Source organism: Homo sapiens, chromosome 6 (genome assembly GCF_000001405.40).
Source record: "Homo sapiens chromosome 6, GRCh38.p14 Primary Assembly".
Classification (NCBI taxonomy): domain Eukaryota; kingdom Metazoa; phylum Chordata; class Mammalia; order Primates; family Hominidae; genus Homo; species Homo sapiens.
Window position 1 is genome coordinate 51151787 of NC_000006.12, and position 1068154 is coordinate 52219940.

General features: G+C 38.1%; 2 protein-coding genes, 7 long non-coding RNA genes, 3 other non-coding genes and 4 pseudogenes across 35 annotated transcripts, besides 23 other annotated features; 10 read left to right on the forward strand and 6 right to left on the reverse strand.

Annotated features, from left to right (window-relative positions):
- Positions 132084 to 133126: an enhancer, noted in NCBI's record as "VISTA enhancer hs217". NCBI's record gives its function as "enhancer in: hindbrain (rhombencephalon)[14/20] | midbrain (mesencephalon)[11/20]" and the evidence as "EXISTENCE:transgenic organism evidence [ECO:0001131][PMID:17130149]".
- Positions 187255 to 187771: an enhancer, noted in NCBI's record as "NANOG hESC enhancer chr6:51203839-51204355 (GRCh37/hg19 assembly coordinates)". NCBI's record gives its function as "activates a minimal SCP1, AML or CMV promoter by ChIP-STARR-seq in naive H9 embryonic stem cells {active_cell/tissue: H9 hESC(naive)}" and the evidence as "EXISTENCE:reporter gene assay evidence [ECO:0000049][PMID:30033119]".
- Positions 187863 to 188391: an enhancer, noted in NCBI's record as "OCT4-NANOG hESC enhancer chr6:51204447-51204975 (GRCh37/hg19 assembly coordinates)". NCBI's record gives its function as "activates a minimal SCP1, AML or CMV promoter by ChIP-STARR-seq in naive H9 embryonic stem cells {active_cell/tissue: H9 hESC(naive)}" and the evidence as "EXISTENCE:reporter gene assay evidence [ECO:0000049][PMID:30033119]".
- Positions 190852 to 191052: a silencer, noted in NCBI's record as "peak5850 fragment used in MPRA reporter construct". NCBI's record gives its function as "represses an SCP1 promoter by STARR-seq MPRAs in K562 erythroleukemia cells {active_cell/tissue: K562}" and the evidence as "EXISTENCE:reporter gene assay evidence [ECO:0000049][PMID:32103011]".
- Positions 200982 to 201182: a silencer, noted in NCBI's record as "peak5851 fragment used in MPRA reporter construct". NCBI's record gives its function as "represses an SCP1 promoter by STARR-seq MPRAs in K562 erythroleukemia cells {active_cell/tissue: K562}" and the evidence as "EXISTENCE:reporter gene assay evidence [ECO:0000049][PMID:32103011]".
- TIAL1P1 (TIAL1 pseudogene) lies at positions 233515 to 234040 on the reverse strand (annotated as a pseudogene).
- On the reverse strand, positions 246535 to 256893 carry LOC105375085 (uncharacterized). The gene is made up of 3 exons (XR_926868.1): positions 256655 to 256893; positions 251841 to 251906; positions 246535 to 246901 (listed from the first exon to the last, which is right to left on the reverse strand). It is a non-coding gene; the product is annotated as an uncharacterized LOC105375085 (long non-coding RNA).
- Positions 256894 to 258097: 1204 nt separating this feature from the next.
- WTAPP2 (WTAP pseudogene 2) lies at positions 258098 to 258951 on the reverse strand (annotated as a pseudogene).
- A 53952-nt stretch (positions 258952 to 312903) lies between these two features.
- On the forward strand, positions 312904 to 312979 carry LOC124900230 (small nucleolar RNA SNORD66). The gene has a single exon (XR_007059957.1). It is a non-coding gene; the product is annotated as a small nucleolar RNA SNORD66 (small nucleolar RNA).
- On the reverse strand, positions 385344 to 385789 carry RPS15AP20 (ribosomal protein S15a pseudogene 20; annotated as a pseudogene).
- PKHD1 (PKHD1 ciliary IPT domain containing fibrocystin/polyductin) lies at positions 463513 to 935829 on the reverse strand. Of its 23 annotated transcripts, XM_011514683.4 has the most exons (68): positions 935648 to 935827; positions 933096 to 933231; positions 931392 to 931469; positions 930606 to 930756; positions 928114 to 928222; positions 924490 to 924547; positions 921677 to 921755; positions 920329 to 920403; positions 919220 to 919284; positions 918620 to 918659; positions 917671 to 917741; positions 914190 to 914291; positions 913169 to 913264; positions 910733 to 910874; positions 908142 to 908256; positions 906537 to 906815; positions 905104 to 905193; positions 904912 to 905002; positions 903801 to 903943; positions 902252 to 902379; positions 901290 to 901465; positions 898371 to 898509; positions 896706 to 896833; positions 894218 to 894402; positions 893180 to 893302; positions 891839 to 891944; positions 891073 to 891348; positions 883805 to 883935; positions 881244 to 881379; positions 876370 to 876565; positions 876043 to 876110; positions 873923 to 874395; positions 872788 to 873280; positions 871015 to 871158; positions 865624 to 865843; positions 858523 to 858673; positions 808084 to 808240; positions 782324 to 782536; positions 760580 to 760790; positions 760013 to 760170; positions 757497 to 757688; positions 754429 to 754554; positions 752200 to 752256; positions 751811 to 751941; positions 735347 to 735459; positions 734081 to 734186; positions 731307 to 731441; positions 718718 to 718853; positions 716077 to 716323; positions 704107 to 704284; positions 695989 to 696184; positions 684618 to 684683; positions 679075 to 679203; positions 639450 to 639587; positions 624022 to 624135; positions 620916 to 621003; positions 602998 to 603152; positions 601415 to 601567; positions 596001 to 596879; positions 594935 to 595103; positions 592599 to 592756; positions 507166 to 508183; positions 497299 to 497434; positions 496245 to 496332; positions 487063 to 487170; positions 480779 to 480937; positions 475211 to 475330; positions 463513 to 467734 (listed from the first exon to the last, which is right to left on the reverse strand). In XM_011514683.4, exons 2-68 carry the CDS (start codon positions 933145 to 933147, stop codon positions 467295 to 467297), a joined length of 11583 nt encoding a protein of 3860 aa, XP_011512985.1. In that variant the 5' UTR covers positions 933148 to 933231; positions 935648 to 935827; the 3' UTR covers positions 463513 to 467294. The 23 variants fall into 23 exon arrangements, 22 of the variants coding, with proteins under 22 accessions (XP_011512985.1, XP_016866433.1, NP_619639.3 ...); XM_017010944.3 differs by having other exon boundaries at positions 872788 to 874395; positions 935812 to 935829; NM_138694.4 differs by having other exon boundaries at positions 872788 to 874395.
- On the forward strand, positions 470084 to 470791 carry LOC101927082 (uncharacterized). Its single transcript, NR_125840.1, has 2 exons — positions 470084 to 470140; positions 470574 to 470791. It is a non-coding gene; the product is annotated as an uncharacterized LOC101927082 (long non-coding RNA).
- On the forward strand, positions 500301 to 532184 carry LOC124900615 (uncharacterized). Its single transcript, XR_926871.3, has 3 exons — positions 500301 to 500390; positions 500523 to 500587; positions 532139 to 532184. It is a non-coding gene; the product is annotated as an uncharacterized LOC124900615 (long non-coding RNA).
- Positions 532180 to 533627, forward strand: LOC105375087 (uncharacterized). The gene is made up of 3 exons (XR_007059605.1): positions 532180 to 532271; positions 532386 to 532518; positions 533564 to 533627. It is a non-coding gene; the product is annotated as an uncharacterized LOC105375087 (long non-coding RNA).
- Positions 591866 to 592366: an enhancer, noted in NCBI's record as "H3K4me1 hESC enhancer chr6:51608450-51608950 (GRCh37/hg19 assembly coordinates)". NCBI's record gives its function as "activates a minimal SCP1, AML or CMV promoter by ChIP-STARR-seq in primed H9 embryonic stem cells {active_cell/tissue: H9 hESC(primed)}" and the evidence as "EXISTENCE:reporter gene assay evidence [ECO:0000049][PMID:30033119]".
- Positions 592367 to 592867: an enhancer, noted in NCBI's record as "H3K4me1 hESC enhancer chr6:51608951-51609451 (GRCh37/hg19 assembly coordinates)". NCBI's record gives its function as "activates a minimal SCP1, AML or CMV promoter by ChIP-STARR-seq in primed H9 embryonic stem cells {active_cell/tissue: H9 hESC(primed)}" and the evidence as "EXISTENCE:reporter gene assay evidence [ECO:0000049][PMID:30033119]".
- Positions 702707 to 703231: an enhancer, noted in NCBI's record as "H3K27ac-H3K4me1 hESC enhancer chr6:51719291-51719815 (GRCh37/hg19 assembly coordinates)". NCBI's record gives its function as "activates a minimal SCP1, AML or CMV promoter by ChIP-STARR-seq in naive H9 embryonic stem cells {active_cell/tissue: H9 hESC(naive)}" and the evidence as "EXISTENCE:reporter gene assay evidence [ECO:0000049][PMID:30033119]".
- Positions 703232 to 703755: an enhancer, noted in NCBI's record as "H3K27ac-H3K4me1 hESC enhancer chr6:51719816-51720339 (GRCh37/hg19 assembly coordinates)". NCBI's record gives its function as "activates a minimal SCP1, AML or CMV promoter by ChIP-STARR-seq in naive H9 embryonic stem cells {active_cell/tissue: H9 hESC(naive)}" and the evidence as "EXISTENCE:reporter gene assay evidence [ECO:0000049][PMID:30033119]".
- Positions 722640 to 723366: an enhancer, noted in NCBI's record as "OCT4-NANOG-H3K27ac-H3K4me1 hESC enhancer chr6:51739224-51739950 (GRCh37/hg19 assembly coordinates)". NCBI's record gives its function as "activates a minimal SCP1, AML or CMV promoter by ChIP-STARR-seq in naive H9 embryonic stem cells {active_cell/tissue: H9 hESC(naive)}" and the evidence as "EXISTENCE:reporter gene assay evidence [ECO:0000049][PMID:30033119]".
- Positions 723367 to 724093: an enhancer, noted in NCBI's record as "OCT4-NANOG-H3K27ac-H3K4me1 hESC enhancer chr6:51739951-51740677 (GRCh37/hg19 assembly coordinates)". NCBI's record gives its function as "activates a minimal SCP1, AML or CMV promoter by ChIP-STARR-seq in naive H9 embryonic stem cells {active_cell/tissue: H9 hESC(naive)}" and the evidence as "EXISTENCE:reporter gene assay evidence [ECO:0000049][PMID:30033119]".
- RN7SL580P (RNA, 7SL, cytoplasmic 580, pseudogene) lies at positions 823887 to 824173 on the forward strand (annotated as a pseudogene).
- Positions 830377 to 831103: an enhancer, noted in NCBI's record as "OCT4-NANOG-H3K27ac hESC enhancer chr6:51846961-51847687 (GRCh37/hg19 assembly coordinates)". NCBI's record gives its function as "activates a minimal SCP1, AML or CMV promoter by ChIP-STARR-seq in naive H9 embryonic stem cells {active_cell/tissue: H9 hESC(naive)}" and the evidence as "EXISTENCE:reporter gene assay evidence [ECO:0000049][PMID:30033119]".
- Positions 872264 to 873463: an enhancer, noted in NCBI's record as "MED14-independent group 3 enhancer chr6:51888848-51890047 (GRCh37/hg19 assembly coordinates)". NCBI's record gives its function as "activates an origin of replication core promoter dependent on BRD2, BRD4, P300/CBP and CDK7 cofactors, and independent of MED14, by STARR-seq in HCT116 cells {active_cell/tissue: HCT116}" and the evidence as "EXISTENCE:reporter gene assay evidence [ECO:0000049][PMID:35650434]".
- On the forward strand, positions 919217 to 920993 carry LOC124901327 (uncharacterized). The gene is made up of 3 exons (XR_007059606.1): positions 919217 to 919305; positions 920720 to 920829; positions 920901 to 920993. It is a non-coding gene; the product is annotated as an uncharacterized LOC124901327 (long non-coding RNA).
- Positions 924814 to 925384: an enhancer, noted in NCBI's record as "OCT4-NANOG-H3K27ac hESC enhancer chr6:51941398-51941968 (GRCh37/hg19 assembly coordinates)". NCBI's record gives its function as "activates a minimal SCP1, AML or CMV promoter by ChIP-STARR-seq in naive and primed H9 embryonic stem cells {active_cell/tissue: H9 hESC(naive and primed)}" and the evidence as "EXISTENCE:reporter gene assay evidence [ECO:0000049][PMID:30033119]".
- Positions 925045 to 925339: a silencer, noted in NCBI's record as "tiled region #305; K562 Repressive non-DNase unmatched - State 24:Quies". NCBI's record gives its function as "represses a minimal TATA promoter and a strong SV40 promoter by Sharpr-MPRA in K562 cells {active_cell/tissue: K562}" and the evidence as "EXISTENCE:reporter gene assay evidence [ECO:0000049][PMID:27701403]".
- Positions 925385 to 925953: an enhancer, noted in NCBI's record as "OCT4-NANOG-H3K27ac hESC enhancer chr6:51941969-51942537 (GRCh37/hg19 assembly coordinates)". NCBI's record gives its function as "activates a minimal SCP1, AML or CMV promoter by ChIP-STARR-seq in primed H9 embryonic stem cells {active_cell/tissue: H9 hESC(primed)}" and the evidence as "EXISTENCE:reporter gene assay evidence [ECO:0000049][PMID:30033119]".
- Positions 944604 to 945803: an enhancer, noted in NCBI's record as "BRD4-independent group 4 enhancer chr6:51961188-51962387 (GRCh37/hg19 assembly coordinates)". NCBI's record gives its function as "activates an origin of replication core promoter dependent on BRD2, P300/CBP, MED14 and CDK7 cofactors, and independent of BRD4, by STARR-seq in HCT116 cells {active_cell/tissue: HCT116}" and the evidence as "EXISTENCE:reporter gene assay evidence [ECO:0000049][PMID:35650434]".
- On the forward strand, positions 992563 to 992648 carry MIR206 (microRNA 206). Its single transcript, NR_029713.1, has one exon. It is a non-coding gene; the product is annotated as a microRNA 206 (primary transcript).
- A 2379-nt stretch (positions 992649 to 995027) lies between these two features.
- LINCMD1 (long intergenic non-protein coding RNA, muscle differentiation 1) lies at positions 995028 to 999237 on the reverse strand. The gene is made up of 3 exons (NR_131248.1): positions 999096 to 999237; positions 995582 to 995681; positions 995028 to 995151 (listed from the first exon to the last, which is right to left on the reverse strand). It is a non-coding gene; the product is annotated as a long intergenic non-protein coding RNA, muscle differentiation 1 (long non-coding RNA).
- Positions 997137 to 997255, forward strand: MIR133B (microRNA 133b). The gene has a single exon (NR_029903.1). It is a non-coding gene; the product is annotated as a microRNA 133b (primary transcript).
- Positions 1001065 to 1001359: an enhancer, noted in NCBI's record as "tiled region #8754; K562 Activating non-DNase unmatched - State 21:Repr". NCBI's record gives its function as "activates a minimal TATA promoter and a strong SV40 promoter by Sharpr-MPRA in K562 cells {active_cell/tissue: K562}" and the evidence as "EXISTENCE:reporter gene assay evidence [ECO:0000049][PMID:27701403]".
- Positions 1004605 to 1004654: an enhancer, noted in NCBI's record as "active region_24665". NCBI's record gives its function as "activates an Ori minimal core promoter by ATAC-STARR-seq in GM12878 lymphoblastoid cells {active_cell/tissue: GM12878}" and the evidence as "EXISTENCE:reporter gene assay evidence [ECO:0000049][PMID:35858748]".
- Positions 1011328 to 1011417: a silencer, noted in NCBI's record as "silent region_17278". NCBI's record gives its function as "represses an Ori minimal core promoter by ATAC-STARR-seq in GM12878 lymphoblastoid cells {active_cell/tissue: GM12878}" and the evidence as "EXISTENCE:reporter gene assay evidence [ECO:0000049][PMID:35858748]".
- Positions 1012642 to 1012842: a silencer, noted in NCBI's record as "peak5855 fragment used in MPRA reporter construct". NCBI's record gives its function as "represses an SCP1 promoter by STARR-seq MPRAs in K562 erythroleukemia cells {active_cell/tissue: K562}" and the evidence as "EXISTENCE:reporter gene assay evidence [ECO:0000049][PMID:32103011]".
- On the forward strand, positions 1034589 to 1038852 carry IL17A (interleukin 17A). The gene is made up of 3 exons (NM_002190.3): positions 1034589 to 1034672; positions 1035817 to 1036019; positions 1037269 to 1038852. The coding sequence occupies exons 1-3, from the start codon at positions 1034646 to 1034648 to the stop codon at positions 1037504 to 1037506; spliced, it is 468 nt and encodes a 155-aa protein (NP_002181.1). The 5' UTR covers positions 1034589 to 1034645; the 3' UTR covers positions 1037507 to 1038852.
- On the forward strand, positions 1049705 to 1056454 carry LOC102724327 (uncharacterized). 2 transcript variants are annotated; one of them, XR_427954.2, is made up of 3 exons: positions 1049705 to 1050093; positions 1051796 to 1051879; positions 1056196 to 1056454. It is a non-coding gene; the product is annotated as an uncharacterized LOC102724327 (long non-coding RNA). The 2 variants fall into 2 exon arrangements; XR_007059608.1 differs by lacking the exon at positions 1051796 to 1051879 and having other exon boundaries at positions 1049707 to 1050093.
- Positions 1051171 to 1051340: an enhancer, noted in NCBI's record as "experimental_92072 CRE fragment used in MPRA reporter constructs". NCBI's record gives its function as "activates a minimal promoter by MPRAs in K562 erythroleukemia cells, with activity observed for both the introgressed and non-introgressed 6:52067840 variant alleles {active_cell/tissue: K562}" and the evidence as "EXISTENCE:reporter gene assay evidence [ECO:0000049][PMID:34662402]".
- Positions 1058488 to 1058557: an enhancer, noted in NCBI's record as "active region_24666". NCBI's record gives its function as "activates an Ori minimal core promoter by ATAC-STARR-seq in GM12878 lymphoblastoid cells {active_cell/tissue: GM12878}" and the evidence as "EXISTENCE:reporter gene assay evidence [ECO:0000049][PMID:35858748]".

Below are 1068154 nucleotides of genomic sequence, written 5' to 3' on the forward strand. Positions count from 1 at the left end.
TTGAAATCAGCTTACATGTTTGGAGCATGTAATAATGATAGATAATATTAAGTACCTACTATATCCTAGGAACTCTGCTAAGCATTCTAGGCAGGTTGTACTATCTCTACAATAATTCTAAGAAGTAAGTTGCTATTATTGTCACCAATTTACAGATGAGTGAACTGAAGACTACAGTAGTTACAAGACATGTTAATATGCATAGGAAAAAGTCATGACAGGATTCAAATTTGAATCTTTCTAATGCTAGAATCTGAGCCCTTAATTACCCCCTTACATGGCGTGTTGCTTGGATTCTACTTACAAAGAAATTTCACTTGAGACTAATGTGCACAGTTTTCCTATCATCTCTTACTGAAGCACCCTGAACTGAAATCTCTCAAATTTAGCCTCTCAAGTATATTTTTTGTCTCTCCAGTTGGAAATTAGCACTGGAAAAATTAGTCTTTCCTGAGAAATGGGTAGGAAATAAAACATGCTGTTGTATTCTGTTCTGCTGCCTGAGAAAAATCAGGGTGTGCAAATGCCGCCTAAAAATTCAGCATTGTGAAACCTTGGCAACTCTTTGCAGAGTAAAGCTTTTCTCTTCTCCTGGAGGGTTTAGGATGATAAAATGCTAACCCTGGGCTCAGGGAGCAACAGCCCTGACTGGACATCGGGTAATCTAATAGAAGGAGCTTAATAATATCAATAATGATAACAAAATAATAATTGTCTTTTTTTCTCTGATCATCATCACCACCCTCCACTATCTTCACACCCTCCCCCCGCCAAAAAAAAAAAACACCTTCCATGCTAGTCATCTTATGATTGACATGTTTTTTCTAAATTTTCACATGCTCTACAAAGTAGCCTAGGCTTATAGAGGTGGAAGAGGCATGGAGTGCTCTGAGTTTAAGAGATTGAGAGAAAGAATAAAACAGAAAACAAAGACAGTGTTATGGGGCATCTGCTGTAGGCCATCAGAACGGTAGGTGAGGGAAAAGCAGCTGCTGAGGTCAGTTGAACTCTCATAATGTTGAACTCCAGGGGGACTTGGATTCCCCAGACATCTGCTGGGTTAAAGACCCATGAAGGATCAAAGGAGTTACTGAATTGGAGAACTGCGACTTTCTGTTACTAACCGTAGCTAATGTAATTGAAGGAGAAATTGTGTTAGATCTCCTGCTTATGGACAGGTAAGATTTTATTGAAAGTAGGAAAACAAGAGGCAGGTTTAATACTATTGCCCATGTGATAATGTGTACATAGAAGAGTGAAAATGAGAAAACTGAATGCAACAGTGCCAGAGAATTTAAACTCTGAGGAAGCGTATTAAGTAATCAAGTTAGTACAAGAGAAAATATTAAAACTCAAGAGGGTGATAGAGGGCCAAAACAGTTTGGAGGACAATCATAATTGCAACTTGCTAAATTACAATTCCTCAGAAAGAGAAAGGTGGAGAAACAAACTAATAAACCCTCGCTGAGGCTTTGTGTAAGTTTGGCGTGGGTGATGACAAAGCTGACCAGGAAGTACCACATCAGTTAAAGCTGTCAGAGCAGTGGAGATAAGGACAGCAAGACATTTAGAATCCATTAATGATAACAAGAGGGTTAAAGTAGAGGGGATTTTATAGAGATATGCTAGGCAAATGGAAAAGATCAGAGAAAAATTTGTCTGGAGTATCTTACTGAAGCAAGACTGAGAGTTCAGAAGTCATTAATTCAGATTTTCATCCCAGTTCTTTGTGAGATATGAAGGCAATGGCTTGACTTATTGGCATCTGAAGTTTCCCCTTCAGTGAGAATGAGAGGAACCAGCTTTAAAGTAACTAAGTAGAAATATATCTATTGTTGAGATTTCAAAGGGCTCTGAAAAGCTTCAGCCTTCCCCACATGTCATGAAGATATTAATTTTTGGCTTCATTCAATAGTAAAGTTAGATTAAGCCTAGCAAGGATTGCACATTACAACTTATCAAGGGCACACAGGTATTTTTCTTAGAATAGGCTTTCAATTGGACCTTGGCCATTCAAAGAAAGAGGGCAACAATGAAATGAAGGAAATGGACCCAAGTGGGTGATGGGGAAGCTTGGAATAACGCCTTCATTCACCTCATAAGCTTATCTCAAAAGAGTAACTTCACCATATCATGGCCAATCATATATTAACAGTTTTTTTCAACCAAAAAAAGGGGGAGAACAATATACTGTGGGATAATTATTCTTATTTTTTCCTCATATAGATAATGATTGTTGAGAGCAATAATTACTGGTTGTAGGAGGGAGAGAGAGAGAGAGAACAAATCAATCATAAATTCCCTTTTGCTATGGGAATACAGGTTTATAATTGGAAGAGTAAAAAAGAGCTTTTTTATTTTTTAACTTTTTAATTTTTCCACATGTTATTGGGGTGCAGGTGGTATTTGGTTACATGAGTAGGTTCTTTAGTGGTGATTGGTGAGATTCTGGTGCACCCATCACCCAAGCAATATATACTACACCCTCTTTGTAGTCTTTCATCCCTCGCCCTCTTCCCACCCTTCCCCCAAGTCCCCAGAGTCCACTGTATCATTCTTATGCCTTTGTGTCCTCACAGCTTAGCTCCCACATATCAGTGAGAACATACAATGTTTGGTTTTCCATTCCTGAGTTACTTCACTTAGAATAATAGTCTCCAATCTCATCCAGGTCACTGCAAATGCTGTTAATCCATTCCTTTTTATGACTGAGTAGTATTCCATCATATAAATATACCACAGTTTCTTTATCCACCATTTTGCAACTGTGAATTGTGCTGCTATAAACATAAGTGTGCAAGTATCTTTTGTATATAATGACGTCTTTTCCTCTGGGTAGATAACCAGTAGTGGGATTGCTGGATCAAATGGTAGTTCCACTTTTAGTTCTTTAAGGAATCTCCACACTGTTTTCCACAGTGGTTTTACTAGTTTACTTTCCCACCAGCATTGTAGAAGTGTTCCCTGTTCACTGCATCCACACCAACATCTACTGTTTTTTAATTTTTTATTTTTATTATGGCCATTCTTTCAGCAGCAAGGTGCTATTGCTTTGTGGTTTTGATTTGCATTTCCCTGATCATTAGTGATGTTGAACATTTTTTCATATATTTGTTGGCCATTTTTATGTCTTCTTTTGAGAATTGTCTATTCACGTCCTTAGCCCTCTTTTTGATGGGATCATTTGTTTTTTTTCTTACTGATTTGTTTGAGTTCATTGTGGATTCTGGATGTTAATCCTTTGTCAGATGTACAGGTTGTGAAGATTTTCTCCCACTCTGTGGGTTGTCTGTTTACTCTGCTGACTGTTCCTTTTGTGGTGCAAAAGGTCCTTAGTTTAACTAAGTCCCAACTATTTACCTTTATTTTTAATGCATTTGCTTTTGGGTTCTTAGTCATGAAATCCATGCCTAAGCCAATGTCTAGAAGGGTTTTTCCAATGTTATCTTCTGGTATTTTACAGTTTCAGGTCTTAGATTTAAGTCCTTAATCCATCTTGAGTGGATTTTTGTATAAGGTGAAAGAGGATCCAGTTTCATTCTCCTACATGTGGCTAGCCAATTATACCAGCACCATTCTTTGAAAAGGGTGTCTTTTCCCTACTTTATGTTTTTGTTTGCTTTGTCAAAGTCAGTTGGCTGTGAGTATTTGGGTTTATTTCTGGGTTCTCTATTCTGTTCCATTGGTCTATGTACCTATTTTTATACCAATACCATGCTGCTTTGGTGACTATGGCCTTATAGCATAATTTGAAATCAGGTAGTGTAATGCCTCCCGATTTGTTCTTTTTGCTTAGTCTTGCTTTGGCTATGTGGGCTCTGAAAGAGTAAAAAAACAATTTCTTTCCCCAATTGTAAAAAAGTCTTAAACTTATCAAACTATAAAATAGCCCACCTGGAAGGAGTCTTAAAAAGTAAACTAAGTCCTGCCTCTTTTAACAGATGAGCAAGTTGAGGCCCAAAGAAAATGTTTGTCCACTCAGCTCATTAGTATCAGATCCAGGTGACTTTGAAAATCAAAGACACACTATTGGCAGTAAAATGATGTATGGAATAACTAGAAAACACTTTCCCTCCCAAGTCCTTTTAGTGACATAGCCACTTAGACTGCATTCTTTTCTTCTTGCCTCTCTCCTCTCACTTCTCTTATTTTTTTCGTATTTTGGAAAAGAAAATTATGCTATTAATATATATTATTGAGAAACTGATGTTCACCTTCATTTCTGTACCCAGAGAAAAGCATCCCTAATATTTTCAAAACACATGCAGTACATGAAAGCATTTTATTTTTCAAGAAATTATGACATAAAAAATAAAACTAAAGTCTTCCTTGAACTTCTCTTTACAACATTATGGTTCTCTATCGCCATTGCTAAAGGCAGTGATGTGTTGGATGGATGTTTTTCATTCTTTTTAGACTTTTTACTTACATATATTTGAAATCATTGAAAATATATAGCATTGGTTTGCACGTGTGTATTTTAAAAATATAAATGGTTTTGTGCTGTATACATAGTTCTTAGCTTGCTTTTGCTTCTCTACCATGTTTTTGGTATCTAAGCTGATATAATATTGATCTAGTTCATTGTTTTTCACTCTTGTGTAGTCTTTTATCATATAAATATTTTATTAATCTATTTATTGTTGTACAGTTAGATTGCTTTGATTTGTTGTTTTATAAACAATGATGCAATGAAAATTCTGACATCTATATACTTATGTACATGCATCAATAATTTTCAAGGTTGGATACCAAGAAATTGAATTGCTGGGTGATTGGAAATGTATAATATCAATTTTAAGATATCCTGAAAATTTGACTTACAACATAACTATACAAAGTTGCACTATCATCAGCAGAATACTGAAATACCAATTATTTTACATCTCTAACACTTAATACTGCAAAAAGTTTAATTTTGCCATTTTCCTAGATGAAAACAGTATCTTGTTATTGTAATTGGTACTACAAAACTTGGGGCTTTTTCATGGGTTTATCAGCTATTTGTAGTTCCTTCTGTAAATCACCTGTTCATAAACTAAACCCATATTAATCCATGTTTATACTAGAGTATTTGTTTTTTTCTCCATTTATTTGCAGAGAGTTTTTACACATTGTGGACACTGTTACATTGTTATATAAGTTAAAGCAATTATATCCTTCTCTAACTTACTTTAAAATTTGTTCCAGGTATTTTATGCTATACAAAAGTTTTTAATGTTAATTTGTTTAAATTTTGTTGTTATTTTATATATGAATCTTGCCTTTTGAGCTTTTGTAAGAAAACATATAAAGAAACTTTATAATTTTGTAAAGTTATAAATATTTTTCCATCTTTTAACAATTTTAAATTATGTCTCAGATTTAATTCTTAATTAATCTGTGTATGGTATAAGTAAGGATCTAATTTTTTAATATGGGTAGCCAACTTTTTGATACCATTTCAACTTTTTTTAAATATTCTATCCTTAGGGATTACCATTATTTAGATTTCTATCACTAGAGCTTTGTTTGTCTGTTCTTGGACTTCACACAGATATATACAGCATGTGATTTTCTATATCTGGCCTCTTTTGTTCCATGTAATGTTTTTGAAATTTTTTTATATTAAAAAATTAATTTATCTTCAATTACCAAAATCACATACCAGAGTGGGATGTGAGACCCACATATATTATTTGCAACTGGCATTTTCAAGATCTGGTCTGAAGTCTCAACTATTGCTAGCGTACAGCATTAGACCCATATGGTCACCCATTAAAAAGGCTAAAATAAAAAGGTAGAAAATGTCAAGAGTTATAAAAAATGTAGAGAAATAGGAACTTTCATACATTTCAGTTGGCATTTAAATTGATAGAAACACATTGGAAAATTATTTGGCACTGTTTATTAAAACATAGGAACATATACACAACCTATGGCTTAGCAATTCTAGTTCCTTGATGTATACCTATCAGAAATGAATGAATATATGAATACACAGAAAAGACATATATAAGCATATCTATGGCAGCGCAATTCATAGTGTTCCCAAAATAGAAATTATTCAAATGTCCATCAGTAATAGAATGAATAATACATTACAGCATATACATATAATGGAATACCATAGAGCAATAACAATAATCAATCTACAACAAATATAAGGATAAATCATACAAATGTAATATTGAGTGGAAGAAGCCAGTCACAAAAGAGAAAATATAGCATTATTTCATTTATTTAAAGTAAACGAACAAAAACTAAAATACAAAAACAGTCAAACCTATGCTCTCAGAATTCAGGCCAGTAGTTACATTTGAAGAGTTGATGATGGCAGGCCTTCTGGTAATGTTCTAGATCATGATCAAGGAGCTGGTTACATGGGTGTAATTGCCTGGTAAAAATTCATTGAAGCATATGAATATGATAACTTACTTTTCCATATTTATATTATATGTTAATTTGGAAAGTAATTAAACCTTCCCCATGACTCTGGACAGAGCTTCTTATAAGTTTGCTCTTATAAGCAAGTTTTTGAATCCATCTGGAACTGACTAAAGGAAGGAGGCCAGCAAAATACACTGCAATGTCCTTTTCCTAAGACTAAGACTCTTTACTGCATCCAGAGGCATCACATTTACCCCTCTCTGTCTGGAAGGGTAATTAATTCTAGGGCTGCCTTTCTGAAGTTTGAAGAAAAAAAAAAGTAACAGTCACAGGAGAACGTGGCCATCAGCTTCAGTATTTCTCCAGCCTATCTCTTGCTGTACTTGGGGGCCATGATGTGATGTCCTTTAATAACACAGATAGATTCAAAGAGGTCAAGCATCCTGAGCTACTTAAGGAAAAATTAACATCTGCTTTTTTCTTTTTATTATTATTATTATATTTTAAGTTCTGGCAGAACGTGAAGTTTTGTTACATAGGTATACACATGCCATGGTCGTTTGCTGCACCCATCAAATAGTCACCTACATTAGGTATTTCTCTTAATGTTATCTCTCCTCTAGCCCCCAATGCCCCACAGGCCCCAGTGTGTGATATTCCCCTCCCTGTGTCCATGTGTTCTCATTGTTCAGCTCCCACGTATGAGTGAGAACATGTGGTGTTTGGTTTTCTGATCTTGTGATAGTTTGCTGAGAATGATGGTTTCCAGCTTCATCCATGTCCCTAAAAAGGACGTGAACTCATCCATTTGTATGGCTGCATAGTATTTCATGGTGTATATGTGCCACATTTTCTTAATCCAGTCTGTCATTGATGGACATTTGGACTGGTTCCAAGTCTTTGCTATTGTGAATAGTGCACAATAAACATACGTGTGCATGTGTCTTTATCATAGAATGATTTGTAATCCTTTGGGTATATGCCCAGTAATAGGATTGCTGGGTCAAATGGTATTTCTAGTTCTAAATCCTTGAGGAATTGCCACACTGTCTTCCACAATGGCATCAAAAGCCAAAATTGACAAATGGGATCTAATTAAACTAAAGAGCTTCTGCACAGCAAAAGAAACTATCATCAGAGTGAACAGGCAACCCACAGAATGGGAGAAAATTTTGGCCATCTACCCATCTGACAAAGGGCTAATATCCAGAATCTACAAAGAACTCGAACAAATTTTCAAGAAAAAAACAAACAACCCCATCAAAAAATGGGCAAAGGGTATGAACAGACACTTCTCAAAAGAAGACATTTATGCAGCCAACAGACATATGAAAAAATGCTCATCATCACTAGTCATTAGAGAAATGCAAATCAAAACCACAATGAGATACCATCTCACACCAGTTAGAATGGCTATAATTAAAAAGTCAGGAAACAGCAGATGCTGGAGAGGTTGTGGAAAAATAAGAATGCTTTTACACTGTTGGGAGTGTAAATTAGTTTTCTACCAATTATAGAAACTAAGAGTTTACATTGCATTTTTTCCCAACTTTTATTTTAGATGGAAGATTTGGAAATTCTTTTGTTTATCTTAATTTCCAAAACCTTGCTAAATTCTCCTATTAGTGCTAATAGTTTTCAGTTACATTTTTTGTGTTATTTGAATAACAAATAACACATAACATGCACATTATATAGCACATAATTAACAACAAGCAACAAAGCTTAATCATTTCCTGTATAGGCCATACACACACATACATACAAACACACGTATATACACACGTAAGTTATGTATATGTATATATGTTATATATACACATAAGTCATATATGTGTATATATGTTATATATATACACATAAGTCATATATGTGTATATATGTTATATATATACACATAAGTCATATATGTGTATATATGTTATATATATACACATAAGTCATATATGTGTATATATGTTATATATATACACATAAGTCATATATGTGTATATATGTTATATATATACACATAAGTCATATATGTGTATATATGTTATATATATACACATAAGTCATATATGTGTATATATGTTATATATATACACATAAGTCATATATGTGTATATATGTTATATATATACACATAAGTCATATATGTGTATATATGTTATATATATACACATAAGTCATATATGTGTATATATGTTATATATATATACACATAAGTCATATATGTGTATATATGTTATATATATACACATAAGTCATATATGTGTATATATGTTATATATATATACACATAAGTCATATATGTGTATATATGTTATATATATACACATATACAATTAAAATGTGACATATTTATATAATAAAATACAACAGTAGAGTGAAATGAACTAGTTCAATATTATATTCACATATATACACAGATTTATATTTAAAATATATAATGTAGTATATTTGCTTTATTACATTCATTAAAACCATTAAAACTTCTAGTTGTAGCCCAGTGATAATAGTCATCCTTACATTGTTCTTGACTTTAATGGGGACACTTCTAATGTTTTACTGTTAGATATAACATTAACTATATAATTTTAATTGATACTGCTTTTCAGATTAGAGAAGTCCCATATTTTCAGTTTCTTCTGTTTATTTGGGTTTGTTTTGTACTTTTTGAACTTTGTAATTTAAATCTTAGTACTTTGCTTTTTCAAAGCTTTCCAGTTTCCCAATAAGTGCATTTAAGGCTATAGTTGCTTCTGAGGACTACTTCAGCTGCGTCATGTACATCTTGATACATGTGTATATTGCATTTCCAAATGATTCAATTATAGAAATTTTAAAAATTAATTTTCAATTTCATGACCAATTGATTATTTGGATGTCTGCTTTTTTTTTTCTTTCACTTTCAGACATCTAAGACCTGGGCTCTAGGTTATATGAGAGCTTGTTAATTTGTTAAGTTGTTTACAGTTTTTTCCTTTTAGCATTATAATCAGTAACTGTGGCCTAAATTATACTTTTGTGTTCTGAGATATTTCCTTTGTTCAAGTATACAGTCTATTTCTTGGATTGAATTTTCCATGTGTGTTAGAGAATGATGCATATTACACATCTATTTAATAATGAAGTAAATTGTTTCCTTCTGATTCCACGACATAAAAATAGAAAAAAAAACATTTAAAAAATGTTTCCACTTCACATCCAACAGGTTAGGTACAATTTTAAAAAAGTAAAATAACAAGTTTTGGCAAATATGTGGAGAAATTAGAAAATCATGCATTGCTGGTACAAATGTAAAATGGTGCGGACACTTTGGAAAGCAGTTATTCTGTTTCTTAAAATGTTAACCAGAGAGTTACCATATGATCCAGTATTTCTAGTGCCAAGTATATACTAAACAGAAACAAAAATGTATGACTAATACAAAAAATTTTATAAGAACGTTCATAGCAGCATTATTCCTAATATCCCCAAGGTAGAAGCAACTTAAATGCTCATCAACTGATGAATAAATTTAAAAATGTCATATATTCATGCAATGGAACAGTATTCAGCCATAAAAAGGAATGAAATACTGATACATGCTACAATATAGATGAACCTTAAAAACATTATAGTAAGTGAAAGAAGTCAGACACAAAAGCCTACAAATTATATTATTCTATTTATATAAAATGTCTTGAATTCATAGAGACAGAAAATAGATTAGTGGTTGTCAGGGTTTAAGGGAATATTGAATGGAGAGTTACTGCTAATGACTATGGGATTTCTTTTTGGAATGATAAAAGTAGTCTGAAATTGGATTGTGGTGATAGTTGCACAACCTTGTAAACATACTAAAACCTACTGAATTGTACATTTTAAAGTGGTGAATTCTATGATGTGTGAATTCTGTGTATATAAACAAAGCTTAAATACAAGTTAGGAAAATTTCCTTAGGCCTCTGACTGTGAAGTACCTGATCACCCCCCAAAAATTTATTACTCTTTTCTGTTTGCTCTAGCTCCATAACTAAGCTCAAAGAACACTGGGTGACTTCTGATTCAAGATGCCAATTATTTTGTGCATATGTGTGAAGTTGGAGGATTAAAACATTGATTGCTTTACATTTAATTAGAATTCACTAAATTTAAATAAATAAAATTAATTAATTTAAAAATCCCCAATAATTCCTTGTCCTAGTTTTCAAAAATTTAACAAAAACTAATGGAAACCAGTAAATTTCATAACTAGATCTCAATTATGTGCAGAAATGCAACTTTTCACTGCAACCTAAAAATATTAAGCACAATTTTAGCTGGTTATGAAAGAAAAGAAGTATGCTCAGAGCCACAAGAGCTCAATAAATACTGATATTGGAAATACATACTGGTAATAATGAATATTTGATTTCATTCTTAATCTTCCTCTAACTCCATAGTAATCATCCAGATAAATCACTTATGAAAATAAAATCATAAGACAGATCTAGAAGGACACAAAAAGTGATTTACTGATGTTTATGGCACCTCCTTTTGGGAGATCATTGAGAACAGCATAGATAGTCATCTCTCTAAAACAGTTCAGGCATGGCCCTTTCCTGAAGGCAAAAAGATAAATTTTCATGTTAGTCTTTCTAACCTTAGTCCTCAAGAGTCAGTCTTCTGAATGGATGAGAGAGTTTTCCTCTTCATTCCCATATTAGCTGTCATAATAGTTAAGTGGGTGGTTAATTGGTTCAGCATCAGATTTTGTTGCCTATGTTTTGTGTTTATTTTTCTCTTTCACCTCAAGTATTTTCAGTCAAACCTCTTGTGTGGTTTACTGCGAATCCTACATTTCAGTTTGAACCTTGAGGTAATGAAAAAACAACTAAAACCCTAATTCAAATATCTATTTATTCACCTTCTCTTTCATTAAAAAATTTTATTTAGCAATACTAAATGATTATGATACACCTGTCTCTGTGCTAAGAGCTAGTGATACCAAGATGATCGGTTTGGGTACTTGAGGATCTCATGGGTTACTGAGGGAAAATGAACATATAAGTAAGAAAAACTACGTATAGTGGTTGGTATTTGAACGCTGGGGTCAAACTGCATCAGTAGAAGTCCTGCATTTGCCAATTACTAGCTATGCAATTTTGTGCAAATTCTGTAACCTTCTATGTCTCTGTTTTCTTATTTCAAAGATGTTGATAATAATAATAATATTACCCTGAAGTTTAAGTAAGTTAATGCATGTAAAGCACTTAGAATAGGCATGTGATACATGCTCAATTTATATTGCCTTTATTAGGTATCACACCACAAAGATATTATTAATTCATAACAATAAACTGGTTCCCTAATATTATTTCACATTCCTAGAACCCATTCCCACAAAACCTGAGTCCATAAAATTTTTTACAAGCACTTTAAATGGCCATTCTGTTGGTCACTCTGAGATATCAGTTTGAGAAACACTGTTGGGAACTGATCTGGGACAAAAGCAAAGATATCAAGTCTACAGAAGGCTATGTAAATTTTTTCTTAATGATTTTCTATCAAAAAATATAAGATTCCACAAGTTTAGTCAGTTTTTATTATTTCCAACAGGGCTCTTGTCTGGCAAATAATAGTTTAGGGAAGACCTAACCTTCATCTAACCTTCATGAACCCACAAAGTACCATCTTAAATAACTGGATACATTTATTACAACATGATCTCTATGACCCCAAAGATAGATTTTTGTCTCAACTACCAAAAGTCAAATTTCCACATTCCTGATACGACTTTTTTCCACCACTCCCTTAGCTCCTTTAAGACTACGAGGGGTTAACTATTTATCTGGCGTATGAAAATAATCATTTATTTGATGAGTTAGAAACAAGATAAATATCTGGTTTAGAAAGAGACGCTTGTGCTCAAATAATACTGGCAGTAAGCAAACAATGCAAAGACTGGTTGAGTAAGATTTTCCTTTGGCATGCACTACATAATATCAAATTAAAGAAATTCCAGCCAAATTTTTTTTTTTGGTTACTCTTTAACCCTAACATAACAGACTTTTTCTGCTATTAACATTTACACATGAATGAAGTACATACAAATTAAACCTCAGACATCACCAATACTAAATATCAGAGATGCTATCTTAGTATATGATATGACCTATATGGCAGATATTCAAAATATTTAATAACCATTATGGCTTTGGCACTGGACTAATCAAAATGGATGTTGGAGCAAGTCAGCTGGTAGACCTATACTGGCAAGTACCAGCTGAATATTATTCCTTCTATGTTTTATAAATCATTTGGAAGTTATTGAAGACAAGTATTAACTGATACTTGTTCATGAAGATGTCGTGGTTAAGAAAACAGAAAGATTTATTGAAGAGACGGTTCTCTCTCCAATGTAGGCTTTTGCTGCCTTTGTTGAAGATCAGTGGCTGTAAATGCATGGATTTATTTCTGAGATCTCAATTCTGTTCCGTTGGTCAATATGTCTGTTTTTATGCTGACACCGTGCTGTTTTGGTTATTATTGCTTTGTAGTATATTTTGAAGTAAGGTAACTTGATCCCTCCAGATTTGTTCTTTTAGAACAAGATTGCTTTGGCTATTGGGGGCTTTTGTGGTTTCATACCAATTTTAAGATTTTTTTTCTATTTCTGTAAAGAATGTCATTGGTATTTTCATAGGAATTTGATTGAATCTGTAGATAGATTTGGGTAATATGGATATTTAAAAAATATTATTTGTTTCAATCCATAAACATGGGCTATCTTTCCACTTATTTATGTTTTCTTCAAGTTTTTAATTCAATGTTTTGTAGTTTTCATTATAGAAATATTTCACCACCTTGGTTAAATTTATTCTTAGGTATTTTATTTTATTTTATGTTTTGTAGCTATCATAAATAGAACTGCTTCTTTTGACTTCTTTTTCAGATAGTTTGCTATTGACATATAGAAATGCTACTGATTTGTATTCTGCAACTTTTCTGAATTTATTTATTACTCCTAACATTTTTTTGGTGGAATCTCTAGAGATTTCTTTATATAAAATTATGTCATCTCTAAATAAAAACAATTTAACTTCCTTCTTTCCAATTTGGATGCTTTTACTTCTTTATCTTGCCTAATTGCTCTGGCTAGTATTCTTACTTCTATCGTGAATAAAAGTGGTGAAAGCGGTCAGCCTTGCCTTGTTCCAGATTTTAGAGGAAAGGCTTTCATTTTTTTTCCGTTCAGTATGTTAGCTGTGGGTTTGTCATATATAGCCTTTATTGTGTTGGGGTACATTCCTTTTACACCTAATTTGTTGAGAGTTTTTAATAATGAAGGGATGTTTCTACATGTATTGGTATAATCATATTGTTTTTGTCCTTCATTCTTTAATGTGATGTATCATGCTTATTAATTTGTATATGTTGAACCATTCCTGCATCTCTGGGATGAATCCCACTTTGTCAAGGTTAATAATCTTTTTGATGTGCTGTTGGATTTAATTTGCTAGTATTCTGTTGATGATTTTTATATCTATGTTCATCAGGGATTTTGGCCTGTAGTTTTCTTTTTTTGTTATGTCCTCCTCTGGTTTTGGATCAGGATAATGCTGGCGTTGTAGAATGATTTTGGAGAAGTTTCCTCCACTTTAATTTTTTTAAAAAGAGTTTGAGAAGGATATGTATTACTTCCTCCATAAATGTTTGGTAGAATTTAGTAGTGAAGTCATTGGCCCTGGGCTTTTCTTTGATGGGAGGCTGTTTTATTACTGATTGAATTTCACTACTCACTATTGGTCTGTTAAGATTTTCTATTTCTTCATAATTTAATCTTGGTAGGTTGCATGTGTTCAGGAATTTGCCCATTTCTTCTAAGTTTCTAAATTTGTTGGTATATAATTGTTCATAATAGTCTCTAATGATCTTTTGTATCTCTATTGTATCAGTTGTGATGTCTCCTTTTTCACCCCTGAACACACATTGAGGAAAGGGAAGTCTCTTCAATAAGTGATACTGGAAAAACTGGATACCTACATGCAGATTAATGAAACTAGATCCCAATTTCACATTACTTATAACAATCAATTCAAAATGGATTAAAGTCTTAAATTAAATGTAAGACCCAAAACTTTGAAACTACCAGAAGAAAACATAAGGGAAACATTTTATGATATTGATCTGAACAAGGCTTTTTTTGAATAAGAACTCAAAAGCACAGGCAACAAAAGCAAAAGTAAATAAATATAATTACATCATACTAAAAAGCTTCTATACAGCAAAGAAAACAATCAATAGAGTGAAGAGACAATCTACAGAATGGGAAAAAATATTTGCAAGCTATGCGTCTGACAAAGGATTAATATCCAGAGTATGTACAGTACCCAAACAACTCAATAGCAAAAAGATAAATAATCTAATTTAAAAATAAGAAAAATATCTGAATAGACACTTCTCAAAAAAGGAAATACAAATGGCCAACAGGCATATGAAAAATTTGATTATTAAACATTGTATTCACATATCAAAACATCACACTATACCCCATTATATTTACAATTATTGTTTGTTAATTAAAAAGAGAAAGAAAACAGAAACAATGCTAGATATGTCAATGGAGATAATTTAATGTAGGAAATTGTTAAACAAGTGTTGGAAGACTGAAAAATCCAAATAATAACACTGAGATAACATAGACATAAGAACTGCAGGATGCAGCTGGCATTCCTAGAGCTGGGGGAATAAAGATACCGGGATTACTAGAAGCAATAAACTCAGAAGAGAGGCAACAAATGAGATTTAGATTTTTGAAAATTGTATTCTAGATGCTGGTACCTCAGGAGCTCTGAGATGAGGCCCAGTGGAATTGGTACTGAGAACTCTGAGATGTCACTGTCCAGATGATATAATATTTCTAAGGGAGAGTGATAGGCTGTGTCTGAGAGTGCCAAAAGAAGCTAGAAAAATCTGCTGTGCTATCAACCTAAGTGCCTGCTCTGGGGCAAGGCTGATAAGAATGGAAAGTAAATTTTGTTTTTATCCTTTAACCTTCTAGACTCCCGTGTAGTGCCTCCTATCAGTGGAACATACAGGAAGCCCCTGGTAAAGAAAAAAATATTTTTGGCAGAATGACAGCTATAGTGTTATAAATACCAAATCCAGAAGGGTGCTGAGAGACAATAGCTTCAAAATCAGCACAGTTTAGATTGTAGCAAAAAACCCCAACCCCATATATATGTAGTTATATAAAGCCCTAAAGCCATAGAATCTTTAATAAATTAAATAACTTATTTACTAATTGCTTATAAATGTATTTGTGAGACCTTTACTTGCAGATATGATGACAGACTAGAATCTTGAAACTCTTCCACTATAAAATGCCTAACAATGCCAAATAAAATAGTTTTAAGCCATCTTCTAAATAGATGACTGAAGAAGCAAGAACAGGAGTCCAGCAAAGTAAGTGAGCACAGAAGTCATGGAATGCCTGTAGCATCTACTAATGAGAGTTATCCCCTGAGAGCAGGCAGCCTGGGGCTTATGTTTCAATGGCTGACTGGTGGGGTGGGGTGTGGGGTGGCAAAGATAAAGCTCTGACATATCCAAGAGGTGAGAAAGTAGAATGAAAGGCTACCATTTCTTTCTCTGCCTAAAGTATTTTGTGATCGAGCAAACTCTACACCCTCAGGGGAGTAGAAAACTAGGAAACAAACATACCCTGCAGCTGCAGAATGTAAGGAAATTGATTTTTTCAGTTTTAACTCTAGGTAGAGAAGAAAAAATCTTTTTGGAGAGTTTCTGTACAAAAGCCAGTACTTATGTGTGCTTTGAGCCTGAATTTGTAACATTTACTTGAAACAAAAAACTGTAAGGTAAGAATTCTTATTTAATGTGTATCTAGGTTAGTAGTGGCTCTAAGTGTCTACAGAAACAAACAGTATCCTCTCTGAAGGAAACCAGCCTCAATCTAGCTCTAAAAGTCTTGCCTGAGAGACAGTACCAATGACCATGAGCTCACAACAGAAAAGTAACAAAGCCATGAGGAAATAAAACACCATTAGTGAGAATCAGCAGAAGCAATAAGCAGTAGAATCAAGCCCAAAGGCCTTTGAATACTAGAATTTTAGGATACAGACTATTTCTTAAAAATGTTTATTAAAGTCACGTAAAAGTGAACCAAAACTATGAGTCAGAAGGAAAGATTAAAGAAGAATTAATATTGTTAAAATCACCATATTGCCCAAAGCAATCTACAGAGTTGACTTAATCCCTACCAAATTGCCAATATCAGTTTTCACAGAATTAGAAAACACAATTCTAAAATTCATATGGAACCGAAAAAGAGCTCAAATAGCCAAAGCAATTCTAAGCAAAAGGAATAAAGCAGAGGCATCACATCACCTGACTTCAAATTATACCACAATGCTATAGTAACCCAAACAGCATAATAGTGGTATAAAAATGGACACATAGATGAACAAAACACGATAGAGAATCCAGAAATAATGCCACATACCTAAGACCAACTGATCTTTTACAAAGTCAACAAAAATACACACTAGGGAAAGGCTACACTACTCAATAAACAGTGTTGGGAAAACTGGATAGCCATATGCAGAAGAACAAAACTAGACCAGTATCTCTCACCATATACAAAAATTAATTTAAGATGAATTAAAGACTTAAAAGTAAAACCTGAAACTATAAAAATTCTAGAAAGAATCCTAGGAAAAACTCTTCTGGACATTGGCTTACGCAAAGAATTTATGACTGAGCCGTCAAAAGCAAATGCAATAAAAACAAAAATAGACAAATGGAGCTTAAAAGCTTCTGCACAGCAAAAGAAACAATCAACAGAATAACCAGACAATCTGCAGAATGGGAAAAGTATTTGCAAACTATGCATCTAACAAAGGGTTAATATCCAGAATCTGAAAGGACTCAAACAACTCAACAAGAAAAAAACAAATAACCCTATTAAAAAGTGAGCGAAGGACATAAGTAGACATTTTAAAAAACACACATACAAGTGGCCCACAAATATATGAAAGAATGCTCAACATCACTTATCATCAGATAAATGCAAATTAAAACTACAGTGAGATATCATCTTATATCAGTCAGAATGGCTACTAGTAAAAATATTGAAAACAACAGATATTGGTGAGAATGTAGAGGAAAAGGAATGCTTATATATTGTTGGTAGGAAGGTAAATTAGTACAACTTATATGGTAAACAGTATGGCAGTTTCTCAAATAACTAAAAATAGAACTATCATTTTATCCAGCGATCCCACTACTGAGTATCCAAAGGAAAATAAATCATTATGCCAAAAGATACCTGCACTCAAATGTTTATCACAGCACTATTCACAATAGCAGAGATATGGAATTAACCATCAATGCATGACTGGATCAAGAAAATGTGATAAAAATACCTTTTGTATGTCACCATGGAATACTATGCAGCTATAAAAAATAATAAAATGATATATTTTTCAGGAAGAGGGATAGAACTGGAGGCCATTATTCTAAATGAAAATAACTCAGAAACAGAAAGTCAAATACCACATGTTCTCATTTATAAGTGGAACTAAACAAAGGCTACACATGAACATATAAAGTGTAATAATAGACACTGGAGACTACAGATGATTGGAGGTTCAGAGCAGGGTGAGAGTTAAAAATTTAACTCTTGGGTGCCATGTTTACTGTTGGGTGATGGGTACAGTGAAAGCCCAGACTCCACCACTATGCAATATACGCTTGTAAGAAATCTGCACTTGTACCCTCTAAATCTATAAAAAGATAAAAGAAAATGACAAAGTCAATTTTAAGAAGAACCAAATAGCAGAAATATAAGTGAAAATAAATATTGTGTGGAATACATAGTTTGTGGAATGATTCAATAGCAGATCAGATGATGGATCAGCTAACGTTTTCTGTGAAGTGCCAAACTGCCATTTTTATTTTTTGTTTGTTTTCTGCTTTTTAAAACGAAAACTATTCTCAGCTTTTAGGCTACACAAATATAGGTTGTGGGCCAGGTTTGTTCTATAGGTTATTATTTGTTGATCTATGGACTAGACAATGCCAAAAGATAATTAGTTATTATCCAGAGGTAGATATGAAGAAATTATGTAGAATGCAGCACAGGAAGAACATTGATACAAAATACTAACTTGGAATTAGCGAATGGAGAAAAGACACAAAGTCAAATTTTCATCTACAAGATATAAGATAATAGAGGAGAGGTAAATACTTCAAGAGATAATTGCTGATTTTTTTCAAGAACTAATAAAGGTTTTGATTTGCATTTCACCGATGATTAGTGATACTGAGCATTTTCTTTTATGTATTTTTTGGCCATTTGTATGTCTTCCTTTGAGAAATGTCTGTTAGATTATTCGCCTGTTTTTTAAAAAGAACGTTTTTTATTTCTGTTGAGATGTTTCAATTCTTTGTATATTCTGTATATTAGACCCCTTTTGGATTAATAGTTTGCAAATTTTTTTTCCTATTTTGTTGGTTCTTTTTTTACTCTGTTGATTGTTTCCTCTGCTGTGCAGAAGCTTTTAAGTTTGATATAGTCTTATTTGTTTATTTTTCCTTTTCAGGTCTTATTCACAAACAATTTTCCCAGACCAATATTCTAAAGCATTTCTCCTATGTTTTCTTCTGGTAATTTTATAGTTTAAGATTTTACATGTAGGTCTTTGATCCATTTTGAATTGATTTTTGTATGGGGTGACAGATGAAGGTCAGTTAGGATAATTATTATCAAAAAGAGAAAAAACATGCTAGCAAGGATGCAGAGAGAGGGGGGCTCTTATCCACTGTTCATGGAAATGTATATTAGCACAGCCACTATGAAAGACAGTATGAAGTTTCCTAAGAAAACTAGAAATAGAACTACCAAATGATCCAGCAGTTTCACTACTGGGCATTTATCCAAAGGAAAGAAAATCAGTATATCAAAGAGATATCTGCAACCCCAATGCTATTCACAATAGCCAAAATAATTGGAATCAGCCTAGGTATCCAACAACAGATGAATGGGTAAATATATACAATGGAATACTATTCACCCACAAAAAGGATGAAATCTTGTTATTCACAGCAGCATAGATGAAACCGGAAGACATCATGTTAAGTGAAATAAGCCAGGAACACAAAGTTAAACACTACATGTTCTTAACTCATGTGTAAGCTAAAAAATAGGTGACCTCATAAAAGTAAAAAATAGAACAGAAGATACTAGAGCTGGGAAGTGGGGAAGAGAGTTGTTAAAAGATACAAAATTAGAGCTAGATAGGAAGAATAAGTTATAGTGTTCTATAGTACCCAAGGATGTCTATAGTTAACAATGATACATAGTTTCATTTAGCTAGAAAGAGGATATTGAATGTTTTCCAAGCAAGGAAATGATAAATGTTTCAGATGATAGATATGCTACTTACTCTGATTTGATCACTGTACATTATATGTATCATAACATCACCATGCACCCCATAAATATGTACAATTACTATGTATCAATTAAAAATGTTTTAATTATTTTTTTAAAAGAATAGCATGGAGCTTCTATAAAGACACATGCACACGTATGTTTATTGTGGCACTATTCACAATAGCAAAGACTTGGAACCAACCCAAATGTCCAACAATGATAGACTGGATTAAGAAAATGTGGCACATATACACCATGGAATACTATGCAGCCATAAAAAATGATGAGTTCATGTCCTTTGTAGGGACATGGATGAAACTGGAAATCATCATTCTCAGTAAACTATTGCAAGGACAAAAAACCAAACACCACATATTCTCACTCATAGATGGGAATTGAACATTGAGAACACATGGACACAGGAAGGGGAACATCACACTCTGGGGACTGTTATGGGGTGTGGGGAGGGGGGAGGGATAGCATTAGGAGATATACCTAATGCTAAATGACGAGTTAATGGGTGCAGCACACCAGCATGGCACATGTATACATATGTAACTAACGTGCACATTGTGCACATGTACCCTAAACTTGAAGTGTAATAATAAAAAAAAAAGAATAGTATGGCAAAGACAATCCTCAAATTCAAGAGGTCCAGTGAATCAGAGGCTGAAGTCTACACCTAAACAATCTGAAGACCGAAAAAAGAGAATTTCAAAGCAGTCAGGCTATCCTTCCTAGGTAAATTGACAACTGATTTAAGAGCTAATTTATTAATAGAAGTAAGTGGAAGCCAGAAGGTAGGGGGATAATATGTTTACAATGTGGAGAAAATATAACTAGCAATCTAAAATCTATTTCTATTATACAGTTTCCTTTTCCCTCTTGTCTCTGATAAATTTCATGAGATCATAATCTCTCCCTCAGATTTGTAATTGCTCTAATTCAATGAGATAGATGGAAGAAGTCACCATTCCTGCCTTTCCTGGAGAAATCAGACTGGAATATTGAACAGAGATTCTCATATGACTGCCCAAACATATACTCTCTATCCAGAAAATAGTCGAGTATGGACCTGAGTAACAAAAGCCCTTGAGCAGCCAAAATAAGCAGCAAATCTCTTTTTTAAGGCCCATGTACATTACTATTAAACAAGGCTCTGACATGTTCATTCCATTCATTCTTGTTTAATATACATATATTTTAAATGAAACAAACTTTTAAACTAAAATAATACCTATTTATCCTAGGGCAAGCAAGAAGTCAGAGCTCTAATTCACTGCTGTGTCCCCAGCTCCAATAACATGCCTTAAACATGGTAGCACTTATTACATATTGGTTGAACAGACGAATGATAGGGTTAGTGAAGGAGGGAGACGATTCTAGCTGACGAATTATTCAGATGTTAGTAACACCCCCAAATGGAGTCTTTTTTTTTTGTGGCACTCTCTTAGCATTGTGTATATGTTGATATAGTGCTTACAATGCTGTAATACAATTCTTTATTTTCATATTTATTGCTTCCCATAGTATTATTCAAGAGAAGTACCATGCAGTTTTTTAAACTCGTGTTAAGCACACTGCACAGAATACATACCCACCTAAGAGAAAGATGAAAGATCAGTGTATGTTTGACCTATTGAGTGACTGACTAAATGAATGAATGAGGAAGATGGAAGAGGATAGCCATTAGCCTTCAGGGACCAGAGAAAGCACATTCCTTATACGGAAAAAAAAAAAAAAAGAAAGAAAGAAATTAAGGTAATTTCTAAATGACCTCCTATTTTTCCCTCTTATCTAGATCTACTTTAGCTTCAAAATGTATGCTCAGACATACACTTGAGATGACACAAATATACCACCATTCCCTACATTTGGTTTGGTTTATTCTGCCACCACTCTATTGAAAAATTTCTTTCATTCAGCGAGGGCAATAATTTCTCCTCAAAAGCCTCCCAACTTTGGCACTCTTCTGGACTCCCCTTCCTCCCCTCTTTATCACTCTCCTTCTTTCCAGATTTCCTCTTCCCCAGTTCCTGTTAAACATGAGTGTATCTCTGTTTTCTTGTTGCTTCTGTGCTCTTTTCATTTCCTGGAGAAGCTCATCCACCTGCACGATTTAACATCGGATTGACAAATACAAAATCATCTCCAGCCCAGGTTACTCTACTGGGCTTCAGACCTGTGTATTCCAGCTTCCTGCTATACACTTGTATTTCCTATAGGCATTGAAAACATACATATACAACTAAACTAATCATTGTAGCTGGAGTTTAGAGAATGAGAATGACATGGAAAGGCCCATACTGGGGAGGAGATGTAAATGTGGGATAGATCATGCAGTGCGTCACATGTCATAACTGGTCCACTCCTCAGGTTCTTCCACCATACCTGGGCCACTAGAAACTTTGGTGTGTGGGAGTCCTGGATTTGATACGTTTACCTCTGTATTGTACCTCCTTACCTGTAAGACTTTGAGCAATCCAGATATTTGTTGCTCAGGGGACTTTTTAGCATATTTCTGTATCCTTTTTTTCAGAATCCTCAAGAATATATTTTCATTTCAGGGAAATTTCTTTCTCCTTAAAACCTCTTTTTATCAGTAGGCTGTGGCTTTTGGAAATAAAAGTCAGGAAGCTATGTGAAGAATTCCCCATGAGTTAGGAACAAAGCAGAGTGTCTTCCCTGCTTAATGTAGATAAGGCAAAAGATTTGGAAGTATATCTGATGACAGCAGGCAGGGTTGCCCATGATCAAGAGTACAGAAGATCCTTGAGGAGGGGAACCGAAGAGAGCTGAGATGCCAGTAAGTTCCTAAGAGGGACCTCACCTACACCATTTAGGGCAAGTCTGAGTGCAGGGGGAGAAAAGAGGACCTGAGAAAAATGGCATCAAATCCCAGAGTAGCATCTACAAAGATGGCAAAATACCATAGTTACCCTATTCCCAACACTGTGTGAGAGCAGAAGTAATACACATATGGTTGTCTTTATAAGCAGAAGACCCTGAGAAAGCTCCACAGATTTCCCTGTGGTATGCCAAGCACTGGAGCAAAAGGATATTTCTAGGTGACTGAAAGCATCGAGAAACAGATTCCCACATTCCAAAGTGAAGATTTTCTAAGTTCCCGAGAGTAGCACCTGAAGAGGCTGCAGGCTCTGGAGCAAGCAGGATGTAAGGGGACCTGTGTAGACCAATAGCCTCACAGTGAATGGAGATGTGACTGTGTCAGAATATGCCCAATTTGATGGAGGCTGTATTAGAAACCAGATGCCCCTCTGAATGCTTTAGAACTGTTATATGACTACAGGACAAAGAGAGAGTGGAATCTTTAATTCATTGCAGTTGATTTCCCTTCAGTGTAGGCTCAAAATAGAAGTAAATATTAGAGAAATAAATTTACTAAAAAGTGCATCCAATTGTGTATCTTTAGGTGATTTGATATTCTGTAGAAAGGTCAAGTGGTTACAAAACATGTTGCTGGAACTTGAGAAACAGAAACAAGGAAAACTGCAAAGTCCAAAAAATCTTGAGTGACTCACTAAATAAATGGAATGAATGAGGAAGATGGAAGAGAATAGCTGTTAGTCTTCAGGGAGCAGAGAAAGCACATTTCTTACAGGTTAAAAACAAATAAATTAAGGTAATTTCTAAATGACCTTCTATTTTTCCCTATTTCTAGCAGCCCAGGTATGGTATGGAAGCACCTGAGGAGTGGACCAGGTATGACATGTGAGGCCCTGCATGATTTATCCCTTATCTATAGCTCCTCCCCAGCTTGGGCCTTCCCATGTCATTCTCATTCTCTAAACTCCAGGTACAATAATTAGTTTAGTTGTAGGTATATGTTTTCAATGCCTATGGGAAAAACAAGTATGTAGCAGAAAGTTGGAATACACAGGTCTGAAGCTTAGTAGGTGCTGGTTGAAAAAAATTTTTAAAGATAATAGTTTTTAGGAGAGAATCTACTTTTCAGGAATGTTTCTTGAATTACGTAAGAAAATACTTTATGGGAAGAGAGTTATCTGACAGTTCTCTTTTATTTGGTCTACATTTGATTTCAAGAATTTATGTTCTTTTTAAAATACATATACGGGCATTCTATGTTAATTTTAATGTTTTAATCCTAACCCCCATTATTTTAATGAGCCCCTGGTCTTGCCAAGTGTGGTTTTTCCAACCATGGCACATTTAAGGATTGTTACTCTCAATTGGCAAGAAATTTAATTTCATATATTAAGAAAGGAGGATGGATGGGTGTCCTTTTAAGATGTTCAAACTGGGTTGAAAGAAACAGGACTTAATTATTCATTTAGCAAAATTCACTACTTAAAACACTCAGTTGCTGGACCATGCCACCCACTTATGATATAGTTTTCTTAAAATTATAAATTCTGCTTTTTAGTGGCTTCCTTTACCTAGTCATTTCTAGATAATGGAAGATCTTAATTTGGTGCAAAACTATGAGTTGATATATAAAGGCTAAGAGTAAAAATGAACACTAACCTCAAATTTATAATATTATTCTACCATCAGAATTCAGCATTTGTGATACTTAATGAAACAATAAGCAATATTTTAAGGTTGCAAAGGCAGAGGAAAGAAAATCAAATTTGAATTATTATGATATGCTAGTCATTGAATCTATTAAACCCACTTGCCCTTAAGACTTCTTGCTGTTGTGGAAGGCATTTCACAAGGTTGTAATTACGTTTTTTTTTTTTCTCCTTTGCATATAGGCTATAGCTTTATTAAATTATTCATTATAATATACCAACTTTAAACCCAAAAAATGTATAAATACAAGATCATGTAACCTGAACATAGCATCAGACCCTTAGGAACTAAACAAAGGTATGCATTCTACTGTATTATTTTCTGATTTTCACTTGTATTCCCCATTGCTTTAGCTGCCCCTATTGTCATAAATTAAGTACCCTGCAGTCTTACCAATGTAATGCTGTATCTTCTCCACACCTAATAATTGGATATTTGAGAATCAGGAATGACACGTTGGATGACACTTATACTCACATATTACTTTTCTTCAGATGGCAACAAGGACCACAGACAGTGAGCAGATAGGTGGATTTTTAATTGGGAAAATTAAGTTACAAGAAGACCATAAAGAAAAACAATTCAGTAAAGGAAATAATACAATTATTTTATTTGTGAAAATTGTTTTATTACAATCAGTAGTTAGAAGGCATTATCCTATTTTCCAGATCTTTTGACTTGTGATATTTGAGTAAAAGAACAAAGAAATGTCAAAATAGAGGGTTTCAGCGCTGCATGTTTGTGTGTGTGTGTGCATGTGTGTGAGAGTGAGTCTGTTAGAAGAAGAAAAGCTACTTTACTCAAATTTTGCACTGGGATAATGCCACCACCAACTTTACCTGAAATCTCATAATCCCATTGTTGTATTCCCATCTCTCTACGACTGGCTCCAGTATCTGTTTTCATCAACCCCCACCCTAATAAACTTGTTTTTAATGCAATTGGTATCTAACTTTCCCATCTTTTGGAGGACAGGAACTAACTCATTTCTTGCACTCCTTATGCATCAGCCATTTTAGAGTCTGACTATAATAGGTGCTCAGCAAATGTTTGCTACATGAATAAGAAAAAGTGTGGCTGTATTCAATCATAATTTTATGTAAGATAAATATCATATCCTTGCATAATTATAAAAGTTTATACATAAATACATTTCTGTCAGAAAAGATTTAAATCATACAGGATTACAAAATTAAAAGTAAAAGTCGTCTATTTTTCTAGCTCCATCTCACCCACACTATCCTACTTCTTTTTTCATAAGTAACTATTTTCATCAGTTAGCAACATTAGCTATTGCAATATCAGTTACAGTAACTAATGTTGCTAACTGATAACAATAGTTACTTATGAGGAAGCTGATTGCAATATCAGTTAGCAATTGTTACCAATTTTTTTATTTTCTTTTTTCTATTTAGACACACACAAACACACTCTCACTGGGCTTATGCCTTTTTAACATAAATGGGATCATACTGTTGTGTAAAAATTGATTTTTTGGCTTCACAGGTATTTTTGGAGATTTTTGCAACGTTAATATTTAGAGATGTACGACATTCTTTTTATGATTGAAGAACATTTTATTGTGTACATATACTGTAATTTATTTAATAGCTTCCCACTTGAAGAACATTTAGGTTGTTTACTGTTTTGTTAAACTTTTACACTTTAACTATTTGGTGGATGTGAATAATAGCCCACTTCAAATGTTACAAAATCTTGATTACAAGTGAGGTTGGTTGTCTTCACCCATACTTACTTTCAGGCATTCTTAAATTGTTCACATGCTTTATCCATTTTCTATTGGGTAGTTTCTCTTTTTCTTTTCTGATTAGCATGATCTAGGAATACTAAAGCGTTTTCTTTATAAGGCTACAGATATTTTACCTTATTCACTTGTGTTCTAATTTTGAGTTAGTGTTTATGATTTTACATTTAAAGTTTTCATATCAGTTTGTTTTATGTATGCCTTCTGTAAGGTATATATAGTGTTTTTTTCTACCCATTCTGAGTTTCTCTTTTAACAGAGAATTTAATAACTCAAATGTTGCATAATTATTATAGTACTTGGATTTTGCCCTGCCATCTCGGTTGTATAAGAATTGATTTGCCATGTGTTTTTCCTTTTTGTCTCTTGTTTCCCTTCCACCCTCCTTTGCTTCTTTCTTGTCTTATGGGATTCATTAAATTATTTTTCTTTCATTTTTTTTTCTATTTCTATAATTCTCACTAAATTTTAAAAAAATCACATGTAAACTTTATTTTTTGCTGTTTAGAGGAAATCAGTATGTTTAGTTCCTCTGAAGATGACAAGAAGCTTTGTATGCTTTCATTTCTTATCTCCTCCTCATCTCTTATGTTGAAATAACTTGAGATTTTCACTCCAGATTATTTCTTTACATTTTTCATAAATAATTATTCAGACTTAAGTGTAAGCTGCCTGTATCTCAAATATTCTACTTACATATATTTTTGCTTTATTAGAATGTAACTTTCTGTAGCATTTTTAAAAATAACATTTCTGTAAAGCAGTACATTTCTTTTGCTCTTACACTTAAATGCAAGTTTGACGGGGCATAAGATTCCTGTGTCAAAATATTGTTATGTTTGAACTTCAAGGATATTGTTCTATTGTCTTCTAGCACCCAGTGTTGTCAACAAGAAGTTTGATGCCAATCTGATTATTTTGGCTGTGCAGGTGATACTTTTCTCTTCAAAGGATTTTGTGATGTGATTTTTCTCATTTTCTTTTTGAAATTCTACCAAAGAGTGCTAGGATAGCGAGTTTCTCATTCCCTTGGGGAATGAGTCTCAATACGGAACCTTATCTTTTGTCCTGGATAGATTTCTTCCATTACTTATTAGCTTATCCCCCTTCATTCTCCTCATTTTTCCTGGTCTCTGTAGGACTCTCTGAAGAAGGTGTTGGCCTTTGAGGCATAGTTTTAATGTGTCTTTATTTTTTATTTGATTACTTTCATCTCTTTGTCTTTTAGTGATTATTCTGGGAGAATTCTTTGATTCTCTGCTTGTTATTCTCTAGCTCTCCTCCTGTTTTGTCCATTCTTTTGTTTACTCCACGGTATTTTAGTACATATGTTTAAAATTTTCAGAATCACTTATTTAGTGGGAGGGGCAGAATATATCACTGGCACAAGTATGCCAGTAGTTTATCTTCTGGGTAAAGTGTTTTCTTCTTCCTTCTAGAGCTCACTAACTCCCTGTGGTGCTTCTGTTCTCCCCTGTCCTGAGTGTTCAGACTCAGTGCTTTAGCTAGGGGTTAAATACTGTGCTCCAGGCTAGTTTGACAAGCTGCGGAGAGATGGAAGCCAGGTTGCCCAGTGCCCTAAATGGATTTCTAAAATCACTAAATAATGGCTCTGATGGTTGCCAAAGGGTCTTCTTTTCTGCACCTTGCCTCTGTTGACTCAAGAGTGAAGCCTTCCCGGAACCACTTCCATTTTTGTAGACATGCTTTGGTGAATATTTTGGTAGTGTCTTCTTCTAACAGTTCAATCCCATCTTCTTTCAATATTTGATGATTTTTTTTTTTAGAATTTCGTACTTATAAATGCCATGCTTTCTTATTTCCTTCATTGTTGTAAGTGGATAGATTTCTCTAGGTCTTTCTGTTATTATCTTTATGTCTATCAACATATCCATGACAACTATACCTATAAGAATTTTCGTAAATAAATCCCTATTTAATATTTATAATTTGAAGTCTTTTTGGCTACATCCTGGGGTTTGGAGTAGTCAAGGAGGTGGGCACCTGGGTTCAGGTCTGTTATCTTGTTTTATTCTCCAGCAATAGTCTTTCATGTACCTTTATTCAATGGTTTTATAACAATGGAAGGCATCACAGATTAAGTTAATGAAATTCTTTCTGCAAATGCCTAAGATAATAATGCTGAATAACATTGTTTCTGATGATTGCTATGATGTAGCTATGGATCTGGGAGACTGATGTGGTTTGGCTGTGTCCCCACCCAAATCTCACCTTGAATTGTAACTCCCACAATTCCCATGTGTCATGGGAGGAACCTGGTGAGAGGTGATTGAATCATGGGGGCGGGTCTTTCCCATGCTGTTCTTGTGATGGTGGGGTGAGTCTGACGAGATCTGATGGTTTTAAAAACGGGAATTTCCTTGCACAATTCTCTCTCTTTGCCTGCTGCCATCCATGTAAGACATGACTTGGTCCTCCTTGCCTTCTACCATGATTGTGAGGCCTCCCCAGCCATGTGGAACTGTAAAGTCATTAAACCCTTTTTCCTGTATAAATTACCCAGTCTTGGGTATGTCTTTAACAGCAGCATGAAAATGGACTCACAGAGATCCTTACAGGAAAAGAGTGCTAATATGTTACCTATTGGGTATCTCCAAACAAGGTTGTAGCCAGTATAGGACCAAAGGCAATTAAAGTTTGAATTTCCTGCAAAATGCCTGAAGTGTCTATATTCTGGATCATTGATTAAAGAAAGATCCATATGCTAGAGATACCAGATGTGCAAGCAGGAGTTGACATTCTATTATGAAAATGTAAGGACATAACTCTTACACTTACTCAGATGGGAGGCTGTCCTTTATCTGTATGGAGGTTCACCTAAAGCTTTTTTTTTTAAAGTTTTATTTTTACTTCAAACAACAAGCTAGTAATTATCTAGAAAGGAGGCAAGTATTCACTTGAAAAGTCATATATCTTTTTTTTATTATTATACTTTAAGTTCTGGGGTACATGTGCAGAACGTGCAGTTTTGTTCCATAGGTATACACGTGCCAAGGTGGTTTGCTGCACCCATCAACCTGTCATCTACATTAGGTATTTCTCCTAATGCTATCCCTAATCCCAACCCCCCACCCCCTGACAGGCCCTGGTGTGTGATGTTCCCCTCCCTGTGTCCATGTGTTCTCATTGTTCAAATCCCACTTATGAGTGAGAACATGAAGTGTTTGGTTTTCTGTTCTTGTGATAGTTTGCTGAGAATGATGGTTTCTAGCTTCATCTATGTCCCTGGAAAGGACATGAACTCATCCTTTTTTATGGCTGCATGGTATTCCATGTTGTATATGTGCCACATTTTCTTTATCCCGTCTATTATTGATGGACATTTGGGTTGGTTCCAAGTCTTTGCTATTGTGAATAGTCATATATCTTGACTGTAAAATATGAAAGGCAAAACAGACCAAGCTGCATGTTGGGGCTTTTCTGGTCCCTTCTCTATTCCTATAATGTAAGAATCTCAACATAATTCCTAATAACTCTTGTGAAAGAAAGGTCAAGAATGTTTTAAAAGATTTATATCACAAAAAATCAATAAAGATTTTATTCTACCTTAGTTTTCTCATTTTCATAAGCCTAATGCTTACATAAAATATCAAGCACAAACATTTTTAGATCAGTTGGACAATGAAGTGATCATTTTCAATGTAGTCTAAATGTCCATATCAAGAAGGCAGTTGGGGCATAAGCAATAATTCTGACTCTGACTAGAACCATAATGAAATGATCTCTTACTTATTTCATAGAGTGATTTTTACTCTTACCAGATCCTGCTATGAAAAAGACTACCAAGATGTTTTCCTCATTGAATAATTTAGAGATTTCCAGAAGGCAATAATCCCAATCGAGATTTCCTGTGGAAGAAGTTCCTCAATATTTACTGCTGCTCCTGGCTCTTTGGTGTTTTATAAAAACTGATAGCTCATTAATGCCTAGTGTTGGCAAATTAGCTTCATCCTCTAAGACAGTCAGAGTTTGAAAGCTAAAACAGAATAAGAAAAAATATGAATTTTTATATGTGGTAGGTACCTCAGGAACTGATATACTGATGTTAAACTGAGTTTAGTGGGACTAGCTCACCCTTATTTCTTTTGAGTTTGTTTTTCTAGGGGGTTGGTTGTGAGAAGAACCTAACATGAGCACAAAGTGAGACATCTTGAGAACAGATAAACTATCTTAGAGATAAAACTAGTAGGGCCACTCTTCTTTCTTGTATTGTATTCTAAAAGAAGGGTTTTATGGTAGAAGGTGCTCTTTGCTTGTTTTTACAATTTGTAAGCAACCAAACTGTTTTATGATTATAAAAATGAAATAATTTGTTTTTTTCCTAAGACAATTTTGTGTCTTATCAATTTCAAGAATATATAGCTACATCTAGATAGGTCAGACTCCAGAATGGATTTTTAGCTTTTATCCATGTTTTGCCTTTTTTCATCAATGAATCTTTTCTCTTCTTAAGTGCTATACATCTCCTTCACGTGATATTAGATATAAGCATTTCAAAAATAATTTTAGACTAAACTGTTCTTTATGTTTGCTCTAAACCAGGAATTAGAGGAACACACAGACCCATGCACGTGCATACTCACTTACATTCACTTGATAGTCTTAGTTTCATCATAGAAACATAGTTGCTTGGGTGTGCAAAGGCATGAAAGCCAAGTTACTGTTGAGTTTAAGGCATGCAAATAAAAAGAGAAAGGGGCAATGGAAATCGAATCACATGAATAATTTATTGGAAGATGTTTTCCCCCTACAATTAGCAGCACACACCTCACAACTTCTTGTGGGGTCATTGTAGGCTTGAAGAATAAATATTCCTTGGCAATCACTTTATATTTTCTCCTAGATGGATTGTTTTTAATGGTTAAAGCAGTAGAGTGCAGCTGATATAAAGAAAAAGTGACAGGTGCCAGTTTTGTTATTAAATCCCAGCCTCAGAGACTCTGAATTTCAAATGAGGTCCCTTATTGGCTGCATGTGTGAGGGGTCAGAGGATGGGAAAACATGACCGGAGCAGAATGGGTTTCACTTCACTGAGCTACTCCAAAGTCTTCATTAAACATGGACATAACATTTGCACTTGTTTTGTTTGTTCTAGACAGTTTGGATAATTACCCTCTGAAATGGTGTGCACCCATGTAGATTTGTGTATTTACCAAGGGGAGGGGCTGTTGAGGCACGGGAGAAGGAGGACGAAGGTTCATTGCACTATTTATTTTAATCCTTCAGTGATGATTGCATTTCTCAACCTCCATACAGAACCACATCAATTGCTCCTTAAAACTGCTAGTTCAGATCATTCAATTGAAATTGTATTTGATTTTAAAGGTAGCATTTTGCAGTTCTTATTCCTCCTCCTCCCCCTCCCGGCGGATCTGAGGACCCCAATTGGCTCCAGAAGGAACTCTGCCCTCTACCAGAAAAGGATGAAGAGAAGAACTCAACCTCACAGAAAAATAACAACCAGCCTATGAACTCTCTTTCCCCCAAATAAAAGAGGTCAGACAGAGAGAAGTGGCAGGCAGCAGAGACCGTTGTCATTACCTTGACATTCCCTTAAAAGAGGGGATTGGGTGGGTCAGCAATTCTGAGAAAGTCATTGTCTAGTGATCTAAACACAGGGTTCAAGATCAAGCACAACTAGGTACTGTGTGGCAACATTTCTGCATAAATTTTGCTGGGAATGTAGCTTGTCGCTGAGTAGTGCTGTATTTATTTACTTGATTCTCAGATTACTGGTTCTCTTTCTGCTTGAAAAGGTGAATAATCTCAGTTTCTTTGCAGTGAAGGGAAAAAACCTAGTCAGCCAGTCCTTAATGCCACCTAACAAAAAATCCTAATCATGATGACAGTCACCCTGAGGATAAGAGAATTTATTTCTGCAGACAGGTTTTCTTCGTTAGAACTATGGCATAAGAGAGGAACCAATCAGAACATCTTACATTAAGAGCACTTTTAATTCTTTCACGTACATTATCAAAGGTAGCTACAGTTAACACTATTAAGAGCTTACATGACAGGTGCTGTTCTAAGTGATTGACACATATTAACTCATTCAATTCTCATAACAACTTCATGAAAAAATTGTTGTTGTAATTATTTTTATTTTTTTAATTGATAAAATTGTATATATTTTTGGTTTACATCATGATGTTTTGATATATGTATATATTGTAGAATGGCTAAATTAAGCTAATTAACATATGCATTACCTCATATGTAATTACTTTTAAAATAAAGATTCTGTTGTAATGAGAAATTGAGTAACTTGCCTAAGTCACAAAGCTAGTAAGCAGCTGAGCTGGGATTTGAGCCCAGACACCATCTGGCACAAGAGTGGGCGATCTTAGCCTCCATGCTTCTCATGAAAGGTAGGTGGAGCAGGCATAACACCCAGTGAAAGAGTGGATCAGATGAATGTTCATGGGTGGCATGAACAAGGGTTTAGGAATACCTCTTTATTGTCCAAGGAATTAAAGTTGAAAGAAGGGCCTAGTGTCCTAGCATCTTGCTCTAGATTTCCCTCACAGGGGACATCTACTAATTGTGTATCTCTGGAAATGGCACTTGAAGGGCCAGTCCTACCAGGTGGCTGGGCAGGGAAAGCAATTCTCCTTCACGGAATTGCTATACTTGGGATGTGAAGGGTGGCACTCACCAAGGGCCCATGTGTACATCATGCTCCATTAGATACTGTGTGCAATTAAACCAAGAAACAGTTTTTGAACTTAGGAATCTTACAGTTTACTAGGAAACCAAGATATGGAACAAATGGACAGAAAAGTTAATGGAGTTTTCTTTATTTCAGGATGTGCCTACCTGGTACTTGAAAAAAAGATCAACCAACTGATTATTTCGTCTAACAATTTAAAGCAACATTTGATCGCTTAAGATAAATGAATTAATTATATTGTTGAGATCAGGACAATTTCAGAGTGAAGGGGAGTCAGTATATGTTAGTCAGTATTTTTTGAGCACATACTGGGGCCCAGAATTGCAACTGACACATTAAGATACAAGGACTATTGGAGGCGGAATAGTTAACAGGTGGTGAATATGCATTACTTTTCAGACTGTGATTCAATCGTGTTCCCTCTAGCATTCAGTTGGTTGGGAATATTGCTTAAAGGATGTGGCAAACTCCACCCACAAATAAATATGGGCACAACTAGTAGTAAAACAAAAAACTGTAAAGGAAAGTGTCGTAGGTATTAGAAGAAAGAGACAAGTTGCTATTTATAAGGTGCTCCAGTGTGAAAATCCTTTCAACAACACTCTGCCCTTTTTTCTGCTTGAGTGTGTGCTGACAAGCAGCTAACCAACTTTTCAGGCACCCATTCTTTATATCAAGTTGAAATGTGTCTTTCCATAAGAGTTTTTTTTTACCTTGTTCTTCTTTATAAAGCAGCATACATTAAATAGTTTTATTCAGATTTTTCCATATACCAAATTGAACTCACTTCTATTAACTAGATGGCATATGGGCAGCCTCCAGATCTTTTATCTGTTGAGTTACTCTGCTTTGAAACTCTCTGTTTTGTAAGGATGTCTAAAAATTTGTGACTTGGAGTTAGAATTAACTCAAGGGATATGTTGCAACAAGAACTAAGACCTTTGCCTTTCTTGAGCAGGACACCATTTTTTCTAATGCAACCCAAGATTATGTTAACTTGTTAGAAATTCTGTATACTCTAAACTAGTGGTCGTAACTGGGCAATTTTGCCCTGAGTGGACAATGCCTAGAGACATTTTTGGTTGTCACACCTGGCAGGTACTAGTGGCATAAAGACCTGGAATGCTGCTCAATATCTTACAATTCACAGAATAGTCCCTCACAGCAAATAAATATCTGACTCTAAATGTTATTAATAATAGAGATTGAGAATTCCTGATCTGGACCACAAATATCCTGAAGCCAAGCTTCTCCTGAACATGAAAGCTAGTACTAAAAGGAATAAGGGGGTAAGAAAAGCAATTGATCTTACAGTAAGGAGGAAGTCTAAGAGTGTAGAAGGTTCTGAACTTCAAGATGGCACTGTTTCTGCAACATTAGTCAGAAGGAATGCTTTGGCCATTATTAAGAAAAATAGACTGGGCAGAAAATTCAGTTTATCACAAGAACATCAGATACGTATGGGAAGTCACTAAAAGAGTCAAGTCAGAATGCAGAAATGTTTGTATACTAAAAAGGAAGCTATAGTAATAACACTTGCAGATTAAATAGTTGTCAGAAAAAAAAACCTTGGTATATTTAGCAGTTCAAACATTTGTTAATGTCAGTATAATTATGGTAAACAGGGATTCACAACTAATAATTCTCCAGGATGGAGAAGAATGAGGTAGCAGCAAAAATTTGTTATGAATCAATAGGAAGCAGTTAGAAAGTTAAAACAGAGAAAATTTATTAATTCTCTCTAATTAAGAAAATGCAATTTAAAATGACATAAAAAATTTGCAAAAATGAAAATAATACCTGAATTTTCCTATCATATGGAGAAATATACACTTACATAGCAGATATGGGAGTGCAAATTGATATGCCTTTCTAAAAAGTTAGGAAGTAGGTAAGAAAAGCCCTAAAAACACACAGCCTAGTAACCCAGTTCTCTGAAATTGGCTTAAAGGGATAATTAGGGCTTGGAAAAAATATTTAACCATAAAAATTCTTATTAATATCCTGTTTTCATAACATATGTAGTGAATAACCTACATATTTAACAACTGGAGATTGGCTAAATATATTATGGCATATCTGTGTAATAGAATATTTGTTATTATTAAAATTATGTGGGATACGTTTACTAACATGAAGTGAAAAAAGAAAGTTTGTATTTTTTAGTTCTAGTGAGGTATGAATAAAATTGTATATATTTAAAGTATATAATGTGATGATTTGATATGTATATGTTGTGAAATGATTACCACAATCAAGTTAATTAACACACCCATTACCTCAGTTACCTCTTTTTTGTTGTTGCTGAGAACACTTACGATCTACTCTCTTAGCAAATTTCAAATACACAATACAGTATTATTATATTATATATACTATACATTTCATCCTCAGAATTTATTCATCATAAATAGAAAGTTTGTACCTTTTGACCAAAATCTCTACTTCTCCCCCAACCTCCTAGCCCCTGGCAACCACTGTTATACTCTCTGTTTCTATAGGTTCAACTTTATTTTTTTAAAAAAATATTCCACACAAAAGTATTATACTATATTCATGGGCCACATAATGATATTTCAGTCAATGATGGACTGCATATGTAACAGTGGTCCCATAACATTATAAGGGAGCATATACAGAAACCTGATATATGGGAGTTAATATTGGCATTGCAGATCATGCAGGGCTTAAAATCACAATTCCCAAGAGCCTATAAACAAAGTTGAGTGAGGACTTACTGTACACTCTGTGATGCTCACACAATGACAAAATCCCTAACAATACATTTCTCAGAACGTATCCCTGTCATTAAGCACTACACTACATGGCTCTATTTGTCTTTCTCCATATGGATTATTTCACTTACCTTAATATCCTCCAGGTTTAGGCCTGGCTCAGTGTCTCATGCCAGTAATCCCAGCACTTTGGGAGGCCAAGGTGGAAGTAGTGCTTGAGCCTAGGAGTTTGAGACCAACCTGAGAAACATGATGAGACCTCATCTCTACAAAAAATAATAATAATAAATTAGCTAGGAATGGTGGTACATGCCAGTAGACCCAGCTACTTGGGAAGCTAAGGCGGGAGGATTTTTTTTAAATTATTATTATTATACTTCAAGTTTTGGGGTACATGTGCACAATCTGCAGGTTAGTTACATATGTATACATGTGCCATGCTGGTGTGCTGCACCCATTAACTCATCATTTAGCATTAGGTATAACTCCTAATGCTATCCCTCCCCCCTCCCCCCACCCCACAACTGTCCCCAGAGTGTGATGTTCCCCTTCCTGTGTCCATGTGTTCTCACTGTTCAATTACCACCTATGAGTGAGAATATGCAGTGTTTGGTTTTTCATCCATGCGATACTTTACTGAGAATGATGATTTCCAATTTCATCCATGTCCCTACAAAGGACATGAACTCATCATTTTTTATGGCTGCATAGTATTCCATGGTATATATGTGCCACATTTTCTTAATCCAGTCTATCATTGTTGGACATTTGGTTTCATTCCAAGTCTTTGCTATTGTGAATAGTGCCACAATAAACATACGTGTGCATGTGTCTTTATAGCAGCATGATTTATAATACTTTGGGTATATACCCAGTAATGGGATGGCTGGGTCAAATGGTATTTCTAGTTCTAGATCTCTGAGGAATCACCACACTGACTTCCACAATGGTTGAACTAGTTTACAGTCCCACCAACAGTGTAAAAGTGATCTTATTCTCCACATCCTCTCCAGCACCTGTTGTTTCCTGACTTTTTAATGATTGCCATTCTAACTGGGGTGAGATAGTATCTCATTGCGGTTTTGATTTGCATTTCTCTGATGGCCACTGATGGTTAGCATCTTTTTCATGTGTTTTTTGGCTGCATAAATGTCTTCTTTTGAGAAGTGTCTGTTCATGTCCTTCGCCCACTTTTTGATGGGGTTGTTTGTTTTTTTCTTGTAAATTTGTTTGAGTTCATTGTAGATTCTGGATATTAGCCCTTTGTCAGATGAGTAGGTTGCGAAAATTTTCTCCCATTCTGTAGGTTGCCCGTTCACTCTGATGGTAGTTTCTTTTGCTGTGCAGAAGCTCTTTAGTTTAATTAGATCCCATTTGTCAATTTTGGCTTTTGTTGCCTTTGCTTTTGGTGTTTTAGACATGAAGTCCTTGCCCATGCCTATGTCCTGAATGGAAATGCCTAGGTTTTCTTCTAGGGTTTTTATGGTTTTAGGTCTAATGTTTAAGTCTTTCATCCATCTTGAATTAATTTTTGTAAAAGGTGTAAGGAAGGGGTCCAGTTTCAGCTTTCTACATATGACTAGCCAGTTTTCCCAGCACCATTTATTAAATAGGGAATCCTTTCCCCATTGCTTGTTTTTCTCAGGTTTGTCAAGGATCAGATAGTTGTAGATATGCGGCGTTATTTCTGAGGGCTCTGTTCTGTTCCATTGGTCTATTTCTCTGTTTTGGTACCAGTACCATGCTGTTTTGGTTACTGTAGCCTTGTAGTGTAGTTTGAAGTCAGGTAGCGTGATGCCTCCAGCTTTGTTCTTTTGGCTTAGGATTGACTTGGTGATGCGGGCTCTTTTTTGGTTCCATATGAACTTTAAAGTAGTTTTTTCCAATTCTGTGAAGAAAGTCGTTGGTAGCTTGATGGGGATGGCGTTGAATCTATAAATTACCTTGGGCATTATGGCCATTTTCATGATATTGATTCTTCCTACCCATGAGCATAGAATGTTCTTCCATTTGTTTGTACCCTCTTTTATTTCATTGAGCAGTGGTTTGTAGTTCTCCTTGAAGAGATCCTTCACGTCCCTTGTAAGTTGGATTCCTAGGTATTTTATTCTCTTTGAAGCAATTGTGAATGGGAGTTCACTCATGATTTGGCTCTCTGTTTGTCTGTTATTGGTGTATAAGAATGCCTGTGATTTTTGTACATTGATTTTGTATCCTGAGACTTTGCTAAAGTTGCCTATCAGCTTAAGGAGATTTTGGCCTGAGACGATGGGGTTTTCTAGATATACAATCATGTCATAAGCAAACAGGGACAATTTGGCATCCTCTTTTCCTAATTGAATACCCTTTATTTCCTTCTCCTGCCTAATTGCCCTGGCCAGAACTTCCAACACTATGTTGAATAGGAGTGGTGAGAGAGGGCATCCCTGTCTTGTGCCAGTTTTCAAAGGGAATGCTTCCAGTTTTTGCCCATTCAGTATGATATTGGCTGTGGGTTTGTCATAGATAGCTCTTATTATTTTGAGATACGTCCCATCAATACCTAATTTATTCAGAGTTTTTAGCATGAAGCGTTGTTGAATTTTGTCAAAGGGCTTTTCTGCATCTATTGAGATAGTCATGTGGTTTTTGTCTTTGGTTCTTTTTAAATGCTGGATTACATTTATTGATTTGCATATATTGAACCAGCCTTGCATCCCAGGGATGAAGCCCACTCGATCATGGTGGATAAGCTTTTTGATGTGCTGCTGGATTCGGTTTGCCAGTATTTTATTGAGGATTTTTGCATCAATGTTCACCAAGGATATTGGTCTAAAATTCTCTTTTTTGGTTGTGTCTCTGCCCGGCTTTGGTATCAGGATGATGCTGGCCTCATAAAATGAGTTAGGGAGGATTCCCCTTTTTCTATTGATTGGAATAGTTTCAGAAGGAATCGTACCAGTTCCTCCTTGTACCTCTGGTAGAATTCGGCTGTGAATCCATCTGGTCCTGGACTCTTTTTGGTTGATAAGCTATTGATTATTGCCACAGTTTCAGAGCCTGTTATTGGTCTATTCAGAGATTCAACTTCTTCCTGGTTTAGTCTTGGGAGGGTGTATGTGTCGAGGAATTTATCCATTTCTTCTAGATTTTCTAGTTTATTTGCATAGAGGTGTTTGTAGTATTCTCTGATGGTAGTTTGTATTTCTGTGGGATCGGTGGTGATATATCCTTTATCATTTTTTGTTATGTCTATTTGATTCTTCTTTTTTCTTTATTAGACTTGCTAGCGGTCTATCAATTTTGTTGATCCTTTCAAAAAATCAGCTCCTGGATTCATTAATTTTTTGAAGGGTTTTTGTGTCTCTATTTCCTTCAGTTCTGTTCTGATTTTAGTTATTTCGTGCCTTCTGCTAGCTTTTGAATGTGTTTGCTCTTGCTTTTCTAGTTCTTTTAATTGTGATGTTAGGGTGTCAATTTTGGATCTTTCCTGCTTTCTCTTGTGGGCATTTAGTGCTTTAAATTTCCCTCTACACACTGCTTTGAATGTGTCCCAGAGATTCTGGTATGTTGTGTCTTTGTTCACATTGGTTTCAAAGAACATCTTTATTTCTGTCTTCATTTCATTATGTACCCAGTAGTCATTCAGGAGCAGGTTGTTCAGTTTCCATGTAGTTGAGTGGTTTTGAGTGAGTTTCTTAATCCTGAGTTCTAGTTTGATTGCACTGTGGTCTGAGAGACAGTTTGTTATAATTTCTGTTCTTTTACATTTGCTGAGGAGAGCTTGACTTCCAACTATGTGGTCAATTTTGGAACAGGTGTGGTGCAGTGCTGAAAAAAATATATATTCTGTTGATTTGGGGTGGAGAGTTCTGTAGATGTCTATTAGGTCTGCTTGGTGCAGAGCTGAGTTCAATTCCTGGGTACCCTTGTTAACTTTCTGCCTCGTTGATCTGTCTAATGTTGACAGTGGGGTGTTAAAGTCTCCCATTATTATTCTGTGGGAGTCTTAAGTCTCTTTGTAGGTCACTCAGGACTTGCTTTATGAATCTGGGTGCTCCTGTATTGGGTGCATATGTATTTAGGATAGTCAGCTCTTCTTGTTGAATTGATCCCTTTACCATTATGTAATGGCCTTCTTTGTCTCTTTTGATCTTTGTTGGTTTAAAGTCTGTTTTATCAGAGACTAGGATTGCAACCCCTGCCTTTTTCTGTTTTCCATTTGCTTGGTAGATCTTCCTCCATCCTTTTATTTTGAGCCTATATGTGTCTCTGCACGTGAGATGGGTTTCCTGAATACAGCACACTGATGGGTCTTGACTCTTTATCCAATTTGCCAGTCTGTGTCTTTTAATTGGAGCATTTAGTCCATTTACATTTAAAGTTAATATAGTTATGTTTGAATTTGATCCTGTCATTATGATGTTAGCTGGTTATTTTGCTCGTTAGTTGATGCAGTTTCTTCCTAGTCTCGATGGTCTTTACAATTTGGCATGATTTTGCAGTGGCTGGTACTGGTTGTTCCTTTCCATGTTTAGTGCTTCCTTCAGGAGCTCTTTTAGGGCAGGCCTGGTGGTGACAAAATCTCTTAGCATTTGCTTGTCTGTAAAGTATTTTATTTCTGCTTCACTTATGAAGCTTAGTTTGGCTGGATATGAAATTCTGCACTGAAAATTCTTTTCTTTAAGAATGTTGAATATTGGCCCCCACTCTCTTCTGGCTTGTAGAGTTTTTGCCAAGAGATCAGCTGTTAGTCTGATGGTCTTCCCTTTGTGGGTAACCGGACCTTTCTCTCTGGCTGCCCTTAACATTTTTTCCTTCATTTCAACTTTGGTGAATCTGACAATTATGTTTCTTGGAGTTGCTCTTCTCGAGGAGTATCTTTGTGGTGTTCTCTGTATTTCCTGAATCTGAATGTTGGCCTGCCTTGCTAGATTGGGGAAGTTCTCCTGGATAATATCCTGCAGAGTGTTTTCCAACTTGGTTCCATTCTCCCCGTCACTTTAAGGTACACCAATCAGACGTAGATTGGTCTTTTCACATAGTCCCATATTTCTTGGAGGCTTTGTTCATTTCTTTTTATTCTTTTTTCTCTAAACTTCCCTTCTTGCTTCATTTCATTCATTTGATCTTCCATCACTGATACCCTTTCTTCCAGTGGATCGCATCGGCTCCTGAGGCTTCTGCATTCTTCACGTACTTCTCGAGCCTTGGCTTTCAGCTCCATCAGGTCCTTTAGGGACTTCTCTGAATTGGTTATTCTAGTTATACATTCGTCTAAATTTTTTTCAAAGTTTTTAACTCTTTGCCTTTAGTTTGAATTTCCTCCTGTAGCTTGGAGTAGTTTGATTGTCTGAAGCCTTCTTCTCTCAACTTGTCAAAGTCATTCTCCGTCCAGCTTTGTTCCATTGCTGGTGAGGAACTGCGTTCCTTTGGAGGAGGAGAGGCACTCTGCTTTTTAGAGTTTCCAGTTTTTCTGCTCTGTTTTTTCGCCATCTTTGTGGTTTTATCTACTTTTGGTCTTTGATGATGGTGATGTACAGATGGGTTTTTGGTGTGGATGTCCTTTCTGTTTGTTAGTTTTCCTTCTAACAGTCAGGACCCTCAGCTGCAGGTCTGTTGGAGTTTGCTAGAGGTGCACTCCAGACCCTGTTTGCCTGGGTATCAGCAGTGGTGGCTGCAGAACAGCGGGTTTTCATGAACCAGGAATGCTGCTGTCTGATCATTCCTCTGGAGGTTTTGTCTCAGAGGAGTACCCGGCCGTGTGAGTTGTCAGTCTGCCCCTACTGGGGGGTGCCTCCCAGTTAGGCTGCTCAGGTATCAGGGGTCAGGGACCCACTTGAGGAAGCAGTCTGCCCGTTCTCAGATCTGCAGCTGCGTGCTGTGAGTACCACTGCTTTCTTCAAAGCTGTCAGACAGGGACATTTAAGTCTGCAGAGGTTACTGCTGTCTTTTTGTTTGTCTGTGCCCTGCTCCGAGAGGTGGAGCCTACAGAGGCAGGCAGGCCTCCTTGAGCTGTGGTGGGCTCCACCCAGTTCAAGCTTCCCAGCTGCTTTGTTTACCTAAGCAAGGCTGGGCAATGGCGGGCGCCCCTCCCACAGCCTCACTGCTGCCTTGCAGTTTGATCTCAGACTGCTGTGCTAGCAATCAGCCAGACTCTGTGGGCATAGGACCCTCCAAGCCAGGTGTAGGATATCATCTCCTGGTGCGCCGTTTTTTAAGCCCATCAGAAAAGCTCAGTATTGGGGTGGGAGTGACACGATTTTCCAGGTGCCATCTGTCGCCCCTTTCTTTGACTAGGAAAGGGAACTCCCTGACCCCTTGCACTTCCCAAGTGAGGCTATGCCTCGCCCTGCTTCGGCTCGCGCAGGGTGCACTGCACCCACTGTCCTGCGCCCACTGTCTGGCACTCCCTAGTGAGATGAACCCGGTACCTCCGATGGAAATGCAGAAATCACCTGTCTTCTGTGTCGCTCACGCTGGGAGCTGTAGACCGGAGCTGTTCCTATTCGGCCATCTTGGCTGCCCTCCCCTTAGCTGGGAGGATCTTTTGAGACTAGAAGTTTGAGGCTACAGTGAGCTGCGATTGTGCCGTTGCACTCCAACCTGTGTGGCAGAGTGAGATCCTGTCTCAAAAAGAGCAAAAACTGTGTCCTCCAGGTTCATCCAAAGTATCACAACAGGGGTGTGTGTGTGTGTGTGTGTGTGTGTATATATACAATTTTTTAAAATTCATTCACCCATCCATGAACAGATTGTTTTCATATTTTGGCTATTGTGAATAACCCTGCAATGAATAGGAATTTATTTCCTCAAGACATTCATTTCCTCAAGACATTGATTTCTTTCCCTTCATATATACACCAAATAGTGGGATTACTAGATCACATGCTAGTTCTATTTTTATTTTTTTTTTTTGAGAAACTTTCATAGTGTTTACTATATTGGCTGTATCAAATTACATTCCCATCAATAGTGTACAATGTTTTTTTTTCCTCCACATCCTTACCAGCATTTGTTACTTCCTGTCTATTTCATAGCCATCCTAACAGGTGTGAGATGATCCTGTGGTTTTGATTTGCAAATTCCTGATGATTAATGACATTGAGCACCTTTTCATGTACCTGCTGGAATTTTGAAAAAAAGGTCTGTTCAGGCTCTTTGCCCATTTTTAAAGTGAATTACTGGTTAAGCAACCCAAATTTGAAAATCTAAAATCTGAAATGTTCCAAAATTCTAAACTCTTTGAGCACCACCAAGATGCTCGAAGGAAATGCTCACTGGAGCACTTGCTTTCAAATTTTTAGATTTGAGATGCTCAACAGATAAGCGCAATGCAAATATTCCAAAATCTGAAAAAAAAATCACAAATTCAAAGCACTACTCTTTCCAAGCATTTTGAATAAGGGATATTCAAATTGTATTTGTTTTTCCTATTGAATTGAATGAGTTTCTTAGATATTATAGATATTAACCTCATCAGATGTATGGTTTACAAATATTTCCTCCCATAAAGAGTGCATGTTTTTGTATGTGATATTAAATGGGCTCTGGTGGGGAACAATCTAGGTTAAAAATTTTTGTTTTCATGTTTGTACTTTCTTATGTTTTGATAGTGTATTGATACTGCCTTTAAACAAAAAGAAAAAAATGTTATTTTTTAAATATAAGACTAATCATAGAAAAAAGAAAGGCCATAAGGCATAAAAAGAATTTAATGCCACTTTAATAAATAATTAGCAAAAGGTATGTAAAATAGACCGAAGAATCTGAGAAAAACAGCATTTAAAAATTCTGGGAAAGCAGTAAAATTAGGCCAAAAATAATAATGATTGTCTTTGATTTCCCAAACTTAGATGGAATTAATATTATAAAAGTTGGAGGTGAGGTTTTCACAAAGAACAAAGGACTGTTTCCTAAAATAGCAGTTCACAAGCAAAAGATGCATTCTTTTGACTCTTGCATTAAAGAGCTGATTCAGAAGGTAATGGTAAATGAGTCTGAAACCAATTAAAAAGAATCTTTGTAAGAGAGAAGAAGCCATTCTGATTGTTTGCACTTCCAAGTATTTAAATAGTGTGGAGGAGAAATATAAATTCAGTGATAAAAACAACAACAACAATGTATGACCCACTGAAGAAATACTTTGCTAAGAGCCCTACTCTTAGCAAATTGCTCAGGGCAGTCTCTGTGTTTGGGAGCTTCTCTCACTACCCACATGGCTAATGGTGGGGTTCAGACCAACTACCTAAAAAACGTATGCATTGAGCAAGCAAGTGAGACATGGCAGGAAGGAAGAGCATTAAGTCTCTAGAATACACACGTTGGTGATTCTGTGCTGTTAGTTAAAATTCAGAGAAAAAAATCCAAGTCTAACTGTGCATGTCTTTATATGGCAAAGAGGGCCAATCCAAAGATTGGAAACCAAGAGGCAGTTAAAACAAACCAGGAAAAATTAGCTTTCATTTGCCTAACTGTCTGAGATTTCTGCGTCTGATACTCTTTGTATGGTTCAGGTGTCACAACATCTAGAGCAGCATACTGAAGTTAGGGCAAATCCAGAGAAAGTCTGCTAAGTGGATTGGAGAAATAGCTGCAAAGAGTAAGAGGAAGAGTAGGAAATGAGGAAGAAAAGGTGGCAAAAGTGGATGTTAATAAATGTTCGTTTTCCTTCCAGGAAACGGAAACTGTGCTAGACCTTCTCATCAGTTACCTAATCCTCATAGCTCATTTATTTGGAAAGATGAACTTGACCTATTAGTCCAATTTTTATTATTTCTCCACTTATTGAGAGAGTATAGTGTATCCCAGCCCCTTCCTTTCCAGCTGTGTGTCTTTAGCGAGTTATTTGACTTCCTTGTGGTTTCCTCATTTGTTTAATAGGTCTCACAATCAGCATACAAGGAGTTGTTTTGAGAATAAAATGAGTTAAATTGGGGAAAGCGGTTAGGACAGTGTCTGGCTGATAGGAAGCACTCAATAAATGTGAATAATTATAGTGACTAAATAACTTGCCCAAGGTCATATAATTTGTAGGTGTGTCTAACTTTAGGCTTTTTCTATTCTACCATTCTACCATTCAGACAAGGTGCCTGTTTGAATTCTGTGGCCTTGTTTGCTAAAATCCGAATAATCTAGAATGAGGAGGCCATTTGAAATTTGAGTTTTGGCCAAGCCTACTTCCCTTTTACCCAGAAAAGACTACTTACCATAGCTAGTTAATGAGCTTAGAGAAGTCCTTTAGGTTGGATCTTTTGTGGTCACTCTTGGACATGAATGGGGGCTGCTGTTTACAGCAGGCCTGACTCAGATATGTTTCCCATGTTCTTGTGTTGCCACATGTGAGAGAATCTGTTAGATTCATGAAAATGAAAACATTTCCTCTCTCTGAGCTTCAGCTAGCACAAAAGCAAGAACTGAGTGAAGTTGCTCTCATCAGCACTTGTTTTTAAATTAAGAGAACGCATTTTCAAAGGGAGTGGCTAACTACAAGAACCCTTGGCTAAGGTACACTTCAAGGCTTATCATCAGAGGCTCAAAATGTAATTTTATTAAGAGAAAATGTGAACCTAATGTCTCCAAATGTTTTAATTATTTATCCACTGCTGTTTCAACTTGTCCTCTGATGTTAGCCATAAGTCAGACATAGTTTAAGCAGCATTTTAGCAATTAGTATACCAGCATTAACTTTTCTTCTGTATTAGAAATTAAATCAAGACTTTTTTTCTTGCTTTTAATTTATCTTTGGTTAATAATAAGGATGAAAAAATTAATGTTTAATGAGGGAAAATAAAAGCCTAAAATAACTCAGTCAAAAAAGCCTAAAATAATCTCTGTCAACAGAGTCTCAGAACAAATATATATATATGCATATTATATTATAACATATAATGTATTATATATAATATTATATATCTGTGCCCAGAAAACATAGACTTCAGAAACAAAACCTACTTTGGAAGAAAGCAAGCCTCATTAGGCTAAAGAGGTTGAACATGTGCCTCGAAGAGTGACCCTTGCTAAGTCACTCAAGACATTCTATGACTCAGTTTCCTTATTAAAATAGGGCATACAAAATCCTGTTGCGCCTTGTGGAATCCATTTAATTTGACTTAAATGAATATGCTTCGAGGTTTCAAAATATGCTTGGCAGTTCAATGTACTGCATTAATATATAACAATGTTTTAAGGTAGCAGACAAAATTACTCATTTAACAGAGACCAATTAAATTTTTGCCATTCTTTGTTTGAACTAAGGATTAAACATGGACACATCTGCTTCTATCTTAAATTCCATATTTCTCTAGGGGAAGAAAATATAAGAGAAGTGGCTGTATCATTTGATATGTGGAACAGGAGAATTTACCTTTTTTTTTTTTTTTTTGCTAGACAATTATAGCCTCTGAAGTTTGGAAGAGGCCTTAGAAGACAGAGAGTTCACCTATGGTGTCTTTCATTTAAGTAAGATGAAAATTGATTCCTGGTTCTAGGGAAGGAAACCAAGTTGGCCTAGCCTGCATCTTTCAAAACTTTTAGATCGACAGTTATTTTAAAACATGTTTTAAAATGAGTCCCATTGACGTTACTTCTGCCTAAGTTACAGCATTTTAACCATAAACTCATCCATAAACTAAGTTAGGTGAGTGGTGATAAAAACCATGAGGAAAATATTTATTATACTTTAGATTTCCATTAATCTAGATATAGGTAAACAAAAAACAATTCAGTAATTCAGGATAGAAAGCCATGAAAGACACTTACCCTGGTGCTAATTCAATAAAATATATATTAAATATTTACGGATCAAGGCATAGTGCTGGGTGCTTCAGAGAAAAAAAGAAAGAAGTATGATGTGCACTTTCCCTAGGAAGACTTTCCCAGTTAGTTTTAGATGGTATTTCGTAGAGACCAAGGACATTTTGTAGAAAGTTAAAGAGTCATCCATGGGCATAGGGAAGTCCAAGGATACTACACAACCAGGACCCTCATATGGGGTGGGAGGTGGTCTTTCTACTTTTTCAATTGAACAAGGATTTCACAGCTTTAAAAGAAAGTTTGAATATCAGCTAATGACTTTATTTCAGATAAGAGAAAGTTTATTATAAAATATTATCTTATGTACATTAATTTGCTTTCATTTTCTCTGTTCCCATTTTATGTAAGATCATCATGTCTTTCTTTTTGGATTCATCTTGGACTTCAAGTCTAAAAAATTTAAATTTCTCATTTCTAACTAAAATTAGATTTTTTTCAACTGACAAAAATTTGCTAAATCCCTAATACGAATTCAGAATAGAAGGTCATACCAAGAACCAACAAAAATATTAGGGTATGAAATAAGTTTAAAACATGGCCCCATTCATGAGGAGTTTATAGTCTAGGTGGGGGAAAAAGATGAAACCCCAGAAAGTCCCAATGAATAAGAGAGGTTTTCTTCATGCAAAGATTTTGTTTCTCTAGCTAACATTCCTGAGGTAAGGGTGGTTAAATCGAAAGAGTGCGGACTAGGTAAGCAGTTGAGGGAAATAAGTCATGTGAAAGACAAATAATAGTGCCAACTCTTTAGAGTCTTCCCAACATCGCAAATAAAATGTTAACTAAGGAGAAAAACTGGTACCTTCGAAGGACTTCGCTGCCAAGGGGATTGGCATTTCCATAATGGTGGGGAAGGAGAGACAACTCTGATTTCCATAGTATTTTGTAATTAATTTGGTGCTCTTATGGAAAATTAATTGGTTTTTTGATAATGAAATAGAAAGAAAGATTCAGGCTCTGGCATATTAAAAGAAATTCTCTTTAATAGAGGCAATGTCAGCCTGATAATGTGGTCTTGCTCCCTCAGGTGCTCAGATGCAGTTCCAGGGTAGCCTGAGAGAGCCTTGGTGGCTTAACACTTAAGCAAGCTTCTCCCTTGCAACTAAAGCTAAGCAGATTAATTAAAACTTAAAAGCATTATGATTTAGTTATGAATAACAGTTTTCAGTGACAGAGCTCTCCGTCTATAATTCACCATAACAAAATGACACTTGGGCTCGCTGCTGCTATAATTAGCTTTTGATATACTATTCTTTGGAAATTTCTTGCCAGCCACAGCCTGTGTGTTTCCAGATGTCTTGCACATACTTAAAAATGGTAAACATTAATTTATGGGGATGACAGCTGTGGGTCAAGTTTGAGGTTGATTGATAATTCCTTATTCAAATGTGTGCCTATGCTGCTTCATTTGTCATCTCTTAGTGAAACAGAAAGCTATTCTACCACATTCCTAGTTAATATTTCATTTTTTTCATAAATTATCTGTAAAAGCAATAGAATTTAGACCTTTCCTACCGTATGGCATGGAATATTAACGTAGCTGAGGATTTTTAAAAAATTATTTTGCAGCCAGAAGCGTTGTGATTTGTTAACCTGACACCTTGTATTTGCACAGTGCTAAGCACACAGTGGGCACTCAATAAATGCCGCCTGGTGACTATGAGGAGCTCAAAATGCTTTCCACATGACAGACGATAATTCCTTCAAAAAGTCTCCCCATTTTATAAATTAGGAAATAGCAGACTTGGGGAGTTTTCCTAAGGGGTGATAAAGTGATTCATCTCTAGGTCACACTGGACTCGAGAGTACAGAAAATGACACGTGCTCACAGAAATGTGTTCTCCCTGATTTATTCAGTTAGACCCAAAGCACACATCTTGCCAAGCCTCCTTTCTCTCTAACTCTCTGTATGGAGCCAAAAGAGATTCCTAAAATATGAAGAGAAATTCATTCCCCTGGCAAATTGTCTTGAAATGACTATTTGTGCAGTATTTTGGTACTTTGGGCACATAGCCATGTTCGGAACATCTGAGTCCCTGTTATGAAAATGTAGACTGAAGTTACATGACAACAAATGATCTCATCTGTGCAATAAAATATAAAATGCAACCAGATATTGGGTCTCATGCAGATTAATATCCAGTAAATGACCAATTTTGACCAATCTAAGTGTTTTAACACTATTCAACCAGCTGCTTAAGCTATTTACTTTAACCTAAGTCATCAAAACAAGATATTAATCCTTTTCTTGAGCTACTAGAAACTGAGGTTTAAAAACTATCTGGACACAAGATATGCTTGTCATTCACATTTCATGGTTACTTAACAATCATAAATGTATGTTATTCTACAAAGCATCCCTGTAAGCCAGAATATGTCATTTCAATGGATCCATATACAAAATGAAAAAAAAATAAGACAAAAAATTTTGGTGACTGACTTAAGGTCAAACACAAATTTGCAAATGAACAAATAATACAGTGAGTTTTTTTTTTTTTTTGAAGATAACTTTTAGATTTTCAGCAAAGGTGTTGACTTATAATTAAATTTGTATCCTTCTATTTGTGTTAAATGTTTATAGAACTTTGAATCCTTGTGCCATATAATAGGTATTCATTCGATCTTGGCAGGACAAGTGGGCAAAACAGGTTGTAATAAACCTGCAAGGTAAAATTTGGATTTGTTTTTGTTTATGTACATTTAGATAGGTAGTAACCTCTGAAAACATGGTTAATGATATTGTCTGCAATGTTGAGACAGAATTAGGATTGACAGTGGCAGCAACTGAGAGCCTCTCAGGCTGGGTGGTGACTGGAACAAAAGGACAAGAACAGCATTTAAGGGTTTTTAATGTGTAATATAGAAATATTGGTAATAATTACAGTTTTTTCTATCTAAAATATTCAAGATTTACAAAAGAATCAGTGATAGGAAATTCTTAAGGCAAATCAAAATTTTGAAAACATGGAAACATTTTTAAGTAAAATTAAAAATTTATGAAAACTTAAATGTTAAATCTATCATCATTCTCATAAAAATATTAGTTGCTGAAATTAAAAAATGTATTTCATATAAAAATAAACATAAATTTGAAAAAATCCTGGACATGGAAAATAAGATTACATTTGGTCATGTTAACTAAATATTGCAGTTCTAAAAACCAAAAGGTTATTACTGATATTTTCAAGTCGTAGATGTATTTTTGAGAACATTTTTTCAGCTGTAGAAGCAGTTTTTCTCAATCTACTCTGGTTATAACTACGTAAGTAATAAACTACATTAGTAATAAAATGCATCAGTAATAAATACATTATGTACCATATATAGTGTATATGTATGGTATATATATAATATATATGGTATATAATGTATTTATATACCATAAATACATTATGGTATATAAATACCATATGGTATATAATGTATATTATTATAATATATAATGTATATTATTATTATATACTGTATGTATTATATATAATAAATATATTATATATATTTATTATATATTTTATATATATTATATATATTTATATATAATATATATATATATATATATATATATATATATATATATATATATGGTTTGTTTCTTTGTTTTAGACAAAGTTTCACTCTACCACCCAGGCTGTAGTGCAGTGGCACAATCTCGGATCACTGCAGTCTCAACTTCCTGGACTCAAGCGATCTTCCTGCCTCAGCCTCCTAAGTAGCTGGGACTACAGGTGTGCACAACCACGCTCCACTAATTTTTGTATTTTTTGTAGAGATGAGGTTTTGAGGTTTTGCCATGTTGCCCAGGCTGGTCTCAAGCTCCTGGGATCAAGCAATCTACCTGCCTCAGCCTTACAAAGTGGTGGGTTTACAGCTGTAAGCTGCTGCCATATGTGTGTGTGTGTGTGTGTGTGTGTGTGTGTGTGTGTGTGTCTGTCTGTGTATATATATATATATATATATATATGCCGTGTGTGTGTACATATATGTATATATACATACTCTCCTTCTCTCTCTCTCTCTCTATATATATATAGATAGATAGATAGATATATCTATATATATATAGAGGGAGCATATATATATATATAGAGAGAGAGAATATATATATATACAGAGAGAGGGAGTATATATATATATGAGTGTATATATATGTTATACATATATTATATATACATATATTATATATGTTATACATATATTATATATACATATATTATATATGTTATACATATATTATCTGTTATACGTATATTATATATACATATATTATCTGTTATACGTATATTATATATACATATATTATCTGTTATACGTATATTATATATACATATATTATCTGTTATACGTATATTATATATACATATATTATCTGTTATACGTATATTATATATACATATATTATCTGTTATACGTATATTATATATACATATTATATATACATGCATATACACGTATATACATATATACATATACATACATATATATGCATGTATACATATACATACATATATATGCATGTATACATATACATACATATATATGCATGTATACATATACATACATATACATATATACGTATATATGAATATACATACGTATACATATATACGTATATATGAATATACATACGTATACATATATACGTATATATGAATATACATGTATATATACATATATACGTATATATGAATATACATACGTATACATATATACGTATATATGAATATACATGTATATATACATATATACGTATATATGAATATACATGTATATATACATATATACGTATATATGAATATACATATATACGTATATATGAATATACATGTATATATACATATATACGTATATATGAATATACATATATACATGCACATATATGTATACATATATAATATATAATATATGTGTATATATACACGTATATGTATATATACACTATATATGTATATATACCCATATATGTATATATAATATATACATATATATGTAGACTATATATTATATATACATATATGCATATATAATATATATTATGTATACATATAATATATATACATATATGTATATATAATATAGATTATGTATACAATATATTATATATAATATATGTATTATATATAATATAATACATATATTATATATACTATATATAATATATATTATATATACACATATACTATATATACTTATATACATATATTATATATATAATATGAATCATGTACATCATGAGATCTCTCCATATATATGTATATATATACATATATAATATACATGTATGTATAATATACACATATATAATATACATATACGTATAATATACATATATACATATATATGGAGAGATCTCATAATGTACATGATTCAGATTTCAGAGATTTTAAAACCCTCCGTAGTTGTATTATACCAATAAAAATCTCTGAAATTTCATAATCAAAAACTTCAATCTGCCAGGTAATGGGGTACTGTAAAGGATACTGTCTACTACTGTACACAACATCTTCTTGATGAGTGAACTCAAGAAGAAAGTTCTCTCCAGCTTCACACAGGGAGAAGTTGTGCTGCTTCTTATCAGCTGCTGAAATGCTGCAGTGAATTATATCTCCCTTATCTTTCACCACTAGAGAACTCAGAGTCCATTTGCCATCCACGCTTAACAATTATTCACAGGAGTTTCTGCAGTGTACTGGGGTGTACTAAATTTATCCTATTTAAATTTACTAGTCTACTTTAATATTTCTTTGGCATTTTTTCCTGTGACACTGTATGCAAATTGTGCTGCTTTGAGTTTGTTTTGTTAAACAAACCAAAATAGAGAAGAAAAGATGAAAGAACTAAAGGGACTAGAGGAAGAAAATTTAAAAAGGAGGCAGGTGGAAAGAGGAGAAAAAAAACAAAAGCTAAAATGAGTTGAACAATGATACAATTAATTTAGACTGCATAAATATCTAAGCAAATGGCTTATGTATCACCAATACTTCTTTAGCAAATTAAATCTTGGAATGCCTTCTTAATGTTCTTTTTTGTTTAACCTTTTATGAACTTACTCTGATATGAGTTCCTGACAGGCAGGCACCATGTCTCGTTTATCTTTGATTCTCCCAGCCCAATGTCTAGGATTTGCCTAGAACATAGATTCTTAGTAAGTAGGTACTGATTGAAATATATTATGCATTCCTCAGATTTTCATGATGGTATTAAATATTTTGGTATTTATTTAATTTTGCTTTTTTGATTATTTCACCAGTAACACAATAATCAGGTGAAAAAGAAACATAAAGTCCTCCAGTGCCTTCAGTAGGGGTGGAAGAGGGTTATGTCGATGATTTTTCTTCTGCATGAAAAGGACACAGCTCTTTCAAATTCAGCAGCTGAGTGGATTCATATGCCTTCAGGCAGAATGTAGCCAGGGTAATGCTACAGATAATGTAATTAATTAACCCGTTTCTAGTCTCAGGATTTCAAACTTCTAGGTAATGGCATTTGTATAGTAATTTTCCTTGGTTCTATATAAGATCTTTAGTAGAATCACAAAATAAGATTTGCATTTAAATGTAAATGGTGGAATTAAGGTAATGAAAGTTATTAAAATGAACACGATAAATTTGGATAAAAGTGGCTTAGTACAATGAAGTATATCTTACATGATCATTTGTATTCAGGAAATCATTGGTGAATGTCCATGGTTGTTTAATCTTTGCTTTGTAACTTCTGTTCTGGTTTGGTTTGATAATCAGCATTGCTTTTTAGATGAATAAAAGTTTCGAATTCTTGGACAGAAATAACCTTACTTTATAAAAGCCAGTAAGTCCAAAAATGATTTAATTTAATTATTTTAGAATGTGCTCAAGGTAAATCTGTAGCAGGATATGGATGTATAGAGGAACCAAGTGAATCAGTGACTTGTTGAGATGAAGGTCATTATGTCAGTGAGTCATCTTAGTATCTTTCCACAGGCCAAAGTGAAGCAGAATTCTCAATACCCAGCAAATGAAAGGGACAGAATCAGAAAATAGTACAAAACCAACTTAAGTAAATTTATTAAATTATAGGTATTCTTAAAGTGCATTAGTCTTAAAAATACCAACTAAATTTGATATATACCACTAAGAAATGTCACATAATAAAAAGTCCCCCATATTTGAAAAAAACAAAAACTTTTTTCATATGCTCAGTTTCTCCTTCCACTCCCTCCCCCCTCTTTCCTTTGTCCTCCCTCCATGTATTCACATCTAGAAAGTTGAACAGGACCTATATCTAAATAATTATCTGGCTGTTGTACTAGAATTCTACACATTCTGAGAGTTTACTTCTTTTTTCCTTTACAAAAATATTGTTTACCCCAATTTTCTTCTTATTTATTGAAATCAGTCATATTAATATGTTCAGTATTCATTTACATTGTTGGCATTAATAGTAGCTATTTAATTGTGATCCTTTAAACAACCATATTAAAAAATAAAGTTCTGCAATATAATCTTGCCCAAATGTTTTCTCAATGCCAATAAAACCCAATAAATAGACTAAACACTGTAGTAAATAAAACATTGTTATTTTACTTCTGGGGCCATAATCCTTGCCTAACCTGAGGTCTTTTGCTAAAAATGAGATTGTTTACTCCAGATTAGCTTTAAAGGATAATTTGTAAGAAAAACAGTTCAGGATAGTCACATTAGTAAACAAGGACAGAAAGAGTATACTAAGTGGGGGTGACTGAGGAAAAGGGACTGAATCGAGACCATGGCAGGGGGTGTGTAGAAAGAGGAAGGATGCTCTGTCAAGTTGCAGTACATGTTTCATGCTAGGGGAACTGGATGCATGAAACAAATAAACTTAGTTTTAGACTAGTATCAGATACATGCTCGGATGTAAGTTAATTTTTCTACATTAATGAATCTTTCAAATTGACCATAGAACAGGGGTTTGAGTTTCTGTATTGATTGTGAAGGCATATTGATGAGATATTCAGAATTGGGGAATTTAAGGTCTTTAAGAACATGGCCCAAGTCCAGACATTGTGAGGTAATTGCCTACCTGAGCTAGAACTTGTAATCACTTTTTGATTGTGTGTCATTTGATCAGATTGTACATCCTGTAAGTTTAGGGTTTTGGATAGCTAGAGGAAAACTGTCTATAAATAGAAAAGAAAATTGTTTTATAACATAATTTTTGACATGGATTTATTTGACTTGGGTCATACTCTGTCACTCTTGATATAACACATATGCTACCCGCTTTATAACCATATCTTCAAAGCTATAGATATCTCTGCAGATAAATCTATAAATTAAACATTTTGATTGTTTTGTTCTTTCCTTTGGGCATCCTGTTGTATGTACCACTGTCTGTATCAAAACAGGAGCTCAGGAAGCACTTGGTCTGAGTGCAAGGTACTGCTCCACTTTTCTCCCCAGGTGTCTTGTATCAAGCCACAAGCCCAAGAGACTTACAATAAATAGAAATTTACTGCTACAACTACAACTACCAGATATAAAGATCAATAGAATAAAAAACTGAGTCCTACCCCAGGCTGCATGGTAATTCTGTTTTGATAAAACCCCAGGGCCAGGAAGGAGAAATATTTGAAAAGAAATGGCTGGAGAAAGAAAATTTACCTGTTTTTTTTTTTATATAATGGCAAAACAAACAAACATGGGAAAGCTCTCCTATGTATCTTTTGTGGACCAAGTGGGAAGGAATGAGAAAGAGAGATTAAATTTCTCTAAAAATACACATGAGCTTAAAAAATGAAAGGGAGGCTGGGTGCGGTGGCTTATGCCTACAGGCGTTTTGGGAGGCCAAGACAGGTGAATCACCGGAGGTCAGGAGTTCAAAACCAGCCTGACCAACATGGTGAAACCCTGTCTCTACTAAAAATACAAAAATTAACAGGGCATGGTGACACATACCTGTAATTCCAGCTACTTGGGAGGCTGAGGCACGAGAATTGCTTGAACCCAGGAGGTGGAGGTTGCAGTGAGCCGAGATCCCACCATTGCACTCCAGCCTGGGCAACGAGAGTGAAACTCTGTCTCAAAAAGAAAAAGAAAAAAGAGAGGGAAATGTGTTAAGTAGATATGTGCAAATATTTCAAATTCCTTCCTCCCACAGCAGCCAAGAAAATAAATGTAGTGTATTATCTACTCCAGAATATGGTCTGTACACCTACCCTGTTCATCACATTTGAATCGTTAGAAATGCTTTGTCATTCAGAGGTACACCTAAATTAAAAGTTCAAAACTTATGATCCAAACTGCTTGGTGTCATTCCCATTATATATTTTTGCCAGTTTAGTTTACATTTAGAAACAAGAGGCCTCTTTTATCAAAGGGAACAGAGGCATGGTGATTTGAAGTTCTCATTCACAATCTCTATCTACATGTAATTCCAATGCTTTTTTTGTTTTACATTTTAACTATATATTTTTATATGGAAATCTAGCTAATTTATATCAGTATCAGAAGGAAAAATACACTGCGGGGTTTTTAAACTACGAATTCTGTTAGACAAGCTTGTTAGTAATTTTAGGGTAGAATTAAAAATCAAGAAAGTGGGGACACCCTTGAAAGTCTTACCTGTATTTCTGGGGGACTTCAGAGGTATGCCTAATTTTCGGTTTTATAAACAGATAATGTTCTTTAGACCCTCCTCAAATGTGTATAAAATTGCAGCATTTGAACTACTGACGGGATGGCCTGCAGATCTGACCTAAGGAATTAGGTTTTGATATGTGAAGTTTCCATGGGACATCAGAAATTCTCTAGTCAGTACTATTTTTCAAAGTATAAATTCAGCAAACTATAGGTCCTTTGTAGAGGAGGTCTCCATGTTGCATTTTTCTAGTTTCCGTCTTCCTTTTTATTATGCACTGTAACAATATTGAGTTTTCCTTTGACTTTCTTTCATTGCTTCTGGGAAAATTAATCCTCCTTTGTATTTCGTTCCCAAATCTCTCCCAACTCAATGTATCTCTCGGCACAGGGCTACAGATACACACTTCAGAAACCAGAGCTAAACAAAAATATTCAGAAATGTCGTTGGTATCCTATTTATAATAGCAAAATTATAATTTAATTAAACACATTATATTATTCCCCAACATTTGATATTATGCTGTTATTGAAATCATGATTATATTAGTCAGGGTTCCCCAGAAAAACAGAACCAATAGGATATCTATATAGATGTAGACATATAAGAGATTAATTATGAGAATTGGTTTATGTGATTATGGAGTCTGTAGGCCTAAGAAATAGAAGCTCTGATGTCTGAGCATAAGAGAAGAGGGATGTCCTAGGTCAAAAGGAGAAAGAATTTGCCCTTCCTCTGCCTTTTTGTTCTATGCAGGCCCTTCAGAAGATTGGATGATGCCTGCTCACATTGGTAAGAGTAATTCTTCTTTATTCAGTTTACTGATTTAAATGTCAATCTCTTCTGGTGTATGCAGACGTGATGTTTTACCAGCTATCTGGGAATTCTTCAGCCCAGTCAAGTTGGCACATAACATTAAACATCATAAATAATTACAAAGAATTTGTAATGATACAGGGAAATGTTTATTATGTAATAAGTTATTTTAGCAATTAGAAAACTATGGATAAGAGAATCTCAACATCATATAAAAGTATATACATAGAAAAAGATTGGAAGATGGTACACAAAAATATACAAATATTGCCTCTGTTAGAAGTATTTTTCATATATTCTGACATGAGTATGTATTTCTAGTATGAATTACTGACAACTGATTTATTCAGCACCTACTGTGTGCTAGGTATTCTTCTAGGTTCTGTAGTTATTTATCACATTTAATCTTTGATATCACTCTATAAAGTAGATATTCATTTCATTTTACATAGAAGAATCCCACATCTCAGAAATGTCGAGTAAATTATATTGGGTCATATAGCTAGTAATAATAACTACTATCCTCAATTTACAGGTGAAAAACACTGAGGTTAAGAGAGGCTAATTAACTTTCTCAAGGTTATCCTGCAAACAAGTAGCAGAACAGACTGAAACAAGATCTTTTTGACTTTAAATGTCCTCGTCCTTTCTATCATATGACACTGCTTCCTCAAAATCAAATGAGCAAAGACAATGATAACAACAAACTGCATAAAAAAATTGTGATAGAGAGAGAGAAGAATGTTTAATAAAAAAGAGAAGTGTTTTATTCCTGCATAGATATATCAGTTGTTCTTGCTGAGCCTTCTGATTGTTGAATTTAGATCTGTGCAATATCTGTGAAAACAAAATATGCATAATATTTGCATCATATCTATTTTCTGAGAATTTCAAAATTCTCATAGCAAGTGTTTTCTGGTATCTCACTTAGCAAATGCTTTTTGTTGTTCTGTTTAGTAATAATTCTTGTTTATAGAAGGTATAATTGAAGAGGAGAGTGGAAAAGTTTGTATCCATTCTCAATCTGCAAATAATGCATGTTTTGGGATTATAGTCATATAATGTATTTTTCTTTATTAATGGTTTTCTGTCCATGATTGGGCTCAGAAATTGCATATAAAAAGTGCAAACATTACTGGCATAAATATGGTATGTCACCAAAAACTGCTGTGGAAATTCAAAGATAGATAAGAAATAATGAGGTTTATAGATTCATTAGCATTTGAATGATGAAACATGTATATGTGTTACTCCTTTGATCAATACTGCCCTGGAGGGAAAGTACTGTATTTAATTGTCTTTTCCAGACCTTCCACTGTGGACATCTGGTTGCTATGCAGTCCTGTAGCAGGACATTTTATTGCCTCAGTGTTGTAGAATTCAAGTTCCAATTTTATTACTAGTGATGGCATGTGTTATGAGAAAATGTATGGAAAGGCATGTTCAGAAGGGGATCGCCTCTATTCTATCTGATTGTCTGGACTTCACTAGCAGGCATCATATGGGTGAATATGGCATATCATTCTATGTAGTTGTTAAGTTTCAGTGATTTTATTACATACATTGCATTATATACATCTGTGAGCTGTTTTACTAAAATAGTTTCACTTACTAGGAATGCTTCATTTTTGTAGATGCCTTTTATTTTGCAATTACCCAAACCATTTGAAAACTTTGCATGTGCATACAAGGCCAAGACAATGTTTTACTGTGGAAAAATCAAATGCATTAGAATCGGAGACACCTGGCTTCAAGTGCTGGCTCAATTATTTTCTAGCTATGTGATATTCAGAAAATTATTTAATCTATGTATGCTTTAGTTTCTTCACTGTGAAGTGGGGACATTGATACATATCACCTGGAATCTTGAAAAGAATTAAATGAGTTACACAAATAAAAAAGCCTGACTTGTGTAAAATTCTCCCTTTTTCATCTCTTCTCAATTATCTTAACTGACAAAACAGTCAGAATAAATTTGATATGTAATAATACAGTCTTCCTTTGGTATCCACAGGACATTTGTTCCAGGAACACTGCAGATATGAAAATTCATGGATGTTCAAGTCTTTTATATAAAATGGCATAGTATTTTCATATAACCTACATACATTCTCCTGTATACTTTATCTCTAAATTACCTGTAATAATAAGGCATTCAATAAGACCAATATTGAATACAACATAAATACCTAAAACAATATAAAGACTGTGTAAATAGTTATTATACTGTATTTTTAAAATTGTTGTGTCATTATTATTATTTTTTCCCAAATATTTTTGATCCAAGGTTGACTGAATGTGAATGTGGAACCCATGGATATGGAGGGTTAACTGTGATCTAAAACAAGATATGCCACAAAAGATTATTTTTTAACTAGATATGTATTGTGTGGCATTTCCAGGTGGAGAGGTTTGCCTACTTTATGCTTGGATTAAAATTATTTGCCAAAGTGCTATCCAATTGACATGGAGGAACAGTGTTGCAGAAGCAAGCAGGTGGATGACAGTAGCTAGTGTGCGATATCAAGTGAGCCTTGAATAAAATAGAAAGTTCATATTCAATAAGTGAATAATTAATTTCTTATACTCAGTTTCCATGCTTATGACCTGGTGGCATACATCTGAGGGACAGGGTAATCCAGGAGTTAATGGAGGGCAAATTCTAAAATGCCCTGAAACTTATCTTGCGATAGAGAATGATGCCAATGTCTACTAGGTTTCTGCTTGTTAATTTCTATGGTTGCTGCTACTGGGGAAATTGTCTTCATTTGCATTGTCTTTCAGTGACCTACCTGGAGGCAAACACCTGCAGACACTTTATGTTCACAGAAGTATCACTTGGGACAGAGACCCACATCCATTCAGTGCAACCAACTATACTAAAATAACATTATGGGCAAATATTTCAAAGCTTAACATTTCAAATGATTGTTTCACATATGATTTTACCCCTTCTTATTGCTCCTGAGTAATATATATCACTGCCAACATAACTTCTTGGCCTATCCTTTGCCCTGTGTGTTTTTAAACTTCTCAGATGGAATTCTTAAAGCGTTTTAATTGTAGAGATTAAATTAACTGCATTCAATTTTTTTTAGAGGGAGGAAAAATTCTCTGGTGAAAAAAAATGATTAGATTTCAGTGGAAAATAAAGAATAAATAAAATAATAAAAAAGAAATGCATTTGGAAATGTGCATCAGTATATATTGCTTATAAATTATGTGTGTGAGTGCATGATTACATATTAAAGAAAATTTGTTAGTCATAATAGAACTATTTTCATATTGTACCACACATGTGTTTATTCTAAGTACAAGTGTACCTGGATATATAAAGAAAAATACATATTGTTCACATTATTGTAATTCATAAATTTTACATTTAAAAAATACTCTGAGAAAAAAATTCTGAATGTGTATTGGTATGTTTCTTAAAAGGTGTATAAGTGCCTTTAAACAGACTTCTTAAAAATAATAATTTAGGGTCAAAATGTTTCTTTTCTTGAACAAATATGCAGTCTCTTTTTATTTATCTTGTTTGTATGTATGTGCATGTGTGTGTGTGTACTTATTAATTATGGTAAAATGAATTAAGCTGATTTGGGATTTCAAGAAACTAAAAAAAACAAAACACAGCTCCTGTCTGCCCCAACCACAGCCAAATGGTCAAGATTCTATTTGCACCAAACCTATACTCTTTATATTTGGCTTAGTTACAGAGCCCACTGAAGGAGGAAAACCAAACCAAATTTAAAGAAAATTGCTTAAGCATTTTCAAAGTGATCATGACTTAAAGTAATACATTTGCACATGTGCAGTAAAAATGTAGTTGGTTATTGCTATATATATATATATATATGGATGAAACAATTTAAAATTCTGCACTTAAAGTCTTCTTTCCCTTAGGCAGCCATATTTAAACGTGCTTGTGTTGAGAATTTGGCCACTAACTTGGGGCTTTCTCAACTACAGAAATAAACAATAAAATTTTCGATAATTTATATCACATAAATTCATCAGTTAATCTTTTTATTAGAATCAAGAAGCATCAGGTAAAGCCTCTAACAACTACTTATGCAGATTGTGTATATCTGTATATTGAAAATGAAGAAACTGAGAGACAGAAAAGAAATACTTTGCTGCATACAAATGGAGAGATAGGATGTGGCCATAAATACATTTTGCTAAATGACTTAGGGTTCAGGTTTGAAGAGCAACCAACAGAGGAGCTCCCATCTCCAGTGAGGCTGCAACACCTCTGACCAAATCACCTTCACTCATTTGTTAATCTATTTATTGTCATGGAATTGTCATCATGCTGCTTAAGCATGTGTCTTTCCTCCTCAACTAGATTGCAAGCTTCATGAGGATTTATACTTTCCTGTTACTTTCTGTATCTATTCTGTCCAACATTATACTTTTGATAAGAACAGGTTTATTAGATATTTGGATGAAAAGAACTTCTTTTCATAGTACAATTCTGTATCATAGTGCAACTTGAATGATCTACGGTATAGAGTTAAAATATTTAAAAAAATGGAAGAAATGCAGTAGATACTAAAATAATTGAGACTTTTTAGAAATAATTATTGATTTTTATGGATGTGACTCACACATCTCAGGACTAAAGCATCACAGATTGTGGCTTTTAATAATGGTCACTTCCTATTTTCTTCAAAGAGGTCATCACGTGTCTCTTGGGCCCACATAACAGAATCTGTCTTCTCTTCATGAGCAGAAATTGAGATTCATTATTATCACAGGATATGCCTATTAAATGGGAAGTTGAGGCATTTCTACTTCTTAGATCAGGTAATAAACACTACCTTTAAGAAAAGAGCAATTTGGTTTTGTCTGAATCTGAAATTTCCATCCTAGAGAATTATAATAATCACATATTGAATATCGTTGTTCTTATTTTCATTTCACTTATTTGGAATAATCAAGAGAGGTTGAAATTTTAAAAAAATCAAAACTGTATGGACCTACCAGGAAAAGATTCGCTCACCCCTCCATCAGAAATTGAGACCTGCTCAACTCATTCGTGGATAGACTTGATCCCTCCCTCTCATGGAGTTAATACTAATTTTGAAAATCTGAAATCAAAGACTCATTGATCACTGAGGGTGTATTCTAAGAAAACAAGGAGGCAAATGTACTTTCATTGGCATACAGCGGAGTTAGAAGTTGGGAGGATAAATCTCTCCCAAAACAGTCTGACGAAAAAACCTCACGCAAATCCGGAAATATTAATAGACTAATTACCAGTGCTTTCATTTGCAAGTCCCATTCCTTTTCCCTTCTTAGCTTCCCCGCCCACCTCCTCTAACCCTTCATATAGTTCAGCAAGGGAAGAGCGAAGAAAGGAGGGGGCGGGGGGGACAGTGAACTTAGCCACAAAATAAGTCAAGGGAGAAATGAAGTACTAATTAAGAAAGCCGGGGTGTTATGCAAATGGCTCTTGCACCGAAGGCAGCCTAATGAATGTGCCCGGAGTGGATGGGGCGCCTTCGCGGCGCCGACAGCTGGCTCCCAGGAAGGTCAGGAGCAGGCAGGCGCGCGGGAGCATAATCCTTCAGATTGGCAGCTCTGCCCCCTGGTCACCGTTTGATTATCTCCCAAATTGCTGTATTTCACAGAGATAATGATTTTTTATGGTCACAGATTTGAAGACAACTGCTGTATCCTCAGGGTTGTCGTTCTGCAAGGAGACACTGCTGCTTCCTTCAGAAGAGAGAGAGAGGGGGAGAGAGAGAGTTTCTTCTCCCTTTCTCTCCCTGGCAACTTACTCCCTAGAATGTTTTATTATCATAATGAAAGCAATATGTATTAGTGAAGGAACTGCCTCTGTTCCGATTAATCCCCAGCTTTCTCCTGTTCTTTAGCCACCGTGGAGTTCTCTTTCTCTGAGCTTCCCAGAGTTCCAGTACTTTCTCATACTCATGAAGAGATGTGGTCCTCTCTGCAAAACTTAAAATAGTCTGTTCTTAAAAAGAGAAGGTGACAGTTCACGCTGGTGACTCTCAAGAAGTGTGTGTGTGTGTGTGTGTGTGTGTGTTGTGTTTACCACGCCTTTTTACTTGGGACCCTTCCTCGGAGGGCTCAAGACAGTGAAGGTGGGAAACTTGCAGTTAACCTCCTTTAATCCCACTTGGCATTTGCCAAGCACAGTTGGTGGGGTATGAGGCTTTGACCTATGGTCTCTTTTGTGTCTTTTGAAAGAATTTTAAGGTGGGAGCTTTGACTAGGGCTCCCAAGCAGCATATTCATTTAATTCCAATGTCAAAGCAATCAGAGAAAAAAGAGAAAAGTGTATGCGGTTGTGCCCCTTGAAGACTGGGCATTTATAGTTAGCATGAGTTATATGACTTTGGGTGTATTCAAGGCTTTTAGGAACATGTTTATTTTTCTTTAAGAAATTGACCACTGAAGCTCTCGTAGAAATATGATTTTCCATTGATACTGGGAACATCTTTGTAGTAATTGAACTTCAATTCCTGAGAGAATGCTCTTTGACGACTGGGCATCTGACCTGCTAAGGGAACATCAAGGTTTTGCCAAGTACTGTAACTCGAAATTATTTCTATTTCAGTTCAGCTTTAATTATTCCAACATTGCTGGAATTTTCATATTTATGAAGCAAAGGTTTGCTAGGAATTTATATTTGAAATCACTTGTCTCTTCATAATTTAAGAGAAAGGTAAATAGTGTAAATGAATCCCAGTTGGCTTGAGGTCTTGCTGGTGTTTATCGAGAAAACATGAATTCAAAAGTGGCTTGCTTATATCCTGTTTCCCATCAAATATTAATTTACTCATTTTTAATTATTTCTACTGTATTTAATGTGCATTTTATTTGAAAATATACAATTTATTTCTATGTGGAGTTCTGTGTGTTTATCTACAGAGCTGTCTTCCAAAATAAAAAAGGAAAGGTTCTGATTATTACTTACCTTCCCATGTCTGTAGCAAAAAAAAAAAAAAAAAGATGCAAAACAGAGTGCTTCTGCAAGCCAATTACCATGCATCAGTAGCCCTTTTTTTTCTTTAATCTGAAAGGCCTCTCTCTACTCCCAGATGAGTTTACATTGAGAAATAAGTTACCAGCCTCACTACAAAGATGAGATTCTTCTCTGCCAATGGTGGTATACCTATATTTTGAGTAGCAAAGCCTGTTTTTAAAAAACATGTCAATCTTCCAGTAGTTTCAATGATTATTACCAAGTGTTGCTCTAGAAAAAAAGAGTCCAGCAGGGTGAAGAAGTGGTGTTGCTGTTTTAAGTGGGGTAGCCAAGCCTTTTGAGCCACTTATAGTTGAGATGAGACATGCAGTGAAGGAGAGAGAGAGCCACGTTCATATGGAGGGGAAGAGTGTCCAGGCAGAAGGAATGGCAAGTTCAAAGGTTTTGAGATTATGTCATGCATGGCTTGTTTGAGAAATAACAAGGAAAACCGTGCATTTGGAACAAAGTAAGCCAGAGGAAAAAGGTGGGTGATTAAGTCTGAGATGAGGCTTGGGGGCAAATCATATAAGTTTTATAGATGATGAGAATGAGCATGGATTGTAATCTAAGTGGAAAGGACAGCCTCAAACAATCTTCTGCAGATGAACACTGAGGATTTACATTGTTCACAATTAAAAAAAACACTGAAGTGAACATCCTTGTATATAGAACTTTGCTTTTGTGTTTATTCATTTGATAAATGTTATTCAGTGCCTTCTCTGAACCAGCTGCCATGCTAGGCACAGATAATCAAACTGTGGAAAGAACAGTCTTGTCCCACACAGAGCTTACAATATATGGGGCATGTGATCACAGTTATATTTGATAAATTTCAACTATTTTTTAAGAAAATAACTTTAGAAATGGAATTACTCCATCAAAAAGAATGCAGATTTCGAATTAAATACATGTGAGTTTTATATGGAAAGATAAATATCCACACTACCCACCTGAAAAGTTGTACCAATGCATATGTCAACTACCAGTGGATGAAAGTGACTATCTCCTCCCCTCCACAGAGGTTGCTTCCAGTAGGAGACATTGATAAGAGAAAAAATGTATTTCTTTTTTTAAAAAATGTTTCTCTAATTATTAGTTGATTATTTTTACATTTTTCATTTTCATTGTCTTACTAAATTCAGAGGACTTCCCTTTGTTGCTAATTTTCAACACAAAGGCTAGCTATTACTTGTGTTTTATTCATAGAATTAGCTAACTACAACCACAAAAACTCACATTTATAAGGGATGTGTTAAATGCCAGCACAGTGAGCATCATTTCATCTAATCCTTACCAAATCAAGGGAAAAAGCACAATTGTTTTTATTTCAGCCCACTAAACCATAAGCTCCCTGAGACATGGACCATATTTATCTTGCTTACCACATTTGCCTCTAAGTCTAGCACAGGAATTACCCTAGATAAGAGGCCATATATATTTGTTGGATATTATATATACATATAAAATTGAGGCATAGGAACTTTAAATAACAAAGCCCCATAGCTCATAAATGGTGGAGCTGAAATTTTATTCTGACCAGTCTTAGTCCACAGGCTGTGTTCTTGGCCTAGGTGATCTTATTATTCATTAATAAAATTCTCAGCAACTAAAATGTGTGCACACTGCCACTTCCTGCCCTCCAGGTTCTTATGGTCTGATTGTGCTGCAAATCTACCATCTTAGATTTTCCAAGGGACATTCTGATTTTATGTAACCTTATTCTTTTCAGTAGAGACAATATGATCAACATATAGTCCAAAATTTACTTCTCCAGCCATGACCTCCCTGTAAGCTCCACATTTCCTAACTGCCTATTAATTACTCTATCTACATGTTTTCTGAGCAGCCCAAACTTAACATATCCAATGCAGAACTCTTTATTTCAACTCCACCTTCCCAATCTGCTCTTCCCCTTCGGTCCCCAGTTTCATTAAAGGGCACAACCATTTATTCAGGTGCTCAGGTCAAAAACTGAGCAGTCATCTTTGATTTCCATTCTTCTCTCACACCTCAACACATTTCTAAGAAAGTCTGCCTTCAAAATATTTCTCAGACCTGGCAGCCTTCACCTCAATTTCTGCTCCCACCTTAGGCTAGGCTACCATCAATTCTGTCTTGACTTTCTGGAATAGCCTCCTAATTGATGTGCTTCTACCTTTGCCTGCTTATAGTCTATTATCAGGGTGATATTCCAAAATATAAATCAATTCCCTACTCAAAACTTGCAATGAGTTCTCATCATATTTGGAATATCTGCAATCCCAAATCCTTTGAAATCTGCCCCCCTGCTTTTCTCTCCTGCCTTATGTCTGCCTTAGTCTCTGCACACCACCTACATGTTTGTTTGTTTGTTTGTTTGTTTGTTTGTTTTTGCTGGTACTTGAGCCTATCAAATTGATTGTCACCTCAGGGCCTTTGTACTTTCTGTTCCTGCTGCCTGGAGTTCCTCTCTCTGCTTCATTCAGGTGTCTGCTCCAATGTCTTCTTTTTAGAGAGCCTTTCCCTGACCACTTGACCCCAAGTAGTGTCTCCCCTAGCCTGACTCCCCTTCACTGTCTGTCTTCTCATGCTGCTATATTATTCTTCATAGCACTAATTCCCACCTGACACTTATTACTTATTTATGACTCTGCTTGTTTATTGATTATATTTTCTATTAACATGTGAATTCCAGGAGGGTGGAGACTTTGGGTTGTTCAGAACAAGAACAGTACCTGACGTCTGTTGGACAATCAGTAAACATATTTGAATAAGGGAATGAAAGTAATTGAATTTTATGCCTTTGCCAGATCCTCTTCTAATAAATGATATGAATCCGTTATAAAAAAAACAACAAAAGCATCAAATCACGTGATCTGATTGACTTTGGAAAATCTAGTTATTATTTCTACCTTGTGAGGCAAATTAATGGATGACCAGTAAGGAAACTACTATTTGGAAATCTGAGGTTAATTGAATTATGTTTTAATAATGGCAGCCAATGCTTGGATAGAAGTTGTGAGATGTTGAGTTCAGAATGGTCAGATTCTATTAGTGAATCTGAAATGCCTTTGTTGTCCCTAGAAATAATGGATGAGCTCAGGTGCTTTAGGTAGTCAGGTACTGATGGCAGACTCTAGGAACAAGATAGAGAGAAGTGACCAGTTATAACTGGTGTGTGTGTGTGTGTGTGTATGTGTGTGTGTGTGTTATGGCTTAGATGAATGCTAGGATAGAAAAGCACACTGTCACTGTCGTAAGTGCTCTAAACTGAGGGCCTTCCCTAGATACAGACCTGTCTCAGATTCCCCCTGGGGCTTGCTGAGTTAGGATAAGCTGGTTGGTGTTTTGTTTCAGGTAAAAATGCATTCAGACAGCACTGTTACCCCAATTTTGGGTACTCTCCTATATCACAAGAAGATAGTACTCTCACTCTCTTCCCATTGTAGACATTTCCTGCTTAGTATGTAGTACAGGTTTCCTGCTGAAGAGTCAAGTAAAGATCAAGCTCATAGCTGTCTGTTGAGGTGAATTAAGGGTACACATAGGCTAAAAGAGATGATATCTCTGAGATGTAAGTTTTGCCATATCAAAGTAAAAAAAAAAACAAAAAACAAACAAACAAAAAACAAGCTGTTTGTTAGATAAAGTGTATTATTTTCTCAAAACATTTCAAATTCAAATGGTATAAAAGGTTACATGGTAAAAAGTCTTCCTTCTATTCCTGTCCCCTAGATACCTGGTTTCCCTCCTCAGGCAATCAACTGTGCCAGTTTCTCATATATCCTTCTAGAAAGAGTTTATTCTTATATAAGAAAATATGTACATATGATGCGTGTGTGTATATGGTGTCATTTCCACCATTTTCCATTTAACATTTTTAAATGATAGAAAATGATATTATTCAGCACCTTGCTTTTTTAGTTGGAAAAACCATACAGTGTACTTAAAAAAAAGAGGCAGACACTGGAGCTGGACTATCTGAGTTCAAATCTTGACCAAACCAATACTATCTAAGTGAGTTTATACAAGTTAGTTAACCTTTCTGCACCACAGTTTGTTTTTTTTTTCATCTGTAAAGTGGGAAATCTAATAGTGTGTGCCCTATCAGGTTGTTGTGGATAATTTGATATGCATGGAAAGCACTGAGCACTGTTTCTGTCACATCAAAACCACCTAGTGTTGCTAGCTATTGTTACTGTAATTGCTTTCATTATTTTTGGATCTTGTAGATCTTTCCATGTTGGCATGTTAAAAGGCTCCTCATTTTATGTACCTGAATAGCATTCCAGTGTATGGCTGTTTTTACACATATTTAACCATACCATATTTAGGATTTTACCCAAGTATTTTGTATTGCAAATAAGGCTACAATGAATAACTTTTCACATTGATCATTCTAGAATGTCAAGTTTATCTCCAACATAAATTCCTCAAAATAAAATTGCTTGACCACATAGAATGTACATTCCTATATTTTTAAATATTGCCAAACTTCCCTCCATAAAGGTTGTAACAAGTTATGCTCTCACCAGCAGTGTACAAAAATGGTATTTCCCACATATCCATCACCTCCTTGATAAATGAAAATTTGTATCTATATATTAAACTTACATTCTCCTGATTAGGAATGAGTTTGAGCATAGCTCTATATGCTTACGGGACATTTATATTTCTTTTTTGGTAAACTCTCTGTTAATGCATCTTCTACATTTTTTTCCATTGTGGTGTTTGTATACTTGTATGTATTTATATAAGCTGCTTATGTTTTAGAGAAGAATATATTACAAATAGTTTCCCTGTCGGTAATTATTTTTCTTTTGGCTTTACATGTAGAAGTTTTTGCCATGCACACAGTTTTTATTTTTATATAATTGAATTACTATATCTTTTTTATGAGTTTGTTGTTTTATCTTTTAGGGAAAAGTTTAATGAATTGCAGTTGATGTCTATAGATTCAAGGGACTCAATTTTGAGTTTATAATTACATCTGGCTTCATCTCTTCCCTATTAATTTTTTTTCTTTTTTTTTTTTTGAGATGGAGTTTTGTTCTTTCACCCAGGCTGGAGTGCAGTGGCTCCATCTCAGCCCACTGCAACCTCTACCTCCTGGGTTCAAGTGATTCTCATGCTTCAGCCTCCTGAGTAGCTGGGACTACAGGAACATGCCACCATGCTTAGCTAAGTTTTGTATTTTTTTAGCAGGGCCGGGTTTCACCATGTTTGCCAGACTGCTCTTAAATTCCTGACCTCAAGTTATCTGCCCGCCTCAGCCTCCCAAAGTGCTGGGATGACAGGCATAATCCACCGCACCTGGCCACTTCCTTATTTAAATTTAAGTTGTGTGAGGGCACGATCTGTGAAAATTAACTCATATAAATTGCTTTACATTAAGTAATCCATTTAATCCCTGTAATATCCCAAAGAAGTTGGTACAACTATCATTCCCATCTTACAGAGGAGTAAACTGAGACTCAGAGAGGTTGAGTCACTTGCTTAATATTAAACAGCTACTAAGTGCCAGAATTCCAGCCCATGCGCTAGGTTGCATGGAAACAGAATCAATGAAAAGTAATGATTTTTTTCTATAGAACAGATTCATTTGTTGTAATGTGTGACTAAAGGACTCCAGGCCTCACCATATTCACCCTCTCTCAAACCGCAACTCTAACCCAACATAGATACACTGTCCTGGGAAAGCATATATTTTGAGAGTATATTTTCTCAAAATCATATGCACAGAAGTCTCAAGCTGAGCTTGTTGAACAATGTTTCTCCTTCTCATATAGTGATATAAAAAAAAGGGCAGGGGCGGGGGATGGGGGGCAGGGAATGTCTTCCCTTTCTCTCCCTATACCAAGAAGAGTTTGCATGTCAACCCTCTTCTACACTTATCTATGGAATTGAGTTTAAGCCATCAGTAAATAAGAAATCTAATGATGACCTAAAACTGGACAGCAGTGGGCTTAGGCTTGGGCACCACCAAGATTTATGAAACACTGCGTCTTTAAGGTCTTATTTGCCACACCTTTTGGGATTGCAGGACAAAATCCTGGTGTTACATTTGATTGGCAATGACATCTGTGCAGACGGAGAAAGTAAAAGAGGTCCTTGAAGTAGCAACATGTTGACACTGCCCTCTTAAACTGGTTAACAAATTGATCAATTGGGCTATTTTATTCCAACTGAATACTCATACTAAACAAAGCTAAAAATACTTGGCACATTTTACAAAACAAATGTATCTTGGAAGTTCATCTTTGTAGCATCCTCTATGTTCCTATTCCAAAGAGCATCATTAAGCATTTCATTCAATATTTAATAAGTTTATTTTTTTAACCTCAGAAACATTTTAAATTATTTTTAAGTGATTAATTCTAACACTAAGCATTAAAATGAAATCATTCAGACTTGACTCTGGGCTTGATTTTTCTGGGTGTAAGCGTTCACTTTCCTATGCACAGCACTACTGATAAAAATAAAGGAAATTAACCCAAATTTATTAAGCATAATAAACCTGCTATTTATCAAGATGCCTAAACCCTGAACTCTAGCACTTGGCTTTGTCTGGGCATCACACAGAGCTTTAAATAGCTTATCAGCTATAATCACCTTATGAGATCTTATGGAGAGCTAGAAGAGGGACCAAAGGATGTAAGGTAGAAATTGGAATCATGTTTTATATAATTATGTTACAGACTTAAAATACGGAGTATTTTGCTCTTTCACATAGAAATACTACTTTTTATTACCATGTTTTTGATAAGCCAATTTGTGATGTGCTTTTTAAAGCAACTTTATTGAGATAAAGTTCACATATACACAATTCACCTATTTAAAGTGTACAATTAGTGTATTCAAAGATATGTGCAACCATCACCATGGTCAATTTTAGAATATTTTTAGCACCCTCAAAATAAATCTCATACACTTTAGCTATCAGCCCCTACATTCCCAACCCCCAGCCCCCAGCCCTAGGCAACCCCTAACCTACTTTGTGTCGTATAGATTTCCCTGCTCTAGAGATTTCAAATGAATGGAATTATATAATATGTGATCTTTTGTGACTAGCTTTTTTTCCTTAGCATAATGTTTTCAAGGTTCATCTATGTTGTGGCCCTTACCAGTAATTCATTGTTTCATGGCCAAATAATATTCTACTGCATGTATATGCCATATTTTGTTTATCCTTTCATCAGTTGATGAACATTTGGATTTTTTTCTACCTTTTGGCTATTACAAATGATGCCGCTGTAAACATTCACATATCAGTTTCTGTGTTGGCATATGTTTTAATTTCTCTTGTATATATATCTAGGAGTGGAATTTCTGGGTTATATGATAATTCTGTGTTTACTCTTTTAAAAAACTGCCAGACTGTTTCCCAAAGTGGCTTCACCATTTTACATTTCCACTAGCATTGTGTGCAGTTGTAACTTCTCTACACTCTTACCAACAGTTATCTATTTTTGTTTTGTTTTGTTTTTTAATTATAGCCAAGCTAGTGGACATGAAATAGTATGTCATTGTGGTTTTCATTTGCTTTTCCCTGATGGCTAATGATGTCCATCCCCTGTACCATTTGTGTGTATTCCTTGGAGAAAAGTCCTTTTCATCTTCTTTGCCCATTTTTGAACTGAGTTATTTTTCTTATTACTATTGAGATGGCATGGTTCTTTCTATGGCATGGTTCTTTCTATATTCTGGATACAAGTTCTTTATCACATATATGATTTGAAAATATTTTCTCCCTTTCTGTACGTTGTCATTTCACTTACTTGATAATGTCCTTTGAAGCAGAAAAGTCAATTTTTTATAAATTTAAAATATTTAATGAATTTAAAATAGCAAGGATAATCTCATTGCATATCAATGTAATACTATTTTCTATAAAATTTACTATATATCCCAACCCGACCCCCCACAAAGTTATTGGGAAGAGTGACATTGTTCTACATGTTTGCAAATGTCTTGAACATCCAGGTTTGTAGAAGCCACCCAGATTCTATCTGCTTCCTCATTCAGTCTTTTGAGATATGTTATTTTGGTTGAAGCATATGGAAAAAAATCTGCTCTCACAATATGTAGTTAGCAAAAGGAGGAATATTTTAGTAGCCTTTTAAAGATAATTGTAGATATTCTTTTCTGATACCACAACAAAACTTGGTAAGTGATAGTTTCTTTTATTCTCAAAAGTTATTGATATTGATGAGTTCAGTATATGTTTTTCTTTTGCTGCTTGTGCTTTTGGTGTCATACCTAAGAATTTTTGTCAAATCTAAGTTTATGAAGTTTTACTACTATGTTTTCTTTTAAGATTGTATAGCTTTAACTCATATTTAGAACTTTTGAGTTAGTTTTTGTAAATGGTATGAAGCAAGAGTCTATTTTTATGCACGTGGCTATTCAACTATCCCATTACCATTTGTTGAAATGACTGTTGTTTTCTAATTGGAAAATCTTGACACCCTTATTAAAAAACAGTTCACCAATTATGAGGGTTATTTCTGGATGTTCAATTCTATTTCACTGATCTATATGTTTCTCCTCATGCCAGTACCACAGTCTTGATCACTGCTGCTCTGTAGTAAGTTTTAGAATGTGAATGCATGAGTCCTTCTACTTTGTTCTCCTTTCTCAAGATTGTTCTGGCTATTCTGAGTCCCTTGCAATTCCAGATAAATTTTAGGATCAGTTTGTAAACTTCTACGTAGAAGAAATGGAAAGCTGATAGGAATTCTGTGATATTGTCACAAATTTAAATGTCCTCAGGACAAGGACAATTCAGATTGCATAAGCAATAGAGAATGGCAGGACCTGTGGCTGAAATGGAGAAGACAAAATTTTAATTTTAGGCCTGGAGCCAAGATGGCGGAATAGGAACAGCTCCAGTCTGCAGCTCCCAGCGTGAGCGACGCAGAAGACAGGTGATTTCTGCATTTCCAACTGAGGTACCGGGTTCATTTCACTGGGAGTGTCGGAAAGTGGTTGCAGGACAGTGGGTGCAGCACACCCAGCGTGACCCAAAGCAGGGCGAGGCATCGCCTCACCTGGGAAGCGCAAGGGGTCAGGGAATTCCCTTTCCTAGTCAAAGAAAGGGGTGACAGACGGCACCTGGAAAATCGGGTCACTCCCACCCTAATACTGTGCTTTTCCAATGGTCTTAGCAAAAGGCACACCAGGAGATTATATCCTGCGACTGGCCCTGAAGGTCCTACGCCCATGGAGCCTCGCTCATTGCTAGCACAGCAGTCTGAGATCAAACTACAAGGCTACAGCAAGGCTGGGGGAAGGGCGCCCGCCATTGCCCAAGCTTGAGTAGGTAAACAAAGCAGCCGGGAAACTCGAACTGGGTGGAGCCCACCGCAGCTCAAGGAGGCCTGCCTGCCTCTGTAGACTCTACCTCTGGGGGCAGGGCATTGCCAAACAAAAGGCAGCAGAATCATCTGCAGACTTAAATGTCCCTGTCTGACAGCTTTGAAGAGAGTAGTGGTTCTCCCGGCACGCAGCTGCAGATCTGAGAACGGGCAGACTGCCTCCTCAAGTGGGTCCCTGACTCCCGAGTAGCCTAACTGGGAGGCACCCGCCAGTAGGGGCAGACTGACAACTCACACGGCCGGGTACTCCTCTGAGACAAAACTTCCAGAGGAACGATCAAGCAGCAACATTTGCTGTTCACCAATATCCACTGTTCTGCAGGATCCGCTGCTGATACCCAGGCAAACAGGGTCTGGAGTGGACCTCCAGCAAACTCCAACAGGCGTGCAGCTGAGGGTCCTGACTGTTAAAAGAAAAACTAGCAAACAGAAAGGACATCCACACCAAAACCCCATCTGTACGTCACTATCATCAAAGACCAAAGGTAGATAAAACCACAAAGATGGGGAAAAAACAGAGCAGAAAAACTGGAAACTCTAAAAAGCAGAGCGCCTCTCCTCCTCCAAAGGAACGCAGCTCCTCACCAGCAATGGCACAAAGCTGGACAGAGAATGACTTTGACGAGTTGAGAGAAGAAGCCTTCAGACAATCAAACTACTCCGAGCTAAAGGAGGAAGTTCGAACCCATGGCAAAGAAGTTAAAAACCTTGAAAAAAAATTAGACGAATGGCTAACTAGAATAACCAATGCAGAGAAGTCCTTAAAGGACCTGATGGAGCTGAAAACCATGGCACAAGAACTATATGACAAATGCACAAGCCTCAGTACCCAATTCGATCAACTGGAAGAAAGGGTACCAGTGATGGAAGATCAAATGAATGAAATGAAGTGAGAAGAGAAGTTTAGAGAAAAAAGAATAAAAAGAAATGAACAAAGCCTCCAAGAAATATGGGACTATGTGAAAAGACCAAATCTACGTCTGATTGGTGTACCTGAAAGTGACGGGGAGAATGGAACCAAGCTGGAAAACACTCTGCAGGATATTATCCAGGAGAACTTCTCCAATCTAGCAAGGCGGGCCAACATTCAAATTCAGGAAATACAGAGAAAGCCACAAAGATACTCCTCGAGAAGAGCAACTCCAAGACACATAATTGTCAGATTCACGAAAGTTGAAATGAAGGAAAAAATGTTAAGGGCAGCCAGAGAGAAAGGTCGGGTTACCCACAAAGGGAAGCCCATCAGACTCACAGCTGATCTCTTGGCAGAAACTCTAAAAGCCAGAAGAGAGTGGGGGCCAATATTCAACATTCTTAAAGAAAAGAATTTTCAGTGCAGAATTTCATATCCAGCCAAACTAAGCTTCATAAGTGAAGGAGAAATAAAATCCTTTACAGACAAGCAAATGCTGAGAGATTTTGTCACCACCAGGCCTGCCCTACAAGAGCTCCTGAAGGAAGCACTAAACATGGAAAGGAACAACCGGTACCAGCCACTGCAAAAACATGCCAAATTGTAAAGACCTTCGAGGCTAGGAAGAAACTGCATCAACTAACGAGCAAAATAACCAACTAACATCATAATGACAGGATCAAATTCACACATTCACACATAATAATATTAACCTTAAATGTAAAGGGGCTAAATGCTCCACTTAAAAGACACAGACTGGTAAGTTGGATAGAGTCAAGACCCATCACTGTACTGTATTCAGGAAACCCATCTCACATGCAGAGACACATATAGGCTCAAAATAAAGGGATGGAGGAAGATCTACCAAGCAAATGGAAAACAAAAAACGGCAGGAGTTGCAATCCTAGTCTCTGATAAAACAGACTTTAAACCAACAAAGATCAAAAAAGACAAAGAAGGCCATTACATAATGGTAAAGGGATCAATTCAACAAGAAGAGCTAACTATCCTAAATATATATGCACCCAATACAGGAGGACCCAGATTCACAAAGCAAGTCCTTAGAGACCTACAAAGAGATTTAGACTCCCATACAATAATAATGGGAGACTTTAACACCACACTGTCAACATTAGACAGATCAACAAGACAGAAAGTTAACAAGGATATCCAGGAATTGAACTCAGCTCTGCACCAAGCGGACCTAATAGACTTCTACAGAACTCTCCACCCCAAATCAACAGAATATACATTCTTTTCAGCACCACACCACACGTATTCCAAAATTGACCACACAGTTGGAAGTAAAGCACTCCTCAGCAAATGTAAAAGAACAGAAATTATGACAAACTGTCTCTCAGACCACAGTGCAATCAAACTAGAACTCAGGATTAAGAAACTCACTCAAAACCCCTCAACTACATGGAAACTGAACAACCTGCTCCTGAATGACTACTGGGTACAAAACGAAATGAAGGCAGAAATAAAGATGTTCTTTGAAATCAATGAGAACAAAGGCACAACATAGCAGAATCTCTGGGGCACATTCAAAGCAGTGTGTAGAGGGAAATTTATAGCACTAAATGCCCACAGGAGAAAGCAGGAAAGATCTAAAATTGACATCCGAACATCACAATTAAAAGAACTAGAGAAGCAAGAGCAAACACATTCAAAACCTAGCAGAAGGCAAGAAATAACTAAGATCAGAGCAAAACTGAAGGAAATAGAGACACAAAGGAGGAAACCCTTCAAAAATCAATGAATCCAGGAGCTGGTTTTTTTAAAAGATCAACAAAATTGATAGACCAATGGCAGGACTAATAAAGAAGAAAAGAGAGAAGAATCAAATAGACGCAATAAAAAATGATAAAGGGGACATCACCACCGATCCCATAGAAATACAAACTACCATCAGAAAATACTATAAACACCTCTACACAAATAAACTAGAAAACCTAGAAGAAATGGATAAATTCCTCGACAGATAGACCCTCCCAAGACTAAACCAGGAAGAAGTTGAGTCTCTGAATAGACCAGTAACAGGCTCTGAAATTGAGGCAATAATTAATAGCCTACCAACCAAAAAAAGTCCAGGACCAGATGGATTCACAGCCGAATTCTACCAGAGGTACAAGGAGGAACTGGTACCATTCCTTCTGAAACTATTCCAATCAATAGAAAAAGAGGGAATCCTCCCCAACTCATTTTATGAGGCCAGCATCATCCTGATACCAAAGCCTGGCAGAGACACAAACAAAAAGGGAATTTTAGACCAATATCCATGATGAACATCAATGCAAAAATCTTCAATAAAATACTGGCAAACCGAATCCAGCAGTACATCAAAAAGCTTATCCACCATAATCAAGTGGGCTTCATCCCTGGGATGCAAGGCTGGTTCAACATACACAAATCAATAAACATAATCCAGCATATAAACAGAACCAATGACAAAAACCATATGATTATCTCAATAGATGCAGAAAAGGCCTTTGACAAAATTCAACAACGCTTCATGCTAAAAACTCTCAATAAATTAGGTATTGATGGGATGTATCTCAAAATAATAAGAGCTATCTATGAGAAACCCACAGCCAATATCATACTGAATGGGCAAAAACTGGAAGCATTCCCTTTGAAAACTGGCACAAGACAGGGATGCCCTCTCTCACCACTCCTATTCAACATAGTGTTGGAATTTCTGGCCAGGGCAATCATGCAAGAAAAAGGAATAAAGCGTATTCAATTAGGAAAAGAGGAAGTCAAATTGTCCCTATTTGCAGATGACATGATTGTATATCTAGAAAACCCCATCGTCTCAGCCCAAAATCTCCTTAAGCTGATAGGCAACTTCAGCAGCCTCAGGATACAAATCAATGTACAAAAATCACAAGCATTCTTATACACCAATAACAGACAAACAGAGAGCCAAATCATGAGTGAACTCCCATTCACAATTGCTTCAAAGAGAATAAAATACCTAGGAATCCAACTTACAAGGGACGTAAAGGATCTCTTCAAGGAGAACTACAAACCACTGCTCAATGAAATAAAAGAGGATACAAAGAAATGGAAGAACATTCCATGCTCATGGGTAGGAAGAATCAATATCATGAAAATGGCCATACTGCCCAAGGTAATTTACAGCTTCAATGCCATCCTCATCAAGCTACCAATGACTTTCTTCACAGAATTGGAAAAAACTACTTTAAAGTTCATATGGAACCAAAAAAGAGCCCACATTGCCAAGTCAATCCTAAGCCAAAAGAACAAAGCTGGAGGCATCACGCGACCTGACTTCAAACTATACTACAAGGCTACAGTAACCAAAACAGCGTGGTACTGGTACCAAAACAGAGAAATAGACCAATGGAACAGAACAGAAACCTCAGAAATAATGCCGCATATCTACAGCCATCTGATCTTTGACAAACCTGACGAAAACAGGAAATGGGGAAAGGATTCCCTATTTAATAAATGGTGCTAGGAAAACTGGCTAGTCATATGTAGAAAGCTGAAACTGGATCCCTTCCTTACACCTTATACAAAAATTAATTCAAGATGGATTAAAGACTTAAACATTAGACCTAAAACCATAAAAACCCTAGAAGAAAACCTAGGCAATACCATTCAGGATGTAGGCATGGGCAAGGACTTCATGACTAAAACACCAAAAGCAAAGGCAACAAAAGCCAAAATTGACAAATGGGATCTAATTAAACTAAAGAGCTTCTGCACAGCAAAAGAAACTACCGTCAGAGTGAACAGGCAACCTACAGAATGGGGGAAAATTTTTGCAACCTACTCATCTGATAAAGGGCTAATATCCAGAATCTACAATGAACTCAAACAAATTTACAAGAAAAAAACAAACAATCCCATCAACAAGTGGGCAAAGGATATGAACAGACACTTCTCATAAGAAGACATTTATGCAGCCAAAAGACACATGAAAAAATGCTCATCATCACTGGCCATCAGAGAAATGCAAATCAATACCACAATAAGATACCATCTCACACCAGTTAGAATGGCAATCATTAAAAAGTCAGGAAACAACAGGTGCTGGAGAGGATGTGGAGAAATAGGAACACTTTTACACTGTTGGTGGGACTGTAAATTAGTTCAACCATTGTGGAAGTCAGTGTGGTGATTCCTCAGGGATCTAGAACTAGAAATACCATTTGATCCAGCAATGCCATTTCTGAGTATATACCCAAAGGATTATAAATCATGCTGCTATAAAGACACATGCACACATATGTTTATTGCAGCACTATTCACAATAGCAAAGACTTGGAACCAACCCAAATGTCCAACAATGATAGACTGGATTAAGAAAATATGGCACATATACACCATGGAATACTATGCAGCCATAAAAAAATGAAGGGTTCATGCCCTTTGTAGGGACCTGGATGAAGTTGGAAACGTCATTCTCAGCAAACTATCACAAGGACAAAAAACCAAACACCGCATGTTCTCACTCATTGGTGGGAATTGAACAATGAGAACACATGGACACAGGAAGGGGAACATCACACACTGGGGCCTGTTGTGGGGTGGGGGGAGGGGGGAGGGTTAGCATTAGGAGATATACCTAATGCTAGATGACGAGTTAATGGGTGCAGCACACCAGCATGGCACATGTATACATATGTAACTAACCTGCACGTTGCACACATGTACCCTAAAACTTAAAGTATAATAAAAAAAGTTTAAATTTTTAAAAAATGCTGTGCTGATCAGAAAAAACTGTCAGCTCTTGAATGCCATATAAAACTGGCACTCTGCTAACATCATTATGTGAATTATCTCTTCTACTCATTATAATAAAATGTACAAGGTAGATAGTATTATCATATCCTCTTTCCCACTGAGAAAACTGGGGTTCAGATAAGTAATTTGCTAATAAGAAGCAGATTCAGAATGTGGAGACAGGCATTCTGGTTACATACTCTGTGATCTTAATCACAATAACATGCAAATTATATATATCATATAAGCAACTAGCAATTTTTTCCCTATAGATTGGAAATCATGTAACATTTGGAAACATCTAGAGCAACATTATCCTATAGATATTCAATGTGGGCTGCATATATAAATTTAAACTTTCTTGTAGCCTTATTTAAAAAAAGTAAAAAGAAACAGATTAATTTTAATAATATGTATTATTTAACCCAACATTTAAAAATATTATTGTAACTTATAATTAGTGTAAAAATTACTAATGAGATATTTTAAATTTTTTAATACTAAGTCTTAGGAATCTGGTGTTGGTTTACACTGAAATCACATCTCAATTAAGAGTAGCCACATTTAAAGGGCTCAGTAGCCACTTGTGGATTATAGCTACCATATTGTTTATTAAAGATGCAGATGATTGGCTACTTTTTAATATTTAATTTTTCCTTGGTATCCTATAGCATTATGATTTAATTAAACTTCCATTCTCTTCTGTGTAAAGCAGAAACTCGCCCAATATGATAATTACAGGGGTGGGGCTGCCAGCAGGTGCCTCTCTTCTGATCTCATTAAGAAGTTTGTATGAACTCTCAGCACAAAGAGTTTGAGGTTCTGTGGATTTATGACCTAAGTTATATAGGGTTTACACATATGTACTGATGTTACCTAAAATATCCCTTCCTATAACATTCTCTTTATGAACCAGTTTTGTGGATGGAATATTTATATGTTTTTGCTATGAACATAAGCATTATAAAAGAACTATGCTTTGTGCTGCTAGCTTAAATGAATTTGGAAAGCAAAGTGGAAAAACTATAACTTTATGATAAACGTTACCACCTTCCTTTAACACATGATTATATTTTATAGTTCAAATTGAATGAAACATTGAGGCACTTGTGCAGAATATATAAAAGCACAGAGGCAGTGAAGAAAAGCAAAAATTACATTTAAGCTTATTATTTATGATAAAACAAACAAAATATTCTCAGACAGCTGCAGCATCAGCTCAAGTGAAAAATATGCTAACCTGTCAGCAACCTCCACCCAATAATCCTGCCAGGACAAAATTAAACAAAATAATCTCCTCAAATTATTAAAGTCTAAGTCTTTAGGGGAATGCCCTACATTATAACTTAAATGACTAAATTGTAAGCATAACTTTGTAGCCACATGTCTTTTTACTTCTATACTGTATAATTGTATACACATGTATCCAGTGTTATGCAATAGACTTGCTCCTTTAAAAATAGAGTGCAAATTCTATATTAAAACTCCTTTACATGCTATGAGGGAGCTTACTATTTTAAAGGTTCTTTTATAATACAATTAATTATCCCCTAATTCTCCTCTTTGGCAAGGTAAAGTTTTAACATAGGCTTTTTCTAGTTTTGAAAAATAATGTCCCAGAAAGTATGGAGAAGAGAGAAAACTATTACTGTGGGCACATAATCAAGGCTGCCACTCTTGCACTGCACACTATCCCCTCTCATGTACACAAACAGGTCACTCATGCGATTTTCTTTTTCCTGCCACTGGATGTCCTGTGAGCATACAAACATACTGTTATTTTTCCAATCTCAACAGCAAAAACAAAAAAAAGAAGCCCTCTCATAAACCCATTTTGACTTCCACTTACTACTTTTTTTCTCCCCTTGACAACAAAATGCCTTGAAGAGCATTGAACTTGGTATACTGTACTTTGAGTTTCAAAGTCCTTTCTTTAGGACTGATGAGTTCTATACTTTGTACCATTGTCAGAAAGCTTCTAATTATTACTATTAGTTTTCTTTAAAAGGAATAGGAATTAAGTGATCAAGAGTCTTTCCCAGAGTAGGGAAAACTGGCACAGATGAATGTTTAAATGTTTGTCTTCCTCTGTCAAAAATATCTTGTGGGCTGGGCATGGTGCCTCACAACTGCAATCCCAGCATTTTAGGAGGCTCAAGTGAAAGAATCACCTGAGGCTAGGAACTTGAGACCAGATGGGGCAACATAGCAAGACCCTTCTCTAAAAAAAATAATAATAATTAGCTGGGCACGATGACACATGCCTGTAGTCCTAGCTACTTGTGAGTCTAAGGCAAGAGGATTGCTTGAGCCCATGATTTAGAGGCTGCAGTGAACTGTGATCACACTATTACACTCCAGCCTTCCCGACAGAGCGAGACCCCATCTCTAAAAAAAAAAAAAAATTGCCACTTTGCCACTGTATTAGTTTGTTATGGCTGCTATGAAAAAGCACCACAAACTGGATGGCTTAGAAATGTATTTTCTCACAGTTTTTGATTCTGGAAGTCCAAAGTCACATTGTTGGTGTGGCGATGCTGTCTGTGAAGGTGCTAGGGAAAGATCTGTTTCATGCCCGTCTCTTTCCTTCTGGTGGCCTCAGACAATTCTTGGCTTGTAGTTGGCTGTCTTCCTCCTGTGTCTCTTCACATGACTGTGTCCAAATTTTTTGTTTTCATAAGGACACCAATCATTGAATCAGAGGCCACTATAACAACCTCGTTTTAAATTGTTTCCCTCTCCAAAGACCCTATTTCCAAATAAGGTCACACTTTGAGGTACTGAGTGTTGGGACTTCAACATATCTTTTTGGGGACACAATTCAACTCATAACAACTGCAATACAAAATCCGGTTTTCCTTTGACTCATATCTAGGGATATGGACCTCAAATACGTTGGAGAAGTTTGGTCAGTTCTTCATAAGAGGGTCTGCAAATTCATGAGGACTTTAACTAGATAAAGTAATTGTTCAAAATTGTCTAACTTACCCTAATGTCCCTTATGAAAAAAATGCAGAGATTCTATGGAATTTTTTTTATCCATCTATCTATCCATCTATCTTCATCTATCTATGCATTCATCTAAACATCCACGTTTATTTCATAAAAATGTTTTGGGCACCTACTGTGTATTTACTATCGTGCAAGGCACTGAGGATAGAGACATATGCTGGCAAAATTCAGTAGTCTTTGCTTTCAGGGAATTATAATGTAGATGGTAAAACAAGCTATAACATGAAAAGTGAAGTAATACATTAAGAGATGTTATATGTCATTTCGTAGTTTAAGTCGTTAATGGCTGTGTATTCTGAGTGGGAATATCACTGAACAATGGTGGCAGCAAAATTCTTGAGAAAAGTATGACATATTGGCTCAAATCAACTTTTTGCTTTTCTTGAATTCTCCTTATGACAATCTTTTTTCCAAATTGACACCCTGGTTTTGAAGCCCCTGGTATAGCTTGGTCAAGTTCTACATAATCTCAAATTCCACATTGCTCCTTTCTCCCATTGGGGGTAAGGGCAAGGTGGTCACAGTGCCACTTGTAAGCCCAGCCCAGTCTAAGTTCTAGGCCCAATTCCCACGTGAACAGCATCAAGACACTTAAGCTCTAAACTGGCTCTGCCCATCCATGACACTTTCATCAACTGGTATATTCCCTCCTTATCACAGCAGCTGTTGCAGGAAGCACAGATGATCTAGAAAGTATAGGGTCAGCCTCTTCCGTATAATTTTTGGGAGTTCAGTGGTCTGTGGGCATATGGGAATATCTACTGTCTTACTCACCTAATTCTCCACACTCCATGGCAATTCTATAGGTTGCTCTTCATCCTTTTAGTGCATATAGTTTCCATTTAAATTATCAGAGTTAGTTTCTGTTACTTTTAAAAAGAATTCTGATTAATACACTCCCTTCCTCTGAATCTGAAGCTTGAGAAAGTTTCAAGCCCTTCACAATTCCTAAGGGGATAACATGATATGATTTATTGCCTCCTCCACATTTCCAGAAGGACTACCTAAATAATTACCCAGTGTCATGAAAACTGCTGACTTTTTCCAATTAATGCCTGCCAGGATCTCTGATACTCTATATTCCCATCCTTGTCTATCATTCATCCCCTCTGATATGTTTAGAGTATCCTTTGAATAGTATCATGGCCTTTCTTCCTAGGTGCATTCCCTTCCAATTCTGTTAGCTGAGCCCAGCATCTCCCACTTCTCTTATCTTTATGTCACCAATTATTTTGTGTCTATCAATGCAACATTTCACATCTCCTTTTCTTTCTCTTGTGATTATGGCTGTGCTTCCATATTACATTTGCTACTTGCATTATTCTTGCCACTATCCTCATCCTTTCAACATTAATCCAAAACTAAGCTTCAGAATCCTCTAGGAGAAATCCCACTCACATCTATTTAATCTGAATCTTTGTCAGTGGAGCCCTGTGAAGGGAATATATATTTTTATACATCCTCCAAATCATTTATTCATAGCCATTTAGAATATATCACCTCAGATCATAGCATTCTTCTCAATAGGCCTCCCTTCTCTTTTCATTTAGAGCTCTGTGTACTCAGTTTTGATTGCTAACATCCACAGTCACTCCAGAGCCAAGGGATTTGGACCTTCACTGCCTCCAAAGAAGAAATGAATTCTAATCTGTTTTATGACACCATTGACTTGTTCATATCCCCATGGAATGGAACCACATAGACCAACCAGAGTTGTATGGGCTTTTTTTAAGGCGCAGGAATGGCTCCTGTCTTCTTATCATCTACCCATTCTCAGTTCCAGAATAACAAGCCCAAGAGTTTTCTTTGTATCATGTCCCCTGTAATATCCTTCTGTATCATCATCCTTTGTAAATACTGATACATAACATTATACCTATTTATATAATTATTTGATATGCATTAGTCTTTTTCATGATAGGTTTCTGGAAAACAGGGGCTGCATTTTGTAGTATGCATAGAATAGTTCCTGGCATATAGTAAACATTCAATAAATATGTATTAAATAAGTGAATAAATATCTCTGCCTAAGTATTTCATGGATCCCTCAAATATACCATTTTTGCATGTTTAAAAATGAAATATTATCTTTTCTCCAAAGTTATCATCTCCTTCTTTATGAGTTGTCTTTTTTCCATAAATTTTTAATTTAAGAATAGTTTTAAATTTATAGTCATTCATGTTTACTGTCTCTATGGTTTTGCCTCTTCCACAATGTCATATACATAGAATAGTACAGTATGTCATTTTTCAGACTGACTTTGTTCACATGGAATATGCCTTTATATTCATCCATGTTTTTGTATGACTTGTTAGCCCATTCTTTTTTTTTTTTTTTGCAGAATATTCTATGTATGTAGCACAGTCTGTATACCATTCACCCGCTGGAGGACATTTCAGTAACTTCTAAATTTTAGCAATTATGATCAACAGTTATCTGTAATTTTTGTGTGGACCTAAGTTTTCAAATCAGTTGGAATAAATTTTCTAGGATACAATGACCCGATAAGATTGCTTAGTCCCTGAAACTGCAAACTATCATTCAAAGTGACTGTACTATTTTACAGTCCCACCAGCAGTGAATGAGAGTCCTTGTTTCACATCCTCACCAACAATTGGTATTGTCATATTTTTTCCCTGGATTTTGCCATTCTAATATATGTGCAGTGGTATCTCTGTTGTTTTAATTTGCATTTCTGTAATGACAAATGATGAGCTTTGGATTGTGTTTGACTTTTTGACTAGCTACATCTTATTCAGCTCTGTCTTCTCAGTTCCTAGACTACCTGGTACAGAACACATATTCCTTAAATTTGTCAGCTAGCTGACTGACTGGGGATCTAGGGCCAAAATTGGTGGTTATGGTCTTCAGAATGGAATTCGTGCCATATTTTGCCATTTCAAGGCTTAAAGCAGTGCCAGGAGTATAGTAGCCTGATGATAGGCTTGCAGATATTAACTGTGGAAAGCCCAAAATTAAATATGAGCCTCATTCATTTGCTTATTCTCTAGTATTTGCTGAACACTATAGACTAAATGCTTTCTCCCCCCTGCCCCACTCCCCTGTCCATCTCCTATTCTACAGGTTAAGATGAGAGCTGGAAAACATTTGCTTATTCCGCCTAGCATGAGACTATTTGTATTTTCAAAAATGAAATGAAAATAAAATCCATCTCTTTTTTTCATTAATGGACTTCACATTTGGTCTCAGTGGAATACTGTTTATAGCTGTCTCAAACATTAATGCATACCCTCTCCAAGGATTTTATTCTTTTCTAAAATGTAAGTCCATAAGAGCTTAAGAGTGAGTTCTCGAGAAGAAATAAACAGCGAGGAAAAAAAATAAATCCAAAAGGCACACAATTAAGAAACTATACCAGGCATCCTTCCACATGCTCACAAATCCAATGATTTGCTTACTGAAAGTGTATTGACTCGTGTGCCTCTCACATCATTTGCTCGACTCTAGTATTACACAGAAGGACACATACACACACAACCTCAAAGCTCTGCTATTTTAAAATCCCAAAAGGCCACTGGATTTGAATTGGTGGATATTGAATAAATTTGGGTGAAGGGGAGGCAGAGAGCAAGTGAAAGGATTTTAACTGTTCAGCAAGCCACACATATGAGGCACTGAGACTGGGCTGGACACCTTCCAGGGGTATCAGGATTGCAATCTTAGAGGACACATTGTGAGCCAAGCTTAGTGTCCTAATGAAGGGGTGGAGCTTTCGCTCTTGGTTCCTGTCCAGAATTACCTCAGTTACAGGTTTGCTTATGTCTTAAGATTTTAATCCCTTTAAAAATTACTATGAGACCTTTGTGGTACACTGGGATGGGATTCTTCTAAGAATGGTGTTCATGAGGACATCAGATGACTAAACATTAGGAAAGGGGTACAGGGAAGGGAGAAGGTGGGAGGAAGAGGAAAAGAATTTAATTTCTAGGGGTAGCTTTGCTTTCCCATAAGCAAATATTATATATCACAACACTACATTTAAAATAGTTTCTCAGGAATAACTTATTTCTTTTATTCTGTGGTAATCATGATAATGCAAACTCCAATAATTTACTGTTTTTATCTAAACTAATACTGGATCCAGAAGCCTCGCCATCTCCTCGTTGCCCTAATTCTTGTAAATGATCTTTAGTTGGCATAAGTGAAAATGGAAGTCTCATGAAAAATACCTAATGTGAATATTATGCATTTTGGCATCTTCTTTTTCTATTCACCTAACTTTGAAGTCCTCCTTATTTTGATCCCGTGAGCTTTTTGTGCTGTTCTCCTGTCATACTGTACCGTCAGATTCTCCTGCTCATGTCTATATATTCTTAGGACTTTTCTTCTTTCCTTTGTTTACCTGTTCCTCTACCAAGAATGTTCTCCTCCCAAATGTTTGAATGTTCTGATATACCTGTGTGTTCCTGCTGGGCACACTCTCTTTCTCCTCTAGGCAAGCTTAGTGATAGAAAAAGCAAGCATCAGTGCTTGCCAAGGCATGTTAATCTTTTAAGGCTGTTAATAGTTTCTGTGTTATTTTATACTTAATTGTTTTTTTTGTTTCTCCATGATTACATTAGATTATGTATGTGTGTATGATTCATCTCTGCTTCTGCCAGAGCTCCTAGCCTAAATTCTATGTGCAGATTTGGACCCAGCAAAGGTATAGCATAAACATTCATATGGTCATTTGTTTGTGCATTCATTTATTTATGTATTCATCCAATGGATAATACATACCTAAGGGACTTAGTCTTAATGGATAATGTCCATTGGATGAATACGTAAATAAATGAAAGCACAAACAAATGAAGATATGAATGTTTATGCTATACCTTTGCTGGGTCTAATTCTACTTTTCTATCCAGCTACTTTTGAAGCCAGCTCACAAGTTTGTTTTTACTTGTGGAAAATCACTATGTTCTTTTTATTTCCTACAAATAGTTCCAGAAGGTACACAGAGGAACTCTTTTTGAGACCTTAATGAAGCAAGTGGCTATGTTGGAGAAGGCTATGTGGCAAAAGAACAACAGAATAGCTCTAGGGACTGTGGGCATCCTATAAAACCCAAGGGTGGCCTCTAGCCAACAGCCAGAAAAAAATTGGGGATATTCAGTCATATGGCTGCAAAGAAATGAATTCTGCCAACATCTTTAATTAGCTTGCAAGTGAATTCTTCCCCTGTTGAGTTTTCAGTTGAAATTGCATCCTATCTATAAAAATTGAAAATAAAATAAATTAAAAGAAGAAAATGTATCCTGACCAACACCTTGATTACAGAGTTGTGAGATCCTGAGCAGGAGACCCAGCTAGCTTTACATGGAATAAACTGATAATATTTCTTCATTGTTTTAAACAGCTAAGATTGGGGGAATTTGTTATACAGTAATAGAAAAATTAATATAATGCTTTTGGTCATCTACATGATATAGGAATTGTGTCTTCAGACTTGTATTTTGTAGCTGACAACATCCTAACCCACGGATTACAGTGTCCCAAGGCAGGAAGAAGAGGAGGGACTGTATCTTCTCACATGTCTCTTTTTCTAAAACAAAGAAATCGTTTTCCAGAGCTACTCCTTCCTAACTAGCAGTTTTGACCTTCCTTCTATTGCCCAGAATTGTACCTCATTCTCATTCCTGAACTGGCCACTACTAAAAGGAATGCTAATATCCTGATCATCTTGGACTCATCCAGATTTTTCTCCTGGGCCTAGAGAGAGCCCAGCTACTTCTGTTACATGTTACTACTTGCAAGTTGAACAAAACTAGGGTTTTGGTGGCAAGAAAAAAGGAGTAGGTGATGATGTGGGTAGGCAATTACAATGTCTGCATCAGCAAGAACAATGTGGTTCCAGTTTTCCATTCGTAAAAGTAGGTACCTAGATTAGTTCAAGGTCTGTAGAAAGATCTGAACATTGATGGTTGCTTCCTGGAGCAACTATCAATGATAGACACATGGAATCCTCTGTGGATCCCAAAATCAAGCCCACCCTATTAAGCCTTGACACCAAACTGACCCCTGTGGCCCCAGGCTCTAATAGACCCTGGATCCAGGCCAATTCCAATAGACCCCAGTACCAGTATGGCCTCTTATGTGCTCAGGCTCCAGGACTACACCTGAAAATTGCAGACCCATGCACCCCTGCGAATCTGGACTCAGATTGGTCCCCATGGCTCCAGGCAACAGACCTACCTTCTTGGATGCAGGATCAAAGTCTGCCCCAATACCAGATCAGCTCCTATGAACCTAGGCCTTAGACAGGGCCCCACAGATACAGTCTCCAATACCCCTCTCCTCCAGTGACCCAGCACCCAGTCCCACCACCATAAACTACAGTACTGGTCCTGCCTGTGTAGACCCAAACTCCAGGCATGTCTCAGTGGAACCAGGCAGTCTATTGATGATAAAAATTATAAATTATACAGTCTTATATGTATGTCAATTCTACTCAATAAAGCTGGAAGATAAATAAAACAGGAAAAATAATTTTAAAAATTTAAAAATAAAAGAACGCTTTCTGCACTAAGGTAAGATTCAGGGATAATTGTCAAAAGAACAGTTTCACTCAGGGCAAAGTTTCACTACTGACAACACTAGCATTGTTGATGGGATTGGTTTCCCTAGGACAGTCCTGGTTTTTCCCTTATGTTCTAGTGCAATTATAATTACTTCCTCTTACACACTTTTTATTCTGATTTGGATGATAAGCTATATGATAATCCTAACTCTTGCTCCTGATAAGGTGTGATCATAGATTGCCTAGGACTACTTCTCTTTTTAAAAGACATTTCAGGTTCTAGGCTGCTTCCATGTGAACTACATAGTCCACACATTAGTCCTGGACTGCTACATAGAAATTTTTGTTTTTCTTTTTGTTTTTTGGTGGAATATTATGACCATGTAGAAAATTTTATTGTTACCAGCTATAATCTTCATTAATAACTGCAATTCTACATTTAGATATACATTAACTTTTTTCCCCCAAATTAAAATGCAGATACCCTTGCCCCAGAAAAAGTTAATTAGAATTAAAATTAGGTTAGAGAGGAACTTCAAGTCAGTTAGACCTATTGAATAAAAAATGATTCCTTATTTTTAGATATTTATCATTCTTTCTCAGTTATGAAATGATTTATATGGGGTACAGGCCATTCATGTGAAATCTTTCATGAAATCTAGGAAAATTCTATATCACTGATGCAATTCAAATGAACGTAAATAAAAGTGAATTTATAGTATCATTGAAAGTATAAATGCAAACAAGGTGATTTATCATCTTTCCACAAATAATTTGGGCTGGATCTGTTGATATATTAACCTAGACATTATCTTGCATTTCCTGAGAACTGACATTGACTAAGGATCCTTTGATCAGAGTATATAAGAAAGGAACGATAAAAGAAAAACATATTTCAATAAAGCAAAAAGCAATATGGACATTATTTATTTCACAGTAAAATACAGTATAACTGGCAAAGTGTTGAAGCTGATAACTATTCATCATTAGGTAACTGATTTATCCCATTACAGACCAACACAAGCTTCTGCTCTCCTGTCATTAATTACATTTTACTATAATTATATTATGATGCATATAAACTTAGAAATTATCATACTACAAAAATGATATAACAGCACATTTTATGCATCTTAATAAGCACAGACTCAGACTCTTAATCTTTTCAAAAACAGGGATGTTAATTCTACCCTTGTTCTGAACTTCATAATGCTTTTCATAGAAGACTACCATCTCTTTGTCTCCAACATTTCACATGCCTCAAAAATCTATTTATGGAATGGAAGGTGGACATTTAGGGGTACTGTAGGACATAAAATTTGCTTCAATTCTTCTTAATCCTAAATAAGCCTTATTTTCCCAGTCTCAGTTTTAAGAGGTAAAAATATATCATCTTCTGCTTACTAAAGTACTAAAACTAGCAATTTTTCTTAAAAGATATTTTAAATATAGAATGATTGCAAAACATTAGGCTTTCCCTTTTGTGTAAATGCTATAGGCAGCACATGACCCTGTGCCTGCTCTGACCTCTGTGCATTTCCTGAATAAACATCTAGAGTTTGATGTTCTATCATCAGCATGTAACTCATCACCTTAAAGGCATGATTAAACTAGAGAATCACAAAAGCCATTGGTACAAAATACAGGCATATAAGCACAACAAAGGGAAATTTTCTGTCAAAGCAGTACCAAATTAATTTGCCCCTCCATACTTAATCATGCATGATAGGTTTTATTGCTGCTTCTGTCATCTTACTTTTATTAAGACTGCTATCAAATTCAAAATCCAATGATTTTATTAGCACAGGTGCCTAACAAATAAAAAGCAAAACATATTTTTGCATAGAAATTTAGAGTCATAGTTAATGACTTAATTTTTATTTTTGTCATTAAAGTTAGACTACAAAGGTAGGAAATTCTTATGGAAAATATCTTAATGTCTTTAAAAAGCAAATATTATTAACATTGGTATATGTTCCTACTATTACTCTGTTCCACAATAGCTCTTTTAAAAAAAGTCCCCAAAAGCCTCATTTGACATAAGTTTTAGAGAACCACCTGTGTGAAAACACAAAGACCAAGTATGCATAATACATACATTTAAAGTGACAATAATCAGAAGGTTAAAATGACCATGGAGCGAAGCCAAACAACACAGAGAACATTGCTCAATTTGCTCTTTTGTGCTCAGAAATTCAGTGGCTTAAGACAGACTCCCAAAGCACAAAGAGGTGTCTTGGAAGAATTTTTCCCCACCTGTGTGATCTCCACCAGCATTTCCCCTAAGTGACCATAAATAACTATATGTTAAAAAACAAAAATAAAAATGAATAAAACAAAAAAGTGCTTCTTATGCAAAAGCAACTTTAAGACAAGATCTCAAAGATACAACCACAGAACACATAGGGGGAACCTAAATTAGAAAAGCCTCAAAAAATATACTATAAGAAGGGGTTTTCTGGTGTTGTCTTCTAGAATTTTTATAGTTTCAGGTCTTAGATTTAAGTCCTTGATCCACCTTGAGTTGACTTTTGTATAAGGTGAGAGATGAGGATCCAGTTTCATTCTCCTACATGTGGCTAGCCAATTATCCCAGCATCATTTGTTGAATAGGGTGTCCTTTCCCCACTTTATGTTTTTGTTTGCTTTGTCAAACATCAGTTGGGTGTAAGTATTTGGGTTTATTTCTGGGTTCTCTATTCTGCTCCATCAGTATATTAGCCTATTTTTATATAAGTACCATGCTGTTTTGGTGACTAGGGGCTTATAGTATAGCTTGAAATCAGGCAATGTGATACCTGTAGATTTGTTGTTATTGTTTAGTCTTGCTTTGGCTACCCAGGCTTTTTTTTGGTTTCATATAAATTTTAGGATTGTTTTTTCTAGTTCTGTGAAGAATGATGGTGGTATTTTGATGGAAATTGCACTAAATTGCATGCTGCTTTTGGAAATATAGTCACATTCACAATATTGATTCTACCCATCTATGAGCATAGAATGTGTTTCCATTTGTTTGTGTCATCTATGATTTCATTCACCTGTGTTTTATAGTTTTCCTTGTAGAGGTCTTTCACCTCATGGTTAGGCAAGGATTTCCTGACCAAGAACCCAAAAGTAAATGCAAATAAAAGGAGAGATAATTAGCTGGGACTCAAGTAAGCTAAAGAGCTTTTGCACAGCAAATGTAACAGTCAGCACAGTAAACAGACAACCCACAAAATGGGAGAAAATCTTCATTCACAATCTATACATCTGACAAAAAGCTAATATCCAGAATCTACAAATAACTCAAACAAATAAGCAAGAAAAAAACAAACAAACTCACCAAAAAGTGGACTAAGGGCATGAAAACATTTCTCAAAAGAAAATGTACAAATGGCCAACAAACATGAAAAAATGCTCAGCATCACTAATGATCAGAGAAATGTAAATCAAAACCACAATGTGATACCACCTTACTCCTGCAAGAATGGCCATAATAAAAAAATTTTAAAAAATGGATGTTGGCATGGATTCGGTGAACAGGGAACACTTCTACGCTGCTGGTGGGAATGTAAACTAGTACAATCACTGTGAAAAACAGTGTGGAGATTCCTTAAAGAAATAAAAGTAGAACTACCATTTGATCTAGCAATCCCACTACTGGGTATTTACTCAGAGGAAAAGAAGTCATTATACGAAAAAGATATTTGTGCACGCATGTTTGTAGCAGCACAATTCAGAATTGCAAAAATGTGGAACCAACCCAAATGCCCATCAATAAACAAATGGATAAAGAAACAGTTGTATATATATATATGATGGAATATTGCTCAGCCATAAAAAGGAATGAATTATTGTCATTCACAGCAACCTGGATGAGATTGGAGACTATTATTCTAAGTGAAGTAACTCAGGAATGGAAAACCAAACATTCTATGTTCTCACTCATAAGTGGGAGCTAAGCTATGAGGATGCAAAGGCATAAGAATGATACAATGGACTTTGTGGACTCAGGGGGGAAAGGGTGGGAAGGGGGTGAGGGATAAAAAAGTACAAATTGGGTGCAGTGTATACTGCTCAGGTGATGGGTGCACCAAAATCTCAAAAATCGCCACTAAAGAACTTAATCATGTAACCAAACACCACCTGTTCCCTAATAACCTATGAAAATAAAAAATTTATATATATATATATATATGTATATACTATATGAATGAAAGTCTAAGATCCTATCGAAGGACATAACTGGAAAATGGAAAGTTATATTTTGTTCCAAATATTCTGGAGATTACTAAGAAATATCATCTGAGGCAACTGTTCTCCTCTTCTCCCTCATTTTTTACTTTTACCCTCACCCAATTCCATATCCTTCATTGCTCTTTTTCTCCATCATGGCTGGTGATTACTTACAATCTCACTTAGAAATAAAGCAAAAGCACACAAAGCCATAGAAACAATGGAATAGAATAGTGTCATAGAAACAATAGAATAGAATAGTGTCACAGGATCTTAGGCCAAACCCCTATCTTCTCATCAGGACCAGAGCAGAACCTAACTTGTCTTCCAGGCTCAAATGTTGCCATCGTCTCTTTACCCACTTCTCTTCCTCACACAATTGATAATTCAAAAATGTCTACTACGTCATCAACCTTTCCTGTTTCAGCTTTCCAATGAGTTACCTTTACTTCTAGAATAAAATTTAAAAATTGTAACTGCTCTTACCTCTGCCTCTTTTTCTGACTTCATGTTTTATTCATCTTCCCAGCCCTGGGCTGGGAAGCCCATCACTGGGCTTTAGCCATCCTGGCTTCCTTGATGTTCTTGAATACACTGTGCATATAAACATATAAGGGCTCTTCTCTCTGCTTTGAACACTCTTCACCCATACATTTGCATGAATTAACTTTATTTAGGTCTTGGCTCAAATGGTATTTCTTTACAGAGGACTTTCCTGACCACTCTCCAAAATGGTACTCTCTCCCCATAAATCTTTGTGCCTTTACCCAGTTTTATTTTTCTCCTTAGCATTACCTGACATTTCTAAATATTTATGTATTTATTGTCTGCCTCTTCCATTAGAGTGTAAATTCCAGGAAGGCAGAGATTTTATCTCACTTAGTTTTGCATACACAGCATCTAGAACAGTGTCTGGCATAAAGTTGGTGTTCAATTAATACATATTGAATGAATAATGTCCAAGGCAACTACATAACTGCACATGGGATGACCAGTGCTAGCACCCAGGCAGTCACTGTGCACTTGGAATTGCCAGAGAAGACCTCAAAGGAGGAATCACACTTAGAGTTGGATGGGAAGGATGGGTAGGTAACCTTTACCAATCAACTGATCTCTAATAACAGATTAATACCCTGAAGTTGTGGGACATTACTGAAATGAAAAATCATTAGGCATGTCATAGACTACCCTTTTGAAGGGTTCTACACCTTAGCACCTATTTTGGCCAAGTTCAGGCCAACACACTTAAGTAAAAAAAGCAAAATGAAATGAGTGTTTGGGAACACATGATGTCTTAAATTTGTAAATTATTTGCTGGCTGGAGCCACTGATGGCTAAGCTTGTACATGAGGATGCTGGCAGTGCAGTAGGCTGTACTTGAAATGTTTCAGGGACCAGGCCCTGACAAAACAAAGCCTGTGGCAGGGGCAAGTGTTGTTCTTTGAATGACAAGTTTAGAGGGAATTTGGATTACTTTAAAAAAAAACAGTTCTAATACCAAACCAACCAAATTGGAAAGGGCCCATGATGTCCCTTGGCTTTTTTATGGAAGGGCTAGAAAACTGGCCTGGCATCCATGGACAGTGTCTCTGGGGGCATGGCAGGGTGGGCTCCTTGGAAGTTAAGCTAAGGTGGAGTATGTTTGTATTCTAGACTTTATATTCACTCTCATTGTAGAAGTCAAGCTTCGAGTTCTGCTGGTCATTGCAGGAATATGTACCTTCATTATGCTCAATACTCCATTGAAAACAAACACTTTTGGAGGAATGTGCATTGAGTTTGGGAGAGAAAGTAATAGAGCAGAAAGTGCACAGATGCCAGGGTCAGGCTGGCCTTCCTTCATACTTCAACTTAAATGTAATGGCTGTGTGATCTTGGGGAAGTTGCTTAAATTTGGTATTCTCAAATTTAATATTTTATTCAAAAAAGGGGACTATTGTAAGAATTAAATACCTAGCAGAGTACTTGACCCATGGTAGAAATTCATGATATATAGTAGTAAAATTATCAGTAGCCATTTTTATTAAGCAATTACTATGAACAAGATACTAAAGTGTATTTTATAATTTATTACCTCAGTTAACCCTAATGATGGTGCTATAAAATAAGTACAACTATTAGCTTCACTTAACAGACCTAACAGGTCTGAGATTTCAAAAAGGTTAGTTTTTCCAAGTTCACAAAGATTATAAGTGGTAAAACCTGGGTCTAAATCCAAGAAGTATGACTGAGATTAAAACTGCTTTCAATCACTCTCAAACTTCCTTTCAAAATAATAGGAAATTGGTAATAATAATAATAATAATAATGTGGTAAAACATTATTCTTTAAGCACATTGGTTTGATCATATAACAAAATAAAAGGAAAAGAATTCATTTAACAACTGGAATTTATTGAGTTGCTTCTATGCTCCAGGTGCTATGTGCTTGCTCTTTCTCTCTTTTGCTCTCTCTCTCTCTCTTTCTCTCTCTCCATGTATACATATATGTATATATATTCTCAATCTTCACAACACTGAGGTGGATGTTATTATTCTGCATTTTACAAATGATGAAACTGGGGCTTATAAAGAGGTTGAAAGCATTTGCTTCAAGTCATTATGCAACTAACAGCCAGCATTAGAGTCCAAAGCTAATGAGAAGCAGTGGGACAGAGGGAACAGCAGAGTTGAGACCTGAAGAGGAGAGAGACATGGCTAGATGTGTGGGAAGAAAAGTAGTTAAGGTTGGTGATCAAGGGTATTGAATACTTTGTGATGAACCTTAGTCTTTGTCTTAAGTAATAGTTTGGAAACAGGGAATTAGCCTGATCAAATCAGACATTTTACAAAGATCTCTCTGACATCAAGGTAATAGATTGACTTAGGTAGCTCATGTGGCCCAGAAATATGGCAGAAACTGTCTTGATTCCTACCAATGCCATTTCCTCCTTCTGGGCACTAGGGAAGACCAAATTTCCCAGCTTCCCTTGTGGTTAGGTTGAGCCCGTGTGACTGAGGGACTACTTCCAAGCCTGACCATACACCACCCTGGACAATCTTCTACACTCTTGCTTCTCTTTTCCAATGACAATGGTAAATCCCTGATTCATCACTTGAGAAGAGACTCAGCAGAACCACCAACCTTCACTGCTCTTTGCAATATTAATTAAAACAAAGAAAACAAAAAAATGTATCATATTAAGACACTAAAATCTGTTGGTTTATTTGTTGTATCCAATCCTTTTCTTTTCTAGCCTATCCTGACTAATATTCTGTATTCTCCCCATTGGAGGGAAAGTAGATTCTATAGAGTACATGGGCAATAGAATTGGGAAATGGGAAAGGATTATCTCCCTTGGAAAACTATTTTTTTCAGGATAGGCAGTTTTTGTTTCTAGAAATTTTGTAGGTGTTTCCTAAGAGCAAAGTTCTTTGATTCTGCCAATGTGACAGCCAGCATTCAGGATGGCCTTCATTAATGCTTGCTTCCTGGTATTCATGCCTTTGTGAAGCTGTCTTTCACATAGAATCAGAGCTGACCTGTGTGACCAAGGAAATACTGTGAAAATGATAGTATGTGACTCCAGATAATACTATGTATTGCAGCTTCTACTTTGGTTTCTTATTTATGTTAGGAAAAACTAGTACTATCCCAATGAAGTCATTCCAGCAATCCCATGGGGAAGCCCATGTAAAAATGAAGGCCTTCTGCCAATATCCAGCACCAGCTTACCAGCCTCACAGTGAGCTACATTGGAAGAGGATCCTCCAGCCCCAGCCACACCTTCAATTCACTCTAGCCTCCAGCCTCTTGAGGTGTCCAGCTGAGCTCCTAGATGTTAAGGAGCAGAGATAGCCATCTCCATTGTCCATTTTGAATTCATGACATATGGAAACCAAGAGAAATAATAACTGAATATTGTTGTTATAGATAACTAAGTTTTGGGGCAGTTTTTCATGCTGCAGTAGACTAATACAGCCACCAAAGAAGCTCAGGATGGAATTAGAGAAGACCCACAGTAAAATTCCCATGCACAAAGTGACTGTGGAGTAGGCCTGTCTGTTCCCTTGCATGGCCTTCTCTATTCTATGGTAGTTCTGTGGCAGAGCTGTGGCTACTTTTCCTCTTGTTACAGTGCCTGGATCTAGGAGCAACCACAATAGTTACTGCTCATGCCCTTTAACTGGGGAAAGAACCTAGGGGCACCTTCTCCCTTTGAATGATGAGATATCCAAGTAGAATGGCAAGACATTTCTTTTAAGATGTGATGTCATTTCATTCCTAATTTGAATGATCTTCAAAGTCAAATGGAATTAGATAGTGTTATCCTGGTTTAGACATGTGTTTCTTGTAACTGATTGAACTAACATTCCTTTCTATGGGGGCAGGTTGACAATTATCCTGGTCAGTCCATTTTTTTCTCTTTTAAAAACTGCAATTAACCAGTTTTACAGTGAAAACATTACTGGATCCAAAGTTAAACGACCTGGCCTCAAGCTGTGACTCTGTCTCTAAGTAGCTGGATGGCCTTGGAGAAATAACAAATATTTTTCTATCCACAAAATTCAGTTGATGCTGATGATGCCTAAATACAAAACAACAAGAATGTCATAAGAGTAAAAGTTGATAATATACTGAGACTGTTTTGGTAAAGTATAAAATGTTATATCAATATTGCATTCAAAGGTTACATACTAAGTGTTTCTACTGGCTCAAACACTATTCTAAGCTTGGGAAATACAGCAGCAAATAAGTCAGAGGCCATGCCCTCATAGAGATTACATTCTACTGGAGGTAAAGTATATTAGTTTTCTATTGTCACCATAAGAGACTATTACAAGCTTAGATGCTTAAGACATATACATTTATTATTTTACAGTTTGGTATGTTAAAAATTCAACACGGGTCTCACCTGGCTAAAATCAAGGTGTCAGCAAAGCTGCATTCCTTTCAGGAGGTTCCAGGTGAAAATCATTTTTCTTGCTTTTTTCAGCTTCTAAGTGGCTGCCTACATTCCTCAGATCGTGGCCTCCTTCATCCATCTTCAAAGCTAGCATCATTGCCTCTCTCTAATCAGACTTCCATTGTCACATTTCTCTTTGGTTCTTCTCTTCTGCCTCTCTCTTCTACTTTTTGTGATTACATTGGGCACACCTGCATAATCACGGCAATCTTCCCATCTTAAGATCCTTAAATTAATTACACCTGCAAAGGTGTAATTTTGCTACACCTTTTGCTATGTAAGGGAACATACGCACAGGTTCTGGGAATCAGGGTATGGACGTCTTTAGGGGTCATTATTCTGTCTACCACATAAAGTACACTTTATTTTGAATGGAAATGCTCTAAATGATTACTTGCTTCTCAGTTTATATTAGTATAGCCCAAACCATATGCCATATCTCATGATTTTATTCTTGTCATTTTGTTTTTGTACCCTAGGCTTATGCCTGACTTACAAGGCAAGTTAGATTTTGACTAAGAAATTTATTCCTTCTCAATTCTGTCTAGGATTTTGCAGTTGTTTTTCTCCTTAAACTATTGGGAGGTGGGATTGAAAAAGAGCCTGATAGCCAGAGGAGAAAACCCCAATCAATTTATTATTTCTCTATAAGTCCTGTGTGCATGAGATCTCCTTCATTAACCTGGCTCAGGACTGGTGTTGAAATGTCATTGCTGAGATGTGATTCTATGACCCTGAGGAATGAATTCAGTTTTGAGTTGGCAAGACCATCAGTGGCACTCACTGTCTATTTCTGGCATATTAAATCAAGATTTTCAGTGTGTCAGAATCTGTTATAACTTGGATTGAAATATGACAACCTGTCAAAAAATTTCCACAACTGATAACAGCCCCTTGAGGTTAATAGATAAAATTATATGATGGCATAATTTGTGTAACAGAATTCCTAAATTATTTGTCATAGATTCACAGGGGTGGGAGGGATTTTATAAATTTATAGTCCAGTATGACTGCACTGCTGTGTAATACTTGGTCTCTTACACTTGAAACATAATTACAAAAATATATTAAGACACTTTTCAAATAAATTCAATCTGATGAGAGTTTTTAGATAATCAACAATATGTGACATATACTGCTAGGTGCTATGGTGGGTATATTAGAGAAATAAGATATGGCTCCTACTCACAGTGAGTTTAAACGCTCGTTGCTGTAACATGATGTAAACACAGAAAATAACTGAAGAACGTAAGTCAATAGACTTTAGCCTGTTAGAGACCAGTGAACTCTGAAACTCAGTGGACTCTGAATACTGTGGGAAAGGCTGAAGCAATGTGTAGGGACGCAAATAAGGCACTGAAAAATAAGAAGCAAGACATTGTATGTGGATGGAGCTTTATGAGTAAAGTCCCCAAGATCAGAATGAGAATGTGATGCACAAAATACATTAAGGTTACTGAGCTGGAATAAAGGGGAGGAAGGTGTGAAATATAAGTCTGGGTAGCATTTGGGCATATCTATTTGTGCCTATAATCGTGTGTGTGTGTGTGCTTGTGTGTCTTTGCAACATACACAGCTCAGTGCTGTGGCATAGCCACAGAAAGTGTATAGTGCTAATGGAGACCGTAATAATGGGAGCTTTTATTGAGTGTGTGCTAGGCATTTACATGCAGTATCTTCTTTCATCCTCACAGCAACCATATGAAGTATTTTATTTTTATTTTATTTTTATTTTTTATTTATTTATTTATTTTGAGTCTCACTCTGTCGCCCAGGCTGGAGTGCAGTGGCGCGATCTCAGGTCACTGCAAGCTCTGCCTCCCGGGTTCTGGCCATTCTCCTGCCTCAGCCCCCTGAGTAGCTGGAACTACAGGTGCCCACCACCATGTCCTGCTAATTTTTTTGAATTTTTAGTAGAGATGGGGTTTCACCGTGTTAGCCAGGATGGTCTTGATCTCCTGACCTCGTGATCCTCCAGCCTTGGCCTCCCAAAGAGCTAGGATTAGTGAGCCACTAATCCTAGTGAGCCACTGAGCCTGGCCGAAGTATTTTTAATATCTTAGTTTTACAGGTGAAAAAGCTGAAGCTCAGAAATGAAGGAGCCCATGGTCACATGATCACACAGCCACTAACAAAGCTGGGCTTCAAATTCACTTTATTGGCCTTAGGAGAACCCATTTCCTCAAAACAGTGCTAATTATTGGCAATACAGCAATATAGTCTGCAGTGCTTTTTTGTTTGGTTGGTTCAGAGGCTTTTGGTAAAAGGGAATAATATCAACAAACTCAGGAAATGTTGTTGGTTCTTATATAATTTTCCTCAGAATGTTATTGGCTGGTAGCAATTAGGGGCAAACTCTCATAATTAAAGAGAAAACATTTTCCATATCTGATTATTTGAGTAAAAATTTGAAAATTCATCATAGATACCCTCCTTTAGTGCAAGAAGTGTCTCACTTTGCAGTTTCAAGAACAACTTCCTTTTTTACTAAGTTAAACTATCTTAAAAGATAGCATAGTGTAAATACCCTTTTGTACTTGGCGTTTTTAAAATTTTAACTCAACCATATATCTTAGAAATCACATTATATAAATTCATAGAGATCTTCCTCCTCCTCCTTTTCTTTTTTAAACAGATAGTGCTCCATTGTGTGAATAATGCATGGTGGTTGTTTTTAACCACTATTCTATATTTGGGCATCTATATTGTATCCAGTATTATGCAATTCAAAACCATGATGAAAGAAATAGCCTTCTGCATTCACATTTTTATATTGGGAGAGGTGTATCATTAGTGTAATTTCCTAGTTTTGATAGACATTGCCAATTCATCCTCCATAGAGTTGTATCAATTTGCATTTCCTCATATGTAAAAGTGTCTGTTTCCTAACTCACTAATAGAATGTGTTGTCAAGTTTTTAAACTTTGCCAATCTGATAAGTGATAAATAGTATCTCAGAGGAGCTTTATATTGCATTGCTCTTACCATGAGTGATATGAAACATCTTTTTCAAATGATTAAGATCTAATTTCTATCTTTTGGGGTAAATTATCTATTCATGTATTTTGCCCATGATTTGGATCTTTGTTCCTTCAATTTTTAAGATACACGCACACATACAGACACCTACACACACCTATATATAGGATGTATTCACATATATATAAATACATGCATATATATATGCAAGATTAGCTCTTTGTGATAAATGTCCCCAATATTTTCTACTAGTTTATTATAGGATCTGGATTTGTTTATGGTGTTTTCTGTCATGCAAAGCTATTTTCTAATGTTTATTTAATCAAATGAATCACTCTTTTATTGGCTCTTTTCTTTTATCTGGATTTTGAACTACCAAATAAGTTTTTATCTAAATATATCTTTGCCCCAGTGATTTGAGGTGCCACCTGAAATATATTCCACATTCCCACAGGTACTTGTCTGTTTCTGGAATTTCTTTTCTCTTCTACTGTTTTATCTGACTACTCATGTGCCAATGCCATGCTGTTTCAATAATAGATACTTTAATATGTATTTAATAACAGGTAAAATCCATCCTCATGCAGTTTTTATTTCACAGTGTTTTCCTAGCTATCTGTGCATGTTCATTTTTCCATATAAAATTTTATATCAACATATCTAGCTACAAAATAAAGATTGTTAAGGTTTTTTATACTAAATATTTTTACATTAAACTTATAAATTAGCTTAGGAGAACTAACATCTTTATACTATGGAATCTTCCTGCACAAGATAAAGAAATGTCTTTCCAATTGTTTATGTCTACTTCTATGGCCTTCAGGATGTATTTTAAAGTTTTTATAATATAGGTTTTGCATATTTCTTGTTAAGTATGTTCTTAAATTATTGAAAATGTGGTTTTCTCCACTACTATGTCCTCTACTTATTATTCGTGTATATGTAGGCTGTTAATTTCTGTATGTTTATTTTTTATCCTTTTACCTTACTTAATTCTTTCACTGTTATATGTCATTCTTTTATTATTTGATACACTAGGCTTTTCCACTTATTATCATATCATCCTTAAAAAGTGATACTCTTCTTTTTACCTGCATCTCTAATTCTTATGTCTCCAGTTGATTTCTTTTTTCTAAATGCATTGGCAAATGCCTCCCATAAAATGTTAAACAGTAGTGAAGATGGTGAGCATCTTTAACCTCTTCCTAATTTTGATAGAAATGCATCTCAGATCTTCCCATTAAGTAAGTTGCTGGTCTTAGGACTGAGGTATGTGATATATGCATGTATATATATTAGTGTTTTTTTCTTAAGGATGAAAGATGAATTTCATTAAAAGCTCTTTCAGCATGTAAACATATTATTATATGATGTTTCTCCTTGTGCTAATTTTTTATTTAGATTGTTATTTGTTGGGGCTCTGTTACAAAGTTCTATAGTAGAACTGAATTTTGAGCTTTGTATTAGAACAGAATCAATTCAAAATTCTTTCAATAAAGTAGTCTGGCCAATCCCAGGTTTTTCTATAAGTCCTCTATATTTTTAATGCATGTTTTTGCAGAGTGCTATAGTTTTCATAGGAGCCTTCAATTGATTCAGGGAAATTTTATGGAACATATAGGTATAGTTAATCTTAACTTTCAAATCTTATATGTATCTATGAACACTAGTTTTGCTTTACCTCTTGTCAAGGATTTTATTTTCCAGATTAGTAGCACCCAGAGAATTTGGTTATACAGCTATTCTTCAGAGTAAGTTATTTTCATTGATATTCCTGAAGTTGATCCAGGGCCTAATTCGTTAACTAAAATGGTGATGCTTTGCCAGGTAATATTGCACATAATGAGAGAAAGAGACAAAGGGACAGAGAGAGGGAGAGAGAGAAGCAAAGGTGTATAAAGCAAAGGTGTTTAAAATGTAATTAACATAAAAATTTCCCAACTATTGATCTTCTAGTGGATTAGGACCAATGTACCATTTTTGAGGTGAATTGCTTTTGTCTGTGACATATATAAATACTTTTAGATACTTGTTAGCAAGCTTTTTCCATGTACCGGGGATACTCAATACCCAGAAATTCACTCATTTTTAGCTATGATGAGATTACTGCTTTTCACCCTTGGCCCATGATCAACTCTCAATTTCAGAGAAAGAGTGGGAAGCACAAACATCCCTCAACATTGCGGTCCACTGTGGTCTAGCATTTCTCAGGTCCTGGGAGCTAGTCCTGCTCCATTCCTCTGGAAGTGGAGGGACCTGAACATGAGAATATGAGGAGGTCACCTCTCTCTTGGCATCATTATGGGCATTTTCTCTTCCCCCAATGAAAAGAATGGAAAATCAATCAGAGGACCTGGGCATTATAATAGTTTACCTGTAGCATGTTTTAGAGGTTATCAACTACTCACAAATGCATTATCTCATTAAGTAGAATGCTTCAACACTTCTGGCGGCAGTCAGGACAGGTAGTTTCATGTACACTTCTGAAAATAAATAGCTGTATCTTAAAGAGGTGAAGGACGGAGATAGGATGAGAAACTGTGTGAAGTGACTAAGCTTTTTTTTCTCACTAACGCTTTCTGTCTCTTGAGGCTTTTGCAATATTTGACTTCAGTTCTTCAATTTATAAAGTTGACTGATTGGGAGGGTGGGGAAGATTCGATGATTTATACTGTTTTACCACCTCTAAAACTCTGTGTTTCTCATAATCACATAAACACGCAATACACACACACTTCTCATGAATTCCCCATCCTCTCTATTTGAGCTATAGTCATCCTTTGGTATCCTCCAGGGATTGGTTCCAGGACCCCCATACCAAAATTTAAGACTGCTCAAGTCCCTGATATAAAATGACATAGTATTTGCATATAACTTATGCACATCCTCCCCTGTACTTTAAATCATCTCTGGATTACATATAATGCCTAGTACAATGTAAATGCTACGGAAATACTTCTTATACTGTATTGTTTCAAAATTTGTATTACTATTATTGTTGTTATTTTATTTATTTATTTTAGAATATTTTTGCTCCTCAGTTTGTTAAATTCAAGGATGTAGAACTTGCGGATATGGAGGGCTGACTGTACTATCCTTGAGCTCAAACTCTTATAATTTCTCACTTCAAATACTTTAATGATCTCCCAATTAACCCCTGTAATCTCTACTTTAGCCCCATATAATCTGTCTTCCTTGCTTACAGCCAAAATATTGGCTTTTAAAAGCCTAGATATGATCATGTCATTCTGAAGCCCAACCCCTAACTGGCTCATTGTCTTCTGTGCAAACCCAAGTTCTTTAGCTTGGTGAACCAGGCTGTCCTTGTCTTACTTCTCCTCTTCTCTGAAACTCTAGCTCTGCAGATCACTGTGCGTTTCCTTAGCAGGACAACCTGTGTGTAATGTCTCCATGCCTCTGCTGTGCCACCTCCCTGAGACTAGCACCTACCTGTGCACTGTGCGATGTTCACTCATCTTAAAGACTCAGCTGGTGCCCCTTCTTAGAAGTTTTTTCTTCTGCTCCCCTATTCAGGTAGAATAGATTATTCAACCTCTATGCTTCCATTCTGCCCCAACCAGAATTTGAATTCACTTATAGTATTTTATAGCATGTATTTCTTAATATGTTTCTCTTTAGGACTAGTTTATTTTTTTCTTTATCCTTAAAGTCTAGCACTGTCCCTGACATGTAAAATTGGAGCTCAAAAATTTCCTTAAAATAAATTCAGCCTTTGTTACCTGGTCTCCCTTTATATCAAAGGTAGGCATTTCTGAATGGACTTGCCAGAACAAGAAATAAAATCTTCAGTTTGGGAGTAAGAGAGAGGGTTGGATCAGAGTGTTTGAGCCCATGATGAGTCTGATCTCACTGTACACTTAATAGTAACACTTTTTGATTGGTTCATAGATATTAGACTATTCCATGAGTATGTGAAATGCTAGCTTTAACTCTATATTCAAGAATATTATTAGGGTTAACAATAGAAAAATAATAGTAAATAGTTATATAGCGATTGCTATATACCAGGTGTTTTTCTTAGTACTTTGCATATTTTGGATTATTTTATCCGTGTAACAACCCCATGATATTATTTACTGGCTATTATTATGCTGGTTTTTGTGGATAAGAAAAACAAAGCACAGAGAAATTAAGTACCTTGCCAATGGTCACACAGCCAGTGAGCAGCAGAGCTGAGATGTGAATGCTGGTGATTTGGCCCCAGAGTCTGTGCATTCCCCACTGCATTCTATGCCTTTCCAGTAGGCCACATATACACCAAAGGCAAATAATGACAATGATAATTGACTCACAGAGTCCTGAGAATTAAATAAGAGAGCATTTGTGCAAATTCCAGAGCAGGGCTTGTTATGCTGTTGGTGCTCAGTAAACTACTGATGAATTTTAAGGAAGACACTAAACTCACAGTTCTGTAGATCAATCACAGATATGACAATGCACTTAATTATGACGAACAGCACTTAATCATGAAATCTTAATTTCCTTAACTTTAGCCAATCTGAATACTAACTTATTTAGTCCAACACTCTCACGAAATTCGTGGATTTGTTAGATCAGTCTAAATAAATAAGTTTATTTTGCCCCAATACATGTTGCAGTTACATAACTGCAACATTTATTTTAAATTATTTACTGCATTTGAAACTCATTATTGTTCAGCAAGAAATGGAGCAAAGGTAAGTATGTAAAGGGTCTAAGAAGAATCTTAATGGCAATATAAAGCTGAATAGCAGAGGAACAGAGAGTAGCAAGGGAGAGATACAGACAAATATAGCCCTGGCCCATGTTATTCTTCAAACCAAGGGGAGGAATGGAGGAAGATGGACCCACTATTAACCTCACAACTCCGTGGATCCTCTCTACTAGGCCCTTCAGTCACAATTGGATGTCATTAAAATCAGAGAGCTCACCCAGCCGGCATAGGGCAGAATAACAATCATTTGCTTATATTCAGAAATTTCTGGAATATAGAGAATCTCCTTTCTTGTTACTGAAGTTCTCATCTTTTAGAAATAAGAAGAATAGAAAATGAATTCTTGCTTATCCAATCTGTAACTGAAGAAATAGATAAAGGGAGGGAATAAGTCAGGGAGGTTTCCCTTCCTCACCCTAGGTGCACATTTACTGAAAAATTTATCTCTGACCATGAGCCAGTGCTGCAGATCCCCATGTGGGAGATGCCTTCAATTCATTTAAATTTGTCAGGCTGAAGAATCTTAGTGGTTTTTATAGCTGTGGAGGAAAAGCAATGGATCTTTATTTTTCTGCTACTCTAAGTAGGCTTATATATGGAGAAAAACAGATTTGAGGGAAAAAAATCCAAAGTGCACAAATTTTATTTATTTTGGACAGAGTACAGATGCCTTAAGATTAAAATATAATCTCAATGTTTGACAGTGTGTATATGTGTAACAATCATTCACTCTGTGAATGAAAAGTAGAATTTTATTTGAAGGGCTGTTAGAAATTGTTCATAGATGTCCTGCTTAGCATATGTTCTTGTAAAATCAAATTAGGAGAAGCAATAAGTTTCCATTTTTTGACATCAGGGCACTTAAAAATAAATGAGACTTTATTTCATCATTTTTACACAACTTTTGCCTGTCTGAGGTTGTCCTCATCTGTGTTTCGTCCTTGGTAGTTTTTGGTCTAGTTTGAAGCATCCGTGGCTTTTTCCTACCACCTTCCATTAGAGCCAATTCCACAGCCCAATAGACTGTTAAGAAAGTTTGAGGGGTTTTTTATGTATGGTTTGTTTCCCTGAAATTCTTCTTTTTTTTTTTAACTTAACAGTATTTCTCCATCCAGTTATATCTCCCTTTAGTTATGCTTTAGTTATGCCTAAATAATTCTTTCTCCACTTAAGTTTTCATGCCCTTAGGATATTTTAAGCAATCATCATGTCTCTCATCAGCTATGCTTTTAAGCTCGAAATGGCAGCCTTATTTACAGATGATGCTATTTGAAATCTAGTGTTTGTAAATAGAAGTTGGTGATGGTAAGGCTGCTAAAGCACTGGGGAAAGAAAGCTTTTATTTATTTTCATTTACTTATTTGCTCTGCGGAAGGAAAAAAGGACAGAAAAAGTATTTGCTCTGAAAACTGAAGAAGAAAATGTTTGGCTCAGTTCATTCTTTCTGTAATTCCATGGGAATTTTATCACAGAGGAAGAAACTAGCCCTGTCGTATTTCTTTATGAAACACTATTCTATGTGTATTTTTAAATAATAACTAAAAATACTCTTCAGAGAATGTTAGAAATAATTCATAAAAAGATCTTAGTGCATCTGAGAGGTGTACGAATTAAGAAAAAAGAAATAGCTGTGTATGTGTGTGTGTATATATGTACGTGTATATTTCTGTAAAGTTAAATTTCATATCAGATTAAATTACTTACATGACTGTTACAATAAACTTTGAGTGATTTACATGTGTTAAGCACTGAAGTGAAAGAAATATGAAAGTCCGGGACCCTGACCTTCAAAAGGATACTGCATAAGAAATGAAAACAGGTAAAGAGATAATAAGGATGCAAATATAATAAGTTCTAAAATAAATGCTTATTTATTGCACAAAAATTTCATTATCCTATAGGTAAAATTAAAAATTCCAAGGAAATAGAATAATTATCAGTCCCACTAATCTACTTTTAAAATTTGGATAGTTACACATTAGGCTTTCTTAAAGAGGGAAGGTAATGAATTTGTTCAGAGGCATTCAGTTGCAGTTTGTGCAACAATCTCATGTTGCATTAAACTGAGTTTGGTGTTATGACAACCAAGTAACCTATATATAGAAACAACCCATTGAAAATGTGAGCAATATTTAGGATTATGTTTACCATACTCCATTCAGATAATCCTGTTTTTAAAGGCTAGATGTTTAAGATACCTATGCCCACTCCAATTACTTTTTTCAATGTCCGACCAAAATCTGGTTGTTTTGCCTCTGGCTTGAGCTGACAATTTGTAGGTAAATTATTAATTGATTGACTGGATTATCACAAGATGAATAGGACTCAGCATTAAGTTAATTAAAAATAATAGGAAGAAAAAATAGTTGGCCTACTTACTTTGACATCTATGCATCTAAATCAAAATAATATTTAAATGAACAGTACTTAGTCACTATGCCGTTTACCAAATTGAAAAAATATATACATTTTATATGATATAATAGAACCATAATTTCAGCCCAGTTCAGTCCAAAATAATAGCAAACTAAATATCAGCTTTCAAGATGTTTTTACAGATAATATTTTCACAGGCTCAGAGCACTATTTAAGCACTAAGACATCTAGGAAAAAAGTTAGATTCACTTTAATCTGTTTTTCCAAAAATAAGGGAAATTTCCAATCAAATTATTTAATTAAAGGTCTTCATGATTAAGAGCATTTGGAACATATAAAGTTAAAAAATAAATTTAAAGCTTTGGAAGAGGATGTTTAAGACTAGGTTAGGCTATTGCTATCCTTGGACTGATTCTTTAGAATATAGTAAGGAAGTGTTCTAAGGTCAGTTTGGGGAATCAAGAACAATGTAAATAGGTTTTGTGTCTAAGTTTCTCATCTTAAATAATGAGAATAGCAGTTCACATTTGCAGGATTGGGCCAAGGATATAAAGTATAATATGTATGCGGATGCTAGCACATAATAAACTCTCAATAAACAGTAGCTATAATAATCAGAAATATTTTTCTCAGGTACAATTGTTTGCTTGTTTCTGTAGCCCAGTTTCCTGCTCCACATCATAAAACTCAGTGCCATATAAAAATGACTGTAAATTCATATGAGAGGGGAAAGCCTGTAGGAAAACTGCTGAGAGGTGGACTCTCCTACTGTCAGCATTTACAGTCACCCTAATCCATACAGAAAACCCAGATACAAGTACCAAGAATGGGCAGAAAATGGAGTGAGGGAGGCAGACACCAGGGGGCTTGTAGTGCTTCTCCCTACCTGGTGCACTTGCCTGGCTCTAACAGAAACCTTTATGGTGCCTCACACACATCTTCCCTGCCATCGCCGGAAGCTCTACTGTGAGGACAAAAGTGTCCTGTGGTAGCTAGACCATCACTCAGCTGCTGCCATAATTAGTCACCTACAGCAGATTCCAGAATTCTCTGCTCCAGGATTCGGGGGATATGTTGTTAGACTCTTTGAGCCTGGAGGCAATTAGCAGGAGACCAGAAAAAATGAAGAGGATCGCAATCAAATTGTAAAAGCTGAAACCAGCCAGAAATGTGAGGTTGAACGTGATATTTTTGAAAGAGAAAAATATATAATATAATAAGAAACTGTCTCACTTGTCTCCTTTTTCTCAAAAATTATGAATAAGTGTGTAATAAAAAGTATTGGTTTTTACTTCACCATTCAGTCCTGTTACAGACTGTGTAGCCCCCTTGCACTATTTAAAAAATAACAACAACTTATCACTGAATTTCTGGATATAAAAATAATAAATATTTAATAAAAAGGGCTAGTAACTGACTAGTCCTGAAGTTAGATTTTGTGCAAAAATAATAATAATCTTTTCTTGGTTTTGATCTCTTAAATTTTACTTTAATTTTCTCAATGAAATGAAGATAGACAATAAGAGAAGAAAATAATTATAATTGAAGAAAAAATATTATATTTTATTTTTTGAGTTAAAGTATGTTACTTTCACTTACAATTCCATATGAACCTTCTTCCACACCCAATCCATTTACATATTTTTTTTCTATAGTAAAAAGAAAGTGATAAATACAACTGAAAGGTGGGCTAATTATCTCACATGGAAGATGGGTGGGAGTACACAGGTAGGCACAACACACAACAGTACACACAGAGCATCCATTATAACGCTGGCTTCTTTTGAAAAAGTACTAGTCACGAAAAGAGTAAATAGCATAGAGTGGGTTCTGCCCTTCGTGGCTGTGATTAGAGTCCTAATGCTGTGTTGCCTTAAAGCGTGCCAATTTCATTTCTACATTGAAATACGCTTTAGAGGACAGAAAGAAAGCTGATTATTTAATCAAAGGAAGGGGGAAAGCCAAAATAATCCACTGTATCTCATGAAGGGGTGGGAGAGGGGGGAGGAAAACCTTCTGAAAGCATTATACTAAAGACGCTTCTTTATTTTAAGTAACAAATAAAATAGCAAAACATTTTTTCCCATCATAAAAACTGACTTTGGTCCCCAGTACAGCCATTGAGTGGAAAATTGAACCACAATATAATTGCTTTCCCTGTGACCGATAAAGTGGTGTAACAAATTTTGTGTTTGAATGATAAAATCAGCAATCGGCCCCTAGCATTTCCCTCTGCCATTCCTCCAAGGACACTCAAGTCCCATCAGGCTTCAGGGCAAGAGAAAGGGTGGAGGAACTAACTGTAAATCTACTCCAAGTTGTTGCTGTATTTCTCTTGCTTGCTTGCTTGCTTAAAAAATTTAAAAAAAAAAAGCAATAAAAATGTCTATGTTTGCCTTTAAATACCTAATATAAATCACTTCCGAACGTGGGGAAAAATCCACCCTTCAATGAAAACTGATTACTGATGTAGAAAAAATCTGAAGCCATACTGAGAAAAATTATTTTACTCAAGAGTAAAATCTTGTTAGAATGGGGAAATTGTCTTAACAGTCCCAGCGACAAATGACACAGCTGTTTGATACAGAGGCAGCAGCCAGAAAGATGCTGTCCATAGGAAGGAAAACAGGCTGCATTTGTGTGCTCATTATGACAGGATTTAACTGCAAAAAGATCCAGCATGTTCAGTGGAGAAGCACGCAGAGCTTGTCCATCACAGCAGCTGACTTTCTCAGACCATTTGGGATAATGGTCTTAAATGGCAGTGACGATGGTAAAGTTCTGCATAACTCCCCTCAATTTTTTCTTTTTTGGCCTATTCTCTAAAGGAGGGTAAATTCCAAGTTTCAGGCAGAGCTGCTTGATTATGGTATTATTGTACCTGGTATAAGGAAAGATAAGAGGAAAAAAGGAGCAAGATCCCACTGAAGTGATGCTAAGTCCAGCAGGTGTTTATATGGGAGCTCATGCTGCACTAAAACATTTGGTTTGCAAACCTGGACCCAGGTTTGGTCCTCTGCAGCTACTCACTGAAGTTCATTTAGGAGAGTTTATTTCTTGGGTAGTGCTTCTGTTTTGACCTGGAGATATGGGAACATGCAGAGACTTTGATAATGAGAAATATTTTGAAATAATGTTTAATCACATAAATAATGAAAAATATTTTGAAAGATCAACTTCTTCAAACTTTGCAGAAGCTCTTAGTTCTATTTGGTGAGGAATATCTATCTGCCACTCATATAAGAATACAGTCCCTGAAAGCAGGCAGCCAGCCTCCAAAGCGTTTGGTGCCTGATCTAACAGGGAATCATAAATAGGCAACAATATGAGTAGTTTTGGAAAAATTATTTTATAGTTTTCTGTGCTTTACAAATTTCTTCAATGAGTAAAACTTTTGTTTCATCTCTTACATAATCTTAAGGACTTCTTAAGGTGATTTCTTAACTTTAATGTTGGAAATTTTTAACATGAATAAAAATAGAACAGTATCATGATCCTGATGTGCCAATTACCCACTTCAACAGTTGGAACTCATGTCTGGGCTTGTTTCAGGAACACCCCCACTCCTCAGATTATTTTGAAGGAAAACCAAGACACACTATTGCTTCATATGTAAATATTCCCAAATGTATATTTCTAAGAGGCAAGGACTAAAAATATGAACATAGTTTTATTGTTACACATAAAATAATTGACAATAAATAATTTCTTCTTTTCACCAATATTTAGTCATGGTATTATTTAATATGTTCTCTGTCCCTTATAGTTTCTGTAAATTTGTAATTGTATAATACAACTCATTAACAGTCTGTTTGCTTGCCATATATTATTGTTGGTTGGTATATCTCTTCACTCTTTTAAAAGTTCCTTTTTAATTTTTTAGAGTTTTCAATAAATTTAATAAATTGTTTTGTGAGTTTCTTGCCATTTGGAGTTTGTTGAGTGCATGCTCACAGTATTGTTGAATATGCCTTGTATTTCCTATAAATCCATGATTAGATCTAGAAGCTTGATCATTTTAGATTGGATTGTTTGGAGGGCAGGAGGAGCAACATGACTTCCCGGGTGTATTTCCATCAGGAGATACTTAGTCTATTTTTGTGGGATCAAAATAGCCACTAATGATCATCACTTCTCTAAGTGTTACCAAATTTGATATTTTAAATATATTAAAAATAGAAATATAGCAGTGAATCTCCATTAACTGATTTCCACTAAAAGAGTGGTAATGCTAAGAGAAGGCCAAACTGGGGAGGATTCAGGAGAAACTGGTTTAGGGTCAGTCTGGTCTTTGTTCCTCTAATCTGTAAAATGAGAAGATTCTTTTCTAAGGACTGTCTAGAACCTAAAACTGTAAAAGTACTTGTTTTACTGTAAGAGGTACATATGGCACACCTGGCACCCTCTCATATTGGAGAGGACCACTTACCTCTGAAATATGATAAACCATTAGGAAGCAGACTGGGCTTTTACCCAAGTTCTCTTAGTGGATGAGGGGAAACAGCCACATCTACATGGTTATTGTTTAAGTGAGCAGATTGAATTGTGAACTGAATCCAGACTCTGGTGAAATCCAGTATTTAAAATGTGCAATTCAATACTGATACTAAATTAGAATTTTCAAAAAGAATTATTGATAATGATGCAGGTTAGTGGTTAGAGCCCAAACTGTAGCTCATAATAACTCCAGATTTGAATATCCAAACTGTAAGACCCTACAAGCTAAATAGAATTGATGATATCTGCCTCGCTGAATGTTATGACCTGAATGTTTGTGTCCTTGGAAAATGCATGTTAAAATTCTAGCCATCAAATTGATACTTTTCAGAGGTGGGGCCTTTGGACAGTTATTAGGCCATGATGATAGAGCCCTCAGGAATAGGATAATGTCCCTATAAAAAAGGTGCAGGAGAGACCCCGCCTCCCTTCTACCATGTGAAGACACAACAAGAAGATGCCATCTATGAGCCAGAAAGCAAGCCTTCATCAGATACCAAATCTTCTTCTTGGTCTCCAGACTGTGAGAAATGAATGTCTGTTGTTTATGAGCCACCCAGTCTAAGCTATTCTGTTATAAAAGTCCGAATGTACTAAGACATGAATATTGCAAAAATTCGATGCAAAAGAATGTGGCTGAAGCAACTACATCAGTGAGTGCCTGGCACTTAGAAAGTACTTCATAAATAGTCATTATTATTGATAATTATAAGCATAGTAGTCTACAACATGATTGCATGAACATTTTGCAATATAGGTGGTCAACCTTGAGCTTTTCTAACTGAAAGTTTGGTGAATATACAATATTGCCTGTCATATTAGAATATTCATAATTACCCTCCTGTGTGTGAAAAAGAAATCTGTTGTTTTCTATTCTTACTTTAGTTCTGCAATTAGGCTGTCCCAAAGCCTTGCTATCCCCAAACAAAAGGGCAGATGAAAAGCAGTGTAATCCGTGGGAAAGCATGTGTCATCTGCCTTTCGTTAGGTGTCCAGGCTTTCACCCTTGTCGCCTCCAGACTATACAGTAGACAGAATGATTCTTTAAAACATATCAGATTATGTTGACTCTCTGTTCAAATCCTCTACTGGCCCACTGTAGTGGTCCCTCCAAAAACATGTCCATATACTGATGCCTGGAACATGTTACTGTGACCTCATTTGGAAAACAGATCTTCATGGATGTAATTAAGGACTACATGATGAGATCACTGTGGGTTTAGAGTGAACTCTGAATCTAATGACAGATGTTCTTAGAAAAGCAAAGAAAGATTTGGAAGATGCAGAGAAGAAGGTGATGTAAAGACAAAGGCAGAGATCTGAGTGATGGAATGCATCTGCTGGTTTCTCTGAACATCGTAGAAAGTGACTTTTTGGCTCATAGTATCCCTAGTTCCATTTCCCTCCTTTCACAACATTGTCAAACACCAACTGCAAACCTTCTCTACTGGCCTTTCCCCAGAGACTCACCCACACCCCCCTGAGGCAAGTATGCCAAGGAATACCAAGGATTGCCAGCAGCCCCCAGAGGCTTAGAGAGAAGCATGGAACAGATTTGCCCTCACAGCCTCCAGAGGAAACCAACCCTGCTGACAACTTCAGTTAAGATTTCTGGCCTCCAGAACTGTGAGGGAATATATTTCTGTCATTTCAAGCCACTGGCTTGTGATAATTTGTTACAACAACCATAGGAAACTAATATGTACCTACACAGTTCTTTCCACAAGGATCCACGTGGTCTGGCTCAGTCTGTCTGTTGGCCGCTGTTTCTCTCTGGCTCTGCACCAGTCACTCTGACCTTGCTGTTATTTGGCCGTGCTGGATTTGTTGCCATCTCAAGCCTCTGAACTTCCCCTCTAGAATGCACTGCACCCAGATCTTCACCGGACTGGCTTCCTCTTTTCATTCAGATCCCTGTTAAATACTAGGCCTCAGGGAGATCCTCCCTCATCATCCTCCTTAAAACAGCCACTTTATTTCCTTATACCATCACTTGCTATTACTTGCACTGCTTTAGTTTTCTTAACAGTGCTTACAACCTCCTGTCGATATACCAGCATTTCCTCATTTCTTAGTTTATCTCATCCCATTAGAATTTTAGACTCCATGGAAACAGGAAGTTTTTCTCTTGTTCAGCACTCCATCTTCAACACATAGAGTAATGTTGGAGCCATAGTAGGCATGTAATTAATATCTGTTGAATAAATTATTTAACCTGAAATCTAGAAAAATAGGTAATGATTGACATGGGCATAATTACATTTTGTAGGAAATGCATCTGTGGGCCGTATCTCAAGGCTCACATTGTCAAAGATCTCAGAACTACATTGAAATAATTGTCATTGGAAAATAACCTGATTCTCTAAAACTGGGTTTGGGAAACCAGTTTTCAAAAGGAAAATCTGACAAGTTTGCATGCAGGACTAGAGTGGTGTGGAAAGGCTCCTTGCAAAGAATGCCTTGATTTTTTTCCATCAGGTTCCCTCCTGGGCAGTCTCACAGAACACTGGGTAGCTGTGGTTTACCTGCCTCACATGTATCTGAGGGATCCTCTGAGGAAAGATGAGTAGAGAAGGTTTGCAGTTGATGTTTGACAACATGGTAGAAGGAAAGAGATGGGACTAGGGATACTATGAGCCACAAAGTCACTTTCTGTGGTATCCAAAGAACCATGCAGATGCTTTGACAGTTTAGTCACCTCTGATTTAAGTTTACAAAGGATATAGTGCTTTGAGAGTCACCTTACAGACCGACCACTCAATGCTTGGAGTATTGGAGAACAGTATTGCACAGTTTGAGTTGCTAAACCCCCACTAAGGTTTTAGCCACCAAGAAAAGACAATGGAAGTATTTAGAAATATAGTTAACTTTAAAGATGCTGACAACTGCTATTAGAAACCGCATTACCTTTTAAGTAATTAAGAACTTGAGCCAAGAAACTGGAGGCAAAGTTAAGATAAATGGCAGTGCACCCAGCTGGGCAAGGTGCCTGGTGGGGGACCACAGGGAACAGGCAGAGCTGTGGTTAGTGCTATTTAACATTTTTATTTATAGTCCTGTTGAGGGAACTACAAACACATGTTATACACATGCAGATGCTACTGAATTCAGAGTCATTATAAATCAAAGGGAGGACAGAGAAATGAGAGCAATGGGCAGGCAAAGAGAAAATGAAGGTCCCTCTTGGAAGATCTACAAGAGGAAACAGACGAAACACTGGAAGCAGTAGTGCTGAAAAGAAAGTCCAAGAAGTAATTCAAGAATGAAGGATTTACATTTCATGTCAAGTTCTAAAAAGGCTAATATGGGCTACCAGGAGCTCTAAAATCCCCATGTCACATAGAATATGAGTCTTAAAATGCAAGACAGTGGAGAGAAATGGAAAACTTTCTGAATTTGTCTCCAGCCCACGGATGAGGGTAAGAGGAGGCCAGCTGGCTTTTTCCAGGTTTCTCACCCTATTAGGATCCTCAAAAGACAAAAACTTGTAGGATTCTTTGATGTCAGGTTAGCCCAATTCCAAAGGGTTTGACAAAGTCACATTTATCAAATTCTCCCTTTGATCAACTCAGTTGCCCCAATTCAGAGTTGTCTAACATGGTTTTTATGGAGGCGAAAAGAAACAGACCCTTTTATTATTATTACAACAGAAGCATGGAACTTTCTACCTCACAATTGAATTTTTAAAAAACTAAGTTTGGTACTTACCAGACGGAAGAAAAAGAGGGACAGGAGAAATAATAAAATAAAATAAAGAAGGGGTGCAAAGGAGTACAAGTGTATGAGCCCCAGATCACAATTTCAGGATAGTGATGAGAAGATTCGAGGGGTTTTTTCATGTCTGGTGAGGGTATTCCAATCCCAATTAATGAGAGTTTCTCAGCTTTAGCACTGCTAACATTTTCAGGCATATAATTGGGGTGTGCATGCCCTGTGCATTGTAGAATGTTTAGCAGCATCCCCAGCTTCTACCCAGGGGATGCCAGTAGCATATCCCACCCCTGGTCATGGCAACCCAAAATATCTTCAGACATTGCTAAATGTCCCTTGGGGGCAACCACCCTGTACCTCTCCAATTCAGAACCACTGAACTAGATGGATGGATTCAGGAGGAGAAACATCCTCCAAATTGGGAAGTATTTTTATGGATTTCTAACAGAAAGATCATACCTTTTCTCTACATCTCTATGTAGACTCTATACAGACTTGGGTTGCATAGCCTTTGAAGTTTCAGAAAGGATATAAAGATATTTGGCTAAGTCACTGAGTTTGAGATGTTCCTTTCATTTTATCCCAGACAGGCACTGAAATCTGGGACACTCAATTTACCATACAAGATTTCAGGATCCACTCACAGCTTTAAGGCTTCTAAACTTCTGGCCCTGGGTTGACCCATATTAGGGGGTTGACATATAAGAGGAGGCACATGATGACTTCCATTGATCCATCCTTCTCAGGGCAGACTGTTTCTCTGTCCCCTGAGACTTGCTTCTGCTGAGCCCATGCCTGATTTTGAAAAGTAAGGTGGCTGGGTTGTAGCCTGACCAGCTTTATGTAAAACCAGCAAATCCCTAAAGCAGGGAACACGTCACCATTAGTGAGCTCCCATGGTCTAAGTTTGGAAGCTCCCGACCTGTGCTGTTAGAAAACATGATCAGATGGAATCAGAATCACTGCAGGTACTAACTTTATAAAGCAGGCTTACAAAAGCACATTGGAGGGTTTTATATATTGATTAAGCAGAATAATATTAATATGATTTTTGCCTCTAGCCCACATCTTTCTTCTGAATATTTCCACCTAGAATTGAGAAAGTTTCTCTGATTCCAGCTGAATACTAATGCCATAAATTTCGTGATGACCATTTGACCTATGTCTTTTCTTTCTTTCTCTCTTCTGCACCTCCCCTCTTCCCCCTGTTCCTCCAGAGAAAACAGCTTTCCAGGTTTCACTGTGGGGCTCACGTGTCTCCTCGGCTCACCATTGAGGCAGTGACTGATGGTTTGCAGTGCTGCCTCCCTTGACCTCGTCAACATCAGAAACTGCTCTCAAATCTCAGTCATCTCTGACAGCCTTTGAGCAGAGAAATGAGACAGTCTCCCTGACACAAAGGCTTCTGGCCTGGGGTAAAAAATTCCTTTTGGAAAAAAAAATTCGAACACTCTACAGACCACACTGCTTTCCATTTATCTTGCAGTCTGGCCCATCCATCCCCAACTCCACATTAGCTTTCAGACATTATAGACTTTTTCTATTTCTTGGAGGCTAGCCACAGTAGGTGAGATATTTTTACATAGTAATAGGTTTATTCCTGGCATCGCTTTCAGAGCCAAGAAGAAAGCTGGTCAGTTTATGTAATAGCAGTTGGTTAATTTTAACTTTTGATTAGCAAAACAAGGGTTAATCTTATTTCTCAGTATAACAACTAGTAGTTAATCCAAATAATATGAAGAAAATGGAATGACAGAACTGAGAATTAATACAAAGAACAACCAGTCTCATTCAATCAGAATGACATTCTAGAATCTTTTGAGTGAGGATAGAATATGTAAATAGAGGCAATGTATGTGATCTGAAAATTAAAGCAAATGAAAAAGAAGTAAATATTGATTCTAATTTTTTCTCAGAGTGGTAGTAAACTGTCTTGATATATTTAGGCTCCATTTTCTTAACCTCAGAATGGAATAAAATACCTGTTTCCTCCAGTATTCAGCCTCAGTGCATTCATGTTAAGAATGCCAAGTCTTTCAGATCATAAGAAAAAAGGATACGTAAACATAATTTATTTTCCTTTGGGTTCTTCCTCAGTCAGCCAGGCTTATATAATACTATGCAGTGGCATAGGTGGCTAGCTGCCCTCTAGGGCAAATAAAACTATAGGTGTAGAGTTGTTTCCAGGAAGCAGTTGCCCTGCAAGGGTATCACTTGTGCCTAGGTGGGATCAAGTGACTAATTTCTGATTAATAGAAGGTTAGTGGCAGTGATGAACACCATTTTAAGGCTTGACACATAAAAACTTTCTGGCAGGGTTGTCAAATGTAGCAAATATAAAACATGGGATGTCCAGTTAACTTACATTTCAGGTAATTAAATACCACACAAATCTACTATAAATTATTCATTGTTTATTTGAAAATCAAATTTAAGTGGGCACCCTGTATTTCATCTGGAAACTCTACTTCCTATGCAAGAACCTCTCTCCCCTCTCCTGATGTCTGTTCCCAGGGAGATTTTGGAAGCCTTGTTGAATTTGAAGAGCCTCCATCTGTCTGGGCCCCTGACTGGTTGTGTGGAGCACAGCCCAGCTCCTGCCACAGATTAGATTTTATGCAAGCAAGAAATCCACTCATATTGTGTTAAGTCACAAAGATTTCAGCATCATCTCTTTTAGCATATGTTAACCAATAAGCATGCCACTCTCAAACAGAGAAACTTTCTTTTCATGTTACTGACTTATGGGTGGATCTCAGAGTAAAGTTCAAAGGGACTGAGAGGCCATCTTGTCTAAGCCAACATTTTTATAGAAAAGGAAACTGAGTTCTAGACACAGGAAATGACATGGCCACAGTCTATTCATTATGACAGAGCCAGGACTGGAACCCCCTTTTCTGTCTCTCCATTTGATCTTATTCTTACCTGACTACAATGACTTTCTTGTGTATGATCTGTTTACTACTAAATAACAGACATGCACCAAGCCCACAATTATTAGTGATAGTATAAATTTTCAGATGGTTCTCTGTTCCTCATATGGCTTGTTATTTATGTGGGAAGAAGGGTGTCTATGACGGCAATTAACCATGACACATGTTATATTTTTAAAAAATGGCCGATGGAGACAATATCTAGAGCAAATGTTGCTAGTATTCAGAAGACAACAGCATTTTGGAGAGGAATGCTTGGTGGAGATTATTGAACTAGAATGATGCCTTACAAGAAGCACAACATTTAGACCAGTGGAGAGGTCTGGTTACAGAGGGCATTCCAGGCATAGGGAATGGAGAAAGTTAATAGCTTAGGAGGAGATATTCACAAAATGAGACATGAGCAATTAATGTCCCAGTGTTTTGTCCCTTAGATGGCAAGTGGCCAAGTAAGGCTATACAAATGAATATGATCTCCTTGGAATTACTGGGACAGACATTTGAACTGAAAAACTAGGAGGTTTTTGCACTCTCAGGCTCAAAACATCTCGGCTAAAAACCCTTTAATAAATCATTTGCTAATGATTTATTAGCATGTGTGCTATAGTCCCAGCTACTTTAGAGTCTGAGGCAGGAGGATTACTTGAGCCTAGGAGTCCGAGTCTGTAGTGTGCCGTAATTGCACCTATAAATAGCCACTGCATTCCAGCCTATGCAACATAGTGAGTCTGAAAATGTATCCATGCCAAATCTCATGTTGAATTGTAATCCCCAGTGTTGGAGGTGGAGCTTGTGAGAAGTGTTTGGGTCATGGGGGTGGATCACTTATGGCTTGGTGCTGTCCTAGAGATAGTAGTGAGTTCTTGCAAGATCTGGTTGTTTAAGTGTGTGGCACCTTCCTACCACACTCTCTCTGTTGCTTCTGCTCCAGCCATGTGATGTGCCTGCTCCCATTCGTCTTCTGCTGTGAATAAAAGTTCCCCAAAGCATTCCCAGAAGCTGAGCAGATGCTGGTGCCATGCTTGTACAGCCTGCTAAACGACGAGCCAATTAAACCTCTTTTCTTTATAAATTATCAAGTCTCAGGTATTTCTTTATAGGAATGTAAGAACAGCCTAATACAGTCTCCATCTCTTAAAAAAAAAGTAGAGAGAGAGACAGAAGGAAAGAAAGGGAAGAAAGAAAAAAGAAGAAAGAAAGAAAAAGGGAAGCAAAAAAGAAAGAAGAAAGAGGAAAGAAGAAAGGAAGGAAGGAGGGAGGGAAGAAGGGAGGGAGGGAAGGAGGGAGGAAGGAAGGAAGGAAAGAAGGGAGGGAGGGAGGAAGGAAGAGAGGAATGAAGGAAGGAAGGAAGGAAAGAAGAGAGGAAGAAAGGAAGGAAGGAAGGAAGGGAGGGAAGGAAGGACGGAAAGGGAAAGGGAAGCAGAAAGGGAAGGAAGGAATGAATGAAGGAAGCAAGGAAGGAAGGAGGGAAGGGAGGGGGGAAGGGAAGGGGGAAGGGAGGAAGGGAGGGAAGGAAAGAAAGGAAAGGAAGTCATTAGCATGAAGGTTCCTCTGGACTTTGGGGATGCATCTTAGTGATGATACATTATCATAGGTTTTCCTGTTCTTCTTTAACTTGCAGAGAACACATACAACTCAGTGTTTTCTGTGAGGGTCAGGCAAATCAGCACCTATTGTGATATGGATTCTCCCACTTGTTAATGGGAAGCCAACAAACCATGAATGTCAGTGGGCTGAAAAAGTAAAGGGAATCGAGGGTGCTATTTTTTTCCCTTTTCAGGTTATGAGAATGTATTGATGTTTGTTGCTGAACTGCAATAGGGACAATCAGATTCCAGACTCTAAGCACTTCAGTAATAATATTGGCTTATATGGGACCAAGGCTTACCCTGACCTCATGACCAATTAACATGGTTAGTTTGTACTATGGTTCTCTGTTCCTGAGGTAGAATAGGGATTCCACGCTTTAAAAAAATAATAAAATGAGATGGGTTATTGTTGAATTTTGTTCAAAAAGAAAGGACACTCATAGAGAGAAGTTTGGATTTGGGGTTAAACACTAGCCTGAACTTGAACTTGGCAAGGTAATATGTGAAAGCTTTTGTCCATCTAGATATGGTTGTCAAAGCAGTCACAGGCCCTCTTAGATTCAAGGGCAGGAGACCTGAGCTTCATCTCTTGTAGTGATGTTGAAAACTTCCACCATTTTTTCAAATGGGGATGGTAATAATAGTACTTCTTTCATCCCTCATGTGATGTTTTCAGGCTTACATGAGCTAATGTTCAAAAAGTGCCAAGAATGGAATATGGTACACAATATGGCATTCAAGAAAGGGCAGCTCTTATTATTCCAGGTACTAGGCTAAATGCTGAGGCTTCATAGATGAAGGAGACTCGTCTGTGTAAAGTGAGAACCTCACAGTGAGGTGGTCATGAGCTTATTGTGGTCCTATGTGTGCAACCTCACCCTCCCCTAAAAGTCTAGTAGTGAAATATTACCTAGTGCCATTGCTGAGCTTACTTCAGTCTCAAATGGTCCTTTGAGGTGAGCAAGTTTGAACATTAGTCTTATCCTATTTAACCAAAGAGAAAATTAAGGCTCAGAGAGGTTAAAGGAATTGCCTAAGGTCACAGGGAGTCAGTGGTGAAAGGCAGGGCTGGAGGCAATTTAACAGGCCCCCAATCTTTGGTTTCTGTGAGCTCCCCAATGGAAACTGCTCTCTTCCATGTGCCCTTTCCTGTGAGGAGAGGGGCTTAACTACCACCACAAGGGACACTCAGGCTGGAGGCACAGGAGCCCAAGGGCTTTATCTTGCTCTTTGGCCTAATGAAACTGTTGTCACACTTCCTCCCTCTCTGCCCTGCAGGAAAACACTACAATACTGGGGTACCTCATTAAAAGAGACACTTAGCAAGAAGCAAAGTGCAGAGGATAGAAGAGGGAACTGCTCCTCATACCCACAACCCTTTCTGTGGTTACTTCCCTCCAGCAGTTCCCTTGTTTACTCTCCATGCAACTCCTTCCCATCCTCCCCACTTCCACTTTCACTAAATCTAAATCTCCCATTAGCTCCACCACTGACTTCTGAAGGGGCACAGCAATAAATTGAGTTTCCAATTTAAACTGAAGCTCAGCAAGTGGAGAACAAATTTCACAAGGGCTGCTGTCTCTGCTCCTGAAACGGTAGCGATTGTTCCCAACAATGCAGAAGAGAGGCGACTGCTACCCTGATGCCTTGTGTTTTCTTCCTAGTGGAGTCAGATTTGCATTCTCTTCTAATCCAGTCTGACTGCCAGGGCCAGGCCCTGAGGGCTTGCATTCGGCCTGGGTTCTGTATGGTTTGTGCCTGGGAGAGTTGCTGGTATAAAACATGCAGGGGCCTGGGAGGCTTGACTTTAATCCCCAGCTGTGCCTTGGTATTTCTTTCTCATTAAGGGCGTCAGGGTTATTGAAGCTGGGAGAATGGTTACAGATAAGTTCTGCAATTCATTTTCCCCCATCCTTGTACAACCCTTGAATGTCTTTGTTATTTATTTTTTTCTCCTGAGAGCAAACTGATTATTGTGGCAATCATCACCGACCACCTGGAATTTAGCATCCCAGATGAACTAGGACAAGGCCCTAGAATAGGACCATTACTAGTAACAATGGACACAGATTGTGTTTACATTTTTAAAAGCTTCACTGGTGGGTGTATCAAGTGTTGATGACTGGTGTTCTAGTTGATTCTTTTGCACAAGAACCTTGAGAATTATTGATGAGGACCTACAAAATTAAAATACCCTTATTACAGATAATAATAGAACTAGAAGGCACTCCAAAAGGAGATCTTTTGGGGGGAAGAAGTGCTCCTTCATATTAACCTAGCAAATGTAGGTAATGCATCACTTCTGAGACTTAAGCTCCTATACTCCAGTGAATTATCAGATTGATTGGTGAAATCTTTGGTGAGCACCATTGTTCATGATCCACTGAGCTGTGTGCTAGGATTCAAAGGTGATTAACACATCATATTCATGTTTAGGGACAGCTGTTCTCAACCAGAAAAGGTCTTTTATTTACCTTCCACCCCAAGAAACATTTGTCAATGTGCAGAGACATTTTTAGTTGTTACAACTTGGTGGTGGTGTGGTGCGGTGCTACTGGCATCCAGTGGGTAGAGACCTGGGCAGCTGCTAAACATCCTGCAATGCACAGGACCATCACATAACAAAGAATCATTCAACCCCAATGTCAACAGTGCCACAGTCATGAAACCATTCTTAGGAAGCTGGGAATCTTGTTGGGTGACAAGCATCTAGACAATTATAATAAATACATATTAATAAGAGCTATCATGGAGATAGGTACAGGGCTTAATTTAAGCAATCAAAACCAGAAAGGCATGGAACTAGGGCTGAAGCTTTCTCTCTCGCCAGCCACCAACCACTCCCTTCTGTTCAAGGCCAACAATTGTCCTTCTGTTGAGGGGAGGAGGTCGTTTAAAAAACTATATTTCCCTGTTGGAGGTACCTGACAATTGTGTTCACTAATGAAACTCCATATAGGTCTGAACAAAAAAGCTGGAAAATGAGAGGAAGTTGGGGTGCTTTCCCAATATGTGGGTGGAGTTCTGGGTTATTTGGAGAACCAGGGATCCCTTAACCATTTCAATCTTCCTTCCTAGTTTTTCTTCTCTGATCTTCAAAAAGAACCACAGTGATTGGATTCATTCAGCTCTTGGGCTCCGAACATTATTGGAAAAAGCACGAGTTTCAAAGCTCTTACTTTTGTCACTCACATACTGAGTGGCCTTCAGAAATTATTCCACTCTTTAGGTCTCAGTTTTATCACATGCTAAATTAAGTGAATAGATGATTGTCTAGTTCTCTTATGACTTATTGGGCAAATGAGCAGCTTTTTCCTTTTTCAGCTCCTAATGCCCACTAGACCTTAGATCTCTTCTGTAAAAACTCAAGAGTTAAAAAAAAAACATAGTGTGACTCCTATTCCACCATTCTGTTTCTCCAGTGGGATGAAAAGGAGACTCTTGCAAGAGACTAATTGTACACTAGCTCCTGAAAGGAGAAGAAACTGCTTTTTCTTGCAGGCTACACTTGATCATTAACGTATCTGGCAGGGTGATGAAGGATGGCAAGAAAAGAACAGAATGAGTGTCTGAGAGAATATATCCCTTCAGTAAAGGAATGGCTACCTGTTAATCCACCAGGCCTTTTCTTCCTCTACCCTAAGGACAAAATGATTTTGGAAAGGAACTTTTTTCCTTTTAGCTATTTCACTTAACCCCAAAATATATTTCTAAGTGTGAAAGAATAATAAGGCATAGGACATAAGTCAAAATATTGACAATGATCAATAATAGAACATGTATTCAGAGTTATTGGTTTTCTTATTGAGGTATATATGCCCTTTCCCTGCTTTCAGAATTCAGTTGCACAAAAAGTCTAAATGTTATCACATGTTTTAGCAGTTAAATAGTCTGTCATAATATTTTGCATCATTCATTTATTGCTCCAACTAGACTACTAAGTCTTTAAGATCAGGGGCTGACTCTCAAGCTTCCTTTATAAATTCCACAGGATGCACACCAGTGCTAGGCACAGAGAAAACATCATTCAGTAAACAGCCAAGTGGCTGCAACTCTATTTCAATAAATACCTTTCCTGCTTAATAAAATGTCTTTACATTTATTTTATGGGACTACGTATTTTTGAACACCAATTGATATTGCAAAATGTTGGACCAGTGTCATTTGGATTTATATCCTTTGGATATATTGAAATAGTACTTAGATTTTAGGGGTCTGGATCAGGGTTTCTCAACTTTGGCACTGTTGACATGTTGGTATAATTTGGGACATTTGCACTAAGTCTGTTGTGGGGTTCTGCTTTATGCATTATAAGATATTTAACAGAATCTCTGGTCTTTATCTACTAGATGCCAATAACACCCCTTCCAATTACAATAAACAAAAATATCTCTGGAGATTGCCAAATATCCCCTAAGGGACAAAATTTCCCCCCAAACGGAAGTGCTTACCTAGAAGAAAACACAAGAAGACTACCCATAAAACATGTATCCTTTGGTGATCACCTAGTGATTCCTGAAAGATTCATTACCCAATGACATTTCATGTACTTCTTCAAAACACATCAAATTTACTTATTTACATTCATTTATTTTCCACTTACTGAACATCTGCTGTTTTCCAGACAATGTGGAAAAATCTATGATGAATAAAATATAATTCCAGATGCAAAGTATGTACAATCTAGCAGTGAAGATAAGACATAAGTCAAATGTAAGCTAATAGACAACCATTCCTGCTCTAAAACAGAGCTACTCAAAAATCCAGTTTCCATACTACTGGAAGTTTATAAACTTTTTGTTACTGATTCATGAGAATAGAAGAATATAAATCAAACACATCACTGAGCACACATTTAGATCAGCTGACTTTTTTTTCTCTTTTTATAACAACATTTTACCAGTGAGGTAAGCATCACCTTGATTTACATTCTGGTGCATGTTTTTTATTTCATTGTAGACTAGAAACAGAGTTTATGGAACAGCTCTTTCATAAAACTACTCAGAACAACTTACAAGGAAAAGTACTGTACTTCACATAGGGAAGGTGTGAGGACCAGTTTGAAGGAACAATTGGGAATGACCAGTTTGAAGAAATAATTGGGGAATTAATAAGGGAGATATGGGGACCAGTTTGAAGACACAATTAGAGTTGAGCAAGCAATTTATCTAAGTTTTGGAAGATAGGTAGGTATTTTTGTCAGAGTAAGCTAGTTACTAGAATACTCTCTTGATCTTGGTGGCTTAACATAGTAAAGTGTTAATTCTTGTTAAGTTGCCAGTCGTCATAGGTCAATAGAGAGGTTCTGCTCTTGCATTCATCTGAGAAGCAGGCTTCCCTTCCATCTAGTGGCTCAATATCTTGTATGGTCTTAGGAATCCTCCACTGAATTTTGTTGGATAAGAAAAGAGAAAGTGTAGAGAGAAACAACCAACCCAAAAAACCTCATATATAATTTTTGATCACATATTTACCATATATTTTACTTCTGCTCACATTTCATTGTAAGACTGAGTTATACACCACCACCCTCATACACAGGTCCTGGACATGTAGTCTCAAAGTATGTCAAGAAAGTATACAAGAACATGGAAATTGTTGAGCACTAGTTGTATCCGTCACAGAAACTGCTAAGTAGGCATTTTAGGAGACAGAATAATGAAAGTGAAAAAATTGGCAGGAGGATTCAGGGCACAAAAGGGGAAGAATCATTAGTTAACTGATGTATAGAGTGTATGTGGAGGGAAATTGTAGTATATGTGACTAAAGTGTCTTGCATAGAGTGCAATGATATTTTCAGTGTAATGGACATCTGTTAGGAACCATTGCTCTTTTAAAGTCTTCCCAAAACTTGAGTTAGTAAATAACATTTTTGATCATAAAATAGTACACTTAGAGTAGAAATTTTAGATATTATGGAAACTAGGAAGACTAAATTTCATACGCCATGCATATGAAAAAGAAATATATAAAATATAAATATATTTTATATATTTATATATAATATATAATATATAAAATTATATAAAATATCTCTTTTCTTTGGTGTTACCTTTCAATTCGCTTTGTTAGTGTTGTACATACGCAAACCCACATATATCATTTTTAGAAGAACCAAATTGGACTGATAGTTTCAGTATTGTTTGGCATTCTTTTTTTTTTTTATGTATTTGTAGTATGAGCAAGAACAAGGACTGTGTTCAAACTCTCTGGTTTGTAGGACTCCTTTACCACTTACCACTTGAGTAATCCTGGGAAAGTTACTTTGCCTTTATGCTTTTGTTTATTCATCTGGCAATTATTGTAAGGATGAAATTAGAAAATGCACATAAAGGATTTAAGGAGACATTGATGGTAGGGATGTTGGTTTGTGAGTGTTACAACTACCTCCTATCAAAGCACCACGTGGTTTATTTTACTTCCTGGGTATGATCCAATAATGCAATTCAGGAAAGTTGCAAATTCCTCTTGGCAATTCGTATTAGAACTGCCAAAACCTTAAACCAGGTGTTACACATAAATCCTTGTAAATTACTCAGACATCAGACTATCTCTTTCAGAGAAATGAGAGGGATCTAGTAACAGTGAATTTCACCCATGTTATCTTCAAATAAAAAAACTGGACCACACACCTAAAACCATAATAATAAGAATATATCTCTATGAAACCTAAATAGTCATTTTGAAAGAGAATGATTTAGTCTGTTTAAAAATTGTTCGGAGTACCTTTTACTGACTTTAAAAAAAAAAGCATACTGCATTTTCTGAAAAACCAGCTGCTTGACATCATAGAATTACAACATATCCCAAGGATCACTAATTTTTAATTGTGAAAAGAGAATATATAAAATGTACTATTTCTAGTACCATGAGAGTTATTTATTTTTATTATTACTTGTTAATTGTAGTTTTTTTTCTTTTTTTTTCTTTTTTTTTTTTTTTTTACTGTTAGGCTTAAGGCATAGTTTTCTTTAAAGAAGAAAAAAAGTGAAAAGAAGAGAAAATGAAATGTAGAATCAGGGATTGGCAGGTGTGGAGAAGAGGAAAAGGCGGAAGAAAGAAAAGAAGGAATAAAGTGAAGGGGAGGGGGGGGAAATGTAGCATTCCTGCTTTACCGTGACCTTTGAATTAGGAATGGAGTGATTTTGTATCTACACTCTTCCTTTCCTAATTCCTCTGCGACAGGCTCCTCCAAGTCACAGTTGCCATCCAAAGGCGCATTTCTCATTGAAAGGAGCATTCGGCATTCAGTAGTAATGAGAGTGGACAGAGCAATGACACGAGTTATCTACCTTCACTGCAGGAGTTCTCAGGAGAAGTCATTTATCTTTTCTCAAATGGTCATAAATAACACTATGCTCCAGGTGTTTAAAGACCCTGAAACAATTACCTCTTATTCTCTTCTAACCCCAAATCATAGAAAATTATCAACTTGAAATGACTTTTAGCTTGGAGTGTCTATTTTTATCTACACCATTTTTAATTAATGATAGTGTTGTAGGAAAAGTAGCTGTGAAGTTATGGGCAGAAAAATAAAAACTAGTACTTGCTTTCTTAAAGGAAGGGGAATTAGTGGAGAAGATATGAATTAAGTGGGACTGATTAAGTTGGAACATTCTATTCAAGATTTTGCAAGCTCTATTAAGGCCATTTCAAAATAGCTGAGTGAATTCCTCTTGTTTTCTGAGTACAATCACATAGACTGTACAAGTTAATTTTCCCAATAGATTACTTATAGCAATTACCTACTCATGATAAGAAATAAAAACGAAAATATCTCAGTAAATGGCATCACTATATCAACCAAATCACCCCAATCAGAAGCATAGAAACTACACCTGATATATCCCTCTCCTTCACATAATCTAGTCCATTCCTCCAGCAGCATCTTGTATCTATACACCATATCAGACACTGTTCAAGCTACTGCCATCTCTGGCCTATTGTACTGCTACAACCTTCTTACTAGTCTTTGTAACCTCCAATTGAGGGCTGCCAGCACGCTGTCACCTCTCAAACACACCAGTCAGCACCCTGTGTCTAGCTCAGGGTTTGTGAATGCACCAATCGACACTCTGTATCTAGCTACTCTGGTGGGGACTTGGAGAACCTTTGTGTCGGCACTCTATATCTAGCTACTCTGGTGGGGACTTGGAGAACCTTTATGTCTAGCTAGGGGATTGTAAATACACCAATCGGCACTCTGTATCTAGCTCAAGGTTTGTAAACACACCAATCAGCACCCTGTGTCTAGCTCAGGGTTTGTGAATGCACCAATAGACACTCTGTATCTAGCTACTCTGGTGGGGACTTGGAGAACCTTTGTGTCCACCCTCTGTACCTAGCTAATCTAGTGGGGACTTGGAGAACCTTTGTGTCTAGCTCAGGGATTGTAAATGCACCAATCAGCGCCCTGTCAAAACAGACCACTCGGCTCTCTGTAAAATGGACCAATCAGCAGGATGTGGGTGGGGCCAAATAAGAGAATAAAAGCAGGCTGCCCGAGCCAGCAGTGGCAACCCGCTTGGGTTCCCTACCACACTGTGGAAGCTTTGTTCTTTCACTCTTTGCAATAAATCTAGCTGCTGCTCACTCTTTGGGTCCAAACTGCCTTTATGAGCCGTAACACTCACCACGAAGGTCTGCAGCTTCACTCCTGAGCCAGCAAGACAATGAACCCACCAGAAGGAAGAAACTCCGAACACATTCGAACATCAGAAGGAACGAACTCCGGACACGCCACCTTTAAGAACTGTAACACTCACCGCGAGGGTCCGTGGCTTCATTCTTAAAGTCAGTGAGACAAAGAACATACCAATTCCGAACACACAATCAATTTTCTTTATTGAAGCCAGAATGATCTTTTGAAAACATTAAACTGAATCTTACTTTTCAGTTTATATTTAAAGTTACTTGTGCTTGAAACAACTTTCCACTGTTTTTTAAGATTAAGACCTAAATCTAAAATAACTACAAAATCTTGTCTGATCAAACTCTAGCTCCCTCTTTAACTCCGTTTATGTCACTGTTCATCTTATCTGCTAAATTCTCAGGGAAGTTATTTCTCTACACTGTTAATTTTATTTATGGCACATATCTCACATAGTAATTGTGTATATATTATGTATTGATCACTGCATTTTTTCCAGTTTTTGACAATTGTAAATAATGCTGCTGTCCACCTTTGTGTACAGGTTTTTGTGTGAACATGAACTCATTTCTCTAGAGTAAATACTCAGGAGTATGATTGCAGGATCCCATGATGAGTATATATTAAATTTTATAAGAAACTACCAATCTATTTTCCGGAGTGGTTGTACCATTCTGTATTCCTACCAGAAATGTGTGAAAGATCCAGTTGCTTGCCATTCTCATCAGCACTTGATTCAATACATCTTATTTTAGCCATTCCAATAGGTTTGCCACTACTTGATTTATACAGAAAACCAGACCGAAGTGTCCAAAAACGTGTTCAAAGTCATACAATTGATTCACCAAAGAGTCTAGGCTCCACTCACTTTCCATTATTGAATGATTAATGGCATGCTCACTAACTTTCGAAGGGTAAATAAACTAGTTGACAGAGTTTAATTAATTTATTTAATGGAGAATTAATGAATCAACTTCTATTTATACTTTAGCACGGAAGGGGAATTATTGATTATTTCAGCTTTCATACTTTGATTATGGGCCAGTGTATTAGCATTGACTTAATCTGAGTTCCTGAGATCAAATGCAAGATGCATTACTTTCGAACAATGATGTAAAGTTTAAATTTACTGCACTCTACTAAGTAAGGTAATGAGAAAGTGTTGCCTGAAAGTCAGAAGGCTGGGTTCCAGTTTTTCAGTTAGTTGTATGATACTAGTTTTTGAGCATTTTTCTGACCATGAGTTTTTTCATCTGCAAATTAAGGAAATAATGGCCAGTGATCTTGGAGCTCCTTTCCAGCTCACTTGCACATACTTTGATTTTGGTGACAGGCACTTGTGACTCATGAAACAACAAAAAAAAAAAGTTTAAAAAATGGTTTTACATTCACTAATAATGAAGATAAGGCTTTAATTATATTTAATTTTTTTCATTCTATTGATAGGGTCTTAAGTTCTTTTGATTGAATCATATGTATTAGTTATTTGATTGCATAACATATCTAGGGAATTTTTTTCATGTAGACAATTTACATAACCTATGATTCAGTATTTCCATAGTAGTTCTCTTTCCCATTTGAAGATGCCATTGCTAACATCGTTATTTCCTACAAAATTATGTTTTCCTCAAAAAGCAGACCTTGCCTATAGAATATTTAGGGGAATATCATAGTTATGGTTATATGATTTCATCTCCTATTACCCTGTCCTTCTCGAACTCTTTAGTTAGAGACCAGCCTGGGCAACACAGGAGACCTTGTGTCTAAAAACAATTTGAAAAAAGTTTTTTAATAACAAATAGTAGGGTTGAGTAGATTCCTCCTCAAGGTTTCAAATGTCTCTCCAAGGCTTCCTTGACTTAAAATAATGTATATGCTTAATTTATTATTTATTTTTTATATCTGAATTGAATGGATCCTTTCCTCTGAAAAGTATCATGAAAATGGAAAATATCACATTTTATATGGAAAAAATACCACAAACCAATGATGCCAGTATTTATATTTGAGTATTCACATGTATATGTATTATTGCTAGGACTTGGTTACTGCAGCACACTCATTACACATAAAATACACAGTAAAAGGTAAACTATGAAGAATTATATATATCTAAGGTCTAAAATTCTATTTATCTATCTATCTATCTATCTATCTCTATGTAATCTATCTATGTGTCTATTGAATTTGTCCATTGGGAGCTGGGGCAATGAGGGAGACTTATACTCAATTAAATAACCCTTTTTAAAAACCCAACTTAATTCAGTGAATTGACTGTGACCTTTTAGAAATAGCTGTATATCTGAGTAATTTTAGAACTTTCACTTCCAAACCAGTATGAGCCTCTAATACATGTATATTTAAATACAATGATGTGCATATGTTCTCTGTATCCACAGGCAAAACCTTGCAATTCTTATTTCTCAAATTACAAGCCTTATGCCTTAGTCCCCTGCTCATCCTTGCCATCACCTCTCCCCTTATTAGAAAAGTCCCATTTTGTTGGTCCAGATTTACTGGCAGAGAAATGAGGAATGCTCTCCTGTTATTAAAACTTTATTACTTTTCAAAGATGGGACAGGTGATTTCCAGCTCCCTTCGAAGTATCATCATAAATAATTAAATACAAATATTACACCTGTTAAAATAAATGAGTAAAGGTCAATTCTGTTCCTGACACTTTCTTGATTTTTCATGAGTGTTTATTCACTTAAAAGTAACTGTCTGTGATGGATCTTCTGGTCATAAAGATTAATTTCAATGGGTTTACATGTAAATGCATATAGATAAATACAACTCATACAGTGTTCAGATTTATTCATATAATAGCATATATTATTCATATTTATGCATATATGTTGTATATATTCACCTATATAGTTCATGAATATGTTATTGCACCAATACACATATATACCTATGAATATTTATGTGTACATGTTCTACTATTTATTCATGCTAGGAATTCAAAAGCATAGGAGTTTAGGTCTATAAAGTATGTCATTTTATTAAACTATATGGGAAAGTCTAATATAAATTTGTCGAACATGTAAAATTGTACTGTCCTTTTTAATCTAAAACTTTTACCATTATCTGAAAAGTTGGCTGATGAAGAGATTACAATTTGGAAACAGATTCATTGCCTGCCTAATCAGCAAATAGGTTGAAGGAAAAAGGGAAGTCCTAGGCACAGTGAAATGCAGGCTAAGTGAGTTGGAGAGATGCGGGCAAGCTTGCCAGAAATAGATTGCATTGCGCTTTCCTGGAAAGGAGGAAGAACAAAAACACAAATGGCAAACTATCACCCTGTTTAAACAGTTCAGAAAGAAAGAGGGAGAAGGGAGGGATGAAGGAGGTGGGGGAAGAGGGTTAGGAGGTAGAGTTAGGGGAGGGAGGAGAGAAACTTCAGAGTGGGGGGAAAAACCTCAGCAGACAATTAGACTAATCTTCAGCCAGCCAGGCTTGTGGGTTCATTGTTTGGTATTTGCAGGGGCCCAAGCTGTGTGCCCTGGAGGGGCGACCTTCTAATCATTATCTGTCTGTTTTATTACCCAGCCAAACTGGGCCCAGTTTTAAATAAAATATGCAAAGGTTTCTTAAATTATCACCTGGGGCAAGGCGGATCGCCTTTCTTGCTGTACATGTTGTTAATCTGTGAAATGCAAATTCCCTTCATCTTATAGTTGGGCTTTATTAACTTTTTTGAATTTAAAATTTCTCGAACAATGAGTTCTGTCAGCTTCTGAAATTATATTTTCTCTTTTTTTTCCCTCCTCTAACACGGAAGCGAGTTTAAAGCATAAAATCACCAGGGGAAATAAGAAGAGTTTCATCTCGCTTTCAGAATTTAATTGGCTCCTTAGCAATTATTAGTTTTTGCTGTTAAAGTCATTTTTTATTACTATAAGTATTTTCTTAAAGAAACCACATTACCTTTCTTGGTGAGGAGTGAAATGTCATAGGCAAAAAAGATGAAGGGAGGGTGGAAGAGAGAAGAAAAAGTACACACTTCAGAAGGGATCCGAGTAACTTATGCTATTGATCTTCCTGGCTCAGAAGTTGTAAAATTTAACCCTTACTTCATTGATCTCCTAAGGCTCGGGAATTCAACAAGCTAAATTTTATTTTTTTAAGTTTTTTTTTTTCTGATTTATATTTCAAGCTCCAAGTGAGAACTCTTTTTTATGCCTTGTTCTCCACTCCCTCCTCCACTGCCTTCTCTTGCTCCTTCATTTTCCAATCATTCTGATTCAGCACTCATCATTAATTCATAAATGAGGATGTACAATCTGGATTGCTCGCTTTGTGTTGACAGTTTATCTTAGAGCTCGTGAATCTCTACAGTCTTGTCCATCTACTTGCTATGTAAGGGTGCTTAAGAAGGGTCGTGTGTCAAACCCGTTTCATAATGAGGGGTGCTGGCGGTGGACTTGCTGATGAAGAAAGGATCCTACACTTTCTTCATTTTAACTATGTACTACCACACCTACAGATGGCATGACTTTTCCTTGTAGGTAGTTCTAGAGAAAAGAAACGCAAAAATGCTGTCATCAAGAAGACCTAGATTAAGCAAAAAATATAAAATACACGAAATATCATTTTCTGTTGTGTAACAATGAAACCTCCTAGGGAAGAATATTTGAGGATCCAATTTAACCTGTTTAAAAACACACGGTTTATGCTGAGCACAGTGGTCCACGCCTGTAATCCTAGCACTTTGGGAGGCCGAAGCTGGTGGATTACCTGAGCTCAGGAGTTTGAGACCAGCCTGGGCAACATGGTGAAATCCCATCTATACTAAAAATACAAAAAATTAGCTGGACATGGTGGAGGGGGCCTGTAGTCCCAGCTACTCAGGAGACTGAGGCAGGAGAATTGCTTGAACCCAGGAGGCAGAAGTTGCAGTGAGCCAAGATCATACCACTGCACTCCAGCCTGGGCAACAGAGCAAGACTCTGTCTCCAAAAAACAAACAAACAAACAAACAAAACCCACACAGTTTAATACTAGGTATTGATCAGGAATCCTAACTTACCTTAAGGAGAAATAAACAATATCTTGGAGGATGCCATAATGTTAGTTTTCCTTGTCCAATAACTATCTTAAGGGAATTTAATTCTGCCAAAAACTGTAACTCCATGATTGTGCTTGGCTGTTTGTCCATTTTTGAATTTCAATTATAGCTACAGAGAGCACACTAACAAGAAGCTTTCTTTAATTTCTTAGTATTTGGGGCTTATATCATATGGCATTGAAATAGTCTTTCAAGTTTATCCTTCCCTTTAAAAAAAATCTTCTTTTCCAATAAGCTCTCAAAACAAACAATCTGAAGTAAACATAAAAGGAATTGGGCTGGTATTGTATTTCTGGCACACTGATTTCTGGCTCCTCTTCTGATTTTCACCACATATGGTTTGAGCAGCTTTATGAAACATTTATGCTGATTCTCAAGATATAGAAATTCTTGCTGAAGAAAATATGGGGAAATTAGATAACTATGGTGAGGACACTTTGAAACTTAGTTGAAATTCATTTATGGTACTCAGAAGTGATGAATGATACACTAACTAAACTTCTTTCAGAAAAAAAAAAAAACTTACAGGGTGAGTTACTTTCTAATAGTGCCAAATATTAACATGACTGGATTTAGACAGTTTGATCAATGAAATAAAAATCAGCCAACACATATTTTCGAAAAAGTGATGATCTTCAAAGCGTTACTAAGATCTTTAGGAATAAAAAGATAGTAACAATAATAATAGCTATTGTGTTAAGTGCTTTATTACATTATTTCATTTAAAATTAAGTAACTTCGCAAGGTCACAGAGCTGGAAGATGAAGAGTTGGACTTCCAAGCCATGGCTGTTTGACTCCAGTGCAAACATATTTCCACTGCTTCATGTACCTCTCGAGGAATTTGCAGTCTTGTGATTCACTGTGACTCCCTTGATTATTCTTTAGAGTTATAGAAAGTGTATATCTTGCTCTCTGCCACATCCAAAGGTGGTAGTTCTGCTGTGAACCAGACCCATGCCACTCTGGACACCTTCAACACACCTGCAATAACAGAAAGAACAATAGTATTGCATTGTTCGCCAGAGCTATTTATTGATCAAATCAATTAGATAAATATTAACCTTTTTTTTTTGGTATGTGTATCATGGGTCTTAGGAATATTTGGAAAGGTTGGCAGTATTGATTCAAGGAAGCAATTTTGTTGACTTAGAGCAAACTCATTTTCTTGGATTTTCAAATGGTGATCTCTGATGTTGCAGCTATGTTTTCACTGGATGTCATATGGGAAAACATGGATGAACTGGAAAAAAATATAAAATTGATATAGAATATGAAATACTCTAAGAAGCAAGTACTTTGATAATATTATGTTATTGAAAGCATGTTTTGTTTTCTGTGTCATCAATATGCATGAGTTTGAGAAAGAAAAAAGAGAGGAAGGAAGGAGAAAGGGGAGAGAGGGAAGAAATTTGCTGCAGATAATAAACAAGTATGTTTCCAAAATGTCCTTAACCCACCAAACTACTTTCACATGCATAATATCCTTTCATTTTTAAAAACAACATATAAGTTGGCAAACATAGGTATTGTTATCCTTAGTAGCAGATAAAAAAGTTGGAAAGTCATGGATTTGGTAATTATATAGACCTTGCTTTAGTAATTGGGACTTTGGATAATTTACTTAAGCTTCTTAGATTTTACATTTTTCATTTGTGAATGTGGAATACAAATCCCTATGTATAGGATTTTAGTGAAAATAAAATGAGATAAAGAAAGCGAAGTGTCAGATAATATAGCAGGTGGTTAATAAATGCTGGTTCTCTTACTTATCCATTATCCCTCAGCTGGAATAGAACTGATTATACTTTAGGACACTTCTGCTTTTAAGCAGGCAAGTAGAGAGATGTTAAACTATGAATACTTCATTCACAGACTATAACATATTCAAGCAAGAAAAGTTATTTTCCAGCTCGTAATGAAGGCTTGCCATTTTGGTAAGAGTGAGTATACAGGAAGTGAATGCATTAACGTAGTTTTTATACAGCTTCACATACCTTCTTTGGTGGCTACTGATGATCTCTTTCTTTTCAACATTTAAGTTTTGGTTTTAATTCCTTCTGGAACTTCTTATTGGGCAGGGATGTGTTCATCAGAAGCTTCTTTAAGTGCTGAGCCTGAGAGCAGGTCACTTCCACTTGGTATCAGATCAGTTCATGTGAGCAATCGCTGCAAGCTGACACAGAAAGCAGTGTTAAGGAGACTCGCAAATACTTTATTTTAAAATTCTTTTTTATCATTTATCTTGAAAGATGAAAGAAGTTAAAAAGAAAAAAATAAGAAACTAAGAAAACAACCCAAACAAACACTGAGCAAGAAACACAATGTTTTTATTTTCCCAAGGGTTGTTTTCTACAGAGAGAAGTGCTTCATGAAACTGTAAGCACCTTTTGTGGTGTGGTTCAGATAAGCCTTGTATCTGAATTCACAGTTCCCAGTGCTCTTCCCAGAGTTGTCAGTGGTACATACCTGACTATTTGTGTGAGACTTATTGAAACATTCCAGGCCTGAGAAATGATGCACCACTGCCTGGGTCCTGAAAGTTGCGGACACTGTTCTCTGATGCTGCAGCTCTCACTGCCCTTTCAGACACGAGATCCCAAATATGTGTAACCATGACCTACCTATTTTACTTGCCAGTGCTTAATAGACTTGGGGAAAAATGATTTTTTTTTTAAAAAAGGAAACAGTAGCAACATAGAATTATCTAGAAACAAGTGATAAACAGAGGTAAAAATCTAGGAGTAAAGCTATGAAATTTTTGATGGCTATAAGAACAGCTGCAATTGAAAACTTTGTCTGCTCAAAATTTCACTGATGTGCTGCTAACAAACTGTTTTCCCCGCCAGTCTTGTGGCCTTGTCATGTGTAGCGGAGCCAAGCAATGGGTGGTGGTCAGATGTTTTAGCAGCATGCCGAATTAGGGGAGTTAGTAAACTCTAGTCACACACTAATTCAAGTTTTTAAAGAGCACATTTTTAACAACACTTAGTAGGTTATTACTAATTCACCTTTAACCATATATAAAAGTTAAAACCTGTGAAATTGAACTGTCAGCAAAAATTATTAAAGAATTCCAGTTTGTTTGTTTGTTTGTTTGTTTGAGATGGAGTCGTGCTCTGTCGCCCAGGCTGGAGTGCAGTGGCGCGATCTCGGCTCACTGCAACCTCTGCCTCCCAGGTTCAAGCAACTCTCCTGCCTCAGCCTCCCGAGAAGCTGGGACAGGAGAGTGCCACTACACCCGACTAATTTTTTGTATTTTTAGTAGAGACGGGGTTTCACCGTGTTAGCCAGGATGGTCTCGATCTCTTGATCCCATGATCCGTAAATAATTCCAGTTTTAAAGAATCAAATAATCTATCTGGAGAGCCTTAGCAATCCCCTACTGGGCCATGGATCACACTCAATAATGTTGACCATGACAATATTAAAATGGAATGTGTGTATTAGCATGGTTTGCATAACAAGATTGCTTAATGTGTCAATGTTTTATTTAAATACAGTGTGTGCATATTTCAAGACCACAGACCTCACCACAGCAATACTTCTACAGCAGGAAAGAGCAAGGGATACTGTGATTAACATACAGCTTATTTATACTTCTTTGGTGAAAGCTAATCATTTTTTAATTTAAGGTAGATATTCTCTATAAATTAACAATCCAGTTGGGGAAAAAAAAACATGAAAATCTTAAAAAATACCCTGCAATATACAGTGTCAAAATGATTAGTACAAATGGACATTAGTACACTATAGACATTTGTGAAGAAATGATATTATAGCTAGGTAAATTAATATCTTTGAAAAAAGGTACATAAGAAACAGTGCAGAAGGTTTAAGAAACATATTAAAAAGAGGAGAGGTTGGAAAATTAGGGCAGTGTAGGGTCAGAGGAAGGACAAAAGAGTGGAAAATGTTCCCACTGGATGCTTCTGAGAAGCTAAAAATAATGAGGAAAGCCCATTCTGAGATTAAGCGGCAAGGAGTGAGAACTGGGGGTGAGGAAAAGGGAGGGAAAAATCCAGATTGCTGGAGTTTAAGAACAGAAGAGATGGTCAGATTACTGCAGACGACAACATTCATTAGAGAAGTGCGGCACTCTAAGATGAGAAAAAGAATGACATATATTATTAAGTCTTTCTTGATGCTCCCCTCTCACATTGAACTCGACTTTCTGTAAATTATTTTCCTCTTAATGAAGCAGTGATTTATTATTTTAGAAAAGTATTTCCCAGCTTGCCTGATCAAAGATTCACTGGGCACTTAACAAAAATGTAAGTTCACAAGCTACACCTCAATGTATATTAGAAACTCCAGTGACGGGACCTGAAAATACATACTTTTTACAAAAGAAACCCAGGTCATTCTTATAAGAGGGCAAGTCTGGGAGACACTTGGTTAACACATGAAGTTTTAGGGGAGAAAGAATAATTTTTCCTCTACTCTTCTGTGTTCTTGGCTGGGATCCCTCTAACAACAACAACAAAAAGATGAAAAAGTGAAAGAAGTATATTAACATGTTACTTCATATATACATGAGAGAAAACTCAGAAAGAGTAATTATCAAAGATGAGACCTAGAACTTCAGCCTATGTAGCATCTCCAACTAAAACAAAGAAAGAAGAAGGCAGGGAGGTGACATGGAAAAGCAAGGTAAACAAGAGTAAGGCTTCTTATGCAGGCCTAAGTCCATGCCCTCTTCATTGATAAGAGCTTTGTGATTCAGTCATCTTTGTCTTTCTGTTACTTAGAAGGAGACACCCTTACAAATAGAAATGTTTGTTATGCGTGTAAATTTCCCTTACAGAACAGTAACTTCTACTCTGTTTTCAGTACTTCTCTTGTGTTTGCTATTTCTTAAAATAATCAGCTCAAAATAATTCTTATTCCAACAAGCCGTATTTTGGAGTGGCATATTCTGCTTTTCTACAAAGTTGTATCATAAAGTTGCTTTTTCTGCTAATTAATTTACATTTTGCTTAGCCAAGAATTATGTATTCCTTGTGCACATAGATTGTGCCTTATATTTCTTTTGTATTCCATAGAACAACAATGAAAATGTCATGTTGAAGTGGAAGTGAGGGGAAAAAAAACTATGTTAATTAGCTAAGTTTTATCTCTTAGAAGCCTATGTTATTAATCATACCAGCCCATGATGGAGATTTGTGAGCATTTCTATAGCATCGTTTCCTTATAAACTCAGTGTCATAAGGACTATGTTGCTTTCTGGTGGTTTGACATATTCTACGTGAAAAGCTTTATGTGAATTATGTGGAGGGATTCTAAAAATAAACTAGAAGAGGAGACCTCTCAAAGTCAGGAGCTGAAACAATTTTGCCAACAAATCAGTCCCTGAATGTTTTGGGGAGAAAAAAGGTTAAGTTTAGAAGTATGTTTTTTCATATTATTTAGGTACACTGTTTATATTGACCAAAATACATTAGGCAATTATTTAATTGTGCATAAACCTACTTCTGGTATTTTTGTCTATTTGTTCAGGTAAGGGACAGCATTATTATTATTAGCACCTCTTACCCTGGAGCAAATGTTCAATTCCCTGTGAATGCTCAGTTTTTATTCACTCAGCACGTGTTTTCTTAGCAACTATTATGTTCCAGGCATTTTTCTAAGCACTAGGGAATACAGCCAAGAATAAAATCGACAAAATACTTGCTCTTATAGAACTCACATTCTAGGAGGAAAGACAGATAGTATAATAAATGCATATCTAAGTTAGCATATGTCAGTGCACAGAAGAAACAAAATAGGTTAAGGGGGGTTGTTATAGATGAGGCAGTCAGAGAAGACTTCTGCAAGCAGACACCTGAGTGAGTGGAGTTGGGGAGCCCTGAGGAACCCTGGGTGAAGAACATCGGGCAGAATGAATAGAAGTACAAATGTCTTGGACTGAGAGTGTGCAAGGATTGGAGTGGAGTGAGCAATGTGGAGACAGGAGGGGGATGGTGCCAGGAAGGCAACACAGTGGGAAGGCAATATTAAAGATCTTAAAATAATAGATGATATTTATACAGCAATTGCTATATTCCAGGTACTGTCTGAAGAATCTTATAGATGTTAACTTATTTAATACTTGCAATAACTCTATGAGTGTGTGCTACTATTATTCCTATTTTTAAAAATGAGGTAATAGAGAGAAGTTCATTCACTTGTTTGAGGTTCTCCATAGATACATCCACACAGCCTATAAGTGTTCCAATTTGAACCCACTGCTGCATTCTTATGTATTCTGCTGGCCTTTGAATGAATTTTATTTGTTTTATCCTCCTTTCTACACCCTACATTTTGCTTATAGAAGGGAAATAGGTATAATGGACATAAAGGAATAAGACTGTAGGTATTGTTTACAGAATCTCCATCCCCCTTCTCAACCTTTACCCTTGCTGGGAAAGATTGGGAAGATCAAGGAAATTGGATTTTTGTGATGTGTCCCAAGATCAAGTTTCAGGCAGTAAAAATTATTTTTGTTGTTGTTGTTGTTCATTTTCCTTGTGAATCTCCCACTTATTTTCCATTTGATTGTTGATCTAGGGTCCATGACCTAGGTGCTCTATATACCAAATTTATGTATTGATTTAGCCTGAAAGACACATAGTTTCAGCACATCATTTGTAAGAGGGGGTTATTGTGGTCAAGCAGGCATGCGGGCTTCACCTACGGCCATTCCTTTGATCCCTTTGAGAATGATCCATGCTCCCTTGACAGTCTGGGCCTTTCAGTGGAGATGATAGCAGTTACAGATGCACGTACAGACAGCTGCAAGGACCCCATCTCTTATCCCATGAGGCTCCCACTGTTTATATTTTCAAGAAGAAAACAGAATGTGTTGTAGATATTTGTGTGTTTATATGTATTTCTTATTGATTCAAATATTATTTAGAGAGAATCTGGAGTGCTTCGTGCTGTCTCTGAAGGTAACCAGAATCTACTCATTGGAATGAAAATATGAGAATATTACTGAGGGCAGTGGATTAGAGAGCATGGGTTTGGAAGACAGAGGTGGTGACAAAGATCAAGCATTCTTCTATGACACATAAAACCAAGGAGGCAGAGGAAAGAATTTGAAAGTGAATCATCACAAAAAAATGTCTGAGAATAGAAGAAAGAATAAGAGAGGAACATTTCTCTGCTTCTTAGTATCATGTAGTGGAAAGAGAAGTGGAATGGGAATTGGGAGATTTGGCTTCTAGTTCCAGTATGTTTCTTGGCCACTGGATGACCTTAGACAAATCATGTAGGTGTGTGGGCTCAATATAGTTATGACCATAGGCAAATTACTTCACCTCTCTGTGCCTTAATTTTCTCATCTGTTAAAATGTCCACAATAATAGTATCAAACTCATGGAGTTGTTGCAAAATTAACCAGTGAATGCAAGTGAAGCCTTAATGTAGAGTCTGACGCATAGTAAACACTCAAAAATGTCAGTTGTTATTATTATTAATTTCTTAAAGCCTGATTTTCTCATATAAAGGGATGAACATCTAATTTTATAAATACACAGTCTTTGCATTATTTTCAAACTCTGAAGAACCTCTGCATTTGAAGAACTTGCTTTTCTTCCCTGCTCCCAGACGATGGTTAAGAAAAGTATGAGGACTCATTACCTGGAGCAAAAAGCCCCAGCTTCTTAGCCATGCATTTAAAAGCCTTTGGAATCCTGACCTACTTACACTTCTAGACCTTATTTCCAGTCACTTCTGTTCACACAGCCTACTCATAGGGAAGCTGGAGCCACCTCCCTTTCTTATGTGTGCCATGAGAGAGCCTAACACTTTCACTTGACTCTGACTACCCCCTGCCTTCACCTCAACTCAGTATCTCAAAATAGGTTTTAACCATCATTCAAGACTCAACTCCATATCAACTTTTTTTGGAAAACATTTATCACTCTCTTACATGCTCTTGTCCTTCTTAAAACTTTCCTAGTACTCATTTGTGTATCTTTTATAAAACTGATTGTTTTCTATTGTGTATTACAGTCAAGCTTACGTTATAACCTTCTGTGGTATATTAAAGATAACCACAAACTGTCAATATTGCCATTCAGTGGTGAGGTTTGTGTTCCTTCTCTATAAAACAGCATAGGCTCAGTGACTGCTTGACCCATAGAACATGTGGGAAATGATCCATAATCCCATGTTAGCTTTTAGATCCAGCCTTAAGAAACACGTGGTTTCCACTTCATGTCTCTTGAACACTTTCTCTAGGGAAAGGCAGACACCATGTGCAAAGTCTTATTCTGTGGCTACCATGCTGAAGGGGACTTATAGACAATCTGTTGACAGTCCTCACTGACTCCCTGACTTCCAGCCATCCCTATGTGGACATGCCAGCCAATTCACCAACTGAATACCATGCCAGCCCATCCACCTGCTGAATACCATGCCAGCCCAACTACCTGCTGAATACCATGCCAGCCCATCACCTGCTAAATACCATGCTAGCCCATCCACCTGCTGATTTTCACTTAATGTCTCTGTCAATACCATGCATAAATAGAATCATCTGGCTGAGACCTATCTGAATTAATGGCTAAGAAGATTTGAGTCATAAAAAAACAATTGCTGTTTTAAGCCAGTTGTATCTCCCAAAATTCATATGTTGTGTCTCCCAAAATTCATATATTGAAACTTAATTGCCAATGTGACAATGTTAAGAGGAGGGGCCTTTAAGAGATGATTAAGTCATGAGGGCAGAGGTCTCATGGATGGGATTAGGGTCCTTATAAAAGGGCTTAAGGGAGTGGGTTTACTCTCTTATTCTCCTCTTCTACTTGAATAAACATTATTTGTACCCCTACTTTTGCCCTTCCATTCCTTCTGCCATGTGAGGAGACATAGATGGTGTCATCTATGAGGAAGAGACCTTCACTAGCCACTGAACCTGTTGGTATCTTGATCTGGTACTTCCCAGCTTCCAGAATTGTGAGAAATAAATTTCTGTTTCTTTTTTAATCAATTATCTAGTCTCAGGTATTTTGTTATAGCAGCACAAATAGACTAAGACAAGGTGGTTTGTTATGCTGCCATAGATTTTTCTGGGTTCTGAATTCTTTAATATCAGAAACTCTATGGCATTCATCTTTATTTCTCGACAGCAGCCACCAGTAGGCCCAGGCATTTGCACAAGGGTGGGTTCTTTTCTAGAAGTGTCTCCAGACATTCAAATGTGTTTCTGAATCAGAGATTTTCATCCTTGACTGTACATTAGAAACAGGGAGATTGTTCAGTCCTGGCATATGACCCAATCACATGTGACATATGTTATAGTTACTCCTTTATAAAATAGAAGAACATGGTAAAATGAAAAAGCAAATACTTCTTTAATTTCTGTTTAAGAGATAGGCAAATGGATGAATTAAAACATTTCTATTTGATTTTATTAAGGTATGAGTGTTTCTTTTAAATTAGAAATTACTGAAAAATCTTGTTTTTCTCTGAGCTGTGGCTTTCCTCATTACAGGGGATAATGGGAACTGCATTTAAATCTAATAGATGTAAATTCATCATTGGTAGACATTTATGGACTACTGGTTATGCATTTTACCCGGTTCTGAGTGGAGATAGAGGCTAGAGAAAAATATATAAAATACTGATCCTGTCCTCAAGTTGTTTATGTCTTATCAATTATGTTGAGCAATACAAGGAAAGGAGATAACTAAAGGATGTAATGATCAAAGATATAAATAATAAACATAATTTGGCCAAGGAAAGGGGATGCCAGGCAAAAAGAAAAACACATGTGAAACCATAGAGACAAAATAAGGTTAGTCAGCAGAGACCAGCCTGGAGAGTGGACATGCTGGGGAGAAGAGAGGAATAAAGTCAAGCTGGTTGCATGGGAGAAAATTATGAAAGAGATTCCTTAAAATCCATCAAGTCTTTTCCAAAAGAACACAATTCTATTATATTATGATTTTGAGTGGCACACAAACCATTTGATCTCCAGATACTTGAGTAAAGGTAATATTTTGTAGAGGTAAACTAGCCATACCTTAGCATCATTTTTAAAGTTCCTCTGCTCAATCATTAACATAACCTTTTGCCCCAAGGAGGTGAGTCTCTCACACAGGTACCACCTCTGCCCATGACTGAGGAGGGGGAAAGATGCAAAATGCAATTGTCCCATTTGAGCAGTTGGATATCAGTTGTCAGTCCAGCCTCTGGAAAAATTTATGAATTTGGTGCAAGGAACTAGCTTTTCTAATGCTTTGGGACCCTGTACACCAGAATGATAACCTAGGAATACAGGAGGCAGTAGGGGAAAATTATTCTTACCCCTGTGAAAATCTCCCAGATGCTAAGGAGAAAATTGAGAAGTCTGTTCATCTTTAAATTCACATCTCCATTTTTCTATGGCTCTTTCTTTGACTAAATAGCAATTAGCGTACATACATCAATTGTTCAACCACTGTTAAAAATTCTAGCATAAATCAATGATCACATCTGTAAATATACTTACGTATACAGTACTTGGTTGTGTTTATGTGTGTTAATGACTTCATATTTGCTAAAGATAGAACAATGAGCAAAACAGACAGGGGTTCGTTCTGCCCTTCTGGTGCTTGAAGTCTATTGGGAAATAAGACATTTAGCAATGAGTTATTTAATTATAAATTTAATTAATGCATTAAAGAAGTATGGACTATTACTAAGATTTGCCAAAATGGAGAGAATATCCTGGCCACAACAACTCAGCAATCCTACTTCATATGGGAAGTCATTTATAATTATATATAAATGGGTATTTTGATTTCATACCTCAGTGTCAGGAACATGTTTATGAACTGGTCTCTGGAAGAAGGAACTGCTATAGGAAGCTGCAGATGCAATTGCAGGTAACAGAAATACATAAGGCCTCTGCCTTTAAGGCCACCTGGGAAGTGGCCATGCCACATTCTTTAGGTACCAACCTCTGCATTGTAACAGATGAATGAGCCCTGTTCCTAGATGGCTACACTTATCAAGGAGGAAAGAGAGCTAATATGTTTTCAATAAACTCCTGAGAACAAGGTTTAAATCCGAAAAGTGTTTCTGGTCAAATAAGTTAATTTAAAAATTCAATTAACAAAAATCTACTGTTCTTTTAACATCATAGCTGATGTTTGACTGAATCTCTTTTAAGATATTGGTCCTCTGGAGAATGAGGGTAGTGACTGAAAAATTCCCAGATTAAGGAAAGATAATTTTTTTCTCTTAATTAAAATATAGTCATCTAGTTTTTAAGAAGAGCCATATTTCACATAAAGAAGTTGAAGAGTTTTACAATTATAGTTATTTGTCTATAAAATTAATACCCAGTTGGCATTAGGATATCTGCTAAAATGACCAGGGAGGATTAAGTTCTAGTTTTGAACATTACCTGTGAATATTATCACTAAAAACACTAAAGTATGTTCCCTTCCTTCATAGCAAAGTGTCATCTCTTCAGAGACAACAGGGTCATTTGACAAAGGCTCTTGCTAAAGTATAATTTTATCTGACTTAACCTGAAGGTTAGTTGAAAGACTTAGTATTACAAACCACATATTTTTTTAAAGGTTTGGGAATAATGTATAGGTAGAGGAAAATGCAAATCCTAAAAGTAAATATTAATACTGACTGCTGCCCCCCAAGGCACAACTCTTATAACTTGGATCATATTAACCATAATTTGGAAACGAAATTAACATTTGAATTGTTTTTGTTCTCTTCAGCCACCCTTTCTCCCCTTTGCATTCCCCCATCCCTACCCTGGACTCCATTTCCTTAAGCATTGAAAAGGAGAACTTCTCTTTTCCCGCTACATTAGTTTCCGTGGCTGCCATAACAAATTACCACGAACTTGGTGGATGGAAACAACAGAAATGTATTCTCTCATAATTCTGGAGGCCACAAGTCTGAAATCAAGGTGTCAGCAGTGCTATACTCCCCTTGGAGGCTCTAGGAGAGAGTCCTTCCTTGCCTCTTCCAGTTTCCTCTGGTTGCTGGCATTCCTTGACTTAAGGTTGCATACTTCCAATCTGTATTTTCATCATTACATTGCTTTCCCCCCCTGTGTTTTCTCCTCTTCCCTCTCATAATGATGCTTGTAATGGCATGTAAGACCGACCTAAAAATAACTCAAGATTATCACCTTCTTTCAAGATCCTTAATTTAATCACATCACAAAAATCCTCCAAATAAGGTAACAGGCACAGGTTCCAGGGACTTCATGTGGGTAGCTTCTGGAGGGGGGCATTTTTTGCTTACAACACCCACCATTAGGAAGTGACACTCTTTCATGTGAGTAAGGCTGTATTTCCTACAAGAATGTATGCTTCTGGATGACAGGGAGTAATACCTTTTGAATCCTTTACAGTACCTTGTATAGACTGAGGACATAATAGAGGCTTTATTAATTCTTAGCAAATGGTAGAAAATATATAAACTAACCTTAGATAACATATAAAAAAGTGAACTTCTTGGAGAAAAAATGTTATGTATGACCACAAGTTCAAGAACAAGTTGCCAGAATTAACCATTTAACCTACTACATCTTCACCAACCCATAGTAAAAATGATTTTCAGGGACCCTAAAACCCACCTCCAGTTAAGTTATCCTCACTTCAGTCATGTTGCCTTTCCAAGTTCTCCAGCTGCTGCTCCTCATTCTCTTCCTCTCAAAGATACCTTCTACTTTGGGCTTGTCACTATTATATCCCCCACTGATGAAATTTACCTAACCTGATGCTTAGATGCGTAGATCTCAACTAGCTAATGCAATAGCTAATCTTTCAGAACATCTCATTGACCAACTAGCCAACATCAGTAATAACAGCTTCCAAGTAAGATGCTTTTTAAATGCAGCCACCTTGGAGTAATGGTGCTCTTCTGTTGAAATGGGAGTTGAAAGGCTCGTGACACTGGAATGTTTGCTATGGATTTCCTAAAATCATACCTAATAAGTGGAAGAACTGGGGCTTGGGTTTTAGGTGTCAAATCTCATTCTTTGTCCATTTTACAACAACCACTTCTGATCTATCACCAGCTGAGAAGGTGCTCTTAATCATGTCCCAAATCTGGCCATGTTTACCTCCAGGCTAGAAGATAGCCCTGCTCCCAAATTTGGTCCTACTTAACTTTTAATTTTTTGTAACTCAAATCTATTTTCTCATTTCTTTTTATTTATGTATTTATTTTTTGAGATGGAGTTTTGCTCTTGTTGCCAAGGCTGGAGTTCAATGGCACAATCTCAGCTTAGTGCAACCTCCACCTCCCAGGTTCAAGTGATTCTCCTGCCTCAGCCTCCCGAGCATTATAGGCATGTGCCACCATGCCTGGCTAATTCTGTATTTTTAGTAGAGACAGGGTTTCTCCATATTGGTCAGGCTGATCTCGAACTCCCGACTTCAGGTGATCCACCCACCTCGGCCTCCCAAAGTGCTGGATTACAGGCATGAGCCACCGTGCCCAGCTATTTCCTCATTTCTTCAGTGAATTTTTAAATTTGAATTGGGCAGGGCTCCATTTTTTTCCTTTGGCTTCTCAAAGATAGAGTGATAGGAACTGAGCTGGCCTCCCACGCCAGTGGTAAGGGCCTTTATTACCACACCCACTTTTGAATCCTGGAATTTACTAGCACAAAAGGGAAGCTTTTCAAAGTCCATTTTATGCCATTTCTCTCTTTTCAATCATATAACTTTAAAAATGCCTATATATATATATATATGTGTGTGTGTGTGTGTGTGTGTGTGTGTGTGTGTGTGTTTTTACAAAGAGTAGAAAATTCCCTTCTGGACTTATTTTCCATGTGCTGAGTTTAAGCCTGGAGCACACTTTTACTGCTGGAAATAGGGGGTTATAATGAAAATGCTGACACAACCTCAACCATAGAGGTGCTAGCAGGCATTGCTGTAATAAATAATGTGGGAAATATTTTACACTTCAAGGCAATTACATGTTCAGCCATCTTTAGGATAGCTGGCCCATGAAGGGTAGGGATTAGGTTTCTGTGACAAGTGTAAAAGACCCATGACTCATGAATGCCGGGAGGTACGAATGAATTACAAGAGCTGAGTGAAAGCCACATAATTACCTATCATAGGTAAAAAATATTCTGTTTATTTGCAGGAGAGAAAGATGGCAACATCCTGCCAAGGCACTTCTGCCAGTTTGGGATTTGACCAAGAAGGCTGGAGGTGGTGATTGTTGGGCAATGCTCTCTGTGAACTGCCTCATGAGCATAGAAGCTGATTTTTATTCTTGACCTTTTCTTCATATAAATATGTTTTCAGTGGACAGTAAAGTGATGACTTGTGTTTCCTGAAGGATGAGAGTGTCTGTGCATCCACAGACAGTAATGCAGAGAGAGGGGCACTGGAGATAGTGACGGAGCATTCACTAACTCAGTTCTGCTCAGTCTGTGTGTTCATTGGCATGCCCTGTCTTGTCTTTTGATTGCTACATTCATTCTCTCCTTTGTAGCTGAGGAAAACAGCAGTGGCTGTTCAGGTGCCTTCTCCCAGGGGCTATTCACCTGTAGGTATGGGAAGTTTACTTTTACTTCTCTTCCTCCCCAAGTGTCTAGAACAAACTTGGTATGGCAATGAATTTGGTTGTATGAGTTACAGATTCCCCTGTGTGGGTTAGATACTCCATAGCAGTCTCTAATTCCTGAAACATAGCACTTACAGTATTTTATTCCTTCTACTTCGTGACTGAATTCTCCCTTCCTTTAGACTGTAAGCTTCATGAGTATAGAAACTGTATCTGTCTTATTTGGAGTTGTACTTTCAAAGCCTAGCATGCTGTCTGGCACATGGCTGAAACTCTGTAAATAAATTAAAGAGTGGCCTTATTGGTTAAAACATCTTATATGTCCTTTCATTTCACAGACAATATTGTGCCTGATCCTATGTGCAGGCATTGCTTTAGTCATTTCAATACAAATGAGTGACATTCTCTACCCTAGAGGAGCTTTCACTATAGTAGAGAACTTAACTGAGTGAATAATCACAATATAGTCTGACAAAGGCTGTAAACAGTGGCATGAACCAGACAGAATGTTGGTAAAGGGGAGGAGTGATCAATTCAGTGTATGTCACTTATTAACTATAGATGCTTATAATATTTAGCCTTGTATTATTAGTTATCAGTTCATTTATGCATCCTATCACCCCCATCAATCATCAGCCATATGTTCTACATCTTCATTTCTTCTGCAACACCTAGCTCAGAGTATATCTAGATAGTTACTGAAGAGGACATTATGATGAAAGTAGGCATGTGTTTTAGTCCATCTGGGCTACTCTAACAGAATGCTGTAGACTGGGTGGCTTATACATAATTTCTTATTTACACTTCTGGAGGTTGGGATATTCAAGATCAAGGTGCTGGCAGATCTGGTGTATGATGAGGGCTTGCTTTCTGATTCATAGTTGTCTTTCAGCCTGGCTCTCATGTAGAAGAAGGGGCAAGGTTGCTCTCTACAGCCTTTTTTCGAAGGGCACCAATCCCATTTGTGAAAGCACTATCTGCATGACCTAATTACCTACCAAAAAACCGCACCTCTTACTACCATCACATTGGGGGTTAAGATTTCAACACATGAATTTTTGTTCACTGGGGAGCAAACATTGAGTCTTTAGCAATGGGAAATATAACTTAAAGTTAGATTACTTGGAAATAAATACCAATCTGGCTCCTTACTGACTTGTGACCTTTAGTTCACTGTTAAACCTTCCCTAAACCTTCTGAGCATTAGTTTTTTAGTCTATAAAACTATGATATTTATCTCACAGTTCTATTTTGGCAATTAGACAAATAGCAATTAAATGAATTCTATGAACTCAGTAAGTATTTTTGTTTATTTATTTTTTGCTTTTGTTCTGTATCTAAATAAATATCAGTTTGTTCATCATGAGATAAATTACATGTTGAACTAGAAATATAGGTGGTTGGAAATTGTGAAGCTGACATTTCCCTTGAAATGGCTTGGTGTTTTATAGCATTTAACAGTTTGGTGGTCCTAAGTTTAGGATAAGTTATGTGATAGAATAGAATTTGTTCAGATCACTATTCACAGACTTATCTGGGTAAGTATCTTCATATCACTGTGCCTAAACTTATTCACCTGTAATTCATTCATCAAAAATTTCCATTCAAGTTATAATTTGAAAATCCACTAATGAAGATGGTAATAGTGGGAAGTAAGCACCACCACTTCTCACTGTACTTTCCTCACTTTTTTTTTTCTTAACTTGTAGGAAACTATAGACAATGCCAAGTCAGAGAAGAGAAACATTTCATTAACTAAATTCTTTGAAGTTTCAGATAGAATTTCAGCTGTAGTTTCCATACTCCTGATGAAAGAACACGTGGGAACTGTGACTTTCACGTGTGTGGGTGTGTGTGTGGTGTGTTTTGCATAACTGCCAGTAGGCAGAAGACTTAGGAAAAACCAGAAGCCATGTATCATTAACAAGAAAAACTTTACTCCGATTATCACTTTGGGTCACACAGCTTCTGGGACTTCTTCCTTCTGAGCCATGAAGGTTGAAGTGAAACTGGCTGATCCCTGAGAGCCATTTTGTGTTCAAGCTTGTTCACTCTGGAAAATAATAAAAGAAAGCCTGGGGACCACAAATTTGTATTTATTATATTTTAGATTTTAACATGAATAAGTGCAATCTTCTAGTTGAACTATTATTTGATTAAATAATTGACAAGTATTTGCTTTGACATACGCATTTCCTGAAATGTTCTATTTTTGATAACAGAGAACCTAGTGAATTAAATTATCTTAAACCCATCCTCCTGCTGTCAGAGGTATGAGTAGATACCTTTATAAATGCTGTATTTAATTGTTGCTTAATAAAATTGTGAAAGTGAGACACTGTATTTCAGAGTTCCTCTTTAAATATTTGCAAGGCTGTATTAAGTAATGCATTAAAGTACATGTATTATAGTATGTGTATATATTTTCATTCCCAGAAAAAGCCATGATTATTAAAGAGGTTTAAAATAATGTGCACTAATTTATTATCACTGGTTATAAAGACTTTGGAAGGGTGCGCTGAACATTATGTTAGCATTGATGTGTCAATCTTTTAGTTGAAGGATGGCACGTCTGAATCCCAGAACAGCCTTAATTAACAGAAAATAATTAGCATCATTTCCCCAGCAGAGAATATGAAGCTTTTTTTTTTTTCCAACAGAATCCATTGATTGATAATTAAGGAGGAGTTAGTTGTAATAAAACTCCCAGTATTGCAATTTCTAATTGGCCTTTCAGGACATTTTACAGTTACAGTTACTTTGTTCCAGGCATTTTCTGCCTTTTGAAGAGTTTTAATAAGAATCTTTCCTCTCCAAAGCCAAGACTCTGCAGGTGATGAAGGAAGAGGAGGTGGCAGCGCATAGGAGTGCATTAATATCAGGTGGGCAGAGCAGCAGCTGGAGAGCTTTTCATTTCCTTTTAAGTTTTTGTGGTCACCATATTTTGTTCCTTCAGGGCTAAACTTGTTCGTGGAACAAGTAGGAGCTGCCTGAGGGTCTCTCTCTGCAGGAAGCATTCTACAATCTGGGGACCCTTTCTGTTGTAGAAGGCCCTTTAATAACTTTTCATTAAGGGATTTATTTTTTCTTTTCTTTTTTTTTTTTAAATAGAGTCTTGCCTTCCTCTATACAATGTACAAATCCCTGATCATCCCTTTAACAATGTAAGAATATGCTTCTTTTCTTGAAGACCTATGTTTCCGCCACTTTCAACACTTCCTTTCTGTCTTAATTTCTAACTTTCTCTGGTCTGCTCTTTTGTATGCAAGGCAAAAAGAGGAACATATTTTATATGCATATTGTAGAAAAAATGAGTAACAGTAAACTGAAGAAGAAAGTAAAAATACATTCTACTGATTATGCTATTGAAATTTTATATTTTGGTGTATTTCCTTCTGGTCATATTTTCTATGTATTTTCTACGTATTTTCTACATAATTGAGTTCAAATTTTTAATGAAACATGAACTTCCAGAAATTTTGTTTCATTATTCTTTAAAGCTAGAAAACTACCAATTTTTTTGACTTAAATGAAGTAGCTGTTTGCTGTTTTGATTTGCTCTTTGATGACTCATTTGGTTGAGTGTAAGAATTCTGTTATTCTTACCAACAAGATGTTTATATTTGATGGGTTTTGTTTACAATATGAGAATGAAATTTCCCTTCCATTTTTTATAAATGTAGTTTTTAATTTAGAAAGATAAATTAGGTCCAGCCTTGTCAACAGAGTGAAACTCCCTGTTTCAAAAAATAAAAAAGATAAGTTAGGTAGATGAGATAAACTAAATAACTAAATTATAGGAAAAAACTGTACAAGCCATGGATCATTGTATTGATTTTTGAAAAGATCATAATCCTCCCATACAGAGTAGCTCAAAAGAAAGAAAAAACTAAATTTAGGCTTTTGATGGTCTGTTTGAAGATATATCTATTCATAAAGTTTCCCATAGATTACAACAGATGTTCAATTTAAAGGAAACAAAAGAATAGGAACTTTTAAAATCAGAAGAAAAATGCACAAAACAGACAAATGTAATAAATATATTCACTCAATACAAGTTATTAAGATTGCATTGCCTTTTATCAACAAATATTAACACACTTTGAGGAAATATTAAATAAAAATAAAATGGAAAATTTCTGTATAATGGGACACATAAGTACAGTAGATGCTTAATATATTTTTTAGGTTATGTAAGGAAAATATAGTTTAACAAAACATTGATTAGAATACATTTGATAGATAAAATATCACAAAAAATTTAAATGTCTACTAAATAAAAAATGCACATGTATTATTTGAATCACAACCAACTACCTATCTCCATTTTTCTCATGTGGATATAAGGTCTCCCTCTTCCCCAACATGAATAAATAGCCGATTACCTCCCTGGAAATATACACAAAAGAACAGAAGGCCATGGTTTGATTTGAGTCAATATTTATTGGAGGATGTTAGTAGTTGCCCTCCAGGACCATAGAGATATCTGAGTAATCTCCTTCTATAATGCTAGCTCTGAGCAACATAGCTTCCTGCTGAATCTACAGGATGAATTAATCACAAAATGTATCCCTATGTAATTGAATGAATCTGCTGACCATCACTATATATAAACTAATCACATTTTAGAGAGGACATCTAACCCCAGATACCAGATCATTGTAGATTCATTTCTATTGACCTATATTTTTGGGTCTTAGTTAACTTCCTATTTTAGTTATTTAGAATTAAAAAAAACTAAAGCCTGAGTATTAGTTTCACCATTAAATTAGCAAGAAGTAAAAAACTTAAAAGTAGAAAAAATGTATAAAGCTTTTTAACATTAGTGTATATGAAAATTTATTTTAAATTATTTTTTAAAAATTACTTATTCAGTATGTGAATACACACACACACACACACACACACACACACCACATTGCAGAACACTATTCAATCTCCCAATATGTGAGTTTAAGCCAACCTGTGGAGAGTTGGCCTGTTAGAACACACAATTCTCAGATCACAGTTGGATATTTCCATATAGTAACCTCTTTCTGTTAGCGAGTGCTAGATCCTACTATCTTGAGTTCTGAATGATCCACAGTATGTGTTGTTTATTTTTCTGTGGTGTCCTCTTTTTTACTAGTTTGTTTCAGTTATGCCAAATATTTTGAACCCATAAGGGCTGACAAAATTTTGGATGTGACAATCCTGGACTTGCCATATATATATATATATATATATATATATATGTTAGGGTTAGATTATACAGTATTAGGAAACCAAAAAGTATACTTCTTTAAACAAGACAGAGTTTTATTTTCTCTCAGATAAAATTCTGGAGGTGTTCAGTTCAAAGGTGATGTGTTGCTCTGTTTTACAAAGTCCATGTAGAACTAGATTTCATTTATCACACCACTTTGCTGTCTCTGAGGTGTGGTATCCATCCTCATGACCCAAGATGATGGTGTCTCATTCTAAGCAGCATGACGGTTAAATGAATGAAGAACAAGGGTCAAACTGTGCACACGAGATAGTTAATTCCCTGAACCTACCAAAGGATACCATTTATTTCTTCTTAGACAAAACTCAGTTCCACAGCCTTATCATGCTGCAAGGGAGCCTGGGAAATGTAACTGTTTAGGGAGCCTTGTGCCAAGAAAAAAGTCTAATATGATGGAAGAAAAGGCAGAGTGAGTAAGTAGGGCAATGAAAGGCTTCAAAGAAACAAAAGAAGAGGCTTGTGTTAGATTAATTTCCCTAGAAGCACACAAGCGGCCAGAGCATATAATCACTATTGAGAGTACTCTCAGGAGAGACAGGTGACAGGTGCGTTGAACAGACAGGGAAAGGGAAGGAACTACAGATGAATGAGGTTTTATTTTATCCTGATCACGAAGGGAGTTCTGGAGCAAGAATGGGTTGCAACACTATGTCCTACCTCAGACAAGGAAAGAGACTTTTAGAATTGCAGTCATTCAATAATCATGGACAACTGCTTATTTCTCTCTCGCTCTCATTAATAACAAATTTATTAGCGTTTCCACGATTGATGATGCTGTAGAGGAGGAGAGGCAGGAAGATTGGGAGACACCCCCTGTGTGTGTGCTACGGGGTGGTTCTTTGTTCTATAGAATCATAGTGCCTGATATCAGAAATTTGTGATCACATACCTCAGTTATTTGATTATATAATGTAGACAAATAATCTATTTAGTATAGCACCTCTACACACTGAACTTCAGTATGAACAAATAAACAACCTTCTATAAGAGTTTTAAATGCTGCTTCTGACAAGAAGATTCTAAAACTACTAGGTGATCCCTTGGGAAAAGTAAATACATCTGGGTATATGGAGTGTTTGGTATCTTTTCTTTTTCCTCCTCCTCTCCCTCTTCCTCCTCCTGCCCTTCTCCTCTTTTTTCTTTCCTTTGTGCTTGTTGTTTTGCCTCATCTTTGATGCCAACTTAAAAGGAAGAACTCAAATGAATTATAACTGTAAGATTGTTTTTTCCTCAAAACAAAATAAAAGAATAGTGCTCTTGTCCATAAGGCCATCAAAAACCAGTAGGAACATTTGGTGCAATCAATCTATTACAAACCAATTTTATAGCTATATAATGAGATCTAATTGCTGCTTTATTAGTCTGGCTAATATTAAAAGTGTCAGTAATTGCTTTGCATTTAAGTTGGTTTTCCAATTTAAATTGCATGTCCAATACATTACCATTAACTTATGTACTGCTTTTATTTAATAGATTTTTCTCTTTCTGGTCTGCATTTATAGAATTTTCCCTTTCTGACTGGCTGAAATGGGAAAAAGAGAGAAATAGGATAAATAAAAATTTATATTATAAATGCTTGCATTTCTGGGTTGCTATAATGTATCTTCAATACTAAAGAATTCATGTGACCTGAGATCTTTATCTGGCTATTACTCCAACTACATGTAAAAGAAAAGTTGAGCAAGTGAAATGTTTTGTCAGAGTATACAAAATATTATTAATAATTGAAATAACTGGATTAGCCATTTCCAATTCATTTCATTCAACCATATTAATTAATAGATCAATGTAATGTCTAATGAAGTAACTCAGTGATTGGCAATTGGGGAAATCAAAGAGATTAGAAGGAATCAAATAGATCATTTATACAATTATTTTAAACTGCTGTAGAAATATGGCCCATGTCTTGCATGCTAATGACCAGGTTCCATGATCACATCCTCTGGAAAAAAAACTTTGTTTTCCAAAAACAATGTATATCTAATTTTTATTAGTCCATTCCACCTTGAGGTAAACTAAATCAGGTTTCTATGGAAATCAGTAGGAGCCAAGTAACTGTGGGAAACATTCTGTATTTTATGGGTGATTTACTAAACCTGAATTTTCACATGAAGGGCTAAAAAAACCAATTTGTATTTCAAGTCAATCTCTCTATCTTCGAGACATATATGATGTTTTTTACATTTTTATAATAACTTTAAAGGGATAACGCTCTTGACAACATTTTTCTCGTACTTGGTACTTAAAATTTCAAAGCTTCTTCATGCTTTATTGCAGTTCACCTTGTCAGTATAGCTACAGTGGCTAGACCATGAGCTCTGGAGTTGGACAGCCTAGATCAACATCCTGGATCCTCTTCCTACCTGTGTGTCCTTGGGTAAGTTACTTAATCATTCTGTGCTTCAATTTCCTCATTTGTAAAATGGGGATAATAATAAAAACTGCTTCTTAGGATTGTTTTGAAGTTTGAATAAAATAAAAACTAAGCACCCTCTCTATAAAAGAAGCTTTTATTAATATTACTATTATCTTAAAACCAATGGTAGCAAATTAAAAATTCATAAGATATTTAAATAATATTTCTGCCAACACATGGCAGAATAGTTCTGATCTAGCATTTGGTGACCATTATAGTTGTACCATGTATTTTGCCAGGTACATAGAAAGACTTTTATGAATACTTCTTGAATGAATGAGTGTTCAGGCCCTAGATAATGTTTGTTAAAAGAAGCCTGGCATACATACTTTCAGATTACCCTGATGCAATAGTCTGTTCAAGTCAGAAGTCATCTTTGACATGTAATCTCATTTTAGTAGCCCTCCCTTCTTATTCCATCACTAAGAATTTTTGATGTGAGCAGAAATTGTTACTCTAATCTAGAAGTTACCAATTCATATATAATATAAAGAGGGAAGGTATAAGACCATAAGAAGGGAAGAGTTCTAAGTTGAAGTAAAACAAATATGTGCCTTCTATAAAAAGAGCAGTTGTTTTGTGGCTCTTACCAATTTTACTGTGAAGAAATTTGAACACAATGTCGCCATGATTTCTAGTGATTCAAGAAAAGCTAGAAATCTGATGAAGCATTAAAATTTCCTCAGTTTTTATTGTGTGGGCCAGAAACCAAAAAAATTAAAATGCGCAAAGAACAAAACAGGCTCTTGTGAGATGTAGGTTTGCAACTTCTGGTTAATTATTTCTGCTCTCCTCTCCAATTCCCAAGCATCTGTCTGTGCAGTACCTGTTTCCTGCCCCACCATCCTCACTCATCATGCTCACTGCATTTACCTCCAGAAGTTCTTCTTACAGCTCCTTTTGCCTCCACATTGCAGCCTGAATGCCTTCTTACCACATTGATTCAGTCACACCATTTCCTTCTTTAAACCCTTGGGTGGCTGTCTATTTTTCTCAGGATGAAGACCAAATCTTCAACATGTTCTACAAGGCCTGCCCACCTGGCCCATGCCCCTCACTCTGCACTCTAGACATGCTGCTTCATTTCCAGCGTATGGGGTACCCTTTTTCTTCCTGTTTCATGTACTTTGCACATGCTAATTCTAAGAACTCTGCTTATTCCCTGTACTGGGTTAAATAATGTCCTCCCTCAAATTTATGTTCATCCAGAAACTGTGAATGTGACCTTATTTGGAAATAAAGTCTTTGCATATATAGTAAAGTTAAAATGAGGTCTTATTGTGTTAGGATTAAGGTCCTAAATCCAATGACTGGTGTCTTTATAGGAAAAGGGATATTTGGACACAAAGACACACACAGGTAGGATCTCATGTGATAATAGAGGCAGAGATTAGAGTTATGTGTCACAAACTAAGGAACATCAAAGAGTGCCTGCAACCACCTGAAGCTAGGAGAGAGACATGGAACAGATTTTTTCTCTAAGCCTTCAAATGGAACCAGCCCTGCTGACATACTGATTTCAGAGTATTGGCCTTTAGAACTGTGAGATAATAAGTTCCTACAGTTTTAATCCTCCAAGTTGTAGCAAATTTTTATGGCAGCCACAGGAATCTCATACCCTCTCCCCATGTGTCCACATCCTTCAATTCTCTGCTCATTTCCTTAGAGAAGCCTTTTTAGATTCTCACTTAGATTATGTGTAGGTTTCATACAATCAGTGAAGCAAAATTGCAGAGTGATATGCAATATATTTATTTACTTGTTTATCTGGGAGAATGTTTGATTACTATTTGTCTCAATGGTTATCAGGTTTTGAACTCCAAAGGGCAGGCAACAATCTTTCTTTTTTTGCCCACCTTTTATTCCCCTGACCATTAAATGAGATGAATGGATGAATAAAATGGATGGCTTTTGATGATTTAAGAAGAATCAAAAAGTATTAATAGTTAATTTCTCAGTTACAGTTTTTTAATTGTTGTTTATCTTTGAACAAGTCACTTCATCTCTCTGGGAATCTGTTTTCTCACTTATGAAGCAAAGCAAGAGGACTAGGTTATTTCTGAGGCTTGGTTCAACTCTAACATTCCATGGGTCTGTGATTCCTTCTGCTAAAAATTCTTCCTGAGACATTGGCCACATGGGTGGGCTCACACACCTGCGGAAAATAGATCAGTTTCAAGAATATTTTATATAATTTTATAGTCACTATTAACATACCATTTACTGTGACTTGAATGTGATGAACAGTAAAAATATGTTTACGTGTTATATTCCCAAAGTCTAGCATTGTTCCTGGTAATTTTAGCCACTCAAAAACATTTGTTGCAATAATTAATTAAGGCAAGGACTAAATGTGTGTTTGGAATGGAGAATCTTTGGAACACCACAGTGTACTCAAATTGTACCATCAAGGTTCTCTCTTGCCCCAAATAGTGGTGACTGAAACCAATATGAGAGTTTAGAAGATCAATATTTTTCATTTTTTTCTTATTCTGGTCTCCTAAATGCCTTTATCATTGAAAAGGCCACAGGGAAAAAAATCAAGAAAAGTTAAGACATAAAACCAGATATCTGAGGTAATTAGATTCATTTCACTTCACTTCCATCATCAGCTGGGTCCTTGGGGTCTGTCAACAAAGAAAATCTAGAAAGAAAATGGAGATTTTTTTAAAAGTTACTTGACTTCATGTAGGATTTGGAAAGCAACCACTTTGAGGCTTTTTCTTTTCTTTTTTTCCCTGCCTGGTCTTGTCCTGAATCTTCATCCAACATGCTGTGATGCTGGTAATTTGTTAAATATCACGCAGATCCTCAGTGCTGAGTGAGGCTTTATATGCTTTATATTTTGCACATGCTGGGTAGTAATTGGGGATTTGTATTTTCCATGGGGAAATTTATCTGAGTAGTGAGGTTTGTTTCTCTTTTATAAAAGGATTGCTTTTTTTTTTTTTCTCATGGCTTGGCTGTTGTGATCTCTGATTATTTTTTTTAAAGGATGACCTATGCCACCCCAGTATGGTGATTATGATTTCTAATGCTGATTATTTATTGCCTCAGGCAAGGGATACCAGGGTCCCACTCTGTAGAAAGAAGCATCTCAGGAACCACTAAGAAGTGAAGTGCTGGCTTTTATATACTCCCAAACTGAAATAATACTTATTCTTTATAATACTGATTAGAAGAAATATTAAATATTTATATAACTATTTGTGTAATGGTCATCCTTCTTGCTGAAATTTTAACTCCTTGAAAGAACTATGGCTTGTTAAGAATCCTATATGTGACCAGATACTTGGAAAAAGAAAGAATCCTTATCTCATTCTTGATTCAAACTTAGGCATTCTTGCCTTGGGTATGGGAGGCTGTCAAAGAGGGGAGGTCTTAGCCCACATTGCCTTCAAAAGCAGAGTCAGAGCTAAAGGCTCATGTGCAGGTGGTTTATTTCAAAACTGGCACCAGGAAGCAGGGGAGAAAAACAGGGAAAGAATAGAATCAGGGAAGGAAAAAAAGCCAATATAAAGATTCAGTATTGAGTTGACAATTCCTGTGGATATCTGGTGCTCATTGCCACTGGGACCTCCTGAGTAGTATCAAACACATTTCACATTTGTCTGCCCAGGTTCAAATGGATAAAGCATTTACCACTTGCTATCATCTGTTGTTGGAGAGTTGTCCCAAGTTTAAGTGTCCTATAAATTAGAATTGTACCATGTGAAATGCCAAGTGGGCTCTAACAAGCATCCACACTGTGGTGTCCAAGTAGCACTCGGACAGGAGTGAGAATCACTCTGTTTGTGCCAGAGATAGACACTGCCAATGTGCATCTGGTAAAAGTTTGTACAGAACCATTGGGGTTGAAAGGAAGTGAGGTAGTGTCCAAGAACTTGCTTGATGACAATAGTAACTCTTTTAATCTAGACAGGTGTCATGTCGACATAGACATAACACCATACATAATCTGTAAGTTAGTACATAAGTCTGTAAGTTAGTTCTCAAGTCTGTATGGTACACATTAAGCTAACCTGCTTCTCTATTCAACAAAAACATCTAACAAATGATTAAGTCAATCTAGTAATCCAGCTTGTTAAGATTGTCTTGTCAGCCAACCATGGGACTGGAATTTCCTAGTTTTATAAATTCCATGGACCCCAAAAGTAGAAAGATGGTGTCCAGTGATGTGCTGATAAATACTTATCAACACTTAAAACCCAGCGACCTAGGAGAAAAATAAATCCTTGATTTCTAGTTTGAAAATTTCTATGGGACAAATATTCCCATCATGGCCAGTTTCAAGCAACTAGTGTGATGTCACTTAATGCAAAGCTGGGAAGAGATGTGCACAATTTGCTCTTGAGAGCTAGGATTAGTCAACCCCAGTGCACCAATGGGGGTGCCATAGGTACACAGTTAATTAGAACAAGAGGTTCTACAGCAAGATCGTTAGGATTTAGCATCTGAATACCAAAGTTTAAATTCTAACCCTATTACTTGTACAACTTTGGTAAATTTCCTACCTCCTCTATGCCACAATTTTTCTTCTCTAAAATGAGCATAATGAAAGTACCATCTTATAGGGTTTCTGTGAAAATTGAGATCATTCATGCAAAGCATTACCCATTTATTATATGGTATCTGGCATATGATAAGTACAGGAGGGTGGGCCAGGTGGTGAAAGAGGCAGTGCTGGGGCATATATGAGTTGGGAAGTAATAAAAGGAGTTTAACTGAAATTTTGTACTTTAAAATATGTACAAAAAGCAATTGTGAATAGCTTAGGAATATTCAAACTCTGCTCATCCATTCTACCTGCACTGGACATATCATAATATCAATAATTTGTTTTAAAAGATGATTCTTATAAAGGAGCAAATAAAGTTCTTAGTCAATTGATAGGAATATTAATAGTAGAGAATATGATATAATCAAATCAAAATATAATTTTTCTATGAGCCATCATCTTCAAGTGGCATGGATATTATTTTGTTATGAGGAAATTTAGAAAGGATTTTAGGATGTGTTAGCAAAATTTTGTCAAGAAAACAGAATAAAGAAAGAAAGCAAAAATAAAAAAGCCTATTTAGTAGTAAAACTATTTGGTGGCCACATTTCCATTTAAACAGTGGATTTACTAATTTTAACATGTATAGTTATTAATATTTTTCTAAGAATCCTTAATACAGATTAAGAGCCTAGCACTTACCACCTGTTTTACTATGTGAACTTGAATTAATGAGATTATATTTTCTTCAAAATGTTCTTCTCTATTGAAATTTTCTTGTAATTCAGAATGGCCTCACCATACCCTAGTGCTTCTAATTAGGTCAAATTAATGAGGTCTTACTATGGTATATGTCAAAAAAGGGATAATAACATCGATTCTTATAATTGAGTAATCATTTTACAAAAATGACAGCCCTAACAGTCTATTATCTCTGTCATATAAACTTGGAACCCCAATTCAATGTCTGATTTTTCCCTCACCCTCCACATTTAATCTCTATAACCAATTCTTTTGATATTAAATATTACTTGCCCTATAAGCTTGTTGTAAGTGTTAAGCAAAAAATACATATCAGGTTTTAGAACAATGCCTGACCCATTGTAAGCTAATTTGCTCTTTATTTGTCTACCTCATCTATCTATCCATCCATCCATCCATCCATCCATCATCCATCCATTCATCCATCTCTGTTATTATAATTCCACCATTATAATGCCTCTTGCATGCAGCTCTCTATTTGTGCTTTCAAAGAGTTTCAGCCCCTCACTTTTCAGTCTGAAGTACTGCATGAACCTTACAACTTACACACCTGGCTACAATTCTTCTCCTACTCCAGACTTTGAGTGAAATATAAGAATTCACCATTTTCTGCAATCTAACCCCAAACTGACATTTTGTCTCATCTCCCATGATGTAACTTGTCAACTAATTCTCAAGATCATTACTTTCAGCTTTTGTAATTTTTTTTTCTCTGAGTGGTTTTAACATGACACCATAAAAAAAAAGATACAGGAAACGTACAGATTAACCAGAGAGGGAGAAAATAAAGATGAAAGAAACAGTAAAGAATGCGGCATTTTTAGTCCTTAAAGTTCACTTTGCTGAATGGTTGTGAAATATTGAGGGGAATCTAATATCTATGGGAACCAATTTCTTTTGGTTGAATCTTTTTTCAAGACATGAAGCATGATGCACATTAGGAGAAGAAAAGCAAACTTGTGCACTGATTGGAGCAAGGGCCTGGAAGTCCAAATGCCAGACTTCCCTGCCTCATCTGCTCCAAATGCAGAGAAGGAGACTGGAAAAATGAGTTGCCATCAGTTGAAAATACTTTGGCTATATTTGATAATCAAATGTAAACTTATTCAGTCCATTTACTTACCCAAAAATGAAGACTTAGCAAAGATTAAAAAGGATGCCTAATTAAAAAAAAAAAAAAAAAGATTGAGTGTTGCTTTGAGTCATTCTTCACCTGAAAGCATTGCATTCCAATATTCTGGAAGTGGTATAGATTTCAATATTGTACCATATAAGAAAGTAAGCCAGATTATCATTACTCTATATAAGGTAAACAAACCTTCTGATATTCTCAACCGAGCAAGTTACTTCAATATTTGAAAGAGAATTGGAGTGACCTTACTCCTTGTTATGTACATTCTATATAGATAATTATATCTTATAAAAATAATGTTGAATATGCCTAAATTTTGAGGCAGGCTGAGAAATTTAGTGAATGCACTTCAGTGCTTAGAAATTCTTGAGTAGAGTAAAAATAATGTTATGAAGGCACTAACAAACAACTATATATATATAGACCAATTTCTTAGTCTATATATGTGTATGTGTGTATATATGCCTATATGTGTATGTGTGTATGTGTGTCTATGTATGTGTGTGTACACATATGCACACACATACACACATACCCATATACACATATATAGACTAAGAAATTGGAGAAACTGACAGGATTATTTAGATTCATAGGAATTTACATATTGCAGTAGGTTTTTTGGTTTTCTGAGAGAAAAAAAATGTTTCTTTTATTCATGTATGGAGGAGCATTTTGTGTTTTGGTAGCAGGCACTTGGCATTTGGTTAGTCCCAGTTTCTGCTCCAGAGCAAAACCATATTGAGTAAGATGACCCTTCTACCTTAAAGGTTACTATTGCTTAACAGATTGCAGATTTTTAACCTGGGGCCACAGCATGAGTTGGAAGAAGGATTTCGGAACCCGTGCCCAACAATACAATCAGTTCCATTATGTGACTTGTTTCATGTTACATTCATGCTTTATTTAGTCCTGCTTCTGACACATTTGTTTTAAAGGGGTTTGTGTGTTTGCTTGGTTTATTCCCTTTCAGAGGATATGTATGTTTCTGAGAAATACTTGGTTTTCATCCTCACTTTTGAAAACATAGATCAATTTGGAGAAGTTTGTTTTGTGGATATCAACATAGTATAATAGTGACTTTGAATAGCTGAACTCCAAATACATAGAGCTCATAATATTTAAAAAACTAAGAGCCTAAAGAGCCATTCTCACTTTAGGAAAGGATGTAGGTGTTTTGGGATAAGGATGGAACTGACATAATTGACCAAGAGAGTTTTGCTCATAAGTCTATGCGAGTGCTTATGTCACGATATTAAATTATCTACTTATGTGCCTGTCTCCCACATCTGACTATGAGCTCCTTCCCAGCAGAATCCATTTATTATTCATCTTTGTATCTTGAGGCCTGAGGATATAGGACCTCACCTGGTACATAGTGGGTCCTCAATAAATGCGTGACAGGATGAGATAAATTTAAATGACTTGACCATTCCTTTGAGTTCTCAGCAGTATGCAGCAGATGTGTTCACAGGTGGAATCCTTTCCTATTTAACAATATCCACCCCAGTGTGTTATAGCAAGAATATTATCCCTAAGCAAGGCTCCCTTTTATAGGCATTAAAAGGTGAATCCCAAGCCCTTGAACATAAAAAACCGTGCAGAAGCTAAAGCCCATAGTGTTATAAGAACAGGGTATGTGGCCTCCTAGAAAATGCCACCATTGTCTTGCCAGGAACATAAGCTAGGAACGAAGTGAGGCAGTCTTACAACAAGGAACACCTAATCCACATCTAGTGTAAGAGATGATCTGGGGCTACTTGTGTGGGTGCCTGGAAGTTATTTGAGAAGTAACTATTTATTTACTCATTCATTGAACAAATGAGTACAAATGAGTCCATACTGGGTACTAGGCATTGTATCAGGAACTGGAAAAAATAAAGAAAAATAAAGATGTGGCCCCTGCCCTTAGGAGGTCCACAGTTCAGTACAAAACATAATAATACTTTGGTTTCACCAATGTTGTAAAATAATATTAATTAATGTTATTGTTAACACAAATTGGGCATGACACATAATGTGCATGGAGTTTGCATCAGACTTTTAAACATTCAGTGTTTGTGCTTGTTTTGCTCTTTTATTTATTTTGTTTATGATCTTTTATTTTGTTTATGCTCTTGTTTATGCTCTTTTATTCAGTATCTATGATGCACTTGGCACTATGGGTATATAAATGAAGATGTGATATCTTCCTGCAAGCACTTATGATGCAGCAGTATTGCTAGAGGAACACACCCAAGTATGCCTAATGCCAATATGGAAAGTTGTCTGAGTACAGAGGCTGTCAAAAGACACAAGGAATGAGACTTTCTAAAATACTATGGACCAAGTACTTCGACTGGTTCAATGTGCTTCCTAAACAAAGACAAAAATAATTTTTCGTTCAAAAGATGCTACATTTGGGAAGAGAAAACTTTTTCAACATTATCAGTCACTGGCTGTATGATCTTGGATAAAATCTCCTGAGCCTCAAGTTTTTTTCACTTGAGCTAGAGAAGCTCTAAGACATCTTGGAATTCTAATAATAGTCAAATGTATTAGTCAGGGTTCTCCAGAGAAACAGAAGCAATAGGATATATATAGATATAGAAGAGAGGGTTTATGATGGGAATTGGCTCATAGTGTGCCACCTGCAAGCTGAAGAGGCCAGAAAGTTGGTGGGGTAATTCAGCCTGAGCACAAAGGCCTGAAAATCAGGGGAGCCACAGGTTTAAGTCCCAGAGTTCCATGGCCCAAGAACCAGAAATTCTGATGTCCACAGGCAGGAGGAGATGGATGCACCATCTCCAGAAGACAGTGAATTTACCCTTCCTCTGACTTTTTGTTATGTCAAGGCCCTGTTCTACAGATTAGATAATGCTGGCACACATGGGTGCGGGCAGATCTTTACTCGGTCTACTGATTCAAATGCCAACCTCTTCCAAAAACATCCTTACAGACACACCCAGAAATAATGTTTTACCAACTCTGTGGCCAGTCAAGTTGATACATAAAATTAACCATCTCAGCTACTATAAAGGTACACACCATAAAATAACTCTAGCACCATACAGAACAAAACACAATCAAATCTTAGAGTGAAGCTCAAATGCTGTAGTGAAGCCAGACCCAGAATCTGAGTACATTTCTGATGTAAGCCAAGTTGAACTTTAAATTTAAAAAGAACAATTCAAGTGTATTACTCTTTGCAATTCCCCAATAACATGCCATTCAGAGAAAACATACGTAATGTTAGGATATCACATTTTGCAAATTTTCTTCAGATATGAATCAACATTTAATGATTTCCATTGGGAAGTTTTAGAAAGCATGAGAACATGGATGTTACTAAATTGTGTGGGGAATCACATTTTGTACACACATGCTCTCTTATCTCTTTTATAGTCATAACCTGGTGAACTGTTAGTGTCATGCATTAATCTGTAGGTAACTGACCTACTGGGTAAAGGCAGTCAGCAGTGCCAAGCCTGGGGCATGTTTCTTTCCTGATAATTGTCTGTTACCCTCTTGTCCGCTCCATGTAGTACGGGGTTTTTTTTCCCTTTGCTTTCAGCAACAAAGGTTTGGTGTATTACTTAGTACAAAGTTTGAATGTTCTAAATAACCTCTGATTTATTGAACCCCACCTCTCAAATACTGGGTCCTTATTTTGCTATCTGGAGGCTTCTCGGATTACTATCATCCACTGAAAAAAATGCTTAGTCTACTCTCAGCCTTTCTACTTTAAACCTTCTCTACCCTTCACCTCAAAGAATAAGAAAAAAAGTAGTAAATTATTATTTTAGCAAGATATATGAAAATATTTCCCACATTTTCCTGTCCTAACAACGCTAACTTAGCTGGTAAGTGTGTCTCAGAGGACACTGAGGTTGGTTGGGTAGTATCTGCACTTGATGAAACTCTGCTTACTTGCGTTTCTTTAGTTTGTTGCTCCGGAATTTTGCCAAAGATTAAGGTAAATTTACTACTTTCACACTCCAGAATAATATTTAACTTCTTTGTGAAAATTGGGTCAATATATGGCCATTTCAAGGTTATGAATATCACAGTTATCATATAGTTTTTATATGATTCACAAATATTTTTAGGCATTGAAATAAAAATGATGGTGTTTGGACATTCTGTCCTTAGACTCTAAATGTTAGAGGGTGAGTGTGAAAAATGCCTGTAGTTGATAATTGGCAAATTTAGTGCTTGACTCTGGGCATCTTTCATCATTCTGAGCCTGGGCCCTCATTTTCTTCCTCTCCTTTACTCACTGCCCTCCCTTCTCACCTCCCACTCCGTTGTGCATGTGTCTGATGAAAGTTACTCACCTTGTAAATTTCTGCTTAAGCATCTTCTTTTCATTTATTACAAGGATAAGTTGCTCAATCCACCACATGTGCTCTGTTATGTGCTACATATTGACAGCATAGGATGCTTAACATCTTTTCAGCCCAGTTTGTGTATACGTCTAATGCCTCAGCCCACTGCCAAGCTCGCAATGTGCGTGAACTTGATGAAGTCAGCAAATTGTGTCTTCCTAAACTCTGTTTTCTCTACGAAGAGCTACAGTGTCTAACACATAGGGACAATAAAACTTATTGAAAGAAATAGAGTTCAGCCTCAACTTTCACGCCTCAAAGATTCAGAAAATATTGTGATATACATGCTGCTTGTTCCTTCTTTCTCTTTGCCTTAATATAGAAGTAACATAACTTTCTAAAGGTGTTGGAGAGATAAATTATATAATTTCTGATATCTGACAATAAATTAATGAGGTTGTATTTTAAACAATGGCAGGATATTTGCTCAAATGAACATCGTCTTCTTCCACGCAGTCATCTTGGAAGGTTAAATATTTAGCATGAAATTGTTGCCATTGCTCAAAACTACAGTTTCAGAACTTCTTTGCAAAATTGCTTTTCCAGTCCTTTTTGAATATCCTCCACATGGCAAATCTTTATTTTTTAAGGTTGAATTAGATTTCTTAAAACAGCCAAAACTTTTTGGGAGCCAAGGTTGGCAGAAATGAATGCTTAAACTGTATAATGTTATTGTTAGCTATTTTGGTACACTATGCCTCAGGAGAATGGTGCCTTATATAATTGTAAATTGCTTCCATTGGGAGAATAATGAGAATAATAATGCAACAGCTGGCCTGCTTCCTCTCATCCTCAGAGTTCCACCTTGTGTGGTCTGCTGTGCGTTGACCTATTTCTACACAGTTAATAAACGATTTATTTTCTAGTTTTTTTTTAATAATTAGAATGTACACACACACACACACACACACACACACACACACACACAGCCTCTCCAGGTCTTATTTGCCTAAGTCTGCTTTTCATAATGTCCAGTATAAAATACTAGAAAGAGCCTTGTTCTTATAAGTCATGAGGGTGGACTCTGGAACCAGCTTAGCCAGTTACAAGCTGTGAGCCTTTGGACAAGTGACTGAGTCTCATTCTCCCTAACTGTAGAATATACATCGTTATATCAGGACTACAACCCTCAGAGAAAGGTTGGAGGGTTATATGAGAAAGTGAATGTGAAGGTACTTCCTTTTAGTCACCCACTTTACTACACACATTATTCCAACAGAGTGTCTCTAGCCATATATGGCACTAGGTTTGTTTGTTTGTTTGTTTGTTTGTTTGTTTGTTTTGCTTCTCTCCCTCCCCTGACAAAGAGTTTGAACTCCTTAAGATAAAGAATCATGGTAGACTTGTATCAGTATTCCCTATTCAGATTTCGGCACCTAGTAAGCACTCAATAAGTGAGTTTTGTACATAAATTTATAAATGTATTAAGTCTTGATTTCTGTGGAATAAAAATTTCACTTCCAGGGAAATATGCCCATTACCACTTTGCCATTATTCTTAGGAACTTTAACATTTGTGGGAGAGATGCTATTTGTCCCACAGTGTCCTTTCTTTCTTCCTTCCCTTTAGTAATAGAAACCTATTAGATTTAGCAAAGCATGAGTCCAGTCAACTGCAGACTATTAAGTGATAGTTGGGACCATATCACTATGATATGGTTAGTGACGATTGAGCAGAAGTGACATGTTCAATGCCCTTAAAATAAAGTAGCTTTCCCCCGGATAGGGTAATGTTGAACCAGCTTTGAGCATGTGGATGAGGGCTACATCCAGCTGCTGCAGTAATAAGACAGGGTCCCTGAATCTCTGAATGACCTCATGGAGCGCAGCAATCTACCTCCCTAAACTTGCTACCTACATCTGGGCCGTTATGAGAGAGAGAAATAGATTTGCATCTTACCAAAGCCACTGTGTTTTGTGGTATTTCTTATTACAGTAGCATAAATTATACTGTGATAAATATTTTTAGATAGTATAAAATCCCTTTGTAGATTTCATCCAATTCATGGCCATCTGTTCTTTTGCCTTCTTCCTTTCATCATTCTTTCCCTCGCTGCACCTTAGATGCCCTTTGTCTTAGTCTCCCCCTTATTCTTGTTGACAATGGTAAGCACATCAGACTCCAAGGCCTTGTCTTCAGAATCTTATCTATAACCACAGAATTTGTTTTACTGCATCTAACCATCTGATTTATTGACACTGCTAATTTCTTCTTATCAATTCTTCTGCTGATTCTCACTAACTTCCTTACCTAGATAAAATCTCATGTTCATCTCTAAAATCACTTCCTTATAGATACTTTTGCCCAGGAAAGCTGAAATTATGATGCTTCCCAACACCCCACATCCTGTACTCATGCAGCTGGACATTGCTGGAGGAAAGCACAAGACAAAAAGACTATGCTTATGCTTTTTCATATCCCCCCTTTCCCTTCCTCAGCTCTCTTAACCTCCATGCCACATCCCTTAGATAAAAACATTTCTTCTAAATTCATTAAAAAAAGGAAACCAACAGATCACATATCTGTTCTCCTTTGAAGCTACCAATCTGTGCATGTCTCTACTCAAATGCCACTCCTTGCTTTGCTTACTACAAATAAGGTGTGCCTGCATCCATCAAAGGCCAACCCCATTCTGGTGCTTAGAGTCCCACCCCATCTTACAGTCTCAGGGCCTGTCTTCTAGTAATCATTATCAGTTTCTCTCCCACTCTACTGTATTTTATCTATCAGCAAACGAGTTTGCCGTTTTATCTCTGATATTTTGTGGCTGTGTCCCCACCCAAAACTCATCTTGAATTCCCACATGTTGGGGGAGGAACCCAGTGGGAGGTAATTGAATCATGGGAGCAGGTCTTCCCTGTGCTGTTCTGGCGATAGTGAATAAGTCTCATGAGATCGGATGCTTTTATAAGGGTGAGTTACCCTGCACAAGCTCTCTCTTTGCCTGCTGCCATCCATGTAAGACATGACTTGCTCCTTGCCTTCTGCCATGATTGTGAGGCCTCCTCAGCCACTTGGACTTTTAAGTCCATTAAACCTCTTTCTTTTGTAAATTGCCCAGTCTTTGGTATGTCTTTATCAGCAGCTTGAAAATGGACTAATACAATCTCCAACTTAAAAAAAAAAAACTAGATGTCTACATCTCCTCCCAATTACCTCTCATTCCTTTACTTTTCATTCACTACAAAACTTAGTGAGGAAATTGTCTATGTCACCACACACATTTCCTTACATGATATTTTCTTCTCAATCCACTCAAATTGGGTTTCTTTCACTACATGCCCATTGAGGCTGAGCATATTCATCAGAGTCATGAATCACATCACTGTTGCCAAATCCAATAGCTTTGCTTTTGGTTTTACTCCATCCCAGCAGCTTTCTAATTAATTAACATTCCTTCTTTTTTGATGCCTTTTATTTTCTTTGATTCTGTAACTCAATACTTTCCTAATTGTGCTCTTTTTTCATGAGCTACTTCATTTTTTAATGTTTTTTAAATTTTCTATTTCCATAGGTTTTTGAGGAACAGGTGGTATTTGGTTACTTGAGCAAGTTCTTTAGAGGTGATTTGTGAGATTTTGGTACACTCATCACCTGAGCAGTATACTCTGAACCTTGCGGCTACTGCATTTTTAACTCCTTTGCTGCTTCCTCCTCCTATCCTCACCTTCTAAATATTGGCATACTCTAGGTTGTGACTTGAGCTTTAATTTTTCCAAATTCTTTAGGAATCTTCTCTTTTTGTCCACTGTTATATCCCCAATACCTAAAACAGTATATGTCACATAGTAGGACCTCAGTTAATATTTTTAAAGTGAATACATATACATTATCTAGCTTCTTGGGAAAGTGACAATAAATAATGTCCCTCTCTTTTGCTCCACACATCCATTTTGACATGTTTCTGGACTTTGGTCTACTTATGTCTTCCTCATGTGTTGGAATTTAATCATTGCTCCCTGAGTAGGATGACTCAGCAACTGTTTTTACATGAGCTTATGGAATTGTGCATACAATAAAATAAACTTAATAAACTATGCACACATAGACAAAAACAATGTAGTGTTAAACAATTACCATGTGAATTTGCTTTAACTAGACAACTAATATAGATAACTCAGTTTTAATCTTATTTCCCTTAGCACAGTATTTTTTCTTTTATAACTTGAATTATACAAGCAACAATTCTAATTATAAGGTTCCTCTAAAAGAACTGTAAATTCCAGTTTGCATTTTACTATGTTGTGCTACACCCTTTCTGTCTTTACAAAATGGAGAAAGCGTTTTGTTTGCAGCATGCTTTGAGGTCAGGAATGAAAGATCTGGTAAGTCCATGGCATTATGAGTACAATGTGTTTAAAGTGGCCTAAGCCATTTGCACAGGAAAATAACACGTTCTAATCCATTTAAGGGCCTTTGTAAGTAGTCAGGTCTCCAAGCTTTAATCCACTTCATTATACCTAGGTAGTGAAGCATAGAGGTTTTTAGATTCCTACAATTACTGGCTGATAAGGTATGGTGACTACCAAAGATGCATTAGGCAATGATATTCTAAAGAAAGCACTTACAGCCTGTGACCACATGACACAGAGAGGTTTGGGTTGGGCTGGGTGTATGCTGAGGTAGCACATCTTCTTATATAACCTGGTCTAAAATTGCCTAAAATATATCTTAGACCAAGCTACCTGGTAAGGGTTTGTTATCACCATCCTCTTTGAGAGCCAGTGTCAGGCATTACTGATGCCTCCAGAAACTCAGGCCATAAATTGAGTATTCCTAGGTGTTAATCACACATCTAGTAAGCTGTTTTTTTCTCACATTTATAACCCCCAAATAATTGCACCAAATATTTTATGTCTCAGGCATAGCTCCCTGGTTTCTAGCATTCATTCTTATATGCTCTAGCTAATTAAAAAATAAAGCCCTGCTGATGACATCCTGCCACAAGAGATGAATTGTTTAGTGTCTGATGACTAAATTGACACTGTAGTCAGCAACTCCACAGTAACAGTCCCACCTGGATGCATCAGTAGTACAGATATGCAATGAAACAAACTCAGTCCCTCTATGTTCAACACTTTCCTGAACTTTCCATCTAAATAATAGACTGTGATTTTCTTTTATAAACTTCAAACCAAACAGGAAAACTTCGGATTTAGCTAATCTATTATGGGCCAATAATATTATCCTTTTGCAAAAAAATCTATCAAGAAAAATATAAGATTGTTTACTGGTCTTCTTGACATTTTCCTTTGTGTTTTACTTTGTGAAATAATTTGTTATAGCCTAATCTGCATGACATCAGTGGTCAGTATAGACCCCCTGGCTATGTTTTTTAAGAAATAAATATTTGAGGGTGTTCATTAAAACTTTATTTAGTAGTCAAATATGTTATCCAATATTTATTAGCTGGTTTTTTTCCCTCATATATCATGAAATATTACTCATTATTTAACTATCAGAGTTTACTAAAATTAGGATTAAATTTCTCCATGTCTTGGAATCTGAGGAAAGAATGAGTATGTTCTGTACTATATCACAAATAGAAATTTATAAGACCTTTTGAATTGTTTTGCTGATTTGGTATCTCTTATAATTCAACATTTCTGATTCTGAAGTTTGCATTTGTTCATATTTTCCATCTCTTAAGTGTTTTCTTATCAAAACAGGTACATAAATAAGATTGTAGTACAGGCGCAGTGGCTCACGCCTGTAATCCCAGCACTTTGGAAGGCTAAGGTGGGCAGATCACGAAGTCAGGAGTTCGAGACCAGCCTTGCCAATATGGTGAAACCCCATCTCTACTAAAAATATATTTTAAAAATTAGCTGGGAGTGGTTGCACGTGCCTGTAGTCCCAGCTACTCTAGAGGCTGAGTCAGGAGAATCCCTTGAACCCAGAAGGCAGAGGTTGCAGTGAGCAGAGATCGTGCCACTGCACTCCAGCCTGGGTGACAGAGTGAGACTCCGTCTCAAAAATAAATAAATAAATAAATAAATAAATAAATAAATAAATAAATAAATAAAATTGTAAGTAAATAATATTGCTAATTATCATGTGGTTGTCTATTGGTTACCCTGGGCTTCAGAATGTCACTTCTTGGGAGGTAAACAATGTTCAATTTTATCTCCTCTATCTTATGTATTTGAATGTAATGCAATACAACATGATGCACACTTTTTATTAAATCAAACTAACTTTCCTCCTCTCTATACATGCATGTAATATGAACACTCTTAAAGATTTTGTTGCTACAAAAGCTGCTCAGGCATAGTCACCTAGGATGTTCAAGTCCTCAGGATTGAGGGCAAAGGGGATTTCAGGTAAGAGTATAAGGAATACAACAAAGTGTTTTTTGTTTCATTTAGTGGGTTTCTATTGGTGTTTTTGAAATCCTTTCAGCAAAGGCTCCAGCCTGGTGAAGCTGAATTTGAAAGTTTTTTCTGGTTTTCACCTATACCTCCTAGAAGCTGATAACCCACATAGGAGAGATTTTCTCAGCTCTTAAAACTTCCCATCGTTGCTCTTGGGGCATCTCATCCTTGTAAGGCAAGTGCACTCTTACATGTAAAAACGTAAATGGGTAGTGCAATCGGATATGTTAGTATTCCACTCCATCTTTAGGAGTCTCCTGTCTACTCCACCACACTTTTCAAGGCTCTCATATATACCTATATTTCCCATGTTTGTCAGGAGCCTCCCTAGAGACAAAGTTAATGTGAGAAATACCATTTGCTCCAGAGTCCCTATTTCTCATTCCTACCAAAATGTCTGCTTACCATTAAGAAAATTCATAATCACATCCAAGCACATGTTAAGAAGTTCTATGCAGTGATACTCCTTCTCCTCCTCCTGATAATGTACAGATTAACAAGGACCTTATGGAGGCAATGATGGAAGATTCACATAACCTGGTATCTGGTAAAAGAAACCTATTTGATCAGTCCAGTTTCATGGTAGCTCTCGTTGCACACCATGAGGGAATGAGATAACACAGTTTAAAATCTGGCCTGTGAAAAGTCACTATTCTGTCCTGAATAAGTGCCATTAAAAGAGAGATGGCTTATGTGTTATTAAAAATAAGTTAATGTGTTCTTTTCTTGGTGAATTTGAAAAATATCTGAAAATACACACATTTCTGGTTGTGGATGTGTAATTGTAAATCTGCTATTAAAAGCAGGTTGACATCTAGAAATGTTAAAAATATCGGTATTATTAAGACCTCCCAAAATTATTCCTCTTCAAATTATATACATATATATAGTGTATATATTGTTATACATACATATATATAGTGTATATATTGTTAAATGTACATATATAACCTAAAGTGGAATATATAAAACCTACAATGATTTTTTTCTCAAACTTTAATGCTCCATCAAATCACTTGGGGATCTTGTTAAAATTACAATTCTAATTCAGTTAGTGTGAGATGGAGTCTGAAATTGTCTATTTCTGGCAATCTCCTAGGTGATAAATATGAGGTTGGTCTAATTTATTTAATCAGACTAATCAATTTATTTAGTTGATTAAATTATAGTTATTTATACAATGAAATGCTATACAGAAATGGAAATAAACAAATGACAGTTACCTACAAAAATATGGATAAACTTGTGAACAGTATTGAGTATATAAAGTAAAACAAAAGAATATATATATGTGTGTATGTGTATGTGTGTGTATACACATAAAATTTCACCTAGATAAAATTTTAAAACAGCTAACATATTTTTAGAGAGGCCTACATCAGTAGTAAAACTATGGCGAAAGTGAAAAAGCCACCTCTATTTAAAAGATCACCTTCATTTAAAGTGAAAGGGTTGTAATGTTATAGAAGGGGGAACCTGGGGGATCCTGGAGGAATGACCTGAGTAGTGGTTATATTGGTAGTTATATGAATCATTGCTTTGAAAATATTAATCTACTGTTAATTTATGTTTTATGTCATAAAACATAAAGGTTGCAAAAATATAAGAGAATAATAAAGCACATTTCTAGCAGACCTATTTTATTGTGATTTTTTCTTTGTTAATAACTGAAGAATTATTCTGATGAAAATTACTTTGATGTCCACAGAAAGTTATTTCTGAAACAAATAGAAATTCAGTCTAGTGTCTCATGGCATAGTAGCTTTAAGATGGAATATTTATGGATGAACAAACTTATCTGTAACATTTTACTATATGGTATATGTTGTTTGATATTGACGGATTTCAATACTTTTCCCTATGTAATGATATTCTTGGTTAAAAAAACCAGGGAATTGGAGTACAATTTACATACCATGGTAGATGTATATTTGCCTACATTGCTTCTCTTCTGTTTATGAGCCGTGCTGTTCTGTTAGGTGGCTCTAATGGGACTGTCACTCACATGCCAGCCTGCCTTTAATACCAAAGAGGTCATATGATCCAGGCCTGGCCAACCATGGTACCCTACATTTCTGTCCACAATGATAAATCCCAAAGCAGGCCTAGCCCTTCTGTTAGATGTGCTATAAAGGTGCTGGAAGTGAAGGGTTCCTTCTAAGTCTCAGGGAGAAATTTTTTGGGGACCATGGAAGGAAGAATACCTAGTAACCATTTTTCTTCTACTTGGTAAGAAGGGGTTTGAAAAGGTAACAAATAAAACAATAAAAATGTAACAATAAAAAACACAAAGTGTTTGGAAAAAGGATGACAAAATTTTTGGGGCACCTGGATCAAATGGATGAGCCAATATATTATTGTTGGTTTTTGTTTTGTGTTATTGCCTGAGCTATTTTGAATTCAGTTCCTAATACTACTGAAAGTCCTGGTTAATTTATAAACACAGTCTAATATAATTCCAGCATTCACAGTCTAAACTTGCTAATTTCTTTGTGTACATTGTCCTTTTAATCAATTTTTTGGAAAAATAAAATTAATTCATAATTAATTACTTATAATTAATTGCTAATGAAGGACCTAAAATGTAAAGGATAACACATTTATTGATAACTGATTACCGTAAAACTTTGCTGTATTTCTCTGTTTACAGGGATTGCTTTCTTAAGGTGAATATAGAATTGGACAGAGACTAAAATTAAAAAAAAGTTTGCTGCCAAATGAAATGAGGTGATGTCCTGGTCAGGTTTCCATCTTCCACTCTCATTCCATAAATGTTGAAATTTTGACTCTCAGTTTCACAGCCTCGCTAAAAGGAAATGACACAGGAAATGTATACGCTTAGTTCATGGGTGAAATCTAAATAAGAGTATTAATGTCTAGAGGTTTCAGCCATACTGGGAGGAAAGTTTCACCAAAAAGGGCTGTAAAGCGGTGGCTACACATTGAATCACCTAAGGAGCTTTATAAAGCTACTGTTAACTGGTCTGGGATATGGCTAAGGTATCAGGATTTTAAAAATATCCTCAAAGCGATTCTACTGTGCAGCCAAATTTAAGAAATGTGGCATAAAGGAGCTACTGAGCCTATACAATTCCTTAGCCTCAGTTCCAACTCAGAGGTTTTCCATGGTCCCAACTCATAGGTTTTGAAGGACTTGGACTAGTTAGTGCCAGTGAAGGTGGTATATGGAGGAGCAGAGAGCCCTGTCTTCTGGGAGGATCTGGGGGTTATTTTCAGATTGGACTATACCACAGTGCCCCTGGGCTACTTACTGTGCCTCACCTAAACCTTGCTCCTTGCAAGGTTCCAGGCGACTTCTCAGCTGAATAACAGGAAAGCACTCCTAGGTCTACAGCTTGCATCTGAAATCATTCTCCATATATTTCAACTGCTTTCTGCCAGAGCTTCCTCTTCCTCTCTCCTCATTAGAACAACAACAGCGAAAACAACAAAAACGCAAAAGCAGAAAGCAAGAAAAAACTGCAATGAAATGTTCTTAACCAAAGATTCAGGAACCCCAGTGGGTACACATGATCATTTTGGAGTAAGCAAAGCTCACCTGTAAAGATTTTTTTTAAAATACCACCCTGTCTCCTTTCCTCTTTACCTAATCTCTATTGCAGGGGTGTCCAATTTTTGGCTTCTCTGGGCCACATTGGAAGAAGAAGAATTGTCTTGGGCCACACATAAAATACACTAACACTAATGATAGGTGATGAGCTAAAAAAAAAAAAAAATTCAAAAGAATCTTACAATGTTTTAAGAAAGTTTAAAAATTTGTGTTGGGCTGCATTCAAAGCCGTCATGGGCCACATGTAGCTCTCAGGCTGTGGGATGGACAAGCTTAATCTATTGCTTCAAACTCAGGTAAATTTCACAGGTAATCCTGATAAGCATATCCGGTATAATAATTCATTGCTAGGTTGGACCCTGGATAGGTTTCAAGAAGTCCATGGATTGTTTCCTCCTGCAAATGATAAGCAACACTTTATGCTTGTGACTTTGGTTGGTATACAGAAATAGATCATTAAAAAAAATTATTAATCGGGCCTGTAAGTTCTCTCCTATTTAAAATCACTTCGGTACATTGAAAGTATAAATCCTTACTGGAAGATATTCACTTTTCTCATAAAAAGACTGTTATTCTCCTAGCTGTTATTAATAAGACTTTCTAACAAGACTTTCTAGCTAGATGAAACTTGAGAGTTACCTTTTTGAAAAGATTACTTTAGTTCAGTTATTAAACACTAATTAATACTAACCATTAGTCACACAATTTTCTCTGGTCCTGGGAAGATGAGGCTAACATGCTCTTTAGGATATGTTTACTACTGTGAGAGAATTGTAAGTTTACTTCAGTGTAACCATAATTCCTTCACTGTTTTATTAGAATCTCTAGTTTTTTAATTATAAAAAAGTGTACTAGTGAAATAATTTATAGTTCATATAGTTCGGCTATTTGTCTCTCTCCTCCGCCCCCCAAATCTCATGCTGAAATTTGATCTGCAATGTTGGAGGAGGGGCCTAGTGGGAGGTGTTTGGGTCGTGGGTGGATGTCTCATGAAGACCTTGGTGCCATCTTCGCGGTAATGAATGAGTTCTCTATTAGTTCCTCTGAGGGCTGACTGTTGAAAAGAGGTTGGCTCCTGCCTCCCCTGTCTCACCTCCTCTCTCACCATGTGATCTGCACACACTGGCTCCCCTTCACCTTCCACCATGAGTGGAAGCTTCCTGAGGCCCTCATCTGACGCAGATGTTGACACCATGCTTCTTCCATAGTTTGCTGAACCATGAGCCAAACGAAACTTTGTTTTCTTTATAAATTACCCAGCCTTAGGTATTCCTTTATTCCTTTACAGGAACACAAATGGACTAAGACAATTAATTATTCTCACCACTCCCTTTCCTCCATTCCCTAGAGATGGCCAATACAAACAGTGTCCTATGTATCAGGCAAGTACAAATACATACTCTGTGTGTGTGTGTGTGTGTGTGTGTCTGTGTGTGTGTGTGACTTTAAAAACAAAAATGCAACCACATAATTCAATTTGCTTTTCTCACTTAACAACATATCTTAAATATTTTCCAGGATACAAAACTGCTTTTGAAAGCATATACAGTATTATTTTCTGAAAGCATCAGATTTTTCAAAATGAGCATGCTTTCTGTGAAATGGAAATGGAAATATAGTCTTGGAATATCAAAGTCAGCTACGTTTATCAAAGCTGGCATTCTCTTCTCCCCTGTGTCCTTCACCCATGCATGCTACGTAGTCCTCCACCCTCTGCCTTCCTTCATTCACCCTAGGAAAGGACGGTGCCCTGCTCTCAGTCTGTGCAGTCCTTTCAGAAGACATTTGCAGGGCTCTGAAGTTGCTTCATACATAGGCTTGCTTCTAATACAGATTTCATTCAGAAACTATTCTGTTGAGTGAGCTTGCATGCATGTTTTCCATTGTGAGCAAAGAAAAATAGATTTAGCACTAAAATGTACCATCTGTGTCAATATGTGTCAATATGTGGTGGCATAGATTTAAATCTGAGCACATTTGTTAGTTTTAATTCTAAGGCATCCAGGGCTGCAGTCATTGTTTCCCCAGGCTTCTGAAGAAAGATCTTCCTGAGATCACCAAATCCTTTCTTAGAAGTCAGGTCAAAATTCTACTGAGAAAGGTCTCTCTTGGGTAGGAGCTACCCAGAACCTTCCTGCCTGACTTGCTCATTGAGTCTTTTTACACCTAAAACGGCACTGTGTAAAAGGCTACTGAGAACAGAGTTAGAAGTGAGATCTTTTTATCTTTATCTCTCATACCACAAATCCTTTCTCTTTTGCTTTATGCTTTATGTTATGCCTTGCTGCAATACAAACATTTAAGATTAGTTTTTTACCCCCAAGATGCCCCCTGTATTAAGAAGATTCTTCCTAGTTTGAGCCAGGATATCAGGAATGTGGAAAAGCCAGTGAAGTTTTAATTGGATTAAACTCTGTGTGTCCCTCCACCCCACAACCTCCTCACTGGCAACTTTCTTGACAGCTTAACTAATGAGATAATATGCAACAAAGAGATGTGGCATTCAACAGGGCCTCCTGCCTTACCTGGGGGGAATACACCTGGGCCAGCTGTGAGTAGCAACAGGATAACAGGTAACTGACAACAACCCCCACTCTGATACTGTCACCAATTCTCAGGCTTTGTGCATTTCTGAGATGAAATTCAAACCTTAAATTTTAGCTGCTCAAAGTGATTGGATTCAGCAGGCGCCTCCTGAACTTGCGGTGGAAGTGCCAGAGGGGGAGCAAAGCCACTTCCCTGGTCTTTAATTCCCTTAGCCAAAAAAATCAAAATCTGTCCATTTGGCACCTTTGAGAGGGAAAAAGGGCAACACAAATTTTCCTTAATAAAATAATGCCGGCTATTAAAGAGCAGTCTTCCTGATGTCATTTGACGCCCTTCTCTCACAGGGCTGGCAGGCACAAGGCCAGGGTGTAGGGAAGTGCAATTGGAGACATTAGTTACAGCACCTTAGGTACGGTAGCAAAATAATATTTGATAAATGAAAATAAGTCCAGGCAGACACAATTTCCAAATAGTTTTTAGAAGTACCTGTCACTTCCAGACTCTCTTCTTAAGCGTAACCCTTGGTGAGCGAATCCATTTTACCGCTTCTTCCAGGTAGAAAATTTTAGTGTGCCCTTAAATAATTCAGTATTTCTAGAAGGAGATTGACAGTCACATGTTCATGAGAATGGGAGACTCTGCAAAAGCTCATTCCAAATAGTTTTCATCTAAAACTGGAGTTATTGAATGCCTGTACTTCCACTTCAAAAGCCTTGGGAGGATCAAGTGACCCCCAAAATATTGACCCCCACAAGCAGAAGTGTTAGTATCTCAAATACCTTTCACAAGAAGACACCCATTTCATTTCATGAGAAGGTAGTTGAGGTGTCTGATGTGCAGTGCATGGCCAAAAATAATCCTGTAAAGATCTGGAGCATTATTCGAGTTAGGGTTTAAATAAAACTCACTGAGACTGGCAGCTGTGCTTAAAAATCCCCACTAAGCAGGGGTGTAAAAGGGTTCTACTTGATCCTGTCCTAAGGACAAGTTTTGATACTGGATAGTGCAAAGAGATGGAGAATACAGGGGAAGCTGTGACCTAGAGATCCAAAGATGAACTTCCTGCCTTGAATGTGTTTTCCACTTACATGCAAAAGATCTGTTAATATGGGGAAGGTTGATCCAAGAGTTCCAGTAACCAAAAGGTAGAAGAGGGGAACAAAAACAGATACTGTGTAAGAATGAAATTAAAATGACCTGAGAAGGGGTCTAATTTGACATAGTTTGAACTGGAAATAGCACAGTGTTTTGACTTTTTGTGTTTTTAGGTTCACTATACCCAACAGTAATAAAGAAAATGTCATCTGTGTGCTGGGAAACTTTTATTGTATTAGAGAGTCAGGAGTGGGTATAGTAGAAAGGTGTCAGGAGACCTGAATTTCAGTCCTAATTTGGTACTTATGGCCTATGGTTTATTACTGAATAGGGTAAGTACCTCCTATGTTACCGGCACTGTTTTATGAGCATCTAAATCCTCTATCTAGGTCAGTTGATCTTGGGAGCTTCAGTTTCTTCAAAATTCATGTGTTTATTATGAAGGCTGAATTTAATAATGTAAAGAAAATAGGATACAAACAAATGGAAGAACATTCCATGCTCATGGGTAGGAAGAATCAATATCATGAAAACGGCCATACTGCCCAAGGTAATTTATAGATTCAATGCCATCCCCATCAAGCTACCAATGACTTTCTTCACAGAATTGGAAAAAACTACTTTAAAGTTCATATGGAACCAAAAAAGAGCCCGCATCGCCAAGTCAATCCTAAGCCAAAAGAACAAAGCTGGAGGCATCACACTACCTGACTTCAAACTATACTACAAGGCTACAGTAACCAAAACAGCATGTTACTGTTACCAAAACAGAGATATAGATCAATGGAACAGAACAGAGCCCTCAGAAATAACACCGCATATCTACAACTATCTGATCTTTGACAAACCTGAGAAAAACAAGCAATGGGGAAAGGATTCCCTATTTAATAAATGGTGCTGGGAAAACTGGCTAGCCATATGTAGAAAGCTGAAACTGGATCCCTTCCTTACACCTTATACAAAAATTAATTCAAGATGGATTAAAGACTTAAACATTAGACCTAAAACCATAAAAACCCTAGAAGAAAACCTAGGCATTACCATTCAGGACATAGGCATGGGCAAGGACTTCATGTCTAAAACAACAAAAGCAATGGCAACAAAAGCCAAAATTGACAAATGGGATCTAATTAAACTAAAGAGCTTCTGCACAGCAAAGGAAACTACCATCAGAGTGAACAAGCAACCTACAAAATGGGAGAAAATTTTCGCAACCTACTCATCTGACAAAGGGCTAATAACCAGAATCTACAATGAACTCAAGCAAATTTACAAGAAAAAAACAAACAACCCCATCAAAAAGTGGGCAAAGGATATGAACAGACACTTCTCAAAAGAAGACATTTATGCAGCCAAAAGACACATGAAAAAATGCTCATCATCACTGGCCATCAGAGAAATGCAAATCAAAACCACAATGAGATACCATCTCACACCAGTTAGAATGGCAATCATTAAAAAGTCAGGAAACAACAGGTGCTGGAGAGGATGTGGAGAAATAGGAACACTTTTACACTGTTGGTGGGACTGTAAACTAGTTCAACCATTGTGGAAGTCAGTGTGGCAATTCCTCAGAGATCTAGAACTAGAAATACCATTTGACCCAGCCATCCCATTACTGGGTATATACCCAAAGGATTATAAATCATGCTGCTATAAAGACACATGCACACGTATGTTTATTGCGGCATTATTCACAATAGCAAAGACTTGGAACCAACCCAAATGTCCAACAATGATAGACTGGATTAAGAAAATGTGGCACATATACACCATGGAATACTGTGCAGCCATAAAAAATGATGAGTTCATGTCCTTCGTAGGGACATGGATGAATTTGGAAATCATCATTCTCAGTAAACTATCACAAGAACAAAAAAACAAACACTGCATGTTCTCACTCATAGGTGGGAATTGAACAATGGGAACACATGGACACAGGAAGGGGAACATCACACTCTGGGGACTGTTGTGGGGTGGGGGGAGGGGGGAGGGATAGCATTAGGAGATATACCTAATGTTAAATGATGAGTTAATGGGTGCAGCACACCAGCATGGCGCATGTATACATATATAATTAACCTGCACATTGCGCACATGTACTCTAAAACTTAAAGTATGATAATAATAATAAAAAAAAGAAAACAGTCTCTCTTTCTTTGTCCTCCTTCTCCTCCTCTTCCTTCTCCTCCTCCTCCACCTCCTTCTTTTTCTCCTCTTCCTACTCCTTATCCTTCTCATACTTCTTCTTCTCCTCCTCCACCTTTTCCTCCTTCTTCTCCACCTCCTCCTCCTCTTCCTTCTTCCTCATCTTCTTTAATAAATTCTTTAATGTTAAGCTCTGTTCCTCAGTTTCTTCAGCTATAATATGTGCATAGCAACAGTACCTACTTTATAGGGTTGTTATGAAGATTAAATGAGGCAATCCATCTTAATTGCTTAAGAATGTACATGGTGTGTAGTAACACAGCACTCCTCAATTGATTTTATCAGGGATTAATATTACAGCTATTTGATTATGTTTATGCACGTTGCAATCTGGTGGGAAGTATGCATGAGAATGCAGGATTTCTATCTCCTGTTTTCACTTTTGTCTTTAAGTATAGGAATTTTGTCTTAAGACAAAATTTGTTCTTAAGACAAATTTGGTCCTTTCACAACAGGGCACAGCATGAAAAGCTGCCATGGAGGAGAAACTTTCCATTCCACTGAGGCAGCTGGTGACAGGGACTATCCTGATATAAGAGTAAAGCAGGAGGTTGTGGTCACCCTTTCTATTCAAAGTTGACCCAGTAATAAGAGGCTGGCCTCTCACCATCTTAAGAAAATGAAACTAGACAACTGTACCTTGGACTGCCAGAAAATCCTACTGCCACCTCCTACAAATAAGGGGAAAAAATCTGAAAAAGAAGAAAAAATAATAAAAATTATCCCCATTCTGTAAAAAGCAAACCTGAAACAGGATTTGTTTCACCGCATTTCCGAAGTCTAGCAAGTCGGGCTTTCATTGAAGGTAATGAATGGGTAGTTCATTGTTGTCTTACTCTGCAAAACTTTTAGAAATAAAACATGAAATATTGGGCCTCTGACTAATGACAACAAATATAAAAAAAGAAGATTGAATGCTTAGACTAAGAATTATTTACCTGTGCCCGTGAATCCATAGTAGGTGTATGAATTGACTTCATGGATTATCTGAAAACTCTAAAATTATAAGCAAATTTAGTGGCTCTATGCATGCATTTTTGTAAAAAGAGTTCTGAACTTTCATCTGATGTTCAAAGAGCTCTAAAACTTCAAAAGGGTTAAGAACTCTAGATTAGACAGCAATATGCTACATTTATAAATAAGGGTTATCTTTTTTATCTTCATGTTGCACAAGAAAGTTGCAAAAGCACTCTACAATAACTTGGCATCATGGCTAGAGAAATGTTGACTCTTGCTTTACTGAGAGCCAACAGGAACTGTAGGAGTACGAAGTGGCCAAGGCCTGTGTCTTTGGCTTCCATTGAGGAGGTCAGTTAACTTTTCTTGCGTTGAATGAGTGTGGGAGTTTTCTGGTTCTGTCCTAGACTCTGGAAAAAACATCCAATAGTGGCCATCATTTTTCCTGAACATGATGTGGCTTTTCAGAATTCTTCCCACTTCCATCAGACCCTTCTCTAAAATTAGTTGCTGTAGAGGCCATGAGCTTGAAGTTCTCCATTTCATCTCAGGCATTACCTCAAGACACTTTGTGTCTCTCCCCATCCACTGGTCCCAAGGAGGATGAGGCTAGACAGTGAATGGTTCATCACAACTCATTCCTATCCTGGAGACCTACTAACAGTGAGTTAGGAAGGGCATATGTCTTATACTGTAAGTAGAAAGATAATCTTTCTTAATATTAATATCTATCATTAGTGAAGGTTTTCTTGATTGTTCCAAACAGTAGACACTTTATATTTTCACACTTAATCCCTGTAACAACCGTATCCCAGTGTTAAAATTATCAGGATGCAGATAAGTGAATTAGGGCTCACAGAGATTAAGCAAGTTGTCCCAGGTAACACAGCTAGCAAATAACAGAGTTGAGTTGTAATGCATGTTGCAGTCTGTATGACTTCAAAGTTCAAGCTCTTAACTAACGTTCTGTGGCAGTATAATGATTTATATTAGATTGTAAAGTATCGTACAGTTTTGTTTATCCCTAGTTTATTTTGAAAGACATTCAACTCTTTGGTTTTAAACGATCTTCCCTAAACATAAACTTCCTGCATAGTTCCATGACTGATAAAATGAATACTCCTTCTATGTCTCTAAATGATGAGTTGTAAACATAGATACTGAAAGATGGGAGACACAAGAGTGAAGTAGGCTAGCTGGTACTGTGAAATACGACATGGATATTATCTAAACATTTGTTATGCATGTCAGTTTATGGCATACATATTCTTTAAAATTTTTAAAAAATTTATCCATGTAACTAATGTTTTAAAATGTATCCATGTAGTCAATGTTGCATGGATATATTGCATAGTGGTGAAGTCAAAGCTCTTAATGTCTCCATCACTAATTTTTGACAATGCTAACAAAAACACAGTGGGGAAAGGACACTCTTTTCAGCAAATAGTGCTAGGAAAATTGGGATCACCATATGCAGAAGACTGAAACCTGACCCCTATCTCTCACCATATACAAAAATAAACTCAAGATGGATTAGAGACTTAAATGTATGACCTGAGACTATAAAAATATCAGAAGAAAATCTAGGGAAATCTCTTCTGGACATTGGTCCAAGCAAAGAGTTTATGACTAAGACCTCAAAAGCATAGACAACTGAAACAAAAATAGACAATGAGACATACTTAAGCTAAAAAGCTTCTGCACAGCACATATGATTTTTTTATATCAGGATCATAGTTAACAATTAACAAAATATATGAAAGACTACATCTTAAATAAATGAGGACTTTGATTTTCATACTTCAGAAGTGTATAAGTGAGCCATCCATGGCTAGTGTGGTGGCTCAAATGTGCCATCAGGGTCCAGCCTCCTTCTGTCTTCATCTTTTGCCATTCTTAGCCTATTCTGCCTTCATATTCATAAAATAATGACTGTACCTCTGGCCGTTGTTTTCATGTTCCAAGAGGGCAAAGGACAAAGATCAAATAGAGAACTGGGACCATGGCAGCCAGGTCTGCCCTGGTGCCAGTCACACAGCCATTCCTAGCTGTAAGGGAAACTGGGGAGTGTTGTTTCTGAGCACATTGCCATTGAAAACAAAGATGAGGCTATGCCAGTAAGGAAGAAGAGGCGTATAGTTATTGGGCAGAAGGCTATAGGAGCAGCAACAGTTCACAAACGTAAGCAGCCTCAAGGCAATTCAGGGGAAGCTCCCATTTCTCTAGCTGAAAGTCAGTGTTGTCACCTTAGCTACATCACTCCATTACACAAACCCTGGGGTAAAACATAGCTGGGGCCTGCGTTATGTACAACCCCCAGGTTTCTGTTGTGTGCTGTCCCAGATACAAAGGACTCACTGAGAAACTGTGCTCAGTGCTATACAACTGAAAAAGCATGGGCTCGGATTCAAAAGACCAGAGTTCAAGTCTTTCATCTGCCATTTACCACCAGTGTGACCTTAGGCAAATCATCAGCCTCAAGTTCTTCATGTGTAAAGTGTAGATGATAACACTGTCTTAGGAAATAAGGTTTCTGGGAAGTTTAAATGAGATGATGTTTATAAAAACACCTTATGGGAAATTAAGTATAAATACCACCTATGATTATGATGATTTTCAATTGAGCACTCAATTTGTTCATTTACTTTATTTTATTATAGGGTCACTTCATTTTAATAATTGTATATTCAAGCCTTTGCTCTACACCAGGGGATTCCAGTCTTTTGACTTCCCTGGAACACACTGGAAGAATTGTCTTGGGCCACACATAAAATACACTAACACTAACAATAGCTGATGGGCTAGAAAAAAAATACAAAAAAAAAATCTTGTAATGTTTTAAGAAAATTTACAAATTTGTATTGGGCTGCATTCAGAGCCATCCTGGGCTGCATGCAACCCACAGGCTGTGAGTTGGACAAGTTTGCTCTACATGAATCATCATGCTATGCACTGATGCTACAGAAAAAAATATGTAGAGGTATGGAAAGCATCCTTATGGTGCTCACACCTCACAATGCCTGTCTCCCTTTCAGATATGCCCTTCCCCATCTTCTTCTTTAGAATAATTTCTCTGTGAAACTCAGCACTCAGCTCAGAAGCATCTTCAGGGCCTTCCCCAAGCTCTCTGTGGTCCTTTGGCTTCCACAACATTGCACTTTCCTGGTTCTTCTCAAATTGTTCTTCCCTTTTGTTTTTACTTTTTCCTCTTGTCTCTTTCATATTTGGACTACAGACACTCTCAGGTTCTCTGTGCCTCAGTCATGACTCTTCTTAATTGGCAAGTCCTATGGGTTAACCTCAGACACATTCATGCTTCCTGCTATTTCAGTGTGCTGACGACTATCTAATCTGTATAAGTGATTCGGACCTGTGTCCCAAGCATCAGAACCATATATCTGACAGTTTGCTAGACATTGCCAGCAGATATCCCAAACCACTTCAAGTGCAAAATGTTCAAAATGAACTCTTCCTCATCCTGTGGACTGTGATCCCAATTCTATATTCTCTATTTCAGGTAGCCTTACTATCTACCTACCTGTCTGAGCTAGAATACTTTGAGTAAATCCTCATTCTCTCTGTTTTCTGTTCCACATCCAACCATTTATGAAGTTTTTCCTTAGCTCTAATATATTTTTCTCTTCTTCCTCATGACCACCACTGTTGATTTGAAAGCTTCAATCGCCCCCTGTATGAAGGATCTTAACAACATCCTATCTCACTCCAATGCCAGCCTACTGGTCTCAGATGCTGGCGTGAACGACCTCACCAAAACAAAACTGACCAAATCACTCCTCTTCAAAGCCATTGACAGCTCCCTATGGTGTCTCCCACTGAGCATTTCTACTGCTCACTCTCCAAGGCAGAGACTTTTACTCAGCATATCCATGAGTTGCCTGAGGACTCATCCAGCATGGGGACCTCTCTATTTTGGCCTGTGTGCACATGTATGTAATGAAGTCTCCCCACAGCTCCATGGAATTCATATTCTTCAGTCAAGCACTGAATTTGCTGGACTGCACTCATTATTCTATGTATATTTTTGTTTTATGGTTTAGATTGATTATACTGACATTAGCAGTTAAAAAATTGGGAACCATTTTAACACTTAAATGAACTACACTTAAATCTGGGTGTGTGAAGGGTAGGTCTTTTTTGCCCTTATATTCTATAAACCCTGCATCACCTTCCGAAGTGGAATCAAGAAAGAATGTGACAGTTGGAAAATTGATCAGAACTCCTGAGCAGTTACTTGGACTCCGTCTAGATTTTTTTTTTCCCTCACTGATGTAGCAGAGCCCATTAATATGGAAGAACCTGAGTAGTCAAAATTAGTCCCTCCCTGAGACTGCACGTAGGAAAAGCATGTCCTTTGATGTTAACCTTCCTAAAAGGTTCAGATACTCTAACTACAGGCATGGTGACGTCACCCCTTTGTGTTTGTGTGAATGGGCTAGATTAAGGAGATTAAAAAAGGAGTGGGTCAGAGGTAAATGTGGTTGAATGGCAGTGGAAGGGGTGGGGCAGCAAATCCTCACCATCTTAAGAAAACAGTCTTCATTCACGTCTTTACATGCATTTGAAAGCAGAGCAGCAGGTAGATTTTCGAATCACAACCTCTGCTCTAGGCTCTGTGTTCAATTTTTAGCTCTGGCTCTAGCAAACGGAGGACAAGGCTCATTACTGCATACATGAGGTTTTGTTTGCTTTTCAATCGAAGAGGAAGAATCATTAGGTCGTTCTCATAAGATGACACAGAAAGCTTATTGAAATGCCTTTGCAGATAGTGAGGGAAAATGTTGTTACCTAAATTTAATGATTAAGTGCATGACATATTAAACCACCCTCCTCTGGGACTTACATGCTAATGAATAGTTCTAGCATTCATTTCAGGTTTTCAGGTACCTAAGGCAAAATGATGCACACCCTATAGAATATATAAGAATGTCAGCTTTACATATTATGTTTTCTAATTTTTAAAGAAGTTATCGAAATGTACAGATATCTCTTTCCTCACTATTAATGTTCCTGTCTAGTTGTTGGTTCATTAGTGCTGCCAATATGACTTGTCAAAAAATGCACATCTATCCATAGCATTTTCTGGTTTAAAACCTATCAACATAAGATATATTCCAAGCCTCAAGTATGAAATCCTTTACCTTCTGGGCTCTGAGTACATCTTTCCATACTTACTTTCTCCTCACACCAATTTCCTTATTTACACCACATACAAGTAATATATACACACATGTATAAAGGCACAGGCACACAAGCACATGTACATGGGCACACGCCTCACACAAGGACACAAATCTGTTTGCACATTCACAGCTCGTACATGTATACAAGGATGCATATATACAAGTGGGCAAACATATAAGACATACAGCCACATATAAAAGAACATGTATACAAGCATGCATATAGGCACACACATGATGCGCATATACATAGGAATACACATGGGTGCATATACACAAGCATTTATGTATATACTCACCCTGGCACACATGTATGCGCATACACACACATGGGTATGTACTGGCACACAGGCATACATGTAAGAACACACACAGGTGTGCATATGCACGTACACTCATGGAGCTATGTAGAAAGACACACATAGGGACATTCACACATACACACATGCAGACATCCAAGGACACACACACCTATACTCCACTTCATGCAGATTAATTCATGTTCCTTCTTTGATCTCACTCTTATCAAGGTGGTATAGCCTTTTATTTAGTTCATAAACTAACCAGGCTTCTTGCTTTTCCCAAGAGCACATTAATGCTACTCTCATTTTAGCAGACTGCTAAAACACCTGGCTCTTTCCCTCACCCTGCACGTAGAAGTACTCATCAGAGAAATGTGTCGGGGAGCATCATTTGAACTCACCATTGTTCAGAAATAGGCTTTTATAGAGGATCATACAATCATGGGCAGCCCATACATTCTCTTAGACCACAAATATTCAAAAGAAATAGAATGAGAGCCACAGATGTAAGGTACACATATACTGTAAAGTTTTCTAGTAGCCACATTGAAAATAAACAAGAAGAAACATATAAACTAAATTTTAATAATGTAAAGACTTTGCAAAACTCTCTCTGGATCAAATCAAATCAATAAAGAGTCAAGCATTGAAGGCTCAGAAACTTAGAGATAAATGTGTGGCTCATCTCTGGCAAATATGTGTATAGAACTTGAAGCAGGTCTTTTGTAAACTTGCTTAACACCAGATTCATTCATTTTGATCTTTTTATTTCCCTCTGCCTAATTTTTAAGTTGTTTTTCATGTGTTTTGCACCTTGCTATATTAAATCCATTTTTTGGCAGGGTGCGGTGGCTCACACCTTTAATCCCAGGAATTTGGGAGGCCGAGGCGGACAGATCACTTAGGGTCAGGAGTTTGAGACTAGCCTGGCCAACATGATAAAACCCTGTCTCTACTAAAAGTACAAAAATTAGCCCGGCATGGTGGTGCACACCTGTAATCCCAGCTACTCAGGAGGCTGAGGCAGGAGAATCTCTTGAACCCGGAAGGTGGAGGTTGCAGTAAGCTGAGATCATGCCACTGCAGGCCATCCAGGGCAACAGAGGGAAATCCTGTCTCAAAATAAATAAATAAAATAAAATAAATGCATTTTTACAAGCCATTTTAAGTCCTCTTTTTGTTGTCTAGTCTTAAGGCAAGTTAGAAAGAAGGAAAATATAAGAAGATACTCATGTTCTTTCATATTTCCATTATTATCCATGTTTGCCTCTTGGGGAAGACATTTCTGAAGCCTTCTCCCCTTGCCAGGGCAAGGAGCTCCTTGCTCTATGCACTCCAGGGGCTTACAGTACAGTTCATTCTACAAAAATAACCACATTATGTGTTGCTCAAAACCACTGTGTTATAAAAAATCAAGCAGTAAAAACCACAGAACTTACGGGAAAAATGGGATTGGGGCACAACATTTAAAAACTTTGTTAGTGACACATTAACATGAAGAGGATAGAAATCTAATAAAAACGACAACGGAGTTTGACACATATGAAATGGTTAAGAAATACATAAATATTATACTCACAAAAACCACAATCACTTTTGCATTGACCTAATATTACAGTAAATATGGCACTTAAACTTGAAAAGGACTCAAAATTGGCTTGTGGAAGTGGGCATCTGACAGGTTCAGCTCATAAGTTATAATAAAGAGATGGAAGGAGGGTTATCTGAAATCGGATGGAAAGTTGAAACACTGCACGAGGATAGGTGTGTTTCATAAGCCACGAAGTGAGTTGAGGAAGCTGATGCATGTTCAGATGTGTGCATGTGTGAGTTTTTGCAACCCCACATGCTACTCAATTCAATCTGGATTCAGTTTTCTATGTTCATCTAGTGTTCCTTACAGATGCAAAATTCATTTATGCCTACATTGTTCCCTGTGTTAAACAATCCTTGGAACAAATTTGTGTGTTTGAAATTAAGCACTGTAGCCTGAGTGCAGTTATTTCTATTATGGCCATATTTGTAGCTATATATTTTGGGCTGCATTCATGTTGTACTCCTTTTCTGGTCTAGACTGTAGATCCCTTGGAGGTAAGACTCACATGTCATATTTGAATCATCTTTCTATCATCTGTTCTTCCCTAACCCAGTGCCTGACACACAGGGAGCACCTGATGTATTATTCAAATTGTGTTAATCTATGTTATCTTTGACTGTCTTTATATATATATATATATATATATATATATATATATATATATATATATATAATATAAATAAAAATATAAATAAAATATATATTATATATATATTAAGTTCTGGGATACATCTACAGAACGTGCAGGATTGTTACATAGGTATACATGTGCCATGGTGGTTTGCTGCACCCATCAACCCATCATCTACATTTGGTATTTCTCCTAATGCTATCCCTCCTCTAGCCCCCCACACACCCGACAGGCCCTGGTGTGTGATGTTCCCCTCTGTGTGCCCATATGTTCTCATTGTTCAACTCCCACTTACGAGTGAGAATATGTGGTGTTTGGTTTTCTGTTCCTGTGTTATTTTGCTGAGAATGATGGGTTCCAGCTTCATCCATGTCCCTGCAAAGGACATGAGCTCATTCTTTTTTATGGCTGCATAGTATCCCATAGTGTATATGTGCCACATTGTCTTTATCCAGTCTAACAGTGATGGGCATTTGGGTTGGTTCCAAGTCTTTGCTATTGTGAATAGTCGTGCAATAAACATATGTGTGCATGTGTCTTTATAGTAGAATGATTTATAATCATTTGGGTATGTACCCAGTAATGGGATTGCTGGGTCAAATGTTATTTCTGTTTCTAGATCCTTGAGGAATCGTGCCACACTGTTTTTCACAATGGTTGAACTAATTTACACTCCCACCAACAGTGTAAAAGTGTTCCTATTTCTCCACATCCTCTCCAGCATCTGTTGTTTCCTGACTTTTAATGATTGCCATTCTAACTGGTGTGAGATGGTATCTCATAGTGGTTTTGATTTGCATTTCTCTAATGAACAGTGATGATAAGCTTTTTTTCATATGTTTCTTGGCCACATAAATGTCTTCTTTTGAGAGGTGTCTGTTCATATCCTTTGCCCACTTTTTGATGGGGTTATTTTTTTCTTGTAAATTTGTTTAAGTTCCCTGTAGATTCTGGATATTAGCCCTTTGTTAGATGGATAGATTGCAAACATTTTCTCTCATTTTGTAGGTTGCATGTTCACTCTGATGATAGTTCCTTTTGCTGTGCAGAAGCTCTTTAATATAATTAGATCCCATTTGTCAATTTTGGCTTTTGTTGCCATTGTTTTTTGTGTTTTAGTCATGAAGTCTTTGCCCATGCCTATGCCCTGAATGGTATTGCTTAGGTTTTCTCCTCTGGTTTTTATAGCTTTAGTTCTTACATTTAAGTCTTTAATCTATCTTCAGTTAATTTTTTTATAAGGTGTAAGGAAGGAGTCCAGTTTCAGTTTTCTGCGTATGACTAGCCAGTTTTCCCAAAACCATTTATTAAATAGGGAATCCTTTCCCCATTGCTTGTTTTTGTCAAGTTTGTCAAAGATCAGATGGTTGTAGAAGTGTGGTGTTATTTCTGAGGCTTCTGTTCTGTTCCATTGGTCTGCATGTCTGTTTTGGTACCAGTACCATGCTGTTTTGGTTACTGTAGCCTTGTAGCATAGTTTGAAGTCAGGTAGCATGATGCCTCCATCTATATTCTTTTTGCTTAGGATTGTCTTGACTATATGGGCTCTTTCTTTGTTCCATATGAAATTTAAAGTAGTTTTTTCTAATTCTGTAAAAAAAAGTCAATGGTAGCTTGATGGGGATAGCATTGAATCTACAAATTACTTTGGGCAGTATGGCTATTTTCACGATATTGATTCTTCCTATTCATGAGCATGGAATGTTTTCCCATTTGCTGGTGTCCTCTCTTATATCCTTGAGCAGTGATTTGTAGTTCTCCTTGAAGAGGTCTTTCACATCCCTTGTAAGGTGTATTCCTAGGTATTTTATTCTCTTTGTAGCAATTGTGAATGGGAGTTTGCTCATGATTTGGCTCTCTGTTTGTCTCTTATTGGTGTATAGGAATGTGTGTGATTTTTGCACATTGATTGCAGAGACTTTGCTGAAGTTGCTTATCAGCTTCAGGAGTTTTTGGCTGAGACGATGGGGGGTTTTCTAAATATACAATCATGTCATCTTCAAACAGACATAATTTGATTTCCTCTCTTCCTATTTAAATACCGTTAACTTCTTTCACTTGCCTGATTGCCCCGGCCAGAACTTCCAATACTGTGTTAAATAAGAGTGGTGAGACAGGGCATCCTTGTCTTGTACTGGTTTTCAAAGGGAATGCTTATAGCTTTTGTCCATTAAGTGTGATATTGGCTGTGGGTTTGTCATAAATAGCTCTTATTATTTTGAAATATGTTCTATCAGTACCTAGTTTATTGAGTGTGTTTAGCATGAAGGGGTGTTGAATTTTATTGAAGGCCTTTTCTGCATCTATTGAGATAATCATGTGGTTTTTGTCATTGGTTCTTTTTATATGATGGATTACGTTTATTGATTTGTATAGGTTGAACCAGCCTTGCATCCCAGGGATGAAGCTGACTTGATTGTGGTGGATAAGCTTTTTAATATGCTGCTGGATTTTGTGTGCCAGTATTTTACTGAGGATTTTTGCATCAATGTTCGTCAGGGATATTGGCCTGAAATTTTCTTTGTTGGTTGCATCTCTGCCAGGTTTTGGTATCAGGATGATGCTAGCCTCATAAAATGAGTTAGGGAGGAGTCCCTCTTTTTCTATTCTTCAGAATAGTTTCAGGAAGAATGGTACCAGCTCCTCTTTGTACCTCTGGTAGAATTAGGCTGTGAATCCATTTGGTCCTAGGCTTTGTTTTGGTTGGTAGGCTATTAATTACTGCCTCAATTTCAGAACTTGCTATTGGTCTATTCAGGGATTTGACTGCTTCCTGGTTTAGTCTTGGGAGAGTGTATGTGTCCAGGAATTTATCCATTTCTTCTAGATTTTCTAGTTTATTTGCGTAGAGGTGTTTATAGTATTCTCTGATGATAGTTTGTATTTCTGTGGGATCAGTGGTGATCTCCCCTTTATCATTTTTTGTTGTGTCTATTTGATTCTTCTCTCTTTTCTTCTTTATTAGTCTGGGTAGTAGTCTATCTCTTCTGTTAATCTTTTCAAAAAACCAGCTCCTGGATTCATTGATTTTTTGAAGGGTTTTCATGTCTCTATCTCCTTCAGTTCTGCTCTGATCTTAGTTATTTCTTGTCTTCTGCTAGCTTTTGAATTTGTTTGCTCTTGCATCTCTAGTTCTTTTAATTGCAATGTTAGGGTCTCGATTGTAGACTTGTCTCACTTTCCCCTCTGGGCATTTAGTGCTATACATTTCCCTGTTAAACACTTTAGCTGTGTCCCAGAGATTCTGGTACGTTGTGTCTTTGTTCTCATTGGTTTTAAAGAACTTATTTATCTCTGCCTTCATTTCGTTAATTACTCAGTAGTCATCCAAGAGCAGGTTGTTCAGTTTCAATGTAGTTGTTGGGTTTTGAGTAAGTTTCTTAATCCTGAGTTCTAATTTGATTGCACTGTGGTCTGAGAGACTGTTTGTTATGATTTCTGTTCTTTTGCATTTGCTGATGAGTGTTTTACTTCCAATTATGTGGTCGATTTTAGAATGAGTGTTATGTGGTGCTGAGAAGTATGTATATTCTGTTGATTTGGGGTGGAGAGCTCTGTAGATGACTATTAGGTTCACTTGGTCCAGAGCTGAGTTGAAGTCCTGAATATCCTTGTTAATTTTCTGTTTCATTGATCTGTCTAATACTGATGGTGGGGTGTTAAACTCTCCCACTATTGTTTTGTGGGAGTCTATGTCTCTTGTAGGTCTCTAAGAACTTGCTTTATGAACCTGGGTGCTCCTGTATTGGGTGCATATATATTTAGGATAGTTAGCTCTTCTTGTTGATTTGATCCCTTTACCATTAGGTAATGTCCTTCTTTGTCGTTATTTATCTTTGTTCGTTCAAAGTCTGTTCATCAGAGACTAGGACTGCAACCCCTGCTTTTTGTTGTTGTTGTTGTTGTTTTTTGCTTTCCATTTGCTTGGTAAATCTTCCTCCATCCTTTTATTTTGAGTCTATGCATGTCTTTGCACTTGAGATGGATCTCCTGAATACAGCACACTGATCGGTCATGACTCTTTATCCAATTTGCCAGTCTGTGCCTTTTAATTGGGGCATTTAGCCCATTTACATTTAAAGTTAATATTGTTATGTGTGAATTTGATCTTGTCATTATGATGCTAGCTGTTTTTTTGTTTTTTTTGTTTTGTTTTGTTTTTTTGCCCATTAGTGATGCAGTTTCTTCATAGTGCTGATGGTCTTTACATTTTGGCTTGTTTTGGCAGTGGCTGGTACTGGATTTTCCTTTCCATATTTAGTGTTTCCTTGAGGAGCTCTTGTAAGGCAGGCCTGGTGGTGATAAAATCCCTTAGCATTTGTTTGTCTGTAAAGGATTTTATTTCTCCTTCACTTATAAAGCTTAGTTTGGCTAGATGTGAAATTCTGGGTTGAAAATTCTTTCCTTTAAGAATGTTGAATATTGACCCCCACTCTCTTCTGGCTTTTAGGGTTTCTGTAGAGAGATCACTGTTAGTCTGATGGGCTTCCCTTTGTGGGTAACCCTCCTTTCTCTCTGGCTGCCCCTAACATTTTTTTCTTCATTTCAACCTTGGTGAATCTGATGATTATTTGTCTTGGGGTTGCTCTCCTAGAGGAGTATCTTTGTGGTGTTCTCTGTATTTCCTGAATTTGAATGTTGGCCTTTCTTGCTAGGTTGGGAAGGTATCCTGATGAGTGTTTTCCAACTTGGTTCCATTCTCCCGTCAATTTCAGGCACACCAATAAAGCGTTAGTTTGGTCTTTTCACATGGTCCCATATTTCTTGGAGGCTTTGTTTCTTCCTTTTTATTCTTTTTTCTCTAATCTTGTCTTCACGCTTTATTTCATTACGTTGATCTTCAATCTCTGATATCCTTTCCACTGCCTGATTGATTTGGCTACTGATACTTGTGTATGCTTCACGAAGTTCTAGTGCTGTTTCTCAGCTCCATCAGGTCATTTATGTTCTTCTCCAAACTGGTTATTCCAGTCAGCAATTCCTCTAACCTTTTATCAAGGTTCTTAGTTCCCTTGCATTGGGTTAAAACATGCTCCTTTAGCTTGGAGGAATTTGTTATTATCCACCTTCTGAAGCCTACTCCTGTCAATTCATCAAACTCATTCTCCATCCAGTTTTGTTCCCTTGCTGGCGAGGAATTCTGATCCTTTGGAGGATAAGAGGCATTCTGGTTTTTGGAATTTTCAGCCTTTTTGCATTGGTTCTTCCTCATCTTTGTGGATTTATCTACCTTTGGTCTTTGCTTTTGGTGACCTTTGGATGGAGTTTTTATGTGGTTGTCCTTTTTGTTTATGTTGATGCTTTTGCTTTCTGTTTGTTCATTTTGCTTTTAACAGTGAGACCCCTCTTCTGCAGGTCTGCTGGAGTTTGCTGGAGGTCCACTCCAGAACTTGTTTGCCTGGGTATCACCAGCTGAGGCTGCAGAACAGCAAAAATTGCTGCCCCCTCCTTCCTCTCGAAGCTTTGTCCCAGAGGGGCACCCACCAGATACCAGTTGGAGCTCTCCTGTATGAGGTGTCTGTCGACCCCTGCTGGGAAGTGTCTCCCAGTCAGGAGGCACGGGGGTCAGGGACCCACTTGAGGAGGCAGTCTGTCTCTTAGCAGAGCTTGAGTGCTGTGCTGGGAGGTCCACTGCTCTCTTCAGAGCTGTCAGGCAGGAACACTTATGTCTGCTGAAGCTGCACCTATTGCTGCCCCTTTCCCCAGGTGCTCTGTCCCAGGGAGATGGGAGTTTTATCTATAAGCCACTGACTGAGGCTGCTGCCCTTCTTTGAGAGATGGCCTGCCCTGAGAGAGGGAATCTAGAGAGGCAATCTGGCTACAGTGGCTTTGCTGTGCTGTGGTGGACTCTACCTAGTCCAAACTTCCTGGCAGCTTTGTTTACACTGTGAAGGGAAAACTGCCTACCTAAACCTCAGTAATGGCAGACACCCCTCCTCCCACCAAGCTGGAGCATCCAGGTCAACTTCAGACTGCTGTGCTGGCAGTGAGTACTTCAAGCCAGTGGATCTTAGCTTGCTGGGCTTCATGGCGTTGTGATCTGCTGAGCAAGACCGCTTGGCTTCCTGGCTTCAGCTCCCTTTCTGGGGGAGTGAATGGTTTTGTCTTGCTGGCATTCCAGGCGCCACTGGGGTATGAAAAAAAAACTCCTGCAGCTAGCTCAGTGTCTGCCCAAATGGCTGCCCAGTTTTGTGCTTGAAACCCAGGGCCCTGGTGGTGTAGGCACCCAAGGGAATCTCCTGGTCTATGGATTGTGAAGACTGTGGGAAAAGTGTAGTATATGGGCCAGAGTGCACCATACATCATGGCATAGTCCCTCATGGCTTCCCTTGGCTAGAGGAGGGAGTTCCCTGGCTCCTTGTGCTTCCCAGGTGAGGCAACACCTCACCCTGTTTCTGCTCGCTCTCTGTGGGCTGCACCCACTGCCTAACCAGTCCCAAAGAGATGAACCGGGTACTCAGTTGGAAATGCAGAAACCACCTGCCTTCTGCATTGGTCTTGCTGGGAGCTGCAGACTGGAGCTGTTCCTATTCGGCCATCTTGCCTGGGAATCTAACTGTCTTATATTATAGTTTGGGTTTCTCAGGGGCAAATGCCATGCACTTACTCATATCTTCAGGCTGTTTTTCTGCCTAAAACTTAGTAAGTTCAGAATTAACTGGAAAGCAAACACCTGCACAGTAGATATACTCTGCTGCGGGTGCTCATTCACCACCACCCTCTCTTTCCCTTATCCCTTGGAGACTTACCCTCTGCTAGGAAAATGTCAGTGACTTAGTCAATGGATTCAGTGTCTTCACAGAGCAGACTGAGGGGAGCCAAAGCAGGCTAAGGAAACAATGGTCGGCATTGTTTTTCCAAGTCTTTCTCCAATCCCTCCGCTGGCATGGAAACCTTCCAGGCCTCTCTCCAATCAGGGCCACACCCTCACCAGTGCTATGGAAATCCTTCTGCGCAGCACCAAGGTAATGAAACCAGTAAAAACAGTGTTCTTTTCCCATTGGCTAAGCTGGAATAATTCCTCACCCTTAGCAAATGGGCAAGTGGAAATTCTAGTAGGGAATTTAGAACACAGGTCTACACACTGGAAACCCTCAATGGAGTCTAAGGTTCTTTATATACATATACATTGTATACATAAAAGAGTAAAAGAAAAGAAATCAGCTGAATCCAGAGAGATTGTTTTATTTTGTTAGCATAATACCAAAAGCTTTTCTCACTTTTAAATTTGTGGTTTTCAAAGTCTTAAAAAGAATATGAATATCCTTGTGTGTGTCGTTGCCCTCTACTGGATAAGCTGGGTAATATTGTCACTAGTTGTCCAAACATATTAATAATATACTGAACAACATCTTATACTTGGCTAGCATTTTGTCTTTTTATTTTTCAAAATGATTATACATGTAGAATTTTAATTTACCCTTTTCATAATGCTATAAAATAACTAAGCTATTTTTATTCCCATTTTACAGATGAAAAACTGAGGCAGAGGTACATTATTCACTCAATATACATACTTTAATGAAGCTGTATATAAAGAACTACGCTAAGCCATTTACAAAGGTGAATAAGATGATCTATACTCTCTGGGAGCTTAATTTGTTACAGATAAGATATATACCCAAATATCTATAATGAAAATAAAATTGTGATATAGGAATAAATTAAACTAAGAATTATTGATTGTAGAAGGAGCTTATACATGTTACTTTAGCCTCACAGTAACTTTTTTGGTATATGTCATGTGCCTTGTTTTACAAATGACAAAATTGAGGTTGGATGTTTCTAAGTCATTGTTCAGATGCCCCACAGAGAACAATGCTATAGGAAAGGAGAAGAGGAAGAATTTACAACTGGTAAAAATCAAGAAAGGCGTCATAAAGGTGGTGGTGTTTGGCCTAGGGCTTAAAGGATGGGCAGGGGCTGGGTGCGGTGGTTCATGCCTGTAATCCCAGCACTTTGGGAGTCCGATGTGGGTAGATCACTTGAGGCCAGGATTTCGAGACCAGCCTGGCCAACATGCTGAAACCCCCTCTCTACTAAAAATACAAAAAATTAGCAGGGCGTGGTAGTGTACACCTGTATTCCCAGCTACTCAGGAGGCTGAGGCAGGATAATCACTTGAACCCAGGAGGTGGAGGTTGCAGTCGGCAGAGATCGCACCACTACACTTCAGTCTGGGTGACAGAGCAAGACTCCATCTCACAAAAAAGAAAAAAAAAGGGCAAAAGAAGGCAAATGTCAAAAGGAAGCTTTGCTCATGATGTTGGCAAAGTGAGAGGCTCACTTGGGGCATGACAGGTCCTGCAGAGAGGGTGGAGCTTGGGCTATAGGGAAGGAATTATTCTTGGTACAGAGGATGTATCCAAAAGAAGTCTTGGGAACAAGCAAAAAAGTCAGAGGTGGTCCACATCTTCTCCACTGTGCAGTGAGGACAGGGCTCTTGAGTAAGGGTCTCGCCTTTGGGTGGTCTCTGTGCTGACAGGAGGCACTGATGCTGGCCTGTTTGTGCAGTGAGGCTGCCCGTTTTGTGGCCTGGTTTCTGTTGCTTATGGATATGGTCATAGGTCAATGGGAGGTTGGTGTGAGAAGCCTGAGCAGGCTATGGCAGCCTGTGCTCCTGAGAGTCAGTAAAGAGTGCCGCATAACAAGGAAAATTCTGAAAATCATTCACTTTCACATTAGAGGTTGCTGAGCTGTGGCACCTCCTCTTTCCTTTAACAATCTGGACCAACGGCCTAAAGAGCAGAATGTGAAAAAAATAAAATAAAATTGAAGACACTGTAACGAATGAAACAGGACTCTCTTTGTCCTTTAAACGAGAGGCTAAGCCTCATTTAGTACTTGGGTGATTTGCCTAGAGTTTTCCTTTTCTGCCCAACAATTTTTCAAGCCTTCCATAGTCAACCATTACCACCTTCCAGGTATTCTGTTCCTGGTGGTTTAACAGAGAATCTCAGGGTCAGAATAAATGACAGGGATCACAGCGAGTTCTCACAGCTTACAAGGCCATGGCCTTCCTGCCAGAGGTCTAAAGGGGCTGGAGACAGGGGCTAGAAGAGAAAGGGAAGGAACAGAAAAAGCCAAGACAGTTAAAGGAATGGATGACAAAGGAAACAGTGAGTTGGACATTTTTTTCCTCTGAATCTTTTCTGTCATGACTCCTTTAAGCCACTGAGAAAGAAATACAGAGAAAAAGACCCAAAAATAGATAGATAAATATATAGATAGTTGCAGAGACAGATGAACAAACACACAGAAAAAAAATGAGCTATAAGTAATCATGACATTATCATGTATTTTTCTTAAAAAAGGGCCACTTCTATTGACTCAGTCTTGATTCTCAAATAACAAAACTGAACTAGTACAGTACATTTAGTTCTTTATTCTATGCATATTTACTGAATATCTTTTACACACTTCCATGTACTTATCCACTAAGAATGTATTAAGTACCTACCAGGTACCAGGAACTATGCTAGGAGTGGGAAATACAAAGGTAAATAAACAAAGTCTCTTCCCTTACTTAGCTGTGAGCCTTTGCCTCAAGGTGTGCTGAACCCATGGGATATTTAACAAATGTTGGATTGAGTTGCACTGTTATTGCCTCATCTTCAGCAGGGTTAGGACCTGGGAGCACCAGTTTCACCACTTCTCCGGCATTAACTAAGACAATGCATAACCACAACTCAGATGATATACGTGATCCTTTGTCCTTCTTGTTAGGATCTATCTCTAAGCTTTGAGTTTGGGAGAAGGAAACATGCCATTGGCATAATAGACTTTAGGGCAGAAGAGTCCAGGTTCTTGCCTCTCTGGCTGAGCCACAGGCTTTTCTTATGGGAAACTCACCACCTTCATTAGCAACACTACTCTGTCTTCATTATTTGCCGGGCAGACTCATCTGGTGAATGCCACTGAAATGAGATTCGTTTTTTTTTTCTTTTTAATTATTGACACACTAAGCTTCCTCTCCCTACCCCACCTGATGCATACATATTTGGAAAGAGGGGAAGACTGAGTGAGCTGTGACATCGAGGTGGGAAGCAATTGACAGCTGCACTGTAGCTTCATAACATCAGGAAAAGCAAACTGAAATGGATGGGGTTGTGTTTATCCTTTAAAGTAGAAACATAAACTTAGAGTAACAGTTCTTTCCTTTTGGTGTACTTTGTTGACAGTTTTGTCTTATTTTCATGTAAGTGGACCTCATTCTTCATGTTGGCTTTTATCTTTATATTTACGCAAGATGTCTAAGAAGTGTAAGGTTCCAGGGAGGTCACAAAATGGGGCACTTTCCTATGGTTTGTGCAATTTGTCAAAAAAAATATGGATGAATAAGAGTTTGAAAATGATATAAAGCTAAAGCCAGTCTGTCAAGAATTTTTTTCTCATTTTAAAAATCCATTGAAAATTTTCAGAATTTTTCACATGACTGCACCCTATACCAAGACTCATCTCAAAATTATCTATTTAATTAATGCTTCCCAGATTTTGGATCTCAAGCGCCATTTAAAAGAAAGAAAGTCAAAACAATACATGAGGAACTGACATGAAGTACCAATTTTAGGTTTGCTTTTCTAGAAAATAAAAGCTAAAAAAGTAACAGCAGCTACCATCAACTGCCACCATTATTTTCCAAATGACCTTTGACATCACAAAAGGAAGAAGGGAACAACTTCATACAAATGGACGATCCCTTCAATTTAATCATTTAGGTTTTTTAAAAACTCACAACATTGGCTTATGTTTTTCATTTTGCAACACACCAACGACAGGTTCTCACAGACCACTGAGGGAGCAGCCTGTGGTAACTCCTGCCCGGCATTACAAGTTCCAGTGATCTAGAAGAAGGAAGTCTACCATGGAGATCAAGTCCACACAGGCCTTCCTAGACAGAATTCATACTCTAACCATGGGGAAATCTTGGATGTTACTCCAAGCCACAGTTTCCTCATTTGTAAAATGGAGTTGCTGTTATTTACCCTGGGAACTACTATGTGTGATCAATCAGTTAGTGTACTGAAAGCAACAAGCAGAGGGCCTTGTCACAGGCTACCACAAAGTAATTTTCTTTGTCTCCCTCTCTTCTTAACAATAAGGCCTGAACCTTACTCTTTTCATTCCCTAGAACACCTTGCAGTGAGCTTTGTAGTTAGGAAGTAGTCAATGAAGATGTACTGCATTCAATTTGTATGAATAGGACTCATAATGTCGTGTTTGTTATGCTTTGTTTATAGTAAATCACCTTATTAAATTTATAATAAATCACTTACTTAGTAATTACTCCTTGTCTTGTCTCACTTACAAAGTCTATGTAACTTTTGGATTTAGGGATGATATCATTCATTTTTCTACTATCACCTTCCTCCCAAGTACCTGGCACAGTACAGGTTATATCCTAAAGGCTGTATAAATACTTGATAATTAGTCACTGATTAAAGGACACAATCTGTCCCTTTGGGTGCACTGAAAAGTGTGTGTGTGTGTGTGTGTGTGTGTGTGTGTGTATGTGTGTGTCTCCATGCATCCATTCTTATGGGCCTTTTTTTTTTCAGATATTTCAGTCCAACTTGGAACTTCGGTAATAATTCTGAGTTTACAGACATTCAGCAAGTATGATCAGATTGCACTTTTGGAAAAATCTATTTCAAGTGTGATAGCTTGTGTGCCTAGGGCAAGCATTCTTTCTTTTCCTACTAATAACTCAACAGGTTCAGCAGGCAATAGCACTGCTTACAGGTTCTTCATTCTTCACAGGTGAGGACAGTATTACCTTGTATAGGCAACTACATTTTACTTAGTGGTGATCTGATTACCTTGATCTTAAACATTTTAACTTTGCACTATCCATGCCCACAGAGAGTTGGGCAAAATGAGAAGGGCCTGTGGAAAATACACATCCAATTTTATATTGCAGTTGTATTGGCAATTGCAACTTAACCAGCTTTACTGCTACTTCTAGAGGGAAGTGAAATTACATGCACTAATAAGATTTGTGGAGAAATGGATATGATACATAATACAAGAGCATTCCTTGATGAAACAGCTAATACTAAGTACATATATGGAAATCTAATAAATACATTTTTTACTAAGGATAATTTTTTCAATACTCAATAACAGAATCACTGGGAAGGACCATCTAGGGAGTGTATGCTGTGTTCCTACATCTTTCTGAATTAAAATGGTATTTTTCTCTTTAATGTGTCTTTGGTGAAGGTTCATTGAGACTGGGATGTGAGGAAAGAAAGGACACTCAAAATATTTTTTAGATCCTTTGAGACTTAGTGTCTTCGCAGTGACTTGGATCTAACCATATCAAAGCTTAGGAACTTCTCAGGAATTAATTCCATGATACTGGTAAACTGAACATGATTACTAAGATCTGTGTTTTCTTTTTATCTTATTGGATATCATAGTTTGATTAAAATATTTTGAAGAAACAACTCCAGTCATTTATAGCACTGGTGTTGAATCATGTTGAGTTTCTGAAAGCATCTTCTGTGACCCAAATGAAGAGTAACTAAGCTTTCTATTATCCAGCTTATTGTTGAACAATATTTACTGAGTGTTTGCTTTGTGTTCAGTGCAGCTTGATGCAGTGTTCCTAATCTCAATGAATTATCCCTGGTGTCAATTCTTGCTTAGCATATAAGAGTATCAAAATACAAGTACAAAAGTAAGTAGATATAGATATAGATATAAATGGAAGCACCAAATTAATTATGGCTAATTTCTATCAAACTCTTACTCAGCTCTTTTTTTTTCTTCCCTACCCCTCAGCTCTTATTGGAACTCAATGGCTTTTTAGGGGGAAGCAGACAGTTTGCCTTTTTTCAGAAATGATAGACATGCCCTGACCCACTCTAATTTGCTATTAACAATTTGTTATGCAGCTCTCATCTTTGAATTTATCTAAACCCTTCCTGTGCCTATTTTTACTTTCAGTTCATATAAATAATTGCCATAATAAATTCCACATGTTAACTTATTTGCAGTTAAAAGCTTCCTTTCAAACTTCAGCAATGTTTCCCTATATTTGCTATCACAGGATAGAGTAAAAACTAACATCTCTAATCATTATCCCTACTTCACTTCCATCACTTTCAAATTGTAGCTTTATAATCTTTAAAATTTTCTTGGCATTGAAAACAATAACAACAATAACAACATTTTATAGAAACGATTCATTGAAAGACAACTTTATCTAAATTGTTCAATTCAGCCAACACTTATAGAGTTGATGCTGGTGGCCAGGCACGGGGATGCAAAGTAGAACAAAATGTAGCTCCTGCCTTCCAGGAGCCCTCGATGAGCCAGACAGACAAAGTATAAATGGATTAGCATAACACAAATACAACTGAGTTGTGTAAAATGTTATGGATGGCAACACAGTTGGGAGAGAAATTGCTCCTGAGAGACAGAAATCAGTGAAAGATTCAGAATTGAGGAGATACTTGAGTCTTAAAGAGAGAGAAGCCTTGTCTCAAAGATAAGTAGTGACAAGCAATTAATACGGGGTTAAGGACATGGGGTTTGCAGTCAAACAGAGCTGTATTTGACTCATATTTCTGCTATTTCATAGATGTGTAACCTTGGGAAAATTGCTTTATGTTCTAAAACTAAGGTTTCCTTTGAAGTGCAATGAAGATAATGATGGTGCACTCCTAGTTTTGTTGTGAGAATCACCTGCTATATGTGTGCATGGTTTGAATGTATGTGTTCCTCCGAAATTCATACGTTGGAACCTAATACCCAGTGTACAACATTAAGAGGCTGGGGAGCTTTTGGGAAGCGATTAGATCTTGAGGACTCTGGCCTCATGAATGGATTTGTGCCCTTATAAAAGAGGTTGAAGGGAGCACCTGAATGCCTTTTCACCTCTTCCACAATGTGAGGAAGGAACGGCACACCCTTACCAAACACTGAATCTTCTGGCACCTTGATCTTGGACTTTCCAGCCACCAGACCTGTGAGAAATAAATTTCTATTATTTATAAATTACCCAGCCTATTCTCTTATAGCAGCAGGAATATACTAAAATTGTATTTGAAACCTTTAGCATAGTTCCTGCTACATTTAAGCATTTATGAGATAACTACCATCATCATCATCATCATCATAACCATCATCATTTTGACTATTCAGATAGAGATCCAAGTTCTGATTTCATCCAAAGTCCTTAGAGTGGCATTCAGTTGTCTTTTCTCCTTTCATGGTTCCTAATGAAAAGTATCTGGAGCCTCAACTTTGTGAATGGTCTTCATGAGTATTTACTGGAGGCTGGGGGCTGGGGCTCAGGAGACACTGAGAGAAACACAAAGATGTCACAGAGCATACTACTTAAAGTGTGGGCCATGAACTCTATATTTGAATCACCAAGGGCACTTGTTAAAATTCAGATTTGTAGACCAACCCTGTCTACATACTTAATAAGAGTCTTTGGGATGACACTCCAGAATCTCTTTTATAAGCTCCTTAGGTCAATTCACATACATACCAGCATATGAACATACTTTCCTATGTTGACTTAGCTCCAGTTTGCTCAGGATCTTTTGTTTACTAGAGGTTTCTCCAAAGCCCTGGAGTTCTTCTTTCTTTACAGCTCCTCACCTCAACTTCCTGCCAGAATCATTTATAATGTGATGCAGTTCCCTTGCGTACTCTCTTACCCTCAACTACAGGTTACTCTTAGTGAGACTTCAAATTGTTATGTAGTAGATACTTTGCCTTATCTTCCTGATTAGGCATCATCTAGCTTGATCCACATCTATTTGTAATATATCTATCACTCATGTATTAGATATTATAGATTTCTAATATTTCTGTCTCTATCTCTGACAGCTCACACACGCACACTTCTTTTTGGGCAAAACTCTATAAACTCACACTGACTCCGTATCAGTGAGAAATTCCTGTGTGTTTCTTGTTGTACAAATCTTTATCTGCAACATGATTTTGTCCAAGTTCCTTTCTATAAAAATGATTTTCTGTTCTATTAGTTCTGTTCTAGACTATTAGTCCATTTTTCATTGCTATAAAGGAGTACTTGAGACTTGGTAATCTAGAAAGAAAATAGGCTGACTGTCATAGTTTTACCCTAAGAAGAATAGCGGGACATGGATATGCATGTAGAAAGGCTGCATAGATATCAATTGCAACAGTCTTGTACTTCACCTTTTCTGTCTTAGGGACCATTTATTGGCTACAGAATTAAATAATTATGCCCTAACTCTTTTGTATATGTAAGAATTTTACAACTGTTTGGTGGCTTCTTAAACTGAGAGGTTTCAATCTTTCCAGGAATAGTAGATAAAGATATGCAGAATAACTAGCTGAAAAATCAAAGATCCTGACTTTAAATTTGATGCCTTAAAAGGTGAAGCCGAGAAGTATAGTAAAAGAGAACTTAAATCAGGGTCAAGAGACTAGGGTTGAAGTATGGCTCCAACTCTAATTAGCTATAAGAATAGATCAAATTCACTTTGTATTTCAGGTCTTCAGAGTATCAATGTCAGGGATTGAATCAGAGGGCTTCTAATGTTCTTTCCAGCTTTACCATTCTATGTCCACATAAGTTTATAATTCCTCCCTATTTAGAACTCACTGGGCCGTCAATATCATGGTACTGTAATTGAAGGACAAATTCTTGATATGCACCTTGAAATTAATATTTGTGATTATATATAGTGTTAATTATGATTTTTTTAAAAATTAAGAATGTTAGATTTAACAGTTTATTTGAGAAAATAACAATTCATGAATCAGGCAGCACTCAGAAACAGAAGAGGCTCAGAGATCTTTTCCCAGTAATGGTAACAGTTGGCTTTTTTTTTTTTTTTTTTTTTTTGAGATGGAGTCTCACCCTGTTGCCCAGGCTGCAGTGCAGTGGCACAATGGCACAATCTTGGTTCACTACAACCTCTGCTGGGTTCCAGTGATTCTCCTGCCTCAGCCTCCTGAGTGGCTGGGAGTACAGGTGCCCACCACCATACCTGGCTAATTTTTGTATTTTTAGTAGAGATGGGGTTTCAACATATTGGACAGGCTGGTCTCGAACTCCTGACCCTGTGATCCGCCCATCTCAGCCTCCCAAAGTGCTGGGATTATAGGCATGAGCCACTGTGCCCAGCCAACAGTGAGCTTTTATAAACTGAACATGAAAGCAAAATAGAGAAATCACCTAATTGTCTATAGCTAGGCATCTGCCTTACTTGGGCATGGTGTGATGAGTTGGCTGCATATGATTGATTGAAAACCAGGCTATTTGTTACAAAAATATAATAGTCCTAAGTCAGGTTTTATTTTGTTTACTTACCAAGTTAGATTGTGGTTTGTTAGGTAGGAATTTAAAGTATGAGGACAGGCTCAGACTAATGGTCTCCTGCTTATTTAATGATAAATACAATATTTTTTATGGTATTTATATATTACTTTATAGTTTTTACATTTTATGTTCCCCATTTTTATAATAAAAACAACTCTTTGAGACATGTTTTACAGAATTATTGTCTATTTTTCAAACAGAAAAACTGAAGCTAAGAAAGTTAGATGATTCACTCCATGCCACACTGCTAATACATGACAGAGATAGAACTTAATCTAGTAAACTTTGCTCCATGCCACATAGCTGCTCAGATTTGAATAGAGAAGATAATGTTTCTGCAAGCATAAAGTAGGCTTAACAACTGTGAAGCCAAAACTTCACCCCAAGAAGCACCACAATGAACTATAGTATCTAATGAAGTTAACAAAACTACAACAATCCGTGGCTCTCAAGAAGATGGGCAGATCTGTTCAGGTTGCTAGTTTATAAGATAAAAGTGAAAAGATCTAATATTTGTATACAACATTGTAGTTTTCAAAAGACATGCAAGTGTAGTAATATTTAGAGTGTTTTTTTAAGACTCAAGCAAATTATTATAGGCTGAAACCAAAGCTCAGATAGATGCCACTAGATAGAGAGATTCCAGGTTTTTTGATTCCCAGACTCTAGTCCCACTCCACCACATGGGGTGACCCACCGTCCCAGTTTGCCTGAGACTGACAAATTTCCCAGGACATAAAATCTTCAGTGCTAACTCTGTGAAATTCCCAGGAAAACTGAGATAAGTGGATAACCCTACCACCACATTTTTAAAGTTGACACATAATGGCACAGTTCTCATTTTACACCAGGCAATCAATGGTTAAGTCGACAGGTCTCTGAGATCACTAAGTGACCCATCTTGTTATCAAGATGAAACAGGAATAATAATGATAATTGTGTAACCAAGATCTTGATTATGATACTAATCAAAACATTTGCCATAACAATGTCAATTATCATTAAATAGCATTTCCTTACTTATAATGTGGGAACCAAGCCAACAATATAATAAACCACCCACGATGGAGTGAGGAGATGTTGTCTTTGTTCTGGAAAAGGACCACATAAAACAAACTCTAGAAAATTATTTATAAACTGATGTGATAATTTGTGTGTGTTTTTTAAAATTGTTAGGTCCTTTAAGTGCACTTTTTTAAATTCCAAAACAGAAAATGTCACTCACCCAGAACAGAAATTGACTTTAAAATGTAGCCATTTGAAGACACGGTACTCTCTCCTGTCATAAATAGAAAACAACTTCCTAGAGTTTTTATTTCTGTTACTTCTTTTGTGACACTTTATATAGTTATCAAATGCTTTGAAACTACCCTCAGACTATAGATGTATTTTGCTTTTGTAGTCTCTCAATTCTAATATCATTGATGAGTTTATTATAGTACTGAGCTCTTTTTAATCCCTGTCAACTTAGATTAAGTCAAATTAGTTCTCATTTCAATATTGACAAAGATCTTGTTTGACAGCAAGAGTGACCTCTGGTTTCCTCCCAGGGACATCTTGTCTACAGAATAAATCGTCAACTTTTTCTTAGAGGATGGCTTAGACATCTTAGGTGTTTCTCCTTAAAGAGAGTCAGAGAACACGAGGGAAAGGGCTGAAAATCATGGCTCAGGACGTCTAAGTTAGACACAAGGAGGGACTACCTGGTTTAATGTTTGGGAAATCCTGGGATTTATTCCTAACTTATGCCAAAGAGTTTCCTTACATGGAAATACTGAGTGAAATGTATTTAAAAAAAACAGGTAGATTTGAGAATAGTTCTGACCAAAGTTGTAGTGAATCATAAAAGTTTGATTGGAAGGCAAGCAGTGAAGTGTGGGATAAGAGATTCATGGGAAGAAGGGAGCGGTCACATTTGAAAAGGTTATGCTGTCATGCATCTCTAGATTTGAATGTGTTTGAATCTACATTCAAAGCTGAGTAGCATCTCAAACCAGCTTCTTTCAGTCAGGCTGCTGAATTTCTAAACTTTTAAATTGTTTATATGAGAGTTTTTTTTCTGTTTTCTTAATAAAATATGGGAGTGAAAAGAATGATGGACATTATTAATAACTAGTTGCATGCCCTCATTTTTTTAGACAAGGATACTTAGGCTCAAAGCTGTCAAATGATTGACTCTACTGGGGATTTGCAGAGGAGTTCTGAATCCAGGCTCCTTGTCTCCTTTTACCATGCCTTTACATTGATCATCTCTTCTGATCCCATTTATTACATCTAAGAGGTGTTTTCCCCTCACTGTGTGGCAGTCTTACTAACTATACAAATAATCACAGCAGGTTGGTGGACTAAAACAAGTTACATCATCTGTCCCATAGAGTTTGTATTCTAGGTTGGAGGCCCTGGTAGTGCTCTGAGTCTCTAGTCTACCAAGTTTTTGATGTTCTTGATGCTGATATCTCCTCATTTCACTTGTGCTCAGAGTGAGGGGACCACTTCGTTCTGCAGAGTTATTAGGAAATAAAATGTGTATCCCCAAATAGGAAGCACACAAAGGCTATGAAGCAAACTGTGTGAATAGACACAAAGTGTGCTACAACATAATAAAATTGATTTTGAAAAGAGATATAACAGAAGGTAGATGTTCAAATGAATATTATTCTGTGTATCCAGTCAAATGTTGTTTGCATAGTGTTGGGGTCCCACTTTAAAAGGCACCATCAGTTTCAGTTTCTTGAGGCATAAGGGCTATCAGTTTGAGAATTATAATCACATCTAAATTTAAACAAAAGAAAATTGCTACCAAGAAGGATCATCCATCTTTCTGCAGATTTCTGCCCTGCTCATTTCTATCCTGTTACATGCTGTGAGCAAAATATTTTTGCTTAATTCAATCAAATTGAATGTAATAGATGAAGAGTTGATGCCAGACAACTCTTCACTATTACTCAAAGTTAAATGTTTTCACGGAGAGTACATGTGAACTACTGAAAAGAATGCATGGTCTAAAAACATTCACAGAGAGGAATGACAAATGCATTTGCAATAATTGGGAAGCATTTTTTGAATGTTTGCATCACTTCAGAGTGACAGATTTGAAAGGTAACATTTTTTGGTTCTGGTGTATTTGTTGAAACCTCAAATTGTATTTGCATGATAATTTTCAAATTGTTTATGTTGAAATATGACAGGTTTGTCAAGAGAGTTAGAAAATATGTTAACATTTCAATCTTACCAGGCTCTGACAATTATAGCAGTGACTTTAAATTAAAGGTTTGATTACATAATCTTGTTTTTACTTGTTTAAAAAATATACAATAAAATTGGTCTTTGATCTGAGATCAGGAATTATAGACTCTAGTTGGTCGAATATCCACATTTTGGAATGTAATTATATTCAATCATCCTGTCTAGATTCAGATATTTTTAATGGCTGGGATGGATGTATTTGATTAAAATAACACTCAGATAAATTAACTACTTCTTAATTTGTAGTTTGTTAGACAGAAATCACTCAGCCTCCAGAGTTTATTCAAGTGTTTCTCAAAAGGCGTGTGTAGGCACTAGAGAAAGATACATTTTGTGTGTGTGCAGAGTTGCAGTGAGCCCTGGCCACACACTAAAAACCAGAAGGACTCAGGCAAAAGTGTGATAAACGAAAATGCTCCACACATTTCCAAACATTTATTGGTGGCAGGAGAGGAGGTACTGACTGTTGTTGAAAACTTCTGATCAGATAAAAATAATATAAATTGTGAAAAGATAAAGTAGAGATTATTAGTAGTTGTGGGGCCTGGAGCAAATTATTTATCCCTGGACCTCAGTTTCTTCATTTGTGTAAAAAGGTTAAAAATAAGGAACCTCATAACATTATTATTAATGTGATGATAACTAATGTGATAATGCATATAAAATTCCTGGTGAATCTTCTCATAAATAATAGGCAAAGAGTATATAATTAATTAATTGCTATTGCTTCTTTCTTTTCCTAATTTTAAATTTTCTTTTCAAAGAAAAGACTAGACTTCATTGCTGGGCAAGCAGGGCTGTTGTGGCAGATGCATCTGGACATGAAACAAAGGGCCTCAGAAAGTGGGATTGGGGATGTAGCTGTTCTAGAAATGGAATATCCTCCTAAAGCAGATTTGAGAATTTCACTTGGTTGCAACTTACATGCATAGTTCACTTACTGAACATTTAATTCTCACTTGAAAAGTAAGTTTTTCATGATGTCCAGCAAAAAGTTTCCTATGAAGAGGTTTTATCTGTTGCAGACTGGTTGTGACCAGCAGTAACCTCTGAGGAGCTGATATGACCCTCAGATTTAGATATTTCAAACAGCTCTTCCTGATAGAAAGAAAAAATTAGACTGAGTAGTTACTGGTCATTTTTCTGAAAATTTGGCTTCTAGAGAAGCAGCAACCTTAGGTAGGTGTCTTTGCAAACTCTCATGCATGTTAGTTATTTGTCAGTTTTAAGTGTTATAAATGCTAGATTATCTTATCTAATTCTTCAATTCTGTGTGTTTTTCTAAAACACAATATCATGTACTAGAAATATTGGAAGCATTTTTTCCCCAATAGTGTTTAGCTTGTTTTAACTTCTTAAACCTGAAACAGTTTCCCAGAGATTCCAAAGTGCATCAAATACCAGTGTCTGGTTCTTCATTGCCTCTTCGAATATACCTACATAAAAAGGTCAAAATGTTCTCAGCTGTCAGTGTCTCCTTCAAAATGGAAGCAGCCCAGAGAAGAAACTGTTCGCTACAGGATTCATTGTTTCCAAGATTCAATAAACACTTATTGAAAATCCACTTGTGCTAGGGCAAGGTCAGGAAAACCAGGACCAGTCACATGGACAAGCTAGTGAAATAGATTAAGAGTAATAGTAGTAAAAATGACTCTAGTAATAATGTTTATTGACTCAAATGTTCTAGGCAGTTTTTCTGAGCACATGAAAGTATTAACCAATTTAGCTCTCCCATTAATTCTATGAGGGGGTTATCATTATTGTTTCTGCTTTACAGATAAGGGATTGAGCCTCATGGAATTATATTAATAACTTATTTTGTGTCAGGCCAAACAATCATTTAATGATGGAGACAGGATTTGAAACCAGGCAACTTGGTTCAAGACTTTAGCCCACAGAAGGGCATGATTTGCTGTCTAGAGAACCAGAGAGGGAGGTTCCACAGAAGAGATACCAAAAGATAAATGGGTGTCCTCCGGGCAGGTAAGAAAGAAAATGGTATTCTAGGCAGAGGGAACAGAATTTAAACAGGCTTACAAAACACAACACGAAGTATACTGTGGCACTCAGTGCCAACTCAGAAGGATAATTTGAGAAAGTTTAATACAGGAACTGGTTTAATAGAATGGGTGAAATTTCAGGAAACCAACAATGGGTGATACAATGCCCCTAGGGGCTAGTAATAGCAGGGAGTTATTATCACCTCAAGGCCTAAAAGGAGCCTTTAGTAGAGGAATGTAGCTGACACACAGCAACCTAGCATGGGGGGAGCAGGGAATACATCCCCAGATTCACTGCCCACTCCCCAACTCTAAGCTTCTACCTGTGCTGTCCACTGGCTGAAACCAGCTGGAAACCTGAAGGCCAATGAATCCCTGAATGCTGTCCATAAGGGTCAGCCTCCCTGGGTGAAGAGCCGGGTAAGTATTGTGCACAGTGGATCTGGACAGGCAAATGGACAACCTCCGGAATACAAAACCAATAAGTTATGAAAAAGTTTTGGCAAATTTTTGAATTGTTTTGGACAACTTAACTTTTGAGTAATTTCCAAAGGCCAAGTGCATTGACTGACAGTAGAAAACCTATGTCTTTCCCTGGAGAAAGATCATAAAACCATAGTTAGTTATGTTTGATGGAAATCTGTTCCCAGATGTTTCTGAAATATGATCCCATACAAATACAGTAGTAACTTAATACTAGCTCACACTGAGGAGGTTCGAAAGCAAACTTTTCTCAATTGCCCTTAACTTAATTAATATTTTCATAATTAGCCAGGAGACTTCCTGAGTGAAGATGAGATAGATGAATACTTTCAGCTATTAGTGAATTATCTGGGCACAGAAACAGCCCTGTGTTTCTTTCAGGCAGAAAAATAAAATAATTTACTTTCATCTGCTTCTAATTCAAAAGTAGACAGAGTGAATTTGATTCAATATCATAAAAAAATCACCTTTGGCTGAGATCATGCATGGAAAAATTCAACCCCAAAGGACAGAATGTTGGAACAAAATATGCAAGCAAAAAAGTGGGCTGAATAAAAAGGAAGAAAGAATATTCCAGTTGAAATCTACAAATAATATGAGCTTACCTATTAATGTTCACTTCTGCAAATAATCTAAGAAGATGATTACAGTGCTACCACCAAGGAAGATGGAAGACCTACCCCTATGGACAAGCTGTTCAGAGCTTGGGTAATTGAACTACTGAATAATAAATATAATAGCTAACATTTGTATTTGTCCAGACAATGTAAAAAGCACACTCTCTCTAAAAGGTAAGTTATTATTAGCTTCAATTTATGTATAAGGAAATTGAGGTTTATAGAGATTAAATGAGTTTTTCAGGATTCCATATCCAATAAGTGATATTGTTGAACCATGGACTCAGGTCTTTTTGACTCTACAGGCGAGCACATTTATTTAAGAAAGGGAGAATAAATGTCAGGGTAACACTACAATAGGCATACTGATCTTCAGTGATGTAAATTAATTGATTCAGATATCCAGTAAACTTGAAAAGACAGCTGATGACTTACCACTTCTGTGGTGGATATACAGTGTCTTTCTTCATTTTGTTTCTAAGCTTTATGCATTTCCTGAGTAGAAATCAGAACCACTGGTAGACTGTAAAACTGCTAAGATAACCAAAGCTAGGCCAAAAGCACAGCATTTTTTTAATGTGGGATATATGAGCAACCGTGATTAGCCCAAGGCTGACCTTGACTTCAGTAGTGATTCACAGAGAAAGTTTCTTAGAGAAAGGTGCCTCAGGAACTTTGTGCAGTGAGACCTACGCTTGTCTTGTAAGCTAACAAGGTTCGTAGTATTCCCTGGTATGCCTATTTCTCATAAAATGGTGATCAATCAACAACTAGAGGTGAAAATATGTACTAAGCCTAGTAGACTTGGGGTCAATCAATTAATACGGTTAAAAATATGTATTAAATCAATTAAAATCTCAGACTAAACCATCTCTTGAGGTTAAGGTATTTTCATTTATTCCTCTTGTCTAAAACTAGGAATCCCATATATCTTCTATTCTGGGATTAGGTAAATCTGTCTTGAGCTTATAAAAAGCCCTCACAACATAATAGTTATTGAGTTATTGACTACATGTGGTAAATGTTTCCATGTTCACCCAATCCATATTTTTATGGCTAATTGACCCTAATCAGTTCCCCATTCAGATTTTATATTTATATACAGTATTAAAGAACACTTATTAATATATGAAGTATTCTTGTGTCAGGAAAGTAGTGTATTAAGTCCATCCTTCTTTTCTTCTTCTTTGCTCTGATATATTATATATATATATACATATATCTGATATGTATATACAAATATATATATATTAGAATAGAAAATGTCTAATTCTTTGGGACATAAATGTATATATACACACATACGTGTGTGAGTGTGTATGAATGTGTGTGTAGGAGAATGTGTGTGTGTATGTGAGTTTGTGTGATTCCTATTGGTCATGGCATGCAGAGATAAAAGGCTAGGCAGCACTCTGAGGCAGTGGGGCTGCAGTATATAATTATGTACCCCACTCATGACAAAATAACCTAGAGGGGCAAAGGGATGGTCTACAAAAGAACCACCCTCACCAGGAATGCTGGCAGGAGAGGCAGGGAGTGTCTTCTCTTTGCTTTTTATAGCAGGTTATACTCCTAGTATCTTGCAGGTACATGCATTGAGGCAAATCCCTCAGGCCTGTCTGGGGAGTGTGAGGCAATCTAGAATTCGAGGGGACCATTTGGCCCTGACATCAGGCCTCCTGGTCTGCTTTGGTGTTGCCTCGTTATTCTACTGAATCCTTCAAGAATTTGTAAAAACAGAAGCATTGTCTCCAAAGGAACACACACTAAAGTGTACATTATGCTACCTATGAGGGAAAGATGAATCCATTGTTTGTATATAAACGTGAGCTGATTTTCAGGATGATCCATGGTGTCTCATGCGTGGGAGCTTGGGAGTTGGGTAGAATCCTTGTCTGAGGGTTGGAGGCTCTCTTGAAGGAGGCACACAGAGACTACTGAGGGAGCTAAGCCTGGAATTGTGCAAGCCTTCATATGAAGGAAAAAGGAGAGTATTCCTTGTCTATTCTTGTAGACAAGGAATGGGGAGTCAGGGTTTGCCATTGTATGTTTAGAAAATAGAAAGAGGATGAATTAATAAAAGAGTCAGGGATGAGACCAGGCAAAAAGGAGCTTCCCAAAGAACTACTGAACCTCTTTTTCTATTTCCCAGTTTTACTTTTGTTCAGTCCTGTCTGTAAGGGCAGTATGGCCTCTTTGGTAATTTATGACTACAAGTGTGTTTCTTTATTTAATGTTTTTTAGTAAAAGGAGGTTGAGCGTTAAGAGATATGAACTCAAATACTATTTCTCTCTAACTTTGGGACTTTCCATTTGATCACTCCCTCAGCTTGCACCTTTTAAAATTATGATTAACATCTGCCCTATCTCAGTATTGAAAGGCAAAAAAATGTGAAGTGACTTTGAAAAGTATAAAGCGTTATATGGGTGTAAGAGTAAGTATGATTTCAAAATTTTCCTTCAAATTCTCTTAAGATTTTTGTAAGACTAGTTGATCACTATACACATATTCTATTTGTACAAAATTTGCTGTGTTGACTGCATATATGTGTACGTATGAACACAAACAAACATATGCACTTAGTTTCCTCTTTCTCCTTATTTTAAAAATCATTATTATCGTTTGATAGGAAAAAGACAGAAAAACATTTTATAAGAGTTTAAGCAACAGAAATATAGGAAAAGATAATATATGAAAATAAACTAGACAACGAACATTTTTATAAGTAACTTTAAAATCTAAAGCACTTATAAGTTATTTGCTTTTGAGGTTTTTTAAACGAACCATCTAAGAAAGTTAACTTTTTTCACTTAATTTCCTACAGTGGGTCTCCATAGGAAATAATTGGAACAATCTATGGAACACTTTTTTTCTGTAGCTTCTAAGCTCTTTTGTAAAGTCAGTAGCAAAACTGCCTCACCAACAAAATATGAATAACCATTTCCGTTTCACTCCTATAATCTGTTATTTACTCCAGAGTCAATGTATTATCAAATGTGGAATCAGCAGTTCTCTTATATGTAATTATAATGGCAATGATTTAACCCAGCTCATCTTATTTTCAAGCTGTCGACTCTCAGGGATATGGTACCGGTGTATGATGAGCATTTTAGAGTAGTTCCCTCAGAAATGAGAGACTCATGCAAAATATAATCGATGCAAGGAATTTTTCTTTTAAAAAGTTAAGACAAATAAAAACATGAACATGAACTTTAAAAAAGAATTTACTTAAAATATATAATCTAGTATAAATTTAATGTATGGGGTTGTGAAAATAATAATACACTTTTAGAGATGAAGTATTCAAACAAGAAAGCAAGGATGTAAAGAATGATAGGACAGATGGAGTAAGGAAAGTAGGCATTACAGAAATGTAGAAACTAGGCAAAGGCTGAGATACTCCTGTAGTGTAGAATGTAAGGCTAAGTGTGTATTTATGTATACTTGTATTGTATTGCATAATTAGGAGCTGGGACTCTCAATTAAATAGCACTGTGACCTGAGTAATAAGAGTGTTTATTTAACTGGTTAAGTTTATTGGATTTAAATATTCATGAACTGACACAACTTGATTATGACACCTTCTTTACAATTGTGATACAGAGTTATCTACACATACTTAAAGGATGGATGAATTATTCATGTCTGGGCAGCCCCACTGTTGAGTGTCTGGCTGCTTGATAGATATGAGTACTCCAGCCAGTTGGCCCAATACATAAACAGCATTTAAAGTCAACAGGACCCTTACCTGGTCCATGTGCTAATATTGCATGGCAGATACCTGCTGATGCAGCATTATTCTCCCTCATCAATTAGAATAGAAAACGTCTAATTCTTTGGGACATAAAAGATGCCCAAAAGAAACTTGGCATCCTTCTCTGCTATCCACAGGTACAATTTCCTGTTCAGAAAGGCAAGTGTTGGTAATTCATAATTCCTCTTCATGGTACTGATATTTTCCCATTCTCCCCTACTGGATCTTGGGGGTTAGAAGGTGACATTAAAACTTGTGTGTATCCTATACTTACCTTGCCTAACTGTGTACAGTCTTAGTTATTCAGAGGAAAGATAATCTGTTTCTAAATCCATCTCTGGACTAGAAAGTTAATGCATACTCTGCTAAAGCATATTTGTCAATTTATTACACTGTGGAAATTCAACCACTGCTTTAGGATATTAAAGGTAACACTATGCTCTGCTATCACTATTCAATATTGGGGATACTATGGTAAGAAGTTGGATGGTGTATTGCAGCTGGCCTTTAACATAAGATTTAGGTTCTGCTATTTAGTGTTTATTTATTTGGCAATTCACTTAATCTATCCAGGATTGTGGACTCAATAATATTCTCATTTCAAGGATATGGGAATTATAATAATACCTATATAATGAGTTCTCTTGGAAATCTATGAAGCATTAACAAATCTGCTTTATTAGCTCTGAAGCCTCACAAGGCAACAGAAATCATTCTAAAATGTCCCCAGATGGTCATGTTGCATCCTTTAGTGTGGAATATGTTAGTCAAGTTTTGCACATTACAGAAGTTTTCATGCATCACAAAATCAAAATGTTTATAGCTTCACTCCTCTTGTGTTATTTATTTTCAGAGGTTTCTTAGATCCATTCAGTTTTTTAACCATAATTTTAACAGCCTTCAAAAAACAAACATTAAAATATCATGTTCCATGATCAAGCTATGAATGTCTCTGGTGCTTACATATCAAGATGTCCCAGCAGCAGCACATAATAGGTGCTCAGTAAATAAATTATAAAGAAATTTTGGGAAGAGGGTAATCAGAGCATGTGTCCTTGATTCTTTCTCCCTCCTATGGTCATCATGAGGCATCACTAAAGAAAGTGTGTTTGGTACCCTGGAGGCTGGGCCTGAGCATTTGGGTTCTAAGGAAATAGACGGTTCAGCATTTGAGTTTTAGGTAGGCAGAAGCTAGGATTCCAGTCCTAGAGAGGAGACCTTTTTTGTCCCTGAAGACCAAGGAGAAGTCTAGAATTCTGTACCTTCCCGAGTGTTTAGTTGATAAGATGCCCTCCAGCAAATAAATGTTCCATCATCCTAGGGAGACTTGCCAGTCCAGGTGACCTTGGAGGGAATGGGGAGCAGCAATGTGAGTGGGTTGAGTTGCTTCCAGCCTCTGAGATTAGGAGAGGGCTGCCACACATTCCTAGGAGGTCCAGGAGCAGAAAGCCTCAGCAGAGGGTTAACTACCAATTTGTTCTCTGATTGTCCATAAAGATAGAGGTTGTATTGTCTTTCCCAATGTTCTGATTTTTCACTGTTTGATTTGACTTCTCGAGGCATATATACCATAATGAGACAAAGACAAATTACAATTAAGGGCATTAACAATCTGATAGAAGACTTATCTGATTGTCTGGAATGGCAGCCCCTCCATTGAAACACAAACAATGGAAATGTCAATCGAGAAATTTTATTTAAAAAATTGAACTCTTAAGTGAGTAAATTGGAATATACACACACAAAATGCTTCTGTTTAGAATTTAGGAAACATAGTCCATGGCTTTCAAAATCCAAAAGGTGATTTTAAAAAGAAGACAGAACTTGTTGAAAACGGGTGTGGTAAGCTGGCAGATCAATGGAAGAAAAAGCTCAGGCCACAAACAGGCAAAGATATGGAATTCATGAGAAAAGGTGAGAGACTGAGAGGGCAGGTTCAGCACTCACATGCAAATAATGAGTTCCAAAGAGAGATAAAGAATAGAGAGAGGAAGAGCAATACTTATGTGGATGATAAAAGAAAATTTTACTAATGTCAAGAGGGACTTAAATGAACAGATTGACTGAGTCAACTTAATCTTAGGCAGAATTAATAAAAGACACTATTTCGGGATATTCCTGAATCTATGGAAAAGAGCATGTGTCATAAGCTTCCACCCAGAAGAACAAGTCACTTACAAAGAAAAGATCAGACTAGCATCAGATTTCTCACTTATAATCTTGAAAGCCTTAAGATCACAAAATGATAGTGACTACTTAGAACAGAAGGAGACCAACATAGACAAGATGACATTTATCTGAGGAAAAATTCAAGAAAATATTTTAAATAATCAATAAATGATTCATAGTAGCAAGGCATAAATGAAGAATACTAATAATATTGGCAAGCAAGAGGTTATGTAATTCATAAGTTAATATAAATGGCTGGGAAATGTTGAAACAACTTGGTAATGTATTTGTTAGATAATGGTTTTTGAAACAGAAGAGGCATTATATGAGGGGAGAAAATAAAACTAATAGCCTGGAACCAAAGTTTAGCTTAGTAAAATCTAAGAGTTGGGATATAGGAAAATGACTCCAAAAGTAATATTCTGTCTTGCTGGGCTGCAGTAAAATAAGGAAGAGTAAGAAGACTAACTCTCATATTGAAATACAATCATAATAGTTAATATAATAATTATATTAATTATGTTAGGAATAGAAGAGTCATAACTAATCACAATAAAAATTATAGTAGAACTTCCAAATTATTAAGAAGAAAAAAGGGAATGAACAAAAAGTTGATTAAGCTGAAAAATATACGAAAGGGTAAAAGAAAAAAAAACATAGTGCATACTAAACATATCATGAAAAGGGTAAATTCACTCATTTAGTTATTCCACTAAAAATGAATGGGATGAAATCCTCTTCCACCATACAGGAGGCATGAATAGTGGTCATGTAATATTGATATTAAGCTACTAACATGAAGACAAGGAAATATTTTGTTAAATTAATTAACTTATATGTGCAATTTCCTGGATTTATCTCCCTAGGTTAGTTAATATATACACTATGCCATGCAACCCCTTTTGTGAGTGTAGCTATTTCTATTGTGTGCCTTCTCAGTAGGGAGTAGTCCCTGTGTCAGACCTTTGGAGTAGACTTCGCTCTCCAAAAACAGCCCACAGGTGGGATTTTGGGCAATGGGACACAGGGACCACACTTGAATTTGGTGTCAAGTAGGCCAAGATCCCAAAGCTATCTGTGCCCTACACTTGCCTTATAGTTTTATACAAGTGACTTCACCTCAGTGAGATTCTGTTTTCTCATCTGATGTCACAAATGCTTACAGTCGTTGTGATAATTGCACTTGTTGATGCATATGGAATATTTTGGAAATTTCTGGACATAGCAGGAAGTCAGTGAATAGCAGCTATTTTATTATTTTCTTCCTTTTCTGGTCTGCGAGACTCAGCTAATATGCCTTCACAAACAAAATTCACAGATTTGGGTAAGCCACATCATTAAGACTTGACACAGCCAGGAAGAGTGTGGAAAGAAAGGAACACACATACTCTAGAGATCTCCCCAAACCTTAGAGTACAGCAAAAGGTGCACCTGCCAGAACAATGTATTTCATGCCAAATTGCATATGTTCAAATGCAAAATTTCAAATTCAGCAGTGTCTATTCAAACCCGCTTTAATGTTCTTCTGAACATTCTTGTTTGGTAGTCAACTGTGCTCCATTTTCAAGTATAGCGATGACAATAATTTGTATGTCATAGTTACAATATTCCCTGAATGCGATTACTCATCATGATCATTGAATAGTTTACCCTTTTCTCTCTTCCCCTTTGCTGTGACTTTTAAATTTTTCATTTTGTATATATGTTTTAAAACTGTGTTTTAGAAGTTCATCTACTAACAGTAGATTTTTGTTATGCATAATATTCTATTAAAAAGGGGATCTCAAAGGCAAATAAAACATACTCCTTGATCTTACAAAACTCAGGCTATGATGAGAACACAAGCAAAGAAACAAATTTATTACAGAAGATGCTAAGATAGGGAGAAACTCGGGTGCTAGGAGAGCATGAATGAGAAGTCTTTAACTCAGACTGGAGAATTAGCAAGGGAGTCATCTGTGAGTCTAGTCTTGAAAGAGTGTTAGATTTAGAAAGATGGAGTGGGGTGGAGTGGAGTAGAGAGATTGGAAGGCTGAAAAAGATGGCAAAGGAATAATGAAAGCAAAAGGCCAACACTTATCGATAGGTCTGTTGAGTGCTTGTGAATGTTGATTTTAAAAAATAATAAAAGACTCCTTACTGGATGCTTCTGGCATTGACTATTCCAAAGGCCCAGGACTCATGGATCTTTCACTATTTTTTAACCAGAAGAATCTGTGATTCTGATTTCATTTGACAAAGTTCCTGGGGTTTTTGCTTATTTGGGGACATGTTCCCCTGAAGGAAGAAAATTTAGGACCTTAGGGGTGGGGAGAAACAAGTAGTTTTGAAAGCATCACATTTGTTATTTTCCCAAATGACAATCATTACCATAGACTGAGTTCTCACAAATGCATCCCCTCTCTGTCTTCGAAGTCGATCACTAAAGAGATCCACATCTTCTAGTTCTACATATCACCTTTTTAGGAGACCAAAGACCTCTGCTTCATTTTTCCTGGATCCATTTATCTTGGCCAGTTTTCAGTTTTTAAACCCTCCACTCTAGTGGCACCATGGAGTTTTCCCAGTTGGCTGAAAGTCTTTAGTGTTGGGGCTTGACTTTCAATTTATCTATGCTTACATTTTGTTTTCATTTGTCACATGATCTCTGGCCAAAATCCCTACATTCCTATGTCATGAGAAAGCTCACTCATGGTCACAATAATAGATTTTAGGCTTTTAAATCAACTGTCAGGACCAGAAGGTTCAAAATTGATATACAATTAGAATACTTATTGGCCAATAAAGGTCTTCTCCTCTTATCTTGAGGTGTCAAAGCTGGTATATTTAAGACTACAAATTAAAAATTTGGAGGGAAGAAGGAAAATAAAAATAAATTTTATTATACTGGTAATTTTATGAAAAGTCTACAAGCTTTTATGCAGAATAATGTGACTTTCGTGCACAGAAAATATTCATTAAAATGTGTGTGTGCACACATACACACATGCACACTACAAAACAACAAAAGGATTAACCTTTTCTGGGATAAGGCAACAAAGTACACAAGCATCATATGGGCTATGCAAACCATGCAAATTATTTAAACATTTTTTGGTGTTTTTAAAGCTACAAATTATAATCTCAATAGATATCGAAATTAATTATGTAGCTCTTCTAGCTTTCCTCTCTTTGTGGAAAGAACCTACACCTCTTCTTTCTCTGATGTGCTTCAACAATTGTTCACATGCCCTGAAGTGTCAGATGTCATCATCTAAAACATTTTTGCATCAGACTGAAGTCAGTTTGATCACAGTTTGGGATCATAGTTGTTTTGGTAGGGTGTGCTCCCCTGTAATTTCTTTCACCTCTTTAATATGACTGCAGTTATGTGCAGGGCTTACCCATTAGTGTGGTCTCCTGAAAAGTTCTGGGAGCAGGTTTGTTAAATCTTTTGCTTTCCTATGGGATGCAATTGGATAAAATGGGAGATTTATTCCTTCATTCGTCCTGGGTACAGAAAATAAAAGGCAGGAGCACTGAAGTTCTAATGCTAAGGCCCACATTTTTTCTTTCTATATACTTCTGCTTCACCTGATTTTACATCTTCTAGCATTTATATACGTTCCTAGGAAAACCTTGTTGTTTACCTTCTGAGCAATGGTCAGTCAGTAAAATCTTTAACCTGGAGGCAGACTAAGCTGTCCCTAAATGATCAGGGCAGCTCCCCACAGCACTGAGGAGTGCAGGTGGCCGTTTCAGCTGACAAAAATTTTCATAGGCCTTACAGGTAATTATAACTTTATAGATTGACACTAGACCTATAAAATGATGCTGAATCCTAAATAATAGAGGAGAAGAAGGAGGAAATGTCTTAAGTAAGTCTAGATTGTTACCAACTTGGTGTCAACCCTTCTCAAATTCGGAGTCTTGGCAGCTTTGAAATTCATAGTGGTGGGTGGAGATGATGCTGATGGTGCTGTATTGATCAATAACAATACAAGATTTTATCTGGGAAATGCTTCTTATTAAAAGAAGGAGTGTTCTGGGAAATGAAGAAATTTCCAAAGACCTCCTGGTTTGTCAAATAAATAAATGAATGAATAAATAACTGAATAAGAAAAAATCCAGGTTGAAGGGCAATTCAGTCAAGTTACCCTAATGTAGCCTGTATTTTTTTCTATTCAAATGTGTTTGCCCCGAAGCTAAACAGCCAGCTGTGTTCTGCTGGGTGATGTATGAAGCAGAAAGAACACTGTCTAATTTTTATATCCAGTTGAGCCTGAAGTACCTTGAGATGGGAAGAGAGGTGGCTCATCTCACTCCCACTCAGGAATTATTATTCATGCAAGAATCACTCCTCAGTTATCTGGTAGCCCTCCCTAATTCCATTAACCCCTCAACCACTGGGTAGTAAACAGGGGGAAATTGTGATCTAATTAAAATTAATTGGTTGCATGACAATTAAGAAGGAGTTTTTGGGTTTTGTTTTATTTGGAGGGGTGGTTGTGTTTTATTTATTTGGTATTTCCTTTTTAGGGAGGGATAAATATTCTCTAGCTCTCTTTTCATACATTTATTTCACGTTTAATTTGTTTTAGAATAGTCACCTGTATTGGGGTTAAGTGCTTATGTAAATGAGGAAGTGTAGCAGAGTACTTATTTAGCTATCTCCTTAGGTAGAAATCCTCATTGGAAGACCCCTTCACCTGGGCGATTTAGCTCAAACAACAACCCTTTGGCTTTTATGGGATTCTGAGAAATTGTTGGTTAGACTTTTGCTTCCTCACTCACCCCACAAAACACTTACATAGAACCATTTAGAAATGATCTCAGAAACAAAATCAAGTGCACACAGAATTAAATAAAGGGCTCCTTGCTTTTGACAAAGACCAAACAGAGAGTAGGCTGCTGAGTTGGATATAGATAATTATTAATTAACATTATATTTACATGACTGTGGAGTCAATTGAAATAATGTTTACAGTGTGTTTTCGTAGCATTTATAGAGTTAAAAAGGAGACTGAGGCCATACCAATATAGTGAAGAAAATTGAGATTCCAGCAGTGATTCTAGTGCACTTAGTCTACTAAGCCAAAAAAAAAAAAAAAATAGGGTTGCAGTATGTTTGATCCAATTGTGAGGTAAGGTATTGAAGATTGCATGCAATACTTAATAGGTACTAAAAAAAGTCTGTAAATTTCATAGCCATCTGTAGATAAGAACTTGTAGAAACTCAGATGTTAAAAGAAAAGTGACATATGGATCTTAAAAAAACACTGCTGCATTCTAGTTCACCAGCTACCAGGTACTCCCAAGCCATGCCTTCCCCTGTGTTAGGGAGGTGAATGGCAAGGAGGAAAAGCTTGCCATGGCCCAGCTTTGTTAGGGATGCTATACACCACTTACTGCTTCCAGAGAGAAGCAATAAGTAATAACAGATTCCTCAAGCACAGTCACAGTTCCAAATAAACTGTGTTTGGTGCATCAGGAAACAGAATGACACTCTATTGGTTGAGAGCATGAATTCTGGAGACAGACTGACTGGATTCAGTTCTATCCCTGTGTGACCTTGGGTCAATAGCGTAACTTCTCTGTGCCCCAGTTTCACTATCTATAAAATCATGATATAATAAGACCTACCTCATACATAACCATGTGAATTAAATGAGTTAGTATTTGTAAGGAGCTTAAGATAGAGCTTGACACATAGTAGTGTTATTTTTTAAACTTTTTATTTTGAAATAAGTAATGCTCTCTGATGAGCTGGGTATATATTATTTTTGTTATTGTGTTGCTGAGTTTAAGTCAATGCCTTACACTAAGTGAAATCCCTTTAGCTTAAGTCTCATCTCATTTGTGAAGAAGTTCCTGGCCATTTTATCCCTCCCTCAATGATTCCCCATATATCTGAACTGAAAAGGGGAATTAATATTTGCTGAGCACTCACAACGTGCTTGAAATTTTACGTGTCACCTTCTATTTCTCACAATAACCCCGCAAAGTGGGTATGATTACTTCCACTCGACAGATGAGAAGACAGAAAAAAGTAACTTCACCTCTTCTCTTAGACTTAATTTGAGCATATATAAAATGAGGACAATGATACTTTCCCCTCAGAACATTCAATGAAAATGACTTATAAACCATAAAATTATATGACTTTATAGTTCTGAGAGAGAAATATTACTGTTTTGTATCACAAGTTAGTTTAGCTTTCTGGATTGTCTCTGATTTAAAGAAGCCAATAGTCCCTACTTACAGACGGTGCATATAATGCGTAGTAGAAGCCCTTAGGGACCCCGTAGTTGGTCAGTGCAGGTCAGAGTATAGTTCCCCGAAATTTCCATGGCATTCCTCTTCAGCAGCTTCCTCCTCCACAGAGATATGGCTGCCTAGTGGCTTCTCTGTGTGGTCATAAGAGGAGTCAAAGGACTTTGGCCCCCGGCAAAGAAAGTGGAAATGAAATGGAGTGGGGTGCGGTGATCATAAATTCTGTCCCCTCAATATTTCTGGTCCTCCTTAGCATTGGGTTAAATTAGCACCTGCATGCTTGAGGTCAGGTGTGGTCATATGACTTGCTTTGGACTGTGAAAACCGATACACATCACAACCCATGAAGGTCTTATAGATGAGCAAGATTCTATAAGCCTTGTTGTTTTAGGCCATTCACTTTGGGGTATTTGTAACAATAGCATAACCTAACCTATCCTGACTAACACAAGTGGAAAATGTGTCCCTTGATATGATGTATTTGGAAGTTCTATAGTATTAAAATAAGGCAGTTGCTTTTGAGATCTGTCAGTTGAGCTTGGGGAAGTTGTTGGGGACATAGGAAAAGAGGAGAGAGAAGATAGTGAATAGAAGGATCTAAGTCACCCAGGTTTTAAGTGGCTACCCTAGCTTGAGATTAGGTGCCTGGTTCTTTGGCAGGCATTTGTCTTTGATACAGAGCTGGGCGTTTTTCCTATAGAGGTCACCTGCTCTCCTGATTTTGCCACCTTCTATTAATAGCACAGTAATTCATTTGGGAAAATAAAAGGCAAATGGCAGGTGGTGAGAACATATTGAAAAACGTGACACACTAGAGTAGAGATATAGAGTAGAATTGGTTTAAATCACTGTTGCCAAAAGGTGAACCTCAGTAGTCTTGCAGAACACCTGAGAATGTCCAACGAACCAAAGTTATTTAAGAGAGACCACTGAAAGTCTGTTGCCTGCCATTTTCTCCAGTAATATTAGACTTAGCCAAACCTTTAAATAGATAGTTGAGTTTAAAAGAAGAGAGAGAGAAAAAGAAAGACAGAAAGATGAAAGAAAGAAAGAAAAAAGAAAGAAAGAAGAAAGAAAGAAAGAGAAAGAAAGAAAGAAAGAGAGAAAGAAAGAAAGAGAGAAAGAAAGAAAAAAGAAAGAAAGAAAGAAAGAAAGAAAGAAAGAAAGAAAGAAAAGAAAGAAAGAAAGAAAGAAAGAAAGAAAGAAAGAAAGAAAAGAAAGAAAGAAAGAAAGAAAGAAAGAAAGAAAGAAAGAAAGAAAGAAAGAAAGAAAGAAAGGGAGAAAGGAAGAGGGGAGGGAGGGAAGGAAGGAAGGGGAGAGGGAGGGAGGGAGGGGGCGGGGAGAGAGAGAGAGAGAGAGAATGAAAATCCCCCTGGTGTCAGAAACATAAAATAAATAACTTAAAGCCAGGTACAAATCTCATGAACTGGTACTGTCAATGCCCAGAGAGATACCCGATTGGATATAGGCTTTAGAGTCTAAGGAATTGGGTTGAATACCCAAATAAAGTGAAGAGATGTGGCCTTAGGCCTGTGATAGGTAGGGAATTTGAACTTACATAAGGACAGACCCTTAAATGATAGAACTAGAAAGATTCTTCCCACTGGCACAAGGAAGTGACCTGGATGCATTTTTCTGCCCTGGGCTACGAATGGACAAAAAGTCTCCCATGAAAAACTGAAAACACCAGGCTTGCCTGCACAAGCTGTGGGCATGGGCTATAATTTTCACTACCTGCACACTACAAGACATTCCCCCAGGGGATAAATTAATGTAGAATTGAGGCTAGACAAGGACATTCCTAGAGTGCCAGCAGGAAACATAGGCAAGTGTTCTCTGTGGCAAAACTCCCACAGTGTCCAGCTTCCTGTGAGAAAATAGTAACGTGCTAAGCTGAGCTCACAATAAAAATTGTAATCCATGTAAGGGAATGAAGAGACCTTAAATACATCTATTTTAAGTAAGTAAAATAGCATGAAAGCCATGAAGGAAAAGAACCCATTATAAATCAGAATAGGCATATTGGGAAAAGGTCCAAACAGAACTTCTAGAAATAAAAAAAAAAGTTATTGAAATTTTGTAAAACCTAATTTGGTGTAATAAACACCTGGTTTAGACTTAGATAAAGCATTAGTGAATAAAAAGACTTTTTTTTGTTTTGTTTTGTTTTTCTGAGACAGAGTCTCGCTTTGTCACCAGGCTGGAGTGCAGTGGTGCGATCTCTGCTCACTGCAACCTCTGCCTCCTGGGTTCAAGTAATTCTCCTGCCTCAGCCTCCAGAGTAGCTGGGACTACAGGTGTGCACCACCACGCCCAGCTAATTTTTGTATTTTTAGTAGAGACAGGATTTCACCATATTGGCCAGGATGGTCTTGATCTCTTGACCTCGTGATCTGTCTGCCTTGGCCTCCCAAAGTGCTGGGATTACAAGCGTGAGCCACTGCACCTGGTCGAGTTTTTTTTATGTGGGTGCGAAGGACATTAAATCCAGACAGAAAGAGTGGGATGCAAGAAGCCATGGTGAACAGGGAGCTGGCAAGCTGTTGGTAAATCTATATAAGCATAGTCTGTGGGGAAGGGGTGAGGCAGACTGAGGTCTTGCCTGGTGTGTGGGACTGGTGGACAGAAGGAGCCCTGACACAAGAGAGCATGAGGTGAGCCTCCACCTCACCAAGAAGAGGGTTTGAGCAGAGAGGGCTGGGGAAGGGATGCTTAGTTATCCCCAGGGGACTGCCGTAAATTTTCAAGAGGTTTTTAATTTTGAAGTTCAATTTTTAAGCCTAGTTATATAATAAACACCGGGATACTCATTTGCTGAAAGTCTCAGTACTCGGGCTTCTGATCCCCTTCTTCTTCTTCCTTTTTTGTTGTTGTTGTTGTTGTTGTTGTTGTTGAGACAGCTTAGTTTGGGGAACAGACCCATGTTACATTTTCTGCTTTGGATCTTGGACCAGTAAGACCTGTGAGTGGCTAACAAAGAAAACGGTTGATACAACATCACACATCCCATCTCGGTGCATCACCACCCTGGCCAGTCTTAGCCTCTAGTAACTTTTGGAGCTTAGGTTCCTGGTATTTTACCTGCTTGGTTTGGGCCATGTGCTTGCCCAAACCTGGCTTCTGACTGGTTCACTCCTACCCTGGTTTCTGTCTCCTTCGACTTAACTGCCCTGTGCACCCACCCTAACTTACTCCAGCCCTTTCCTCCTCAAATCCATCACTGTAATCTTGGTCCATTCCCATTTGTTGCATTTCTACTCCTGAGTGGTCACTCCCACCCTACAAGGCTCAATGATAACATTTGAAACTCTTTTCATATTTATCTCCCTGCCACAAGTCCTTTCCTCCTTCCTGTTGGTTTAAGGGCTGTAGTTTGATTCAGGGTGCTTCAGAATTCCATGGAGGGGCGGTTAAAACAGATTGATGTGCCACATCTCAGAGTTCCTGATTCACTCAATTGGAGGTGGGGCCTAAGAATTTGTATCATTCACAAGTTCCCGGGTATTACTGATGCTGCTGGTCTCAGGGTCGCAGATTGACAATCACTGGGAGTCCCTATCCTGTGAAGAAAACCACATTTTCTCTCCTATCTTCTTAGATTATTCTTGATTGTGCTGTCTTTGCATTTTGTTCCCACCATTATTATGGTGTAGACAATATTGTATTATATTATATTATGTTATATTATATTATATTATATTATATTATAATTAAATTATGTTATATGGGAATTATTTGCCTATACATTTATTCAGGTGAAAGTCCTTTATCTAGGCATAATCCAGATATCTTAAGAGACTGAATCACCTCTTTTAGTTTCTGTTCAAACCATTTTGAACCTAATATCTTGTTGTCTCCTTGACATAAAGAGACAACTGGCATGGGAGAGTTAAAAGTCTAAGTTCTATCCTTAAAGTAGACTAGGGCACTGGAAGGCTGAAGCTTGAGACCTTGGCAACAGGTATTTGCTCTTCTGCAGCTTCCTGCAAGGTTGCCATCTGCATTTATTTGTAGCTAGCTCTTCACGCTTACAATATGTTTGACAGTACACTAGATGCTCTGAACATCTTGTTTGTCTATATAAGAATTGCATGGGAGGAAGACACAGAGAGCTCAAGGAACCTACCTAAAGATCTCACAGATGATAAGTCACAGAGTTGGTTTTCAAAGCCCGGTCAAAATAAACTCAATGCTCATGCTCTTGGGCATGGTGTTGTTTTGCCTTACCACAGTTTATTTCATAGAGCTGTATTGGGAAGGGCCACCCCATGTGGATGTGATATTGCCTGCATGTACTGGCTACATGGAACATTCCTGAGAGGATGAGTTCTTCTTAGCATTAGGGTTCAGGGATGAGGAATTGAGATGGATACTGGACTAATGCATCCTACTTTACCTAGAAGAGTACACAGCTTGTGATTTGAAGTAGATGATGGGGCAAATCATACCCATTATCTATTAATCTCTTGGTGAGAAAAAAATTATTTATAATATGGTATTTTTCTATAATACTGCATAATATTGGTATCTAGTATATTCCAGGAAATGAGTGGTTTCTGCAGTTGATAATGAAGAAATGTTAACGCACATTAATCACCCTGAATTTTCTTTGGTGAAAACATCCTCCATAATGTTGCTTCCAAAGGAATCCATTGCTATATCTTCCTTGACCTGTTTTTATTGCTAATAGTAAAGCACCTGGAGGTCCTACTCCCACCCAGTGTGTACAATTGCTAAATAATTTATAATAGAATTAGGGAAGTGTTTTTTGACTTGGAGCAAAATAACTTCCATTTCCTCAGGATAAAATGCTGTGTCTTTGTGTTTTCTCTTTTTCTTTCTTTTCTGTTGTTATTAGCCTTCACCTGCACTTTTTTTAAAAAAATTGGAAAACCTCCTTGAGTTTCTTTTGCATTCATTCAGCCTCACTTAATCTCCTGTCACAGGCCAAAGGAGAATTACTTAATAGCATTGATGTAAACCATATGTTAGAGAAATTGAGCTCTCTCTCACTGGTTAGAGAAAGAATTAGATAAGGCTGGTCTTCATATAAATAGTTTAAGGAACAGCAAGAGTCTTCTCTTTCAAACTACTGATACTTGACATTTCTTTAAGGCAATAGTTCTAAAACCCAGTTGCTTAATAGAATTATGTGCTTTAAAGAAATAGTAATGCCCAGTGCTTTTCCCCACCCCAAGACTCAGATTCAATTAGTCTGGACTGAGACCTGGGAATCAATATTTTAAAAAACAAATCAAAACCAAAAAAACAAGAATAAAAAATACTCCAGGTGACTGCAACTGCTTTAAGGCATTGGTTCATATGTGTTCTTTTCTTCTTACCCAATACACCTATGAAAATTGAGACACTGGCCTGAGGACACATGAGATGCTACAGAAGCTAGGAAAGGGTTTATATCAGAGTTGCTTAGACCATTGGTTCTCAAAGTATGGTATCTGGGAACTTGTTAGACATACAAATTACTGGGCCTGACAGAAGAACTTTGGGGGTGAGGTTCTACAAGCCATATCTTAACAAGCCCTCCAGGGGGTTCTAATGCCCACTGAAGTTTGAGAACCATTGTGTAAGAGTCTTTTTACCCAGAGTATGTTTCAGTCTCAGCATCATTGAGAAGTCTGTTCGAAATCCAGAAAGTCAGCCCTACTTCAGACTCACCAAATGAGAATCAACATTTTATCAGGAACATGTATTATTTTTTATGCATAATAAAGTTTGAGATGCATTATGTTAGAGGGAGAAGTATGTGTATTTTTTTTTAATTTCACTGATCCCTTTTAAGATGTATTAATTAAGACAATGCTAATTGTTATGAAAGATGAGTTCAGTAATCTTTGGCTTAACACAAGACAAGTATATTTTTTGTTCAAAGTGAAAGTCCAGTTGGTGGTAGAAGTTGTGTGTTCTGCACAGTCATGGCTTGGGGATGACAGAAACTGCTACTTGCAACAATGGCTTCCCAAAGAAAGTCATCCTGAAAATCAGCATCCAGTAGCAAAAGGGAGAAGAGAGAGTGGAGAATCCTTTGGGCAGTTTTCTTGATCCTGGCCTAGTAGTAGTGAATCGCCCACATTCCATTGCTCAGAACTCAGCCAAACAACTCCACCTAGATGCAAGGGATGACTGGAAAAGATAATCCCAGGATGGGCAGTGCAATCCAGCAACAACTCTACCTCCCACAATGGAAGCATGAACTTCTAGCAACTAGTAATCGAGCTTTGCCACAGTAGGGAGATTTAGGAAGAGAGAGGTAGGACTTACTCCACTTCCCCAGAATCACCCTGGAGAGTCTTCAAGGCAAAGTCCTGTACCTTACAATTAGTTCTTTGTATTTTTGTATGAATTGCAGATACACTCTTATGGTTTTTAAGTCTTCTCAGGTATCAGCTTCAGAAGGTAGTCATTGTAGAGATTCATATACAATGAAAGTATATAGGTAGAGAACAATTAGAGTAGATGAAAACTCAAAGAAAAGAGGAGGCCCGAGTGGCCAACTGATATTAATTGAAATTAGTGTTTACAAGGCACATTCACATTTGTTATATTTTAGATGTAGCAACCTTATTAACTAGTTGTTATTGTCTAAAATTTTCGTAAAAGGAAAACAGGTCCCAGAGAGGTAAAAAACTTTCCTGAGGTCACAAAGCTGGTAGATCCAAGGCTTTCATATTCAAAGGCATCTTTATTGTAAAATGTGACAGAGTTGTGACAGACAGGCTTTGAGGGGTCCTCCATCATCCCTTCCTTCTTGTTGTTCATGCCCTTGTATAAACTTCACTTGAGGAGTCTGTGGGCAGGACTCATGATGTACTTCTAATCTACAGGATATGACAAATGGGATGAAATGTCACTCCCATGACTATGTTGTCTTACTAGCAGATGACTCTTTCTTGGTAGCAGATTTGCTGAAGAATCCGTCTCTCCTCATTGCTGGCTTTGAAGAAGCAAGATAACAAATTAATTAATCTCAAAATGTAAGAAAATGGATTCTGGCAGCATGCTGAGGAAGCTTGAAAGTGAATTCTTCTCCAGTCAAACCTCTGATGAGAACTCAGCCCCAGCTAACACTCTGATTGCAGCCTTGTAAGCCTAAAGAAAGGATATAGCAAAGCTATGCCCAGACTCCTAAACCACAGAAACTGTAAAATAATATATGTGGTTTTTTAAGCTGATACATTTGTGATCTTCAAGTTTCAAAGGCTTTGGGCTGTATTTTTATGTACTTTTAGTCACACATGGTTTTTGTACAGCCCAGTTAGCTCTGATCTGACAATTACTTCATCATTGATCTTCCATAGGTACAATTGCATTTTCAGCATCCAATTATTCATAAAAAATACAAAATGATAGCTACTGGATTTTCCAGTTGCCAAATCTTTATTAACCCAGCCATATAATATTTCATATTAATAGGGGCAAAGGATGATTTGATATATTTTATTGTAATTTCTTGACTCAAATTTTTAAAAAACACACGGAAAAGACTGATAGTATCTTTTTTCCTAACTCCTTGATGCTATTGTCATTTTCTTTGACCTCTTTTTATCAGAAGTTTTCTCCCACTTATAGCAGCTAATGTAACAGCTGCATGTTTGTGCTTATAAAATTTCATAAAATATTAGGAACCATTGCTTGTATGCTTTGTTTTTATTTTAAAGCTCTCATAGGATCCTATTTTGCTGAATAATTGAAGTATAAGGGCTTCAATCACATCTTCTACTTTTCCTACGTAATGAGTCCCACTCTACCTATTCACATTGCAGGCTATGAAGAAACCATGAAGAAGGGCTAGACCATGAAGGACAGGAGGAGGGAAAGTAGGCAAGGGGTGTTTTGGGCTCCAGCTGGGATCAGAGAAAAAGAGACACAACATTGAGTCTAAGCTCTCTCCCTCTAGCCCACTCTGGATATTTTGTTACAACCAGAAGGATAAGAAGAAGGATGAACAAAATAAATTATGCTCTTTTAAGATAGAAGTCAGATTCCTCTATTTTCTACCACCAATCAGCTCTAAGCAAAACCCAGTGCTGATGCTGTATGTATTTCAAATAATCTACATTTAGACTTTTTTTTTTTTAAAAAAAGCCTGATTTTAAAAAGTATGTGTTAAATGTTTTCATTCTAGGATTCCGTTAAAGGGTATCTATAGATGCATACCCACAGGTAAATTTGCCTTTTGCATATAAAACTAAAAAGTGTATCCTATTCTGTTTTAGGTACTGTAAATTTAATTAAAGGGATACTATCTAAGCCAATTACAACACTATAATTAAGACCAGGGGTCTTATCTTGGACGTATTCATTCATTCATTCATTCATAGTTTCATTAATCCAACTATTATTTACTGAACAACTACTATGTTCTACCTGCTGCCAACATGGCTTAGACCAGAGCTTGGAAATCTACAGTTCAAAAGTCAAATCCTGTCCACTGCCTGCTTTTGTAAATAAAGTTTTAGTGGAACATAATCATAACCAGTTGTTTACATACTGTCTGTGGCTGTTTTTACACCAGAGACCATGTGGGCTGCAAAGATGAAAGTAGTTACTATCTGGCTATTACAGAAAGTTTATGATCCCTGGCTTACAGGATAAGAGATATTGTGCCTGAGTTAGTTATCTGATTTGAATAATGAGGACATAAGTGTTTACCTGGTGAGACTTATATTGTTCGGTGTACATAAAAGTGATATTTTAAAATATGAAGTAACAAGAACTATCACTCATTGACAACTCGTCAATGAGTCAGGTGTTTTGCTAAGCTGTTTATACCAATGAACTCATTGATTTCTTACACCTACAAGGGAGCTACTCTCATTGGTTCCCTGTGACAAATAAGGAAATGGAAAAATCCAGTTTAATTAACATGGTTAGAGTGTCACTGCCAGAAACAGCAAAGCTTGTCCCCCCGGCTAAGGAAGATACATTCTCAGTTCCCTTATCTGCCTATCAAGACTGAGTATCTTTCTGGGCAGGGTTGGAGGAGAGACTGAATGAGAAAGCCAGCCTAAAGGCCTGGCTCAGCACAGAGTTGTGACATTATAATACTAGATTGTTTCTGAATAATCATCCTTAAAGATTATTTCACCAGAGCTGCCCAACAAATATATTTGGGCAATTATCCATTTTGAGTATATTTATTCTTTATGAGCACTTATGTCCAATGACATAAATGTGGTCTTAGAAATTACATGTAAATTGTATGCGCTCATGTACTATTTCTGTCCTGTCTGAATGTCTTGAATTCAGTTACTTAACTCAACCTGTCCTATGTGTCTAATGAAGTATTAAAGGCTATACTCTTTCTGTAGAACACTCAATATTAAATGATCCATTTTACATGTTATGCAAATCTTACAGTGGCATATGCTGTGAAACATATTTGGGAGTGAGGGAGGGAGTGGGTAGGTAGGTAACCACCCTAAACGATGAATCACTCTCTGTTTAAATGCTGTTCCATTAATTCAAGTGACATTTTGATAATAGCATGCTGTCAGTCCAATGGTCTGACCTATACAACAACCTCTAATTATTACTAATTAAATAATTAATTATTCATAGAAGTGCATGCCATTAGCATAGCAGAGATGTGTTGGAATATGAGTTATATGAGGTTTATGAATCTTCAGAAAATAGATTCTTTAATAAATTAATAAAGGGGCTCTGGGGTTTCATTAAAAGGTGGCTGGAGGGTGTGCTTGCCTGTTTCCAAGGAGACCACAGGTGGTTCGTTGCTTTTTTTTTAAGTTAAACTTGTTTGGGCTAGATGATTTTTTTTTTCCACCCTTTTCTCACTGCTCTGTCCTCAGGCAGAGAACGGAACATTTTAATGAAACCCCTGTTGTCTTCATATCACTTTGATCCCCCTGTGTTCTCTCCAGTCTACACATTGGCCAGTCGGATGAAGGGTTTCAGATTTTCCCCCCAGTATTAAAAACTGTGGCATGCCCTCCATGAATAAACAACATTGCAGTGGAGACCCAGTGAAAGAGAAAGGCAGAGCAAACAAAGGGATGAAGGAAAATGCATAAATTCAAATGACACCGGCCTCATTTACCCACTTAATTACCCTGACTCCTGACTCTGTTAGCCACTGCGATTATTTTTCCAGTTAAGTCTGATTTAAAGAACTGAAAGAAAAATAGGCTCATCCATTTTTTTCTCCCTCAACAATCTCTTTGCCACATGGAGTTCCACTTTTTCGTTATCTCACCATAATAATGATCATGGTAATATTAATATCTTCCAGCGCTGCTCACTAAATAGTGATAAAAATAGTAATATTAATGTTTTCCAACATCCATTTTTGATGCTCTGAGGCACATTATAAATTCTGTCTTTGTTTAAGCAGTGGGGAACCCACAAAATATCATTACAGTTATCATTAGAACTCAAGGGCACTCTCCAGAAACTGAAACCTAAGTGGGGCTATGTCAGCAAGCATTCCAGGGCCATGGATGAAACAAAAAAAATGGAAAAATTAATTTTTTAATACTGTTTCAACATTTGACCTATTTTGGAAAAGACACCTTTTTTTTTTTTTTTTTTTTTTGATCTGCTGGTTATTCTCACAAATGGCGAAGCAGCTTGTTTGTTTTTCTGAACTTAGCCACAATCAGCCCTTCAAAGTCAGTAGGGTCCATCCATTTTTCTCCCACTATCTTTCACCTTCTACAAACAGGAGGGGAAATGGATCTGCAGCAACAGCAATGATGTGCTTCCTATGCTTCCAGAGCCATGCGACTCTTTACTTAGGTAGTATTATATCCAGGTGAGGGATGAAAGAAAGAAAAGGAAACCTTCCCATGACTGAGCTGTGGAAGGCCAAAGTGGAAATGCTGAGTACATTTTCATTACTAACGGAGCCTGTTAAATGGAAACAAAGCTTTCCCTGGAAACCTGTAAAAGAAAATACCCTCTAGTGTTAGGCTTAATTTTCTGACATTTCCTTTTACCTTCACCCGCTCCATATGAAGAACCAGCTGCAAGCTTTGGCATACCCCAACCACTCTGCTATGGCTGTCAGTCACTGGGAGACTGGAGATACCTTTGCACAGTTGGGGCATGGAGTTAGCAGATCCTGGCCTTAGTTCAACACTGTGTGGCTTTCTCCATTTTTTTCCAGCTCCCTGGCTTTGGCAGGTCTTTTTTTGTTGCTTTTGTTTTTATTTCTCTCTTTTAAATTCTCTTCCTTCTCTTCCCAGCTCCTCAGATACACCTTCATCTGCTCCCATGTCTCCTCCACTCCATCGCTATGTGTCTACTTGGTTATTTTCTTGAAGCTGTCTGCTAAGTGGGCAGTTATTTTCATTTTATTTTTAATTTGGCAAAAAAAAACATAGGTGGCACAGTTTATAAGTATCTGGACTGGAACATACAATCAAGAGAGGTAAAATAATATCAAGCCATTATAGTTAATTGCTAACACAAACTGATGTTTACTAATACTTATAGGAATAAGAGTCATTGTAGGAAAATATTATTAACCCCATTGGCATCCAGGGCTCCACCCTCCTTTCTAAAAAATGAACTCAGGGAAGATTAAAGCCTTAATTAAACACATACTTTATTTCTGTATTGGCATTAAGTTTTCACAAACGACAGCCATTTAATGTAAAACTGACATTCTGGCATCAATCACATGCCCAGAAGAGTCAGATAATCACCAACAGTTTATAATAACACCACACCAGAATAATTAATAAAGTATGAAGTTCAATGAAAAGAAGTGTGTGCTCCCCAATAACACAATGAGAAGATATTCAATTCCATGCGTTAATATAAAGGTTTGAGGCTCTGAAAATTAGTGAAAGAAATTAAGTATTTGGAGGCTTGTGACAACTTTGCCCATCCTATCCATTTCGGTTTCTATTTTTTTCTTCACTTTTTTTTTTTCTCTGGCTTCACTAGATGAGATTTACTTCTCAAATTTGCTGGCTTTCAAAAGTATACCAATCCTCTAGTAAATTCAAACCATGTTAATATCAAGAGAGAAATATTCTGTTACAATATAATGATTATTTACATTCTTAAAGATATATAATTGCCTATTAGCTCCAACTTTGTATAAAGAAAGAGCTAGGTGATCTCTTGAAGTTTTTCCCAGACTTCTGAGTCCATCATTAACTTATCAGCCTTATGGCAATGTCTGTGCAAGCCCAGTGAATTATTGTTCTCTGTAAAATCAAAGCAAGAGGTTAGTAAAGTTAGCTATTTCATGCTGAGGTTTGAAAACTTAAAGTGAGCTTTTAGAGACACTGTCTTTACTTATCTAAGCCAGTGATTAATATTAATGAGGAGTATCATGATAAATCTTTCCATGCAAGCATCCATCCATCACTCACCCATGAAAACTTGACCAAGTGCTATGAGAAAATCAGCATTCTGAATCCTATTTGCAGACTTAGAAAACAAAAATGAAAACTTAAAAATGAAAACTTGGTGTTGTTCAGAATTATTGTTTGGAAGCATGTTTTAAACCCATGAAAGATCTTAAGATTGGCCTCCAAATTTGTTGCTACTCTGTTCTTTAAAGCCCATTCGTCTTGCTACTCTCAAAGCTGAATATTCTGTATCTATTGTCTTCTGACCCCCATGGAGCCATAATCAGGGGGTCCATTCCATGGGAGTAGAGCTGCACTCTTACTCTTATTTTCCCTTCTACATGGGCTTGAATAGTACTGAGTCTTCTACCTACCTCAGCTTCTTCCCCTACTCTTTCCCACTTTCTTTTTTCTCCTTCCTACAGACACACATGACCATTGCTCAGCTACAGTGAGACAATCTGGAGAGAAGTCTGTGTTTTATTTTAATTCTATAATGTCCCCCCATTCAACATGTTGCTGAATATATCATAATAAATATTTTTGATGAATAAGGTTGAATCAAGCCTATTAAACAATGTGGCACTGACTGGCTCTTAACTACTCTTTTAATAAATCTTTTTAATAATAATTTATATTTATACACTCATTAACCTCTATGGTGCTATTATCTGATAAGTGATAATGTACTACCTTTCTCAGAGACATTTGCCTTGTTAGAAAATATTATCTTTATGAAAAGTAATTATATAATAGTGATGCTTCATACACATTAGGGGAAATAATTTTTGATGAGGAACTTCCAATGTCTCTCAAATTTTGTTGCCATATATTGGTCTTGTTCTGGTTCTTTCATTAGTTGCATTTAGTATTTTTCAGCTACTTGTATGGTCAAATCATCATTATTCTGAGTGAGTAGAAAATCTTTGGACTGGATCTCAAAACAGGATTTTTCTTGTGGTATTAAGTTCCTATTGTTGTCATAATAATTACCACAAACTTAGTATCTCAAAACAACACCAATAGATTATGTTACAGTTCTGTAGGTCAGAAGTTCAACATTGTTGTCACTAGGCTAAAATTAAGGTGTCGGCCGGGCGCGGTGGCTCACGCCTGTAATCCCAGCACTTTGGGAGGCCGAGGCGGGCGGATCACGAGGTCAGGAGATCGAGACCATCCTGGCTAACACGGTGAAACCCCGTCTCTACTAAAAATACAAAAAATTAGCCGGGCGTGGTAGCGGGCGCCTGTAGTCCCAGCTACTCGGGAGGCTGAGGCAGGAGAATGGCGTGAACCCGGGAGGCGGAGCTTGCAGTGAGCCGAGATCGCGCCACTGCACTCCAGCCTGGGCGACAGAGCGAGACTCCGTCTCAAAAAAAAAAAAAAAAAAAAAAAAATTAAGGTGTCAGCATAGCTGCATTTGTTTCTAGAACTTCTAGAAAAGGATCCATTCTCTTGACTTTTCCATCTTCTAGGGGCCACCCACATTCTCTGGCTTATAGACTCTTTCCTTCATTTTCAAAGCCAGCAATATGCATATCTCTGACCTTACTTCTGGAGTGACATCTTCCTCTGAACATAGCTAGGAAATAATCTCTGCTGTTAAGGATTCATGTAATCGTATTGGACTGACCCAGATAACCCTGGATACCTCCTCATCTCAAGGTCTCTATTCTTAATTAGATCTACAAAGTTTCTGTGCCATGTAAAGTTATATGTTCACAGGTTCCAGGGCATAGACATCTTTAAGGGCTGTTATTCTTTCTACCATACTCATTATACCATAAAATATTTCAGAAAAAGGATATTGTCAAAAAGAGAGTTAGAAGATCAGAAGCATGGATACTGTATTATTAGGATTGAGAAAAAAGCAGGTGTCACACACAGGCTGAATAATCAAGGATGATTCAATAAAGACAATTTATAAAGGTAAGGGGAAGGGTAGAGAAACCACAGGGATGGGGCAGCACCACAGGGCTAGTGACAGCACCAGAGCCATTACTAACCCTTAACTGAATGGGCACTTGGAACAAGCAGTTACCAGAACCTGGTTAGATATCTGTATAGAGAGGGCTGCCTGACAAACGTGATGGCTTTTTGGTATATGGGAGTTGTCAAACGGGAATGACTGTGCAGGGAGATAATTTGGGAAATAAATGGACAAAGACTACTTTCCTCCATCCTCCTTCAAGCTTTTGCCAGTGCCATATCAATTATCCTCCACCCCATTGGCTGCTTCCAACCAGCAGAGGACAGCAAGGGAGCCCATCGACATAGTCCTTAAGTGCAAGACAGGATGAATGAGAGTGGGAAATACATCTCGATTGACAAACATAAGATGTTTTGTGCAAATGGCAAACAGAGCATCATGTTGGAGGAGGTAGGCACAACTTGAAGAAGATGAGACTATCCAGAGGCAAACAAATATTTATAAACAAATGGGCCAAAAAAAAGCTCTATAGGGACTTATTCTGACACCAATGACCATACTAAAAGCCTATATGCCCCAGATTCAGAGAGAAGGGACGGGACCTTAAGGACATAAAATCATGCCAGACAGTAATGGAGCTAGGCGAATACTCCTCAGTTGAAATCTGCATAGAAGTAATGACAGTCATAGATGGGAAATCACTCTGCGTGAATACTTTACACATACTATTTCGCTGGCCAGGTATGATAATTTTCCTGGTTTCAACTAGATCCTGAGTTGAATAGGACAATGAGTGGGTATTAATATTTATTGAGCACGTCCTATGAATTGGACACTTTGCATATATTATTTTAAAAAACACTTGTATAAACCCAGAGGCACGTGTTACTATCTTCATTTCACTGATGAAGAAATGGAAACTGAGTGACATTCAGTCATCTACTTGTACATTCACTCATTCAAGAATTGTTTATTGAGTGCCTACTGAGTGCCACTTAGTACATGAAGTATTTAGATACAAAGTTAAATAAGGCATAGTCTCTGTTTCTGTTCTCTCTTAAGCAGAAATATACATTTTAACAGATAATTTCTATAAAATGTGGAGCATAAGGAAGAAATATGTTCTTGAAAGCCCACCTGAATTCTTCCTTTAACCTGAGCTCATGCTCTTACCATATAAAGTATCAGTTCCCTGTCTTTGCATGTGGGTCTCCTGGGTGTATCCACCACTGGCAGAGAAAGAGTTTTCCATGATTTTGTGTTAACCAGGAGAGCTGTAGGCAACTGAGAGTCAGAGTCCATTCAGATAGCAAGATACGTGACAGAAGGTTGACTGTATTTCCTTTTTGTTTATTTTTATCCTCTCTCTGAGTAAAGGGAAAAGAAAAGAAGGCCCAATAATATTCAATGGTTGTTCACCAGGGTCTAATTTTGAAGAATGTATTGAATGGAAAGAAACTTAAATTTGGTGTATCCATCCTCTTCCATCCCATTGATGTGAATATTTCAAATGGTTCATACACTACACACTCTTTCAACACACACACAGACACATACCCATACACATAAACTCCTACAACAGCTGAGTCTGGGTCCAGGCTTCTAATCCTTCTCAGTCCAATGTCCCAGGTAGCCACTTCCAACGGGTCAAAGTAGTCCTTGAAATGTGTTAAGACCAATGAAGAGTAGTGAAACACTTGAGACTATGTATGTCAGTGGTAGGCTGTTAAAGTGGTCATGATATGCTATAAGGATACAATTTTAGGCTCTCAGGAAGCTATCAAAGAACTTATTGCTACTTCTTACTGTATCTCTGCCCAGTGAGCTCTTAGTTACCTCTTTGATTGCTTTGCAGCATATATGTAGGTGATTTCCTAAAGGTTTGACATCTTCTAAACATTTGGCCATTCCAGGTTAATGGTTAATCTGGCTTCAGTAGCTCTTAATAATGTGTCTTTGTCCTCAGGGTCCTTGCTATGATTACCTTTAGGCAAGGTTATCCTTGAGAATCCAGGCAAATGGGGGCTAGAAATATATCTTACAAGTCCTTCCTGTAGATTTAGAAAGCAAAATCTCCAACTTAGTTAAGGCTAAAAGCCAACACAAAGGAATGGATCTTGGCCTGAATGTATCTTACAGCCTTAAATAGGCTACAACTAGACTCAGTCAAAGACTTCATCAGCCTTGGAGATCTGCTAAGAAATCCCATTTTCCAACTTTACCAGATGAAGCTTGGGAGGACAATTTAATGCCAACCTTGAGGCTGACTACATGGAAGAGAATTACTGGTCTACTAGATGGCCTGATATCTGAATCATACTTAGTTATCAATCCTCAGTTTCTTGTACACGATTATACAGTGATATCTCACATGCCAAGATACGGAGGTGGAGGAGTCACATGGTGTCTGTCACCTGAGAGAATTTGTAAGGAGACTGGGAGTGAGTCTGTATAAGCTGGAGCTCCCAAGAGCGCTTCTTGGCCTTTTCCACTTCCAGTGTATTTGGATAAATGTATATGGGTATTTCTGACATTACCCTTAGCTGGATATAGGAAATTGAGTTATATGCAAATATGAAATGCAAATGAGAGTCACAGGTCTGTGCCTCTGCCACAGACCTAGAAATGAGAAAGGAAAAGGATATAAGCAAACTGGCTATAATGTTCTAGTTTCCACCAAAGCTTTGGTCATGTTAGTGTAGATGAATCAGTGAATAAGTATCAGTTACCTCATTCATATACCTCCTGCCTTTCTTTCTTAAGTATTCCTAGACTTGTTGAGTCTCACTTGAAATATACCTTAAGAATACAATTTGAATGCTAAAAGTTATAAACCCATAACTTCCCATTTGAGGAGAGATATCAGACTAAACAAACATCACAGCAAGTCCTCTGTGGTCACTTTATCTTCATGAAGCATCCCCTTATTATAAAAATATATGTTATAAATGTGTCTTTTCTATTATCTAATAGATAACACATAAATATATACAAACATGTAACATGACAGTACATACCATATAACATATAGATGTATAAGATACATGTGTTTTTAAAATCTATGTGACATATCACATATCTATGCAGCACATGTATACATGTACACATATGTGATGCAAATATATGCACACATGCAAAATGTTTATAGCATATGTTGCATGTAGCATATATGCATGCAATACGTATATATGTATTATAAGTCATGTGTGCACAGTATGCACATATATAAATATACATTGCACATTTATGTGAGTTGGTAAGTATATAACATATATCACATAAATAATATTGATAGCATACAAAATATATATCTATATAACATATGTACCTAAACCATAAGATATATATGTGCATATCTCTATATAACAGAAGACATAATCTTCATAACTATTTATAACTTCAGAACACATACATAAAACACACACAAATAACAATTTAAAAAATATGTGTACATGTATAATATATTATAAATATGCTCTCCTTTCTCTTCCAAATTGAAATTCATAAATATAAAATGATTTCACATGCAATTTAAATATTTAATAAAATGCCCTTTAATAAAGAAGAAATAGAAAGCAATTATAATAACATAATATGCATTCCAATTTGGAAAATCTTAGGCATGACTACACTAGAAGTCATGGTGATTAATTAGATTTTTTTCTTTACCCACTTACAATGACTATCTTTGGATTAAGAGTTATAAAAAGGTCGTAAGTCATTGCAGTCAAGCCAAAGAGGAAAATTAAAGAACTGAGGTATAAGCAAATACTAGACTAAAAACTAGCATTAGGTTACATAATAACAGGCCAAATTTATTTGCATAATATGAGAGCAAGAGAGAAGTAATCCTAACTGAAGTAGGGATATAATGCTAATCACCCCATATATTTGCATACATGAATGGACTGTGATATACAAAACAGTCATGAGTGATGTAGGACAATTCTTTATTGTGTCAGACTGCTCAAACACTGCAGGACATTAGCATCCCCGGATCTCACCCACTAAATTCCAACAGCACATCCAACTATTGGGACAACCAAAATTGTCCCTGTAAATTTCCAAAGCACACTCAGGGACTAGACCTCTCTCCTTGAGAGCCACTGTTATGGGAAATGAACTAAATATTGCTTTTATCCAGATCTTCAACCTCCAATTAATGGATCTGAATGAACAACAGCATACAATTTAATTTGAGATTAATAATTCTATTCTGTTCATATTTAAAGCAACTTTACAATGTTTCCATATACTGAGTATTCTTAGCTGTCATATCATACATGTAATAATGTAAATAGGTCTCAAACATTTGGTACATTTGGTCTACTCAGGATAGTCTAAAACTCTAGGAGAGGTCAACATGTTAGTCTTGCCACCCATAAGACCACTTATGCAATGAGGATAATGCCACAGTGATATATATAGATGTCATAGTGAAAGCAGCCTTAATAATTAACATCCTTTTGTACTCAATCTCATTACTAATGTGGTTCACATATGGCCTAGTGAAACTCTGTACACAGGAAAATTGTATTAAAATATATGAAGAGATAGCTTTCAAGGGAAAATGTCACCAAAGCATAATACATTTTCTCAGGGGTATCAAGAAGGAACAGTCTTTTAGCTTTGCTTGGTGATTTTGGGGGCAACAGAAAATGACAGTATGAGCATGATTCAAAGACCTTTTCTTAGGACTCATTTGCCCTCGCTCACAAGGTCATTGCCCAAACTACCAAAACTTCCCAAATATAGGGTTTGAGATGACCACCCTGATTCCATGCATCCTTATAACACTCTCTAAACAACAAGGAGTAAATAGGGATTTCATTGCTGGCATTCCTGTATCCAACCTGGGTGATGAGCTACATTTAAATGCTTCAAAGTCACAGAGAAGATACAAGTGTGATTTGCATTTTGTTCTGAACAAAATCTTAAGTAGTCACATTTCATACATCAAAGAGAGTAAACTCACAGTAAGAACCATTGCATATGTTATCTACTCTTATGTGAAAATGTATGGGGAGGTGCTGGACTTCTATTTGTCATTGATTAACAATAACAGCAAATATTTGTGGAGCATTTATAATGTGCCAAGTATTCTTTCAAGTGCTTCACTGATACTAAACCATTTAATCCAGACAACAACTTTCTGTAGTATTTTCTATTTCTCCAAGTTACAGATGAGAATTTGGGGTCCAGAGAGATTGAGTAACTTGCCCATGGTTACATATTAGGAAATAATACACATGATTCAGATCCATATAGTCTTGTCGCACAGCCTTCTCTTTTAACAAATACACCCTATTGTCTCTGTCATTCTTTACTGTCCTGCAAAAGAAATGTATCACCTGTGTTTTAAGAATTAAAGAGAAAAATTTTGTGGTTGGCTAATCTGGTCTTGATGCCTGATTATAAAAAAAAAAAACAAAAAAAAAATCTATAGCATTGTCAACAATCTATTTCCTATTTCTAAAAGAACTTTTAATTTTCTCACTAGCCTTAAAAAAAGTGTCTTTTTTAAAAAAGCAGCTGACTTTCCATCTTATTAAATGTCTACCTTGCATAATGTCAGAGAAACTCATTCTAATGCTGCCCAGGAAAACTAAGATTAATTGGAGTTAAATCCGATTGAAGGCTATGTAAGCTATGTTCTTTTGGTTACCAGATCCACTCTTCTGTTTGCATGGATCAGCATCCTACCTATTTTTCCAACTCCCAAAAGTATTAGAAGCCACAAGCACAGCTCGCTCCATTTCTCTTCTCTTTTTATGCCTCCCCTTTTCCTTGTAACCAGTATTATCCATGGGAGAGGTTCCACATGGGATTTTCCAAGAGGCCAGGCCAGCTTGACACACAGGGCCCTTCCTTACTCAGCCCAACCGCAACCCTCTTCCACCTCCTGCTTCCCCTCATCCTTTTGATTGTGTGTGCTTTTCCCTTTCATTACTGCTAATGGCTCTGAATGGGTCTCTTGTGCATAAGGAGAGACAATAGTCTTCATTTAATGGTATTATTTACAATAGGAAAAATAGTTTTAAAAAGAGAAAGTGGGAGAGACAGTTATAGCAAGAGGCTTGACTGTGAAGCCTCTTTTATTAGGGGTCTGGCACCCTCCTCACCTTTTCCTGGCCATCAGCCAAGCTCTCCTTCACTCCAGAGCGGCCCTTGAGTTTTGCTACAGTTTCCGTATGATGCCACAGCAGCCAGGCTCTATGGTGTGACTCATTTCCGCAGCAAGAGTGCTCCAGTACATTAACAGCTTTCTCTTCTTTGATCAAGTGAGACCAGGGCATCCATTCTCATGGCCAGTGTTTTCATATGATTAGTCTTTTCCCAGGCACACCTGCATGGAGGACAGAAGGCTGCCTGTAGAGGAAGCTGCTGAGCCTGATTTCATTGGAAGAGTAGGTGAAGAAGGGACAGCTGAGACCCCGGGGCTACTCTGGCCCAGGCATGGTCCTTGTGAGAATTTGAAAACTCTGTCTTCTTTGAGCCAGTGGATTAGGAAGAGTCGCCTGTCTCAGTGGACACAGCCCTACAAGCCCCCCACTGAGGTCCACACACACTTTGCACAAATGCAGGACTACATGCAGCAACTTGAGCAGGATTTGATGTCTCTACCAGCCATTTGAGCTTCAGCTGACAATAGCAGTGACATAGTGCCCCGGCAGAGGGCATGGTACCTACGCCCAGACTGTGTCTAGAGTTTGAATCTCGGGTTTACCATTCGTTGCCTGTGCAGGTCTATTATCTTGGGCAAGTTATTTACTTGTTCCATGTCTCAGTTTCCTTATCTGTGAAATGGTTATGCAATAATAGCATCTAATTCAGAGGTCACTGGAAGGATTATGTGAGGAAACTTACAGAAAGAATGCAGAACAATGCCAACCATAAAGAAAGCTCTCATCAAATGCTGTCTGTTGTGACTTATAAATAGCAAAGTGCTAAGGTAACCTAGACCTTAGCAAAAATTGAAAATTGCTGATGTTACCTCCAGGAATTCCAGCCTTATCCTCTGTACTTTTTTTAATTATCTGAATTCTCCCCATTTTTGAGTAAAATAACCAATAATGACTGACCTTTACTTTGTGTTCATTATATGTCAGACTCTATGTTAAATACTTTGCAAATATGATATTGTTTAATCATCCCAACAACTTTCTGAAATAGGTTCTTCTATTAACCCTGTTTTTCAGATGAAGAGCTTGATGCTCATAGAAGCTGAGCAACTTGTTTAAGGTCCAAAAGCCAGCAAGTGGCTCAGGTGGCATTTGGGAAAACCTCTTATCTGTATAAATATGCATAAATTTAATACCTTAAGGTATTGCTTTTTTTCTTTCCTACTTTTGTGTCGTAAAATTGTATATTTCTTAATATTCCTGCTGACTCCTTTCTGAAAGCAGAGATCACAGTATGGCCCCTTAAGACCTTACAAATAGTTTGGTATGACTGCCTATTTAGAAATAAAATGAAAGTGGTAAACTTATAAATGAAAACATCCTACCCACAATGGTATGAGTTTAAAATAAAGTATAATGAATTGCCCCTTCCAAGGGGCACATTTAGTGTGGAACAAAGAAATCAGTCACATCCTCTCAAATGCCAGCGAGGCTGGTGGAGATGGGTTGAGGCTCTGTGGGTTGCTCAGTGTCTTCAAAATCAAAGCATTATCAGCCATAACCACTTTTGTGTATTTTTAAGTCTGGTTCTATCTTGTGTCCTCGCTAGTTTTTCTTTTTCTTTTTTGTTTTTTTGTTTTTTGTTTTTTGTTTTTGTTTTTCGAGACAGTCTCGCTCTGTCGCCCAGGCTGGAGTGCAGTGGCACGATCTCAGCTCACTGCAAGCTCCACCTCCCAGGTTCATGCCATTCTCCTGCCTCAGCCTCCCAAGTAGCTGGGACTACAGGCGCCTGCCACCATGCCCAGCTAATTTTTGGGATTTTTAGTAGAGATGGGGTTTCGCCGTGTCAGACAAGATGGTCTCGATCTTCTGACCTCGTGATCCGCCCGCCTCGGCCTCCCAAAGTGCTGGGATTACAGGCGTGAGCCACCGCGCCTGGCTCATGTCCTGGCTAGTTTTTCAAGTAACACCTATTAGTATTAGTATTAGTATTTTAATATAGATAGCTTTGCTAACAGACTATATTTTTCTCATTCCTTTCCTAGACTATTATTTTATTTGTCTCTTTCTTATTTTATTTATTCAATTTTCTTCAAATTGCACCATTTGTTACCTAGCCTGAGGGAGCACTGGCTATTAAAACTGCACTAATAATTTTAATTGACTTAAAATTATGTAAGAACAGCACAGCAGCCAAGAAGTATGGGGCCTCCAAATAGGTGCAACAGCAGAGAGAATGTGTTGAACAAAGCAAGGTGGCTTTAGGTTCTGAACCCCCAAATTCAGCAAGACGTTACTGAAGAGGAGATGGTCTCATCGGGAAGTCCATATGGGCCACATTGCAATGCAGTTATGCTTCTATTTTAGCACACATTATAGTGGAAAATTTAAGTTTCCAGAACGAACCATTGGGGCAAGAGTGCCATGAGGTGCAATTATTTACTGTATAAAAGTTGTCTCCGTTGAATATACCCTAAGAATATTTAAAATTTGATTTAAAAACTATTTAAACTATTTATACTTAATTGTTTCAGACTGTACCTTCACTATAGCATAAAATGCATCTATACATATCTATACCTCTGACTAACCCTGTTCTAACATCAAATCTAACAAGAAGTTTAAAACAGAATAAAGAAAGTAAAGGTGGTGGAAGTATCTACTGTATGTCAGAAAGGTAATTTGTATGTGGGCATCTGAAAAGTAGTGAAAAGACAATTGCCTTTCAAACGATATTGGGTGGCTGTTGTAGTCTCAATTTTTCTCTTCTTAAAGTGGGAGAACACTGATACCTGATCCAGCAACCTTTGTAAGTGGAAAGAGATGATGCATGAAACAGCATTTTGACTGTCACAGTGCATGACATATTTATGAGGAATTACATGGCCATGCTTTATGGAAGGTATATGTGTTCTAGTGTCAGCTCCCAGAAAGTGGAGCCTAGTGGAGTAATTGCACCACACAGGCAATCTTAGCTATAACATGATGGCAGCCATCTACTCTCCTTTAAGATCAAGCTGGAGAAAAGTATAGTTATATAACATATTGGAAATCTTAGGGATTATTACATACAACTTGTATATTTTACAATGGAAAAGCTGAGAGCCAGAGAATAGTAAGTACTGGCCCAATGTCACCACCTAATTACAGGCTGTGGCAATAATAGAACTCACATCTCTCAATGGTTCACCATATGGTTTTCTCTGCAATATCATTGTCACTACTTAAAAGTAATGTGACATCTTCATTTCCTAGCACTACTCCTCATTTCCATTTTAGTCAGGACATATTACCTAACCGATTTTGGAGGGAGTTGTACATTCATGTGCAGTGCCACACAAATGGCATACAAATTATTTCATCTGAAATACAGGCTCAATTGCATATTATGCTAATAAAAAACATATATCTCATCAAAAGCTATCATGTAGTAACATCAGTATATAACTGATGTTATAGAAATGCAATACCTTCCCAGTAGATAACTGATGTTATAGAAGTGCAATAGGATTTAGGATTTAGTTCTGCCTTTGTAACTATTTCCTACTCTTAGCCATAGTGGAAAAGGCCCACAGTCTCCTTCTAAAGACCTTGTAGTACTTAGAGCATACCTCTATTAGATCACACATTATCTCCAGCTGTCAGGCTGGCAGCTGACAGCTATCAACTACTGTATCTCTAACAATAAGCACAGTACCTGAGTACCTAATAAATGCTAAATTAAACTTTGATGAATGAAAGAGGAAAATGAGTAAATGGACAAATTTAGAAGTGATAGCCTGTTGGGCTGGGGTTGAGGCAAGATTCAAGTCTTGGGAAGGTTATGATAAATCAGACAAAGTTCTTATTTCAGCAGGATCTTTTTCATTAGACTCCTCCCCACTAGGACCCTTCTTGAGTCTTGAGTACTGAGCTCTTGATTGGAACCTTGATAACAACTCGCTACTGCTATGTGACTTTAGAAAGCTCTGCTTCTGTAATATCCATCTTATTATTTTAAAAATAAAGTGCCTGAATCTGATCAGAATCTGAGTTGCTTGTTAGTCTAGGCTAAGGCTGGCGGATTAGTCATACATGACAAAATGATGAAATGGGCTGGGGAGACACAGATACGATGAATACAAGCATTGAGAAAAGTCTTACCGGAGGATGGGTACAAGAGATTGTATCATGCTATTCTCCATACTTTCGGTATGTGTGAAATTGTCCATATAGAACATATAAATAAGTTTTGTTTTGTTCATGAGCAACTAGGCCTATGAGTAGAAGTTAGAGCTAGAGCAGCAAAATATATTGAATTTGGGAATTGGGTCTGTGCTAAAGCAGCACCAAGAAGAATGTCCCATGGAGACATACTGGTGTCTGGAGGTGCCACTGACGTTCTCTTCTGTTGACTCCTGTGCCTTTCAATGCAGTCTTCACTGGAGTTGGAAGCTCAAGCTTGTTAGGGTAGATCCTGCTCTTTCACTCCAGTACTTTTGTCACCCTCCATCCCCTGTAACTTTGATAACCATGGACAATGACAGTGATAGAACCTTGGGTCAGGTTGGGGGCTCAAGTTGGGAGGCTTGGTTACTTCCGAGTTGGATGAGGATTTTTGCTTATTTCAGCAGGATCATTTTCATTAGACTTCTCCCCACTAGGGCCCTTCTAGGGTCTTGAGAACTAAGCTCTTGATTGGAATCTTGATAACAACTGGTTACTACTATGTGACTTTAGAAAGCTGACCCAGCCTCTGTGGTCTCCATCTCATGATTTTCAAAATAAAGTATCTGAATCTGATTGGATATTTCAAAGGTATGCCTCTACTCATCAACATTTTACTATTCTTTGTTGCTGAGCACAGATTTGGTCTGAACATTCTTCTCAATGTAGTATGACAACTGGCAATATCTGGCATCTCTATCAAATAATTTCTGAGTTCCTTTTAAATGAGCATGTTAAAATACTAAATGCCCATGTTCTGGTTTCTTGTATATTTTAGAATTTGTGACCTCTGGTCACAAATTCAGGTGACTGAAATTAGATGATTTTCTCCATATAACTTTAGATCTTAGCTGATTATATTGTTGTTTACTACATTCAAAAATGAATTCATACCATGTAGTCTATCAAAGTTATCTATCCATTTATGTATTTATTAAATAAATATGGAGTCCTCACCTTGCATCCTCTCATTTCCTGGGTAAATAAGAAGCTGAATTAGACGACGACCTTGTCCTCTGGGAGCTTTCAATCAAGTAGGAAAAATAAGGAAAGACATATGAATACTTAAAAAATCAGGCAAGATGTGATAAATGACAAAATTGAAACATAGATGAAATGTTTCGGAGTTTAGGAAATAAGAAAATATTTCTCACTGGTGTAAATGTATATAAAATTTAAACATGAAAAATCTATTAGAAGCCCTTTTTGTCCATCTGATGCAAGAACTGGCTTCCACAAATGATGACCAGGAGCCTGTCATTATCCAAAAGGAGTGATTTGATAGTCTATACCAAACCTGGATATGTTCTACTGACTTTTCTGTTGTTTTTCATAAACTCAAAGAGACAAAACTGCTCAGATATATTTTGCAAGGTTACTTGCTACAGCTTGAATTTTATGGGAGCTGGCATTAGATTACAGAGTAAGCCATACAGCTGAGGAGCAGTTAAATGTGGTACATCTGTCTTGGCTTCTAATAGACGTGCACTGATGAAAGTGGTGGGCATTTGAAGGAGGAGTATCTGTACTCTTTCTGAAAGTGAAAGGCTTAGTGCAAGATTTAGTCTGTAGTCTATAGTACACATTAAAACTTATTCCACTGTAGTATTTAAAAACTTGACACTGGTTCCATCTTTTCAATGAAGAAATATACACGCAAAGAACTGAAGTGTATTTCTTAAGTAGCCACTTTCACTTCATAGAAAATCTTGGACCAGAAAGCACAATTCCTTGTTTTCCAAGCTACCACAAAATCATAATTTCTACTATTAATTAGGTCTGTTTTTCTTTCCATTAACTTAAATCATCCACCATCCCCCACCATCAACTGATCCAAATTTTTCAGACTGCAGAAAAACTTATCATACAATTGTTCATCAATCTATATTGTGAAATAGCTGATAATCCTTGCAAGTGTTGCAAGCTTTGTACAAGAGCTAAGTCTGTCACTTTTTATTTGTGCTGTCTTTCCCACCTGGAAAACTTTGATTATGGGGCATTTCAAAGGGGCCACACACCAGGACAGTTAAAGAGGGTTAAATGACTGTGCTTAACTGAAGATTGTTTAGGTGCAATTCTAAATGCTCACTGTATGCAATGAACAAAATAAGGCTTAATTAGCTTCCTGGAAGACTGCTTTTATTTTCAGCTTTTTCTTAAAAAAAAAAAAAGAGCTCACATTAGCAATGTTTTGGAAAGTATTTCCTTTATATATTTAATTTCTTGCAATGTGGTATCAATATGTTCCCTTTAAAGTAAAAAAAAATTATTGCCAATAACTTAGTTTCATGTATTGAGATAGCTATCACATCCAATTTCTATATGCCTGTGAAAGATACCCCCCAAACTACACACAAATGATATAATTTCATAAATGTAGATGCACCTAAGTAGATATGAAAAGGAGGGAAATTTACAATTATAAAAATACATAGCTAGAAAGCCTCATTTATCAGAGATAACATTGAATTCTATAGAATACCCTGGTGCCTGCTTTCTGCACCTGCACCCAATAGACTGAGCATGAAAATGCAAATGAACAGGAGGAGTATACAGTATGACAAAACAGGAGTGTAGAAAATGCTTGATTTCATGCCTGCCTTCTAAATAACTCTGAAGTTTTAATTTATTTTCTTAACATATTGAACAATGGTGACATTTCTAACAAAGCACATATAATTGGACCAGAGTAAAAATAAATTAGTGTGTATAAAAGGAAGACGAAGCCAACATTTTCTTGGTCTCTTGACATTATCTACCACTGTCCAGTTCCCTGTTGTTTTCCTCCTTTCCTTTGTTTCAATTTAATTCTATCCAGTTCCAGAAGCATTAATGGAGTATATGCTGTGTGCCAAGCACTAGACTTGGTACAAGAGCTCTAGAAACAAATAAGATGATGCCCATGTTGCCAAAGAACTCAAAGGTGGAGGAGAGGAGCTGCACTTGCCTCACTGTACCATAGTTTACAACAAAAAAGTGAATCCAAAAAGGATTCGGAAATGGAAAGTGAAGATGGCTGTTAGGGCAAGTCTTTCCAAATGAATAGATACATGAAACAAGTGTTCAGGGATAAAAGGTACTTAGCTGGAGGAATAAAGGAGGAAACAGCATTCCAGAAAGGTATAAAGTAGAGAGAGAATCCAGGTTTCCAAAGGAAATGTAAGTAGTCTAGTGAGATTATAACGTAGACTTTAAGGTAACAAACACCAAATTATGAGCAGGGGAAAAAAAATATGGGATCCAGAAAATAAATAGGAAAAAATAATTTTGAAAGGTGTTGGGTAATCACAGGTAGAAGTGAATGCTGAATGAATTACACATAGGGCTCACATAATTTTTAAAGGATATTTAGGACATTTCTAACGATAACCAACTGAAAATAAAGCTCAGGCATAGTCGTCAATTCAATGATATGGACTGGGTATCACTATGTACCAATACAGTTCCTGGTCCTGCAAGAATGGAAGTGAGCAAGATGAGTCGGATCCCTGCTCCAGTGGGGCTTATGGGCTGGTAAGGGGAACTGACACTAAAACTAAACAGAGAGATGAACAAGAGAGTCTCAGATCATGAAGACATGAGGACAAGTGGCACAAGGTGAGTGATCGCCGAAGAGAGTGCTTAAGGGATGCCGTTTCTGAAGAGACTTTTTGCACAGAAACTTGGATAAAGTGCAGAAATTAGATGTTGGAAGATCTGGGAGCAGAGTTTTCCAAAAGGAGATAGCATAATTGACAATTGCAAGCAAAGCGAGAAAGGTAGCCTGACTAAAGCAAAGTAAGCAAGGGAAAGAGTGGGAGGACAAGAAGTCAGAGAAGTTGGAATGGAGCAAATCATAAAGGGCTTTGCAGGCCATGGTAAGAAATTTGAACTTTATTCTCAGTATAATGGAAATATTGATTAGTTTTCATTGGAGGGTGCATATGATCTTATTTGAATGCTCCCTTTGCTTTGTTCCAATATTTGTGGTCACATCATGTGCATAGAATCCACATCCATCACGAAGGATCTGCAGACTATGTTTCATGTGTTCAAGACAGAAACAATGCCTCTATGTGACTCTACAAAGATGACTACTATCACTTCCTTTCCTTTCTATGTACACGTGTTGCTCCTAATGTCAAGGGATAGAGCCCCGTTTCCCTTTCTTTGAATCTAAGCTGGATTTAGTGACTTGCTTGACCAATATAATGTGGCAGAAGTGATGGTCTGATTTTCAGAGGCTAGATCATAGAATTTCTTACATTTTTCACTGGATCTCTTTGGAAGCTCCTTTTTGGAACTCTCCCCCTAAAATCCCAGCTAACTCACAATATAAAACCTAAGCTACAAGGAGGGGTCATGTTTAGGGCACCTCAGTGGAAAGCTCCAGCTGAGGTCCCCGCTGACAGCCAGCATCAGCTGCCAACAGTGGCTGGACTGGATAAACATCAAGTCCAGTCAAGACTTGAGATGACTGTAGTCCCAGCCAACATCTGACTACAATTTTACAAAAGTCCCCAAGCAAGAACTTCTCAGGTGAGCTCATCAATTTATGAAATATGGGAGATGTTAACAAATAATTGTTTTAAATTTGGGGTGGTTTATAATGCAGTGGTAGTTGATCAGAATGGTCTCTTTTTTTAAAATAATTTAATTACAAGTAATTGTTTTTGAATAATTTTTTAAAATTACAAACAAAAAAATCAACCCATTCCTAAAATCACCCACAAACATAATAGAAAGCACTTTGAAAGATATACCTCTAAACACTCTAAAATGTGTACAGTCTCACATAAATGAAATATTTTAACTGAACTGGACAGGTTATTTCCGGGAATCTTTCTTCCTCAAAATTAAAACAGAAAAACAGTAAAGTGAAGACACACAAACACACGCGCGCATGCACGCAACCCAAAGCAAAACCCATTCCACTACTGGAAATATTCCAGACAGGGGATTGCCTGAGCCATTATTTGTTTCAAATTAGTGATGTATTTATAGTACCTGATATACTCTGGCTTACAGCCAATTTTACGGAAAAAAATCCATTTATAAGTGATTCAAATAAATCATGATTCCTTAATATAATGCAAATACATTATGTAACCATTAAAAATGTAGGTGTCTAGATACACTAAAAAATGGAAAAACGCCAAAGAGACCAAGTTAAAAAAAACAAGGTGCAACTCATCTGTGTTTATGGTATGATCACATTTGTTTAAAACAATATACATAAAATGACTGTATATGCATAGAAATTATCTTCATGATACCCAAGAAAAAGTAATAGCAGTTACTGCTCCTGGAGAACAGAATGAGGATGTCAAGGTCAGATCCAAGAGTGACACTCACTTTTCATCTCCCCCTTTCTCAACAGTATTTCAATTTTATACACAAGCATGTATTATCTTATTAAAAGAGAAAATTTTAACAATGACAAGAAAAAAACCACAGAACTCATGACTGCCATCTAAGTGGCAAAGAAAGATGCCTGCTAAATTTGAGTACATGTTAATAATACATTTTATGGATTACTTTTCTACTAAAATCTACTAAAAAGATACTTAGGCCATTTCTACTGTGAACTTAAATGGCATAAAATATTTACAAAAGCCTTAATGCAAGCACATAAGCTAATTTCAAACAGATCTGGTTACTTACCCTCCAACCCTCACAAATAGTGAGAATTTTAGATGCAGATTTCTTGCTGAAAAGTCATACAAACCACTTCTTCAACCTACCCTCTGCCCCACAATCAGTTCCCTAAAGCACAAACATATGATACTTACAATTGATTTGAATGATTGAGAGAGAACTTAAGTCACCCTTGTTAAAACTGCACTTAAATGTTGCGACAAGCTGGAACATTTATCTTCCACTCATCTTAGACTCCATTATCACCAAGCGAAAATTTGAATTGGTGACTTATAGAATGATCAGACAGAAAAAATTCACCTCCAGGATTGGATGGAAGCATGAAGAAAATAATGCCTCATTTATCTAAATGGTTAAATGAATTTGCTAGAAATGATCAGTATATCTTTTTTCAATTCATAAAATGTCTTACTTAGGCCAGCCCACTGTTCCAACACATTATCTTCTGGCAGGCACTCTGTGAAGCTGTCCCACATTACTTTCTACTGCAATACCCAGGGACAAAGTGTCATAAAAGTAACAAGTGTCAAGTCTCCTTGTCTTTTATGTAGGTCTTTTAAAAATGAGGCACAGCGCCTTTTCCTTCACTTTGAAGAGCACAGCAACAGTATTTCCAAAATGAATCTGCTCTCCACAGGCCCTCCCAGCCCCAAATTAAAATGTTAAATAGTACAACAAAATCATCATAATATTCTTTGAACTTAGAAAAAAAAACCCAACTATTTCAAGGCACATTTAATTTAATATCAAGAGTGCAATACAAAAGGCCCAAATACAATGAAGGAACACATTCCCCCATTAACACCAACGACAATGCTCTTTCAAACATGTGCCTGTTGAATGGAATGGGGATTTCATAAAATTCACTAAAAAAAAATGCAGTGAGTCTCATCACAGCTAATATCCTTATACAATCTAGTTGTGAAATGAATGTTTATAATGCTTCAAACAGTTTCAACCTGAAGTTTGATACCACACCTTCATGTCTGTACAGTCCTCAGTAAGTTTATCTACAGTTTTTGCAGCCATTCAAAGAACAAACCATTGAATAAAACCACATTGATTAAGGCTCAAGCAAGTAATACAGAGCCCCAAACTAAATGGTTAAATATATGTGCTACTTGTACGGACATCTATTATTTGATTCTCTCATGACTATCAAAAGTTGTTTCTCAGCAAATAAAACCTTTAAAGGCAAAATTCACCTCATTTGAGTTTTGACCCAGAAGTACAACAATCATGAAGTCCACAGTCTTATTGGCAAAACTGATACACAGTGTCTCTAAGTCACTATGCTCAAGGTTAAGAGCGATGCATATTCCATTTTTACATTTTACTGGAATTTTACATTTTCACTTCATGATTTAAAATCTCTAGGTTTTCATTCCTTCAAACTGTCTGAAGACACAGTGTGCCACAGACTTAAGACTTCTGTTTCTCCCTCTATTTTCTTCAAACAGAAACATTTCTCAAGTGTCTACATGTTCTAGAAGGGGAATTTTTCGGAGGTGGCCACTTCTTCGGAATAGTCCGATGCCATCAGGCGTCTGAAGCAAGGGGAAGGGGAAAAGAAAAAAGCTGAAACACAAGGTTCATCTGGTAAGTTTTACATTAAACATTACAAGCTGGACAGTGTAAGAATGTGGCTTTTTTTTTTTTTTTTTTTGGCTCAAAAAGTCTGAGTCTTGGTGTGGAAACGAGTACTTGGTTGTCCCACCACAGCTTTCTCGTAGTGGGACTGTCAGGGAAGTCTTAACTGGGGAGGATGATTTGTTTACCTATCAGGCGTAAACTTCCAGGCACTCAGTTCATTTTGGGCTTGTTCCAGTTTGTCTTTAGTCTGTTCCAGTTCACCTTTCATTTTTAGGAAAAACAAGTTGATCGCTGGGTCTACCATTGTTGATCTCAGTTGGGCAACGCTCGGCTGCTGGACTTGCTTGAGGTACTGGATTTGAGTAGTACACTCTTGCATCTCTTGTTCCTTGGTTGCTAGTCGCATTACAAGGATGTTTTCCCTGCGTGCAGACTCTTGCTGTTGTTGCTTTAGTTTTTCTTCAGACTCTCTTAGGCCAGTTACATCATTAGAGTTTAAGATCTGTATACTTGCCCTCCAAAGCTTGTACGTATGCTTCATATTGTTTCCATCTTAGAATTAACTCATCTGTTGCCATAACTTTGAAGTCTGTTTCACTCAGTCGAACTTTCTTGGGAAGAGGTTCTTCTCTGGTCATCTTGAATCGAAGAGTCGCCTTTCAGGCATGGCGGGCAGTCACTTGCCCGCCGCCGGGCCCGCCAGGAGAGGAAAGGTGAAGGGAGGGAGCGAGGCCGCCGGCCTAGCCCGATCGGAGCCTCGAGGCGCAATAGAGCAGCTGCTCCCCGGTAACACGCCCCGTCCTTTCCGGGGAGCCTGGTGCGAGCTCCGCGGGCGCCGGAGCTCAGCAAGCCCAGAATGGTCTCTTTTGCTAAGAGTTCACGATCTATTCCAACCATTCTCCTGATGCCAAATTTGGCACTTCAGACATCACTTATCCCTCACTCTCTGTTTTTTTTTTTTTTTTTTTTTCTCCTTGGTTTTTCCTAAATTTCAGAGGTTTTCTTGTGAACCAGAAGCAGATTGTTTCTTCACATACTCTTGGCTTAAATTCAGGAATAAGTCAGCCATCCAGCTCCAGATATCCCAGAGCTGAGCTCAATGATCTCTCATAAGAGCCATGAAGAACACCTGATCATGAATTCTCTTCCACAGGGCATTCTGCTAATGCCTCCCCACCTCTTTCTTCTTGCAGTTTCAGGCATCTTCATTTAAGTATTTTATTGTTATTGTTAATCAACCAAATGATGTTCATCTTTATCGGCAGGCAGTTGGTGACTGCATTTTTAGGTCACCGTGATTCTGCAAATGTGTATATTTTATCCAGATTAGATAATCGTGACTGTAAAACACAGGACAGTTCATTGATTAATTGATCATCACAGAGTGAGATCTCTTCTTTTTAACATACCAAGGCAACTAAAGTCTGATTATGTCATTTGCTATCACATATTAGATTGGTAATAGTTTATAATTCGTATCTGTATATTACTTACTGCTTAAGTAACTGGTAACAAAAACTGTGTTCTTTAACCTTATTCTGAATCATCAAGTCAGTGAGCTTTAGATAAGGATAGCTATAAATGTAGCTCTTTCCACATCCATAAGCATGGATAAAGACAGGATTATGTAGAACAGAGAAAAATAAAACCCCTGACCTCACACAACATTAAGATCTTTTTAGGAAAAAAAAAAGGAAAAAGTAGAGCAGATATCCTGTGGAACCTTCGTGTCCTTCCATTCTTGGAGGTAAAAGGCTGAAGCCAATCTCAAACCACAGGAAACATTTTGACTTGGAGTTACAGTGACTGAGTTTAAGTCAACAATTAGCGCCAGTCGTCTGTTGGCTCAGCAACCCATATGGAAATCAGTCATAATAAATTATTTTCTATGGTCTTTCTAATCTTACACAAAGTAATTCTTTATTGCCTTACTAGGTTTATTAAAAAAGGATTTTGATGGCTCTAAATAGCTATCAATTAACTTTCTATTTCCTGTTATAAAATGTGAACATTACAATAGTCTTGAGTCACCCATGAACCCAAGGGAAAAAATCACTTTCGTCATCTGACCTCCTTTACATGGGGCATAAATGTGGCCTTTATATATTGCTAATCATAACCACAATAGGACTAATCATGTTCTGATACCAAGTTAACTTGAGGAATTAGAAGAGTTCTTTCTAAGTCTTTAAAAATCTGAATGCAACCCAGAAGTTACCCAGAGGAAGTCTTTTTTGGAGGGCTTGGTTTTGGCAGAACCGAGTCTGAGGAAGGGGCCTTCTGTGATTGGTGGCACTCTGGTGTTGCTTCATATGTTGCTCTTAAAAAATATTGAAGTTTCTGTTGAATTATTTTTCCTAATGATGAAAAACAGCTGAAATTAATGAATGCTGTGAATTTAAATAACATCACACCATTAGTCATAAATATCTCAATAGTAAACAAGCATATTACCATTAACATTTCAAATGATCAACAGAGCTGCTCAAGCTACACTTTTTTACTGGGCAAATTTATCAGTTCAAGGTTGGCTCATATTATTGTGCCTTGTCAATTCATATTATTTGGCTGCAAGATACACCAACATATTTTGTTTTGAATAACTGCTAGTTTTTCTAAAGTGATCTATTTGGGAAGGAGGTGGCCAGAGGGAGGACTGAGGAAATATAGTTAACCTAATTACAATATTGTGTTATTTTTCCTTTTAGTAATTTGTACAGGATGTCTTCAAATGTCTTTCTGTAAAGAAAATGTAGGCTTTTTCTTTATCAGTCAAAGTAAATGAAAATGCTAATTGATTTTAAATGAAATTATTTAGGTTAATTTTAATTTTTTGATGTTTGAAGGCAAAGTATCCCTATGCACATATAAATGGTGCAAGTCTGACATATGTAAGACTATTTGGTCAGATCACCTAAGTTTTATGAAGAAGGCTGTGTGGTGGGGGCCCTCAAAGGAAAGGCAGGGACTAATGTTTCCCCCACGGCATGCTGCTCTGCCTTGCTGCATGGGAGTCCCAGCCTGCAATTCCTTTCCCCCATTTGATGCCTTAGGGAAGAGCATCCTATTTTCTGTCAGCATCTGCTCAGGAGTAACCTCCTTTATGAGACCTTCCCTAATTTTAATATTTTGAGGTTTTCTACCACTCAGCTTCCAGAGTCTCAGTAGCATCTCTAGTAGTGGGCTCATCTGATATTATGTACATATCTTTCCCCTATCCCCTTCTTCTGACTAAAAAATAAGGAAATATTTAAAAAGTCTATGGCCCCCTTAGGGCAGAGATTGTATCTTATTCCTGTTTCCCTCTTTATATCCCATGGATTTAGTACTGGCAGCTGTAGATACTTCACAATGAAAAGGCTGTTCCTAAATGGAAGTCATTTTGTAGAAGTGTGATCTTCTTTCAAACATGGTTACTATGCTGGGAAATACTGAAATTTCTTACCATTTAAACCAATTACTTGTATGATTCTCTTATCTGTCACGGTTAACCTTTGTTCATAATGTTGAAAGGTTTAAATGCCCTATGAAAGGTGATATGGTTTGGCTGTGTCCCCACGCAAATCTCATCTTGAATTGTAGTTCTCACAATCTCCACACATCATGGAGGGGGGATCCAGTTGGAGGTAATTGAATCATAGGGGTGGTTGCCTCCATGCTGTTCTCATGATAGTGAGTGAGTTCTCAAGAGATCTGATGGTTTTATAAGGGGCTTTTCCCCGTTTGCACTTCTCCATGCTGTCACCATGTGAAGAAGGACGTTTGTGTCCCCTTCCACCATGATTATAAGTTTCCTGAGGCCTCTAAAATCATGCTGAACTGTGAGTCAATTAAACCTCTTTCCTTTATAAATTACTCAGTCTCAGGTATGTCCTTATTAGCAGCATGAGAACAGAATAATATGAAAGGGATGAGGCATAAAAGTATAAGAATCATCCCTCCCTAAAGTTGAGCGAGTAGAATTTTTCCAAATAGATAAATAATACTTCTTAGTTCGTTGATCATTGATGTACATAAACTGTGCATGCTTATTTAAAATAAGGGATGACATAGATAGGTTGTTTTTTAACATTAATGTGTTGTAGATTGGCTGAAATACTTATTGAAAATGCAGATTCTCATTCATCAGGGCTAAGTGGGGCTCAGCCATGTGCATGTTAAACAAGGATTCCATGTAAGTCTGACAGTGGTGCCAGCCAACTGTACTTTGAAGACACACTACTGTGGATGAGAAGCTTATGTGCTTAGGAACTAGTTTTCACATATGTTATTATGTACTTCTGTATGACTTTTTTTTTCTCTCATCCGCTTAGAATACAACATCACCAGGACAAAGACCTGATCTTTTACTTTCTTCTCAACTCCATTGCACTGAATTCAGCACTCTACCCTTATGGTACCCTCAGGGCAGGCATGGATGGAAAATCCTTTCAGTTCTTAGTTTATATGAGGCTGGGAGAAAGGGTGAAATCTGAGGTGGGTAACAGAACACAGAGGGCTTCACTTTTCTCAGGTGTCATATAAATATTTCTGGTTTTTAGTATCTGCACATACTAACAGAGCAGACGAAAGACAGTACTTGTGAGTCAACACACATTTATGCCCATCTTCATAAAATGCCACTGCCTCAGACAGCATCAGGGCTGTTGATCCAATATCAATCTACTGGCACCCGTATATCACTGCCATGCTTAAAGGCTGTCATTCCTGGAGTCAAGCCTTACCTGACTCCAGGGATGAGCCTGAACTCTGATCCTCACTGATAGGCTCCTTGTGAGGGGCTCCTGCCTTTCTTTCCAGCTTCAACTATTTTACCTGCCTCAGATACACCACTGTCCAGCCATATGTGACTTCTTGGAGGTTCCCTAATATTGTAATGAGCTCTTTTGCAGTGTCCATGTACATACCACCTCCTACCTAAAAGGACTTTACAACTTTGAGTTCCCTGTTAATGCCTACTCAGTCTTTAATGCTCAATTCCATTATCACCTCCAATGGGAAGCCTAAAGTGACAAAGCCAACTGTTCTGATGTGTTTAATTTCTCTCTTTTCAAATGCTCATCAGGCTATCATAAAAAGCTAACACTAGCTAACCTCAAATATATTAGCTCATTTAATTGTTTTAACAATCCTATGAGGCATTTTTCCATTTTACAGATGAGTGAACTGATGCATTGAGAGGTGAGGTAACTTGCCCAAGTCTACACACCAGTAGTAACTAAAAGAGTTAGGATTCCAATTGATGTAGCCTGTCTCTTGCCCCAAGCTCTAAACATTTACACCACAACTAAATAGTCTTTTACTTGTGTGCCTTCTCTACTAGGTGAAGTATTCTTTAAATACAGGAGCCATGTCTTATGTTTCCCAGGATTCCAATTTCCTAGAAAACTGCCTAGTCCACAGTAGATATTCACTTATGCGTGATTCGATAAGTCCTTTAATGAAATCACATGACTTTCACCTTGGCCAGAATTGCAAGGGCAGTGGAAGCCACACACACAAAAAGGCCTACTTGAGTTATCCAACCAGAGCCCATTAAGACCACCTAGTTACAGCCTATGAGGGCTTCGGAGAGACTTTTAATTTCTACACTGAAGCAAGAAATTAGTAAAATGCAATAAAACGCAACAGTAACTTACTTGCAGTTGGCTTCCAGAGCAGAGATGTCAGCTAGGAATGACTTGTTCTTTTGGACTCATAACTATTTCTGGATTTCTTTGTGGCAAGGGACATTAGTTTCACCTCATGTGATGTGAGGCAGTGATGGGCCTAATGATCAAAGTGCCAGTGATGCTTTGTGCTCAGAGGCCTCTGACTATCATTCCTTCCCGTCAATGTTCCCAGATAGCACAGCCCAGTGCAATTTCAGAACAATTCGGTCTTCTGAGCTTTTAGCTTTGACCTTTTAGCACATGCCTGAACTTGAAGGTGGCTGTTAGTTGTTCCAAGCAACTGAGCAACTTCATTCCTAACCAAGCACATACTCCATGCTTTTGGGTCAGATAGACCTGGGTTTAAATTACAGTTTTACCATTTACCATGTTTGAGTTTAGACAATATGTAGGGGTTCTTTAAGCCTTAGTTTTCTTGTCTCTAAAATAGAATAAACAAAAATATTCACCTTATAGGGTCACTATGAGGATTAAATGACACAATTTGTATCAAGCATTTCTGTGCAAGGTCACATGTCTTACAAGGCTGGGTCCAGGAAGCAAGTTCAGTTCTTTTGATCCCAGAGCCTGAACTCACAGGCCTTAGTCCCACAACACATGTTCAACTTGCTTAGATGGATAAATGTAGGCTATCCTCATTGCTTTTCATGGTAAACTTCTTTTTTATCCCGCTCCAGTGGACTCTGCCTTCTGGCACCACCACACCACAGCAATGTCTCTCTAGGTGGTGAATGATGATAGTTGACTATGCTGACAGTTCATATGTCATCAACTATTCTATTAATTTGCAGTGTTCAAACAGTTTGAGTTTCTGTCTTGTTTGCCTGATGTGCTGAGTGGTTTGGGTTGGCAAGATGACAATGCTCCACAAATTCATTTAGATTTAGCTCTCAAGCTGATGGGGCATTCTTTCATCAATTGGGGTGACTTTCATTCAGTTAACCAAAAGAAAAGAGCATGGAAAAGTGTCAGGGTGAGGGTTCTATGGACATGACACCATAGTGGCACATAGCACTTCCACTCACATTCCATTGTTAGAACATATACAATATGAACATATAATTGTGAGGCCAGGTAAGGGAGGAGAATGTTGACTTTCTTGAACACCTAAAACTCTTTGCAATATTTATAGGAAAAAATAAAAATTATTATTAACTTTAATTTTTCTAATATCAGTTCTCAGTGTACCTTTACAGCCCCTTTGGAACTACCTCTGTACTTTCCCACCATGTTGTTTTTATCAGACTGTTTATTCTATTTTAAATAATTCAAATCACTTTCTTTCATCTAAACCCCTTTAAAGGAAAAGCACAGTGCCAACTCTTTCACTGTTTTCTTTCATGCTTTCTCTCAGAAGGTGGAGGACAAAGGTGAACAGCTAACTTTTTCTACCTTAGGTCACTTAAGATCAAATTATAGCAAGTTAGGGTAGGAAGAGGCCCTAATAATGCTTAGCTCAAAGTTTTGTTCATTTGTTTGTTTTACGTTTTTGTTGTTGTTGTTGTCACTTTGCATGGAAGAAGAAGGTAAGACCCAGAGAGATAAAGGAGTTGCCCAGGGCTGAACCACAACTGGAGACCAAGTCCATTGGATTCCATTTTTAGTCTCTTACTGACACCTCATGTTGTCTCCTTTTGCTGTAGGGCCAGCCCTATATGGGCAATTTTACTCATTATTGTTTCCAGAATTTCTCTAATTAACCTAAAGTGTGTATTAAAGCAATAAAGTTTTGAAGTTTGTAAAAGATACTGCCAGTAAAATCTTCCTTGTATAAACTGACTGATTAAAAGATTTTTTTTCCTATTTCTGCTTCATAATTCCATACATTTTGAAAATCACTTAGTTTTTCCTGGTGATTTCTCAATTTCAGTGAGAATGAATGTGTGTGTGTGTGTGTGTGTGTGTATATATATATGTATATATATATGTATAATGTATATATATAATTGTATATATATAATCTTAATTCTTGGCAATTGCATTTAGTGATAATTGTTTTTGTGCATTAGTCCTAATCACTTTTTAAGCAGCAAAGCCTATTACTGTTACAGAGTGAGTTTCAGATGCCCTGCAGATTTGAGTAATTTGGGGTAATGCAGCTGTGTGTGGTAAAAAGATTTTACAATGCCTATAAAATGTTGCCTCATGACATGTTCAGCAGTGAATCTGTGGCACCATATAGCAATTTCAGGGCTTTTCATTAAATACCAGATACCATTTACATTGTGCAGTTTTTAAACAAGAGCCATCCTCTGAGATTAGGAGAATCTGCAAGTTGCAAGGCATTTGGGAGTCCTGAATACATGGAAGGGTCTTACAGATATTTTTCTAGAAACAAACACAAAAACAACAAACAAAACCAAAAACATTCCACGAGAGAATTGTATTTTATCTACATTGTTCTCAGCTGCATTGAAGGGTATTAGCACTTCTTTTTCCTTTTCTCATCTCCCCAAAGATGATCAGAAGATCTGACTTGCAGCAAGTAGTTTGCCTGAATATACAGTTTCCCATGAAAACAGAACAAGAAGAGAATGGGCAAACCACAGTGGATTGTATATTATTTCCTTTAAGTGTTTGGAATCACCTATCTTGGCTTCGACTACCTTTGTTGTTATTGGAAGTTAACAGATATAATTATTAAGTCAATTATTTATTAATTCAAATAAGTTACACATATTTATTTAGTCACAATATGTGCCAGGCAAATGGTTACAAGCCCAGGATAAACAATGACTATAAAAAATAAGATCAATTTTTAAAAAATTGTTTCTGTCCTCAGAAAAGATCAAAGAGTTGTAGCTATAAATCAGAAGCTCTGGCTTCTAACCTAAAGTCAAGACTCAACTGGACATTTTTACTTGCATGTTCTAACATTGACTTAAACTCAGTCCATTCAAATCAAAGTTCATTATTTTTGCTGAAACCATCTTTTATCTTTGACTAAAGAAAATTATTGTATTCTATAACAGCAAAGCACCATATAAGTGTTTGCTTTTTATTAGTGTTATTAATACTAGCACTAGCACATTAATATTTAATACTAGCATATTAATAATTATCTAAGACACACAGAAAATAATATTTTGGTTTTTTTAAAGTATTTTCCTCCTTTCCTTTCTTTTTAATGATTTATTCATTTCAATAGGTTTTTGGAGGAACAGGTGGTGTTTGATTATATGAGTAAGTTCTTTAGTGGTGATTTCTGAGATTTTGGTGCACCCATCACCCAAGCAGTCTACACTGTACCCAATGTGTAGTCTTTTATCTCTCATCCCCCACCCACCCTTTACCCTGACTCCCCAAAGTTCATTGTATCATTCTTATGCGTTCACATCCTCATTGTTTAGCTCCCACTTATGGGGGAGAACATATGATGTTTGGTTTTCCATTCGTGAGTTACTTCACTTAGAATAGTGGTTTCCAATTCCATCCAGGATGCTGCAAATGCCATTATTTTGTTCCTTTTTATGGCTGAGTAGTATTCCATAGTGTGTATATACATTTTCTCTGTCCACTTGGTTGATGGACATTTGGGCTGAATCCATATTTTTGCAATTGCAAATTGTGCTGCTATAAACATGCGTGTACAAGTATCTTTTTCGTATAGTGACTTATTTTCCTCTGGGAAGAAACCCAGGAGTGGGATTGCTAGATCAAATGGTAGATCTACTTTTAGTTCTTTAAGGTATCTCCACACTGTTTTCCACAGTGGTTGTACTAGTTTACATTCCCACCAACAGTGTAGAAGTGTCAAAAAATACCAGATGTTGACGTGGATATGGTGAAAAGAAAACAAGATTTTGGATTCATCAGTTTTCCAATTCCCAAGTTCTGTCAACTAGTGCAGGCTAAGCACATCCTTTCTGGTAGAGTGTATTCACCTCTCGATGTCTGCTGCCTCCAGTCTGCCTCCTTTACTAATCCATTCATTATTCTTTACCATGTAGTCTGTTTCTCAAGCTTTGCGATATCATCATAACTAGGTCACAGACTCTCAGATTTCAGTTCATACATCTTCAGCCTCTTCTCTTAGCTGTGATGAAGACTAATATAAGTTAGGAACTGAAAAATGAGTTCAAGTTCAGGCCCTGATTCTAACCAACTGTGTAACCCAGTGAAAGTGGAACAGCTTTTGAACCTCAGAATACTCTTCGGTAAAATAAGGAGAATAATTCAAAACTCAAGAAGTTGTACTGAGAATTAAAAAGAAAAGAGTATATTTAAAAGTCATTTATGAATGTAGACCTCACACAAATGTAAAGCTTAGTATTATGCCCCATAGTTTCTAGCTCAGCACAATAAACATTAGTAGATTAATTGATTGGTTGATTTTAAGGGAATCTCCCAAATACACTAAGGCCCTGGAAGCTTACAAGCAAATATTTGCTTTTATGTTGAAGGATAAAACTTTGAAACTGGTCCTATTGCTCTCTGACCAATTTATTCTCTGAACAGAAATAATGGCGTACGTTCATTCTTAATCCTGATGCAGATACCTCTGTGTGTTTTCTAGAGTTTTGCATTGTATGTCATACTTACAATACTGGGATTTTGTCTTGTAGCTCAGTTAGGTTTCAGGATATTTTAGAAAGAGAATTGAACTTTATTACTTTTTTAATCAATTTAACTAAAATTTATTGAAGATACATGTAGGATGTGCACATATATATTATCTGTGCCATGTAGTGATAAATTCTAGAAATACACAGACAATTTGAATGTATAAATTCTATCCTCCAGGAGCATCCAGTCTGGTAAGGGAGTTATATATGACCTCTTTGGATTCCAGAGACCTACTCATATTATTTGCTGTGTTTCCATGTGCATATCACTTTACCTCTCTGAATCTAAATTTCCTTAATTATTAAATGTGATTACTTCATGGAACTATATTGAAAATTAAGTATGCTAGTATATATCTATCTGACAGACACACAGAGAGATAATAAATGCTCGATTATTTTCCTTCCTTCATAATTTCATGTAAGTTAGGCCTTAACTAAACAAATAGGTGACTGTTCCAGTTTGGAGAAAGAGTCTGACCAGCAGCCACAGACACCATCCTAACCAAGATAGTTTTACGCCCTGTTCATCAGGCCCCCAGTAATATTAATATAATGCTTAGTATTTTATTGACTGAATAGCATGTGGCAGGAGCTTTATATGCATTATCTTAAGTCTTTATGACAACTCCAACATGTAGAAAGTATCCGCATTTTCTCAGGTGACAAATTAGGGTTGAGGCATAGGTATGAAGGGAGGGGGCTGTGGAAACTGACTGCTTTAACAGGAATCCCAGAGCTACCTATAATTGCTATGGGACTGACCTTGGATAAGTTTTGAATTTTCAAAACTTGAACATAGCCACTTCAGTAGAATGACAGAACCTTACATAAAAGGGATGATGAGATTAATATGGCAGATGGGAGGCAAGACTGTCTGGCAGCTTCTACTCAGTCAGATAGAGTAGCATGTGGAGACCCACACCTTGAACTTTTGCTCCAAGAACTACCACAGAAACATAGCAGGAAAGCCGAAAGAATCCACAGATCCTTGAAGGAACTATATCACCACTGCAGGCTCCCTGAGATGCCAAAAACTGTGAGTCTGCTTGGTTTCTCAATGGGGAGGCTTGTGGTCTGGGGCAAGTTCTCAGCCCTGGTCACCAGCTGCCTGGAAATATACTTGATGATGTTAGGGGAGCACAGTGGTAGTGAGACTGGCCTTTAGGACTATGAGCTGCGTGGGAGCAGAGTGAGGCCCACGACTGCCAGCTTTTGCTGGAGACCTGTATGATACAGCAGAGGAAGCCATAATACCCCTAGGAATATAACTCCATTGGACTGGGAACCACACTTCTATGCCCCATAGCAGCCACAGCAAGCCCTGCCCAAAAAGAGGCTGAGCTCAGACATGGCTATCCCTGGCCCCACCTGGTGGTCTCTCTCTACCCACCCTGGTAGTCAAAGACAAAGGTCTTAATCTTTTGGGAACTCCATGGCCCTGCCCACCACCTGAGAAACCTGAATACTTAACCAGGTGTCCCTAGAGTGACAAAGAAACAATAGACTTAAACTGTACCCTACAACAAATGGATTTAACAGATATTTACAGAATATTCTACTCAACAACTACAGAATATACATTCTATTATCAGCACATGGAACATTCTCCAAGATAGACCATATAATAGGCCTCAAAACAAATCTCAGTAAATTTAAGAAAATCAAAATTATATCAAATACTCTCTCAGAACACAGTAAAATAGAATTATAAATCAACTCCAAAAGGAACCTTCAAAATCATGCAAATACATAGAAATTAAATAACTTGCTCCTGAATGATTGTTGGGTCAACAATGAAATCAAGATGGAAATTTAAACATTCTTTAAACTAAATGATAATAGTGATACAACCTATCAAAACCTATGGGATACAGCAAAAGCAGTGCTAAGAGGAAAGTTCATAGACTTAAGTGCCTACATCAAAAAGTCTGAAAGAGCACAAATAAACAATCTAAGATCACACCTCACAGAACGGGAGAAACAAGAACAAACCAAACTTAAACCCAGCAGAAGAAACAAATGACAAAGATCAGAGAAGAACTAAATGAAATTGAAACAAAAAAATACAAAAGATAAATGAAACAAAAAGGCAGTTCTTTGTAAAGATAAATAAAATTGATAGACCATTAGCAAGATTAACCAAGAAAAGAAGAGAGTAGATGCAAATAAGCTCAATTAGACATGAAACAGGAGATATTATATGAACACCTTTATGTGTATAAGCTAGAAAGCCTAGAGGAGATGAATAAATTCCTGGAAATATACAACCCTCCTAAATTAAACCAGGAAGACATAGAAACTCTGAGCAGACCAATAACAAACAACAAGATTGAAATGGTAATTTAAAAATTGCCAATAACAACAAAAAAATGTCCAGGACCAGACGGATTCACAGCTGAATTCTATCAGACATTCAATGAATTGGTACTAATCCTATTGACACTATTTCAAAAGAAAGAAAAAGGGGGAATCCTCCCTAAATTATTCTTTGAAGCCATTATCACTCTAATACCAAAACTGGGGAAGGACATAACAAAAAGAGAAAACTACAGACCAATCTCCCTGATGAACATAGATGCAAAAATCTTGAACAAAATACTAGGGAATTGAATCCAACAGCATATCAAAAAGATAATCCACCATGATCAAGTGGATTTCATACCAAGGATGTGGGGATGGTTTAAGACACATTTACATTAACAGATATTTACAGAACATTCTACCCAACAACTGCAGAATATACATTCTGTTCATCAGCACATGGAACATTCTCCAAGATAGACCATATGATAGGCCACAAAACAAATATTGGTAAATTAAGAAAATCAAAATTATATCAAATACTCGCTCAGACCACAGTAAAATAGAATTAGAAATCAACTCCAAAATGAAGCCAACTTATAGGTCAATAAATGCGATACACCACATAAACAGAATTAAAATCAAAAATCATATGATCATCTCAATAGATGCAGAAAAAGCATTTGACGAAATCCAGCATCCCTTTGTGATTAAAACCCTAGGCAAAATCAGCACACAAGGGACATACCTTAAGGTAATAACAGCCATCTATGACATACACACAGCCAACATTATTAAACAGACAAGGATGCACATGTTCACTACTTCTATTCATCATAGTATTGGGAGTTCTAGTCAGAGCAATCAGACAAGGGGAAGAAAGAAATAAAGGACATCCAAATCAGTAAAGAGAAAATCAAACTGTCGCTTTTTGCTGATGCTATGATCGTATACCTAGAAAAAACTAAAGACTCACCCAAAAAGCTCCTAGAACTGATAAATGAATTCAGCAAAGTTTTGGGATACAAAATTAATGTACACAAATCGGTAGCTCTGGTATACCCCAACAGTGACCAAGCTGAGAATCAATTCAAGAACTCAACCCCTTTCACAATAGCTGAAAAAAAAAAAAAAAACCTTAGGAATACACCTAATCAAGGATGTGAAAGACCTCTACAAGGAAAACTATAAAACACTGTTGAGAGAAATTATAGACAACACAAATAGAAACATATCTCATGCTTATGGATAGGTAGGATCAATATTGTGAAAATGACCATGCTGCCAAAAACAATCTACAAATTCTGTGCAATTCTTACCAAACTACCACTATCATTCTTCACAGACTAAGAAAAAACAATCCTAAAATTCATATGGACCAAAAAAGAGCCCTCATATTCAAAGCAAGTCTAAGCAAAAAGAACAAATCTGGAGGCATCACATTACCTGACTTCAAACTAAACTATAAGGCCATAGTTACCAAAACAGAATGGTACTGGCATAACAAAAGGCACATAGACCAATGGAAAAGAATAGAGAACCCAGAAATAAAGCCAAATACTTACAGTCAACTGATCTTCAAAAAAGCAAACAAAAACATAAGGTCAGGAAAGGACACCTTATTTAACAAAAGATGCTGGGATAATTGGCGAGCCACATGTAGAAGAATGAAATTGGATCCTCATCTCTCACCTTATTAAAAAATCAACTCAAGATCGTTCAAGGACTTAAATCTAAGACCTGAAACCATAAAGATTCTAGAAGATTAACAGCGGAAAAACTCTTGTAGATGTTGACTTAGGCAAAGACTTTATGACCAAGAACCCAAAAGCAAATGCAACAAAACAAAGATAAATAGATGAGACCTAATTAAACTAAAAAGCTTCTGCACAGCAAAAAAACAAGCAGGGGAGTAAACAGACAACCCAGAGTGTGGGAGAAAATCTTCACAATCTATATGTCTGACAAAGGACTAATATCCAGAATCTACAAGGAACTCAAACAAATCAGGAAGAAAAAACAAACAATCCTTTCAAAAAGTGGGCTAAAGACATGAATAGACAATTCTCAAAACAAGATATACAAATGGCCAAAGGCATAAGAAAAAATGTTCAACATCACTAATTATCGGGGAAGTATAAATCAAAACCACAATGCAACACCACCTCACTCCTACAAGAATGGCCATAATCAAAATATCAAAAAATAATAGATGGTGGCATGGATGTGGTGAAAAGGGAACACTTTTTCACTGCTGATAGGAATGTAAACTAGTACAACCACCATGGAAAACAGTGTGGAGATTCCTTAAAGAACTAACACTTTGGCCCAGAAATAACACTACTAGGTATCTACCCAGAGGGAAAGAAGGCATTATATAAAAAAGATACTTGCACACACGTTTAGAGCAGTACAATTTGCAATTGCAAAAATATGAAATCAGCCCAAATGCCCATCATTCAACTAGTGGATAAAGAAAATGTGGTATATATACCATGGAATACTACTCAGCCATAAAAAGAAATGAAATAATGACATTTGTAGCAACCTGGATGGAATTGGAGACTATTATTCTAAGTGAAGTAACTCAGGAATGAAAAACCAAACACCATATGCTCTCAGTCATGTGTGGGAGCTAAGCTCTGAGGACACAAAGGCATAAAAATGATACATTGGACTTTTGGGACTTGGGGGAAAGGGTGAGGGATGGTGAGGAATAAAAGGCTGCACATTGGGTAGAGTATACACTGCTTGGGTGATGAGTGCACCAAAATATGAGAAATCACCACTAAAGAACTTATTCATGTAACCAAACACCACCTGTTCCTCCAAAACCAAAATAGGAAATAAAATAATTTTAAAAATTATTTTAAAGAGGATGATGATGATGATGATGAAGATGAAGATGATGATAATGGAGAAGAAGGAGGAGGTGTTTGCTGCAGTAACTAGTTGGAGAAGGGCTCTTTGACAAGTGGCTGCCCTGAGATTCTCATAACACATGGGAAAGCATATAGGTGACCTGTATATATTTGGCTCACTCCAAAGCTCAACTTGGTCCACAGGTACACAAAGTTATACTTTGGCCACTGCAGATCAGCTAATTTTTTTTCCTCTTGAAGCCAAGGCAATAAACTATATTTTTTCTTATTGTAAATGTTGAGCACTCCTCATTATTGAGTAGTTCAAGCATCACCTATCTGGCTGACATTAAAACCTAAATTCATGCATTTTTTTTAAGTTCTGAGTGTTTGTAAAAAGAATTTCCCAACCAAAGTATTTACATTTATTGCAAGTAATTTTTGTTTAATATTTTTAAGAAGTAGGCCAATCTGGCAATATAGTGATTTAGTTTTACAGTTAATTAAAAGAGAAAAGCCTCCTTCTGCCTAAATGATCTGTGGAAACCAATAAAAGTCACTTTGGGGCCTGGATAATTATCTCAACCCTTTTAACTCTGCTGTTCTAGGCTCATAGTAGACGCTCAATGGAAACTTGTTGATTGATCTGCCTTTGACTATGAAGACTTGACCCAATAATTCTGAAGGCCAAATGCCCTGGGCACTCAGGAAAAATATGTTTGTTTACTGCTGCTCATGTCAGAGTCATAAAACCCTATAGAGAGTAAAAATTTCTATAGTCATTAGAAAAATAAAATAAGGTAACACAAAATGATGGGAAAATACATGATACTTTCTTTAGTAACAATTTATGTTGTCCTACAAGTCAATGAATCAAAAGTTATCTCTTACATCTTAACCCAAACCAAAGGTAATATTATTATCATTCTCTGATTGGTAAATTTAAGTTTTAACAATTTTTTCTCCATTGAAAAGGTAGAAAGCAGTGAGTTTTCATATTTTTGTCTGTATGCTAGATTCAGCAACATTGAAATTCAGGATGATTCTTTATGCTTTGGTTTTTAAAGATGTAAAGAAAAGGTGATATCTATCTTGAATTAAATTAGAGGATACGTGTAAGGATCTGTACTCTCTCTGCAGAGGTCTAGTGGTGCATGAAGTGATTCCCTTGGAGCATTCATTTTGGACACTGGACTTCAACTGACTCCTAAGATAGTATAAATGGATATGAAGACTTATATTCAGTTTCTGAAAAAAATTTAATAGAAATAATCATATCTTATTTTTAGTGCAATTTTAAGGCATCATTTACATAAAATAAAGTGCACAGATTTTAAGTGCTCAACTTGGTGGGTATTGACATTTAATATATAGCATTTCCATTAGCCTAGAAAGTTCTTTATGCCCCTTTCCAGTCAATTCTTAACCATTTGGAGGCAACCATATTTTAGTTTCTATTACCACAGGTTATTTTGCCTGTTCTTGAACTTCATGTAAATAGAATTGTACAGCATTGATACCTTACTTCTGGCCATAAAATTACAAAGCACTTTTAATTTTATTATTTCATTAGATTTTTTTTAATTTCCAATTTTTATTTTAAGTTCAGGGGTACACGTGCAGTATGTGCAGGTTTGTTACACAGGTAAACATGTGCCATGGTAGTTTGCTGCACAGATCATCCCATTAACCAGGCATTAAGCCCAGTATCCATCAGCTATTCTTCCTGATTCTCCCCCTCCTCCTCCCACCCCTGCCCTCTGACAGGGCCCAGTGTGTGTTGTTTTCCCCCATGTGTTCATGTCTTCTCATCATTTAGCTCCAACTTGTGAGTGAGAACATGTATTTGGTTTTCTGTTCCTGCATTAGTTTGCTAAAGATAATGGCCTCCAGCTCCATCCATGTCCAAAGGACATGATCTCATTCCTTTTTATGACTGAATAGTATTCCATGGTGTATATGTACCACATTTTCTTTATCTAGTCTATCACTGATGGGCATTTAGATTGACTCCATGTATTTGCTATTGTGAATAGTGCTGCAGTGAACACATGCACACATGTGTCTTTATAATAGAAATATTTATATTCCTTTGTGTCTATGCCCAGAGCAAAAATCCTCAACAAAATACTGGCAAACTAAATCAAGCAGCACATCAAAAAACTTATCCACCATGATCAAGTAGGCTTCATCCCCGAGATGCAAGGCTGGTTCAACATACGCAAATCAATACATGTGATTCATCACATACACAGAACTAAAGACCACATGATTATCTCAATAGATGCAGAAAATGCCTTTGATAAAATTCATCATCTCTTTATTTAAAAACTTTTAATAGACTATATATTAAAGGAACATACCTCAAGATAATAAAAGCCATATATGACCAACCCACAGCCAATAGCATACTGAATGGGCAAAAGCTGAAAGCATTCCCCTTGAAAACCGGAACAAGACAAAGTGGCCCTCTCTCACCACCCCTATTCAACATAGTATTGGAAGTTCTGGCCAGGGCAATCAGGCAAGAGAAAGAAAGAAATGGTATTCAAATAGGAAGAGAGGAAATCAAACTATCTTCTTTGCAGATGGCATGATCCTGTATCTACAAAACCCCATCGTCTCAGTCCAAAAGCTTCTTAAGTTGATAAGCAACTTCAGCAAAGTCTCAGGATACAAAATCAATGTGCAAAAATTGATAGCATTCCTGTACATTATTAGATTCTTATGTCAACAGATAGCGCTAAAGGTACCAAGATACTAATTTTTACAGACGGGGCCGCTGAAACTCATTGAGTTTTCATGACTTGCTTAAAGTCATAGTAGAAGACTTCAGAGGCAGAATCAAACTTGGGTGTTCTGATTCCAGGTTCAGCACTCCTGTTGAATTCTACTGGATTCTGGAAAGATATTTGGACTCATTATCATAACAGAACAATGATAATAATACTTGAGTCTGAATTTCAATTTTGCTCTTCTTTATGGATGTGATTTTTGGTAAGTTATTTTGTTCATTTCAGTTACTTCCTCTATAAAACGAGAATAGTGATATTCTCATTCCTGGACCTGACATATTCTTGTTTGTACTCTAAGTCTTTCATTTCTTCATGATTTCTGCTAAAGACCCTGTAAATCCTCTAGTCAGCAAGCAGTTATAAAATAAATATTCAGGCTATTACACACTTGGTTTAAGTCTTTTGATCATGTGTTGTTTCCATTTTTCTCTCTCTACAAAATCAGGAGCTCCATGAAAACTGAGTCCATTTCTTGCTCACTTCCATTTATCAACTGACTAGAAAAATATCTGGCCCAGAAGTGATGGTCATTATGAGTTCACTGAACCTGTAACAAGTAACGAGACATAAGGGCAGGCAAAGCTCTTTTGTCTCTACCTACCTACCTGAGTGGTTCTTGCCAGATGGAAGTTGCACATCTATGGCTCTTGTAAATATGATGACGCCATCCTGGGAAAAATTTGTGGGTTCTAATAAGAAGGCATAAAAAATTAGATGAGATAATTTCCATGGTCATGTTAAAAGTGTTAAATTATACCAACCTACAAATAATCACATTTGTAAGTTGCATAAAATGCAAATCAGTTTAGGAGCAGAGAGTCAACCTACCTCTTAGAGATGGATGCCTGTAGGGCCAATGGAAGGACCACTTTGCCTACTGCTACACTTCCTCAGGTGGCCTCCTACTAATTCCCCAACTCTGCTTTTTGCCAGCTACCTATTGTTAACTGCAGTGCTGTGGTGGTATTAAGGGAAACAATAATGTCTGTTAATGCTGTCAACACCTTGGCAATATCTGCCTTTCTTCAATTACTTTTGTTTACAAATTGCTCCTAATTTTGTTCTTAAAGCTAGTTAAGAACAAGTGCTGCTAGGATTGATGGGAAGCTAACTGCATGATTAAGTAATTACGGTTTTAAAGCTTGCCTTACACTAGGACTAATGATATGTCACCCAGTAGCAGAAACCCCAGATAATGAATGAGAAATGTTTATATGTTCTTAGTTGCTTTTAAATCTCCCTTCACGCTAGAGCTGATGCTATGCATGGGTACTGGGATGAAGAAAAGCAGTGACAGCTCAGCCTCCCCAGCCATTATGTGGAACTGCAAACTCCCATGAAGGCCTCTTTTCTGCTCCAGCCGACGCTTTATTTTTTGTAGGGTTGATTGTTCAGTTGGTCCACTGATGAAAATGCTACAACGTTTTGTTGAATAAAGAGCTGAATTAATTTAAATAGTAGGTGATTGTCCTTTCACTGCAGGGACCAGATTTAGAGTTGATCTTTTGCGTATATAGAATAGGATTAGAGTCAGGGCTGAAGGGTTCCTGTCACCCCTCCTCCACCTGTGGACTCTTGTGTGCGTATTAGGGGAGGTGGATGTTGGAGGAGAAAGACACAAGGGATGGGAGAATGAGGAAAGGAGGTCCTTCATACTGACATCCGAAGATTCTTAGATCATTTTTAGGGGTACATGACCTCTAAAGAGTAGAGAGAGGCATCAACTCTTTTTGGGGGCTGTAATCCTGGAGGTGGAGTTAGAACTCATTACCCTCTACTCATTGTAATATTTCCTCAACTATGAAATAAGTTTTCCAATTGCACAGCAGTTTTTTTTTCTAGGTAAAAAAAGTGGGAACATAATTTTTTATGTGTGTATATGTATAAAATTACTATGTTTAAATATATTTCATATATAATTTTATGTATAAATTTTATATGCATATGCATTTACATATAATTTATATTCACATTTTATTGAATATCTATTTATATATATGTATATATAGCAATACCTGCAGATGAAAAGCATAGCACAATAAATACAAGTTCCTATATGTGTAAATTTATTATAATGAATGTTTATATATTTATATTACACATAAATTCATCAGTATATGATATGTGTAAATGCATACTATACCCACATAGACACATATTTACATATTACATATCTATACACACATTCTCAGAAGATATATACTTTAGCAATAATGTTAGAAAATGCATGAGCTAATGGGTGTGTTCTAATGTGATGTTTTCATCTATTCGCTTATACAGAATGTGGAGAGTAAAACAATTCTGGGTGTAAAAGTAGGTTCACATTGGCCAGTTGCTTATTTTACTTAAACTCTAGCAGATTTTCTTCTGATAAAATTTGGATTATAAATATCAATCACATGAAGTTGCTGTGAGGAGTAAATGGGATTTATATGGAATTTATCCAACGGTTCTGCACGTAGTAGGCACTCAATAAATAATTTTCTTGCCTAAGAACTGTAATTTTACTCAAAAGTTGAGTAATAGTGACCCCTGAGAGAAGCAACAGACAATACAATTTTCTCTGCTTGTGAAATTCAAACTAGTTATCTCTTACTGCTGAATAATAATGGCTGTAATAGACTGAGGAGATTTCCATTTAAATAAGTGGATGATTTTAGCTGACTCTGGAAATGTAAATGTACCCTAATTAATGAATGCCTTAATCGTTCTTCCTGTTTCTTCTTTATAGACACATTGTTTCCTGCCTAGGGGTGAATACATTTGGTGTACATACATTCAGATATGAATATACATACGCATATACATTTTCAATGTACCAGCTTTAATGGAGAAGAACAAAGGATATTCATTAGTTAGAGCTACAAAAATCTCTTCAAGGACTTCCATTTGCATCAGAATAAAGTCTATCTTTCTTAGTCTGGCATTCAAGGCCTTCTGAATCTGACTTCAACTATGTTTCACGAGATATTTCATCTTCCCTGGCAACTGGCTGTCTTTTGAATTTCCAGCAGACTTATTCTTTCTATCAATAATATGACATTTATGGCTCTATTTAAAAGACTTTTGATGCCTCACTTCCCAGAACAAAGAAACTAGGTTTTGAATTTAACTGATGAATACTTTCCATTACTTAAAAATATATATTTTTTAGCATATAATATTACAGGTTTAAGTTAGAAAAATTTTAATATATAACACACTAGGAAAAAATTACCTTTGATCCTATTACAAAAAGATAAAACTTATAACATCATAAAAAGATATTAGTTAAGTTCCTTAGAAGATTTTTTCATGTTTTAAAAAAATAGAACCCTATCAGATTATTTATATACATATTCCATGTCAATTTTTGAAAATTTAGAATTCTGTTAGGCATATATATTTTATATCATGCATTTTCAGTAATATTTTATAGGTGTTTTCACAATTTTATGATACATTATTTTATGAAACATTATTTATGAAACATTTTTAATAACATGTTAATAATGCTCCTATGAAAGAGTACTATAGTTAATTTACCACATCCATTTATTGTTGGTAATGTATGTTATTGTACTCGTATTCCTCTAACCAATACTGATGAAAGAAATTGCTTTTATTCCCAAATCTTCATTTCATGTCTGGTTCTACTCTCAGAATATACATTCTTTAAGTTGCATCATTATCGTCAAAAAATATAAATTTTTAAACACGTATAACTAAATCATTTTCCAGAACAATTCTATTCACTTACACCCTTCGCCAAACAATATTGAGTATCTCTCTCACTGCCTCTCAAAATATCGCATGGCCTTACTTTTTAAAAACATTTTTGGCACATAACTCAGTACAAATTTTCATATCTATGTTTACTACAAATATAAAATATTTTCAAATTGTAAACTTTTCCATTCTGGAAAAGAAATCTGGGATCAACCTTGTTTCTTTAAAATTAGCTTTTTTTTCCCCTCATCTGGTACTTGACTTTTAAGAAATTTATTCCAGAAAATTGAAAGTTTGCATAAAATATATCTAGATATTGGTCTCTTTTACTTCTCTCTTGTTGCTTTTCTTGAACATGTTCAGTGATTTCACTGTGCAGATTATAATTCTGGGGAGGTTAATATATCCACTGATGTTTCAAAAAATAGCCTGCAGTTCTTTTGCTAGAGAGGCAGGTTGTTCTTCCTGCCTCTACCCATCTAATTCAGGATGAACATTCCAGGATGCCGGATATGAGTATTCACTACTTGTCACTCCTGGCCACTGCATATTTGATGTCATCGTCTCTCAGAGGGACACCACAACAGAGGTCCTGATGGAATTGAAAACAGGGAACTTATGGAGGGAGTAGACACATCTGAGCACCTGAATCACTGGGGTCAAACCTAGAGTAAATAATTCATGATACATCCCAATTTTTTGATATAAGAGAATTTGGGGGTGGAGGCATTACAGAGGGGAGTGACTGAATTTGTTTATTCTCTCTCTCTTTTTTTTTTTTTAACAATTTTTTACTAGTTTTGCTTAGTTGCTTTGTTTTGTGGGTCTTGACACGAGTTGGTGACTAAGATTTCCTGATTCATCCACCCACGCTGTCCTACAGTTGAGGGCGATTCTTCCATGAAATTGACAAAGTTTTCAACTAACAGACCTTAGTTTTCAGGTCTGTTGAAACATTGCATGTTTTTCTGTTCTCCTGACTAGATGAAAATGAATCAAGCACATATTTCTAATTGCACATCATGCTCTGGGTGTATTTTAAATAGAGACACTTACATGACTGGCAAATAACATCTCAATGACAGTTATAATTCTCAACCCTAGTCATTGGTCCTCACAACCAAGAAATGATATGACCGTTCTTTCTAGGACAAACAGCCTTTTTCAAAATTTGCTTTTTTCTTTTTTTAATTAAAAAATATAACCAGAAATTATAACTCGTTGAGTTGCTATTTAATGGATTGGTAAAAAAATAATTTTTGAGTTATAATTTTTCTCTCAATTCCTAACACATTAATACCTAATTTTACCTTCATGTCCTAGTAGCAGTTACTACCAGGCAAGTTACTTAATGTGGCAAGTTACTTAAGGCAACAGTTACAGTGATATAATTTGAAGTTTCTTAACCCAACCATACCTTGTGTACATAAATTTTCTCTCCTATCCCGTCGGGCCACATAGAAAGAAGATGTAAAGATTAGTTTTCATATTCGTATCCTAATATGTTCACAGCTACTCAAGGGTAGATATCTACATTGTGGAATTCTGTGGGTCATCTTCAAACAATGAAAACTCTTATCAATCCATCTATAATCTTTCATCATCTAGCAAGGTATTAATCTACCATCTATCATGTCTGTCTCATCTACCTATCTGTATTTATAACGTTTTCTCTGCATTATTTTTAGTCTACATTACAGATAATGTTTCAAATGTAAATAACCCTAAGAACAAATACAGGTTGACAAAGTTAGGCTCAGAAAATGATATCTCTTGGATCCTTTTGAGGATACAGGTTTTGATGTGGGGATGGGAAACAGGGGAGTAGGAGAGCAGAGGATCAGCTCACTTTGGTTTCTGTCATAATCTCCATGCACCCTCCCCAACACATTCCCATGCCTGAGTTAGAATGCAAAAGAGTGTGGAAATTACTGCCTCAGCTAAAATGAAAATAAGGAAGTACCTACCTTTTCTACCACCTGTGGATCTGCATCGCTGCCACATAAAAAGGGCAGCACATTTGTATTATTGAATAAATGGTTTTGGTGCACTTTTCCTCTCAACCCTTTAAGACTCAAAGTTCAGTTAGGGCTAGGGTCAAGCTATTAATAATACTTGTTTGTCTGGGGTTAACAATGAGCATTAACTTCTAGTTCACAGAAGTGAGGAGGGTGAGGAAGGGGATGAAACATGTCCCCAGAACCAAGTGACTTGCTGGGTTGGGTGAGCCAAGCTAATTCTTTTAACTTTGCTTAGATTCATGTGCCAACAAAGTTTAAAAATATAGTAATGAGGTAATAAAATAAGAAGAGGCTTGAGCTCCTTGGGCAATGGAGGTTCATTATGTTATTATGATTAGAGAATTATGCCCATTAAATATGAAATAAATAAAATAAAATATGAAAATCTAAGAAGGAAAGAAAATTATGCCCATTTTCCAGGACATTTATTTTTCATTTTTAATCATCTGACACTGTGGTTCTCAACCATTGCTGCATATCGTGATCACCTGGAGGAGCTCGGAAGGCATGCCAATGCCTGAGTCTCATCCCAGGGCAATGAAATCAGAGCCCCCTGGGGCCATGTCATCAATGCTCAGGTGATTCTAATGTGAAGTCAGGGATCAGAAGCACTGTTCTAATGGCACATGAAGCCAGTTTTTGTGTGGCACAGATTAACTTGGGGTGGCAATGGCCGGGGATGGAGTAGTTTTCCTACTACATGATTAACTCTGCTAGCTGGCTCTGGTTCTTAGTACAAAGGACATGTTTAAACTGAAGTCAAGTAAAGTTAATGCCAGTCGCCTGTCATTTCTCTGTCCATTATAAGTGACATATCTGCACCCGGTGTTTTAATCCCAAACATGTCACTGTTTTCATGTCATCATTCCATTCCATGTTGCAGAGATCACTCTTGTCAGTTCCCATTCATCTGGAAGGGTCAGGCCCACACTTAAAACCTGAGGTCCAGCTTGTGCTTCTGACAAGGTCTGTCATATAGCGGCTGTCACCAGGCCCAGTGCACATTGGCTTCAGTCAGCTGCCACTTCAAACCACAGTTGGTTGATTGTTAGGAGTTCGACTTACCAACTACACCATCTGACACAAGAACTGAAAGTCAATGGCAAAGGAAATTACTTGAGTGACACTATTGGATTTTTGGCCATGTCTCCCTGAGGTGATGTAAAAGTCTTAATTCTGCCAAATCCCCTCCGAGGCATAAAGCATACAAACATAAGGGCTGATAGGGAATCTTTAAGGCAGTCTGCAGAAATGTTCAGAAAACTTGGCTGTTTATTCTCCCAGGTTGGTAGTAAAACTAGAAGTTAGGAATGAGTCCAAGGGTTGGAAACGAAGTTGTGTCTAGAGGCAGGTACACTGGCATTCTGTTCTCCATTTTTTTCCCTTCATCAAGGGCAGAGGAGTGGAAGGTGAGGAAGAAGGTAAGCAATGGACCATTCATTGTTTTTCTACTTAATAATTTATATTTTCACAATGCCTATGGGTAGTGATATGGAATGGAAATTAGGAATATAGTATTGATATGCATAGGTAAGAAGAGTATGATTTAATGCCTTGAAGTGTTTGTGGGTAATCTCATCTTACATGAAATTACTTGGGGAATATTGGGCCTCACTTTAAGAAAGATGTCCAGTGCTGTCTTTCAGAGCACATCACCCTAAGTCATCCATCCCAGAAGCTTAGAGAAGGGTCCCAGCAGTGATTCACTGGATTGTCCCCTACTAAGTTCATCCTTTACATCAAACCCAACAGTTTAGCAATATTCTGTTATCAATGAAATGAGTATTGATACCTGCCAATGTTTACAGAAAGCAGAGAGCCACATTGGGAGGAACTATAATAGTTTATAATATATAAGATATTACAAAATAAACATTTTCAATTGACTTTTTCATTTCAATATTGTCAAAGCTGCTGATTCAATAGACAAATCCCAGAAAGCACATAAGAATGCCTAATATATAGTAATGCTCCTGAGAGAGGATTTTGAGTTTATGTGGATTATCTATTCATCCATCTAATTCTTGGCAAAGTTATTAGAAAAGAAAACCATAAATGCAATGTATTAATAAATCAAAATATATTTGGAATGGAAAGTTGAAAACGTAATATTTTTTATTAATTTTCATATGCGATAGTTTCTCTAAAATGACCATGAAAGTCAATAAAAACTTGTAATCTTCTATATAACATATTCTCTTCATTTATTTTTTCAGAAAAAAACACACCCTGAGTGTGATGATCTCTATAAGAATTTATTCCCTATCACAAAGAGGTTAACCTAAGTGAGGCCTGGATTCAAAGAGCAGGTACACAAGAAACACTAATTAGTTGCTAAAGAAGAAATTCAGTTTTCAAAGGCTGGATTGATGTATTATTATTTAGCTTAATGATCACTTACATTGAAATTCCCATTTCCCTAAGCCTCACTTCTTTTTCAGCGAGGCCACCCCTTGGGAGGGCACAGAGAATCTGCACATTCCCATGCACAGTGCCCACAAAGATTTACTTAAATTGCTACTCTTATTGTGACACATGCACAAATTCCATTTCCTTTTTCTTTAGTATAGCCATATTAATAAAAACTGGAAATTTAGAGGTTTATTATTTAAACTTTATAAACACCAATGCCCAACATATGTAGAGTGTAAATGTCTAGCACAACAGGGTTTCTCAGCATAGAGAGAGCTGACACCTGCTGGCAGTTCTTCATGTTCTCTTGGTGATCACAACCCCCTCAGCTGTCACACAATGTTCAGAGACAATTAAACAAGTGTCTAGGCCGGGCGTGGTGGCTCACACCTGTAATCCCAACACTTTGAGAGGCCAAGGCAGGCAGATCACCTGAGGTCAGGACTTCCATACCAGCCTGGCCAACATGGCGTAACCCCGTCTCTACTAAAAATACAAAAAATAGCTGGGTGTGGTGGTCTGCACCCGTAATCCCAGCTACTAGGGAGGCCGAGGAATGAGAATCCCTTGAATCTGGGAGGTGGAGATTGCAGTGAGCCGAGATCATGCCACTGCACTCCAGCCTGGGTGACAGGGTGAGACCCTGTCTCAAATAATAAAAAATAAATAAAAATAAAACAAGTGTCTAACCAAAGGCCAAGGAGCTCCATAAGTAAATACTTGAGTCTTGTCCACTATGCATATATGCCAGCCTATCTAGGGGAGAAGAGGGAGCTTGATTGACTCCAGAGTACATCGGGTAGTAGATAAATTAGGAGAAAAATATTAACTCTTTTGCAGTGTCTGGCAAGTAGGGCTAGACGCAGTAGCAGAGCCAGAGAGTGGGGGCATAGAAGAGATTCAGAATATGGGGAGAGACTACTTCTGACCCTCCCATATCCAGCCCCTTTGCTAGGAAGTATGCACCCTGCTAAGGAGAAGATTGTATTGAACAGTCTCTGATTTGATAGAGGCCCTAGAACTTCTACTATGGTTCTCCCTTCTGAAAGAGCTAGGTACTATAAAAGGGTATTGTTTTCCTTTTGACCAAAGAAGAGGTGAGCTTTGGAGACCTGGAGGCACACTAAAGATTGTAAGAAACTCCCTATAGTGACAGCCAGCAGAGATGGTGAGAAAGAACAAATGAGAGAAAGGAACAATGCTGCTGGCAAGCAGATTATGCAGCATTGGAGTTCTAGTTTGGGCCAACCCCATTATGTGAGCAGGAAAAGTTGGCATTTAAGCCTCAGAAATCCATAGCAAGATGGCCTACACAAAGGCCTGAAATTGAACTGCAGTGGAGCTCTAGTGATATTTGAAACAGCTTTTCTTTCCCATTTCTCTTCCTTTAATAGCCTAGAGATAGAGGACAAATGATGTTGGGCAAAAGGGCTAATATTTTACTATGTGGTTAATGGGTATGTTGATCGTACACCTGCGGACAAACCCTGAAAGTGACCTTCTCTTGGAATTTAGAGGGTGAGGTTTAGGGAACACTTTTCTTAGATTGTTGGCATGGGAAACTTCTACAGGCCTAACAATAACACTTTTTAATGTTTGTTTAGCAGCTTATTTTTCAGTGTCTCTAAAATATATGTAAAAATTCTTTGACTAAATAATATGCAAGAATTATATCTCCAGATTAGACTCCCTAAACTATGAACTGTTGGTACCCTGCTTTATTGGTCACTGTGTTCTCAGTCACAGGCATGACACCATGCACATGAGTACTCAATAAATGTTTGTCGAAAGAATGAATAAATTAATAGAATGGATGCATCTACCATCTTGTATGTAAAATTAAGATCTCTAGAGCTAATGAATGAAAATATACAATACTTAGCAAAGGTATATGACATTATGCACTGTTTGCAGCACAGATTAAGGAGTGCATCTGATTAATTTCAAAATTACACACTTGCTTATGAATGGCTTTTTCAGTAATTATAAAGAATTTGTCTTAAATGCTTTATTGATAAGCTGTTTCTACTCATCAGCCAGAGCTAATGCATGTTAATATATGCAGGCTGTGTATGTTACCTGGAATTGTCAGTGGCTCATTAGAAGTGTGCGAATGATGTAAAACCAGGAATCCTTCAGTCACCTTTGTCGAGATTCAAACTCAAGTACAATATGTTTGAAAACTATTTCTACCCTTCAGGCATATTGTTACAGAAATAAAAGAATTTAGTCTCTATTTCCAGTTTCATTTTAATATTCTCTATAGTGAAAGTTGCTTACAACACAGGCTCTCAACTAGGAGGAGCCTGTGCATATACTAAATATCAGCAGATAAAAGATGACATTTTTATAGGAACCTAGAATGAGAGATGAAGCAGATTTGCAGTTGTTGGCTGTACCATCTTCTAGGTGTTCATTTTGCCTATGTTCTCAGTCATATATTCATTTGAGAAATGTAGAAAGAGGCCAAATGGTTTAAAGCTGTGTTGTCCAATATGGTAGCCACTAACCACATGTGGCTTATTGAGTACTTAAAATGTGGTTAATCTGAACTCATATATGCTCTAGGCATAAAGTGTATGCTGGATTTTGAAGAGTTTGTTTGAAAAGCAAAATGTATGCAAAAAATGTGCTAAAATGATATTTTGGTTTAGATAAAATATATTATTAAAAGTAAGTTTACATTTTTTAACTTTTAAAATTATTTTTAATTGACTAATGTAAAATTGTATGTATTTAAGGTGTACAATATGATGTTTTGATACATGTACACTTTGTTGAATTGTTTAATCAAGATAATTAACGTATCTATCACCTCACATGTTTATTTTTATTATAAAAATATAAAGTCTACTCCATTAATAATTTTCAAGTATACAATATATTATTATTTACTAAAGTAACCATGCTGTAAAATAGATCTGTGGCAGTTTTTCCTCATGTCTAACTGAAACTTTGTACACTTTCACAAATATCTTCCCATTCTCTGCCTCTCCTTCCCCACTCCCAGCCCCAGTTAACAACTATTCTATTCTTTGCATTTTGAGTTAAAATTTTTTAGATTCTCTATATAAATGAAATCAGGTATTATTTGTCTTTCAGTTACTGGCTTATTTTTCTAAGCATAATGTTCTTCAGATTTGTCCAGTTTTTCACAAGTGACAGAATTTCCTTCTTTTTAAAAGCTGAATAGTATTCTATTATAGATACATGCCACATATTATTTATCCATTCATCTGTTGATAGACACAAGTTGATGCCATATCTTGAATATTGTAAATAACGCTACAGTGAACATGAAAGTTCAAATATCTCTTTGACATACTGATCTCCTTTGCTTTGGATAAATATCTAGAAGTGGAATTGCTGGATCCTATAGTAGTTTATTTTTAATTTTTTAAGGAAATTTCATGATGTTTTCCACAATGGCTAAATTAATTTTTATTCCCACCAACAGTGTACAAGCGTTCCCTTTTGTCCACATCTTTACCAAAACTTATCTTTTGACTTTTTGATAAAGCCATTTTCATAGATATGAGGATATACCTCATTGTGGTTTCAATTTGCATTTCCTTGAGGATTAGTAATGTTGAGCACATTTTTATGAACTTGTTGGCCTGTATGTCTTATCTTGAGAAGTGTCTGTTCAGGTCCTATGCCCATTTTTAAATTGGGTTATTGGTTTTCTTGCTCTTGAGTTGAGCTCTTTATATATTTTGCATCTTAGCCCTTTATCAGATTTATGGTTGCAAATATTTTCTCCCATTCTGTAGGTTGTGTCTTTATTCTGTTGATTGTTTTCTTGGCAGTGCAAATGTTTTTTAGGTTGATGTACTCCCATTTGTCTAGTTTTGCTTTTGTTGTCTGTGCTTTTGGCATCACAGCCAAAAAATCTTTGCCCAGACCAATGTCAGGAAGCTTTTCTTCCCTATATTTTCTTTGAGTAGTTTAGCTGTTTCAGGTCTATAATCCATTTTGAGTTGATTTTCGTATATCATGGGAGATAAGGGTCCATTTAATTTTTCCACATGTGAATATCCAGTTTTTCCAAAATCATTTATTGAAGAGACTATCCTTTCTCATTGTGTGATCTTGGTAACTCTGTCAAAGATCAGTTGATCATAAATGTGTGGATTTATTTTTGGGCTACATTTTCTGTTCCATTGGTCTATATGTCTATTTTTATAAGAGTACAATGCTGTTTTCATTATTATAGATTTATAGTAGATTTTGAGATCAAGCCATGTGATGCCTCCAGCTTTGCTCTTTTGTTCCAAGATTGCTTTGGTTACTCATTGTATTTTGTGGTTCTGTATAAATTTCAGGATTGTTTTTTCTGTTTCTCTGAAAAATGCCATTGGAATTTTGATCAGGATTGCATTGAATCTGTAGATTGCTTTAGATAGTATACACACTCATGAATATTGCATGAATTGCAATATTCTTCCAATTCATGAGCAGTGAATATATTCCATTTATTTGTGATTTCAATTTCTTTCATCAATATTTTATAGTTTTTAATATAAAAATCTTTCACCTCCTTGATAAAATTTGTTCCATAGTATTTTAATTTTTTATGTTATTATAAGTGGAATTGTTTTCTTGATTTGTTTTCTGGGTAGTTTATTGTTAGGGTATAGATATGCTTGATAGTGACTTTTGTATGTTAATGTAGTATCTTGCAACTTTACTAAACTAAATTGGTTTATTAGTTCTATTTGTGTGTGTGTGTGTGGAGTCTTTACGGTTTGTATTATACATAAGGATCACATATCTGCCGACAGATAATTTAACTTCTTCCTTACCAATTTGGATGTCTTTTATTTTTTTTTCTTGCCTAACTGCTCTGGTTAGGAATTTCAGTACTGTGTCGAATAGAAGTTGTGAGAGTGGGCATTCCTTATTGTTCCTGATCTTAGAGGGAAAGTCTTCAACTTTTTACCATTGAGTATGCTATTAGCTGTGGCCTTGTCATATATGACCTTCATTGTGTTGAGGGATGTTCCTGGTATACCTAATTTGTTGAGAGTTTTTAATCATAAAATGTTCAATTTTGTCAAATGCTTTTTCTGCACCTAGTGGTAAGATCATATGGTTTTTGTCCATATTTTGAAAAATCCTTGTATTCCAGCAATAGATCCCACTGGATCATGGTGAATGGGCATTTTAATGTGCTATTAAATTCATTTTTATAGTATTTGGTTAAGGATTTTTTACCTATGTTTATCAAGGATATGGGTGTGTAATTTTCCTTTCTTGTAGTGTAGTCTGGGTTTGGTATCCGAGTAATGCTGGCTTCATAAAATAAGTTTGAAAGTATTCCCACTTCTTCAATTTTTTAGACAAGTTTGAGAAAAATTGATACTAATTTTTCTTAATGTTTAGAAGAATTCAGCAGTAAAGCCATCAGGTCCTGGGCTTTTGTTTAATGGGAGACTTTTTATTACTGATCCAATCTCCTTGTTATGGTCTGTTCAGATTTTCTATTTCTTCATGATTCAGTCTTGATAGGTTTTATGTTTCTAGGAATTTATCCATTTCTTTTAGCTTATTCAATACGGTGGCAAATAAATGTTCATAGTAGAGTCTTATAATCCTTCATATTTCTTTTTCTTTTCTTTTTTTTCTTTTTTTGTTGTTGTTTTCGGAGATGGAGTCTCACTCTGTTGTCCAGGCTGGAGTGCAATGGTACAATTTTGGCTCACTGTAACCTCCACCTACTGGGTTCAAGTAATTCTCCTGCCTCAGCCTTCCAAGTAGCTGGAATTACAGACGTGCATCACCGTGCCTGGCTAATTTTTTTGTATTTTAAGTAGAGACAAGGTTTCACTATGTTGGCCAGGCTGGTCTCAAACTCCTGACCTCAGGTGATCCACCTGCTTCTGCCTCCCAAAGTGCTGAGATTACAGACGTGGTCCACCATGTCCCTGGCCTGTTTATATTTCTGTGATATCATTTATAATGCTCCCTTTTTCAATTCTACTAATTTGAGCCTTCTCTCTTGTGCTCTGATCTTTATTATTTTCTTCCTTCTACTAACTTTGGGCTTAATTTGTTCCTCTTTTTCTACTTCCTTGAGGTGTAATGTTATTTGCTCAAAATCTTTCTTCTTTTTTTGATATAGGTGTTTATCACTATAAACTTCCCTCTTAGAATTGCTTTTGCTGTAGTACTCCATAAGTTTGGATATGCTGCATCTCCCTTTTTTTTGTTTAAAAATATTTTTAAATTTCCCTTTTGATTTCTTCTTTGACTCTCTGATTTTTCAGGAGCATGTCGTTTGAATTCCACGTTTGTGATTTTTCTAAAATTCCTCCTGTTATTTATCGATTTGTAGTTTCATGTCATTCTGGTTGGAAAATATACTTGGTATGATTTCAATCTTTTTGAATTTGTTTACCTTTTTTATTGCCTAATATATGATCTATCTTGGAAAATGTTCCATATGCGCCTAAGAAGAATGTGTATTCTGCTGCTGTGGATGGAATGTTCGGCATATGTCTGTTAGGTCCATTTGGTCTAAAGTGTAGTTCAAGTCTAATGTTTCTTTATGGATTTTATGTCTGAATAATCTATCCTTTGTCAGTAGTGGAGTAATAAAGTCTGCTACTACTATTATACTGTACTGTATCTCTCCCTTCAGATCTATTAATATTTGCTTTCTCTATTTAGGTGCTATAATCTTGGGTGCCTATATACTTACAATTGTTATATCTTATTGATGAATTGACCCCCTTTATCATTATATAATGACTTTCTTTGCCTAAAGGAGAGTTTTTGACTTTCTATTGTGTCCTATATAAATATGACCGCCCCTGTTCTCATTCAATTCCATTTGCATGGAATATCCTTTTCCACCTCTTCACTTCCGTTTTTGTGTGATTAAGGCTAAAGTGAGTCTTTTGTAGGCAGCATATTGCTGGGCCTTGTTTTTTTGTTCACTTATTCTATATCTTTTAATTAGAGAAGTTACTCCATTTACATTTAACATGATTATTTATAGGAAATGACTTGCTATTAATATTTAATTAATTGTTTACTGACTATTTTGTAGTTGCCTTGTTCCTTTCTTCCAATTCTGCTCTCTTCCTGTTTGATTTGTTGAATGTTTGTAGTGGTATGCTTGGATTCCTTTCTTTTTATCTTTTGTGTATTGACTAGAGGGGTTTTTGTGTGAGTGTGATTGTCATGGGACTTATGTAAAATGTCTTATAATATTCTAATTTAAACTGATTACAAGTCAACTTCAACTACTAACAAGACTATACTTTTATTCCATACACACACATTTTATGCTATTGATGCCACACTTTACATCTTTTTGTACTGTGCAGACATTAAAAACTTACTTTAGTTATAGTTATTTTTAAATATTTTTGTTTTTTAACTTTTATACTAGAGTTAAATTAATTTACACACTGCCATTACAGTATAGAGCATTCTGAATTTGACTATATATTTACCTTTGCTAGTGAATTTTATACTTTCATGTGTTTTCATGTTGTTACTTAGCATTATTTTGCTTTAACTTGGAAAATTTTCCTTAGCATTTCTTGTAAGGTAGGAAGGCAGGTCTCATGATGATAAACTCCTTTAGCTTTTGTCTTGCAATGTCTTTATCTCTCCTTCATGTTGGAAGAATAGCTTTTATGGGTATTATACTCTTGGTTGGCAGATTTTTTTCTTTCAGCATTTTGATTATTTTACCTCAATCCCTCCTGGCTTGCTTATTATTAAGAAGTCCACTGAAAGCCTTATAAAAGAGGTTCCTCTGTGTGTGATGAATCTCTTATCTCTTGATATTTTCAATATTCTCTTTTTGTCCTTGACTTTTGACAATTTGGTTAAAATGTGTCTTGGAGCATTCTTCTTTGGATTGATCTTTCTAGAGATCCTTTGCTCTTCATGAAACTAGATGTTCAAATCCTTTCCAAGATATATGCAGTATTCAGCCAGCAATTATTTAAATATGTTTTCTGCCTCTTTCTCCCTCACTTCTCCTTCTGGGACTTTCGTCATCAATATATTTGTATGTTTGATGTTGCTACATGGGTTCCTTACTTTTTCTTTACCCTTTTTTCAGTCTTATTCCTTTTTTTTCTCTATTTGGCTAATTTCAAATAACCCATCTTCAAGCTTGCTAATTCTTTTTTCTGCAGGATTGAGTCTCCTCTTGAAGCTCTTTATTGAGTTTTTCCACTCCATCACTGTATTCCTGAGATTCAAAATTTCTATTTGGTTTCTATGTTTTTAATTCCTTCATTAAAATTCTAACATTTTCTTGCACTATTTTTCTGACTTTTGCTGGGTTTTTTTTTGCATCTCATTGAGTTTCTTTAAGATTATTCTTCTGAATTATTTATCAGGCAATTTATAGATCTCTGTTTCCTTGGGGTTGCTTACTGGAGCTTCATTGGTTATTTTTGCTAGTGCTATGTTTGCTTGATTATTTGTTATCTGTGTAGTCTTATATTGATCTGTACAATAGAAGGAACACATATCTCCTCCAGTCTTTATAGACTAGTTCTGGCAGATCTTCTGCTATAATAGTTCTCTGGTTGATGGGATTGCCTCTATGATCATGGTTGAGTGGGGTTGCAGCCAGGTCACATGGCTGCTTCTAGGTTCACAGTGGGGCCCAAGAAGTTGGTGGAACTTTTATCTACTGTTTCTAGTGAGTGTGGAAGCTGTCTGTCCCTGGGTGGACTAGATTGGTCCATTGAACTGGCACTAAGATAAGGATCTACAGACAGTGAACGTATTATAAGGTATGTGGACAGATGTGGCTTTCTCAAGTTCCCTGGGAAGGCACCTGCCAGATCACTCATTTGGGTTCACACATAGAAAAGTACTGTTCCAGTCTATGGCTTAGAGGGGCTGGAGCCAAGTCACAGGGCTGCTTCAAGGCTCACAAACAAGGATGAGGTCTTCAGATCTATCTCTGGGGTTATGGATGTGTGTGTGTGTGTGTGTGTGTGTGTGTGTGTGTGTGTGTGTGTGTGTGTTTTGTTGAGCTCCTGGGTGGGCAGACCCGTTCTCAGTCTGCAGTTAAGAGGGGATGTAATTGATTTATAGTGCCATTTTAAGATCCACATTGAGACTGAGGTCATCAGGTCAGTCTACAGGGGCACTGACATACATGCTTCCCTCTGGGTCCCAGGACAGGCAGAACTGCTCTCAGATTACAACTGAGAGGGGTTGGGGCCAACGGCTGTTTCAGGAATTTCTAAGGGATCAAGCTTGGAAAGCCTGTCCCAGGGACCCAGATGAGCATGTCCTGGAAGGTGCCTGACTGGGTAGAACTACTGCCTGATCATAGCCAAGATGGGCTGGAGCCAAGATTTAAGGCCCTTTCAGGAACTGATTTTGGCATGCCTGCCCCAGGACTCAGGAGGATGTATCTACCTCTGCATCCTCGTATGAGTAGGGCTGATCTTAAACCACAGCTAAAGGATGCTAGAGCCCAGTTAGAGGATAGTTTTGGGTTGACAGCTGGGACCAGTATCAGCAGACCTGTGTTTTTGTTGTTGTTGTTGTTGTTGTTGTTGTTGTTGTTTTTAGACGGAGTCTCTCTCTGTCGCCCAAGCTGGAGTGCAGTGGCACAATCTCGGCTCACTGCAAGCTCTGTCTCCTGGGTTCATGCCATTCTCTTGCCTCAGCCTCCCGAGTAGCTGGGACTACAGGCGCCCGCCACCATGCCCAGCTAATTTTTTGTATTTTTAGTAGAGATGGGGTTTCACCGTGTTAGCCAGGATGGTCTCAATCTCCTGACCTCATGATCCGTCAGCCTCGGCCTCCCAAAATGCTGGGATTACAGGCGTGAGCCACCACACCCAGCCCAGACCTGTGTTCTAAAGCACTAGTGTGTGTTACTCCTCCTGGGCCGCTTGGTGGATGGTTTTGGTAGCAGAATCAATGCCAAACAGGGCTAAAGAAAGTCCTTAGGGGGCTGGGACTGTTTCCAGGTTTGGAGCCTGAACTAGTAGTCAACGAGCCTGCCACCTGGGTGAGGGTCTTGCTCTCTCTTAGCTGCTACTGCAGAAAATTCTATTCTCTTGGCATCATTGGCCTGCATTCAGGTGTCTGGTGCTCATCTTTCATTTGAGCCAGTAATTAAATAGTATCATCTTTTAGTATCCAGCTCTTTGTTGAGGGGCTCAAGAGAGGAACCTGTAACAAAGGTACTGAAACCTTGAGTGCACAGTTCTTGGCTTCTACTTCTAAGTCAATCTTCACAAAATCAGGAGTCACATTAACCAGATAATCACACAATGTAAAAATGTGAACTCAAAGTGTTAACTGACATGAAGGAAAATATAATCAGGCATCAGATCTGGTCTGCAGATAAACTGTAAGGGATGAATGTGAATAAACCAGGTACATGAGAATTCGGGTTGGAAAAAAGTTGGGACAGATAAAAAAAAACACCCTAGAGAAAGGAAATGACATATTCAGAGGCTTGAGTTGAGATGGAGCATGACAACGTCAAATAATGAAGGCCACTGTGACTGGAGTACAGAGGACAACAGCAGAAGGACACCTGAAGGTGGTGGGCCAGACTGGTAAGGATCTTCCAGGACCTGAATATTTATAGCACCATCTTCAGACCACCAGCATTGGCATCAACAGGGAGCTTGTCATAAATGTAGAATCTCAGGCCCTAGCCTGACCCACCAAGTCAAAACCTGCATTTTAGAAATATCTCCAGCCGATTTGTGTACACATTAAAATTTGATAGGCATTGATCTAAAGTTGATTAAAGATTTTTAGTTGTAATACTTAGAGTAATAGGAAGTCATTGCAGGGTTTTTGCAGGTTGGTGAAATAATCAAATATATATATATTTTAAAAAGATTATCCTGGTGAAGTGTGGAAGAACAGAGTAAAGTGGGTAGACAGAGTAGAACTACAGAGACCAGGTAGGAAACTGTATAGTGAGGCAAGAGACAAAAGTAGAATGGATGAGGGTAGAGTCGTTCTACATAGAAAGAGTGGAATGGAGAGATATTTAGATGGTAAAATCTCTATACTTCTGTGGTGCTAAATTGATTTGATGAGTGAAAGAGCTGCCCAGGGTAAATGTCAGACTTCCAAGTTTCACATTTTGATGAATGGGGACATTCTTTACCAAGTTAGAAAAGACTGGAGCAGGACCAGGTGTGAGGCTGTTTGGAAAACATAATGAGTTAATCTCTGAATGCAATGAGTTTGATGTGCTTTTGAGACACCCAAGTGGAAATGGGAAGAAGAAGAGAGAGAAAGGCAGAGAATTATCTATATACACACACACACACACACACACACACACACACACACGTAATCAGAAATGAGTTCTGAGTTGGCAATATAAATTTGACTTTTGGGAGTATGAAAGAGATTATCCAGGGAGAGATGGCCTAGAATACAAGTCTTGGTTCTGGCTCCACTGTGAACTGAGCAAGTGAACTTCTAAATGTTTACTAATCTAAAAAAAAAAAAAAAAAAAAAAAGAAGGATAATAAATGTTTTACATTGCTACAATCATAGAAAAATCAATGTATATGAAAATTCTTTTGAAAACAGGAAGCATATTAAATTGTGCTAATATTGATACTTTATCCAGCTACACAATGAAAGGATATAAAATTAAATCACTTATTACAGAGTCTCAGTTTTCTCACTTGTTAAAAAGGGAGTTATAGGAGATTAACTCTAAGAGCTCTTGCAGCTCAGGGTAGGTCTAAGTCTGAAATATTTTCTCAATTTTGCAAAAGTACTATTCTTTCCATCAACCTTGGTTCTATGGTATATGGATTAGGCTTATGATCCTCTTGCAGAGATGTTCAATATCATATGTTTTCCCCTTTTCTAATTGCAGTACATATTCATAAAATGAAATGACGATACTGAATGTGTTATTTTAAAGCAAATTATCAAACCTTTATTTAGTGTTTGCTTCATGCTAAGTACTGTGAAAGGCAAAAGAAAAGGAAAGCATACAATTTACAGAAATAAAGCATTAGTGTGTAAAATGATGCTAGCAGAATAAAATAACAATAAATACAATAAATAGAAATACAGAGATGTCTTGCAGAAAAATATGATTTATTGTCCTGGTACTGGGAGTAGAGATTTTTAGCATGGTATAAATGCTAGTAGGAGGGAAGTCGTAAAAAGGAGGCACTATGGTCAACTGGAACAGTTCATTAAACAAAAATAATATTTCCACACAATAATAAGATCTGAGGAGGTTATCCCTGGTGAAGAGAATGGTGTGTGTGCAAAGGCCCAGAAATGCAGATCTATAATACATGTCAGTAGGATGTAAGAACAGAAATCTAATTAGGAAAGAAGATCCATGTAGGGAAATAGTCAGAAATCAGGCTGAAAATAAATATTGCATAGATAATACAGTGAGGCATTAATATTTGGGCAAGCCAGTTTAAACTGAGAGATATAAGGTGTTTTGGAGAACAACAACAACCAAAAAACCCAATGTCTAAACTATAAAATTCAAACAAAAAATGTAAAAAGGGTAGCCTTTAAAAATTTTGATCCAAGCTTTTTTTTTTGTATTTACAGGCCCTGCATTCACTTTTTTCTATTGGATAAACATAGCAGATAATATTCTTCATGTATTTTAAATTAAGAATGTGAGGATATTGCTACACTCAAAATCCAGGTGACTATTTAAATGGGAGAACAACATATATAGGATCCAGATGCCCTCCAGTTGTTTGTATTAACTCTTTCCCACAATCACCAGGTATAAGATGATAGAAACAAAATGGAATATGGCTCTGTAGGCTGCTCTTATAGAGAGACCGCCCTAGAAAACAAGACAAAGATTTCCTTTTAAAGGAGAAATCTCTTGATGTGAAAGAGTATCCTGATCTCCGACATGGATCTCATATTTCTGAAGCACAATGTGCCATTTTCTTTTCATGATGCCAAGGAAGATAAGATATCCTCTTTCCATTCAAATGAATACAAATTGGCAGAAACCATTTCTGATTAGTGTTCTACTTCTCCATATCTACCCCCACCATCCTCTATCAACACCTGCCTCCATAATTATACAAGCCTATGACTTTAAAGGAACCTATACTGAAGTTACCTTTATTCACCTTTCCCAAAGCAAACTATAATTGGAAAGTAAAGTAACTGTTCTTCAAAAACAAAACAAAAAACATTGCATATGACTATATGAAAATTTGTTTCCAATGATTCATAATGTTTGCAGCCTAGGAAATTCTGTTAGACTAAAATTCTTCTAAGGAATTTTTCTCCTCACTTTTTTCTCACAGTTACATACAACCTTCTTTCCTCTAGCATGTGAGTAAAGTTTCAGTATCCATTTTACCACTCATACTGGCAATCCTAATGACCCATTCAATTCAACATACATGTATCAATAAACCAACTCTACAACATGGTTCTAGAAGCAAGAGAAAACCCCAAGAGTACCATTGTCCTCTACAGATTTGCTGTCTAGTTGGAAACGCAAGACATTGATGGCCGGACTGTTAATTGATGGTACCGGTATATCTACCTGATACCTTCCTAGGCCAGAGAGAGGACCGTAAGCCACGTAGTCTGTAGAAGATGAATGGCAGGCTGGGCTGGGTGTGGAAGGCTTCATGGAAGAGCAATACCTCAAAGAGTACAGAGTAGAATCTGAATAGACCAAGAAGAGCAAAGATAGTGATCAAGGTGAGAGTCAGGGGATGGCAATCTAGCAGCGGCTAATAGACCAAGTCCTGGTATTAAGGTATTAAGTTTCCTTTATCCGAGCTTTTCCACTCACCTAAAAGAAAAATCTCCTCTTCTGCTATTTTGTTAAAGCTCACCAGACTGCTTCCTTTAAGGTAAACTATCTTTCCAGTCACAACAAGGTCCACCTAGGATGGCGATGAGAACACAATGCCTCTCTTCAGGGAAAGAACAGATAACTAAAAGAGACTAAAGTCAAAAGAGGAGGTTATTCCCTTGAATCTCCTTGATCTGCCTCCACATACTCACCACCAACATACACCTCCTCCAGGGAACAGCAATGAGTCTTAAAGTTTCCTGGACTTTACAGAGTCTTTTGGGTTTCACCAGGTGTTCGATCTCTAATTTGTATGTGACTCTATCAATCAAAAAAAAAAGAGAGAGAAAACACAAATCAAAATGAAAATTATTAGTTTTTTAAAAATCTTGTTGTTTGGCTTAATGCCAAAAAATGCTTTTCTCCTGCTATGCTATTGCTTATTTTCCTTTTCTCTCTTTTACAATAAGCGCCTATTGTAAATTACAAGGCACATGCAAGCATACACATGCACATGCACACACACACACACATACACATACCAAAATTTGGATTCTGCCCTTTCTAATTACAAATCACCACCTGTGGTAAAATTATTGAAAAACAGATGAGCTTTTCATTCCAGCAATAGCCCTAAAACAAGCAGCAGTTCCAACTGCCAGTGTGATGTATAGACACCACAGAGGGCAGATGAGGGATTAATTAGGTCTGTCCTTGCACATTGCCAGGGGAGCACTTCTGTAGAGGTGATTGAAAACTAGAAAGAGTGGCATTAGTCTTCATTGTTGGTTAAAGGCAACAAAAATAAAGATGCAATTGAGTTGACAAAGCTTCAAGGTATGTGGCTGAGTCATTTGGAGGTGTCAAAACGATCAAACTATAATTAATTAGCTAAGTGCTATATTTAATCCCTCAACTTTAATGAAGAATTCTGCATCCAAGAACAAATAGCAAAAGAGGTATCATCGGTTTCTGATATTTGTTAGATTTGGAGGGAGGGTAGTTTTTAGGGGAGAACTAAGCTTTTTTTTTTCTGGGCTGTAATGATCAACACCCCCTGCTTTTAATCTTATTGTCATTTCCCTTTTTCTTATAGAACAGTGGTGCTGTTCTCTGCATTTCTATGAGGGGAGCAATTACAGGCATACAACTCTCCCTGTCAGTGTGTGAAGTCTTTTCAAGGAGGCATGGAAGACTGACTGTGGGTTCTTTGGCTTTTGACTACTTACAGATTCCTTGTAGGTTTTCTACTAAGTATTGGGTCTATTTCAGAGCTGCAGGGTTGTAGCTTGTGGCCATAAAATAATAAACAATTCATAATTATGATCAGGAAAACTTCACTGAATGCCTACTATGTGTAGAGTACTTCCCTCTCTTTAAAAGTCTTTATGCATGGGACCTATGATGATTTTATTGTATTTTTTCCTGTTTTCTGTAAAGTTTTTGCTCACATTATTATTTTTTTAATTGATTTTCTGAGCCTCAAGGGAGTAGCAAACAGGTGAGGGTTGCTCTCTTCCTATGGGGCCTAACTCAGGCACTTAGTGGTTCCTTGATGAGTCTCATGATTCAACTAGTTCTAAGTGAAGGCAGAACTGAAATGTATTAATATTTAGTATTTTAACACATTGGCTATAAATTAGCAAATTTCCTTTCTGCAATTATATAGAACTTGTGTTTCTTTGTATTAGTTTCCTTTTATTTAAATTTGTAAAAGTGTTTTGTTTTCTTTTTCTTACATTATTACTCATGGAGACTTGGGAAAACACCACCCTGTTATTAAAATAATAATAAAAAAAAAGAATTGGAGAGAAGATAACCAGTATTCAAAAAAGCCATTCTTTTTAGCTTTTCAATCTGCAAAATTATTAACATATGTGAAAAATATGGGGATTCCCCTCAGGTGTCATGTAATATAGACTTCATATAAAAATAGTTTCTCCTCTCTTTTAAGGATTTATACTAAAATCTGTATTTTAGTAACTTTTTATATACAAACCACTATTAAAAAGGAAATAAGTAAACCACATTGATAATTATGCCTAGGACAAGTATTATTATACCTCAAATATATTAATTAGTAAATTTAATTAAGTAGTTTAACTATTTATTCTCTACAAAGGTCTTCTTGACTAAAGTAATAGCATAAAGTAGTATAATCAGAAATAACTAACTTATTTTCTCCCTCTCTTAACAAGCAAAATATGGAAGTTAAGCATTTTTTATCTGAAAGTTGAAAGTTTTCTCTTGGAGAAGAGCTATTGTCAAAGAAATGTAGCATCTGCCCTTACTACAAAAGAAAGGAACATTTTAGATTGAGAATGCTTCCAAAAAGAAATCTCTGGGAAGAGCAATCTTCCCATTCATTCCGCATGCTAGTCTTGCTCCAGTTCCCAATATGTTTTAAGCATGTGTCCTGTCACAAAATTGACTGTGTATTTGTTTCTTTAATGCTTGCACTTGGACTATTCATGTAATTTTATCTATCTTCAATATTAAGTTCCTTAGGGACTGGGATGATATACATAAAAAATGGCAATTGGAAAATGTCACAAAGCAAGCAAAAGTTATAACTAAAATGTGAATGTGGGCAGTGTTTTGTGATCATTCCACACACTATGAACTTTCTTGAGTGCCTTCCTTTGCTCATGTGACAAAGAAAAAAAAGCCCTGGGCCACAGTAACCTCAAGCATTTGTGGTGACAATGGTAGTGAGGGCTCCTTAAATGCAGAATGCAATTATCACAAACTTTAACAAAGTGAACAGGCAATAGTGGACAAACCTTCACCCGACTTGCCTTTATTTCACATCTATGACTTGCCAAAATAATGTACTAGACACTGAGCTGCTATTTAAATAAATAACAATTATATTACCATAATTAGACATCTTAATAAATAAACAAGATATCTATTGAAAGAAAGTTTTGGATTAAACATCTTGCTTTGTTTAAATCCCAAAGTACAACTTTGTCTTGTGGTTGTTGTCAAAACTATTGTTAGAGGTGAAATGTAGTTCGTGAATTTTTGAGGTGTTTACAATATAATATTTGCTGCTCTTTAATTTTTGAAGGAGATGAGTCCAGCTGTACATGGAGATGACTATAACCTGTACATGGCTTAAAGTACCAAGGTTCTTCTCCTCTCTGCAAAGGCAGAACTCCAACTATCCTTTGGGGATGCCTTCGTAGGCTCAACATGACTGCCTTTGCTTCAAAAAAACGAGTTTGTGCTATTCCTTATTAGTGAGCCACAAAGTGGGTATACTAACGCTGGTGGTGTTTGAAGTATGGGAGAGGTTGGAAAAATGGGTATTTCTAGATGCTTTATAGGGAGCAAGGAAAAGGCATTGGAGAGGAACAGCTGACCAGTTAGCTGTAAATCTGAGAAATGTTTACACAAGGAGAGACTTACCCTGGGAACCAGCAAGTTGCTCTTTAGTTAATGCTAAAATAATGAACATTCTTATTTCCTTGCAAGAAGTATGTTACTGGCAAGTGAGGAGGAGAGATGGAAGCTTAGAATGAGCTTTCAACAAATGGGTAGAAAATATTTGAATCCATCCCATCTTTCTCATCTTCATCCTAATTTCGCTTGCTTTTTCCCAGACTGTTAGCACAAGCAAAGTGGGGGAATCTAAAGGCATACATTCCCAAATATATTATTCCTCAGTGTCTTCTGAGTTCAGTTCTTAAGAAAAATGTGACATGGTAAGGATAACTATAAATGTACTATTTCAGCACATAGCACACAATCAAAAAAAAAAAAATGTCGGTAGCATATTTTCGTAGCTGACATGTAACAGCACACACCTCTGGGGCCTTGGGCAAACTACCACAGTGTCCCACAAAGTTACCTGGCAATCAAGGCTCTTTACAAGACAACAGTTACATTTATAGCCTTACATATGGTTCAGGACAGTGCCGGCATTTGAGGAGTGCCAAGTGCCAGGTGGCTCTTGAGGCCAGTTAAACCAGTTTCACACTCTTGCACACATCGTGTGGCTAGGTCACTTGTCATCTTTTTTTTTTTTTTTTTTTTTTGAGACGGAGTCTCGCTCTGTCGCCCAGGCTGGAGTGCAGTGGCGGGATCTCGGCTCACTGCAAGCTCCGCCTCCCGGGTTCACGCCATTCTCCTGCCTCAGCCTCCCAAGTAGCTGGGACTACAGGCGCCCGCCACTACGCCCGGCTAATTTTTTGTATTTTTAGTAGAGACGGGGTTTCACCGTTTTAGCCGGGATGGTCTCGATCTCCTGACCTCGTGATCCGCCCGCCTCGGCCTCCCAAAGTGCTGGGATTACAGGCATGAGCCACCGCGCCCGGCCACTTGTCATCTTTTTTCCCCCCACCCCGCCCGAGTTATGGAGGCTGTTGTGCAATAATTTTCTTTGCATATTCATAGTACTTTTCTGTTATTATCTTGACATACTCACTTATAATACAGTTTAAGTGCCAGTCAATCTTAGGAGAACACTGAATCTATTTATTGTCCCAGAGTACTTTATTTTTCTGATTTCCTCCTCAACGGCTATAGCTCTGTTATGCTACATCTCTGAAGTTACTACTTCCCATTGCAGTGGTTCTCCTTTGTAGCTGGATTTCTGCTACACCCTTTTTTTTCTGGAATTTTTTTTGGGGGGTAACTGTTGTATGATCCTTTTTAAAAAAATCAACAACTGGATTGTATGTCATTGTGTGTTCCATCTGGAAGACATCAAAGATCAATAGACACAGATCCTTAAAAACTGTCAAATAAAAACAAACACCATTCCTCCAGTTCCTGTTTCCAAATCCCAAGATAGTGCTAACTGTCAATAGACATACCTATAGCCCTACACAGGATTTGAAGAGACCAGGAGGCAAGCAAGGGCTGCAGGTAACTTGAAAGTGGAGTAAAGAACACAAACTGCAGCTTCTTTATTCTCTGGGAAAATGCCAATTATATATCTTCCATGGCTGTTATTTTCCCAGATGGCTTGGGGAGGGGATTGGAACCTCTAGATCACTAGTTCTTTACTGGTGCAATTTTGCCACCCCAGGGGACATTTGACAAAGTCCAGTGACATTTTGGTTGTCACAACTGGGAGTGTGCTATTAGCATTTGGTGTGTAGAGACCAGAGATGCTGCTAAACATCCTGGTCTCTACACAGCCCCCCCAAACAAATATTATTCATCCCAAAATGTCAACAATGCCAAAGTTAAGAAATTCTGCTCTAGAAATATAGGTATGAAAATAATTTAACTAGTCACTAGAAAGTTTCATTTATCTTTCATGGGATTTTCTCTTTTACCCATGAATTGTCAATTGGTGAGCCATTGCAGTTAGCAGTTTAGGTTAATACAGTGGCAGAAAAGGCGAGAAGAGGAGATAGAGCTAGATAAACTGAGACTGAGTCCAGAAATGAACTGAACATGAATTGCAAAGCCATCTCTAATCACCCAAAGTTTCCCCTACGTTCCACAGTAATTTCTGATTGAAAATGAAAAAAATCAAGTTTTGGAAATACATTAAATCTCTTTCTTTGTTTTAACTAAAGGTCTGCCCAAGCATGTTTGCATATTCAAAATACTTTTTTTTGCAATGTCAGTCTGCAGACCTTCAAATTAAGGAGGATGTACATCCTCATTTTATTCAGAAGAAGTATGGTTGTGACAATAAACAGCTCACACTGATTAAATGAATCTGAAAAAAGATAAGTTCACATTTCAGAATCTCTTGAGTGATTGAATAAGCAATAACCAATCTTATTATGGTTCTTGGGGGATAGAGGTGAAAGAGGTAATTTCTTAAGAAATGTTTAACATTTATTGCATGTGTACTATGTTCCAGGCAATGTACTAGGTTCTTCATTTATCTTCTTTAATGTATACTAACTTTGGGGTAGATATTATTTCCTCCTATTATGGGTGAGGAACCTGGAGTTCAGGAAGGGGAAGTCCCCTGCAGAAAGACACACAGCTGGGAGCAGCAGAGTCAAAACTTCTGATCTGGTCCTGATTACCCTCAAGCCTGTGTATGTGTCTCATGTCAGAGAACTCAGATATGCTGGGGGTATGGAGAGTGGTAATGCTTGTCCAATCAGGGGAGTGAAAAGCTATTTGGATACTAGAAATCAGAGCTCTTAGTCTGAGAATTACAGACTCATGGAGCCTTAGAGATTGTTTTGCCCTAAACCCTTTATATTACTGATGAAGAAATAAGGTCCAGAGATGAGGTGTGATGGATATTAATCTCCACCCCCAGATCCTTTGTCTTTCTATTTGTACCACTGATTATTGCACCTTCTATTAGTGCCTGGAAGCATGTAAACAAGTCAATGCCAAGAAAGTGTTTATCCCTGTCCACCACTGGAGCAGGAAAAATCAGCCAGCTCCTTTTGCTAATATTCCTGATTTGCATTTCAGGGAAGTGGAGTCTTTTCTCTGGAATTCCCTTGCTCTCTGCTGAGACAAAGCCCCAGTTTATTTACCTTTAGGCCACAGTACAAAGCAGCCAGTTTAGTATTAGGAGCACACACTTTGCAGACTTAAAAAAAAATTCTTTCTTTTCAACTTGGCTGGTTAAAACTCACTAAGTGTTAAATCATAATACCAATGGGTTAGGATTAATTGTGATGTTTATTTTGGTACATTTGCCCCAGGATCTGATGTGTGTTTTCACAAATCTAACAAATAATTTTACCTAGAATACCAGACACTGTTCGCCCCCATTAGCCACGGGTGGATTTGAACCAGTGACCTCAAGGTGAGAGGCCACACATCACATTACCGATGCCCCAGGCCACAGGGTTCACTTGCTGGCTGTTTCTTTAATGTAATTGCCAACAGCAAGATCAGCAGTGGGAATTCTCCCCATTACGTGGATCCTAAGGTCTTAGAAATTCAGCAGTTGAGACTCTTCTTTTTGCCTTGGAGTTTGGACCTATTAACTAACAACTTTGCTGGAGAAACTGCAGAGGGATAAAAGATGGTGTGTTTTCAGCATTGTTCTCCTAGAGAAGAAGCAGGATATCAGGTTATAATCATCTGATTTCCTGTCAGCCTGGTTGATGGCTCAAGTCACCAATGCCCATGTTAAGGGAAATATTCGAGAGCATTAGTGATTTGCTGGTACCAAGAGATGTGATGAACATTTAAAAATACTGCCCCTCGATGGGAGAAAATGTATTTCTATTAAGGGACCAGAATTGTGCTACGCTTGTTGGAGTTTTTGCTTGTGCACAGGAATTTAGCTCGAGGTCTATGTCTGTCACTAAAATTGACAACTGCCTATGGCTCTGCACAATTGAAACGTAGATCTTAAATTTCACATCATTATCCAAATAAAATATATCTGCCAAGGGGGACTGGTATTACACAGTTAGAGAACTGTGATACCAGTTGTCTGATTAACATATTGAGAGGAATGTAAGAATTTCTTAGCTGCTTTCCAGAGGGAGGCTGGCTGGGGAGCTCCTGTTAAATGGACTAATTGATCAGACTCCCTGTGCTAAGTACAGAGATGCCCAGTAACGTGTCTGGTCTGTGGAGGCAGGGTTTTCCTGTCATACATAATATCAGTAACAACAACAACAACAAAAAGGAATGGGGGCCAATTCAACATTTCCTTAATCCCATCTTCTAAATGGGAAAGATGAGAAACCACTAGCCCTTGATTACCTGGTCCAGAGTGATAGCTCTTGGGCCTCAGATTTACTCAGCAGTACTCAGAAGGAAGGCACACACCCAAACTTTCCCTTCTCAAAGCCTTATAATAAGAGCCAACACTCGGATAACTGTGACTTTGGAGTATTTATCCAAAGTAATACTCCTAAATATCAAATATGTAATACTCCTAAATATCAAATATGGCTAAATATCAAAGCCATGTAATACTAAAAATTACATGCTTGTTCCTATGAGGAAACAAATGCATATGAGATGAATTCTAGGTGAACCCAAATTATTGTGTCCCTAATTTACTGTTCTTAAAAATGAGGGGGCAGTGGTTTACTCTAAGAGATACATTAGCAGTCATTAGTACATGGTAGGTCACATGTTTTCTGGCTTAAGGCTTAATTCCAAACTCAGATGGGCAGGTTTATGTAACTCAGAAATTTAGATCACAGGAAGTTAGAGAATCACAGATACATTTGGTTTTTCCAAGCTGAAAGTAACCTTAATAATCAGTATTGTACAACTTTTTGTTTTCCCAGATGAGAAAACTGGGGGCCAGGAGTTGAAATGATTTATCACCTAATGAGCTAATGATATTTATAATTGCTTTAAGATCTAAAGATTAGCAAATAATTGTTATAATTATTCCCATGGCATCACAAGGATTCATTCTGCCTTAGTGTAGCCTTGGAGAGGGTTTCTAGAAGTATCATCTCGTGATAATTTTCATCAGCCTATAATCTCTTCCTACACTTACAGGTATATTTGTGGTTTTCATTCAAAACCATCCAATGTCATTCTTTCAATTCTACTTAAATTCACATCCCATTCCCATCCATCTGCTTTTTTACATCAGTGTAATATGGTTTGAATCTTGATATTTTACATTGTGGGGTGTTCAGACATGGCTTAAAAATGTGAGCTGCAAACTCAAATCTGGCTTTTTAAAGTTACTGTGAGACCTGAGGTAACTCACTGAATCTCCCTCTCCCTCTCCTTCTTGTTGACAGAGAGAGGAATTTCTAATTTACTTCTCCAAGTTGTTCAGAGGTACCAACACTCCTTCAATATTAGCTACTATAACTCTAAATAAAAAGATTTAAAAGGATAAACAGTATTTTTGGATCAATCTATCCATTCTGAGTCTCAATTTCCTAATAGGAAAAAAATGAAAATATCAAGACCATTGTCTCAGATTAATTTTGAAGATTAAATGAGAAATGTATAAAACAAAAGTACCTAGCATACTAACTGGCACCTGGGAATACTTTAATTTCCTTTCTGCCTTAGCAATCACTTCTACTTTCTCTGGATTTATATATAATTCATTATCAATACTTTTACAGGTGACATTTTTCATACTCTATCTTGCCTTGCAGTTAGGGATTAGTCCCTTAAAATTCTAACCAGTCTGCACATTTTGGGGTGATCTAGAGTTTATCTCATATGCATTTGTTTCCTCATAGGAAGAAGCACAATGCCTTACTCTATACATGTTCAATATAGTCTTACTTTACTTACTGGTAAATGGGAAGATATTCAGGCTACTAGTCCTTCTAGGTAGTAATGTTACAGATGAAGAATTAACTAAATGGTTCTACTTCAGATTATATAAACTACAACACTATGGAGACTTTCCTTTTGTATTAGTACCAAAAACTGATAAGACATTTTCCTCCATGCTATGGTCTGTAGACCACGGGTAGATAGGGTTGACAAATTATGGCCCATGGGTGTGTAGCCATCTTTTTTTTATAAATAAAGTTTTATGGAAACACAGTTACATTCATTTATTTATGTATTGTCTATGGTATCTTCTGCACTACAATGGCAGACTTGAGTAGTTCAGATAGAGACCATATGACCTGCAAAGCCTATAAAGTTTATTATTTGGCCCTTTACTGAAAAACTTTGCTGACTCTGGTATAAACTCACACTATACTGTATACTATAGTATATAGTACACTACACTATACTATACTGTACTATATTGAGTTCCTTGCTGCCAAAGAAGAAAAAAATAAAACTAAAGTGAAGAAGTCATGCTTTAGCTTTTTAATCTCTTGTGGCCCATTCAAATTAATTAATGTTTATCAATTTGTCCTCTGAAAGTGACTATAAAAATAATATCAATATATACAGGCATATGTTACAATTTATTATTCAACATTCCAGTTTTTTTAACAAAAAACAAGCATAACATAATTCCTTGTAATCCACAGTTCACCTTAAGTATGTATTTACATCTGTGTAGCCTTACATCAACTAGTTTATAATTTTATGATACTGCCATGTCTATATGCATGTGGTGAAACCAGATAGAATTGAAAGTTCTAATTGCTTTCCTTGTCAGGATTTCACAAGACAGTCTTGGATTCCAGGAGTCATGTCCTGATTCCTGCTATTCACAGGGCTATGTGAAAGAAGATTGTTAAACTGGGCCAATAAAACAAATTTTGTACACAAGCACAGCTTTTGTTTACTCTGAAAGCTCACTGAGTGTCATTTTTGTTTTTGCTATCACCTTGGGGATTGTGCATCTCCCTAGAGAAATGTTGCGTGAGTAGGGGCTATAAAGAGTTAAGAGAAAACAGAAAGTGAGAAATGAGAGGGAACTCCAGTCCCTGCGGCTTCCTATTTACTTTGCTTTTAAAAAAATTCCCCTAGTCTTTACTGAGATTCATCAGTACTTTTTGAAATCATAAAGTGTGTTACCCTGTTCAGGACCCAGAGAATTTTATAGTACATACAACTTCCCTGTGGGTCTTAAATTTAGTCTGATCAGTATTCATCATTCCTGTGAAGAACAAACAAAAACATAGTCCCACTGGGAAGACAGAATCTCAAGCATGAATTAGACTCCTTTTGTTCTTTTACTCTTTCCTTCCCTTGAATCCATAACCCAGCTCTGTCAAAGTCAAATAACTAGCAAGTAACATGAAACAATAAAGCATCAGCCACGTGAAACTTCTCTAGGAAAAGAAAAGTAGTGGGATTCGGAACCATGTCAAATTACTTTCAGAGACCCTTGAAAGGTATTTTTTAAAGGCATATCGTTACGAAGTAAAAGAAAAAGCAAGAATGAACATAAAAACAAGAAAACAGATTAGGAATCTTAAATAGTTATAGATTTACCAACTGAATATGAATTTTGGCAACAGTGCCCTGCAACCATGTACATTTTCTTTTAAGAATAAGAGAGGGAGAGAAAGGAGAGAAACAAAGAGAGAGAGAGAGAGAGAGAGTGAGAAAGAGAGAGACGTTACTGACCAACGTACAAAGACTTTGGCAACACAATACTTTGCCCTGCCAACAAACTAATTGAAAGATAGAAGGATGAGAGTCCAAAAAGTCTAATTTTCTTTTTGTGATTATGTTTTATCAAGTCATTTGCTTTCACCCAGAATTGGAGACTGAGACAGCTTGCATCTTCCTCTATCCCTCTTCACTCCTTCACCACCCATCACCAGTTAGGTGAGGAATTAAGTTGAACAAGATTGAATTCAAGGATTTAGAGAATGCAACAATCCTATAGCTATATTAAGAACTCATTTTAGTCCATCAATTTTCCTTCAAAATTCTTAGGTAACTATTTGATTTTCTAAGACATCTTGGGGAAATTTCCTATCCTTCCTTAATTGAGTAATTTATAATGCTAATGAGCTATATGGGTTCACAAATTTAGTTTTCTGGTTTACATTCTTCCATGGCAGATTTGTATGTCTCCTTCCTCTCCTAGCTGATTGGGAACCAGAGCCCCTGTGAAAAATACCTCTAGCATTTGTAAGGGAGAAGAAAGACGGATTTTGCTGGGATCTTGGTATTCCTCACAGCACAGACTAAACATTCCAAAGTGCTCCAGAAACACAGCATACTGTAGGTTGAAAGAAAACTTTGACACCATATAATTCAACTTATTAACTCAGTTTCTGTCATAGCTTTGTTCACACACTGTAGGAAGTAAAGTTAACTTCCACCAACATCAAGTACCTTGACGTGGCTTAGCGTGATGGAAAGTGGAACCAGTTATAGACTCAGATGATCTGAGATCAAATCCTAACTCTGCTACTTGCAGAGTTGTAGGATGGTGGGCATCATTTGAATTTCCAAAACCTCAATTTCCTAATCTAACAAAGATAATAACAATCTCTTTTGTCTCTACCGCATAAGGTTATCATGTTAATAATATGAAGAAATGAATGTAAAGGCACTTTGTAAACTGTAGGTGAGGTACCACATGAAATCAAGGGATTATTCCACTCCATCTTATAAAGGAGCATGACGTATTAAACAAGGAAGTGGGGACAATGAGTCATGGCTACAAGTGATGCCATGACTTTCATATAGGATACCATCTCTAAATGGAGGCAACTTTCTTCTTCAGATAGAAAATACATTTTTTGTGCTATTTACTTGGAGATGGGTATGTGTGTGGGGGGTGGGGGGAGGATCAGAAGTGTTCTAAAATTAAGCTCCTTAAAGCCTTTTCTGATAATTCCAAACTTAATGTACCAAAAAATTTTGTGTTTTGTTTTGTACCCATCTCTGAAATTATTAGATTCTTATCAATCTTACCTTAGAAGAATGTATCTCATGCCTGACTTACTTGAAATAAGTGTAGAATGTGTATTCTGCAATAGGTGTACAGTGTATAAAATTACAATATCTCCCACACAGAAGAAGGATTATGAATATAGTAAGTGATGCAGTCATATAAAACTAAGCTGAATTAGGAGGTTATGCCACTCTCACAAAACTTTTCTTTAGAAAAAAATTCTGGAAATTGCAATTGACTTTATATGTAACCCAGAAACACATAAAAATTAGGAAGGCTGGAGATAAAATTAAAAGAAGAACATTGAAGAGCTGGGATGAATGGAGGCATAAAATATAGAGTAGTCCTTTGGTATCTGTGGGGGATTGGCTCCACAACATCCACAGATACCAAAATTAGCAGATGCTCAATTCCGATAGTATTCGCATATAACGTCTGCACATCTCCCCATGTACTTTAAATCATCTCTAAATTACTTATAATACCTAATACAATGTAAATGCTATGTAAATTGTTGTTATACTGATTTTTATTTGAATATTTTTATTGTGTTGGTTTTTTTTATCCTTTTTTTCAACTTTTTTGAATCTACAGTTGGTTGAATCTATGGATAGAAACCCCATGGATAGGTAGAGCTGGCTGTATAATCCTTGAGACACATTGCTCAAATATGTGAGAAATATAGCTTTTGTGATAAAAAAAAGATTGTGCTTCTAAGTCCCCTATTTATCCCCAAATGGATGCTAGATAAGAGACCTACCTACTCTCTTTGTTTCACAGGCCTGATCTGGGCTATGAACATTTAAATGAAATAATAACCTTCCAGGGCTCTAAATAGGTCTGGCTTGATGATAAAGCTACATCAGATTTTGAACTTTGAGGCAATTATGCAATTGCTCCCCTAATTGCAACAGGAAGCTCACCTTCCCAGGGCAAATCTGGGAAAAATAGGTAGAATTTTTGGTGATATGATAAAACCACCAAAAAACTCCAAACCAGCTAGAAAATGATGTAACATAATTTGTGATTTTATTTGTTCTGGAAATTTTACAAATTTTTAGTTAGTACAGATCACAAGAACAAAGAAAACAAATACCTCAGGACACCTAAACTAACAGATACTTCAACTGTAACATCTTCTAATGAGAGAACCATTGCCACAGTCACATAATATGGGTCCCTATATTATCTTGAGCCTGAGACCGCCTATCTAATTACACTTTACTCTCCCACTCTTCTACTTGTTTTATGACACAATTTACAAGTCCATAAATTTAGTGGAAAGAATGCCTGTCTATAGTGAATGTGAGTACAGAGTATTCCTTTAGTGACTTTCAGGTCAGGTGCTCACAAAATTAAAATTACATGGATTCTCTGTGTAATCTCCAGTCAAATAGCAGAATGACAGTAACCTGATTAGAATGTTCAGGTTTGTCCCAGCTGAGGCTGATTTTGAATCTGAACTCTCATACGCTATAAGTAACATTAAGCCCCTGAAATTTAAAAATGAGTTCAAATATTTTTAAGCAGATGGAAATTTACAAAGGAACTCAGAAGCCTTCAAGTAATGTTTAGGGAAGAACCCTGCTTGCTGTTGCATTTCTTCATTGTATGACACTGGCTTTAAGATTTATAACCTATTACAGTAATATAATGTACGATGAGATCTAATCTCCAGTAAAATCAAGCATACACAATAATAAGCATAGGAGCTAAATCAAGGAATGGTCACAGCTATTTTTCTGGAAAGAACATCTTAAAAAAAAAAAGAATGCCATTGTGATGTCGTTTCAATCATGCAGTGTCAGGAAGCAACAAGTACAATAATAAGTTTATTGCCATATACTGAACTCCCATGCATGCTCTTTTATGAGGACTTCTCATTCATTGAGTTGCATTACCCTGAGAAATAAGGATTTTTATTCCCATTTTAAGAATGAGGAAACAAAAAATATTAGTGAAGTTAAATAACATGCTCAAGTTCATCCAGCTTGTGGATTGCTAAATTGGGGTCAAAATAAGGAATAAAGGGATCAAATGTACAGTGATACTTCAATGAGAAACAGCTTTCTTGAGAATAAAATTAAAATTATTTCATGTCTTACTTTACATTCATTTCATTTATTTATTCATTTTTACCATTCATTCTCTTATTCGTCCAACAGATGCCCCGAGTGCCAACTGTGCCTTTCACTTGCACTTGACTGAAAACACCCAGAAGACAGAAAGGCACAGTTTTTGCCCCCAAGAACTTAGAGTTTGGTGGGGAATCAAGCATATGAACTATTGGTAATAAACAGAGGAACACTGCTTATCCTCTGAAATCATAAGTCAAATTCTTCCATATACTAAGAAAATAAGAAAAATGGGGATACTATTAGGGCATATAAAGAACATTTCTCTTTACTCTCTTCAGGCTGTGGCTTGATCATTAAGAGCTTGAAGGATCATGGTCCTCTGATGACTTCATGTTAGTGCCACCTGTCTGGGCCACGGAGAACCCATGATGGAACTGAGAATCTGAGGAAGAGAAAAAAAAGATAAAAAAAAAAAAAAGGATCATGGACAGGGGCAAAATATTGATGAACTGGAGAGGGAATTTCTTTATATTTCCTGGCAAGGGTGAGCTCTGAAACTGATGTCATAGACAGATCTTAGAGGCCAGCTCCCAGTGGGAGTAAATTATCTTCCCATAAAATTCATCCATATGATAACTATTGATATTATCAGAGAGGAGTGTCTTCAATTAACAAAGATGCATACTCTTAACCATACCAAAAATACTTTAGGCTAATCAAAGGTAGACATTATGGAGGAAACAAGTCATGTTTCATGTCATTGATAAAGAACTTTCAAGTATTCTTTTTTAAGAACACTTTGATAGTTGCCTTGGTGGTGGACTTGGATCTGCATAGCGTCAAGCCCTTCATTCACTGTCATTTCCTACATGGATGAGGGGAACTATTTTAGAAAGGCTGGCATTTCCAAGGGTACCTGGTTAACTTTAAGGTCTGTAAGAGTAGGACCATGCTGTTTTTTGTTATCACTCTATTATCAAAATTTGTCACAGTCCCAGACCCATGACAGAAATAACATGTACATTGGTTAATGAAGAAGTAATTTAATCAAATGCAATGATTCTTTCCCAATTTGTGCTATTAAAAACAACAAATTAATACTCTGTTCTATTTTAATGATAGAAATCTTTTTAGGCAGGTGAGAATCTGATAATGTTTATAGTTAAAAAATGTCATTAATAAATCAATGGGTTCTGAAACCAATTCCCCCTGAAATACTTCTATTGCTATACATAATGTAAATATTTATTATAATCCAATATGAAATAAACTCCTTAAAATTTCCCCATTTCTTTGGAGAATTGGACCTGGACTTATTTTGAGAATAATTAAAAGTGAGGTTTCACCTTGGTTTATGTCAAATCATTACACCAGAAAATAGCTAAGAACATTGTTCTTTATAGAATCATGCCACTAGTATTATTATTTATTTTGATTAAAAGGATTTGTTATTAGAAGCAATATTTTCTCTCATACCAATTACATGCAACCACCAGCTTTTGAAAGACAAAGTAAGTTGCCGCCAGAATGACCCACAAGTTCCTATTTTCCTTTTTGTCTCAAGGTCATGTTAAAAAACATATTCGGCCTTGTATGGCTACTTTTGCTATTTTCTAGTGTTACTGTTCATATGTCCTTTCTCCAGTTTGGGCTGCTATAGTCCTTTGAAGCCTTGTTATTTATTTATTTATTTATTTATTGTTGTTGTTGTTGTTGTTTTCTATCAACTTCAGATTGAACTGGCTTCCTTCTTTCAGATGGCACTCACCATGTCAATGATAACAATCAACAAAAGACACCCATACACCCAAAGCTTGCGCCTTACTGACCAAAACCTAATAGTCTACTTGTACTACCTGCCAACATTCTTAAAAATACACAACATACTCATCCCTATAAGCTCACAGCAGCATTTTCACTAAAGGATGAAATCCTGGAACATTTAATTATCTTGAAAGCAAATGGTAATTAAACACTTTTCCTAACACTGGGAAGCTGGGGTGGTGAAGGAAAGAAAGCTAGGGATTGGAATCCATTATGTGGCAGAAGCTTCTGTCTGGTCAATTTAAGCAGATTGGAGCGGAGGCAGTCGCACATAACCGCCTCAGGTAAGGGAGCGCAGTGTTCCTGTGGGGTTATCAAACCGGCCAGGCCTTGAAGGCAGAGCAAAGCCCTTCCAGTGGGAAGTTCTTCCTAAGTGCTTGCATGGCATCCGCGGGATTATCCCACCCCACTCACACATCATCTGGCTTTAAACTTTAGGCCCTCTGGCAAAGAAGAGACGAAACATCTATTCGTCCCCTCCTCCCTCTTATCCCTCCGTTCTGCCTTTCCCATCCTGTTTCCTAGCAGCCGCTGGCTGAGGCCTGCCCTTCTCTGCCAAGCACCAGGCTGGATTAGCTGCAAGCCAATAGCTGGGGGTCAGGATTAAGAGGCCAGCGTGCACTTTAATACAAGCTGCCTATAATTAATGGCATTATTAATAGCTTGACTGAAAAATTCATTAAAAAATCCATTAAAAATAAATACCCTTTTACAAAAGGCATTGCCTTGGGTAAGAAAAACAGAAAAAAAGATAAAGGAAAATTGATTGGTGGCTTTCAGTTCACAGAAAGACAGACCATAGTTCAAACTGATTAAAATTGAACATTTTAGATTAAGCACCCTTGCCAAAATATTCTCTGTAGTTACCCAATATGAAAATATTATGACATGTCATATATTTATATTTTTATGTATCAAGGGTTGGGATATAAGACACACAGGTAGCTGTTTGAAGTAACTTTCTTCAAGTGAATACTCTTGACCCTCAGTAATAGCAGAATGTCCCGTGAAATGCTGGTTAACTGATTAACTCAGAGCCTCAAATGCAAAAGATCTGTTGAGAGGTGGAATATTCCCCATAAATTTATGACTTGGTGCAATTGTTTATCTACTTGAATATTTTCTGCATAAGTGCTAGCATTGGTCCTTTTTCTTCTTTTTTTTTTTTTTTTTGCATTCATACCACAGTTGTTCTTCTCCGTATATCAGGCTCTGTAACTTGGAATCGATCTTATCGAGTTTTGCCTCAGCCCAAATAAACAGTGTAGAAGGTGACTGGAATGTCTGTGGTTCGGATGTTTGCTAGGAGAAAAGTGGTGATGGAAGGGGAAAGTCCTGTTGGGTACACAGACTCCCCTGCCCCCCTTCCCATCTTCTCCCCTATAAAGGTTTGTTTGTGTTGATACTAAATCTGATCTTTTGGGTCAACTTTTCTCTGAGTCTAATCTGCTCATTGGTGTGAGATGAACATTGTCTTCCAGAGGTACAGGCGACCATGCCCTCTGAAAAAAAGACCCCATTCATGAGAGTATTTGCTTGAAGAGAGCTTTTATTCACTTCACCTGTTATGTTGTGCCTATAGAGCACAAAGCCAAGTGGAGATTAGGCAATTATCTGGTTAATAGGATCAACATAGACAAGAAGTTCATTCAATAGGCATTTCTGACTGCACACCACGCACAGCACAGCCCTGGATGGGTTGAGAGGCACAGGGTGAAGAGAGAACATGCTGCTGCTTAGTTCCTAACACAATAAAGGAAATGAGACATAAACACAGTGAACAACTGACATGCAATTTACAAGCAAGGGAAGAATCATATGGGATTCTATGTACTAAAGTGGGGAATATAGCAAGTTAAAAATTATAAGAGGTGGTTAAGCTGGGGTACATTTCTTGGAAAGGGAAATCAATGTCTCTATATGTTCAGAACGCTCCAGTTCACCCCCTTTTAAACCTGGTAATTTCAGACAGTGGATGCATGCTCTTTTAAAATGAATTAAAGTTCCTTTGTTGCCACTACACTAAGTTCTCAAAATTTATACTTAAGATGGTATTTAATTCCTGGAAATACTGAGAAACTTTTTTTAAAAAAAATCTGGGATTCACAGGGGCACCCACGGATATTATATTAACACTCTGGCATTGTTTCAGCTCTGACTTTTCCCTCCTTGGTACTTGCAGAAAGTTATTAGTGCAGTGTGATAGATATTAACTGAGCAATGAACTTCCCAGTAGAAAGATACTGATTTTAAAATGCCTGTGCTCTGTGATTTCCTCTTTTGTTTCTAATAAAATATGGCCCTAATTAGCAAAGTGTTGACTAACTTCCCAAGTAGGATGTGTTAGTTTGTTCAACATTTTCCACTCTCTTTCATTCTCTTCCTATAATTTAGACTGATGGTAGATTTTCCCTAAACTACAACATTTGCAATTTTCTGAGGTTCTGAAAATTAAAAATAGGTGCTCTGGGGTGAGATCCTCTTGCCTACTACTCCTGGGCATGAAATTCTCAACTTACAGCTTTTACTTCTATGTTAATGTGGAAACCTACACTATTAGTTAAAATTTTTTAAATTATGTTGGTTGGCTGTTTTGTCCGTGTGTAACAAACACATTTAACTAATATATTCCTGAAATATCTACTAATGGAATCAAATAGTGGTGTTGACACACTTTAGATAGAGGCTGCATGTAGGCAATAGAAGCAGGAAGGTAAGAGGGGGGAGGAGAAAGCTCTGCAGGGCGGAGGCAGGATGTTGGATGAAAGGTACTTGAGGAGATGATATCACTGTTGAGCCCTGTCATTTAGCACCTGGCAGGTCCTCCGTTAAGTAAATTAGGTGTAATAGAACACATTGATTTTGGAAAGGAAAATCTTGACTGTTAGGAAAACAAGATCAAGCAAAGGCTGATAAGGCTATTAGTTCTATATTTTATTCAAATACTGTAATCCCACCTGTCTGAGTAGGCTAGGAAATTTACCAAACTTCAAGCACTTGGTGAACAACTTCCATCAAAGAGGGATCAAATAATTACAGACATGGGATGGAAGGAATGTACCCAGGATGTGGTGAAAAATTAGCAAGCATTAGGAAATGAAAGAGGCAATTTTATTAATACAATCATCCACCTTTTTCGTCACTACCAAGGTCAAACAAAACCTGGCATACATTATGTAAACAGATCTCAGTTCAGATGCTGGATCATTCATTCATTCAAGATATCATTATTGAACACCTACTAAATGCTGAAGTTATCCCAAGAACTGGAGACAAAACACATAACAAAGCAAAGAATCTTGTCCTCATGAAGTTTATATTCTAATGAAGGATATGAATAGTAAAGCAGAAATATAAGTAAATATGTATTATGTTAGAAAAGGTGATCACTGGGATGAATGTGTTAGGGAAGTATGTTAGCAAGAGTCAGAAGAGGCCTTCTCACCGAGAAGATGACATTTCAGGAAAGACCTGAAGCAAATGAGGGAATGAGCTAGGTGGCCATCTATAGGAAAGGCATTCCAGGTAGAGCGGACAGCAATATATTCCTTGAGGGTGGAGTATAAGGTGGAAGATGGTGACAATACTTTTCCCAAAGTTAGACACATAAAGTCATTAATATTCAAAATGGTAAGCTGCTTCTGATGACAAAGTAGAAGCCAATGATGAGGGCATGTTGTAGATCGAACCAAGTACTGAGAATCATTGTTTTGACTATGGTGCAAATAGGGTTTGCTATCATTCTATATTAGTCCATTTTCATGCTGCTGATAAAGACATACCAGAGACTGGGTAATTTTTTTTAAAAGAGGTTTAATGGACTCACATTTCCACATGGCTGGGGAGGCCTCATAATCACGGCAGAAGGTGAAAGACACTTCTTACATGGCAGCAGGCAAGAGAGAATGAATCAAAGCAAAAGAGGAAACCCCTTACAAAATCATCAGATCTTGTGAGACTTATTCACTACCACAAGAACAGTATGGGGGAAACTGTCCCCATGACTCAATTATCTTCCAAAAGGTCCCTCCTACAACACATGGGAATTATGGGAGCTACAATTCAAGATGAGATTTGGGTAGGCACACAGCCATGTCACATTCCAAAAAAATACTGTTTTCTGAATTTAGCAAGATGAATGGAATAGGATTTGGGATTGCTAATTCTAAAGCCTACTCAGTTTCACTAAAAGTATTTGCTAAAAATGTTTCATGCACTCAATGCTAGTTTAAATTAAATTCTTTCTCAGTGTCTTTTGGATCATTTTTACCACTATGACTTTTCCTTCAGAAAGAATCTGTTCTCCCAGAATATACTGCTAGATAGCAACCATTGTGCCCTATGCCAGTAATTCATATATCTATATGATTATTTAACAAGTATGCATTGAGAGTCTACTAGGTAACAGTCACTCTTCATAAACCTGAATACACAAGATAGACAATACCTGGTCCTTGTCCTCAAAGAGTCACTACAGTTCAATTTAGGGCACAAACAAGTAATTTGTCATGTGTGGTACAGGGTAGTAAAATGTGAAACCCAGGTAAGCTCAGAGCAATATAGGAACATATAGATGAGAATCTCTACCCAGTCTGCAGACAGGTAATTTTATCAAGAGAATATTCCTAAACTAATCCTTAAAAGATGAAGAGGATCTAGCCAGTATAAGAAGTGGGAAGGACATTTCTTGCAGAAGAAGGAGCAGGTAAAAATTCAAAAAAGTGAGAGATCAGTTAATGAACAATGATTAAAAATGATTGGAAAGGAATTTATGGACAGTGGGACTACACAGGTAGGCAGAGGACAGTGCAGAAAGGGCCTGGCTGTGTTATCTTGAAAGGAAGATGTTATTTATAAATTCACCAGTTCAGTGATATGGTTGGCTCTACATCCTAGAACGACTGCTCTGAGATGCAGTATTAAAAGTGAGAGTGCTGCTACAGAGATGTGGGAACAGGTTAATGGCTCATTTAATTTAGGAAAGAAATTATATGGGTTTGAAGTAAGGTCTTATGAATGACAGTAGTAGTAAAAATAACAAGTGAAGTAAAAATTATGAAGATTATGACTATAAGAGATATTTAACAGATAGAGTGTTAGTCAGGATGTTTTTGAGAGAAAGGGAGGAGTCAAGATTGAACATAGATTCCTGTATTAGTCAAACTGAAAAAAAATCACCAAAACAAAGAAGAATCAGGTTTGAGGGAACTAATAACGTTGACTTTGAACACCTTGACATTGAGGGATCTGTATGATGTCCTCATGAAAATGGCCAGTGGGTAGTATGTAGATATGTTGATCTGGCAAGCAAGATGTGAGTAAAGATGACATTTCTGAAGTCTCATTAAACCGTGATCATATCTCAGTTTATGGCTGACATCCTATATTTAAAATTGCTTGTTTGATGCCTGCACTCCTAAAGAGTAAGCTTCCTGAGGGTGATGACATATTTCCACCTTAGTGTTGCTCTTACAGGAATCCTCAGCCTGTTTTCCACCACCAACTAATGACAGGTAATAACTCTCCCATGTAACATACTCAAATGGGAAAACATAGGGCAATAAACCTTTTCTTCTAAGTATATTGGAATGTAAATAAGTGAGAATGCTTTCTTTTGCAGGTTTTTTTTTTTAATTCTTCATGGCAAAATAGTTTTGGGAATTCTTTGTAAAAAAAAATTTTAAGCCCTGCTACATGTAAGCAGGGACTTTGCCGTCCTGACCACGGTTTTCACAGTGATTAGAACAGTGCTTAGCATAAAGGGACTGCTCAACAGATATTTAATGACTATCTTAAGAAATACTGCAGTGTACTTGGAGACCATGGTTGGTAAACACTGCCCTATGACTTATTAGAGCGCCTAGTGAGTAAAAACCTTCCATTTCTTCATAAAATGAATGAAATGGGTGTTTTCTATAGGCAAGATATAGGAACTTATGTGGTTATTGAGTCACTAAATCTGAATTTTGTGTTAAAATAAGGCCTCTGCTTACCTGTCTAGTCCCATTGTCCATAAATTCCTTTCCAATCCTTTTTAATCATTTGTTCATTAATTGATCTCTCACATTTTTTAATTTTTACCTGCTCCTTTTTCTGCAATAAATGTCTTTCCCCACTTCTTAAGCTGGCTAGATCCTCTTTATCCTTTAAGGATCTGTTTAGAAATATTTTAACACAAAATTCTGTATGAGAACATCATACAGATCCCTCAATGTCAAGCTGTTCAAAGTCAAATGAGTGTTTGTTATAGGCAAGATATAGGATCTTATGTGGCTAGTGAGTCATTAAATCTGAATTTTGTGTTAAAATAAGGAAATCTGGAGGATACACTCTCTAATTTGATATGGAATTATTGAAATCTAAGGTGGCTGTTTGCATTACACCATTCTGTTAGAATGCTCTGATTCTCAGATAGTTCATTATTTACTTTTCCATATTTATCCTCTCCTTAAAGGTTAGAGCTAGGGAGGGAAGCTATTGCCTACCTTGTACCATGTTAGGGGTCTCCGTTAAAACTCTCTCCCTAACTATATTCTTGTATGTTAATTCATGGAGTTCGCAGTAACAGTTTCAATGTTTTCCCATATGTTTAAATATTATATATGCAATTCATATTCACCACACACAGCTGTTATTATGTGTTCTTTAGCATAAATTAATAGCTAATATTTAAATGAAGGTTTTTGGACATGGAATGGGGAAAAAAGATGAAAGGGAGAGAGAAAGCATGTAGAAACAGAGAATCTGAGAGAAGTGCGGTTGAAAACAGGAAAAGTGCAGTATAGGGGAGTGAAAAGACTGAACTCTGAAACCTGACATTTCCCCTGCAGTAGAATAAAGGTGAATGATACTTTGGTACCCTGAAGTAATTAAACTGACTCTTCAAACACTAGACAACCCTCTGCCTATGACTTTGTTTTTTCCATTTTAACTCTTTAAGATAGTCCAAGCAAATATTTCATCACTTCTCTAGGGACTTCCGCTGAAAATTTCAGAACGTCGCTCTGTACGCAGAGTCCTGGGCCCTTTCTAGTACTCAGCTCAAGGAGTCCAGGCTGTGGAAAGGTAGGATAAGCCTTTACCTAAAGCTGGGAGTGGTTTTCCCTCTGGGATGAGTCACCTCCAGGATAAAATTCCTAAGGGGTTATTTACAACAAGTCAGTGAACAGGTTTTTCCTTTCACTGACTTCCATCACCTTAGGCCAGAGTTTCATGTCAAGTCTGTGTATCAGCAGCATAATCACATGCACATAGGTAATGCTGAGTGCCAAGCAGGCTTAGGGTAATCAAACCTGCACTGGGAATTCAAAGAGCTAATATAAAAGAGGTAATTCCTGGCACTCTCAAAGGTCTTGGATTTAACAGGGATATGATCCAATAGAGAAAAGGAAACAAATTAACAATAAAGTGGCAGCATATGGTGAATACAAAATGAGCAAAGCAAACATTATGACAGTAAGAGGTTAAGAGGTGGTGAGTGGAGATGAGTCTTGGTAGTTTTGGTTCCAGAACTCTTTTTTTTTTTTTAACGGGTGCATTTAAATGTATACACCATTCTGAGAGTTGGAAAAATGTTGAATATTCCACAGGGGAACACTTTTTTTTTCCCATCCAAATCAAAATTTATTTCAAGAAACTCTCATATGCCTCCATCAGTTTAGAATTTGGTCAAATAAAATTTTGCTTAAAATCAGTGGGCCAAAAACTAAGATATAGAACCATCTGTATACAGAATTCTATTATAACAGGATGTGACAGGCAATCATATGGAGGTGGGAGAGCCTGGCCAGTGGACTTAAGGGTTAATTAACCATATTTCGATTTGAAGCTTGGAAGTAACCTGATTTTTCCAGCCATTGTGAAGGCATGTATATTAGATAGCTTTGTAAATGATGCATTTCATATGTAAAGAAAGTGAGCTTTTTATTTTTGACTAATTGGGAGGATCAGGACATGTATTTATTGGGGACTCCCAGAAAGAAGATGAACAAAAGGCATGCCCAGTGACTTGGCAAGAGCTCTAAAGAAAGCAAGAACGAGTGTCGTCTCAATTTAAACATGCTGAGACAAGAGGAGGAGGCCAAGAATGTTGACTTTCAAGTGAAACCGAGCCAGAAAGCTTCAGAAATATAAATAAAATAAACACTGCCTTGAAGGAACTTGATATGGATGAAAGCAAATGTTTTCTAATTATTTCAAAATGGTCATGAAGTTGCCTTTTAGAGAATGTAGAGGAATACCTTATCTTGAGGTAAAAGCTTTCCAGCTGGTGGTCATAAGGAGATGGTCTTAAGACATGGGATATCAACAGAGGCTCACAGAATGGGCATTTTTGTTGCACTTAGTTTAGGCAGCACATACCGTTCAGCTGTCCGCCTTCCTCTCTGTAATCGACTCCACTCCACTCTGCACTTGCCAGACAGACACGTCAGTTTTGACAGCAGGTGCCCTGCTCTGTATGCAAAAGACATCCATGAGTATTAACTAAGTTTGCAAGAGGAATTAGGATCTGTAATAAACGCTTTAGCAAAGAGGCTTTTGGGAATAAAAATGTTTCTTCAGGCAAAATTCTCATAAACTAGACATCATCTTTGATTTACAGTTTATAGTATTTTCGTCACTCTATCCAATATCCCCAGCTTGAGGGCTGCTGCTCCATGTGGCATGATTGACTGCCCAAGGTGGGAGGGTAGTTCTGTGCACTGAAGTTAAGTCAACTGAATTAGAAAGTGAGGAAAACATAAAACAAGCAAAACTGTAGCATTTTTGTGGTCTTTTTACTTTTTTTTTTTTGGCTTTTTTGTAGTTAAAAAAAATGTTTATGTATTACTCCATTTACCATGCAGGAAACCATTTCAAAAATTTGACAGCTGTTTTAGAAAAAAGCGTTCTCCAGAATCTCTTTTGATAATAGGCACAAGATGGAGACCACAACCACAACCAACTAGGATACTTGGTACTACGGGATATCAGAGATTCCTTTACCTAGAGCTGTCAAACTTGGAAAGGAGGCCCCTTCAATACAGATGGAAGATGAATCTTTCAGTTCCCTGAACTCTCCTTCAGATTTTAAGGGTAAACAAAGAAGGGGAGAAAATGAGATACAATTAAACAAACTTGATTTAGCATCAATTTTGCTCGAGGTCCTGTGCTAGGCACATTGGCACATCATGTAAACCAGGTAATTTAACGGCATAGGGTATAAAAAGAGCTCAATATCTTATAAATCTACAAGAGGGATTATAATCATTAGTTAACAAATATATAAAAGGATAAGAAAGAAATGAGTAGTTTACATAAAATTTTACCTTTTTTGAGCCATGTTTATTTTCAACATATAAGACTATCAGAATGATTACCTTAAAGGTAGCAGAATATTATTCTACAGAATTATATAAACATATATAGAAATAGTTGGAAAACATATTTAAAGCTATCACTTTGGCAAATAAGTGCACGGGTATGCATGAGTTGTAAGTTCCTTTTTGCTCATTTATTCAAAGAGACAAAGATGGTTAAAAGCATCTCTGAGCATATTTTACACTGAGAATTCTAATGTTAGTGCTTTAAACAATTTAAAAGCTAATATCTAGTTTATGAGTAGGTTTCAAAATAATAATCTCCTTGTCCCTCTTTTCCATACCTCAAAAGTTACTTATATTTGGCTGGAAGGCATGGAAAAATACATGGTTATTGCCAAGATGTCCTTGTATATCTGTGTTATAAGCAATACTGGAAAAAAGAGAGGGAAAGGTAGAAAATGTGCTGAAAACAGTAGTATTCTGAAAAATTAAAGGTTCTTCAGAGAAATCAATAAATGGTAGGAGGAGATAATCAGGCAGTACTTGGGAACTTTGAGAAGTATAATTCAATAGCGTCAGTTAATGCAGATGGTCAGAATAAAATGGTTCCATAAGGGAATTGCTTAAGCTAGCCCTTCCCAGCACACTAAAGACTGAAAAATTTTTATGGTGGCTATGCACCAAGTTTGGAAAAGGTTTATGTGTCTTTAGTATGTATATTGGTTCCAGATCATCAGCTCTGTTTCTAGCTTTGAGTTTTGTCATCTGAAAGAAATGTTCATGAATTCCTGGGAAAATGTCTGCTCTCAGGAAATCTGGGTTTTCCATGAAGTAGATATACCAATACCATGACCAAAACTTAATCTCTATGTCTTCAGAGGACACTGAATGAGGCTATTTTTAACCTTCTTTTTTTAAAATTGCACTTGAAATGATCAAATCTGAGACACTGAATATTCACATTCAACAATTACTATTTGACAACTTCATTTGTTTTTCCTTCTCTTAACTACATTATATCTTTTGTCTCAATGGGTCACAAGTATTCTCTATTTTAATGAAAAGCTTGATGTTATCAAGAAAAAACAACAACATATTTTGAAGCAAATCTGAGCAAATTAAATGTCATTCAACACAAAATTTAACACCACAGTTTCACAAAAAAAAATGTATAAAGCTAAAATTAACGAAACTAAGTAATAAAATCTGGGTAGAGGAAAAAAGACAAAATAACTTTACTTTTCACTTTCCGTCTCACATCCTACAATAATGACCCAAATGGATGCTCTTGAGATTTTTCCCATTGACTCATTTTGGTGTGAGACTGTGCAGAGGATATGCAAGAAATAAGAGATGTCAGATAAAGAAGATAAAGCCTAGTAAGGTAGGTGAGTTTGAGTGGGCCCTTGGGCTTTAGTGTTTAGACTTAGAGAGTATGTGAACCTTTGGGAACAAATGCACATATTCATCTATTAGCCTAAGGGAAATAGTCTCTAAGCAACTTATTTTCAAATCATTTTCTAAAGCTATTGTTCTTATGGCAGCGGGGTGGGGGGTGTTAAAAATAACAGCAAGAAAGCCTTGCTAGATCATATGGATGCTTCATACTCCTCTGCCCTTATCTTTGTGGTCTTCCTATCAGCAGAAACTATGGGGAATCATCCCTTACTGCAGCACACACTGAGACTGAAAAACATGATTGTGTGCTCACGGAGATTGGTTTCTCTGTTTCTTCCTGTAAGTTTCATGATACAACCAGGAGAGTAAAGGTATAGCATAATGAGGGTTATAAATTATAATATAAAGAGGATATATATAAATTTGAAAAACCTGCAAGAGTTTTGCTTTTATATCTGGAGTTATATTTGGGTTAACCCTGATCCCTTTCTTTTTTTTTTAACTTTTATTTTAGGTTCAGGGGTACATGTACAAGTTTGTTACATAGGTAAACTGTGTGTTTACCTATATATGTGGGCTTGCTGTACAGATCATTTTGATCCCTTTCAATTTCTTTTTTCTCCTTCCCACCAATGACTCCTGAATAACCTCCATGATTTAGCAAATAAAAAAAATTCATACTTTGAAGATGATTGTTTACCCCTTCTTCCACAACAACAACAAACACACACACACACACCGTCAATCTCAGGTCTTTTCAAGAATATTTGCAAAGTTATGGAACTTTCTTCTCTTAGAGTCCAAGTTGATCCCTAAAATAAAGACGGACAGAGTCAAGGATACAATTCTAGTCTTTCCGAGCTGGCTTTTGGCCTACTGTGCAGCAGCTGACTCTGCGAACTCGGCATCAGTAAGGGAGGCGCTCTCCCTATTTGTATTGTGTGGGTGTGTTAATCTACCACCCATGTCAAATTGCCTCAGCACTAAGTGTGTTTGAAAGGTTCAGCTTGTGAGGTGGCTGAGGATTTGGGGGAAGGGTAGAAAAAGCTTGGCTTTTCTTATCTCATTCAAATTGGTTTGTCCATCTCTGCTACCATGTGTCTCACAAAAATCAAGATGGGTGACCTCCTGGGGGACTTTTAGTACATTCCCCTCTGTCAGTTGAGGATTATATCCTACAATCTGTCCCCTAGCGCTTTATACACACCCATTTAAAATAACTCCAGTAACAGGATCTTTAATTGACTCAGGGGATGGTGGGGGGTGTCCCAGTATGATTGTCGTTTTGGTTCAAAGGAGAAGAATGAAGTTGATTCTGTGCCTTGTGTCCGAGTAACAATATGTGAAAAGATTCATTTAGTTCTTAATCCTTATGGAGGATCTGAAAGGAGCTGATCGTTTAACAGCCACACAGTGTTCTGCTTTCGAGCTGTTTTTCTTATTTATGTCTTGGTTGTTAAAGCTTTAACTGTTCCCTTTATTGTTCAGTAAAGGGGAAAAAAGAAAGAAAGAAAGAAAAAGACAAATTGGTATTAGCAATTCACAAAGCAAAGACACCACACTTAAAAATGAAATCTACTAAAGTCTTGCAGGAGGTAAAAGTTTGGTTTGGAATATTTCATGAGTCGTTAGAGAACAGAGCCTCCGGCATGATAACTGCTTTCTTGTGGGGAAATATGGAACAATGTAACTAGGCAAAGGAAAGCATCTACTTTGAGTAAACTGATGCAAATGAAAAGAGCATCTGACTTTACCCCAGCTGGATCTGGTCCAGCCATACTGCCTTGCATAGACACAAATGAGTTTTGGAACAGGTATGAGATTGCGTTGGTCTAGGTATTTATAGCAAAAATAGTGGACAGCTTGGCATTTCCATAATTAAACGTTGGGGGGTGGGGAGACACAGATAAGGGTTTTCTCTCAATTTGCATTTTCCACCACATCTTCAGCAGTGAATCAAAATGAGAATATTTTATTACAAATTGGAGGAGCAGGAAGTAAAGGGATTAGGCAGGCTAGTAACTATAAGAAACAAAATGATTGGCTGGGTGCGATGGCTCACGTCTGTAATCCCAGCACTTTGGGAGGCTGAGGCAGGCAGATCACCTGAGGTCAGGAGTTCGAGACAAGCCTGGCCAACATGGTGAAACCCTGTCTCTACTAAAAATACAAAAGTTAGCCGGGCGTGGTGGCGAGTGCCTGTAATCCCAGCTACTTGGGAGGCTGAAGCAGGAGAATCCCCTGAACCCGAGATGCAGAGCTTGCAGTGAGCCGAGATCGCACCACTGCACTCCTGCCTGGGTGATAGAGCGAGACTTCATCTCAAAAGAAAAAAAAAAGATTATTATGTCTCTACAAACAATACTTGCATATCTCCATCTGTCCTTGCCAGGTCATGTTGTTGTTTATATCATTTGGTAAACTAGAGAGAGCAAGCTAAACAAAGTTCCCCAAAGTTTCATGGATGGTTAAATGTAGGGGTGGAATAAAAGTATACTAATAGATAGGTTTCCTAATTTCCTCTGGAGTGGTGAGTGGCTTACCTACTCATATTAACGTGACCTCAAAGTTTAGTGCAATGTGAAACACATATTGAGAAACCCAGTTTGGCTGGGATATGGATTTTTCTTGCCATATTGGATCATGATTCCAGATATGTGCATATGAATACATCCTGATGCAGAGCAGTCCAGGAAGGTAAATATTTGAAACAAAGCAAACAGAAGGGGTATATTTTGTTAAAATAACACAAGGTCCAATAAGAGAAGGGTCATAGTCCAAAGCACACACACATAAACAACACCAGAATCACTAAAAGAACAAGAAATAACATCTAGTATCTACTTAAATCCTGATCTGGAATTTTTCTCTTTTTTTCCCCATCTTTTCCTTTTTTATATTTTTGCAAGAATCAAAGGATTTGGATTTAGTATTGTAAGATGAAATTTCAAAGGAAATTGGCCATCTAGGAAGAAAATATTTACATATGAATATGGCCCTTAAGACTAAATGAAATGACTTGAAAATAAATCATCAGGTGAAGAAATTCTAAGTTATTATTGAAGTAATTTGTGGAGAGACAGTTTAGAAAGGAGCCCATGCTGAGCTATAACCCACCATAAGAGTCTCCAGCTTTACTGTATAACTAAATATTTAGCCAAAAACAAAAACAGAGAACTACAAGCTCTTCATAGCCTTTAGTGAACAACTAAATGGCCACTTCATTCTTTCCCACAGTAAGATTTGGTAATTTAACCAATACTACAAAAATCAACAGTGTATTTTTCTCTAGTAGTAAGGGCTATTATCACAGAGTATAATATAGAGAGAAAGTAATTCAAATATGGTATCTTGCCTATCTTATCTCATGAGTCACCTCAGTTAGTGTTCCAGGGTCCAAGGCCAGCCAGACAAGAGTGTAGTAAGAGGACGGCTTTTACTGTGCAGTGCCTAAAGGAGACTCTTTGTAGTAAAGCATCTTCTTCAATGTGTTGGGTACCCCAAGTTTATGGCCCCTCTCTGGGATAATTTTTTTTTTATTATACTTTAAGTTCTAGGGTACATGTGCACAATGAGGAGGTTTGTTACATATGTATACATGTGGCGTGTTGGTTTGCTGCACCCATTAACTCATCATTTACATTAGCTATTTCTCCTAATGCTATCCCTCCCACATCCCCCAACCCCACGACAGGCCCTGGTGTGTGATGTTCCCCACCCTGTGTCCAAGTGTTCTCATTGTTCAATTCCCACCTATAAGTGAGAACATGCGGTGTTTGGTTTTCTGTCCTTGTGATAGTTGGCTCAGAATGACAGTTTCCAGCTTCATCCATGTCACTACGAAGGACATGAACTCATCCTTTTTTATGGCTGCGTAGTATTCCATGGTGTATATGTGCCACATTTTCTTAATCCAGTCTATCATTGAAGGACATTTGGATTGGTTCCAAGTCTTTGCTATTGTGAATAGTGCCGCAATAAAAATACATGTGCCTGTGTCTTTATAGTAGCATGATTTATAATCCTTGGGGTATATACCCAGTAATGGGATGGCTGGGTCAAATGGTATTTCTAGTTCTAGATCCTTGAGAAATCGCCACACTGTCTTCCACAATGGTTGAACTAGTTTACACTCCCACCAACAGGGTAAAAGAGTTCCTATTTCTCCACATCCTCTCCAGCACCTGTTGTTTCCTGACGTTTTAATGATCACCATTCTAACTGGTGTGAGATGGTATCTCATTGTGGTATTGATTTGCATTGCTCTGATGACAAGTGATGATGAGCATTTTTTCATGTGTCTTTTGGCTGCATAAATGTCTTCTTTTGAGAAGTGTCTGTTCATATTCTTTGCCCACTTTTTGATGGGGTTGTTTTATTTTTTTCTTGTAAATTTGTTTAATTTCTTTGTAGATTCTGGATATTAGCCCTTTGTCAGATGGATGGATTGCAAAAATTTTCTCCCATTCTGTAGGTTGTCTGTTCACTCTGATGGTAGTTTATTTTGCTGTGCAGAAGCTCTTTAGTTTAATTAGATGCCATTTGTCAATTTTGGCTTTTGTTGCCATTGCTTTTGGTGTTTTAGTCATGAAGTCCTTGCCCATGCCTATGTCCTGAATGGTATTGCCTAGGTTTTCTTCTAGGGTTTTTATGGTTTTGGGTCTATCATTTAAGTCTTTAATCCATCTTGAATTAATTTTTGTATAAGGTGTAAGGAAGGGATCCAGTTTCAGCTTTCTACATATGGCTAGCCAGTTTTCCCAGCATCATGTATTAAATGGGAATCCTTTCCCCATTTCTTGTTTTTGTCAGGTTTGTCAAAGATCAGATGGTTGTAGATGTGTGGTGTTATTTCTGAGGCCTCTGTTCTGTTCCATTGGTCTATATCTCTGTTTTGGTACCAGTACCATGCTATTTTGCTTACTGTAGCCTTGTAGTATAGTTTGAAGTCAGGTAGCATGATGCCTCCAGCTTTGTTCTTTTTGATTAGGATTGTCTTGGCAATGCAGGCTCTTTTTTTGGTTCCACATGAGCTTTAAAGTAGTTTTTTCCAATTCTGTGAAGAAAGTCATTGGTAACTTGATGGGGATGGCATTGAATCTATAAATTACCTTGGGCAGTATGGCCATTTTCACGATATTGCTTCTTCCTAACCATGAGCATGGAATGTTCTTCCATTTGTTTGTGTCCTCTTTTATTTTGTTGAGCAGTGGTTTGTAGTTCTCCTTGAAGAGGTCCTTCACATCCCTTGTAAGTTGGATTCCTAGGTAGTTTATTCCCTTTGTAGCAATTGTGAATGGGAGTCCACTCATGATTTGTCTCTCTATTTGTCTGTTATTGGTGTATAAGAATGCTTGTGATTTTTGCACACTGATTTTGTATCCTGAGACTTTGCTGAAGTTGCTTATCAGCTTAAGGAGATTTGGGGCTGAGATGATGGGGTTTTCTAAATATACAATCTTGTCATCTGCAAACAGGGACAATTTGGCTTCCTCCTTTTCTAATTGAATACCCTTTATTTCTTTCTCTTGCCTGATTGCCTTGGCCAGAACTTCCAACACTATGTTAAATAGGAGTGGTAAGAGAGTGCATCCCTGTCTTGTGCCAGTTTTCAAAGGGAATGCTTCCAGTTTTTGCCCATTCAGTATGATACTGTCTGTGGGTTTGTCATAAATAGCTCTTATTATTTTGAGATATGTTCCATTAATAGCCAGTTTATTGAGAGTTTTTAGCATGAAGGGCTGTTGAATTTTTTCGAAGGCCTTTTCTACATCTATTGAGATAATCATGTGGTTTTTGTCTTTGGTTCTGTTTATGTGATGGATTACATGTATTAATTTGCATATGTTGAACCAGACTTGCATCCCAGGGATGAAACCAACTTGATCTTGGTGGATAAGCTTTTTGATGTGCTGCTGGATTCGGTTTGCCAGTATTTTATTGAGGATTTTTGCATCGATGTTCATCAGGGATATTGGTCTAAAATTCTCTTTTTTTGTTGTGTCTCTGCCAGGCTTTGGTATCAGGATGATGTTGGCCTCATAAAATGAGTTAGGAAGGATTCTCTCTTTTTCTATTGATTGGAATAGTTTCAGAAGGAATGGTACCAGCTCCTCTTTGTACCTCTGGCAGAATTTGGCTGTAAATCTGTCTGGTCCTGTACTTTTTTGGTTGGTAGGCTATTAATTATTGCCTGAATTTCAGAGCCTGTTATTGGTCTATTCAGCAATTCAACTTCTTCCTGGTTTAGTCTTGGGAGGGTGTATGTGTCCAGAAATTTATCCATGTCTTCTAGATTTTCCAGTTTATTTGCATAGAGGTGTTTATAGTATTCTCTGACGGTAGTTTGTATTTCTGTGGGGTCGGTGGTGATATCCCCTTTATCACTTTTTATTGCATCTATTTGATTCTTCTCTCTTTTCTTCTTTGTTAGTCTTGCTAGGATTCTAGCAATTTTGTTGATCTTTTCAAAAAACAAGCTCCTGGGTTCATTTATTTTTTGAAGGGTTTTTTGTGTCTCTCTCTCTCTCCTTCAGTTCTGCTCTGATCTTAGTTATTTCTTGCCTTCTGCTAGCTTTTGAATGTGTTTGCTCTTGCTTCTCTACTTCTTTTAATTTGTGATGTTAGGGTGTCAATTTTAGATCTTTCCTGCTTCCTCTTGTGGGCATTCAGTGCTATAAATTTTCCTCTACACATTGTTTTAAATATATCCCAGAGATTCTGGTACATTGTGTCTTTGTTCTCATTGGTTTCAAGGAACATCTTTATTTCTGCCTTCATTTTGTTATTTACCCAGTAGTCATTCAAGAGCAGGTTGTTTAGTTTACATGTAGTTATGTGGTTTTGAGTGAGTTTCTTAATCCTGAGTTCTACTTTGACTGCACTGTGGTCTGACAGACAGTTTGTTGTGATTTCTGTTCTTTTACGTTTGCTGAGGAGTGCTTTACTGCCAACTATGTGGTCAATTTTGGAATAAGTGCAATGTGGTGCTGAGAAGAAGGTATGTTCTGTTGATTTGTTGTGGAGAGTTCTGTAGATGTCTGTTAGGTCTGCTTGGTGCAGAGCTGAATTCAAGTCCTGGATATCCTTGTTAACCTTTTGTCTCATTGATCTGTCCAATATTGACAGTGGAGTGTTACAGTCTCCCATTATTATTGTGTGGGAGTCTAAGTCTCTTTGTAGGCCTCTCAGGACTTGCTTTATGAATCTGGGTCCTCCTGTATTGGATGCATATACATTTAGGATAGTTAGTTCTTCTTGTTGAATTGATCCCTTTACCATTATGTAATGGCCTTCTTTGTCTCTTTTGTTGGTTTGAAGTCTGTTTTATCAGAGACTAGGATTGCAAACCCTGCTTTTTGTTGCTTCCCATTTGCTTGGTAGATCTTCCTCCATCTCTTTATTTTGAGCCTATGTGTGTCTCTGCACGTGAGATGGGTCTCCTGAATACAGCACACTGATGGGTCTTGACTCTTCATCCAATTTGCCAGTCTGTGTCTTTAAATTGGGGCATTTAGCCCATTTACATTTAAGGCTAATATTGTTATGTGTGAATTTGATTCTGTCATTATGATGTTAGCTGGTTATTTTGCCCGTAGTTGATGCAGTTTCTTTCTAGAATTGACGGTCTTTACAATTTGGCATGTTTTTGCAGTGGCTGGTACCAGTTGTTCCTTTCCATGTTTAGTGCTTCCTTCAGGAGCTCCTGTAAGGCAGGCCTGGTGGTGACAAAATGTCTCAGCATTTGCTTGTCTGTAAAGGATTTTATTTCTCCTTTACTTATGAAGCTTAGTTTGGCTGGATATGAAATTCTGGGTTGAAAATTCTTTTCTTTAAGAATATTGAATATTGGCTCCCATTCTCTTCTGGCTTGTAGGATTTCTGTCGAGAGATCCACTGTTAGTCTGATGGGCTTCCCATTGTGGGTAACCTGACCTTTCTCTCTGGCTGCCCTTAGCATTTTTTCCTCTATTTCAGCCTTGTTGAATCTGACAATTATGTGTCTTGGGGTTACTTTTCTCGAACAGTATCTTTGTGGTGTTCTCTGTATTTCCTGAATTTGAATGTTGGCCTGCCTCACTAGGTTGGGGGAAGTTCTCCTGGATAATATCCTGAAGAGTGTTTTCCAACTTGGTTCCATTCTCCTCATCACTTTCAGGTACACCAATCAAACATAGATTTGGTCTTTTCACATAGTCCCATATTTCTTGGAGGCCTTGTTAATTTCTTTTTACTCTTTTTTCTCTAAACTTCTATTCTTGCTTCATTTCATTAATCTGATCTTCAATCACTGATACTCTTTCTTCTGCTTGATGGAATTGGCTACTGAAGCTTGTGCATGTGTCACGTAGTTCTCCTGCCATGGTTTTCAGCTCCATCAGGTCATTTAAGGTCTTCTCTGCATTGGTTATTCTAATTAGCCATTCATCTAATCTTTTTTCAAGGTTTTTATGATCCTTGCAATGGGTTCGAACATCCTCCTTTAGCTTGGAGAAGTTTGTTATTACTGACTTTCTGAAGCCTACTTCTGTCACCTCATCAAAGTCATTCTCTGTCCTGCTTTGTTCCGTTGCTGGTGAGGAGCTGTGATCCTTTGGAGGAGAAGGGGCACTCTGGTTTTTAGAATTTTTAGCTTTTCTGCTCTGGTTTCTCCCCATCTTTGTGGTTTTATCTAATTGTGGTCTTTGATGATGGTGACCTACAGATGGGGTTTTGGTGTGGATGTCTTTTTTGTTGATGTTGATGCTTTTCCTATCTGTTTGTTATTTTTCCTTCTAACACTCAGGTCCCTCGGCTGCAGGTCTGTTGGAGTTTGCTGGAGGTCCACTCCAGACCCTGTTTGCCTGGGTATCACCAGCGGAGGCTGCAGAACAGCAAATATTGCAGAACAGTAAATATTGCTGCCTGATGCTTCCTCTGTAAGCTTTGTCTCAGAGGGGAACCCAGTTGTATGAGGTGTCAGTTGGCCCCTACTCAGAGGTGTCTCCAAGTTATGCTACACGGGGGTCAGGGACCCACTTGAGGAGGCAGTCTGTCCATTCTCAGAGTTCAAACACCATTCTGGGAGAACCACTGCTCTCTTCAGAGCTCTCAGACAGGGACGTTTAAGTCTGCAGAAGTTTCTGCTGCCTTTTGTTCAGTTATGCCCTGCCCCCAGAGGTGGAGTCTACAGAGGCAGGCGGGCCTAGTTGAGCTGCAGTGGGTGCCACCAAGTTCGAGCTTCTTGGCCACTTTGTTTACCTACTCAAGCGTCAGTAAATGTGGACACCCCTCCCCCAGCCAGGCTTGCCGTTGGATCCACTTGGCAGTTGGATCTCAGATTAGCAGTGAGCAAGGCTCTGTGGGAGTCGGACCCGCTGAGCCAGGCGCAGGATATAATCTCCTGGTGTTCCATTTGCTAAATCCGTTGGAAAAGCATAGTGTTTAGGTGGCAGTGTCCCGATTAGCCGATCTTCCCAGTATAGTCTGTCACGGCTCCCCTTGGCTAGGAAAGGGAAATCCCCTGACCCCGGGTGAGGTGCTTCCCGGGTGAGGTGATGCCCTACCTTGCTTCGGCTTGCCCTCCATGTGCTGTACCCACTTTCTGACCATTCCCAGTGAGATGAACCAGGTACTTCAGTTGGAAATGCAGAAATCACCCATCTTCTGTGTCAGTCACTCTGGAAGCTGCAGACCGGAGCTGTTCCTATTCAGCCATCTTGGAATGGACCTCGATAATTCTTTAAGACGAAAATATTCCTGAGAATCATTGTTCTTCTTTCCCTAGCACTATATGAAAGAGTTTTTCATCTTTTTTTCCAAGTCAGAAAAAATTAGGATGAAATAACTGGTTTTGTAGAGATTCATTCTAAAATCAGTAGAGATCAAGAGACGAAGGAGAAGAGTAGGGACAAGAAAGGTCTAACAATATAGAGTGCAAAATTTCCTCCACTTCACTATCTTTGCCTTAGAGTTCTGGCCAGGTCTTTTGGTTGTCAACAAAAATTTGGGTAGTGTCTTCCCAAAGGACAGTTCTAATATTTAATTTACCCAAAAATACTGTCATATGTGTAACCCATTTTTGATGGGCAGTGAATAAAAGATTTCCTTCATGGCAGCCCTTCAACTGTCCAGATCACTTTGACAAGCAGGCCAAAGTCACCTTTATTTTTCCTTTTAGAAATGCCATAAACAAATTCTTAAACATATGCAAATTAGTTATTTAAAACCATATCCTTCAGCATTCATTTCCCTGTGCATGCTGATAGTGCTCCACCCAAATATGCTCTGTACACACTATGTGATACAATTTCCAGCAACTCTGAGCTTTATAGACATTTAGAATTGAATTTTTAAATGATGCATTTGTTTTTCTTCAAACTAGAATAACATTGACTTTGGCTCAGTTTGATCTTACTCTCAAATCTTAAGTCCCTAACCATGTACCTTTCCAGAGCCATCACTAGTTTCTAAAAATGTCTTTCATGTTAATGAAATCATAAAATAGATTTTTTAATTTCCCTAAAACTAAAGCTCTATCTCCTTATAACTTTACATGGCCCCTTTTATCATGCATTGCACACAGTAGGTTTTAAATATATTTGTTGATTTGTGGATTTAATATCAGTTGATAGCATAATAACAACAATAATAATATTACAGTATTTAGGTAGAAAGTCTTCTTTGTGGCTCTGACTAAAGCAATTTCATTATTCTTTAGGTTAGTTAATGCCTTCTAGTGAAACCAATGAAGAGAGGTAAGTCAAGCATTAGCAGGAAAATGATTAATTAGTTTTCATTACCTTTTGAAGATGCAAAGGGATGTATCAACATAATTCCACAACTAATAGAAACTTGTAAGCAAGGAAGCTTCAAGATGTAAAAGTATTTATCAACATAATTCCACAACTAATAGAAACTTGCAAGCAAGGAAGCTTCAAGATGTAAAAGGATTTATCAACATAATTCCACAACTAATAGAAACTTGCAAGCAAGGAAGCTTCAAGATGCCAAAGGAGTGAGGCATTGAATATTCAACACAAGCAGTCACAGCCAAAATATCTTCCATAGCTGTACAACTTCATATTCCCATTAACCATACAACCCATTTTCGACCTTGACCCAATGCTGCCCTGTTTTCTTTTGATTCTGTAGTTCTGACCTGGCGGTCACAGCAGAACATTTTTCCACTGCCAACCTGAGACACTGTGTGCTAGTAGATACAATGTAATAACAAACAGTTTGGTCATTTAAGTAAAGGCATGAAGAAAATTGGCTGCTTTTTTATAAATTATAAAAGCAAAACTAATTGGCTGACTCAGCAAACAAGAGCAGTTCATGTTGCCATAGTGTCAAAAAGGATCAAAGTGGGGACTGGAAAAGTTCTCAATGTTTATTTGCTCATTTTGTTAAGTTCTGTAAATAATAATTCCCTTTATTGTAGGGATGAACAGGATCACAAAAGTCCTCGGCTCTCCTCGATGGGCATTCTGAAGAGTCAAAAGCTGCTGAGCTAGCCACCTTCCCTCTTCCAGGTCTATCATTAGTGCCAGTCATGGAAGTCAGCTTGGATTTGGGGTCAGAATTTGACTTTTAGTACAACATAATTGTTTCTTGCCAAGAGTGTCATTTATTTTAGTCTTAATCAAGCTTCATAAATAAACTTTCTTTTAAGTCTTGCTTGAACAAATAAACCTTTAGATTCTTTGAAAACTATGATAGATTGCATGGTTGGAGTGTGGGCTCTTCCTGAGAAAGATAATGAAAAGCTTGCTTTTTTTCCCCCATGTATATCAAAGCACAAATCTAGATGTGGCTTCCTAACAATCAATATATAAATTGTTAAGACTTGAACCATATTTTATGCATGTTAGTATTGAATAACAAAACAAAAACCACACAATAAATAAAAAACAAAACAAAAAAATCAATAGTCATTGTTTATATTTGAGTATTATACAGAGAAAAATAGGAGGAAACCAGATTTTATTTATCAAACATTTTAATCCTTATAATAACCCTGCAACATGTGTACTATTATTCCCATTTTCAGATATAAAATGTTAAACAATTTTTCCAAGAATTCAGACTAGTTATTTCTGATCCCAAAGTCTAGTTTTTATTTAGTGGTTTTTGTTTTGTTACCATACAGGCATTGTAGGAGAAATTTATCATGGTCCTACCTACCCCCTGCCCCGACAGGGACGTGGCAATCACATATTTCTGTTTTCCTGTATTCATGTTGAACCATTAATGGTGGGCAATAAAGACCCCCAGAGACATCCATTTCTAATCCCTGGAACCTGTGAATATGTTAGATAATGTTGCTATGGTGAATTAGTTTGCTGACAGAATTAAGGTTGCTAATCAGCTGACTTTAAAAGAGATATTAAATATTTGTCTGGATTACCTGATTGGGTTTGGTGTAATCACAAGGTTTTTTTTTTAAGTAGAAGAGAGAGATATGACTATAGACGAATGTTTAGAGAGATGCAATGTGGCTGGCTGTGAAGACATAGGAAGTGGGCAATGAGCCAAGAAATGTGGGAGGCCTTTAGAAGCTGAAAAAGGCAAGGAAATGAATTTTCTCCAAGAGCTCCAGAAAAAGAGTGTATGTACCCTGCCAGCATTTTGATTTTAGCTCAGTGAGACCCATTTTAGATTTCTGACCTCCAGAATTGTAAGATAATGAATTCGCACTTTTTAAACCACTAAGTTTGTGATAATTTTTTACAGCAGCCATGGAAAATTAATACCGCTAGTATATACTATGTACCCCCTTCTTCATTCATCTCTGCTGGCTTTGTACCTAACCCACAGCTTCATCTTCTAATCTGGCTTGCTACTAACCTCAGACCCTGGGCCTTGAAGTTGGTAAAACATTGAAGACCATCTGTTTTAAATCACTCCAATGAACAACACTGAGGACCCTAAGCTAGTAATCCTAGCTCCAATGTTGGACAAGTGAACACTAATAGTAGGACTCATTAGCATGTAATGCTATGTCATTCTAATGAATGTATTGTGAGTCAAATGAAATAAAAGTTATATGCTTTTAATATATCATAGTCTTAAGACTGGAAAGGATTTTTTTAGACTATCTGGTGTAATAGTGTCATTTCAAATTCTTATCTTTCAGATGGGGAAACCAAGAAACTGAGAATCAAAGAGGTTAAATGACTTAAGAAAGATTTCACCTCTAGTTAGAGGCAGAGACAAATCTAGAATTTTTCCTGATTCTGAGTGCAATGCACTTTCCTGACCTTCACTCAACCTGAGTTTGATCTTACAGAGGAAGTCTTTGAAGACCTGCTGGGACAATTGTTTGTTTCCCACAGAATTCTGCGGCTAGCTCTATTTCCTTAATCCTGAAATTCCAGCTCAGTACTTATTTTCCAAACCTGTCACCATTAACTTGATTTTCTTCCTTTCCTCTTCCTTGCTCCCCATCATATGTAAACTCTGATTTATATCTGACCAGGAAACACACTCAAAATATATTTCTCAAGTGTTTACCCAATGGTGCCCCAGGCAATACCAATAATGATGAGCTAAACAATCATATATTATTGTCTGTGAATATTTACTTTGTGACAGAGTCCTAATCCTCTCCCAAATGGTTAGCAAATTCACTGAAATTATTTACTGGAAGAATTCTAATTTTTCAAATAATTCTTCTTTATCTAAGTCCCACAATTATCTTCTCTTATCCAGCTTCCCCCAAGCCCCACTTCAGACCTTACTTACTGAATTTTTTCTAGCTCTTTAACCTCTCTGTAGTACTTCATCCCTTAATGCTTTTGTTCTTACTGATTATTTTCTCCTAAAATATATCCATCATCCTATTTGTTTATACATTTATTATAGAATGCATTTTCTAAACACTTGTGTTAGGAATGAGGCTAGGTGCTGGTGTGGTCATCAGCAAAGTACACAGTCCATGAACTCATAGCAGGTAGGATACAGACAAATGAAATGGCAATTATAAAAGCACATGAAATAAGTGCAACAATTAGATAAGTGTAGATACGTTGTTGGGAGAAACACCTAAGACGGCCTTTGTGGAGGGAATCTGTTTGTGTGTGAAATCATGGCTTGTCCATCATTGTATTGGCTGGGATTGATGAGCAAATGATATGTAATACACACTCAATAAATGTTGGTAGAACTAATAAGAATGATCTGTGGTGAAATGACTCCTGAGACAGTGACTATGTTCTCTTTACTTCCAGGTCACTTTGCATCGTAAACACTTAATGTCTCTCTAGATAGAATTAATCAGAGAGTGGTAGAAACTATTAACACCTGGATACTTCAGTTTTATAAACTAAAAGCTTTTGAGTTATTTTACCCATTGAATGATCTTTATTGCCTGCTCAGACTGAGTAAATTCAAGCACCTGAAGGATAAATGAAAGTTTATCCTTTAGATATAACAGGTTTGCATCCTGGCTCTGCCATTTATGAGTATTGACTTGAGGTTCATTAATTAAGCCCTCTAAGCCCTAGCTGTTAAACGGGCATAATCAGGATACGTTGAAGGAATTAAAAGTAATAACATGCAAAGGAACTGAAACAGTGACTGCTACACAGTAAACACTCAATAAATGTTAATCCTCTTTGCATCCTCCTCTAAACCTTTGATAATATATATTTAGCATAATATTTTGGAATATCTGAAAGTAAATGAAATTATGCACAAGTAATTGAATTTCTATTCATATTTTTGCATAGTAGTTACTATCTGGATACTAGGCTGAAAAGAATAAAAAATTGGAACTCTTTAAGTAAATGCGCTTTTCTGTCTCTTATATACATCCAGTTGGCTATTGAAACAACATGGGAGAAAGGCAGGCAGAAGCAAGATACCCCATCCACTTACCTTATTTTTTCTCTACATGAAATAAATGATTTATATTGAGTTTCTGGATTTTTAAAGTTACCTTTTTTTGTTTTTTTCCTGGAGTCTCACTCTGTTGCCCAGGCTGGAGTGCAGTGGTGCAATCTCGGCTCACTGCAACCTCCGCCTCCCGGGTTCAAGCAATTCTCCTGCCTCAGCCTCCCGAGTAGCTGGGACTACAGGTGCTTGCCACCACACCCAGCTAATTTTTGTATTTTTAGTAGAGACAGGGTTTCACCATGTTAGCCAGGATGGTCTCGATCTCCTGACCTTGTGATCTGCCCTCCTCAGCCTCCCAAAGTACTGGGATTAGAGACCTGAGCCACCGTGCCCAGCGTTACATCTATTTTTAAACAACATGTTTGTATCATTTGGAAATTCAATTACTTGGAAACTTGATGGTCTAGGAATATGTCATAGAGACCTCCGGGTCATCCCCTTTTCTTCTTGAGCCCACAGGGAGTCTACATTTCCAGGCCTCTCTTGCATCCAGGTGTGGCCCCACATGATTGGTTTCTAGTTAATGGAACGTAAGCATGTGACATATGCCACTTTCTAAGCCTACCCGTAAAATTATCCCACATATGATTCTTCATATCTTTACACTTTCAAGCTAATTGGAAAGCATGCACCCCCTAGTATGACCTTGGAGAGATGGCAGAAACACAGGATGGAAAGCACCTGAGTCCCTGAATCACTGCTTGGAGAGCTACTGAAACAGAAATATCCTTTTGGATTATTTGTATTGTTGAGTGAGAAATAACTTATATTATGCTAAGCCACTTAGATTTGGAAGTGCTTCTTTTGCAGTATCCAGCATTATTCCTTTCCAATACATGACTTAAAAGATAAAGATAGAGACTTTAGTTCTAGTCCTCTCTTTACTAGCAATTGGTTTCATTTTAAATAATGGTTTCCCTTTCCAAGGTTTTAGATAGACTGTTTAAGAAGAGATGTTACTTCTTAGTTTTCTTTACATTCTCAACTCACAATGTAGTACCTAGAAAATAATAGTGGCTCAATAAAAATTTGATAAATAAAGTAATTTCATTCAGTAAGCCATTGTTTTTATACTGAGAAGAATCTGTCTGAAATGTTGTTTATTTGCATAAACTTTCCAGTCAAACTTCCTGGGTTCAAATCCTGGCTCAAACACTTAATGACTGACTGTGATCAAGTTAATTAACCTCTCCGCGTCTTAGTTCTCTTATTTGTAAAATGTGGATAAAAACGGAAACCTACTTTGAAGTTATCCCCACTATTATTATGGGGGTTAAGGAGCTAGTAGATTTCAAACCCGTAGAGCAGGGCGTGGCCATAGTAAAGATTTCAATAATATCAACCTGTATTTAGTATTTCTATGTGACAGATGATGTTCTAGTACCACTATTCTACCAAAGGCCAAGCATATGTTCTTCACAGAGCCCACATCTGTATTTTGTGGTGATTTATTGGAATCCTATATGAGAGTGTGCTTTACTGAGAATGATTATGCTGGGTTTCTGAAATCAAGGTTTAGATGTAAGAATATTTGGTGGGAAAATTATGAATAACAGGGAGCTTCAAACTTCTAAAAATAAGTTTTTAAACGGTGAAAGCTAACAAGAAGCTGCAAAAATGTCTTTGCCTGAAATAATTGCCCTGGGATGGTGAGAGAGTCATGTTAATTCTCGAAAGCTAAGCTCAAATGTTACCTCTTCCGCAAAGCCTTAGCTGAGGGCTCCACAAAGCAATTATGAGTTCCTTCTCAGTGCATTTTAAATTGTTCACCTTTTTCTACCTTGAACTGTAGATATATATATGTTTTTGTTTTCTCTTACACTAAATATAAGCTTCTAGTGTCTAAGTCCACATCATTGTACTGATTTTTTGCATCTGAAACATGAAGAACAATGGAAAATGGAACAAACTGGACAATTCTGCTGTCCTTTAATTTTTAGGCTTTCCTGAAGTAACATCAGGGGAAAATGGCACCCAGTATCTGGTGGAAGAGGCAAATCTCTAAGAAAAAATTATGTCTTTAAGAAAATTATTGAAGGTGATTTGATTTTAAAATAGAACATGGGAGTATTTTCATAGCCCTCTAAATGTTGAAAAAAAAAGCAAAACCAAAGAAAAAGCTGAATAGCCATTGCTTTAGGTACTCTGGGAGTAGCATTGGCTGGCTCAAAGCCCTGGGAAGCAACTTAAAGTCATCCCTTTCTAACTCTGCATCACACTACCACACTTTACACATAAGCCGACTCTCAACTTCCAGACCAATGCCAGAGATCAATGATTCATATAAATGCAGCCGGCAGATAATTGGCCAGTTGGGTCAGAATCACCAGCCTTGTTTCAGTGATAGAAACACCTGCCTGAGATAGGAGGTCCGATTCTCTTTAACAGATTCTCACCTGTCTAGCTCAGATGAGTTACATCAATACTGACCATGGAGCTGTGGCACAAAATCTAAGTCTGGAAGTCGAAATCTGAGCTCTGTCCTTGACCTAGCAGAGGGTCTGGCACACATTGAAGAGGCAAATGTCACTGACTGGCTCTGGACAAGCCATCTAAGTTATCTGGGCCTCAGTTCTCTATAATGAGAAATGAAGGATTTGGACCACATTCCTTTTCAGCTGGTTGGCATTTCAGGGTGACAGAATGAAAATGTATGCCCTTTCATAATATCTGTATGAAAGACGAGAGGTAAGGTGTTATTACTTCCTCATTGGCTACCTTCTCCAATACAAGCATGCACACATACGCATAGACACACTTGCAACCACCTACGCATACACTTGCTCTGGCATTATTCATACAAGGAAACTAAAAACAGTTTACTGAATTTTCCTCTAGTGGCCTAACTGCATACTGCGTCTCCCTAGGTGCTTGGTGATGCAGGCAGTGACCAGCTAACTTTGAATCAGTGACCCCCGAAGGATGATACTACTGAACAGGTTATCATGGCTGCAAATATCACCTGAGTAGAAATCTTGGTATAGCCCAGAGATTTCTAAGGACTGTGAATGCATACTTGGTAAAGCAATAATTTTGAGGAAAAAAATCCAGGTAATTAGAATATTTCGCTGTGCTCTTATAATTTATTATATTGACATTTGAGCCATGAACTCTTCAGATCAACCTTTTTCCTTGGGTTGAAAAACATCCAGAGAGGCCCTACCTAGCTCTAGAATTTGAATCCAAGTGTTTTTTTTTTTTTTTTTTCCCCGCCGGCAAGCTGGCAAAACCAGAACACTTATGTAACTGCCAGCTAGAAAAACTGGCTATTCTTATTGGTAATTTATTGAGTACAGAAAGCTGATTAAAAAGCAAAGAAAAAAGCCTTCATCTCACATACATATGCGTACATAAATGCAACTGCCTCCCTGCCTCGCTTTGCAGCCCAACTCTGCAGGCCCCTGGACACATTAGCATTGAACAGGACAAATGGCCTATTTTCAATCAGCTGGAGTCAGCTGCCTCCCACGTGCCACTGCCTCTCTGGCTTCTCATTGTTTTTCAGGCCTCCAGCAGCAGGAGGTAGGGGACATGTGGAGCCACTCTCACCCTCTGGCCTTGAATCCAGTCCTTTTCATCACATCATAGACAGATACTTTCCAAGAACTTGAATGGGGATCCACAACCTCTCCTCTGGCTGCGCATTAATCTGCTCGTTCAAACATTCCTCTGCCTTTTTGCTGGCCTGGCCAACTGCCCAAAACGGTAATACTTAGAGTGGGATGACTTCTTGTGAACAGTAAGTACAGTTCAGGAGGGCAGGGCCATCTAATAACATCTGAGCCTAAAATAGAGCTGAGCTCCCTAAATGCCCATCTGGATCTGGAGTATGTGAATTGCCATAAAATATTAACTCTGGAAGGTGTGGGCATATAACCATTGGGAGGCTACCATGAGTAAAGGTCTGCTGGGTGCCTGGTGATGGATGATAAATAGGAGGCATTTTATTGTTCATCCTTGTCTTTAAGGAGCTGCCTTTAAAGATCTATCTCAGAGTCAGTCTTTGCCTTTAAGAAGCTGCCTTTCTAGCTGGGAAGATAAAACATAACCACATGAATAGCAGAGAGCTTCCACATGAAGAGGAAGTAAATTATGAATTTAACAGTGTCAGAGAGAAGGTGAATTTCCAAGCTGGAAGGCTCATGAAAATCTTGAATGAGGAAGTGGGATTTGATTTGGGCCTTAAAAGATTGGCAAGATTTGCACAGAGAGATTGGAAGGAGGGATAATGATTTCAATAACAAGGCAGGGAAGTATGAAAGCATAGCGTGTGGTGCACTGGACAGGAACTACCCTGGGGTGACTAGGGCAGAGGGTTGGTGACATGAATGATTGGTGGCAAATCTGGGAAGCTGAGCAGAGGGGGTATTCAAAAGACCTTTATTTTCTTCTATGACTGCTGTTGAATAGAGTCATTTGCCAGCTCTCTGCTATTTTTAAGATAACATAGGAAAAAAAAAAGATAACATAGGAATACCTCTTCAGTGCCTCATGGTAATGTGGTGTGGGTGACTGAGAAGCTGTTTGTAAAGCACTTAGAAACAGGCAGCCCATTCAAAACAAAAAAGAGATTGCCGTATTATTTCAAACTGAGCCTTCTCTGTTCAATGAAGCAGCTTCTCACCTAAGCTGCTCCCTGGGTGTTCACCACGCAGTTTAAGAAGCAGTGTGAAATCTCTGCTGGGCCCTAGGCTATCATTTAGCACACTCAAGCACTGACTTCTGGATGGTCCTGTAGCATCCTGCCAGTATCCCCTTCTCCAGTTCTCTGCAAGGTGTTCATTTGACTCCCAGGGAAGAGGCTGAGTCAACAGTTATCGTGAAGCATGCACAAAGTGTGAGCTGCTGAACAGAGCACAACTCAACCTTATTCGATTTATTGGAATCAAGAGTAACTGTGATTAGGGACACATTGCTGGAAATCAGGATATCTCTGCACGCACTTCCTCTGGCACAGGGAATGCCTTCTGAAGTGGATGGAGTCCACGCACCACATACTCACTGTCATGACTTCAAGAGCCAAATGTGGATCTCAATTTGGACTCCTCCTTGTGCCATATCGCCATTGTGAAGCCTCATACCACCTAGTGAAGCCCACTTGGTGGTGAGAAAAGCAAAGCAGATGTTATGTATTCAGATGCATGTATATACATACTATATCCACCTTGCTAGCTTTTATCTTTTAAAAAGAAATACATCTTAAAATGTGTTTTATGAGGTCACCTCTTCAATATTACTGTCCCATTCTATCCCAAGAACCATCAAAGTTTCATGGTTTTAATGGGAATAAAATTTCCTTGTTAGTGCACCTGGGGAACAATTTTCATTCCTATTTTAAGAACATAAGTGTACTGTTTTAAAAAGCTTTCCTGTAAGTCTGTGTGTCAGTGTATGTAAGAGGAGCAACAGTCTCTCTTTTTAAACTTTCAAATCCTGGAAATATAAGTTTACAGGGGGAGTTCTCTGTAGGAACAATTGAAAGAATAAATAGAGAGCTGCAGAGAGCATTTCAAATGAAGGCATCAGACAACTTTCAGATGATGATCCGAACTTCCTTGACCAGTGGTCCAAGAATGGCAGGTACGGAACCCTCTGTCCTTCCAAGCGGAAGAACCACTTCATCTTCCCTGCTTCCTGGATTCCAGACCACAGGGCTTATCCCAGGAGCCCCAAGAGATTCAGTGGCCTGATGATGAGAACCCTTAATCCAGCACTCGCTGATTTTAGGATTAGTAAATCTTGGTTTAGGATGCTGGGGAGAGGATGAAAGATGAGGCTAGTGAAAATTATGGGATACAAATTTTCAAATGACGTATTTCCTTAACTGCCTCCCTTCTCACATCTGGGCTAACAAAGAGAACTATACAGTCCCAGAAATTTATAGATAGAACAGTTATTTAGGGAACTTTACTGACCTTCTTTCTTCTCCCATCCCTCTTCTTCACCAACCCACAAGATTAGAGAGAGAAGTATTCCTTTTGCTCATTTTTTTCAGACAGAAAGAAGGCCTCATTATTGATACCGTTGATGGTTCAGAGGTGAGAATTACCACAAATATTACACACAAGATTAAGAGGTTAGATTTGCATTCATCACCAATCTCAGTTTCCACTGTCAAATCCCTATGCTTTTCCTCCACAAGGTTTTGCCACATCTTTTTAGACTCTTCTAAAAAGATATAGCACCACCTGGCCTGACACTCGAGCTTCTGCAATTGGGCTGGAGTTAGATTGAAGGCATCTTTTCTTTGGTTACCTTATGTGGCTTTTTGAAGAAATACTTGTGGAGGTCACTATTAGTTGCCCAGAATTTCCAAACAGGCTTAAACTGTTCTGAAGTATTTTGAAATATTATGACTTCTTCTTGGGCAGCACTTTTGAAATGACCGTGGCAACCCATCAAAGGGTCCTGATAAGAAATGGAAAAAAAAAAAAAAGGCAGAAGAAAAAAAATAAAGTACAGAAAAAATGTCAGAGTGTATTATATGTAAAGAGGGTGGGTATTGTCTTTTAAAATTTGTTTTAATTATATGGACTTGAAAAGACACACATATGTGAGGACATGTGTGCATGTAAATACTGGGTCATTCTATAAAGATCTACTTAATAAAGAAAGTCTCACTCAAAAAATTTTGAAGACACTGCTGTAGGGTAAATAAAATGTTCCCAGCCCCCAGCTCCGGGACATACTCTTGTTGGGCCTCAGGGTACAATTTTGTACTCTACATTTATTCAACAAATGGTACCCCAATGACTGAACTATTTAATCTCATGTATTTTATCCACGCTGACCCATGCCAAAATCAAGTATTCTCACTTCTACTCAGATTCCAAAAATGGGAACAAAACAATCCACATTGAATAAGTTGCCTTGATATCCCTTGTGATTAAAGTATTTGCATCAGGCTGGAGCATTGCCTAAGCACCCGCTCTGGACTAAGCATCTTCATATGTGCCAGGTCACTTCATTTCATTTCAGGGGTTGCAGCATAAGCCTACCCGCATACGCTATAAGCTGCCCAGACACACTTGGAGAGGTAGCAGGGTAACCCACCAGACATTTATTTGCATAAGGGGCTGAGAAAAGCTCTGGGAAAGAACACAACTCGAGTAAAAATGGAGTTTGTCAAGACAAACTTGACTGAGGAACAAAGCTTTAGTTATCTGAGTACAACCTTATTGTCCTTCAGCCTTGCCTTTTGGCCAAAATGTCAACTGAGTCATGTTTAAATCCTGTGAAGCCAGAGTAGTGTGGGAGAATGAAGGAAAAATAACGACTAACAGTTAGTTTAACTAAAATTCTGTACAAAGTGGCAGTACCCCTGGACTCCTTTAAGCAAAGTAGGTCATTGATAGTATAAGAAGACTTTTCCCCACTTCCCCTTGTGTACTCATGTGACTGTGACCAGAGTTCCTGTCCTTCAACAAAAATGCCAAAGTAGGACTCTGTGGAGCCCAGCAGAAGACAACACTGCCTAGTGGACAAGGCAGTACCTCAACAACCCCCTGGCATTAGCTGGGGGTGATCACTGATTGAACATTCCAGCACATGTGAAACACTCTGTGGAAATTCCCGTGTTTTCTTTAAAGCTAGGACTTTGGAGTAATTTGATGTTCTATATAGAATGATGAGAGAACTAGCCAGAGCAATATTGGCTACTCATAATTTTTATATAGATATTTGCCCTAGTCTCTTAGGCTGCTACAACAAAATACTGTATTCTGGGTGGGTTCTAAACAACAGAAATTTCTTTCTCACAGTTCTGGAGGCTGTTAAGTTCAAGATCAAGGCTCAGGCAAATTCTGTAGTTGGTGAGGGCTTGCTTTCTATATCAGTTCATAGTTAGCACCTTCTTGCTGTGTTCTCACTTGGTGGAAGGATTGACGGGTCTCTCTAGGGCCTCTTTTAGAAAGGTATATAATCCCATTCACAAGGCCTCTCTCTCCATGAACTAATCACCTTCCTCATAACATCACCTTGGGCATGAGGATTTCAACATATGAATTTTGAGGGGACACAAACATTCAGACCCTAGCAGTATTAAGTGTCAAAAAAAATACCATAAATCAAATGTTTCCTTTAAGTATCCTTTGGAGAATTCAACCTGTGATACTTTAGCTACTTGTTTTTCTAAGTTATTAATAAGGACTACACGGCATGTACAAGGAGATGCTCTACATAATTGGAAGCTAGATACAGACACACAGATCAGAGAGTCTGGGTCACAAAGGAGAAAATGCTTCAGACTTCCTGGACATGCACTAAGGTAGATACATTGCTTCAGGCAAGCTCTGATAAGAAGTTACTAAGGAAAGAAATAGGAATTGATCATTTCCAGATTCATTAGTTTACAACTGATTCCAAAGTTGTGGAGAGGTATCAGAGCGTTTGAAAATTAAAATAACCAAATAATAGTTTTTAAACTTGCTGCAAGCTATTTCAGCAATGTAAGATATCAAAATGCATTATCTAGTTTGCTTGCTGGAGTGTTTTCTACTTATCTACAAATGAGATGATATCTTAATATTAGATAATATTTTTAGTCTTTTTTTCTAGTTTTACTTTTGTGTAATTTCTTAATTTTAAGTGAGGACTACTTTAACCTCATGGGGGACACAAATGCTATTTTTTATTTTTTTTTACATCTTTTTGTATTTTATGATCTTATACTCTGAAATTATCAGTTTGGCAGTTTGAAGAAGTGGTACTTTGATATTAAGCTCATTCTCTGGTGTTACACTATGGTTTTTGATACATTCTTTTTTCACATGTAGACCAGCAGCTATCAAATAGAGATGTACATCAAAATAAGTATGGTTCTCAAAATTGTCAGGAAAGACAATGGCATTCAATAAACTTGAGAGTGGCTCTTTAGGTTTACTACATATACGATTAATGCATCCAAGAAAGTAGGTGAGTAAGCATTTGAAATATCAAGTCCACCTCTGTTCCACACCATTTATTGAAGAGTCTACCATATACAAGGCACTATGTTGACTGTAATACAGGCAAAGCTGTGTCAGTATAGATGAGTTCTTGAGGAACATGTGGTCAGCAGAGACTAAGTAAAATATACCAACCACTATTAAAAGAAAAAGTATAAGAGATGATGCAAAAAATTTACAACGGCTTGATGGGGGAAGAGTATTGGTGGTAGGGAGGTGTTTGTGAGTGTGTGTGTGTGTGTGTGTGTGTGTAAAACTTATATCCTATTGAAGGAATCAAGGAAGACCAAGGATGATGGGTAATTTAAAATAGGACACAAGAGTGGATAAGAGTTAATAAGCAGAGATGTGTATACTTCTTTCTGAGGGAAGAGCATCAGCAGAGACATGAGAAAACTAAGTTTAGGGGGTCAAGCAGTAACATGGGTAGGTGGACTGGAGTGTGCAGGAGATGTTGGGGAATAGGATTCAGTCAGTGTAGTTTGGAATCATATGGGGAAAAGACCTGAACTAGCATAGTGATGCTACACTTGGGTTGATAGGCGTGTCTTCGATGATCATTTGATGGAAATTTTTAGGATGAACTGATGGGAAGTCAGGGACAGTATGGTATTGGAGTGGTTCAGGGGACAGAGCCGAAACTAAAACAGTGGCAGTAAAAATACAGAAGAGGTTAGAATTGGAGAAAGGGAGGCAGAATCTTAAGTATATGAAAACTTAAGTAAAAAAGAAAATCAAAATTTTAAAATGACTTACTTCAAGGTAGATTAGAGCATGGTGTTGCCACTACCAGAAACATGAGTGTTAGGGGGAGAAACCGAGGTAAGGGGTGAACCAAGAGTGAGCCCAGTTTAAACACATAGTGTGGGAAGTTGGAAGTTTTGCCAAAACATTTAGATGGAGATGTTCAATAAGTAAATGGAAAAGATTTAGATGCAATGGCCAGGCCTAATACCACCCCCTATTTCCCCTAGAGGGTCAGTTCTGAATTGGGACAGAAAGGATTTTAAGAGCTCCTGATCCAAACTCTGAGACTCGGCATCAAATAATTATTACTCCAAGTCCATTGTTGCTGCCCTTGGGAACTTGGTTCTAGTAACAGAGCCTTAGCAAAATGCTAAATACTAAGCTACTAACTTTCGCATCTATTATGTTTTCTTTTATTCTGTTTTTATCTGAGTGTCCAGTCTTGTGCCCATTTTTCTCTAGCATTGAGGTCCCTCAAAATCCCTCCAGGTGGCTGGGATCCTTAAGGCCTAGATTCCCAGAGATCAACTGTCACATGATTTCACATCATCATGCTCTACCCAGCTGTCGAGACACCCTGGTTATTTCTCGTTAGATTTTTCTTTCCCTCAAGACACACACACACATACACATAGATGAACACACACACACACACACACACACACACACATACATGCACACACACACCACCACCACCACCACGACCAAGATACACACAAGTTCCTGCTACTGATTTAGTATCTATTGATAGATGTTTGGACACAAGACCATGGTATATGTTTTGGGCTGAATTTCCTCTCAGCATCTGCAATAGTTTTCTTTAGAAAAAAATTGGCACAAATTGCATGCCCCACCTTTTTGTTTGCTTCATGCCATGTGATTGACTGTGTCATGTAGGGTTATGATAATATTCTGGTTTAAGGTGTCATAGTTACACATGTAGATGTGAGAGCAAAAGCCATGGGAATGCATGAAATGTCCAAAGAAGTGGTACAGAGAAAGAAAAGACTAAGAGAGGATGTTGTAGAATGTCCATCTTTGGCAGGTGGGGAAAAGAAGAGGAACAAATGGAACAGGCTCAGAGCATACGTCAAAGAACAAGGATAGTGCAGAGTCACAAAAAGTAAAAGAAGATTTCAACAGAAGAGGCTGTGACCAAAATAATTAAATGCTTCAAAAAGCTTAAACTATAGAAAAAATGAAGAAAACAGTGGTTTTGTGTTTTATGTTTTTGTTTTTGTTGAATTTCATCTCCCTTTTATGCATGAGGAAATATGCATAGGACTTAAATAATTTTTAAAACTTGCTTAGGTTCATTTTGCCAGTCATTTAAACATGAATTTACCTATAGTGTCTTGCACCTTTAAGTAACATTGAGAATAAGCTGAGGTTAACCAGTAAAAACTGCAGAGGATAAAATACTTTTTATTAGCTTCATGGATAAAGCAGAGAAAGTAATTAGGGAATTTACACAGGATTGAGAAACAGCACAAATCCAGAGACTGAAAAATCTAGTGGTGGAATTGGTTTAAACGGCTGATCCTGGGTTGCAAAATGAACAACTAGAAAAGGTGTGATGACAACGTTAAGTGAATGTGTCCTGTGGTTGAAATTTTCCATGAGAGGTGAAGAACAAGCTTAGTAGGAGAGAGTAGAAGAGGTGTATTCAGAAAACAATTTCAGAGTTTAAGATCACAGAAGTGGAGCAGATGCAGAGTGATGGTGTGTGACACGTAGATATTCAGTCAGGCAACTGCTGAAACAGTAGGGGTGAGGTTACTGAGTTGAGGGAACTGAAGTCTGGACAACAGAAGTGATGTAATGGAAATCTTCAGGAGCCATTTAGAGATGTAGGTTAGCCATTACTCTCTTATCAATTAGCTAGGAAGTCTCCTATTTTGCTTGAAAGCAGCCATTAGGGTAGTTTTTGAAGCAAATTGGACATATATTTCTCCTTTCTCTGGTTAGATCATGTACCTATGACTGGATTGTGAGAATGAGGAAAACTAATAGCACCCATATGTATATTGTTCTTCACCACTAAATTCTGAGTGACGTATTACACTATATTAGCTCACATGATTATCTTATATTTTTCAGGAATATATAGAGTAATTCAGGCACAGAGAAGCTGCCTCTGTCTTTGTTTCTGAACCTACCATTAGAGCAAAGTTCTTAAAATTATATACTAACACAGAGAAGAAAATATTGAGCACTTAGTCTACTAACTGCTGAGCTAACTACTTGACATGGTATGATAGACAGTTTCTAAAATGGCTTCCAGTGATCTCCACCTCCTGATATTAATGTCCATGTTTCATTCTTTCCCCTTTGAGAGTGGGCTAGACCTAGTGACCTACTCTAACAAATACAAATGTGACAAAAGTGTGGAATGGCATTTCTGAGGTTAGGTTACAAAAGACTGTGACATCTGTCTTAGTTGCCCACTCTCGGTCTTGATTCTCACTTGCTCACTCAGATAAACTGAGCTTCCGTGTTGTAAATAGCCCTATGGAGAAGCCCACATAGCAAGGAACTGAGGGTGGCTTCTGATCAACAGACCGTGAGTAGTGGAGGCACCCAGTCCAACAAATCTCCTACAGCCATGTGAGTGAACTTAGAAGTAGATCCTTCTTCCGTCGAGCCTTAAGACAGCTGTTGCCCCAGCCCACACCTCAATTGCAGTGCTCAGGAGATTCTGAGTGAGGGAACACAGCTAAAACATATGTGGATACCTGACCACATATACATTTGTATACACCAATAACATTCAAGCTGAGAACCGAATGAATAACTCACTCCCATTTACAATAGCCACACACACAAAAAAATACCTAGGAATACATTTAACCAAGGATGTGACAAATTTATACAAGGAGAACTACACAACAAAACACTGATGAAACTGTTGTTTTTAAATCACTAATTTCTGAGGTGGAGGTAATTCATTATACAGCAGGAGATAATGAATACACATGGAGTATTTTAGTTAATGTTCCCAATAACCCTGTGTGGTAAGTGTCATTATATCTACTTTAGTGAGGAAACAAAGTAGTAGACCTGGAATATTAACCCAAAAGTGGAACTTTCCTCTCTAACACAGGACTGCACAACATAATGAAAAATAGGTAGATGGCTTATAAAATGAACATTTGTGGCAATTTTATTCTGATTTTATGTTATTGTTATTATGTGGCCAGTTATGACCCCAGTGCCCCAACAGGATTGAAGTAATTCCTCTTAAGACAAACTCATAGTGCCAAATTTTATGGTCCTCAAAAGTCTTCATCTTCATTAAACCTATTTTGGGGCCTAAACTGCTATTTCTTTTAAAAGACCAGAGGGTATGGTAATCTTTCATTTCAAAAGGTGGTGGAAAATATGTCACCTGATCGTCGAATGACCTCTGGTGGGTGAATCTAATTGATGACAAATGCAGCTCACTATAAAACGTTTTCTAAAGTCTTGTCCTATAGTGAAAATTTTTAACTCAAGAACAACTAAAATCTTGGCTCTTTTTTCTGGTAACTCTTGAGACTCTTCTCTATGGCCTAATTTCAGAAATACCCAAGAAAAAGAGATCTGAATTATCTATGTGTGCAGCCAAGGTTAAATGTTCTAGAATACACTTTTTTCTTCTAACCACTGTACTGAAGTATTTTCCAAAAAGCTATTTACATAGAAAACTGTGGTTGTTATATTTACAGAAAGGATTTTTATTTAAGAAATATAAGAAAATAAACCTCTATTTGCTACGAACAGCAGCTCCTTGGATGCTGGTGTCTGATGACCATCACACTAAGGTTTCCTCTGTAGATGATAAATGTTGATACCAACATGGAGGGCATATGCAAATGCATATGTGTATATGTGTGGGTGTGATGTGTGAGTGTGGGTGTGTATGAATGTGTGCGTATTAACACTTATGTGCCTGTGCTCACCATATTTGCTATTTTTGTAATCTCCAGTCTTGACAAATCAGTTTCCCTATCACCCTTTCTTATTCTTTACAGTTCCTCCCGTATCACCCATAAAATTATTTTAAAAGTTAATGCTGTAAGGGATCTTAGATAGACTATTTTCTCTAAAATGCCATTTTACAAAAAATAAATGAGGCTCAGAAAGAATAGACTAGGGTAGAGGACCAGAAATAATCATTGTGATTTATTATGCCAGGCACTGTTCTGAGAGCTTCACTTGAATGAACATGAGTTCACTCTTCAAGACAATACACAAATCAAGAAATGTGACTCACCACCTAAACAGAACTAAGAACAAAAGCCATATGATCTTCTGAATAGATCCAGCAAAAGCATTCAAGAAAATCCAACATTCCTTTATGATAGAAACCCTTAACAAATGGGGCAAAGAAGGAACATACCTCAAAATAATAAGAGCCATATATGACAAACCCACAGCCAACATCATACTGAATAGAGAAAAGTTGAAATCATTTCCTCCAAGAACTGGAACAAGACAAAGATTTCCACATTACTAGTCTCATTCAACATGCTAGTGATACTAGTGGAAGCTCTAGCCAGTGCAATGAGATAAGAGAAATAAATAAAAAGCATCCAAATTGAGGGAAAGAAGCCAAATTATCTGTTTGCTGATGACATGAATGTATACCTAGAAAACCTCAAATGCTCCTCCAGAGGACTTCTAGATTATATAGACAACGTCGGTAACGTCTTAGGATACAAAAGTAACATACAAAAATCAGTAGCATTTGTATACACCAATAACATTCAAGCTGAGAACCAAATGAATAACTCACTCCCATTTACAATAGCCACACACACACAAAAATACCTAGGAATACATTTAACCAAGGATGTGACAAATTTCTACAAGGAGAACTACACAACAAAACACTGATGAAAGAAATCATAGACAACACAAACAAATGGAAAAAGATTCATTTGTTAGTATCCTTAAAATCAACATCTACAGATTGAACACAATTTCTATCAAATTACCAATGTCATTTTCACAGAATTGGAAAAAACAATCCTAAAGTTCATATGGAACCAAGAAAAAGCTGAAATAGCCAAAGCATCCTTACGTAAAAAGAACAAATACAGAGGCATTACATTGCCTCACTTCAAATTATACTACAAAGCTGCAGTAATTAAAACAGCATAGTACTGGTACAAAAATAGACACATAGATCAGTAAAATAAAATAGAGAACTCAGAAATAAAGCCGTATAACTATGCCAACTGATAATTGATAAAGTCAACAACAACAAAAAAATGGGGAAATGACACCATATTAAATAACTGGTACAGAAAACATTGGCTAGCCTAATGCAGAAAAATAAAACTGGACCCCTATCTCTCACTATATACAGAAATTAACTCACAATAAATTAAAGATATAAGATGCAAAACTATGAAAATCATAGAAGAAAATCTAGAATAAACTCTTCTGGACATTGGCCTAGGCAAAGAATTTATAACAAAGACCCTAAAAGGAAATACAACAACAACAACAACAAAACAGAAAAGACAAATGTGATTTAATTAAACTAAAAATATTCTGCATAAGAGAAATAGCCAACAGAATTAACAATCAACCTATGGAACTGGAGGAAATATTTGCAGATTATCCCTCTGACAAAGGACTAATATCCAGAATCTGTAAGGAACTCACACAACTCATCAAGAAAGAGACAAACAACCCCATTAAAAACTGGGCGAAGGACATGAACAGACATTTCTCAAAAGAAGATATACATGGAGACGAGAAACTTCTTTAAAAAATGCTGAACATCACTAATCGTCAGAGAAATGCAAATTAAAACCACACTGAGATCATCTCACACCAGTCACAGTGGCTGTTACTAAGAAGTCAAAAAACAACAGATGTTGGCATGGATGTGGAGAAAACGGAACACTTATACACTGTTGGTGGGAATGTAAATGAGTTTAACCCCTATGGAAAACAGTATGGAGATACCTCAAAGAACTAAAAATAGAATTACCATTTGGCCCAGCAATCCCACTATTGAGTATCTACCCAAAGGAAAAGAAATCATTATATAAAAATACACCTGTACTTGTATGTTCATTGCAGCACTATTTTTTTTTTTTTTTTTCTGAGACAGGGTCTTGCTCTGTCACCCAGGCTGGAGTGCAGTGGCACAGTCTCGGCTCACTGCAAGCTCTGCCTCCAGGGCTCAGGTGATCCTCCCACCTCGGCCTCCTGGGTAGCTGGGACCACACGTGTGCCACCATGCCCAGCTAACTTTTGTATTTTTTGTAGAGATAGGGTTTCATCATGTTGCCCAAGCTGGTCTTAAATTCCTGAGCACAAGCAATCCACATGCCTGGGCCTTCCAAAGTGTTGGGATTATAGGCCTAAGCTACTGCTACCAGCCTGCAGCAATATTCACAATAGAAAAGTCATGGAACCAACCTAAGTGCCAAACAACAGTTAATTGGATAAAGAAATGGTGTATATATACACCATGGAATACCATGCAGTCATAAAAAATTATGTCTTTTGCAGCAACATGGAAGGCCATTATCCTAACCAAATGAACTCGGAAGCAGAAAATCAAGTATCACGTGTTTTAACTTATAAGTGGGAGCTAAACAATAGGTACACATGGACAGAAAGTTGGGGATAACAGACTCCAGGGACTTCAAAAGCAGGGAGGGAGGAAGAGGGATGAGGGATGGAAAATTACTCATGGAGTACAATATTCAACATTCGGGTGATGGGTACCCCAAAAGCCCAAACCCCACCATTATGCAATATACCCATGTAACAAACAAACACATGTACCCCTTTAATCTAAAATAAAAATAATAATTATGAAAAGAAAACTGAAGTTATCCACATGTTCATACATATACATTGTATTATATAAAAATTTAAACCCACCACTAAAGTAGTTTGGTCTGAAGAAGAAAAAAAGGACAGTATTATCAGGATGCACTATTAGTATCTTCATTAGTTTACTAATGAAACTAATAATATTGCCTTTTTTTTCTCCAATAACGTGGAAGAAACCTTCCACAAACACGAGGAAACTAAGGAACAAAAGTATTAATTAGTTTGTAAAAAGTCACGCATGGTCTGAGAGATGAAGCCAGGATGGAAGGTTAGCGTCTGAATACATGATTTCTAATCTCATGTGTATAACCTCTCCATTCAGAAACCATGCTGATAAAACCATGCTAAAATGGTTGGGGTTTTTTGTTTTGTTTTGTTTTGCCTTTTTTGTTTTGTTTTGTTTTTTTGTTTGTTTTTTACTATATCAATTTCCTTTATGTAAATTCAGACAGGTCTGTAATCTTTAGTCCCAGGTATTGATTGTGTTTATTGAATCTTGAGGAGGATTCTGGAATATTGGCCACCTACTTCTTTTCTAACTCAACAAGTTCATTTGATGGGTTCACAACTGTATATTACAGATAAAAGCTTTTGTAGAATACCAACTAAAATGTCAATCTTAATACTTAACTGTATTCCATGTAGTATAAACATAGCTTATGTGTTTTCACCGAAGACGTATACATGCTTTACCTGTGATATATAAAGCACAATCTACAAAATCTAAAATTGTACCATAAATGCCTTTGTAGAGGAAGAAACACAATCATATACAGTTTAACACTCCATTTTAAATTTCCATTTATCACTTTCAAAAGTCTGAGAACAATAAACATCATTTGGGGAAAAAATGATTATTTCATTATGATGAAAGGAAACGTGATTCTAGTAACATACACTATATATGCACATATCCTTAATTCCTTTATTTGTGTTCCCCAAACTAACCTTTCTTCACAGGTTCCAGAGTTATCCATATCTAGGCTAAGATGTCATAAAGATAAACATTTGTTATTAGATCTCATAATAGTTTATATACCAGTATCTCACTACAAAACTTGTTATGTCAGAGAATTAAATACGAGACAATTAGATTTTTCCTGGAAGCTGTCTAAGGAGATGCAAAAAGAAAGTGTATATTACTTGAGAGGCCAGAGGGACATATCATATCACTACACCACTTTTAGGTAAGGATCTATGCAAGGACGCTATGAGTAACTCCTGTTAATCACATTACTACTACTACAATTAATCTTAATTCTTTGATCAGAGGTGTAAGATCAGAACTCAAAAGTTTCTGAGTTAATAATGTGTGAGTAGAGGAAAGAGGTCATCCATTAAGTTAGGAGTTGACACGTGTTTTCTCTAATGGGCCAGATACTAAATATTTTAATATTTGCAGGCCATCAGATCTCTGTTGCAATAACTCAGCTCTGCTACTATAGCACAAAAACAGTCATAGACAATATGTTAATAACGGGTGTGGTCATTTTCCCATAAATGTTTATTTGCAAAAATAGGTGGTAGGCCATCTTGGGCTAGTTTGCTGACCTTGCGTTAAGGTTCACTATTAATTTCATTTTAACATGCATTTAGTAAGTTCGTAAATTATGTAACACATGTCTGGAATATAAGGAAAAATGTAGTTGCAGACAACTACACCCCACTCAATAATTTAATCATTTGTGGTGGGCTGTAGGCTGTGATACTTTGGGAGGATAATTAGGCAAAAAGCAATCGTAAGATCATATACAAAACAAAATAGTTTATCTTATTATTTCTTAGAGTGTCAGAAGACCTTAGATCTAAAAAATGGTTGGCAACCTGAAGAGAGTTAATCCTCCATTTAGCTATTTATTAGATATTGGGGAATGCTTATGTGTCAGGCACTTTAGAAGAGTGAGGGAGATATGAATTAAACCTCATGGCATTGCGGAATACAGATGTACCAATGCCAAAACACGATGTGACAAATTCTAAAGATACTGTGTGCTCCTGCTTTCTTATAGACTTACTCTTCCCATTTTGCAGAAGAGAATGAGGTTCAGCGACATTTCCAATGTCACCTATTTAAGGAAGTTATTCTAGATTCTTCAAGTGTAAGGCAGTTTTTTTGTTTGTTTGTTTTGTTTTGTTTTTGAGACGGAGTCTTGCTCTGTCGCCCAGGCTGGAGTGCAGTGGCGTGATGTTGGCTCACTGCAAGCTCCGCCTCCCAGGTTCACGCCATTCCCCTGCCTCAGTCTCCTGAGTAGCTGGGACTACAGGCGCCCGCCATCACGCCCGCTAATTTTGTGTGTGTGTGTTTTTAGTAGAGACGGGGTTTCATCGTGTTAGCCAGGATGATCTCGATCTCCTGACCTCATGATCCGCCCGCCTCGGCCTCCCAAAGTGTTGGGATTACAGGCGTGAGCCACTGCGCCCGGCCGTGTAAGGCAGTTTTCTTACTGCCCCGTACTACCTCTTTCCAGAATTATCTTTCTACCTCAGCTCTGACCTGCTCCAATCTGTGCTATCATTCAGATCTGCAAAATGAGAATAATGATATTTAATATTTTTCTACATGCATTTTGCAATTGAAAGCTGTTTGTTCTGGAAATGCTTACCCCTTTACTATTCATGGTTTTTGTTTTTATTATTGTTGTTATTTTTATTGTGAAATTATTTACATATTGTTGGGGACAATAATCTCTAACCTTTGTCTTCAGGATCAAGCCTTCAGACCTGTTTATTCACTTCTAATCCCACATAAAGACATAAGGCGATGCGTATTGAATTGCCAGTATCAACAATGCTCTCTGACTTTGCTGAAAAAAAGAGTAACCGGAACTCCCTAATGCATTTTCCTTCATATATATTTGGTTTAGACACTTACTTTAATTTTTAAGCCTGTGGTTTAGGTAAAATTTATCAGCACATTTTTTGTACTTTACTCATTTTTATGTCATTGAGTGATACTTTAGTGTTGTAAGAGAAAAAGAAATAACTTGGAGTTAGGTACAAAAAATGTGCCCTATAAATAACCATCAGCTTATTCTGTGGGTTGTAAGGCTAAATCCCCTCCCCACTTCCTCCTCCTGGAATCTGAGAAATGGCCAGTTTGTAAGCCACTTGTTGGCCTTCACAGCTACCACATTAGCTAAAAGACAGTCCAGCTCATTTTACCTAACTATTGAAAAGGCAGTATTTATTTTTTAGTTGGAGAGGTAGGAAAGGATGGTGGGAAGTTCTAAAAACTCTGATTCAACCTCTGACCTACAATCTACAGAAAGAAAAAGAAGCCCCCAGCCTACCATAAACAGTCAGGAAACCCAGAAGCTCTGATTTCCAGCTGTGAAACTCACTCCCACAAAGGCCTTGGAGCAAGACCTTAACTCTGCCAGAAGTCCCAAGGCCATTTCAGTCCCAAAACCCTCAAAGAAATAGAAAAAGATGAGAGGAGACGGTATCCATTCATTCACTATTACAGTTTTCTCTCATTGCCTCTTTTGGAAATTTGATGTTCTCTTTCTCGGGCCATGGAAGCTGGACGTTCTTTTGGTCCGTAGTCTCATTCTAAGTGTAGGAGAGTTAATGAATACTGGGATGCCCTTTGAAGAGTGTGGATGCAGAAAATACTGAAGTAATTCAAAGTGCAGCCCACATTGATTGCAAAGCTTTAAGCTGACCACAGTCCCTTGTAGTGTGGGACATGTGATAAAAATGTAAAAAATGAAGGCAATATATAAAAACTTATCCTCATGTTTGTTTAATTAAAATGTTAGATTAAAACTGAATTCCTAGAAAACAGAAGCATTTAGGGCAGTTTTCACTTTTTGTTATTCTCAGCATATATCATTTGTTGTAATAAAGGGCAAAATTGAATGGAATCATATAGTGATTTAATCTCAATCTTTAAGAAGGAAGGGGGACTAGGGTAGAAAAAGATTTTGTTTTGTTTTGTTTTCTTGTTTCAGTTTCTGAAACTCCTGTAATTATGTGCAATTACCTATTATGTCGGAAATTGGTTCTCAAAGATGTAGAACCTACTTTGTGTTCTTTAAAAAAAACTGTACAAAATATGCAATTTAAAAGGAAACAGTTTGAATGTGGAGAAAAATGAGGCTACAGCTGTAGGATTTTGTTATGCTTTTAGTACCAAATCACAAAACCCATTAAATTATTTATCCTACAGGCAGGCGTTGTACTGCAAACGTTGAATACAATTGCAGATTCTAGGAAAAGAAATGTGTGCATTTTAATTGCCTCTGATTTAAACAACCTCTAATTTCATTAGTCTTATTTTTTTCCTCAAAAAATACAAGAGTTTATTTTTAGTCCTAGGATGCAAATGACACTAATATTTTTTCTTTCCTTTAAAGAAGCAGGCTATTGAGGATCAAGCCATACAGAAGCACATGTGCACATATACATGCAAGAAAGCTGCATACACATGCATAACACGTTCTCCCATATATACAATCTGCAATATGCCCCCAAAGGATTCATGGTGCTCCTATCATATTCTTTGCTCCTCATACATGCATATAGATTGGCTTACTATATTTCACTTCCATCATTTCTCCCAATACTATGTCACAAATGAAGATATCCTCCAGGAGTCCTGCTTACGAAGCAGACTATTGTTCCCAGGCAAAGAAGACATATAAATTTATCAAGGGTTGGGTAGCATGGGAGTGAGGGGAAAGCTCTCTCATGTCATATTTTTGGGTTCATTTGAAAAATCTTGGCTTTGCCATCCTCTGTAATTAAAACTCTTCTGTCTTAAGATTTATCGGTGCAGTAGTGAACGCATTTTCAAAATGTTTCTTTACAGCAGCTATTGGAAATCTCTAACTCTGCCTCAGGCAGGATGCTGCGGCTGCTGTACTTTTTGGGGTCTATTCTCCCCATGATAAATGAGCTTAACTTCAAAGATAAGTTACAACAACTCTCAGAGGGGAAACCCTTATTACTCTTAATATACGTTACTCTCTATCATTGCATTTCAAATACTGTTGCATGGAAAAGAAACCATACAAAATTGCTTAAGTCTTGCTTTGTCAATAGAGTCAGGGTATGCATATGTAGACTTTAATTGAAATATAGGATAATTATTTCTCCCAAGCTATAGTTACTTTTGCTGTGTGTGTAGCAAAACCAGTAAATTGGATAATATACAAGCAACACTTGTAGTAATGGTGATAACAGTATTATTTACTATCTTATTCAATCAATATCATGCAACTTGATAAAACTCAGAGATTTCTTAAAGTGAGATTTCACTCAAATGATACACGATCTCTAAAAGAATATATGTGATTTTAATGTGATTTTGACTATTTCAGATTTAATAGTACATTTTTTCTTTCCAGAGCCCATCTTATCTCGAGAAATGTTGTGCTCTAGCCATTTCCCTAAAAGTATGCTTTCTGAAGTTGCTTAAAGATGAAAATTTAAAAGAAAAATTGACCCATCATTCCACTGTGTTCCTGCCCAGAGATTGAATTTGTTCTCCCGGCTGATGAATTTTTACTCCTCTTTCTAGTTTGTTAGCAGAGCAACATATAGATGGATGGGTGTGTGCAGATTGAAGCCTGGTCCTTTATCCTTTGAAAGGGTTAAAGTGAAAAGGGGGCTTTTTGAAACTGGGGAGTCAGTAGGGTGGGGGTATGAGGGAAGGAAAAAGGAGAAAGAAAAGGTTAGTGTTTTCTGTCCATTAAAGGGAGTATTCTGTTCTGAAACCAAATTGGTCATGCATTCCAGAAGCGTTTCCTGGTAGAGCGGAGTCTGACCGGAGCACCTGCCTTGCTATTGTACTGGGTCTGGGCTGCTGTCCTCCAGCCCTTTCCTTTATATGAGGCAGAATCTGTCACTTATTACAGACAGATTGCTCGTGGGCCCAGAATGGCTGTGAGCCACTGAGGGGATGGGGGAGAATACTGTGACCGCGTGAATCACTGCCCAAGCCATCACGTACACACAGCTTTATTTTTCTTCTCTAAGCACTTAAACAATAATGACGTGAAACCCTAATGACATCATGTTGAAGTCTACCAAAAGATTAAACCATCTGAACCCAGGGTACAGATAGGTTAATATTCCAAGCTGAAGAGTAAGAAAATACAAAGAAAGGGTAGACACTGGGTGCTCAGAGTTTCAGGAGCACAGAGGAAAAGAGAGTGTCAGTGGCCAGCATGCCGCAGGTGGAATCTATTAGCTCTGTAACACCGGAGGTAAATAATCGGACTTGCTCTGTGGATCCTGGAAGGAATTCCCGGTGTCCCAGCTGTGTTTTTTTGCACCCCACAGAGTACCTCCCTGGATTTATGCCCTGGACACCTCAGCACTGAGGAGGGACACCTTATCCAGAAATGATGTCATAGTTCTGCTACTGCATGCTTCAACTAGTTATTTTTTAAAGCATGTTGCTTAACAGGCACACACATTGTGAACATTTTTTTTAAGTTGCATACTTTAAGGGATTAGTCGGTTTCTCTCTCATCTAGTCATTTTGTTTTCTTCTTCATTCAAGAAGTGAGTAATGAACAGAAGATTAAAAACAACTGGGTTTTTTTTTTGCATTGAATTCTTTTTAATGGGTGTACATCGAAGGAAACTTGCTGTGATAAAATCCAGTTGTGGAAGATTCACATTGCCCTGTGGCTATCTGTTCAGATTAATGAAAGGTGGCCTTTGTAACCAAATCTGCCAACCCTAGGGTCACTCTCTCTGGCCCTCTAGAACTATTAGACAGAAAGCCAGAGCTTAAATATGCTGGTCTTTGGTATCTTTGCTGACATTTCTGGACAGATGTTAATTATAAGAAAAATGATAGTGGAAATGTAGATAGTATAGAAAATATCTATTAAATATCTATTAAAATTAAATTTTTTTTTATTGTTTCTTTTTTAGTTAAGAGATTTGGTTAGGAAGAGCACATGGCAAAGGCTTATACAGAGCACCCCTACCCCCTTGTGGCACAATGGCACTTGTAAAATGGAAATTTCATCATCTTTTTTAGAGCTGTTGAGACTTTTGAACTCAGAAACACCTGAATTAAACCCCTTGAAGCACTGTCCTGTTGAAGATCAAAACATAGAAAGGTAGACAATTTCTCAGCTCTAGAGAGAAGAAAAAAGATCTGAGGTATTTTTCTCTTGAAATATTTTAGTTTTTATTTTTATTGTAGATCACAGTACATTAAAATATATGTCACCTATTTAATCATCAGGCAGCCTGGCTAAAGATAAGGCCCCATTATTTATTTAGCTATTCTTAAATATTTATGTTATCCCAATCAAAATAAATAAAAACTTCATCATTTATAAAAAGTTATTACAACTAATTTGATGCTCTCAATCACTCTAGGGAATAGTCTGTGGCTATTCTCCTTTTGAAAATGAGAACACCAGAGCTCAGAAATGTTAAGGGTCTTGTCTAAGCTGGCATCATGGTTAACAGAAGCATCCCAGGGGAACACAGCTGGTCAAGGGGGAAGCAAGACCTGAACCCCGGTTTTCAAAAACTAAGGCTAGGACTCTGTTGTATAACACCCACGCCTGTATAGAATTAACTGCACAATTTTGCACATTAATCTCTCATACATGGCCCTCCACACTGGCCTCATCTCCAATGTCTTCATTCACTTCTCTGCCTAAACTCCTGTTCATCTTCGAAAACTCAGATAAAATGTTATTTCCTCAATGAAGCCTTTTGTGATTCCCATAAGCAATGATTCATTTTTCCCTTCTATATTTCCTCTGCCCTCTGTTCATTCACCTATTTTGGCAGTTACCATGTTGCACTGGCATGATCATTTTATTCATTTATATCTCCCTCTAGACTGAGTTCCGTCAGGGAGAAATCTTGTCTTATTCATGCCTATATCCCAACATTTACTATGGACCTGGCAATGCCAGCTATTGGGAGATGTTTGGGGATCCATATATGTAAGTTGGGGCTCCATGTGATAAGCTGAGTTACCCTCATTAAGCCTCTTGTCAGTAATGCTGACATCTGGCAACTCTAAAAGGGCCTTTCTGTGGAAAAGCTCCAGGAAGGATTCTTAGACCCTTCCTGGTTCTCCTTGTTTTTCTATCTTCTCTGTAGCAGACACCTATTACCCAGGATGCCGCTGGCTTCTAGTCATTCATCCACACATTCATTCATTCACACATTCATTCATTCATTCACACATTCATTCATTCACACACTCATTCATTCATACATAAATTCATTAAACAGATATTGATTACTTGCTCCAGGGTAGGCACAATGCTAGGTCCTGGGAATATAGATGTTAAAAAGATAAAAGAGACAGCTTCTGATTCCAAGAAACTCAAAGGAAGATGGGAAAGATGGCAAGCAAATAAACATAATGATTGGGGTAAGCTGGGTCCTATGACTGTTCATGATTTTCTATGAAAGGTAATTCTAAGAGACAGGATGTAGGTGGAGGGATAAGCCTACAAAGTTTCCAGGAGGAGGTCATATCTGAATAGTACTTTGACTCATGAGTAGGCATCAACTAGAGAGAATAAGAGTGGAGCAAGGGGAGATGTGGAAATAGTACTGTAATCAGAAAGATTACAGTGTGAAAAGGGCCTAGAGATGCTGAGAGACCACAGCACATTCAGGGTATTGCAAGAAGTTCCATATGGCAGTTATTGGATTAAGGAGGAAGATAGTGAGTGATGATTCTGGTGAAGGCAGCAGGAAACCCACCATAAAGTACACGATAAGTCATACAAAAATATTATCCTCAAAATATGAAAGCAATAAGGAGGAAAGTTCACTTTGATAGAAGTATGAGGAATGCCAGAAAGGGCTAGACTTGGGGAAGAAGCTGTGGGAAAAGAACAACAGTGAATGTGAAGAAACAATTGGGATATTACACCAACTTGGGTAACGATCCAGGTAATAATTGATCATGAAAGAAATGAGAGCACGGGTGCCCTAAAACATATTTATAAGATTTAATTCTATATAGGGGACTGAGAGGAAGAGCCTGAAAAAAATGCTAGCAGAAGAAATAGATTTAGAAGTAGAAGAGAGAAATTAGTAGAGAACCGAGCACTCAAAATAAGCATGCAAACCAAACTTTCAAGACATATGAAAAATCAAGCACTAAAAACAAAATTAAAATCAGATTAATTCATTGAATAGAGAATCCTCACAAAGACTATAAATATGTCTGTCTAAGATTTTTAAAGGGATAAATTAAAGTATAACACCCATTTAAAAATAATAAAATGAACCAGAAATAGATAAAAGTGAAATTAAAACAGATATAAAAAAGGACCAGTTGGAAAACTTACAAATAAAAAATAAAATTCAATAGATAAAAATATACTCTGGATTAGAATCACTGACGAAGGCATAAATGTACTGAATTATTAACCCAGAACCCAGCATCAAGGGATAAGGAGATAAAAATATGAAAAAAATAGATTCATGTTTACTGAGGAAAGACTGAATGGATCCGCAAGTATCTAATAAGACTTCCCATAGAAGAAAATGCAAGGAATGGCAGAGAAGTATTAAATATCACAAAATTTTCCAAAATTAGAGAAAAATCAAAAGTGTATACCAAATCACCAAGTAGGATAAATAACAATAAAGCTGCATCTAGAAACTTCATAGCGAAAGCATAGTCCATCAAAAACAAGTGAAAACACTCAAAAGCTATCAGGAGGAAAGATAAATTAACAGAAAAAAAATAGATTAACTGTACACTTCCCATAAGCAACAATAAATGCCAAAGCCAATGGAACACCACCTTCAAAGCACTGAGGGAAAATAATTGTCAACCAAGTATTCTATATCCAGGTATATTTCCATGTAAGCTCAAGGACAAAATAAAACATTTAAAAACATACAGAACCAGAAGAGTTTACACAAAACTCACTAAACTCCATTAGATGATGTTTTTAAGCAAGAAGAATAGTGAATTCTGGAGGAAGGAAAAAGGTAATAACAATAACAGCTAATAATTAGAGTATTTACTTTCTGCTGGGCACAGTTCTAAGTGACTACATCATTAGCTCCTTTGGTCCCAATAACAACCCAATAAAATAGAGACTACTGTGAGGTTCATTTTACAACTGAGAAAATATATGTCATGAGAAAGACAAAGAACTTCCTCACAGCTAAGAACTGGTAGATCTGGGGACTGAACCTCAGCAGACTGACTCTAGGACACACATGTTTTATCACTACATATTCTGCCCCAATAGAAGAAACAAAGACAAACAAAGAACTTGATGAAACATTGCTAAATGTAATTATTAGGTGTAAAAATGACTATTTTTATTATTTATAAAACTGTTAATAGAAGTCCTCCAATAAAAGGCATAGAAGTGAGACTGAGAACAGTTCTTGCTATATAGGGCCGTAGTCAGATACAGAGAGAAAAACTGACTTCAATATTTATATGCCGAGGGGTTGAGTTCTATGAGGAGGAATGGTAGAAGTGGAGGGGAGAATGTGGATGAACAAGGTTTCAGCGGCAGCAAAACAACCCCAGACCCAAGGCCTGGGAAGCCTTCTTATGAATAGATAATACCTCGACCCTCTGATTTCTTACAATCTTTAGAATCCTAATCACACACATTAGCAGGTAATTATAGACTGAAATTCTTTTGTTTGTATTCCATACATATTATCATCCTGTTGCCCCCAAGTAAAATGAGCTCCTTGAGGTAAAAAATTGCATTTTATAGCTCCTTTATCCCCTTCAAGTGGCTAGCACAGTTCAGAAAATTTAAAAAGTAAATTATTATTATTGAATGATTGATCCATTATGAGGTTGTAATCCATTCGATAGGAATTATTAATACATGATTATCTATATGTTAGGTATCTCAAATAAGGGAGCAATATTTTTAAGTTATTTGTATTTTCATAGACTTTATATATTTTTCAAGAAGCTTAAATCATTTAATTACTTAAATAGTAGAAACCTTGGAAACACTGTTGTTGGGCTCATGTCACTATCTTTAACTCTTTGGGAGTAAAGTATCTACTTCCACTGATAAATGTCTCTATGAGCTATAAAAATATATAGTAGAAATTGTTTAAGAAGTAACATGTCTCGTTCTTGGACATTCTCTCACACCTGAACAGCTTCCACTAACCTGTTATGAACCTAAATTTGAAGATCCCAGAAATGAGCCTGTGTAGAAAATCCCCCCCTTTAAAAAGAGGGTAGGCATTTCTCTCAGTTGAATCTCTTAGAAAATATTTTGAGAAATGTTCTAAGCTAATAGTCTCTTATTTCTCACTCTACATTCCACCAGATATATAAACTGTCTTCAAACATTTAGTCAGTCCTACAATATTACTGTTGAGTTTGAGGTCAAGATAATCTTCTCTTGATGATTTAGTCCAAATCCCAAAGTTCCTCTCTCCTTTACTAACTTTAGCAAGATTACCTCTAGAGGGGATCTAATCATAAGGTCTCTAAGATCTCTTTGGGACCTGCTGGGCATAGTGATCCCAAAGGGTATTCTTTCTCCCTTTCTTTCTTTCTTTCTTTCTTTCTTTCTTTCTTTCTCTCTCTCTCTCTCTCTTTCTTTCTTTCCTTCTTTCCTTTCTTTTTTTATTCTTCTCTGATGTCTTGGACCTGCTTGGGGTTGCTCAGCTTGCAGGAGCCCTGTGGACCATCTCTGGCTCCATTGCCCATGGCAAGAAAACTGCTTCTTTAACTTTCTCCAAACCTCTCTGTGGGATATCCAATCTAACACACCAGGAGAGCTCAGGCAGGGGTTAGCAGCTAAAAGGACCATTGATCCTCTTCAGAACTAAAAAGTTTCTATAAACAATCCATACGCCCTCCAAGAATACCCTGCAGCTTCTGCTGGCACTTCTTGAGAAGTGCTATGGCTAGTGAAATGCCCCACAGGACCCACTAGCGTTTCCAGATACCCACTGGTGAAGCACCCCCAAGGGACTCTCAGGCTCTGGGAAACAATCATCTTCAACCCTCTAGAATGTCCACGGACTTTACTAGCACCTTCTAAAAGTGCCCTGTGGGCTCTTCTGTCTTTTCATTTTTCCAGAATCGCACTGTGCTTAATCAACTACCCTGCTCACTGCATTAATTTGTCAGGAGCTCAGCTGAGCTGAAGAGAGCTGAGCTGCCAGGTGTTTGAGTAGCTGATTAAAACAAAAAGCCAAAATGGAATTAACAGGGAAGCCTTTAATCACCTTCTGCAAAAGTATGAAAAAGAGGCTAAACAAGAGGAAATGTCCACTCTGTTTTATTCTATTTTCTCCCCACGGAATGGCACCAGTCAAAGGTGAGGTGAATCAGCAGAGCCAAGGAAGTTCCAAACAAAAAGATCCTGCAGTTTTATGAACCTGTGTCAGGGTGGATGGAAGGCAGAGATGACAAAATCGAAAAGACTAGGAGTGGGAAAGTACAGAGCACTGCATTGAAGTGGAGAAAAGTAGCCTCAAACCTGCCCCCACAATCCCATAAGGAGGTCTTGGCAGAGAGGCCTGAGAAAGGCCTTGGCCAAAAGCCCCATTAAAGGCCTCTGAATGAAGGCACCTGAGCTAGGAAGGCAGCTATGCCCAAGAGCATGGCTAGTCAAGAGGACCTGAGTCCTTGACTGTAGCTGCCCTCGGAGGCTGCAGCCCACCAAGCCTGATGTGAGGAGAGCAGCTTTCTCCATGAGCCCTGTCAGGTAAAGCCTTTATTATTACCAACAGTTGGGCCTGAAAATTCATTCAGAAGTTTGTGGTCAGAAGCCATACTCCCCATCTAGCACACTTTCCTCTCCATGTGAACCAGGTGAATTTATAATCACCATCATCTTCCTCTCTCTCTAACCCCTATCCCAGCAACTGGCCAATACCGAGCCAATTAGGGTACTTTATTTTCCATTCTCATCCTTCAGCCTGGTCTGAAGGATGGAAATGGAGTCAAAGTTTAGCAAATGGGAGTGTTTGCTCAGGATGTTAAAAATTAGTATTGATGAGAGTAGTACTTAGCTCTTCCTTCTAGGTCATGAGGTCCTGGTGTTGCCAGAGCCATCTGCCATCTTCCCTGCCAGTGCAGAAAGCCCACCTGAGAACAAAGCCCACACAGTGAGAAGGCAAGCTGACTGACAGAGGGAAAGCTAAAGCTCAGGTTGAACGGCCCCTGAACTTTCCAGTTATACCTACGATAATCTCCTTTCATCTTGTTTAGGGAGAGTGGGGTGAGTGTCTGTCACTTAAAGCTAACTATCCTGACTAATACTTTTCTATTTCAGTAGTCATTTCAACTATCAACATCCCCTTCACACTTCTACCCCAACCTCACATCCAAACATCACTACACACACCAGCCTCCCGATTCATTCCAAACACTAGACCTGTGTACAACTATTCTAAGACTCACTGTAACTCTGCCTCCAACCAGTTCAGGCTAAGCCATTTATCTTCTTATCATGTTAAATATCAGCTTCAAAACCTAGAGGAATATAGACTCAATTATGCTTTTGGAGTGGGAAGACTTTGGATGGAGTGGTAGAAGCTTTTCCTGGTGTGCCTAAAATCACAGGAGAAAGGAGACTAGGATCTGTCATTTTATTTTTAGAAAACATCTGCCTATTGGTTATTTTGATTTTCATAAAAGCCCTTTGAAGTACACAGGTTTTAATATGTGATTCAAAAGAGAATTATTGCATAAAATTAGGCATTTATAAGGTGAGTGTACAGACAACCAACAAAGTGACAAGGTTGACTTGCATTTCATTTCATTAAGTCACAGAACTATGACATACTAGCACAGATCAAACCATGAAGATGTGAGGATTGTAGGAAATGTGAGCTTACAATCACTATGTTCCTTTTGAATGAAAAGCCACTTGCAGATTCAAGTTTTCCACTAATCAATTTTGCTGGATTGTTCAGGTACAATAATTTTCTAAACCAATCTAATATTTCTTACATAATTTTTAAGCAAATATTTAGCTGATTTTTAATCTCTTTAGGGAAATGCTTTCAAATTAGGAATACCTTTATTAAATCTATAATGTATGGTTAACTGTAGAAAAAAATTACACATGTGCTATTAATAAAGTTGATAGTCACTATCTGAGATTGTGGGCTGTATATTTTTCTCATGTAAATAATAAAATCCCATTTTACTAACAAGGGGAGTCCCAGGGACATTCACAAGAATCCTTGTATGTTAGGACATTGACTCGAGCTAAAGAGCCCACTTTTTCAAGCGATAGTTGAGGATACCAAATAGTTTGACTGGCCCATCTCTTTCTCCTGCTTTCTGACCCAGCTGTTCAGTAAAAACAGTTTCCATCTGGCACGAGACAATCTGAGAGTTCTTCTTCATAAGGATGCTGCTATTCCCTGGAGCCACTTCCCCTAGGTCCAATAAAGGGGAACCTCCCCTTGAAGCTCTGGGGTTTTAACCATGCTAACTCCATGTTCTAAATGCCTACAGAAAATCTTTTCTGACAAGTGTAATTAAAAAAAAGGAGTTTAGAAGCTACGTGAAATTTGTGATTGTAGAACTACTAACATTATTTCATGTACAGTTAAGTAATATTTATTGAATATATTATTTATCAAATTTATTTTGAGTCCTGAATGATTTTTTCTCTAACATCGATTACTAGTCTTTGGAACTAGTGGAAAGTGGAAAAAACCATGCTCAGATAAATGGAGTAACAGTTGTTCTCTATGAGCCACCTGCCCCGATGCTTCATCCTATTTAATTCTCACAGCAACCTATGAGGTTGATACTTTCATTATGTAAATTTTACAGCTGAAGAAACTGAGTCATAGGGAGTTTTAATATTGTGCAAAGTCACACAGCTTGGTTGTGCTTGGCCATGCTTGGCTGCAGACCCAGAAGTCCAACTCTATGGATCACATTCTTAATTACTACACCATATGGCTTCTATTTAATATTTCCTGACTGCTGATTGTGCATTGTATACTCACCATGATGACCATATGTAATTGCTTGAATGTAAATCACTTTACAGTTTTGGAAATTTGTACAGAGCTTCTGCAGAGCCTGACTGCCAGGCCATTGCTAAATTACAGTGAGACTTTAAATATCATTTGGTCACCAGGGTCTCAGTATCATGCTCTGTAAAATGGCCACAGAAAGAAGCAGTGTCTCACAGGGAGGATAATGACAGTGAATTAGGTTAGCTGGCCTCATAAGCTTCTCTCTAGGAATACACCAGATGCTCGTGGAAGCTGAATGGTTCTTTCAATCAGTTAAAACAACTGAGGGCATTATGGCTCCTATGCCCTAAATGTTCAGCTTGTGGGCCAGAAGCCCCAAAACCTGCCCATTTCAGGTAGCACTTAAAGATCCCTTCCCTCCTGGCTTCCCATGGTTTATGTAGTGAGATACCAATTCCTCAGCAAGAAAGCTCACTCTTAATAAGTTTTTTTTTCTTTTTCTGGTAACTTCTTAAAAGTTAAAATGGTCTAACAGAAAATCAAGTTCATGTTATGATCTGCTGGATTTACTGTGTCTTTAACTCATAGTTTTTAATACTGCAACACATTTTATACTTTATTCATCCACTCTTTCATAAAATATGTGCAGAGAATATACCATGTGCATGGAACTGTGAGAGTTAATGTGAGATACTAAAACCACTGGTTTGTTGGAATTTGCTAGAGAGAGAAAGCATAATTTCTTCTTTTGCAGAAGTTATTAGATATCCAGTGTATATCTTATTTTTAAAGGGAGGGAAGGGTACTTACAGTTATCAAAAAACTACCATGAGTTAGCCATGATGGTAGGTCCTTTATATACACCCGATCCTCACTTCAATCTTTTGAAATTCATATTATTTTTCCATTTTCATGTATTATGTACAAATAAAACGAAAGCTCAAGAAATTAAGATGGCAGTTCCACGTTCACACAGCTAGGGAGGTGAGCAGGCTGGCTCCAAAAGCCCATTTTCCTTTCACTAACCTAGTCTCCTCTTCATTACAGTATATCAGAGGATAGATAAGAATAATTGTTGGGAAGAGCCAATGAGGAAGTAATGACTTCGAACCCTAATCCACAAAACCTGTGATTGTTAGAGATAACCTATAGGAAAGTACAGAATGCATGTATTAGAATGGAGCATTGTATCTGAATTATCTTCCCAGTCCAAATTCAAAGGATAGGTGTTGGGGATTGCCTGAAAGATAGATAATCATATTAGAGAGGAATGGAAAGCGATGAGATGAGAAAATTGTGATTAAGTTTAGGAAAACAATTGGATGTTTAGACTTAGGAAGACTTGGGGGTTTATCCACAGAACATTATCAAACACAGCACATACTCTCTAGAACATTCCAGCCAGGGACAAAAATGAAGCCATAGTAATTTTATCTCTTTGGTTATCATATGCATTTGATACAAGGGAAAAACAGCTCCACTGTTTCTGGAAGGTGCATTGAGATATCTTACCCTTATTATCAGAAGCCCTCTTTAAGAACTTTCAGTCTCCATTGATTCCAAGGGATCCACCCTCCCTGAAGCCTCATCAAGTTGCCTCCCCTCAACTCCCTGTGCACTCCCTCATAGCCAGGCTGCTTTCTGAGACTCTCAGGTGGAGCCTCGAGAACAACTCGCAACTCAACCCAGCAATAGGGCAGTGAGTCTAGCCCTCAATTCCTGAAGCCACCGTGTCCAGGGGCTGAGAGACTCCTAAGAAAAGTATCCAGCTGTGCCCAAGATTGTACCCTGAACTTCTTTAGTTTGTCTTTGACAAACAATTACACGTGTTTTGGGGGACCCTAAGTGTCATGTTGAACACAAATATCAAAGCAGATTTCAGAACCCTGAAAATCAACAGTGACTAGGCATGTGGTGTTTGTCTCTATAATGGTAGACATTAACTCCTCAAAGACAGGGCCCATGTCTTCTCTGTCTTTGTCTGCCCATGACCCAGCACCTGATCACAATATGTGCCCAATTAATGTTGAGCAGAAATTAAGTACAAGAATGTTTCCCAAGACACTTTCTCTGAAGCCTGCATTGCTTGTCAGTAGTCAACACTGTACACCTCTACTTAACAATAATATTCCTCTTGTTGATTTTCCTAGTCATGAGTAGGATCTCCTTTTCATCATTTGGTAGTTGACTTTCCAAAGACCCACTCTAGTAAGGATAGCATTTGGAACTCAGAGTATGCTCTGGGAACATTTCACTCATGGCACCATGAGGAGCTAATGCAATTCAGAATGAGAAAGAGAAGGGGAGCTGCATGTGTATGCAGAGTCCATATTCCCAAAATTCTTCATCCCAAGGCCAGCCAAGTCAGGTGAAGACAAAAGTGGAGAGGGGACACGATATATTACACATAATGGTTTTGTCAAAGCTCTAAGAGAAAAGACTGTCTAATAGAGAAACCAACAGTCAGTAACTCTGGGGAAAGACTTATTAGACTCCTGGACAAAACACCTTCCATAGGATAACATTGCAACTCTTCCTTTTTTGTAAACAATAATTGGTTATAACAGAAAACTACAAGTTCTGACATCTGAACGTAGGGCTTGACTCACTGGTGCAGGTCAGCTGCAATTGCCTACAGATTATACAAGGTGGCCACGAATAGCCCCACAAGTTATGCCTGGGACAACTATGGAAGGTGCCATTTTATTCTAATGTTTGCTATTGTTTCCCTGAGATACCAGATTCTTTTCAGAGCCCTAGGAAAGTGGGAATCCCCAATATTACATGAGTTAAAATTCTAACTGAGATCTCTGTTTTTAAACTAGCCTGGTTAATACTTGGCAGGTGACAGTGTTTGGATGCTGCCTTCTGAGAGTGAGTTTCCAAGAGCACCCCAGGCACACTCTACAGAAGTATTTGTGCTAAATTCACAATTGCTTTTTTTTTCTTTAGAGTCCAGTGTAGTTTACATCTGTTTGCCCCATGAGTCCACTCATAAAACAAGAATAGAATTAACAGTTTGTGAGGATTCTTAGGGACTTTATATGTTTGTGAAAATGAAACTAATTCAGCCTAACTCCAATATAAGTGCTGTTGCATGCCGCGCACAGCACCCTGAAACCCAGTGGGTTCTGCTAACTTGTTGACTGACTGATAAACAAGTTCCAGATTTCTAATTGGCCACAGCCTCCCTGGCTGCTCTGATGATATATCGCTTTGGGTGGAAGATTCAGCCTGTATCACTCAGAAATAAGCAAAATTGAACTAAACTAAAACAACTGTTTTGCATAGAAAAGAAAACATCTAATGTTTGAACCCCTACCAATACCTAACCCCCTCTTCTTTCTGGGTAACCCTGGGTCTGAGGCCCTTAGAAGATGCAACTAGACCTCTTAAGGACATGTGAATAGTGTGAACCCAGAGAAAGTACTCAGGAGCCACCTGTGGAGTCAGGGGAGGACAAATTCAGCTCAGTACAAAAGCAAGCAATCCAGTTCAATAAACACTTATCTAGCAACTTTGTGGCTAACTGTACAGTGGAAATGTGAAGACAAAAAGCACTCTTCGTGTTCAGAACCTCCCAGTCCAATGGGGTAATAGATAAATAATTATAGTACTATGTGATAAGTGCTATTTGAGAGGTTACATAAAGGGAAACGCCTTGGAGAGTCACCAAATACCTGGAGGAGTTTGGAATCAGGGAACCTTTCCTGAGCTGAGATTTGAAGAATGACTAGAAAGGATTCTGTTGAAGATGGTGGGTGGGGCCAAGTCTAGGGGGCTGCAGGGGTGAGCCCATGGGAAGGCCAGAAGGGTGAGAATGGCTCCTCACTGGCTAGCTTATATATGCACGGCACCATGCAGGTTGCAAAGGGCCTTCACTGAAGTATTTCATTTGACTTTCTCGCAAACTGGTGGGGCTGTGTAGTGGACAGGATGCTCTCGGGGTCACCTGTAGCCACTTCCTCTTTGAACAAAGATGAAACTGGTTGACTCTCTCTGTCTTCACCTACTCAGACTCTCTGTAGTATTTAGAATGGCCTGTCACTACTCTTCTTGAAACTCTCTTCTCTCTTGGACACTGCGGCACCCCTCTTTCCAGGCTTCGCCCTCTTTCAGATTTGCCATCTTGTCTCCCTTGTGGGCTACTCAAGCTTTATGCCTCTCTCGGGGTTAGAGTGTCCCCACAGATCTGTTCAGAACTTTTTCTTTATCTGCAACTTGTCCCTAGGTGGTCTCATCCAGAGCTACATTTTTAATAGACTTTATTTTATAGAACATGGATTATATCTTTTAGTATTATCTTCTGATTGATGAATTCTGAGTCTGTTTCCAGCCTGACCACTTCCAGAATTCCATGCTTGTAAATCTTGCTGTGGATTACACATCTCTACCTACACCTCAAGCCTCACATGCCAAAACAGAATTATTTATTGCCTTCCACTCTTCAATTTGTGCCTCCCATAGCCTCCCCCATTTCAATAAATAGCACTACTAATCACTCAGTTGCCTACATAAATAACTAGGAGCCACCCTCAATTTCTATCTTTCCTTCATATTCTACTTCCAAGCCAAAAACAATTTCAGTTGGCTAATTTTCAAAGTAAATCCTCATTTTAATTATTGCTTACCCCTTCACTTCTTCTTCTTCTTCTTTTTTTTTTTTTTTTTTTTTTTTTGAGATGGAGTTTTGCTCTGTCGCCCAGGCCGGAGTTCAGTGGTGTGATCTCGGCTCACTGCAACCTCGCCTCCCGTTACCACCTCAACTTCTAAAACCCTAGTTGAAGACCCATCATTTCTTATTTGAACCACTGCAATATCTTCCTAACACGTTTTCATTCTTTATCCTTCATGTCTTTTCTCATGTTTTATTCATTTTTACAAAGCAAAGTCAAATAAAATTTTCCTTTCTTAAACTACTCAATGGCTTCACATTGCAGTGAAAATAAAACCTAAGTTCTTTTTCACAGCCTTCAAACCCCTTCACATGCCATCCCCTTCTCTGCCTCATCCCATTCACCCTCCTTTCAATATTCTTAATATCCCAGAGCCTCTGATATTTCTTCTCTTCTTTAGTCATAACAAGTCAGGGCCTCACATTCAACTGTTCCCTCTGCTTAGAATGCCCTTCTTTAAGAACCAGCAATGCTGTCTCCCTCCTTCATGTTTCAACTCAAATGCTTCCCTCTCAGAGTGCCATTCTGTGAAAATTTGAGGTGCAGGGGTCACAATCACCCCCACTCTCCTCTTTATGTATGACCCTTTTTTACTTTCTTCATATATTGTATTGCTATCTGAAATTATCTTGGTGATTTAGTTGTCTACTGACTATTGTCTCTTCCCAACTGACTGGAAGGTAGGGACTTTGCTGGGCTCACCTCTGGATCCCTAATGCCTAGAGTAGAGCATGACACATAGCAAGGGCCCAACACATATTTGCAGGTGACCATATGAATGTCTGAACCAGGAGCAGTTAGCTGTGACGGACTCCAAGTGAGAGCTCTGCCCAGCCAAGATGGTTGTCATTAGCTTGTGAAAGGTTAGATGCATCAAATCAGCTCTCTCAAGCACTGTGAACTAGAGACACAGAGTGACACAGTCAGTAGCAGCAGGGGCAATAGAAGCAGAGACAGAAGTGATGAGTCACAACACTGGTAGCCTGTGAGAGTGGAAATGAATGGCAATGGATTGCTGAGGAGACAGCAAAATAACCAGATTGCCAAAATGCTGCAGAGCCTGGTGTCTCATTTGATTTGCTGGGAAGCCTCACTCTGCAGCTTCTGAGATTGTTTTCCATTCTTCCTTACTTCCTCATTAACCTACTTAGCCTGAATATGCTTCTCTGTCCCTCCCACTTTACAAGAGTCTAACAGAAATAATTTTTTTTAATATATTCACTTTAGCTAAAAATATGCAGGGACACAGAGGAACAAAGTAACTTAGCCAAGATTATAGAGCTGGTCATTGCTGAGTCCAAGCTCAAACTTTTCCACTATTGTAATCATCTGATGGGTTCATCTTGCCTGCAGCCTAGAAAAGCCAGTTTACTGAGACAGAATTATGCCAATAGAGAAAAAGTTTAATAAACATAGAACTAGCCAAATGGGAGACCAGAGTTTTATTATTACTCAAATCAACCTCCTCAAAATTTTAAAGGACAGGATTTTTTAAGGATAGTTTGCCAGGTAGGGGGCTAGTGAATGGGGAATACTAGTCAGTCAGATTGAAGATGAAATCAGAAGGAGTGGAAGCTGTCCTCTTTTGCTGAGTCAGTTCCTGGGTAGAGGTCACAAAACCAGATGAGCCAGTTTACTGACCTGAATGGCACCAGCTGGTCCATCCAAATGCAGGATCTGAAAAACACCTTGAAAACCGATCTTAGGTTTTATAATAGTAATGTTTTCTATAGAAGCAATTGGGGAGGTTAGGAATCTTATGGCCTCTGGCTGCATGACTACTGAGCCATAATTTCTAATCTTGTGGCTGATTCATTAGTTTTACAAAGGAAATCTGGTCCCCAAGCAATGAGGAGATTTGTTTTGAGGAAGGGGCTGTTATCATCTTTGTTTCAAAGTTACACTATAAACTAAATTCCTCTGATAGTTAGCTTGGCCTATTCCCAGGAATGAGCAAGGGCAGGTTGGAGGTTAGAAGCAAAATGGAGTCAGTTAGGTCAGATCCCTTTCACTGTTGTAAGTTTTGAAAAACGCAATTTCACTATGTTGGTCACCTAATTTTATCTTCACAACCGACCTAGGAAGTAGGAAAGAATTGGACTACCTTGAGATAAAATCTCTATCCCTCAGAGAAGGCACCTAGAGGCTGGATCACTAGTTATAGGGAATGCCACAGTGGAGGTCCAAGATTTAGATTCACAGAAACTGGGACAAATTGGCCTCTTATGCAAATTTAAACCCTGAGACTCCATGATGTAATATTAGAGGACAGGGAAAGCATGGTGGGTTTTCTTCTACATCTCACAGTGGGTTTTCTGCTTCTCCACAGTGCTTGGGGACTCACATTAATTTGGTGATCTTGGTATGGTAATTTTAATTCCAGAACTTAGGATACCAAACATTCTCCTCATTAAACTTCTGCTGGTGTCTCAGGTCCAAAAGTTTCTTTGCCATTTGGATTTTCTGCTGCCACTCTCCCGGTCATTGAAGCTATGAATTTCTGGGCCACGATGCCGTTAGTAACAAAGATAAATCACCAAGATAAATCACAGTGCCTGGGACGTGCCTACCTTACTGACAATGGAATAGTCCACTGGTAAGGATACAGCAGTTACAGTACTGTTAGCATCCCTCCTTGTGAATAAATTCTGTGTTTTCATGGCACAGTGACCTAGTACCAAAAGAAAGTGATTTGTCTTGACATATGCCACTACCAGCCTGGAGTTTAACTCACTACCTTAAAAGTTAAAGTGTTGTTATACTCACCTTTCTCAGAAAGAATAAACCATGCATAAACCAATCTAGTGCTAACATTGTTCAAAGATTCCCCGTAGTGGAATAAAATATCCCTTTCATACTAAACTATATTCTTTAAAAGTCAAAAGAGTTGTTCCCAAGTAGTTTCTTCAATTAATCATTGAGAGTCATAGGCAAAATATTTGGGAATCTCAATGCCCTATTTCACAGTCCCCACCACTGACTGTGAAGGATCATATTCCAGGGGTACTTCTGCCTTCTGCTATCTAGGAGGATCAACGATCTGTAGAGACTGGCATCCCACCAGATATGGCAAGGTGTCTGGAGAGTTGCCCTTTGCAAATCTTTAAATATGTAGGCATATATTACTGGCATCTTTTCACAAAGTTCACCTGCTAACCTGTGGAGGGAGCAGCAAGAGCCCATCACCAGGTAGGAGAAATCAGAGTGATAGGCCTGGCTATTCTGTATTTCTCCTGAGACCTAAACAAGAACAAATTCACTAACCAGGCTGTAGTTGAAATTACAGATCAGCTTCCTCATTGAGGTCGGGTACCTCACAGAGCTATGTAAGAACTTCTTAACCTAAGTTAGAATATTCACAAAATGATTTTGAAGCCAGAGCACCTAAACCTGATAGAAACTAGTCCAGCCCTCAAAGAAACCAGGCAACAGAACAATATAAACATAATTTTTAAAAGCTATCACATGGGCCTCGGTGCACTAAAATTGTATTTCAAGATGATGATACTGTTCAATGCACTAGATTCTGTGTATTGGTGAGCATATTTACTGATCTAGATGGAAAGTTTTGGGTGTCATTTGGCCTGAGGGGACAATGAAAGGGGCTTAGAATATCTGTCCTCCTGGGATTCTTTCCAGACTGTACATTAGTTCATTGACATATATTGATTTAGTGCCTCCAAATCATCAGCCAAAAAAGGAGCCAAATGTGCTGTCCTCCCACCCTAACATGAACAGGAACACTAATATTCCTGCCCCCACCCCTCAGCATGTTTAAAAAAGAATGTTCCCAGATAAGCACAGAGTGGAGACCTTGAATGCTGTGCAGTAGTCATTCAGTGAAAAACCAAATTAACACTAATTATATTCTGGCTTGCTGTGGTGCAGACAGTGTGACTTCACAAGGGGAAATGGCATTTGTGGCACTAGGTGGCATCATTCTGACACATTTACAGACCATTAGCCAGAGCTAATATCATTTCAAAGGGCTGGTGTCAGGACGGGTAGGGCACCCTAGGAGCACTTCGCTCAGCCCTGTGTGATCTGTGAGTGAAACTCCAGGCTCCCAAAGCAGGAGGGCTTGGGCAGGGGTTGGGCATCTACCACCTCCCTAAATGTAGGTCACTTGGAGCAGGTTGTGTCCTCAGGCATCTAAGAAACTTTGGGAAACTTTTGTTTTTTTGACAGGAAAAAGAGTCTTATCAGGAAATGCCCTTGCGTCACTCACTCACAGAAAGATCTAAGTTTTTCCTCAGGATCTGTGACTAGTGGTCTCATGGTCCAGACATTTCTGAGGTAAAAGTGGGAGTCGGTTTCTATAATTGGGGTTGCAAAATGAGACTTTTGAGCCTCAGCAAGTCTCTAGCAGAGGGAAGTGGGCAAGATGACCCAGTGAACTGAGATGCTAGACTGGTGGGAAGTTCAGGGAACAGTCATGGAATTCAGAGCACTAAGGCAGGAGGATCTCTCTAGAAGTTATCTATCCTCTTGCCACTCTAAGTGTGATCTATGCACAAGTAGAAGGGTCACAGCTGGGTGGGTGGAGGGAGTACTTTCAGGAATGCAAACTCTCAGGCCCACCCCAGCTTTTCTGAATCAGAATCTAGATTTTAATACAATCCCCACATAATTCCTGGGCACATTAACACTTAAAAAGCACTGGTCTAGTCTATACCCCTAACTGCAAGAATGCTTTGCAAGAGAGGACAATTACCTTCTTTTTTCCCCCTTTCTTCTTCTTCCTCCTTTTTTTTAAAAAAAAAAAATTTACACTCCCTACTCTCAAAGCTGTTTTTTTGGATTCTGGACCAACCCTCCACCAAATTCTTCTCACATTCCCTTTCACTTGTAATCCCTTTCACCTCCTTTTTTTTCTCTATATGTCCTCCCTTCTTCCATACTTCCAGCACATAGATTCTGCTCTTGTGGCCATCTGGATCCTGCCAAGAGAAGGCCTATTCTGAAGTTAAACAGTTAAAGTGGGAAAAGCACTCAATTTTGAGCACAAAAACCAAACTCAAGCCTCAATTCTGCAGAGTCCTGAACATGTCTTTTCATTTTCCTACTAACACCCATTTTCCTGAATACAGATATGAAATGTAATAGTGTATGTAAAATAACTTTATGAGCTATAAAACATTAAAGATATGTCTAAGATCTTGTTCCCCACGGGGCTGTTTCTGAACACATGCTATTCATAAAGGGGGCAGTACTGTGTAAATTTTAAGAACATGGGCTCAGAGCAGATTGCTGGGGTTCAGATCCCACTTAGCCATTTTCTGGTGATCATGTTTGACTCAACTTTCCCACTTGTAATAGGACCCACCTGTTACCATGATAGGGCTGTCACAAGGAGTAAAACTTTATGCATATGCCATACCCAAACATTCCTTGTCCTATAATGTGAACTGTGATTACTTCTTCTCCATAAATGTCGGTAATATCCATAAATTTCAACTATGACTAATTACTACAAAGTGCAGGTAACTTTACATCTGAGAACTGTGTGTACATTATCTCTAAGCAAAACACAGAGACATGGAATAAATGAACAGGGAACACACTCAGGGGGCATTTGAGGGTGAGGATAAGAGGGAAAGAGAGAGAGAGATCCAGAGATACAAAGACATAGAATTAATGTCAGGCCAAGCAGCAAGCAGAGCTAGAAAGAAAGGGGTAGACTTTATATTATCCAAGAAACATAAGCATTTGTTGGGGTGGGGGTTATCTCTGCAAGAAAATCACTATTTGTCACAGAAGAGAGCCAAAGTGGACTAAAGTCCTAAGACAGGTGCTTGATCTCCTGCCCAGATGTAATTGACATTATTGCACACGAAGGCTATTTCTACATATTAGATGAATAAGTCATTGAACCATGCCCTTAAATAAACCAGCTCATGTTAATAAGAACACGATTTTTTGCAACACAATAAAAGTTTGAAGATGCCCTGAAATGCACTTACCCTGGATCTCCAGAAAGATCTCTATATGCCTGCATTTGAGGTCATTATTCTTCTCTTTATGAAAGTTTTTAATTACCAAGACAGAGCCCTGACCTTAATCGTTCCTCTGCTGGCCACATAGAAGACCATGAGCACTCTGTGAAATATAGCTGTTCCCCTTTCCTGAAGCCCTGGAAATCCCCATTCCAGCCATTGCTCCAGGCCCATCTCCCATTCAGCCATTGATTAGTGTCTCACATCCCTTTTTAGCCATGGTCGTCTTTGGTAGGATCTTCTTCTGTCTAGTCGTCTAGTCTTTTTTTGGGGAAGTGTTTGATGTTTGCCTGGATCATAACTTCTCAGATAGCTGACTCTGTCTCTGAAGCCTAGTACAGCTCCAGGACTTCTGCTTTTTGGGGTTTAGGTCACCTCTTCCAAGTTCCTTGTGCACTTGCCTGTACTTCTGCCATCAGGTTAAAGACTGTGGTCTTGAAAGATGGTCTCTTGTACAGTATCAGGTAGGATCCTGCTACTTCACAAATGCCCCAAGATTAATAGAATAGGATCAATAGGAAAGTGAAAACGATGATGACAATCAAAGTTAATCTTAAAGAGAATTATCAACCACATGAATTTTAAACTTTGTTCTTCTCTCCTTTACAGAACCTTTTTCTTCTCTTCCAAGGTTCTCTTGCTTTCTCTCAATGTTCTCATTCTGTTTTATGTTGAGCACAACACCCCACCATGCCACTTAACTCACCATTGGCCTGTCTCAGCATCCAGAAATTCCATTGTTATGTATCCATTTCTTAATGTAAGTACCTCTCAAAGGAGTCTCAGGAATGAAGTTATTAGTAAACAACTGGGGGAAGTTAGGAAAAAAGCGTCCAACACCTTCAAGTGCTTAAGATTTGATTGGATGAAACAAAATTCTACAATGTGAGGAAGTGCCTGTTAGAACAAATTCCATCTAGTAGTGAGAGAATAAATGGGCTAGCTCGTCACTACTGGATCCTTAGGAGGCTGCATTTTGCAGTCAATGAGGCAAAATGAGAGGAAATTCCAAGAATGCTCCATCCTGTCTTGGTTATTCTGAGATGTTAATTGAACTAGCAAGATCATTTCCAAAGCTCTCTAAAATAATTATACATATGAAACTTCATAGATTGGTGTTTGAAGCCATTAAATGTTTCTCGAATCCAAAAGATTCTACAGTTCCATTGAGAATTCAGTTACCAGCCTTGCCCACTGATAGCAGGATGCTGGGTCGAGTGATATTAAAAAATACATGCTTTGATAAAGAGTAATTTAGTAACACTTGCAGACACTTTCCTGTGGGAAAAAGGTGGTTCTTTGGTTTTAAAATAATCTCCAATAGCTATTGATTACAAACACATTCACACACACATTTCAAGGTATCAATGTGTTTTTTATTTCATTCAGGCATGTACCCTCACTGTCTCTCTGCTATTCACTTCTCTGTCTCTGTCTCTTGAATTATTTAATGTTTTTTCCCAGTTAATCTAAATTAGAGTTGGTTCTTTTTTTAAGGGGGATGGGAGGAAACTAAAAATAGTTACTGAAGCCAGGATATATTACACCAACTGCTTTTGCCTCTGGTGGTTACTGGAGTTTCCTTTGTTGTCTTGTTTGATTGTTTCATTTATATGGCAGGTTAGACAGCAACAGACTTCTGTTATTGCCTTTTCTCAGTGGTGGATTTTTTAGGCTCAGATCCCCCTAAGGCAGCCACTCCCCATCCGCAGCTGGTGACAAGAGGTGCTGTTGCTCTCAGTACTTACACCTACTGGAGAAAGATCAACAGAGATGCTATTAAGTGACATAGAGTGTCTCCATTTTTAACTGTTTAGGCCTTTGTTGAGAGACACAGGGAAGGAGAAAAAATGAGAGAAAGAGACTTAGAAAGGATGAGAGAGAGAGAACATTGAACAAGTTTCATCTTCCAGATTCTTTATGAACTACTTTTGCAGATGTGAGATTGCATTTTTCTTTATTCCTGCCTTCCCACCACCAGCTTCCACCCTCTCCTTTAAAAATGTTCTGTTTTTTCCTATTTTTCAGTAGTCAGAAATAATTTCTTAAATCAAATGGTAATAGGAGTATGTTAAAGTGGAGAAGACAAGTGCTGATCAGTAATTCAGCACTTGGGGCTATTTTTTAAAGTTCTCCCAAGAAGCTTTAGGTCATTAGTTACTTTCTAAATTTCCATTACTCTTTCAACTAATGTGGCCACAGAGCATCATCCTTGGCAAAAAACTGGGAATGGGGAGATTTATGGAGGAAAAGGAAGTGCAACTTTGTGAAATTAAACTGATTAGATGGCTCTGGTAATACTTAAGGCAATAAATTAGCACTGTGAATTGAGAAGAGATCCTAAAGAATCTTGGTGATTAGGAGAGGGTTTCTCCCCTCTTATCTTGTCTCCTTCAGGCATCTCAGCTGCCTTTTTATTTCCTTTTAGTTCATAGAGCAGACAGCCAGGGGAAGGACCCTCCAGGTATTCACTGTTAAATTATTTGGTCTGTTTATTTTTCATTAAGGGCATAAAACACCAGGTAAGGAAATGTAAGGTTAAGGACATCATCTAATCTTCAGAGGAACTTTAAGACCAAGACCTCCTTGAGCACTTTCTATGTGCGTACACTGAGGTCTATACTACCACATGCCAAAAGAAAAATAAAGAATTTTACGAGTGTGTTTTTTAAAAGGAAGGTGACCCTAGAGCCAGGTACCTGAATTTAAAACCATAACTGAGAAGACCTACTAAAGGAGATTACAACAGAAAAATTGGAGACTTTCTCTCATAATAATAATGCAAGACTCCAGGTGCCTAAGAGCCCACATTAATTCCTAAATAAGATAAAAAAGGCTGGGGTAGTGAGAGATGGCCTGCTTGTGGTGATCTTATAACTGGGAATTGAAAAATGAGTAGGATTTAGATAATTACTATAGATACAAGGCATTTTAAAATTTTCCCCTCCTTTCATAACCACAAACTTAGGAGTTAACCTTGGCTTTATCTTTTAGAAAATGCCCTAAGTTCTAGCTTTTTTCTCATTTGAATAAACCAGATGAACTTCAATAAATACACTGAACTTATCCTATGAGCAAAAATAGTGAATACATGATGATGTCATAACATAGAACATTAGCAGGAAAAAGGCCTTCAACATTCTGTGACTTCAGTCTCATTTCTCGATTAGTCTGTAATGGATGTTGTAGTATTTTAAAACTGTGAAACACGTTCATGGAAACATATAATCTTGAGAAAAATATAACCATGAGTAATTTATAAACCATTGCATTGATTTTTCATGGTATAGAATAGGGGCTTTTTTGTAAATATGTATTACATCTCTAGAAAAAGAATCCCAGGATTTTCCCTCCTGTGTTTTTGACTCGCTTCTTCATGGTCCATGACGCCAGCTGCGGTTGTCAGTACAATGAAACCAAACTGGTGGGATGGAAGCAGATTATTCTGCCATTTTTCTAGATTTTTAAGTTGGACATCAAATCTGGTGCTGATCACTCCACACTTGTGTAGCCTGCCTGTGAGGTTCACAACAATTTTCGCAGCTCTGTTATCATCAATGATTTCAAATTCGCCAATGTTATCATGCTTCATCATCACTGTTAGAAACCGGATGCTGACTTTGGAGCATGGCCCAATAAGAACCTAGCGTTTGCCTCTCTTTTCAGCATTGTTGATGCTCTGGAGAGCAACAGCCAGGATGTCCATGCACACCATTGTGGCAGTGCAGAAAGATGGAGGAAAGAGAATACAGGGACATTTTAAAAATAAAATCTATTTTATTCTAAGACAAAATAGGATTCAAAATTATATACTGAAGTACTTCTAATATAATAATATTTATTACATACAGAAGTAAGTTTTACTTTTTCCCATTTAACAAACATATACAGCTTAACTTACTATTTTAATTATGTAAGAAAAAGCATTATTTACATACAAATAAATTTTTTAATGTGTTGAATTTGACAGGTATTATTTGTATTAAAATATGGATTGAGAATTAACTATGTTTTGCAGCATCAGAATCTTAAAAATACTATAATCACGTATTATTTGGAATTATTGAACTTCACACTAATTATTATTTTTTAAACTTCCGTTCTGCTTCTAAGGACAAGACTAGAGAAATCTGGGGGGTGCTATTTACATTACGTCTCTACAGATAATGCATTTGGATATGGGCAGTCTTTATTTGCAACAAATGAACAGCCAAATTGGCCATAATCATTGCTATATTTCCCATATTCATTTGGAAGGACTGAAGACACAGTAATCTATTTTAAGAACCCTGATCACATGAGTGCACCAGACAGGTTCTGAGGCTCCTTTGTAGAGAGCCAGCACGGTGTGATGCTTAGGAGAGGGACCCTGGAGCCAGGTACCTTAATTTAAACCCACCTTCCCTGTTTCCTTGCCTTCCTACTATGCAGCTTTCTAGTTCTGTGACCTTTCTGCGCCTCAGGTTCCTCGTCGTAAAATGGGGATAACAACAGTGTCCATCCCATAAAATTGTTAGAGGGATTGAATGAAATAGTATTTTAAGGCGATTAGAACAGCACCTAGCACACAATACCTTCTATAGCATTATTAAATAATCATTTATATTCTCCTTACTAACTCCAATTAAAATTAAAACATCAGTGTTTTTATGTCCATTACTTGTATAAATTATGCCCTGATTTCCAAGGGTAAAATGATTCTAAAATGTGTAATGATTACAATTATAGTGTTTTCGTTTTTGTTTTTTCTGCTAGATGTCCAAACCCCGAGTGGCTGAATCACATGCATGATTATAGAATCTATCAGCCAGCATGCAAATTCTGTCCTTATTTACATATGTTCAGGTTCCTTCTACTTTAAGGGAAACTATTTAGATAATTATTTTTAGTTAAAATTGAAACTGACCACCTTATAAAACAGAACCTTCCTGGAACATCTTTACAAATTCCATAATTTGGAAAAGTGACCAACAGAATCTCTAGGTTTGAAGGCAGCTCATAGAATTTTGGAAAGCCTGATATGATTTTGGCTCAATATAGGGAAACATTTTCCATTCCTCAGAATTTATATACTCTGAGGCTTCCCTGTACAGCTGTACAGGCTAGATACTGCACATCTCTAGGCTCCTCAGCCATTTTCTAAGTGAGTGCTGCCACCAGAATTGTGCAACTGAGCAGCCTGAACACAGCAGTCCCCAAAGGATCCCCTAGGCCATTAGGACCCACCTTGTCCTTCTGTCATATGCCAATCCTCCTTCCAGTACTTGGAGACAGTGATCATATTATTCCAAGTCTTCTCTTTTCCAAGTTAAACATCGTAACTTTCAACAGTCCTGCTTCATATGGCATGTTTCCAAATCCTAAATTTGTTCATTCAACAAACATTTACTGGGTCCCTGCACTGTGTCAGGTGGTGATACCCAGATGAATAAAGCACCACCTCTGCCCTCAAAGTCCGTATAGTCTATGCCCTAGCCTGGTGATATCCCCTTTATTTGCCTAGGATAAAACAACATGTTTGGTTGATGAAGTCTGAATTGCATCTACTTTTCTCGATTGCCACAGTGTACTGCCAAGCTTGCTCAGTGCCAAAACTCACATAGCCTATGCTTAGCCATATCTTTCCCTGCCTAGGCTTTTGCAGTTTGGTTTGCAAAGCTTTACAATTTTTCCTGCTGAATTTTATTTTCAACAATTTAGACTACCAAGCCCCAGCTATCAACAATTTTTATACATTTAATATGTTTGCTTTTATTCCAAATGATATGGCATGTAGTTATCAAATAAAAATGTTGAGCAAGGGGGAGTCTACGATGGAGCCCTGCCATATTTACCCACATACAATCCAGTGGTCCTCAAATTTGTCCACAAGGCTCTCACAAGGAGCTTTTTCAAATGTTTCCCCAAAGTCTCGCTTCTATGTCAATTACATTTCCCTAATTATTGGTCTAAGGATCCTCTCAAAGGAAAAACTGAAGATGGAAGTAATTGCTTGTTTTTGATGACCCCTATGTTGGTTCTTAATGGTAGCTACTACATTCTCCAGGGATTGTTAAACCAGCGTTTCACTTAAAAAAAAAAATCTGAGTATTTGAGGGTGGAGGGAAAAGTACTAGAATTAAGAGCCTTGGTAATGTGTTTGGAACATCTCCTTTATTCCTCTTAGAAATCAGCCTGGCAACTCCAAATTCTCAGTTTTTCTGTCATCTCTCTTGCTTTCTCGAGATTTCTCCAAGATCAAGGATTACAGTTCAGCCATTTCAATTGCAAATCCCTTCTGCAGAAGTAAAGGTCAGGGTAGAACTCTCTAAAGCTGACAGGGAACATCCCTTGCCTCAGACAAGATCATCCTAATTAATAATAATCACAATAATATTGTGCTCTGCATTTTATCCAGGGACACCTGAACAGCAGAATGCTTTATGAACATTATTTAATTAAGTCTTATGACAGTCCCGTGAGGGGAACTGGGAAACTGAGAGATTGGCTTAATCTCTGCCTAGGTAAGGAGACCTGTCAGGAGGAGCAGGGCAAACATGCAGGAAGAGACAGGCTGGGAGGTTAAGCAGAGAATGGGGATTGATAGCAGATGTGCATTTAAACCTTTCTAACCATCTATGCACCTGGAGGAAATACCTACATCTGAATCCTTCTGAGGTGCTCCTGTGGAGTTTTATGTATGTCACTCCAAAATAATAGCAATAGTCTACATAATTCAGTGATTTTAAATTCACTAAAGCAAATGCTTGTTAAACAATATTTGCATTTTCTCTCTCTTTTGCTCTCCTCCCTCCCTCTCTGTGGCCACCTCTCTGGGGCTCAAATTTGTCAGCCACAAGACTGACTGAAGTACAAGCAAGTAAAGCAAATGACCACATTCATTGTCCATGACAAACCCAAACCATATTCCATCACATCCCTGTGGTCCGGAGCCTCAAGATCTAGCCTGGAGAAAGCTATTTCAGTGTCATCAAGGGCCATTCCATTCTTGCCCCGGAGGGACATGTGACACCCAGTACACTGCATGGACACAGGCTGGTCTGCCCTAGAAAACTAGATTATTTAAAGGACTCCCCTAAACACCTAAGATAAAAATAGAATAAACAGTCCAACCTTTTTGTGAAACTTCCTTGAGAAACAAAGTGTGTGTGATATTGGATACTGACAAAAAATAATAATTTGCATCTTATTATACTTGACTTAAATATAACATATGGATACTATTTTTTTTTCATCATGGGGACTTTTGAAATAAAACTATTACCTTCCTGAGAAGTACTTGGTAAACTAAATTGCCTAACTTAGCATACAACCACAAAATCAAGGTGTGTTGAATTGAATTAAAATAAGTTTAATGAAATGCCCTTTCCCAACGGAGTTTTCTTCCCTGGCACTTCACCACCTCCTAGCACTCACACTTTCAAGAAGTCTCGTAACAGGGTTCCCTGGTTGTGGTTCTCTTCTCCTGTATCCACACCTCACACTTACACCTCTGTGGACACAATAACATACAAGAGGAGAGCAGAGAAAGGAATAACTTGTTATTGAGATAAGCGTCAGCAAATGATCATTTGGATTACTGCATAATCTATGTCAGACGTAAGCCTGGGATGTCATCACCTGCACTTTGTGGGAAATTGCCATAATTCTCATTTTCACATTTTCACCATGGAAGGAAGTCAGTACAGCAGGCATCACTGGGCTCAGCACATTTAAAACAGCTTACACCTATTTTTCCGTTATGAATTCCTCATATATATATTTGAACATGGAGAGAAAAAATACATATACATTTAAATATATATTTAAGACATATATATACATATGCATATATATACACATGCATATGTATATATACACACACATGCATATATATATATACACACACACCCCATATATATTCTCACCTCATTCATCTACTAGCAACACAGATTGCTTCAGAGATGAGGAAATGAAATGCTATTTTTGGAGAAAAGACTGATCTTTCATACAGATTGTCCAGAAAATGACCCAGCCTGCCACCCATTCAGACCTCAAGGCATCCAAGTGCTGCTTTGTTCCAATGCTTACATCTATTCAAAGTTCATACTCCAAGATTAAATGAGCCTCCCTGAGCCAAAAGAAAAGGCTTCACTGGCATTGCTGCCGATGCCATTCTCCTTGTGTCTGCCGTACAGGAGAGAAAGAATGAACCTAGGCTTTTCAAAACGGGCTGCCCAATTATATTTTTAAAAAGATGTTTTGCTGACATCTAGAGGCATTTGGGTAATAACACTTATTAATAATGATTCTTCCCACTTATAGGGCGTCTTGTGTCGCGTGATCCCTCAGCTCTTTACACACATTAATTAATTACGCATCACAGCACCCCTGTGAGGTAGAGTAGGTAAGCATTATTATGTGCAAAGGATTTATTGATTTTTCAAAGCAATATATAGCTGAGGCACAGAGGGGAAAACCATAGGAGCATGAATTAAGGAAGGAAAAAAAAAAAGACATACAATGAATGTAAAAGAAAACAAATAAAAGTAAAAATTACCCCCACTGTGCTCTTTAGAAAGGAATGATTACTTCACAAGTTCTGAGGGCCTGAACATTAACTAATTTGGTTGTTAGCAACTTACGCAAAGGCACATAGGAAATTGGAGGGAGAGAGTCATCGATAAAATTTCCAAGTCTTCCTTTGCAATCCTATTGACAGTGCTCCCAGCGCTTGGTGCTCTTGCATCCTGGGAAATCTCAGTAGTCACTGAGGAGCTGTGACATCAGGATGGCCCTAAATTTACGATGGAGGCATATTACATGTTTATGGCAGGGGTGGGGATAGGGATGAGATGCGGTTGGGATGTGTAGTAAAGGAGGGGGAGAACTACAGCCAAGTTTCTATGCAAAAATATGTTTGGAGGCTGTGGAATTTAAAGTATGTCACTGAGTACAGCAATATAAATTGACTATCATTTTGAATTCTAGTCTTGTTTTATGGTAGTGGCTCAGCTGCTCTTTTTTAAAGTAGTAACTATGCTAAGTTCTTATTTTAGGCATAGTTCTTATTTATTTTCATGGAGCTAACACTTCTGGGGCTTACTATTTATTTCTAAACTGAAAGGTAATATTCTACTTAAAAAGAAGAGTGTCATAAAATCACTAGCTTGCAGACACCAAGACATGATTAAAAACTCAAGAAACACATTATATTCTTTCTATAAGTTATTGTAATGCTGAGTTTTTATAAGGATAAAAATAAGTTGCCTTTCAAACAACTTCTTTTGCTCAAAACTTTTATATTCATTGGGTTTGAAAAAAATGTGACAAGAAAGCAAAGTGAACATAGATGGGCATACATGGCTCCCAGAGATTTGGAAGTGGCTTATCTTCTAAAGCTGGCACCAAAAAAATAAAATTACAACTTCGCCCTCACCTTCCCATTCACTATTACTCCTCCTCCACATTCTCAGGCCCATCAAAATATAAGTTTATCACCATAAACAATTACACCTTCATTGTGTCTTCATTGAAAATTAAACGTGCAACCGAGGCTCAAAATCAGAGAAAAAGCTGTGCTGAGAAAAGCGGGGCCAGTTATAAGAGCCAACCCCTGGGGTGTTTTTCCAGATAGGGTCCCTTCTCCTACACTCTATTAATGATGGTTCTGTTTGTGTGTTTCACTTCATACCACCACACCGACAGAAAGTCTGCTGATCTAGATTTATTTGTGTAAAAGCTATTCTTTTTTTCTCTATTTCATATATGTCTGTTCTATTAGTCATTCACTCCTCAAAACAAAGGACTTGGATCAATTTTCCCCCAAACTTGTAGCTTGGACCAGATGTCCTGAGACAGAGAAAATTTTGTTTGAGATAGAGGTGAGGTAAGTCATTTTGAATCATGGGTCACTCTTGGGAGAGGCCAGGCCCCAGTGTTACATAATACTAGGCTTAAGGCATTTGGGACTTGGCAGGAGGGCTACTGATTAGATGGAAGAAGATGTGCACAGAAAGCGATGGAGAAGGTACCAGATCCAACAATCAATTTCAAAATGTTGCCTGGGTGTGTCTCAGGGACTCTGAAGGGGAGAAGAAACTCCTTCCTCTTTCTCTTCCTCCTTCTTTTCCTCCTGCTCTCCCTTCTGCCCTTGGCTTGTCCTGCTGAACCCAGACATCACATATTTGCCACAACTCAACTATGCTTTGGATTCTTCAGGATCTCACCCAGGAACCCAAGCACTATTAATAATCTTCTTTCTCAGGGAAAATGTTTTAAAGTTCCAAATCATGTAATAAAAAGACAATTTTGAAAACTGCCCACTTCAAAAATTGGAGACTGCTTCATCCTCAAACAGGTAGTGGTAAAACAGCCAAGGAATCACATACCAATCCGTATGGCAGTAGGTTTCTTTTTGTCTCAATGCCTTGCTCAGTTCATGAGTGTTGTAATTTATACATTCTATAGTTTAAGATACTTTACCTTCAGGTTTCCTATGTACTCTTTTACTACAAACAGATATGCCACCAAATACCTAAGATGACAACAGTATATAACAGGTGAATGTTAACAAATATGTATTTCACTCTTTATAGTTATGTGCCTCCTGGGTTAAGAGCAAGCTGGAGAGTTAAAACATTGTCATGCACTAGTAATATGTTCTCATTTGCAAAGAAGCTAGTGGTAGGAAAGAACATGTGTGCGTTTTAAAAATTAAGGGATTTGCAAAAAGACTTTTACTTTTAGGACTTTCAGCCTTGGAGGGTCATTTTCAGTTCTGTGTTATTTTATGAAAGTTTATTTAATAAAACATTTGGATTTAGTGGGATCTAAACAGAGGTTTAAAAGGACTTTTTGCTGCTTGGCTTCATCTGCAGTTCAAGGGTTACGTAGGGAAAGAGGAGACACAGAGTGGCAATGTGTTGTTGATTCCACATGTGTGTCAGTGTTGAATGCAGACATCAGCAAGATTTCTTCCTCATCACTGCTGCCTCTTGCTAAATGTGGAACTCCCACTTTGTTTTTGTGATCACAGCTACACCCAGTTGGTTCACTTACCTGACCCTAAGTACTAGTCTCTGGTTCAAACGATTAGGACCTTCTTAATTTAAGTGTCTCTCCTTTACCCAAAACTCTTTAATTATTTCACATCTCAACAGAGAAAAGCCAAAGTCCTCATCATGGTTGCCATGGTCATACCTGGTCTGTCTCTCTCACCCTCTGACCTCAGCTCCTACACTCTCCATCATTCACTCCACTCAGAACTCCTTGCCATTCCTTAAGCACTTGAGAAGCACTCCTCCAGCGCCTTTGCACTTGCTGTGTCTTCTCTCCTCTGATTCCCTGAATAGCTACAGGGCTCGCCCCCTCAGTTACTTCAGGTCTTGACCTAAGTGTCACCTTCTCTGGGAGGTCTTCCCTTGCCTTCATCTAATTGTTCAATATTCCTTTCCATTCCCAAAGCCAGCATGCTTTCTATCACCCAGCCTTGCTTTATTTTTCTTCTTGACACTCTTACAAATGTAATAGTGTTTATATTTTACCCCATTATCTTGATTGATCATTGGTATCCCCCAAGGTAGAATAAAAGTTTATAAGGTCAGGAATTGTTGCATTGTTCACTGCTGTATCTACAGGATCTAGAACAGCATCTAGCACTTAGTAGGTGCTTAATAAATATGTGTTGAATGAATCTTGGGGAAAGGCCTGGGGCTCAAATGTAGAAATTGTTCATAGAGATCTGAGGCATTAATGAGGGAGCACTGGGCAGTAAGTTTAAGCATAGGGAGAAATTAACTTTCTTTAAAGTGGCCAGTTGAACAAATTGAAATCACAGATGAAATTATGCCATCAAGCCTTTAATGAAACTGCCACCAGTTCATTTAAGGCCGCCCAGATGATTTCAAAAGGAATGTGGCAGAGTGTGTCTATTTCAGAGTGATGAATGTATGTTCAACTGCTAATGTTTCTTTCAGAAATCTTGTGTAGCTCCAGTAAAGCTAATTTATAAACCTTAACTACTGTAGCTAATTTAACTCACTAATTTTAGACATTGTGTTGAATTAAAATCTGCATTTTATTGTGTATCATTTTGTCTACCGCTAACATTAATATGCGTTTTGTAATGTGGAACTACTAATGTTTTAAATATATATTTAGGCTTTCAGAAGCATTTGTGTTAACTAGATTTTTTTTCTTTCATGCATTTTAGTGGATGTCCTGTCAGATCACACATCATTAGACAAAGTTTTACATGCTTAAGGCCTGCATGTAGATACTAGACTAGACTACTTAAGTCTAGTATCCTTCTTGACTTTGAAAGTATCTTCCACTTCTGAAAGTCAGGAAGGATACTAGACTGAAGGCCTAATAAGAATTCAGTAAACTCTGTCTTTCATTTCTCTCCCCTCATTGGGATGGCAAAAAAAAAAAATGTGGTTTGGGGAAGTATACTGGTATAGTCAATTGACATCTACATGTGACCCTCAGACTAATGAGATGAGAGCACTAAAGGGGCTGTGTTACCAAATACAAATTTTTAAAAGGTGTCATTGGCAAACTTAGCTGTCTGTAAGCATTTTTGAAGAGCTGGCTATGTTTTATAATTCTTATTTCTAAGACAATTTAATTTGTTACTACTTATAACCCTATCTATGTTGAGAACATGTTTTACATTTTTCACCTGTGTTCAATGTATATTCATTCTTTCTCCCTTGCAAGCTTCTCAAATTCAGGTCAGAAATTTGTCTATATTTCTCAGTGTTTTACATATGTATATATTTTTATGTATTTTGTAGATTTATTGGAATTATATATATAATATTGGTATTTTATATACACATATAATCCATATATATATATAATCCCAATAAATCTATATGATATATATATATACACATTATATATAGAGACATAGATATACTCACATCACTACAAGACTACTATATCCCCACAGCAGACTGTTATGTTTCAAGCTGTTTCTACAACTCTTAAACTACCTACTTCTTCATGGAAGGGCAATACCTTTTCACAATTTATTTCCCCCAACTGTGAGACTGCATGTATGCATTTGATGCTTATTAGTAATAAGGACTTGTACTGTATTATCCATAGTCATAAAAGACTCTTAGACCAAGTTTTGGAAAAGAGTAGCTCTGTTATTTGCAGGGAACCATAGTTCTCCATTTTTAAAACACAAGAAGGACAAAGAGTAACATTCCCCCCTCCACTTCTCTTAAGCATACTTGACATTTCCTTTGAGTTAATATCTATAAAGAATCTTTGAGGGACTGCTCCAAGTTTTAGTAAAGTAATGACGACATAAAAGGAAAAAATAATAATAAATAAAAGATATGGTTCACAATAGACTTTGCTGGAAGACAGGAGTAGTGCAAAGAGCATGAATTTTGGTCAGATAAGCATGGACTTAAATCTTACATCTACTATTGACAAACTGTGTCATCTTTGCAAAGTTAACACTTAAGACTACTTTTTGAACTAAGTTCTAGCATACCTATTTTATAGATGAAGAAACAAATACTCAGAGTTTACAAAAGAAAAATAGGTAAGTAAAGTGTGTAACACACAGTAGAAGCTTGATAAATGTTGTCTCTCAAAATAACAACAAAAACAAAAATGTTACCCATACTTATGAAACCTTAGCCATGTTCCCACACCGTGTAGAGTGCTTTATCTGTGTTATCTCACTTAATCGTTACAATAATCCTGTGATTTAAACGTTATCTCATTTTTGCAAGGGGGAAACTAAGGCTTAGAAAGCTAACACTCACTCCTAACCACTGTGCTTTTCCCTGGGAAAGACCACAGTAGCTGAGCATTTGCCAAGGGCTTCATTGCAGCGCCAACTTTGGGATTCAGTTTTCTTGATTTATTAATCGCAGTACGAACCTAAATCCTTAAATTCCCTTTCCACTTCAAAGGGCAATTATGTATTGAGTCATCTTTTTAGATATTTCAAAATAAGCCCACTTTTCCTAAGCTTTCAAAATTAAGTGAGGCACATTTTGTTTTGGAGAATCTGAATCATTGGTATTTGCCTTCATTTGTAAGTTCGCTTTCCACAGCCAAGGACATTTTTTCCTGAATTTTGTCTTTCCTCAAATGGCAAAAAAATAAGATCTTTGGCCTTATAGAAGTGACCCATTTAGGTATCTTTCTATGCTACCTATGTAAGACTGTCTAGGAGACCCCCATGTCCTCTCAGGAAGCATCCTCAGTGCCCCTGTCCAGATAAAATCCTGTCTCAATGCTTTGTAGCAATTCTGATATTCAAATATCCTCAATCATAATGTTGTAAATAGGGTTGGAACAAATGACAAGTGCTGCTGGAGGAATTCATGATCTCTTCCTGGTCAGGACTGGGCATTGAGAAGTAGACATTAGCAGATCATGCAGACTTACCAATTGGAAGCCCTACAATTTTGTGAGGATGGAAACAGCCCCACATGCCTCCAAGCTTAGCACAAAGTCAGGGTAATACCACTGATGTTTACCAGTGGAAGATTGAAGAAATTGGAATAAATGGTGTTGTAAGTGACTAAGGAACAGTGGTGAGCATGGAAAGAGGAGAGGGACAAATTCTATCTTAGTTACCTATGAAAAGCTTGTTTCTACAAGGTATCACATGACAATATGTTTCTCTTTGGAACAAAAGGGAGCTAGCAAGAATGGTTATGATTTGTATAGCAGCTAACAAATGTTTAGTACTTTATAGTTGGCTAATATTTTTCAAATTAATTATCACTTTAGTAACTTACAAATGCCCTGTGAGATAGCAGGAATCATGAGAGCAGGAATCATCTCCACTTTACAGATGAGGAGAATGAAAGCTCAAAGTTAAGGGAATCCATGAGAAGGTTGGTGCTACTCGCAGGCATTATGCAAACATCACCTCCAACCATCATACCTTTGCAAGGTCAGATTCATGGTGTCCATTTTCTTGAGGAGGAGGCAGAGAAGTTAAGTGAACTGACTGGAAACGAAGTTGATGAGTGGCAGATGTGGAATCTTAGCACTACCCTGTCTGGCTCCAAGGCTATTGCATCGTGACAATGCCTTCCCTAGGCCTTTCCTTTCCCTCTTTCTGGTCTACTTAGCTTCTGTGGCTCATATGCCAACCCCAGCAGGCCTCTGTAAGGCTCATACATGGAAACAGGTAATTTAAAGTACTTAGATGCACATCAAATTGGGTTCCTCTTAGGTTGGTGCAAAAGTAATTGCGGTTTTTGCCACTAAAGTATGGCAAAATTACTCACCAGGAGTGGCTGCTGATTCTTTATGTCTGCACTTTCTTTTTTTATTTTTGCAAAAGTAATTGCGGTTTTTGCCATACTTTAATGGCATAATTGCGGTTTTTGCCATACTTTAATGGCATATTTGAATGCCATACTTTAATGGCAAAAACCGCAATTCCTTTTGCAAAAATAAAAAAAAAAAGTGCAGACACAAAGAATCAGCAGCCACTCCTGGTGAGCAATTTTTCATGGAGAACAATAAAGTGGAATCTGTCCGAAACACATAATAAATGTCCATAAAATTCAAAGGCATAGTACAAAATGATACACTTATAAAACATGTCAGCAAGATCAAGAAGGCACATATGTCAGAAGAGCTGTGGACTTCTAGCCTCAGATGACCAATACACTATTTTGTGCTTGTGATTTCCTCTTACCCTCATGTAAAATTTAAGCCTTTTGTCAAATCTAAACAAGCGTTTATTGAGAGTCTACTGTGTATAAGGTATATGGAAATGAAGATGTGAGCATTAGGAAAACCTGCCATGTCTTTCAGCTTCCATTATATCTCATCAATGACCTCAAGTCACTTGAGCACACATTTTGTTTCCCTTTTTAAAGCTTTTTAATGTTTTAGTGAAGAAACAATAAAAATCCACATAAGCTTGTCAAGACACTTCTCCCATAAAATGCAATAGTGTTGATATTTATCTCTCTACCTGTGTATCTATGTATCTGCCTATATATTAGATATATTCAATATATTATACATTAAATATTACATATATGTTTTACGTGTATAGATACAAAATAGATTTAATATTTGCATATTAAATGTTTTAATATATTTCATGTGTATAGACACAAATATATATGTTATGTGTATATGTGTATATTCACACATATACATACATACATATTCATACATATGTATGTATAATTAAAACTTACTAAAGATGATAATGGCCCCACAAAAGTCATTGCTTAGTAGAGACCTAATCAAATACTCTTACAAGCCAAGAGGTTTAACCTTATTGTACTTAAAGAGGGAGAAATACACATATACAAGTAATTCTTCAGTATCTTTTTTTATCCCACTATGTGCTCTGCCTCACACAACTCTCCCTTTTCTTTCTCCTGTTCTTCCTCTCCCACGTCTCCTTCCTTTCCTTCTTTTTGCCTTTATTAGGGAGTCTTTGTCCCCTAGCCAGAAGCAAGCCTCCAGGCAATACCCCATGTTCTAATAAAGCAGCCCTTTTGTCAATGGTGATAATGATTACCTCTTTTGCAGCTGCCCCTGGTGTTGTATTTTGTAACACAATTTGGCCTCTTTGGCTCTGGTTAGTCCTATTTAAGGTACTGCAGGGGTTCCCTGTTTGATCTCTAATTGATATAATTGACTGGGAATAATCGGGAAGGCTTTATAGATGTTTATTGATAGCTAATTTTCCTTCATCCATTGTTTAATTCAATAAGAGCATAACCTAATTTATTGTCACTCCAGTAGAGATCCATTATCCTTTTGATAAATGCTTCTGGGGCCAACTTGTCAGTAACTGATTTCAAAGAGCTGTTAAGCCCACAGAGTCCATCATTAGTTAATGGCAGTTTAGAAAGCTAATGATGTTATAAATTACAATCAATAAGAACATGGAAATTACAGTTGTTGAGCAAGATAATACTATATTATTAAACTAACACTAAATCCTACCTTTGCTTACTATACTTTTGGAGGATTTCTAAATCCATTTAATAATATCCATGATTAACCAATAAACCCATGGATCAGGAGGCAAATTGTGGGAATGGAGATACTCATACTTAAAAGAACATTTCAGAAGGATAGAGGAATTACATTACATTCTTTGATAATAAAAGGAATCTGGGGAACCAACACACCACCACAAACATGAGATCTCCATCATCTCATGTCTTGAATCTGATCCTATTGAAGGAACCTATCCTCAGATATACCACAACTTAGGGGCATCATACTTTGTAAGTCTTTACTTCCCAAGAATATATAAAACCTAGATGCATAGTTTCTCTTTGGCTGCCAGTTTCTGCCCTTTCTTCTTATAACTTATAATTATAATAGATAGATAGATGCATATAAAATTTCTTATACTTAGTGTTGGGCTAAGAAAGCAAAAAAGGAAAAAATTAGGACAGGGTTCTTGGTTCCCAAAGATAAGATCAATATCTGATATAGGGGACTATATAAACAACTTAACAAACATTATTGCTCATGATGGGAAACATATTCCTTGTTTTACCCACTCTCCCTAGAAATGTAAGCTCTGTGAGGGCACCTATTTTTGTCTGGCTTTTCACTTAGAGTACCTAACACATAATAGATGCTCAGTAAATAGTTTTTGACCATCTTTGTTAAATGATTTATCCTGGAATTATACGTATTTAAAGCAACTTCTACACAATCTCTGATTTTACAGGACTATACAATTCAATTTTTCATCTATTTATTCAATATTTATCAAACAATTGCTATACAGTCAATGAGAATATAATGGTGAGAAATCCTAAAAGAGTGCCTGCTCTAATGAAGTCTAATTGGAAAGACAAATATCAAGGAAATAAGTAAATAAAATATAATGACAAACTGTATGGTAAGAACTGTGAAAGAAAAGTACAAGGTTCTATGAGTATACAATATGATGTGAGTCACAAGGATGACCCCAGGGATTAAACGAATCTGAATATATCATAAACCCTGAAAAGCAAGACTATTTTTTGTCTTTTAACACAGTGTTTAACTTAAGGTTTTAAACATAGTAGCTTATTAATAGATTTTTATTAAATAGAGTTATTTTAAAACTGATCATCCATATATTTTTATTCATTAACAAAATTCTAAATTCATTAGAATATTCTATTACCTGTCTAGTAATTATAGATAAACAGTACTTACTCTCACTTTTTTCCAAAAAAAAAAAAAAGATGCACCCTTCTCTTCATTTTGTGACTTTGCATGGTGTAAAATTAAGTTCAAATCAAGGCATATGGAAATTAGTTATTTCCTGTTCATGTTAGTTTATTTCCTTAACATGCCAGTTTCATTAATGCTATGCAGAAGAGGCAACTCTATTCAATGATCATGTGTGAAGTGTGTGTAATGTGTAACGCCTACCATTTCTATGCCTTTAATTTTCACTGAACCACGGCATCAAAGAAACTTTTAAACATGTTTTTGCTGTACAAAGCATGAACATACTACTGTGCATATTTCGCATTTCCCTTAGGACTTAAAATTGGGCCACATTTCACAGAACCTCCATTTGGGGGCAGAAGGAGGAGTACTGAGAGGAGCAGGGGGTTTCCCCTAAAAGATTTGTCTCTCCTTTGTCTCAAGTTCTCTTCTCATCATCTCCACTCCCTCATTGGTAGCATTGAAATCATGTTCATAGAAACCATTGGTAATCTTGCCAAAATGGATCATGATGTTGAGCTGAGGATAAACAGTAGAATGGATAAGATCTTTAAAAAATAAATGTGCAGGCATGGACCATTAACAATAAGCAAAGGAAGCACCCTGCAAGTCCCACAGACGGAGCAAATCTGAGGAGACTATGCATCTGTCTTCTGTGAGCCATTGGCTGCTCTTCCACTGTGCACTCTTTGCTACTTTGAAAACACAGCAGACAGGCTAGCCCGTAGAAGGAGCTACTTGCAGATTGATTTCCTTGCTTCGATAGCTACTTGACATTGCAAAGTTTGGCTCCACTCTGTTTTCAAATTGAAAATTTATACAGAAATGAGAAAAACCACCACACCCAGCAATGAATTAATAATAGCTGCCAACTAGCTGCAAGAACCATTATATTTATAATGCTTCCCGATGCTGTTCGCATTGCCTGCGAAAGGGAATTTGTCCTTAAGCTGCTTATTTTCAAACTACATGTGAAGACAACAAATTGTTTGGCATGTTTATCCAATAAGGCATAGCAAGGAAACTAAAGAATCAGATGGGAGGGAGTGAAAAGAAACAGAAATTTAACAGCTAGACAGCCCGAAATAAAGCAGGCAAGATTAGGAGACACATGTACAATTCTCCACGGTCCCTAAAGTCTCTAGCGAAAAGGTAGAAATGAACTAATTTATTAGTAAAATCACATCAGGGGCAGTAATTTCATGTTAGTGAATTTACATGTAATAACATTAGGCTCCCAACCTCCATTTCACCAGTGTGGCCCTCTCCGATGATGAATGAGGCGCCTAAAGAAAGATGATAGTTTGATTGTTTTCACTGCAAACAGATCAGCATTTTAATTTCTTGCCTCTGTGTTTATTGCTTATTTGGCCCCTTGCTCGGCTTGTAAAAACTTGGCTAAATGGAAATGAATAAATGTAATTACTGCGGGTGACAGTGGTAATCTGTGTGGGTTTTTCATATTGGCTTTGCCAGCGTTAATCTAATCACTGGAGAATACGTGTCACCGCACCAATGCACTGACAGAAAGCAGAGTTTTCAGTCAGTGCCAAATATACACAGGCTGGGAAGCACAGACACAGACGGCGACTTCTGCACCAACAGCTTGTCTCTCCTCTGCTACAGGAGCAGAAGCCACCAGAGTATCCCAGAAGGTGAATGTGTGTGTATGAAATGGTTCATAGTTTGGGGGAACCCAAAAAAGGCTCACAGATGACCCTGAATCCAACAGAAATGGCAACGAATGGGCCGGGCATGGTGGCTCATGCCTGTAATCCCAGCACCTTAGGAGGCCGAGGCCGGCGGATCACCTGTGGTCGGGAGTTCGAGACTTGCCTCACCAACATAGAGAAATCCCATCTCTACTAAAAATACAAAATTAGCCGGGCATGGTGGCGCATGCCTGTGATCCCAGCAACTAGGGAGGCTGAGGCAGGAGAATCACTTGAACCCAGGAGGCAGAGGTTGCAGTGAGCTGAGATAGCCGCCACTGCACTCCAGCCTGGGCAACAAGAGCGAAACTCTATCTCGAAAAGAAAAGAAAAGAAAAGAATAGAAAAGAAAAGAAAAGGCAACTAATGTTTTCCCCAGTGCAGGAATGAGGTGTCCCAGGGCATAGGAAAGTGGAGACTGAAATTTTCCATTTCTCCCCAGTAGTAAATGGCTGGGAGGGCTGGTTAATGAGTGACGTCACCTTTCAGGGTTTGGTTTGCCATCTATAAGACAGGCATGGGACAAATCAGATTGTTTGATGTTTGCATTGCAGAAGTAGCAGCAGGGGGTGAACCAGGCAATCAGTGCAGGGTAGGAAGGATGAAATGAGATAATGTATGTTAAAGTGTCTTGCAAACTACAAAGCAAAGCTAAATGGAGCAGAAGAGAGTCCTCCAAAATAGAGTTTATTATATTTAAGATTTATTTTAACAAAGCAGCAGGGAAGCAAAGGATTATTCAATAAATGGCAATTGAATGACTGGTTAGCATTTTGGAAAGAAAAATAAATCAAGACCTGTAACTTAGAATATTGATCAAAAGGAATTCCAGATGGATAAAATCATTAAATATGAAAATAAAATGTTAGGAAAACCAGATGAGGAATTTAATATGCACTAGATTTGGGGGATTTGAGAGAGGGCTCCCTACACTGAAAAACAGTTAAAAAAAAAAGAAAAGAAGTTATGAAAAAAGAATAAACAAGTTTGATGACATTAAGTTAGAAGCTTCTGCAGTCAAAATAAGGTAGCCCAAATGGGAAAGCAAATAGTATTTTCAGCAAATAAGGAAAGGGCCAATAACTATATTAAATAAAATGCTCACAAATACTTATTTTTTAAAATGACCCCATTAATAACTGATAGAAATAAAACAGATGAATAAGTGTCCAAAGAGAAATACTACTAGTAAATTCGTGAAAAATGTTCAAACTTGGTAAGAATCAAAGAAAAGCAAATTTGAACAAATTAGCAAAAACAGATAATTCCTGATATTTTCAAAGCTATGGACAGACTAGACATTTCTAAACTTCCTATTGCAATTGAAGGTCAGTGTCAACTTTTTGGAAACCAATAGACATAAAAATTGTCTCGTTTTGACTTAGTAATTCTACTTCTGGAAATATAATTTAAAGAATATTTTAAAAGAATGAAAGGATTGTATCTCTAAAAGTATATGTAGTAGTGAAATATTAGAAATAAACTGCAAGGCCGAGCGTGGTGGCTCACACCTGTAATCCCAGCACTTTAGGAGGCTGAGCTGGGTGGATCACCTGAGGTCAGGAGTTCGAGACCAGCCTGGCCAACATGGTGAAACTCCACCTCTACTACAAATACAGAAATTAGCCAGGCATGGTAGCACATGCCTGTAATCCCAGCTACTCGGGAGGCTGAGGCAGGAGAATCGCTTGAACCGGGAGGCAGAGGTTGCAGTGAGCTGAGATCTTGCCACTGCACTCCAGTCTGCAGTCTGGGTGACAGAGTGAGACTTTGTCTCACAAAAAAAAAAAAAAAAAAAGAATGAAAAAAAAGAAAACTGCAGGTATCGCTCAACATTTAAGTAATTAAGCAAATACTCTTCCTGCATAAATAAGATTTGTAAATAAAAATTATAAAGACTAACAATGTGGAAAGTATTTGGTGGGCTACTAAGCAAGAAAAAATTGTGCTTTCCTAGAAGGCTTCATTGGGTTTTTAAATCTCATGTGCCAGTATTGGGTCATATGTTTATCTCTAATGCCATCATAAGAAGAACAATGGGATAACTATGATTGACTTTGAACAATCATTTTGGGGAAAAAATAATGGGTGATACTGAAAAGCATAAAGGAATGAGGACCATCAAATGATGTTCTTAGCGACAGAATAAGCACTAGACATGTGAGAGTAGGGAGAGATGGATGTCGTATATAAGAAAATAAATAGAAATTATGTGTATTTAGAAAATTGGGGAATTAGAGGGATGACTGGCTACTTAAGTAAGATATAAAAAATCTTTCTCTCCAATCCCTAAGGAACAGAAAGGGAAGGAGGAAGGAAAGAAGAAAGAAAGGAAGGAAGGAAGGAAAGGGGAAGGAAGGAAAAAAAAACATGAGATGAAGAAAGAAGGAGTGAGAACAAAGAAAGATAAAACATTACTTCCATAGATTATCAATCTTAGAAAAGGGGGTATCTAACCCCCCTCTATATAAAACAAAGACTTTTATCATCATGTTTTCAACTTACAGATAGTATCAGGAATATAAGGCCTCAGACAATCTGCTAGGAAGGTAGCTGAAAAGCTTACAACTTTCTTGTGAAGCTTAAAAAGCAAGCAAGAAAAAACAAACAACAACAATAAAAAGAGTGAGGCACTCTCCAAAGAAGGCAATACAAGATCCAGTCTGATCCAAAGTACAGTAGGTAGACCTCTACTCTTTTAAGGTGCAGTGTGCAAACTAAGCCATGATAAGAGACAAAAAACTGGGAAGGTGTAGCAGTCAACCAGAAGTCTCAACAAAGAGCACCTTTCCTCAAGAGAGTTGAACTTAAAAGGAAAAAAAAAAAAAAAGCTCAGGGAAGATCAGTTCAAAGCAGCCAACCTCTCTAACGATGGAACATCAGAGACGTGGGTAGACGTTGTTTGGAAAATGCCTCTTGTTGGCAGTTCATTTGCAAGGGAGATGATAATATCCATTTTTATATTCCTCCACTAGCCCACATTTCTGGAGTGCTTTGTGATGAGTTTTAGGTAGGAAAGCAACAGATGTGTTGTAATCACTGGAAGAAAGAGTCTAGGTCTGGGAACAGGCATACTTCCCTGTTGACTCCACCGAGGCTGTACAGCCATTTTTCCTGGAAGAGAGTTGATAGTTACTTTTATTGAGTATCTATACAAATTCTTTTCAGAACAAGGAAATATATTCATTAAATCTTCCAGAAATTGGATTTCCTGGTTCTTTAAGCCAGTGATGTGAATTATCACTTTGTCTGGGCATCACAGAGATGGTTGCCCTCCATTGATACCCAGGAAGCTGTGACCGGGGGATCCTAGGGAGAGAATTCAGTTCACCCACCTGCCACCCAACCTTACTTCTGGTGATGATAGGAAATAAAGTGGTTTCACTGCCGCCAGTCTTGAATGTAAAAATTAAAGTATAAACTCAGTGCTCTCACTTGACAAAAAAATAAAGATGGGAGAAGTTTCTTTTATGTCTCAGGAAATTATTACATTTTGGTGAAACGCTTAGAGGTATAATATGAGCTGGATAATTTTCACAGCATTTGATGTACTGAATGTTGTGGGGCTTTTCCATGACACATAATCAGTATTAAGCCAACATTTATAAAATAAAAAATGAAACCAAGTTTCTCACCAGGAAAATTGGTTTCCATTCAACAAGATATCCTACGGCATCCTTATAATTTTTAGGTTTCAGTTCTTAGTAGTCCCTTTTACCACAAGGGATGACAGTTACAAAATAAAGAATCCTTGGTGTCCCCTCAAAGGAAGTGTACCAAAATATTAGGAGAGTATCTGACCCCAAGTAAATTAACATTTAATGATAACCATTGGTTTGGTACTTCTTCTTGACCTTTTTTGATTATAAAAAACAACAAACATTGCTGTTATATTTTATTTTTCTCTTCTAAGTAACTTTATAGGTCAATCCTCTTCCTAATATTGTATTTAGTATAATAAAATTGATTTTAACATGTCTGAGAGCAATATAAATTAATGCTATTGATATTATATAAATTTATGGCATTGTATGAACTAAATAGGGTAAGATACAATCCCTGCCCTTTAATAGCACACAACTGAACAAGGGAACTAAAACATATACACTTATAAAACTAACAAATATATATATATATATATATATATATATATATATGAAGGACTGAACGCTAATGGAGTAACAATAGGACTAAAAACAGTGACCAAAGAGGGTTAAGGACCACAGTATTTTCAGCATAAAACTAGGAGGTAGGTGCAACAATCATATACATATATATGATTATGTTGATGCTTGTCAAAAGCTAGTCTTCTACCCACAATTCATATCAAATACATTTAGTAGCCTTGTTAAAATGCATGTGCCTAGGTACCCTCTCAGAATGATTAAATAAAACATTCAGGAGAATGGGGCCTAGGAAGTTGGATTTTAGAGCCACTCCAAAGCTTGGAAAATTTTGCATGATATAAACCTACCAGAAAATATTAGGGACTAGAAGTTCTCCAAGGAATTAGTGGCAGGAGGTTACCGCTCGTTGAGGCAATCAAGAAAGGTGACTGAATATGTGAGATTTGAACTTGGTTTTTGAATAACAATCCATATTTTGGCAGTGGTAAGAACACATTACAAAAGTTCAGAAAGTAAAACATTAAAAATATGTCGATGGGAAAAGAAAGCCAATGACTTTTGCTAAGATTGAGAAGTTCTTATAGAAGAAACTAGAAAGATCATTTTAAAAGATTCTTGAATGCCTAGCCACCATCCCTAGAATCTCTCTAATTTTCAAAACATTAGGTGGGTAAATATTTATTTATAAGTAATATAATTACACTCATAAAATATGGCTTGTTTTAAGATTGCAAATGTTTCGGAATTGCTGGGCTACAGATGGCCTTAACAGAGCACCCACAATCCTAAAAAAAAAAAAAAAAATGTAATGTTGAAATATCTCTGAATCGCCTTTCCTCAGTACTGTGCCAGCCCCAAAGAAACCAGGAGTTTTGTGAGAATTACAAAAATAAATGTTCCTGCTCCCACGGTGGCCAGTAGAGACTCTGCTTTCTATTTGTAATTCAAAGAAGCTGATGTGTGTTCTGAGTCCTCCCTCAAACACATTTATTCTCTTTCATGAGAGGGAAAGGGAGCACTGCAAGTCTATTCTTTGTTTCTTCTTTTTTCAAACTGACACATAGTAATTGTACATATTTGTGGGGCACATGTGATATTTTCACGCATTTATACAATGTGTGATGACCATATCAGGGTAATTAGAAAATCTATCACCTCAAACATTTATCGTTTCTTTGTGTCATGCAAGTCTATTCTGATCCCGAAAGTCAAAACTCCCATCCCACTGGTTGCTGAGTAAGGGAAACAAGCTGAAAAGTTAACTGTTGGAAAATCTAGCACAGTGTATCTACTTCCTACTTTGTATTTGTATTAATAGGTGAGTTCCTACCACTGCCTTTTTCTGTGAAGGTGAAACCTAATGTGAGCCACATCTCCATTCCTTCTAGTGCCCTGCTGGTGGCAGCAGGAGAGCGAGTACAGGTAATTCACAATTAGGTGTTGGACAGAACAAGGCTGTCAGATCCAGGTAAAAGCACACCATGCTGTTTGAAAGATCTGGTCCCTGGTTGGGAATGCCTCACTGTTTCTTTGAAGACTTTCTCCTCAAGGCGAAAGCCAAGATCTAAGTAAATAAAAGAGGAAAGGAAAAAGAAGGAGACTGCAAGAAACCAAAAGAACAGAACAGAATGCAATATTTGAATCTGGAGAATGCTGTAAGTTCTAAATTAATAGGACCATAATTAAAAATAGATCTTGCATAGTAAAGTTCTAGTAAGATCAAGGATCCAAGAGAAAAAAATATATGTGGGGGTTTAACTTACACTTTTGAGAATGTTTTTATGCAACTTTTTTCTTATATCCACATGAAGCATAAAAGCCTAGAAGAATTCAAAGGGACATGGTACAAAACAAGAGACCAAAAGCTGAGGTTTAAAGAAAGTGGTAAAATAAGTAAAGAATGTATATGGTTAGGAACTGAAGAGTACCAAAGAAAATGGAGTTGGTAAGAATGAGAATGTGGTGGAAAGGAGTAGGGTGGCAGGGGAGTCAAGAGATTTTAGTTAATGGCAAAACACACCTGAAGAAAATTTAAAAACCCACAAATAGAGAAACAGCTTTTGAGATTTTCCTCTCTCTCCTATGATGATTATGCCATTTTTGCTGCATCAGAATGGGTGAACATCATCATAGCAAGCTCTTCTCCTTCTGCAGCTCCCAGGGTACATCCAGGTTCACCTCCTGCTAATCTTTATTCTCCTTCCTTTTAGGACTTAAGATATATTTTGCAAAACTTCTGAACATAATTGTCATTCACAATACCAGAATTGCTGGAAGCAACTACTTTTCCAGGAAAAGTTCTGCATAGTTTTTGTTTTTCAGACATATCAGCTCTAGAGAGTGTTCACTATCATACTTTTTATTGAAACATGTTGCCCATACATAGGAGGCATGTTCAGAATAACATGAACAAAATAGCAGAAAGAAGTACAGGACAAAATCTAGGCATGTTATTCTGAACATGCCTAGATTTTGTCCTGTACTTCTTTCTGCTATTTTGTTCATGTACATATTCAAAGTAAACTCGAGTCTGCTTTTCCACTTAAGAAAGACTGCCTTTCTCAACACAATGGGATAAAAAACAAACAAAAACCTCTTGAGCTTGCTCCCAATTTCTCTCTGTGACAGAGTTAAATGAGAGATGCTGAGGTGATAGTAATCACTATATCCTGCATCATTATTGTGATGGTACTGGATCATTATTATATTATGCCTATATTATTATGCAAGTCAATTAAAATGATTATTAAAAGTAACTAATTGTTTTTAAGTCTTACTGTGAGCCAGACACTATTCTAGGAGTTTTTCATGTATTAGCACATTTAGCTAAAATAAAACTAGGAGAAAGGGGTGATAATGAGCCTTGTTTTACAGATGCAAAAACTGATTCATAAAGAAATTAACAAGTTTGCCCAAGATTACTTAGCTAGGAAGAAGTGGAGCAATAATTCTAACCCAAGTTTTACAGCCCTGAATCCTAATAACATTTTTACTTTTACAAAATAAGTGGGATATATATATATGTATATATATATATATATATATGTATGTGTGTGTATATGTATATATACACACACACATACTTACACAACCCAAACACATAAGCAACACACCCATAGGACTTTGATTTATGTACAATGAGCATCCTTCGTTCAGCCAAGTAAAAAGGTTATAGACAACAAACCCAATACACATCACCATGAGAGATTTAATAATAGTCTGGAAGGACTGAATGCTAATGGAGTAACAATAGGACTAAAAACAGTCACCAAAAAGGGTTAAGGACCACAGTATTTTCAGCAGCTTTGGTCTGAATGGGTGCCCTGAGTGTTTATCATGTAAGTAAACACTGGAAAGAAGAAAACACTCAAGAAACTTCATGAATATGGGGGAAGGAAGTCCACTGATATAGGAGGTATTAGTTGACAGGGGACCTCCCTACCTGAAATGCCTAGGGCAGCTTCATTGGAAAGGCTGGTTATGGGTTTCTAGGATACTAGAGTTGAGATTGAAGTATCTTTTGAGGTCTTCTGTTCAGTAGAGCCAATCACTTCTTGCCCACCTCTATGGCCCATCTATTGGTTACTTTGCATTCATGTATCAGTGGGTGACAAGATTGACCCTGAGGATAAACTCTTATATTGGTATTCTGTGTCCATTGGCAATTGTCTCAAGTCTTCCTCCCTAAGGTTTCAATTACAGAAGATAGTGTTAACTTTTCATAGGCTGCAATTTAACATCTGCTCCCGCCAGGTTTATTTTATCTGGCCTGGGAGAAATAACATAAGTAACACTTCCCCTCTCCCCTGCTCTGCCTGATGAAATGAGATATAAAACACAGAATGGTGACAAGGAGGAAAACATATTGAAGTTCCTTTACCTTTGCTGGATTAAGTATTCAGAGATCAAAGAGAGTATTAACAGAGCCTTAATTAGGTGATAGAGAAAAGAATATTGATGCACTTTTCCTTCCTTTGATGGGTTACAGAATATGGTTTATGTGTCATTATGTAACTATCATCAGTCCCCTTGTTTACAACTGGACTAAAAAGGCTGCATGGATAAGGCTTGAAACAAGAAGTAAAAATAGTAACTAGAAATAATAATAGATGCAAGTAAATATGGTGTAAAAAGGCAATAACTGTAGGAGCTTTCATTAATCCTTACTCCCATTTCTAATAAACTTAATGGGAAGTTGTAATATGTATCCCTTAGAAATACACAGCAGCAGCCCCATGGATGTGAAACAGAGGTGCATAGAAGGGAATCTTGCTGATTTTGCTGTCTAGACTAGGGCTTACATTGATTAATTTTTATAAAAATAATGAAAGAAGACCTGGCCAATAAAAACAGAATTAACTAAAGGAAGGCTTTGGGACCCAAATGCAAGTTAAATGCCTGCAATTCCAGGAAGAGAATTCGTTATTGGTTATTTGATTTTTGTAGTTGTTGTTGTCTGTGCATAAGTAACAGAAGATAGTTGGCCACATCCTGTGACTTTAAACTATTGAAGCTTTCCCCCAACTATTGTTTCTCAAACTTTACTTGTTGAGACAACAAAGAGGTTCCTAGGCTGTTTCCCTTAGCTAGAGAGATGAAAAGTGAAAGTGGAAGTGGTAAATTAAGACAGAACACCTGGCATTTTTAAGAAAAATTACTAATAGAATCTTTTTAAAAATTATCTCTTGAGGAAGTAAAATTTTAGGTTAAGGAAGAGCTTAACAATTTAAAGAAATGCCATGTTCTTTCTTGATCTGTACTCATTCCCTATAATAAAATGCCAAACCAGAAAAGTCACAATTTCTTGTGAAATTCAAGTACACTCCTTCTTAAGAAGAGGCTTTAATTGCTATTAGATGAGACATGGCAAACAAATTGTTACCTAGTTTATAACAAAACTATAAACATGGCCCCAATGAGTCAATTAACCATAGTTGTTTAAATATATCAATAGTAGTTCCTATATATCACTGCATATAAGACATCTATATGAGAATTGTGTTCCAAGTAGGGATGTCGCCCCCACAAAATGAAAGGAAAGTTTTCTGTGCAGGGTCGCATTGGTGAAACATATTCTGGATAACATAAAAGCTAGAGTACCTATTACTTGAAGCATGTTCAGCCTAAGAAATACCACCTGTGTAATAGGACAGAACACATTGATTCAACATTATTTTAAGGTAGATAATCTATAAAATTATAACAAGGCAAAAGCTGATTATTTTCGGTATAATCAAGAGATTACACAATATCCATTGATTTTCCATATATACAAAATTTAAAATGTTGCATCGTAATTACATTTCCCTAGATCAGCTGGAAATTTAAATTGAATCACTTATAACAGTATTCTAAAAATAACATGTCTAGGAATAAGTCTATGAAATATATGTAAGACTTATATGGAGAATATTATAAATGTTATTGTAAAACATTTTTGAGATCTAAATAAATGGAGACACATACTCTGTTTGTAAAGTCTCAATATCATAAGGTCAAATTTTCCCAAATTGATATATAAATTTATTGCAGTTTCAGTCAAAATTCCAGAGTTCTTAAAACCGAGAATTGACTCAATGCTTCTAAAATTTAAAGGGAAAAGAAAAGCATTAAGAATAACTAAATACTTCTGAAAAAGAACAAAAGAAACAAATGTGTGGCATGAGGGGTGTATACCATACACTAAAAATGAGAGATAACAAATGAGAAAGCTACACATAGGCCCATAACAAAGGAACGAAGAGACCAGGAGTTGGTCCACAAAACAGGTTGATGCATATATGGGATCTTGTCATATGACAAAGCTGCTATAACACATCAGTGGGTAAAGGATACACAACTTAACACAAGGTGCAGGGGGAAAAAAAACAATTATTCTCATTGGAAAAGAGTAAAATTCCTGGAATTGTCACAAAAATCAATTTCAGGTGGATTAAAGACTAAAATGTAAAAGACAAGACTTAAAAGTGTTTTCAAAATTACATAAGAAATACTTTTAAGAACTAGAATAGTAAAGGGGTTCATAAACAAGCTACTTTTAAAAAAAGATTGATAACTTATTTCATTAAATTTGAGATCTACAATTTAACAAAAGATTCCATGAAGAGACTGAAAAGACAATAAAATACTTGAAATATGCATAACAAAAGGATTAGTATCCAGACTACATAAAGAATTCCTTCATATCAGTAAGAGAAAAATGCATAATAGCCAGGAACAGGCGTTTCACCAAAAAGAAAACACAATTGAACAATAAACATGTAAAAAGATATTCAACTTCATTAGTTATAAAGGAAGTATGAATTAAAATCAAAGTAAACTATGTTTTAAATTAGAAAACAAATAAAAACATGTCAATGCCTTAACAAGGATTAATTGTCAACGTAGAATGAGTAAATTGCTTGTGGTATATTTATTCACAAATGTAATTTCAATAAAGATGAATGCCTATTCATAAAATGAAATATTAGTGAAAATGAATAAAGTCAACTACACGTTTCTACATGGAAAAACCACAAAAATATAATTTCCATGAGAAAAATGCAACTCACACAAAAATGTAGTCTGTATAATGTTGATATAAAGATCAAAAACAGGCAGAACTAAACAATATATTATCAGAGAATACATACAATTATAGTAAAAATACAACTTAAAGCCATGTAAAAGATTAGCATGAGTCAGGATTGTCATTACCGGCAGAAGGCAAGGAATCATGGGTGATTAGGGAGGACAATGCAGTTGTGGTGGGACACACAAGGTGACAGATGACTTTTACTCCTTAAGTTGAGCTGCGGATGTATATGTCTACATTATTATTTGTTAAGTGATATATAAAAGTTATTGATAACTTATGTATAATATATTTTACACTTTTAAAAATTGTTCACATATAGTGAAATTTCAAATTGAGTCTAAGATACATCCATCACTGGGGCTAAGGTAAATTTGTGGATTTCTGGTAAACTGATTTATAGGGAACACCAAGGAATTCCTTTGGAAATAATGTAGTCTTGAAGCAAAGTGGTCAGGTATGTCACCTTTATTACTGAGAAAAATTAGAAAATACAGAAAGTATGTCCTTAATTTTACACAGGGCTGGAGCTCCTGTTAGAGTAGGGGGTTGACAGCCAGGAAATTTTAGGATATCCACATGTTTATCCTATAGTCCTTATCTAAGAACCCTTTAAATTAGGCATAATTTTCTCCATTTGGGAATGGGCTTTTCACGGGTTCCACAAGAAGATGGGCTCAATGATGCCATTTATTCTATGGTGAACAGATCTGAATTCTGAATTCTAATCCAGGGCTTCAAGTAGAGCCCATATTCTTTCCCCTTCCCTGGAATTTCTGACCTTCTTTACTATTGACATTTAGGGCTGGATATTTCTTTGTGAGATCTTTCCTGCGCATTGTAGGATGTTTAGCTGCCTCTCTGGCTTCTATCTAATAGATAACAGTAGCACACCATACCCCCATCCCCAAGCTGTGACAGCTAAAATATCCCCAGACACTGCCAGATGTCCCCTGCATCGCAAAAGTCCCTTTTGGAAACCACTGGCCTACACCATAATGACAAATGGGACCATGATTTTAAATATGTATGCTTATGCCCTTATGCATTCATATAAGAGTGAGATTCTGAAAGCAGCTTGTATTACTTAGCTCTCCAACTCTAAAATCCACACCAAAATTACCTGTAGCAGGTGCTTATTAATGTTCAGAATCTAAGTAAAGTTTCCCAGAACCATATCTAGATAGAAAGAGGTATGGTTATATACATGGAAGGAAAGAAAATACAAGATTGCATCATTTTTAGGTGCTGAGGTAGACAGTCCTTTTATTTGCTTTCTTTTAATTTCCACCTCAAAAATTTCAAGTCAATAAATTCAATCAGCTGAAAGAACTCCAGACAATATGAAGGCAAATCTAAGGAAATATGATGACTGATACATAAATTTAATAACTCAATCATTTTCATACCAATCTGGAGGCTTTCCCATATATATATATATATATCCCCATTAATTGGTTGAAGGTTTCTTATAATTTGTTAAATTGCAAACTGGAATATGTGCTTTCATTATGTTACAGGGGTATTTGGAAATTGAAAATTTATCTGTACATCTGTAAATTTAAAAAATGAGTCTTTAATTTATTAAAAAATATTAGCACCTATTTAATACCTGAAACTATACTAGATAGAAATGTGATGAAGAAACTTTTAAGATGAATTTCAATGCTGCTTATGAAATACTAATCTATCATGAGTAGGAAAAATGGCATGATATGGCTGATTTTGTTATGGAAAAATGATGCCTTCTTGGGGAATTACAATAACATACATGTGTTTTGAAGTCTAGAGGAAAAGAGACTTTGAAATCTCTTCATGATCTCCTTACACACTGTTCTTAATTAAGACTTCAGCATTGTCATTTAAAACAGAGAAAATATTATTAATACTCTTTCATCTACATCCCAGACCAATTTTCATCCCATCAAAAGGAGCAGAAAGCTGAGAGAGATATCAAGCATAGTGACAATAGTTTTATGTCAGGACTTCTCTTCATCTGACATATCTTCAATATGCTTTATTGGTATTTCCACTTTATTAGTATATACACACATGGATACACACACATATAGAGTTTTCTGCAGGATTCAGAAACATAAGCTCAGTGCCTTATCTGAGGTCTTAAAGATAATCATAGTAATTAATTACCTTTATTTTGAGCATAAAATTGAGATAACGTAGCCATCTCATTCATGAATGTGCAACTGTGTGGATTAATGTGTTTGTTAAGACAGAGGTGCTATTTGTTTAACAAATTGGTGGGATTTTTTAAATATAACCTTATTATTACAAGCAGAATGCATGTCTTCCCCTTTAAAAATCTTAGCACTTGTAACATAAGATAGGTTCTCTATTTTTCCAATCTTCTAAAGATTGAAGACCTAGCTTAATTGTCAAAACTTATTTTGAATTAATAAGTGCATATTAATTGAGAAAACAATCTTGAAAACTAAAGTTTTATTAATGAAATAGTGATTTAACTGAATTTACATTTTATTTATCACGACATCAATAATATTTAAAACTATATGTGAAACATATTATTTAGCTAATAGAAAATGCTTGGCAAGCAAAAGAGCTTCTCAAACACTCTGCAGTTGCTCAGATATCGTAAATATAAAATGGATAATATTGAAAGAAACAGAGGAGATGCAAGAATAAAGAATATTTTTTCCCAGTATCTTGGGAAAGATAAAGCCAAGTAGAAACAAAACCAGCAGGGTCCTTAGAGACTTTCAGACATCAATTTCCTTGTGTATAATCTGGGGACAATAATTCTCTTCAGCACAAGAAATGTTTGGTAAAGCAGATATTAAATAGCTATAAAGTAACAGATTTTAAAACTGAAAAAAGAATCATTGAGTGATATAGGAAGTCTTATTCTTCTGAATTATTTTAGCCTGTGTCATTCATTTGATAGAAATTTGTATAAAGTGCAGTGGGTTTTTAGGAGTACAAGACTTTTCTCTCCAAATCAGATTAAAAATTTCTGGAAGACTTTTCAGTATCCTCACACAGCCTTCTCCTGTAGAATCCTCCTAGCACATACTATTTGTAATTTAGATGTCAGCCAGAGGGTTTTTTGTTTTGTTTTCTTGGTTTGTTTGTTTTTTGCCCTTTGAGATCCAGGTAAATTTGGCTCAAACTTTATTCTTTTGCCTTATAGAAGTCATAAAACCTCATAAAGTGTTCTGTGACTTATTAGGGATCTTAATTATTTTTGTTTGTTTGTTTGGTTGGTTTGGTTTCTGTGCGTGCACGTATATGAGTGCATGTGTACTTGCTGTTCTGCACTACCGCCACTTGGTTTTTACATTAAAATTCAGCGCTGGTCTTTCTGTGCCTTAACACAATGTCCTCCAGGTTTATCTATGTTGTTATAGATGACAAGATTTCCTTCCAAAGACCGCATAGTATTCCATTGTGTATATATGCCACAATTTCTTTACCTATTCATTCATTAATGGACATTTAGACTGCTTTCATATTGTGGCTATTGTGAATCATACCACAATAAACAGGAATGAAGATATCTCTTCAACATACTGATTTCACTTCCTTTGGATATTTGCCCAGTAGTGGGATTGCTGGATTATGTGGTAGCCACACTTTTAGTTTTTAGAGGAATTTCCACGCTATTTTCCAAAATGGCTGTACTAATTTACATTCCCACCAACAGTGTACGAGAGTTCCTTTTTCTCCACATCCTCTCCAACACTTACGTTTCATTCTACATATATGCAGAATTTTAAAAAGTCAAACTCTTAAAATGAGAGTGTAGAATACTGGTTACCAGAGACTGGGTGTGCCGGGGATGGGAGTGGCAGGGAGGGACAGAAAAAAGGGAGATGCTGGTCAGAGGATAGAAAGTTTCAGTTAGATGAAAGGAATAATCTTGGTGATCTATTGCACAGTAGCTGATCATAGTTAATAATAATGTAATAATGTATTTCACATCTCAAAATTGCTAAAAGAGTAGATTTTAAATGTTCTCACCAAACAAAAAAATGGTAAGTGGGTAAGGTGGATGTGTTAGCTTGATTAACCTTTATATAATATACACATACATCAAAGCATCACATTGTACTTCATTAATATATACAATCATTAGTTGTCAATTCAGAATTAAATAATAAAATAATTTATTCATACAACATACTCATAAACATAACAGGCTTTTGCAAGAGGTATGAGTATAGAGAAAAAATGGAGTAGGGGTCATATTATACACAAAAATAACTATAAATTACCAAAACAATGATGATGGCATCATTGTTCTTATACTGTCCTTTGGCCACCTTACTATTTGGGAATTATTGCAGGCCTTGCATCCCCTAATCTTCCAGCTTTTTTCAATTTGTTAATTATTCTCTTCCTCCCTTTTTCTCTGCTTTTATAGAGGACCCGATTGATTGCCTACCCAACATTCATTTCCCTTTTTCTCCTACTAACAGTCTCATTTGGATTAGGTATCTTCCCTTCCTTAAGGAAAGCAGACCACACCCAGCACGGAGGTTGCCCTGATCACAGTTGTAAGTGCACAGTGAGTCATATGGCCTCAGATGACCCAATCAAGCTAGAAGGAAAGATGCTTGAAGGAGGACTGTTCTTTCTCTTACTTGTCCAAGACAAGACCCAGCCATCACCCACAGCTAGCTTGCCAACATGAACAAGCCACAGATGCAAGTAGCAGGGTGAAAAGATGTAAAGAACCTGGGTTCTTCATGATGTGAGCCTCTGCCTTCACTGACACTGGCAGCCATACCACCTCTGCATTTCTGAGGACATCATGTTTTACTATTTAATTTGTTAAATGTTTTGCTATTTAAACCTATGTGAATCAGGTTCTTGTTACTAAGAAGTAGAAGTATCCTAATTAACTATAGTTCTCTTTTCTTCTTCTCAGGAACAAAACATTGTTATTTATTTCTTTTTTTTAAGCTCATATAGAACACGTTAGTCCTTTAGAGACTAGTGACCCTTCCTTGTTGTTTAATCTCCTGTGAATTTCCCCAAGCTTGGAGTCCCACACTCTGCCCTAAGTAGATTATCAAAATAGGTTTCTAAACAAAGGTAGTTCCCATTATAAGAAAAATGCTAGCAAGAGCTGTTAAGAAAATTATGATTTCCTCATTATATATCCATTAACTATTATTTCTTCTCAGCTCTGCTACAGTGCTGTCATTTCTTGTCTTCCTGTCCAGGTGAAATTACCACCACCCCACAGCCTGCCACATTATTCTGCTACAAGATAAAAGAGGTGCTCTACTTGCTCCAGCTGTGAAGGAGGAAATCTTCTTAAAATGCCCCAGTCTCCCATTTGCTGGTCTTACCACTGGCAGCTGCAGAGCATGGATACCCAGTAACCCCACTGAATGCAGCTAGAGGGAGTTATCTGCTGTATTAGACACTGTGCTGTGCTGCCCAGATCTCCTTTCTAAATTGAAGGGCCTGTTTCTCACCTACAGAAACTACTACTCACACCCCATCCTCTGTTTTCTGCGCTTTCCAGGAATTGCTTTCTGCTGAAGAGAGCTGCCTGACTCAAAGTGATATCCCTTCCAGGATGCAGCCTGGATCAATGATGGGCTAAAGCAGAACAAAGGACCAGTCTCTCCCTATCTAAATTTGACCAACTCTGTGGGGCCACCTGAGCTTCAGAGCTCCCATACATTTTCCGAGACTGAATGATTATGCCTGTATTATACCTTGATTTTTCCTCTGCTGCCTGTGTTGTTTTCCCTTCTTTTATAGGTGCTTATCATATACCCGGGCACTTCCTAATAACCCTCCTGTATACAAATCTCCATCAGAGTTATTTTCTTTCTCTGATGGGGGAAGCTGATGGTAACAGTACCAGGAGTCTGAGAAAGCAGACGCTAACATGAGATTCTGAAGCTGCCTCACCTGTCACCCAACAAACATCAAGTGACTCATCACTGGTGGAAGGTGGAGAATGAATAACCTGGCAAAAGGCAGCAGGGCGATTGTTAAAGCTTTCACCTGTGGGGAATTGTGATGGCATGCTGGCAGAAGGAAATGCACTAGTGGGTGTAATGCATCAGGTGTTTGAGAAATATAGAGAAAATAGTAATTAGGGGAACAATGAACTTGAATAGGTTTTACTGTGGATATTTGATTCCTTAGAAAACAAATAATGGAAAGCTGAGAAGGATTAATTGGAAATTAAAAGCTAAATGCGAAAGCCAGAAGACCCCCTTGGCAACATATAAAGAGATATCCATCTCTTACAGTTGAAAGATGGAATGAGCTGAGGACCAGACAAGGGTTTAATCATAAGAATAGCAGAACTCCAGAGAACCTGAGCATGTCTGCTATGCCAAGGTCAGATACTTGATTAGGAAGAGGTGGAATACTGGGATAATTGATAGGGACATCTGGCACGATGTGCTAGAAAATTACAAATCCCCAAGTCCCCTAAACCAGAATTTCTCAACCTCTGCACTATTGGCACTTGAAGCTGGATAGTTCTTTGTTGTTGGGGGCTGTCCTGTGCATTGTAGAATGACTATTCAGCAGCATCCCTGGTCTCTACTAGATGCCGGCAGTAGCCCCTCTGCACCATTTATGAAGATCACAAGTGTCTGCAGACATTGTCAAATATGCCCTTGGGACCAAAACTGTCCCAACTGGGAATCAATGCCCTAAAAACCCTCTGTATTGGTGAGATTGGCCTAATCCTCCCTGTTACAATCTAGTACTCCACTCTTACTTGAAGACAGCACAGAGAACTATATCTTTCGAAACAAAAAGGACCCCACTTGTGATGTAATCTCATGGCTTCTAAGCCAATGATTAAGTTTAAGTTACATTCTAACCCAGCTGGGGCAATATTGGGCCTGCTGAGGGAATTAAAGGATCATACTGTAAAGAAACTTTAGTAGTTAGCAATCAACTTCAGCAGGACCTTGGAGAGTTCATGTGAGACTGGACCCTAAGAACACTGGATTGAAGCTGGCAGAACATGAAGTTGGGAAATGGGGAGTTTTTCAATATGAGAACATTCTCCCATGACATAGGACTCAACATTCTGGCAAGGACCCTGGGAAATGGTGCCAACACATTCCTAGGATGGCTTGTAAAAGCTTGGGGAAGACTAAAGCTATGGTAAATACATAGTGAAGCATAAATGCCATAATTTCCATGGCTGATGGTCAAAGAATGAATTAAAAGGCATAGAAAAGTAAGCATGCTAAAGTACATATACTATGCAAGGCCAAGTAACTCATTAGATGACTATTACCACACAGGAGGGTCTGGGAGATCCTGCAATTACAAAATGTTAGAGAATTTGCTGATGAGAGGGGCACCAAGAACACTGTGAGGCTTACAGTAGGAGATGAGATATGTCAAGTTAGAAGTGGGGTCAGGATAATAATGGGGATGATTAGCCCATAAATGATAGAGGCTACATGGTAACACAGTTATCACAATCAGACTTAGATTGCCTTGACATCATGCAGCACATCACAGTGGTCCACTCATTAGTGACATCATGCTCACTGGACTATCTGAGCAGGAAGTGTCATATGAAGCACTACATATGTACTCTAGAGAGTAGGGGATAAAGCCTGTGGATTCAGAGGCCCATTATATCAGCAAAATGTTTAGGGATGCAGTGGTCTGGAACACACAGAAACATCTTATCTAAAATGAAGCACAAATTATTGTATTTCACATCTCTCACCATGAAAGCTAAGCGGAATGCCTGGCAGGGTTTTGGAGGCAGCATGCTCCCTACCTGGGAATCCTTCTCCGCTTCTCAGCGTATATACTGGGGACATAGTTTGAGTGGGTTGAGTGGGACACTGAGCAAAAATGGCTGTTGCATGGATCACATGACCCAGCAGGCCCTATAATCTTGGAAACACATATGGTGGGAAAGGTGGCATGTAAAGTTTATAACAAGCCTTAATGGAATCACAATACAGGTCTCTAGGATTCTAGAACAAGATAATGCAATCTACATTAGATAATTATACACCTATCGAAAATTAGCTCCTGGTGTGCTGCTGGGCCCTGATTAAGGAAGAGCACATGACTTAAGAAATACCAAGTGACCATGCATCCAGAATTGCCCACTATGAGCTAGAGTCCATCAGAACCAAAAAGTCATATAGTTGCTTACGACCAGTGGCAATCTACATTAATGTGAATGGTACATCTAGGATCAAATATCTAGTAGAACCAAAGGGGACAGGTGAGCCACACAGGCAGACAGCCCTGACTCTCCTATTATCTATCACCATTACATCATACCTTTCCCCTCAGCTCACTCCTGAATGGGGTGTGTTCCAATATGACAAGCCAACAGGAGAGAAAAAGCCAATATTGGCTCATGGATGGTTTGGCTTGGTATATGGGTACCAAATGAAAATGGACTGCATTGTACTATAGCCACCCGTATCATGGCCTTAACTGAAGGTGGTGGAGAGAAATACTTCTGAAGGATGGTGCACCTAGCCATCTACTTTGTGTGGACCCTAAGGAAGCAGAGATCCTGTCTGCCTCCTTCGTCTCTGAATTCCTGAGTACATAGAAGGTAACAGGCAGAGAAGAGGTACTCCACAAACATTTGTTAAATGAATGAGTCAATTCAACAAATATTCTTTCTTTATTTTTTGTTTGTTTTTGTTTTTGTTTGTTTATTTGTTTTTTGAGATAGAGTCTTGTTCTGTTGCCCAGGCTGGAGTACAGTGGCACGATCTCGGCCCACTGCAACCTCCCCCTCCCAGGTTCCAGCAATTCTCCTTCTCAGCCTCCCGAGTAGCTGGGATTACAGGCACATGCCATCACGCACGGCTAATTTTTGTATTTTTAGTAGAGACAGAGTTTCACCATGTTGGCCAGGCTGGTCTTGAACTCCTGACCTCAAGTGATCCATCCACCTTGGTCTCCCAAAGTGTTGGAATTACAGGCTCAACAAATATTCTTTAAGCACATACTCTAACCAAGGTATGTAATAAATATTTGACAGCTTACTGATTAAGACTCTTGGTGATTTTATACCTGGAACAACAGGTTGCCAAGACAGAAACTAGAAAATGTGCAGAATCCGTTAAACAACAAAAAAAGCAATGGGTACATCTTAGTCTTTTCCTGGAGAGACAGTTCATGAATGAATAACTAAAATTGGGGAATAATCACAATTAAGATACCCAGAGACAGAAACAGGGAAAAGGAGACACTATTTTCCACTTACATTTCCATAATTCTAAAAGTTAAAAACTGTTTTATTTATTTTGAGCCAGATGGACATATTGGCCTCCTACTTATTTCAGAAAGAAAATTATTTTTAGTCATTATTCCAGTCTTGTATGACACAAGCAATTATAGATGTGTGCTGAAATCAATTGTTTAGTTCGATGAATATACAGAAAAGGCAATGAAACATGTAGCTTAAATCAGGTAATAGTCTGTGTAATGGTAAAATCTAAATCAATTAGATTGGTTTACTTGTGGTAATTGTGTACAATAGTTCATACACTGCCCATAGATTATAAAATGGATAAGTGTACACACATAGGTGCAGTAGATTATAAAATGCATAAGTGTACACACATAGGTGCAGTCCTGGCCCTTACAAAACTTCTGTTTAAAATCTGACATGTAGAAATGAGACTATAATCTAGAAATTGCACTCCTTAGAAATTACCCAAATGACTTAAAAATGTACGTCCACACAAAAACCTGCACACAAATGTTTATAGCAGCTTTATTCATGATTGCCCAAACTTCAAAGAAATCAAGATATCCTTCAGTAGGTAAGTGGTTAAATAAACTGTGGTACATCCAGTCAATGGAGTATTATTCAACACTAAATAGAAAAGAGCTATAAGGACATGAAGGAACCTTAAATCCATATTACTAAGTGAAAGATGCCAGTCTGTAAAGTCTGCATACAATATAATTCCAACTATTTGACATTCTGGAAAAGCCAAAACTGTGGAGACAGTACAAAAGATCAGTGTTTGTCAGAGTTTGTGAAGAGAGAGGGATACACTGGTGGAACACAGAGGATTTTTAGGGCAATGAAACTACTCTGTATGATACTATAATGGTAGATGCATGTCATTATAAATTTGTCCAAAACTATAGAATATACAATTTTAACAGTGAACCTTAACATAAACTATGGACTTTGAGTGTTTATTATGTGTCAATGTAAGTTCATCAGTTGTAACAAATTAAAGCAATGGCAAAAAAAAGTGCAATTACTTTTGCACCAACCTAATACCACTCTGGTGCAGGGAGTTGATAGTGGAGGAGGCTGTGCATGTGTGGGGGCAGGTAGCATATGGGAAATCTATGTACTTTCTGCACAACTTTGTTATGAAGCTAAAACTGCTCTAAAAGAACGTTAAAAAACTATTTTTAAAGAAAACTTCACTGGTAGACCAATCTTTCTTTCCTATCCGCTTTTAGGACCATTTTTTTAATAAGACCTTTTCTTCTCCCAAATAGTATAAAGCAACTTGATCTAGAGTAAGCAAGAAAAAAAAAAGATGATTTTCTATAGGGACACTCATGGTTTATGAGCACAATGGTAGCCAGGCTTGATAAGGGACTGGAGCAGAAAACAAGAAAACAGAAAACTTTGTGGAAGCAGGCAGGCACTCTCCTATTCCCCTTCTCTTTAGATTACCCAATGCCAAGTCTATTTTTTTAACTAGTATCCACCCTACACTGGTGGTTGCTCATACAATGTCTATTCTCAGTATACTCTCCTTTCCTTCATTACTAAGAGAACTTCAATTTTGTTCAGGGAGGTATGTTTAGCTTAAAATTTTAGTTGCCCAGATACCTTTGCAACTAAATATTGACACAGCGACATTGTCTAGGCCAATGAGATGTAAGCAGAAGTAGAAGTTGTGGGTGGTTACTTCAGGAAGCTGTTAATGGAGGCGTAGCCTTTCTCCCTGTCTGCCCAGAATATAGGTACCATGCTGGGAGACGAGTTAAGTATTTTGTAACCACGAGGTTGAGAGCTACATGGCAAGACTAGTGGAACAGAAAACTAAAAGTGGTGTGGGTATTTTATCAGCCCAGGACTATTTATCTCTGCATTTCTTATCATATGGAAACATTTTAAAAAGTAAGCCACAGTAGTTGGGTTTCTGTTTCATGCAGCCCGTCCAATTCTTAACTAATACGACATCCACTCGATCTGTCTTTCTTGGCAGATGGACACTCTCTGTGCTGTAGTCACTAGAGAAAGACAGCTGCTCACATATTTTCAGTTTATATTACCTCAGTTTATGCTAACAGTACAGATTAAACTAGAACTTCTTAGATCCAAGATGAACTTTACTAGAGGAAGAATCTGATTAACCCAGCTAATCAATTATGTGCAGGGTCAGGATAACTTATCAAATATGGTTGACAGGGGCCCATCTTGGAAGGATTTTAGGGAAAATTGTTCATGATGAATGAAGAACAAAGACGGCAGCCCGATGATATGAACCACTCTTACTTTATTAAAACACAACTAATTCAGCCACAGAATCTGACTCTCCCAATCACTTTTACTATACATACGCAGATGTGACTCTGCCCAGTGGTTTAAGTTCTTCTTAGCTGGAAACACTCCTGGATGAAAAGAATTCTTTAGGAAAACAATTTGAAATTAAATATGTGCATAGGAAGGTCCTTGGTGTGGCATCCAATTTTCAGAATTTCTGTGTGCAAGTGTTTTGTTTATTTATTTACTTATTTGCTTATGTAAATTTCATCTTTTATTTTAGATACAGGTGGTATATATGTAGGTTTGTCACATGGGTATATTGTGTGATGCTGAGGTTTGAAGAATGGATTCCAACACCCAGGTAGTAAGCATAGTAGCCAATAGGTAGTTTCTCAACCTGCACTCCTGTCCCCTACCAGTACTCTGAAGTGTCTATTGTACTCGTATTTATTTTTATGTGTGACCAATGTTTAGCTCTCAGTTATAAGTGAGAATACATAATATGTGGTTTTCTTTTCCTGCATTAATTCACTGAGGGTAATGGCCTCCATCTGCCTCCATGTTGCTGTAAAAAATCATAAGTTCATTTTTTATGGCTGTATAGTATTCCATGGTGTATATGTGCCACATTTTCTTTATCCAGTCCGCCACTAATGGGCACCTACACTGATTCCATGTCTTTGCTATTGCGAATAGTGCTGTGATGAACACACTGGTGCATGTGTCTTTTTGGTAGAATAATCTATTTTCCTATGGGTATATACCCAGTAATGGGATGGCTTGGTTGAATGGTAGTTATGTTTTAAGTTCTTTGAGAAATCTCTAAACTGCTTTTCGCAGTGGCTGAATTAATTTACATTCCCCCTAACAGTATATAAGCTTTCCCTTTTCCTTGCGGCTTCACCAACATCTGTTGTTTTTTGACTTTGTAGTAATAGCCATTCTGACTGGTGTGAGATAGTGTCTCATTGTAGTTTTTATTTGCATTTCTCTTATGATTGGTGATGATGAGCATTTTTCATATGTTTGTTGGCCACTTGTATGCCTTCTTTTGAGAAGCATCTGTTCATGTCCTTTGTCCACTTTTTAATGGGGTTATTTGTTTTTTGCTTGTTGATTTGCTTAAGTTCCTTATAAATTCTGGATATTAGACATTTGCCAGGTGCATAGGTCGAGAATATTTTCTCCCATTTGGTAGGTGTTTTGTTTACTCTTATATTTTCTTTTGCTGTGCTGAAGATTTTTAGTTTAATTAGGTCCCACTTGTCAATTTTTGTTTTCATTGCAATTGCTTTAATATATACATAAGCGGAAGGTGAATTCAGCTAGGATACTGCCTATTCTGTACACTCTTCAGATATGTTCCACCCTGTGCAAGGATTTGAAAATATAGTGACAGGAAACTAAGTACCTGCACTTTGAGACTTAACAATTGACCTAGGGGGAAAGCTATAAACATAAGTAATTCATAATGCAAGTTTCCAGTTTTTCTGCTGCAATTATGTAATTTATATTATAATTGTTATTAGATCAGAGGAAGAAGAGAAGATGGCCCCTTGTCATTAAAAAATATTTGGAAAATGACAAAATGAGTTCTTCCTCAAGGTTAAGCAAATACTACAATTAGACAAAGAAAACACAAAGCTACATGTTGTCCATTCAACTGCAGAGTGAGTGTCTGAACATTTACAGATGTAAAAAGAAGTAACTCCCTGAAATTTTTACAACACAGAGGGAAATGAGGTCTGGTACTCTGCAAGTATTTGATGTCACTATAATATGTAAGCATAAACCTGACAATCTAAACTTGCTACCTGTCAATGAATATGTTAAACGAAATAATACTACATGTCAGTTTCTCTTCATATTGGAGTCTCTTGGATTCACTCTGTGAGATATATTTTTATCACTGGTGTTTACAGAAACATAGTGGCAGTTAATCTATACCTTATTTCCATAAATTTTAAAGACATCCTTTGTTTTTATAGAATCCAAAGATAATGAGCCTGCTAGATTCTTTTAAAATAAGAATTTTGATAGAAATACTATAACAATCATTGTTTAAAATGTAATAGCCCTCACAGTATTGTATCCCCTTGCTACTCAGTCATACTTTAGTCACACATTCAGTAAATATTTGTTGAGTGCTAGCAAACAGCAGACACAGTGCTGGGCACTAAGGAGGCAGTAGCAAATACTATACAAACAGGGGGTCCTGGCTTTATGGAGTTAAAAGATTAATGGGGAAGACTAGCATTAACTAAATACTTATAAATGTGAAAATGTGTGAAAGAATGCACACAGACTATGATAAACGGATTACTGCTATTCATGAGAGAGAAATGTTACTAAACATCTACACTCTTTCTCCATAATCTAAATTTGAAGTACTGAGTTATCAACCTTTGAACACTATCTCAGACCAGGATAAGACCAGAAAATGCTAAATTCCAAAATCAATTTCATTTTGTGGAATGGTTGGATGTTTGCCAACATCACACCAAAAATAAATAAATAAGCAACGGGACCCATCTATATGCAGCTGTATTGAAAATTGTATTCCATATGTGACAACATATTATTAAAACAGCAAAATCTTAGCTTCCATCTGCCTTTTGAGATGCACAGCGTCACTGCTTTCCCTGTAATGTTAGACTTTATTGCATTTGTCTGCAGCATATCCCATTTTAATATTTGATAAATAGATATGGAAGGAATTGTTTCAAGCTACAATCCTGTACTGTTTCAGCTGTTCATGTTCTTTCTGAAGCAAAATCTCTATCCTCAAACTAATATCTCCCTAAAAAGAAAAATCAATTTAAAATAACTGTGAAAATGTGTTTATTTTTCTACCCTCAGGATTAAAAAGCTGAGAAATGATTAATAATAATTTGTCTAGAAAGATAATGCAGGCATTTTAGGGAGGTAGTGATTTTGCATCTTTAATTTTCATCAGTTCTAACATTTTATCATTAAAACTGCATGACTGTATGTATGTATATATAGAGAGAGAGAGATAAAAGAAAATGAAAGAGGTGGTAATACCTCATATCTCTTAGGCGGTATTTTCTATGTTTCAGATTTCTACATTGTCTGACCCCATTTCAGTCAATTTTCCATAGCCTGCCTGTCTCATATTCGCTGAGGGAACACACTAGTGCTGTGTTTATGCTAATTTTATGCTCTCTGAGTTGTGTCTGTTATTCAAAGCAGTTGAAGCAGTTATTGCCAGTAATCTTATTTCTGTGGGAGCCCCAGGGCAGACGAGGCCTCAAAATCAGGCCTGCAGACCGAGGCAAAGCCATCACAGCCTGCTGGTAAATGGCAGTTCTTTCCCTCCGAATCTGATATCAGTTACTTCGCAAACACAGTAATAAAATGAAACAAATCAGATTTTCAAGTAAATAAACCAGACTTCAGTGGAAAGCAACAATGGTCAGGGCAACAGGAGTTTAATAAGTGATACATAGGGGGAAATACAAAAGCACCATGGCTTGCTCCTCTACTCCCTTAATTTCAAAGCAAAGCCTCCCTAACCTCCCAGCTCTGAAAAAGGAAGGTGTTTTAACCCAAAAGCAAAAAAGAGGGGGAGACGTCAAGTAAAACAAGCAGCAAAGTAGATGTTAACTTTCTCTTATCTAAGATCAAGCAACAATACTGAAAATTCTATTACTTGCCTTTGAAGAGCATCTAGGGATGTAAAATAAAACAAAAGATTCACGAAGACAAATTGACTCATCCATTCTTCTTATGACAAAAAAGTAATGCCCACTTAGAAATCTCAAGCAAATGGATACAAAGCTAACCAGTTTAGTTTCCTGATGTAGAGACATTTTTCCTACTATGACATGGGGTAACAGGGGGATTTTGATGCAGCAAAAGCAGTGACCAAGTTCTCTTTGCCAAATCAGAGAATCATGGACTTATGGGATCATTCATTTCTGGCAAGTGCTCCTTGTTTTCCAATGTGTTCTTAATCCCAATTATTCTAAGCTGCTCTGCACTCCATCCCTCTCCACTGTATCACTCATTTGTTGGAACCAATTTTAATGTCTGACCAAAACTAAACAGTAAAATGAGAAGTGTCTAAATCTCAGTTAGCAGCATGACAGAGTTTTTCTAGAAACCAATGGCAAATATCTTTCATAAATTTGGATCCAGTGCTATGTTGATAAACTGATATTTGTTCTCTTTAATCTGTAGCGCCTTGCCCCAGTCCTTCCCAGCAGCAGGACTCATTCATTCAACAGAATGCTCATTCATTCAGCATACTTTAGTATCTATTTTATGCCAAGCACTGTAGTCAGAGCAGGAAATATAGACTCAGATTCCAGCAGAGACAGAATTACACAGTATTAGAACCATATTTATTCATCCAACTGCTATGAGTAAGGGGTGTAGAAGACACTGTAGAGACACAGAGACCTACTGATGGTTAGAGATAGGCTTTTTGAGAAGGTGACTTCTGAGTTGAATTTTGTAAAAAAGAATAGAAATTTACAAGTCAGGAAAGCATTTACTAGGTAGAGGACTGAGAGAGTGCATTTGTAGAGTATTAAGATCAGTATGAATGGGACAGGGTTTGAAGAAGTGGCGATGAAAAAGTCTAGGAACTCAGAGTCATAAAAGACTTCAAATGTTCCCAATACTAGTGCACTCAAGGGTTTTACACAGGGCACTAACGTGTTCAGAATCTGATTTTATAAAGACCATTTTTTCAATCAGTGTGGAAGATAGAAAATAGAGGCTTTTGCTAGAAATAGAGAGGCTAGTGGTGAAGAAAAAGGGAAGGATAAGACTTACAGTAGAATCTGAGGAAAGAGGCAAAAGAGATGAGACATTTACAGTGAAGATGTCTACCTCAACATGGCACACTGAGCACATGATTTTATCTCTGCTTATTCCAGAAAAAAACAGTAAGATGACAGTAAAGGAAGAGGATAATTGAGGCCCCCACATAAATAAAAAGATTAGAAAAGGAGAATACCACAGATGAAAAATATCAAGAAAATGTTTAAATGGAAAGCACATGCATGTATGTAACTGAATTAACAAAGAAAAGAAAGCTAAAATCTAACTTCTCTGGGGAAGCCACCTAATTCAATATCTATTGCAGAACCCCAGAAAGATTTAGGAGTTGGAGGCTTCAGTATCTCTGAAAGGTTAAGTGTAACACTTAGTTGAAAATAAAGAGGATAGGTTGTTAGTTTGTAAGGAAGTATTTAGAACCTTAGACCCATTTCCCAATCTCAATAGAAGAAAGAAAGTTTATTCCTCCACTGAGGTTAAATTACAAAAGTTTGGATTTAGGCATACAAGTGGGTAAAATTAAAAGCTGTATCCCAGATGCTGAGAATTTCTTAGTGTTCTTTCCCTGTTCAGCTTTCAGAACAATAGCAGATATGCTTACAAATCCCAGGCAAAGATCAGTAGTACTTTTTTAGAGAAACATATCCCATTCAAAAGAGAAAACTGACAGACACTAATATAGTAGGACCTCTAATGTAATAGTCAAATCCTAGACCAATCAACATACAGTGAGCCACACTAAACTCACCCATGCACACAGGGCTTCCAATCACCTTTTTCGTGCCTTATTCAAAATCTAAATACACAGCCAGAGATTACCAGCATTTTAAGAAAGATCTCCAACATATCAAAACAAACCAAAAATAAACAAATGGAACATGAAAAAAGAGAATTAAACCAAAACATGTGTAATATGCATGTGTGTCTGTGTGTGTGTCTCTGCGTGTGTGTGTGTGTGTGTGTGTGTGTGTGTATCTTAGTATCCTAGAAGAACTAAGAGAAAAGATACTGCTTTCATAAAACAAGGACAGGATAAGTAAGGAACATTTCTTTGTCTTTTCTTTTCTTTTTTATTCTTTTTTCTTTTCTTTTTTTTTTTTTTTCTTGAGGCAGAGTCCTGCTCTGTCACCCAGGCTGGAGTGCAGTGGCGCGATCTTGGCTCACTGCAACCCCCCACCTCCCAGGCTCAAGCAATTCTCCCTGCCTCAGCCTCTCGAGCAGCTGGGACTACAGATGCCTGCCACCATGCCTGGCCAATTTTTGTATTTTTATAGAGAAGGGTTTTCCCCATGTTGGCCAGGCTGATCTCGAACTCCTGACTTCAGGTGATCTTCCTGCCTCGGTCTTCCAAAGTGCTGAGATTACAGGTGTGAACCACGATGCCTAGCCAGTAAGGAACATTCTAAGAATACAAAAGTGTTCTCATAAACTAAAAATATATTTTAAAAAAAGAAAAACAAAAAATAGAAAAGTTTAATGGTAGAATGAAAGAAATATCACAAAAGGCAAAGAAAGAAAACAAAGATATGGGCTTTAAAAAAGAAGAACCAATAAAATTAGAGAATTTATATTGAATATTCAATATCTAACAAATGGAACTACCAGTAAGAGAGGACAGTGAAAACAGAGGGAAAGAAATCACAAAAGAAATAATTCAAGAAAATTTGTAAAACCTGAAATTCAAGAGTGTCATGGTTTAAAGAGTCTATTGAGTCTCCAGCATAATAAATGAAAAAAAAAGTGCACTAATAAATATCACAGTAACATTAATGAAGTGATTTTTAAAACCTTCTGAAAAGAAACAAGTGAGAATCGGAATAGCATCAATTTCTAAATTTTAACAATGAAAGTTAGAAGGCAAGAGTTAAACAACTTTAAAACCGAGTGACCGGGCACCATGGCTCACGCCTGTAATCCCAGCACTTTGGGAGGCCAAGGCGGGTGGATCACCTGAAGTCAGGAGTTTGAGACCATCCTGACCAACATGGTGAAACCTCGTCTCTACTAAAAACACAAAAATAAGCTGGGTGTGGTGGTGAGCACCTGCAATCCTAGCTACTTGGGAGGCTGAGGCATGAGAATTGCTTGAACCCAGGACGCAGGAATTGCAGTGAGCCGAGATCGTGCCACCGCACTCCAGCCTGGGCGACAGAGTGAGACTTTGTCTAAAAAAAAAAAAAAGAAAGGTCTGAGTAAACATGATTTCCAATACACTCTATACCCACTAAAATTATACACTAAGTGTGGGTGTAAAATAAATATATTTTCTGATATGTGAGCTCTTAGAAAACTGACTTTCCCATATACTCTCAGAAAGTGATGAGAAAATATGCAAAACAAAGAATTGAACCAAGAAAGTAGAAGAGGTGGGATCCAAGAAACAGAGGTCAAACACAGGAAAGAAGAAGAGGATATCATCATTCCAAGATAATAGTGTAGACACATTCTGAGAACCACAGCATGCAGGTCTATAGAATAACTAATTCAAACTGGAAGAAGAAGACAAAGAGTGTTACAAAGTATGATTCCAAAATAATGTGGAAATAAAATATATCTCAATGTTTGACTATAGTAAAGGTATTTTATAGTTTTATTGGAGAGTTTCGGGCTGGGTAGTGATCAAAACATAAAAAACTGAGCAAATAAAGACAACTGTTAACTTTTAGATAAGTAATAGTAATACAACAAATATTTACTACAAATTAGAATAATAAAGTTGCCAGAGTGTTGGTATGAGGAAAGGAAGTAATATAATAATAGCTAACACTTAAGTTCCATTCAAGTGCTTATTATGTGCCAAGCACTCTGTTACATACTTCATTTGAATTACTTTATTTAATCCTCACAGTAATTCTATAAAATGAGTACTGCTACTACTGTCCTTATTTTACAGGTAAGACAAGTAAGGTAAAACGCTTTCTCTGAATCACAATGCTAGTGTGCATAAAAGCTGGGATTTAAATCTGACAATGTCCAGGGTAACAGATTTTGCTCCTGACCACATAATTGTAGTCCTTCCCATCCCCTTTTACCGCCTACTCATTTCTACAGATGAGATGAGACCTGGACCCTATTTCCAATATCTTCATATCCCACATATTTGATAACATGCTTGTTCTTAGGCTGCCCAGAGTCTCCTGTTTCCATGCTCCCCACCTATCACTTGGCTCTCTTGAATATTGGATTTGTATCTGAATTGGACTCCAGTGGATTAAGCACCTTGAACTACTCTAATGAGCAGAGTTAGTACAGTTCAAATTTCTCCTTACATCTAAAGAGGAAGGTAGATTGATCTATTAGATATTTGTTTTCTTCATTTCCTTTCATTCTCTTACATATATTTACAGTTACAGAATAGATTTTTTCACTGCATAATTTAGTATAAACACATAAGTCAACTCATTTGGTTATTTGTATTTTTCTCCATGAATAGCTTTATGACAATGGACAAGAAGATTTGAAAGTAAAACTTGAACAAATACATAGGAAAGTTTAGGCCGGGTGTAGTGGCTCGTACCTGTAATCCCAGCACTTTGGGAGGCTGAGGTGTGCCTGTTGCTTGAGCCCAGGAATACAAAACCAGCCTAGGCAAAATAGCAAAACCCTACCTCTACAAATATATACATGTGTGATATGTGTGTGTGTGTGTGTGCACACGTGCTCAGTTTTGGAAAATTTAGGTATCCTTCTAGGGTGACTAACTGTCCTAATTTGCCCAAAACTGTTGAGTTTCCTGGGATACAGGACTTCCTGTGTTAAAATTTGGAGAGTTCCAGTAAAACAAAATGATTGGTCACCTTTGTCAATCTTGACTTTAGTATTTAAGGTTTGGAGCCACTAAGCTCTGAAGTGCCCTCTTTTTCTGTGGGTCTGTAAGGTTGAGCTCCTACATCTTGTCAAGAGTGAAATATTCAGGGAGATTTGGAAGAAGCAGATATGTGTAGAGGAAGGGATTTTGCTTTGAAATTTTTTAGATGGTGCTTGGAAAAACTAAAATCGTGGAGAAAACTCCTCATGTACTAGAGAAGAAAGCCCAGAGTCTAGCCTAGTCTAGTGTTAGGAAACAGAAAGTAGCCCCTGGGTGTTGAGACAACCAAAACCTTAGAGAAGCCTTGAGAATAAAGAGTATTTGCTGGTGCTGAGCTGGACTCATGATCAATGCAAGATTATATGAAGTTAATCAGACTGATGGTAGAGGACTGCTCAAATCAAATTGCCTTTACTAACTAGGATATGGCATAGATGGACCAGATAAAATAAGAGAAATTCTGCAATGATGATGCCATCAGAGACTATTCAAAGATGAACAATGTGCATTCCAAAGTATTAGGAGGGTTGTTTGGAAAAATTTACAAGACATTTAATACTTTTTTTTGCAAAAATTTTTGTCCTTGTCACCATAAAACAAAATCTATATGTGAAGGATTTTGAATCATACTACTAAATAATTTTATCAAAATTTGCACTCAAACATAAGTCATTCATTCATTGTTTAAACTATCACAGTTATAATATATTTTGTGATCTATAAGATAGAATATTTTCATAAAGTAATAACTGCATTGTTAATTTAGTCCCAAATCAAGTTTACTTCTGTACATCTGTTTCAGATCCTTAGTAATATTAGTCATTTAAACCTAACAGGGTCTTAAAAATAGACATCAGCTAGACTTGAAGACATATGGTGCTAAATACTCAAATCTGGCTCTCACCACCCAAGCAAAGCTAAATGATGAACATAGTTATTTACTGAATGCTCAATAATGCTCATTACTGCCAAATATGTTACTTTCATTACCTTAGTGAGTGGTAGACCACAAAGTAACAAAAAAAGTATGAGTTATTTGTTTGGAGGTTGGTACTATTGAATTAGTTCTCATAAAGGAGTTTATGTGTGAATGGTAAACTTTGAATAAAAGTTGTTGCCCATTAATAAGTCCTCATTTTTGAAGCAGAAGTAACAGAACTGAACTCTGAAAATAATCACAGGCTTGTGTGCTAATGTTATAAAACATTTTTAAATAGCTTATAAATTAAATGCTGCTTTTAAAGGCAATTCACTTCATTGCCTTTTAAAATTTATTTTTTAAATTATATAAAGTTAATCTTTTTGAGCAATTCTATGACTTTTAAGACATCTATGTATCTGTGTAACCACCCTTCACAATCAGGATACAAAATGGTTCCATCACCCTAAAAACCTCCATTTTGTTCTACCTTTATAGTCATATCTCCCACTACCTCCAACCTCTGGCAACTATTGATCTGTTCTCTATCACTATTCTGCCTTTGGAGAATGTTATGTATGAAATCATATAGTATCATAGCTTTTAAGACTGGCTTCTCTTATTTAGTGTAATGCCTTTGAGATCCTTCCACACTGCATGCATTAATAGTTGGTTCCTTTTTATTCCTGAGTAATGTTTTGTTCTTTAGATGTACCACAGTTTGTTTGTTCTTCCATTAAAGGACATTTAACTTTTTCCAGTTTGGAGCAATTATGAGTAGAGCTGCTATTAACATTCATGAACAGATTTTTGGGTATACATAAGCTTTCATATTTTGGGGATAAATACCCCGGAGAGAAATCACTGAATTGTATGGTAAATATGCATTTAATTTAATAAGAAACGGCCTGTGTTTGTACATTCTCATACTGCTATAAGGAACTACCTAAGATTGGGTAATTTATGAAGAAGAAAGGTTCAGTTGGCTCACAGTTCTGCAGGCTTAACAGGAAGCTGACTGGGAGGCCTCAGTTAACTTACAATCATTGTGGAAGGTGAAGGAAAAGCAAGCATGTCTTGCCATAGCAGAGCAAGAGAAAGAGAGAGAGTGCAAGGGGGGAAGTGCCACACACTTTTAAACAGCCAGATCTCATAAGAACTCACTATCATGAGAACAGCATGATGGAAGTCCACCCCCATGATCCAATCACCTCCCACCAGCCCTCCTCTGACACATGGGGATTACAATTCAAGATGAGATTTGGGTGGGGACACAAAGCCAAACCATTCTATTCTCTTCCACCCCTGGCCCTCTCCAAATCTCATGTCATTTTCATATTTTAAAACCAATCTTGCCTTCTCAACAGTCTCCCAAAGTCTTAACTCATTCCAACATTAACTCAAAAGTCCAAGTCCAAAGTCCAAACACATCTTGAACACTTTGCTGCCTACAAATTTCTTCCACCAGATACCCTAAATCATCTCTCTCAAGTTCAAAGTTTCACAGATCTCTAGGGCAAGGGCAAAATGCCACCAGTCTCTTTGCTAATGCACAGCATGAGTGACCTTTACTCCAGCTCCCACTAAATTTCTCATCTCCTTCTGAGATCACTTCAGCCTGGACTTCATTGCCCATATTCACTATCAACATTTTGGTCAAAACTGTTCAGCAAGTCTCTAGGAAGTTCCAAACTTTCCCACATCTTTCTGTCTTCTTCTGAGTCCTCCAAACTATTCTGTCTTCTGCCCATTACCCAGTTCCAAAATCGCTTCCACATTGTCAGGTATCTTTAAAGCAGTGCCCCCCTCCTGATACCAAATTTCTATATTAGTTTGTTCTCATACTGAAATAAGAACTACCTGAGACTGGGTAATTTATGAAGAAAGGAGGTTTAATTGACTCACAGTTCCACAGGCTGAACAGGAAGCATGACTGGGAGGCCTCAGAAAACTTACAATTGTGGCAGAAAGCAACGGGGAAGTAAGTGCTTCTTACCATGTGGAGCAGGAGGGAGAGAGAGAGCAAGAAGGGAAGTGCCACACACTTTTAAACCTTCAGATCTCATGAGAACTCACTCACTATCATGAGAACTCACTCACTATCATGAGAACGGCATGGGGGAAATCTGTCCCCCATGATTCAATCACCTCCCACCAGGCCTATTCTCTGACATACAGGGATTACAATTTGAGATGAGATTTGGGTGAGGACACAGAACCAAACCATATCACTGCCAAACCATTTTTATAATGGAGGAATCATTTTTTCATTCCTCCAGGAATGTATGAGGTTTTCATTTCCTCCACATATTTACTGGCACTTGGTATTATGCAAGCATTTTTTATTTTTTATCCGAAGAAATGAATAGTTGTTTCTCACAGTGATTTTAATTTGTATTTTCCTAATAGTCAATGATGCTAAACATCTTTATGTGCCTTTTCACTACCCCTTTGTCCTTTTTATTGAAGTTCAATCAAACTCTTTGCCCATTTTAAAACTAGAAGGTTTTTTTTTGCTTTAATATTATGGAGTTTTGAGAGTTCTTTATTACACACTGAATACAAGTAAGTCATTTGTTCAATATATATGACTTGAAAATATCTTTTCTCAAGCTGCAGTTTATCTTGTGAGTCTGTTAATAGAGTCTTTCACAGAGCAAATTTGTAAACTTTTGATCAAGTCCAATTTATAAATATATTCTTTTATGAATTATGCTTTTGGTGTCATAGCTAAGCAATTTTCCTCTAATCAAGGTCATGAAGATTTTTTTCAAGTTTTCTTCTAAAAGCATTATACACAGTTTTACATTTTACATTTGGCTCTGTGGTCCATTTGGTGTTACATTTTTTAAGTGGCATGAATTTCATGTCAAAGTTTACCTTATCTTAACTTATAGATGCCAGATTATGTCAACATTATTTTTTGAAAACTCCATATTTTTTTAAATTTATTTTTATTGTATATATTTAAGGTGTACAACACAATGTTTTGAAATACATACACATAGTGAAATGGTTACTACAGTCAAGCAATTAATATATCCATCTTATCACACAGTCACCTTTTTGTGGGTGTTTGGTAAAAAGCACCAGAAATTTACTCTCTTGGCAAATTTCCAGTACAAAATACAATATTATTAACTATAGTTGCCACGTTGTACATTAGATCTCTAGATTTATTCATATCATATAACTATAACTTTATACCCTTTGACCAGTGTCTCCCATATGTCTCCTCTCTCCATTGGTAACTACCATTCCATTCCCTATTTCTATGTGTTCAACTTTTATGGATTCCACATATAAAGGAGATCATGCAGTGTATTTTTTGTTTGTTTGTTTGTTTGTTTGTTTTTATCTCTGGCTTGCCTCAGCATAATGTCTTCTAGGTTTATCTGTGTTGTCACAAATGGCAGAATCTCCTCTTTTTTAGGGCTGAATAATATTCTGTTGTATGTATACCACAATTTCTTTATCCATTCATCCACTGACAGACACATAAATTGTTTATGTATCTTGGCTATTGTGAATTATGCTTCAATGATCATGGGAATGCAGATATCTCTGTGAGGTACTGGTTTCATTTCCTTTGGATATGTAACCAGAAAAGAGATTGCTAAATTATATGGTAGTTTATTTTTATTTTGTCAAGAGAACTCCATACTATTTTCCATAATGATTTTATAAATTTACATTCCCAAGAACAGTGTACAAAGGTTTTATTTTCTACACTCTTACTAAAATTTATCTTATTTCTCTTTGATAATAGTCATCCTCACAGGGATGAGATGATATCTCATTGTGGTTTTATCTTGTATTTCCTTGATGATTACTAATGTTGAGTACTTTTTTATATACCTGTTGTCACCCCTTTATAAACCTTTTGGTAATTTTTATGTCTTCTTTGCCAATATTTCTATCAGATTTTATTTTTTAATTTTTAATTCAGTTTATTTGTGGGGTTTTTTTTTTTGCTATTGAGTTATGTGAGTTCCTTATATATTTTGGATATAAGGCCCTTGTCAAATATATAGACTGTGAATATTTTCTCCCAAGACATAAACTGCCTTTTCATTTTGTGGAATGTTTCCTTTGCTGTGCAAAAGCTTTTTAGGTTGAGGTAGTCCCATTTGTTTACGCTTACTATTGTGGCCTGAGCTTTTGGTGCAGTATCCAAAAAGTCATTACCAAAGCCAATGCCAGGGTTCTTTCCCTTATGTTTTCTTTTAGCAGTTTTACAGTTTCAGGTCTTGCATTTAAGTCTTTAATCCATTTCGAGTTGATTTTTGTGCATTTTATAAGGGGCCAATTTCATTCTTTTGCTTGTGGATGTTCAGTTTTTCCAACACCATATATTGAAGAGACTATCCTCTTCCCATTGTGTATACTTGGTGCCCTTGTTGAAGATTAGTTAACTGTATATGTTTGGGCTGACTTATGGTCTTTCTATTATATTCCATTTGTCTATTTACCTGCTCTCACTCTCTCTCTCTCTTTCTCACTTTCTTTCTCTTTGTATATATATAGATATAGATATATGTTCTATTATATATATCTACATAATATATATTCTATTATATATGTATATAATATATATATTCTATTATATTCCATTGGTCTATTTATACCAGTATCATATTGTTTTGATTATTATTGCCATGTAATACAATTTGAAAGCAGGAAGTGTGATGTCTCCAACTTTGCTTTTCTTTCTCGAGACTGCTTTGGCTATTTGGGGTCTGGGGTCTTCTGCGGTTCCATATAAATTTAAAAATTCTTTTCTATTTCTGTGAAAAATGCCATTAGAATTTTGATGGAGAAGGTGTTGAATCTATATATGACTTAGTAGAATGAACATTTTTATAATAATTATTCTTCTACTCCATAAATATGGCATATCTGTTTATTTATGTCTTTTTCAATTTATTTAATTAATGTTTTATAATTTTCAGCATACAGATTTTTCACCCCCTTGGTTAAATTTATTCTAAAGTATTGTATTTTTTCCATGTTAATGTAAATGGGATTGTTTTCTTGACTTCCTTTCTGTATAGATTATAACTGATGTAAATAAATACAACTGATATTTTTTACTTTTTATTTATTTATTAATTTATTTTGAGACGGAGTCTCGTTCTGTCACCCAGGCTGGAGTGCAGTGCCAGGATCTCGGCTCACTGAAACTTCCACCTCCCGAGTTCAAACAATTATCCTGCCTTAGCCTCCCAAGTTGCTGGGACTACAGGCGCATGCCACCATACCTGGCTAATTTTTGTATATTTTTAGTAGAGACAGGGTTTCATCATATTGGACTGGCTGATCTCAAACTCCCGACCTCATGTGATCCACCTGCCTCCGTCTCCCAAAGCGCCTGGATTATAGGTGTGAGCCACATGCCCATCCTACAACTGATATTTTTAGGTTGATTTTTGAATACTGAAACTTTATTGAATGTCTTCATTAGTTCTAACAGTTATTTTTTGGAGGATTTAGGGTTTTCTACATATGAAATTATGTCATCTGCAAACAGAGATAATTTAATTTCTTCCTTTCCAATTTAGATTATTGTTATTTCTTTTTCTTATCTGTTTGATCGTGCTAGTACTTCTTTACTATGCTGAGTAGAAGTGGTGAGAGTGGGCAGCCTTACATTGGACCAGATCTTAGAGGAAATGATCGTAGTCTTTCCCCATTGAGTACAATGTTAGCTGTGGGCTTTTCATAACTGGCCTTCATTGTGCTGCAGACATTTACTTCTATACCTATTTGACTGAAAGTTTTTATCACGAATGGACGTTGAACTTTATCAAATGCTTTTACTGCATATATTAAGACAATCATGTGGTTTTTATTATTCATTCTATTAACATGTTGTGCCACATTGATTGGTTTGTGTATGTTAAACTACCCTTGCATCCCAGAGATAAATCTCACCTGGTCATGTCGTACAGCCTTTTTGATGTGTGACTGAATTCGGTTTGCTATTATTCTATTGAGGATTTTTACATCTATGTTCACCAGAGATATTGACCTGTAGTTCGTTTTTTTTTTGTTTTTTTCCCCCCATGATATATTTGTCTGGCTCTAGTATTGAGAGTGATGTTGGTCTCATACAATAAGTTGGAAGTATTACCTCTACTTCAATTTTTTTGGAAGAGTTTAAGAAGTATTGGTATTACTTATTCTTTGAATGTTTGGTAGAATTCAGTCATAAAGCCATCTGGTCCTGAGCTTTTCTCTTTTTCTCTTTTCTTTCTTTTTTTCTTTTTCTTTTTAGAGATGGAGTCTAACTCTATTGCCCAGGCTGAAGTGCAGTGGCATGATCATGGATTACTGCAGCCTCAAACTCCTGGGCTGAAGAGATCCTCCTGCCTTGGCTTCTCAAAGTGCTGGGATTACACGTGTGAGCCACTGCACCTGGCTTTCTAGGAGGTTTTTTATTGCAATTTTAATCTACTTATTTATTATTAGTCTATGTAAACTTTCTATTTCTTCTTGATTCAGTCTTAGTAGATTGTATGTTTTTAGAAATTTATCTATTTTTTCTAGGTTATCCAATTTGTAGGCATATAAGAATTCAAATAATCTCTTATCCTGAAAAAGGAGATTGCCTCCTGTTTCATTTCTGATTTTACTTATTAGTGTCCCCCCTTTCTTATTTATTTGAGTCTTCTCTCTTTTTTCCCTTAAATCTAGGTAAGAGTTTGTCAATTTTGTGTATTTTTCAAAGAAATTTTTTAAATTTTTTTCTATAGTTTTAAAATTCTCGATTAGATATATTATTGCTCTGTATCTTATTACTTTATTCCTATGCTATTACTTTAGGCTTAATATCTTTTTATAGTTCCTTAAGGTATAAAGTTAGGATGTTAACTTGAGATCTTCTTTTATAATGTTGACATTTATCATGATAAACTTCCTCTTAGTACTGTCTTTGCTGCATCCCATAAGTTTTAGTACGTTGTGTTTTCATTTCATCTCAATATATTTTTAAATTTTTCTTTTGCTTTTCTTTTTGACCCAGTGATTGTTCAAGAGTGTGTTGTTTCCATATATTTGTAAATTTTCTCATTTTCTTAACTATTATTGGTTTCTAGCTCTATTCCATTGTGACAGGAAAAGTTACTTCGTATGATTTGGATCTTTCTAAATTTGTTAATATTTGTTTTGTGACCTAACATGTGATTCTATACTCGAGAATGTTCTGCGTGCACTTGAGAAAAATGTATAGTAGTCTGCTGTTAAAGAGAAAGTTCTATACATGCTTGTTAGGTCCATTTGATTTATAGCATTATTCAAGTCTACTGTTACTTTATTGATTTTCTATTTAGATGTTCTATTCATTATTGTAAGTAGGGTATTAAAGTCTCATGCAATCACTGTATTACTGTCAATGTCATCTTTCAGATCTGTCAATATTTATTTTGTATACTTAGATGCTCTGATGTTGGGTGCCTGTATATTTATAATCATTATATCTTAGTCTTGAATTGACCCTTTTATTATTATGCAATGATGATCTTTGTCTCTAGAGGCAGTTTTTGACTCAGGGTTTCCTTTATCTGATATAAACATAGCCACTCTTGCTTTCATTTGGTTGCCACTGCATACAATATATTTTTTCATCCCTTCACTTTTAGCTTATGCGTCCTTGGCTCTAAAGTGTTTGGATGCAGTTGGATCTCGGTTTACTTATTTATCTATTCAGTACCTCTGTATCTTTTTATTGGAGAGTTCAGTCCATTTACATTTTATGTAATTATTGATAGAGAAGGATTTACTATTGGCATTTTGTCAACTGCTTTGTGTTTATCTTGTGATTCCTATGTCCCTTTATTCTCCCTTGCTGTTTATTTTGTGTTTAATTGTTTGTTTTGTTTGTCTGTTTGGATGAGTTTTGATTCCTTTCTTTTTTTCTTTTGTGTAATTTTGATAGGTGTTTTCTTTGTGGTTACTAAGGGGCTTACATAAAATTTCTTATAACAATCTGTTTTAAACTGACTGTTTTACACAACTTTATCCACATACAAGAACTCTGCATGTTTACCTCTCTTCCTCCCACATTATGTGCTTTAGATGTCTAAATTTACATTATTGATCTTATGTATCCATTAACATAATCTAAATTATAGTTTTAAAAATAATATTGTCTTTTCCCTTTTATAGTAGAATTAAAAGGCATTTATCCACCACCTTTATATTAATGGAGTATTTTTTGTCTATATATTTGCCTTTACAGGCAATTTCATACTTTCTTATGCCCTCTTTTTGCTGTTTAGCATCCTTTTGTAGTTCCTGTTTGTTACATTTCTTGTAAGACAAGTCTAGCAGTGATAAATTCATTCAATTTGTGTTTGTCTGAGAACGTCTTTTTCTTCCCTTCATTTTTAAAGGATAGTTTTGGCAGGTATAATATTCTTGGTTTATAGTGTTGTGTTTGTTTTTGCTTCAGCACGTTAAATATATAATCTCACTCCTTTCAGGTCTGCAAGGTTTCTGCTGAAAAATCCACTGATAGAAGACTTCCCTTCTATGTAACAAGTCACTTTTTTATTGTTGCTTTCAAAATTCTTCTTTTGTCTCTAATTTTTAAAAATTTGATTATAATATATCTTGATGTAAGTCTGTTTAGATTCATCTTATGTTTTTTGGGCTGCCTAGATCTGAATGTTTTTTTCTCCCTGGTTTGGGAAGTTTTTAGCCATTATTTTTTGAGTACTTTCTTTTCCTTTCACTATTTTATTTCCTTTTGGGACTCCCATTATGTGTTTATTTGCCTGCTTGATGGTGTTCCATAAGTCACTTAAGCTATCTTTACTTTTTTCATTTTTCTTTTTGCTCCTCTGATTAGATTATTTCCAAAGACCTGTCATTGAGTTTGCTGATTCTTTCATTTGCTTGATATAGTCTGCTGTTGAATTCCTCTATTGAATTATCAGTTCTGTTATTGTATTTTTCAACTCTATGATACCTATATAGTACCTTTTTATATTTTCTGTCTCCTTGTTAAAATTCTCACTTTGTATATGCATTGCTCTCCTGACCTTGGTAAGTATCTCTGTGATTATTGTTGTGAATTTTCTGTTAAGCAACACATGTTGATCGATTATGTTCAGTTCAGCAGAAACAGTCTCTGGAGATTTATTTTGGTGTTCTGTTTGAAACATGTTTCTCTTTTCTTTTTATTTCTGCATTTTCCTTGACTCTCTGTGTTGGTTTCTGCACATTAAACAACCACATCTCTGTATCTTGACATAATAGCCTTATGTAAGAGATAAGCTTACCCAATCAGCCCAGCCAGAGGTTACAAGTGCCTCTCAAATCTTTGTGTTTGTCCAAACTGCAATCTGTGTTCTTACTGGGCCCCCAGATGATCAGGTTCTACCAAGTCCCATCAGTGCCCCAAGGCCGCTGAGATAGAAGCCAGTCCCTCAGGAAGCAGCTGCAGAAGTTGAGGTGTTAAAAGTATCACCTGGTTTCCTTTCTCCTCAGGGCAAAGTGGGAAACTGGTGTTTATCTCCCAATCACTCCACACTAAGTCAGGTAGAGGATCTGTGGCAAACACTTATATTCATGTTCAGACCATACACTTTCAGCCCATTGCTTTGGTCTTTGTTGCCAGGCATCTAGTGAATGTCAGGTTCTTAACTCTCAAAGACAAGAAGGTTAGCTTGAGGTTTGATTCTGCCTCTAGGGTAAGCCAGGGAGAGAAGCAACAAGAAGTGCCTACATGCCCATTCAGGCTTCCAGAGTACTAATAATTGCTTGCCCTTTCAGTTCCCAAATGTAGGCTAATTAAAAGCCTGACTCATGGTCAGAAGCTAGGAAAGTTAAGGCATTAGTGGGCAGTCAAACCTCTTCTAGTGAGAAACTGAGAGCTCGATGTTTTTGCCTGCTTCCTCTGCACTTAACTAGGGGAAATAGCCACTGATAGCGTTCCTGTGCCCATTTAAAACCACTTTTGTTCTTTATGTTCCTGAAGACTCACAAATGCTGAGCCCTGTTAACTCCTAAGTGATTTAAGAGCCAGTCTCTTGTATGTGAGCTATAAAAGTTGGAGTGTTTGTTGTGTGGATAAACTGTCCAAAACGTGGCTGGAAGTTAAACTTACTTTTATCATTGGAGCAAGCCATGGGGTAGGAGACACAGGAAACACCCAAACACCTGTTCAGGCTCTTGGATCTCTCACTAATTCTCTACTCCATCGACTCCCAAATGCAAGCTACTTAAAAGTCCAATCCTTAAATAGCAACTGAAAATGTGTGCAGTCAAACCTCTTCCAAGGAGGAACTGGGGGCTGAAACTTATTGCCTGTTCATCTGTGCTGAGCCCTGGGAGAATGCAGACTGACTATTTGTTCTTTTTAGTCCTGGTGGACTGACAAATGCCAAGTCCCATTTACTCTCGGAGCTAGGTGGGAGCTTGAGTCCCTCCAGTGGGAGCTGTAAAAGTTGGGGTGATATATGTGTGTCTCAAGCCCTTCATTCCTCAGGGAGGAGCTGGAAATGAAGGGTTCCCTACAGATCGTAACGCACTGTGACTGCGGTGGTATTTGTGGCTGAAGTGTGTCTCAAGGGGGGTTGGTTTGTTTTCTGTTTTGTTTTGTTTTTTTCACCTGTTTCAATGTGGATTATTTTTCATTTGTAGTATGGAGTCTCTCAACTAGCACCTCAATTTCTCTCAGAGGGAATAATTCCATGTGTAGCCATTTAATTGTTGCATCTGTGGGAGGAGAAAAGTCAGGCTCCTCTTATTCTGCTACCTTGCTAACATTAAAAACTATTATTTCTTAATTGATTTGCTTTTGTATGTTTTCAAGAACAAATGGCTATATTCTGTAGATTTATTTCTGGACTCTCTAATTTATTCCATTGATTTATGTAGCATTACTTTTCACAATGCACACTGTCCTGACTATTGCAGCTTTATAGTACAGTAGGGTGATTTCTTCAACTTTATTCTTTTTAAAAATTTTTCTAACTATTCTGTTTATTTTGCTCTTCCATAAACATTTAAAAATCATCTTGCCTATACCAATGCAAAATCCTTCTGAGAATTTTGACTGATATTGTGATAAATCTATAGATTAATTTGTGGAGAATTGGCACTTTATTATAATGAGTGTTTCAAACCAAGAACATCCTATCTACCTCCATTGATTTATGTCTTTTTTATTACTTTTGTCAGCATTATGCAGTTTTTAGCATAAAGCTTTTGTACATGCAATGTTAAAATTATACCTAAATATTTATTTTTATGGAATCTATTATATATAACATTGTTTTTGTTCAATTTTGCTTTCAGACTGTGCATTGCTGGTATATAGAAATATAGTTTTTTTGTGTGCTAACCTTGTATCCAACAACCTCTAGGAACTTTATAAAGCTACCCTGGGTTTTATTACACAGGAAATCATGTTCCTGTGCATAGGAACAATTTGTTTATTCCTTTTTTTTCCAAGTTGTATGTCATTCATTTTTTTTTTCTTGCCTTATACAATGGCTCAGATCCCAATACTATTTTGAGTAGAAGTTTTAAGAGTGGAGATGTTTGCCTTGTTCCTGCTATTCGCAGGTAAATCACTTAGTCTTTCACCAATAAATATGTTTCCTATAGGTTTTTTGTAGATATCCTTTATCAAGTTGAGAAAGTTTCCTTTTATTTCTAGTTTAATACAAGCTTTATATAATAGATGAATGTTGTATGTTACAAAACGCTTTTTCTGCATCAGTTAATATAATCATATATATTATACTGTTAATATGGTGAATATGTTGATCTGCTATACACTAACAGTGACCAAGCTGAGACACAAATCAAGAACTTGACCCCTTCATAACAGCTGCAAAATAATAAAATACTTAGAGATATACCTAACCAAGGAGGTGAAAGACCTCTACATGGAAAACTACAAAAGACAGCTGAAAGAAATCATAGAAAACACAAACAAATGGAAACACATACCATGTTCATGATTGGGTAGAATCAATGTTATGAAAATGACCATACTGCCAAAATTCGCATGAAAATACCACCATCATCCTTCACAGAACTAGAAAAAAAAATCCTAAAATTAACATGGAACCAAAAAAGAGCCTGCATAGCCAAAGCAAGACTAAACAAAAAGAACAAATCCGGAGATATCACATTACCCGACTTCAATCTAAACTATAAGGCCACAGTCACCAAAAATAGCATGGTACTGGTATAAAAATAGGCACATAAACCAATGAAACAGAATGGAGAACCCAGAAATAAAGCCAAATACATATAGCCAACTGATCTATGACAAAACAAACAAAAACGTAAAGTAGGGAAAGGACACCCTATTCAAAAAATTGTACTGGGATAGTTGGCAAGCTGCATTTAGAAGAATGCAACTGGATCCTCACCTCTCACTGTATTAGTCCATTTTCACACTGCTGATAAAGACATACCTGAGACTGGGGAGAAAAAGAGGTTTAATGGACTTACAGTTCCACATGGCTGGGGAGGCCTCACAATCATGGCAGAGGGCAAGGAGAAGCTAGTCACATCTTACATGGATGGCAGCAGGCAAAGAGAGAGAGGTTGTGCAAGTAAACTCCCATTTTCAAAACCATCAGATCTCATGAGACGTATTCACTATCACAAGAACAGCATGGGAAAGACTCCATCCCATGACTCAATTATCTCCCACCAAGTCCCTCCCACAACACATGGGAATTATGGGAGCTACAAGATGAGATTTGGATGGGGGCACAGAGCCAAACCATATCACTCACTGAGAGGTGACAACGTGCTAGCAGCCCTCGCTGGCCTTCGGAGCCTCCTTGGCCTGGGCGTCTGCTCTGGCTGGGCTCAAGGAGCCCTTCAGCCGGCCACTGCGCTGTGGGGGCCCCTCTCTGGGGCTGGCAGAAGCTGGAGCCAGCTCCCTCTGCTTGCGGGGAGGTGTGGAGGGGGCGGCGCTGGTGGGAACCGGGGCTGCACGCGGACCTCGTGGGCTGACACAGGTTCCTGGTGGGCGCCACACTCAGCGCTGCCTTCCGGCTCCTGCTGGGCTTGATCAGGTGACGAGTTCCCTCTTGGCTGCCAGAGTGCCCAGGCTAGGTGCCGCAAAGTCTCACTGCCTGTGCCACTGAGAGGTGAAGCCGGCTGGGCTTCTGGGTCTGGTGGGGATCTGGAGAACTTTTCTGTCTAGCTAAAGGTTTGTAAACGCACTAATCAGTACTCTGTGTCTAGCCAAAGGTTTATAAATGCACCAGTCAGCACTCTGTGTCTAGCTAAAGGTTTGTAAAGGCATCAATCAGTGCTCTGTAAAACGGACCAATCAGCTCTCTGTAAAATGGACCAATCAGCGCTCTGTGTCTAGCTAAAGGTTTGTAAACACACCAATCAGTGCTCTGTCAAAACAGAACAATCAGCTCTCTGTAAAACAGGCCAATCAGCTCTCTGTAAAATGGACCAATCAGGATGTGGGTGGGGCCAGATAAGGAAATAAAATCAGGCCACCTGAGTCACTCAGGTCCCTTTCTGAAACACTTTTTCTTTCACTCTTCACGATAAATCTTGCTGCGGCTCGCTCTTTGGGTATGCACCACCTTTATGATCTGTAACACTCAGCACGAAGGTCTGCAGCTTCACTCCTGAAGTCAGCGAGACCACGAACCCACCAGGAGGGACAAACAACTCTGGATGCGCCACCTTTATGAACTGTAACACTCACCGCAAAGGTCTGCAGCTTCACTCCTGAGGCCAGCGAGACCATGAACCCCCTGGAAGGAATGAACAACTCCAGACGCGCTGCCTTAAAGAGCCTAACACTCACCGCAAAGGTCTGCAGCTCCCCTCCTGAAGTCAGCGAGACCATGAACCCACCAGAAGGAATAAACTCCGGACACATCGGAACATCTGATGGAACAAACTCCAGACACACCATCTTTAAGAACTGTAACACTCAACGTGAGGGTCTGTGGCTTCATTCTTGAAGTCAGTGAGACCAAGAATCCACCAATTCCAGACACATCACCTTATACAAAAATTACTCAAGATGGATCAAAGACTTAAATCTGAGACGTGAAACTATAAAAATTCTAGACGATAACATTGGAAAACCCCTTCTAGACATTGGCTTAGGCAAAGACTTCATGACCAAGAACCCAAAAGCAAATACAACAAAAACAAAGATAAATAGATGAGACTTAGTTAAATTAAAAAGCTTCTGCACAGCAAAAGAAATCATCATCAGAATTAACAGACAACCCACAGAGTGGGAGAAAATCTTGACAATCTATACATCCAATAAAGAACTAATATCCAGAATTTACAAAGAGCTCAAACAAATCAGCAAGAAAAAAAACAAGTAATCCCGTCAAAAAGTGGGCTAAGGGCATGAATACAGAATTCTCAAACAAAGATATACAAATGGCCAACAAACATATGAAAAAATGCAAAACAAAACCACAATGCAATACCACCTCACTCCTGCAAGAACGGCCATAATCAAAAATCAAAAAATAATTGATGTTGACGTGGATGTGGTGAAAAGGAACATTTCACACTGCTGGTGGGAATGTGAACTGGTACAACCACTATGGATAACAGTGTGGGGATTCCTTAAAGGACTAAAAGTAGAACTATCATTTGATCCAGCAATCCCACAACTGGATATCTACCCAAAGGAAAAAGTTATTATATGAAAAGGATACTTGCACACACATGTTTATAGCAGCACAATTTGCAGTTGCAAAAATATAGAACCAGCCCAAATACCCATCAATCAACAAGTAAATGAAGAAATTGTGGTATATATACACCATGGAATACCACTCAGCCACAAAAAGAAATGAAATAATGGCATTCGCAGCAACCTGAATGAAATTGTAAACCATTATTCTAAGTGAAGTAACTCAGGAATGGAAAACCAAACATACGTTCTCGCTTATAGGTGGAGCTAAGGAATGAGGATGCAAAGGCGTAAGAACGATTCAATGAACTTTGGGGACTCTGGGGAAAGGATGCAAAAGTAAGTGAGGAATAAAAGAACATACACTGGGTACAGTGTACATTGCTTGGGGTATGGGTGCACAAAAATCTCAAAAATTACTCCTAAAGAATTTATTCATGGAACCAAACACCACCTGTTCCCCCAAAACCTATTGAAATAAATAAATGTAAATAAATAAATAAATAAATAATGAAGGGAAAAAAGAGTTTATGCCAACTTATTCGAGGTTGCAGAGTAGGTAAGTGGTGAAGATTCAAACCGCAAAAGCTGACTCTAGAGCCCCCCCATCTAACCACAAAAGCTGACTTGACCCAACTACATAAAGCTAAGCATATGTGTAAAGGGCAAATTTACAGAAATGAGGAGGGAGATAATTAGCTTTATGTCCAAAAGCCATATAAAATTTGGAAGCAGTCTAGTGATTTTTGAAAGCCACCAATAGGCTATGTGAGTGGGTAGGTAAAAAGGCTTGATAAGGAATTTTTACATTGTCTCTTTGCTTCTTTGTGGAATTTGATAATTTAATCTATTTAGATTTTATTCCTTCTCTCTAAAACAAGGACATTAAATGGAAAGAAATTCTTAAGTTCCCTGCAATTGTATAAGTCCACTAGTCTTATGTGTGACTCTATGAAGGCAAATCAAGACAATGATAATCTCAAAACTTCCAATGAAAGGCAAACAGTATACTTAGATAAAATAGAAAACATATGCAGCTACATAAATGGACAGTATGTATGTATTATGTTGTAGAGCGAGGAGGTTGGTAGTTTCAAGCAAGAGTAAAATATTTTTTAGTTGAGATATGATCTTGTCCCAAATGGATATCATTTTGGTAATACATTTGGGTAATAAAATTCATGAAATTTTCCTCCAGAATAAATTTTGGATCATGTGGGAGTTGAGCACACAAATCAAAACGATGAGAATGAGAGTTTAAGAGGCCCCAGGTTCTACAGCTTCAAGCAGGCTACAGGAACACCCCTGGCCTGACTTTCTACAGTGGAACAAAATGGATCATCATTACACCATCCACTTCAGAGGAGCTAGTCTTGAAAACGATTTGAGTTATCTTTGTATCTGGAGGTTCATGATCTTAAAGCCAAGAGATCTAAGTTTATTCAAAACTCAGAGCTAGCTCTAATATGTCTTATGATGTCAGGCAAATCACTTTGCATTTCTGAGCTTCAATAGTCTCAAAAGCAAAAAAGGAATAACAATGCTGACAGTAATTATGACTATAAAATACCTCACATTGTATAGTATAAGACTGATCATAGGCACTTTATCTGTTAAGTGGGTTTGATTTCATAGTGGATCAGCTTAGGTATTGTGATTTACAAAGCTTTAAAAATCATTTTATGATGACTTCTCTTTATAGAATATAAAATGATGCTATACTTTTAAATAATGTACTTTCTTAAGACTATTTATATAACACTCTAACAAGAAAGTGTAAACATTCTGATGCCCCACTGGAAAGGCAACAAAGTGAATATTAAGTGACATACTTATCTTAATTTTGTTTTTAAGAGGTATGACCTTTAGTTAACTCTATTAGCTTGCTTATCTGAAACACGGAAAACTATTTTTTACTATATTTTCCTCACTACAAGCTATGATTGTTATTATTTTTACAATTTCTAATGCAATGCCTTTTTAAGAAAACTATATACATGTCAGTTTTCCTTTAACTTGTATGTTATTTCCAGAAACAAGTTTCTCAGTGTTTATATAAGCATTTTGAAGGAGTAACAAGGAAAAAAACTTCATGGGGCAATCTAATTATCACCAACAGCTGTAACCTGTTGCATTCAATGCTGAAACTACAAGTATGCTGCTTTAACCAAATGTTCAAGCATTTTAAAAGCTTCTTTTATCTTCTGACTTAAAAGGAGATTTGAGTAAAATGCCTACATAAGATACAAATGTTTTTCTACCACATAGAAAAAATATTAACCTATCTTCAGTTAGCCTTAACACTTAAGAACTATGAGACCTCTTACTTCTTAAAAAACGAATTTCCTTTCCTAGATATAGAGATGTCAAGAATTTAATACAATGTGGTTTTGTTTTCTCTGCTCCATTATATATTGCTTTAAAGAGGTATCATTGCAGTTTGTCTTATTGATCGGAATAAATTGGTATGGTGTTTCATGAGAAAATGATCGCATTTTAACCAAACATAATTATTTTAAAAATTCAGATTTGGGCTGATTATTTGTTTTATTTGAAAATCATAATTTAAAATACCAAGTTGTCCCAATTTACTTAGATGGTTTGGTTTTATATAAAACTTGCATTACGTTTCTTATAACAATTATTTTCTGAAGTAATTTCTCTAACGAAGGGGAAATTAAGTTGTTTCATCTCCAGTTGAAATAGGTTGTGTCTTTCCCTCTTTAGTATGTCCTCTTAAACTTACTTTATAGTATATGAGAGGCAAATAATCAAAGCTTCTTACAAAAAAATCTTGTACATTGTCAATGATGCTCCACTCTCTTTAATAAAGGAGTTTTCTTCATTCATACAATGGGAAAGGGGTGAAGTGGAGAGAGGTTAGGAAATTAGCTATAAAGAAAGAAAGGTATAAGAGACAGAAATAATTAGAACTTCCACAGATTATTCTGTAATAGATAAGGCAAACAACATGTGAAAACCATAAGAAAGCTTTGTTTTAACTAAATTAATGGTAATTTCTTTTTCTAGTCGTCATTGGGTGGGGGTACCTTAATTATTTGTGTTATGAAATTTGATAATTTATATTGTTCCTTTCTGGTTCTCTGCAACTTTGCCAAGGGTGTGGAATGATAGTGTTTTGTATAGTGACTTTTTCTTTTCCCTCCTTCCTTACTTAAAATAAAGTTTATTGCCTTTCCTAAACAAAATAAAGCAGAAAAACATATATTATTGAATTTACTTTTTAAAAAAGAAACCCCAAATGTGTGTGTTCAAACATTTCTCCCCTCACATAGAGACTTGGGAAGAATTTAGTGCTAAATAAATGCTGCCTCAAACCAGGCAAGATAAAACATAAATCATTGCATTAAAACCTCTAACAAGTCTATCTGCTTTTTGAAATGACTGGGAGATGAAAGCGAGGAGTCTCATTTAAGAAGGCCCAGCGGATCAGTTCTGCATTTATATAGCTGTTATCAAAAGCAATTCATTTGGAGATCAAATAGACTGACAGATAGGACAAGCAGGGGATCACCACTGCCTTCAGGCAGCCCAAAGCTAGGATGGCTTCCCAGCACCTCACTAATATTGGGTCTAGTCAATGCTCGTGTTTATTACCATTTCCATCCTCTATCGCCTGGCTGCACACTAACACATACTGCTGTCCCTTCCTAGCCAGACAACTGTCGGGAAAGCAGTAATAAGAATAGTGTTTACCCAACTCGATTGGATGGAAAAATTCCTTCATTGTACTTCAATGAGCAGACCACATTCATCCAAAATTTGGACAAGCAGGACAATGATGTAGGGCAGTAAAAGCAGGAAATAAGAGAAACTTGCCAAGGGGCACGGGTTTCATGACCTCATCAAGATAGGCAGGTTCCCCAAGTCTTCTCCAGGTTGCAGATTGAGCTGAATGCCCTGCAGCTGATTTGCCTACAGTAGGTGGAGGGAAAGCACACCAGTTTGAAGTGAATTTGCACAGGTGAGCATTTCCAGGGTTAGCATTGAGGATGTTTATTTATCAGTGAAAAGTGTGGAGTTTCTAGTTCTCATTGGAACATAACATACTGAATTTTATTTTCTCATTAAAAGACAGCATGTTAAATTGTCGAAATTCTGAGTAATATAAAAACAAAGAAGAAAATAAAAAATAAAAATCAAGTATTTCAGAGAGAACTCCTGCTAATTAGTACACATATTAATATAAATATGAACATAAATACCCACACAAATTTAGATGAGATCACACTGTATGGATTCTATATGTTTCACTTAACATTAAAAAGTAAGTTTTTATGAAATTATTATTTGAAAGCAGAATTTTTAGTGAATCAAAATCTTTTAGTTATATGGATGTAGCAATCTTAATTACTTCTCTTTCGTCAATAACACTTTTGTTGTTGCTGTTGCTTTGTCATGTGAGTGTCTAAACTTGTTTGACACTTAAAATACACACCATTTGGCTAGAATATTCTGGAAAAATAAACATAAACTGGCTAACGCCAGCAAAACGTGAAACCCGGTATTATTTTCCTTCCATAGGACTTAAGGTAGCAATCAATCAACAAATATTTACTGCATTTACTCTCTTCTTATTGCCTAGGTAAATCATACATATTTAGAAATATTTATTTACACATATGTTAAAAGCACAATTCTTGCCTTAAGTCTGAGCCAGGAAAACAATGTTTTCTTATACTCACTCATTTAACATTCACATCCACTCTGTTACTACGTCACTGTATTAGAAATGAAGTAGAGAACCCAGTGATATGGGGGACATGGTCCTTGCTGTCAATATGTTTATAATCTACTTGAGGAAACTGACATATTCTGTAAAGTGTTAACAGCTACTCATCACCTTGTATAATTGCAAAGGCAGCATAGACAATCTCAAGCAAGGGAAAGCTCACCTGGTCATGAGAGACCAGAGATAGACCTGGTCCCAGGCTCAGAGCACATGTAGGACATGAATAGAGGAAGGACAAGAGGGAAAATTGTAACTTATAAAGAGAAAAACAAATGTTCCTTCTTATATTTTTAAGACTTAAAACATACCACATTTTCCTTGAAAACCAACAGGCCAGGGACTTTTACCTTTGTGTCTATGGTTCTATCACTTAAATTCCTGTGCCCCTGTCTCAGCAGGACTGAAAGGAGACTTTAGAGAAGAGCTGACAGAAGAGATTCATTCTAGGATCTCTCCATTCTCACCACACCATGGACAAGGTATATGACAGTAGCGGAGTACTATAACAGAGGACTTCATCCTTAATTCCTATATTATATGCTCAGCTGCAATCATGGGTACGGTTTGTCATTAATATAGATTTCCTTTCCAATCTTACCCATAGACATAAATGGCCAGAGAAGATATTATTTCTGGTAGGTTGAAAAATGGCCATTCCTCATATATCCTCATCCAAACCCTTGGAACCTGTGAATATCACCTCACATAGCAAAGGCAACTTGCAGATGTGATTAAGTAAGGGTTGTTGGAAAGGGGATATTATCCAGGATTATCCAAGTGGACCCTAAGTGTATTCACAGGGTTATTTATAAGAGAGAAAAAGATCAGGAAAACAATAGGAGACATGGAGCAAGAAGTTGGAGTGAAGTAGATGTTGGAATAATGACTTTGAAGATAAGAGGAAGGAGTCACAAGACAATGAACATAGGCAGCCACTAGAAGCTGAAAAGGGAAAGGAACCGGCCTTGACTCCACCTTCATTTTAGCCCAGTGAAACTGATTTTAGACTTCTGACCTCAAAAATTTTAAGATAATAAATTTGTATTGTTTTAATCCATGAAGTTTGTGGCAACAGCAGCAATAGGACACTAGTGCATTATTTGAGGTACCTCTATAAAATAACCTCCATCTTTAGATATAAATCCTTTTAGGCTATGGATTGAGAAATTTGTTAAAATGAAAATACTCCTAAAAGGTATGATATATTTAACATTACAACATTGGTGTGGATTATTCTGTAAAACTATCCATAAATTCTAGAAGAAATAGGTCACTGGATAGGTAAGTTTGAAGGGAAGGACAGAGAAAGGGTAGGCCCAGTGCTTGAGATATATCTGGAATGAGCTGGTCAGAGTTCATGAGATTTGGTCAGTCAGGTTAGAAGAATTAAGATAGGCAAAAGGTAAAAGAAACCCAAAATGCACATGTTAATAATAATTCTGTAATTTTGCTTTTTTTTTTTTTTTTGAGACGGAGTTTCACTCTTGTTGCCCAGGCTGGAGGGCAATGGCGTGGTCTTGGCTCACCGCAACCTCCACCTCCCAGGTTCAAGCTATTTTCCTGCCTCAGCCTCCCAAGTAGCTGGGATTATAGGCACCCCCCACGACACCCAGTTAATTTTGTATTTTTAGTAGAGACGGGGTTTCTCCATGTTGGTCAGGCTGGTCTTGAACCTCAAGTGATCTGCCCACCTCATCCTCCCAAAGTGCTGGGATTACAGACGTGAGCCACCGTGCCCAGCAACCTTGCTTTTATACTCTACACATAGAATTTTTACACATTCTCAAGCCAAGTACTCTAGTTTTAATTAGTACACAAAAATACTAAGAAGAAATAATAATTATGTAAACGAATGCAGCCACTATGGAGAACCGCATTGAGGTTCCTCAAAAAACACAAATAGAACTCCATATGAGCCAGCAATCCCACTACTGCGAAAAGGAAAGGAAATCAGGAAGAGACATCTGGACCTCCATATTTATTGCAGCACAATTCACGATAGCCAAGTTATGGAATCAATCGAGGTGCCTAACAATAGATGAATAGATAAACAAATGTGGCATATATACCATGGAATACTATTCAGCCATAAAAAAGAAGGAAATCATGTCATTTGTGGCAACATAAGTGGAACTGGAGGACATTATGTTAAGTGAAATAAGCCAGGAACAGAAATCTGAACACCGCAGGTTCTCACTCATATTTGGAAGATTAAAAAAGTGTTGATCTCATAAAAGTAAAACAGAGGATACTAGAGTCTTGGAAGGGGGAAGAAAGAAAGGGATAGAGAAAGATTTGTCAAAGGATATAAAATTATAGCCAGATAGGAGGAATAAGTTCCAGTGTTCTCAGCACTGTAGGAGGAGTACAGCTAACAATAATATATAGTTTCAAATAGCTAGAAGTAGGACAGTGAATCTTCCCAACACAAAGAATTGAGAAATCTCTGAGACGATGGTAATCACTAATTAACCTGATCTATTCACTATACATTGTACATATCCAAACCTCACTATATACTCCATAAATATATACAATTGTTATGTGTCAATTTAAAAAAAGAAAAACAAAAACCATGAATGTATATTGAGCTCTAAATAATAAAATGTGAGCTGAAATGTTTAGAAGTGACCTGTAGCAATGTCTGTAACTTACTTTAAAATCGATAAAACAATAAGCTGGACTGATAAATAGATAGAGGGATGGGTGAATGGATAGGTGTGAAATAAAGCTAATACAGAAAAATGTTAAAAAAGAAAAATATATCTAGTTGAGCAATCAAGGATTATGGATTCCAAATACAATCGTTCAAGTTAAAATGTCTACATTATAACCATATAAACTCTCTCCTTGTACAGAATCATGACTTTATTTCTAAATTCCAAACATGATGCTTTCTATTTCAGGGACGACCTCTGCTAGGTGAGAAATGATATAGCTCTTTTGGAAAGTGAATGCACTGTTTGGTCCAACACTTGTTTTACATTTTTGGACCTTAATTGTAGAAATGCATCTAAACTGGGTTATGTCTTTTAACCAGATATTTGTTTATGAAATATCAGTCGTGTTCTTTCAGCACATCACTAAGTATCCAAAAAGCAAAACTCAGGTTCTTATATACTGACTACTTACAACCATATCACAAAGAATGTTTTTGTTTTTGTTTTTTGGTGACATAGCAAATATATTTATATGAAGATTCTTACCTAATCACATGGGAACTACATTTGATATTTCCTAGTTTATAAAAGGAACAAAGAATAGAACAGTAGTTACAAAGCAATTTTAATTATTTTTTAGAAGTAGATTATGCAGGTATAGAAGTCTGATGCTAGAAGAGAAAGAAAAAAAAACACTTATTTTCTTATGCAGTGAAATATAATTCTAAAGCCAGTATTCAAAGCTCTTTAAAAGTTGATAAAAAAAAAAAAAAACTTAACCACAAGTCAAGAAAAAGGGAGAATAAGAATACCATTTCTGAAATAACAATAGTAATGTTTGAGTCCTGCCTCCCATCTTTTGGAGGTCTGAATTGTGTCTGCCAAGTTTGGACAAATCAAGGAGAGTCCTTTCAGGCACAGCTAAAACTTCATTTAACTTAAGACCATTTTACAAAAATATATAGTCTGTGATATTAATAATGTATTAATATATAAGGAATTACTATTTTAGTGTGACTCACCCTCATTTACGTGGGACTTTTTGGAGCTTTTTAGTTTACCAAGGAAAGTCCCATGTCCTCAGAAAACCCCCAGTCTCAGGCAAATCAAGACAGGTAGTCCAAATATAAATATATTTCTCCTGATAAAATATCATTTCGAAAATGATTTTACCCGCTTAAAATGAGCAAATTAAAAAATAGACTAGAAAAATTATCTCCTTGTTAAACAAAGGCAGTATTTATGATTTTTATTTAAATGAGGTAGAATATAGATAGAGTATATATTTTAAGTCATAGTGGTATTGTAAATGTCAATTTAATTATTGGCTAAAATTTTAATTTATTTTTATTGCAATGTGAAATTAAAATGTACTTTTTTCTTTTTAAGTTAATCATATTTTTAAAGCTCCAAATTAAGATTTTCTCTATGCACAAGTCAGCAATTGTGCATATATTCACACCCAGAATAAAGCATTTATATTTCTAATGCTATTTCAAGGCCTGTATCAGATTTAAGATCTTTATTATCTCTGAGACAGGACAGCATGCAGACAAATGTCCTAATGGTCTAAGCTTTCAAAGAATGTTGGCATTTATTCTATGGATCTGCATCTCTGCACAGCGACCAGACAGGACTGCGCATGACACAGCTAAATACAATTCCATCTTCCCAGTCCCTTCTCTTTCCCCTTTGCCCCCAAATCCTCCTTCTTCTCTTTTCTGCTCCCTCATTCGAATGTTCATTTTGAAGATATGCTTTTCGCCAGGATTAAAACAGGGTTTGCATTTAAAATTTTCATTTACCAAACAGAAAAATATTTTACTAGAAGGGAATGGTATTAAGGGGAAATGATTTTCCGTGTGCCCCGAGGCCCAGCATAGACAGGATTTGATTTGCTATGTTCGGCTGGAATCTGGATTGATACGCAGAGATGAGAGGGGGTGTTTAATAAAATTTACATTTCATTTTCTCACTTGACACCAGTCTCCTGTCACTCATGGAACTGATGGGAATGCTGCAAATAACTTTTGTCAGAATCTAGTTGGGGAAACAGACTGAGGAATGAGAAGACAGAAAGGGGGAAAGGGAAGAGAGAACAGTTTAGCTTGTTTTTGTCTTGTGGCTTCAGTGATGGAAGTAGACCCACTGAATCTGGGGGACATGACAGTTGGTCACCTCCACACTGGAAGGACCAGGTGCACCAGTGAGAAACCTGGGAAAGGCACATAGGAGTGGACATGATCCAGCTATGCACAAGGGCAGTCGTGCTTGGAGGGGAATCTATGGATTGAAGGAGGGGTTTAAGCTTATGGACGACTAGAATTTGTTTGTGTCAGCTGAAAAAGAGATCAGAAGACATACAAGCAAAGGCAAGAGGAGAGGATTAAACTCTTCTTTTTTCAGTGAAACCATAGTGTCTGTAATTTTACACTTCATTCTAAACTAGAAATGTCTGTTTTCCACTTCTGTGTCACAAATTACCACAAACATAGTGGCTTAAAACAACACCCATTTATTAGATCTCAGTCCTGTAGGTCAGAAGACTGGGCAGGCTCACCTGGATTTTGTTCTTAGGGTCTCATAAGGCTGTTATCTAGATGTTAGTTGGTCTGGGCTTTTATTGGGAGTCTCAGGAAGAATCAGCTTCCGTGCTTATAAAGGTGGTTGGCATAATTCATTTCCTAGTGGAGATAGGACCATAGTTCCCTTTCCACACTGGCTGTCTTCTGTGGGCCACTCTTAGTTCTGAGAGGCCACCTGCATCTCTTGCCAAGTGGCCTGTTCCATCTTCAAAGGAGCAAGGACACATGAAATCATTCCCAAGTTTGACATATCTCTGACTTCCTCTTCTGCCATCAGCCAGTAAACAAAAACTCTCTTCTTTTAAGACATTCCTGAGATGAGGTAAGGCCCACCAAAATAATTTTCCCACCTTAAGGTCAACTAATTAGTAAGCCTAATTTCATCTGCAGTATCCCTTTGCTATTTAATCATGGGTGGGACATCAGGTGGCTGAGATCATGGGATCACCTTAAAATTCTGCGTGTCACATTGTCCTTCCTATGTGTGATCCATGAGTGCCAGCCCAGGGGAGGTAGAAGGGCATGTTGCTGTGGCCAGCATAGCTGGTGACTTCTGAGAAGCCCGAGAACCAGAAGGCTAGAAAGCGAGGCATTTAATGGGGTCCCCCTAACGGCGGAATCTGTGAACCAAAAAGGGATGTATGGTCACTATGAGTTCCAGATAGAATCCCATTTGGGGCCTGTTTTTTTTGTTGTTGTTGAACCTTAGAAATAATAAGGATTATTTGTCAAAGGGAACTAAGATATTATTAAGCAAGGAAGGGCCTATAGAATCAGAAGATATTTGAGTTACATATTTGTAAATGTCTTAATCCGTGTCTTTCATAACAACAAAATGAGACTCAAAAGTTAAAATTACTTTCTATTGATAAGAAAGTTAGTTATAATTACTTTCTATTGATGCCAACAATGGTGTGACATGTTTCTACATTCTAATTCAAAGTGTTTTTTCCTTCACTTGACTTGGTATAATAAACAAAGGAGGAATCTAACAAAAAAAAAAAGAAAAAAAAAACAGCCCTTTGGAAGGCTGAGGTGGGCAGATCATAAAGTCAAGAGATTGAGACCATCCTGATCAACACGGTGAAACCCTGTGTGTACTAAAAATATGAAAATTATCTGGGTGTGCTGGCGTGCACCTGTAGTCCCAGCTACTTGGGAGGCTGAGGCAGGAGAATCACTTAAACGCAGGAGGTGGAGGCTGCAGCGAGCTGAGATCAGGCCACTGCACTCCAGCCTGGCAACAGAGCAAGACTTGGTCAAAAAAAAAAAAAAGCCTCTGCAAGGTCCAGAGGGCTCAGGGCTGTTTGGGCAGGCAGTTCAGCCTTGAGCATGCAATGGATGGTCTAAAAGGAGTGGGCATGGTGTGTAAGTGGGCACATCCCCTTGACTTCATGGATTCCCTGTCTGTGTGAGAAATGTAGCTAGGGGTGGGGTGACGTCAAAGTGGAGCCCTCTAGAGCACAGAATTTAGGACAGAAACTTCTATTCACTAGGTCTAAAGGTACAGTATCAGCTGGGGTGTTGTATATGTCTGATGCAAGTTTCATTTGGCATATCAAGAAAAGAGGAAATTTAGAGACCATTTACTCCGTGATCTCCCAGTGTATAAATTAGACTAGGGAAGAAACATTTAACCATGCCTTAAAAATATCAACAGAGTAGGATGCTGAAATATTCATAATACTTGCACTTCTTTCCAAGTAAGTAGAATTCTTTCCTAATACCTAATCTCTTCAGTTACAGTGGATATTCTTCCGTCTGGCCCAATCTGAATTGAAACCACACCTACCATCTTTTTAATATAATTTCACATGTTTAAAATGGTTATTAATTATTCATTCAGCCGTTTATTTCCTGTACTCTATAGCAATTCATCACTGATGAATCCATGATCTGGGAATCAGTAACTCTTCTAGTCACACTTATATATTTCCTCCTATCTGAAAGGTTCTCTTCCCTATCTACTTATACCGTATCTATTATTTTAAGTCATACTTAAGTTTTCCTTCCCTATGAATACTTCTTTTCTTATTACAAATATTATTTCCCTCTTTTTGCAATTATTATTGCCTAGTATACAAGGAGGATAGGCAATAGAATCACTTGGAGAGAACTGAATCTGTAGAAAGAAGTGCCCAAATGTTTAAATAACAGAAAAAAGATAGTATCATTTTCTAATTATTCCTACACAGAAACAACTCACACTGGTTTCTGACACCTTTTCTAAAACACTAAAGTTAGAAAATACTCGAATGATGTTTTCAGAATTTTACAGAGTAAAGGTTCCATGTATGAAGCCATTTTTATGACAAAGGGGCTAAGGAATAATATATCCCATGTAACTTACTTGAAAAAAATTACTAGAAGATTTATTTCAACATATTAAGATATAACTGTGATTAATGGGTCACAAATTGGTAAGCCATGATAATAAAAGATTATCTAGTAACACAGGAGTAAATTCAACATAAAGATACATCCAAATAGTTGTTAAACATTTGGTTATAAAACAAAATGCAAACACTAAAATCGTTTTTAAAAGAAAAAATACAAATATTAAAAGAATAACTTGAAATGGCTGTTAATATAATTTGTGGTTGATATTACCAATCTCACTATCCAATAAAAAAAATTGGATGGGTGAGACTGCATTGAGGCAGGAGTGTAAAATTATATTAAATTTAATGCATTAAAAAAATAAGATACCATTTCAAGCTCGCGAACCTTTAAAATATACACTTTCAAGAACATAGTGGAAAGCATATGCAATATTGATGATACGAAAAAATGTCTCAGTCATTTTGGGCCACTGTAACAATCTACCATAGACTGAGTGGCTTAAATAACAGACATTTATTTCTCACAGCTCTCGAGCCTGGAAAGCCCAAGATCGAGGTGCCAGCAGATTTGGATGCTGGTGAGGGCCCTCTTCCTTGTTCACAAACAGCCAGCTTCTCACTGTGTCCTCATATGGCAGAGAGAGAAAGAAAGAGAGAGATGAAGGAGACAGATGATGCATTGAAGTAGTTGGTAGAGTGAATGAAAACCAAGGAAGTAATAAAATGTGTGAACAAAAGTCTTTCAAACAAATTTGCTGGAGTGGAGGTAGAAAAATTGTAAAGAGATTCGAAGAAGCCTATTGAATCAAGGAATGTTTTCTTTTTCTTTCTTCCTTTCTTTTTTTTTTTTTTTTTTTTTTCAATAGTGGGAGCTTTTTAACCATGTTGGATACTCACAGGAGTAAACCAGTAGATTGGGAGAGATTAATGATCCTGGAAGGAGAGGATAATCGAAGCAGTGACATCCTTGAAAATACAATAAAAATATATGGGTGGGAGAAACTCTTGATATTTGGTATTATTAGACGTATAGCCCAAATTTATAGCACTTCTAGAGTTCTCCAAACTACAGATAAGCAGCTAGGATTATTTATTCATGCAACAATTTTTAAAAATTTTGGAGAATCTTATTTCTCAGGCCACATTCACTGTTTGCAAATTAAAGCCCACAGCCTCTTGACTTCAGCTTCTATTACAGGAGCCTGAATCTCTGGAACCTCCCTGATAAGTATACAGTGATAGCTGCTACCAAGAGTCAGACCTTTGTGTTCAGGGTTATACACACACGAATTGTTTAATGACAGGGATACACTCTGAGAAATACACCATTAGGTGATTTCATCATTGTGCAAACATCATAGAGCATACTTAAACAAACCTAAATGGTGTAGCCTACTATACACCGAGGCTACATGATATAGCCTGTTGCTCCTAGTCTACAAACTTGTACAGCAAGTTACTGAACCAAATTCAATTGTAACACGATGGTATGTATTCATATATCTAAACACATCTAATCATAGAAAATGTACAGGAAAAATATGGTATAATCTTATGTGACCACCATTGTATTGTGGTCCATTTTTAACCAAAATGTTATGCAGCACTGAATATCAGTATCACATAGTATAGGCTTAGAATAAGCTCTCATGGAGCTGGACTGGAAGAAATACACAAGGTGGCACTAACATGGGGGAGGGAGGCATACTATTGGGTGGGCATGTCTCAGTGATGTGGGTATTATGTTGACTTGGGGTACACATCTGCTTCCACAGGGTCTCCTCTATAAGACTGCGATGAGAAGGAGACTGTTTTATATCTGGATTTTAGGAGTGATACTGAGGCCATAACTATATATGATTTTTCCTTATAGGCCCTTCACCCAAATGGAACCCTTGGTGACATGCCTTGTATAATAACCCAGGGACACTGTGGTAGTAAAGCAGACCCAGTCACAATCTAACCACTATTGTCCATAGCACCTTCTCTTCCTCACCTATAGACTTCCCTTACTTTTCCTTTTATTCCTCCCTGGCCTCTTTTCTCAGTCCATTCATCTTCCACTCAGACTCTTTTTCTTCTCCTTTGCATCTATTTTAGTTTTTCAAGGACTAACAGCATTTTCTATAAGCATTTCTGCAAAGATTAAGAGCATTTCCTGTAAGCATGTCCCATCCCTGGCTGAGATCTAAAGAGACTGCCAATCTCTGGTCAATCATAACTTGGAGAAAATATTTTAAAATTTATTTTAATAGTAAATGTATTTATAAAAGTATTGAAATACAAAAGGATATAAGATTTGAAGTGCAAATCAACCCATATTTTCTACTCCATTCCCTGGAGGTACCTATTACAAAATTATCTTGACTATCTTTTCATAATTGTTCTATGTATAAGCAAACTATAGTAAAAGCATACTATACAGATGGTTTTGAGATTTGCTTTTTTTTTTACTATAACAGCATAACTTGAATAATTTTCTACATGAGTCATTCTACTAAATGACATACCATTAACTTGAGGAAATGTTAGAAGGAAAAAATATAGTCCAAACAATTTTTGTAATTTGCCTTGGACCCTAACAAAGTTATGGCAACTGACTTTTTTATTTATAAAATGGAGAGAAGAGTAGGTATTTCCTTCACCTTGTTATAGCTACTAATTTTGAAATAAAATGTAAAGTGATAATAAATAAGATTATCTTGGGACTGATAAGAGATAATGTATGGACAATTAATTATTTGAATCCCTTAAAATCTAGAAAGTCCTAAAAATGCATTAAATAAATGTTCTAAATTGTTCCGAGCAAAGAAATCACCAAATAAAAAGAACAAATGCTAGAAGAATATTTGTAAACATTCAAATCTCTGTATTCTGCCACTTAATCCACATTTAAGTTTACAGAAATGTTTTATTTCTTTTTGAAAATTACCTTGTAGAAATGTGACTTTTCTATCAAATATATCTGTAATTAGTCAAAGTGCTATAGTGTATGTTGAAATCAACAGTTCTATACTCAATAGTATTTAATTCCTTGTGCTTATAGTTTTTTCAAAATTGGCATAGACTATAAGTTCTGAAAGCAAAATATGGAATGCATGAATTTTAAATGACAGAATTAATTAAAATTCTTTACTGTTATTGACACGTACAATTTTATAGAAGCTTGGTTGAATAATATTTGCATATGATTTACATTTGATTTCCTCATACTCATTTTTGCATATAGTTTGCAGGCATTTCAATGTATAGTAATTTCATATATTTGGAGTAAGACTGATAGATGGAAGGGAGTCATTCAACTAAATTGTTGAAAGGGGAAGGCCCTGAGAGAGCTCAACTGTTCTTGGTCCTTGGTGGCCTCACTGGGCAGTAACAAGGGCAAGTCTATTGAAGGGCAAGTTCACCTTGATCAGATAAGCTGAGTCTCGCACTCTGGAAGAGACTTGAAGTTCTGTTGGTCAGGTACTTTCCCTGAACACAGTCCCTGCCCCCCAAAAAATGTCCCCCTCCCCAAACAAAAAGCATGGAGAAATGGTCAAAACAACCGTGGCTCCATATATACTTCTTTCTCAATTTTGAAATCTATAAATATTTATAGATGTTCTTTATTTGACAAATAAAAATTGTATATATTTATCATGTACAACTCGATAGTTTGAAATATGTATACATTGTGGAATGGATCAGTTGAACTAATTAACATATGTATCACCTCACACACTAGCATTTTTTGTGGTGAGAACACTTAAAATGTACTTTCAAACACTTTTGAACTCTCTAGAATTTTAGCTTGTCCAATCTCTTGAGAGAAATGAGTCCATCAATACAGAAAATCAGCAATGGGAGGCAAGAAGAGATTCTTTGAACTAACACAGGAAAAAAGCACATCTCAATATTTATTTAGATAAAGGGTGTAGATTGTCACTGCTGGGAAATATTTGCTGGGTTACCCATGTTAACGATCTGAATAAATTTAGAGTTGGCCTACAGTGGTGCTCAAATTGGCTCATCTCCAGACATGAATGAACATAGAGCTGCTCTCTTTGCTTTTGGTGTTTCCCTAATTCTCTCATTTTTTTTTTTTTTTAGGAGAAAGAGGAGTAGCTTAACTATGGGTTGAGGAATTTTAGCTAGATGCCAAAATTCCATGCCACATGCTAGAGCCTGGCAAGTTACTGAAGATGTTTATAGCTGCTATTTAGGCCCAAAGAGTCAATTCTGGCCTCAGGGATCACAGGCTTTTCTGGGATGGAATTAGTAAGATAATTATGGTTATTCCTACGCAGAGGGATAGGATAAAACATGCCTCCCAGAAAGACTGGTCTTGTGACACATAGAGGATAAATAAGAAGATAATAAAAATTGGAAGAAGGGTAAAGAAGGGGCAGAAATAACAGAGCTGGCAGCTAACTCTTTGTGAAGGGCGAAATAGAATGAAGAGTCATGACTGACTTCTAGATTTCTGGTCTGAGTGCAGTGATGTCATTCATTGAGTTGGAAAAAAACACAAGGAGAAGTAGGTTTTTGGGCTGTGTTAACTTCATAGTAACTATAGGATAACCTACTGGATATTCTCACTAGGCAGCTAAATGCATGGTATAGAGCTCAGGAAAAATACCTGTGGAAAAAAAACTTAAAAAGTGGTGAAAGAATCCGAGGAAATGAAAGAAAGCATGTGCAGGTAAACTGAGGCAGGGCAAGGACTAAGACTGCTACCATTTTATAAACCTCAAAAGCCTTCACTTCTGAAATGTTTTTTTCCAAAAAGCTTACGGCTCTTTGAGGATCCAATGAGTATACTAAAGTAGAGATTGCAAAGGCAAATGACTTCAAGACCGAGAATCTACAAAAAAAGATAAATAACTGGTTATAACAGGGACTAATTAAACTAGGGAAGGCATGTTCTGCCTAAGTCATTCGAGTTTTTTTTTGTTTTTCGTTTTTAATTCTGTTGGTGCCCAAGCAAAATACATCATCTACAAAGAGGACTTACTCAGCATGGCAGCCAGCTTGTGCCTCCAGAGTAAACGTCTATAAACCAACTTCTTGCAAATCATTCCCTGAACACAGATAGCCTGGATTGAAATCTCCTGGAGAGCACTGACCTTAACATCTACTTATATTTTCTTCCAAATCCAACACAGTGACCACAGAGAAGGCTACCTACCTCCTTTTAGGGACAGCCTGAAGATCTGCAATACTCACCAGATGCCTAAAGAAGAGGTTAAAACATTTCTGCCAATTCTTAGTAGGGTGAGACACACCTGCCCCTTGATGCCCTGCAGACATAACAGCTGTCTGCCAGTACTTCTCATAGAACTAATTCAGGGCATCATTATTTAGAATTCAGCAATGAAAGAGTGTGTTTCCTTTCTCTCTTCCAATGCAACTACACAACAACCCCTTAACATTGTAGAGATTGGAAAATCCTGGTTTTCAGGATTTTCAGGAAAATCTGAGAGCAATCTCTTTTTGGAAGCTCTCCACATTCCTGCGATCTTTTCTTTACATGCTTGGAGCATAAGGCCTTCTGGATCCAGAGCCAAGGACACAGTCAGGCTGTTTAAAGTATTCTTCAGTTTGAAAAGAAATGGGCCCCGTACAAATGTGTGAATTTGGTGAAATTGCCTTTAACAACCTTACCAAATGTATCAATACCAGGTGAGCCTTTGTTCTGATCTCCATTTAAACCCCCTGCACAGCCTAGAGCAGTTGCATATGACATAATCTCTCCTCTCCTTAGTATCACAGCTTTATGCATCATCTTCTCCAAAAAGCAGCTTTTTGATAAAGGACTTGGCCACTTGGCTTTCTCTGATCTCCCAATGTAGTTCTTTTCCAGTTGTAAATGTGACCCAGCTACTAACAGAGAGAATCACTGAAAAATAGAACAGTGGTCATACAAAATTTCCTTTCCCAAATTTGGCATTTTTACATCTTTGTCCTTAACTAAACTCTCAGCAAAGCCCATGAGAATATCAATTTTCATGTGTAAATCCTCATGAAGTGCAAATTTGATACGCTCACACTACTGTAGGTTCTCAATAATGATTGAATTTAAACCATGAAATAAAATCCACTTGTAAAAAGCCAGGAAGTTGCCTTGTGGTTGGAAGGTAAGCTCTGACAGATCAGGGAGCAGGGTGTTGAACTGTCCCTTCAAATGCTACTACAGGATAAAGAAATGCTTTTCTGTAACAGTGTGGAATTAAACTGTAGCTGACCAGACCTTTTCATGATCCCTTCTATAAAAGAAGCTCAAAGCATTGTGGGTGGTCAATCCAGAGAATGCTTAATAATAACCCCTGCTGGTATAAGTCAGTATTACACCATTATCAAGTTGTTAAAATCAGGCTTAAGTTAAAAACTGGTAAATAATTAACAAGTGCCATTATTTGCCTAGCATTGAACTAGGATCATGATAGCTGCAAAATATGTATGAGACATTTTTCAGTCTGTAAGCATTTATATGACTGTTTTCCATTTTAAAGTTGAAAAAGGGATTCAGAGTCCACATTCTCTCTTCTTAGTTGTCCCAGCAGGACAGTCCTCACTTCCCCAGCTTATTATCCAGAAATACTGGGAACATTCTGCCTTTCAGGCCAAATGCCCCCAACTTCCCTGATCACAGTTGCTCCTGAATAGTTTCCGGGTGTACTGAATGAAGGCAGAATGCCTCAGTGGCCCCGCAGGAGGCTTTCTTCTCTTGGGAAAGCCCCAAGCTGCCACTTTGCTTACTCAGCCGACTTTGCCCTGGCAACTGCTGCCTCTCTTGTCTGAAGTCTGGGCATAGCAGCAGCAGCTGATTTTGGCCTGCCAGCTGGTATCTGAGCAACTGCTCTTGGCCCTCCTTCCAGTTCCCAGTCTCTTGCAGGTACACCTGCTGAGCAGGAGCACCTGGAGCACAGATGTGCCCATGGGATGTGATGCCAGTAGTACCAGGAGCAGGCACAGCAGCCTCTTCCTCTCGGACAATGTGGCGGCTAACTTTCCTTCTGGACACTCCATTCATCAACTGGTGGGGGCACTGGTTCACCTTGCCCAGCATGACCTTCATTCTCATATCTGGGGGGAAAAGAAATAGGGGAAGAAATGGATTTAGTTTTCAACCAGTTAATTACACATTTTGCATACTTAGCATTTCTGACAAGATATTGTCAAATCAAAGATTGAATTACATCAGCTCTTTGATTTCCAAATATCTTTTATCAGACACTCCAAATATGTAATAAAAAATTGGTAATACTTCTTCCTCAAAAAATACTTACATGATGTTGATAATTGAATGAGGATTTTTCATTGTAAGCGCTAGGCTTCAATGCAAAAACCAGACCATGGTCAGGCCTTACCAACTGGCCAACTCACACTTACCAACAGGCCAACTTACCAACAGGCCAACTTACCAACAGGCCAACTCACACCTGTGTTAAGAGATATGAACTATAAAAACCAGTCCTATCTAATACTTAGGCTCTTATACCAAGTTCACAATGTAAATATCTTTGGTATTATAAAAACATGAATATAAATATTTGCAGAAATAATCACATAAACATCTATGTATATGAGTGTGTACATGTATGGTTGCATAACAGTAGAAAGAGAGATGGCACATTACACTCAAGTCACAAAATTAGGCCCAAGTTCCCCTTCTCCTGCTATCTGGCTTCATGACTTTCATCCTTTCAGCCTCTCTGGGCTTTAGTTGCATAATTTAATTTATTCTCAGGTGCTACTTCAAAATTTACTAAAATATATTTATTTTAACAATGTTGTTTTAATTGATTTCCTCTTTGACATTTTATTTGTCTCTTATTTTTCTATTAAACAGACCTAAACATCAACTCAGAAGAGTACAATATACATAAACAGATGATCTAGGCACCATATAATACTGTGTAAAGATAAAGACTGCAATGGAAAGTTAAGAATGTTCAGTGGGATACATGCATGGGAGTATACCATGCATGCAAAGGTCACTATTCATATGCCTTACAGTGAGAAAAAGGTTGAACTTGTCCTAAACCCTGGGGGGTAGATGGTAATACTGTCATCTACTTTTACTACGTTTACTGTCCCTGCTTTTCTCACATCTCACCACCAAATACATTAACCACGCATTTGTATGTATTGAAGATCCTTAACTTATTAAGCTTTTTGTTATTTTTTTCCTGAGTTCATTGAGAGCTGTCTTGGTTTGTGTTAGGAGATAGTAATCCTGTCTGATTCATACTATAAGAGACAGTATTGGGATAGACAATACCAATTTCCCACTTCAATTTAATCTGGAAAATGAGGTAAGGATGAGAGAAAGTAATAACATTATATATACATATATATATATGTATATATATATATATAATGCTTTTGATTTAGAGCAGTAAAAAAAGATAATCATGTTGTTCCTATTATTTCCATGACACATCTACTAATATTATGATAAGCCCATGTTATTCACATTTTCTGTCTCCTGTTCCACAGTCCATTTGTCTAGCATGTATCTTCTACAGCCATCAAACTATGGGATGATTCTCTTGCTTAGAGCTATAAGAACTTTCAGGTTACCCTAGTTTTCCTAAGGAACCTGCAGCTCCTTCCAGAAGTGTTTCTTCACAGCTCAAACTACATTGATTTATGCCTCAATACTTGTCTGGAGTTTCTCATTTGACCTGCACAGTTGCTTCTATTATTAGTCACCTTTCCTTATGTAACAGTCTCATCTTCCTCTTAGGAATTTGAGTTCCTTCAAGGAAGAAATGTTTGTGTGCCGTCAACCTTGCTCCCTCATTATGCCCAGTCCTCTGCCAAGCACTGAGCTGGGCATCATCTCCATAATTACTGCTCCCACCAGGTGGAAAAGACATAGTTTATCAGGATCAGCAAATAACCAAAGAACAAGAATAATAAATTATCAGGTAGAAGCAAACTTTAAAAAGACAAAAAAGGCTTTGAATTTTAATCCCTTGGTAAAACCAATAGTGCTTCATACAAGAGGAATCAAACACTGCAAGTCGCCTATTTTCAACCCATTGAAGATACTGTTATCTTGTTTTTGAGAGACCTTCATTGGAAATCTTTTCCCCCTTGTTCTTTAAGTCCGCATCTATTCATGAAAGACTAACACAAGCATAGCTTTCCTTTGCAGACCCCAAAACATTTAAAAATCTCCCATGAATTATTTACATGGCAGCTCCAATCAGCAACATACCTGACAGACTCCCCAGCCGAAATGAAAGTTCACTGTGTAAAGGTGCCCAGAGAGGCTGGCCACCTCCTACTATGAGGTTATAGACAGAACTAAGTCAGCACACATTATGTGTCAGCGCCGACATCAGAAGGAATCAAATCCTTTGATCTTGGACCTCCACAGGAAGCTTAGATCTCAGACAAATTAGATAAAAAATGAATTTATAGCAGATACGTGTCCTAAGGCATTCAGCTGAATGTTTGGGTTTTAGGGAAGGAAGGATAGTGAGTATCAAAACATATGAATTGTCATGCCTCCTTTCCACCTCTGCCTTGTTGATGAGTTCCCATTAAAATGAAAAGATGGGATTTTAAACTGTTCCTCCATGCCTCTTAGAATCCCACTGGTGGATTTGATCAAGTTTTAGGGAAAATGGGATACAATATGGGGAACCTATATCTCTTCTCTATGGAAAGGAGGACTCACTGGTTCTGGGTTCTTTCGGGTCCACCCACAGTCAGCTACAGCTTTTCCAGCTATCCTTAGCCTCTTCCAACTTCCAAAACTTTCTTGAGCAGCAAATATGCACTGTGCCTTTGACTTTTAAAATTTGTGTGGGTACTAGTCACTGGCTTCTTTTGCAATAAGAATATTAACAATGAATCTCCCCTCTCTCTCTCTACCTCCCCCTACCCTGTTCATATTTTTTGAGCCTAGTTCCATGTGCAACATTCAGTATTGGATGATCTGGATTCAGTACAGAAAGCCTGGACTTTTGAGCCTAAACAGGATCTGAAGCAGAAGGATGAAAAACAGATCAACCAACAACAAGAATCAACCATCTTGGTTTCTCATTTGTCAATAATGGGCAATAGTCCTGCCCACATATCAGGGAATGTATATGCCATAATTAAATACTAATGCTTCTATCTTCTCTAGAGAATTTGTTCCTTTATGTGAAAAATATTATTTCTTCTTAATAAGCAATGTATGACAATTGAGGAGGCATAAAAATTAGAGAAAAATAAAAAGGAAAATGTCTGTAGTTGCACATTATATCATAAGTAATCTGCATTTTATTGTTTTTGTGATACTCTAGAAATGGATATGTTTTAGTAAACCTAATTTAACTCATTAATCCATCTGGAATTTCCTTTGTAATATTTTATAAAATGTGAATCGAGACTGATAAATGTTCTAAATAGTCAAATTTGCTAAACCTTTTATAAACTGTTTTCCTTTATATTTACTTTTATTTTCTCTTTTATTATATATTTCATTCCTGTATCTATTACCTATATATGATATCTATATCTACCTAATTGGGGCTATTTCCACTAATGTGCCCATATATTCTTGTAACAGAATCACATTATCTTAAGAATAGTGACATAAATATTATTTCCCTGATAGGGCTACCCATTTCCACTATCATAAAATCTATTTATTTTAGAAAATTGGCTTTGTATCATTAGTCTATATTTTCTGATGAACTTTGGAATCCATCTTATGCTATTCAACATTGCAAAGAATGATTGGAATTGCATTAATCCCATTTATTTGAGAAAAACTGAGGCATTTGCAATAATAGTCAATCTAATTGGAAACATACTATAATTCCCTATGTATTCAAGTCTTCTCTTTATACTATTTAATAAATTATAGTTTATTTTTATATAGGTTCAACATAACACTGGTTAAGACTTTTTTCAAGGCAGTATATCCTTTGGTCTCTATTGTACATTTCTTTATTTTTTTTCTAAATATATACCATTGACCTATACAATTTTTTGGACTGACATTATATTTGAGTGAGTTATTCAAAATATTTATAAATCATGGTAGTTAATGGTTGAATCTTTTAAGTTATTCTTAAAAAAGCATATCATCTGCAAACAACTTCCATCATTGTCCTCCTAATTTGTTGTATTTTTATTTATCTATTTTTTTTATTTTTTTGAGATGGAGTCTCGCTCTGTCACCCAGGCTGGAATGCAGTGGCATGATCTTGGCCCACTGCGCCCTCCACCTCCTGGTTTCAAGCAATTCTCCAGTCTCAGCCTCCCGAGTAGCTGTGACTACAGGCATGTGCCACCACACCCAGCTAATTTTTTCTGTATTTTTAGTAGAGACGGGGTTTCACCACATTGGCTAGGCTGGTATCAAACTCCTGACCTCAGGTGATCTGTCCACTTCGGCCTCCCAAAGTGCTGGGATTACAGGTGTGAGCTACCATGACTGGCCAATTTGTTTTATATATGCTGTGTTTCTTAGCATTCCAAAATATATGTTATAAAATTATGGTAAGAATGACTTATGTGTTTTCCTCATTTGAATATGAATTCCTCTAATATTCCATTGTTAATTATGATATTGGATCTTGATTGAAAATAGAATTGGAACTCTTTATTCTTTTTTAATTTTTTTTAAGAGACTAGGGTTTTATTATGTTGCCCAGGTTGGAGTGCAGTGGATATTTTCATAGCTCACTGCAGCCTCAAACTCTTAGGCTCATGCAATCCTCCACCTCGGCCTCCTGAATAGTTGGAAATACAGGTGCATACCACCATACCAGGCTCTTCATCTTATTCAGTGGGCATGCTGTTATTCCTGATTATTTTTTGAAGTTGTCTTGTGGGACAACTACTATATTTTATCCATGTTTTAAAATAGAAAATGTTCATTTTTTATTATATGACATGGACACATTATTTATCAATAATTTCCAAACATAGTTTTGCTTTCCTGAGAACTTGAGACAATTTCTAGTTCTCAGCTCCTTTGCTTCCAGATGAAGCTATCTCTGTCCTTTCCTATCCCTGTCATTCTCATGAAGCTAAAGCAGCCAGCAGAAAACTGTTAGGACCCCAAAAAAATGTGCATTCATCATCCTTTTGTATAGTTGGTGAACTTGGATAAAATTTCTATTAATACATTTCTTTTAGAAGAAGGCAGGGGCGGGTCTTTTTTTTCCCCAGCAGTTGTAATAACTACTGGAATCCAAAAGACCCTTGGATGTGAACACATATATAGCACACATAGTGTGCCTGAAATTGTTCTGTGCTCTTTACTGACACCAATTCACTTATTCTGTATAATAACCATAACTATGGCCAGTATCACTAGGGCCATGTTACTGATGAGGACACTGAAACACACGGAGAAATTAGTTCTCTTACTTGAGGCCACAAAGTCTGTCAACAGGGAGTCAGATTTAAACCCAGTCTGTTGGACTTCTGGGTTCTATGCTCTTAACTGTCACACTCTCCTGATTCTCCAACTGACAATGAGAATTCATTAAATCTTATGAGTAGAAGAGTGACATGAGCAGACATGGATTTAAAGAGGGCTTAGATGGCTCTTGATATCAAAAAACCTGGCAACAGTAAAATAGGAGGGATGTATACTTTACTATCTTCTTCCCCCATCACAACTTTCTAGCACCCTGACCGTACCATGCCATTTTTGGTAAAAGCTGTAATGTGGTAAATTTATAATCTGAATCTAGTAGTCATGCTCAGTTCCAACAGCTCAATAATCCTAAGTGCTATGGCAGTGCTTAGTGAAGGCAAAGTGCTGGAGAGAGAGAGACAGCCAGTCACTTTATCAGCAAATGTTAAAAGTTTAAAAACACAGAGGGAAAAGGGAAACTAAAGTGCCATGGCAATAATAGAATGAAACAAAATTTATGTAAAGCTACCAATAAGTAGGTGTTTCATAGCTGGTAATAATTTCCAAAGAAAAGCAGGAGATGCTTCATTATTTGTCTTCAAAACGATACTCTTCAGATTTGTACAAAGCTTAGAAGATAAGGAAACAAATCTGCTGTGATCCCCAGAGGAGGATTCGGATAACACATTTTTCTATTTTTAACTTGTATGTCCTAATAAAATGGCCTCTTTGATGCTCCCCTCTCTTCAATCTAAACTTTTCCACAGAGCCCTTTCCCTGTCTCATTCCTAATAATTTATTAATAAGCCACCACATAAAAAAGTTCCTTAATAAAACAGTTAGGCACTGTGGACGGCATAATGTAGTTAATTTAAGCGGGCCACTGAAATGCACATAAATGGCCATATGAGATTAAGAGAGAGATTAGTACTGCTCCTGCCACTCTCTGCAGATGGCAGCTGAATACGAAGAGCTATTCAGATGGCAGCGTTCAAACACCTGTCCTGAGTTTACATGCAATAATATGGTCAAGAGGCTTCTAAAAACCAAAATTAGAATAATCTTAGATGGAATCTTGAATAATTCCCATCCCCTTCTCTCTTTCTCTATTTATTTCAATAGCACTCCCAACCACACCCCCATACCCTCTACCACCTTCTGGTGCAGGTCCAGGAACTGGAGTATGGCTAACTAATACGATGGGAAAATTGAAAAAAACAAACAAACCTTTATTTCTTTCATGGAAAAATATACAAACAAGCAAACAAACTGATACACACTCATGCTCATGTGTGCATGCACACACACACACACCCACATAAACACACACATGAAAGATCTCACTCAGCTACTTAGAGGCAGAATAACATTGGACTGCTATTTTTTGCTTAAACACGCATTCAGAACCACTAAGATTGGTAAGCCTTTTCAAGCAGAAAATATGATAATTGACTCTTTGGAGTATATGTTTTAAAACGTTTCAGGCCCATGGAAATTATATGAATATTTTTCATGTATCATACCCATACTTGGCAAAGCCATCTTGTGCTCTGCCCAGTCTTCCTATTTGCAGCATTCTTAGTAGGACAAGGGCAAAGCATTCATCCCAGGCAAATGCTTATCTTTTCTCTGTTTGGCACTAATTCTAATGGCAATTTAACAATATAACAAGTAATATCATCTGACATAACACACCATAGAGGCAAATACTACATTTTGCTAAAAGTACAACTAAACAACAAAGCACAGCTTAACAAAGCTGACTCATTTGTCGAGGGTTCTGTACTCAATCTAATTTGCATAGTTGGTATTTGGCAACTGTACTCTTCTTTCCCAAATTCAATAATGTTGCCAAATTGGCAGCTTTGCAATAGCTAAAGGAAAGATTATATGCCTATACTCTGGTTTCCCCTTTCCTCTATGTAACAAACTCAAATGTTAAACCAATAATCTTCTACTAAAAACAATATAAATATCAATTCAAATAATTGGTGAATAGCTGAGTGAACCAGCCAGACCTGTGTATTTTTCTGCTGGGGTATAATTTCTTTGAAGGAAAGTAACAAAGACTAAGAAGGGGCTATAAACCAAATTGCTTCAGAGACAGAGCTGAAGGAGAGGGAGGCTCAGACCATCCACAGTGGGTCTCTCCTGTGGGGATCATCTCCACCCTCCAAGCTTACCTTCTCCCACCACAGTGTCTTCTTTTTTGGGCCCTTGTGATTCTCGGCGTTTGGATGAGATGTGGATATGAATATTTTGATTATTAGTCTGGGATTCAGGAATCTCTTCAGGTTTTGTTTCTGTATTAATGGAGAAGAAAAAGGATTTTTTTGTTCAGTTGTAAGTGGGACCATCAGCATTTAGGTGTTTCCCTTGTATGTACCCTTGTCCCAAAATTATCATACACATGCAACAGAAAGCATATAACATATTCAGAGTTCAAGAAATAATGGCATAAAATCCTATATACTGACCACCAACTTTATGGTATAAAACTGTACTGTCTGATACAAATAGCAGACACATGTGGCTACTGATCACTTAAAATGTTACTAGTTAAATTGAGATGTATTGTAAGTATAATGTACACACTCAATTTTGAAAAAAAGTGTAAACTAACTAATGTTTTTATATTCATTACATGCTGGAATAATATTCTTGATATATTATGTTAAATGGCTACTAGAGAATTACATATGTGCCTTGCATATGTGGCTCATGTTATACTTCCGTAGGACAGAACTGATTAGCTAGTGACAGAATATTACTAATACTTTTTTTAACCTTTAATTTTGAAATGAGTATTGATTCACAGGCAGTTGTCAAGAAATATACAGGGAGGATTCAAGCATCTTCACCCAGCCTTCTCCATTGTCAACAACCTGTGTAACTACAGTATGATATCAATACCAAAGAATTGAGACCGGTACAAGCCACCATACGCAAGATGAGGAGGGCTTTTAATAGAAGATTGTATATCTTCAGTCTATTCCTGGCTGAAGAGATACTTCATCTTCTATTCATTTATTTAATAAATTCATTCATCTAAAATATATTTACATTCCTCATGTCAGGCACTGTTTAAGGCTCTGGGAATAATACAGTGAGTAAAAAAGATCTGATCCCTACCCTCACTGAGCTTTTATTCTAGTTTGGATGGCAGAGGACAAACAAATAAATTTGTAATATGGCAAAGTAATGCCATAACATGGCATGAAAAGGAGATAGTTATGGGTAGGAAATAGACCTTTTCTTTTTCTTTTTCAACTTTTATTTTAGGTTCAGGGGGTACATGTACAGGTTTGTTACAGGTAAATTGCATGTCACTGGGGTTTGGTGTACAAATGATTTCATCACCCAAGTAGTGAACATAGTACCAAATAGGCAGTTTTTCAACCCTTACCCCCCTCCCACCTTCCCCACTCAAGTAGACCCTAGTCTCCATTGTTCCTCTCTTTGTGTCCATGTGAACCCAGTGTTTAGCTCCCACTTATAAGTGACAACATGCAGTATTTGGTTTTCTGTTCCTGCATTAATTCACTTAGTTTAGTGTCCTCCAGCCACATCAATGTTGCTGCAAAGGATGCGATTTCATTCTTTTTATGGCTGCATTCTATTCCATGGTATATATGTATCACATTTCCTTTATCCAGTACACTGTTGATGAGCATCTAGGTTGATTCCATGTCTTTGCTATTGTGAATAGTGCTGCAATAAACATTCAAATACATGTGTCCTTTTGGTAGACTGATTTATATTCTTTTGGGTATATACCCAGTAATGGGATTACTGAGTTGAAAACTTCTGTTTTAAGTTCTTTGAGAAATCTCCAAACTGTTTTGCATAGTGGCTGAACTAATTTACATTCCCACCAACAGTGTATCAGCATTCCCTTTTCTCCACAACCTCGCCAACATCTGTTACTGTTTTAACTTTTTAATAATTGCCATTCTGACTGGTGTGAGATGGTATCTTATTGTATACTAGACTTCAAACTATACTACAAAGGTACAGTAACCAAAACAGAATGGCACTGGCAAAATAATAGAGACATAGACCAATGGAACAGGTGAGAGAACTCAATAATGAAGCTGCACACATACAACCATCTCATCTTCAACAAAGCCAACAATAACAAGCAATTGTGAAAGGACTCCTTTTCAATAAATGGTGCTGGGATAGCTGGCTAGCCATATGTAGAAGAATGAAACTTGACCTTTTCCTTTCACTATATGCAAAATTCCACTTAAGATAGATTAAAGATTTAAATGTAAGACCCAAAACTGTAAAAACCGTAGAAAAAAACCTAAGAAATACCAATCTGGACATAGGCCTTGGCAAAGTTTTCATGTGAAGTCTCCAAAAGCAAATGCAACAAAAACATAAATAAAAAAAGTGGGACCGAATTAAACTAAAGAGCTTCTTCACAGCAAAAGAAACTGTCAACAGAGTAAACAAACAACCTACAGAATGAGAGAAAACATTCACAAACTATGCATCTGACAAAGGCCTAATACCAGAATCTATAAGAACTTAAATCAAAAATCAAAAAAGCAAACAATCCCATTTAAAAAAAATGGGCAAAGGACGTGAACAGACACTTCTCAAAAGAAGACATACATGTGGCCAAAAGTATGTGAAAAAAATGCTCATCATCACTAATCATTAGAGAAATGCTAGTAAAAACCACAAGGTATACATTTTTTGGATAGGCATGATCAAGAAGGATATACCCTGAAATAAAATCACAGTAAAACAAAACAAAACAAAAAACCAAGAAGAAGAGAAAAAACAAAAGCCAATTTTACTTAAGAATATCTTTGATAAAGCACTAAAGAAAATTAAATTTTATTTAAAATTCATATGTGATTTTCCCAAGAAAAAGCAATTTTGCAATTGAATTTTGAGCTGAACTAGCTATTTTTTCATGGAACACCATTTTTACTTGAAAGAGCTTGAAATAATGATTGAGAAATTATGGTTATTCATACTTGTATATTTGGCAGATTTTATTTTTTCTCAAATGAATGAAGTGAGCTTCTAAAACAGAAACAACTTACAGTGTTTGTTCCCAGTGATAAAATTCAAGCTTTCATGGGAAACTTGGAATTTGGGAAAACTTGTATCAACTACATGAGCTTCACAGGTTTCTAATTCTTAATGATTCATGTTATTAACAAATGTGATCTTTTTGAATAGTAGAATGAAATATGTCAACGTTGAGAAGATCTTCACGACTCCGTGAAACAATATTTTCAAAATGACCAAAGCATAATGCATGGATAAAAGCTCCATTCAAAGTATATGATGAGACTGGTGGATTTTCATGTAACAAAGTACAAAAAGGCCATTGAGATGGCACTTTAAGTAACTACTTCTTGTCAAGTCTGGGTGCAGTAAGAAAGAAGAATGTCCACTATTATCTGTAAAGGCTATTAAAATGCTCATCCCTTTTCTACAATGTATCTGACTGAGGCTGGTTTTCTTCATATACTTCAGCAAAAACAATACATTGCAATAGGTCGAATGCAGAAGCTGCCAAGAGATTCCAGCTGCCTATTAAGGAAGATATTAAAGAGGTTTGTAAGAATGCCACACTCTTTTCACTACATATTTTTTGAAAATACAACTTTTTAATTTAAAATGTTATGTTTACATGCAATGCATGTATTATTTTAAAATAAGTTAATGAATAAATTTAAAATTTTCTGTTTAAACTTCTAATTTGGAAATATTAATGGATATAGAACCCACATAGACAAAAGTTGTTTAGATTCTCAACAATTATTGAAAGCATAACAAGGTCCTTAGACCCAAATTGAAAATGACAGGCACAGAGAGCATATAGCTTAACCAGAGAATCTTTTTTTATGAGTAAGTTGTGGAACAATATATTTTTCTGATTCTGAAGAAATGAAAGTTAATTTTAGAAACTTAATAAATATAAAATACAGAAGGTATAAGGAAGAAAATACAAATCACTTATACAGATCTGACTACTGTAAAACTTTCATAAAGTTCCTTGCAATTTCTTTACATCTTTTTTGTTTGTTTAACATAGTTAGGAGTCTGTGCCCAGTAAAGAAAATATGGGGATATCATACAAGGTAATGTGTCCACAGATATTGAAAGGTTGAAAGAGGAAAAGGAAGACACTGAAGTAATAGATATATTTGTAAACACAGGAAGAAGTCACGTCTAGAGCTGGGGGATCAAAAGTGGAGATAGCAGAGCTTAGGAGTTAGAAAAAGCCTTCTCTAGAGCTTAGGATTAAAAGTGAGGTTAGACCTTAGGGAGAGACCCCTGCATGGCTACTAGGTTTAGATACCAAATGGAAGATGAGAATCAAATCACCTACTTCACGGGATTACATGAGATAAAAATTTATGAAAATTCTACTTACAAGCAGACAGCACTACATACACTGAATGTAGATAGAACTTTAAGAAGGAAAAACAAAAAACTGCAAATCACAGCAACATAAGGCAGAACGAGGTCAAGATCCCCTTCTTCTTCAGAAAGACAAGGAGCTGCCTTGTAGTTAGTCCAGTCCTGATCAACAGGATGAAGAGAGAAACAGGGATACCAGGCTGTAGCTCAGTTCAAATACAGAAAATGTATCCAGTGGAGCCTCCTTTCCCAAGCATCTCTCAGAGCTCCAAGCCCAGCAAATGTTGTAGTAGTGGGACTATGCTACTTCCTCTCACCTTTATTTTGACTTTTTTCTCTTTGCCTCTCTTTATTTCTCCTCTTTTAAACTTCACTCTTGCTTTTACTTTGGTTTTGTAGAGCCTCCTAGTAAGACAAGTATTTCTTTCACTCATTGGCTGGTCTAGGGTTGGGGGAATGGGTGGAATAAGGAATTTGCCAATGCCTGATCTGCTCACCTATCTCCTCCACTCTAAGATAGAAAGAAGCTTCATTTACAAAGCTTCTTTCCCTCAGTGACTACAAGTCTCCAGCTTTAAAAAATTAAAAAATGGCATCCACTTCTGGGAAATATTTAGGAACCTACTTAATTCCTATGCTAAAAAACAAACAAACAAACAAACAAACTAAGCCCTCTCCCCTTTTAAAGGAGAAGAGGAGAGGATGACATTTCCCCGGATTCTTTTTTTTTTTCTTTTTTTTTTTTTTTATTGTGACAGAATTTCACTCCTGTCACCCAGGCTGGAGTGCAATGGCGCAATCTCGGCTCACTGCAACCTCCACCACCATCTAGGTTCAAGCAATTCTCCTGCCTCAGCCTCCCGAGTAGCTGGGATTACAGGCATCTGCCACCATGCCCAGATAATTTTTGTATTTTTAGTAGAGACAGGGTTTCACCATGTTGGCCAGGCTGGTCTCGAAATCCTAACCTCAGGTGATCCACCCACCTCTGCCTCCCAAAGTGCTGGTTTCCCCTGATTCTTTAACTCACTTTTTGAAGTGAGTTACAATATTTTTCACCCACCTCATTGGGTTGTTGTGTGGATTAAATAAATTCCTTTATCTGAAGTGCTCAGAATGTGTTCCATAGTGAGTATTTAGTTAACATGAGTTTTTATTATTATTGCTATTATTACTTAAGATTAGGCAATCCTTGTCTCTAATGTATTAATTGAACAATTTGGCTTTGTGTAATTTTATATTTTAGAGAAGCTCACAAAAATTTGTCTTTGGGGAAAGAAACAGAATCATTAATATGTTATGTATGATGACTTTTTTTTCAGAAATTTTCATTCCAAAATAAAAAAAAAACTACATACTTCTGCTTTTGCTTCTTTTAAGCCAACAGCACACCAGACAGCTCAGAGCCAGCCATGAGGCCACAGAGGACAGGGAAGCAGCCAGGATGATGGTCGACTTCTCCTTCCTAGTCACAGGCAAGACAGCAAATGGCTTGGATCGAGCTGTAAAATTGACTCCTGTGGCGGGGAAAAGAAGATGTTTCAATGATATGTTAATAAGATGCTAATATAATTAAAATATGGTAAAAATAAATACATTCATAATAGTATCTGGGATATAGTAGGTGTTCAATATATATTCATTAAATTTAATAAATACATAAATTATAAATCCAAGATTTATATTTCTAGAGAATCACAAGATTCCAACAATAACACATAATAGTTATTTCCAATTCTGTCAATTATTGATTGAGAATTCTTCCAATTCTCTCTTTTAATTTTCAGACCAACCTTCCATACCAATGCAAAATTTCAGCTTCTTTCACTCATGTTTCACTAATGAGAATAAAAATATTCTCAGCTCCAGAATGTGTGAAATTACTTGCTCTGATGTATGTATCTACTCAATACGTGCCATATAACACATCAAAACAGGGGCATAGGGACTCCTGCTGCAGCACCATATTGTCTTAGAGAGTTATGTTATCTGGAAAACTAGGACTAGAACAATGGCAGATAGAACTGCCGGCCATGAATGATGGGGCAAGATAGCATCCTGTTGAGAGAGTTCAACTCTGTAAGAATTCATCTGAAACTCCTCCCATTTATGGAGACAGAAAAATTTCTCACCCCATTATTATTTATGAAATGAGTCATAAAATAATCTAAAAAAGAAAGTTACCTATCTGCATAAAAACACATACATAAATGTTTTTAGCAGCTCTGTACATTGCAAAACCCAGGAACAACCCAAATGTCCTTGAGCAGGGGAATGGATAAACAAACTACAGTTTATCTAGACAATGAAAAACTACTCAGCCAAAAAAGAAAGAAAGGAAAGAAAAAGGAAAAGAAACAAACACACAATTGATAACCTGTAACAACTAGAATGAGCATAAAAGGCATTATGCTGAGTAAGGGAAGCCCATCTCTGAATGGTACACATTTGTAGGATTCCATTTATATAACACTGTAGAAAAGACAAAACTATAGAGTTAAAGAACAGATCAGTGGTTGCCAACGATGAATGGTGGAGAAAGGCTACATGTATGTGAGAACAGATTTTTGGGGTGATGAAATGGTCCTTATCCTGACTGTGGGGATGGTTACATGGATCTATACATGTATTTGAAGTAATAAAACCACATACAAAAATGTCAATTTTAAAGTACATTCATTTTAAAAATAAATTGTTTGAAAACTTGCCTTTAATTTTGGGGGTGATGAATATATTCATTATTCTAATAATGAGGATGCTTTCATGGGAGTAGGCATTCATCAAAATGTATCAAATGGTATGCTTTAAATATGCTTATCATGTGTCAATCATATCTCAATACAAACAGGTTTATTTAAAAAAAAAAAACTTGTTTATGAACAGTTACAGCCAGCATTTTTAAAGCAGCTCATTCAAAACAAACAAGCAAACTTCAAACTTCTGCTTTCATCCACATAACTCAGGCAAAAAGAGTTTTTATTTTATGTACTCAAGGAAACACCATGTTTTTCTTTGCTGTGCTTTCACTGGGCTGAACCTGACAATTTTACTGGAAGTCACAGTCAGATCTTCAATCTCTTGACTTCTGGCTGACTTGGTCCCAAAGCTACTACAACAAAATCTCCTCTGTATACATCATGTATCTGAGCCATATTTGGCTTGTTTGTTATCAAGTAATTGCTTTTTATGGGCATCTGAATAAGCTCAATCAGGCACAGAGATGGGGGAATAGACTTTACTTGGGATTTACAGAAGTAAAAACTAAATTCTTCATACTTTTATCCATTTGTCAATGATTGCTCAGTAATTGTTTACTGGGTCAAGTTGATAAGTTACCAGTTCCCATTCTTAAGATATTTACAAGCTAGTAAATAAGATACACATAACAAACATTTGTTAAACAAATTAGGATGTGACACATGCCACTAGAATAATGCAAATCAATTGCTTTGGATGTTTATTTTCCATTGATATGATTCGGGAAAGCATCCTGGAGGAGGAAGTATCTGAGGGGACTCTGAAGGCTGTGCAAATACATAAACAAAGACAGAGAGGAGAAAATAGCTATTGATACTTAGGAGACTTACGCAGGAAAGTACTGGAACTTAATGCTAGAAGAATTTGAGACAAATCTGGATGGGCATTAAATATCAGGCAAAAGGCCCTTGAGAACATTCTGAAGGCATGAAGTATCACAGAAGAAAAGATTCTTTTTTATTTTTATTTTGTTAATAGAGACAGGGTCTAGCTCTATCACCCAAACTTCAGTACAATGAGTGGCACAATTATAGCTCACTGTAGCCCTGAACACCAGGGCTCATATGATCCTCCTGCTTCAGCCTGCCAGGTGGTTGGGACTACAACCATGTGCCACCATACCTGGCTAATTTTTTGTTAATGTATTGTAGAGATGGGGTATTGCTATGTTTTCCAGGCTAGTCTTGAACTCCTGGTCTCAAGTGATCCTTCAGTCTCAGCCTCCCAGAGTGCCAGAATTACAGGCATGAGCCACCCCGCACAGCCTAGGGGGAGATTCTAAACTGAGAAGTGACATGAGCCACATAAAATATAGTCAGTCCATTTTTGTATAGAACACAAAAATGACAGAGAAGCTAAAGTCAGGGTGACCAGGCGAAATTATCTAAATCCAAGGGTGGAGACCACTGGCTCTCAATTATCTTAGCATCAGAACATTTTTTAAAACTGCAATCTTAAAAATAATCTCAATATATTCACTTATTCATAAACAAATATTTATTTGTAGCTATGATGCACCAGGCTTTTCTACACCCTTGGGATATAATGTCAAACTAAGCAGAATCTCTGTCCCTTTGGAACTTTGGTCTCAATGGAGGACCCAGCACACGGACAGTAGACAAACAAATAAATACATAGATACTATAAAGCCAGGGAGTGATAAGTGCATAAAGAAAACTAAAGTGAGTTTATAAGACACAGTGGCTGGAGGTGTGGGGAGGATTGGGGATGGTATAGACTGAGTGATCCAAAAGAGTCCTCTTTGAGGAGATATTTGAGAAGAAATCTGAATGAGCTGAGTTAGCCACGTGACTTTCTGGGGGGAGAATATTCCAACCAAGGAATTGGCAACCACAGGTAGAGTTTCTCTGGCTAACTGTATTTGTGGTGAAGGTGGGGGGGGGCGGGGGGCCGGGGGCGGATTTGTGGGTGATACCTGGTTACATTAATCTCTTCTCAGCAGCAGCCCCTGAGGGCCTCCTGAGAACCCCACGGCACCAAGAAATGGTCATAAAAGCCACAGCCTACACCATGGTAATGATAGTGAACGTGGAAAGGCTAGCTACGAAGTCAGTACTACAAACTTACAGAAACCCTTATCTCTTGACAGTGTCTCAGGAAGTTGAGAAGTGATAAATGAGCTGGATTTGATAATATGTCAGACCTAAGAGGATTCCATAAATACTTGGGCAGATCTATTTTCTGTATTTCTAAAATAGGAATAATAATTTGTTTTTCTCTCTAAAATATTGGAGAGATGAGGGAAAATAGTGGAAATGATTGCAAATTCTCTGCTTGATTCATGAATGAATGAAACAACAGACCAGGCACGGGGACTAATGCCTATAATGCCAGCATGAGCCCAGGGGTTTAAGACCAGCCTGGGCAGCATAGTAAGATCCCATCTCTACCAAAAAATAAAATAAAATAAACCAACTGGGTGTGGTGGCACACACGTCTGTAGTCCCAGCTACTTTGGAGGCTGAGGTAGGAGGATTGCTTGAGCCTGGGAGGTTGAGACTGCAATGAGCCATGATTGAGCCACTGCACTCCAGCCTGGGTGTTGGGTGACAGATTGAGACCCTCTCTAAAAATAACAACAACAACAACAAACACACACACACACACAAAACAACAAAAGAAACAACAATAACATAAAACAATGCTTATCAGACCTATTATTTTGAAGCCTATTAGAAATAAGAAATTTCATTGTTTGGCGAAAATGTGTGAATATACGCTGCTTTCCCCAACATTCTAGCACTTCAAATTGATGTACTTGGAAACAAGGAGTTACTCTCTGGACGTGTACCGTTACTCAGTGTGATGTCAACAAGGGGTCACAGAAGTGCAGATATTTAATATTTTTCCTTTCTTTTTATCCTCCATCTATTCTCTCCAAATTTAAACTTTTATAAATCTCATTCTGAAAGAGTCTCACCTAACAGACTTGATCTTGAAAATTAAGAGGAATAATTTAGTGAAAAACACTAAGGGAAAACTTTCCAAATGATTCTTCAGTTAGTTCTTTTTACAGGCTGTAAGTAGAAACTACAATAAAGCAGTAGTCTACTAAGTGTGAACACCAAGACCAGTTCAAAATCACAGGAGTTACCAAGAAGTTTCTGTCTACAATACATTTCGCATTTGGTTTTACAACCTATTCCTTAAAATAAACTTGATAACGTATTTGGTTAGTCTTAATTAATTACTGAGGTAATTAAAGGACAAAGGCCTTTTAAATGTCAGACAAATCTGGAACAAAATATGCATTCCTGCCTGTCTTACCCTTTAAGACATATCCATTCAAAAACTCAAGCTTACAGCACAATCCCTGGGAATTGGGAATCCCACGGTCAAGGACACTACACGTTTGTTATGAACCTGTACTTATGTTAGGACACTTTGACACATAAAGTATGTGTAAATTGCTCTTTTAACAAGTATTTAAGCAATCATCCTCTGAAGTATAAATGTGACTCTCATGAAAACATATAATGAGCACTTGTCGACAGGTTATTTATCTCATTAATGAAGAAACCAGGAAGAACATGAAACTGGTTTAAATAGCATTTAAGAGATAATGATCATATAGCCAGGGAGCAATAATATTATCTGATCTCAGAAGATAGTCTTTTTGTTAAAAAAAAAAAAAATCCAGGCTGGGCGTGGTGACTGATGCCTGTAATCCCAGCACTTAGGGAGGCTGAGGCAGGCGAATCACGAGGTCAGAAATTCGAGACCAGCCTGGCCAACATGGTGAAACCTCATTTCTACTAAAAATACAAAAATTAGCCAGGCTTGGTGGCGCATGCCTGTAATCCCAGTGACTCAGGAGGCTGAGGCAGAAGAATTGCTTGAACCTGGGAGGTGGAGGTTGCAGTGAGCCGAGATTGTGCCACTGCACTCCAGCCTGGGTGACAGAGTGAGATTCCATCTCAAAAAAACAAAAAAAAATCCAAAACTTGGAATTAAAGGAAAAATGATTATGATTACAGATCTTACCAGTGTCATACTGGAACATTTTCAAAAGGCCCGTTGAAAGTTTATTAAGTTCTCTCAAACATATATTTGTTTCACTTACTATTTATTATTTATTTATTAGGACCCAGATATGTTTATTTGTAGAAGATTGACATGCTGAAACAATTTTTATATAGTTAAGGATGCAAATGATATCTGTAAACACTGGACTATCAAAATTTTGCTTTTATTGCCCTGTATCCATTGCAAACTTATTTCAACATTTCTTCCCTGGCTATACGATCACTATCTCCCAAATGCTCTTTTAATTAGTTTTCTTATCTTCTGATTTCCTCATTAGTGAGTTAAATAACATGTTGACAAATGATCACTATATTTTCATGAGAGTCACATTTAATACGCCAGAGGGTGTTTTTTTTACATGTTTTGTCAAAAAGAACTGGATCAGATATGCAATTTACATACCCCTTATTCTGAAGTGCCAGGATGTTGATGGGTATTGTCCCCATTTGGCAGGGGGTTGAGGAGGACAGGACCCAAAGTTAAAATTTCAACATCCTATGACTCTCTTTCTTATAAATTAACATTCTCCTATTAATATCTAACCAAATGTCAGGTAAGTAAATTAAAGAAAAAAACAAGTAGAACACTGAACGTAAACGTCAATGTTGAGAAGGAAATGTACATTTGGTTTCTTGCTCACCAGGAGTAACCTGAGGTTTCCATTTCTACATGTGCTCTTTCTTCTCAAGCTTAATGATACAGTCAAGTGAATTTATTTTCTAAACTATGATGACCTCTTATTCATGATAGTAGCTATTCCCACTATAAGGGAGAAAGGATTATCTTCTCAAAAAAAAAAAAAAAAAACACAGAATAAAAGCACACTGTATAAAATTACCTGGAGGAGAAGTGACAGTAAAAATAAAGTGCCAGTTTGACCCAGAGATCAAGACTGCCAAGTTGTAGAAGCTAACATAACCATCTTGAGTTTCTGCCTGGGTGCACCCTACAAAAAAGTACAAAACAAAAATTAGCTGTTTATTATCTAATCTCGAACAATGTCTTCATGTCTTCTGCGAAGGCAGACATTTGGACAATAAAGGACAATTTTTTAAACTCAAAGAGGTTACCTAATCCATCAGGTTCTTCTTAGTCAAGACTTAGAACCAAATGACCCAAGACAGAATAACAGTTAACATATATTGAAAGTTCCACTATGCCAGACACTGTTCTATATATACACGATTGCCTACAAACTACACAACAACCCTATAAAATACGCTATTATCTATATTCTAGCAATTAGGAAATAGGCTCATGAAAGATTAAATTATGTGGTACTGGGGTTACAGCCCAAATCTACCTGATTTCAGTCTGCATTCTTAACCACTACAATATATTGGCTATATTATTATTAAATGTATAATATATAAAGAAAGAAATTCTATTATCTTTCTAGGTGGTCAGTTTCTACAGTCTGTCTTTCTTCTATCCAAGTTATCTATAGTTTATGTGGTACCAGAATTAGGCCAAGAGATCAGGACCATGGCAATCTACCAAATAATGACTGATAGAGCTACTCTGATTTAGCAACTTGAATTGCCTGAGCCTTGGCTTCCCTAACTAAAATGAAAAAAACAAAAACAAAAACAAAAAAAAACCCTTGCGTCTTCTAACAGTAGGTCATCCATTTATAACGTGAAAAAAGGCAGCTTAACTCAGTATCACATTCACAATACCATTAATCGTCTTTTGACTCCACCATCCCTAAATTATTTTCCTAATTAACAGCTGCTAGACTTTACTCTGGAAATGTCAATATGATTGGCATGGTGGACAAAGGGTTATGAAAGTGGTCTGAAAGTTTATAGATTGGTTTGAGATCTCTAAGGCTGAAATGTGTCATAAAGATACAATATGCTTAGTGTTACATTTTTCAATTCAATTGCTTAATCTTTTTGTGAAAACACTGTCTTTCTTCATCAATTTTGCAGAGCTAACTAAAACTTCTTTTTTGAGAAAGATCTTTTGCTTCATCTCTTCTGAGTTCTAAAATAAATAAAATGCCCAGTAAAATGAAAATAAATAAGCCAAGACTCAAATAAATGATAGGTGCCCAAGATAAATGCAGTTTATACTCTTTAAAACCTATATGCATCAAAATTATGGTCAATAAACTCTTGCAAACAATGAACTGAAGAGTACAGATGTTCAACATGAAATCATTTGCTGCAGTTTTTCCTTTGACAAACGTCTTTATTGTTCCCATCTTTGGAAGAATACAAAGCAGCATTTAATCGAAATGTGTCCGTAGAGCACAGTGAGTTGGCCTCGTAGAACAGCCGCCAAATTGCCTAATGGAAAGTGCTTTAGTTCTAAATGGGTTTGCTTTTGCGTTAAATACCAGCTTGCCTTAGAGATCTCTACAAAGATTCCCATATATATCTATGATATTCTCAGATTTGAAGCATATGTGCTCAAAAGCTGAGGCAGTTGCTGCTAAGTATAGTACATTACTCCAGGGTTCATCATATCTTCAGAATAGCTATGATGACATATACAAATGCAATTGACAGGCTCCCTGATCATGCTGGTATAAACAGTATACTGGCTGGGGGACTTGGGATGGGGTGGGGTGCTGGGCTCGAGCAACTTTGGAATTGATTACACAACTACCAGGGAATGATACCTGAATGGGTTTCTGCAGGATAGATAGTTTCTAAAATACCTTTGCAGCCCAAATTATCCCCACAGCTATCCCACTCACTCCTAGGTATGCATACTAGCAAACTGTTACATTGTTAATGTTGAGATGTTATCTTTAAAAGTATTAAGGACTTTTTTGTGCAACTATGATCCATAAATGTCAAAGGATATTGAAGACCTGTAAATAATTGTCCTTGAGTATATAAATTCACTTTTTATGATAATAGGTTGTAACTGCCTTTTCACTGAGGAGGGTCTACTAAAGAAAAAAGAATATGAAGTTAAATTGCAGAACAAAAGATTTAGAGGAGATATATAGATATGGTTTTGTTGTTGTTATTTTGTTTTTCTCCAGGAGATACTTATAGTAAGTTAGATAATCCATCCCAAATGCTTTTGGTGCATTCTTTCTGAAGTGAAAAAGTAGTATTTCATGATGGCTTCAAGAGAAACTTTCAATCACATAAAATAGGGTAGTTTGGTGACATGGGTATGCTAAAAACAGAAAACTGCATGTGATTTCTTCCCTACTTCATGACTCACTCACATAAAAAAGGTGTGTATATAAGACACCCTCAAACTAGTCCTCACACATTCCCATTGGATCTCTTAAAAAAGGTAATAGTGACAATACTGATCCAAGTGAGCTAGTTGGCTTGAGTGTGGCTTGGTGTCCGTAGAATAAAAGAGTAAATGGTATCTCATCTCACACCAGTTAGAATGGCAATCATTAAAAAGTCAGGAAACAACATATGTGGAGAAATAGTAATCCTTTTACACTGTTGGTGGGAGTGTAAATTAGTTCAACCATTGTGGAAGACAGTGTGGTGATTCCTCAAGGATCTAGAACCAGAAATACCATTTGACCCAGCAATCCCATTACTGGGTATATATCCAAAGCATTATAAATCATGCTACTATAAAGACACATGCACATGTATGTTTATTGCAGCACACTCACAATAGCAAAGACTTGGAATCAACACAAATGCCCATCAATGATAGACTGGATAAAGAAAATGTGGCACATATACACTACGGAATACTATGCAGCCATAAAAAAGAATTAGTTAATGTCCTTTGCAGGGACATGGATGAAGCTGGAAACCATCATTCTCAGCAAACTAACACAGGAACAGAAAACCAAACATAGCATGTTCTCACATAGGAGAAGTGGGAGTTGAACAATGAGAACATATGGGCACAGGGAGGGGAACATCACACACTAGGGCCTGTCAGGGAGTGGGGAGCAAGGGGAGGGATAGCATTAGGAGAAATAACTAATGTAGATGACGGGTTGATGGGTGCAGCAAACCACCATGGCACATGTATACCTATGTAACAAACCTGCATGTTCTGCACATGTATCCCAGAACTTAAAGTATAATAATAAATAAATAAATAGATAAATAAATAAAGAGTAAATGGTTTCATGCCTCATTCACTTTTCATGGCCACAACATGATTCTAAGCTGGCCGGGCATGACATCCTTAAGGTTACTGAAAGAAAAATAATGAAAGATGAGGTGCAATAAGTGTCAGGACAAAGTAAAATATAAAGTCTCAGTAAGGTATCATATAGGAGAAGGTATGGGGAATAGGTAAGGCATGGAGCATAAGTAAGGTACTGGGTATAAATAATGTGCAAAGTGTGGCAAGGTACAGAATATAAGTAAGTAAGATATGGACTATGGGTTAGAAATGAAGTGTGAGTAAGGGTCTGGAGAATGTGTAAAGTATGGAATATGAGTAAGGTACAGACTATGGGTAAAGTATGGAGTGTGAATAAGGCATGGAGTATGTGTAAGTTGTGGAATATGGCTAAGGCATAGAATATGAGTAAGGTATTGGACATGGTAATGTATGAAGTATGGCAAGGTAAGGGATATAAGTAAGGGATGGGCTGGGCACGGTGGCTCACACCTGTAATCCCGACACTTTGGGAGGCCAATACGGGAGGATCACCTGAGGTCAGGATTTCGAGACCAGCTTGGCCAACACGGCAAAACCCCGTCTTTACTAAAAATAGAAAAATTAGCCAGGTGTGGTGGTGGGCACCTGTAATCCCAGCTACTCAGGAGGCTAAGACAGGAGAATCACTTGAACCCGGGAGGCAGAGGTTGCAGTGAGACAAGATCGTGCCACTGCATTCCAGCCTGGGTAACAGAGCCAGGCTCTGCCTCAAAAAAAAGTAAGGTATGGACTATACATAGGGTATGGAGTATAAGTAGGGTCTTAGGTATGGATAAGGTCTGGAGGAGCAATGTAAGGCATGAGTATGGGTATGGTTTGGAGTATGGGTAAGGAATAGAATATGGGTAACACATGGAGTAGACAATGGGGAGGTGAGTTCCAGTAGTCATGTGAGAGTATCTGTGGTAAATATTACCAGAACATGAAAAAAGCTAAAAATTAATATTTCTATGCTGCTGTATTAAGATCAGAAGGTGAGTGACTGTTACATATCCTAAGCACTTTCTATACCAAAACACCAACAGTAGCAAAATGGCACTGAAAAATGAACAGAATGACAGCATCAAAACAGGCAGTTCGAAATGCAATTCTGAATCTTTCATCTTCACAGTGGGCAACCTTGGATAAATTCACTTCATTTTCTTACTTTCTTAATGACATGCCTTGTGTCTACAAATCTGTACAAGGACCATTCTGGTTTGTCCTCATTCCTTGGGATTTTAAACCCAAGAAGCTTCTAACTGAACTGCCCACATTAAAAAAATAAAAAAAAAAATGACCAGGAGCAACAATATGAGTTACCCACACAGGTGTTACTTTCAACAAATTGAACAAAAGATAGATTGTGTAAGTAGAAGGGAAAGTCTGGAGAGTCTATGGGCAGATTCTGACAAAATATGCCACATTACCTGGGCCTTTAAATTTGGATTGTATAAAGAGAACGTGGAGAGGGTACTGAGGAGAGCAAGACCTCAAAGTTTGGTAGAAAATTATTTTTGTGGACATGCTGAAAACATTTAGAGTCTCGTTTTGTTTTGTTTTTTGTTTGTTTTAATTATTTTATTTTATTTTAAATTCCGGGATACATGTACAGAACATGCAGGTTTGTTACGTAGGCAAACATGCGCCGTGGTGGTTGGCTGCACCTATCAACTCATCACCTAGGTATTAAGCCCCACATGCATTAGCTATTCATCCTGATGCTCTCCTTCCCCCTTAGTCCTCCCCCCAATCTCTGACAGGCCCCAGTGTGTGTTGTTCCCTGTGTCCATGTGTTCTCACTGGAAAACATTTGGTGTCTTAATAAGTAATTAGATGGGTTAAAAAAAATAACAGGTCAAAATAGTAGAAAGTCAAATTGAAAAGAGAGTGGGAAAATTTATTGTTCTAATAAAACAATAAGACGAAGCAAGCTTTAAAAAGTAAGGGTTTTGAAGCTATGAACTGTTTAATCACGAGATGTCAATCGCCTCCTTAAGAGAATTTTTAGAAGGGGATAATTTCATTTTCTGGAATCGATGAGGTGCAGCTTTGCCAGAAACAAAATGTATAAGCTAAATTAAATGGTGACATTAAAAAAAAACTGAGATCTGAGATTAATTCATTGAAAACAACATCAAATGATTATTCATTAACTTGGAGACTTTATTACAACAATTTTATATGTTTCTTAAGAGACAAATAACAAAAAATTAAGGAACAATGTCATCAGAAATGGTAGGCAATGTGCACCATATGATAGGAACAGTTTTAGGCCAATAATAAACGCAATTAGAAGACGAGGCACGTCTATGATTGACTTATGGCTATCCATTTGAACATTCCATATATTTTATGGGAACCATCTGAATGAGCTTAGACTCATAGCCAGAGTAGAGCAAGAAATAACTGTAAAATCATGGCCTATTCTTGGAAGTCAGTGATTTTGCAGGTAGGCTGATGTTTGAGCTGGCACATGAGTCATTTCTAAGCCTGAAAAAAACATTTTGGACAACACAAAACCCACAGAAATGCCCTACCTGATTCATGAGGTGCACAGGAAATTGGATAAGCTGATTTTGTTTTGTTTTGAGCTGGAGTCTCACTCTGTCACCAGGCTGGAATGCAGTGGGCGATCTTGGCTCACTGCAACCTCCACCTCCCGGGTTCAAGCAATTCTCCTGCCTCAGCCTCCTGAGTAGCTGGGACTTCAGGTGCATGCCATCATGTCTACCTAATTTTCGTATTATTAGTAGAGACGGGGTTTTACCATGTTGGCCAGGATGGTCTTGATCTCTTGACCTTGTGATCTGCCCGCCTTGGCCTCCCAAAGTGCTGGCATTACAGGCATGTGTCACTGAGCCCGGCCAATAAACCGAATTTTTAAAGAGTGGTAAACACATCCTCAAATTTGCATAAGAATGGAGATATTTGGCCAATTATAAAAAGGTACATATACACCATATCAATTTATAATTTTCAGTGATTTATTGGTATGAAACTTCCTTTCAATATGTTACTGGCTAATCTCAAAGAATGTTTCATTATAATTACAATACTAACTGCATTAAAAGCCAGTGCTTGAAATCACACTTCTAGAAAGAAGAATTTGCAAAAGTTAACAAGATTTCCTACTTATTCCCCTATTATAATATACAAATATCAAGGTAATAATAGATAATTGTGCTTAAAACAAATAACCTTTATTTTCTTTTTTAAAAAATTTTTACCAGTACTGATATATATCTCTTTGTATAGTATGCATATTTTGAAAACATTATTTTCTTTTTTCTTTTTTTCTTGAGACGGAGTCTTGCTCTGTCACCCAGGCTAGAGTGCAGTGGCGCCATCTTGGCTCACCGCAACCTCTGCCTCCTGGGTTCAAGTGATTCTCGTGCCTCCGCTTCCCAAGTAGCTGGGATTACAGGCGCATGCCCACCATGCCCGGCTAATTTTTGCATTTTTAGTAGAGACGGCGTTTCACCATGTTGGCCAGGCTGGTCTCAAATGCCTGACCTCAAGTGATCCAGCCACCTTAGCCTCCCAAAGTGCTGGATTACAGGCACGAACCGCCGTTCCCAGCCTGAAAACATTATTTTCAAGTCACATTTGAAATCACAAAGAATTTATAAATTATTTCTCATCTAAAATAGCAACACAATATTTAGTGCAGAGATTTGCTTGAGTCCTAGCTCTTGGTCAGAATTATTCAACAATTCTGAATTCAAGGAGTCAAGATAAACCCATTGGCTCTATTCTTTTACTGGGACCCTGCAAGGATTTTTGAAAACTGTCTGACATAGAAGTTGTGGGGAAGGGAGTGAATGCTTTCCTTTCTGAGGATATTTTCCATCTACCTTAAAAATCATTTTTAATCCATTTGAATTCTTGGGACACTTTTTAAATTTTCTCATTGAAACTAGTGGGAGAGATTAAAGAAATTTAACAGATTCACTTTTTCAGACTGTTGTAATCTCCAGCTCCCTATCCAAATATAGGAGATGATTTTTAAATGTTCCATCGAACCCTTCTATTCTAGGTTATATCAGGTTGACATAAAATGAATTTCTCTTCACCTCAAGGTGAAGCCCAGAATTGGACTGTGATATTGTGCATGATTGGGACTCCCTCCGATGAGAAGGAAATACACAATCCTACCCATAAGCAGAGGAAGAATTTCAAGGTGCTGTGATAATTGTGAGGCCCCTTGTGCAGAGAGGAAACCCCTATGCATGAAGAGTTTGAGGCTGTCAGGCAAGATCTGTGTGTTGGGAGATTGACTGCACACAATAGGGAGAAGGCTCCTGGTAGGAAGCATGATTAATAATTTATGGGTTATGTTGGAGGGAGGCAGGTAAGAAGAAAAAAACTCTTGTGACACCCAGAACACAAACTATATTAATTGTAAAACACAACCTCTTGCTCTTACTGCCTTAAAACTGAAATCAAAAGGGCCTACGTCTTAATTTGGCCCAGCAACCAGGTTGTACTTACCTTTTCATGTTTCTCATCATAAAAACTCTTGCTTTTTGCTCCCAATCCAGTCTTCCCCATTTCAGTAAATAACACCAATATCCACCCAATATAACAAGATCAAAACCTATAAGTTGTCCTTAAGTCCTTGTTTTCTTTACTCCTAGTAGATTCTGCTGATTCAACTTCTAAAAGACATTCTGAATCAATCCAGTTGTGATCTCCACCATCCCTTGCCTGGCCTTTTGCAATCACTTTCCAACTGGCTCAGGAGGTTCACTCTTGCCATTCTCCAATCCACCCTCCATAGAGCAGAGTGGTCCTCTAAACATGCGAGTCAGACCTTGGAACTGGCCTGCTTAAAACCCTCCAATGGCTCTGCATCTCACTGAGAGCGCAGCCCAAACTCCCCACCATGGTCCCCAGAGTCCTCTGTTGACTGTCTGGCTCCAGCACCTGTCTCACTTTTCCTCTTCCCTTGATCTCCCTTAGTTATGAGGCTCCTTTGCCTTAATTCTGTTTCTCAAACACATTCTCCTTAACATATTTTCTGTGGATAATATATTGTACTGTTTGACAACATAAAAATACAATGATTGAACAATTTCGTAATAAATTAATATGTGTCTCTTTTGTCTCTTTGAGTAGGTTGTATTTCAACGGTTTTGTGTGTGAGAGGGTTAAATAGGAACTTAGAACTCAGAAACTATTTTTCCCATAAAAATCATGTTACACCTGCTTGCTTCTCTCTAGACCAGGCCCTAAAATGCACATTATTGGGTCCTTCTGCAGAATATGTTGCCAAACTATCTTGGGCCTAGTAGAAATCTGCATTTTAAATAGATTTTCATATAAATGAGCTTCAAGGAAAGTAAGTGGAGCTGGCAGTGGTGCTGGGATAGAACAGGAAGACAAAAGAGGGTAGACAAACATAAGGAGAAAAACTAGCTAAGGGCTGCTATGGGTCAGGTGCTTTTGCACTTATCATCACATTTATTCTTCATACCACTGAGAGCAAGTCTTTCTATTTCCCCATAGAAATCATATTGTACTTGGTAAATTGCTCCCTGGCCCAGTCCATGATACTATACCAAACAAGGGTGTGTCGTGGGGGCACTGAGTGGACTGTAGAAAACCTAGGATTTGATGCTCACCCAAAGATGCCAGGCACTTTTCCTTACACTACCTTAAGGATACGGATAAGTTGGAAAGGTTGCTTTATTGTGAAAGGGAAGGGAGAGAAAAAGTGGTGACTTTAGGATTTGCTGCCAGCCTAATCTTCCTTTTCACAGACACTGACACTGTAGATTAGGGATGAAGGAGTTTCTTCCCAAATTACTGAAGAAATTCAGTATTACCAATTTTGCTATGAATTCCTAATGGCTGCAAACATTTTCTGTGCAGATAAAGTGGTAACAGATATCTGAAATTTACAGATACTTTACCTACCTTTTAGCACTGAGTCTGATGCTCCTTCCAGGGAAGCTGAAATTGTCCATGGCTCTGAAGGAGGTCCCAGGGACTCTACTCTTCGATTCTAGAAATGGGAATAGGAGGAGGGAGGAAGAAAAAGTTGGATTCAGAAGAGAATTTTGTGAAGTTAGAAAAGATGGATCAGATATTTGCTTTTATAAAGCATATATTCAGTAGAAATAAAGGAAAGAAAGTGATAAATAAATGTCTTTCTCATGTTAAGAATATATCAGAATTAACTTATTGTAAGAAGAGTGAGGAAATTATTGCAAGACAAGTTGGGGCAGGACAGTGAGGAGAGGAAAGGAAAACTATGTTTATAGAAAAGAATGGTACTATGTGCTGAAGGTTCTTAAGAAAGGAAAGGTAAAGAGAAGAAAACAGGAGAGAGCTGGGTGAGTGCCAGACCACATCAAAGTTGACAGGTTTTCAAGTGTGGACCTCAGTGCCACAGATTTCTCTCTGCAAACATGTCAGGGGATGCATTTATAAACAGGAGAAAGCCAATTCAACAATCATAGTTCACTGTGAATTTTGTAAATACTGAAAAGATAAAATAGAATCAGGACACAAAGACTGAAATTAGAATTAAGCACAGAAACTTCTTGTTTTACTTAATCACATATAAGAGAGATTATTTTAAAAAACGTAAAACTGTAATGTATCTATAATGTCATAAGTTCCTTCACTAGCATGTGAAAAACTTCTTCAGATATAGATCTACTTCTTTGTGAAGGCTAGATTTCAGAGAAGATGTGACAGATCTACTTCAAGAATTTGGTTGGGGAGGAAAAGTATCAGAATTTTATTTTTACCCTTGATCAAATTCTGAATGTTCAGAGAAAATAGAAGGCAGGCAGGCTGTGAAGTGGAAGGAAAATGTGAAAGTAGTGAGAAGCTCTAAGTGCAACAAATTGCACCCAGTGGGCACTCTGTAAATGTGTATCAATGATGACACACTCTAAAAGATAGGCTGAATGCTACATGCTACTTAGCTCTAAAGACAGATTTGTTACCTGTGAAAAGTTACCTGCTCATCCAAAAATACCAATTGTGGCTGCACTGGAAGCTCATTTCCCACTTCTCCATCTGAAGGCTGGACTAGGATGGAAAGTGCATAGGGCCGAATATATATCAAGTTCCCAGTTTTAAAACTGCTTGTATTTCTGACAGATATAAAAACAAACAAAATACATCCTTAGGATTACACATATCCCTATGGTAGCAATTTTCCACAATCCATTATTACCAGTGAAAATATTTGCATTTGCCTGTGTTTCTAGAAAATAATACATTGTGTAGTGAACATGGCTTTATAGCAAAGGTTAATTGTGTATGTATTTGATATGTTTTCTTAGCTATAATGAAAATGGACTAGGGGGTAGGGAAAATCACAAATTATGAGCATATATTTTTATCATCATTTATTAAAATCAGCCAAAAAATAAAAGCCTCAGTGAAAATTAGCCTCAGACTAATATAGATAATAATAATAAAAGCCTCAGACTAAAATGACAGGACATGGACACGTCCAATAGTAAGCTATTAAATCAGCTTCCCAAATAATGCCCTGATTTGTGGATGTGTTCCAATTCTGTGATATAAATACCACCAACATAGCTAATTCTGAGATGACAAGATAATATCACTGAGCAGAGCTGGGAAGAGATGCCCAACAGCAAACTCCAGTACACCACTGTTTACACAGAATAGCTCATTTAATCTTCACAACAAGCCATATTTATATTTTCCGAGTGTGTTTGTACTAAATGGATTCAATAACTATTAATAGCATTAATGAATTAATTTACTTCAGTTGCATGAAGCATCTGAGGAGAATAATATTTAGAATTGATATTTACTGAGCACATACTATATACCAAGTTCCATGATAAAGTGTTCATATATAAATTCATTGCATCTTTAAAATGACACTATGTGGTAGGTACTCTTATTTATATATGAAGAAACTGAGGTCCAAAAAGGCTTAAATAACTTGCCAAAGGTCCTACAAATAGTAAGTGTTGACCAAGATCTAGAGTGGTTAACCAATGACCTATATTACTTCTTAGTTCCTTTGAACATGTTAAGTGCTGACATGACTTAGCAACAAAATGGAATACATAGAAAATAGTTACATAATTCATGACAGTGTAAAACATATTTCACTCAGAGTTTCGGTATTTTTGATGACAGAGCCTGCTTCATTAAAATAAAATTATATACCTATTGTCCCATTAAGCCTATTGTGAATTACATATCATAGGCATGCAACAGATGTTTGGCAACTAAATGCAGACACCTGGACATCACATATATATGGGACCCTGACATAGAGCAACCCTTGGTGAGTTATCCTCAATAGCCTAGGCCAGGTCTCATGAGGTATTTATTTATTTATTTATTTTTAAAGTAGCCTACTTTGCTTTCTCCCATTAAATGTAAGTCAACTATTCTATTTCCTAACCACCTCCCCTTCCCCACGTGAGGAGGAAAGGATAAAGTATTTATTTAATATGGAGGGTGCATGTCAGGAAAAAGTGAAGATTTGTTCTGAAAGAGGAAATAGTGGAAGAGCAAATACAATGGATCACTAAATATGAAGTTTCCATAGGAAGCAATTTTCTTCTCCCCTGGGAATCCTAGGAAATGCGGGCAGAGTGCAAACATGTGGTCCTAAGAAGCTCTTTAGTCATCTACCAGCTAAGACCCTGGCTTTTTGGCTGGAATCACTCCCTGGGAATTCAACTCACACTAGCCCCATCATCATTTCTTAGTTTGTTTAGCCTGAGTGGCTAGGGCTTCTTTCCTTTTTTAAAGGGAACAATTTAAACCAGATTTTTTAAATCCATGCTATTAATTCTATCCTTCTGTGGGTTCCAGGTTATTAGAAAATTCTAATGTTGTTATCAGATCCTATTTCTCCCCTAACCTTTTCCTTAAATTCTTTCTGATAGGGGCTAGGATGCAGGCAAGCAGTCTGGGTTAAAGAGACTGAAAGACCCCATCAAAGATTCTCACATAAGTACATTGACGTCTTGAGACGAAGAGAGGGAAACCAACTGCCTGAACACCCGCTAAAAGGTCCATTCCTGACACACTTTAAAGTTTATTGTGAGCAAACATCTCTTGTTAAATGTAAACAGCATCTCACTGGAGGTCACAGACTTGCTGCTGCAGCATATCCCAAGGTAATACCACTTTAAGCTCCACATAAACTCTTAAGCAGTTTCTATCCTAAAACCTGACCGTAGGTGGTACTGTTTTTTACGATATGTTATAATAGTGCAATAAATCTGTTAGCTTAAAATCGAATCTCCGTGGCCTTTTAGAGAAATCATCATTAAATGCAGGGTCCTGTTAATGATGCCATCGAAGTGAAATTGTTTAATCTGCTAAGGGGGTGAAAGGTCATCAAATGAATTTTTTATAATACATCAACTTGACACGCAATAGGGAAAACTGTAATAGATAAAAGCAAAGGAAAAGGGCACTGTCTTCTTCTGATAGGTCAATAGCAGCCAAGAGAGTCACTCATCCACTTTCCTTTCATGATGGGCTCCTTTTGCATTTAATATGGACACCCAATTAATACCTCAGCACCACAGACAACCTCATTTTAGGTGACTTATAGCAATTTCTCCCCCTTCCCTGAAATGAAAGTGATCACAATACATCATAGCATTGTGCGAATTAACGTTAATTGATTCAAGTTACCAAGCAATGATGGGCCACTTATATAATCTAGGCGTTATTGGGTGCTAGAAGGGATGGAGGGAAGATTAGATTCCAGTGTCCGTTGCTGTGACGACGGGAGTCACCTGATGCCTTGTTAGACAGTTGTAAGGTTCTATTGCTGGCCCCAGTGGGGTCGTCAGTAAACTGGAGTGATGTCCAAACATCATTACATGCTGCTCCAATATTAAAGCAAAGGGATTAGCAACTTATTGCAAGCAACCTGGATTTGTCATTGTGCTGTCGTTATCCAATTTCCAACTGCTAATGTGACTGTAGCCTGCAGGCAGAAGGACCTACAGCCAAACTTTAAAAAATGGGGGAGAAAAGTTCCCTCCATTCATCCCAGTTTTTACCATTATTTAATAGCTTCCAATACCCAGTTAGGTATGTGAGAGATTTTTTTTTCTGCAATGCTTAAATGCAGGCTATAGGAGAAAAGTCAAGAAAATACAGAAATTTCCCAATTAAGAGATCACTCCTATTCATGTCATTATTCTTGCTTTTCGATTCCACCAGATCTGAAATGTTTACCCTGTAGAAGATGGAATTATTTCTATTTGCATGGAAAACTCAGAAAGCAAGTAAGTTTTATTAGTGAAAACTGGCTCTCAACAAGACCTACTGTGGTGGGGTGAGGTGAAGTTGGGGTGGAAATCAGAGATACTCTCTCTTCAACCTTCTTCTCAAAGCTACTAAGCCGAGTTCCTATAAAAAGCCTCATGTTTTGATTGAATGCTTCATGATGTCCTGAGCATTTTTTATCTCTCTTGTTTTTTTTTTTTTTTTTTTTTTTTTTTTTTTTTTGAGACGGAGTCTCGCTCTGTCGCCCAGGCTGGAGTGCAGTGGCGGGATCTCGGCTCACTGCAAGCTCCGCCTCCCGGGTTCACGCCATTCTCCTGCCTCAGCCTCCCAAGTAGCTGGGACTACAGGCGCCCGCCACTACGCCCGGCTAATTTTTTGTATTTTTAGTAGAGACGGGGTTTCACCGTTTTAGCCGGGATGGTCTCGATCTCCTGACCTCGTGATCCGCCCGCCTCGGCCTCCCAAAGTGCTGGGATTACAGGCGTGAGCCACCGCGCCCGGCCTATCTCTCTTGTTTTAAATAGGCTAGATAAGGCCAAATATTCTATATGTGCCACAAGGGGACTTGAAATATAAAATGATTTTGGACAATTTTGTACTCTGAAAGAAAAAAGTAAATTCTTTAGTCAATTCTAAAGAATTCTAAATTAAATATATTATGTTTATATACAGGGAAAATGCAAATCTAATATCAACATATTTCTATATAGTTAACAAGTATATGTTAACCCTTCTACTATGTACAAATGTTGTTCAAGGCACTGTGAGATATGCAAAGATATAGAACACTGTGATCTCTCCCCCTCAAGAATAACCTTCTGTATACTTTGTATGACAAGAATGACTTTTCTGGTTATCCTTCTGAGTTGATAGATACAATTTTCTTACCTTTCATGGTCCTGATGCTCCCTTTTAAGCCTATCTAGGCTTTCTTAGCAAATAGCCAATTCCTAAGAGGGAAGAAATGTCTTATGATCTGACGGTTTTTTTCTGGCACTGTGGTCTAGTAGTTCCAAGCCTGGCATGTTGTAAGCACCCAGTACATGTTGTTATAGTAACACTTGCCAAATCAGTACCTACTATGCATCCCCTCTGTTCTTAGGTCACTAATTGCCTCTGAAAAACTACCACTCATCTTTGCCTTCAACTTCACATTCTGGGGCACTCCTCAAGCAGTGTGCTTACTTCTATTCTGTGATACTTCTGATTAAACTCTTGTGATTCCATGGAATTATTCATTTAAAAATGAGATTCCAGTAACCTTAGGTATAACTTGCAGTGGATCAGAAGTATATAAAGACACAGAATAAACACGGTACATCTTCCAACAATTCAGGGGACAACTACACCTCTTAGGAGTTGACTAGCTGTTAAGTAAGCCTAGGTGGGTTTAACAGGGCACAAGGACAATGAAAGATAAGTAAAATCAATTATAAGCAAAAATCAGGGGACAAAAACCTAAGTATTTTAATTGGTAAATCATTTAAAACAAGATTTTATAATAAATCTAGCATGAGTATTTTATCTAGGAGAATGAAAACTCTGCATTTTTAAAGACCATACGCAAAATAATCAAATTTTCCTGTTTAGCCTGGGGAGCTGTAGCAGTCATAAGTCTGTACAGGAAAACAGAAATCACTCAAGGTCTTTCTAATGGAAGAGATTTAATTCAAGATATTGGTTGCACAGGAGTTTTAGAATAGTAGAAAAGTAAAACAGGCTACCTTTCACTGTATGTGATATATTGAATGATAATTTATTGTGATTTACAATGTGCTTAGGCACACTTGAGAATATAATCATAAGTCGAAACCTTGACCACCTAATAAATTTTATAAAGATTAACATTTTATACTCAAGTTAATGTTACAAAAAACTGGATTAATGGCTAAGCAGCTTCATAGAGAATTAATGATTTATTTGTAATAGATACGGAATGAGATTTAGTATAACATCTTCTCATTAAATAGTTGAATAAATGTTGTTTTTCATATCCATTAATTTTCAAATCTCTAGATTCTTATAGGGACCATATGATATTTTGAACATAATAGCTGTTCGGTTAACACTGGGGAATAAAAAACATTGGCATGTAAGCTTTCAAGAGTCTATTATATTTACCTATGAGTTCACTATGTGTACAAATAATTCTTAAATTAATTGATTTTAAGTTAGTGTCGTCTGATTTTGGACTTAGAACTTTTCTGGATGTGGATATGTCAACAGCAACAATAGATTACAATTAGCATCCTTTTCATAGCAAAATAGCAAAAAAAAAAATACAATAGATTACAATTAGCATCCTTTTCACAGCAAAATAGCAGAAAAAATACAAACCGCAGGACAAGAACTAAAGATTTAGTGGTCTGGCACCATTCAGTATACGAAAAATAGTACCCAAGGGCATCACAGCAAAAACAGGATTGTGAAGTAAATGACAGATTTAATGATGACCATGAATCGTCATAACAAATGTGAACAGTCTACATTATTTCCCATTGAATAAGCCTGGGTATTATGCAATCTTTGTCTTTTTTTAACGATTAAGAGTTGAAGACTTTTTAAAATGCTTGTTATTAATGGAACAATTTTTAATTGTATGGAAAGCTTGCTTACGTAGAACATCTCACTTTCCCACAAAGCCACACATATGAAATAAGATTACAATAATTTTGCCATCGACCCAATTAAACAAAGTAGTGAATTTGTACTGTAGTGAAAAGAAGAAATGATGTAAAAACACTCTTTAATGGCAAAGTTGTGATTTTTGTCATAGGGAAGAAAAGAGACAAGCTGGCAATATAGGAATCTCTTCTAGGATGAACATTCTGCCGGTCTGGAAAAGAACATACTTCCTTGCTGATAGAAAGATTCTACTCTTTCATGCTCCAAACAGCTCTCTTCTAGAAAGCAGGTGCCCAGGATACATAAAGAGGAGAAGATGCAGAAGAGAAAATGCTAAAGGTGACTGAATGCCAAAAGACTTGTATAATTGATTGGCTTTCCTGGTTTTCTTCTCTATTCCAAAGCAACCTGATAGGGTGCTCCTTATGCAGAATGGGGGAACTTAAAAAGCTACTAATATGATAAGTATATACACATTGCACACACCCAGACACACACTCCCACAGTGTCATGCTCACCCTCACAGTAACTGTTTTCATGGCCCAAAATTCATGGCAATGTCACAAACAAAGAGCTTTATGTGATATGCCATATTACTTTCTATTGCTGTATAACAAATTACCACAGTCAGTGGCTTACAGTAACACAAATGTGTTATCTCCAGGGAGTGGGCCAGGAGTCCAGACAGGCTTGGCTGGGTTTACTGAAGAGTTCACTTCCAAACAGGTTGTTGGAAGAATGCATTTCCTATGACTACAGAATTGAGGTCCCTGAAAAACCACAATGAGATACTATCTCATGCCAGTCAGAAAGGCAATTATTAAAAAGTCAGGAAATAACAGATGCTGGTGAGCCTGTGGAGAAATAGGAACACTTTTACACTGTTGGTGGGAGTGTAAATTAGTTCAACCATTGTGGAAGAGAGTGTGGCGATTCCTCAAGGATCTAGAACAAGAAATACCATTTGACTCAGCAATCCCACTACTGGGGATATACCCAAAGGATTATTTATAAATCATTCTACTATAAAGACACATGCACACATATGTTTATTGCAGCACTATTCACAATAGCAAAGACTTGGAACCAACCCAAATGCCCATCAATGATAGACTGGATAAAGAAATGTGGCACATATACACCATGGAATGCTATGCAGTCATAAAAAAGAATCAGTTCATGCCCTTTGCAGAGACAAGGACAAAGCTGGAAGCCATCATTCTCAGCAAACTAACACAGGAACAGAAAACCAAACACCGCATGTTCTCACTCATAAGTGGGAGTTGAATAATGACAATACATGGACACAGTGAGGGGAACATCACACACCGGGGCCTGTTGACGGGTGGGGAGCAAGGGAAGGGAGAGCATTAGGACAAATACCTAACGCATGTGGGGCTGAAAACCTAGATGGCAGGTTGATAGGTGCAGCAAACCACCATGCCACATGCAAGAAGACAACAAATGACAACAGAGATCAACAAAGTTTTGGAAGTTGGAAAACATGGTGATGGAAACTTAGCTAAGCAGAGGATGCTTGAATCCAGATGCCTCTAGAGAAAGACCAGAAGAGGCTAGTTCACTGTGTATTATTTACTTTAAAAGTAGATGGCTACTCCGTTTCTTCCCACAAAACAGAGTTGGTAGCTTATAGCTTTTCTTTCTTTTTTTTTTTTTTTAAGACAGTATCTGGCTCTGTCACCCAGGCTGGTGTGTAGTGGCATAATCTCAGCTCATTGCAACCTCTCTCTCCCAGGCTAAAACAATCCACCTCAGCCTTCCAAGTAGCTGGGACTACAGGCATGCACCATCACATCCAGCTAATTTTTGTGTTTTTGTAGAGACGGGGTTTCACCATGTTGCCTAGGCTGGTCTCAAACTCCTGCGCTCAAGCTATCCACCTACCTCCACCTCCCAAAGTGCTGAGATTACAGGTGTGAGCCATCACGCCTGGCCCAAAGTTGGTAGCTTTTGAAAGTAGCTAGTACTCTCTTAGAAAAATGTGTCCAGTATGGCCTGAATTTGTTGAAATGCATATAAGCTCATTAAATTAACGAGAGCAAACCACTGGAGAACATCCTTGGTACTTTTCCATGAAAAAACTTAAAGTATAATAATAATAAAAAAAAAAAAAAGAAAGAACTGCATTCCTAGACTCATTTCTGCTGGCTTAAGGTCAGTTCATGGGCTCGTCAATGGCTCTCCAGTGAGTTCAATGGAAGACCCAACTGACTGTGATCAAAGCTGAAAGAAACAAGGCTGGCTCTGGAGACTGTGTCGGGCTTTAGGGTTTTGTTTCATTTTGGTTTGGTTTTTTATCATACTGTGCAACACTAGAAAACATGAGAAACCTTGCTAATTCTCATTGAATGCCATAGGATATGGCATTTCTTATTCGGGAGAAATTTGTTCAGACATACTTAAGAAGCAGCCCTTCTTTATCTTCAGAAGATTTACTCTTTGCCTTATGTCTAGAAAATGTCTTTTAAAATGCTAAAGAAAAAGAGAGAGAGATAGGCGGATAGAACACATTCCAACACAAAATCAATGCTATATTATACACTTTGAACTGTTTCTTATTAAATCAGAAATAACTGAGTCAAAAGTAAAAAAACATGATGGCTATGACAAATGGTGGGTGATAAATAAAAGTGATCTTTTCTCTGAAGCTGTTTCACTTCCTCATGATAGAATGGCATGCCCCACATATATGTGTGTATATATCTAAACTTGTGCTGGATCCACTCTCTGCTGGTTTTCTTCTGATGTACCTCTATTGCTTCTACTCATTGACTTTTCTCTGTTTCTAGTTAAAAGCACAATATTAACTGAGTCGTCTTTTATATATAATATAAAATCAGTCATTTTGGAATTACGACCTATTAGAAAGCTCAGTACTGTAAAATCTAAATAAAATTAAGCAATAAACTGACTCTCTTTCTCTCTAGACAAAAATTATTCATGTATGTATACTTATAATATACTTACAAGAACTCAGTGGGATCTAAATAAAATTGGGCAAAAGGAAAGATATTTCAATGTAAGCTAAGATGCATCAGCATCATTTCTTTAAGCATTCTAATTCTCATACCACCATACACAATATTATAATAATGTCACTAACATGGTGAAGGTTTGGTAGTTGACAAAAATATCCAAAACTGAATAAATTTTGAATAATAATAAGCTATGAGTACCTTTTAATTTTAAGTTAACAATTCCCAAAGGCCTTAAATCAACCAGATCCAGAAAAATTTGCTTGCATTTTTTCTCATCCTCTTTATATATCAATGTATAACAGGAAAGAGGAACATCCATCTCTATTATAAACACAAAAACACTAGCTAAACTTTCACTTGGATATGTTGCTCTGTGTACAAAAAGACAATCAATGTATTAGCTGAATATTTCTCCAAGTGTGAGGACGTGGTTTTCTTTTTAGTTTTGCTTTTTATTTAAGTTCTACCAAATTCCACATTCACTGGAGATGGTTGTATAGAAGTAGTCACTACCCATTAAATACTAATAGCTTATTAGCACTATCACAAATAAAATGATATAGCAGTAGCAACAGAATAACATCTATTTCACTTTACCAACCCTAGAACCTAGCCCATTGCTTAAATTCATTAAATAAATAAATAAACAATCAAATGAACTAAAAACAAGTTGCTTCAAAAATATCTCTTCCTACATGCTTTTCACCTTAAGGAATCAAAATATAATGTTTTCTACCACCTTGGAAATAGAATAATCATGAAAAACATGAATTTAATATAGAATCTAAAAACTAAGAATTTAAGTCTTTAAATGACTCTTTGAATTTTTATTCTTATCTTAAAAAGCAGATGAGTTATATGATTCAGTGTAAGTAGATTGACATTTGCAACATATGTCAATATGGACCTAAAAAATCAGCCCTCATTTGGATGTGAATATAATTAGTACTTACCCATAGCCAATGACTCCCTTTGACTGAGTAACTAGTAAGGCCCCGATAGTCATATTCAGAACATTCTCTAGTACCCCAGTCTGTTGAGCAGTGATGACTCGATGAGCCAAATTCTGTAATTTGTTACTTGATAAGGATGAAATCATTCCAGTGCTCCTTACTGTTGGCGAATCACCAATTTCAATGACAATCACTTTTGAGATAGTTTCCACAGTCATTGGGGGTGAAGCCCTATGTGAGTTCATTTCCATCATGAGAGGCCTACGTTGACCAACTCTTCTATAATGACTAGTGCAAGTCACAGTAGGGCAATTGCGCTTTCTTTTTGCTCTACTGTCAGCAATGGCCTTTAAGGTCTCTTCATGGCCAGGCATCTCGTGAATAAACCTGATTTGGTTTTGGCCAATCTGTAAGAAGTTAGTTAGTCTTTCGAGTATTACTATTTCCCAGCCTTTTTCTAAGACTGAAACCATCACAGTGAGGGCCAAGTGAATGGAAACACCTGAGCGTATTTCAATGGGCTCCTCTCCTTGTAGGACAACATACAAGAGGTTATCCATGATGTTGAAATAGTTGGCACCAATAGATTCATTCAGCAATAAGGAAGCTGACTGAACCAGAGTGGGTGGAATAAAACTTTCCCCTAAGAAGACGTGGGGGCTCTGGAGCTCATGGTAGAATACAGCCAAGAGAAGCTTGGAGGTACTTTTGTTCCCCAATAGAAAAAAGCGCAAAACTTGAGGAGTTTGATCCATGAAGCAGACTTTGGTGATTTGCCTGATGGGTAAGATAGAATAGAAAGTAGACACTGACCCAGAAGTAGAGCAGGGAATATTGGCATTTACACTGCTAAAGACATCAACAAAACCACTAGTCACAGATACAACTGGATATAACTTCTGAATTGCCCAAATGGCATCAGCGCTATCAAGAATTAGGACCACTTGGTCAGTCTGTTTGCAGATGAATCCTTGCATCAGAAATTGGTATGTACATTTCTGTTCTTCTCTAAATGTACCTATAAAAGAAAAGAAGCAAAACAAGTGATATATGAATTATAATCTGTCAATGATTATTTGTAATCCATCACTCTTGCCATCATCTATAACTGGATAAAATATTTATTAAACATCTAATTGTGCCAGATACTGAGAGTGCAAGGAAGATTGCGGCAAAATATTTTTAAAAATTAAATAATAGTTCTTTAATATATTTTAAAAGTATATGTTACATAATATGTTATTTAAAGTTAATAATGGAGATAATAACTGAGAAAAGGAGTTGAAGAAGTAAAAGAATCAAGACAATGAAATAATCATTAAGGGCCCTTGAGAGAAAAGCAAGATAAACTGCTTTTTACTACTCTCACACACTCCATATAACACAAAATACCTCACCTCTGGTCACCAAAATGTGTAGGTATTTCACCACACCAGCAACCAATTCTCCAGTGGATACAAACTGGGTGTCACATAATTTAACCAAATTCTGATACTAAACAAAGTTAGTGCAGACTCCACAAGGTAAGGGCTCAGTCTTACAAGCATGCCCCTATTTCAGATGCCAATTGCAAGTCCTAGGCTGTGACCTCTGCTTCTGAACAACTGGCTATATAAATCAGGGCTCTCAGGACTCCATCCTTGAATTCAATTAACTCGCTAGAGAGGCTTACAAAACTCAGGGAAACATTTACTTATGTTTTTTCATTTATTATAAAGGATATTACAAAAGACGCAGATGAACAGACAGATGGAAGAGACGCATAGGACAAGGCATGTGGGAAGGGCATGGAGCTTCCATGCCCTCTGCATGTGCCACCCTCAAGACACTTCCATGCGTTCAGCCACCTGAAAGCTCTCCCAATCCTGTCCTTTCAGCCTTTCATGGAGGCTCCATTATGTAGGTATGATTGACTAAGTTATTGGTTGTTGGTGATCGACTCAACCTTCAGACTCTCTCCCTTCCCCTGAAATGGGGATGGTGAGGAGATGAGGCTTGATGTTCCAACCCTCTAGTCACGTGATTGGTTCCCCTGGCAACCAGCCTCCATCCTGAGGCTATCCAGTAGTTGAGGCATTAGCTCATTAGAAAAAAAAGATATTCCTATCACCCAGGAAATTCCAAGGGATTTAGGAACTGTGTATCCAATGTTTCTGTCACTTAGGGAATTACAAATATCTTAGGGCTTCTGTGTCAGCAACCAGAGTCAAAGATCAAATATTCGAACAAAAGAGTCTCCTAGCACTACTGATTTTAGTAGCTCTGCCTCAGGAACCAGAAATATAGATACAGATATAGATTAGATATAGATATAGATATATAGATATAGATACAGATTTAGATAGATATAGATATAGAAAGAATCTCACAATATCATAGCTCCATAATAGAAATAGGGTATAAGAGAAGGGGTAGTAACATCCAAGCGAATGGGAGAAGAGGTAGATGGAGGGGAATGGGTGGAACAGAGAAATTATGAAGGCATATTAAAATTGAAGAGGTGTGTCTGACCAGATTGTGAAAGAGTTTGGATGTCAAACTATATAATTTTCTCATACTCTATTTTTCCCTAAACATAAAAAGTAAAGAAATACAAGAAGAAGGAAAGAAGAAAGTAGTAACTTCGGAAGTTGTTGATATTAAAGAGTCCAAGTTGAGGATGGTGAGGGTTAATAAAACATTTAAAGGAACAGCGTTATTCATTATTTCTACCATTCCTAATACCTCCTATATGAACCCAGAATAGTTCTTGTTTTGAATCCATAGGGATATTTTATCTTTCAATAAAGAATTTCTTTGATTTAAAATTTATATTCACGAAATCATTCTGTATTGTTTTCTAGATTTTTAAAATTTGCCTTAGTGTAAGTTCATAAAAGTAGCTTAAGAAATGGAACAAAAAATCAAATTATCTTTAATGTAGGAAATACTAGATTTGCATATAATCTAGTCTTTCCTATATTCTTCCATCCATATGATATAATTATAAATCTATGCTAAACCTGACCATGGTGTTAATAAATTTAACTACCAAATTGTTGGTTCAGAAGTAGGGCACATGTTTTACTTTTTCTTCAACAATAACAGCAAAAACAGGGATGATTAAAAGTCACAAGGAAAACTATAAAATATTTAAAACAATAATAATTATACTTTTACTATATTAAAATTTGGGGAATGAAGTTAAAACAGTACTTTTATGGGAAAATTTATAGTGTTAAATGCTCATATAAGCAAAGAAGAATTATCTAAAAGCAATGTCCTATATGGTACTACCTTAAGAATTTTGAAAAAAGATACAATGGACAGCATGGTGATTGCAGTTAATAATACTGTATGATATAATTAAAATTTGCTAAGGGGGTAGATCTTAACATATTCTCACCACACACACACGCACACACACATACAAGTAAAAAGGTAATAATGAGGTAATGGATATATTAGTTTTCGCAATGTATATGTGTATCAAAACATCACATTATATAGTATATCCTAAATATTTAAAATTTTTATTTGTCAATTATGCCTCATAAAAGCTGGAAAAAAATAACAGAACTGCACGTCAAAAATTTTTTAAGGAATTTAGAAAAAGATCACAGAAAAGTCAAAGAAAGGAAATAATCAATATGATTGCAGAAATCAATGAAGTAGAAAAGAAACAACAACAAAACAAAATAAAACAATAGAGAAAGCGATTCTTGGAAAACAGCAACAAAATTGACTAACTCTTCCCTAGACCGATCAAAATAAAGAGAATACAAATCACCAATTTTAAGAATGAAAGGATTATCATTACAGATTCTGCAGAAAAAAAAGAGAAACTATTACAAACAAACATTTGCCAACACATTCAACAACTTAAAGTAGACAAATTTCTTTAAAATTGACACAAGATAAAACAGAAATTTTGAACTGTTCTATGTCTCTTAATGAAATTGGATTCATTGCATTGAATGCTAAAAATTAAATAAAAATTTAATTATCAAATTTAAAGGAATAGTCTCCTTTTTTTAACCTTCACATTGTGTTTTTTTCCCTGTGATTATATCATAGGCTAACTCTAATGTTAAGAGTTGTCTTCAGAAGCATGGATCCAGTATGAAGGCAAATTAATTACATGGTCTTAATGGCCCTAGAAATTTTGTTTTGAGATCCTGATGCACCAATCTCTACTACAGTTATATCTTTTCCAAATAAGATAGTTAGGTAACATTTCCTCATGGGAAATCCTCAAATCACAGAGGTTCCCCTTTTCTAAACTTGGCAGCTCACTCTCCTTTTTACACATTTTTTTCAGCCATGCTGATGTTATTGATTAATCACTCACATTCCATCCAATTTTATAAATCTCTGGCTTTGTTCTTCCTACTTCTCATCTAAGAGATATAATGTCTTAAAGTGACCTCTAAAGATGTACAGTTCTGTTATAATTATAAATAAATAATTAAACAAAAACAATCACTTCCTTTGTTGATGATTCTCAATCATTCTCTGCTACCATCTAACTGTATGTAATTTGATAAATCACATGACGTTAGTAGGCATCAGTGTTCTTAAGGGTTATCTCTTCAGGTCAGGGACAATATTTCATCTCTAAATCACCACAAGGGTCAACATTCTACCTCAAGCACAGTAGATGCTTTTAATATTTATTAGCTGATTGATATGTAATGTCCTTTTCAAAATTCCTATTCTTCAAATCACTTTATGTGTTCTTGTCAGGTGTCTAATTATAAGACTCTTACTCTATAGTACAAATATATTTTAAGTCAACTCAGCATAACAATAATAATTGAGTATATCACAAAAATTTATTGTATCATCCTCTAAATTGATTCTTAATATATGTTAGGCAATACTGTAATACATCTATTTCACATGTATCCATAAGATTGAAATTATGGCTGACTATACTTTTATAAATTTTCTTCTGCTATTGTATCTCATAGTTGATTTGTCCACAACAGGTTCTGTTGTAATAAAGCATTTTGGGAACAATTCATTTATTCATTAAATAAATACACATGGGTGGAAAATAAGTTTTTCTTTCATACCTCCATTCCTTATGACAGGTAACTTCCAAGGCCAAAATAATAAAAAATGGCCTTTTAAAATGTAATTAACATTTTTTTGGAGTAATAAGGTACAGGAGTTATACTAGTAGGATGTATACCTTCAAAGAGGCCCATTATTACTTATTTATTTATTTTTACATATTCCACCCAGAAGCCAGTCTGTCATAAAGGCTGGTCACCCAAGCCATTTCTGCCTCAAGGATCCAAAGTTCCCCATTCCACTATTCAGTCATGACACTGGATGAAAAAGAATATGACAAACTACCTAGGTAGAAGGCAGGCACTTGAGAGGGAGAGAAGGAGACAGAGGGAGAAAAGGGTTTGAATCGTGCAGGGTTGGAGCCCGAGAGGGCACAATCTCTGCTGAAAGTGTGTGATGCAGAGCCCTTGCACACCCTGGAGAGTTTAGCCCAGGACCGGTCCATGAGGAAACTCAGGAATAAGATGACAGAGAATGAAAATTCACAAATCTTTATGACCCATTGGCATTTTGTATGAATTTAATTACAAACCCTAGATTGTGGTAAGGAATTGGATAAACATTTATTTGGATTCCTTGTGCATGCAGTAAGATTTTGTTACTATGGCTCCTCTCTCTAGTTGCCATATTGTTATTATTAAGCACTGTGTTAAAACTAGAGATCAAATGCCAGGCTTCTCAACTATGTGTTAGTTATTTGCTTGTTTAAACTTAGCCAATTACCTTCCTGATTGCAAAGGAACTAGTGCAGTGCCAATTACACGCATTATTTTTATTCCTATTTTCTCCCATTTTTATGTTTTAAACCTCTGTGTATGAATACCTTGCTGTGAAAGGACCACATGGATTTTGATTTCTCATATCTGGTTGGAGATTTACCCCTATGACCTTCAGAAAGTTAATAATTAGTATCTTCTTATTTAAATAAAGAGTTTCATCAAATATTAGTTATTATAAAATATTCTCATCATTCTTTCCTTTCTACACTCCCCAAAAATGAAAAATATACTCATTTTGATTCAAGATAAGAATAAAGAATATTTAAATTACTTCTTTGGTTCAGATCTTCTTGACAAAACATACAACGAACAAGATATCTTTTCTCCAGAATATACTCTTTACAATTTTTTCTACCCTAGGAAAAATACCGTACAAAAAAAATCTGTAATAAATAACAAATTAGTTATATTTCAAGGCTATGTAGTCTTGTGACAGATATACTTTTTCTAGCCCAATGTTTCTCAGAAGTCAGAGCTGAGGTTTCTTTGTTAGAAATATGAGAATGATGATTGGGATGTGACTGCCCCAAACTCTTTATAGAGATGAAGCTATATACAAGTAGCTTTAGCCACTGAGGGGAAAAATGATTTGTATATCAGATATATTATTGTGGATAAGTAGAAAATTTTCCTTTTATAAAGAAAGTTAAAACAGACCCGAAAAACCCCACAAATTAAATAATCCCACCAAACAATTAGTCATCTCTGATAATACAAGCCTATTTCAGCAAGAATTTTTACCTTAGAGTTTTGACAATAAGGATTCTGTACAAATGAAATGCCCTACATGAGCTGAAAAGTAGGTTCTTTTATCTTTAATGTTATTGGAATAAACCAGTCTAACACTCACAATGAAATTGTGAGAAGCAGCTAATGCATAGATGTAATAATTCAGAGTCTCTTAAAATGTACATTTCAAAAAGGTAGATTGTTGTGTTTAGATGCAAGCTGAAGTGCTGTAGATAAGACAGAACTCATAAAAAGTGAGAGGCTAATGTTGGAGGGAGTGGATGACTGACACAGTAAGCTCTCTGAGAGGCTAAGGAAGAACAGGGTCCACAGCCTTCTTAAATAAGATGGGATTGGATAGGTTGAAAGACTTCATCTCCCTTGAAGCAGGAAGGAGGGCAGAGAGTGTAAGCACAGGTGGAGGTGGGTGGGAGATTGAAGGCACTCTATCTGCTGGGAGGTGTGAGGCAAGCACGGTTATCAACAGGAAGTCAAGTATGACGGTGAGTATTGGGGGCTAAGATGAGGGGCAGGAAAGTTGGGTCAAATGTTTGTGGACTGAGAAGATGGTATAAAACAGTCATTGTGAAAGAGGTGCAAACTCAGTCTTTCTGTTACTTTAGTGCTTATACAATGTGAGGGAACCATTCCATAAAAGTAGGTACAAAGATATCAATTCAAAATTTGGAGTGGGAATGAATTATTTAAAATGAGAAAAAAATCACAACACAATTATGTTTTAAAAACCTCGTAAGTACCACAAACATGATAAAATCTAGGGAAAGGTAATACATATACTACCCAGCTTACCTCTGTATCATCCTTCCTATATTTTATTGTAACTGTTGTATTGCTTCTTCATATAACAACAATGTTGTAATATTTTTTATAGAGAAGACAGAAAGATAATTTAGTATTTTCTATAGCTTGGATGATTGACGTTTGTTTTCCATAATTTCATTGGTAGTTTAGAAGAATTTGTTTCAGCTTCGCAACTCATTATTGGTATGTGCAAATGTTTATAATTTTTTTTTAAATTTATTATAATACTTTAAGTTTTAGGGTACATGTGCACAATGTGCAGGTTACATATGTATACATGTGCCATGCTGGTGCGCTGCACCCACTAACTCGTCATCTAGCATTAGGTATATCTCCCAATGCTATCCCTCCCCCCTCCCCCCACCCCACAACAGTCCCCAGAGTGCGATGTTCCTCTTCCTGTGTCCATGTGTTCTCATTGTTCAATTCCCACCTATGAGTGAGAATATGCAGTGTTTGGTTTTTTGTTCTTGCGATAGTTTACTGAGAATGATGATTTCCAATTTCATCCATGTCCCTACAAAGGACATGAACTCATCACATTTTATGGCTCCATAGTATTCCATGGTGTATACGTGCCACATTTTCTTAATCCAGTCTATCATTGTTGGACATTTGGGTTGGTTCCAAGTCTTTGCTATTGTGAATAATGCCGCAATAAACATACGTGTGCATGTGTCTTTATAGCAGCATGATTTATAGTCATTTGGGTATATACCCAGTAATGGGATGGCTGGGTCAAATGGTATTTCTAGTTCTAGATCCCTGAGGAATCGCCACACTGACTTCCACAATGGTTGAACTAGTTTACAGTGCCACCAACAGTGTAAAAGTGTTCCTATTTCTCGACATCCTCTCCAGCACCTGTTGTTTCCTGACTTTTTAATGATTGCCATTCTAACTGGTGTGAGATGGTATCTCATTGTGGTTTTGATTTGCATTTCTCTAATGGCCAGTGATGGTGAGCATTTTTTCATGTGTTTTTTGGCTGCATAAATGTCTTCTTTTGAGAAGTGTCTGTTCATGTCCTTTGCCCACTTTTTAATGGGGTTGTTTGTTTTTTTCTTGTAAATTTGTTTGAGTTCATTGTAGATTCTGGATATTAGCCCTTTGTCAGATGAGTAGGTTGTGAAAATTTTCTCCCATTTTGTAGGTTGCCTGTTCACTCTGATGGTAGTTTCTTTTGCTGTGCAGAAGCTCTTTAGTTTAATTAGATCCCATTTGTCCATTTTGCCTTTTGTTGCCATTGCTTTTGGTGTTTTAGACATGAAGTCCTTGCCCATGCCTATGTCCTGAATGGTAATGCCTAGGTTTTCTTCTAGGGTTTTTATGGTTTTAGGTCTAATGTTTAAGTCTTTAATCCATCTTGAATTGATTTTTGTATAAGGTGTAAGGAAGGGATCCAGTTTCAGCTTTCTACATATGGCTAGCCAGTTTTCCCAGCACCATTTATTAAATAGGGAATCCTTTCCCCATTGCTTGTTTTTCTCAGGTTTGTCAAAGATCAGATAGTTGTAGATACGCGGCGTTATTTCTGAGGGCTCTGTTCTGTTCCATTGATCTATATCTCTGTTTTGGTAGCAGTACCATGCTGTTTTGGTTACTGTAGCCTTGTAGTATAGTTTGAAGTCAGGTCGCGTGATGCCTCCAGCTTTGTTCTTTTGGCTTAGGATTGACTTGGTGATGCAGGCTCTTTTTTGGTTCCATATGAACTTTAAAGTAGTTTTTTCCAATTCTGTGAAGAAAGTCATTGGTAGCTTGATGAGGATGGCACTGAATCTGTAAATTACCTTGTGCAGTATGGCCATTTTCACGATATTGATTCTTCCTACCCATGAGCATGGAATGTTCTTCCATTTGTTTGTATCCTCTTTTATTTCATTGAGCAGTGGTTTGTAGTTCTCCTTGAAGAGGTCCTTCACATCCTTGTAAGTTGGATTCCTAGGTATTTTATTCTCTTTGAAGCAATTGTGAATGGGAGTTCACTCATGATTTGTTTCTCTGTTTGTCTGTTGTTGGTGTATAAGAATGCTTGTGATTTTTGTACACTGATTTTGTATCCTGAGACTTTGCTGAATTTGCTTATCAGCTTAAGGAGATTTTGGGCTAAGACAATGGGGTTTTCTAGATATACAATCATGTCGTCTGCAAACAGGGACAATTTGACTTCCTCTTTTCCTAATTGAATACCCTTTATTTCCTTCTCCTGCCTGATTGCCCTGGCCAGAACTTCCAACACTATGTTGAATAGGAGTGGTGAGAGAGGGCATCCCTGTCTTGTGCCAGTTTTCAAAGGGAATGCTTCCAATTTTTGCCCATTCAGTATGATATTGGCTGTGGGTTTTTCATAGATAGCTCTTATTATTTTGAGATACGTCCCATCAATACCTAATTTATTGAGAGTTTTTAGCATGAAGTGTTGTTGAATTTTGTCAAAGGCCTTTTCTGCATCTATTGAGATAATCATGTGGTTTTTGTCTTCTGTTCTGTTTATATGCTGGATTACATTTATTGATTTGCATATATTGAACCAGCCTTGCATCCCAGGGATGAAGTCCACTTGATCATGGGGGATAAGCTGTTTGATGTGCTGCTGGATTCGTTTTGCCAGTATTTTATTGAGGATTTTTGCATCAATGTTCATCAAGGATATTGGTCTAAAGTTCTCTTTTTCAGTTGTGTCTCTGCCCAGCTTTGGTATCAGGATGATGCTGGCCTCATAAAATGAGTTAGGGAGGATTCCCTCTTTTTCTATTGATTGGAATAGTTTCAGATGGAATGGTACCAGTTCCTCCTTGTACCTCTGGTAGAATTCGGCTGTGAATCCATCTGGTCCTGGACTCTTTTTGGTTGGTAAGCTATTGATTATTGCCACAATTTCAGCTCCTGTTATTGGTCTATTCAGAGATTCAACTTCTTCCTGGTATAGTCTTGGGAGAGTGTATGTGTCGAGGAATTTATCCATTTCTTCTGTATTTTCTAGTTTATTTGCATAGAGTTGTTTGTAGTATTCTCTGATGGTAGTTTGTATTTCTGTGGGATCGGTGGTGATATCCCCTTTATCATTTTTTATTGCTTCTATTTGATTCTTCTCTCTTTTTTTCTTTATTAGTCTTGCTAGCGGTCTATCTATTTTGTTGATCCTTTCAAAAAACCAGCTCCTGGATTCATTAATTTTTTGAAGGGTTTTTTGTGTCTCTATTTCCTTCAGTTCTGCTCTGATTTTAGTTATTTCTTGCCTTCTGCTAGCTTTTGAATGTGTTTGCTCTTGCTTTTCTAGTTCTTTTAATTGTGATGTTAGGGTGTCAATTTTGGATCTTTCCTGCTTTCTCTTGTGGGCATTTAGTGCTATAAATTTCCCTCTACACACTGCTTTGAATGAGTCCCAGAGATTCTGGTATGTTGTGTCTTTGTTCTCGTTGGTTTCAAAGAACATCTTTATTTCTGCCTTCATTTCGTTACGTACCCAGTAGTCATTCAGGAGCAGGTTGTTCAGTTTCCATGTAGTTGAGCGGTTTTGAGTGAGATTCTTAATCCTGAGTTCTAGTTTGATTGCACTGTGGTCTGAGAGATAGTTTGTTATAATTTCTGTTCTTTTACATTTGCTGAGGAGAGCTTTACTTCCAACTATGTGGTCAATTTTGGAACAGGTGTGGTGTGGTGCTGAAAAAATTGTATATTCTGGTGATTTGGGGTGGAGAGTTCTGTAGATGTCTACTAGGTCTGCTTGGTGCAGAGCTGAGTTCAATTCCTGGGTATCCTTGTTGACTTTCTGTCTCGTTGATCTGTCTAATGTTGACAGTGGGGTGTTAAAGTCTCCCATTATTAATGTGTGGGAGTCTAAGTCTCTGTGTAGGTCACTCAGGACTTGCTTTATGAATCTGGGTGCTCCTGTATTGGGTGCATATATATTTAGGATAGTTAGCTCTTCTTGTTGAATTGATCCGTTTACCATTATGTAATGGCCTTCTTCGTCTCTTTTGATCTTTGTTGGTTTAAAGTCTGTTTTATCAGAGACTAGGACTGCAACCCCTGCCTTTTTTTGTTTTCCATTTGCTTGGTAGATCTTCCTCCATCCTTTTATTTTGAGCCTATGTGTGTCTCTGCACGTGAGATGGGTTTCCTGAATACAGCACACTGATGGGTCTTGACTCTTTATCCAGTTTGCCAGTCTGTGTCTTTTAATTGGAGCATTTAGTCCATTTACATTTAAAGTTAATATTGTTATGTGTGAATTTGATCCTGTCATTATGATGTTAGCTGGTTATTTTGCTCGTTAGTTCATGCAGTTTCTTCCTAGTCTCGATGGTCTTTACAATTTGGCATGATTTTGCAGAGGCTGGTACCAGTTGTGCCTTTCCATGTTTGGTGCTTCCTTCAGGAGCTCTTTTAGGGCAGGCCTGGTGGTAACAAAATCTCTCAGCATTTGCTTGTCTGTAAAGTATTTTATTTCTCCTTCACTGATGAAGCTTAGTTTGGCTGGATATGAAATTCTGGGTTGAAAATTCTTTTCTTTAAGAATGTTGAATATTGGCCCCCACTCTCTTCTGGCTTGTAGAGTTTCTGCCGAGAGATCTGCTGGTAGTCTGATGGGCTTCCCTTTGTGGGTAACCAGACCTTTCTCTCTGGCTGCCCTTAACATTTTTTCCTTCATTTCAACTTTGGTGAATCTGACAATTATGTGTCTTGGAGTTTCTCTTCTCGAGGAGTATCTTTGTGGCATTCTCTGTAGTTCCTGAATCTGAATGTTGGCCTGCCTTGCTAGATTGGGGAAGTTCTCCTGGATAATATCCTGCAGAGTGTTTTCCAACTTGGTTCCATTCTCCCCGTCATTTTCAGGTACACCAATCAGACGTAGATTTGGTCTTTTCACATAGTCCCATATTTCTTGGAGGCTTTGCTCGTTTCTTTTTATTCTTTTTTCTCTAAACTTCCCTTCTCACTTCATTTCATTCACTTCATCTTCCATCACTGATACCCTGTCTTCCAGTTGATCGCATCAGCTCCTGAGGGTTCCGCATTCTTCACGTAGTTCTCGAGCCTTGGTTTTCAGCTCCATCAGCTCCTTTAAGCACTTCTCTGTATTGGTTATTCTAGTTATACATTCTTCTAAACTTTTTTCAAAGTTTTCAACTTCTTTGCCTTTGGTTTGAATTTCCTCCCGTAGCTTGGAGTAATTTGATCGTCTGAAGCCTTCTTCTCTCAGCTCGTCAAAGTCATTCTCCGTCCAGCTTTGTTCCATTGCTGGTGAGGAACTGCGTTCCTTTGGAGGAGGAGAGGCGCTCTGCTTTTTAGAGTTTCCAGTTTCTGTGCTCTGTTTTTTCCCCATCTTGGTGGTTTTATCTACTTTTGGTCTTTGATGATGGTGATGTACAGATGAGTTTTTGGTGTGGATGTCCTTTCTGTTTGTTAGTTTTCCTTCTAACAGACAGGACCCTCAGCTGCAGGTCTGTTGGGGTACCCGCCCGTGTGAGGTGTCAGTCTGCTCCTGCTGGGGGGTGCCTCCCAGGTAGGCTGCTCGGGGGTCAGGGGTCAGGGACCCACTTGAGGAGGTAGTCTGCCCGTTCTCAGATCTCCAGCTGCATGCTGGGAGAACCACTGCTCTCTTCAAAGCTGTCAGACAGGGACATTTTCATGTTTAGAATTTTTGTCAAATGTGGGAAGTCTCTTAGAAAGGTTTTCTCATGTATGAGCTGTAATACTTGAATAAATGTTCACAGAGTAGCTTTTATTGGACTGTTACCCCAATCCTACATCTCTTATACCTTTCACTTTCTCCTCATGTTTTAGATTATGTTCATAACACAGTGTGACCTAGGGTCTGGCTTCTGTGTGTTGCAACACCGGGTAAGTCGACATAGATGTCTAGTAATAATTTTATATAGAAGTGATTAGGAACCATACAAATCACACCCTACTAAGCCCAAATCAAATGCATGTCCAACTCAGTTTCCCCTTAGCTAGATTTCAAAAATGCTGTAGCTAGTCCACTGTCACTCAACCCCACACCACTTATGATGAAGGAATATTTAGAGTGGAAAGAGAGAATTATCCTAATTCTGGTTAAAATATCTTAATTTTGAAAATTTTACAAAAGCACAGATCTATGCAAACACATAGCTGAGATTTGTTTTGGAGCCTTGCAAGGGGCGCATGTAAGTGAAGAGCCTGAAACCTAATCTTTATCATCTTCACAGAAAATTTAGTCTGCCCGTGTTGTGGAGAATGTATGAGTACATGCTTTGGCTATACCCAGTAAGATGGAATGGACAAACAGAATGGCTGAGTTTATTCAAGGTTGGGTTCATGCCTGGCTATGCCAAGGACAAAGAGTCATAGGTATTAAAGTTATATACAAAGAACTGATGATAAGAAAGCATAGCTCATTTCAGCTGCATAAGAAGGGAAATGAAGGGAAGGCACTCATGCATATTAGAAAAATGCACATGGCAATGAGTTTAATGCCACAAGGAAGGGGCTCTTGAACAATTTGAGTTGGAAAGACCTGAATTATTCCTTGAAAGTATGGTACTTAAGTTCATGATTTTGAAGTTCAGTGATCATGACAATTTCAATGTTATCACTGTGTCAGTGAGTAGTAAGGTACTGTGGGGGAAAAAGCATACCTGATAGAAATACTAACAGCAATGGCTAACATTTACTGAAGACCTTCTCTGTGTCTGGCATTCTTCTAGAGAGGACTTGAAGATGATATGAACAATGAGAGATAATATATAAACTGACAATATCTAGGCCAGATACCAAAATAGAACTCTGACCAACAAACAGCAGTAACCAGTCCTAGAAGACCAAATAATAACCCGTGAAACAACAAGCCTCAAACAGCCAGTACTTGATTAATAACTGTCAGCTTCCGTGTTTTCCCTGATAATTCCCCAATTTTTGCCTCAGTTTCCAACTTAGAACCAATTAGAGAAAGCAAAATATGTATCCATAACCAACCACATGGGATGCCCCACTTCTAGTTTGACTGTGTCCAGCTTCCCCATGCCAACAGCATTAATCAAAGCATTAACCTGAAGCTTTCCCTTTTTTCCACTATAAAGCTTTCCTACTTTTCTGTGTGCCTTTGCATCTCTACCAAATTGAAGTTATGGTGGCCGACTCACTTGCTATAGCAAGTTCAGATAAATAGCAATTGCCGGTTCTTTGCATAGTCTTTGTTTATTTTCTTAGCAGTCAAGGTTTTGAATGAGTTAGCCACCTTAAGAAAATCACGAAAGAGTTAGGATGAAGAAGAGAACAGTGATCCAGTTTCTTTGGCCTTCAGGGAGTGAAGAGCCACGCTGATTATGTCAATAAGACTCATGAAGCAGGTAGTCAGCCAGATGGTGTCAGCCTCGGAGGGGCAGGGGTTTTATTAAGGGATATTATTTAGGACATGGGAGCAGCATGGAAACATGAAAGACACCTTAAGGATTGAGTGTGTGGCTTAAAGAGGCTTTAAAAAGAGTGGAATCTTTAGAAGATGGCTAGGTTCCAGTTGAGGTAAATGAGTGAAAAGAAGGTTCTTTGAATATAAAGAAGAGTTTGCTGATCCCAAGTACAAACTTTCTCACAGCACCAGGAACAACTTTTGGAGGAACGGAGTAAAAGGTTGGGTGAGCTCATGAATGGATTGGGAAGGAGATGTGTATTCTAGAGATGGTAGATAGAGAGTGGTAGACATGTAGGTAGTGACTGAGGAAAGCTGGGATATTAAGAAAAACATATTGCATCCTTATACTAACAGTGGTGTAAAAATTAGGGACTATCAGAGGAGCCTGAAGGGTTTCCCACAGTTTTTGTCAATGGGATGCTCTGGTATACTGCTTAAGGAGATCTTATGTGGCAGGATGGTGGTCACACCATTGTCATTTCAGCTATCACATAATGGTTGCTTAGGAGAGCTGTAGGTACAGATATATCTGTTAAGAAACCCACAGACTAACGAGTGTGGTGCTTGGAAGTGGGACAGGCCAGGATAGAGATTAGAATGGCAAAGAAGAAGCTTTGACTTCACTACAAAGATGCCCTCAAGACATAAGGTTGGTGGTCCTTCCTTCCTCCTTTCCTTCCTTCTTCCTTCTTCAATTCTTCTTTTCTTCCTTCTCTACTTCCCTTCCCTAAAACTTTCTAATAGCAAGTTTAATTATCCATAGTTCATAGAGAAAAAACTTGAGCCACAGCAATTTTAACTCAGTATAATTACTTAGTAGTAATGATGAAGATGAGGAAGAAGAAAAAAAGCATATTTCTAAACTTCTACCTGTCCCTTTGGCAAAGTTAAATGTAGTCTAAATAACTCCCCTTTTGGCCTGTGTTTAGACTTAAGGTTCAGGGTGATGATTTATCCTGTGAGAAAGGGGCTGTAATAACTAGAAGTTCTCTCTGCACAATTTATTGACAGGCACACATGGAAAAGTGTTTGACGATTTGTCAAATCACATATTTGCAAGAGTCCATTTGCTGTGTTATGTCTTCATTTGGCCCTTTTAATATTTTATCATACTATCCCAGGAGTATAAAGATATAGCCACATATTTAGCAAAGACAATAGCCTAGGGATTATCAACAAGTAATATTAATTATCCACTTTTGTAGCCAGACTTGAAATCCTGGTCTTCATAAATTAAAAAATATATGTATTTTTTATTTTTTCAGAGTTTACCAATGACTAAGAGATGGGGTAGTTTGTCAGTATCTTATTCATTTTCCTAGGTCACCTTTAATCAATCCTCCTATTTTAATTTTGGCGTGAGGCAAAAATAAAGCACACGTAAGCAGGGTTCCAGAGCCACCAAATGGGTGTAGTTCTTAATTATGGCAGAGAATACACATTAACTACTTAAGAGGGTGACAGACTTCAGAGCTCAATCCTCAGCCACTACTGGCAGGAGCCTGCAGTGACAGTTCAGCATCACTTCTATAGAGCGTTCCATTTTTCCTTCCTCTGGATTTGTTTTCTTCCTGCTTCTGTCACTCGGGGAAGGTTTAGTTTTGAGTAATGATTATCTTTCTCCCTTGTTTTTGTCTTTTCTTTTCTCCCACTTCTCCAAATGGCCTATCTGCCAGTCACAATTTTTGTGGTCTGCAATTCTGATCATTTTTAAATGAAACCCATGCTGGCTTTGGTAATCATAATGTCATTTACAATTTACCACTAAACACGTTTATTCAGTTAGTAGCACACTGGAGAAAGAGAACTCCATATGAACTCACCGTGAAAGGCCTAATCTGATTATTTCCTCATGAAAATCCAGGCAGGGGTGCTTGTAAGAGGGGCTGAGAGAAGAAGGAAAAAAGCGAGATCTGGCCACAGCTGACTTTCATAATCAATGTGAATAGATAAGTGACACAGCCTGTCAGGGGCAGCCGCCCAGCCACCCCAGGGCATTCCTTTCCAAAAGGCTAGGGTGGACAGGGCTTAATAAATGCTGAGTGACCAGTGAGTATTGGCTTGGCATATGCTATTGCATACACGATGGACAAGAACATGATAAAGTCCAGAAGCTCTTCTCTAAGTGGGGAAAATTAGATTAAGCAGGTTGTATTTGTGTGTGCATGTGTGCCTATGAGCACTTGCTTTGTGTATACTTTAACTTCCTAAAATACCCTGGTCATTCAGTATGCTCTGTCCACCTTTCCCTAGACAGGAAGCTACAGACGTAGAAACCAAGGCAGTGAGTGAAGTCTGTCTGGTGGCAGAGGAGGAGGAAGGAGGCAGGTGTGTATGTGTGTGAGTGCATGTGTAGATTCAGGTTGCTTCCAGGGTTCTAACATATATTAACTTTGTGTCAATATTTGTCCTTCCTGTCGTGAAATGAGGATTTTCCACCTCATTTCACGTTTGAAAAGAAAATATGCCAAAGGGGTCGTCTTTGCTAGAAAAAAAAAAAAATTAAAAGAAAAGAAAAAAAAAAACTTCTATTCTTTATTTAGAAAAATGGATCTGAAGGAAAGAAAAAAATTTAAATAAATGTTCTGACTCAAATGCACATAGAATCCTTCCATATTTCTGTTTTCAACAAAAAAGAAAAATTTATATGTTTAAAATTGAATGAAATACATCAACATTAATGATTTTTTCCTTGAGGTTAACACCACCATTTCCCTCAATAATTTTTTTAGCCATTTTGTAATATATTTCACAATTCATGGTAAAGTGTAGGAGATTTGACAAAAACAAAATATATACTCATTCTCTTATTTTCAAGAAATGAAATCATTTACAATTCTTTTGTGGCAAACAACATTTATACCTCATTTGATTTCTAATTTAACAAATATAAATGGTCCCAGATCAAATAAAGTGAAGACAGGTTGAATTTATCCCCATTTATATATGTTGTCACAGGCCCTCAGGCTATGAGGAGTGAAACTCCAAAATCTCAAAGCTGTGCTCCTCAATACACAAAAGAAGTAACTGTGATCTTCCAAAGAATTATTAAAGAAAATATGTTTTGGTCATAATAGAAATAATAGAGAAAAACTGTCTGCTTTTCTAGAATGGGCAATTCTAAGCAAAAAATCATTTGTTTAAACTTCAAAAAAATGGGTGTATGTTACACTTATAAGGTGAAGGCATATTGAGAGTGATGTTCTTAAGCAGAATAGATTCAATATAGGTGATAGGAAACACACCCTTGCTAATCTGGAGTCTAGAATTAGAGCTACTTAAAGTCTATTGAGGGACCATAATATGGTAGTTCTAATTATTATGAAAAAGATATATATGCTTGCACATATACACACTGATAGGAATTATTATAACCAAACTAAGTACAATTATAATAGTTATTATTACAAGTAATATGAGAAACTTAAAGTTCATTAGATTGAAGAAGTACAACATGTATTCACTCACTGCTTAGGTCCTAGAGCTTCAAAATTAATTCATTTTCAGATTGCCTTTCACAGTTTGTTAGACAGTGGCCCTTCAGAGTATAGTCACCTCTGGCACCATTTTCAATGAGGAGGATGCACTCTAATAGCTAGTTACTGGTGTAGTGAAGTGGCTTTCAATGCTCGGGAGCCACAAAACGCCCAAGAGTGAAGACAGTTCGAAAGGACTGAAGATACTGCCTAAGAACAGGAAGCTGCTGTATGAGGAATATATGCATCTGCAGGTGTAAAATGGGCTGGTAGACTTCAGGAACTACAGATCATAGGATCTGTCACAATTTTATGAGCAATCTCGCCAAAGTTTTGTAGTTGGGCCTATTTTCCATGAGGACGCACTTCCAAATTAATACAAGAAAAACGGAAAACTACATAAAACCAGCTATTGCATGAAGCAAAAAATGTCTGTAAGACTTTCTGTTAAAGGCCTTTCTGTCTCTACAATCAGTTCTTTCAGGGAATATCTCAAAATATTTGTTCTCTTTTAATAAAAGTTGTTGCATTGATAAAAAAGATCAAGAGATGAAAGTTAAGTGATGGCATGACAATATGAGAGAGAAGGTCAGATCTATACCCAATAGACCCTTCTTCTGATTCAACCATTTTTCCTTTTTACTTTTTTAAATTCAAAAAAAAATCCTTACTTTTATTAGTAGAAATCTGTTCAAACAAATTCAATAGACTATTTTATAATTGTTTTACTAGGGTAAAATGTCATCATCTATACATTGCTTGAAAAAGTGGTTTAGAAAGTGTTTTTGTATTTTCGTTATTTTGTTGTAATATGTTTTCACCTGAAAACATCAAAGAATATGGTCCCAATTATGATTTTATTATTTGAATATTACATTGAAAACAGCCCAGGCAAATTCAAACTCAGGAAGTACAGCTTAGCGAGTGGGAGATCAGATTTTAAAGTCAGAGAGACTTGCATTGCAAGCTGGCTCTGCCACTTTCTAGCTGCAAAACACAGACAAGTTACTTATCCTCCCTCTGAATCATTTTTTTCATTGTCAAAGGGATTGGAAATGGTACTTAATTCATAAGCTGATGGAGAGGGCTAAGTTAGATGACGTATGCACAGAGTGAGAGAAAAACACATGTTAATAAATACAAGCTGTTACATTCCTATAATTTTAAAAAGAGAATTTTTAAAGCTACCTTCCAGTCTCCTTTTGCCTTTTATGGCTCTATCCTTATCTCAAACCAGTGTTTGTCTAGTATTCTGGAACAGCACCTGAAGTGTTGCAAACATTCATAATAAACACTGTTGAAAGAGACAAGTTACAGGTGAAGAAAATGCTGGAAGGTAGAAATGACAACCTATGTTTTCAAGAAAATATCAGCAAGAAAGAAATGCACATACATAAGTACATATACATCTGTGTGTGCCTGTGCACATGTGTCTATGAATAGAGCACCTATATTTTCCACCAATCAAGAAAAAAACCCAACCTGAAAATCTAAGATTATTTTCCTGTTCATCTATTCTTAACTTTCTCTTCATTTCTTTTATAATATAATATTCGCCATCATCACCCTACACCTTCTCTCTACCTTCTTACTTTTTAATGTTAATTTTATTTATTTATTTATTTAGCTAGCTAGCAAATCTTGCCTGCCAGCTTTAAACAAACTGATGTTCATGGGTTAAACACAGGAGCAGCCAACAGCATTCTTTGCAGATGCAATTCCTGGCACACTCTTTACCCAGAATGATAAACTTATCACCTCTCCAGCCCTCAGTTTGAAGCTGCAGCAGTAATTTCTGCTGGGTGCCAAAACTAAAATGAATGTGACTGTGCCATGCCCTGCTCTGAGCTGTGGCTATAATGAGATTTGAATGGGAAGCCCCGGACACAATAAATCTGCGCCATATGTGACCATTTCCTGTGTCAGTTCCTTTCTCATAACCAGTGGAGAATTTTTTTCCCTCTCATGACCCCACACCATGACTCTGAAATCTTTCATGGCTGCTTATGGGCCTCAGGCTTTTTGCAGCAGTTGTATAAATAAATGAATTTGACAGCAAACATCATAACAGTTAGCAGTAATGTGTGTTCGCCACAAGTGCCTATACTACTCACTGGAGAAATGGCACAGGAAACAGCTTGTTTTGTTACCTAAACAAAAGTAGTTTCGTTTGACAAGTGGTGAAAGAATTAGTCAAATAAACTTGAAATCCACTAGGACTTTTTTTTTTTTTGCCAACTCTCCCTGCCAGGGGAATGTTCCCAGCTCCTGAGTGCCCATGACTCACAGAAGGTAAATTTCTCCCTTTTTATTCTGAGATAAAGATCTGCACTGGGAATACAAAACCTTCGACTGATATTTTATATTAATCTTTTCAAGGCAAGAGTGTCATGCATGGGAACTCAGGTAGTCAAGAATTTCCAAGGAAGCCTGTGGTAGAAATGCCAAGCAGGATGTTTCGGGAGGAAAGGAAAGGTGGTAATAATGACCCAACTCGGTGATTCCCATTGAAAGCAAATTGAAGCTTACAAGTGCTTCTTTTCCTTTCACACTGCCTTTATTCAGGAACAAAAAATCTCTACACAAGTTGCTGAAGGAAAGGAAATTAGCATTTTCTCTGCATCTCATTTCTCCACCCTTCCTCTGGCATCTTAATGCCAATCCTGTTGTCTCTGCTGTGAAAGATGTTATACCACAGTGATTATTCTCAGGACTCTGGAGCAAACTGCCTAGGTTCAAATCCTGGCTCTGCTTCTTACCCTCTGTGTAACTCTAGGCAAATAACTTGGCCTCATTGCATCTCAGTTTTCTCCTTTGCAAAGTAGGAATAATAATGCTACGGTATCAAGCTCCTAAGGTGTCTGTGCCAATTAAATGTATTTTAAAAGGCTCAGAACAGTATCTAAAGCATAATATATATTATTATTATTATTATGCCAAACAGAGAGATTTGGAAAATAGTCTCTCTAGCAGTACTAGAAATTTTTTCCACGATGGCTTGATATTGGCAGCTAATCTCAGAAATGAAATTTAAAACTTTTTGGGGAAAATCATAATAGGAGCTTCATGTAAACCATTACGATTAATTTCAAGGTACAGTACAACACTACTTGAAATAAAAATATCACCTGGACCTTGAAATTTTTTCTTATATGAAGGTTATTTTCACACTTTTAAAGGTGTTTACACTTTATCATAAGTGGCCAAGTAACTATTGCCCCTAGAATCTTCTCATATTGCACAGAAGTATCACTGATTAGGAGAGCAAAACTCAAGAGTTATCACAAACTAATAAATCTTAGTCCAGGTATATGTTCTATTTTGGTTTTGGTTTTGTTTTTAATTTAATTATTAAAATGCATTCACTGAAGTATTTTGCTTGTGTGACAATTACAAGAAAGTGCCATAAAATTTTAGAAGGTATGGACAGTAATCAACATGAACAATAATTTCCTATTACAGACAGCCTGCTACCTACACTATAGATTCCCAGTGTCTTTATTTTAATTAAATAAAAAATCCACTTGAATATACATTTCTCCATATTTAAACTTCCAGACTATAGTGAAAAGTCACAAATATAAACAAATTAAACTATTGTAAAGATAAATGAACGGTTAACGTTTTGCTCTGAGAGCAATGCCAATAAAACTTGAAAGGGTGTTAACTGAGGGTAAAAAAAAACATATGCCTTTATAAGACAATGAAGAACCAGTAGGGGGACAGAATAAATATACAGTTAAAAATCGGTTGGTTGTGAATTGGGGTTAAGGATTGACAGAAAACCAAATACATAAGTGGCATCCCTCTATTGTAAAGCAAGTTTAAGTACAACTCCATTTCTAGTAAAATCAATGGAAAACCCCATTTTGTCACTGCTGCCCATGTATAGACTGCATTGCTACATCTAGGAAACCTCTCAGAAATTGATCTATGAGAAATGACTTTTTCCCCAAGGCAATTTCACTGCTGTGGAATGTCATCTGATAAAATGGCTCCCTTGCTACTTCCAAATCCTTTCCCAAGATCAGCTTCTAGGATGTATTTCCTAACTCACCTTAGGATTTCCAAAGGTGAAGATTTAATGCTGTGAATAACTCCAGCTCTTCAGACCAGACATTGCCACCAACCCTGAATAAACACAGGCCTTAGCAATGTCATGTTTGGTTGACCAACCACTGCTATTGCCCCTTAACTAGCAAATAAATACTGCCACCTTGTAAAGTCTGTTTTTCTGAGTTAAAGAGAACACTGAAGGGAATAGATGAACTTTAAAAGACCAGTAGCCTTAATCAAGCATGTAGATCTGTGAAAATAACTGCTCAGCTATTTCTTCATTGTTTTCCTTGTATGTGTGTGAATACATATAAGCCTAGCCTTGCACTTCCCCATTATCTTATTGGTATCTTAATGACTAGTTAATAGGATCATTAACTAGTCATTAACCATTGAGCAGAGGTAACTAGTGTCCCTTTTGGGCCATACTATTTAATTGAAAGAGGTGGTGAACTACAAGCCACAGGCCAAATCAGGCCCACTGGCTATTGTTATAAACAAAATTTTATTGGAACACAGCTATACGCATTTGTTTATGTATTGCCTATGGCTACTTTGCACTACAACAGCAGAGTTGAGAAATTGTGACAGAAACTGTATGGCCTACAAAGTTAAAAATATTTGCCACCTGGCCCTTAACAGAACATGTTTGCCAGTCTCTGTTCTAAGAGTTCTGAGTTTGTCTCTTGAGACAGTGACCAGAAAAGTATGAGATGGAAGCTGATCTTTCAGCTTGAGTTCCTGCCAACCAAAGATGGACAAGAAGTACAAACGAGAAATAAGCCTTTGTTGTTTTAAGCTGTTGAGATATATACAGCATCAGGGTAGACTAGGTTAGGATGTCAGTACTCTGATGGATGCAGCATCTATAATATTCTTAGATGCATCTTTTCCTCCGAACATATATACTATCTCCTGCTTCAGGGAAGAGGATAAAGAACATAAGGGAACTCTTCTTTTGTCCCCAGGAGACCTAGGATGAAAACAGAAACATAACACAATTTTCTCTCTAAACACAAGTTTTCTTTACATAATTTATCATAATATTCACTTTTTCTAATACCTGAGCATCAGTATTCTCTGTTAAAGCTCTTTGTAAAACTAGTTCTATGAATCTCTTCAAATTTGCCTTCTTTTCCAGTGTGATATAAAGATGAAATTTACTTGACATACTGCGCACAGATTACTGAAGTAATTAGGTAAAAATATTTTCATAAGCCCAGAATTGGGATGCTCTAGTCTCTGAGAATGAGTTATTATATTTGGGCTTTGCTTTAATATGGGTGAAAAATGCACACAGCTGGCTCTGCTTGCTCATTTTGCTATGTCCAGGTCTTCTCCTTTGGAGGAAAAAGAAACAGGGCAAGTTGAGTGAACAGCTTGCCTCTGCTTCTGCTTTTTGGAGGCAGAAAGTGATGGAGACCAAAATGAGAGTATAATGTTCCTTGTGTCAGCTATAGAAGGGAAAGCCTAGGGGAGTCTTACCAATAGAAGCTCTGTGACCTGAGGAATAGAAACAGTAGATTGAAGTGTCAATTTCAGTTGATTTTCTTCCTAATCCTGCTGACTTTGAAAACAGACAGGCTACCATGCACCTCAGTTTCCTTATTATGCATACAAAGCAATATACCTGGATACTTACCTAATACAGGGAGAATACATAAAAGTTATTTGTACTAATGTCTGGGAGACATGGCAGGGGAAAATATATTGAAAAAGGAGGCTTTTACCCAAACAATCAGCTAACTAGCAGTAATAAATAGGATCCAGAAGAAAGAGTGAATAAGAAACATGGTGAGATCAACCAGATACCATTTAGTCAGTTGAACAAATCAACTATGAAGATTTTTTTACAAACAAATTTGCTAGAGTTCTTACAAATAAGATTCTGGCTCAGAGGATTTCAGGTAAATTACTTCTAAGTTATCCTTTAAGTTCAATGACTCCTCCTGAAAACTGATGTATCATAATTCAGCAAGGTGAGCAAATTTTAAGGACAATTCGGGATCCAATTTTGAGTCAGAAAACATAACTAGATTACAGAGATACACAATTGACACTAAACACTGGGAGACAGAATGGCTTACTTATACCAAAGGCTTTATTCAAACTTTGAGGCAAAGTAGTGGCTGGAACTATAAGAACAAATACCAAAAAATATATTTACAGATGCCAATCAGACAACAAACACAATATATAGGCTCAGGATGGGAAAGTATACCTGATTAAGCAAAATTGTACCTTATTTTCAACCATATATAAGGTTAAAGAACTATAAGCAGCTGTGTACTATGGTCTGCATATAGAAATACTTCAGGACCATCTCTTCAATTTGGATGATGTATGGCATAGACTCAGGAAATCATAGTAATCCTAGGTTTTATTCCATCACATCAGATTTTGGTAAATTCCGGGGGCAGTGTGAGTAATACAGAGGAAAAAGAGGAAAGAATGTAATTTTCTAGCTCTTCCATTGTATAGTTGTGATATTGTAATCATTGATTTTATACTATTTATTGACCATTTGCCATTATCCTGATAATGAATTCAACTTTGAGATTATAATGGTTAAAAATTAAACGAGAGACACAGTGTTTGCCTTCATGGAGCTTACTCAGTCATGTTTTTAGAAACAAATTCTCCTTCTCTTTTAGAGACAATGAGCTCATGAGCAACTTGAGTACAGATATCAGCCTTATTCACCTTTGCATATGTCCTTCTGCTCCCATATACTCAACCAGTGCCCGATATACAAACCAAGAGAGAAGAAACATCAACATTTCCTGAGTATGTACCATGTTCCAGCTATTCTGAAAGTCTTTCAACCAACAGTTCTTATTTTATTTAATTATCATAGCAAACTGAGCGGTGTGTTTTTATTGCTTCCATTTTCCAAATAAGAAAGTTGAACTTGTAGCTGTACTTGAAGGACTGTGAGATAACAGAACTAAATGTTAGAAGCAGCCTGGTTCCCTGAGTCACCACCAGGAGGGCAGCTACCAGGAGAGTCACCCAACCTTCTTCAGGCTGAGATGTGAGTAAAACAAAGTTTTTCTATTCTTAAACAACTGAGATTTGGAGATTATTTGTTAATTGGAGTAACTCTGTCTCATACAATATCCATGTTTTATGTAAATAAAGAAAATTTAAAAAGTAAGTACATACAGAGAGGCAATGAACAAATAATGCTGAGGTCCCAGTTAGTTTAGAAGCAAAAGGAAGAGAAAAATACAAGCAATCTGACATTGTGACCTACACTACAGCTACCATTTAAAGAGGCTCCAAGGGGATCTATAGGACATCGTTGTCTTCATTCTGTGCTCTTGGAAGTTCACTAAGAAATGACTGTGGATAAGGTTTGCCCTGCTAGATATTCCCCCACTTGATGGCCAGCTTAAAACTGATTTAGAAGATTTTAGAGACTGCTAGGGATTCACAGCTTTACTAAGGTCTGAAAAGCAAGCACTTAAGCAGCATACTGCATGCCAAGAAACAAAATCAGAAGGTACAAGCAGCTGGTTTGACCTTTGAGAAAAGTTTGGCAAAAGGGCAAGAGCATATTTATAACTCCTATGGGACAGTTCATGTGCTTTCCATTGGACTTGCTCTGTGTCAAAGGCCAATTTCCATCCATTATGATTCACTAAGTTAGTTTTATGAATATTATGTTTAGAGAAAATCACACACTGGGTCAAAAGCAAAATTAGAGCATATCCATCATTGGGAAGTTTATCATTTCACCAACTATAAAATTCTTTTTGCTTGAATTTAAGGCTGATTTTCCCTGAAATACATGATTTTCCAGATAAAACTAGCCACTGATCTTTCAAGAATAGTTTTCTGGGTCAATAGAAGCCGCCTTCTGGGAAAATATTACACCCCATTACACATCTGGCCAATTCTTTGAGGCCATTCAAACTGTTAGGAGTAAGAGTGGGAGAATTCCTTCCTGTCCTCTGAGACAATCATTTTATACCCCAAAACTTCAACCTCGTTATTCTTATCTTAGGGCATAATTACAATGTTATTATTGGTCATAAAATTAACCAGATTTTCCTCTCTTTTCTTTTCCTCTTCAGCATTTGACTCCCTGACCTTCTTCAACAGAAAAGTCTATGGGCTGATTATACGCTAAGAATAGAAGTATTTCCTCTTACTTGTTTTAAATTTTCCCACTGTTAATTTCTTTGAGAGCATACTTGTTCTCATATTACAAAACAATGTTAAAAAAAATTTTTTTAAAGAATTTTTACTACTTCTATAAAATCTGAAAATTTTTGCTCTTGTATCCCAGTGTTTCTGAGATTGGTCCCTTTCGTTATCTCACCATCCAGAGGTCCTAGCCTACATTTACGTTGGCCTATAGTTACATGATTCAACTTATAACCTAAGGCCCCTTGCCAGTTGCTCCCTGCACTTCACTTTACTATTTCCCGAAGCAACTTCTTTGTTTTAGTTGAGGAGGGTTGCTACCTTCCTGTGGCAGTGGTTGCCAAAGTATTGTTTTAAGAATCATTACCAGGCCATGTAAGGACTTGGTAGAAAAAATGGTTTTATAGGTTAGCAGTCTGCTGGTGTGAGGGGTGGAAGATATGGTGGAGCCTTGGAAAACTCACTGTCAGGAAAACACAGCTATACCTCCTATGCAGACACTTTGCTCAACAGCACTTAGGCACAACTTACCTGCTGTCTAACCCAGAACTCCATCCAAATTCCATTCCACTTATCCACGTCTGACACTTCTTAAGTTTCTATAAAGATTTTTCTAACACTCTTTCTCTGCTGATCACTGGCTGACAAAATTCATTCTATAATTCACTCTGAAATTGACAGCATTGTCCTAGATGGATGGCATGCTTGGATGACAGCACCTAAATCTTACCTAGAGATTCAAGGTGAGAAGGTTTTTGAACCCTTAACTCATGTTCACCTTGTAAAGAAGGATGATCATCCTTCTACTGTTTATATTAAAATGATTAGACTTGGTAATCTTTAAAACCACAACAAAAGCTGGACTTCTTTCCAAAGAACCAGAACGCTTTACCTCTGACTTTGTCTTCTGCTAATTCCCTTCCTGGTCATTCTGCTCAAGCCACTCTGACTTCCTTGCTAATCCTCACACACTGCAGGCACTCTCCCCACTTGGGGACTCTGCCAAGGCAGATCTCTCTACTTTTCTCCCAGGTGTTCCTGTGGCTCAATCCCACACCCTCTTCTCTGTCTCCTTCTCAGTGAGGCCTACTTTGGTCAGCCTATGTACAAGCATTCTTTTTGCTTTCTATGATGCTCTACATTTTTTCTTTTGTCTATAGCACTTATAACTTTATAATCTACTAGAGAATTTACTTATTTATTATGTATATTACTTAGTCACTCCTCTAAGTAAGCTAAGAAAGTAAGCCCTATGAGAGCAGGGTTATTTGTCTAGTTTTGACACTTTACAACTAGCCAGAAAAGCACCAGGCACATAGTAGACTCAGTAATATGTGTTAAATTGAATAAACTTAATGCATCCATTCGTTTTCAATGATTAACTCTAGAATTTTCCTGATTCGCTCAGATTGAAATTGAACATTCAAGTTGAAACTATGATCTACTCACTTGCATGTTTGAAATCTACAAGGACAACTTTCTAAAAATATTTTGCAAGGACTGTATATTTCATATGTCTTTCAGAGGCCAGATATGAAGTTACATTTTCTCAGGTACTCCACTTTCTCTTGGTTTTCAGAAAAGTTGATGTTCTTGCCCTCCTGAAATCATGGCACCAAAAACGGGGATGTAAGTTCTTTCATTGTCAAGAGTGAATGAGAAGGAAAGGGGAAAAGAGGAGCAGGGAAGAAATGGATAATACTATTTCTAGTACCCTTCCTTCACAGAGAGGAATGAATTAAACATGAGGCAAGAAGGTCACCAAGTTAGTTAGGCATATGAATTAAATCAGATTGTCTGAAGAAAGTACTCTATGAAGATAGGGCACAGAGAAAGAATACAACAAAAATCAGATGATAAAAAATGAAAAAAAAAGTTGCATTTGTATGGCACATTTTAATATGTTAAGTACTAATAATAACTCTTGCCATTATGTGTTAATAATAGATCCTTTTCTGTATCAGCTATATTGTATGCATTATATATAAATGTTGACAACATGAAAGATAATTCCTGTATTTCTATTCTACAGATAACTAAACCTAAGCTCATGGTGTTAAATATCCATAGACACCCATCTATTCAGTGGCCAGCAGGGCCTGAAGCCATATGATAGCCACCATTGCACACATTTTGCCACCATGTCACCTGTTATCATTTGCCCTTCACAACAACTTTAAAAGGCAGAAATAAGAGGTGGGATTTCCATTTGCCTGATGAAAAAACTGAGTTTCTTAAAATTTAGTACTTGCCCAAAGACAAAGTGAATTAATTAAATACTGGTCTCTTGACATCTGTGTCTAATGTTCTTGTCATAACATGATGTTCTTGTCATAACATGATGCTCTTGGTGTTGGTAATAAAACTAATGTTTCTCAAATAGAGGATGAATTTGTGAGTTAGTAAATCAGTTCAGTTTTGACACTGCAATCTCCAAAGAGATCCTAAAATTATTTTCATATTTTCAAACGATGTGGATTAATACTCAGTATCAGATTGCATTCTACAAATAGTATTGCCTTGAGATCCATCCACTTGAATTAACCAAAAAATACTACTAATTAACTAGACTTGAGAAAGGGCTGGTACTAGGCAATGTGACTTTTTTATGTCATATGTCACCTGGATTACATTTTCACTCTGATGTACATGTCATTGACAGCAGTAGGCTGCTAGAATTTGACACCATGAATTTATCTGATGAAGTGCACAGAAAGAGATCTGTTTATTAATTCGTAAGCACAATCTAGAGCCATTTTATAATACAGTATTTCCCCCTTCACAGAATGAATCAGTACTTGACTGATTTAAGTATAAAATGCCTTGGTTTGTTAAACACAACCCCATATTGGGGAGAATTGGACTTGGGTTCTACTAGCAGTTGTCCCAAAATTTGCTATTCTTAAACAAGTTGTCTTCCCTCTCAGGACTTCAAAGTCACCATCAAAAACTTAGAAACATCTCAAGTTAACAACCTAATATCACAACTAAAACAACTAGAGAACCAAGAGCAAACAAATCTCAAAGCTAGCAGAAAACAAGAAATAACCAAGATCAGAGCTGAACTGAAAGAGATAGAAACACACACAAAAAAAAAAATTCAAAAAATCAACACATCCAGGAGCTATTCTTTTTTTAATAAAAATAAATAATATAGATCACTAGCTAAACTAATAAGGAAGAAAAGAGAGAAGATTCAAATAAACACAATCAGAAACAACAAGGGGGATATCACCACGGACCCCACAGATATACAAACAACCATCAGAGAATATTATAAACACCTCCAGTGTTTTCTATTTTATGCATACAAACTAGAAAATCTAGAAGAAATGGATAAATTCCTGGACACATACACCCTCCCAAGGCTAAACCAGGAAGAAATTGAATCCCTGAGCAGACCAATAACTACCTTGAAATTGGGTCAGTAATAAATAGCCTACTAACCAAAAAAAGCCCAGGACCAGTCAAATTCACAGCCGAATTCTACCAGATGTACAAAGAAAAGCTAGCAACATTTCTACTGAAACAATTCCAAAAAATTGAGGAGGGACTCCGCACTAACACATTCTATAAGGCCGGCATCATCCTGATACCAAAACCTGGCAGAGATACAACAAAAAAAAGAAAACTTCAGGCCAATATCCCTGATGAACATCGATGCAAAAATCCTCAATAAAATACTGGCAAACCAAAACCAGCAGCACATCAAAAGCTTATCCATCAAGATCAAGTAGTCTTCATCCTCAGGATGCAAGATTGGTTCAACATATGCAGATTAATAAATTTGATTCATCACTTAAACAGAACTGAAGACAAAAACCACATGATTATCTCAATCAATGCAGAAAAGGCCTTCGATAAAATTCGACATCAGTTCATGTTAGAAACTCTCAATAAACTAATTATTGAAGGAACATACCTCAAAATAATGAGTCATATATGATAAACCCACAGCAAACATCATACTGAATGAGCAAAAGCTGGAAGCATTCCCCTTGAAAACTGGCACAAGACAAGGATGTCCTCTCTCACCACTCCTATTCAAAATAGTACTGGAAGTTCTGGCCAGGGCAATTAGGCAAGAGAAAGAAATAAAGAGCATCCAAATAGGAAGAGAAGAAAGCAAACTATCCTTGTTTGTAGAGGACATGATCCTATGTCTTGAAAACCCCATAGTCTCAGCCCAAAAGCTTCTTAAGCTGATAAACAACTTCAGCAAAGTCTTGGGATACAAAATCAATGTGCAAAAATCACTAGCATTCCTATACACCAACAACAGAGAAGCTGAAAGCCAAATCACAAATGAACTCCCATCCATAATTGCCACAAAAATAATAAAATACCTAGGAATACAGCTAATTATGGGGGTGAAAGATTTTTTTATCCAAAACTAAAACAACTGCTCAAAGAAATCAGAGATGACACAAACAAATGGAAAAACATTCCATGCTTATGGAAGAAAGAATCAATATTGTTAATATGGCCATACTGCCCAGAGCAATTTATAGATTCAATGCTATTCCTATAAACTACCATTGAAATTCTTCACAGAACTAGGGAAAACTAGGCCAGGCGTGGTGGCTCACGCCTGTAATCCCAACACTTTGGGAGGCAGAGATGGGCGGATCACAGGGTCATGAGCTCGAGACCAGCTTGGTCAATATGAAGAAACCCCGTCTCTACTAAAAATACAAAAATTAGCCAGGCATGGTGGCATGCACCTGTAGACCCAGCTACTCCGGAGGCTGAGGCAGAAGAATCGCTTGAACTCGGGAGGCGGAGGTTGTAGCGAGCCGAGATCATGACACTGCCCTCCAGCCTGGGTGACAGAGTGAGACTCCATCTCAAAAAAAAAAAAAAAAAAAAAAAAAAAAGAACTAGGGAAAATTATTTTTAAATGTACATGGAACCAAAAAAGAGATCGAATAGCCAAGACAATCCTAAGCAAAAAGAATAAAGCTGGAGGTATCATGCTATCCAACTTCAAACTATACTACAGGCCTATAGTAATCAAAACAGCATAGTACTGGTACGAGAACAAGACACAGACCAATGAAACAGAAGAGAGAACCCAGAAATAAGACCACACACCTACAACTATCTGATATTTGATAAACCTGACAAAAACAAACAATGCAGAAGGGATTCCCTATTCAATAAATGGTTCTGGGAGAACTGGCTAGCAACAGGCAGAAGATTAAAACTGGACCCCTTCCTTCACCATATACGAAAATTAACTCAAGATGGACTAAAGACTTAAATGTGAAACCCACAACTGTAAAAACCCTGGAAGAAAACCTAGGCAATACCATTCAGGACACAGGCATGAGCAAAGATTTCATGACAAAGACACCAAAAGCAATTGCAACAAAAGCAAAAATTGACAAATGGGGTATAATTAAATAAATAGCTTCTGCACAGAAACAGAAAATACCAACAGAGTAAACAGTCAACCTACAGAATGGGAGAAAGTTTTTGCAAACTATACTTCTGACAAAGGTCTAATATCCAGCATCTATAAGAAACTTACATTTACAAGAAAAAAAATCCCATTAAAAAATGGACAAAGGACATGAACAGACACTTTTCAAAAGAAGACATACATGCAGCCAACAACCATATGAAAAAAAGATCACCATCACTGATCATTAGAGAAATGCAAATCAAAACCACAATGAGATACCATCTAACACCAGTCAGAATGGCTATTACTAAAAAGTCAAAAAATAACAGAAGCTGGCAAAGTTGTGGAGAAAAAAGGAATGCTTATATATTGTTGGTGGGAGTGTAAATCAGTCCAGCCATTGTGGAAGACAGTGTGGTATTCCTCAAAGACCTAAAGACAGAAATACCATTTGACCCAGCAATCTCATTACTGGGTATATACCCAAAGGAATATAAATCATTCTATTATAAAGACACATGCATGAATATATTTGTTGCAGCACTATTCACAGTAGCAAAGACATAGAATCAACCTAAATGCCCATTAATTATAGCTTGGTTAAAGAAAATGTGGTACATATATACCATGGAATACTATGTAGCCACAAAAAAGAATGAGATCATGTGCTTTGCAAGGACATTGATGAAGCTGAAGGCCATTATCCTTAGCAAACTAACATGAGAAAAGAAAACCAAATACTGCATGTTCTCACTTATAAGTGGAAGCTAAATGAGGGGAACACACAGACACGTAGACAGGAACAACAGACATTGGGGCCTTTTGATGGGTAGAGGGTAGAAGAATTAAGAGGATCAGGAAAAATAACCAATGAGTACTAGGCTTAATACCTGGGTGACAAAATAATCTGTACAACAAACCCCCATGACATAAGTTTACCTATGTAAAAAACCTGCACTTGTACCCCTGAGCTTAAAAGTTTTAAAAAAGTGGGATTCGATTAAGTAAATTATCATTGATGTGCCTTTCAGCATTCACCACCAAAAGTATTTTATCACCTAGAGATCACCAAGCTACTACCCAATCTAATGGCAAACGCTGGCTCTTTTCATTTCTTACGAACCCTCCATCTCCAACATACTAAACAAGGAAACTTGTCTCTCCAGTCAAACCTCCTTCTTTTCCACATTCACTCTAGTCTTCAGTTGTTCAGCCCTTTCTGGGCTTCCTCCCATTTCATACCTAACAGCAACTCCTTTCTTCATCATTCACTTAATGCTCAAATAAGTATTCTCACTCCTCCCAATCTCTCAACCTTCATTCTTCTCCCATGTTCACATTGAAAATCCCCAGTTCTTGGCAAAGCTATGTATCCACTGCCATCACTTTTGCTTCTGGAAAGTTTAAGAATTCTGTAGAAAATCACATAATTCACACACACACACACACACACACACACACCACTGAGTTCTGTGTCATTTGGTGCTATCACAAATGCTTTATTTCCAACCTTAATTGAGCCTTCAGTACTAATCAACTCATCTTCCATTCATCTCTAGTTAAAATTCTTTTCTGTTCAAAGTTTGACCTCTTGCTATTCTTCTACCTCCATGACTTAGTCACTGATTTCTCAAACAAATCTGAGGACACTTTTACCAAAACCTTTTAAAAATATTCACTCTTCCTTACCTCCCTCCGACATGGTTATTCTTCCTTTTCCCTAGGTATAGTTTCTACACAAGTGACCTTGTCCCAGTCTACTCCTCCTTGAACATCACAAGTTAGTCTCGTCCATTTTTTTCCCATTTCTTAGATGTTCAAAATTCTTCCCATCAACTGACAGATGCATAAGTTTTCTATATAATAAACATCACCTATCTTTTTTTTCCACTTACTGTCAAACTCTTTGAAAAGCTAAGTTTTCTTATGGTTTTGTTTTATATTAGTATTTATTGTTTAATTTTTCTCATGTTTTTGATAAATCTCAATCCACTGACATCTAGATTTTGCCCCAATCACTCTGTCAACACTATTCTCAGTAATGTTATTAGAGGCCTTTATTTTCTGATTTAATCATTTTGACTTAATTATAACATTTTTTGCTGTTCTTGAAATGTTCTTTGGATTTAACTCTTAGGGCATCACTATCTCCTTATTTCTCTCTTATCTTTGTTTCTCCTCAACTGTGGTATGTATTGTTGTTTTTTGCTGTTTTGGTGGCTTTCCTTGACCTGATCATTTATGAAGTGGTATTCTTCAGGGTTCAGTTATTTGTCAACACATATGTCCCCTGCACAAGTGCACATTCATACACACACATAGAAAGGGAGAGAGAGATTCATGTACTAATAGGCCCCAAAATCATCATCTGTCCTGAATAACAGAACTGTATTCTCAGCCACTTTTCTCTATGAAGGCATTTCACACATGGCTCAAACATAACACTTTCCCATTGGCCCTCCATGCCTCCATGTGAACCATATACTTACTATCTACTACTTAACAATTATTTGACTTAAGAGACCCAGAAAACAAATGGCTTATGTATGCCTTATTATACAGGCACGTTTATACAAAAAGATTTCTTTAGAACAACTTCTAACATTTACCTAGAACTGACCATGTGCCTGGGACCTTGTGAAGTGGTTTACAAAGATTGTAGCAAATCTAATCATTACAATAAACCTAAATAGTCCATGTTATTTTTATCTCTATCAAGATGTAGAGATAGACTAAAGAGAAGTTCAGAAATTTGCTGAACAAATAAGTGATGGAGACAGAAAACCCATCCAGCCCAGCTGGTTCAGCGGATGAGATTGCCTCCAGAAGACAATATGGGCAGCTTCATTAAAAACATGGGATGGCAGTGGTATAGCCATTACCTCCTTTGCTCATTGAAAACAATAACAACAATAATAATACCAGATGACATGTACTGAGTGACTGAGTGCTTACAATGAGACAACTGCTGTTTTAAGTGCTTTATAAGCATTAATTCATTTAATCTCCACAATAAAAAGGTATTACTATTACTCCCATTTTACAGATGAGGGAAATGAGGCATATAGGGCTTAAGCATCTTTTTCACTTTTAAGTAGCTTGCAGAAAGTGAACCCAGGCAATCTGATTCAAACCCCCTGTCCTTGACCTCTACATTATATTATTTTACTATATAAACAATTAGTTAAGTTTCTTAAAGTAGCATTGAGTGCTGAGTCCTAGGTACCCCATTCCCGCCTCTCTTACCACCTCACCACCACCACCATGCCACCTGGCTTCATCTTAATAATTAATATTCTTGCTGTTATGATGCTTTTTTTTAAATTTTCTCCCTCCTACCTGCTTTCAGCTTGTTAGTTTTTAACAATGCCTGCAAATGTTTTCTTTCTCAGTTCCAAAAAAATTCTACTACATTCTGGTCTCATCCTGGATAATCTAATTTTACTGATCTTTTTCACAAGCCACACCTCCACCACACCAGCAAAAAAATGAACCACTTAAAACCACTACCACTCTTCCATATGGATTTCTTTTTTTAATTAATTCATTAAATTTATTTATTTACTTATTTTGAGATAGAGTCTTTCTCTGTTGCCTAGGCTGGAATGCAGTGGCGTGATCTCGGCTCACTGCAACCTCTCCCTCCCTGGTTCAAGCAATTCTCCTGCCTCAGCCTCCCAAGTAGCTCAGATTACAGGTGCCCGCCACCACAACCAGCCTTTTTTTTTTTTTTTTTTTTTTTTTTGGTTGAGACCAGGTTTCACCATGTCGGCCAGGCTGGTTTTGAACTCCTGACCTCAAGTGATCCACCTGCCTCAGCCTCCCAAAGTGCTAGAATTACAGGCATGAGCCACTGCACCCAACCTTCCATATAGATTTGTAAGTCGTGAGTAACCACAAAATTTTACTGTTCAAATCAAGAGTTGGTGCTATTACAATTATGTTGGGACTGTGTGTATAAACAGACTGTGCTGAGTAAACTGAGTGGTACAGTCACATCACTTCTGACCCACAGAAGACAACACAGCTGTACTGCCACATTGTCACTGCAGAGATTTCCTTGCTAACAGATTTCCCACTGACAATGATATTATGGTTTCTTCCAATGGCACTGACTATAAAAAAAATTGGAAATTCTGCTGGGATCTATGAATAACAACAAGCACAAAGAAAACAATGTTGCCAAAATTTTAAAACAAAAATTGAAGAATAAAGGAATAAGATTTAAGGTTTTAAGTCTATTATAACCAATGGCAAGTAGACAAAGCTGAATAAAAATGGACTTAAAAGTATTTAATAATATTTCTTTAAATCAGCAGGATTTAAAGAACAGAGACCTTACTTCTTAAAGTCTTTTCAATAAAATCCACAGTATAATCTCATTGAAAACACTCATCTTGTTAAATAAACATTATCTAATGAACAAAGGATTTTCTCAAAATCCTTTCATATCTTGTTATTCTCAAGTATAAATTGAAGCTTTCAACTTGTCTTTATAATGTAACCTCAATCTCAACCCTCTAACCCTTCTCCATAGCACTTAATACTGTTATTCCTGAAACATAAATATTGCTTTGCCAGAGAAGAAGAAGAAAAATGAAGAGGAGTAGGAGGAGAAGAGGAAGAAGAGGAGGAAGAAGAAGAGGAAGGAGAGGAGGAAGAAGAAGAAATCTTTAAGTCCATAGTTTATTAAATTGGTAGGAATCAGGACATAATTTGTATCTATGTAACATATTCCTAGGATTCATTTCTATAGTTATTCAGCTTGAAGCAGTGTTGTGTTTACCTGACACTCAAAAACTGATACTCTTGACACTCAGAGAAAGTTATTTTATAGGTTATGAAAATGATGACTGATGGCTGCCTTATATCCTTGGTTTAAAATAATAACAACATGGATATATGTGAATATCTCTGAAAAATATATTAACAATAAATTTCTACGTTTTGTAGAGGCTAAAAGGTAGAAAAAATTCTTTATGTAACAGGGATTCTAAATGAAATTTTTAATTCCCTCTCTTCCCCCCTTTACTATCTTGTGTCTGTTGTACATTTGAATACGAAGAGCAGAAGAAAAATGGCACAAGCCCAAAGTGAAATTTTGAGGTAAGAAAAGTTTGCGTTGATGGTCCTTTTGCTTCTTGAAAAATAACCTGTTCCACACTGGGGCTCCCAAAACTACATCTATTTCTTCAGAAGAAAGAATCTGTCATCTTTATTTGAATTGTAATAAAAACTTCTTCTAAGAAGCTAGCACTCAGTTTGCATTTACAAATATGAACATTTAAAAAATCTCTAGTTGTGGACTGAAAGGAATTAAAGCACCAAGTTTCAAGCAGTGCTGTGGTTTTTAGAAAAGTCTCTTCTCATTGTTTGCAAACCTGTAGCACTTGGAAGGCTACTCTGCAGCCAGTTCTGCTTTAAAGATTTGGAAGTGATGGGCAGACACAAAGTCAGCAGAGAATGGTAGCTGATCTTTAATCATAGATACATCAGTGATCCCTGGAAAGAAGAAAATGGGGCTGAAGCTTCCAGAAGGTTAGTTCTCAGAAGCAGTAGAGCAAGGTTCACGAGAGCCATCATGAATATCACCCAACTAAGCAAAAATCTGTCCAAATGTCTAGAAAGTGGCTATCTTAAGTCTCAAACCAAGGACTGAGAAACTCAACCCCTTCTGTGCAACCTCCCCTGATCCATTATGTAATCATCTCCTGCTCCAGAACTCTTACCCTACTGTTTTCTATCTCATTATAAAGAGTTTATTTTCAGAACAGAAAGAGACAAAGCAAATGGATATCCTGCTCTAAAATCCATGAAGTTTAATAGGATCAACAGCTAAGGATGGGATGAGCAAGCCAGGTTAGAGGTGGAACACAGGGGAATGTGGCCCTAGAGAACTGTGCGTGGGATAGAGCCCCAGCTGATGGGATATGAGGTCCAGAAACTACGTGTGTCATTGATAGTGGGAGATGGAAAAAATAAACCAAACTGACGACCAATCCTTGAAAATTAACTGTAAAAGAGAAGAGAGGAAAACAGTATTTAGTCTCACAGGTTTAAAAGGATACTCATAATTGGGCCTGGTGTGGTGGCTCATGCCTGGAATCCCAGCACTTTGGGAGGTTGAGGTGAGCAGATCACTTGAGGGCAAGAGTTTGAAACCAGCCTGGCCAACATGGTGAAACCCCATCTCTACTAAAAATAGAAAAATTACCCAGGCATGGTGACACGCACCTGATGTCCCAGCTACTCAGGAGGCTGAGGCAGGAGAGTCGCTGAGGCAGAGGTTGCAGTGACGTGAGATCGTACCACTGCACTCCAGCCTGGGCAACAGAGTGAGACTCCGTCTCAAATAAATAAATAAATAAATAAATAAATATAAAGGATACTAGTAATTGTCCTCTTAATGAGTGCTTTGGATGTGTGCCTAACCAAACACGCTGTGAGGTAATTGTAGTGCATGTCATGAAATTTGTGTTAGATTAGCATTTATTTGCAATTACTTTGATTACAATAATTGCAATCAAATCTGATTGGAGAGGTCTCTTGTGAAAATCCCATCAACACATATTCTGCACCTACCATGTTCAAAGTATTATGCTCAATGCTGAAAACACATTCTCCTCACTTCAGAATGGGGGCTGTCAACCTTGGCACTTTTGAGATATTGAAGTGGAAAATTGTATGAGGCTGTTCTGTACATCATAGGATATTTAGCAGCCTCCCTGGCCTCCATCCACTAAACGCCCATAAGTACACCCCCGTGTCCCCAGTTGTGGCAACTGAAAATATCTGCAGACATTGCCAAATGTCCCCGAAGGGCAAAATCATCCTGGTTGAGAAGTCAGTGCTACAGAGGGATTCTTCACATACCCTGTTCTTAGGTTTCTTACTGCTCTTGCAGCATGGCTGACTTCTTATCATTTTAACACCTCAGCCAGAACTCTGACTATAAACAACAACAGCAAACATTCTTATTGAGTAGGATGCCCAAATTTCAATTCCTGGGCATTTGCAATATGGCTTGTCTCCTACCTGGCATTTACTTTTTTTAAATCCTCATTAAGAAGTTGTAAACACTAAATACATTGCTGTTGGCACTAAAACAATGCTTATACATTCAACAAATACCTAGGAGATAGGAAGTAAGGAAAGGATCACATTATATTAGCCAATTAAATCATCCCTTTCTTAACGAATCAAGTCATCTGTTAGAAAGTAAATGGTACAAAGTAACTGTGTTAAGAGTTATCAATGATCAATTATTTGGAAATAATTCACTCAGAGACCACTAAACAGGTCTGAACAGCCATATTACAAACAGGAAGAGGCTGATTTGCTTTTCTTATAAAATGTTGAGGTTCTAGAGGTATAAAACCCATTAGACTAGACAGAATAATTGTATTCCCATTCGTACAGACTCATTGCAGAGTAGAAAATCAAATCCTTGGGAATCAGATGAAGTATATCATAGCATTCTTAATTATTTGGGATCTAACCAGAATCATTAAAATGGTAAAAACAAAATTATATTTTAAAAGTACAAAAAGAATTTAGTTATGATTATCATCAGCATGGGTTTCTCATCTACACTTCAACAATGAGATTAACACTACATGAAACACTGGTCTAATGCTTTACAAGAAAGAGTTAAACGTCCCTCAAAAGCTTCAGATAATTACCTAAGCCAGAAGCAAGATGTTAGACTAGGCAGACTAATGATCTGATCTAGGATGGTAATTCCCATGGTTCCTAAGGAGCACAAGCATCAATCATTTAATAAATACATGGTTTCCAGTGGACTCCAGAGTGGGTGAAAAAAAATCTCAGCAGTAAGAAAATAGTCCAAATTTTCCTGGTGTATCAATATGTATGTCGCTTAAAGCAAGTCTATTTCTAACATAACACATTTCTAATCTTTCTTTCATATGCTATTATATTAATTAATGCAAGAATCAGTGCCAGAGGGGGAAGTCCCCATAAATGGACAATAAAGTGATGGGTTTTAACAAGATCTCGCAACTCTGCGTTTTGAATAATTATAGGCAAATATCCTTTTTGATCATAACTACTTCATTTCTTTTTAAAAAATTATACTGTAGCTGACTTTTCTACCTTTCCACCTCTCAGATAACTATATCATGGCTTTCAAAACCCATGGTCTCCAGTTATGAAACACCTAAGAAGATTCCACTTGACTCTAAGTAAGCCTCAGTTGGTTAAACAATTATCCAAATCTGAGAGATTTTTAATTTCATTTCTGAATTCTCATATGGTAATTTTTTTCTTTTGTTGTAAAGTTCTATGAAGTTCAACAAATGTATACAGATTCATATAACTACTACCATAATCAGGACAAAAAACAATTCTCTCATCTCCCAAAAGTCCCTTGGGCTACCCCTTACAGTAATACCCTCACCACACCCATATCTCTGGCCACCACTGGTCTTTTTACTGTCTCTATAGTTTTTCCTTTTCCAGAACGCTACGCAGTTGCAATCATACAGGATGTGTAGCCTTTCATACTGGCTTCTCTCACTCTGCATGTCTGAGAATCATCCAAGTTGTTGCATGTATCAATAGTTTGTCCCTTTTTACTTCTCAACACTAGTCCACAGTGTACTTATCCACACTCTTGATGAAGGATATCTGGGTTGTTTCCAGTTTTTGACTGTCACAAATGAAGCTACTATGAATGTTCATTCTTCTAAAAATTTTTGTTGAATATAACTTTTTATTTCTCTAAGGTAAACAACCTGGACCAGGGCTGCCAGGGCGTATGTTAAGTATATATATAACTTTATAAGTAACTGCCAAACTGTTTTCCATAGTGTATGTATACTTTTGCACTCCTACCAGTAAAATTCTCTAAAATTGGGTTATATAATGTGACAGAGGAAGCTGTAATGGTCATAAATGATTTGTTTATTTCTTTTTGTATCTGTGCTAACTATAAAATGTGCTCCATGCTTTTTGGGCTATTACGAAGATCAGAACCACACTCATTAATTCAACAAATATTTGGCGAGAACTATTATGCTGGGAATAGTATTAAATAGAACAAATTTGGCCTCTGGAATATATATATGGAGTGTGTGTGTGTGTGTGTGTGTGTGTGTGTGTGTGTAAAAACAGTAATTTATTATTACCTGAGTAATTTTTCATTCTAAGGATGTATATAGAGTATATTAGCTAAAGATATTTTAGGAGAACTTGGCCTTGTTTTGATCAATTCTAGGTACATCTCATAGGAAGCATAAATAAAAAACATTAACTATGCTATAATTCTGATTTAATAACAATGAAATTACCAAGTGTTCCTGAGAAATTGGTACAAATTAGAAACTAATTAAAATATAATACAAATTTTAATAACTGAACAAGAAACTTTGATTCCAAGATCTAGAAAAAGCAAATTTAGAATGCAGACAGAATGAGAACTATGAAAGGTACTTTAAAATATCAAAATTCTTTTGATAAATGGAGAGAGTATTTGAATGTCATCAATGGCTAACACTCAATTCCCCTCTCTGGCTACACAACCTCACCAAGCTCAATCTCCTCCCCACCTTCTTTCTCTGAAAGTTCACCCTCTTGTCCAGATTCCCAGTATTCCATCTCCTTATTAAGGCTCATTCTAGGATTTTCATTCTCTAATTCCTCTGGATTGATGGGTCACTGCCTCAAGATCATACCTGCAGCTTCCAAGTGGAAGACAATAGCACCCCCCAAGGATTGAATCTCTCCCCAGCTCAGACTACTAGTTTACTGCACCCCAGCCCCTCATTTGGGTCATCCAGAAGAGGAATCTGAGATTAATATCTAACTTGTGATTCGCCAAGGAAGGGAAAATAAGCCAAAACCATTCTGTATGCACTTAACATTGCTTTCTTTGGTAAAATGCAGCCCATTACCTGAAAAGCCTCTGAAATTTGCAGAGAATTAAAAAACCCCATGCTTATATAAAAGGCTGAGTCATTTTCTAAGAGTTAGGCAAGCAACTCAAAGAGTTCAACTGCTAACAAGATTGTTCAGAAATGAAGTCGCCTGAACATAATCAGTCCACCCTAATTGATTGCATACAGTTTTATTACATAACTGATGGTTCTAAACCCCAGCCAATTAGTTTGTCAAACAAAGATTAAATTCTTGACTGGTTTATTCAAGTTAAATTTAGGAAGGATTCACAATAGAACCCACCTTATCCTGGCAGCTGAAAATGTACTCTTTAACAACTAAAATTATTATGGGACTTTCCTATAACCAAAAACAGAAAAAGAGAAAAGTTTCATTGAGATATAAATTTTGAATAACTAAAACATTAACTCTGGGTTGTATTTTATCTAATGCAATTTCCTTTGCTATATAGTTTCCTAATTTTGAGATCTTTTTAAAAAAATTTTCATGGTGAGTATCACTGGTAATGCCATATTCGAAATTATTAAACTAGAATTAAGCAAAAAATTAGCCTATTTGGCCTGACATTGATTCCAAAGAATCTCTTAGGCTGCTTGAGTCATTATTGCCAGTCAATCATTCACAGATGTCACCAACTTCTAATGTTTGGTAAAGAGTTAAGTCTGTCCAAAGATTCTGACATTTATTTCTGAGCATATTCCTCATAGTAGAGCCAAGTCATTTAAAATAATCCTCATTATAAATGCTCATGTTTACATTGCATTTTTAGCATTCCATTAGTTAAATTCCAGTATGATAAAGCAAAATATTTTCCTAAAACTGGGCAGCTAGAGAAATAAATCAATTAACCAGTTTTCATTAAGCACCTGTTATTCATTCAGCCCTATGCAAAGTAAAACAAGATACAAAAGAAGGATTAGAAATAGATATAGGTGAGACACAGAATTCATGATTTCAATGTCCAGGCTAGTGTTAAATATTGCATTGGAAAGATTTTTAGAAACTAATTTTTTCTCCAACTTTATATAAGTTTATATTAGTATTTTATAGTGCAGAAGTCAGCAAAATTTCCATAAGAGACCAAAGAGTAAGAATTTTAGGCTTTGTGGCCAAGAGGAAAAATCAAGGATATTATGTACACACTTATTAAAAGAGAAAATTAATTTCCACATTTTTATTGATAAAATTCAAAAATTATATCATATTAATCATATCTCAAACAATAAAATTTGTGGAAGTAATTACTATGTTTTATTTTATAAGACCTCAATACAGAATAGAGAAGTCATTATACAAGAAAACTACTTGCACACACATGTTTATAGCAGCACAATTCACAATTGCAAAAATATGGAACCAGCCCAAATGCCCATCAATCGAATGGATAAAAATACATATTATTATATATTATATATATTATATGTATAATATATAATATATTATATATATTATACGTATAATATATAATATATTATATATATGTCATGGAATACTACTCAGCCATACAAAGGAATAAATTAGTGGCATTTGCAGTAACCTGGATGGAATTGGAGACTATTATTTTAAGTGAAGTAACTCAGGAATGGAAAGCCAAACATTGTATGATCTCACTCATAAGTGGGAGCTAAGCTATGAGGATGCAAAGGCGTAAGAATTAAACAGTGTATTTTGGCGACTCAGGGGAAAAGATAGGAGGCAGGTGAAAGATAAAAGACTACAAATTGGGTTCAGTGTACACTGCTCGGGTGATGGGTGCACCAAAATCTCACAAATCACCTCTAAAGGACTTACTCATGTAACCAAATACCAACTGTTCCTCCAAATAATGAAATTACCAAGTGTTTCTGAGAAATTGGTACAAATTAGAAACTAATTAAAATATAATACAAATTTTAATAACTGAACAAGAAACTTTGATTCCAAGATCTAGAAAAAGCAAATTTAGAATGCAGACAGAATGAGAACTATGAAAGGTACTTTAAAATATCAAAATTCTTTTGATAAATGGAGAGAGTATTTGAATGTCATCAAATAAGAAATTAAATAATAAATTAATAAATGCACTGTTAAAAGAGAAAGAAAAAGGAATAGATAATTCAAATGTACCAAATTTTTTCTGGGATTCAGAATTATCAGAAATCAATTTTTTTTTTTTTTTTTGCTTGCGGTTACCTTCAATTAAATAGGTGTTAAGCTTTCCTGTAGTTTGTTCTAGATAACAAGGAAACAAAGATAAATGGCCCCCTGCCCTCAAAGCACTAAAATGTAAGAGGAAAAGACAAATAGACAAAGCACAATGATGGCATGTAATGTGTGCTGCAATAAATGTCTGTATACAGAGTGCTCCATAAACATTTATAGAAAGTGCTACATAAACAAAGATGAAGGACTTATGAAAATATTGTTGAAGGTTTATCTAAAAAGGTACATTTCTCCCCTTGTGGTCTTAGTAATAAAAACGCTGGGCCTTCAGAGTGTCTAATTGATTGAGGATCCTTTTGTTGCTTCTGAATGATGGTTCTGATCTGTTTTCATTATATATTAATAGCTTTATAGTGGTGGGTGTTCCAGTAATTTGCTTGAATCAGAAGGGACTGTGAGGATACAGTCAAGAAGTACTTTATTTCTATATTTTTTTTACTAAGTCTATCACAGTGCATTTTCTTTTCTCCTGGCAATTATGATTCTGGTTATTTGAGGGCTCTAGTTAATGGAGAACTTCCCCCTAGCAGTCTCAAGCACTAAAATGAGGATTGACAAAAAACAAACAAACAAAATCCAGATTATTCAATATAATTCCAAGCCAGAAGAAGGAGGGGAATAACTATAATTTTATTATCTTTTTTTAAACCAGTGTGCCATACAGTAGGCAATGAACTACCAAAGCCACATACTTATTATCTAAATTCAGAAGGAAACCAAAGTCTCAAGTCTCCTCTCTCCCAAGGAGGTCTGTTGTAAACTATGACCTAAAATGTAGCAACATGCCTGATTGATGACATATTAAAGAATCTTGCAAACTTTTCTCTTCAAATATCAACTACATGATGACTTCAGCATCTCCCTGTACTACACCAAAAGGATGCAGATGGTACACATTTTGTGTTTTAATTCCTGGAAAGCTCATCTGGAAATAAACATAAATATAAGTCAAGATGCTCTACTGTTTTGGAGGGAATGCAGACCATTCACATTTCTGCTCCAGTGATCCTCATTTGAAGGGTAGCTAGTTTATTTCCAAAAGTCTGTTGCTACCTCAGAGTCACATCAGCCATGCCAATACTGACAGGAGGCACTAATGAGATCAGAATAGCTACATCTTCTATCTTTCTTTATCCTCCCTCTGACAATTTTAGTCAACCAACACCTGTAGAAAGGGAGTTTACTCTGCAATCTCTTCTGGCATGCAATCTATTTTCTAGATTGGTAAATAAAGCATAGACACCCATCAAACGAAAGACAAAACCAGAATAACATATTGCCCAGAGGTACAGAGGCCTCAAGCAACAAGCAGTGTTTATCATACTGCAAAGGAGAGTGGTACCTGAAAAGGAGACCAGAGTCTTGTGATAGAGGTTAGATTACAAAGCACATCAAATGTTATACCAATGAACTGAGATTTTCTTCTATAAGATAAAGGGAAGCCAGTACAAGTTTTATACAGACACTTACATAATCAGATTAACATTTTAGAAAAGAGCACTTCTTTCTGTAGACTGTGGAATTATAGACATTTAGACTAGTAAAAGAAGAACAGTATTTACTGCTATAGCTCAGGTAAAAGCTCACACCAAAGCAGTAGCAAGAAAATTAAGAAGAAAGGATGGATTTAGCAGCTATTAAGAAGAAGAACTTTGCAAGTCTTTGTGACTCTGTGAAGGATGGAACCGAGGGAGGTGCAGTCAAGGGTGACTACTAATTTGGGAGACTGGGTGGAGAGTGTACTGTTGAAAATAAGGCATTCTAAAACAGGTGGAACAGAGATGTTGTCTAGGTAAAATAGTTGGATATTCAGATCTGGAGGTAGTGGATGAAGGGTAAGACTAGGTTAGAGATAGGGATTTGGGATCTTCATCACAGACCTGATAGTTGAAGGCCTGGGCTTTGATAAGATCAGGAGGAGAAAAATTAAGAGGAAAAGGAGAAGGCAGTTAAAGACAAACTTTAGAGAATACTAACATTGGAGGTATAGGTAGAAGAGGATTCAGAGGGAGAATATGAAGAGGAGGCAATGTCTGAGGTAGTGGTGGCTCCCAAACTCCTATTTCAAAAGGACTGAGATCAGCAATGAGGTCAGAAGAGGGCTTGAAGATTTGTTTGCATAGTAGAGTATTTAATCAAATAATTGAGAAAACTCAGTTGTCCATATCAAAGAATGAGGGCTGTTGTGGACATTATGTTCCCAACCCAGCTCCACCTTTCAGTTACTACAGTACCGAGAAGTAGAAGAACCAGGAGAGTGCACTGCCTTGAAAAATCAAAGGAGGATGGGATTTTAAGAACCAGGGAGTGGACTTGGTGTCAAATTCCCCAGAGATCATAAAGTAAGGACAAAATACCAGTCAATTTAGCAATGACTAATGTTTGCCAGTGCAATTTCAGTGAAGTGATGAGGGGAAAAGCCCATGGCAGTGAGGAGAGGGTGAGTAAGAGGTAAGGAAGAGTCAATGTGGGCAGACCTCTTTAAGAAATTTGACTATGAAGCAATGAAGAAGAATATGACAGTAGCTCCAGGGGGATTCTGGGTCAAAGAGCCTCAAAAATAGTTTGACTGCACAAGTAGAGACCCTGTATTAGAGCTACTCCTCAGAACTCCACGATACACCTGCAATGCCAGCAGCACAGATTGATGACTGTTCCTCTCTGGAAAATGTCTCTCCCATAGGGCCCCATTTCCATCTAAAAGTCCACTAAGATTCATTTAGTTGGACCTTAAAGGCTTTTTACTGACAGCAATTTTCTATTAAAGTGCAAACATCCAGTAACAACTGGAAATGAGGCTAGGATAGATGCTTGAAGTAGAAAGGGGAAGTGATAAAGCAAAAGCCAAAAAATAAAAATTAAAAAAAATCTTTGCCTGCTTCATGGTCATGGGCAGAGAAGGGCAATTGTGATTAATCACAGGTGCTGGCTAGCTGAAGTTATTCTTTATGTCTTATATACAGACAGGCATTATACACAGAGTATCAATTTTTAGAATACAAATTCAATTAAATAAACTTAATACTAATTTGGATGAAAATTAAGTCTATTCGGTGATACAGATAGCATTTACAGATATTAAATGCCCCAGGGTAAAACTTATGGAGATCATTTGTAATTTTCCCTAAATGTATAATCATAGAAGTAAAGGAAGGACTTGGGAAAATCAAAGCCTGATAATGATTACTAGGTGACTTTCCTCTCTCGAAATTTTTTCACAATTGAAACAGCTCATTGATACCGTTGCCTGTTGTGTCTGCTGCTGTCTCCATCCCAATTTCTTTCTTCTGATCATAGGTCCACAGGAACAGTGTTGTTGACTTACATATTGAATGCAGTCATTCACAATTTATGCATCTGCAATCTACATATGGCCCTTTATGCATGTAAGAAACTGAAAATAATGCTTCCAACCTGTCTAAGAGATACTGCAGCCCAAGTAGGCCCTTCCTTTCTGCTACAAATTGAAAATCCTTTCCCCACCCTGTCAAGGATAACTTTATATATATATCATCTCTAATTCTCCCATGGTAAAAAAAAAAAAAGGGTAACATGACTAATGAAAGAGGGAGGTGAAAGAGGGAAAGGAGGAGCAGCAGAAGGAGGAGGAACAAGTGGAAGAGGGGTCAGTAAATGCCAAAACTATTTTCCATCCATTGAATCACTGATACTCCACTTCCATCCCTAAACTCTGTCCCATTTTGTCATCTGTCCATTAACACCTTTTCCCTACAGTCCCATCCCAAGCCAAATTCTTGTAATGAAATGTCTAGAAAAGTGTGAATCTGATTCTCCTCTGAAATATTTTGAATTTTACTTTAATTCTCTGGAAAGCCGACGAAGTACCATTAGCTTTTATATGTGAGGTTGCCTTTCTCTAAAGTTGAGCTCAGACCCTGGCTCTGATGATCTGAGATGTGGCAGTGTTGCTATAAGTTGAACTCTCAAAATTATTGCAAAGGATTTGAGAATTCATATGCTAGCCAAGCATTGTGTAAACTGGAAAAATATTAATTTGATGAATAGATTTCTACACTTTTTCTTTCAAATTTGATTATCTGTGTGGTGATTACTAAAACATGTTCACTTAAAAGAATTGCTGAATATATAAGAATTGCTTTATATCAATGTGTATATTTATAATAATCAATAAATAAGAAATCATTGCTACCATGACAGCCTGATAAGTTTGTTGACATTAAGTATGCTGGGGAGTGATTTCCAAATTAAAAATGTGACACTGTCCCAAGAAAGAATGTTGAACTAAAAATGGTATCTGAAAATAAATCCATCAGCATCTTCACTCATCCTTTCTGCTTTCTTTTGCCTCATTTGATGTTCCTATTCCTGCAAAAGGCCCTCTAGCCTACAGGGTGACTTTTTGCAACTGTGAACAAGGCACCTCCAGTATGATGCATCCCATACCAGGTGAACAGAGTACAGGCTGGCCTCATTGGCAAACTCAATTTCTTCCACCTGTGCTCTGAAACCCACATCCTCCCAATTTATCAAGAAATCTTGCTCCCGTACTTTTACTCTAAGTCTACTGACTTATCCTCATGAATATTAAAACATGTCTAAGACCTCCTGGATCTTAACAGATCCTTTCCCCAACTCCAGCTACCACTCTGTCCTTTTTCCTCCAACCTTTCATACTTGCTAGACTTCTTGGTAAAATGTTTTACTCTCACCATCCCTACGTACTCCCACTTACCCCCAACCCATTCCCGTCTGACTTCCAGCCATGCCACTTCTCTGAAACTGCTTGTATCAAGATTATCAATAAAGTCTATATTATCAGATCCAATAATTTCTTCTCAGGACTCATTTTTTCCCTAGTTGAAGGATTTGATACTGTATCATCCCACCCACCTTGGAATGCTTTTATTCTGTGAATTTGGTGACTCTAAAATTACCCTGTATTCCTCCTATATGTCTGTCTACTCCTTCTCAATATGCTTTGTGAGATCGTCCTTGTCTAGTCATTCCTTCAACATTGGGGGGCTCTTATTCTGCACACATAATTTTATTCTGTCCCTGAGCCTTGGTTACATCTACAGGGTGATCCTCAAATCTTTGACCTGTCATGTAAACTTCAGAACTGCATATTTAATTCCTTAAAGGGCATCACCACTTGGATGACTATCATATACCTCATATTCAATATGTCTAAAACTGAATTCTTCAAATCTGCTTCTCCTGCAGGATTCTCCCAGTACATGGCACCACCAGCCACTCAGTTGTTTAAGGAGCAACCTCAAAGTCATCCCTCCCTCCTCCTCTCTTTTCCTCATCTCTTACCTCTAATCAATCAAGAAGTCCAGCTAATTTCACTTCACAAATCTCACTGGAATCCATGTATTTCTCATGTAATCATCCTCATCATTTGCTGCCTCATTATCTCCTATGTCATTATTCTGTACTGAACTTGCTGATTTATCTCTTGTCCCTATCCAATCTATTCTCTGCAACACAGTCAGAATACTCTTTTAAACATGCAGGTCTAATCATGATATTTCCTCATTTAAAATCCTTTATGAATGTGTTACTGCCCTTAGAATCAAGTCCCAACTCCTTAACATGGGTTATTATATATTCTGGGAACTGAGATTTCATGTTCCAATATCATCTTGGTCCATTCTCCAGCCAGGTTGGACTTCTTTTCATTTGTTAAAGATACAACACAGTCTCTAATCTATGGGCTTTTGCACAGATTGTCCCACCATCTCATGTACTTTTTCCAACAACTCTTTCTATACAATGATAACTTGTCTTTCAAATCTCAACCTCCATATCACTTGCTCCAAGAAGATTTCCCTTCTCTCCTAAATCAAATATTGACAAACTATGACCCATAGGGCCAATTTGCCCATGGCTTGTTATGAAACAGCCCTCAGGCTAAGAATGGTTTTAAACTTCTAAAAGGATATTAAAAGAAAAAGAAGAAAAAGAGAAAAAGAACAGGAGGAGAAAGGGAAGAAAGAGCAGGAGAAGGAGAAATGAAGACCATTTATGGCCCTTCTAGCCCAAAACAGTTGCCTTTAAAAACTAAAATATTTACTATCTGACCCTTTTCAGAAAAGTTTGCTAACTCCTGCCTTAGATCATAAGCATAGGTCCCCCTACTACGTGCTCCCTTGATGCCCTGAACTTTCCTGGTTATCACATTTGTGCTTTGTATTACAATCAGTTTTTTAATGTCTCATTTTCACACTAGACTATGAGCTCTTCAAAGTCAAGCACCATGTTCACCTTTATCACACTACATTCCAAGTATGTTGTACCTGGTAGAGTCTCAGTAAACATTTGTTGAATGAACCAAAATGAAAATGAAAACAAATGACAGCTTCCATATTGCTGGTGTCCACAAAAAGGCCATGGAAACACTTCCAGGGGTGTATGACTAGGACAACCACACATCCCCATGTTTTTCAGGGCAGTGATGATTTATTCTTGTTGTCCCAGCAAAATTATTAACTGTTTTCCCTTTCCCTCTCAAGAGTATCTCACTTCGGAGGAAGTTAGGATACTCGGAAAAAGTTCTTAAGCCCAACCCCTGGGAAGATTTTCTAGAGACCATTGTTGCAGAAATGATAGTGATCTTTGTATCAAAAGACAGCACTCTTTCTATGGGAAAAAGAATCATTGTAACACATACTGTTCAGAATCCAGAAAAATATTAGTAAAATGTGTTTATGGAATATTATGATTGAAATAGACTTTTGTTCACTGACGTAAAGGTTTTCCTATGATTTTTAACATGGTCATTGTGTGAAATACATTGCAAATAACCAACTTTTATAAATCCATCTTGAGTTTGGAACAGTCAATATAATTACATTTAATGAATAAATACACAGTAAGTTTTTTTGTGTGTACCTGACATCTATGCTTTAGTCATTTTTTTTTTTTTTTTACATAACTGACAAAACAGATATTCTAGCTAGTCAATGTGCAGGACTGATTTAAAAGGAATTGGCTGGGCACGGTGGCTCATGCCTGTAATCCCAGCACTTTGGGAGGCCGAGGAGGGCGGATCACCTGAAGTCGGGAGATCAAGACCATCCTAGCCAACATGGTGAAACCCCATCTGTACTAAAAATACAAAAAATTAGCCGGGCATGGTGGCGGCTGCCTGTAATCCCAGCTACTCGGGAAGCTGAGGCGGGAGAATTGCTTGACCCCGGGAGGCAGAGGTTCCCGTGAGCCAAGATGGCACCACTGCACTCCAGCCTGAGCGACAGAGCAAGACTCCATCTCAACCAAAAAAAAATTATTTTCAGATATAGAATTGAATTAAAGTTCAGTTTGGGAATCTTCTGGCTCAACATTCCTATTTTATGGATATAAATATGGATGACAAGAGAGGCAAATATTCCTGCAGTGGATAAGGCTCCTTTGAAATCATCAATAGTCCTGGTTGAACATTTTTCCATAAATGTAAATAAAATTAAACATAAAATATCATATTTATATTGCATTCCTTTTTTTAATGACTTTGAAATCACTTTGGAATCTTCACGTCTCAGATTCACCTAACAGAAATCTATATTGTACTTATTTATACATGAATCTTAGCTATCCAATGGAAGATATGAGTTCTACATCTTTTAATTTCCTTTTCACTTCTCTAAATAGTGTTTTGCCACCACTGTTCTGGGACCCAGGCCAAACTCATTAAACATATATATCTATTACTAATAATATATTATTTGAATATGTGTTGAATATACACTCAATACTCAATATAAAATTTGAATACTTATTGAATATATGCAACATATTAGGCAGTAATCTTATGTAATGTTTTTACTCATCACAAAAACCAAATGAGGTAAGCGCCATCTATAAAAATGAGAAGACTGAGGCTAGGAGCAAATAACTTGCCTAGAGATACACAGCTAGTATGTGCAACAGATGGGATCTCAATTCAGATCTTTCTGAGTTGACTATGAACAACAATACTATCATAACCATTTCCTTAGGAGGCTGTATCAGGTACCTCTTGTGTGCTACTTCAAATCTTCTTGGTCTCATCTTTTACTTTAGCCACTGATGAGGCTCCCAGTTCCATGCAGGAGGAAGCTAACAGTGTCCTGCCTTCTGCCCCAGGCCTCTCTGATGTTACTGCATGAGATGAACCACTTAGCATTCATACGTGTGCAACCAAGAAGTGTTGGTGTTGGGGATACTTTAACCAATCAGAGACAGGAACCTGTCCCTTCTCCTTTTTCCCATGGGCAGTGTTGGGATAAATTTCATAAGGATCCTGAGAAAGCCTCACAAGATCAGTATTTCCTGTAGGCATCCTGAGTTGCCTTCCCTCCTTCTTTGTTTCACTAATGCAGTCCCCCACTCCTGTTCCCTGGAACCATCTCCCAAATAAATAACCTATACGCAAGTCTTTGTCCCAGGCTCTGTTTTCAGTGGCATTCAGGACAAGAAGAAGCCATTTCCCTCACCAGCTGAAATCATCTTGTCTCTATCCCTGAGCTTTATGGAACTAATATGCAGCAGCTAATATATTTTATCTGAAGAGGAAATCCCCTGTCTCCGATGGACCTGACTTCTTCATTTCCTGTGAATAGCAGAGCTATCTGCATCTGTAGGGTCTCAGGACCATGTTGAGAATATTTGTCTACCTCTGCTGGAAGCCCTTCTGATTAGTCAGGCTCCTTGAGTTGGAAACATAAGGATTTATAATGAAAAAGAGTCACACAGTAAAAACAGAAAGAATGAAAAGAAAACAAACCAATAAAGAACCTATCCTATCATAACATTTGAGGTTCTGGTATTTGCTGGCTTTGGAGGGAGTTCAAAATAAATGAAAGAAATGTGTATTTTATTAAATGCTAATATTTAGAAGATGTGGTGGAAAAAAGAAAGATAAATGTTTCCAATCATATTTGCAAATATGAGGCATCTCCTACCCCTTTCACAATGGTTAGGTATTTTCCTTGCATTTGAGCAACCTACATGGTTTTGGAAGTAATGCCTGGAACTAGCCAAAAAAATTGTACTAGGAGTAGCATGTGAATCTAACCAACAGAGATTGCACCACATTATGCTCTCAGCCTAGATCACAGTAAAATAATAAGCTTTATCTAGTCGAGTTGTAGCTGCCACCCAACTTCCTCCACAGAAAGGGCCTATTGCTTCTGACTCCACATAGACCAGTCTATAATAAACTCTATCCTTTCCTTGCAACATCTGCTGTCGTTAACATGATCTCTGTTTGTCTTGAAGTATAAATAGGCCCCAAATTTCAAAAGTTCAGAACACACTGAACCGTAACCACATAGCTTCTTCCTTTTCTTCTTGGTAAGAGCCTTATCCCTCTCTTGGGTTTTGGAATTCATTTTAAAAACAACAATGAAATAAAGTGGAGAGGAAGAAGATTTGGAGGGTCAGAAGTACTCAAGGGGGTCAGAAATGAAGACTTCCCTTTGTTTTTGTTTTTAGTATTTTTGTAATAATACAGGTTGACCATGAATTTAAACCATTTCTTGTATACCCTTTTATCCATACTAAAGTGAGGAGTTTATCATCAATATAAGTCAAAAGAAGAAACTAATTTTAATATTGATTATTTTTATTCAGTACTCAAAGTGGTTTACAAGGTTCAGATATACCATTTGTTTTATTTTGCTTGAACAAAACATTTGTAATTAATGCACTTCTTTCAAAAAGAGAAAACAGGTGATTCTTATCTTTCCTCTGATGTAGGGTATTGATAAAGGGCAAAGCACTGAGGCCTGACAGCCCTGTATTACCAGCCTAGCCCTGCGATCAAGCAAATTGACTTCACATCTCTGAAATTCAACTTACTCCTCTAAAACGTGGATGAAATCAGTAATATTTTCATAGTACTGTTAAAGTAGTAGATGCAATAATGCATGTGAAATGTTTGATATGTGTGTTTAATAAATAATAGATAATGATTTTCCAAAGGCATAATTGGATCTTCCAATGTGACTGACAAAGCTTTATGATCCAGTTATCTAACTAAATCAGATATAGACGGAAATCAGTTTCATATGTATCTCCAGCTGAGAGGTTAAAACAGATAAAATGATTAGAAGAGTATCTAGCAGGTTGTAAACACTTGATAAATGTTAGCTATTCATCACTATCATTATTAATATATCATTAATAATGTATAATTATTCATATTATTGTAATCAGTTTACTGAATGGCCTGGGCTCAGCAGGTGCAAGAGAGGAAATTTAGTCTTTCTAACCAATTCGTATTTAACTCATACTGTCAAATGATTTTTCTTAGATCCTGGATAAAACTCTAAGCAGATGACATAACTTTTTTGAATACTTTCAAATATGAAAAATTCCAGTGCAATCTAATGCAATCTCAAATCCTTTTGAAAATTTCTTCCTTCCCTCAGCCCAAGCCTGCCTCAGGCTGGAAAATCTGTGATGGGGAAAAAAAGTTTGGTTGGCTTTGGATCATTTTCCTTGACTCCTCCTCCTCTACTCACTATGAAGCCTCTGGTTCTCCAGGGTTGAGCATAGGGCCTGGAGTTGAGAGAGGGAAGGGCAATGTAAGACAGAAAAGATCTGCCGTGAGTAAGAACATTGATAATCTAGCTTTGATTTTTGCAGATTTATATCTAGCTTTGATTTTTTGTGAGTTTTGCAGATATCTGAAACTGACTCCTTTTGGAGTCAGGCCCTTCTGCAGGTTCTGCAGAGATTTACACTCAAGATATGCAGCTGCTTGCCTGGCATGGACAATACCTGTTCCTTCTGGCTATTTAAGATTTCTCTGGTAGACTCTAGTGTCCAAGTTCAACCCTGCACTTGAGGTCACCTCACTCCTCTTGTATGGGTCTCTGTTAAAATGAGCCATGATACACTCCCCTAACAGACACATATCTGGTCTACAGTTGGCCAGGTATCTTTGCTCAGAAAGCTGAGCAAAGTGGAACCCTCTTTAGCACAACTAGTCTCTCACCTGTAGACTCTTCTTCTTCAGGAATTGCATCAGACAATTCCTGTCTATCTGTAAACTCCTTAGTGGTGCTTTAAAGAAAAATTCATTGGTGTGAGATATGAGGGCAAGCACTATGCTCTTCCTCATCATAGAAGAGATGAAGAATTCATAACACATTGAGAAAAAAAAATTGGCCAGGAACAGTGGCTCAGGCCTGTAATCCCAGCACTTTGGGAGGCCGAGGTGGGCGAATCACGAGATCAGGAGTTCGAGACCAGCCTGGCCAATATAGTGAAACCCCATCTCTATGAAAAATACAAAAATTAGCCAGGTGTGGTGGCACACGCCAGTAGTTCCACCTACTCGGGAGGCTGAGGCAGGAGAGTTGCTTGAACCCAGGAGGCGAAGGTTGCAGTGAGCTGAGATCGTGCCATTGCACTCTAGCCTGGGTGACAGAGTGAGACTCCATTTCAAAAAAAAAAAATTGTCTACAGATGATTCTCATAACAGTCCTCTTCTACCTTCCAATGAACACTCACCTTTCTTACATACCATGGAAGTGCATGACGGGCCAGATGAGCAGAAGCCACACTAAGTTTTAACCACTTCCTTTGCAAGATCATTATAAGTGGTCTTAGTTTACACTGTCCAACACAGTAGCCACTTACCGTATATGGCTATGTAAATTTAAATTTTAATAAAAATAAAATAAATGATTCAGTTCCTCGATCTCATTAGTCCTATTTCACATGCTCAATACCTACCTGTGGCTAGCAGGCTACCATATTGGATAGAACCAATATAGAACGTTCCATCACTGTAAAAAGATACACAGGCAGAGCCAGAACTCTGGAACCTCACTTCAGAAGGTGAATGTTTTGTTATCTATTTTTTTGTTCCCAGATCTTCTCAGATCTTGGGCCCTCTGTTGAAGTTTCAATACCAGAGGAAAAAAATCACATTTACCAATCTGTTACATAGTAAGTAAAGTTTTAGCATCTGAGTTCTGGCTAGGAATATGTCTGAACACATGAATACAAGACCATTTTCACAATTATTTCCAATATTTTATTGGAATTTTCACAAATTCCAATAAAATATTGGAAATAATTAATTAGAATTATTAAGATTGAGCCTTAAGTCTAAAAAAAGTCCACTCCGGCAGAGTAACCATCTCCATCCTTCCTAACCCCATGACGGAACACAGAAGAGCCTCTACCAAAGCTAGTCTCCTTTATACTTGTGGTCTTTCCTAGTTTAGGAATTGTCTCTCTTTTTTTTCTGAAAGCAACTTCCAAAACTAGGCAGAACAGTTATTATCATGCCCATTTTTCCAATGAGGAAATGGACTCAGGGAGCATAAATGAACTTGCCCAAGTTTACAGAGCCAGTAACTGGGAAAGTCAGGTATTCCCAACTCCCCTCCTTCATTATGCTTCTTCCTGAAAAGCAGGAAAAATTCAAAATATAAATTCCTTCTAACATGCAGAGAAAGCAGGAATTCAAAATTGAACCACTGTCAAAGGCCACCGCAATTTTGATTTATCACTCATGTATATTCTTCCAGATACCTAGTATGCCTAGAATTAAAATTAAAGGCTATTTTATTAGCAAAGTATTGAGAACAACCTGGTCTGATGAAGACCATGAAACACACACTAGAGCCTTTCCATGTCCCTGAACAAAATTGGGAAATGGGTTTTGGTCTTTTTGAGCACATTTCTGCTTTGTCTTTTTGTATCTTCATGTCATTTACTCAACAACATTAACAGAGTCAGTGCCCACCACTTGGGAGGACATGGGAAGAAATGTAGCACCTACTAGAAAGAGACATTTAAACACAGATTAGGGTGAGGAATGTCACCGACACTGATACTCATCTACACAGAGGAGCTGTTTGTTCATGTTTTTGTAACCAGGCTTAACAAAGAAGAAAAATAAGAAGAAATGCATAGGAATGAGAAACAGCAAATTCAAGACAGTTATATCTGAGAAAGGACAGGGAAGGAAATTCAAATGGAGTCCGGAAGCCCAGAGTCCAGAAGTCCAAACTGTCTTCAGAAGTTGGGAAAGTTTTACTTCTAGAGATGGATACTGGCTATGTGGGTGTTCATTATACTATTAAAAAGTGGAATTCTTCAAAATCAATTTTAAAAAAATTTAAAAAGTTACTAAAGGCACATTTGCTAAAACAGATTATTTCTGCAGTTCTTTTGGTCTCATTTGTTGAAAGAAAATTGTACTTGTAGTGTTTGAAGTATTTTTGTATAATAAGGCCAAGAGAAGACCAAAAGCTAGAATGTTCTGTGAATAAGGCTGGCTTTGCCTAGATGTACTAATAAAAGAGAGATGTGAAATTAAAATAATATTCATTTAGCTTAACCCCAGCCTTCATATGAGTCATTAGCACACTCTTGATCTAGGTGGAGGAGCTAAGGGGACATAAATCAATTATCTGAAAATATTACAAAAGCATTATCAACTTTAAAAAGCTTTCAAAATTGTAAATACACAAATGTAATACAATGGTTTAGGTTCATTAATAGGCAGAGGCACCAAGAAGGGGTGCCCATTCTCACTTCAGGGTCACAAAAGGCTTCATAGAGTCCCTCCCTTAGTGGGCCTTAAGTGCTGATTAGAGTCCTGCGTGTTGTGTAGCCACTGCTTGGCTGCCCCACATGTCTTTGCTCCCCTTTCTTCTGGTTATGGATCCTGACCTCTGGCCACAAGAGTATATGTATAACTGAGTTCCAGCCAGTCATATTCCCTTATTCCATTGGACTCAGGGATTGGTCCTGAAGTGGGTGTAACAGCCAAAGAGAATTTATCAGTATTTCCCTGGGCCTGATATATAGACATCAGGAGAAAAAAATTCTTTGTCACCTGAGATGACTAAACTGGGTTTACTGAGGCAGTACCATCACCCCCCTCCAACCACATGTAGGATAAGCCCTTTGACAGCAGAAGGAAATAAGGCCAAGAGTCATAAGGAGCAGAGGCAAGCAGAAAAGAAAAAGAGAGAGGGCAAATAGCATTGAACCCTTGACACTAATCCTGGTAGTCCAAGGCCATGGTTCTTCCAGCTCCTTCTTCAACTGTGTTAGGTGTTGCACTATCCTTCCCAGAGGCACAAGCCAAATACTTATGTGTTGCTTAAGGTTCTTAGAGTTGTGACTCTCTTCCTTGTCCTGATTAATGCAGTCACTAACTACATTACGACATTCCAGTCAACAATGGACTCCAATGGCTCACGCCTGTAATCCCAACATTTTGGGAGGCCAAGGCAGGCGGATCACTTGAGGTCAAGAGTTCGAGAACAGCCTGGCCAACATGGCAAAACCCTGTCTTTACTAAAAAAACAAAAATTAGCTGGGCATGGTGGTGTGTGCCTGTAATCCCAGCTACTCAGGAGGCTGAGGGAGAAGGATTTCTTGAACCCAGGAGGCAGAGATTGCAGTGAGCTGAGATCATGCCACTGCATTCCAGTCTGGGGGTCGAGAGCAAAACTCTGTCTCAAAAAAAAAAAAAATGGACTGCATATATGATGATGGTCCCAAAAGATTAAAATACTGTAATTTTATAATACTATATTTACTGTGTTCTATGTTTAGATAAACAAATATCATTGTGTTATAGTTGCCTACAGTATTCAGTACAGTAATATGCTGTGGTGCAGGTTTGTAACCCAGGAGCAATAGCTATGCCATATAGCCCAGGTTTGGAGCAGGCTGCACCATCTAGGTTTGCCTAAGTACACTGTATGATGCTAACACAATGATTAAATAATCTAATGACACACTCCTCAGAACATATCACCATTGTTAAGCAACATATGACTGTATTTTGAGTAAGCAATCCGTCAATAGGCAGGGAAAGGAAGGAGACACTGGGAAGAGAGTGGAAGGGACACAGGCATGAAGGTATGAAATAGTGTTAGAGAAGAAGGTAGCCTGAGTTCAAAAAGATGGATCTCTTAAAAAATAAAGCCAGTGACGTAGGCAAAGGCCAAGCCAAGAAGACCTTGTTTTGCCTTGACCCTCATCACAAGTATCTTCCACTTGAGTCTCATTTCCAAAAGGCCTTTCTCTCAACACAGTATTCCAGCATAGACACCTTTGGCTAAGGAAGCCTTGCTAAATGGTTTTATTCTAATGGTTAACAACTTTTGCTTCATCTCAGATCACTGACATTTTCATAATGGTCTGCTCAAGACAAAACAATTTTTTAATATACGTAATGGATCAATCTTTTCTGTTGGAACTTAAGGCCTGAGGGCAGGTGAGCTGATTAGACATTGCAGGGGAAAAAGCACTTCCCTTATCCCTTCAAATCATGCCCTGTGGACCACGGTTTACTAGGCCTACAAGCCAGTCTTACTTTCTCTCTCTGACTGCTCTTTCACTGTGTCCAATTTGCCACATTATCCCAATGAGGGGTGGCGTTCTCCTGTGTCCTAGAAACCTTAAGCACACTTATTCTATCATGATTATTTCTCCTGGGAAAAGAAAATGTGGAAAATGTGTCTTACGTTTCAACTAAATCACAAAATACTGTCACAGCCTATAAATGTGAGTTGTCACTATTGCGTAGGAGGTATAATTTCTAAAGGGTACATAGAAATATTTAGAATTCCTTTTCATTGTATCTACTTCAAGTTTAAGCAATCAGGATATTACTGATGAGATCTGAAGTTGGGCACAGAGAGATTATACCACTATACTATGTCACATTCATTAAATAACTTGTACTATTTGTTATCTGATCTATAGATAAATAGAGATGGTCTCAATGAAAGTGATTTATGATATTTCCAGTTTCTTTCACATAAAATGGAATAACTATAAATGGAGATATAATCAAATAAAAAAGCATGGAAATGACATTTAAATTTGATAATGCAATTTGATGTGATCATATGTGCAAGTATACTGCATCAAGACAAAAGGAAATACCAGAGCAATCATCATGCGTTCAGAGTTTATTTCACATTTATGTTGTAAGAAATTATCATTTAAGTACCTATAATATGGCACAGGGGTTATATATTTTTGTACTTAAACTGTTTTGATATTTCATGGCTTTATTTAATTCAGAATATAGTCCACACAGGCTTGGGAACAACATCCTAGCTGGCTAGGATGTCTGGATACTAATATATTAACATGACAGCTTCATGAAAATATACAAGAAACAGCCAATTTTAAGTGCATATATAAATATATTTAGTTTGAATATCAACTATTAAAGCTTCTAAAACAAGCAGTGTAGTATAATAAAGAGTGTGCCAAATTAAGAGTTAGATCATGTTTAAGACAATTTTTTTTTTCTTGAGACAGGGTCTCACTCTGTTGCTCAGGCTAGAGTGCAGTGGCACAATCACGGCTCACTGCAGCCTTGACCTCCTGGGCTCCAGCAATCCTCTCACCTCAGGTAGGCAATCCTTCTTATGGTCAAAAAGGAAATCACTTAGTACAGGGTTTCTCACCCTTGCCTATTGACATTTTGTACTGGATGATTATCGGTTGAAAGGTGCTATACTGTGCATTGTAGGATGTTTTACAGCCTTCCTGGTCTCTACCCACTACATGCCAGTAGCACCCCTCCAGTTGGGACAAACAAAAATGTCATCAAATACTGCCAAACTTCCCCTGGCAGCAAAATTAATCATTGACAGCCTCTCCCCACATTGAGAAACACTGACTTGGAGAGGTTTTATGAGACCCCAAATGTGTTACTGTTTTTATAAGTTGTAAATTATCTTACAAATATGTTATCTCTTTATACAATGACTAATTTTCCAATCTATAATTTGACAAATTATATTATATATTGTACAATAAATGGCACTGCTTTCTAATAGCAAAAACTTTATTATGCTGTTGGCAAAATTTATAAACAAAGCAAGGTCTGGCAGCTCTTCAAAAACAGGATCATTCTTTATTCACATTTTTTTAGCCCCAGCACCTAATACATTTCCTGACATATATGCCATGTCTCCATAAATCTTTTGTGAATGAAAAAGAAAGTCTTAAAAGAGATTTTACTATGCATATTTTTAAGAATGCTTTAACTTTAATAGGTACCAATGAATTACACATAGTTGGCAGTCTAACCACTAAAAAAGCTTTCAGATGTGTGTGCATGGAGGCAGGGTAAAGGGGGCACATTGCAAAATGGCAAAAAATATCCTAAATCAATTCTATTATCCATTATGCTTTTCTATCTTGTGTGAAATATTTTCAAAATTTCAGAAAATTAACAAAATCTTCACTGCTACCAGAGTAATCAACATCACCACCATGGATCACTGAGATAGAACTGCTAATTCAGCTCTCTCTTACCCACTCTTGCAAACCTTCCAGAGTTTTAAAAATGAGAAGTAAGTTATATCAGTCTCCTCTGCAAAGAAAAAAGGAAAATCTCATTTTCTTCAAATGTCCCACAGGGCTCCTCAGGAACCAACTCTCATCCACATATCCAGCCTCATCTCAGGCTGCTCATTTGCACGGCACCCTTGTTCAGTCCCTACAGCCTGCTTTCCTCCAGTGCCCAGGCTCTTTCTTACTTGGGGTTTCCACACAGACTGCTCACTCAGCTGTGAGTGGAAGTGGAAAGCGTTTCCCTCCATGCTTTTTCTGGCCAACTCTTACTCAATTTTGGTTTCAGTTTAAACGCACTTCCAAGAGCCACCTGCCTTGACAACTCACATTGTCCCCACCACCACTATTCTAAATTTTGATGCACTTATAGCACTCCTATTTTTTTTTCATTATATAGCATTTATCATATTTAGGATATTATTCATATATACCTATTTACCTATTTATAATTATACATTTGTGTGTGTATGTATATGTGTGTGTGTGTGTGTGTGTGTGTGTGTGTGTGTATATATATACAATTTATCTCTTTTTGTTGATTCTCCCTAATAAGAAATGAGGGCAGAGATTATGTCATTTTGTACATACAGCATTTATTACAATACTTGGCATACAGTAAATGCCCAATAAGTATCTGTTGAAGAAATGAGTTAATAAATGAGTAAATGTCACATTGACTTTATGAAGGAAAAGATCTGGCAGCAAAGGTAGCAATTTTAGGATAGAAAGGAAATGATAACATGGGTAAGGGAAGTATTTGAGGGTCAATAAGGCTCTGGGGGAACCAATTCCTCAAATCACACTGTATCTGTAACTATTTCCTCCATCAGTGCACAAGAATGGCACACTGTTCCAATAATGGAACACTGGGCACATGGGAGTTATTTATATCCTACTGCTTAAGGTCATGGCCAAGGTCTGATTTTGCAATTCAAAAAATTGCAACCTCCAGCATAAATGGGTTATCTTTACCACACCAATATTCTTGGTAATAAACTTACATTTATGTTCTTTCTTTACCAATATTATTAACAATAACCCACTATTATTGGTATATTAGTATTAGTATATTATTGATAATATACCTATATTATTATATTATTAATATACCAATAATAATATATTAATATGCCAATAATAATAATATCTCAATATAATTGGTAAAGAAGAGAGAAATAAAATAAGGCTTCTCTACCATATTATTTCACCTATCACTTTATTCCAGATAATTTATATCTAGCTGCAATTTATCTCCAAAGCTCTAATTCCAAAGATTTCAACACCACCAATTTAATATCTGAATTGCTCCTCTCTCATATAGTGGGTACCCCAAACTCACTAAAGGCAAAGCTTAAGCAACCATCCTCTTCTTTCCTACTCCCCCATATCTGCTACTGGAACTTCCATTCCCAAAGATATCCTGACTACGGACAATGGTGTCACTGTTGACACCCTCTCCACAGTCCCCAAAGTCAGGAGTAAGCAAACTCTATTTCCTCTCTTTTGTATTTCTTTGATCTGTACCATCCTCTCCATTCTGGCTGCCATCAATCTCCTCCCAGTCCTCAATCAATTTCTTCTCAATTTGAACAATTGAAACAGTGTCTTAACAAGTCTTTCCATTTGGTCCATGCTCCAACCCATTCTTCACCCTGCTTCCTGCTGCCTCATTAATCTTTCAAAGTTCAGCTTCCTGCAGGCTCCTCCTCTATTCTGAAATCTTCAAAGCCTGCTCAGTGGTTACTGAAGTAAACAGAAGTACTTTAGTCAGACATTGAAGGCTCTCCAAAAATATGTCTCCACCCTTCTTTTCTTCTCGGCATGCTTTCCACATTGCATCCAAATGAAAATACCCCACACCTTGTAATATCCGAGCTCTTTACTCATGCCCGCCCTCAGTGTGGAGGGTCCTTTTCTCCTTCTGCCAAAATCCCACTAACTTGGAGCTCTCAGAGTACAGATTATACATTTCTAGGTGCTTATCTTACATTGCTTTATATTACAGTTGGTTACTTGGATTTTCCTTCTTACTGAATTGTTATTTCTTTGAGGTTCAAGGTTGCGTCTCACTTATGTCTAAACTCCCCAGAAAGCTTATATAAACGAAAGTTTGCACATTAAGAAAAAGCATGGGCCCTGAATTCAGATGGACTTGAATGCAAAGCCTGGCTTTATCACTTGATATAAAAAAGCAAAGGCCCTAAACTCTGTGAGCATTGGTTTCATCATATTTAGAATTGATTAACCAGAGGCTTATTTTCCAAGTTATTGTAAAGACCTGATCCGTAAAGCATATAACACAATGCAGGCATGCAAGAGGCACCCAGTAAATGGGAGCTATTGGAATAGTAGTAACTATTACCACATTGTAATATATAATCAATATATATTGGTTAAATTAAACTAAAATTAACATAATAAATCTTTCCTGCCCTCCAGGAGGATATAATCTAATTGGGGAAAGCCACATGCTAATGTAATTAACCATTCTAAGTAAAATGTAACATGAATGAATGGAATCAGCTGTAAGTTCCAAGGTTATGTGAAGAGAAAGACTGACTTCCTCTCAGGGTGGAGAAGACGTCCCATGAAAAAAACACAGGACCTCTGCAAAGTCTCCTGCAACAGGGAACCACCACAGAAATAGGCCTGCTCTGAACAATAAAGGGTCATTCTCATTTGTTTTCATTTTTGTTTTCAAATTAGGCATGTTTTAAATGAGTCATTAATCATGTACTTACTTCACTAATTACTCATTTCTTTTCTAGCTAATTTTTTATTGAAAGGCATCCTAAAACAGGGAGAAAAGATATTGTCTTGAAAAAGAGAATAAAAGTCTGCTCAGAATCACATCTCAGTTTTTTCTCTAAGACCAAGTGTCAGAATCTGATGTGATAGTCTATATGATCTTAAAGGTGTCCTTTTGCTCTTGGGACCTCTGTGATGTCAGCTCCAACATGGAAAATACAGGAAACAGCTAGGAAAGACTGTAGTGATGAGTCCCATTTTCAACAGATTCCAAGTGCACACATATGGTCAGTCTAAATAGCTTTCTCCTTAACACAAACAGAGAAAACCTTGTTAGTGCTCAACCTCCTGCACTATTCATTCCCCAACATGCGTGATCCTGTTTGGAGTTGGGAATGTAGGGAATCTGGCCTTTCTAATTACCTGGGTACTGTCACACAGATCAATGTCAGAGTATATACCATAAGACTATTGACTATTGAAGAACAATTCATGGTAAGTAAAGTAATTTTAAGAAAGCTGGGAAAATGAATTATTGAAAATTTCAAAGTGTGATAACACAACTAACTCCAAAACAGGAAGTGAAAACAAGATTAAAATAAAAATTGATGGTGAAATGTTATTTTGGACTAGTTATGTGTGGGTTACCAAGAGTGATTTAAGATATTTTCTTTCCTCTTTCTCCATCTCTCTCAAAAGGAGAAAGGCGAAAGAAAACATCTTAAATCACCAGGTCTGGGCTTTCCAGATGTAATTCCAGAAAGAGAGAAAGACAGAGAGAGAGTTTGGGTACATAGAATGGTACCCCAAAGTATGGTATGATGCTTTGGCATACTGAGCACTTTTGAATTAAAATAAATTGAAAAGCCTTAGAAACTGCCTCAGAACCAGGGACTTTCTAAGCTTCTCTTATTTCTACCACCTCCCCAACAAGTGTAGAAAGGTATTTGCTCTGGTATCTGAGTGAAGAAACCTTCTTCCAAAAGAAATGCAATTGTCTTAAGATCCCCTTTCTAAGAATCTTATCAACTAATCAGGAAAAATTAACCACCAGAGAAGAGACTAAAAATTGTCATATGCCCACAAAACCTTTTCACCTATTCTTCTGAGGGCAGCTGCAAAAGATTACCTGAGAGACTGTATCTGCATAATAAGACAACCTATGTTCACAGTGTACTTTCTCCCCTCACCTTCTTATAACTTGTCCAAAGACTATTGTTTGTCCTTAGGTCCCATTCAGTGTTCAAAGGGAGTGATTTGCAAACAATTATCTAGTCTTTGAGACCACGTACTCCCCCTAGAAATCATTTACTACTCCTCTAAACTGCCTATAGCCCCTCATACCACTCTTTCCTATAAAGAAGGTATTTAAGCCATAATCATCTGGCCCTTCTTTGAATCTGATATTCTCTATGGCTCCCACTCTTACACACATTAATAAATTTGCATGCCGTTTGTCCTGTTGATCTATTTATTGTCAGCTCACCTCAGTAGACTGGAGCCTTCAGAGGAGGAAGAAAAAATCTCTGCACTCTACTATTACTATCTATCTATCTATCCATCTATCTAATCTATCTATATCTTGAAATCTTGGAATCACTGTGTATGTTAGTCTGAATAATGACCCTAAGATGGCCATGTCCTAAACATCAGTATCTATGAATGTTATCTTATATAGAAAAGGGGACTTTGCAGACATAATTAAGTTAAGGATCTTGAGTGAGGAGTGTATCATGGATTATCTAGTTGGTAAATGTAATCACAAGTGTCCTTATAAGAAGGAGTCCTAGGGATATTTGACTACAGTAAACGAGAAGGCAATACAATCACAGAGACAGAAATTAAAGTGATGCAGTGACCATGCTAACAGCAAGGGGTGAACTAGATAGCAAAAAATTTTAATCATGCAGTGAAGGAAGTTAGGACAACCCCTAGCTGTGAGGTTATAGGAAGAAAAGGGTCAAAGAGAGGAACTACTACAAATGCACCTTTATGCCATGTGGCTCAGATCTTCTTGGTTGGAGCTTTTAGTAATAAAAAAGTTAAAGTAGGTCCAGAAATAAGGAGAAGCTGTTCAAAATGAGTCAGGCTGCTGGAAAACAGAGGGGGGTTCCTGTGATCCCTCTGTGTCCCTGCAGTGGGAAGGACCCTCGCCCCAGGCTGGTGAAGGTGCCTAGCTGTGTGACATGATTGGCATCCCCAGTGTGGGACCATGTAAAACCTACGTATCTGGAATAAGGCCTCTGGATCTTTTTTAAACAGGACTGAACAATTGCTCCTTGTTTTGAAAAACTTTTCTGTTGCTGTTGGTATTTTCATGTCCAAGGCAAACAGAGAGTCATGTGGATGCTCAGAAATTGAAACCTTGCCCCTGTTTTGGAAGAGATGTGTTTCAGCCTGTCCTTCAAAGGGATTTCTCACCATGCAACCTATTATGTTCATATTTTATTTGGAAAAATGGAGAGAAAGAGAAGAGGAAATGCAAAGAAGAAGGAAAGGAAACAGAAGTATGGGAGCAAGAAAGTCCAAGAAAGAAAGAGACCATCGGGTGCTTGTGCATGACTGTCTTTCATATGGAATTAATGGTGGTTTAATGGGGTATGAAAGGATGTTTTACTGGAAACAACGAGGAACAATTGTCTAGCTCACGTTTCATTTCACAGGTCATTATTGCATTAAGAAGTAAATCGACCAAGTCTGGTAAATAACAGTCTGTGTATTGCCGAGAGCTTCAAACCAACAATTTTAGCCATCACAAACTAATATCTCTGTCATTTTAACCCTTGCAGGGTTGTGCTAGGGGGCTAAACAATTACAGTCTTCACCCAGTTCTAGAAGGTGAGCATAATTCATTGCCCTTCTAGTCCCTTCTTTTGCAAAACCCAGGAGGCCATATTTTAGCATTGTTGTTTTGTTGATGAGCCAGCCTTAGCCAAATGCAGCTCTGGTGGCCTTGAAAAACAACCCCCATTTTAGTGAGTGCTGCAGGCATCTTTAAACACACTGCTTCCTCTGCAAAATTAATTGCTGCAAAATGCAGTGCTCCCTCATCTAAGCTTTTGCAAGCTCAAACTCAGCTATTTGGGTAGGTCATAGATGTGTCTGAGAGATCCAGGGTAAATGAGCTGCTTTTCTTTATTATAGAAGTTCACGTTCATGTCACCAAACATTATCAGGCACTGGACATACAGGAGTTTCTAATGCTTAAATTCCGGTTCCATTAACTCAGGGGCAATTGGTGGATGAGGCCAATCCTGGCCGTATTTTGAAGCAGTTGTGTAGTAAATAAACACATCAAAGAGAGTTTATTGTAAACAATCATACTTAAAATACATATGGTAAAATAAAGTGCATATTAAAATAAAATTTTCTTGCTTCAACTTGGGACAAAAATGTCAAAGACAAACCAGGCTATACTGGCCCCGCAGGAACTGGTCTTAATCACCTCTTTTCTGCCATCCTATCCATCCTTTTACATCTCTTGGTATACCCCACATGAACTGACCTCTGTTCCCTCTAAGTTCCCATTACCGCTTCATCCCCCTCCAGCTTCCTGGGCCAGCCCCATATGAACTGTCAACATTTCCTCATAATTTTTCAATCAAAAACTGATGTTTATCCTACAGAGTGGATATGGAATTCTCCACACTTCCACAGTACCTCTAAAATGTGGTAAGTAAGGTCTAATTTCTTTCTTGAAAGAGAAAAAATCTTGCAGAGATGGCATCAGTATTCCAATGTCTTACTTTTTTTATTTCAACTAAGACTAAGGTCTTACAAATAACTATGGTGTGCTGAATAATAGCCTCCCTAGGATGCTTATGCCCTAATCCTGATTATGTGAATATGGCAAGGGACTTTGAAGATATTATTAAGTGTATAGATCTTAAAGTAGGAAGACTATCCTGGACTATAAACCTTAGAAGCAGAGAACTTTCTCTGGCTAGAATTAGAGAGTTGTAGTAAAGGAGAAGGCGGGAGAGATTCAAAGCATGAGAGGCACACAATTAGCTATTGCTGATTTTGAAGATGAAGACAGCCGCAAGTCAGGGAATGCAGGCAGCCCTAGAAGTTGAGCATGAAGCCTGGCCTACAGTGAACAAGGACACAGCAACCATAACTGAGCAGCTTAGCAGCTGAGCCTCAAACTGCATTTTAAACTTTTTTTTCTTATTTTCCTTTTCCTCTTTTCTCTTCCAGTCTCGGGATAAAATTTTGAGACAAACTGCATATGTTACTGATGGAAGGTATCCGAGTTACCAGCAGTAAATCTGTGTGGGTCCGCAGCAACCTCAATTTCTGCCTCCTCAGATGAAAGAACTTGACAGAGGGATATAAGGCAGAAAAAGAGACCGAGACAAGTTTCAGAGCAGGTGAGGAAGTATATTTTAAAAGGCTTTGGAACAGGAGAGAAAGGAAAGTACGCTTGATAGAGATCCAAGTGGGTGACTTGAAGAACAAGTGTGGTGTTTCACTGTTAACTGTGATACTAGGACTTTACAGGGTGGCCCCCTTCTGGCGTCTTTAAACCCCTTCTCATGATTCTTCCCTTAGGGTGGTCTGCCCACATATGCAGTGCCCTCCTTACCCTTGGGAGGTGAGCATGCACAGTGTGTTAAGGAAACTGTATGCATGCCCATCTGAGGCTTTCTTCCCTTTGCTGCTGGTGTGCCCCTGGAAAGGCAAACTCTGCCATTTTTGTCTCTTAGTGCATATGCCCAGGAAGTTGCTTCTTCCTGGCGTCTCCATTCAATTAACACTTCAGTGCAACAGGTGTGGCCCATCAGGAAATGGCCTCTTCCTGGCACCATCTGCCAATCTGTCACTTTTAGGGAGGCAATGTGATAATTGCCAAACCATCACTCAACATTCCTAGTGGGTAGGGGAGAGCCCTCTTCTGCCCTACTCTATGCCTGTCTAACAACCTATAACACATCTATGTAACCTCTCATATTAAAATACAGCCTCAGTATGTGCTGTGAATCTCAATTCCTTTTCCTTCTCCATACAATACTCCCATGCCTTATGCACATTTATTTACCTAAATGCTTGTCAAGCACGCACCATGCTTTCTTATCTGGTCATATATTTCCTTATATACTTTAGGAGTCAGATCCTGATAGTGACAAGGCACCTCTGGAATTCTCTCTCTAACAAAAGATTGCTTAAAGATGGAACCCACTCCCAGATGATGAGTGACTACAAAATTGACTGAAAGTAATTTATAACCTGGCAGGGTCTACGATGGCAGCATCCCCTTTGCCAAATAGGACAACTGTTCAAGAGGGGCCACTGGAGCAAGTCACGCTACCTTATACCTCTCAGCCCCCACACTTCTTCTGCATTCCAAATCTTTCCTTTAAAAACCTCTGTGGAATTGAATAGGGGAACTGAAGAGTGGAATTGCTTTCTACTCTTCCCCTGCTAGCATGGATAATAAACCAATTTTGCTTCCTTTTATCACAACTTATTATTTTGACTTCTTTTCATAAGCAGTGAGCAGCCGGACTCTTTGGCCGGTTACACGACCACAGTCCTACAACTACATGGAACTGAATCTGGCCAAGAACCTGAGTGAGACTGAAGGTGAAATCATCTCCAGAAACTCCAGAAAGAAACACAATCCTGCCATTACCTGAATTTTGGCCATCAGAGATCTGAAGCAGAGAAAATAGCCAAGTTCACCAGACTTCTGACCTACAAAACTGTGAGATAATACTTAGGTGTTGTTTGAAGCCACTACATTGTTAATAATTTGTTATAGCAGCAATAGAAAACTTGTACAAAAACCAGGATGTCATGCTCAAATGTTCATCACCATTCCAACCAGGATCATGATAAGTGGTGGCAGTGGTGGCAATGGAATGGAATAGTCAAGTTATTTAGTGCTTATCCTATGACAGGCCTGGGGCCAAGTTTTTTATATGCATTTTGTCTACAAAATTATAAAGCTCTAAGATTTCCTTTGTCTGTAACGTGTTCAAACAGAAAGACAGTATATAGCCTACAGATATGGATAGGCTGGTTTCCACATGGGCAGTGCCCAAGAAAGGTTGCATCCTACCAATATCACCCAAAAGGGAAGAGATTATTATTCATAGCCATATTAAAAAATGGCTTCAACTCCCTTCCTTCATGGCAATGACTTTCAAGAACTTACATTCAGTTTTTATTAATATTTCTCCTGTGAGGAAGCTAATCAAATTGAAATTCAGTCATACTGGAAGTCCTTAATTCTGTAGTAGAAAGATTGGCTTCTAGGTCTAGGAAAATTTCTTTTCTTTGGTGTTCTTTTCCTTGACACACTTTACATAATAACCAACTCATGTTTCAAGATTCTAGTTTTCCATATAAATGAGTTATACTATCATTATTCTTACTATAAAAACTAAATTATACATACACATTTTTTTAATGGCAACCTTCTAGTTTTTCCCTCTGAGTAGTAGTGCTGAAGATCAAGATAGCAGAGGGGTAAGAGGCATGATATATTTTCTTTTTCATTTTCTGTTTTACTGTTTTATTTATTCATTCAACAAAAATCTCTAGGATAATGTCTTAAAAGTGAAGTTGCTAAGTCAGAAGTACAGAGCTTTAGGTGGTAGCCAGATGACAAAAAGCTAAGAAAAGTGATATTTGAGAACGAAGTTTGAGAACTCTTTCTCCACATTTTCCCCAACACTGCAAATTATCACACTTTTTAATTATTGCAAATATGATTGGGAAAATAATAATAATTATAGTAGCAGTGGTCATTATTGCCTTAGAAGTGGTGGAAATCTTTATTAGGTTTATCTTTTTAATCCTTATAATAATCATTTGAGTACATAATATTAATATCTCCAAGTCCTAAATTTAAAAACTGAGGCATAAAGGAGATGAGCAACTTGCTTACAATTGCACATCTGGTTAGTGGACACAATCCAAGCAGCTGGACTCAGTGCAAGAACTCTTAACCTGTGCTTTGATTGTGAGAAAACTTTGGCTTTTTGTATGTTTATTGATATTTGTTTCATTTCTCTGTAAAATGTTTCTTGGAATTCTTTGCAAATTTTTTCAGTTGGTTTGTTCCTTTTTGTTCTTAAATATTAGTAAGTTGTTTTTACATTGATGAAATTAGCCCTTTGCTAGATGAGTTGCAAATTTATTTCTAGTTTTTTAGTTTTGCTTTTAATATTCTTTAAGAAGTTTTAATTCTTTTATATTCAAATTTTTAAATCTACCCACGTATTTTCTAGATTTTGATTCATGCAAAGAAGTATCCCTGTAACTCTAAATAACGTCATCAATATTTTCTAGTAATTCCATGGGGTTTTCCATCTTTAATCCATTTAAAATTTATTTTTGTAAAGAAAAAGATAAAAATTTCTGAATTGTTTTTTCTCCCTACATGATGAGTCAAATGGCTCAACGTTGCTATTTGAATGATTTCTATTTTCCCATAATTTAAAATGCTATTTTTGTTATAAACTAAATTGTCAAATGCATCTGAATCTATTTCCGACTTTTAGAAGTTTATTCCATCAACATATTTATTTCTAGAATATTTTTAATGAATGCTTCCAATTGTCAGAAACTAAGATTACTTTTTACATCTCATGAAAATGTAAATACATAAAGAAAAAACTGTAAACCAGACAAGCGAATTTTTCAGACCCATAATATTGAGATGAGAATTTGCTTAGTACTTATTTATGAGCTGGTTTGGTATCTATTGGCAAGGCACAAGCATTTTATTTATTGGAGGGACTGCTCAAGTATTCCCTTCCATTAAAATGTGCATATATGCATACACATGAAAATATAAAAATAATGAAACTGAAAATAGACAAACATTCATCCATTCATCTTAGGCATAAAATAAGCTCAGGTTTGAGATTCTACCTTCTAAATTTTTGAGAGGTTGAAGGGAGGGAAGAGGGTCTCACTCTGTCACCCACGCTGGAGTGCAGTGGCATAATCATGGCTCACTTCAGCCTTGACCTCTCAGGCTCAGGTGATCCTCTTACCTCAGCCTCCCAAGTAGCTGGTATTATAGGTGTGCACCACCACACCTGGCTAATACTTTTTGTTAAATTTTTCAATACTATTGTACTGAAAGGATTAAAGCAGCAACGCAGGGTTACTCCATTATTAAAACTTGAAGACTAGGAACACAGCTTACTAGTCAATGAAGTCCTTGAAATAATATGGGAAAAAAAGAGAAAAAAGAAATAAACTAAAATAAAAAGAAATAGAAAATACAGAGCCAGTTTATTATTATGGCAAAAAAATCAAGTAATTTCATTTACAGATAGGTATTCAAAAATAGCTCCTCTTGTGGAACACTGATATTACTGCTTTTCAAACATACAATAAAACAGAGAAATGTGAATAGATTTCTCATAAAGGATTGTTAACTTGAGTAGTAAAATTCTCAGTCTCAGAAAATCTTGATGCTTTGGTTGGAGGCTTGAGTATTTAAATAATACCTCCTGCAAATGGCAGGTAATCCAAGTCTAGACAAGCTTTGTTTTTTAATTGACTGAATTATATGCCCAGGATCAATTAGGTGCTCTCTAGATTGGTTTCTAATTCTGTGATTCATTTCTAATCCTAGGAACCCAGGCTACATCTGATGACCACTGACTTATAAAAGGGTAATTTACCAGGGATAAATAGAGTCTACTACATGGCTTAAAAAATCAATTCTCTTTAATGTGTATCCCTCAGAACAAAGGAAGAAAAATATCCATATGATGAATGCAGCTACATGTAGCTATTTAGTCTTTGAAATGTGACTAGTGCACCCAAGGAGCTAAGCTTCAAATTATGTATAATTTTAATTAATTATAATTTAAAATGTAAAACTGATAACAATTATTGGAAAATGTTTAGGTATATTTTAAACAATGTTTATATGTGATTCTACTTTTTCAGTTGCAAAGTTTATAAAATATAGGCAAAGATCAAATACTTTTGATAAAAACACTTTATAAATTGACATGGCATAACAGTAAAAAGCACAACAGATTTTAAACACATAGTATAAGAAACATAATGCAAAATATCTCAACTACACTGATTACATATTAAAATGATGATTTTTAAATATATTGAGCTGTTTCTTTTTACTGCTTTTAGCCTGGATGCTAAGATACTAAGTCACACTGGTGCATTATATTTCTTTTGAACAATACTGTTCTGGATGGTTAATATTCAGTTCTTATTCCTAGATTTAGAAAAAAATCACTGAAAACTGAAGATCATCAAAAATATGCCAGTCCTTCATAAAAATATCAAAAATTTGTGGATCAAAAAACTCTATCAACAGAGTGAAAAGGAAACCTGAAGTATGGGGGGAAATATTTGCAAATCATATGTCTAGTAAAGGATTAATATCCACAACATAAACCACAACTCCTAAGATTCAACAATAACAAAAAAACCCAAACAGCCCAATTCAAAAATTAATATGGGACTTGAATAGACATTTCTCCAAAAAAGATATTCAAATTAACAATGACTCCATGAAAAGATGTTCAACACTACTAATCACTTGGGAAATGCAAATCAAAATTACAACGACATATCACCTCACACCCATTAAAATGGTTACTATCAAAGTAGAAAATTTCAAGTGTCAACAAGGATGTGGAGAAACCATTGTGTACTGTTGGTGGGAATGTAAAATGGTACAGTTATTGTGGGAAACAACATTATGGTTCCACAAAAGGTTGAAAATAGAACTATCACATGACCTTGCTATTTCACTTCTGGATCTATACCCAATAGAATTGAAAGTAGAGTCTCTAAGAGATATTTGTATACCATATTCATAGTAGCATTATTTACAATAGCTAAAACATGGAAGCATTCCAGGTGTCCATGGGTGGATGAATGGATAAGCAAAATGTGGTAAGTTCATGCAATGGAATGAAATTCCATAATATGCTACAACATGGATGAACCCTGAGAACATTATGCTAAAAGAAATAAGCCAGTACCAAAAGGTATTGTATGATTCTACTTATATGAGGTACTTAAGGGTAGTCAAAATCATAGACCCAGAGAGTGGAATGTTGGTTTTCAGGAACACGGGGTAGGGAAGAATGGGAAGTTACTGTTTAATGACATTAGAGTTTCAGTTTTAAGAGTTGAAAAGACTTATGGAGAAGTATGGTAGTGATGGTTGCACAATACTATGAATGTATTTAATACCACTGAACTGTACACTTAAAAATGGTTAAGATGGGCCAGGCACAGTGACTCACACCTGTAATCCCAGTACTTTGGGAGAACGAGATGGGCGGATCACAAGGTCAGGAGACCTAGATCATCCTGGCTAACACAGTGAAACCCTGTCTCTACTAAAAATACAAAAAATTAGCCGGGCGTGGTGGTGGGAGCCTGTAGTCCCAGCTACTGAGGCTGAGGCAGGAGAATGGTGTGAACCCAGGAGGCGGAGCTTGCAGTGAGCTGAGATCACACCACTGCACTCCAGCCTGAGGACAGAGGGAGACTCCCTCTCAAAAAAAAAAAAAAATGGTTAAGATGGTAAATTTTATATTATATGTATTTTACCACAATAAAAACATAAGCCAGTCTAAAAAGTGAAGAACTAAAAAAATGTCATATATTGGCTGATAGAAGGAATTTAGAATTCCTATGCTTGAAAAAGTCTTATTTGGCTTATTATAAAATCATTGTCTTACTGTCTTTGAATATGTAAAATGCTGTAATACAGAAAGACTTATATGAAACCTGGAAAGACTTATACTCTGTCATGCCAAAAGGCAAACTAGGTCACTGGGTAGAAGTCATAGAAGGAAGAGCCTAACAATAACAAGTTATTCAAAATATAATATAGGCAGCCTTAAAAGGGTGTGAACTCCCACTTCCTGGGAAAATGAAAGGTAAAGGGCACGTATGCATGTGAAGTGAAGCTGATTGATCTTCAAGGGACCATCCAAATCAAAGGCACTACAATCTTGTCATTTCTTTCCAAGTAGCATGTATTCCTGTAGACTAATAGATTAACATGAGGCAATATTTCCCAGAATGTGTTCTGAAGTACACTAGTTCCAAGGGACCCTAATGTGTAGTATGAACAGGTATTCTCTAGTCAAAAAGCTTGGGAAACACCGGGTAACACAAAATTAAACAGTGTTTTTAAAAATTTAATTGCAGAACTTATCAGAATCTTCAGTATTTTAATACACATGGTGGTCTCCAAAATAGGAATAGTCAGAGTTTTCAAAATTTATTTGGCCATGTACCACATTTTTTACAATCTCCTGAAATTAGAAAATGGGGGAATATTCTTTGAAAATGCTAAAACAAATTATGCATTAATTAAATCTATAAAATTTACTTTGTGGAAGAGTTGACTGGCAAACTAAACTTAAATTCTTGACTTTCTTATTCACATTTGTTCCCTCATTCAGCAAACATTAACAAAGCCTATATTATGTTCCATAAATTGTACTAGAAATTCAAAGACATTTACCTTGAAGTCACTCACAGTCTGGTAAGAAAGCAGACTTGTAAAATGATGGCGGTAACCCACGAGAGGGGCTGTAATGGAGCTGAGCAACGGGTGAAGGAGAGTCACAAAGGTCCTCCATATTCCTGAGTTCTGCATCAGTGGATTTGATCAAAAATCCGCTGATCAGATCAAAAACTGCAGATCAAAAATATGTGGAGGAAAAAAAAAAACTCTACAAAGTTCCAAACAGAAGTTTCACTTGATTTTGATTTTGCCACCTGACGAGTACTATGTTGAATCCACACAAACGAAGTGATGTGTTAGCCATCTTATTAGGTATTATAAGTAATCGACACACGATTTAAAGTGTACAGGAGAATGTATGTAGATTAGATGCAAACACTACACCTTTTTAATATAAGACTTGAGCATCTGTGGATTTTGGTATCTGTAGGGGTCCTAGAACCAATGCCACATGGATGTTTAGGAATAGCTGTATATATATTATGTATGAAGAAGAGGAACTAAATGAGTTTTTTTGTGGTTGTTATAGCATCGCCCTTCAAAAATGTTAAAGTAGTCGACAGTTACTTGTTAAACTCTAAAAATCTATTTGCTACCAAGTAAAGTAAAAATATGTGAATGATCCAGTTAAATATATCTCTGTATAGAGTCCTACCAGATGATTCAGACCACACAATGATAATTATCCAGAAGTGGTTATGAACTCTGGCTTTGGAGTCAGACAAATATAGATTTAAATCTTGGTTCTGCACATTCTAACTGTGGGACTGTGAAAAATTAGTTAACTTCTCCAAACCTCTATTTTCCCAAATGTGAAGGGGTATAACGATCCCTTCATGTTAAGGTTGTTGTAAGGATAAATGAGAGTATTTATAAACTATTTAGCATAATGCCTGGCACATGGAATGCACTAGATAATGGCAATTATTATTATTGCTAGTTTGTTTGGATAATTGCTAGAATAATTGTACAATCTCAGTTTTGTTTGTTCTGTGTGGACAGAGCTTTGTATGCGATGAAAGCTGACAGATCTAAAACAGTTAACACTGAAGAATATAAAGAAAGAAGGAGAAAACTTGGATAGAGGGTACTGGGTAGTATAGCATAGTCTTAAAAACACAGTTCGGGGCTGGGCATGGTGACTCATGCCCATAATTGCAGCACTTTGGGAGGCCAAGGTAAGAGGATCGCTTGAGACCAGGAGTTCAAGACCAGCCTGGCCAATATAGTGAGACCTCATCTCTACGAAAAATTTTTTTTAAAAAAAACTAGCCAGGTGTGGTGACATGTGCCTGTAGTCACAGCTACTTGGAAGGCTGAGGTGGGAGGATCACTTGAGCCCAGGAGTTGAAGGTTGTAGTGAGCTATGATTGTACCACTGCACTCTGGCCTGGGCGACAGAGTGAGACCTTGTTTCTAAAAATAAAAAATAAAAATAAAAACACAGTTCAATCTGAACCTTGTTAATTAGCTTTAGGACTTGGACAATTTACCTAATGTCTACATCAGTTCCCACACCTATAAAATGGAGGCAACAGGACTATCTCTTAGAGTAGAACCCGTTGATGGCATTAAATGAGGTAACTCATTGAAAGGTCACAGCACAGAGCCAGAAATATGGTGGACACTCAGCAAGTGTTAGATGCTGTTATTGTTAATGGAAGATTTGAGGAGCAAGACAATCACAATAATAACATGTCTAGATTGAGGAAAGGAAAAGGAAATTGTCCCCATAGATCACATGCCTGTTCATATCATCTTTTATAGATCACACATGAAAATCATTCCAACTCACAGCATGGACTACTTTGAAATGTAATCAAATATTGTTATGGCATTCACTGCCTGGAGACCAGGCAAGTCATGAGGGAGTGACAAAATAAGGTGAAGGAAAGGTACTCTTTGGGTCTGAACGATGTACCACTAGAAGCCGTATCCCCCCCTGCTTGGGATTAAAATCCCTTGCAGCTGCGAATCCCAAAGAGTCTAATATTTTCTGAGACTCCACTGTGCCTTTATATTTTAATACCATGACATCTGGAATCCTAAAAGTCTAATGTTTAACCATAAATATCTGCTGAAATTAAAGAGCTATATACCAAGCTTCAATCTTTGGGGCCTGTAATTGCTTGGGAAAAGAGAATGGTATTTTCCCCTCTAGCTAGAAGAAAAAGACCTCTGCAAGCACAGATATTGGCAGACAAATTTTCTAACCGTTTCCTCTCTCCATTCTGTCCTCTCATTTTCTCCCTCCCTCTCCAATCTCCCATTTTATAATACCATCTTGCTGTCATTCTCAGGATAAATGGGAAAAAAGAGAAGCCTAGAAACCTTAAAGAAAAGACACATTTCAAGGTCTAGCAACAAAAAGTTGAGAAACTGCAAGCCACTCTCTGTTAAGTAGCTGAGCAGACGTCACCACAATACCTGAGCTTTCCCCATTATTCAGTTAGAAACCACTTCATCACTCAGTGGGCTGACAGTCAAATGCCAGCTTTATTTTCTTTTTTTTATCAACCTAATCTTTTATTTTTGATTTGAGGCCAGTCACTTTTAAGGTCTCCACAGTGGTTTATAACTTTCTTTCTTGAGAAGTGTCCAAGAAGTAACACAATTTGAAAAATGTTCCCTACTGTCTCATGGTAAAGAATGGGAAACTCACCTGCCCTGAAGGTGTATGTGGTCAGAAATCTTGGTCAGACCACAGTACTTTGCTGGAAATAATGCCAAGGAAAGTGTGGGAAAAGCTTATCGTGAGTTTATATTTTTAATATAACTATTCTATGTGGCATTTAAAACATACACTTAGTATCAAACCCATTTTTATCCACTGATATATTATGAAAGTGACATTTTGAGGTCAGTCACCTCACTTCTAGGAAAAATGATCCATTTAAAAAGAGGTTTAATATGTTGTTTTTATTCAAATAATTAAGATTGTAAATATTCCTGAATCTTTTTAGCTAATGTTCTTTTCTCTTGTGGAAATATATTCAGTGTGTTCATAAGCAAGTATGTTTATATCTGTTGGTATTTGGCACAGAGAGCTAATTCTTGATTATTCATGAAAATTTGAAACTATCCACTCACTAAATTAAAAATATTGTCTTCTTAATATCTTGTTTATTTACTTCAAAAGGAACATATAACTCTATAGTGATGATTCTCAAGCCTAACACAGCAGAATCACTTATTGTTTGTGTGTGTGTGAGTGTGTGTGTGTGTGTGTGTGTGTTTAACTCAAAGGTCTGGACTTTACACACATCTATTGATTCAAAATCTCCCTACATGCCAATGAATGTTTAATGTCCTAGATGATCCTAATGATAAGTCAGTTTTAGTAGCTAGTGTCCTGACCACATCATAAAAAAATATTGGCAGGAGAATGAGGGGGGTTTGTTTTGTTTTAAAATTTTCAGTCTATTGAAGAGTAATAATTTAAAAAAATACAAATAATCAGACAAATTAGATATACAAACTATAAGCCCCACGTTTACTTATTAGACTCAACAGACATAAAATTACTCTGCCAAATTGCTGTGTTTCTAAGTGGTAAATTTCTGTGAATACCTCACTGTAGACAGGTAGCCGATAGTTTGTGGGCCAGCACGCGTGGAGCAGCTACCTCCAAGCCCCACCTGCTCCCCTTCCACCTGCACAGCTTCCTGGCTGCACTGCCCGCCTCCAGACAGCTAGCGCACTCCAACACAGCTAGCACAATCTTTTCAGGGAGCAAGGAAAATCCTACTGCCACCTTTCTTAAAATCTCCCAAAATATATAGAAATAGGAAATAAAACTGTGGTTAACAGAGACAGGGGTTTGGGAGTGAGAGGAAATGAGGGGATGTTGGTCAAAGGACACAGAGTTGCAGATATGTAAGGATATGTAAGGCGAATAAGTCCAGAGGTGTAATTCACAACGTGAGGACCCTAGGTTAATAATACTGTGTTGTAGTCACGATTTTTGCTAATACTATGAATTATAGGTGCTCTTGTCACAAAAAGTAGGGGTGGTTAACCATGTGAGATGATGGATATGTTCATTTGCTTCACTATAGTAGTCATTTTACTATGTGTAAGAGTATCAAAACATCATGCTGTACATCTGAAATGTACACTAAATAAATAAATTGAAATAAAATCCAAACCTTTTACTCTGGCCAAGAAAGAGGCTGGCTCCTGTCTATCTGCAACTGCTTCTTCTCTCAAAAACTGCACACAGTGGTCTCCTTTCCACCCACCTCTCACACATGCTGAGGCCCTTTTGGATCTCAGAGTCCCTGCCCTGGCTGCTCCCTCTGCCTGGAAGTCTCCTCCCTCTGCTCAGGGCAGGCACTCCTCACTCCCCATTCAGGTCTCATTTGAAATGCAACTATTTCAAATAGCAATTCGCCTGCACACAAGACACACACACACACAGACAACTCAAACTACCTTTCTAGCCCAAAACACTATTGTATTTTTTCCATCCTTCTCATCTCTCCTGGAATGTGTGTGTGTGTGTGTATGTACTTTATATATATATATTTTTTATTTTATATATACGTATTTTATATATTTTTTATATATTTTAATATGTATTTTATATATATTTATATATTTTTTTACATATATATAAAATACATACATACACACATATAAAATATACTCATGTTATATACATACACATACACATATATATGTGTGCATGTGTATGTACATGTATTATATATATAATATATATAATTGTTTTAGAGACAGGTCTCACTCTGTCAACCAGGCTGGAGTGCAGTGGCGTCATCTTGGCTCACTGTAACCCCCGCCTCCCGGGTTCAAGCGATTTTCATCCCTCAGCCTCCTGAGTAGCTGGGATCACAGGCATGTGCCATCATACCTGGCTAATTTTTCTATTTTTAGTAGAGACGGATTTTCATCACATTGGCCATGCTGGTCTCCAACTCCCAACTTTGGGTGATCTGCCTGCCTCAGCCTCCCAAAGTGCTAGGATTATAGGCATGAGCCACAGATCCCAGAATATTTTTTATTTGGAATTTTGTTTATGTACCTCTGGAATTTTTATTTGTTTATGTACCTAACCCTACTGGAACATAAGTTTGATGGCAGCAGAAATGTTGTTTTGCTCATTGCTATAGTTTCCATGCTTAGAGACGCTCTGGTAGACAGAAAGTAGGCAAAATACACTTGCCAAATGAATGAAAATGCCAATTTCAGCGTGTAGCATAAAAAAGGTGCTCATGCAATGCTAGTTTTCATTTTACCTCCCTTCCACTTTTTTTTTTGTCATGGCTGAGAAATTGTTAAATTCTGTTGAAACTGAAGCTCTGATTTCTTTCTGCTGCCTCCTGACACTGCTGGTGCCCCACATGTGTGAACCGGGGTGTGAGGTTATGCCATCCATTTGTAGTCTGGGACAGACGGAAACTGAGTTTGGAGCCAGAATGGAAAGCTTTGGTATCTGCCTAATTCTACCTGAATGGGACATTAATTTCAATGCTTTGTTCTTCTAAATGATTTTGAATGTTCAGATCATCAGATGCCTCCATAATCAAAAGAAATCCTTTCGAGAATAAAATGTAAATGGTTCTCAGAAGATCACCTGCTTGGCATGAGCTGTCTTGCTCTCTACTGTTATACATTTTTCCAAGTTGGCTGCACATGCAAACTTACAGATAAGTATAAATCAAAATTAGCAGCTCTCTTCTCCCCTGGCTACACATCCTGCATTACACAGATAGCAAAACCCACTGGCAGAGTGTTCCTCAGAGCTGATCCACATGGATGGTTTTTGCTCCTAATATGACAATATGCTGGGACCTGTGGATATCTGTCTGGGTGAGTAGTTTTTGTACGAACTTATATGTGCAAATAAAATCTGTTATTTTCCAAATTAAAAATAAACCTCAAAGGCAATGGATTCCAAATGACTTGGAGAGATATGTTTAAAAAAATATGGAAAGGATATAAGGGTCTGTTAAACTCAATGACATTTGGAATAAATATAAAATTCCAGTGGTCTCCATCTTCACCTTAGCTGCATTGCTTTCTCTGATTTACTGAAGATGATAATAGATTCTTGTCTTGAACTGAAAAAATACAAAATAGTCATTAATTATCCTAAGATTAAATCTGTGCTTTTTTCATCCAACAGACTGTGGACAGTAACTGCAAAGTAGCTAAGAGAAAATGGTTTAATAATGAAAAGAAATTTGCATTAAGGAAGAAGGGATTTACTCATACTTTGGAAGTCAAAGAAAAATACTGCAATCCTGTCAGCACCCGGAAGGCACCATTTACTATGTGCTGTCTCTTTCATTGCAAGAGGACACAGATTGTATTTTTAGTGCAGTAAACAGCAGATTCCACTGTGGGAATCCTTGCAGTTGGTACCTATAGCAACCTCATTTAAAATGTTATAAAGCTCTAAAACATCAGGGGTTTAGGCAATCAGTCATATATACCTCCATACAGACATTCAGCCACTCACACACATACATGCTTGTCCACACACTGATAGTAAATCGTGTGTAATATGATATTACTCATGGAGTTTTACCATTGAATCATGTTTGACAGCCATGGTAAAGAACTGAGAAAAAGCAAATATTCTACCATTGCAACCAGCAGCAAGAACATATTTGTGCCTAAATAGCATATTACACCATCTGGTAAGCAACCACCTAAAATGAACACTCTTATGATTAAACATGGAGAATCTGACTGACATTTTAGAGTTTCTATTTGTAAGGGATGCTTTTGATGCCACACCCATGTATTTTTGGCACTCACCTTCATACACCAAAGGCTGCTACCACAAAACCTATGACTTCCTTCTGAAAAAGCTTTTTTTCTTTTGATAATTTTGGTATCAATGTTTTTCTCTTTTTTTTTTCCTTCTGAGAGTTTTTGGTGGCCTCAAGGAAGAGCACAGTTAGCCTGTGTTCAGAGAAAGCCAAAGGGCTGGAGAGTTAATGTCCCCAAAGCATCCCCCAAAGTCCTGACAGAAAAGAAAGGTAAGCTCCAAGACAGGGGAGCCAGGATTTGAAATATTAACACATGAGCTTCCCTGTGGCTTGGCTGGGATAATTTGGGGTGCTGTTCCCATGGTCTCCCGCAGTTCCCTATCAGACTTGAGCGCCAGCTTCCACAGTGGTAACCAGTTTGATAACACTTCCCTTATTGGCCTTATTTCTTTTCCTAGGATACTTCCTCATTTTCCTACTGGTGTTTTATAGGATCGCCCCCCATTAAACTACTTGGATTCTAAGCCTTGTATCAGGGTCTGCTTCTGGGACAACCCAAACTAAGACACTATCTTCAGTCTTTATTCCCTTCTGTTAGGATAAAATATAATTTTCATCAAATACTCTGGAACATACATCCCTTATGGATTCCAAAGAAATGGGATCCTCACCAAAAGCTCAAGTCCAGAAAAGTCCCACAATTAGGCATGTGCTTATTTTAACATATCAGAATGTTTTCCCCATAGCATAAATACCTGTAATGGTGGAATAATTCTTAAAACCAATAGAAAACTTACTATAGAACACCATTTGAGTAGATCTAGGGGTAAATAGGAGGGTAACCCCTTATCTTTTCTTCTTTTGCTACTTTCTTTTTAGTGCTACCCACATATTTTCTCAGTATAAATGTGTCCCTGAATTTCATTCTTCTGTGCAAAAAATATATTTGCTGGTTCTATTCAACAAATGCAACCAACACATTAAAACGAACATTTATTCAGCATTTCCATGCGCTTGGCACTGACTTTAAAACCAATACTGTAGTCCTTACAGCTTTTCACTCTATTCCAGAGATAAGCCTTCAACATATGGAAAAACATAAAATAAATGTTAAAAAGTATAAATATTCAAGCATGAAATTTTATGGTAATTAAAAGAATCATATGTAGAAACAGCTCCAAATGTCAAATGCTGTACTGTAGCAGTAGTTCAGGTGAAAGAAAGGTGAAAACAAGTAAAAAGATACATAGAACTGTCTGCATTTTAGGCTTTCATATTACAGATAAATTCTTAAACCAATGACCTGAAGGCCTCAGTTCATTCTGCATGCTCTTGGATGACGTGTAACAGCAAACTCTTCTGGCTGGTTACTTATAATCCATTCATTTGATCAGTCAACCAAAATTTATTGAGTAACCCCCAAATACACATCAGTGAACAACAAAAAAAAAATCCTGCCCTCATGAAGTTTGTGTTCTAAAAAGGATAAACAGTACATTAACATAAGCAATTACATTTATAATATAATGTTAAGTACCACGACTCTAACAAACAATAAAGCAAGCACAGTAGAGCTACAGAAAAATGATCTCATGATTATTTTAGATAGGGTGGTCAAGGATGGCTTCTCTGAGGGTACCTTATTTGAACAGCGGGAACTAGCTCCCAAAGAAGTGAGAATAAAATATTCCAGGAAGAGGAAAAAGCCAGCACAAACGCCCTGATGTAGTGATACACATACCATGTTAAACGAAAAATAAGAGACCAGGATAAGTAAGTAAAAGGCGTGTCACAAGAGAGGAGGTGAGAGAGTGGGCAGGAACCAGGGGCTACAAGACTTACAGGCTTGTAGCTGGGACTTCATTCTGAATGGGTGGAAAGCTGAAAATATCCCTCTGGCCATGTGTGAAGAATAGACTAGAGACTACAAAAGTAGAAGAAAGAAGACCAGCAAGGAGGCTATTCCCTCATCTAGTGAGAGACAATGGTGGCTAGTAGTAAAGGGAATGGTGAGGGTGGTAGTAGTGGAGGAAATGAGAAGTTTGAGAATTTGGGTTAGGAAAAAGAAAAATAAAAGATGACTCCCAGGTTTTTTACTTAAATAGCCTAATGAATGGTGGCACCAATTACTGAGGTAGGGACAGCTAGGCAAGAAGCAGGTTGTAGATTGGGGAAGAGATCAAGAATCTTTTTGAGGCATATTGAGTCTGAGATGTCTACTATCTTTCCAAGTAAAGTCAGTTGGCTATACTAGACCAAATTTCAGGGTCGAGTCTAGGCTGAGGATATAAATTGGAAGTCATCAGCATTTGATGGTATTTCAGTCTTGGTCCTGGGGAGCAAAATTAGAGAAAGAAGGAAAAAGGTCTCAGGACATAGTCCTGTGAAAGTCACACATTCAAAAATTTAAAAGGACAAGGGAGACCAGAAAAGAAATCTAAAAAGAATCAACTAATGAGATAGGGAGAAAACAGAAAAACTTCTTTACATTTGACCGGAGCAGGTTCCAGCTGAACACAAATGAGAATTCAGAGTCAGCTTGTTAGTGGAAATAAAAAGACAATGATCTCTCCAGGGGTCCAGCCATAAAAATTGACATAAAAGGGTGCTTTGTTTGCATAAGCAAGAAGAGGAAGAAGTTTGGAGCACAGCCTTGTTTGGGGGAGAGTTGGAGAATGGAGAAAAGGGAGACAAAACACATGACATCTACCCTACCATTGAGAGAGCGCTTTAAGTCCTGACAGAAAAGAAAGGTAAGCTTAAAGAAAAAGGAGCTGGTTCCATGGCAGACCAGTATGAAACACTGAGCATGATGGCTGCTTCAGGCCCAAGTGCCCAAGCTGGGCGAGAACTGTCCTCCCAGCTGTGCACTAAGTTGGGCATTGAGAATCTGCACTTTTGACATGGACACAGGCAATCTCATAGAGGGCACAGCAGTAAAGTTGTGAGATCACATAATGACTCAGCATTCCTGTAATACAGGTGAATTGGCAGCAGATTAGCACAGACTCCAACTCTAGAATTTAGGTCTTCACCAGTACATTTCATTCTCAGTGAGCACAGCAAAACCAGCTCCTTCACAAGCACCCTTGCCTCTACCACAGGCATTGCATTCAGATATAGCTTACCTGCGTTGAAGAAGGATGCAGTCCATTCTGCCTCTGTTTTAGGAAATACAGAAACTGGTGGAGGCAGACCCAGGGCTCTCCCATCCAGATCCTTGAAGAGATATTTTCTTGGACTTGCACAGTCTAATTCAGGACAGACTACTTTTCCTAAATCTTTCCTGTGAAGACAGTCAAAAAGCAACTCTTTCATTTCATGATAAGCAGCAAGAAGAAAATATACATTGGTAGTGCTAATGTTGTTTAAAATAAATTCAACAGATTTTTATTATTGACAATGTGTTACATAGATATAAAATAAAACTCTTTATGAAATAATTTATTTCCCAATTATATGGTCAAGAAGAAAGACATTCTTACTAACCAAATATTTTGGATATCCTAATATGTAATCTTTATATAGATTGCTGATTTTTTAAGAAGCAAGATACAATAAAGTGTTCCTCTCATAACAACTGAACATAATATAATTATTTTTAGGAATTTCAGGGGTTTGCAGTATTTTAGAATTATTATAAATATCAATTATATTTATGCTATATGCAAAGAAAAATAGATATTCTCATTCAACAAATATCTATTGAAAACCTACAAAAGACAGGCTGGGTAACATGATGGTAATAAAGCCAAACATGGCACTGCACTTTCAGAATTTAGAGTCAAGTGGGCTATATAAACAATTAATAGATAATTATAATGTTGACTTACAGAGAACTTATTTTATTTCCCCTAATCTAATGCTTTGAAATACCATTAGTAATAATATTAAATATTTATTGTATACCAACAATGTATTGAGTATTATCAGCACAAAGATTCAGCTGTTAATATCACATAGTACTATGATTTGAATGATGGTCCTTTCAAATTTCATGTTGAAACTTAATCCTTAATGAAACAGTATTAAGAAGTGTGGCCTTTGGGAAGTGATAAAGCTATGAGGATTCAATTCTCATGAATAAGATAGTACCCTTATAAAAGGGCTTGAGGATGAAGAGAGTACTCTCTTGCCCTTCCATTTCTTCTCCTATGTGAGAACACAGCGTTTCTCCCCTCTGGAAGATGCACGAACAAGGCACCATCTTGGAAGGAGGGAGAAACCTTCACCAGACGCCTATTATGCCAGTGTTTGATCTTGGACTCCCCAGCCTCCAGAACTATAAGAAATAAATTTATGTCCAGGTGCAGTGGTTCAGCCTGTAATCCCAAAACTTTGGGAGGCTGAGGCGGGAGGATCACTTGAGCTCAGGAGGTCAAGGCTGCAGTTAGCCATGATTGTGCCACTGCACTTCAACCTGGGTGACACAGTGAGACCCCATCTCCAAAAATAAAATAAATAAATTTCTGTTCTTCATAAATTATCCAGTCTGTGGTACTTTGTTATAGCAGCACAAACAGACTAAGACATGTAACTTAACAGCTATATCAGCCCGGGATAAGACATGAACATAAGGAAAATTGGATAGTAAATTTTAAAAAGTGACAAAACAACACAAATTGCCTACCTACTCATGTTTAGGTACCTAATCATGATTCAGGGATAGGCATCAAAAAGAGACTCGTGTTAAGCCAAACACATGAATGTTCTAATTAGGGTGGCTTCTTTAGTTTTTTGCTTTGTTTTTTTTTCTTCCAATAAAGGAGTTTGCCCCAGTGTTGTGGGAAAGAAAAAGTAATTCATTCTTCCTGTTTCTAACTTTCTACTCTCTTTCATGGCATAAAAAAATCCTATCTAATTTTCACATATTTGAATGAAACTCTTAGATCATATGTCAGAAAACAGTATTTACACCTGGTCTGAAATACCAATATCTGCTAGACCTCATCGTTCAGTTCAGAGATTCCTGTCAGCAGACACAATCTCCTTCTATCTACTAGTTCCTGCACAAAAGGCTCCCAAGGTCTCCTTCTGAAGACCACTGACACTTTACTCCAATGAAGAATGAAGAATTAGAGTCAATTTATTACCAGCAAGTTTGAAAACATCCCAAAGAAGTCTCTCTAATTAAGACAAAACAATAAAACAATATCAATAAAACTTGCACTTCATTACTTCTGCCTCTTTCATCAGCTAAAGAAAATCACATGGCTGAGTCCAGATTCAAGGGGGAGGGAAATAGCCCCTGCCTCTTTAGTGAGAGATATTTTAAAAATCATATATCACAAGGCGTGAATATAGGAGGGGTAAAGAATTGGTCATTAAGTTAATGTACCTTACCATTCTAAGATTCATTTCTATTTCTTTGATGATTTTATTCCTTTCAAAAAACATGTTTAGGGTTTGAAGAATTGCCAAGTACTTCATAAATATGGCTTATTATAAATACTAAAAATTATACCTGGGTTGTAATGAAGGAAAGTAGAACTTGTTTTTATCTTTTATCTTTAGCATCCTGGTCCTCTCTGCTGTTATTGGGTGCATAATTCCACTGTTCTCTGCATTTGGTAGAATGCAGACATCCAGGTCATCGCTATAGCAACTCTTCACAAAACTAGAAAAGGTAACATCTGAAATTTTAAAAATATGTATCATAATATTATATCATATAAACCACCAGCCACAAATATCGAATATACAACTAAATATTGTTATAATAATGTATACCCTAAGTTAGTTAAAGCTATCCAGGATAGCCTTAGGAGTTTACATACATCTTGATATAAAATATCAGTAGTTCTTCAATACATGGACATTGCATGCAACAGAGAAGAGTATTTCAATACGTTAAACCTTTAAGAGCAATATGGCTTTTCATTTGAGGCTTAATCAAAATCCATTCATTTTACAGAAAGACAAACCCACTGCCAGATAAACTAAGTAACAGGGGAGAGACTACAATGGTGGTACAAGAGATCTAATAGAAGATGAACTGCACCAGTCGTGTCACAACTTTGATTTTAACCCTCGTTGCTCAACCATCTACTAAGCAACTTCAGATGAGACACAACTTCTACATTTCAATTTCCTCACTTGTATAATAGGAAAAATAACACCTAACCAAGAGAGTTCTTATGTAATCAAGTTAAATAATTGCTGTGTTAGCCGGGAGTGGTGGCTTATGCCTGTAATCCCAACACTTTGGGAGGCTGAGATGGGAGGACTGCTTGAGGCCAGGAGTTTGAGACCAGCCTGGTCAAGATAGCAAGATCCCATCTCATTATATTCAAATTTTTTAAATTTTATTAAAAAATAATAGTTGTTGTAGAAAGCTCTTCAATATGTATAAAGCAGTGACTTTTGTAAGAAATTATAAACTACCATTGTGGCTATCAATACTCAGCAGGTTGGACAGCAAGCACTAGACCACAATGTACCTTTTTGTTGATAAAATTTCAGAATGCCATTAAAAATTTTATGCATGGATGTATGAAATGGCACTGCCTAGATAAAATAAAACATCCTACCTTGAAGTTTCATGATTCCTGAAATTGAATGATCATTCCTCACTTTGTGCCATGGCTCCTGAGGCCACTGATTTGGTTCTGAGGTGAATACAGGCCACAGAATACCAATTCGACCTCCTCTTGGATTGGAGGGAGCTCTATCTGTTGATGTCAAGTTGGCTGAGTGCGGCTTCACTTTGTCCTGAATGCAGTCAAAAGAAGAGCTGGTGGCCACAATGACTGAATTCCTAAGCACAATCTGCACTTTTTTGACGGAATTTTGTGGAGCAGAAAATACATACACTACTGCCAAAAGACCAATAGTATTGTCTACCAGAGTAATGTTCTCTATCTCCACGCTGTTCTCTACATGTAACATGGCACCATAGTCAAAGTTCTTGAAAGCCAAGAAGCCAGAGATTCTGGTACAGTTGTCAAGTCCACTTTCCTTATAGAGATGAAGGCCATGAAGACTTGAATGCGCCACATTGTCAGACCAAAGCAGTTCACAAGAGGAGCACTTGTGGCCTCGGATGTGAAAGCCAAGTCTCTCTGATCCTGCCACAACGTTGCCATGGAGGTTGATGTCCTTTACCTGGTTCACTTTGATTCCCGCCACCCAAATGGTGGACCACGCTGGCTGTGTCATCAGAACCACAAGGTTATTAGTGACAGTATAGGCCTGACCCTCTAAATCTATGCCATGGCCAGCTGTGCCAAACACAATATTGTCATTTAAAAGTACTCCATGACTGGCAGCTGCATGAATGCCCCCGCCACAGCTCTGGTGCAGAGTAGATGATATGATCCAGGATCCTGCTGACACATTACTGAATTCAACAGATGAGTACAATGGTGACCCGAAGTTCTGAATTTCCACATTAAGAAGTTGAAGGACACCTATAAACAAATGCATGTCATCAGGTACTTTCCTCTTCCCCACAAAAGGCTGAAGAATGGCCCATTTTGGGGCATTAAGATATGAACATTTTTAATGAAAATGTAAGTTTATTCTCAACACCAACATTATATTTCACACCATAGATTCTCAACTAAAAATGTAGGAATCATTACAAGTATCACATTAATGCCTGAATTGCATGTGCAGTCTGAAGAGTCTGGTGACAGGACAGGGAAAGATGAGAGGAGAAATAGGAAAGAGGCAAACTTTGGGGATGGGCATGGCCAAGTTTAACGATTCTGTGTATTTGTCGGGGGCCGGGTCAAAGAACTGGGTAAGAATAGATTCTGGGTTTCTGGCCCTTCACCTCAAAGTCAAGTCTCCCTCTCAGTGTCTCAGTGACACCACGTGAAAGGCCACAGCCATTCCCAAGAAGACACTGCACAAATGAATATTAAGCATTTCTGAAGAAGAGTATGAGTGCGAAATTTCCTTCTGCTCAGTTGATGTCCAGAAGCCTGATATTCCATACATGCTTCTGATTAAAACATGGTAGGAGCAATAACATGCTTTTAAAATCACTTTAAAGATTCTGTAAAATGTTTTCTATATTTTTATCCTGACTACACTTTATTCACTGTTTCATTTTTATAAGATTTTCTATATCTTTTATGTGAGGAGAAAATAGTGAATTATTTACTCTCATTTGTAGTTTTATTTGTACTGTTTTAAATAGATATTGTTAAAACACACTATAAAATACACCCAGTAAGTTGATTTAAAAATACAATGATTCAGCATACATACTTTTGGTAAAATTAATAATAACATGATTATAGATGAATTAATATGCAATAATAATGAGGTGAATTAAATACTTTAACTCTCACATAACACTCATTATTTGCAGACACCGTTCTAATTCTTATTCATTTATTTATTCATACTCCTAATTTTCAAAAAAATCCTATGAGGTAGGTACAATTATTATCCCCATTTTACAGATAAGGAAATTGAGGCAGAGAAGAGTGAACTAACAAACTAGGACTTAAACTTAGGCATATGGATGAGAAGCCGCACTATTAACCCCATGCAGGCATCCTGGAAAGACAGAAAGACTTTGTGGTACAAAAGTAGCATCTCTGCATTATGATTCAGATAACTGCCCTATAGCTATGAGCCAATAATTAGTTGTGTGTCCTTTGCTAGGTAGGTCACAACTTTGGCTCCTTTTATTTCATTTTTAAGGTACTGACTAAAGTAAACTATAAAGTTATTTATCTCATTAAAAATAAAGGAAGCAATACATTTGAAGTTTCTGTTTCACTGTTTCAATAATAGTATTAATAGTATTTAAGTTTCAAAGGCAGTACAGCCTAAACCCCTCATTTCTCCACTACCTTTTCAGAAATGAGAAACTAGAACCCTTGCAAATCGGCTGCCATGAAGAAGCAAGTCCTTTTGAGAAAGACAGGCTAAGTAAAGGAACCTATACGTCTACTTGGGGCCAGGCAACAGGATTCCGAAGTATCTAAATTTCTCAATGGGTGCTATTGAGGAGGCATTCGTAGATGGTGTGGACATATTCACAGAACAATAAAACATCCAAAAGCTATTTCTTGGGCAATATCCCTCACCAATAGCACATAGCTGAAAGAGCTGGCAAACCTGCTTCGTAGAACTTTGGCACAAAGAACACCAAATGCAAGCATAAGTCCATAAATAAATAGCTTATTTTTAGCATTTAATGTGATTTTAGAATCTCTGTCAAGGCAACATGTCAGTATTATTGTTATTTCCTAGGTTTCTTATAAATGATATTACAAGGGAGATAAATAAAGAGATGTGTAGGGCACGGCATGAGGGAAGGGCATGCAGCTCCCATTCCCTCCCCGGGTGCGCCACCTTAGTCTAGGAAGCTCCACATGTTCGGCTATCCAGAAGCTCTCAGGATTATTTTAATTATCAGTTTTTTTAATGTCTTATGCTTCCATGGATTTGATTCATAGTTTTAAACTGTACAAGGTCTTTTTACTGCTGTGCACATTAACCAATGACTGAAAATTAATCAATTAGTAAAGACTTAAAATGTCTTGAGCATTAAATAAAGAATTAAGCAATTTTTTTTGAGATGGAGTTTCACTCTGTTACCCACACTGGAATGCAGTGGCATGATCTCAGCTCACTGCAACCTCCATCTCCAGGGTGCAAGTGATCCTACCACCTCAGCCTCCCAAGTAGCTGGGACTACAGGTGCATGCCACCATGCTTGGCTAATTTTTATATTTTTAGTAGAGGCAGGGTTTCACCATGTTGGCCAAGCTGGTATCGAACTCCTGACCTCAAGTGACCTGCCCACTTCAGCCTCCCAAAGTGCTAGGATTAAAGGCATGAGCCACAGTGCCCAGCCTGAATGAAGCAATTATTTTATTCACAACTATTTTCCTATTTTTCCTTTTGAAAATCACTACTGAAAAATATTTCAGCAAGTTAAGTACAACTTGCTGGGTATTATTCAGGAAGAGAAGAATGATGGAGCCCTCCAATATAAAAGTAGGACTCAAAAGTCTTGGCCTGCTTTTCTGGTCTATAACAAATCAGTACCCATATCTGCCATCCCTGACCTACACCTGCAGATCCCTTCTTATTCAGGCCCTGGACTATGTTATAGAAAAATGTAAGCATTCTTAATGCAGGGTATAAACCTGAATTGAATTCTGGAACAGAAAAAAACTGATAAAATTTGAAGAAAGTCTTGAGTTTAGTTCATGGTCATGTACCAATGTTAATGTCTTTGTTTTGACAAATATACTAGTATTATATCAGCTATTAATGGAAGAAAATTGAGTGAAAGGTATACAGGATCTCTCTATACTACCTTTGCAGCTTTTCTATAAATCCAAAATTATTACAAAATTAAAAGTTTAATTAACAAGAACCAGGCTCGAATCTACCACTTACTACTTGAATGACTTTCCTTACTCTTCATTAATATTTTTCATTCATATTTATTAAGTACCTAATGTACAGCAGTTACCACACTAGGAAAACAGATGAAAGACCTATTTTTCACCTCAAGGAGTTTATAAGCTAATGAAGGAGCTACATAAATAAATAGGCAATTGTACTATAGACTCTATTTCCTGTAATAGGAATATAAATTTCTCTTATGAGGATTTTAGGATTAAATAAGATAAAATTTTCACTGTATGAAAACCAGCACAGTTTCTGGTCCACAAGAAACACAAAATAGAGTTTCTGTTTCCCTTCCCCAGGGGATGATTTAAGGATCAGCATTGTTAGAAGTTTAGGATCAGGTCAGTCTTGCTGCTGGTTCTGCTCTGGCTTGGTGCTCAGCTGTAAGAACTGGCCTTCTGTCCTGTTCCTGTGACCATGCTCCAGCTTGCCCTGTGGCTTCAGTTAACTGGGGGCTTATCTTGCTCTCTCCTTCCTGATTCCCCATCTTCCTCAACCTTAGAATGGGGTTCTTAAAAGAATGGTTCAATTCTTAAAAGATTTGAACCAGCCTTTGTCTCCATCATCTAGAGCAGGGTTCTCAACCTCAACACTATTGACATTTGGAGCCAGATACTCCTTTCCTATGGGTGGTCGTCCTGTGCATGCAAGATGTTTGGCACTACCCATACATGCCAGAAGCTCCCTCAAGTTGTGACAAGTAAAAATGTCTCTAGATATTGCCAAATATCACCTGGGGTAGCGGGCAGAAATCACCACTGATAACGGCTTATGGAGACAGAGCTTGCTCTATTAACTAGAAATCTTAAATGTCTGATTTAAGGTCCAAACACTGCCCTTTACAAAACTGGTAAAATAGTTGTGCCAACAAAGAGTGTCCCATACTGAATATATTTGGGAAGTGTTTAGATCCTTTATTCTCGGCCTTCTCCAGGCCTTTATATATTCATGTACACCACGATTTTATAAGTTGGAGCTACAGTGACAACCAAACTATTTGATCAGGAAAGAACTTTGGAATAATGTATAAGGAACACAAGTTTAAGAAACGAGGTCCTAATCAAATAATTTTGCAGCATTCCAAAAGGGCTAAAACTTGAAAGAAACAAGAAAGATTGAACTGATCCTTAAAGCAGTCTGAAATATGGAAATCATTTTTATTTAAATTTACGCTATTAATTTATAGCATGAACTGATGCCTGCCATCAGATATAGCATGCTACTGGGAAAGAGTAACAGAAATTCAGGAAAGAGATAAAATTGAAGTGGTCATTAAATCATCTATAATTTCAAAGCAGTGGAAATTTCACATCTGCTGAAGATGTTTTCTTTGAGGTAAAATGTGCATATGTGCTGACCACTAGTATATTATTTTAACATCACACTGATAATTAAGCACAGATTAGGACTGAAAATTCATAGCTTCTCCAAGCACAAAGGAACTATCTCATTTGAACATTTTGTTTTATAAATGAAAATTCTCACAGTTGGGATTTCTGGGTGTCCCAGATGAATAGGCTCCAACTGGTAATGGCCAATTACTTAAAATTTCATTTACCTGAAAATTCTTCTCGGCTGGACTTCCTGAAGGACCCCACAAACAGTCTCCCCCTACATGATACGTCAGGCTGAATTTGTATATTTCGGGTCAACAGTCCAACCTCAGCAGCCAAACGAATGTGTCGGCCATCCTCCGTGACATGTACACTTCCTGGGGCAATAGGAGTTGTGGGAAAAAAAAACTTTAAAAACCTGTTTCAAAAATCACTAGCTGGGGACCCAGCAAACCTGAGAAATGAAAACATCCTTTCCCCTCAGAAGTTCTACCAACATTAAGGTCTGCTTTTCCTGGGGCATTCTCCACAAAGGTCAGCTGAGAAATAAAATAACCCATTCACTTGTCTCTCTTTGGGATCAGAGTCAGAGTGTTTGAGCAAGAATTCATTTCTTCTTAATAACTGTGGGTACTGGAACAGGTCACTGGTTCAGGGAAGTCAGGGCAGACCTGTCCAATTAGTGGGGTCCCCAACCTGCCTTAAATAGGTCAGCGTGAGACTTCAGTGTTGGGTTGTACATTGTCCGTGGACCTCTTTCATGAGAGTGAGGAGTCCCACATCAACTGAGGCAGTGACAGAGCAAAAGCAGCTGTGTGTAAAAGGAAAGCGAGAAGCAGCACCAGGCAGCAGCAGCGCCCTCTCATGGTGGATCTTCCACTCATCACGGCCTGAACAGCTTCCACAGCAGTGGGAACTAAGCGTCTTGCTAGTTTGTTTCACTGTCTACCATTTGCATTTCACCTTGCATTTTACTGAAATCATTGCTGAAGATTTCTTTTTTCTTTGCCACTTACTAAAAAAGAAATGCTCCTGGGAACATTGATTTAGACAGAGCTTTAGATATTCCTGGTGAAACCATGGATTTGCCTCTCAAGTATCAGAGACAAAAAGACATTCTCCATCCCCTTTATTTCCACAGTTTATTACTGATTAGCTATATCTCCTGGATTAGATTTATTTATTAGACTGAATCAGGAAGGTTATTGTGATTTATTATTTATATGTAGTACATTCTAACTGTGTATTGTGTATAAAAATATTTGGTACCTTTTTTATTTAAAAAAAGGTCTGGGCTTTTTTCTTTCATTTTTTGCAGTAATAGTAATAGTAGTAGTTAATACATAAAATGTACTTCATGTCAGGAAGGACACATTTCTAAGTATGGAAAATGAAATCATTATTTACAGTAACTACAATATTCTAAGGGATTATAATTCAATGTGTCAGGAAATAAACTGGAAACTCAGTGCCCATAAGTTTTATTCTGGCTTAGCCAGAAAACTGCCCAGTGACCTTGAACAAGACTCTCAACCCTTCTGCTCTTAGATTTGCCATTATAAATAAAAAGCAAAATGTGTGTGCATGTGTATGTGTGTATGTGTATAACATCCAAGTATTCTTTAAAAATAAAGCAACAAAATTAATGAGGGAATAGAGATAAGGCCACGTAGCATGAGTCTAGGTCAACAGGAAGGCATTGTTCTTCCCCTCTGAATGGCAATCAGATCCGAGGTCCCCAGCTAGGTTACCAAACATGGTCTTCCTAGCTCATTCACTTACCTTAACCAACAAACCAAAGCCTTACCAATATGCCGGTGTTTGAGCCGTTCATAGATCCTCACATGGTGGCCCTTGACTTCTTTCACAGTGAGGACCTCTGCTTCATGAGGCTCATAAGAAGAGGAGCTAAGGACTATTTTGTCATGGGGGCGCCAATCCACTGCATCTTCTACTATAATTCTGTAACAGCATAACAATGGCATTGGATATACTAACAGTGCAGCACAAATCATCTATTAACTCCAGAGCAAGAAAAGGAAATCCACTGTGACCAACATATCCCACCAGAGAAACTGAAATAGAAATAAGACATGGCAGTGGAAAAAGGCTTTCGCAAACAGTTTAATTTAGCTAATGGAGTCAGTTTTCTGGCTTGAAAATGTATATGTTACAGAGACAGTGAAGATATTCGATGACCCCTGAAATACAGCAAAGGAATAAAAAACAATAAAAGTTCCAGAGGTTAGTACACATGTCTACATCAGCAACCTTCTTTCTGGATTAGGGAACAGATTCAATAATAACAGCATTTCAGAAAAGAACTTTTCTCTAATTTTCTAGAGAAATATAATGCCATTTTTTGACAACTTTGGACATTTTGGACAACTTTTCATCATGTGTTACAAATCCTACCTTCATGATGAAACAGATACAAGTGTGAATCGTAGAGGTGTCACTTACCAGCTGTGTGACCTTGAGAAGTCACTTCACTCCTCGGCTTCATATCCTCATCTGAAAAGGCTATATTTGTACTTTCTGTCTTCTCTTTCATCACATTATGAAACAATGAGGGTTGTGTTCATTTTTGGTATTTTTCAAGACACACATTTAATACAGTTTCTGTTCAGTCTTTCACTGCCGCCTAGCATTCCCTCTGAATATGACTGTTTTATTTTCTTCATAGTCATTACCAACTTCAACACCATAAATTTAATTGCCTGCTTCATTAGCTAATGCCCAAAGTTTAGCAAGCTTTGATAAAGAGTCTCCTCTATAGTGAATGTTCATTCAGACAACAGTGTCCATGTGCAGGGCATTCAATCATGCAACCTTTATTGACCGAGCAAATCTTATGCACCAGACAATAGAGTAGATGCTAGAGACATACGATAAATAAAACATATGTCATTTGTATTAAAATACATAACTTAAATTCTGCCTAGCACATATCTTTAAAGAGTCTACTGTATGGGTGTGTATTACACAGTATTCTGTGTAATACCATGGGAGTACATATTAATAATACAGATGTTTAATATATAGTATTAAGCCCCTAAAAGGAAACATAAATTAAACCTAATCATTTGCAAGCCAATGGCATGAGTCTAATAAATGAAATATTATAATTAATTCACATCTACGTACCTAAGGTTGGAGAAAGAGTCATAGAGAAGACAAAAAAACTACTATCAATTGATGCAACTTTAATGAAGGAATTTAGAGTCTTAGCTCTGTTCCTGATTTGCTATGACTTCCTAGAAAACTCCCAGTTACAGAATATTTAAGCACCACAAGCTTTGAAAGGCAAGGAAACTAAGTTCCAAATAGATTTAAATAACAAAATGTAAGACTAGATAAATACATGGAGCCAGTGATTGAATTAGGACAAAGGAAGACTACTGATAAAGTCCAGCATTTTTTCCACTAAATAATCTCACTTTGCCTGTCTTATTTTTAGTTCTTCAGGTGCTAAATGGTATTAGAAAAAGAGTATTCCCACTTTTCATAATCTATGAAATTATAAGAAGTCTATGATCCATACAATGGAATACTGTATAGCCATTTTTAAAGTATTTTGTTGAAGAGCACTGAATTACAAGAAATTTTGTTCATGATGTATTGATTTCAAAAAGCAGGACGTAAAATAATATGCTCCATTTTTTAATAAAATGATACATGCACAGAAAATAGGAAAGATGCATGTTAAAATGTTAGCCTACCTATGGATGGTGGGATTATTAGTGATTTTCACTTAAATCTCAATTTTCTAACTTATCAGGTAGTATATTGTAGTTAGGGAAAAAAAAGTCAATCTGCTGTATAATTGAAATTAATCCTTTACTTCATAGTTAGTATTTCTCAGTAGTCCCCAAGCTTTTTGGCACCAGGGACCAGTTTTGTGAAGACAATTTTTCCACAGGGGAGGTGGATTCGGGATGAAACTGTTCTACCTCAGATCATCAAGCATTAGATTCTCATAAGGAGCATGCAACCTAGATCCCTCACATACACAGTTCACAATAGAGTTTGCATTTTTATGAGAATCTAATGACCCCTAATCAGACAGGAGGTGGAGCCCAGGCAGTAATGCTCCCTTGCCCACCACTCACTTCCTGCTGTGCGTCCTGGTTCCCGATAGGCTAAGGATCTGTACTGGTCTGTGGCCCTGGGGGTTGGGGACCCCTGACCTAGACAATCTTTTTATTATTATTTATATTGTTGAATAAAGCTCTTCAAATAATAGGTCACTATAATATTCTGAGAAGTTTCATGTGAAAGTGAGATTAAAACTCATCCACATGAGATTTTTTAGGGCAATATTCTGTGTAATACTATGGGAGTACATATACACGATCACACATTTGTAAAAATCCATAGAACTGTTTAACATTGAGTGAACACTAATGCAAATTTAAAACTCATAAAGCTTCATTTTCTAACTTCCTTATATAAGCCATCTGCTCCAGCCAGATGAATCAGTTCACTCTCCCCTACTTTGCTCTTCAGGTCTCTCATTCTTGAAAACTGACACAAGTCACTACGGTCACTATGCCTTCAAGAAGTCTTCAATGGGAGTCTCTTTCCACTGAATGCCCAAAGCCTCCCCACTTTCTGTACCACCATCAATTTGACATAAAAAATGCTGTTTATTGCCTTGTGACTGGTTTTGTATTCTTGTCTTCTGTGACCATTCAACTTTTTTATTGTTCATTGATATTTAATAAAAATAAGACTATATAAGGCCAGGTACAGTGCCTCTTGCCTTATAATCCCAGTACTTTGGGAAGCCAAGACAGGAAGATCACTTGAACCCAGGAGTTCAAGACCAGTCTGGGCAACTAGAGTGATCCCATCTCTACAAAAGTGAAAAGAAAAAAAAAATGTAGCCTAGCATGATGTCACACACCTGTGGTCCCAGCTACTTGGGAGGCTGAGGTGGGAGGATGGCTTAGGCCCCTGAGGTTGAAATTGGAGTGAGCTATGATCATGCCACTGTACTCCAGCAGCCTGGGCAACAGAATGAGACCCTGCCAAAAGAGAGAGAGAGAGAGAGAGAGAGAGAGAGAGAGAGAGAAAACAAAGCAAACAGGAAAAAAATCACTATCTAAACCCCATAGCACCTAACAATGTTCTAGGAATTATTAAAATTATTAGTTCAAACTTTATATTAAAAACATAAATAAACTTAATCTGACCTTTTCTGTTCTGGCTTCCCAAACCTTATGAGTTCATTAAAATGTATCTTTCCTCTATACTCCTGAAGTCTTTCGGGTTCTATACATCATGAGAACCATACACAGATGTCAAAGGAGCATTGCCCCTTCCACGTCTATGTCCATATAGCAACAGTGGTAACTTCAGAGGAAACTGGGGTCTCAGTATCAATAGCCTAGTTGGTTCTGCTAGTCAAATGTCAGTTTTCCTTAAATTCCAACATCCACTATTCCTAGTTCCAGTCTTCAAACATTATGGTTACCCTTCAATCATACGAACTAGCTTAACGACTGGCTCAAAATCCCAGCTGTATTCTCTGTATTTTATTCCTCTGATTAGTATGACTCCTAGATCTTCAGGGAAGAGGGGAGACTTGCTTGTTGTTATGAGCAAAACATACCTCAAATAATAAATAAACAAAAAATTAAAAGACTTTTTTTCAACATAATTGTACCTAAATGGAAACCATATGAGAAGAGAGAGGAAATTATGAATAATCACTGTGGAAGTCTTTTTAAAGATAACTCTAAGAAAATATAAACAAAATATCAGTACAGTTTCTTTATTTTGGCATAACTTTTGACCTAGTTCAGAGAAAAATAATATTTACTAGACAAAAATATAATACTTATTATTTACAGAGAATTTAAAAATGCTTCAAAATTTGATTTAAAAGTTTTTACAAAAATGTGTAAGACATTCACGTGTAAACACCTACAACTTAAATGAATTTGTTAACTTAATACTTGTAAGATCTTAATGATAATAACTGCATTTGACCACAGGCTCAGAGTGTACATATCACAAAACATGCCCTGTCTCACCTGCACCTCCAGGAATAGGGATGGCCACAGATTTCTGAACTCTACTAATATTTAGTCTTTTTCATTTTGTAACTTCAGTTTAAAATTTTTCTATCAGTGCCATTAAAATGTAATGAGGATTCTCAGACTGTATTATTCTACACTTGATAGAGAAGAAATTGAATTCTATAATGATGCTGGTAAAGATGGTGAGTGACAACAATTATAGCTATAGTCAATACCAATTATTTGTCTACCTGACTTCCTCTCTGCTTCATTCCAGGAAATCCCTCACACCTCATCTGAGAACTGCTCCCATCCACTATACTGAAATCTGTGAGAGCTGCAGGTTAAAGTCCCACAAACCCTTCACCAAAGGCTGGGCATAGGATCCAACCTGCATTCATTCACCAAAATCTTTCCCCTGGAATTTTGAATGAAACTGAGGGGAATTAGTAGTAACCTCCTCACTGGTGGTATAGCTAGGAAAAGCCAAACAGATCTGAGTTCACTTGCACCATACAGAATGAAGAAAACTATTCTCCAGTAGAAAAAAAAGAGGTTGAAATAAAGAAGTAAAAAAGTAGAGGAGGAGAGGAAGGGCTTGATACAGTCTTCAAAATGGCTTAAGAAGGGTTACTTTTACTTGTACTTTCGACTTAAAGAGCCCCGATTGCCACAATAGCTGCCCTGTCTTAAGGCTTACACTGTGCCAGAAACTGGGCTTAACACCTCATGTGCATTAACTCCCTCAATCCTTATAACTATTCTATTAGCAATGTATTGTTACTCACATAATTAAAGAAAATAAAACTGAGGCTCAGAGAGAGTAATTTACTCAGAGTTACACCTTTAGCTAACCACCTAACTAGAATTAGTCTGCCTGCCCTCAAAGTTCAAACTCCTTTTCATTGCAGAATATATTTCCAACCTACCTTCCAAACATATGCCTTTCACCAGCATCATAATAGTAGTGAATTTGGCAATAGAACCCAATAGTTTATTGGACCTCTAACATATGAAAAAAAATCATCATCTTTTAGAGGTTACATATGTGATCCTGAACTCTTGCCAATGAGTGCATAAGGCCACCAACTCTATATTCTAATACTTAAACTAAGTTGTTATAATAATAAAGTTTGAGGAATGAGCAAAATAAATTATAGTAGTATTTGAAATTAAATTCAAGATTCTCTCATTTGTTAGATAATATGCCATTGAACCAAGAAGCTCAATAAGTTCTGATTTCTAGAAAATACACATCAAGTCAATGTAGCATGCATTTATTGGAGCCCTTCTTTATGTTCTGCTGTGCACTAGACACTAATATACCAAATCAACAATAACAAAAATATATCTCTCCCCTATAGAAGCCACTTGGAGGAACAGGACACACAAATGTTAAACATCTTAGTGTTATGCTTTTCTTAAAATTACAAATCATAAAATCACATCTTACGTTCAGATGATGGGAAAATTTGTAGAGTCGGAGATACCTAAAGTCCTGTGTCTGATGTAATGGAATCTTTAAGGATAAATAGGAAGTTATACAGTCAAGGAGGAGATGCAAGAATACTGCATCTGATACTCTTATTTCATTTATTAGGTACTTAAGGAGCCAGTACAAAAGTTGTTGTAGAGAGCCATGGGTGAAGTGCTGCAATGAGAATGTAGCAGATAGGAAAGAAAAAAGAAACATTCCAAACAAAATATATACAAAGAACACATCATTAATTTAACATAGGAGATAAAGGAATAGATATAATCAATTATGACATTCAATTTAAAGGTTTAGGGCCTGGAGAAAAGGATGAGGTAACAAATGACTTGATTTCTTATTCAGTTCACAGTTTCTTCCTTGTAAATAACAGAGTATGTTAATAAATCACTTCAGACACCTCATACCTGTCAAAATTACCAAAACAGTGAAAGATAACAAAGGTTAGTGAGGATGGAAAGAGAAGAGAACCCTTGCATACTGTTAGTAGAAATGTAAATTAGTACAACCGTTATAGAAAAGAGTTTGGAGGGTCCTCAATAATTAAAAATAGAATATGATCCAGCAATCCATCTTCTAGATATATATTCCAAGGATATGAAATCAGTATGTCTGAGATATTTGCACTCCCATGTTCACAGCAACATTATTCGCAAGAGCCAAAATATAGAGTCAATCTAGGTGCCCATCGACAAATGAATGGATAAAGAAAATGCAGTATACACATACACTCTGGAATACTATTCAGCCTTTAAAAAGAAGAAAATCTGGTCATTAGCATCAACATAGATGAACCTGGAAGACACTACGTTAAGTGAAATGATCCAGGCCCAAGAAGACAAATACCACATGATCTCACTTGCATGCAGAATCAAAAAGAGTGGAATTCACTGGACTAGAGAGTAGAATGCAGGTTACCAGAGGCTGCTGGTTTGGCTGGTGGTGGGGGGAAGCAAAGGTTGAAGAAATGTTGATAAAAGAATACAAAATCTCAGTTAGATAGGAAGAATAAATTCAAGAGATCTATTGTGCAACATAGTGACTACAGTTATTAATATATTGTATTCTTTAAAAATGCTGAGTGTGGATGTGAAGTATCCTTACCACAAAAAAAGATAACTATATGAGATAATACATATGTTAATTATGTAGATTTAGCCAATCCACAATGCAATACATGCATCAAAACATCATGTTGTACAGCATAAATACATAAAATTTTTACTTGTCAATTAAAAAATAAAACGAAATAAGTCAATCACTTGAGAAAGAAAGGATAACAGGACAAAGAGACTGGATGTCTTATATATTTTCTTGAAAATTCAATGAGATAAGAAATGAGAAAAAAATAAGAATTTGGGGGAAGTTTCCTCATAATCCAGCTCTTCTCCCTGTTTTCCCCTTCTCAGTAAATGGCAGCGCTCCTTACCTAGTTTCTTAGGTCAAAAATTTAAGAGTGATCTTTGACTCTTCTCTTTCTCTTTTCCTCAATATTCAGTCCATCAGGAGTCATGTCACTTCTGTCTTCAACATATATTTATCCACATCTTTACTCCTCCATCACTGCCATCCTAATCTAAGCCATCATCATGTGTTACCCAAAAAACTGCCATAGCAATGTCTTAACAGTTAGTGTCTCTATTTCCACTCTTATCTCTTCCTCATCACCACCACCAATAGTCAATTCTCCACACATCATAAATCAGATTAAAATATAAGTCAGGCTCTGTCCATGTCTCGTTTAAAATCTTCCAATGGCCAAGATAAAACCTAATCTTTATCATAAGATTGGTTGACAAAGTAACCATTTAATTTCAAAGATCACATGGCTACCCTTCAAAGACTCACAGCAAAAGATATACATAACATTTGTAATGGGTAAAAGCAATTTTTTGTGTCTAAATCTAACTTGTCTTGATTTATTTACAATCCAAATAAAACCTCAACAGTTTTGTTCATCAGTCTTCACAAGTCAACTCAAGCAAGCAACAACAGAGAGTAATTTAGAGATAAATTGATAAAACACAGAATAAAAGAAAATAATTTTTCTTCAAAATATCTTGCTAAGCTTACTTTGGTTGATTGTGTAAGATACAAGCTTATAAAGTTAACATGAAACTTTTCCTCCGAAGTTTTCACACTACCATTATTCACATATATATATATATATATTTTCAGGTATCAAATTCTTTTGGTGAAAATTCATGAAACAGTTCATCTGAAATATGCTTATATCACAATATATTAGAAAGACAAAGACTTATTGAATTGACTTTTAAGATTGTAGAGCCATGTTTAAAAAGGTGGCCTAAATAAGGTCTGTAGCTCAGTTAATACCGTACCAATATCAACTTGCCAGATTTGCTAATGTTCTATAGTTATGTAATATGCTATCATCAGGGAACACTGAGTGAAGGGTATATGTAAACTACTATTTTTGCAACTTATTTTGAGTCTGAAGTTATTTTTAACATTTTAAAAAAGGTTTTAAAGAGAAAGAATTCCATAAAATGAATATACTACATTAATTGCACATCATTTGTATAAACTCATTAAATTATTTCTCCTCAGGACTGATACTAAGAAACTTTGTTTTTAATATTTGTAATATGTAGAACACACGCAATGGAATCAGACAAATCAGGGTGAAAAATCCAGCCTCAGGAATTTCTAGCTTTATGAACTTGGAACATTTACTTAACTTCTCCAGCCTCAGTTTTCATATCCATAAAATGCAGATAATAATACCTAACTTATAGCATTGAAAGATTTAAATGAGATAATGTATGTAAAATGCTTAGTAGAGGCCTGACATATAACAAGCTTACATGATAAGAACCAAATAAATGGTAGCTAGTTAATGACTATGGATAGTTTTAATTAATAAAATTGAGTTCCTTTCAAAATAGCCTGTAGCTCAGACTCCAAATGAGGTTTTTAACACATTCTTATAAGAAAAATCCATTCATATGGTTCCTGCCAAATTCCAGCTTGCTAACCTTTTAATTATAATTAAAGTTTCTTATTGATCCTTGTTAGAAATGCTTACTTCACAAATCCTTTTGAATATCAGAAAAGCACTTTAAATTCAACATGACCTAATCTGAATTCATAATCTTTTCTCTAAACTTAGTCCTCCTCAAGTGAATGACACCACTATCCAGCTACACAAACCAGAAACCAAGAATGCACTTCATATTCAATGTGTCTTATAGGGTTTATCTCCTGCCTTTAAATCTGCCCACTTCTCCATTGCTCCTGCAGCCCCTGACTACAATTACACTGTCTCTTGCTGGGTGTCTCTGGATCTACTATCAAGCTCTCCTGCTGTCTACATTCTGCCTACAATATTTTAGATGTACAAGTATGATAATAAGTGTTACCTCCTATCCATACTACCCCCTTAAAAACCTACAACAGCTTCACAATGCTCTTAGGGTAAAAACTAAAATTCTTTTTTTTTTTTTTATTATACTTTAAGTTTTAGGGTACATGTGCACATTGTGCAGGTTAGTTACATATGTATACATGTGCCATGCTGGTGCGCTGCACCCACTAACTCATCATCTAGCATTAGGTATATCTCCCAATGCTATCCCTCCCCCCTCCCCCCACCCCACCACAGTCCCCAGAGTGTGATATTCCCCTTCCTGTGTCCACGTGTACTCATCTGACAGAGGGCTAATATCCAGAATCTACAATAAACTCAAACAAATTTACAAGAAAAAAATAAACAACCCAATCAAAAAGTGGGCGAAAGACATGAACAGACACTTCTCAAAAGAAGACATTTATGCAGCCAAAAAACACATGAAAAAATGCTCATCATCACCAGCCATCAGAGAAATGCAAATCAAAACCACTATGAGATACCATCTCACACCAGTTAGAATGGCAATCATTAAAAAGTCAGGAAACAACAGGTGCTGGAGAGGATGTGGAGAAATAGGAACACTTTTACACTGTTGGTGGGACTGTAAACTAGTTCAACCATTGTGGAAGTCAGTGTGGCGATTCCTCAGGGATCTAGAACTAGAAATACCATTTGACCCAGCCATCCCATTACTGGGTATATACCCAAATGACTATAAATCATGCTGCTATAAAGACACATGCACACGTATGTTTATTGCGGCATTATTCACAATAGCAAAGACTTGGAACCAACCCAAATGTCCAACAATGATAGACTGGATTAAAATTCTTGATATTGCCAATGTATGTGGCCCTGACACTTAACCAACTCCTTGGAACCCTGTCATGATCAGCCCCTACTCTCCACATCAACCATCATGGTATTCTTTCAGACCCTCATGTTCTCCATTCTCCCTCCCAACCACAGAATCACGTCTCCACCCTCTGCTTCTCAATCACCTGTGTTGACTCCTCAATATCTAAAAAGTTAGAATGCCCCCAATCTCAATCCCATGCTCCAAATCTCTCTTCTACCCATGTCTTCTTCAATAATGACATCACCTACTTCCAAGATGGCTGCTTCCAAGCCCTAAATTATGCATCTGATTTTCTTCTTGGCATCTACTCTTGGTGTCTCCAACTTCGCATGCCCCTGCTGCCTTCCACCCTGACAAACCTATTCCCCTCTCAGTCTTCCCAACTCAGTGCGTGCTTCCTCCATTCATCAGTGTGCTCCATCAAAACACCTGCAGCACTCTTTCCTTGCCTCCACATGCAGTCATCAGGAGGACCAGTTGTTCTCTCCATCTCCACTGCCTCTTCCAGAGTCCCAGATACATGATTTCTGGCCTCAACTGGCCTCCTAACTGATATCCCAGCTCTACTGTTATCTCCACAATCCATCATCTACACAGCCAGAGAAGTTTTTTAAACAAAAATCAGATTCCACCATCCTCCTGCATAAAACCCTTCAGTGATTTCCCCTTTGACCTCTTATACCTGAACAAGGTCCTGTATGACTTGGCACTTGCCATATCAGACAATGCTGCCCTCTGCTCACTCTGCGCCAGCTATAGTGACCTTCTTCCTGTTTCCCCCCTACCCCCACCCTAGGCCAGCTGGTTCCCACCCATCCTTCAGGTATAAGCTCAAATTTCTCATCCTCAAAGAGACTTTCCCTGTCCATTCAATCTAAAATGGTACCCTTCACATTTTCTGCCCCAGCTATTTTTGATCATATCACCATATTGACTTCCTTACCAGCATATTTTATAATCTCAACCACGTCATTTATATTTCTGTATTTGTTTGAGTATCGTCTTTCTCTCAACTAAGATCTGAGCTCCCAGAGGGCAGCAATCTCTTCTAATTTGCAATCTCTTCTATATGTCTAGTGCTTACAGTCTGACCTGGCACATAGTAAATATTCCTCAGATATTTGCTTAATAATTGAATGCTGTTTGCTCTGGCTAGAACACCGTTTCCACATATAACCCACTTTGCTTAATTAATGTCCATGCTTCTTTCAGATCCCACCTCTGAAATTATGCTTCAGGGAAGCCTTCTCCAACTTCCCATAAATGCCTCAAGTTGACATATTCATGTTTTCAGAATCCTACATAACCCGCCCCTTCACAGAATTTATCATGTATGTAATTTTACATTTACTATTTGATTAACGTTTGAGTTTTTACTTAATATTATATCTCCAGATCATAGCTCAATGTTTGACAAACATAAGCATTTGTGAAAATCATGTCAAATAAATAATTTTAAATAACCATGAACATAATACCTACTCTACAAAGAAATTCTGTACATAGAGAAAAGCACACCAAAGCATACCTATCAAGATAGCTACCTATCATTTCACCAACAGGGATCCTTGCTGTGCTGTATGTCCTTCCAGGGATTTCCCTATTATGTATATGCATACATATTTTTATTTCTTTATCTACAAAACTAGGCTAGTATGTAAGATTAATTCCCATGTGAATGTGAGCCTCTGCTCTATTTTGTCAACTTGGAATTCACTATTTTCCATCTTTGCCAAATTAAAATTTAAAAATGGTATTCCATTACTGTTTTAATTAATATTCAATTCTAGTAAAGATGACCATTTTTTCTATATGTTTATTAGCAAGATGTATTTTTTTTGTGGCTTACATATTCAAACCCTTTCACAAATATGTTTCTGGTGTATTCATATTTTTATTTTCATTCTTGACATATAAAAAATATTAGTCCTTCATCTGTACTATTGTATGCTGCAAATATTTTCTTTTTTTTTAATTTTGTTATTATTATACTTTAAGTTTTAGGGTACATGTGCACAGGGAGGGATAGCATTAGGAAATATACCTAATGCTAAATGACGAGTTAATGGGTGCAAACATTTTCTAGTTGATCATTTGTCATCACATTTTGTAACTGACATGCAGAAATATTGACCTTGTTATATTGTCAAATCTATTATTTACTGCTGTGGCTATTGTTTTGCTTGTTATGATCAGAGCAGTCTTTACTGCTTTAAATTACATGTTTACTTAAATTTTCTTCAAATAATTTTATGGTTTTAACTTTTTTACATTTTGTTTTCTAATCCACCTATAATTTAGAGTAAAACATAAAGTGGGAATCTAATTTTATATTTTTCTAAAGGATTTACTAATTATTCCAGCCTGTCTTCAACTAAATTCAAATGCTAATTTATTCAAATTCTAAAAATAATGCATGACTGTGTTTATTTCTTGGTATTCTTTTTAGTTTTGGTGCCAACAACAGATTACTCATATTAGAGGCATACATTTAAAAAAAAATGCTAATGTTTGGCTATTTTCTCTTTTTTTTGGCCTTTTATTATATTTAGTTACATTTGATTTATCATATTTTGGTGTCCCTCAGTATGTTCCTCTTATTCTTTTCTTTTATTTTATTATTATTATACTTCAAGTTTTAGGGTACATGTGCACAACGTGCAGGTTTGTTACATATGTATACATGTGCCATGTTGGTATGCTGCACCCATTAACTCGTCATTTAGCTATCCCTCCCCGCTCCCCTCACCCCACAACAGTCCCCAGAGTGTGATGTTCCCCTTCCTGTGTCCATGTGTTCTCATTGTTCAATTCCCACCTATGAGTGAGAACATGCAGTGTTTGGTTTTGTGTCCTTGTGATAGTTTGATGAGAATGATGGTTTCCAGTTTCATCCATGTCCCTACAAAGGACATGAACTCATCATTTTTTATGGCAGCATAGTATTCCATGGTGTATATGTGCCACGTTTTCTTAATCCAGACTATCGTTGTTGGACATTTAGGTTGGTTCCAAGTCTTTGCTATTGTGAATAGTGCCGCAATTAACATATGTGTGCATGTGTCTTTATAGCAGCATGATTTATAATCCTTTGATTATATACCCAGTAATGGGATGGCTGGATCAAATGGTATTTCTAGTTCTAGATCCCCAAGGAATCGCCACACTGACTTCCACAATGGTTGAACTAGTTTACAGTCCCACCAACAGTGTAAAAGTGTTCCTATTTCTCCACATCCTCTCCAGCACCTGTTGTTTCCTGACTTTTTAATGATCGCCATTCTAACTGGTGTGAGATGGTATCTCATTGTGGTTTTGATTTGCATTTCTCTGATGGCCAGTGATGATGAGCATTTTTTCATGTGTTTTTTGGCTGCATAAATGTCTTCTTTTGAGAAGTGTCAGTTCATATGCTTCACCTACTTTTTGAGGGGGTTGTTTTTTTTTTCTTGAAAATTTGTTTGAGTTCATTGTAGATTCTGGATATTAGCCCTTTGTCAGATGAGTAATGTTTGGCTATTTTCAAGTGTTTATTATTCCAAAGAATTTAATGAGTCAGATTCTGATGCATACATTAGACCTGTGATTCAAGTTGTATTAGATTTGACATCTTTAAAATAGTGAACCATCAAATTTTTGTTATGCATCACCATTTATTCTGAACTCTTTTTATGCCATTGAATAGTGTTTTATAGTTTTGTTTTTATAGGTTCTGTAATTTTTCCTAAATTTACTTCTAGATATTTGCAGTTGAAATTTTAAATAAGCTTGTACATTATAATTTAAAAGTTTACTACTTGTATATTAAAAAGATGTTGATGTGCATTTATTGAAGGCAACTGAGAGTTTTTCAGATAATTCTCTAGTTTTATAGGATGAAATATCCATTTTATAAACCACATAAAAAGATAGTTTGGATTATTTTCAATAATTGGATCTAATGTATTTTTCTTGCCTGAATATATTGGCTAAAACTTTAATAATAATATTTAATGATTGTTGTAACAAACGATAATATTTAATGTCGGTTTTTCTCCTAAAATACAAAACTGTTTGAGAGGAATCCTTTAATGTTTATTTTGTATTATTACTTAAACCAGTGCTTCTCAACTAATGGTTATACCATCCAAATAAATAGCATTAATTTAAAAGAAGTATCCTTGTAGTCTTCATTTACTGTTTATTCCAAGAATGTTTGCTGAATTTTATTAAACATATTTCCTTTTTGTGCCAAATTGGTCATGTTCTTAATCTTCACATCTGGTATTAAGGTAAATTATATGAATGGATTATTTCATTTCAAATTATCTTTGTTCACTTGAATGAAACACATTCAAACATAGCTTGCTTTGTTTGTTGCTTTTTTATTTATGATTTTTTACATTCTATTTGGATGTTTTCTCAGTTTTCTTTTTTGAGTTATTTTAGTAGCTATAAACAAGTGTAAAGATTATTTTAGGCCTGTTCCCTTAAATTAACTGGGAATAGATTATATAACATAGGAATTATTTGATATTCAACTGATTGGAAGAACATGGTATAAATTTATGTGAGCCAAATGTATTTTTGGAGATAAATCTTTGATAAATTTATATCTTTCACTATTCCTTGTTCTTTGTTTTATTCTTCTCTAGCCAATTATGATAATTCTAAATTATCGTTAAAAATTCCTTTTTATAAAGTATTTTTCTCAGAAATGTTAAAGTTGCACTATATAGATTTATATTTTTTACATTATAACTCTAAACTATTCTGTACTTACATTTGAACTGTCATTTCTCATTTTATATATTGGGGTTTTCTTGGTATGATTAAAGTTATTAGAGATTAAACCACTACCTCTTTTTAAAAATTTAATCTTACTAATTTTCTACTTTCTATTTCACCAATTTCTGCCTTTTTCTTGCATTGATTGAGTTCATTAGACTTATGGGTTATTTTGTTTCTAATTTCTCATATTGACAGTTAATCTTCTTTGTTTAGAAGAATTTTTTGTTTAGAATAACTGTCAATATGAAAACTGTCAATAAGAAAAGTTTGTTTGCTTATTCAATCATGAAAGTATTTAATGTGATGACATGTTCTATAATATCTCGTACGCTATATTCTCATTATTGTTACTTCCCAGCTATTCTGTTGGTAAAGTTTTGATATTTTCTTGGATATAAAAGTTATTTAGAAGATAATTTATTATACCTTTTTTCTTGTAAGAAATTAAGATTGTTGGTTTATATTTTATTTTAATCTCCATGTTTATTATATTGTGATCACATATTATTATTAAAATTTATTAAGGTAATTATGGATATATATTTTTTAGGGTAAAGGAGTAGTTTGATACATAAATTAAATTGCTTTTATTATATTATTCATGTTCTTCTTGTTTTCTTTACCTTTTTTAACCTAATTAAAAGATTTGGAACTGAAAGAGATAAATACGTGTCTTAGATCGTGATTTTTGTTTCTGTCAATTTCACCTTACATTTCCTAGAGATTTGCTTTATATTTCTATATTGTATTATCTGCTGTAAAACTTTTCTGACTGTTAGTGTTTTGCTATGATTGAAGGCTTTACTAATGTAAATTATAATTATTTAACCAATTTGAAACATTTATTTTGATTTTTACCTGTTTTGTTAATAATTTTGAGGCTCCTTTATTTTGTTTTAGATGTCAATGATTTATTCTTATCCAATATTTAACTTTAAATTTCTCCTAGTTGGTTTTAAGTTTTCCTCTGGTAAAAAAGTTATAATTATATTTTGACTTTTAACCCAATTTTTCTATATAGCATTATTTTTAACAAATATTTTGTTTCTGTAACTGGCAAATTTGTACTTACTTTCTTATTTCTGTTTGTTTTAAATATACCTTTTTTGTTGCTTTTATTCTTTTACCATTTCATTTTCTTTTTTTTTCTATTTTATTATTTATTTTATGGTTTCTTTCATTTTTTTCCCACTGGTGATTTGGAAAGTATATATGCTATTCAAAATTCTAGTAAAACAAATTAACTCATATTTACCTCCTATGGCTATAGTTCCAGATTTTTATCTGATAATTTTGAATGGTGAAGATTCATTTATGTGTCATATTTGCTAAGCTATTATACACAGTTACTCAATCAAACACTAATCTAGGTGTTACTGTGAAGGTATTTTGTCAATGTGGTTAACACAGTTGAGTTTAAGGAGATTAGGCCACCCAATAATGTGGGTGGGCCTCATCAATCAGCCAGAAGACCTTAAAAGCAAAAGTGAGATTTCTTTGGGGAAGAAGAAATTCTGCCTTAAGACGGCAAACCAGTTCTTCCGTACTTTACAACATACTGGCCTGCTTACAGATTTCAAACTCTCCAGCTCCCATAATTGTGTAAATCTATCCCTTGAAATACATCTCTTTATATATAAATGTATGTATATTAATATTTACTATACCTATTGTATAATTTACATACATATAACAGGTAGGATACACACACACACACACACACACACATGCACATAACCTACTGATTATGTATTTTTTGTATAAAGAGAACTCCAACTAATACATTAACTTTTCAAGTGTTATGTCATTTCTTTTACAAGAACAATTATTAGAATTTGTTTTAGGCCAGGCACGGTGGCTCATGCCTGTAATCCCAGGCCTTTGGGAGGCCAAGACGGGTGGATCACCTGAGGTCAGGAGTTCAACACCAGCCTGACTGACATGGTGAAACATCTCTACTAAAAGTACAAAAATTAGCTGGGCATGGTGGTGTGTGCCTGTAATCCCAGCTACTTGGGAGGCTGAGACAGGAAAATCACTTGAACCCAGGAGGTGGAGATCGCAATGAGCCAAGATTGTGCCATTGCAATCCATCCTGGCCAATAGAGTGAGACTGTGTCAAAAAAAAAAAAAGGAATTTGTTTTGTTTTAATAACCATAGTTACACTATAATATTTAAATTATTTCAGTGCTTCTTAGTTATTTATATTATTCTCAAATTTTATTTCTGTTCCCAAATTTTAAGTTTAGTTTAATCTCTTTATTTGAACACTGAATTTTCTTCCATTTTCCACATGAGCGTCTTAGCAGTGTGTCCAATTCTTTGGTCACAATATTTTTTTCCTTAAACATTTATAGATGTGGCATCACGATCTTCCCACATGTGATGGTGTAGAGGTGAATGCTAAGGCTAGAAAGCTTGATGTTCCTTTCCTTTACTTTTTGTTCACTCTATTTTTCTTATACTATGAAGATAATGTAATAAAGCAATCACCATCCTTGATATTAATCTTTTCTAATAAAATGTAACTATTCCCATATTTTCTATGTGTATTTCAGTTATAGTGTTCATTATTCTTTCTGTTGTAGTTATTCTGAGTTCTTACTAAAAAGACATATGACCCATAGATAGCTTTTAATTTTCTGATCTCTATTTCTAGTACTTTATCTTTTGTTATTTTTATTTCCTAGTCTTATCCTCTGTGTTTGGATAGGTCTCCATCAGTTTGTTCTTCATTTTACCTATTCTTTGAGGAAGCAATGACTCTGTTCTTTACTGCCTCCAATGCATTATTAAATTTCACAATATACTTCATATGTTTCATCTCCCTCCTATTTTATTTCTGTCTATATCTTAATGAGGTACCTTTTCAGCTTAGACATAGTATTCTTACCTCATACTTCATCTCTTATCTCATGGAATTCATATATTTTAAGATTTTATGGACAGCAATAATTATGTATTATCTAAAATTTTCTCCTGAAATAAACTGTGTTCCTCTATTACCTTTTGCATGTTTTGTTCTCCTTCTGTTATGTTATAGAGATATTTTTTAAATTCCCTATAATCGCTTATTTTTCTACTTGCTCATCCTTTAATTATAATGTTTAACCTAAAAATCAGTTTCATATTGTAACAAAATCTCAAGCAGAAGCAACCTAAACAACAACCAAGAAAAAGCCCTAAGTTACTCTCATTCCTTACCTCTCATTTCCTGAGGCAATATCAGCTCCAAGATGTGTCCAGGAGTTCTTAGGATAAGCACTGTAAAGATGAACTTTCCCATAAACCCCTGAAAATAAAAGGAGTAACAGTTGGATAGAAAAATCCTTCAGAGGAATGAAAGCCAGGTAAGTAAAAGTCATTCCAGAGGCTGTTGTGCAAAACATGTGATATAGAATCTCTATATGAAGGTCCCATATTATCAAAAGCATTATTTAAATGCTCTATTTTACAATACTAAGATATATCTCACATGGCTATGAAATTTATTCTCTCAAATGCTATAGAAAAAAGAATGCTACACCACATCACAATAATCTAAAAGGTGGGAAAATAGACCACTCTAATGACTAAAGTTGAAGAGGTACTCCTTTCCACTCTTACGTGACTCCAAACCATTTGCAATTCTTTTGGAAGTTAACCAGTTTTGATATTTTTTGTTACACACTAGGTTCTCCAAAAGCATGGTTAACTCTATTTCCTTAGGATAGAGTTTTGGAGCTATTAGCTTTATGTTTAGTGGCTGGACTTAATATTTTGTCTTATAAATATCAAGGGAGAGATTTCTAAGTCCTTTGTTTCAAAATGCAGTTTATTTCAGACTAATAAATTAAAGGCTTAGGAGAAATGTGCTTGATACAGCTCAGTTTTATTTTTTCATGTCTTTCTTCCTATATGTTTTATTGCCATTTTCAATCATAATTCCTCATATTCTAGTGGTTTAAAATGTTTTGACCATGAACCTCACCAGAAAAAGAAAAAACATGTGATTGTGTACTCTCAGCACATATATATTTATTTTATTTAGATAACTCAGATATTTATATTTAGATAAAAAATATACACATATATGAATATACTAATATATATTGGAATAGAAGTTCTAATATTTTATTCCTGCACCCAAATGTATTGTCTGCATATCCCTGGATTGATGCACTGTATTTTATTGCAAGTCATTAATCTAAAAATTTAAAAATTTTACAATTTTCATCAGAAAACATAGAAATAAAAGAAGCAGGAGACCACTAAGGTACAAATAATATGACTTTGGTGTTCATCTGATAAGGACCAAAAAAAAAATAATCCCAATTAATTAGAACTTAACCAACTGTTTATATCAACATCCACATTTTTTCCATATATCAACTATGAAAATGTCAGAAGATAAGAAAACTAAATCAGGATAAATGGATATAAAAAGAACCCCATTTTCAGGACGTGTCCTGAAACCAATCTTTCATAATAGCATTTATATATTTCATAAGACATCATCATCTAAAACCAAAATCCATCTTTTTTCACTATAGGCTAAGTAAGCTAGGCTGAGAAGGATCCTGAAGTAATTTAAAGAGATTTTCAACCAAAGCATTTATAACAAAAAGCAGTTCATGTCCTTAAATTTGAATTATCCAGAAAATTCAATTGACCAGAAAAGCAGATTTCTTGGTCATTTCCAATCATCAAAGGTTTACTGTAAAATGACACCATTTCTTAGTTGTTTCAAGAAGATTACAAATGATTTAATACGATTAAAATTTGTCATCTACTTATGATACTACAAAAATTTGAGCATGCAGTAAAAGAAATACTTCATTCTTTATTTCAATTTAGTATCAAAGAAAATTTCAAAGACACTAGTTTGACCGTACAGCCAGGATCGGGGATCAGAGCAGGCATCTGTGGATAGTCCTAACAGAAAGTTTGTTCCAGTGTTATCACGCTACAGAAAAGAGTGAATACCACAGGCAAAAGAAGATCAAATATTCTTATAATAATCCATCTAGTTTGTCAACTTAGAAAAATTAAAACATTCTTGAACCTCTTGTTATTAGAAAGATAAAATAAATAGCATGCATGGAAAAAACCTTTGGAAACTTAAAGTGCTATCAAAGTGTTATATGACAATAGTTATATATTATGGAACTAAGTTAAGAAACTTCATACTAGCTTAACATTATTGCCTCCACTCTATTGAGTACTGAGATCCAGAGAGGGAGCCATTGACTGCTAATGAATATTAAATTTATATCTCATAGTGTTCAGAAACCTCAGAAATGATGGTCCTTGCTCTTTTTCCACAAGGAAAAATGACTTACTTGAAAACCTCCAACACAGCAATGCATCTAAGGGAGAATCCAAGAAAATTAACAACCAATTTTCTTTAAAAATGTTCATATTTTTTCTTTTAGTTAATTTTTTTCTCACTTATATAATAGTTGAAATAAGTTCACTATATTTTATTATTCTTTTAGATATTGTATTGTCACATAGCTTAAATATGATAACATATTTATTATTCTTTTAGCTATTGTATTGTCACACAGCTTAAATATAATAACATATTTTTAAATATAATAACATTTAAGCTGTGTGACAATACAATAGCTAAAAGAGTAATAAAGTATAGTGAACTTATTTCAACTATTATATAAGTAAGGGAAAAATAACCAAAAAAATGAACATTCTTGAAGAAAATTGCTTCATGCCAAGAGTTATCCCTCTTTACTTATAAAATTAGTAATGCCCATATAGAAAAAGTGAGAAAATACTTTAAATCTGATGAACATTCTCTTATGCCTCAAAACTGAGTTAGTTGGGGATACATACATATGGTTATACAAGGCCAGTCCCCGTTTCTGTACTTTTACATAGACCAATTTAAAATAGCATTTGGTATTGTGGCAATAGCAAATAAAGAAATTGTCAACAGTGAATGTTCCTTATTAATTTATAGATCTATCAGTTGTATAAATGTATCAATAATCGAGTAGTATTTATAGTTGATAATATTGACTCAGTCGAAACTTTAGTGTCTGACTAATCTGGATCTTAATCCATAATGCTGACACTATAAAGCTGTGTGGTTTTCTGCATGTCGTTCATCATCTCTGAGTCTTAGTTTTGACATCTCTAAAATGGACACTACTCACAAGAGAGCTGGTAAGTGAAATAATAAATATAAATTGCCTAAAAGGGTGTTTGGAATTTAGCATATGTTCTATGAATAGTATTTCTCTATCAGACACAAGCACACAATACACACACATGCATTTTATTTTTAATAAAAACTATATTATACTCTTACCAATTGTTCCTGGGTCAATATGAATTCCATTCATACGGTCACAAAAGACTCCCTCTGAGGCTCTAAGGAGAATCAGAAGCTTTTGTTCCTTTTCTAAGGGATTTTCTAAAGTACCTGTTTACAAAGAAAAGTATATCATTCAAATCAATTTGAAATTAAAAGAAAGAGAGGGAGAAATTGCAGTATAATTTCAATAATGCAATGTAGATACTGTGAAGTAGACTATATGGAGGAGTCAATGGTCATGCAGATGAAATAAGAGTAGGATAAAAAAGATTCAGTAAACTTCTTTGAAGGAGACTCATGTATTATTCACCAGGTATTCACTCTTCTTTCTTTATTAGGGCAGTGTAAACTTTCCTGACCTACTAATATTTATCCTGGTCATATGACTTGCTTTGACCAATGAAATTTGTGTGAAAGTGGTAGGAATATTAGTTTTCAGTTGATGCTTTAAGGGACTTGGCAAGTTGTTTTGTTTTGTTTTATTTCATTTTTTACCAGATCTCTTTCAATGTTGTTCTCTACCATGAATACAGAATTTCTTAAATAGCCTGTGGTATCTGAATGAAGAGATATGCAGAGCAAACCTGAATAGAATGCACAAGCTGGAGCCAAGTTCAACTAAGTCTAACACAAATATTTCTTGATGTAAACCACTGAGATTTGGGGATTGTTACACACCATTATTATGGCAAAACCTGCCTGATACACTGTCTATGGCTAGATAACCTTCAAATCTCTTTATATGCATTTTAGCATTTACTCCTCACAACAAACCTGAGAAGTCAGTATAATTATTATCCCAGTTTTAAATATTTGCACATAAAGAGGCTTACAGGTTAAGGGACTTGTCTAAATTGATCCAACTATTAAGTAACAGAATCTATTTGAACACAGATCTGTTTATGCTAAGTGTTTATTTAACAGATAAGAGGTTATTTTCTAAAACTAAATTCTTTTAGCAGCATAAAGACTCATAAAGACATAAGGCTATGATACTCAGACAGCAGTTGGAATTCTTTCTGACCTAATTTTATTGATGTTAACAGTGGAGTTTGGTATGAAAATTCATACTTCTATGGTATGAGAATTGTTCAGGGAATTTGTCAAATTAGCGTTAGTGAGTATGGACCTGAGGAAGGTTAGTTTCAATGGAACATATGTCTTAGAGTACAAAAATACTAAAGTTATTAAAGTCAGTTGTTTGAGAAGTAACTGGTGGGAAGGTAATCCCAAAATTATATTCCAAATCAGACAGGTTAATAAAAACCACCGGCTATCAAATGCGACTTCCCAGTATATAAATTCCCGAAAAGATAACCAAAAATGACATTGCTAAATACAATGTGAAATAACTAGTAAACTTACAATTGCCTGGTTTTCATCTTGGTTGCTGGTCTTTTGAGCAACATAAAATCATCCCCCCTTGCTGACACTTCCTATATACCTGGATAGCCAAAAGGCACAAGGTAAGTCTAAAGCTTGCTACATACCTATTTTTATAGTTCAGCCTTCACAGCCATTACTCTAGTACTCTGCTGAAAGCAAGCAAGATTCAGACAGGTAAGTAAATCTGCCTAGAGGCATATAGTAGGTCAATGGGTGAGCAAGCCTATGTATTTCCAATAATATGCAAAGGTGTGTTGCTCCTCTGTGTAGGTAATGCCACTCCTCAGCTGAGAGCCTGATGCATCATCTTAGTGAAAATAAAGATGTGCTAGAGCAGAAAGAAGGGAAGCAGGGGAGGATGAAAATGTTTAGTAAATGTGTATGGCGTAGCTGTTATCTTGCCATTACAAGTCTGTCCAGTAAGCTGTTTTCCAACTGTGATTTCATTTATTTCACGGAGGGTAGTTTAGAGTCTTTGGGAAAAAAAAAAAAAAAAAAAAAAAAAAAAAAAAAAGTGGCCTAGCACTAAAGAGATACCAGAGAGAAAAAAGTAGGACAGTTTTTGCCCTAGAGAAATGTATGCAGAGTCCCACAAAAAGAGTTCAGCGTTCCTCTAAAATTAGAGATTAAATCAATTATGCAACCCAACACTGCAGCACATGTGGAGCTTTCGCAGAAAGTCTGGGCAAAATTAGTTAGCCTGCCGTGATATTTTGCTATCTGCAATGGCCAGAATTTGGCTTCCTTTTTGTAACTGAGAGAAAACGAAAGATGAAGAATAGGGACTAAGTACAAAGAAGGCAAAGGTGACCTAAGAGAAGGAAATACATGCTATTGCAACATAAAAATGAAATGCTTCTTGAATGTGTAAAAGCTGATAAATGGAAAGCTTTAAAGGCTGAGATCCTCATTTTCTTCTCAATCTAGCAATCAAAGAAAGGTGAGGTGCTCTCTCCAGCGTGGACTTTGCCCCTAAATGAGGGTAGCCACCTCTGAGACAGAAGATGCTCAGGATACGCAGCTCATCCTTGGTTTACCTTTGTAAAGCTTCTCTAAACTATACTAAGAGGCATATTAAACCTGGGCAAATTTATGTATTCATAATGGGAGGAAAAATAATTGTCATTGTGCTGCAAAGACATTCCGGATATTTTCACATGCACAATTTAATTCTCACAATTTTATGATGAATACAGTTGAGGTTCTGATGAGGAAACTGAGGCAAAGAGAGGTTAAGTAGCTTGTCAGGAATCACACAGCTGTTAAATGGCGAAGTTGGGCCTTAGACTTAATAAGTACCATCCTAGGACGTGTGGATATGGAGGAATAGAAAAGAAGTAAAGGGAAGCAGGCATTACTTAGTATGATGGTGGGCAGTGAAGGGGAAACAATGTGTTCCAGATGCTAAAATCACCTGGAGAGATGGTAGAAAATGAGTTCTGGCATATGAAAGATAATCATTATAATTATTTGGGGAATATGGTACAAATGGGTTCCAGGAACTTCAAAAGGTAAGAATAAGAAAAAAAGGCATTTCATTATTTTATTAACTAAAGCTCTTTGATGGAATCAAGTATAATCCTAGTTTGCACTTAAGCCCACTCTGTCAACATGACTCACCAGACCTTGTACCAAGCCAACCCGTAAGAAATTATTTACCCTTCCTTCAACTCACTCTCCTCTGTGCTCATGAGATTTCCCAGCATTTATGTTTTACCTTCATCTTAACTAACTCTGATTCATCCCTCAAAACTTGGCTCCACCGTAATTTATTCCTAAAAGCCTTCTATGATCTTGAATTAGATGTCCCCTTTTGTGTGTAAAATCTTCTGTACCCCTTGCTAAAGTAATTCTACTTCAAGAAACTTGTCCTCAAGAACTAGTAGGGGACAAGGACAAAGAATAATGCTCAAAGTTCTCCACTGCAGTGTTATTTATTTATAATTGGCAACATTTAAAAACACCTTGAAATAGCAAACAATTAGAAATATTTTTGTCCATTTTAAACTCCTTCCTTTCTTCCCAGACTTTTTGACACACTTAATAGCTGAAACATACAAGTCCCCAAGCAACCATATACTCCCTTGCCTCTGCCCCCCTCTGCCTTCATTCCTGTTTTTGTCACGGCCAACTCTTACATACTTTCAAACCCAGTTCAGATGCCACCTCTTCTGGAAATGCCCTTGTCAACTAAGTCTGGGTTAAGTGACCTTCTAAGGGCTATCACAGAATGCCATGTTTTGCTACAATACTTCTAAAACTATACTGTAAGGGCCATTTACCTGATTGCCTCCTTCTCTCAGTGAGCGCAAGAAGAAACTATGTATTCCCAGCAGAGTTTATTTGAAGATATTTTATTCCAGAAATGTTTAACTTGGTAATTTTTACCAACCCTCCTGGAGAAAACAATTGGAATAAAGAAAAATACCCCCTAGTAATAAAAGACTAATTTCACCAGTAAATTACAACTTTTAAGCATTTATGTACCTACCATTATAGCTTAAAAATATATACTGCAAAAATCAACAGAACTACAAGGACAAATGGATATACCTATAATACTTGTAGTAAAGCCAACACAACTGTTGCTAAAAAAAAAAATACAATAATGATACAGCAGTTTTGAATAATGCAATTTGCATATTTGACATAACAGGCATAGATGGAAAACTAGACCCACAAAGAATGCGCATTCTTTTAAACCTTGCACAAGACATTTAAAAAAACTGATCATATGATGATGATAAAGCAGTTTAACAAATTTTTAAAAATTGGAATTATACAGCATTTGTTTTCTGACTATAGTTCCATCAAAATTTACAATTCATAATAAAAAAATTTCAAAAGTGAGCTATATTAAAGATCTTTCCAATTATCAAAGAATACCATTAAGAAAGTAAAAAAGCAGCCAGATGTGGTGGCTCATTCCTGTAATCCCAGCACTCTGGGAGGCCGAGGCAGGCAGATCACAAGGTCAAGAGATCTAGACCATTCTGGCCAACATGGTGAAACCTTGTCTCTACTAAAAATACAAAAATTAGCTTGGCGTGGTGCGACGCACCTGTAGTCTCAGCTACTCAAGAGGCTGAGGCAGGAGAATAGCTTGAATCCCAGTTGCGGAGGTTGCAGTGAGCCGAGATCGCACCACACTGCACTCCAGCCTGGTGACAGAGAAAGACTCCATCTCAAAGAAAAAAAAAAAAGAAAGTAAAAAAGCAAGCCACAGAGTGGGAAAAGACATTTGTACTACTTATAACCAACACAAGATACATTCCAAAATATATAAATGACTTTGATAAATCAATATAAAACAGGTACATTCATCATTAAAAAAGAGTAAGAGAACAGCTATTTCACAAAACAAGATACTCTCAAATAAATAATAAATACATTCTACTATGCTCAATCATATCATAAAAAAGAAATAAAAATTAAAACAAGAATGAGATCTCACTACATATCCAGTAGACTGGATTTATAATGTTTAATTAAGCATATATTTTTCATTTTATAAAATTTGTTGTATATGTGTGTCATTTTCCACAATTAATAAAAATATGTTAAATGACTATGTTCCGAGAATACTCTTCAATGAGTTTTGTTGATCAAAAGAGGGGAAACTGGCCAAAATTTTAGTCACATCTTCTGAATATACTATTTTCCAGGTGCTAGTCACTGAATCCAAAGCAACAAATTGTATTTTTATATAATTTGTATTTTTATCTGAGTTAATCTTAAAACTCTATAAATATCACGACTGCACATGAAAGATAAAGAAATTACCCCCAAAATAAATTTCGTACATTTTTCCCTTGTCCTCAGAAGTGGGTTAAATGGTGTTTACTTTGGAAGTTGAGCTTCTACCCAAAGCATAACCATTTTTCTCATGCCCTGCAATAGCAATTTTCTGAAGACCAGAGCCTCTAGAACCTTCTTACTATCATATAAACCCAAGCTGGTAAATAGCACTCAACCAAGTAAATTGCAGCACATATTTTTTTCTGAATTAGCTTTTAATTCCCAGTGTATATTTGACTCGCTTATTCCTAAAACATTCCTCTCCAGTAGAACTGATTCCATCTGAAAATAAATGTAGGGTAGAATGGGGCTTGCAGTCCAGTAAGATAAAAATTGGTTATAAAAATCAGTAGGCATTATCAAATTATAATGTCCAACCCCTCATAAAGTGATTTTATTCAGGCTAACAAATTTTCATTTTTAATGAGGCCTCTCAATTTTTCAATTAATGGAATATTAAAATAAACATGAAAATATGTTATTCATTCACTACTTGCAAAATGTACAAAAATTCTGAAAACTTCCTCCATAAGGTCGAGCAAATTACCTCATTTCTTTAAGCCTCAGCTTCCTCAATGATAAAATAGGCACAATAATAGCATCCATTTTTTGTGAGGTTAAATGATTTAGTCCATGCTAATAGTATATGGCACAGTGTCTGTACATAATACATGTTTTTAAAAAATGTTGGCTCTTAGCAATATTAATAATAGTAGTTAAAAAAACAGTAATAGTAACCATGGAGGTATCACACTTATTTAAAATTAACCTTTAAATTTGAAAACTTAAAAAAATAAGGCAAGCTCTTCCTAGCAAGTAATATCTAATTCCTAAAGTACTAGCTAGACACTAGACATTTCAAAGCAAAAATATTAAGTGACTACTTATTTCAATGGCCAGCCCAAGGAACTTCAGAAAACACAAAGTTTACCTTAAACTGAAACATTCCTGTAAGTTTTCTAACTAAAAAAAAAAATCATTCATTCATTTATTCACTAGCTTTCCTAAAATTATTTTGTTTGTATGCAAAATTAAATAGTTTATAATAAATTTATATGATTAATTATTTTAATAACTAAATAAATCCTTAAGAAATATTATATTACTGTTATATGGATTCATGAATCAAAAGTACAGTTTAAGAAAGACTGATTTAAAAATTATTAAAATAGGAAAGATGATTACTGCAAATGCCTTTAGTAAAGACTAACTGATGTCCCAATAGGACAGAAGAATATTTATTTGTATTAGTGTTTGGCTTAAAAAATATATTAAAACTACACACACACATATAGATTTAAGGATAATGTGATGTTGTGAGAGAACTAATATCCATCAGAAAATAAACAGATCTTTCTATTCTTAATATCATTTTGAAATAAGTATTATTTAACTGTTGGCTGCCAGCCTTATTAGGGACTCTCCAAGCACAGAAATGAGTTTTAGTGTTTCCTGAACCTCTAAGGGGCAAAGGTTTTACACTTTTGCTCCTGGTTAAATGGAGCAAATGGTTAAATGGTTAAATAAGTAACAGCTTCAAAAGTCACATCCCTTTTATGTCACCTTTTTATTTTATCAAACAACCGTTAGTTTGATTAGGGAACTGTGCATCTAAATAAACTGAACTAACCATCTATTTTGCAGGTATCTATGTACACTTATATTATACACATTGCATATGTGGGTATTTGTGTCATTTTCTAATCATAGTTAAATCTGAAGGAGGACATACTTTTTTAACTTTGTATATTTTTTTAAATGAACATCACATACAAGATTCTCTCTGGCTGCTCAATGGGTCTGACTACTGGGTATTGTGGCTTTAAGCTGGAGGATATGTTTTAATCTACGCTTTTCTCAGGTTTGTCTCCTTCTTATTACTTAATCATCCAATGAGCCTTACAGAACTGTCAGTTTGAAAGGCAATAAACTGTGTATGGATTTTTCTTCTTCTTTAGGATTGAGAAAGTCCCAATCATGGAAGCAATGAAAGAAACTTCCATATACCTAGTACTTCGTTTCCTGACAATCAAAGGCACGTGCTAATGATGACCTTAGGCTTCTGGCTACAAATGTGAGACAGGGCTGACAAATACCCATCACTGACCCTGAAAAACAATATGTGACAAGTTTTAGGATAAAAGCCCGAGTGCCTAGGATAATTACTGAGCAACTAGACAGTGCATCATGTGACCTGGTTGTGACAGGCCAAAGAAACAATGAACTGCTGTGTCCCCAGGGATACCAATGGTTGGGGCATATCTTGTTGACTAGGGATCAAGGAGGTTTCTATTAAACTTTAAATATCCATTAGGATATGTGTTTCAAAAATGTATTTTTACAATACAAATAAATTTTATAAAATTATATAAATTTATTATTTTATAATATTTAAATACTATATTTATTTTATATTATTTTAATAATTAATACAAATGTATTATTGGTAACCCCTATCTGAAGTCCTTCTAAAAATATTAAAAGAAGATTTTTCATTTGCAGTTTTAAAAGTACAATATTAAAACAGTCTTTATTGAGTTGACTGTTTGGGTCAATAACAAGTTAACAGCATTGATATCTAAAACAACAAGGAACATATTTGTTAAAGCATGAGAACAATGTCTCATATAAGAGGAGACATTGATGAAAGGGATGGGCTCAGACAGCTATTCATGGGCAAAGCTTTTATATGTTTAAAAAAACATTTAAATCAAATAACAAACAAATGTTTATTGAACAAGCTTTGAGTGGGGGACATTTTTAAGTCAGTTTCCTGTTCTAACAGATTGTAAAAATGAAAATACTTTGAATCCTACAACACATCAACTTTTTAAATTTGTTTTTGTAACTCCTTTTTTCCTTTCACATAGGGGATAAATATATTGTAGTCATTTAAACATTAACACCATAATTTCTTCCTCACAGATGTAGACATTTAAGTGTAAGGAGATTGAATGTTTTCCAAGAAAAAGGCAGTGAGCTGAAAGACAAACCTAAACATGCCCATTCACTTATATATACATTGTCAGTCATAACAGCATATTATCAGAATTCTATAATGCAGTAGGTACTAGGGTTATAAAATGTTCTGATTAAGTCTATCATATAATGGAGATAGGACACTAATTAAAACATGCTATTCATATCATTACCGAATGCAGTAATGGCAACATGAATGAGTAGCACGGATCAGAAGGAAAGGTAACTGAAATCTACTGCATGGAGACAGGAGAGGCTTCATATAGGTTGGTGCAAAAGTAATTGTGGTTTTTGCCATTAAATAATAAAGGTAGTCCTTGGGCAAAGGCTTGAAGGATGATATTTAAGATAGCTAAAACAGCCATTTGTCCTGGTCCTGTTTTTTGTCAGCTCTGAGACCTTGAAACAAATCAATTATCTCTCTGGATTTCAGTTTCCTTACCAATAAAACGAGACAGACGTTTCAAACAATCACAGAGATTTGCAACATCACAGTTATGAATCTTCTATTGGGGAATTTTCCAGAAATTGTACAATGAGTTACTAAACTAAAATCACAATTCATGTCTCTGGAATTTCCATATTTATGAAGCTAATTTCTGTCTTGTTAAAGCCATACTCAAGAGACTATCAATAAGTAGCAATTCTCAGCATAATTTGGACTCATTTAGAAAGCAACACTGTATATCTCAAAATCTAGCCCATGAAACTCATGACGTTCACTATAAACTCACTACTATTCACTATTCTTTAGCTACAGGGGCTGCCTTTCTGCCTCACGACTACCACACAAAGCACATTTCTCCCTCGGGACCTTTGCACTAGCTCTCCCTCAGCCTGAAATGCTATTGTTCAAGTCTTCGCAGGTCTAGCTTTTTCTTGTCTCTATAGTCTGATGTCACATTGACTTGTTAGAAAGGTCTTTACTATCTAACATATGGTTGCCAGCATCCAACCTGGACCTCTCATTAATTACTTTTCCTATTTAATTTCTTTCAGAGAATGTATTACCATCTAAACTTATCTTCCTCATTTATTTTACTATTTAATTGTCTGTTTCCCCCAATAAAATAATGCAAGCAGGAATTGTTCACTACTGAATGTCTTGTTCACTGTGGAATATTCAAATGACAGAAAGAATGCCTGAAACTGAGTTGGCATTCAATGAAAGAGGGAGGTGGGAGGAGGTAAAGGAGGAAGGGACAAATCTACAAAGGAAACTTTGGAAAATCACCATATCAGAGGAATTATTTTCTCCTTAGTATCGATCTATTCATTTCATTTCACCATCCAAAAGAAAACCAGTTATTCATGAAAGCAATCCTATAAAGGTTTGATGCCATGACTCAATATGGACAACTATTCATTTTCAACCATGAAATTCAATATGTTCAATGACACCTCAGGCTATATACTAAAGCCAAAAAATGAAGTTGTTAAAGAATAGATAAATGGTATTGAGTTTATGAAAAGTTATTGCTCCTGAAGCAGTAAGTGTTGCATTTTTATTTGTTTTACATGAAAAGTAATAATTTGTGTCAAAACTGTATTTATCAGCCATTATAAAAAACAAAAAGCTGGAATAAGATGGCCAATTTTCTTTTCTATTTTCTTTGCCATTTCCACTGTATCTCATATTACTGACTACTTCCTCTTGTAAATTGCCTCTTTTGTTTCAAGATATTATTTTCCTGTCATTTCATTTTCTTTCCACCTATATAACTGTTTCTTTTTCATTCTTTTCCTGAACTCAGCTTCCTCTACCACCCTTCAAAGACTTGCGCTCCTCAAAATTTCTATCCACAAAATCTGTTTGGCCAGTTTTATTCACACTTTTAATTTCACATTTGAGCTGATGATCCTCAAATATGTACATTTAGCGCAGACCTCTCTCACTGGTTTCTTTATTCATAAATCTGCTTGTTCTCTAGATATTATCACTTAGATCTTTCACTGAAATCTAACTTTGAAATTTATGAGTCTGGGTACTTAACAAACCAATGTATAAAGTTTACTGTATACTCAACATTGTTCAAGCATTTTAATAAACATTAACTAATTTACTTTTTTAAAAACTCTATGAAATACGTACTATTATTATTTCTACTTTGGAGATAAGAGTACTGAGACACAGCTAGTTCATATAACTTGCCGAGGGCCATTCAACTAATGAGGGATGGAAAGGGCACTCATTCCTGGCATCCCCATTGGCCCAGATCTCCCAACCCGAAACCCTGGATATATCCCAAATAACTCTTCCTTGCCTCAGATCAAAATTCTCACTAGGTTCTAGTGATTTTTACCTCCTCAATGCTTCTCTAATTAATTCTTTACTCTTTAACTCCTGTACCTTACTTCACTCCCTGACGATTTCTTTCCTGAAACATCTCAGTAGGCTTCTCACTTTTCACTGTGTCCCTTTTAAGTGCATTCTCTACACTTCCAGCACTAATTTTTCTAAGAATAAATATAATCATGTCACTTCCTTGCTTAAAACTATCCAGTGACTACCCACTGCCTTCATAGGAAAATCCAAACTCCTTGGCATAGTATATCAGGTCAAGGTGCTTCATCTACTACCACCATTTCATACAAAGCCTACAATCCAGACATACCCATCCCCTACAGTTTCCTAAAAGTATAATGCTCATCTAAAATATGTACCTGTTCACATCTCTTCCTTTATCTTTAAGCTCCCTCTAGGTTGGAAGACATGATCCTTCCAATCATGTTTTTACTCATTTGTCACACTATTTTATTGAGACACCTCTTGAAAGTTCAGGTTCATGATTTCTGTTTCTATATGCCCAGTATCCCCCATGGTACTTGGCACATGGCAGACGCTGAGTAAACCCATGTTAAATGAAAGAATGGACACACATGTGAAATTCTTTAAGCTTATCTTAACTGTTTTATCAGACTAATGAGACAAGCACTGAACGAAGAATGAAATTGAGTTTGGCATTTGTGATGCAGCTATGGCCCTCTAAGCAAAGCTTTGATCTTGAGCTTCCTTTCTAATTCTAGCATTCTATGATTCAACTCTATTAAAAGTCCATTGATACCCTTGCCAGCACCAGTTGCCTTACAAGCAGGACCACCGGCTGGGCATGGTGGCTCATGCCTATAATCCCAGCACTTTGGGAGGCCAAGGCAGGCGGATCACGAGTTCAGGAGTTCAAGACCAGCCTGGCCAACATGGTGAAACCCTGTCTCTAATAAAACTACAAAAATTAGCCAGGCATGGTGGCGAGCAGCTATAATCCCAGCTACTTGGGAGGCTGAGGCAGGAGAATTACTTAAAACTGGAAGGCAGAGGTTGCAATGAGCTGAGATGGCGCCACTGCACTCCAGCCTGGGCAATAAGAGCAAAACTCCATCTCAAGAAAAAAAAAAAAAAGCAGGATCACCAAAAAATATAATTCCACAATGTTGGGACTTGGATCAAATGGCATCAGATAGCAGGCATACTCTGGCAGCACTCTGTGCCAATGTCCAAATCTATTAAGTTTGTTTACTAACTAGTCTTATTATCTGTTTCATGTTGGGATTTCTTTAGGATGTGGTAAAATTGGACAGATGGGTTGAAAGTCTTCCTTCAGGCACAATACACATAGCATTGGGCAGATGGGTTCCAATAACCTACCTTTAGGCCTGGAACACATGGATGAAACAAAGAGAAAAAGAATACACCACTATCCAGTGATGGGTAGAAAATAGAATTGGGAATGGAGAAATTTTTAAATGAGACCTGAAATATATAAAGTAAAACTGGAAAGTGGCACAGTGTCACTTACCTTCAAAGGTACAAATTTTTCAGTCAGCAAGCTATATATTATAGTAATGAGTGACCTTAGAAATCTAAATGTAACTTACTGAAAAAAGAGATCAATCTTAGCAATAAAAGATATCAACTGGAAATAAGTTTTGTAGTAACAAGAACAGGGCTCAACTGTATTTAATATCTCTCAATTAATTGGATGAGGATTTTACAGAATAGTAAACAAATGGGCAAATGGCAGTAATCTGTGAGGAAAAGACCAGACTTCAAGAGAATATCTGCAGTGTAGAAAGATGAACTGAAATAATTAAATGAAGGGATAGGTAAAAAGTATTGCCCTTAGATTCCCTCAAAACCCAAGGGAAAGCAAAATCAGCCCAATACAACTGTACAATGTAGAGATATGTATTTGTGGCAGCACAAATATAAAGAGCAGGAATTAGAGCTGACAGTGTAGTTGGCAGGACTAATGGCATGACCTGGCTGGAAAAAGAAGTTAGTTTAATATTTGACTGTATTAACAGAAGAATCATATCTGTTCTGATAGCTGGAGGCTGACTATGCTGGAGAGCTTCTGTTGACACCTCCATTTCCAAACTCTGTGCTTCTCCACCCTACCCAGTGCCCCAGGATGTGGCTGACCTATGTGTACTGCATCAAGGAGTTCTCCTTTATTCTGACTTCTCCTTTATTCTGACTTCCAGTCGGATGTGGCCAAATGGTAGCACAAGCAGAAGACAGGAGGGAAACAAAAGAATGAGGTAAGAGTGTTTATTCCTATAGTTCCTTCCATGTACTGGTTAAATCCCAGCCATACAAAGGCCATGCCTCTGGGATGGTCTGACAACCATCTCTAAACCTCCCTCTTTATCTCTGGGTTCCTATAACATTCTTTTCTCAATCCTTTATGGCAAGAGGTAGTAAGGATAACTGGCTTTATGAGCCCTAGGGTATACCTCATCCCATTTGGATCTTTGTAAATCATTTCTTTATTTAAATCCCTTCAAACTGTCTAATGCATATGACATATATTTTCTGTGGGCACCCTGGCTGATAAACATTTATTGAACACCTACTACATACCAAGCACTTCCTATGAGTTATGTTTAATATCCCTCTGAAGAAGGTTCTACTCTTATCCCACATATGTTGCAGATGAAGAAATGAAGGTGCCCAGAGGTTGACTTGCTTAAGGTCAAACAGCCAACAGGTGGCCAAGGTGGATTTGGACCCCCAACATCTGACTTAGAGCCCATTCTGTTAACTGCTATACTCATCTCACTCTGTTCAGAATAGTCAGATCCCACCTGGGAATAGTTCTTTCTCCCTGGCTTTCAGAGGAATTAAACAAAACAAAGTTGTGTTTAGAGGCAATGCCAATAAGAAAGAGGGAATCTCATAACTATGGGAAATGGGGTGTACAAATTTGTAAAATTTTTCTGAAAAGCAATTTGGCAGCATGTATTAAAAATCTTAAAATATGTTCTTATCCTTAGGCCCATTAATTTCATTTTTAAAAGCCCATCCTAAGGAAATGAAGATATGAATAATGATTTAATTATTGAATGTTCATTGCAGAGTGAGTTACAAGGACAAAAATCTGAAATAACTTAGGTGCTTAACAATAGAAACATGGCTAAATTATTATATATACATGTATATCTATATATTCCCATATATTATATAATGTTGAAATTATTGAAGTTGGGCCTTTGAAATATAATGAGTTGTGGAAATTCTTACATTGTTTATACAGGATCAAAAAAATCAAAGTATGTACCCTACATTTTGAAATACATGTGTGCATGTGTATGTATGTGTAAGAAAAAAAATGACTTTGAGATAAAACACCAAAATATTAATTGTGGTTATATTTGCACTTGGAAATATTTGCACTTGGAAACTTTGAGTGATCACTTCATTTCCACCACATAATTCTCTTTGTTTTTCTGTGTTTGCAGTTTTGTACCATAGACTAAAAAGAAATACTTAAAACAGCAATAACTATGAACCATGGTTATAAACTGTATGACCTAAAACAGAAAAGATTCAAAAAGATGTGAATGAAGGGCTATAGAATTAAAAGGAGTAAGATACTTGTCCTGAATGGCTCAAGGGGAAGAGCCTGAACCTATAGAAATTAGAGGAAGATAGATTTTAGCTTAATAGAACAAAAAGAATTCTAATAGGATTTTAAACAATGGGAACAGGTTGCCTTGAAAGGTTTTGATTTTTTTGTCACTGGAAGTATTCAAGAAAAGGATTGACCATATTTTTTCAGAAATATTTTTACAGTAACTTAACCTTTGTTCAGGTAATTAGACCTAGAATTTTCTCCCAACTGAGATTCTAAAATTTTCATGCTACCTAACAAGGATATCTAAATATTTCCTTACCACCAGAGATATATTTCTTTGGAATAAGATATGATTTTTTTCTGGGCATTCTCTTTCAATCTTCTTCCTGGGGCAAAGTAAAATGCCTTACTAAAGTTCTAAATTAGTTCCTTTGGAGACAGGGTACATGTCTTTTCAGCATTTATACCTATTGCTTACAACAGTTCTAAGTATATAGTCTACCCATAACATTTCAGGTTTTTTTATTTAAGTAAGCCAAATCTGGTTAATACACTACCCTAGATCCATTCCATTCTGCCTGTCCTGTGGCCTCAACAACATGATCCACTTCCCAGCAAGAGGAGCCTCATCTCCGAGCACCTACTGATTCTCTGGTCCTTCCACTAGCTACCCAGGGAGCCACAAAAATAACAAAGTCAGAGGAGTTAATGGCATGGAATGGGCCAGGTGAGATGCTTGCCTTCTCCTCACTACCTCTTCCATATTGTCCCAAGATATGGTGGTTCTAATAAGGCTTCTCTCAAGATATCCCACATAACCAAGCAAACCAAGCATGCTTCTTTGAGAAGCTGTGGCTACCTTGTATTTGCTTTCCCTCCCTTTCCTCCTCACTTTTCTTTTCCCTTCACTCACACATCTTTGGGATTATTTGTCCCAGTAAAGTGCTAGCACATAGCTTTGCTTTCAAGTCTGTTTTCCCAGGAAATTATGTTAAGACAACAATTGAAATTTTATTGTGAGTTAGTTGATCAGATGATATCAAATCCATCCTATGATATCTTCTGAAAGAGCGAGTTAAAGGCATATTCTGACACAAAGAAAACCTAAAGGAAGAATTGATCTGTAGCCTGGAGGAGGTAAAAAATCACCCTGGAATGAGCAGTAGCAGGCGGACCAGAAACAGCCTGATAGTACACGGGCATGAAAGAATGACCAATACAAGCCACCTCTGACCACATGTAAAGCTTGCCGAAGAGCAACTTTACTGGTGCACTCACTACTACCTTAACCCTCCCTAAACTCTGTTAAGCAACCTGCTTGATGATACCATCTGTTTCCCAGAGCCCCTTCTCACAGAATATAATTCTCAACATGCTCGCAATCCTTGTGCCTTTACTCACCAACTTTCAGCTCCCCGCCTGCAATGACCATGCATGCCACACTCAGAACATTGCTTCTGTCCACAGGGAAGTCTAAGGTCCCCATCACATACAGCCCTTTGAAGAATGGAAGATCTGTATCCACAAGGACAGTTCTGTCTGTGGAAGAAAAAGAAATTGCTCAGATATGTCACAAAAACAAGAATTACGTGTTTATTCTGGGGTTCTCCCAGCAGTTTGGGAGCTGTGTACAGTGTTATCTAAACCAGGACAGGTATAGCAACTGGAAGAACAAATAGTCTGCCAAAAGCTAGGACTTACTGAACAGGAAAATAAGTTCTGATTGATAAATGCTGCAATTGCTTAACATACCACATTCATGGACAAAATGCACTGCTTATGCACCAAACAGCTGCCCCAAGTCTAGTGCAGTGGAAACACACAGATCGAATGAGCTCCCTACCCTTTGTCCTGTCTCTTCACTTTTGGCTCTAGTTTCAGGGATGTACAGAACAGTAGACATGACATTGGCCTCTGAGGGAAGACTATTTGGATGTGAATACCAATTCTGCTACTTACTAGCTGTCTAGGCAAATAACTTTATCTCTCTGTGCCTCGGTTATCTCATCTGTGGAATGGGAATAATACTAAAAACAACTGTTTCGTTCACAGGACTTTTTGTGAGGGTTAACTCATTTAATTGAGTTAATAGATTGAAAGTGGTTATACAATGTTAGTAAGCTATCTCTAATTCCCTAAGTCCCATTGTGTAAGGTAAAGTACATGGTGCATGCTTAATAAACGCTTGATGTTATTATTTTTACTGTTGTCCCTTAGCTTCCCATGCTTATAGTGCTTACTGGACAATTTAAAATCATTATATTTTATTTCCCCTTTCATAAAAGCAGTCTTCATATAACTTCAGAAGAAATAATCATAGCTGTTGCCTGAGATTTACTATAGAGTAATATATAAACACAACATTTTCATTTAAAACAATAAGTATTTCATGTATGCCAAAGCATTAAGTGTTACTTTCTGAAATTTAGCAGTAATTCAACACTATAAATGACATCAAATAAAGATTTTTGCTTAAATTTCTAGTACCATAATCACCAACACATGTAAAGATTTATAAGGAATTCTTTTGTTAGTATAATCTCATCTCTCATTCTAGGAAACAATGCACTTGCTCTTCTTAAGGACATGCCCAAGCAAATTAACTTGTCATGAGTTGTCTTTCCTAGCCCCTCCCTGCTTCCTGCATTATAAGAATGGCCATGCCCTCCTGTGGCAGAGACTATAGGGTTGTAAACCAACCATTTCTCTTGTTTTCCTAAGTTCACAGTTAGACTACAGTTTCCACCTCCTTTGCAGGTTGATGAAGCCATGTGACTGAGTTGTAGCCAATAAAATGTGGGAAAAATTAAAGTATGACATCTCTAGGCCTGTTCCATAAATTCTGTATGCCTTTTCCCTCCCCTTTTCTCTCAGTTAGATGTAGAGCAGTGGTTCTCAAAGTATGGTCCTATCCCATCAGGATGCAAAGCAAGCATTAGTTCTGCTAGCAAGCTATTCTCTCTCCTCACTGGCTCCACCACTCTCCCTGGGGAAACAACCTCTCTCTTTTACACTCCAGTGACACCCTGTACATACATCTATCAGAGTACTGAGACACATTATTCAAATTATATACATACATTATTGTACGTGAGGAAGTAACTGTCACTGGGCTGGTCCTCAGTGTGATTATGACTTCCTCTCCCACTCTGACTTCCTTAAGTGAAGAGATCATTCTTTTTCTTTTTAAATCCCTAGTGTTTTTGCAATACTGAAGATAAAGACACTAAATAAATGTCGTCCAGATCTGTTGAGTTTAATCCCCTACATACCTTAAATTCAAGAGCTCATTGATGACTGGTACAAAATGAATGATCAAGCTAAACAGACAAAAATAAATATATATCTTAATCTCATCTCTAGCACTTTTCAAAATATTCAAATAAAAGAGTGAAGTACCTAGAGAATGTTCTAGGTTTAGCACACATTTTATGGGTTCATGACTTTAAGAATTATTTGAAGCAAAATTTGTAAAAACAAGAGGGTTTTGCCTCCAATTTATTTACTTATTTATTTTATTTTCATCTTTTATTTTAAATTCAGGGATACATGAGCAGGATATGCAGGTTTGTTAACACAGGTAAACTTGTGCCACGGTGGCCTGCTGCACAGATCATCCCATCACTAAGGTATTAAACCCAGCATCAATTAGCTATTCTTCCTGATCCTCTTCCTCCTCCCACCACCTGCCCTCTGACAGACCCCAGTGTGTGTTGTTCCCTGCCTTGTGTCCATGTGTTCTCATCACTTAGCTCCCACTTACAAGCAAGAACACGTGGTATTTTGTTTTCTGTTCCCGTGTTAGGTTGCTAAGGATAATGGCCTCCAGCTCCATCCATATCCCTGCAAAGGACAAATGAGATAATTCTCATTCCTTTTTATGGCTGCATAGTATTCCATTGTATCTATGTACCACATTTTCTGTATCCAGTCTATCATTGATGGACATTTAAGTTTATTTCATGTCTTTGCTATTGTGAATAGTGCTGCAATGAACGTATGCGTGCATGTGTCTTTAAAACAGAATGGTTTCTATTCCTTTGGTTGTATACCCAGTAATGGGATTGCTGGGTCGAATGGTATTTCTGCCTCTAGGTCTTTGAGGAATCGCCACACTGTCTTCCACAATGATTGAACTAATTTACACTCCTACCAATAGTGTAAAAGCATTCCTTTTGCTCCACAACCTTACCAGCATCTGTTGCTTTTTGACTTTTTTTTTTTTTTTTTTTGAGATGGAGTCTCACTCTGTCGTGCAGTGGCGTGATCTCGGCTCACTGCAAGCTCTGCCTCCCGGGTTCACACCATTCTTCTGCCTCAGCCTCCCGAGTAGCTGGGACTACAGGTGTCCGCCACCGCGCCTTTTTTGACTTTTTAATAATAGCCATTCTGACTGGTATGAGATGATATCTCATTATGGTTTTGATTTGCATTTCTCTAATGATCAGTGATGTTAAGCTTTTTTTCATATGTCTGTTGGCTGCGTGTATGTCTTCTTTTGAGAGGCATCTGTTCATGTTCTTTGCCCACTTTTTAATGGGGTTGTTTTTTCTTGTAAATTTAAGATCCTTATAGATGCTGGATATTAGACGTTTGTCAGATGCATAGATTGCAAAATTTTTCTCTCATTCTGTAGCTTGATTACCCTGATGATAGTTTCTTTTGCTGTGCAGAAGCTCTTTAGTTTAATTATATCCCATTTGTCAATTTTTGCTTTTGTTGCAATGGCTTTTGGCATCTTCATCATGAAATCTTCACCTGTGCCTTTGTCCTGAATGGTATTGCCTAAATTTTCTTCCAGGGTTTTTATGGTTGTGAGCTTTACATTTAAGTCTTTATTCCATCTTGAGTTGATTTTTGTATATGGCTTAAGGAAGGGGCCTAGTTTCAGTTTTTCTGCATATGGCTAGCCAATTCTCCCAGCATCATTTATTAAACAGAATATTCTTCCCCCACTGCTTGTTTTTTGAGGTTTGTCAAAGATGAGATGGTTGTAGGTGTGCAGTCTTATTTATGCCTTCTCTTTCTGTTCCATTGGTCTATGTGTCTGTTCTTGTACCAGTACCATGCTGTTTGGTTATGCTGTTTGGTTACTGTAGCCCTGCGGTATAAAGTTGGGTCACATGATGCCTCTAGCTTTTCTCTTTTTGCTTAGGATTGCCTTGGCTATTCGGGCTCTTGTTTGGTTTTATATGAAGTTTGAAATAGTTTTTACTAATTCTGTGAAGAATCTTAATGGTAGTTTAAGGGGAATAGCAATGAATCTATAAATTGCTTTAGATAGTATGGCCATTTTCATGATACTGATTCTTCCTATCCATGAGCATGGAATATTTTTCCATTTGTTTGTGTCATCTCTGATTTCTTTGAGCAGTGGTTTGAAGTTCTCCTTAAGGAGAACTGTTCACTTCCCTTGTTAGCTGTATTCACAGGTATTTTACTCTTCTTGTGGCAATTGTGAATGGGAGTTCATTTGCGAGTTGGCTCTTGGCTTGTCTATTGTTAGTGTATGGAAATGCTAGAGATTTTTGCACATTGATTTTGTATCCTGAGATTTTGCTGAAGTTGCTTATCAGCTTAAGAAGCTTTTGGGCTGAAACAATAGGGTTTTCAAGCTATAGGATCATTTCATCTGCAAACAAAGATAGTTTGACTTCCTCTCCTCCTAGTTAAATATGCTTTATTTCCATCTCTTGCCTAATTGCCCTGGCCAGAACTTCCAATACTATGTTGAATGGGAGTGGTGACAAAGGGCATCCTTGTCTTGTGACAGTTTTCAAGGGGAGTGCTTCTGGCTTTTGCCCATTCAATAGAATATTGGCTATGAGTTTGTCATATATAGCTTTTATTATTTTGAGGTATATTTCTTCAATAATTTATTGAGTTTTTAATTTGAATGTATGTTGAATTTATCAAAGGGCTTTTCTGCATCTGTTGAGATAATCATGTGGTTTTGGTCTTTAGTTCTGTTTGTGTAGTGAATCACATTTACTGATTTGCATACATTAAACCAACCTTGCATTCCAGGGACGAAGACTACTTGATCATGCTGGATAAACTTTTTGATGTGCTGCTGTATTCAGTTTGCCAGCATTTTGTTGAGAACTTTTGCATTGGTGTTCATCAATAATATTGACCCGAATTTGTCTTATTGTCAGGTTTTAGTATCAGGATGATGCTGACCTCATAAAATGAGATAGGGAGGAGTCCTTCCTTTTTAATTCTTGGAATAGTTTCAGTAGGAATAGTACCAGCTCTTCCTTGTAACTCTGGTAGAATTCAGCTGTGAATTCACCTGGTCCTGGGCTTTCTTTGGTTGGTAGGCTACTTATTACTGCCCCATTTTCAGAACTCATTATTAATCTATTCAGGGATTCAATTCTTCCTCGTTCAGTCTTGGGAGGGTGCATGTGTCCAGGAATTTATCCATTTCTCCCAAATTTTCTACTTTATGTGCAAGAGGTGTTTATAATATTCCCTGAGGGTTGTTTGTGTTTCTCTGGGGTCAGTGGTAATATCCCCCTTGTTGTTTCTGATTGTGTTTATTTCAATCTTCTCTTTCTTCTTTATTAATCTAGCTAGCAGTCTATTTAATTAGTTTTTTTTTCAAAAAAATCCTAGATTTGTTGATTTTTTGAAGGCTTTTCATGTCTCTATGTCCTTCAGTTCAGCTCAGATCTTGGTTATTTCTTGTCTTCTGCTAGCTTTGAGGTTTGTTTGCTCTAGGTTCTCTAGTTCTTTTAGTTGTAATGTTAGATTGTTAACTTGAGATCTTTCTAGCTTTTAGATGTGGGCATTTAGTGCTATAAATTTCTGTCTTAATGCTGCTTTAGCTGTGTCCCAGATATTCTGGTATGGTGTATCTTTGTTCTCATGAGTTTCAAATAACTCTTTGATTTCTGCCTTAATTTCATTATTTACTCAAGAGTCATTCAGGAGGAGAAGGTTGTTCATTTCCATGGTGTTGTGTGGTTTTGAATAGATTTTTTTTTTTTTTTGGAGACAGAGTCTCATCACTCTGTCACCCAGGCTGGAGTGCAGGGGTGTGATATCAGCTCAGTGCAGCCTCCTGGATTCAAATGGATTCCCTTGCCTCAGGCTCCTGAGTAGCTGGGATTACAGGTGTCTTCCACCATACCTGGCTAATATTTGTATTTTTAGTAAAGACAGGGTTTCACCGTGTTGCCCAGGATGGTTTTGAACTCCTGAACTCAGGCAATCCACCCACCTCAGCCTCCCAAAGTGCTGGGATGACAGCTGTGAGCCACTGTGCCTGGCCTTGAATAGATTTCTTAATCTTAAGTTCTAATTTGATTGTGCTGTGCTATGAGAGACTGTTATTATTTCAGTTCTTCTGCATTTGCTGAGAGTGATTTACTTCCAATTATATGATCAATTTTAAAGTAAGTGCTGTGTGGTGATGAGAACAAGGTATATGCCTTTGTTTTTTGGTGGAGAGGTCTATAGATATCTATCAGGCCCACTTTATCCAGAGTTGAGTTCTGGTCCTGAATATTTTTGTTAATTTTGTGTCTAAATTATCTGTCTAATATTGTCAGTGGGGTGTTAAAGTCTCACACTATTATTGTGTGGGAATCTAAGTCTCTTAGAAGGTCTCTAAGAACTTGCTTTATGAATCTGGGTGCTACAGTATTGGGTGCATATATATTTAGGATAGTTAGCTCTTCTTGTTGAATTGAACCCTTTACCATTATGTAATGCCCTTCTCTGTCTTATTTGATTTTTGTTGGTTTAAAGTCCATTTTGTCAGAAACTAGGATTGCAACCCCTGCTTTTTTTCTGTTTTCCATTTGCTTGGTAAATTTTTCTTCATTCCTTTATTTTGAACCTATGTGTGTCTTTGCATGTGAGATAGGACTCTTGAAGACAGCACACTGATGGGTCTTGGTTCTTTATCCAGCTTTAAAAGACTCTATGTCTTTTAATTGGGGCATTTAGCCCATTTATATTTAATGCTAGTATTGATATTGTGTGTATTTGATCCTGTCATCATGATGCTAGCTAGTTATTTTGCAGACTTGTTTATGTGGTTGCTCCATAGTGTCACTGGTCTGTGTATTTCAGTGTGTTTTTGTAGTGACTGGTAACAGCTTTTTGTTTTCATATTTAGGGCTTCCTTCAGTTCTTGTAAGGCAGATCTGGTGGTGCCAAATTCCCTCAGCATTTGCTTATCTGAAAAGGATCTTATTTCACTTTCAGTTATGAAGCTTAGTTTGTCCAGATAAGAAATTCTAGGTTGGGGGCCAGGTGCAGTGGCTCGTGCCTGTAATTCCAGCACTTTGGGAGGCTGAGGCAAGTGGATCACTTGAGGCTAGAAGTTCAAGACCAGCCTGGCCAACATGGCAAAACCTCGTCTCTACTAAAAATACAAAAATTAGCCAGGCATGGTGATGCATACCTGTAATCCCAGCTACTTGGGAGGCTGAGGCACAAGAATTGCTTGAACCCAGGAGACAGAGTTGCAGTGAACCGAGATCACACCACTGTACTCCAGCCTGGGGTACAGAGGAAGACTCCATCTCAAAAAAAATAAGAAAGAAAGAAAAAGAAATTATGTGTTGGAATGTCTTTTCTTTAAGAATGTTGAATATCTACCCCCAATCTCTTTTGGCTTACAGTGCTTCCATTAAGAGGTCTGCTGTTTGTCTGATGGGCTTCCTTTTGTAGGTCACCTAGCCTTTCTCTGGTTGCCTTTAACATTTTTGCCTCCATTTTGACCTTGGAGAATTTGATGAGTATGTGTCTACGGAATGATCTTCTCATGGAGTACCTTACTGGGGTTCTCCGCATTTCCTGAATTTGAATGTTGGCTTGCATAGCTAGGTTGGGGAAGTTTTCCTGGACGATATCCTAAAATATGTTTTCCAAATTGGTTTCATTCTCCCTGTCTCAAAGCAAGAGTTTTATACAAATTGGTTTATATCTGTTCCAACCTATAGCACACTCAACCAATATTCAGCTATTAAACCTGATTGTACAAAACAATAAAATTGGTTGAACTAATGCTTTCTCTCATCCACAGAGTACTCACACATACACATAAAAGTATGATAGTAGGTGCTTTTAGATGTATTTCTCAGCTAAAATATGACAAGTACATGAAGTTTTAATTATACCCCTTTCAGAAGAAATTTTCCCTTTCAATTGCCCTACCAACTCCAAATGTACCAACAAATTTCCCATGAATCACAGACAGACTATTATAACCACTTGAGAACAGGAACACAGCTGATGTTCTCACTTTTATTTTCTCAGGACCTAGAAGAATAATATTTAACCCATAATAGATGGTCAAAATTAACACCACACACACACACACAAGCACACGTGTGTACACACACATAAATTCCAATAGTTATCTAAGGAAAAGTATAGAATGAAGACAATAACAGAAACATTAGTCTTATTTCTTTTGGTGCCACACTCTTCACTTTGAAATTCCCTGGATTCATCTCTCCATTTTTTCTTCTTTCTTTCTTTCTTTCCTTTCCCATAATGTGACAAATTTTGAGGTGGTAGGAATTTAAACATGAGTAAGTCATGTTTCCCACCATCAGATGAAAACAGGTATATATACAAATAAATAATGTGATATACTTGAAATGATGACATACTTTTTAATTACATGGAGGTTGACTCTGTTTTTATTCCCAGCTGCTTCAAACTGGAGTCTATCAATGTGTCTATTATAAGAAAATTCTGCTAAAATAAAATAAGCACATGCCATATAGAGATTTTTATAAAGGCATTCTCCTTGTATCACAATAATAAATATTTCAGCTAGTTACATGAGCAAAAGAATTCACCCTAACGTACCCTCCAGAGCAGATCATCTGCAGGTCTAAACTGACAAATCCTCAGCTACAATGACACTTGCAGAGGATTTCTCTCTTTTGAGGAGTGGAAAGCTGGCATCTATGTGCCACATTCTCTAGAATTAACATCCTTTCCATAAAATTACTCAAGATATTTCAGAGCAATCACTCAGAAATAGTTATTTATACAACTTACTTAATAATATAAGTGATGGACCACCTCTAATTTAAGTGTGTTCCAGTGCTTTCCACCGTGTCCTGCCTTGGCTACAGATATTCCACCCTATCCTGTCAGTGACCAATCTATCCTACTTGAGAGAATCAGCACTGGCATATGGAGGGAACCATCTGGAATTTCTGTTGCTCAATGGGTGGCTGATGGGGGAGCTGATCTGGAAAGAGGCTCCAAAAAGAATTAATGAGTTCCAGATGTAATTAAAGACTGCTTTTCCCCCCAAAGGGGCTCAGGACTAGCCATGGGGTGGTGCCTCTTGGTTCCGAATTACACCCTTTAACCACTTGTTCATCCATCAAGCACTAAACACCACCATCTTTATCCTAGTGTGTTTTGCCAAGCAGTGTTTTGGCTTTTTGGTCTTTTTTTCCTGAAAGTGTTCTATTTTTACAATTAGAACACTAAAGCTTTAAAAATAATATCTGGAAAGTTAACAATAAGGAGAAACCCCTGAATTTATCCCTGCACCAAATGCAACAACAACAACAACAAAAAAGACTCAGTGTTTTATTAGAAATGCATTAACTAGCCTCAAGACCAGAAAACCTGAGCCAGACTGAAAGACAGATGTCTCTGAAAGAGGGCTGGGGCTTCTTTTGTATCAAGAACAATTTGACTACCACAGTTACAAAGCATTCCATGTAAGTTGAACGCTAGATTTAAACTCACTTTTTTTCCCAGCAAAGTAGGGAATCAAGGTCACTATTGTGTAGCATTCCAAGGGTCTGACACTTGTCTAAATCCTGTAGAAATGAGATCAAGGGCAAAGGGCACAGATCCTGGGAATAATGATGGGGTCACATGAACAGGCATAATTTAGGGCAGGCAGACCCACTGCTTGTATGGTATGCACTGTATCAGGCCCCATAACTTAGGTGGTAAGACAGTTTCTATTACAACCCTGCTATTGTCAGGAAAGCAGCCTGTACTGACTTTGGACACAGCTCAGACTTCTGAGGGAGAGCAATGGCATGCCAGGCAGAGCAGGACATACAAGGACTATTTGTGGGCTTGTTATTTTCCTGTACCTTCCATAATTAATGGGTTTTTTTTCTACATTCAGCCTTGGCTCCTGTGTTTTCTATTAAATATGTGAACCAAAGGAAAAGTAAATTTTAAAGCTATTTGAATCACTATTAAATGATCTAATCTTCCTTTGTAGAAAGAAAATATTTTTAGCTCCAAAGTGACTGCTTTAAATATACATTTTACACAATGATTGGTGATATTTTCTTTCTTTTGTGGTCTCGTTTAACTTTGGAGGCATCTAACAATTTATTTAAATAGTCTATCATAATTTATAAAGATGAATGATAACATCCAAGAAAAGTATTCCTAAAATAGAATGGAAACTCTTATACATAAATAGTTCACAGAGATGAAAGATGAACATGATTGAAAATTAGTGTCAAGTAGACTAATTTACTGAGATGATGGTATTCAGTTCTCTAGAGTTCATTCTCTTGTAGAAAAAGCTGACCAGAGATGTGCTAGAAGATAAGGATGCAGTCTTTCTATAACTAAACTCTTTTCAAAGAAGTGCTAGCTTTATAGTCTGCCTTTTTCATCAAATCCACACAGGTGGTTTCTTTATTCTACTCTGCCCATCATTTTTTTTCAAACTGGTCTTAAAAATAGGCAGAAGAGGCAGTTTCAAAGTGCCCAGAGGCACACGATTCAAGACTAAAAGCCAGTTTCCTGACACCCTGAAGAAAAACCATCTGCTGGCCTGATTGTGTGTGTGTGTGTGAGAGAGAGAGAGAGAGAGAGAGAGAGACAGGATGGAAGGGGAGGAGAGAAAAATAGCTCTTCTCACTCTCACCTCATGAGAAGAGTCCCATTTAAACTTTGGACAATAAATCCCCATCCCACTCCCCACATTCTTTCTGTGTCTTTTTCAATCACACACAGACATGCATAATTCCCATAGTAGAATAAACATTTTAAATTATGATATTTTAATTGATCAATAAAATGTTTAACATACAATGTTTATTTCTTCCTCTAGTCTATACCATCTGTTCTTCAGAAATATTTTGAATCTATTTAATAGGAAGGTTTTTAAGTAAAATTACCAACTGTATCAGATCAGTCCTCTGCATCCCAAATTCTGAAAGGAGAATACCAGAAGGTGCTGCTGTTTTCATAAAAATAGAAAAGAATCTGTGCCTTCTCTCATCCCAGGCTTTATTATTATTGTTTTAAATCTAGAGACGGTGCTATGCTACTGTTCTCTTCATCAGACTTCAAAGAAATCAGAGTGGACGACATGGCATTGCCATTTAAACCAAGGTCTATAGTTGTCACCTTGCTCAGATGGCTCAAGGCAAAAACAACAACAACAACAATCAAACAAACAAAAAACCTAGACCTTGCAATCCCCAGAAGACCTAAAAAGGAACAATATGCATTTTGATAAATTTTAGGTCTGATGTTAAACTACAGTTTGGCTTTATCCACATAATTCTATTACCTGTATACATTGTTAATGAATTCTAACTAACATGAGGTTTGGAGATAAAATCCCTCTCCAATCCTGTAGTGAATAATGCTTAATATGTGAAAAGGCATAAACTGGCAACTCTCAGGTGATCCAATTATTAAATTTTTACATGTTACAGTTGGTGTTAAAGCCAAACTAAGCGCCAAACTTATTTTCCTATGTGGGTTTTTGTTTTGATTTGTTTCCTTAAGAATAATAACATGATCAACTTTTAGTAAATAAATATATTTTGTACTTTTACCCTGAATAGAAAAATATGAATATCTATGAAATAAGTGATTCACTCCTGAACGGTGCTGTTTAGGCAAAGGTCCAGATATCAAATATTGTATCAAATAAGTTTATTTCTCCCCATCAGGTCTTTTTTGAAAATAAATCTTCTCTTTTTGTCTCTGCTTGACACTAGACAGGGCAATATATCCAAAAAACTATGAGATTCTTTAATTTTCCTCGGTATTATTGACTTTTTTTCTTAAGTTCTCAATTGTTTCTTCTGCAGGAAAAGAAACCCAAAAGATTATTAAAATCTTAAAAATAAGATGCTTGTATCCTATTTGTTTGTTAAATATACATATATTATATCAATTATAATTGATGTTTAAGAGAGAGTTTAAAATGTAGTATCTGAGTAACAAATATTTAGTAAATAATCTCTACTTTCTATTTTAATATGTTGTACCAAAATTTATATTTTCTGAGCAAACCAATCTATATGTTGTGCTCCTAAATTAATAAAGTGCTTATATTTTATAAAGTACAAAATAACTTCTGTAGAAGTTGTCATTGTTCTCAATATTTTTATATTTTCCATATTTTTTGGAAAGTCCCCAAAAATTAACTCCCTTAAAAGTCTTCTTGTAAATTCCAGTAAATTACATGTATTCAAAGCAAGGAGTTCTTGCTTGGGGTTTCCAAAATATGTTATTTTCCACTTGAATTCGAATATTGTCCCAGAGATCATGAAGGTTCCTAGAATGTTTATTCACAATTCTAACTATTCTAACAATAATATCTGGATTCTACAACCTCTATCAAAAGTCCCAATACTCTAAAATATCCTTGCTTGGTAAACATACTGAAATCCTTGTCCTTAGAGTTAATTCCTCTTTTTAATCCAAGATGACTAGAAGACCCCAGGAGAAAAATGATATATAAAGAAAAGGTATTATCACTGACCAATACATTTGCTCATTCATCCATTCATTCACTTAGCAAATACTACCAAGTGCTTTGTCAGACACTGTGATATATGCCAAAGAAACAAACATAAATAAAACAAGGCTCCTACTTCACATAGAGAAGAAATTTTTTTTTTGAGACAGAGTTTCACTCTTGTCACCCAGGCTGGAGTGCAATGGTGCGATCTTGGCTCACTGTAATCTCCGCCACCTGGGTTCAAGCAATTCTCTTGCCTCAGCTTCCCTAGTAGCTGGGATTACAGGTGCCCATCACCACGCCTGGCTAAAGTTTTGTATTATTAGTAGAGATGGGGTTTCACCATGTTGGCCAGGCTGGTCTCAAACTCCTGACCTCAGGTGATCTGCCTGCCTCAGCCTCCCAAAGTGCTGGGATTACAGGTGTGAGCCACCAGGTAATGAAATTGATGGGATGAGTTTTGGAAGAACAAAGAAGTAGATGTGAAGTCCTTTTAGTATTTGCTTGTGATACCCACCAAAATGATCATGGCAAAGCCCAGGCAACATTTCAAAGTAAAAAAGACTATGTCTGTTTCTTCCTACTTTCGAGTGCCCATCCATCTCTGATAAACTACTGACCTCATTTGCTCATAACTACCAAATGGCCAGAATCCCACTGATGCCCAACCACCAACAGTCCACACAGATGAAGGGTCTCAGTAGTTCTATAGTTCCAGTAATTTCTCAGCTGTGTCCCAAGTCCCTCTAGGCTCAACTCACTTATACATGACTAAGTAGAGAAATACTAATTCATTGGGGGGGGGGGGGGCGGTAACAGGAGAAATTAAGCGAAATGCCACATAAAAAATTATTACAGTGGCTGGCACATAAAAGGCATTCAATTATCAGCTATTGTTTTCATATGCCCAACATGTAGCTTGGAGTACTTGCTCTATACCTGTCACTTCGCTATTGTGTGAACCAAAGAGACACAGTTCTTGGCCTCATGAAATCTAAAATTTTGTGGAGGAAATAAGACATTAATACACAATTGCAAAACTTCATAAGCACAAACTCTGCAAATTGGTAAGAAGAAAAATACATAATACTATGAGAGTAACAGTGAGGGATCAAGGGTGAGACCTAAAGAGTGAGCAGCAGTTAACTAGGTGTAGAGTTGCTCCAGAGAAAGGAGGCAGGACAGATGAAAAGTCAGAAGCGGGAAAGAGCTCCATACATCCAAAAGACTGAAAAGCGAGAAATGCAAATCAAAATCACAATGAGATACCATCTCACACCAGTCAGAATGGCTATTATTAAAAAGTCAAAAAATAATAGATGCTGACGAGGCTGTGAAGAAAAAGGAATGCTTATACACTGTTGGTGGGAATCCAAATTAGTTCAGCCACTGTGGAAAAAAGTTTGGTGATTTCTCAAAGAACTAAAAATAGAACTACCATTAAAACCAGCAATCACCTTACTGGGTATATATCCAAAGGAAAATAAATTATTCTACCAAAAGACACATGCACTTGTAGGTTTATCACAGCACTGCTCTCAGTAGCAAAGACATGGAATCAACCTACCTGCCCATCAATGGTGGATTGGATAAAGAAACTGTGGTACACATATGCCATGGAACACTACACAGCCATAAAAAAGAATAAAATCATGTTCTTTGCAGCCACATGGGTGCTGCTGGAGGCCATTATCTTAAACAAATTAACACAGGAACAGAAAACTAAATACTACATGTTCTCACTTATAAGTGGAGGTAAGCGTTGGGTACACATGGACATAGAAATGAAAATAACACACTAGAGACTGCTAGAGACGGAAAGAAGGGATGAAGGCAAGGGCTGAAGAGCTACCTATTGGGTGCTATGCTCACTACCTGGGTGAAAGGATTCACTCATATCCCAAACCTCAGCGTTATGTAATACTTACATGTAACCAGCCTGCACATGTACCATCTGAATATAAATGAAAAGTTGAAATTATATTTTTTAAAAAAGACTGAAAAGCAACAGGAATGCCCACATTGCTGAATCTGGAGGAGAGAGGTAAGAGGCAGGGCTAGAAAGGCGGGCAAGAGAGCAGATTAGGAAGACTATGTAAAAACAATGAGATTTTTGTCATGATAATGAAAGTAAGCCACTAAGGGGAAATGAAAGAGGGAAATTACACAGCCAACTCATATTTTTCAGAGTGCTCTGGCTGCAGTGGGGGAGAATGGAGTAGATGAGGGTAAGCACAGCAGGAGAAGAATAATTAAGAGGCATTCTATGGCTGCATAGTATTCCATGGTGTATATGTGCCACATTTTCTTAATCCAGTCTATCATTGTTGGACATTTGGCTTGGTTCCAAGTCTTTGCTATTGTGAATAGTGCCACAATAAACATACGTGTGCATGTGTCTGTATAGCAGCATGATTTATAATCCTTTGGGTATATACCCAGTAACAGGATGGCTGGGTCCAGATGGTATTTCTAGTTCTAGATCCCTGAGGAATTGCCACACTGATGGGAGGGGGGAGGGATAGGATTAGGATAGGATTAGGAGATATACCTAATGTTAAATGACGAGTTAATGGGTGCAGCACACCAACATGGCACATGTATACATATGTAACTAACCTGCACATTGTGCACATGTACCCTAAAACTTAAAGTATAATAAAAAAAAAAGAGGCATTCTAGTGGTTCACCCAAGAGGCCATGATGCATATATTAGGGTGGTGAGAGAGGAAATTAAAAAACACATATCTGAGTAACATTCAAGAAGCAGAATAGCCAGGATTGGATAAAGTGTCAAGAACAACCCTGAGCAATTGAGAGTGGAAGATGGTGCCATGTGCTGGAATGGGAAAGCTGGAAGAAGAGTAAGTTGGCCACTGGCAATGGCAGGCTTGGTAGGGAGAGAGCAAGAATAGAGGATTCTCTCTGAGTTATTTTAGTTTAAGATAACTGTACATCATCCCAGTGCAGATTTCAAGTGGACAATTACACATATAGGTCTGATCCTTGGGAAAAGACAAAACATATTTATGAGTTCAAGAACCATCAATAGCTTCACAACTAGAAAATGTATGTTCTCCAAAAATCACCAAGACAGAATGAGAAGAATCGTTATCTAAAAATAGATGAGGGTTTTTTTTTAATTCAAGGGAGTTTTTAAAATCATATGGAGCATTCAAAAATGTGTTTGCTAATAGGAAATGTCATATAGAGAGGGAAAGACTGCAGACAAGAAAGAGAAAGGAAGGAGACAATTATGGACTGAGATATCTGAAAAGGAATAACAGCATTAAGATGCAGAGAACATCAGGTGGGATTATCTTTGGGAGAAGGTAAAACACTTTGTTACAACAGGAGGAAAGAAAGAGAAGAAAGGGGTGCTGCAATTTACATATACTTGTCTCCTTTAAAGAGGAGCCTGAGGATACCTAAAATACCCTGCAAAAGACTATGAACTTGGGACACACTTTCAGTTCACCTCTAAATCATATCATGTAAACATTAGACTTCTTCTGCTAATAACCAATAGAAATCAGGGATGATCTCTACTATAAAACTCTGTGTGTAAAAATATATCTATCTGGCCAGGCATGGTGACTCATGCCTGTAATCGAAGCACTTTGGGAGGCCGAGGCAGGTTGATCACTGAGGTCAGGAGCTCGAGACTAGTCTGGCCAACATGGTGAAACCCCATCTCTACTTCTCTACTAAAAAAATGAAAAATATTAGCCAGGCATGGTGGCTCATTCCTGTAATCCCAGATACTTGGGAGGCTGAGGCAGGAGAATTACTTGAACCCGGGAGGCAGAGGTTGCAGTGAGCCGAAATCATGCCACTACACTCCAGCCTGGGCAACAGAGCGAGACTCTGTCTCAAAAAAAAAAAAAAAAAAAAAATATATATATATATATATATATGTATATGTGTGTGTGTGTGTGTGTGTGTGTGTGTGTGTGTGTATCCATCTATATGAGCATCTGGCTTAATGTCTACTTAAAAAACTTTATTACCTTAACACCATCTGAACAGGATTCTTTTAAAAGTAACTAATGAGAATTAATACGTAAGAATGAGTGACTGCTGTATAAATACATAAAATAGTTAATGAAATTAATGCACATGCATCTAGACATCCATATATCAAGCCAAGCATGTATTTTACATATGGAGTCTTTGTATCCATCCATTCATTCTCGAATAGAGACTAGTTCTATATTACAACATGGATGAAACTTGAGAACATCATGCAGGGTGAGAAACTTCACTGTATGATTCCTTTTACATGAAATGTCTAGAGTAGGAAAATCTGTAGAGATGGAAAGTAGATTAATGGTTGCCTGTGGCTGGGGGAGATTGCGGACTAGGGAGTTATAGCCTAAGGGGTATGGGGTTTCTTTGGGGGGTAATCAAATGTTCCAAAATTAATTACAGTAATCGCATGTCTCTGTAAAAACCACGAATTGTACAATTTAAAAGGATGAATTTTATGGTATGTGAATTATATCTCAATAAATCTCTTAAAAATTAAAGTACTTTTTGTACTAATATGGAATAATCATATCTTTCTATACTAATATGGAATAATTACATGGAATAATAATAGCTTTTAAAGCAAGGCACACATAGTGTACAATTTGTAATATTTATACAAAGGGAGTGAATAAAAATAAATGTAGTGTGTGTTTTTTTTAATTTTTGCATATGCAGCACAGAATATCTTTCGAAAGATACCAAAGGAAGGAACCAGTAACACTGCCATCTTCAGGAAATGAAACTGGCTGGCTGGAAGACATGGGTGAAGGGAAAATTTTCAATGAGCAATCTTTTTCTCTTTGAATTTTGAACAAAGTAAATACACTACTTTAAAATCTTTTAAAAAATTGAAATTAAAATTAAAAGTAGAGACTAGTCATAATTTTATTTGAAATGCAAATTAAAAAAGAATCTCTCACACACACACACACATTTGCATGTGTGTGTGTTTATGTATGTGTGTCTTTTAGTCCTTGTCAGACATGTAATTTTTTTCTGCTGACAGGAATATAAGAAATATGAGCAAGAGAATAAGCTGTGCAGACTTCTTATTTGACCTGGCTTTGACTTCCTGTTTCTAATGTCCCTTAATTTACATTTTGATAGGTAATGTTCCTTTCTCATTTTATCTTCATATTTGCAATTTTTACATTTGGATATTTATGGAATGTGGATCTACGCAAAATTTGACTCTGCCATTGGAATTGGAGTTCAGTATGATGTTTCAATTTATTCTGACTTCAGTTTTTGCTTGCTAAGTTAATATTAGGACAAGATCAAACTCCATTACCTTGCATAGATTACTCTCTAGAAAGTTCTCCCTATTGCCACTTTGCTGGTCCATAATCACTGGAGACAACTTCCTGAAATATGGATTTATGGGAAGGCAAACAAAGAATTATAAACACAAAGAAAATCAGAAAACTATGAAAGAGATATACTGAATAATCAATAATCAATTCAATATCCCAAGAACTAATACTCAAAGATACAAAATAAAGCAAATGGAAAATTTAGCTTAAGCATATTCCCAAACACACTTTAAAAACACAGAATATTTTAGAAGCATACAAAAATAGTTTCTTGTATTTCCTTTTGATTCCTTTATATTTAATATAAGACTCTAGTTCGTCTGGCATGGCATGACTTGGGAACACAACAGAATTTTTTTTAGCATGTGGGTAGACAACTATTCCAACATAATTTACTGAAACGTAGTATTTTCCCACTGTTTTGAAATGCCATCTTAATTACTAAGTACATTCTTTTATATCCATGGGTCTGTTTCTGGACTCTATTTTGTCTCATTCACTTTCCTCTCCTGCCTCTTCCTATGACAATATCATACCAGCTTTATCTAGACCAATCCTCCCCAAAATAATGTTTTTAAAATCCTTGCCAGTTGTATATTTGCTTTTCCTAAAAATATTAGAATCAGCTTCTCACGTTCTAATTTTTTTTAATCTAAATGCAATTTTAACTAGGCTTACTTGAATTTATAAATCCATGTGGGGGAGAATCTTTTCATCATTGTGTCTTCCTGTATTTGTACAGCATTCCACCTATTTAGCAAGGTTTTCAGGGGGTTTTTCTTCACATGACATATGAATTTTTTGTTTATATCTAGGTATTTTACCTTTTTCCATCAAAAGTGGAATTTATTGTCTATTGCATTTTCTAATTAGTGATTGCTATTATACAGGAATGCTATTGTTCCTTGCATGCTAGTATTGTTGCCAGCCATTTTACTTAAATATCTTGTATTTTTTTTCTAGAAAAAAAAAAACATAGGCTTACCAGTAATTGTTTTCCTGCTTCTTTCAAGTGGCTGTGCTTTCTATCCTATTTTTTTCATGTACTATTGCATTGTTTGGTATCTCCAGTAATAGAAATAAGAGTAGGCATTCACGTTTTATTCTCGACACTAACAGGAATGAAATTAACCTTTCACACTTAATTATAATATTTCCTATGGACTTCTTGTAAACACCTTATATCCAGTTAAGAGAAATTCCCCTATTTCTGTAATAATAAATTGTTGTTGAGTATTAACAGATAGAAATTTATCAAATGCTTTTAAAAAAATTGATTTGGGGTCTTGGAAAACACCCTACAAAATTCACTCGATACTACCATGTAAACACTTTTTCTTCTAATGGGAAGCAGATGAGTTTAACATACTGTAATTGTTAACTCTTGCCCTTAACCAAGGGATACAAATAATCTATGCCACATTCAAGAGGAAGACAGCATATTTTCTACACCAAAAGAAAACAACAACAAAAAACAGGAAATGCCTTCAAAAATCTTGTTTTAAATGTCTGCTTAGATTTCAGATTTCTTTACTTTAGATGCTTCTATAAAATAACAGAGAAATTTTACCCTCAGTATCCCAAGTTTTCCAAGACTTGTGATTGGGAACCATAATAAGCCTATTAATTTCTGTTTTGGTTCATCTTCTCCTTCTTCAGCCCACTGATACCATCCTTCACTCTGCCCCACTGCCCTAGAAATAGTTTTCTCTGCTCACTCACCCTTAGCCACCTAAAATATGTGACACTTCCCCATGGCCCTGATGTGCCCTGGAACCTTGGACAGTCTGAATATTTAAGAAGCCCTTACTCAGATAAAGACACAGAGTAGTATAGGCAGAAGCTGGCACTGCACGTGACAAGGGGAAGAAAGACAATAAAACTTATTTAGTCATTCTTGGCTCTTTATATATGGAATATCGTGCCTCATTATTATAAAAAGAAAGTACAATCTTGGGGAAACAGAGAGACTTCTAATTTTGTCTTACTGAATTATGTTAGATTATTTTTCCTGATATTCTAGAACTATCCTTGCATTCCTGGGATTAAACCCTATTTAACTATAATTTGTGATTCTTTGGAAGCACAGGTACATTGGATTTAGTAAGACTTCTCCTCAATATCAATGAGATTAGCCTTTAATTTTCTTCTTTGTGCCACCTTTATCTAATTATATAATCAATCCTATAGCCTTAAGAATGAATTAGGAAGATTTTTATTTTTCTCCAGGTTCTGAAAGAGTTTATAATATGGTGATTATGTGTTCCTTGAAGGTATGTTTTGCATTTTTAAAGAAGTAACCCGGATGATCTCAGCTATAGGTAGGCTATGAATTCACTTTAAGATCAACTGACCTGAAAAAATTCTCCCACTTGAACAATGAGGCATAAATATTTTTGTCATTGTATTGTTTATAAAAGTGAAAAAATTGGGGTGAAAATTTATGTTCATCAGTAAGATGGTAATTCAATAAATTATACCACATTCCTACTCTGGGTAACTACACTGTCATTTAAAAGGATGCAGGACATTTGTCATTACTGATATGATAGTATTTTGAATATAGACTTAACTTTTTTGAAAGTCACATATGAATACTTAGAACATATGCTTTTCATTGCTGAATTAAGGAACATCTTAGCATGGCATATAAGAGTTCTAGAGTCAAACTATTGGGTCCAAATATTGTCCCTCTACCAATCACTTTTATGATCTCTATTTCTCAGTTTCCCGGCTACCTGATAAAGAGAGATGGTAATAGTGCTTCACAGGGTGTTGTGAGGATTCCAAAGTGAATTCATCCAAAACGCTAAGGATAGAAACTGATATGTAGTAAAATACTCAATTAATTAATATTTTTAAAGTTATTCATTATATAAATAAATACACATATTTAAAAAAATGTAATCCCAACTGAGAATAGCAGTTATCCAGGGGAGGGCAAAAAGAAAGGGCTAAATGGTTCTTGATATTTTGCTTTGTATATTTTTACATTATTTTGAACAGAAAAAAATTATGTATTATGTTTAAAATTTTTTAAAGAACAAAGTTACAGAAGCCTAATACTAATTGTAAAGATGTCAGATAGCCATATATAATTAGATGTCTAAGACAAGAAAGGTATTGGACTTTCATTCAGGTACAAAGCAACATGGAGGCCAGCATGGAGAGAGCAGCAGGAATGAGACACACCTGGATTTACATCCCGCTCGGTCCCTTTGTAGCTGTGGGACCCAGGGAATATTACTTATCCTCTAAGCTAGGGTTTTAATAGCTGGTAGGTCCACAGACACCCTATTAGAGTTTCAGTACCATTTGCAAAGTTGGTTCAAAATATAGATCACTAGTAATTTAGAAACATTTCCATTGACTTTTATGCATGCTAAAGTTTAAGAAACAAAATAAAGTTAAGAAACCAAAATAAAATACAATAAAAATTCTAAGCCTCCCAACCAACTGAATGGATCCTCCTCTCAGCCAAGGGGATTCCAAAGAAACCTGAAAAATTAGCTCAGGCCACGATGGGAAGGAGTGGTCATCAGACATACCTCATTATACATTCCTGCCTTTGGAATTTAGGTACAACTGACCAGCATTAACATTAAAACAGAGATATTAAAACTGACAAACAGACTATTTTGGAGCAATAAGGTACTAAATTCCAACCCAACTCTAGTAGAGCATCACATGACAGATAGCAGGTCCTGAAAGTATCAAAGTATTTTACCGCAAAATATATTTGTCTGTCATATTTTGAAATGGCTATGCAAAGCTGTCTCTTATGGGGGAAATTTATATTCTTTAGAGAATCGCATTCCATCTCCAGGTCTTTTTTAGATCCTGAAGAGATTAGCTGAGAGTCTAGTACCTTTCAAATGTCTGAATAGGAAATGTTTGCCATCTATTACCTCTAAGGGTAGTCACCTAAAGACTTCATCTTCATAATAAGAACCTTGGTATGCACAACCCTTTATCTTAACCCAGACACTCCTTTCTATTGATTCCAGGTTTTTAGATAATAATTTAACTCTTTCAACCAATTGCCAATCAGAAAATCTTTGAATCCACCTATGACCTGTAAGCCTGCTTCCCACTTCAAGTTGTCCTACCTTTCCAGAGCAAACCAATGTATACCTGACATGCATTCATTGATGTCTTATGTCTCCCTAAAACATAAAAAAACAAGCTGTAACCCAACCACCTTGAGCACAAGTTCTCAGGACCTCCTGAGGCTGTGTCACAGGACATGGTCCTCATATTCAGCTCAAAATAAAACTCTTCAAATATTTTGAAGAGTTTGACCTTTTTATTAACAGAACTGCTCTCAATTTTGATTTCTTAGTGTGTCAAACATGGTGCCAATGTCACACCATATTTATAAAGCTTTAGTGAGATAAAATAAATATTTAATACTGTGCCTGGAACATTAAAAAACTGAACTCATGTTATTATAATAACGGGTACATTGTTGCTAGTACTACCACTGTTATCACCATACTCTGTAATAACTGTTCCTGTGTTTAAATGAAGGATCTGATATTTCCTCAACATGCCATAGCCTTCTATGGCCTTATATTTATATAACTTATTACTTTTTCTGGCTCAAAAAATAAATGTGAATATCTCTACTATTTCCTACATTTTTTTTTACTGGTAATATTTTGTGGCCTTCTGATTTTAACTTCTGACCACTATTATTCAAGTAACCTGGGATCTTGAAAAAGTAAGTGCAGTGCTTGGAACTAAAATTCTGGTATGGTCCTTATTAACGCAATATGATTTGGGCTTGACTGTGATGGGAGATTGTAGAAATAGGATAGGAAAAGAAAAGATATCGGAATAGTAGAGCTTATAAGAATTGTGGTTAAAGTTTTCCTCTCTGGGTGAGGCTTGTACTAAGCATGGGGTGGCAAAAACTATGTTATTAATAAAATACTATATTTTCTAAGAACAAACCAGCCTTCCCCTTCTCTTTGTTACCTGAAAAACCTAGGCATAAAGCTACATGAGTCTTTGGTCCTGATTCTCCATTTCCTTTGGAGGGAAAAAAAAAGTCCACATTTCTCACACAGCTTTGAGGGAAAGACTCATAACCATACTTAATGTATAAAAGCTGTGATTTCCATGCAAACTGCTGCTTTCCCAGAAAAATGTAAAAGCCCCCTTTAGCAGTTTAAAAATCCTTTAACCATTTCCTTCCTGTTCCACTTGAACTAGGGGCCAGCTTGCTGTGCCTTAAAGCCTTCCTTCAGTGGCTTTCAGATGAATAAGTTAATTTTAGAAGTGTTAGAAACATTTTTAATTCATTCAGACTTGCAAGATATCATTAAATACCAGGTACATACACTAGGAGCCAAGAAGAGTTACTCTACGATTCTCTCAGTCACAGATAATTTCCTTACCATACTGGGATTTAGGCCTAGCACTGCAAACAGCAAAACTTGGGCTTCCTCACAGTAGCCAATGTCATAGCTCTAAGCCTGCACCAATGTTTACTCATTTACACTCTTTCTTTTATAGTTTCACCAAAAAAGAAAACAAACAAAAACAGGTGCATCCACACTATACAAATGAGAAAAGGTAACCTCTGAAACCATTTCACAGCAAACAGAAGATCCACAAGCTGCTCACTAGCTAAAACCACAGGAGGTGTGTCAGGCACCTTGATGCTGAGCCACAGGAGGCCTGCAGGCTTGGAAGGCAGTAAATCCCCAGAGAGCTCTAAACTCCTGATTGGCAAGCCACACCAGGCCCATCAGCTCCTCAGGTGCTGAGCCACAGGAGGCCTGTCAACTGCTCAGGTGGAAGGTGTGGGAGGAGGGAGGAGGCAAGCTGTGTGGAGGAGCTTGAATGAAAGGCCACCGGCTCACCAGGGGAGACAGGAAATGAGAGGTGCCTACTGGGAATACTAGAGTTCAGAGAACTTCATCAAGAAAAGGAACGAACCCACCCCCTCCTTGCATCTTCTTACCTGCAGGGAAGCACATCTCACAGAGAGTACATTTCTGGCCCAGGGATTCTAAATAAATAAATGCTAATGTAGAATGATTCCCAGATTGAGTTCTGCAGCAGACCACCAGGTCTTCCAGAGAAAATCAGCACCTCTTTGTCAGTTGCTAAGGTTCTCAGGGAACGGCCACCCTCCATCCACCCTTTGTTTGCCAAGATTCTCAGTATGACAGTGACACAGTGACATCTCCCCCTTAAGTTTCCAAAAGTCCTGGAAATACTTTAGTAGGGACTGACTAGTCAGTGACTGCATCTCACTCTTTCATTTATTTACTCTAGCATTTGTTGTGGCTATAAGCCAAATCCTCTGCTTTGCATTAGAGATATAAAAAGTCAAATAAGACATAACCTCTGTTCTCGAGGTGACATAAAAGTAAGTAATATTTACAGAATAAGGGTATATGACAGAAATATATCCAAGGTGTTGTAGGAACCCAGCGGAAGGAGAATTAAATCAAATGAGGATTCGGGGACACTTTCTAGAAGAGGTGCCACCAAGTTGAGTGTTAAAGGACAAAAATAAATAAGCTGAAAGAGAGGTTTAGGGTGGGGAGGGAGAGAAAGGGAAAGAAAGGAGAAGTGGAAAAAGTTACAGGTAGTAAGAAGAGCAAGTAAAAATAACTGGAAAAGAAATAGTCGATTCCATCCAAGAAGAATGAGTAGATAAGTAGAACTGGACAACAATGCATGCAGGAGAACAGCAGACGATGAGGCCAGATCACAAAGGGCTCTGCAGTCCAAACAAATACGTTTGAAATCGACTCTGAAAGCTTCAGGAAGCCCCCAAGTATCATGCAACATCGATATCCAAGACCAAGGCCTCAGAAAAATTAAAGCCTGCTGATTTTGAAAATTGGGTTTCTCAGGTTTCTGTAAAGGTTAACTTATTTCCAACTAAATAAGAAAAAAACAAGATTATTTCAGATTCATAGTCAGCCTTAGCTCTGGTTCCTGAAGTAAAATTTCTCACTTTATATTTTGCCACTTGGTTGTTAAATCTTTTGTGAAACCATATACATATATGATCATGTATAGCATATATAGCACATATTTTACTAATATGTCTTTAAAAAAGGATGCTTGCCATAGTAAATAAACAGTAATATGATATTAAAACTCAAGTAAGTGCCAAATATTCCTTTTCTGGAAGGGTAAAATTTTAACCATATATTCCCAATATGATTTACTTTCTCATAAATGTATTAATAAATTGCTAATTACACATATGTAGTGCAATACTAATGTAATAAATATTATCTACATAGTAAAACATAGAAAAAGAAAATTTTCAAGGAATAGAATAAAAATAAGGAAAAATAAAGGTTTTGACATTTTCTATTTGTTCTTCAGTAAGTCATCATTCAAACCTATGTTGGAAGCCCCCTACTTACTTAGACAGCTAAGACAGATCTACACCCCCATGCCTCTGTGCTCTGTGCAATTGCATGTAGATGTCTGTACACCTTTCATTAAACCAAATCAACTAAAGGAAGAGGAAAAGAGATAAGGAGAGTGGTGAGGTAACACACCTGTGGTGGGCTTTGTAGCCAATAAGAAGCTGAGGCAATAGAGCTGGATGGGAGAAGACACCTGTTAAATGAAGTTTAGCCTGAAGCTGCCTCCTTACATATTTTAAGTCTGGCTTAAAGGCTTCTCTGCATATAGTTAATTGTAACCTAACTAGATATGTAAACAGACTGTAACCTACTCTTGTGCCAATCACAGAGTTTCAGCCAGTCAAAGGCGACCAACTGATCAAACTGTGTGCAAAAAAGGCAAATGCTAAGCTGTAACCAATCTGGCCATTTCTGTACCTCATTCCTATTTTCTGTATATCACTTTCCTTTTTCTGTCCATAAATCCTCTGCCACATGGCTGCACGAGAGCCTCTTTGAGCCTACTGTGGCTCAGGAGGCTGCCCAATTTGCAAACGGTTCTTTGCTCAATTAAACTCTGTTAAATTTAATTTGTCTTAAGGTTTTTCTTTGAAAATACCCTTCCCTCCACTCCCTGGGGTCAATGTGAGGGTGAAGGAAAACATAAATTATGAACCAAGCTCTTGACCCTCTTTGTAGTACATGAAAAGCAACCTGGGGTGAAGGCAGGGATAGATACAGGACGTTTTATCCGAGGAGCAAGAGAGAGTCATGGGGCTTCCAGGATAGCCTTGGCCCCAGAAGTTCTTTCCCATATTACCAGAACTCTGGGATCTTAGGGACAGACTTGTTTTTTGAGGGGTTTTTTTTCCCATTTTTCTCTAGGAGCATTTAGAAGTCAGCAATTTGGGAACCACTCTACATAAGGTATGTGCCTCTATTTCCTTACTACAGGTGATCTTGCTAAATGTAAACCCTATTCACAAAATGTGTGTCATCATAGGATCTTGCCCACTTCTCTTTTCCGCAGGATTTAGTAAGAAAAAAAAATGCTATTGTGGTGAAGATTGGAATTATCAATACCTCAACCTATGGGAGGAAACTCTGCTGTAGACACCCATCCCCCTAGATTTCTCAAGAAGAAGGAGCTGCCACACACTACTTCCTGCCCTATGATATACTGAGGGGAGAGGGAAGGGGACTGGTGTGTCAGTTTCAGAGTTTTGATTCAGGACTACAGCCGTGTCCCCAGAGCAAACACCCCAAGGCATTCAGCCTCACTATGCCAACAGCAATCATTCCTGCTGATCCAACACACGTTCACCGATTATGAATGAATGAGAGCGGCTGGGATTTAATCAGCACTCTATTCAATCCACCATGCCTCCATCCATTCATTCACTCACTCGCTCACTCCTCTAACAAATAAACAAAGAACTTCTACTCTTCTGGAGCTTCCCTGGACACAGGAAGCACAAAGATGAGAAGGCCCCATTGGTGCCAATAACATTCTGGAAGACAGCAGAGAAGTGCCTGCCATTTGCACCCCTTGCTGACCACAGCCCAGACAGCCTGGGCAGAGTGCAGAACATTCACCACCTCCGTGCGTGGGCTATACAGACACCATCTCTCCACACACTACTGCTGCCTGAAAAATGCAGTCAGATGGGTTGTCATTAAGCCTGACAAAAACCCAGCACCATCTAGGTAAGAGCAATGTTTTTTATCCAGACACTAAATTGCAATCAGGTTACGTTATCATGTAAATAAAGAGGCAAACAGATGGTTTCAAACGAGATCCAGGGCTTTCAGAGCATTGCCGATGTTACAAATGAAGAAAAGCAAGGACAAGCCATTAGACACAGAGCGGGCCCCGGAGTGCACAGCAGCCCAACAAACAGAATCCTGGCCTGGATAATGCAGCCAAAACAAAAGGCAGTCACTTACTGCTTGCAATTGTTTGTTAATCAAATACCACTAATTTCCAAATCTGGGCAAATGCTCTGAGAAACATATATTCATACTTTTTCCATAAAATATATTTTGCAACGGTGTCATCTGTGTATATCACCATGACCCTTAATAACACAGCTTTTTAAAGGCTCTGTTTTATTTCCTCCCACATGTTTAAATAGGAACAGTGTAATGAACTAGACAGACTCAGGGAATCCAGAGGCCTAGATTTGACTCTACTGTCTCTGTTATCTCTGAGCTCTTTCTTGGGCATGCCCTCTTGCGATCATTTCCCTCAACTGTAAAATGTGAAAACAAAAAATGTGGCCGAGGCCATTAGCTGCTTCCCAGTATTTATTTTATCCTCCCTTAGTAATAAGAACTCCAATTTTTAGCTGAATAGTTTGTCACCTAGCCAAAAGACTACATTTCCCAGCTTCCTTTCCAGGTAGAAGTGGCCACGTGGCTAAGTTTACACTATTAAGATGTAAACAGAAGTGTCATGTGAGAAATAAAAGAAGAATCCTTTCTCCTTTCTGCTGCCTGGAATGCGGCTGCAATGGCTGGTGCTCCAGCACATTGATGGACCACCGAGTGACTTTGGAAATAGAAAAAACACTGGAGGACAAAAAGGTAGAAGGGGTCCAAGTCCCTGACACCATGGAACAGATTTTTATGTAAGAGAGATGTAAACTGACATATCTATCAACCTCGTACCATAATAACAATTTTTAATAAAAATAATAATTTTCAGGGTTTTTTTATTCACAGAAGACTTAATCTTCCTAATACCTGGATACCCAAACCCCTAATTCTTAATACCTGGACAACAAAACTCCCAGAATGGTCGTGAGTGTTAAATTAGGTGTGAGAACTCTTTGTACTCAAAATGTTTCCCTGAATCCTCAGCATGATAAGCTGCTCTGTGAATAAAAGTGTTACACGATCAAACATGCTGGAGAACAGCTGGTACTATATCCCCCTCCGAAAGTTATACAACCCATATTGTCATATAAAAGGATTTGAAAAGACCAGAAACAAAAAAAAGTATTTATCTGTGCTTAGTCCAAAATTTTTCAAATTTGTTTGACTTACTTTTTTTTCCATGTGATGCTTACAGGGAGCTAGTTTCAGAGGAAACACTTTGAGAAATCCTGGGTAAATTTCTTACCAGTAATAGCTAATATCTAAATTGTTGCTTTTAGCCTTCAAATATGAATTGTAATTGAATTTACTTCTATGCCAGTCCAGGTCCAGGTCTTACAGTATATGCTTTCATTACTCTCTGAATGTTTCCTATAGCACATTTGTTAGTCGTATTCATTTTTAACTACATGCAATTACATTTCTATCTCCCCAGCTAGGCAGTATGTTCCAGGTGGGTCTCAGAACTATTTTGCTCATCATTTTATCTCCAACATGAGGCAAAGTGGCACATAATAAGTTATGCACCCAGTAAATAGTTGCTGAATAAATGCATGATTTCTGAACTCTGTTTTCATATCACACATTATGCAAACAGCAGTGATGGAATACATGTAAATCAATTTTGGCTTTGCGAGGGGTTTTAATCTCTTTTAGCTCTCTTGGATGGCATTTGGACCATTAGCTCCACCAGTGCCTATGTATATACTCTTAATGAACTGAACGTTAGAATGTCCCTTCTAAGTATCATTATTTAGTAAACATAAGAAATCCTGAGTAACATTGACCTAAAAATAAAATAGGAGATTTTTAACGTACTTGCAGATAAAGAAAATATCAGAATTCTCACCAAGACCCATTACTGGGTTCAACTGGTCTGGATATCCAAGATAGATCACTTACATAGCTGGAAGCTGAGATTGGCTCTTGGCTACAGCTTATCTCCATCTGGGGCTGCCAAGCAGTGCACAAAAATGACCTTTCCATATGATTTAGATTCCCATAGCCTAAGGTATGTGTTCCAAAAGGAAACACCCCAATGGCAAATGAGACTTCTAGGCAAAAGGATCTTCTAATGCAAGGGTTCTTGTGACCTAGCCTTCAAAATCCAAGAACATTATTCTATTAATACAGTCTGTCAGTCCATCTAGTCACAAAGGCCAGCACAGATTCCAGGGGAGGGCAGGAAGCTCTATGTCCCTATAGAAGGAGCAGCAAGCATTTATAGGAAGGAACAAAATTTATGGTAGCCCTTTTTGGAGAATTTCTGCAATAATGACATTGAAACTACGATACCTATTAGAACCAGTGCTAGGTACTGTTACTCAACCTTCTAACAGAGGAGCATATTATATCACATTTTATTTTAATATTTTGATAACCATAACAATATAACTGATTTCTTTTATAATCCTACTTTATTTTATGTATCAAAAAAATTATTTAGAGAATGGGTCTAGGCTTTACCAGACTGCCAAAGGGATCTGGGACATATAAAATGTTAAGAACCCTTGAGCTGCTTAATAGTGTGGTAACCTAAGGGTCAGCAATGAGCCAACTATGCCATTCCTGCCCCTGCTGGCCTGCCTGTACCTACAAAGACCTTGTCACTTCAGCAAAGTTCTTATCTCTAAACCTCTGTACATGAGGAAACTCCAAAAGCTCCCTCAAGGGAGTATAATCAACTCAAGAAATGGCAACTGTACCTAAACCAATGATTGGGAAATCATGAATTATTTAATTTTACATTCCAAAAATATCTGCATGGAAAACAGACCATAAAGAGAAAAAAAGTAATTCAATGAGAACACGTGAAAAAAGCCCTGCTCTGCATTAAAAACTCCCACGGGCAGCTGCTCCTTGCTTGGCTTGTACTTCCCAACCCCAACCAGGGGGGTAAAATACATATGCAATCACTCAGTTTCCCTTCTTTTGTAAGAAAGGCCTTGGTAACACTCCTCAAAGAATATTAATTCCATGAGACAAAGTTCTTAGGGCAATAAAACTAGGTAAAATATGTTTATGCATTTTAATCAGGGGAAATTTTTATTAACCCTCAGCAAACTTGTTGCAGTGCAAATCATAGAATATGGGGTTGGCACAAACTTTAATGGTGATTTCTTAGTAGGGTGACCCAATCATTCTGGTTTGCCTCAGACTTCCCAGGTTTTATCACTGAAAGTCCTATGTCCCAGGAAACACCCTCAGTCCTGGATAAACCAGGGTAGCAGGTCATTCTCTTTACCAATGATTTTAAAGACATTAGTTCCTGATATTTATGTCTCCAAATAAATATTAAAACCTATGGATGCCACTGTCGGTATTCCAGAACTGAAAGGAATTAACCAATTAGCTCTGATAGAGTAATGTTGCCTGTTTTAAATAACATGGACTTCAATTCTTACCTCCAGGATTGAACTCATTCTAAGAGTTATACATAATCTCCTAAATTTTAAAACAAAATATATTTTGTATTGTGTTGTGTTTTTGTAATACTCTACTTTTAGGAAATGACAGGGATTCAGTGATTTCATTTTTTGTTTGTTTGTTTGTTTGTTTTTTGAGACGGAGTCTCGCTCTGTCACCCAGGCTGAAGCGCTCCACCTCCTGGGTTCAAGTGATTCTCATGCCTCAGCCTCCCAAGTAGCTGGGATTACAGGCGCACACCACCACACCAGGCTAATTTTTGTATTTTTAGTAGAGACAGGGTTTCACCATGTTGGCCAGGCTGGTCTCAAACTCCTGACCTCAAGTGATCCGCCTGCCTCGGACTCCCAAAGTGCTGGGATTACAGGCGTGAGCCACTCCACCTGGCTGACAGTAATTCCTTAAATGACATAACCTATTCTATTTTCCAAATCAAGCTGATTGAGCTATACACATTAACCAGTTTGGTGGGACTGAGCCTATTACCTGAGCCTATTAATTTAGAACACCGGGCAGTACTGTAACCAGAAAGTGACCAGGGACACAACCTGGCTGCCACCTTAAAAGTCTGCTCATGGGCAGTAATGGTTTTTAATTTTAACAAAGATATGGGTATCCTTGAAGACACCGATACAATCCAGATGTGTGAAACTATAAAACAAGCAAGAGATGTTACATTAGATTTTGCATTTAATTAGTGGGAGCCTGCACAGAGGATATAGTTTATTCTCAAGCAATTTCCAAATTACCATCCTCCTTGTCCTCCTTGGAAAATTTACTGTTAACCACCTCCATCATCGTGGTATTGCTCCTTTCCTGCCTTGCCTTCTGCTGTCCTGGTTCTAATTTCATGACTACTCGTTCTATGATATCTCTTCCTGAAACTTAAATTAGCATTGCCCTAAGATGCTGACTTCTACCCAATCCTTATATCTCTCTGCAATAGCTCTCATATGAGTCCTAACCCCCATTCAATACTCAAGGCTTCCTTAGTCAATTCTTCTGAGAATTACCAAATTGCAATCCAGATTCTCAATTGGCCTTCCTTTCAATCTTCTGGTCCACATTTCCCGTTACCATCTAGGCATCTGCACATGAACCTGAGTATATGACTATAATGGAATTTATTATCCTCCCTGCTAAACCTACTCCTTTACATGCATCCTCTATTTCTATTGATGGTACCCCTAGGCATTCACCTGTGTGCAAAAGTTCTGGTCATCTTCTCAGCTCATTTTTCTTTATTTTTTTACAATCGATAAATTGTTAACCCTATCAATTCTGCTTTCCCATCAAGTTTATGGTACTTATTATATTTTTCCATAGCAGCCATCATTGCATTTACTGCTACTATATAGCTTGTAATTTGTATTGTTAAGGTCAAAGTATACTTGAAATCCTGGGGAAAGTAATGCATAGTTTCTTTAAGAAATAGTTGTAAACTGCTGCTGAAAGTTTGTACAGGTTAAGTAAGAGAAAGAAGTTGCTATAGTAGCAAAAAAAAAAAAAAATTATACCTATTGCAACTAAAGGAAAGCATCATAGGTGTTTTACAGGAATACCTGCTAGAATCCTCTCAGGCTACAACAGAAGGTGCCCAATACGGTCACACCTCTGGGAGACTGAGGTGGAGTATTTGAAATCATAAAAGTAGTTATTCTCTAGATGGGAGCACATACCAAAATAAAACCCGAGTCTCTTATATACTTCATGCTTGCCAATTACCGCCACCCCATGATCTTTACATCCTGGGGACGTGTGCCCCTCCTAGAAAATTACTATGATCCATGATGCTAATGCTAATGGACCATGACAATGAGTGTGTTTCTCAGGTGAGTGAAAACAAGAAAAGGTTTGTAAAAGTCCTCTATTAGAGTAAAACTCGAATTAGTTCCAGCAAGTTAGCAAGCCATAAAGAGTGTCAAGGCCTACCTGACTTTGGATCCCAAGAGTAGACCCTAAGTGAGTTCTAATTAGCCAGAAACAAATGCCATGACTGATTCAAGCAGACATGGACAAATTAAGATTGGAAAAAGAATCTCAACCTATTTCAATATATTTATATTTTTATGTTTATTCTGTCACAGGGAAAAATGCACTGCTATTTTAATCGAAATTTCATTTTTATGAAGAAAAGCATATATAGTTGAGGGAAAAATTCTTTTTAATTCCCACTCCTAATTGTCCACCCTGGCAAAAGCACTGTGTCACAGATCTTGGTTAGAAAGTTTAGGGGACTGCTGCTACTCATTTGGGAGCATCCGTTTGAATCGTGGTCATTGCAACTAGAAGGAACTCCCTAGCCTCAAAGTGTTTTGTCTCAAAATTCAATCCTATTTTAGGAACAAAACAAATAAATCAATAGTAGTCCCTTTAATAAATTTTAGGGGTCAACTTAAAACACTGGGTTGAAGCATGGGGACTAAAATTTCACTCAGCTTTGGTATAAAACATCATATAAGTTTGGGCAATAATCTTAACATATGTCATAGCATTTTACAATTTATAAAACACATTATTATTTAGATTATTATTAGTTGGATTAGAAAGCCACTACATTTCCTGCCAAATCAACAATTCTATGTGTCTATAATTTACATATATATTAATATTTATAAGTAAATCCACCTCAAAAGAAAACAAATAAATTACTAGGTAATCAGTTCATCAAGGGACTCCATATAGCAAAGCACTTTATACTTAGACTGCTTTAAATTGTAAGTTTCTATAGTATATTTTTAAATGATTTGATATATGAAAAGTTTATTTACATTCATCATTTCAAAGATAAACTGCTTGGGGATGTTGGTGAGAACACCTGCTCTGTGGAGTCTGAAATTCTTCCTTCCAGTGGTGAGGACACGACTTTGACATCCTTAAAGCAAGGTTCACTAAGGTCTATGATTCTCTCTAAGAAATTGCCTAAAAGGAAGGAGAAATAGACAGTTTCCAAAGATCCTTTCATCTTTGACTTCAGGTTTTCTTTTTATTTATTTTTATTGGAAAATAATGTTGATTAAAGTTTTTAGGTCAAAAGTAGCTTAAAGAACAGCTTTTCCATTCACTTTCTAAAGAAGGTCAAAGGAAAGTTCAACTGTTGTCTCCCTGGATCTTTAATGTCTACCCTGAAAGAAAATGCTCGAAATATGTTTCCTTCATGTCTTTCCTCATCCCACCATATCCCTCTCTTCTAAGAAGAGGCTCTGGTCACACATGTAAAGATTTGACCACAAGTTGCAGTTCAACAACTACCGTCCATTCCCACTGCAAAGTGAGCAATTCCAAATTGGGGGCCCAATTATGTTTGGAGAGTTGACAAATACCACTTTCAGGCAGAGAAGAGGTGGTGTAATTAACACTAAGCATTATAGGTAAAAATAAAATAAAATAAAGAAACTAAAACCCTTTGAATAGTCTGTCTCCTGGTGTTCTGTAATTTCTTATTCATGCAAGCCAACAGAGTCTAAATAAAGTCTGTCCAGACAGGGAAGACAGCACAAATTTAGCAGGCTCTAAAGCACTTTTTGAATTAAGTCAGGTACATCTGCTTTTAATTACATACATGCATATATGCTTACACACATAAACACATACACAGAGGTAGATTAAAGACAGCTGCAAATTCTTAGCTATTCCTCCTATTGAGAGGTGGAACCTAATTCTTCTCTCCTAAATCTAGGCTGACCTCAGGACCTTGCTTGACCAAGAAGTTGATGGCCATGATATTCTGAGCTTGCCAGAGCCAGCTTAGAAGGCATGTGGCTTCCACACAGGTCTCTTGGACCACTTACTTTTGGAACACCTTTCTTAGGCTATTCTTTCTTGGAATCCAGCCATCATGCTGTGAGGAAGCCCAAGCAGCCCCATAATAAACCCATGAGGAGAGGAACTGAGGCCTCTTAGTTGATTATCCTAAGCTCCCAGCCAATAACCAGCATCAAGGCCCAGCCATATGAATGACCCATCTTAAAGGCATCTAAAGGCAGCCAAGGTGAGCCTTTCAATGACCACAGTCCAGCCACTATCTAACTATAATGCATGGAAGAACCCAAATTAGAACACCTCGGCCTCGCCTTTCCCCATAAAATTGTAAGCAAAATAAAATGTGTGTTTTATGCTGTTAGGTTTCTGGGTGGTTTGCCAGGTAATGATACAGTTTCAGAACACCCACTCCACTTGTCACCATTCTGATGCCACACATTACAAAAAGGACCCCAGTAGCTGAAGCCCAAATTTCTTCCCTTCCCACTTGCTAATCCAGAATAAGTGGGGTGGTGGGCTTTACTGCTTTTATGTCCCATCCAAAAGGTACAAGACCAAAATTTGAGAACTACACAAGCTATAGAAACATCACCAATATTTGTTTGGTTTCTAATTGGTGTTGTAGACCTACATCTCTGCTATAATTCAGTATGAAATACTGAATTACATATAATCTCAGATAAGAAAAAGGTGAATGAAGTCAATAGTTTTATAATCACAAGATTTCATAGAATTCCTCCCCTCAAAAATTACTTTCTGATTTATGATCATCTTGCTTCATATCACCAACCTATTATGATCTTTTGCAATTTAACAAGGAGGTGCATTACATATTGCCATCTTTGAACATCACACGACTTTGATAAGCTTCTCTGGCATTTAAGGTACTGAATATTAAAAATCAGAACAAACAGAAGAGCTATTATAAAAGAAAAACAGTACTCTCCCATTCATGTCTTCAAATAAGGACAGTTCAAAGTAATATACAAAATGTAACAGTGAATTCTACCACACACATAAACACACAAAGATGCTGGAGGCTACATGATATCATATTTGCACCCTTCAAAACAGAATCCTGAGAAAGCACTGGAGGCATCTTACACAAATCCACTCTGGTCAGTTTAGAACAAGGCATAGAGCAGAAGCTAGAGGGATCTTTTGCCATTTGACCAGCTATTCTTTATGAAGGTTTGAGATTTGCGTAGTAAGGCAGAACTTGTTCCTACTACTTAAGAAGTTGAGAATGCATTCAGGCCAATTTTTCCAATATTTAGAAAGCAAAGACAGTCAGATACACTTACTTGTTGAAGCAAAGTTATCACGAACTTAAACTACAAGAGCAAATTCTTAATGATTACCTCAGCTTACTCCATATAATACCACAGAGAAGAATTTACAGTTCTTTCAAAATCCAATGTCCATAAAGATAGAACGCCTTGAAGGAAAATGGTACCATACTTAAGATAGTGATGTCTTTTATTAGTACAGTAAAGTCCTATTTTTATGGAATAGGATGGGTCTGAGGTCATTCCATAAAATTGATTTCCCAGAAAATGGAAATAGGCAATTTACCCTAAGAATTTTATTGAAAAATTATGCTATTCTATTTGAATAATGATGGGAATGTTCTACACGTTTCCTTTATTAATGAATTAAAATACACAAAACACCATAAAATTATATTAGAGGTTCAAAAGTATCACTTAAATCTTTTTTACCAGTCACTTTCATTTTGTAAAATCAGCAGTTCCATTAAAATCGTATTATGTAAAAATGGGTTTTTACTGTAATAATAGTTATTACCTATTTAGCTCCCAAGGATGTTGTGAAAATTAAATAATAAGCCATTGGAAAGCAAATACAAAGTGTTGCTAATACCAGAGGCCAAGAGGGGCAGCCAGATGGAAAAATGAAGGAAAAGAGCACCTGATACATTACAAATCACAGCTTTCATCTGTAATTCCATTACCGCCAAAACTCTATGCGTTGGTCATGTGCACTGATGTTATCTCATTTCATCTTTCTTAACATTATATTAATTATAGCCCTAATGTTATAAATAAAGGTCAGAAAGGTTTACAGCTTGTCCAATGTCACACCGTTGTAAATGTCAGAAGCCAAATGTGAACCCCAGGTTTATCCTAGTCGACAGCTCATCCTATATCCTGAAGGATCCCCAATATACCCTTGTGTCTCATAACTGCCCCTCTAATTCTTACCTCATCTTTCAAAATTCACTTCAAATGCCTCTTCTTCCATGAAGCCACCTTTACCCTAGAGACACTATGATTCTAAACACATTCAGTATTTATTATGGCTATTTGTTGTATTATTGTGCATTATGTGTTTTATTAACCCAGCAAAATCCCTGGCTGGTCACAGTTGTATGGAACTTGACTTTGGGTTCCCAGATCATGAGCGCTTGGAACTGTGCCTTGAACAGAGTGAATGTTTGGTAAATATTTGCTAAACTGAACTGGAAAGGGGTGTTCATTTGAATTACAACTACATCTGCTACCAGATGCAAAGCAAATGCTTTTACTAATGGTTCATTGCATTAGAATGGTTCTAATGCAATGGTTCATTGCATTGCATACCTCTTTGGGAAGTATCTCCAGTTTTTCCAAGCATGTGTGATAAGATTAAATACCTCAAGCAGTGTATCTGACATACAGGAGATACTCAACAAATAATAGTTTTTTATTTTATTTTTGTTTTATTTCAAGTTAAGAATGCGGATGGTAAGAGAAGAATGTGGAGGGGCATAAATTCAGTATAATATATAGTCTAATTTGGAGATATCAGAGCAGGTATTGATGGTAAGTTTTTTTGAAAAAAGAAAGATACAATGAAGAGTTAGAACTCTTGATTTAAATTCTCTGATTTCCTGCAAAGCTTCTTTACTTACTGGCTGGGTAAAACTTGAGCAAGTTACCCTCTCTGCATCCCAGATTTTTCATCTGTAAAAACAGGGATAATAACAGAATCCACTTATAGAGTGGTAGTGAGAATTATATGAAAAAAAAATCCTTGTAAAATACTTAGTATGGTGCATGTCACACACCAAGCACTCAAGTTATAGTTGCTACTATCACCATCATTACTATCATCGTAAAAATCATTTCATAATTCTTAGGAATCTATTCAAAGGAGAAGACATTTTTTTCCACAGACTGTAAAATCCTATAGTGGTATGTGTCAATGCTGTCAAACACAAAGATTTATTTCTGCTATTGAATTATGGATGGGAGCAATGAGTTCATGCACTTCATCCAAATGATGCTTACTGAACGTCTACTTTGCGCCAGAGTCAGGTGGACAAATTTATTTGATTTAAAGAAGGCTAGGAATGAAAGAAACAAGGGGAGCCAGGAAAAGGTGGAGAGTTCAGAGAGAGACAAAACCACAAGCAGAAAACAAAGGTAGATTCAATCCAGAGACCCATCAGAGGTCAAAATATCAGCCTGTCAAAAATCAGAAGGGAAGAGTAAGGCCAAGCAGCTCCTGCATAAGACCCCAATCCAAATGGCACAATGAATTCAATCGCTCATCAATCACAGATCATTTTTTGGAGATAGAAGAGGGGTTATTAGACAACAGGAGAGGGACAATGAGCAAGGATTTTATTTTTTATATATTACACACCTGTTTTTCACTCACCTGTCTTTTCATGTGAAGGCTAGAAATAATGAAAAATAACTGTGTATGTTTTAAAATTCTTAACTTTTCTGATTATCACAATAACACTGAAAGGCCAACTGGAAAGTCCTTTCTACATCCAATGCCTGTGCCCCACCTCCTTTCCCCCACCCAGCATTGATTTGTGCTATTTAAGAGCAGCTTCACGGAGAATTCAGGCCCATCCTATGATCTTATGAGCTGACCATAGACAAAGGAATGAAGAATAGTGGAGAAAGCCAGGGATCCCGGGACCCAGGACACACAGTGGACACAGTCAACTGCAGTGCCAAGCAAAATGGCCAAGATTGCTCCTTGCTCGGCATAAAAACCCCAAAGGATACTAAAAGCTTGGCAACCTTCAAAAGCTTCTCTTGCTTCCTGCATGGGGTGGGGGAAGCAGCTTGCTTAGTGGGAAAAACCATAGCCCAGGGTGAATCCGCTGGCTAGATTCATCAAAGAGATGGCTGAGACAGAACAGATTTTTCCTTTTCATATAGGAATGACTCACGAGCTTGTTTATTCAAAAAGTTACATCCTCCATCAAAGAGAGGTGGTTTACTGGGAAGTGGGATGATAATAATAATTGACGTTTGTACTGGTCAGCCCACTCACACCTGTCCCTCGTGTCTCTGGGCACAGTTACACAAACACACCACCAATGATAAGAAGGTGGCCAGTATATCTTCTTTCATTCTTCCTTCATTCTGCCACACAAATAAAGCAAACAATACAGTGACCCTCCTTTATTTTACTCGTAGTCATTTTAGAAAGGGAATGTGCGTTATTGGTTCAAGATGAGGACTGGAAGAAAGACTGCTTGGGTTCAAATTTTGACTCTGCAAATTGCAAACCGTGGGACCCTGAACAAGTGACTTAATTGTCCTGGGCCTCTGTTTCTCTGTCTGTAAAAGTGGGGATAATAATATTACTTATTTCATAAGGTTATTGTGAGGATTAAATTAGTTGGTACATGGAAAACAGTTCCCGGCACATTGTTAGTTCTCAGTAAATGTTTGACATTATCATTATTATTACTTCACAGATGGTTAAATGTTCTTCCATTATGGATCTTCTTTTATTCACTATTATCTTAAGAGGTTCAAATTAAACCATAAATGTAATTAGGTCTTTGGGGGAAAATATAATTGTCCTATGAAAAACATTTTCTTCTCAGGCTAGGGAGATATTCTGGAACTTTTGAAAACTCTCCTTTAAATAAGAAGATTTTATAAGTATGGCTGTGTGTTTCTGTATATCTAAGGAATCATCTTTTTTATAACGTGTATACTGGAAGATAGGTCTAGACAAACAGATGAATAGATACATAGATAGGTATTTTTCTATTTTATTAACCTACTTCTCGGCAATTTTCAAAACTCATAGCAACCGAAGAGCTTGTCATTTTTCCTCAGTCCTGTATTTCAAAATTCCCAAAGGCAAACCATCAGAATGCATTAATAAATTGTTGTCTTCCATACCCTCTGTGTCTTTCAAACTTAAGGATACTAGAACCTGTAAATCCATTCTCTGACACATGAAGAAAATTAACCAGTTAGTGGATTATTTTAACTCCTTTCAGCATGACAATTACTTATTCCACTTTTAATGAAGATATGCTAGGTTAATTTTGGGGGGATTTCACTGGTCTATGAAATTGTTCTCCTACATTAACCCCCCCAAAAAGAGGAAGAATGAAACAACATAAGTGCCTACTTATTTCCAAACTCTTTACTGTGTTGTACAATATAAATGAAACATAATCAGATCTGGCTGGGTTCAGCCTGTCTGTGATTCATCTCTTGGGTAGTTTTACTCACTGGGTAAAATGAGAACGTCATCCCCAGGGCCTGGAATGGTATTGTTGTATCCTCCCCAGCCTTCTTCAACACCTTGCCATGTTTCAGGGAGGGACCATTTTAAAGCTGATTCAGGGGCAGAGGTAGAAGCTAGAAAATAAAAAAAAATTTTGAAAATCTAATCCATTGTGATAACTTCCAAATTCTATCCTTATTTTAGGATGCTAGTGGTATTTTCACCTCCCAAAGAAGCTGCCTATCAATATTTTATAAGTTTCTGTACAAATATTTATCAGTTAAAAAGCAAGTAATTATTCAATCCTTAGATTACCTTCACTTCTGAAAAAAATCCCACTTTTGTTATTATACATCTGTTTTGCCTTATAATAAATATGGCATGCTTATCATGAAATATTTAAAAAATGCAAATAAGAAAGGTAATAATTGCCCATAATCTCACTACCTTGCAATAACTACCTTTTATTTCTGTTTCCTTCCAGAATTTCTCAGAATTTTTACATAATTGAGATTATATCAAATCCTGTTCTTATTTTTTACACCCAGTTCTACTTTTGCTTAGCTTAGCCTATTTTCCTATGCATTTTATAATATTATTTAAATGCCTTGTAAACATAATTTTAGTGGCTACATATCATATTTTAAAAATCCATAATTAATTCCTAATGTCTGACATTGAGACTCTTTCTATTCTCTGTTAAATTGTAAATAATGCAGTGTTAACTGTCTCTATGCAAATTTCTCAATAACCCTGATTATCTTCTTCAAATACATTCCTCAATGGAATGACTGAGTCAAAGGTGATGTTCTTCCCACAGCTCTCCCTACACATTAAAGGCGGGGTAATAATCTAAAAACTTCTCAGGGTGGTAACTTACAGACAGATCATACCTTCCAACCAGTTTCTATTGATTCTGCCTTTGATCGTCAAACGGCATTTTCTTTTCAACCATTCTGCTAGTATCTCATCGCATAATTGAAATGTAAATCTAATAATTTCCAATGGGGACTGTCCAATAGCACATCACGCACAACACCATGCTGAACCATATCTACTTGTTCTTTCCTGGGATGTGATTACTGGTACAGAGTTAGAAGGGAAGAGAGATTGTCTCAAAAGGGTAGAATGAAAAGGCCTCCTCTTTTGAGGGGAGGGAGGGAATCATGTCCATGATTTGCTAATTTTACAACATAAATAGTGAGCACCTTCTCTATTAGAACTGCCCTTAAAAAGTAGGGATACAAAAAGAAATAACATGTCACCCTTGCCTCCAAGGAGCTGATAGTGTTATATCAGTATTAGGAGGATAAAAACTCTACACAGGCACTGAGGGGAGTTCTTTTTAATGGTACCTGATCACGAAAGGAAGCAAGATTTTGCCAGGAGAAGCTTCCCGAGGGAAGTAGTAACTCAGCTGCATTTTAAAGCCTTAGAAGTTATTCAGGTAAAGGGGAGGTTGTGATGAGTGTATGACAAGAGGGTTGCACTGCAGACAGAAGGATGAGCATGAGCCGAGGCAAAAATTGGGAAGTCAAGTGGAGGAATGATAAGAAATTTGGTGTTGCTGAACCACAGAGCTAGAAGAGAGGTAAGTGACAAGGTTGGTAAAATAAACAGAGGCCAGAGTATGAAAGATAATAAAGGTGGAGGGTCCAGAGACTTCCAGCACATTAAGACAGAAGTGGATGAATAGTTTGTGCCATAGGGCATTCAGGGTATCTCTGTGGTCTCCAGATGGAGCTATACAGCAAGCAGTGGAAAAATATGAATTGGAAAGATGGGAAGAGCTCTGAGCCCAGAGATGAATTTGGCATCATCGGCCTAGAAGCTGTATTTGAAACTCTGAGGGTGGTTGTAATAGCTCCAGAGGATTTCAAGGTGACAAGGGAAAATACCTGATATCAGAAACATGAGGAACACTTAGTTATTTTTTCTACCAGACCCAATTCCTCAGTAGTCATGGTTTAATTAGAGACCCAGGATAACCTAAAAGTATATAGATTGTGGTCAAGCAAAAACCATAGGCAACTTAATTAGTACAAAATATACCACACACCTTGGGAATAAGGCAATGTCTTGGAATAAGCATCACTCAGTAAGAGGCTTTATAAATATTTCATAAACTCCAATACTGTAATACCTTTCTAAGTTTTTTCCCAATGTTGCCTGCTTCCCAACATTAGACCCAAAATACTCAGCTGGGGGTAGAGTAAGGGGTATTTGTCAGGGTGACCCCTAGCTTGCCCCACAAAGTCCAGATAAAATGTCTCTGATGCCTCATTTCCAGTGATATTTCAAACAAGCAATGATTGTTCTCTAAAACCTCACGCCAAGCTTCAGGAATCTTTAGTTACTCCAATTTTATATCACAGATGATGGAAACAAACATTCTGTACTTTTTTCACCTTTACTCTTGCTTATAAGAGGGCTGACACAGTCTTTAGTTGGACAAATTAGGCCTTAAGGTAGCTATTCTAATGAAGGAATGTTATTATGTACAAATTTAATTATTCTATACCATCCTGCTTAAGATAAGAACACTAAGGGATAAGAAAACATGTTTCAGTCTCCTGTCAGAGTTATCAGATTTCTATACAACTAATATCAGGGTTCTATATGACTATTATTGACAATCAAATTTGTGGAGAGAAAAAGAAGCCTACAAGAGTTAAAGAAGCAGCAGTCAGAGATCTACTGGGAGAATCAGAAGAGAGGAAGGTCTTGGAATCCTAAGTAATACAGCATCTCCAGAGAGCACAAGTGACCTTGTTAATAGTAGAGTTCTGGTAAGAGAGAGAATTAGAAGTCACTGTTAAACTTAGCAATCAAGGCATGGGTGATCCAGATGACAGTGGTCCCAGTTGAGTGGTTGAGACAGAAACCATATTACAGTGGATTGAGGAATGCACTGGAGGTAAGGAAGGAAAGATGTTGGGTCAGACCATCCAAAAAGCTCACTGAGGAATGGACAGTCTTAAGAGTTGAGAACCACAGCCTTTGATCTGTCTTCTGAAGCTTTAGATAAATTAGACTAGTTTCAAAACTGGAGCCCATGAATTTTGGTCTGGACCAACACTCCTGATGAGGCCTCTCCTTGCTTCCCTGTACAAATTTGTCCCTCAACAAGCACTTAAGATTTTAGGTAGTCTCAAGTCTAATACATGAGCCAAATGTTGGCCTCCACACCTTTGCTCTTCATCAACCCAGGTTTTCATGGCTCTGCATGAAGAGGAGGCTAGGCTTTTGAGAAGTTTGCAGGACAGCTGTCTGCTAAAGGAAAATTCAGTATCCACAAATTTGTTTTGTTTTTAAATGGGAGGCACTGAACAGAAGAAGCCAGTAAGGAAAGAAAGGTTAACTACACGAGACAATGAGTTGTTCGCTGATGGGGGAAAGTGTGGAAGATGCAGGAAGGGATGAGTTAACTTTGAACAAGACTAGGGCTGCCTGATTCTCAGAGATCAAAGAAAGCGACAAAAACTTAGGTCTGTGGGAAAATTTAGGAAAAGAATACCCGATGATCTGGATGTTCTTATATGACCATGGACAATATGTGCACTTAGTACGGGTACATATTACATACTCATATCGGTTAACACATAGATAGATGGTTAACTCATTCAAACATTGGATTGACCCATTCAAACAATGGAATGAATGAGTTAACACAGATAGATGTGTTAACTCATTCATTCATTCATTCTTAGTTTTGGCAAAAACGATATTGCAATAATTTTACTGTTTTACGTAGAGCTACTCATTAAACAAAATACATTACCATATTTAAATTTTGGCACTAGCACAGATACTACATACATGAGAATCAGGCAATGTCTTGAAAGTATGTTATTTAAAATTTCCTCCTGATGAAGGATATTGTACTAAATCTGTAACTCTTTGTGTTTTGAAATAGTTTTCTGTTCCCAACTATATGAGGTAGGAAAACTGGCTAGATTTTAATATAACTCATAAATTAATCTATGCTCAATAAGGCAATTTAAACACATTAGAGGCTACATTGTATAGCACAAGGAACACTGGGCTGAGTTGAGACATCTGAGTTCCTATCTAGGCTCATATGACTGACTACTGATATGACTAAGTTTAATATCTGGGCTTCACATCCCCATTTGTAAAATGAGGCAACTGGATAGGATAGCCTGCAAGGTCTCCACCTTTGTTAAAACCCACAACTCTATGAAGTATGGGCTTTCTATTTCTCAGCAGTTGTAATTGACAGTTGTAATGCAAGCATCTCCAGTTAAACTGACCCCTTCTAAAAAGCTCTGAATGTTCCTTCCAGAGAATCCTTAGTACAGAAATCATCATACTACATGCTGAGTGACATGCCACCCTGACTACAGATGGTTGAACCAAGAATGGCCATTCATAGATGGTCCAGTATCCACAGAAGGGGGCCTGGCATGAGAGCTTCCCCAACAGGTGTGTCCTCTACAGAATAGGCACTGACACAGCAAATCAAATCTCTCCTTGGAGAATTTGAACATAGAAACTTTCAAAGAAGAGAAAACTATCCTTTTCCTTATAACAGTAATTTTTAAACAACTGTATTAATTGATTACTTAGTAGTTTGACTGACATCCCCAAGAGATCATAAGACCCCATAAAGTCAAAGTTCATTCCATCTTGCTCATCATGGTATCCCCCACACCTTGCATAAAAGGCACTCAATAAACAAGGCATTTTGAACCACCTAAAGGCAAAGAGAGATGAAGGACAAGGAACATAAAAAACAAAGTGTGGTGGCAGCTCAGAAAACATTCTGAAAACAATCTTGAATCACATTCTTCATAGTCCAATAAGCATGGAGTAGTAACCTTCAGGATTATCATTTATAGTTTTAGTCCAGTCCTCTTACCTCATTTACCTATTAATTTAAACAGAGGAATTAGATCATTTTCTGATTAGCATGGGCTCTGCTCTGACATAGCACAAAAATGCCACTGAAAATTAAAAGAAATCTCTGCGTTTGAAAAGATTTATTCCTCTTGCAAATGTATAGTTAAATTGACTCAGAATAAACAAAAACAAACAATGAAATACATCAGAAGGTGCTTAGGAGACATTTAGTTTTTGAGAATTTGGCTTTTTGAGTTAGAAAGATTTCATAGAACCATCTGACTTTTGAGGAGGGTTTGTTTACCCTGATTTCCTGAAATTACCAGGAACAATTAAAGTTTAGAGATACCCTGAATTTTTCTTTCCATTTGGAGGGGGCCTAATAGCCCATCTGCAGATCTGGAGTCCTATGTGCACATATGGTCCATAATTTATGAAATGTGCTTATTTACATGTTTCAATTCTTACTTTCATTGCTTTGAAAAATAAATCCACCTTTATATCCTTTTTTGACATGCAGATACATATTTTAGTTACAGGGCAACACAATAGAGAGTTATCAGACATATAAGCTTTAGGACTGATACCTGCCTGTTTATTAACAGTATGACAAGGTGGAATTTGTAGAACTACTGGAGGACATTCTGCCATACTAGACACTTCTACTTCGTGTGTTAATACTCACCTGAAATAGTTGGGGGCATACCTTCCTTCACCCGGAGAATGACTTGAACTTGGCCTTCACCTGAAACTAAATACCAAAAGCCACAACTTGCATGTGATACAAAGATCATCTTAATATTAAAGACAGTCACACGTGAGAAAAGAAGAATTTATGCTAAATTCTAGTTGCCTAAATTTTCAAAACAGAAAAATGAAATCCTTGTTAGTTAATCTAACAATTGATTTCCAACATTTGATTTTGATTGCTTTCATTTGATTAAATGTAATTGCAATGAGGTCTCCAGGAGAACTGGCACATAAATAATTAGGAGAAACAAAAACAGAAACGAAACCTTTAGCCATATGTTCTAAGGAAGCCAATGGTGTCCAGCAGGGCATATACCTCATATCCTATTTTCTCTTCATCATTTTGTAGGCTCAGCTTTTAGAATTCATGTGTTTTTCACCAATAGAGTTCAGATCATCCATGAAATGTATTTGGTTACCTTTATCCAAACAAATTGTCCTTTTAATGAAGCCTTTTCCCCACCCCCTATCCTCCTCCTATCATCCAAGCCAACTGAGCACATTTAAAAGGCCTGGGGTTCATTAATTTTAAGCGTTCAATAAATTAGTGGAAATAATCAAAAGGCCTGATTCTTTCTGATAATGACAATTTGATGTCAGGATAAACCAGTAGATTAAGCTGGGAACATATGCTCCTTTGCCAAGAGAGGCTGCTATAATTAAATAGTGAATGCATCTACAAGGTGCTCTCACGCCTGATTAATTAGTAATCAGGTGCACAAACTCCATTTTTCAGTCACACCTTGTCTCTTATTGGTTAATTACCTTTCTGCCTTATTGTTTGTCACATGAGCCACACCTTCCACCACTGGAGCACCCCTTGTTGCTGAAGGCTGCAGCCTTGGGGACTCGGCCAAATTCACATTCTCCACTTTTGTTTTCCTGGAACCCTAAACCCTTTCCTCCATCAGATGAAATAAACACAGGATCATTCTTTCTAAATATAAAACATAAGCAGCCAGGCGCTGTGGCTCATGCCTGTAATCCCAGCACTTTGGGAGGCTGAGGTGGGTGGATCACTTGAGGTCAGGAGTTCAAGACCAGCCTGGCCAACATGGTAAAACCCATCTCTACTAAAAACACAAAAACTAGCCATGCGTACTGGTGCACTCCTATAATCCCAGCTACTAGGGAAGCTGAGGCAGGAGAATTGCTTGAACCCTGCAGTGTGGAGGTTGCAGTGAGCCAAGATCACGCCACTGCACTCCAGCCTGGGTGACAGAGCAAGACTCTGTCTTGAAAAAACTAAAAAATGAAAAATAAAAATAAAATATAAGCCTCAGAATATTACAAAGAAAATGATCCCCAAAGAGATCCATGATGAGACCTCTTCAATTTCTCTAATCTTATTTTGGTCATTTTCTCTTTTTAAAATTTTTCTAAGGATGTAAAGCATGAGTTTGTGTCTTTCTCCTTACACTGCCACATGTTGAGACCTGGTACAATGACAACATGCTCTTGACATGTTCTACCTTTATCACCACTTCCAAGACTTTGCTTAAATTGTTCCTTCACCCTGTTGCTTATTTCATGCATCTTTCTAACTTAATACTAATAATAAAGCCACCAGTCAAGGTGTCATTTCCTTTTTTTAAAATAAGGTCTAACTCATCCACTTCTGTTCACGTTGATTTGTGCATTCTCTAAAGTTCTAAAGTACTTCTAAATCCATCCTGTGATATTCATCCCAAACTTGTTCTCAATTTAATAAATATTTATTAAGCACCAACTGATAATTTAAGATTTCATCAATAATTAGCTTTGTCTTCAAATTTTTGAGAGAGAGATTTTTCTCATGCACCTTATGAGACCAGATATTGCTAGAAATGTAGATACTTCATTTTCATGGGCCAATTTAGAAATCCTAGGTTTAATCTTGTATCTGTAGCTCTTTCCACTACACTGCACCAATGGCTTCTGGACTGAGTGGTGAATGATTTTCTTAAACCTCTACACACGCACAAATGGTCCCTACCTCCAGGAGAACTCCCTACCAAAACAGACATTGCAAAACTAAAAAATATATTGAAAATCTGTTGCTCACTTCATTAACGTTGAGTGTGTGAATGCCAGTCAGTGAAGAGAAGTAGTTTCAGGATCAGAACAGATACAGAAAAGTTAACAAAAGCAGGAAAAATTAGAAGTCTGATTTCCTATACCACCATCTACATGCATCTGGGGGCAGATGAGTATGAGACAGAGGGCTATCTCTTCCCAAACACCATTTCCTGGTCATGGTCATGACAATAGTGAATGGTGGGAAGAATGTGGGTGCTGGAGCCCAACAGCCTGAATCTGAATCCTGGCTCTTCTGGTTCCTAGACATGGGCCACTGACAAGTTATTTGCCATTTCTAAACCTTATTCATTTCATCTAAAAGTGGGAATAATCATACTATCTATCTCATATGGCTATTAGAAAGAAAAGATAGAATAGTCCATGGAACATGCTTAGCACAGTGCCTGGCACATCATGAACAATAAATGTTAACTATTATCAATACTGTCATTATGGCATGTTCATGATTCCAGGTGCCAGTCAACAAGGTTCAAGAAACATGCTTTTACTTTCTACTCTTTTTACAGCTGTATCTAATCATGATGAGCTGTAGTATTACAGAGTTGTAAGCAACTTAACCAGATCTGCTAAAGTTTGTTAAGTGTGTTGACTCTACAAAGAACTGTAAATGTGAAGTGTCATTTCCAATTTGAATAAATACAAAGAGGGATGAAAATCATTTGAGAATGAAGGTATTGACTTGGGAAGAGTTTAAAAGCCTTACACAAGCTGTGATATTGTACATATGTTTTCTCAGTGCTTATGATTTCTGATTTTGTATTTGTAATATGAGAATGGTTAATCTTCCGTGTTTATAAATGGAGCCCCATTGTAGTTGATCCTTCCCAGATTGTAAGAAGATCTGATGCTCAAAAAGACAAAAAAAAAGTCTTTGGGCCAATTATTGCCAACTTTTTCTGACGAGTGCTATGTGATCTAAACTTGCTATAAACACAGACATCTAGGGTGAAGAGGAAATGTGCTAAGAAAATGGCTCCTGGTAAGAGAAAAGAGAGTTACTAAAGTAGATGTGATACGAGGTCCTACCAGGTTAATGTGTTGTGTCTGAAGAACTCTATCCTCACTTAAGGCTCTAGGAAACAGAAAAATTAATTAATTCTCTCCCTAACCAGGTCTAATTCTCTCTTGAAATTTTAGAGGGAGAAATAAGCACCCATTTATTTAAAAATAAAAAACACATGGAATCTTAGTAGGTTATAGACTCCTTCCCTATTTCACTCTTTCATTCATATTCTCATTCTCACTTTGTCGTTTTAGTTTATGCACATATTAGGACCTCTCACTCAGGCCACATTTATCTAGTGTGTCAGCCACTGACTAAACAGTGAAAGAACATAAAACAGCAACTGCAATCAGTGTCTGCAAATGTCATGCAGTCCCACCCTGACTCATGACTTCTCTTTCCGTCTCTGCCTGCCCTGGACCCAAGCCCCAGCTCTGTCTTCTTGTGCTGGCTGTTGGCTCTCTCTGCATTTTTACCTCTTACCTCCACAACCTCTCTGTTACCTCCTCTGTTGCCTCCACATCTTTTCCCTGTCCTGACTCACAAATCTGTACACTCCTTCTATTCCTCCTGTCCTGCTCAGTGAATTTGACCTCATTCCTCAGAAGCTGACCTCTTTGGCTTAGCCACAGAGAAGGCTTGCTTGTCAGTTAGTCCTTGGCAGCTAAAGCTTGATTTACAGGACCACACTCCTGTCTGATTCCAGCCTCAGAGGCAGCCACGGAAGGCATCTTGGCCCTCATAAAACATGATCCTTTAAAGGCGTTCACAGAAATAGTATATGAAAATCCTGTGATTACCTTTGAGTCTTCTATTATCCCTGTATCATTCACTTATGAAACAGTGAATTTTGGGGGGGACAAAAGGAAAAGAACTTGATCAAGACACCAACACATATATCTGCATTAGCCACAATCCTGAAAGTTAGCTCAATTAAACCTTCTTAATTAACTCAGAGAAGAATAACAATTGTTATTCTGACTCAGAGCAATGTTTTTCATACTTCTGTGGAGGTATTTGTGATTTCCCAGACCCTGCCACAGACCTACACAGCCTGAATCTCTCAGGAGGGTCCTGGGAATAAGCATTTCAGCTGTTTACACAGGAGGCAAAAAAACACAAATGTAAGGAACTAAACAAATTTTCTCATACTACACTCTTAAAATATTGTTTGTTCTCAGGAGCAGGTGTTCTTACCAAGTAAAGAGCGAGACCCAGATGGAAAAGATCCTTACTTCACAATTCGTACTTTTTATCAATTATACCAAACCCTTACAGACCAAATCATATTCCCAAGATGTTAAATGCACAATGGTTACTTTAGAGGCATAAAAAGTTTCATTTTAGTATCTATACATTGTAAAGTATTTTAGAAAAAAACAACTAACCCATTAAACCCATGATTTCATGGATATTATTAAGAAAAGTTAGGTTTTAAAAATAAGACAGTGTAGAAATTGATTTAAGAAAAATATTAAGTAAATAATCAGACAAGAGGTATAAGGATATGACACAATTATGAAAATGGTACTAAAATATCTAAAGTTCAGGAAGCACAGTGTTAACTAAGTATTGTTTTTTCTTATAAATTGAAAGAAGAAGAGTTGGTTTAAAAGGTTAGGTATATAAGCTCAGATTTAAAAAAAGAAAAGATGGTATACTAGAAAAAGCACTGAACCTAGAGTCAGAAAAGCTATTTGAATACTGGTTGCACCACCTATGACCTGTGTGAATTAAGGCTAGCAACTCAGCATTGCGGAGCATTAACTCCTTAACCTGAGTGATTCCTAAAAGATGTATTTGATTCTAAGTTTCCTTCCCTTTCCTTTCTCCTCCTCTCCTCTTCTCTCCTCTCCTCTCCTTTCCTTCCTTTTCTCCTTCTCTTCCTGCCTTTTCCTTTTGGAGTTGTTTCCAACCAAGAGGCAAAATCCCTTTTCACATCCCCAGCCTCTGTTCTGTTATCTATATTTTTGCCATAAAGGTTAGTGCAGTTCCCTGAAGTCAATTCTCTACATACTGGTAAAAATCCTTGGGGATCTTTGGGAATGAGTTTTTCATAAGAATGTAAATTAATTTATTAACTAGAATGCTGTGGATTGCCTTAGAGGGGCTCAGCATGGGAATGGCTGCAGAGTTGCAAAAAGATTCTGATTCCGCTCTGCCTACAAAATCTTCCCCAAGAGGTCACAGGAGCCAGCTGACGCCACTCTCCTCCTTAGATCCTAAAGGAATTATTTTCCAGGATTTGCAGGCAGTCTTCTAGGCCAGCTGAAGAAGAGAAGATTTATGCAAGCAGCCTGCTTGGCTCCAGGGCCCTTGTTGCATTGAGGAAAGGAAACCTGGGCAGTGGTAGACAGGATCAGGAGCCTAGGCTCCAACCCAGGAAAGCACTCCTGATTTTTTAGGCTCTCCCAAATTAACAGCATCTTTTCTGACCCATCTTTGTGATGAGACAGACCTGAGTTCTTCTAGGCAACTTGGCACACACAATAAAGTCCATCTGCCTTTCCATGCACAGCCCTCTTGCCCTTTATTCGTGGTGAGGCGGACATTTGGACACAAGTGTTGGCCAGCCTGGCTAGACATGTCCTTTTTTTCTCAGTCAGATCAGAAGGTGGTGGTGCAGCAGGAGCCTCAGCCTTACAGGCAGACCTTCTCAGCTGCCGCCTCACACAATGTCCCAGCTCGGCTGCATCTCTGCTCCATGAGTGGGGGCTGTGTGAACTCGGGAGGGCAACTGTGAATGGCACAGCATCTGATATGAATTTATCACCGGCTGCTGGTCGGGAGGGGGATCAAGCTAGGGGAAGGGGCTGTGTTTAATGCACCCTGCCACAACCCAACAGTTTGCCCTAAAGAGCCTTTTACCAATATAAAAGGACAGGGTCAAAAGTAAGTTGACCCCTGACAGAATGTACAATTATTAGAAGAAGGCTGTGTGCGAGCAGCTGCTGGAACCCCACTGACTCTGCATCGGGCTTCCAAGAGTCAGATTATGAATAATCAACTCAAGATTGTTTTCTCCACCCTTCTCAACCTCCCCCCGCCTCCCTCCAATCTTCTCCTCCTGTTTTGGGCAAGTCCTATTCTATTTCTACAGGAAGAAGCATAGCCCTCCCTAGCAGCTGCAATAATTGTGTTCCTATTGTGATGAAGACCTCCTCCTGGCCACCCCCCTACAAGTGGCCATTGTGAGTGGAAAGTCAGTGATTATACGCTCCCTCTGATGCTTTGGGGGACCCAGCTGCCTAAGTGCTGACACAGGAGTGTGCAGAAGGCCAGGGAGGGGGCTGGTGGAGGTGGAGGCAAGAGGTGGGGGAAACCCACGTCTGTGAGACTGGACTCTGACATACCAGACCTTTTGCATAAGTCAAGCCAAGAACAAATGAGGCATTATCAGGCCCCAGTGTTGAGAGGTCTCATCTCCCTTTGAAGTGGAGCTGAGCGTGGGGCCAAGCAGCTTTTCCTCCTTTGGACCAAGCAAACATCCTTCTTTTGATATGCTACATGCTCATTATCTCTGCCCCATTTAATGATTTTTGATTGAAGGGTGGCGGCTGGGATGCCGAGAGGATCGTTAGAGAGGCTCCATACAGCCAAGCCCATAAGAAAGGCTTTCCTTGTGCCTGGGCCTAAATTTGGAATTTCTTAACAGTGTGCGCTTGTTCTTAGAGGCAGATAAAGGCTGAGCGTGAAATTCTTAATTAAGCAATAAATAGAGAGTGGGGTGTCAGCAGATGTAGCCAGTAGCCATGGCAACAGGAATCACATGGGCAAGAGAGCTGAGACTCGATGTAGGCCTCAGGCCTGGGCCTGACTGACAGCTGAAGAATCCTACAAAGCTTGTAAACCAGATTAATTAGCTGACTAATTATTTCATAGCGTTAATGTAACTAAAAAATAAAAATAGTTCACCATGAACTGAAACATCCTTGGAAAAAAACAGCAGGGAAAGAGGCAGTGGGAAACTGGCTCTGTAAGGCAAAGACATGAGCAGTCAGGGCATCAAATCGCATGAAGGGAAAAATGGGCTTGCTGGATTTTTCTCCCAACTTTGCAAATATAAAAGAACACTTGTTCTACAGTCATACCCATTCCCAAGCACGGCATAGAAGCTACAGTTGGGATACACGATAATAGTTCATCGTATTCATAATTGTTTATCACATCAAATATTGCTCCTGCAGCATCCTAACACAAACAATAGTGCACACAAGGTTCTTCACTTGTGGTCTGTTTCATAAGTAGCTCCTTGGGCAAAATTCTCAGCAGCTTTAGAAAGGCAACATGAACCAATCTCCCTAACAGATCTTTTTAAATGAGTGAGGTTATCTTATTCTGTGGCTAACAATTGCTTAAGTGGCATCACATTTCAATCACGGGAACAATATATCATATATGTCATATTATGGTGAATCCCATTTATCTCACAAAAATCTAGTAAAAGAAAATAGAGGGAGACCCTTTCAGAAAGGTTATAACATATACACTGAGCTCATGACACATGGTATTGTTAATCTTCTAAAAAGAAAGAAAACTTCTAGAGAAATAGTCTATCAGGAAAACGTTGGTGAAATAACATGGCACATTAACCACACTTGAATATATTTGGATGTTTTGTGCCACAATTCCAAGAGACAAGTAAGTATTTTCTTAACCTTGCTGTGTAAACAAAGCCACTGAGGCATGGAGCAATTATAATGCAATGCCCCAGGTAAAATAACCAGCCAGCCACTGATTAAAACCCTAAGCCCCAAGCACTGGCCATGAGCTTTCCAAAAAAACTGCACTCCGTGAAGATGTTTGCTGAGCAAAGGCAAAACTTGCCTTGGTAGAAAAGAAAAATGCAAGGGTCAAAACATATTGTATGCGTATGATTTTTTTCTTTGTCACTGGGAATCCTTGAGAAGGGTTCTCCCACAACCCTGCCTAGCACCCCCGCCATCCTTTCTGGTCAGTGATCCACAATTATTTAGTGGGCAGCACACTCTAGTGGAGAGAGCCACAGCCAGGAGCTAGAATGCCTGGGTTCAGGTTTTTTCCACTCAGCTGGGTTGAAGATGAGTCAGGTATCTTAAATCACACATGCAGCAGCCAAACAGAGGAAATGAAGATAATTGTGATTTTTCTAAAACTTCCTATCCTGGGGGAAGTGGTAAAACAATACAAAAGATGGCCCACTTAGAAGTGGTCAACCAGTGAATGAAAATTCAGCCAGTTGTCAGTGAAGCAGCACTCTGAAGGAAATGCCAGCCAAGAAAAGGAGCCACACCCCCAAAAAAATCTAATATGGAATTCCGTGGCCATGATAGAGATCAAGCAGCTTCCCTACAATAAAATAAATTTCTGTATACACACATTTCCCATGTTTTTCATCCCAGGAATATGTCCACATAGACTATGTGGTCTTGACTTACACCATCTGCATAGATTAAATGTATTTTATGTAAATTATCCCAGTCATGGTCCTATAAAGTCAAGTGGTCTGAAAAAAACAGTTAAGTGAAAGTTACAATCTAATCAATATATAAAATGCATGGCACAGAACTGGAACTCTACTTCTTGGGCTCTTGCTCGGGTACCAACAACAGCAACTACCATTATGGCATTGGGAAATGCAGTCAGGTATATGGAAAACGTGGAAGCCTAATCACCACCTTGCTAAAGATCTTATAAACTTTACACAGATGATATCCAAAATTACAGCTAAATTTACACAACCCAGTATAGCTACATGGCGCACTGCCATGGAGGAGCAGGGTGAGCCTCAGTTCCTGCTGAGTCCTCATACCATCACTGTGACAGCCCAGAAATGAGAACAGAAGTGGCTCTAGCCAGCTATCCACTCCATACACTCAGAGGATAAAGGAGGCACCAATGACCATAAAAGATCCTACGGGGAATCCCTTCAAGAAGCAAGAGTCTCCAAGTTTGTTAAACATTCAACAAATCCTCTGTGACTTCTTATTCCTTTTCCAACTCATATTCAAAGGAGGAGATACTAGGGTATTCCAATACAAATAATTTTTAAAAATTAATAAAGGCTATCTACCTAATAGAAGTGTTTTATACTAAGACATTCATTTATATCATACATATGCACAGATACAGATGTACCTCTACATATAAGCACACATGCACATTCACACAGCTACTTACACAGATGTGCATTTATACCATATGTGTATATATAATAGTATAACTTGCTATTAATTCAATTAATAATGCTATCATAAGGGAAGAAAATCTATAGCTGCATGATTTAATTTTTTTTCTTTGTACCATAAATGGTTTTTATTACGTTTAGTTTATTTGAGTATTCAGATTATTTTGCAGTTCATGAACAGAATATGACCTATGGACAAGACAGCCTCTTCAGAAGCAGGCTAAGTAATGGAAAGAGAGCAATTCAGATTAAAATTTTGTTCCAGAATACATATCAAGTGAATAGCCATAAAGTTAATGGTAACTATTTACTCTTATTTATGGCTGTATTCGGCTGAAGTGGTAAAACAATCTCAGGAATCTCTGTCCGTCTCAAGTTTTTATAGTTTTAGGTTACATTTATGAATGGATCAAATCAGAAATAAAATTTGAATGGTATAATTCAGTGCAAATAAAATATACGACAATCCTTTTGGCAAAGACATAAAAAAAGACCAAGGGAGCACCAGACTCTCTCTCTGATGCTATTAAAATTTAACAGTTCTGGGGCTAGCCTGTAGGTCCGACTCACTGGACTTATGGTTAGGCACAAGTGAAAGAGGCAAAGGGTGGACTCAGGACCATTGCCTCGCCCTCTAAATCCATGGCCACCTTGGGCTTGTGGCAGGGGCTAGAACTTGTTATGCTAATAAGATCCCCTGGATTTGACCAGGATCTACTAAGAGCAATTTATAACAAAATTGTCACTCTTGAGACCTATTTAGCCAGATTCTCCTTTTTACTGTAAGAAGTGGCCTCACAGTGAGCTGCGATTGGAACAAGCAGGTACCATGGTGCTCAGAGAGACCAATGCTGACATGGTATAGAAAAGGAATATGAAATAAACTCCAGGAAATCAAAAGAAGTGGATGGTCCTGACACACTGGTATCCTGAGAAACATGCACAGTAAGAAGATAAGGAAAAACCTTTGGCCTCTGTGACTCTGCAGTCACAGTAGGGTTCCTGATTACTTCAACCTCATGTTAATCTTGACGTAAAACAGACACAGCCCACCCCTAGTGCTCATATCAGCCCTCCATGCTACTCATCTTCCTGACCTCAGATTCTCATCAGAAGTTTTCCTTCTCACCTTCTACATAAACTTCCGTCTTAATTCAGCCTCTCTCTGCATTGGTACTCTCTACCTTGGACTCTCTACTGTTCCTCATACCAATGGTCATAATCAGCCATCCATTTTTTTCTCTTTCTTTTTTTTATTTTTGAGATGGGGTCTCAATCTCTTGCCCAGGTTGAAGTGCAGTGGCATGCTCATGGCTCACTGCAGGCTCAACTTCCTGGGCTCAAGCTATCCTCCCACCTCAGCCTCCCAAGTAACTGAGACTACAGGCATGCGCCACCACACCCAGCTAATTTATTTAATTTTTTGTAGAGATTAGGTCTCACTCTGTTGTCTAGGCTGATATCAAACTCCTGGCCTCAACTGATCCTCCCACCTTAGCCTTCCAAGTAGCTGGGACCACAGGCACATGCCACCATGCCCAGCATTTTTTTTTTTTTTTTTTTTTTGGAGAGATGGGGTCTCACTTTGCTGCCCTGGCTGGTCTCAAACTCCTAGACTAAAGCACAGCCATCCATCTTTACATGTGCAGTTGTTCCACTACAAACAAATATGACACTGCCCTAAGATGAATTAAAGATATTATTAGTACTAACTACCAATGTCTAGTAAGCATTTTTTGTGGGCTAGGCCTTCTGCTCAAGAGTTTTACATGTTATTCTTTATTTAATTTCCTATCCTTTGAGGTAGGCCCTATGGTCATACTTCTCTATAGAGGAGGAGGCTGAGCCTTAGAGAGGCTCTGTGTATGCTAGCTGGTGAGTGTTGGAGCTGGGATTTAAACCCAGGCAATCAGACTTCAGGGAACATTCACTCAACCATAACACACAGCTGTCCCTTTCAGTTCCTCAGCACTTCACAGCACAAATGTCTGGAATTGAAGGGTGATTGGTGATTTCTGACTATGTGCTCTCAAAACATTCATCCAATTGGATACTTACCCAGATAGGTGAGTTGCCTCAGCTGGCTATTGAAGAACCAGTCACAGCCTTGGTTCTGACCTGGTGATGGAAGAAATGGAAAAGACAGACCCACTCGACTCCCACATCTTAGGAGGATGTCAGGGTAAGGCGGCAAATCTGTGTGCACCAGCAGTAGGTAATTACCAGGAGCAAAGTTGTCAAAGGTTGCTGAGTACTTGAAGTGAAAGAAAAACACAATAGTGCTCATTTAGTAAGGAACCCCATCATTCCACCTACTCCACCACACCACCCTGCCAAAACAACTACAGAGAACGCAGATGGAGTAGTTTAGAAATCATACAATTTAGACCCAGATTGTACTTTTCTTGTGGGAAATGGGAATACTTAAATCTACTTCATAAAAAATTCATAACTAGAGCTACAAAATCAGACTATGAAGACTGAAAGATGCCATAAGGTTCATCTCGTTTAACAATCTCAATTACCAGAGGAGAAAGCCAAGGCCCAGACATATGAATTGACACGTCTCAGGTCAAACAGCTAGAAGAGACAAGGCCAGGTCTAGAATTCCTTTCCAGCTTTTCCCACGACTTGAAGCGACAGGCAATGATAGGCATGTCATCCATTTATCACAGTAATAGCTAACATTGTGGGAGCATTTACTATGCAATCAGCACTATTCAGTCCTCGAAAGGCACCCCTGTCATTGTTACTCTTACTGTCCCATTTTTACATTGAGGAAACTGAGGCAGGCAGAGGTTCAGTAGCTTGCCCCATATCACAAAGCAGAAGAGTGCAGTGTCAGGACATAAACCTAGGGTATCCACCTCCAGAGGCACACCCTACTGTTTTCACTGCATGAAAATTCTCCAGAGTGCTCTCACGGGAATCTCAAGGCAAGAAAAGAGAGGCGTACATCCTTTCTGAAAGCCATGGAGAGAAGATCAAAAGTGATTCTGTTCTGAATTCCTCATGACCATGGCAGGGCTTCTGTCTCCCTAAGATAGGCTCTCAGGACTGTTAGCAAGAATGTGTATGATAAGATAGGAAGAAATATATGTGTTAAAAGTATGAAAATAAGCTTAGGGAATTCCACTGGATTGCTGTTTAAAAATATGGAAAAATGTACCCACTTTCCTCATGGCCATTTTTTTTTTTTTAGTTTTTTTTTTTATTTCTTCTGAAAAAAAAAAAAACAGGATACAGGTGCAGAACGTGCAGGTTTGTTACACAGGTATACGTGTGCCATGGTGGTTTGCTGCACCTATTGACCCATCCTCTAAGTTCCCTCCCCTCACCTCCTACCCCCAAACAGGCCCTGGTGAGTGTTGTTCCCCTCTCCATGTCCATGTGTTCTCAATGTTCAACTCCCACTTATGAGTGAGAACATGCAGTGTTTGGTTTTCTATTCCTGTGTTAGTTTGCTAACGATGATGGCTTCTAGCTTCATCCATGTCCCTGAAAAGGACATGATCTCATTCCTTTTTATGGCTGCATAGTATTCCATGATGTGTATGTACCACATTTTCTTTATCCAGTCTATCATTGATGGGCATTTTCCATGTCTTTGCTATTGTAAATAGTGTGGCAATAAACATACATGTGCATGTGTCTTTACAGTAGAATAATTTATAATCCTTTGGGTACATACCCTGCAATGGGATTGCTGGGTCAAATGGTATTTCTGGTTCTAGGTCCTTGAGGAATTGCCATACTGTCTTCCACAATGGTTGAACTAATTTACATTCCCACCAACAGTGTAAAAGCGTTCCTGTTTCTCCACAGCCTCACCAGCTTTCATTGTTTCCTGACTTTTTAATAATTGCCATTCTGACTGGCATGAGATGGTATCTCATAGCGGTTTTGATGTGCATTTCTCTGATGATCAATGATGTTGAGCTTTTTTTCATGTTTGTTGGCCGCGTAAATGTCTTCTTTTGAGAAATGTCTGTTCATATCCTTTGCCCACTTTTTGATGGGGTTGTTTGTCTTTTTCTTGTAAATATGTTTAAGTTCCTTGTAAATTCTGGATATTAGACTTCTGTCAGATGGGTAGATTGCAGAAATATTCTCCCATTCTGTAGGTTGCTTGTTCACTCTGATGATAGTTTCTTTTGCTGTGCAGAAGCTCTTTAGTTTAATTAGATCCCATTTGTCAATTTTTGCTTTTGTTGCAATTGCTTTTGGCATTTTCGTCATGAAGTCTTTGCCTATGCCTATGTCCTGGATGGTATTGCCTAGGTTTTCTTCTAGGGTTTTTATGGTTTTGAGTTTTTCATGTAAGTCTTTAATCCATCTTGAGTTAATTTTTGTATAACGTGTAAGGAAGAGGTTCAGTTTCAGTTTTCTGCATATGGCTACCCAGTTTTCCCAGCACCATTTACTGAATAAGAGATCCTTTCCCCATTGCTTGTTTTTATGAGGTTTGTCAACGATCTGATGGTTGTAAATGTGTGGTGTTATTTCTGAAGTCTCTGTTCTGCTCCATCGGTCTATATGTCTGTTTTGGTACCAGTACCATGCTGTTTTGGTTACTGTAGACTTGCAGTATACTTTGAAGTCAGGTAGTGTGATGCCTCCAGCTTTGTTCTTTTGCTTAGGATTGTCTTGGCTATACAGGGTCTTCTTCGATTCCATGTGAAATTTAAAATGTTTTTTTCTAATTCTGTGAAGAATGTCAGTGGTAGTTTGATGGGAATAGCATTGAATCTATAAATTACTTTGGGCAGTATAGCCATTTTCACGACATTGATTCTTCCTATCCATGAGCGTGGAATGTCTTTCCATTTGTTTGTGTCCTCTCTTATTTCCTTGAGCAGTGGTTTGTAGTTCTCCTTGAAGAGGTCCTTCGCACTGCTTGTTAGCTGTATACGTAGGTATTTTATTCTCTTTGTAGCAATTGTGAATAGGAGTTCATTCATGATTTGGCTCTCTGCTTGCCTATTGTTGGTGTAAAGGAATGCTTGTGATTTTTGAACATTCATTTTGTATCCTGAGACTTTGAAGCTGAAGTTGCTTATCAGTTCAAGAAATTTTTTGACTGAGATGATGGGGTTTTCTAAGTATAAAATCATGTCATCTGCAAAGAGAGACAACTTGACTTCCTCTCTTCCTATTTCAATGCCCTTTATTTCTTTCTCTTGCCTGATTACCCGGCCAGAACTTCCAATACTATGTTGAATAAGACTGGTGAGACAGGGCATCCTTGTCTTGTGCTGGTTTTCAAAGGGAATGCTTCTAGCTTTGGCCCATTCAATATGACATTTGTTGTGGGTTGGTCATAAATAGCTGTTATTATTTTGAGATATGTTCCATCAATACCTAGCTTACTGAGAGCTTTTAACATGAAGGGATGTTGAATTTTATCAAAGGCCCTTTCTGCATCTATTGAAAAAAATCAAGTGGTTTTTGTCTTTGGTTCTGTTTATGTGACGGATTATGTTTATTGATTTGTGTATGTTGAACCAGCCTTGCATCCCAGGGATGAAGCCGACTTGATAATGGTGGATAAGTTTTTTGATGTGTTGCTGGATTTGGTTTGCCAGTATTTTATTGAGGATTTTCACATTGATGTTCATCAGGGATATTGGCCTGAAATTTTCTTTTTTCATTGTGTCTCTTCCCAGTTTTGGTATCAGAATGATGCTGGCTTCATAAAATGAGTTAAGGAGGAGTCCCTCCTTTTCAATTGTTTGGAATAGTTTCAGAAGGAATGGTACCAGTTCCTCTTTGTACCTCTGGTAGAATTCAGCTGTGAATCCATCTAGTCCTGGGCTTTTTTTGGTTGTAGGCTATTAATTAGGCTATTAATTACTGCCTCAATTTCAAGGCTTGTTATTGGTCTATTTAGGGATTCAGCTTCTTCCTGGATTAGTCTTGGTAGGGTGTATGCATCCAGGAATTTATCCATTTCTCCTAGATTTTCTAGTTTATTTGCATAGACATGTTTATAGTATTCTCTGATGGTAGTTTGTATTTCTGTGGGGTCAGTGGTGATATCCCTTTTATCATTTTTTATTGTTTCTATTTGACTCTTTTCTCTTCTTTGTTAATCTAGCTAGCGGTCTATCTATTTTGTTAATTTTTTCAAAAAACCAGCTCCTGGATTCGTTGATTTTTTTGGAGGGTTTTTTGTGTCTATAACTCCTTCAATTCTTCTCCGATCTTAGTTATTTCTTGTCTTCTGCTGGCTTTTGGATTTGTTTGCTCTTGACTCTCTAGCTCTTTTAATTGTGATGTTAGGGTATCGATTTGAGATCTTTCTAGCTTTCTGATGTGGGCATTTAGTGCTATAAATTTCCCTCTTAACACTACTTTAGCTGTGTCCCAGAGATTCTGATACATTTTCTCTTTGTTCTGATTGGTTTCAAAGAACTTCTTTCTGTCTTAATTTCATTATTTACCCAGGAGTCATTCAGGAGCAGATTGTTCAATTTCCATGAAATTTTGTGGTTTTGAGTGAGTTTCTTAATCCTGAGTTATAATTTGATTGTACTGTGGTCTGAGAGACTGTTTGTTATTATTTCAGTTATTTTGCATTTGCTGAGGAGTGTTTTACTTCCAATTATGTGGTCGATTTTAGATTAAGTGCCATGTGGCTCTGAGAAGAATGTATATTCTGTTGATTTGGGATAGAGAGTTCTGCAGACGTCTACTAGGTCCACTCGATCCAGAGCTGAGTTCAAGTCCTGCATATCCTTGTTAATTTTCTGTCTCATTGATCTGTCTAATACTGACAGTGGGGTATTAAAGTCTCCCACTATTATTGTGTGGGAGTCTAAGTCTCTTTGTAGGTCTCTAAGAACTTGTTTTATCAATCTGGGTGCTCCTGTATTGGGGGCATGTATATTTAGATAGTTAGCGTTTCTTTTCTTGTTGCATTGTTCCCTTTACCATTATGTAATACCCTTCTTTGTCTTTTTTGATCATTGTTGGTTTAAAGTTTGTTTTATCAGAGACTAGGATTGCAAACCCTGTTTTTTTTTTTTTCTTTCCATTTGCTTGGTAAGTTTTCCTCCATCCCTTTATTTTGAGCCTGTGTGTGTCTTTGCACATAAGATGGGTCTCCTGAATACAGCACACTGATGGGTGCCTGACTCCTTATCCAATTTGCCAATCTGTGTCTTTTAATTGGGGCATTTAGCCCATTTACATTTAAGGTTAGTATTGTTATGTGTGAATTTGATCCTGTCATCTTGATATAATTTAGTTATTTTGCACACTAGTCAATGCAGTTTCTTTGTAGTGTCATTGGTCTTTATATTTTGGTGTGTTTTTATAGTGGCTGGTACCGGTTTTTCCTTTCCATATTTAGTGCTTCTTTCAGCTCTTGCAGGGCAGGTCTGGTGGTAACGAAATCCCTCAGGATTTGCTTATCTGGAAAAGATTTTATTTTTCTTTTGCTTATGAAACTTAGTTTGGCTGGATATGAAATTCTGGGTTGAAAATTCTTTTCTTTAAGAATGTTGAATATTGGCTTCCAATCTCCACTGGCTTATAGAGTTTCTCCTGAGAAGTCTGCTGTTAGTCTGATGGGCTTCCCTTTGTAGGTGACCTGGCCTTTATCTCTGGCTGCCTTTAACAGTTTTTCCTTCATTTTGACCTTGGACAATCTGATAATTATATGTTGGTCTTCTCATGGAGTTGGGGTTGGTCTTCTCATAGAGTGTCTTAATGGTGTTCTCTGCATTTCCTGAATTTGCATGTTGGCCTGTCTTGCTAGGTTGGGGAACTTCTCCTGAATAATATCCTGAAGTGTGTTTTCCAGCTTTTTTCCATTCTCCCTGTCTCCTTCTGGTACTCCAATCAATCATAGGTTCAGTCTTTTTATGAAATCCCATATTTCTTGGAGACCTTGTTCATTCCTTTACATTCTTTTTTCTTGTGTGCATGTCTTATTTCAGTGAGGTGGTCTTCAAACTCTGATATCCTTTCTTTTACTTGGTCAATTCGGCTGTTGATACTTGTGTGTGCTTCACAAAATTCTCATGCTGTGTTTTTTGGCTCCATCAGGTCGTTTATATTCCTCTCTAAACTGGATATTCTAGTTAGCAATTCCTCTAACTTTTTATCAAGGTTCTTAGCCTCTTTGCATTAGGTTAGAGCATGCTCCTTTCACTCATTGTAGTTTTTTATTACCCATCTTCTGAAGCCTACGTCTCTCAATTCATCCATTTGATCCTCCATCCAGTTCTGTGCCCTTGATGGAGAAATGTTGTGATCATTTGGAGGAGAAGAGGCACTCTGGCCTTTTTGGTTTTCAGCATTTTCTCGTTGATTCTTTTTCATCCTTTTGAGCTTGTCTAGTTTTGGTCTTTGAGGCTGTTGACCCTTGGATAGGATTTTTGTGGGGGCCTTTTTGTTGTTTTTGTTGTTGTTGATGCTGTTGTTGTCGCTTTCTGCTTGTTTGTTTTTCTTTCGGGTCCCTCTTCTGTTGGGCTGCTGCAGTTTGCTGGGGGTTCACTTCAGGCCCTATTCATCTGATTTGCTCCCATGCCTGGAGATGTCACTCAAGGAGACAGGAGTGCAGCAAAGATGGGTGTCTGTTCCTTCTGGGACCTCTGACCTCGAGGGGCACCAACCTGATGCCAGTAGGATCGCTCCTGTATAGGGTGTCTGACAACCTCTGTTGGAGGATCTCACCCAGTTTGGTGGCATGAGGAGCAGGACCCGTTCAACAAAGCACTTTGTCCCTTGGTGGAGAGGGTGTGTTTCACTGGGGGGAAACCCACTCGTCTGGGCTGCCGGGATTCCTCAGAACTATCAGGAGGACAGGCCAAGTCTGCTGGTCCACGGAGACTGCAGCTACCCACTCCCCCTGGGGCTCAGACCCAGGGAGATATGAATTCTGTCCCGGAGCCTCTGGCTGGAGTTATTGGAGATCCTGCGGGGAAGCCCTGCCTGCCCACTGAGGAAGGATGGGTCAGAGTTAGGCCCAAAGAGGCACTCTGGCTGCAGACAGCCACAGCTGGTATGTTGGGCTGTGGGGACAAGTCTTGGGACAAAGCCATCCAGCCTCCCTGGCTCCAACAGGGAAAAAACGCAGCCTAGAGCTATAGAAATGGGTGCTGCCTTTCCCCCATCCACAGAGCTTAGCATGTTAGGCAGTTGCAAGTCCCAGTGCTGGCTGCTGCCTCTCCTGAGCTCCAAACTGGGAGCTCAAATGGCTTAGACAGCAGGCAGCTGCAGCCAGTGCTGGTCGCCCCTCCCCGCGGGAGTTTGGTAGGCTTAAGCAGATTCCAGCTGAGAGGCTGTAAGAATCTGCTTAGGGCTCTAGGCCCGGGTGGTGGTGTGGGTTCGCGAGTGGGATCTTCCGACCCATGGGTTGCACAATTCCGTGGAAAAAGCAGTTTCCCCGGCTGGGTAGCGGCTCACTCACCGCCTCCCTTGGCTGTGGGGAACGGAGTTCCTTTTCCCCGTGTGGCTCTCAGGTGGGCCACCGCACCACACTGCTCTTCCTTCTCTCCGTGGGTCACGCCAGCCTTCTAGTCAATTTTGATAAGAGAACCTGGATACCTTGGTTGCCGATGAAGGCTTCACATGCTTATTATGTTTTTGTTTTGTTTTTTCGATGGTAGCCTCCGAACGTCTCTGTTTCTAGTAAGCCATCTTGCCACACGGCCATTTCTATCTTCACTGCTCTTATTTGTCTCCCTTAACCCAATCCAGCCTGGGGACTCATACAGACTTCGATTGGCAAGTTAATCTTTGACCACAAGGTGGCAGTATGCAATGTATAAATGCTTTGGTAAGGCATTTTCTCTGGCTACAAACACTTCTCTCTAGGGTAAATTGGCTATTGACCAATAAGTTTTAAAGAAATGCAATGCTATAAGATGTGTAGAGGTTGTTTCTCATTGTATTAATAAATTTAAATTTTCAGGCGTAACCATTCTGCATTCACAATAACACATAAATAGATTCTAAAATTTTCAAGTTTAAAAAGCAACCAAATCTCATATTTAGCTTATATTCATCTGGCCAAAATACTATTGAAGTTTTCTTTATCTGCATCAGAATATGCCAAGACTTTCAATAACGAGATAACCTGCTCCTCTTTCAACCCATTATCTCAAACAAAGAAAGATAAGAACAAATGAGAATGCAGCATACCAACTAATGGATTCCTTGGGTTACCTGCAGAGATCTGTTGATCCAAAGGTTCTCAGATTGCAATGAGTAGGTCTCTTGGTCCAAGAGCAGAGCCATCCAGCCACGAGGGTTAGACAATGTATCACGTACATAATTGACAGTGGTTGTTTTATTTCTGCTGTCAGTCATGGTTAAATCATAAGAAACTTCAGGAGTATTCGCTCTAAGGTGATTTTAAAAGGAAAAAAAATGGGTTGAGAGATTATTTGCTCATTCTGAATCCAATACATTCCTCTTTCATCAATTGCAATCATCTTTCCATTCTCTCCACATATGTCTTAGGCCCTCTTTAGTTGTATGTCTAGGGAGGTTTTAGCAGTCACTGTGTGAGTGAAAACAACCCAGTGGGAAGTTGCCATTGGATCATTTGCAAATTACAATGTCCTGGTGAACTGGAGGTGGTGACTCTCAGGTTTTTTATTTTGTTTGTTTTTTGTTTTTCTCCTTGAGACGGAGTTTCGCTCTTGTTGCCCATGCTGGAGTGCAATGCGCAGTCTCAGCTCACTGCAACCTCCACCACTAATAAATGTCACATTAATGATTTTGTATGAACCAAGACTATATACTATGATTTTAACAAAGAAATGTCTATGGCCAGAATTTTGCCTTGGACCAGATTTATCAACAGCAAAAAACATTATTATTGGTAATTGGATATTCACATGAGGAACAATTGACAGAGGCCTGGGACCTGACATGCCTAGGTGCTGAGACTCTCAGAAGTCCTGCTCAAAATGCCCAGCAGGAGTGGCTTCAGCATCCTTCTCTAGAATGATGAGGTAACCTGCTCCTCTCCTGCAGTCTTGTGTAATGCCTAGTACTCACTGCTATTACAGTACCTATGTGTTCTTGGCTTTGCCTTTTTAAAAACATAGATTATAAGATCCCTAAGTTAGAGGTGTTTTCCCCTTTCTTATTGGTATCCTCTGCCCTGGCACAGGGCCCAGCACACAGTGGCACCCAAATCATGTTTGTTATATGAATGAACAATGCATAGATGAGATCTTCCAAAAGCAGCCAGTGACATTTTCTAATGTATATAAAGTTCTATATATAGAACGTATAAAAACGTTCAGAAGAACTGCATTTTACCAAATGAGGAGACTGAGGCAGGGTAGAGCAAAAGCAATATGTGAGTATCACAAAGTAGAACTCGAAATTTGTGAATCCAGTTACCCAACTTATTCTATACAGCCATCCCAGAAAATGATTTTTAAGACTTCATTAAAGCATAAGTAGATTTAGCCAATGATTAGACCCCTAAAAGAGAGTGAAAGTGGACCTAAAGAAATAAAGCAAAATCCAAAAAAAAAAAAAATCAATACACATTATGACTGTTCTTCCTCCTTTGGTTTAGTTTTCATGAGAATCTTTAACTGTGGCATTTTGCCGCAGGCAGATAATTAAATTCTCAAAGTAAGGGAAATGAGTCAAAAGAGGACATTGGGTTTTCACAGTGAGATGGGGCATGAGTATATCTAAAGCCAATTTATAAGCCCGTGGAATAATTCAAAAAGGAACTTTTTTAAGTGTTGCACACTTGGGCACTGGAACAAATGGGTAACAACTGAAATCTAGATTGGCACTCAGTAGGTGTGTAAACCTGGGCAAATTTCAGCACCTATTTAACCTTTAGATTCATTTCTTTTTAAAATGGAGGCAACAATAGAATAGATCTCATATAGGTACTATGAAACATAAAGATAATCTACATAAAGCACTCACCAAGGCCAATAACATCTACTTAGGTCTCATTTAAGAACCTCAAATATGCCAGATTTACCATTCTGCACTACTTATTTGAATGCCTAGAGGTTTATTCAGGATATTCGGTCATTTAAAAACATACCAAAAACCCTTCCATGGTACAGATCATTGACCCTGGCAATGTAGCACTTGACACATATTTCTTGCAAGATTAAATGTATTTGTTTCATCCATGAACTAATGAAATGAAAGGGATGAAAAATGCTCAGGGCATTTGGGAATGAAAGAACTATTCTTTTTTCAGATTTCCCTATGCAGCATTAACTGAACCTTTAGAAATCTTGTGAGGAGGGGAAAATGTCTTCCTTTCTTTGGGTTTTAGATACTTAGGTTTGTTGTCCACCCTTCCCCACCCACCCCTTCAGGATTTAAATTGGAACTAATGGACAATTCTCAACCTATATTCTTAGAATCAGAATGAACACAAAGATCATCTGTTCTAATTTCCAATTCAGTGCAGGAATTCCCACCATATTTCATCCCTCCCCTTCTTTCAGTTATGGGGTGTTTACATCTTCGAATAGAAAACATTCCATATATGGGATTTAGTTTTAAATTGTAATCTTTAGAAAAGCTTTAGAATGTTAAATTTCCCTTCTTAGAATTTCTAGCCATTTGCGCTCAGTCATCATGGCTCTCTCTTCCCCTGATGGAAACCATGAGTCCCATAATCCCAGGATATTTTCCAGGAACAATTTGGCCCAACTATATTTAGCAAATAAAAATAAGCTTTGGGGACATAAGTGTAAAACAAACATGATAAGAGGTAAGTTCGAACTAAGAAATGTCAAAATTGGCTACAGTAGGTACTGTGGTCAGTAAATAAAACACACTAGAAATATCTAAATTTCCTCAAGTACAGGGAATGATTATAAGTGTTTCAGGTTCCAAAAGTATATCCTTCCAGTTTTTACTGAGACATATGGGCTTGGATTTATTTAAATAAATCTTGTGATTTATTTAAATCACAAGACCTAAATCCAAGAGAGACTAATTGATAAATCAGAATTTTTAGTTAATGATTGACCATAAGAAATAAAAGTGCCTTTCATATAGTGGGAGTTTAACAAATATTTTCTGACTGAATAAACAAGTGTTATATGCATCAGAACACTCCAGCTGGTTATGCAGTAACATTTCTCCCCAACTTGGAAGTCTACCTAGAAAAATCACATGAGGGTCAAGAGATTTCCTGCAAACTTATTTTCAAAAGAAATCAGCAGTTGGGTGATCCTAAGTTATTAGAGCTTGATACAATCAACCCCATATCAGTAGGATATTTGCCAAGAGGACAAACATAGTCAGTGGTCAGAAAACCTCTCCTAGGCACACACAAGCAATGTGCACTAATAATGGTCTCTGGTCTAGGAAAATGCTATGATTTCCTTGAAAACTCATATTTCTGCAATCCTAGTCAAGTGCTGTCAATTAAACCACTTTTTAAAAATAGTTTTAACTACAAACCAAAAGAAGATCTCTGTTCAAAAGCATCCATCTGTTCACATTTAATTCCTCCTGCCTCACCTATCTTCTCATGCATACCACGTTGATCATTAAAAAAAATTACCTCGGCCGGGAGCGGTGGCTTATGCCTGTAATCCCAGCACTTTGGGACGCCGAGGCGGGTGGATCATGAGATCAGGAGATCGAGACCATCCTGGCTAACACGGTGAAACCCCGTCTGTACTAAAAATACAAAAAATTAGCTGGGCGTGGCAGCATGCGCCTGTAGTCCCAGCTACTCGGGAGGCTGAGGCAGGAGAATGGCGTGAACCTGGGAGGCAGAGCCTGTAGTGAGCAGAAATCGCGCCACTGCACTCCAGCCTGGGCAACAGAGCGAGATTCCGTCCCAAAAAAAAAAAAAAAAAATTACCTCAATATGTGATAGTATAATCAATTGGGTAGATATTTCCAGAAATATTTTTTAATTCCAGCAATGTGGTCCCAAGAATTCCCCTGGTCACCTTAACTGGACTTAATTGCTCGTCAAATTTCAATTAACACCACATTTACAGACCAATTTTTAGGATGTTATTTCCCCTGACTCAGTTTCTGTAGATTACAATTTCAATTATTGAAGGAAGCATTTTTCAGATAATCTCCCCAGTTTCTGAAGGCCCATACAAATGTGGTCCCTCTTCAAATAGTGTCAAACTGCTAAATGCTAGCAATAATTTGGTTCTATTTGTCTTTGGAAACATTGCACCTTCCTTTTGAGGTTCTTCTCCTTCTAGTCAGAATCCAATAATCTGATGCAAACTCCTTGGCCAACCAGAGACATACCATAGCACACTGTGATCCTAAATTACTTTCTTATTTCTCCTTCATGCACTGCTCATTCTCTCAGAGCCTTGAGTCTATCAAGCTCCCCTCACCCATCTCAACCAAGGTTTATTAGGGATGCAATTTCATAGGCACTCATGTGCAGCACCAGCTTTCTGTAGTGCAATACAGGTAGAGAAGGAGGTTATCATATATACTACACTTTTATCACAGCTGATAGGAGAGAGGGTCATATGGTAAGCATTCAGATATGCTTTCCACTCTGAAAAGCAACTCAAAAAGCAAAAGACCCATCTCCCATCAGGCAAGATGGCTTGTACTGACCATCACCAGGGGCCAAAAATTCAGTCAGGTCATCTCCTGTCCTCCTAGGCCAAATGCCAGAATTGACCATGGAGGGGTCTTCTGAAAAGCACCAAAAGAACATCAAGAGTCCAAAAAACACCATGAAGAGAACTTACCAACAATAATTACTACAATTTTCACTTGCCCTAAATAGCCACCAATTTCCCCATGCCCTAAATAGCCACCAATCTCCCACTCTTTACTGTTAATGAAGCAAAGGAGCACAAAAGTATTTCTAATTTGGAGGAGCCAAGGGAGTCTGCATGGGCCATTAGCAGTAGAGAGCTTCATTACTAGGGGAAGAAGTCTCTCCCTGAACTTCTCATGGCTTTATGTGCAAGAAATCAGGAGGCAACCAGTCCATTTTAAATGTTAACCCTTACCTCTGCATCAGCAACAGCTCCTCCTGTCTATGATCAAAAAGACAAAAGGGCTATAAGCCTTACATGTTGTTTTTCTTTTCTGTGGGCTGTCTTAATGTTTGTTCTTTTTTATTTTATTTTTTATTTTATTATTATTATTATTTGAGATGGAGTTTCACTCTTGTTGCCCAGGCTGGAGCACAGTGGCATGATCTCGGCTCACTGCAACCTCTGCCTCTCAGGTTCAAGCAATTCTCCTGCCTCAGACTCCTGAGTAGCTGGGATTACAGGCACCCACCACCACACCCAGCTAATTTTTTATATTTTTAGTACAGATGGGGTTTCACCATGTTGGCCAGGCTGGTCTCGAACTCCTGACCTCAGGTGATCCACCCGCCTCAGCCTCCCAAAGTGCTGAGATTACAGGCGTGAGCCACCATGCCTGGCCCAAACCTGTTTTTAATTCAGGGAAATGTTCCATTAGAAATATAACACTATCACTTGGTAAAACTTCCTGGTCAAAGTACCAATTTACCATACTAGTTACTTAAAGAGTTATGTAACTTAGTGCCCATGTACTGTAAAGAACTGTTGAATCCCACAAAGGATTTGTTAGGCAATCAATAATACCAATGAGAGCAGATATTAACTCCCTGGTTTTTGTTTACCATTAGCTTACTTTTCCTGAGGGTCCATATCTGTGTATTAAAGACAAGCATTGCACAGAGCTCTAAATGCTCTTGATTTGGAACAGTTGTGAAATAAATCCTCTGTAATTATCCATCTCCTAAGCCAGACACACCACAATACCTAACCTCAAATTGTGTTGCAAACATCTTCTGAGTATTTGTGCTTGTTGATGTCACTCTCATCTTTTACTGCACAAAGGGGAAGAAAAATCAAAACTGTGGGCACAGCCAACAAATTTCTGTGGCATGGTTTTGCATGAGCATCCTTTAAAAATACACCATGCTCATAACAATCCTTGTCACAGCACCACTATTCTATCTGCTAACACCTGCCACCATTCCGTAATATTTCATTATCATTGTATCATTAAGTTTTTCCATCCACAGCCTTATGGATTCAGAAACACTTAAATATTTCTCCTCTAAGGAAGTATCTACAGTTTTTGCAACATAGTTATCTGCTGTTATATTAGGACAATACTTTTTGCCCATTCTATCTTAATATATGAAGAAAAGCAATAGATGTCCATTATCCTACTTTAGGTGACCATATACCATTGCATCTCTACTTTTGATCTGCTGAGTCCAATTGGAATGGCTATTTGAGAACACGAGAACACTGTTATTGAAGCTATGCAACCAGAAGGTAGACAGGTGGACAACTGCTTGTCAGGGATATTGAAAAATATTTTATCCAGCAGGTAGGAAGTTAGACTAAGAAGCTTGTCCTCCCATATATATGCATACCAGAGCTGTGATGGGGATGACTGACACTGGCTGGCAGAAGCCCATCATTGACCCTTCTTCCCAACTATATGTTCAGTGCTTTTAGGTTGGAAGCTTAAAATAAGGCATGTGAGAGTATTTTCACTATAGAATTAGGCAAATGAAATAAACCAGAGCTTTTTATTCTGGAGAGCTAGTTGTTAAACATTTACCAGCATACCACTGCAACCTTTTATTATTCATAAAACTTAATAACCATGTAATATTGTTGATGATATTCCTCAGTTTGGGGTCCATTGTGATTTTTAGATCTTTTTCTACTTTAATTCTGTAACCTTTGCTGCCAAGAAAAGATAATACATCTTTGAATTTTCTTGTCTCACAGGGTTGTTTTTTAAGGACTGAAAAGATACCATTAGTGATGCCATGCCTATTTATCCCTAGGAAGGAAAGTCAAGCGATTATTAGAGGAAAAGGTAGGCCAAAATTTCCATTTGAACTCTTCTTTATTTTTGCATTCACAGAGGCAGGGGGTGACTCGTACTTTGAACACTGACACCTTAAGAGTGGTTACATAGGTAAAAACTGAACGCAAGCACTACAGGAGAGGATATTAAGCAAGATCTAAGAATCAAGGTGATCAACAAGAACACTAACCTTTTATTTTCCAGGAGAGGTGGGAAGGAAGAAACAGAAGGTACTGGGGCACGATGAATCAAAGTCAACGCCCTGAATGACCTGAGGTTCTACAACCACCTGGGAGGTTTTGCTGGGTCAGTACAACGTCATATGATTATTACAAATTATTCCCTATTTTTCAGGAATTGGATTAAGTTACATTACCTAATTCCCTTGCCAGGCATTTGTTTCTCAGAAACAAAAAATTCTGCAGTAACCTATTCAATTAGTATTATGCCTATGCGTTGTTTTGTAAATCACAAATGTAAAATAGATATTCTTTAAAGAGTACCTACTACATGTCAAGCAATGACCCTGAGGGATAAATACCATTATACCCATTTTAGTGATGAAAGAACTGAAACAAAAAGCGGTAAAGTAACTTGTGCAAAGAAATATACCTAGGAAGTAGAGGGGATATGACTTGTACCCACAAAGGATTGTTAATTACTTCTCTATTCTTCAGTCTGAAAAATAATTTCAAACATGTACTGTATATATGTCTTGACTATTTTATGTACGTCCTGTAAAAACTCAGAAGGACTGGTCAGCCAACCTACAAAATCTTGCAAGCTCTTCTAATCTCCCTCACACTCAATACAGTCAAAAATTCGAAGACAGAATCAAGGTCTGATCTGTTGATATCTCAATGAGTCTACGACAAGTGAAGAAGTTATACATTGCTGTAAACAACAATGACAAAAATTTTCGAGAAAATAATTATAAGGGTTGAGCTTACATCCTCTCTATCACAGTTTTATGTACCTATTCCACCAGGACAAGAAAACAATTACAAATAAAGGCAAACTGATGATTGAATGGGGGTAGAGAGGGGTTGGATAGAGAAGGAATCAGCAATTAGAATAAATCCTCCAGTCAAATGATTGCCCCAGGAAAGTAAAAGCCCAGAGAAGATTATGAAAGAAGATTCTTAAATACTAGATATTCCTAGGAATTTTAGAAGACTGGAGATAGCATTTTACTCCTGGGTCTTCTGAAGAAAAGCCGAATGCTGTGGACTCCTCATGAACATGTCCTAGGAGAGAAATAGACAATAAGGACACTAAAGGAAGATCTGGGGGCAGTCCACTATTTTTTATTTATATTTTTTTACTCAACACCAATTTTGTTGAGTTGCTATGTGTTAAACAGAGTTTGGGGCATCATAATACAAAGAAAATCCCTATTTGCCCTCCTTGCCATTTATAAGGACAGACGGACAATTTAGAAAGCTATGCAGGTGCTATAAGTACTGATTAGAGCAAGTATAAAGAGCTAGCACACAACAGAGATATCAAAACCTGCGCAGCATGCTCAGGGAAGCCTAGCAGAGAAAACGACCTCTATGCTGAGTTCATGGAAGCTGAACATTATGAATTGAAGAGCACAAATAAGTTGAATGTGGCTAAGGGACAGAATGCAGGAAAGGTAGAGCAGAGTGCTGAGAGATAATGCTGGAACCCAAAGCAGACAGCAGGACACGGAAGCTCCATGACACATTAGGAATGTCAGACTTTCCTTGGAAAGCACTGAGAATTCTTTAAAAGTTTCACGCAAGGGAATGGATGGCAAGATCAGATCTGCATTTAGAAAGTTCAGAGATTGAAACACCGAAAAATGGCAAGCTAAGTGGCTGTTGTGGTTCTACAGGTGAAAAGTAATGGTAGCCCAGACTGGAGAAGGATTTGGGGAAGGAGAGTAGTAGAAAGACTCAAAAGGGATTTATTAAGGAGGAAAATTGAGCTGATAGGTGATTAGTGTGGGAAATAAGGTACAAAGATGAGTCAAGGATGACTCCATGTTTCAGGTTTAGACCAGCATTTGCCTCAGTGGGATTCTGAGCACCCAGAGAGAAACAGGTCTACAGAAAAAAATCATAAATCCCATTTTGGCAAGTTGAGTTTTAGAGTAGCCACACTAAAAAGCTCAAAATAAACAAGTTAAATTAATTTTAGTAATATATTTAGCCCAATCTATCCAAAATATTATTTCAACATGATCAATATAAACAAATTATTGAGATATTTTACATTCTTTTTTTCATATTAAGTCTTATCTATATGGTGGGTAATTCACTCTTACGGCACATCACAATTTGGACTAGGGAGATCTAAAAAGAGCACACAAAATCCTACTGATAATATTGTACTTGTTTCGTGTAATTATTTCTATACAGAAAAAAAAAATGTTTACCTAAAGTTTGGGATAGATAAATCCAAGAACTATGTGGGACATTTTATAATTATGGGACCCTGGAGAAAAACTGTCACTGGCATGTGTTTCTGATATGAGGTCCTGACTTACATTGGCAGAACTAACACTACCCCTGTCTCACCAGGAACACTGAGGTTCATAGGGGGAAGCTGGTAGAAACAGAAGCTGGGAAAGGAACGCTATCCAGAATACCTGCGGCTTCTACAGAAAGCATGTTTTCAGAGCTGATGAGAGAGAAAACAATATAAGCAGCACTCACGCAGATCAAGCATGCTGTCATTTTAACAAAACATAAACTAGACTCTGCCTTGTAGAGTGGCAGTTTTTTCTTCACCCAAATATTAAATAGTGTGGCCAACTTCAAATATTTAAATACTTCTGTCATCCCAACTGCTGGCTTTGAGTCATAGGAACCAATAAAGTAGGAAGTGCCACAAAGGTAAGCACCGTCAGATTTAAGGCAGTGAGGGACAGGAACAGAAGGTTGCCAATGTCAAACAAATAACTTATAGTGAAAATGGACCAGAGAGGGGGCCTACCAAGGAAGAACTCACACTCCAAGAGCTTGGTTCTTAGCAGAACAGGAAGAGGATGTCTTGTTTATGCAGCTATGTAAAGCCTCACTCCCTGCCCTCTCTGGACCTCTTACTGAGGGAGGGAGTTAAGGGTTGAAAGTGAAGACAGCAGGGTGCTTATGCCATATTAGATCTCCATCAACATGCAACCCCAAAAGATCATAACTGTGAGAGCTTTGTAAATCAACTCTTAGGGTGCTTGCCCCAGGGCAAATAGCACAACAAATTAATCCTTTCTCCATGAAATGCAGCAAAGTTTGCATCTATGCTGAATTCAAATTGCTCATTAGCTCTGACATGTTCCTAATGAGGTTATAATGCTTTGGGACAAAGATCAAGCCACTGAGCACAAATAGCTAGGGATAGAATCATAGAAAGATAAAATTAGAAGGACCTTAGAGGAGTGCCTCTCAGACTTTAATACCAATCACCTGGGCATTGTAATTCAGGACATCTGGGGCCCAGTCTGAGAGTCTGCATTTCTAAAAAAAATCCCTGGTGCTGCTGCTGCTGCTGGTCCATGGACAACATTTTGAGCAGCAAGACCTTAGAGATCATCTAATTCAGTTGCCTCTCCTAGAGGTGAGCACATCAGGGCCAAGAGATTTATAACTGGAAGCACGCTGAGACTTCCAGGTGACTAATTAGGGTCAGTTGAGTATTTGTCCATAGACCTGTGAGTCAACCTGAAAATTTTAAATAGAATCTAAGGAGTAGAGTGACCAATCAGCCTAGATGACTGAGGAAGTTTCCAGAACATGGAATTTGCCTTTTTAAAACAAGAAAAAAATCCAGGAAAACCAGGATAAGTTTTTCATCCTGCTAGACCCTTTTGAATCTACTTAGAACACAGTATCAGTATTACATTTTTCTTGACCTTGTCAGTCCCCAAGTGGTGGGATCATGACCTGCCAAGGCAAGTACCTTAATATCCTGTCCCAAAGATCTCAAAGAGCAAATGCTCAAACAAGTTTCAGGCACTACAGAGCCTTCTAACATCACATTGACAAGTGCCTCTCCAAGAGACAGCCTACCAGTAGATCTCAAAGTAAAGCATGATAAAGGACTATCAGGAACACGCAGAAATAAATATTATAGAAGCATATAATGTTCCTTTTAAGTACACAAATCTATTTTCCTCATTTGATAAAATGCATGTAAGAAATAAATCACTAATTTTTATAACTCTCAAAACACTCATTTAAAACATCCTTGGTAAAAACACTAAAATAATAAAAATCAGGCTGCATCCCTGAGAATGAAGAAAAAGTCATGCTCTGCACAATCAAAATGATTAGAAATAAAAATATATCCCTACATATTATTATTTTACTCACTGGAATTGGGCTCATTAACGTCAGGTAGAATAATGAATGTCTAGAAAGCAAAAATGAAAAATTTCCAGACTATTCAGTGCTACCAGTGCATCGCTAAGGCTTCTAAAACAGAATGCCAAAGCACTGATTCCACATGCATTCAAAATACAGAGTTAGTGCAATCCTAACCACAATGATTCTCACTCCCTGAAGTTTACTTGTTCAAGTAAGAGGCCAATGAGGTCTGACTGAATTACTTGACTTAATACTCATGGAGTTAGGACACTTAAGACAAAGGAAGAAAATAAGTGTGGCTAAATATATACAATGCATTTGGAATAAGTAAAAGACAGAACCCTAGACATTCAGCAATCATTACCTGGAAATTAAAGAGGGCAGGAGCAATCCTATTATGCATTATAAACAGCCCCGCTGCTGACTTAATGGTAGTTTGAGTAGCATAACCAAGGAGTCCTTGCTCCAATATTAATAGGAAATGTATTGTAGGAATCCAATAGTTCATGAAATTAACAAGGAAAATGAACTGGAGTGAAGCAACCTTGCAAGTAATAGGAGGCATCAGCAATTGCTTCCCTGGAGCATATTGAACACTTAAAAAGAGCTTGGGAAGAGTACATGTATATAAATGAGAATGGACATTTTTAGAATTTTTTAATAATACTTTTAATTTAAATATATTTCAAACTCTCTGTTGGCTGTAAGTCTTTCTAAGAAGAAGTTATTAGCCCAAAATGTCAATGAGAGGTCACAAGCTATGAGATCTGGTCCAAAGATATTGCTAGTTAGCTGCCATTTGAGTCAGCTTAAAACTACCATACACTCATGATTCAGCAGCTGTCAAAATTATTCCCATTTCACTTCTTTAGAGCTAAATACTTCAAATAATCTAGAAAACAATTTCCCTTCTATAAGCCTCGACAGCCAGAATAACAGATGCATGCCCATCGGCAAGCTAAAAAGTATAGTTAATTCCACTTACAAACCAATAGACATACGATGAAAAAGAACACCTCCTCCACAGGCACTGCCATGGACAACCCGACCAAAGCTTGAATTGACCAAACAAGAAGCTGAAAGGGTTTCCATAGAAGCAAGAATGTGACTTCTGTTTTTCCCAGACAGAGACCCATCCAAGTCTTCCAAAATTGCTGCATGAGGAAATGGAAATGCCACTAAGTTTGAAGAGTTTGTAAACTTCAACTGGCTGGTCTTCACAGTAAATCCACCTATAAATTGGAAAACAGAAAGATTATTACACAATGGCACAAATAGCAACTAAATTCACTGGAGTGATGGTCTTAGGATTTAAATTGCATATTTATCTAGTTTTACAATTCACCTATTCATGCAAGAAAAAAAGTGTTTTCTGTGGGTGTTTTACAGTGAGTGTTTACTGTCTACCAAGCTCTGGTGTGCTAGAGATACTAAGAGGTATAACTGCAGCATTGGCCCTACCTTCATGCAGTCTATAGTCCACATTGTAGGGCAGTGATTTTTCTATCATGGTTGATTTTACCTTCCAAGAGACATGGCACTATTTTCAATCATTTTTGGCTGTCACAATTGGGGAGCTGGCAGTGCTACTGGCAGCTAGTAGGTAGAAACCAGAGATGCTGCTAAATATCCTACAATGCACAGGACAATCCCCACAACAAAGAATTATCTCACCCAAAATGCCAATAGTGCCAAGGGTAAGAAACTCTGGTCTAGTGGGAAATAGAAGCAGAAAACATTAATTTATTAATTACTAAGCACCAAAGATGCTATGGTTTAGTCTTCCAATCTTTCAGCTTTCATTCCTCTGTGGTGAGTCTAACCCCTCCAATACCTCTTACTATAAGGTTTATTTAAACATTTACTTTCAAAAGCAAACTCAATTAATCACTTGGGCAAATAGTATTAGTAATACACTTTCTAAGTATTAGCTGTAGGGCCACACTTCTTGGCAGTCTTTCCCCAACACCACTGCCATGTGACTCATTGGTACTATCAGTCCAATTGCCTAAAAGGAAAGTATGGCAGTGATCTTCTAATTCACACACCCATGTCATTAAAGGAAGAAAACTAAGTACACATCTCCCAGTACACATACTACCATACCATAATATATTATGTACATTATAAAATATAAAAAAAAGAAAATAAAATGAAAAAGATACAAATAGAGGCTCTAATGTTTTCATTCTGCAGCCCAATAGAGTACATGCAGTGAATTGATTCATACATGAAAGGCTACACAATTGCACCTCTTGCAACTTCTGTATTTCATTTGATACCACAAACCACCTGCAGCTCTACATTTCAGTCATACTGGACTTCTTTGTGATTTCCCAAGCACAACTTACTTCTTGGATTCTATTTTTTGTGTGTATACTGTTCCTAGAAATTCTTCCTTGCATATACCTTCTTGCAAACTTCTATTCACCTTCCTAAACCCTACTCAAGAATAACCTCTATGAGCTCTTGCCTGACCCCCTTCCTCGGCCCCTTCACTGACTTTGTTGAGTCCTCTATTACTGCGTTCATCATGCTCTCTTACAATAATAGGCTTGGACATTTATTTTAGTGCCTAGATCAAGAGTTCCTGGAGGACAGAAACTATGTGTTTTTTATATTTGTACCCCCTAGGTCCTTAAGCAGAGCCTGAAATAGATGGTATTTAAGCAAATGAAAAGAGGGGTTAGCCAATACTATTCAGTGAAAAGGGATTAGAGTTCATAGGAGTAGTGTGATTTTTTTTCACTGTCTCATGAATGATATGAAATAGTCAAGATATTAAAGAATTGAGGAATTGCGATTGCAAGCACTTGTTATGAGGCATTTTTATTTCTATTATTATTTCTACAATCCTAAACTCAGATGCCACCCAAATAAAAACAATCTTTCATTCTGCCTACATAGGAAAAAAAAGTAAAGTGGAGACTTGTTGATTATTCATTTAATTAAAAAAACAAACAATTATCTAAATTGGTGATTCAAACCACAAGAGCATATTTACTTAAATTACTTGGTTTGGCTGTTTACGATGATCAAATCAACTAGATTACTCTCTACCTCTTTCACCTTGGCCCATGAGTCCTCCAAGTTATTTCTTACCACCTCTGAGATGTGGTTAAAAAGTGAGCAAGAACTCCTATGTTTCCCTTTGTGCATACATCAAGCCCTGGACTGTTGAAAACATTAAGTACCTGAACTTTGGCTCCTTCAGGAAAGGCTGTATGCATGTTAGTTTATACCAGGTATCTACCCATCTAACTCCATTCTTTCATTTAATCAATAAACTGCCTACTAGGCATCTGGCTCTGTGCTAGCTACTAATAATTAAAACTCTGAGCAAGAAATACATGATCTCTGCCTTTATGAAGGTCAGAGTCCAGCAGAGACATAGGACCATAATGATAGAATGTGATAGGCACCATAATAGGAGCAGGACAGGGAGCTGCAGAAGCTGTACTGGGAGAACCTCCAGGATGTCTTTTAGGAGATTTAAGCAACAGTTTCTACTGATGCAATCTTATAACTGAAAGAGATAATGATTCACAAAGTATTTGCCACTATTTATAATACTGACTTGAATATGGGCCTTATTTATCATCTGTTCTGTCTATTCAAATAATTACCTTGTCCTTGGGAACAGTCTGAACAGGTTCTAATGGCCACACAGTTGATGAGATCAAAATTAACAAAGGTTGTGTTAGACACCATCAGTTCCCATCTTTTAGGAGTTTTAATCCCAGATGACATACACAGACTTCCCTGTGATTTAAAAGAAAAAAAGATGAAAGCAAAATAAGAAAACTGGACACATGAAATACAATTCATAATGCATGAATAAAAACAAAGATAAAAAAGCGAGCTATTGACTAAGAGAAAATATTTGCCAATCACACATATGACAAAGGACCTATATCCAGAATATAGAAAGAACTCTTAGGTTTCAACAGCAAGAAAATAGACAACGCAATTCAAAAATCAGGAAAAAAAAACCTTCAAAAGATAACCCAGAAAAGAAAATATACAGATAGCAAATAAGCACAGAAAAAAAAAATGTTCAACATCATTATTCACTAGGGAAATGCAAATTAAGATCACACTAAAATATACTATGCACCTATTGAATGAATAAATAAAAATACAGTGACAATAGTAAGTGCTGATGAGGATGAGAAAGTATTAAAACTCTCCTGTTTCTAGTGGAATGCAAAATGAGACAGCCACTGTGGAAAACTTTGGCAGTTTCTTATAAAGTTAAATATGCCCTTATCATATGACCTAGCAATTCAACTCCTAGGTATTTACCTTGGAGAAATGAAAACTTACATTTATATAAAAACCTGAGACAAATGTTCATAACAGTTCCATTTATAATCACCAAATATGGAAACAAGTCAAGTGCACCTCAATAAATGAATGGATTAACAAACTGCATTACATCTATCTAATGGAATACTATTCGTCGATAATAAGGAATGTAATATTGATATGTGCAACAAGTTAGATGAATCCCAATGGCATTCAGGAGTGAAGGAAGCCAGTCCCAAAAGGTTACATACTATATGACTCCATTTATATGACTGTTGAAAAGGCAAAACTATAGTGACAGAGAATATATTAGTGATTGCCAGTGGTTTAAAGCAAGAGGAGGCTGTGGCTACAAAGATGGAGCAAGGAACTGGGGTGGATGCAACTGTTCTGTGTCTTGATTGTCGTGGTGGTTGTTACACAAATGTGTACATGTGTTAAAGCTCATAGAACTGTACATCAAAAAGTCAGTTTTGCTGTATATTAATATATTTTAAAAACTTTAACAAAAAGTCTGAAAAGAAAGAAACAATAAGTGTTTTCATGATTTTCCACAAAATCTCTTTGACAAACACTATCCAATCAAGCTGCTAGTGCCTCACTGTTCCATTGTTAAAAATAGTCTTACATTTGAGGATTACCAGAATTTTTGCAATCACTCCCAACATGAAAAATGATGAAACAATAAACAAATAGCAGAAAAGAAACTCAGTGGACACAAAGCTAGTCTAGAAATCAGAAGAAAACAAAAACTATAATTAATGGCCTTGGAGAAATAAGTATATTATATCCATGAAACAAATAGAAGCCTAAAATATTATTTTTAGAAAAAAAAGGAAATAGGAGAGTAGAAAAAAGGAATTCAATATCATAGAAAGTAGAACAAAAAGACAAAGAGATGGAAAATCAGTAAGAACATTAAGATGAGAAAAACATTCCAGGAGGCCCAATATTTAAATAATCATAGCTTTAAGGAAAAGAGGAAAACATAGGGGAAAGAATTATCAAAGAAATAATTGAAGAATACTGTGCAGAAGGAAAGGATATAATTTTCCAGACTGAAAAGTCCCACTCAGTATCTAGCACAATGTTTAGAAAAAGAGCCACAGCAAAGTGCATCATATTGAAATTGCAAAACACCAGGGACAAGGACAAGTTCCTAAGAGCTTTCAGAGAGAAAAAAAATAAGTTACGTACAAAAATCCTGGAATCTGAGTTTTTGTTTTTTGGTTTTTTTTTTTGAGACAGAATCTCACTCTGTTGCACAGTCTGCAGTGCAGTGGCATGATCTCGGCTCACTGCAACCTCTGCTTCCTGGGTTGAAGTGATTCTCCTACTTCAGCCTCCCGAGTAGCTGGGACTACAGGTGCTTGCCACCACATCTGGCTAATTTTTGTACTTTTAGTAGAGACAGGGTTTTGCCATGTTGGCCAGGCAGGTCTCCAACCCCTGACCTCAGGTGATCTGCACACCTCGGCCTCCCAAACTGCTGGGATTACAGGTGTGAGCCACTGAATCTGAGTATCTTAAAACTATTCAGCCTCAAGACCAGAAGGAGCTACAAGATGATGGAATATTGCCTTCAAAATTTCAATGCAAAATGAACTTCAACCTGGTATCCTGTAACCAACAATCTACTAATAAAGGGGTCTCCATATATAGCTCAGAACTTTCACCTTCCATCGTTTCCTTTTTTTTTTTTTTTTTTTTTTTTCAGAAAGTTACCTTAGGGTATGTTCAAACAAAATGAGGAATTAAGCCAGAAAAGAAGAAGATGTACGAATCAGAAACAAGAGTTCCAATACTAGACAGACATGAAGGAAATCTCCAGGATAATGTTCAAGGGAGATTCTAAGATGGAGCTTTGAAACCCTTCTTATACATTGCTGGTGTAAGCATAAACTCTGGATTGTTGCTTGGCATTATCCACTAAAGTTACACGATGATCCAGCAATTTTACAACTTGGCTTATATTCAACAGAAATGCATGCACATGAAGACCAGAAGGCATATAGAATAATGCTTATAGCATTATTATTTGTAAATAACCAAACTTACAAATGATGAAAACAACCAGGTACAATAAGTTACATGCTTTATGATTCCATTTAGACCAACTTAAAAAACAGGAGAAATTAATCTATATCGATAGAAGGCTGAATAATGCTTGCCCTTTGGCTAGGGCGTGCGGAGTGGGGTTGAATGGGGGGACAAGAAGAGGCTTTAGAGGAGCTGATAATGTTCATTTATTTATTATTAGTTTTTATTTTTTAGAGACAGGATCTTGCTCTGGCAATGTTCTATTTCTTGTTCTTAGTTGTATACATATACATGGTTGGTTTGCTTTGTAAAAATCCACTGAGCTATTCCCCTATGATTTGTGCACATTTCTCCATAAATGTTATATTTCCATGAAACATTTACCTTAAAAAGTAGGACAAATACTAGAGAAAGGTAACATAGAAGATGAGAGGGTAAGGAAAGAAGCTAAAGGAGTTTAATGTCCTTGCATTACTTATGTAAAGTTTAACAGTGCTGATGTAATTTAGACTTTGTTAAGACAAGCAGGCACATTAAAAACTTAAGGCCAATAGCTAAAATAATCATAACAGAATGGATAACTTTCAAATGAGTAAATATAAAAATATGCAACACAAGACAAATCAAAATAGAAAAGAAGAAAAAAACAGAAACCAAAAACGGATTGCAAATTGAAAGTGCAAAATAAGATGGTAGAAATAAATGCAAATATATGGGAGACATCAGCATGTGGAAGGTAATTGAAACCACTAGAGAAAATGAGATTTCTCCCAGGGAGAGCTAGTATATTGAGAAGAAAAGGGGCCCTACAACAGAATTTAGGGAAACAAAAAGATGAAAGGTCTAAATTGAAGAAGACAAATCCACAAGTGAAAATGGGAAATCACCCCTAGAGAAATAGGAGGAAGAATGAAGCAACTCCATCAGCATCTGTCTGAATACGGTATTTTTTAAAGTAGCATCATCTGCTCAAATTAATTACAATAACAACGAAGACAGCCATCCTACAGATACTTCGATAAGTAGGGTGACCGTAATTTAAATTAAAATTAGACATTTTTTTTAGTGTGAAAGGGTATGTTAATTAGACAGAATGCTGGGACAATAGGTATAAACAAACTACGCACCCAAACTAGGATATATCGTCATGCTATATAGCACATGTCTTTCTTGTATATTTAAGTCATTCGTACTGAAAATTATTCTATTCATCTCAATACAAAGGTAACATTGGCTGTGAGAGTACCAACACACGTACAGGTATGCTTAAAGGAAAAAAATTCCTTCTGATGATAAAAAGTTCTTCCAGAAAGTAATGTTTATTTTAGGATGTGACTCACAGATAATTGTATGCCACCAATTATATATGAGTGGAAAGTCTAACAATGGACAGGCCAAATTCTTTAAAAGTCTTAATTCCTGGCCAGGCGCAGTGGCTCACGCCTGTAATCCCAGCACTATGGGAGGCCAAGGCGGGCGGATCACGAGGTCAGGAGATTGAGACCATCCTGGCTAACATGTTGAAACTCCGTCTGTACTAAAAACACAAAAAATGAGCTCCGGTCTACAGCTCCCAGCGTGAGCGACGCAGAAGACGGGTGATTTCTGCATTTCCATCTGAGGTACCGGGTTCATCTCACTAGGGAGTGCCAGACAGTGGGCGCAGGCCAGTGTGTGTGCGCACCGTGCGCGAGCCGAAGCAGGGCGAGGCATTGCCTCACCTGGGAAGCGCAAGGGGTCAGGGAGTTCCCTTTCCGAGTCAAAGAAAGGGGTGACGGACGCACCTGGAAAATCGGGTCACTCCCACCCAAATATTGCGCTTTTCAGACCGGCTTAAGAAACGGCGCACCACGAGACTATATCCCACACCTGGCTCAGAGGGTCCTACGCCCACGGAATCTCGCTGATTGCTAGCACAGCAGTCTGAGATCAAACGGCAAGGCGGCAACGAGGCTGTGGGAGGGGCGCCCGCCATTGCCCAGGCTTGCTTAGGTAAACAAAGCAGCTGGGAAGCTCGAACTGGGTGGAGCCCACCACAGCTCAAGGAGGCCTGCCTGCCTCTGTAGGCTCCACCTCTGGGGGCAGGGCACAGACAAACAAAAAGACAGCAGTAACCTCTGCAGACTTAAGTGTCCCTGTCTGACAGCTTTGAAGAGAGCAGTGGTTCTCCCAGCACGCAGCTGGAGATCTGAGAACGGGCAGACTGCCTCCTCAAGTGGGTCCCTGACCCCTGACCCCCGAGCAGCCTAACTGGGAGGCACCCCCCAGCAGGGGCACACTGACACCTCACACAGCAGGGTATTCCAACAGACCTGCAGCTGAGGGTCCTGTCTGTTAGAAGGAAAACTAACAACCAGAAAGGACATCTACACCGAAAACCCATCTGTACATCACCATCATCAAAGACCAAAAGTAGATAAAACCACAAAGATGGGGAAAAAACAGAACAGAAAAACTGGAAACTCTAAAACGCAGAGCGCCTCTCCTCCTCCAAAGGAACGCAGTTCCTCACCAGCAACAGAACAAAGCTGGATGGAGAATGATTTTGACGAGCTGAGAGAAGAAGGCTTCAGACGATCAAATTACTCTGAGCTACGGGAGGACATTCAAACCAAAGGCAAAGAAGTTGAAAACTTTGAAAAAAATTTAGAAGAATGTATAACTAGAATAACCAATACAGAGAAGTGCTTAAAGGAGCTGATGGAGCTGAAAACCAAGGCTCGAGAACTACGTGAAGAATGCAGAAGCCTCAGGAGCCGATGCGATCAACTGGAAGAAAGGGTATCAGCAATGGAAGATGAAATGAATGAAATGAAGCGAGAAGGGAAGTTTAGAGAAAAAAGAATAAAAAGAAATGAGCAAAGCCTCCAAGAAATATGGGACTATGTGAAAAGACCAAATCTACGTCTGATTGGTGTACCTGAAAGTGATGTGGAGAATGGAACCAAGTTGGAAAACACTCTGCAGGATATTATCCAGGAGAACTTCCCCAATCTAGCAAGGCAGGCCAACGTTCAGATTCAGGAAATACAGAGAACGCCACAAAGATACTCCTCGAGAAGAGCAACTCCAAGACACATAATTGTCAGATTCACCAAAGTTGAAATGAAGGAAAAAATGTTAAGGGCAGCCAGAGAGAAAGGTCGGGTTACCCTCAAAGGAAAGCCCATCAGACTAACAGCGGATCTCTTGGCAGAAACCCTACAAGCCAGAAGAGAGTGGGGGCCAATATTCAACATTCTTAAAGAAAAGAATTTTCAACCCAGAATTTCATATCCAGCCAAACTAAGCTTCATAAGTGAAGGAGAAATAAAATACTTTATAGACAAGCAAATGCTGAGAGATTTTGTCACCACCAGGCCTGCCCTAAAAGAGCTCCTGAAGGAAGCGCTAAACATGGAAAGGAACAACCGGTACCAGCCGCTGCAAAATCATGCCAAAATGTAAAGACCATCGAGACTAGGAGGAAACTGCATCAACTAATGAGCAAAATCACCAGCTAACATCATAATGACAGGATCAAATTCACACATAACAATATTAACTTTAAATATAAATGGACTAAATTCTGCAATTAAAAGACACAGACTGGCAAGTTGGATAAAGAGTCAAGACCCATCAGTGTGCTGTATTCAGGAAACCCATCTCACGTGCAGAGACACACATAGGCTCAAAATAAAAGGATGGAGGAAGATCTACCAAGCCAATGGAAAACAAAAAAAGGCAGGGGTTGCAATCCTAGTCTCTGATAAAACAGACTTTAAACCAACAAAGATCAAAAGAGACAAAGAAGGCCATTACATAATGGTGAAGGGATCAATTCAACAAGAGGAGCTAACTATCCTAAATATTTATGCACCCAATACAGGAGCACCCAGATTCATAAAGCAAGTCCTGAGTGACCTACAAAGAGACTTAGACTCCCACACATTAATAATGGGAGACTTTAACACCCCACTGTCAACATTAGACAGATCAACGAGACAGAAAGTCAACAAGGATACCCAGGAATTGAACTCAGCTCTGCACCAAGCAGACCTAATAGACATCAACAGAACTCTCCACCCCAAATCAACAGAGTATACATTTTTTTCAGCACCACACCACACCTATTCCAAAATTGACCACATAGTTGGAAGTAAAGCTCTCCTCAGCAAATGTAAAAGAACAGAAATTATAACAAACTATCTCTCAGACCACAGTGCAATCAAACTAGAACTCAGGATTAAGAATCTCACTCAAAGCCGCTCAACTCCATGGAAACTGAACAACCTGCTCCTGAATGACTACTGGGTACATAACGAAATGAAGGCAGAAATAAAGATGTTCTTTGAAACCAACAAGAACAAAGACACCACATACCAGAATCTCTGGGACGCATTCAAAGCAGTGTGTAGAGGGAAATTTATAGCACTAAATGCCTACAAGAGAAAGCAGGAAAGATCCAAAATTGACACCCTAACATCACAATTAAAAGAACTAGAAAAGCAAGAGCAAACACATTCAAAAGCTAGCAGAAGGCAAGAAATAACGAAAATCAGAGCAGAACTGAAGGAAATAGAGACACAAAAAACCCTTCAAAAAATCAATGAATCCAGGAGCTGGTTTTTTGAAAGGATCAACAAAATTGATAGACCGCTAGCAAGACTAATAAAGAAAAAAAGAGAGAAGAATCAAATAGACACAATAAAAAATGATAAAGGGGATATCACCACCGATCCCACAGAAATACAAACTACCATCAGAGAATACTACAAACACCTCTACGCAAATAAACTAGAAAATCTAGAAGAAATGGATACATTCCTCGACACATACACTCTCCCAAGACTAAACCAGGAAGAAGTTGAATCTCTGAATAGACCAATAACAGGCTCTGAAATTGTGGCAATAATCAATAGTTTACCAACCAAAAAGAGTCCAGGACCAGATGGATTCACAGCCGAATTCTACCAGAGGTACAAGGAGGAGCTGGTACCATTCCTTCTGAAACTATTCCAATCAATAGAAAAAGAGGGAATCCTCCCTAACTCATTTTATGAGGCCAGCATCATTCTGATACCAAAGCCGGGCAGAGACACAACAAAAAAAGAGAATTTTAGACCAATATCCTTGATGAACATTGATGCAAAAATCCTCAATAAAATACTGGCAAACCGAATCCAGCAGCACATCAAAAAGCTTATCCACCATGATCAAGTGGGCTTCATCCCTGGGATGCAAGGCTGGTTCAATATACGCAAATCAATAAATGTAATCCAGCATATAAACATAGCCAAAGACAAAAACCACATGATTATCTCAATAGACGCAGAAAAAGCCTTTGACAAAATTCAACAACCCTTCATGCTAAAAACTCAATAAATTAGGTATTGATGGGACGTATTTCAAAATAATAAGAGCTATCTATGACAAACCCACAGCCAATATCATACTGAATGGGCAAAAACTGGAAGCATTCCCTTTGAAAACTGGCACAAGACAGGGATGCCCTCTCTCACCGCTCCTATTCAACATAGTGTTGGAAGTTCTGGCCAGGGCAATCAGGCAGGAGAAGGAAATAAAGGGTATTCAATTAGGAAAAGAGGAAGTCAAATTGTCCCTGTTTGCAGATGACATGATTGTTTATCTAGAAAACCCCATCGTCTCAGCCCAAAATCTCCTTAAGCTGATAAGCAACTTCAGCAAAGTCTCAGGATACAAAATCAATGTACAAAAATCACAAGCATTCTTATACACCAAAAACAGACAAACAGAGAGCCAACTCATGAGTGAACTCCCATTCACAATTGCTTCAAAGAGAATAAAATACCTAGGAATCCAACTTACAAGGGATGTGAAGGACCTCTTCAAGGAGAACTACAAACCACTGCTCAACGAAATAAAAGAGGACACAAACAAATGGAAGAACATTCCATGCTCATGGGTAGGAAGAATCAATATCGTGAAAATGGCCATACTGCCCAAGGTAATTTACAGATTCAATGCCATCCCCTTCAAGCTACCAATGACTTTCTTCACAGAATTGGAAAAAACTACTTTAAAGTTCATATGGAACCAAAAAAGAGCCCGCATCGCCAAGTCAATCCTAAGCCAAAAGAACAAAGCTGGAGGCATCACACTACCTGACTTCAAACTATACTACAAGGCTACAGTAACCAAAACAGCATGGTACTGGTACCAAAACAGAGATATAGATCAATGGAACAGAACAGAGCCCTCAGAAATAATGCCGCATATCTACAACTATCTGATCTTTGACAAACCTGAGAAAAACAAGCAATGGGGAAAGGATTCCCTATTTAATAAATGGTGCTGGGAAAACTGGCTAGCCATATGTAGAAGGCTGAAACTGGATCCCTTCCTTACACCTTATACAAAAATCAATTCAAGATGGATTAAAGATTTAAACGTTAGACCTAAAACCATAAAAACCCTAGAAGAAAACCTAGGCATTACCATTCAGGACATAGGCGTGGGCAAGGACTTCATGTCCAAAACACCAAAAGCAATGGCAACAAAAGCCAAAATTGACAAATGGGATCTAATTAAACTCAAGAGCTTCTGCACAGCAAAAGAAACTACCATCAGAGTGAACAGGCAACCTACAACATGGGAGAAAATTTTCGCAACCTACTCATCTGACAAAGGTCTAATATCCAGAATCTACAATGAACTCAAACAAATTTACAAGAAAAAAACAAACAACCCCATCAAAAAGTGGGCGAAGGACATGAACAGACACTTCTCAAAAGAAGACATTTATGCAGCCAAAAAACACATGAAGAAATGCTCATCATCACTGGCCATCAGAGAAATGCAAATCAAAACCACTATGAGATATCATCTCACACCAGTTAGAATGGCAATCATTAAAAAGTCAGGAAACAACAGGTGCTGGAGAGGATGTGGAGAAATAGGAACACTTTTACACTGTTGGTGGGACTGTAAACTAGTTCAACCATTGTGGAAGTCAGTGTGGCGATTCCTCAGGGATCTAGAACTAGAAATACCATTTGACCCAGCCATCCCATTACTGGGTATATACCCAAAGGACTATAAATCATGCTGCTATAAAGACACATGCACACGTATGTTTATTGCGGCACTATTCACAATAGCAAAGACTTGGAACCAACCCAAATGTCCAACAATGATAGACTGGATTAAGCAAATGTGGCACATATACACCATGGAATACTATGCAGCCATAAAAAATGATGAGTTCATGTCCTTTGTAGGGACATGGATGAAATTGGAAACCATCATTCTCAGTAAACTATCGCAAGAACAAAAAACCAAACACCGCATATTCTCACTCATAGGTGGGAATTGAACAATGAGATCACATGGACACAGGAAGGGGAATATCACACTCTGGGGACTGTGGTGGGGTCGGGGGAGGGGGGAGGGATAGCATTGGGAGATATACCTAATGCTAGATGACACGTTAGTGGGTGCAGCGCACCAGCATGGCACATGTATACATATGTAACTAACCTGCACAATGTGCACATGTACCCTAAAACTTAGAGTATAATAAAAAAAAAAATTAAAAAAAAAAAAAAAAAAAAAAAAAAAACACAAAAAATTAGCCAGGCGTGGTGGCAGGTGCCTGTGGTCCCAGCTACTCAGGAGGCTGAGGCAGGAGAATGGCGTGAACCCGGGAGGCGGAGCTTGCAGTGAGCCAAGATCGCGCCACTGCACTCCAGCCTGGGCGACAGAGCGAGACTCCGTCTCAAAAAAAAAAAAAAGAAAGTGTTAATTCCTAAAGGAATGGCAGGCACAAAAGACAGAGGCTAAAATCAGAGTCCCATAACCACAGAGGTCAGGAACCCTCTTTTTCTTTCTTTTTTTTTTTTTTTTTCTTTTTTTGGAACAACTGACACCTGGCAACATAGTGGTTCCCAAATAAATCTGAAAAATACTGTGCTAAGTAAAGATTAATAGATTTTTTTTTGCTTGTTCACTTTAATGCTAGAATTTCTCAGAGCCTTTAGTGTATTTTTTCAATGAATTTTATTCTGTATATTTGAGATTTACAACATATTACAGGGTACACATAGGTTATAGTGAAGCAAATCAACATATCTATTATCTCACAGTTACTTTTCTGTGACAAGAGCAGCCAAAATCCACTTATTTAACAAAATTCCCTGACACAATACAATTTTATTATCTCTAATGCTTATGTTGTACATTACATCTCTGGATTTGTTGGAGATTTTGGGAAATAGAGGGTACGGTAAACAGCACAGTATAAATATAATTATAACCAAATAATCTTCTCTTTCCAGACACTATCTAAGGGCTAGCTTTTCATGAAAAACACTTCAGGGAACATTGGTATGAACACTAATAAATGTCCTTTGCCAAAGCCATTTTCCATGTGCAATTGAAGAATATTTGACCAGGAGTGGGAGGATATCAGGGTGGTCCTAGCTCCACAATACTAGGCATGAACCTTAAACTGCCATTCAAGTTTCCAAGCCTCCATTTTCCCCTAAGTTCAAGAAGTTAACCAGATCATCTCTTAGGTAATAGTTGGCTCTTTAATTATGTGGTTTTATGATTTGGATAACTAACCAGCATCTAGACATCCCCTAGAACAAAACTGTTTAACATTTTCCACCAGGGGACTCTTGTCCTGCACTTACTTAAGAGACTGAAAGGCCCTCAGCTGTACTACATTCCTAGTGAATTACACCCCAAGGGTGTGATTATTTTTGATTATCTCATGATAGCCACCCTTTTGTCATAATTTACATCTTAATTTTTGTCACTTTCCCATTAATTATGATGTCTATTTAACATCAATTAAGATACTGCAACATTAATTTACCAAGACAGTTACTCAGTTTGCTGGGAATTTTGTTTTTAACATCTACTCTAAGGTTATTTCTGGAAAAGTTAAGGACCTCTGATGTACCACAGCATCACAGAATCTAAATCTGGGTACCATCCTCTCTTGAAAACTACACAGTCTGAAAGGAAGAATCATCTCTCAAGGTGGTAATCCTTTTAGAGGGAAAAAAAAACTGGCACTTATTTATCTCCTGAAAAGTATAGTTCAAAGGAGATTTTACTAAGAAAAGTTGAGAGTTAAATCCAGGAAAATGTAGCTCAATAAGAAAATGACTTTTAAAATCTTCACATTTTTATCTATAGCTGTGAAATAAATAATCTTCAATGGAAGTATAAGAATCAAAACTTATCATTTAAATTTCAATTGAACTAAGCACTCAGGAACAAACTGAAGAGAATATTCTTCCTTGGCTCCCAATAAATCTATGATTTCCATAATGATGTGATGACTAGTATGAATGTAGTTCTAATAAAAACAAGAACATAGGGGATCCATTATAGACCTGAAGCCTAAGAGACCAATGGCAGCCAGGAACCCCCACTTAGGAACTAGTGCTTCCCACCCGGGAGTACTCTTTGCCCCATCTGCATCCTTGTACCCTGAGAAGTCATCTAGAGTCTGATTTTTATCATGTGGAAATCCATACTTAGGCACATATTAGTGAATCACATACAAAATAACGAACTAGGCAAATTTCTATTTCATGATTTGACCTCTTACTATGAGTAATAATTCTAAATTGCAACCAAATAAAATTCTGTCAGCTACTTATGACTTCTGTGATTTATCTGTACTCATAACACTAAAGCACTGTGTATATATGAGTTCTATTATCAATATCACCACTATTACAAATAAAAAGGTCTTTTAACTTTTACTAATTAAATATGAGATTCACTAAAGAATGCTATTAAAATTGCATATCCTGGATCATCAGGGGGCCCAGCACATGTAATTTTGTTGTGATTGACAGCCTAAAACAACCACACTAAGGCACTTACCTTGTGGGCAAAATGACCAAGTAATAAGCTGTCAGTAACTGAAGTATTTGCATCACTTTCCAAGACGTCAATTCCAAAATCTCTGCATGAATAAACTTTGAAGTTTTTCAGGCGAAGATTGCTACTTCTAAAAATCTATAAAATACAGCATGTTACAGCAAAGGTCTGAGGCTTGGTTTTTCTTGCGGACTTCCTGTAGCTTTTAAAATTATTGATTAAGTAGAAAGAAGCATGCTATATTGTATTAAAGCACCTTTTGTCCATCAATGTCAGTATAGGCATCCTCAAGTTGCTGTGAGGTCAGCACTAATGAGTCTCCTTTGGTAACACCCCTTTGTACTTTTCATTTCTCCTCATAATAACCAATACATTAAAAAGATCAATATGAATTCTCCACATATCTAAAATAAACTTGGAGTGGCCAAATCACACAAAGGTAACAGAGAAAAACATTGCATCCAAGAACTCTAGTGCTTAACATTTTCTTCAATGTATTATATATTAACTCATACTGTCAGAAGATTGCAAATATGAAATAAGCAGCTCAGCATGACTACAGAGTCACTGTTTGTAATTTCAACATAAGTTATGTACATATATGTTTATGATAACCCAAACAGGGGTCATATAATAACAAAATTAGCTTGGTAGAGTTGTAAGTCTACTACTTGCTATGGTTTAAGCCTGTCCCCGAAAAAGCATGTTTTGGAAGCTTAATCCCTGATATAACAGTGTTAGGAGGTGTGTAGGTTATGAATGGATTAGTGCTGATTACAAAAAAAACTTGGGGCTGTGAGTTCTATCACTTGCTCCTTCTTTGACTTCTTTGCCCTTCTGCTATAGACTGATGCAGCAAGAAGGTCCTCAGAAGATGCTGGCCTCTCAATCTTGGACTTCCAAGCCTCCAGAATCATGAGCTAATAAATTTCTGTTTATTATAATTTTCCCAAATTTTATTATTCTGTTATAGCAGCACAAAAGGGACTAAGACACCACTGGTCTGGGAGACAGAGTTGTGCTTATGTTTACGTCTTTGACCAATTTTTTGCTAATTTTATTTATTATTAATACATAATGACTCATTTGAAGTTAATTTTTGTAAGTAGCATAAATTAAGGTAGGATACAACTTAATTCTTTTGTGTGTGACCATCTAGTTATACAAGCACCATTTGTTGAAAAGACTATATTTCCCACATTGAATGGTCTTGGCATCCTTTGTCAAAAATCATTTGTTTATAGATATATGGGTTTATCTCCAGACTCTCACTTCTATTTCATTGACATATATATCTATCTTTGTGCCCATATACCACACTGTCTTGATTATTGTTGCTTTGTAGCAAGTTTTAAAATAGGGAAGGATAAATCCTCTTACTTCATTCTTCTTTTTTGGTATAGTTCGAGGGAAGTTTACGTTTTAAATTTGCTGCTATTATGTTACTTAATTTTCCCCTTATTCTTCACTATAAAAGTGCAATTCCAAGAATATTTTTATTATTTAAACTTTTTGATTAATCAAATTTGAGTGCACAAGAGTTCAAGTTGTAGTTCTGTATTTTTTTCCTTCATAGGTTTAGCATTTCTGATTGCAGAATTTCAAAAAATGGCTTTATTAGCATCTTTTAATATTTTCATTTTACTAGATTATTTCCTCTAGAACCAGGCTACTCAAGAGCAGGGAGACAGAGTTTAAGCCCCTGCAGGTATAAATCACTTCTCTGCATAAGAGGGCACTCAACAAATGTTTCCACTAGATTTGTTACCCCTATAGGGTATATTTATAGTGCTCATGGGAAGCATTTTATAAAATTAAATGAGAACAAAATACTAAATACATTTCGGACTCCACCTGTTAGCTGTCCTAATTGTATATTTTTGGGCTTTCTTCATCCACAGTTATCTTTCTTTTATGGGATATATGAAACAAATGTTTGACTTTCTTATTGTGACATTATTATATGTTTGTATTCTATTTCCTGAAGGCTCTACAAACATAGTTCTTCACCTATATATCTTATGTTCCAGATTTCTAGGCAGAGACAAAGTGTATGTAATTTTGTCTGTATTGCATCAAATAGTGACCCTGAATAATTTTTACATGTTGCTGTTAGCAGTGAGCATGCAAAGCTTCCTTATAAGAAAATCATTGGGATAATGAAGAGTAAATGATTGAACATGAACCTTTTCTTTTCCTTTAAGAAAAAAATAGAAGAAAATTTAGCTTATTTCTTCTAAAGTAAGAGTGGTATCTTGAGCTAGAATGTTTGTGTATCAATGACGAACAGTGCTTTTTCTTAAGACTGGGGCATGTATTATTCAGGATATCGGGACATCAAATGCACAACATTTGGAGTCTAAATTCTGCACTTGGTTGTACTACTAACCAATTGTGTGATCTTTGACAAGTCCCTTCCCGTTCTTAGCCTTAATTTCTATCTCTAAGTAGAGATGGAAAGAAGGAATAGGGAACCTCTGTGATCTCCCCTGATTATAAATCTTTATGATTCTGTTGTTCTCTTCTAGGGTTGCCAAAAACACCCAATGGAGAAAATGACCTAACCCTGGATTAGTGACTAGGAATTTGTTTAACAACTATTCTACAAGCACCTATGATCCATTGGTGCTTTAAAATTGTGACAGCACAGCAATGCTCCCCTCAAGGGCAAGTCAATCCCATTTAAGTAGATATGCATAATGAATTGCTGTGAGAAAACAAGTGACAGTTTTAATTTTAAAAACAACAACAATAACAACAACAACAAAAAAGCTTACCTGGGCACCACCTGCACTTTCCCAAACTGTGAAGCTCTGGAACAGAGTGGTGCCAGTGACATTATCCCAAGGTGGCTGAAATTTAGGGTATACAAAGAGACCATACCTAAAAAGTGAAACAGAATGAAATTAAGCCAATTTTTATGTTTCTAACTTTCTACTTTTTCTTGTTGAAAAATACAAAGTAAAAGTAATGTATTAGGGAGAATGAAGGTAGATGGAATCTGTGACCCTCCCCCTAACTGTTCTTGCCTACCCCTCAGCCCTCCCACTTTTACCCTCTGTGACCTGCTCCCGAATCCCAACAAAATGCAGATTACTCCAGAGCCCAAGCCTAGCAGCCTCCCAGGGGCTCTGCATATTTGGAAGTTTAATTGCTCTCTCTATTGAATTATCTCTGGCCACAAAAGGTACATTCTGTCCTTCTGCCTTTTCATGTGACTCTCTTCTCTTTACCATCGAACTGTTATGATCTAGAAAATAATGCTAACACAATTATATACAAAAGCCAAGACATAGAGGCAGCCAAGATGTCCATCAATAGGTTAATGGCTGGGGAAAATGTGGTGTATATTTGCAATGGAATATTATTCAGCCTTTAAAGAGAAGGAAATCCTGCCATTTGTGACAATACAGATAAACCTGGGGGACACTGTGCTGGGTGAGGTAAGCCAGACACAGAAGGGCAATAGTACATCATATCATTTAAATGAGAAATCTAAAATATTCAAACTTATAGAAGCAGAGAGTAGAATGGTGGTTGGCAGGGGCTGGAAGGAGGGGAAAATGGGAAGTATTAGTCAAAGGGTACAAAGTTTCAGCTATGCAAAATGAATAAGTCCTAGAGATATACAGTATGGCAAAATGCCAAAGTATAGAATACAGCAAAATTAACAATACTATATTCTATACTTAAAAATTTGCTAAGAGGTCAGATTTTGTGTCAAACGTTCTTACAGTAATAATAATAATTCAAATAAAGAGGCTCTGGAGGAAAACTTTTAGAGGTGATAGATATGTTTGTGACACAGATGGTGATGATGGTTGCAGGGGTGTATACTTATCTCCAAACTCATCAAGTTGCATACATTAAATATGGACAGCTTTTTGTATGTCAATTATACCTCAAAAAAGCAGTTTCAGAAAATGCACAGGAACATCACCCAATCTCCAACAAATGCCCAAAGTGCTCTCATTGTGAGCATTCTACAGTAAAATGTGAAATCATAAGACAGCCAAAACATAGATGAATTTCCCCAAAGTTACCTGGTACAAGAATGTGCAATGTTCTGAGTGAAGGAAAGAAGCGGAGCTTGTGATGTTTGGTTGGTCATGAGATGGAAAAAGTAGCCATAGCCAGCACCACACACTCTGTTCCCCTACAGAAATTAAGAAGAGTTAAAAAATAGTTACCCCATGTATGATAAGGTTGCTGGAAAGAAAGACTCTTGTTTGTACTCATCCCAATTTTATATTCACTTTCTGCCAAAGTACATTAAAACTCTATTATAGACTCATTTATTCTTTTTTTTTCCTTTTGGGAACAAAAATAGTGATATGGTTTGGATTTGTCCCCCTGCCCATATCTCAGGTTGAATTGTAATCCCCAGTATTGGAGGTAGGGCCTGGTGGGAGGTGACTGGATCACGGGGTCAGTTTCTCGTGAATGGTTTAGCACTGTCCCCCCTTAGTACTGTCCTCACCATAGTAAGTGAGTTCTCATGAGATCTGGTAGTTTAAAAGTGTACAGCACCTTGTGGCTCCCACCTTGTCTTGCCTCTGTTCCTGCCATGTAAGTTGCCTGCTCCTGCTTTGCCTTCTGCCGTGAGTAAAGGCTCCCTGAGACCTGAGACCTCCCCAGAAATTGATGCTTCCATGTTTCCTGTATAGCCTGCAGAACCATGAGCCAATTAAACCTCTTTTCTTTATAAGTTACCCAGCCTCAGGTATTTCTTTATAGCAATGCGAGAATGAACTAATAAAAATATTGTCATTCTTCTTCCTCCAGCCAGCTCAACTAGACTGCAATTTGCCCATCTTAATAACTGGTATCTCATGCTCAAGCCTCTTTCTAAGCTTCCACAGTGAGTTTACTCATGACATCTAAAATTCTCCTCTTTGGTGAATGCAACAGTATATGGTAGCTCTCCAAGGCAAAGGTGTACCTTGAAGTCAAGCCTACACAATGTGTTCTCTCTGGCTCTTTGAACAACTCAACGATTTGTCTATTGGCTGAAGGCCACATGATTGGACCAGTCATGACTTAGTACCAAGACAGGGTGACTGAGTACAACTACAACTCAAATCTCTTCAAAGTGCTCTTGTCCTGAATAGACTATTAAGTCGCCTTGATATTTCTTTATAGGTCTTACTATCTAAATAATTTCATGTATTTTATGTGTTCATATAAAATCTGACTTCTCTCTCTTGGACCATATGAGTTTGGGGATCTAATTCTGATCAAACTGAACACAATGAGGTTATCTTTATAAATTCAATGAAGTACCTACAATATGTTCATCCCTATGTAACATAGACTTAAGACAAATTAAAAAACTGACTTCCTAAAGGTTTAAGACTGTACACAGATGTATTTTTTTTTGGCCTACCCAATGTTCATATTTTTTTGGTTCCAACATGTTCAAACCAAGAGATTTAATAAAAAATTCAGACTTTCAGCTTTTCTGAGCCCAAATTCCTGTGAAGTAGCCACAGGTCAGGTGAAGATAAGAAGGGCCTTCCTTCTTGGACTGTGGATGATTTTTCCACAGTCCTCACCCTTCCTGGTTCACTCATTTATGATCCCTGCCTAGTCTCTGCAGTATTTGAATTTGCAACCTCAACTACAGGCAACAAAGTAAATAACATGTTGGCTATTCTATGAAAGTTTCTATTTCTGCTTTCCTGAATCACATCTGAGTTCTCTCAGTGTCACACGCTCACATCTTAAGGATCCCAAGCCTTCTCTTTATCATCAGGGAGAAAGAACTCTGAGAAAAATCGGGGCCCTATCAGGCTGCTGCACTGCAGTGATGCTATTAGTGGGAGGAACAAAGGGCCAATCGATCAAGCTATGAGACTACTTCCTATGTGCCCACGTGCATCTGACCTCTCTCAGTCTGAGTGGTTGTCCAAAGTCAAGATGCCCATGTCTACCTGGAGAACAGAAGTTAAGGAATAGGCTGCTCAGGTGTAAGCCCTGTGCTACATAGATGAAGGGAGTCTCCAAGGCTCCCACATGATTCAATCCTGATCACCTGGGGGTTTTCCATGGCCTGGCTGGTGCGAGACAAGGAATGTCTGGAGTATCCTCCTTGGAAGTCACTCAATCCCGGGAACACAAACTATGGGGCTTGGAGAGCTCATCCTGAACACTGGCATTAGGGTCACAGTAAAGAGAATGGGGAGTCATAAGGACCATGACACTGTGCCACTCAACAAGACATTAAATGCCTTTCTTTAAAAAACAATACTTCAGTGCAGCCCTCTATGCAGGGCTCAGTGGGGACTACGCTGTGAGCATCCCCTTGGAACAGTTTCTTAAACTTTCGTGTGCAACCTGGTAGAGTTGTCATATTTAGCAAATAAAAACACAGAATGCCCAGTGAAATTTAAATTTCAGATAAAAAATAAAATATTTTAGTATAAGTGTGTCGCAAACACTATCTGAAATTTAAATTTGACCAAATATGCTGTATTTTATCTGGCAGGCTTTACCTGGGGGTATATTAGCCAAAGGTTTTTAGATATTTTGATTTATTAGGGGGGTGATGAGGAAGGGATGAGGGACAGTATTCTTTACTCTTGGCCATCACAAGGTGCTCTGATAGGTCTGCTGCAGGTGATATTTTGACCCCATTTTGAGAACTACTTCTCTACAGGTGATTGAGAGAGTAACGCTAAGGGTTACTAACGTTCCTAGGAGACATTCAAAGAGGAGAGAGACACTAGAAAAACCACTTCCTGGTGAAGTTTTTTGCCATGAGTTGCTTTGGGAACCCACTGCAAATGGAAGCCACTGCTGAAAACTGAAGGAGGATAGAGACCTAGAAATCAGGGGGAGAATCCATTGCCAGGTACCCAGCAAAAATGCTGCCCAGCTCAGTGCAAGTTATATTTATGGTGGATTTTTTTTTTCCCTTAGAAGTATTTTTTTTTTAAGTAATGATGAGTAGAATAATAACACTCATAGTGAAAATCTACAGAGAAGGCACTACAGTCCAGGTACTGGATTTTAGAGTCTCATTTATTTTTACAATAGTTTTATGAGTTTTGTATTATTATTACAGTTTCATAGCAAAGAAACTGAAGCTCAGAGATGTTGAGTAACTTTCCCAAAGTCACAGAGCAAATAGTTGTCAGAGCCAGCTCCATCCAAGTCCAAGTCTGGAAAAGTTAGAGACTAGAGTAGAGAAATGAAGGTAGGACCCAAAGGCAGGATGCCCAATAATAGGGTGCAAGTGAAGAAACATAAACAAGAGAGTACAAAGAAAAGTCTTGTCACCCGGTCACGGACAGAACAGGCATTTGCTGTGGCCTCCCCAGTAGTGGAGACAACATATTGAACAACATCCTTTGCAGAAGTCAATGTATCATGGACATTCACGCAAGGGAAATTCCAGAGAGAAATTAACTGTCCAAGTAAGCCAGCTCCTAGAGGTGTGCATCTATAGTCACCAGAAAAAAAAAAAAAGTGAATTAATCCTTAAGGCACCGGAGGTAGTGTTTGATTTCTCCAAATCTGGAGAGCATCTTGCAGGCCAGATTTAACTAAGGAGTTGCTCTTTTCACACCCCAAATCCAGAGAATGTAAAATCCTTCTCATTCTCACCACATGGGGAAAAAAGCATGCACAGCTTAGCGTGCACAGAGAGATACATGGGTAGGGGTGTGGGACATTTCTCAAGAGTAGGAAGAAGACATGACATTTTGAAGAGTACATTTAAGGAGGATGAGGGTTCTGGAATTTCAGCATTATGGAGATCAAGTGTTATTAAGGCTGAGACATGTTGATGAGGACTGGCTTCTGACACAGGAATTTTGAGCAATGACAGATGAAAAGACTGAGATTATCTGCAGTTGTCATCTACTATCAGTGCAGACAGTAGGGCTATGGACTGAATGCAGACAAGGGTTAGAATTTAATGAGGAAGTTCTGACCCATCCAAGGACAGGGTCTTGCACTAGCCTTTCACACAGCTCAGGGAGTTTTACTACATTCTCAGTAAGGATGGATTGAGAGTGAGGACTCCATACCCTTTTACTTGTAGCTATTCTCCATTTCTTTATCCTTAGACTAAGTAAACTCATTTCATCCTATGGCTTCAGTCATTCTAGACTAATATTTTTATTGACTTTAATTTCCAAATGAAAGGAAAACTTCAGGTTTTGGGGTTTTGTTTTTTTGTTTGTTTGTTTGTTTTCTTTTTTGAGATGGAGTTTCACTCTTGTTGCCCAGGCTGGAGTGCAATGGCACGATCTCGGCTCACCGCAACCTCCACCTCCCGGATTCAAGCGATTCTCCTGCCTTAGCCTCCTGAGTAGCTGGGATTACAGGCATGCACCACCATGCCTGGCTAATTTTGTATTTTTAGTAGAAATGGGGTTTCTCCATGTTGGTCAAGCTGGTCTCAAACTCCCGACCTCAGGTGATCCGCCCACCTTGGCCTCCCAAAGTGCTGGGATTATAGGCATGAGGCACCGTGCCCAGCCAACTTTAGGTATTATTAAGGGTAACTCTCTGAACATGGCTGATCCACTGGCAGTGATAATATAGCGGCACCCCCAACAGGAGAAGAACTTAAAGACCCTATTCCTTCCTGAATGTACCACATGTTCCACAAGGAACACACACACACACACACACACACACACACACACACATTCAGCCAAGCAAAGACAGTATGGGGGAGAAAACTGAAAAAGATTGCTCTTAACCCAATAACGCCCAATTCCCTGCCTTGTGTGACAGAAAGAACCAATGCCTCAACCCCTGGAGGCCTTCAGTTTTGGGGGAAGTGTGAGTCAGGGCCAGAGTTCCCCCTGAAACTAGAAGCCTGACCAGCAGGCAGCAGCCAGGACCTGGTCAGGGAGGCCAGCACATACTGACACAATTGCCCCGGGCTGTTTATTTAGCTTTAGCTTCAATTCACTGTGGGTCCCAAAGGTTCTTACCCTGGGTATTTGTAAATAGACAGCCATTTCTTCCTCATTTTTCATTCGGTTACAGGATGTTTTGTTCCTTTGTGGACTAATTGGCCGAGTCACTCCTGCACTTCATTATTTTGGAGTCTGAGCAATTCTCCAATTTCCTAAAAGCACTTAGAATTCTAATCACATGTCTCACCTACCACAGGGTGCTCACCAAAAGTGACTTTTGGATATCACTGAATATTAAGATGAATCACTATCAAAGATGCCAACACGACTTCAAAGAATCAGGTCCATTTCTAAGACTTCAATGGTCTTAGGGTGGCCTAGTCTAGAGTGGTGGTTGTCAATCAGGGATGACTTTGTTCCCTACGGAACATTTAACAGCCTCTGGATACATTTTTTATTGTAACAACTTGGAGGATGAAGAAGAGAGAAGAGGGCTACTGGTATTCAGTGCATAGATACCAGGGATGCTGTTATACAGAGGATAGGCTCGACAACAAGGAATTACCCAGCCCAAAATGTCAATATTGACGTAGTTGAGAAACCTTGGTCTATAGTCTACACTAGAGTCACATATTAGCAAAATAACCCACACTCATTTTCCAGTATCCCATCTCCAAATTTTGATGGAAAGACAAGCCTAAATATGAAAACATGGTTAATTACAATAAGAATGCTTTAATAGTCTTTACTAGGAAACTATTGATATCATTTAAAACCATTAGATGAGGCATCAGGCATTCCCATTAAAAAAACATTTATTAGCATTAAATCAGCTATCTCAATTTTTCTCTTGTGCTAGAAAACAGAGTATGCACTCCTGCTTCTTGGCCTCAAGAAGAATCACTGTCTATTAGTTGGCAAATATAAGTGCCCAGTGTATCTCTTCAGCCCTTGTAAATATACAAAGAAATACCACAGCTGTTGTTCTCAGTCACGATTACACAACACAAACTTTCCCCAGGGAAGTGAAACTCCACCTTCTCTAGGTGTGTCTCTCTATATCCACGAGCCTTGGGAAAGGTCAGCGGTACATAAGAACCGAGGGCCAGAGAAGGGGGCTTCTTAAACACCCACCTTGTCTGCAAGTATACAATGAGAAATGTGGACTGGAAGCTAAAAGTGATCATCTCACTTGTCCACACAGCTCTATTTCATTACCAAGGAAATGCTATTTCATTACCAAGATTTTATGAGGAAAGAAAAGATTCTTAAATTTAAAAAATATATTCCAAGGACTGCATCCTTATTCATCACCTTTGCCAGCACAGATGCTCAGAAAGCACGTGTTTCCCTGAATAAATGGGTTTGTTGAATCATCTGCCCTAGTGCCATTAGCATTTATGGCACATCTGGGTGATCACATATAAACACTTTCCAAGCGCATTTATAGGTGGGCAGGAGACTGCAACTTTGGTCCTCTGTTAGCTGATAAGACTCACTTTTCTTACAAAAGAAGCACTTTAACAGTCAGATCGCATTCCTTCCTGGCCCTTCTTACTCTCAACTCCAATTGTGTATGCTACAAATGATTCATGAGGAAAAACCACATATTTATGCAGGCAGCTGGCAGCTTGCGGGGAAGGTTTAAGGCAAGCAGGGAATTTTGTGTGGAAATCAATTATTTGCGGAAGTCAATGTATTATGGACATTCAAGCAAGAGAAATTCCAGAGAGAAATTAACTGCCCAAGTAAGCCAGCTCCTTGAGGTGTACATCTATAGTCACTAGAAAAAAAGTGAGTTAACCCTTCAGGCAGCTCTTAAATATGCATTACCTATTGAGTGGGGAAAGCTTGAGAACTGAGGTTGGGCCTTTAAACAGAATTCCTTACAAAATTGATTCACAAACCAGAACAAATTCTCCTCAAATTAAATGCATGTCTCCAAAGGGCTCTTCTTCAGAGTTTTTCCACGGACTATCCTAAACAGGGGTCTGGTTATAGGAAATTTCCAACACCTACATAAACATGGGAGACTCTGAGCTCTGGAAGTGAACAGTCCCTTGCTGTTTGAGAGCAAAGACTTCCCAACCAGAGAGAATGAGAACAGATTCACACAGGTTATGTCTTCTGGAAAGATGCAGCCTCTTGACAGATAACAAGGAGCTCCTGTCAAAGAAGTCCTAGACTCCGGAGCTGGAGCTGCTGAGGGAAGACAGCCTGAGGGTGAAGCGCTCTAAGAAGCTACAGGTGATACACAAAAGAACCACCACCAACTTGCTTTTGGAAAGCATGGCAAACGCCTATTTAAGAAATGTACCAGGGAATGCCACAGGCCCCTGGAGACTCAAGCACTTATCACCCATGGGTCCTCACTGGCAAGAAGGTACAAAGCTCAGGTTTTGCTTCTCAGTGAAACTGCCCTGGACTCACCTCAGCTGCAGGCTGGGCAGGGAGAGAAGCAGACCACCTGTGAACATCAAAACTAAAAAAGAATATCATATTTGAAATTTACTTGCATCATGCCAGGTTGAATGTAAGTGAACTAGCAAGGTGACTGACTGCAAGCCCAGCTGAATTCCTTATGTTGTGGCTGAGAGTTTGGTCCCAGCTCTGCATCAGGGCAATTTGAGAATAATATAAAACCACAAACCATTGCACAGACTTAAGAATCATTTCCCCTGCCTACCTACCTTCCAGGTCAGAGATTTCAAGGTCAGACTCAGGTATGTGAGGAGAGAGAGTTTAGGCTTTCAGAGTTGGTTGCCCAAACATGAAGATTAGGCCATCTTCTTCAAGTCTAAATAAATACATTTGTTTAATTAATACTATCATACCAATGTCAATGTCCTGGCCTTGGTACAGCTCCATGACTATGGTTATCGTTATGTTATCATTGGAGGGAGCTAGATGAAGAGCACATAGGAATTCTCTTATTTATGCAGCTTCTCGTAAGTCTGAAATTATTTTAAAATTAAAAGTTTAAAATAACAACAAAGAAAAATCCTAATTAATCACAATTTTCTATCACATCTCTTTCTGTTCCACATATTATACACATACACACAAATACATGCACATACATACACACACACCTTGTTATTGTGGAAGCCTCCTTATTATCCCTTTGGAATAAAGGTATATTTCTAAAATATGTTCTTCAAAGTACTCTGTATATCATCCATACAGGACACAATTAACACTAACTCAGCCAAGAATGGTGGCTCACACCTGTAATTCCAATCCTTTGGGAAGCCAAAGTGGGGAGATCACTTGAGACCAAGAGTTTGAGACTCGCCTAGGGAACACAGGTTTTTTTCACGTATACCCAGTTACCACCTATGTCTTTAAGTAATGGCACATCACAGACAATAGAATGCAAAAAAAGACTGAATAACAGAAAGCCAATGGCACAACTGAAAAACTGGACTAGACTTTGCAAGATTTAATGCTGATAGCCCAACAGAATCTAAATGCTTCCACTGACTAAACTTATTTTTCAGTCATCAAAATGATTTTAGAACTTTGGAACTTGTTCTTTACTTTCCTTTTTCTTCCCCCACATAATTTGGTTATAGGTTTATACCTTCATTCGTTATATTAAATACATTTTTTTTTGAGCAACTACCATGTTTTAGAAATTGTGCTAGTGTCTAAAGGCTAATGAAAATAGAATTAGAACTTTAAGGTCACCGGAGGAGCCAAGATGGCCGAATAGGAACAGCTCCGGTCTACAGCTCCCAGTGTGAGCGACACAGAAGACAGGCGATTTCTGCATTTCCATCTGAGGTACCGGGTTCATCTCACTAGGGAGTGCCAGACAGTGGGCGCAGGTCAGTGGGTGCGCCCACCGTGCACAAGCCGAAGCAGGGTGAGGCATTGCCTCACTCGGGAAGCTCAAGGGGTCAGGGAGTTCCCTTTCCTAGTCAAACAAAGGGGTGATGGACGGCACCTGGAAAATCGGGTCACTCCCACCCGAATACTGCGCTTTTCCGACGGGCTTAAAAAACGGCACACCACAAGATTATATCCCGCACCTGGCTCGGAGGGTCCTATGCCCACGGAGTCTCGCTGATTGCTAGCACAGCAGTCTGAGATCAAACTGCAAGTCGGTAGCCAGGCTGGAGGAGGGGCGCCCACCATTGCCCAGGCTCGCTTAGGTAAACAAAGCAGCCCGGAAGCTCGAACTGGGTGGAGCCCACCACAGCTCAAGGAGGCCTGCCTGCCTCTGTAGGCTCCACCTCTGGGGGCAGGGCACAGACAAACAGACAACAGTAACCTCTGCAGACTTAAATGTCCCTGTCTGACAGCTTTGAAGAGAGCAGTGGTTCTCCCAGCACGCAGCTGGAGATCTGAGAACGGGCAGACTGCCTCCTCAAGTGGGTCCCTGACCCCTGACCCCCGAGCAGCCTAACTGGGAGGCACCCCCCAACAGGGGCACACTGACACCTCACACGGCAGGGTACTCCAACAGACCTGCAGCTGAGGGTCCTGTCTGTTAAAAGGAAAACTAACAAACAGAAAGGACATCCACACCAAAAACCCATCTGTACATCACCATCATCAAAGACCAAAAGTAGATAAAACCACAAAGATGGGGAAAAAACAGAACAGAAAAACTGGAAACTCTAAAAAGCAGAGCACCTCTCCTCCTCCAAAGGAACGCAGTTCCTCACCAGCAACGGAACAAAGCTGGACGGAGAATGACTTTGACGAGCTGAGAGAAGAAGGCTTCAGACGATCAAATTACTCCAAGCTACGGGAGGACATTCAAACCAAAGGCAAAGAAGTTGAAAACTTTGAAAAAAATTTAGAAGAATGTATAACTAGAATAACCAATACAGAGAAGTGCTTAAAGGAGCTGATGGAGCTGAAAACCAAGGCTCGAGAACTACGTGAAGAATGCAGAAGCCTCAGGAGCCATGCGATCAACTGGAAGAAAGGGTATCAGCGATGGAAGATGAAGTGAATGAAATGAAGCGAGAAGGGAAGTTTAGAGAAAAAAGAATAAAAAGAAATGAGCAAAGCCTCCAAGAAATATGGGACTATGTGAAAAGACCAAATCTACGTCTGATTGGTGTACCTGAAAGTGATGGGGAGAATGGAACCAAGTTGGAAAACACTCTGCAGGATATTATCCAGGAGAACTTCCCCAATCTAGCAAGGCAGGCCAACGTTCAGATTCAGGAAATAGAGAGAACGCCACAAAGATATTCATCGAGAAGAGCAACTCCAAGACACATAATTGTCAGATTCACCAAAGTTGAAATGAAGGGAAAAATGTTAAGGGCAGCCAGAGAGAAAGGTCGGGTTACCCTCAAAGGGAAGCCCATCAGACTAACAGCGGATCTCTTGGCAGAAACCCTACAAGCCAGAAGAGTGTGGGGGCCAATATTCAACATTCTTAAAGAAAAGAATTTTCAACCCAGAATTTCATATCCAGCCAAACGAAGCCTCATAAGTGAAGGAGAAATAAAATCCTTTACAGACAAGCAAATGCTGAGAGATTTTGTCACCACCAGGCCTGCCCTAAAAGAGCTCCTGAAGGAAGCACTAAACATGGAATGGAACAACCGGTACCAGCCACTGCAAAATCATGCCAAAATGTAAAGACCATTGAGACTAGGAAGAAACTGCATCAACTAACGAGCAAAATCACCAGCTAACATCATAATGACAGGATCAAATTCACACATAACAATATTAACTTTAAATGTAAATGGACTAAATGCTCCAATTAAAAGACACAGACTGGCAAATTGGATAAAGAGTCAAGACCCATCAGTGTGCTGTATTCAGGAAACCCATCTCATGTGCAGAGACACACATAGGCTCAAAATAAAAGGATGGAGGAAGATCTACCAAGCAAATGGAAAACAAAAAAAGGCAGGGGTTGCAATCCTAGTCTCTGATAAAACAGACTTTAAACCAACAAAGATCAAAAGAGACAAAGAAGACCATTACATAATGGTAAACGGATCAATTCAACAAGAAGAGTTAACTATCCTAAATATATATGCACCCAATACAGGAGCACCCAGATTCATAAAGCAAGTCCTGAGTGACCTACAAAGAGACTTAGACTCCCACACATTAATAATGGGAGACTTTAACACCCCACTGTCAACATTAGACAGATCAACGAGACAGAAAGTCAACAAGGATACCCAGGAATTGAATTCAGCTCTGCACCAAGCGAACCTAATAGACATCTACAGAACTCTCCACCTCAAATCAACAGAATATACATTTTTTTCAGCACCACACCACACCTATTCCAAAATTGACCACATACTTGGAAGTAAAGCTCTCCTCAGCAAATGTAAAAGAACAGAAATTATAACAAACTATCTCTCAGACCACAGTGCAATCAAACTAGAACTCAGGATTAAGAATCTCACTCAAAACCACTCAACTACATGGAAACTGAACAACCTGCTCCTGAATGACTACTGGGTACATAATGAAATGAAGGCAGAAATAAAGATGTTCTTTGAAACCAACGAGAACAAAGACACAACATACCAGAATCTCTGGGACACATTCAAAGCAGTGTGTAGAGGGAAATTTATAGCACTAAATGCCCACAGGAGAAAGCAGGAAAGATCCAAAATTGACACCCTAACATCACAATTAAAAGAACTAGAAAAGCAAGAGCAAACACATTCAAAAGCTAGCAGAAGGCAAGAAATAACTAAAATCAGAGCAGAACTGAAGGAAATGGAGACACAAAAAACCCTTCAAAAAATTAATGAATCCAGGAGCTGGTTTTTTGAAAGGATCAACAAAATAGATAGACTGCTAGCAAGACTAATAAAGAAAAAAAAGAGAGAAGAATCAAATAGACGCAATAAAAAATGATAAAGGGGATATCACCACCGATCCCACAGAAATACAAACTACCATCAGAGAATACCACAAACACCTCTACGCAAATAAACTAGAAAATTTAGAAGAAATGGATAAATTCCTGAACACATACACTCTCCAGAGACTAAACCAGGAAGAAGTTGAATCTCTGAATAGACCAATAACAGGATCTGAAATTGTGGCAATAATCAATAGCTTACCAACCAAAAAGAGTCCAGGACCAGGCAGATTCACAGCCGAATTCTACCAGAGGTACAAGGAGGAACTGGTACCATTCCTTCTGAAACTATTCCAATCCATAGAAAAAGAGGGAATCCTCCCTAACTCAATTTATGAGGCCAGCATCATTCTGATACCTAAGCCGGGCAGAGACACAACCAAAAAAGAGAACTTTACACCAATATCCTTGATGAACATTGATGCAAAAATCCTCAATAAAATACTGGCAAAACGAATCCAGCAGCACATCAAAAAGCTTATCCACCATGATCAAGTGGGCTTCATCCCTGGGATGCAAGGCTGGTTCAATATACGCAAATCAATAAATGTAATCCAGCATATAAACAGAGCCAAAGACAAAAACCACAGAATTATCTCAATAGATGCAGAAAAGGCCTTTGACAAAATTCAACAACCCTTCATGCTAAAAACTCTCAATAAATTAGGTATTGATGGGATGTATTTCAAAATAATAAGAGCTATCTATGACAAACCCACAGCCAATATCATACTGAATGGGCAAAAACTGGAAGCATTCCCTTTGAAAACTGGCACAAGACAGGGATGCCCTCTCTCACCACTCCTATTCAACATAGTGTTGGAAGTTCTGGCCAGGGCAATTAGGCAGGAGAAGGAAATAAAGGGTATTCAATTAGGAAAAGACGAAGTCAAATTGTCCCTGTTTACAGAAGACATGATTGTATATCTGGAAAGCCCCATTGTCTCAGCCCAAAATCTCCATAACCTGATAAGCAACTTCAGCAAAGTCTCAGGATACAATATCAATGTACAAAAATCACAAGCATTCTTATACACCAACAACAGACAAACAGAGTGCCAAATCATGAGTGAACTCCCATTCACAATTGCTTCAAAGAGAATAAAATACCTAGGAATCCAACTTACAAGGGATGTGAAGGACCTCTTCAAGGAGAACTACAAACCACTGCTCAAGGAAATCAAAGAGGATACAAACAAATGGAAGAACATTCCATGCTCATGGGTAGGAAGAATCAATATCGTGAAAATGGCCATACTGCCCAAGGTAATTTACAGATTCAGTGCCATCCCCATCAAGCTACCAAGGACTTTCTTCACAGAATTGGAAAAAAAACTACTTTAAAGTTCATATGGAACCAAAAAAAGAGCCCGCATCGCCAAGTCAATCCTAAGCCAAAAGAACAAAGCTGGAGGCATCACCCTACCTGACTTCAAACTATACTACAAGGCTACAGTAACCAAAACAGCATGGTACTGGTACCAAAACAGAGATGTAGATCAATGGAACAGAACAGAGCCCTCAGAAATAACGCTGCATATCTACAACTATCTGATCTTTGACAAACCTGAGAAAAACAAGCAATGGGGAAAGGATTCCCTATTTAATAAATGGTGCTGGGAAAATTGGCTAGCCATATGTAGAAAGCTGAAACTGGATCACTTCCTTACACCTTATTCAAAAATCAATTCAAGATGGATTAAAGACTTAAATGATAGACCTAAAACCATAAAAACCCTAGAAGAAAACCTAGGCATTACCATTCAGGACATAGGCATGGGCAAGGACTTCATGTCTAAAACATCAAAAGCAATGGCAACAAAAGCCAAAATTGACAAATGGGATCTAATTAAACTAAAGAGCTTCTGCACAGCAAAAGAAACTACCATCAGAGTGAACAGGCAACCTACAAAATGGGAGAAAATTTTCACAACCTACTCATCTGACAAAGGGCTAATATCCAGAATCTACAATGAACTCAAACAAATTTACAAGAAAAAAACAACCCCATCAAAAAGTGGGTGAAGGACATGAACAGACACTTCTCAAAAGAAGACATTTATGGAGCCAAAAAACACATAAAAAAATGCTCATCATCACTGGCCATCAGAGAAATGCAAATCAAAACCACAATGAGATACCATCTCACACCAGTTAGAATGGCAATCATTAAAAAGTCAGGAAACAACAGGTGCTGGAGAGGATGTGGAGAAATAGGAACACTTTTACACTGTTGGTGGGACTGTAAACTAGTTCAACCATTGTGGAAATCAGTGTGGTGATTCCTCAGGGATCTAGAACTAGAAATACCATTTGACCCAGCCATCCCATTACTGGGTATATAAACCCAAAGGACTATAAATCATGCTGCTATAAAGACACATGCACACGTATGTTTATTGCGGCATTAGTCACAATAGCAAAGACTTGGAACCAACCCAAATGTCCAACAATGATAGACTGCATCAAGAAAACGTGGCACATATATACCGTGGAATACTATGCAGCCATAAAAAATGATGAGTTCATGTCCTTTGTAGGGACATGGATGAAATTGGAAATCATCATTCTCAGTAAACTATCGCAAGAACAAAAAACCAAACACCGCATATTCTCACTCAAAGGTGGGAATTGAACAATGAGATCACATGGACACAGGAAGGGGAACATCACACTCTGGGGACTGTTGTGGGGTGGGGGGAGTGGGGAGGAATAGCACTGGGAGATATACCTAGTGCTAGATGACAAGTTAGTGGGTACAGCGCACCAGCATGGCACATGTATACATATGTAACTAACATGCACAATGTGCTCATGTACCCTAAAACTTAAAGTATAATAATAAAAGAAAAAAAAACTTAAAAAAAAAAAAAAAGAACTTTAAGGTCACCAAGGATAAATATGTCAGGAATATACCTAATGAATCTACATTACCAGTTTAACCTAAAACTCCATTCTCAAAACATATGCATTGTATTTTTTTTCTAATTTTGTAAAGCAGATACAAGAGTAAGAAAGTAAATGAAGGGAAATGGAAAGCGTTGGAGGGAGAGCAAGCAGCTAGTTGCAGACTCAATTTTTCCATTGCTGACTGGGTATTATTCTACAGGTCATTTTGCAAAGGCTCACACCACCCACAGCTTTTCAGATTACCCTCTGGTTCTCTGCACCTGCAGCCAGCTCAACCCTTCTTCTTGTCAGCCAGTGGCCAGCACTCCGTCCAGCAGACCACATACTACCCAGTGAGACAAGGACATTCCAGCTTCACACAGCAGGGTGAGCTGGGCAACCCTGAGGGTTTACTTTCCTCCAGGCATTTGATGTAGTCAACATTATGCTACCCAGAAAAGTACACAAAAACATGGTTTCTTAAGCCCAAAAGCTTACAGACATAGAAAGGGCACATAGGAACTCTTTTATTTACGCAGCTTCTTGTAAGTCTGAAATTATTTTAAAATTAAAAGTTTAAAATAACAACAAAAAAATCCTAATTATCATTAGGATTTTTGGCCTGTAGTGACCAACAAGTTAAATGCAGCTCCAGCTGTCCTGGATCTGGGATCTGGGTTCCTACAGTCCGTGTAGTTCTGCTTCCTTTGCTTACTGGCATATTAGCCACTCCCATTAGGCACCTAAAATGGTGTGTGAGTGCTGTGCTTGGAACAAACATAATTAAGAATCTAAGGAAGAAGAGATAACCACTACTTTTACTAGGGTTTATTCAGCTGAAGGTAATTAAAAACAGATGATCAGTGAGAAAGAAGCTCATCCTCTGAGTTCCTTAGAAACTCAGCATAATGACATAGTGGATGCTGAGAGGAGTTTCCTGAAACAGTGAGGCCCTTAACTCCTTTGATAGAAGATCCATGGGATAAAATAATTAGAAAAGGGGAAATGAAATGGCTTGCCACTACTCTGATGCACTTGTTCACTCAGGTCTACAGCTACATTGTCCCCTCAAAAATTAATTTCTTAAATGTTTAAACAGAAATGTGCCAAGGGAAACCAATGTTAAGTTGTACTAAATAATGGGATTTTAAAAATCAAGGTTATTGAAGTGGACTTCATCCTCCTGGAATCTGACATGACCTTATACACCTCATGTCTCAGTTTTGAACACTCTTAAAGGACAAAATATGGCCACATTAACATAGTAAGATAGTGAAGGTTTAAAAAGAAATTGGTATTGGAATCAAGTGAGACAAAAATCAGCACCCAGAGTTGGTAGTTCAGGGAGATATTTTAGTTTGCATTACCTAGATGACCAGGAAACGATCAATATCTACTTTGTTTTGCTCCATTACCTATTGCTTCAAAAAAGTGTTTCCAGAAATCCTGAGAGGAATGCTTACATTTATCCTAAAGTACTTGTTTAATGCAAAATTATAAATTATTTTCTTGATACTAATATGCAGCAAGTAAACATTTCATACCACACCACCACTAACGCTGCCACCTTAAAGAACTTTTGGAGCAAGCTTGTCCAACTGGCAGCCCACAGGTCGTATGCAGCCCAAGATGGCTTTGAATGTGGCCAAACACAAATTCATCAACTTTCTTAACACATTATGAGATTTGTTTTACAATTTTTTTTCAGCTCATCAGCTGTCATTAGCGTTAGTGCATTTTATGTGTGACCCAATTCTTCCAATGGCAATTATTCTTCCAATGTGGCCCAGGGAAGCCAAAAGGTTGGACACCCCTGATTGAGAAAGAACTTTATGCCCTCTCAGTTCTGGTCTTCCTGGTAGAGCTGAACATCTTACCTCTATAACATTGGTGGGACTGCAGATATAGATGCCAGATGGTGTCAACATTTCAGGATTGGAGAGTCCCTCGGCACCAGAAACCTGGATGATCACGTTGTTTCTTATTATATTTCCATGTCCTGACCAGTCTAATGTTTCAACAAATCCAGGGGATCCACAAACATAATTAAAATGTACTCAACTCAACACCCTTGATTCTACTAATACACATCAGAGTTCACATAATGCATTTCATATATATATATATATATATATATATATTTAGAAAATATTTAGTATGCACAATAAACTTAAGAGACCTAACATTTTGCCATCAGGCTTGTCTATAAAATATATGACAATTTTAAATACACTGTAATAGATTTAAAATCAATTTACATATTTACCATCTTTCCTTCCATGAATTGCCTCCCAGGAGATATATCTCATCTCCGTGCATGTCCCTGAGAACAAAAGACCCCATTACTTGAGTATATTTTATGTCACTTAGGAAAACAAGAGATGCTGCAACACTACTTCTTTGGGTGTGGGTTGTTTTGATTTTGTTTTTGTGTTTTTATCTGTAAATCAGGGAAAGAGATACAGATCTTATGTACTCTTCAGTTCTAGAGTATCAGGAATCAGAAGTTCATTTTAAATAAAAAGAACAGAAAAATAGATCTGTTTTACTTTTGAGGAGGAGTCTAAGTGACTATCTCCACTGTTAAGTGCCACATATCCTGTGTCAACACCAACCCCATTCCTAGCTGTTCAAACTGGCCACCTGCTATCTGCATGCCCTCACCTTCCCTTGGAAGATCTGAAATGTCCTGTAGGAACAGGATGGACAACATCTAGGACCTTCTCACCCAAACCACTGAGGTTGGAATAGAAGAGCAAGCATGGGCCATGCTAATAGAGAAATTAGTCACTTAAGGGCTATCAATAAAGAGCTGCCCCAAAGAACCCTTCATTACAAAGTCTTTAAGTATCTAGGCTTCCTCATGCCATTTCATGGGTCTGGGTTTGCATACTTGTTATGTGTGAGATTGAGTGCTTTACCCACCACACATCAATAAACAAAAATTTTAATTCCCTCACTTGTAATACAATAGATGTCAAAATCTTATAATTCACAACATTCAAGCACTAAAGGCTAAATTCTGCCTACAGGTTTTCTTCCTTGCATAGTTAATATCTATTCCACATAATTGTTTTCTGCTAAGGTAATACTGTTAGGATACCTTTCTCAATTTCTCCTTGATGTTTCACCTTTTCCCTTGCACGGACAAACATAGGAACAAACAAAGTCAATCCTACATCTGTTAGTTGACTTCCCTGTGGCTGTCCTTTTCTAATCAAAAGATTTTTCTGCACCTGATCACCTCAGTTACCCTTAGTTTTTGTCTTTTAGAGCTAGAGTATGTTTTAAAGCAAATGTATCTGATTCACATTTTCTCACTAGACAGTTTCCATCTCAGGATAGAACTTTTATAGCTTTTATCTCAACAGATTGTTCTTAAATGAAACATGTATTTTTCCCACTGATGATACTATAGAATTAAATATCAAACGGTATTTAACAAATACAGTTATATTCTCACTTTCAGTGAAAACCTCTGATTTGCTTTTTTATTCTGATAAAACTGGAGACCCTTTGTTTCTTAATTCATTCATTTCTTTCAACTAATAGATCTACAATGCACTAGTTAATATGCTAAGTGTTCAGGAGACAATGTCCTCAAGAAATCCGGTGGTATAAAGACATTAATCAGATGACCAGAAATGTGGTATATAATTTTAAATCAAGAAGTACTGATTGGCGCTTAAAGAGCTTAAACAGAAGGACTTGTCTGGGAGAGAGAATGTTGCAAGAGAAGAGTAAGTGGCATGAACAGAGCCAGAGAGCTTGTGCAAAGACCCTGAGGAAGGAAAAAGTGTGGTCTTTTGAAGGAACTAAAATAAAATATTTTAATGTCACTAGAGTATGGAGAAAGAGAAAAAAAACAAGACAAGTTTACAGAAGTTAACAGAGACAAAATCACTGAAGGGATCTTTTAAGTCTGGTGAAAAGTTTGGGATTCTATTTTAAAAGCAATAAGAATCTCAAAGGAGAGAAGTGATATGATGCAATCTGAGATTTTTAAGGATAATTCTGAGTTTTGCAAGGGGAATGAACTTTAGGAAACAGAAGTAGATAGAGTTGATCAGTTGAAGATTCTGAAACATGGGCTTCTTCAGCAAGCCACAGGAGCTTGAATTCTATTAAGAAGAGAATTCCAGATTTTTAAATCCTTGGCCAACATCCAAGTTTGACAGTCTGTAAGACTATACAAAGACATATGCATGTGACTTAGAATTATTGTGAAAATTACTGGTAGTAAACTTTAAAACTTCCCATTATACACTTATTAACCTGAACTAACCTTTAAAAGATCAGTATCCTATAGGTAAAGTTTAGTAAGCCAATCAGTGATGACTACATTTAAATTTAGAATGTTTTACTGTAGCCCATTTCTAGTGATCATAAAGCCAATATTTTTATAAATTAGGAATTAGAAATTTGGGGAGAATTCATTGTGAAAAACTGTGTCCTACACAAGAATGCAGAAATTCAACAAGCTTGTTTTACTTACCAACTAGCAGCGCATGACCTAAAATATTGTAGAATACATTACTGTCCACCTTCAGGCCCAAGGTCCCGCACATGCTGAGGCCTCTACTGAAGGAGTTCCTCACTGTGCAGCCCTGTATGAAAGACTCTGAATAGGAAAGAGTAAAGTAAAAATTAGATATGGCTCCTGAGATTCTGTTGACCATATTTAGAGCAACCTACACTGTAGCTAAAGACATTCTCCCACACAATAATGAAACTCAGGAGATAAGAAGTTAGAAGCAGCAATCGAATCAAGAGAATGAGTAACTCAAACCAATGGGCCTCAATAATAAAAAGGGTGAAATTCAACAATCAAGTGTTAGAAAAAAAAAAACAATCTGAGAAAGACAAAGTATGTCTAAACAATAAAAGAACTCATGGCTGTCAAGATTTCCAACTGGCTATCATCTTTAGTATCAGCTTTCATCATAATACAGCAGATGAGAAGTTAAGGATAACGTGAAGAGCACTGCTTATGGGCCAGCCTTGATCTTTGAAACCTGGAGCAGTGAATTAATATTTATAATTTATCAGGCAATAATATTCTTGGCCCAAGATAGCCAGAGACTCATTCCTAACTGTAAGCAAGGTCAAAGGTTGGCCTGAGGATCATGACTCTCACATTTGAACTGGATAGGTTTATACAACTAAAGAGGAAGCTATCCTCTACTACGCTAAAAAATTGACAATTAGGAAAATCATTACACTGGTTCCATAGGCATATTCTATGATCCCCAGATCTGGTTACGAGGCCTAGATGAGTCAATGAATACACAATTACTGAGTATCAACTATATGTTTCAGGAATTGTGCATTGCATTGTGCTGGAAACATAAAGATGAATGAAACTAAGTAACCTCTGCATTCATGTATTTGCATTCTGATGGAGGAAACTGACATTAAAATAATAAAAATCCATTATTTGAATAATTAAACTATAAATCCTAAAAAGGGAGCTTTGTATTATTACTAGGTAGTGAGAAAGATACAGATGCCAAGTGCTGGGATATTAGAAAAGTTACTTTAGTTTACAGAATAATTTGACTTTTACAGTTGGGACTATCCAAAAAATTCTAAACTTTAACATCACTATCAACACTGGATCTCCACATTCCCCTCAATCTCAGCTCTCCTACTACTAGGTGCCCTCACATTGCTCATCAAGGATCCACCCCAATAAATTAACCCATCCATATCTACTTCTGTAGCAAACACTGCCCATAGTGCACAGAATCTTCACCATATCACCCAAACAGCATAGGCCTGACCATGTGAAAAACCAGTAAGTACTTATGTGTTTGTGTAGCTCTTATGGGCGGAATACTGGGATTAGTGAACCTTTAAAAAGTACTGTGCAACATTTACCTATGTAACAAACCTGCACATCCTGCACATGTACCCTAGAACTTAAAATTAAATTAAATTTTTTAAAAAGTACTGTTCAAATATCCCAATGCTTTCTAACTCTGGTAGCTGGGAGTAATTAGCTGCGTAGGACATGAGGGGCTTCAGGGTGTTAAACAATAAAAGATTCCTTAATGAGCATTCCAAAAGTTTCTAGCCTCTGCATTTTAACAGGGATTTAAAGGTAATAAATGTATTAATGCAGTAATTTTCAAACTTTTATTTTTTAAGCACTGAACTCTTTTTCAAATAAAACCTAAAATATAAAATATCTATAAAAATAGATGAGTGTGCAGCTACTCTGATTGAAACAGAGGTGGGAGAGATAGGTTAGGTAAAATTTGATCAAGGAAGGGCTTTGATTATGTTCAATTGATAACTTATTTGTGACAGCTACCCTCTTTTTTACTGAATTGGCCGCATGTCAAATATTCTGCAGTACTATATACAGCTGACCAAAGAACCAGAGAGAAGGAAATAAAGATACTAATCAATCCGAAGCACTAGCGGAGAGGCCATATGCGGAGCCATCCTCTGAAATGACTCAAATAAATTTAAAAAGATTGGAAAAATTAGAAGAAATAGACGTCCTTAGCATGCAGATAATTTGAAATGAAGGAAAATGTTGCTTCTGGCAGTTCAGAATCCTGCCCTCAATGACCTGAAGGATTACTCTGCAATTACCTGTTAGAATCCTAGCATCTCTCAAAAGCCACCTGAACCACAAAGTATGCCCTGATGTCCTTTGTCAGGCATCAACCTCTGAACCCCTGGGGCACAGCCTCTTTAAAGAAGGCAAAGCTTGAATGTGTGGGTGTTGAAAGTGCTGATGAATGGGGAGGATTACTCAGAAATGGAGCTGCTGTCCTCCTGACTTGGCATCTGCACCCCCATTCTGTGATTCTCTGCATGTCAGCTTTTGGTAATGAGTTTTTGCCCTGGATGTTCCTACATTCAACTTTTATTTTAGAACTTTTATCAGTGCATTTGGTCATATTCTGTTTTTCTGATTCTGATCTTGTTTTTCACCTAGTTGTTCTCACCTGAATTTGATGTTTCCTGCTCCCTTCTTATATCTTCATGTCTGGCCAAGATCTGCACATGTAACTGCTCCTCATTTCCAGAAAAAGCACCTGGGTTTCAGCCCATTCCCCCTCATTTCCCCAGGCAAAAGATTCCTCTGATTTAGGACAACTTTACATAGAAGTGCCTGGACTCCCACAGTGTTGATAATGTAATGCCAATTCACCTGTAGTCACAAAGCTAGTAAGTGGTAGAGACAGAATTCAAAACACAGGATTGTGTGGTTCACTCTTGTGTGCTGTATTATAGTGATAGTTCTCAAACTGGACTCCTTGGACTGCCTGTTCCAGAATCAAAAGGTTTGTATTTAAAATACACATTCCTAAGCCTACCTTAGACCAGAATTTGTTGGGGTAAGGTCTATAACTCTGAATTTTAATAAGCTCCACAAGTGATTTGTTTAGGCATACTGAAGTTTGGGAACCATAGACCTAGAATATAACAATTATCCATCTCTAAATCCCTCAAATCCCACATATCATCTATCATTCCACCATGCATGTAGTGCCTTAAACATGGGAGAAAGAAACATGAGAAAGTCCTAGGTCCGGACCCCCTTACCTCTCATAGCTCCCACCAGAGTGAGTGAGCTCAGATGCTTATGGAAGGCTTGCCCCAAGACTTGAAACTGCACTCCCTTCAACTGGACCTGGCTGGGCTCTTCTGGGAAGGACTGAACGATCACTCTGGCTCCCATATCCCTGGATCCTAGCATCTTCTCACTCATGGAATACAAACAGTGCTGCAGATTACCTGAAATGCAAAATAAAGTCCAGAGAACCTAAAGCATGTAGAACATGCTTCCAGACAAATCTCCCAGTTTGAAAGGTACTGTCAGCACCGAGGAAAAACCATTACTGTTTATTTCATTTAATAATCTTATTTCCCCTTTTCTTTGATTCTCCTCTGTATATTATTAATTAAAAGATCTGATAAACAGGACATGATGTTGCCTTCATTCTATTTTTTCAAGAAACTCCCAAATCAATCACCTTAATTACTGTCACAAAGAGTCAGACTATAACCCACAAACCCAACCTAAATAGATGCTTATTTCAATCTAAAAGATCCTCTGGAGGAAATGTGCAATAAAATGACCTTCTTGTGGTTGATAATTGTAGGAAAGACATGTTAGCACTGAATATAATAACAGCACTTTTTAATCTTAAGCTGTCCAATGAGGTTTCCCCATTACTGTGCTGTTTTATGGTTTGGGGACTTAGCAATAACGCTACCACAGAAATGTCAAAGGACTCCAGAGAAGCAACTGAGCAGCTCCTGCACCAACACCTACTTCCCCAGCTGTGCCACTAATGAGGACAGCAGCAACCTGAGCCTAACACACACAACTACAAATGCCAGTGAGGACAGCAACCACCTGAACTAACACACACAACTATGAATGCCAGGGAGGGCAGCAAACCACCTGGACCTAACACACACAACTACTATTGCTACCAAAATGTTGTGACCTCAGGATCCAGGGCACCTTCTGTTGATACATGGCATTTGGTGGTACAAACTAATCTGGAGAATAAATCATCTCTCCAATGGATAATAAAGATTTTTCATGTTAATGATCCAAAGAAGCACCAATAATATAAAACACTGTATCATATCACAGTAAATTTCAGAATCCAATCATTTGCTATTACCCAGAGAAGAGGTGAATGAAGAGATATTTATATTTGTATGCCTTATCACAATTTGATTATTTGTGCCACTGATCCATAAGATTTTCAAATGGACAGGCCTTGTGTTATTAAATTCAGCTACCTTGTTCCACACTCCAGCCCCACACAGAAAAGAAATGACTTATTTTGAGAATATTGTAGTTGTATTTACGATTTGTGATGCAATCAAGGATGTTTTCCATTTGGGGCTAACAGATTTATAATGGCTTAAACCTAGAAGCATGATCTCACTGGCAGCATGATCAAATGCAATATTTGGCAAAATATGATCTCAGAATACCAAGGAAGTTTGAATAGAATGTAGATCCCAATTCTGCAGAATTGATAAAGTTGGGCAGTTGATGGAAGTGAACCCACTGTTATCCAAACATTCTTTTTAGAATGACACATTTGTGAGTAGATGATTTGTAGGGAGGGAGGTGAGGCCAAACTGCCTCTCTACTTCTAACAACTCCCCACACCCAACCACATGGCAACATTTTACTCACATGCACCTATATTTAGACACAACTCAAATCTTTAACTCCAGCTCCCTTTGACCTTTCTTCCAGGCTCCACACATTACCAGACATCTCTACACAGTTGGCTGGCCTGCTGGCATCTCAGTTATGACATATACAAAATTAAACTCACGATTGCCACTCTCCCACCCCAAAACCTGCTCCTCTTCCCATCCCAGCAAATAGCCTCATCATCCATCCAGAGCTCATGCCTGGAAGTCATCCTTGACACCCACGCCATCCTGGACCAAAGTTGACAAATGATGTCTTCACAACATGTGAAAGCCTCATAATCTACAGCCTGGGAAACCAAAACATGACCTACTAAACTAACCATCCCTGAAATAGATGCTTAATAGGCACATCAATGTGATTCAGTGCCTGCTATTCTACTAGAAGATAAATTGAATTTTTCCACCACTTACCTAAAGTATGTGGTAGTTCACTCAGAAAACAAATCCCAAAATGGGGATGGGGGAGCCCTACAAGTCTAATCAGTAAGAATGTGCTGCCTGAGCCCAGAACTCTGGCATATGGCTTTCCTGAGAATCTTAGAAGTGGCCTGGAATTTTAACATTGAACCCAGAAATGTAATTCAACTCTTCAGATTTAGTTCTTTAATAGAAATATTTTCCCCAGAGAAATAATATTTTATTTCTTTTGTCTTTTGTTATCTTTTTCACAAGGTTGTTGGGCAGTGGGGCAGAGAGGAGGATGAAATGACAATCAAGAGCATTCTGAAAACTACAGAAAAGTATGGGCATCCAAAGTTTAAGGGCTTATTCTATTTTAAAAGAGGTCAACCACAGCAATGCCATCTATCATCAGACAGTAAGAATATTCTTTTTTGCTCATTAGACTTTCCAACAAAACACTCTTCTACCTTCTGGAGCATTGGCCTCCTGGCATGAAACAAGCAGCTTCTCCCTCTCATTAGTGAGATTTCCTTGTATGGTAATACTCCTGCTGAGCAGAGCCACAGTGGCCTTTAAAATATGGTGCTCTCCAGCCACCCAATTCTCTGTAAAGTTGTGAGAATATCTGGAGAAAAAAAGAGGATGATAGAACTGAGGACATCACTCCAAATCTTACTAGGAATAATAAGCCACTAGATTAACATAATTCTTCCTTTGGGGATCTATTCATGTTTCTTTAGAAACTCAATACCAAATAGTGAACTATAGACACAAGTACATGAAAATTAGAAACTATGCTGATCATTGCCCCAAACATTTGTGTAAGACAGAAGTTCTAGAGACAAGACAAACTAACTTACAAAGTCTAAATCTTCAAAACATTTCATGCTTTTTAATTTTCTTGTCAAAATGTCTACCATTATTTAAGCAGAAGAAATATATCATTGAAAGACCCCAATACAAATGTCCAGACCCCAATACAGTTAAGATCTCATCTTCTTCCATGTCAACTTAGCCAAGCTGACACTCAGTACCTCAAAGGTGACTTAAGATAGAGGTCTGTATCCTGCACAGTTTCCACAGTGACAATCTCTTCCATCGGTTTGGCACCTTTAACACCTGTTCCACTGATGATGACAACTTCATCCCCAGGGTTCCAGTCCACAGCATCTTCTAAAGCCAGCACTGTGTCTAGGGCATGGGCAGTTGCTCTAAGACAGGTGACAATTACTTCTGGTAGTGAACCTAAAGCAGCCCGAGGAAAAGTTGTCCAGATAATTTAATCATTAATCAAAACGTGATTAATTTAATCATTAATAAATGTGATGTTATTTAGCCAAAGAATCCCATAAAATAAGACCTGGAAAAGCAAGCTTCAGGATAGGTAAGCACTAATTTTTTTATATTAGTTTTGTTTTATTTTGTTTGACCTTGGTTTTCTTTTTATCTATAAAAAGAAGTCAATAAAAGTAAGCCAGACTAGAGAATAGCAACGTGTAAAAAGCACAAGAATTGTGGTCAGATTACACTTATATTTGAATCACGATCTTTTCATATTCTAACCCTATTCTTTAGGGTAATAAACTTGATGAATGGGCTTCAGTTTCCTCAGTTAAAAACAGAAGTAGCAGGGTCTTCCATCATAGGGTTTTGGAAGGATTCAATGAAATAGTATCTATGAAACATCTAGCTTGGATCTTACCACATAATAGACCCTAAGGGTATGTTAGTCCTTTCTCTTCCTTTTCTGTGTCACACTGTTTGAGGATGAAATTTTACCACCTCTTTTTTATTCCAAGAAAAAACAAGTGGTTATTAGACTTTCTGATGTAGACCTCCATAACTAATTTCCAATATGAAGACTTCACAAATAACAAAAATAGAGGGGAAAACAAAAATTATCTCTTAGAGTTGTCATAAGTCTTGGTGTATTAAATGATCCCTTCAAACTCTAAAAACTAGACCTATCTAACATAGGACTGCTAAATGCAGTTGAAGAAGGGGAACTTGTGGTTCAAGATAAACTTTGTTTGTATTACACTCCAGCATACCCGCCTGACCATCCCCATACCAGCATGCTAATCTCTAATTATCAAAGATTCAAGAAGGTCATCTGTCTCACAGTTTATTCTGGTCTTTTCCAGCAAGGGTCAAGGCACAGATTTTTTCAAGGCATTATCTGAATACTTCAGAAAACACATGGCTTACTCCCTACTCCTTCCTCTTTCTGTAGTACATTTCCTTCCTCTTTTGCAATGGATGATAATTTACCTTTAGCCCGCAGCAAGTTACTGTCCTCCCTTGTTGTACTAAAGTAAAGTAATAATACTTGAATCTCTAACTACAGAGGTGGCCGACAATAAATCATTTTCAAATTATTTTAAACTTTCCTCTTTATTTATTTGTCTCTCTGTGCATAAGCACTTGTACCAATAATGTTCTAGGTTTAGAAAGGTCTCTGGGTTAATATTGTAATTTCTGAAGTTTACTTGGGCAATAATTTTGTCTTAAAAAAATGTACAGAGTTCAAAATTTCTAATTATAAGGCAGGTGAAAATTAAGACATAAATCATCCCAAAAGAAAATAATTTTAACTTTATTTCTTGTTTGTATATCTTAACCCTTGGAAACAATAAAATGAAATAAAATTTATTTATATGTATATGCATATATATGTGAATTTTTATAACCCATTCTTGAATGCCTACATAGAAAAATCTCTACTAAGCACAGAAAAATGTTTATCCAAGACAAAATGCCGTCAGACTCTGTGATCAGTATTCACAATTCTCAATTAATATGCAACAAATACCTGCTATGTGACTATCAACATGCAAGCTACGCATGGCAGAACCAAGAGTAAAGACCACAAAGGTCTAGCTCAACTAGTTACTCCTATAAATAATGGTCAACTCTGAATGGATGAAAAAATTCACAGATAATCTTTGAAGTACATTTTTAAACTATTAACAAAAAAGTTACATCTTTGTAAATATTGACAGAGCCTCTAGAAAGCAGTAAAACTAGCTTATAACTTATGCACTCCCATTGCAAAAATAACACCTCTATGTGTATGGTTAAAACATCAAGCCTGGATGTTTAATGAGTGTTGGCCTCATATTTCTAGCTACATAGTAGATATTGACATTTAGATGAGCTACTACCATCTTGAAATTATTGTAATAATTATCTGAGCTAGACCCTCTTGCAAACAGCTTTTATTCCTTTAAGTATTCCTCCTTATGTTCTTTTTTTAAACAAATTTTGTGCTAAGTTATTTCAATTACATCCCTTCTTTGTCCATTAACCTGCAGTATTTTCCTGCAATACTCAGTAACAAAGTCTCAAATTTGCTGCTTGACTTCAAAGACTCTCCATAATGTGACCCTACTTTATGGTCTCTGATTTCTTAATAAATTCTGTTCCAAGAAGCCCAGTCTCTTTACCTCTTCTCATTTAACCGGATCGTCCTGCCTCTAATCTTTTGTCAATTTCGTCCTTTCCGCTCATGTCCTTGCTTCTTTCTCTTCATCTATCCTTTTAAAGCACAACTCAAGCCCAATCTTTTCAGTGAATTTCAGAACATACTTCATCTTCACTTCCTCCTACAAACCTTGTAGTGATCAGTGACATCGTTCCTTCAGCAAAATCTGTGTGTACATCTGGGATTTAGGCATTCCCAAGTATGTCTGGGTAGCTTGTGGGCCATTTATTTGAGCTGCTTTGTGTGGGGGAGGAAGTTTGCACAAAGAAACAGATGAGAGAAAAGAAGATGACAGAGAAGATATGGGGTCAATCTCAGATATAGGCCCTCTCTCTTGACCACAAGGACCTATGACTGAACCTGAGGGAATAATTTGGAGGAACCCTCCAGATGGCTTTGTCACCTGATGCTGCTCCACCTGAGATTCTCTCACCAACTCACTCTGCTGCATTCTTTAGAACTTAATCCTGAGAGAAGGCTCCAAGACTTGCTGAGTAGGCAAACCCTGTATATAATCTGTCATATCACCATGGCTGTCTCCTTTCTCACACTTAACACAACTGCAATTTGGCCTCTATTTCTGTACTTAGAATTTGTCTCCCCCACTAAACATAACAGCAAAAACCATACCTATGTTCATTCACCGTCACAATATCAATGCCTTTCACAGTGTCTAGCATGTAAGTGTTCCATAAATACATCCTGAATGCATAAAATCACAAATGAGACAGAGAAACAAGCACCCCAATGTCTTGGTGTCCAGTTGATCAGATGGGACTCTGAGTGGCATGCAGAGACAGTTGCCACATTTCATCATGGGACACAGTACACTCCCACATCTTGGGGTTTTAAATGAAAGCCCACACCCTCAAACCCATGTGTTCAGTACTCTCATGGCAGGTACCAGCAGTAGATGCAGGGATGAGGCAGCCCCTACTACCTTCCTAAATGGAGAACAATGACCAAGAAGCCAAAGTAGGAGGAAAAGAACATGAAAGATGCCTCATGGTGACTAAGGCAGACAGATGAACTCACAGAAAACACATTGTGAGAACACGTAGAACAAGCAAGCAGAACTGCTAAAAAGGGGAGAAGGTTTTGTGAGAGTTGGGGGCCTCAGACAGTAAAATTTTTATCACTATTGAAATATCCACAGGCTGAGCAGGCTCAGGGAAGCCTGGGGAGACTTCAATTACATAAACAATAGTCAGTCCCATGTATCTCAGCACTAAATCATCCTGAAATTACTAAAGTGCATGTGTCTTTTCTCTCCACCTTACAGGTGGCACCATGACTGCTGTGCCACTGCCTCATGTCTCCTTTATATATGGCACAATTCCTAACACAGCACTGGACGCATAATTAACATTCAATTCATAGTGGTTTAAATGACCTATTTTAAGTATTGCCTTCTGGGCAATCACTTGTAAACTCCCATCAGATATATACCCAAGTGAGTATATAATATTCAATATGCAAAAAGCAGAAAAAAATACAAACATTTATTGAAAACTTAGAATAACCCCAACCTATGCAAACTAGTTTCATTGTCAAGTAAGAAATCTTTGGTTTTTTATTTTTGTTATTTATTTTAACAGATTGTACAGATAGGAAACTATGATTCTTCAAGGACAAGATTATATGGTAATAGATATCAGCACAAAGTTCTGAAACTAGTTCTTCTGAATCTAAGACCAGAGAACTAGACAAGTAAATGGAATTTGTAGCCTCTGGAAATAGCTGTAAATTAACTGTACCCAATTAGCTTTGATGTTCAAAAAATTATACTCATTACTTCATAAATGTTATTTAAATGTCATACAAGGTGGACCAACTGACTTCTCTGATGAAGAAGGCATTGCACACATTTTACATCTGAGTCATTTCTGTTCATAGAACTATTGAAACCCAGGTTGGGTAGCTCCCTTCCTTTCTGTACCACAAATCAAAAACACATAAAACTACGCATAAAAAGCTCAATAATTTATGAATATGCTAAATGAAAAAGGACTATGCTTTTAACTTGTAATTTAATACTATGTTTAATCACTTTGGGCTTTCCATGTTGACCTGTTAACCAACAAACTACTCATTTACTCCCACTAATGACTTCTACTCATAATTGTATTTCCTACAAATTATTGTTCAAGCATTTCAATGTCATTCATCCATAATTACACAGTCTCAGAGCACCATTCTTACTAAATGGGCATGGAGAAAAATAAAATAATCCTTGTGGGTTAACACACTAAAATCACTAATTGTCCTCTGTTTGCTTACTTTGTAGGACTTAAATCTTTATTCTAAGAATAACTGCCAAGGCCTTTCAAAATCATTTAGGGTGGGGGAGGGAGAGAGGGAGAGAGGGAGAGGTGGGGGGGAGAGAGAGAGAGAGAGAGAGAAAGGAGAAAGAAAAGGATAATTTATTAAAATAATGTTTGCATCAGAATAAAGGAACTTACAAAAAAAACTAGAAATATTGTCCTCAAATATATACAAATTATTTCCCCCTTATTTCTGGATGCAACATCACCATTATCCATAGCAAAACATTAGATGCTGTCTTGTATGTGGATGAACATTTGTCACGCACTAGGAAGACAAACACAAAGAACAGAGTCCCTTTCCTCCAGGGCCCATGATCAGTACAAGAAATAGACAAAAATCAGAAGTGCACTGTGCAAGGTGCAGTGACACTCAGGGGTGTACAGACATGGAGCACTGCAATCACACCAAGGGAGTGGTCCTTTCCAGGAATGCTTCCCAGAAGAGGTGATAACTGAGCTGGGTCTTGAAGGACAAACCAAAGTGTGCCAGATGACAAAATGGGAAGCGTACCCTAGGCAACGACAATGATGTGTAAGATGGTGGGGGACATTCGAATAACTGCTACATATGTGGCATGGCCAGAGTACAGGTATACAGAAGGTATAGGCACCTAGTGACTGTCCCTTCATTCTGAAGAGGTGAGCAGGACCCATCCAAAAATGACTCACAGGCCCTCCCATAGCACTTAGAGTTTATCCTAAAAATTATTTGGAAACCACTAAATGAATATTTGGGATGAAATCTAAGAAATGATACTGTTGTGAAACTGTTTTAAGCCCATAGTACACATATCAAACTAAGAGAAGAAAATCCTTAGTGAGAAAATGGACTTACTGTATGTTGGGGAAAATGAGTCAAATCCTAAGACAAACAAGAGCCAGCCAGTAGGGAAACTGAGAGCCTGATGTGTTACTCTATGAACTAGATATCAGACCTTTGGAGCAAATGAAGAGGACTGGGCAAAATAATGCAGGACTTTGTTGACCTGTTTTAAAGACCTTAAGTTGTATTTGAAATAGTTATAAAAACAAATATATACATATATATATTCATTATTTATTTTTATATATTTATTTTTAAGTTCTGGGATACATGCGCAGAACGTGCAGGTTTGTTACATAGGTATACACGTGCCATGGTGGTTTGCTGCACCCATCAACCCATCATCTACATTAGGTATTTCTCCTAATGCTCTCTTTCCCCTTGCCCCCCACCCACTAACAGGCCCTGGTGTGTGATGTTGCCCTCCCTGTGTCCATGTGTTGTCATTGTTCAACTCCTGCTTATGAGTGAGAACATGTGTTTGATTTTCTGTCTTGTGTTAGTTTGCTGAGAATGATGGTTTCCAGCTTCATCCATGTCCCTGCAAAGGACATGAACTCATCCTTTTTTATGGCTGCATAGTATTCCACAGTATAGATGTGCCGCATTTTCTTTATCCAGTCTATCATTGATGGGCATTTGGGTTGGTTCCAAGTCTTTGCTATTGTGAACAGTGATTCAATAAACATACGTGTGCATGTGTCTTTATGGTTGAATGATTTATAATCCTTTGGGTATATACCCAGTAATGGGATTGCTGGGTCAAATGGTATTTCTGGTTCCTGATCCTTGAGGAATCACCACACTATCTTCCAGTGTAAAAGTGTTTCTATTTCTACACATCCACTCCAGCATCTGTTATTTCCTGACTTTTTAATGATCACCATTCTCACTGGTGTGAGATGGTATATTGACCAGTAATGATGAGCTTTTATTCATATGTTTGTTGATCGCATAAATATCTTCCTTTGAGAAGTGTCTATTCATATCCTTCGCCCACTTTTTGATGGGGTTGTTTTTTCTTGTAAATTTGTCTAAGTTCCTTGTAGACTCTGGAAATTAGCCCTTTGTCAGATGGATAGATTGCAAATATTTTCTCCCATTCTGTAGGTTGCCTGTTCACTCTCATGATAGTTTCTTTTGCTATACAGAAGCTCTTTAGTTTAATTAGATCCCATTTGTCAATTTTGGCTTCTGTTGCCATTGCTTTTGATGTTTTAGTCATGAAGTCCTTGCCCATGCCTACGTCCTGAATGGTATTGCCTAGGTTTTTTTCTAGGGTTTTTATGGTTTTAGGTCTAACATTTAAGACTTTAATCAAACTTGAATTAATTTTTGTATAAGGTGTAAGGAAGGGATCCAATTTCAGCTTTCTACATATGGCTAGCCAGTTTTCCCAGCACCATTTATTAAATAGGGAATCCTTTCCCCATTGCTTGTTTCTGTCAGGTTTGTCAAAGATCAGATGGTTGTAGATGTGTGGTATTATTTCTGAGGGCTCTGTTCTGTTCCATTGGTCTATATCTCTGTTTTGGTACAAGTACCATGCTGTTTTGGTTACTGTTGCCTTGTAATATCGTTTGAAGTCAGGTAGCATGATGCCTCCAGCTTTGTTCTTTTGGCTTAGGATTGTCTTGGAAATGCAGGCTCTTTTTTGGTTCCACGTGAACTTTAAAGAAGTTTTTTCCAATTCTGTGAAGAAAGTCCTTGGTAGCTTGATGGGGATGGCATTGAATCTATAACTTACCTTGGGCAGTATGGCCATTTTCACGATATTGATTCTTCCTATCCATGAGCATGGAATGTTCTTCCATTTGTTTGTGTCCTCTTTGATTTCCTTGAGCAGTGGGGTTTGTAGTTCTCCTTGAAGAGGTCCTTCACATCCCTTGTAAGTTGGATTCCTAGGTATTTTATTCTCTTTGAAGCAATTGTGAATGGGAGTTCACTCATGATTTGGTTCTTTGTCTGTTATTGGTGTATAAGAATGCTTGTGATTTTGCACACTGATTTTGTATCCTGAGATTTTGCTGAAGTTGCTTATCAGCTTAAGGAGATTCTGGGCTGAGAGGATTGGGTTTTCTAAATATACAATCATGTAATTTGCAAACAGGGACAATTTGACTTCCTCTTTTCCTAATTGAATACCCTTTATTTCTTTATCCTGCCTGATGGCCCAGGCCAGAACTTCCAACACTATGTTGAATAGGCGTGGTGAGAGAGGGCATCCCTGTCTTGTGCCAGTTTTCAAAGGGAATGCTTCTGGTTTCTGCCCATTCAGTATGATATTGGCTGTGGGTTTGTCATAGATAGCTCTTATGAGTTTGACATACATCCCGTCAATACCTAGTTTATTCAGAGTTTTTAGATGAAGGGCTGTTGAATTTTGTCGAAGGCCTTTTCTGCATCTATTGAGATAATCATGTGGTTTTTGTCTTTGGTTCGGTTTATATGCTGGATTACATTTATTGATTTGCGTATATTGAACCAGCCTTGCATCCCAGGTATGAAGCCCACTTGATCTTGGTGGATAAGCTTTTTGATGTGCTGCTGGATTTGGTTTGCCAGTATTTTATTGAGGATTTTTGCATCAATGTTTATCAGGGATATTGGTCTAAAATTCTCTTTTTTGGTTGTGTCTCTGCCAGGCTTTGGTATCAGAATGATGCTGGATAAAATGAGTTAGGGAGGATTCCCTCTTTTTCTATTGATTGGAATAGTTTCAGAAGGAATGGTATCAGCTGCTCTTTGTACCTCTGGTAGAATTCGGCTGTGAATCCGTCTGGTCCTGGACTTTTTTTGGTTGGTAAGCTATTAATTATTGCCTCAATTTCAGATCCTGTTATTGGTCTATTCAGGGATTCAACTTCTTCCTGGTTTAGTCTTGGGAGGGTGTATGTGTCCAGGAATTTATCCATTTCTTCTATATTTTCCATTTTATTTGTGTAGAGGTGTTTATAGTATTCTCTGATGGTTGTTTATATTTCTGTGGGATAGGTGGTGGTATCCCCTTTATCATTTTTTATTGTGTCTATTTGATTCTTCTCTCTTTTCTTCTCTATTAGTCTTGCTAGTGGTCTATCAATTTTGTTAATCTTTTCAAAAAACCAGCTCCTGGATTCATTGATTTTTTGAAGGGTTTTTTGTGTCTCTATCTCCTTCAGTTTTCCTCTGATCTTAGTGATTTCTTGCCTTCTGCTAGCTTTTGAATGTGTTTGCTGTTGCTTCTCTAGTTCTTTTAATTGTGATGTTAGAGTATCGATTTTAGGTCTTTCCTGCTTTCTCTTGTGGGCAATTAGTGCGATAAATTATAATTTAGTGCTATAAAGATCTGTTGTTAGTCTGATGGGCTTCCCTTTGTGGGTAACCAGACCTTTCTCTCTGGCTGCCCTTAACATTTTTTCCTTCATTTCAACTTTGGTGAATCTGACAATTATGTGTCTTGGGGTTGCTCTTCTCAAGGAGTATCTTTGTGGCATTCTCTGTATTTCCTGAATTTGAATGTTGGCCTGCCTTGCTAGGTTGGGGAAATTCTCCTGGATAATATCCTGAAGAGTGTTTTCCAACTTGGTTCCCTTCTCCCCGTCACTTTCAGGTACACCAATCAGACGTAGATTTGGTCTTTTCACATAGTCCCATATTTCTTGGAGGCTTTGTTCATTTCTTTTAACTCTTTTTTCTCTAAACTTCTCTTCTCACTTCATATCATTCGTTTCATCTTCAATCACTGATACCCTTTCTTCCACTTGATTAAATCGGCTACTGAAGCTTGTGCATGCATCACATAGTTCTCATGCCATGGTTTTCAGCTCCATCAGGTCATCTAAGGTCTTCTCTATGCTGTTTATTCTAGTTAGCCATTCATCTAATCTTTTTTCAAGGTTTGTAGCTTCTTTGTGAGGGATTCGAACATCCTCCTTTAGCTTGGAGAGGTTTGTTATTACCGATCTTCTGAAGCCTACTTCTGTCAACTCATCAAAGTCATTCTCCATCCAGCTTTGTTCTATTGCTGGCAAGGAGCTGCGATCTTTTGGAGGAGAAGAGGCACTCTGATTTTTAGAATTTTCAGCTTTTCTGCTCTGGTTTCTCCCCATCTTTGTGGTTTTATCTACCTTTGGTCTTTGATGATGGTGACCAACAGATGGGGTTTTGGTGTGGATGTCTTTTTTGTTGATGTTGATGCTGTTCCTTTCTGTTAGTTTTCCTTCTATCAGTCAGGACCCTCAGCTGCAGGTCTATTGGAGTTTGCTGGAGGTCCACTCCAGACCCTGTTTGCCTGGGTATCACCAGCAGAGGCTGAAGAACAGCAAATATTGCAGAACAGCAAATGTTGCTGCCTGATCCTTCTTCTGGAAGCTTCATCTCAGAGGGGCACCCAGCTGTATGAGGTGTCAGCCAGCCCCTACTGGGAGGTGTCTCCCATTTAGGCTACTCAGGGTCAGGGACCCACTTGAGTCTGTCCATTCTCAGATTTCAAACTCTGTGCTGGGAGAACCACTACTCTCTTCAAAGCTGTCAGACAGGGACATTTAAGTCTGCAGAAGTTTCTGCTGCCTTTTGTTCAGCTATGCCCTGCCCCGAGAGGTAGAGTCTACAGAGGCAGGCAGGCCTAGCTGAGCTGCGGTGGGCTCCACTCAGTTCGAGTTTCCTGGCCACTTTGTTTACCTACTCAAGCCTCAGCAATGGCGGATGCCCCTCCCCAAGCCTCGCTGCCTCCTTGCGTTTGATCTCAGACAGCTGTGCTAGCAGTGAGCAAGGATCCATGGGCATGGGACCCTCCGAGCCAGGCACGGGATATAATCTCCTGGTGTGCCATTTTCTAAGACCATTGGAAAAGTGCAGCACTAGGGTGGGAGTGTCCCGATTTTCCAGGTACCATCTGTCATGGCTTCCCTTGGCTAGGAAAGGGAATTCCACAACCCCCTGCACTTCCCTGGTGAGGCAATGCCCCACCCTGCTTCGGCTCACACTCCATGGGCTGCATCCACTGTCCAACAAGTCCCATTGAGATGAACCCAGTACCTCAGTTGGAAATGCAGAAATCACCCATCTTCTGCGTTGCTCATGCTGGGAGCTATAGACTGGAGTTGTTCCTATTCAGCCATCTTGGAACCCAACCCCGTTTTGCCAAATTTTTAAGGTAACGTTCATGGGTTCCAAGGATTAGGACATGGACATACATGGGTGTCATTTTTTAGCCTATGGTTGAATAAATAGTGCTGTGAAAATTGGCTATTCATTTGAAAAAAAATAGATAACTGACAAACTATATCAGAATCAATTCTAGACTGATTAAAATAAGGGCCTGGTAACTTTTTCTGTAAAAAGAACAGGGAGATAATAAAGAGTTTGGGGTTTGCAGACCACGTGGTCTCTGTCATAATGACTGAACTTTGCCCTTATAGTGCAAAGCAGCCATAGATAATACCTACACAAATGGGTGTGGCTGTGCCTCAATAAAATTTTGTGTATAAAAGCAAGGAATGGACCAGATTTGGTCCATGGCTCATAGTTTGCTGACCCTAGTTAAAGACAGACACAAATGTGAAAAAAAAGAAAAAAAAAAAACAATAAAAGTACCAAAAAACAAGTAGGTAAATTTTTATATAGTCTTTGTACAGAAAAGAGTTGATAAACATAAAATCAAAGGCAGAAACCATAAGAGAAAATATTTGTAGATTTGCCATCACAAAGATTGGAAAACTCCATAGAAGTACTAAAAGATAAATAACGTGTGAAAGAAACCGGTTCTTTGTACCTCTATCAAGAATTTTACAAAGAGAGCTATAAGCCAGAAAGCCCCAATTGGGATCTCAAAATAAGCTGAAAAAGTTAAAATTGAGGAGACTGTTTCAGAAAGAAGTATATTCTGCCTTTCTGCCACAAGTAAATACCAGCTATGTGTACACAAAATAGAAGCGAGGCCATGTGTGTCTTAAGTCCAATGAAGAAAATGGAATGAGTTTTAGTTACATCCCCTTGCAGGCCCCAGTTTCATCATCTCTAAAATGAAAGTAACGATCCCAGTCTTTCAGGCTTCACAGGGTGGTTGTGAGAGTTAAATGAGAGTAAAGAATGGGAAGCAGCTTTGAAAATTATAAAGTGCCAGGATCTAGGTAAAATCCAATTTTGACAAATACCAAATATAATACCCAATTCAATGATACTCTTTTTCCATGACCAGGCTGAAAGCAATACTATTAATAGTATTGCTTTGATGATGCATATGGAAGAATTCTCTTTGAAGGAAAAATCACAAGCTTCTGCCTATGTAGCTTTCCATTTACTTAACAAAGTTGAGTTTCTTGTGGTACTCAAAAATGTAAAAAATGAAAATCTACACCACATTAACCATTTAGTAACCTAAAAGAAGACTACTACTGAAGCATGAGGGTGGCCAAGGGGGAGAGTTGAAAAACAGGACAGAAGGTGTTAGCAGGAAGCTAAATAGCACCTAATAGCCATGCTATAAATTTCGGACTTTACCTTAGAAACAACGGAAAGCCACTGAAGAGTTTTGAGCAGCAGCACAATATAAACAGATTTGTGTTTTTAAAAGATCAACTTGGCTCCAGGGCAAAGAATGAATTGGAAAGAACAGAAGTGGCAACTAGAAAGTAAGTTTAAAAGCTTACACAATAATCCAGGCATAAGTTGAAGGTACCATAAACTAAGGTGACAGTAATGGAGATAGAGAGAAGGATATGGGCTCACAAGTTATCTAAGAATTAAAATCAACAAGACTTAGTGATGGACATGATAAGAGGAATGATAAAGGAGGTATCAAGAATGACAACCAGGTTTCTAGCTGAGAGATTATTGGAAAACGGTAAACACCATCCCATCTTTAGACTAATAATGGGACAACTTCACCAAATCAAAAGTGTAAACAAATAATAACAATGATAATAACTGACATTTATTGAGTACTTGCTCAACATCTGCCATTGTGGTAAGTACATTACATGTTTTGTTTCATTTAAACCACATAACAAATATCATGAGAAATGTCTTAAAATAATGTCCGTTTTATAGATGTGGGAACTGAAACACTGGGGAGTTTTTTAAGGTCCACTAGCTAGTTCACGGTAGAGATGGGATTTGGACCACGCAGTCCACTTCAAGAGCCCAGGCTCCTCATACTTACTCAGAGGAAGATGAGTGAGTGAGTACTCTATGACGGAGCAAAGTCAAGCTCATCTAGAGAAGATGCAGAACGCCAGCAAAGATCCTCACAACCTAGCAGGAAAATGGAAACTACAGAAAGTTTGAAAGGAAGAGATGAACCTTGGAGCTAGTTACTTTCCTTTGAGAAGCTTTGTGTCAAGATGAGAGGCTTGAAATCCTCGTGTGTCTAAAATACGATACAGAGTCAGTTATGAGGTTTGCTTTGGTGACTGTGATGGTTAATTTTGCGCATCAACTTGACTGGGCTATGGGGTACCCACAACTTTAGCTAAATGTAAATTGTTCTTCGTGTGTGTGTGTGTGTATGTGTGTGTGTGTGTGTGTGTGTGTAGGTATTTCTAACGTAATTAACATCTGAATCAGTAGACTAAGTAAAGAAGATTGCCTTCCTTAATGTAGATGAGCCTTATCCAATCAGCTGAAGGCCTGAATAGAACAAAAAGGCTGAGTATGAAGTAACTTGAACTGAGACATTGGTCTTATCTGGTCTTCAAACTTAGACTGAAGCATAGGTTCTTCTTGGATATCCAGCTTGCTGGCCTTCTGACTGGAACTTACACCATTGGTCTTCCTGGTTCTTACGCCTTTGGACTTGGACTCTCTATCTGCTTCTCTTTTTCTCTCCCTCCTTCTCTCTCCCTTCCTCTCTCTCTTTTTATCTCTCTCTCTCTTTTTATCTCTCTCTCTCTCTCAAATGGCTTATGACTCAAATGGGGCGAAAGTTAATCCTGAGGCTTTTGCTCAAGTTTTTCATTCACTTATTCAAGCAAATATTTTTTAAAGCATATTATGAGTCCAGGCACTGTTCTAGGCAATGCAGATTAAAAAAAAAAAAAAAGTAAAGTGCTTGCCCTCATGATGTATATATTCTTCTGGGAGAGGTAATAAAATAAATACAAAAAAATGTGAAAAGTAAACCTTACATAATACATTAAATAATGTTGAAAGCTAAGGAGAAGAAAACCGAAGGAGCAATGTCAAACGGTGATGGGGAAATGTTGAAATTTGCTCAGAAGTTAAACAGCCATTGGGAAAGAGGCATTCCCTTTCATCTGGAGTCACAGGACTGCCATTTCTGCCTCCATGAGGGCAGAGTTTGACTGAAAATGAAGCCAGCTGAGGGGAAAGCAGAACCAAGAGTCGCAGAGAAACAAAATCTTAATGACTTCATTGGAGCACCTGGACTCAGCTGTGCCTCAAGTTTTTTCTTTTCGCCTCAAGTTTTTTATTTTCAGTTATATGAGGCAATAAGTGCTCTTATTTTTTGTTCGAATTGGGTTTTCTGTCACTTGAAACCAAAAAAAGACCTGACTAATGCCGACACTTTCAAGTATATATAGAAACTTGAAGTACCTTACAATGTGTTTCTAAGTGGGGTTCCTGCTGTACTTGGATTATTGAATAGCTAGAACTCATTTCTAATTAGCAGTATACATTTACATGCAAACACCTGAAATTAAAAGACCTTAAAAACAGCATGTTCACTTAAATGTGTTTAAACAAGTCCCCTAAAGTGTGGTTTATACTATTAATTTAAGGAACCCTTTCTTAAAGATTGTTCCAAGGTTACTCTTGTCCAGATCAATGAGATTTTAGCAGACACATATCTGCCACTGTAAATAGAATGGTTATACAGTGTTTAGACTTTTTTGAAGTATTGTTAGACAGAACAGAAAAAAAACCTTATTTTTTGTTGGTGGTGTTGGTTATATTTTAGAGGACATAGAGCCAAGGGTCAGTCTCCATCTGCTCAAAAGAGAGAAACACTCATCAGTCACTGGCTGTCCTACCACGCTAGGGTTCCAAGTATGCCAGGACCATGCTTGCTGATGTTAACTCAACTGTGTAATTACGATCTGCCACAACATGCCAGCTGACCAGAACCCCAACACTGAATTAAAGCTCATTTAAATTTAAGAGTAGAAAAAGGAATAAATACTTTTTTAATTTTCCTCATCCTCCTTTCTCCATTCTTCCCCTCTATTTAATCCTCCTTCCTTCCCAGTCCTAAATAAAAACCAACAAAACAAAGCCAAATAACAACCGCAAAATGACAGTGGCTCTCCCCTTCAACCCCACATCCCTCTAGGGCACCCTTTTTACATACATAGCAGGTTGTTGGGTGGGACTTCTGCTCCTCTAGAACCTACCAGGAGGACACATGCATAGGATCAGGAGATGATAAGCACCCCACATTATAGGGAAGCCACAGACAGGGAGAAAACATCTCCTTGGGGCTTATTAAAGAAAGCTAATCTAACTCTGCCACTTTTGCCATCCCTGGAGCAGAGTCCACTCCATCATTTATGAATGACCAAAAACAAGGAGATTCAAAGAAATCCTGAGAGATGGGGATGAGCCATCAGCCTGGGTGAGCTAACCCTGGCCTTTCCTCCCCTTCCTATAGAGCGAGGTGTGAAACTACTTCTCTCTTATTAAGCAAAGAAAGAGGGCTGCATAAGTATCAATCACAGAGTGACCTGTAAGAAGGGGAGACTGGCTTCTTTTCCCAGGTGGAATGTCTGCATATGCAGCCTATTTGCTCAGCTGCTCATGCTTATCTAAGCAGGGGAAACAATTAGAGAAAGAGCAGAGCAGAGAAAGGGGTGATAAGTGAAACATCTTTCATGTGGATTTGTAAGTTTCCTCTGGATAGCTGAATTGTAGGGAAGATAGCTTGGCTTGAACCAACTTTCTAGTACTCCACCAAGACCAACCCCCAAGGTGGATGCTAACGGATTGAAAACCCAAGTGGGGCTTCCACATTGAGAAACTGTGCAGTGGAAAAGCCTCCTACAAGACTCCAGTGATTTCATGCAGGCATCTTAGGAGGGAGACTCAATAGTCAGCAATTATTATTCAGAGAGAGAGCAACACCCAACAGAGGATATAGGTGCACCGTTAAGTATTAAGCTTGTTAAACCTCTCACCTTACCTCTTCCACCTGCCCCATACTGACAATATGAAATAAGAAGGATTAGAGGAAGAGTGAGGGAGCAGACCCTACCATCCCAAGTGCCTCAAGTTGAAGCTTTGTGGGTGAGGAAGGTAACATTAAATGAATAGGAGACTGAGTTTTTAAACTAGATTAATCAGGACTGGCATTTTCAATATCTGAAATCAACTGGAAAGCTATTGGTAACCAAGGTGTTTTTAAAGGACAAGAAAAAGGATCCATCAGAATACAGACGAAGGTAGTGACTAAAGAAAAATAAAATCTATTCTGAGTCAGACTTCTGTCTGAAAGGTTTGCATCTACCAAACATCCCTAAAATTGTGTCGGTTGCATTTGCTCAGGCCTGTGGCAAATTTACACACCACATCAGCTCAAGTTTCCCATGAAATCACAGGTAATATTTTGTGGTGATAAATGCAAGGGGAAAGCAGAAGTGAAAATGTGGCTTGAGCTTGGACAGTCAGAGTGCACTTTCCCCCTGGGCACCATGTATAGTCCTTAGTCTGCTAAGTAACTCTAGCGGACTTTGGGAGGCCTCCCCTGGTTATTTTTTGAAAAGAATACAGTGTTCCTTTCTTTGGTAGTAGAAAATCAAAGTCCACATGAAATCAGGAAGTCCCAATAACCATAGAGAAGGCAGCAATAAGGAGTAGGAGAGAGTGAAGTCAATACATGCAGAGACAGCCAGGGTAAGGGACTGAGGGGTGAGTCCTGTGGACATTCGGACCCTTGAAGACAGTCACGTCTAAGGCCATTGTCTTTCTCTCCATCCTGCGTTTTGATTACAAGAATTCATAAATCCTTGGTTCTAAGTTTGTTTCCAGTGGGCTTCTGTCCCCTAAAACCAAACAATTTCAGAGTAATAAAGCTACATATAAAAATGCCATGTCATAGCTCTGGTTTGTATCTAGCTCAAGGGAACGAGAGACAGAAGAAAAGGGAGGAGTCTTGGTCTAGAAGAAATAGGTAAGGAAAGGGGCAAGAGGAGACAGCATTGGAGACTATTAATCAGGTGACGAGAGAGTGGAGATTTAAAAATATATTGTTGGATAAGAGGAACTGTTATGACATGAAAATGGGCTCTAGAAAGTTTCACCCTACATCAAAGAACAGACTTTATAGAAAATGTCCCAGAGCTAAATCAGTCTTGGGGAAACAGGAATCATGCAGAGAGGCCCTGGACACCTCAAAAGGATCCATACACCACAGCTAAAAGAATGACCTAGTAGAGTTTTTTAATCACAGTTTTAACAGTGGAACTCTTTCTTCTAACAAACTGTTACTTTGAACACAAATATATAACAGATAAAAGCAATAAATCAATTACTTGAGCAATTTAAACCTTTATTACTTGACCTCCAATATTCATTGTTTAGGGAACCCCTAAATCCCCTCCAGGAAACATTTGGATTTTGTGGAGCACAATGTGAAAACCACTGACCGGAAACACACTCCCACACATGTGCCTGTTCCACACACTTTATACCATGCTTAAAGACAGCCTGATACTCTAGCAACTATGAAAATAGTGCATATTACACAGTACTCATAGCAACCATGGAATTTACATGCAGACACTTGGCATTTTCAGAAGGAAAACAAACCATATCTAAGCTTGCTTATTTAGACCACTGCTTTTATTTATTCCTACCAAATTCTTATGTTCCTTGCAATTGCACTCGTGCTTTCTTCAATCATGCCCCACATACTGCTTTTTCTCAGGAATTTCCATGTATATTTAATGCCTATATCTTGTAATTTCTTGAAAAGGACAAAGACAGAAGTCCAGCCAAGGCCATGAGACTGTTTTTCTCCTAAGAAACTGTCAGCCAAATTTCTCAGGGAGAAACTGGAAATGAAGTGAGAGACATTGATAAATTTCCCTGCTGAACAATCAATAAAAGCTCCACCATCCTGCTCAGATTCCCACTGTGGAAGCAAGAGCCGTAATTACGTTGTCAAAAATTTAAGTTGCCCAGGCTGACAGCAACCCACTTGAAAAGTGACAAGTGATTGGCACTCAGTTTGGAGTGGTGAACCTGGATTGGCAGACAGAGTGATGAAAGCAAAAGGCAAGAGTGAAATTTCCTTATTGACTACAGCTACCCAAACCCCAGACTGCCACTCAGGAGGAATCCTGAGACCCTTTAGTCATATTAACGCATCAAAGTGAGCAGCTGACAGAAGTTACTAAACAATCTGAACTCCACCAGCAACTCAGAACCTGTCCTCATCTACTCTCAAACAGAAACAGAAAAGATGGTGCTGTGTGTGGGTGTATATGTGCAGCTGTGTGTATATGTGAGTGTATAAGGGTGTGGGACTTTTCCTACATTCAAAGAAATACATGTAACGTGCTTTCAACTCCATCTTGCCTTGTGACAGCTGAACACCAAAGCCTGTTTGCTTAGCGATTTTAATCCAAGGTAAAAATCAGCTGGAGCAGAAGGGTTTCAAAGAGCAATAATAAAGAATGAGATGGAAGGAGAAGGTGGGAAAGTGATCGGACTGACATGCAGACCATTTGTGTGATTCTACATGACCTGAGCTGGAGTTAAATTAGAATCCATTCAGCATTGCTGCTGAATATTAGGAACCAAATGTCTGCCAAGGGCCTCATTCGCTGGGCAGTGCCCTGCTTCAGACTATACTGGGACCCATGCAAATAGTTTCTAAGAAGCCTTTTGTAACCACGCCCAGGAATGGTGGTTATCCACAGCTGGGAAGCAGCTGCACCAAGAGAGATTAAAATCTAAAGGTGTTGACTGGGTGGTGGGAAGAGAAGAGAAGATGCCTGGGAATGTTGTTACCACATGATCTCCAAGGTTAAAACCCTTCTGTTACTCTGATGAAAAGAGATAGACAAGAAAATTAATATGTGTTTTGTGTGCCCAACACTCTGGAACACTTCATGAGCAATAAGTTTATGAAGTGGGAACTGTGTTTTTCTGATTTTTTAGAGATCTGTTGAAGGTCATAGCTGATCTGTGGCAGAACTGGGCCCATTTCTGATTCCAATTTGATTAACCACTTGAACCAGTGTTTCTCTGAGTATAGTCAATAGGCCACCTGAGTCACATCACATGTACATTTCCAGGCCCAGAAATCTAGATTTACAAAAACCTCTCCCAAAAGGCTCTTCTGTGCGCCAAAGTTGGTGAATCTCCTCATTATGTTATCCTGGGAAACTGAGTGAATGCTGGGTCATTAGGGACTTCCTGGGTGCAAAACAGTGAATCAAGTTGCTCACTATTTTGCATACTTGATGGTGAAAGAAAATTAGCTTTTTCCTAAAGCCCCAGTGTCACCAGACCCACCTCTGGCCCCGGCAAAAGGCCAGTGAAATTATGAAATGACTTTAGCCATGATATACCACCACGCTGGAGGGGAAATCTGTCTGAGACCTCAGGTGGTGAGGGAGAAGTGACAGGAGAGAATTGATGAGCTGCACGTGGGGCTGCGATTCTCTGACAGATACATCAGGAAAGGAATCCCTGTCACCCAAATGGCTGAGCTCTTTTCTACATAATATTTGTTTCAAATGCATGAGATGCTGCAGCATCACATCAGAGAGGAAATGGCTTGATCTTTGCCTGTGTTCAATGGGCAAGCTCTGTGATTCAGGTGAGATCCTAGTCAATTCTCTGTCCTAAATGCTTTGGGGAATGTTTAACCAGTTTTGAAAATGGCCTAATCTGGGAATATAGGAAAAGGGGGAGAGAGAGAGAGGAGGGAGAAGGAGAATAAAGGAGAGGGAGGGAGGAGAGGAAGGGAGGAAAAAGGGGAGAGAGAGAGAGGAGGGAGAAGGAGAATAAAGAAGAAAGAGGGAGAAGAGGAAGGGAGGAAGCATGGAGAGAGAGGAGGGAGAAGGAGAATAAAGGAGAGGGAGAGAGGAGAAAGAGGAAGGAGGAGATGGAAATGAGGAAAGCAGAGGGAGAGGAGGTCTCATTCTCAATATCCAGTAACATCAGATGGCTGAAGTAGCAACATTTTTTCTGAACTTTCAGAATTTTCAAACCATATTAGAGGCATATACTTTGCTTGAATTGCCCCATATTGACTGTAAGCAATGGGACTAGGGATTTTCTTGACATTTGCTTAACCACAAAGGCTTACATGCACAACGTACATTTAAAATACAGGCACAAAAGGTATATTTATGAGTTCTTTCTTTGATTCTTCACAATAGAGCATGATAATTAGATGAGCTTGGAATGAAAGAGGCAGAAGAAAATAATTAGGAGAGTTTTCATTTTTCCTCATTTGAATTCCTATTTTCAGGAAGAGCTGTGCTATCTGCATCATACAGGACAGTGGCTCTCAAATCTGAGGATTCCTCCTAAGCCTGGGGTCCTCTGGACGATCTATGGGCTGGCTGAACCACAAATATACACCAACTTATTCCCCAGATGCACTTTTTTACTGGTAAAAAGCAACATATTGGGTTAGTGGCTTAAGAGGCCATTGAGCTAGAGCAAACATTTGAAAACCATGGCTGACGTGGGAATAGATCCTGGGCTACAAAATCAATGTAGTTGCTTGCTGATGAAGATAGGAGGTAAAAAGGTCCCCTTGGAAGTTGATCATAGAATCAACATAGCAAGCATTTTGAATTTCTATCCAGTGAGTTATGGGGTATTTTTAACCTCACAAAATTTGATCCCCAGTGTCTAGCACACTGGGTAGCCCACAGTCAACACTTAAATGCTTGAGGAAAAGATCTTGCTTCCTTTCATAGTAAGCCAAAAGAGACACAAGCATGTTTTTTGATAGACAATGATTGGGGCCTGTGGTCGGTATGAGACAGAGTCTGGATAAAGAAAAATGGCAGATTCCTCAGCACAGCTCCATGCCCTCATCTAGAGCAATTATCCTATGACAAGTGGATTATTTTGTGATGCCAATATAGAAATATCATTGTGTAACTGACATTATGATTTCTGGAGATTGAGTCACTATCTGGAGCCCACATTTTTTATCTGCCTTTGGCTCATGCTATGCAACCAAAAGCATATAAACACCCACTGAAATATGCTTACTCATTATTTTATACTGATATTTTACAGTTGATACTAAGGATTATCCTGGCACACCTGGTAATTTCCTGACTCTCAAGAGGGAAAAAAAATGTCCATTTTGCAAAGTGGAATTAGATGATCAGAAAGCAAATAAAGTTGGAGTAGAACACACTGTAGCCTAATCTATTTTCTCCTGGGAATCCTTAAACACCCCACCTATCTGTAAGAGGATTCTAAGTAGAACTGTAATTAAACCCTGCTCATGGGGTAGAGGGTTTGGGGAGACAGGAAGAGGTTCAACAACTAAATGAGGTTGTCTGTATTTGATTTGGGATACCAGGCTACTGCATGTTGAGAGACATCAGTACATGCTAAGTAATTGTATCAGTCAGTTTTCACTAGGCTATGCTGCAATTACAAATGCAAATTTCAGTGGCTTATGACAAAGGCTTATTTCTCACTCACATACATGAGAGCAGTAGGTCAGCTGCAGCACTGCCCCATGTCGTCTTCGTTCAGGTTCTAAGCAGAAGGAACTGCCTCTATCTGGGACAGGCTATTCTCAAGTGGCAGGAAGAAAACGAAATGGCTAAAGCATCGTAACAGGTCTTAAAACCTTCACTTGGCCATGCAGTCCCCCAGTTCTGCTCACATTCCACTGACCAAAGCGAGTATAAGGCTAAGTCTGCTCTTGCAAAGGGGCCGGGAAGTATGGTCCACCCACAAGGAGGCACTGAAAGTCACCTAACAGTGGGTGGAAGTATACACAATCCTCTTACAGAAAGAGGAGCAAACAATTGGGAACGGTAGTGTACTCTGCCACATGAATCGTAACAGTTTTACTTGTTATTTAAGGAAATAGTGCCATGCTCTAACTGACCTGGTTGGCTCAGCAACTATAGTCAAGGACTTTTAAACAGTTTTATCAGTTTCCACTGCTAGACACAGCTCTACTTCATTTCCTCTGATCAATTGCCTCACTCACCGTGCAGAGAAAGAGTTCCATTCCTCACAGCCAGGAACTTGACTCCATAGGGAAAGAAGGGAGTTGAGTAGGAACTCCCGTAGAGTGTGATCTGAGCTCTGCCTTGGAAGGGCTTGTCTTCGGATCCAATCCGGAGCTCTCCACCATCAGAAACAAGGATGGCGTGTGCCCTGAGCTCGATGGGTCCTGGGGCCATGAAAATCAGCTTGCCCCCTAATGGACAAAGGGAAAATTGTCAGTCCCTGGGAGGATAAGGCTTACCGTTTTGTCAGTTTCAATGCCTGATGAAATCCCCTTCATTTAAATACTTCTGCTGGAATGTAGACTTATTTTATCATGCTCTCTCTTGTAGAAGCACAGTAGGGTAGACCAGACATTCAGGAGTGGAAGCACTATTATTTAGCCAGTTTAGGTTAGCTATTACTATTCTCTGCTGCTTTATTACATTTTCATGACAATAATCTAAATGTCCAGCAATTTAGGAATGGTTAAATAATGTATGAGAAGACCACTAACTTTACCATTTAACAATAGATAAAATTAAGAAAAAAAAAAACTGGGACATATACAAGAAATAGGGCTAGAAGAAGATGTGCCAAAATTGTAAGAATTATAGTAAAAGGAAATGTAACTAGGGCTAACACTGTGGCATTTGTAGCATTTTAGCTGACCAGCATCCATTATACTTTCTTTTGTTAACAGACCCTAATTTCCTTGAGGTATTGCTCTGCCCCATTGACTAGAGCTGAGTGGAACTGTCAAGCAAGACATCTTATCCTACCATGGCCAGAGTCACATACTCGGGCTTTAAGAGAAATATGGAGCAAAAGGGAAAAGAGGTAGGAAATATTTAGATCTCAGTTCCAGTGGTGGCATTCTAAGGAGCCTGGGAAGAACACCTGCTTCTGAGATGCCCACCTGCCCATCTCCCTGCCTGCCCCACCACCCGCCACTTGCATCAAATGCTTTGATTCCTACGTATTTCTGTCCCTGATTTTTCAGACTGCTTTCCACTGATTAGTAGGTTACCCAATACCTTCCCAATACATTCCATTTTTAAAAGAAAAGTTGGGTTCTCTTATTGGCAACCAGATAACCTTAACTGATACATATACCATTTTGCTCTGATGTCCAAATTTTCAGTAACACAAGAATATTCGTTTATAATAGAATTATTTTGCATTGTGAGATTAAATAATTTAAAAATTAAAAAGATATTTTCATTTTTATAATATCTTTCTTTAAAAGGCTTTAGAATGTTTATATTTTACGTAGAATTTTCTCAATAATGTCAAAATAATTAAAGCATCCCATATGAATAAACACTTTAACTTCAATAAGCTATTTAGTCCATCTTTCTCCTGCAAGTGGTTTACAAAAATACCAGACTAGACCCTTCCATCCTGTAACAAAGTAGTCAGAATTGTATCTTTATATCAGACACACCAGAGGTCCTCTTTTCTAAATCCAACAATAGTTTCCCATCTCACTCAGAATAGAAGTCAAAGTCCTTACATTGGGCTACAAAAGGTCCCTCATGATTTGCTACCCAACCTCCAATACCTCTCTAATATCATTTTCTAAAGCTCACCTGTTCACACATATGCTACAAACATATTGGCCTGCCTGTTAGTTCTCAAACAGGCCTCAGGGCATAAGCTCTTCCCTCTGGAAGGTTCTTTTGATATTCCCGTGAATATCATGAATAAGAATTATCAAAAATATCGGAAATATCTAAAATGTTATTGGAATTATCGGAATGTTCTGATATTCCCATGGCTCACTCTCCCTTGTTACTATTCAAATGTTAACTTCTCACCAAGGCCTTCCCTCTCCAGTCTATATAAAATAGCACACCCTAGCCCCTTGCCTAAATGCCTTTTTCTTTGTAATACTTGATATCAGGCATATTATATATTTACAGGTTTATTTTCTGCCCTCTCCCCACCAGAATACATGCTTCCTGAGGGGAATTATCTGTTTTGTTCACTTCTAAATTATTGGTGTCTAGAAAAGTGGCTGGTAGGTAGTTGGCACTCAACACACAATTAATGGTTGAGTGAATGAATGAATGGACATATCTTTTTGGAGATTCTGATTTAAGTGCCTCTATTTCCTTATATACAAACACACACACACTCTCCCATTTTCTCAGAAAGGATGTTGTTCTTACACTTAATTTATAAGCCTACATAGTGTCTCAATGAGCAAAGGGGGGCAAAGGATATAGAGATAGCAAAGTATCAGAAATGCCTCAAAAGGCAGATTCTACTATAATAAGAAGAGTCTTGGTGAGATGTAGTGGAGGGCAAAGACTCTTCATCTGCTAATGTAGTCATAAATCCAGAGTGCCAAGTTATTGAGTTGAGTTTTTGTTGCTTTCCAGAAATCACAGCTGGAAGTAGTTAAACATGCACTGGAGAAATGAGAGGGAGAGAGGAAAAAGGCAAAAATGACTTTAGTCATTATCATGTAAACCAAAAATAAAATTTTAAGTCCCCCAAACCAACTGAATTGACCCCTCCTCTTAGGCAAGGGCGTTACAAAGTTAAACTGTAAAACTAGTTCAGGCCATGACGGGGAGTGTCAGAGATGCCTCATTATACCCTCCTCCCTTTGGAATTCAGAAATAAGTAACCAGCATTAACATTAAAACAGAGACATTAAGACTGACAAAATAGACTCTGTAGCAATAAGACACCAAATTCCAACCTGACTCTAGTACAGCACCACATGACAGATAGCCGGCCCTGAAAGAAACTGAAGTATTTTACCCCAAAATATATTAAACGGCCCTGCAAAGCTGTCTCTTGTGGGGAAAATCTACATTCTGTAGAAAATTCCCTTCCTTTTCTGGATCTTTACCCTGAGCTAGGAGAGTGCTAACTAAGAGTCTGGAACCTTTTTAGATCTGCTAAGAAACATTTACAGTCTATTCTCTCTGAAGCCTGCTACCTGGAGGCTTCATCTGCATAATAAGAACCTTGGACTCCACAACCACTTATCTTAACCCAGACACTCCCTTCTGTTGATTCCAGGTCTTTAGATAAGTTAATAAGTTAACTCTTTCAACCAATTGCCAGTCAGAAAATCTTTGAATCCATCTATGACCTGGAAGCCCCCACTCCTACTTGTCTAACCTTTCCAGACCAAACCAATGTACATCTTATATGTATTGATTGATGTCTTACCTCTCCCTAAAACATATAAAACCAAGCTGTAGCCTGACCATCTTGGGCACATGTACTTACGACCTCTTAAGACTGTGCCCCAGGCCATGGTCACTGAAATTTGGCTCAGAATTAATCTCTTCAAGTATTTTACAGAGTTTGACTCTTTTCATTTAATTGTTTACCTCCGTCTTAGTGCAGAGACAGTGATCAATAAATGTTTGACTCAATAGTCAAATATGGAGGCCACTTCTTCCCTAACTTCTCTTCAGCTTTCCTCAGCTCCTTTCCTCAAGACTCTTTTCTTCAATTCTAAAGCCCAAGCCATATGCCATCAGTAATAGTCACGGGATGTATACTTGGACCAGACCCCTTCAAGGACCTTTTCTTTCAGTCACAATTTAGAATGACACACCCCGCATAGGTATCCAGTTTCTCCATCTGTAAAATGGGCATGGTAAGAATTTCACCCTCAGAAGATTAAGGTGAGATTTATTGAAATAGTTCTTATAGATCCCTGGTCTGGAGTCTGACACCTATTCAACCCTTAATGCAATGGTCTCTGTGGCTATCATCACACTCACCATCTTCGCTTCCTCCATTATTGCTGTGAAACCATCCTTGCAAAGATTCTGACAGTGAGAAAAATCTAACATGGCTTACTCCATCTTGTTCCTAGCCTCACAGGCTGGCTGGCTTTGCTCATTCCTAGGTGTAAGCCAAGCTAACTATGGGAGGAATTTAGTTTATAGTCTAACCTTAAACAAGGATGATAATAGCCCTTCCCAAAATTAAACTACCTTTGTAAAACTAATGAAAGGCCACAAGGCTAGGATTATAAGAGGTGCCAAAATTCTAAGATGTTTAGCATATTTAAATGATTACTAGCCATTGTTCAAGAGGTCACAAGATTTGCAACTCTTCCAAATACTCCAATAGATAACATCACTATTTTAGAAACTGTCAGGCCTCTGAGCCCAAGCTAAGCCATCATATCCCCTGTGACCTGCACGTATACATCCAGATGGCCTGAAGTAACTGAAGAATCACAAAAGAAGTGATATTTAAATGGCCTGTTCCTGCCTTAACTGATGACATTCCACCACAAAAGAAGTGAAAATGGCTGGTCCTTGCCTAACTGATGACATTACCTGGTGAAATTCCTTCTCCTGGCTCATCCTGGCTCAAAAAGCTCCCCCACTGAGCACGCTGTGACCCCCCACTCCTGCCCGCCAGAGAACAACCCCCCTTTTTCCTTTACCTCCCCAAATCTTATAAGATGGCCCCACTACTATCTCCCTTCACTGACTCTCTTTTCGGACTCAGCCCACCTGCACCCAGGTGAAATAAACAGCCTTGTTGCTCATACAAAACCTGTTTGGTGGTCTCTTCACACAGACGCAAGTGAAATTTTGCTGCCATGACTCAGATCAGGGAACCTCCCTTGGGAGATCAATCCCCTGTCCTCCTGCTCTTTGTTCCGTGAGAAAGATCCACCTATGACTTCTGGTCCTCAGACCAAGGAACATCTCACCAATTTTAAATCCGGTAAGCAGCCTCTTTTTACTCTCTTCTCCAACCTCTCTCACTATCCCTCAACCTCTTTCTCCTTTCAATCTTGGTGCCACACTTCAATCTCTCTCTTCTCTTAATTTCAGTTCCTTTCCTTTTCTGGTGATGCAGAAGATGCGTTTTATCCATGGACCCAAAACTCTGGCGCCAGTCACGGACTCAGGAAGACAGTCTTCCCTTGGTGTTTAATCATGCGGGGATGTCTGCCTGATTATTCACCCACATTTCAGAGGTGTCTGACCACGTGGGGATGCCTGCCTTGGTCCTTCACCCTTAGCAGCAAGTACTGCTTTTCTGGGGGGCAAGGACCCCCCTGACCCCTTCTCTCCATGTCTCTACCCCTTCTCCACTTTTCTGGGGGGCAAGAACCCCCCCAACCCCTTCTCCTTCACCCTTAGTGGCAAGTACCGCTTTTCTGGGGGGCAAGAACGCCCAGACCCCTTCTCTCCGTGTCTCTACCCCTTCTCCGCTTTTCTAGGGGGCAAGAACCCGCTGACCCCTTCTCTCCGTGTCTCTACTCTCTCTTTTCTCTTGGCTCGCCTCCTTCACTATGGGCAGCCTTCCACCCTCCATTCCTCCTTCTCCCTTATCCTGTGTTCTCAAGAACTTAAAACCTCTTCAACTCACACCTGACCTAAACCTAAATGCCTTATTTTCTTCTGCAATGCCACTTGACCCCATTACAAACTTGACAGTGGTTCCAAATAGCCAGAAAACAGCATTTTCGATTTTTCCATCCTACAAGATCTAGATAATTCTTATCGTAAAATAGACAAACCGTCTGAGATGCCTGACGTCCAGACATTCTTTTACACATTGTTTCCTCCCTAGTCTCTGTTCCCAATGCGACTCATCCCAAATCCTCCTTCTTTCCCTCCCTCCTGTTCTCTCAGTCCCAACCCCAAGCATCACTGAGTCTTTCTAATCTTCCTTTTCTACAGACCCATCTGACTTCTCCCCTCCTCCCCAGGCTGCTCCTTGCCAGGCCCAGCCAGGTCCCAATTCTTCCTCAGCCTCTGCTCCCCCACCCTATAATCCTTTTATCACCTCCCTCATCACACCAGGTCTGGCTTACAGTTTAATTCCTCGACTATCCCTCCCCCACCTGCCCAGCAATTTCCTCTTAAAAAGGTGGCTGGAGCTAAAGGCATAGTCAAGGTTAATGCTCCTTTTTCTTTATCTGACCTCTCCCAAAATCAGTTAGCATTTAGGCTCTTTTTCATCAAATATGAAAAACCCAGCCCAGTTCATGGTTCGTTCAGCAGCAACCCTGAGATGCTTTACAGCCCTAGACCCTAAAAGGTCAAAAGGCCGTCTTATTCTCAATATACATTTTATTACCCAATCCGCTCCTGACATTAAATAAAACTACAAAAATTAAATTCCGGCCCTCAAACCCCACAACAGGACTTAATTAACCTTGCCTTCAAGGTGTACTATAATAGAGTAGAGGCAGCCAAGTAGCAATGTATTTCTGAGTTGCAATTCCTTGCCTCCACTGTGAGACAAACCCCAGCCATATCTCCAGCACACAAGAACTCCAAATGCCTGAACCGCAGCTGTCAGGGGTTCCTCCAGAACCTCCTCCCCCAGGAGCTTACTACAAGTGCTGGAAATCTGGCCACTGGGCCAAGGAATGCCCACAGCCCGGGATTCCTCCTAAGCCATGCCCCATCTGTGTGGGACCCCACTGAAAATCGGACTGTTCAACTCACCTGGAAGCCACTTCCAGAGCCCCTGGAACTCTGGCCCAAGGCTCTCTGACTGACTCCTTCCCAGATCTTCTTGGATAAGCAGCTGAAGACTGATACTGCCCGATTGCCTCGGAAGCCTACAGGACCATCGCAGACGCTCTGGGTAACTCTCACAGTGGAAGGTAAGTCCGTCCCCTTCTTAGTCAATACGGAGGCTACCCACTCCACATTACCTTCTTTTCAAGGACCTGTTTCCCTTGCCTCCATAACTGTTGTGGGTATTGACGGCCAGGCTTCTAAACCTCTTAAAACTCCCCAACTCTGGTGCCATCTTAGACAACATTCTTTTATGCACTCCTTTTTAGTTATCCCCACCTGCCCAGTTCCCTTATTAGGCCGAGACATTTTAATTGAATTATCTGCTTCCCTCACTGTTCCTAGATTACAGCCACACCTCACTGCTGCCCTTTACCCCAGTTCAAAGCCTCCTTCGCATCCTCCTCTTGTATCCCCCCCCACCTTAACCCACAAATATAAGACACCTCTACTCCCTCCTTGGCGACTGATCATGCACCCTTTACCATCCCATTAAAACCTAATCACCCTTACCCCACTCAATGCCAATATCCCATCCCACAGCACGCTTTAAAAGGATTAAAGCCTGTTATCACTCACCTGTTACAGCATGGCCTTTTTTTTTTTTTTTTTTTTTTTTTTTTTTGAGACGGAGTCTCGCTCTGTCGCCCAGGCCGGACTGCGGACTGCAGTGGCGCAATCTCGGCTCACTGCAAGCTCCGCTTCCCGGGTTCACGCCATTCTCCTGCCTCAGCCTCCCGAGTAGCTGGGACTACAGGCGCCCGCCACCGCGCCCGGCTAATTTTTTGTATTTTTAGTAGAGACGGGGTTTCACCTTGTTAGCCAGGATGGTCTCGATCTCCTGACCTCATGATCCACCCGCCTCGGCCTCCCAAAGTGCTGGGATTACAGGCGTGAGCCACCGCACCCAGCCCAGCATGGCCTTTTAAAGCCTATAAACTCTCTTTACAATTCCACCATTTTACCTGTCCTAAAACCAGACAAGGCTTACAGGTTAGTTCAGGATCTGTGCCTTATCAACCAAATTGTTTTGCCTATCCACCCCGTGGTGCCAAACCCATATACTCTCCTATCCTCAATACCTCCCTCCACAACCCATTATTCTGTTCTGGATCTCAAACATGCTTTCTTTACTATTCCTTTGCACCCTTCATCCCAGCCTCTCTTCGCTTTCACTTGGACTGACCCTGACACCCATCAGGCTCAGCAAATTACCTGGGCTGTACTGCCGCAAGCCTTCACAGACAGCCCCCATTACTTCAGTCAAGCCCAAATTTCTTCCTCATCTGTTACCTATCATGGCGTAATTCTCATAAAACGTGTTTTCCCTGCCGATCGTGTCCTACTGATCTCTCAAACCCCACCACCTTCTACAAAACAACTCCTTTCCTTCCTAGGCATGGTTGGATACTTTCGACTTTAGACACCTAGTTTTGCCATCCTAACAAAGCCATTATATAAGCTCACAAAAGGAAACCTAGCTGACCCCATAGATCCTAAATCCTTTCCCCACTCCTCTTTCCATTCCTTGAAGACAGCTTTAGAGACTGCCCCAACCTTAGCTCTCCCTGACTCATCCCAACCCTTTTCATTACCCACAGCTGAAGTGCAGGGCTGTGCAGTCAGAATTCTTACCCAAGAACTGGGACTGTGCCCTGTAGCCTTTTTATCCAAACAACTTGACCTTACAGTTTTGCCTAGCCCTCAAGTCTGCGTGCAGCAGCCGCTGCCGCCCTAATACTTTTAGAGGCCCTTAAAACCATAAACTATGCTTAACTCACTCTCTATAGTTCTCATAACTTCCAAAACCTATTTTCTTCCTCACACCTGACACATATACTTTCTGCTCCCTGGCTCCTTCAGCTGTACTCACTTTTTGTTGAGTCTCCCGCAATTACCACTGTTCCTGGCCCGGACTTCAATCCGGCCTCCCACATTATTCCTGATACCACACCTGACCCCCATGACTTATCTCTCTGATCCACCTGACATTCACCCCCATTTCTCCATATTTCCTTCTTTCCTGTTCCTCACCCTGATCACACTTGGTTTATTGATGGCAGTTCCACCAAGCCTAATTACCACACACCAGCAAAGGCAGGCTATGCTATAGTACAAGCCACTAGCCCGCCTCTTAGAACCTCTCATTTACTTTCCATCGTGGAAATCCATCCTCAAGGAAATAACTTCTCAGTGTTCCATCTGCTATTCTACTACTCCTCAGGGATTATTCAGGCCCCCTCCCCTCCCTACACATCAAGCTCGGGGATTTGCCCCTGCCCAGGACTGGCAAATTGGCTTTACTCAACATGCCCCAAGTCAGGAAACTAAAATACCTCTTGGTCTAGGTAGACACTTTCACTGGATAGGTAGAGGCCTTTCCCACAGGGTCTAAGAAGGCCACCACGGTCATTTCTTCCCTTCTGTCAGACATAATTCCTCAGTTTGGGCTTCCCACCTCTATACAGTCTTATAATGGACTGGCCTTTATTAGTCAAATCACCCAAGCAGTTTCTCAGGCTCTTCGTATTCAGTGAACTAATAGTCTTTTAAAAACACACCTCACCAAGCTCAGCCACCAACTTAAAAAGGACTGGACAATACTTTTACCACTTGCCCTTCTCAGAATTCAGGCCTGAACTCGGAATGCTACAAGGTACAGCCCATTTGAGCTCCTGTATAAGACGCTCCTTTTTATTAGGCCCCAGTCTCATTCCAGACACCAGACCAACTTGGACTGCATCCCTTCCACCAAAAAAAAAAAAAACTCATCATCCCTACTATCTTCTGTCTAGTCATACTCCTATTCACCGTTCTCAACTACTCATAAATGCCCTGCTCTTGTTTACACTGCCGGTTTACACTGTTTCTCCAAGCCATCACAGCTGATATCTCCTGGTGCTATCCCCAAACCACCATTCTTAACTCCCTCTTAAAGTAAATAAATAATCTTTGCTGGCAGGGCTATGCTGAACCTCCTTAAGCACTCTCTAGTTAGATGTCCTGGATCCTCCCAATTCTTAATCCTTTAATACCTGCTTTTCTCCTTGTCTTATTCCATTCTTTTTTCAATTCATACAAAACCATATCCAGGCCATCACCAATCATTCTATATGACAAATATTTCTTCTAACAACCCCACAATATCACCCCTTACCACAAAACCTTCCTTCAGCTTAATCTCTCCCACTGTAGGTTTCCATGCCGCCCCTAATCCCGCTCGAAGCAGCCCTGAGAAACATCGCCCATTATCTCTCCATACCACCCCCAAAAATTTTCACCATCCCAACACTTCAATACTGTTATGTTTTATTTTTCTTATTAATATAAGAAGACAGGAATGTCAGGCCTCTGAGCCCAAGCTAAGCCATCATATCCCCTGTGACCTGCACGTATACATCCAGATGGCCTGAAGTAACTGAAGAATCACAAAAGAAGTGATATTTAAATGGCCTGTTCCTGCCTTAACTGATGACATTCCACCACAAAAGAAGTGAAATGGCCAGTCCTTGCCTAACTGATGACATTACCTTGTGAAATTCCTTCTCCTGGCTCATCCTGGCTCAAAAAGCTCCCCCACTGAGCACTTTGTGACCCCCACTCCTACACGCCAGAGAACAACCCCCCTTTTTCCTTTACCTCCCCAAATCTTATAAAACGGCCCCGCCCCATCTCCCTTCACTGACTCTCTTTTCGGACTCAGCCCACCTGCACCCAGGTGAAATAAACAGCCTTGTTGCTCACACAAAGCCTGTTTGGTGGTCTCTTCGCATGGATGCGAGTGAAAAACACTAAGATTGGTCTTTTGAGATTTTTTTTTAGGCTTTTGTATTTCTGACCACCAGCTGACTTCACTCAGATTCATGACCCAAGACTCAACCAGTGCTGTGGCCCTTACCTAAAGACAGACTCAGTACACAAGGACTGTTTTCCATACCCCTATGATTTCATCCCCAACAAATCAATATTCCCCATACCCTAGTTCCCTGCCCAACAAACTACCCTTGAAAACCCCTAACCTCTGAGCCTCCAGGGAGATTGATTTGGGTAATAACCCCATCCCCCAAATGGTGTGGAGGGCCTTGCATCAGTTAAATGCTTTCTTTACTGCAACGCCATGGTCTTGACGAATTGATTTTGTCTGTGCAACTGGCAGGAAGAACCCACCGGGTGATTATATCTACAACCTGCTCAATTTCTACAAGTGCCCTACCACTTGAGCACTGCTAGACCATCTGCATCCAACATCTCTCTGTTACTGGTCCTTTTGAAATATTTTGTCATATATAATATTTCATACTCTAGGGTAAAGCAGCAAGGTCAGTCTACAGGCTCCATGCCAGAGCAGTACCACACTGCTTACCAGACTTCCAAAGGATTCCCTAACAATTTTGACTTTTTTCCTTTCATTGTCATTACATAGAAATGCAGTAATAATCATGAGTCCCAGTGTGAGCAAGAAGGAAGAAATATGACCTGGGCTACAGATCAAATTTTATGTTAACTAAAATTTTTCCCTCACAGCCACATGTCATTAACATCCTAAATAATTATATTCAACTGGTAGAACATGGATTTGTATGACAGGACTGCCGCATTGTAAATAGTCAGGAAATCTAAACTGACCTTGATGAGCAAGTGGTAAAGGCAGGGAACAAAATCAAGGTTCCTGTCCTGAGTCTGCTATTGACCTCTGAATGAGCCTCAGTAAGTCCCATACAATTGCTGGGCCTCAGATTACTCAGGTCCCAAATCTCTCCTACTCAGTGCCTATTAATGGTCTGTGGTTTCATCCGCAAAGTGGAAGGTGGAATTATGAGTTCCTTTCAACTCTAGAACACTTGACGTCTACATCTTTATGAATGCAGTCAGATGTGCATGGGACACTAATGGAGGCACAAGGCTCATGTTTTCCTGACACTGCCTGTGCTGCAGTAATCACTGAATTTTTTCTTAAGCAAGATATGAGATGCATAGTCAGGAATTCATATAAGACTACAGGGAAAACAAGAAAGCTAACATTTATTCAGCACCTACCATGTACCAAAATCTGTAGATATATTGTCTAAAATGACCTTCAAAACCAGTCTGTGAGATCAAGATCACATTCTTTATTTCACAGAGCAGAATGTGGCTAAGAGGCATTCATACCTATTCCAGCCCAGAATACACAGAACCAAACTAGAACCCAGGACTACCCAACCAAAAGGCTCAGATCCTATCCATTTGCACAAACCTTCCCCAGTAGCTCTCAATTCACTAGGGTTGTTCTCATAGTTACATTTAAGGAAAAACATGTGTGAACCTAAGAAAGTTTGCCTATGGCTTGTTTATACATGATTTATTTTAATTTTGTTAATGAAGATATACCTTGTCTTTTTCCAAAAAGGATTTGAAACAGATTACAAGGATTAGTGGGTAAATATATAAACATGGGCTTTGTCCCTTTTACCATGAAGCAAAATGTTAAATACACTGAAACAAATTGGTAGAAATTTTGAAACATCATTTACTGACAGGAACTAATAATGATGCTAATGAAGGGAGAAAAACTCATCCCAAAGAAAATGAATTATCTGCGTTGTCAGGAGTGTCATAAACAGGACTAATTAATTAATATGAACATCATTAACTCCTGCTAAAAAGCATCCCCACCCCGCTTTATTAGTGGCAAATATAAGAAAATCTAGGTACATTTAGAAGAAAGTTTGATGAGGAATTCAGCTATTTTTGCCTGAAATAATTAGATAAACAAATGAAACCTTCTTTATGTGAAAGAAGATAAAGTTTATACTTAATCTATCTTTATGCCAAGGCACCAAGATTTTCATCCTCACACTTTATTAGTTTAAAATAAATATACAGTGGGCTGCTTTAAAGGATAGTTACTTGAGTATGGGAGGGCTGTGGGAGGACTTTATTCCATACTTTATAGAGCTTGACCCCATTTCTAAATGCTGAAATAAAGAGCAGGGCTGAAATCAGCCTTTGGCTGTGACCCTTAAATTGCTTGTTATGACTTTCATGAAAGCTGACTATGTCCCACAAGTAACCTTGGGTAATTTTATAAAAATCAATCAACCATCATTATTGTTACTTCCCTCTAAAATAAATAAATGAACACAACTTTTTATATGTAATCACCTCTTTCCATTAAACATCTCTTTTGTTTCTTTTAAAGGGAAGTAAAAGAGACTTTTAGCAGCTAGCTAATGTTTGCAAAGTACATCAAAATCTGCTTTTGGCTAACCCAACAATTAGTCATCCTCTATAATAACCACAAAATAATTTGTTGTTTTTTTTAAGAAAACAAATACACAATTCTATTTTCCCCCTTACAGAAAAAATTTAAGTATAAATATTATACCATACAATACTAGTCTTCAAAAGAGTGGCTATACCTACTATCTTCAACTCTTTTTCATGACTGTCTTTTGAACCCTCCCTGGTCAGGCCTTTACCTGATGAACCTGCAAAACTGCTCCTCTCAAGGCCACAGATGGCAACCACATTGGTGAATCTCAGGCTCAATGCTCAGTCCTCACCCTTCCCGAGTGACCAGCAGCATTTGACAACTTGGTCACTTCTTTCCTAAAACTCCCTCTCCTCACTTGCCCAGCCTCTTTGTTTTTCTTTCTTTCATTTTCTCATCTCTATTTAAAAAATCCAATGTTTCTATACTTCTATCAAATTTTCATCATGTGCTATATTCTATACATTGTATTGAATCGCTAAAGAAAACCTCATAAAATGCAAAAGTGCTAGTAACTCATAAAAGAACAGAAGAATAAACTCTTCTATTTAGAACCTTTGTCTTTCCTTCACCTGGTATCTAATTTCATGTCTTCATTTTTAGCAAATACTAAGAAAGCTCCCTATTGACTCAATGACAGTGAGCACATGGGACTTTTCTAATTAAGTAGGTTGGGTACAAACCCAGCTGGTTTTCCTCTTACTTCTTAGGCATCCTCTTCTCAGCCTCTTCTGCCTGATTCCTCCTGATCATCCCAACCACTGACACTTGGTGGGTCCCAAGCCTCAGCCCTCTAAACACGTTTCTTATCAGTCTCTGTAGACCATGCCAGTTGTCCCATCTTGTCTTAAGGTTTTAAACACCATCGCACGCTAATTGTCAATGACTCTCAAATTTATATCTCCAAGCTTGTGCCCTCAGCTCAAGATTCACATACCCAACTGCCTACTCAACATCTCTACTTGGATGTCTCATAGTTTCTTAACTATGAGTATCCATGAACTCCTTTCCTTGTCTTGCCCCACAGATCTTCCCTCAGTCCTTCCCATTCCATGAATGGTAACTTCATCCTTGCAATTGCTAAGTCTGAAAATCACAGAGTTAACTTTCACTGTCTCTCACTCCATAATCAATACTTCAGGAAATTGTATGCATTCCACCTTCAAAACGTCCCCTATAACCCAACCACTTACCACCTCCACATCTACTTCTGGGGTCCAAGTCACTCTCATCTCACCCATGGATTATTGTAACAGCATCTTAACTTAGCTCCCTGTTTCTGCCCTTATCCTCTACCTCAGGGTTAATTCTCAAAACAACACTCAGTGTTGTCATTCCTTCTTTTCATGTGAACCATATCGTGTTACCTCTCTGCCAAAATTCTTCAATGGCTCCCATCATATTTAGAGTCAAAGCCTATCAAACCTTACAGCGTTGGTTCTCTCTGGCCCCATCTGCCTCTGCTCTCCCCCTTGTTCCAATACTCCTTTTTGCTCCCTTGCCTCACAACATTTGCTATCGCTGTGTGCCAATATCCCCAACTACCACCTCCAATGTGTATTCCCTATTCACCTCTCCTGCTGCATTTTTCTCCATGGTACTAAGCAAATTTAACAAAAACTATAATTTTCTTATTTTGTTTATTGACTGTTTTCCTTCTAGAAGTAAACACCATGAGAGCAAGATTTTGGCCTGTTTTGTTCACAGCCATAGTCCCTGTGCCTGGAACATGGGGAACGTGTTAAGTGATCACTCAATACTTGTTGAATAACGAGGAGTTGAAATTATCAAAGTAAATGAGGTCTCCCAGGGAGGACATGTAGAGTAAGAACAGAAGAAAGGTAAGGTGGGTAAAGGTAGGGAAACAACTGTCAACCATCAACATTTAAAGGCTAGAATAAGAAACAAGATTCTTGAGAGCAGATCAAAGAATTAGGTGAGTTAGAAGGATCATAAGGTTGTAGACATAGGCTCAACGAAGAGCCTTAAGAACTGTTAAAGAGGTAGATGAGTGTGTCAAACCCTTAATGCCATTTTTAGGAAGATCAAGAGAGAAAAGGTGCACAGCCAGCATGTACAGAGTTAGGATGTGAATGTCAGGTGATAAAATAAACCCAGGGAGAGTGATTCTATTTTTAAACAGAGGAAAAATGAGAGGTAAATGGAGGCAAGACCAGGGAGGGATCTGAGAACCCCAATTCATTAGATTAATCTGTATCACCAAGCTAGATAATTCATTTACTCAAAGCTTGAACTATCTAAATTTTTAGATGTAAACTAATTTACTTGCCTACATTGATTAACCCCCAATTCACCATTTTTTCTTAAAAAATTTAGCAGCCTATATATTCTTACCTTTCAATTATTAAATAGTCAAATGGATAGTCGAGGAAGCCTGTGGAATTCCCTTTCCCTGGAGAAAAGGAATCATCCATTCAAGATGGACAAATCCTGCTCTGCCTGGGTAAGGAGAGCTGGCTGAGTGATCTGGGCAGAGTTGGAGTATATCCCTGTACCTTACTGCACTGTGCTGCTCTGGGAGCAGGAGCCAGGAGAAGGTGAGGAAGAGGAGGAAAGAGGAGCATTTAGAGAAGGCACCCACAGCCCAAAGAAACCTGCATTGTGACACGGATGGACACAGCTTCCTTTGTTGGCAAGATCCGGATTAGACTTGTGCCTGATCCACTGGAGCAGAGCCTGGGAAGCCTTCGAGGTGGGCTTGTCCCCAGCCAGAGAGGCGGAAAATCAATTTGGCTGGCAAACGAGAGCCCCCAAGAGCTTAGTCCACGCTCCATAATCCTATCCACTAGCAGCTCAGGAAATAGATGCCTGAGCCCTCACATATTCATGGGGGATGTGAGGCATAAATCAGGCTTTAAGGATTGGGGGCAAAGGGAATGGACTCTCTGGCTGGCTACTAATTAATCAAGCACAGAATACCTAAACCTAGCAACCTGGGATGGAGCCACACACACACAGAAGCAGAGGCTGCTGCTGCTGCTGTTTTTCCCATTTTTCAAAATTTCAATTAAAATAGATATCAGAAGAAATTTTCCCCTTTAGCTGATACTGCTTATGCATCTCCCTGTTCTTCCTTTAATTAAAAAACATGCTTATTGCAATACTTGCCAGAATCACTTTAACGGTATTTTAATTGTAATGTCTCTGCCTGATTAAAAAAAGAAAATATGAACTAGAAAGTGTTTGCAAAAATGTTCACAGGATGCAGGACAAGAATCAGACACCTCCCCAGAATGGATGCCACATACTAATTCCTTAATTAGCCTGGTACTGCAGTCAAATGGGCAATATAGAGAAAAAAAAAAATATATATATATATATATATGAAATAAAATCACTGACTCAGAGCTGCAAACAATAGCAGTTGGGAGAAACCATTTTCATCAACTCAGATTTCCCTGGCGGGGTAGGGACCTGTGCATCCAACTAAAAATGCTGTGCTCAAGATAAGCCCATTCAATGTGGCCAGCCAAGTTTCCACTGTTCTTTGCTAAAGGTCTCATAGCCTTTGGGAAATGAGTAGTTGGGCCAGGCTAATTGGCTTCTGGTCCTCACAATTCCATAGGGCTCCTTTTATTGTTTTAGGCTAGTAGTTCTCAAACTTGAACCTGCATCAGAATCACTTGGATGTCTTAAAACACAGACTACTGGGCCTCATTCCCAGAGTAGGTTTACTGTAGAGCTCCCAAATTTACAGTTTGTATAAGTTACCAGGTGATGCCAGTGCTGCTGACTGGGGGCTACACTTTGAGAATCACTACTATCAGTAAATTAAGTGATTGTTCTAGGTGTCCGTAGGCTGGTGATGTTTGGCATCATCTGAAACAGGCTGAGAAAATACAAGCCTGGAATTATAGAATAATTCCCTTAGTCACTCAACCAACATTTACCACTAGTTTCCAGCTCCTCTGCTAGGTACCGAAATAAAAATGTAAAATAGAGTCTCCAGTTTCTGAAGGTCACGGTGAAGTTGAATTGCTCCTCCGGGTGAATGGAAATGTGTTGGTTTTAGTGAATTGTCCCACTTTAGAGATGACTATAAGAGAATATAAAGACTGTGACTCAGCTCTTTACTTTTTCTACAAAATATGAAACTCATTAAGGTAACCTTATAACTGTATTAACTCTGTACTAATTACAGAGTGTAAACATATCTGTGGAAGGCAAACTACACAGAAATATTTAAAGGAACTCAAACACTAAGATATAAGTAAATGCCTTTGTTATTATAGCTACTGTTATCAATTACTACCTAACTAAACTTTGATTTCCTTTCTACATCTAGAAAACCATGACTTATTTTATCAACAAAGCTTCTAGCATTTAAGTGCTCAAGGCCTTCAGCTGTTCCATGGCTTTCTAAAAAGTCACTTAAAATCTCAAGAAGAAAGCTATTTCTAAGGAGAAATAGAAAAGACAAAAAAAAAATCGTCTTTTTCCCGAGGTCTGTACCAAGCATGTAAAAATCCCCCTAGCTACTAAGTTCATTCAGATAATCTTCCTCTTTCTCTTTATCAAAGTTCAGTTAGCACTGACCCAATCTCATTTTTGACCAGCCTGCAATTTGATACACCTCTCTAAGCAACTTGTTTTTTCAAAAGGTTCCAAATATAATTATTCTCTGAATATTATAAAAATGATTTGGTATAGCATAATAGTATTGGAAATAAAAGCAAACAATACTTTTCTTATAGTATTTATTAATTTTAAAAATGAGAATACAGTACTTCCTACCTTTACCTGACCCCAGGAATATTGTATAGAAACTATAATAATGAAATGCTCAGTCCCCAACATATTTTTATCTACACAAGAATCCCAAATACAAAAGTACTTCAGATTTCTAGCTCCACTTCCAGTCCAGGATGAATAGGATATAGGGATCATTAATGAACAAATGAGATGGAGAGGTAAAGACAGACCAAGTCCTGCATGACCCTATAAGCCATATTAAGTTTGGACTTGAACTTACAGGCTAATGGAAAGCCAATGAAAGGTTTTAAGTAAGGAAGCTTGAAACATTTATCTTTCATTACTGAAAATATTATAGCTTCTCTGCTAGGAAGGGACTGGTCCCTTTCAGTAGCATTTTTCATGTTACAATATCCAAGTTGTCAAGACATAAAACTGTAAATTGTTTAATATCTATCTATCTGTCTGTCTGCCCATCTATTGAAAGCATGTCCTTTCTCATAGCAATGGCTTATCTTTCATTTAAGGCTAATCAAGTGTGTCTGGGACTGTTCTCTGGAGGTAAATAATGTAAGTCATTGTCTGATTGGAAAAATAAGGGGTCTCAGAGCCAAGTGTCCCCCACATTAAAAAGCCTTTGTCTCTGATCTCCTGATACACAAATAGTAAATAAAATTGGTCACTGTCTGGACTAATCCACTAACATTTGAGGGTACCAGGAAGGACTCTGATTATAGAGAAATTCTCAACAAACATGAATCTGCCTCTTCAGGTCTGAAACTCATTTATTAGCTTATTCATTCAGCCATTATTTGAGTACCTGTTTCGTGCCTGGAGATAAAATGGTGCTGGCAACACAAAGGTGAGCAAAAACAGAGCTGGCCCCTCCTTTCTTCAGCTTACAGCCTAGACCTTTATAAGCCTCCAAAATGGTAGAGGGAAGAAAAAATACACCTTGATATTCTATTTGTAAATAATTAATATAAAAATAATTCAAGTTTTTAACCAATTAAAAATTCTACCTGTGATACACTTAGCTTTGAATATCAGCAAAGTTCCCCTCCCATGAAATAAGTAACACCTACTTGTCACCAAGAAAAGCCCAGCACATGAAGACACCCAAGAGTTAAGAGTGAACTTCAAAAAAACTCGGGCTAGTTCTGATGCTAACTTCTTCATCAGGCCTCCCTTCTGGATAATGGCACAGACCAGCCCCTTAGGGTACCATGCCTGCCAAATATAGGAAGAAAATTTACTCATTCCTATACTGCTCTTCCTCCACAGAGTTGCACACACACAAACAACATTAACATCCAGTAGAGGTTTATACAAGACATTTTCTCCCTACACAGGGAAGGGAATCACCATTATTTCCATTTTGTGCATTGATTTGAGGACCAGAGCCTTACCCAAAACCATAAAAGAGTCTGTGACTGACTCAAATTTGAAGTCAGGCTCCAGTTTGCTGACCAAACTGCAATGAATCAACCTTGTTGTATTGTCTGCACATAAGCATCCTATCTTCTGGCTTGAAGGGTAGCTACGTTTTGACTACAAAAGAGGGCAATTCAGTCCATCTTCTTTTACAGCCAACTTGCAGATAAATTATTTTGAATTTACCAATTTGCAACAATGTTTCCAGCCCACAAAACCCTCTCCTGTTGACCAAGATATTCTACAGTTAGAGAAAAAAAACAAATTATTGTTGAATATCATATTTTTATCAAAATTACTGCCTTCCTTCAGATTTTGTTTTATCCTAACTGGTAGCTATGAAGTCTTGAAACTATAGGCAGAGGGTAAAATGCCAAGTGACTCACACAGGCCTGATGCACAAAGAGATCACAAGCAACATCTCAGGAAAGTTCTGTGTTGTAACATTTCTAGATAACTGCATTGGAAAGCATTATCTGAAGCATGCATCTACTGAATCTGAGGCTGGCTTAGTGCTAACTAGAAGCAACCAAGTATACAATCCCTGGGATTAAAAAAAAAAAAGGCTGTGATAGGTTCATCATTTAATACCTCACTCTGAAATCCTCAAATGCTTGTCAAGGATGAAGGAATTCTACAATGAACCTGACAGTGAGTCAGAAGAAGATGCTTCATTTCAATAAACCAAGAATATGCATTTCCATGACATAGAAACCCCAGATGTAATGGACTTAAAAAGATCTGAATGTCCTCAAAACTGTGAACTAAAAAACAGTTGAGAGAAAATGAGATCATGTTCCAAGCTACACCAGAAAAACATGTTTCTGTGAAGTCAAAGTAACAAGGAGAATGCCGGCAAGCAAATGGATCCACTTCTCCATCCGTCCCTCCCTCGCAATAGAAGGAAAAACACTTCAATATGCATTCTGAAGATAACAGAAGCAAAAGCAATCCAAGGTCTTTATTACCCAGCTAATTCTTTCAGTAATCCAGTTTGCTTTGTATATAGAAGCAGCCACTATCTGTAAATAAAATTGTAACTTAAGCCTGATATTCAGCCATATCTCCTGTTATCTCTGACAGTCCAAAAGTAACAAAAACTAGCATTAATTGAGTTCTTACTCTGGACCAGGCTGTGTGCTAATGGCTTTACAAATATCCCCTCATTTAATACTGAAAACATCCATACGAGACAGGCAATACATTGTGATATTGCCATGCAACAATGATAAATGCTAGCTCTCATTGTTACTATTATTGTCATTATAACCAGGTATCACCTTAATGAGGAAAAACCTGAGACTTACAGAAGGTCTGCAACTTGCCCAAGGTCACAGAGCTGGGAAGTAGTGGAGCCCAGATTCAGGCTCAGTTCTTTGTGGCTAGAAATACTGCCAAGCATTTAACTGCTTTAGTATAAGCCAGTAGACCAAAAAATAGAAAATCACATTAAAGGAAACCAGTGCACTATTAAGCAGCAACAGAGACTGGAAACAAGTTTCTGCTCAGACACAAGCACTGGCATTGTGAGTAGTAAGAAACTACAAACTGTCTTCCTTTTTTATTGTATATATTTAAGGCAAACAACAGGATGTTTTCATGTGTGTATGTGTGTGGATAAATATGTATTATATATAATGCAGTAATTACTATAGTCAAACAAATTAGCATATCAATCACTTCACAGTTACCTTCTTTTGTGTTGTGTGTGTGTGATAGGAGTACCTACACCTAACAGCTCAACACCAAGGAGAGAGTTCATTCTCCCCTAATTGACCCTTTCATTAATCATTATCGTTACACTACTTCACATCAAGCTGCTTGATGACCAGATCAGAAAGAGATTCATTGCTTCATTCAGGAAATATGAATGTTTCCCCAACTACAGACCACAACCCAAGATCCTTGCCCGGGATGCAGAATGCTCTGACAAGAGGGTAACGTTCCTTCTTTGTGATTATGGCTCATCATAATTACTTGGAATAAAAATAATAAATTTTAATTCAGCAATGCCTATGGCCATTGGGCATCTTAACATAAAAGAATGAAAATATAATTAACTAAATCAAGGCAATATGCCTATTTCCATCCCAGCTCATTAGTATTAATTGATTGGGTTAATTCTCTTTTGTGTTTAACGGTGCCCCTAAAAAATATTTTTTTTTTAAAAAAGGGAGGGAGGGCAGGAAGGAGGGAAGAAGTAGAGATAGTAAGTAGACAAAAGTTCTGGATCTTTTTCTAATTAAAATAAAATAATAAATGCAGCTGAAGCTCTTATCACAGTCACAAAAGAATCTGCTACTTTTTAAGTTGGGAGTCAGTACATATAGCATCATAAATAATGACACAAAACATTGGGGCCACTTCTCAATTGCCCCCCAAAAATTTATGACCCTGCCTTCTACTATATAAGTAATATGTGTAAGAAAAAAATGTCAATTCTATTTTATAGATGAAAATATGAGTAAGGCACAGAGAGTTCAAGACTCTTGAGGGTCCATAAAGTGTTGGTTTTCCTGTTGTACGAGCCCAGTTTTCTACATATCAGGATGCTGGCTTCCATGAATGGAAAAATAATATAAAGGATGTAATACCTTCATAAAGTATTTCCAAATGTAGTTCTTAGGTGATCTAGTTTCACTGTTACTTAGCAGTAATCCTTTCAAAATATATATACTTCATGTAGAATGTATTCTTTGTAATATAGAAATGGCTGAGAAAGTACTTCCATTATAATACTTCATATTTTGTCGGTTAAAATCTTTTGAAGAAATTATTTTTGGCTTGAAATTTCTCAGGCTTTATCTAAGCCTGCAGATGGTATCAGAAAAAGTAAAGAAAATTTCACTCAGCTATTTTTCTGACACTGTGAATGTATATGAAAAAGATAGTAACTAATATTTGGAGGGTGAGTTACTGTTGTTGTTGTTGATGATGATTGTGATTATTCAATCTTATATTTGAAGAGCTCTTTATTATCTTTCAAGTACTTTCACACATATTATAGACCAAGGGAAGACATTAAAAGAGGTTTACAGCTATGTTACATTGATCAGATATTTGAAAGTTGTAGTTCTTCACCAGTGAAGACTTTGGTCATATGCCTTTTAGAAACAGAAATATAACTTACCAACAGATTTTATATTCCTAACAATTCATCATAATATGCAAATATATATAGACATATGTGTGTATGTACATATTTTGCGTGTGTAAATATGTATATGTGAATATGTAAGTGTATATGTGTGTACTTATACATACGTGTGTGTGTGTGTGTGTGTGTGTGTAATCAGTGAGAACAACTAAGGACAGTGAAAGTAAATTAGCTGGGAAAAGTGGTATTTAAGAGAGCAAGGGTTTAAAATATACACTTCTTAAATTTCACCCAGGACCATTTACTTGTCCATTCTTTCTACAATCAACATAAAATTTTTGAGCCTTCGTCATGCATCAGGCACTGTTCTAGACCCTGAAGAGACAACAGTAAATAAATTGATGAAATCCTTTGTCTTTTTTGAGCTTATTCTAGTAGAGGAGACAGACTATAAACAAGCAAGTAAATTGATAATATACCATGTGATGATAAGTACTATGAAGAAAAGTAAAGCAACATCAAAGGATAAAGAGTCCTGGGGGGTGGCTGTAATTTTAGAAATGATGGCCAGCAAGTCCTCCCAGATTAGTTGATATTTTCTCAAAGAGCAAATGAAATAGGTGAGCCAGCCACATGAATGTGGAAGAAGAGCATTCCAGGCCATAGACATTACAGGCAAAGGTCCTGAGGCAGGTATATTCATAGAAGAGCTAGAGCAGAGTGAATGAGAAAGACAAGGTCAACAAGGGGATCAGAGGTTAAATAATAGTAAGGACCAGTGATTTGATTCCCAGTGAGTTGAGATTCCACTGGAGGTTTTGAGGAGAGATTTGACTTAAATTTTTAAAGGAAATGGACCATAAACTGCTGGGGGTTTACTTTACCATATAGCATAAAAGCCAAATATCCATTACTTAAACCCATGAAGCCTTATTTTCCTGTCACAAAAAGTTATTTCAGAGGTGGGTGGTTGAATGCCTTATCATGGCAACTCCAGAGTCATCAGGGTCCTGGGTTTGTCCTATTCTTCCGCTTTTCCATTCTAACTAACAAGTAGCATCATGGTCCAAAATAGTGGCCGAAAATGTTGCTATTACATTTATATACCAGCAAGTAGGAAAGAGAAAGAAGGAAGGGAAAATAGGGTGTAGTTCCTACTGGGTCATCTCTACTTTTGGAAATTTCTCAGATGTTCTGCAGGGTACTTCTTCTATCTCATGGTAAGCCCTTAGCCACATGGCTATGTCTAGCTACAAAAGTGTTCAGGAAACAGAGCATTTCAGCTGAGTACTTTGTTGCCACCAATGAAATTAGGGTTTTACTACTAATGAAAACAAGGAATCTGAAATATGGGAACAAAATAAGAGGCAATTTAAGATGGTCTAGGCCAAAAATGTGGTGGTTAAGACTAGGTTAGTACCAATGAAGTGTTGCTACATGGGACACATGTTGAAGATCCAGCCGACGGGGTTCACTGATGGGGTGGTCATAGGAGGTGAAAGAAAGAAGTCATGGATGCCTCCATGGTTTTTGGTCTGAGCCACTGGATGTATACAATTCCAGTAAGTGAGATGGAGAATTTCCTCAAACTTTGATTTGTGTATATGTTAATATCTATGTGATCGCAATATGTCTCAGACACAAATGATCTGCCCTTCACCTCCTCTCCGCTCTCCAACTCTAATCTTACACAACTGACACCAAGATTACCCCAGTATACATTCGGCCTCACTGCCAGCATCACTTATTTTAGAACCAGAAGTTTTAGTCTTTTACATTTACTTTCTAATTATTTTTCTTTGGTAATATTACATGTTACTGCCAGTATTATTCTTCATTTTTTCTTGTATTTCACACAGGAATCCTAGGCCACTCAATAAGCATTCACAAATTATCTGTTGAACAAAATTTGATCTGTGTCCTTGCCCTGTTCTCATTCTTTCTAGAAGTTATGACCTATATCTCTATGATAAAAACCTCAGCGTTTCACTCTAGGTAGCTCTGTCTTTTGCCAACAACTCCTGTATCTTATTCGTGCAGAAACTGGAATCTACTACTTAGCCTTACATCCTACCTACTCCTCCTCCCCAAGAGAAAGAAGAGACCCTTCAGATGACTTACTCTCCCTCTCCACAGGATGAGGGTTTGCCTTTCCAAACCTAACTCACTTATCTAAATAATATGAGAGTGAAATATTACCTAAACCAGAAATGCTAAGAAAAACCACTATTGGAGGTTGGGGCAAGTATTGGGATTGCTCAGATATTTAAATCCTTAAGAGTGAGAAGTCAAATGAATGTTATACTTATCCTGCCTTTCTCCTACACTTTTCTCTCCTTCTGATGCCTCTTCTCTGTTTTCAGCCTCTGGTGCTGTCAACACTATTCATGATTTACCTGGAAGTAACAGTACATCCAGAGATTTAGTAATCCAAGACTTTCAGCTGGGAAACTTCTCCCAAATGGTAGTAGCAATATAAGGCCAAGACCTTTGAATGCCTGAAGGGGAGCCCATACTCCTGCAGAATTTGATTCATATGGAGAAAGCCCTGGTTAAAGGCCTGCCAAGAGTATCTTTTCTCTGAAATGAGGCTTTAGGTCTGTAATTTTCCTTTGTCATTGCTGGTCCTTAGGTAGTTGATGACTGTCTATAGTGGCATTCCCATAGCCACTAGCTACACACACACACACACACACACACAAACACACACACACAAAGACAGGGCAAGAGCCCAAGCTGACAGACCATTTTATCCCCTAAAGGGCACTAATTAACTGATTTGACTGAAAACTTCTCCTTGCTATAGAAGAGAAAAAAAACAGCTTCCAGAATAGAGAATGACAAAATGCCTAAATCCTGATTCGGTCTAAAAGAGACAGGTATTAAAATTCCATTAGTTTATCCTCTTTAAAATATTTTATTTTTCCCCTCATGTAGCTATATTCTTATCTTAATAAGGATGAATGTTTGTGTGTTAAATATATTTATAGTAAAGAACAGTGTTTTAGTGCAGAGTTTCATAGAGATCCATAACTAATCATATCTCCCATGTAATTTTCATTTGCCAATGAACAGAGGCATTTTGATAACTATTCCTTATTTCCAGCCACTAAAGTAGGCCATGATTTTTATTCTCATTTAGCAGATAAGGAAAGAAATGCACAAAGAGGTGAAATAACTGACTTAGCCATTTGAAGATGTGGTAGTAGGGTTGAAATTCGAAATCTCAGCCTCTTCCAACTTCATAAACCCTAGAGCTATATAGCCGGTTTTGCAATAAGAAAGCCTATTTATATGACTTTCCATGGGACCAAGAAGTCAAAACCACAACAGGGTAAAAGCAGGAAGACATGGCTTTCTTGGCAGGGTATTTCAAAGGCAGCAACGTTAACCAATTTCAGGGCATTTTGCTATATTGTGGGGGCTGTCCTGGATAAGCATGACTAAAAAGTGCTTGAATAAAGAAGCATATTCTTTGAGAACACTGTTAACCTTCTTGTTTTTGAAAAATTAAACTAATCAAGCTCTGTGCTTATAATGAGTCCAAAGAAAGGCCTTTCACTTTGAACCCTCTGACCACTTCTTCCTTTACATAGTAAAATTTCAGTTTGGTCTGAGGATAAATTGTCAACTAAGTTCTGGAACTTATCCAGAAAGTTTCCCTCCTCCATCCCCCCTACAAGTGATATAATCATATAGAATAATATTACCAACCTACAAACTTCACACACCTTTAATGTGCAGTAAGTTGAGGATGCTTGTGTTAGTGTCCAGCAGAAGCAATTGGCCATTCTCCACTGTGACGTTGTCGCCATCTTGTGGCAGCCTTTCAGGAAACCAGCTGTGAGTCCTGGACCATCTCCGGCAGAACTGTAAAGAAAAGTTGCCCTGGAAAACAGAGAGCTGGGTTGGTGGGTTGGTTGGTTGGTTGGCTGGTCTGTTGCTTCGTTGGTTGGTTCGCTGGTTTGTTGGTTTGTTGGTTCATTCATTGTTTTTGGGCGGGATAGTATAAGTATTGAATCAAAATAGAAACTTCTCAAAGAAAGTAAAATTAATTTAAATATTTTAAATGTCTCCATAAAATTGGTTACCTCTCTCTTTTTCATACAACTAACCTAAACAGGAAAAAACATGAGAGGCAAAATTATATTTGAAGTTCTTCTGTGCCCAGCCCCTGGAATTCTCCAATAACATGCTGGTAATGTTTTCTTGCCTTTTTTTTCCCCTCTAGCACAGGCCCCATTCTACCTAACAGATGAGTTTGATTCCATTTATTTTTACAGATATGTATTGAATCTTGGACAAAAAGTCATAAATAGCCTGGAATAGGGAGAATTAAAATGTTCTGCTTGATGGGTGGCATTTTGCTTTATGTAATTGGTATCATTTTTCACTGGCTCTACTGCCAAGAGTCCCTGTTTTATAGGAACATTCCTCTTCCTAAGTGCTCAGATCTATCCTCCCACTCGGCCTTTTTTGATATTATTGTTGCCTTTCCCCCTGTGCCTGGTGCATCAGGGCTGAACAAAGCCCATGCAGGCATAGGCAGAATGCCGACTGACTTCAGATGACAAGTAAATAGTCTGGAACATTTGAGTGAGGGGTAGGGAGCTGTACTGACAGAAGAAGCCAGAAAAGGAAGCACTCCCTCTCCACCCCAGCCTTCAGTCCCTCTCTCAGAACTTTTGGCTTTCCTGTTAATTTGTGGTCACTCTGATGTCATACGTTTTTTAAAACAGGGACATAAAAATCACAGAAAGCAATATTGAGCTCATGCAAGAGGCTGGTAACATGTCTAAATGCCTTGTGAAGTTGTAGAAGTATAATTACGATAAACATAATAAAATCACAATAGAGAAGGTGATTCCTTCAAGGTAATAGATATGACATGTATAAGCCACTCTCTCCAGTCTTCTTCCCATTCAGATTCCAACAAATGTGAAGCCCAAGTTCCTATAAAAATAAACCACCTAGAAGGTCCTCTCATGATGTGTTAGAGGCAGATGGGAGAAGATCATTAGAAGGGAAGGCATGTTTGTAATACCGACAACTACACCTACACAGAGAATAGTGCTCTATAGTATTTCTGAGATAGAAAATGGAAAATTGTGTTGCCAGAAGAGCCGTTACGTTTTCCAGAAAAAGATACAAACCCCAAGGTCAACAGTGCTAAGTTGCAGACCCAACACAATCACTGAGAAGGCTTTGCAATTTATTCGTTTTCTACATCTGCAAAGAAGTAAAAGTCTATGACTCATCACAATTTAAGAGATGGAAGGAAATAAGGCATAGTGATAACCAGTTCCAGTATCACAGAAAAAAGAATAGGTGATCCAGGAGCATCGTTGTGAACTGCAGTATCTGTAGGCTACAAAAGTAGGAGAGAATTTTAACTCTAGATGATTTCACTATAGGACTAGCTTTAGGTTGGTAAAATAATAAACAGTACTTCTTATAAGGCTATATATATTATACATTCTTATAACCCTTTAATTTACTCCTGTAGAATACAGAAAGAGGAAAGGGAGGCAAATCAAAGGAAACTGGAATGAAAGAAGGTGGGAAAAACAGAGATGGTAAAGTAAACTGCAGAACAGGGTGAACCAGGTTATCTGTAGTGTCAGCTGCGAGTCCATGATAAAAGGACATTTGAAAACTCTTGGATTTCCAGAAGCCCAGAGATGGAAAGGACTCTAGCAAAATCCTATCCCATAATTTTACAGATGCTATTTTAGGCAGTGTTCCTTAGAGCTTAATAAAATGTAGATTTCTCTAGTGTCATCATATACCTGTGAAATCAAAAGCTCAAGAATTGGGACCCAGAGACCTACAATTTTAATGATCCTCTCAGATGACACTTCTGCATCAAAATTTAAGGATCAATTCAGAGCAAGGGCTGGAGGAGAAGGAGATATATCTTTAAAAGGAACCAAGATGTTTTCTCCAAACCAACATCCAAAGCTTAGGGTCTTTGGCCAGGATCGCCCAAAGACTAGCAAGCTAGGAAGAATGATGTGTTGATGAACTGTAAGAAATATGAAGACTTCAGCAGCATAACGCTTTCTGAGACATTAACCTGGTGGTCAGATCCATAACCCAGCCACAGAACTATGAAGAAAACCAGGGCTCATTACACACACAGTAAAATGATCGGGAACAACTAGACATTAGTTAGATATTTAAGTGGGTCAAAGGTAGACTATTTCATGGTGTTATCCATTAATTAATTTGAGAACATTTTTAAATTTTTATGATTAGCACAGATATCTGTTATCTAGCTCTCAATAAGCTTTAGAGACTTTCTTGCTCTGAAGCACTTGCTTATGCCATTTGCTGCCTTCCATGTGCTATAACCTCTTGGCCTAGCCTGTCAGCCTTCAAAGATTGCTATACTTGGTCCCAACCCAGTAGGTGGAAAGGTCAAATACTGTTATCTCTACTTTCCAGTGGAGAAAGCAAAGGCTCAAAGTGTTTAAATGATGTGTCAAAGTTCATAGTGATGGAGGCAAACTGGAGTCACAAAAAGGAAGCTCCCATCTGAAGTTTTTCCCTTACCATGGCCTCTCCCGGGATGCTCTTTCCCAAAAGATCTGCATGGCTCACTCCCTTACTTAATTCATGCCTCTGCTCAGGTATCACCTCCTTACCTGTATTATTATTTTTAAAAAGCACCCCCAATCATTCCTTCATTCCTTCTCCCCTAATAATGCCTCATTCTAGTATTAAATAATACAATTCCTTGCATATTTGGTTATCACTTACTAAGCTTACTCAAATGAAGCAGAGACTTGGTTTGGGTCATTGCTATATTCCCACCTCCCTAAAAGATGTCTAGCACATAGTAGTTGCTCAATAAATGTTTTTGAATAATTTATTAAATGAATCTTATACCTGCTGGTGCCATACATGCTTTTACAGATATCACACACAAACACACACACATCTCTTCCTAATGCAATAGGTGAAGATACAGGTGCTAAGACCTTAAAAATGCTATATCCCCTAGGTCTTCTGAAACATTTACATCCCTTTTCGTGTTTTCAAGCTCCATTTAAACATAAACCAAATGATGAATAGTGCTACTTAATTGGAACCTGAGACTCAGATTCGATCTCATAAAATCTTCCACCAATTTTTTCTTTCACCTTAAGTTTCTCTAGTCAATGTGGCCAATTTCAAATGAATACAGATGTTTAAGCATTCAGTTTCAAGAGACCTAAGTTTCCTTGTGCCCTGAATTCCCCTTAGCATAACAAAGATATCTTGAGATGTATAAATGTTTATTGATGTACTCATGCTTTTACACAAAATAATTACTAAATACTAAAAAATCTAAAAATTACTGCAGCATCCACTGCTTACCAGCTACCTGGGGAAATAGAAGAGCAGCATATCTCTATGATTGCAAGTTATCAGTGTAATCCATGATTACATGCACGTTGCCATAAGAATTTTAGCTCTCCTACATTTTCAGTTAACAGAGCTGGTGCTATCATTCCCTCCCAGGGAAATGCTCCATGAAACAGTGAGGATGGCTCACCTTCCAACATCTTCATCCTCCAATCCATGTCACTTTGATCCAATCAAGAAAAAAAAAATGCCAACAGCATTGATTAAAGATTTTGTGAATATATTTGAGAATGTCTCTGTTGATACCAACATATTTTTGGTGAAGGCCATGTTCCGTGTCAACAGCCCAGCTTACTTCCACCTAATATAAGCTCTTTCCTCTATAGTTCCCATGATGCTCAGCCTTTAGCTTTAGTGTTCTTCCTGGAGATAAACACATCACTCATTCTTATTCTGCAGATGAAGAAAATCAATTCCTCATAGGCATATGGGGGCAGCCGTGAAAATAGAGATACAAGAATTGCCCAGAACGTGACCTCATCTTTGCATCTAGCCCCAAATAAACCCCAAAAAAAGCAGAAAAAAACTTTCCTGCCTCAGCTAGGAAGCTTATGCAATTTGTTTTCTTCTTACAGCATGTCAGCACTTCTCTGAACTTCAGGGAATGTGCAGTGTCTGCAAATCTTACATGTCACCTTAAATGTACTTGCAACACCACCAGAGTTATCTTGAAAGAAGTCATTGATCAGCAAGTTGGAACACCCGGCAAAGCAAAGACCTATTTGTGAGTGTATGCATTGAGCTGGGGTGGCAGAGGAGGTGGCGTATGGGAATCTCTGTAATCACAGTGTCTCCTGGCTGACAAGAACAAGAAATAACTGTTCTGACACCTCACCAAAATGTCTTCTTCCTCAGCATCCAAATCCTGGAAATAGGAAAAGACAAGTCCCTGTAACCATTTTCTCCACTCCGTATCCTTCTTTATTTTCTCCAAAGCACTCATCTCTACCTAATACAATGTATACTGGTTTATAATCAGTCAACCCCTAATAGAATGTAAGCTTCACAAGAGTGTCTTGCTTTTCTGCTGTATCCCTAGAACCTACAATAATGCCTGGCATCTATTGGCTACCCCAAAAATATGTTTGAATGAATAAATGGTCAACTCTTATTTGGACTTATGATGCCATAATGAAAAATCTTTAATAACTGAAATAATATGATATGAAGCTATAATTTAATTTTGTTCAGTTCTTCTTTACATTGAAATGTTTTAATTTTTACGAAACCAACTTTATTTACCTTTTTTGTGACATTCTTCATTATGTTATAGATGAAACATCCTCTTTCACCCTGACATAAATAACACTTATATGTCCTTCTTGATTGGTGGGTTTTATATCTGCATGTTACTCCTCAACTAACTTACAATTTATGTTGATGGAAAGTTTTATACTTTTTTCTTGTTTTTATTCCTTGCTATTTTTCCCCCAAATAGCTAACTGATTGTCTTCATACCATTCATTAAATAACATTTATTCTCCCAATTAATACTCTTGGCTATTTTAACAGTTGAATTATAATGTTCAATGACATTAAACCTTTTGGCCAATTAAAATCCCAAATCCTTTTGTATGAGCTAATATAAAGGCGTTTCTCCCAAATAAATGTGACCTCATCCTTGTTCTTAAGGTACTTATATTATCATTTAGAAAAATACAAATAGCCAGATAATTAAAGTGTGATTGATTCAATAATTAAAGGCATAACCAAGATGCTATGGGAGTTCAGAGGATTAGATGGCTGACCACAGTGGAGATGGCCTTGCAGGGGAAATCAAGTGCATTAAACATCGTTTTCTCTTTTTAATCTGGACACAACAGATGACACAGGCTGAGATTATTTCAGCTGATTATAAAACAAAAGATAGTGTAGAAAAGTCAACTATCTACAAATCCAGGATTATGAATAGAGCCCCTAACCTATAATCTAATAACTCTTTAGGGACCAAAAAGGAAATTGAATTAGTTTGGTATAATTTATTCTTACTGACCTCATGCAGGCTCTAAGTGATCACTTTCTTTTCTCGGTGGTTATAAACCCCTCATGATTACAAGATAACATGAGAATGTCCTTCCACACTGCACTGTGTAGCACATTGACTACTCAAAGAAATGTCAACAGTACTTTTTGTCAGAGATTCCTGCCCAGTTCAAATTGACCCTTTCTCATCATTAGAAAACCAGGCAATTCATTGTCTTATCTCTTGGTTCCACACACTTCCTATCCTCTGCGATTTCTCAAAGGTTGCTGACTCTACCTCAGTGCTTCATATATCTAAGTTATTAGCCCTCTTAAGCTTCAGAGGATTTTCAAAGTCTGCAGACAGGACAAATTTACAGTCTTCTTTTATCGTTTCCTCTATTTGAATCTTCAAATCTCCTCTAATAGTATCTCTTCTGAATTTTAAGTCCAAAGACCTTTTCACTTGTGGGAGAAAAAATGATAATGATAGCTACTGATTACTTAATATTTCTAATGTCCCAAGCACAATGCTATACATTTTACTTACAGTATCACTAATCCTTATGTAAACCCTGAATATCTGAGACAGGTCTCAGTTAATTTAGAAAGTTTATTTTGCCAAGGTTGAGGATGCATGCCCATGACACAGCCTCAGCAGGTCCTGATGACATGTGCCCAAGGTGGTTGGGACACAGCTTGGTTTTATACATTTTAGGGAGACATGAGACATCAATCAATATATGTAAGATGTACCTTGGTTCCATCCAGGACAACTTGAAGCAGGGAGGGGGACTTCCAGGTCACAGGTAGATGAGAGACAAATGATTACATTCTTTTAAGTTTCTGATTAGCTTTTACAAAGGAGGCAATCAGATCTGCATCTATCTCTGTGAGCAAAGGGATAATTTTGACTAGAACGGAAGGCAGGTTTGCCCTAAGCAGTTCCCAGCTTGACTTTTCCCTTTAGCTTAGTGATTTGGGAGGCCCCAAGATTTATTTTCCTTTCATACTCACAACTAAAAAATGTAGGTATTACTCTTTCCACTTAAAGTTTAATTAATAATAATGGCCAACACTTACGGGGTGCACTTAACAGGTATTATCTCATTTTGTTACAGACTCTTTTCAGACTACTTTCCAGGAACTACAGAGTAGATGGATCCCTGCCTTCAACAAATGTTTATTGAGCACCCACTACACACCAGGCACAAAACAAATTCCTGACCTCATGGAGCTTATATTTTAGGGAGATAACAGGTTAAATATATAAAACTAATAGTGTGCTCTGAAGTAAAAAAGAAACAGGGTGAAGTGGATCAGAAGTGCCAGGGTAGGAAGAGCTATTTGATATGGAGTGATCAGAGACTGCTCTGATTGGATTGGATTGGATTGGATTGGATTGGATTGGATTGGATTGGGAAAGGAGCAGAGAAGTAGAGTATGAGCCAGAGGCTATCAAAGGAGGACCTTGAAAAAAGGGTGTGCTTGGAGTACTGCAGCTGCAGCCTGAAGGATCAGGCGGCTGGCCCTGGAGGAAGGAACGCTGTATAGCCAGATGGCCTTTCTAGTGATGCAATGAGAAACACTGCACAAAGACCTGGGTAGACATCAAGTTCTTCATATGTCATAGAAAAAAAAAATCAAGGAAAACACTCAGTAACATATAACGAGGTCAGCAAACTACAGTCCACAACCCACTATTTTGATATTGGCACACGGCATGACAATTCATTTACATATTGTTTGTGGCTGCTTTCAGTTTGTGACAGAAGCAACATGGCCCACAAAGCCTGAAATATTTACTATCTGGCTCTTTATAGGAAAAGTTTGGGGACCCCGGTAAATTCTGTTTCATACTATACTATCAGTATAGTACCTATAATATGCTCAGTATAGTGTATCTATAGTACATCAGTATTAAAACATGCGCAAAATGGAACTTTCTGTAATTGAAAATAGGTAATTATAATACAGCTACCTGAGACTTGAGGGACTGCAAACAAAAACATCTTAGTGAAGGATATACATTAAAGTACTGGAAACTGATTCAATTCTTCCCATTTTTTAGTACACAATAAGCCAGATCTCAGAAAGCCACAGAAAGGCAAGTGGAAGTGTGGGAAGTTGTGTGTGTGTGTGTATGTGTGTGTGTGTGTGTGTGTGTATGCCACTCACGCACTCACGTGCATGCACATGAATACACACACACACACACACAGAGCCAGATCAGAAGATTGACAGATACATGCTAGCCTTTTTCACAAGCTAACACACTGCCATTTAACCAGCGAGCATGGAGCACGTGTTTGTGTTCCCAGTCACTATTAAGAGACAAGGTTAACATTTTAAGTGATGGACTACAACATGTTATTTCCCCATGCAATGGACCCATGACGGCACTGCCTTCGAAAACACTTAATTTCGGTGATTGAATACACAGGAGCGTACTTTCCCTGCTATGAACGTTTGACAGCTCCGCAGTTTCATACACCAGGAAACCTTTTTTTTCCTCCTTTGCTTTTTTCCTGTCTTTACACCTGAAGGGAAGCAAAATGGATATGTGGTGGCAGAGGAAAAAGGAAGAAGCCCAGAGAATGAAAACCAGCTTATGAGCTTCAGTGTATTTTAAAATAAAAGTATTCACTGCCATCTGCTCTAATTACTTCTAATGTTTGGGCTACCATCTTCATACAATAGAAATAATGATCTCCTCAAGGGCAAAAAAAAATTTTTTTACAGAAACAAACAAAAGTTGATTACATTTAGCTCCCAGGCTAAAGAAGCATCAAGCTACTTTGTAGTGAACAATCAATTAGGAGAATGGGTAGGCCTCCGATTAACACTAACAAATTAGGTCCTTTTGGTGGTTCCCTCCCTTTTCTTCTTTTCCTGCCTCTTTAGAGGAGCTGTGCTCACAGCTCACTGAGGGCAAAGAGCTGACTAGGCATATTTCTGGATCTAGGGTTATTCCACACAAATTCCTTACATTTTGATCAGAACCAGATAAGGCCAAGTCTTCTCCCTGTCTTCTTGTTGACATCAGACATGTCCCAGCTTTAATACTGAATATAGGGCTGGGTATTCTACCAAGACTTCGGATTACTTCATGGAGTGAACTGCTTAGGGGCCACCCCAGACTTGAACTCCTCTAAGGAAGCTAAAGCCCACTTAGCCTCAGTAAAGTCTCCAGGAACAGACATGATCCAGGCCAGGTCCATTCCTTAGACTTAAGTGAAACACATGGAGCCCAGAAAAACATGGAACAGACTTCTACAATGCCAGCAGGAGAAACGTTGCTTTCACAAAGGCTGAGTCTAGTGACCTTCTCAAATCCTCAAATTCAAACATATTACTTGTATGAAGCAGAATTCTGAGATGTCCTAGGATTCTGAACCCCTGGTGTACACACCCTGTGTAGTCCTCTCCCCTTCAGCAGAAGTAGAGCCTGTGAATATGATGGGCTATCACTCCCATGATTAGGTTATGTTATATGGTAATGATGATAGAATTATGCAGATATAATTAAAGTGAGAGATCAGCTGACTTTGAGTTATTCAAAAGGGAGATGGCCTCTACCTAATCAGGTGAGTCCTTAAGAGAGAGATTCTCCCACTGGCCTTGAAGGAGCAACCTGCCATGTGGCTTGGAGGAGACCATGTGGCTAGAACCCAAGAACAGCCTTTAATTGCTGAAAGTGGTCACAGCCAACAGCCAGCAAGAAAATGAAGACCTAAATCCTATATTCACAATGAATTGACTTTCACTGACAACCTGAATGAACTTGGAGGTAGACCTTGAATTCCAGATGAGAATGTAGCCATGCTGACACTTTGATTTCAGCCTTGAGAGACCTTGAGCAGAGAACCCATCTACTCTGTGCCCAGACTTTTTAAAAAATTTTTTTAATAGATTTAGAGGGTACAAGTGCAGTTTTGTTACATGGATAGATTGCATAGTGGTAAAGTCCGGGCTTTTAGTGTAACCAACATCTGAAGAGTGAACATTGTGCCCATTAAGTAATTTCTTGTCCCACCTTCTTTCCACCCTCCCACCCTTCTAAGCCTCCAGTGTCTATTATTCCACTATATCCATGTGTACACATTATTTAGCTCCCACTTATAAGTGAGAACATATGGAATTTGACTTTCTGAGTTACTTCACTTAAGATAATGGTTCCATACAGGTTACTGCAAAAGCCATGATTTCACTCTTTTTTATTGCTGAGTAGAATTCCAATGTATGTGTGTATATATATGTGTACACACACACACACACATATATATATAAATACATACACACCATATTTTCTTTATCCAATCATTTGTCATTGGAAACTTAGGTTGATTCCATATCTTTGCTATTGTGAACAGGGTTGAGATAATCACCTGAATGAAGGTATCTTTTTGATATAATAATTTCTTTTCCTTTGGGTAGATACCCAGTAGTGGGATTGCTAGATCAAATGGTACTTCTATTTTTAGTTCTTTGAGAAATCACCATACTGTTTTCCATAATGGTTCTACTAATTTACATTCCCACCAACAGTGTATAAATGCTCCCCTTTCTCAGCATCCTCACCAATATCTGCTGTAGTTTGACTTTTTAATAAGAGCCATTCTGACTAATATAACTCGGTATCCCACTGTGGTTTTAATTTTCATTTCTCTGATGATTACTAATGTTGAGCATTTTTTCACATGCTTATCTGCCATTTCTGTGTCTTCCTCTAAAAATGTCTGTTTGTGTCCTTTGCCTACTTTTTAATAGGGTTGTTCTGGTGTTTTGTTTGTTTGTTTTTATTGAGTTGTTTGAGCTCCTTGCAGATACTGGATATTAGTCCTTTGTTGTATCTGTAGTTTGCAAATATTTTCTACTGTTCTGCAGGTTATCTGTTCATTATGTTGATTACTTATTTTGCTGTGCAGAAGGTTTTTAGTTTTACTAGGTCCCACTTGCTTATTTTTGGTTTTGTTGCATTTGTTTTTGAGGTCTTGGTCATAAATACTTTGCCTAGGCCAATATCCAAAAAAGTTTTTCCTAGGTTTTCTTCTAGGACTTTTATACTGTCGGGTGTTACATTTAAGTCTTCAATCCATCTTGAGTTAATTTTTGTATAAGGTTAAAGATAGAGGTCCAGTTTCATGTGCCTGCATATGGCAGTCCAATTTCCCCCGCACACTTATCGAGTAGGGTGACTTTTCCCCACTGTATGTTTTTGTTGGCTTTGTCAAAGATTAGTTGGTTGTAGACATGTGACTTTATTTCTGGGTTGTCCATTATATTCTATTGATCTATGTGTCTATTTTAATACCAGTACCATGCTGTTTTGGTGACCATAGCCTTGCAGTATAATTCGAAGTCAGGTATTATGATACCTCCAGCTTTGTTCTTTTTGCTTAGGATTGCTTTGGCTAGTTGGGCAGTTTTTTGGTCCCATATGAATTTTAGGATGGTTCTTCTAACTCTGCAAAAAATGATGTTGACATTTTGATAGTAATTCCATAGAATCTGTAGATTGCTTTCAATCCGTGAGCATGAGATGTTTTTTCCATTTGTTTGTGTCATCCACAATTTCTTTCATCAATGTTTTGTAGTTTTCCTTGCAGAGATCTTTCACCTCCTTGGTTAAATATATTCGTAAGTATTTTATTTGGTTTTGCATGTGCCCAGACTTCTGATCTACGGGACCATAGATAATAAATCGGCATTGTTTTAGGCCACTAAGATGGTGGTCATTTGTTATGCAGCAACAGAAAATTAATATGCCACTATAAGGACCTTCTTGAGAGAACAGTTTTCACAGAGACCATGTTTAGATTTTTCCCTCTTTATTAAAGTTACTGCTCAAAAGCATAAATAACAGCAAGAAAGGTGGGATGCCAGTGCCAGGCAGAAGGACAGGTTATTCGCTCACTGCATAAACTCTCCTCACACAGGACATGCAACATGGAATTTTTCAATTTATGATGCCAAAAAATGTAAAGTAAGACCTGATGCAGACCTTTCTTTTGCTCAGGAAGAATTATGACTACCAAAGATATACAGTAAATACCACAAGGACTTCTATGTAGTCACCAATACTTACTATCTAGGCTGAAGAAATGAAAACTTTCTGATCCTGAACATGGCCAGGATATGTGTGCTTAGGGGGATAACGAAGTTTTTTGTTTGTTTTTTGGGTTGGTTTTTTTTGCTTTTTGTTTTGTTTTGTTTTGTTTTGTTTTGTTTTGTTTTTTGAGACAGGGTTTTACTCTGCACCCAGGCTGGAATGAAGTGGTGCAGTCTCAAATCACTGCAGACTCGACCTCCTGGGATCAAGCAATCCTCCCACCCCAGCCTCCTGAGTAGCTGGGACTACAGGCATGCACCACCACACCCAGCTAATTTTTGTATATTTCTGTAGAGACAAGGTTTTGCCATGTTTCCCTGGCTGGTCCCAAGCTCCTGAGCTCAAGCAATCCGTCCAGCTCGGCCTCCCAAAGTGCTGGGATTACAGGTGTGAGCCAACCACACCCAGGCCAACATGAAGAATTTTTAAAGGCCCGTATTCTGACTCTATGTCTGAGAATGATATTTGACTATGATTGGTATTAAAAATTCTACTCTTCCACTAGCATTGCTTCCTGAGAAAAGAGGATTTTCTTTTTTTTATTTCTCATTTTAAAAAAAGAAAGATAAGGCAACAAGTTTCAGGGAAAAACCAAGCTCAGGAACAAGAAAAACTCATTCTGTACCTATATCTTCACTAGCCTTGACTAAATAACTTTTTCCTAGTTCTTTAAGCTTCACGTTTGAGGTACTTTTTAGAGAGAAAAAGAAATTCATTTGTTTATCCTCAAAGCAGCATCATGTGTTCTTAAGCTTTCTGCATGTATTGCCTGGTATTTGATAATGTGCAAGGTTATTTGTGTTAATGCTAATACCACAAAATTATCAATTGTACCTGAAGAATGAGGAAACCCAGGAAGATGTTTCAGAGGTGGGGATGAAATCTCAATAACCTAGAATTTGAGAAACTTGCCTATGCAATCTGATGCAGATGCTTTCCTTGTACGTGCAGATTTTGTAGAATAAAACCATCACCCTCATCTTTGTGAACATTTACTGGGTGCTCACTCTGAGCCAGGAACTGTGGGACCTAGCCTTGTCTGCATGAAGGCATAATTGAATTTCTAAGCTCTTAGAGCCCAGTTTCAAATGCATTGTTCCCTTTAGCCCAAACACATCCGCCACACATTGTCCCTTTTCTGCCAAACCCTGTTTATTGGTTCCAAATGCAATGAATCATTTACTGACTTGAGCAACATTAGAGGTAAACACCAAGGTTAAAACGTAGAGATAATTGAATAACACACCAACTACCAGTAACAGCAGTCCAGGCAAAAGAGGAAATAGATCCAGAGATTTCAGAAAGGGCAATCTGATAGGAACCCTCCATGTCAGGATCAAAACCGCATGCCACTTTGACATGACAGAAAAAACATCTGCATTTTATTTTTTTCAAAATTGTATGTGCCAGTTATTAATATGGGAAGAAGCAGAAAGCAAGCAGGTGGTAACATAACTTAAATACCCCAGTGATTAAAAATAAACCATCCAAAAATCAACTATCATGTATTTAGTATACCAAAACAGTGGTGTAAAGCTGGGTTTTTTAAAAAATATATGTGTCTGATTTATTGCTTTCACTGTTGATGAAGAAGATTAATAAAATATATGCATTTCTTTTGCAGTACACTTTTCTCTGGAGAAAACTCCAGAAAGCAAACATTGTCCAAAGCCCTTCCAAAAAATCATAAAGCTCAATATAACTTCCATATAGCAAAATGCACTTTAATCATTTACTTTACAGTCACCTGGAATTCATTGTATGCAATTCACATAATGTCTAAACTTGGGCATATAACATATACACATACGTTTATACCAAATTTCCTTTTTACGTGTCCTCAAAGGCAGAAAACTCAGAATCTTTGGTGAATACTAAGCAATCCACAGGCACAGTTTTTTCCCAGGAAGTCCCTCATAGTTTGGAAATCCAAAATCCCCAAAGACCCTCATGAAACAAGACTTCAAGTGCAATAGTTAACTACCTTGGGATTCAAGGCTGAATTTACTCAATAAACCATACTAAAGGTTTATCAAAGACCACAACACCTCTCAGAAACATGTGCAAAATACATTTTCCAGAATTCTCCCAACTTTGGGGAATTACACCCTTGCCAAAAATGAATTGTTCAACTTGCTGAGGATTAATTATTTATGTGGCTCTGTTTTGCTTTAAGAAAATAGAGATTTCTTTTTTCCCCGTTTTCCCAACTAGAAGAAATATAGCTCCCAAGAAGCCTCTGTGTTATAGTTCAGGGATAATGAAAGCTTAGCTATTGGTTCCAATATCTCATTTTATAAATGTGAAACTCAGTGACTGATACAAGATTACCCAATGAATTGAATAGGGGTAGGTCAGGACAAACACCAAATCAAAGTGATTTTTGGTCTTTTAAAATTTTCTTGATAGAGCAATCACTATTCATCCCAGTACGGGTGAATCACATCACAGACCCCATGAAAAAGGGGGCAAGCAAGAAGCACAGTTTTCTATTATTCTACCATTTCCCACTCATTGATGACCTTCTGATAGCCCCCTCTCCAGAAGAAGTTTCCCTTACCTGGGATGTACCTAAAGTAGTGTTTGTTTGTTTGTTTGCTTGTTTTAGAAAATTGAGAAAGAAAGAAAAAAAAACATTTTTTAATCAATCACCATGAACCAGAAAGAATTAACTTACCTTCTTACTCCCTTCTTATACTCAGCCTCTCTCAAGTCTTTAAGCTTCTCATCTGGGCAAACCAAAGCAAACTTAAACCATGCTTAGTTTAAATAATTATTTTAAACCTTTTGAACAGTTTGAGAATATTTAATGACAATGTAATAGGCATAGACTGTTGAAAGCTTGTCCTGTTCCCTAAGCAACCAGGATGATAAGAAGACACCCAAAGTATGTTTAGAGGATAGGAGGTCAATGTAGAAAATAAATGAAGCTTAACCTGGATGGAGTTGGAGACCATTATTCTAAGTGAAGTAACTCAGGAATGAAAAACCAAACATTGTATGTTCTCACTCATATGTAGGAGCTAAGCTGTGAGGACTCAAAGGCATAAGAACGACACAATGGACTTTGAGGACTTGGGGAAAAGGGTGGGAGGGAGTGAGGGATAAAAGACTATACACATTGGGTACAGTGCACACTGTTTGAGTGATGGGTGCACCAAAATCTCAGAAATCACCACTAAATAATTTATTCATGTAACCAAACACCACCTGTTTCCCAAAAATCTATTGAAATAAAAAATAAAAATAATAGAAAGAAAAGGAGATTAGGACACAGATACAGAAGAAAGACCATGTGAAGACACAAAGAGAGGCAGTCATCAGCAAGCCAAGGAGAGAGGTTCAGAAGAAATCAACCTTACTAACACCTTGATGTTAGATTTCTAGCCTCCAGAATAGTGAGAAAATAAATTTCTATTATTTAAACAACAGAAAACTAAATAAATAAAATTTAAAAATAAAACATAAAAAATAAAATTAATGAAGCTTCATTACATTTTGCATATTAAGCAAGAAAATTGAATTTTAAAGATAGAACTTAGGCTAATTTATAATTCACATAAAAGACGTTTCTTTGTTTTTACTTAGGAGAAATATTAATGATATTGTATTTGACAATGATTTCTTGGATATGACACCAAAAGCAGTACAAAAAATAAATAAATAAATTGGACTTCATCAAAATTAAACTCTTTTGTGTATCAAAGGAAATCATCAATAGAGGGAAAAAGCAACCCAGGGAATTGGAGAAAATATTTGCAAATTATACAACTGATAAGAGATTAATATCCAGAATATACAAAGAACTTCCATAGCTCAACAACAACCATAACAACAAAACCTGATTTTTAAAGTGGGCAAAGGACTTGAATGGACATTTTTCCAAAGAAGATATACGGATGGCCAATAAGCACATGAAGATGTTCAACATCACTAATTATGAGGAAATGTACCTCAAAACCACAAGATAATACTTTACATCCATTAGGACAGCTATCAGCCATAAAAAAAAAAAAAAACAAAAAGAAAAAGAAAGTGAAGTGCAGTGTTGCCTATAGTCCCAGCTACTCAGGAGGCTGGGGCAGGAGGATTGCTTGAATCTAGGAGTTCTGAGCTGTAGTACTGCACTATGCACTAAGCATGTCTGCACTAAGTTCAGCATCTATATGGGACCTCTCCAGAGCAGGAGACCACTCCATTGCCAAAGGAGGGATGAATCGACCCAGGTTGGAAAAAGAGCAGGTCACAACTCCTGTGCTGATTACGAGAGTAGCTGGAGCCTGCCCATGAATAGCCACAGCACTCCAGCCGGGATAACATAGCGAGACCCTTTCTCTAATTAAAAAAAAAAAAAAAAAAAAAAAAAAACAGAAAACAACTGTTGCCAAGACTGTTGAGAAATTAGAAATTAGAACTCTTGTGTATTGCTGGTAGAAATGTAAAATGGTGCAATCACAGGGGAAAACAGTAGGACAATTCCTCAAAAAATTACATAGATTATAATTCAGCAATTCTGAGTATATGCTCAAAAGAATTGAAAGCAGGGTCTCAAAGAGACATGTGCACAGCTATGTTCGTAGCAGCATTATTTACAATAGCCAAAAGGTGGAAGCAACTCATGTGCATTGACAGAGGAGTGGACACACAAAATGTGATATATACATTCAATGAAATTTTATTCAGCCTTAAAAAGAAAGGAAATTCTGACAAATGACACAGCATGGATAAATCTTAAGGACAATATTATGCTAAAAGAAATAAACCAAACACAAAAGAACAGATATTGTATAATTCCACTTGTATAAAGTGCCTATTAGTCAAATACACAGGAACAGAAATTAGAGTGGTAGTTGCCAGGTGCTGGGGGAAGGAGGACTAGGGAGTCATTGTTTAACAGATTCCAGTTTGGGAAGACGAAAACATCCTTGAGACGGATGCTCGTGACGGTTACGCAACAATCTAGATGTACTAAATGTACACTTAAAATTAGTTAAAATGGTAAATTTTATGTTGCGCATATTTTACCACAATTTTGAAAACTGAAAGGCCAGGCACGGTGGCTCACGCCTGTAATCCTAGTACTTTGGGAAGCCAAGGTGGGTGGATCACAAGGCCAAGGGATCGAGACCATCCTGGACAACATGGTGAAACCCCGTTTCTACTAAAAATACAAAAATTAGCTGAGTGTGGTGGCACATGCCTGTAGTCCCAGCTACTCGGGAGACTGAGGCAGGGGAATCACTTGAACCCGGGAGGCGGAGGTTGCAGTGAGCCGAGATTGCACCACTGCACTCCAGCCTGGGTGATAGAGTGAGACTCCATAAAAAAAAAAAAAAAAAAAACCTGAAAAAAGATGTTTCTCCATATTTGATAAAATCAATATTCTTGGGTTCTGTAATTCTATAGATCAAACCCTCAGATTAAAAAATTAAACTTACTTAGTTTGTTCAGTGCTTCTCTGTAAAGCCTATTTGGAATTGGGGAATTTTAGAACATCTAACATCCTCATTTTTCAGATGAGAACACTGAAGCCCAGAGAGGTAAAGTGTCTTTCTCAAGGTCCTAAACCCAGGTGAAAGAATGAGAAAACAGAAAAGAAGGCAACCCTCAGTATATATGCTTCCCTCATTGCTCTGTGAAGGGTGGGTTTGCACACCTTGTTTCTGTGTGTGTGCATGTGTGTATTCACAAGCCCTGTTTACCTGTCCACGCTACTCCCCTACTCCCAACCTGAAAACTTACAGAAATCACCTGTAGTCTTCAGATACACTCTGCTATTTCATGTCCCATGCCTTCATTTACAGAGCTTGCCTCCATTAGCTTCATCGAGAACAGCCTTTCACCCCTGTTCTACCAGACAAACTCATTCTTTCAAAGCCAGGTCATTCCTCTTTCTTCCAGAAGCTTTTGATATTGTCCCCTCACCCCAAAGCAGAGCTACCCTCACCCTTCTTACTGCTTCCACCAGGCTTTGCACATACTGCTGTAGTCCTTACCCCACACTGCCTTACGAAGTTTAGTATATTGTAGTATTTTCTATTTCCACTCTCTAAGCCAGCTCCACTACCTAAGCCAGATGAGTGGAGCTGCAAGAGAACCTATGGGAGAGCTTAATGGAAAAGGCACTAGTATTTGATTCCCACCTGGAAAGTCTAAAGACAAGAGACTGGCTGGAGCTGCCCTTGCCCAGTGGCAGAGGGAAGAGGGGGCACTGGTTTGGGGGCAAGCTACATGTCACCTCTGGAGAGACAGGCAAATGTAGATCCCACCAAAGGGAACAAGCTGATATGACTTAAAGAGATCTTTCCCAAGAGGCAGACTGGATTGGTGAGGGAGAAGCAAAGCTCCTCACCACCATCCTCCCCGCAAAAAAATGGGCCAGCCATTCAGAGAGAGTTGCAGACCTAAGATCCCAGCAGGAGGATCTATAATGAAGCCACAGAAAATCCCATAAGAGAGAGCTGCACCTGCCACACATGATGTCTCCTTTGGCCCTACTCATCTCTCCTCTCAGGCCAACTCCTAGAGGAAGGAAGGAAGGAGATGGAGAGAAGAGAGAAACAGCCATTCCCCACCCCACCCCACACCAAGGTTTCCAAGCCATCTAGGGGTGAAGGAGCCTTTTAAAATTAGATAAATTTGGGGGTTTCAAAATTATATTGGACTGAATTGGAGTTAAGAGATTATTAGAGCCCATCAAGATTAATGTGTTCAAAACACATCATAAGATAAGGACTTCAAAGTAGTCTTTGAAGACTACCTCAGCCAGGGGCATTTCAGTGTTCAAGGGCTGTCAAAGCCAAGGAACTTGCAGGGGATGGACTAGAGGTGAGGAACAGGAAACACCCAATGTCACTAGGCTTTCAACAAACATGGGCTGTGAGGGAAGAAGAAACTCAGTTACATGCTAAAAGGGGCCATAAAGTCAACAGAGGATTAGGGGAAGTTTGGGGTTCTTTATTTAAGATTAAACAGTTTATGAACTGAGAGAAATGCAGAAAAGAGATGAGGCCGTTTTGACATCAGGTGCTACCAAGCAGGAGAGGAGGTAATCTAGAATACAAGTAGGGATCAGCCCCCTTCTCTGCTCATCTCACAAACACTGTAAGTCCCAGGCATACGTCCTCTTCTTCCTCATCTGCACATTCTTCCTGGATCCTGTCACCTCCTGTGGCTTCTATTATCACCTACCTCATAACAATTTTCAAATCTGTATCTCAAACTCTGAACCGAAAGGTTTGAACTGAAGGAGAAAGTGTCTCAACTCTCTCCTAAACTCTAAATGGATGGATATCTCCATTTGTATGTTAACTGGAGCACTCAGCCATAACATGTGTATAATGACATTCATTATTTTCCCCTTTCTACAAACTTATTTACTTAGCCATTAATATCAAGTTTACAGAGTTACCAAACACCAAAAATAGAATCACCTGACTTGTCCCGTCCTTAATCCCCAGCGTCCAATAGGTAACCAAGTTGTGTCCATGACCTCATAAATGCCTCTTCATTCATTCTTTTCTTCTCTATGTATGCAGTTACATAGAGAAGAAAAGACCATACAGAACATACAGAGTGTGTCTGAAGACTACAGGTGATTTCTGTACATCCTCATGTAGGCCTTAGTTTAAGAGCTGCTCATCTCTCACCAGGATCTTCTTGACTGTAGGCTCCATGAGAACAGACAGCATGTCTGTTTATGCATCTAGGGTTTATTGCAGCACTTGGTACATGGTAGGTTTTTAATAAATATTTATTAAATGAATGAATAAATGTTAAATGGACGACCATTGATTGCAACAGCCATTCTGATCTCTCTGCTTCCAATCCCCCCACATCCTTTCATTCTCCTCTGCATTGCTAATATTCTCTTCCTAGGAAAATTAACCTCACTCATTCATTCTCTCTCTGTCTTTCTCCCTCTCTCTCTCCTCCTCCTCTCCCCCCAACACATAGTCACCCACACATACAGTCACCCACCTGACCTGCCTCCCACACACACTTAGAATACACAGAGTGTAGAGCTTAGAAAAGAGCTGACTCCAGTGCCTAGAGAACAAAGTCCAAATTCAAATAAGTATCTAATCCTCTACCCTACAAGTGGTCTCCCAGCCTCATCCCTCGCTTCTCCCCATAATTCTGCTGGATCATGTGCCATCCTCAAGCTATACCAAAAGCCACAGTGTCCCCTAACATACCCTGACTTGTATGCACGTGTTTTTTCTCTCCTGAGCAGTCCAGTTGTTTTCCAAGGACTGTCTCCATTTAAAATCTCTCCAGAATGATCTTCTTGGACCCTGGAGAAGCTATCTTCTCTCAGTGCTGCCCTGCGCTCAGTGCCCACTGCTTTTGTGCTCCATATTTACATCAATGTTTCACCTTGCTAGAGTGTGAGTTTTAAGGACAAGGACTATATGGTAGTCACATGTATATTACAAGTCACTAGCACCTCTCCTGGTACATAATGAGCACTTGCCAAATTAATTAGACCAAATTCATGAATTAGACCCATTTATTACCCGTATGTAACAAGCAACAAACAAATGGGGGATGTCAGTGACACCAAAATGCTTTCTCTTGCCTGAAAGTTTATAATTTCTTTGCACTCTGTTAAAACTATTTCGTGGTTTTTTTCAAATATTATAGAAAATATTCATCAAGGTATAACTCAAACTCCTGCCACCATGTCTGCCAGCAGAATGTCAGTAGACCTGCTTCAATAAATTGATAGCACTTATTTATAATTTGCAGCCCCCATTTGCATGCAAATAATGTGCTACAGTTCATAAAGTTGATTTTTCTCTTAAGTTAAATATTCTACCTACAATGTTGTTCATGTATCAATTAATGAAGTTTTACTATATTCAACCCATAAACATTTATTGAGCCAGGTACTGTGCTAGACCCTTAGGATAAAATGACAAATAACATAATTCCCTGCTCTCAAGAAGCTCACTGTTGAAAAAAACCAACACACAAGCCAAGCATTACAATGAGACAGGCTTGTTTCTTTTCTTACAAGGGCAAAATGTGGACGTTTACAAGAGAAGGTAGAGAAAATGAAAGCTAAAAGGTAGCAGTTGTAGGAATACTTATCAGACTATGATCTTACTTGCAGAAATATCTCATTACTTGGCTTTTAAAAGCAATCATGCAAACTTTTGATACTCTGAACAGTACAGACTACTCAACATGATCCCTATTATAACCCTTTATCTGTGAGCCAAATATCATTGAAATCTATGAACAATAACAATACAGTCCACTTGAAGAAAGTAACTAGATTCCTTTAAATATCAAGATGGTAGAATGTTTACAATTAACAGCCTTTAGTAGCATAGCAATATTTGTCCAAATCAGTCAGCTTTTTAAAATGTCTAAATAAACTGTTGGAGGAAAAAATAAAAAGTTAAGTTCCTATATTTTGGTCAAAAATGGGAAAAAGCTACAGCGTTTATAACCTATTTGGAACACATGCCTGCCTCTAAAAAGGAATCACTATAAACCCTCACAAGAAACCTCTGACACAAGATCCCCTGATAAACACTCAACCTGCATGCTCTTCCCACTACACTCTACCTCTACTCCGATTGCACAGAGTCTTGCAAAAACCTCTGTGCAACCCAAGCTCAAATTCTTCAAAGGCACTGCGGTACAGAGCCCTTTTAGAGAGGCTCCAAAGCTCAAGCTCTCCCTCTCCCTCTCCCTCTCCCTCTCCCTCTCCCTCTCCCTCTCCCTCTCCCTCTCCCTCCACGGTCTCCCTCTGATGCCGAGCCAAGGCTGGACGGTGCTGCTGCCATCTCGGCTCACTGCAGCCTCCCTGCCTGATTCTCCTGCCTCAGCCTGCTACGCCTCACTGGTTTTCGTTTTTTTTTTGGTGGAGACGGGGTTTTGCTGTGTTGGCCGGGCTGGTCTCCAGCTCCTAGCCGCGAGTGATCCGCCAGCCTCGGCCTCCCGGGGTGCCGGGATTGCGGACGGAGTCTCGTTCACTCAGTGCTCAGTGGGTGCCCAGGCTGGAGTGCAGTGGCGTGATCTCGGCTCGCTACAGCCTCCACCTCCCAGCCGCCTGCCTTGGCCCCCCAAAGTGCCGAGATTGCAGCCTCTGCCCAGCCGCCACCCCGTCTGGGAAGTGAGGAGCGTCTCTGCTTGGCCACCCATCGTCTGGGATATGAGGAGCCTCTCTGCCTGGCTGCCCAGTCTGGAAAGTGAGGAGCGTCTCTGCCCGGCTGCCATCCCATCTAGGAAGCGAGGAGCGCCTCTTCCCCGCTGCCTTCCCATCTAGGAAGTGAGGAGCGTCTCTGCCCGGCCGCCCATCGTCTGAGATGTGGGGAGCACCTCTGCCCCGCCGCCCTGTCTGGGATGTGAGGAGCGCCTCTGCTGGCCGCAACCCCGTCTGGGAGGTGAGGAGCGTCTCTGCCCGGCCGCCCCGTCTGAGAAGTGAGGAAACCCTCTGCCTGGCAACCGCCCCGTCTGAGAAGTGAGGAGCCCCTCCGTCCGGCAGCCACCCCGTCTGGGAAGTGAGGAGCGTCTCCGCCCGGCAGCCACCCCGTCCGGGAGGGAGGTGGGGGGGTCAGCCCCCCGCCCGGCCAGCCGCCCCATCCGGGAGGTGAGGGGCGCTTCTGCCCAGCCGCCCCTACTGGGAAGTGAGGAGCCCCTCTGCCCGGCCACGACCCCGTCTGGGAGGTGTGCCCAGCGGCTCACTGGGGATGGGCCATGATGACAATGGCGGTTTTGTGGAATAGAAAGGCGGGAAGGGTGGGGAAAAAATTGAGAAATCAGATGGTTGCCGGGTTTGTGTGGATAGAAGTAGACATGGGAGACTTTTCATTTTGTTCTGTACTAAGAAAAATTCTTCTGCCTTGGGATCCTGTTGATCTGTGACCTTATCCCCAACCCTGTGCTCTCTGAAACATGTGCTGTGTCCACTCAGGGTTAAATGGATTAAGGGCGGTGCAAGATGTGCTTTGTTAAACAGATGCTTGAAGGCAGCATGCTCGTCAAGAGTCATCACCACTCCCTAATCTTAAGTACCCAGGGACACAAACACTGCGGAAGGCCGCAGGGTCCTCTGCCTAGGAAAACCAGAGACCTTTGTTCACTTGTTTATCTGCTGACCTTCCCTCCACTATTGTCCTATGACCCTGCCAAATCCCCCTCTGCGAGAAACACCCAAGAATGATCAATAAAAAAAAAAATAATAATAATAAATAAAAAATAAAAAAATAAAAAAATAAAAATAAAATAAAATAAAATAAAATAAAATAAAATAAAAAAAAGAGAGGCTCCAAAGTATCCACATCTTAACCACATCGGACGCCTTTGCCCAGCCTCCCTGAGGCTCCCACAACACATTCTGAAATCTCAGACATTGCTTAAGCAGGGCCCAGGAAGCCTTTGCAAGACAAAGGAAGGAAACACAGTGAAGTGTACCGTTAACAAAACCCAAAATCAAAAGGAAGTCCAAGTCGTTGTCAAATTTGTAATTGGTAGCTCCATTATTAATTAATTTGTCAGAGAATTTAACACAGCAGGACTATCCACAGTCATAACTGCACAAGTAAATTGAGACTAGGTTAAACAAAATTTTTTTAAATTTAATTTTCTACGTACCTACAGAGGTGAGAACTGCCTAGACTACAAAAAATAAGGGGGCTTGCTTGTATTGATATTTTAATCTGAAACATCATTATTGTGTAAACGGAATCTCCTTTTACATTAGTTTTCAGAGACAAGACTGGAAACAGCATATGAGCACATAATCATATCACAGTGTGTTTCTCTCTCAAAAGCCGAACCTTCTGCCTTAACACTTTCACAGACTCCTCCAGGCCTGCTTCAAACAGACAAAACACTCCTCCTAAAACTCAAAGAAACATCGCAACACCTTTGTAATAGGCCTATTTCCCAAGAGGGGGCAGATAAAAGGACAAAGCAAATTAAGGGAAATGCGGAATATAAACTTGAAACCTACTGTCAATAAAACCCAAAACAAACTCGAAGCGGAGGTGAAGAAAGCAGGGGGAGGAAAAGCAATGTTAAATGGTCATCTTTCTTCTCATTTTATTTGAGGAAGTTAAGTTTGCACAGCTCCTTACAAGCTGTCTTTGGCTAAAATCACTATTAATGAGCTTTGACGTTTGAAATTTAACTGAGCACAAGCTAACAGCTTCCAGCACTGCACCACCCATGAAGTCAACTGGAAATATTTTGCTAGGGCCTAACGGTGTGTTTATTGAAAAGGCACAGCTTTCAAGAGAAAGTGTTTATAGCAACCACTTTACCTGCTATCCCTGCTCTGTGATGTCTGTTTGGTTTTAGGGTTTGGGGGGTCCTCTTTAACTCTTTCTAGTCACACTGTTCTAATTGTTTTCAAGTCTAGCAGGAGAATGTTAATGAAGTTCTTTGCTCTACAGCAACCTGGATTATAAGGACAGATTTGAAAACTCTGAGTTATGACAAAGGGGCAGGCCACAAGGCAAAAAGAAAAAAGCCCATAGAGAGGCTTCAGCTCTAGCATTCGCTCATTAGAAAGACAAGATAAAAACACGTATTCTTTATGGGTAATGCCATTAAAATTATCCTTTCCCAAAAGAGAACACAGTGACTAGATCAATAAACCTGAAAGATTGCATGGATTCTTCTTAGCTAAAATCCTGGTTCATTGAATGAAAGTGAATTCATTATTAACCAAGTAGTTTCCCCAAGAGAAAGGCATGGAAGGAAGCTATTCACTTTACTCCTCAACAAAGAAGGCTTTAGGCATTCTGACTTGTTTAAGAAGTAAAATGAAAAAGAGGGATTGAGTCTGAAAGAAAAGCATACTCACACATACCCTGCTCTTGCACAAAATTTACATGTTGTCAGTTTCTACCTCTAAAATTTATTAAAACAAAGAGGGAGCATTATTTTGAATCTCATGCCACAGTCCTAAGAACAATGGTCTGTGTTCAGTGATCCTGTACAGATTCTTGACCTTGAACACACCTGGATGCCAATATCAGTATGAAATTCAGAACTGCTCCCCTTTCCCTGAAGCCAGTGTTACACTGGAGAATGTAGGAGTATCCTTTGCCTGAGGCATTCCTGGACCAAGTAAAAGTAAAAGCAGAAATTATAACCTAATCTGGAATGCCTCTAAGGAATGGAGAGGAAATCTCAGTTACAAAGAAAAGGAAGTTCAGAATCTGCGAACTAGAAATAACATAATTTCAAGGTTTTTATTCACCAAATTAACGTTGGGTTACCCCTACAATACCAAGGAGAAAACGTCCAAGGATGGTGCTAAATCAATGAAGACAATTCAGACATTACAACTAGAGAAAAAATAAGGAGAAAGCAAGAAAGTTGGATTCTTTGTCCAAAGATATTTTTGTCATTACTAGATATTTTTCCATAGAAAAAAAAAACAATTACTAGATCATCAATTATTTTAAAATTAAAATGAAATCTTCATATGTTCCTTTTTTAATGGAAATGTGTAAACTGGTACAACTATATTATTTTGCAATATGCATGATCTGTGAAAAAAATTAGAAAAAAACTACATACAATTGAAGGCTATCTCTGAGTTTCATATACTTTCTCAAAATATGTGGAAAGATAAATGTGGAAGATGTCTGTTGCAGTATTGTTTGTAGAAATCAACTTCTTGAAATATTTATTGCAAAACAATTAACACATGTTTATTGATTCTTTATTTTGGCCTACTTTGTAAGAAAAATCCAATAGTGAATAAACAATAGTTTCTGGGTTTATGGAACATTGTTTAAGAAATATACAACAACGAAAAATTTAAGAGGAATGAATGTTATAAAAAAGAAAGCAGGCCGAGCGCGGTGGCTCATGCCTGTAATCCCAGCACTTTAGAAGGCTGAGGCGGGCGGATCACTTGAGGCCAGGAGTTCGAGACCCACCTGGCCAACGTGGCAAAACCCTGTCTGTACTAAAAATGCAAAAATTAGCCAGGCATGGTGGCAGATGCCTGTAATCCCAGCTACTCGGGAGGCTGAGGCAGGAGAATCGCTTGAACCCAGGAGGTGGAGGTTGCAGTGAGCCGAGATCGTGGCACTGCACTCCAGCCTGGGCAACAGAGTGAGAATCCATCTCAAAAAAATAATAATAATAAAGCATATGCTACCCTAAATGATAAGACACAGGGATATCTTTTAAAATAGAAAGGTTTCTTTTTTACTGATACATAATAATTATACATATTTAAGGGATACATGTGATATTTTGATACTACATTCTCACATGCTATATGAGTTATTTATTTCTAGAAGTTATACAATGGAAAGTAATTTTTAAAATAATTTATGTAACCATTTGTGAATAAGAATATATTTGTGATAGTTATTAATTCACAAATGGTACCGGTCATATTAACAACTTATTTATAATCAGCATATTTCCAGTTAGCAAAGTGAGAATGTAAGGTAAAAACGTAATGGGATTAATAGGAATAATTTTGCTATGGGGATCTGTGTAGTTATAATGATTTCAAGTTAAAAAAACAGAAATGTAAGTAATATATAGCATTTGTCTCTAATATTATAGAAATGCCATATTCAGACCTGTCGTGGAGAGGGACATAGCTGTTCTCTTCACAATCTCAGTCATGAATATGACTAATGAGAAATGAAGGGGAGAGGTGGGGAATTTATCACAATATCCACACACCAAACCTCATGTACTTCTTCAAGATGTGTCTTTCAAGACTGCACTCAGAATCGTATATATCTATTAAAATTTTGTTATCTTGTCAGTTGCTGAAGAAAACAAAAGGATCAATTAGAAGGAAGTAGGGGCTACTGACAGCATCCAGATGTGAGACTTGCAGTCTGACAGCAAAGGAAGGGACGAAATACATCAATACAGTCATGGGCCATTTAGCAATTTCAATAGCACCACCTGGGATAGAGTTATTATTTTTTTAAAAAGTGAAACAACTGAAGTTTGTGCTGATGATCCAGAGGTATCAACAAAATATTTGATACTACCACCTATGTTCAAGTAAAAGGACAGAAAAGCCTTCGCAATGTTTTAGAAGTTAATATCAAAAATAAACATGGCTTGGTATTTTGACGGAAATGTTTCAGTTGCCTAGCAAATTAACTCCTGTGGTATTTCTCATTCCCCAAGCAAAATAGAAAAGTGAGATATTAGGAAACTTTAAAACTGGAAAAATATATGACACCGCCAGGAGTTTTGTCCAGAAATGAAATTTGGAAATGGCCTTTATCCAACAAATAGCGTGGCAGCATTTGCTAAACCCCAGGCACAGCAGTAGGTGCTCAGACTACCTCTGGCACACACATAATCTAGCAGGAAACAAGTATAATAGCCGATACTAGGTAGAGCACATAAATAGCATGGCTTTAAAGAAAGCGTGGGTACAGACGTGTAGAAATGCTAGGTGTGGTTGATTAATGCCGATTGTGACTACTATTAGGTACACAGGATATGAGGACATCAAGATAGAACACCAACCAGCAAGGCTGAGAGAGCCCTCCAGGGTTGAGGGCACAGCAGAATCTCAGAGTCCAGTTGTTTTCTCACTCACTTCAATACCCCCATTTTGGTAGCACATTAAATAAATTGATCTGGATTTGGAAAATAGCAAACTGAAAACCAGAACAACAATTAAAATATTCAAAGCTGAAGGTATGAGGCTGGGAGAAATGATAATAATAACAAGAATAATAATGATAAACACTGAATGAGCATTTATTAGATGTAGGACACTGCATAAAAACCTTCACTTCTATACCCTGTTTGAACTTCACAATGACCTTCCAAGAGTCTACCTTATTAGCCCTATTTATGATGAGAAAACTGAGAAATGCAGAGGGAAAGTAACATGACCAAAAACAAAACGCTGGAAAGTGGTGGAACCAAGGCTTTGAGAATCTGTTTTCAGACTTTAGCAGCCCATGCCCTTAAGCAATATTAAAAACTTGTCTCAAAAATAATAAAAGTTTCATAAATCTGAAATGATGAGGAAAATATAGCCTCAGAAACAGAAAGGTTAAATCAGACTGAATCTCCAGTCAAAAGGTGAGCCCAATCAGTTTTGTCCTCTCACAGGAAAGAAGTTCTTTTTCTAAGACCTTTTTTTTTTTTTTCTGAAACTGAAACTGTGAACTTTTGGTATTCTCTGATTCTCCAGAAGACCCTCAAGTCCCTAAGCCCTAGCAATTGTTTTATTTTACTAGTTGAATAAAATGGGCTCTGGAGGCAGTAACACAAATTCAAATCCTAACTCTACCACATAGTCACTCTGTGACCTTTGGTAGTCACCTAATTTCCCTGAAGCTCAATCTCTTATCTTAAAATGGAGATTTTTTGAGGGCTCTTAATGAGTTAATTAGTATACATAAAGGCTAACTCAGTGCCTGACATATAACAGGTGTTTGGTAAGTATCATTGTTCACTTCTTGCCTTTCTCAACTTTTCCTTAAACTAAAACAAGGAAAAGATAGATTTCTTAAGATTTAGTTGTTGCATCACCATTTATGGAAAAACAAAGAGAAATGAAAACAAAATCAACTTTCCTTGGTGATGAAAACGCCCTATGTCTTCAATTTGATTCTGGGCTTCACAGTATATACATATATTAATAAGCTATACACTTAAGATCTGTACATTTCATTATAGGTAATTTATGCCTCAATATATAAGACAAATTCTTGACAAAATAAATTTTTATTTTAAATATAATATCTCAAACATAATAATTAATTCTATTGGCAAACCAAATTATCCAGCATATATTTTATGTCGCCAATTAGAAACTTAAAAGTACAAAAAACACATACTACATATTTTTCATCTAGCCCTAATATTTCATTCCCCCACCTTGCTCCCACTTTAAACAATCCTAAGGAAATTTCCAACAGCCACTGTTTTATTTCTGTACTCTGCAAGTAGCACGTTCCAGTTTTCTATGCGAGCCTTTTGGCCACATTACAGCCAACTACCACCACCATATGCCACTGGAGTCCACATTGATAAAAGATCTAAGAGTTGAATGGCACTTTCATACTTAGAGAGGGCTTTACACCTGTAGATCCATTTAAAACTCAAAAACCTTGCAGGAAGATATGGTTAAGCACTATCACCATCATTGAGGGGAAATGATGGCTCTGAGAAATTAAGTCAAGGACCCAGGACCTTGGCGTTGTTAGGGACTAGGACCCAAGTCTTCCAGCATCAAGACTCACAGCTTTTCCATTACTCTTATACCTTTGACAGAGGAAGAGATGACAAGACAAGTCCTCCAACTTGTGCCAACTAACGATGAGCCTGCACAGCACTAGCTATAGAAAATCAACAACATAAGGCCAGGGGCTCACATTGTTAAAGTCTGTGGCTTTAGAAAAGGATGAAATCTGCCTAAAAAATATTTCTCTACTCTTCCCAGAGTTGCTTTTGGAAGCGATATCTTTATATCCAATACGATCCTTCTCAAAGGTGAGTATTCATGCTGCGAATCCACTCCAGTCTCCAGGGCCTTTGCCCTGGTACTGACATTTTACCTTCTACAAAAACTTCATGAGAGAAAGGAAAAAAAACAAAAACTAGATTTTTCCAGGTCAAATAAAAAGAAAAAACTTATACTAATTAAAGCCATACTCTTTTAGACAAAAACACTATTTCAGTTCTCCCTTCTTTGCTTTTTCTGCTGCAAAACATGTTTCAAGGCTAAAAAGGAGCCAATTAAAGTTTCTATTATCATGAAATACAATTCTGTTGGTGCAGTGATACTGAGCAAAAGCAATTTTATTCCTGCCTTTCCAAAAATACGTATAGGTACATGTGAAAACAACTATGCATGCAGGCACACCTGCAGGGGTGTCTCTATGTGCACGTGTATGTGTGTAGAAAGGAAGACCAGAGAGTTATCACAGAATTGAACCTGCACAATTCACCACAAATAAATTAATAATGGCATATTATGAAGATATATTTTCCCATTATCTAGAGGAACTTTGTTTTGCCTGTTTTTGTTATTATTTTTCACTCGAGTCATCATTATCCTACAGAGAGGAAGGCTAACAAAGGCCTTTGATTTCACCACTTCTAGAGATTTAAACAAAAGACTTAACAATCCCAATTAGACCATTAAAATACCTCAAGAGAAAAACAAAGAATATACAGCTATATCTGCTGAACTCCCAGTAATAACTCAAGGTCTGTCTTAATTTTTTTTAAACCAGAGGAAATGAAGGGATAGGGGGAGGGAGGAAACAAGGGAGAAAAGGAAGGAAGGAAGGAGGGAGGAAGGAAGGAAGGAAGGAAGGAAGGAAGGAAAGAAGGAAGGAAGAAAGGAAGGAAAGAAGGAAGGAAGGAAGGAAGGAAGGGAGAGATACAGCAATTTCACTATTCCACCCATGCACCTAGCAGCTGCGTTTATTGTTATTTATTTATTTCCTCCCTTTTGAGCTAGATCCTTTTTTTCTCATTTAGTCCAACAGAGATTGTCCTCCTGGTGTGACCTTTTATTCTTCCCTTTTCCTTCACCCCTCCAGGCTATTGCCCTCATGCCAGTAACTAGATAACACACTCTATCAAAGATTTTTTTAAAAAATCATTGGGAAGGCACTAGGGCTGATAGTGGCATCAATCGTAGCCTGACACGAGCTGGGGTCAACCATTTATCTCTTTACATAGCCTGTGGTTACTGCAGTGGCCATCTTGACTTGCTACATCTTAACAACCTTGTGCAGATGTTGCCTCTCCCAACACTGATAATATCTGCTCCCCCAGTCCTTTTGCTTTCCTTGTTTGGCATATTTCTTTGTTTTATTCTGGTGGACATCTTTTCATAATAAATCAGGGCAAGAATAAGTGAAGCCCCTCCCGTGTTTCAGAGCCCTTCCATATTTCAGGGCAAGGGAGATAATTATGGGCTATACAAAGAATCTTGCTCTTTGTACCAATATTTTCAAACTAAAATCAAAACACTTTTGTTCCTTAGTAAATAGTCATATCCTTGAAGTTAAAGTGAATTCATGTAGCATTGCTCTTATTTCACTGGATATGAGATTTTATCAAAAGTTTTTTATGAACTCATTTATTTTCCATTCTATCCCACTCTTTTCCCATCTCTCTCTCTCTCTCTACCCCCAAAATACCATTCACTAGCTTTTTTTTTTGTAACTTATTCAGCAGGCAGCATCATGATTAAGAGAAAGTTGAAAGTTAGGCAGACTACATTTCAAACTCATAGCTCCAACATTATTAGCCACAGGGCCTAGGGCAAGTCTCCTAACATTTTGAAGCATCCGTTTCCTTATCTGCAAAATGGAGCTAATACTATCTACTCAGAGTGCTATGAAAATAAGTAGAAAAAATACTTAAATGCCATGTGTCTGTCACATATAAATGTTCAATGTATTTGAGTTGCCACTTACTGTCTTAAAGTTAATGAAGAGTTAGTTGCTCAGACAATGGAATCTGGTGCCAAGCATCATGGACAACCCTATATACAAAACTCATCTTTACTGCCACTTTTTCTACCACTGTAACTTCACTTATTTGGGTCTCCAAGAAATCTGTTTAAAAATGGAAATACACTTGGGAAGTTTTAGACCTTATAAACATAAACTTTAAATAAGACTGGAATGGAAGATAGAAACAAAAGAAAGAGAAAATAAAAGAGACTCAAAGGAAAACTTGGTTTATGTGTATTGTGCTCTAATTTTTAATACAAACCCTAGATGCCTCACGCCTTCTAGAAATTCAAATAAATGTAAAATATAGCCACTATGAGAGATACCCAAGTTAAAACTCACCTTCACCCTTAAAATTCCCATTAGCAGATTCTTCTTTTCAAAGGATAACCTACATAACATAGTCCTCACTTAAAAAAATAAAAGTAAATAAGCTGATAGCTGTTGAAGGTAGACAATGGGTACACAGGGCTCATTATGCTATTCTCTCTATTGTCACATATTTAAAATTGATTATTTTAAAAGTTAAATAAAATAGGCCCCAATAAATACATTGCCTTAAATAGGCTAATTGTGATGTATTTCCAGTTGTGCCAAAGCCCAGTAAAGAATAGGGTCAATATCCCCTGATGCTGAAAGGGATTGTTTCTTAAGACTTCACAGAGAAATCTTAAATTGTACTTTAATGATGGACTTTATGGATAAATATATAGTCATAGAAATAAATATATCACTCCAAGCATTGCCAATGTTAATCTTATGACCATTCCAGATTTATTCACTCAACATACAGATAGCATTTTTAAATTATTTCATCATATTCCTATACTTCTACACCCAATGCCTGTAGATACTGAAATTAGGAGTTACTATCTCTAAACTCTCCAGCTTGAAGATTATGGGGCAAGAGTGCCAAAGAGCACAGGCTCTGGAATCATTATGTCTCAATTTGAGTCCCTGCTCTGCCACTTTCCAGCTGTGGGTCCTGAGACAAGCTTCTAAGCATTTCTGAATGGTTATCAACCTGTAAAATTGAGATGATAATAGTCATCACTTTAAAGTTTCATTCTGAGGATTAAATGGGCAGTTCAAGTAAAGGGTTTCACACAGTTCCTGACAAGAAGCAAGCATTCAATTAATGTTACCCCTTCCCATTATTATTAGTAGTAGTAGTAGTTCTTTACAATAAAATACAGAAATATGCTTCTCTAGGTGGCATCATAGCAAGTATTGAATACCCTAATATGTTTTTCTTTCCATTTTTCTCAATCTTCCCAAAACAGCGATTACATACTTGGTTGTTTCATTTTAATGTTTGAAAAGTATCAATTTATCCAAGTGAAGTTATGAATTCTGTGAGCAGAAGAGATGAGGCAAAGAAATCAAGAATCACTCCCTGATTCAGTGGTGCCTGGATTTGAAAGGGTGCAGTATGAAGATGAGTTTAAACGCTGGCATGGCTCTCCCAATTTCCACACAATTTCCTTGTGGAGAAGCCACCAGTACAGGGAAATTTTAGAACAATTTTACCAAGAGAAAAGAACCCAGACCCCTGCTTTCTTAGTCTCCCCTCAGGCGTGGGCACTGAAGGCTTCAATGAGAGGCTGGAAGACTCTAACTGTGGCCCAAATTTCATGCCACATGGCAGAGCAAGGCTTTTTTCCAGGAGCAGTGCATTGTTAACTTATCAGACACATTAATAAATTCCTATCTCAAATGTGCAGAAAACTCACACAAAAAGAGAAGCAAGCTTGTCTTCTTTCTGCTCCATTCCAGCTCTGGGTTAAGAAGGTACTACCTTCAGTATTGCTGGTACAAGGGTCCTGGTTCAAACCTTCAGTCCCTGCCCCCATTAAAATGTAAAACTAGATTCAACCATCACGGAGTGGCACCAGAGGATTGCAATTTCATCCAGCATGATTTTTATTAGCCTTGCAATTTCTTAATGGGCTCCCCTGAGGGCTGGCTGGTAGAATCCTGCACTACCAGTCCGGATTTGCTACAGGCAGCTTAATAAACATGGTATCTTCCCCGTGACAATTGTCATAACATCTGACCAGGGTGCAGAAGGCAGAGCTAAAGGTTAACAAAACCACTGCTCAGGTGGCAGGGAGGTGAGTGGGGAGAATGTTGGAAATTGTAATCTGAAGGCAAAGGCTGCCTGCTGGGTTGGTGATTCTTCCAGCCTGGCCAGAGCTCCCAGGAGCCGAGCAGGCAGCTTGCTGCCTTCTATAATCAGCATCTTTTACACATCTCATCAGTGTCACTGTTCCTGACGTCTCATTATGCACCAGAGGTGGAAGTGGACAGGTACCGAACACTTGAACTTTTACTTTTCTTATTATTTCCATGGAGCACCATGAAGCTGGGAGTTAATTAAGTCCCGTGGGACAGGCAATCAGTGTCTTTTTTGCTAAGTTAAATTACATTATACACAGATGCAAAAAAGAGGAGAAAAAATAATCCCTCAGCTGTTTCCTAGTTAATAGAGTAAGTTAGAAATATGATGATGCCAAACTGGAAGCTGAAGTTGATAGCTCCTTAGCATACGAGGTGTCTAATGAAGTCATATGACAAATCCACCAGGGATCTCCTTCCTTAAAGGATCTCAAAGCACTTTTACAAACACTTTTAAAGAACTTCCTGCCTCAACTCTGACAAAGTTAATTGGGGGATGATAGTCAATTCGATAGTTTAGGGAGGAAATTGTACTCAGCCAGACTGGAGAAGAAAACTTCCTTGGATGTATAAGATGTTAGACTGAAAAGAAACCTTCAGAGGTAAGACAGAATCAGACAGTGTCAAAGTGGAAAGGGAGCTAAAAATGACCTAGCCCAAAATTTCCCAAAGTGTTCCACAGAGAGCCAATAGGTGTTGTATGGAAGAAAAAAAAATAAGATTTTTATGACCAAATAAGCTTAGGAAAGACTGGTTTCAACAGAGTAAAACTGCCTTCCTTCCTGCAGGACTCTCCAAGCTTTTAATGTCTGACTGGACATCGATAGAATCGAGTCTGCAGCATTCACCAAACTTACTTCACTACAGAACACTTTTTTTCTTTCTTTTTTTTTTTTTTGAGACACAGTCTCGCTCTTTCGCCCAGGCCGGAGTGCAGTGGCACTATCTCGGCTCACTGCAAGCTCCGCCTCCCGGGTTCACGCCATTCTCCTGCCTCAGCCTCCCGGGTAGCTGGGACTACAGGCGCCTGCCACCGCGCCCAGCTAATTTTTTTGTATTTTTAATAGAGACGGGGTTTCACCGTGTTAGCCAGGATGGTCTCGATCTCCTGACCTCATGATCCGCCCACCTCGGCCTCCCAGAGTCCTGGGGTTACAGGCGTGAGCCACCACGCCCAGCCCAGAACACTTTTTTTTCTAATGAGACATGTTTCTTTACTAATTGCTTACAGAATTCACATTGGAACATGTTGATTTTGTCCAGTTACAGATGGGGAAACTAAGAGGTTCTTTGGTTTTGTTTTTTTGGGTTTGTTGTTGTTGTTGTTTGTTTTTTTCCTTGAGACAGAGTATTACTCTGCTGCCCAGGCTGGAATGCAGTGCAGTGGCATAATCATGACTCACTGCAGTCTCCATCTCCTAGGCTGAGGCGATCCTCCCACCTCAGACTCCCGAGTAGCTAGGACCACAGGCACACGCCACTATGCCCAGCTACTTTTTTGCATTATTTGTAGAGATGAGGTCTCCCTATGTTGCCCAGGCTGGTCTCAGACTCCTGGGCACAAGTGATCCAACTGCCTCAGCCTCCCAAAGTACTGGAATTACAGGAGTGAGCCATCTCGCCCAGCCATGAGGTTTTCCCCAGACGTGCCTCCAAGCACACAGGTAGGTAACACCCAAGCCTTGAATTAGGACTTAGATCAGCCAATCTCAGACCACTATATCATACCACCTCCCTCTGTAACTTACCAGGAATCTAAAACACCCTACAAGAATCAGGTATGCTCTCTGGTCACCCTGCGTTTCTTTGTATTACTTTCAGAATACTCATCCTTCATCCTTTTTCACCTGCAGTCTTAAGACACCTCATTTCCTTATGTTCTCACCCCTCGTGGAAGCACTGCCTGTCATGTAATGGCATCTGAGCTCCAAGAGAACAGCAGCTACATGTTTTAGAACTCACCTTACCTGCCATCAGGCCACAGCTCAGCAAGACTAGAGTTCTGACTCTGATATGGGATCTAAGGAGCATTTTATGAGACACAGTGGTGGCAACAAAATTTATAAAGCCTCTAACAGCTTTATTTTCCTCCTGAATTAAATCTACACTCCTTAGTTTGGCACTCAAGATTGTACATGATGTTTTCCAACCTTTGTTTCTAGTAACTGCCTTCCTGGTTACTTTCTTTCAAACTTTACACTCCAGCCAAATAAAATCACTTAAACGTAAACCATGTTTTCCCATCTCTGGGACTCTGTAAGACTAGTCTCTTAGCTAGTAGACCTTTGTTCCTTATCTTCCCTTATCCACATCCTGGTAATCCTTTTAGGCCCTAATAAAATGCCACACTCTCTAGGGAGTTTCCAGGTAATTTTTCCACCCAGAAGATTTCTTTGCCTTCACTGATTTTCCATAACAAAATACACATATCTTTATTATCACATGATTATATTTTGCTTATAGCACAGTTAGTGAGTTTTTATATCTCCCCTATTAAATAGTACATTCTACGAGGTAGGAGTTGTATTTTATTTCTCTGTAGACTTAAAGCAACCTCCCAAAGTCCAAAGGGATGGACTAGTTCTAACATTCTAGATATTGAATGCATAATTTTATCTAGGCCCTTCATAACTTCATAGTTTTTGGTTGTCTCTCAAAACAATCATCTGAAAATCCCTGGGAGGGACTCAGACAATGCCTGGGACCCTCTGAGTGATCTGTAAATCATGTTTCAGAAGGATTAAAGAACGGCAATTTTTTTTTTTTTTTGAAATGGAGTCTCGCTCCGTCGCCCAGACTGGAGTGCAGTGGTGCAATCCTGGCTCACTGCAAGCTCCACCTCCTGGGTTCACACCATTCTCCTGCCTCAGCCTCCCAAGTAGCTGGGACTACAGGCGCCTGCCACGACGCCTGGCTTTTTTTTTTTTTTTTTTTTCAGTAGAGATGGGGTTTCACTGCATTGGCCAGGATAGTCTCGATCTCCTGACCTCATGATCCTCCCGCCTCAGCCTCCCAAAGTGCTGGGATTACAGGCATGAGCCACCGCTCCCAGTTGGGAAGTTTAATTAATGTTTGTATAGTATTTGGGGAGATGAATTATGAGAAACCGACACTGTAACAGACTATTTCTTTCCCTAGATTGCTCTTTTCTTTATTATTAGAGGAAGGTTCTCTTGCATAGAACTGAGTGATCAGCCATCCCCGTTGGGAGCTGGTACATCATAAAAATAGCTGCTGTCATTTTGAAACAGGAAGACGCACATCACAAAAGAAACACCTAACTGACTTTAAAGTCCTGCGGGCCACTGAAGATATGTGTGTTTTATGTAGTCATTATGCTTTCTCATTTGGTTGTTTGTTTGTTAAAAGCAGACATTCCTACTGAATTCTAAGGGAGACTTACCAAACTGTTTCCTTTTCATTTACCTGACTTATACAGAAAAGGTGACTTGTTTTCACCCCCTCAAAATCTCATGCAACAGCAAGGCCTTAAGTTAGCAAAAGGAGAAGTGAGGAGCATCAGAGGAAGTGGCCTTAGTGTAGCTATAAAGAGAAAAGCAAGGTCATTGAGGTCAAGTGTTTGCTGACGGCAATGTCCATTCTCCAGCTTTCCACTTATCAACAGCTTCAAGACTTACCTTCCAGGCATCACTGCTACCATATTTTTACCCAGGTATTTGGGATGGGATTAGCTCTATTCTATAAGTGCACAGTGATCACTCATTGGCCAAAACCAATCAACAAAGCCCATTACCCTGAGCAGAGGGAATTTTGCCCAATTAACTCAAGTTGGATCAATGAGTCATGAAGACATATTTGTTGGGGGGTTCTGGGGAAGAAATTTCCTTCTTCTGAACTGTGCTCATGAAAGACCCTTTCATTCCCATGTGATACGAATAGGAAAGCAAGTAGGCCTAGAAGCTACTGACAACCACATTGTGGCCACAGAGAAAGCAACCTTAGGTTGAATCTGACACTCTGCAAGGCAGGGAAGAGACATGGAAAGAGCCATCTCATTAGTGAGCCCTGAGCTGCTGGATCAAGCCATTCCTATGACTCCTTAGTTTTCCTGTGCTGTGAGCCAGTATAACATCTTTATCATCGGTTCTGTGAGCCAATATAGTCTCTTTATCAAATGATTTGAGTCATTTTTCCCTTGTGATTTAAGTCTTCATAACAAATTTTTTTAAGTAAAATTTAAAGAGAAAAAATGAAAGAGCATAAGTTTGGAAGCTATCTATAAACAGATTATAGAGAGCTATGGAAATGGATGTAAAATATATTCTTTATTTGAGGAAAGTTTCTTGATGCACAATATTCCAGTGTGTTTCTTAGAAGGAAATAAATAGAGACTTAGCACAGGCAGAAATGCCAAGAATAGTCATGTCTCCCCAGAAACTTCCACTGTTTGCAACAACATTACAAAGAAAGTGATTAATTTCTCAGTACTAGAAAATCCCACAGAGGATCTTCAGGGCATCAGGACTGCAGATGAGGGTGGAAACACATCACCGATGACATGGGAGGAGAGTGGGAGTCCAGAGGATGAAAAGAGGCTGAATGATATCAAATGTCCAGCCACCTTTCCTCACTAAGTCCCATCAGTCGTTTCTGCCTAATGGTTCCATCTCATAGCTTAACTTGTCATACTTGCCATCAAGAATGTAAATCCAGTTCTGATTCCCTGTAGACTCACAGAAAAACTAATTAAAGACACCATGTGGAATAGAGTGGGTCTGCCACAAGGCTGCAGAGCCACTTGTTAAAAATGGTGTCATCAGTTAAGTCTGGCTAGATTGCACGTGGCGATAAATAATCCCAAGTTTTCAGCGGAGCAATACAACAAAAGCTTATGTCTTGTTCACACAACATCCACTACAGATGTTGGCAAATCTCTTGGACAGAACAACTGTCCCCCATATGTTGAGGACGTATGTTCAGCCCACACTCTGGGCTATTTAGTCAACACAGAAAAAAAAAAAAGGCTAGAGATTTGAGCTCCAGAAATTCAGTGCTTCTACCCACATTCTATACAAGTCCTATGGCCCTATCAAACTTCAAAAGGCTGGGAAGGGAAGTGCTTCCTTGACCTCAAAATAAAGAACTGGATATTGGAGATCACTGTCACAGAGGGAATAACTGCAAAGCTGCTGCAAATTCTCTTAGGTAAAGGAGAAAAGGAGTCTAAAAAATCAACTAAGTATCCATTAATTTGAGGAGGTTACTAGCACTTAACTGGAAGTAAGGGAACTCTTCAAAATATTCCAAGTTATTCTGCATCTCCCATCAAAGGGAGAACCTGAGAAGACTAGTTTAGTAATTATAATATTCTAGAAAGGAGCTAGAGCTTTCTTTGTAAAACCTATAGAATCAAGGCATGCCTTTCCTGTTGTTTATTTGTTTGTTTTATTGTTTATTTTGTTTGGTTTTTTTCCCTTTTTTTAATGTATATACCCTTCAGGGTAGTTTATTCCCTCATTAAATGGCTACTTTTCTCTTTTATCCTCTAGAAAAAACACATTTCCTTTCTTCTGGTGTAGCTGAAATGATCCATTGGTGTGTATTTTATGGACAATATCTTCTCATCTGCACACTTTTCTGCTGATTTACATTTATGTTGGCTCCATGGAGAGATACAACCAGAAAGGGACTTTGTGGCATTGTTGGGATATCCACAACCCTGCCACTAGTCTACCATCAGCTAACTCCAGCCAAGGACAGCCAGGGGACTAGAAGAGGTGTTGCCTAACCCTCCTACCAGCAAAGCAATTCAAGAAGACAGTAACTAAAATAAGCTCTTAGAGGAGTTGTGCCTACACACCCTTATTTGACCTGCCCGAGGAGATTAGCTCAAAGCTGGAATGCACCAGTGGAAAAAGAACAGAAAGTGGAAAAAGCCTATGCCTGAAACTACCATTTTATAGAGTTAATGCAAGTTAACATCCACTCATACATACAGTAATACCATTAAGGTCATTTCTATCTCCAAGTAACAGCCTTTATCTAAAACCAGTTCAATATTCTTCATTCCTCCCAATGCTCCTGCCTCTCCCTTCTGGTTCCCCTTCTTTTCTCCTCTAACTCCCTGAGACACAGGAGTTTTTGTTTTTGTTTTTTTTCTGAGCTGATTTTCAATTCGATGAAGTCCGTTTCCATAACACTTTTAATATCTGAATAACCCATTCATCTTTACCCAAATTTCTTCACCTTCCAGGCTCCAGCTGCTCTGCGCTATCTGGTCAAGGTTCCCTACATTTCCTAATAAAGATGTGCATGTTAGGAGCAGTTACTGTGGCTCTTTAAAGTAAGAGCAGACTTCAGTGCTGTGGGAATAAAAGCAAGGTCTTTGGAGGGGAAGATTTATGGCTGAATCAACAAGAATTAAAAAGAGGACAACCCTGAGGAGAAAACCCAAGTTCTCCAAATTGACTGAATTGCCTTTTGTATCTCAAGGCTGAGATGATTATTTGTTTTTGCAAATAGAAATGCTATGTATATTAGACTCAAAACTGATAACATATTAGAGCTTTCAGCAAAATAAAAAATGTTTAACATGTCTAGTATAGAACCACATATCCAAACACTGATGAAATTCATATTACTCCTTACTCAACACAAATACACAACACATACCACAACCACCACCACTAACACACCACACCACATATACCACTGAAACCCATTCAACTACTATCTGAGACCCTTCATACCTGGGAAAGGAACCTACTCATAGTTGGGTGCCTTTAATTCTTCATCAGGCTTCAGGGAGATGGTAGTTTACTACTATGCATTCAAGAAATGGACCTGTGGAAAAGCAAGCTTTTCTCGCACATGAAGAATTAAATATACTGATAAAATAACATATTGACATATCACAGTTTTCACATTCTGTTACTAAGGACTTCCATAAAATCTTTCCATGTCGCTGGTCGAGAAATAGCAACTTGAGATTACAAAACTGAGTTATCCAGTCACCCAATGAGTCAGCAAGTAAACTAATTTGAACACTTCTGGTTCTTCAATTACCAAGCCTCACCTCCCCTGTAGAATCCAAAGAATCCCCATGTGAGGCCATTGTACCATCTATAGCAATTTCATAGCAAGCAGGCCTCTCTGCAGGATAGCTAAAGTTTCATATTTGGAAAGGCTCAGAAAAAAAATGTAAGCATTATACTCCTATAGTCAAAAACAAAAATCCCATGACATATGGTTTCATTGAGAAAATTACACACAGTATTTATTTAGAAAAAAATAATTTCAATTTATGAAGTTGTACTTTAGAAGGAAATAAATAATCATGTCACATTCCAATAGGACTACCTTTTGTCTGTCATTCATAGGGACATTTTCACAGGGCTAATAAAGCTCGCGGTTTTCCACTGAGCACAGAAACTGTTATTTTAAGATAAAAGTTAAGAGTAGTGTAGCTGAGATAATGCAAACTCCTATATGGTGATGTAATAATTACTCAGTGATATTATAATAAATTTAAACACATTGTAAAGAAAAATAAGGACTTTTGGGAGCCAAAATATGACAAACACTCATCAAAACCACAGCCTTATTTACTGATAACATATCTTGATATGAGAGGAGCAGGCTAATATCATAAACTCATTTGATACAAAGAGTCCCTGAGAAACAAAAGAGGCACAATTAACTTGTTCAGATGAGTTTAAGCTGCATTCAGGCTAATTTCCTGAATTCCCTCTTTTTTTCCAATTAGATATATTTTTATTTATGTGTTTGCAGAGTGTACAGTTTCAAACACACCAGGGGACTGTACCTAAATCATTTTTATAATATCATATTTAATGGGAAATTCAAAGTTGAATTATTTTAACATTGAATACAGAAACCCATTCATATGATTCTAAATACTTTTGGCATGAAATATAACTGTGTCATTGCTGAATAGTTAAAGGTAACAGTTTATTTCATATTATTAGATATAGCAGACCTGCCATTCCATTTCTATAAAATAAAAATGCATTATAATGTTTACATTGATTAATAATAATAACAATACATTAATAGTAGTAACAACATATTACCTAAAATCATTGGTAATAATGTCCTAGGGCAAGAAGATTGTACAAACCTAAGAACTAGATTTTCTTTCAAATCTTTCATCATACTCTTGAGAGAAAGACAGGGGAAAAGGCAAGAATTTCTTCCTTTTTTTTTTTTTTTGAGATGGAGTCTCACTTTGTCACCCAGGCTGGAGTACAGTGGTGCAATCTCAGCTCACTGCAAGCTCCGCCTCCCGGGTTCACGTCATTCTCCTGCCTCAGCCTCCTGGGTAGCTGGGACTACAGGCGCCCACCACCACACCCGGCTAATTTTTTTTGTATTTTTAGTAGAGACGGGGTTTCACCGTGTTAGCCAGGATGGTCTCGATCTCCTGACCTCGTGATCTGCCCACGTCGGCCTCCCAAAGTGCTGGGATTACAGGTGTGAGCCACCACGCCCAGCCTCCTTCTTTTTTAAAAAAAGAAAAAAACAGCAAGAAACAGAGGTATGCAAAGTCTTAAGTTCAAATAATTGACAAAGCCTCTTTCACACGGCAAGTTCTGATTATGACAACACCACCATAAACAATTATATAAATTGTGACACTTTAACTTGGCATAACAATTTACAGAGTACTCACAGACTGATTATCTTTCATAATTGTGTAGTCTCATTATGTATTTAACCAAAAATGATAATCCCTGGCACATTTCCAGGGCTGTCTATGAATGAGACACTGCGTTAAGTGCACTACATGCATTAATTAATTCTTACAACCCTACAAGGTAGGAATTAACAGACTCAGTGAAGTTAAGAAAATTTGCCCAAAGTTATATAACAAGTAAGTAGAAGGATCAGCCTCAAATCCAGTTTTATTTTAGAGTCCAAGCTCACAACTACTATATCATAATGCCATTGTTGAACTTTTAGGTTTCTCCTACTATTATACGTTTATAGGTACTGTCTTCCTCCCTCCAAAAGCTGGAAGTCAGCTAGTACCAATCAATTGAAAGGTTAAGTGAGTTGTTAAACAGTTGTAGTCAGACAGGGACATTGCTGGAATTAGAAGAGAGGCCCCAGGAGTCCTGTTCACTGTGCATCCTATTCTGACTAATTACCCTAAGAAGGCAAAGCCCTTTCAGATGTGAAACTGTCTGCCTTTCCAGCTTCTCCTCCCCCTGAAGTAGGTAATTCTCATACATTTGGAGCCTCATTTCAGGGAGAAAATACAGGCACAAGGGACTCAGTAAGTTTCCTCCAGGACAGCCAGGTCAGGGGTCAATGGTTGAGTTTCTATACCCCTTTTCCCTAATCTAATAACTAGCTCAACCCTGCTTTCTGCAGCACTTCTCTCTGCAGGCACACAACCCTGAAGATGCACACTAAGTGGGTCTAAAAGGAAAAAAAGAAAGAAGGGAGAGAAGGAGAAGACAAGGAGGGAAGGGGAGGGAAGACAAAAGGGACAAAATTGTTTTTTGATTTCTGTAATAGGAGAAACAAAATTAATTAGGGAATAAAAAGTATTTTCAAATTAGCCTCTAAATAGCTATGTATATTATAAAGAAAATATTAAATTTGTCACATAGCTGGATTGCATGAATTTCCTAGAAGAATCTCCTTAAACAAAAAGTGGGGATAAAAATAAGCAGTGTGGTTTGCCTTTTAAACAGTAATCCAGTACAGACATATATGCCTTCATCCATCCATTCATCAAAGAGGAATCCAATATGAAGCTCACTCTCAGAGAGTGTAATGTCTATTTGGGAGTTTAAATATTTAAATAAATACATGTAATTTAAATGTAAAAGAGATAAATTTCTTAAAACAAGTATAATTAAGAACTATGGAATTTCCCAAGAGAAAAAAAATTCTTCAACTTTAAGAAAAGGAGAATCTTCCTAAGGGAGATATGCATTGAAGAGTCTAAATGAATTTTAAAATATAAATATTTTGGAAAAAATTATGATGACTTAAACATTAGGGTTGTCTGAGAGCTATTTTGTAGTCACTAGAAAAACAGACGAGATGAGAAACCTGTGGAGTCTTGGTCTTGTCAAATCAAGTAACACACTTAAAGACCACAGCTTTAATCAAAGTACCTTTAACTTAAGAAAATGATCTCTAGTACTAATGATAGTGAGCTGTGAACATGAGGAAGGTGCTACTCAACCACAATATTTATCTGCATCTCCCCTTTCCCTTCCTACTTGTGATCTATACCAGTTGCCTGCATTTCCTTGATACTCATATACTCCTTAACCCCCCAAAATCTGGTTTTTCTCCCCACCAATATTGTCCTGTGGCCTCAAATGTCACTAAGGACCTCTTTATTGCGGTATGTTTTGATTAGTCTCAACACACATTCCTTCAAACTCTTCCTTCACCTGGATTCTATGACACTACCACAAGAATTTTCAAACATACTGTTATCAGGAGAACCTTTCTTTCATATAAGATCTTGCCTAGAACTTCAACTGATTACCATAGCTTTATAGTAAGATTTAAAATCAGACTGTAAGTCCTCCAATTTTGTTCCTTTTCAAGATAGTTTTGGCTATTTTAGATTATTGCATTTCCATAATTTTTTAATCAGACTGGAAATTTCTACCAAAAAAACCTATTGAGATGTTCTATTGAAATTGCATTGACTTAAATGTTAATTTGGAATAACTGACATATTAACATTATTGAGAACTCCAATAATGGTTCTCTTTATGTTTCTTCTGCTTTGGATTCATTAAGCTTCTTAGATCGGTGAATTTGTAGTTTTCACCAAATTTAGAAAATCTTTGCATATTTATTTATTTAGATTTATTTTATTTTCTATCCCTTCTACCTCTCTTTTCCTTCTGCTACTCCAATGACACAAATATTAGACTACTTTATATTGACTTAGAGATTACTATCTATCCATTTTTTCCCTTTTCTTTCTGTTCTTCAGTTTGGATAGCTTTGATTGTTTTGTCTACAAGTTCACTGATCTTGTCTTCTGCAAGGCCCAATCTAATATTATCTAGTGAAATTTTCAGTACAGATATTATTTCTTTCAATTCTATAATTTTTATTAATTTTTGAAATAGTTTTCATTTTCCTGCTGGAATTTCCTATAACTTCTCTTGTTGCATCTTTGTTTTCCTTTAAAACCTTTAATATGCTTATAACAGTTGTTTTAAAGTCCGTATCTAGTACGTTTCAACATCTCTATCATCCATAGGTCTGTTTTAGTTGATTGCATATTTTGCTTTTTTTCTCAGGTTCTTGATTGTATGCTGGACATTGTGGATGCCATGTTCTTGAAGGTGGAGATTTTTTTATCTTCCTTCCTTTAAAGGGTGTTGAGCTTTGCTCTAGCAGACAATTAATTTACTGAAATAACAGTTTAATTTTGTTAAGCCCTGTTTTCAGGATCCATTCAGTGGGTCTAGAGTAGCTTTACTCCAGAGCTAGAATATTTTATTCCTAAAGTGTGGCCTTTCTGAGGTCTCAACTCAATGCCCTGGTGTTGAGTGGGGTTTCTCCACTCTAATCAGTCAGCATTTGAAATCTTCTAGTACTGTGCTGTTCCAAAGTACTCCCAGTACCTTAGAGGCTATGTTCACTTCAAGCCTCCCAGTAGCTATAGCCTGCTAGACCTCACAGAAATATACTCACTACATGATTGGTTAACTATTTGGCAAAGGACTCAAGGGACCCCTGCAGACTTCTAGAGTTCCTTTTTTGCACAGCTCCCTCCTCTCTGGTATCCTTCCCTGCAAATTCCACCAATATTAGCAGCCCTAAACTCTAATCTCTGATTGGAAACTGAGAGCACAGAGAAATGGAACCCAAAAAGAGTTTTTTGGGTTTCCCTGAACTCAATCTCAGACAGAAAGCCACATTCCTTGACTATTGAGTGTGTTGCCTCTCCATTCCCTCTGCCATTTCCCTGCCCCAGTTATCTCTCACCTAGCTGAGATGCTTCTACCTCTCGTCGGTTTACCAATCAGTTCATCCATACCTCACTGCCAGATTAATGTGACTATAGCTCACCTTTGATCAGTCACTGACTCCTTGGGGATTACTTGTCACCTGCTGAATCAAAGGACCAAATGCTTAACTCTAGATCACAATCCAATCCTAGCCCACCTTTCCAAACCTACAACTCACCATTCCCCTTCACACACACCATGCTCCTTGCTATTCCTGTGGGTTCTAGCCTTGCTGCCTTGCGCATGCTGGTTCCCCCACCAGAAATGCCTTTCCTCTGCATGCTGAATACCTAAACCCTGTCCTTCATAGCATAGCACAAATGCCACTGGCGTTAATAGAGCTTAGTTGGCTGCCCCACCTGAAGATGACCTTTCCCAACTCCGAGCCCCTACTCTGTGAGAGGGGAAGAGCATGGCATACACAACACTTCCCAGAGTGAAGGCAGCAGGACAGATGCCAGCCCCAAGAGAAATTCTGGGAATAAAGAGTTCCACAGGCAAAGTTTAGGTAACAGTCCACACCACAGCACTCCCTAGAAATCCACATTATGTATTCACGTATTGAAGGATCGCAAAAGTCCTTTGGTAGGAAAACCTACGTAACTTTTTTTTTTAATTTGTTTTGGTTTAAACTTTTATTGCCAACCTTGAAAAGCAACATATTAACCAGTTATCTTGTGATAAGAGGACAACTTGCCATTTTTCTTAGAATCTAGTAGGCAGTCCTGCGGCCCTAAAGCATGTGGGAGTGGCTTTTTGCTCACTTGGCTGTACCCCTCAATGGGAGGAAGCAATGGAAAGAAACGTTTAGCTTACAAACACATCAGGACCTCAAATTAAGTTGTTGAGCCACTTGATATTCTTTAACAAAGTAAGTACTGATCTTATCAATCTTCCCACACTGCCTCACGCCCTCCCATCTAGGTCACTAAAAAATTATATATATATATATATTTTAGACGGAGTTTTGCTCTTGTCACCCAGGCTGGAGTGCAATGGTGCAATCTTAGCTTACTGCAACCTCCACCTCCTGGGTTCAAGCAATTCTCCTGCCTCAGCCTCCCAAGTTGCTGGGATTACAGGCACCACCACGCTGGGCTGATTTTTTGGTTTGTTTTTTGTTGTTGTTGTTGTTGTTGTTTGTTTGTTTGTTTGTTTTGAGATGGAGTCTTGCTCTGTCACCCAGGCTGGAGCACATTCGCAAAATCCTGGCTTGCTGCAACATCCGCCTCCAGGGTTCAAGCAATTCCCCTGTCTCAGCCTCCCAAGTAGCTGGGACTACAGGTACCCGCCACCATGCTCGGCTCATTTTTGTATTTTTAGTAGAGATGGGGTTTCACCATGTTGGCCAGGCTTGTCTCGAACTCCTGACCTCAGGTGATCCACCCACCTTGGCATCCCAAAGTGCTGGGATTACAGGCATGAGCCACCACACCTGGCTGAAAAATATATTTTTTTAATTTTTTATTTCCGTAGGTTTTGGGGGAACAGATGGCATTTGGTTACATGAGTAAGTTCTTTAGTGGTGATTTGTGAGATTTTGGTGCATCCATCACCGGAGCAGTATACACTGAACCCAATTTGTAGTATTTTATCCCTCACCCACCTCCCACCCTTTCCCCTGAGTCCCCAAAGTCCATTGTATCATTCTTATGCCTTTGCATCTTCATAGCTTAGCTCCCACTTATGAGTAAGAACATACGATATTTGGTTTACCATTCCTGAGTTACTTCACTTAGAATAATCGTCTCCAGTTCCATCCAGGTTGCTACAAATGCCATTAATTTGTTCCTTTTTATAGCTGAGTAGTATTCCATTATATATACATACCATAATTTCTTTATTGACTCGTTTCCTGATGGGCATTTGGGCTGGTTTCATGTTTTTACAATTGCGAATTGTGCTGCTATAAACATGCGTGTGCAAGTATCTTTTTTGTATAATAACTTCTTTTTCTCTGGCTAGATACCCAGTAATGGGATTGCTGGATCAAATGGTAGTCTACTTTTAGTTCTTTAAGGAATCTCCACACTGTTATCCATAGTGATTGTACTAGTTTACATTCCCACCAGCAGTGTAGAAATGTTTCCTTTTCTAGTGTTCCAAGGTTCCCACACAAGGAATTCTTGAATTTGGAACAGGGACCTGGATTGTAGTCCTGATTAAGCACTTGTTGGTGCTGGTCTTCCCCACGCCCAGATAACCATGCATCATAATACTGGTGGCATGTTTTTCCCAGGCCAAGGTAGGGAAATTGTACATCCCAACATGGGTAGGGTAACCATGTATCACATATGTATGACAAGTTGTTCTGTTCCCAAGCCCAGGTAGGGTAATCACACACCCCAACAAGGGTGACATACTATCCCAGCATAATCATTCATTGTGAACCTTGCACTCTCAAAAGCATCCTGGTTTGGGTGATAAATTACATAGTCACTTAGTTATAAGCCCTCCACCTATAGACTTCATTATATCCAGTTCCTAAATCAAACCAAACCACCCTAACAAGAGTAGAATCTAGAATTAACAATTTTCCCATTATACAGAATGTTGTTTTTCTGGACTCCAGGCCACTGTGTGCCAGCCATAGTTATTTCCTAACTTCCACCATATTGATCCAGTCGATGCGACAGGACGTGTGCCTGAGACTCTTGTTCTATTCTTTAGGGTCCCATTGGAGCTAAACGCAGCCATAAGTTCAGACTGAGTTTGCCATAAATCCCTGCCATTGTTCCCTCGTGTGCTTCTGGCTACTTGATAGGGCCCTGCTCCCAATAGACTGTTCGAAACTATGACATTATCACTAACACTTGAGTGTAACACATCACATCTGAAACCTACAATGATGGTACCCATCTCCTCTTTACCCCCTCAGGACTGGAGTTCCCTACACACTGGCACTAGACACATTCCTAGTTCCTAAAGATTAAATGGCTTACTTCCCCCACAATGACTATAGCCACATGGGTTATGAGGCCAGATAACTACCGGTGTGACCTTTATCAACCACCCCTCATTATGAATCTCAGTTAACTCATCTCTGAAATGAACTGGCCGGTCTGTATGGCATCCAACATTCCACCCAGCTGTGATGAATTGACTCTATGTACCCTTTTTTGAAACTTAACTACTTCCACATAAGGCCTCACTTCCCAAATATCTCTTAAAAGTGGGGTCTCTTTCCATATATTTTTTAAATCTCCTTCAGAACATGGTAGAGAACCTTGAACATGGTTGGAACTCAAATGTATGTCACATAAGGATTTTTAAATGAGTGAGGCATTTAAGCCTAAAAAAAATCAAAATTAGACTTTGAGATGATGGGAAATTAAATAAATCTAAGAAGTGAAATGATCTGGTCAAAGCAGCAAGCACTATAGAAAAATAAATTCATATCATTTTCTAGCACTATGACTAGTGAACTAGCACTGCCAATAATGGCTAACATTGGACATTTACCATGTGTGAGATGCAGCTCTCAGTGGCGCACACCAACCCTATGAAGTGGGAACTATTATTGACCCTACTTTACAGATGAGAAAACTGAAGTACAGAGGGTTTAAAGAACCTGCCTAAAGTCCCCCAAGAAGCAAGTGATGTATTCAAACCCGGGCAGTCTAGCTCCAAAGTCCATGCACTTAAACACTAGGTCAGCCTGCCTCTCCCTCTTTCACAAGCATTTGCACATCTAAGCATCCCAACAACACCAGGTTATTACGCACCCAGCAGAAACTGAGGCCCAGAGAGGCTTAAAGATCACCCAGTGTCACACAGCAGTCTCAGCGCACTACAATACACTTTTGAAATGTCACTGACAGCTGACTGCTGAGAAACAGGCGCAGAATAAAGTGGAAGTGCCACTGGGGGTCAGCGGCTCTGGAGAGAATTAAAATTGGTAGTAAATTGAAAGGAAGAGGTGTTTGTGGGGGACACGATGAAGCGAGAAGTGACAGCCCCAGGCTATCACCTGAAGGGAAGGTCAAGGTGAGGGAGAAGCCTGCAGAGGCCACAGAGTGGACAGTTGAGGACCCAGGAGCATGGAAAGGTAGGCACGGAACAGTTTAGTAAGGACAGAAAAAAAATGTTGTTTGCCATCGCATACATTTTCAGCACCAGTACAAAAGTTATAGAAGAACACACATTTTGAAGCCAGGAAGCTGACTTTTGGATTAGGACAGTTTGACTGCAGCAGCATTCACAAGAGAATCTGGTACGGCGAGTGCCACATAATAGGCACTCAATAAATGTTTGTTCCAAATAAAAGAGACAAAAAGAGAAAAATCTGAGAACTGCTTTCATAAAGAGAAAGGCACCTAAGGGAGTAGGTGCTCAATAAATATTATTTTTTATCTTTGTGCCGTGAGAAGCCTGGGGAGCTGTAAAAGATTATCTGATCCATTTCCAAAGAGCCCTGAGCCTCTGATTGCAATTCTCGCAAATTCCCGGGGAAGGCTGTGGAATTCCTCTCTGGAGACTTACAAACATGCTTTTAGAAGAGCCACTTGGAGGGAGTGGTTTAGACAATTTCAAAATGGGTGAATTGAGGCAGAGAGGCTAGACCGAATGACCCTGAGGTCCTTTTCGTTTCTGATGTCCACGTAATCCCCTCAGAAGCTGAAGTTTCCACTCTGCTCCCCCATGGCACAGAGATGAACCGAATGGACCTGCAGACATTGCTGTCCCGCCAAGCTGAGGACGGCTGAGTGATTTGGAAGCCTTCCAGTAGGATCTGGTTAAATCGTAGGCCATTTATTTTGTGAAGAAATAAACCACAGAGAGCCCCTTTCAAACATGCATACAGAAATCAGGACAAAATGCCAAGCAGATTATCTGCTCAGAATTTGCTTTGAAAGAGCCCGGGCAACACTCATTTATTTTTGAGAAAATATATGATTAACCAGAGTTAACTATGAATTCAGATATTGTGCATTAGACCAGCTTCTCAAAGTTTGAGCACATTTAATATTATATATCGCTGCCATTTGGACTAAATTGTTTTTTTAATGTACACAATATTACAAATTTAATTTGAGCTGTTTGAATCAGTCTGTAAAAAAGATTTGATTATACCTGAGTGTTCTGGCCCCAGCGTTTCCGTATCTCAGTAATCTTGACGGTAATTGGCTGATTGGGCGTCTCACACTCCATCTCTGCCTCAGTTTCCATGGTAATGTTACAGGAGCTATTATAGATGAGAACTTCATCTCTTTCCAATTTAGGGCTGAAACGAGAGGGGAGGTTAAATGGGGTGTCATCAATCTTAATGAAATGCAATTATTTTTACTCTTATTAATCATTGCAAGCCATTAGCTTGTGGCAACTACAGGCCACCATTTGTCAAATTTTGCAAATTTCTGTAATTTTGTTTCCATTCTTTTATTGTTTATTTGTTTTTCCTTTTATCTGCACACCCTGCAATGAAAATGCACCATGGTAAATATCTTTCACTGAGGCCTTTCTCTTTTCCGAATCTATTAAAAACATTAGCAAAAGCTACTCCTAGCCCAGCTTAACAAGAAATGCAGGGACAATACTTCCAGTTCCAAAAAGGGTAACAAACGTCTGGGAGAGTTTTTGTTTTTATTTTTTTTCTTTTCCCCTTCCCTCTTCCTGCTCTTACTCATACTTAGTGTTGGGGGAGTAATTGCCTGAATCCCCCTAGGGCAGATGGAGAAATTGGAAAACCCACACAACTGGCTAACTGGTCCCTAATTCCAACTGTGAAAAAATGAGCTCATTTAGGCTTGCAATTCCCCCTTCCCAGCTGATGGCAATGAGGCTCTGTTGCTAGCAGTGGAACATTAACTTAGTAAATTAATTAAACTTACTTAACAGCCCAGACTAAGGAGATTCAATATATGTGCCAGTTATACTACCAGCCACTCGCTTTAAAAGTCCTCTTGCTTTAAGGGGAGAAGCCAGACTGGATTTAAAATAAAAAACAGCAGTGTAGCATTACAGAAAGTCTAAAAATATGCCATCTAGAGGTGAGGACATGGATAGTGAAGGGTGTCATCCTCAACAGGTGTGATATTTATTCAAGAATCATCCTGGCTGTAGGCATTTTTGCAACTAACTCAAAAATTATCAGTAATAATAATGCATGATGTTTCATATTTGTCAACAATTTCACATGTATGATCTCATTTCAGCCTATAAATTAGGAAGAGGTGTAAAAAGTGTAACCCAAAGAGATCAAGAGATTCTCAGAAAGTCAAACACAGAACTACGGTAGCTCCGAGGTCAAAACCAGATGGTCCTGTTTCCCAGAGCAGTGCTCTCAAGTTTTGAAATGCTGATTGAACATCAGCCAGGAAGATGGCAGATCCCATGGGAAGACCAGGAAGGGTGGAGAGAAGGGCAAAAAGGTCACCACTTGAGAAACTGTACACCATGTCAAACCCTACCATCTTTTTTCAAATCAATGTCAAAATGTTTTCTTCCACAATTTTCTAGAAATAATGAGCAGGATAACTAGTACATCTCACCACTTAATCTTCGCTTCTTCATGCTAAAATATTCTCCACTCTGTATCTACCTAAGACATGACTTCCAAACCCACAGTCCTTTAGACCTAATAATGTAGACTGTCAATATGTTAACATCATGCCACCCATATCTGAACGCAGATTGTTTGGGCTGACCACTGGGACTCCGGTCTGCCTTTATCTGAGCCTCCTTCTCACGGTACCTGATACTGTGTTCATTTTGAAGGCCACCGTGCTTATACTTAGATAGTGGTCAATTCAAAGTCTCAGAGCTGCAGCTTTCTGAGGATTTCACCATGGTGTGTTTGTTCAAATGATTTTCTGAGGAGCACTGGCATGTAAAGCTTAGGCTCAGAAGCAGATCAGCTGGATCTGAATCCCGGGGCAGATGGTTACCATCTACATGACATTGAAGACATTACTTCACTAAGCTTTGGTTTCCACATTTATAAAATGGAGTTGCCAATAATCAAGTACCTATTTTGTGGAGGTGTTGAAGAAACTGAGCAAAATGAAGCATATAAATAGATTAGCATGGAACCTGGCACACAATACGAATCCAATAAAGGCAGCTCGCGTTATAGCTGTTGGAGGTAGTAGTTTTAGTAGCATTATTGTTAAAAATGTAAATGTGGAAATTTACATTTATTATTGTTACATATCTCTCACTGGTTTAGACCTGTTGCTCAAATTTGTTTTGAATCTGTAGCCTGCTATCTAGCTGTAAATCCATTCGCTGATCCTTCGTCCACAGGGCAGACAAAGTCACAGGATAAATCCATCCTTTGCTCCTGGAGCATCAGTCGTATTCCAAGATTCAGAAAGGAAAAGCAAAGTAATTTAACTTTTAAATTAAAATGCAATGTAATATTTAGATCAATACAGAAATGTGATGGAATCAAATGCAAAATTCACGCAGACTTTTAAAACACCTCACTTCAGAGCAACTTGAGGCTTGCATCAGGCCACTTTGGGCTTTGCACCTAGAACCTTTTTTTGTTACTGGGGGTGGAGAAGTGGTTGGAATAGTTTGTGAAGGTCTCCCGCTATGTTTATATCATAAGTCACTTATAAACCTATCAGAAAGGAAATGAAGTTGGTTTCCCACACCATCACATTCTTCGTAAATCGGTTTCCAGATGGCTACTTTCATTTCTGAAGGCTCACAAACTATCTGATGAATAGTTCATTCTAGAATTTTGTCAGGGATAACACCAAGCTTAGTTGTCTAAATTTCCAGAATTCCTCCTCTTTTTTTTAGGTTCATAGAATATCTGCCCATCACCTCTGTTATGTGACCCCTTCTCATGGTTCATTGCCAGCAATAGGTCCTCAATCATAAGAGTGAGTTTTTTGTACCCAGTTTATGAATGATCTGAGACTACAGACTTGAACTCAAGGAAAGTAGTGACCAACTTCCTTCTACATCCTTTCTTGGCCTTGGGCTTCCACTTGCCTCATAAACCTTCTTATGCCCTTTCCTGACTCTTCGCTGGCAGAGGTACAAGTAAAATGGGCTGAGTCACTCTACCCTCTGTTTGCCTGTTAGGAACACACTGTTTTCACTAAGCATGTTATTCTTGCTCTGAAGAGAATTAAACCCCTTTCTGTTAGCTTGGACTTTTTGTTTACCAGCTTCAGCTCACACTTTTTTCCATATTTGTAACTACCTTGCTAGAAATGTTTTTCATTAAAAAGCCATCACCAAAATTAGCTGAGACACCAGGATATCCAAAATAGGTTAACATTTACAAAATTTCAAAGCTTCTAAATAGCTAGCTACTCTTCCATGGTTTCTTCCACAATAATCCTATGAATTAAGAAGCACAGTTGGCCATATTTAAATATAAATATAAGCATATATATATGCAACATAAGCATATATAGACAGAGAGATCAATATATGTACAGATACAGATACAGATATACATGCATACACACTGCACACACACACACATATTTACTTTGGGGGATATGGTTTAAAATATTGGGTAAAAATGGTGGCAAAGATTGTTCTAGTATCTAAGACTCCTGACTCCCAAACTATTGTTCTTTAGTTGATCTGATTAGATCCTAAAGTAAGCAAGTAACCTTGGCTGTGCTCCTTAGGATAGGTAGGGAAAACAATTTGCAGGCATTTTCTCTCCCTCACTTCCCCTGAAGTTGCTTCCTGTGGCTCTGAAACCTCACTGAACCCACAAAGCTCAGCCAGGGCTCTCACACTGAAGCTGCCAGCACAGCATTGCACTAAGCACACTGCATCAGAAGCCTTGAGTTCCAGTCTCAACACTGCCATGGCTTGACTGTGTGACTTTGGGAAATTACTTAATCTTCACTTAGAAGAGAATCCAAACTCTTTACTTTGGCCTTCAATGCCTTACATATCTCTCCGAGCTCATCTGGGGCCACTTTTCCTCCTTCTCAGTCTACTCCCACCCTCCTAGCCTCTGAACAGTCATAAAACTCGACAGTTCTTTTGCATTTGCTGCTGCCACTGCCTCACCCTCCATAAAGACACCTGCTTCTCTTCGTAACATAAAAGACTTCTTCAGAGAAGCCTCCTCTGAGTACACTCTCTAAAGTAGCCCCCCTTTATTTTTCTATCACTTTATAGCACTTATCACAACACGTGATCATCCTGTTTATTATCTGACTTTCTTCTCTACCCTTAAGGGGCAGGGACTTTCATGACATCCACGAATGAGCCACCAGTACCTGTCACAACACCTAGAACAGAGTAGGGATGTGATCAATACTGGATAGATGGATGGATCATGGATGGATGGATGGATGGATGGATGGAGAGATGGATGGATGGATGAATATACTGGATAAACAGATGGATCATGGATGGATGGATGAATGGATGGGTGGATGGATGGATGAATACACTGGATAAATGGATGGATCATGGATGGATGAATGGATTGATGGATGGATGGATAGATGGATGGATGGATGAATATACTGGATAGATGGATGGATGGATGGATGGATGGATGGATGGATGGATGGATGGATGGATGGATGGATGGATGAATATACTGGATAGATGGATGGATCATGGATGGATGGATGGATGGATGGATGGATGGATGGACGGACGAATAGACAGGGTATAATTTTTGCCACAGATGCACTTCTCCCTTTGCCAAATGACATCAAACCCCATAGATGTTGTGGATGGCAGGGAGATACAGCATTGTGTTCCCTGGAAAAACACATAAAAACTCAATGAAGAAAATAAATATGGTCAGTACTCCAACCACCTAGAGATAGGCACCATCAACATTCTTGGATACATCTTTCCAGCCTTTTCTCTAGTAACCTATGTGTGTACAAACATATACACTATATACAACAGTAGGATCAAATTGATATACTCTTTTGAGACCTGTGATTTTCACTTCTCAATATATTATAAATATTTCCCTGTCTGGTTAAATATTCTACATCCTAATTTTTAAAGGTGACTTAGTATCATATCATTTGGATACATTCTTTATTACTAAAACTTGTTTCATTGCAAATTTTTTTTGATACCTGAAACTTCAAAGAACATGATTGTTATAAATATTACACATTTCTATCTACTTTCTTAAAATCCTAAAAGAGAAATTGCTGGGTCACAGAGTATAAAGAATTTAAGGTTATTCGTGAATCGGCAAATTGTCCTCTGACGATTGCATTACCTTACCTTCCCACTGGCAAAAAGACCGCTGCCAGTTTCCCCCACTCTCATCCCCATTAAACTTTGTTTGTTTAAATCATAGGGCACTTATTATAATTCTTACTCAAGAAAACATACCCACTTTTGGCCGAGTGCAGTGGCTCACGCCTGTAATCCCAGCACTTTGGGAGGCTGAGGTGGGCAGATCATGAGGTCAGGAGATCGAGACCATCCTGGCTAACACAGTGAAACCCCATCTCTACTAAAAATACAAAAAATTAGCCGGGCGTGGTGGTGAGCACCTGTAGTCCCAGCTACTCAGGAAGCTGAGGCAGGAGAATGGCTTGAACCCGGGAGGCAGAGCTTGCAGTGAACCGAGATCTTGCCACTGCACTCCAGCCTGGGCAACAGAGCAAGACTCAGTCTCAAAAAAAAAAGAAAAAAGAAAACATACCCACTTTTGCCTACTGCAATAGCCAGAACATTGAGCAGCACTATTGAAATGATATTCATAGGTAAAGCTATACTGTCAATGCGTTCTGAGGCTCAGTTGCTTCAGCCATCCCATACAATGAAGAGGAAGAGCATGGAAGAACCCCAAAGAAGAGTTTTGGGGATTCAGATGAAGTCCCTGAATTCAATGGAGCCAGGACCTACTGACATGTACTTCCTGGTGTCCAGCATCAGTAAGTTCTGAAATCCAGTCTCACCTGAGTACAATACCCAGCACTCCATTTCCTGTGTGAGCTAAACAGAGTTCTTCTTGCCCTTTTAGAAAGCAACCAGCCAAGGAGGTTCCTCTTTTCCTCCAGCTAAACCTAAACCTCTGGTGCCAAATTCACACTAAAACACAAACTGTCTCAGGACATCACAAAGTCAGATGCCATGAAAAGAGCTGGTTATCTCTTTCACCGTGGGGAAGTGGTCTTGTTTAGTTTCATATTTTATAAGAAAAGAGGCGGGGCACGGTGGCTCATGCCTATAATCCTAGCACTTTGGGAGACCAAGTCGGGTGGATTGCTTGAGCTCAGGAGTTTGAGACCAGCTTGGCCAACATGATGAAACCCTGTCTTTACTAAAAATACAAAAATTAGCTGGGCGTGGTGGTATATACCTGCAATCCCAGCTACTGGGGAGGCTGAGGCATGAGAGTACCTTGAACCTGGGAGGCAGAGGTTGCAATGAACCGAGATCATGCCATTGCACTCCAGCCTTGGCGACAGAACAAGACTCTGTCTCAAAAAAAAAAAAAAAAAAAGAAAAGAAAAAGAAAAGAGACCTTCATTAGATAATCAAAGGTAGCCACTCTATCTACGTAAGACATAAAGAAGTTTACATGACAATGTTCAGTCATGAGACACTGCCCTGTATAGGAAAGGAACTCCTTGCTGAAATGAAAGCAATCCAGAATTACTAGCATGGTCACACTTCTTTTTTATTTGTTTAGAAAAGGGGGGTTAACTTGGAAAGTTGTGGTGTTTATTTGTCAGCCTCTTTTTTAAGTTAAAAAAATGCTTATACGCTTATGGCTTCTAAATCCTAGATCTACAGTAATTCCGCCTATGCAACCCTCCTTCTTTTGAATAAACATTGTACAATCTGCTGGATTTCTCTATGGCTTTTTTTCATACTTGTGAATCTGTTTGGAAAGAAAAGAAAAAGGAAAGCGGGGAAAAAGCCTTCTGTTTTTCATAACGTCTAATCTTTTTCCCCATTGGCATTCACCAGATGTTGCTTTGGATCGGAAGATAAATATTAAAATCTAAGCAAGAACAAAGCGAGCTGTTTACTGGGCAGATTTTTCAGATGTTCTCTTAAACAGTTGAAAAAGACAGGAGATGCTTTGATATGCAGGCTGGCTGGAATCCACAATGGAATGGCCCCTCCAAGAGAGTTGTAGCCCTTACCACGGCTGCCAGGCCACATCCACCCAGCCTACACTCTCTGATGGCTCCATCGGTCCATTGGCCAAGCATTTGTGGGGAAGTTCAGGGAGGGAGAAGGTAAAGTTACCTGATAAAGAGGCCCGAGAATGATGGAAACATTGACTCTGCCCAATGATCTGGCACAAAGAGGCATTGGGAACTTTCCTCGCAAATGTAGAGGTAAGGCCACGATTCAAGCAGTTGCTCTGTCGCCATGGCAACTGTCAAATCACACTGCACATAGGTGTGTCTGGCAGCCTCACAGCTGTCCTCCTCACGCTTCAGGCCACACAGGAAGGCCAAGGACACTGCAGGAAACAGTCACCATTAGGAAAGAACCACAGAGAGAACCTAAGGCCTCTAGTCGGTTTCACAAATGAAGTTCCTGTGTCCTCCTTTGACCAATAGGAATATGAAGTTAGCAGTTTACTTTTTTTAAAATGTATTGTATATGTGTAATGTACACAGAAAAATACAAGTATCATTTTTGTAAAATATGAATAATCATCATAAAAAAAACTCAAGTGAATTTCCCAGCCAACATAAGATATAAAACACTTATAATACACTTAAATCTGTGTGTTTCTCCCCAAGTTCGTCCCTTTCCTCCTCATTCTCAGAAATAACCACTTGGCATTTTTTAAATAGTTTTATCACAAACATTTGTATTCCTAAACAAGAGATTGAGTTTTCCTTGTTTTTGAACTTTATAAAATATGATACATGATAAAATATTCTTGGGTCTGATTTTTTCATTCCATATTATATTTTCAAGATTTATCCACATTACTACATATAACTATTGTTAATACATTTTCACTGCTGTTCAATATTGTATTGCATGAAACTACCACAATAAATTTATCTATTCTCTTATCAATGAACTTTTTGGTATTTCCTAGCTTTTGCTACTAAAAACGTACAAAATTTCATCTAGGGTGCATGCCTATCAAGAAAATTTCTTATTCAAAGAGTAGGTACAAGTTCAGCTTTACAAGATAGTGCCATATTGTTTTCCAAAGTAGTTGTGCCATTTTGTATTCCTACCAGCCATATTTGTAAGTTCCCATTACTCCATATAATTACAAGCACTTGAAATTATCAGACTTTTAATTTTTGCCAATCAGGTGTGTAAAATGGCATTTCACTGTCGTCTTAATCTGCATTTCAATCATTACTTTTAGGTTGACCAATTATTATTATTATTATTATTTTTTGAGACAGAGTTTCGCTGTGTTGCCCAGGCTTGTGGCACAATTTCACCTCACTGCAACTTCCGCCTCCCGGGTTCAAGCAATTCCCCTGCCTCAGCCTCCTGAGTAGCTGGGACTACAGGTGCACACCACCACACCCCGGATGATCTTTTGTATTTTAGCAGAGAGAGGGTTTCACCATGTTGCCCAGGCTGATCTTGAATTCCTGAGCTCTGGCAATCCACCTGCCTCAGCCTCAAAAAGTGCTAGGATTACAGGCATGAGCCACCGTGCCTGGCCAAGTTGACCAACTTTTTTATGTTTGGTAACAACTCATGTTTTCTCTTCTGTGAAATTCCTGTTTCTCTCATTTGCCCATTTTTCTATTGGGTTGTTTGTCTTATTGACTTGGATAAGTTTATGAATTTCTTGATTTTCACATAATTATAAACATTAGCATGTTATAGAGATAAAAAGCAAGTATTTGAAGCATGCTGACTCTCAGGCCATTTTTTTCTGAGTCATGACCCACATATAAAAAGCATCATGAGGCAGACTGGGAATGATCTTTAACTAGAAGATGAACAAAGCTCCACATGAGATGGTTTAGGAGCAGCTCTGTCTGAAAACCTTAATAAAGAGGGAAAATTTAAAAAAATCTCTGTAGCCTGCTTCCTCTGCAGCAAGCCTGCCCATGTGGGTAATGCAACAGAGGTTATCAAGGGCCGTGGGCTTAGACCTGTGCTTCCCCGCCTCATTACAGTGCTGTGGCAAGGGTTACATGAGATAAGTACGTGGGGGAGGGTTTGTAGTTATGCAATCATGCCCAAATAGTACTATTGTTGCTGTTATATTCTAAAGCACCTGGCACCTAGGAGGTTGGCTGTGAATGTGTTTTGAATGAATTAGAGCAATAAAAATGACTGACAGTAGGACTCTTGTATGAACAGACAAAACATAAGAACTTTCCAGTTAGTAAGCCCTAAGGCAAATAAAAACAAGCTCCACACCTATAAAATAATGAATTCATTAAAGGTGATTAAGTAGATGCAAATTGACAAGCAGGATTATGAAAATCACCCAGGGCTGGGGATCAAAATCTATGGGTTTTACTCAAAGTTCTGCCACTAAATAGCTGCGTGACCTTAATCACTTTAGCTTTCCATGCCTTATGGAAAAGTTAAAGTTTCCATGAAAATGTCATGTGGTATAATTCAAGGTATAAATGCAAGAAAGCCAAAGATCAAAGATTTTGCTCATTTTAAACAAACACAAAGTATTAGTTTCACCTAACAGGATGTTTTGGCAACTCATTACAAGAAAAAGGAAATTTCTCCTATGGTTAGAAGTACAGTTTGTGGGGATGGTAAAAATGGGTGACCTCCAAAATAGCAAAAGCACATTTGTAGAGCCCCCTGCTTTAACTCCCCCTGCCCCACACATGTAAAGAAAACATATTAGTTCTGTGGCACAGGCATAAACAAAACAATAATTAAGAACGTTTGAGTTCAGGGTCATTATCTGTAACCTGGAATGTGAAACATCACTCTATGGTACAAAGTCAAACTGAAGAAAAAAACTCAAAGCACGGGTCAGAATTCAAAGCGACCTTGGTAAATGAGAGAAGTTAACAGAAATAAACAAAAGAACAAATGAAAAGAGTAAGACAGTAAACTACAAAAGAAAAAAAGAAATCATATAAATATGAGGAAAGTCCAGCTGTGCACAGCCATGGTAGAAATGCGTGCGTGCACACACACACCCCTTGGGATAACAGTAGGTAACAGAAAGCTTATTAACCAGCAAGACTGCAGTATAATTGTACAAACAAACATGGGATCAGACGATACACAGGCATCTTACGATGCTACCCAATTTGGCCAGAACTTGCTTGTATAGAACAGCTTCCTCATTTGGGGCTTCAAATTAGGAAAGAATATAGGATTTCAGAGAGGGCTGAAAAGTGAGATACTAAAATGTTTACTTGGAAAGTTTCTGATTCAGTAGGGCCCAAGAATTCACATTTCTAACAAGCTCCCGGGTGAGGCCCTTGCAGCTACTGCTCTGGGAAGCACACTTCCAGAACTGCTGCCATAGAGGAACTAAGAATACTCCACTTTCCAAAGAACCACCCGCTGATTAAGGTTGAAAAAATTAGAGTAGGGGAGCATCCATTAGGCAGAGGATGGATTTCTCTGAAAAGAGCAACTGCGAAACACTTGTAAGGGTTGCTGCTGGGAAATTCTCCCCTGAAAAATCTTTAAAAATACAAGTGATTTTTAGCTAACTTGGTTGTACTCAATCCTGTCTGAAAATGGAGAAATTAGTAGTAGTTTCTAGTAATGTCTAAGACCTATCCCCTTTGACATTTGATGTCCATTATAGACCTACTTCCTAGGGAAAAAAAAAAAATACACAGTCATACACTCAAAATGCTTCATCCAGTTTCAGCGGGTTAACAGAATCCCCAAATCCCATCTTGGATCTTAAGTAAGAAACCTCTGGAGTTGGCTCTCACAATTTCCTCTCAATCTTTAGACATTGTGATTGAAAGTCTTTTAAAAGACTTTTTTATGAAAGGAAAATTAGTTAAATTATGCATTCCTCTAGAGTAAATGTGTGCCTTGCACAATCAATGAGTGTTTGGTGACACCTAGTGGCCATATAAATAGTTACAGTTTCCAACTAATTTTCCTCTTTAAAAAATCATGGAATGTTGAGTTCTTTTCTAAATCTTTCTAAACACAATAATTATTTTATTATTCTTCCCCAAGAAGTTATAAAACTTAAAATATCACAACTTACCTGATCCTGAAACATCATTGATTTTTATCTTATACTAGTTGAAATTAAGTGTTTTGAAATAATAACACGGGGCTTTTAAAAGTATATTAATTTGAGCAGTGTATATATGAAAGCTTTTTTAAAAAATGTAGCAGTATTAGTTAAAAATTAGAGCCTATAAATGTGCAGTCTTAGCTTTCTGTTTATGCTATCTCTCATTTATTCCTCACCAAGCACTAATTTTGCACATACCCTCTGCAACACTGTTCCTAGCAGAGGAGGTAGAGCAGTGAATCAGACAATGTTTTGAACTTCAATCTTCTATTGTATCTTAAATTTCCCATTGTGGACTCTATCTCTCTTCCATAATGTGTTTATATACATGATGATAATAGGAAACTCAATTTCTAGCATTTTAACAAAAATTTTTTTCTCCTCCCCTTCTTCTTCCTCTTCCCTCTTCCCCCTCCTCCTTCCCCTCCTTCTCCTCTTTGTATAAGACAACACAGCACAAATTTCCATCACAATAGCATTATCCATCATTAAATTCTCATCCAAGCTCAGATGATGTGGTGCTTTTATCATTTTGTAAATCTTTAGCCCACATTCAAGTTGCAGACAAATAAATTAGGAATAAAACTTAAACACTACACAGAAAGGAGGTATGTAAACGGTTAAGTGCACAGGTACAAGATTTATGATTAGGCAAATAAGGTAATCACCTGGCTAAATGTGAGCTATCTCAAATGTAGTAAGGTCCTGTAGTAATAACAGTAATTTCTTCCTTTTGACTTTATTTCCTGAAGCTCAGTGGGGTATTACCATGTGTTGTGAATCCCCAAGCTTTGCAACTTACTCTCTCATCTCTTTCCCCACAAAGACACGGCTTCTCATACCACAATTTATATGATCACTACGCAGCTTAAAGTAGTGAGCAATTGTGGTGTTTTACTGAATAAGAAATAAGTAATTATGTGAGTATTGCAAAACAAGAAGACAACATGAGTGTTGGCTCTTTTGCCTATAATAAGAAACCGAAAACTGAACACACAAAGCTAATTTTCAAGTGATATCCAGCTTGAAAATCTCCATCCCTTTACTGGTACCTCCAATAAGCAGATGTCTTCAGCAACCTCACCTCAGAACAAAGCCAAGAGCTTGTTTCCTCCATGACTCCTATAGCTGTCATTGAAACTAATATTCAGAATTCAGAATTACTTCCTCTGTCATCCTAAGACTGCAGTTAAGAACACAGGTGATAAGTGTTTCAATATTCATCTAACATTGACATATTAATATGACAAAAGTTATGATGAATCATTTTAACAGGTGGCCTCAGATTCTAACTATCATTTTAGATGAGGAGTAGAGAAATTCTTTTCCTAGGCACACATAGAGAAATTAGTAGTCAGTACAGCATTAATCACAAAAATAGAATTAACCAAAGAATATCATTTCCATATATATGCTTTAAAATATATGTGTGTGGCATCTTTACTCACCATCCAGGGGCAGAACCAAGCAGCTGAAGGCAGACACTGTAGCATTAGCCAGGACTCGGCAGGGAGCACCACACACAGCAGCTGAGACATTCCCTGGAGAAAATCCCGCTCCAAACACATGCACCAGCCTTCCACCCAGGCAGCCTTTAAAGACAAAGGTACAAGTTCTTGATCATACAGGCAAATCTCCCTTCTTTACTCAACTCAAAATTCAAACATTTGCTTCCTCACTACCCATTCTTCTTTTCACATCCTCAGAATCCGCACAACTGGCTTGAGGTGGCTGCTGGCCTCAGTTTCCTCTCCACTTAGGCTCTGGCCTTGTCTGACTCCAATCACATTCAATATCCTATTGTGTTAAAGAGGTTTTTTTTTAATGTAACAATTTTTATATGGAAAATTAATGCTTATTTATAGTTTTTAAACTTTTTATTCAAAGAGCCATAAAATGAAAATAAAAATTCCCCCAACCATCTGACTCCCTCCCCGGAGGTACCCAGGTATAGAGTTTCTTATGGCTCCTTCCAGAATTTTTAAGCATCTATGTTTCTGATTCAAAGCATTATTCTATCCATATTATTCTGGAACTTGCTTTTTTGCTTCAAAGTATAGCATAGATGTTTTTTCAAAACTCTATGGATCCAGTTCATTTTAGTAGCTACTTAGAATTCCATTATAGGGCCCTGCTACAATTTATTTGACAATTTTCCTATTTATTGAAATTTCCATTTTTTCTCCTCTTTTGCTATTGTTAATAGTGATGCAATAACTGTACATGTTTTGGGACATTTGTATGAGTAAAACCAGTCCACATTTCTAGTTTACACTGAGATACAGAGTTCCCCTCACTACTGCCTTCATACCAGGTCTAGGTGGTACTTAGCCACTTGACTAACTCAAAAATAATGCTTTTGGTTTAAGATGCATTTCTTATTTCCCTGCTCTTCCATCATAAAAAAACATGGAATCTTAGGGAGTAGTGCCTTTATCAAATAAGGAAGCTGAGTCTCAGAAAAGTCAAGCATAAATTAGCAAAATTAGTGATAGACTAGAGCCAAATCCTAGTCCCCACAGTGTTCCACCAAGCTGAGACCAAATTTTTTCTAAGAAATGTCTTAGTTAGTACTCCAACAGTCTAAGATTCTGTTTCTATAGTTTTTTTCCTTACTTTCTAAATCACAACCAAATTTGAACTATCTCAAGTGCAACAAGGCTTTAAGTGAATAGAAATTGAAAGCTTTTCTTCACTGGAGGGAAAGGCTAGGCAATTTTTGGTATATCTAAACGGAGAAAACAGTCCAACCAATTTAATTGTTCTGTGCATTTGGCTTATTATTGTTGAAATATGAGTCCACCTGTGAAATATTACAAAATGATAAAAATTTAATCATACTTAATAAATTTTAAACAACGCAAATTGGCAGATAGGGTCTAAAACTAGGTGAAGGCATTTACGTTCTTAAATGATCAAATTATGAGCTCTTACAAATGGTGTTATTTAATTTAAAATACAAATCCAGTTAATGCATCAAATTAAAATACAATCAAACATTTAGAGAATATGCACAGTTTCCTTGATAAAAATAAAAAAAATCTTCATAAACAGAGCATAACAAAGACAAGCCTCAGGAAGGAATTGGGATTGTAAGAAGCCAGTGGGCTTCTCTTTCCTTCCATCAGGCAGATTGTGTTAATTTTCTACTTTCCAGAAGTGAAAGGAGCTACCAATTCATTTACATAAAGAAAGTGTGCTGTCTTATTTGCTTGACTTACCGAAGTTCTCCGTCACTGCTGTAATAATAACTCTTGAGGTGAACACCAGGGCAGATGAGGCCCACCCTCTGATGCAGTCATAGCCTCTGACGTGGTACTCCCCGGCCGGAAGGGAAGGGACCACGCACTGAAGAACGGTGTGGTTACCAGAGACACCCACACAGGGTGACATTCCTATAAAAATGTCAATGTTTGCAGCTCCTGAGATCTGGGCCACTGCAAAGGTTAAGATGTCATCGCTCTGAGAAATAGAGATCAATTCTGGGGTAAAGGCCTTGTTATAACCAATGACTCCTATGTGATACCAAAGTCCATCTACCTCTATTTCCAGGGCAACAGAGCCATTCCCTGTGGGAACAATGCACCGGATGAGCTCAGCACCGATGTTCACCGTCAGGCAGGTCTGCTGGTCAATATAGACTGACGTGGTGTTCTGTCCTCTCAGGCCTGTGCCCTCTATGGTCAAGAGGCTTCCACCATGTAAGCTGAAATTCTTAGGAAAATAATGAAACACTTGGGGCATAATGTAGAAGTGTCTGGAAACATTACCAGAACAAGCATACCCATTTCTTGTATAAAAAACTGACAGGTAGTGGGGTCCTGGGGCCAAGTCTCTTGTCTGGCACACAACGTGGCTTGCATTAAAAAAAGTTACATTGCAAGGAAGTTGATCATCCACAAATACCATCGGCTCATCAGCTGTGGTGGCTAACCTCTGACCCCTAATCAGCACAGTGGTCAGAGACCCACTGGTGTTTGTGGACAAGGCATCCATGACAGGACTTGCCTCTTCCCTTATGAAAAGAGTGCAATTCCCCTGACACTCGCTGGTTAGCCCATTGACCAGGACTGTGACGTTCAGGGAGAAGGAAGCTCCAGGCAAGGGGTCACCCTCCAGGCTAACCTGGCAGAGAATGGTGTGGTCTCCCAAACTCAAAATCACACAAGTAAAAGGACCCGAGAGGTCAACCCGAACTGACCTCCTTCTAGAGTTAAGAAGCAACCCCCTCACAGTAAGTATGGTCCCACCACATGCCGAACCCTGCGATGGGAAGATGGCCATTATCCGAGGCATCACTGCAAATTGCTGGAGCACCACAGACATATTAGCAAATCCCATCTGCTTCTGACGTACTTGGAGAGGATAGATGCCAGCCTCCAGACTGTGAAGAGGGATGGAGCATCCAGACAGGCTCACGTTGCCCTGGAAGGACTGTGTCTCAACATCACAGTTCAGGTTCCCCAGAAGGATGACTGAGTTGGAGAGGTTACTTCCTCCCACATGCAGGCTCAGGCTGCTATTTGTGATTTCTCCTTGCATGGCAGTGACTACTGGTGTTGCTGCCGCTTCATACATGAAGGTGAAGCCTTTCCCCACCAAGCTTGGTGAAGGACCACGGGCGAAGAACCTGTTGCCAGCCCAGACCTCCACGGCAGCTGGAACAGTGGGAGCGCCCGCATCGGGTATCTGGGGGGCTGGCAGGGTTTCACACCAGATGCTCGCCTCCGTTAAGTTCACAATGTCACAGGACCGATTGCCCACAAGTACCCAAACCAAAGCTGGGTCCCTGCTGAAGCCTATTCCTGAGATGCTGAGGATGGTCCCTCCTAAAGTATGAATACGGAAAGCAAAATATTATAGCTGATATTCTGAACTAAGAATTCATAGCACCTGTGGAAGTCCTAGGTCAATTAAGTGGAAGGTAGGGCATGTGTTAGTGAAACCTCAATTATTTTTTCTCACCCCCACCAAAGCTAAATTTGTGATTATTTAGACAGGAGTCAGATGTGGTAAATTCACATAACAGTAAAATAATACAAATTGTTATATAGGAAGGACGTCTTCAACACAAACTTTTCAAGTACCTTTGTATATCCCAGAAGCCACCACTTTAATCAACTTACACACTAATGAAAAATCAAATTTCTTAGTCTTCTTATCATGTATTATATTATTGGAAATATTATCCTGTATGCTATATATAGACTATTTGTACATTGTCCTGTATACATTCAACTTATATGCTAATGAAAAATCAAATTCATTGAAGTCTTCTATCATTTATATTGTTCTATATAATATTCCAATATTCCATATATTATACATTCTAATATATTCTATTTATTGTACCATATATTCTATATTCCATATACGTGAGAGACATTAAAAGTCATTGAATCTTGCTGGTGAATTTGCTGCTACCTTCATAGAATCTTTGCCTTACTCTCCAGTAGAGAGGCCACCAAAGATCAAACCCCATCTTCAGGACAGGATTGGAGCAACATGACCCACAGCATAACCAAACTGTACAACGTGGCTTTTAAGAGGATTTTACTATACCCAAAAAGGATAATGTGCTATCTTACACATGATCACAACTATTATTGACATGCCACTAGATTGTTTTCCATTCTTTCTGAAAATAGTTTTAGAGATTGGTCTATTTGTCTTGTTCTTCCATCTCCCATATCAGCATGTGTGTTTCTATTTCTGAGTCTTTCATCTGTCTCTCTCATGGAAAGTGAAGACCCGCAGATTCAATCCTCCCCTCCTTGCATGCACAGCATCTAAATGGCGAATGCAGGACATGTTGCCCTTGTTTTTCTCATATCCACTCTAGAGTGTCACCCATCAGACGTTTCATCCTCTTTTCATTAGAAAAGCAGGCACATCTCGGCTGGGCACGGTGGCTCATGCCTGTAATCCCAGCACTTTAGGAGGCCGAGGTGGGCAGATCACCTGAGGTAAGGAGTTCAAGACCAGCCTGGCCAACATGGTGAAACCCCATCTCTACTAAAAATAGAAAAATTAGCCAGGCATGATGGAGGGCACCTGTAATTCCAGCTACTTAGGAGACTGAGGCTGGATAATTACTTGAACCCGGGAGGCAGACATTGCAGTGAGCCAAGTCAGCACCATTGCACTCCAGACTGGGCAACAAGAGCGAAACTCCGTCTCAAAAAAAAAAAAAAAAAGAAGAAGAAGAAGAAGGAGAAGAAGAAAAAGAAAAAAAAAAGAAAAGAAAAGCAGGCACATCTCCTTGTCATAAAAATTCCTTAATTTCCTGAGCAAATGAATCACCAAGTTTTAACACCCTTTTAAAAACACCCCTCAGTTCCTGGAGCCCGAGGAAAGTTTCTCTCCTGTTTCCCCTCTCTCTGACCTCACTGGCAAATTAATCCAGAAACAAAATCTGAATATCCAGCAAATAGAATTGCTGGATAATTGATAACAGTCACATAAGAGCCACTCACCCAGCAGGGACCCACAGCAAGGCTCGATGCTGAAAACTTCTGTGAGGTACTGGATGTGGAGATCAACCCTACAGAAGATAGGCAGATGTTTAGGAAATAACTGACAGAGAGAGATAAGAAAGAGTAAGCCAGAAGAGCCATATGTATTTTGAGGAGAAGAGCAAACTGTCTGTAAGTTCTCTAAGATTTGTTCCAATGTTATGATGTTCATGTCTTTAACCTCTAACTTCCAAGGGAAAAAGAAAATACCTAACTCAAAATTAGAATTACCTAGCTGAATGCTAGACCATCAAACAAATCCAAAATTAATGCAAGTGGTCACCTCACCCTTGTGAGTGAATGCTGACCCCATTGATAGAGACGGAAATTCTGTGGAGACCAGCTGGCAGTGGGGGCAGTGCCACCTCCAGGCCCCAAGCCGACTGTGTGTGAACCGGAGCCAAGGCATCCTGGACGTGGACTTCCACATCCAAATCCGTATAGTTCATCAGCCTCGCCACTCCAATGACCAGGGTCTCACCGCCTGTGTTGAGAAGAATCCAATAGCCTCTGACATGTGGGGTTTGTGGGCTCAACCATCTATTCAATTCTAAAACTGTCTTTTTGGATTAAATTCACAGTCACCCCTATGCATAATACTCTTAAGAGTTACGATACCAACCTAAATTTTTCAAGAAACTTCTAACAACTATTTTTTTTTTTTTTTGAGACAGGTCTCATTCTGTCACCCAGGAGTGCTGTGGTGCAATCTTGTCTCACTGCAGCCTCAACCTCCAGGGCTCAAGCAATCCTCCCAACTCAGCCTCCCAAGCAGCTGGGATTACAGGCATGTGCCACCACACCCAGCTAATTTTTGTATTTTTTGCAGAGACAGGGTTTTGACATGTTGCCCAAGCTGGTCTCAACCTCTTGGGCTCAACCAATCTGCCTGCCTTGGCCTCCCACAGGGCTGGGATTACAGGGGTAAGCCACCTTGCCTGGCTTAACAACTCTTTTAACAGAGATATGGTCTGTAACCTCAATAGTATAAAAAGAAAAATTGGCAGGACAATTGTATTCAAGAGACACTAACTTATTTCCATGCAAAGGCAAATCAAGAAGTTTGCAGAGCTAACGGTCTTTATAACCAGCAAAGAGCACCACATATTGGTTGCTTAACCTCCACTTTTCTACTGGTAGAAGTCTGAAGCTATATTTGAGTGTGCACTGAACCTTACAGTAATGCTGTATGTGAGTTTAGTAGCTCATAACTGACAGAGTACTTTCACGTATGTTATCCCACTTGGTCCACACACTATCCTGATGATTTATATGGGGCAATTAATATGACTGGTATTTTGCATTTGAGGAAACTAAGCTCAGCAGCCACAGCCTCATAGCTATTAATAATTACTAAAAAAGAAAAAAAAAGGTCAAGACCTGAGCCCAGTCTTTTGTCTTGCATTTCAGTGTCCTTTTAGTTTAATTAGCAACTCTATTAAAATGTGTACACTATGAACACTTTCATGCAATTTCTTTTAACTCAAATATTTATTGAGTACCATAAGGAAGATGCTGCAAGGGGCACAAAATAAGTTAAACACAGACTCTGCCCTCAAAGAAGCCTCAACGGTAGTAAAATAGGTGACAAAATTGCTTCAATAAAAGATATACTACAAGAGAGGTGGAAATTAAGCACTGGGATTGCTCAAATCAGAGCAACATTATGAATATCAGGAAAGATGGAATGGGCAAGATGAGAGTTGAATTGGAGCTTGAAAGATAAATCCAAAAAGAAAGTCATAGAGAAAAGGGGGCTTATCATTTATTTCTAGAAATTTCACGGTTTTATCCAAAGCCTTTCATAGCAATTTCTCACTTAATCACCCAGTGGCTTGGAGAGGAAAAAGAGAATTGGGTGATGTTCTGGAAGGCACAGGTAGGGTTCTGTTTTGGGGATAAGCCAAGTTGATGGTAGTCCTAGGGCCAAAGACCAAGAAAGCCAAGCCAGAGGGATGTCTGCTTAACTCAGTGGACGGCAGTGACCGCCAAAGACTTGTAAGCAAGGAAAAGATATGATTAAAACTGTTCTTCCAGTCTTTAAGATAAATTGAAAAGATAGGGGAGGAGAAATCCAATCTGCAGACAATTGTAGTCTTAATCAAGTAGACCAAATCAAGTGGGCAACAGCAGGAGTGGAAATAAATGTCCTTACCTTTCCTGTGTCCCAGTGTGGCCACTGAAACATGGCTTGGGCTAAAGCATCTCTAGCTCCTTTAGCCTGTAACATTTGAGGACTACTGCAGAGCTGGTATCTATGGGATGCCACGGCCAATTAGATGAAGAGGAAAAAGAGGTTGCTTGAAAGAGAAAAGTCAAAGAAGAGGGATGTGGTGTGGTGGGAAGACTATGAATCTGCATTCAAATCCTTGATCTGCCATTTTACTACCTCTGTGACTTTGGGTGATTTACTTACGGCTCTCAAAGCCTTGGATTTTTCATCAATAACATGGTTAATAAAGCCCATCCCATGTGGTTTGTTAGATATCCTGGGAAAGTATCTGGCATGATATAGCACACAAAAAGGCCTTAATTAACTTCATTTTCTTCCTCGTTCCCCATTCTCTTGACCGCATGTCTTCCCAATCTCTACTGGGAAGTCTGAAGCTTCAGTGTAGTGAGTTCAAGGGATTTCAGGGCTGATCAAAGAAAAAGACATGACTACGAGGTGACAGTAGCAAAAAACAAGCATTATTTGGGTGGTATTTTGACAGATTCACAGAGGAGGAGGAAGTCTCCCAGCATGAGACCTTCCAGAGGCAACAGTATTGGGCCACCATCCAGAAAGGGAAGAAGGCAAGGGAACTGGGAGGGGGTGGGAAGATGAGAGAGGGGGGTTCTGTGTCCAGATGATGTCACTCAGCAGCCTGGTGGGTAGCCTCTGGGACAGAGAGCTCCAAAGGCATCAGCGGCTTAGGGTATTTTATAGCCCCAGGGTTTTCTTACCTACAGCTGACTGATGGGTGCAGTTTCATGGGGCATGCAAAGCAAGAGGAATTTAAATGGCTAAAAATATGCTTATTTTGGCTACGCTGAAAACAAGTGGATGTGTAAAAGTTTGAATTTAGCACTGGCAGGCTTTTGAGCTAATGGATCCTGGGGTGCCATGAAGAAGTAAAAAAAAAATAGGACCAATAGGCAGGGCCTTTCTTTGGCTTGTTTATAAAGCATTCAATATCTGGCAGAATGATGGCATTCACTTCAACAAAGATTTATTGGTGCTTACTCTATGTCAATTCCTGGACCAGGTACTTTCATCTGCTTTATTTCCTATTTTCATGATTACCTTGAAAGAATTATTCCCACCTATCAAATGAAGGAACTGAAGATAAAAGAAGTTAAATATCTTACCCAAGGAGTATGGTAAGTTCAACTAAGTTTGGCCTAAGGCTGTCTCTGTACCTTGAGTCTCTACATAAAGAACTGCAACCCAACTTTGTGATAAACTGAAAGCCTCAACTACCTGAGCCTCAGTTAATCACAGGCTGCCAACTGATCAGACCATGCTCCAATAAGGCAAACAGGGAGCTGTTTCTGGCCTCACTTCCATTTTCTGTCTATAAATGCTGCCTGCCCATGTGGCATAGTGGAGCTCTCTGAACCTTTTCTGGTTCTACAAGTTACTATGATTCTTTGTTCAAACAAACTCTGTTAAATTTAATTTCTTGAAAGTTCTTCTTTTTAACAAGTGGTTGAGCTGGGATTCATGCAGATTCCATTTTTCCTGACTGCAGAAACCAACACTAATGGTCCTGCACATCAAATTCACCAGCACTCCCCATCCTTGGTCCCTCTTATGCTTTTATTTTCATTTCATCTCAGCCTCACGGTCATCATCAACATCATCTCTTGGATGGAGATGTGCAGCACTCCAACTTAAAAGAGGCATTCCCAAAAGGCTACGACACTTCGTGGATTTTATAACATGCTCCTTTTTATTCTGCTTGTAGAAAGATTTAAATACAAGTATAAATTTTGAAAAGAATGCATTGCATTGTATGTATCAACAACATAACTTTTGGAGCACTTGGTCAACTGTCAAGCTAATCCTAGATGCTTCCTTGGCACTGATATAATGTATTTATTCTTTTCATTACAGATAAGAAATTTTATTAAAAGCCAAAATCACTGAAATCTGAATATAACATGGAGCTCCCCCTCCCTTTTCTACCTCATCAGGAAGAATCTGTACCACTAAGGAATTTTACACACTTCAGTCACCTGGGGCAGCAAATTCTTCTTCTGCATTATCTGAGCTGAATAATATTGGAAGCTAAAGGACACTTCTCTTTATTTATGTACTCTTGAGCTATGGAAAATGAAAATAGTGCCAGAAAAATTGAGTTCAGACTTTTTCTTTGGGAAATATGATGGTCTTTTTACAATAAACCCTTAGATATGGCTACCACAAACCCTGTTATCTGGCATTCAGTTCACCAGAAAGGGAAGTTACCTGCTACTCTTCCAAATCTATATGGAATTACATGATAATAAATTATTATAATTCTACCTTGCCATATCCTCTGAATCATCAAAGAAAAATTCTTTCATGTAGTTGGTGCTAATGAATCCATTATTTTTATACGTAGAATGTCTCAAGAAACAAGAATTCTAAGTTAATCAGAGCATCCTATTCTCTAATCATATTAAATAACTGCTACAATAGAACCTGCTGTCAAAAAGCAGTATTTTACAGTTAACTACAAGTAGATAAGTACTTGGTATATACAAACAGATGACCTGTGTTCAAATCTTAGATAAATTACTTATTCTCTCCATTCCTTAATTTCCTGATCTGTAAATTGAAGCTAATAATCCTATAAATTAGGGGCAAGGATTAAATTACATCTATTTTATGTTTATGCTATCATTATTGACACTTACTAAATGCTCAAGGAACATATTTTGAATTGTAACTTTTGAATTCCCACATCCTTTTCATGATGGAAATGGTCCCATCTGTACAATGGTTCCATTTTACAGATGGAAAAGTAGATATCAGGAGATTGATTCGATGATGGCTAAGATGAAAAAAGCAATCTCCTAGCTTTCAAGAAAAAACTTAAATCCAAAATACAATAAATTTCAGAGGACATTGATTGCCCTTTTTATAGGACCAATGCTCTAAGAAGAAAAAGATCTTGCAGTATCACATATTTTACCTGCTATATTGCTTATGTTTCTGCTCAGAGTCACAATAACTGGATTTAAGGAAGAGACATATGTAAATGCTCTGGGAAGAACTGCAGAATAGTCCCCTCTGATCACAGTCACATTCACAATGCGTCCATCTTTCCCCTGAAAAATCAATTTTAAAAATTAAACCTCAGTTTTATTTTAAAGTAGGACTGACTTAAGGGAAGAGAACTCCATATAGAATTAGTTTTAAAAGTTAATTTTAAGAAAGTTGTTCCTAAAGGGTATATTTCCTACTTCCAAGTCTCTCTCTTCTCTACAACCCTGCACACTCTCCCCATCCTGCCCCCACACCCACAACACAGAGTGATAAGTGCTTGGACTAGTAGGCAAGTGCAGTGTTAGATGCATAATGACATGCTGTAAGGGGTAAATAAGAATTATTTGCAATTAACACACCAATTGTTTCTGCAAAAATATGGCAATTTCAAATAAATGTCTATACCTAGCTAAACTATCCATCAAGTATGAGAGTACTTTCAGACATGTGAGAACTCAGAAAATTTCTCTATGACACACTCTTTCATAGGATGTACTTATGGTTATTATCTCATAAAATAAATAATAATTTAAATATATATATATATCTGAAACCCAAGAAACAGTGACTACTCAAGAAAGCAATCAAAGTAAGTACTAGGATAAAATCTGTAGAATAAACCTAGAAAATAAGCAGGCTAGATTGAAACAGGAGAACAGAGATAGCTTCAAGGAAAATGAATGACTGATACGATGGAACTTTTTTTAAAAGATATTGGATTTAACTTATAAGAAAGACATGTTAGCCAGGCACAGTGGCTCACACCTGTAATCCCAGCATTTTGGGAGGCCGAGGCGGGTGGATCACCTGAGATCAGGAATTTGAGACCAACCTGACCAACATGGAGAAACCCCACCTCTACTAAAATACAAAAAATTAGCTGGGCATGGTGGTGCATGCCTGTAATTCAAGCTACTCAGGAAGCTGAGGCAGGAGAATCACTTGAACCCGGGAGGTGGAGGTTGCAGTGAGCCGTGATTGTACCACTCCAGCCTGGGCAACAAAAGCGAAACTCTGTCTCAAACAAACGAACAAACAAAAGACATGTTTAGAAAATAAAATAGGAACTCTAGGGGAAAAAAAAAAAAAAGAACTATAAAAGAAAAAAATATACTACCCGGTTCTGCCAGCATCATCTAAATAGTTAGAATAATATAAACAGGTTTTATTAATTTAAGATAAAAATGGTATTGTAACTATATTTGAAAGAATTAAAAGTTGTTTCAGGAAGGGGGACTTGAAGAAGGGGGAGGAGGGGCAGGAAAACATAATTTACTATTTTCCTTTTAACCTATGCATCTATCACTTGGATCAAAAGTAAAATTTATTTTTTATTAATGTTTATGTTCTCTGGTAAAAGAAATTAAGAGGTACATGTCTTACCCATTAAAATGGCAAATATATATTAAAATAATAAAGTGATAACCCAGTATTGGCCAAAGTGTCAAAAATCACACACGTGCACAATGATGGTGGGAGTATAATTTGAAAGGGAATTTCAGACAACTGGATACTACATATCAAAAGCTTTAGAATTTATATTAATTTATCCTGAGAAAAGAAATGTACCCCCAAAACATAGTTATTAGGATGATTAAAGCCCTGTTGTTTACAATAAGAAACATTTAGAAATTATCTAAGTGTCTGGTAATAAGGAATAGTTAAACAAATTAGAGTACAACCACATATTGGAATTGAATGTAGTGTACATATAAAAGCTAGCTTTTCATAATATTTAAGGAACTAGATGAGATTAAAATGTAGGACTAGTGATCAAAGAATATTTTGAAACTTATCTCCCAGGGGATCTTTATTTTGGGGTCATGGGTGTGCTAGGAATGTTGATGCTGCTTAAGTCAACTCTAAATAGAAAGTTCAGTGGCAGCAGTGCGTGTGACTCTCCCCAACAGTACCAGGGAAGGACCCAGACTCAAATCCCTTAATAGGCCATGATATAGCACTAATTGAAAGGAAAGGAAGAGGTCAGGGACTTGTTTTTAAGGGGAAAAGGAAGCAATGGAGAATAACTAAGAAGATATTTCTTAGAAATCACACACTCTAGAAGTTTCTAAGTTCTACAATTAATACCCATACTAGAAAACAAAATTGCTGATGAAAACTAAGTTATTTGTTGTTTGCTTAATAGAGAAGGGAGACTTTGAAATATATAAGCCTTGCAAGCCAACACCCAGAATGTGCACTAGCTAAATTTATTTGTTACGTGTCACTAATACTTACTGACAGTACAGACCAGAACTGCCTGGTTGTCTTCTTTTTAAGAAATTAATTGATGTTAATTACAAGCTCCATTGGTGGGGTCAGTTTCCCACTTCATAGCAAAACAGACAATATAACTACTACAAGCATACTATCATAATGAGAAGTTTACATCAGTTCATTTAGTTCTAAGAAGTGATTCACTGAAAATGTTATATTAACAGTGGTCACTCACCCAGAGAGAAAGAGATATGAAAGGAATCCACTTACCCTGGGTGGAACTTTGCACTGAATTCTGCTTGAATTGCTTGTAGCGACATTGATGGCACACGAGTAAGATCCAAATAATATCAGGCTAACACCTTCCAAACTAGAGCCTCGGATGGTGGCCCAGAGCCCTCCTGTAACAAAAACAGCATATTCAAATGGGATCACCAACCATACAGGCAGACAAAAATTAATTATGCACAAGATGGATAAAATGAAATTAAAATATGAAACTCCTTAGTCAAAACAAAGGCAATGCTCAAACTGCAGGAAAAAAACTGGAGTTAAATATATAAACTATCATATAGAAAGGGAGAAGTAGTGACAGGAGGGCAGAGAGAGGTAGCACTGCATCCTGAAGTCTTTTAAGAATAAAACCTAGGAACACAATCGTGCCACAAGTCTGAAGAGGTAGTCTCTGAAAACTCTTCCTGGCCTAGATTTTGAATATCATTCCTGCAATCCTATAAAACATATTCTTTTCCTAAGAAACCAAGTGCAACAGAGCATCATGGTGGAAGGAACAGTGGCTGAGAGTCAGGGTCAGGGCCACAGATTGCTCAGCTACTTTTAGCAGGTCATTGCAGTATGGTCCCTGAGCTGAAGGGTCAACATTTTCCTCATCTTTAAATAATAATGTTAGCCCTTCCAGCTTTGTGGTTTGACACTACACATACTAGGTTCAGTTCACTGTGAAAATATAGAAATGAGTGGCATCACTGCCCATCGCCATCAGAATTTCTCTACTGATCACTAAAGAGCAACCACAGAAATCCCCATTTCTTCCCTGCAGATGTTAGCAAGAAGAGAGTTGGCTCCAGTTCTGCTATCATGGCACACGTTTCCATGTGGAGGAGCAGCCTTTGATCTAGCTAATGTATAATGATTCTGGTCTGCCATCTCCCAGATACAAGAGAGGCAGTGAGGCCACCAAACAGCCTTACCCCCCCTTGAGGGTGGGGAGGGATGCAGAAGCAAGACTACTTTCAAGCATGTTGGGGACAGAAAGGGGAATCTACAAAATCTGATGAAAACCTTTGAGGACAGTGTGACTCGGTGGACTAGTACCCTGAAGTTAAGTGCATAACTAAGAGCAATATACAATCGTGATATAAAATATACAATATCTGGAAGCAAACTTCAAAACAAAAATTAAGAAGATAAAAAAATTGAAAAAATATTTGAAATACTCTTGAAGAACTTAATGGATGGATTAAAACTTACATAAGAAAACTAAAATAAATGGATCGAAAGAGTGAACACCATAAAGGTGACATATCTTTATAAATTAAAGCATAAATGCAATTTCAATAGACATATAAACAGAATTTGTACTTAAATTAGACAAGCTGATTCTTAAGTTTAATGAAAAATAAACAAGAATAGCCAGAAAACAAAATTTCAAAAAGAAGTGTAAAGAGGTCTTCTGCCATATCTTATACAGTAACTATGGTATCAACTATGTGGTAAAATAAAATATAGTCCAGAAGAAATGCAGATCAGTATGAGGCTATAGATTAGGATATAAGTGACATTTCACATAAGTGCAAAATAAATTATTCAGTAAATAAAATAAGTAAATATCACTGAAAAAAAACTAAATTTGAATTTCTACCTTATATGCTTCACCAAAATAAATTCCCAATTTATCAAATATTTAAATATTAAAAAGAAAGTTTTTTGACTAGAAGGAAACATGGCAGAATTTTTATTTTCATATAATTTCAGAGTTGCAAAGTCTATCCTAAGTATTTTAGAAGTCCTGAAGCCATAAAAGGAAGATATATTTTATTATGTAAAAATTAAAAATATTTACGAATTTCCAAAATAAAAAACAAAGAGACAAATGATAATAAAGGGCAAATATCCTTAATACATAAAATGCTCTTTAAAATCAGTAAGAAAGAACAATAACCCCATTAGAAAAAATGGGCTAAGGAGATAAACAGACATTTCACTGAAAAGGAAACACAATGCCCCTAAACACATGAAAAGATATTCAATTTCTCTCTCAATAAAATAAACACAAATTAAAACCACAATGAAATATTCTTCTTCTCCTATAAAATAGGTAAGTGTCAAAAGGGTTGGGAACACACCGTGTTAGTAAAATGTGGTAAATAAACACTCATATATGCATTGTTGCTTAGGCAATAAATTATGCAACCTCTAAAGAGAATCTTTTGATATTTATCAAAATTTTTAATGCAAATAACCTCTTGACCCAGCAATTCAACTTCTAGGAAATTATGCTACTAATATTTTTGCACATGTACAAAATGGGACAACTCCATATACAAAATAACAAAGTTGGACCCTGTTTAGGGCTGAATTATGTCTCCCACATCCCCACCAAAATTTAGGTTATTACCCTAGATCCCAATAACTCCAAATGTGACCTTATTCAGAAATGGGATCTTAGCAGATGTAATTAAACTAAGATGAGGTCACACTAAAAAAAAGATAAGCCCTAATCCAATATGACTGGTGTCTTTATAAAAAGGGGAATTTGGGCCAGGCGCAGTGGCTCACGCCTGTAATCTCAACACTTTGGGAGGCCGAGGCAGGCAGATCACAAGGTCAGGAGTTCGAGACCAGCCTGGCCAGCATGGTGAAACCCTGTCTCTACTAAAATTACAAAAAATTAGCTGGGCATGGTGGCTTGTACCTGTAGTCCCAGCTACTCAGGAGGCAGGAGAATTGCTTGAATCTGGCAGGCAAAGGTTGCAGTGAGCTGAGATCGCACCACTGCACTCCAGCCTGGGCAACAGAATGAGACTCGGTCTCAAAAAAAAAAAAAAAAGTTGGCAGGGGTGTGCAAGGGGGAAATTTGGACACAAGCAAGACACAGGGAGGATACCATATGAAGGTGAAGGCAGAGATTGGGGTGGTGTTCTACCAGCCAAGGAACACCAAAGATTGCCTATAAGACACCAGATGTTAAGAGACAGACATGGAACAGAGTCTTCCTCAAAGTTTGGTTCAGAAGGAACCAACACTCCTGACACCTTCATCTCAGACTTCTGGCCCCCAGAATTATGGGACAATAAATTTTTGTTGTTTAAAACACTCAGTTTGTGGTACCTGATTGCAGCAGCCCTAACAAACTAATACAGACCCCTACCTCATACCATGTACAAAAATTAACTCAGAATGAATCAGGTACCTACATCTAAGAGCCAAAACTATAAAACCCTCAGAGGAAAACATAGGCATAAATCTTTGTAACATTGGATTAGGCAATAGTTTCTTAGATGTGACACCAAAAGCACAAGCAATAACAATAAATATAAACTGGACTTCAACAAAATTAAAAATTTGTGTGCTTCAAATAACACTATTTTTAAAAAGTGAAAAGGCAACTCACACAATGGGAGAAAATATTTGCAAATTATTTATCTGATAAGTGATTAGTACCCAAAATACTTTAAGAACTTACACCTCAACAATAAAATGACAAATAACTCAATTTAAAAATTGGCAAGATTTGAATAAGCATTTCTACAAAGATGTATAAATGGCCAATAAGCACATGAAAAGATATTCAACATTTTTAGTCATTAGGAAAATCAAAATCACAATGAGGTATCATCTCATGCCCATTAAGATGGCTACTGTGAAAAATAATAATAACAAGCACTGGTGAGGGTGTGGAGATATTGTGATATGGTTTGGCTCTGCGTCCTCACCCAAATATATCAAATTGTAATTCCCAATGTTGGGGAAGGATCCTGGTGGGAGATGATTGCATCATGGGGGCAGATTTCCCCCTTGCTGTTCTTGTGATAGTGAGTGAATTCTCAGAAAACCTGGTTGTTTAAAAGTGCATAGCGTACCCCTCTTTGCTCTCTCTCTCCTGTCACTATGTGAAGATGTGCTTGCTTCCCCTTCACCTTCTGCCATGACTGTAAGTTTCCTGAGGAATCCCCAGTCAAGCCTCCTGTATAGCCTGCTGAACTGTGAGTCAATTACACCTCTTTTCTTTATAAACTTTCCGGTCTCAGGTAGTTCTTTATAGCAGTGTAAGAATGGACTAACACACATTGGAACCCTCTTATATTGCTAGTAGGAATGTAAAATTATGCAGCCATTTTGGAAACAGTTTGGCAATCCTTCAAGAAGTTAAACATGGAGTTACCATATGACCCAGCAATTCCATTTTTAGGTATATACCCAAAAGAACTGAAAGCATATATTCCTGCAAATCATTGTACACAAATATTCATAGCAGCCTTATTCATAATAATCAAAAAGTGGAAACAATCCAAATGCACATGATGAGATGGATGGAAAACAAAATATGGTATATCCATACCATGTAATATTGTTTAGTCATAAAATTGAATAAAGTACTGATACATGTTACAACATACATGAACCTTAAAAATATCATGCCAAGTAGAGAAGCCAGATGTAAAAGGTCACATGTTGCATTATTTTATTTATATTAGATGTCTAAAATAGGCAAATTCACTTAGACAGAAAATATATCTGTGGTTACCAGGGATTGGGAAGAGGGAGAAACAGTGACTGACTACTAATGTATACAGGTTCCTTTCCATGATGATGAAAATGTTGTTGAATCAGGTGGTGATGAGGTATACAACTTTGTGAATATACTGAAGACTGCTAAGTTTATACTTTTTAAAAATGAGTTTTATGATATGGGAATTATATCTCAATTTTTTAAGTTAAAAAAGAGATCCTTGGGGTAAAGAAAAGAATAAAATATCCTACCTATTTCTAAGGTATACTACCCTAGGCCAAGCCAACATTATCTCTCCCCTGGATGTCTGTCATATCCTCCTAACCGGTCTTGCTGGTTCCATCTTTGCCTCCCTACTGTGAGTTCTCACACAGCAGCCTAAGTCAGATCATGTCACTTCACTTGAAATCCTCCAATGGCCACCATCTCACTCAGAATAAAAGCTGAGTGAGCTGAGGGCCATTCATATCCCCCAAGGCCATATAACTTGCTTTGGGTCATCTTCTACTGCTCTCCCCTCACTCAATCTACTCCAGCCATGGCAACCTCCATGACATTCTGGAACAAGCCAGTCTAACTTTGACTCAAGACTTTTTGTTCCTTGATGTTCCTTCTGACTTGAACTGTCTTCCCCAAGATTTCCCCAGAATTCATTCCTTCACTTCACCCATATCTCCCTTCTCTAAGGCCACTCATGTCATTCCTCCAATGCCAATGACTATACCATCACAACCATCTACTCCATCCCTCTTCATCCCCTTCCCTTCTTGATTTTTATCCTATACACTTACCATCACTGCCCCAAGAACAGAGGATTTGTTTTTATTTACTGTATCCCCAGCATTAATAATGCCTGGTAATAAAAGCTAAATAAATTGTCATTATGATTATTGTTGATGGTAACAATTAAAGGTTGAAGAGGTGATGATATCTTGCCATTCTCATTTGAAAGTTTAGACTATGGCCACACAAGAGTCCGTACCTTAAAGAAGACAATGCTATCTCAGCACAAAAATGAATGAAGAAAGTATGTAAAGCAAAGCCAAGATTTTCCTCAAAAAAATCCTTTCAAGGGTTTTGCTTCTGCAAATGGGTAGGTGGTGATTTATCACATTATTGTATCCATTCATTACATATGCAAATATTCTGTAAATTTCTTGCTGATAGGCCCCAGCCTGGTTCTCTTTAAATACCCCAGAGCATCATTTCTCAAACTGTACTCTTCATAGAGATTGCCTGAGGACATGTTAAAATGCAGATTAATTCAGAAGGTCTGGGGTGGAGCCTGAGACTCTGCATCTCTAACAAGCTCATGGGTATTACAGATACTGCTTGTCCAGGACCACACTTTAAGGACCAAGGTCTTCAGCACCTCACACAGGGCTAAATGGGATGGGCCAATCAGTGTTGAGTGAGTGAGTACTGATTAACTCATAGGTGGCAGGGCAAAGGAAGAATTAATAGAAAAAGTTTAAATCCAGTAATAAGGAAAGCAGCAGCTAGAGCCTCTCTCTCTCCCTCTCCCTTTCCCCATAGTCTTAATAAAAGATAATTTCTACCCGCTTGGCATATCCCTTCTCAGAGTTTTCCATCTTTTGCTAAAATAATGTACAATCCTCCTAGAAATCCCTTCACTGAACAGCATGTTCTGATAGGGTAACCAACTCACTCCAATTTTCCTAGGACCAAGTTTTAGCACTAAGAGTTCTGCATTCCAGTTTTAAAACTGAGTCTTGTGTCCTGGGAACCCCCTCAGTCCCAAGCAAACTGGGAAAGTTGGCCAACCTACCTGTGCAAAGCACTTTGTCTAGGGGAAACAAAAATGACTGAGTCACCTGTTTGCCTTAAGGTGGAGGGAGCTGAAGAAGGTATGTGTGGCCTGAACAGCAAAGGTAACTTTGAAAGAAGATCAAAGCCCCTTATAACTCTATAGAGAAAACTACACTATGCCCTACACTCAAACCAATAATTACTGGGTTAATACAGAATATGATCTTTCACTCTGAGCTCCATATATCATCTGACCTTCCTTAAATCATGGAGAAATAAGTGCAAGTTATGCTTGCTTTGTTTTATGTGCAGAAACAAGGTGGGGTGGGCCTCATAATTCACTCTTCTAGGCAAAATAGGGTCAGAAAAAAATCTGTTCTTTTGAACAATGAGTTTGTGGCCAAACCACACTGCTTTTAAATATGTTCTAAGCTGCAGTCCTCTGGACTCCAGAATAAACCATGACAAAAATCCAAAGCATTAAGGAAAAGGGCTTTATGCTCTAATGTTTATTCGTTAACAAACATAAGCATCAGTATTCCTGAGATTCTTGCAATCTGGCTGGGTTGTTTTTAACTGGCTGTGTCCCTCAGAAAGCAGAAAGTCATGGAGAAATATTTGATTTTCCATAGAACTAACCCAATTCATAAGGCTATGTTGACAAGACCCACCACCCTCTGTATTGCCCACTACTCAAATGGCAATCAGTTTTCCATGCTAGCCAAGTATCCCAGTGTGCATCAGTTCACAAACTTATGAAATATCAAACATGTATGAAAGTTATGTAGGACCCAATTATGCCTGACACCACCAGCCAAACTATAATCCTTTATGTGGCAAGTGAGTTCATTTAAGGGCTCAAATGTTTGTTGCTCATTTAAATACTTATGTCAGTAAACAAAAGACAGTGAGTCACAGTGAATATGGAATTCATTACACAGAAGGACTAGATTCCTATCAGCAAGAACACTAGCTTCAGAGGGTCAGACATACTGTGAGACCCTCCCCAGATTACCAATATCCGCAGCTCTGGAAGGCTCCACCATATCCAGTCTAGGTTTCACATTTAGGAAGAGGTCTTCTCCAGTGGCACTGATGGCAAGACCAGAGGGTCTCACCAACATCAAGATCCGATGCATTCCAACAGGTAGCAAATCTGTCTGACAGACTACATTGGTCTGGTTTGAGAAAATAACTTTGCAACTCGTTTTGTTCACTGTAACCTGCAAGAACTGGGAGTCACCAGAGAAACCAGTTCCGGTAATGTAAATCATTAGGTTGATGTCACCATCTTAAAGGAGAAAAGAAATTAAAAAACAAATAAAATAATCTCTCAGTGATATTACTTCATTTGAGAGACCTCTCACTATCATCAAATGTTCCTTCTCTGCCCCCATCCCCTCCCAAAATTCAAGGAGCTGAATGCTGAATTAAATATTGGCCATCTGTATTTGTTATTGTAGTACACAGCCCCGATCTTAAATTTTCTCTAACTAGTGAGAAGTGATCACTGCTCAATTTTTTAAAAGAACATAATATTTCAAAATAAAGGACAAAGACAATAAAACATTTTTAGTCATCAAAAGTCCATCTCTCCCCATTTCAAATCATGACCATATCCCTTAGATGGACCAAAAAATACACTTTCTGCTACGTCACTCAACCTCTGCCTAATGAACTAATTTATCTTCTACCCACCCATCACCAGCTACATGGCCTCTAACAAAATCACTGCAAGTCTCCGGCTTAAGCCCATCTCAGAGCCAAGTGACAAATCATACCAATGGAGTACCACACAGAATGGACACAGGGAGTTGACCCTTGGAGGTACTGGAAAGAGCAGGAACCTGGGCAATGAGCTGGTACATCATTCACTCGCACAACCACCTGAAATGAGGCAAAATTTCTTTTCCATTTTATGCATTTCATATCTACCAGGGTATTCATAAAGTATATGTGAAGTGCTCCCAAGCTGACACGTGTTCATGATTCGCTAATTCTTATTCCTTTTTTCTATTTTTCCAGTAATTAATCTTAAATTGCAATGAATGGCTCAAAACACATGAAGCTTTCTTAAAATGATGGTGGACATGCTGAACCCCATTTCTGTAATTAAATGTGATAAATATTGAGTAAATTTATCTCTGTCATATAGAAGTAAACTTCATAAACTTAAACTGCATAAGGACTTCTTATCACTCTGTATTTCCAACCAGGTACCTACTTTATGTGACAAGCTCTTTATTTGCTAGTAAAGACCAACAAATTTGGTGCATTCCTTCCACCACTCTGTGAATATATAACTAAAGACTAGAGTGTATTTGGACACTTTACTTGGGGTCTCTTTTGTCACAGAATGGTAGATTCCTAAAGAGAGACTATATATCTTTCCCTTTCACTGGAACTAATGTTAATCTAATAGAACTCAAAAACTACTTGGAAATGAGAAAGGTAAAAAAGATGTGACCCCACTGATTCTCTATGTATAAAAAATGCATTAATAGCATACAGATTATATTCATGACAGTGTTTCCTTATTAAAGGAAGAGGTATTGCAATGGCATGGACAATAAAGAACACTTCAATTTTATCTGTACTGTTTCATTTTTTCCATAAAGACAAAAAATATAAATATATCAGAATGTTGACAATGTCAATTTTCAGTTTGGGTCCCCAGGTGTTGATAATATTATTCTTTATTGTTTTTGTATTTTAAAACTTTATCAAATTGAAAGTAGATGACCTATAACAGAAATATGGAAAGATAGGAAAAAAATAAAAGGACTTTTTAAAGACAAAAAGAATGACTTAGCTCATTTACTTTTTGATACCACCAGGTAGAAGCATAAATCATATTTAGCTATAGAAATTATCAATTTTTTGTACCATAACAACAGTATCAATAATTATAATAGAATATTGTGGTTACAAGGCATTTATATTTTCAGGGAACTGTACATACCCTGTGGAGGTAGAAAAAGGACAGCCATAAGTACCCCTGTTTTACACATTGGCAAAATGACCCTTAAGAGCTAAATCAATGAGTCCATGTTACAAATCAGTGAGGAGTGAGTTAGACTTGAAACTGGAGCTTGCACTTAGGGTGGCCCATTCACTCTCACCTGAGTATGCTGGTTGGCAGTAGCCAACATGTCTCCAAATATGGGTCCAAGAAAAACTCCACCATCATATACCACACGCGTGGCTGCAGCAGGATTCACTCCAGTAAGGTTTTCATCAGAGACCTGAGATGGTTACATTTCTGGTAAATTCTGTCATGGAACCGAAATCTAATCTCGTCTAATCAAATAATAAAGAGTTTTTTCACATTGTGTTTCAGATAATCAGACAGCTAGAAAGTGAAAGCAGAGTAACAGAGAATTGAAATATAGAAACGTAACAGTAAATAATGGCTGAGGAAAGTCCCAGTAGATTAGAGAAATATTCATTTGCAAGTGGATTGCCAAAAGAGGTACAATAAATCAATCTTCTCTCTAAGTCTTGAGACACTTTGCTTCTCCATGCTTTTCCATTTTATATGTTTGCAATCCAAAATATTAAAATAAAGTGGAAAGAAACAGTGCCATGAGATAAGAGCAAGGTCTCCCATTCTTCCTCCATCTCCTTTCTAGAATTTCGATTGAAAACCAGATAACCCACAACACCATACAACTAGGAAAAATTTTCATCTTGGGCTTCATTTTATAATAACCAAATGCTAGTTGATCATTAGATTATTTTTTAAGACCCTAAATATGCAAGAGCATCTGGTTTTGTCATTACCCAAAGACAGCAAATTCTTTTCTAAAATTCCTTCTGCTATGCCATCTGCTTCCACAATCATCTAAGTCAATCACATCTGCTTAAATTATCCAATAACAGATGTAGAATTATTGCATGGTGGACACTGACCAATAACTTCACTACCTACACTGAGTTAGGAAGGGAGATGTTGGGTTTAAATTGCTTTTTCAGGGATATGATATACAAAATATGTGTTGAAAACTTCCAGAAAGAAAGTTCATAGAATCCCTTTACTCAAATATTCCAACAAAATTAATAATTCATGACAGTTTCCATTTGTATAATTCTGATTTTTTTTTTTGCAGAATTTCTCCAGGGCAGCAAATCCATGCCACTAGAAGGGATACTATACATACCCTGATAAAATTGGGCAAATCCCCAATCTGAGTGGACCAGGACAAGGTCCACACGTGTTCGTAGCAAGTGTATAGATCCTCCTTCACAGTGAAGTCACTGGCATTGAGGTACCTGGATGTGAAGTCATCGGCATTATTCTGTAAGAGCTGGTGAAGGTGATGAGCAGAAATTTGTACAGGGACATCTGTGAGAGAAGGTTTTGATACAGAAAACACAGACACTAATTAATCCACCTTACAGAGTTTCATCCTCAAGGATAACACGATACATACTAGGATGCCTATCAAATTTTCAGGAGACCCTTCTGTCAAAGTAGAACTTCAGTAGAATCCCCAGCCATAATTAAACCATTTTTTCCTAAGGTAAAGACAAGTAGATGCCCACTTTTTATATTACACTATCTTTCACTCATACCATATCACACAGCAATCAGAGAGCACAGCCATGTCAGATAAAACCATCTCAACTGTCAACTCAAAATGTAAACTCCACACACCCTTGTAATGCCTGAAAGCATAATTAAATATTAGATCTTCCCTGGAAAAATTTAGCTGGCCCTGTGAACAGAGAAAAATTGGCCACTTTTCACAGGGAGTGAGGGAGGCGTACAGCAGCTGACACCCATAAAAACTTGGCCAGCCCAGCTGAGGAATGTTGGCATTTAACTTCAGTTTCTCTATTAGAATTTTCTTTAAGCCCAACCACCTGCTTCCCCATTCCATGTCCCCACAGAAGAATAACAGCTCTCTGTATTTGAACCCTGCTTTGTGCTCTACCAGAAGTTCCCATTTCATTAGCTGCTCCCAGCAGCCCTGTGAGGTGGGTCATTGGGTATCCTAATGTCTACTTTAGGGATGAAGAAAATGAAACCCAACCATATGCAGAAGCTTGCCAATGCAGAAAGACAGGTTTACATGAAAACACAGGTTGCCTTCTACCTACTCAAGAGCATTTCTCTTGAATTCCACGCTGCCCTGAAGGGCTAATAAAATATCACTGCGTTTCTAAATTGCAAACGAAATTGTTATCCTTTTACAAATCATGTTTCTACATTTATACAGAGTTTCAGATCCATCATCATTCAAAAGGCCAGGCCAAGGCTGACTTTCCCAGTTGTTTTGCAGGCGGTGATCTGAGGATCATCAGTGATAGAAATCAGTAGCAGGAAGTCTCTACGGATGAGCTGTCTTCCATGAGAAGTAAAATCAAATATAAATAGCACAGTAATGAGCCTCATAGAGGCAGGGCACGATTGATGTTTTTTCCCCCATTTACCAGAATCAACACCTAGGGATCTTCGACTTCTCCTGAGTCACCCTATTATAATAAAAATACCACTCTGTTCCTCTCACCCAAGAAGGTCCTGTGCAGGCCTAGGGACTTTCTGCTTGGGAGGGCAAAAGACTTTTGGACCATGTTCCAACTTTTATACAGCCCCTCTCAAGTTCTACTGAGCCTTGCTTCTGATTCCCCATGTTTCTACCAAATAAGTAACGTATCATTATCACTTCTAATCTTTGTTCTTTGTGCATTGTATGTATTCTTGAAGATTTACAAACACTACTCTAATTGCATCTGAAAGTTCTTTCTACATTTGTTGGGACCACTGAAATCCTCCATAGTACATGGTGTCACCATTAAGTCTAACTCTGACGGACCATGGCTACCATGTATCTTGGTCTATAAAACTCTAGAAAGAAGAGGACTGACCCAGGAATCAAATACCTGGGTTCACAACTGGACCCTGTCATCAGCTATTTGTATGACCTTTTGGCAAGCTTCAGTGTAGTTGGCTGAACGGTGAACCCCCTAAAAGATGGCCTAATGGCCTAATCCCCAGAAAATATGAATGTTAACTTATAAAGCAAAATAATAAACTGCATATGGCAAAAGATGTGGCTAAGGGTCTTGAGAGGAAAAATCTGTCCTAGATTATCCCAGGTGGACCCTAAATACAATTATATAATAGGTACCCTTATAAGAGAGAGGCAGAGAAAATTTTGAGATAGAAGAGGAAGAAGCAACGTGACCACAGAGGCGGTGGTTGGAGTGATATGGCCACAGCCAAGACATGCTAGCCACCACCAGAAGCCAGAAGAGGCAGGAGCAAATACTTCACAGGAGTGTGGCCCTGCCGACAACTTGATTTTGGACTTCTGGCCCCAGAACTGGGGGAGAATCATTTTTTGCTGTTTGAAGCCACCAAGTTTGTGGTTAACTCCTTACAACAGTCCCAGGAAGCTGATCCACTCAGTTTCCACAACTATACATCTTCCGCATCTACAAAATGTAAAGGTTGGGGTAGCATTAACAATAAGTCCCTTTCCAAATCTTTCACTTTAAGAATGTCACTTTCAGACACTGGAAAATAAATAAAATAGCTTTAATATTATCACCTGTCTGACAACCTCCCAGGATGTTGTTCCCTTGGGAATGTGAGTGAGAATATGTGAGTGAGAATTGTTGCAACCCCAATCACCCCTTTACCAGAAATCACTGTATTAGGAAGCTGGATGCGAAAGTGTCCTCCTAGAGGTGGACTTGTCCGCTGTCGTCTCTGTGTCGTCACCAGGACCAGTCCAGATCCCTCTTCTGTTCCTTCAGTGGGCACAGAGCTGTGGCACGTCAGAAACAAAGTATTAACGTCTGGGTTGGGGTGTGCACCTAGGAGGACCTTGTCTGAAGGATGTCCTGTCTTGCTTAGGCTGCAGCCTTCCAGAAAGAGCTAAGGGACCTGAGGAAACTCAGTAAGGGAGTTTTCAGGACCACTCGATGTGAGAATCATTTCAGAGTAACTTAATTCGTGTCTATCATTTCAGAGCTAAAAACGTTGGCATTTAGAGCCTACCGATATGGTGGGCTTCCTCTCTGCCACTGAAGATGTCTCACCTCTTCATTTTCAATGGATGGTTTTATTGCTTTTCCTGCCCAGAGGACCATGGAACAAACATTTAGTCAAGGAAAGTAAAGCACGGGTTCAAACTTTCTGCACCTGCCTTTAATATGCCATTGCAGCATGCTGTAGGTACGAGAACTCATTTTGGAACATATGAGAAAAAGATGAGAGAAAGAAACCTATACAGTTATGCATCACTTAACAGTGAGGATACATTTTAAGAAATGCATCCTTAGACAGTCTCATCATTGTGCAACCATCATGCAGTTTACTTACACAAACCTAGATGGTACAGCCTACCACACACCTAGGCTATATGGTATAGCCTGTTGCTCCTAGGCTACAAGCCTGCTGCTGTACTGAATACTGTAGGCAATTGTAACACAATGCTACATATTTGTGTATCCAAACATATCTAAACATACAAAAGCTACAGTAAAAATATGGTAGTATAATCTTATAGGACCACCATCATATATTTGGTCCATCACCGACAGATACATTGTTATGTGGTGCATGACTGTATATTTAGACATATATGTGTATACACATATATACACTGTGAATATATATATCCCTACACCCACATATACATATACATACATCAAAGGCAGAGCACTCAATTCTTCCCATTCTACTGGGGTTTAGGTGAAAAATTAAAAGAACAAATTAGAGTATACATGTGTTCCAGAAGCTTAGAAGAAGCCTGATCCTTAGTTACTGCTTTGTAAACTGTGGCTAGAAATGGTTATTATGAAGCAATGCTTATGGGGCTTTAGTGCCATCTGGTGGTGAGTTCTTAGAAATAGCTATTTTTCTTCTCTAGACATTTCATTTCAAAGGATTTCAACAAGATTAACACATGAGGAATGCAATGAAAAGAACAACAACAAAACAAAACAGTGGTGATGTGAACCTCTGAACAGCACAAAATGCCACTATTTTTAAACTAACTGACTCGGAATTAGTTCTCAAAGCGTAGTCCCCAGACCAGCAGAATCAGCATCACCAAGGAACTTATTAAAAATGCAAATTGTCAGGTTTTTCCCCAAACCTACTGCCTTAGAAACTCTGACAGTAGGCCCAGTAATTTTAACAATACTTCCAGGTGAATCTGGTGCTGCATTCTCAAGATTGAGAACATTGCTTTAAGCAACAAGACAGGTAGCTTTTCCTGAAAAAAGTCACACCTGTGTCCCTCAAGGCCAACAAGCATTCTTAGGAGAAGGGACAGGTGTAAAAAAGCCACTCCTTACCGTGCAGTGATGAGCGGGAGCTCCGTGCCACACCCCGCCAGCCAGGAGGTGACACTGTAGACCGGAGGGGATCCCACCACAGAGACTGATTCCACCAGATTGCCCCCTGGGCGAGCCGTTCCAGAATCAGCTTGAGAAACTAGAGACCAGTGATCCAATTACTATCAAGTGACTTAAGATGGTAGACTTGCTGTGTGGAAAATCCCAGTTGGAAATGTGAGTTACTCAGATCTCAGTACACACCTAAAGCATAGATTCCTACTTATCTGCTGCCATAAAGAACACATGGAGAGGACGCAGGAGGATAAGCCATTCAGTTTAGTACAAAAAGGAAAGTGCAAGGTCCTGATTTAAGGAGATGAAGATTGATTCCATAGAAAAGTTCAATAACCCCACAGCTAGTAAAATGTCACTCCCTATGCTCTTGGAGGCACTCCTACACAGTTAATCTATTGCAGTATAGCCTGCCACCCTTTCCTCCTTTCCTTCCCACAGCCCCTGGCAACTCTAGGGATGTTTAGCTGATCCTCTTAGGAGCACTGAACTCAGAGGCATACACAGGGGCACTTGGGTGTTTATCCACAGTGTGGAGCCAGCATGTGTGCAGAAAGGGTGCAAGCTTTAAGAGAGACCACTGGTCAAATCCTGATTTTTTCACTTCTATTGGATTCCCACTCAGCTAATCCACACACACTCCATAAGACTCAGTTTTCTTATGTGTAAAGCGGGGATTATGACATGCATGATTGATAGCAATCAATCTGACAAGGAGAGCTTAGTGAGATTTAAGATTTAAAATGATCAGCACAATATCAACATCCTTTTAGCTTCTTCCCCAAGATTGGTTACAATGGAGACTTTAAAGAGTTTAAGGGCAACACCTTTGTCTAATTCGTCTTCTCATGCTTGATGCTTAGCACATGCTAGGCATAGACTAGGTGGTCAATAAATGATTACTTGCTCAGCTGGGTAGATCAGTTCGAGGGTCAGTGATCATTAGATTCCGATCTCCTCCACAGCTCCGCTGTGTGAATTGGGGCAAAATACTCCACTCCTTTTAGCCTTGGTTTCCCCACCCATAGGTGGGGATAACAGGACCAACTCATGGGCTTCTGAGAACTAAACGAGAAATAAATGGAAGCTACCACTATCCAGTGGTAGTGGGAGATACAAAGAAGTTTCATAGAGGACATTAGTCAGGGGAATATCATCAAGTATAAAATTGAGATCAGATAAATGATATACAATTAACTATGAATATTGAGCCCAATTGTGTAGTTTATGTTGCCATTAAATAATTCTGAAAACAAAGCCATTGCCAGCAGGGTTAATGTGATAAAGTGGGAGGCAGACCGTTTCATGTATGCTACCCCCATCTTCCCTCTTGTCTCCGCCCTCTCCCTTCCTGCTCCCACCTCACCTCACCCCTGGATGATTCCAGATACACAGAGAATTTGGTGGCAAAGAGGTGAGGGCAGTAAGAAAAAGTTCTGAATCCTTGGCTTCAAGTGTTTGGCGAGGCAGAATGGCATTAAAGGGAGAGAAAAGAAAACTGAACAGCACCTATTATCCAGTCCTGAGTTTTCCAACTAGTGGACTCCAGTGTATGAAATATTGATTCCCTCAGCCTTCTGGAAATTGAGGCAGCACTTGGGGTCACCAAAGACCCCCAGCCAGTTGTCTTGGGCACCAAAAAATTCAGGCAGTCACCCAGCACGTCACTTGAGTAGTGTCATTTTCTAAGTGTGCCAGAGCACAAACAGGTTTGGAACAATAAGCAATGACCCAGATGTCCCCAAAACACTTAAACTATGGAAACAGAGGAGAGATGGGATTTTGATGAGAATCAAAGATGATGTAATTTCAAGGCTGATAAAGAGTCCTCTTGCCACCCATCCCCAAGTTCCCCTGCCTTCAGTACTGCAATGTTTAGGCAAAAGACTGAAAAGTTGTACATTTTCTAAATCAAAATGTAAATTAAGGTATCATCTTTTTCTTCTTGGAGAGGGAAATAAACTATAAAAAGTAGGCTAGCTGAGCCCCAAAGCCACAAGGGATTTGACAGAGAAGGAAACATGAGCAAAAGTTGGAAGCCTGAAGACACTGAGGGCAAACTGCACCATTCTGCCTTGGCTGTGGGCGCACATCACACACAGACACCTCAGCAGGGCCCAGGAGGAGGACTTTGTCCCTAAGACTAGCGGGCAAGAGCCAGGTGAGACCACTGTGCCCAAGAGTGGTCAAGGGAGAGTTCGGGAAGGAAGAGCCGGGCCTGATCTCTAAATAATGAGTAGGAAGAGTCTGGAGAGACAGAAAGGACAAGGGCCTTCTCTCTGAAGAAGATGATTACCTTCTAACTCTCACTGCGTCTGTCTTGAAGGTTGTAAATCAGACTCTTGGCCCATTTACAGAGACAGACACTGCTGAGTTCCTTCCAGCACCTGGTATGACATATTAACTCATGGAAAGGTGGAGAAATCCTGCTAGTCTAATGATAACAATAATAATAACAATAATTGCTTATATTTATTAGACACCTTCTATGGACAAGACCAGTAAGGAGTACTTTATATTAAACTTTAGTTAATCTTCACCGTAATCTAATGAAGTAGGGTCCTTATTATACCCATTTTACAGATGAAGAAACCAAGACTTCCCAGCAAGAAAGTGGGAAAACTGGAGTAAGAATACAGACACCAGAAGTAAGAGAAAATCGTGGGGAAAATAGGAAAGAAGAGGGACTAGAGAGACATAGTACCAAAGACACATAATCCCAGCCCCATCTGTTTTCTAGAGCCAAGGCAGGCAAAAAGGAGGATCACCTGTTCTCTCCTCATTAAAAAAAACAGTAACCCCTAGCAGGAAAGTTTGAGGTAGGCATGTGACCGGCTTGTGGAGGAGAGAGAATTTGATGATTACCTGTTACGTTTGTGTCTGCAATAATAATTTCATCCACATAGAACAGGCCCGTCTCCTGGGCCAGAGGGAGAAGGTTGATCTGATGAACCAGCACTGGGGAGTTTGCCGGAGGGGGCTGGAGATCCCCGAAGCAACGCACACAAGTCTCCCAGAGGTCAGTGCAATCGAACTGCCAGCTGAAAAACAGCATGGAGCAGAACTGGGCTCTCAGGGAGCACTTGCAGTCCTCTCCGGTTAGAGCCCTTGTTCCCAACCTGGGGGGCCTGTGAGCTATGCAGCCAGGAGAGAGACCCCATGAACCCCTGCACCCAAGCAGTCCTGGGTGCCAAGGCTACAAACATCCCACCCAAGATGGGATCAGCTCAGCCTTGGTTATAATGCTAGTAGTCACCTTTTAAGTCAATCATTCATCCATGACATGCAATGTCAGCAGCATTTTCAAATTACAGTTTAACTGTGTGTCTTAAGCAAATTATAATGTGAGGCTGTAACCACAGAGAAGATTGATACTTCTGGACATTACCAGTTTCATTTAGGTTTAAGACCATTTACAAGACCCATGAGAATTATGTGGAAAGCACTGAATCAAGGGATCAAGACAGCTGAATTTTATTCCAGGGTCACTAGCTGAATGAATTTTGATGAATCACAAATTCTTGGGGCCCCAAATTTCCTCTTTCTGTCATGTCAAAGAATGTTCTCTAAGGTTTCCCCCAACTACGCTGTTCTACAATTCTATCCCTATGAGAAATGTCAGACTCCCTCTAGGGAGTAGTATATTCTTAACAACTAACTGCTCTGGAGTCAAACTTTTTTGTCAAATAAAATATATTCAAATCCCCAAATTAGTGTATGAGGCCCAAATATAAGACCATTAGTGCCTGAGGTGGGTAACTGTCCCCAAAACAGTGAATCCTCCCAGCTGACTGAATTCCCACCACGCCTCCCCACCGATTAGCTACCTCTCGGGGCTGGTCCTCGTGAGACTCCAGTCACAGGTGGTATTCTTTACCATGTTTTGAAAGCCGATTGTGAAGGACACAATCATCTTCAGGATCTTGTTCATGTGGCCTTTGTATGCAAGACACAGCTATGGACACCAAATAAGTCCTTCAGTTCTATTAGTGCAAGAAGCAGTCATTCAAACAATACGTAGTGAGGAGTCCACATCCCTAGAACCCTGCCATAGGCTCTGAGAGAGTCAGCACAGTTCCTGCCCTTCCAGAGCTTACCAGTGTAGCCAGAGAGACAAATAACTTAAATTGTTATTTCCCTACCTAAATAAAGCTAAGGAAAAATACAATAAATACTTTTTCTGAGACCAAAAAAATGTCATCAAACAGAGTTTTTAAATGCTTAGCACTGTGCTTGGCAGTGAGGATTTTAGAGTATCTCACTTAAGAAAACCCCTGTTCTAACCCAATTACCCGTGCAACCTCGAGCAAGTAACTCAACCTCTCTGAGCCTCAGTTCCTCAACTCTAACTCCCCAGCATCCTTGGTTTCTAACTCAGTTAAAGGCAAAGCTGTTGCCACAAGAAGACTTTAGAGCAGGAGTTTTCAGCCTCGGCACTATCAATATTCTAGGGGCTGGATAATTCTTTGTCATAGGGGCTGTTCTGTGCATTATAGGATGTTCAACAGCTTCCCTGGCCTCCACCCACCAGATGCCAATAGCACTTCCCCAGTTGCAACAACGAAAACTGTCTCCATACATTGCCAACTCTTCCCTGGGGGGCAAAATCACCTCCACTGGGCGCCCCTGCAGAAGAGATGAGGCTGAAGAAGGGAGGAGCTCAAGCCTGAAACATTTAGCCCCAACTCCCACAGCAGCCCAACTAGGAAAAGACTAGAAACTACTGCCATGAGCTCCACCACTCCAGCAAAACTCACTCTGGTTCCCAAAGGGCAAATCAGCTGCACTTCTTTTACAAGGGTGGTGGAGCTATCGAAGCAAAGGATTTAAGAAGTGTTTGCGAAATGCATCAGACAATTCAATCCATCAATAATGACAACAACTAGAGTAATAATAATTAGCCTTCACTGGGTCCTAACTGTGCAGGCACTTTACTAGATTATCTCATTTAATCTATACCACAGTCCTGAGAGATAGACCACATTACTGTCCATTTTACAGATGAGTAAATGAAGGCATACTGTACTTAAGACAGACATGGAAGGTACATTGGGTGTGGAATCAGGATTTAAAACCAGATAGTCCAATGACACAGTCTGTACTCTTAGAGATCAAAGAAAATATTGTAGCAAATAAAAACTTTCACAAGTCTCACAGCTAATACAAAGGCATTTCCAGGTAACAACACACAAGTGGGGGCCAGTGGTGTCCATTCATACCTGAAACAGCAGTCGAGAGACCTAGAACCTCAGCCTGAAACACCTTGGGCAGATCACAGCAATCACTCCTTTGTGCTTCTGAGTTTTCAGTCTTGAATCCAGAGAGCAATACCAATACCTACCCACCTGACCCAGAAGCACAAAGACTGCTACTCACGTGTGTATACTGATCTAGCCGATAGCCCTTCTGGGCAGCCGGGGGAGTAAGGACAAGGTGTCGAGGCTGACGGAGGCTGAACCTGCCACAGAAGGGCTCCGTCCCACTGGTGAGGTCCCCATCAGAGTTGGAAACTTCTGGGCCTGGATGCAGTTCAGATAAAATAGAAAGGCAGGCATAGATATTAAAAAAGACAGAGCTTCCCTACATGTGTGCATGAGGATTTTAGAGTATCTCACTTAAGAAAACCCCCGTTCTAACCCAATTACCCATGCAACCTTGAGTAAGTAACTCAACCTCTCTGAGCCTCAGTTCCTCAACTCTAACTCCCCCAGCATCCTTGGTTTCTAACTCAGGGACAAAGTTGTTGGCACAAGAAGACTTTAGAGCAGGAGTTTTCAACCTCAGCACTATTAATATTTTAGGGGCTGGATAATTCTTTGTTGTAGGGGCTGTCCTGTTCACCATGATATGGGCCCCTCAGCCCTGGGAGGAATGGCCACAGCATGAGTGGTCAGCACCCCTGGCTTGAAAGCTCCAGCTATAAGAAACTCATTCTGTGTTCCCTGGAGCCTTGAAAACCCTTTAGCATTTTCTCTGTGTAGCAGGATACGGAAAACTATTGAGAAGCAAAAAGACAAGGAATATCAAGATGGAAGAGGTGTTCAAAAATAACTAGAATTTAGTTCGCCTTAGTAGTAGTTTTAAAAACATACCCTAACATTTTAAGAATTTCTTAAGACTACTTTCTTAAGTAGTAATTCCTTTAGATGTAATCTGAAGATTAGCATGGTTTTGGCTATGTTTGCATGTTTCTCACCTATGTCTTTGACCTTTTCCCACCGTGTGGCATGGGGAGTATAGGAGGGTGCTGCACTCTACCTAACAGCCCAGGAGGAATGCCTTTCCTTTCTATTGACACCCACCGAGCATCAACCTCCCAAGCACAGTGCAGTGCCAGTCCCTCAGCCACTCAGTGTCCAAATCCAGGTTTCATATTTTTTTTTTACTCTGTTATCACCTTGGAGAGGAAATGGGGATTGTTCTCATTTTATAGAAAGAAAGAAGACCATGATGAAAAAGACAATCAGAATGAAGCCACGGACAGCACCTCGTTCAAATCCAAGCCGGAGAAGGATGTTAGACCAAAGGGGTTCCAGTTTGCATTTTACTGCAAGTAACTCCTCAATGGTTGTTTGAATCTATTACAAAGGAAAAAAATGCCAGGAATTTATATCATGAGCATAAAGACCACCCCCAGTTCTCCCACTCCCCTCCCTCATTTTTTGAAGAAGTCTCCCACCAGATGGGCTGTGGCATTTGCAGGGATTGGCTGACTAGAGACATTGTCCCAAGTAAGGAAGAAGTTTCCTCTGCCTGATACATTCAGCACCTAAAAAAGTCAAGACAGACAAGACTAAATGATGGTGCTAATTAAGCCAGAGAGACAATCTAAGAACACAGGACATTCCTCCTCAACTTGCTATTTCCTTTTTATTATAATTTTAACTTTTCAATGCTTTAACATTCAGAAATCTCTGAGGAACACAGCATCATTGCCTAATGAGAACTTTTGTTGGACTAACAGAGATGTCAGTCTTCCTATTTATCTGTGCCCCTTGATTGAGAGTATGAGATGTAACAGTTGCCATTGAATGCTGCACTTTCAGCCCCTCTCACCAATTGCTTTCTCCCAAGGGTAGCCCAGCAGGCAGAAGCAGCTCCATGGCATGCACCCTCTCTTGGAGGCTTATGCAGTCTCTGCTTTGCTTCCAACACATCAACACATTCCCTGTAGGGCACATTATAGTTTTGCTACTGAGTAAGTTCTATGCAGCTTTTTTTTTTTTAGATGGAGTTTCACTCTGTCACCAGGCTGGAATGCTGTGGCGTGATGCCGGCTCACTGCAACCTCCGACTCCCTGGTTCAAGCAATTCTCCTGCCTCAGCCTCCCAAGTAGCTGTGATTACAGGCACATGCCACCATGCCCAGCTAATTTTTGTATTTTTAGTAGAGATGGGGTTTCATCATGTTGGCCAGGATGGTCTCGATCACTTGACCTTGTGATCAGCCCGCCTTGGCCTCCCAAAGTGCTGGGATTACATGCGTGAGCCACCACACCTGGCCAGCTTTTAATCTCTTAAATCAATTGTTACTTTCTACTTTGTTCTATGGTTATTTGTGCACATGTTTTACTTTTAGACTGTAAGCTTTAGAGGGCAGAGTTCATATTGATTTGTCTTTGTACACCAAAAAGTGAACAACAAAAACTATAACACATAAAAACTCTTCAAAGAAAATATGGGGCACAGCTGAGAGACCCAAAGGACATGACCTTTTCAAAGTAGACTTAGAAAACACAGGCTATAGGGAAATAGGACCTCAATCAGTCAAAAATTATGGAATTTAATGTGTATATGCTCACATGCATGCACGCATACATGTCGGGCGTGTGTTTAGAGGACCTTGTCTCTTTTCTGGGAAATAAGTTTCTAAAAGAAGACTTGCTTGGAACTTAAATTCCTAAAACTAACTCAATGAGTAAGATAATCTCAGGAATAAGACATCACATTTTTGTAAACATCTTCACAATGCTGTTAAAGAGATATCCTATTTCTTTGACAGCAAGGTTATAATGACCCCTCAGGTCGCCAGACTCCCAGTCAGTGCTCCTGCTACATGGGACTTTATTCCTTCCAGAGTTCAGCTCCATGGGACTGGAAAGAGACACAGACCTGTACTTCTGGAAGCCTCTGGGCTCGGACTCGGATCTGGTGCTTCTCCCGTAGGTAAGTGGTGACCACATCAGGATTCAGCCAGGTGTTGTGAATCTGGACACCAATCCTCATCCCCCTGCTTGGGGCTATCCCATGATGCTCTGCTTCCAGGTAGTACATGGCTCCACCCAACAGCTCCAACTTGGGAGTCTTCTGCTGCCAGGTCCCTTCATCCCTATTCTGCTCCCAGGAGTCAAACCAGTCAGCAGTGCCGACGCTGATGGAGGCCACTTTCACCTATGCCCAAATAAGCATATCATGATCAATACTATGCAGCTTCCAGGCATCTCTTTCTCAAACACTAAGTGTCTGAACTGCTACTATCAAGAGAGTTTTGAACTGGTCTGCCTTTTTAACATATTAACCCAGTTACCTCAGCCCTGTGGTTATTTATGCTTCTCCAGCTCTCTATCTATCTATCTATCTATCTATCTATCTATCTATCTCTTACAATTGAGTAGTACTCAAATGAGAATAGATGGGCCATGTTCAGAGAAGGAACAACCAACCTAAACCCTAGGATTACATGACACTATGGAGAAGGTAGTATTAAGCCCTTCAGAGACCTCGAATGACTTGATCACATCAAAATCTATGACATTTCTCCAATAAACTAGCAAATCAATTTCAGACATACATAGTAATAATTTGAGGAAAATATTGTGATTCTTTGTCAATAGCATAAGTGCATTTTGGCTGCTGTTAAAGGCATCTTTTCTTATCCTTCAATGTTGTTGAGGAATTCCTACATACAGCTGCCTACATCTCCACCCAAAATTAGTGGAAAAGGCACAAGTTTTGTAGTCAGGTAAATTTGGGGTTGAATCCTCAATGTGCCTTTTGCTATCCAAGTGGATTGGGCACACAATCTTTCTTTTTTTTCTTTTTCTTTTTCTTTTTTTTTTTTTTTTTTTTTTTTGAGACAAGGTCTCACTCTGTTGCCCAGACTGGAGTGCAGTGGCAGCCACGACTGCCCAAGGCTCAGGTGATCCTCCTGCCTCAGCCCCTCAAGTAGTTGGGACTATAGGCATGCGCCACCATGCCTGGCTAATTTTTGTATTTTTAATAGAGACAGGGTTTTATCATGTTGCCCAGGCTGGTCTCAAACTCCTGGGCTCAAGTGATCTGCCTGCCTCAGCCTCCCAAAGCACTAGGATTACAGGAATGAGCCACCACACCTGGCCCACACAATCTTTCCAAGCCTCAATTTCTTCATGTGGAAAAGATACATACATATATCTTTATGTATATATGTGTATATACACACAAACACATACATAATATATATACATATATACATACATACATACATTTTGCAGAGATGCAGTGAAAACTAGAGACAAGGTCTATAAAAGATGTAGCATAATATTTGGCTTACAGTAAATGCTCAATAAATAGTACGTTCACATTCAAACAAGTTCTTTTTCAACAATTAAAGTTCCTGATCATCCAATGGCATGTTAAACTATCTGTAAAACATGAGAGCCTTAACTTTGATTCTTTCTTTCTTCATGGGTATGGGACTGGCAACAGAGAAAAGGAAAATGAGAAGACAGTGAATACCTTAGTCCTTGGTTCCTCTGACCAACTGAAATGCAAGGAAGCTTGGCTATCTGCCTGAATCCAGAAAGTGTAATTATTTGTCTCTGGAGCCACAAAGAACCCACTGAGCCGTGCTCTGTAAAGTAGAACATAGAGTCAAGCAAGAGTAACCAAGGCCTGAATCACTGAACCAACAAATGACTGCCCTTGTACTTTGTCTTCTTTTATGGTAATAAAGAAGAACAACCTGATTCTTATGCCACACAATTGTCCAGAATATTCTAGAAAGAGATATAGCACCTGCCTAGTCTCAGTAGCCCAATACATCTCTACACTGGACACAAATACCCTTGCTGTTGTGTCATGTTTGGGAAAGTTGTAGCCACAGCACACAGCTATACGGAAGCTTAGCTGACAAAACCACCTAACACAGCTATTGCAAGCCCTGGATCATGGTAGAAGCTCAATCTATAGTAAATACTATTCTTATTATTAGAAATAAAGACAGATTGCTTATGAGAATTTGCTCTGAGCTTACCAGCTACCTCAACACCTGCAGAGAGCATTTTTCTAATTAAAAATATTATGATCCACAGATAAGCGTCAATTCAAAATGTCAACAATTTCAAATTAAAACCCATCAAATGCAACTTTGAAGAAGATTACAGGCAATTTCATAAAACATTTTTTAAAAGATAATATTTTTAATATTTAAATTCCAGCAACCTAATATTATAGGCAGATATAGTTAAAGAACTGATTAGACTCTGTAAATAAATACCAAGAATATTTTCTGATAATGCTATTTTCTTAAATCTTCAGATGATCAATATAAAGATGTTTTTAAATTTTGCTTTAATGTACATACATTATCTTTATTTTTGAGATAATTTCATACCTAAAAATAGCTTCAAACATAACTACTTTAAAAGTCCACAATATAATTATATTAACTTACCAATAAATGAATATTTTAATTTTTTAATTTAAAATTTTTAGATTTTAAAGAGATTAATGAGAGAGGGAATGGAAAATTAGTTACTACCTGGCTTGTGGTTCCTCAAAATGGCAGTTAAAGGGACATACCCTGCAACACTTACTATAGAAGTCAAAATGTTCTTTTGCCTTTTGGGGTAGGCTGACTCACTCCTTAACACTCCCAAATACACCAAATGCAGCTGAAAGATTTTCCTTTGAACATTATTAAATGGTCGTTAAAAACTATGATAAATATGAATTATTAGGTGCTACAATGGACCACAAATTAACTGCCACATTTTTGTTTATTTGTTTCTTTGTTTAAAGACAGAGTCTCACTCTGTTGCCCAGGCTGGAGTGCAGTGGTGTGATCATGGCTCGCTGCAGCCCTAACTCCTGAGCTCAAACAATTCTCCACTTCAGCCTCTCAAGTAGCTACAGGTGCACACCATCACACCTGGCTAATTTTTTATTTTTTACGTTTTAGAGACAGGGCCTAGTCCCAAACTCCTAGACTCAGGCGATCCTCCTGTCTCAGCCTCCCAAGTAGATGGGATTACAGGCTCAAGCCATAGCATCCAGCCTTAACTGCCACTTTAAAACCATAAACTCATGGTTAAGTACCTAGTAAGTAAGGCTTCAGGAGACACTTTCCTGCTCACAGATTACCAACCCTACTTGGCTTATTCAATGCCTAAAAATTCTCTAAGCTTTTCTTTACACAACTGAGTTGAAATCTATTAGATTGGTGCAAAAGTAATTGCGGTTTTTGCCATTACCTTCAACGGTAAAAACCGCAATTACTTTTGCACCAACCTAATAAAATGGTAAAATATTTGGAGGAGGTCACAGACTGACTGAAATTCACACTCATGAGTCACAGTCATCCTCTCTAAGAAGGATTTCAAAGGGAAAAGAGATCCATCATTCAGTAAAGGATCCATCCTTCAACATATACACTGAGAACACACTAAGGAAACAGTGTGTCTAAGCAATTTTCAAGCTTTTATATTTTTAAGTTTACTTTAGAATACTAGAAATTTTGGCTACATCCTTGAAGGGACTAAAAAGACTAAAGGAATTACACACCATTAAACAGGAAAATTAGAATCATGATGCCATCACTACTACTGAAAACAATGTCTCACAGAACCCGCAAGAGCTTCCCCTACTATACAAGGGCCATTGGGTTGACCTTCAGCACTGGAAGGCTGTTCCTACAGCATGCTGCCTAGGCTTTGCTCCCTCATGTACCCAAAGGGCAAATTCTTGGATCTTTCTTTGGCATCAACCAGATGTTAGTTTTACCTCTTAACCAGGTACCTAAAGCATGTTTTACTCTGCTGTCTTTCCAGTCTCCTGGCCTGCTCAGCTCAATGTTCTAGTTGATAATCATCTCCAAAACAGATTGTAAACTAAGTTGTGGAAAATATACATATTACATATTGATCAAAATTTGTCCCTGCACTAGCATGACCAACACTGATTGAGAATACTGTCAAACTCTGTTGTTGTTGAATTGGCTAGTGTTATAAATTCCTGGAAATCTTGATACCTTCCTTATCTGTCTCCTAGCCTCACCTAGGTTAGCAAAGGTGCTTTTGATGTGGGCTCCCACTTTTCCTACAACATACCTGAAAGGTTGTCCTTCCTGTGACCAAAACCCAAATGGAGAACTGGCATTAGGGACAATCTGCCACCTGTACCCTGGGGTGGCTTCAGTCAGTTCCAGTCCCTCAACAGCATCTCCAACTTCAAAAAGAAGCCCTCGATTGCCTGTAAGACATGTAGATCGCATAAACATTACAGGGCGCACCTTCCCAAATTGGGGAATTACTTTATTTTAAATTACAAGGTGAAAGATGACCCAGATGCTACCTGTAAAGGTAAGTCAACCTAGAGCCAGATAGAGTAGTTATATGAAAGGTTCTGTAGTTAATATGAAATACAAATGTTCCGGAAAGTAATAAACATTCCATGGGTTAGGAGTTAGCCTTTTTTAGCAAGAGTTCCTAGAAAAGAGAATCAAGTCCTGGAGAAAATGTGAATTGAATGAGCAAACAGAAGCTGAGGCTGAGTAAAAGGAGGACAATGTGACTGTGTGCTGGTGACGTGGCTTGGCTTTGTGCTTCCCAAAGCCAGAAGTGGGCTTCAGTATCTTTTAAGTCCCAGTTCTGCTGTGAAATTCAATTCTCTAAAGTCTTTTTTCCCCATAACATTGGCAATCCTTAAGTTTCTCAAGTGTCATGGCCTCAATTTGTGGACCTGCACACAGAGCCAAATATGTGGCATGCTGCTATTATGTGACATTTTAAATGATATTGTATTAATTTATATTTTGTGTTAAGCAAACCCTGAGGCCAAAGGCACAGGTGCAATCAATATTGAATGCTAACTTGGGCTGAAGGCAAAACTCTGGAATCCCAGCTAGACGTGTAGCTTTGAGCAAATTCCTTGATGTCCTTGCATCTTCATTTTCTCATGCATCAAAATGGGACCAATAATAAAATAGCAATAATACACTAGGACCAAGGGAAAATATATACTCAAAGAGCCTGGAATACAGTAAGTGCTCAATAAAGGTAATTATGGTAATTATTATTTTAAACTAATACTGTTGTTCCTCAACAACTCCTAAAAGGGAGAGGTGGATAAGGAATAAACAGAAAAGTAAGAGCATATTTTGAAAATATTACTTTAAACCAGGGTTTCTCCACCCCAGCACTATTGATATTTTAGGCTGGGTAACTGTTGTGAGGGGGTGTCCTATGCATTGCACAATGTCTAGCAGCCTTCCCAGCCTCAGCCCACTAGATGTCAGTATCATCACCACCACCACCACTTCCGGTCTAACAGCCAAACATGTTTCTACACATTGCTACGTGTCCCCCGAGGGGCAACATTGCCCCTGGTTGAGAACAATTGGTTTCCATAGTAATTCGCCCAGCTTCTGTGGAAGAAACTTCAAAAGCCCTTCATAAAGGACAACACTAACTGTCAAACCAGCTGCATTCAGGAAATTATCCTACCACTACCCAAGTAGCTAAAGCAGGAAATACTGAAAAAGGGAGCAGACTCTCTATTTCCTGACAGGAAACACACATTATCTTGATTACTTGTTTCAGTAGTTTTGTTTCCTTGGATGGAAGCTTTCCCTGAGTAAAAACTGCAGATCTGGGAGCTGGAGAATTCTCAAGCCAAAACTTTGCATGCATTTTCACACCTGAATGCCCTTTCTTTAGAAAGGTTTCTTCCCCTGCTGGGCAACTTTCCTTGTAGGTGCTGTGCCTCTAGAGTTGACTCTCGCTGCCTGTAGTTTAACCATTAAGTCAGGCCCTTGGGCACAGATGTGCAGCCTGTGGTTCTTGGCTGAGTAACATACCAACTGCCCTTCATCCCTGACTACACTTGAGCCTTCAGTTCTAATGCTCAGCAGAAAAGTGCTCCAGTATTGTGCTCTTAATTTGCTGCTGTAGGGTGGATGCTTTAAACAGAGAAGGACAGCTGGAAGCTCCCTTGCCTCCTCCATTTCTGCCCACTTCAGGCATAACCTGGTGGCAACATCACAATATATCCCTGTTTCTCAAAGCAGCAGACAGATGCCCACAAGAGAGAAAAATTCATATTTAAATGCATCCCATTGTGCCCTACTCTCCGACCTTGTCTAATGCTGTTGTTTTGAGCATAGCAGAGCACACTCTAACGCTCCTGTCTTCTTAGCCAGTGGACGTGCAACTGACCCATTGAATGAAGGCGGGCAGTTTGGGGGTTTCTTCCAGTAGCTATAACAATATCTTGAGGGCAGTTATGCTTTCTAGACCATGGTCTCTTCTGGACGCCACTGGCCATACAGCTGGCTGGAGCTAGAAGTGCAATGTCACTAAGCACCTGAATAAAGCTAAGAGCCTTCCTGAAAGGAGAGCCTTGACAATGGTATCATGGACCCAGGGCTCACTGAGTAAGCCAGTCAAATAGATGAGAAAGAATTCAAACACTTTTATTTCTACTCGCCAGCCCATCATGATTAAAGATATTCAGAGTTTATTGAACAGCCCTGGTGGCTTCCTTACCTGGCTGAGGGGTGGTGAGCCTCACATCTTTTCCTGGAGCCCGAGTGGTGCACTCAATCTTCCTGGGAGACACGTGTCTAATATCACATGGAATGCCTAAAGCGAATTAAAGAAATTTATGTATGTGTGTGTGTGTAGGTATACATATATATGTATATGTGTGTGGGTATATGTATAATTATATATATATATATATATATATATATATATATATAGAGAGAGAGAGAGAGAGAGAGAGAGAGACAGAGAGAGAGAGAGGCAGTCGGGAGATGTGATGGCAAGACCAGACTGAAGTAGACAGGCTCCTATTCTAAGGCAAAGGGCTGGGTGTGGATGGAATAGCGAAAGTTGTCACCCCAATTGAAGGAGAAAAGAGAGAGTGCAGAGCAGCAGAGCATAGGGCAGCGTGGAGTATTCAGAAGGAAAGCCATGCAATGGAGTGCTCTTCATTGGGGACGTACTGAACCACCTAACTGAGCATGGGAGGTAAGTGTGACATGACAGTGTGAGGACACCCTTGGTGTCACCAACTACAGAGGCATCCCACCTGCTACAGGACCTGGCAAAACAAAAGGCTCTAGACAGGTCCATAAAAGGGTTTGCCAAGGTTGGGGTGCGGGGGATTTCCAGAGTAATCTGCATAGCAAATGCCCACCCACTCCTGCTTGTCTATATCAAGACAGCTAACAAGGGAGAGTGAAGAGAGGGGCTGTTTTTAGTAGAAGTAAACCTTTGTCAAGAAGGAGCTGTATTTCTTTCTTTCTCTTCACTCACAAGATAGGGGCACCTGAGGGAATTGCCTATGCATTGTGAGTGTGTCTGCAGGACATTCCATTCCTGTGACCCATGTACTGTAGGACCAAAATCCCACCTGGTCTCAACCAAACACATGACTTATCAAACATGATGAGTCAGAAGGGGCAAAGCTTGCTTCCTCCTGCATCCCTCATGCCATACAGACATATAATCTCCTAGAGCATCTAAAACTATGAACTATTTTCAGCCATTTCATCATAGTTACCTGCAATGGTAACCTGGGCAGAATTGTCAAAAAAGTCTCCTGTAATTGTGATGTTTGTTCTTCCCCCAAGGCTCCCAGTTTCTGGAAACACAGATAATATTTCTGCAAGAGTTAAAAAAAAAAAAAAGTAAGCTTCCAAATATAGACCAGAATATGACCTAGATAATAATATAATAATAGGAGATATTAATAATTTCTTACTTTAACTTTCTAAGTCCAGCAACAGTTGAATTTTTTTCTAGTAATAACTATTTAAAAATGCACATAATAAGAAAAAGACCAGAAGTATATATTATCGAGGATCAATATTTGAAAGGAAGGGGAAATGTGGAATCATTCATGGTATCAGCAAAAGCCCCTAGTACCATGACATTTTCTCAGAAAATCTGTCTCCTGACCTCAAGGACAATATTGACAAGTCAGGGAACAGTAAGTTACAACACAAGGAGGAATCAACTTTGGGTACACTGGGAAAGGCTTCAGTTCACCCATATGAATCTGTAATTTGCTCTAAGCAGAAGAATGAATTTCACTGTCTTTAGGACCCTCCCACTCTTTCCCACACTGAATGCTCCTTCCCCACATGTACCTCACACCTCATACCCAGTTCTTTCATGCTGCTCCTGATTGTTTAAAATTGCCTACAGTGACTCAGGCCTGTAATCCCAGAACTTTGGGAGGCCGAAGCGAGTGGCAGGTGGATCACCTGAGGTCAGGAGTTTGAGACCAACATGACCAATATGGTGAAACCCTGTCTCTTCTAAAAATACAAAAATTAGCCGGGTTCCGTGGTGTGCACCTGTAATCCCAGCTGCTTGGGAGGCTGAGACAGGAGAATTGCTTGAACCCAGGAGGCGGAGGTTGCACTGAGCCAAGATGGTGCCACTGCACTCCAGCCTGCGTGACAGAGCGAGACCCTGTCTCAAGAAAAAATAAAATAAAAAATTTAAAAAAAGAAATTACCTACAGTAATATGACACATAGTCCTCAGAATTTAGCTTTATCTCATTCTTTCCTCTCCTACGATCAAGCTTTGACATTTCTAAGATTCATTCCCTCCAGAGAAAAGAGGAGTTGCATTTTGTGTAAACTGAAGGTACAAAAGCTAATGATGAATGGTTACCCCTGAAAAATAGACATTTTAGGAGGTTATTTTATAATGCTTTTTGCCCATGAGACAAAGCAGAGGAGACATATGGAGGCAAAGATTGATCCCTTACACTCAGATACCAAAATTCACCACTAAACCATAATAACCCCCTGCTTTTAACCCACTATTTTATAATTTCTTTTTTTTTACACTAGCACTGGAATTTTGTATCAGCTTTACGTAGAGATTAACACATTCTTTTGTTATGCATTCAAAATTACACAGATCAAAAACAAAATTTATGAAGTTCTTAAACTTTTAACATAGTTGTAGATATTTGATAATTTTTTTCAACATTCACAGAGCACCTATTATATGGTACTAGGAATATAAAGATGAATACAAAATAGTTCCTGTCCTCGAGAAGATCAGCATGGTAAGGCAGGTATGCAAAACTATCATTTAATACCTTGGGTCGGAGAAATTAGAGAGTATATGAAAGAATAGAGAACTTTGGGAGTAGGATGGGAGTATTGAGGTGTAGAAGAAAATGTTTAGAGATGACACTAATCTGAGTCTTAAAGGATGAATTAGAAGTGGCCTAGCGAAGAGGAGAAGGAGAGGGCATTTAAAGCAAAAGATAGCCTGAGTGTGGACAGAAGAAATTGCACAGTGCATGTTAAGTGTGGCTGGAGTATGAGAGACAGAGATAAAGCTGGAGAAACAGACAAGGAGGAGGTCAGAAGTTTGCCCCATTTCCAGTAGGGGATAGCAAGCCATAAGAGGATGGTGAATAGGAAGGAACCATGCATCAGATATATGCTTGATGTAGAGAAAGCCAGGGAGGGGCTTGAAGGGGCAGAGGGCAAGTCAGGGCCTCTAGAAACCACTGCAGCATGTAACACAAGAGGTGATGGGGTCCAGAAATGGAGAGTTGCTGTACAGATACATCATAAATAAGAGAGAAAACTGGCAGAAATTGGTGATTGAACAGATATGGAAAGGAGGAGGAAGGAGAAATTTTAGATGAATTCCAAGATTCTTGCTCCTCTACCTCTTTAGACGACTTTTGGAATAAGAAGGATAAGCACCACTTTGTCAGTTTTAGAGATGCTTAATTAAGGCTCAAAAAGCTTAAAAGGCTTAACTAGTGATTGAATGTCAGCCCCTGAGGAGCTCAGCCCAGGGCTCTTCATGGCTGTCTACACCCTCTCTTCCTACAGCCTGCTCTGCTGTGAAGAAGTTCTGGCCTGTGAGTCCTGATCCCAAGAAGACACTGCCCTGGAAATGTAAAAGAGCTGTGTCATCAGAGATACCTGTCAGCCTATCAGTCATTCTAGGGTTTGATAGCAATGGGCAGGCTCACAAAAACCTTGGAGTGGAGTGGCAAGAAGAGTGTGCTTCCCACCATATATTGGCTATGGACATAAGATTTGGAATTAGAACTACACATTCTAGCTCTAAGACCTTTGGCTTTGGACAAGATACTTTGTTTATCTGAGTCTGTTTCCTTATCTGTAAAATGGGGCTAATGTTAATCCATCTCATAGTTAAGTGAAATTAATATTGAGATTGTATGTAAGACACTTAACAAGGTCTGACATTCTTTCTATAGCAGCTATCGTTATCACCATCACCTTGGGCGCTTCTTCAAACTTACCCCAAATAGACTAGCAATACTGTTGAAAGAAAGGAAAAATCAGGGTCAAAATGCAGCTGTTGCAGGATTAGGCTATCTAGAGAGTAAATGACATTTTCTCCATGACCTGTGAATTATCTTGCACTTTTGACAAAGGTAGATTTTGATTGCTTCTGGAATCTGAACCAACCCCACAGACATTTCTTCAGTGGCTGTGTGACTGTATTCCATTCTAGAATCTAAGTATTCTTTAGTAGCCAGCTTTCTACTACCAAATCGAGTTCACAATTCCAAGCAAGCTTCCAATTTTCACATTCATTTTTTTAGTATGAGGGTTTACTCATCAGATGGCAACAGAACAGCTTAATATCAATATTAGTCATAAATTATTGAATGAATGCTCAGAGATGGATGTTAAAGTAACTGGAAAGATGTGCTTTAAGACTTTTTAAGTGCCACCTTTTTTCTTTTACTTTCAGAAGACAGAATAAGGCAAGACTCTCCTTTCTTTTATTCAGTTTATATCCATAGAATTTGTATAGAAGTTTATTATCAAGTCTCTTTTAATATATTAACTAAACCTGACATGGATACAAGCAATTTAATCTCAACCAAAAACACCAGGCTGTCTATGATTGTAGGGACAGCTTCGGGTGTTAATGGTCATCAAGAAATGGCCAAAAGATAGGGAAGGAGGGGCCAACATTGAGTGAGGCACAAGGGAAGGGGTACTTGGTGAAGGGGGATAGTACCTGAGTGTGTCTGGTATAGGAAAAGATCCTGTTTAGCACTGATCAGCCATGCCTTCTTGTGGACCATTGACCTTCGAAAAAGACAAAGTTCTGTTTTGAATGAAAATATCAACTGGGATTGCATTTTTTTTAGTCGGCTGCCTGAAAGGAAGATTGGGAACTAACCTCTATTGATCTTTAGAACAGTTGAAATAGCAGCTCCCTTGGATAACTAAAGAACAATACCAACAGGACAAAGTTGTTTTCTGATATATAAAATTATCATATGGGAATAATGCCTGCTTCATAGGATGTCCCAAATGTTCAATGAAATGATGAGTGTGAAAGGGCCTAGTCCTTAGTTGGCCTATAGTCAATACTCAATAGACATTAATTTTATTTCTTCCAAAATGAGAAAGAGAGAAAATCTCCATACTTTGGGCTGTATAGCTATAATTGTCACTGTCATTACAAGGCAATTATTATCAATTAGACCCTACGCTTTTAACAGAAACACCTGTCAAATTATGTAGGGGCAAAATATAAGGTAAGGATTCAGAATTCCAGAATGCTAATTTATCACTTCAAAGTGTGATAAAATGTGGACCCCTTCCATTTTCAAGAAGGCACTTCCTAGATGGTACAATGTATTTCATGAAACCATGTTCCTTATAAGATACTTGTGACAGTTTTCAACCTACAGTACTTTGAAATTACTTAAGATTTAATTCCCAAAATTCTGCAACACCACCATATTGAAACACACATTGCCTACAGATTAGTGAAGAGGACACAACTTCATTCACCCAGGTAAAAAAGTCAAGGAGTTATATGTGGTCTCATTATACTATTCTGTTTTTATATGTTTAACATTTTCCGTCATAAAAAGATAAAGAAAGTAAGCAAGATGAGAGAGATAGGTAATATAAAATGAAGACAAATTTGCCTATTTCTATACCCAGTTACTTACTTTCCTTTGTTAAATACTGAGAAGCTAACATTCTGGGAGCCTGTAACACAAAGAAACACACATTAACTCAGGAATCTGCACGAGTCTTCTGGGCCAGGCCATTGCTTTCATAAGCCCAAAGACTCCAATATCATCAAATTACCACCCAAACCTGTAATTTCTTTAGTGGTTCCCCCCCGCAAAAACAAACAAACAAACAAAAAAACAAAAACAAAAAAAAAACACCTCATAAGTTTAGCATCATTAGCAATGTGGACTTCTAGCAATAAAAGGGCAAATGCAGTATTGCATAGCAGGGAAGAGCCCAGGCTTCGAGTTAGATGGAGCACCATTTAAATATTGATTTACTGGTAACTAACTTCAATTTTTCTCACCTGCAAAGCCAAAAATAATACCACCAACTTCACAGGTGTATGTGAGCATTAAATTAGTTTCTATATGAGCTGTTTCATATAGTAGTATTTTCCAGGGAATTCTTAACAAATAGTAATTATTGTTATTATTATTATCCTCATGAGAACCAATCTTGCAATTGCTTTTGTCCGGATACAGAGAAAGAAATGGATAAGACTTTAAAATTATGTTACTTCTCTAACAGACCGATGTAGTCGCCTTCCACATGGCACTGCAGAGTCCCAAGACCATGGTCCTCCTGAATAGGATAACTAAGGAAAAGACAAACTGAGGTAAGAATGACCAGACAACTCACTACCAGAAGATCTGACTCTTTAACCAGGAAAGTAGAAAGCAAAAGAAAACCAAATTTGCTAGAGAAAATGGTAGACAGAGAAAGTATAATGAGTTCATTAGGGCAAATGCTTAGGGTAATACTAACTAGTATTACCCTTTATATATACTAGTTAGTAATACCCTAAGCATTTGCCCTAGTGCTAACTAGTACTACCTTAAGCATTTGGTCCTTTCTTTTCAAATGTGTCATATGACAAGTATAACAAAACCTTTATTTTTAAAAAATCTGTTATCAAGTATGAACCCCATAAAGGACAATTCTGAGCAAACAAAATGCAGACACAAGGAAGACTACACACAAGGGCAGAATACACACCAGTCTGAAAAAGTGAAACCATAGAGTATCATTCTTGTAATGGCCTCAAAGGAGGGGCAACACACCCTGTCCAGAGTGAAGTAAAAATCCAGCAAAACATTGGGTATTTAAACTGGAGAGTGTAGAAACTTATTTCTAAATTTTTTATTATTTTTACCTTTGGCTAGTCACTGAAGTATAGTGGTTAAGATCATGAACTCTAGGGGATGATTAGTTAGACAGGGTTCAAATCCCAGGTCTGCCACTTGCTCTCTGTGAGACCTTGTGCAAGTTACTTAACTTTTCTGTGTCTCAAATTCCTCATCTATAATGTGAGACTAATAACCATACATACTCCCAAGATTATTGGGTGACTTCAATGTAAAGCATTCGAGCAGAGCTTGGCCTATGGTAAGCCCCTAACAAGTATTAGCTATGTGTTTTCAAGGAAGGTTTTGGCATCCACTTCAATACGCACTTTGAATCAATCCCTGTGTCTTTTTCAGTAGTCTAAAGATAAGGTAGTAAATAGCTATGTGTGATTTATATTTTAAAAAAACAGATATATGGTGAGTGGGGAGAGAAAGAGAGAGAATGTGTGTGTGTTGTATCCATGTGGACGAACTTACAAGCATGTGCATTGGCAAGATAATAAGACACTCACCAGCTTCCCATCTGCCTATTTATAAGAGAGCAAGGAGTAACCCATTTGTCTCCTTGAGCTTCCAAGATCACTGGGCTGGATTTAAAAAAAAATGAAAACAAAAGACAAGAGATAATTGTGCAATACTCCCAATAAACATTCCTCACAAAACTCAGAGGAAACATGGCTATGAACACTCTCCTCTGGATTTTTCTGCACTATTGCAGGTGGCTGAAGGCGGATGTCAAGTCAAATTCTCAGCAGAGAGTAGGGATGCACTCATGGCTCATGCTTTCACACTAAACAGAAAATAGTTCTCCCTTCCCAAAAAACCTTCATCATCTCCACACTGGCTATATTGATTCTACACAGAGATAATATTGCATTTATGCCTTTATTCCCCCTTTCAAAGGCTGTATCCCAGACCAAGGCTGAGATGGGATCACCTAGCAAAATATGGCACATTCCCAAGGATGTAGTAGGAGTTTCTACCCCCCACAAGAAGAGTAGTTTTCTTGTAAGGTAAGTTGACCATTGCTTAATGCCAGAAATGTCAATCCTGAGAGTAATAAGATCATATTCTCTTCAACTAGGGCAAAATCAGACAGATGGAGTAGAACAGAAGAGGATGCCCCCAACCCATCCAGAGTGAAGGAAAAATTAGACACCATGTATGGAATCTATGCAGCTGAGTATATAGTAAGATCATTTTCCTTCTACCTTATAAATGCTCAGTACAATTGCTTCATTTGTTGAATGATTACAGTTGCTTAGAGCTTCCTACAGCCTCTACAATTTCAACACTTTTTGTCTTGTTCTCTCTCTCCAGTGTGGATGATTTAATAGTAACACTTTCCACCACGTCTCCAGTGAAGAAAGTCATGTTGACATCCTAATCATTCCCAGAAAACATTAAAAGCTCTATGGCTTTTAATACCTGTGTCCATGTTTTCCTCTGACCCCACTAATACAATTTTTAAAGCACAAATGGATAACAACCAAATAAGAAAGTTATAATGGGCTTTTGGGTTTACACATCATTTTATAAAGAATCTATTTCAGGCTGAGAAACAAAGGAAGGAAGGGTGAGAATTCAAAAAGAAAATCCACAGATGCAATTACAGTTCATTTCACACTGAGCCCAGAGTGACTAGTTGTCAGTAAATAAATGGACCAACTTAATTGACCAGTTGCAATTACATTAACAAAGTTTGCTGAAGCCCAGCTCATGAGGGACCATAAACTGCAAAAAGGAAAATAGCAATTCTGTGCCAACTGCTTACAATTTATTGCCATCAGGGAAGCTGGTCCCAGGAAGCCATGCAGCATGTATGTAACTAGTTAAACACAAAAACAAACACACACTTACCTATCAATGTACTCAGCATCAAAATCAAAAGTTTCCAATCTTCCAGTGATAATCCAGCCATATACATGTATTAGTTTTCCTGTTTGAAGAAGAATTTTTTTAATTTAATGGACTTAGCTCAAACTCAATGTATAATAAAAAACCATGTTTCTTTTTGGTTGTATATACTCAATATGGCAAAGCAGGTCATGGCCCAGAAAATTAATACTTTTAATAAATTGTACAACAGTAAGGTCAAGGGTATGATTTAGTGATCAATATTACACAATATAAAAGCTAAAATAAGCAATTGTTTCAATCACAGACTTAATCTTCTAATGCATGGAGCATAGAAGGAATAATGGGTCTTCTTCACAGTCTCAGATTGTGTGAACATTTCAGAAAGGAGGGGCTCATCTCCACACACTGCCCTGTTCCATTCTCTTGGCTCTGTGGAGACCATCTACCCAACACGAGATTTAAGGACAATGTGCCTTGGGTGCTCCAGGCTTCATGAGACTTTCCTCTGGGCATTTGCTAAAATGAACATGTGATATGAAGAGGCTCATATCACACAATCTGATGGGTCTTCAGGGATCCCAAGTATGTGCCTTCCAAATAATTAGAATATTTAACCATGTATACTTAAACCATCACAGACAATGTTTAGAGATAAAAGAATGTTGGTTAGTGAGATAAACCTCAAGGAATAGAAGAGAAAAGCATACTGAGGGACTCATGAGGTCATGAAATCCAGAAGACTGAGCCTCTTTATAGACACTGAATGCCACCAAAGAATGTGACAAAAAAGATGTTCCCTTCCTACTGCACTTGTGTGTTATTAGTAAGAAGTGACTTTCATCTGCACTCATTGGATGACTCTCACTAAAACAACAGAAATCTTTCGGAAGGTATTACAGCCACAATTTTATAGGTGCATGGGTAGAATGACCTAATGACAGGCAAAGGTCACAGAGTTGGCAGAAATCCAGAGTCTCAAGTTTCCTGTTACTGCTAAAAAAAATCTGGCAGAATAATTCTAATTTTAATAGGGCTAAATGATCGATTCCCTAGCCTTGGTGAGTATGACTTCTAGCTTTGACAGGCACAATTTTAAAACTAACAAAAGACTGTAGAAATTAGGAATTTCTGTGGGTTTTTGTTTTGTTTCTAAACGAAGATGGCCAGCACAGGCTGACAAATGGCCACACCAGAGCACGGTGATGGGGGATTCCATGTCGTAGTGAAGGACTGCTAACCACGTATAGAAACCCAACTGCTCAGAAAGCATCGTCTCTCTTGTCCCTACCACCTCCCCCATCTCCCTGGCTGCTACACTGGGCAGGCTTCCCAAATGAAATGAGAGTATTCATCTGGAAAGTGATTACAAAGATGCAGTCGTATGGATCCTGCCCAGGGGGGACCACTCCAACCCAGCCCGCCACCAATCCTTTCCCCAGAAGGTGGAAGAGACACCGAGCAGAACTCCAACTTGGTGGAAGAAATGGGCTTGGCAGATCTGGGCGCCAGCTGACATTCCATTTCACACCTCTAATGGCTGTCTGCTTCCTCATCCCTCACCCTAACAAGACTTCTGCCATCTACACAGGAGTTTCTAACATCAGAGCAGCAGGGACCCACATGTCTGCATGTGATTTTCACAGACCACATCCCTCTTTCATAAAATATCAGGTCCCAATGATTCAGACAAATGGAAAGGAGCAGATCTGTGAAAAACCCACATGAGCAAGAGCATGCCAAATTCATATTCTCTGAAATATAATTTAAATTCACTCATACATAATCTGTGTCTATACACACAAACACAGAAAATATAAAACGCTTTTCAATAACTTAGATCTTCATTTTGACATGCTTGAGCAGTTGAGCCAATCAAAACAACAAGATCCGTCTATGCATTTAGACACAACTATAATAAAAATTTAGCAACTTTTTAGCACACTCTTACCATTTTGGAAACTCTAACAAATGGAAAACCTTAAATAAAGGTAGGAATTTGGCAGGAATCAGACAGCAAATTATATATAATCCTAGTTGTGTTTGCTACTTAGTTTTAAGGCAGATTTAGCAATTCCTGAATCCACTTCTCAGTTGCAATCCCTTCTTTTATGTAAATCCCCCAGCTTTATATAATCTTCTTTTCTATCCTCCTGGCTTTTAAATATCTGTGTGCTCTCTAACTTTATAAACAAAACCCCTAGATGAAGACTAGAGTTAATGACCTTCCAAGTGGCATCCAATGCTGCTCAAAATATGACAGAATGGTGGATATATGGGCCACTCTGGATTCTGGCTGTCTGGTTCAAATCTCAGCTGTGGTATTTAGTATCTATATGACTTTCGGCAAATTTCTTAACCTTTTGCTACCTCATTTCTTCAACTGCAAAATGGGAATAAAAATAGCTCTTCTATTATCAGGTTTTGGCGAGGATCTAGTAAGATATCTGAAGAGCTTAGACTGGAGCCTGGCACACAGTTTAATAAAGGTTTATTATTATGGGAATGATTATAAAGTTAAAAGCAAGGATGACTCCTCTTTCCTCCAGTCTCCAACATCAACTCATTTGATTTTGCTGTCCTCTTTTTCTTTTCATGTTTGGATTCCTTTTGTTATCAGTGAAGTAATAGAGCAAAAGTGCCCAGAGGTAAAACCAAAGCACGTTAAAAATGAACCAGAGGTTGACTCTTATTTTCAAAACAGCATCAAAGAAGAAGTTAAATTTTCCCACTCATAAAAACCACTCACCTAGGTTTGCAACAAGCTTTGGCAAACAGATTCACAATTATTCCTATTTTAATAGAAGATTTCTTACCTGGAACACCACTTGGTGGATAAACTTGGTGAACGATGGGTGTCTGCGCCTTGGAAAACTGTTTAGAAAATAGTACCACAAGTGAGCATGTCATTAAAATATTCACAAACACAGGAGGCACAAGCCTTTCCTCAGACAGCATTACTTGAAGGTAATAAATGCTTATATTTACTCATGTCACCCTCACATCTGTCTAGTTCTTTTTATCTTTGTAATATTTCTATGAAACAGAAATGATAGATATTATCATATTTCTCCTATAGATGAGGTAGAGGTAATTTGATTAAGGTCACATAGCCCTCTATTCTGTACCATATTGTCCAAACCTTGACAAGCCTGTTTCTACCTGCCCACCTTCCATACCCAAGAACACATTTTACTAGAAGGAAAGGTAGACAGGTCTTTGTGCAGAATGTCAGTCTTTTAATTCCATTGTAATTTGATGTTTTGGGGCCTTGAAGATTTTGATTTTTCTAGAAAGGAATGCACTTATTTAATTGAATCAAAACTTCAAATCATTATCAGCCAGCACCTTGGTAGGTATCAGTAAGCTACAAAAAAATGAGAAACTGGATAGGCACACAACTGAGGTGCTTACTAGGGAAACTGAAGATACCTGCTGTGAGGGAAATGACTCAAAAGATTCAAGGAATGGGAAGCAACATTGTTCTTCAAGGAGGAGGAAAGCAGCCTCAATGGGAGCAGTGAGAGCCTGAGAAAGCCTGGCGGTAGCATTCCAAATCATCTTACAATGCCCCCTGTCCCCAAAGCACACCCTCTGTTAACCATAAGCTCCACAAAGGCAGGGACAATGCTTGACTGAGTCGCTGCTGTGTCTCTGTGCATAGACTGGTATGCAGACGACATTCGAATTTTTGTGAATGAAAAGAGTCACCCAATCTGGGATGACTGATATACTGCCTGGAAGGAGAGGTGAGAACGAGGCAATCCCAGGAACTCCATCTCACCTGTAGGCATCTGTGTTAGTCTAAGATTAGTGCATTACTCCATCAGGAAATCACAGCAGGGCCAGTATGAAGAAACAGGAAAGCTTAAGGATGAACTGGCCAGACCAAGGCTTGACCTGTGAGCCAATTACTTACCTAGGAAGAGACCTAGTCTCCCCTTCCCTCCCCTCCCCCAATCCCTTCTAGATGCCTAGACTACCACCATTCCACACAACCTACAGTGCTTCCCATTTGCAAAACAAATTACAGCAGCAAATTGTTTTGTTTGGTCTGCTTCCAGCACCTCAGGAGTCTACCTTCCCAGAGAGAACATCACCAAAGAATAACTCGGTTGTTAATCAACAGCCTTAATCAGATTGAGAATCAACAGACATTTCAACAAAGCTGATGGTGGCTTGCCAGGCGTAGGTTTTAAGTATTGATCCATATGCTGTATAGTCTGCCATGAAGGCTAGTTTCCTCACTGTCTAAAGGAAAGGGTTAGAAAATAGTTCACAGAAAATATGTGGTGTCAGGGGGTCAAAATAACAATGTTGTTACTTCACAGCTTGGGAACTGGCTCTGATCTCACCAAAAGATAAAGATTAATACAGTTACACACACACCTGCCAAACATTCAGTCCCCACCCCACCCTCCCAGCCAACCACTGCCCCTAGGCCTTCATATCAACATTATTTCAACTGGACTATATCATAGGAGCTTAGTGAAGTACAGTAGTGGTTATTGACCTATTTCACAGATGTTTAGAACCTGAGGCAGCTGGAACAACTGAGTCCAAACCAAATAAGGAAGCATACCTCTCTATTTCAACCTGAAATCTAAGAGCCACCACTCAGTCTATAATCCTTCTACCAGACTTCCATGGGAAACACAGCAACTCCTTTATTACTCCCTCCCAGCTCGTGAGATCGTGGTGGGGCAGGCTTGGGGTTAAACCTCAAAAAGGGCTTCACTTGTGATTCTCTCTGAGCTGACACAACATAACATGGTACGTTTCTAAGAGAAACAGGCCCCTGGTCACCCACCAGGCTAGAGACATGACAAAGTGAAAAATTAATGAGCTTCCAAATCAAGCTTCCCGCATGCTGATCCTCGGGCCCCAGTGTGGTCAGTAGAAGCAAAAGAGGGGAGAGGAAATGCAGCAGATTAGGATGAGAAAGCTGCAGCCACCAGCTGTGTGATCAACCTTCTGTGAGTTATTCAAACTTGTCAGCGCCCACAGCAGGCTCTTTGCAGTGGACTGGCAAGATGGGATTAATTTTTAATACTCATGGTTCCCCAGTCCCAGTCCCAAAACAAAGAGACACGCCGTGTTTTATTTAGCCTGGAATGCCTCTCATTAACTGCATCCCCTGGTGATTTTTCATCAACTTGCCAAGATAGTTGAACCACTGACGGACTTGTTTTCTTTCATGTGCAATTTTAGGAAACGTTTCTCTTATTTCCCCCTCTCGCTCCTAACCAATCTTTTAATAAGCAGGAAAACTACCATCTGGGGTGAAAAGGATCATGGTGATTAATGCTTGGACTTCTCTCTTCTGTTATGTTCCCTGAGACAGGATAGAGGTGGTGGTGCAGCTCTTAGTAAAAAAGAATGATATAATGTTTTTTCTTTCTGCTGCATATGTGCAAAAGCAAAATTCCAGAAAACAAGATTCTCTTGGATTAAGAAACAAGTTATTAAACCTGAAACAACAGCAAATTCCAAATTTCAAAACCAAATAGCCTATATGAAACACGGATCGTAGGAGAGACAAATTTACAAGGTGAAGCCTTATTCCGAAGGAGCATTCATTAGTGACTGCATTGTATGTTTTGAAACAGCTCTTAAACAGAGGTACCCCATGTGAAGGGCAACCACATCGACAGGAGTACCGCCAAATCTCTGCCTTTCATAAACCATCTAGGACCTTTTCAGAGATTGTTTAAAACTAATCTGAAATGAACAACAGACTGAACCAAATATAAATGAACTCCCAGTATAGGTATCAAGGCTGTAAAATAAGTCAGGCATGGCTTCCTAAACACTCTCTCTCTACTTCCTTTTTGATCTCCCTGAGCATGAAGGAGAATTCCAGCAGCAAATGCCCTTTTGGTTCAGTGTTGGAAAGACTTAGCAGAAATATACCAGGAAGCAGGGAGAGAGGTAGAAATTGGGTCTCCTCACCAAGGAACGTGGGGCCTTGAGTCTCTTCAACATGCTGAGACTCAGCATGATCTGAGCTGTAAAATGAAACACCCACAAAAGTAATCTTGGTGGCCCCTCTATGGGCTTCTATTTTGATGAGAATTTAGAACCAGATGCAAGTTGAAGTCTTGGTTCTGCCATTTACTGCCTGATGACATGGGCAAATTATTTAATCACCCTGAGCCTCAGATTGTTCATTTGTAAAAACAGGACAGTAAATAGCTACCCCATAAAATTGTGAGCATTGAATCAAATGATGTACATAAAGCATTTAGCTAAAGGCTGACATACAAACGTTCAAAATTCATCTTTCATTAGTATAATATAAGAAACTCTGTCATTACCATCCACCATTTTCTTTTAACCCGGTCAAGCAGACACGCTGGCTCATTTACAATTTGCCTTTCAATAACACAAGCACACCCTTAGACTATGTAAACATACCTTCCTCCAGCCTTAGAACCCACCTTGAAAGTACAGCTATCTCGTGGTCCTGGATTTGGACTGCTTACCAGCTGTCCCCCGAAGTATGCTTCCAGGAAGTACAGACCCTCATGTGCTTCAGACAGCACAGATCTGAGGACAGAAAGTGGAAATCCTTATGAATCAAAAACCATGAATTCCCAAAGCTAGCAGCCCACTTGCCACTTCAAATTTCCTCCTTGCACTTTTAAAACAGAGCTAACCAAGGATTCCCAGCAGTCACCTTTCACCTCTTTGATCCACTCATAATTATTAGACTTTAAGAACTGGGTCCTTCAGCAAAAAAAAGTTATGATTTTTTGTGTTGAAACTCCCTGAATTGTTTTTAATATGTCATGTTTCTCAAAATCATAGGTTCATTGGACTTTAAGAATTAGAAGAGACTTTGATAATCTATTCCCCATTTCCATGTTTCAAAAAATGTCAGAAAAACTAAGAGACTTATGTGTATGAGCTTCAAACGTTAAGGGCAAAGTGGGGCTTGAATTTAGGCTCTTTCTGATAATTGTCCAAGCAGCCCATAAATACTTCATGTAGCCATCAAAACAGAGTCTTGGATCTTCTCTCCTCTTTATACAAATATTGCAGTGGCTTCATTGCCACCTGATGCTGACATCCATGTTGATTTTTGTAAGAGGAAGAATATGACTAATAAGAAAGAAACCATATTTAAGACATGCCTCCTCTCCAAACCTTCCCAACAAAATCTTTAGTATGACCTTAAATATTTAGATCTGAATTGTCCATTGTGTTAGCCACTAGTCTTATGTGCTTATCAAGCACTTGATATGTGGGTAGTCCCAATTAAGATATGCCATGATTATAACATGCACACTAAATTTTGAAGACTTGGTATACAAAAAAGATATAAAAGTATCTCATTATTAATTTATATAGATTACATATTGAAATAATATTTTAGATATGTTGAGTTAAATAAAATACATTATTAAATTAATTTCACTTGTTTCTTTTGACTTTTTCAAGTGGCTAAATAGAAAATTTTAAATTACATTTGTGTTCACATTATATTTTGATTGTGAAGTGCTGCTTTTGATGCTGCAATGGCTGTTTTAGAGAAAACAATTATGTACATGTTTTTATGATAATGATGAATAAGACATATTTTGTTCATGAAAAACTGTACATTTTTCACACTTAATTGAATCTGATATTTGTCTTCCAATCAATTAGTATATTTAATAGGATCATATTTCTTTTCTTTAAAAAGATGACATAAAATCAATGGTGCATCCAAAAATCATTAGTATGTTGGGATAAAGGAGATAGGACATGTAAATCTCCAGAGCTTTGACTTGTTTCATGGCAAGTCTTTGCAGAATGTCTATGCCCAAATGTGCCATAAAATCTAAGGGAAATATATAACCCAGTTTTAAAACCAATAGTAGTGGTATAAAAATGTTAAATTCAACAGACATTTATTGAACATCCTCTACTCGTAAGATATTGCGCAATGCATCATGAGGACTACAATGGTGAAATTAAACACATCCCCTGCCCTCAAAGCACTTAATTCTGTGAGGAGGAGTCTGACAAGTGGGTAACTGACATATAAGTGTTATGAAAACTCAGAGCTGAGGCACAGGGTCACTAAGGCTACACGTGCTGTACCTTTGTGTAAATTACAAAAAAAAAAAATCCCTTCGGGGTGATGAATTGCACAGAAAAGTGTGGGTACACACACATACACCCTGTGGATGAATTACTACAAGTTGTTCCTTCTCCTTTCAAAAAAGGGAAAGATAACTTAGTTGAATGTTCAGGGAAAAGGTGGCATTTGTGGTATGGTTGGTGATTTCCATAGCCAAACATGGAAGAGGGGGAGACTTCCTCAAAGAGAGAACAGAAAAGAAAAGGAAATAACAGTGTTTTTTTTCTCTTAACCAATCATCTACTTGCATGCACTTTATTTACTCATGCCTAAGACATGAGTAAATAAAAATGAACATGAACTAGTCTAAATTTCACAGGGCAACAAGAAGTTGAGTAGAAAAACAGATTCCCTGGAGTCTTATAAAAATATTTTCTAAATAGAGGTAATGTCAAACTCAGCAAACAGAGCCTAAAGCAAATTTCTTTTCTAACCAGTTTGGGGTTTATGTGCAATCATTGCAATTATGCCTATTCCAAAAGATGAGTATTTGCAATGGCAAAATGGTACCATTTATTAAAATCTTAATAGCCATAGAACTCTTTGCAAAAAAAAACAAATGGAAACACAATCCAGCCCCTCCTTACGAATATCTCAAAGTTCTTCCCCATACTCTCATCCTCCGTTAAGTTCTAGACCCCAGATAGGGACCTTTTAGAAAGCATATTCACATGAAACTTTTTTTAACAACTATGGCTGGCAATTGAATCACAGCAAAAATTGCTCTAATATGTCACCAAAAGATACTGAGATAAGCAAAAATCCCTCATCCTGTCTGGTCTTCCTATTCCCAGACAGGTATACCTGGTCCGGCATGTCACCACAGGCAAATCCAAGAAAACAGGAAAGACGTCACAGGGAACACTCCGCAGTGCGGGCACCACCATGTTCACGTTCACCAGGTGTATCTCCAATTGAGAGCCATTGTTGGGGTAAAGAACACCCAACTCCAAACCTAACACAAGGGAAAGAAATCTCAGGCTGCATAGAATTGTCATTGACACAGGACAGTGTGAAACTGTGCTAAGATCCTGGGGGTAATGTAAGACATTAAATTTGCCCAAGGATTAAATTAATACTCCTCATTTCCTCATAGATGCTGTATAAAGGAGTTTTCTCATTTATGATTTTATGAAAGAGTTTTCTCTCTTCAGGTTCACCTAAATCCAGAAAAGAATTTTTCAGCCCTCAGATTTACTCTTTACTCTGCTGGGGATGGATATGCTAAGCAATGGTGCAGAAGCTCCCAAGTAGAGGACTGTCTTTAAGGAAGATAGCCAAGATTCTGGGAGATGCATTGCTGAGCACTATGCTACACACTTCCATATCATCTCATGTAGAAATCCCAGAGTCCCATCCCACAGCCTGGAATGGGAAAGTGGACACAGAGTTGTCATGGTATGCTGTGCTTTGCTTCTGTGACATTAGCAAGCCAGTATCTAGAAAGACAGAAGTTGGTCAGTCTGTTCGTCTCCCTTCAGGCCCACTTTTACACCTGTCCTTAGAAAAGGAAGAAAACCAAAGACTCATAGTCTTTAGGATTGTGGGTCAATACATAAGAAATGTGCACTTGGTAAAACCCCAACCTACCATCAAAAATGACTGTGATCCACGTTCCCCCTGCAAGGCTACCTTCTTCAGGTTCAATATGTAAACTCAGGTGACGTACTGTAAGTAAGTGAAAAAAAACATTGGTTTTGAAGGTCAGATTCAAACCACTACCTTCTGCAATATTTTAAGCAATATTTAACCTGCCTCAGAATCACCAGAAAGGCTTGATTAAGCACAGGTGGTTGCACCACATCCCCAGAGTTTCTGGTTCCGTAGGTCTGGGGCAGGCCCAAGAATCTACATTTCTAACCAGGTGCTGCTGGTGTGGGAAACACATCATCAGAAGCCCCATTTTAAGGAAAATTTTGACAAATTCTTCTTATCTTAGACATTCAAAAACCCTGCACTCATCAGGACAATTCTGAATTTCTACTTCCTTTGGAAAGAGCCTCAAGGACATATTTGGGTCCTAATCAAACCCATACTGTCTCTCTCTGCTCTCTTTCCCACTCTTTAATCAGGTGGCCATATTTCCCTGTAAAGATCATCAATCATTTCCAGTCCTGGAGAGAAAAAAGGACTTCCATTAGGTTGGTGCAAAAGCAATTGCTGTTTTGCATTCCTTTTAATGGCAAAACCGCGATTACTTTTGCACCAACCTAATAGAAGCTGTTCCTATTTCAATTCTCCTGCTCAATATACTGCTTAATATACTAGTTTTCCCTCATGATCAGAATGACTTCCCAAATGAATACAAAATTATCTAGATTCTTGCCTTGCCTGCTTAGAGAGGGGGTGAAGCATGGATCATTGCTGGAATTTCCTTTTGTTTAAAAAAAAAAAAGGCAGTATAGAATTTATATACTAGGCTAGATTGGATTCTCCTGTATAGATCACCAGCTAAGCATGGGCCTTAATCTATCCCTCCATCTTTGAAGATGTTCCTGGACAAGTCTTGATGAAGGAAAGGCCAAGTTAAGGAAGCCAGCAAAAATCATGCAGCTGCTCAGTGAGGTAATAAACAAGGAAAGTGTTACCGACAGAATTATTTATAGTTTCTTTAGAAGAAACTGTGTCTAGCCCAGGACTTCCCTGTACAGTTATTCTCATGATGCACTTCACATCTGAAGGTGGTGGGGAACCACGTCACATTAGCACAACCATTTATGGCAGCCCCAGCCAGACTAGACCATCTTCCAAAGATGATTAGATACTTCTATCTAAAGAAGCCCCAAAACAAAGGCCATAAAAAGATACAGAGGATAACCAAATTCGCAGAGAAAATTGAACAGATGATTTGAGATAATACAAGCAATCTAATGATTATGACAAGTTAATCTCTTTGGGAAAGTCCGACAGCAAAATCTAAAAAGAATTACATCACATAGCCCAAAAGGAATTATAAAAGAAAGGTTATAAGTTATTATTAAAAGCTCTGCACTACAACAATAATCTTCACTGACCATTAAAAATTGAAGTATATAGTCATAACATTTCAGTATATAACCTCAGCTGTTAAACAGAAAATAAAAACAATTATTCAACATATAATTTAAACCCAAAAGCAAATACCTTAACACCTGCTCTGAAAACAGTATTTTTAACTCAATTTTTTGATTGGCAAGTTAAAAATGCATATATTTATGGTATACAACCAAAATATTACTTTAAGTTTCAATAATAGTTCTCAAGGTAACCTATTGTGTTCTTACCTATAATTCCTTCAAAACACATTCTACTGACCTGCCAAAAGTAGTACTTCAATACTCATCAGAGAGATCAGCCAGGCAGTCATTCTGTCCACTTAAATCAATACTCTTAAGATTGCTCAGACATTAAAAGCATTTTCAGTTTTGATTGGAGCAGCATAGCTTTTGTGCTTTATAAAAACAAAAAAAGCAAAAAAAAATTATCATTTTGTTTACATACGATTATTTTGCTGTTCTGAAACCTGGGAAATTAAGGAGATGAGATAAACATGGCCTTAGTGTCTTCAAATGGAGCCACCATTTTTCCAAGCTCAGGAGAAAAGGATCATCTGAGAACCTTGCATAAAATCATCCCCACTCTGCCCTCCTTGTCCCACCAACTTATTTTAAGCTGGATAAATAATAACCTCTTTCATTAACTCATTATTGAACAGAAGCTGAGTTTTAAAAAGAATTCTAGAAATTAAAATTCTAGTTCGTGATAGGGTGAAGTCTGTTTTGCTTTGCCCTGTGCTGGCGTCCAGCTTTCCCTCGTGCTGCTCTCCAGTTTGAACCCTACACTGCAGCCACACGCCGTTCTCACCGTCACTCAGACAAGCCTTCCACACATCAGCCTCTGCCTTGGCCCCTGCTGGTCCCTTCCTGGATGCCCTCAACTCTCTCCGTGGCCTCAGGAGATCCTGGCGCACCTTCGTGGTGCTGCTCAGGAGCCCCTCCTCAGCTGATTCTTTCCTCCGCCATTCCAGTGCTCACCACCTTCCCCCTGAACCTCTAACTTCCGTGCTGTAGAGCCTAGACCAGATAATGTGGCACACATAGGCCTCTTCTTCCAGACGGCACGTTCCTTGAAGAGACCCAGGAACCAGTCTTCTATTTCCACAGCCTTCCTAGTGTGAAAGTGTGAAGGTCCCACACAGCGCTCAGTACATTGGAGTGGATGAAGACATATTTGAATACCCTAAATCTGGGTTTACCTAATCTGAGATGAACAGCTTTCACTCTCATGCCTGCTCTAAGGAAAGTGCTGAGCTGCTCTCCAGCACCTCATGGCAGAGGGCATCGACAAAATCCTCTTAAAAATAGTGCCTCTGAAATTTTCTGAAAGTTTGAAAATTACAGAATTAAACACCCACATGTACTACTAAATACACGTTTAATATATATTTAATTATGTTTATGTTTATTACATATAAATATATAAATATATTTAATATATATATACATACCTACATACACACACACACATACACACACACAAAGTGTGTGTGTATGTGTGTGTGTGTGGCAGGGTCTCATTCTGTCATTTGGGCTGGAGTGCAGTGGCATGATGTCAGTTCACTGCAACCTCCATCTCCCAGGTTCAAGTGATTCTTATGCCTCAGCCTCCTGAGTAGCTGGGATTACAGGTGTGCGCCACCACACCCGGCTAATTTTTGAATTTTTTGTAGAGACAGGTTTTCACCATGATAGCCAGACTGGTCTTGAACTCCTGGCCTCAAGTGATCTCCCTGCCTCAGCCTCCCAAAGTGCTGGGATTACAGGCATGAACCACCACACCTGGCCATTTAATTTATATTTTTAAGAAAACACTGAGATTAGCAGAAGTAGTTACATCATTTCTGAAAATATAAAAGCTACAATATACTCCCCCCCTCAAAAAAAAAATCTGCAAAAACTTTGCAATAAACTCACCTTACGGGCATGTTCTGATTGAGACAGCTGGAAATCTATAATCATTTCTATTTAATTCAACACTGCAAACATTTATTGTATGCCCACTACGTGCTAAGCACTATACTAAAAGTTGGGAAAACAAACAATCTATGTACCTGCCCCCGAGTCATTACCAGATAGGGTAAGTGTGGAGGCTACTTGGATTTAAGAAAGGAATTCTAGTATTTTCAAGTGGATTCAGCAAGTGTTCCTTTTCGTTGCAAAATTCCCAAACTTTTACGTCTATTTGAAATAGAATTCAACTTATAAATATACAACTTTCAGAATACATCTACCACATAGGGAAAAGTACCCAAGCGTATTTGCTGCTTAGTCCAAAAGCATGAGATCTGACTTGCTTGTTACACAGACAAAATATACTCAGCACAGGAGAGTCTATTTTCAATCTGGCTACGTGATTTTAACATTTCTTCTTAATGCCTACTCCCAAGCTCAGAACAATAGAAATAAACATTCGCACACTGGTTTTCTTAAAACCCTACATTTGGAACTGCATCTTTTTCATGTCAATTATAAATGTAATTTTTTATTAGTCTATCCACTAATTCTTCCTAAAAATAAACTCAGACTCTCTTTATTTCTCATAACTAAAATTTTTCAACCACAGAGGAGAGCTGTGTGCATTTATTTAGTCATGTTTTTGTTCTCCTCTCTCTCTCTCCTCTCTCTGCTCTCACTCCCTCTTCCCTTCTTCCTCCCTTCCCTCTCAGCTTCTCCTTTGGGACATCGAGGGACAAAGTTGCAAGGCACTACTATAGATCTCCCATTTCTTCCTTTTGTTCACCAGAACGTTAACAAGAGATACAACACCTAGAAAACAGAGAGCAGAGACTTTTCTGGATCAAACAGTACCTTTTTTTTCTGTTTCTGTCTCCTTGTGACTCAAGGGAGAAATGATCCTTTCTTTCTAAGTGATCTTATTTCTCTCTGTCAAGAATCCGTGGACATGTTATCTGGTTAGAGCTCAGCCTGCAGCCACCACGCAGGTAACTCACTCACGTTAGACTATAACTCACCTAACTCGTTTGTGTCCCAGCCAAATGTGTACCAGAGTAAAAGTTCAGACCTGACCATGGGTAAGTTTAATGATTAACATAAGCCACTCAGGCTTTTTCCTCAGGGCTTGTTAGTAATGACCAAAGGAAAAGTGTCTTACATTTTTCTCCACTTACTGCATGTGCCCCAGATAAGAATTTTAAGTAAAAGTCCACCCAGTGAGACAAACAGGCATTCAACATTGAAAGAATTTGCCAGCAAATCAGCGATTGAACAGAGGGCTCAAGAGAAAGGACCACTAGAGGGCAGATCCCCATTCATGAACAGTCTCTCACTCTTCATCCCGAAGAGTGACTCGTAAATACCAGGTTATGGGCTGTTATTCATATACCCACTGTAGGGGTATGGGTCTAAAGAAGTACAGAAGGGAAGTAACTTGGTCCAAGTCTTGCTGAGAAAGGGTTGATTGATTCTCTTCATTTTTCTACTCCTCATCCTCCCTCTTGACCTTGCTTTTTTAACCAAGAGGAGGTCCTTGACTTGTACTCATCACCCTCCAGTCGTACCCAGACCATGGGCCTCAGTCATCGGTTGAACTGGTGGGCCTAGGAAGGTCAACAACACCTTCTTACTTGGTCCATGTCTGACTTCTCTGTTCCTGTCCCACTGCCCATTCTGATTCACATCCCCCAATTCCTGATCATGTTTGTCTACGTCTGGCGATACCTGACCAGAAGACGTCCTTATCTTCTATCCTCTCCCTTTCCTTTGAGGGAGAAGTCATTTTGGTAAAATTTGATAGCCCTGAGTCTCCACCTTCAAGGACCAGCAGTAGACCTGGAGAAGCATCTCCAGCAAAACCAGATTAAAGCCATGGAAATACGACCACAACTCTGATGACAGTAGTAAAACTATCCTCTAGAAAGTGTGGAAGTTTACATCAACTCTGCTGTATATCACAGTTTGGCAACCCGTGACAAGCTGAAAAATTTTTGTAGCCCTGAAGCTAGTGGTGTAGAGAGAGGGTGCTTGGCCAGATTGGGGCAGGTAGGGGGTCAGTCACCCCACCACCCTGCCTGCCTGCTGAACCTCTCTCAGTTTCCACTCTGGATCTCTTCCATGCAGGTCAACAAGCATCATTTGAACCACATTTGTGTGCCTGGCATGTGGGTAATGGGAAGGAGGGGGAAGACTAGTTTGGGGGTAAAGGAGATTTCAACATTATTAGTAACTTTTATTTTTATAAAAATGATATGAATCACTTAGATAATTCAAAGTTATATTTTTAAAGAGTATGACACAGTTTCTGCCTTCAAACTGCTTACCATCTGGCAGAGGAGACAGAAATATAATCAGATTATTTTATTATATTGTAGAGTCTCCTGATAAGTTTCCTAAGACTTATGTTTTATTTCTTGTTATTTCAACAAGAGGTTTCCATAAATTAGCCCCACATCTATCCTTGGCTAAAAGGCCTATAATAAATATTTATAAGTATTTTTGGCAGCCTAGCTATCAAGGCCGCATCCTAAAATCACCCCAATTTTCTTATGAGGAGACAGCCACCTCTCTACTATGGACTAAAAGAATCCTAATGACACCCAGGACTTTGGTTTCTGTGCTCTGTGTTATAGGTATTTCGTGGTGGACAATCAAGCTCTATTGTAAAAGAAATAAAGGACAATGAATCATTTCTTGCCTTGAGGCCTAAAAGGAAATGTTGTAGAACTCTAGAGAAAGTGGCTATACCACATGAAGCTTTGGGGAGCCTCCAGTATTCCTGTCATTGGGATATGTCCATGGAATATAAGCCCCTTACACTCCAAAGCCTCTTTCACATAGAAATTCTAAAGCCTTGAGCTCAAGTCTCTGAAAATGCTTCTCAGGAGGCAGGCTGAGCACCATTTCTCTGCTATTCCAAGGAGGGTAGCCATGCCCACCACAGACATTGACAACACTCTACAAGAAGTAATTCCTATGAGTGCTTATAAAATTCTCAGCACAAAAATTGTTACTCAGGCCTATGATGCAAACTCAGGGAGGTCAGGAGAGAGGGTTAATCTCTGACCCCTTTCTCTTGGATTCTAACACTGCTCTGAATTCCTGGAAAACTGTGGGGGCCCATGAGAATGCACCTTGCAGATCTCCAATTACAAGAAGCATAAAAGATCAAGGGCCTAGTTTCTTTGCCATAAAATTCATCACTGCATTTGGACCAAGGCCACGCTTCTACATGCTGCTCCCAGCCAAGGACTGAGTGTGGAAGGATAGTAAGACAGGTCCATCCAGAGGAGACACAGGACTCCTCCAACAGCAACTTTGCCTTAAAGCCTGCCTGATGACCTTGCTGAACCTTCCTAGAGTATGTGGCAACCTAGGATGCTTCCACCCCCTCTCTTTCACTGTGGTCAGACTGGCAGCTTGCCCAGTGTTCTCCAGTTCCAACCCATCTTTTCTCACAGGCACCACCTTAATAAAATCCTTGCACGTTTCATCCTGTTTCAGCATCTGCTTCTCAGAGGACCCAGACTAACACAGGAACCCTGTGGTAGGAGAACACTATTGATAGGCACTTTGGACTTTGCATTAGTGGCCCCAGGAATGGTGTCAATTGTGAAGAGTCTTTAGAAGGGTTCACAGGCTATGGATATTAAACAAAGGAAGCCAGAATAGAAGAGGAAGGACAAAATGAGCATCATCTAAGAAACTCTGAAATTAGCATGCTGGATACCTTTCATTTAACCCTCCAGACCTACTCTCTACCCTTCTCCACCCTGCTGTGTGCCCTTGGAAGGTGACCTGTGTGGGCTGCACCAATGCACTTATTGCCCACAAGTGTTTCACAAATGGAGGCCACAACCAGGAACCCAGAGGAAGGGGCAGAGAGACAAGATGTGATAAGAGTATTTTCCCCCACTTCCATCCCTACTAGATCTCAGCTTCTGACAGAGGGGCCTTTCCATATAGCACCCTCACTCTCATTCTCTCACTCTCTCTGCAGGTTCTAGTGCCCCTCCTCTCTTTATTTCTTCAGGCCTAAGGGTGGTAACAGGTCCTACTGTTCCTAGCTTGCATACACTGCACCATCCCTTCTTGCTCTTCCTGAACCTTGGCCACACCTCTTAGAAATAATTTCTTTATTAATTTTTCAGTCTACACATGCCATCTCTCTAGGTCCTAATGAGACCCTAACTAGAATAGATAAGCTCTAAGAGATAGCTAAGTTCACACATGGGTCAATGTAGAGTTCAAAGCCATCAAAATGTGGGTGCAACTATAAATATGCCCCCATGTGTATGCATAGGCTGATGATGCCAGCCAACACTGAAGTTATACACATCGTTCCCAAACAGGATGGTATGGTTCTTTTTTTTTTTTTTTATACTTTAAGTTTTAGGGTACATGTGCACAATGTGCAGGTTAGTTACATATGTATACATGTGCCATGCTGGTGTGCTGCACCATTAACTCGTCATTTAGCATTAGGTATATCTCCTAATGCTATCCCACCCCCCTTCCCCCACCCCACAACAGGCCCCAGAGTGTGATGTTCCCCTTCCTGTGTCCATGTGTTCTCATTGTTCAATTCCCGCCTATAAGTGAGAACATGCGGTGTTTGGTTTTTTGTCCTTGCGATAGTTTACTGAGAATGATGATTTCCAATCTCATCCATGTCCCTACAAGGGACATGAACTCATCATTTTTTATGGCTGCATAGTATTCCATGGTGTATACGTGCCACATTTTCTTAATCCAGTCTATCATTGTTGGACATTTGGGTTGGTTCCAAGTCTTTGCTATTGTGAATAGTGCTGCAACAAACATACGTGTGCATATGTCTTTATACCAGCATGATTTATAGTCCTTTGGGTATATACCCAGTAATGGGATGGCTGGGTCAAATGGTATTTCTAGTTCTAGATGCCTGAGTAATCGCCACACTGACTTCCATAATGGTTGAACTAGTATACAGTCCCACCAACAGTGTAAAAGTGTTCCTATTTCTCCACATCCTCTCCAGCACCTGTTGTTTCCTGACTTTTTAATGATTGCCATTCTAACTGGTGTGAGATGGTATCTCATTGTGGTTTTGATTTCCATTTCTCTGATGGCCAGTGATGGTGAGCATTTTTTCATGTGTTTTTTGGCTGCATAAATGTCTTCTTTTGAGAAGTGTCTGTTCATATCCTTTGCCCACTTTTTGATGGGGTTGTTTGTTTTTTTCTTGTAAATTTGTTTGAGTTCATTGTAGATTCTGGATATTAGCCCTTTGTCAGATGAGTAGGTTGCAAAAACTTTCTCCCATTTTGTAGGTTGTCTGTTCACTCTGATGGTAGTTTCTTTTGCTGTACAGAAGCTCTTTAGTTTAATTAGACCCCATTTGTCAATTTTGGCTTTTGTTGCCATTGCTTTTGGTGTTTTAGACATGAAGTCCTTGCCCATGCCTATGTCCTGAATGGTAATGCCTAGGTTTTCTTCTAGGGTTTTTATGGTTTTAGGTCTAACGTTTAAGTCTTTAATCCATCTTAAATTAATTTTTGTATAAGGTGTAAGGAAGGGATCCAGTTTCAGCTTTCTACATATGGCTAGCCAGTTTTCCCAGCACCATTTATTAAATAGGGAATCCTTTCCCCATTGCTTGTTTTTCTCAGGTTTGTCAAAGATCAGATAGTTGTAGATATGCAGCATTATTTCTGAGGGCTCTGTTCTGTTCCATTGATCTATATCTCTGTTTTGGTAGCAGTACCATGCTGTTTTGGTTACTGTAGCCTTGTAGTATAGTTTGAAGTCAGGTAGGGTGATGCCTCCAGCTTTGTTCTTTTGGCTTAGGATTGACTTGGTGATGCGGGCTCTTTTTTGTTTCCATGTGAACTTTAAAGTAGTTTTTTCCAATTCTGTGAAGAACGTCATTGGTAGCTTGATATGGGTAGGCATTGAATCTATAAATTACCTTGGGCAGTATGGCCATTTTCACGATATTGATTCTTCCTACCCATGAGCATGGAATGTTCTTCCATTTCTTTGTATCCTCTTTTATTTCATTGAGCAGTGGTTTGTAGTTCTCCTTGAAGAGGTCCTTCACGTCCCTTGTAAGTTGGATTCCTAAGTATTTTATTCCCTTTGAAGCAATTGTGAATGGGAGTTCAGTCATGATTTGGCTCTCTGTTTGTCTGTTATTGGTGTATAAGAATGCTCGTGATTTTTCTACATTGATTTTGTATCCTGAGACTTTGCTGAAGTTGCTTATCAGCTTAAGGAGATTTTGGGCTGAGACAATGGGGTTTTCTAGATATACTATCATGTCATCTGCAAACAGGGACAATTTGACTTCCTCTTTTCCTAATTGAATACACTTTATTTCCTTCTCCTGCCTAATTGCCCTGGCCAGAACTTCCAACACTATGTTGAATAGGAGTGGTGAGAGAGGGCATCCCTGTCTTGTGCTAGTTTTCAAAGGGAATGCTTCCAGTTTTTGCCCATTCAGTATGATATTGTCTGTGGGTTTGTCATAGATAGCTCTTATTATTCTGAGATACGTACCATCAATACCTAATTTATTGAGAGTTTTTAGCATGAAGGGTTGTTGAATTTTGTCAAAGGCCTTTTCTGCATCTATTGAGATAATCATATGGTTTTTTTCTTTGATTCTGTTTATATGCTGGATTACATTTATTGATTTGCATATATTGAACCAGCCTTGCATCCCAGGGATGAAGCCCACTTGATCATGGTGGATAAGCTTTTTGATGTGCTGCTGGATTCAGTTTGCCAGTATTTTATTGAGGATTTTTGCATCAATGTTCATCAAGGATATCGGTCTAAAATTCTCTTTTTTGGTTGTGTCTCTGCCAGGCTTTGGTATCAGGATGATGCTGGCCTCATAAAATGAGTTAGGGAGGATTCCCTCTTTTTCTATTGATTGGAATAGTTTCAGATGGAATGGTACCAGTTCCTCCTTGTACCTCTGGTAGAATTCGGCTGTGAATCCATCTGGTCCTGGACTCTTTTTGGTTGGTAAGCTATTGATTATTGCCACAATTTCAGAGCCTGTTATTGGTCTATTCAGAGATTCAACTTCTTCCTGGATTAGTCTTGGGAGGGTGTATGTGTCGAGGAATGTATCCATTTCTTCTAGATTTTCTAGTTTATTTACGTAGAGGTGTTTGTAGTATTCTCTGATGGAAGTTTGTATTTCTGTGGGATCGGCGGTGATATCCCCTTTATCATTTTTTATTGCATCTATTTGATTCTTCTCCCTTTTCTTCTTTATTAATCTTGCTAGCAGTCTATCAATTTTGTTGATCCTTTCAAAAAACCAGCTCCTGGATTCATTAATTTTTTGAAGGGTTTTTTGTGTCTCTATTTCCTTCAGTTCTGCTCTGATTTTAGTTATTTCTTGCCTTCTGCTAGCTTTTGAATGTGTTTGCTCTTGCTTTTCTAGTTATTTTAATTGTGATATTAGGGTGTCAATTTTGGATCTTTCCTGCTTTCTCTTGAGGGCATTTAGTGCTATAAATTTCCCTCTACACACTGCTTTGAATGTGTCCCAGAGATTCTGGTATGTTGTGTCTTTGTTCTCGTTGGTTTCAAAGAACATCTTTATTTCTGCCTTCATTTCGTTATGTACCCAGTAGTCATTCAGGAGCAGGTTGTTCAGTTTCCATGTAGTTGAGTGGTTTTTGAGTGAGTTTTTTGATCCTGAGTTCTAGTTTGATTGCACTGTGGTCTGAGAGACAGTTTGTTATCATTTCTGTTCTTTTACATTTGCTGAGGAGAGCTTTACTTCCAACTATGTGGTCAATTTTGGAATAGTTGTGGTGTGGTGCTGAAAAAAATGTTTATTCTGTTGATTTGGGGTGGAGAGTTCTGTAGATGTCTATTAGGTCTGCTTGGTGCAGAGTTGAGTTCAATTCCTGGGTATCCTTGTTAACTTTCTGTCTCATTGATCTGTCTAATGTTGACAGTGGGGTGTTAAAGTCTCCCATTATTATTGTGTGGGAGTCTAAGTCTCTTTGTAGGTCACTCAGTACTTGCTTTATGAATCTGGGTGCTCCTGTATTGGGTGCATATATATTTAGGATAGTTAGCTCTTCTTGTTGAATTGATCCCTTTACCATTATGTAATGGCCTTCTTTGTCTCTTTTGATCTTTGTTGGTTTAAAGTCTGTTTTATCAGAGACTAGGATTGCAACCCCTGCCTTTTTTTGTTTTCCATTTGCTTGGTAGATCTTCTTCCATCCTTTTATTTTGAGCCTATGTGTGTCTCTGCACGTGAGATGGGTTTCCTGAATACAGCACACTGATGGGTCTTGACTCTTTATCCAATTTGCCAGTCTGTGTCTTTTAATTGGAGCATTTAGTCCATTTACATTTAAAGTTAATATTGTCATGTGTGAATTTGATCCCATCATTATGATGTTAGCTGGTTATTTTGCTTGTTAGTTGATGCAGTTTCTTCCTAGCCTTGACGGTCTTTACAATTTGGCATGATTTTGCAGTGGCTGGTACCAGTTGTTCCTTTCCATGTTTAGTGCTTCCTTCAGGAGCTCTTGTAGGGCAGGCCTGGTGGTGACAAAATCTCTCAGCATTTGCTTGTCTGTAAAATATTTTATTTCTCCTTCACTTATGAAGCTTAGTTTGGCTGGGTATGAAATTCTGGGTTGAAAATTCTTTTCTTTAAGAATGTTGAATATTGGCCCCCACTCTCTTCTGGCTTGTAGAGTTTCTGCCGAGAGATCCACTGTTAGTCTGATGGGCTTCCCTTTGAGGGTAACCCGACCTTTCTCTCTGGCTGCCCTTAATATTTTTTCCTTCATTTCAACTTTGGTGAATCTGACAATTATGTGTCTTGGAGTTGCTCTTCTTGAGGAGTATCTTTGTGGCATTCTCTGTATTTCCTGAATCTGAATGTTGGCCTGCCTTGCTAGATTGGGGAAGTTCTCCTGGATAATATCCTGCAGAGTGTTTTCCAACTTGATTCCATTCTCCCCGTCACTTTCAGGTACACCAATCAGACATAGATTTGGTCTTTTCACATAGTCCCATATTTCTTGGAGGCCTTGTTTGTTTCTTTTTATTCTTTTTTCTCTAAACTTCCCTTCTCGCTTCATTTCATTCACTTCATCTTCCATCACTGATACCCTTTCTTCCAGTTGATTGCATCAGCTCCTGAGGCTTCTGCATTCTTCACGTAAGTTCTCGAGGCTTGGCTTTCAGTTCCGTCAGCTCCTTTAAGCACTTTTCTATTGGTTATTCTAGTTATATATTCATCTAAATTTTTTTCAAAGTTTTTAACTTCTTTGCCTTTGGTTTGAATTTCCTCCTGTAGCTCGGAGTAGTTTGATTGTCTGAAGCCTTCTTCTCTCAGCTCATCAAAGTCATTCTCCATCCAGCTTTGTTCCATTGCTGGTGAGGAACTGTGTTCCTTTGGAGGAGGAGAGGCGCTCTGCTTCTTAGAGTTTCCAGTTTTTCTGCTCTGCTTTTTCCCCATCTTTGTGGTTTTATCTACTTTTGGTCTTTGATGATGGTGATGTACAGATGGGTTTTTGGTGTGGATGTCCCTTCTGTTTGTTAGTTTTCCTTCTAACAGACAGGATCCTCAGCTGCAGGTCTGTTGGAGTTTGCTAGAGGTCCACTCCAGACCCTGTTTGCCTGGGTATCAGCAGCGGTGGCTGCAAAACAGTGGATTTTCATGAACCGCAAATGCTGCTGTCTGATCATTCCTCTGGAAGTTTTGTCTCAGAGGAGTCCCCGGCTGTGTGAGGTGTCAGTCTGCCCCTACTGGGCGGTGCCTCCCAGTTAGGCTGCTCGGGGGTCAGGGGTCAGTCACCCACCTCAGGAGGCAGTCTGCCTGTTCTCAGATCTCTAGCTGTGTGCTGGGAGAACCACTGCTCTCTTCAAAACTGTCAGACAGGGACATTTAAGTCTGCAGAGGTTACTGCTGTCTTTTTGTTTGTCTGTGCCTTGCCCCCAGAGGTGGAGCCTACAGAGGCAGGCAGGCCTCCTTGAGCTGTGGTGGGCTCCACCCAGTTCGAGCTTCCCAGCTGCTTTGTTTACCTAAGCAAGCCTTGGCAATGGCGGGCGCCCCTCCCCCTGCCTCGCTGCTGCCTTGCAGTTTGATCTCAGACTGCTGTGCTAGCAATCAGCAAGACTCCATGGGAGTAGGATCCTCCAAGCCATGTGTGGGATATAATCTCCTGGTGCGCCGTTTTTTAAGCCCGTCAGTAAAGCGCAGTATTAGGGTGGGAGTGACCCGATTTTCCAGGTGCTGTCTGTCACCCCTTTCTTTGACTAGGAAAGGGAACTCCCTGACCCCTTGCTCTTCCCGAGTGAGGCAATGCCTCGCCCTGCTTCGGCTTGAGCACGGTGCGCTGCACCCACTGTCCTGCGCCCACTGTCTGGCACTCCCTAGTAAGATGAACCCGGTACCTCAGATGGAAATGCAGAAATCACCCGTCTTCTGCGTCGCTCAAGCTGGGAGCTGTAGACCAGAGCTGTTCCTGTTCGGCCATCTTGGCTGCCTCCCAGGATGGTATGGTTCTTAAGGAAAAAAATTTATTTGTATCCCTTCATATCCCAAAACATTTTGCCCTGTACCTTATATAGAGTAGGTACACAGTAACATGGATAGGAATGTGTTAGGAACCAATTTGAGGAAAAGCACTCTGGAGTGGATGAAGGCAACAAAAGTCAAATATAGGTTTTAAGTGGAAACTAAGAATGTTCAACGCTTTTTTGCTCTTTTATCTTTCTCCTCATCAAACTTGTTTTATTATGTTCTCTTCAACTTATAGGCATTTCTGACAGAAGGCAGGTGGGTAATCCAGAGAGCAGAACACCAGGATGGCCCCTTTATCTAGGTGAGAGCTTCACTGGGCAGGAGGGGCCCTGAATTTCCTATTCTTCTGCAGGCTCATCCCATGGCGCTGTGGCCCAGCTATACCCTCATATTCTCTGCAGCATCAGAATCCTCCCCAGGAAATTCCCCTTTTACATGTCTGGGACTGAGCCAACTTCCTCCTTCCTTTTTCTCAAATTTTCTCTGTCTCCTTTCTTGATGGAGACACAAAACTCAGGCAATTACATTCCCTACGGTTTAATGTCATATTTCCGATTAAATTGAGACCCTAAGATAATGAGTACATAGACCCAAATTTGTAGGGAAAATACATCGGTTCCACCAGAAGTTCTAAGCTATGTGTAAAATATTTACTTTAGACAAAGTTTATTTTTAAGTTTCTTTAGACAAGTTTTCTTTCCCTTGTCTACTACTAAGTAAAACTACTCAAAAGTAATTTATCATTATTGCCTCTGTCCTAAGTCCTTTTTGCTCATTAACTTATTTTGAGAACAATGATTCCTCTTATCCAGAAGTCAAACAGTGGTGACCTCCATCCTGAAAAGTCCTGAAAACCTGATGAAAAGTCTTGAAAACCAACAAGGCCACTGGGCAGCACAGGTGCAAATAGCTTACAAAGCCCTAGTGGGTGGCATTGAAATACAGGTAGTTCCTCGCTACGACAAGTAGAGCAACTGGCTACTCTTAACATGCCGTGGTCTGGGGCTCCAGCGCCATACACTGCAACTGCCCTGAGGTCATCACTGGTTTACAACACTCAACATAAATAGTTCATAGTGGTGACATAGAGTCATCAGAAAACTACAAAATTAAGGCCAGGCGCAGTGGCTTACACCTGTAATCCCAGCACTTTGGGAGGCTGAGGCAGGTGGATTGCTTGAGCTCAGGCATTCGAGACCAGCCTAGCCAACATGGCAAAACCCTGTATCTACTAAAAATACAAAAAATTAGCCAGGCATGGTGCTGTGCACGTATAATCCCAGCAACTCAGGAACTGAGGCGGGAGAATCACTTGAATCCGGGAGGAGGAGGCTGCAGTGAGCCGAGATTGTACCACTGTACTCCAGCCTGGGCGACAGAGTGAGACCCTGTCTCAAAAAAATAATAATAAAATAAAATAAAAAGAAAGCTATGAAATCAAGTTCACATTTAACTATAAGGTGACCAGCTGTCCCAGTCTGCCTGAGCCTGGGAGCTTTCCCAAGACCTAGAACTTTTAGTGCTAAAAGAGGGAAAGTCTCAGATGGTTAATCACCCTGCATCTGAGAAAGCAGGGAAATAAGTTCAATACACTTTAGACAGATCTTATTCCAGAAAAATTAAACATTTTCTAAAACACTTGGCACTCAAAGCTGGTAGACCTCTGTTGCTCACAAAATTCATTGAAGTGGAGTAACTCAATCTCTGCCATGTCAGATAAAATAGATGTTGCAATATCCAGTGTTTTCCAGACCACAGAAACATTTTCTTTGAATTCGGTGCCTCTGTGAGAGATGTGGGCAAAACAACATATGTCAGTTTCTGAATTGCAATACAACTCCTTCTCCCAGGGTTCAGCAGAATTTAAAATAAATCATACCAGCAGGGAGCAGCAGCACAAAAGCAATTAATTTTTTTCTAGTTTGATACCATCTTACTATCTGAGGTCCAGGAGCCCCACTGAGATTTCTGAAGTGCATCTCACACTTAGTTTTAAAATTATGAGTGACATTGAAGTCATACATTTCTGCAGCTCAGTGGAATGCTTGCTTTAGGAGCAGAATTTTATGATCCTGTCAAATTTTTTTATCTTAAAGAAGACTGTTTAAAAAATGGAAGAAACATTTGCCCCTTCTCTGGCAAATGTTGCACAGCTGACAAAACAGCATCGAGTCCAATACCTGATATGAGGGACATATAAACAATGAAATCAAGTGGACTCCAAAAATCTAGAGGTAAGACTGCCTTCACACCTAAATGATGAAAACAACAAGTAATGGATCAAATTGCTTAGTAAGACTTAAAGCTGTCCATATAGTGTAGAAAACCTTTCAAACAGACTGTTTGTGAAGATGAGGAGTATAGCGGTTTTAATTAAACGGTCACAAATTATTTGTCAATTATCTCATTGAAAGGTGGGATCTGTATCTCCCTCCTCCTGAATCTGGATGGACTTGAGACTCACTGAAAGCCAATAGAGGCCAGATGCAGTGGCTCACACCTGGAATCCCAATACTTTGGGAGGCTGAGGCAGCCAGATTGCTTGAGCCAGGAGTTTGAGACCAGCCTGGGCAACATAATGAAACCCCTTATCTACCAAAAATACAACTAGCTGGGCATGGTGGTGCACGCCTGTAGTCCCAGCTACTCAGGAGGCTGAGGAGGGAGGATCCCATGAGCCTGGGAGGTGGAGGTTGCAGTGAACTAAGATTGTTCCATTGCACTCCAGCCTGGGCGACAGAGTGAGACCCTGCCTTAAAAAAAAAAAAAAATTAATAGAAAGCAGCAGCCCCGCATTTGGCTACTGAGACTGAAACCTAAGGACAAAAGAAGTGTCAGATACTCACCACCACTGCCAAATTGCATCAAGCCCCTCCTCATACTGAATTAAACATGGCTGAATAGGCTCCAGCAGTAGGGGCAGCACCCTTATTGTTCATAGGCTAGCACATAATAGGTAGTCAGCAAACATCTTTTGAATGAATAAGTGAATGAATAGGACCAGTATACACTCAAGACAGACATTTAATACTAATAATTAGTAATTATTAGCCTTTATTGAGCTCTCTGTTAACTGTTTTACTACTTCATTTATTCCTTACAACTGCCCCATTAGGTAGGCTCTACCTTTATCCTCATTTTACACAAAGGGAAAATGAGGCACAGAGAAGTTATGAAAAGTGTCCAAGGTCACCTCGCTCGCTAGTGAGGGGTAGATCTGCTGATTATGCTCCAGTTGCCACCCGTTTGTGGAGAACGTGGCATTAGGTATGTAAGCTGGATGCCGTTAAACATTCAAATCCTGTCACCAGCACCGACTTTTGATTCCATGCTGCCAAACAAGCCTCTGATTACAGTCTGGCTCTCACATGCATGTGTAAAGGGAAAGGATCCCCAGATCACAAACTAATGAACATTGGAGAATAACACTGTAGACTCTTAGAATTTGATGAGGAACTCATCTAAGCAATAGATATCCTTGTTCTGCTGGTGAATCAGTTTTCTGAAGGGGGCTTCATCACAGACTTGGGTAGTTTGCCCAAGAGATTACTGCCACCTGCAAGGACTTGTGTGAGTGCCAGTCAGCCTTCCCCAGGTGGTACACGCAGCTTCACCATATGCTGTATAAGCCTTTTAATGTTGGTATATCATAATTGGTACACTACAGGTGCCAATAATGGTAGATGGATGGACAGATAAATAGATGATAAAGATACAAATCATGAGCAAGATTATAGCAACACATTTGCTGTATTCATTATGTATGAGACATTATGCTCGAGATATTCATATCCTATAATAATATAGTTGGGTTTTTCTTGCAGTAGGGGTGTTTGTTTTGCTTTCTCAGTTTGACCTTTTTTTACACAGTAGCTCATGTAATCCTTATCACAGCCCTGTGGGTTATCATAGTATTTCATGGATGGAAAAATAGTGGCACCCAGAAAATATCAGACAACTCTTCTAAAGTCACAGCTAACTAGCGTGGAGTTAGCTGTGTCTAACTAAAGAGTAGGTTGATATCTATGGATAAAACACAAAGTTTTTTTAAAGAGGTACAATTTGATCCAGTCCTCCTTTGGTGCCCTCCAAACCTAAAACTGAGGCTCCTGGCCCCCTCGGCTAAAGCTTCCCAGAATCTGCCCTCCTCCGTCTTCCAAACCTGTTCTCTTCATCTATCTGCCTCTGATTGCAGACTCGCTCATTCAAAGCTGGTTTCCCTCAGCCCAGTTTTCCACTCCTGAGTAACACTGCCTTTCCACTGTTCCTGTAGCCCTGGGGCAGCATCTTGCACTCCCTTCTGAGCTACACTCCCCATGTCTCTCAACCAGCCCCACCCACTCCTGGCCAAGACTGCAGAAAAATAGTTATGATTGGCTGTTTATTTTGTTATTTCCTGCAAAGACCAGTAGCATCACCTTAAGAAATAATTGAAATAATTGCATCCCCAAAATAAGCCGAACCAAATGAGTTCAGTGTGGGGTAGGGAGCAGAGCCTGGACAGATTCAGAAGTGGCAAGACTGATCATTATAGAATAATCTCTGACCTTCTCAGGTTTCAAAGGCAAACAAACAAACTTAATCGGATAAGACACTAACCAGATTATTTTAAGTTAAAGCAAGTGGAACATAAGAGAAATTGGAGTCCACGCCTGGTAGCATGATTCAGATCTGAAATTAGAACCATAGCTCCCACTCCCAGTATCTGAGTTTTTAGACAGTCCTTCAGAAATAGACAATTTCTCCATATTAATCTGAAATGTAAACCTCAGCACAAAACCACCACTCTTCATTCATTAATTCATCAACAAAAACTCAGTGGGTATCTGAGAATGCATGAACATGTGGCTCTGAGAAGCACTAGGAGAATGAGAGAAATACTGACAGGCAGGTGGGATGGATCAACTTATGAAGAGCGTTTCTGACCATGCCATGGAAGTCATTATTTTATCCTATTGGCTTTGGAAAGCTGTCAGTGTTTTTAGGTCATCAATTGATATAAACAGACACAAAAGGATGACTCTGGGGACTATGTGGATTGGTGGAGGGGAAAACAGAGGCAGAAAATGGCAGGGCTTTGGGAATGGTCCAAGGAAAATAGACTGATATAATGATAATGATTTGATAGATATGCATGAATAAAATAATGATGATTCCCTCAATTCCAGCAGTAGCCAGAGGCATGGAGGAGAGCAAGTTTCTAGAATTCTGAAAGGAATTTCTAGCACAGATCAAGAGAAGTTGCCCCATGGTGTAATGTAACAGAAAGAGACACTGAAGATGAGTGAGGTTTCTAGTTTGGGCAGCTGGATAAATGGCAGTGTGATGATTGAGATCATGTGGCAGCAGCTGTGGATGCCCAGGTCAGATCCCTTTACGAGGCTGGTGTCCCCACCCTCTGGCTGCTATGAGTGTGGGTTCCCCTGCAGCCACACCCTCCTCCCAAGAATTACCCTCAGCCCTGGGAGCCACCTTGCCCAGGAATGCCTGGAAGATTACATCCTTCCCCCAGAGCAGCACAAAGGCATGGACTGACTGCTGAGGAGGGCAAAAGGACAGCCTCCTTGCCTCAAAGAGGAACAACTCTCTGGTGCATTCACTCTCTGGAGCTCCCAGGGGGATCAGGCTCAGGCTATACTTGAGCTAAACCATATCTTTGCTTGGCTTCCTCCCCTGCTCAGTCTCTTTACAAGTTATCTCCTGAGGCTACTTCCTTAATAAACACCTTGACCAACAAAGCCTGTCACAGGCTCTGATCTACAGAACCTAGCCTAATAGAGACAGCAAGACAACTAAGAAGAGAGGATGGTTTAGAGGCAAGATGATAACTTTAGTTTGAAATGCTTCCAGAGAAACTAGTATTTTAAAAAGTGTTAGGGACAGGGAACAGAATCTGAAATCAAAAATCAGGCAAACATGGCCTCAAATCTACAATTAGTCTTGTAGTCTTGGACAAGTTACTCAACCACGAATGGGTCACAGGTGTACTGAGGTCTTGCCATCTTCAGCACCACTGCTAGGTGGCACCTTGGGCAGTTGGAGACCAAGGCCAGTTACCTGCCGTGAGTGTCTCTCTCAGTTAACCTCAGGATGAAGTTTAAATATGACCATCATTCATGTGTGCCTAGAAGTGAAAAATTAGAAGCATTGATTAACCTCTCTGTAACCCCAGTTCCCCATCTATGAAGTGGAAACTCTTATGCCCCAAATCCAGGGTGGGGTCATGAGGATGAGATGAGATAGCCTAGCATAGTAGAGTCAAGGATAAGACAAAAGTAAACCCCAATCAATGGAGTTATCATTAGTGCTACCTCCCAGGGGGATACCCAGGAGGCATCACTGTGCAGGCAAAGTCTGAACTGATGTGGGCTACTGGGTTTTCATCCAAATGCTCATTTCTTTTTTCTTCCTTCTTGATCAAGGGAAGCAAAAAAGAGATTGCTGAGTGTGACAGAGCTTTGATTATTCTCTCTGGGGCCTTCATGTATTTTTTACACTAAGTTGGAGGTGGGAGGATTGAGGAGAGGTTGAGGAAGAAGAATGAAACCAGGATTCCTCTCTAACACCATCCTACACTTTCAGTGTTCTTGTAAGTGAGCTGTGTCCTTCATCTTGGGGCTTTGATGGCACTAGGCATGCCTTATTTATAGACAACAACTGGTACAGAACTTCAAAAGGGGCACATATCCAAGCCAGAGATGTGGAGGGAACACTCTGAAGTGCTAAGTTCTCAAATTTAGAATGGAAAAAACGCTCCACAACAACTTCTGAGACCTGGCTCTGAACCATGCCAAGAATGCCCAATTGTCCCCCAGTGTAGTAGACGGCCAAAGCTCTTTATGCCCATCCCAGAAGTCTAGCTTTCAGCCAAGGCAGGCAATCCAAGTGGGCTTTATTTGCCTTTCTGCCACCATCTGACAAACTGTCATGTTTACCAAATTAGCCCATGTCCATTAGAGACCATTACTCCCAGAAAATGAACAATTAATTTTCATATTAAAATATTTAAAAATAAATAAAAGCCAATGTAGAGGACTGAATAATGGCTCTCCCAAATATGTTTATGTCCTAATCCCCAGAATCTGTGAATAGGTTACCTTACATGGTAAAAGGGGCTTTGCTGGTGTGACAAAGTTGAGACGAGGAGATAATCCTAGGTTATCCGGTGGGCCCCATGTAATCACAGGGTCCTCAGAAGAGGAGAGCAGGAGGATTTGAGTCAGTCATAGAAACTGTGATAGAAGCAAGAGGTTGATGTGAATGGGAAAGGGGCCACAAGAATGCAAGCGCCTCTAGAAGCTACAAAAAAAAAAAAAAAAAAAAGATAAGAAAACAGATTTGCACCTCAGAGTCTTGAGAAGAAACAAGTCCTGCCAACACCTTGACACTAGCCCAGTAAGACTGATTTTGGACTTCCGTCCTCCAGAACCATAATGGAATCCACTAAGTTCCTGGTACTTCGTTACAGCCACTAAAGCAGTCCACCACATCCAAGAAAGTTTGTCATTTGGTGCCATTAGAAGTGCATATTTTCCTTTTAGAAGACATGGGTACAATTATCCATAAAACATAGTGGGTTACTTAGCTCCTGCATTATCCTCGTAATATTTCACCCTTTCTCTCCTCCTACCCTCTCCAAATGACCAAAAATATCCAAGGAGCAGGTTCTTAACCGAGGTTCGAGTAAAATGTCCCCCCAAAAAAGGCAAAAAAAATCTTTTTTAGTTTGGTGGGATATAAACTTGTATGTACTTGTGTAGATGAAAGAAACTGAAATGACATACACATCAAAATGGGGTTAGTTAATCATTCACTAATATGATGACGAGTTTTTAATTTCTTCATTTTCATATTTTCTCATTTTAAGAGAAATGTACCCCATAGTCTGTGTCATAAGGGATTTTAAGTGACATCATGTACAGTAACAGTATTATCTTTTGTGATTTAAAATATTTTATTTTGCAGACACTGCCACAGTCACTTCCCAAGTTTAGTATAATTCCATAGAAAACTCAGGATCTGACTGGACCCACTGGGAGGCAATATTGAGCCCTTGAAGATGAACACAGAACCAGATTGCCATAAGTAAATACTAAGTAGGAAAAGATGATCGCCGAAAATATTTTCCCACCAAATCAACTTCACGGAGAGCATTAGAGCAAGTTCTTTCATTTGAGGTGGTCTTCAAAAGTATATTCTGTGCAACTCAGTAATTTAGAAGGGCAGTCCACGAAAAAATAAGTCTGTGGTCACATTAGAAAATGATAAAAGTTATACTCTTCCCTAAAGATTTACAGAGTGTACTGACTTATTAAAACCTCTGAGAAATACTGCATAATGGAATCCTATTTAAGTTTGTTCAAGTATTTTCCAAATACTTATTTCATCACAGAGCCATTGTTTTATTCGGATCTAGTGTTTTTAATATTCTTTAAGAAACTCTGATTTACAGATTTGGATGCAAAAAGCCCCAGTATGTTTTCTGGGAGAAGGAACATATTCTACAAACACCAAATGGGATTTCGGAAATTGATTTTTCTGTAGACTGGTAGAGTTCGACCATTTCCAGAAGAACTAGCTACATGGTCCATGCTGTTTATTCTTTTGAATGCAAGCACATCCCTTGTTCACGAAAGAACTTATGAGCTAGGAGCAAAGAGATTTGATCTCTAAAGTTCTGGCATGTAGAACCAATGAAAGAGCTTAGAGACATCCTGGGAACTACGCAATGGCATCATTGCTTCTCATGGAACTTTGAGCTGGGGGAACCCCAGGTATTTAAGCCCTTCTACAGAAAGGTGATAGAATAAAAGTGTGCAGACTCCAGTGTTTCTCTTCAGATGGTCCTTCTCAGCTATGTGGAGGAAACTGAGGCACCTTAGCAAAGTCATCATCACCAGGTAGCCCCTGAGAAGGAATCATTCCAGAAGATAGTGGGGCATCATAATGAAGGGAGTTAGGTCTGGAAGAGCAACAGGGTGTAGCTGCGTAGATTAACACCAGCAGGGGCCAGGAGGGAAAAGGATTCTGAAGGGAGTCACAAAGCAAAACATGTTCAAAGGTGTTTAAAAGCAGAGAAGTGACATCCCACTGCTCCATAGTCTTGCTGATCTCGTGGGCTGGGAGTCTTGACATTTGCATCAAGGGATATTAGAATTATCAATCTATTGATTATAAATGTCAATATTATCATATCAATCACCTCATCTAACTCCCTCATTTTAATGATGGGGAAACTGAGGCCCAGAGACAGAAAATGGTTTGCCCAAGATTCCACAGCTGGCTGGGAGCAGAGGCAGACCAAGAACCCAGCTCAATGGCTTGCCCATTGCACATGAACTGCCTCAAATGGGCCTCCTTCCCTATCAGAGGCACTGAATGAATGGAAACCCTAAGGCATGTTGTATGTGATTTTTCTTGTGGCCTTAGCATTGGCTCCTTTTACAAACCTGGCCTCAGTTTACACCATGCTTTTAGAATAAGCTGTTTTCTCCATTTGTCTATCTCGGGGCAAAGAGAGTTAATTCTAGTAATTTACATATAAAGACAGGGAGCAGAATATGACGAATATCCAGCCAAACCTCAAAGGATGGGGTCCAGATAGGCTGGCCCCCTTTAATAAATATAAAGCTCAGAAACAGATCATTCTCTGAGTTTCACCCTCATTATACCAGAGTCTACCCAGCAGCATGCCTATGCAGGTGAAATGCGGATAAAATGAGTTCCAAGTGCTGACTTACATAACTCAAGACATGTAACATAGCACTTAAAGGGAACGGGAGGAAATGGAGAGGATCTGTCCCACCTGGTTGTTTTGCCTTGATGGTAATGCACGAGGGAGTGAGGGAGGAAGAGTTGTGGTGTGGGATATGTATACCATTCCCCCCAGGTTTGCCTTTTTGTGTGCTGGGTTGTTTAGCACCAGCTGGCTGCCTTCTTGAATCCCAGCCCATTCCTTTTTCACTAAATCAATGCACCATCACCACACCCCAGATCAATGCACCATCACTCCCCACCCCCAAGTATGGGATCTGAGAAAGTCACCTGATTTGGGTGGAGTGCTGTTACAAAGGGGCTGGGCCAGGCTCAGGAGACACACCAAGCCTCTGGCAGGAATTGAAAGTTACTGAACTAAATTAGAAACCAGACCAGATTTGCCTTCTGTCCTTTCACCTCCAGGAAGCCAGCTTCTCCCTCTTCCTCCACCCCCTTGTCCCATATTTGCTCTGGAAAAGTCTTCCAGCTGGAGCTGTTTTCCCAGGGTCTTTCAAAAGATTTACAGATATGCACCATTAGCTGCGAACACTTTCTAGTAAATGACCTCCTTTTGCTCTATCCCACTGTCAACGGGCCCCTCTTGGGGCTAAGATTCTCCTCCACTCTGTACACATGGTGAAGGGAAAGCCACTGTGGAGAGGTAGAAAGAGCCTGGTTTGACTGCTGCAATCCCTCAATCTCTCTGTCTTTCAGATTCTTCCTTAGTCAGATGAAGGAGGTAATTGATCTGCTACTTCTGGAGATTAGATGACAGAACAATTATAAATATATTTTGTAGACATAAAGTGCCCTCAAATGCAAGACATTAGTGTTATTTGAAAATTTTACTAAGAGGATGTATTCCTGCATAGCGGGTGTGATTCAAAAAATAGAGATGAATGGTACTGAGAATGAAGGTAATGAAATAAATGAAGGTAATGAATGACACTAACAATATGTTTCAGAGCCAAATGAGGATAAGACAGAACATAAATACAATAATATTATTATGTGCTCAATTAATTTAAATAAATTACTGAATTTAAATTAGATTTCATAATACTATACTTCAAATTGGATTGGAAACTAAACTGAAATGAAATAGAAAAGTTTAAAAGGAAAGGTAAGATTAAATGAAACAAATAATTTTTAGAAGTGTAGGTTGTTACGATGCTCATCATTCACTTCCATGCACAGTTGAAGGGAACACAGGAAGTTTCTCGTCCACTCTGCCCACCACTCTCCAGAAGGCCCTTCCCAGCCCAGGGCCTCGTGACTCATCACCCCCCTTTGGAGCTTCTGATCCCCAGCACACACTTCACAGCCATCCTCAAGGCTTCTCAAGGGCAATACGAGATTCCTGAAACGTGATCCCCAGCTCACTGTCCTGGGGACAGTTGTTCACAGTGGAAAAAATCTCCCTGTGGTATTCAGCCTGGTTGGCAGTCTCTGCTGAGGAAGGGGGAAAATTTGCAAGGGATTTGGTGGCACATTGCTAGCTTGCCCCACCTGCTCCCTCGCCTCCTGAAGGGCAGCAGCTGCCTGTCCTCAGAGCATGCCATCTCTTGCCCAAGAATTAAAAGATCTGACTGCACTCCCAGGTGCTTTGGAGTCAAAAGCTGCCTGGAGAAGCCACGTAGAAGACCCCAGCACAAGCAAGATATTCATTCTAACAGCTGCTCCTAAGAAACCTGAGCAGAAGCAGAGTGAATCATGCCAAGTTGCTGAACCCAACCAAATTTGAATTTAAAATAAAATTTAACAGGACAACCAATTGAACCAATTTAAAAAGAGAAATCAGAAATGTAAAGAGGAGGAAAAGGGACTCATATTTTTCACTTATACCCTTTCACACTGAACTTTTTACAGTAAATATGTAATGACTTTTTTAAAGTATTTTAAATAGAAAAAGGAAAAAAGCCAAAAATAAATGCGTGATTTTCTACAACTGACTTGGGATAAAACAAAGATACTAAATATTCACAGAACTATATCAAAATCTTCTTTCCATTTAAGACACTTCCATTAGTCCTGCACTCCTTCGTTCTTGAGCCATCTATTCTCTTGTTCCCTCATAACAATGAATAACAGGGATCTGATCATAGGCACACACAGAAGCCCCAAAGGGAGAAAAGTGCTCCAATCTGCAGCAGGGCTGGGTGACTGTCACCATCCCTCACTCCTTCTTTATAGCCAGTTGGTAGATGGGTCAGGCTCTCGGGAGATGCAGAAGGAAGACCTGAAAACAGAACTGAGTCTAATGACAGGGTTGCAATTGTGTCCAGAGTAATCCTGATGGGAGGGTGACAGATAGGACTCAGTGGAAGGAAGAGGTTGACCTTTGAAGGTTCCAACTGAAGACTGAGTACTATAATATGACACTCAATATAGCAAATGAATCTCCCCAGAGAGAAATAGCCATGTTGGAACTGTAAAAATATTCAGTGACTTTTGGTCTCACAGGTGCAATCTGATACCAGTTTTTGTTTATCATTCACTTCCATGGCTTCACATACTATCTGTATGCCGATGACTCAAATCTTCTGAGCTCCTGACCTGAATATCCAACTGCCAACACAGTATTTCTACTCGGCTATCTCTCAGACAGCCAAAACTCAGCAAGTCCAAAGACTTTGAGCCCTTGATCTTCTGCCTGAAATCTCTTCCTCCTCCAGTGTTTTCTGTCTCCAGGAATAGAACAACTGTTCACATAGGTACTTGTACTAGAAACTTGAGATTTGTTATTAACACAGCATAGCTTCCCACTTCTTATAAATCACCACATCTTACAGATTTAGCCTCTTAACTCTTTCAAATATACCCTCTTCCGCATCCCCACTGCCACACCCCTAGTTAGGTTATTATTCTGTCTCCCCTGAACTTCTGCAAGATCCCTCTAATTTTTTTTTGTTTCTAAAATTCTTTTATATGTACATTTTTTATTATACTTTAAGTTCTAGGGTACATGTGCACAATGTGCAGATTCGTTACATATGTATACATGTGAACAATGTGCAGATTTGTTACATATGTATACATGTGCCATGTTCACGTGCTGCACCCATTAACTCATCATTTACATTAGGTGTATCTCCTAATGCTATCCCTCCCCCCTCCCCCCACCCCACAACAGGCCCCGATGTGTGATGTTCCCCTTCCTGTGTCCAAGTGTTCTCATTGTTCAATTCCCACCTATGTGTGAGAACATGCGGTGTTTGGTTTTTTGTCCTTGCGATAGCTTGCTGGGAATGATGATTTCCAATCTCATCCATGTCCCTACAAGGGACATGAACTCATCATTTTTTATGGCTGCATAGTATTCCATGGTGTATACGTGCCACATTTTCTTAATCCAGTCTATCATTGTTGGACATTTGGGTTGGTTCCAAGTCTTTGCTATTGTGAATAGTGCTGCAACAAACATACGTGTGCATGTGTCTTTATACCTGCATGATTTATAATCCTTTGGGTATATACCTGGTAATGGGATGGCTGGGTCAAATGGTATTTCTAGTTCTAGATCCCTGAGGAATCATCACACTGACTTCCATAATGGTTGAACTAGTTTACAGTCCCACCAACAGTGTAAAAGTGTTCCTATTTCTCCACATCCTCTCCAGCACCTGTTGTTTCCTGACTTTTTATGATTGCCATTCTAACTGGTGTGAGATGATATCTCATTGTGGTTTTGATTTGCATTTCTCTGATGGCCAGTGATGATGAGCATTTTTTCATGTGTCTGTTGGCTGCATAAATGTCTTCTTTTGAGAAGTGTCTGTTCATATCCTTTGCCCACTTTTTCATGGGGTTGTTTTTTTCTTGTAAATTTGTTTGAGTTCATTGTAGATTCTGGATATGAGCCCTTTGTCAGATGAGATTGCAAAAATTTCCTCCCATTCTGTAGGTTGCCTGTTCACTCTGATGGGAGTTTCTTTTGCTGTGCAGAAGCTCTTTAGTTTAATTAGATCCCAGTTGTCAATTTTGGCTTTTGTTGCCATTGCTTTTGGTGTTTTAGACATGAAGTCCTTGCCCATGCCTATGTCCTGAATGGTATTGCCTAGGTTTTCTTCTAGGGTTTTTATGGTTTTAGGTCTAGCATTTAAGTCTTTAATCCATCTTGAATTAATTTTTGTATAAGGTGTAAGGAAGGAGGATCCCCCTAACTTGTCACACAATGTCTACACTCATTCTACCAATCCAAGTCACCAAAGCCATCATTTTTCAATGGAAAACTAATTGGCACTTTTCTCCTCAAAATTGTTCAATGGCTTTCCTATAAAGTCTAGAATTTGTAATGGAGCTGCCTGCCACAATCTACCTAATTTTTTTTTTTTTTTTTTTTTTTTTGAGACGGAGTCTGGCTCTGTTACCAAGGCTGGAGTGTGATGATGCGATCTTGGATCACTGCAACCTCCACCTCCTGGGCTCAAACCATCCTCCCACCTCAGCCTCCTGAGTAGCTGGAACCACAGGTGCATGCCACCACGTCCAGCTAATTTTTTTTATTTTTGGCAAAGACAGGGTTTCACCATGTTGCCCAGGCTGATCTGAAACTGCTGGACTTAAGTGGATCCGCCCACCTCAGCCTCCTAAAGGGCTAGGATTACAGGCATGAGCTGCTGCACCTGGCCTGGAATCCGTCTAATTTTTCATTCACTCAGTAAATGTTTACTGAGAACTACCATGTGCAGGGATAGCACAGTCACTGAAATTCTGCAGTGAATAGAACCGTCAAAAAGTCCTGCCCTCAGGAAGCTTACAGTTTAGTGGGAGAGAGAGATAGTAAACAAGAATAGTAAGTAAAATAAATAACAGGTTAGACTGTATGAAGTGCCAAGGAGAAAAATATAGAAAAGAAGAGAGGAGATCTCATGATGGGAAGTAGAATTTATGATAGGGAAGTAAAGAAAGCCATGAAAGAATGAAATAGCAAGCCCATAGATGTCTTGGTGAGCAAGTTACTACCAGCAAAGGGACAGCAAGTGCAAAGACCCTGAGAAAGGAACATGCTTGGCATGTTCAACATTTAGTGAGTAGGCCAGGGTGACCAGAGTAGGAAAGAAAGAAAACGAGTTCAGGGACAGTGGCTGGTATAGTACAGGAGATGTTGCATACAGGAGATGTTTCATACAGGACCTTTTAAGTCATCAAAAGTACAAGGCCTTTACTCAGCATAAGATGGGAAGAAGTGAAGGGTCGTGAGCAAGGGAGTGACTTATGATTACCCACTGTGCATTCTGGGGATTTGTCGCAGGCACTGGGGATTGAGTATTAAATGAGATAGTCAAGGTCTTTGTTCCCACCCAGGTCTCATCCTACTGGGGGAAGACAGACAATATGCAGTAAATAAAAAGTGAACAAGATAATCTCAGATCTTGAGAAACACTATCAATAAAAAAGTAAAATCTATAATGATGAGATGGGGGTAACAAGGTTGCCCAGCATTTTCAGACGTTCAGGGAAAGCCATTTCAAGGCAGTGTTTGCTGAGACTGAAATGTAAAGAAGGAAGTAGCCTTGTGAAGATCTGGGGGCAGAGATTCCACACAAAAGAACAAGTGCAGAGGGAGTAGAGTGGGCATGGGCAGGAGTATATGAGGAATGGAAGGGAGGCCTGTGTGGCTGGAGAAGAGTTTGTGGGTGGTGGCAGGGGCTGACATGACAGAAGCCAGCAGGGTGTATGCAGTTTATGGAGGAGGTCATAGCAAAGCTTTTTTCACATTTTATTTTATTTTATTATTTATTTATTTTTATTTTTTATTTTTTATTTTTTGAGACAGAATTTCGCTCTGTCACCCAGGCTGGAGAGCAGTGGCACTATCTCAGCTCACTGCAAGCTCCGCCTCCCGGGTTCTTGCCATTCTCCTGCCTCAGCCTCCCGAATAGCTGTCATATTTTATTTTAAATAAAAGGGAACACTAGCCAGACACAGTGGCTCACATCTGTAATCCCAGCACTTTGGGTGGCCGAGGTGGGAGAGATTCTAACTAGAAAGCTTTAGACCAGGAGTTTGAGACCAGCCTGGGCCAAAAAAGTAAGACCCTCATCTCTAGAAAAAAAAAAAAAAAATTTAATTAGCCAGGCATGATGGTGGCCTGTGGACCCAGCTACATGGAAGGCTGAGGCAGGATGATCACTTGGGCCCAGGAAGTTGAGGGTGCAGTGAGCCATGTTCGTACCACTACACTCCAGCCTCGGTAACAGAGTGAAACTGTCTCAAAAAAAAAAAATGCAAAAATTAATTCAAGATGGATTAAAGACTTACATGTTAGACCTAAAACCATAAAAACCCTAGAAGGAAACCTAGGCAATACCATTCAGGACATAGGCATGGGCAAGGACTTCATGTCTAAAACACCAAAAGCAATGGCAACAAAAGCCAAAATTGACAAATGGGATCTAATTAAAGTAAAGAGCTTCTGTACAGCAAAAGAAACTACCATCAGAGTGAACAGGCAACCTACAAAATGGGAGAAAGTTTTTGCAACCTACTCATCTGACAAAAGGCTAATATCCAGAATCTACAATGAACTCAAACAAATTTACAAGAAAAAAAAACAACCCCATCAAAAAGTGGGTGAAGGATATGAACAGACACTTCTCAAAAGAAGACGTTTATGCAGCTAAAAAACACATGAAAAAATGCTCATTATCACTGGCCATCAGAGAAATGCAAATCAACACCACAATGAGATACCATCTCACACCAGTTAGAATGGCGATCATTAAAATGTCAGGAAACAACAGGTGCTGGAGAAGATGTGGAGAAATGGGAACACTTTTACACTGTTGGTGGGACTGTAAACTAGTTCAACCATTATGGAAGTCAGTGTGGCGATTCCTCAGGGATCTAGAACTAGAAATACCATTTGACCCAGCCATCCCATTACTGGGTATATACTCAAAGGATTATAAATCATGCTGGTATAAAGACACATGCACACATATGTTTATAGCGGCACTATTCACAATAGCAAAGACTTGGAACCAACCTAAATGTCCAACAATGATAGACTGGATTAAGAAAATGTGGCACGTATACACCATGGAATACTATGCAGCCATAAAAAATGATGAGTTCATGTCCTTTGTAGGGACATGGATGAAACTGGAAGCCATCATTCTTAGCAAACTATCATAAGGACAAAAAACCAAACACCGCATGTTCTCACTCATGGGTGAGAATTGAACAATGAGAACACATGGACACAGGAAGGGGAACATCACACACAGGGGCCTGTTGTGGGGTGGGGGGAGGGGGGAGGGATAGCATTAGGAGATATACCTAATGCTAAACGACCAGCTAATTGGTGCAGCACACCAACATGGCACATGTGTACATATGTAACAAACCTGCATATTGTGCACATGTACCCTAAAACTTAAAGTATAATAATAATAAAATTAAAAAAAGAAAATAAATAAAATGGTACCCATTAGAAAACTTTATAATAAAAAATCTGATTTGTTGTAGTCAAATTACTTACAATAAAACATATAAATAATCACATTATTTATAATAAAATTATCTGGTTTTAAAATATTATAGCTAATTTGGTACATTAATTAAAGGGAAGTAAAATCTGGCAAAAATTACCAATGGCATGGAATAAGGTGGTGACAGATGGGAGGAGGTAGATATGCATGCTATTTTGGAGGACTTGATGAAAGACTGGGTATAGAGTGTGAAGAAAAAGAGCAATCAAAGATGCCACCACCATGAATATGGGGCCTGAGCTACTGAGTGTCATTTTCTGAGATAGGGAAGAACATAAAGTAGGGGTGAGAATACAAAGTTATGATTTAGCCACATTAAATTAGAGATACTTCTTAGACTCCCAAATGGAGAAGTCAGGTGGGAAGTTGGATATATGAGGAGAAAGATTGAGGATAAATAAGTCTGGAGTCATCTGCATGTGGATACTATGTAAAGCTTTGGGGCTGTGTAGAATCACCTAGGGAGAGATTCTAACTAGAAAGGTGTAAGAAGTCACCAGGGCACTCTAACATTTACAGGCCAAGCAAAGGGCCAAGAAAAAGTAACTGAGAAGATGCAGCAAGTGAGTTGAATACTGCAGCTGAAATGCCAATACAGGACCAGGAAAACAATGGTTGAGCCTGGCAATCTGAGAGTCACTGGTGACCTTGCAAGAGTGATTTCACTGCAGGGAGGAACAGAAGCCATCTGTTAAGAGGTGCAAATAAGATGAAAGCATGGATACAGAGACGATGAACAACTTTTTTGAGAAGTTTTACTACGGCAGGTTTTTGTGGTGCTGGGGGTTGTTTTTAGTGATGATCTTGAAGCATGCTTGTATGACCACGGAAAAGTTCCAGGAGAGAGAGGAAATGATTCTCAGTAAGGGGTGTAATCCTACTGCACTATTCAGACTTTGTCCTAATTAATTCCAAGTTCCCAAAGGTGCATTCCAGTTGATGTTTCTAACCTTCCAGAACCATAGATTGTGCCTCCAGCTGTGGCCAGTCATTGGGGAAAAGATTGTCCTTAGTCATCAGGAGGCTGGATGATAGAGCGTGAATGAATCAACTCAAATCCATTTATACAGCTGGGAAAGAACTCCAAATGCAGGCCATAAAAAGAGTGCATCAGCAATGGCACCAAAGTTACATGCAGCTGATTATTGTTGACTGACATACAGAACAAGCCTGCTTTTAAATTTGGGGGATGTTCTCAATACCCAGCAAGGATAGACAGCACCCCAGGACAGAGAATGTCTCTAAATCATTCCAATATCCACAGCACCTAGTATAATAATGGGCATACAGGAAGGAGCTATGCAATAAAAGTTTGTTGGATGAATGATAGGAAAGAAGGAAGGAAGGAAGGAAGAAGGAAGGAAGGAAGGGAGGAAAAGGAGGAAGGGTAGGGGAGGGTTAAGGGAGGATGATGGGAGGGAAGGAGGGAATTTTGTAAGACGTAAGATTACTGTCCATATGCATAAGTCTAGAGATCTAAAGTATAACATGAAGATGACAGTTAATAAAATTGTATTAGGGACTTTTGTTAAATTAATAAATTTTACAAAAAAGGTAACTATGTGAGATGATAAATATGTTAATCTGCTTCACTATTGTAATCTTACTATCTATATGTATTCTATAATAGCATGTTGTAAACCTCAAATACACACAATAAAATTTATTTCAAAAAAAGATTACTGCCCCTATCATGGCTCTAATGACCCATGTGAGTTTCTGTTTGCCTTTTTTACTTAACACTCTTCACCAACACCAAGTAAACTAAAGCACCTGTTAAAATTTGAATTTGTTAGTAAGCCACTTCTCAATACACATGCACACCGTCCACACAAAAGCACACAATTTATGGATGGTGTATTACCCTCTCTTGGAGATAGGCAAAGGACCCCACTTGATCAGCCAAGCTTTTAACTTGCAATTAATCAGTAAGGGTAAAAAAAAAAAGAAGCATAAACAAATTCACCAGGATCCCTTTCCCGCACCTGTAAAAAGACATTTATGATACCATAAAGATCAAAATGATAAGAGGCCCGGGAAGACCCAGAGGTAGGCTGCCTTGTTATTTACTTTGCAAAGCAGAGGCTTATTTCAGTGCTTCCATGGGAATGGGAGTCAGCCTTGTGGTAGAACCACCCACCAGTGCAGTAAAGCATGCTTGCCTCACCCTGATTAAGGGAATCCAAAGGAAAATATGGCCATGCATTTTTGTCTTCAAGAAAGAACCTGGATCCCTGCACTTATGAGCTCTGAGCTGGATGAAGAAACCAAAGGGACATCTATACCAACTATAGCTGCTCCCATTTCACTTCCTCCCCTTTGACAGCCACTGGGTCTGCTTCCACAAGAAATTTATGGTTTATGCAGCTGCTTTGACAACAGGTTTGGGGCTTCTTTGGTTTCAGCCATCAGCTCAGCTCCATGCAGCCCTCCTATATCTGCCAGGGCTTAGGAGGTGTGCTACCAGCCACCCCCATCACAGGGGCAGCAGATGTTCTGAGTGAGGGGAGGGGGAAAATGAATGTGTCTTTCCCCCTCCACCCTTACCATCCAAACAGCATAGAGTGTCAACTCTGACTTTCTACAGGTAAGGTCAGAAATAAGCTGGGAAGATGGATGTATACCACTCAGTAGCATGGCACAGTGTTCTCCACACATTTGTTTATTCAGTGATACAAATATATAGGAGGGGAAGAGAGGACCAGTCAACTTCCTTGCCTTAAAAGTAAAGCAAAGCTGTCACTGATGATGTTCAAAACTTCATCTTCAACCAAGTTCCCTCCCACCTCATGATTCAAACCATTTATCATGTATCCTACTAGATATCATCACAACATGCCTAAACTGAACTCATAATCTACCCTCACAACATTTCTGCCAAATGGACATCTTCCTAAACTTGTTCCTCCCCTCCAAGCCCCCTACAATAGCCAAGTCTATGAAGTCCTCGTCTTATCTCTCAAACTCAGTTACCTCTCACCTTCCCCACAGCCATTACCCTCACTCTAGCACCTAATACCTTTTGCCTGAATTACCATTGCTGTCTCCTAACTGGCCTCACTTCCTCAAATCTTGGAAATCTCTGCATCTAACAGTATGTGACAATACACCCTAAGGTGACCCCACTGCGCCATGCACTTGTATAACACCCTCCCCTTGAGTATGTGCAGGACCTGTGACTTGTTTTAACTTAAAAAAGAATATGGCAAAGATGGTGGGCTGTCACTGCCTTGATTACATTGCATTATGTAAGAATCCATCTTAGCCAAAAGAAGTGAGAGATTCTCCTTCTGACTTTGAGGAAGCAAACAGCTATCTTGGGAACTGCCTATGGTGAGGGCCATGTGGAACAGAGCTGTGAGCAGCCTGTAGGAAATGAAGGGGGCTGACAGCTGACAGCCACTAAGAAGCCAGGACTCCCATCTATATAGCTGCAGGGAAATGAATTCTTAAAAAAAAAAAAAAACACTCATTGAACTTGAACTTGGAAGCAGATTTTTCCCCCAGTCAAGTCTCAAGTCTCAAGTCTCTGGATGAGAATGCAGACGAGGAGACACTTGACTGAAACCCTGTGAGACTCTGCAGAGGGCCCAGTTACATTGCGTTTGATCAGTCAGGTAAAAAACTGAGATAGTCATTGTGTGTTGTTTTATGCCAGTAAGTTTGTGATAAATTGTTACTTAGCAATGACAACCAATAAAAGCCCAATACTTTATTCATGTTTAAACTCAAGAAAAAGCAGTTTGATTATTTACTTCTTCAAACCCGTACTCCCTTGACTCCCACGTCCACTCCATTCTTTCTAAATCAGTGAGTGTTCCTTCTGCAGTGCATGTCCCTTATACCCTGGCACTTCCCAGGGCTCCACTGTTGACCACTTCCCCACTAGCTCTTTGTAGTCTCCTTCGTCAGTGTCATCTACTCCCTCTGACTCTGCACTGGTAAGTCTCAGATTCAGACCTATCTCCTGAACTGCATAGGGGACAGATCCAGCTAGAGGACTCACAGGCCCCCAAAATTCAACCTGTCCAAAAGTAAAGCTATCATCCTTTCTGTTAAACTTGTTCTTACTCCTCTTCTCTCCTTATTTTATGGCCAGAACCTAGAATCACCCTAGACCCTTTCTCCCTTCAAACTGATGCCTTGTCAACCACCAAGACTCAACAGTTTGCCTTCTATTTCTCTATGTCTACTGCATCCCATTCTCTCCATACCTATCACCTTTGACCTGGGTCAGGTCTTCATCCTCTCTCATGGTGTATATCACAAGGATCTCATAATAGGTCACTCTACTTCAAGTCTTGCCACCCTAAAATTCACCCCCTGCATAACTGCCAGAGGGGCTATACAAAACATAATCTGACCACTATTCAAACTATTCAGTGTAGCATCATGTCAAAGATACGCAAGATGCTCCACAACCTGGCCTTTGCCCATCTCCCCAATCTGAACTTCCATCACTTTACAAAGCCAACTTTAGTAGCTTTACTGAAATATAACTAGCATATAATAAGCTATACTTATTTAAAATGTAACATTTGATACGTTTGGGCATATGTATACATCCATGAAACTATCACCACTATCAAGATAGTAAAAATATCTATCATTCCCAAAGGCTTACTCATGCCCTTTTGCAATATCTCCCTCCCACCTTCCCCAACTCATCTTCCCAAGCAACCACCCATCTGCTGCCTGTCACTATACATTTATTTGCATGTTCTAGTTTTAAAATAAATAATTTATCTAGTAATTCTTATTTCTGTCTGGATTATTTCACTCTGCATAGCTATTTTGATATGCATCCATATTGTTGCATGTATCAGTTAATAGTTAATTCCTTTTATTACTTAGTAGTCTATCATGTGTCTATGTCATAATATGCTTATCCATTCACCTGTTGATAGATAATTGGTGGTTTCCAGCTTTTTGGTTTTTACAAATAAATGCACTGTGAATATTTGTGTATGCAAGTCTTTGTATGAATATATGCTTTCTTTTGTGGGGGTAAACAACCAGAAGTAGGATGGCTGGATCATAGAGTAAGTATATGTTTAACTTTTTAAGAAACTACCAAACTGTTTTCCAAAGTGGTTGTACCAATTTACATTCCCACCAGCAGTATATGAGAGTTCTAGTTCCTCCACATGCTCACCAACACTTGGTATGATCACTTCTTTCTCTTTTAATCATTCTAGTAGTATCCCATTATGGCTTTAATTCTCATATCCTTAACAACTAATAAGTTTAACATGTTTTCATGTGCTTATTTGCCATCTATATATTTTCCTTGGTAAAGTGTCTGTTTAAATCTTTTGGTCACTTTTTTTGTCAGGGTAGACATGGTTTACTTTTTATTATTGAATTTTGAGAGTCCTTTATATATTCTGGATAGAAGTTCTTTATGAGATAGAAAATTCTGCAACTATTTCTCCCTAGTCTGTCTTTTTTTAAGCTCTCAACAAAAGATTTTAATTTTGATGAAGCCTAATTTGTCTTTTTTTTTTTGTGGATTAAGCCTAAGAAAATTTAGGCTTGACCCATAAAAGGTATTAGGCTTAAGAAATCTTTGTATAACCCTAGGCCACAGAGATTTCTTTCTATGTCTATTTCTAGACATTTTATAGTTTTAGGTATTGCATTTAGGACTATGATTGATTTTAAGTTGATTTTATTGATTAGACCACGAATCAAAGTTTTTGTTTTTGTTTTTGAGATGGAGTCTCACTCTGTCACCAGGCTGGACTGCAGTGGCGTGATCTCGGCTCACTGCAACCTCCACCTCCTGGGTTCAAGCAATTCTCCTGCCTCAGCCTCCCGAGTAGCTGGGACTACAGGCACATACTACCATGCCCAGCTAATTGTTTTGTACTTTTAGTAGAGACAGGGATTCACTATGTTAGCCAGGATGGTCTCAGTCTCTTGACCTCGTGATCTGCCTGCCTCAGCCTCCCAAAGTGCTGGAATTATAGACATGAGCCACCGTGCCCAGCCAAGGTTGTTGTTTTTTTTGTTTGGTTTTGTTTTTTGTTTTTTGTTTTTTTTAGCATGTACATATCCAATTGTTCCAGCAACACTTGTTGAAAGATTCTTCTTTCTCTACTAAATTTCCTTTCCACCTTTGTTAAAAATTAGTTGTTCATATACATGTGAGATTATTTCTGTACCTCTATTCTGTTCCATTGTCTATGTTAATGCCAATACCAGGCTATGTTAATTATTGTGGCTTTATAATAAGTCTTAAAATTAGATAGTATTAGACTTCCAAATTTATTCTATTTTAAAGTTGTTATGACTTGGTCCTTGTGAATTTTGGAATCAGCTTGTCGTTTTCTACTGGTAATACCCATTTGCAGCGATTCTGTTTGAAATTGCATTGAATCTGTAGATCAACTGATATCTTAACATCACCGAGTCTTCCAACTCATGAACAAGGTATATTTCTCCATTATTTCTTCTCCTTTAGTTTTTCTCAAAAGTGTTTTATAATTTTTTTTTTGAGATAGAGTCTCACTCTGTTGCCCAGGATGGAGTGCAGTGGTGTAATCTTGGCTCACTACAACCACCACCTCCCAGGTTCAAGTAATTCTCATGCCTCAGACTCCCAAGTAGCTAGGACTACAGGCATACACCATCACACCCAGCTAATTTTTGTATATTTAGCAGAGACAGGGTCTCATCGTGTTGGCCAAGCTTGTCTTGAACTCCCGACATCAGGTGATCCACCCATCTTGGCCTCCCAAAGTGCTGGGATTACAGGCGTGAGCCACTGAATCAGGCTGTGTTTTATAATTTTCAGTGAAACATAGCCACCTTGGTCTCCTAGGAACCTTAGCTTTGTGACCTTAATTCAGGAAGTCTACCTCTACTTGGTTTCCCTCCCTGCACCATAACCTGGAATCTATCTCAACGCAGCAATATGGGGATATCTTAGAGGTCATTCTCAAGGACCACTGTCCATTCCCTGATGTCCAGTTTCTTTAAAACTGTGTTTTACACTATTTGTCTGAGTTTTTCGGTTATTCCAGGCAGGAAGCTAAGTCTGCCCGTTACTCCTCTTAGCAGAAGCAATAGTCTCTGTAAGCTGATTGTCTTTCTCCCCAGCATGCCGTTCTGCTTCCTTCTCCCATGCTTTGCTCATGTTTTTTCTTCTACATCGAGTGCCTTTTCCCCCTTTTAACCTGGGTAACTCTTGCTTATCTCTCAAAACAAAACTCAAATCAAACATTAACTTCTCTAAGAACATCTCCCCCGTATCCCAAGGCTAAGTGATGCTCCCCCTCCTCTTTATCCCCATATTATTCCATGGATGTATCTGCTACTCTCATCTTTACCACTTTAATTTTCAAATTACCTGTTTATATAACCATCTATACACTTGATTAGAAGCCCTCAAAGAGAAGGGTCAAGGCTTATGTTTTTTCTAATTTTCTTTTTTTTTTTTTTTTGGGGGGGGGGAACAGAGTAAGAGACTCTGTCACCCAGGCTGGAGTGCAGTGGCACAATGATCACTCACTCTAGCCTCAACCTCCTGGGCTCATGTGATCCTCCCATCTCAGCCTCCCAAGTAGCTGGGAATACAGGCACACACCATCATGCCAGGCTAGTTTTGTTTTTTGTATTTTTGTTTTGGTAGAAACACAGTCTCACCATGCTGCCCAGGCTGGTCTTGAACTCCTGGGCTCAAGCAATCATCCTTCTTTGAGCCTCCCAAAGTGCTGAGATAACAGGCGTGAGCCACCATGCCAAGCATACTTCCTAACCTTAATGTATTGTGAAGGCTTTGGTACATAGTAGGCACTCCGTAAATATTAGTTGACCCACATCTTTGAAATACAAATTATGAACAATCATTAAGAGATGCCTTTCTTCCCTTATAGACTATAAATGCCAGGAAGGCAGGGATGGTGTCTCCTGAAAACAGCAGTCAATTCCACTAATTAAATTCCACTATTGCCCAGCGTAAGCTGAGTAAGCTGCTTCTAGAAGCCGAATTGCTGGTTTAAATAGTATTTTAAACAGAAATAACTAATGGCAAATTATTCTCCAGAAAGCTATCAATAATGTATAAGAGTTCTCATTTCTACTCATCCTCAGCAACACTAAATATTATGCCTGTTTTTTCAATGTTGCCAACCTAATGTGAGAAAATCGTTCTAAAAATTACAATTTAGTACTTATTTGTGAGGTTGAGGAGCTTTTAAATGAATCTAATGTTTATTAGATACTAAGTTTTAAACTGTGGATTTCTATTTATCACTGTCCTATTTATCCTCTGTTTCCTCCCTACCCCACCACATCCATTCTTTACTCTCCTATGCTGTGTTCTGTACCATGCGGGCTGACTTGTAAGAACTGCACCACTCAGGCTCAGACCCAGGAGGCAAGTCCCCTCATCCAGAACTCTAGCTCTCTCCGAGCTCCAATAAGCAACTCCTTCCCCTGATGCCTGCAGATCTAGACATGGTAATGGTTTCTGGATTTTGCTAGTATTTTTGTTGTTTATTCTCACAACCTGGCCACAACTCTAAAGACTGTTCCTTCGTTAAACTCTTCACTGAAATTCTTTGAGTAAGCCATTGTTTCCTGCTGGGAAAGACAGACAAGAGACACAGACCTGGGGGAGGCATGAAGATAGAGCACTGGAATTGGACTGGAGTTTAGAGACTCAAGCCACATCTCTAAGTCATGATAAAATTGAAACATGACCGAGAAGATACAATAACTTTGCCTGTTTTGATATCGTAATTTCATTTTATATGTAATGATTTGTAGGAGCTCTTTATATATTGTCGATATATTTCTCTTTGCTAGTATATACATTGCAAATATTTTCTCCCAATTTGTAGTTTGGTTTTTGAGGTAGTCTTTGTATTTTTTTTCCTTTTTTTTTTTTTTCCTTTGGTTCAGCTTAACAGTTGCAACACTAAATCAGAAGGGGGTTGGGGGCAGGGAACACACTCTGGCTTACTCCCAGATTTTATTAGAAACTTATTTATATAGCATTCTTAATTCATTTCCTGGAGTCAGGTTAGGTCTTTCCTGGAGTTAATACAACCTGGATTACATCAGGCTAATTTAGCATCCAAGTGCTCCCAGCCTTCTATTTAGAGATTCCTGTGGAAGAATTCAGATTGCCATAGGCCTCATAGCTGTCTAAGCTTCCTCTCTCTTCAGTTGTCCAATGGCATAAGTAGGAAAGATCTAACTTCTCTAATATACTAAGCTCCAAGAAGACGGGGATCTTGTTTCTATGTCACCACTGCATCCCCAGCTTCTAGCAACAGTGCCTAGCATGGAATCAGTGTGTAATAAATATTGAATGAATGAGTGAATGAATGAATGAATGACAGAGGAGAAGGAATAGCATTTCCTCTCTACCTTCCTGCTCCTCAATTCTGTATCACCATGACACAACCTCGCTGATGTTGGGCCAGTTATTATCCCTTATGAAATGCAGTTTTGTTGCTTCTTCTATCCCATTAAATACCCATACATAGCATCTATGCTTCCTAAGAACCTTTATAAAGTCAATGAAAAGTGTGAGCCCAGAGGTGAGCAGTCAGATTTCACATGCAGATAATGTATTTGTCCTGTAGCAAAAATCTTGACAGACTATAAAGTTGTGTTTTTGTTTCCTTTTCTTCATCTTAGAACTGTAAAGGTAGCTCCCCTTTGGAGGGGATATATGTATGGATCAGGACAGCTATCCTAAGACTAGAAGAAGGAATGCTATCATTTGGATAAAAGAGTAGAATCAACATGTTGTTCATTTTTTCTGTGAGAAGGCTAAGATGAGGGGCAAGAGAGACATACTGGGGGGAGTTATGGAGATTGGGTATTGGAACTGTACTGGAGATTGGATACCTGGACCATATCCCTGAGTCATGATAAAGTTGAACCATGGCCCAGAAGATGCAAAAGCAGTGCATCCGGAAAGCAACCACTATGTGAATCACCCAGCCAGTCTTAGCAGGCTGTCCCTGATGTGAGTAGAGCCATTCATTCAACAAACACTCTTCTAATTATTTAGGATACATCAGTGAACAAAATATCAAATTTATATTTTAGCCATCATCTTTTCTGTGCACTGAAACCTTACCTATTCGCTCTCCAGATATTGCCTGTATGGAAGCATGACCTACAGGTAAAAGTTCTCTAATAGATATTCATTTGTCCACTGATGCCCCAGATACTTATAACCCCTGAGGCCAAAAATCACCTCTAGAGTCCTAGCAGAGTGGAGAAGCAAGGATGCCTATGTGGGGTCTGCTAGGACACTCCCCACAGGAAAGAAGGGATGTGGGTCCCCCTGGGACATGTTCTTTCATTCTTATCAAACAAATCAAAATAAAATACAGCTTATTCAATAGAGTCTTCCATCACCTCTTATTCTCCAGAGCAGAGGCTGAATGTCAAACATTTACTTAGTTCTTTCTCTTATTGCCAACATAAACCACATTTAATCAAAATTCCAAAACATTCTTCCAGGGTGGTTAGGAGAGGTTAATGATTGATTGCCTGTCACAAAAGAGCTGACAGGATGATCATTCTCAGAAGCTGCTTGAACTGAGTCCTCCACTGAATATTTAGCTGTTCTGTGGACCCATCTCATGGCCAACCTTGTAGCTGGTTTGTGTTCAAAGAGTCCAAGATCCATACTGGCATCTGGGATCCACTGACCTTCTTAGTGCTACACGCTTGCCCTAAAATTCTAGGGTCTTCCTCAGAACTTTATTTTTCCTGACATAAATGCTAATAATATTTTCCCTGAGAAGCTGAACTTCCATCTCAGCAGCGATTATTTGAGGTAATACATCTAGTGTTCTCTGCCCAAGAGAAATTCAGGAGGGGGGTTTCAGCATGAAAGGCTTTTGTATTTGGGGGGAGGTGGGAATTTCCTACTGTTCAACAGGTTTTTGTTGTAAACATTAACTAGGTGACCTGCCAGCCTTGGGTTTGGAGGGCAGGGTGAAGCTGGGGAAACATGTGGGAGGGAGTGCCACTTCTGTCCCAGGAGGGAGGCCAGGCACCAGGCAGCCTGCATTCACCATTCTCCTGACGTCATGTGGGGACCTCCCTCCCAATTCTCCTTCAAATGATTTTCAGGAAGACTGGTGATCTGTATCGATGTGTCCATCAGAGGGTTTAGACAGAAAATTCACTCTTGTTTTGGGGGAAAAAAAAGGAGAGAAAGGCTCACTTCAACCAGAATTATTGCAAATGAGTAATTTCCAGCCCTAGCCTTTTCTGAAAGTGGGAAGGCACTGGGGATGGTAACTCAAGAGGCAACTAGTAGGGAAAAAAGAAGGGGTTTCACCAGTTGCTGCTCACCAAGAACTAAGGGTTTTTTATGTAACCTGAGTTTCCACTGGCCCCTGTCCCCTACATACATTGGAATGTAGTGGCAGATAGGGTGTCATCATCAACCCAAATGTCACAGGAACTTGCTCTTTTCTACACGTTCAGCAGAACCTTAGCTTCCTTCCCCCCAACATGTTAAAATTTCTGGCTCTCCTCTGAGAAGTTTTATATGCTCACAAGTAAGTGCATCAGCTACCAATGGCCTCTGCTAGATGCTACTGGCAGTTCCTTGGGAACCAAAGATTGAAAAATGGATGCCACACTACTTTATGTGCAATATAATTAAACACCCCCTCTGACTCAATCATTCTACAAATTTAATTTATATACATTTTACATACACCAAATATTAATATAATAAGACTCACACGTAAGCCAGGCAAGGTGGCATGCACCCATAGTCCCAGTGACTTGGGATCCCTTGAGCCCAGGAGTTGCAATCCAGCCTAAGCAATATAGCAAGACTCTGTCTCAAAAAAAAAAAAAAGAAAAAAATACATAAAGAGCAAGAGAGCAATGTGGCCTCTTTATTCTTGTATGATAATCTCCTAGATGGAATTAGTGATAGGTGAAACTATTGCTCCATTACAAAAGGAAAAAGCATAATTCCAAATGGTGGAATTCAACCTGGTACTCTGAAGAAAGTTGATTTTTCATTGTGGTTGAAAAATGTAAAAGGCAGTCACTTGGCTGTCTCTCCAGTTTGCCTGCTTTTGTACCCTTAGGCATTTTCCAATGGTGTAAGCTTATTTCACCATTTTATATGCAAGTATATTTAAATCTATAGAATCCATGACTGTCAAATATCATAGCCCCTGAGGATGACAAACACCTTCTTCACTCAGCTCCATGCCATAATAGTGTAAAATAATTAACTTGAAAGAAGTCAGCCCAGAGTGCCACAAAAACAGTCACTTTTTTCCTCAGCTCTTCTCTGCTCTCACTCCAACCCCAAGCAAACATTTTTCAGCTGGTTAGGCTAGATGTCTGAAAACTGGAGTAAACAGAGACCTTCTAACAGGTACAAGGACACAGACAGTTTTAGGGGAACCGCTTCCCAAATCCTTGGCTCCCACATATATTCAGAGAGTACTCTGCTGAAATTCATTTCTCACTACTTCAACCAGGTTGTCCATTTCTATTTCTCCTTTCACAGCCTTACTTTTTCCACTGTACAGAAAGAAATATACACCTTTAATTTCTCCTGATTCTTCCTGTGGTGCATTTTCCCAAGGTGTAATAAAAACTCTGGGGTGTCAAAAATGGGCAATTCGAAATGTTGGTGTCTGTAAAACCTGCTTCAATCAAGACAATGAAGCTACAGTAGAGCTGCCTGTCTTTTCCTTCTTTGATATATTTCTGTTACTACAAAGTCTGGCATTAGAAATGGGAATTTGAGCCAATATTAGGGTGTTCTAAATTTAGATATGTAGAAGAATAGGATGGCAGGAGTGATGACAATTTTAAATTAATGACTTTATCTCTTTAATTCCATATCATTAAAATAGACATGGCTCCAGAGAGAAGTCGCATAAGATTAGATATAAACAATTATATAAATCTTGCAGTATCTTTTATTTTCAAACATCTAGATTTGAAAAATAAAACTATTAAATTTTTGTTAATGAAAACTGAGGAGATTGGCAAAAATGTAAATAATTTTAATGTTTTCATGTAGTTATCAAAGTTGACTTTGGAAAATCTATTACAAATTAGCAACATTCATTGCAAAAAATGGAAAGTATTGTATGATTGTAGAAAAAGTTATAATTCTTTATGCACTGTTGATAGCTACAATTATGCTAGATGCCAAGAGCATCACTCATTAACTCCGTGATTCATTAATTCACTCATCCACCAACTGTTGTTGGATGAATGAATTCATCCAACAATTAATTCATTCATTAATTCATTAATCCAAGGGCATCACTCGTTAACTCAGTGATTCATTAATTCATTCATCCAACAAATATAAGTAACTACTAAATTCCAAGCACTATTCAGGGTAATCAGGATACATTAGTAACAAAATAGAGATTTCTGCCCTCATGGTGTTTATAAACTAGCAGGTAAAAGCATAGAGAAGTATTAGCTATCTATTATGGATATCAAATTGCCCCAAAACTTAATGGCTTAAAAGCACATACATTTTTTTGTACACAGTTTCTGTGGGTCAGAAATCCAGGTACAACTTGACAAGATCCTCTGCTTCACAGTCTTTCACAAGATTGCGATCAGAGTGTCAGCCCAGGATTTGGTCTCATCCGAAAGCTCCAGTATGGAAGGATCCACTACGAATTTCATTCAGTGATTGTTGACACTGAGTCAACAGTTCCTTGTGGGTTGTTGGACTGAGAGCCTGTGATTATCAGGCTTCTGGCCAGAGGGCGTCTCAGGTCCTTGAGACATGAGCTTCTCCCACATGGCAACTTGCTTCATCAAAGAATGCAAGTTGAGAAGGCAACAGACAGAATCTGCTAGCAAAATAGAAGTCAAAGTCTCATGTAACCTAATCATGGAAGTGACATCCCTCAACTTTGTCATATTCTGTTAGTTTGAAATGAGTTACTCAAAGAGAAAGGATTGCACAAGGCTGTGAATACCTGAAGGTGAACTGGGGGCCATCATAGAGGCTGCTTACCGCAGATGGTAAAGGGGAATTAGGAGTGTAAGCCAAGGAATATGGGTAGAAATTTTTAACATTAATAGCATTCCCAGAGTAGGCCTCATTAAAAAGACAACTGAACAAAAACCTAAAGGAGGTAAAGTTGTCGGCCATATGAATATTTGTGGAAAACATTTCAGGCAGAGGAAATAGTGACTGTGAAAACTCCAGAGTGGAAATACCTTTGGCATGCAGAAGAAACATCAAGGAAGCCAGTCAATGTTGTGAGGGGAGTGGGCAAAGGGGAAGAGTAATAGGGGATGAGCTCAGGGAATTGGGTGGGGAATTACATGGCCCATTGTAAAGACAATGCTTTTATTCTGAGTAAAAAGGGCATGCTGCAGGGCATCCTGCAGAGAATGGACATCATCTGACTTATGCTTTTAAATGATTGCTTCAGCTGATCTGTTGAAAATAAACTGTAAGAGGGACAGGCAGAAGCAGGGCTCTGCCTTCTTATGAGTTAGGAGGCTATTGCAGTAATTCAGACAGAAGAAGACAGTGCCTCAGGGTAAGGTAGATATGGTGGAGGTGGTGGGGAATGATCAGATTCTGGATATACTTTGAAAGGGAGCCTATAGGATTATGTGATCAAATGGGTTTGAGGTGAAGATGAAGACAGTAGTCAGGGATGACTGACCTGAACAACAGGAAGGATGAAGTTGCCGACAACAGAGATTGGGAAGGCTGAAGATGAAATTATTTTAGAATTAAAGATTAGGAGTTCAGTTCTAGAGATGCTGAGTTTGAGAAATCTGTTGGAAATGATGGGGGAGATACTCAGCAGGCAGGTGAACATGCCATTCAGGAATTCAGGAAACAGCATTTCTGTAATTAAAGGGATTCTCTAATCAGATACCTTGGTACCTCATTGAAAAGATAGTTGGCAGATTGTCGCAAAAATTGCAGTAGACAAAACATCTCCCTTACCTATTAATGAATCCAGGGATATTTTTACTCTCTCTCAATTAATAATCTATATCCACTATTACAGCAAAGGAAATAGCATTACTGTTTAAAAAAAAACTATAGCATGCAAAGACTTTTCTGGTCTTGCATTGGAGAAATTATTTTCAAATTTTCCTACTTTTATTTGTGTTGATTTGGGCTTTCTTTGGAAAGAGTGAATAAGAACATCTATCATCTGTGGAGCTGCTTCAATGCCCAGGCATGGGAGAGGCTTCATTTTTCAGATCCATTCTTTTCATCTTAATGAAATGCTACTTTATTCATGAACAAACTTGAGTTGCCAAAAGGTTGAGTCTAAATTTGCCCAGAACATTAGATATTGCCTTTAAGATGGCAAAATGGTATAAAGCTAAGAGGACTGAATTCCATGTTTTTGAGGAGATACGTAAAGAAACTCATACCCATTCATTGTTTTCTTCAGAAATAAAATGGATGTCCCAAAAAGACATCTAACACATTTATTTGGATTGAAAAAAATAAAGGCAGATAAGTGACATCAAATAAGTTTATTTTGGCTGATTGTCTGACCAATAGGGATAGGCTTTGCCAATCAGACATTCCCAAATATCGAATGAACTAAGTCTGTGGCTCCAAGTTTAGATGAATTTATATTTAAAGAACATGACAATATTTTAAAGTGATTTTCAAAAATATCATATTGACAAAGGTATACCAAAGCTAACAAATTTAAATTTTGCCAACACTTTGATTTTATTATAGCAAACAGGGCATCTCCATGTGAAAGAGTAACTGGTACAATTAGCCATCATTCAGTGAGTTGGGGTAATGTCTTCTTGGCATTCTTCCCAGAAATTAAAAATATAAATAAGTCAGGGTCTGTGAAGGATCTGGGATTTTTTTCTACTTGCAAGCTAATAAGCTAGTCTGCTACAATTTCATGGACAAGACATGGAACTCCTGGCTCAGAGACTACAACCTCTATTATTCTCAACACAGCAAGAAGCATGAGCGTGATGTTGGCTCATGTCAGTTTCCCATGTTCCCCATGTTGGTTTCCCATGTCCCCCATGTCTAAATGGATACTGTGTACACTGTGGGTTTGTATCATACTGAGCTTGGGAGATTCACCACTTTCATAGAAGCAGAAGCAACTCTGGTGTGTGTGTTTGTCTGTTTGTTTGTTTGTTTTTGGTGTGGTGACAGATGTAAACTCATCTCAATGTTGCTCGTTACTCTGAGAAATGTCCCTGGTAAAAAGCAATAAGAGCCTTGCATTCTTGGCATACTCAACAAGAATGTGCAGGAACAATCAGGGCCCATGGCAGAATGCCTCTCCCAAGAAAATACTCTCATGATTGGGTAACAAATTTCTCTACAAGTTGCATCATTTCCATTTCTTAACCTTGAACAAAACTGAAGGAGAACCTCATCAAGTTGTCAGTGATGGACCATTAATAATAATCTTCATAATAGAATACTACATGGTTTCTGACAGAAAACTCAGATATAGTTAAAAGAATTTTGTGAAATTGCCATAATAAAATTCCTTCCATTCCCACCTTCTTATTTATGTGAGAGCAAACACTCTCAGTGCTCACATCTGTAAATGGAAAAAAAGAATAGAGTCAATGCCAAACCTTCATGCAATTAGTAACATCCATTCTGGATATATGAACTCATGGAAAAATTAAAAGCCCTATCAATTTTTAAGATCTATTTCCAATAAATGTTAATTTTAATATTTAGTAATTATTGTTTGTAACTTATTTATGCTATTTCGAGTAACCATGTACTAGTAATAATGATAATGATAATTCAGTCCAAATGAAAAATGTTAATACTTAGCTCTATAGTTGCTAGAAATTAAAGCAATTTTATTGATTGATTGATTGATTGATTGAGACAGGGTCTCCCTCTGTCACCAGGCTGGAGTTCAGTGGCATGATTGCAGCTCACTTAACCTCTGCCTCCAAGGTTCAAGTGATCCTCTCACCTCAGCCTGCTGAGTAGCTGAGACCACAAGTGCACACCACCATGCCCAGCTAATTTTTGTATTTTTTTGTAGAAATTGGGTTTCGCCATGTTGCCTAGGCTTACTTTTATTTTTAATTACAAAGTTTAAATTTGAAGTTTAATTTCAAGTTTGTATATACATTTATCTGTTGAAGTCTCTAATAGAGTAATAAATAACATATTTGCAAACATAATGCATTACAGTACGATAAAACTTGTCATGGGAAATAAAATGGGATAACACAGGTTCCGGAAGGAAAAGGAATGCTGCAAATTTCCAACTGTTTAAAAGAGCTTGCATTTATCTTTCTTTAATGAAAGAGGGTGGGTGTCAAATTGCTATGGATTAGATTTCATTGCATATACTTGGAAGAATAAAAGAACATTTGAACTGAAATGTCAATATTTACAAGACACCAGAAATTAAGTCCTTTACATAATTATAATTTTAAAATTCAGATATAAATTTTCAAATGTGTTAGAGGATATGTCATTTTTAAAAGTTATTTTAAGTAGCATACAAACAAGACATAGGCTATATTTTTAAAAATAATAATCTGAAGGCAGTAGAATATGAGAGACAGGGAAAACCACCCCTATTCTTGAAGCTTAGCATACATTGGGGGCAAAGAGAAGTTTTGTAAAGATTAAATGAAAAAAGTGTATGAAAACACCCAGCTTGGAGCTGTCTCATACCAGGGATCTGATACAACATAGTTTCCCTTATATTGAACTAAAATCCCTTTGTTGCATTGAAATCACACGTTCTTCTCTTATATACAGGGGAAACAATCACACGACTGGTAATCAACCTTCATTAATACCTCTTCATAACCTAAGGAGAGTTAAATCACCTTTCCAGTTTCTCTTAAATAAGCTTTAAATGTTAATATTCTTAAAAGAAGAAGAAAGAAAGGACAAGGGAAGGGAGAAAGGAAGAAAAGGGAGAGAGGAAAGGAGGGAGCTTTTAAACACTACAGCACTGCTTTCCAAAACAAAGCAACTGAGATAACTTTTGTGTTGATTTAAGCACACATTTAGCCAAATGAATTTTCCATTGTCCCCACCTGTTTCCCAAATAGTTTCAACTGTTTTGCCTTTGACCTGCTTTAGCCCAATCCTATATGAAGTCTGTGCTCTCGGAATGTCCACTTCTGGACTCCTCCACTGCAGGGTTGCCCTTAGCAGCAGCTGGGAAAACCTCCTGGGGAACAGCTGGTGTCCAAGGCCCCAAAGCTCTGCCATCACCCAGGGTGATTACCAGTTTTCTGCAATAACGGGCTTTGGGGGACACATTTCAATAAAATAACACTTCACATTTGTGTAGCATTCTACTGCTGATGGATAACTTTCACAATCATTATCTCGTTTGTTCTCACTTGGTCATGAGAAAAACCTGGCAGACTCTGTAACATCATAGCTTATTCCAAGACTGACAATGGGGAGAAAAATCACTTTAACTCTCAAGAACCCATTTCCTTACTACACAATGAGAAGCCCAGACTAGATGTTCCCTTGAAATGTATAATTGTGGGCAAATGCCTCATACTCCATCTACTGCTGAATCCACCTTCATGAAACCCAAACTGATCTCTGTGCCTTCATCGCACTACTTACTGCTTACACACTCAAAGGACAACTAAAACAACCAACACACAAACCAAAGAAGTTACTTCACTTAAATCCTCCAAACAAGCTAGTAAGAGAGGTGGCTAGGTTATTATTACCTCTGGATTTTAGAAGAGGACATTAAGGTGAGAATCAATGACTTCGGCAATTACACAGTAGCAAAATCCTGCCTTCTAGTTCAAGGAAACTAAACCATCTTGGAAACAAAAAAGTTAACAGAAGTTTATTGCTGACACTATCTTCATGGATATCCAGCTCCACAACACTGACAACTGTCAACCATTTGGTTAGAGGCAGGATAATAAACTAGGGCACATGATGCTTTAGTTTATCTCTGGTCTACACAAGCCAGTTCGTGGAGCCATACATGTCTCTACATCAAACTTGACATTCTGAGCACATTTTCAAATTGCTAATTCCTTAAAAGCAGAGATGGTGTCTAAACTGAAGTCTTCACCTCCAAGAGGCTCTGCCCTGTGTGTGCCCTGCAAATACTTGTTGATTTGTTTCTCCTGTATTGGGGTGGGTCTCTCCTTGACAACTGGGGTCCACATTTAGCCAAGCAGCTGCCCACTGGCATCTAAAGCCTGCGATATGTAGTTCTGGCAGTATCTGAAAGGATTTATTATTACCATCCCATGATTTCACTATTATTACTATCACCCTTATGACAGTCAGTGGCTGAGCATTAAAACAGTTTTTAACATGGAACAGTCTGTTTTCTGCATTCCCCCACACTCCCACAGTTACGGAGTTTTTTCACCTAGTTTCTGCTCACTATTGTAGGGCTCTAAGAGATGGGCCTCCAGCCACGAATAAGGCAACCTGAGTATTCCCTTCACTATTATCACCCTGTCCCAGTGGTGGCCTTGGGGAAGAGAAGGCTCTTCAAGAGGCTCATGACCAAACAGGAGACAATCATGATGCCTGTGTGTGATACAAAGCACACTTACCAAGGAGTCAGGAGATGCGGGTTCTGTGACAGGGGGCAAGACTCATTGCTAAACCGGGCCTTGGTTCTCTAACACACTAAGTAAATAACCAAGTAAGATTTTCCTGAAGAATACTTCTTGCTCAGGACCAGCTCTAATTTAACCTTTTTCCTCGCTTCTGGAGATTTCCACAGGAAAGATCATCTCACTGGAAAAGATCTCAGGAACAGTCCCCACTCCTCATGTTCACTTCTAATACTTCACTCATCAAGTTGCATCATTTTAAAACCAACCCGATTTACATAAGAATTTAGAGAAAACGAAAGTAGTTCTTTATCAGGAAGTCAAAATTTCTGACCTAAAAGGTGCTGAGGTGAAAAAAAGATTTAATTAGGAATTATAAGGCTTGAATTTGATCCTATATTTTTCAATAGATGATCTCATCTTTTTCCATGTGGCCCTCAGCAAGTCTGCTCATTCTTCATCTTCCAAATTTGATTATCAATACCTTTGGCTTACCTAACCAAAATAGTGCATGAGACTCATAAGGATTTGTGACTTGAAAACCTAAAGTATAATCCTATATATAGATGAATTATTAAATTAACATCAGTTCCCTCTTTTCACCCTAGAAAAATCTCAGAAGAACTAAAGGCTTGTCACGGTATTCAGAAGATGTTTAGTAATGTGGCCGCTGGGTTTGTATTTTGTATTCTCTTGGACAGTTTTAGTGTTTTAGTGAACCTTTTGATCCAATTTGACTTCAGCAACCATTCATTGGGAGGCCACTGTGTCCTTATATTGTGCTGCAAACAAGAGAAGAAATCAAAATAAGTATAAACTTGACCTCCAGAAGTTTACAGTGCTGTGAATTCTAGACTTACATAAAAAGAAATTGTAAAAAAAAAAAAATGAAACAGGAAAAAGACATGTTAAAGTGTATCTAGACCCATAACAAATGCATAATCCAGCCAAGGTGGAATCAAGCTTTCAGTAAGTGGAAAAAGTGATGTTGAGTAGACTTTAGGGCCAACTGTGTGAGGGAGACAGAACCGGTGATAGACTGTGAATGAGTGGGGCTAGCAGTTTTCTACATTTATAACAGCAGACCTTCAGTAACAAATGCCAGAAAAAAAAATAATAATAAAAAGACTTAATATTCTAAGGATTAGAGAGAAATGTCTATTTCTCTCTGAATATTCAATAGCAACAAATTTCAGACCATGATTATTCAGATAATAATTATCAAATCATCCAAATTCATATGCATTTATAGAAACCATATCAAAACAGAATAGCACTACTCTTTTCAAATATAGCTATCTGTAACTGTGTGGTCTGAAGGAACTCTTTAAAACATTGCCATCTCCTACCATGAGTATAGTTTCCCAGAAGGGCTCTTTGTGCCCGAGGCCTTTCCCAGGCTGACCCCTTCACAAAGCATTGGATCCAGCCACAGGTTAATCAGTATTTCCTGAACACACTCTGCACATTCCTGCCACTATGTCTTTGCTCAAGCTGTTCCCACATCTGAGAAAGCCCTTCCCTCCCTCTCCATGTATATAAGCTCTCCCTATCATTCAGGACCTAGCTGAAACCCGTCTCCTCCATGAAGCGTTTACTACCTGGCCCACCACTTGTTAATCTCTGCTTCTGAATACCGAGAGTGCTTATTTGCCATTCTATCAGTCTGTAATTATTATATTTTATATATGTGTATATATCTGTGCGTGTATTTCCCCCAGATTCAAGTCCTATCCCCAAAAGAGCCTGTAAGTCTCTCAAGAGCAGGGAACATAAACAACTTATTTCTAGTGCTTAATATGGTGCACTGTGACCTGACAGGCAGTCACTAGACACATGTTATCAAGCATCCAGTCAAGCCCCACACCACCCATGTTTCCCATAACTCCACTATAACTACATCCCACTTGAAAAATGGCCCAAATAACTTATTAACAAGCTTAAAGAGCTGTATCTGAGGTCATACATAGTGATACAACCTAAAAGAAACCCAGTATCAAGAGACAGGGATTCATTCATTTGAAAAAATTAATGTTCTTACTCTTTAAAATAACACATGCATCATTTCAGTATATTCCATCAACAGAGGCATTAATATAGATTTGCCTATCTGAAAAAGGATTTAGCAGAGATCGTTTCTCCTTGCAATGGGACAGCTGAAGAGGTGTAATTTAACAGCTTTCAGAGGCCCGTCACTGGGGTGATTGAGGTGGACAGAAGGCATGGACAGGACCAAGTCCCTTAAAAGACACAAACAGGTGGGAGAGTGTGCTGGGGGTGGGCAGAGGACTGGAGAGTACAAAAGGAGGAGGCTCCCCTTCGGAGAGCAGAGATAAGAGGAGGCAGGGAGTGAAACTGCCTGAGGAACAGAGAGGAGAGGGGAGGAGAGGAGAGGAGAGGAGAAGAGAGCAGAGGAGAGATCAGATCTGTAGCTAGGTCACATCTGGACAGGACCCAAGTCCAAGGTAAATCGAGAACAAGTGATGGAACTAAAGAATGAAGGAGAAATGGGTGGACAGGGCACAAATTGGGGAATGACAGCCTATTCAGTGAGGATAGGAAATGCACATAAAGGACAGATGAAGATGATTTCTCTGTGTGTGATTAGAAGGATAGCAATTACAAAGATAAGAGTGAAAGGAGAGGGAGGAAAGGGGAAAAGGGAATAAGTAAGAAGACAAAATAAGCAATGAGTGTCTAAGTACCGATCTGAATGCTTAGAAAATCACCAGGCTGTTAGGCTGAGCCAAAAGAAGAGCCACAGCCGTACCCAAGAGGGGACCATCGGAAAGACAGAAGCAGGCAATTTAAGTAGCTAGCTACTGGGGTAAAATGAAAAAAAAGAAAAAATAGAAGATGGAAAAGGTGAGAAGCAAAAGAGGGAAAACCCAAAGGAGACACTGGCCCAGAAACCTTTTTAACTTTCTGTAAGAATCTTCAAGGCCCCAAACTAGGCCAAGATTCTGACTGACATTTCTGAGCTCACCAGCTGCCGTTTCCTTGAGAGAATTCTGACAGGAAGGCATAGAAATGCGAACCAACACTGCCAGCTCTGGAAAATAAATAAATAAGTAAATAACTATCCACATCCTAAACACCTCAGTGGGGGCCGAAGCCTGCTGGGGAAGAAAGCCCAGCGAGGAGGAGGGACCCGCCTGCAACTTTTCCCCAGGTATGTGCTGAGCTTTCCCCGCGTGCTGCTTTCTCCTCCAATTGTCCTCTGGCCGTTCCTGCCTTGCCCATCTGTCTTTCTTTCTTTGTGAATTTTTGGGAAGCCCTGCAGGCGATCTGCTTCTGTCATCTGAAGCCAGCAAGGCAGCGTCTGTAGAAGCAGGTGAAGCTCCAAGTTCTGCATCTCAGACAGGTGGGGGCAGACAGCTGGAGTCCAGATCCGACAGGCAGAGCCAGGCATGGGGAAATGAATAAGAGAAAAGCCCCCAACCCCCAGGCTGAGTGCATGGGAATGACTTGTTCGCCAGTACTGACAGTGGACTTGCTTCTGGGTGCTGGAGACTGAAGCAAAGGCAGAGGGGGAGGAGGGTGGGCCTGGAAGACAAGAGGGACAATGAGGGGAGAGATTTCAAAGTAATCCCCGAAAGGGCTGGTCAGTTACCTAAAGAAGAGCTACCGGTGTTAGGAGAGACGGAAGAGAACCTGACAGCATGTGACCTTGTACTTGTGGCTTGCCCTTCGAATGCCTTGGCAAAGTATTTTGAATATCTATTGAATTTTGCTCTCAAGCAATTCAAAGGAATTTATTTTTAATATTTAATTTATCTCAAATATTCAATTGCTGCATGAGGATGGGTTTTTGGATGACCCCATAGATGTCCCCACTAAGACAATTTAACTATTCCACTAAGAAATTAAGTCCCTGAGCAATGTATTTATTTGGAAAACTAGGACGAGAACCCCATGCTCCTGACTTGGTCCCTGGACCTTGGGCAATTCTTAATCCTCACTCAATTTAATAGGTGCAGGTACAAATTTTTTTTTTTAAGTAACAGTTTTGGGAGCTGTAATAAAAAGCTTCATCATTATTCTGTATTATTAAATTGTATTATATTATCTTTATGATCCCTCTGCAAATGTGATATAAAGTCAAGTGAGTCAGTGGACTCTCTGCTGGGCTATCTTCTCAAGAAAAATACTCATCTCATTTTATACACATTCTTCACCAAAACACACAGAAAACTTGTTGGTAAAATTTGGAAACCAATGAAATCATTGCTGGTGGCAAGCAACTGCTCAAGCCAAAAGCACTAAGTGACTTCCAGCAGTGTTTCCCTCTCTTTTGAGTGCTGACTGCCTGTCCGCACCCTCATCAGTGAAAGCACCTACAACCATGCCCTTGGAAAGGGCTCACACCTTCCTAACTTCTGTGTGGTTTCTATTCCTCTCCCTCATCTCTTTGCTTTTAGGAAGCTCAGAATATAAGGGCCAATTTTTTGCCCTCAAAGTGTGGAGTGTCAGAAACATTGACCTAGAGCAGTGGTTCTCAGAGTGTGGGCCCCAGACCAGCAGCATCAGCATCACCTGGGAACGTGCTAGAAATGAACATTCTCAGTTCCTACCCCGGCTTCCTGAATCAGAAACTCTGGGGGTGAGACCCAGCAATCTGTGTTTCAGCAAGCCATTCACGTGATTCTGATGCACTAAATTAATCAAAAGGTTAAGAGTTTTTAAGGACCTCTTCCCAGAATCCTCAGTATTCAGATCTCCTTACGTGCTGATCATCTACAGAGCTAGAATTTGTAAAAGAGACCCGTCCACCAAAAAACAACCTCTCAATTCCTTGTTCCCTCCACCTGTAAAATAGAAATATTTCTAATATACGTGTTACAATGCTTAAAAAAGACCTGCACACTGTGCTCTGTAAGGGTGGTGGTAGTGGTGGTGGCTTTATCCGCTTGACCCTTACTGTGCAAAAGGCCTTTGGCAGATGGCTGAGAAATCAAACATGAAGCAGTTAGAGTGCTGGCCCTCTAGGAGAAGAGATGTAGACGCATTACAGGTACACGAGGAATTAGACTGCAAAATAACATGTGATTTATGCCCAATTACAGACATAGGAACTAAGAAGAGGAAGAGAATGGAGAGGAAACTTTGGGAAGAAAGTGGTTTTGAACTTTGGGAAGAAAGTGGTTTTTGAACTAAGCCTTAAAGCAAAGAATTTTAACTAGTGAAGTTGGGCAAAGGAAAAGGAATATTCCTGGTGGAAACTGAGCCTAGGGAATATTGGGAAGGTTAGATATTAGTGGTCACCTCTAGCATTCCTGTCACTAAGATGTTGACTACTCATATTGTACAGAGGGATCACCCTGTTTCTGGATCTAACCATTTATCACCATGTTTGCAGAAATTCATCCTTTAACCCAAACTAAGTAATTTTCTTTGGACTGCTGTGAAGTGAGTCCTTTCCAGGATTAATGATTTTATTGCTATAGAATCCATATCCCTCTTTCTTGTTTATTTTTAGATCATTGTTTTTCAAAGTCTTCTGGCCACTTGTAACAGAATAAAATGGTGGGGGTGGGGAGGACGATGATGTGCAAAAATGCAGGTTCCTGGGCCCTGACCCAGATCACTTATCTCAGTGTCTATCAGATCAAGTCAGAAGAATCTGCATAGAAACTTGGGATTCTAACATTTCTTCAAGCATGAAAGCAACTGTCCTAGAGCTGTTATTTCCTAAATTTGCTGAGCATAGAAGTCACCTAGGAGTGATTGCTTTAAAAGTGGATCCCCAGCTATTACCTTGGAGATTCTGATCCCGTGGCTCTGGAGTGGAGTGCTCCCCTACCAGGGAACAGGGATATTAATAAGCGCCTCAGAGACACCAAGAATCAGGCAAGGTTTGGAAATACAGCATATTAGAACAAATGTGAGCTTTGGGTTAGAGAGTAACATCAAGTCATAAGTCTGCCATTTACTTGCTGAATGATTTTGGCAAGTTTCTTAGCCACTCTGTCTCCAAATTACTTAGCCTGCTTGTGACAGTTTCATCAAATGCCTTTCACAAGATTGTTGTAAGCATGAATCCTCTAAACAAACGGCTTAGTATAATGTTGGCTCCCTCTCCTCCCCTTACCCTCCCCTCCCCTGAAGTTCCAGCTCCAATTCTCCTGGATGAGAAGCAGGGCAAGGACAACAGTGATGGTGAAATGCCACTGATACTCACCTCTTCTGGGGAAGGTGGCAGAATGCCAGCAGGAAGAGAAGGTGGGCTCTTGGAGCTGGCATTGCTCTTGGCTGCCCCTGGGAAGTTAAATGGGACTCCTGTCTAAGATTAAATCAACATTCAGAACTAGCCAGTTCTCTAAAAATAGCAAGACATTCTGGCTGAGTCCCAGAAAAAATAAGGTCTTATCCCGAATTACTACCCCATGCTTGCCTTAAAAGGAGGGACCTCTACTTTATTTCCGACCTCCTCAGCCAGATGATGGTAAGCCCCAAATAATTTGGCTTTCACTTAGTGAGCAGCAGAATCACTTCTGTTTCACAGACAGCCACCAAGAACACCAGGAAGAGATACCAGTGTTTAAGGTCACAAGTCCTCAGACTTTGAAGTGGGTGCATCAGTGCAGGCCATGCCTTCTGCAGACACTAGTAGGGCTCTAATTCCCATAAAAGCATACAATTCTGATTACATTTTAGCAAGCTAGTATCAGTTGTTTAAAACTTCCAAGCTTCACCAGGGGCAGAGAAGGAATAGGGAGAGCTAAGATGCCTATATTAGAAATTCAGAGAGTCACCTACAGGTGATTGTTCTGCAGAGAATCCTGGTTTTCTATCCTCATCCAGCAAACAAACTAAGATCAGATCTATTATCAGAGGGAAAATCCCCTGTGGTCAGTAAGGGGACAGTCTGAGCATCTCATCACATATATCCTTTCATAAAACTCCTAAAAATGAGACTGGCATCCCAGACATTCGGAACCTGTAATGATTCTTGTCAGAAATGATACTGATTAATACCTTTTTTTAACAAATCTACTAAAATTGTACGACGAATATTTTTGATAATATTTTTGCTTTCTCAAGTATCTTTGAATCACCCCTTACATAAAAACAATTGTCATGTTAATGAAACCCTTTAAAGTAGATCAAATATAAGGATTTCCATGTAGTAAGTAGATTCCATTGCCAGATTAATACTAATTAATATATCAATTACACATTAATTAATAATATAATACATATAATTATTAATAAGATCAATATTATGTTGATTGTATATTATTAATAGATAATGTTAATAATAGTAATAGAGATTATTTATTAAACTTCAAATATTATGCTCATGGCACACTACATAAATCTAATTCCTCCCGTTGAGGAAGCACTGTTAGTCTCACTTTACAGATGAGGAAGCTGAGGCTGAAAGAGGTTAAATAGCTTGCTCAAGTCACAGATGTCCAAGCCATGCTGTTTCTCCCTGCACCCCTCATAGCCAATAACCTTGAAGATCACATTTGTCTTACTCAGACTTCTCTCGGTCTCAACCTGTCCTTGATTTTACCCAAATCCAATAGGCTTTCTAAGGACCATTAATGAGAAATAAGCATCCTTCTATCTCTTTAATGTGTTGAGTCATTTATGTTCAAATACTGTCCTGCTCAGCAAAAGAAACTGAAAAAGAACTGTGATTGCTGTTTATGCTTTTGAGGCTACTTTTTTACTGTTACTTAAGTCTGGAACGCTTTTAAATGGTACTTGCTTCTCAGGACAAGGGAAAGGACATGTTAGTAATTTAAGGGTTTTGAGCAGTTGTCTGATCATGAGGCAGGGCTGGGGTGTGGAGTAAATCTTGTTTTCAATAACCTGTTGAGTGACATTTTATATTGCCATTGGCCCATTCTCCTAAGAAACTCAAGATATTCACATGTGTTATCTCATTAATCTTCAACCCATTCTTTGGTGGGCAGCTGGGGTTACACAACTGCTATTTACAGATAAGTAGCATGGGATTTGGTATAGGAATGAAGACAGAAAGCTGGTAATTTGGCTAATATCACCCAGCACACAATTGGCCAAGTGACACACCACATCTCCTAATTCTTTCCATTAACAGTGCCTACTAAAGTCAAAAGATTTGGGTAGATAGGAAACTAGATAAATAATCTGGAAAAAAAACCCACATCCAATTGTCATATAGATGCCCTTGCCCTATGCAAAGCACAGAGAAACGTGTCTTTATGTTCTCCATCCCAGATTTTTTTACCTACTATTTTTGTCTTGTCTGAAATATGTTGGTTTTGCCGTAGTTTGTTTTTCCAGTCTACCTTTCTCTCCATTTTCTAACCTGTTCCATGACTTTTCTTTCTTGTGTCTTAAGCTAGATGTCCAGGAAAATGGGAAGAAGGTTTAAACAAGGCTTTCATCATAGATATTCCCATTTCAAACTCTCTCTCTCGACTTTCAAAATTCTCTATTCATTCTAAAGTGATAAGAATTTAGTTACCTGGACTCATTAATTGTCAAGTAATTGGTTATTAACAATTTGTTTTTCTCCTGCAGATTTTGCAGTGAACTTTTAAGTAATCTTTTCACCCTACAAGGTTGGGCTTGGCAAAGACAAAACAATTCACACCCAAATGTTGGGGACAGTCTAATGGGATAGTTTACACTGTCTTGGCTATCTCAAATCTTTTCCCTGGAAATCTTTTTCTTTTGTATTCCTACATAAATGTATGAAGCTCAGCCTGGCTCATGAATAGCAAGTCTCTTAAAGTTGGCTCTTTCTAGTTCTTTGAACATAAAACTTGATGGTTCCTCTCATCGGTGCAAACCCTCACTCCTCACAACTCAAATGCCAAACACTTTGGAGGATCTCCATCTGACAGATGTAACTAGTTAAAATGGACATTTATTCAGCTCTTAAGTTCCCTGGTTCTATGAAAGAAATGAGACATTTTTATTTTCTTAGAGGCACAGACACACCTCCTTCCTCCTTTGACCAAGCTGCCTCCCTGCCATCAGCCCCTGATAGTGTGTTTTTGGTTGCCCACTGCCCCCAAACTTAGAGAAGGAAGGGTAGCCCCAAACTCTCACTTCTATGAAGTTCATACTTGACTATGGGAGAAAACAGTGTTTTCAGAGCAGAAGCTTACATAGCCATTGGATGGAATTGGATGAGCCATTGGATGATTCCCAAGGTCAGCCCGAAAGATTTTGACTGGGATGCTAGAGACATTTTCCTATTTTCCTAAGAAACAGTATGGTTTCTAAGCCACCTCCATCAACAACACCCCAAGCGCAGAGTTACAGAAAGGATAAAGGTACACCAAGTCAAAAACCCATAGTGTTTCCTTTTCTTCCTTCTCAACATTTTTTTTACCTTCTAAGCCTCTCTCCATGGGTTGATCCAAAACTGTGCCTCCAATCTGATTAGTTTTTTTTAAATAATTACCATTTATAAATATGATAATTAATACATTTCTACGATCCTCATTTTCCTCATCTGTAAAATCAGATAAAATGGCTACATTTCATAGAGTAGGTAGGAGTCAAGGTGCTCACATACGCAAAACACTGTAATGATTCTGTTATAGAAAACATACTTATAAAAAGTTACCTCTTATTTTTTATTACTGTGATTAAATGTTTTTAACCACCCCAGCCAGTGCTGTGAGCCTCAAACCTTTTTTGGGGGCCAACTCTTCCTTTGGCATATGTTTCCCCATTTTCTGGCAGAGAATCAGATACCACAAAGTTCAAAACCCCATCTCCCTCCAGCCAGGGTGGCCATCCAGACCCTGAGTGGCTCAACAGCTGCCAATGTCCCTCATCCTTCTGAGGCTCAGGCCTCACAGATTGTGGGGCAGGTGATGGGCTAGGGGGAGCAGAAGCCCGACAAAAGGATCCTTCCCACAGTGAACAATGGTGCTTGGAATGCTGGATGGGCAGCTGCTGCCCATCAACAAGCACCCAAAACAGATAGACGTACAGTAGGAAGTACAGGAGGGCCGGTGTGTTTCTAAGCATGAGTGGCTCTCTGCGTGAATGTGGAAAATTTCTCTGTTGGATTCTCTCTTCTTTTTAATTTTCCCTTCACTGGATCCCAAACATTAAAAAAGAATCACATTCAAAATGCACAAAAACAGCAGCAGTGAATTAATTAGTAGTAATAACAAAGGACTGGATAGACTGTAGCTGCACAAGAATAAGCCAGGGAAACGTGGTGCTGCTTATCTGTGAACAAACAGTAGGAAGGATTTGGTCCCAAGCAGCACTGCCATTCCTCACAACAGATTTATTTCAGCATGATTTGGTCGGGCGGGGGGGATTTAGGATGAGTTGAGATCCCAGTGATCTTCTCGCTAAGAGTTTCCTGCCTGGGCAAGGAGGAAAGATGCTACAAGTGGCCCACTTCTGAGATGCGGGCTGCTTCTGGATGACACTGCTTCCCGAGGCCACATGCTTCTTTATATCCCCATATGGATTACTTTGCTATGGAATGTAAGGAAGTGTGTGGTTTCGGCAAGTGCCTCCTCGCTGGCCCCAGGGTACCACCCGGAGCACAGGTTTGGTGACCTTCTTCCTCATCAGGGCTTTGTGCCAGCAAATGACTCCCTCACCAAGGAAGCAAGAGCCTCTGAATCCCATCTGGGCTCTTCCTGAACACCCCTATCTCCCCCTCTTGAGGCGTCCTCGCTCAGCCCAAGGTTTCAGGCACACTGACTGCTGTCCCACAGTCCCCGCTGTGGCCAGCCTCCCAGACCTGGCTCCTCTGGCCAGCCTGGTGAGGAAAGGCCTTTCCCCCAAAGGTTTTTCACAGAATCAGCCCTCACCCTCCTAGTTCCTTCCTCTGGTCATATTACTTCTGAAATGAGAGGTTTCTATGAACCAAACTGAATCATAATCTCTTTCAAGCCATGTGTATTGCAAGCGTTTCTCAGGGCTTGCATTGTACTGAGGCAGGTGCTGTGAGTGAGGTTCAGGAAACCATAATAAGTAGTTCATCCGGGGTCACAGTCCCCTGACTCTGCTCTGCTGTCCTTTCCACTTCACACCACAACCCTGTCACAAATGGACTCTGCAAGGCTGTTTGAAGAAACACCTTGAGATGCTAAAATAGCGATTAACTCAACTAACAGGCAAGTTCCTTTCTCCTCTGTTTCCTAAACCCCTGTGTTCCCAGCTCTGACTCCAAAGGGCTTGAACCCACACCAAGAAAGTGCTGAATCTACAGAGGGAAGCCTTGAGCAGGAGGGGAGGCTGCAGTCACCCAAGGCTCATGCCATCACCCCACGAAGAGTTTCAGAACAAGGGAGGAAGATGAAGAGGCCTCCTTCCCTCACTTAAACCCCCATTCCAGGATGGCTCTTACATCCCACACCTCTGACTCCTTGTTTTTAGGGTGAGTGTGTGTGAGAAATTACAGCTGGGACCACACTACATTTACACCTTGAGTTCTTAAACAAAACCACAAAAGAAAACCCGAGAAGATTTGACCAAAATGTGCCAAGATGCACAAGACAGGACTGTCAAATGAAACTGAGCAGCAGCAGAACAAGGACATGGGAGAGGAGGAAAGGGAGGGAAGAAGGGAGGATGCACCATGTTTGCATAGGAGATGGCAGAGGAGTGCACAGCAGCTGGTGATGAGGGGCCCCCTGCCCAAGGAGGCGACAGCACCCAGAGCACTGGGCCAAGGCTCCCCTCTGCCCTAACTGGGCTCAGTAACACCTGCAACACAAGCCTCTCACCTCTTCCAGAAACCAGACAGTTATCTAATGGCCTTTAAGGGCATAAAACCTGTATTTTTGGGGGGGTGGAAGGAACTTGGAAGAACATGGTAAATTACTAGAGATGGGACAGCTACAGAACTGAGCACAGAAACTTCTCACTTTAGATTAGTGGCCCTTCAATTGGAGATGATGTCGTTCCCCAGGGGCATTTGGCAGTGTCTAGAGACATTCTCAATTGTCACAACTCGGGGGTTCCTGGCATCTAGGGATTGGGGACCAGGGATGCTGCTGAACATCCTACAATGCACAGAACGGCCACCCCAACCCTCCAACACGCAGCAAAGAAATATCCAGCCCAAAATGTCAACATGCTAAGGTTGAGAAACCTGGTTTTTTGATAGTGGTGCTTTGAATAAATGAAGTCTCTGACATCAGCATATTATGGCACATTATATTTTGCAATGAAAATTACTGTCCTTCATTCTAAAAACTTTGGTCTTCATGTCTGTAAAATAGGCGGATAGCTCAAGGTTGTCCTTCTTTCCAATGACGTTTTCCCTTTCCTAAATCATACCTGTTCTAATGATACACTTCCTTTTCCTATCCTGGAGTTTAATTTCATGTCCTCTGCTCAGAAACTGGGGGTATGTTGTATGGGTGGCTGTGCTGCTGGGGGTGGGGCAGGACGTGAGTAAAGAAGAGAAGAGAGAGATGGTGGGAGAAAGTGTCCAGAATTGAAGAAACTGCACAAAAAAGAGGTTTGTCATTCTGGCTGGCAAGCTGGACACATGTGCTTTTCAGTCCTGATTTCAGACCAATGGGCTGCCCTCTGCCCCCACAACTGCCTGCTTCCTTGCTCCCCAGGAGGAGCTAGAGAAGGAGCAGAGGTTAGCCAGAGGAAGAGCTGGCAGGCAGCAGCTTCAAGACAGCTATGTCACTGGCAGGAGGAGGCAGAAGGTAAGATGCCAGGACTACAGGGCCAGGAGAATGCACACCAAGGAGGAGAGGACAAGCCAAGACAGAAGCTTCAACGTAACCCTGCACAGACCACTCTAGAACCAAGCCATGTTCTGTGGTGCCCTGCTTTCTCACCACCACCATCATTGTGGGCTTTTACCTTGTTGCCATTTCTACAGTGCCTTATTGAGTGCTTTGATGTCTGGGATATCTTATTTATTCCATACAGAGCTCCCAAGCTGGAGTCCATCTTGCAGAAGTTGGCATCGCTGGTTAAACTCATTCTGTGTTTCCTGATCAGCAGTTTCAACAATTTCAATGATGAAGTGCAAACACTTGCAGCTGAGGAAGGGAAACATGTAAAGGACAGGCTGGAGTTGAGAGTGAACTTCTTGGCCTCCAAAGCAGTCAGGATTGTCTCTAGGACTTTCCCACACCCCTGACACTGTCCATGGTGCCCACTAGGGACACAGTGCACCTTTCCTTCCTTGTCATTAAGCCTCGCAACAAGCAGGCAGAGTAGATACAACCTTCTCCTGCTGTGCAGATGTAGAAACTCAGGTTAAAAGATGTTATGTAACTTCCTAGAAGCAAAAGAGCCAGGAAAGCATTGGTAGGATTTGAACCCAGATAAGTGTGACTCCAAGGCCACATGCATTCCACTTAGTTTTACTTGTCTTCATCAGGAAGAGAAAATAAAAGGGCTGCAATGCCTAGCCCCCAGGGAGAAGGACAATTTTCTAGCATCATTCAAACTATCCTTTCTGCCTACCTCTTTTCCCACCTGCTCCCATACATCGTGAAGACTGGCAGGCCACCTTTCTGGGGAGTTTCTTCTTCTTAGTCAGCTCTCTCCCACAGCTCACACCTCCCTAGAAACAGAGAGAAACCAGTGGGTACTCCTATTAGTTCAGTGGTTCTCAAACTTGAGCTGCATCGGAATCACCCAAAGGGCAGGTTATAGCACTAATTTCTGGGTCCTACTTCCAGATGTTTCGGGCTGGTAAGTGTTGCCATTCTTTTACAAGGCCAACATACAAATCCAGAGTTCTCCTTTAAAATCTGCAAGAATCAAAGATTTTTCCACCTCCTTTGAGAAACAGTTTAGTCAATGCTATCCCCTTGTTAAACCAAACAACCTCAATGTCTATGGCTGGGAGAATAAATAAATTATAGTATATTCACACAGTAGAAAACCATAAAGCAATGAAAATTAATAAACTGCTGCTACCACATCAATATGGATGAATCTTGCAAATATCATTTTAAATGAAATATCAAGTCACAAAACAATACCTATGATATGATGCCATTATATACTAAAATATGCATATATATTGTTTAGAAATATATGCATAAATGGTAAAAACTATAAAGAAAAATATCAAAATCATAAGAAAAAATAAATTCAGTGTGATTGTTACCTCCGGGGGGAAACATAAAGAAATAAATTGGAAAAAGCATTCAGTACAAAGAAAGCAATAGTATAAAACAGTAAAAAATAGTTCTTTTTAAAAGGTAGATCGTTGGGCCAGGCGTGATGGCTCACGGCTAAAATCCCAGCACTTTGAGAGGCTGAGATGGGTGGATCACCTGAGGTCAGGGGTTTGAGACCAGCCTGGCCAACATGGCAAAACCCCATTTCTACTCAAAATACAAAAATAGCGGGACATGGTGGCAGGTGTCTGTAATTCCAGCTACTCAGGAGTTTGAGGCAGGAGAATCACTTGAAACAGGAGGCAGAGGTTGCAGTGAGCTGAGATAGCGCCACTGCACTCCAGCCTGGGTGACAGAGTGAGACTCCATCTCAAAAAAGTAACAACAAAAAAAAGTAGATCGTTGTTCATGGGTATTGGTTTTACCATTATGTACCATCACTTATATATTATAAATATTCTTTTATAAATATATCATACTTGAATTAAAAACATAATTTAAAGAAATTAAAATGTTAAGCATTCAAAGAATATATGCCAAAATGTTACATTTCTTTCGGAAAATGGGAAGAGGAAGCATTATGGCATACTGTCATTTTTCATATTCTATAATTCTATAGCATATTTGATCTTCATGATGTTTCTATTTGAAAAAAGATTAAAGATTAAAGAAAAAATAAATTGAAGTCATGCAACATGAAATACAAATTATGTATGATTTGTATGTACAAATTGTATGAGATGTATGTACAAATCATGTAAGAGGACATTCTGGACAAGGCAAGCTCCTGGCATTTGACAGATGCTAATGCTGCTTCTTTTTGCATTACAGGCTTAGACAAATGATGCTTGAGACACACCAAGATACCTGCACACTAGAGGCTGCAGTCACCTCAGAAGAAAGATGCCCCCTGCTCTGGCTGGTCAAACGGAACCAAGTCCGTCTTCCTGAGAGGTTTGGTCCCCTTCAACCAGCTACAGCAGGGCTGGCAATGCCCAGTCCTTGGAGAAACAGAAGAGATTCAACTGCAACTGAAATTACCTACTAAAACTTTCCTTGAGAAAACAATTCTGGTTTTTTCACCATATTCTTATGCTCCCAGGAAGGAAGAGAAGAGGAGTCCTGGAGTCAAAAGTGAGCAAGATTTTAATGCTCAACACACACTGTTCTGTGCCTTTGCACTCACAGCTGCAGCCACTTACATGCTTTTGACAGACACACAGTCAAGAAAGAGTTTGAGGATGGAGTTTGTGCCAACCCTAAGCCAGCCAGGGGAAGAGCATGAGACATAGAAGACAGGGCTCCTGCTCACTAGGGGCTAACAGTCTAAGGAAAGAAATTAGACATGTATATATGGTGTGATCCAATTGAATTGCAAGTTATAGCATGGCTAGTTCCAAGGCATAATTCTTACCTATCCCACCAAATATGCCTAGCACATTATGTATCATCAAGTCTCTATTGATCTATTCAGCCCAAGATATCTATTCACTAAGCAATCATTTCTCAGTTCCCTGATCTGTAGAATAGGGATAATAGTACCTGTCACACCAGGCACAGTGGCTTATGCCTAAAATCTCAGCATTTGGGGTGGCTAAGACAGGGGATTGCTTGAGGCCAGGAGTTCCAGATCAGCCTGGTCAACATAGCAAGATGCTGTTTCTACCAAAAAAAAATTTTTTTTGTTTTAATTAGCTGAATGCGGTAGTGCACACCTATAGTCCTAGCTACTTGGGAGGCTGAGGCAGGAAGATCACTTAAGTCCAGGAGATGGAGGCTGTAATGAGCTAAGTTCTCATAATCGCTACCTTTTACTAAGGGAGAATTCTGACCTGTCCTTCCAGTTTATCTTTTAAGATTTGTATCTTTTATGGTGTGTGTCTGGAACTTAGACAGTAATAAGTAAATATTTGGGTTTAAAATTCTATAGACATGTGTGTTCACATGCTGTATTCTGACACAAATGGGGTAGCATAAGTGCCTAGAGCCCACCACAGTGACCTCAGAGGAGAACACAGAGCTTACTAGCACAAATCTTTGCATTCAGGAAGACCTGGGGTTGAATGCTGCCCCTCTAATTTATTAGCTGTGATATATCCTCTCCGCAGCTCAATTAACATTGCACAAGCCTTAGTTTACTCATCTGTAAAATGGGGACAATGATACCAACCTCAGTTACCGTAAGGCTTAAAACAGACAGTGTTAATAAAGAGCCAAATATAAGCCCTTAAGAAATAGTAGCTGTTGTTTTACTGCTGTAAATGGCAACAGCACAAGGACAATGCTGTGTCCACAGGCACTTGTATGTAGAAGGAAAGAGCCAAATTAAAAAAAAAATAGGAGAAGAACTCAAAAAATACATAAAGGCTCATTGCTCACTGTAGGGTTTTGTTTTTTGTTGTTGTTGTTTTGTTTTTGTTTTTGTTTATTTTTTGAGACAGGGTCTCACTCTGTTGCCCAGATAGGAGTGCAGTGGCACGATTTCAGCTCACTGCAACCTCCGCCTCCCAGGCTCAAGCGATTCTCCTGCCTCAGCCTCCCAAGCAGCTGAGATTACAGGCACGCACCACTACCACCCGACTAAGTTTTATATTTTTAGTAGAGACAGGGTTTCACCATGTTGGCCAGGCTGGTCTTGAACTCCTGACCTCAAGTGATCCGCCCGCCTTGGCCTCCCAAAGTGCTGGGATTACAAATGTGAGCCACCGTGCCCAGCCTATAGGGTATTTTTATATTCCAACTATTAATTCTACTAGCATGTAGCATACATGCATTCACCCTAGTACATATGACTAGCATATAATATGCTTTACTTTTAAAAAATGCTTTATACATGAGACTGATCTTACCATCTTCAATATCCTGTCTGGAAAGCCTTCATTTGTGAGTGCTGTTGAGATCACATGTCCTCCCAAGTAGGACATGGAGTGTGAAGGCCATTGAGTGGGTGTTCCAAAGGGCAGCACAGAATGGAGTTTAGTTGAAGGTGCTGGGGACACACTACCTGGGCTCAAGTCCCAGCTCCCCACTCTCCAGCTGTGCCACTTGAGCAAGTTGCTTGACCTCTCCAGGCCTGGGTTTCCTCATCTGTAAAGTAGGAATATTGATAATAATATCTACTTCATAGAGTTTCATGAGAATACATGTAAAGGCCTGAAACCAGTATTGGGTACATAATAATACATTCTTAAGAGTCTTTATTTCTGACAATGTACCTGAAATGTTCCTGAAATTAAGTTGGTGTTCAATAAAAACATGTTCACTGAAAGATCAGCTTCTTTGTTTATTTTAAGCACAAACTATGGGATCATGTAATTTTTGGTTCAACTATTTCTACTTATCTCTTTCAATGCAGCACACTGGTTCAAAGCAGTAGTAAGGTGTGGGGGAAGGATGGCAACAAGCTTCTCTCTGCTTCCCAGGTCTGTGATGAAATGGAACTTCCCTGCGAACTAGGGGTATGCCTCTGGGAGTAGAAGCAGGGTGATCTTGAAGCGCAGTCGCAGAGCTGTCACCCGGAAGTCACCTGGCAGAACAGAAAACAAACATGATGTGGCCAAATACCAGCTGTCCTTAACAGGAGGGATCTTTTCCATCTGGAAGGGCAGAGGTCATGTAGGTAAAGATTAGATAACAATGCCAGGTATAGGTAAAAGGAGTGTTAAAAAAGGGTCACTTTCATATTTGGGATATTATGGCTAAAATGCCTGATAAAACTGGACAAGACATATAAGGCTAAGACTAAATAATGTCTTCTCTCTGTTAGAAAGAAGCCAGCCAGGCCAGGCATGAGGGTTCTTGTCTATAAATCCCAGCACTTTGGGAGGCCAACGCTGGCGGATCTCTTGAGCTCAGGAGTTCAAGACCAGCCTGAGCAAAACTCCATCTCTACAAAAAATACCAAAAATTAGCTGGGCACAGGGATGGGGACGCTGAGGTGGGAGGATCGCTTGAGCCCAGGAGTTTGATTGAGGCTGCAGTGAGCTGCGATGGCACCACTGCACTCCAGCCTGGGTGACAGAGTGAGACCCTGTCTCAAAAACAAAAGAAAAAAAAAGAAGGAAAGAAGAGGGAGGGAGGTAGAGAGGGAGGGAAGGAGTGAGAGAGGGAGGGAAGGAAGGAAGGAAGTTAAGAAGGGAGAGAGGGAGGGAGGGAGAGAAAGAAGGTAAAGGAAAGGAAGGAAGGAGAGAGAAAGGAATAAAGAAAAAGAAAAGGAGAGGAGGGGAGGAGAGGGAAGGGGAGCAAGCTAGCACACTTCTGGCAAGGGTTGGAGAACATGAGTGAACATTGTCATCCAACTTTCTACCTATCCCCTTGCCCTCAAGGGTCTTTGCAGAACACATCTTTGAGGGCCACAGGATGGAAGGAGTTCTAGTCATAGCCTGCCTCCAAAGTCAAAATATCGTACTGTCCCCTCTTATTCACTCCTGGAGAATTCAACTTCCATTCACATTTCTGTTTGATTTTCCTTAAACCAGGAGGGGAGCAAATGTATTCCTGCTCCCACTCACCACTATAAAAAGACAGAACCTTTAAGAAAACATGTTTTCTGGTAAGTTTGAATGACCTTGATATCCATGTTCAAAGGTCCCACAAGCCCAAACTCTCCATTTCCGTAAGAAATCAAGAGGAATCAGAGAATGGGGACTGCTGCCCACGGGTTGCGGTTGCTCATCCTGCCACAGCCCCTCTTCAGGGCAGAAATCTAGGTTAGGCCACCCAGTGGGGTGTGTGGTTTTGTGATTGCTGCTGTGTCCCTTTATGTGTGTTCCTGTATCATCATCAGTCCTGTGCCAGTAAGTGGCAGCCCATGATGTCACACCGGTCAAACATGACGACTCTTGGTCACCCTCAGAATGGACCCCACCCCCACATCTGGTGAGTGTTGGGAGGAAGAAAGTGATAGCACAGGCGTGCTGAAGGAGCTCTTCCCCGGAAGGAGTTGACGGAAAATAGTGCGGGGCTATCTAACTGGCAGGAATCCAGACAAACAAGAAAATCCCATTAGTGCAGTCCATCAACGAGTTTCTTTCTGATGGTAATTCCCAGGGCTGGCAAGACTGTTAGAAAACAGCAGCTCATACATAGCTGGGAGTGAATATAGGTCTATACTCTTCAAAGCATCATTTATCAATACATAGGCATCAAGAAGGCTATTATCTTCTCTGCCCAGAATCTTCTCTTTCTCTGTTAACAGCTCAGTCTCCCTCCCTTGGCTATTCTTTTTTTTTTTTTTTTTTTTTTGAGATGGAGTCTTGCTCCATTGCCAGGCTGGAGCGCAGTGGTGCAATCTCAGTTCACTGCAACCTCTGCCTCCTGGGTTCAAGTGATTCTCCTGCCTCAGCCTCCCAAGTAGCTGGGACTACAAGCACCCACCACCACGCCTGGCTAATTTTTGTATTTTTAGTAGAGACGGGGTTTCACTATGTTGGCCAGGATTGTCTCAATCTCTTGACCTCATGATCCACCCGTCTTGCCCTCCCAAAGTCCTGGGATTACAGGCGTGAGCCACTGCACCCAGCCCCCTTGGCTATTCTTAAAATTACCTCTCCCTCCCTCCATTCACCATGCTTCCCCAAGAACCTTTACAACCATGCACCTTTCTCTAACTTAAGCCATCCTAGTGAGCCCTTTCATGGGAGTTTGGATTATTGGTCTATAAAAATTAAAGCTGTGTTTCCTTGGAAAGTTAAAATAGAAAGATGTGAAGCTTCAAAATTATTCCCAGTATTTCTCAGTAGTGCTTAGTAAGAGATAAGAATGAACCAATTACTTAAAAAGAAACCAAAGAGAGAACAGATACAGAGCCCCAGAGGTATTTCAGTCCTGGACGTGGTTGTTCCCAAGGCCCAGTTCCTATATTCTGTATTCCTTTTTACCTAAGGCACTTAACACTGAAATTACATCATTTGCAAACAAAAGTGCCCTAACTCATATAGCATCAAATATATACCCTTTGACACTCTGGAGACATATTGTTAACTCACAAAGGGAAACTAACACAATCCATTTCTGTTTTTAAGAAAAATACATGTATGTATATGTTAAGAAAAATATGGAAGAATCTAGACCAAAGGTCCAAGAGTAAATATTTCTAGACAATGGATTTTTGGAGGACGGCCTCTCTGAATTTTCTAAATTTTTCCCAGCTAGCATGTATTACTTGTAACAAAAAGTAAGCCACAGAGATTTTTTATTTTTATGTCTTTTTATTTTTCCCAAAGCTATACATGTACAAGGTTTAAATTTTTAAAGCTTATAATGTAAAATAGTAATCCCCTGCCCCACTCCCAATTTCCAACTGTCAGGGCTATCCAAATTTAAAACAATAAAAATATGTAAGGAGAGAACACAGGTCACTATGGCAGATGAAGTTTGGCAGCCTGCTGTGAATCAGATCTCACCATCCTTGCTGTACATCTGGCCATTCCTTCACCTAATGGCTCTTTCAAAAACAAGGCTGAGTTTTACCCTAACTCACCATTCACTAAATCACCATTCAGTGTCCCCCTAAATCCCTACAGACAGGGAGAGCTGGGGGAAGGGTCGGTGGGGTCACCTTAGACACTATGTCATCCAAGACCCCGTGTGGTCCCTGCTCTGACCATCCTGTATGCCAAGGAAACATGCTCCATGCACATTCTTGACAGAACCTTGTCCTGAACACGCTCCTTTATGCCCCACATAAACCCCCCCCTACTGCTGTGTAAACCCATTTCCTCTTGAATTTTCCTCTGGGGAAACTAAGAATAGCTGCATTTTCATCCACCCCAAAATAATTTTCAGTTCTTTCTTCATAGAAGGCCAATAAGTGGGTCTCAGGTACTTAGAGTTTTCAACCAAAATATCAGGAATTATTGTTCTCTTAATAGAAAAAAGTATTATAAACAGGAATTACACTTATGAAACCACACTTCCAAGATACAGAAGCCGATGTACTCACAGCCAAATTTCCTGACATTCCACAGCTTGACTCACCGGACCACACCCAGGTATTAGGTTGGTGCAAAAGTAATTGCATTGTTGCAGTTACAATTACTTTTGCACCAACCTAATAGTCTCTTCACAAAAAATGTAAATTATTTTATAGATAGAAACAGAACCAATATATATGAATATATAAGTACATATTCACATATATGTGCATACACACACACACACACACACACACACACACACACACGGAGAGACAGAGAAACAGAAACAGATTTATTGCAGGGAATTGGCTCATGTGACTACGGAAGCTGACAAGTCCCAAAATCTGCAGGAAGCTGAAGACCCAGGAGATCCAATGATGTAATTCCAGCCCAACGTTAGTCAAGCAGGACGAATTTTCTCTTACTCAGGGGAGCATCAACATTTTTTACCTGTTTGGGCCTTAATTTTACTGGATGAGGCCCACCCACATTATGAGGGCAATCTGCATTACTCAGTCCACCAATTTAAACATTCATCTCATCCCTCTCAGAAACACCCAGATTAACACTTGACCAAACATCGGTGCACTCTGTAGCCAGTCACGTTGACACATTAACCATCACAACAGGCTTGTCTTCCAGTTAGTCCAAAAGACAGAATCGTTTCTGTTTTCTCATAACTCCAAGAGGGGGAAAAAAAGTCTATGTGAGAGAATAAAAAACTTCATGTATCTTTAATGTTGCTATTTAAAATTTCCCTCTCTTTGCTCATATTAGCCCGAGTATCTAAAATTTTATTGTGGCCATTTTGACACAGCTGTTTGGACCCCAGTGATTTGGACATTTACACGCATTTCATGTCTTTTTAAAAACAAACCACTAACTTTTCAACTTTTCCTTATTATCAAGTTACATATATGGCCACATTACCTCTCTCTGAGCCTCAATGCACCGCAGATCTCACTCCATCCCCAGACTTCCTCCAATCCCAAATTTTTACCTGCCTCTCTGGGGTTGGTTGCAGAGGAGGCATGCAGTGAAGGTAGTGTGGGCAGATTACCTGAGCTTGCTTTTTATAAAAAAAGCTAAAGACCCATGCCTCCTTTTTCAGTTCTCATTGAAATAGACCAGTAGCAACATTACAATGGCTTTTAAAAATATCCCTTCAGTCATCACACACAAAACCGCAGGTACTCAGGAAGTGCCTGGAGGAACAGGTTTCAGTGGTGTTTGACAGCCCTTAGAGGGCAATCAAATTGTGACCAGTGGCATCCTCTAAGTAATGTGCACATTTCCTGCCTTTGTGGGCTTTGTGGTGAAGGACCATTGGTCAGAGAGATTCCACCCAGTGGCCTAAGCTCACAACAATGCCCTTGTAACTGCTTGACCCTGCTTGGCTCAGCTGTTTCGCATATGTGAAAGCCCTCATGGCCTCTGTCTCCTCTTCCCACTTCCCCCAGCCCCCGTCATTCCACATCCTCTTCCAGAACCAGCAACTGTGGGCACCTTGGAGAACTGGAAAAATGCCACCCCAATAAAACAACCACCTGTTGACCAGCTTTTCCTGGGCTTCAACCTCCCTAACCAAGGACACTCAGTAAAACGTGTTGGCCCGAGTGACCCACTGTTCTACCTGACTTACCCAAACTGGAATGTCCCACAGCAGCAAGGGGCACCCACAAAAATAAAGCACTTTCATTTACAATGGAGAAAAGCTCTCTTCCCTGCCTGTGGCAGTGGACAGCACTCACCCTGCCTGCAAACACACACACACACACACACACACACACACACGTGTAGGGTAAAGAAAGAAAATCCAGAGAAGGAAAGAGAAAAGGAGTCCTTTTAAAAATAAGCTTCTTATATTACAGACATTCCTCTGGCTCCCGGCATTTCCAAGTGGCAAATGGCACTTCTCGGCACTCTCTACTGAAGCTCATCATTGTGTTTTATTCATCACCACACATACATGTGCAAGGATTGAGTGTGCTGGGGCATGAGGGTATGAGAGGGGGTGAAAAAGAGTGGAGAAAGAAGGATGGAGGAGAGTATGGTGGAAAAAGAAAGGTTTTATTAAAAATACCGAAAGCAAATACTGCATTCCTGAACCGTATATTTTCCAAAAAACTAGTTGCATGTTGGCAAGTAGCATCTTTTTATTTAATCCACAGAATGCTTTTCAATGAAGAAAAAGGAATCCAAAACAGTCCCAAGGGGAATTGGCTTGAAGAATTATCAAGAGGCAAACATTTAGAACACAAAAACCCAGTGGAGAGTGTAAACACTAAAAAAATTCTCTGTGTGTTACTAGTTTCAAGTATGTCTCTTTGTTATCTTATTTTCCTCTCTCACTTCTCTTTGTCCCTCCCTGCCTCCATCTCATTGGGTCTCCCTGGGAGGCCCTGCCTTCATTGTGTACATCATAACGAGTCACAATATCATCAGACTGGGCCGAATCTCTGAGCATCACCCTCAGGAGGGAGCCTTGGTTCCCTCAGTCCCAGGGACCCCACCTAGCCCAGTCCCTCAATCATTTGCAAGAATGTCGCTGAGTCCTTCCAGCCAGAGCTGCCAAGCTTCAAACTGCTAAAATAGTGGAGGAACTGAGCCAACAAACTTCCCTCTGCATCAGCTTTAGGTGGGAGTAGGGGGAGGTAAATAAAACCAGACTAGGAAAAAGCCAAGAGCATCCGGGAGAGCTGACATGACCATGAGCTGGAGCCTGTGTAGAGCACCCTATTTCCACGGAACTCACCCAGCATGTGTTGGTCATCATTTATGCCACTCCTACTTCCCCCAAAGAACACAGACTGTAGACACTTGGTATTACAGTTTTGACTCTTCATCAGTGACTCCAAAAGCCCATGACGTAGTCATTTATAATTTAACTAAAACAGAAATCTGTGCTCCCTCTGAGGCTGTTGTGTAGAAGTGAGTCATTTAGGAAGTGAGTGAGTCCCAACACGCTGCCCTGCATCTGCCTCTCAGCTTTAAGGTTCTCATTTCATTCACCATTTCATTTAATCCTGATAAAAACCTAGCAGATGGCTGTCTTTATCTCCATGTTGAAGATGATGAGCTGGCAAAATCAAATGCTACAATCAGGTACTTGAGATTTAGATAGTCTCAAAGATTTTAGAGCTCTTAATAACAGAGAGTCAGAGTATGGTCTGAAATAAGTACATGAGAGAAGAACCCAGAACTTGGGAAAAGATGGTCACTGCTGTCAGGCATTAAACCTAGCCATGAGCTTCCTGGCAGCCAAGGCAAGGAGGAAATACAAAAATGTTCAACCAACTAAGTAGCTTACCATTTCAGTCTTTATGATATTGCTTACTGAATCATCTATATTTGGTTGGTTGTTAGATAGAGACATGCTGAAAAACACTTCTTCAAAGAGTCAGGGCCCATCAGAGTTTGAGCTTTTGTCTCATGGGTCAGTTCCCTCACTGGAATCCAAGTGACAAAACTCACCATTCACCTCATACTAACATATCAGTGCTACTAAAACATGTGTTGTCATCAGTGAAATTATTTACTTCAAAGGTTTATCAAAAAGGGACTACTTCTTAGGGTTGTTTTTATTTTTAAAAAAATTACAAAATGGTGCTAAATGTACCCCAAAAAAATGCCTCAATGGATGGCCAAGAAAAGAAACAAGAGAATGCACTAGTAGCCAGCAGGCCAAATGATCATAAAAATTTCCAAGGACCATATTCTTCTTATTAATATGTTTTTCTTATAAATGTATTTGTTATAAATATAATAATAAAACAAGAATATTGAATGAACATAAATGGTAATCTAAAACTACCAAGAGCCCTCTACAGGTGAAAGCTACCAAAACAGAGTTAATACTCACTTTAAAGATTGTCCAGAAAATAGAAAAAGAGAAAACGCTACCCAATCCATTTTAGGAGACTAGTGTAATCTTCATTCTGAAACCATTTACAAACTATACAAACAAGAAGATTTTTCTCTCATTCGTAGTTTTGAATATGAATGTGATCACCCTGGGTAGAATACTTGCTGATCAAATCCAAAGAGTAATAGATAATAACATATCATGATCAAGAAGACTTCCTCCCTCAAGAAATACAATAGTTCATTTTTAAAATCTGTTAATCTACCACACCAATAGATTAAAAGAGCAAAATCATCTCATTATTTCAATAGGTGCAGAAAAGGCATCTGATAAATTTCATCAACTATTTATAACTTTTAAAACAACTCTTAACAAACTAAGTTGATATTTCAAGTTGGTAAAAGTTATACACCAGAAATTAGGAGCAAACAACACTTCATAGAGAAACTTTGATGCATTTTCTTTAAGATCAGGAACAACGTAAATAATCCCCCCCAACACACACACACCCACTACTGTTTCAAACATGGAATTAGAAGTCTCAAACAGTATTGGGTAGGGGAGAAAAGGAGAAAAGAGGTTTAAACATTGGAAAGGAAGATATAAAACTACCATTGTTTGTAGATGGTATGATTATCCCACAAATAAATACCAACAGAATCAACAGATAATCTATTAGAAAATAAAAAAATCAAAAAGAGAATTCAGCACAGTGGATGGATACAAGATTGGGCATTAAAAAAAGCAATAGCATTTCTTTAACATCAGCAATAACCAACTGCAAAATACGTTTTGAAAATTAGATACCATTTGGAGTTGTACCAAAACTATGCAGTATTTTAATTGAGAAGTTCTCTTTAAAGAAAACTTTTAAACCCAATAAGGGACACAGAGAATGATCTGAATACATGGAGAGGCATTCTTTGGACTGGATGGTTGATATCATATAGCAGACAATTCTTCCCATTAACCTGTATATTTAATGTAATCCCAAATGAAATTATATTTGAGTTACTTTTTTTAACAGACCAATTACATTTAGTCAGAAATTAATGAAATAATAAATGTCAAAAGCTGGTTAAGTCAACCTATAAAACAAGATAGGTATCTTGCCCTAATAGATACTAAAACCTACAATAAAACCATAGTTTAGTGCAGTATTAATACAAAACAGAACAATAATGAAAAATATTAGACAGACTAGGGACAGTTCCATATACACAGAAAAACTTAACATAAGATTTTTTAATAGTCCCATAAATCAATGCAGAAAAAAATGCAGTATTATGAAGATGGTGTAGAGAAAATTGGCTCATTTTATGGAAAGCAATGAAACCAGATTTCCATCTAACATCACATACAAAGGTAAACTCCAGGTGGAGTACAGTTAAATGTGAAAAGTAAAGCTTTAAAGTTAATAGAAGAAAATGTAAAAGGACACCCTTGATGCCTAGTGAAGAAGCACTTTTTAAAATCTCCAACCATGAAACAAAAATACGGATGAGTTTTATTATATCAAAATTATGAATTTCTGTTCAATAAGGAATACCCATGCAAACACCAACAAATAGACTATTGATTCAGAGATCTTTTCAAAGTATAAAACAGGTACTGTAAGTCTAAACAACTAATATTTATAATATACAAGTAAATCCCACCAATAAAATGAAGAAATCCAAAAAGCTAACAAGCCTAAAAAGAAATGTTCAAAGTTAGTTATAATCAGAGAAATACTGATGAAAACAACAGTGAGATATAACTTGACTAGTAGATTTGCATAACATCTAGAGCTGGCTATAAGAACTATCACGTACTTCTGGAGGGAAGAAAGACCGAAGAGAGCTCTGACACATCTCCCTAGAGTAGATATGACCAGACTTTGTGACTCAGAATTTCTACTCCCATGTATATAGCTTAAGTAAGTTCCTATCGAGACCATAAGTGGCATGTACAAGGATATTTATTTGTAGTAGAAGCAGAGGGGGAGTTGGCAGCAAACTGAAATCCATCCCTGAAAGAGGGGCTGGCTGAAATGCACAGCATACACACCATGGGGTCAGAAACAATGGTCAAGGTGTTCATGGAGCAACTTGGATTGCCCTTATAGCAATATCATTTGGGTAAGTTTAAAAACATCAGAGGATGTATGGAAACGCCTGGATGTCCAGGCAGAAGTCTGCTACAGGGGCAAAGCCCTCATGGAGAGCCTCTACTAGGGCAATGAAGAGGGGAAATGTGGGATTGGATCCCCCACACAGAGTCCCCACTGGGGCACTGCCTAGTGGAGCTGTGAGAAGAGGGTAACTGTCCTCTGGATGCCAGAATGGTAGATCCACTGACAGCTTGCACCATGCACCTGGAAAAGCTGCAGACACTCAATGCCAGCCTGGGAAATTAGCCACGGAGCCTGTACCCTGCAAAGCCATAGGGGTGAAACTGCCCAAGGCCTCGGGAGCCCACCCCTTGGATCAGTGTGACCTGGATGTGAGACTTGGAGTCAAAGGAGATTATTTTGGAGCTTTAAGATTTAATGACTGCCCTGATGGCTTTTGGACTTGCATAGGGCCTGTAGCCCCTTTGTTTTGGCCAATTTTTCCCATTTGGGATGGGAGCATTTAGCCAATGCCTATAACCCCATTTTATAACACCTTGGAAGTAACTAACTTGCTTTTGATTTTACAGACTCATAGGTGGAAGGGACTTCCCTTGTCTCAAATGAGACTTTGGACTCGGACTTTTAGGTTAATGCTGGAATTAGTTAAGATTTTGGGCAACTATTGGGAAGGCAAGATTGATTTTGAAATGTGAGAAAGACATGAGATTAGGGAGGGGCTGGGGCAGAATGATATGGTTTAGCTCTGCGTCCCCACCCAAATCTGATCTCGAATTGTAATCCCTGCATGTTGAGGGAGGGATCTGGTGGGAGGTGATTGGATTATGAGGGCAGTTTCCCCCATGCTGTTCTTGTGATAGTGAGTTCTCAAGAGATCCGATGGTTTAAAGGTGTAGCACTTCCCCCTTCATTCTCTCTTTCTCTCCTGCTGCCACGTAAGACATGCCTTACTTCCCCCTTACCCTTCTGCTGTGACTCTGAGTTTCCTGAGGTCTCCCTAACCTTGAGGAACTATGAGTCAATCAAACCTCTTTTCTTTATAAATTACTCAGTCTCAGGTAGTTCTTTATAGCAGTGTGAAAATTGACTAATCCACTTTCCTTTTAGGTACTTTCCATAGACAAAGGTCTTCACAATATTTTAAGCAAATTATAAATGCATATTATGAATATGCCATAGAAACAACTGTATTTCAAACTGTAAGGCTGGAGGCATTTAAATAAAATGGAGTTTGTACTGCTTCTCTCCTGAATATCAGTGGAACACTGTCTTAGTGACTCTCTCCACCTACTGTTGCTTAAGCATATTCTGTCCACCTGGTGTTTCTGACAGTCCCACAAAGAGTTTGGCCCTATTGTTTCTAGATTCTCTTTCAGCCATTACAATGTTTGTGGAACCAAAACCTTAGTTAGAAGACTGTCATGCAAAAGAAGTGAAGGAGGTTGTATTGATTGGATTTTCAACTGCACCAGCCAAACACCTACTTCCTTCTCATCCTTCTCTCATGTATGTTGAACCTCTAGCTCATCATAAGGCCAGGCTTTAAGAACAATGATCCTGTCCAATCCCATCATTTTATATAAGAGAAAATGGGACCCAGAGAAGGGGAATATGACCAAGGCCAGACTAACGTAAGTCTCTCTTGAAACAAGAAAGTATTATTAACTAGGTAGCATTAGAGCTAAAACTCAAAACCAAATCTCCCACTTCTAGTTTATTCTCCTTGTTGGCCATCTTAGCTTAGTTGTTCATTGTAAAGCAGTGGTTAAGAGCACAGGCACAGGAATCAGATCTCTTGGAGTTACAATTCTGACTCTACCATTTATCAGTGGTGTGATCTGTGCAAGTTACTCAACCTGTCAATGCCTCAATGGTATAAAAAGAAGATAATAATGATATCCACTTCATAGAAGTTTCATAAATACTAAATAAGATAATCCATGTGAAGCACTTACAACAGATCCTGGGCTTTAGTACAGTTTCAATAAATATTGGTTATTATTGTTATTACCTGAAGAAAGATGACCTAAGGCATTAGTTTATTATAAATCCTAGTTCTGTCAAGAAACTTAATCATATGAATCTTAATTTGATCATATGCTAGAGGCAAACACAGTCGGAATCCATTTTGCCAAATATCAAGAGAACATTACTGTTCAATGCAGAAGATTTCTGCCATTCCTCAAATTTGCCACCAGATGACAGCAGTTGATAATAGGAAAGACAGCTCAGGTATGACTTGACTAATGCTTCCTCCTTTAAAATAAAAGCACCCTTTACAACCTTTGTAAAGCCCTCTTAAAGAGTCAATTTCCTTTCCTCACTATAACTCCGTAGGGGAGAAAAAGTAATATTCTTTTCTCAGTCCCACAAGGGTCATGGCTGACATCCCTATAAAAAAAGACACATTAAAAAAAGAAATGTATAACAAATTTAACAAAGTTTTACATGAGTCTTAAGAAATGAAGACCCAAAGACCCAGGGAAAATTGTGGATGTTTATGTTAAGTCTGATGAAAGAACTGGATGGTTGTGGAGAAATGTGATTGGACAAAAAGGAGTAGGATGTAATGGTAATAAACAAGGGGAGCTCAACAAGGCCTGTTTGTTCATATTCTTTTCTGTCTCTGTAGGACATTCATTCCCTGCAGATACAGGGCAGGACACCTGTCGCATAAGGACCAACTAATAAACAGATCTTTAGTTCTATCAAACAGCACCCAAGAACCAGTGTTCTCTCTCTGAAGTCCCCAGGTCTGAGAATGATCCAGGGATTGCATCACCATTGCATCACATAATTCATGTTTAATGCATGTGTTGGCATATGTTGTCTTTTCTACTGTCTTATGAATGATTTTTATGTTATTGTATGCCGAAATGATAGCATTTTAGATAAATTTGGTTAAATAAGATATATTGTTAAAATTAATTTCACCTGTTTCTTTTCACTTTTTTAAAAATTTGAAATAATATATATGTCTCTCATTATATCTCTATTACTTAGTGCTGTTCTAAAGGAACTACATTCAGAGAGTCACCTTATCAGGAAAGAGCCTGAAACAGAAGATTTGGCCCCTCACATACACTCCTTGGTGCTATGCCTTTGTGCTTTGAATACATAAGTTGCTTGAGCTTGAACTAGAACAAGACACAAAAATTGGCTCAAGATTTCTTAGCTCAAAGGTGAAATCCATGTGCAGCAGATAAAAGATAACTGGCTAGGGAGTAGGATAGCAGGAAGCTCACCCGGTCATAAACTAACTTAGCCTTGACTAAGTTGTTTAATTTCCTTACACCTGCTTCCTCACCCAGGGTGGGCTAAGATACTTCCTAAGATGCATTGATATTGTAAGTTTCATGATTAAACCAAGCTACCAGGGTCCATTCTCTTCCAGGTTATTGAAAAGTCAGTCCATGCTCACAGATTCAGCAAGACAAAATCAAGGCTTTGCCCTTTGTGACAAGGAGGAAGAGGGTGGACAGACTGTGGGAGGACCAGCACAGAGCCTTCACTCTCTGGGAGAGACAAGTTCTGCACACTAACTCATCATCTACAGCCGATCCACTTGGTTGTTCACACACACCCTCCCCACCCACATCCCATTATCTGACCAAGCACAGATATGGACCTGGCCTCCAGCCAATACCCACTGAAAAGATGACACTAATCTCAAGAGCACTTCTTCAACCACTGAGCAAATAGTGTGCATACACTGTTCACAAGGCACAAGATTGATGCTGGGGAGAGCATGGGAGCAAGATTGAAATATTGCCTACCTTCAGGGAGCCTAAATTCCAGCAGGAGAAGAGACATGTAAGAAAGGGCTGGACAGATAATTACTTAGTGTGGTACAAAGTAGGAAGAAGAAACACCGAGTGTGAAGAGAGCTTAGAATAGGGTCACCCATGCTGTCTGGATAGTGTTTCTGACATGCATGGTAAGCCAATGTGGTTGAGTAGTGAAGAAATTGGAATCCACGTGCAGATGGTTGGGTTCAAAGTCCAAATGTGCAGCCTGCTAGTGATGAGATTTTGGCCACACTGTTTTAGGCATTCTACTCTTTGTTCTTCTCACCTGAAATATAGGGATGATACTAATAGTATCTACCTCCAAGGTAGTTGGAAAAAGTTAGTGGGTCAATACAGAACACCAATGGGTCAGTTAGAAAATGCCTGGCAAGTAGTAACACTACTTCCCAAAGGTTTGTTAATTATCACTGGAGATTCCAATGGAGTTTGGAGATTCTCAGATATCCATTCATAGTTAAGCCCATTTTAGAGACTTTCTTTAGTCACAGCTAATAGAAGATTCTACTGGGGACCTGAGCCAGTCTCCCAAGTACAGGGTCCTCCCCTTACAAATGTTAGCCTCCCTCCAGGTAGTCCCAGGTGTCAGCAGAGAAGCAATTCCTTCCATACGTTTCCAGACCCAGAAAAATTGCTGATAATTCACAGAAGAGGAATAACCAAGAGCTAATAAACAAGAAAAATTGCCCAACTAACCAGCCTCCAAAGAACTGCAAATTAAACAGCTAAACACAATTCGCTGTGTATCAATTAATGAGATTTTTGCCTTTATTGATGTCAATGTTGTTTTTTTCTAATTTCAATTGGCTTTTATAATTCTATTTTTATTTTTTATATTTTAGAGACAAAGTCTTGCTCTGTCATCCAGGCTGGAGTGCAGTGGTGTGATCAAAACTCACCCCTGGGTTCAAGGGATCCTTCCGCCTCAGCCCCCTGAGTAGCTAGACTACAGGTGCACACCACCACACCCAGCTAAATTTTTTATTTTTTTGTAGAAATGGGGTCTCTCTATATTGCCCATGCTGGTCTTGAACTCCTGACCTCAAGCAAACCTCCCAGCTCAGCTTCCCAAAGCACTGGGATTATAGGCATAAGCCACTGTGCCCAGCTTCATTTAGATTGATTTTAATAATAACAATGCCAGGAAGGGTTCAATGAAACAGATAGTTATCATTCCTTTCCTTCAATAATTAAATAATACGTATACTAGAAACTGTGCTGTCTTTGTCAGCTAGTAGGAGTATAAATTAGAAACCAGGTGTTCAGAAAGCAATGTGACAATATGTAACACAGCTCCCAAAAATGTTCATACCCTATACATTTCACTTTTAGGGATTTTGTTTGTTTGTCTGTTTGTTTGTTGTTTTGAGACAGAAATCTCACTGTTGCCCAGGCTGGAGTGCAGTGGCGCATCTTGGGTCACTGCAACCTCCACCTCCCAGATTCAAGCAATTCTCCTGCCTCAGCCTCCCGAGTAGCTGGGACTACAGGCACCTGCCACCATGCCTGGCTAATTTTTGTATTTTTAGTAGAGACGAGGTTTCACCATATTGGCCAGACTAGGGTCCTAAGAAAATAATCCAAAGTGGAGACAAAGATTTATGCACAGAGATGTTTATTACAGTATCATAGTAGAATACTAGAAATAGTCTAATTACTCAATAATATGAAAATGTTAAACAAGTTATGGTGCAGACACACAAAGTTATTTTAGGTATCCATTAAAGATTTTTACAAAGATTTTTAACAGTATATGGAAATATATATCCCATAATTTAAAATTTTAAAAATGTCAGGCATAAAATTGCATATCCAGACTATCTCAACCACTTAAGACAATTAGACATAAAAAGAGGGAAATACACCAGAAAATTAGTAGCATTTATCTTGAGGTGATAAGTTATAGGTGGATTTTACTATTATATGAATATTTTTCTACAGGTTCCACTTTTTCAAAATGTGCATAGAAGCGTTGCTTGCTTTCGTGTTACTCCGAGCCAATGGCAATAAGCATGGGCATGTGACTGCAGATGTCCAGGACTGCAACTGGAGCTGAATTTGGAAGAGTAGCTTCAGATCCTGGGGTCTCTAGTCAAGGCTACAAGCCCAGGATTTAAGAATAGCAAAGACTGTTCTCTGAACACACGATAAAGGAGGAAGATTTCTCTCCTTTGTCCTTTTGACACTCCGTTCTACACCCTTTTGTCATTCTACCCTTTCCCCACTGCTTCCTCTCCTCAATTTCTGGGTGCTCTTAGAGTCACAAGAAAGACTTATCAAGTAACCCACACCACCATGTGCACAATTTCACATCACTCTAATTTTTCTTTCTTTCCTTTTTTTTTTTTTTTTTTTTAGACAGGGTCTCTCTCGGTTGCCCAGGCCAGAGTGCAGTGACACTGTCTCAGCTCACTGCAACCTCTGTCTTCCAGGCTCAAGTGAGCCTCCCACCTCAGCCTCCGGAGTAGTTGAGACTACAGGTGCACACCACCATGTCTAGCTAATTTGGGGAGTTTTTTTGTTTTTTGTTTTTTCTTTGTAGAGGCAGGGTCTCACCATGTTGCCCAGGCTGTACTTTCATATTAATAAAAAGACAGTTTCAGGAAATGGCAAAGCTTGTCTGTAGGCAAAGAAATGTACCTTGGACAATGTCCTTTCTAGCACTATAGGACTGCCTGGTGAGAAAAATATGACAATCTGACTATGTTTTGAAGATACTGTGGACCTAGCCCCTCCTAAGTGCAAATACAGCCTGGACTTTGGCAGCTGAAGTTTTAAACCTTCTATTTCAGAACAGAGAACCCAGAAATAAAGCTGCACACCTACAGCCATCTGATCTTCAACAAAGTTGACAAAAATAAGAATGGGAAAAGGACTTCCTATTCAATAAATCGTGGTGGTGTAACTGGCTAGCCATATGTAGAATAATAATACTGAACCCCTATCTTTCACCATATACAAAAATTAACTCAAGATGGATTAAAGATTTAAATTTGAGACCTTAAACTATAAGAATCCTAGAAGAAAACCTAGGAAATACCATTCTAAACATCAACCTTGGGAAATAACTTATGACTAAGTCCTCAAAAGTGTTGAAACAAAAACAAGGATTAACAAGTGGGATCTAATCAAACAGAAGGGTTTCTGCATAGCAAAAGAAAACTATCAACAGAGGAAAGAGACAACTTAGAACAGGAGAAAGTATTGTAAACTATGCATCTGACCAAGTTCCAATATCCAGATTCTGTAAGAAACTTAAATCAATAAGCAAAAAGCAAATAACCCCATTAAGAGGTGGGCAAAAGACATGAACAGACATTTCTCAAAATAAAACATACAAATGGCCAATAAACATATGAAAAAAATCTCAGCATCACTAATCATCAGAGAAATGCAAATCAAAACCACAATGAGATACCACCTTACAACAGTCAGAATGGCTATTATTAATATTAAAAAGTCAAAAACAACAGATGCTGGCAAGGCTTCAGAGAAAAGAAAATGCTTATACATTGTTGGTGGGAATGTAAATTAGTTCAGCCACTGTGGAAAGCAGTTTTGAGATTTTTCAAATAACTTAAAACAGAACTACCATTCAACCCAGCAATCCCATTACTAGGTATATACCCGAAGGAAAATACATCATTCTACCAAAAAGGTACATGTACTCATATGTTTATTGCAGCACTATTCACAATAGCAAAGACATAGAATCAACCTAGGTGCCCATCAACAGTGGATTGGATAAAGAAAATGTGGTACATATACACTATGGAATACTACGCAGCCATGAAAAAGAACAAAATTATGTCATTTGCAGCAACATGGATGCAGCTGGAGGCCATCATCCTAAGTGAATTAACACAGGAATAAAAAATCAAATACTACATTTTCTCACTTATAAGTGGGAGTTAAACATTGAACACACATGGACGTAAAGATGGGAACAACAGACACTGAAGACTGCTAGAGGGAGGAGGAAGGGAGTGGAGCAAGGGTTGAAAAACTAACTATTGGGTCCTATGCTCAGTACTTGGGTGAAAAGATCAATCACACCCCAAACCTCAGCATCACACAATACAGCCAGGTAACAAACCTGCAGGTGTATCACTGAATCTAAAATAAAAATTGAAATTATTAAAAACAAAAGCAAAAACCTTCTGTTCCGTTTCCCTGTGGGCACCAAAAAGTTTTCCCTCCCCTGCATCATCTTAATCAGTCTCTAGTCTCTAGTCCCAGAGACCCTTGGATGGGTCTCACCTCACCCAAATATGGAGTGAATCTCATTAAAGAAAAACGAACTGCTTCAGTTTTCCTCAAACCCCACCTCACTTCAGTCTCTGTTACAGCATGCATTAGTTCATTTTCATGCTGCTGTTAAAGACATACCCGAAACTGGGAACAAAAAGAGGTTTAATTGGATTTACAGTTCCACACGGCTGGGGAAGCCTCAGAATCATGGTGGGAGGTGAAAGGCACTTCTTACATGGTGGCAGCAAGAAAAAAATGAGGAAGAAGCAAAAGCATAAATCCCTGATAAACCCATCAGACCTTGTGAGACTTATTCACTATCACAAGATCAGCCCCCATGATTCAATTACGTCCACCTTGGTCCCTCCTATAACACATGGGAATTCTGGGAGATACAATTCAAGCTGAGATTTGGGTGGGGACACAGCCAAACCATATCATTTCACCCCTGGCCACTCCAAATCTCACATCCTCACATTTCAAAACCAATCACGCCTTCTCAACAGTCCCCCGGTCTTAACTCATTTCAGCATTAATCCAAAGTCCACAGTCCAAAGTCTCATCTGAGACAAGGCAAGTCCCTTCTGCCTATGAGCCTGTAAAATCAAAAGCAAGCTAGTTACTTCCTAGATACAATGGTGTTACAGGTATTGGGTAAATACAGCCATTCCGAATGGGAGAAATTAGCCAAAGCAAAGGGGTTACAGGGCCCATGCAAGTCCAAAATCCAGTGCTGCAGTCAAATTTTAAAGCTCCAAAATGATCTCCTTTGACTCCAGGTCTCACATCCAAGTCACACTGATGCAAAAGGTGGGTTCCCATAGTCTTGGGCAGCTCCACCCCTGTGGCTTTGCAGGGTACAGCTTCCCTCCTTGCTGCTTTCACTGGCTAGGGTTGAGTATCTGTGGCTTTTCCAAGTGCAAGGTGCAAGCTGCCAGTGGATCTACCACTCTGGGGTCTGGAGGACGGTGGCCCTCTTCTCACAGCTGCACTAGGCAGTGCCCCAGTAGAGACTCTGCATGAGGGCTCCAACCCCATGTTTCCCTTCTCCACTGCCCCAGCAGAGGTTCTCCATGAGGGCCCCAACCCTGCAGCAAATTTTTTCCTGGGCATCCAGGCATTTCCATACATCTGAAATCTAGGCAGAGGTTCCCAAACCTCTGTTCTTGACTTCCGTGCACCCACAGGCTCAACATCATGTGGAAGCTTCAAGCCTTGGGGCTTCTACCCTCTGAAGTACCTTGGACCCTTTCAACCTAGGCTAGAGCAGCTGGGACACAGGTCACCAAGCCCCTAGGCTGCACACAGCACGGGGACCCTGGGCCCCGCCAATGAAACCACTTTTTCCTCCTGGGTTCCAAGCCTGTGATGGGAGAGGCTTCCATGAAGGTCTCTGACATGGCCTGGAGACATTTTCCCTGTGGTCTCAGGGATTAACATTAGGCTATTTGCTACTTATGCAAATTTCTGCAGCTGGCTTGAATTTCTCCTAAAAAAAAATGGGTATTTCTTTTCTACTGCATTGTCAGGCTGCAAATTTTCTGAGCTTTTATGCTCTGTTTTCCTTTTAAAACCGAATGCTCTAAACAGCACCCAAGTCACCTCTTGAATGCTTGGCTGCTGAGAAATTTCTTCCACCAGAAACCCTAAATCATCTCTCTCAAGTTCAAAGTTCCACAAATCTCTAGGGCAGGGGCAAAATGCCGCCAGTCTCTTTGCTAAAACATAACAAGAGTCACCTTTACTCCAGTTCCCAACAAGTTCCTCACCTCCATCTGAGACCACCTCAGCCTGGACCTTGTTGTTCATATCACTCTCAGCATTTTTGTCAAAGCCATTCAACAAGTCTCTAGGAGGTTCCAAACTTTCCCACATTTTTCTGTCTTCTTCTGAGCTCTCCCAAACTGTTTCAACTTCTGCCTGCTACCCAGTTCCAGAGTCGCTTCCGCATTTTCGGGTATCTTTTCAGCAATGCCCCACTCTACTACTGGTACGAATTTACTGTATTAGTTCGTTCTTATGTTGCTGATAAAGACATACTCAAATCTGGGAACAAAAAGAGGTTTAATTGGACTTACAGTTCCACATGGCTGGGGAGGCCTCAGAGTCATGGTAGGAGGCAAAAGGCACTTCTTACATGGCAGCGGCAAGGGAAAAATGAAGAGGCAAATGCAGAAACCCCTGATAAACCCATCAGATCTCATGAGACTTATTCACTATCACAAGAATAACATGGGAAAAACGGGCCCCCATGATTCAATTACCTCCCCCTGGGTCCCTCCCACAACACATGGGAATTCTGGGAGATACAATTCAAGTTGAGATTTAGGTGGGACACAGCCAAACCATATCACAGCATCAGATCTAAGATCCACTTACCTAATCAAGCAGGTCCACAACAAACTCTTCACTCATCTGCAGCTACATGAGATTAAGAATGCTGGAGTGTAGCTTTCTAAGAGGGTTCCCACAGTCTCAGGAGATAGTTTTTATTATGGAAGCATGTACTATTTCTAATGACCAGGAATGTGCCATGTAAACCACAGCCTCTGGGGCCCGTTAGCCTGGGGCTCAGATACCTGAAAGGTATCCAAGGGCATCTGAGGCCTCTTAAAGCGTCGCATGCAAGAAAGAGGATTATTTCCTCCTCAGTTGTGCCAAGATGCTGGTATTCTGCAAACTCCTACATCAGAGACATCTGAAGAACAAAGCTCACAATTATACCCATTTTCAAAAGATCCTTAAAATTTTGAAAAAAATTTTGTATTTTCTGACCATTTTTCCTTTCCATTTGTATTAATTCACCTTAAAGAAATAGCTTTTTAAGAAAGATAAAAAATTATAAAATATTTATTACCGTAACAGTGCAGATTTCATTTCAGTTACAATTTCATTCCTTCTTATATTTCCAATATTTAGCTTTGATACATTTTTGGGCTGTCTTTTTAATTGCCATGTTGTTTGAGATATCAAATCAAAGTCATTATATTTTTATTCAATATATATTTCTCATTACATGCTATTTTACTTATACTTCTAAGACCACATTTCTATGCCATCTGCTAACCTTTCATCAATTTTTTTTATTTCTTCTAGGGATTGTATTGTCAGATTATTAACTTCAATCAGAAAATCTTTTCGTAGGGAAAATACAACCCTTTTACTTCTCTCATCTTGTCGATTTCTCATCAGTAAGCTATGATCTCTTTTCATTTGCATAGTTTCTGTTAGTAAACTTGAAACTTTATTTCCTTAGAAAATAGGTCATAAGGGCCAGGCACAGTGGCTCACCCCTGCAACCTTAGCACTTTGGGAGGCCAAGGCGGCCGGATCACTTGAAGACAGGAGTTTAAGACCAGCCTGGCCAACACGGTGAAATGCTGTCTCTACTAAAAAAAAAATATATATACATATAAATCAGTTGGGCATGGTGGCGTACACCTGTAGTCCCAGCTTCTAGGGAGGCTGAGGCATGAGAATCATTTGAACCCAGGGGGTGGAGGTTGCAGTGAGCCAAGATCTTGCCACTGCACTCCAGCCTGGGTGACAGAGCTAGACTCTGTCAAAAAGAAAGAAAGAAAGAAAGAAAGAAAGAAAGAAAGAAAGAAAGAAAGAAAGAAAGAAAGAAAGAAAGAAAGAAAGAAAGAAAGAAAGAAAGAAAGAAAGGGAAAGAAAGAAAGAGAAAGAAAAGAAAGAAAGAAAGAAGAAAAGGAAATAGGTCATAAAATAATCTTAACTATTAAGAATCCATCTATTTTTACTAACATCCAATGATTAGTAAGCTGCAACCCAGCAGTTTAAATTATAGTATTAACCTATTTTGTTAACTCACCAACACTAGATCATTCTGTCAGTTGATATAAACTATGGATTCTTCTTCCCTTAATAATCTTAATAATATCTCTTAATAAAGAAACTATGTACAATGAACTTCCTCCTCTTGCACTTATTTGTATTTGAGTGCCTGAAACCTATTAGACATTCTCCTTTTGTACCTCATAGTTGTAATACGGATCTAATTTACCAATGAATTCTACTTAGTTAAATTTGAATTCATTTATTTCTGAAGTGTCTCTTTATTAAAAAGCTGTACTTTTATTATATTTAGCATATGGAATTTAAGATACATTGTTTTAGCTACTTTGCTTTTAAATATATCTTTCTGCCCTTAAATATAATCAATCTCAATTCTCAGTATCCAGCATTTTTAACTGACTGCAGTGAATTGATCACATTCTCATCAATTAGCAATTAATTGACTAAAGATGAAGAACCATGGCTTAGGAAGTTTGTATAGTTTATTTCAAACAGCTTAGATTGTAGAAGAGCCATGATTACAACCCATGTATCTGACTCCAAATACCCTAAAAGAGCTTAGAATATTACTGGAAAATATAAACACTCTCACAAAGAGAGAGAGACAGAAACAAATGTTAAAACCCCTTTTTTTAAACAAGTGGTACATGCAATATGTGTCCTCAACTGGAGTGTATGGTGGGGGATTATTCAATGAAATCTTCTCAACCTCATCCCTAGCTAAGAAGACGGCTCCAGGAGGAAAGAGTGAAAGATTAGTCAAAGGTCAGCAGAGATAGCCCCATGGATTTGAATGGGATCACAAGACAGGTAGGTAGGCTATGGATATTGGGTGTGGGAGTGCTGTAAGTGAAAGACTTTTCTGGCAAACATCAATCATCAGAGCTGCAGAAAGGGAGTTCTTCTCACTGCCAGCTGCGCCATCTTGCTTTCCATCATTCAGCTAAGACAGACCCTATCACCCTCCCCCCATACCCTACCACTTTCCTAAGTTGCCTCTTCTTCAGAGTCACATCTTCAAATCATCTTTATCAAGTATTAAAAGGAAAAATCACAATAAATAAATATGAAAGCAAAAAAACTGAACATACAAGATGGCAGATATGAAACTTAGATAGCTAAACTCTAGTCACAAATTTCTTAACCAAGAAAATGTTCTAAAGACATACAGGTCCCTGCACGTCTTTTCATCTACAAGGATACCCCTGCCTGAAATTATTTTAGGGGGCCTTGTTAAAAAGGAGATTAGTCCTTTCCGGAATTCAGTTTTTAGTCTTTCAAGGATGCCCCACATTCCCTTCCCCCAAACTAGTCAGTTGCATCCTACTCCCAAAATCAGTGCTCTGAATCAGCCAAATCTGTGATTTCCCTAATCTCTGGCCTCTTTCGGTGACAAAAGTCCTTTTCCAATCTGGGCCTAAGAAGTCCTGGGGGACTCTGACCCTCTAGGGGTTCTAGGATCATCTTGTGTGTGTTCTCCTGGCCTGTGATAGTGCTTGGCTCAGCATTTAGTGAGACGGCTTCTTCACCTTGAATTTCCCCAAGCGCAGCATCTAAGCAAAGACTCCATCACTGTGGTATAGCATGAGGTGGCAAGTTTCATGTTGGTCTGGCTCAGTCCCAACTTCCCACACTCTTTTGGCCAAATCCCTAATTAAATCTGTTTGCCAAATGTCCTTTGTCTTTTAATGAGAGCTGTGGATTCACCCCCTGAAAACAAATGCACACACACATGAATCTTTGCATGTGATTTTAGGAGGTTCACAGGTATTTGGAATCTCATTCATGGATTTTCTAGAGATCCATGGACTCTACTTTAAGAACCCCTGTCTCATAACCTCCCATCTTTCCCAGGTTCTGGTCTAAGGAAACCATACAGTACCTAGCTTGTGTGTAAGCACAGATGTCTCATAGCTGCAAATCTCATGTCATCAATCTATCCTCTCAACTCTGCTTTCCTACGATGGACTAATAACAAAAGTTGAAGCCTTTATCATTGCAGTTTTCAAATCATGGAGCCATACAACCGTCAAAAAGAGAGGGACTGTCTACTCTCTGAAGAAATAATTTACAGGAGAAAAGACATGGAGAAACAATGGGATCACTTTGAAAGACAGAAAACTAGCTGAACAGAAGCAGAGCTGGAGTTATAAAGGACGAGGCTAGGCAAGAAGGGCAGCCCCACATGCGGAGGCCTTGATGTAAAACTGAAAAGTCCAAGCTATCCTATAATAATTTTACTTAGGAAAACCTTTGAGGAGAGCAATGGCTTAGAAAGATGGATGTGGTTTTGAGGAGCAAGATGGACAGCAAGGACGAGGGTCTAGAAACCAGAAAGTCCATAGCAGGATGTGGTGACTAAGGTAAAAGCATGAGGGAGTGGGGGTCTGAACAAGGATAGAAAGAACTTCTCCAACTACATAGCAGAACTATAGAGAATCAATAGGACTCTGCAGCAAATTGAAATTGGTGACAAGACTCAGAGGGAGGTAGAAGGGGAACAGGAAAAGATAATGAAAAAGCTTTGAGCCTAGTTGATTTTGAAGATACTGCTTAAGGATAAAACAAAACAATTAATGGGATTTGCAACTGGAATTAGTTCAGTTAGAAATGAAGATAAATTTCCACTGCAATTGTAGCATCTCTTTCGCTGAATTGTTTAGATAAAGCATAGATGCTTAGCAAGTTTCTAACACCTAGCAAATTGACTGGATACGCTCTCAGGACAATTTCTATTTTTCATTCTGTAAGTCCATGAGTCTAAAGCCATATAGACATGCTGTCCAATGCTGCAGATGAAAAGTGAAAAATCAGCCCACCTGGATATTATGGTACATAACTAAGTTATATTTGTCAACTACTAGGCAAGGCATTCTAATGAGCTGGATTTTTCTTTCTTCAAATGTCTTGTTATTTCACGAATCCACCCCATGTGAAGCAATCTCCTACTTACAGTGACAGCCTGGGCAGGTAGAACTTATTTCCTGTATATTCCGCAATGCATAAAATTTTGAGCTTCATCAGAACTCATTATTGTAGATGATGCTTAAAAATAATACTATAGGCCGGGCCTGGTGGCTCACACCTGTAATCCCAGCACTTTGGGAGGCTGAGGCGGGTGGATCACCTGAGGTCAGGAGTTCGAGACCAGCCTGGCCAACATAGTGAAACCCCATCTCTACTAAAAATACAAAAAAATTAGCCGGGCGTGGTGGCAAATGCCTGTAATCCCAGCTACTCGGGAGGCTGAGACAGGTAAATCGCTTGAACCCGGGAGGCGGAGGTTGCAGTAAGCCGAGATCGCACCACTGCACTCCAGCCTGGGCAACAAGAGCAAAACTCCATCTCAAAAAATAAAATAAAATAAAATAATAATAATACATAATATTTATGATTCTGTCCAAAGAGCATTATACACAGTATCTACTCTAATCCTTACAGTAACTTTATGATGTAAGTGCTATTATTATTATTGCCATTTTAAAGATGAGGGGTTTGAGGCTTAGAGAATATTAAGTACCAAGGTCATGTAGCTACTAGGCAACAGAGTAAATCCAGGTGCGTTTAACTCCAAAGCTTTTCTATTAGTGTGTGAACAGTTTGAGTGTGTCTAAGCCAGTGGTCCTTGTAAAACTGTATATTCCCTGCTGCTCTTTTTAAAACTAATTCTTCAATAAATGTTTATTAGATGGATAGATAGGATGGTTGAAAGGATAGATAAATGGATGGGTGGGGATGTTTGATGAATTAGGACAACCAATGGACAATACATTTCTGCTAAGAACCAGGCTCCCAAACAAAAGCATTTGTAGAGCCTTCCTGTTTGTGTACCAGGTACTCAGCTGAAGTGCCTCTTCTAGCAACAAGCATAAAGGCAGGAGATAAGTGTGTTTCTCACCTGTGTCAAGTGGTCTGTCAACCACTTCCCTGATGGCTATTAACTCATCATCTCCAGCAGATGTTGTGTTTAACCCAGATAGGGCCCTGGCTCCCCATCTCTCACTTTCAGGTGTTAACCTCACTACATGTGGTTGCAATGCTCTATACAGCATATCTTACCAAAAAAAATCTAAAAACCACATAAGTTCAGCAGGATCCACATAGACGTGTATAAAGCACATAACTATTTTTAAAGGTGACAGAAAAAATGTCTACATCCAACCTTTCCAGACAGGGAGAGCATCTTTAAAAGATAATAAATAGACATGTACTATACATCTATCATTTATGTTTTGCACAATACTAAGAACTACAACTTAATAAATTTAAGTGGAGATGGACCAAAAAATTTATAGATATAGATATACACACAAAATTACACATATGGATTATACAACACACATATACTTGCACCTTATATATAAGCTATATATGTATGTATAAATAATTGAAATATAATGCAATAAATAAAATAGAAGCAATTACAACACTCAGACTGATGAGAAATAATAGAGCTCAGAGCTGGAGGCATTCTTTGCCAAGACTCAATGGTATGAAGGAAAGAAACTATGCCATCTACTACATTTTTCCTCTGTTGTGGAGAAAATTAACTTAGAGTGCACACCTTTTAGAATGTCTGCCCAGCCCACACCCCTCTTCTTTGAGAACAGGCCCCCCAGCATCCCTGTGTGTACTACACGAGCCTGTCCAACCATTGCTGATTAGACACATGACTCGAGTCAATCAGACTCTCCTGAAAATGTGGCTTGCAACTGAGAAATGCCTATCAAAAGGGACCTGAGAATGTGTGAACTTGGGAGAGCCAGAAGCATAAAGACATAGATGATAGGAATCTGCAGAGAGAGAGAAATGATACAGTTCAGGAAAGAAGGATTTTGAGAGATTAAGAAAGTAATTGCCTTGACACCTGTTAGTTTTTAGCTCTTGTTCCAGTACTTTCCTGAATCCCTGCTTTAATTCCTGCCTTTATGTCTTTGAGGCATCTTTATATGCTTATAATTGGTTTCTCATTTGTGCTTAAACTAGCTCTATTGACTTCCTATTACAGGCAAAGGAGGGAACTATATAATCTTCAAGATTCTTTAGCAAAACATATGCAATAATATAAAAACCTTATATATCCTGTAGTATGATATATATTTGAGCAAAAATCTGACTAGTATGATTTTTATCACTGTATTAATAGTAAATAATTTAGAGTGAATTTAAAATATGTTAATAGATGAAATAAATTATGGTACATACACACAACTGAATTCTAGCCAAACATTTTTAAATGATATGTACATCAGAGAGTTTTCAAAATTAGTTATTTTTTCCCTATTATCTTCTTATGCTTGGCATCAGGTTCATGGAGCAACTTAATACTGGTCAAATATTTAAAATGCTGACTACTGCAAAGTTTTTCTACAAAAACTAAATGCATAGCTAAATGCATTATGACTATAATGTCTTAGTTATTCAGAACAAATGAAGACCAATCTGTTCACAGCCATCATATAAGATTACTCTGTGATTCTCATATGTAAATTATGCTTCCTTCAACCCCCTTTTTAAGAAAAAAAAGGAAAAGAAAGTTTAATGATCTTCTAATCCAGCCAGGAAACTAAGCACAAATCCTGTTACCTCGATCTTCAGTAAAACATAGACATATATGCACCTCTCTTTGCACCTCCCTTATTTTTTATGGAAATCTCTACTTCAATGGGATTAAAAAATAAATAAATGTTGGGATTCTCATAGTCTAGACATAGGAATAGCCTAATCTAGCACTAGACAGAGAGGGGTTGTCACTAAAGCAAAGATAATGGACAAGGGTAAATGAAAGAAGTGATACCACCAAATGGATAAACCAAAGATAATTTGATAATTTTTGAGACTTCAAAATATCAGAAAGTCAGATGCAAAATAATTTTTTAATTGGCTTTCAATATCAGTGTTTTTAGTGTGCCATAGTGGAAAAACCCATAGACTTGAAAGTCAGCAATATCTGTGACAAAACAGGACCACCACCTGCCTACTGGATGACTTCAGGCCAATCACTGAAACTTGCCAAACCTTAGTTTTCTTCCCTGTATATTTGGACAATAGTATCCTAAGGAATTGTTGTAGAGATTAAATGAAATAAAAGAATGAATAATTTTTTTAAGTCTTGCTCTTTGATGCCATACTGATTGCCATATAATGACATAAATACTATACTGTAATAGTATTTATGTCATTGACCTTTGGTGCCTACCATATGGCAAACCACTTTTTTGCAAAGTCATTAGCCTTTGTCTTGTAAATATTTTTGTTGATATCTTTTTTATGACTATTGCCTCTGTAATATCATTACTTAGAAGGTTTAACAAGCTTCATAGATCTCTGTCCATTTATCTTAAGCATTAAAATAGAAATTTGGGAGCAATCAAAATATTTAACAATAGGCAACCAGTTAAACAGCCTATTTCTCATCTCTTTCTCAGGATGTTAGGTAATCAATCTGTTTCAAACACACACATACACATACACAAGCTTTAAAAAAAGGGCAAAGTGTTTAGAATATATTGTAAGATGAGAAAAAAGTTTACAAAACAGTATTATAATGTGGCCCAATTTTGTAAAAACAAAAATACATTTAGTAGAACAATACACTTAAAATGATCCCAATTTTGTAAGATAACAGAAGGTGTACCTTGAAAGCTTATTTCTAGCAACTAGGATTATGGATTAATTATGCTTGCTTTCTTTTGCATACGTGTGTATGTGTGCAAATAGATAGCTAAATAGAAAAAAAGATAGAGTCTAAAATACACACAGAATGGCAGTTCTTGGTTAAGTTTAATATAATCTGTGGTAAACCTTGAAATTCCTTAATTGTTGGTGCAGTAATATATAAATCAGGAAGGCAACTTCATAATTTGTAGCAAGGACTATTCCTTTCCAGTAACTAGAAAGCCTGTGTCTGCTATCCAGGGCCCTGGTTTCCAGGTTTCCTACCTGAGAAGCCTAATTCATTATAAGCAAATAGGCTGGTAAACTCAAAATATGAATAAAGGGACTATACTACCCTGAATGTCAGTTTCTTAAAAGCAGAGCTTTGTCTGCTTGCCCTGCTCTATCCTGAGTCCAGCACAGTGCCTGGCACGTAATAGGTGTTCAAGAAACATTTGTTTAATGAATGTCTATTTCATCTAGGACATGTGGAAGCCTGAAGATATCTCCCTACTTCCTCACAGAGTAGATATTCAAATGAGCAGATAACTAGTGTCCCTCAGACCCAATGTCTCCCTTTCCTCGAAAAGTTTTCTCTGACAGATTCTCACACACACACATTCCTGTTAATATTAACATTGAATCAATATTCACTGAGCATTTAATACATGCCAGGCCACATGTATTATTTCATTTACTACCTATAAAGCATGTTCTATTGTTATTTTCCTGTTGTAGGTACGGAAACCTAAATGTAGATGGTGTAATTTTCCCAAGGGCACACGGCTATTAAGGTGGAACTGGGGTGTGATCATGGGAATGTCTGAAGCAAAAAAATTGTCCTTAGCCAATATGCTATATAGGATCATCTATAAGCCTCAGACAAAGATTTTATCTTAAAATGTAATGATAGGAAAAACATCTACCTCAGGAATTAGCTAGCTTTTTCCTTCTGAAAATGAGACTTAGGTAATTGAGCATTTCTCCTTTTTTTTTTTTTGGCTGCCAGGAAGCTTGGAGACAAATGTAAATATGTTGGCCCTTACAGACAATAACTTTGGGTTTTCTTTTCCTAGACCTTGACTTTTGTCTCTGTTTCCACGTCCTCTGAGCTTGATTTATATTTCTACTTCTACTTTACTTTGCTGAATTTTTGCTATAATTACCTTAAATTCTCTGGAGGATTTCAGAATAAAAGAATCATTCATTTGGTATAGAGAAATACATCATTATGTGTTGATTTTTTTGTATCTCCAATTCACGAAGCTACCACCTCACCGTAGCAACCTCTATATTGCCTAAAAAAAACAATTAACAATTTGTTCCAGGTTCATATACTGTATCTTCCTTTCAAATATATTCTGTGGTTGTCTCTAAATCATATTAACTTCGAAATTGCTGAAAAGAAAATAAAGCTGATAACTTGATAGCCCAACCACAATGTGTGGTTTGGTTTTCTTGTTTAATTTTAGACCCTACTTTTCAGTGACATCCGTTCAGACTTGAAACTTCAGTCACTTGCTGACCTTAATTCTTAGAGTATCAGATGAAGTCAGCATTACCAAAGGGAAGTCCACCATAAAACAAATTTGCATGTGCCTGCTAACGTATAGGTGTATAATTCTACATGTATTGTTTGAAAAAAAAATGGAAAGTTTTCTGACCCACTTTAAATCAGTGTTTCAGTAAAAGACTAATGATAAACTCACCTAAGGAAGAGGCTTGGTTTCCATGAGGTTAGTAGTTATTACTCAAAGGAGAAATTGACATGCTCATATTATCTGCTTGATTATAGATTTTAATGTAGGGATTGGGGAAACACTGTTGATGGTTTGCAGTTGTTTTAAGTTGATGTGATATGACACATTTTCTTTCTTGCATGGCTTGGTCTCTAACACAGCTTTCAGTCATTATCTCAGTGCTTTGAGACTAGTAAAGAGGATGTGTTAAAGGCAAGCCCCATCTACTCAGGCGATAAAGGCACTACACGTTGTTTGGAAGTCACCAGACACAGAATGCCTTTCTATCAAACACTTCACATGAATAATGGCTGTTCAATGTTCTTTTGACCATACAGATTGGGTTTGTTTTTCACAGATGTCCAAACAGTTTTGTGATCTGGTTCCATCAGATGAAAACAGCCTGGTGTGCACTAGGTGGAGGAAACATCAAAAACCAATAGTAAAAAAAGAAAATTAGTCACTCAAAGGAGCTGCACAGATGGTCTTCATCCGGGCAAAATGCCTACCAAGAGTTAGAATGACCAATGGTGAGGAAACAGGACCCAAATGTTGAAAAAGGATTCTGCCTGCCATCTCTCAGCACTCACCATTAACAATGACTCTATAAAAACATCCTCATTGTTAATCATGCCTTTAATTCATCATGTCATATAAAAAGAGAATTTTCTCCAGCAGGGATTCCAGCACAGGATGAAGCCTGTACTCACCCCCAAAGTGTTCTCATCCATCAGCTCACTGTTCAGGACGGCCCTCAGGAGCACAGCCATGCGGATACAAACAAGCATTATGCTGGAGAGGAACAATGATGCTATCAGGTTGGTACCAAGACTGATACTTCCTATTTAAGAAATCATGTTAATTATATAGGTATTAAGTTCTGGTTTTTGCAAGACAACATCGGTAACCTCAGAGATGAACTTCTAGTATGTAATAGTATTGATATCTTCAAATTCAGGGTAGATGATCTAGAGCTTGATAAACTGGGTCTAAATCTGAGTCTCAATTAAATCCTGATTTTATCAACTCCCCAAGGCCTTCCAGATGGCTCTCTATTGCAAATCTTCTCCTCTCTAAACATCACGTCTTCCTTTTAAATGTCTGTTTGACATTGCTCCTTGTGTGCTGGCCCATTTGCAAAGTATCAGCCCCTACATTTAAAATCCAAGAGAATTCTCTCCAACGACTCATTTATTCTCTCTATATTAAGTGAAGATCAAGAGAGTAGTCTTGCCTGGTGATGTGCACAGCATTAATCAAAATGGCTCCAATCTTTTTGAACAGCCACCATCTTTTATTAACTTTAAGCAGAAACAATGGCATGATGCCTCCTCCTATACTGAGACCTTTGTTACTTTTATAAAATGGCTATAGAATATAAATTTAAAATATATTAATCTCTCAATGGTAACCTTACTACCTAAGCAAAAATTAAAATTTATTTATTTTATCTTTTAGCAAGCCTTAATTTTCCACCACACTGAGACAAAAGACTCAAAAATACTCTCTCCAGGACACAAAAGGAAAAATTTTTCTTTCCATCCCTTACATTATTCTCTATTGCAAGTAGAAAGAAATACTGTTTAATGGCCTAATAATTTCAAGGAGCCTTGAAAATCATTTCTCTAAATCAAGAAGGGCAGAAACATTTTACCACTATCATCCCTTCAAATGCATGTTTGTCTCCTGGAAATCTTTCCCTGTCTCCAGTTGCATACTTGCCCCCACCCATTGAAGCTCTGAACTCACAACATGCAGTTCCCCATTGCTTATGGTGATCTGTTTCAAGCCCTCAGAGAAGCAAGATTGATAAACCTGGAAGACAATCACTAACAAAATAATCATCCCTAATTTACTACTCCCATTTGTTCTTTACTATATTCATCTCCAGAAAATCATAGATGATCAAAAGATTACCTGGTGCAAAACTCATTTTATAAGACAGGAAACTAAGCCTCAAAGAGGTGAGGTACCCAAGGGCATGGGTAGTTAGTGGCAGATTCACAGTGAAAACAAAGGTGTCCTCTCATTCAGTGTTCTAGGCACTCTAATGCCCAGTCCAGCATGCACTCCACCTCAACGGTCTCGGATTGAAACCTGAGTCAGCTGGCTCTGCAGACAAATGCAGAGGAAGAGCCCTGCCCACTGTGAACACACTCTTACACTTCCAGCTGCTCCTCCAGGAGCCACAGGCTTCCAGCTCAAGCAAACGTCTGGGAAATCAGCCATACTCAAGGCTGCACACACCCAGCTCCAACCACCATGTCAAAATGATCCTTTTAACACTTCTGTGAAAACCCATTTTGTTTCCCCATTTTATTTTAAAGCATTTCAAAGCATAGCACACAGGCTGAATTACATAGGCACAGGAGGCAAGACTAGGGAAAACAGCTAGAGTCAGCTTCTCCCCCTGCAACTTCAATCAAAATAGTTCACAGTAAGCACATTCTCCCCTCCTTCTTCCTTGCCAGAAAGCAACAACAAGGAATCCTCCACTCCAGGGTGATCCTGAATAGGCTATAGCCTCATCACACTAAGTTCAAAAGGATCAGAATGCAGAGCCAAGGCACTAGACAACTCAGTAGGGTTATTGAGATGCAGGTAGGTTCTAAGAAGAATATAGAAAATTCTGAACTTCTCAAATAACATTACTCATACTGTCAATTAATCAAAATGTTGAACAGCTATTACTTACTAGACACTATGCTAAGTGCTACAAAGACCAATAAGACTACTTGTCTTCAGGTAGCTTGTAGTCTAGCAAGAAATGAGCTACAAAGAAAACAAGAAAGTCAGTATGTAAATGAATGGCATGCAATACACTAGAAATATGCATGAACAGCCCTGTATCAGAGAAGAACAAGCAACACAAAAGCAGTCTGTGAAGACCCATGTTGTATAAAGGGCCACATTAGGCACCATAGGAGTCACAAAGTTGAAGAACATACTAGCCTTGAAGGCTGACAGTAAAATCTAAACATGGAAATAAACACATATCTTACCCATAGCTTTTAAAGCCAAATGAAACACATTACAAAATGAAAGAAAAGTTACTAGAGAGGTAGGTGTAAGCTACATGTGATGGATGGAACTATTTATTTCAACTGAGGTAATCAGGCCAGACCTGTGAGATACATTTAAACAGGATTTTGAAGGACAAGTAGCATTTTGATAACCTGAGGATGGGGAAGGGCATTTCAGAAACAATACCTTAACAAAGGGTGGGTAAGCTTTGAAAGAAGGCCTGGAGAAAAATCAGGACCCCATCATCCCAGGTCCTGGAGCATGGTGGGGGGTAAGGCTAGAAAGGAAGTTGTACGAACTCAAATATTAATTCAAATGCTAAGAGGCTTACCCTTCATTCTGTATGCAAGCTAATGGCAGAAGAAAAGGCACAATTAGAGCCATGCTTTGAGAATCATTATTGAAAGCATGTCGAAGATGGTCTGAAGGAAGCAATTGGGAAAAGCAAGCATAGCTCATCCAAGTGGGTGAGAGTGTGAGTTAGAGGAAGCTTGGAAATTGGTGATGTGAGAGATGCTGCAGCTTCTGGGATTGCTGCCTGGTCGTGTGTAGAGGAGGGGCAGTAGGGCTCATTCTGAATCTTGTCTTGAAAAGCACATAGATAGTGATGCCAAAACCAGGACTACGGAAATCACTTGAAGCTGTATCCTACCTCCTCCTCCATCTGTATCTGCTTCACCTATCAAGGATATCTACTATTGCCACTAAAATTCAGGTGCTTATGGCCTCCCTCATTCATCAGCCAGGGTTTATCTGGCCAGGAAAGAGAAGCCCCTTCAGGCATTTGCAACAGAGGGAGTTTAAGTCAGAGAACTAGTCACCCTGGTAGTTGAGATTGCCATCAGCAAGAAGCTGTTACCATTTGAAGGCTGCAGGGACAAAGGGAGTGAGCAGTCCTCTGGGAGACTGAGGAAGGAAGCTCCTGGCTTCTCCCCACTTTCCACTTTCCACTTCCCACTTTTACTCATCTGTCCTCCAATTCCCTTTTGGCTGAGCCTAGCTGAAACCCAGCTGACAGGGGAGTTTGAGCAAGCAGCCTCCAGGGTCAGCCCTCTGAGTTACAGGTAGAGCAGGACAGGGAGGAATGGATCTCAGGACAAACAGGTTCAGGATCCGGCAAACTAATTTTACACTCCAGCCATTGAGTTGGAACTACTGGCCAGCCTCCCCCCGAGTTAGCATGTAGAATATGGGATACCAGCTGAGTGCCTGAGAGTTATCATTCACCTCAGTGGGGGTAGGGGCGGAGAAGGGTGACATATAGCCAGCCACATCTATATCCACTGGCCCTTCCTTGTCCTAGTCCTCTGTATTCCTGAGAAGGAACTATTCTCAAGGACCTGAGTCCAAGTTCATCTTACTTAGAGTACAGAGAAAAGAACCGCTAACTCCTTCTCTCTTTCCCCCATCATGTCTCCTCTCCTTTCTAGTTCTCATCACTCTCTACTCCCCCCTGCCCCCCTTTTCTCCATCTCCATCACCTTTGTCCAGTCTCTATCCCCATTTTCAATTCCTTCCTCAAAACACCAAGTTGCTTGGTAGCATGCAGGGTTGGAACATGCCTTTAACAGAAAATCTCGTGTCTCTTGAACCTAGTTATTTATTCCTTGAGCAGAGTAGATATTCAACAAAAGAATTGTTAAATTCAATTAAATAGGATATATCTTATTATTAAATATTTTTTTCATTTTTTGTTTACTTATATGATGGGAACTTGAGTAGTTTCCGGAATTGTCTCCACAACACCTGGCCAAGGAATCTGTGAGGAAAAGAAAGATCAAATGGAAAATCAAGGTACATGACACCAGAAGACCTACATGTTACTTCAAACTTTTTCTTCCTCATGAACCATTAAAATAGAGCATAACTCTTCTGGCAGCTGTACATATGTTCATAAATACATGATATTGACCCATAGCATAGCAGCTCTGCTCAGCTTCTAACAAGTAAGAATGAAAAGAGGACATGGTCTTTAGGAACATGAATTTCTGCCCTTCCCATTTTCCTTCAGAAGGAGAGATTCTTCTATGACCTCATTGGGGGCGGAAATTTTAACCAAAATGGTGTCACCCCTGAACCCACTGCGACACGCCACGTAAGTGACCACAGAAGGAGAAAAGCCCTATAAAAAGAGAGACGATAGCGCTACATTTTGTCCATCTCATAGCAGGCACAAACTCATCCATCCCCAGTTGATTGGAAGAAACAACGATGACTCCTGGGAAGACCTCATTGGTGGTGAGTCCTGCACTAACGTGCGATGCTCTTGCTGATTTGGACCAGATAGTATTTCTGGACCGTGGGCATGAAACGCTGGGTTCTGACTATGGAGATCCAGGAATACTGTATATGTAGGATAGGAAATGAAAGCTTTGGTAGGTATTTAAGTCATTGTGCAGCATTTTCAAGAACTGATACACAGCAGTTTGAAAGATAAGATTAAAACTGAAAGATAGCTATATTGGGGCTAAACCACACAAGAAGTGTCACATGATGCTGTGCAGTAAGAAAGAAAATTTATTGAAAGTCTGTTTTTCTGAGTACAAAGGATTTAATATAATTCTCCCACGGCATTTTTCTTTAAAATGGGTCACTATCCTTGAGATTTTGAAAGCCGTAGCAGCAACAACCTTTGTTTCCATTATCTCGTACCATATTCTCAGTACATTGAAACTATGTATTCTAACTAAACATAGGTATAACTGTGTTTTAGAATAAGTGGGGTTTATATTTTTTAAATATTTAACTTCAAGTATCTTTTTTGAAATCTGATTTTATTACAGAATCAATACATGTTAAATTTAGAACAACTGGAAAATATACCTAAGAAAACATGAAGGAGATCGAGTTTTTAGTTGGATGCCTGCCAGTAGCACCAACAGCACTTCTAGCATGAATATTGATACCACATAGATTTTCTATAGCTCTTTCTTCCAATGTGAATGTTTGACTTCACGATGAGTTTCACAGAATATGGGACTGAGAACAATGGTGCAGGAGGATATTTCTACCTAGAAAATCAAGGTTATTATTCCTTCCCAGACCTGACAATGATGCATGTGCTGATAGGCTAATGACATGCCATGACTTGACATTTTTATTAAAATTATTGCCAACCAATGGATAACATGTCTTTCCTAAGTCAAAAGGAGAATGTTGAAACTAGTTTTTTTAAAAAAATTTTAAAGCCATGGTGTTAACATTATGTTGGTCATCTACCTAGATTTTTCTCTAGCTGATCTGAAAAATGTAGTATAGATTGTCCTGGAACATTGTGTGTTCTCTATGATTAGCAATGCATCATCATCACAATTAATTTGTCAAAAAGAACCACATAGTAATCTAATCTCCAACCTCTCTCTCCTTTCCCATTCAATTCTAGTCACTGCTACTGCTGCTGAGCCTGGAGGCCATAGTGAAGGCAGGAATCACAATCCCACGAAATCCAGGATGCCCAAATTCTGAGGACAAGAACTTCCCCCGGACTGTGATGGTCAACCTGAACATCCATAACCGGAATACCAATACCAATCCCAAAAGGTCCTCAGATTACTACAACCGATCCACCTCACCTTGGAATCTCCAGTACGTAAAGCTTCCAGATAAAAATGCTATATTCTTCATCCCTCTTATGCATCAGACTGCCAGTTAAATCTCCCTGAGGATGATTTTATTCATTTAGAATTACCAGTCAAACCTGGAAGGACCACTGTGAAGAGCAATTCTCAAACTTTCTACAGATTTCTTTAACCAAGCACAGGACAGCCTCCAATAATCCCTATCCTGTTAGATCTAATTGTCACTGACACCAATAATCAACCCAAATTAATTATAATCATTATTCTAATATTTATGAGACCCCAAGTCTATTCTTTATTTATTCAAAGAATAGACATTTATCAAAGAGGATTAATGCTTTTATTATCTTAACCAGAGCTGCCATTGAGAAGATTTATTGCAAATAATTAATAATTAGGGTTTTTTACTTTTATTCTTTTGCTTATTTTTGTTTTTGAATCCCAGTGGAATAAGTATCACTGGGGTATTTCTACCCCTTTGTGTGTTAAATAGTCTTGATCTACTTCCTAACATACCTATGCTTGCTGTATCCTTAGTATACCCAGTATTTAGACCCCATCAAGGGTTAAATACCAAATGTATTTTGATCATTTGACTTCATACAAATAAGTCTCTGTTCTGTGGAGCCTACAGATTGGTCTGATTGTAGGATTTCTTCTCTTCTTCCCATTACTAGGAAGAGTCAAAATAAATCAATTCAAAAATGCAAGCAAATCATTCACTGATCTAAAAGAGAGAGGGAAGAGAAGGTCATAGAGACACTTAACCTTTTGTTTCCAGCCCTTTATCTCAGCTCTGGGCTCTGTCCCACGAATGTGATCTCAGATAAAATTTTGATGTATTCCCTCTTCAAAGACAGACTTCATCAAGTCAAATAAACAGCTATCTTATTCTAGATGGTTCCAAGTCTACTCTTCCTTTGGTCTTCTTCTGTCTGTCAAATGTACCCTAAAAAAGCTATCATTTGTGTCAAACTTAAATTTTTTCTGTGGCCTCAGTCTATCTTATTTTATTCATTCTTCAAATAAATTGGAGAAAAACTGATCACTGTCTTCTTTTCTATAACAATTCACGTGCTTGAAAAAAAAATCCAATTTGTCCCCAAAGTTCTTCTTCAAACTAACATCATTTAAAGAATTTGCAATGCCTATAATTTGTCATCCTGTGAACTTGCCTCTCTTCATGTATTCCTGTTTTATTTCTTTCCCACTTTACCAGGAATTCACTTTCCTCCTGATTTTTCTCCCCTCTGCAGCCGCAATGAGGACCCTGAGAGATATCCCTCTGTGATCTGGGAGGCAAAGTGCCGCCACTTGGGCTGCATCAACGCTGATGGGAACGTGGACTACCACATGAACTCTGTCCCCATCCAGCAAGAGATCCTGGTCCTGCGCAGGGAGCCTCCACACTGCCCCAACTCCTTCCGGCTGGAGAAGATACTGGTGTCCGTGGGCTGCACCTGTGTCACCCCGATTGTCCACCATGTGGCCTAAGAGCTCTGGGGAGCCCACACTCCCCAAAGCAGTTAGACTATGGAGAGCCGACCCAGCCCCTCAGGAACCCTCATCCTTCAAAGACAGCCTCATTTCGGACTAAACTCATTAGAGTTCTTAAGGCAGTTTGTCCAATTAAAGCTTCAGAGGTAACACTTGGCCAAGATATGAGATCTGAATTACCTTTCCCTCTTTCCAAGAAGGAAGGTTTGACTGAGTACCAATTTGCTTCTTGTTTACTTTTTTAAGGGCTTTAAGTTATTTATGTATTTAATATGCCCTGAGATAACTTTGGGGTATAAGATTCCATTTTAATGAATTACCTACTTTATTTTGTTTGTCTTTTTAAAGAAGATAAGATTCTGGGCTTGGGAATTTTATTATTTAAAAGGTAAAACCTGTATTTATTTGAGCTATTTAAGGATCTATTTATGTTTAAGTATTTAGAAAAAGGTGAAAAAGCACTATTATCAGTTCTGCCTAGGTAAATGTAAGATAGAATTAAATGGCAGTGCAAAATTTCTGAGTCTTTACAACATACGGATATAGTATTTCCTCCTCTTTGTTTTTAAAAGTTATAACATGGCTGAAAAGAAAGATTAAACCTACTTTCATATGTATTAATTTAAATTTTGCAATTTGTTGAGGTTTTACAAGAGATACAGCAAGTCTAACTCTCTGTTCCATTAAACCCTTATAATAAAATCCTTCTGTAATAATAAAGTTTCAAAAGAAAATGTTTATTTGTTCTCATTAAATGTATTTTAGCAAACTCAGCTCTTCCCTATTGGGAAGAGTTATGCAAATTCTCCTATAAGCAAAACAAAGCATGTCTTTGAGTAACAATGACCTGGAAATACCCAAAATTCCAAGTTCTCGATTTCACATGCCTTCAAGACTGAACACCGACTAAGGTTTTCATACTATTAGCCAATGCTGTAGACAGAAGCATTTTGATAGGAATAGAGCAAATAAGATAATGGCCCTGAGGAATGGCATGTCATTATTAAAGATCATATGGGGAAAATGAAACCCTCCCCAAAATACAAGAAGTTCTGGGAGGAGACATTGTCTTCAGACTACAATGTCCAGTTTCTCCCCTAGACTCAGGCTTCCTTTGGAGATTAAGGCCCCTCAGAGATCAACAGACCAACATTTTTCTCTTCCTCAAGCAACACTCCTAGGGCCTGGCTTCTGTCTGATCAAGGCACCACACAACCCAGAAAGGAGCTGATGGGGCAGAACGAACTTTAAGTATGAGAAAAGTTCAGCCCAAGTAAAATAAAAACTCAATCACATTCAATTCCAGAGTAGTTTCAAGTTTCACATCGTAACCATTTTCGCCCCCATGGCCCATGTGCTGTCTTGCCCTACTTCTGAAGGCCTCTAGATATTCTCAGGCCACTCTGCAGGCTCCCTGCTTCTTGAAAGACCTTCCTCTTCACTCCATCCTGCTCCATCCAGTGTGCTCCAGCCCACCCAGAGGCCCATGGCTTTTCTAGGCTTCTTTCCCTATTCCAAATCCAGGGGTTGGCCTCTCCAGCCACCTCCTCTCAGTCATTTTGTGCTCACATCTTGATTCCTGTGACCATCCCTGTCACCATTTTCCTACAGGAAATCCCCAGGCAGCTTCCAGGGACAGTTCCTCACAGCCTTTACGCTTTCAAGCTTCTCACTAAAAACCTGCTGCTCGTTTTCAAGCTTTCTCTGAACGGTGATGATGAAAAGAAAAAATTGTTTTTGTTTTTGTTGGGAGAGGGAGTTGTAAAGGATGTATATGTCTATATGTGTGTGTGTGTGTGTGTGTGTGGTCCTGAACCATTATTTCCCACTAGATTTTGGGTGGGGGGTATGCGGATGGGAAGAGGCAGTTGCTTTCCATGTACTCCTCCCCTGATACACTTTGCTTTTATTCTCTCTTCATTTTCCCCAGTTAGCACTACCATGTACCTAGTCATCCAAGCTAGAAATCTATGTGGCTTCCCTGAATCTTTTTCCTTCTGCCTCTCCCTCATTCCTAACATCCACATATCACCAAATACTATATTCTCACTTCCAAAAGTTCTCCAAGGAACCCCCACCTCCCCACCAATACCATACTACCCAGGTTCAGGACTGCATCTATTCTCATTTCTCTCCTCCATGATTGCTACAACCTTCCACCTGTTCTTGCTGCCATTGTTCCCTTCTCTCAATCCATCCTCCGACCTGTACCTATGACACAAATTCAAATATAACAAAAAGCGCCCCCCAGAAATCTGGCCTTGCTCCCTCTCCTGTTCTATCCCAGGGTGCCTCATCCTTGACGTTTTACCCTCGAGTCGTGGTGAAGTTGTTGCGGAGACCACCATGCTATTCTTGGCCTTGATGCCTATGCTATGTGGTCCCTTCTGCGTGAATGCCCTTGCCACCTTCCCCCTGCTATCCCTCCAGTCACACGCTGCCCTCCCCACTCTCCCCCATTTCTATGGCTCTACTCACATATTAAAACTTTCTTTAGGTCTCATCTTCTCTAAGGAGACTCCTGGACCCATCACTGCCTGTTATCCTAGATTAGGTCCCTCTCTTTCTTACGGGCTCCAAAAGCACTGTGCAGATCCTTTATCACTGACCTTACATACTATATCAGCTTTACCTATTTAGCCAGTTTGTGGTTCCTCAAGAGCAGAAACATCAGCACCTGACATGGCAGGTAGTAGACAGTCAATACTCAGCTGAACTTTGAACCAATAGTCCACAGACACCTCAAAATCAACAGAGACAAAACTAAGCTCGCTAGCTTTACTGCCAAACTGGCTCCTCCTACTGCTTTTTTATCTACTGGAATGGCATCGTCTACTCATCTGAGCAAGAAACCTAGCTTTCTCTCCATCCCTCATTCCCCTCCTCCAATCAGTGACCAACTCTTCATCAATGTCTCACATGTCCTCCCCTTCCTTGCTAACTCCAAGTTTGCTATTACAGTTGCATTATATTATGACACTAACTGGCCTCTCTGCCTTGCTTCTTATATTTAATAATTCGGTATCTCTCAAACTTGTAAGGGAGTCTAGTCAGAGTAGGTAATTAATAGCTTCTGCAACAGACAAAGTTCAAATAAACAAAGGTTTGTTTCTTGTGCATGTTACAATCCAACAGGATCATTAGGGAGCTTTGCTCTACTTGGCCACTGAGAGACCCAGGCTGACACAGAGGTTCTGACTTCTACAACACCATCTAGCACTGCAATGTCTAACACAGTAGCCACGAGGCATTTGTAACTATTGAGCGCTTGGAATGTGGCTAGTCCCAGTTGAGTTGTGTTATAAGTGTAAAATGCATACTAGATTTAAAATACTTAAGTTTTTTTAATGTAAAATATCTTTTGTTACTTTTTATATTGATAAATGTTAAAATGTATTTGGTTAAACATTAAATTTATTAAAAATTCATCTATTTCTCTTTACTTTTTTAAATGTGCTTACAATAAATATATAATTAAAATGTGGCTTAGCATTGTATTTCTGATGGACATATAACCAATGAAGGAAAAGAGAAAGCTAAAAACTACACGTTCAGCATTTAAGGGCCAGTCTTATTGACCAGGACTCAGTCACACAGACCCAAATTAAAACCAGTGGAGACTGGGAAATGAAATATTTCTATGGGTCCATGAAAAAGAAAATGAAATGGGATTTAGTGGACACATAGCATTACTTCTGCCATCACACATATGATGAATGAAGGCTCATGCATGACATCTTCCCACAGTCACATAATTCTAAATAGCTGAGCTGTTACATGGCCACTTCCTGGTGGAAGAAGGTCTAGGGTGCAAGTAACAGTGACATTATTGTAAAAATAACCTTGAATCTACACTAATTTTTTTAAAAGAACCTTTACAAACTTTGGCTATTAACACACTATAAAACAACCCACATGGGACATACCTCACAACTAACTGCTGCACACCTGTGTTTTGAAATTACACAGCAATTGTCACTCTTCCATCTCTCCCCATGTTTCAAGAGGTCCTTTCTAAAATGTAAATCTGATCACATTAATCCCCTAATTACTCCTCAGTACCTCCCCAATACCTATAAGATAAAGTACTGCCAATTCTCTTGCATGACACAGAATGTACTCTATGACCTGGCCCAGTCCACCTCTCACAGTATTCCAACCCACCATCCTCCCTCCCTGTTACCAGTATCAATGCCATGCCTAACTGGTTCTCACAATCTGGGACTTTGCTTATGCTTCCTGCTTACCTGGAATAGCCTTAGTCTTCCCATTTCTCATCATCATTAAACTGATGAAAATATCAACACTTTTTTTAAAATCAGATTAAGCAAAAAGACATCTCTGGAGATGGAATTTGAGGAACCATTCTTAACATGTTCCCCAGTTGATTTTGATGCATCCTCTCCAGCAGCCATCCATTGACCAGCCTCTGGGAACCACTGATGGAGAAGCAGCTAGAGATGCTATCTCGGAATACAGATGAAGATTAACAAAGAAATACATTGATGATAAATATGAATTGGGGCTGGGCACGGTGGCTCACACATGTAATCCCAACTCTTTGGGAGGCCAGGATGGGAGGATCACATGAGGCCAGGAGTTCAAGACCAGCCTGGCCAACATGGTGAAATGCCATCTCTACTAAAAATACAGAAATTATTTGGGCGTGGTGGTGCACATCTGTAATTCCAGGTACTTGGGAGGCTGAGGTACAAAAATCTCTTGAACCTGGGAGGCGGAGGTTGCAATGAGCTGAGATCACGCCACTGCACTCCAGCCTGGGTGATGGAGCGAGACTCCGTCTAAAAATATATATATTATATACATTATTTTTATATATAATATATGTTACATATTATACAATATATTTTATATAATATATTATATATTTTATAAATATATAATATACATTTTATGTAATATATATTTTATATAATATATAATATACTTTATATAATACATAATATGTAATACATATTGCATATTTTATATAATATATATTTTTAAATAATATATTTATATATTTTTATATATTACATATATAATTATATGTTTTATATTATATATTATTTAAATTATATATATAAATTGATCTTAGATAAAGATAGGGAACAGAGATAAAATTATGTGAAAAAAAGAAATTTCAAGTAAGAAACCTGAAAAAATTAAGGAGACAATAAGGAAAGTCTTAATGGGAAAAAAAAGATTCCTGGGTTGGAATTTAAGTGCATCTGAAAACTAGGTTTAGACAAATTAATTTTAAAAGGCTATAACCAAAACATATTCAACAATTTTTTTAATTTTAAAAATAAAGAACATAAAAGACTCATATCTGGAAGGAATATATAAAATATCTCATCAGGAACCAAAATTATATTGACATCAGACTTTTTTACATAACACTGAGAGGTAATAAAGTAAAATTTTCAAAGCACTAAAAGGGAGAAAGTAAAGATCAGGCAGCATCTGCTCAGGCAAGTCTTCCTTGACAACCCAATGAATGATAAATGTGTAATATTTTGTTGAGTTGCATACTTATGGGTTGTGCATTTTTCTGTATGTATGTAATAGCTTAAATTCTGCTTACGTTTGACTGCTAGTTTCAGATGTCAACTTGACTGGATTAAGGGATATCCAAATAGCTGGTAATATGGTTTGGCTCTGTGTCCTCACCCAAATCTCATCTCAAATTGTAAGCCCCACGTGTCGAGGGAGGGACCTGGTGAGGGGTGATTGGATCATGGGGGTGATTTCCCCCATGCTGTTCTCATGATAGTGAGTGAGTTCTCAAGAGATCTGATTGTTTAAAAGTGTCTGGCAGTTTCCCCTTCACTCTCTTTCTCTCCTGCCGCCATGTAAGATGTGGCTTGCTTCTCCTTAGCCTTCCACCATGATTGTAAGTTTCCTGAGGCCTCCCCAGCCATGCAGAACTGTGAGTCAATTCAACGTCTTTCCTATAAAAACCACCCAGTCTCACATAGTTCTTTATAGCAGCATAAGAAAAGACTAATACAGAATACAGCTGGTAAAGCATTACGTCTGAGTATGTCTGTGAATGTGTTTCCAGAAGACAGTGGCATTTAAATCATTGGACTGAGTAAGAAAGATCCACCATCATCCAATGTGGATAGGCACCATCCAATCGGCTAAGGGTGCAGATAAAACAAAAAAGCAAAAGAAAGGCAAATTTGCTCTCTCTCTCTCTCTCTCACTCTCTCTCTCTGCCTCCCTCTCTCCCTCCCTTCTGGAGCAGGGATACCCATCTTGTCCTGCCCTTGGACATCAGAACCCCATGTTCTCTGGCCTTCAGACTCCAAGGTTTGTGCCAGTGAACCTCGAGGTCTCAGCCTCACACTGAGAGTTATACCATTGGCTTTCATGGTTCTCAGGCCTTGGGACTTGGACTGAGCCATGCTTCAGGATTCTCTGGATCTTCAGCATCTCTGACAGCTTATCATGGAAGTTCTTAGCCTCCATAACCGTGTGAGCCATTTCCCCACCTCTGACTGAGAGATGAATCAAAGCTGAGAATTTAAGATGAATCAGTCATGGGCCCTCTGTGAGCACTGAAACTGGGTCTACATTGAAATATATCTAAATAATGATTATAAATTCTTTACATGAATCTTAAAGTCAAATTCTTTGCTAAAAAAGAATATCTAAATTATAGGTTAAATGATATTATTTAACCTATACAATAATATTATATAACTATACTTAAGATATTACCATCATTTAAGTCCATACTCGAGATAATAACCATCATCTAAGTCCATAATCCAAGATTCAGCAAAATAAGCAAAAAAAAATAAGGGTGGAAAGGAGTGACAGGGTAGAAATCACGAAATTCCTCTGCCTCAGTGGAGTAAAATCAAGTTATTGCTCCATTCTTGGCTTTGATAAGTAGACAATTTAAAAGTGACCTAATGTGATAAATAAGGCTAAAAATCTAAAGGTAACCATCAATATATATATATAAAACAAATTGGATTTAAAGAAACCAAATAATGCTCAAAAACCAAAACAAAAAAAACTGAAAAAAAGCACAGAAAACATAAACAAGAGACAATATGAGTAAATATTTGTAATTCTCCTATTAAAAAACAGAGTCCAGCTGGGCGCACTGGCTCACGCCTGTAATCCCAACACTTTGGGAGGCCGAGGTGGGCGGATCACCAGGCCAGGAGATAGAGACCATCCTGGCTAACAGGGTGAAACCCCGCCTCTACTAAAAATACAAAAAATTAGCCGGGCGTGGTGGTGGGCGCCTGTAGTCCCAGCTACTCAGGAGGCTGAGGCAGGAGAATGTCGTGAACCCAGGAGGCAGAGCTTGCAGTGAGCCAAGATCGCACCACCACAGTCCAGCCTGGGCAACAGAGTGAGACTCCGTCCCAAAAAAAAAAAAAAGAAGAACAGAGTCCCAAATTTAAGTACTTTTTTTTTTTTTTTTTTGAGATCGAGTCTCACTCTGTCACCCAGGCTGGATTGCTGTGGTGTGATCTTGGCTCACTGCAACCTCTGCTTCCTGTTTCAAGTGATTCTCCTGCCTCACCCTCCTGAGTAGCTGGGATTACAGGCATGCACCACCACGCCTGGCTAATCTTTTTCTTTTTTTTTTTTTTTTTTTGAGGCAGAGTCTCACACTGTCCAGGGGCTGGTGTGCATGACACAACCTCGGCTCACTGCAACCTCTGCCTCCCGGGTTCAAGCGATTCTCCTGCCTCAGCCTCCCGAGTAGCTGGGATTACAGGCACTGGTCACCACGCCTCAGCTTCCCGAATAGCTGGGACTACAGGCACTCGCCACTACACCCAGCTAATTTTTTGTATTTTTAGTAGAGACGGGGTTTCACTATGTTGGCCAGGCTGGTCTTGAACTCCCGACCTCGTGATCCGCCCACCTCGGCCTCCCAAAGTGCTGGGATTACAAGCATGAGCCACTGCGCGCAGCTAATTTTTGTATTTTTAGTAGAGATGGGGTCTCAGCATGTTGGTCAGGCTGGTCTCAAACTCCTGACTCTGTGATCCGCCCACCTCGGCCTCCCAAAGTGGTATCCTAAAAATACTGTGATATTTTTAGATTTTTAAAAAATTAAGTGCTTAGGCCGGGTGCAGTGGCTAATGCCTATAAGCCACTAAGGCTAAGAAATATCCCAATTTCTTAACTCCACAGTATTTTTAGATTTTTAAAAATTAAGAAATATCCCAATTTCTTAACTCCACACTATCCTTAAAATAACATAGAAAGTTTAAAAATAAAGGGGTAGGCAAAGAAATATATCAAGCAAATGCATACTAGCAGAAATCAAGATAACATCAATATCAGAAAACATAAATTTAGAATCATTAAATGGGAAAGAAATGTTACATCATTTTGGTAAGATTTAGATTGGTAATGAAAAAAAGTTGATAAAATTTATGCACAGGATAACTTTTAAATGTTTAAGTCAAAATATAGCAAAAAAAAGTTTTAATACAGAGACATTATTATTGTTTAACATTGTGTGGAAGTCCTGCCCAGTAATGAAACAAACATTGGAGAGAAAGACACAAAATTATGATTATTTGCAGAGAATATCATTACATACCTAGAGAAAAAAAATGAGTAAATCAAGAGGAAAACCATTAGAGAATGCTCAGAAACTGGCTAGCTACAAAATAAATATTTTTAAATCATTTGCCTGTATAGTGGTAATAACAAGTCTAAAAACATAACGCAAAAATTATCATCCATTACGGAAAAACAAAAGACTGAAATACCTGGAAATAGCCTTATTAAAATATGAGAGAGACGTATATAGAGAGAACTATGAAATAATGAATTACTTTAAATAACTTGAATAAATGGTCAGAAATACAATGTTCACAGAAGGCAAGATTACATGCACAAAAAAGAAAACAATTATTTTCTCTTTTTTTTCTTTTTTAGAGACAAGGTCTTGCTATGTTGCCAAGGCTGGCATGCAGTGGCTATTCACTTCACAATCACAGCCCATTACAGCCTAGATCTTCTGGTGTCAAGCAATCCTCCTGCCTCAGCCTCCTGAGTAGCTGGGACTACAGGCACACTCCACCATGCCAAGCTTCTAATTTGTTTCTGTGTCTAATGCAATACCAAACAAATTCTTATTGGTAAGGTTTAATGCGGTAATGTAGCAAATTTCTAAAACTCTTCTGAGAAGATTTAAATCATCAGAGACCTGTCCTCAGGGAGTGAAACAGTTTAAAGTTGGCATTTTTAAAAAATAATGAGATGTGAGAATAGAAAACTCAATGAACAAATTAAATAACTCAGAATATACCATGGGTATATACGAAGAATCTAAAATATAGTAAAAGTAAACTGTCATCACAAAATGGTATAATGAGGAATTATTTAGTGAATAGATTTGGGTTTCTTTATTGGTTAACTATTTGGAAGAGAGAGAAAATCAAAGTATAGCTGTCCATTACATCATGCATTCAAAAGAACTTCAGCTAGATTACAGAAGTGAGAGAAAAATCCTAAACTGGCAGACAGGAAGCTGAGGACCAGCCCATTTCACGCCATCAATTCTCCAAAGGCTAAGGCCCTAGCAGCACCAGGTTCTGCAGAGCAGGAGCTGAGAATACAGGGGGAAGAGGGAGATTTAGAGGGCCAGTGTGAAAGTTGTTTGAGCAACAACTCAATCCCCAACTTTTCTTCCCAGCACTCCACTGCTAGGCAAATGCTCCTCCCAATTCTACCAGAAAATTGGCAGTTTATCTCTGAAGAGGGTAAAACAGAGGGCCTTTGGATTGGGGTCTACCAGCATGGGTGAGGGTGTGGGACCACCAAAAACAGAAGGATCAAGTGGTCATATAGATTCTGAATGCCAAGGATGATCCCACCCTCAGGCCCCTTTACTCCTCAGTTTCCATAACTCTAACAAGACCTTTTCCTTCTGGCAAGAGGTTGAAGAATCTGATCATCCCTAAAGGAAGGAAAAGCCTAAATATATTTAGAGGGGGCTCCCCACAAATGGCCCACCCAGATCACCCCATAGTGAAGGTCAGAATCCCCAAATTTCCCCACACACACTGAATCCCCAAATTTCCCCACATCAGCTTTTATTTTAATCTTGAGCAGACCCCTGAGAAAATCGAACATGAAGACAGATACAAAAATAAACAAACAGAAAAGGGCATTAGGAGGCCAGGTGCAGTGGCTCATGCCTATAATCCCAGTACTTTGGGAGGCTGAGGCAGGTGGACCACCTCAGGTCAGGAGTTCAAGACCAGCCTGGCCAACATGGTGAGACCCCATCTCCACTAAAAATACAAAAATTAGCCAGCCTGGGTGGTGTGCACCTGTAATCCCAGCTACTCGGGAGGCTGAGGCAAGAGAATGCTTGAGCCTGGGAGGCAGAGGTGTAGTGAGCCAAGATTGTGCCACTGCACTCCAGCCTGGCCAACAAAGTGAGACACTGTCTCAAAAAAGAAAAAAGAAAAGAAGAGAAGAGGAAAGGAAAGGTATTGGAGGAACCAACCCCCAATATTTCAACATAGCTTCTTTTCTATTTTCCCTAAGTGTCGGCCGGTCTGAGAAATAAAGAGAAATAGTACAAAAGAGAGAAATTTTACAGCTGGGCCTCCGGGGGTGACATCACCTATTGGTAAGTTCTGTAATGCCCCTTGAGCTGCAAAACCAGCAAGTTTTTATAAGGGATTTCAAAAGGGGAGAGGGGTACAAACAGGGAGTAAGTCATAAAGATCGCATGCTTGAAAGGGCAATAAAAGATCACAGGGGCAGAGAGGCAGAGCAAGATCACAAGTCTAGGGTGAAATTAGAATTACTGATGAGGTTCCATGTCCTGCTAGGCACGCATTGTCATTGATAAACATCTTAACAGGAAACAGAGTTCGAAAGCAGACAACCGTTCTGACTAGAATTCACCAGGCTGGAATTTCCTAATCCTAGCAAGCCTGAGGGCACTGCAGGAGACCAGGGCGTATTTCATCCCTTATCTTCAACCTCATAAGACACACTCCCAGAGTGGCCATTTATAGACCTCCCCCTGGGAATGCATTCCTTTCCCAGAGTTATTCCTTGCTGGGAAAAGAATTCAGTGATATTTCTCCTATTCACTTTCTGCAAGAAGAGAAATATGACTCTATTCTGCCCGGCCCCACAGACAGTCAGACCTTATGGTTATCTCCCTTGTTCCCTGAAAATCGCTGTTATCCCGCTCTTTTTTAGGATGCCCAGATTTCATATTGTTCAAACACACATGTTTTACAAACAATTTGTACAAATAACGCAATCATCACAGGGTCCTGAGGCAACATACATCCTCAGCTTACGAAGATGACGGGATTAAGAGATTAAAGTAAAGACAAGCATAGGAAATTATAAAAGTATTAATTTGGGGAACTAATAAACGTCCATGAAATCTTCACGATTTATGTTCTTCTGCCGTGGCTTCAGCCATTCCCTCCGTTCGGGGTCCCTGACTTCCCACAACATCCTGACTTCCCACAACAGAAAGGAAAGGAGGGGAGGGGAGGGGAGAGAGGAGGGAAAAGGAAAGGGGAAGGGGAAGGGAAAGGGAAAGGGAAGGGCATTAGGAGGAAATAGAAAGTATGCAAGAAAAAAAAGCCTCAAAAATATAATTAATATCCTCAGATAGAGAAGATCCTTGAAATCAAAATAGGATACTACTTTAAAAAGGGAAATATCAAAAATAAAAAAAGATTATCTTGGAAATTAAAAACATCATAACTGAAATGAAACAGTCAATAGAATCCTGGAAGAGAAAGTTGAAAACATCTTCCAAAAAGTAGAGCAGAAAGATTAAAATATGGGAGAAAAGATCAGGGGTCCTATCCAGGACGAACTACTGTATATCAGAATAGAAAGTGAGTAATGGAGTAAAACAGTGAGTAATGGAGGAGAGGAAATCAGTAACTAAACACATGAAAGAAAATCCCCAGAACTGAAGAATATGAGTTGCCAGAGAAAGACTCATCAACTGTCTAAATGAAGCACTCACACCAAGCCACATCTTAGTGAAATTTCAGAATACTGAAGGCAAACAGAAAATTCTACAGGCTTCTTTGGAGAAAAACAGATCAGGTACAAAGGGCCAGGAATCAGAATACCTTCAGAATTCTCAACAATGACCCTAGAACCTAGAACAGAGTGGAAAAATGTACTCAAAATTCCAAAGGAAAATTATTTCCAAGATAAAACTCCAAACACATCATGAAACTATATGACTAAGGGAGAAAAAAGACATTTTCAGATAAGCAAGATCTCAAATAATTTGCCTCCCATGCAACCTTTCTTGTGAAACTACTTGAGGATGTGCTCCATCAAAACAAGATAGTAAACCAAGACATAGGAAGATATGAAGTACAGGAAACAGAGTCAACACAGGAAGGAGAATAAGGAATTTCCCTCCAGGATGGCAAAGGAGATCCCAGGGTGATAGCTGCACCAGGAGTTGAGAGTACCCAGTCTAGATTGGAGCTGTGTGATTCAAGAGACAGACATGTTAAAGGATGTTTGAGCAATACCCCTGAAGCCATGGAATGGTTTTGTGAATCTGAGGACAGAATGGCCAGGTAAGCCTATCCAAGGTTCTTACCTGTCCTTAGCTTCCCTTGGTTATAAGCTGATGAATTTCCTCTTATCTTCTCCTTGCCCCACTGCCTGGATTAAAGGCACTCATTTCCCCTTCAACCACCAAAATATCTGTGTGGACTTACCTTTGAAAACCAGAAATTAAGTAAGGTATGTTCAGAAACGGAAAATGCAGAGCACCCTGCTCACTTTGACCCCATTTCGGGTGGAAATTAAGAACCTGCATTTTCAGTTAAGGTAGGCTAAAGGGCTGAAGGACAGACCCAGACAGAAGTTTCTCACCCACATAATAGTTCAAGTGAGGTGTTCCTAGTGGGCATGTCTCCTCCATGTGGGGATTCCAGAACTCAGTCTCCTTTTCATCTCACAGATGTAGGGGAGCTGGGAAAGGAGGTCCCTGGAAGAGCAGATGCATCCCAAATAGAACTTTACACTGGATTCTGGGTGAAGCCGGCCAGGTCTTCTTCACTGGCCCTGCCCCATAGCCCTCAGTGTTCCCCCAAGTCTTCCTCATTATCTCCCCAGAAAGTGCTCTTGTAAAATCTCAGAAAAGCTGAAGCCAGACTATGAGCAAGATAAAGGAAGCAGCTCAGCTCCTGGGAGCCTCGTCTAACAGTGGGAACCTTGCCGTCTCCTAACCAGCTGGGTTTGTGTTTGCCCATTTGGTTCTTCAAAACTAAGCAACATATCATTTTTTTTTACAAAGAATTTATTAAATTAATAAATACTAAAACCTCAGTGAGAATAAATGGGTAAACGGCAGAAGTAGACAATTCATTGAAAAAAGAGATACAAGGCCAGGCACAGTGGCTCATGCCTGTAATCCCAGCACTTTGAGAGGCCAAGACAGGTGGATCATCTGAGGTCAGGAGTTCGAGAGTAGCCAAAAATTAGCTGGGCATGGTGGTGCGTGCCTGTAGTCATGGCTACTTGGGAGACTGAGGCAGGAACACCACTTGAACTGGGAGGCAAAGGAGCAACATATCATTTAAGGATGGAAACACAGGTGTGATACAGCTATAAAGAAAAGCAAGGAAAAGTTGGACACAAAAGTCAGGATAGTGGTTCCTCCTAGAGGAAAAAGAGGGAGAAAAAAGGGGCACCAGGGCTTCAAGGTTCTGGCAAGGTTTCACTTCCCAACCCGCATGCTGTGCTGTCTGGTGTTTGGGTTTGTTGTTTTTCCAATTTTTAAATCCCTTGTATATTTCAGTCATTTTTTGCATATATGAAATACTTTAAAATTAGAAGTTTTTAAAGCTGGGGAAGAAACCACAGAGAAAAAGAACAATAGATTTAGCTACACAAAACTGTAAATCGTCTGTATGTTAAACATTAAATAGAAAGGCTAACAACAAATTGAAAAAATATTTGCCACAAATGCTGCAAGTGATTAATATCCAGGGTATGAACTATGAACCTGAATACTAAACACAATCCCATCTCGCAGCCTTTGTTGTTTCTCCTTGCTCTTCCCTCGGCCAGGTACATTCTTCCACTGACAGCCTGATGAACAACTGTCTCCCTTCATTTGTGCAAATGTCACCTTCTCAGGGAGCTACTTCTGACTGGCCACCCTGGCACTCCCTTTCCAAATTCCCAAATTTATTTTTCTCTGTGACATTCATGTCCTTCTCATATCTATTTAATTTATTTATTCTGTTTTTGTCTATCTCTCTCCACCAGAATGAGAGCTCCATGCGGGCAGAAATTTTTGTCTGCTTTGTTCAATGCTGTGTCCCTAGTGCCTAGAACAGTATCTGGCACATGGTAGGTGCTCAATGAATATTTGTTGAATGAATAAATGAATATGAAAAGTCCACGATAATTGATAACACAAGCATTAAGAACACCTGCTGAAAGAACAAAAGATACAAATAAACAGTTTATGTAACATAAGGCATAAAAATGTCTTAGAAGCACATGGATAAATATTATCACTAATAAACAAATTCATATGTAACAATCTTTTTTTTTAGCTTCAATGTAACAATCTTTTGTCTATCAAATTAGTAAAACTTGTTTTTTAACTGTAGTAAACAGCATTGGCAAGAATATGCTAAACTGAGCAATTACTCACTGCTAATAAGTATAAATGAGTACAACATTCTGAAAAGCAATTTTATAACTTAATTCAAGAGCCTTAAAAGTGTTCATGCTTTCTGGCCCAGTAATTACACGTCTAGAAAGTTATCATAACAAAATAATTTAAAACATATAAAGAGAGAGACAAAACTGTGAATAAAACTTCCATAGCATTTGAAATAAGACATTGAAAAAAACAGAAAACTAATATGTAAAATTCCAGTAAGAGGAATGGACAATTTTTACTTTTTCTTTATAATTTCTTTTTTTGTTTGTTTGTTTGTTTGTTTTTTATTTCTTTTTTTTTTATACTTTAAGTTTTAGGGTACATGTGCACATTGTGCAGGTTAGTTACATATGTATACATGTGCCATGCTGGTGCGCTGCACCCACTAACTCGTCATCTAGCCTTAGGTATATCTCCCAAAGCTATCCCTCCCCCCTCCCCCCCACCCCACAACAGTCCCCAGAGTGTGATGTTCCCCTTCCTGTGTCCATGTGATCTCATTGTTCAATTCCCACCTATGAGTGAGAATATGTGGTGTTTGGTTTTTTGTTCTTGTGATAGTTTACTGAGAATGATGATTTCCAATTTCATCCATGTCCCTACAAAGGACATGAACTCATCATTTTTTATGGCTGCATAGTATTCCATGGTGTATATGTGCCACATTTTCTTAATCCAGTCTATCATTGTTGGACATTTGGGTTGGTTCCAAGACTTTGCTATTGTGAATAGTGCCACAATAAACATACATGTGCATGTGTCTTTATAGCAGCACGATTTATAGTCCTTTGGGTATATACCCAGTAATGGGATGGCTGGGTCAAATGGTATTTCTAGTTGTAGATCCCTGAGGAATCGCCACACTGACTTCCACAATGGTTGAACTAGTTTACAGTCCCACCAACAGTGTAAAAGTGTTCCTATTTCTCCACATCCTCTCACAAAATCATTGTGGTTTTGATTTGCATTTCTCTGATGGCCAGTGATGATGAGCATTTTTTCATGTGTTTTTTGGCTGCATAAATGTCTTCTTTTGAGAAGTGTCTGTTCATGTCCTTTGCCCACTTTTTGATGGGGTTGTTTGTTTTTTTCTTGTAAATTTGTTTAAGTTCATTGTAGATTCTGGATATTAGCCCTTTGTCAGATGAGTAGGTTGCGAAAATTTTCTCCCATTTTGTAGGTTGCCTGTTCACTCTGATGGTAGTTTCTTTTGCTGTACAGAAGCTCTTTAGTTTAATTAGATCCCATTTGTCAGTTTTGGCTTTTGTTGCCATTGCTTTTAGTGTTTTAGACATGAAGTCCTTGCCCATGCCTATGTCCTGAATGGTATTGCCTAGGTTTTCTTCTAGGGTTTTTATGGTTTTATGTCTAACGTTTAAGTCTTTAATCCATCTTGAATTGATATTTGTATAAGGTGTAAGGAAGGGATCCAGTTTCAGCTTTCTACATATGGCTAGCCAGTTTTCCCAGCACCATTTATTAAATAGGGAATCCTTTCCCCATTGCTTGTTTTTCTCAGGTTTGTCAAAGATCAGATAGTTGTAGATATGCAGCGTTATTTCTGAGGGCTCTGTTCTGTTCCATTGATCTATATCTCTGTTTTGGTACCAGTACCATGCTGTTTTGGTTACTGTAGCCTTGTAGTATAGTTTGAAGTCAGGTAGTGTGATGCCTCCAGCTTTGTTCTTTTGGCTTAGGATTGACTTGGCGATGCGGGCTCTTTTTTGGTTCCATATGAACTTTAAAATAGTTTTTTCCAATTCTGTGAAGAAAGGCATTGGTAGCTTGATGGGGATGGCATTGAATCTGTAAATTACCTTGGGCAGTATGGCCATTTTCACGATATTGATTCTTCCTACCCATGAGCATGGAATGTTATTCCATTTGTTTGTATCCTCTTTGATTTCCTTGAGCAGTGGTTTGTAGTTCTCCTTGAAGAGGTCCTTCATGTCCCTTGTAAGTTGGATTCCTAGGTATTTTATTCTCTTTGAAGCAATTGTGAATGGGAGTTCACTCATGATTTGGCTCTCTGTTTGTCTGTTGTTGGTGTATAAGAATGCTTGTGATTTTTGTACATTGATTTTGTATCCTGAGACTTTGCTGAATTTGCTTATCAGCTTAAGGAGATTTTGGGCTGAGACAATGGGGTTTTCTAGATATACAATCATGTCGTCTGCAAACAGGGACAATTTGACTTCCTCTTTTCCTAATTGAATACCCTTTATTTCCTTCTCCTGCCTAATTGCCCTGGCCAGAACTTCCAACACTATGTTGAATAGGAGTGGTGAGAGAGGGCATCCCTGTCTTGTGCCAGTTTTCAAATGGAATGCTTCCAGTTTTTGCCCATTCAATAATTTCTTATTTTATATGATCATCTATTTATTTTAAAATGGGGAGTGCTGTTCATGATCCGAAAATTGGCAGCTTTAAAAATTATTGCTGGTGCGGTGGCTCACACCTGTAATCCCAGCACTTTGGGAGGCCAAGGTGGGTGGATCACCTGAGGGCAAGAGTTTGAGACCAGCCTGGCCAACACAGTGAAACCCCATCTCTACTAAAAATCCAAAAAAGTAGCCAGGTATGGTTGACGGGCACCTGTAACTCCAGCTACTGGGGAGGCTGAGTCAGGAGAATCATTTGAACCCCAGAGGTGGAGGTTGCAGTGAGCCAAAATCCTGCCATTACACTCTAGCCTGGACAACAAAAGCATAACTCCATCTGAAATAAATAAATAAATAAGAATTATTGTTTGGTTATTTTGATAAGTTATTTTCAGTTATTTTCTTTTTTTTTTCTTTTTCTTTTTTTTTTTTTTTGAGACACAGTCTCGCTCTGTCGCCCAGGCTGGAGTGCAGTGGTGCCATCTCAGCTCACTACAAGCTCCACCTCCCAGATTCACACCATTCTCCTGCCTCAGCCTCCCGAGTAACTGGGACTACAGGCGCCCACCACCACGCCTGGCTAATTTTTTGTATTTTTTAGTAGAGATGGGTTTCACCATGTTAGCCAGGATGGTCTCGATCTCCTGACCTCGTGATCCACCCGCCCCAGCCTCCCAAAATGCTGGGATTACAGGCGTGAGCCACCACTCCCGGCCAAGTTATTTTCATTCTTAAATAAGTTATTTTCATTTTCATTCCAATGAATGGAAAAAATGAGATTATTTAAAAATGGCTCCAAGACAGAATCAACATCTGAAACCTAAAACCTCAGTCCAAATAACAAAGAGGAAACAAAAACAGGCCACCATGTCTATAGGCTATTGCATCCCCTGGTGGCAGCATACTCAAATAGACAAACGGTAAAGTGAAAACCTAGTCAAACTGGAAGAAAACTATAAAATCTAGCAAATACTTTAAAAACAAAGCTTCATCTTCAGATATCAGGAAAAAGATCTCATACACACAAAGCAATGCTAAAACATATGCTTTCATCTTTTTATGTTGTCAACATCAGCACCCTAGGATTAAAGACCTGGAGCCACATATACTGTGTTCTATGTCACTATTAAGTAACCATTCATGTTGAAGGACTCAACAAGTCTACTTAGAGACATAAATTTTCCAAATGGATTATTGATCAAATGAAATCACGACTGTCCCATCTCCATCATTTCCTGAGCCTTGGGGTGTCTCAAGTGACAAATAAATCCAACAGGATCAAAAAAAAATTATGGTGGCATGGCAGAGGTGGGGACACAGGAGGAAATTGGGTTCAGAAGCTTTTAAATATCAAAATACCATGAACTGAAATGCTCGGATAGTAATAGTAATTTTCTACCTCTCAAATTGGGAAAGATTTTAAAATATCATTACTTACACCCACTCTAATCAAGCTCTCACCCTGTCATTACCTCAAAACAGCTCCCACTAGCATCACTAATGACTATCATATTGCCAAATTCTATGGTCATTTCTCAGTCCTCACCTTACTCTTCTCTCAGCAATGTTTGAAACCCACGAGCTCACCTTCCTTCTTTCTCTTATTTCCCCAGCTCTTATTCTATGGCTGACCTTTCTGCCAGCAAGTTTTCCTTGTGTTTAAAAGCACTACGATTGAAGCATAAATGACAAATGGAAAGATGAAATACAGAAGCCCCACACTTACAAGCCCTTCCATATGCCAGGCATGTTCCTTAGGTTATCATATTTAGCCCTCATGGCCTCCCTCCCTTTGTCTGCAACATCAAGAAATTCATACAATGTTCTCACATATTTGTGGGACCTAAAAATTAAAACAATGGAACTTATGGACATAAAGAGCAAATGGTTACCAGAGGCTGGGAAGGGAAGTAGAGTGGGATGGGGGGAGGTGGGGATGGTTAGTGGGTACCAAAAAACCAAAAAGGACAAATAAGACCTACTATTTGATAGCATAACAGACAATGGACAATAATAACTTAACTGTACATTTTCAAATAACTATAAGAGTATAATTCAAGTGTTTATAACACAAAGGATAAATGCTTGAAGGGTTGGATACCCCATTCTCCATAATGTGATTATTATATATTGCATGCCTGTATCAAAACATCTCATATACCCCATAAATATATGCACCTACTATGTATCCATAAAAGTTAAAAATACAATTTTAATAAAATTTTTTAATAAATAAATTTTGAAACAAAAAAATGGAAAAAAGAAATGCATACCTTTGATGGATTCCTGAGTCATGGACCTCACCAACTTTCCTCTCCGCCTTCTTCTTCAGGTTGCATGGTTGGAAGGCCATGTCTGCAGGCTTCTTCCAGGCTACCAGCCAGAAAGTCTGAACTAATTTCCTGGAGGGAAAACAAAGGCCCCACCTTGAACAAATCCCAAGGCCAAGGGAAATCCTTGCTTCCCACATTTCTACAGCTGCCCCACCTCCAAGTGTGGCTCATACCCCCACCTGTGAACCCAGTACACCCGGCTGGATTTCACGGTGGGAGGATGGCCTTTTTCCCTGAGTATCAATGTTTTGGGCTCTGAAAGATTCTCAAAGTGTCCACCAAGAAGCCCTGTCTTATAGACCTACTGCAGGCCTGCTCTGGATAAACTTGTGAATGAGATGAAATCCAGCTTCTTTTGGCCCATTCAGTGATCCTTTTCCCCAGCATTTTGTCAACTGGCTGTTGACTGCAGTTTACCTTGCTAACTGAGACCATATTTCCAAAGGGAAAGTACATTAAGACATGAGGGATCTGTGGAGCTTGGGTACAGTGGCTTATGCTTGTAATCCCAGCACTTTGGGAGGCCAAGGCAGGAGGATCGCTTGAGGCCAGAAGTTTGAGACCAGCCTAGGCAATATAGGGAGACCCCATCTCTACAAAAAATAAAAAATTAGCTGGCACACAACTGTAGTCCCAGCTACTCTGGAGGCTGAGGCAGGAGTATAGCTTGAGGCCAGAAGTTTGAGACTAGCCTAGGCAACATAGGGAGACCCCATCTCTACAAAAAATAAAAAATTAGCTGGCACACAACTGTAGTCCCAGCTACTCTGGAGGCTGAGGCAGGAGTATAGCTTGAGCCCAGGAGTTTGAGACTACAGTGAGCTATGATCACATCACTGCACTCCAGCCTGGGTGACAGAGTGACCCTGTCTCATGAAAAAAATAAAAGGGGTCTGTGGGCCACACTGGGAGAGGAGAACTTGAGACGAAGATGTATAAACTTCAAAGTTTGAAACTTTCAGGATAGATTCAGTGATTTGGGGTGCAATGGAAAGAATATTTAAAATTCAAACTGGTTTACGCAATTGTAAGACAAACGGGGGCTCTTCCTTCATTTCAAAAGCATCCCTTTATTTACTTCTGCTCATCAAATCTAGCTTTCTATTCTCTCTGTATCTTTTCCTCAGCTGCCTTGCAGGAGGGTTTCTGATCATACTATGACATGAATGGTGTACATTAAATGTATCATCACTGCTCACACATTTTCATTTCCAGAGTGAAATGAAAGAATTACTAAGAAATATTAGAATTACTCTTATGGTGGGACATGCATCAGCAGCAGGTGAATTAGAAAAGCAAAGAAGCCTTTTCTAAATCACTAAAAACTTGAGGCAGCCAAGCATATGGTGAGTACATAAACTTCATTTTCGAGTGTTTCAGAACTGATCAAAATCTGGTGTTAGCTTTAGTAATTTCGTGACTTTAGGCAAATTATATGATGTCTCTGCACCTCTATTTTACATCATAAAAATAAAGATAGCAGTAGGGAAAAAAAGTAAGTTTATTTTGAGAATTAATTGAGGTAACATGATAGTGCCAGGGTGTACAAAATGCTCAATAAATGTGGCTTGTTACCGTGTTTTTTTATTGTATCAGCTGGGTAACTGGCTATACTATGTATAAAGTGACCAATGGGGAATTGTGACTTGCCACTAGTGTGGTGGTGAAGTATGAACAGGAAGAAGGTGACCCAACTGAGAGAGAGCTAAGATAACATCTGCTGCCTCACATTTGAATTTGCTGCCGGGGTAGGTTTCCTTTTCTGCTGCAAAGGCCCCTCTACCCTTCTGCATGGATTTGCATCCCATTTGGAGGTCAGCCTGCACCATAGTTGCTGCCTTCTAGTTGGCCCTAATCAAACACCAGCACAAGGAACTGAAAAATTCAATGTAATAATGTTTTTTGCTGATTTGATGAGTTTTCTCATTATTTCAAGTATTCATTGGGTGCTAAATCTGTGCATGTTTTATATTAGGCACTTATGGCAGTAAAAAAGAAACAAGGCCATCTCTCTAGGGTAGATAATGCCTACCATTCCTTCTCCTCCTCTTCTTTCCCTTCTTCCCCCTTCTCTCCTCCTTCTTTTTCTCTTTCTCCTCCTTATTCCAGCCTGCTTGTTTTAGATAAAAGTTCTTCAAAAAAGACAAAAGATACAGCTTCTCCAGAAGTAGGGGTGCATAAATAGGTCCATTTTACAGCTTTCCAAAGCCTTGGGCACTCTTTTGAAGGCCCATGCACATTAGACTAATCATAAAAATGCATTCACATCCAACAATTAGCATTACTCATAAATAATTATTTGAATTGAAAAAAATTACAGTTGACTAACATGATATTTCATTCTGTAAAAGTATGTAGTTTAACTTCATTTTGATAATTGTTGGCTTACTTTGGCATTTTGAATCCAATTAGTTTCTTTTTCCAATCCTCAAGCATGTTTTGGGATCTGAAAAGCTTATAAACCCTGAACACTGTGCCCTAGGGCTTTAAGGACAGAACAGTTCTGGCTAAAGTTGGGTTTAAATCCTAGCTCTGTCTGTTATTTAACCCTGTGAGTTTGAATAAATTACTTAAGCTCTCTCAGCCTCAATCACCCAATCCATCACATGAACCCATTCAGACACACTTAGCAAGTGCCAAGCCCATTGCTTTTGAAACCACCTTTGCAAAAATTATAACTGAGGAAATTATGACAATGGAAGAGATCAGACCTAACCAACTCCATCTTGCTTCTAACCTTTAAGCTGTCCTTGTTCATTCCTGGGCATAGGCTGGACTAACCTTGGGAAGGAATTTAGTTTATGGTTTGACTCTGAAACAAAATTGATAATAGCCCTTTCCCAAAAAAGACCTCCTTCTTGCGTTGGGACCAGTCTGCCTTTCTAGGACTAACAAATTAGCTACCAGACTAGAAATTATGGTTTAAGGGTCATGCAGCCTCTGGCTTCAAGAATCTGAACCTCCCCAGATTGCTGCTGGGGATAACATCACTATTGTAAAACCTAAGATCAGTGCTTGAGATATTTTGCAGACCCTCACTGGATGGATCAGCTGACACCACCCAGACCAGTAATCTGGCTCAAACAGTTCTGTGTTCCCACCCAGGAACAGAGAACAGCAAGAAAACCTCACTTCAACCCCTTATGATTCCATCTCCAACCTGACCAATCAGCACTCCCCATTTCCCAAGCCCCTGCCCCCTACCCACCAAATTATCTTTAAAAACTCCGATCCCCAGCATGCTGGGGGAGACTGATTTGAGTAATAATAAAACTCCAGTCTCCTGCACAGCTGGCTGTATGTGAATTACTCCTTCCCCATTACAATTCCCCTGTCTTGATAAATCGGCTCTGTCTAGGCAGTGGGCAAGGTGAACCCATGGGGCAGTTACAGTTTCCATAGAGAAACAGCTCAACAAATATTTCTTTTTACTTTCTTATTCAGAGTCTACAATGTAGAGTTCCCAACCAAGTTACTCAGAGCTAAATAGATTGAGGTTGAAGTTCCAAGGCTTAATCACTAAAGATCTCAAGAGGACTGTGTGGAAGAAAAATTCTACAGGAATGACAGATTTTCTGAGAAATTCCTACTCTCACACTTCAAGCCTCAGGCTTTGCATTCTGTGACAATAACAGCCCAACATTATTGGAGAGCAATACATCCTCAAACATTAATGGAGAGCAGCCATCCTTGGGATCCCAGCCTCAGGCATTTTACTTTCTTGTGTCTTTGTAGGGGGTTCTATGAGGAAGCAGGAAGTGATAAGAGAAGCTTACAGGTGGACTCAGGCAGCAAGGACTGAAACCAAATGCAGGCATCTAGGAACACCAGTGGTGGTGCAGGGCGTGCAAAGAGGCAGAGAGCACTTGGCTGCACCAACTGAACCAGCTTTTCTTGGTTGTTCAAACACAAATGACAAAATGCAGTTTACTTTTTTCTCAGATGTTACAACTGTCATCCACAGAGCCATGGATCAAATGCAATATGGATCAATCACTTTATTTTTTTAATTATGTTGAGCATTTATTTTGGGTAGACCACCATAGTAGGGGCTATGGATGAATGATGTGATTCCTGTCCTCAGAGAGACTACAGAGGGGAAAGCGGGAGTAGGGATGGACAATAAGTGCAAAGAAAGGATTGTGGTCTCACAGCAGGTATATGTAGGCTAAATTAGTGAGACAGATTACAAATGTCAAGGATGTTCAGAAGAAAGGCACTTCACTGTTGGATGGAATGGTCAGAAAGAGCTTCATCCAGAAAAGGGAATTTGAGCTGTGCCTGGGAAACATTTCGGAGTAGCTGAAGAGAGAAGTTAGAAAAGGAATTGAAGGCTTAGGAAAAAACAGAGAAAGAGAGAGTACACAGGGACATGACACATGATTTTTCTGTTTCTTTAACTACAAAGACATATTTAAAATCCAGGTTCACAAGTTCAGAGTCTGTCACAAAAAGACCAAGTCAGAAAGTAGAGTATTAAGCACCCATAAGAGATGCCTAGAAACTTCAAGGGTGGTGGTTTATCTTCACATGTCCCCACGTCCTCAGACACCAACTCTCACCAGGTGAGGGCAGAGCTGACAAGGCTGGTTCTCAAAGCATGAAGCTCATTCTTGGTGATTAAGGGAAATCAATATATGTCTGTGGTTAAAAGTAAGCAGACTTAAAAGGCTCAGATCAAAGGTGACCTATACTTCACATGCCTCATGCCGGAACACCAACATAGGTTACTCTCATGAGTTCCTGAAAGGAGTAACAATGCACAGTGGTTTGCATGCACCCAGATGTGTGCCAAATATGGATAATGGTGGTGGTGATGATTATTATTATTATGATATGAAGATTCAGTCATAAACATTTACTGAAGACACCCGTGACATTGATCCTGTGTCAATTATTGGGAAGACAAAGGTAGAAAGGCTGACTCATTCACTTTTGCCTGCCCAGTGCCTTCCTGGAGCAGTAGGTCTTGGCTGACGCTTCCTGGGTAATTATGGAATCACAATCTTGGAAGAGTTTAAATGGTCTTCCAGTCCATTTCTTTAACAAAAGATACCAGATAAAAGAAAGTAATACTATGCATATGCAAAAATATTATCAAGCCTACTTTTAAGCACTTTAAATATAGAAATACTACAATCCAGTGTGATTCATTACCTCTCCCCTCAAAAAAACAAAAAGTCCTTCTTAATATCCAACTGAAATATTTCTGTCTTAAATTTGGATCATGTAGCTTTATACAAAAAAATTTTACAACTATTAGTTTGGGGGAGATGCAATGGGATATCAAAGAAGCCATAATAAACTTACTTTTTAATCAAGAAAAAAATGAACACACATAATTAATTCAGGAATAAAGCAGCATTGGTCATAATGGCATTACGTAAGGATGTAACACTATGTTCAAATTGTATTCAGTGAATTTCATATTGCAAAGTGGCACTGCCATTTTGGGAAAATCTGTGACAATGTGAATTAAGTAATAACTACAGAGACACCTTTGTAGGGAACAATTCTGAAGCAAGAAACTTAAGTAGGGATGAGGGGATGGGAGCCCATGAACAAATGGAGAAGTCATCTTTAACTAGGAGTAAAGTCAGGTCATCCAGAGTTAAAGGAGAGTAAATGGGCCCAGAAATGTGGTTAGATGTATAGCACTTCTAGATGTTCTCTTCTGGGTTGCTTTTATTTTCTGCATAAAATAAGAGGCAAGGCCAACTACTGAGTGTAAAGATGGTGGAAGTTTGAGGAGTATATTAATATTGGAGATTTGAGGAGTATATTAATCAAGTACATCTGGAAATGAGAGGCAATAAATTGATAACTGGCATGAAGAGATAAGAGAAAATATAAAATTGTTAGGAGAGTGAGAGAGCAAATGGATGTTTGGGTAACATTACGGACCCAGTTGAAGTTAGTGGTCACACATTTAAAGTGAGACCAGTCAGTGTGGTTGCATGTTTTTCTCCAGTTACATTCAGCAGTGCAGCTTTAAGCACTGAATAAGTGAAGACTGGAATTTAACTGGAGTTGGGATTTTGCCAGTTGACTATGGACCAAGTGAAAGCCGTAAAGGACTGAAAGCATGTGCAAAAAGAGTGCTTCAAAGAGGTAAAGGGCTGAAAATGTGCAAAAAGAGTGTTTGTAATGATTGGCCATGGGATGTATGCTGGGTTAGAAGGGAGATAAGAACTTGACAAAGGACAGTAAATTGATTATAGGGTTTAATAGAGATGTGTTTAAAAGATTGTAGGAGTTGAGGTACTTGACTCTGATATCTAGTCACCAATAACTGTTTATGTTTCCATTCTACTTGCACCTCATTAGTTTAATCTTCTCTAATCAATGTGTCTGACTCCAAACCAGGCTGGAGAATGATGAATTTTATGATGTGCAGAATAACCAGTGTGGGGTGTGGGGTAAGGTGGGAATAAGGAAAGATCAGTTAAGGTTTAATGAGGAAGCAGTCAAGAGGAAGTATCTACAATACAATAAAACACTTAACTAGAAGCTGATATTCCCCCTTTAATACTACCCTCCATATAATAGGTAGTTGCTGAACATGTCTGAGGAATGAAATTGGATGGATGAATCCAGTTGAGAAGATATGATTTTCCTGAGGGAGAGAGTAATGAGTATGGTAGTGGCAGTGAAAATGACTAGAAGAGATGGATTTGAGAAATATTAAGGATAAAATCAACAGGACTTGATGGAGTGGTTGGGAAGAAGCAAACAGGAGTGCAAAGAGGCAAGGATGGCTCCTAGATTCTGACTTGGCTAATGGGGGTGGATGGCAATGTCTTTCAATAAGATAAGGAGTGGAAGAAAGAAGAATAATAGGTTTGGGGCCAATGAGAGTAGTGGATTACCTTTGAGCATGTTCTAAGATATCTGTGGGACACCCAAATGGAGATGTCCAGTGGAAAAATGGAGAAATGAGCCTGAAACTCAGCAGAGGTCTGAGGATCTTAAGGTAGCAATGTCCGTTAGGCAAAAGCAGGTGGGATCCAAAGCATGGCATGGACCTGTTAGCAAGTATCACAAACCATGAGTTCCTTTGGTGTCTCCTTAAGGGAAATTACAGAGTGAAAGGATCTGACAGCCAAAGATTGAAACTTGCACAACTCTTGTGTCTAAGGATCAGAAAAGAAGAGAAGAGCCCACAAAACAAAGAGCAACCAAAGATGTACACAAATAAAAATTGGAGAGAAAAGTGAACAGAATAGAGAACTTCAAGAAGGAAGTGGTCATCTGAATGAAATGTCAAGAAATGTCAAATAAGTTGTGATCTGAAAGGCATCTGTTAGCTATGGTGAACCAAGGCATTGAGCTCTACAAGAAGAAGGTAGAAGCCTTCTTTGGAGTGGTAGAGACCAACATCAGATTAGAATATACTGAGGAGTTAACAGAAAAGTAGGAAGTGGGAGACACAAGAAAAGGCTCTTTTTTGAGTAGCTTGGCTAAGAAAAGGAAGGAGATAGAGTAATGGCCATGGGAACCTATGAGTTATTCATAGTTATTTTTAATTTTGTTGTTTTGAAAACTGAAAATTATTGAGCATGTTGATAGGGAGGAAATGATCAAAGTTTGAAGATATAGGAGAAAGTCCAGGACAGTGAGAGTCTTTGGGCAAAGGCATACGGGGATCAAAAGCAGAGAAAGGTGTCCACTTCTTACCCTGTTGGAAGGCACAAAGGATGGTTTAGAGGGAGGTATGTTTATGTCTGCCTCACTTATTGAAAAATACATCTGTACTTATGCCCTCCACTTTCTCATCAACTATTTCTATGCATTCTGGCTTCTTCTTTTTTTTTTTTTTTTTTTTTTTTGAGATGGAGTCTCACTCTGTCGCCCAGCTGGAGTGCAGTGGCATGATCTCCACTCGCTGCAATCTCCGCCTCCCGGGTTCAAGAGATTCTCCTGCCTCAGCATTCCGAGTAACTGGAACTACAGGCACATGCCACGACGCCCAGCTAATTTTTGTATTTTTAGTAGAGAAGGGGTTTCACCATGTTGGCCAGGATGGTCAATCTCCTGACCTCAAGTGATCCACCCACCTTGGCCTCCCAAAGTGCTGGGATTACAGGCGTGAGCCACCATGCCTGGCCTGCATTCTGGCTTCTAACTCTACTGTTTTGCTGAAACTGAACTTCCCAAAGTGTCAAATAACCTCCCAATTTCAAATTCAGTGGCATCTTCCCAGCTCTTCTAAACCTTTGTGCAGCATTTACCCAATTGAACCCTCTCTCTTTCCTAAAACTCTGTCTTACCTTAGTTTCTGTGATACTGTGACACTCTTTCTCACCTCCCTATTAATTTATTCGGTCTCTACATTGGTTTCACTTCTTTGTCTTGAACCCTAAATGTAGGTGAGCTCCCGAGATCTGTGGCTTCAGCTCTTATCTTTACAAATATAGCACTCAAATTTACTTTCAGTCTCTCTTATGTGGCTTCTGCTGTCCAGGACTTTGTGGTTCAGACCTCTGACTCAAGACATTTGTTAAAAATGGAGTAGATCAATCAGAATCACTGGGCATTGTGAACAGCACCAAATCAGTAGGAGAATGGGAGTTATCAGTGATGACTGAACAAAGTTTCTGATATATGACTATGATCAAGTGACTGTGGCATGAATATGAAAGGTAGTAAAACCCAGTGTCACCTGGGGTGGGTTCAGAACAAAGGTGAATGCCAATCCACTAGGAGATAAGAAAATGGCAAATGGTGGACTCAGCACTAAGGAAGGATAAAACTGGAAGCAGATTACTCATAAGGGACGCGTGCACAATACTGTATGTTCTGTGAAGAGAGGTTCGTCAATACAAGATCAAGACAAGGTGACAGAAAAAGACAGGCAGAAAATCAATTTTTGTGATAAAGGCATCATCTAAGATGGACTTGCAACTGGGATTGGCCACTTGTACCTGCAAGCCCCAAGCAGTCACACCTAAACAAAAGGACAGATCTCTTTGGTGTAATGCATGTTTAGATCACTATATTGTAACACGCAAATTAAAAGTACATTGAGATACCTTTACACATCCACTAGATTGACCAAAATTTAAAAACTGACAATACCAAGTTTTGGCAAGGATATGAGAGGAACTAGAACCCTCATACATTTCTGGCAGAAATGCAAAGTGATACAGTCTGTTAAAGTTTATGGGAGGCTGTTGTTTTAGACTAGGCTCCTGCAGTAGGCCCCAACAGACCAGTCCAAACCAGAATGGAGTCACATGTGCTAAGTTCCACGTAATTAAGCTGAACTTTGAAATGGGCCAGTTTTCCTTAAAAAAAAAAAAAAAAAAAAAGGAGATTCCAATCAACCTGAGTCAACAAAATAAGAAAGTCCCCTCTGTTTTAACCCTAGCAGGAAAATAACTTTGAAATGACCAATCCACTTTTCGTTCTCTGTTTCTATTCTCTTCAGCCCTTTTCTACCTATAAAGCTAATCCCCTCGCTCAGCTCATCATAGTACTCACTCTATTTCATAGAATGAGATGTTCCTCAATCTAGAATCACAAATAAAAGCCAACAAAAATTTTTAAATTACATGTGTTGTAATTTTGTCTTTTGATAAGTCACTTTGGAAAATAATTTGGCAATTAAATGTACCCTTACCATAAGCCCCAGTGATCCTACCCATAAGTATTTATCCAAGAGAAATTAAACATAAGTTAACACAAGACCTATATGTAAAATGTTAGCCATAACAGCCAAAAATTGTAAACGATCTACTGTGGTTTGAGTATGTTCCCCAAATTTAATGTGTTGGAAGCTTAATTCCCAAATTCGTATGTTGATTGGAGGCATCAAATCCTCCAAGTCTTTAAGAGGTAGCCTTAGAGAGGTAACTAGCATTAGATAAGATCATCAGGATGGGGCCCCCATGATGGTACTGGTGGCTTTATAAGAAGAGGACGAGAGACCTGAGTTGACAAGCCTGTTCTTGGCCTCTCGTCAAGTGTCCTCCTCCAGGTTATGATGCAGCAAGAAGGCCCTCACCAGATGCAGCCCCTCAACCCAGGACTTCCTAGCCTCCAAAAATTCAAGAAATACATTTCTTTTCTTTACAAATTACCTGGTCTGTGATATTCTGCTGTAGCAACAGAAAACAGACTAAGACAAGAAACTGTATACCAAGAGTCAAGTCGTTGCTATAACAATACCTGGAAAATGTAGACTTGGCTTTAGAACTAGATATTGGGCAAAGGCTGGAAGAATTTGGAGGAGCAGGCTAGAAAAAGCCTCAGTGGCCAAGAACAGAGCATTAAGGGCAATTCTGTAGGGACTCAGAGGACAAGAAGATGAGGGGAAGTCTGGAAGTTCTTAGAGATTATTTAGGTGATCATGACTAGTATTCTGATAGAAATATAAACAGTAAAGGCTCTTCTGATGATGTCTGAGATGAAAATGAGCAACAAGATATTGGAAACCAAAGTAAAGGCCATTCTTATTATAAACTGGAAAAGAATTTGGTTGGATTGTGTCCATGCCCAAGGGATTTTTGGAATACAGAACCTAACAGCAATGAATTAGAATACCTAGTGGAAGAAACATCTAACCATCAAAGCATTCAAGCTGCTGCATGACTACTTTTACAGCTCACATTAAGCTACAAGAGGGGAAAATGATTTAAAGATGGAATTTATCCTCAAAAGGGAAGCAAGGCAGAAAGTTTGGAAAACTCTTACCCTGACCCTGTAAAGAGTTAAAAAAAAAAAAAAAAAAAAAGTAGTTCAGGAGACAAAATCAAGGATATGACCCAGATATCATTTTCTAAGGAGATTAGCACAGATAGAAGGAATCACCAAGACAATGGAAGAAAGGCCCTGAAGATATTTCAGAGATCTTCAAGGCTTCCCCTTCCATCAAAAGCCCAGGGGCCTAGGAAGGCAGAATGGTTTCAAGGGACAGGCCCAGGGCACCCTACATGGGCTTACTGCCCAGAGCCCCCTTTGGTCTTTGCTCCAAGCATTACAGTGCAGGAATCCACAGCCTCCCTAGCCATGTCTCAAGCAGGCCCAAGTACAGCTCCTGCCATAGCTCTGAAGGGCACAAGTGATAAGCCTTAGTGGCATGAACATGGTGCTAATTCTGCACATGCCCAGAATGCAAGAGCTATGGAGGTATGGCAGCCTCTACCTGGATTTCAAAGAGTTTACACACAGCCTGGGGTCTCAGGCAGAAACTTGCCACAGGGATGAGGCTGCCACAAAGAGGCCCCTCTAGGATAAT

Bases quoted from the DNA above. Each gene is read 5' to 3' on its own strand.
- PKHD1 (XM_017010944.3), bottom strand. From the start codon at position 933,147: ATGACTGCCTGGCTGATCTCTCTGATGAGTATTGAAGTACTACTTTTG. The intron at 881,380-883,804 runs GTAAGTGGATTC...TTGATTTTTCAG, and splicing joins AGTGCAAAGTTCCACCCAGG to GGGAAAGATGGACGCATTGT. The intron at 475,331-480,778 runs GTATGTAGTTTT...CCATTAATACAG, and splicing joins TAAAAGAAGCAAAAGCAGAA to AAACAAAACCTGAAGAGATT.
- IL17A (NM_002190.3), top strand. From the start codon at position 1,034,646: ATGACTCCTGGGAAGACCTCATTGGTG. The intron at 1,034,673-1,035,816 runs GTGAGTCCTGCA...ATTCAATTCTAG, and splicing joins CTGGGAAGACCTCATTGGTG to TCACTGCTACTGCTGCTGAG. The intron at 1,036,020-1,037,268 runs GTACGTAAAGCT...TCCCCTCTGCAG, and splicing joins ACCTCACCTTGGAATCTCCA to CCGCAATGAGGACCCTGAGA.